We start from the raw sequence: 1147445 nt of genomic DNA on the forward strand, positions 1-1147445 counted from the left end.
TGTGGGGAAAGGGGAGGGTTAGAAGAGGGCAGCAGTCACTTTGCAATACAGTAACTTGTTTTGAACACTAAGTGATTCAGTCAATTGTCTTAATTTCACTACTTTGGAAAACACCCACAACTGGGACTTCAAATTCAATTGTTATTTCTGATTTTTGTTTAAAGAATTGACTTATCTTGCTACATTGACATGATAATTTGCTGATTGGCTGCACTCATTTTATGACCCATATAATTAATTTTGAATAATTAGGTTCAATTTTAATTGACATTGATTTGATAATTAAATGTAGTTCTTTGCTACTCTAGTCCAGTCCTAGCAGAACATTTGGTTCTTTGCTATTAATAAACTTCACAAATCTGTTTTCATTTTTCAGACTACCAACTCAGACTAAATATCTGAAGAGTTTAAGAAAAATTAGATGATTCAGCTAATGACCTACTTACCTCAATCTAAACTTTTTGTCTCCTTCTTAAAGGGCAAGCAAATGGTGTAATGATATGCAAAATTTAAGAATTCCAAGGCACACAACATGAGGTAAAACTTGCTTTTCACCCAAAATAAAAAGTTAACTTAATCTTTGAATGAACACATCTCATTTGCTGCTTACAGATCTGATTTTACCCCTACTACAGCCATTATGATTTTACTGATATTAGCCCTAAGTCCCCCCAGTCCATCAACACACCTCAATCTTTCCTATGCAAGGAAACACATGCTACTTTTGATATATTATATTTATGCTGTATTAGTAAGTCCTGCATCTGTATGAGGCTGTACCTCCCTGAATTCATTGATTCATTGGCCTGCCTTTTTGTTTTGTTTTGTTAGGGTTTTTTGTTGTTTCCACAGCATCTCTTAATAATGTAGAGGCCAGAAAGTATTCTATATGTTCTATCCTGTGTCAACACAAACAACACTTAAATAAGCTCCCTTAAGTTCCAGAAAGAGACAGAATCTGGTGATAAACATCACACCCTAATAAATTTATTACATACCAAAGGTGCCATGTCTGACCTGTAAATCAAGGTACTTGTACACAAGAGATCTTCTCTGGTGATCAGCCATGCCTCAGAAATGCAGTCATGAAGCAGATAGATGTTTTCACTAGTAATGCTCTAGGAAAAGCATGCCTTCCTGCTGATTTAAATAAGATTTATTTAAATCCTTGTGAGTGTTTGATGCTGAGCAGGTGATTTGTCTTAAGGTCAGCTCTTATGGAAACAAAAAGGACTACCAAGACTAATCCCAGTAACTGGCATTGGATTAAATCCTGAAATAACAGCAAATAAATAGCATAGTTTAACAATATGGGCAAGCCTAGGCTTCTGCTGAATAGGATGAACTTGGAAGGTCAAGGAAAATGAAAGTTCTGTCAGTGTGATTAGGTTGGATGTGTTCAAATGTAAACTGCAGTATGGATGATTACTTATCTTGTCCAAGACAGGGGCTCATTTAAAAATTTTGGTATGCTTAAATCCATTTAGAATTAACTTATACTAAGGGCAGTCAAGACAGCCTGCCACTGACAGATAACAACTTCTTAAAATGCTTGATTGAGCTACACCTGGTCTTCCCTGACTGGCCAATCTGCAAAGTGGATCTTCTGTAAGACCCTTCCTGGAGAAGTGTGAAACCTGGAATAAAGATACACAAGAGTTATTAGGGCATACACCCCCTTCTTTAGTGGAATAAACATTGAAGATTGAACATGTTATTAAGATGATTTTTTTAGGTTTAGGCCCATGTCATTATAGAAAAAATGGGTACATCACTTCCATTGGCTTTGGCATCATCTATCTGAGAAAGACACTCTAGAATATTCCAGAGAGAGCAGGGTGACTTTTCACCAGCTTAATTATCCTTCACATTGCTCTGCTCTGGTGATGTAAAAATTCCCTAGTATTAAAAAGAACCCAGACTCACACAATGATTTTGCTGCCTATTTAAAGCACTAAACCCTACTGCAGCTTAGCATTATTAGTAGCAAGAATCCTGTTGGCCTGAACTAGCAACTGTATAATCCAACAGTACAGTTGCCTATGCAACACATTCTTCAACTTCATCAGACACTTTCAGGCCCGATTACTGACAACAAAGCTTATTAACTGGGCTTAATTTGGAAAATTGGTCTCTTTTGTGCTGGATTAATTATTATACATGTCAGTAACAACGTACTTGAAAGGTTAAAATTCCTAGGTTGAGCCTGATAATCTGGCAGGAATTGGTTCCACAGCTGGAGACTGCTTATTAATAAATCCATGTGTAGCTGCAACTGTAGTCATCACTGAAACCTGGGGAAAGGAGCAGCTTTCTAGCCTGTGCAAGACTCAGACTGGTGACAGCCACAGATTGCCAATGTGCTTTGCTTAAAAAGTAACTGTCACAATTGTCATTTCTACTTCACAGGCAGAGAGGAAGGGATGCACAAGGATATGGTGTCCCAAGGTGCTGATACAAACACACAGAGTCAGGCAGAGAATTGGGTTTCTGATTACTGGTTTTTGTCCACTGGTTTCGAGTGAGATATCTGTTTCTGCTGCTTCACTGAGACCAGCAGCCATCAGTGTAGCACTGAACACATGGCTGCCAACACATTTGCATTAGTCTGTTCTACTCCATAGGCTGGCCATGGTATCTGGACCAATGACAGAATCCTTGGATTTCCTTGGTCAGGCTTCAGCAAAGTGCACCACAGCAGTCAAGTCTGAAAATGCGTGCATCAGGTCATGGTCTAAATCATGGTCTAAACAGGGACAAGTGCACTGTAAGAATGCAATATGTCCTCAAGAGGACCTGTTTGAAATAGATATTAAAAAGAGACACATCACCAGCACCTGGTTTTGATGGGGCTTGTGGGTATCAGGGTCGTGTAGGTGAGCGTTTTGCTTGTCCAGTGGGCAGAGCACTGTGTTCACAGCTTTGTGCACAGCTGTGTGCACTGCACAGTGCCTCTGGGGGAAAGGAGCCTGGGCTAGGCTGCAGCAGCATTCAGGTAACACCTACCATCACACCACAGCTGCTCTTCACAGGGCTTTAGGGCAGCTTTCTTCTGCTGGAGCCTGCCCCCAGCCTGTGTCTGCCACGTCAGAGTGAGGGCTTGGGGAATGCCCGGCTCTGCCAGCTGCTTTTAGATTAATTGTTTCATTCTTGCCTGACTAAGGACAGCTTTCCTGCCTGACGGTGGGCTTCAGAAAATGAAACAGTAAGAGGTGTTTGGAGAAACATGAGGGAGGAGTAATCACATGGAAAAGGGGTCCTATTGTTCTCTTCAACACCCTAACAGAAGGTTGTAGCCGGGCGAGTCAGATTTCATGTCCCAAGTAGCAAGTGATGGGACAAGAGGAAACGGCCTCAAGTTGCACCAAAGGAGATCTAGATCAGGTTTTTGGGAAAATTTTTTCATGGAAAGGTTGTCAAACATTTGCACAGGCTGCCAAGGGCAACTGTGGAATCACCTTCCTGAAGCGTTCAAAAACCACACGGATGTGATCCCCGGGGACACGGCTTAGTGGTGCCCTTGGCAGCGCTGCGGGAGCGGTTGGACTCAAAGATCCTAGAGCTCTTTTCCCATATAAATGATTCTGTAATTTCCAGATGCATATATTTTTCTTAAACACGAGCGTTAGTGACCTAGGAAGATATTTTAACAGTTAAAACACCCAAACGTAACAACCCAAAGACACGTACACAAGCACATACTCGCGAGTCCGGCTGGAAAGCCCCGCTTGAGGGGAAGGAGGGAAGAGGCGGGGCGGGGAGGGCAGAGCTGCCCAGCCCGCCCTCTGTTCCTCCCTCCCTCCCTCCCTCCCTCCCGCCTTCGGGCGGGCGGGTGCGGCGCTGCGTCTTCCCGCAGCCGAACCGGGCCGTCCCCGCGGCGGCCTTCACCTTCCTCCCCTTCCCGGCGGCGGGGCTGGGGCCTGCCCGCGGCCCCGGAGGAGATGGAGGCGGCGGCGGCAGGGCCGGGCGGCGGCGGCAGGGGCTGAGCGGAGCCGGGGAGGCGCCGCCGCCGCCCGCAGCCGGCCGGGGGGGATGCGCCGGCAGCCGGGGCCGCCCGAGCGGGCCGGCCGTGCCGCCGAGTGAGGCGGGAGCCCGGGGCTGCGGGCAGCGGCGCTGGAGGGCCGGTAAGCGGGGAGGGGCCGCGCAGGGCCGCGGGGGGAGGCCTGGCGGCCGCCAGCCCAAGGCAGAGGCACCTCCGGCACCCCGGGTCGGGCGGGGATGCCAGCGGGCGCTGCGGGCATGTGTTGTCCGTCTCTGCCGGGTGAGGGGAAGCCCGCCCAGCTTCCCTCCAGAATGAGAAAAGTTTATGTCGGTTCATCCCAGGTCCCTGCGCCCGGAGCCGGGCTGGGACTGGGGCTGGGCACTGCCTCGGCTCGTCCCCTGCCGGTCAGAGCACGGCCCTGTGCCCTGTTCTTGGCGGGGACCGCTCTGTTCTCACGGAATGAATGGAGCGCCCCTGAAGCCTGCACGCTGCCGTTCCCAGCAGTAACGGGCGTGGGCTGCCCGCTGGAGCGGAACTGCTGTCTGTCGGGCCGGGCACGGAGGGCAGGCAGGGTCCGGCCCAGCCCGGGGCCCCGGGACGGGCGCACGCCGGGCCTGCCGCGGGCCCGGGCGGGTCACGCAGCGGTGCCGGCGCTGCTGCTGCCCTGCTCCGGGTGCACATCCCGCTGGCAGGTGAACTGCGTGCGCGCGGACCCCCGGGCCCCAGCGGGAGCTGGAGGAGCCGACACGCAGGCCTGCTAGTGCCCTCGGGAGGAGGCGAGCTCTAGGAAAGAACCAGCCCGTTACGATGTATGTTAGAACATTAAGTAGCACCACGCAACCTGCCAAAGGAGCGTCTGTGATATATGTTAGTCTGAATTTTTTTTTAAGTAGAACAAATTGGCCAGGTTTTCTTACCTGTAAAATAACACAAAGGAAGCATTGATGAAAATGAAGTAGGTTGTCCCAGTTAGCTGTTGCTTGGCCTTGCTTACCAGTTCCATTTCCAGTGATGTGAGTCATCATGTGCTGATGGGCAAGCACTTGGGATCGTGAGCCTCCTGGCGTGTCACTGCCATCGAGGATGCGGGCAGGGACTGTCCTGCCAAGGAGCCCCTGTGCAGGCAGCACAAACTGCAGAGCCAGAGGCTGTGCGCTGAGTTTTAATGCTGCTTACATCGTTCACCCTTTGTCCCATCGTTCACTTGAAGACAGCAGTCTTCTGCAAAGAATGCGTGTTTATTCGAGGGAGCAGGTTACTTGTGGGCCTCGGGTGAAGCCTGCAACGCTGTGTCTTGATCTTTGGTTCATGTTTGTGTTGTGTGTTGGGCTCTGTGTGTTGGTGATCCCCTTTTTTCTCATGCAAAACCCTTCATCTGGCTAATCTGTGACAGTTTGCTTTTGTGGCAGCCCTGAGAGGGAAGGACAGTGGAATGGGTGGGGACAAGAGTTTTGAGATCTCGTGCTTCTAAAAAAGTGAAAATTGCAGTGAGGGAGAAACTAACCAGAGATCTGTGTATTTCATTGTGAGAAAATGGACTAAACCTTCAACATATTTCTTGCTTTTGTCTGCTTGTAAAGTAAAACTGTGTTTTAGACAGCCAGAAATAGAAGACTGTTTTGGAAGCTGAAGGAGCCTTTTAAAGAGAAAAACGAGAAGCTAGTACATGTATTTACCAGAAAATAAGTGCATGAGAGGCAACAGAAATGCAGCAAGGTTAGAGATAAAACAGGAAATGCAATTGCCCTATGTGAAAACAATAAAAATATTAAGGTAGAGACAGAGAACACAAACATATTATTTTTTTTAAAAGTACTGATCATTGCATTTGAGCATAATGGTTGAGGTACTCCTGTTGTAATTGTGAATCGTTCTTCTTGAGATCAGTGATGAGCTGCTGATGCAGATGTACTTTAGGATGCTGGAAGTAACAGTGTAGTAATATCATAATTTCATTATGACAGATCCTCTGAGAAGACTCTTACATTCATAAGTATGGTTGCAGATTTCATGTGCACATTAAAAAAAGAAGAGTGTACAAAACTGCTTAATGTTTTCCTCTCAGCTTCCACGTCTTGAAGGGCAAAAGTGGTGCTTCTTATGGATGGGGCTGCAGATGTGACCCCTTCCTGCTCTAAGCCTGTCCTTAAGGTGAGAATTGTACTGCTTGTAGATGACTGGCTGAAATGCTCTCCTGCCCCTCCAGCACAGGACCTGGCAGCAGGGTCCTCTCTCCACTAACTGCATTCAGGTCAGAGCACACAGCAACTGCATTTCCCATGTGATTTAACACAATTTCTTAGAAATCCAATACATGAATTACATAAGAGAATATAGATCAATAGTCTTTACTGAATGGTGTGCATCCATCACTATTATGGAAGTGGGCAGACTAGCAGGGAGGCTATGTATGTTGGAGTCCTTTCTACCCTGCTTTAAGTAGGACAAATATACTGAGCTGGGCAGAGAGGTTTGGCCCAGACTTTTCATTATACCTCTGAAAAGCCCATAGCTGATTGTTAGAGATTTTCTTCCTGCAGAGTGTTCTCTGCAAGCTTCTGTCAGTCTGCTGCATTCAGCGTTTTGGATGTTGAACAGTTCTTATGGTTTTAGCAGAGCTACCTAAAAAGTAACAAATTTCATTGCTACAGTTCTGTGTCTTGATATCAGATCTGAATTTTTGTCTTCTGTGAGAGCTGGAAATGAATGCAATGTCTGAGAGTAAAGGTAACAAATCTCAGTGCTTAAGTGGAAGACGGTGCATTTCATGGCAGACTGAAAAATGAGGGCCTTTGAGACCTGGTGGTTTTCAGCATGAATCTTAGGGCAGGCTTGCACTAGTGCAGTGGTAGGATGGGAATAACTTTTGAACTACTTAGCTGAAAAGAGGCCAGTCTGATGGAATTCCTACGATATTTGTATTTCCTGGTCAACAGCTTTCCAGATCATGAAGAATAAACATGTTTGGGATGTTGCATGATCAGTTGTCAGCCAGGGAATTGCAGCAAAAAACAGGAGATGACAAACATTGTCTTGATGGAGGTCACAGCACCTGTAGTTGTCCAAAATACAGTTGATATCTAGGTATGGTGTTTTTAAAAGTACTTAAAAATGGATTCATGAAAGAAGAGGGGGGAAAGAAAGAAACTTTCAGAAACCAAACTGAAAAATGAGGAGATAAAAATACTGCCATCCTAGCTATTTTTTTCCCCTTTAACTGGAGATATTCAGTTCTTTTCATCCTCTTACCCATTTTTGCATACATCACTTGGGTCCCAAGTCTGTTTGAACTGCTTGACTGCCTGCACAGGTTTTCAGCATATCCTGAAGATCGTTCACTGCTGTCAGCTTTAGAGAGAATTCTTCCTGGAAACATTTGCATTGCTGGAAGGCAAAAGCTGGTTGGAAAAGCATTGGCACCTGTAGCAGTAGTAGTGATGTTGCAGGTGGACATGCTGAAACAACATCAAAACCAGGCTTACTTCTGGTATTGAAATTTTATGGGAATGAAGAAACTGGAATACTGGTATATGACCGAGAAACTTAATAAACACTTCTTTAGAAATGTTAACTAACATTTTTTTGCATCATAACTGGGAATGAGGGCATTTCTTATATTCCTTGGCAATTCACTTAAATGCCAGTATAGAAATTGTGATCACAAACCATGCAGACATGACTCTCATTGAAGTTGCCTGTGACTACTTTAGGACTGAGTTTGGTCCTATTGCTAGTTATAGGATTGTTGTGAGGATGTCATTGTATGAGATTTTTGTATTAGATCCTCTTTGGTTAAATGCTTGGATGTTGTGTTCCATTCTCAAAAGGAAGCATTCACTGTTTTCAGCAACTGAGCTCAGCCCCTCAGGTGTCTTATCTCTCCAGCAACAGTAGAGACAATAGTGCTATACTTTTGTAGGTTTTGGATATGGGTTATTTTTTTATTTGAAGTGGAGCTTTCACAGATACCTGGTGTCCACCCCCATGTGTATTGCCCATCAGAAGTTGGAAATTCAGGTAAAGATACAGCCTAAAATTTTCCATTTCTCTTAGTGGCTGGGCACTTAAATCTCTTTTATCATTGGTTTCCTTATATTTAATCTTACAGTCATAGAAAAAAATTTATTAGGATAGCAGTTTCAAAAATCAGGATAGAACTGTGTGCATTCAGTCAGTTTCTGTGGGTGGTTTCTTTGCACATTAAAACTGCTGTCTCAGTTGTTTGGGTAACCCTTCCTGCACTCCTGAGGAGGTTCTGTCTTTGAGGCTTACCTGCAGGGATACAGCTACATGTAGTAGCAGTGCTGCAAGGAAACTGAAAAATATTTGGTCAGCTTCAGCTTAGTGTTCCTGCTTGGTAGCTTCCAGCCTGTAATTTCTGTGGGCTGGGCAGGGGAAGAATCCATGTTATATGTCATAAGCTGGCTTGGGATAACCAAGTATAGTGTTAATGGTACATCTACCACTGAGAGCACAGCTTTCTTCAGTCTCCCTTCCTCTCCTACAATGGGCTGTCTTGCTAAGCTGAATCAAAAAATAAACTCTTCTTTTAAAAAATGGGTGTTTTGATCTATCTCCCCATGTAGCCAGACACAGTGCAATTCCCAGCACAAGCAGAAGGGAGAAATGTGAACAAGGGTGAAGGAGTGAAGCCTCCCTTTGATAGCAGCCAGTGGTTACATTGTCTCAGCCTTAATGTTGCTTATAAATACAGCTGAACGGACAAAAAGTTAAACGTGGAATCTACTGCTATGTTTTATGACACATATACATATTAAAGTTTTTATTTTTGGTTATGGAAAGTACTTTTTCTAAACTAACAAAAATAACTAATGTGTCAATGTTTTCTCTTTCAAACAGGAAGTGCCAACTTTATATGGCTCACATGCATGCTGACAACATGCACCACCAGTGGCTGCTGCTAGCTGCATGCTTTTGGGTGATATTCATGTTCATGGTTGCTAGCAAGTTTATCACATTGACTTTTAAAGACCCAGATGGTAAGTTTAGCTTTAATGTTTGACGTGAAACAGAAAATTGAATAGTGCTTCACAAAAATATTCTTTTCTATGAAAGTCGCTCTTGGCATGTTATCGCTTCTTCAGTAGGACTGAGAACAGAACAACTAAATGTCTGGAAGTGACAGTGCTGATATTCAGTTCCATTTGTTGCTAGAAGTCTGCAAATCTAACATCACAGGAGATTTTTTTGGTGGTTGAGAACAGAAGGGATCGTGTTTGGCAGTACTGTCTTGGCAGGTCTGCTTTTTCAATTACATTTAGTTTCAGTATCATGATCTACTGGGGTAGAACTTAAGTGCAATAACAACAGAGCACTAGTACCTATTTAAAGTCAGAAGAGGCTCAGAGGGCACTGAAGAGGTCATTTCACATGATACTAGTTTCTGTCTTTTTGTCACTGCTTGTCTTGTGGCTGAGGCATTATGTAAAACTTGTGGAAAGTTTTATTTCATTTGAGTGCACTTTGCCTAGCCACCTCTGGCCTGCTTCTTGCATTCAGTTTTATCCCCTGCTATTTAACTTGTAAACAGCTTATAGGCTTTTGCTCAGCTTAAGTAGCGAGATGTTATTAAGATGATGAGGAATTTAAGCCATTTGATGACACCACACAGTGTGTTACTTTTGTGTCTGGTGGGGAGCTGCTCTTACAAAGCCACCCTACAGAGAGCTTTGGGTGAAGGTGATGAGATGACTTGGAGTCTTAAGGGATCTGTTTCTGCATCTTCCTAAGACATGCAAAAAATATGTAATTTTGAAGCATTGACACTTGTGCTGTGTTTTTCAATAATTGGATAATGGATAAATACATTATAATAATGGATAATGGATAAATACATTAGGTGTACCTTTATAAATAATATGCATCTATGAGAAGATTTATTCAGCAAGCCTTACAGAGGAGAAATGTAGACTAACTTAACTTTCCTTGGACCCAGCTGTTCTGTCCTGGTGCATCTGCAAATCAGCTAGTCTTATGTTAGTAGTTATATCTTCCAGTATTTCACTCCATGCCAACTCTTGTTTCCCAGCTCAGGTATTGTTTGGGTGTTTCTTTTCATCAGAATTTGTCAGGGAAATTAAAATGTAGTTAAAAATAATAATTGCTAGAGCATAGCCTCTGCATGTATTTGCTTTTACTATCTTGGCTTGCCAAGTTTTTTCTTTTTTTTTCTATGCTGAGTCTTCCACTCCTTTTGAATAGTTCTCTGAGCAGATGATAAATAAACTCTTAAGCTTGTCCTGCAAAGGCATGACTACAGTTAAGTGTATATATCTGTTGGAGTGTTTGCAATAAAACTGATTAAGGGAAATGCTTTGACTGCACCAACGGAATTTTGAAGGAAGTCCAAACAGGATGGCAAGTCCTGGAGAAGCTCTTCTAGACTTAATAAAATATAACTTGTCAGAAATTTTTCTTATTTGGATGTGTCTTTCTAGCAGATGGAATAAAACCAGCAGATGCTCAATGAATCTATGTTCTTTTGTTTAAGCCTTTTACTGATGTCTTGGGTACATGAGCAATAGGAACTTCTTAAGGAGCAAATTTCTGTCCATCATTCCTAGTAGCATCTACAGGCATGCTTTTCCACAACGAGAGTGAAAAAATAGTTTAGCTGCTCTTTCACTGAATCAGATTACTTGTATTTTACAGAACACCATGAAGCAAGTCTGTGCACAGCAACAGTTACAGTTTCTGAATGCTTGAATGCTTCCATTGCTTTCAGTTTTAACTTGCTTTTCCATGCGTGCCCTTTGTTAAAATCCAGTGTAGGCAGAGTAGAGTACTCCCTGAAGAAAAGGGCATAGGCAGTGCTCACATTTTCTCAGCCATGAAACAGTAAGCCCCTGTGGATGCAGATGAGAAAACATTATTCATAGAAGAATCTATATGAAGGGAAAAGTAATCCAGTATGGATGGAAATAAATTTTCAGGGAGAAAACATGTTCTTTTTGCTTTGTAGTTAGGGAAAGCTGCTTCAAATTATTTTTGATTTTTGTGCACTGTATAGACTAAAGCTAAAACCCTGTGTTATTTTTTGGTTTTTTTGTAACATACTAAATGCAAAAGATGAAAAGGGTTCTTCCTTTTCTTGCTTTAATTTGGTCTCAAACTATTAGCTGTCCTAAAATCACTAAAAAAGAAAAAGAGTATCAGCTGAGTTTGCTGTTGGGAGAATCTCTAAAGAAGGCCATTGGTCCAGTAAAAAAGGAAGAGGGGATCTTTATTTTTGATTTTAGGTGCTTACTTAGAGTACCACAAAAATAAAAGGGTGTCCATAATGACACTTTCCTTCTTGTAAGTTTAATAGTCTACAAAAGAAGAAACATTTTTAATAGTATAAGGGGAGAGAGGAACCTGATAGATTTAAGTTTTTTATTTGGATGTGCTTTGTCCAGTTCATTGAAAAATAAAAATCTCCAATGCACAAGTCCATATAGTTATACCAAATTATCTATCAGTTGAGGTATTTCAAGTCAAGACTTTGATATCTCTACACACTTTTTAGAAAAAAGCAAAGACAACAACCAAAAAACCCAAGTAAAATATAATGGGTATGTTTCTTTGATAAAACTCAAATGAAGTTGTGCCCAAAATTCCCTGAGTACATCCTTTAAAATATTCATTGTCTGTGTCTGTCTTGTCTAGTACCTTTCCATGTGGAAACAAATCCTAGTGTTTTGTAAGGTTAATGCAGAAAGTAAAGTTGATGTGTTTTAGTTGTAAAGCAGAAATAGTTGCTTTCCCCTCACCTTCTGTAATGCTGTTATCTCTCTCCCTTCTTCAGGCTATGGTGCCAAGCAAGAGCCATTGATTCTGACAGCTGTGACAAAAGTGGAGGAGGTACATGTGCCAGAGGAAAAACATTGGCCTGAAGAATTCCAGGTGCATACTCTTGAGATAAAGGTTATGTGTATTAAGGAGTAGAAGAAAAGAAGAGATTAAGGAAGGGCTTCCTGTTGTTAAGATGAATTGCTAGACAGGAATTATTTATTCAGGCTGTTCTATTTAGATAGAGGCGACAGAATTCATTTTAACTTCACAAAGCTGGTTTGTTACGGTAATCTGCTGTCTTGTTTCATCTGAATGATTCAACTTAATGTGTTTCCATTTCTTGGAGAAAATTGTTACAGCACTCCTTTATCAAGTCAGGACAGTCGGTTTTGTTAGCCTTTTTAATGTAATGGCCCAGTTTTGGATTACTTGTGTTCTGTCTTGCCATAGCGATCAGGTTTGTGCTTGTTGAGGGCAAGCCTGTGTCTGCTCTATTCTCTTAGATTTCTGCCCAATCTCTCTGCTTCTTTTTATCACTGTCAATTTCTTCTTCATATTTCGTGCTCTTTTGTGTTTCACATTTCAGCATTTTTCCAGAGTAGAACATGAACACAATAGTAGTCAATACCAGTTGATCTTTTAGATGCATAGTTCTGTGCTTTCAGCAAATTGACAATGAAACTCTGAAAATCCTTTATCCAAATGTAAATTTTTAGACCAGTTGCAGAGTGTGATAAATAATTTTTTTTCTTTTTTTTTGCATTAGTACATAAGTCATCTTGTGTTTTAAGTATTTTTATGATGCATCATGGAAGGTAGGTTAGCTGTATAAGCGTGACTCTTTTTGGTTTCATTTTTCAAAAGCACAAAATTTAAGTTATCTTCAAAATACTCGGGAAAAACAGTTTGTTCAGTGGAAGGTAGTTATATATAGAGAGTTTTATTAGCTTTCTTTGCTAGTGTGGAAGAGGATAATAAGGTTTCTGGATATAAACCAATTCTCTCTTGACTTCCTGACAGCATGAAATGTAGAGTAACAACATTAATTTTGGTTACATGCAGAAAGAATTGTTTGGACAGACAAAATAATCTGACAGACTGTTCAGATTACATTTTGAGCAGGGGGTATTGGAGAAGAGTAACAAACAGAAAAAGTAGATTTTTTTCCCCCCCCTTAAGAAAGGTTGGGACAAAAAGTGAAATAATTCCTTTTTCATCTCTGGCTTGGACACTGTACCTAAAATCATAGAATCACAGAATGGTTTGAGTTGGAAGGTACTGTTGAAGATCGTCTAGTTCCAAGCCCTCTGCCATGGACAGGGACACCTTTGATTAGCCCAGGTTGCTCAGAGCTCCATCCAACCTGGCCTTGAACAGTTCTGGGGTGCACCATCCACAGCTTCTCTGGGTAACATGTTCCAGTGCCTGACCACACTCATAGGAAAAAATTCCTTCCTAATGTCTAAACCTGTTTTTTTTCAGTTGAAAACCATTACCCCTGTCTTGTCACTGCAGGCCCTGGTAAAAAATCTGACTTTTTTACAAACCCCTTATGAGCATTGAAAGGCTGCAGTGAGGTTTTCCTGGAGCCTTTTCTTCTCCAGGCTGAACAGCCACAGCTGTCTCAGCCTCTCTTCATAGGAGAGGTGCTCCATCTTGGACCATCTTCATGGCCTCCTCTGGACCTTCCCTTAACAGGTCCCTGCTTTCCTGTGCTGGGGCCCCCGGGCTGTGTGCAGCACTCTAGGTGGCAGCAGAGCAGAGTACAGGGGGAGAATCACCTCCTTTGACCTGCTGGCCACTGTGCTTTCTTAATGCAGTCCAGGATGCAGTTGGCTTTCTGGGCTGCAAGTACACACTGCCAGCACATGTCCAATTTTTCGCTCATAGTATCCCCAAGTCCGTAGCAGGGTTGGTCTCAATCAATTCATCCCCTAGTCTGTATTGATATTAGGGACTGCCATTCAGTTGGTGGAAAGGTGAAAAATTGTCAGTAGAAATTTAAACTTTCCTATCACCCCTTAACTAGAGAAGATTCTTTTTCCTCACACTCCACTAGTTGTGAGGGAAAAGGTGGTTGTGGTTCCTTTCTTAGTCTCAGAAAAATGAGCCATGTGGAACAGCTCATCCATTTTTGGGGAGAGGTATCCTGATACTTCTTTTGTTTGTCACGCTGATGCTCAATGATCACATTTTTATTTACCTGATTTTATTTCAACTTGGATAAATGGAAACACTGGACGCCTACAGGTGCTAGAGAACAACACAACACAGAATTTTTATCCTTATTTTTTTCCCAGCCAGATGGGTCACAAAATATTCTGAGTTGGAAAGGACCAACAAGGATGATAGATAGAATCCAACTCTTAGCCTGCACAGGACATCCCCAGGAATCACACCATGGGTCAGCCCCATCTTCTCAGAGCTTAAAGCATAATTTATGTTGGAATTCCTGTCCTAACCTCTCAGAAGCTTTCATCACAGGTTGTTGAAATTCTGTGGGAGTTCCAGTATTTGATCAGGGCATGCTTAATCCACACAGATAAGGCTCTGTTGTGTGGAAAAGCTCTTACTACTGTATATACTACCATGTAATGTCTTAAGAGCTGAACCAAAGTACAGCATTAGCACAGGAAGCAAACTGTTGGCTACTCCTTTAGTTAATACATAGCAATGTTTTAATCTGGGAGTCATTAGGGTGCATAGTTTGGGGATTTTTCTACTTCATAATTTGATCTGAAAACTAAAGTCTTTAACTTTTGTTTTCTCTTTCTCCTCTGCATTTCATAAAGCCAACTGGAAAAGCATTTTCAGGAAATCTGATCCGCCAACCTCTGGTTCATATGGAAAGACTTGAGCTTCTCAGGAATGTCTGCAGAGACACTGCATTGAGAGATCTCTCTCATACTGCAGTTTCCAAATTCGTCTTGGACCGAATATTTGTGTGTGACAAGCACAAGATCCTGTTTTGTCAGACGCCAAAAGTGGGCAACACTCAGTGGAAAAAAGTCTTGATCGTTTTAAATGGTATCTGCTTTTCTGTGGGTGTGAGGCTTTCTTTGAGGAGGAGGAAATGGAATTGTTCTAACTGGGGCAACTGAAATGGATTCTTTCTGCATTTCTGTACACTGATACTTAATTTCAGCTTTTCATTTATCACAGTTGTTTCTTGTCCTTTCAAAACATCCCCTTAAAATGAGATCTGTTCTTTTGTAAAAATAAGTATTGTTATTACTTGACTCTAAAGTTGAGTCATGACAGAGTACCCATATGCATGTGGTAGGTAGGTTTCTTATCTTTGAAGGGGTGCACTAAATTACAGAATTTGAAAGTGTGTGACAAGGTATTATAATTGCTAAGTAACAATAATATATCTGGCTAAAGGCCAGTGACTTTTAACTAGGGATTTTAGCCATGAAGAAAGCTGGTTAAAACTTGGCAGCTCCTCTTGGTCTGTCTTGCTGAAGTCTTGTGTGTGTTCTGTCAGTGAACCATCTTAAGAGTTACAAAGATTCTGAGGTGCTTAACATAATAGTTGGGACACCAAAGATATGTTGTAAAAGATGGTGAAAGAAGGACTAAAGCGACAAGTGTGTTTGAAGAAATAGCAAATGAGCTGTGTCCCTCAGCAAAGCTTTTCTAGCAAGCACTACTAACATTAAAAACTTTAATTTTCATTTCATCCTTGATCTGTGGATGTGAGCTAAAAATCTAGCAGAGGTACACGCATACCTATGTTTCTTAATATGCATGTTTCTTAGTATGCATGTTTCTTAATACCTATGAAAGCAACACTCAAAGTACTAAATATGGAATTGTATGAGGGCATTGGAAGTACCTGACCTTAGCAGCATTGAGAGATAACATGCAAAGAATGCCTCAGAATTGGCAGCCATGTATTGGCTATGCAGAGTGGAGGATAACTCACATCTTAACAGCAGGGAACTTTTCACCTTGAGTTTCCTAGTTCTGTCATGTTGAATAATGATAGATAATTGCTTCCACATAAACATGGTCTCTTTTGCCTTAAGCCACCAGTGCAATGGTGTCTGCTGATGAAGGCTACTGCTGTGGTTGACCTAACTTTCTCCTCTTTGGGTATTCTCAAAAGGCAGGGCTGATACTTGAGGAGGAATAATTTATGCCCAAATACCTAAGTGGTATTTGGAGGTTCAGGAGGGGGAAATGCAGCTGTGGCACTGTGGGGGAGCTAACTCTGCTACTGCTTGTACTGACTGTGTTCTCTGAATGAATGCAAGGTATCGGTTTCTGTGAGGCTGTCTCATCTGACATCTGTTGTCCACATGTGATTCACCTATGGTACCAAAAAATACAATTGAAAACCTGAAACTGGTACAATACAACTCTAGTCCCCACCCCTCATTCTGCTCCCTCCAGGAAAAAAAAATAGAAATTGGAAAACTGAGCAGCTGAGTTGTGTGTATTATTCACTTGAGTTCTGGACATGAGAAGGCTGTAGGGGCTTTCACTTAACAGGCTTGTTTTGTAGCACCCTGTGCTTGTTGCAGGTTGATATTCTGAAACGATGCTGGTTGTGTGAAGGCTTATGCCTAAAGCCCAAGGGGCCACATGAGATGTTTCTCAAGGTCATAAAACCTTCCAGGATCAGGATACTAAAATGAATGCAGCAGAGTTAAAGTGACGTTATTTTTCTTGTCAGCTCATGTGCTTTCAGAAATGAGTATCTGGAGACTTATGTTGTTAATTTTAGTGCCTTTTAATCTGTGGAGTATTCTCTGATTGGAATTTTTGTTTCCGCACAGCATACTTGTTAAAAAAAACTTTATGGATCCTGAAAGCAAAGTACTTTTGCATTGAAGCAGTTCCAAAAGCAGCTCATAGCATTTATTTTTGTTGGTGGTTGAAGCTCAGCCAAAAAAACTGGTTCTTTCTGAGTTAATCCTGAAAGTCTTCCTCCATTTGTATGTGCCTGCAGAGGGAAAGAGAATGGGGACACTGACATGTGAGGAGTTACAGGCTTAGACATAATTGCTGATTAAATTTGCATAATATGCTTTTCTGAGAATTTTGTGGCCATTTGGTCTTGGACCTTGATGTCACATACCCTGCAGAATCTTAACAGTTTTCAGCTTTGCAGTCAAAATCTCTCATAATTTAACAGTTTTAAACATAGTAACTTTAAATGGTAAAAATAAAGAAAAGATAAAGACATAAAACTGTCAGCCATACATGCTTGCTCATACTCACTGGTTTTTTCCCCTTGAATGAATCCCCTTGCTCTCTCATTTTGATTTTTCCAGGAGCATTTTCTTCCATAGAAGAGATCCCAGAAAACATTGTACATGATCATGAGAAGAATGGCCTTCCACGCTTGTCCTCTTTCAGTGACTCTGAAATTAAAAAACGGTAAGTGGCCCTGCCAGTGAGTGTGGGAGGTGTTGGAGGTTAGTGGTGTTATGAGCAATCAAGGGTACAGCTGAAGGCTGTGTCTGAAACTCAGGGCAGCAGGGTTTCTGTGCCACCACTAGTATTGTGGCACTATTCTGTTATCCTCACAGATGTTGCTGTATCTGCCTTCCTACTGGCTTTGAAGGAGAGCACCAGTGTAATTTGTGATACAGTTAGGTGAGCCAACCAACTCCCTGGCACATAAGGTTTCTGTAATTCAATGCCTGCCTAGTTGTTACATAGTTAATCTTCAGAACAGGTTTAGTTGGGCAGCCCATCCTGATGTCTCATATGGTAAACCTTACTGCCTACAGGTAAGATTGTTGTTGCAGCAGACTGACTTACTGTGACTGAGCTGGTTAGATTTAAATTGTTAGTGCTTCTTAGCCCCAGAATATTTTCCATTCAGCTGAACCACTTTGTTTTCCTGTTTAAGTGCTTCTGGTTATTTTCAGAGCCAAAAAATACTTTGGCTAGATTTTTAACTGTGCCTGCTCTCATGTCTATGAGAGCCTATGCCATGTATAATCCCTGTAAGGGGTGGCAACATGGAGAGAACAGGACATAGGATGGCAGTGGACACTTGTAAGCCTGTTCTTGCATGGGTTTGTGTGCATGGCACCATTCTGACGAGTCAGTCCTTTATACATGTGTCACATGTTAGTAGAGCTCAGCCCAAGGGGTTTTGTTGCATGCAGTGGCACAAGGACATTTATTACAGCTGTGTCTGGAGAATTGGGGTCACTTGATTGTGTTGATATTGTGCAAAGGAAAATATGGTCACTGCATTCTTGAGAACATGGATCTGTTTCCCTCCCTGTGAGCAGCCCTGCAGAAAGGAACTGTTCACCTGGGGGTAAGCCCTAGTTAGGATATATGAAGTTGAGTCCATTGTTGTTTGGGTTGCTGTGTTCTGCTCAGCATGGAAGCTGTGCTGGAGGTGTGTAACATGGTTTTGGTTTGGATCTGAAATTACCAGAGTTTTAGGTATGGAAAGCAGGATGGTGTGGATCTGTTTACCCAGTTTGCTGACCTCTATCTAGCCCTGCCTGGCTAGGAGTAAGTCTGGAGGATCTGAAGTATGATGCAAGTGGTATATAGGCCGAAGAGTCTATCCGTGTCCAGTCCATCCATCCTTATTTCAGTGAGGACTGGGCTCTCAATCTCTTTATTTAGGTATTTATTGAAATAAACTTTGTTTTCAATTTATTCCTCCTACAAATAATCTGACTAGAGAATATCACATATTACTCTATCACAGTAGTACATTAAATTCTGTTGAAAACTGTGGTCTCATGTTTCGGTGGTGCTCTCAGCCATTATTGAAAGCATGACAAAACATCAAAATAAAATACTATTCTTAACTTCTTGGTACTTAAGCAGCAATTTATCTAACTGCCTGCCAGTGAAAAATGCAGCCTTCTATATGCATTTAGCTGCACCAATGCCCTTTTCTCCATGTCCTTATGTATTTTGGTTTTTTTGAGCTTGATCACATGACATTACAAATATCTTTAACTTGGAGCTCTCAGTGTCTTTTGTCTCCTGTTTATTATGGATTGAGATAAGCTAAACTCCTCCAGTTTGAATACAATGTGAAAACTAGGATTAACCATTTCTTCTTTGTCCTGTATGTAAAAACTGCTAGTAAGAAGACAGAAATTGTATTTAGTCCCATTGATTATAATATCGATACAAGTGCTCTAAGATTCACGTTGCTGTGTCTGTGGTCAGAGTTCATGTACATTTTGTAAGTGCTATGCTAAACACTTTCCTTAATTATTTAATTTTTTTCTTCCTCTGTTTAGACTGAATTTATACTTCAAGTTTTTTATTGTTAGAGATCCATTTGAAAGACTTATTTCTGCGTTTAAGGACAAGTTTGTGCACAATCCTCGGTTTGAACCTTGGTACCGGCATGAAATAGCTCCCGGCATCATCCGTAAGTACAGGAAGAACCGCACAGAGACCAAAGGGCTGCAGTTTGAGGATTTTGTGCGCTACCTGGGGGACCCCAATCACCGATGGCTGGATCTTCAGTTTGGTGACCACATCATTCACTGGGTGACATATGTGGAACTTTGTGCTCCCTGTGAAATCACATACAGTGTGATCGGACACCACGAGACCCTGGAGGACGATGCTCCGTATATCTTGAAAGCAGCTGGCATAGACCACTTGGTATCGTACCCCACAATCCCCCCAGGCATAACAGTGTACAACAGAACAAAAGTAGAGAGGTATTTTTCAGGAATTAGCAAGAGAGACATAAGACGCCTCTATGCACGATTTGAAGGTGATTTTAAACTCTTCGGTTATCGTGAGCCTGATTTCTTGCTTAACTGACACCTGGGATAAGATCTGAAAAAGTGTCTCATGGATTAATCTAATCCTGTGTGAATACCAGCTGCAACACTGGCAGAGCTGAGAATGACCATTTGTTTTCTAGCTTTTTGATGTTGCTCCATTTTTCAGTGAAATATTTGTCATATGAACAACTAGGGGCTTACAGTTGTTGTTTCCTGACCACGTTTTCAGTACATTATTGCAATCTGTTAGGAATTATGTCTCTGTTATCTAAAATACAGAATTTGTCTTCTCCCCTCTTCCCTCCAGGAAAAAGGAGGAAGAACAAATGGGCTATGATCTTCCTCTCCTCCCAGACAGAATGCCATTTTTGAAATGTTAAGTATTTGTAAAGGTGACAATTTCACTGTAGGTTAACCCTGACATGAGGGTAAACATAATGATTCCTGCTCATGAGAAAGTCATGTAGTCTCCCATGAGCTTTGTAAATGAGAGGCCAGTACAAGACTAGAAATTAATTAAATGCTTGACAAATATAACCATCTAGGTTCTGTCATGTGGCTGCTACAATAACGCTGATCTAATCCCATTCTTGTTTGTCAAAAAATGAACCTAATTAGACAGAAGCTTTTAGGGATGTACAAAAATGAACTGGTTCCACATCCCAATTGTCTCTGTATTTTTGTCAAGTGTTTACTGTATTTACTACTGGTGTATTGAGCCTCATAATTCTACTTTTGATTTTCAAGAGATTATTTAACTCCTGGCTATGTAAGTTATGTGAGAACACCAGCTGCAAGTGGAGCATAGAAGAAATATAAAACTCTTAAGGAAACTGTTAAGGAAAATTAATTTAAGTATCAGTTGTATTTGTGGGAGCACATACAATAATCACAAGATGCTCTCACACAATTTAACTTGTCTTTTCTTCTAACAGTCAAGATTAATAAAGAAGTTACAAAAGCAAGATGTCATATTAAAGAGCTGCTTACTTGGATTCAAGTTCCACCTTTTTCTTATATCCAGCCTTGCTCAGTTCAGTACCTCAGAGAACAGAAAGTTTATCCCTTCTGAAAATTCATCTCCCTTCTGCTAAAGGAGAGAAGGAGACAAGATGAATCCCTGATTTTTCCAGTGATTCACTGCCAAGGTGAAAACTACTTACATTTATGTTACTGATGTGGTAAATTTAGCTATCTGCCAAAAGTTTAAATCTTGCCTAAATTTGTGTACTCATTTTATGCATTAAAAAAAAGAACTGAATTGAGTGAATGCAGCCATCATATTTGCTCGTGCTTGTATTTTGTCTTATAAAGAGCAGCAACTTTTGTCTGAGTTCACCAGCAATAAAAATCAGTGTGCTGCCAGAAGAGAGATAGACCAAATATCTGAAATACAGGAATTGCTCTGTCACAGTGAGCATGTGAACTGTATTTTTTAAATCATTGTCCCAAAATATTTATTTTCAGATCAGCATAATGTTGCTGGCTAGGAATGCTAATGATGGCCAGTGCTATGAAATCTCTTTTTAAATCCAGCCACTGTATGTTTTTGATAGCTTTCTGTATTAACACAAGGAAGCATCTTGCACTTGTGTAAAAGAAAAGCTGTGCCAAGCTGACATGTGCTGTTACCCACAAACAGGAAGCCCTGTTGTAGGTGAAAATTATTTCAGAAAGATCTCAACAGATGACCTGAAATAAAGAAGAATAATCGTTCACTGGGCATTGTTAGCAAGAGAATAATCCAGGGTGGCAAAGTTGGAAGGTAGAATATTTTTTCAGGTTGGTTTGTTGGTTTTTTTAACAATTACGGTGCCCTAATTTGTTAGTTCTTAACCAATGATAAAAAGATGTTAACAGCTCCAAGTTTTTCTGTAGTTTTCTTCATATGGAAACTTAGCAAAATGCACTGATACATGCATTTTGGAGCTAATAACCTGATGGATTACCTTGCTGCCAATTTGAAATGTAACAGTGAATAATGTATAGTAAATTCAGGCCTTAAAGTTTAATAAAGTAGAATTGTTTTCCTCTGAAAGTATAAGCTGCTGATCCCACAGAGAGCCAATGTATGTTTTTCTTGGTAAATTACTTAACGTATTGCTTGCTTAAAAATTGCCAGATGAAAAGTGCTACATAAATATTAAGTAATAATATTTTTTTTCTGATAGCTTTCTCTGCATTGAGTTCTGAGCTCTGAACAGGACTATGGACTGACCTAGGCAGAGGTGTATAATCCTCTCCCATCTCTGTGTTCCCATCTTTTCAGGCTGGAACTGGAATGCAGGTTATCATTTCTTCAATTCAAATGTGAAGTTTCTCCATTCTGAACTATATTTTCTTTCTAGAAGCATGGGTTTGTTTTTATCCTTACATGGCTGAAGTAACAACGGTGCAATTTTGGCACATCTTTTGAGGAAACTTGTATACCATGATGGTCCTTGACAGATGTAGTAGGACTCTCCTAAAATTGGTGCAGTGCAGGCAGGACAGATTGTGCTCTGTTAGGGAGGAGACTTTTGCCACGCCACTTATAATAAATTAAATGCTTGTGGTTTGTTTCAGCTTGATTGTACTCTGCACTCTACATTTTACAAATGTAGTCTCAGTGGCACGCACAAATATCATTTGGCTGTTCAGATGTTATTTGCATACCACTTTCAAACTGCAGATGATATTTATGTCATATTTTTGGAACTGCTGGCCTAGATTATTCTTTCTCCTTTCTTATTACTGTTACAGCTTCAGAAAACAAATTCACACCCTTACTTTGTGCCTCTGTGTCTCTTTGTTGTCTCTCCTCAGCAGCTTTGAATCCTTTGGCCCATTTTAACCACATTTTGCAAAGGAAACTCAAGGGGTAGTGAGTTGAAGTAATTTTGCTGAAAATAGGAGGAGAAACACTCTTTGTACATCAGAGAATCCATACTGTATGTTCTCTTTAGCAAAAGTGCAGACAGGAAACAGTTTTACTGTATCTGCTCATATGGAGCTCCTGATTTCTAATGGACTCCCTTCCCTAGTGCTCCCTACAATGTGGCCTCTTATCTCTGCTAAGACAAAAATTAAATTCAGTTGTGTTGCATGGGTCTATTATCTTCATGTTCCTAATAAAATTGAGCTAACTGGGTTTTTTGAGATCTTGGGAGTAAGAAGGTTTGGTTTGTGAAAATGGATTCAGTATTCACTTGCTTGCGAAACAACTTTTATAGGGTAATGCCTATCCCCTTTTAACTTCAGCACGCAGTGCATTGTCACTGCTGTGCTGTCTGATTGCGTGCCATGAAGATGTTTTTCTGTAGTTAAAAATACATGTGCTTTTTTTTCTTATTTTGGGAACTGTTCTGTCAAAGAAGATGTCTTGAAAATATGTATTCTTCCCAAAAAAGCATGTTGTTTTCTGATTCATGCGCAAACACTGCCCTGTTTGTACTAGGGGTAAGGCTCCCTGCTGCTCTGTTGTGTCTCCATCCTCAGATTAGGGAAGCCATCAGACAGCTCTGGCTTTTGTGCAACATCACTTTTTCCTTGAGGTGTTAATAACTTTGTTGGCTGGGAAAGCAGCCTTTGATCTTATCTGTGCTCCAGAAAGTTTGCTGAGAAAAAGAGTGATTATATAGGGATTGCTTAGGCTTATTCTCTCAGATGAAAAAGGATGTCTTGTCAGTGTATCTGATATCTCTTAATTGACAGAGAGAGTGGGAATGATCTTTCAGCTTAATGGCCTTGTAGTGATGTATGCTAAGCCCCCATCCTAGTTTTTGTTATAGCAACATGAAGGGATCTGGAAGGAGATGTGAAGTCAACATGTGCTTATTTGAAATGTGAGGGTGCAGAGGAAACTTGACATGGGAGTTGGTTGCTGGAGATTTATTGTGTCCAATTACTTGTTACATGCCATCTGCAGATCTGGTGTGGATTCTTTGTGGCCTGTGCTTGAGAAGATTTATGCAAGGTAGAAAGAGGCTTGTGGGTGGTGGAAAATTCCCTTTCAGCCTGAGTTAGCTGTGCGTGTTCCTGGGCTGCTGCCGTGGGGAGGTCTTGGAAGGAAATGATCCTATTAGCAGCAAAGCCTGCAGTGCTTGGGCTGGTGAACGGAGTGCCTCCCTCCCGGAGGAGGAGTGACTTTGCTCCCACTGATGTGTGCAGCCAGCTTTGGTGCTGCCTTGTATAAATCTCTATTTTTGTGCGTTTAATGCAGTTGTGTGCAGCTGAGCTGTCAGCTTGGTTTCCTGCGTGTGGCAGCAGCCTGAGGTGACTCATCTCTTTGCCACCACAGCAGCTTTTGGAGGCCTGCAGCCTGTTTTGCTATGCAGCAGGAGATGTTTCCCTTATGAAGAGAGCAGCATTAAGCCTGCAGCCATGCAGCTGGTGGCAACTGGCTGGTGTAGGCATGAAAATGGTGCTGTTTGGGGCTTCCTGACAAAAAATCATCATTTTTCCCTTTTAATCCAGGCAGGAGTGAAAGGGAACAAAGATGTGTGTTTGCTTTGAGTCAGGAAAAGAAGCCATGCTGTTAGAAATTCCCCACTGGTAAACCCAAGGAGGGCAAAGTCTGGGAGAACAATGCTGAAAAAAGTAATGTGCAGTTTTCCAAAGGCCTCCAGAGATGCTGAGCATGTCAAAGAAGAGCTGCTGAAGCTTCCTGGGAGGTGTCAGAGGAGCAGATGCTGATGGTACAGCATGCACATGGCAGCCTGAAAGTGTGAAGCCTCTACTGTGGGTATCTGTTTAAAACCACAGAATGGAGGAAAGAAAAAGAAAAGGTAGGAAGGAGATAATGAAAAAATAATCCTGGAGGCAGCACCCCTGGAAATCAAGTACTCAGTCTTACTGCCAGAAACATGCCAACTGCTGTTGCCATCTTATTACAGGGGTTCCATACTGCTGTCTCCTTATTGCAAAAGTTTCATACCCTCTTGGTGTTTTCTCATGGCCAGCTCCTCAGAGCACCAACTTTCTTCTCCACAAAGGAGTCAACTGACTCCAGTTCCTACTCAACCAACTCACCCACTCTTTTATAGCACTCTTCTTCTCATTGGTTACAGCTGTGGCCTGTTAAAGTCAGGCCTGGTCCTAATCTTTGGTAATTGGCCCAGCTGCAATTCCTTAGGGGTAAGATTACTTTATAACTATCTTTATTTTCTTATATTCTATCCCCCTACAAACTGCCCGAGATGTGCACAAATAATTTCTGAGCAGTTTGCAGGACCAAAGCAAATCTGCAAGTGTGAAGGTAAACCACGATCCTAGGGCATCTGTAGGTGCTCTGGGAAGTGATTTAATAATGAGAAGTTAGCCAAGGCTCCCAGTTGTACCTAAGTAAGTGGATCTCATCTAGGGAAAATGCCTGGCTATAGTGAAAGTGTACAAGTAGAAAAAGCTCTTGGGGGATAATTAGCTCTCTCAACAACCAAATGTTAGGCACCTGCTGTGATATAAGGAATAGAAATATTTTCTCTTTAACATCTTTTTTTTCCTGTTCTCTGCAGCCTGTCTGTTTTCTTCGGTTTTCTTTCCTGTGTCCTGAGAGGTCTTTGGATGACACACCACAGTAGGACACATCATTCTTCTCTTGTCAGAAGGGTGGAAGAGGCTGTAGGAAATACAAAATGTTCTCCATAATTCTGAGAAACAAAAGAAAAATACAGGCAGTTTTTATCAATCATGAATGAACTTCAGTGGTGACTGAAACATTAAGATTGGATGAGTTGCTTCTTAGATGTTTCATGTGTTGGGCAGAAATCCACTTAGGGAAAAATTATCACTCTTGGCATCTTTGTTCTTATGTTTTGAATAACTCCCAGTAAGGTTTTACAGCAAGTAAAATTTGAGATTTGCCATATCATAAAGCTTCAATTTGGATCTACTTATTTTGCTCTCATTCCCCTGTAAGGATTTTGTTAAGAGTACAGACTCTGCCCTTCCTGAGTTTCTTTGATTTCTGACTGTTCTTTGCAATGCTGTAGCACTTGTACCTGTGAAAAGGCAATGATCAAGAAGAGCAAATACTCTGGAGAGAACAGGACTCCAAAGCAGACCTTTATTTGTATGCTGCTTCCATCAACAGCATCTGCTTTCATTATCTTTTCAGTCTAGTTCTTTGCTGTAAAACCCATTGGGGTACATATTTGTGGTTGAAGCTACAGATTTCAAAATGTGTAAACTGAAAGGGATTAGGAACAGTGTTGCAGCAGGAAAGGAAGAAACAGCACGAGGAAAGGGCTTCTACACCTCCCTTCACAGTTCCAAACCTTTGGGTCCATCTTGTATACTGTTGTTTGACAGCTTTTAGGACATAGGTTCTTGGCCTTACAGGAAGGTGGTGTGTAGTGTAGCTGCCTTTCTCAGTGTCTCAGTTGCATGCTTGCACATACTTGCTCTTCCCTGATGGAATCAGGGAACATTCTCATAGGTGAGACCTTTGTTCCATCAAGTGTTACAGTACTGCATAGCAAAGATGGAGCAAAGGTGTTATTTCCCCTTTCTGAGCAGTAACAGTGTGTTCCTTGATTCTCTTGACTACCAGAGAGTATAAACATGTTTTCACTTTTCTGGAAGATGACCAGTGATAACAGCAGTGGTTTTAATCTTAGAATGCTGTTTAAATGCATGTCTGTGTGACAGCAAGGTACTACAGTAAATTGTAATTGTTTTTTGTGGGTTTAGAGTTGACTTAATAGATCATTTGAAATGCCATTCTGATGGAAAACAACTTAGGTGCATTGCTTCTGTCTCCATGTAAGGATCTGTCATATGATTGCTTACCAGTCAGAGGAAAATAACTTCATTAGATAGCAATGCTTTTTTATTGTAATCCTCTTACTTGTGGATTTGGATCTTAAAATGCAGCATGGTAGATTTGTCTTGTGTACTCCCCTCCTGTTCTAAAGTAGTAATGGCAAAAATTTCATACCTCTGTCCTTTTGGGAACTCTTTTCTGCAGCTTCTAGTTGAAACTGTTTCAGGTTTAAGCACTTTGCATTGGAAGGTGTGTAACTGGACTGTGGGTACCCGAGAAGGACAGTGTGAAGGTTTTCATGAAGAACTACCAGGCAGCAGTGCAACATGGCTGTGAGAAAGCTACCACCTGATTCTGCATGCATCCAGGGAAGTACTTCTGGTAAGTATTATTGGCCACACTACTGAGTGGCAAATAAATATGAGTATTGTGACTAAGGCTGTGGAGAAGTCTTGCCTTGACCCCATTTCCAGTTCCTGTCAGCTGTGACTCTGGGGAGCTGGCAGAGTTGCAGAGCTGCTGGTGTTTGAACATCCAGAACTTGTTCAGCCTAGGAAAGGAGAAGGGGGTGTAATAGGTGTCTAAACCCCTACTGGGACAAATGAAGTGGCAAGAGACTCTCACATCCAGAGAAGGAGGGGAGCCAGAAGGCAATGCAGTCACAAAGACAAACCAGTCTGAGTTGGCCAGGAGCCAGCTGAGGCTGGAAAATAGGAGAAGATTTCCTACCCTGAGGCTCTGTGTTGTCGTTTTGGTATATACAAAAGGAGCAAAATAACAGCAGGCTGTGCCACTGTCTGCTCAAGCAGCAGAGGCCTTGACTTTGAGACTTGTTTAGGTTGGAAAAGACCTCTAAGGTCATAGAGTCCAACCATTAACCTAACACTGCCAGGTTACCACTAAACCATGTTTATGAGTGCCACAGCTACACAGCTTTTAAATACTTCCAGGGATGGTGACTCTAAAGTTTGCTTGGGCAGCCTATTCCAGTGCTTGACAACCATTTCAGTGAAGATTTTTTCCCTAAAATTCATTCTAAACCTCCTCTGTCATGACTTGAGGCCATTTTCTCTTGTTCTTGTCACTTGTTACATGGGAGAAGGGACCAACGCCCAGCAGGCTACAAACTCCTTTCAGGCAGGTGTAGAGAGCCAGGTGGTCTCTCCTGACAACCCCAGCTCCCAGCTCCCCTCCAGGTCCCATCTCTTCTCTCAGCCCAGTGAGCTGTGGCTGTGAAAACTGCGGGGCAGGGCTGGTGCCTGAGTGCTGGGTGGTCTGACTGGGAGAAGAAGGATCCACAGAGGCAAGTGGGGCCAATCTTACACAGCCGCATAGATTCAGCTCAGTTTTGTATGCCATGGCATGGGTTATATATATCTGGGGAGATGTTGCCATGTCCTCCCCCCTTTTCTTCTTTAGCACTTCTTAATCACATTTGGAGATGGTAAAAGAAATGTCCAATTTTGAAAGAAGCCAAAAGCACAGTGTCAATTCCCTGACATTTTTTTTAGTGGAAAATTTATAGTTCCTGTGGAAAGCTTATGATGCTTCCCCATCCATGTTTGAGTTGATGTCTGATACAAACAGAAGCAACTTGGTAGGAAACAAGATGGTAGGTAAAGAGTCTCATAGAGTAAATTCTTCATTTAAAGTTTTTGGCATCCCTGGCCTCTCTCCCTTCCTAATCCAAGGGAGAGGTTGGACAGCATGCTGCAACCAGACTCCAAATGCAGATATCTCATCTCTAATTGGCCAGACTGACTTGACTGTCAGTTTGGTAGAGTGCACATAGGTGCCATTGCTCAGAAGGACCTCTGCAAGGCGCCACTGCTGCAGGCTCTGTGATCCCACTCCAACAGCTATGTCCTCTAGAAAATGAACCATGAATCTTCAATCCACCTCCTCTTTCCTGCCCCTGAAGAGGAGATTAAAGAGCACTTTTCTGCAGTGGGGATCTGCCATTGTTATACATGAAGCTGTTGCTGGAGGGGCAGCACACCAAATAAGCTTTATTGATGACTGAGCCCTATAAACAAAGCTTTTGGTATGAGGCAAAGTCCTGAAGGTATTAGTAACACGTTTAGAAAAGTTCCTGTAGGAGACAGAGCAGAACTAAAATATTTATGGCTTTATTATCAGCAAACACCTGTAAAAAAAATTGTAACCTCTGAGTTCAATCATGCGGAGTGAACTTAGCATGTAGGCTGCCAGTACTTACAGCTAAAACAGGGTACACAGAATACTGTCAAGAGCTTATTTTGATGCATTATTTTAATTTTTCCCTGCCACACAAATCATCAGGGGTGTACTTGCAATCTGGAGCAACCTAATGCTCCAGACTGCAAGCAGTACTTTGATTTGGCATCTGAAACTCTAACATTTATTTGAGGGCTTTCTTTGTAATGTATTATTCTGAAACACAGTAAGCCTGCTAGGAATTTCACTTAAGCTAAAGGCACAGAAAGATCTAGTGTAGTCTCTGCTCCACCTGAGAGGGCAGAGTGTTAAGGAACTTGGACTTCTATACAGTTACCTGAGTTTTGCTTTGTTTAACATCTGTTACTTGAGGTGAGTTCTGCAAGGGGAGATCACCCTATCTTTTACTTGGAGGAGTTTACAAGCAGTTTATGCCATTTGTCTGAGGTAGTTAGTTTTACAGGCTGTAGAACTGATACTGCCAGGTGCAGTTAGGTTTCTGAAATGCTTTCTTTATAAACTTCTGGCTTTGATTACTTCTAATTTTGCTGATGGCATCTAAGAGCTAAAGTGGTTATGTGATTTCTGAGAATACCCTTAAGTAAAGTTACTTAGGTTGTGTTGTGCCTGGATGGAAAAAAAATCTTGTGCTACACTGGTCTCTTGCAAGGGATGAAGGATTTAAAATTCAGAGAGAAGGTGAAGTCATTCTGGTGTTTGAAATGTCACCTTGCTGTCTGTGGGATAGAACCCCTGGGAAAATGACAAACTTTTGAGGAATACAGGCCACGCAACCCAGTAAAGTCCTAGAGCTTGGTGGGTAAATCCTTTATAGAAGGTATGTCCTGTCCTAGCCTGCCCATGGTGAAGAGGGCTCTTCCATCAATCACTGCTCCTCACTTCAGCAGCCTACTGCAGCCTCAGCTGCTACAGCCACTGAGCCACTGGAGGGGCCAGGATAATTCAGGGGAATTCAGCATATAGGCTTCAATAAGGAAAATGAACACTTAAGGAAGCTTTTGGGAGGGAAGGATAATAGTAGTGAATTCCAACAAGGTGGGAGGTGGGGTAAAAGCAAAGGACTGACTGTGTAAAAGATCTTGCAATATAAGAATGTGGAAAGGATGCTGAGGGTGATGGGACTTTCTTTGCTTTTTCCCTTTTTTTTTTTTTTTTTTTGTCTAGAAATTTACATTCAGTAATTGCTGAGTTTGCAACTGTTGCAAAAGGCTGGGAAATACCAATATTAGGGACTTCCCCCATGCTCTTCTCACCTACACTTCTTAGCGTAGAAGTTATTCACATGCTATTTTTTCCACAGAATTCATGTCTAATTCATTGTACTGGAGAAATGAGGCTCCTGCTTGAGCAGGTCTTGAAGATGAGAGAAATGTCTATGGTTCTGCTTTCTTACCTCTTGCAGAAAACAGGAGGTTGGTACTGAGAGGGGAGAAAAGAAGAAGAAATAAAAAGAATAATCTTGTAATCTGCAAGCAGTTGCCACAAAAGTTTTGCATAATGTCAATTATGTGACCAAACCATGAGTCTCACAAATCCTGTCACTGGTTCCAGGTTCCTCATTCTTTAACTGCAGACCTTCAGCTATGACTTGTGCAAGTCCTGTTTGCTCACAGCTGCAAATGAGGTCTGGAAAGGCTGGAGCCTCAATTGGATGCTTGGGTTTAGGTACCTCAGCTGACAGTCCAAAATGGGTTTGTATTTTTTCTTTAGGCTGCTGTACAGTAGCTCTCCACTTATAATACCAGATTGCTCCATCTCACAGGCTTATTTTTTGAGAAAGTAATTACTGGCTAGAAAAAGAAAACATGGGGAGTTTCTCAGTCTTTCTCTGGGTAGTGTCATATAAACATGCTCTGAAGGACAAAACTAAGCAGAGAAAAAAGCTGCTCAGCCATGAAGGAGGAGAGCCAGGCACAACACATAGATATGAGGGGACAAATTAGGGAGCCAGGATTAGCAAGCACATTTCCCTAGAGACCAGGGTTTCTGGTATTAATGTTGGCTATGAAATCACAGACTGTCCAGAACAAGTTATGTGTGGGGGTCAGGAACATTTCTATGAAATAAAGCTCTTACTGGCCATTCCTTTGATGCTGTTATTCAAATGTCTTGTCCATGCAGCATGAAAATTGGGCTCCTCACAGGAGTGTGAACACCTAATGAGTCCTGCCGAATAGAAACCCCTCAAGTGTGAGTGTAGCATCCCCATTTAGTGATCCTGTCTTCTGCTAGACTTTTTTGTCCTTCTGATTAACATTACTTTCTTCAACCCCTTGGCATGCAGGCAAGACACCTTGTGGAATTCCGTGCATTCCAAATCCCCTCTTTGGTACACAAAGTTAGCTTGGTTGTACTCTTGACCTCCTTACCTTGTTTTCCAGCAGCACCTTCGTACCCAGGCCATGTGATCTCCTGCTCACACGCTGTTTTCCAAGTAACACAGACTGGGTGTGACATGCTGGGCAGAACACAAACAGCAATTTCACTTGTCAGGGAGTTCCTCTGGCTTGGCAGCTCATGCTGTTGACTCACCAGGAGGCTTTTAACCTGGAGCACTATGGCTGTGGGACCCAGTTTTACTGGAGGGCAGTCTCTCTGGCACACCTGAATGGCTCTGTGCGTGTACTGTGCCTTTCCAAGATCCACACTAAGTGTTTGATGGCTGCTACGCATTGCCTTGATTGAAGCCTGACACCCACGTAGCAACTGGGATGTTCAGTGTATGCTGGGAAGGGAAACCACTGTTAGTAATCCTTCTACAGCTGCAGAAGCCATAAGGTATTTGTGTGAAGGTAATGAAATGTGCATGGAGAAAATCCTTATAAATGAGTAATGATTAGTTGACATCATTATTGCTTATTTGGCCTATCATGAGGGGTTTTGGTCATTTTATGGTTTGGGAGGAGGCCAGGGTCAGACTTTAGAAACAAAGAGAGTATTTTCTCTTAATTAAGAAAAATTATGCTTGAGTTCTAAATTAAATCAGAATACTCTTAAGCTGCCCTGCTGTGAATGCTTCTACGCAGATCTTCTGGCACCAAGTCAAGCATTGTCACCACTCCTGTGCCTACTATTTGTTATTTAGGCATGTGTGGGGGGATTTCTGGTGAAGACAGGGCAATATTAATGCTGCTGTGCAAGCCCTGGGTGAAACTTCATCCAAACATGGGCAAACAACTCCAAGAGAGACTTCTGAAATAGAATGAGTGCAGAGAAGCTTGGAAAAAGATGTATTAAGGATCTGTGGCCTAGACTGATTCATAGGTTGTACAGAGACTTTGTAGTCATCTTTTCTGACTTTCTGTATTACACAGCCATTAAACTGTACTCTGGTGCGTGTTTAGGAGATGGGAGCAGGAAGGAATCTGACCTGAATTTACAAAAGTTCATTGACAGAGTAGTCATCACAGCTCTTGGTAAAAGATCTTAGTCTTTATTACCTTCACAGGTAATTACCTTCCATTATCATCACCACAGTTAAATGCTTATTATTCATTTCTACTCTAAACTTTCTTCAGGCTTCATATGTTCAGACTTGGGATGCTTTAGTTCACTACAGCCAGGAGATTGGATGTGATGTCTGTTCTGGCCCAGATGCCAGTGGAGGATCCAGCACCTTACCAGAAGAATCAAGAGAGGTGGGAAGAACTGGGACTTGACTCGTAGCAGTGGGGTTTATAGGCTAGTGTTCTCACCACTCCAGTAACCCTCATGGAACAAGGCTCTGTTCCTGGCACACACTGCAGAAGCAAGGGTCAGCTTTCCAACTTCTTTGACCTTGTATGTCAGCCCCATGATATGTGGGATCAACAGAAATTTGCTTTAAGAATCAAACCAAGCTGATGGAGCCAGGGATAACAAGAGAGGCATTAGGAACTTGTTTATTTCCTCATGGTGTAAATCTAAACCCCTGGCATGGTATCCAGAAGACATTTAATTTTGTAGGTGAATAGCAGTAGTCTGTATCCTTTTGCAAATCACCTTCATCTATTCACACTTAACAGCACAGTTGTTTGTTCTCTTTGACCTGACAAACCAGAGATGAGAGGATTAGGTTTCCAGACACTGTGAGTCTTAGTGACCAATTTGAATTTCAGGCTCAAGTAAGCCAATTGACTGTCTGGTGAGACATGGCACACCTTGGAACTAATGAGCCTTGACTGTAGTTGTAATTCATCAGTGACACCTGCCTGTACTACATCACCTGGTTAGTTGGCATTGACTCTGTTGCATGTGAAATCTGCTGGCTTGTTGAAGGATTGGGCAGGCTGCCCCACTTAACAAACTAAAGACACTGAAAGACACCATCTAAATAAGGTCTACAGAGGATTTAAGCCAAGCAGTCTGGAAAGAAGAGACTGCTGGAAGAGATCACTGCTGTGTAGTCTGCTGATTACTAGTTTAATAAAACCAGGGAATAGGTGTGTGTGTATGCAGGGAGAATTAAGGTAGACTGTGTAGTCTATGTAATGTGCACAGCTTGCTTGAGAGTAAGCTGGAAAAAGATCCATTCATGTAATAATCAATGAATTAATGGCTGGCTTTAGAGGTCAGCTGTGGCTATCCCACAACAGTGCTTTATAGGGATGACCATTTAAAATAAACCTGCCTATAGGTCTTAAAAGTAAGTGCCGTGTATTTCTGTGCCTGGAAACTACATGGTTTTGTTTGTGTCACATGGATAGAAAAATGTGCTTTATGTATAAGCTTCACAAGCACTTGAAAGCCATATCTGGTTCTGCATGATTCTGCTAGCTGTTCCAAGTACATTTTACTGGAAACTTTAACAATTTTCAGAGACCTCATTCTAAATATCTTGATGGAAGACATTCTTAATATGTTCTTACTCATTTTAATCATGGCTGCTTTTATTTAAAAATATTTTGAATGAAAATGGCTACAAACTCCCTACACCTATTTTTGTACTCTTTCCTTGAACAAAATATTTTCTTGCATGCTAGCTAACACACTGCAATTGCAATTAATCACAGAAGTATTTTTCCTTTCTTGTCTTCTTTCTTTCTAAATAATTAGTTTTAACTGGAGAGATGGTGATTATTACACAAGCACTCACTTTTCAGTGTTCTTTAGCTCCTGGACAGTGATTCACAAAATATCCATTTGTTTGTGATGGAACCAATACCTACATGTTGCTTCTGCGGTTCTTTTGATAGACAGGGATGTGTTCAGCTATTTCATTAAAAGGGTTGATCCTTTAAGTTTCACTATTGGCTTCCTTAGATCTGTATCAGTCTCAAAACTAATCAGTTCTTAGCTAGATAACACCCAATGAATCTGGATGGTGAATAAAGCAGCAAAAAGGGTATATCATTTTTGCAACTGAGACAACCTACATGCACATATCCTTATTTTTGGCTGCCAGCTCCCTTAAGTGATTTTGTTTTCTTCAGTTATTAATGATGAATTCAATTGACAGAGGTCAAAAAAAAATCTAAGCAAGCATTTAATCTTTTCCTCCTCTACCGGAGGAAAAGAGAAACTTTTCCATCCTCCTGGTCCTGTGTCTGAATCCAGTCTTTTTTGTTCAAAATGGTCTCCACTTGGAATCTTACTTATTTCTTCAAGGCTAAAAAGCATTTGAAAAGACATCCCAGCTTTTTGAAAGAGCCTGTTCTCTTTCATCCCCCCCACCACAGTACTGCTGCTGTAGAAGCTTAAAACTTCTTGCCTTCCTCAGCCTCTCCTTCCCCGGAGACTGGAGCCTCTAATCTTCTGCCTTCTTTTACCCTTTCTTTGTGCTTCCCCTCAGTTTCTTACCAGCCTCTGTGGAAAACATAATTTCTTGCAGCTGTCACACAACACAGTGCTGCCCTTACTGCCTGCCACCCCTCACCTCCAGATGCCATCAATGTGCCACTCTAATTCCACTTTAGGTTACTCCAGTATTTTTTTGTGTCCTACCCAATGTGTTTTTCAGCAACATCCTGTCCTGTGTGGAGACCTTGGGACCATTGCCTTCTGATTCCCTTTCTTTCAGATCTTAAGGCAGAACAGTGCTGTCCCCAAGAGCTTTCCTCTCCAGCACCCCTCTGAGTCATGTGAGCCCCAAACACAGGTTCAGCTGTTAGCTTTGTTCTGCCCACAGCTCACTCCCACAAACAGGACTCATGCTCCTTGGTGGGTACCTAGCCCTTGGCTAGCCCACGTGGTCACAATCATCAGTTTCATTGTCCTTCTTAAACATCAGACCTGTAATCTTGATTTCCTATGGTTAGATCCTAATGTTCTGGTTTTGTCTCAATATTTTTATTCTGGCCTGCCCTGTGTTTTCCAAACAAGCTCTCATGTCTCTTCACACTCCTGTAATATTTTCCTGGTCTCAGCCATGCTGTTCCCATATGACTGCATAGCCTGCTCTCTGTCTCTGGCTTCTTTTCAGATGATGCTCATTTATTAGTCAACTGTTCAAATCTACTCCCTTTCCTGTTTGTTATTCTCTTATTTCTCCTTCAGGTTATCTTACTGCCTCACCTATTCTAGAGAAGGAAGCCCCTCAGACTTCTCCATAGCTTTGTTCCGCCCCACTTGCCTGGCTTTTTGGCTTCTGAAGCAGTCTTCTCTGCTATGGTGACCCAAAATCAGCTTTTAATTAAAATATGAGAAACCACTATACTCCTCCAATCCTTGCCTCTCACCCCAGAAAACCAATGTCATTGAGAGGTTTTTAGCGCTTGACCTGATGAGAGTAATGTGGCTCAAGGTGATAGGTCCTCTGTGAGGGATCCACACTGAAATCTTTACCAGGAATCACTGGTAGCTGCAGCAGGGACTTCCAGAGCATTCCTTGAGTGGGAATGTGAAGACAGTGATTGGCTGTCTCCTAGTTTCCAGGGCATGGTACTGCTCCCCACCTGTAAGAACATGATCTCTCCTCTGCCTTAACACTGTCAGCTCTTCATGATGTTTTTCCCATCTGACCCACATTTAATTTTGCTAGCATAATGTCTGGGAGTTTTCATGAAAATGTGTCATAGGCTGACTCACAGTAAAGAAGCAATCAAAACAGGACAAGAAAATCTCTTTCAGGCAAAATAGTATCTCATGTATGCATCTAACTGATGTTCTTTGCTTTTTTCACACTAGATTGCCACTAAACAAGAATTTCAAAGTCGGGAAAGAAATGTGTGCTTGAAGCTCAGCTTTCCCTTCAGTGAATCCCAGGCAGCACTCCCTAAATGAAAGCCCTCACACCTCTGTTAATAAGGGTAGGACCTGGGCCTCAGCACACAGAGCATGGGAAACTGAGCACAGGTAGGATGCTCAAACACAACACCAGAATGTCCTCCAGTCTCGTAGAAAATTCATTCCAGAGTACAGTCTCAGAGAAGACTTGCTGGCATGTGGTGTCATGCCAACACTGGAGAACTATAGGGAATTGCTTATTAAATGGATTAAAAGTGCTTCATTTCAATTGATACTTTTCCAACTAACAATAGTAGCCAAAGAACATGATGAAAAACATGCCATTTGAAAAGAGAGATGTAAGATTATATGTACTCCAAAGACAAGTGTGACATGGATGAGAGAAAACATCTGAGAACATAATGGTGTCCTAGCAGCACTGGGGAGAGAAGCTTGAAAAAGTTTCTCCCCAAACACATTTGTCTCCCTTGAGAAAAGCTTCTCCCCAACCACATTTCCAAGGGACACCATCTGAAAAACATTAGGGCAGGGCTGCAGAAATGGAAGAGGCCCTAGATGCCAATAGATGTCTCTTGTCCCCATATAGATGACACCTGTGGTGCCTACCATCACTGTATGACCACCTTGTGGATGGCTGGCAGCAGAGGGGATTTGGGATGCCATGATGCTATCCTGCTTTTCAAATGAGCTCAGTGCCAGATGCCTGAAGAGTCCCTTGCCAGGGTATGTGTCATCTCACTGAACTCTGGGATGCCCTGGTGCAACATGAGGCAGGGTGACAGTGCTTTCCACCCATGCAGGGTAAGTGCACCTGGCTGTGGCCTTTCAGCCTTGGCCAGGTGCTGCTGCACTTCAGCATCTGCAGCAGCTCAGAGGAGTGTGAGATGTGCTTTCCTAAGCCACAGCTCAAACAAGGACTGCAAACAAGTGTAACTTCACCCAATTTCACCATGGATTTGTTTGCAGAACCCTCTCCCCTCGGTGGGCAAAAATCACCCCGGCTATCAAAAGCTGAACAGAGATCAGTCATCCTGCTTCAACCCTGAGCCTGACAAAGGCCCTGATGGTGCCAGCAACAGAGAGAAACACAGGTCTTGATGTTTCTTCAGGTATGTGAACCAGCACAGTGGAAAATATCTGTGTATAATTCTGAAAATCCAAACTGATGTTTACTGAACAAGACCAAAAAAATCCCTGATTCGATGCTGGGAGAAAGCAAAGCAACTGGGACTGGGCTGTCCTTCAGGTTTTTTACTTAAGCATGAACAATACCACCTCATTAGAATACAGTGTATAATGTGAACTAATACATAAATTGAAAAAGTTAATCCATTTTCATTCTATAAAGACTGATTCTTATCATAGCTAGGGAAGGGGGTTTTCTTAGAAGTGCTTATCTCAGAAGCTATTGCAAGGGAATCCGGTAGTACACTTTAATTGGCTGCTTTTGCATCATAAGATGTGTTAATGATTTGTTGGACAATTATTAAGCTGTTTAATCTTCCCATCAGCCCATGCAGGATGTAGTTAAGAATAACATCTCTTGTACAGAACACACGTGTGACTCTGGAAAGATGAGATCCATCTCCCTCTTTAGGATCTTGCAAAGAAAAATAAGAATCTCTAGAAACAGTGCTAGCTCCTGCAATTCACAGCAGCTGGATTAATGTATTAACGTGTCTTCTGGGGGGGGGGGGGGGGGGGAAGACCTTTGCTATGTTTAACATCAGTAGATTTTAGCTAACACCTTTTTCATCACTGGCACTACCCTGCAACTTTCTTACAAAAATACTTCTGAAAGAATGCTTTCTTGAAAAAAAAACAACAAAAAAATTACACTATTGCTATTTCAGTTGGGGCAAATTCATTAAACTGGCAAAGACTTTAGTAGTAATAATTACACAGTGACCTTTTCTTTTGAAAGCTGGAAAGCTTGTGATAAATGAATCAGTGATTAGGGAAGGAGAAAAGCAGTTGAGTGCTGGCTGGAAGGACTGCATTTGACACTGCTGTGGCTTTTCTCTGTGCCAAAGTGTAAGGCATTTGCATCATGCCTTGGGAGGTGGTGGTGGTGCTAATTGTGTAGCTCTTGTTTGCAGACTGTTCTAGCTGAGGCCCAAACACAGATTGAAGTCTCAGCACCTCTGTCCAAGTTGCAGCCCAACCCAAGGAAGATGTACGTCTGAAATAATCTGCATATGTGAAAATTCATATTCTCAAATTTCATCCACTACGTCCAATGCCTCAGGTTAGTGGCCACTCTAGACCTACCTCAATTTCCCAGTTCTCAGAGGGTGAACTGTTATTCCTTTTGACTCATACTCTTGTTGAAAATATAAATGTGTGCATATTTGTGAATATTCCAGTGCTGTACCCTGAATTTTACAGAAAAACACACAAGGAAATTTATAATTCTGATACTGCAGCAAAGTAGGACTAATACAAATTAAAAGGTGCAAGGGGACTGCACAGTGACCAGGGAGAGCATTACACTTTGGATGCTCATTAATTATCTTCTTTCCTGTGACTAAACCAAGACAGGCATGCATCCTGTAGAGAAAATAGTATGTAATTAATTAAAATCATATCAGGTTAATGCGTGAAGAAGATATTAAATAAGCCTACACAGATTTAATTATACTGTACCCTAATTTTCATGTCTTTGACTTTTCAACTTCTGTAATGCTTTAGCATGGCAACTGTATGTGTGCCTGTGCATTGATAATATCTTAATTAACTTATTCTGAAACAATAAAGGACAGATTTCCTCCAAAAAATCATCAAAACAAACTGGAGTTTAATACTTCAAACTACCTTGGAACAGAAAAGTGTTAGAGGAATTAAAAATGCCCTCCAAATATGTAAATGCTGTCACTTCAAAGTTACTTCATCTTCTCATTTCCCCTTCAAGCTCCAAGTAAATTCTACCCTGGGGAAAACCCTGAGGAAGCTGGGCCTCAGGAAGAAGTTGAAAATTAGGCTACAAACTTAAAGGAAACCTCATGACAACTTTGAAGTGTGTAACCGTGACTCATTGGAGTAAGTACCTGTAATTCCCCCCGTGGGAAGTGGATGGACTTCTACATGTGGCTTGAGAGTGCATGATGAGGCCAGTCCTAAGGGGGAAGCACATTATTGACAGGAAAATAATATTGCTAAAGGAGAGAGACTCTAACAGCCCTCCATGGAGTAGCCAACTTTGTGTGATGGGGCTTTTTAAAAAATTATGAAGCCAGAAGCAGTTTTGCCTGCTAGTGAGTTAGTGAGTACAAGAGGTGGTCCTTTATTTCCTGTGGTAGGCAACATTTCAATCCTATGCACTAGCTACAGCTTTTCTTCAAAAAAAAAATTATAAATCAACTTGGTGTCTTGTCACCTTTCAGTTCCTTTATGGAAAATCCATTCTGTTTTTTGGCTGTTGAAATCAGTTGCTTGTAGTTTATCCAGCAAGAAGCCATAAACCACATGACCATGTCATGGGGCACCTGTTCCACTGGTCTTTCTTGGCTGGAGTCCTCATGTCACGTTTGCTGTGGTAGGCATACTACTGATAATTTCAGTAAGAAGCATGAGCTTCTTAAGTGTACATTTTAAATAATTTTATTTTTATTTATTTTCCCCTGGTTCATGCTGTTTCTTCATCTATCATTCTTTCCTCATAATTATTAATACTTTGAGGTGGCTTAAATGGTGAGTCCAAATTTTCCTCATCCCTCCAAGATCTGCAGCTCAGTGAATTCTTATCAATTTTGCAAAAGGCAGCTGCATTAAAGTGGCTTTATTGCTCAGATAAGAAAAAAAGCAAATACAAGTGCAGCCAGATGTACAAATGAGCCATGTTCTGGAGCAAGAAGGCCTGTGAAAGAACACAGCCCCCAAAATAGGCATCAGGGAGAAGAGTGACGCAGGTGTGCTCAGACACAAGGTGGCAAGCAGTTCTGCTCCTGGGAAGCAGGGAAAAGCTGTGCCAGTTTGAACAGCAGTGAGGTAATTTTGTTCCCTTGCAAATAAATGTCTTGGAAAAAAGCAGAGGCTGCGTGCCAAGAGGTGATTGATCACGCTGCTAAATAAAGTAGTAGCCTCACTTCATGGGAGGTTCTTCTAGAAACACATGCTAAGCATTGATGAGGAAAGGGCTGGAGCCGTCCCAGCATGCCAGCCTGGCATGACCTGCACAGCAGCAAATAGGGGCCATGTCCAGCACCAGCCCCTGAGCCTCCCGAATCACTGCCCATCAGAAGGGACAGATGGAGCTGAAGGAGTTTCACACAGCAGTCCAAAGACACGTGGAGAAAAGTGGTGTGACAGGATGGACTTGCCTGCTGTCCCCTCCTTCAGGAAAGCAAAGAGGGCTGCTGGGGAGTTCCCAGCCAAAGAGCCTGATCACCAGATGAGTGGGATGGGGGCAGTCAGCCAAAATGCTGCTCTTCCTTATTGGGGTCATAGGAACGAGAGAATAATGCAGTGGGGTGGCTCTAGCACTGAGTTCACATTTTCCTCATCTGTCCAAGATTCCATGGCTTGTCCTTGATACCACAGAATAGAACGAGCCACCGTGTTTCTGTCCTCTCTATGCTGTGAATAATGTCCCTAAGTGACTTAGATAAAATGGCAGTGGGATTCCATCCCATCTTAACTCCAAGTCAATATGTCAAGAGAGAGAATGATGAAATACCAACAGGATGCCAAGGTCACCTTCTGGGTAGAAGCCTTGAGCCAAGGAAGATGGTACCATTGTTGGAGAAGTGAGCATTGCCCAAAGAATCCACTGTTAGGAACATGAACAGTGCAAAATGGATAAGTCATGGAGCAACTTAGTGCAAACATATTACTGCTCTGAAAACCAACAATACTTCTAGAGCCATCATCCACCTGCTTGATTATTAATCTAGACATCCCAGAGCCAGTCTTGCTACAGTTTCTCATCTATGATGAAAGTAACAGGAGGGTTTTACAGAGGTGCTGGAGGGGCTAGGATGGCTGGTGCTGTCTTGGCAGTCCCTGGGTATCCTTTATCTGTCATGGAATGGCTCTGAGGATGTGAGGAACAAAGGTCCTGTTCCTTGCTGTTAGCTGGGATCCTTTGGTCATGCTTACTCCACTGTGAAGACTGATGCTTACTTAAGCCAGACTGTGCAGTATGACATCAACCACATACATCTAAAGAAGGTTAATACCTTCCTATTGTTATGAATGAAGTTCTATATGTCTAATTTAATAAACAACAAAATTGAATTTAGCAGCAATTTTAACTGAACAGCGATTTTATATAAATTAATACAATCAATTGTATTAAATATAATGAAGCAAATACAAAAAAAATTGGCAGTGTTTAACTATGATTAACGTTCATATAAAGCGTAAGCAAAACTGACCGGGTCACAGGGAGGGCTTCTCACCCTGCCTCATGTACAAAACAAAGTAATCCAAACTAATCTTATATTCTGTATGCTAATACATATTCATCAATATTTTTCTGTAAATCCCCTTCTATTTTTGATTCTTGAAATCTACGTCACTATACTGCATACTGCATGCTCCACTTATTGTTAGGGGCTCTCCTGGCTTTTTGGTGGTCTTTTCAGAGGAAGGCTCACCATCTTCCTCTCTGTCCTCTGAATAATCTTACAGGTTGCACATGTGCACTAAGCTTTGTGTTATGTAAGTAAGCATTATGTTCTAAATAAGCCTTATTATTTCATAGATTAAACCACAACTTATATTCCATACTTGGAATCGTCCCAACTTTGCTCATCCCAGGGCTGATTCTCCTTTTCTGGAATCCTCCCAACTTTGTTCATCCCAAGGCTGATTCTGCTTTGGGATCTTGCTTATCTCAATACTACATCCTGTATCCTGTTTTTCACGTGTAACATCTGCAAAGTGGTCCATCTGCTTTGTAACACTAATCACATGTACTTTTCCTTAATTGTTTTCTAACAATTATTTTCTAAAATATTGATATAGTTACAATTTAATTAGCACAAATCATATCCATTTATCACACACAGCAGTCCAAAGACATGTGGGGAAAAGTGGTGTGACAGGATGGACTTGCCTGCTGTCCCCTCCTTCAGGAAAGCAAGGAGGGCTGCTGGGGAGTTCCCAGCCAAAGAGCCTGATCACCAGATGAGTGGGATGGGGGCAGTCAGCCAAAATGCTGCTCTTCCTTATTGGGGTCATAGGAACGAGAGAATAATGCAGTGGGGTGGCTCTAGCACTGAGTTCACATTTTCCTCATCTGTCCAAGATTCCATGGCTTGTCCTTGATACCACAGAATAGAACGAGCCACCGTGTTTCTGTCCTCTCTATGCTGTGAATAATGTCCCTAAGTGACTTAGATAAAATGGCAGTGGGATTCCATCCCATCTTAACTCCAAGTCAATATGTCAAGAGAGAGAATGATGAAATACCAACAGGATGCCAAGGTCACCTTCTGGGTAGAAGCCTTGAGCCAAGGAAGATGGTACCATTGTTGGAGAAGTGAGCATTGCCCAAAGAATCCACTGTTAGGAACATGAACAGTGCAAAATGGATAAGTCATGGAGCAACTTAGTGCAAACATATTACTGCTCTGAAAACCAACAATACTTCTAGAGCCATCATCCACCTGCTTGATTATTAATCTAGACATCCCAGAGCCAGTCTTGCTACAGTTTCTCATCTATGATGAAAGTAACAGGAGGGTTTTACAGAGGTGCTGGAGGGGCTAGGATGGCTGGTGCTGTCTTGGCAGTCCCTGGGTATCCTTTATCTGTCATGGAATGGCTCTGAGGATGTGAGGAACAAAGGTCCTGTTCCTTGCTGTTAGCTGGGATTCTTTGGTCATGCTTACTCCACTGTGAAGACTGATGCTTACTTAAGCCAGACTGTGCAGTATGACAACAACCACATACATCTAAAGAAGGTTAATACCTTACTATTTAGAAAATCCGTACACTTTCACAGTATAAAGACTATTTGGTACAAGAGTTAATGAATGAGGTTTTCCTGATTAGCTGGGGGCTGGAGGCCTAACAAGAGAGGCAAAGCTAAAAATCCCCTCTGCTGTCCAGCTGCTGCCCAAAAAGCAGCTGGATGTGGGGCTCTCCCCATTGGATTGACAGGCTTTCCGCTTTTCAGAGCAGTTTGTTTACAGCTGTGTCTAAAATAAACGTTGCCGAACTTATTTTTTTTTCCCCCGCTCCTGTTATTCCTGCGGAGCAAGTTGGATTCCTCTCTGACTCACGCATGATTAACTAACTTCCAGCTGCATTATCTTTATTGTTGCTGCCGATGCACAAGCCAGCGCTCAGCACGACCCGTGGATCCCAAGCTGTGCTGGCGAGGCTGCCACTTACAGAAAAGGATTTTTTTTCTAACAGTTGTGCTGTTTGGGAAATGTTATTATTTTTTTATTTGTGTATTTATTTATTTAAGAGACAGCAAGTACCTGCTTTCCCGGGGACCAGAGAAATTAAAATAAACAACCGATAAGGCTCCCCGACCCACACGGTGCGGTGCTGCTGGCGGAGAGGCCGCGTCCGGCGGCGGGGGGGCACCGAGGGGTCCCGGGGCACGGCGGGACGGGAGGCGATGGGGCAGGAGGGTCCGGCAGCCTGGCGAGGAAGCGGTTAACGCCGGGCACCAGGAAACGGGAAGGAAGCGGCTGAGCTCGGCAGGAGCCGCTCGGCGGAAGCCCCCCCGGCCCCGCTCCCGCTGCTGGAGCCGCCGCCGCCGGACCGGGCGCACGTGCGGGCGCGGCGGCGCAGGGGCACGTGCGGGGCGGGCACGTGCGGCACCGGCACCTGGCAGCGGCCGGCCGGGCACCGAGGGAGGGGCCGAGGGAGGGAAGGGAGCTCTCGCCGCGACACCGCTGCCCCGGGGAGGGCGGGCGGTCTGCCGGCCTCGGATGCTTTTACCCAACCACTCGCCCCTTACATAAGCCGGGAGCCGCTCCCCCCCCCCCCCCCCCCCCCCATCCCCGCCGCCGTTCCCCCTTCCCCCTCCCGGGAGCCGCCCCCCTGCTGCAGAGATGTGACACGCCCCCTCTCCATCCCTCCCTCCCTCCCTTCCGTCGCCGTCCCCTCCCAGGAAGAAGCCGGAGTCGGCAGCGCCGCGGGCCCAGCATGGAGTAGGGCGGCCCGGGGCCGGCGGCGCCGCGCGGGCATGGAGCTGGGCCCGGGGCCCTGCGCGCTGCCGCCCGCCGCCGGGGCCGGGGCGAGGGCGGCGGCGGCGGGGGGACCCTGCGCCGAGATGCTGCAGGTGGCGGAGGAGGCCTTCCGCGGCGGCAACTTCGAGCTGGCGGCCGAGATCTACGGCTCCGAGCTGGCGGGGCTGCCGCAGCCCGAGCGGGGCCTGTGCCTCCGCCGCGCCGACGCGCTGGCCAGGGCCGGCCGCATGGCCGAGGCGCTGGACGCCTACGGCGCGGCGGCGCGGCTGGCGCGGCTGCGGCCCGAGGAGCTGCGGGAGCTGGCGGAGAGCGTCGCCCTCAGCATCCGCGACAAGGAGCTGCGCCTCCCGCCCTGGGGGAGCGGCGCGGCCGGCGGCGGCGGGGCGGAGGGCGAGAGTCTCGGCGACCCGGCGTGCTGCCGCCCGCCCGAGCTGTTCGCCTGCCCGCTGTGCCGGCGGCTGCTGTGCGAGCCGGTGACCCTGCACTGCGGGCACACCCACTGCCGCCGCTGCGCCGAGCCCGGCGACTGCGGCCGCTGCCACCGCCCGCGCCGCCCCGCCGAGCCGACCCCTGCCGCCGCCGCGCTGCCGCCGGCCGCCGGCCGCCCGCGGGTCAACGTGGTGCTGGGCAACCTGCTGCACAAGTGGTTCGGCGCCGAGAGCCGGGCGCGGCGGCTCCGCGCCGAGGGCGACGCGCTGCGGGAGCGCCAGGAGCTACCGGCCGCCCTGGAGAAGTACAACCAGGCCCTGGAGATGGGTGAGTGGCGCCGGCGGGAGGAGGAGGGGGCGCGGCGGGGGCAGCGCTGGCCGCCGGCACCGGGCTGGCCTCCTCAGCCGGGCGGGGAGGGGGCTTGCGGTGAACGGTGGGAGCGGGAGCCTGCCGGAGGCTACGAGCGGGAACCCTGCCAGCGGGTCTCCTCACGCCCGCCCCCCGCTCCAGTGAATGGCTATTTTTGTTCCACTGGTATTTTTGTCCTTGCTCTGAAGGTGCTTGGCGTTTTAGCTGTTCGCTGCCGATGACTCATTATGCAGTATTTCTAGAAAACCCGCTTTCCTATTTATGGGGAAGCCATCATTCAGCGTAGGATACGCAGTAGTGGTCGTGTTGAGCCGCGCCGCGGCTTCCTGGAAGAAATGAGTGTGTGGATCAGATTCATTCACCTACGTGCAGCTGCACCTTTAGCAAGAGAAAAGCTTTGAAAACACCTGATGGGATATCAGTAGGTGTAAAGGCTCAGAAAATTTCCTTTATCTTGCACTGTGCAAAATACTCAAGGTTATCTACGTTTAGCCTTGGAGAGATGGCCCACTCGTGTTTTGAGCGTAGCTCTTTGTTGACACGCAGGATTTCTGTGTGCATGGTGTTCTCGGAAAAGCTTGGCTTTCAATAATAATGCCTGCGTTCCTCCTCTGCCAAACCGATGGCAGCCGTAGTTTATCAAGACTAGCTTGTTTTCACGTTCTGCGCCGAGTAGTAGGTGGATGCTGCTCGCTCGGTTGTAGCCCTGTAGTAGTGGATGTGTGCGTGCGCCCGGCTGTTTGCCCTGCGAGCGGCGGGGGTGGTGCAGCGCCGGGGATGGCGGGGAGAGATCCCCCGGGATCTGCCGCTCCTCCGCTCCCAGCGAGATGGATGGCCGGTGTAGTCGAGGAGGAAGGGGGGAGAATGCCTCCGTTGTTTTAACACTGACGAAATCCTGCGGGTAAATGTCTTCGAAAGACAAGCGTAGGGAAAATTGTGCCGCTCCTCTGTCAATGAGCTCCTTCCCTGCATTGACTAAAATCGTGTTCCTTGATCGTGGCTCTTACATGCAGGGATAAATGGCTCTGATTTTTTTTTTTTTAATTTCTTTTGCTGTGGAGAGAAGCAATTTCACCGTTATTCTAGTCCTTGGCTCACTTTCAGGTTTTTGCCACGGAGATAGAAGAGTTTGGGATGGGATAGCATAACATACTCACAGCTGGTACTGTCTGTGGAAACCATTACTTCTGCTGTTTCTTTCACTTTCCCAGCTAGATGTGACAAGTTTTCAGTCCTGTTTGAAAACTATCCTATAAAACTATTTATCTATCCCTACAAAACTGTTATGTGGTTTAGCTGAAGTAATCCCTATTAAAGTAGGGCAGGATGGAGCCCAAGAAGGAAGGTGAAGCAGAGGGAGAGGAGAGGCTTAATGTAGGTCACTGGTGGATACGGTGAGTTTTCAGTAAGGAAGCATCCTCATATTTTGGTTTCAGGGTCCTACTGCTGGGGAAAATAGCATCTCATCAATGAAATTAATGTTTGAAGAGTTTTTTAGAGAACTGTTTCTCACTATTCTCTCTGCTTCTTGCTGTGTCTGCATGGGGCTGAAAGGAGAGAGGAGACTGTCATGTGCTGCTGGTGTTCTCACACAGCGTGTGTCTTTCTCCTTCCTCTAACTGGAGTGCAATCTCCAGCCATGGCTGTTGTGCATCAGGATCTCAAGATAACTCCTTTGCAGTGCCCTTATTTCTGTCTTCAGTGATTTCCCAAGCAGCTGAGGAATCCATTCAGAAAGTTCTCACTCTGTCAGTGAACTTGAATTTTTTTTTTAATAAAATTGTAATTGAAATTAATAACAGGTATCTTGCTAGCTTTTGAAATCCAAATGCCACAGGCTTACATGTTGCAAGTTCCCTGTAGTGGATCCAAATTCCTGCTGATGAAGAGCAGGCCATGCCCCTAGCCCATCATCTTTTTTGTTGTTTTGTGCGTGCTGGTGCTGTTCCTCACAAATTAAACTGCTGTGTATGAACCTCGTGTTCTTAAATTCTTGCCACATGTTCACTGCTTTTCCGTATGCTGGAGTTGCCTTCTTGTTTTCCAGCCAAGTATCATGGTCAATAAGGAAAAACCTCACAGCTCTTTTCCAACTGTTCATTGTTGAAATGTTAGCATATGAGTGACTTAAAAGCACAGGACAGCCCTAGGAGTCACACCAGGTGCCTGAGAGCATTGTCCAAAAGCTTCCTGAACTGTCAAGCTTGTGGCTATGACCATTTCCTTGGGGAGCCTGTTCCAGTGCCCAGCCACCCTCTGGGTGAAAAATCTTTTACTAAAATCCAACCTAAACCTCCCCAGACTCAGCTTCATGCTGTTTCCTCAGGTCCTGTCCCTGGCCACCAGAGAAAAGAGATAAGTGCATGGGCCTCCACTTCCCCTTGTGAGGAAGCTGTAAATAGTGATGAGGTGTCCTCTCAGTTTCCTCTACTCCCAGCTGAACACACTTCTGGTGTGTGAGAAGATAAGTGCTTTTTACAACCTCCAAATGCTTGTGTATTGCACAAACCTGTCAAGGGCCTGGCTGTTTGAATTTTTTTTTTAGTGACTAAAGGCTCATGAGCACATTGATTATACAATTGCGATATGAAGTTAGGTAAAATTCCAGGTTTCTTGGCAGTACACATACTTCAGTGGGATTTTTTTACTGGTGTTTTTTGTGGAATACTTTCCTACTCTGTTACAACTAGCTTTGTGTGATGATACAATATTAAAGCAAGTTTTTCTGTCATTTTGCTAGTTCTGATTGTGACCTCCTGATTGACACTTTAGTTCTTGAGGTTCTTCAATTCTTGAATTACATTTCTGGTGCAATCTGGGATGTCTGGGAAGAGGTCTACATGCCTTCAAGTTGTCAGCTTTTTCCAGTTGAACTAGTTAGTCTTACAAACTCATACTGTTAGTGAGTATGTTCATCTTTTATCCTTAACTATCACATTTACAACAGCAGTGCTGCTCCCATGTTCACTCCTGTAGTCTGCTATGGATTCAGGTGTGGTTAAGTGGGGTTTTTTGTTCTTGAGAAAATCAGCTTTGCTATTTGATCCTTCCAGTCCTCTTGAGATGTGATCTCTGCTGTATTATACAAAGTCACTGCCTTTTTTTCCCCTCTGCTATAGACATTGTAATAGATCCTTCATTATTGTAAGGTATCTAATTACCACAGCTTCAAAGCAAGCACATGTCAAGCTGCTTGAAAGTAGGCATTTGTTTCCAGATGGATCATTTTTTATGCCAAGCTTTATGCTGTTCAGCCATCATAATATCAACTATTGTCCAAATGTTGCTCTCATGGCTGTTACCCTAGCTTTCTGAATTTCATTTGTGTGGGGTGGGCTTCCTCTCTGCCATCCCTTCTCTTCTAACTAGCCTTTTGATTGGACTCCTAGGTTAGTTAAAGTGAAATATATGATATATGTGTGCAGGATTGCTTTGTTTGTGGGGTTGTTTTCTTTTGTTTATTTGGGTTTGGGACCTCTTTGTGCAGTATGTGCTTTCTGCACCCTTTTTTTCTTTGACCTGCTGCTCTCTCGCTGATGGAGGTACTCTCTGGAGGGACTATGCTGGGGAGGAGTACAATCATTTCCTTATATCCAGGCATACAGATTCTTTAACCTGTGTGCCTGAAGTTAAAGTAAGCTAGATTTCAGTGACAAATAAATGTATTTTGAGAATGTACTTTTGGCAGTGTGTTCTGGTTTTAGGTTTTTTTTTTGTTTTGTTTTGGTTTTTTTTTTATTTCTCCAAAGCAGTTCTCAGTTACAGAGGCAACAGGTAGTGTTGGGAAGATTGTGAATAGAGCTTTTCCCAAGTAGAGCTCTAAAAGAGATGAAGCTCTCATGGGGATGAGGGTATATTCATTAGACAACATTCATGTTACAGGTCCTGGATGATCTCTCAGGCCTGCCCACAGAGCTGTGGCTCTGCTGTGAAGGGCTGTGACCTTGTGCCTACCTGACCCTAATCTCAAATGAGCTGCTTGTGGTGTGGAGGGCTGACCCTGCCCTGGCTTCTGTGGTGTGAAGTGTGGGGTTTTTTTGCTTGCTGTGTGCTGTACAGTTGGGTCCCAGCCCTGAGAGTGGCACACATCCTATCTGCATGCTGCTGTTCCAGGACACCTTGTTTCTTCATGAGGCATGTTGGCTTCAGTGTGTAGTTACCCATTTCTGCAAAGTTCATCAGGCCTGAGAAGATGATTGTTTCTGGAGAGCTGTAAGAGCTCAGCAAACACTCTAAGTGATTGTGTTTACTTCTAGTGTGATGGACTCTTTCTGAGCAGGAGTAAGTTTGTCCTGGGGCAGGGGGGGATAGCTAATGCATGCAGCCACTCACATTGCCCAGGATTTTAGTTCCACCCCTGCCAAGGTTTCCAGAATGAGCATATAGGAGATAAAGCTCAGCTGTATCATAGAGTTTTCAAAACACAGTGACAGATTGAGGCCTTAGGAAGAAAGGGCTCCTTTGCACATACATCTGTGTGGGTCTTTAAGTGGATAAAGGATGGTGTAGGAATGGCCAAGGAGAGGAGGTGAGTTTGTACCAAGCCCAGAGTAGTGTTAGAGGTGGCAGTGCTGCAGGGCAGGCACGGGAGATGCTGCTGTGTGCCTGCTGGGGATGCTCTGGTCTCTGGGGGGGCAGAGCTGCTCACTGACGCTGGCCCACGGGGTGATGGTTGTGCTGTTGCTAGAAACAAAATGCAGATGCTTTTGTGAGCTTCGGTGGAAAGAGGAGAATCTGCCTCTCTTGGGCAGGCCTTGGAGAGCCCTCCCCTCTCATCCCAGTGGATGATCATCATAAATTGGTCTGATCCAAAAGAAAGCTTATTGTGGCCACTCAACACTAATTACTTCTGTGGTCAAGCAATTAATGGAAATTTATCTGATGTCTACCAAATTCTCTCTTTGTAAGAATTGAATTAAGGGAGTGGGCAAGCCAGGAGGCAGTAGCAAAAAGACACAAAAAATGCTACAGACCTTCAATGTGAGTTGTTTCAAGAGCAATTGCTGTAGATTTTCCTGCCAGGTAAATGCTAGATCGTGGGGTTGCACTCCTTCCTGGAGAGCATGACACAGGTAAACTTCAAGCCAAGCATTCTTTGAGTTAGACTGAGTGCTTGCAGCCATAAGATGGGTGTTGGCAAGTGTTCTGCCATGCCCCAGCATTAATTTGCTTGGGCATTTTACTTCTGTGTCTGTATCTAAGTTGTTTCAGGTAAGGGTGGGAAAGGATGATCAGAATTTCTTGGTGGACTGGGGGAACACTCTTCAGGTGCTTTCCTACTGCAGCCCTGACTAGTGATGGATGTTAGTCCTGGGTCAAGGTCAGAAGAAGCAAAGAGCCCCAGTCTGTAAAGGGACTGAATTGTCTTTAGAGTGAGCTATGCATAAGCTTTTGTAGAGATGGTTGATGCCATTTTATGCATTTTATTAATTCTGCCATTTTCTAAGGTTGTACCCTTGTTAATGGTGCACTTGCACCAAAGTCTTATTCAAAGAAAACTGCTAGAGAGCATCCATATGCACCTGTATGTGCATTATATATATTAGAGTACTTTAATGGTCTCTTCTTTTGTATACCATTTCTAGAAGGCTGCTATTAAAGATAAGATAATTTGACTTTTTGTGATATGATAAAACAGATGTTGGCCAAATCTTCCTTCCTCACAGGGTCTTGGGCACGCTTTCCTGTTGGCAGTAGTAAAGAAGTAAGTCTTTGATGTTGTACCAGCCATTTAGCAAAAACAAGAAAAAACCATAGTAGACAGCTGTCATGACTCCTACAACAGTAACTGGTTCAGTCATTTTAATAATTTATCAGAAGAATATTTAATTTTTTACCTCCTAATGTAAGCTGACTTTAATAGAAGAATGAGAGGTAGTGTTTCTGAAATTACCTGCTACAAAAAATAGTAGCTGCTTGCTGCTTAGAGAAGTTGTGCTAAAAAAGGAACTTTCCCATCCTTCTGTAAAATCTTGGAATCCCTCTGTAAAGTCTTGGAATCCACTTAAAGCGTGTGTCCAAAACCTCTTCGCTCTGTTCTACATGGACAGAAAAACATGTAAAAGTAGGAATCAAGGTTACTGAGAGACTGTTGCAGTAATCCCAGAGTTATTTTTAAACTTGAAATATTTTGCAGAGTTCTGCCCCTCAGTGCCTCCCCTCTTCTTCCCCCTTCCATTTTACTGTGAATTAGTGCTTGAAAAATAGTAGTAAATAGTTCATGTATGTCACCACTGGAAACATGTCAAGTCGCTTGGAGGAGAAGCTCATGTTACTCTTGGTTTGTACAGAGCTTGTGGTTGAGTGCTCAGGTCCTGTAGTTGGATCTCTGGAAGTTTTTGCCTGCTTGCAGAGGGTCTGCTGAAGGCAGAGGCATTGCTGAGCTGCAAGACCAGAGCCAAAGTGGTCAGGAGGCTTATTCATCACTGGCAAAGGGGAGAAGGCATCGTGCTGTACAGTACACAGTCTTGCTTTGGGTTTTTGGGGTTTTTTCTGTGTTTTTTAAAAAAGTAATTAACATTGCTCATGTAACTTACTCCATCTTAAATGGTACAGAACTGTATTTTCCCCTCCCCCTTCATGTATGTAACCCAGATGTAATTTCCTATAAATAATTGAACTGCTTCAGCAATTGCCGAGAATGAACTATACCTACTTAAAGTCTGAAGAATTTTTGAAGTCTCTTCAAACAGCATGCTCTTTTTTTTCCCTTTGATTAAGTATAACAGAATGTCTCTTGCTTTTGAAAGAAGACATTTATAGAACTGACTTGTGCTTCCTTATCTTAAAATTAGTAGGGTATTGCAGTACTCTTTTATTTTTTGCAATTGTATCGAGGGACCTGCTTGTTTTGAGGACAGAAGAAGTGAGATAGTAACAGAGAAACAAGAGGGTCCTTTTTTGCAAAAGTCAAAAATTCTGAAACAAGCTTTAACTGGAAAAAGAGGTTACAGAGACCTGAAGGGTAACTTCTAGAAATGTAGCTTATGTAGTAGTCATGTCAGAGAAGGCAACTGTGTTGTCACTGGTAAGGTAGTTTTATGATAGAATATCTGGCTATAAACTGATCTTGTTAAATAAACTGTGATTGTGGGAGATCTACTTGGCTGGTCTTGCCTTGTCTGCAAAGTACAATGGTGTCTTTGGAGCCTCCTTGCAATCACAGGTTCTTTTGCACCTAGCATAGGTCCCTGTTTCTTTGCAAAGATCAGAGCTTTTCCTTGGCTGCTTTGAACATCTGGGTTGACCCCTTGATGGTTTTTGTTTTGGTTTTGAATCTTGCTTGTTATATCATACTTCAGTAGATTTCTTGATTTGGGGCAGTCTCTGTACCTGGTGTTTGAGAGGATAATTCCATTCTGACTGAGGCTTTGGTTGGAAACCTTTCCCAGCCTTGAACTAAATGCTGGGTGAATTAGTAAGCATTGAAAAATGAGTCGTATTTGTGTACTTAACTGTTTTTATTATACTGATGGCAAGAGGCCATAGATGACCTTGGGGTACATCATGTGAAGCAGCCCAAATGTCCAAAGGGTAGAGTGGGAACTGAAAATACAGGGAGAGTGTGTTGTTTGGTGTTGCATTATCTGGAAACAGTAGCAGGCATCTATCAGAGTGTTGAGAGATTAGGATTTGCATAGGCGGGAGCAATGATCTCATATATTGTGCTTAGCTCTGTGTTGGGACTTTGTTGAATTTGGGACTTGTGCTGCTGCTACAATTCATGACATGGATTTGAGAAGAAGGTTATCATTGGCTTTGGAGTTGTGGTCATGGAACCTAAACTGCAGGTTAATGTAGTTGGTAATACATTAATTTTTAATAATGTAATGTAATGGGCATGCTTCTTCCTTATGAGGCCAGAGCTAGAGCACAAAAGCAAGGATGCAGAATGAGCTGCATAATCTGTAGAAGCTCTTCTGGGTAGCACACAACTTCCCTTACAGTGTATCTCCTGAGTAATAATGGGAACAGTGATTAGCTGTGCTTAGCAGTGATGACAGTCCAGCTTTAAATAACATATGGAGCTTCCTAGCTGAGGACTTACTGAGCCTGAAATAAGACTGCTGAGAATCTAAAGCATTTTGTTCAGCACACTACCAAGAGCTGGGTTTTTAAGCCTGGACTTTTGAGCAGCAAAATACAGGGACCTGAGAGAAATTAGTATCATTCTTAAAATCAAATTTTCCTTAAAAATTGGTGGCATAGGCTCCAAATGGAAGATGGAGGTGCCCTGTGCTCCTCATCCTCACCACAGCCTATTTCAAGGGTACTTAAGGCCATACACTACTGCCTGCCAGTGTTGGTCCCTTGGTCTCCCAGGGAAAATGCCTGCAGAGGCATTCCCTGCTCACAAGTGCCTGTCTCTAAGTGCTGTGGAAGGGTGCTAGTTTGCACAAGTAGACTTCTGGAGGAAGAGCCATCTTTTATTGCATTCTCTGTGCACTAAAAGCTCTTGCACATTTCCTCTGGGGTCTTTGGTTACTCTACTTCAGGAAGATGCCAGTGAGGTTAATGCAAGTAGGAAAAGCCGTGTTATTCAGCTATACCTTTTAAAGTCCAGTTGTTAATCCGATTAAGGTAGACTGATAATTCAGAAGACGTGGGTTTGCTGATTGCAAGTAGGTGGTCATGTTTGTTGTCCCCCTTAATCATGTTTGGGAAGCTGACCCTGGTTTTCATCTTTGCTGTGAAATGAAGTTTTATTTTAAAGTCCTAAATGTCTTTACTACTTCTGCTAATTATTTTATCTAACGGCACTTTTCTCTTTGCCACCCCCTCTCTCCCTACCAAACAGCCCTGTGCATCCATTTTTTGTGTGTGTACTTGTCATGCTTATGTGAAGTTGGAAGCGAAAAGTTAATTTGCTATTCAGTTAATTACTAAAACGTGCTAATTTCTCACTAAATAAAAGTATATGTTTCATATTATTTGTCAAGCTTATTAAAAGACTTTCGATACTGAATTGTTCAGAAGTAAATGCATAATGTAGCAAAACAAGCCAAGTTTCTTTCTCTCTCCAGAGCAAAAATTTCTTTAAAATGTGAGAGAAGTTTCTACTGAAATACTGTGCAGGTTGACTCTTAAGAGCAATACTGAAATTCAGTTCTGCTCATGCCTTCAGGAAGTATGCTTAGTATTGAAATAGGTGTGAAGAAGATGCAATTTTCTAGGAAGAATTATCAGATAAGGAGAGTTAGAGAGTTCTTTAAACTTGTTCTTTCTGTTCTGAGTTCCTGGAAGAAGTCACTGTGTACAGTAAAACTTCTATCATCATCTACGGTCAGTTGGGCAAATTCTCATAATTCCTTTAACTGCCTTCCAGGCACAAGGAGATTTTGGGGAGCCCTGTTCTCCTACCTGCCTCCCAAACTCAGCAGAATAGTTTTTTTAAAAACTTGAATTCTTGGGCATATCTAGAAAAGTAATTTTGGGTGATAGCTTCTGCATAAGTTAAAGCATAGTATAACAAATGTGCAGATGAGCACAAACATGGTGTGAGAGGAAAATTAATGATTTGGAAGAAATCCAAGCTGACAGCCACACTCAGGGTAGGCAGTATTTGGTGGTCCATAGGAGAGTCCAGGAGGCAAAGACCCAAACATTCCTCTGCTCTGGGCCCTGTATGGGCTAGGGTTTTGTCTGGTACAGTGAAGTTATGGCTGGGGGGAAGGGAGATGCTTGGGAAGACTTCCAGGACTTGTGTCTTGGAGGAAGTCCCTGTGTTCCAGCTGCTCAGAGCCGCAGATCATGGGAGCCTCAGCACTGCATCCCTGATGCTGACAAGGACATAAATTTTGCTGTGCAGCTGTAGATTCCCAGGAGGAGATGGATTCACAAAATGCCATCTGCTGGTATTGTGGAAACAGTAAAATTTTCTACGCTTTTCTTTTTTAATATGGCCTGAAATAATGAGTCATTTCATAAAATAAATCTTCTTTTTCTCTGCTCTTTATCTCCAAAAGAGAGAAAGGGTGCATTATTTTAAAACAAATTTTTAACTATTGTGCAGCTTTTTCTTTTAGAGTTGTTTCTTTGGGTTTGTTTTGTGTGTGGGTTTTGCTTGTTTTTGTCTTTTGTTTGATTCTTTGCTTGTTTGTTTTTTAATTTAAAAAAATAAACTTGACAGTTATTATAGTGTAGAATCAAAATGTTAGGAGTTGGAAGGGACCTTAAAGATCATCTAGTCCCATGGGCTGGGACACTTTTCACTAGACAACTGAACTGAGTTGCTCAAGGCGTTGCTGAGCCTGGTCTTGAACACTGGCATACTGGCAACTTTCACAAACTCTGTACATCCTCAGGCCCTCTCCTTCCACCTTCTGTGACTAATTATTTTCATCACACCATTTGCTGTAGCAGGGAACAATATCATGGTGCTCTCAAGAAGCCCAGTAGCTACTTAGCCTGTGGGTGGGTATACACTTCCACCCGAATCTTGAGTTGGAGTCAGCCAGCTGGTACCTCAGTTCCACTGACAAAGAATGAGGTTTCAGTCCATCTGGCTTTGCCCTGATGGGATGCAGACCCTCTTGGGACAGTCCTGCTGATAGCAGGAGGCTGGGAACTAGGGATGCATGTGTTGGATGTGGAGCCAGCAAGATTGCAGGCTGCACTGCTTGCTCTGTGAGTGAGGTGAGCTTCAATGGAGGTGGCTAGGCACCACTCTAGCTATGGCATCTAGTCTAGATGCTTCCTCTCCCTGCAGAAGACCTGTTACACTATAGCCTCATAAATACTGTTTTCTTTAGCAAAGTTGTTTGGTTTGTTGGGTTTTTTTTATCCTTTCTCTCAGGACATTCCCTGCCAGTTACTCATTAAGATGGGCCACACCTTTTTGCTTGCTGACTGAGTCTCAGGGAACGAGAGGTACTAGCCCTGAATGCACGTAGCTTTTCTGGCTTGCCTCCAGGTTGGCTTATTTTCTCTTTATATTGTGAGACCCTTTGGACTGTGCTTCAGGAGGATCTGCTGCTATTCCCACACTGCTGTGCTCTGCAATGGCTTTTTTTTTGCTTAAAACTCTTGCAGTGAAGATAAGTTCCTGGAAAAGAGCTGATGAACCTGTTCTATCTCTGGGTCTATTGGGTGTGTGAAGTGTTCTGAAGAGTGCTGGAAAGCATCAGTGTGGTTAAAATGTGCGGTAGTGAACAGAAGCAGCAAGCTGACTTGCTTTGTCCCCTAATCTCACACTGCTTCCTTTCCCTGGGATGCCAGAAATACCCCACCCTGCACCCTGCTTTCCTGTGGAGGTGCCTAACTCTGCTTGCTGCTTCTACCCACCTCAGCATACCCTGCAGCTGGGTACCCTAGAGCAGTTACAAAGATGGAAATATAGTGTAAATTCCTTACTGTTCAAATGCAGCTAAATAATTTTGTATTTGAGCATTTGCTAAAAGGAACAAAAAGCTTACTTGAAGATCTTAGGTTAATTGCTCTTCAATTTCCTTTAACTTGCAGTCTTTTTAAAAACTATCAGGTAGAAATGTGGATCACTGCATGTGGCAGTCTGCATGTGTAATAGTTAAAAAAAACCCACCACAAACCACCATAAAACCACACAAGCAGAAACCAGCACAGAACCCCACCTGTGAGCTTTTGCAGAGCTCTTTAAGTGTAGTCTCTAGCTGTCAGTGTCTGAGAGCAGTTGGAGAAGCATCAGCCCTGGTATGTTAGTGTATCTGGCATCAGTCCATGCTACAGCCAAAAAAGGCAGCGCTCCTTGCTGCTTCTTTCCTTCTCATCCGGTGTCCTGGCACTCAAGTTTGTGTGGCTGGACAGTGAGCTAGTTGAGGGGAAACTGATCCTCTTAAACCTTTCTATTTGTTTGTTGCTGTTGAATTAACTTCCAGTCAATTGATTCTTTGCTCTGGTTCTCGTTGCAGGGTGTGAGCCTGGTTTGCTGCGCAAGCAGCAGCATCAGCACAAGAGAGGGGAGGAGGTGGGAGGGGATGTGATCTTGGGCCATCCCTCCTTGTAGGTCCTTGAACTTAAAGAGTGGTGGCACCTGCAGCAGTTGTGCTTGCTCTGTGTCCTTGCAGATGTGCTTGTACCTGGGCTGTGATGGGCAATGTGTTCTTACTGAGGGTGTGTTTCGGATGCTGGTGCTGAAGTGAGATCCAAACAGTGAAACCAAAGCAGGCTGAAGAGAGTATGGAGACAGGAGCCCTGTGTGTGAACACGCATAAGGGGATATTTGTTGGAAAAGTTTAGATGTGAGCTAGTTTGGATGTGAAGTTTAAAAGTTACAGAAATGTGGTACTGTCTCTCAGCACACCTTGAAGCCTTTTTAAAGTTTTTTACCAGTTCTCACAGTTTTAATCAACTCACGTTTGGGAAAGGATTACTGCACTTAGCTGCCAGCAGCCCTCTTCCAGCCTTCCAGAGGCCTCTCCCAGTACATGAAGGTCACCAGTGACCAAGAGTAAATCTCTCACAAATCTCATCACCTATGATGACATATCTGTTCTAGTGAACAAAAGCAGAGTATTATTTGGGACTTAGTGTGTATTTTGCAAGGATGCTGCCACAGTCTGCTGCAGTGTCCTTGCCAAGCTGGGGACGTTGTAGCAGGGAGGTGGAGAATTGACTGGACCATGGGCACGAGGTGGTCCCTAGTGGCTTGGGAGCTGCTGGGCAGATGGCTGCCAGTGTCATTGTCCAGGTATCAGTAATGGGGTTGACACAGTTCAGCACCTTACTAACAGCTTCCATCACGGGCAAGAGCACACTGTCAGTGACACCAGACTGGGAGAGGAAGAAGTGATTTATGTGTTGAAGGGCAGGGCTGCCATTCAAACCAACAACCTGGGGTATGAGCTGACCAGCATTGTCTACTTCTGCAAAGGAAGTACACCTGGGACACAGTAACTCTGTGCAATAGAATGGGCTGGACTAGACAGCAGATCTGCAGAAAAGAGCTGGAGGTCCTGGTGGACAGGATGAACATGGATCAGCCAGTGTTTCTGTGAAATTAACATGTGTTCTAGAGACCTTAAGAAAGAACAGATTAATAATGCTTGGGAACTTTATAATCCATATGAACTGAATGATTCATGAATTTGTGGAGGCAAGGTGTGTGATCATGAGAGGTTTGCTTGCCCTGGGGAAGGCAAGTGGATATGAAGTGTAAAGGCTGCATGCATTTTTGTTATTAATGGCTTCTGGTAACGTTTTAGCTGAAATTCTGCACTGGTGATTTCTTTCTCCATACTGAGAGTAGAAACACTTGCAGCTTTTTTCTTTTTGCTTTCTGAAGTGCTCTGTAAGTAAGATGGGTAAATAAGCAGTGGCATCCCATTTGTGGGTATGAAATATGTCCTGTTAGATAAAACACAGTGATTGCTTCAGAGTGAGAAGAATATATTTTAAGCAGGAAAGAATGAAGGAATTGCCTTTTTTCCATTACAGGAGAGTGTAAATGCAGTGGGTGGGAAGCAGTGACATTTTTTGTTACTGTGGCTGGATATGAGGTAATAGTATTTAACATGTCCTGGTTCTTCTCTTAATGAAGTTCCTTGCAACTGTTTTTGTTTCCCAGCTCCTTGCAAGTGTTCACTGATAGCACAGCGGGCGGAGGTCTGTACGCTGATGAAGAACTACCAGCAAGCTCTTCACGACGCCGACATCCTGTGCCGGAGCAAACCCCACTGGCCTGCGGTACGGTGCTTGCCCTTTGTAAAGAGCAAAATGAAAACTGCTTCTTCTCAGGGTTCTCTCTGTGCTGGGGGTGGTGTTGAAAGAGCATTGTGGCAGTAACAGGGCCAAAAACGTCTTAAGTTCTTCAAAGAATAAGTCTGGAAGGTCCTCAAATCTCTCCACCTGGTGGGATTTTGGTGGTGGGCAGCTGGTGGTGTGGTTTTGGTCATGGTGCCTATTATCTGTTACAGCTTGTGCTGCAGCTTGGCAGGAGAATCAGTCTATAAGGCTCTAGCAGCCCAGGATGGCCCTGCAGGTCCCTCTGGGATGATGTGTCCCCAGGAAACTGGTGACTTTGACAACCTGCTGGCCAGTGTGTTTTTCTGAGAAGCCACCCAGAGTGTATTTCAGGATTATTTTCCTTTCCTCTTTAATCCTAAGATTTTATATCTGTGCTGTCTACCTGTGTCATGGTGTTCCATAGAGGGGTTGGGGTTTTCTTCATAACCAAACCATGTGCTACAAGGAGCAGTGGGCAGTTTGAAGCAAGTATCAGAAATTATGTTAGGAGGGAGAAATGGAAGAAGCTTGTGGTGCCCCTCACTATTACTGGTTGCTTGAGGCTGGACTGAGTGTTCAGCAGTTCACCTCACCTAGGATTACACCTGCAGTCAGTCTCTCCTGTCAGCAGCAAAACTGCAGCACAGGTTTGAGCAGATAAAGCCTCTGGCTGATTACTGGGGAGAGCACAGCGTGGGGAATTGGGGAAGGATTTTAGGCAGACATTGTCTTCCTGTGGAGACTAAGGAGGTGTTGCATAAATGCCTTGGCCTCCCGCCTGAGCAAGCAGGGCTATGCATCTAGTGCTCCATTCCCAGTCAGGGTGATGCAGGGCAGGCAGAGAGGTGCTGTCTGAAACATCAAGTCTCTGTCAAGTTAGGTAATTTTCTCTGAAGGCTATCTATGCTGTCACGCATTAGAACCTTTCATGTTGCAAGGCAGTTCATAATCTTCCCCTGCATCCAGTTTGCTTCTCTGTCTTGGATAATTTCTCAAGTCAGGAATCCCATCTTGGGTGATGCTGGCTGGATTTCTGTGCAGAGGGAGAAAAATTAATAATGCACGTTCAGATATTTTCTTGAAGTGTCTTCTGTTTGCCTGAATCCATGGAAATGAGATGTGTGTCAGTCGTAGGCGGATAAAGGTTTCATTAATCACATCTCTGAAGAATGTTAATTGAAAATGAAATTTGTCATCATGGCGTAACCAGCAGTGTCTCAGACGTACTTCACTTGTGCTTTCATGTTTGTGAGGACATCAGCATAAGCTGTGCTGACCCAGAATCCATGTTCTCCAGGAGTTCTAGGCATCTGCTTTGTTTTGTGCATTGCAGCATCTCATCCAGTGGCAGAGATTAGCTCAAACATGTGCTGTGTAGTTAAAAAAAACCAAAAAACCAGCATAAAATTAAACTTAATTCTGGGAGTAGCTCCTAGGGTGCAAGTGTTCACCTACTAGTATCTTTTGGCTTATTGATAACAGATGTAGTGGCTTGCTGAGTTACTGGTGAAATTCCTTGGCATGCAATAGTCACTGGAGCTATAGATAAGTTAGTTTCTTTTCAGTTGCCGTGAAAATCCGGCTCTGTAGGGCAGGGAGAGTTTTCCAGTTGTGTTTTTATTTAGAGGCAGACAGAACTGCCCTCCTGCCTGCTACTCATGGTCCTGCTTGGATCTCCCTTTCAGTCTGATGCTTGTCAGGGGTATATGAAAATAGGAAAGGGAAGGTGGCAGTGGTAGTCTCTGAAGTACAGGGGCCCTCTAGTCCCTGGGCCTAACTCCTGGTGTTGGATCTTTAGGTGCTTTGTCTGTGGACAGCCCACCTCAGTTCTCCCTTTCAGGTCAGATAAGGACATTGCTCTAAGGGCCTCGAAGGACGAGTCTGAGCAAGCCTGTAGGCTCCCCAGTGAGTGATGCTGGCAGTGATGACAGGCATGTAAAAGTTTATATGGAGGCTGTGCAAGCATCCAGGTAAGAAGGTCAGGGTCAGGCCTCACAGTATCTCTCATCTTGCTGCATTGAGGAAAAGAAAAATGTATCTCACCTGGAGAGAATTGATGTATACTGAGACTTCTTGTACAGGTCACCAAATGATAATTATGTTAATTAGCCTGGCCTATGCAGCACTTGCTGCTTGCTTTTGGCATAAGCTTCCTTCTTCCAATTCCAGTGCAATGGTAAAGATCTTAACAGGTCTCAGCTTGGACAGCAGTATTGAAAGAATGAGGGAGTTACCTGCTGAGGAAGATGGTGTGATACTGGATCTTTCAATATTATTATGAAGCGAGAAAAGTGGATCTGCGTATCTAGCCAGTCTCTCAGATGTGTGAAGCTGTACTTTCAGTACAGCCCAGAGATGTGCACATGGGTCAGGGGTGGACTTGTAGAGCATGCTTCTGTCTAATAACCAAGGGGGAAATGTTTAAATGCACACTTAGTTTCTTTTCATTGTGAAGGAAGTAATTTCTGTAGTCAGATTAGAACTGTAGTTTGATATTTGCAAGTAAGTTCAGAGGCAAAGCATTCCACTCTTGCTACTAGTAACAAGTAAAGTAGGATTTATTCCCAAGCTGGATACCATAGCTGTTGGCCATGGATGTGTTAGTCCAGAACACACGGGAGAGGTAGGGTGGGCTAAAATGCTTCAGGTTAAGTATTGATATGTTGCCCTAAATTCATGATGGTTTTGGGCAAATTAGACAGGTGAAAAATTATCTCTGTCCTAATAAGACATCTAGGAGAAGTGACTCTCATGAAGTGTCTCAGTTGATGCTTCCAGGCTGCCCTCTGCCACAGCCTTTTCTGTGCAGGTGTCTTACTTTTTAAGTTTGTCCTGGTATGTGAAACTGTTCTCTGGTGTATCCAAGCACAGTGGGATGTGTAGCAGACTTTGCCCCTGGGGGGAAAAACCCCTCCTTATTCCCAGCTCTTCTCTAAGGAAATGAGCAGTGCCTTTGGCAAGGGATGATGCAGCAGAGAGTTCCTGGGGAATCTTTTTTCACCAGAAGGGACTGAATTTCTTTCAATCGCACCTGTCAAAGAGGTTGTTACCTGAAAAGCATCTTGTTCTTCATATGTAGAACGACTTGGACTTTCAGATTTGTTTTCAGATGTATTGCTGCCACTTCAGAAATGATCTCTAGAATTGTACATTTCCTTTGTGTGAACAGGGCCATTATGTGAAAGCAAAAGCTCTGTCTGGATTGGAAAGGACTGAGGAGGCATTGAAGGAATTTCTTTATTGTGTTGCCTTAAATCCTGAATGGAGCTCAATGAAGAAAGAAGCCCAAAAGGTATAAAATGTATTTACTGACTGTTTAGCCATTGTGTTGCTTTTAATCTCACAACCAAGTAAAATTCATGGTATTTCAGGTGATAGTAAACACCCAAAGAATAGTTTGATTCAGGAGATTATCCAATAAACCTTTTTTTTGTGAGGCACCTCTTGGTTTTGGTTGATGCCTCATCCAGAGGGATTATATATTTGTGAATTCCACTGCGTAGGCTTGAGGCTGCTAATTTTAGTACCCATCAAAAATGACTTTTATGTGGGAGTGGCAGAGGTTTGAGGAGACGAAGCTGTGTGCTGCCCTGTGCTGGAAAAATCCTGCAGTCTTTGTAGCATTTTGTTCCTTATGGGGAGTCAGACACATTAAGTGCTAACAGCCCATCATCAGGTTCTCCGTGACCATCCACACAGGCAGCTTTTTATAAAAATGAGGTGAGAATTTGGCAAGATGCTTGGTGTGGACTGGTGAGAAGAGGAGCAGGCTTTAAGTTAGGGGTTAAATCTGCTTGAGGATGGAGGAGATGGATGAAGAACACAAGAAATGTTTAAACACATCTTTGTTAACTGGTTTTGATGGGAAAGCATGGTCTGAAGAGTTCTGGAGGCAGGATCAAAATGGAGATGGGTAGGATCAGGAGAAGGATGCAACAAACTGCTGCCCTTGTTGCTATTGGGGAGCAGGATCCTTTGGTTAGGGAGAGGGGCACCAGAAGAGCACCTTGGAATGTGACTGTGGTTGTGGTGGGTGCTGCTATCCAGGTTTCCCCTGGGCATTGGGGAGTGCAGGATGTCTTGGATGTTGCAAGCTAGAAACTGTGAAGTTTGTGCATCTGTGTTCACATAAACATAAATATCTATGTTGTAATTATTATCTTTTTTTTTCTCTCCAATTGACTAGATAATGTGTGAGATGTTTTTCCCAGCCTTTGAAAATGTGCATGATAGTCTAACAGCACCTTTCTCTAGTCGAACATCCCATACAAGATTGAAACCTGCATTTCTGAGTAGCATAAACACACAGTCAGCTGTGGAAGATAACTCTGTTGCTGGGTCCTCAAAGGTAAAGTGTTAAACATAAAAATACCAAAAATAATATATGGATCTTGCTGATCTGTGTGCCATTGTCTTTGTCTGCACCTGAGTAGGCACTTACTTTCATGATAAGCCTGTTCTCTCCATTGCTGTTGGATCTCTTATTGGGATGTACTTCCTCAGAAAATTAAGAGAGTGAACCTTTTTCTTCAGAAAACAATGTGATGCCTTCATGTGGGGGTCAGTTGTGTTAGTGGTTTTTTCTACTGAAGATACTAGTATGATAGGAACATAATTTCTAGAGACAGGAGCTGTAGGGAGAGACATGGCCCTACTTCATGCAATTGGGAAGTGACCTTTGATACAGACCTTTCTCCATTGCTAGGCTCCTTGTGGGAAAAATGATCTATTGCTGATAAAACTAATAGATAAAAGCAAACCAAAATTGTCTCATGCTGTATATAACTTCTTATTTTTCTAGGATACTATGTTCAGGTTAACAAAAACCCCGTCCCAAGAATCTGATGTATTCAGAAGCACTGATTCTTCTGTTACCCATCATGTTCTGGATCTCTACTTTGATGACAACCAGAAGTCTTTGGGAGCTATTCTCTCCAGTTTACCTGGAGTTGGCTTAAAAAGAAAGCTGTCCAATGATATGAGGGATTTGCAGAGTTTGGATGTCCCCAGTAAGATTCTTAAAAAAGGTTTGTGTTATGGCTTAGAAAAGTGATTTCTCTTGCATATACTGGAAAACTGTAAACGATTTTACTCTTCCCTTTTTCATAGGGGTCAATAAAACATTCCCTATAGGAATTGGGGTAATATTTTGTTCTCTGGTGTGTCTGTGTCTGCTCTAACAACCTGTTTACCCTATTCCAGAGCAGTTTAAGTTCACTGACTGAAAACTGTATTTTTCATTCTCAGATGGGCCATTTCCAATGTAATGTGTGGGTAATCCATTTGCACTTAATCTTCTTGTTGGTAGTGCCATTTCCATTTTCTAGGTCTCAGCTATAGCTGAACTTCATTGTCTTTCTATATGATTGAAAGATTAAGTAAGCCCAGAAACTAATCTTTAACTGGCATTAGAAACGGTCACATGCAACTTTACATGAAATTTTCCAAGCAAACAAAGAAGCCTTTTCAAGGGTAATAAGCCCCCACTACCCAGATTTCTGTTACTTGATAGCTGTGCTTAAAATTTGTATGCTTCTCAAGCTTCTAACAAAGACCTCCAGAGTGGCTTTAATACTCAGGGCTAAAAATGCTGAAGGCAATAGTTTACTGAGTAGTGTAATAATTGGTTAACATAGACTTTGAAAATGTTGCTGTGCTGTCATGAATTTTTTCCCTTTATGAAAAAAAACCAAAACTCACACTTCCAGGAGTTTGATTTGTGCCTGAAAATGTTACAGTGTTTTCAAGTACAGCTGTCTGTCTTTGACCTCTACAAAAGATATATATATATATATATATATATGGCCAGTTTCTGATCATGTTATTATGGAGGAAAAAAAACCTGTACTTGCCTGTGAACTGCAGACTTAGTAAATAGATTGTGAAATCTGACCCACCTGAATCTTCACAGGGAAGGCCAGAGATCATGTTTTACCCATAAGCACTAATTTCTGGTGTGTTCTAGGTCCCAGTGCCATGTTACTATTTGCAGAATTAACTCAGCCAGGTTCTTGCAATTACTAAATGCTAACATGTGAGATGTAGGTTAAAGATAGCACTGTTTTTCTTTGTAGGCCACACACCACCTATCCTGTCGGTGCTGGAGATAAACCAGATGCTAAGCATAAGTTACTCTTTAACAAAGCATCCTAGTATTTTAACTTCACATAAAAAGCAGAGCTTTTAAATGATTAAGAATTTGGTTAATAAAAAACATGTGGAAGCAGCAGTCATGGCTCTCCTTCAACTCATCACAAAGATGCAAATTGTGAAAGAAGTTGCAGGATTTTCTTGTTTAAATGTCAACAGAATCTGGAGCTGATAGCTTTTGAGCCTAAATAATGCTGCTGTGAAGTTTGAAGTGCATACCCTTGAAGTTAGTTTAACCCAGAGGTATAAACCACCCCCAAAAATCAGTCTGTGTAGAATTTTAAGTGAAGTGTTTTGCCTCTCTGTTTGCAGATTGTTGAGCTAGTAAAAGCTGTGTTAGCTAATGCAGCTCCAGTAGTCCTTTTAACTTTTAAGCTGTCTGAAATTTGGGATTTCTAGAACAGCCTAGCCTAGAAAAATCTAAGCCTTTTTATATTTGTAAGAAAAATTACCCCTGCTGAGAAATCTATAATAAACAGTGATGAAATATTTTGACTGTGTGTAAACAAATTAAATTCTGGACTTAATGTACTTCAAAACATCTGGCCTGGCTGATGTGGGGGTGGTGATGGGAAAGCAATAGCAGAATATTTTAAAAACTAGCTTAGAAAAACCCACAAAACAATCATTTTTGGAGGAGCAAATAATGGATATTCAGCTCTAAAGTGTATTCTCTGGCCACAGACATCATCCTCTGCTCTCCAAAAGATCTCCTGCCAAAAAATCTAAAACTTAGATGAGGAGGTATGTTTGTTAGAAACAAAGCTTCAGAAAAGAAAAGACAGAAAAGACAAAAATCAGGTTTTTTATGGAAAAGTTAACAGTGCAAAGAACATTGGAAAATACAGTAATGCTTACATCTTTACTATAATAATCTTCTTGACTACTTAGATGGAGATGTTTTACCCGAAAACACCACTGACACTTCAGGTGAAATACCGACAACTCTGGTGGATGCGTCGGACTTTGAGTGTTCCCTCTGCATGAGGTATGACTGTGTTGACCTGGCATTAACATAACAAAGCCTCTCTAGCTTCTGAAAAAAGTTATCATGGTGTAAGAAGAGAAACCTGCCAGAGAATGTCTAAGTCATTATTCTGTTCCTTTTTGCTGAACCTTACATCTGGTGAATCTTTACAGATGTGGTTTTCTCCATTATGTATGCAGTTCTCCATTGTTTACCACTTGTGAAAAGGAAAACCTTTTTTGTATCCTTGGGTAATGCCTGTCACCTGTGCTTTATACAATAGCAGAAAAGAAAGAAAGAGTTAGGACTCTTTGCTCTCCACACATTGGGAATTGTTTTTGTTTCCAGCTTAGCTTTTCTGCTTTATGTTTTCATGTTAAGGTTGTTCTACGAACCTGTTACCACACCCTGTGGACACACCTTTTGCCTCAAATGCCTTGAGCGTTGCCTTGACCATAATCCGCTCTGCCCACTCTGCAAGGAAAAGCTGTCAGAAGTAAGTATGTCCTTGCCCCAATTAACAAAACTGCACAAACTTGTGTTCTTCTGAAAACATCTGTGTGGAGATTTTCTGTGCTCTGCTTGTGAGCTGCATCCAAAGCAGTGTGGCCAGCAGGGTGAGGGGCAGGATTCTGTCCCTCTACTCCTCTCTGGTGAGACCCACCTGGAATGTTGCACCCAGCTCTGGGTCCCCAGCACAGGGGTGCAGCAAGTCCAGAGAAGGGCCATGAATGTGATCTGGGGCTGGAGCACCTCTCCTGTGAAGAAAGGCTGAGAGTTGTGGTTGTTCAGCCTGGTGAGGAGAAGGCTCTGGGAAGACCTGCTCTTGGCCTTACAGTACTTCAAGGGGGTTTGTAAAAAGATAGGGACAGGCATTTTAGTAAAGGGACAATGCTTTTAAAGTGAAAGAGAGTTGATTTAAAGATATTAGATGTAAGTAAGAAATTTTTTACCATGAGGGTGATGAAAAGCTGGAAGAGGTTGCCCACAGAGTTGGCAGATTCTCCATCGCTGGAAACATTACAGGTCATGTTGGATGGGGGGCTCTGAGCAATCTGATCCATTTGAAAATGTCCCTGCTCACTGAAGGGGTTGGACTAGATGACAATTAAAGAACCTTTCCAACCCAAACTTCTATGATTCCTTGAAAGCAGAACAAGACAGTACTGACAACATCAAGCTGTGTACAGACCTCATTTACTCAAGGATATATTTGGGATTCATTGGAATACAGGTGGTTTACCTGGTTCTTAGGGAAATGGAGGCTTCCAGTATCACATCAGGCTCATGCCTGGGGAACCCCTCCATAGCTGTGTTCATACCAAATTTCCTGTTTGAGTGGAAACTGTGGTATGTGAGGAATGGTCACTCCTTGATCAACATTTGTCAGCAGCAGACATAAGGTATCCCATTTGTAGTGCTTCTTGCCAGTAAGCTGACAGCTGTAGATGGAAAAGATGCATGTATCTTTGCAAAAGTGAGGATGGACTGCCTTTTCTTCCTGCTAGTACAGCTTTGCCAAAAAAGGGGATGGGGTTAAAAGGACAGTGGAGTGAACCACACAGGCTGAAGTGGAAGCTTTGGTGCCTGGAAGCTTAAAAGGGTAAGGAATCTGTACAGTCCTAACTAATGTGCACTTGGGCCTCAGGGAAGAATGGGCTGGGAGGAAGAGATGTTACTTGTTGTCTTGTTACCAGACTTAAGAGATGACTGTTCCTTGTAGTTTCTGGCAAGCAGAACTTACAAGAAGACCGTCCTTACAGAAGAGCTGATAGTCCGTTACTTGCCAGAGGAATTATCTGAAAGGAAGAAGGTTTATGATGAAGAAATGAAGGAATTGTCAAAGTAGGCTCTCTTTATATTACTGACAGCTGTTACAAAAAATTCTAAATTCTTCTTCAGTCTAAATTACTGAAGGAGATTAATTTGCTTATGAAAATGCACCAAAGGAATGAATTTGTAAATGAACCTGCCAGATGTTTTGTATTTTTGACGTGTATGTTGCAGATGAACAAGTAACAATGTTCTTGGATGGTGGAGAGGCAAAACAAAATTCTTAAAGATAGTTGCTTTTTCCTATGAAACAACATAATAGCTTCAGAAGTTACAGTGGGGGTTTTCTGGGAGTAGAGTTTAAATTATCAATGGGTTATACTTCAGGTCAGGAAAAGTTCAAGGATCCAGTTTTGTCAGTGACTTGCGAATGTTGTGCTATAACTCAGCTAAGAAGTAAAACAAAACATGCAGTTAATCCTGAAAAAAAAAAAAGTAGATTAATGGCTTTTAAATCAAAGGGGTTTACTGATTCTGGGGATTCTCTGCCATCTTGCTTTGAACATGGCTGGGTCTTAAGTACTTTATTACTGTGAAAAGTTGTCACCAAAATCTTGCCATGTGTATAAGATGTATCACTGTGCATGTTTGTGGGAAATTGGCTGTTTCTTGACTTTTTTCCTTTATGGAAGTAGGTTAGAGGGATTGTTTACTTAATGTACTAAGGAAAAGAGTCCTGAAATATTGTTTGTCTTGTGAAAATTGCAAACCTCAAAGAGATAGGCATTTACAAAGATTGAGTCTAAGGAAGCCATTTGTCTTCTATTAAGGATATATTCTGAATATAGCAGCACCCAGAAAAAAAGGTGATTTTTTTTTTTAAACAATTTTCTTACAGTTTGAATAAAGATGTTCCCATCTTCGTATGCACCATGGCCTTTCCTACCATCCCTTGTCCACTCCATGTCTTTGAACCTCGCTATCGCCTAATGATAAGAAGATGCATGGAAACTGGTACCAAGCAGTTTGGCATGTGCTTAGCTGATGAATTAAAAGGGTAAGGAGATGAGCTGAGAATGTCCTGTTGTTGCAGAGGCTGCTGTGAGCTAATGGAATACTGCAGCACAGTATACTTGTCTCCCCAAACCACTGTGGTTCCTTCCAGTCCTGTATGAACCAATACTAAAGTTGCTTACTTCTTAGTTTTGAACTTTAAACATTCCTTTTTACACAAAGAAGTAATTTTATTACTCCCCTGTTGGTTAATAGCAAGAATGCAACTCATCCTGTTACTACAGACTCCAAAAATAGCATTTAATTGGCTGCGTGTTTGGAAAGCTTGCTGGCCTGTTTGTTCCAGTGAAAACTGACTGTCTGGGTAAGGTTCCCCCTCTGTCTACTCAGTTTAAAAAGAAACAAAACAAAAATAACACAAAACATTCAGACCTCCCATAGCTTTCCTGAAAGAGTGGTATCATTTTAATGAGACAAAGTATACACTTGGCTGAGAAGTCTGTTTTGCTGCTGGATGTTGAATTTGATTGTTTGTCTTTACTGCTGTGTTGCAATGTCTAAACTATCTGCAGTGAGTGAGTTACATTGTCTTTCTATATGATCATACCTTTCATTCATTTCTATGAATTCTGACACTGATGTGTTTCCAGCTCCCTATGCAGAGGCTGACTAGATTAAAGGTCCCTTACAACACAAAGCTATCCTCTGATTCTACTAAAGCCTTCAAGTTTAAGTGTTTATAGATAATGGGGTTTTGAGACCATGCTCATGGGAGAAGCATGAGGTGATCTTGAGAGGTTTGCCTTATGAGATGCAATAGTTGCTGACTTCAGAAGCTGCATAAACAGGCTGTAGAATGGATGATGAACATGGGAATTTTTAGGAACACATCAGACAGACATCCTCAGGAACAACATTTTTGTATGTGATCATCACTGGAGCTGAGAAGGGGTCAGTCATTACTGAGGCTTGGCAGCCTTTCCTTGTCCACTCCATGCTTCTTGGGGGGAGGGAAATGTTATTTTTCTCCCAGACTGGACAGTAAGGTAGCTGTAAGAGTACAGGAGATGCTGCAACTTCCAGTCAGCCGTGGCTGTGCTGCAATGCCATTGGGCATGCTGTCAGTACTGCACTCAGTGGAGTTCAGACTCCAGCAGCAGCTGATGTTCCACAGGCCCTTTCAGGTCTATTATCAATTTTCTGAAAGCGAATACTTGTGAGAGTGAGGACAGAATTACCCTAGGACTTCGGTGATAACTCTCCTTACATCCCTGCAGGCTTGTGGAAGAACCAAATTTATTTGGAATCAGGTACAGTAATACAGAGAGCCATGGCATTACAATCCCCAAAACACAATAATTGGTTTATTAAATAGCATCATGAAGGGTATTTTAAAATTAACAGTATGGTTAGATTTCTAAGTCATGTCTGTTTTGAGTTACTGAAATAATGAAACTTTTTGAGCATGATGACTTAAATAAACAGCTGAAGTGCAGGAAACCTTAATCTGCAGACACCTGCCAAGGCTGTTCCAGCTTCTTACACAAGTAAAGAAGTTCTTCTGTTTATTCAAAATTGCGAAATCAACTTGGGAATACAAGAAGCAGGGAAACTTGTTTTGCCTCATCTGCTGAGACATGGATACATACCTCCCTTTAAAAACACAGTGACAGAGCATGTTTAGTTCATTACCTTCCTCTGGTTTATGTTTCCATTTTAACTTATAATTGGTAAATGAATATAAGCTCTTAATGTTGTCAGCACATTTTATGCCTGTCTCCAGGTGCTTTCTTGTCTCTCTGATTCAGGTCCCCGTCTACCCAAAAGTAACCCCTCTAAGGACAAAAAAGACAAAATCACTTCTGTATTAATTTCAAAATCCAGTATGAATATTACTAAAATCGTTAATTGAAAACAATAGTTATGTAGCTGTTTAAATAGTGTATAGTGTAATATTGCTATAACAAACTAACAGACTTGCTTTTATTAATCAGTCCCGTTGGTAGAGTACCAGGACTTAGCTGTGTGCAGCTCTGCTCCTCCTGCTCTTCCTGATTTTTTCCTGTACACTGGCTGGGAGAGAACAGTTGTTCCCCACCCCTCCCAAACCCATGATTTCTGGTAGAGCAGAAACAGGAGTCATTTCTTCATCACTCCATTGTAAGAAATTACCAAGCCCTAGTAAAACAAGCATTTCCATGATAAACAATTTATCAGACCCTGTAGAGTTTGGTATCTTGAGATTGAGACTAGATAGTGCTTTCTCCTGCTTAACAGTAGGCTGAGTTGTAGACCTGCAAATGTATTGTGGTGAAGAGTCATTGTGCAATCAGCCTCTCTAGTGAAATCACTGCACCACAAAGGTAGAGTTAGGTAAGCTTGATAAAGTAAAAGTTAATTTCGTGCCTGTTTCCAGGGTGTGATTAAAACGCACTACGACTTTCAATATAGTGGGTATAAAAGTGTTTTTTGAAGAGGATATTTTGAGTTTGATTTGACTTTTTTTTTAAAGGAAACAAATGCAAGAAAAGACTTGTTATATGGAAAACTTTTTTCTTCTAAAGCCTGCAGTCTTCTGCTTACACCTTGGAGTAGGGGGATAGCCCTCACAGCCATGCATTTGTTCCTCACTTTCTGTACTTTCCTTACAGTATCTTTACCCGTCTTGTTTTCTTTGCAAACCAGATGAATTTGCCACCAGCAGCTGGCAACTCCCAGCACGAAACATGCTTCATTTAGTTTCCTGTCCTTTTCCAACCCTCCCACCCCATAAACCTGCCCTGCAAATGCTGCTGCCCAGGTCCTCTGAGGGAAGGCAGAAAGGGTGGGGGTTGTGTGGCTTATGTGAAAAAGCAGAAATGTATTGTCACCAAAGCAGAATCCTCTTTCAACTAAGAAATGGTGAATTAGGCCCAGTATTTGTCCTGATGTCTATAAACACTTGTTGATGACTTCCACTTTTATGCCCTTCTGTCATTTCAGATTTGCAGATCATGGCTGTATATTAGAGATCAGGGACGTAAAGTTTTTTCCTGATGGACGCTCAGTTGTTGATACAGTTGGTGTCCGTCGTTTTAGGGTCTTAAGCCATGGCCAGCGAGATGGATATAACACAGCAAACATCGAGTATCTTGAAGATAAAAAGGTGATCTATGGTGCAAAGTTATTCATACCCATGTATTGCTGGATTCACTTAAATAGCCTTTCCTTGTTGCATTTCAAGCTAGCTGTGCATTATTTTTAAGCCAATATCATTACAAATTCACTAAAGCTCTGTTTTAAAAACCATGGAACAAACTTTGTATCTTCTTTCCCTTTCTTCCTTTCTTCCCTTATAATTATCTCTGCTTAAAGTGTTACACTCTTTTCATGGATCTCAAAGTAGCTTCCAGGATGCTGAGGTCATGGTGTGTAGGTGAGGTCAGAGTGACATTTTAAAACTGGTACAGAATTTAAAGCCTTCTAAAAGCACATGCTCCTGTTGGTAGAGAACTGCGTGTTCTTTTGCACTGAACAGACAGTTGGCACACTTCATATGTCCTCCAAGTTCTCATTTACAGAACAGGTCCTCAGGTAAATGTGGGAGTCTGCTCTTAAAATGAGTTCTTAGGGACACGTAGTTAACCATACCCTGTACAAGCATCCATTAGAGCTGACTGAGAAGAGAGAAATGCAGAGAGGGAAGTAGATTTTAAAAGCAAGTCCTCTTAGCAAAGCTGCTTCAAGGCAGGTGTTGGTGATAGGTGTTGACCAAAAGTTGAATTTTTGGCCATGCTTTCTGGATCATCTTTAGGCTATGTCTATAATACCTTGGTAGCTGTTAACATGGAGCTTAGCAGTAATCTCCTGCTGATTGATGAAGTCAGTTCTGTCATACAGCTCTAGAGTACTCTCACAGTTGAAGTGAAAGTCTGTAAAGCCTTAGCAGTGCTGTTTAACCTGTGTGGGGTGATGCAGTTGTTTGCTAGGGCAGGAAAGGTTGAGCTCATGGAGGTGCCTCTGCCTGTGAAAGGCTGGAATAGGCAATCTGTTCAGAGTGAGGGTTGTGCTCTGTTTAAGTCCCTAGTGAAGAGTAGTGGAACTCAGGTGTGCAGGCATTGTTTATAGATGGTGCCAGAGATCCACCTCTTCATAATTAGAGTGAGATTCACCTTGTCTCACAGTGGAGACTGGTGTCTGTTCAGTGCCCTACATCCATATGTCTGATGGTCAAAAATCTTAGTCCAAAGCTACCTGTTTGATATGCTCTGAAATACTTATCTTAAGATGAGATTAATTGTTCTCTAGAACTGCTTCTCCTTAATTGTGAAGGGCGTCTAGAGCAGGTGGATCAGATGTGTACCTGAGTGGGTAGCATAAGGGAAATCACCTATGTGATGTGCACATGTTAAAGGGGGAAAAAACCCCCAAAAAAATCCAGAATCAAAACCCCCAAAAAACCCCACAAATCACCAATTTGTAGTGGTTTTTGCTTATGCTTTTTCTTTTTTTTTCCCTAATAGCTAATAGTAGGCCTGTGCAACTAAAACACTCTGCTTCAATAGGGTGTTTCTTCATGACTGTTTCTGGTATTGGGAAAGCATCACTTTCCCTGCTTCCTGCCTGCTCGGGTGTCTACCCTCCTCCTTCTCCTTGGCTGTCCTACCATGGCCTTACCACTTCTATAAAATAGTGCTGGTCTCTGAAGTGCTGTAGCCCCCTGTCTCTGTGCTCGGTGGCAGTAGCGTTTGTTTTGTTTTGCCAGATGATGTACCACTGTCCAGAGGTCATTCTGTGACAGGGACTCGAGGCTGTGGGTTTGAGATTATAAATATGTCCCAGGGTTAGAGAGCATATTCTTCTATTATGCCAGCATTTAGGAATGGATACTAGTGAGGCAGATACTGTTCCAAGAAATATCACTTCAGCACACCTAGGGGAGGGTAAAAAGCCTCCAGCATCACAGGTTTGAAATCTGAGACTTAGGCACAGTTGGTTTACATAAGGACATTTGAACAGCTGTAGTCACTGCATTATTTTGCTTCGTTTGCTTCTGGGGAAGCATATGGACTCCATGGTATCAAACCTGTTTTGTTCCATCTCCCTTCTTTTAACAACAAGGTTGAAGGACCCGAGTATGAAGAACTTGTCCGCCTTCATGATTCAGTCTATGATCAAGCTGTTGCCTGGTTCACTTCACTTAAAGACAATATGAAAGTGCAAATTCTCAATCATTTTGGATCTATGCCAGGAAAAGAACCAGAGCCACAGGTAATAACACCTGCCTACTTATGCAGCCTTATCCTACACGTAATTTTAACACTAGACTGTTTTCTGACAAATTGTTGCTGTGGTTTATAGACTCTTTATTCTAGACTCTTATTTACCCAATTTTGGTCTGTTGGCATGAAGCATGGTAAACAATATACCTGTGTAATTTGGTAGCTGAAGAGATAAATCTTAATGGTGTATAAGGTAAAGAGAACACCTGCAAATAAGTGTTCACTTCTTCCTTGTTTTGTGGTGACTTTCTTAGCAAATAGAAAGTGAGGAGGATGGTTATGTTCTTCATGGGGCTGGGCTGGTGAATACATAACTGCATGTTTTTCCATCCTTTTGCAGAGCAACCCCAGTGGTCCTGCCTGGTACTGGTGGCTCTTGGCAGTGTTGCCTCTGGAAAACAGAGCTCAGCTGGCTATACTGGCTATGACCTCCCTGAAGGATCGTCTCATCGCCATCCGGCGCGTACTGATATTTGTGACTCGCAAAAGACCCAGATAACATGGACTTGTGTTGTGAGTGGGCACCAAAAACATCTCATGACAGGTTGTTCTGGGGGAGGGCAAAAGTGGAGGGGTTGTTTTTTGTATTTTTTAAAGATTCCTTCGAGAAGGAACAGCCCTTTCTGACTGCGTCCTGCATCCATCGATTGCATTGGTTTTTTACCTGTGTATTCACCAAACCTTGCACACTCTCCTGTTGTCCTGGTGAAAATGGAGCCTCTGCAGAGCTGTGCTACATTTAGAATGTAGCTGATGGATGTGGATATTTGCTTCATAGTACTTTGATAGAATTGATGTTTCTAGCCAAGAGAGTTAAGTACTAGAGTAGTGCCATTGGCCTGCATGTGGCCTGAATTTTCACTCAGTAGGAAGAGGAAACTGGACAGTGGATTGAAGAGGTGTTTCCTAGACTTTCTTGAAGGTAGTGAACAGAAGAGGAGTTACGCTGCCCAGCAGAAGTATGCACAAGGACTATAACCAACAGTACTCTCTGTTAGTGAATTGGAAAGCAGTCTGTCGTACACCCACATCTCCCACTCTCCCTCTCTCTCTCTTCAGCAAATAACAGTTTGAGGGAAAAAACAGGTGAAACCATTTGTAGTCAAGGCATCTGAGGATGTTTATCTGAAAGAATAATAGCTACTGAATAAGCACACTATTTGGTAGCCTTAGGTAATCCCTCCTTTGTGATTTACATGTTGTAGCAGAATAAGTATATACAAAATGTTTGGAAATACATACTTAGGTTTCTTTAAAGAGAAAACCCAAAGTAATCCTAGCCAGTCTTACTGCTAAATTCAAACCTAGCCACTCACTAAAGTATAATAAACACTGCTGTGAAATAATGATTTCACCCCAAGTACGAGGGAGGCATGCTGCAGTTTACTCTGAACACCTGCTCTGCCAGTGGAACCAGCGAGGATGAAAAGTGGGGAGGTTTCCATCTCCCTCCTTCCTGCAGTGTCATGCTGACCTCCTGTTACCTTGGGGTGGTCTCTACTGAACGTGTTTCAAACCGAAAGTATTGTAGTTTAGTACCAGTTGCTGTATGTGATGGAAATCAGCCCACAGTAACGCCATGAAAGGAGTCACAAACCGAACCTATAAAGGCACGTCTCAATGCAAGCTTCAGTCAGGTGTTAAACTTCATTTGTCTCTTTGATTATTTTTTTATGTATTGTTTTGTTAATATCTAACTTTGATAGCTGTTAAATTGATCGCTTGTCAGTCAAATGATCAACATATGCTCAACTGCCAATGAAATAACTCAGTGTTACCAATTCAATTGGCATCGTTTCGTATAACTAGAACTGATACTACCAACAGGGAAAAAAAGTTGACTTGAATCTCCATGTGCTGCAAGCATAGCAAGACCAATGTAAAGACTTGTTCATGTGCAGAAGTCTGGTAAGAAGAAATGGCTGCTTACCTAAATGGTCAAAGTGCCTGGTTTCTTTTTTAGTTCTTTTCTCCTTATTTGTCAATGAAGAGGTATTTAAACTTTTTTTTTTCCACTTTGTACATGAATTCTGGAAGAAAACTGCATTAAAACGCAGTGATTGGGATATATTACCTGCTCTCTTTGGGTATTGTAATTATAACCTCTGTGGTCTGGGAAACAAGAATTCCGTTTTTTTTCCTTTCAGCAAACGGCTACCACAAATGGTTTCTGTAACATACCCTGAATGTACTGTAACTGCCTCTACCTTGAACACGCCTTTTCTATTTAAGTGGTTTGTAAGTGTATTCTCTGAATTGTGAAGTGCATAATGTACAACCAATGATGTCATAACCTCTACAGTAGCCTTCTGCAAGTTCTGCTACCACCACCAAAATACTCAAAATTCAAGTTGAATGCATTTCCTCCAGGATTTGAAGATGATGAAGAGGAATTCACTGAAGTATAAGGAATTGTTGTGTTTGTGGGGAGGAAATGTCAGAGGTCAGTAGGTCTTCAGCCGACTGTCAGCTGAGCTACTGAAGGGTGATTTCACAAACTAATTCTTGGACCAGAAGATGGACTGTATTTGATCTTGCAATCCTTTCTGTTTAGCTTCCTGTTCTTCCCATTCCTTTCCATGCTGTGGATTTCTTCAAGACTCATTAATCTTGCTTGTTTGTGTGTCTGGCCTAGTTTTGAGTGTTACTAGTTTAGCTGGAAGAGGATGCTGATGGTATTTGTATATTGCTGGTCCCTGATCTTATATGTGCTTAATTTTACAGATAGGAGTGCATTTAAGAAAAAAAAAAATATCAAGGTGCTAGTTAGTGTCTTCTTAGCTTTGCCTCAGTAAATGTTAATGTTAATATTCTCTGCAAAAGTGATTTTTTCAAGATATCTACTTTTGAGGTACTTCTGACAGAAAACCCTATGAAATGAGAGGTTGTTTACTGCTGTTCTGTAATGTGTAAAGACATTCTACATGGGAAATGACATTGCTGTGTTCATGAAGGCCTGCATAGTTAATAGAGTGATTGTTACTGAAAAGAAAGCTGAACTGTAGAGGGATTTTTTTTTAGTCAAGGTTTAAAGCAGTTTGTGAATATTTCAGTGGCTGATGTTTTGGATAAAGGATAACAACAAAGGAATTGTCTGTGTATGGATGCAAATAATAATATTAGCAGCCCAAAGCTGACATTTCTTCCAAAACATTGAATGCTGATCAAATAGCAAAGCTTTAATAAATAGATAAAATCACCACTGCCCTGTGGTACTTGCTTTTTAAGGGGAAGTACCAGTTTCATTTTTACCAAATCACCTCTGCCATATAATATCTGCAGCATCCAGTAGTACCTCATGGGAAAAGCTGTCTCGTTGCTCTCTAGAGGAAATGTCCACGTTACAGCCAGTCTGTGCTTAGGTGTAACTTGTTGCCAAGGTACATGTGGAAGCATTGGAGCTGAGCTCCTGGAAGAGATAGACAGGATTTGTTGCCTTTCTAGCTCATTACACTTTTCTTGCTTGCTGTCCAAGCAAGGATGCTGGGATATATGATGAGTCTTTTCACTGTGGTGAATGTGGCCCTTCTTTATACATCATAAAGAGGCCAAAAAGAAAAAAAAATCCCTCTACCTCTACACCTGTTGTTCACCTGTAAAATTTCAAGCTACAAAATGATATATATATATTTTAACCTTTTTTGTCTTTCAGAAGCATACTAATTGTTTGCCACTGAGGCCTTTTATCTACTGTATTTTAATATGTTCATTTGATAGTCATCGAGATCTCTTTGTACTTCTAACCTGTAGAACTTGTCATGTTTCTTACTGCTCCTTTTTCCTTCTTCTCCAGTCCACTTTTAAATTGATAAATAGAAAGCTGTACACTCTATTCCTGTTACATTTTACACTAGTGGAACTGGTATTTTGGTAGCGCCTTAATTTTGCAGTTGTGAAATGATTGTATCAACTCTTATCTGGGGCTTCTGACCAGATGTAAATGAGTATGTTTAATGTAGATAAACTTGAAACCATTTTTTACTGTTTTAAAGCTAGAAATGAAATGGAGTGTGTACATATGTATAAATATAAATTATTAATCTGCACCTTTTTGTATCTAGTAAATACAGGAGAAGTTCATGTTCTAACCACATTTGGCACTTCTTGTTGCATAAACAAAGCCAAAACTTTTTTTAAAAATTGCAGTGTTCATTTCATGTGTATTTGCAATATTCATGGGAAATGTGTTTAATTTATGTGATATTTGGAATAAACCAGGTTGAATTTATGCGAGTGTGAGTTCATGGGGAAAGCTTTATCACTGTGAGGACTGAGAGCTAGAGCTGAGGTGAATGGTCTGAATGAAACAAGCCACTGATGTGCTGCTGTCAGAAGAGGGGTGATAGTTTGGTTTTCCTGACAGGAGCCCAAGGGCTGACACTTGGTCTGATGAGGCTTTAGGAAGCAGATGGATCCCAGAAGCCGTAGTTAGATGTTGGGGTTCATGAGTTTGTGGCAATTGTTCCAGCCCCTGTGCAAGGAACTGGGGAGACTGCCGGGGTTGTGGCACAGTAGGGTTTGCTGGAAACCCAGGGCAGACTGTGGCACTGGGTGGGAATATTGGGGTGGATTTGAAGGAGCATTGGAGGACTTGAGCCCTCAGCAAGGACTGGGATGGAGGAAGCGAACCTTCAGCTTCCTCAGGAGTGGGTTGTGACAAAGATGGGGTATGATCATGAAGTGGACTCTTCCTTTTGTAGCTTATTGGATTATTTTGTAGCCCTAAGCACAACCTGACTGTCCCCAGTAAACTAAGCTAAAAAAATACATAGTTACAGTGAAGAACAACAAATGCTTTATTGTCTTAAGCCCAGTGAAATAAAATACCTTCAGGGTGCTGTGAGGGAGGCAGTGTTCCAGAACAAGGCAACTGGACATGGCTAGCAGCAGCGTATCAGGGGCTGGGACACTGGCAGCAGCAAAACTTTGATCCTTGTGGATTCCTTCCAACTCAGGATATTCTCTTCTAAAACAGTTATGTGAAGGCAAACGCCAAGCCAGATTGTGGAAAGCACATCATGTTCCTGAGTTACATCTTCCTCCAGCTAAGCTGTGAGCAAAACTGCTGTGAGGCATTTTTGTAAATACTATAGCATGATTTTTTTTCTTTTTGGCGTTGGATTGACTGACCCTTGTGTTCGTATGCACTGAATGAGCATACAAACATCAGTTACAGGACTGCTCTTCTAGGTTGCAAGTGTATGTGGGAGTGTCTGTAAATGCTGCTTGAGTTGCTTCAATACCCTGGACAACAGCTTTTTGAAACAACATTCCTTTCACTGAAGAAAGGAGGTTATCAAGGTTTCCTTTTTATTAGCCAGATCCTCGTGCTCCTTGAGACTTGAGAAGAATAAAGGTAAAGTAACTGCATGATGTTAGTAAATAGCTTTTTTTTCCCCTTATTCTGCATGTCCTTTGCTAATAGATAGATACCAAGCCCTGGAAAGGCAGCATCTCAGACTATGCCTGCTTCCCTGAGCAATGCCATTCTTAGAGTGTGGAAACCTTAGTGGTTTGTTGTCTTGCATCAGTAATGAAACCAGGAACCAAAAATAATGCTGCTTAATTCTGTCCAACAGCACTTGCTTGAAGCTGTTACCTATTGAATAATAGAATAAGAAGGATCAGGAGAAAATCTGATACTATCAGGTGCAAAAAAGAATAAAAAGAAAGTGAATCCATGCCAGCACTTTGCTCAGTTCCTCTAATGACTGTGCCTACTACACTTGCAGCTAAAAGACAAACATGTTTTCCATTGCATTTACATTACATGGTAGGAACAAGTTGTTTCTAAATTGAGATGAATATCACTTGCTGACAACTTTTATAGCTCTGTTCTGCCATATGTGGGGTTCTGCCTTGTCTGCTAAATTTGGGACTTCATGCATCCATGGAAGAAATGTCTTCACTTGTAAATGTTGCTTACGTTTTTTCTCATAAACATCTGCTGCTCTTTTTGTGCAACAGCCATATTGGAGCCTTGCTCCCGGGAGGACCTGGATTTTGAGCACTGTAGGTTTTGTTGGGCTCAGGCTAGTTAACCTTACCACAGACAAAGTTACAGAAACAGCTCTGGTCCCCTTTTCTCTACCCAGTGTGCTCCAAAGGTAGAGCTGCTCTTTTAAAGTTATAGGCCTGTGTCCTTGCAAATCTGAGGATGGCATGTTGAGAATGGTAAACAGCAAGTGACCAAAAGCATAATCTGTCTTTACTATAGCAAAAGCCAAAGGGAGGCACCTCTCTGTAGCCCCCTCAGCCCATCAACCTGTTCACAACATCATAAAATCCTCCTAGTCTCAGTTCAGCTCACAAAGCCCTCAGTGGACCCACTACCCATCATCCTGAATCTTGCCTGTGATTCTCTGCCCCTTCTCATCACAACATCTTGTTCTTCCCTTGCTGACCCACTGGCTTTCTTTTCAAGGGAGAAAAGAGAAAAAGTAAATAATCCAAAATCCCAGGAAGGTTTTGCTGACTGGTGGCTTCAGTTAAAGCACCAGTGATGGTGTATGTTACAGAAAACAGCTCTTCTATTAAGAGATGTACCAAAACTGTCAAGATAAATTTGCTTTCTGCCAATTAGAGCCTAAGCTGCACCTGGTGCATTGCTGAAGGGTGACTTCATTCCTGATACCTTCATGCATCTGCCTGGAGCCCTGCCCATACTTAGAGAAACACTGTAGAAAGGACATTGTTCTCTACAGGCACATCAAGAAGAGGTGCTTCTTTATGTGGAGCACTCTCAGATCAATTTTTTAAGTAAATCTGTGAAGCCTTATGTTGTAGACCCAAAGTTCATTTGCCAATGGAAACCAAGATTCAAATAGAGATATTCAAAGAAAACAGAAGTTACTTACCCAGAACCAGAAATCACCTGGTTCTTTCTTTCCCTGGTCTCTACTGGAAGTGGAGGGCAGGAGGGCACGTGAGGGAACATCCAAACCTCAGGCACTGAGCCTGTGGTGGGACCAGAGTCAATTCTGGAGGAAAAGTGAATGCTGAAATACCCAGCCTGGTTTGCTTAAGGTGCAGTGTTCCCAAACCTCGTGTGTACTAGTGGAAAAACTGATGGGAAGATAGGAAGTTACTTAAGAGTAAGTTTTTATTCTCCCTTGCTCACTGCTCTTATGAATCGACTCTGTCCCCACATCAGGTTTACCTACAAAGCTCAAGATTAAGCTCATTTGCACCCAGGCAGAGTAAAACCTCCATAAGAATTGGACCAGTTTCCAAGTAGTCTTATGTTCTTTCTCAATATTGAATACTAGCAGACACTTGGAAAGTACAAGAAATTCTTGAATGGGAAAAATTAAAAGAATCTGGCAAGATGTTTGTCCCAAGTCCCTCAATTTGATTTTTCTACACATCCTGGAAAAATTTCGTTTTCCAAATTTATATATAGAATTTGAGGGATGCTCTGAGTTTGAGCAAGTAATGTGGCATAATCATGGCATTCATAAAAAACAATAGATTCCCTCTATAATTCTGCAATATTGTGACCTTGGTAACACAGTGTATCAATTCCTCAGATTAATTGTGCATAAAGATCTTCCATTTTCCCTCATTTTGGATTGTTTTGTCTAGGCTCAGAGCTTCTGTTATTTCTGGTATGTTTTGTTTTGCTTAGAGAGGCCCAAATCGATCACACTTTCCTAAGTAAAGGAACTGTACAAAAAATGTGCCTCCCACTCTTCACACGCTGAACTGTTTTGTTTGCTGTGTAGACAGTTACAAGGTTGTGTTCAGAACTCTTTATCTGAATCACGAGCTTCTCATTTCACAGAGGTGCCTCCTTACCAGATGGTGCTTTCAAGAAAGTAATTTTCTTGTTTACTTTGCAGCAATTGACTCTGCCTAAGTGCTGGCTTTGGCCAGTTATTTTCAAATATTTTCAGTACGTGCTAATTCTGCAGCACAGAAGCTTTTTCATTTTATTGTTGAGAGCAGTAAGAGGTAATTCCTCTTGGAGAACATGTCTCCTAAAGCATTGGTAAGAGTTGATGTTCTTCCAGTTGTAAGACAGTCTGAGTTTACATCCTTTTTTTAGCAGCAATATGTGTTCCTCTTTAGACAGACAGCTGCTGATTGCAGTTTGCCTTTTGCTCAGCACTCTGTTCCTTCTGGGTCTGGTGCTGGAAAATCTCTTGGCACAGAGGAGTTAAATATTTCTGAGCTCTTGCTTGAGTCATCTGTCCCCGGGTGGGGAGTGGGTTTGTAGCAAGCACGTCCTGCTCTGGAGCTGCTCCTGGAGCAGGAGCAGGGCTCACGTCCCTCATGCACCGCCCGGCAGAGCCAAGGCAGCGGCGCTGCAAGTCCCAACCAGCTGGGCAGGAGCACCAATGGCACTGTCCTTTGCCTCCGTGCATTCCAGGTGGAAAAGGGAATACAGGGAAAGCAGGGGTGGTTTTGGCTCTGCTCTGTTCATAAGCTGCGTGTGAGATTGTTCTCTGGCACAGGCACTGCTTGGCACAGAAGAGATGTGTGTGGCCGCAGTGTGAAATTCTCTTTCCCACCCAAAATGTGCAGCTTCACACAAACCTGTTGGGGATGGCTCCTGAACTGGACAAATTTGAGGAGCTGGGGAGGAAGAGGGTGTAACATTATCTGGAGCCCAGAGAAATGCTAGTACTTCATCACACGGACTCTAGCACTGAGGAGACTTCCTCAGCCAGATGTGACGTCTGTGTGTTCCAGAGCCCTCAGTACATCTCACACCTTTATTTTTTATGGCACTGTTATGAACCCATACACTTTTTTGTCAAGGATCTCCACAGGCTGACTGGAGGGTGTGTAAAGGACTGCTTTTCAGTTTGGACCAGGCTATTACTAGCTGCCCTTTGCACTCCCTAACTCTGGCATTGGCAGATTGGAGGTAAACAATAGGGACTTGGTCTTTGGGGGGCTCAGGTGGGTGAGGATGGGCTAGTGAGGGCAGATTTTTGGAAAAAGCCATGGGCAGGTGGCCTCAACATCTCATAATTTTTGGATTTGGACTGGAAACAGAGTTGACTACACAGATGTTTCAACTGTTGCTGAGCTGTGCCTACACAGAGTCAGGGCCTTTTCTGCTCCCCACTCCACCAATGAACAGGCTGGGGGTGCACAAGGGGCTGGAAGGGGACACAGCCAGGAGAGCTGACCCCAACGCACCAAAGGGATGCCCTACACCCTATGGACTCAGGATATAAAGCTGGGGGGGGAAGGAGAACAGGGGGAAGCTCAGAGTGATGGCATTTGTCTTACCAAGTCACCATTATGTGTGATGGGGCCCTGCTTTTCTAGAGCTGACTGAACACCTTGTCTGTGGGAAGGGGTGAAAGAATTCCTTCCTTCACTTTGCTGATATGTGTGGCTTTTACTTTACCTGTTGAACTGTCTTTATCTGAAGCCAGCATTTTTTCCCCTCATACCCTCCCAATTCTTGCCCTTATCCCACCAGGGAGAAGGCAGTGAGTGGCTGTGTGGTGCTTCACTGCTGTCTGGGGTTGAGCCATGTTATACAACATGCACACAAATCCTTTATTTTGGTTACCACTGGTTACCCAACTCCCCTCATTGCATAACGTCCGACAGGAGCACCAGGTGACTTGTCACCCTATCTCCTCTCACCTCCACTCACCTCTTGGCTCCTGCTCAGGCTGAAAGGCAGCTGCCTGTGCTGCTCTGAGCCAGCCCAAGGGCTGCACCCTCACCCTAACCTTGTCTTGTCAAGAACTCTGTTCTTGACAATAACTTGATGCCTTCAGGGCTGTACAGATGTAAGTATTTTTCCTAGGCACATTTACATGTCCTGCACCCCTCTGGGAGTTTTTAGTATAATGTTTGTACTTTGGAAAATGAGTATCTTTACTCCTGGGAGCCAGGAGTTCCCTGCATGTTCCCAGAAGAAGCTTAGGAAGAGCCCTATGAGCCTGTTTGCATCCACACATCCTGCTCAGAGAAACTTGGTTCCTGATTTCTTCTGGAAAGAGGCACTGAGACTCCTCCTTAATGCCTCATTTCTCTTGCTAAATTTTTAGACAGAAAACCCTTCCTGGGTGCAAGGTTGTGCCTCTGTTGTCAGCCACACCAGTGCAAGATGACTGAAACCAGCTACCTCTCCCAGGAGCTACTGGGAGGTAATTACATTATCCTGCCCCTGCAGACTGCTGGGACTGAGCCATGACAACCACTGACAGAGACAGTGTTATGTTGCAACCACTACTCATTACTGTGGTTAAAATATACCCAGAGCACATAAAACATGAAGTAATCCTTCCCATCTTTCTGGAGGGCTCCAAGTGCTGCTGCCAGTGGGAGTCTGTAAGGTCTCATGGCTGGAGCAGCAGTCCTTCCCTCCACAAAATGTTAAGCTGCTTGGTGATTTCAGCAAGATTTTCCAGTGAGAGAGAAGCCTCAGTTCTTGTAGCTTTAGTGAAAAGTGGTGGCCACACAGAGGACAGAGACACTAATTTTAATTCCCATTCCTGCTAAGGAAAAATCTGCATTTTAAAAGATTATTGATCAAGCAGAAGAAACAAATAGTGAGAAAATGAGATGGATGGTTCTGAGAGCCCTGGGAATGACTTGTTTCAGTATTAATCTGCTGTGTTGTCTTGTTCCCTCAGAGCATGACTAATCCTGCAGTACACTGCAGGGGTCTGGCTCTTGCTCTGCCCAAGTGTGACCAGAGCAGTGCTTGGCCCCTGGACTTGTGACTAATTCAGGATGGCTTTTATTTTTGTAGGCTTCCAGGCAGGAACCTGGTGATTCTGCCCTTGTACCCCTCCTGCCCCCTTTCCCAGACTGCTGTGGGTTTCTCTTTATCCTTTTGCTGTGCTGTGGGACATGGTGGTGCTTCTCTCACAAACGTGTCCTGCCTGGGCTGCAGCACCCTGCTGCTGGCCCCGGGCTGGTGGAGCACTTTAGCCCAGGAATCACAGGGATGCTGTGCCCAGCTTCAAGGAGAACCCCATGTCTCAGGCACTGGCCAGGAGGGCAATTACATTGCTGTGAATGACCATGCATCACTTCAAAGGGAGGTAATTAAACATCTGAAGGCCAGAGACCTGCATTAATGGCAAGAGATATCAATCAAGAGCTGTGGGGGCAGTGTCACTGCCCAGGTGAAATGCTGATCCCTGGCTGTGCTGCTGCCAGTCTGCTGTTTCTGAAACTCGAGAAAGACATTTGAGACCTATGGAAATTTGGAAATCATATTAAGTGATGAATCTTAGAAAGTAATTACAGAGAAAGAAAAACAAGCAAAATGAACAGTGTTATTTTTTTCCCCTTCCTCCCCCATGTGAAATGGTAATGGAATATGGTTTCCTGGTGTGGTGCTTTAAGTACAGTGTGTCCCAGTTTCACAGTGCTCAGTACAATGTGTACAAAAAATAATATGAGTGTGTTGTGGTTAGGCTGTTTATCAGCTATCTACTTTACTAAGTACATATTTCTATAAAGGTGGTGTTTTCACTATGAATTAACTACATAAGTAAAGAAAATGAAAAATCTGTTACCAGAAAATTAAATCTCACAGGATCCTGAAAAGAAGCTGCAGGGGACAGTCAATGTCAGGAAGATAACTTTCTGGGTTTTTTTTTTCCTCCCCTTTTTAAAGTATGACATAGTTTGGGTTGGCTTTTTTTTTTTTTTTTTTTTTTTTTTTTTTTTTTTTTTTTTGTGGGGAAGAGGGGGTAGATGTTATTTGTTTTAATAAATGTTTTTAATAAATGGTTCCTGGATAAAGAAAGCAACTACACTGTCACTTTGCAAAATTTGCAATGTCTCCTGTCTTTTCCTGTAAGTCCTCTGAGTATGAGATTATTGTGTAAGGTTGGCATCATTCAACCATCATTCTGTGCCAATACCTGCAACTGACAGCGCGTTCCAAAAGTCCATTAACAAACTCTGGTTCACATTTCTAATGACTGGTCATTTCAGCCAAGTGTGTGCTCCTTTTTATTTCCTCTTCATGGAAAGGCTTGTTTTCTTACCTAAAGGTAAGTTGTTGCTTTTGTCTCTTCCATGATATACATGGAAGGGGTGTTTAAACTTCCTTTTTCTCCCCATCCTTCTCTTTGTGGTCCCTTCTGGCTCCTCTCATGGTGGTGGGACTTTGGTCCTTCACCTGCTGCAGACACCAACTGGTCAAAGCAAAGACTGCAAAATCTGCTAGGCTCAGTTGTTGGTGTGTGCTCTGCAGATTTCCCCTTCCATGTCCTCCAGACCAGCTGGAACTGTGCAGAATAATCATAACTTTCTTCTCCTTTTGCTGGCAGGAGCAGGATAGCTTTGTCCTCTTCTCTGACAGTCAAAGTAGCCCATCTCTCCATTAGATTGACTTTCAAGTTCCCGTGTCCTTAATATACATGCCTAGAAATGCACACTGTATTACATTCCAATATTTCCCCTTGGATGAGACACACCCCTCTCAAGACTCAATCTTCCCCTTAATGGATCCCAGTGCCATTGATGGGTCATCATAAGCTCACTCCTTCTTTCTCTCTTTTCAGCATTTCCAGGTTTCTCTTCCTGTCTTCCAGATAATTTTTGTTGGTGCTTCCAAAAATGTATTTTGCATTATTGAATTTAATTTCCATTCATTCAGACCTGTGGGTGTTCAGACATATTTTCCTTTTCCTCCTCTGTGCCAATGTCTTTCAGCTTTGTAAAACACTTCCATGGGTATGTGAACCTCAGGAGTTACTCAACAGGAAGGATTTCTCCCAAGACTAGTCCTGGGCAAAAACCATTAGGTATTTTTTCCCCATCTCCGGCACATAATTTTTTTCAGCTTGAAGCATGGATCACCTCTCCTATGAGGAAAGACTGAGACAGTTGGGTTTTTTCAACCTGGAAAAAAAAAAGTCTTTGGGGTGACCAAACTGCATCTTTCCAGTACATGAAGGAGCCTACAAGAGAGCTGGAATGGGACCATTTACAAGGGCATGATAGGACAAGGGGGAATGGCTTCAAACTGACAGACAGTGCATTTAGATGAGGTGTTAGGAAGAAATTCTTTCCTGTGAGGGTGGTGGGATGCTGAAATAGGTTGCCCAGAGAAGCCTTCTCTGAAGTGTTCAAGGCCAGGTTGGATGGGGCTCTGAGCAACCTGGTCTAGTGGAGTGTCCCTGCCCAAAGCAGGGAGTTGGAAATAAATGATCTTTAATGTCCCTCCCAACCCAAACCCCTCTGTGTTTCAATGAAAGAGATACTCATGTCCTGTGTTTATCCATCCAGCCTTTCTGCAAGAACCTACCAGCCCTTGACCAAAGTGTAGATGAGACTCATCTGCTTTGGGATAAAGCATGCAGCTGGAAACAAAAAAGAAGGTATGGTGCAGAACATCCTGTGACACTAGTCCAAACCTACATTTTGTGTCTGAAGTCAAAAGAAAAATTTGTTAGCCCAGGTGAAGTTACTACTGACTGCTTTTGCTCAGACAGATGTAACATCTTTAATTGGAAGTACCAAAGTCTGTCCATGACTTCTGGTTACAGTAGCACACTTAATTAGTAAACTTCAAGCCCATCCATTTATTTTTTGAACCAGCTCTCTTCCTGTTCAATATATGTACTATTTTCCTTTCTAACGTAAAGATCTGGTACAGTGAAATCAGGGATCTAGTAAGAAAACTTGATCAAGGGAGGAATTGTTTCTTCTTTTATTATGTTACAAATGTATTAGAAACGCCAACAAACAGATCCAAAAGTACCACCAGGTGAAAATAACTTGAATAAGAAAAGATTTTAGAAATATCCACAAGAGGTCACTGTTATCATTAGCAATAGCTAAACAGAGCTTCACACTTGAGAGCCGAGCATCCTTTCTCCCTTAGAGGAAACATAAGGTCGTTCAGAATAAATGTTCCCCCAATAATATCTCTCTCATCTGTCTTACAAAACAAAATGATTGAGGTAACAGTTTGTTATTCTTAAATTAGTCCTAAGAATCCTAGATTTTAAAGAAACTAAAACTATTAAACAATTTCCTTGTCAAAGTATGACCTTTGCAAATCAAGATATTTTAATTGGAAGAATTTACAGGGATGTGCACACGGTTTGCTTTATGGTTTCCCAGGGTACTAAAGCAGAAAATATAAATAAATAAGCTTCAAAATTTTGTTTTTCTTAGGTTGGTGGAGGATGGCAATCTCCCTTGGGGGAGAAAGGGGAGAAAGGCTGGGGGCTTTTCTTATCTTAAAAGACATGCAGACTGAGGAAAATGTGTGAAAATGCCAGCAGAAATAAAAGCATACATATTTTAACCTTACAATACAAGATCCATAAATTTCTTTAGGTTATATGAAATAGTAACCTGATACCCTGACAGTTAAATTTGGTGGTAAAAAAAGCAGTAATTTTGAACTGGGACCTCCAGAATGCCAAATTTTCAGTCCCACAGAAATATAGGGGTTGCCTGTAATTTCCACCATGCCAAACACAAGGGGAGAGTAGGATCCCTGTTATTTGAGCATTCTCCTTTTTGAACAAAATTGCTTTCTCTTACCTTGAAAGAATCACTGAAAAGCATCATATTTGAATGATTATAATGCAGACAAAGGTGCCTTTCCTTTCTATGTCCTCATATGAAATGGAAAAAGAAAGTAGGGAGGTCACCATAATGTGCTGTAGACAATAATTCATAGCAGCAGCGTTGTCTACTTAGCGTTGATTGCTCCAAAGTATTCTGCTGTCCAATGGAGGCAGCCATTCCTCACAAAAACAGCAGTCTGCTTCCTCAGAGGGAAACAAACAGGATGGAAAGGGCAGAGGGACATTACTTTAGGACAGATGCAGATCAAATGAAGCAGTGCTTGACTCGGGCCTTGTGCCCAAATGACAGTGTAACTGCTGTGCTAATGGAAACCCTGGAGGTGGAATGAATATGGGCCTTTCTCTGGGCAGGCCGTCGCTGGACCAGAGTAATTCTATACTGTGATTGAGGTGCAGATGACGAGAGACAAAAATAGGCTTTGCTTTTTTTCAGCATCAGTTTTGAGCCTGCTGAGTAAAATCTTCCATTCTGCTCATTATTGTTCCTTAACCTCTGGGCAAGTTGGTCTAAGAGCATTTCTAGTCAACGCCTCTGCTGACCTTCTCTACCTAAGCAAATTTGCTATAATAACTGTTACAGAATACATCATCTCCCAATAGTTGCTTGGGAGTGGTTCTCACTAGGTTGTGCTAGTTGAAGGAAAGCCAATGTATTTCCAGAGGGCAGTGATTATTCACGGGAAATAATCTTTTTCAGGGAAGCAAAGCCACCTGATGAGCCATTCCAGAGCAGCTATTGCATTGTGTTTGTTTTGGAACAGCTATCCTGGTCTAAAAAGGCCAGAGGATTACCAGATAACCTGGTGTTCACACACACCCACACCCTGCAGCTGGCTGGGAGTGTGCAGTTGTGCTCCTGTCTACACAATAATGGGGACATGTTACATGGCCAGGCACTGAGAAGTCTTAGTGGCATGTGGCCCTTCTTGATCACAAAAGAAGCATTCTGTATGCAAGGGGAAGTATTGAACAAATGTACTTTTTCACATCACAGAATCATAGGATTGGCAAGATTGGAAAAGATATTTAAGTTCATCGAGCCAAACGTTGCTCTTGCACCATATTCACTACAAAGCCACGTCCCTGAGTCCTCTATCCACATGTTTTTTGAATGCTTCCAGAGATGGTGATTCCACCACTTCCCTAGGCAGCCCATTCCAATGCCCGGCAAACTTTTTGGTGAAGAAATTTTTCTAAATATCCAATGATGATTTGGCCCTTGGCCATAAAATATAAGGCGATCTTTGTGGTTGAGGTGGACAACTTCAATTTCTCCTCAAGTATCTTAAAAATTTTAAACCTCCCTTTTGACAAAGATCATTGATATATCTGGCTTTTTCCTTTCCACACAGCACTATTACAAATGGTGTCTGCCACTATAATTACTTGATAGTGGCATGAATTAAGGCTTGTTTGTGAGCTTGCTTGTGAACTATTTTTGCAGTTGATGGAAAGCACAGCAGCATCCGAGCCCAGGTACTGAAGAGATAAATCCTGTGAGTGAAAGGGAAGCAGGGATGGCAGCACAGCATAGAGCTGGAAATCCTTTTGTGGTGATTTTCCTGTGGGAAGTGAAAAAAGTTCTCTTGAAACACAATTAAGTGAAAGGCAAATGCTAAAACTGGTGCTTTGAAAAATGAACATAGACTTTTCTAGGCCATCTGTTTCCTAAATCTGGGAGGCAATCCAGTCTAGAAGTATGTTCCCAAACACCTTTCATGCACAGCAAGGGGTTTCTCCCACCCAAAGCTGAAATTTTTTTCCAGGGGTAGGTACCCTGTAGTGCTCCTCAGCTAATCATATTGCTAGCTTAGATGATAACTAAAGAACAGGAACTGGAGTGATTTTTTTTCTGATTCACCTATAGTTACTATGAGGAAGGGTAATCTGTGGGGTGCACTCAGATATACCTTGTGATTGAAGTCCACATCTGTGACACAGTTTGATTCACACTTGCTGAATATTAGAAAGGCAACATTCATGATAGTGATCAATATATGTGCTGCATATAACAATGGCAGTTCAGGTAATTAGGAAGGATGCCTAGAATGAAGCTGGCATCTGAAACCTGCAGGTTTCCCTTCAGAGAAAGGCATAAAAGAGTAAAGCAGGAAGAATTAGCACATTTGGCTTTCAAGCCCTGTGGAAAAATTCTCTTTGCCAGTGGCAGAGGCTCTATCAATCAGAGGAGGAAAAGGATGCTGCCTTTGAACCTCTTTGCTTTCTTACCTCTTAGAGCTTTGGCTCATATCAAAAAGAGGGGCATTGCCAAGAATGTGTGTGCACACACAACAACAGCAGGTAAGAGTATTGTAGCCACCAGAAAGAAAGGTTTCTTCATTCAGCCCTTGTAGTCCTTGGGCAAGGCTTTATTTAGATGTTTCTAATTACCACAGTATGTTTAAATAGATATCCAGAGTAATCAGCAGGGAGCAACAGCCCTCCTCACTGCCTGGCAGGGCTGATGATGACAAGGGTCATGTAATGGCTTAATATGATGCCACTTAATATCCTACTTAAGCAGTGTAATTATGGGGTTTATTTGATAGAGCAAGAAGGTTTATCTCCTGCAGAAGGCGTGAATGAGATTGCCAGATGCAGGTGCTGCTGCATTATAAGATTCATTTTTTATATCATATAGTTTTTACAGCCTTGTCCACTTGGGTGATTTTGATTTTCTAAACCCAACACAGTCTGTCTCTTCAGTCTGTCTCAGTGGTGCCCCTGTATAAATAAGCCACTTTCCTCTAGTAGTTGGCAGCTCTCATTACAAATATTTTCTGCCAGCTGCTCTTGGAAGATTTCTTTATTTTAGCTTTTCACCACAAAATGGAGATCTCAGACACTCATCCCATGTTTTAACATAGTATGCCTCAAAGGAAGTGATTCAGTCTTTGTATACAGTCTTGGTCGACAGCAAAGTTTTCATGCAGAAACATAAAAAAGAGATTTATGTAACTAATATAACACTGAAAACAAACAAGCCCTCCAACCAAGTTCAAAGCACCAGGTTAACGTGTACTTTCTAAATAAATATGGTGCTTTCAAGTTCGTCTAGACCTCATGATCTAAATCTTAAGATGCTCAAAAGAACTGAGGGGGAGGGAGGAGGGGACTGTGCTAAAATTTCAGAGTCATTGGGGAGTTTTCTGTAAGAATTCACAAGTGCTGAGCTCTTGCCACATCTTCTGAAGACTGTAAAAGGAGAGGAGGGTGCCTGGCACTGAGGGCAAGGGCAAGGCCCTCTGGGGAAGTGTACCCCCATCAGAGCAACGCTGCTTCCTGCAAAAAACACTGAAACAAATAATCTGACACCTGGAAGGGAGCAGGGAAGGAGTAGCTGCCAATGTAGGCTTGTCAAGCCAGTCTTATTTCTCTGTGTGACAGGGTGACAGATCTGGCTGACAGAAGCAAATGCATGTCTGGTCACGGCGGCTCCCACAGAGCGCTCCCAGGCAAGAGCAGTGAGTGTGTGGTCTAGACAGAGCTACTGCGTGGTGGGCACAAAACAGCCTGGAAAACATTGCTCAGAGAGGAACAGAGATTAACTCATTACCAAAATGGAAGTTTTGATCAAGAAGGGCTCAGTGGGAGGCTGCTGTGGCCCTGTGATTGCTCAGAGTCCTGGGCAGTGCAGCCAGCAGTGCCAGTGATGGAGAATGAGAATGGTGCATTTACAGACAGCAGCAAGGAGTGAGCACCTCAGGGGTGCTGGGGCAGGCTCCAAAAGGCTTCAGGTATTTAAGATATGTCCTTGTAAAAAAAAAAGAAAAAACAAAGCAATTTAATGCAATTTAAAAGGAAAGTGTCCTAAGTCCAAATGCCAGAGAGGGATCAGCTCTTCAAATAAACAAATCTATAAAAAAATTTAAAACTCTAGTGGACTGGTTGTTTAAAGTGAGTCTACTGCATCATGTTGTAGTAAAAAAGATAAATCTCATGTTCCTACATGTACATAAGAATATGCAAAGTAATGCTTTAACTCTGTTCAGCTCAGGCATGGCCTTAGCGGGAGGGCTCTGTCAGGTTTGTGGCACTGCACTTGACAGTGGGTGAGACCCATGAGGAAACAATGCAGAAGAGACCCCTGGAAAAGGCAGAGCCAGGAAAGCAGGATCTGTTTCCTATGTCTGAAAGTCCTGGGTTTGGTTTAGCCTGAGGAGAGGCAGCTAATCTGCCCTTCATGCCTCTCCTGGAGGAGACAGCCGAACCAATGGTAAAGTTAGACATGATACAGGCCTCCCTTGCTGAGGCAGGAGACATTGTCAGGCCTCATTACCAGTGGCTGAAGAAGAGCTGAGACAGGCCTTGCTGTGGAGCAGCCCCCATGCAGCAGCCCCCGAGTGCCTGCGGGCCCTGGTGGGTGACCCTGCAAGGAGAGCAGCAGCTCTGCTGCAGTGACACAGGGGCCTGCAGCACCCACACATGGGCTCAGACATCCATGATTTTGCTGGGACTGCTGGCCAAGGTGGTCTCCCTTCTTCCAGCTCTTAAACTCTGCTTGCTCCCTCTGCATTGCTGGAAAACATTGCTGAAAGGCATAAAGTTGTTCTTGGAAGCTAGGAAACATATGCAAGTGACCTTTGTGTGCTGTCTGCCTGGCATGTGCCTGTGCATGCATGCCTTTATGTGGAGGTCAGTGAGAAAATAACCTGTGCTTGGGTCAGAACCTCTCTTCAAATTTCTGCAAGATTTATCTCTATGTTACTGAAATGGCACAGTTACAAAAAGGTGTAATTTTACAAATGCTAGTTAAAGTATTGAGTCTTCTGGAGAAGCCAGTGAATCGTGGGCTGTATGGAGTCCCGTGGTTTGAAATTCTCAAAGACATGTAGGGATCTGGTGCTGAGCTGAAGTGCAGGGCACCAACATCTAACCTTTCTTTAAATAGGTAGTCTCTTGCTTTGCTGCCTGTCCCCCATCTAGTACAAGGGCATGGCACATGCACCAGACATCTTAGGCTTTGAAAGAAAATGAAATGAAATGGAAATGGAAATGAAAATCAATGAAAAGAGCCTGCTACCATTCTTACCTCAAGAAGAAACAGCTTTTTGTCCCTGGGGAGAACACAGGTTTGTGACAAACTAAGGGGAAGGACATCCTGCTCTGCCTGCCAGCTTTTGAAAGCCGTATCATGCCCTCTCAGCTGGCACAACCGGGAGCTGGCTCTCTTCATGTCCATGGGGAATTAAGGCTGGCTGAAGGAATGTAGAAAATCTGAAGTGATTCAGACAAGCATGACTCAGCCACCCTGTCACAGTAAGTTTATAATGCTGAGGAAGAAATTTACTCTTGAACATATTTTAATTGACACACCAGATAATATACACGGAAAGAATATCTTTCAAAATAGAAGATGACAGACTTTCAACATCTGTTCTAATTCCCTGCAACTATACTAGCAGATGTAAACTGTTATGTATTCCATTAGCAAATATCCTTCCTTTATTTCCTTTTTCTAAGTATATGAAAGCAGATGCATATATTTTTATTACAACCATAATAATCTATCTTAATTTTATATATTCATGCTTGAATTCTGGATTTAAGCAAAAACTGCTCATGGTGCACAAAATTCTGCATGCTGAAATGGCAAGGAATTTTGCTAATTGCTTATGTGAGTCTAGGATTTTGCTCAATGAGATTATTCATGTGTTGGGAGTTTCCAGAAGCAGTATGAACTAACAGCATAAACTGTGAGTCTGAAGCTGAAGTTGTGTTTATAGGAACCATAATTGCACCAGAAAAATTCTGGGGTTTTTGTTGTTGTTGAGCTTATTTGCATTTTTCCTTCTGGAGCTGATTGAATGAGGACTGCTTATGAGTCCTTATTTTGGCTGTCTCAGGGTGATCAGAGAATGACAGAGTGGAAGAGCTGTGCCAGCTTTGCTCACTGCACCCTGTCCCATGAGCCCTCAGGGAGGTTTTGCAGGGATCCAAGAGGGGCTCCCAAGTGGGCTGCACAGGCCAGGGAAGAAAAACTGCCAAACTACTGGTTCCGATGATTTTAAATTTCATTTTAATTTTTATTTATATTTTTTCCTGCCTGCAGGAGTTCCTCACAAAGAAGGTTCCCAGCTTTGGCTGCCCTTAGACCTGCCAGCTCTCTGCTCTGGTGCACACCACCTAACCTCTGTCAGTCCCAAAAGCTGACTTAGCACAGACCCACCATCTCTCCCTCATTTTCACACGGGCAGCTCAGCTGCTAAATTCAGGGGGTAGTAACTTCCAGCAAAGCTGTAGTGGCAAGTAATTAGGGGCAGGTGACCCCAGCCACTGGAGCAGAAGCAGCTGGGACAGGATGTGCCACATCCTGTGCCCCACTGCCCACTACAGCCAGTGTTACAACCCCTGCTTTTGTTGACCACACAGAATTGTTTTGGTAGGGCATTGCTCAAAGCATCTAGCACAGCATCTTCCCAGATAAAGTGTGTTAATGGAATGGGAGGGGGAATCCAGCCTCTGAAACAGCAGTAGGCTGTCAACACACACAACATAGTGCTCATTCATCCAACATCAGCCTCCCCAAATATCTGAGTTAAAAAGTAAGCTTTGAAGCCAGCCTGGGAGGTAAAAATTGAAGGAGATGAGAAATTTGCATCTTTTTGTGCATTCAGTCAAAACTGCTCCTGCAAAAACACATAAAAGCCCCTAACCATTATGGATTTGTATATGTAGATTTAGTTTTTCAGCTGCTTTACAGTAAGACAGAGAAACCTGTCAACAGAAGCACTGTCACTATGTTCCATTACCATGTATTCATTTACATGACTATCAGAGACCAGCCACTTAAATACATCATTGTTAGGGAAGTGGTCTACTTAAAGAATGTGTGGCCCATTCACCCATAAAACACTAATTATCACAGCAGCACCTCTCCAATGAATCACTGGTAATGAGACACCATTATGGAAAGTATCAATTTTCAGTGCAACTCAGCCACACTGTATATAGTCCAGTAATTGTGCTGAAGTGCCTAACAAATATAACTTTTCCATGAAAATACATCACTCTCTGAACAAAATCATTTTCCAAGAGGGCTTAGAAGGTTTTTTTTTGTTATTTATATTAGGAGCAAATAACACCTTGGTCTGTGTGTTGCCTGTTGCTCTTAGGAAACCTGGATTGGTCATTACTAACAATAAGAGGAAATCTGTCACAACCTGTCATCCTCAGGTATAAGGTCACATTTGTGCTTCCTATCAGGATGGAAGAAGATTTACAAGGCCTTTAATCAGAATCACAGAATCACAGAATGGGAAATGACACAAGGGACCACAGTGGGACATTTGGTCCAACCACCCTGCTTAGTCAGGGTCATCCCAGAGCATGTGGCATAGGATTGCCCGAAATAGTTCTTAAATGTCTTCAGTGACAGGAAACTCCACAGCTTCTCTGGGCAATCTGGGGCAGTGCTTGGTCACCCACACAGTAAATAAGTTCTTCCTCGTGTAATGTGATTTCATGATGCAGACATGCAATTGAAAATACTCTCTGTTTGGTATTTCTGTCTACTTCTTGGTGGCATCTAGAGGCAGTGTATCTTTGTCATGAAGCAGACAAAACAGGTTTTTCAGATTTCCTGACTGACTTCATAAGATTCCCTCAGGAGCATATTTCCATATACTGAGGAGTAGAAGAGGCAGTTTCATACAGGTGTAAAATAGGGCAGGGCTTTGGTTCGCGGAAAAAAACAACAACAACAAACCTGCTTTCTCTGAAAAGTAGATACCTGTCACAGACATCTTTTGTGAAAAATCCTTTCTTTAGGATTTTTCCCCTTTCTGAGAAGCTGTGGCCTCAGCAACAAAATGTAAACAATGGTTATCTGCTGCTGTGGAATGCAACAGGTGCACCTGTGATTGGTCTTCTGTGGATGTTTGGATTTACTGACCACTCACGACAGAGCTGTTCTTGCTTTCTGCCTGGATGCAGAACTTTGTTTATTCATTCCTTTTCTATTCTTAGCTTAGCAAGCTTCTGAGAATTTTTCTCTCTATTCCTATTAGCATAGTAATAATGTAATATATAGCATAAAATAATAAATCAAGCCTTCTGAAGGCTGAAGATGAGGTCAACATTCTCATCTCTCTCTTCACCCCGAAAAACCCTTGCAAGCCCTGTAACAGATACCTATCTCAGATGTTCTGTGAGTCAAGAGTCCCTTCTCTGGGGCAGGGGCTCTACATCTCTGCCCTGACAGCCCACATCACAGAGAATCAGGTCACTGCCAGAGCTCAGTGAGATCCTCAGGTTCATTTTATTGGAAGGAGATGGTGCCTCTTGTTGCAAAGTGTCTGGAGCAGCTGGAAGGAAATGTGCACAGCAACGTGCCTGCCCATCCTCTTTGGAAGGAAAGCAAGTGAGAGGCCAAGTCATGTCTGCACAGGGCTCAGGAGTGGCAGCCCCAGGCAGTGACAGGTTCTCCAAGCAGGTGCCTTGGCAGTGTGTTATGTGACCTCCCCTGCTGCTGGCAGAGCTTCCCAGGCCATGGAAGCAGGCAGCCAGGGGAAAGGCGGTGCTTGTGTCAAGCCAGGGAGCTTTTTACACCGTGAGAGGCCCCTGGTGTCAGGATGCCCAAAGCTGGACAAAGGCATTGCTTGCCAACAAGCTCCAGAGGCTGGATTCCTCCTGAGTGCATCAATGACACCAAGGAGGTCTGGGCTGATAATCATGGCTAGCACTTACCATGGGGGTCCAAATAAGAGAGCACACCATGGTTTTACTCATTCTTGATCTCTATGCACACTGAAGGCCTATTGCAAAAGGTGTTCAAGGATGGGCACATGGCATCAGTCAATAGAAGGGATCAAATACTTCCTCCTGTCTGCTCCAGCTGCAGGGCCTGGTTTAATTTTGAGTGCATTACTGCAGATGTATGGATATGGGCCTCTCCTGCATCCTCTGAGGACCACAGCTGCACACTCACAAACATCACAGTCCTGCATGTCTCACATATATAGACATATTTCCCTAAAAAAGTCAATTTTCTGGGTTGATCCCTATGGGCTGTCTCTAGCTAGACAATTTTGCTCACTTTTTGCATTTCCAAGAGCATCTCCTAGTGTCTGTGGGATGCATTCACATAGCCATGCACTACTTTTATCTTACAACACTTTCATGAAGTAGGTTATTGTGGAGGTTTGCTCTTGTGAGGGATCTGCTGCTGCCTGGGATGTGGTTGGGAACAAGACAGCAGGGCATTTACATTCTTCTCTTTGCTTAAGCAGCTGTCTCTTCCAGATTCTCTTGTGTGAACTCAAATCTCCCAGCTCAGTTGTTCACTGCTAAATATACTTTTGCTTTCTCTGACATGTGACTGTGCCAAGGATATAAGTGGATCATAACAGGATAGATATTTAATATTTTTCATTTGGAATGGGCACTTGGTGGGCATGCTGCCTGCCTCATTCCAGAACAGTGTAGGCTTGTGAGTAGGATTTTATGGGGCCTGATTTATTACAGATTCGTTTATCATGGATTCAAGCAGCTGGCAGGAGGCTGGAGTGGCTGGTGCCTGTTCTACAGCCTGTGGCTGCAGGAAAAGCAGACCCACAACTCTCACACAGGTCCTGTTCTCGGGTGCTGCCCTTATTGGCTGCTTAATTGCCCCTGCCAGTGTGTAATTCAAAAGCATAGGTAGGCAGCTCTGGTTTTGGCAGGACAGAGCTTCCTCTGATCCATGAAATGCTTCTGGCTGTTGACTCCACGCATCAGGTTTCTCCCTGCAGAAAGCTCAAGACAGCAGTGGGTGGGCACTTTGTGGGTTGGGTTTTTTTGAACCTCCATTTCTCAAATAACTGCCCCTTGTCAAGCCAGGATCTGGTCTAGGGAACCAGACTTACCCTCACATTCTTAAAAACATTGTATTTCTTTTTTTTGAATTAAACACCCAAGTGAGCTATAAACAGAGACTAACTGCCATCCCCAAGAACAAAGGGTTTGCTAAGCAGTGATAAATAATAAATTGCCCAGGAAAAATGCATCCTGTACTTTGGGTTTTATTTTGCTTTGGCTTAGCACAATTTCCACAAAATTTTTGCAATCATGCTGCCATTATCTTTTCATGACAGAGGCCCTAGGAACTTGTCCAGCCCACAGTGAGAGCCCTTTATGTACCTACTAATGTGCTGGTTCACAGACAGACAGAGGAGGATGCTGATCTGAATAGCAATCAGATGCCAGCATACACCGGCTCTCTACAAGAACTGTGGACATTAATAATGTCTCTGGGGAGTGGCTGCAGCTGTAATAAAGAAAAGATATCTGCAGTGTTTGCACAGCTCTCTTCATTCATCCTGATATGTAGTGAAGTGTGATAATGAGGACTTTACAAAATCTGACTGTCAGTTTTGGGGGGAGATTCATCATGGGGGGAAAAAGATGGAAGAAACATTTGTTTTTGCTAAGCATAGCTGAAACACAGAGATATTCTTAAAAGTGACCCCCTTCTATTTTGTGCTTTTTGGTTTTTTTTTGGGGTGTTGGTTATTTTTTGTACATGAAACAAGGGTCACTACAGGGTCATTTCTGAGTACAGCCGAAGAGGTTTCTATTTGGAGCTCTGACTCTGGAAAAATGTCACATCACAGGCCTGCATGCACACTTTTATTTTTCCATCCACAATAACAGTTGTGATGAAAGCAAGTTCAGAAAAAATAATTGCTTTCCCTCCTTTTTCCTTAACAACAGATCAGTTACACGGTGGAAAACCAAAATTGGCTACCTGGTAGTTTTGAAAATATTATAGAGCAGTTCCTGTGAATGCAGCACATCATGAATCAGGTCCTTTGTGCTTCCTCCCAGACATCAGGAGCTAAGCACGAGTCAGTATACGCAGGATAAGCAGGGTGGACTTGCACTGCTGATAACCTCCTGGGGCTGCTGGAGCTGCTCACCTCCACAGAGCAAAGCAGTGCCTCAGGTGCCTCCCTGGGAATCGCAGGCCCTGAACTTGGATGCAGCCCACAGTGTTTCCCTCCCTGGGAAGTGCCAGCAGATGCCCATGGGTCAGTCACAGCCAGGCTCCATGTCTCAGGGTTAAATCACACCTCATCAGAGCTAAGCAAACACAAGGAGAGACTCCAGGCACAGCAAGGCTGACTTTGCATTGTGTTTCCAATCTAACATTTTTCTTTTGGTGGCTTTTAGGCACTTAACTTTTCATTTGTAATGTTGCAGCAGCATACAATCACCTTCTTACTCCAAAAATGAGGGAGAATTCAGAAACACCGAGACAAAAGTGTTGTGCCAACTTAGTGACTCACATCTCTGGCTTGCACAGCAGGTCAGTCTGAGCCTCTGCAGAGGAGGAGATACATCCCTGCAGTCCCCTCAATGAGACAGAGATGACAAGGTACCTCAGAGTGTTTGGAGCACAGTTAAATCTGCTTCAACCTTGGTTTCAGTGCAAAATCATATTTCCACCAGCAGTATCACTGGGAACCATTAAGAGCCTGGGGCAACTCTATGTTCTCTGTCACAGGAGTGGTTCTGGTGACAGTAAAATGCAGGATGGGAAAGTACCTGTGGATGACAGAAGTGCCACTTAAATGAAATGCAAGAAAACTTCCATAAATACAAATGTAAACAGACACAGTGTCAAAAATTGGAAAACTTGATGTCTCGTAGCAGTGTTGCCAGGTCTTTTTGCAAGCTTCTGGCCAATTGAGCTTTACAAAAATCTCAGTTGTTAGAGTCCTTTGATTGTGGAAGGATCTCATCTTCCACTTCAAGTACCAGTTGGACTGCTAGCTCTTTTGGCTGAGTATAAATATTCTGAAATTATGGCTTAGGGATTCAGAGACTAAAAGACAAATAAAAAGAGCTCCACATTTATTAATTTTAAAACACTTCTGACTCTTAATTGGCCCACACTGCATTTTGTGAAGGCTTCAGTTTTAGCTCATCTGAGCATCTTACACATGCTCAGTGTAAGATATTTTTCCACATAGCAAGTATATGACAGGCATAAGGGTAGAAGTAATCCCATATGCACATATTAATGCCTCCCTACATTCTCTGAAGATAGCAGGAATGTGGATGTCAAAAAAAAAAAAAAGTCCCTAAGTATAAAGATGTCAGTGGTTTCTTACAGGGGTTTGTTGTTCTGGGTTTTTTTTTTCAGTTTATGACAAGCTAAGATGTAGTGCTGGGCACATCCTCACCGTGAGTCCCCAGTCTGCCTTTGTGCAGCCTCAGGGGCAGTCTGGGGCAAGAAGAGCCTCATAAAATCAGTTTGAGACAAAAACTGATGCTCTCTCAAAACTGTGAGCGGCTCCACTGGCCGGTGCTCCTGTCTGGATGTCAGCAGTGCTCCACCACAAATGCTTTTCTTCACTGTCAATGGGCAATTTAGAGACAAACATCATCCCTCGTCTGCTGGCTCATGTTTGGGTTGGTTCCAGCTCCCAATTATCCAGGCTTGGCTTAGCTCAGAAAGTGTGTCTGAAGGGCTTCAGCAGCAGCAGCAGCAGCAGGAGCAGCAGCTGGGCAGCCCTGCTGGAGGAGTGCTGTCAGCCCATGGCATGGCAGCGTGCTGGGGGCCTTCCCGTGTCCCTGGCAGCAGCATCACCTCCCTCTCCAGCACACAGAGGGATCTCAGAAGATGCCCAGCAAGGGCTGGAACAGCACGGGGTGAGGGTATCTAAGCCGTGGCACAAAGAGCTCTCAGTGGGGCACCATTGGCAGCCAGAATTAATGATAAGGGAGACACAAACCCATCCATCTTTGTGTCACATTTCCCTGCTTTGGAGACAGTAACTGCTCCAGAGGAAAGAGAGGATGTTTGCAGGATATATGGCAGAATGGTTGGTGTTTGCTTATACTATTTTTTTTAGTGGATGAGAGGGCACAATGCAAAGTTTCATGTTCATTCACAGAGCATATATAGATGTTATTAAGAGCAATATAGATTTGATTAAGATAAAATCTGTCTCTCCATATTGTAGTATTATAAAACTCAGAATCACAGGCAGATCAGAGTGTCTCTCACTCCAGCTAAATATACCTGTGCCTGTGCAGGTCAGACAGTCACCTTTCTGCTTTCACAGCAGAGCAGGCATCTGTCAGTCCTCCAATATGTGCTTCAGGCCTGGCTTCTATATGTCTAAGTGATTAATTAATCTCTGTGCAGCAACTGGAAAATGTAAAGTGCTACATAAAAGATAAGTATTACTATTACTAAATCTGTATTTGACGAGTGTGACTTGACATAAAGTGGCAGGTTTTATCTTACTCATTGCCACTATCTGAGAGAGGCCATTGACAGCAAATTTCTGGAGCACAATTTATTACACAGGCAGAGTGGGGTAAGCGGTGCAGGCGGGGAGTGCAGTGCAGGATCCACCCGGGATGGGCTTTTCCCACCTCGCTCCACTACCTGTGACTCGGGGGCATCAGAGGGTGCTCCGGGCTCCCTCAGGATATCCGGACTGATAAATCAATCGTGGCATCTGGCAGCAGAGCCCCAGCCGAGGGAGGAGGGTGGGGGCTGGCCCAGTGTGGCCGGCTGATGGCAGAGACGGGACTGGGGAGCGGTGACACCGGGGATGCAGAAGGGATGCGGGAGGGGATGGAGGAGATGCCCAGCAGCTGATGGACAGCGGGGGTGCAGGTGGGGGTACTTCACCCTCTCCTATCGCCCCTCAGCCCACAGGGCAGGCTTTGCCCCCGAGCAAGGCAGCACGGACCGGATAGCTCAGTCCCTCCTGAGTGTCTGAATGCCCAAGCCGCTCGTAGCCGCGGCCGCCTTAGCAAGCCCAAAGGATATCAGCTCTTTAGTCAGTGATTATCAGCTCTCTTAGAATTCCAGCCCTTTGCTTGCTAAGGTACCTGGCAGGCTATTGGGGAAGCAGGCACGAGAGAGGAGAAGAAAAATCATCCTGGGGTTCCACAGCGGTGGTTTTATTGAGGGATCTGTGAAGGGGTCCAGAGATGGCTCTTCTTCTGCTGAATAGGCTAAACCAGCTCCTTTTTATAGGGTATAAAGGGATCCAAACTTGTCCAATAGCAGGGGTTAGGGGAAAGTGACCTATGGGGTTACAGAGATAAGCTAGGGTCCGAGAAGGGGAAGACTGGAGCTTATTTTGCTGTCTCATCATAACTCAGCAATTCCTGCCTTTAAGCCTCAGCCCTCCATGGAGCCCTAGCCAATTCCATGGACTCTGCTACACTCTCCAGCTGGGCATTTCTTGCTGGGATCACTGGCTGGGTAGAAGCAGCAAAGGGGGGTCATGAAGGCAAGCTGGGAAGTAACACAGCTGGTAAATACATATATGAACTTGTGTCTTGGTGCACTTGCGGGGAGCCTGGTGCCCTAGGGAGTTGATCTGACTATTCCCTCTGGGCCCTATGGTGGCATAAATATTTAATATTAATGATAATATAATAGTAAAGAGCTTTGAAAATGGAGAACCCTGTAGGCAGTTATTTTTATTAATAGTATGGGCTATTTGTGACTTAATGACTGCCAAATACTTTCAATTGATTTGAATCTATGAAGCCAACCTGAGCACATGATGGAGGCTAGCAGCTTAGTGGCTCACTTAATTTCTTCGAATTTGATCTTTGTTCAAGAAAAATATGTGCTGGTGTTGCTGGCTTCTCCTTTGTTTTTTCTTCAACCTTTCATGCCTCTTGACATCTTTTTGCAAAATAATCAAGGAACCAATCCCGACGCTCATGCATGGACAAGCTGCTCACATGAGCATGACCCTGCCTTTGGCCCTTGACCTGCCTTTCTCAGTGTCTGTGGCCACAGCCCAACAGCATGCACATGTTTGATGTAATGTATGCTGGAGGGTGCAAATCCACCTGGTTAGTGGTTCAAACCTCACTTTCTTAGTGAGTCAGGTGATAAAAGCTCTGCTTGGGATCAAGATCCCTCCCATAACAGATGCAGTCTTTTGTTTCGTCCCTCAGCCTAGAATTCCCTCTGGCCATTTCTGGTTTCCCAAAGTTGCATAGGAAGTGTTCCACATTTAAAGGGCTTTAAGTTAATAAATGACAAATACAGCCACTGTCAGGTAATGTGTCATAGCTTAAGGAAAAGAGAAAGGTCATGAGCAAACCTCAGACGCAAAATATGTGGTTTCCTTGAAAAACCTCAAATGCACCAGGAGAAATTTTTCTTCTTGTGCCAAGCAAGGTTTCTGGATAAGTTCCCAAGCATCACTTTCTTATGGATCTCTTGCAAAGTCCCCAACTGTGCACTTAAAAAATTTTGCTGGCCTCTAAATTTGCAAAAGAAAAAGAATAAAAGTAGCTGTAAGGAGAGGGGTAAAGAAAAAACCTCTGAGTTTGTTTGTGTTTTGTTGTTTATTTTTTTTTTTTAATTCTGGTTGAAAGCTACCAAGGGTGTGAGGAAGTCCTTGCAAAAATGCAATGAGGACAGGAGGACAGAGAGAGTGCCAAATGGAGGCAAATGCAGGGGAAGCATGAGGAAGAAACAAATCTGGGCTGCCAGCATCAAACTGGTTTGCTACTTCTCACCATATTCCGATTTTTTCCCCCTCATATTAGCTTATTTGGCTATCATCCTAGTTTTCAGCAGCAATCCCACACACGTAGAAAAAGCTGTCTCTACCAGAGAAAACTGTAAAGAAATTTTGTGAGATCCAAAGTTAGCTGATGCACCAAAAAGCATGTGGTGAATATGGTGACCTGGAATTACTCTAGGGCCTTCAGTGAAAAGCACAGAAAAGGTGCTACTTTAACCAGGTGATGGTCAAAAGAAAAATGGGACTTAAGCAAAACCTAATCAATTCTGCAAGATTTTGGACATGATCTTGATGTTCTTGACAGGATTTAATACAGAACTCACTGACTGCATTTAGTTTTAGGTGAAAGTTGTGCTATAAGTCTCTCATTCTCTTGGGAGATGTGGCTTCAAGCTTCTCAGCCACTGAGGTGGACTCTTGTCCCCAGGTGGACTGGGCTTGGACACTTCCTTAGCAGGAGATGGGGTAATGCAAGATGGAAATCAAGAATAGAAACCTGAATGAGGAGGGGATGGAAAAATTGGGCCACTTCTTTTGTTATGCATCTGTTTGTAACTCTGGTGGCACAACTCCAGTTTTGGTCCCTTTTTCCTCCTATCTACAACATGTCCCCTTGTTCAGTGCTTGGATCAGGAGAGGTGGTGGGCTGAGGGAGATCACAGTGAGTTTGCTGTCCTTGGCAGCCTCTTGCCTGCAGCTCATTGCTGCCAGCACTGCCTCCTGTGACAGGGCAGGGGGAAATGCTAAACTCCGCCTGCAAGCAGCTTACTTGTTCCACAGCCCTGCAACTTTGCACCTCTTCAGATGCTGCTCAGGCATGCACACAGGGGTGAGATTTTTAGCTGTCTCAGCATGCCAGAAGATGTTTGGGTTGTGAGGCTTTTTTTTTTTTTTTTATTTTCCACTTCTTATTTCATTATTTTATAGCCAGTCTCTGCAAGTCCATCACTAGCTCTCCATTTGCAATGGGCTGTGGGTGCTGTGGAGTTATTTGATTGAGTATCAAACCGCGCAATACAAAATTATTGAGTAGTCTTGTTATTGAAGTAACCCTTTGGTGTCTCTTGCATTCCAATACTGGACCTCTTCCATTTATTTCTATACAGTCCTGCATTTGGAAGTAATTTGGATCTTGGAACAGCAGCCTGAAATTATTGGCTAGGCTTGTGTATAATGTAATGAGTGCTAGACATTTATAAGCTTAGCAAGTCTGTCAAGAGAATATCAGCTTCCGCTCCTCACCCTATTACCAAAGGTGTTCTGGCTGACCCTACAGTTGCCCCAGAGTTTTAGTCATTTAGAAATTTTGGCTTGAAAATCAATACAAGTTTCAATGATGTTCATATATTTTCAGCCATAGTAGAAATCAGTGGTCTCTGCATCCATCTGACCCTGGAAGCAGTGTTATCTAATAACTGAGAGAGCAGACAGCAGCTGGGCCGTCTTGGGCATGCTCTGCTGAAATGGATTTTGAGACCTTGAATAAAGCATTTCGTTTTTGTGCTTCTTTTGTGGTCCCTAAAGTGTGGGTGTGAGGGTGGGGGGTGTATGTGAAGAGGATGGATAAAGGAAGCAGGGAGAATAATTTCATCTTCTTGTAAAATTTCATTATTTTGCACAAAACTCTATATGGGGTGTAGTTGCACACACAGCAAATAGAGTGTCTATAAAAGACATTTGAAAGAAGGTCAGTCTAGAGGTGGAGCTTTACACCACTCTTGGAGACAGGGCAGAGGGCAGATGAGAGAGGCCAGAATCTGTTGTAATCCATGGTGTATGGACATGCACAAATTCCTAATAAAAGTTAAGAGAAGCCATGCCATGTGCTCAAATGCCCCCTAGAACCATGTAGCTGAAGGATTCAAGCAGGACATCTTGCTTTAGCTGAGCTGCTTCCAGTGATTTAGCGTGCATATGTCACTTGGATGCCAGCTATTTAAAAAAAAAAGAAAAGTAAACCAATGCATGAAAAATATGATAAAAGGTTCACTTGTCTGGTGTGATTTGTTCAAACTAAACAGATGTGCCTCACTTTCCAGAGAAATCATTGTTCTTCATTCTCTCAGTTTGAAAGGTACTTTGAACACACAGCCAAGGCACTTGATGTAGAAATGTTATCAGTGAAACAGATTGGGCAGTGTTTTGTTACAATTCTCTAAATATGTAGTAGTCACTGACCTACAAGTACAACAGCTATAGCCTCAGTAAGGTTTTTCAGTAGTGTAGATAAACACTGCAAGTGAGGACTTGGCTTCCAGGCTGGGTTCTGTTTCGTTTCCTGGACAGATGATGGCATTGCAGCCCTGCTGTATTCTGCAAACCCAGCCAAGGTACTCCCAGAGAGAGAGCTTGATTTGATTGTGCTATGCACGCTTTAGCAGCTTAAGATTTTGCCTTTTGCTTTTCATGTCTTCAGTGAAACAGATGAATGCTATAATAGCAGTACTTTCTAAAAGGAAGACATGAAATTTCTACATTTATAATAAAAAAGTGTTACCAACCTCATTGTAATTCAGACTTGAACTGTTCACCCTGTGCACGTCCAGAAACTCATTCTCTAATACTAGATGCAATGATCTCTGGAGGGAAGTTTTCCATCTGTTTCCTTATGATGTTAAGCTGTTAGTGCTGTTCATTATTTATTACATCTACTGGAGTATGTTGAGCTATGATTTTCTTCTTGTCTGGTGTTAAGAATTTGACTTGGTTAGTGCTAAAAAAAATCCCCTAGGATTTGCATATTACACATTGATATTTAGTGTATTTGGGGGGTGGGGGGGGGGGGGAAGATAGGGGGCTGTAATTGCTCCCAAGCTGCTTTTGTGCTAGCAGATAATTTATATTTAATTCAGCAATACAGAGTTAAATTAATCACTTTAAATGGAGATAAATATAGATGTGCTATATATAGGTGGAATCTGCCACCCATACTCTTATCAAGGAGGGTTATCTCTGCTTGACTTCAGTAGGACTTCTGCAGGGTAAGATGCTTCTCATTATGGGCAAGGTAGGCAGAATTGGGCCCATCATAAATACGTATGAGTATATATTTCATCTATATGAATGAACGTGAGAGAGTGGGGTTTATAAAATATGAGCATGCAGTTATCAATGTGCACATTAAGCAAAAGCTCACAGGTCTCTTCTCTGTATTTTCACATCTTCTATTACAAGAAGGTGTGGTAGACTTGGGTTATTATGTTGTTCTATGCAGAATAAATGCTACATAATAAATAATTATCTCCTTGGGGTGAGGGATGGTTCAACCTGATTCTCCATTTCTTCACAGAAATTATTACATATTTCTGCAGGTAGATTTCTCATTGAGTTTATGCTATTTTGTCACTGGTTCCATTAAATCCTAACAACAGTTTGGGTGTCCAAACATAGCCAGAAGGGACAGCGTTTGTGTTATTATTTGTATCTTTACATCCAGTATCTTGCTCAGAGAAATATCTTTGAAGATGTACAGAAATTAGATCAGTATCTTATTATACTGTAATTAAAGTATCAGTTCAGGCTGTGAAACACTATCTAGATCAACCTTTGAGGTTACTCCAAACAATACTGGTTCTTTTGGAATAAATATATGTGTTTCCAAACTGCATAACGGCAAGGTTTTGCATATCATTCTCACGTGTAGTGTCTTTTGATGCGATGGAGAATTGTAGATGAACTGAAATGTTCACTTTCCTGTCATGTAGCTGGTTCTTTATCATAATATAGATGTTATTAAGATAAAATCTTTCTCTCCATATTGTAGTATTATAAAACTCAGAATTAGAAATGCTTTATCTTTTCTGAAGAACAAAGACTATGACTACTTTAAGCAATATCAAAGTCACACTACCTTTATCAGGGGGGAGCATGAAGGAAAGCACCATAAGTTAATTCTTGTCAGACTTAACACAGGATATTTGCAATTACCAGACAGAATAATCACCAAATGATAAAACAAACAAGTTTTTCCTAGTGCTTTTTTAAAGTGGTAGCAAAAAACCACCTACCTGGGAGCAAGACTGGTTGATTATGCATCTGCTCTTTGGACTGCCAAGCCAGATGCTTATGTGGAATTAATCAACTCCGCTTTGGCATGCCAGTGGAGCTATGTTGACCAGCACCTTCCAGGGTGTATCTATAAGATACTAAGTTGGTAAATTTAAAGGTCCTATCAAGGTATTCTGAACAGTGGAAAAATTCTTAGGTTTGCACCTACTGAAGATCACTTGTGTAATACCAAACTCATTGGAACAACTTGGGAGAGAAAGTTTGCATGCACTCATTGATAGATTGCAATCTATCTTCTCACAGTGACATCACCCAGGGTTTTTTTTTTTTTTAAAGGACCTGGAAAAGTGTGGTTAATCTTCATACAGCCATAAGGGTCTCCTGTAGCCCTCAAAACCCATCCTGTGTGCTGAGGCTCTGGTGATCATCTTTGTAACATGGCTCTTACAAAGAGCAGCTCGCCTCCCCACTTCCCAGACAGTTGTAAATGGAAGTTGTGGTACTAAATGAATACTGTTGGTATTCCTCCTCATACATGCCATTCTGCTGGAAGCATGTTTTATCCACCAAGCCAGTTAATAGTGCAGTTGTCTTCTTCAGGCATCCTTCCACCTATTTTCTAAGGTGGACACATTCTTTAGTCCTGTCTGGGTATTACCCCACCCTTTCAAGGGCTGCCAGGCCACCAATGGAAGCTCTGAGGTTGTTTTTCTCCATGCTGTCAGGTGACTGTATCAATGGACAGTCACGTGTGAGTATCTGGGTAGTGCTCAGAGGTGGTTCAGACGTCTCTGGGTCAGACATTCCCACTGTCCAGGCACTCAGGCAACAGCAATGTTCCTATAATTTCAATCATGGAGCTGGTGAAGGGTTTGGAGCACAATTCCTGTGAGGAGTGGCTGAGGGAGCTGGGGCTGTTCAGCCTGGAGAAAAGGATGCTCAGGTGGGACCTTGCTGTTCTCTACAACCACATGAAAGGAGCTTGTGGCCAGGTGGGTGTTGGTCTCTTCTCCCAGGCATTTCTATTTCTTCAAAAAGACATCTGGGAAGACACAGAGTTGAAAAGCCTGAAAATTGAACCCCCCAACCCACCCTTGTCTCCTGCTGTCTTCTAGGCAGAGAGCATGGCAGAACACAAACACCAGCTCTGCTCAGACAAAAAGGTCTGATAACTCCCAAAATTATGTGAGAAACCTGAATGACCTCTGTGAGTACTCCAGAGCCTCCCAGAAAAGTACACTCTAAGAACTAATAGTAATGGATTTGTCAAATATATTTTCATGCATATATAAAAAGGTATATTTATTTATCTTGTTAAATATGCTTTTAGTAGGTGGATTGCACAATCATAACAGTAACACTCTGAAACCACAACTAACATGGCACTTACATCCTAAACCCTTATTTTCAGTCACTTACAACTTTCTGAGAAAAGTAGCTTTCACATTGATTTATCATACTTCCACCTGGGACCAGACACAATCATTTTGTTGACGAAAGGGAAGTTTTATTAACATCCATCCAGCCACTTAGCCAATTTGGAGTTGTCTGACTGAGAAAAAGCCTTTTTCACTTTTAAATCCAGCACATAAATTCTGACGGCTGAGATAACTCCAAACTTCCTTGTTTTAAAAAACCCACCAGCAAACTCAAACCAATTTCACCTGGCTGGAGTAGAGTCTTCATCTGTCCCCTCTCTGAAGAAGAAACAAACTTAAAAATAACATAATGGTGTTGTGTGTGAGTCCATGCTCACACTTCTGTGCATGTGTATATGTGAGTGAATGTATGGACCAGTTTCAAAACCAAACTACCACAGGCAAAACCTTCAACATGGGTCCCATGTACTGAAAGGGTCTAAAACACATGCCAGTCTTTAATCTTATCCTCCAAACTGCCCACACACAGAAAGTGCTTAAGTCTGTGCTAAACTGGAGTCCTGATAACTAAAAAGAAAGGAGATATTAATTATGGGGGTTGACAAATCTCCTTAGCTTTTTGACTGTTACCTGCACAGTGGTTGATAAAATGTTCAGGCTAATGGTATAAAGAAGTCAAATAATGATATTGCAGACTTAGAGGTTTATCCTGGGATTAATAAATTGCAGGAGTCCACAGTGAGTTGTGTTTGAAGGGATAGCAGCTGGATCCTTGAAAACAGATGGCCTTTCTTGTCAAAGTAGTCTTGATCTTGTCTAATCTTAAAAGCTAAGCAGGTTTGGGCTGGAAAGATTCACCAGAGAATATCTGATGCTCTAAGTTGTTTCTTCTATAGCAGGAATTGCTGCTCACAATTTGACAAGAAAATTAATGATAATTTTGTGAATATAAATAAAGAAATACAAAACTTATGGCTTGATTTTATGGGATTTTTATTATTCTCAGTATCATATTGCTAGAAATTTTCTGTGTTCTCAGGATGATAGGAATTTAATACAAGCTTCTTTTGCTCTAATATATGATGCTTTGTTCAAATGGGAAAATATTACCAGCCTGTTGCTGTGACCTGCACCAGGAGTTTGAGAACTATAGTTCATCAACTAGATAAAATTGAAAATTCCTGAAAACCCTAGATCCTCTGCATTTACAGCATTTTTTGTTTCATGAGCATTTTTGGCTGCAGGTTGGTTGGTTATTTGGTGGTTGGTTGGTTCAGTCTTAACTGTATTGAATGTGATTTTCTTGCAGATTTTCTTAAAACTTGGTGCAGTTAACAAACTGCATGACCTCAGAACCCTGCAGCATGACAATTCAATCCTGGCAGGTACTGAGCTGGTGCTACTTGGTTTTCTGAAAGCTGGGATCAGTAAAGATTTTGCCTTTGGCTTTGGTGAGAGCAGCGTGAAGCCCTGGGGCAGCTGGAGAGCGTTTATAGGTGACCACTGAAGCTGGCAAGCACTGGTATTCAAGACTGATCAGATTAATTAGTCTGTCAGCATGGAAGGATCTGGTTTATAGCCACTTGACTATTTGTTATGGGGCTTTCTCTCTGAGCACTGTTAACCAAATATAAATGCTTGGAAATTGCACTATTCATGAATCAAGTGAACATGGAGAGAGTAATTGTCACCTTCTTAAAATGCAACAATTCAAATGCTTTATATAAGCATCTAGGATTAGAAAAATGCTGTTCTTTTCTGGTAATTTATTTTATATTGTACTGTATGATAGTCAGTGTGGTAAAGACCTATATCAATTATAGCATTTCATTACACAGTAGCACAAAACATAATGTTGTATAATAGTTTGCTTGCTTGAGAATAGGCAACTCTATCTCAGACAGTAAAACCCCCCTCAGAAATCCACAGTTAAATTACATCAAACATCTCATACTGTTGCAATCAAAAGGAGCATTTTTATAAAATCCAATTGAGCAAAATTAATTATTTCTACATAAGCAAGGTTTCAACAACAGAAAATTTTACAGCTGAGCTAAAATTTTGTGAATGATTATTTTATGCTTGTCATAGAATTTCTGATGACAAAAGGAAACCATTATCTTATAGTAGTTTCATGCTGAACTCTTAAAAAAGACAGGCTTACAAGCAAGGATATTATACAAGTATTTATATAAATGCAATTCCAGACCTCCCAAGTACATAACTGCAGAAAGATGCTCATGCACAATACACAACTATGTGTGATTGCTTTCCCATTGACTGCAGTGTCCCTCATAACACATCTGCCCCACAACATCAGTTCAAAAGTTTTCTAGGAATTGTGAGTCTTCTCTGCAGATACTGATGGCAGTATTCTAGCTATTAGTCAACAATTAGTCACTTGCAAGACCTCATACTTGACTTGCATGTACCTTTATTTCTGTATTTTTCTTGCTATAACAGAAGCAGTTTTTGCCAAACATCAGTGTTCTTAAAAATCATTGGATTCTGCTGCCTGAGCTAATGTGGATTAATTTTGTAATTTTGATATGATGACATAAATGGGCAAACAATAAACCAGTAAAAACATGAAATACTCTCTAGGACAAAATGTCTTAAAACTATAGCTCATCTAGGCTTCTGTTATAGAAATACTTTCACAAGTTTTAGACAAACTTCTAGATAAGGAAAGTGAGTAAGGAAAACTGCACATTTAATGGCATGGGAAAGTCATTACCGTAATATCAAAAATATTCATCAAAAACAAAATATTTAGTGATTTTCTGAATTTTCATCTTTATGGCAATACTCAGTGACATGGGCCAGCTACAGTCATGACTAGGTACTAAATTTGCATCTGATTACATGGCAAATTTATAAAGAAAATGTTTAATAACAACATGCTCATGTCTGCTCTGTGTGTAAAATATGTCAACAGTCTTTGCAGGAGCCACAAGAAGAAACAAATCATAGCTGTGTGTTTTCCCTCAAAGCAGAAAGGCAGGTGACCCTGCTGCTTCTGAGAAGAGCCCTGACTGCAGCACTCTGCATTTCTGCAGTGCTCTTCACATCACAATTTCAAGGGGGAAATAAAAAGCACTGCATAATGTATCCTCCCCTTGGGTGCTAAGTCTTGTTGTCCCTATTTATGTTTGAGGAAATTTTTGAGTGCTCTTTGGAAAGATTAAACTTCTTTGGTTTTTGGGCACCCATCTTAAACTGGACCAGCCCCTCTGTTCCAAGGCATCAAAGGGACTGCACCCCCTTCCACCCATGGGAAATGGCAAGGTAAGCACTTCTAAAATTCAGTTTTCATGCACAAAGATTAAACTAAGGAAAATCCCATCTCTAGTCCATTAATAGAAACAACAAGTAGTGAAAAGAAATACACTGAACTTTTTAAAATTAATTTTTGAGAATTTCTATCCAGTGCATTGTTAGTTCCCTTTAGAAACAGGTGGAGAAGGATTTCAGAAAGGATTCCAGACATTTATTGGTCCATAAACTTTTCTTTGAGACCAGAATGAGTCCCAGCTCACTGAGGCAGCCATGTCAACTCTTGTCAGAAGGACAAGGAGGAGGAGGAGGAGGGAGAAGGAGAGAGAGGAAAGAATAGTCTGAGGGAGCAGGTAAGCTTATTAGCCTGAGCTGAGCTACCCAGAGGCTGCTGCAAGCACTGTGTGGCACAGCATCAACAACTGCATTTGCTGCTTCCCCAAAGGCAGACCTTGATATATTTGTTTGTGTATTGGTGAAGAAGTCAAATATTAAAATTGACACACTGCGAGAGGGTTTTCTCAACTGTACTGAATAAAAGGGAAAAAAACCCCAAAGGTTTGTCAGGTTGAATAAACCACTAGGATAAAAGGAGCAAAGTGATAAAGACTTAGATTCAAGCTACAGAAACAAGCATGAAAACACTTTTTTTTTTTTTAAGTACATGGGGTGTTGGGTCAGCCAGCTAGTGTGTCTGAACTCTGCTTTTGAATGAATGTGAGATCTTACAAAAACAGCTTGTCTCATGGGAAAACAGGGAAAAGCTGTGGCACTTTCTAATGCAAAACAACTTTCAATGGTAACACCAGTATTGGCATTTTCATTTGATCATAGTTCACTGCAGGGGCTTTTCCTTTTTTAAAAATAATTGATGCAAAAGAACGTAATAAATATTTTGCTAATCAGATCTGTACCTAAATAGGACTACTCCAAAATGCACGCAGCATTGGAAAAACATGCCTGAATTTGAATAATCATCCTATCAAAGAGAATCTTGCTATTGTTTACTTACTTTAGAAGGGGAAACATATCTATATAGATATATATAGATATAGATATTTCAATCTGTCAACTATGTAAAAATTAATCTCACACACACATATATATATACACACACACACACACGCCATTTAAAAATGAGAATATGTATTACCTTCCTTAGTTAATGAATTAATTTTAAAATTTCAGCTGGAAACACTGAAACATTTCCCGTGTCTTTGGAAGTTATTTACCAAACAGCAGTGAAGAGTAGCATAGAACAGTTACAGTTTCATAGTCTCTTCCTCTGCCCTGCTCCCTCATAGATTAATTGTTTTCCAACACTTTCACAAGAATTGTAACTGTCAAGATGAACTTCCAGGAAAGTCAGTGAAAAAGTTGATTTTAATGGGAGAAAGTCAGTGCAATTTCAAGAAAGACCCCAAAATCCAAACCAAATGACAAACCCAAACTGCCAAATCCCAAGTATTTCATAAGCTTGCAAAATTTATAAGGTTATTTTTCTTTAATGCTCATGGAATTATAATGTAACGCTTTGAGATATAAATTTGGCCTGATGACCTCTTCTCTAGCTAATTATCACTGGTTTCACCCTTCTGTTTTAAGATTATAATTGGCTCAGCTTGTACAATGAGTTCTTTTAAAAATTATTTGACTTCATAAAAAACCCTCCGTTTGTAGCATTGTTTTTCTTTGCTAAAGAGATAAATGAATTTAGGAATGTGTTCCAATGAACCATTTAATTGGGTTCACACCCTAAAATACTTGTAGAGTCCCATGGGTTTCTCCTGTCGAGGTTATATTCATCGCTGTGATATTTAAATGCTAAAAAATTTATTTCATAATTTTACTTTCCCCTTTCATCTTTCCAACTCACCTTCTCATTCCCCTCACACATAGAATGATAGAATTGTCTAGTTTGGAAAGACACCCAAGATCAGTGCTCATAGTACTATGTCTGTTCACAGACTGCAGTCTATTAGCCAACACAAAATCCAGCACATTCCTAGAAGATTTTTCGGAGCCATGGATTGGTTTGCTAGAGCTTCCTGTGGTTTACCAGAGGCAATCTCAACCCAAGAGTGCATTTTTGTTTGAAAAGCAGCTGAATTCATGTGGTAATCTTAGTGGAGACACTGCAGGTGTAGGACTTAGGGTGTCCCACACAAGGAAATGTCGTAGGGAGAGTTGCTGCCTTTTACTGCACATCCCAAACACAGCCGGGAAAAGTGGCCAAGCTTCCAGTCTCACTCAAGGTCCCTGAGACCTCGGCCCACGTTTTCCAGTGATAGGTCCCTGTTCAGCAGAGGGAATCCATTTTCTCTGTGAGCCCTGCATCAGTTAGATTGGAGGCTGTCCTGCTACCCCGAGCTCTGCCAAGCTGGGCCGCGATCCCGGCCAGCAAGGGTCTCAAATGCCACACAACACTTTGAGCAGAGGTTAAGATGAGCCAGTGCTGTGTCAGGACAGGCTCCTCTAGGCCTAGTTTTGCTTGTGGTACTCAAACAAGCAACAATAAGGAAGAAGATCTGACACATAATGTACCTCCAAATGTGTTGAGGCACCTTTATATGATATTGCTTTCATAGTGTTCCCTGGAGTTATTATTGGTTCCACCCACACTAATTCACTCTTACAGAGCCTGACTCAGAAAAGAAGTAGTGCTTGTTTCATCTGACAATATCCTAAAAATTAACAAAAATGAGTGAAAAATAGCTGAAGAGGTTATTTTCTGATGTGTACTTTCAAGAGGAAAAGGAAATTCCACTTTTTTTAACTACATATTGTATTTTGTCAGGTGTAACTCTCAAACCTGTTCATTGAAAGAAAGGGTATATTTTAAAAAAAGAATACTGCAGTACCTGGGCACAAAATTTGCAGAGAGGAACAACCACATACAGCAGTCTTTACTTGGTCTTGATACAAAGGTCCTTGTTAAAATGTCAGTAGGGTGAAATTAAAAGAACCAGTTGAGGGACTGGGTCAAGTTAAGGTATTTTGGCATCCACAAAATAGAACAGTACTCTAAAAGCTCAAAAAAGGCCATTGAAGCTTAACAACCAGCAAGATGTTGTGTAGGTGTGTTTGTGAAAGAGAGAAGCATGCAAGAAAGTCCCCAAGGAAGAGGCTTGCCTGGAACTGGAAGCAGATTTAAAACTGTGTCAGGCTGACAGACTCAGCAGGATCTCAGTAACCTTAATAAGCCTGGAAAAACGCTTGCCATACTTATCAAGCCAAATTGACCCCCATTAACTCTTGGTTTCCTCTTATGTACACTTATAAGTTCTGTGTTTTTCACCCTCACTTCACTGTTAGGACGGAGACATGCTTTATGACACTGAAAATTGTCAGCAGCCACTATAGCACACTTTTTTTCTCTGGCTTCACAGCGTGGTCACAGCCTTGCTGCCCACCCACAATGGTTAAAGACAGACTATGTCTGCTGCAGAAAAATCAAATAAGGATCAAAGCAGTATATTGATTTATTAACAGCACCTAATTAAGCAGCAGTGGGTGAACAATACTTTAGGGATCAATACCAGCGTGACAACAGATAAACCACAGCACTAGACTGTCCCACATATGACTTCAAGCACACTAGCAGCACCTTTGAAAACAAGTCTATTGCTACATCAAGGCCACATAGAACTGCTTTTCCACATGATTTGCTTTTAGCTCATAAAGGCAAATCAATTTATAGAAGAGTTATAATCTTGTCAATCCAGAATTATGAAGGTATGCAGAGATGCTTAGAAGAGAACACTTTGGGTTGAATCTGGATGTGGAGGCAAATGTCATCTGCTCTTTCTGAGAGAGAACTACAGTCCTGACCTGTCATTCCTCTGCCCACTTTCAGCTCATTCAAAGTGTAGTGTGAGAAGCCAGCATGAGCAAGGGTTGCTTTGTCAGAGAAGCTGGTACAGAAACTTCTTTTACTATTTTTGCTTTTCATTGCAAGAGCAATCCTTCAGAGATACTGACCTGTAAAATTCCAAGTCCAAGGCATTGGCATTTTTTTCATGTGTGAGGACTTTTTGCAGGGTTGGAGGTAGGATTTCTCTGGAAGTGACTTTTGCAGAGCAAAGTGTCAAGGGATGCAAACAATATGGGGAAATTTTGATTGCATTTTCTTTTAACTTTTTCCCAACATTACCACATGTAATTGAATGACACATCTTAATTTCTTTCTGTATTGGTGTTAAACCTCTTTATCCTTGCCTTTTGCAGTCACTTTCTTCTAGTGATGATGAATGTTGTACAAATAGTGCAAGCATAATAAATCGGTTTTAATTTCCTTCTAGCTGATCTTGGATTTGGCTGGTGGCTATAAGGGAAGCAAATGTACTAGAAAAATAAATGGTAGGTTTTGATTGTCATAGCCAAATAGTCATTATGAGTGTTAATCACCAAAAGTGAATTCCATTGTATATTTAACTGCACACCTGTCTGACATCTGGAAAATTGAACTAATCCATTTTCTGAAAGGAACTCCAACTTGGAAATCATATTTGCATTTGGCAGTGTAATGCCTACTATTGTTACAAATAGCCCTGAAGAAGATTAGACTGGAAGGAAATACAGGCAATCTCCTTTGTTTTGCGGGTTGTGTGTGTCGTGGTTTTGACAGCGCCGCAAGGAGTTATTTGCCTTGTTTGTTAGCACAGAGCTCAGTGCAGCACCAAGAGGGCTCCTGCAAGGCTTGCCCCAGGGTCTGGAGAGATTTGGGGAAAGCAAAGGTGCAGGAGGATGGGCACCAGGGCTGGGGAGGGGATGCACCTCGGGCTGCAGGAGTGAACCCCATTGTTTGCTGTGTTTCCCCACCCCTTACAGCTGCCCTGGGGAAAGCAGAGCAAACAAGGGAAGGTTTCATGCTGTGCCTTCCAAAAGTGTTGAAAACTCCTTTGGAAGATTTTCCAGGTTAAATTAGCCGATTTGTTTGTGGCCCTCTTTCAAAATCTTCAGAATCATCAGGTGAGTTTGATTCTCTTGAGCAAAAAGGGGAGAACTACATCTCATGCATCACCCACAGCTTCTCAGGACTCCTTAAGCCCACCAGCATCTAAATACAGGTTTTGCTAGCAAGCCATAAAAGTGAGTGTCCAAGAATCAATGTGCCAGAGATTAAATGGACACATTTTTCCTAATATAAATTCATTTTATAACAGGAACTTTTTAGTTTTTATAGCTTTTAATTCATCTACCTGTAAATAAAAGAGTATACCTTCTATCACTGGGAATGACAGTTGTTATACCATAATTTTGTATTCTCTTTCTTAAAAAAATGTAGAGAATCTTATGGGCCAATATATTTCTTTCATATACCTCAGTTGTTTTGTCACAATAGCAATATCTAAAAAAAATAAAATTACACATTACAGAAAATGAATCAGGCAGCTGATTTTAATTTTGGATTTTTTTAGTCCTCTCATAATGTGTGATTGAAAGTTTGTGAGGTGCTCAGTGTGGTTTATAAAACCCTGTCAAGCTTGTAACTTTGGCAAAGAAAGACTTCTTAATACACAGTTTTTAATGTGAAATTACCATATTCTCTCTTAGCAAGAGAGGTCTTTTTCAGCAGCTAAAATTAACTGTTGAAAAACGTTGGAAATGTGCATGGTAATGAGTTCATTCCTGTCAAAATGAAATCATTAATATTAATTTTTTCCTCCTCTGAGTGACTCCTGCACCATTTTTCAAGTTAGGAAAGAAGTTAGAAAATTTGCAAGACCATTTCCAGGAATACAGGGGTAGCAGGTCTCCCACCATCATCAAAAGACTATTTTAATGTCTTGACTTCTCCTTTGAAAACTTCTTACTTCACTGTTTAGCTTTTCCTCTGATTATTTACATATTTACATTTATCACTGTAAGGCTGTTAATTTATAAAGCACATAGGATGTACAGACCTTGAGATTGCCATAAGATGGTCTTCCAAAAGGTTTTGGGGTATTTTTTTGCAGCTAAGTAGAGCATTACATCTGAGTTCATACTGTTCCCAGAGGACCTGTGTTCACTGAAGTCAATGGAAAAATTCCCATTGATTTCAGCATAGCTGGATGAAGTCCAAAGTTCAGACATTTATGAGAGGTCTCTGTATACTGCAAAAAATAAGAGGATTCACAGGCTCTTGATACTTTGGAAGATTTGAGTAGGTATTTAATCTATGCTGCTTTTATTACGCTTAAGCATAAAACTAAAATTTTAGTTTAGCATAAAACTAAAAATAAAATAAGCATGAACTTAAATTTCTTTTTAAAAAAAGTTCTATTTATTTTAAAAACCCCACCCAATACTACAGCTCTGCTTACCAAGCAGGCAGGTGACATGGAGTCTCAGTGACAATAGCTTTTAACAATAAAAAGGTTTAATTTCTGTGTTAAAATTACAATTTTCACTCCACAGTACATCGTAAAACTTTTAAAAGATGACACAAACAGCAGGATCTTTTTAATTTAAAAATGTCCTGATATTTTTAACTGGATGTACCTTGTTGGCTTTTGTTTTAATTTGGGGGGAAGGGGAAGTGATCAACTTTTATCCTCGTTTAATGCCAATTAAATATTCCTTAGCTACTGAAGTGACTTAATGACATGAGTATGTGGTCTTATCAAAGTCCCATTATTGTTCTGACAGTATCTCATTTGTATGCAAATCCACTTGCATGCAACTTATTCTTTGGCAAACGGTGCTAGCGAGCCAGGGAGCGTCGTTTTAATTATGTGCATGTCTGTGCACAGTATATTTGTTACTGCACAGGAACATTATGCTGCTGTAACAACTACAGCACCTTATATCACGCTCATGAAGGATGCTGCAGACCATCCTGCAATCTTTATTGTGAGTGATAGACATGCTCTGTCAGTCTCTGTCACCCAAGGGTAATCGCAATACATAAGGCAACCTTTTAGATGAAATATTAATGGGGCACTTTTTTGTGTATTCCCATCTTTTTTCATAATGGTGCCCAATGGGTATCTGTTCAATTGGTGCCTTGCCTTCTCTAATTTCACAAATTCCTCACAATTAAGAAAAATTAATCCTGTTAGACACAAACCAAGAGGGAGAACCCTGCGCACTTGTATGGTAGAGGACAGCTTCTGCTTAGCAGATGTAGGTTAGTGTCAGTAGATGTACAGAGGGGAGAGGGATGGGGTGTACATGTATACCTGATAGGGGGTATCAACCCAAAAATATTGGGAATCTGCCAGGTGATTCACAGGGCCCCTTTCTGACACCCCCAAGAAGGGCTTCCTGGGAGATCTGGCCCCTCACCGTGTTGCTGCAATCTCTGGAAACAGCATCCAGGGGATGGTGGAGGGGACTCTCTCTGTCCTCAAGGCCTTATGGCAAAATCCATCCTTCTCTGCACTTCACCTGGTTTGCAAGATAAAGCTAACTCTGCATTGTGCCATGGAGCTGGCATGGCACATGATTTTCTGCATGATTCCAGAAAAAAAGGACAGTGTCAATGCCCCATCTTTGAGCTAGCAGAGTTTTATCATGAATCTTTGGAGGAAAACAGTGAATCTATCAGGAGAAGCATAATAATGCAAAATCAGTCAGCAGAAACACAGAGGCACAGAAAAAGTGCAACATCCTCCTCTGAACATAGCCTCAGCTTATATGGTTAAATAAAGGTGGATGTAACTGTACAGCACATCCATGTGTGGTGCTGCAGTTTGATCTATTTAGGAAGACAGGGCTGGAGGAGCTGTCTAGGTCATTATCTGCAGTGCTCTGCAATTGCATACGCCCCTCTGTATGTTTGTGTACATCCCTGAGCACGGGAAGCATAAAATCTGCACACCTGCAAAGCAAAATGCATTTAGAGAAATATTTTCTGTCTGCAAGGAAAGAGAGGCTCTAGTCAAACCAGACAACAAAACTTCTGCATTTACTAATAAACCTGACAAACTGATTTATGGCTGTTTTTCTTGCTGTGATTTGTTGACAGATTGTTCTTTATGCAAAAATTACCAAGGTTTAAATCTGTATCATATGGCCTCTAATTCAGCTGACAATATGTTACCAATTAAATTCCGCTTAAGCTATCATCAACTAGCAAACCACAGACTGTGTTAAAGAGAGTGACAGTCAGATAGCCAGTAAAATCATTTGTGCCATTATTCTGAAGGCTGGCCTATAAAGGAGGGACATTAAGTATCTATATGAAAGATAAAAAGATGCTTTTTTGGTAGTGAAAATCTAACTGCTGCTGCTTTTTTAAATTTAATGCATCTCCTGTTGGAGAAAAAGAGGTGGGATTCCTGTCCTTGGCATCCCATACTGTTCTCTCATGCAGAAGGAGAGGCACAACAGGGTCAGTGGTTAGTGGGAGGAGTATTAATGAAACTCTCCTGTTTGCCCTTTAATTTGATCTTCAATTACTCTTTGGCTGAATTCTGGCCCTTGCTCTCCAGTATTGTTGTTTTCATTTGTAGGAAGAGAATGCATTTTCTGCCAGCAAAAGTGTAGATCCCTCAGTAAAAAATGTGTTTCTAAATGAGTCTAATTTCCCCAAGTAAATTTCTCCTTCACCAAGGTGAAAAAAGGACTCAGCACACAGAATGACATTGAATACCATAAAGAAGAATACAGGTCCTCCCTCCCAATACTGATCCCGGCAGCACCATGGAATTGGGTAGGGCATTGATATCCTTCCTTTGCAAATTTGCATAGGCAACCTCACCTGCAAAAGACATCTTTTAAATGTTGCTGTGAGATAAAAGCTGCTACACATCAAGGTCTGTGAGAGCTAAAAAAAACCCAACAAAAAAAAGTGCTTTTCTGAGCAGCCATTAGCTGGATTTGTTCCAGGAGAGGTGAGAACTTCCTCAGAGCCAGAGCTGTGCTGTGCGAAGTGGGCTGAGGTTCACTTAGGCGTGGAGGTGGCCTGATTTGCTTTCCTGGCTTAAACACCATCGTGCCAAAGCCCAGGGTTTAAACAGTATGGTGGGAGCTTGTCTGTAAATGCTGCATTGAACAGAGCTTCCTGCTGTGAATATTATCTACCTCCTTATCTCAGCTTTAATGTTGCAGTGGAGTATTAAGTGTATGTGTGCTCTGGAGAATGGGTAGTAATCTTTGTTTAGAAAATAGAGCCTCTCACTATTAACCCTAGTGAATTGAAATTTTACTCCTTTCCCCACTATATCATCACTGCAGTCATTATTTACTTAAGAGCTTTTTAATGGTTTGCTGTCTGTACTGATGACTGCAGTGTCCTAGGCAGGGACTAGGATTTGGGGACTGTGATTTTGGGATCTCATTGTGAGGTATCTCTAATGAATGGTGAACTCCCCTTTGTTTCTGTATGTTGCAATATAATAACATGAGCCAAAAAACCCCACTGAGAAGCAACTGAAATCATAACACTTTAAAAAATAAAAACATCCCTCTTACTGAAGATTACAATGTAAATCAGGCATCTATTATTTCTGTGTCAGTATAATAATTTAAAAAGAATTTGCACATGATAAGAGGCATCCTCTAAGGATGACAAATTAGGTATAATAAAACAGTTCGATGAGAACATAAATAAGAAGGCATTTGGGGCAAATCCTTTTCTTCCTCTGCAGTCATACAAATAAACAGCTTGGAGGATATACTCCTCTGCTTACAAAATGATAGCCAGTCCCTGAGGCTCTTACAGATCTCATCAAGTCCCTTGTTCCAGCTGTCCTCCACAGAAGGGAAGGAGGGGAGCGGCAAAGTCTTTGGTCCTTGCCTTGCATTGCGGCTTTGTGGTCACAAATGTAAAGATTATGCTGCTATCTCACACCCCTCCATCGTGGGCAGCTGTGCCTGCTCTACAAGTAGCTGAGACAGAAAGACTGGGGCAGAACAGGCTGCCCCTCCAGTCAGCACACCAATATGATGGTTATAAAATAGACCTCCATATCTGCAATGTCTATATGCATATCAGTGAGGTCTTCACCAGCTCTTGTCCGTACAAGAAAGGCAGGAATATTCTGGTGTAAACTTAATTGAACTACTTCATGCGTGCTCCTACATGAACTAAGAGTCAGTCCCTCTGCTACTCAATATTAACTCCTTCATTTTATCAGCATTGCCAGGATGCAATGTTTTTCCTGGTTTTTGATCTCGCCTGGGCATCTGTGTGTGGTGTTGGAGAAAAAGACAGCCCCGCAGCAGCAGGTGCACCTCTTGCTGACAGCTCTGCCATGGTACATTTGTCAGTGTTTTCTGCTGCTCTGCCAACTCGTTCAGATTTTTTCTGGCTTATTTTATAGCTTGCCCTGCAGACCATTGGGAACGCAGATCACTTCTGCTGAAAAATATAGTCATGAGGGATGTCACACCAGGAGCAAGGATAGGTTTCTCTTCTCCATTTGCTCTTTGAGAAGCTGACACTGCAGAAGCCCTGTGAGCCTCAGGTCCCTGCAGCCCTACTCTACCAAGTCTGGCAGACTGCACATTGCCTCCAGATTCCTGTATCTGAACTGCTGGGTGTGCAGGAGTAAGATCCAGGACCCTACTGCTCAGATTCCCTCCCATCCTCCAATTTCCCCTCCCACAGAGAAGCTCCATCTCATTTACAGCAGAGGAAAGAGGAAAAGTCACCTCACTTCAGCACAGGCAGTGTTTTATTGTAAGCAAGAGGACAGGATGGAGAAGTCATAGACCATTTCCTCCAAAGAGTTGGGTGATCATGAGCAGCTGTCATAAGTCATGGTAGACTTTGCTGTAAATCAGCAGATCCTGGCCCCCATAATGGTCCCTCTGCTGACTTCTGTCTCAGCACAGCATGGGCCAGGCATAGCTCCCCACTCGAGCTCTGGAGAGGAATGTGTGTTTTGGACTGCTGCTGCAGTGGAATATGTTTATATATATATATATTTATATATCCCCAATGGAAACCTCCCTCCTTGGCTGTTGCACTCCATGCAAGGGGCTCTGCTTGTTGTAGCAGAGACTGCCCTGGTTCTTCCTACTCCAGGTCACCAAGCAGTTGGAGAGAATGGCTTTTCATAAGCTGGGTTGTTAGTGGTCAGTGTTACAATTTAATTTGAATATTTGGGAATACAAGACAGCCACCCCTCACTGTGATTATGGAGTAATGACATAAATTAGCAAAACTTCATTAATATCTTGCTGTCTTCCATCATAGCTTTTTTACTCCTTGCGTGATTTTTCAGATGAAACTAGATTTGTTCAGAGGCTCTCTGATGGTGAATGCACATTTTAGTTAGATGTAATGAAGAGCAGGCTGCATGACACTTTGCAAGATTTCCTTTCCAGCTCTACCAGCAAACAATAGAGATAACCGCTGCCTCCCAGATTTCCATGCTCTGTTTCTTTCTGGGCATGGTCCAACTTGTCCTCAAGCTAGTTCAGAAATTTTCACTGATTTTCATGGACTTTGGTCTTGTCCCTTTTAAGAGAAAGAATTTAATTTGTACCAGAAATGCCCACTTACCTAGTGGCATCTAAGCTGCATGTGGACATAGGAAGGATATGGGGAGAACAGTCTCTGCACTGTGGAACAGTGGCACCATCTAGTCCCCATTCATTGTGTTCGATACATTTCCTAATTTCTGCAGTGATTTAACATTAGAGTGGGTCCAGCTCATTGAAGCAAATTTATATGCAGGAGCACTATTTTAATCTTAGACTTAAAATAATTTTAATTAGTAATAGCTTCCTTTTCCAGTCTGTCAACATACCTCCACCTCTTGGCTTTTTAAGAAATAAGGTAAATATAGAAATAAAAGTATTAAATTATTACCAGGCAACCAGAACAAGGAAAACATCAGAACTGTCAAACCTAGAAATGTGAAAAATGACCTAGACTTTCCAATTCCGACCTGTCTCCTCAACACAACTCTAGCTGGTTCCATCTTATTTAAGGCTTGCTAATTTCACTAAATATTGAAATGAAATAATGAAAATACTATAATAGACCATCTCATCCTTTATTCTTTCAGTCACTCAGGTGCCAGCTTTCTTTCCCAACCTGCAACTGCTAACAAATATCACCTTGATGACTTTGCCTGCGGTGTTTATCCTGCTGCTGCTATAATTTTGCTTCCTCTTTGCAGGAGACAGCTGCTCTACACGGGTAGCTCTTCTGCAGCACGGTGAAGCATTATGGAAAAGCTTATTGCTGATGCTAATGGAGCTGGTCTAGCTGCTGACACAGAGCATATGGCTTTACTGGATTTCAGCTCCAAAATGCTGACCCCCTCTTTCAGGAGGAAGGAGCATGGTGATCTGGAGGACGTGGCTGAGCCACCTCCTCACCGTAGGAGACTGAGAGATGTATGGGCTATTTCACCCCCTTTGCTTTCGAAGGGAAAGGTACATTGCCTACACTTCCCTCATCCAATTTAAAGGAAACAAACCAGAAATGTCGTGTTCAGAAACCATCATGCTGGTACCAATGGGGTTAAAATTTCTCCAGCAGTGTGCCTTTTCGAGGTTGGGAATTTTTTGCTATTACTTGGATAAAAAAACCAATAAAGATAAGACATGCACTTTTCTTTTTCTAAAGCTGTTCTTGTTTAATGGTTTAACGTGAAAGGGGGATACTAGAAGCATCCTGAATACAGTTTAAATGAGTTTAAAACTCCAATTGCTTATAGCTTACGAAAAAAGTGTCTTAAACCAAATGGTCTCTGTGGGGTGATGCATGGGCAAAATGTAAAATGACACATAATGAAATAAAGTAATTTTATTTGCAAACCTGTTTGAAAGGCTGGTACAGAATGTAACAATCAAGCAGAAGCAGTCTGGCATTTCTCTTGGCGTACTTTTCCAGAATTATGTGACCCAAGAAAGAAAACATTAAGATGTTCTGATTTCACCCTATAGGACAGAGAAACACACTTTGGTTAATGCTTACCATAATTCTATCTACTTGGCTCAGACAGTTATATTTTTATGAATCTTACGTTACTTTCTGTCACCCTCTAGGCAACAATATAGAGTTATTACAGTATAAAGGAAAATGCTTCCTGTTGAGCTTATACTTGAACAAGTCTTAACCAAGTGGAAGCTCTTAATAAAAGGGTAAATATACTAAGGAATAAACAGGTAGAGTGAATAAAAAAGGAATGTAGGCTTTATGGATGCTCTGGTTGATGGCGTAGCCCAGCAAAACGCAGAAAACTCCAAGGTAAAGCCGACGTGCTAAGCTACATCAGAAATCTGAGGGGGTTAGAATTTTGTTAAGTGAATTTAGTGCTCATTAAGGGATTTGCGGTGTCAGCATTATAAAGCAAAGTCCTCTCTCGCCCTCAGAATTGGAACAGCACAGTGCAGCAATATTAATTCCACGGCCGTTCCCTTCTTGGCCTTGCCAATAAAATTATTACCCAGGGACCCAATTGTTCGGCACTGCTCGGCGAGTGCTCCTCACGAGAAATTGAGCTGAGATCACCGGCTCTTTTAATGTGGCAGACAGATTGCAGCACACTGTGCCATGCCAGGCTTGAAACACAGACAGCTTCTGCCTTTAGCTTAAAGGAAAATATTGTGAATTACTCTTGTTGTTTTCTGTGTCTCCCTGAAATACCCACACAAATTATTTCCTTCTGCTTTACGTCTCTCTTCATTTCCTCCTTTGTTCTCAGACCAGTTATTTTGACTAGAAGTTTATTTTGTGCAGCATAGGAAATAGAGATCCACAAATACTAACCAGACATAGGAAAAAATATCAGTGTGTAGGTTTTCAAATCAGTTGTGTGAAGCAGAGATCTACTGGTGCAGAAAACACTGATGAGGTTGAAAAAACTGTACTTGCTCTGTTTTTTTTTTTTTTTTCTCTCTTAGCTGAAAGTCAGCTAGGTATAGTTTTCATTCCATGGAAACTCTTCATAATGAGTATACATTTATATTCCCTGTGGCCCCATGTGGCTTTTTAAGACCAAATATAAAGCCTTCTTCAGCATTACTTTATCCCTTCGTCCAGACATCATTCAGAGCTACAGCTGATTTTCTAAATTACATCATATGTAAGTAAGTAGATTTATTTTTCCTTTTCTGCAGATATAGTTTCATTTCCTTTTCCAATTTGCATGGGTGCACACTCATAAATTTTAAATATATTTAACCTCTTTTCAAAGAATCCTTTTAATTTCTCTAAAGGTCCATGACCTTTAACTTTGATACACAACATTTTGCACATTTAAACCCCACAACATCCAGAAATAATGCTTTAAACACCTTACTACCTTTCCAAAGGTCCTCTTTTTCCCTCATGAAACAAAACATTCCCCTGAATGGTGCTCCTGGTAGCCCAGAAGTGAGGGCTTTAGCTGAGAGGCATTTGCTGGGGCTTTGCTGACCATAGAGTTCGTCAAGTATCTAATTAATGAGGGAAGGTTGGATGGGCCATCCTGGACCCAAACAGGAATCTTACAAGCCCAGGAGCTGACCAGCACCTCTGGCTGCTAGAAGGCAGAGAACACATTTCCACATGGCTGTGATAGGTTAACTTGCACCCGTGGCAAGTCCTTTGTCACCTCCTGAGATGTTACCAGAGATGAAAGAATTCCACCTTAAACTGTGGGGTTTTAAGTGCCTGCTATTCCTGAATAGTCACCTTGTCACCCAGACAGATCATTACCACTGTCATCTCTTGTTCCTCACCATTAGATGTCCCTTTCTAAGAGTAACTTCCCTGGGAAGTCCACATCCACACCTGCCAGGGCTTGATGCTGGATGATTTCCTTGACTCTAATAAACCTTTGCTGTGAAAGGCAAGGTGCAGGAAGCAAATGACCTGCCCCCCCAAGCTGAGCATCTTTGCTTAGTTTTGGAGAAGAGCAACCTCTAAGCCCAGTTTGAGTGACCTGTGTAGGAGAGCAAGAAGGGACACCCTGTTTCAGAGGCCAGAGAAGATGACCAGGGGACCACAACTAGCCAGCATGGGAATGTCATGTTGGCTGTAACTCCATTCCCAGCTCATGCTCCACAGCAGGTCCTGGCTGCTGGTACGTAACCCCAGCTCACAGCAGCACCTGAGATCCCCAGAAAGAGCGCAGAAGTCTCTGGGATTGCACAGTGAGGATCACCTGTCTCTTCACTGTTTTGGTTTGCAAATGTAATTATCCCAAATATATGTGTGTGTATATATATATATATATATATATATATATATACACGCACACATACACACACACACACACACACACATACACACACACACACACACATATATATATATATATATATATATTTTATGTCACTGTGATCTCTCTCAGATTTCTCAGTACTGCCACTGCTCAGGGCTTGCCTGTGAGGTCGAGGCAGTGGAACAAGCACAGCCTCTGGCACAGTGTGGAGGCAGGCAGGGACTGTGCTGTGCACCACTGCCTTTGTCTCCAGCTTTTCTCTGTTCAGGCTGCCAGGCAGCAACCTCAGTCACATGGAGGTTTTCATCAGGGAGCCACTGCTCCAAGAGATGCTCAGAAAAGATGCACCCTTAAACTGGTGCAGCCACTGAGAATTGTAATTATGGCATTTATTAAAGCCGTTTTCAAGGCACGAATGTAAGACAAAAGGAAATAGGTAGTAATCACTTAACAGACTCTGACACCACTCACAAATATAGAAATCTTTGGAGGAAAGATGAGGGATAGGTTAATAACCTTTCTCTTTTGCTTCCAAGGGGCATTGTGTGCTGCCAGCAGCGGTGACCAGCTTGAGCGTCCACCCGCTGATCCCTTGGCCACTTTGTGAGATGGCCCCTGACATCTGGTGGGGGTGAGTGGCTGGCAAGTGTAATTGGGAGCTGTCACTGGGGACACCCTCTTTGCTGCCCCCCTGCCCCCTGTGCCTGACCCCAGCCTGCAGAGCCCTCCATGGGCTCTGGTTGGGAGGGTGGCGCGTACCTGCCGTGCTCATTGCCAGCAGGTCGTGCCCTCCCCATCACCACAAAGCCACCATCCAGCAAAAGGGCTTTGTTCAACCCGGACCCCAGGGAAAGCCCACTCATAGCACTGGGTTCAGTCCTTTTGTTTCCAGGTTAAAAACTTGACCTTCCCCTCCCCTGAGCCTGAAACAGCTCTCACAGCACTTCTGTCCAGCAATTACATTTTCTTTTTAAATCTTTCTTTGGGGCTCAGGTGACAAAAAGACTTTGATAATATAAATAGGTCTCCAAACCTTTTGTGTTGGTAAAAAACTATAGGAAAGAGAAAAACAAGATGAAAAAAAAAATCTGTGTCTCTCTAATTGGCATAATTCCATCAGCCCTGGTTTATAATTTAAGATGGATCAATTCTGCAGCTGACATGATAGATGTTGTCATCAATACTTGGAAACAGCAATTTATATTTCTTTGTTTGGGGACACAGCCATCCACCTACCTCTGTGGGGGTATTATGTGTGAATCAAGAGCAATATGTGGCCAGTAGACTAAGACTTGACTTAGACTTCCAGCCATGCACCTTATTAAAATAATAAATATTTTCATTATCCAGAGAATCCATTATAGTTCTCTGTTTTAGCTATTGTTAACTAATAATTTGGATTAATTACCAAGTTAAATCATTAAAAATTAAATCCATATATTTTGCTTCTTTAAAAGAGTGATAGCTTGCAACCGTTTGTGTAATATGAATGTTAAGTGGGAGAGTGGTGAAATATGTTGTGTTAACTTAACTTTGACAGCATCTGTATCCATGCCATATTACACTCTGGTCTTATCAAATCCCAGAAGCTACAGTGCATAAATAGACTGTGATGATATTTACAGGAGAGAAATCATTGACAATATTTTTGGCATCTTTTGTAGTGACTAGAGAAGAGCCACCTAACGAATACAATATACAATAATGCAATAAAGGAGCGTGTAAGAGCTCAGAATCAAGGAGCACTTACACCTGCTGAGTGAGTTAAGGTTAGGCGAATGTTAGTGATCAGGCATAAACACAAGTTTCATCCTAAGGAATTTCAAAGCAGATTGCAAGTTTAAATACATAGGGAAACACAATTCAGAGCTCATTTCTCTCTGCTGAAGCAACGCCAGTCATTGTGCTGGAACTTAGCACTGATTTAATGAAACATTATCTGGTTGAAGACATAAAGATACAGAGAGAAAGTAAAGTTAGTTAGAAAGAAAAATTGCTTCCAAATGTACATTTTATTATGTTAAGAGTACTAAACTATGGACTGTGAAACTTCTCAAACTGCAAGTTACTGAGCTCAGTATGGGAAGAACAGTGACACTGGATAGGCTGTGATATACAGGTGGCTAGACTAGATAATCCAGTGGGTTTGCCTTTGCCATAAACTATGAGGTTATGAAAACCCACTAGTACATTGAAAATTCTTTACACTTTAGAGTGTAAGTATCCACAGTGGAACACTGTATTTGAATTTAAATAGCAAACCTATTACAGAGTATACTCATTAGACTACTTTAGAGACCCCTGGAAAAACAAAACACATCCAAAAGCACAGAGGGACAGATTCTGCAAAACTGGCTCTAATTTAGGATCCCTTGTCCCTGTGGAGCTGGTGCCCAGCAGAAGTAGGTACTGCTCAGAATGGTGATGAGATGCTAAAGCAAGACTAAATAATACTTCTCGGTTTTTCATCTCATGGAGGAGATTCGTGTCTAGGTGTTATGCAAACACTCGCTGAGGAGCCACGTGTGTCCTGCCACAGCCTCACAAGGGCTCAGTTACCAGAGCTGCCCTGGGAGCACTGCCTTGCAGTGGGAGGTGGAAATGCATCCACATCAAGGGACTGTGACTGTGCTTGGTAGCCCTCCCTGCCAAACAGTGCAGCAGTCTGCCCTCTGAAGGAATTGCTGATGGATTAGGCTGCTGGGACAAGAGCAGGCATGGATTTACTGAAGAGATGTGGTGAGGTGTAACAGCCCTCACTTTGTCCCTGAAACTGCAGGATGTGACATGCACTGTCTCATCCTGGACCATGCTGCATGTTCGTGGCTGTGAGGCTGTCCCCAGCAACCACTGAAATTCTCAGGCAAAACAGAGGTTCTGCCTGTGCCCCACCACTCTGCATTGGTGTGTCACAAGTGGGGCAAGATGTAGAATTTCTTATTTTGAGACACACTGTACTAACGCTAAAGCATTTCCTGCAATGGCCACCTCCAGAATTCCTCTCTTCTGTTCTTTGAAAGCATTCAGCTAAGGTCTTATGAATTCGCTGAGAATTAATTTCTTGCCAGGTACATGTTTTAAAGGTAGGTGCTACCAAAGAGATACTATGGAGGTATTTTGCGTACAGGATGTTGACTAGGAGTGTAGTATTTCTCACCTCCCCCTTATTTTATGTTACATTAAAATTATCTTTACTCTTCCTCAGGCAGTTGCTATGCCACGCTTAAGACAGAGAGTCTAAGAAGAGGGAAATGTCAACTTTTAAGATGATGTTCAGCTTTCCTGCTACATGCAATCTTTATGTAAGGGATTTGAATTACATATTGTTCCTAGGTTCTTCTTACAAAGTCTGCTTGACTGGGCACAGTTGCTTGCTTATTCTTAATGAAGAGTTGTTAACAGAGGAAAGAGCAAAATGAAGGGGCAAGTAATGTCAATATGAATCATGAAAAATATATGTATAATGAGCAGGATTACGTAGCACATGGCATATTTTTATTTATATAATGCCATGCTTTCATAAAAAGGCAGGTTTCCTTCCCTACAGGATTTGAAAATACACTGACAAGTCACACAGCAAGGGATGACAGGGGGTTGCTGGTGGCTGCAGGAAAGCTGTGGGTTGCAACAGGCAGTGAGGAAGGACTTTCTTCAGTCACCGTCCTGAGGTTTGTTTAAACAGTCTGTGTCAATTTACTGCATGTTGTGGTTTTGATCATGGAACCCACGGGAGATAGAGGGGCCACTTCTAAGTAAGAAAGCAGCAGGTGAGTTTACTGTTCAGTGGCTGGAAAGAGGGAAGGATTTGAATGAATAAGACATGGAGCACAGAGGATGCTCCAGCCACAGGGGCCAACCACAGCGTTATACTGAGGAGCCAGCACAGGAGCCCAGCCAAGCACATCACAGGGGAAGAAAATTTAGGGGTGGAAGGTTAACCTGTAGGTGAGGTCTCACATACAAGGAGTTTCAAAAATGCTACCAGGGTCAGAGGAAACATTGAGCACCTGGCAGATAGCCAAAGCAGTTGGGATTTTGAATTGACATTAATTTCAATGCAATTAGTCTTGATGTTCTCTGCTCTGCATGAGAGGAGAATCACAGCCATGATGGGAAAGAAAAGAACAACACGATAATGATACACATTCAAGAAATGTAAAAGAAAAATAATAATTTTTTGTGTTAAAACATATTAAAAACATAAAACATACTGCCTATCATTATGTATTACTCTTTGAAATTTAATTCACTCAGTGTTGTTCACGCTGTTTGTTTACACTTTCTATTGATCTCAGTTTGTATGATGAATTTAGCCTATGGAATTTTGCTTCCAAGTTTCCACACGAGTTACCACTTGTGAGCATTGCAGTCCACCTTGCTCTTCACAGAATGACCTGGGGTAAATTCCAGCACTGGTGTAAAGGGGGTCCCACTTCTAGTGATTTAGTCCACAAAGGCAGCCTAAGCTTGCCCTGCTGTATGTACCATTTTAGGGGTGATTTAAGCACTTCTGCAAATCACTGCTTAAGCTGGGTCTCAGGGAAAGAATCAGGGTCATGCTACAATGGGGGTTGCACAACCTCCCTTAAAATAAGAAGAGTGAGGCAGCACAGGCTGTGGCTTGAAAAGGTCAGTGTAAATATGCTGCCCTTCACTCCTTCACACATAAGTAATGAATTTGTTGAGAATGTTACCTGCTTTCCAGGCTCAATCTTCTGTCGCAGTAAGCTGTTCCCCAGCTGACAGAAAAGCTGTTTTCAGGCGGCTTTATGTATCCATTAATACTGAACCAAGCCTGGCATCTGAACTGGCATGATTTTTTTTCATTTTCACCTTCATTTGCTCTGGGTAGGCAGGGGGTGCCACGAGCCTGCCCAGCCGGGACACACCCTTCTCCATCCCCCTGGGGAAAGCGAGGAGACAGGCATTACAGGAGCCGGCTCCGGTGTCACTCCAGGCTGAAGATGTGCCACATCCCGAGGGTCGGGGGACTTCTGGCAGTAGGAGGCAGCACCACCTTGGCTGTGCAAGGGAACAGAAGCAGCTGTGGAGTGGTTTGGGACTTTGAGATGACTCGCCGAAACTGGCGTGCGAACTGTTTTCAAAACCGTGCAAACGGGTTTTCAAACCTTTCCCTTGGAGTGTGCCTACGCCGCAGCCTAAGCTGCGCCGCAGCTTGTGCAAGGTTATCAGCCCTAAATTAAATCAAGCTAACTCAGGAACGAATAACATACAGCCACAAAAGCAGGCGAGAAGCCTGCATCAATACTTGAGCGCTGCTGTGGGCTGCCAGGGTGCCATGCACGTCAGGGTGCCCTAGCCAGCTGCCAGCTGCCTTGGCTCGGTCTCCTAGAGCAGGGATCTCCCAGTGTGGGATCGCTCTGCAGATATCCGCGTTGGTGCTGTTGCATGAATAGCCCCCTCTTTTCGTCACGGATTTTGCACATTTCTTCTCCCTGTCTGCGATGACATGGCACTTCTCTGGCAGCTACTCACAGCTTAGCTGAAAAGCCCAGTATTCTGGAAAGTATTTAATGTGTGTTAACCTCTCTTAATGTGATTCAGCAACTACAAATCAGAAGCGCCTGCCTCCCCTGGCCACGCAGATATCACAGCCGGTGCCTCACACAGGCTGGATGGCAATGCGAGGCATCTTACTCGCTTTGGGTGGCAAATGCTGATGATTGGTACTTTTATTTTTAACCAGAGATCACTCATTTTTAAAGGCGTTGTGCCATCCAGGGACCTTTAATTGCCTGTGCAGGTCTAGGTGGAACTGTGTGGACATGAAGACTTGCACAGGTGCAGTTTATTACACATCTGATGAGGAATTGGCGCAAAAAGGCCTTAACCCAGCCCAACCCCTGAATTGCCGAGAGAGCCCCTGGGAGCATCCCGGGCCGCTGGCTCCAGCGCAGAGAGCCGGGTCCACGGCCCCGGCGCCATCCCGCAATAAATGCCACAATTTCTCCCCAGTGTTTCTCAGCCGAACATCGTGGTGCTTTCCCCGTGTGAGGTGCGGGTGAGCCGGGGTGCTGTGTCCCACCCCGGGGTACCTGGCCAGGAGGAGGAAGAGGAGGAGGAGGAGGAAGAGGGGGAGGGAAAAGCCCACCCCAGACCCAACTTCTGCGGGCCAACACCCCTCGGGGGTGCAAGCTGCCCCCAGCTCCCGTGCCCGCCGGGCTGTGCCGCCCCCCCGCGCCGAGCGGGCGCTGCGCGGATCCGGGCGCTGCGTGCGCGGGGCGGGCGCCGCCTCGGCCGCGCTCCCGGCGGCGGGAGGGAGAGAGGGAGGGAGAGAGGGAGAGAGGGAGGAGGAGGCGCGGGGGAGCGGGGCGGGAGCGGAGCGCGGCGGCGGCGGCGGCGGCCGAGCCGAGCCCAGCCGAGCCGCGCCGCTCGCACACGAGCGGTGGCACCGTGTGCTTTCTTTTGGGGGCAGGGTGCTCGTTTCTTTCCTAGCGGGAAGCGGGAGGAAGGCGGCCGAGGGGTCCGTCCCCGCCCGCGCGTGTGCCGAGAGCGGCCGGCGGCGGCGCCGGGGGTGCTCCGCGCCCTCGCCCTGCCCGCGGTGCAGTTACGATGCGCCCCGGACGCCGTGCGGCTGCAGCGCGGCGGCGCTGACATCGCTCACCATGGACAGCTTCGACTTAGCTCTCCTTCAGGAGTGGGACCTGGACTCTCTGTGGTGAGTGGTGCCGCTGCTTCACCCCGGCGCGGGGACACGGGGCTGCGGGGGATGTGCGGTAACTGGAGGGGGTGCGATAACTGGGCGATGTGCAGTAATTTGGAGTGGGTGTGCGCTTACCTGGAGAGGTGCAGTAGATTTGGGGTACAGCAATAGTGGGCGTGCAGTAAGGGGGGTGCACTGACCCGAGGGTACAATAACTGGGGCGGCGGGTGCATTGGCAGAGGGTGCAGCCCAGAGAGGTCTCTCCTCTGCCACTTGCTCTCCCAGCATTGCTGGCTCGGCAGGGGCAGAAGGACGGGTGCCCCCCTCCCCTGACTGCCAGGGTGGATCGGGAGGTGAGTGTGGTGTTTGGCTGGAGGGGTCACCTGCACTCGTCCCTCCGCCCCCCCCGCGCTCACCCCCTTCCCCTCTAATAATACCTTGTGCCCACCCACCTCTGGTACCTCGAGTTGGACTCATCCCCCATCCTTCCTGCACGCCCCTTTCACCCCTCCCCCCCACCTTCGCTCCGAAGTCCCTCCCGGGCCGTCTTTATTGCGCCCCCCCCGCTGCACGCCCTTGACCTCCCCCTGCGCACCCCGTCCCTGCCCGCCCCGGCGGCGGGTGCGGGGCTGCCAGGGAGGAGGGGAAACAATTTCTAGAAATGTCATTAGCGGCTGGAGGTGGGAAGCGCTGCCCTCCCCCCTGCACCACCCTCCCCGAGCTGCTGCCTCTGCCAAGTCCCGGAGTTTGCTGCGGGAGTCACGCTGCCCCCGGGCGGCCGCCGCTCCCCGCCGCCGGCCCCGGGTCCTGCTGGGGTCCGCGGCGTGGGGAGGAAGCGCTGCGCTCCCCTTGGACCCCCCCGGGGAGGAAGCGCTGCGCTCCCCTTAGACCCCCCCGGGATGCGGGGAGGCGCCCCGGGACCTGCGGGGCGATGCCGCGGTGGGAGCCCGCGGTGGGACGCGGGTGCGGAGCCGCGTGTGGCGGGAGCCCCGCCGCTCACAGCCCCGCTGCCCGGAGCCCCGCCGCTCACAGCCCCGGCTCGGCGGGCCGTGCGGGCCGTGCCGCCTGCCCCGGCGGGGCGCGCTCCTGCGCGGGGCGCTCCGCGGAGCAGCGGCGGCACTGCCGGCCCTGGAGCGCTGCGAGCTGAGGTCTCTTTTGCCGGCAGTCAGACACCGGTGCGCGTTTTGTTTTAAGCCGCGTTAGGTGATCTATGGCTTCTGTCAGTAGGGAGCGCGTTCGACAGCGCCGGCGTTTCTGCTCGGTGGCAGGTGTAGCAGAAGGAGCCCGAGCAGCCAGTCCCGTTAGTTGAGCCGCTTCTCACAAAAGACCTCAGGATGATGAGAACAGCTTGCGCTGCATAATGTGGGTGCTTATAAATGCATACATTGATAACACCGAGCCCAATAAAACTTTCACATTGCTGTGGGAACTTTAAAGAGCGCGTATAATACAAAATTAGTTATTACCCCATAAAAGTTTTTAATTATAGTGTTTCTGCCTGTGACACAAGTTAAGGTTATGTCCTCGTTTCAATTATAAATACCAATATTCAGTTTATATCCGAACCATAACATTTATCTCTGGCCTGATTTTAAGTTTACAGTCCGTGTGCATGGTTTTACAATTAAATTACATGTTTTTTGTATTAAACAAGAGTGGGAGAAAGAATACTTTTATACATTTGAATGCTTTTCCCTTTCTCCTTGAATGAAGACAAACTTTGGGCAAATTTCCTTTTTCAGCAAAAGCGTGCTGTCCATTGCTCTGTTCTCTGAGCTGGCCATTTGAGTTAATAATGATTTGAAAGACTAACAAAGTAACTCTGACATTAGGGATCTAGGCTGTGTCTGGCCATTGCTTCTTCTCACAACCTTTTTAGCACGCCTCTTGGCTGTTGTGGAGCCACTTTCAAACGAATGTGGTTGCCATAAGACTCCTGTATGGGTCCAAAAAGGCATCAACTGCTTTCCAGCTAAATTACCTTCTTAAAAATATCTGTATTTGCATTACTTGCAATCTTGTGGTTTCATATCTCTTGTTACTTGTTTGCCTCTAGAACTGTTGCAGTTTAGAAGGTGAGTTCATCAGAAGGTCTCCAAAAAGCACATTAAAAGTCGTTGTGTTGTGGCAGGCCTGCATTCACTGCTAAACTTTCACCCCTTTGTAGGGTTGAACCCCACAAATACCCAGAGCAGTGCCTAGAGAGGGGAGCAAGGGGGTTGCTGTTGTATTTCCGAGTCCTTTTTGGGGCACTGGGTTTTGCCACCAGCTTTAGCTTGGAGTATCAGATCATGGGCTGAAAGTTCATCACGAAGCAGCTGTTTGACAAGTGGTTTGGAATAGTCAGTTTTGAAAACTCATGCAAACAGTAATAAATAAAGATTACCTTGGCTTAGTGGAGGCTCCCAAAGTCTGTTGTGAAGGTCAGCAGTGCCCTGGGGCCCTGGGTCATTCTCCCATTTGCAGGCAGGGTGGCTGTGGCATGCTGCCCTCCTGCTGCCCTGCCTGCAAACCATGGGGCAAGTCGGGGGCATTCTCAAGAAACTGGTGTGAATTCTGCGCTAAACTGGCCAAAACAAAGCTTTTGGACATGGTGATGTGCAGCTATGAAGACTTATGAGAATGCCTTCAAAGTTGTGCAGTTGTTGCCAAAAAGGGAAATAAAATACACCACACAGATAGGAAGTACTTCATGGCAAAGAGCAACACTTAAAGAGACTTAATTGTCTCTGCAGCAAGAATAAATGTTGTCCTTTATTCTTTTGAATGTGTCTATAATGGCAATTTGTGCACTTAATTTATGACTGAAAATCCACTTTTTGAAGTATTTGGTGAACATTTTGCTTAGAAGTGCAGTAATTAAATATTAATATGCTGTTCTGAAGTGGGTTTTTTTGTTTTGTTTTGTTTTTTTGGGTTTTATTTATTTGAGCTGTTCTTGGAAAATCAGAAAGTGTCTCCAAATGAACAGGGGCATGCTAGTCAATTTTCATTGATTGTAGCTATTATACTATTAGTGAATTTTCTTTCCAATTAATACATGCTATGTCTTTTGCTTTGCTGTAACACAGAAAATGAAATGATATATCAGGTAGTGGCTATGAGACAGTATTTAGCTAGTAAACTGTAATGGTAGAATATTGTAAGCTGTTTTCTACTAAACAGTAGTTTTTCCAGATTGTATGGATGCCAATAACACTTCTGCTTTCCAGAAAAGTACTATAATTCAAATAGTGAAAGCTGAGCACAGACTCAAATAGGAATTTTAAGAAAACATACCAATCTGTGGTGTAAACAAAACTTGTGCCCATTTGGGAAGCTTTTTTTGGAACGTTTTAAGGTGATCAGCCCAACTTAACTCAAGGTGTTGTTACTGCTGACCAACAGAGTTATCCTGAATGCAGGGCACTGACGACTTCAAACCACAGCCGACTTCAAACCACAGCCCTGCCTCCTGTTTTATTTCCTCCATGCATTTATTTGTGTGCTACATGTGTAGTTTTACTTGTCCAGACTCGAGGATATGGATTCTCCGGTGTGCTACAGGTTTGCATTTGTTTACACAGGACAAAAAGAGATGGAAAATCTCACATGGAGGTGTTTTATATGCCTGCTGTACGTCAGTAAACATCTTATACATGATGGAAAGCAGCAAATGAGCAGACTAAAGGACCTAATCACAGTGCCCAGACTAGTTCTGCATTACAGGCATTTGTTGTGTTATTTGCTTTATTTAACAAACCAAGATCAGAATTCAGCCAGGTCTTTAATCCCATGGTTTAAAGGGCACAGCAGTAGTGAAGAGTGGTCAGTGAAGGCTCTCCTCAAATGCTGATGTCAGATACAGGCGTAGGCAGAGTTGTTCCCCATTCATTAAAAGCAATTAGCAGATCTATTAAAGCACTTACTGTGCTCTACCAAACAAGAAAACAATTTTGAATGTAAGATGTTTGTTAGCCACAAACAAAACAGTGTTTGTTTAGGTAAAAGAAGCCAAGTATGTAATTGGTTTATTTGGTAGTTACCAATTAAAAGTAACCATAAGTTACTTTTGTGCCTTTTGAGTTAACATCAGTTTTGTAGGGGTTGGATTGTCCTGTAAAAAATGTATAGCTGTATAGCTGTATAGCTTCCAAGCTAAGATCAATATCAAATGCCACAGTATAAGATGGCCCAGTGTGTTTTACAGACCTTTTACTGAATTATTAGTTCATTTGCTATCTTTGGGTCTGTTCCTGCTCCATTTGAAGTCAATGAGAGTTTTGTTTGGAAGTTGCTATTAAACAAAAAGTGGTCAGACATCCAGCAGTCTTATAAATGAACCTTTTGTGACTTCTTGATTCCAGGTTGCCTGGCTTTTAGGCTCTACATTTTATATTTGTGTAAGGCAAGATTTTTTCTTATGTTGGATGGTGTTTACTGGAGACAGTTTTAGAAAGCTAATTCTACACATACTTCTTAAGTCAAAGTGGAAGATCACAATGTTTATTTTCAGATAACAGTAAGCAGCTACTTTGGGGTGAGAGGGGTCACTCTCTCAGTATGGTAGCAGGCTGGACCAGCTTGACCTTTTCGCAGAAAATGCTCATCAATAATACCTCCCTCTCAAAAAAGAAAAAAAAGTTAGTGTCCTTTTTTATCTTCTTTACAACTCTACTCCAGCCTGTGTCTTGGATTTTGGTCCTTATTTTTTTCTTTTTACCTCTTTCCCCTTTTCAACCAATAATGCTTGAAATAATTTTTGTCTGTTTCTCTCTGTGTGGTGTTTCCTGTTCTCCTTTCCTCCCAGTGTCAACTCACAGTTACCACCTGTCCCTCACTGAGATCCCATCTAAAAATTTGCTCTTTCTGTGATGATTATAAGTTGTGAGCAAACAATAGGCAAGTAATAACTATAGATTGTTCCCTTCTCCTGCTTTCACAGCATGTTCTCTCTTCTTGATGCCTGTTTTTTAGGCTGGAAGCCCTTTGGGTCAGGAACTGTTTTTATTGTTTGAGCTTTTTTTTCTTACAGCACTGAACAAATTGTATTTACTAAAACATTATAAATAATAAGAAGAGCAAGATTTTCAAAATACTTTATAAACATCAGCTGAATAATAATATTTTAAGAACATGTCTGCTGTGCTCATTTGCTGGATGTAATATACCACATCCTCCTCATTTGAGTCTCCACTGAGTCCAGAGGCTTTGCCAGTTTACATCAGATGAGGATCTGGACTATTATCTCTAATTCACAGTACTTAGTATTTTTTTTTAGAATAATTAGTTTTTTAAGCTTGTGATTTGTTTTTGTCTAATAAGTAAAATTCTGTTAGACCAGTAGGACAATGGATGTGCTTTCATCTGTCTCCCTGAGGACTGTTTGAGTATCCATGCCCAATTGTGTGATGCAAGAGATAAACAGCCCTTTAGGCTCTCATTCTGACACTCAGACGTGTAGATTTGTCCTCCTCTGGGGATGTATTCATCAGAAGTTGAGGCAAGACCCTTACTCTAGGTTATTGGAGAAGGGTTCAGAAGAGGGCATGAGATGCATTCAGCATTTCCCATTCTTTGTGAATATTTGAATATTTTGAGGAAAATGCCAGATTTCTAAAAACTAGTGGACAGGAAAAAGGGCCATTAAAAAGCAGCATTCAAAAAAATACTGGCTGTGGGAACATCTTGTCATCCATATATTAACAATAATTTCATACTGAACTCCATGACACTGTCATTAAAGGAAACAACTGTTTAATTGCAGGGGTTTCTAACTTCATAATACAAATTAATCCATTTGCTTTATATTTATGACTAGGAGATGACAAAACGTGAATAAAAAGAGAGATATGTTATAGTCAGGTTATAACTTTTTTAATAATAGGAGTAATAGAGTAAAAGCTGTAGAAATGAAGAGAAACTGGCATCATATACAGGTAGAAATCAGGGAGGTTAAGTTCTGTGTGACACGTTGTCTCGTCTGACAGACTGATCAGATTGTAACTGTGAAGTGGCCCCATCAAAAAATGAGATTTCAAAAGGATGGCATTTTCTAGGAAACCCATGGAAACTTTCTTTTTGTATGGTTGGTTAGCTGTAAGGCTAATTCCAGGGAAAAACCACAAGTTTTTAGGGAAAAACTGGAAGTAGGAAAAGGGAAAGCTGTAATCAAACATCCTTGGTTTTGAACAGAAATAACTCTTCATAAACCCTGCCTTGCTGGGGAGTGGGAATTTCCATTTTGGTGCTGCTGCTGGGGTCTGGATTCTGACTACTCCCAGGGAGGCCCCTGGTCTCTGCTCTGGCCAAATCCATTGGATTCACATAATTACCAGAAGGGCTACTCTTCTGTCTCTTAAAAATCAGTATTAAGACACTGGTTATACTTGCTGGTCGTTGAAATAATGGATGCTTATAGTTGAATATTCAGGTAATACTCTACATAATTTCTGAATAATTTGTGGGTAACTACAAATTTATACTTAGGAGAAAGAGTGAATGAACTGTAGTGACAGTTAAATGAACATAATGACAATTATTAATATTCTGTGCTAAAAGTTTTCTGTATTTTTTCAAAGGTAAAAATGCATAACTTGTGTTCCTCTCTTACAACTTGAGAGCTCAACTTGCCTCGTACCTTAAGCAAACAAGAAGTGGTGTTAGTGACTTAGGAGGACTGCATTTTATCCTCTTAGGAAGATTTAAACCTGAATGCATGTACCAAGGACCTGGATACAAATGTATCTTGGGAAATATGACAGTAGGAATGCAATTTAAACTTAGCCTCAGAGACCCTTTATGTATTTCTTAAAAAATAAATTAGTTCCAATGCAGCAGTGGTGGTCTCAGCAGGCAGGAAACTCTTAAAATTATGCAGAAGGGACCAGAAATCTTTGCTAAGAAGCTTTTTGTTGCTATGTTTTGTTTCTCAATAAAGATGATCCACAACTGTAAGCACTTAAAACTAAAAACAAGAGGGTTGTATCTGACAAAGCTGCACAACTTCTTAATGTAACCCAGTCTTTCTGTGTGGTTGTTTGCACATGTTTTGGAGCAGAGAAAGAGTCTTTTGTGGCTCAGCCTGGTTTGACTACATGGCAGGAGTGTACAAACAGAGGATGAAGGTGGTGTCTGCTTACACTGAGTATGTTTTGATTGCTTTGAGCTGTGATCACTTCTTTCTGCACAAATCACTTTTGATTTGATGTTAGGGAGAAACTCATGGCTTCCCTGGCTCGTGCATTGCCATGATGGTACAGTCTGCACGCCAGGTGTTCTGATGACCTGTGGTGGTAAGAAAAATGTAAATATGACAGATGGATCAGAAGGAAAAAGGTTTGGTGAAGTATGCATTTGCAGAGTTCAGATTCAATAGCCATCCCAGCAGTGGTCTCTCCAACCATGCATCTCCCTGTTTCTATCCTTGCCTTCTTTGTTTTGATCACTGTGAAGGTTTTGGGGAGCCTGTTCTCATGCATTGATGTTGGCAGGTGTCCTAAACCTCCTCTGGGGGGATGTTAGCTTTTGTTCTGCTGATGCTAAATAGTGTCTACATCCTAGTGATGCACCAAGAGAAAATTGATTCCTTCTGTCATTGACCACTTGTGATTGACCAGAAAGGTTCATCTCTCAGGTCTGTCAATTTCCAGAGAGAATGATTTGACTTTAATGTTTTTGTGTTCCTTGGCTTTAGAACAGCAAGTAGATGGTTGTACCTAAGCCTAGAAAAAATTAACAGACTGAGTTGACAGAGACTCTGGAGAAGATAATTATATTGATATGCATCCAACAGAAGACACTTTTTTATATTTTTTGTTTCTGACATAGGGAGGGAACTTGTCATGTCATCAACTGTTTTTAAAGGACAAAGTAACAATAAAAGCTAAGCATGCATTTCTTCATTTGTGTTTGGCAGAGAGAGTGTAACATTTTCTCCAGGATGATGACCTTGAATTAACTAAATGTCACCAGTTTAAAGAGTAAATTAATGTCACAATGTGCTTTATTTGTGGTTAGGCCTGAAGACTGTCAGGAATTTCTTAATACAAAAGGTGTTTGTGTGCTGGTCCATTTACTAAGGCTCCCCACAAGAAAACCACCATGATCCTGACTGATCTGAATTTGTGTCACCACATTGCCTTGCATGTTTGTGTACACCAGAGCGTTTGCAGCTTGTGGAGCTCAGCCTTTCAAAGTGTGTCACAGAATCACCGAATGGCTTGTGTTGGGAGGGAATTTAGAGATCACCTAGTGCCAGCCCCCCTGCCTTGGATAGGGACACTTTCCACTAGACCAGGTTGTTCAGAGCCCCATCCAACCTGGCCTTGAACATTTCCAGGACAGGGCATCCACAGCTTCTCTGGGTAAAGTGTGTCAGTGTCTCAGCAGTGTCTTTACCTTCACAGTAAAGAATTTCTTCCTAATACCTAATCTAAACCCACCCTCTTTCAGTTTGAAGCTGTTCCTCTTTGTCCTATCACTGGTAATGAGAGTCTCCCCAGCTTTCCTGTCAGCCTGCTTTAGGTCCTGGAAGGTGCTAAAAAGTCTTCTTTTTAGAAGAAGACAGAATTCTCATCTCCTTTTTCTAAGGAGTGAACCCCATTCAGAACACAATCACCCTCTAATGTAAAAGGGGCAAGGGTTATAGTTGGGTTTGAGTCTGGTTTTTGGTATCTGCCACTGTCTATGAAAATCTGTTCCAAACCCACAGCATTGGTAGCAGAAATGAATGTAATACCAATATCTGTGGTAATGTGTACCTGTTAATGTATCCCTGGCCATTTAGTACAGATGATTCTGCAACATCTGAGGTGAAATGGTGTTGAGATAACCCCAACAAAGGAAAGCACAGATAAATGCTTTTGCTGCTGGAGCTGAACCAGCTTTTTTAGATCCAAGAAAACCATCTCTTTATGGCAGACTTCAAGGCTTTACACTTCACAAGACCTTGCCAACCTGGGTGCGTGGCTGTGTGAACATGATTACATAGCAAGTGGTATAAATGCAAACCTTTTTTGTTGTTGTTGTTCTTAGAAGTATATAAGTAGCAGTATCTTGAACTAATTACAGCTGATGTAAAGCACATTTAAGGAAACCCATTAGCAAAGAATTAAAACTAGAGCAGATTAGCTATTCTTTAATGGCCTTGACTGTAGATCTTTTGATGCCTTGGTAGCTTTTTTAACACTCATTGCTCATCTGTCTTTATTCAAGGACTGAGAAGCTTCTTTCAAGTCGCATTGCGGTTTTAATGTTAAAAATCTGCTGTTTTCTGCTGAAAAAATTATTACCTGGTAAGGTAAATTCTATGGAGTTCTGTACTGTTTTTGTTGTTGAGATATAAAGCATTTTGCTGCTCAATGTGTCTGTACAGTAGAATGAGCAATCCCTAATATGCTTCCTAGGAGTTATTAATTATTTACTTTCTTGAAATACAGATCATAGACAATTTTACATTACTTCCTTTCATACAGACTTTCTTGACTCTTTTTTTTTTGTATGCTTTGCAAATGCCTATAAATTCATTTTCACTGAAAGGGGAAATAAGTAATTTAGATGATTGCAGCTGTTTCATAATTAATTAATTTCAATTTAAAATAATCAAGAAGTGCCCATCTATTGTTCTGTGTGCTTTTCTGAGGCATTAAGATTCACAATGTCAAAATAAGTTCCAGATGGAAGTGCATACTTTATAATCTGAGAAAAAATATCTGGTTTTGTCAAAAACCTGAAAATATCTGGTTTTGTCAAAAACCTATCCTGATCTAAACAGAGTATTATGCTTAAGCACATTTTCCAGGTTTTGCTTTAGGAATTACTTGAAAGTCCCGATTTGAAAACTTTTATAGGGTAATAACTTACAAACAGAACTATAGAGTAAGAGGAATAGTGATGTATGACTATATATTAATTTGTTTCCTCAAATACTCCTGGCATCTGTTAAAATGTAACAAGTAACAAGGCTTAGCACATTTCCCCCTTTTTTGGCACTCTTCTGTGATAAAGAGAAATATTTGCAATGATTAATCAGCTCTTTGCTAATAATCAATAAATAACACATTCTCCTGATAAAAAATTCATGGTAAAATGAAATTTTAAAAATTGAGCAAAAGGAAAAATAGTTGAAGTGCGCTGAACAAGTCGATATGTTTTTATACTTTAATATGTGCTCGGGTTAATGGAAGAACTTTTAATGTGGCAGTTTGCAATTGGAATAAAAAATCTTTTTTGAACATGAAAGACCCTTATGTAAGAGGTTTACATTATGTAAATGTTAGTGTTATTGGCAATAGCCCATTATAAAGCAAAACTTCGTATTCAGAAAAGCATTTGCAAATAATGGGATAGATGCAGCAATCTCTAGTCCTCACTTGGACAACTTTCTCTTTGAAGTCAATGGAAGTTTTGCCTGAATAAGGTGCAAGAAATTAGCCCATTCATTATTATCTGAATTACATCAAGAGCTGACTGCTAAACAATAAAATCATGATTCATATCGTAACGGCTTCACTTAATTCTTTTGTAGTCTTAATATATCTCATTATATGGTACTTCTGTTCTTTCCTCTCTGTGCAGTATTCAAATTAATAACAACCACCTTTACATAACTGATGGTTCGACATGTTTTGCTGCCTTAGCAAGATCAAAGGATTTTATATACCCTTTTTGGATAGATATCAAGAATAGGGTGATCAATCTCTTCAGTAACCATTAAGCACATTGTAAATATCTCAGGGTACCCAATTAGACACAAGTGGTTTGCCAGATGCTGAGAGCATCACCAGTTGTCAGGTGATCCCCAAATCTGTGGGACAGTCCAGAATTTATTAGGGATTAGTGGTGGTTCGAATTGTCACTCCACTGATTTGTGGTCGTTCAGCTGTGCCCTGCCATAAGCAGCCTGCATGATATGTGGAGATAAGGTTCAGGTGACAGATATTTCGTCTTGCCCCCCAGACACCTTTGGGTGGGACGGGGGCAGGGGTGGATGGACACTGCTGTTTCAGCTCCCCTCTTGTGACCAGGGAGCAATGTGAGTTATAGTAAGTGAAATAGCAAAATTAGAAGGGCATAAGAGAAGCAGACTGAAGAGAACAGCTCAAGAAAAGGAACCCCCAAAAGGCTTTATTACGAAGCTGGAGTTAACCCATTAACCCCTCTCCAGGAAGCCATCTGCAGCCTTCAGGGTTTAAGAATTCTTTTTATCTAGAGATGTAATTGACACAAGATGTGTAACAGCTGCAAGATGTCAGGTTTGTCAAAGTAACTAGAAAAATTAGTTCTATGACACACACAGAGCACAGTAATGTATAGCTAAAAAAAGAAAAGGAATAAATTATCATAAGGGTTAAAAAGAGGAAGAAAAATAATTGAATAATGAAAGTTGCAGTTAAATCTGAAACACTGATGATTTGAAATTAAACTACAATGAAAGTTTCTGAGAAGAGTCAACATCCTAACTATGTACCCCAACAGAAATAACAGTGAAACTCCTTATGTTCCCATTATAGCCATACTTCACTGAAGGGCTGGAACACTCAGTGCTCTGCACTGGCTCCAGAGTAGGGTGGCTGCTGTGCTATTTTACCCTTCTGCCTGTTGCTGTTGTTGTTCAGCATTACCATTGCACTGGGACAAAAATCCAGTCACAGTGATAAAAACTCTGTAGGCAAAGTGAAAAATACAGGTAAATTGTGGATAAAAGTTAAAACTGGTCAGAAAGAAAAGACTGTAGTATTTTAATAATCGGAATAAACAGCAGTTGTAGCAAACCACCAGCCTAACAGTGCTGCCAAATCCTTGAGTGTGAGCATGATGGGAAAACTGAGAACTTTCTTTTTAAGAACCTCAAAAGGAACAATGAAATGATTTTGGCCATGTTTATGAGGACTACTCCCAAGTATGAGTGACAGCACAGGAATAACCTGAGGGGGATCAGTTGGAAACTTGGAGAGCCTTAATGGGTCAAGAGAAGACTAGAAAGCCTAATTTTAATAACTTCTGGTAATGACTTTTCATAATGGTGGCAACAGGCCACAAAGGGCCTTCATGGTGAGGAAAGTGGGAACCGATGAAGAGCTGTGAAGAAAAGAGGCTCATAGTCAAAGCACCCTGCCTGGGAAATGCTCTTGGCTGCGGCATCTCAGCTGGAGCTGGCTCTCATCTGTGACATCCAGTTGTGCAAACTAATGCAGTTATAGCAGCAGAAAAATGCCCTTGCCCAAAGAATTCAGTAGATGGGTCTCAGTAACACATTATAGTTTAGAGCTCCCATAATCCCAGTGTGTTAAAGTTCTGGTACTGAAATGCTGATAACTATCGGGTGTTCTGTAAGGCACTTCAGCACCTCATCAGACCACGTGTGGCACCAATGGGAAGTAATTAAATATACGTATTACAGTACAACTATGGAGTACTCCTAAGTACTGCTGCTTTGGATCAGACTGAATCTTGGAACATTGACCTGGATGCCAGTCAGATATACCTGATTCCCACTTTCTGGAATTACTTGGAAACGTACCCTTTATTGAAAGCCTTAAAGGAAATGGTACTCTGGTTTTTTGAACAAATAAGTAGCTCAAGTGTTTTCCTTTGTTCAACTCACTTTCAGGTGCCAAAACAACTAATAAAATTTCAGACTTGCTTATATTGTAGTTTGGTTGGTGGAAGAAAAGTCATCTATTAAAGCTGAAGTCATCACAACTCATTAGGTGCTAATGTATCTGCTGTGTGGTGGAGAGGCAGGCCAGCTCTGTTGAAACGCTGTGAGTTTGCCCTCATCTGCTCACAGTTGTCTCTGGAGGATTGGGAAGTATAAACAAATTTTCTAGCAATGCACACTCAGAGTATGCTGAGGTAGCTGCATTTACTTTGTCCCAGAAGTCTGTCTCTGTCTGCAGACAAGCATGGAACCAAAGGGAATACACAAGTTTGGGAATGGTTCCTGTATTTCCTCCTAGGAAGTCTCAGGGGGATAGGTGATTGTGTGTGCTCACAGATGTCCTGGGTACATGCAGTAAATCCAACATTTTCTGAGCATGCTGCTGGCCTTGCTGCACCTGGTAATAAACCCTGGCAATAAATCAGGTGATCTGCACATGCATAATAAATCCGATGCACCTGAATGCTGGCATACAGGATGGACATGCTGTGCACACACTGGCTGTTTTCCAGGTCTTCTGGATGTCAGGTTTCCACCGTGACTGGCTTGCCTGGGAGTTCTGGCAAAAACTGCTGACATTCTCTTTTCATTTCAGTGTTTCCAGGGCACGTCCAGGGGGAGGGGGACATATGGGGGTTACTAAAGCTTGAGCATAATTTTTCAGTGTGCCTGTACTCATTCAAGCCATGATACAAGCCTGAAAATATAAACTACCCCTTACCTGTAAAGGTATTCTTCCTGTCAACTTAGGCATTTTTTGAAAATAATACCCCAATTTCTTACAAGTTCAAATCTGTTCTCCAATTTCTTTACATTAAGATTTTGTGTGTATCGGGTGAATGTTCGTACAGCTTCAAGGCATCAGCATCCTGAGTGCCCTCTCAGTATCCATCAAAATATTTATTTTTGTAGGAGAACTTTAGTTTAAGAGCTGTCAGTGTGTGAGGACCTTCCTGAGGGCCATGGAGGTCGGAGCATAGCAAGCAGGGAGAGGTTGGAGCCTGTAGTTGCACACTATGATTGTTGTTCTACCATCTCAGAGGATGTTCAGAAAAGGTCAACTTAAAGTCACTGATGGGTCATGGGTTGCTCCCTGCCCTGTAGGCAAACTGACTTGGCACAAAATACTTTCACATGCTGGAAAATCATAGAATTATAGAATCATAGAGTGGTTTGGGTCAGAGTGACTTTAAGGATCATCTAGTTCCAACCTCCCTGCCAGGGCAGGGACGCCATTCACAAGACCAGGTAGCTCAGGGCCTCATCCAACCCGGCCTTGAATGCCTACAGGGATGGAGCATCCACAGCTTCTCTGGGCAACCTGTTCCAGTGCTTCACTATCCTCTGGCTAAAGAATTTCTTCCTAGCATCTAATTCAACCCCATCTTCTTTCAGTTTAAAACCATTGTCCTGTCACTATCTGCCCATTTGAAAAGTCCCTCTCCCTCCTTTTCATGAGCCCCCTTTAGGTACTGGAAGGCCTTGGTGAGGTCTCTCTGGAGCCTTCTCTTCTCCATGGTAAACAACCCCAGCTCTCTCAACTTGTCTTCTTAGGAGAAGATTTCTGATCATCTCTGTGTCCCTCCTTCAGGCCTTCTCTAAGAGTCTTGTGTGGAGGACTCCAGGGCTGTATGCAGTATTCTGAGTGGGGTCTCATGACAGCAGATAGAGGTGGAGGATTGCCTCCCCTGACCTGCTGGCCACTTATCTTTTGATGCAGCTGAAGATGCCATTGGCCTTCTGGGCTGTGAGTACACATCCCTGTCTCATGTTCAGCTTTTCATCCCCCATAACACCCAAATCCTCTGCAGGGCTGCTCTCAATGACTTCTTTGCCCCATCCACTCATATCTGGGATTGCCGTAACCCAGGTGCAGCACCTTGCTCTTGGATTTGTTGAACATCATGACGTTCTGCTGCGTCCACTTCTCAAGCTTTTCCAGGTCCCTCTGCATGGCTTCCTGTCCTTCTGTTGTGTCACCTGCACTGCTCAGCTTTATTCCATCTGCAAACCTGCTGAAGTGCACTCAATTCCACTGATGGTGTCTTTGATGAAGACACTGAATAGCACAAGTCCCAAAGCAAGGCCCTGGGGGACACCACTCATCACCCACCTCCCCCTGGACACAGAGACATGGACCACAGCTCTCTGTCTGCATCCATCCAGCCAATTCCTTATCCACTGAGCAGTCCATGGCTCTCCAATATGAAGATACGACTGTCATGTGGGACCATATAAAAGATTTTACAGAAGTCTGGGTAGATAAAATCTGTCGTCTTCCCATGTCAACCATTGCCATAACTCCCTCACAGAAGGCCATCAGACTGGACAGGCATGATGATGACCCTCAGTCATAGGAGCAACTAGGTTTAACATTAGTAAGGTAAACAAAGGTATCCACATGCAATTTATTTATTGAAAATGCTTCCCTACCACTCAGTTATTCGAAACTCCAAGTATGTACACTAGGGTTTGATTTTATTTCGGTCTGAGTGGTAGAGGTAACGAACCCCATTGAGAAATAGCAGCAGAGAATTGTAACAGTGACCAGATTGGTACTTCCTTCATCCCCACTTCTGCATTCATTTGGGAAATGAGGGAAAGGACCTCAGTGCTATGAGAGTAGGTGACTGATTTTGTAAAAATAAAGGCATCTTCTTCTTTATGTTCTCTAGGAAATGAACCTTCTGTACCATCATGATATGGGCTGCATAGAAATGAAGCAGGGGTCTTTACTGGGCTGTAAGTCACTGCACTTGGGTTTAAATAAGGAGTATATTCAGGGGAAAGATGCTGACTTGATTTCAATAAACCAGAAAGCATGTAAAATACTGCTAGACCCTACTGAGTTACCATGTTGTGTCTCCTTTGGACTTTCTCATGGTGGTTTTCTGTACCACTTTAGGACACTGCCTTTAGGCTGATTAGAAATTCTGAGCAAAGTTGGAGGGAATTTGTGTTTTTCTTCATCTGGGTGACATGCTTATCAAGTCAGCTACCCCCAGTCTGATACAGCAGGCTGCCAACAGACCTGTCACAGCAATGAAGAGGGTTTGTGGTGGAGAGAGAAAGTATAATGAAAACCACATCCACCAATTAAACACCTACATTTCCTTTTGGACTCCAAACTATGGACGTCTTTCCTTTTGCAAAAGAGATTTCTCAACTCAAAGCAACTCACAGAAGAAATATAAATTAGGAAGGAAGCTCTGAGCAGATCTTTAATGAGTCTCTGGCACAATGACACAGTGAGGTGTGACACATTCACGAATATGATGTAATTGAAAAGATTTAGGTTTGCAAAGGTTTGCTCAGCAATCAGGCAAAAGTAATGCAGCCAAATAAGGGACATGTTCAGGTCAAGTTTTTGGTACCTGTAATATCAGTTTTTTATGGATAGGAAAAGAGTACACTTGATGCTTTTCCTAGTCTGTGATACACAGTTTTAACACCAGAAAAATAGCATCAGTTATATTTTTACTCAAGTGAACAGAAACTGACCTTCCTATAATAATGACAAGACATAGAAGAAGATCTTTGAAAATAACTGTGGACTAGTTAAGCAGAGGATGAGGTAGAGTCTGGATCTGACACATTCAGCAATACTGTAGATAGAGAGGTAGCAGCAGGAGCTTGAAGAAGAAAATCTTAAGAAAATCTCTGGTATAAAAAAAATTCATTGCAAGGACACAGAAGAGCCGAACAGATACTTCAGGGAAAGGGTGTAAAAATTAACCCTCAATTATACAGTTGATATGGACCATATAAATTGAAAGATAGTGCAAAAGTATACTGAGTGATGATAAAACTAAATTGCATGATTATTATTATTATTAACAGTGGGCTTGTATTTACCTGAGGTAATACTGTGTGATGCTTGGCACCAGTTGCATTGAACATCACATCTGCAGATCTGTGATGTTCTGTGTTCATAAAGAAAAACATCTGTGTTGATCAGCTTTGTCCATGGTTGTTTTTCTGCAGGAGAAAAGAGTAATTATTTTGGGCTCAGCATCATTTGAGTACATCTATGCTGCTTCTAGAGCAAAGAAGTTGCATACAGCATATGTGCAAGGCCTCCTCTGGTCTCTGTTAGCTTGAGGATCTCTGCCCTGCTGTGCTGTGTGCGTGTGCCCAGAGCTTCCCAGAGGATGTGAGCCAGATGAACTCTGTCTTTGTGGGCATTTAAGCACCTTACAGGCTTAAAAAGAGAGAGGAGGTGAGCCAGGCTTATTTGTGAGACTGTGTTTCCTAAGTATGATAGGATGTCAGCAGATTGCTTGTTGTACAGGATTTCATACAGTGATGCATCTAAACCTGCAGTCTGTAATCTAAGGTGTGTGATTACTGAGAATTTCAGTCACTTCAGGCAAGAGACATTGCTTATGAGGAGTACAGGCTAAGGGAGCACAGAAGGACCTTAGGTCTTCAGTGGAAATCAAAACTAGGCTGTTCTGGAAGGTCAAAGTACAGGAGTAATCCACAAAGGATGCTTGTTAGCAGGCTGCAGACATACCTATGTTGGAAGCTGAATGCAGGACTAACATTCTGGTGCCCTATGTATCCAAACCACCAAAAATCACTTTGATTTTATCTGTCATTTAATGTGCCTAGCAATTGCAACACCAGCCAGAAATTCCTCTGGCTTATTTGGAGACTGGATTTTGATTTTGTTCAGTGAACCAGGCAGTGCAAGTTTATGCCAGGAGATTAATTTAGCTGATGATGTGCTGCTGAAGCAGATCCTTACTTGAGTTTTACCACTTTTAGGGAAGGTGCCACATAGTGGTTATGTGCACTGTTTTATCAGAATTAACATAGCAAACCCCATGACCCAGAAACCCCACAGAGCTGAACTGGGTACCCAAGATGATGTTCTCTGGCAGAAGAACATTTAGACTTAGCTCCAGCTTTGCTACTACACATACCTTGAAGCAATTTGGGGATTAGCAGACTCATTAGCCCAGTGCATGAGGGCTGGAGAGGTCCAAGATGTGCTATGGCCACAGGCTGTCTGTGCTGCTTGTGTGTCACACATTATTGCATCTTTGGGATGATACCACCCAGGGAAGTCAGGACTCCCCTTTTCCAGCTGATTGTTTCATCCACTTTACTCGTGGCCCCATGATCCCTCCATTCCCAGGTCAGGCTCCAGGGAGTGTGGTGAAGGGCTTTGAAGGTGATCCAGAAGTAGCCTTTGACCTAGTAAGCAGCGTGTGTTCCTTGAGACTGACTCTCTGCATGTGAAACTCATGCTGGAGAGTTGCTTGGATCTGGGCTTCCCATCTCCTTATGCTGCTGCTTTCACTCTGGAGTGTTAGCAAAACAGAGTGTTTGGCTGCGTCCTTTGGTTGTCTTTTCAAAGGGAGGTATGTCCCCCTTGTCTGACCTAAATACCCACGAGGGCACATAGGTGACACTCAAGCTGTGAGCTCTGCTTCCACTGGGAAGTCTAATCACAGCAAAGCCTGAAAGCTTTCCTTGACATTTTCCTTTGTTCAGCATAAGGTTTACTTCCCAATGTATCTTCTGGATGTTAAGAGCTGACTCTGATGCTGGCTTCTCCCCATTTTCCCTATGTGGAGCTTCGGCACCCAGTGCAGCACACTGAGATCCATTTTGAGAGTTGGGTGCCAAACTCTGAATGCAGCTGTGCAGCTCATCCCTGTACCCAAGTATTTTAGAAGAAGGTTTAGATTTTAATGTCATTACATTTATTAAGTTTATTATTATCCCACCAGATTAACTGAAGCCAGCTGCTTCTCTCTAGCAAGAGGTGGTAAATGTTATTTCAGAGGAGATGGGAGCATTTGTCCTATCTTTCAGTTTTTCAGAGAAAGCATGTTTACCTGGAAAATATATCCAGGGTTTTTTTTGTTAATGCCAAGATGGTCTAAAAAGCAGAAGATAATTCCAATCTAATCTAATCCATTTAGAGTATTTCTGGAGAGCCCATTATTGGTGTCTGAGTGACAAATGAAGGTCTGGATTGCACCTGCCAGGTATGTGCCTAGGGAAAAGGCATGTGCAGTGCAGAAGGGTAAAGGCATGTGTGTCCTCATGCTCTCATGCAGGATTTATCCTCTATCCAGCATTTTCTCATGAGATGTATAATAATTCCCAGGAGACAGCGGGTCAGATTTCTAAAAGAACATCAGTAACTATGGCCATACCTATATGTGAGCAAGCAAAATACATGGGGATTTAAAGTGAGTAGCCTGCTCTACAGTCTGCAGGATGCTGGCATTGATATGTGGAAAATTGCATACATACAAGCAGTTATTTAACTGAATTTGCTTGTATAGATTTAAAATATAGCTAATGTAATGCCTGTACCAAATTCTGGGATTTTAAGGGTTGGAAGTACTGGTATAAGGTAAAACAGTCAAAATGAGCAGCTTCTATCCAAATTTTGAAGATAGCCTCTACCTGTAATTGGCAACTTCTCTCATGCTCAACCTGGTGCAGCACAAACATGATGCACAGATTTCAGCATTAGCAGTAGCAGATAATTTCCCTCCAGAAAGAAAATGGGACAAATCAGCATCCTGTTCTGTTCCTGTCAGCAGGAACATTTCTGTCTGTTCCTGCTGCAGTTGCTCACTCCTTAGGGCCACTGACACCAAACAACACCGAGCAAGCAGTACCAGATTTCACACCTAAGGCTTCAGCTGTGCCTTTGCAACACTTCTGGGCTGTCTTGGAGAAGAACCTGGTCCAGCATTCTGCTTCCTGTCCCTGTCTTTTACCTGAGCTGCATTGACCACACAGGACCGAGTCTAGGACAGGGTTGTGCTGGTCAGGAACGGCCATAGGAGAAGGGATGTGTGCAGGCAGTGTACAGGAACGTGACAGTGGGAAATGAGGGTTGCTCGAGGCAAGGCTGGCTCTGAGAGGCTGGCAGCCTGCCCTCCTTAAGGGAGATGCTGACAGCTTCTCAGAGCAAATGAACTCAGCTCCTCTCCTGCTGTCCCTGACCATGCAGGAATGCCATGGCAGCAGAAAGGGGTTTATCCAGGGGAATGAGAAAGAGAAAAGGCTCCCCATGCCCTTCAGGATGCTGGCAAGCATCCCTCATCTGACAACCAGAGAAAACAGGGGACTTAAGGGGACTCCAGATTCTGCACCTCACCTCTGTTCCCTGCAGGCTCGAGAGGGGGAAGAGAGGATGGCTGCCTGCAGAAGGTTGGGTGCTTCTCATGTCCCTCAGCTCTTTGGTTCCAGCAAAAATGGGTTTCATGAGGATGATGGGAGCTCAGTGGAGGATCTTGCCCATTGCTGCTGTGTGGCAGTGGGGCCCTTGCCTCCCACCCCCAGTATTTGGTATTTTCTCATCAGTGAAAAGCAGGTGGGGAGCTGGGCAGCAGCAGGGCTTTGTGTCAGAGGGCTTCTTAGTTGGAGCAATCTTTTTTTGCTGGCTGTGTCTGGCCTCTCTGAGTGCAAAGAAAAACAGGGAATGTGGCTGTTAGCATGTATCCTCCCTAGACCCCAGCCTGCACTCAGGGATGTGGGTTATTTCTGGAACTGGGTACAGTGCAACATGTATACATTAGCAAAATCAAGTCCTTATGCTGTTCAGGAAAATTTGGCTCTGAACTGAATATCTAAAAAAGCTATCTGTCTGATCTGCTTAGAATACTGCACAGCTTCTGCCAGCTGAATAAAACCAATAGCATTTCTATGAACAGAAAGCTTTTGACAACAACCTTTGAATGATGAGTGGCAAGAACCATTCTCTTCATTTTAAACTTCTAACCCATGATGTATAGCATAGCCGTCATTTGAGGATAAGAGGTTACTACCTTATTGACTTGGCTTTAAATTGCATTTCATTGTATTATAGAGCATCTGTATTTTTTTTCTTTTTTTTTTTTTTTTTTTTTTTTTTTTTTTTGTGGGGAGTGAGATATACTATAATGTATGAAGTATTTGACTTTCATGTAGTTGTAAGGCTGAACTTCCAAAAACATTCAGCCTCAAAGCTAAGATGGTATTTAGTGGAAAACATCCCAGAAAATTAGGATTTTACAATTACCTTATTGGTAGTTTGATTTTAATATAGTTTTGCTGATAGCTACCTTTGTACTTAAGGATTGTAAATTAATTAGACATACTGCTTCATCTACTCAGGAGGCAGGAGAAGAGCTGAGCTAATAGCTATGGGAGTGCTGTACCAATTTGAGACTGAGGCTAAAATGACATGATAGAGGGAGAGGTTAGTCCTCTCCCAAGGTTGTCACTCCTGGTCACATTTTAATGTGAATTTATTAGACTGAAAGAGGTTAAAGAGGTAATTCTGGAAAGAAGAGAGAAATTTCTAACATAAAATGGAACTCATCAATAGTCCTGGTGTCTGTGGGGAGTTGTCAGATTCCATAATATTAACCATGTAATTAACAGGATATATAAAGTGATGTGCTTTCAAATAATTTATATTTCAGATGCCTATCGATGTGCTAATAATACCTCTCTTTTTTCCTTCAGTCTCTTGAAATCACTGCATTCCTTTTTTTCCCCTCTCATCTGTATAAAACCCTTTGCATCTATCAGAGAGTTCTGACTAGTGCTCGTTCCCAAGGGTGACTTAATGGACAAAGTATAGATAAATCCACATGACAAATCCACTTTACAGTATGGCACAGCTGGCATTCCCTGCTCGAGTTCAGCTCACAAATAAACTTGTAGGGGAGCTGCATTGATGCAGAGTGCAGGGCAATGCCTATTGCCTCACTGTGTCCTGGAAATGACCTCTCACAGGCATGGTGGTGACTCACCAAGTTTTGCATCTCTCTTTCAGACAAATTGGGGTGCAAGGGGTCATTTGCACTGTGCTTTGCAAGAGGCTGTCTGCTTTTGTTGGCATTTTTATTGCTCTCTAGAACCTTATTTTTGTTTTTAGTGGTTGGGCTTTGAATACCAAAAGGGTATTGACTGACTGTTGATAGAAGTCAGTAGTTAGTATTAGTATTAGTATTTTAGTATTAATATTAGTATTAGTATTAGTATTATTAGTATTACTATTCTAGATAGGGAAAGGAAGAGCTTTCCTGAGCAGTGGAATTACCAAAATGACGCCATAGTTTTGTGTGCTGCAATGCAGGAGTCCCACTGCGTAAACTCTTCGCCAGTGATGGCATCTTCCCTTGTGCTCCCCTCTGGTGATGCAGGGAGGGACCAGGTCTGGGGCAGTTTCAGAGCTGTGCTTGGACTCAGCAGGGCTCATGGGCTGATGGACAGCCAGCTACCATCAGCTGGTATGGATAAGGACCAAGTTATTAGAGTTATTAGCACTGTTAGTAACTAAACTGCTGCTGATTTCAGTAGGACTTCTTGGAAACTTCTGTCAGATTTGGCTGAAATCAATGAGCAGGTTCAAAGTAACAGCTGTGGAAGAGGGACTAGATGGCAGGGAGACACCACAGCCTAGATGTGCTTTGCTTTCCAAGGAAACCTTATTGACCATGCAGTAAATGTCAATTTGTGAAACAAACATGGGTTTGGAAAAAAAAAAAAATTGTTCTTGTTTCAAAACCATATTTATTGTTAGATGAAGGGAAAAAATGTGCAGGTTGAATATCTGGCACAGAGCCCAAAAGATGAACTTGCAGGAAATTTCCTTATGGGGTAATTTAGGTCTTTCAGGAAAGATTATGTGGGAGGCAGCTGGAGTCTATGAAGGGCAGCCACTGTCCCTGTGCAGCATCTTGAACCAGAAGCATCCTGATCTCTGGCATTTACAGCTAAAATGATAAAAAAGCTACAGAAAGCTGAAGAGAAGAGAAGAGAAGAGAAGAGAAGAGAAGAGAAGAGAAGAGAAGAGAAGAGAAGAGAAGAGAAGAGAAGAGAAGAGAAGAGAAGAGAAGGGTGAAAGCTGGACCTCAGTGTGATGCAGGCCACCTTTCCCAAAGCATATTGAGCAGCACAGTGAGAGCCAAGCTGAGTCTGTGCCCTCAAACCCTGCAGGGCTGAGTGCCACATCCTGGGCTTGTAAGTGACTGGGTTGCTGGGCAGTCTAGTGATTACCTTTTGCTCTGACTGAAAATGAAAATGCCTGGTCTGGTTACAGGATGTGGGCCTGAACATAGACCCCTGTAAGAACATATATTCACACAGAGTAGCTGAAGGCTGTCAAGCTAGTTTTCCCAGCTATATATAAGCAACATAGGGAAAAAATTCCATTTCCATGCTTACTTACACCGGAAACATTTTTCTCTTATATCCATAATACTTATAACTGATCAACATAATGTAGTGGCATTCTAGACATATTCTAATGACTGCGTGTGTTTCTACCCAGTGTTGTCAAAGAGCAATATTGTATATTAACATTTGAAGAATATCAGAAATTGAAGCATTTTCTTCTCCTATGCCCTGGCCATACTATTGTGAAAGTTCATTCATACAACCACTTCCAGCAACTGAACAATAAAACATTTCCAGTCACCCTGCGAGTTCATTTTATAGTAATTTAAAACCGCCCGTTACAACCAATAACTGTGGTGCTGGGAAGGAGTGCACAGTTATAAAGGCCTGGCATATGACTTCTTATGGAAAGCAGTGGTTTTATCACAGCCATGAACATGCAAGTGACCCAAGGCATAAAATTACTGCTCAGAAAAAAGAGATCTTATCTCCAGAAAATGCTCAGATATCTACTTATGACAATTACAACAATGATGATTTCACATCTGTTACGCAGACAGTTTTAATCTGTAAAAGGTTAAGTATTTGACAGTTACTTGTTCTTACATACAGATTAGCTGCTTGAAGGTTTAACCTTTAGATGTACTTAAGCAACTACTCTTTAAAATTTATTGTGTAAAACCACCCAAATAAAAACTGTCTCATCACTTGTAACTCAGAAATACAGGATGTTCCTTAGGTTCATGATATTTTCACCTTCCTTCTTACCAAATTGCTAAGCTTCTGGCTTTGCTTCTTCCTTTGTGCCTGAAAATATTTGCAAGCAATGCTGCTTTGATTTGAACAGGCACCAGTTCATAATTAAAGGATAAAAAAAGGATTCTGTGATTAAATGTATGGCATCAGTTATTTTGACTCAGTAAGGAAGGCTGCTGAGGAACATGATTATTCCTTCATATTGAATTGTCCTGAAAAACTGGGTATGGGAGAAGGAAAGAGGGAATGAATCTTCATGTGGCCTTTGCACTTACCTAGAAGTGGAGGCAGAGGAATTATTTATCTAGTGGCAGACAGATTTCCAGATTTCTGTAGGCTTGTATTGATATTTCCTAAGCATCCTAAAACATGGGATGTTTAAAACCTCTTGCATGGTAATTAATTAAATTTAAAATTATCATATGAAACTTGGATTTCCTTTTCCTTTTCATTTACACAGCTACAGTGAGACAGTGGGAAGGGCTTTCTCATTCACAGTAACAAAGCTGCCCAGTTCTCATTTTTGCTTGAATAGATGTATCAGGCTCTCTGTGCCCATATGTGTTGGGTGAGCATCCCATGTGGGCAGCAGCTACGGTGGGCATGCTGCTCATGGAGTGGAAGGAAGCCCCAGCACACACACTGGGCAGCAGCAAAAGTGTTTCTCCTCTCCTCTCCTCTCCTCTCCTCTCCTCTCCTCTCCTCTCCTCTCCTCTCCTCTCCTCTCCTCTCCTCTCCTCTCCTCTCCTCTCCTCTCCTCTCCTCTCCTCTCCTCTCCTCTCCTCTCCTCTCCTCTCCTCTCCTCTCCTCTCCTCTCCTCTCCTCTCCTCTCCTCTCCTCTCCTCTCCTCTCCTCTCCTCTCCTCTCCTCTCCTCTCCTCTCCTCTCCTCTCCTCTCCTCTCCTCTCCTCTCCTCTCCTCTCCTCTCCTCTCCTCTCCTCTCCTCTCCTCTCCTCTCCTCTCCTCTCCTCTCCTCTCCTCTCCTCTCCTCTCCTCTCCTCTCCTCTCCTCTCCTCTCCTCTCCTCTCCTCTCCTCTCCTCTCCTCTCCTCTCCTCTCCCTCACCTTGTTTTGCCCATCAGCACTTGTGGAGACTGCCAAAACCCTCCTGAGGATGCACACTGGAGGAACTGGAAGAAGTTGGGTGTTTTTCTGCTTGCAGTGGCATTAGCCATTGTGTTTTTATGCCCCACTTACCTTGCATCCTTGTAAATGGGACTGCAGTAGCTCTGTGATACTGTAGACCATTTCAAACCCATTAAAGACTAATGGATATCTAGTGACAGAAAGTGTGCTGTGTGCCAATTAAAATATTTAAACTGTGCAATAAAAAGGAGTTAATAAAATCACCTTAGAAGTTAAAAATATGGTGGAAGGTAATGTGCTGTTTTTTTCTTCAGGTGTTTGAACAATAAGAATGTTTTTTAAAGAAAATTGATGTGTCATTTTTAAAGGCCAAGGAACATGCATACATGTCTTCTTTCCCTATTTTCTCCAAATATTTTAATGCATATTTAGTAACCTAGGTTTTTTTCCCCCTCCACATTAAAATGAACTCTTTCAAAACTGATAGCTGGTAGATTCATGTGCTTAACCATAGGTTTCATTCCATATATAGAGCAAGAACTTCACTGAAGATACAGAATGCCAGTGGCATGAATATTTAATAATGGCACTTTTAAAGTTTTTTCATCCTTTCTCTCTCTGGGATTGCCAAACCCATCTGTCTGGCCTCTAAACCTGTTTACAGGTATCTAAATTTAAAAATAAAAAACCCCTTAGTTGCAGTTTCAGAATTTTGCGATGAAAGTGGGAAATACTCACCTTATTTGTGAACTGCAAAATAAATAGAATGGGGTTTTTTTTGTTTTTCCCTTTTGTGTTTCTGGTGATGTGCAGTATATTGTATTTCAGTTCACTTAGTGGGGAGCTACAGGCCAGACACACAGTGGTGTAAATTGGTAGAGCTACACTGACTTCCATGGAATTAGACCTGTTGGCTGATGGTAGCTGTGGATGTGGCCATCAGAAATCATGAAATTCATATATTAGCTATAGCTGCCATGTGTGGAAGCTATTATTTAGGTTAAATGAATTAATTAAAATAAATATTTATGTTTAAAGCAAAACAGTTTTATGTTCTAATAAGATAACGGACATATTTTACGCCTCCTTTTCTTTGCTGGATTTTCTTCCCTACAGATAATGATCTTTCAATCTCTGTTCCATAAATATGCATGTCATGTTCAGGTTTCTATTCAATGCATGCATGAGTAAGTACCACTGAATTTGATTAACTTCATTAACGATAAATAATGAAGAACACTATTTTAACTATTTTAGGACAAACAGTCACCTGGATAATGTTACTTGCTTGAGTAACCTTCTTCATCCTAATGGGATTGCACACAAGGGTAAAGTTACTCAGATATGTATGTGTAGGTTCAGTCTTTTATTATGTAGCAACCTTTAGAGCTTTTACTATCTGGCAAGCAATCATTTATATCCTTTTTAAAAAATATTTATGGCTTCCTTGACTAATTGCTTCTTACATGACTTAGAGCCTTTTGCATTGGTATAATTTGTTAAAACATATCCAGAAGCAGGCAGAGCAGAATCATTTTTCAACTTTTTAGTGTCATTTTTATAGACAAATAACACTTGTAAATGATGGATAATAGCCAGCAGAATGCTGCGTTGTATAAAATGAGCATGAGTTATAGTTGCTGGGAGATAGAAGGTTAACTTGCCTATGAACTAATTGAGGAGCCTCATGGCAAATGCAAAGTGGTGTGTGCACACTATAAGCAAGACCTGAGATAGCTAAAAGGAGGATTTAGGTTAATTCAGTATTTAATATTTTTTTGCACACTACCAGGTGTTTTCTTAAAAAAATAAACCTCAAAAGCCATATTGAGTCCTAACGAGCTTGTAAAAAGTCCAGAAGGAGAGACATAGACAGCATGTTTAAAAGACTGAGATGTTAACCTGTCAGAGTATTGGGGGTGGATCTTGTGCTCCTTCAAGTCCAGTGCAGGCATGGTCACTTCCATTTGCAGTTTTGACTTGAACATTTGTTTCTTGTCTCATAAAATACTGCTTACTTGGCCAGTATTTGAAAAAGTCATTACATTTTTTTGTGTTCTGCAGTTCATAGTTTACACTTACGCTGTATTTTATGGCAGAATTCAAAATAACTGCCTTTTCTTTACCCGAGAAATATATGCAGTTGCATATTACAAATGTGTGCAACTGAATAACTTTTTTATAGGAGAGCACTTGACAGATGCCAGTTAACGTCAAGGGATACAAATGCTCAGTGCCAAGTGATGGCAGGATATACAAATCAACCTGGTACCAGATTTTTTTTTTTCTGCATAAACAGCACAAGGCTGTGACCTAAATGGACCCTGTGCAAATGTTTAACTTGATGCACAGGAGGAGCTGCAGTGATTTAAATGGAATTATTCAAGTATTTTAAATGTGTGTTCTTATGTGCTCACAAAATGGGGGCTACATGAAGTAAAATCAGAGTTTGAGCTGTCAGGTTCTGTAGAGCCCTGTGTAAGTGTTCTTTCACTCATCCTAAAATTCCAAATAGGATCACTTTACTTCTTATTAGAGGGACTGGATCCAATTTGTCAGTGCTACCTGTCACTTTTGGGGACATTGCTGCAGAGCAGATGTGGCCAACCTTTTATCTGTTCACTGATTAGATACTCTTCAGTTGCTTTTGGGGGTTTTTTTTGCACCTCGTTACTGGCAGGCTGCTTGCCTGCCTCATTGCTTTGACTTCTTTGGCTGTGAGAGCTGAGAAAGCTGTAGACCATCCAGACTGTTCTGGTGGTCTGTCTCAGGGGTGGTCAGCATCTCCTCCCCGATACAATCAGACCAAACACGCCTCCAGCATGGCCAGAACAAAGGCATTGTTCTTGCTGGGCACCCCGTGCCAGCTCCTGAGCAGCTCAGCTTTAAGGTGCAGATCATGGGGTGGTGGGGTCAGCCCTGTGCCTGCTCTGCCTGCGGGGAGAGGAGCCAGGGAGAGCCCTCCTGTTCCCACCCTGGCTGCAGGGCAGGCACCACTTCTGTAAACTCAGTCGTCACCAGCCTTTCCTCAGGGACTCAAGTGTTCTCTGAAGCCCAGCTCAAACAGGGAGTTTGGGATGACCTTTTAAATTTGTGTTCCCTGAGGTTTTTCCAGTACTTGAGTAGGGCTAGTTTGCCCTTGTGGGTCATTGTAAATACTTAACATTGTATTTACTCATCCTGTCTTTAATTCTTGCAATGGTTTCAATTTGACTTTTAAATAAATATTTAGGGTGGGGATAGAAATTAAACAGTTGAACTCTTGCCAGCATCCCTTTTTTGTCCTTTTTCAAAGGCACTCATGAGACTCAGATGTAAAACTCTGGATAATATCCTTCCAGTTATGGCATCTGGCTTCTTGGCAGTCTCTTTGAGAAGTTGGCAGGCTTGGTGTTGCCTTTAAATCCAAAACTAGCTTTCTTGTAATTTTTTTAAGATGCTTTCTCCTTCTGCTTGTCATTTTTGCTTGCTTTACCTTTGATTCGGATGAATTCTTGCTTTATTAATCATTTGATTCTACCACGCTTGCCCAGTTTTCCATCTAGCCAGAATCTCATGGTGAAAAGAGATTTTTAAATGGTTTTAAGATGGGTACATATATCTGTTTTAAAGTGATCTCCCACTGTGTGCAAGAATCTGGTTTTGGTTTTTTGGGTGGGGTGGCAGGTTCAAAGGTAATCTTAACTACACTGGACTGGGTAGCCTGAATGCTGTGTTTCAGCAGCTTCTCTTTTGCTACAGTAGCACTCAGGTCCATGTTTCTGAAGCTCTTTAGAAGGTAATTTAACAGCTTTAGTAAAGAAAAGAGTTTGTACAGGGAATACTTGAATACAGCCACTTTTCAGATATTTTCCCCCTGCCTCCCCCCTTTTTTTTCCTCGCAATTTCCTTTGGTTTCCAGGGTCCACGTGAAACCTGAGTATATCTTTCAGTCTCTTGTAGCTTCTAGTTAGCTGTATTTTTCCCCATGTTGTACATAACGTGCAGCTGCCTGTGTGTGAGGAGGTGTTGGTGTGTGAGCACGAGTAGGAAGCAGCATTGCCCCAAGGCAGCTGGCAAGCCTGAGAGGGGAGCCTGCCTGGGCACACACGCTGCCCTGCACTTCCCTGCAGTGCAAACAGCCAAGAAAGTGGGTTCTTTGTTTTGGTTGGTATGACAGTGCTGCTCCATGATACTCCAACTGGGCCTGGGGGAGCTGAATCCTCCATGGCACAGTTTCACCCCAGTCTCAGAGAGAAGGGCACTGAGTCTGTGGTACTTCATTTTCACCCAGGGAGAATATTCATGCTGAGGTCAGCACTGATTGAAGCCTTTCGCACAAGAGCCGCAGGAGCGGGCACCAGACAGGCTCCCCGGGAAGCAGCCTTGCCTTTTAGATAGTGTCACATCACAGGCATGGCTTAATGGAGCTGTTGCTTATCCATCAGCCCTGAACTGAGGATGGATGCATTTTCCCTGTGCTCTCTGTGTCTGGGACGTTGGGTTAAAGTAGTGTTACTTTCTCCTAGGAGTAATGAAGAACATACGACTTGTGCCGTGTGTTATCTGTCTGTTTGCGCTGGTGGGTTTCCTCTGGATGCAGTTATCTTCTGGATCTTTGGATCAGGATCCTATTCTTTTGGAAAAGGCTGTCATGCCTCAATCTTTGATGGGCAGGAGGAGTGTTCTGTGGTTCCCAGCTGCACCACCAAGGCAGAGTGCCCCCCTGGCTGGCCAGGCAGAGCTGAGGCTGCTGTGCTCCTTACACTCAGTGAGCTTATTACCTGCTGGATGTGGGCTAAAAGTAATCAAAAAGCTCTCAGGTGGGTCAGCATTGCAAGCATTGAAAAAAAAACCAGGCATCTCTATGGTTTTTTTTTGTGTCAAAATAGGCTGTGGCGGAGTGAAAAGAATAAAATCGAGTTGAATAGTTGGAAAAGCACATATCATTGCTTTTAGTCAATTGTTGCAGATTAAAAAAAACTTTGTGGGAGTTGGAGGGTGCATATTGAAAAAGCCTAGAAAGCACCAGCCCATGGGTATAAGAAGATATACATCAGTGGGACAATGTTAGAGTAAATCAATATATTTCTCCTATAAACTCATATTCTTCTGAAGTCTGCTTAATATAATGACTACAGGCCTCTTTTAAAAAGGCACATACCTGCTTTGCATGTATATATCCTGAACCTTTAGAACTCAAATTCATTACAACTGCTTGTACCATACAAGTACATCTATTTCTTACTTTAACAAAATAGCGCTACCACCTTCATTTCAGTTTTAATTGCTTATGCCAGAAGTTGCTTGTGTACTGGCTTGATTTTGTTACAAAACATGCATTTCTCCATTTTAATTAAAAAAAAAACACCAATCAGAAATTTTTACTAATTGCATTTATTTTCAATTCCCATTTATTTTGAGTAGTTGTGACTCAGACTAGATTTGTTATCCTACACTTTGTTATTAAAGATAGTTAGCTATTAGAAATTTCCAGTGCACTTTGTATAACCTCCTGTCCCCGTGCCCCCTATGTAAATAAAAGAGAGGATGCTATTAGTGTAAGGTCAGAGATGGTGTCCATTAAGTCAGCTTTTGCTACCAGTGACCACACAGGGTGGATAAAGGTGACACCAGAGCAGAGGAGGCATTAAATACTTGAAGTAAGCTTGTGTACATTAAAGTGTGTTGGAGCCCTGCATGAACAGGCTCAGTCTGTCCTCAAAGGGATCTCACATCAGTGCAGTTGATCCCTTTTCCTCCTGGCGGAAGGATAAGCTGCCATAATATATGTTCATCTGCCTGGGAACTGACTTCATTCCCTCTGTTGATTTGCATTGACTTTCCTGAGAACCCCTGTGAAGATGAATCTTCAATTGCAGCAGTATCTCTCTCCTCTTAACCTACAAAATAATTGCCTCAGCTGAGATATGTCTCTGTTAGCTTTTTTAAAATGCTGACTTTTTTAATAGCAGCTTTTTCTGAATTACATCAGGCTTTCTATTTATACACTGTTTTCTTTTCTGTGTTGCAGTGGGTTAGGAGAAGGGAGGTCTGTGATCTTTGGCCACATAAGATAATGGATTAATTCTTACTAGAAGTTTAGATTTTCATCTTTTTTTTAGGCATTGTATGTTAAAGAGAAATTTAACTAGGAACAAATTCCCTTTGTGGGGGAGATATCAAATGAAGCCCAAGCAGTCCAAAGTGTGATGATCTACATTCATGTAATTGATCATTATGGGCAGCACTGCTGGTAGGCACAGTTGTTGCACGTTGTTCCACAGGCAACCACTGTCCCTGTTTGGGGAGCTGCAGCCCTGTGGAAGCCACTTGGGCAGCATCAGCTCATCAGCTGCACCCTTTGGTGCCATGCAGCTGCTGGAGTGACAGTGGAACAGTGAAAATGTTAACCTTGATGGCTGAATGAAACAGAGCACCTTGTGACACCGAACTCACTGAGGCTTCCTTCCTGGCTTGTACAATTTTATCTGCAGTTTTAGTTTTCAGAGTGCTGAATTTTGGTGTAAGTACCAAAATAATGTTATTTGAAAGTAGCACTATGTTGTACTACCTGCCAATATAATTTGCATAGAATAGGACCAGCAACTGTCAATTAGAAACATAACTCTTTTTTTAATCCTCACTTAAGGTTTAAAACATAACACTAGGAATGAGCTTCAGGGAAGTAATTTGTAAAGAATATTTATGACTGTCTTCCTTTTTGATCTGTGTGAGTAGATAGATAATACAGCTTCCACTGGAAAAGCTCAAAGAGTCATATTTGTAAAGGATAAAGACATTACCTTTTGGTTCCCAAGAAGTTTAAATTGCACTTGATGTGCAAATTTATAAAGCACTTTGTAATATGTAAGACTAACTCTAGATACCGGTGGATGAGTATCAGTAGGAGTTTCCTAGTGTGAGCATTCTGAATGAGCTGGGGGCTTATCTGCCAATGATCCAGAGTTTATGAATGCTAAAGATGGTTCACCATGTCAGTGGTTTAAGATCTTTGATTAAAACAGTTGTGCTTGTTGTTTAAACTAGAATATCATTCTGGTAATCTGCAATTACTGAATACACATTAGCAAAAAATCAGAGAAAGCAGTGAGGTCACATAGAAAGTGATACCCAGCCACCATATGTATTTATTAGTGTCACATATGAAATTTATGAGGCAAAGGAGTGCTGAAAGAATTTGCTGTCTTTCTAAGCAGTAGTCATTTGAGAAATTGCCTCAGATAAATGGGTTTGGCTAATTGAATCATACACTTTCATAGTGTGCTACATATAAAAGTAGACTAGGAAATAAATATAATTAAAGTAAACATGCCCTTCTAATTAGTAATTGTTTCTGCTGTTTTAAGCAAATTTCAGTGGCACAAAGTAGCTGTTCCAGTACAAACCTAATAATGAAGGCTGTAATAACAGGTGTAAATTAACACAATGGAAAACATTTACAGTGTAACATTCTAAATTAAAAATGACATTAACAAGCCCGATTTTTAAAAAGCTGTATAATTAACATTTGTTCAACCCCTGACAAATTAGTGCAATACAAATACTAGATGGTTTTATTTATAGCTTATAACATTTTGTCATTTTATTTTTGTTAAGCAGTAAATGGAGCAAAAGTGGTTCATTTTTTCCTAGAACATGTCATATAAGGGCACTGTCAAAGGAAAGGCAAAGAAAAAGAAAAAGCAAAGATATTTACCCAAAGGCATTTTTTGGTAAGTGATGTGCAGGAATTGTTTGAATACTTAACAATATGACCCAGTCAGTGTTCTTGGTTATGTATGCTCTGAAATAAAATGTTGCAAATGGTTTAAGTTTGGAGAAATGCAAGTATAAACAGAATAGTATCTACTGTGCAATAAAATACTTTGATTCCCCCAAGTGCATCTTCAGAAAAACATAACATACTGCTAAGTGCTTAGCATTGATGTCTGTCTCTGCAAGAAAATATCACCAACAGTATTTTCTTTTTATGATGGAAGTAATAGAATGCCATGCCATGAATAGGTAAGCAAAAATATCCAAACTAGTTAAAAAAAGAAGGCTTTCCTTCAATTTGTGACAAAACATGCCATATTTTTACATTATAGAAAATGTCTAATCAGATCCCAAAATAGAGTATAATATATCTGCACCATACAGACAAGTTCTTCTCTCTTGATATTTTTTTTGGCTAAAATTGTAAGAGTAGAAAAATAGTTTTCTGGTGGGATTAGGGGCAGAAATTGTAATTTTTTCAGCTTGTCTATCAATTGAAAATCATCATTTTTTAATTTACTTTTTTTTACAATGTCTTCTTGGTTTATCATAAATTACACAAGGTCGGCGAATTCAAATATCATGACTTCTTATTCCAAAGTGAATTTGTTAGACTGTATTTACCTCACAGTTGCAAATCCTGAGAGAAAGTGAGAAAGTAGTCCTTGTAATGTACTGTGCACGGTGAACTTCAGCTCTGGGACTCAGCTTTTGAGGCAGATAGCTTCTTGCTAGCCATGATTTTCTGCCACATTTCGTGGGTGTTCCCAAAGCCCACACTGATGAGAATCTTCCTGGGTTGGCTCTGAATGGCTGGTGCTCGGTGTTTGGCTTGACATGTGCACTGTTGGGCACATTTAAGATGTCAGGGGTTTGAGTTTGGTCACAAAATCATCTTGCTTGTCCCTTACCTTTCCTGTTGTAAAATGGGATTCAGATCTTTTGTGCACCAGAGAGTTTTAGGAATGAAAAGTAAATTTCTAATAGCAAATATAAGTAGAACTGACCTGAGCAGAACCCCTTCTGGGATTTTTAGTGTCAGAGATAATTTTAAGTTCTTCATAACCAAGATATTTTAGAAAACCTCTTACTTGTTTTTGCATGTCACCTCTTGCGTGCCTTGCATGCCTCTGCAGCAGCTAAAGATGGTTGATTGGAGGTTGTGGAAAAGATGTTCCTACTCTCACATCTTACAGATCAGTTTCTGAATTCAGTTACTGAAAAAAAGGAAGAATTCTCTGTCCTTTAACCCATATATTAAAAGAAAAGCCCAAACTATTCAAAATAAAAATTACTGCAAATGCTGGGCTGCATAGAACCTTTATTCCACCCCCTGGCTCTAAGTCAGGAGCAGTGCACCCAGGCCAGCCTGACAGAGGAGAATCTAACCTTTATAGTGCCTGTGAGTCCCTCAGGATTGTGGAGTAGCCACACAGGGGCTTCTATAGGTCCTTACTCCAGAAATAATCTTTTAATACATCTTTTTGATGTATGGTCCTCGCAGAAGTGCTTTCATTGTTGAGGAGAGCAAGTCTTACTTTGGTAAATGATAACAGGCAGGTATTTCTGAGGGAGGAGCATCCCTGTAATAATGTCAGGGGGCAGTTTTGCTCATCTGCAAGGAAGATAGGATGTTGTCTTGTTCAGTGGATAAAGATTTCCCATTCTTGTTTATTTTATGTATTAAACCTGTCTAAGAAGGAACAATCTTAGCAATAGCTGTCTGCTGGTGAGGACAGGGCTGTGAGAACTGAGATAAAGAAGCCAAGGAGGATGTGGAGTTAATAGCCAGCCTCTTCCAGCCCTTCCTTTTAAAGTTAGATAGCATTTCTGAAATCACATCTAAATCTCCTCTTCTGCAAGTTAAGTTGCATGACTTAAAAGACAGAGAACACAATTCATCATTGTCTGCTCTGCAACAAGTTTTTATAGGTGGGTAGATCATTATCATGTGTCTCCCAGTCTTCTCTTTTCTAAACCAGACGAGCTCCATTTGTCCTTTTTCATACCTCACTCCTTTATCCATCTGTCTCTTCTGGGCTGCATCACATCTTTCCCACAGCAGAGGTCTCAGGCCAGTGTGGGATTTCCTCAGTGCCCAGCTGTGGGTCAGTTTTGGGTGAATCACAGAATGGGTGAGGTTGGCAGGGACCATGGTGGGTCATCTGGTCTGGCCTCCCTGCTCAGGCAGGGTCACCCCAGGGCCCATTGCACTTGAAGTTTGTTGTCTTAGCTTTAAATGATATCATCTTCAGCTTGATACTTAGGTCTTCCCAACTATTAAATTCTTTTTAATTTAGTGGAACAGATCAGGAACAGCAAAATGTTCTCTAGAACCATGTCCAAAACTCTGAAATCTTTATTGAGTTCCTAAGATACTGTCTTGGTTCACAGCAAAATAGATCCATGCATATTACAATTATTTCACAGTTTTTTCAAGAAGCAACCCCAAATAGAAACTTGAACAAATTCACTGAGTTTATTTTCTTTTGCTTGTATTTAAAAAACACCCAAATGAATTGTCACAAGTTTTTTGCTTTCCATAACCTATAAGGAAGTAATTCTCTGTCACTCCCTTTGTCACTGAGAAACTCTGTCAGCATTGCTGCTTAGGAAATTTTAAGGAAGGCTAAATGTAGTAGCAGTTTCCTGCTTAACATGGCATGTTAGCAACAAAATATTCTCTTGTTAATAACAGCTTCTGTTTATTTTTTGCACTGGGATATTCCAGTTACCAAGTGTGAATTTTACCTTGGTTTGTTTGGTTTGAAATAAAAATCAAGTTCACTGGTGATTGGTGCAGTTTTGTGCTCTCTCTCACCCTCACCTGTCATTTTTTCCTCACTGTGGGCCCATCCAGCAGGGTTAGGAAGGAGCAGCAAGCAGGTCCCTCATCTTTCTGTTCAGTGCTGCTCTGGGTTTCTGCAAGCAAGCAGCACTGTGGAATTCCTCCACTGCTCACTTGTCTTACCCCAGGAACCAGCTTTTAGTGGGGAAAAATTGTTCTACTAGATCTACCAGAGTCACCCTACCAGTGTCTTTAAAATGTTAAACACCTTCCATGAGCTTCAAATGTTATCTCTTGACAAGAATTCGGTAACTACTGTGGGGGTTTTGAATGTTATCACTTTTAAGACTGGAGAGCCTGAGAGCATGTGAGCAGCTAAATCCAAGCTGGATGGTCAGCCTTCTCCTAAGGGCTGGATTTTTAGCATGGCGAATGTGAGTTTGAGCGAACTGAAACTGATTAGGCATCAGGGCAGAGCTTGTCTTGTTTTCAGAGTCCTTTCTATTTCAGTCCTGTCCCATCCCCAGAGAACTGTGGGATCGTGGGTTGATAATCTGCCAATACAAAGGAGGAGGATGGGTTCCTCATGTATGGATTTTTTTTTTTAACAATTGCAGATCTCCTGTCTTGGGCATCAGCATTTTGTTGGCTTTTCTGAAAAATCAGGAGAATTTCCTTCAGTCTTGTTTCCTGGTTTTCTTTAACTCCTTTTGATTATATTCTATTATCCCAGTGAAACAGAACAATAATTAAATTCTGGCCCTTTTTTTAACACACCACCTGTCAGAGAATTATTTCAGTCCTTCTAAGTTGTTCCCATGAAATCAGCTTCAGTGGGCTTACTGACAGGTCACAAAAATTTGATATTCTTGAGCACTGTAGTGAGAGAAGGTCAAACTGAAGTCAAATGTTTTGACACATTTAAGGAATTTGTAGAAAAAATTACCCAAGGATTTCTAAGCTTCCTAATGCAACAAAAAGGAATCTTTGCTATGGAAGATTCAAATAGAAATGTTACAGGCATCTCCCAAATACATTTTTTTAGAATGATCCATACAATTTAGATCCTTCCTGGTGTTTTTGCAAATATGCATAGAATTTAGATACCTCTTAACACTTTCAAAATGAAACACTGAATAATTTTACACCTTATACTATACAGGTAAATAATATCTTTATAATTTACTGTGACACAAATATACATTTATGAACTCAGACTTCAAGTAGAGTATGCAGTAAAAATAAAACATTTCTCTCTTGTAAGCTTTTGTTGTTCTTGCTAAAGCTAAAATTTGCTGAGAAAAAGTAGTGAGGGCAAGGCTGTTAGAGAGTGAGGGAGCAATGTATCCAACTTCATCAGGTCACTGGCTTCCCTGCTTTGGCCTGGAACCAGGCTGATTCCCCCAAATGACAGCATCTGCCTCTGGCACCATCCCTGCGTGGCCACCTCTGCCTTCTGCATCTATCACAACCACTGAAGTTTCTGGTTTTTTTTTTTTTTTTTGTCATTTTTATGTAATATCCTTCAAATTTTGAAATATCTAAATGCATTTTAACCTACTTGAAAATGAGGAACTTGAACAGTCATGTTGTTTCTGCAAGTTAAAATATAGGAATTTTTTTGCACTTAAATTTCATTTAGCCTTTTGTGCTTCTGACATATTCAAGTTTTGGTTTGGATTTGTGGCATGGCCATTCTTCTTAAACAGAAGCAGGGAGTTACGGGAGGCACTACCTGAAATTGTGATTCAAATCTGGGGGGGTTTTTTGCTGGTTTTTTGGGGTTTTTTTTGCTATAATGAGAGATAAAACACCTCAATTCCCATTGCATGTGACTTGAGGGGCGAAAGACATGGATGCTTCTCTGTGGAGCTCTGAAGGTGAGCATGAGTTATGTGATACAGTCATCTTTGCAGTCAGAATGAATTGGGACTAGCATGTGTAAGAAGCTCACATGAATTACACCAGTCACAGGGCATAAAAGTTTTAACCTTTTCATCATTTTAACATGTATGCGTCTTTATTCATGTGTGGACGTAAATTATTCTTTTATTCATGGGTATTCTGGTTCTGACCAAGTTCTCTGTCTAATTTTGATTGCATAACCCTTGGGGCTAATGTGTCAAAATATGATAGAACAAGCAGCATATAATGAATAAGATACTAAAAAGTCATATGTTTTGTGTGGCAGACAGTTTTCTTAGGCAGCTTGCAAGGATGTGTGGTGATACTATTATTTGGTAAAGCACAAACCTCAGGTCCAGTTTACGTTGTCCATTTTCGCGAGAAAGAACTGGGAAGGAATTTGCATTCTTCTTAGTTTAAATGTATATATTGTCTTTTAGAAAAGTTGGTTAGCTTTCTGGCACAGTGCAGTGTTTGGCTACTATTAGTGTCTTGTGAAAGGAGAGTGAAATACCCTCTATATAAGCTTTTTTTTTCACTGTTTGTATCTTGAAGTTATGTAGAAGCCACAACTTTCTCAGGTTCTTGAACCCAGATTTTTTACAGTGGTCCTTTTAGTTCTGTGAAAGCAAGCTGCCTACATAGGTTCTAGAGAGATAGATTTAGGTATAAATTTACATATATAGCCATCTTTATAAATATATATAATGTCTCATTCCATTTTCTGTTGCAATGCTTTCAGCTGAGCAGAATGAAGATGGAATTTCATAATTCCCCGTAATTAGATTTTATGCTTACAGACACTGATACAAACAAATGATTGCTAAAAACAATCACAGTTTCTTCTTATAGTGAGCTACATTTGTGTGTTCATGGAAGCAAAAGTTGGGATTTTTGTGGATTTTTTATTTGAGCATTTACAGAGGTTGATTTTTTTAAATCTCTATGATTAGCATAGGGTTTAACTTCTTTGGTTGTTTTATCTTTATGCAGTTATTAAAATGATCCAAAAACATCCTCCAAATTTATTTTTATCATGTAGATATGCTAGCACAGATCTGTTTAAAGTTTAGTTCAACATTACCTGTATGGAGTGATGGTTTCTTTCCAATATATAAAATAAAAGAATAAAAAATAAAAATAAAAGAATAAGATCTCCATCTATCTATAAGATCTGAAGGAAAGATAAATTAAAGCAAGGCATCTCAAAACATATTAATTCTATTTTTGCAGAAAGCAGACTCAGTGCTTGTCCGCTGAAGATCCTAAGAAGTGATTTTCTGTGAATACATAAAATCTGATGACTTATGCACTGACTTGCTAATAACTTTTTTTTTCCACAATGGGGCTGTTGTGTGGTTTCCATAATGCTGTAAATCATGATTAAACACATAAAAAAGATTGTCGCTCAAGATCCATTTTAAGCCAAGTGAAACATAATGCAGTATAAAATTTACATCATTTTCTTGATTAACCCTGATGAACCTTCAGTCATTATCCATTGTGGTAAAAGTAAATTGGAAATGTTGCTTTGTTAATAAAACATGTATAGACGTTTTCATGAGTCATAGATTTGATGGTTATTAACAGCTGACACATTCATAATGAAATACTGTGCTTTGGCTTTCTGTGAAAGTATAATACTGTGCAAGGCTGCAATCCTGCATCCTGTAATTCAGGTCTGTATTTTGGTATGCTTTGGACATCAGATAATTTTGAATGTTGATCTAAAAGCAGAACATAAACACAAGAAAGAGTTTTCAGAATCTGTACATTGAGATGCTGAGTTTGTGTATTTTTCACTCCTGTTTCATAAGGATTCTTAGCAGCACCAGAATTGTTTAACTACTTAAAGCTACTTGTCTTTGTCATCCTTTTGCTTCTAGGTCAAGAATATTTTTTAATAAACATTCTGTTACCTCTGTACTGGTAAATTGCTCTTAGATCTGGCTTAATGATATAAGCTAGGTTTGAAGTGGGAAGGGGATAAAATCAGGCTCAATAGAGATGAGCCTAGGGTCGCATGCCAGTGTTGGTGTGAAATCAGTGCCCAGCAGAAGTGCAGCTGCATGGGGAGCAAACCCAAGGAGCTGGAAGCCGTCGTGCATCAGGAAAACTGCAACAGCATGGTCACTGTCACAGAAGTGTGGTGGGGTGACTTTCACCACTGGAGTGCTGCAATGGATGGCTGCAAGCACCTCAGAAGGGACAGGCAAGAAGGAGAGGTGGTGGGGTGGCTCTGTGCAGGGAGTGTTTTGTCTGTAGGGAACTCAGGAATAGTGATGGTAAGATTGAGTGCCCATGGGTGAGAAAAGGGGGAAAGCTAACAAGGCTGGGAGTCCAACCAGGATGAAGAGGCAGATGAAAGGGTCTGTGAGTGACTGGTGACATGACATGGTCTCTGCTCCCTGTTCTTGTGAGAGGCTTTAGCTTGCAGGATGTGTGCTGGAAACAGCATAGCAGAGAGGAGGCAGTTGAGGAGTTCCTGGAGTGTGTGGAAGTTACCTTCCTGACCCAGCTGGTCAGCAAGCCTAGCAGGGGCAGTGCTAATGTGCTGTTCATGAGCAGAGAAGGGCTGGGGGGAGATGTGCGGATCAGAGGCCATCTTTGGCATAGTCATCACTGAATTATGTTGTTTTCATTTTTTGGTGAAGTAAGGAAGGTGGTCAACAAAACCTCCTCCCTGGACTTTCTGAGAACAGACTTCATCCTGCTCAGGACACTGTTCAGAATGTCCCTTGGGAAACAGCCCTTAAAAGCAAAGGAAGGCTGGGCATACATTAAGACAAAAATCTTAAAGGCACAGATGCAGGCCATCCCAATGTGCTGAAAGACAAACTGGCAGGGAAGAAGAATTGCCTAGCTGAATAGGGAACTTCTGCTGGAGCTCAGGAAAAGAATGAGAGTATGACCTTTGAAAGAAGGGGCAGGCAACTCAGAAAGAGTACAAGGATGTCTTTAGGTCATGTAGAGAGAAAATTAGAAAGGCAAAAGCTCAGCTAGAATTCAATCTGGCCACTCCTGTGAAAGATAATAAAACATGTTTTTATAAACACATTAACAAAAAAAAAAAAAAGAGGGCTGAGAAAAATCTCCATCCTTTCTGGATGTGGAGGGGAACATTGTAACAAGGACAAGGAAAAGCCTGAGGTACTGTTCCCCAGGGCTCAGGCTTGGGGCCAGCCCAGTTTAATATCTTAGGTGATGATCTGGACAAGAGAATTGAATGCACCCTCAGTCAGTTGCAAATGACACCAAGTTGGGAAGGAGTGTTGAGGGAGAGCAGGAAATGTCTGCAGAGAGATCTGGACATGATGGATTAATAGGCTGAGGCCAATTGTGTGAGGTTCAGCAAAGCAAAGTGCCAGGTCCTACCCTTGGGTCACAGCAACCCCAGGCAGTGCTGCAGGCTGAGGCAGAGTGCTGGAAAGCTGCCCAGTGGAAAAGGACCTGAGAGTGCTGGTGACAGTGGCTGAACATTGTCCAGCGTGTGCCCAGGTGGCCAAGAAGGCCAATGGCATCCTGGCCTGGCCAGCAGGAGCAGGGCAGGGATTGTCCCCTGTACTCAGCACTGGCCATCCCTTGAATGCTGTGTCCAGTTCTGGGTCACTTACTGTAAGCAGAACATTGAGGTGCTGAAGCAGGTCCAGAGAAGGGCAGTGGAGCAGAAGTCCTGTGAAGAAGTGAGCTGAGGTTGTTCAGCATGCAGAAAAGGAGGGTCAGAAGTGATCTTGTCACCCTCTACAAGCACCAGAAAAGAGGCTGTGTCCATGTGGGGATTGTGCTCTTCTCCCTGAGAACTAGGAACAGAACAAAAGGAACTCAAGCTGTGTCAGGGGAGGTTCAAGTTGGATCATCAGGAAGAATTTTCATTGAAAGGGTTGTTAAGAGTGGTTGGAAAGTGGTGTCCAGGGAGGTGCTGCAGTCAAATGTTCCAGAAATGACTGGATGTGACACTTAGGGCTGTGATTTTGTTGGCATGGTGGTATTTGCTCAAAGCTTGGACTTGATCTTGAAGGTCTTTTCCAACCTCAGTGATTCTGTGATTGTCCAATTCTATGATTCTGATCTTTGCTTTTGCTGCTTTAAGTCAGGTCATATCAGGGTGAATTGTATGGTAAAATTTTTCTACCAGTTGCAGAACTTTCAATTTGTGTGTGCCATGTGAAGTATACCTTGGAGTATTTAGCAGTTCTGCAAATAGCTGTGGGTAGATGGATCACTGTACAGAGCCCCCTGGAAGAAACAGGCTACTTAAGTAGCTTAAAAAAATGAGAGCAAGGAGGGATTTTTTTTACTCTAAAAGACCTAGAGGCAAAACATAATTTTTCACATTTTTCAGGGCACTTTTTAATTTATTTAGATTTTATAAAGTTTCAGGAAACTTTTAAACTTTTATTAGGTTAATTTTTATGAGTTTTAATTTTTTTTTATTACTGAAACTAACACTGAAAATCTTTATTGACTGAAATCCAGTTTTCAGCAAACATATCAAAAGGAAGTTCAACAAACATTTTAAACAAAGTATTAAACACTTACTGCAAAATGTCAAATAGATTTTTAAAAGGCCAAAATTTTTTCATTACATTTTAAAAGTTCAGAGCATCCCTAGAAATCAGGCAATGCTAAGAGTAAATTCAGTTAATGGCACCATTCAGTCTGACCAAGACTGTATGTATAATTTACCTATGTGTGCACATTCTCTACAGAGATGAAAAAAATTTTTTAAAAAAGCTATATTTTTTGTCTAATTATGACTATAAGAAGCCTAAAGAAGAAATGCAAAGGAGAAGAAGAAAGGGCACAGGCTTGGAAGTTGGTAACTGGATCAGTTTCCCATGCATAAGGATACAGTGGGAAGCAGAAATCCTTGTGGAGGAGAACAGGCACAGGGGTGTTGACATCTTTGGCAGGGAAGCAGTGTGACAGGAGAGTGATCAGATAGAGGAATGGCCAAGCTAGGTAAGGCCTTGTGTAGCAGCAGCCCAGGGAATTCAGCACTGTTAGGATGGGCAGAAAAATTGTTCTCTCAGTTGAGAGCAGCCCTGAGGAGAAGGACTTGGGGGTTCTGATAAGAACCTCAGTGTGGCCCGGCATGGGCACTGGCAGTCCCCTGAGCCAGCTGTACCCTGGGCTGCACCCACACGGCGTGGCCAGCAGGAAAGGGAGGGGACTCGGCTCCTCTTCCTCCCTGGTGAGCCCCCACCAAGGGTGCTGCACCCAGCTTGGGTCCTCAGCACAGCTGGGATGGGATGGCTTGTGGGATGGAGCCCAGAGGAGGCTTGGAGATGATCAGAGGCTGGAGCACCTCTGCTGGGAAGACAGGCTGGCAGAGCAGGGGTTGTTCAGCCTGGAGAAGGGAAGGCTCCTGGGAGGCCTCATGCCACCATCCAGGACCTAAAGGGAGACAGCAATGGAGCTGGGAAGGATCTTCTGGCCAGGGCATTAGTGATAGAACAAGGAGGAATGGCTTCAGACTGAAAGAGGGTGGGTTTAGGTTAGAAATAAGGTAGAAATTCTTTGTATGAGGTTGGCAAGACAGTGGAACAGAGTTGTGGGTGCTGCATCCCTGGAAGTGTTCAAAGCCAGGTTGGGTAGGGTTTTGAGCAGCCTGCTGTAGTGGAAGGTGTCCCTGCCCAGGACACAGGCTTGGAGCTAGATGATCTTAAAGGTCCCTTTCAACCCACACCTTTCTGTCATTCTGTGATTCTGTGGACTGTTGTGTTTTTAAAATACAACATAAAAGTAACATTTACAAAACGAAATTAAAGGATATTATTGTGATCTGTCAGGTTTATGCTCTTCAGTCTTAATTTTTTTATCTATATCTATGAGAGATATGGATGAGGATGCAAAAGGAATACTTTGTCACATCTACAGTATCTGTTTCTTGGCAGCCAAGATTTTCACTGTTTCTAGAGGTTTTAAATTTAATTTTGAATTGTGAGGAAAAAGAAGATCTTTCCAGGTCTAAGATTATTAGAAGTGGTGAATTTTGCACTTGTGAATATACTTTCAAAGAATATATTGTTAGAGCAGTGCAAAATCAAAGCTGTTGTAATGTTTTGTTTCTAGCTTGGCTCAGTGTTCTTTTAAGATCTTCAACACATCTTAGGCACTTTTGCTAGCAGATTCAGGGTTATAAAAGAAAATAAGATATTGAAAACAGGATTACCTATTAATGCAGAGTGGTGAATTTTTGAATATCTATGTGTAATGTAACTATGAACCGGTAAATTTTTATCATTTGATGAAATTATTTTTCCTGAAACTGAAAATAAATTAGAGTTATGTCTCAATTTCTCTCATTGAGGAAAACTTCACAGAGGGAAGAAAATGTGCTTGTTTTGTCCATAGTGAGACTGGAAAAGGTGCTCTTATAAAAGCAGGTGTTGAACTAAATATGATTTTTTAATGTTCCTCTATTGTGATGCTCTGACTCCACAGCTTAGGTCCCAGTCTTAACTGCAGCCCTAGGTCTTCTCAGCATTTTGATACATATTTAAAATTCAGTCAGGTTGCATAGATCTGCACCTCTATTTTGTGAAAGTCAAGTCTGAGTGCCTGTAAGGTAATAGCTGCACCCACAATTAGCCTTTCCTTGGTTCCTTCCACTTGCCCAGTGTTAACCCTCAGAAGGCCTGACCTGCAATGCTGATTTTGCAGATATGATATGTATATATTCATTTGTTTGGTGGATGCAATATATCTGCCCCTGAAAATACAGCTCCCCGTTTTGGACTTGGAATTTCCAGGCAGATAATTAAAGTAATCTCACACCTTCCAGCCTGCACCTGCCACCGTAAGAGGCTGCCCCAGCTCAGCTTCCCCTGATCATATTCATGTTTGGTCTGTAGTGTTTCATGGCTAATACAAATCATAAACAGGCTGTAAAAGCTGAAGTGTCAATGAAGCCTAGCTTTAAAATTGCTGGAAGCTAAAGTTTTAAAACTGATACTGCAAAGTGAAAAATGAAATTTAACCAGGCACTTTGGTGAAGGAAAAATAATTTATTGGATGTAAGATGAAAAGCTGCGAGAGTAAACATCAATCTCATCTTAGACACATGTCATTGATTGATGTTTGCTCTGTGCTGCTGCCTGGAGGTAAACTCTTTGAAATAGCAAAATAGGTACTTTATCTGTCTGTGGATAGGAGCACAGTTTGTTAAGTTACTGCTTTTTTGAGACCCTGCTACATCTTTATGTTCAATCAAAGTGAAAACAGTAAATCAGAGTAATTGCTTTACCCCACGGCATTCCTGTTTGTAAATGGGAAAAAATACTGTAAAAATCCTCAAATTAACTTCTGCTGTTTAGGATAGATAAAAAGTCTAAAAAAAGCCAGTTGTAGCCTAGGAAGGTATTTTATTGATTATGACTCTTGTTCATCAAAGGCAGCTCCTTTTTTATAATTTAACTGATAGCTCAAATATCATTAGAGAAAATATTTAATGCTCAAAAATGAAAGGTTGCCATATCTTGGAGTTCCCTATACCCTGTCAGCAATGAGTTTCCAAGCAGAAACCATTTTTGCTTATCTGGAAATGAAACTGGTACCTAAAAATTGGCCAGCAAAAACCATGGACCTGAAGAGTGAAATAGAAAACACTACTATGTTAAGCATGGCGATTCAGCAAACAAGACAACCTCAATTGTTGTAATTAAATCATTAGAGTTAAGACTGTTTTCTAAAAATGTTTGAGGCTTTTGCCTTTACAGGGTCTCAGTCTGACTTGTCCTTTTGAGTTTTAAAATATGGCAGAAATACAGGAATGAGGGTACATTAAAATTCAGAATCCAGTTTCTAATTTGAATTGAGTTTCATAATCACTGTCCTGCATCAGGGCTGGGCTGCTTTTTTATGGTGTTGTGTAAGTTTTTCCTTTGACTTACTCTATTTAGCTACTTTAGCATAAATGTAGTAATTCAGGGGAGAATTAGACTATTAAATATTTAAGAAAATGTCCTCACTTCAGCCTGAAATTTAGTATATTGATTTGTGCACCAGATTAAAATTTGTGGGGAAATATTGAGAATAATCAGTAAACCATTTTAAAATTTATTTTCTTGAAATATTGCCTGTTTTCCACAGCTTTGAAGCTGTTCTAGCTTTGTTCATAATTCAAAAATGACCGTGTGCCAAAATTTAATTTCAAAGATATATAAGTCCTCGCAGAAAACTTGTTCACGGGTCTAGGTTTATTCTTGAAATGCACATATCTTTTAGTCACTTACTGTATGGGTTATGTTTTTGAGGTGGGGTTTTTTTGTTTGTTTGGAACATGATCAGCACTGTGCTGATCTGGACTGCACCCAGCAGCCTGGGGATGGCGTCACTCCCGTGACACCAGGAGTGGATGCTGTAGTCTGATGACGTTTTGATGGACCGTATTCATTTCCTGATGGAAGAAGAAGGCTCAGTTTAAGAACAAGTGGGGAGGATGACAAAATTTGGGAAAGAAGCTCAGCCCTGGGAACTAGGTCTTCCCTAGCAAAGGACTGCCAGGGAGTGTGGGTTTGCCAGTTTAAGAAATTGCTGCCTGTTAGCATGAAGCATCAGCTCTGCTTTCGTAATTAATATGTCTAGACTTCAGGTTCTGAATGTTTTGTGCTAAGTGCCACAGGTAGCTGCCAAGGTGAAGGAGATCAGCCTCCTGGGTAAACATTAACTGCAAACAAACAAGCTACTCCTGCTAAATTTATCTAGCAGTATTTAAGTGCATGGGGAGGTAGAAGGAAGACGTGAGTGTATATGGGTGTGGCACAGCCTTCACAATTCAGAGAATAATGAACTAAGTCTTTGGACTGGAAAATTATATTGGAAGGTCTGGAAAGGCAAAGGCAAGATTGCAGGGTGCTGCTAATGGTAAGTTCAGAAACTGTGGCCAGGTCTTTGTACACATGTGGTAACACCTTCCTCTGTCCTGCTGGTACAGCTGGCTGAGTGACAGACCCCTTCCTTTTCCAGAAAATAAACTGATGCCAAGAAAGGGCAGTACCAGCAATCTCACCCTCATTTTACCTACCTGTGTCTTTAACAGCCTCAAAGATGCCAGCTGTTAGGAGGATGGTGATCTTATAACAGAATAACAGTACCCTTCCAGAATCTCCCTTCGTGATGCAGCAATTTTGTGGTTTCTGAAAAGGTCAAGCAGCATCGTTAATGCACACCATGTAATTCCTCTGTGAAGGTGCAGTGCTTCATTTGTGGGAAAAGACATGTTCCTCTGAATGCAAATTTGGGTGTTCCCAAGCTGAAGGACAGGAGGATATGTTGGTGCATTGTCGCCACCTCGTTTATCATGGAGATGAGACCTTTATATTTGAGTTTGAGTTGCTTCAAAAAGTGATATCTGAGCAAGTCAGGAATGGAGTGCTTAAAAAAAAAAAAAGGAGGAAAGAAAAGAAAAGGAGATTTTTTAACACCTAAAACTTAGGCTTTTTATATGATTTCTTTCAGCCTAGCCTGAGACAACATAACTCTTTGGACTTTGTAGGAGATTAAATCCAGCCCTAGGTTTTTCAGGTAAAATTATTGCTCTGCTCCTGGGCTGTCCCCTGAGCCATCTCTGTCTATTTCTAATTAAGGACTAAAGGAAACAGTTCCTTCTGTTGGGAGGAGTAGCATGAAGAAAGTGCCACTACCACCCTCCCACCAGGAGCCAGCATGCCTGGGCTCTCTCTGCAGGCTGCTCTCACAGGGCATGGCCAAAGACTGGGGACCATCCAGGTAATCTGCCGAAAGGTACCACAGCAGATCAAAATTCATTAAACATACCTACTCTGACCTGTTTAGCAATGCATTGGAAATCTCATCTGGCAAATATCTGGGAGTGAAATTATTCTGTGTATCTGGAAGAAGCAGAGGAGGTAGGGATGCTGTGGCCTTTAGGCACAATTCAATTCATTGGTATATCCAGCATGTGTCTTGGCAGACCTTAGGGCTGAGATAAATCAAAAAAGCAATGTGCCAGGTTTGAGATAATTTAATTTCTATTATACAGCCTTTATTCATACATAACTTTTGCAAGAGTTTGACTTGTTGCTCACATTCTGGTTCATGTCCTTTAAGCATGAATTAGAAACAGATGCAACATTTAAAAAATGACAATATACCATTTAAAAACTGTTTGAATTCACCTTTTGGAATTTGACCTGTATGAAACAAATATAAATGACACTGACTTTTGAGTGGTGAGTGTTTGCATATTCTTTGGCTCCGAGTCTTACAAAACTAATCATGAATACTACACATATATATGCATATTTTACTCACATATGTAGACATGCCCCAATGAGGAAAACATCATGAGGTTTTCATGAGCTTGTTCTTCATGGCTTAGCTATTGAAACAAGACACAGATTAAACCATTAAAAGGTACCTCTGGGATTGTTTTAGATTGCAAATTTAAAAAAAATAAAGAAGAAATCTATTAAAAAGAATCATTTTCCATTAACTGAAGTGTTTGCAATAAAGACAATTATAGCAGTTGGCAGTATTCTCCTTGAACCAAAACAAATAAATACATTTGGTGACATACGTTCAAGGAAATGTGATTGCTGCAATGTTCATGCAAATAAGGAGCAGCTTCACAAATGCTAGACATTTTGCCATCTGGTATTACCAAAGGAACACAACTCTCAACTTGTAGCTCTTCCTAACTTACTGCTTGTAGATGGTGTATTAGGCATTGTCACGGTTCTGACATTTGCATAATCATTCTGAATTACTGCAGGTTGTGCATTGCCTTGCCAGCAGTGAATTCATTTGAGAAGGGGGTTCAGAGACCTGGTGACTTGTATGGCTTCATCAAATATATCTCTGTCCAATAAAGGGGTAAAAATGTTCTACCACACCAGTGAATTTTTAAATTTGTATGAGGACTAGTGAAGAATGTTGCACTTCCTAGAAATTAGGTAGAGACCAGTATTGTAAATTATCTCAGGGAAGCTGCCCATCTCTATTTGGCCGCAGGCTAGAGTACAAATGCAAAGCTTCTCAAAGAGTCAGAAAATTCTGGATGGGGAAATGTAGCTGACGATGAAGTTATAACCTGATCTCTTAAAACTCCAGGAAAAGCAATCCTAACAACAGTTATTAAGCATGGCAGAAAGTGGTTTAGACACAGGTGGCTGTTAATTGACTCAGCTGATGGCAGTAGGCTCGATGGCACAATGAAGTGGAGACCTCTGCTCTCACAGCAGTTGATGACAACTGCTCTGCCTCTGGTCTCAGCAGCGTGTGCAGGAGGTGTTCTCACTCCCAGGAGCCCATGGGGAGGCCTTCACCATCCCCTTCTTACTGCAAGAAGGCATTTTCCATGCCCAAAACTCCATCCCTGTGATGGCCTCCTCATTACGCTGCTTTTCAAGGGAAGGGTGTTGGAGTGAATAACATGCATTGCTCATGAAAAGTATGGGATAAAACCCCAGAAACTCTCAACCACCTGTAAGTGGTTGTAAACAACGTGGTGTTTGGACACTGTCTCGAACCTGCTGTGCTGAAATCCTGTGTTTCACAACAAACCCCTGTGTCTGAGAGCTGTGCTGGGCCCCTGGCATCTGCCCCCAGACCATCAGAGGGCTACTCTGCAGTCCTGCTCGAGTTAGCAGCATCAACAAGAAAACAAAAGATTTTCTGTTCATTTAGTGACTGTTGAGGCATTGTTCTCAAGTATTAATAGCATCTAACATATCCTGTGTATTTTCAGCTCTCTCCAGTCCTGAATTAGAATCAGATAGCTGTTGGCCTTTTGGCTGCCTTGCCTGAGGCATACTAGGTAGCATCACATGGGTAGCCAATGCAACATATGCTTTGCTAACTGGGAAGCTGGTTAGCAAGACAACGTTTATCTTATTAACACATGGTGCACTTACATGACATTAATATATATTCCTACTCTACAGATTTACTCTGTCAGAGGAAAAACATTAGCCGAGCTAAGCAAAATAGGAACCAGCATACTTGTCACATTGTCCTGAAATAGCATGTTAACTTTGTTAGACATGTTGGCTTCCTTTGTGAGGAGAATAAAACATAACAAACTGAAATGTGCAAAACTGAAAGGTGTTGTTCTGTAGAAATTCGGAATAAGAATTCTCTGGTTTATGTTGCCATGTATTTAACTAGAATTCTGAAAATAAAAATAGTCAGTTATTATACTGAATTACTATATTGGAGCTAAAGTTGTTAATTTCTGAAAAGTAATGCTGTTGTAATGCAGTGATTTTATTCTCTCTCCAGCTACACTCTACTAGCCATACATACACTGTTGTGCCACTATTCATTTATTCACGTTCTGTGGTTGTGATAGTGTCAAATCCATCAGAAAGAGGAATTGTTTCAGTAGTAGTTTCACGACTTGGCTGATTAGCAGAGATCAGAAGAAGAAACCTAACTGTGGAAACCACTACAGCATATAGTTTTAACAGCTCTTTAGGGAGCTAGTTAATGAAAGAATCACTACAGAAACACAGCCATGTGAAAAAAGGAGCATTTTCATACAACACTCAGAGGATATGTCATAAGTGGGAACATGTTCATAATTTCTGTTTACTCACAGCTGTAATTAGCATCTGCCTTAAGAGAACTTCTAGTCTTTGTCAAAGTTGCTTAGATATTTCCTTTGTCACGTTTCAAGCAGAGAAGTTCTGTACAGACTAGATCCTGCCATGTGATTCCTTTTTTATTTTTCTGTAAGAATTTAATTATCTATTCTCTGTGTGAAGAAAGCACCAGCATTCCCAGAGACCTGAACCTCCCCAGCCTACTTGAACTGGCGTTCATCTGATTCATGTTTGTGCTTATTTTTGCCATCTGTCTGCAAAACAGAGTTCTTAACTTTTAAATGCACACTGGTTTATATGTTGCATTTTTAACTAATTTTTAACTCTTAAAAACTATTTATCTTTTTTTTTTCTCTAACTCCAGCGTCTATGAGCCAGATAGAAACGTGCTGCGAAGGAAGGAGTGGGAAAGGAGAAACCAGGAGGCCCAGCAGGACAATGGCGCGTTTAACACGAGCTATTCCCTCTTCAGTGAACCCTACAAGGTAGATGCTTCCCAGCTGGGCGAATCTTTGTTTATTTATTTCTTCCTCAGTACAAAAATGTAGCCTGCAGAAGGCACTGTCCAAGTTTCATCCCCCTCCCATGAGTGCTAGCTTCCCAAAATTCACAGAGAACATGCATGATTCCCTGAGAGTCAGATTTTATATATATTTATGTTTATGTATGTGTATAAAGCTTCTTCTAGTGTTTAGCAGCACACAAGAGTGAAATAAACTAGAAATATCTCAGCAATATTTGAGATGGAATTAAAATTAGGAGGTGAAGGTGAAAGTATCCTGTTTTTGCAATACTTAGAAGAAAACAATTGTGTAAGACTAGTGTGTGAAGGTCAAGCACTACTGTAAACACTGTGCCCTGGCCAAGGTTATTGTACTGAAATATGTTTTTTTTCCTATAAGAATTACCAGGATAATAAGAAAATTTGTCTGCTATACAGGTTTTTCCTCCACCAAAGGCAGAAATAGCATAGGAGTCTCAACTCCCTGTGTTGTTCCTCATGGTAACAGCAGTTTGATGAGGCACGACTGTCTTTCATCACTCCCCACTAGAAGGTCAAGCAGGGCCTTTTACACTCTGCAGGAGTTTGAAAATGGTGAACAGGACCAGAGAGCAATGTCCCATGGGGCTGCTCCTCTCCCTCAATTTACCCAACAACCACTTGTTTGTATCAAACCATCATCATGTATTTTCTACTGTGCCCTTCCAGAAATGTCCAAGTTACTGTAACAGCTGCCACACTGTGTAGCCTTTCACTCCATGCAGCATCACTTGCCCTTGATACTTAGGGTGCTTTAGTGCCTCTTTCCAGGAGAGCTATTTGGAACCTGGCACCTGGCTTCTGCTTTGACTTCCATGCTTGCGTTTTAATTCTTGTGCTCCAGGGTCAGCTTTTAGCTTGCTCTTCTTCCAGATTGTTGCTTGTATTTAGTCCCTAATAAAAAAGAAAGATCTGCCACTTTCAAACCATGTCCCTTGAAGGAACACAGCTCTGTCTGCCTTGAAGCTGACCTCCAGCTGCCCGGATTTCAGATTCATTACAAAGGCATTTAGAAACCATGTCAGATGTCTTGAACTCCTCAATGACCTACTTGAAAATGTCTGCTGTGAGACCAGTCAACGGCTAATCCATGGAAGAAAGCCTGGAAAGCATAAGTCAGCTGTGTCTTGGCATTTCTTGAGGGCTGTGCTGCAGTGATGACTTAATGATTTTCCATTTGGTCCAGTCAAACAGACCACACAGAAAAAGGACCTGGCCTTTTGCTGTGTCTCCTGTACTCTTTTGTCTTTGGTGCCTCAAGTTGGTGATACTGAAGCTCAAATCACTTATGAAAGGGATATCACTTCAATTATTACTTCTGTGCTGATGTACTGACTGTCATGGCACAGATGTGATGTGCCATGGACACACCAGCAGTTTCTGAGTTAGGATGCCAGAAGGCACCTCTGTGCAACCACAGTAAAATTCCATCAGCTTTAACAGGAGTGGATGAAAAATCACTGCTTCCTCTAGAAGCAGAGAGGATAGTGAGTGGATAATCCTATGAGGCAAGCAGAGTAATGGCTCCTTTCCTGCTTCTTACCTTTAAACACTGTGTCCCTATTTTGAACACATGTGAAAAGAGGGTGCTGCAGAAATACATCTGCAGCTAACTTTGTCAAGGAGACTTGGGGAAAGGCAAAGTCCAGGACAGCAGTATAACTCACAGCTGTGTTGGTGTGGCAGAGTTGCTTGGGGTGATAGTCCTTCTGATAGTATTGGACATCAAAACTTCTATCACTGGCATACTCTGGATGTCATGTATACACTGGCAATGGACCATTGGGCTCTCTGAACTAAGTCAAGTGTTTGTGAACCTTCAGTGCAGGGAAAAAGAGCTGTGGCTTTTTGATCTTACTGTGTAGAGAGCCTAACTGCAAAAGAGGAAACCTTTCTGCAAAAGCAAAACTGAAACCCACTTGTAGTCCCTTTAAAGATCATGTTCACCTTTTAGGGGTTTCCAGAGGGGAATGAAGTTATAGAGGACATTCACTGCAAGCTCTGATTAAATTCAGTATTCCTCTGCACAGCTTGAGAAACATGAGCTAAAGTCAAAGGATATGCTATTCAGAAGACCATATTTGAAAATCAAAGGCAGGCTGGAAATCTCCTAAATCTTATGTCCTCTCTCACCTTGACATGTATCACTACTACTGTAACATCAAATTTTCTCAAAAATCCTGACTCTTCAGGTTGCCCCTTGTCCTGTTCAAAGTATCCATAGCAACTCTCTATGAAGGATTACAGGAAATCCAGTATCTTTTACATAAAATCTCTTTTACAGGGGAATGAAAAAGTAGGAAATTAGTTCTGGATATTTTTTGGACAGAACACCTTGCCCCATTAACTATGTAAGTATTTTTAGTGAAGAAAAAAATTCTGCTGGTCTTCCATGCAGCCGTCAGGTTTATTTTTAGAAGTGTTATATGTTGCCATCTTCAAATGCTTGGATTTGTCTTGCATTGCAGAAGAATATCAGAGCGCTCTAAGTTAGACATGTTTGCACAGAATGCATTTCCTACTTACCCATTTTGTGACCATATTTTCCCTGTGGGAATGCTTAAATAAGGCCAGCAATATTTCAGAGAAGATAATAGGACAAACTAAAGCTCATAACAAGTTACCTCAGATCCCACTATGTTCCCAAGAGGATGTAGGTGAGTTCTCCTATATGAGAACAGCTCAACACAAAATCTCACCTGAAGCTATCCCAAGTGAATCTTGCAGGAATAAACAGCACAGACCAGTTGTCAGCCTATGCCATGATACCAGTTTGCTGCAGTTATTCTTGTGGTTATCTGGGATCTCTCAGTACAAGATGTCTGTTTAGGAAACCCTAAAAATAAAAGGTTCAAAACTGTGGAGTTTCTCTTGAATACCTTCCCTTCCATACCCCCAGTTTTCCAGATTAACTGATGTGGTTGCTACATCTTTCGTGTTTTTAAATGTAACTTTAAGAGGATCTTCTCCACTTCCTTTACTCCCTTCTTTCTCCTTCCTTCTGTTTTCCCCTAAAACAGAGTCTTGAGATGAAAGCTTGGCCTTCTGAAACTAATAGGAGTTTTCCCATTCAGACCCCATGTCTGTCTGGAAGAGAGAAAGGAGAACTCCACTGCCTCATTACTGTCTTCCTCTGAAAACGTAAACCAAAGGACATCACACGCCCGAATCTTGGCAGGACTCAAAAAATCTCTGCTGTAAAAATGCTAATGATATACCCTTTTGCTTACAGTGGCTTTTTAAAGCAAGAATTTTCAATCTTTTCCAGCATGTTTTGTTTGCTTGTTTTATTTCTTTGTGAAGCTTCTGCCTTTTCAGTCAGGAAGTAAATGGATCATTTTTAAGACAATAATTAATCTTGAAGGGGAGGAAGGGTGGCTGTATTCCCCTGCTATGCACAGCAAGCACTGAGAAATGTGAAGAATTTGGCAAGGGTTCTGTTCACCTTTTTTTTTTTTTTTACAAGAGGAGAGTGCCCTGGAATGAGCACCCTGTCAGAGCATTGTTAAAGAAGGGACATAATCTGTACTTTTCTCATTTCCCACAAGCTGTTTTCAAGTCACCTCAGAGCATTTGGCTGGCTTAGACTGACAAATTCATTCAGCGCTTGCATGGGATGTTGTGTGGCCTCCCAGATGGTTATGAAAACTTAGGCAGGCAGAGGAAGAAATTGGGAATGCAGTGTTTTCATTCATGACTGAAGGAGAGCTTGCACTGGGCTACAGGAAAAGTTTTATCATGGTCAGATTTAATCCAAACCATTCTGTGCAGTTGCAATAATAAATTTTCCAGTTTCCAGGTAATATACTTTAACTACAGCGTGATATCTGTGATAGATTTCTTTTTTTATATACTCTAAGGCCCTTTATAGCTTTTCCAGTTCAGGGTAGATTTAAGATGTTGACAAGTGTCTTCAGAGACAATAAGGATTTTCGATTTCATCCCTCAACGCTGCTGCTGAATAAGGCAGTCTTACTTCAGTAAGGATTTGAGCAGAAGCATGCAGGGAATTTTGTTTTTCTTATGTTGACTGTAACAGAACACTTGATTTTTGTTTTGCAGACTAACAAGGGGGATGAGCTTTCCAATCGCATCCAGAATACTTTGGGCAACTATGATGAAATGAAAGACTTGTTAACTGACCGGTCAAACCAGAGCCATCTTGTTGGGGTTCCAAAACCTGGGGTTCCTCAGACATCTCTCCCCAAGACCGATGAACACCTTATCTCAGACTCAAGACCACCTCCTCCTCCTCCTATTTCCAGCACTACTTCTTCCACACCAGCATCCCTAGCAGCCCAGCAGAGCAAGAGTACCACAATGGGCTGGCAGAAGGCTGGGCATAATGCCACTTCAGATGGCCAGCAGAGAGCGAGCAAACACGGACACCGGTCGCTGGAGTCACACAAGGGTGACTTCAAACTGGCCAGCCAAAAATCCAGTTTGGAGAAACTAAAACACTATGCATCGAGTCCCACCTCCTCCTCTTCCTCCTCCTCTTCTTCCTCTTCCTCCTCCACCTCCTCTTCCTCCTCCTCCTCCAATACTGCCCAGCAAAGCTCGCTGAGGGCCACGTTAGGAGACAACACCAATAGAGTCCAGCAGACAGCGAAGCTCAGTTGCAGCTCAGAGGGAGGAACCAAAGTCCAAGAGAGGCCAGCAAAGCATGGTGGGGGGCACTGCGTCCAAAACTTCCCACCCTCTCTTGCTTCAAAGCCCACTCTGGGCCAGCAGAAGCCAACAGCCTATGTAAGGCCAATGGATGGTCAGGACCAGGCTCCGGATGAGTCTCCAAAGCTGAAGTTACCAGCAGAGACAACCAAGTCCTATCGGGGAGTGCCTTCCAGCAAGCCTGATTCGGCCAGGACCAAGTCAAAGATCACCAAGTTCAGCACTCCTAAGCAAGAGGAGGTAAGTGTTTTTATATTTCTTATGACATACCCCCATGGATGGATGGATGGATGGATGGATGGATGGATGACGTCTTATTGCACCTGTCTCTTTATATATTTTTAACATACTGGTTTGCATATTGATATTTTTGGTGACATTGATATAGTGTATTGCAAATAGCAGCCTCACAGCAATTTAAAGGTATCTCAACACCAAAATGCTCTTTGTGTTCAGGACCAGAACACTTCCTACACTGGCACATTTTCTAGTAGTATATATTTTTTCACTGGCTCTTTCCAGAGTGCTCATTTATAAAATGTGAATTTTTTTTTGGCCGGTGTATTGCTTCTTGCTGTTCATATTTCATTGATTTCTTTATCTTTGGCAAAGATTAAATGAAGTGAATGTGACCAGAAATAGTTCTGCCATCCTCAATGTCAAAGTAGTTTCACAATCTAAATAAATTACTTACACAATGTGAAATCTGTGGAATAGATGAGAATAGAGCAATGAGACTCTCCTTTTAGTTAATATTATCTGTTTGTGTTTCAAGCCAATTTATGAGAAGACTGAGGTTTCCTTGTTAAAGAATTTCCATCTGTAGAAACCTGGTGTAGTGGGTTGGGTAGACCCAATACACCTGGCCATGCTACAAGTATGAGAATGCGTCTGACAAAGCTTTTAGACAACTTTTTATTTATCAACAATAGATATAAAATATGTCTGCTTGGACTTACTGTATATTAATTTAGTTCACATTCCTCTTATGCCAGGAGGCCACTTTGCTTTACCACTTTGACTGTGATTGTTTTTGACTATTTGGTCTGTTTTGATGGGAAGGAATTGATTTGTTTTGGCAGAATAAAGGGTGTTTTTTTTTATTCAAGCATGTATTCACAGGCCTCTATGCCAATACAAAGATGGTCACATCATCCTCTTGTGAAAATTGATAGATCTCCCATGAATTCAACAATTTATAGAACTATAGGACTCTATTTGACTGAATCACTGTGACTTTCTCAGAGAAGAAGCAATGATTGTTTACTCTTTTTTGACAGCTGTGGTGTATCTTGAGATGTTCTAAGTCTTAAAATTTTGTTTCTGGCATTGTTAAAGGAGAGGAAAAATCTAATTTTTGGTGGAGTTCTCTGGCCTCTTAACGCCTGCTTTTCAGAAATGGAGTTGACTCTTGTATTCCCCTTGGGTTTGGTTTGGGAAAGAAATCTCTCTGGAAGCAATTATTTCTGTGATTTTTCTCTAAGTGAAAGTTCCATCAGTTCCAAACAACCTGTAGGTGATATGTTGTCCCTGAAAAGGGGTTGTTTTAGGCACTTAAGCTAGATCTTATAAGCAAATTTACATTCACAAAGTGCTGTAATTGTGCAGATAGATCAGGTAACGGCAGATAGTAATATCCATTTAGCTGTTATTACCCCTTTCAGACTTGTGCTTCTATCTGCAAGTGGTAAGTGTTGTTAGAATTAAAGATGCCTGTGGCAATTATCTGACTCGTTCAAATTTCCCCCCTCTACATGTAGGCAATACTCTAAGGACTAGTATGGAAAGGAGTTCTGATAGGCAATCATTTGTTTGTCTGAAACTCAGGATTTACCATTTGCATTCCAAATTTGTCTGCCTCTGGAAAGAAAGATTTAATTTGTTGTATGCAATCCATGCTGCTGCATAAGCATAAGTTTATACTGCAGTTTCTAGATGAGGAAACACAGCTGAGATCACCCTAAACTAGCTTGTTTAGATACTGATGGCAATGTAGACTATAGTAGGAGAGAGTGGACTGCAGGGTACCTACTAAAATATTCATCAATTTCTCACGGATTTTATGTGATGCAGTGTTAATAAAACAGTATTAGATAACAGAATATAAACATTCAACTGAAGTTGAAGGAGGTGGACCAAAAGCAGTGTCTGGTGGTTTAAAAAAGATTTTATGAAAATTTATGGACAAATTTCGAAGAAGAAAAATAGTAGGTACTATGGGTATTGGGGTTTGAAACTGGAGCTAATGAAAGACAATGTTTAGATCTGAAAAATCAATGAAAGACAATGGACCAGCTATTTTTCACTTATCCTGATATTTTCTTTGTTCTAACTTTTTCCATCCCAAGTGGCACAAGCTGAAACTGGTAACCCACTGGTATTGCTACAGGGAGAAATATTGACCAAGATTGAAAGTTTTTTATTTAGTGTTGCCTAATCCACCCGCTTTTTGATTTTCAGTTGGACTTCTTTTAATTTCAAAATGTTTTTCCATTTCTATTATTTGTATCATAAATCTTCTAGTAGAGTTGTGTAAGAATTCCCATCCTTTTAAAAAATTTCTGCTATTAAACTCGTAAATTTTCTCCTTTACATCAAATGTTTGCCATTCCCCCTTAGGGCCAGAGGTTTTAAGCTGCTTGCAGCACAAAAGCTGCCATGGTCCTGTGAATGTTAGCAGGCAAAGTGAGGCCTCTGTTGTTCAGTGAGGCTAAAGGTGTTGGCCAGGACAGACCTGGTATCCCCAGTGGCTGTGGGAAGAGCTGAGATGTCGTATAGGATGACTGTGAGGGAAAGCAGGCTGACAAGGAGGCTGCAGCAGTGCCTGGAAGCTACATGGAAACAGAAATGAGAGTGGCAGAAAGCTGTTTAAGAGCAGCCAGGAAAGAAGGAGGGTTGGGGTAGGGTATCTGAAATGCTGGTAGTGAAATGAAGCTCTGTGTCTGCTAAAACAAAAGGTGTGTGGCTGAGAAGGGCTGGCAGGGCAGTCACTGTGCTCTAGGGTTTGTGTAGGAAGCACTGGGAGGCCTTCCTGGCTCTGGGCGGCCTTCTGTCCACCAGAACCCCCAGGTCCTTCACTCCTGCTCCTCTCGCTGTCCACCAGAGCCCCCAGGTCCTTCACTCCTGCTCCTCTTGCTGTCCACCAGAGCCCCCAGGTCCTTCACTCCTGCTCATCTTGCTGTCCACCAGAGCCCCCAGGTCCTTCATCCCTGCTCGGCTTGCTGTCCACCAAAACCCCCAGGTCCTTCACCCCTGCTCAGCTCGCTGTCCACCAGAACCCCCCAGGTCCTTCACTGAAGAGCTCATGTCCAGCCAGTTAGCACCCAGCCTGTATTGTTGCTGAGGTTATCCCTCCCCTTACTCAGTATTTCCCCTTGCCAGAGTCTTATCAGTTTATCTAACATGAGTCCTGGGCCCCCAGCCCAAGAAGGATGGAAACCTGCTGGAGCAGGTCCAGAGGAGGGACACTGAGCTGACCAGAGGGTTGGAGCACCTCTCCTGTGGAGGCAGGCTGGGAGAGTTGAGGCTGTTCAGCCTGGAGAAGGGGAGACTCCAATGAGACCTTATGGCACCAGGACCTAAAGGGAGCTGCAAGAAAGCTGGGGAGGGACTTTTTACAAGGGCATGTAGTTACAGGACAAGAGGTAATGACTTGAAGCTGAAAGAGGGTAGGTTCAGATTAGATATTAGGAAGAAATTTTTTACTCTGAGGGTGGTGAAACACTAGAAAGGGTTGCCCAGAGAAGCTGTGGATGCCCCATCTCTGGAAGTGTTCAAGGCCAGGTGGGATGGGGCTTTGAGCAGTGTGGTCTAATGGAAAGTGTCCCTGACTACAGTACTGGGGTTGAAGTTAGATTATCTTAACGTCCACTCAAACCCAAACCATTCTGTGATACCTGTGCACTTCCATTTGTGTTCACCAGTTTGAAAGAACCGTCAGTGGAAAAATAAACACATAATGAAACAAAGTTAAGCTTCCCTGTAAGGACCGGAGAATAAGCAGCAGTGTCACACGAAGTGTGTGTGTGTGTGTGTGTGTGTGTGTGTGTGTGAGCAGCAGGATACAAAATCCTCTTCCGTACATTCCATGAGGTTTTCAGAGAAACAGGGCACAGAGTTGGCCGCCGTACAGTTATTATTCACTTGAAATAAGATCTCTTGAATATGAATTACAGACCATTACTTTTCAATACATGAAAAAGGTTGATTTTTAATGCAGTTCAATAACTCATTTTATATTTTTAATCAGTTTTGGAAAATCTTCAATAGACTTGACACAGAGTGAAGCTTATAAATTTTTAAAATTGTTTTAATGAGAATAATTTGGATAGACCTGTGTGTAGAAAGGTAGCATTTACTCATTTGGGAATTTAATCTTTAGTAGCCAGGTTCATCAGTGTTAACTAGAATCCATACCCCACCTCCTGGTCATTCCAAAATTACCATACTGCTCTGTAGAAATGATAGCTCGTCATCTCAAGTGCTGGTATTTCACATTTTGAACTACTTAGAAATTATATTGCTGTAGGTAAAATCCCGCTGTATTGGATAAAAGGGAAGCAAAATTTGATATCAGAGTACAGAGGAAAAGAGGCAGGGAAATCAAGTGCTTCTCTTTTCTAAAATGTTCTTGAGTGAAACAATAAGAAAAACATAGGGTGGCAAATCATGTTCTTTATATCCAAGTTCTGTTTTTGAATTTCATCTCATAGGCTGCATGCTGCTTTTTTATTACATTGAAGAAGCTTTATCTATTGTCCTTTGCTTACTTCTCTTAGGGGTTATGGAGCAAAGAAATAGAGGCTGTATTCAAGAATGACTATGAGTCTAATGGTAAAAAGGAAGATTTGGTTTTGTTAAATTTGGAAACACATTTATGTGAAATGTAGGTAAGGTTATCATGAGGACATATTCTTTCTTATTCACTTCACAGAGTACTTACAAAACTTCTGCAGCAGAAGTAATGTACCATAGATTAAAGATTGAGTTTGGGGTTGTTTTTTATTCTTTTTTGTTAATTGTTTTTATTTTTGCCCTGTTCTTACTCAGGCAAATTCCTATTTCCTGGGTAAGACACTCTCTGCAGTCACTCTCCTTTGAGCGGCTATATATAGCTTTCAGCATCTGGCACACACTCTAGCAAGTGTCCTTTGAATCTGCAATCTCTTTTGTGCCTATCAGCTCTATCCCCACATATTAATGGAAAGCAAAAGCACCCCATAACTCTTTTCTCTGTCTGAAAAAACTACAATTTGGCCTCAGTGTTGATAATTTGGACAAAATCAGTCGCTTTGAAGGAGATGCAAGTATAATAAGCAGTTCCATCCCAGTTTAAAACTGAAGATGCAAGTTCATGTGCTGCTACATTTCATTTGAGAACAGAAGGTCCGTGAAAACTAAATAGGGAATATAGTCATTATCATGACTTCATCTGGAAATCCCACATATCTGGATCTCTAGGACTGTAGAGGGGAAACAGTATCTCATGAGGAAGGAAGAGGGTTTAAGGAGATCTGAGTAAGTGTTTTTCCTCAGAGGCACAGCACCACATCCCCCTGGCTGTGGTGGAGCCTGTTAAAGCATTGCAGGAGTAAGAGTAGAATTCAGGCTTTTCTTCCCTACATCCCAGGGTGTTTAATTCTGGCCCAGAAAGGCAGAAATGAAAATAAAAGCCAGTCAAAGATGCTTTTAGATGAAAAGGGAGGGAGAGATTGAATGCATTAGCGAAAGGGTCCAGACTTCTTCCGGCACCGTTTCAGGATGTGCCCGAAGAGGCTGGAGACATAAGCACAGAATTAAGTGTGTTGATACTCCTCTACCATTTATTGACTTCATTGAAGAATTGCAGTGCTTGAGAAGCCAGTTAGCAATCACAGCACTTGAGTACTTGTAAGTATGAGGCAGTTGTAGATGTTTTCTTTCCCAGATGTTTGTGCTGCGTTTACAAGGAGACACAGATCAATTCATCCCTGTAATGGTAGCACTGACCTTCCCCACAAATAAAGAATGTTTTCCCACGTTAAACAGGAAGAGCTGCACAACAAGAGCAGTGTGGTGCAGAGATCCCTGCTAGTGGTGAGTTACTCAGGACCTTCAAGTGTGTCTGTGGGAGGGCTGTGTGTTACTGCCTGTATTTATGTAGCAGAGTTCAACAGAGTAGGACTGTGAAGAAAGGGTGTGTTAAATAGAGTGGTATTGGAAATGCTCTTAACAAACACAGTGGAGACCACAATGTGAAAGGTTTTTTTTATTTGTATAGTTTTCAAATCATGACACAAGCCTTTGCCTTTCTCACCTTCTGCACTCTCCAAGGCACTCAACAACTGTGTGTGAGGGCAGCTTCAGTGAACACAGTGGGCCTAATTTTTCCGGTTATTCTTCCATGACAGCTCTTGTAGAATGAAAATGCCATTTAGACACCTTTACTTTACTTTTAGAGATCCCTAAATTTACTGTTCCTACCCTCATTGAAACAAATTCCTTTCTCTTTTGAATTAGTTGTCAATATATTTTTTCCTGGGACAGCACCAGCTAAACTTATCTATAGGTTTTTGAAAATAAAGAATTTAATAGAATAATAACCTCTAAAGTTTTCTTTATGGATTGATTACCATATGGTATGTGCTGTCTGTTGCTATGGTGAATCACTTGTTCCTCTTTGTTTTATACTGGTAGGATGACTATGATCAGAGAAAATATCTTGAAATTAGATATAAATTTACGATTTTCAAGGATATTCCTTAATGTTTGCACCTGGTTGGTTTTTTTTGCAAGATTTCCCTGAGATTGTTGTTATCTAATTATTGAAAACATACTTGAGAAGTTAATTCAGATCTCTTGTAAGTCTGATCCTTCCTTTGATAAAACTAGTCTTTCCATCTTTTCTGAAGTTGGAAAAGTAGCCACTTTTGGAGTAAGGAAAGCTCAGTGGATATAAGAATATGATTAATTGTGAGAAACTTGTCTTGCCTTTTAGTTTTTAACTGCCCCTCCCTGCCCTCCTCGAGTGGATGGCTTGGTTTATGAATCAGCTCTGGAGCTGATACAAGAGTGCATGCATAAAAATGTCCACAACCATGTTTAATTGCTTCTTTAGTTCCCTGTGGTAAGCACTAAAGTTATTGATGAAGGAAATAAGATTTCTGGAATTACAAACCCCAGATTTTAATTGCACATTTTGTCTGATTTTTTTTAATCCATTGTAGTGCTTATGATGATAACTGCATGTAATAAAAGTCGTCCTGACCAGAAACAAAGTAGTCTAATAGATGTTCCTTGTAAAATGTGCCTGAAAAGATGCACGGTATTGCTATCACTTTTCCACCTCTGGCCCCATTAGCATGGCTTGCTCCCAGGCCTGGAGGGTATTCAGCAGCTGGAGAAAGCAACTCTTCTGGATGTGGCTGCAGGAGCTGTGTGCTGGAGCACGGCGCTCCCACCAACACAGAAACTGCCCTCCACCTGGAGCTCTGGCTGAGCATCTTCCCCCCATCTGGTTCAGGGCTTCTTAAACAAAAGAGAGGGTCAAGGTACAGAGGGAGAACGAGGGTGGGCTTGCTGTGGAGTTCAGATTACCAGTGAAATACTTAGATGGACTCTACTTCCCAGACATCCCCTTGCACGGCACTGGAGTGTTCTGCCAGGTGAGGAGTCCAAGCCCTTGCTGCTTCTGCACAGTACTTATGTTAATACCAGCTCACATCCTCCTTTCCAATAATTATAGCAAGGCAGGGCATTTCTGTCTACTCTTCACCTTCACAATCTGTAAGGGATCATGTAGGATGTAAAGGTAGTTTGGGATATTTTAAATTAAAAAAAAATCCATGAAAATTGTTTAACTTCTTTGTTCTGTAGTTTCCCAGTCTTTCATGAATCAGAATGACATGAAAGTGCTACCACTGAACTTACTCACAGGGGTCAGATATGACTGATGAGCGAGAGAACTCAAGGAAAATACAGTGAGCTTCAATGATCACTGTTAATTCCAGCTAAATAAATAATGGATATGTGTCGCTTGATGTGTAAGGTTAAAGAGTTCAGATCTCCAGCAACTGTTAATTCATCCAAGCAGGCCAGAAGCAGTTAAATTCTTTATTTTTGGTCACATATTCACATACCAATAAATGAAGACAAATATACTTTTAAATATCTGCATGTTGCATACTTTATTCACACTGTGTGTTGTAAAGTTTTCATTTCTGTACCACTTCTGAATATGGAAGATCTATCCCTGTGGTATCACAAAATAGCTTCCTAGAAAAGTAATTAACAGGAGGGTGGGTTTTTTTTTCAAGTTCAGAAAAGATATATAATGTAAGCATCTGATTTCCTGTCACTCTTGGTTAACGTTGTATGAAAATGGATAGCTTCCAAATTAAAGCAGGCACCGGACTGTCTGGAGAAAAATGCATCTGTAAAGAAATGTGTACATTATATATTCATGTCGTTCCAAATCTCTTAATTGTGTTTCATATATAACAGTTGCATGTTCTGAAATATGGTACCTTTTTTATTTCATGGGTCAAAACCAGCATGCCAGAAAGGCTGAGGCTGCCCCTTACATGGTTTAGGGCAAGTATTTCCTTTCCAAAATTCCCTCATACATTTCCCACTTTCTTCCCTTCCCACCAGCAAGTTTCTCTGAGAAATGAAGGCATGATGTGAAGTTGCTTTTCACCACATTTTATTCAGAAGATAAATATACAAAAATAATTCAAGCCAGTGAGCCAACAGGTCAGGAATATTGAGAACCAGCATCTTCCCTCAGAACCAAAAATTGCTACTCATACTCCTCTGCATTTACTGCAAATGGCTGTAAGGGAAGCTTATGTAACTAGAAAGAAAGGAAAACCAAGAGCATTTCTTGTTAGCTCTTATAACTAACAGATGTTTAAGGGGAGATGGGATGGAAGACTCTCTGTATTGTAACTTCTTTGAAATGAGATATTGAAGGTGATTTTTTTTTCTTGCACATGCTAACGATTATTAGCATTCAAATACCAGCAGCATAATCTATTGCTAATCAAATCTTTCATTTTTTTAAAGGTAGTTGTACAACCACAGTCAAATACAGAGGTAGGTACAACTTCCTGTGACTGCTGAAACTTTGAGATCTGAAGTAGAAAAGGGGAAGACAGCTGTGAGATTATTGATCACAAATACAATCAAACAAAGTATTAATACAGTGTTTAAAATGACCATGATCTGAAATATTTTCCAAGAGGCCTTTTCTGTTTTTAATTACAATCTCAGGGACGTCTGATATAAGAAAGCATATTACCAGAGACATGTGATACAATCAAACCTATTAGCTGGTTAATTTCTGATTTCATGGAAGTAGCAGTCCAGACCAGAAGTCTAGCAAAAAGGCATGGGATGAAGGACCAAGTGGACTGTGAGAAGGACAGTTGGGAAAATGCCATTAGCAGATGATGAATTGTCTTCCTTGCACTAAATCATTAATGTTTAGCGTGCAGGAAGAGTTAAAAATACATAGATAGAGAGGACATAAAAATGAACTGGATTCTATAACAGTGAAGGAATCTGAGAAAAGAATTGTGTGGGAAACTGAAAAGAATGAAATTATGCTTTGGGAAACTCACCGAAAAGGAGTTAGTCATGGTCTAAATTTTTGTCCTCATGGGAGGATCAAGTGCAATGTGAGACAGTTTGAAAAATACCATAAGCAGCAATTATAATTTATGATAAGGTCTGCATGCAAGATCATTCAGTAGCTTAGAGATGGCTGTGCAGGGCCCAAAACATTAATGTTTTTCTGTAGGGTGTTTGTTCCCATGAGGAAGCCTTAGGACAGCATTCCTTCCCATGCGGTTTCTGCTCAGGTAGGAATGGATCTATGTCCAGACTACATCCCTGAAAAAGAATCAAACTTCATGGTTGTGGTTATTTCTAAAGAAGCTTGTCCTCTCCCATGAGAAGAAAAATTTAGACAGTGGGGCATCACTGCCTTCATAGACGTGCAGTCACTGTCTTGGGAGGAAAATGCATTACCTGTTTTGCCCCCATAAGCAGTACTGCAAAAGGCACAAATCTGGGCTTGTGGGTACACATAGCTCCTGTGGAAGGTGGAAGAGGCAAAACTTCATGCTCAAACAGGGTGTCTAAATATCTGTGAACAACTTCTACAAAGAGCTGACATCTGAAACACAGCAGGTCCTTTTTTTCCCACCACCCCTAAGCATAGGGAATATAGCTTTTGATCATACACAGCTGCATTCTTATCAATAAACAAAAAATTATGTGTTTTTTACTACTGTAATCTATTGCATTCAGAAGTTTCAAAGCTCTTCATAAGCTTTAATGGCAACTCTGAAAACAATATTTTGAATCTGGTTGAAAAAGGGATTAGCTGAGGTGAAGGCAGATGGGGACACCTTCTGTGATGCTTCTGCTGCCAGAACAGACCTGCTTCCCTTGGCCCCACTTGCTGGTGGTCCCTGTGGAGGGATCAGATGGAAAATTGTGTGAGAGGCTGCTAGAGGACAGGATGGCACACCTGGATCGTGCACCTTATTCCATTCCCAGCTCAAGGCTGGGCAGAGTCGGGGCTGGCCACAGGCCCAGAGGAAGCAGAGCCAGGGTTTCTTGGTGTCAAAGCTGAGTGCTGAAGTGCAGAGACCAAACCCCAGTTCTGTGTTCTGATGCCTGTGCCACAGCTGACCCCATACAGAGTGACACATGAAGCTCTTCCATAATTTCACGCTGGAGATGGAAGTAAATGCAGAAACATAACTAAAGGCTTCTTACTAAATTCAAATTATTGTTTCTCACTATATTTCTTCCTGTCATTTAGGTCACTTGAGGCAGAGACAGTTCCTGAGTGATTATGTCACTTATGGTTTACCACTTCCATCTGAGTTATTCACTGCACATCCTCCACTAGAAATTAATAGGGGGTTTGCCATTGCATTCAGTGGTAGCAAGACCAGGGTTTGACAGGGAGGAATATTTCTATTCTACATTGCATGAACTTCCTTTGGTCAAGAAGATATTGCTTGAGGGAAGATGGTCTTTTGTCTTCAGTCTTCCTTTGTTGTGTTCCAGAGTGCAGATGTAACACTTGTGGTTGTTTTCTGATATTATTATTACTTTGAAAAAAGTCAGCAATAGTAATACAGAATAAAAATCAGGGCAGAAGCCAGCATTTGAACTCAAAACACTATGGTGCATTAATCTATTAATTTCAGGTCATGTCTTTAGCACATCAAAGGAGCTTCTTGACCAGTCTGCAGTCTGAGGTGCTTGAGTAATTTTTTTCTCTCGTGTAATTAAAATTTCTAGCTCCCTTTTCAGAATTGGTTTCCTCACCAACTGTTCAGTGAATAAATCTACGTGAGTGATTTCCTGACAGTTGTACATTAGGAATTATGGCATATCTCTGCTCATAACTTACAGAACTATCTCAGTACAGAGCAGAGACCATAAAACGTTTATGCCGAATGGGGATTTCTCAGATATGCTAATTGCTGCTATATAAAGAGCACGGGATGAAGAGCTGCCACAGAGGAAGTTCAGCTAAAAAGTACCCGCCACAAATCTTTGAAGGTCCACAGAGAAGCAAATCCTTCTGCTGCCACTTCTTGGCAGAGCTCTGCTAAGCAAAGGCGTTGTAGCTGAGTGAGCTTGAGCAGGGAGGGCTGGTGGCTCCCTGCAGCCCAGGGCAGCGGCCAGGCAGGAGCTGGGACAGGGATCTGCCCCTCTGGAGCTGCTGCCAGCATCTGGGGCCTGTGGGGTTGGCACAGCACCAGTGTAGGAAGCACTCCCCACCTTCTTGGTTCTTGGGTGTGGTGCCCAGGCAACGTTCTCGTCTGTTCTAAATTACACCCAACTGCAGGCCTAATTAATTTCTCTTGAAATGGAGTGGATCACATGTCCCACTCCCATCTTCTCATCCATGAGATGGCTCTCAGACTAAAGCTGCTGTTTTCTTCATACTGAATTTTTGTGTATTCAGAGCAAGGGCTAAACTAACTAATGGACATCCACCACCTCTTCTGAGAAGCTCAGGTTTGCCATTCAGTGACAGGAAGATGCTGCCCATGTAAATTATTTTCCTATATTTTTTTTGAAATTTATACAAAATTGATGACCATGCCAAACTTTGCAAATGAACTCCTTATCTGTAGAGCACCACAAAAGAATTCACAGCATGGAGGGGAAGATACAGTTCAGCAAATCTGCTGTAGCCAGGTGAGAGTTGCTCTCCTGTAGCTTTTCTATATGATACATTTCATGCATGGACTACAGATAGGTATTTCTGCACTCAGCAGAGTGGGGTTGGATCACTGAACTAATTTTAAGTAGGCCATTAAGCATCATTGTTTAATACTGATTTTTAGCCATTGCACTTGAACCTTTTGCCTCAGGTTGACCCAGCAGAAAAAAACCAAAATTGCTGTGCCCCAGCAACTAACTGCAGCTCTGCTACTTCTACTGATACACCTATACACCTTTTTTTTTTTAAACAAGTTTTCTGTACTGTGAAATACATATCTTACTGAAGATAAAAAATAATATGGAAATATTATACCACGTAGCTATTATTTAATAATCTGAATATAGACTACTTCTTTTAAAATAAATCAGCTAGACAAATCAAACAGTATAGAAATGAAATGTGCCTTTGTAGGCCCTGTGGGAAACTCAGGTAATGAACTGAGGGATATCAGTTTCTAGACAGGGAAAGAAAGCTTAATTTAAAGAAATAAGTTCAACCATTTGCCTCCTTATTCTAAAATCATGGGTTTGGGCATGATCACACAATGTGAAAAAAGTAACTTTCAGTGCAGCCTTCTGTGTTTTGAAACACCAAGTGAAATACAATTAACTTTAAAATGGTAAATTGTAATGCTAAAAAGAAAATCTTCTGCCTTCTGGGTGTGACTGTCTTTTTAATTTGATGATGTCACCCCGTGAGCCATTAAAGCATTATCAATGAGCAGGCTGTGCATTTTCTAATGATTACTGTGGAGTTGAAAGAGACTCCATAATGTTCCTGCAGTTTGTTCATCATTTTTGTTTGATAATTGTCCTGAAAATCAATGACAGCTACTGAGTACAGAAATTTGATTGAACCAAGTATAAATATAGGCAGCAATTTAGACTGTTCTTACTCAATAGGAAAATGTCTTTGGCTAATAAGTGGATTCCTATCTAAATTCATGAGTTCTTTTATGACATTTTGGGCTAAGCCTGAAATAGATTAATCTTTTTCTGATAAAGTTGCATAAGCTGTGATTTCTCTGGTGACCACATTTAATTGGATATTAAATAAAGTGCTTATCTTTACACCAACAGGTTTTATAGGCTGGATTTCACAGATTAAATAACAAGTAATAGGCACACACAAAATTTTTCTGATTAAACCGTGATATGCTCAGATTAAAAATTAGACTGTCCTGATTCAGGTAGGCTTTGGAGGTGCATGATTACAACTGAGGGTTAAATGCACAGAATAGAGGGAAACTGCAGGATGGTGCAAAGAGCTGTGAGAACAGGTCAGCTCTGTATATTCTTCTTTCCTGCTTATTCTTCAGCAAATGTACAGCAGGGTGGTTTTCTGTTGGGTTTGACAAGAAGCTTGAATATGTGATAATGTTTTTGAAAAGCCTGAGGTTGGGATTCATTATGCAAGGTGCTGTACAAGCACACAGCGAGAAGTATCCTGTGATAGAGCCTATCAGCCCTGGAAAGGCAGAGGAAAGGTTAACAGAAGCCTGGAAAGTAAATTAACCTATCGCACCTGAAGAAAGGAGATAGCGACAAGGCTGAGAGAAGGACCCAAATAGAAAAACATGGATGGTGGCTGGGAGGAGGAAGTCTTAATAGGGTGAGCAAAGACCACACTTGGGAGGAAGAGTGAGGTGAGGAGGAGGGGATGGAGAAGGTGAAGCTGAAAGCACAGCCCGGCTGTGGCAGGAGGAATTTGTCTGGTACTCCATTTGCTGGAGAATGCAGACTGACAAAAGTGCTCCAAAGGGGCAGGAGATAGTTAGGACTTGCTGCATTTCCTTTAAGGGTAATGAAGGACACTCTTTGGAGCTGAAAGGACACTTCTGTCCCAGAAAAGTGCAGGACATTGAAGGAATTGAGCTGGATGGCTCAGTCACACGTGTGAGATCAGTGGAAAGGAGTAGAGCAGCTGTGCAGAATAAGACAGGAGGGGAACCACCAGTGTGAGCCCGAGGCCTTTCATGGGGAGGAAGTAAATGAAGACATTTGCATTGAGTAGGCTGTGCTAGACCAAATGATGTGGAGCTTGTGCTAATTACAATTTTTTCCTCACTGGTATGACATATTGTGAATGTGAGAAGAAACTGATGCCTCCCTACATAACCAAGTCTGCTTTTGACTTTCTGTGCATGGAGCTGGCAGCCCTCTAGTAATGTTTTGTTGATTTTGTTCTTATATATAGATGAGAGAATTGCAGTGAGCACTAAGCAGCACTAAGCTCAGGAGCTTGGACAACCCTCTCCTGATGGATTCATTTTGCCTCTTACAAGATCAGCCAGACAAAGCTGAGGTGTGAGTTTGTCGGGTGTTTTTTCCCCCTAAATAAAACTGACCTGTTGCACACAGCATGTAATTGTTCCTGAGCTGATGTCAGACTTACAAATGGTAATTTCTCACAGGAGGTAGGTTACCTCTCACAGCAAGCCAGCAAAGCTGGCCGTGCTACAGGTGGCATTGTTGCCCAGGCTCTGGTGACTCCAAGCTGCTGGCATCATTTGGCCGAGACTCAAGGCAGAAGGTGTTAAACATCCCAACTGTGTTACTGAGAGATAAAAATGGAAAATAGTTCCACTGAGTAGTGGGGACAAGCAAATGGCCTTGTGCTATACTTCATTCTGGGGTCACTGGGCCCTGTCTTCTTGCAGAGTTGAAATAGCTGGTGTCCAGATGATAAAGATGTTGACAATTATCTTCTCCTTCCTCCAGAGACCACACAAAGCTAAGCCTTTTTCTTTTACTTTCACATAATTTTCTTTTATTTTGACTTGTCATGACTTTTGACATTGGCATGAGGATGTTTAGTGGAGGAATTTCCTTTGCCTTCTTGGCATTTGGTAATGCAAAGCATTTTGTTAAGATGTTTTTCTTTGAAGCCACATTTTTTATTAAGACCTTTCAGGATGGTGTTCTATTTGCTGCCTCTCACAGAAGTCATCTAGTAAATTAGCAACCATTATTTCCTGCTAGGCTTCAGAAAAATGGTAAATTACTTAAACTTTTTCTCTGCCTTGTTTTATTTCTGGTAAAACAAGTATTTCTAATGAAACATCAGAAAAGGGATGGCAAGCTTCAGAGCTCATGTTGGTTTTGGAGACCAAGAGCTGGTTCATGAGCTGCATCAGCCCACAAACACATACACTGGTTTCTGTGGAGGTGAAGGCAGCACAGGGCTGTCTGATGCCAGCCACAGCCTGCCCTCAGAGATGAGACAGGGTGCATCTCAATGCCCAGCTGGGAATTCCCTGGGATGTCTGCAACCTCTGCTGTTAGCAAGCAGGTGGCACATTCCCTATTCAGTTGAGGCAGTGATAAATTATGTGACTACCTTGGAGACCTGGTGACTTTTCTTAGTAGAGCTGTGTCTGTTTTTAAACCTTGTGCAAAAACATGAGTACCTAAGTTAGCACACAGCGTACCCTTAGAGATGTAGTTTGCAAGGGGGCTGTTTGTGTGTAGATCTCATTTCTTTGCTAATAGGTAGGGAAGACTTAAAATAACCTGTGGAATTGTTCAAGGGAAAGCAGATCTCTGCAAAAGTCTCTTCTTTGCCAGGGTGTCAGAGCTGATACTGAAAATGCAGTATCTAGATCAATGCTCAAGATAGGCTGTTGTCATCTTATTGCAAGAGTTCCATACCTTCTTGGTGATTTCTCACGGTCATCTCTTCACAGCATTGACTCCTTCTTCACAGCACAACCAACAAACTCCAGCCCTCCTCTGCACCAGCTAACCCACTCTTTTGTAGCACTCATCTTCTTATTGGACACAGCTGTGGCCTATTAAGGGCAGGCCTGTTCCTAATCTTTGGTGATTGGTACAGCTGCAACTGTACCAATACTGATGTGCGATACTACCTTCTGCACTATCTTTATTTTCCTACATTCTATCCCTCTACAATAGGCATGTTTCATTTGCATGTAACAGGAACCAAGGCCTCTACAGGTAGAAACTGGTCTCATGCCACCAACACTGAACATTTACCTCTTTACTTGCTGGTCTCTTACTAGGTGCAAGTGAGTTCCCAGTGTCCATGCACCCTAACAGGAGTTTAATCGCTGCTTTAACAGAGGGTCTTTGTAAAATTCATGTACGCAAATAGAGTGTTTCTAAATTGCCAACACAACAGCAGAAGCTTAAGTGCAATTTTTATTCCAATAAAGATGTGATGAAATTATGCCTAATGGTCTGCAGACTGCACTTTTATATGCACTTGCAATGCTCCCATTGACTTCAACTGCTGTTGTCAAGGTATTTCAGTAGTACTGAGCTAAGGATCATTACCCTGTGCTATTATAATACATTAAACTAATGCTGCCATTTTTCCATTATAACAGCAGTACCTGGCGACTGAAGGCTACCTCCGACCCAATAACTTGCAATCAAATATTTGTTTCAGATTTCAAAATGCATATAAATTATGAGGCTTGATGAAAATGTTCAGATTAGACAAGCCCATACCTCCACCCTGGTCTTTAATTCTTTGCCTGCAGACAAAGCAAGCTTGGCACTGATAACCAGTGTAGACACTCTTATATTTTTAAGAACATGAGGATTTTAGTTTGTAAGTAAGTTTAGTAAAACTACATTTGAACTAAGCTTTCATTGACTTTCATGCAAACAGCATGAAATTATATATCTATACTGTACATATCCCAAGTCCCAAAGCTTGTGTCCTTCAAAAACAAAGCAATTCCCACACTGCTGTTGATGCAGAATGCATTAGGGAATAGTTATACAAGTGTCCTGGAGCTAATCTCAGTTGCTTGATATTAAAACCAACCCACCATTTTTTTTTTTTTTGCTGAGTCCTGTTTGCTGTAATGCAACAAAAAATACTGTACTTAAGTGCAAGGGGGAGATAGCTTTGCAGAGATTAGTCTGTTGGTTCCTAAGAAATTAATAATTTTAAATACATAAAGGAAAACAAATTCACTAATTATATAGCCTTTGCTACATTTGCTGATTGCTTGCTGCTTCTTTTATCTTTTTTATAACTGCCTAAAAAAGGAAAACAATAAAGAAAAGAAACTGAAAAATTCTTGAAGAGCTGACTGATATTACCTTTATGATAAAGTGAACCACAGACAAGATTAAAAAAAAAGAAACCATGGCCTCAAGTTCCCTTGGAAACCTCTGGAAACTCATATTAAAAATATACATACAACATCTGCCAGACAAACAGGAATGAGGACTTGATAACCAAAACAGAATCCAGATGTGCACAAAAATAGGCTTCTTGCTGATACTCTTATGTCACTTGCACTGCACATCTAGAACTGAGATACACAAAAACATAGGTGATTCATATAGCAGGTCCTTCTGATAATGTTTTCTCCCCAAAATATTATTTTCTCTTTTTGTGCATATTACTATATGTTGTTTGCCATTACAATGGGAAATATCCTTAACCTTATCTAAATTTTTCTTTACCTTTTTCCTTTTAAGAACCTGCTTTTAAGAGCTATTCTTCAAGATGAAAATATCGTTATGAAAGAACAAATAATAAAGTTATGCACAGATCTGGAAAACTGTGTATTTCAAGACATCAGGCCAACAAATTTCATTGCAAAAGCATTTCATGGTTCAAACTCAGGGCTTACTCTAATATGGCTAAGAATTTTCTTTGTGGAACAGATGCAGCCTTGATTGCAGCAGTCCTAATTTGGCCACTTTTTTCTATTCATGCAAAGTTGCAGATACAGAATCTTCTACTAGTGCATCTTATTTTAAGTGACAGCTTATCAATGTGTAAGGTCTAGTATTGGCATTATAGATGTCTTCAAACAGAACACTATCCGTACAGTGTGGCACCTCTCATCTCCCTTGCTGAAGGGACAAGTGAGACAAGGAAAAAAAACAGGATTGGCTGGTGCAGGATCATTTAGTCCTGTGCCAGAGGACACAATTGCATGCAGTGCCTGTTGGGTTCAAGAGACCTTGGTTTCTGGTACTGTTACCTTCTTGTGGTTATCTCCCATGCCTGTGGAAAGCATGGCCAGCTCTCTGTATTTCCAAGAACAGCAATAGAAAGTGCTCATCTTATGTCATTGGGGCTGCACAAATCATCTCATCAGTGCTGCCACACTGGCTGAGTGGTAGAGGCAGCTGAAAGGTTAAATGGAGTTTCTTGTATCATCTGGAGGCTCTTCCTGCAAACACAGACAAGCTGTACATGGAGAAAAAGCATATACATATTAGCACCGCTTTGCTTTCCTGGCTGTGTAGCCCCCCTCATTTTTAATGGAGATTTAATTTGAATTCTTTATGCTCTGTTTTGCTGTTAAAATCTTGCCATTTAACATTTGCAGATAGTTATGTACTTCTGTGAAACAACATTCATGATGCTTTGGTTTAATTATTTGCCTTATAATGGTGTCCACTGTCTAGGAACTTGTTCTCAAGCAATAACCCTTTTTTTGTAAGCATGCAAAAATGTGCATGCAGATATCTGCAGGAACACTTTACAAGTCCCAATCCCTCCACTTAAAAGTGAGTGTCACTAAAATGTTCAGATTTTAAATCCAAGCTCCTGCAGTAAACAGGGAATCAGCTTCTGGAATGAGCACCAGAAGAGGAGGACTGAGGACACAGCAGTTTGATCACCTATACTAAGAGCTGTATTCACGCTTCTTTTATCAGGCATGCTTCTGTCTGAAAAAACTGTGCTCCAACTTAATCATCCAGTCCTGCACAATACTTAAAATAAACAAATTAATTCTACAGAGGGATTTAAATTGAACAAATGTATTCACTAGGGAAAGCATAGTGGCATGACTGAACGGCTTAAAATACAGCTGAGGTGAAACTGTTCTTCAGATTATCAGATCTGCAGATTGGCTCCTTAAACAATCTATAGACTTTGATAATAACATTCTTTTTGTAATTATCACAGATTTAGAGACAGGAAACAATTCCAAAAAACTGTTATGACAGTTTCCCCAAAACCAGTGAGGTTATTGAGCTATGAAATAGCCATAGCTAGGAAAGATGTGATTTTGGAGTGAGGAGAAGACAATCTGGTTAGTCATTGTGTTGTAAGAGAGTCTCTGAAGATACTGCAGCTTGTGATGACATGCTGCAGTTGTGGGGGTCCAGTCACTGTTATATTAATAATCCCACCCTGCTTTCACAGGGCATGATGCTATACCATTTTTACTTTGAGAGGGTTGCATTTCTTCTCCACTAAATGATCCTAGGTGACGTTTTAAAATGTGTGGATAAATGAAGGAGCAATAAATTTTGTGCTTGTCATGATTTAAGGAAGTAATTGCCATATTTTCCTCTTTTTTATCTTGCTTTTAAAGCATGTCATTTACAAATAGATGTGCCCAAGGGCAGTTCAGAAAGCAATTCAAAATTGTATCTTATTGGACATAATAAAAAATTTTGGTATTGGATTGCATGACTGAATTGTGGAGTTATTAGGTATTAGTGTTGCATTATATTTCATATACTGATTGAATGAATTTGATGAGCAAAGACAGAGGATTATTATGCAAACCACCTCCATTGTTTCATATTAAAAAGTGAATATTTAAGAGCTGAAAAAGCAAATTTGTTTCGGTAACACGGCACACATTTTTCAGTATGCAAATGTGCCACATCTGTGTATTTGTTTTGCTGCAGATACAACCAGCAAGAGTTTAGTGATGAAATCTGTTCTTAATTATGATAGCAGCTGTTGGAGCAGTAGCCATTTTTTTCCTCCTGATGTGAAGTTGCCTGATTTACTCATTTTTGTCTGCATTTGTCAGGGCTGCCAGTGCAGAGAGAGAACTCTTTGTGAGGGGTTGCAATTTGTTTTCTGTGCGAGAGCCAGTGAAAATTGACTAAATCTGCGCAGCGGGGTAGTTTTATCTTTTCTTTTCCTGCATTGCAAGCTGTTGTACCTCTGCTCCAGCACAAGAGGCCTATAAAACTACCAAACAAATGAGGGAGCTGTTAAGTGTTCCAGCAAGTATCTTAAGCAGCAGTTCGTGTAAACGAACTATGCCTTAATGAAGAAGGAAGAAAGAAGTCTGACATCATAGCTGTGGGACAGATGGCATTAATATAATGAATTGATAAACACTTTGGAAGCTTATTTTTCCTTCCTCAATTATTTCATTTCTATATATGAGCATGAAGTTTGTAAATGCCAGACAGTTTAATACTCTATTCCCTCAATATTTTGATAATAGTGAGAAAGAGTGGGAAGATTATAAAAGGATGATAAAACCTCCTTTCTGAATACACGATCTCTTACAGTAATTTGTTAACGAGGCAATGCTGTTGCAAATCAAGGCAGAAAACGACCAAGAATGCTTCATAGCATAATGAAAAATTGGCCAAAAATTGCAGTGCAAATGAAAACAGAATAAAGAGAAGACATAAGTTATTGATACTAAAACTTCTGTGCTAAAAGCCTACTGAATGAAACATTTATCGTCTCCCTACAATCATAGACTAATCGTCTGTTTCACACTGGATTGTTTCCACACCAATATTTTATGCCTTGTTTTTCTTTTGATCTAAGCAACACTAAATTTAAACAGATTTCAGCCCTGTTTCTTTTTCAGTTAAGTTTTTCATGCCTTATCCTTCATCACTGAAACCAGTGAAAACTTGGCCCCAGAACATAGTGAAAGCCTGTATAGTTCTTGAAAGAATATGCAAAATTTGCTGTTCTTTATTGAGAGAAGCAATCTGCTTTTGCTTCCACAAACAGAAAAGGGTTCAACAGATTGTGTAACTCTTCACTTAAGATAAGGGTTCTCACTTTATTTTCTGCCATTCAACTTTTCCTCTTTCACTTTTGACCTTTAAGTGTTGCATTTAACTGAAAGAAACATAAAATCATGAGAAAATGAGAGAATGCAGGTAAACTATAGCTTACTTAAAAACAAAGGATATCTCAAAGTTAAGCTATCTGAAGTAGTAAATCTGTAAGTATGGAATGTTCCTCAGTGGAAGAATAGGCTTATATATCATGGACATGGTCATAATAAGAATTGATGTTCAGAGTAGGAATATGGACGTGGGTAGGGTGGGAGCGTCATCAGGAATTCCTGTCCACGAGTAAGTTGTGGACAGGAATTAATTAATTAAAGTTGTTTACTTTAATAGAAACATAAAAGGAGAAAAAGGGTTCTACAGTGGATTCCAGTGAGGAACTGGAATGGTATAAACACACAGTAGGTAGGCAGGAGGACACAGCACTTTATCCATGATGGGCAAAGCATGCTGCCCGTGTGCAGGGCTTGCCTTGGGTACCGCTGCCTGTCTGCTGCCACAGCAGCTGCCTTCGTGGGGAACGACAGCAGGGCCTCATCACTGCAATAAACAGCATCTCCTACCATCTACAAACTCCTAGTTTTCCTTATTTTTCTGAGCTTTCCAAGATGCCTGGGAATGGCCAATTTTACCCTTTTGAGCTGCATACATTGTTCCCGTTAGCCCATGCAGAAATGCAGCCTTGGACCTGTGCAGTTGCCCATATTTTCCTTTAAGCTTGACTTTCTTCAGGAAGTTACTTTGTCTCCTGTAAAGAAGCCCAGGTTCTATTGCTGCTGGAATATAAAAAGCATATTTTGGACTTCTTGTCTATATCACATGCATGTTTCCATGTCATGTGCTTGTTTTCTTGAGAAGTATAGTTGTGAGGACAGCAAGAGCCATAATGAAGTTACCGGAGAAGTGAGGAAGATCTGGATTTTTCACTGAAGTTACATTTAAAATTTTTATTCTCTGACTATTTATTTTGACCATTTCTTGTCTTCTGTCTAATCTACCGTTAGATATTTCTAATGCAGAAGTGAACTAGTGACTCAAGGCTCTAGCTGCACTCAGTTGAAATAAATAGGCTATTTTTAGCTGCAATTAATCTGACCTTCCCAAATATCCATTTAGAATAAGATCAATCCTTAAAAGCATGTAACCCTCTCCATCAACCAGCAAGGGAATGTGGAGCAGTTAGCTTACATTTAGATGTCTACAGTTAGTCAAATAAATCCCTCACTTTCTGTGTCTGTTTTCTATTGCTGCTGTGCCAAGCATGTTGCATACCTAAATAATTACTGTAGTTTTGAACAGTAGTCACTGAGTCTGTAGCTGTGAATTGCATATTATTCACTTAGTGGATTTTTTCTTCTCAAAAAAGCCCCATTTACAAGAGGTTATAGGTTTTAGCAAGGTGTCTTCGCACTTTAGTGTCGTGATTACAGCAATAAATATACAGATATGTTGCTCTGTAGCATTATGTCACTGAAATTTGCTGACACAGTAAATCCTAAATGGGATACAGTGATTTATGGCTTATGACTTCAGCATATGTTACAGAGGGTACTTTAATAGAAGAGAGGCGTATGATACTAATTACCCTGTGAAATCACACTATAATAATGCTTCAAGTAATCACACTTCAAAGTGACAAAATTTTCTTGAAAGACATCTTGTCAGGAATGCTGCCTCTTCCAACTTCTTATGCCTGTTCCTTATTACGTAAGAAAATTTACTTTTGTGTTGGCAAATAATTTTAAATATATTCCCTGTAAAAACAAAGGTCTGATACTGCATTTGGATCCATGCAGGGCATTTCAAAGCACTTGGGGCAGCAAAATCTTTGCTCCTTCTGGATGACTTGATGTGAAAATAGAGGAGATATGGCCTTCCCACTGAGGCAGAGAAAAGATTTAAAGGTGCATTTTAGATGTCACCTCCTGCTGCTGGGTAACTTACGGTCTGTCAGCCAAGATAAGGGAAAAAGATGCCCCGTACTCAACACCTCAAAACTTGAATGGTTAAGAAATGTGTTCTGTCAGGAATTTGGAGAGGAAACCATGCCCAGTCCTTGCTGATCTGAGCAGCAGCTTTGCAACAGTTCCCCAGGGCTAGGGAGGAAAAAGTGTGACATTTGATGGACTTCTGCTCCTCCACCCTACCACCCCACATTCCTGCAATTACAAGACATTTGAGGATGAAGTAGATAGCCCTGCTTCCTGATGGAGATCTGCACAGAAATACCCGAGGACTCAGCTCCAGCATCCCTCTCCATGTGGCGCGTGCTTGTTCCTACAGTGTTGGTTGTCTTGTAATCATCATTGCCTCTGCAAGATGTTTGTAGGGAATTATTTTTCCTTGGATAACATGATTTTTTTTCCCTCCCAGATGATTCACACAACTGACTTCTGGAACTACAGTTCAAAAAGTAATAGCTCATAGGCAAGTGCATAATGCTGCTCATAGGCAATGCATAATCTATATCTGTGTAGCTTAAAAATTCAGAGTACCAGGTTTGCTCACAGCCCTTTCTAGGAAAAGCACAATATCTTTATTCTGCAGATAAAGACAAAGAGAGAAGTCCTGACTCCATTGAAGGGAAAGGTAAATTTCGCTTGAGCTTCAATATTTTTTTTTAAGTTTGGCCTGTTATTGATAGAGTGAGGTTAATTTTCTGTTTCTGATTCTTCAAAGCAGTTGGTGTGGAGGGAAAAAAAATAGAAATGTTGAAATAGTTAGTTCCAAAATTTCAAAGTCAAACGTTTCAGATTTTTAATGTGAAAGAATTCCCTCATTTAAAAATTTTCCTTAGTTTCTTATTCTTTCAAGTGATGAAATTATCATAATATCAAACCATCTGGATTCAAATGAAATAAATTGTTTTGATGGATGTAGTGTAATTAATTTAGTATTCCTTCTTTCCTTTTTGAAGGAAAAAACAAACCAAAAAGATTCAGCTCAAATGACAACAGTTTTTCTTACAATTTTCACTTCAGCTACCAACCCAGAAAATCCATTATTTTCACATTTTTAATTCATGGTAAAGTCTTAGGAGCTATTTTGGCCTGTCACTTGATGGGCGTATTGCATAAAATACCTGAAATATTTATGAGTGTATCAAACTCTATGACACAAGTAGCTTGACTATCAGATTTGTTTTCTGAAGTAAACTTTACAGATATAACTCTATATAATGAAGGAAGTCTTGTTTAAAATGATGCAAGAAACATCTAATTGTAAAACACATGGTTTAAAATAGAAGTGGGGGAACCCAGAAAGTATTTTTTGTCCTCCTGTCTTGGGTCACTGTTGACTGAACTACACTAAATGTTTAATTCATGACCAAGAATATATGATTTTTAGTAGTTTTTCCTACTGGAGTACAGCTCTCTGTGACTTAATTGGAAATTTAATTTAATTTAAATTGAAAAGTTTTTTCATTTGTGAAGTATTCCCATCAGAAATCTATGAGATTCTGTAGAATTAGGCTCTGTATCATTGTAAAACCCTTAATTGACTATTTCCCATCAATGTGTTCTCATAGTCAAAAGTCTCTGTGATGAATTTTGCATTGTGTGCATTTGATGACACATTCTTTTATTTAATGCATCAATTTTTCCCTAAAAAAAAACAAAAAGTGACAATGAAAATAATAAAATTTGCGGAGAAGTTAGAAAGTGGCTAATTTATTGATAATTTGCTGAGAAATTGTTGAAGTAAACCCACAGTACAGGTGTTCTGGATAAAGAACAAGGACAGACTGGCAGGGAAGATTAAACCCAACAAACAAAAAGCCAACTACTGCATTGCTGGCTGGCCGCAGTCTGGCTCAGGTGGTCCTTTCTGTCCTCGCTGGTGGCTGCAGGCCCAGGGGAGGCACTGGTGCTGTGTCCGTGTTCTGCTGTGAGAGCTCAGTGCCAGCTCCTGCAGCACTGCCTGGCCAAGCTGGATACACCATTGTCCATGAGGCTGGAGGAAATGCTGGACAGAGGGGTCCATCCACATCCACACTGGCAGCACAGTATCAACATGTGAAGGTCAGGCCAATTTGTTCCAAAATTGAAAAACTAAATACTCATCTCTAGGCACTGACCTGATGTTCTTCTGTTGAAGCCTTGAAACCAAGGCCCACCAGACCCCTTGCGCTTTGACAGTCTAATTTTTAAATTTCCTGACTCAGATTTTAAAAATAATGAGTCTTGAAAACATTTTCCTAAGCACGATGCACAGAAAAAAACCCCAAAAGGTGAGAAGGATCAATATAAACTATATATGGCCTTATTTTTATTTATGATAAATATCCTTTATCTTGCTTTTTATCTCCATTATAAAGAAGCCCTAAAATTAGTGTAGAAATTGCAATTTAAAACCTATTACCCTCACTGTAAAGCAATTCACTGTCAGGATGAAGGAGGAGAGGCATGGTTTGGTGATAAAGAGAATCAGGCCCATTATTCCCAAGAAATCCAGTTTGCTTGAGTGAGAGAAGGGGAACTTCTAGGTCATTTCAGTAGTTATTTTATTCAGTAAAGAATAAATAAAGGAGACTCTGTACCACTGGCAAATTTGATCTATAATGCCTCATGCACAAATCAGATTTTCCAAATGAACTTTGATGGCTGCAGGGGAGTATAAGAGAGACTGACAGGCACTACTTGGCTTGAAGAAAATAAGTTTTCTTTCTGCAGTTGATTGACTTGCTCACCCCTTCTATGGAGATGAGAAATATATTTTACAGGTGGGTTTGTAGACACCATTCCCTACACTTAAGGGTTTTTTACTGTATTATGAGACATTCAATATTTGTGTATAGATGGATATCCATACACTTTGGGAAATACTGTATTCTGCTCCTCAGTGTGCTCTCTGAATAACTTCCACTGTAGTTTCCTCACCAATAACACTGCTCACCATGTTTACCAGTGTTTCAAGGGCCTTCTCCCTGTTCAGAAAACAGTAGTAAACTATATTTACTCACTTTTGTCCATGGCTTAAAGATGGCTTAAGGGATTTAACTGAAACAACTTCTCAGACAAGGCCAAATGTGAACCATACTAGCCAAAATGTTGAATATTTTGAAAAGCTGTCAGCTGACAAGAGAGAGAAATTATTATAGAGACAGTTTTGATTAGGTGCAAGTAGATCACCCTTATGAAATCAGATGATAAAAATTTAGTTTACTTCTCCCATTCATGACATACTGAGGTAAATTAATGGAATTTTTACTTTACCTATTGTAGGGATGCTAGCATCTATTAAAATGTATAATCTTTGTATACAGTAACCTAATCCAATGTTGATTATAACACCACTATGACATATTTCTGTTATCATGCTCTTCTTGCTTTGGAAATAATGGTATATAGGTCCAGAAAGACAGGCATGCCTTTCTGAGTTGTCTAATCTTCACTTCCTTTCAATTCCATAAGGAGTGTTAATACAATTGGTTGGTGAACATAGAAAGGGGAACTTGTGCTAATAGTTCTTAGATCAGTTTCTTGATCTCCCAGGAGGATTTTATCTTCTAGCTACAGTAGAATGATAAGGTGTATGACTGGGTTTTGTTTTAATTAATGTTTTAGGCTTCTCATTTCAGAGAGTGTGGATGGAGATGGTGTGGTCATATTGCACTGCTGTGTCAGAAGTGTTAAATAACACACTTACTTCTCTGCTTGGAAGGACTTAATAATGAGTTCACAGATGTTAAACTAGAATTATTTTATAAAGTAAGGCACCAATTAGTTTCTCAGCATTGGTCAGGGCAAACTGGAGAATAATCAGGGAACAATTTTGAAGTCCTGTAGTAAATTGCTTCTTTACTCCAAGGTGCTGCATTCTGATACCTAACAGGTTTGGATTTTTTTTCCTAAAGAAAGACTGGCTTTGTAGACAGGAACCCAACTGGTATCAAACAGTAAATTTGACAAACTGTGTCTCTCTCTCATTGTAATACAAAAACACCCTCTTATACCACATCACTGCTAAGGTTCTTTTCCTTTTGGAATAATAACTCAAACATAATGCAGAAATAGTGACTTCTGGAATTAATGAATGTTTCTGCTGGTTTGGGTGTCTCTCGTGTTCTGATTGCAGGACTTGACGTGAAGCTGCTATTAAGAAAGTGTCTCATTAATGCACTACTTCCAGAAGAGAAGAATCCTCAGCAGACATTTCCTCCCATTCAGCAGATCACAACACAAGGTCCTTGCCACAGCCATTTAAAAAGGAAATGGAACCAAGCAGCCTAATTAAAATGATATCTGTTGAAACTCTATGTGCCACCAAAGACCCATATATGAAACAATCATTTTCTGTAAAAGGTTTCATAAATAGAAAACAAAAGAAACATCTAATTTCAAAGAAAAGCAAAGAAGAAAAATTCCAAAGGAGGAAACACAGTGTTTATTTGTAATTAAGAACATGTAAGTCCAGCCTCATCAAGACTGCCTTTGGAGAAAAAGGTTGAAAGAGTGTCTGTTTTTGCAATATATATTACCTCATGACGTGTTCTCAAAAAATATTGAATGATACAAAAGTGTCAAAGGCTATCTCGCAACCTTGACAAGATTGAAACCTGTGAATATACAGAAAAAAAGGACTAAAAAAAACAAGTTGAAAGAATTCACCCTTCCCTGAGCAGAGTTGTGAGAAGGTTTTGTTAAACATCATTTTAAACCTGTTTTAATCCCCCTGCAAAAGTACATGAGACTTGTTCTGGATTCAGGCAAGGGTACAATCATCTAGTCTGAATTAGCAACATTAGCAGCACTTCAGCAGAGAGAGGGGGGAAATGATCCTTTCAGAGCTTGTTTTAAGAAAGCTCGAACGCAAGGAATAAGTAGCTTCTCTTATTAGGGCATCTATAAAAATCCCTCCTTTATCTATGTTAGCATTTGGTTAATACTAATGTGGAGATAAGCTGCAAAATAGTGGAGAGGGCTTACTTTTGAGAGTTGCTCATGTAGCTGATGACAAGAGATGATAGAAGTTCTGCCAGGGATGAGTGCAGGCGCAGGATGCTGAGACGAGCAGGTTTAACTTCACCAGGCAATCAATATGTGGCATCTGAAGGTCAAAGGAACTTGAGAGTGTTCAAAAATATATGAGATATGTCAAGAAACTTGAGGGGGTTGCAAACTGTACATCTTTCTTTTGGTCATTTTCTGGGCAGACAGGTAGCTGATGTGATTTTTTCACAGGATGTTTAAGGGTGTATTTCGGTAATGGTAGCATGGCCAGATATGACAGTCATTATAATTTCTGAATTATGATGCAGGTGGACTGATATGTTGTGACAAAGCAATTGCAGGTGGCTTTTGACATCTTAAGTGGCAGTAAATATTCTGTTAATTGCAGTTGAAGTGATCAGCTTGGCCTCTTAAGTAATGACATCTGAAGAAGAAAATCTGAAAATCTCAAGTCATTCTTCAAGGGCACAACAAAAATCCCCATCTGAAGGCAGACTCTTTTTACCTAGTTAAAGTACCAAATGTGTACCTGGTTGAAGACAGGACTAGGTGAAACCACAAATTTCCAGCTTGCAGAAAGTTTTGATGTTTCAAAAATTTGTTATGCATTTCTTCAGGGTCCCAGTCAATATTGTATTGGTATATCCTGGCTCCTCCAGCTGAGGTAAAGGCAGCTCCCAAAAGTCTCTGTCTCATCTGGAGGCCCAGTAGTGATTGCCCCCAGCTCATCTGTCCAGCATCATTGTTCCCCACTGGGAGACCTTTCAGGGAATTACATGGGATAGTAAGAAACCAGTCCAGCCTGGAGTGAGTTGGAAACCCCCACTTGGGAGATGAATGTCTAAGGTTCCCAGTTTTTTTTCAAAAATAGTGTACAATTTCAAGATAGACTGCAGCACTCTGAAAAAAGGGTCACTTTTCAGATAGTCCTGCAGCTGTAGCTGAAGCTCAAAATGTCCATTATTAATTCAAGTTCCCTCGTTCCAGTTGGTATGTATAAAACTGGCTCCATAGTTATTATCAAATATGGATGTACTTCTCACAGCTTCCTCTTAAGTGAGCTAATGTAATCTGAAATATACTTATGTCTGTGTCAGATACCTGTGGTTGAAATAGATAATTTCACTGAAAGTCCTAATGCATGTTATTTCAAAAAGTGTTTTCCAAAAACGTTGCATTTTATAGAAGAGCTAAAGATTCATCAATACCCTTCAGAACCATCTGTTCCATTTCCTGATCACCTTTTCCACAGTACAGTGTGGTTTCTGTCCAGTTCCTTTTTCCCCTTCCTTTCTTCATGAAATGCAGACAATTCCCATGTATCAGACATTGGCTTGTTTTACAAAGGCAAGTGTTTTGGAGGATCGTTATTTGTAAAATTCAGTGCTAGGAAAGGGAAAGGTGTGCTTTGTGTATGTACGGTGTATGTTATACATGGTTATTATTTAAAGTAAACCTCTAAAAGAGTAATGTAAATACATGGTAAGAATTTTAAAAGGTTCAGCACTAGCCTCAATTCCCACTGACTCAACTGTGAGCAGAGAGAGGTGAAATTCAGTAAGAATGTTCTTGAAAATCTCAACCTTTTTTTTTTTTTTTAGAAAAGAGCTAGTTTGGAGATGGGAAAACAATGAGCATGTTCTGGTCTCTGTCAAATGATGTTTGCTGTCACTAAGAGCAGAGAAAGTAGCAGAAATGGAGTATATTTAGAAGATGCTACAAATATACCTTCCTCCCCATCAGGACTTTGATAAATAGTGTGTGCTCTGCTGTGTTTCTCTGTCAGGGCATCCAGAAGCAGTAGAATGACACACACACACTCATTTTGTTTATATGACAAGCCTTCCATGTGGAAAGACTGATGAATGAAATGCCACATGTACAGCAGTGCAGGAGATCTCATTTCTCTTCAGGCTGGGAAACATGAACTGCTGTGAAATCACATAATTCTGTGTCTGTGTGTCTGTGTGTCTGTGTGTCTGTGTGTCTCTGTCTGTGTGTCTGTGTGTGCAAACAAGTCTCTGCTGCCCGGGGTGGCTGTGCCCACCTGGCAGCTGTGCTGAGAGCGCAGCTCAGGCCTTTGCCAGGGCTGCCTGCTGGCACCTCCTGAAATGAGGCACTGGGGATGCCCTTCCCTGGCCTGGCCTCCCCACTTTGTCACTGCCCACCCCCAGCAGCACCATTCCCTGCCAGAGCAATCCCTGTGCCAGGCACCACCTGCTCTGGATTGTGCAAAGGTACAGTTTCTCTGTAGCTGATGTGATACAGGTGAAAGGATAGACCCACTTTTGCGTTTGAATTCCATCCCCACCACTGGTTGATTCTGACCCCTATGCTGCACATGGCTCCCTGGTGGGAATACATCCCATGGCATTCCAGGGCAGTGTGGGCAGAGGGGCAGCACAAGAGGGTTACCACCCCAGGAGGGTTGCCCACCCCAGCCAGGAAGAGACTTGACTCTCTCAACACCTTTCTGCTGTGGGTGGTACATGCCTGGTGGGCCAGAGAGATGTTCTGTAGGTGGCCCAGAGAGGCAGGGAGGTTGATAGCACTATCACAGCTTAATGAGCATAGCACTGGGCTTCTGCCTTCCATTTAGCAAGGCTCTAGCTCCCACTTTGGCACATGGTGTCTTAAAAGCACTGCCTGAATATTCTGTCATGTCTTCTCACCAAATAACAAACTAAACTTTTCTGGCCAAAGGATGTGATCCTTTTTGCAAATGCTTCTCCTTCATCTGGCCAGCATGCCCAGCAGTTCATGCTTCCTTCTGATTGCTGTGCCAGGGACTCTCCTCCTCACAGATCCTCTCCATGATGATCTTATTTCTCATGCCATCTCTTCAACTACCCATAAACAGTTTGTTTCAGAGGCTGAGAGTCCTTGCTTGGCGGCTTTCTCCAAGGTCCACTTCTCTGTTTCACACAAAGAACATGTGTATGAAGCAGTTTGACTTTTGCATCTCAGGAGACCCCTTTGTCTCCCACATACCCATTGTGTTCCTGTGGGGCAGTGGTGCCAGCCCTGTCCTCCTCACAGTCCCCTTGGAGCAGTGTCATTGCCCTCCATGGTGAGGCTTCTGAATCAGACAAAACTATCTGCATTTTCTGTTTTTTCTCTTTAGTGCCTCTACTGTCTGGTGTTTTTCCCTTGAAGAGTCTATGCCACATTGTATGCATGTCTGTGGTAAAATCCTCCAGCCTTAATCCTGTTTTCTGTTAATATCTGTGTAATCACACAGTACACGTGCAGATATATGTTTTTCTTTATTTCTCTTTATATGTGCCTCTTACCTCAGGTGCAATAGGAGATGGGTGAGCTTTTTACCTGGGAATGATCACAAGGTATTGCCTATGGAAGTTTTTGAAAGCTGACTCTGTAAACCATCTCAGCAATATTTGAAAGGATGTGCACATGTTATCTGCCTCATAAAAGCTTACATTCATGCAGTTAAACTATTTACTACTGGCAAAGGTGTGTTGGGTCAGTGAAGGGGAAAAGCAGAAACACCAGGCAATTTCTTCCTACAGTGCATGTGCTCTACCACAGATCAGAAAGGCAGTGGGTTTTGTACTTCAGGAGCTTCAGGTGTGCCTCAACATGGCTTCATATTGTCCATGCTCAGTGGAACAAGCTCTTCTGAATAATCCATATGTGACAGGATAAGGCCCCTCCTGGACAGCACACCACCATATATCCCCCCTGTGCCTTTCTCTCCACACTGCTGGGGAGAGTTTGGGCTCATGGTAAAGGGATGAGTGGTTTTCATATTTTTCTTCCTGAAAATGCTTCAGTCTTGGGCCTAGCTTGCATCTCTGTGTGCTTGGCCTCACAGCACCCAGCAGAGTCAAGCTGGCTAGCTGCAGCCCCCTCCTCTTCAGCTACCAGAGGTTGTCTCTGTTACCCACACCAAGTGTTTCTCTCTCCATCCAGCCTCCACATCACACCTTACCTGATCCTGCACATCTGTGGGGGCCAACTGCAAATGTAGAAATCACCTGCAGTGACTGTGACCTCCTGAACCCACCAGGAAATACTTGGGATAGAGAATGGAGACCGTCTCCTGTAGCAAAGGAGGAGTCCTGAGCTGTTGACCTTGGAAGGTGCCAACAATGATGAGAGAAGCACAATCAGGGTTGTTGAAATGGCATCATCGGACTGCTTATGGCTGTAACATGACTGAAATTACTTGTTTTGTTTTATTTTCTTCAAATGCTTGCTTATACCACAGGAATGTTGGACTAGATTGCATCCAGTGGTCCCTTCCAGCTTTAACCATTCTTGATTTTTTATTACCTGCCACCTCACCCCTCGTTTGTCTTCCTGCCTTCAGTCTTTAGGAGTCTCAAATCCAGGCAGCATCTGCTTTTTGTTTGGAAACTTCCTGATGTATTGGAAATGCTCTTGAAGTAAACAAATGAAGACAATAGTGATGGCAGTGTAATGTAGACAACTTGTGAAGCAAAATTCTATTCCCCCAAAGGAGGTCTGGGTCGAATTTGGCTCTTCTTACATACATACAAGACAAGAGAGTGGAATCTGCTTGGATTTGTGGGAAGAAAATCTGATTTTTCTGGGCTTAGATGTAGATTGGAAGGGAAAGCAAGAGAATTCTGCTCCTGATTATGCTATAAATCAAATTAACTTTACACGTCTGCTACGTCTTTCAAGTTTAGTGTTCTCTGAATTACTGCCTTCATGTTTACACTGTTAAAAGTCCAATGCATTAGTAAGCAGCAATCACCACGGCTTTGCTCCACAATAGGAAAAAAAACCCCACTCTCTTTACCAAGAAGGACTGTCAGGGATTACTGCATGTGCATGTCCTGACAAACCAAACAGCCTCCAGGGTGCTTATCTCTGCTGCTGCTCACTTCATGTTTTATCCATTAAATGAACATGATGATGGTATTTTTTCTTATTTCTTGACATCACTTTTGGTGTGCTGGCAAAATTTAACATGCAGTTAACTTGGCTCAGTATAAGCAGTAATGTCATATAAATTAGTTTTGAAGAAATAATTTTCTTGTTAATCATGGATTTAAAAACCTCCCTTGTTTGTTTTGAAGGGAAAGACCTAGGTTCAGTAGGTTTAAATTTGGCAAGATTACGATAGGCAAGGCTTTTCTCATATCACAGGGGTTTTATAATTGCCCTGTTTTTCTGGGAAGTATATGCATTTTAAAATTATTTCAATAATACAGTTAGGTTTATCACATAGAAAAGTCAACTGCTAATATAGCACTACTGTGATCTATAGCTTTTTTTCAAACAGGTCTTTCCAAATGAAGAGGAATTATTTGAGGAAATAGGTTTATTGTAAATGAGTAAGTGTTGGGATTACACTCAATAATGGAGTTGATGTTCCCTGGGAAAAGCTTTTCGCTTTTTCTCTGTTGTGTGTCAGTCTTTATTTGCATTTTTAAAACATTTTCATTGCACTCTGTGGAGTTGCCTCACTTCTTCTTTTAAGAATTTAACATAGCTGAAAGTGATATTTGTCTCCAGTTTCTCTGGGAAAAGAACAACAACTGCTGCCGAGAAGACAGAGAATTTCTGATTGTTGGGTTTTTCCACAGAACTAATTACAAAATTGCATATTGCCTGGCATGACAGTCTTTGAGCTGTGGCCTCAGTTGGTTATGGCAGGATGAGAGGGCGTGCATGCCTGGCCTGCCAGATGGGATTTGTATTATCAGGAAAATTCTGGTTTTGACGGGGCTACCGTAGTGTCCTGCTGCTCGCCTTCCTCAGCATTGTACGGGCTGCTCTGTTCTTCAAACCCTGGCTCATCTCCTGTGTTTCTGATGTAGAAAACACATCAGACACGGCAAGAATTTCCTAGATCCTGAGGTGGATTTCCTCTGAAAGTGATTTTGCTTGCTGCCTTTATCATCAATAAATCTTGGCAGCCAGACAGCACAATCCGCTGCCATTCACATCCTGCTTTGTGTGAAAGTTACCCTTAACCTAACGGGAGCCATTTGATCCTTTTCAAACTGCAGGCTGGCTTTGGTCAGGTCCTGCTTTTCAAATACTGTGCTGCAGCTTCAAACAATTGTTTAGCCCTTGTCATCGCCGTCATCATCCATTGTTGTTTTTTCCCCAGTTGTACTTAATCTCCTGTATCTAAATCCAGTCTTGCATGTAAATAAAAGCAGAAAAATTCTCTTCACTTGGTTGTGTATGATAATGTATTATAAAAACAAAAGTCATGTCGTAGGTAAATACTTAGGAATGATACAGGTGCACATTTAATTTGAGAATCATTTCTTGAATGCAAAAAGGCTACCATGCCTCCCTGACCACATCATTCTGTAAAAGCAGACCTTTACTTAAAAATTATCTGTATCCTAGAGAAGAAACAAACCAATCTGGAAAAAAAATATTGCTTTATTTTGTGGTGTCTTTGTACATGTGGATATTATTAATAACAAGATGATGCCCATGAGTAGGGTTTATTGGGTTTTATTGGGTTCTGTGCTCTAACCCTGGTGCATTTTTTTAGGTTAGAGAGAGTGCTCTCATTTCTCCTGTGAGTGTCCATCCCTCATAGGCATGAAACACCCTTATATTTTTGGTGTGAAACAAAAAGATCCTGGAGTCAGAGCCCCATACTCTGGGGACCAGAGTGGGCCTGTTGTGTCACCCAGAGTTTATTTCTTCTCTCCATCCACAGATTCATGCTATGAGAACCCACCATTTCACACCCAGTAAGGGCAGAATGTGCTCCCATGTAGGTCCCCCTGAAGTCAAGTGAAGTGTCAGACCTTAGCAAGGCCCCCCTGAGGGATGGTCAGATATGACACAGGTGTGATCCGTGGTACCCAGGCTAGTCTGGAATGAGAGTCAGAAGCTCCCCACAAGACCCCACTGGTGGTCATCCAGTGGCCCAGTAATTGCAGCTGCCACCAGATAATCAGATAATCTTTAAGGTAAAAGTGTACTAGATTCAGGAGGAGTGTTCTGCTTTAAATCTAGGTGAACTACATGAACTCAAGTCATCTAACATTAAATCTTTCATTCTAGGTTTCAGAATTTTCAGACTTGTTTTGCTTTACCTCTCTGTCTTCTCTCCATCAACAACAGCAGTTCAGTTACTGCAGCTTCATAATTCACAGCCTTGATTTGCTTCTAATACAGGATTTGGAGATAGAGATGTAAAAAAATATTTTGAAATTAAGAACTAAAGCCTCAGTTTGAATTAAACCATGTCAGTCCAGATTGAAGTAATTGAGGGTTGGCTCCATAGGCCAGTTTGTTCTTGAGTTCAGTTAGTTGGCAGAAGACATTTAAAAAGCCAAGTCCATATCCAGTAGGAAAGAAAGCTAAGAAAAAAATTGTTTTAAAACATTTTTCAATGAACAATCATCAGGTTTTACATAACATTGTATTTTTTTCTTCCAAATTCTTCGATTCATTCATTCTTTTTAGGCTGAAAGTGCCAGAGCCTGAAAAACACTTTAGGTATTATATAGGAATTGCTTGAATGTTTTAGCAGAAATTTTCAAGCAGCTTGAGCAGCAACACTGAGACAATAAAGCTTGCTTGGAATTTTAGATCATTAATCAGGGTTCTTTATACAGAAATGTTGCTTGAATTGGCACAGTCCCACACATTGATGGAAAAGAACTGCAGAATGAAGAAGTCCTTTTATTTAAAAGCAAAAAATAACACTGCAGAAGCATGACTAGCAATATTATACTAAAAATAGTTGCTTTCTTTGGCTTTTTATCTGATTAATTGGTTATGTAAGAGGAATATTTATAGCATAGGAGCAGCTCAACCTGCTGCATGCCCAGAAAGCATAGCATGACATGCAAAATTTGGAAAGAATAGCTGAAAAAAAAGGATTGTCTCTCCTTTCATTCTAATAGTACGTTATATGATATACTATTTGATTTGATGATTTGATATGATTTAGCACTGGGGCCAAGAGACAAACAAAATGAGGATTGATTTAGCCCCTTTAGTTTGTTCTTGGGGTGGCAGATTTTCTATGAATGAATGAATGAATTTCCTACAAGCTGAACTGGTTGGTAGGTTTAAGTTTGATTGGTGGATTGTAGTAAATGGAACATAGCAATGTTAATGTCTCATAGTAATGACAGTTTCTCTCCTTCACAATTTCAAGTGACTTTACCTTGCTATGTTTAGTATTTTTCTTGAAGAACAAGTGAAGGTGCCATATGCCAAATATGTTTCATGTCATGACATCTCCACCAACTCTCAATGATACATACATCTGTCTTAAGGATTTGACTCCATTTTTGTCATTTTATGTAAGACTGCCAAGGTTTTCTCAAAGCAACTGAAGACACTGACTTACCAATCTGTTCCTGATGCATTAGGAGTAGAGAAGGAGTAGAGCCTAAGAAATATGTGAAATGTATTCTTTTTCCTCTTTCTAAAATTTTCAACCCTTCTCATTTCCTTCATTAAGAATAGGCTCATGAAAATGAATTTTTTGCTCTGCATTTTGTCTGTTTCTGTTACAACTCTTCTTTCTATGCATACTACAACAAAACTTTTCTGAGTTAATAGAATGTGTGAGATTAAATAAGAGGTGAGAAATTAACAGCCAAATAACAAGTAAATCTTGGCTGCAGCCAAAGCAAAGAAGGAGAGAAGGCAGCACAGAAGGAGGGAATAAGGACTCCCAGAGTGAGAACACATAGAAGTGCTGTCTCCAGTTTGCTGTTGTCCCTTCTCTTTTCAAAACAGACTCATGCAATCTTCATAGTTATTATTGTCCCCTTCTGATTAAGCCCTGCCATTAGCCCTGCTCCTTACACTAGAAGACTGCATTCCATGTAAACACTCAACTTTTATTTTCTTGCAGGCCAACTAAGAGAACAAGCTGTCCACAAGGAAGTGAAATACCAATCCTTCCCCTTAAAAGTTAATCTAAAAAGCATAAAACTCTTCTTTCCAGTGCAGCTGCATCAGTGTCCTACTTTGGATCTGGAGTCGCACCCAAAGTCCATCTTGGTCATCCTCACTTACCAAATTTTGGTTCAGCTTGCTGAACAGTCAGACTGTGCAAACTAGGTTCTTTGCAAGGGAAAGTAGCCCAAAAATGTTTTCCAGAAGCACACCTAACACACTAGTGGGCACTCTGAGGAGCAGACTGAGTGCTAGTCTGCAGTAAGACACACAGAAATTCAAGTAGGGGGCCTCAGCACAAGCTGTTTCAGTCTACTGCTCCACTGTGTCCCCACTAGTCAGTGAAATACTCTTCTTTATCCAGGTTCTCATTCACTGACTGTAACCTTGGCTCTGTAACCAGTCTGTCTCTCCCCAGTTCTGCCTGCACTGAGATCTTCCCTTCACTTAAAAATCAGCAAAGCATAAGGAAGTGAGTGAAGTGACATAGCTTCATACCAGCTGAAGATCTCAACTCTCCTGCTTTCATCTGCCAGCTCTGTCTCTCTCATGCTCAAAAGATGAATAGAAAGAAAAGCTGATGGAAGAAGTAGGACCTGTTGGGACATACACAGCAGCATTTTTGTGACAGATCCATCCAGTTTTACTTCAAATCTGCTTCAAGTAGCACTGCACCTTTGGATTGGTTTTTAAATGGTAATGTTTATTCCTTATTAATAACAAGACTGTCTCATAGTAGACAGTTTTGGACCAAATCTGTCTAGTGCTCACATGTTTGAATAGTCACAAAAGAATTTTAACCGTTGCCTATAAATTTAATTGCTTCATAGCAATTATTATACAGAATAGTATATGTTTTTTATTACCCTCAGGTCCCTTTTTAATAGGAGTGCTGTGCTTTGTACAAGTCAATTATTTTTGATAGCTACAGTAATTAATGTTTAATTATATTTTATTAGTCTCATTTTGTTCAACTATCTTGGAACCAGTCCAAGCATTTCTAAATGCTATACTTTGTGTGTGCATGTGTGCACACATCTGCATACTCTTCTTGTGTTGATAAATGCAACCTCTGAGTGCATTATTCTCACAGAGGGGGAAATATGAGACTCATCTCAGAAGACTAAAGAAACACATGTGCTGTCCTCTTTCCCATGGCTATCAATGATATCCCTCATGCTCATCTCACAACTGCAAGCAATCTCCCAATTTTCTCCTACACAGATACATTTCTGATGTCTCCTGATAGATGTTTCTCATGAGTTTAGAACTGTATTTTCAATGGCTTTCACTGTGCACATGTATGAGCAAATTTTTTCCTCTTCACTTATTTTCACTTTTCCTTCTTTGTTGGATTTCTGCCTTTTTCCTCTTTTATTTCTCTTTTCTGTAGGAATGACTTTTGCCACTATTTCTGAATCCTCTTTGTACCTTTTTTAAAAATGTTTTTCCCTTTCCTTTACAGTCTTTCTTCCCCACTTTAAAGGGAGTAAAAACTTCTGTCTTCCTCTGAAATCCTTTTTCCCAAGTCTCATGTTACACCAGGTGTGTAGCCTATCTCAGAAGTAAAACAACTCTATAATTTTATATTTCGTTTCACTTTTTCTGTTTGGGTTGGTGATTCATTCCTCCTCTCTCTCTTTCTCCTCAATTTTATCACTCTGTCATCTTTCCCCTCCTTATTCAGTAAGCAAATTGTGTTTACTTTGTTCTTTCAAAAAGAAACTTTTTCATTTTGGCTTTTCATGGCATACTTTTTAATTTTGGCTTTTCATTGAATCTTTGTGCACTTCATATGTTTGTCAGTTTTCCTGTGAAATGACAATAGCATGAAAATACTGAAAATAATTTACTGGAACTTTTTCTTCTTGAAAGAATATACCACCATTTGAATTGCAGTGACCAAGCATTTTTTCCCAGCAAGTTTAGGAGCTTGTGATCTTAAGAATCCACAGAAAATCTGCTGGCTACACACACATTACTATCTGCTGTCTCTCTTGTTTGGCTTTTCTAGGTTCCATGTTTGACCTTTCTCCATCAGTGCAGCAGCTGTGACTAGTTTTGTTCTGAGTACTATTTATGTTATGGGAGTATCCAAAGGCCTTAATCAATCCTGGAGCTTCATAACCTGAGTGTCTTACATTCCTAGAAAGGAAGATTCATTCAGCTTAAATGGAGGCTCTACTGCTTAAATGGCTGCAATGAGAGTTTTGCTGTGTGCAGTTTTCAAGGCTAACCTTTCTAGCATATTTGCCTAGAACACAGTGCAGTAAAAAGCAGCTGCTCATGACTTCTTGAGGCTGGCATTCCACTGACAGGTGTTTTCTGTTCCCCTCAGTGATGATTGAGTTCAGCATTGTGAATTTTGCACATAAATCAGGGATCAGAGTCACCAATGAAGTGTGGGAAGGGGCCTGAGTTGTCTCACTCATTAATTTCTTTTTATTGCGGTAAACTAGTGTTGACATGTCATGTTTTGGGGACAGATATTTTGCATGTTGAAGGAGAGCCAGTGTTTCAAAGCTGTCTTTGCCTGCTGCTCACTCCTGCTTCCTCCACTTTGCTGTGAGTACTTGCAGTGCAGTTTGGTATTCAATAAAATCTTTCTCACATTGGTTTAAGAATGCTCACTGGGTATGAGTTATGAAGAACCCACTGGAAATAATAGGAATGGTTGTGTACTGGCCACATGTTAAAGAACATTTTAGAACTGCTGAAAGAAAAACTTCTTTACACAGTATATTAGATAGAGCAGTGGAAACTGAGGAAAATTATCTTTTCTGAGAGACAAGGAAAAGATAAATAAATAAAAAATATTTCCCTCAGTATTAAAAGCATTGACAAAAGGCAAGGTTCTCAAAAAGAGATCACACCTCAGAAAGACATCCAGGAGAAAGAATGTATGGACTACATGACTCACTGAATGCTCCTAGAGGTGGACAGAGAGGAGTCCTGCTGTCCTCCAGATACTGTGGCAGAATTGTGGTACAGGTTTACTTTGAGACTTCGTAAAGGTTTTTGAGTTGGAGTGGTCCTTGCCTCCCTCCAGGCAGAATGCTTTTGCTAATACTCATTATCATCAGACCAGATATCTTCTCAATATATGAAAATTCAGATTCTTCCCAAATAAATCAGAGTGGGACCTTGAGTGAGTACCTAACTATTCACCTACTCTAAAGAATTATGGTTTTTTACTACTCTGCCCTAAGGAACCCATCTAAAGCCACTTAATTGAACCCAATGTGTTCCTATTAAAAGCTTGAGCATACCAGCATTTTCCATTGCTTATCATGAGACGTTTACCAGCCGGCTCTGATTGTCAAATCCAAGTGCCAAATGCCAATAAACATTTGTAGGGGCACTAAATGCAAGCATTGCTCATTCATCCTTAACCCTTTGCCTGAACAGAGACTGCAGAAGGCACAAACAGCTTTGGCAGAGGTGCTGCTTGTCCTTTCTCCCAAACACAACCCCTAAGGCAGCCTGCTCAGAGATACCCAGCGCCTCACAAGGATGTGCAGTGAGGTCCTCGAGGGAGCTCTCCAGTCACACAACACTGTTCAGGAATTACTCAGCTGACTGAAAGGGCCCTGTTCCTCACTTCACTGCAGTGATGCTCACGGGTGTGACATTAAACAAACTCTCACACATATCTAATTAAATGGGGCCTGAGCACCGTGTCCCTTGGTGTTTAACGCGGTGTGGGTTCTTGTGGATAACTCACACTGAGCCAGAGATGGCTGGTTTGTAATGAGATTACAAGATCTGATAATAGCTCTCCAGTTATTATCTCTGTGCCAAGACATTTGTAGCTGTAAAAGGCATTATGTTCAGGAGACTGGAGGGTGCACTCCTAAGCCTCTGAGAAGTAGATGGGAAACAACTTTGCAAGTTGAGCAGATTTACTACTTCCCCCAAAGAAATCCCTGTCTTCCAGAGCTGAGAAAGACAAATTGCTGGAGAATGCCCAGATGTGATTGTGTGCAGCCACTTTTGCTCCTGTCAGCTCCAGTCCCAGGCATCTGCTTGCAGGCTTGGACCCAAGCAGCATCAATCAGATGAGCTGAAACAGCGCAAGAAGAAACACCCATCCCAAAAAAATTGTGGGAATTTTTTGTTGGGTATTTCCCAGCAGAAGACTCAAAAAAAAAAAAAGACTAAAAACTTTGTCATTTCCAGTGTGGTTGGTACTAACCTAAGTATGCAAAGGCAAATTCAAAGAGATCATTAATTCAAAGAGATAGCACTTAAAAACAGTCAAAATACCAAGCACTGTGCAAACTATTTCTTAATCTTAGTAATAAATGTAGACTGTAAAATATTAACAAAGATAATGACTAGCAGATTAGAATTTATTATGCAAGACTTCTTCACTGTAACCAAGAGGGATTCATTAGAAATAGATTACAATGTACAGCAATAATAACAGACAATTATTGAACATAATAAATCTATGTAAAGAGAGGGATGAGTTAATGTCTGTCTTTTCTATTAGACAAAGAAAAAATTAATCTGATCATGTAAACTCAAGTCATTCACTTCTAACTGTCCTCAGATTTTCCAGTGAGAATGAACAGGTCTATGTGCAACAGAAGAGAAGAATGAATATGCAGAAGTGAACTCATGGAGATGTTGTAGAAAGAGGCATAAGCTCAAAATGCCCCACTCATTTTCCCATAGTTAAGTGTAGCCTTATGTAACAACCACAAATAAATAAATTGGGTAAGGATAAGTGACATTAGTAAGTAGTACATTAATATTTCTATCACAACGAATATATGCTATTTGTTAGTATTCTACATTTTTCTTTCTTGCTTGGTTCAGTTAGATTGTAAGAAAGGAGGATGTGGGGAGTTTTTAACAAGGCTTTAATTAATATTCAGAGCGCATTGTGGCATTATATTTCTAATATTCAAATTTCTATGCTATTTTAGGCATTTTATTAAAAAATTTATTCCAGTGGGAACTTGTTTTATAGTGCTTCAAATTGTCAAATATTGTTATCTGTGGCAAACTTTCTACAATTCCACCTGCAGGAAACATCTGCTTTGCAAATTTTCCAAATAGTAAACAGCTTTTTTCTAGGTTCTGTTGTCTTTACTCTGGTTTTCCTCCAGCCTTTCATGCCTTTGCCAAGCTCAACACAAGAAAGCTAATCTCAGAATGATCCAGTGATCATGTTAGGCCATTTTTCTTAATCTGAACAGACAGTCTTTTCTGATGCTGCCAGCTGACTGTACTGGGACCCAGCATGTTGGACTTACTCATGAAGTTTCATGGATTTTACAATCAGTTGAACTTTGCATCCAACTCCTGGGTTACAAACAGGTGGACACTTGTCTGTGTCTTCTGCAGCAAAGGGCAGAACCCGTTCCACTGGCTGGTGACAAATAGCTCTGTTCTTGTTATTGCTGTTATTACCGACAATAATTACGGTAATAAACGTCTCATCAAGAGTTACTTATTTAGACAAATGTGTTTCCTTCTCCTTTTTCACTAAATATGTACTTAGATGGTGTTTTTTTAAAAAAAGTTAAATGCTTTCATTTTAATGTCCAAAGCAGCTGGCAGATACTCACTGTTCTTCAGTATGATTGACCTTAAGTAGGATGGAATGTTCATAAATTTAAGATTAAAAAAATCATGACTTTGAAAACAAGACTTTTGATGCTATTCTGTGAATTTTAGCCCTAAATCTAAATTTCTGACCTCTGTTGAAAAATACAAATAAAAGCTGATAAGGCTAATAAATCACTCTCTGATTTGAACTGATCTCCATTAGAAATAGAAATTTGTTGCTTATAAAGTACACCTCTTGGCTCTCATTAAATCCTTGTAGTAGTGATACGCTGCACTTGAAAATCATAGACTGGAAAATAAATACATTCAGGTTGCATTGCTGGGCCAGTACTCTGTATCCCAGTGGTAAACTTAGCCTATTAATGGCTAATGCTTTAAAGAAACACAAAAGCCCTAAGGCTACACTTGTATTGCATTGTAGCTGCATAGTAGCTGTGAATATTAAAGCCTTTGAACTTGTGAAGTAGCACATTGTCCTTGATTATCTGTAACTGAATCTAGACCAACTTTTGACACAGTTTGGCTAATTGCTCCTGCCTGAAAATGCCTGGTATCTTTTATAAAATAGCTTTATTCTCCGCTTAATTGCCTGAATAAAAGAGACATGCTCAACAGGTCATGCAGCAATGTTAGGCATTAGATGCTGGGTACCTGATTTTGCATAGATGTCCATGCTCATCTGCTCCTTTGAGGTGACTTCAGGAAGCCCCACAGAAGTCCCTCACCCCCCTGCTCTCACATCTCCTTCCCCACCTTTGCAGTGAGCAAAGACCCTCGGTGCTGGACCTTTCTGACTTTCTTCCCTCTGTCCTTCCCTTGCCTTCTCCTACCCTTCCAATGCAGTCTTCATCCAAGGTCCCTTGAGACAGGGAACAGGATCTCTCACTGAGATTAGAGAAGAGTATTTGCAGCTATAGAGATCATAAGAATGTCCCTCCCTTCCTATCCTTGTCCCTCCCCTGCTAACAGAGCACAGGGCTCTGGGGGTTTTGCCAGAGTATTGGCTGTCCTGAGCAGCAGCTCCATGCAAGGAGAGAAGACAAAATCCTCTCCTGGCCTTTCTTTTTTCCTGAGACAGACAGACACAATAGAGGAGTGTCTTTTCCTGCCATTCGGATGGTCCACATGAAGAACACAGTGCCAGTGGATCCATACCACTCTTGACTGGCTCAGTGGTGCCAAGAGCATCCATCGGTACTCCTGGCTCACATCTGGGCATGAAGGACCAAATGTTCTAGCCTTGCAGTTAGCTGACACCTGAATTATGCAGCATTCAGAGGACCAACACACAGAAGTTGGTACAAGTATGTTCCAACACTTTATCCCTGTTTCTGTACTTTTTACATGGCATAATCACATTGAAATCCTAACAAGCAGGTGGGTATGGAATAAGGCAGCCCCTCATTTCCAAAGCTTCCTCACAGAGGCATGCTTGCCCCCTTGTGTGTCATGAGTGGCTGCATCTAGCTCCTGTGAATTAGCACTGCAGCAACACGGAAAATTTGAGCTGTGTCACTGTGAAAAGAAGCAGCTCTGGTGACGTGAAATGAGTCACCTTGGAGTGGCTGGCAGCACGCTGAAGGGCACAGTATGCTTCTTGGGACAGTAGCTGCTCAAGGATTTGTTTTTTCCCAATGTCTTATATGAGTAAGGAGCTAAAATAGTGTTCTGTGCAGTTTTCAAACTCCAGGAAGGGTATCAGTCAATCTGACCTTTATCGATTTTGAAGACAAGCAAGTGTAGTCTGGAAGAGTTGCTCTCCCACTGTGATCTGTTTGGGCAGACAGCAAGCATGGGGTTCTTGAAAACCTCAGACTTCTTGTTCTGAGTGTGGAAGCTGTTGGGTTTGACCTAGATCTTTCCCTGCCTGGTTTAGGTCCTGTCACTGACGGCTCTATTTACATGTGATTTACGGGACTAAATTGTTGGTTGGTGTTGCACTGTGCACTCACACTACAGCAACACCTTCCTTTTAATTTTGGTACTGCTTGCTTTCTATTTATCTCAGGATGTACAAATCTGCAGTGCAATTTGTTTACAGCTAAGGCTACACTTACTCAGTTTGAGAGCTGAGAAACTGAAGTTGCAGATTGCTGTCAGAAGACATGGACCACTATTTTAAATGTGCTTTTTACAAAGTCATTTTATTTTACACATTCAGTGTTAACATGGCAATTTCAGAAGGAAGCTATGAGGGAATATAGTATAAATTCAACTTGAAAAGGTTGCCTTTCACTAGTTACAAACAGAGTTAAATCATTTCACTACCTTATTCTAGGTTCTTTTCAAAGATTTAGTTGTTTAGATTATGCCATTTTATTCAGACATGTACAGCAACAGCTTGTTGAAGATTCATGTGGCAATGATGTCTGCAGTCTCAAGATGAACTGGACAGTGAAAATGATGCACACATTTAAGTTAATTTAAATCTATTAATTAGTTTTAAAAGAGCAAATTATAAATATTCATAATGATAAAATATAACTAGAATCCCCAAAGGACTGAGCTTATATCCTGGATGAGTGACTTGCAAATTTGCCTTTAAAGTAGGGGGTGGGGGAAGGACACAGTGCTATTTTTTAGTTGTAAGTCAAGAAGAAGAGGCAAGGTGAGCCAGCAAATACAGATAACAGTACATGGTTCTTCTCTTTTCCAGATTTGTTTGAACTGCTTAGGGAACAGAGTGAAACCTATTTCACAACTCAGAAAATGTGAACAAATGGGTTTTGAGAGCTGTAAAATTAAATATCAATGATTCCTTCTCACATTCAAGCAATGTAGCATCAGGCTTGAGAATAAACATAATTATAAGAATTAATAAAATTAGTTAGAGGACACACCATCGTACTGAAGATTTTCACTGAGCAGAAATATTCTCAGCTGGTATAAATCGGTATGGCTCCATTGACGTCAAAGGCTCTGCAGCAATCTGCACTGGCTGGGGAAGCAGTCGTCTGTGGCTAAGAGTGTTTTTACCCAGGCCAGACCTGCTGCTTTAAGGATTTTAGAAAAAACAGAAGAATGCCTCATGGTCTTGTGACAATTGCTTGTTGCTGTCAGAGAAAATATTGTACTCAGTGTGCATCAGCGCAGGCTGCTGGAACAGAAAGACACCTTCATTTGTGAGAATTATATCTGAGCACTTTGGACATTATTCAGTTTTACTGGCCTGTATTTACTTTAACTGGCTTTATTTATTTTCTTTCCATACAAGAATTTAGTGCATACACATAATACTTTCTCTCTTCTTTATGATTGGATTTGCTTTATCAACTTATCTCCCTTAAATTTGTTTTGGTTATAACTGAGCTGTTACTTTTTACATATAAACACTGTCATGTAGGAATTGCCTTTCTTCGCAAGACCAGCTATGCCTCCAGTCCAGCATTCTGCTTCTGGGCTCAAGGCAAGGCACTGAGGTTCAAAATAACCTGCTGATGGGGAGCATTGCTTCCACAGTCTTGAGGTTTCTAGTTGCTTTATACACTGGAATGTGAGGCTTTATACTTCTCATTAAGAAAACTGTGTTTGCCAACTAAGGTAACAGAATGTGTTCTCATTACCTGCATAAAGATCCTGTCCCTTTTTAATCCTGCTATGCTCCAGGCTTTTCTCATTACCTTGTGACAGTGAATGCCACAGTTTAATTATGTTTCACCTAAAAAAAATTAAATCTGTCTTCAGTGTCCTCAAGTGTTCTCTTATGTTGGGATTGCAAGAAAAGTCAAATGGCAGCATCCAATTGACTTCTGCAGGAATAATCTGTGACCCATTCTTCTGTCAGCTAAGCCATTCAAGTCTTTTCCATCTGTGTTCATCTAGGAGTCCACCCATGCCTTTTATCATTTTTACCAGTTATGTCAAATCCTCTTTTCCCCGTGTCCTCATTTGGTCTCTGTCCTAACTGTAGGACTTCCCAGTCCTGATCCCCCAGTAGTCAGAGAATTTTCTGGAGCACATTGATGCCTCCTTTCTGCCTACTTACCTACTTTTCTTCTAGAAGTCAAAGCATGGGGTGGTGCTTAAAAATCTAAGCAAAGGATGGTACACAACTGGGCATTCTTCCCCAGTTAACACAAAACTGTTGGGACCTCAGAGCTGAGAAGTTCTCACCCACCCCAGAACTAAACATCACGTTTCAAGGCAGGTCATTAGCTTCAAGCACACCAACCTCATCTCTTCCGACTGGGGAGATAGAAGGTGTGAGAGATAAAGGTCTCACTAGAGGTGATCTTTTACCTGTACCTTATGAGATGTGTCCTCCTACCTGAAATGGAGCAAAACTGATTGTAGATTTGTGCTGTCATCTTGTTGTCTTCACAGCATGGTGACTTTGTGCAGGGTGTATTTATCAGATTACAGAATACCCAACAGTGCAGAGATTAGACTGAGTTAGCTAATCATACAGCACATTCCATATGACACATATGACCCAGATGTGAAACAAAAAATATTGCCATTATGATGAGATCAGTTTTAAACCAGAACAGAAGATGGAAATTTTAAAATCTGTAACATTGCCTAGGTAACATAAAACCCATAAAATGGCTTGCAACAATTGGTGGAAAAAACCACAAATCACTATGCAAAATAAAAGATAAGTGCGTGGCAGAATTATAGCCCCTTAGCCCATATGGTATTTATACATATTGTTTTTATTTGTAGGCATGCAAAAGAGAATAAATGTAAATATCTCCTTCTTTTTGAGAAAAGAAGAAAAAATAATACTTTAGTATTGCCTTAAGTTTATAAACAACTTTCATACTGAAGGATCCCTGACTGACAGGGGAACTGAAATGCAATATTCAAAATGCATCCTTCAAAATGCTACACTTCATATTTCTGGTAGCATTGTTCATTTATTTGAAACAAGGGCTTCTTAAAGCTCTGTCTGTCTTTTCTATGTTTAATATAAGTTTAACAATTTTGGAGCTCAACAGATAAAAATATCCAGTTGAAACAGATTGCTCTTCTAGTCTCAGTAACTAAACTGAGGCCCAGAAAAAATGTCTTTGCCTAAGCTAATGGCATCTCTTGGTGTGTCTTGGTCTAAAGACCTTCCTCTTTTTCAGAGGGTGGTTGCATAACAGAGTTTTTGCTATATTTGCAGCAGAGCTGTTTAAAATTATGACTCCTTTATGCATCTTCTCTAAGAGTGTCCCCTGCCACCTCTAGCATGTAGTCCTCCTCCCCTGAAGGAAATTCTGACCACAGTACTGAAAATGACAGTATTCTTGAGTGCCAGGTAGGGTGCTAGGGAAGGGCCTTCACACCTACACCTGCAGCAGAGTTGTTGTTGGTGAAGTTATTTATGAGGATTGTGGCTAATGTCACTTGACAGGTGCAAAAGACTCTTCCTTGAGCAGTCACAATGGCTGCTGGATCATTAGGTCTCCATTAGGGATTTATGTCTTTTTGCACAAGAAATAGTCCTGTGCTGATTTTTGAACAAGTGCAGTTTTTCAGTTCATTTTGTCACTCTGCCATGTGCCCTGAAATCTAGTGATATTAAGCAGTGTTTCAGCAAAAACTGTTTTGAGAGTGCCTCTCTTCTTTTCTGTTTCCTCTTTATTTTCAATACTGTCAGCTCTCTCCTCTAAATTGCCAACCTGTGCTTTATGAGCATCTCAAGTTTTGTTCTAAGCAGTATTAATACAGACAGGCTGTCAGCAGCCTCGTTGTGTAAATACTCCATTGGTTCCCTGAGGGAGCCATCTTGCTTTGAGCTACTTAGCACTTGGTCTACGAGTTGGTGGCTGTAAGGAGGCTGGTGTCCCTGAGGAGCCAGGTTAAACAAAACCCCACAGCTTGTCTCATCTTCATTTTTCCCCTCCTGCCTTAATGAATGCAGAGAGATTTTGTTGACGTCTGCTAAATGGATCCCTTATATAAAAAATAGTTAACAGCACTTTCTATCATGGATGGCCATAAGGCTGAGTTTGACTGGGAGAAGGAGGACCACAGAAAGAGTTGTTCTGAATAGTGACCCTTAGTTTGCATGGCAGAAGTCTACAGCATCATCAGGCTTCAGTCATGTTGTGCCTTCTCAGCATCTCCCCCAGTTTAGTGGCGAAGCAGAAGCAGCTGTCAAGATTGCCAGGAAAATACATTGAAAAGGCAAGCTGAAGAGATAAACACATGCAGACTGTGCTGCTGGGCTGGAGCAGCACACCCACAGCAGGCACGAGCAGCCTAGCACTGCATTTCATGTCACACTGTTGTGCAAGCTCTCCATTGCCTGCAGCAAATGAACTCTCAAAGCCGTAAGAGGGGAGCAAGTGACAGGATGAATTAAAGAGCTGCAGCAGCAAGGCAGTAGTGGAAGCACAGAAATGCTTATAGGGTATCAGAAGGGACATCCAGTAAGGCTGCAGCCAGTATTTGAGGAGAAAAAAAGATAGTTAGGACCTCTCTACAGCATTATCATCATAGAGTGGTATCCATGTAGTGTTACATGGGAAACCCTAGTGAGCTATCAGTCTCCTGGGATAGTTCAGGTAAATCTTTCCATATGGGTGCTGTCAAAAAGAAATCAAGTACTAACTCTGAGACCATAACGTGATATGTGATCCTTGGGAACTACATCAGTGACCACCAGTAGGACAGTCTGTGGAAAAAATGCTGGAATATTCCTTAGGTGCTTCAGAAAGAGCAGGATTGATTAAAACTATTTGATTTCCACTACCAATAAACAGATTTTGTCAGAGGGTTCTATATCCACATCTAATTTTAAAAAGATGCATTCTATCTCACTTCAAAAAATCATGTAAGTGGATACATAAATATTTGTGTATGTATATGTATCTAAATATATGTCTCTCATATGTGCATGAATAGATATATGGAATCATAAAATGGTTTGGATTAGAAGGGACCATTAAAGATCATCTAGTCCAGCCTTCCCTTGTAATGGACAGAGATACCTTTCACTAGACTGGGTTCTTTAAACCCCTATCTAACCGGGCCTTGAACACTTCCAGTGATGGAGTATCTGCAGCCTGTCTGAACAACCTGTTTCTGTATCTCACCATCCTCACAGGAAAAAAATTTCTTCCTTATATCCAATCAAAACCTACCATCTTTCAGCTGAGAACCATTACTCCTTGTCCTGTCACTACAGGACCTGATAAAAATTGGTTTTCCATCATTCATAAAGTCTCCTTTATATACTGAAAGATGGCAAGGTCTTCCTGAGCCTCTTTTCCTGGCTGAGCAGCCTCAACTTTTTCAGCCCGTGTTCATGAGAGGTGCTCCAGTCCTCTGAACATCTTCATGGCCCTCTGGACTCCAACAGGTCCATCTCCTTCCTATGCTGGGGAGCCCAGAGCTGGATGCAGTGCTCCAGCTGGCGTTTCACCAGAGTGCAGTGGCTCTGTTGGACACGCTGCTTCTGATGAAGGCCAGGATACACAGCTGGATTTCTGTGCTGCAAGTGCATGTTCCCAGCTCATATCTGTTTTTTTATCCTCACTATCCCCAAGTCTTCCTCCATGGGGCTGCTCTCAATCCATTCTCAATCCATATGTGTTTGTGTATTCATAGGATATCTCAGGAAAAGCAAGAAAATGTGTTACAGTCTCTTCTTTTGATCCTTTCCTATAATCCATTGATTAATTGTTTGTTGGAAGGAAAATCAGAAACTGGAATTCTTTGCTGGATGAGTGCCATGACCACCAAGCCACACAGTTATTGTCTTGTCATTAAATACAGGGTTTGTTGTACTGCATGTCTTGTAATGAGAACTTTGCACCTACTTTTACACCAGACATTGTGTGATAACAAGAAATTTCCATCACCTAAGAAAACATATTGAATATTTTTGAGGATATCATTAATATTAGTATTTCTGTGTCAGTCGTTTCAGTCTATGTTTTGATGTTCTGTTCAGTCCCAGCAACAAGTGCTCCCCTTCTACCATACCCAGAACATCAGTTCACAGAGCTGAATTTTGGGTTTGGCAATAGTCAGGTAGGTGATTTTTCTGAAATTTCTAAAATAAAGGGGGAAAAAACCCAGAAGAAACAAAGTCCAGCATTCAGAGAATTGCATTATAAGTGTCTGACTGTGAGACACTCTCTCTGGGGGAGGTCAAGCATCACTGACTGTGCTGGGATCTACTCAGAGCTGAGCACATAAATATCAAATCCAGGGAGGCTTATGTTGAGATGGCATCAACCTCCAGGAAAGCACGCTTTTCCTTTATACAAGAGAATCCTGTGCATGTGGGAGCCTGTGAGTATGATCTCAAGCATTTTTAAATATGCATAAGAACTTAAAATGGCTTTTTTTTTATTGTCAGAAGAACCAATGTTAACTCCTGCTGGTGATAAGCAGACCTCTCTGGAGTGTCTCAATCCCTTCCCTCCTCCCACTCCTATACAATTTATAATGCTCCCAGGCTACTTTTAGCCAGTTGCTGGAATGAATTGGAGGAAATCAATTCAGGAAATAACCATTAACTGATTTGTTTTGCTTAAAACTCAGAAGGTTCAGTTCCACTATCATCAGTCAGCAGCAGTAGGAAAAAGAAAAGGGCAAACAGGACGTTGATTACGTAATATGTGCTTTCTTTCAGTTCTCTAACCAAAGAAAAGTACATTAAAATGTATAAGAATTAGCTGAAAGTGAAAATACAAGCAGTGGTTTTTTCATTAAAACCAAAAACTAGAGAAATTGTTTCTAATGGAACAAAGCATCCTACCTAAACCCAAAGGTAAAATGCTGCTGGAGAACACACCTGTGCTGAAAGCAAAGCCACTGTGAAATTAGACTGATGAAATGGGATGAGGAAGAGATGGCAGAGGTACCTCTACCTAGAAGCATTTGAAGGACAGCATGACTGCATGCCTCGAGGATACTTCAGAGAGGACTGAGAAGGATTTTCCACCCTTTGCTTTGACACTGTTCTACTTTCTCCTTGCAAACTGGTGCCTGGCGTGGAGAATAGAGCCCAGGCATTCTGTGTCCCGAATTAATTCCCCCTAAAGCAAGGGAGTTATTTACTAGCTCCCTTTCTTATCCAGTGTAAAAATAGTGGAACAGCTTTAACAGGAAGAAATTGCATATGTCCCATCTTCACGTTGGTGAGTGGGAGTTCAGCCATGCTGTTACTGGGACCAGGATGGATCTAAATGTAGCACTCTGGTCTTCCCAAGGAGCATCTAGCGAGCACGCGACATGCACAGCAGGGCCAGGCTCACTCAGTCACTTCTGTGGGAGATATTCCATTTTTGCACCCTACTTAAACATGCAGTGAACCAGAGAGAGAAAGTGTGATGACCCAGGCTCAAATCCCTGCTTGCAGTCAATCAAGTCGCTGAGTGTATTTGCTGGTTCTCATCCATACTGTGTGCTGAAAGCAGGGCTAATGGTAAACAGGTTGCTGTCAATGTAAATGTATACCTGATTTTCTTTTCACCTTAAACAATTTAATAAGTTCATAAACAGTTCTGTGAAGGCCAGCATTGAAATTTGAAGTTCAGTAAAATATTTCTACACTAAAAGTTTGAATCTCTTCTCTTGAGAATGTGATCCAGGCCTCCTAGGACTTCACAGATAAATTGCTGAATTTTCTTGCAGAAACAGCATGAACAGCCAGCCATAAGCCTTTGTGCAGTATGGTCCAAGTGTGATGTTCCTGCCAATAACCCGCAGAAAGCAAGTCCAGGTTTTTATTCTTAGAGAGAAAAATTGTGGGTTTTTAGGTGATGAAATTTATTATCCCTCCATTTCTATTGCTCTTCACCAACCCCAGATCAAAAAAAAGCAGTAATTTAAAGGTTCTATCCGACACAGTGTCCTTGACCTGTGGTCTTACAGGCAAGCCACAAAACCGATCAGGAATTTTAACCACTACTCAGGATTTTGCAATATAATGGGGAAATCATTACCTAAATCTTGTATTGTATTCACTCCAGTACCAGCAGTAGGGTTTTGCTGTATTCAGTCTGGAATTGGAGTGATGACACTGTGTTTTAGGGTGGTCACACATATTATTTTTAAATTCCCAATAGTCATTAAATTCTATTTTAGAGAGAGTTATCTTTCATTCCTGTCTTTAAATATTTTATGTAGTTATTTCAAAGTTTTAAGGGTCAACAGTTGAGTGTCAGCCCTCAAAATCATTCACAGGTCACTGTGTATTCATAGCACTTTTAGTTGAAAAATACATCAATGAACATGCTGCAAATGTACCTGGAGACCATTTACCATGACCATGAGAGTCACCAGTGATCACTGGAGCAGAAATTAGAAAGAAATCACACCAGTGGCAGGACCAACATAAAGAACATATTTAGAAGAGAGTTTGATGCATCTTTTTCCATTTGAAAGTGATGCACTAGTATAGATCCCTCTTCTAATCAAGTAACCATGATATTTTAAAACATTGTCACATCTGAGATTTCTATGCAGTTCAGAATCCCTGTGTGATTCTGAAGGCAGTAAATGAGTCACTTAGAGACTGTAATTTAAAGATTTTAGGGGTAGGCTATATGGGTCATGCAGTTGTTCTCATGAGGTTTTAGGTTCGCTGCTACATAACTGCTTGGGAAGAGGTAAAAGTGAAAAGTTGAACGGGAAATCTGATCCTCTAAGTACTGTTCATTCTGCTAGTAAATACTGACTTCTCCCCCACCAGTAACTGGTATGAAAAAGAAACTGAAAAGTAAAAATTAAATTGTGCATTTCTTAGGTGAAGACACCACTGAGAGAGACAAGTGCTTTGCTATTTCATGCATTCATTTTTGTTTTCATCATTTCAAAATTATTCCTCAAATAATCGAAAGATGCAAACATTTGTGAAGGCAGAGTGTTTTGGTTTTTTTTCTTTCCTAATAATAAATTAAGGCCTGTCTCCAGTAGAAACATTGTATTTTTTCTTAGAAATACTGAGACTTCATCGGTGAAAATGTGAAAAAATCTGCTGGATGGAAGCAATAACTAAATGCCTAGAACACAATCTCATTTGCTAAAAATATAGGTACTTGAGTATTTGTGGTTTTTCCTCTCCAAGAAGTCTTAAGCTGGGGGACATTCTGGGGGTGCTCTGAACAGGGCAAGGAGAAACTTCTTTCTGCATCTGTCAGCAGGTAGAGTGTCAGCAGGGTTGATGCTTTGCTGGCTCCCACCATGTGATCCTCTTTTAGACGTGATCCTCTTTTAGACGTGATCACCTCTAGTGTCAGCAAGGTGCTCCAACCTGTCTCTGCTGAGTTTCCTGACCGCTCTGTGGGGTGGTTTCCAGACAGCTATGAACCAGTCTGACATCTCCAACTTGTATTCAGTTATATTAAGAATCATAGCATCACAGAATCATGGAATGGTTTGGGTTGGAAGGGTTTTTAAAGACCATCTAGTGTCAACCCTCCTGCCATGGGCTGGGACACTTTCCACCAGGCCAGGTTACCCAAAGCCCCATCCAACCTCACCTTTTTATGCATTAAGACTATATATGTGCTTGTGTTTCATAAGCTGTATAGGGTTTTCATTTGAAAACGTGGAAATTGTGAAAATTTACATCAAAATAAATCAATGCAATCCATACTGGTTTCAGAAATAATAAGAATAAAATGTATACCTGAACTCTTCTCAAGATGTCAGCATCCTTTTGGTGAGCTCACTTGACCAAGGGTCTCCTCTATGTGCTAAAAGAGGCAAAGGATTTTAAATGGTCAGATTGTAAACAAAGAATGCTTTATATGGTAAATGCGAAGTAGAATAAATTTTTTAAAATAATAGGAGAGAAGTACCAGATTGAACAAGCAGTAAATTATTTATTCCCTTTGGACAACTAAACTACTCTGAAAGAGAAAAGCTTTTATAAGAATTGATTGTGTACTAGCACATTATGACTGGAGCAATACTACACCCTACTAGTTCTTCAGGGTTTTTATTTCTGTAATATTTTTATGTAATAGCCAAAACAATAAATAAAGCCCAGAAATTTCTTTGTACTCTTTGTGTGGTGGGATAATGCAGCACCCTTGTCAGGCAAGAAACTACACAGTCTGTCATTTATTCTTATTATTGGCTAATATAGTATCTGATGTGGGGATGTTAGTTCATGAGAAATCTAGACAGGAACTAACATGAAAGGCTGTTCATCCCCATTAAGAAGAATAACAGTGTCATGAGAAATACGAGGACGCTGTTCCATTACGGCTGTTAAATGATGGGGAATGCACCATCCTAAGAAGCTCTCACTAACATCCTTTCTATCTGCAGGTTTCCATGAAAGTGCATTTATGACCCTTTGCACAGCATTTGTCATCATGAACACAACCTTTACAAGGTTTCCCCAGTTAGCTCCTCTCTCCCCCCCTTTCTAGCACCTGGCCAGGGTCACAGTGCATCTGGTCCTCAGCACCGCAGGCAGATGGAGGACGCGGGAGATGTGTGTTTGCACACATCCAGAGCAAACACCGCCAGGACTACAGCCCCCAGCCACAGGGAGGGGACGGGGACTGCACGGAGGAGCAAGTTGTGACCTTCTGCTTGGTTTTGTCACGGTCTCCGACTGCTCAGGAGGAGCTCCTGCATTTGAGACCAGGAGTTTAAATATCACGCTTTGATCAGTAATTGCGGTGCCGGCGCTAACCCTAAATCAAAATCTATAAAATGACAGCCATAAACTTTGGAGTACAGATTTTACTGCTGACCTCTTGGTGATATCATGGCCAATTAAAATTGTTAAGGTGTGTTCACTGTGCTCCCTGGAACCTGAAGTTCAGTTCTATTTCCAATACATAATTTGCAAATGCTACTGCCCTGAATACTATATATGTGTAAGAGACTGAAAATGTCTGTAACCTCAGTATAATTAGGGAAAGTAGTTAAAATAGGACACTGGAATGCATAGCAATATATCACTATGAGCCCTTTTTTTCAGAAATTACTCTTTCAAACAATAAATTTTTACAAGCATTTATAAAAAATGACCTTTAATTTTTTAGAGATCAGTCAAATTTATATTTTCAATCTACCACATTTTAGATTCATTCTTCTATCTTATATATCTAAAAACCTGATTTCTTGATGGATCCAGATTGTTCTATAATTCTATATACATATTAATTTCTAAGATTTTAAAACTATGGTCTGTTATCAAGTTTTGCCTCATTAAATAGTGCCTAAAGAACATAAACTCTATACTATTAGAACAAAAAAATATTTGTCATATTTTTAACAGGATCATTGGTTAAATAAAAAATTGAAAATCTTCTGAAAAAAGTATTAATATTTTTTTTGCTGTGGTAAGACAGGGTTGTGACTCTTTGCTAATAATTTGTAGTAATCCAAATTAGGAAGTGACATTTATGAGCTGTGTTTGGCATAATACATAAAATTTTAGCTAAAGGTAGAACTACTGATTTGCACTTTGGCTGGCAAATACTTTTTTATTGGTCATAGTGGTTCCCACCCGAAGAATTTAATAATGTCCAATGTTATTGGGTTAAGTTAATAAATGGGAAATTAAATTTTATAGACTAATCACTTCCATTTATCAAAGTTCACTTCTCTATAATAAGGAGAGCACAGCATTTTTGTATACATTGCATTTTCCATTTCTAATAACTTACAGCACGTTTTGTCAAGGTAGTAGCAATATATTACATCTAGGTAGCACAACCCATGGAGGGTCCTATGGGTCAGGGAGCAGTGTCCAGAAGTCCTATCAAAGCTGTCCATGTGGAAATCCTGCAAACAGGGCTGTACTTTTGGGCTGCTCTCCTCCCCAAGGCTTGTGTCTCTAACTCTGGACTGCAGATTGCAGCACTTAACTGTAGGTGTAGAAGAAGGGATTACAAGTGACCTCACTCCTGATAAGTCACATTGTTCTAATCACCTAAGGAGAAGAACAGCCTTGCCCTTAATGAGTTGCAGCTGTGACTAATGAAGATAAGTGTGATAAAAGGGAGGAGTCTGGAGGAGTCAGACCAGCTGTGAGGAAGGAGGCATGATCCAGAGAGACACAAAAGAAGAACAAAACAAGGAACAGAGTTGCTGCTGCAAAAGATCCTGACAGAGTTAGAGCCTGCAGGTAAAAAGCCTGTGGCCAGAGGCAGCAAGGAAATACTTGCAGTCCTATTCCAGCAGGAAATAGCCAGCAGAGTCTGTCACAGAAGCCAACAGTAGGAGCTAGCTGTAGTCAGAGACAGGATAGCTAAGCTGTAAAGAAGAATAAACTGAGGCTCTTTTCAGATTGTGAAATGAGAGTCTGGGTCTTACCTCATTTCTACCCATAATGAAAGGTCTGCTGCAATACCTGAGACTAAGATAGTACATCCAAAGGCAACTGATAAAGAAGGAATAATCTGCCTGTTTTCTGGGCTGCAGCACAAGGGGAAAGGAGAGCAAGGGCCTCTTCCTACATACAAACTGGAGAGGTAATGAACATTCCCTTACCTGAAGCTAGTGGTTTAGAGGTGCAAGAGTAATTCATTATATAGTCCACCTTGAACTGGGAGTTGATGGGATAATGATCTGCCAGCTTGATCATCTTCTTGAGAGCATCATAAAATGAAGATGAAACTGATGAGGGAGGAAAATCCTTCTTCAGTGAAGCAGGTGAAGTACTTCACCAGGAAGCTGGCATCTGTGACCACAAGAATGAAACTCTGGAAGGCTGATCAGAGGTGGAACTCCAGGTAATCAAAGTCATTGTCCCTGTAACATTTAGCTACTCCATATTCATTTGCTCAAGCCACTAGGTACCCTGGCAAACTCCTCCAAGGCAAAGCTATCTGAGGTGCTACCTGTTATTATCTTCCCCCTTCACTCCTTCAGTAACAGGTCAGCAGTGAGAGCACTCACCTGGAAAAGAGAAAGCCAATTTTCAATCTCTCCTTTGTCTGACAGGTTTTCAGTCCATGTTGTCTGTCTGCTAGATGTTCTCAGCTTCTGCCAGCTACCACTCCTTCCCTAAGGGCAGATGGCTCCACATCTGTCCCTGCTGTTTTGGTTTTTTTTCTCTGTAATAGTGGCTTTTCAGATTGCTGGCACTGTGTTCCTTAACCTTAGCAAAGCATCCTTGCCATGGAGGCCCTGGCTAAAAGGAAGCAACATTCTCCTGAAGGTCATGTGTTGTGTGGTACCAGCTCTACAGCTTTGTACTAAAAGGCTCCTCACGGTGAGAGCAGTGGGCTGGGAAGCTCATTGCAGGGCTTTACCTCAGGGTATTGGGTGTGCAAGTCTCCAGAGCCTGAATAAAGAGGTGTCTGAACCACTTCAGTGCAATCCTGGTGTCCACACTGGGTGATAGAGGGAGTCAGTATTTTTCCAACTGGGGAACATCCCTTTTCCCCAAGGCAAGGAACATGGAAATACTTGTGACTGTGGTGGGAGGAAGTGGGGAGCACAGCAGCCCAATTTTGTTCATCTTGGCACATCCAGTAGTAGAAAAGGATGCAGTGTGTGCAGGGACAGGTAACTTGAAGGTGCAGAAAGTTCTCTCTAAAGATCCTAGGCTCCCATGTGATAGAGACACTGAGGTGCTGGTGGCACACTGGATTGGGTCTCAGTGACAAACTGCTCTTTGTGGGTTGTTGATGGTTTAAATTCTCTCTGTTTTTAATATGGGGACCTTCTTGGATCATTTAGTTGTGTCTGTTCCATTTGTATATTCTAATTTGTCCAGTCATTGTGCTTTGTTTTGGTCTATTACACTTTGTTAAGTTATGCATTTTTATGGTTTTTTGTCCTATTGCTAGCAGGCTTAATGGTATGCTCAAAAAATCATTATATAATTGGACTTAATTTTTTTGTTTTTTGTGTACTTCACAGTAATGAATCTGTATCTAATATAGTCAAAGGTTAGAAAGAAAATAAAATCTAAGTATTTACTTTACAGAAGGGGAAAAAACCCCCAGCCTAAATTGTTGCAAACTTACCTGTTTGAAATAAAGGCATGACTAGTGCCCAAAACATCTGACATAAAGGCTATAAAATCATCTGTATCAAGGGCACGTGAAGGAGGCTGAGATTTTGCATTTAATCTGAACCTCCACAGATCCTTCAGAAGTGGCTGGTTTGTAATACAAAATTAATTAGCCATGATACAGGGGAGAAACAAGATGGACTGAAAACAGCTGCAAAGACTTTGGAACATGCTATGTAGCCTCTGATGGAATTATTCAGGCATTTCAGTCAGGTAGGAGGAAGGATATTTAGGGAGATGTAGGCATGGCAGAGGTTACAGAGTGCAGGGTAGTTGGGGAGAAGGTGCTTGCACCACGGGTGTTGTGACCATGCCTGGAGCTGATGGCAGGATGGGTTGTGCAGCTGGTGGAACCCACTCCTCTTGGTAAAGGGCTTGCTGTCCATCCCACCAGCCACTGATTCACTTCTGGGTCTCACGGTACACTATATGATGGACTCCAAGAAGACCCAGATGTCCCAATATGTAAATTGTTGAGCATTTGAGCCTGAGTGTCTTCCATACAGATGTCCATTTCAAGGGCCCTGGGAAATGTGCCTCAGGGTGCCCGACTATCTACTCTAGCATAGTTGATATAAGAAGAAAAGATGGCACGTGGCAGCTGTGTCAGCTAGGACCCATGCTGAGGTTCCAGGGCATTGCCTTTTGCCTCTCAGCCCTCTGTGGTCTGGGTGGGGTATGCACCAGTAGGTAATAAAGCTCCCAGGACCACTGGTCCCACGTGGTTCAGAAGGAAAGTCATACTTTTGAAAGGGGATAGTAGGAGTTTTATGGGCCTGGACATATTTGTGCTATTTAATTTGTTTGGCAAAAGTTTGTGTAGATAATCTATCTAAAGTGCACATCTCATGATGGAATAGAGCCTTTTATGTCCATAATACATGACCATTATATTAGAGTAACAGGCAGGACAAGGAAATAACAAATGGGAAGATAAGAGATTAGTATAGTCTTTAAAAATGTCTATTATTATTCAAAACTCTATAACTGTCATTGCTGAAGACAAGCTATATTATAAAAACACACTATAGTATTATCTGAGTTATGGAATCATGGCTTCTAGAGGCATAAATACCATCGTTTTGGCATTTCTGCTATGGTGTCAGTACATAGTTCTGCTTGTTCCATAGAATGTGGAAAAGCTAAATTAAAATTTCCTGACAGCTTCTGATTCAGCAGTTTTTTACAATAAGTAGAGGTTGTATCTACCTGAAAGCCTGTTTGAAATATGAAAAGGAAAAAAAAAAAAAAAAGGAAGTGAAAAGAGAGCATGAAAGAGAAGAGGAGAAGGCAAAGAAAGAGACCAGAGACATTAGAGAGGTGAAAGAGCACCTACTGGATGCTTCATCCAGGTGGCAGCCAGTCACTAGTAGGGTTCCCCGTGGCTCAGTACGGGGGCCAAACCTGTTTAGTGTTTTTATCCATGATGTGGAGAAGGGGATTGAGGGCCCTCTCAGTCTGTTTGCAGATGACACCAAGTTGGGAGAGAGTGTTGATCTGCTGAAGGGCAGAAAGACTCTGCAGAGGCATCTGGATAGGCTGGATCAATGGGCTGAGGTCACAAGTCTGAGGTACAATGAGGTGAAGTGCTGGGTCTTGCCCTTGGGTCACAGCAACCCCAGGCAGTGCTAGAGGCTGGGAAGCTGCCCAGTGGAAAAGGACCTGGAGGTGTGTCACCGACATCTTTTCATAAAAATCCTTTCTTTAGGATTTTTCCTTCTGGGAAGCTGAAGCCCCAGAAAAAGAATGTAAACAATGGTTATCTGCTGCTGTGGCATGCAACAGGTGCACCTGTGATTGGCCCGTGTTAGATGTGTACAATTAAGGGCTAATCAAAGACCGAGCTCTCTCTGAGACAGAATCAGAGAGAGCTCCTTTGTTATTCATTCCTTTTCTATTCTTAAGTTAGCTAGCTTCTGAGAACTTTCCTTCTATTTCTTTATAGTATATTTATAATGTAATATATATCATAAAATAATAAATCAAGCCCTCTGAACATGAGAGTCATTCTTGGCTCTCTCTTCACCCTGAAAAACCCTTGCAAGCCCTGTAACAGAGGTTCTGGTCCACAGCTGCTGAACATGAGCAGTGCCCAGGTGGCCAAGAAGGCCAATGGTAACCTGGCCTGTACCAGGAATAGTGTGGCCGGCAGGACCAGGCAGGAATTGTCCCCCTGTACTGGGCACTGGTAAGGCCTCACCTTGAGTCTTGTGTCCATTTTAGGCCCCTCAGTACAAAAATGACATTGAGGTGCTGTAGCATGTCCAGAGAAAGGTAACAGAGCTGAGGAAGGGTCTGGAGCACAACTTTTACAAGGAGCAGCTGAGGGAGCTGGGGTTGTTTAGCCTGGAAAAATGGAGGCTCAGGATGGACCTTATCACTCTCTACAACCGCCTGAAATGCCAGGTGGGGATTGGCCTCATCTCTGAGGTAACAAGTGACAGAAGGAAAGGAAATGGCCTCAAATTGCACCAGGCAAGGTTTAGATGTGGTATTAGGAAAAACTTCTTCACCAGAAGGGTTGTCCAGCAGTGGAACAGACTGCTCAGGAAAGTGGTTGAGTCACTGTTCCTGAAGGTAAAGTGATGTAGATGTGGAGCTTGGGGATGTGGTTTAGTGACAGATTTGGCAGTTCCAGGTTAATGGTTTGAGTCAATGATCTTAAGGGTCTTTTTCAGCCTTAATGATTCTGTTATTCTATGAATACCAGACTCAATGAAATCTGAGACCAGCAAACATGGTTAAAGTGTAGTTATTATCCAGTTAACTCAAATTGACTTGAACACACGTGGAAAGGGTGTTCAGCTGACCTGGTTAATGAGTAGTTAATGAACTGAAAGTTTTCCTTCTCATGGATAGGAGAACTAGGTATGCTTTGTACAGCTTAAATGCCTGAGCAAAATACATTAATTTCAGTGGCTTCTACTCAACTTGTGTAAATTATTTGGATTACTTAGATTAATCAATAAAGTTAATTTCCTGTCTTCTCTGCCCATCTTCTAAACAGACCAGAATAACATAGAGGAGAGGCAGAATTCCTCAGCTCCACAGCAGTACAGCCTGTCAGTTGGTATGTTGGCACCTGCAGATAGATGCCTCTGGAAGGCAGCAGATTTACAAGTGGGACATAAAGACCCAATGTCAGGTCAGGAACCTGCATGGCTGGTGAGGAGGACAGCTTGCAGGTTACAAAAACTTTGGGCACACATGCTCCAGAAAAGATAGACTGTGATATTTGGGCAATCTTTTGAGCCTTTTTTTACGTTTGTTGGCCAAAGCAAACTTCTGCTTATAGCCTCATCCCTCTGAATGAAAAGCTAAAACACTAAGGATGCCAGTAAGCTTCCTTTTCCATCAAATCCTTATACTTATAACTGATATTTCAATATTATCTTGTATACCTGAAGCCAATTTTTTTTAAACTATGCTTATTCACAGTATTTGTTTAATATATGAGTACCTTGCAACATCATATGGATTTCCTGGGGTTTGCATTAACTGTGACCATTAAATTGGTAAGCCAGCTTGTCCTCCGTGGTGCTAGGGATTTATTTTCTTGACTTTTTGAAGTTATTGCCTAAATCTTTCCCTACAAAGAACCAACTCATTCCCCCTTTTCCACTGTGGTTTGTTAAGATGGGATTCAAATGATCAGATTTCACTGCTGACATCTGAGCTAATTGTCTAGACTGTCCTTGCTGTCACAGGAGAGCAAGGAGCCTCATGGGTCTCAGTTCACTTAAGGCAGACATTTAAGACAGACCAGATGAGTGACACATTCTCAGTGCACATTTCTTGCTGGTGATTCATGTGAGTCAAGATGATGTGAGTGTGGCTGTTTCAATGTAAGTGAGTCTTTGCCACCTGTGAGTGACATCTGCAGGGGGGAGATGATTCCCCCTTTAGCAAGGATTTGCAGGTATAAGGGACCTTACTGAACAAATCAGGTTTTGATGATTAATTTCCCACTATATTTCTTAGAAACAATTTGTTTCCAGAAGAAGCATGCATTTCAAAATGATTCTTACATGCTGGACTTCTTTTGGACTAGTTTGGGTTTTGAGGAGGGAGGTGTTTTGCTTTTCTTGTTCTTCCCTTGAAATGCTTAGCTGTTGTCAGTTCAGCCAGAGTTTCTTGTGTCTGTTGCACAAATGTTCATGTGCAAAGCACGGTAATCCTTGAAGTCATGGCACTGACTTTCATTGCTTTTTAAAGACCCTTTAGGAGATTCCTAGAAATCAGCTTGGGACCAGGAAGAAACAGTGCTGTGAATATTCACGTTTTAACACAAGATGTTATTCAGTGTAGTAACATCTGCTGAGTCCTTAACGTGCTGTTTTCTCCAGGAAACTAGATCAGTAACACTTAAGTTTTATCTTGAATTTGTGCTGATAGTGTGATTCTTTGGACAAGAAGGGGAGAGTTTATCTGCATAGCCAGGAGCAGTGAAGAGCCCTTCAGTTTCTGGAGGTATTATGAAAAAGTTAAGCAGCCTTTACATTGCTGCTAACTAAAAGAAAACCAACACCAACCATATCAAAGCGAGTCAAAATAAGCCCTACCTCTCGGTGGCCAGTTGAGTGGATCCAAGAACAGATTTCATCCTTGCTAAATAGCTCAGAAACTTGCCATGGGTTTTGCAGTCTGTGTATACAAGAGCAAAATTCTGCCTTTTGCTGTCCTGCTGGTAAGCAAGGCCAGATCCTTAATGACCTACTTTTTATTATTTGGTAAAACAATATATATTATTCAGCAGGCCTCCCAATTAATTGATTTTCTGCTGGTTGGGATGTAAGAATTCAAGCTGATAACATAGATGGTGTTCATGATGGTAACACAGGCAGATAATGCTAGAAGGGAAGATTCAGGGGTTTTGGGCTTTTAACTGATGCAGTGAAGTGTGTTCATTTGTTCATTAGAAGTGCATTTAAATTGGCTTAACCATATGTTCATTTAGCTCTTCATAATACTTTAATACTGGCAGGAGTGAAGCCTCCCAAAGAACAATTCCCTTACGCTTCCAAACATGATGTTAAACCGATCTGCTTTAATATTCTTTCACTGCATAAAGCAAATGTATAAAACAAACTCATTTATCAAATGAAAAGAATACAAACACTGAAATACAATTACTTTTCTGATGGCTGTTGAACAGGTGCTATATTGTAATGTATGATAAAATACCGAACAGATTCATTATGATTATTGCTCACCATTACAATAAAGGTAACCTTCTTTAAGCTCTGATCCTTCAAGCATTTGTATACCTGCCTAACTTTGCAGATGACTTCAAGGCAACTGGTCCCAAGGGCATGTTTTCGGGATTGAGAATTTAATGCCTGGACTCTTAAATAATACATCACCTAAAGTGTAAGGAAGTGGGTGAGTTAATTATTTAGCTTGTTTTTTCCTGTCGAAAACAGTTGCCAGCAAGTAGAACTGTAGATAGGTAAAAAGAGTCACAACCTGTAGAGATTTTTAAATACAGAGCAAAACAGAAAGCATTATGTTGCCATTTGCATACATTCCTAGAAGTTACCGTGAAACTCAGCTCACAAATCAGAAATTGTGAATGAATTCAGCAGATTTGTCAAACAACATGATTTAAAAATAACTGATGGGTATAGCATGTGTCAAAACAAGCCAGGCAAGGCAGCTTCACTGCCCGTGCTCCTTCTTCTGTGGGAGTCAGCAGAGACTTGCTATCAGCCTTGCTGAGGAGGGAGGTTCACCTCCCGTTGCTGGGAGAGGGCAATCTCCCTGGAGCCTGCCTGCACCCGTGCCTCACCCCACCATCCCTCAGCCTCTGTCCCAGGGCACATCTGTGCAGCTCTGCCCAGCAGTGGCCCTTTTATCCCCTTGCTAGCAGGATTTCTGCTCTCTTTTGAGTCGTTTGCCTTCCCTGTCCTATGTGTTATGGCTCGGAAACATTCTGCTTCTTCAAAGCTTTGCAACAACAACTTGACAATCTGTTGGTGTTAAGCCAGGTTTATATCAAAGCACAGCAGTGAAGTAATACCACATATAGTGGCTGTGGGACTGATTTTTCCTTTCAGAGGTGTGGTTGATTTGCTGTCTTCCCCAGACATACGGAAGATCTTCACAGAGCAGCATTACAGAAGGGGAAGAGTTTTATTGCTGTCCAGTTCCTGAGCCAAAACAGTGCACCAGGCCAGAGCAAGCATACCCTGTGTCATATACAAACCAGTGGGAAGTAAAAAAAATGAGGAAGGAAAGAAATTGATACTAAAATATATTTATACTAAATGTATACTCTGATATCTGAAAAATATTTGTATATCATACATGAATATTATTGCTGGAATGTGGTAAATATTGTATCTCTGTTTGTTTCTGGTTACTGTTGGAAAATTAATGGTTTTCTGGAGCAAATAAATCACCATTTGGCAGCTGTTACTGGCAGGACAGAGCGTAAAACACACATGCTGTGCACAATATTTATCTCCTTGTCTTTCTTATGAATGTGAATGAAGTAAAGTACTGGTAGGTGTTTCCAACCAGCATTAAGCTGTTCTTTGGTAATCCTGTTAAACAGGATGAATACATAAAGATTGGATGTAGTTGGTTTTATTTAGTACCTAGCTCTGGTTCATTCAACAAGTTGAAGTCATATGCACCTGTGCAGATTCAGACAAGTGAACAGTGTTCTTGAAGCATGTTTCTCCAAGAAGGGTCTGGATGAGTGCCTGGGATGGACCCTGAAGCTGGCATATCCTTGTCATTGAAATGTAAAGCACCATCTTCCCCTCCTGAATTCTCAGTCTGGATTAATTTGCTGTCTGGTAGTCATCTCTGCTTGGCAAGGGAGGGTCACCTGTACACCAGTGAAATTTGCTATGTGGTAGCCAAAAGCAGTAGCTGCTTTCATTAATACTCTGTCTGTGTAAAAGCCTACACAGCAAGTTAGGACTTGTAGCCTCTTTTACCAAAGACAGAAGTAAAAAATAGAGTTATCTGGTGAACAGCATCCAGGATTTTCACTTAGGTCTCTGAGATGAGTGGTGTATGTCCCATGGCTCTAGGTGGCCATCTAAGGAGCTATTTTGGGGGTGTGAAGCCCTGATGTCATCAGAAGGAACTTGGATGTCAGTTCTCCTTGCCCTTACCTGTCCGTGGCATGCCTATGCAAGACAGTAGGGTATGTAAGGGCTGCCTCACCTTGACCTTAGGCAGCAGAGCTGGAAGGACTCTGGGCCATAGGGGCTGTCTTGCAAGACTGAGGTACAGTGATACTTCTCAAATATCAATTGATGTTTTTTCATGCAGATTAAAAAACATGACCCTGGACTGTGTCAATTCATTTCTTTCAATAGAAGTTTACATACTTAAACCAAAAGGAAGCTTGCTTGTTTATTAAGTTCTGTCAGCTTTTGTTAGCTCTCTTTTCTTCATGCCCTTCAATTTCCTTGCATTTCCTTGCATTAACCACCTAACACAATCCTTTTTTTCTTTTATTTAGCTAGCTGTGCTTTTGTAGTCCTTCAGACTTTGAAAGGCCTCTGTGTCTAACCTCTTTCTTTCATAAGCAAGTACCTCTGCCACTTACAGACTTCTGCAGCCATTCATGCTGAAGTTTCATAAGGTTCCCTTTCCTTGTTTCTGTATCTCCCTGTCTGCCAGTGTCTCCCCTGTAGCTGCAGGACCTTAGGTAAGGAGTCCTCGGAATTCTTGCACTTCAAGGGAGAGCAGGGCACTGCCTTGTGTATTTCATAGAATTATTATGCTGCCTGAGATGAAATCAAGCCCTTTACTTTTCTGAGCAACCCTGTTCTTTCTGACTGCCTAAAAGGTGGTAGCCTCTTCAGCTGCTCTTCCATGGATTTCTTACAAGCCCATTGAGGAGTCATAAACCTGAATTAAAAAAAAAAAAAAGACATGGAGAGATTTTTTCCTGTGTCATCACTTCGTTTAACCTTATGCAACCATTTAAAACTGCTAAAGGTTTAAAACCATCAGTGTGTCCCTGTTTTGTTTGATTTGAGTTTTTTGGGGACATTTGGTTGGGATTTTGATGAGTGGTTTTGGTTTTGTCTTTTTTTTTTTTTTTTTTTTTTGGGGTTGGTGTTGGTATTTTTTTTAATTTGGTTGGAGCATTTTGTTTTTGTTTTGCTTTGGGGTTTTTTTCTTGTTTGATTTGGTTTTGGGGATTTTTGTGTGTGTGTGGTTTTTTTTTTTAATTTGATGATTACAGGAAAGGCAGCTTCATTTGCTGAACTACCTAGTGTTCTTTCACTTCAGTGAATTCAGGATATCATTCTTATCACTGATACTCTGCATAGGATTCGTTTCCCTTCACTTGCAATGTTTAAAATTTGCATGTTCAAGACCACTTTGACTCTTTTTATAGTTGAAAGACCAAACCAGGTGCCTCCAAAAGGTGATTCATCTGGTCTTTCTTAGGCAAAGATCTTCGAAGAGGAACTGCTTGCAGAAAGTGTCTGATTCCTTTCATGGACTGTGTGCAGAGCAGAGAGTGACTAGCCATGAGAAATGCAATAGCATTTCTTTTCTTTTTCTTTCCTATATAGCTTTGCAAAAGTAGACTCCTAGTTTCTCACAAAGACAGCACTTCCTTATGTCTTAGGCAAACCTTGTATTTGTCCAAATAGTCTCTTACCATCTTAAATTCACATCACAATCACAATGTAGCAGGCTCTGCGTGACTTTTGCACTGTAATTTTTATAATATCCCTGTGACTTCTTGAAGTAGCTATTATCCTGCTTGCAATTAAAGCTGCATAAAGTCACTTCAGAGCATTCTCATTACTTATCAACTTGAATATATTGGCTGTTATCACATGTCTTTTATTTTTTTAAAGCAGAATGCATCAGTACAACTGTGATTCAGACTCATTGCAAATGTAAAAATAAAGGCTTTTCTCCCTTTTCCCTGTCATGTATTTCCTATCTTGGGGTTATATTCCACTTTATATACGGTAATGCTCATCCTAATTCACCAAGCCACATTCAGAATTGCAAACGAGGCATTGTGCATCAGTGGTGGAAAGTCATATTTTGTCCTCCTCTTTAATACTCAAAGCAGCATAAATATAATCCTGATTTTTCAGCTCAGTGCCAGCAGTCCAAATATGTTCCCATTGTTCTCAAAATCTTCATATGGGTAGTATTTCTTCATGATAACATTTATTTATCAAAGTTTATGCTTCTTTGACTTCTTATAAAATAACAGCAAAGATAAATGAATCGATTGACCCCAAGAGCAGTTTATTTATCCCTTTAGTCACACTTCAGTGGCAAAATCAATACTCTTCTGAAATATCTGATATTACAGTGGTTCCAGTAAATACTGACATTCCTGAGCTATGTGAAGGGGGAACAAAAATTTATTATCAACTTAGATTTTTAGTACCTTTATTGATTTTTCTGGGGATGCTTGAATTTTTATTTATCTGTTGCTAAGTAAGTGACCTTTGTTTCAAAAACCCCAAAACCTGCAAAGCAAAACTAAAAAGCTTAAAGTGTAAATGCTTTAGTTTAAAAAGCAAAAGGGGAAAAAACCACACATCTAACACAGTCAGTGACAACAATTTTTACAGAAGAGTGTATCTGGTTTTAAATGATGCATAGCACATCACTGTGTGTTCTTTTTCATGCCATCTCTGCATTTGAAAGCGCATAAAGTGTAATTTTTTTTTATACTGATACTGTTGACATCCACTTTGTGTGACAGCAAAGATGTTTCTGAGTCATGCATTGCTACAATTATTTTGATACAAGGGTGAAAGGGATGAGTGACCTGAAAGAAAATAAAATAGCACACAACAGGTTACATATTTCATCCAATGAACAGATCTAATTCCTGTAAGCATCAACAGGATTTATGCACACGCATGGAAGAAAATTTTCTCTCTCTTTCCCTGGAAGCTTTTAAAATACAAAAACTGGATGAAAAAGATAAGATTTGAGGGAGTTTCTGAGGGCAATGTAGTGTTTCCAGTCTGGGGAATCTCACTGAAATAGTGTTTGAATTGTATAGCAGAGAAAAACTCACTTTCTCAGTTGTGCTAAACTGAGAGGAGCCCACTGTATCAGAATTTGGAAGAGAGGTTTGACTAAACCAGCTTGAGGCAGACATGGTTGGGAAAGCCTCGATTTGGCAGTCACCAAGAAGTGCAGGTTGATCCTAGGTGGACACAAGGGGACAGGAGGAGGCCATCAGGGGTCTATAGCAGCCTTGCCTTACATGCTTATGTGCCTTGAGTTGTGGCATAGTCGTCCCAAGATTTGTCAAAGATGGACTAATGGTTGGACCACCTTGCTTGGAAAATTCCATGTGACTCTGCTGTCCCTTTGGAGCATAAGGAGGATAAGTGGAGTGAAGGGGATAAGTGGAAACATCAAGGTATAAATCAGCTTTCCCACTGTTTTGTATCCTGGCCAAACACTGAATATTGCCCATGTTACTCATCTGGACAGAAAAAATTGAATGTAAATTTGAAATGCATGTAGAGGGGTGCCTGCATCTGCATGTTTTATATAAAAGAGCAGACCTCCTTAGGGAAGTTATCTTGGAAGAAGAATGACCTTTCCAGTAGCAGAGTATTTGAGACCTGAAAAAAATTTGTAGAAACTGACAGAAAAGCAAGCCATAGTTTGAAGTTTGAAAAGTTACTATTTCCTGCCAGTTCCTATTCTTGCTGGGATAAATGTGCTCATTTCTGAACTGCCTTGATGTTCTTGAACCACATCTAGATTTAAATCTTGAACATTCTTCACCAAAATTCACCAGAAAAATAACTGGTAGCAAGTGCTTTAACTTGGTTTGTCAGTCCTTCAGCTGTCACCCTGTTCAATCCTTGCCTCAAACAAGTCTGTCCTGCTTTCCATTGGCATCCCTCAGAAACACAATCTGCCACCAGTGAGAACTAATGGTGTCTGTTCATGGTTCCTTGATGGAAGTGTAGTTCTCTCCAACACTCCTATTAAGAGCAAAAGTGAAAAGGCTCATTGGTTGTGTACATATTTGGGATGTGAGCCAAAAGATGTGTAAACTCCGCACAAGCTCTGGCCATAGGTTGGTAGGTACTATGGTGAGACTCAGTAAAGCAGAGGTCTTTTGTGAATAAAATTCTCTCCAAGGGCTTTTCACTGTTTCCTGGTACTGAAGTATTCAACAAGACCATCTAATATTAAAAAGCTCACAACATTTTCTATTGTTTTTTTTCATTCTTTTCTAGCTACATCCCCTGATAATCATGAAATCGTCCAGAGAGAACTATCTCACTGAACATTTCCTCCTCCTTTAGACCTGCCAAAAGATTAATTTTCTCCACAGAAAGAGAATTCCATAGCTTAATTCCATTTGTGTAAACCAGAAAATCACTTCCCTTCAAAAGACAGTGTAATTAAAATGCATTTTCAGAATTTATATGAAAACCAGGAAGGTTTTACTTAAAAGTTCTGATCCAGATGAAAACTAAAATATGTGTGTGGTTTTAAACTTACTAATTGCACAAACTTAATGTAGAAAACAGGTTAATCATTACCTTCTCTTTTTTGCATAGTCAGGGATATATAATATTGAAACAAACAAAAATACCCCAACAAAACCGCCAGCCTATATCAAGCTGTAAAGCTAAAAGAGAACTGACTTACTGAAGAAAGATCTGGGAGCAGATAACTTTCAGGAAGTTTCAAAAACATCGGGATGTGATTGTAATGTCCTGGAGCTAGAAACAAGAGAGTACATGAGGCCAGTCTACAAGTATTTTTATGCTGAATCTAATATTGAGAAAAAACTTGCCAGAGGACAGAAGAGAGAAAATAGACTGAAAAACGTTCAGAATGGCTGTTACATGATGGAGATTTTCTCTCCAAATGTTGCAATGCTCTTTCCCAGAGGCCTTTCCTGCTGCGCTGCTCCTTCAAAGAACTGATAAGTTCTGTCTTATTTGCTTGTCTTCTATCTCTAATGTCAGTTATAAATCTGCTGAGAATCAAATATATTTTGAAATTTTTAAATAAAGTACCACCAGAAATTCCTGCATGCATTGGCAGATCTAGAGTAAATTTTCTGACAGGAACATTTCTCAGAGTTTCTCTTAAGTCTTGTTTCACAAAGTTCATGCCTATAGACTGATTGCTTAATTCCTCAAAAGAAAAATCTATTTACCAATAGATTCAAAATTGGCTGAAATTTTGAAACATGGTGCTATTTATAAGTTAATGGATATCTCACTTTCAGTTAAAATCATGATGTCTGATCAAGCAGAACCACATCATAATTTAGTAACTGAAAGACTACTCAGTTTTACTTTGAAATAGCCCCGGACGCAAAATTATTTTGAAGCTGCTGAGTGAAGAATATTCCCCTTGCAGTTCAGTGTGTCAGGTGCTGAAAGGTTTTACTAGACCAAGTTGTTGTGTATGCAATTCTCCATTAAATATAGGAAATAAAAGAATGTTAACAGATGTATGGGGAGGGAGACTTAGAAGTCTCTGCATGCTTTTCATTTCTCCCCCACTCCCTCTGTGGCAAGTGCCAGCATATGTGTTTGGAGCACCAGCAAGGGTTCCTGCCATATGCCAGCCCATTTTTGTGGTTCTGCCTGTATGTGTTTGCATGTGTATTCATATGCATATATGCATACAGGTGCAAATGACATAAGGTCAGTGTTCAGTGCCAGATACGGAAAGCAGTCGGTGTGGAGGAGGGGGAGAATCATAACTTTGACTGCTTTGAACTCAAATTAAATGTGAAAATGAGTAGTTACTTGAAATGGATTTGTCAAAATAGCCAAAGGGAGTTTTGACCCCATCACTCGTATATGAATGGCTTATGGACAGCTAAATCCCTGGGCTCCTTGAAAATCCCAAATCTAAAGGTTATTTTTTAGAGCTAGCAACAAGACTCGGTGCCACTGACATACTTCTGAGAAATTGGCATCATGAACCTTCAATCTGATTAGTTACACAGGTACTTGTGAAATTGCTTTATACCAAAGCCTTAAAAAAAATTTACAGGATATATTCCAGTGCTCAGAGAAGTCGTCACTGTAAGAAATACATGGTGCCAACAGGAAAAAACAAGTCAATATCCCCCTGCCTTCATATCTAGCCAATCTGCCTATCCAAGTATTTTCTTTAAATTTAGTATAAATTTAAAAGGTTTAAGGGCATGCAGTTGTATCATCATTTTAAGGCAGCCAAATTAATTCTTTCATGCAGTGCTTGAACTTAATGGAGATTGACTGTCCTGTTTTCCTATTGTAATGATGTGTACCAACTCGAAAATGAAGATGTTGGAGGATAAAAAATAGTGCTGTGACTGCTATTGATTAGCTGTCTTGTTTGCTTCATTGTTCAGGCTCTGTTGGCCTCTTGGGCAGAAGGACACCCAAGTATAACATCCCTGACATTTTCCTGAAAAGATGCATGCCTTAAAAGTGACAGCCTTACTTAAAAAGTACAGTTTTGATGTATAAATGCGGTGGTTTTACCTGAAAGGATTCTGATGGATTAGAGCAGACAAAGAGAAAGATTTCTGAAACGTACATCAGGTCAGCCTTGTGTAGAGAATAGATTTAATAGCAAGTGTCTTACATGATGATGACACTTCTAGTGTCTCTGCATTTCCTTATATGTGGGAACGAGCAAGAAAAGTGGAGTTTATCTTCAAAGACAGAGCGATTAGGTTATTCTGACTAATATGCTCAAGTTTCATTAAAGGCTTTGAGTGGTCATGAATTCCAGAAGACTTGACTGTGTGTGCTGAAGAAGAAAAGTGGTCCTTGAACTGGCACATAATTTTATCAAAAATACTGCCTGTATTTTTAAAAGTCTCTGTATAGATTGTTTCTTACAGCCTTCAGGCAGTGAGCTATTTGATACCATTTTGTTTATTCTCTTGCCTGTTTTTCATGCAAAATATTTAGTATAAGAGTCACGTAATTAAATTTGTAAAAACAATCATTCTTCATTGCATACATATGAATTTAATGCCACATCAGTGTGTATATTCAGATATGGCTCTTGCTTATACAGAAAAATAACTCATAATTTACTTACCTCTCTGTCAAGGTATTTAAAGGAGTCAAGTACACTAAGTGATTTCATGCATCACCTTTAATGAAATGCACGAACATATGAGCATGACTGTAGGACTGGGTTGCAGCCAAAGTTAGAAATGCCTCTGCTTTTATCAGTGTTATGTTACAAAGGGCCAGATTCTGCCACGTGTACAGTCATGTCTAGGAGAAAATGGATTTTGCCAATGAATGACCTGTGGCTCAACAGGGGTGGAGATATTAGAGACTCAGTTTGCTAATGGCTCTGTGGCAAAACCATGCTTTTTATTAAATCATGTAATTGCTTTGCAAAAACCTGGGCAATCAGGCAGCAAGTGGAAATCTGCCAGGAAACAAAAATTATGTTTCTGATGTGCTTCAGATGGAAGTATTGCAGCACCAATCTGACTCTTCCTCTCATCCTGTCCACCTGAGAGCAAGCCAGGATGCTGCTTTGATTCATGCTTTATGAGGGTCCTGCCTTCACAGAGCACATCTAGCCCTGCCAGTTCCCTGCCTTGCTGTGTCTCATCTCCTGGTTCATGGCAAGGTATTTTCATTCTGCTCTTGCAAACACCCCTCATGAAGACCACCAGCAACCTCAGCTCATTTCTTACCTACCAGATCAAAGTTACACTTCTTCTTTTCCCCCTCACAGCCACTGAGAAGCTTGTTCCTGTTCTCTTCTTCACTTGTCCCTGGTGAGCTGAATTCCCTGCTCCAGTGGGGACACTGTGTCTCCTGCCCCTCTCCCTGTCACTGTGGACAATGGGCTCTGATGAAATGACACTCAAGGTCACACTTCTTTCCTTATTCAGGATCTCCAGGGAATTCATTTAGCCTGCAGCATCCACTGAGATGTTTATTTACTAAAAGTAAACTCTAGAAAGGCTTACAAGTCCAAGCCAGTCTCCAGCCCACTCAGTCCTCTGGTATGTTTTGTTCCTCTCTGTGCATGGTGTTCCTTGAGTCCATTTCAATGGCAAAATGTTTTGGGGATAGAACCTGCTTCTTCCCTTCTGCTTACTTATCTGTTCTTGAACAAAATTACTTGAAAATGAAGTCCTCAAAATTGAGCTGCTCTTCAGAACCGAGGAGCAGCTCATTTTGGCAATGGCAATCTTAATGACAATCTTAATTTTCTTCCCATGCACTGTGATTTGATGTTTCATTATATGGTCCTGAACTATTTCTCAAATATTACAGCATTTTTTTTGACTGAACTAAGAATCATTAGACACATATTTGCGGTATTCCTCAAGCATTACCATGCATATATGCATTCATACAATTACTCAACATATGGAAAATCTTCAATAAAGTGTAGATATAGTGAAAATAGCATGTATAGACAGAAAGCATATTACAAATATTTCAAGGAATATATTATCAGGTGTAATTTATTATTGAATTAACTACATGCATGTTACTTGAAGCAGAATCCATGTTTTTAATTCTGTGAGCACTCATTTCACAACATGCAAGAATAGGATGGCAAAGTGAGCTGAGCACAATGTCAACTGTAGTAAGGAAAAAAGGGTTGTCTGACATATTCAATGTTCATTAGCATCCTTCAGCACTCTCCAAATCTATTTATTCTTGATCATTCACATTTTACCCATTCTTGATGGGTTTTGTTTCTAACTCCTTTGTGCTGTAAAAAGGATATTTGGAGGAGGTTTGTGACTTTCAGGACAGCAAAAGCTGTTAAACACACTGTATTTTTTTTTCTTCTCACTCCTTCTCTTTTCTGCCCAATTCCCTTTGTAATAGTGATTTTTGGAGTCTGTGCAATCTAGAAACCCCTCCACTCAAGGAGCCATAGCTTCTGCTGCCAGAGTGAGATTTACAAAGAGCTCCCATGTAACAAGCAGCAGCACATGAAACCAGCCAAGGAACAGGATGCATGAGCTCAGGGGAGATGGGAGCATTTTCCACAGAGAAGTTTAATTCTGCTACTTTCTTTGTGTTTTGATCTATTTTGCTTCCATCATTGTTGTCAACATTGTAATCATTGCCAGCAAGATGAACTCTGCATAACAGTCCACTCTGTCAGGACCATACCTCGGCCCCAAATGACAACATTTATTTTAGGGTGTGGTTTAAAGGGCTGCAGGTGCCAAGGAAGAGCAGAGGTTGTTAGTTCTGTGTGGCACCAACAGCTAATTTTCATGTAGCCTTTCCATCTGCCGCAGGAAGCATTGAGGCCTCCGTGACACTGAAGAAAGCCAGGATCTTTGGGAGCAAGCCTCAAGGGCAGATCAGTTCAATTAACTTTTCCTTTGTTGCTATTTCTGTTAGATTTTATAAATCAAATCAACACTGATAAAAGAAAAAGGAAAGGGAAGGAAAGGAAAGGAAAGGAAAGGAAAGGAAAGGAAAGGAAAGGAAAGGAAAGGAAAGGAAAGGAAAGGAAAGGAAAGGAAAGGAAAGGAAAGGAAAGGAAAGGAAAGGAAAGGAAAGGAAAGGAAAGGAAAGGAAAGGAAAGGAAAGGAAAGGAAAGGAAAGGAAAGGAAAGGAAAGGAAAGGAAAGGAAAGGAAAGGAAAGGAAGAAAAGAGAAAAAATGAAAAGGAAAAAGAGAAAAGCAAACAGAAAAGCTGTTACATCCTGTTCTTTTCTAACTATGCCATTAAAATTGTGGTATTGTGGATGAGCTGTAAAATCATGAATCTACAATATTCTTATAGTACCATAATGAAATGCACTGTTTTCTGGCTGATAGAGAGTCAGAATAAAGATGTTTTAATTTTTTATTTTCTCTTTTCTGACTTTTTGGGTGTACTAAAGTCTAACAGGAAGATTTTTCTGGACTCTCTGTAGCTTTGTGCTTCAGTTTTAGACAGCTGGCTGGAAAAACTCTAATTTGATGCAGTATATAGGATCCAAGGATCGGTGTTTTGACTGTAGCGTAAAAAATTAGGTAATAAGAGGTATTTAAATCCATCAGTGAAAAGGGTAGTTAGGAAAAATACAGGTAGTGTACCTAGGTGGATCATATATGCACAAGGATGTGAAAGGCAGGCTTTGCATCTAGTAGATACTCTTGAGTTTGAAGATTAGTTGAGCAAAGTGTAAATTCAGATGATGCAGCATCATGTGACTCTTTGTGACATGTTGAGTATGTTTGAAGTATCTTCAAATATATTTTCAGCTTCAGCAGCTTATTCTGTAGGCATAAAGTCTTTACTTAATTTGTAAATTACTGTCTTCATTTATAAATTACTATACTGTATGCATTTATTTTAATCAATCACTGCAGTTGTGAATGCCGGTCTGATTTCTGAATCAGCACTCAAAGATAAATGATAGATGGTTTGTTAAGCTCTCTCAGCTAGAGTTCATGATGCTTAATTTTCTTAAGTGATAATATTTCATGCCATAATACTGATCTTTTTTTATTCTTCTTTCTGCTTAGTGGAGTTTAACCTAATTACATATGGTCTCTCTAACAGTTGCAGTATGGAACCTTTCCTGAACTTTCATAAATCACCATTTTAACTTTTTCAGAAGAAACCCTACAAAAGGTCACCTGTCATCAAAGATATTCTAGCTACAAGTTGTAACACTTAACCCTGTCTCTAAGCTCTCTTAACTCAATTATGCCAATGCATCACTCAGCTCTCTTTGGGTTTGCAATAAAAGGAGTATTGGTCTAGGGCCATTTTTTGGATCCCTGGCAGCAAGACGCCATACATGTACTTACCTCATTCACAGCTGGATGGTTTCATTGTAACCCCTTGTGTCTCACTCCAACATTTCGACCTCATAAAAGCATAATGTCACTGAGGTTTGATGTAATTTATTCTGAAGATTGTGGGTTTTAAGTCTTCCATGTGCAGTTTAATAACAGCATTCTTGTCATCAGGCAAACTTTCCTCTCTCAATATTTTCATCTGCATTTTTTACACACAGAAGCATATATAGACCCAAAATAAGCTGAAGGTGTTTTTGAGAAGTATTAGAGGAAGAGAAAGAGAAGAGAAGAGGCAGAGAACAAGATAACTGAAGATTAATCATACCAGAACCAGGCATGCTTTTGCAGTGGCTTTTTCCATTCCTGTTATATTTTTGTTTGGACTGGCTCCAGAGAAGCCCTGTTCCTTGCCGCTCTTGTTGTTGTGTGTGTGCTCATGCATAAATTCAGGTCAAGTATGAAACCTCTTTTCTGCATTCCTGGTAAGAATGTGTTATGTCCTTATCAACAGATAACAAGAAATCTGAACTAATTTAGCTCACGACCCTGGATTCTTTTCTTTTTTTCTGCCATTAGCAAAAATGTAGTGTTTGCTTAGTTGTTAATGTATTTGGTTCAGTAAATTAGAGCTGCTTGAAATTTCTACTAATCCTTTTCCATTCAGGGTTCCCTGTACTAAGTGACACTGAATAAAACAAAAACCACATGCACACACAGGTTTCTGAGATTTTCTAAATCAAATATAATTTAAGGAGGACAACATTTTAAAACAAGGTGTTGTGGTTTTGGGGTTTTTGTTTTTATTTTTTTTTTTTTTTGGTCAGTTGGTTGGTTTGTTGGGTTTTTGGGTTTTTTGGTTTTTTTGTTTTGTTTTGGTTTTGGGTTTTTTTGGTTGGTTTTTTGATTTTTTTTTTAATTACTGTGCCAAAAGCAGTAATGAATAAACAGTGTTTACTGAAAATATGCTTTGTTTGAACTTGGTCATTAAAGCATACAAGGGCTGAGGGGTTATTTTGTAATGAAAGAATGGACCAATATATAAGGATAAAAGTAGAAAAAAGGTTTTACACACAGCACAAAGATGTTTTTGAATGAATCAGTCTTTGCTATTTAATTTACATTTTGAGGGCTCATTAGGATGATGAATGACACTGCTGGAGAATAAAACATACTTCCTGAACAAAAGAAAATCTCTGTAGCCTAATAACATTTTATGCCAGCACTTACATTTGTCAGAAGTGGATGCTATTTATCCCTATGATTATTTAAAAATCATTTTTATTGTCCTTTGTGCTGTGTCCTCTTCTGGGAATTTTAATTCAGAGTTTGACACCTACTTATTAACTTCCATGAAGTATGGAGTACAAAGGCTTATACTATATAAATGATTCTAACCAGCCATGTTTATATTGCCTGGAGCTGTATACAAATTAGCTGAGTTTGGATTCATTTCTCCTAGAAATGGAAAAAAAAAAATTGGAGTTGTGTAACCTTTACCACCTCAGCAAAGTAAATGTGAGTTGAGCATGGCTGACCTGAGCTTACCAGGATACGGCAGTGAGTCAAAAGAACAAAGAGGAGAAGTTTATGGCATTAATGCCATGAATTAGGAATCTCTGTGAGTTGAGAACACTCTATTTCCTGTCTTCTCCTTCCTCATCTGGAATAGGAATGCTAATGTTTGAAACTTCAATCCCATCCACTCCTTAATCAGTAAATAATTACTTGCTGTCTTTTCCTCAGTACTTATATATGCCTATATTCTAGAGTCAAAGATATGCAAATATCAGAAAACAGGCTATCTCTGGAAAAATGTCAAAATATTTTGGTAATTTAAACACTATTATAATAATTGTATTTTTATGGTTTGTCTCAGAAGACACACTGCTTTTGTATCAACTATTACATTTTAGACCCTTAATGAGTGTAAACCACCCTTTCACCAACATTCCCTCTTCCACTCTCCCTGTAGTAGATCTGCTCAGCAGCAGTGAAATCCAGCCTTAAGAGTGAAACAAGTCAAAGATTTGGTTTGCCTTGCTGGAGGAGTGCACTTGTTACTCAGTTAACTTTTTAACTTTTTGTGAGAGCATATAAAACAGATTTGTTTGGTCATTATGATAGGATGTGGGAATGTTTGATCTTGTTTTCCTTCCCCTTTCCAAAGCCATCCTCTATGCCTTTCAAGAAGTCTAGCTAAAGCAAGTATGAGTGTGCAAGAAAAAGTATTTTCTTATATCTAATTCTACAGCATTTCATATTGATTTTTGAGGCAGTGCTAATTATCTGAAACATTAGATCCCAAATTTAGCTATCATTTTTTTTTCTGAAGAAATTGCTCATTAGCCTCCAATATACTCCATAAATTTTCCCTGTTGCATATTTTGTGGGCAAATAAATTATGGGAACATTTTGTAACACCATGTACACGTGTTACATGACTCTGTGCAGGTAATGGGTGAGCAGACAGAAACATTTGGCTACTTTTCATCCCCAAATGTGGTAGAGGCATTTCTGGGCATCAGTGCAGGCTGCTGTTTGGAGAGCTCCCATGGAGTTATTGCAAACCTCTTCCCCTTGGCTGGACCCAGCTGCTATGAGTGGAAGCCCTGGGAATGCTGCTCCAGTACGCACTGTGCCTTGGCTTCCCTCTTGTGAAGGACTGAGCCTGAGAAGGCTTTGATATCTGCAGGCTTAATTTTGAAAAGCTGAGATCTTGTGGACAGACCTCATGTTTGATTTCAGAATACCCATTGTAGATTTTTGAGAGTGAGTCTGCATGTGGGTGTATTAGAGTTTGTTAGGACTTCTCTTGTTTCACTTGGTACTGTAATTTTCAGAGGGAGTTCCATCCTGCCTACCTAAAATGCTTCCAACCCTTTATGCTGCACAATGTATTCTTTGTTATCCTTCCTAAAAATATACTGTATTTCCCATATAGAACTGTAGCTATATCTTGTATTTAAAGTTATATATACACCAATACATATCTAGATTGTGAAGTGCTATACAAGCTTTCATGGTAATGTGCTTGCATGCAAAGTACAGATTATTTCAGACTATTTTCAGTCGAGACGTCTGTTTAACATTTTTGTTGGTGACATGGGCAGTAGGATTGACTGTACCCTCAGCAAGTTTGCTGACAACACCAAGCTGGGTGCTGGTAGCAGTGTGCTGGAGGGAAGGGATGCCATCGAAAAGGACCTTGACAGGCTTGAGAGGTGGGCCTGTTCAAACTTGGCTCATGGCAATCCCAAGCACAACTACAGGTGAAGGGATGAATGGATTGACAGCAGCCCTGAGGAGAAGGACTTGGGGATGCTGGCTGGCAAGAAGTTCAGTGTGACCCAGCAATGTGAGCTTGCAGCCCAGAAAGCAAATTGTATCCTGGGCTGCATCCAAAGCAGTGTGGCCAGCAGGGCAAGGGAGGGGGTTCTGCTCCTCTGCTGCACCCTGGTGAGACCCCACCTGGAACCAGCATCCAGCTCTGGGGTCCCAGCACAGGAAGCACACAGGCCTGTTGGAGCAAGTCCAGAGCATCAGAGGGCTGGCTGTGACTCTTGGATTTAATCTTTTCCTTCTGAACAAATAGCAGGATATACCACTTCCAAAAGTTACATCTCTTGTGTTGGTAGCTTTGATTGAGCTCTGAACCCTAGTGAGACACAATGGTTGACTTTTGGTAGGTTCACACAGCAGTCTCTGCCATGGTTAGTCCTTGTAGAAGCTGAGACGTCTGATGCACAGGTGGACACAGATTAAGAGTTTCTGTCTCTGCTGTAGAGATCCATCAACCATTTATGCAAATTGCCAAAATCAGTGCTAGTTTATTTTCATATGCTAGACAGTAAACTGTAGCAATTCAGCAGCTGCTATGCAAGCAGGAACCTCTGAGACAGTGTCGGTACAGAGAGATAAGAATGAAAATGTAAGCTTGGCTTCTGTCTCATTTTTGCTGTTATTTTCTTCTTTAGCTTAGAGGTACAGTTATTCTGGGTAGCAAATGAACCAATATCACACCTTTTCAAAGGCAATGGTTTGGTTTTTCAATTATTTTCTAGGAATGAGCAATCCCATTGTATCTTGAATTTATATTGAGGTGCTGTCAACAAGGCATCTGGGGGAGTGAGGGAGGGGTAGCAGAGCCCGAGACCCATGTGGGTGATCTGTGCAGGCAGGCTGCTGTGTCTAAACAGTCCCCATGGATAAAGTGATGCAGGTATTCATCCCATAACTGTTGGCTGTTTTTCCAACTGCAGGTGTTTAAAATCCCGTTGTGCTTCTAGCATAAATGTATATAAAATTTATACTAGGCAGGAGCTGCTCTTAAGTGGGGATTTTCCCAGTAACCCTCTAAGGCAGAGGCAGCTGCCTCTTGAACCAGCTGGTTCTTGACTGTCAGATCTGTGCCTTCACCTGCACAGAAATAGTTAAAAGTCTTTGCCTGCAACCCTTATTAGAGTATCTTGTTTCATAGTTGTATTTTTCCAGCAGAAAAAGAATCAGAAAAAGAGAGGGTTTTGCCAAGAACATTTTATTCTGTTCCTCACAAAACACCTGTTGCTGCAAATGGTGCAGGACAATCTGTGTTTTGGAGTGGCTTCCCCATCTTCTCCCTGCCCTAATATCTAACTGGGCTACAAGGGACTTGGAGTGGCATCTGCACACAAAACATTCTGGAAGTGCTACTGGAAGTATGGCTGGGGAGAGGGAAACAGAGAGCTTAAGGAAACCTTTAGAATATATGTATCTTTTTGCATTTTCATTTTTCTCTGGTGTTATTGCCTGATGTCCTTACGTGACAATATGGGCACACAAATAAAAATCAGGTCCCAAGTGTAGTTTTGCCTTTCCCTCCTCTCCAACAAGAACCAGGACCCGAAACTCCAAACCCTTCATCAAATAGTTAATTCTCAGGAGAATGAGCCCCTCATCATTCCCTTCATAAACAAACAAATAAATAAAAGATACAAGGATCTCATCTGTTTAATACACACTCTCTAAAAAAAAAACAGAGTGCAGACTAAACATAGTAATCTGATGATTACAAATTATTCAGTCCTATAAACAAAGCATGACAATTGATGACAATGTGGTATCATCTATCATAAATGCAGAGCATCCTCTCTCATCCATAACAAATAATTTGGAGTATTTCAAACCCATAACAAATATATTTAATGTAGTTCACTGTAAAACAATGTGTGTTTCTCTGTTTCTAATGCTATATTCAAAAGCCAGCCAAGAGCTTTTTGTGTTTTATTCATTATATTCATTTATGCTGCCAATTCTACTTACTATTCTAGTATTCTGATTTGAAAAATCAAAATTTAATGTATTTCAAGCAATACTTAATGCATGCATGTCTTCAAATTATAGGAGATGGTTTATAAAGTAAATGATGAGACCATAATATAATTCCTGGGTTTCAGATAGATTTTTATATTGCTAGTTAAAGTATTGATCACAACCCTTACATTCTATTGGTAGCTTTTTATGTGAAGCAAATCAGCTGCCATTGTTACCAAAGCTGAAAATCTCCCTGAGTAACCCATGATAGGTTTATTACATAGGAAGCTTTGATCCTCAGGAGTCGACTAAGATATTCAAAGTTCTTATAAAGGTGTCTTAGAGACTGTGATACAAATTCAGATGTCTGCTGTCAAACGACTCCTATTCAACAAACCCCTATGAGCCACCTTTGAAAGTGAAGCAGCAAGATGACACCATTCATAGCCTGGCTTTTGGAGAGATCTTTGTGCTCCCCTGCCTTTCCTACCTGACAACTCGTTCCAGCCCCTATCAAAGTTGCATAACAGAATTTGTAAAAAGCTCCACAGAAGGGTTTAATGTGTTGAGAACAAATAACTTCTTTGTTGATATCCACTGCCAGATCAAAGTGACTGAGGGTAATAGGCCCAGAACTGCATTACCTTCAGTTACACCGGGGAACAAAAGAATAAAATAAAACAGCAAAGGGCGGAAGAGAACAATAAAAAAGGGAAAATACTAACAAGTTTAAAGGATTCAACGCCCTGAAACATGAATAAAAGCCACAGCAATAAATTCATCAAGATCATATAACAAAAGGGAAGCATGTGGCTTCTCAGCTGAAAGGCTTTCCAAGTGCACTCCTGTTTTCTGTATGTGTTGTTATAATTCAGGGTGCCACAAGACCTGCCATTCTCAACAGGGACAGAGAGCTGGCTCTGCTGCTCAAAAATGCAGATTTGTTGTACTTGACCTAGATGGAAATGTCTGTAAGCAGTATTAGGGATTTTCTCTCCATTTAGCTTCCATTTAAAATTAAATGGGGCTACACTGAACATTTCTTTCTCCAGAGACCAAATAACCTGTTTTTAAGTGGAGGATTATTAAAAAAAAATCCTAAAGGCTTTTTCTGAAGCTTTCCAGTGAAAGTTTTGGAAATCAACCCAAACCAAACCTAAGGGCAACATAGTCTTTCTGTGAAAACTCACAAACACCTTAAAGACATGGTGGTCCATTAGCTGTGTGGGAGGGCTCAATGCCAGCAGGTGGGAAATGTGTCCTTACTGGAAGGACAAATGTGCTTTTCCAGACAGAAAATCTGGGAAAGCTGAGACCAGTTTTTCTTTCTAAATTCTTTCTGTATTTCACTGTTACTTGTAACAGTGACGGCAAAAAGAAAATCAGAAAGCATTGTGACATTCAGATGCAATATCCCCTTTAAAAGTGGATACCTTGAGAGAATATGAAAAGGAAAAGCCAAAAAAAAAAAAGAACTATGATCATTTAAAGCAAACCTTTTGTCCTCCAAGACTGAAGGACCAGTGTGGCTTTCATCAAAAAATGTTAACAAGTACAATACAGTTACTTGGGAACTACCAGTAGCTCTCCCCCAAACCTGGGACATCATTTATTCTCCTGCTCCTGGTCTTTGTGATTGCCCAAATGGTAGGGTGCTCTCATGGTGCCCACAGGAAAGCAGGGACTAGTGCTGGGAAGCTGCCATTCCCTGGGATGGATGGTTTTACAGGTGTGGAGCTATCTTCACTCTGGGGGTAAGGGAGCGTGGGACAGTGCCTGGCTCCTGCCTAGCTCCCAAAAAAGAGGACTGATATGGGCTTGCAGTGAATCAGTGGTCATTTTTGTTTTTTCAGTGGGATATAGGAAAGAAGGGGCAGGAAAAATAAGGAAGGTATTTCTCTATTCTGCAACTTTATAGATGTGCTGAATTTATTTGTTCCCATATTAAGGCTATTGTTGATAACATTTGACACTTGTTTGGTTACTTTGGGCATTTCCAGGAAACTTCTAGAGTTCTTTTGTGTGGCATGAACACACATACATGCATGTGTATGTATACATTGGTATATATATTTGTACCTTGATGTATATGTGGTGTCATGTACATTCCTAGCTGGAAGGAACTTACATCTAAGTTCCTGCATCTAAGTGAGCTCTAAGACATCCAGCCCTGACATTTTAGTTGAAATTTTACACATCCTATTAACTGCAATATGTTTAGAAAATAGGTTTCAGTAGGTTTGCAGTGAATGTGTTCCCATGAGTCTGTCAGTGACCACAGTATGCCTGGATTTTTCTTTTGACTTTCAGGAATCCTGAAAGCACAATAAAACTCTGCCAAGGTGTTCACTGTAGCTTGAAGAATTGTGCTGTTTATCAGCCTCCATGTGGGTTTTAAGAGAATCCACCTGAGCTGACCAGAGGTATCAATGGATTGATTTGAAGATGCAGATGCATACAATTGTTTTTCTTAATTGATAATGCTTTGGGTTTTCAATAGCAAATTATAACCCTCTTGGGCATTTGTCCAATGTGTCCAGGTCATAATTACTATGATCAGAATATGGCTTTTGTGTTCTTTCCAATGAGGCTGAGCTATCATTGTCAAAACCATGTAAGGCTCTCTTCCTTACACATAATAGATAATTTTTTTCAAACTCATTTCTGATGCATCTATTCTGTGACGCAGTTGTATTCTGTGCAAATCAGGGAAAGCAGTGCAATATAAGTGTTCTAAATCACTGGAAAGCCAAGGCAAGGCAATATCACCTATGCCCAGACAAGGTAGGAAAATGGTCTAGTTCTGGAATTGCAGATAGGTTATTTGACTCTGCTGTCTTATCACCAGCTGCTCACTGGTCAGACTGGCTCAGTCAAGGGTTCTTGATGCTTGTTGCCCTCACAGTATCAGTTACAGTGAAAGGCTGAGGTTTCTTTTCCTGGGGAGGAGACACTGTCAAAGCCAAAACTGTCAGATGTTGGTGACATCCTTAGACTAGCAAAAGCCGTTAGCAGAAAGCCTCTGGTCTCCAAATCATGGGGGTTTTTACCTGTTGAGTTTAGATCAGTCTCAGTCTCTAAAACTGAGACGGCTGCTCTCAGCATTAGGGATTAGTGAGAGGTTGTTTCTCCCCAGGAAAGTTTTTTCATCTCTGTGTGTTGTAGGAAATAATCCAGTGTTACCTTCTGGAGCTACAGGCTGCTACTCAGTGTTTTGGGCTTCTAGCTGCTGCTTGAAGATCTTGTTATCCCCTTTTAGCCCACTGTGAAAGCCTTTGGTCTTAATCTTTGAAGGAGGTATTGGGTAGAGTGACATCCTTGTTACCCATCATGACAGAAAACACCCTTGTGTCATTTGTCCTGTCCTCAGCTTTGTTAACAGGATACTCATCCAGATTTTTGGTAGCATTTCAATGTTAGTATCTTTCCTTTGGACTTTGTAGAGATGTTGTTTGGATCATGAGTTTTATTAATATTGAATTTCTCGTGCAAGGTTCTGGTTTTTTTCTTGTTGCCTCCACCACTACCCAAAGGGTGGATTTTTCCCCCCAATGTTTCCTAAATGGAAGTAAATAGGCTTTAAGAAACACCTGGTAGATGTTACTCTTTCCATCAGCACTCATGTGCAAGGGCATTCTTCCATTGGGGGCCTTTTGTGGGAAAGGTTTCTCCAGAGCTGTGTACTGCAAAACCTTCAATCTGTAAGGGATTTAACCCTTTCTGTGCAACAGTTTGTAATCACATAACCTTTAGCTCAGTGGGAATGAATACCAATTATCATTTATAAACAGTTCCTCTCATTATGCGCCTATTTATGGCATCTTTTATAGCTTGCTAATTACAAGCACACAAAACAGAAATGTTTGGAGTTAAATAATGTAAACAGGGATGTAATTGATTTTCATGTTGAATAGTTTTTATTGATTTATCGTTAATTAACACTTTTAAAGGATCTCTTGGCAAAGTAATCCATTTAATTTATTCAGTGTTATACTAGCTGATGCTAAATTCATGTTAAAATTCACAAAAATAGCAACAGTTCCACAATACCTGTTTTTCCAACTGTTGCCGTTATGCAGATGTTACATATCCTCCCCAAACAAGCACAGACACTATATTAAATGCAATCAATCAGGCTCAGTCCAGGTCCTAGGCAACAAATGTCCACATCACTAACCAGTTGACACTAATTGGCCATCTATGCAGCAAGGAGGACAGGTATCTGTGGGGGAGAAGAGCTGCTCTCTGTTGGTCTCAGGGCAGGGTCCTTGGGTGGGCTGTTGAAGGACTGCATGGGCTCAGGGAAGAGTATTTCATGCTTCAAAACCAAGACTCTGGTGTCCATAATGGAAACTTTCTGACAAATACATCACTGTGTCAAGCAGCAGTCACTTGACAAGTTTTGGGCATGCATATAGTACTGCAGAAAATGTAGCATGCTGAAGACTTTTCCAAAGGTCCCCAATGGCTTTTTCCAGTTTTTTCTGTGGGAAGCAGGGACTGTGGAATCCATTCAGGGGGGTTTTCACAGCATTTTCGTATAGGTTAGATACCTTCCTCTCCTGCTGACTTTTCTGAAAGCACAGGGGACTTACTAGCACTTCCCCAGGATCAAGCATCTATCAAGGAGTAAAATTGCAAGGTGCAATCTTCATTATCACCAGCCCATTATATTTTTCAAATGGGTAGTAAGAGAGTGTAATCACAACAGGCCCTGTTTTTTCATTAGTGAAGAAAAACATTAATATACTGTGACATGGTATTGATTTGATGCAATCAATCTTTCCCAATAACAATAAAACCTTTATATTTTATTAATAGAACAATGCAGTTCGTCTCCATTACAGCTCCACTTTATTGTTCTGGGTCACAGTGTAATTCTGGCATGTTTGGAATTTTATTTTTATTAATATAATGTAAAAGCCTGTAAAATCACTCTGCTGATCTGTCAGTAGGTTTCATTTGAGGCTCCCAAGCATCCTTTACCAGATGAAATGTTACCAGTGCAGCTCCAGTCATTGATTGTTCAATGACCCTTAGGGGTGGAGAGAGTGGGGAGGGTTAAGAAGAATTCTTGGCCTTTAATTGTCTTGATTTTATTTGTGGTGTGGACACTGAGACTTGGACTCTGACCATGTCATCAGTTTGAAGATCTCAGCACATGGCCAGACCCAGCCCCTCCAAATACCCTCCCAGCTGGGCTGTAGAGCCTGAGCTCTGCTGTGGCTCCCAGCAGCCATCCAGATGGCAGCCCTTCAGCATCATTTCACTTCCTCATCCTGGCTTCCCCACATTTACTGCAGGCCAGGCACTGCATGGACAGGAGATGATGTCTCAAGCTCTGGAACAGACCATGGGCACATAGTGGAGGAGTTATGCTCTTACATCATTTCCTTGCTCTTTTAAAAATAATACAATATGGTGAATGGCTTTACTTACACATCCACAGTACATCCATCTTCACCTGGACTCAGATCTGCCACAAGACCAGCACAGCCTTGTGATATACTCTGGGTTATGGCTCTGTGAACTCCTCTCCAGTCTTTCTTCTGGAGGGTCTTGCTCTCCAAAAGCTGCTGTTCTGCCTCGGTTGTGGGGGAGCTGCTGAGCACACTGCTCTGTCATTCATCAAGGGCACAATGGGCTCTTGCTTCTCTTTCCTAGTGTGCATGGCAAGTCTGTTGGATCATTTGGCATTTCTCTCTCTCTACAGATACTTTTGATTCATCTCCTTTAATTAGCCAGAACATATTCCTGGTCCTGGTACAAGACTAGGGCATCATGATATTTCAGTTGCAGTGAGGCCCCCAATTAGTACAGATACTTTCATTAAAGCAAAGCTAGATGACTTCTATCACTTGATCTTTTTTGTTTTTGTTGAAATAAAAACTTTTTAAAAGCTACTCCTCTTCCCTTTTGAACCAAGAACAGTGTTGCAAGATCCCTTGGTAGGAAAAATAATCCCCATAAAAATATGACTGGTCCATTTCAAAAGAGATGGGTTTATTAAAGGTAAGAGTTTATTAACAGTGACTGTGAAATAGAGGGATTTAATGACTTTAATTAGTGCAACACTTTCTGGCACAGACCTTAAAGAGAATTTAGCTCCTCTTTCCCATCTCCCTCCTGCACTTCTCTGTGTCTAAAGAAGTGTCAGCAATTCCTCATAGTAAAAGTGAAACAGCTCCCACTCACAGCAATGCCTAGCACAGGAGAAAACTCCTGCACCAACAGACCATGGCCACTGGCACTCCAATTAGTGGTAAGGCATAGCAGGAGTGCAGAGTAAAGCTTTCAAATATCAGGAACAGAAAATCAAGCTTCCTGAGCTGCCTCTTTATTTCCTTGGTGTAACCTTACACAGCTCAGCCCTGCTTGCCTGCCTCCTCAGGGACAGATTAGGAGTCTTCTTCACAGAAGGCACAAGCATTATTAATGGCACCCAGTGAAATGAGGGTGACTGCAGTGTGCCATGGCTCCCTGAAGTCTATCCCTCTAAAGGTAGATGGAAATATTGCTGGTAGGTCTCATGTCCCCCATCAAGATCAAAATGCCATCATTGTTAGAGAGGGAGAAAGAAAAAAGAGAAATACCATTTTTAATTCTGTCCTGATTTTTCCTGTTCAGTCCTTTTTCTATGGGATATCCCAGATTATCAGAATTGAAAATGTCTACATCCATGTTGATTTTGGCCAAACCCATTTTCATTCTTTTTTGAAGAAAATGCTTTCTTAAAGTAAAAAAAAAAAAAATAAATCCAAAATTTGGAGAGAAACATTTGATATTTTGGTTAATGCCTTCTTAATTTAGGCCATATCTTATTCTATGATTACAGATTATATTTCTTAAAATTTGTCATTTGAGTATTTTGACCTGATCAAATTTTTATTTCTCAACTGAATTGAAGAATGATTTGTAAAATTTCATTTTTAAGGTAATGATGTGACACAATTGCATTTTGTATGGAAGCATAGCCAAAGGGGTAAAATCAACAAGTAACCTGCCCCCAGGTCCCCATTCAAAATGAAAACATTACAAAAATTGGATATTTCCTGAGGGGCAAAAAGGTAAATTTTTGACTAGGTTCCTCTTTTTAGATCTTAAATCTTTTTACCAGGCCATCTTTCCTGATATTCAAAGTCCTTCCTTTTCTCTTCAAGAGCCATGTGGGTTCAGCACAACCACTCCATAAAGAGCATTTTGGAGGATGTAACATATGTAAGGAAAGCAGTAACAACTAAAGCCCTGCATGTCTAAAAACCTTTCTTGGACATCTGCAAATGGCACTTCCCCAAAATTCCTTTCCACAGCCTGGCTATATTTCTGCAGAATCCCCAGAAATCACATCTTAGATCTCAGGCACAAAACCCTGTTAAACTCCAGCAAATTCAGCAACTTGAATGTGTTAAGATCTCTTTAGAGAAATGATTGAAGTGAAAGTTTGAGAGTAATGGTTCTCCTGAACCCAAGAGGCAGAAGCCATACTTATGGATAAGTAAAAAGATAAGGAGTTTACTTCTTCGTAGTGGATATTCCTTTCTAGCAAATGGATTGCATAGAAAATGTTGCATGTGCATGTGTCTCTGTGTGTGTGTGTGTGTGTGTGTGTGTGTGTGCCTGGCAAAGAAGCATTTCTAATATGCTTTCAGATTAAGGTCCATCAAAGTGGGATTCTTTCCCCCCTTTTTTCCTATTTTGTTTCATCGTGGATTTTGGTTATTGCCTGCCAGCATTCCATGCCTGAATCTTCCCTTCAGGCCCCAGGGAAATCCTGCAGCCCCACGGTGAGCAGTGCTGTGCTGTGCCTGAGCAGCGTGGGGCGGACATGGGGTGGCCACTGTCATGCTGCTGGCTGCAGGTGACACAACCAGCCTGGCTCCCACTGAGGGGAAGAGCATGAGTGTGTACCTCAGGCTTCTGGAGATCGTCCTCACGCCTAATTGATACCAGAGACAAAAATCCAATAGCTTCTGGACACTTTGTAAAAACACCAAGCACCGAAAGCTTGCATCATAAAAATCTCTTGGGCTAAAATGGATATAGATACTTGCAGAAGATTTTTGTTTCTTTCCTCAACATAAAGATTTAAAGGAGGGAGAAGTGTCACAATATAGGCAATTCCTTTCAGAGAGGTTTCTTTATATATCTCCATGTGAAAGCTCTCGGTAAAGGAAGAAAAAATAATGCTCTGAAACAAAATTTGTACAGAGGTAGCTTTTTTTTTGAAATGACATCCCGTTTCCCAAGAATTCTGTGTAGCCTTTAGTCAGTCTTGTTTCTTACAGTTCTCTGTGCTTTGCATGGTAATTAGCTGCTCGTGTTATCAGCAGCACGACGCTCCCGGCTATTTCTCGAGCAGCGCTGCCGCTATCCTGGGCGGCAGCTCCGCACGGCAGCCAGCCCTGGGCGCAGAGCTTGGCGCTCTGCAGGCTCTGCTCACTGAGGGACCAGGGCAATGGGCACAGCATCCCAGGGGAAAAAAGAGGCTGAGCCCTCTTTCCCTGACAGATCCCCAAGACTTGCCGGTATTTCAATGATGGAGGTTCAGTGAGGCAAGTTTGTTATGACAGATCGCAAAACAGAGAGGAAGACAAACGAGACGGGTTCATCAGTGTCAGAGCAAACACAGGGGAGCAGCTCCTCAGCTGAGTTTGCAGCAGCAGCCTCAAAACCTTTATTCGGTTTTAATTTTAATTTTTAAAAATAATAATGAAAACATTTATTGCATGAATGTCCTGTGGAGGGACTGCTTTGCAGAGCCTGCCAGCAGTGCCGACATCAGCCGTACGCAGGGGCCGCGTCACCAACACAAGAGCGCTTGGATGGGGAAGTCCACCCAAGAAAATAGCGTGTCAAGGGCTCCCTACAGCTAATGCAATCCCTTCTTTTAATTTACATTTCAAGAAACGTGTGCCAGCTTTTGTTGCAGTTTTTTTTTTCAAGTTAAACTGTGGCCATGAGGTTAAATTCAGTTTGCCAGATTCCATGGCAGCATGTGTTCCTCTGTAACGTCAGTAGATGTGTAGTGGATGGTCTAGAAAGTTTGATATCAACAATAATGTTAAGATGTTCATAAATTCTAAAAAAAAAAAATCAAATTTACATTTGGCAAGATGTGAAGAGGTGAAAAACTGAGAGGAAAGTGTAGACATTGAGGGAGTTTTCCCCAAATATTATATCAGTTTTACATATCTTGTCTTTGGTTTCGTGTTTCTGGCCTATTTTTCACTCTTTGAAATGGTGCATGATGATACTGAGAGGGAGATGTGAAAAGCTTTTACTTCTTGCCCAGAGAGATGATGGGCTAGAAAGAAAACCTGAAGTTTTAGTTCTGGGGTAGTAGAAGCAAAATTTCTTGCTGATGAGTACTTGCAGACTTTTTTCACTACACTTCTAGGGAAGTTATTTAATTTTGTAACAGACGCTTGTTCCTAATCCTAGTCTGAAATAGCCTGCTGCCAAATTCACATTCAGTATTTTTATCCTCACAGAGAAAGAGATCATCATTTTATCATATGTTCAATGTGCTCTATACAGCATAAGATCATATGGTCATCTCATCCCTTCTGTAAGATGGCAATAGACTAGAACAGACAACTTAAGGATGGCAGTGAATTTGTTGCTCTCTAAACAAGGCACTAATGATGAGGGCTTTGCATTCTCCACTGTTAGTGGGATAACAAGTGAACAAACTGGGGCTTGGGGAAGGAAAGGGAAGAAATAGATGGAAACCCACAGAGAAGAGAAAAATAGCAATTATCTAATATTAACTTTTAAATTATTAAATATACAGAGATTGTTGTGTCTCTCCATCTTGCTAGGTTCACTGGCAACATGAACACTTGCACTCCTGCTCCTGAGACAGGAATATCACAAATGGTGTTGGGCAGCTCCTCAGGGGCAGGTCTGAGGTCAGAACATAGCTATCTGCTCAGGGCAGCAGCTTCTCTTCAGCATCCATATATCAGATATGAGTAATTCTTCAAAGTCTGACTTCACCACATGTACCTTTACCTTTGAAATCAGTGGTGTAATTTGTAGGGAACTGTAAAGCTGATGGACTTCTTGTTTCATCAAGAAGAGTTGATTAATTTGTTTGTTGAGGGCCATATTCACCAAAGATTTAGCAGGAGTGCAGGCAATAAAACACTTAGGACTTTCTATGAATTGGCATGAAACAACAGTCACAAAAATTAGAAAATATAAGTTGTTCTTCTGTATATGCATGGCTGCTGTTCTCCTGACCTTGGTTACAGCTGGTGGGCTTTAAGCAGTTGAAGATCCAGATGTCCTCAGTCCCTCAGCTCAGACTGGGGAGTGGTGGTAAAAGTGTCCAGGACTTGCACAAATTGGTCAGTGCAATCATTTGGCTTTAGTAGGCATTTTTGAAAATGCCTCGTGATTTTTTCAGTGCACAAATACAGATGTGGTAGAGAAGTCTGTTTTCCAGATGAGAAGAGCTTCATTTGGAAAAATGAACTGCTTTGATATATCTCCAGGTACACACCTGAAAATTCAGAGCATCCAGGGGTTTTTTGAAAACAAGAGAAGACCAAGCTCACCTCTCTGCTAGCTCTTTGGGTACAGTAATTACTAGATGGATTTTTTTCTATCCCCCTTTCCCCACATGGGAAGATCTCAAACCCCTGCTTTGTGATTTAGTTCTGTTCTGCTAAAAGAAGAAAGCCTTTTTTTTGGGGAATAGTCAGGGAGTGTAGTGTAGTGAAGGAAATCCCCAGACAGCTTGCTGGATGCAGCAGCCACCTGTATCTTGTGGAGAGTTGTAGGAGATGGGCACCCCCTCAGCATCAGCAACTCCATCCAAGTGTGCCCTCTCTTCCCAGTGTGCCAGGCAGTGTGAGCAGACTGCGGGCAGGGGGCAGGCAGGAGGGAAGGGATGTGTGTCTCACTCTGCCTCGTCCTCATTGGCAGAAGTTTGGGTCCCAATGAACACCCAGGCTGAGCATGCAGGTGAGGCACTGGCTGGATGGTCTCCAGCTGCCCTGCCAAATCTCTGATTTCCCCTCTGCAGAGTAGCTCTGGAGTGAGTCCTACTGCTTGGGAGAGACGAATTCTTCTGTGCCCTCAGTCCCACAATGCAGGGGTGGCCTTAGAGTCGGCATTTTAGGAAATCACAGCTTCTCAGGACTGCTGTGCCAATGCTCAGTGTTGCTGCCTGCAGCTCTCCCCTCAGCATCACATCTACATCTGCCCTACACATCCTCAGCCTTTGCACAGTCTCACTGCAGAGCTCTGCTGCACAAAGGATGTGGAGAGATGTTATTTACTTACTAGAAATAAATGCACATTGGATCCATGTACATGCAATAACTTCTTTGCTTCTGCTTACTCATACACAGCAGAGTCCAAACTGCAAGAACAGCACCCAAAAGTGGTGTGAAAAAAAGTCTGTTGAATTTATAGAAATATGTTGCAATCATATGTAAACACAGTAAATATTTCATCTTCCTGTGGTGCTGATAGGTAATAATTTGGGAATTTTAAGCAGTGCAACTTTTCAGATGCTGGAAAGACTTGGTCTCATTTTGAATCTGTAATAGAGGTTGGAATATATTTCATGTGACAACCATGTCCTCAGACCTATTTGTTATTTCTTTTTATAACATAAACAAACTGTCTTCTTATTTTGTTTACAGGACAGTGGAACAGGAGATAACAGCTGCATTGAAGAAATATTGCGGGTAGGAATCCTAAAAAAATCATTTTTTCCAGTCCAATTGTGTTTGCTCTGAAAAGACAAGAGAATAACAAGAATATTGCAATTACTGGTGTTAAAATTTTCCTCTTTTAGATTGTCATCTTTCTAAGGAAAAAGTAGGCAAAATTATTTCCTCAAGAAAAATAATTGAAAAATCTGTGAGAACAACATTTCAAAGCCTGTGGATTTCACTGCTACTTTATGCCTGTACAGCTGACCTTCATGCATGGAGAAGCAGATAATGGGATAAATTATAAACTGAAATGTACAATGATGTTTCAGGTTTACAAACCATGCAAAGTGCATGTTTCCATTAATCATGACTGTCAAAAATCTTAATTTTGAAGGGAGGTCTAGGAAGGTCATTTTCCACCTGGATTTAATTATGTAATGTCATTATTTTCATTATGTCCATTACATAATGACAATGTGCAAAATCTGTAGTTATTTCCATATTTCATTATTATTTCTTTTGTCTTTGTAATTTCTAGTTTATTTTCATGGAGCAAATTAATACACATCCAGACAGATCTTGGCTTGAATTAACTTGGATATTGATTATTTCCTGTGGCAGAAATATTTATAAACAGTGAAAAATTTCTGTAATATTTTAATTCATGGTTATTTTGGTTCATTTTCAAAAATGATAATTTGATAATTCACAATGCCTAAAAGTCTGATGTAATAGTGATTGAAGCACAAAGCAAGGTAGATGGAATGATAAAACCTCCCTGTTAACTGTATGTGCTTCTACCTCTTGGATATTCCATCAACCAAATATTTCTGATGATTTATAAACTACAGGGTTATAAATATTTGGTTTGGAGGTTAGCACTGCATCAAGCCTGTTGTTTCTAAAGGCATTTCTCCATTCTCCCTCAATATGTTAAATGCAGCTTTTAATTCTTACACTGGATGAAGAGTTTATGGAAGGGTGATGATGATATATTGCTTAGGACTTCACTGGCAGAACTTTTGCTTAGCTAACATTTACAAAGTAGGCTTTGTTAGGACTTAGGTTCATATTCAACAAGCCTAAGCCACAGTCCCTGCTGGTTTGTTACAAATTAGTGGCAGATATCATGAATTCATGGTGTGATGTGACATTTAGGCTCCCATTTTCATTTTAAAGCAAGGCTTTTAAAATTAGCAGTCAGAGAAACTGGTCTTCTTCCTTTAGTTTCTGTAGTTTGGCTCATGCCATTAAGCAAAAATGCAGAAGAGGCACAATTCCTTCCACACAGAGGAAGATGGGTATGTAAGAGACACCATCTGAGAAGAAAAATGCACTGTTTGACTAAAGATAGTAAGGTGCATCTCCAAAACAATGAACGCAGCTGCTGCTCTCTCTTTTTTTTTCCTTTGGAATGTTCCTCAAGAAATATAATTTTCAAGCTTCATGATGAGTAACCTCACCAATCTGCCCATCTTCCATGTCTGCAAACCTGGGCATCACTTTCTATTCTGACCTGCCCTTATGTCTCTGTGTCTAGGACTACACGTAAATCTTCCGGGCTGTTACTCTATAGTCTTTCTGACTGAAGCTCTTTATTCTCAAGGGTCCAAAACTCTCTTTACACAGTTTGATTGCTGCTGCATCCTTTCCTAGTTTTTGACAAATGCAGTGTTACCCACCTCCATTCATGCTGCTGCACAGATCATTTTCCTAGCTTGACATCTTGCCCAGAGACATCTGTCTTCACAACTCACCACTGTCATCTCCTTCTCTATCACATCAAGTACAGCTATTTGTCTCTGATTTTAAGGCCTCCAGTCCATGCTAACATATTAAATCCCAATTTTAGCTTAGCTGGTGATGTCAAAAAGTTACTAAGTTTTGCATCAATTAATTTCTCCAATACTTCCCATCAGATCTGGAAAGAGCCTTGGAAACTTTCCCAATCAGCTCCATAGCTACCTCCCAATCTTAAGAAGCTCTTTTTTCCCAAGGATGGTGGAAAACCAGTGATGAGGTCGGGGCTCTACCACTGTTTCTCATGCTTGAACATTTTTGTCCCAATTGTTTCTTGTAATACTCTGTCAGGTCAGATATATCCAACTGTTCTCTTTTGTACTGAAAAGTGGATTTTCTATGTCAAGGAACTGCTGTATATTACAAAAGCAGTGCTTAGGTACTCTCGTAATACAAATCCAGATCTGCAGTTGTTGTTACTGGTAATTACTGAAACAGCAACAGTAATAATGTGCCTTTGCTGCTCACCTTGTAATTTACTGGCATCTAGATATTTCCATCCCTCTCCATGCCCTCTTTTTGTCCTGAGCAGATCCATGAAGTTGTAACACAGGTTTTCTGCTTTTCTGAAACAGACTGTTTATAAGCAATGCCATTTCTATGGTTTTGTTGGAGGTGCTATTCACATCATAAAGCCAAAGTTTAGCTTCTTTTCAAACAGAAAATATGAAGTTGCTATACAGGTGCCCAAAGGCAGACAATGAAAAGCCACAGCAGCTGAAATACTTGTGTTCCCCTCAGAAAAGACGACTGGCCTGCTGGAATGTGTTTATTATGGGAAGGGCCACTCCTAATACATGGAACATCAGCTAAAGGAAGAAGATGCTTAAAATTCATCCTTTTAAGGAATGCTTCACCCTACTTAGGCTGTCTCTTGCGCAACACAAAGCAGAAAACATCCCCTCTTTCTAGGTGATGTGTTCCCTGCACAAGTCAGGCTGTGGCTTTTCCATGAAACAGATACTTCCATGGCGTGTCCATGTTTCTGCAGTCAAGAGTGAGGGCAGTAGTAAGTGTGCCCTGTGTCAGCTCCATCTGCTTCCCTATGTTCCCTTCCCCCAGCAGGTGAGAAGAGGCAGGTTTGTGCATGGATCTTGTCACCCTCTGGTTCCAGCATGTGGCCATGGCCAGAATTAACATCTGGACCTGGGCTGCAAATCAGTGTAGGTGTGGCTTTAAAATCACCAAATCTGATGTTGCACTCACTGTGACAAGATTTTATAGTTTTGGTTTTTTTTGCTGTCTGCTGCAACACAGGTTGCCACAGCTTAAGTCTAGCCTTTTTTGATGTTGTTTTACCAAATGTATCGAAGCTCTATAGACTTTGTAAACTGACAGATCCTTCTGCACAAAACTGCAGCTTCCAGAGAATGCCCCCAAGTACTGAAGCACAGAACCTCTTCCAGTCCTGAAGGAGGTTGATTAACAAGACAGTAACCCTGTTGAGATTGGAGCTGTTGTAAGGCCTCCTGTAGAGTTTATAATCACTGCAGGAATCCTGAACCTCATCTAACCCCATGCACTAATTTATAGCAGCTTCTTCAAAGTGTGCTGACTTCTCTGTCCAGCTGCAGGCACACACTTTGAGGATAGAGAAACTTCTGAGAGCCTTCAATGTAAATAACTCCAGTAAGATCAAGTTAAAGATGTAATGTTGAAACATGAGAGAAAAGCCTCATTTCTTGCTGGTAGATTTAAAAGGCAATTCCTTGTAAGCTTTGCATTGTTCATGGAGGACATGATAGAAAACTTTGAAGTGGAAAATAAAAGTTAAGACTTCACAAATACCCTTTGTTCCACCGTGCATGGAGCAGTTGCTATGCGAGTTCCTGAGACATTGCCAAAGCCAACCTACTCACTTCCTTGCTAAAACACAGGCTGGCCAAACAAGATTACTTCAGTTCTGGGGTCCCCAGCACAGGAAGGACATCAACCTGTTGGAGCAAGTCCAGAGGAGGCCACCAAGCTGATTAGAGGGAAGGAGCACCTCTCCTGTGAGTAAAGGCTGAGACAACTGGAATTGTTCAGCCAGGAAAAGAGATGGCTTAGGAGTGACCTAATTACAGCCTTGCAGTACCTAAAGGAAGCCTAAAAGAAAGAGGGAGAAAGACTTTCCACAAGAACATGTAGTGACAGGACAAGGGGGAATGGATTCAAACTAAAAGACATTAGGTTTAGATAAGATACTAGGAGGAAACTCTTTACTCCAAGAGTGGGGAGGCACTGGAACAGGTTGCCCAGAGAAGCTGTGGATGCTCCATCTCTGGAGGTGCTTAAGGCCAGACTGAATGGGGCCCTGAGCAGCCTGGTCTCGTGGAAGGTGTCCCTGCCCTTGGCAGGAGGGTTGGAACTAAAACATCTAGAAACTCCACTTCTGACTCAAACCATTGAGTCTGTGATTCTATGATAGTAATTTTGGCTGATTTCTATTTGACTTTATTAGTGTGTGGAGCTCTGTATTTTGCTATGACTGGTGGGGTTTAAAGTAAACATTTATTTCACTGTAGTACCTTCAAAAAACAGGAGCAACAAGAATCCTGCCTCTCCACTAAGTTAACTGTTGCAGTCAATATAGGAGGCACTCTGAGAATATTTGCTATGGAGTTAAGTAAGGGAGTGTGTTGAGTGCAGGCAGTTCTTGATTTGCAAGGTAAGTGGAGATTGATCTGGCTATTCTTACAGTCTTAGCTGTGATTTCCTAGAGCTGTGGTAGCTTTGTTGGAAAGAGACCCACAGGCAAGCTGAGCTTTTGATTATTGAAGAGCTTCCTTGTGAATTCCCTGGATATTTTGTTGACATGAGCAGTGTCATTGAACTGGGTAGAGAGAGGCACAGTTTGAGTGTTTGGCCTGCAAACAGTGTTTGGCTGCAGAATGAGAAGGCAGCAGGAAGCTGGAGGAGAAACAGGAATGCAGAGAAAGGGCTGGAGAAAACCCGAGCACAGCCAGTTAACACAGAAAAAGCCACGTCCCTTGAAATGGCATGGAGCAGTGGGGAGACAGGCTGGGGTCTGCAGGGGAGGACAGATAATTTCTTTCAGAGGAGATAGGAAAAGCCATTGGGGGGCAGTGAAAGGACATGGACTCCAGCTGTGAACATTTGCCCCAGTGAAGGACTGCTCTCCTTGGTGCCATGAACCTCCTGTGCAGGGAGGGATAAGCACCCACAGATGGCCTTGAAATAGGTTGTGACTCCTCATGGCCACAGGACATCCACTTAGGAAAATGACATTTTAAGTGTGATGGCTTTGATAAGTGATTTACTTGACTCCCTCCACCCTGTGAATCTAATCAGAGTTTGTAAAGCACTGCACTTCTTATTTGAGCAACATAAAAAAAGAATGTAAACAGAATCTAATTCTGTATTTTTCCCTTCCCCACTTGGGATCCCTGGCTCATTAGCAGTCTTGCTAATTCTTTAGCAGGAAGCATTAAGGATCAACCCATCAAATATTCAGAGCCCTTTTTCAAACCTCAGCAGCCATATGTGCCATGAGATCAGCTGCACTCCATCAGCTGATTGAATTAAAACAAGAACAGAGGTAAATTAGAAACTGTCTGCACAAGACAAATCCTGTGAAAACATGAAATTCTACCAAACACACTGTCACTGTGAATAAGCATCACAGTCAGTGGAGCACATGTCAATACTTAGAGGGGAGAAAAATCAGTTTCTTAGAGGTAGGTTGTTAGTTCAACAACTGTGAACTGCTGCCTTGTAAATGTTAATGACTCTAAGATCCCACTGGCTGCAGTTAAGCTCCTGGTGGAGTCGGACATGTAAAGAATTACAGAACACAAATATGGTGATCAGCAGTATATTTCTAAACACTCCTGTTGCTTTCCAAAGCAGACGCCAAACCCTACAGGTGGAGTGAGACCCACTTTGCTGCACAGGCTTGTGCAGGAGCTGTGTCTGCACCAGCAGAGCGTTTCTTTGCAGTCTCACTGCTGGACAGCATCAGGAAGGGAGAAGGCCAGCCTCAGAGCAGCACCTTTTTGGAGACATTTGGGTTAGCTGTTGTGACTGAAGCTGGTGGGAAACTCCTGGAAAAGTTTGTGGAGGAACACACCAACTTCAGGAAAAAGAGAGATGGTTGAAGAGAGAGAAGGTATGGAGACCTATAAGCAGCTCCAGTTTGCAGACACTTGATTAGTCTCATTGAATACAGAAGTACTCCAAAGTGTCAGAATCATATAAAATAATGTATCAGATGCATAAAATAGCACTTTTTCATTGCAGTGTTTCAGAAGAACTTCCACAGCATGTCTTTGCTTTTAGTATCCTTAATTTAGTATCCTAAATTTCAGAGGGATTAAAGCATTATTTTAGGTGATGTATACTGTTCATTGCATTTCTTCAGTATTATTCTTTTTGTCTTTCTTGCTCAAATAAATGAAAAATCATACATACATAAGAGTGCTTGGAAAATCTAGCATTTCACTCAAGGACTAAATCCCAGAAACACTAAGACACATTTCAAGCTATTTAATTCCACCTGCAGCACTCACCTGTAAACATTGCCCTTCTTACCACACCTACACCCAGCTCATCTGTACAGAACCTTTTCTGAGCAGTCACTGTGCCTTTATCAGCTTTCTTCAGCCAGCCTGGGTACTGCTAGTGGTGTGGACAGCAGCACTGTAGAGCTTCAGCAAGCTCTGCCTGGAGCTTCTCCAGCTTCTCAGTGAGAATTAGCAGTCCATACGGTACATTGGGCTGTTAGAGCAAAATTAGCAGCAGTACCAGAGCTAAAGATATTTTGTCTTTGTCCACATAAGCTGCAGTGATTACAGAGAGCTGTGTACACCACCATCCCCTTGACTCCTCGCACCATGAAAATTTCAGGACACACCCTCTGTACGTGGTGCCTTGGACTCCCTCTATGTATTTGCTTAACCCAAGGTCTTTCTCCCTCCAAAAGGCTGGAGGGAGATTGCTAACTTTTCACACATTTTGTCCCGTTTCATGCTCTCTCAGATCATCAGAGTCCCTCTCCATGTGACCTGTTACTTATTGTTAGCTCATCTGAATAGAACCTGCTCCTGGTTTGGCCACCATGCATGGCACATCCTTTTTATTGCCCACATTGTGGTTTTCAACTGTCAATACACCTTCACAGCCAACATTTTAAACCTAGACATGTAAATATTGCTTCCCTGACCCTTAACAGATAGAATTTGAGGTACAGAACACCATGTAAAATGCATTAAATGCTACACTAACAGTTTTAATGTCAACCAACCATAAATTAGTTGTACATCAGCTGTTCCTTTGAATTTTCACTCTTCGATTTTTTCTGCTTCCTCTGTTTTTGTTGAAAATGCTGTCTCAAAGGAATCTGAGGTTGGAAGTATGCCGTATATTTAAAACTTGAACATAGTAAATCTTGATGTCAGTTAATAAATACCACCTTAAAAAGACAAAAATTATAAATGTGTTAGTGGAAATAGGAGATCAAGCTAGAAACTCATATGTGGGACTACAACTTAGAACTAACACCACTCAAAGGTAATCTGTCTTTCAGTCTGCAGGATCTGGAGGCACACTCTGTGCTGTTAGCTACTCATGTGCTGGGGCACTGACATTTTCAAATACAGCAAAACCTGGTGGTTTTTTTGAACTGAATAGGGTGCTACAGACAAAAGAGACCCCATACTCCTTTTAGAATTCAAGTAGCTGATGTGCAAAAGCTGATGTGGTAGGGAAAGTCAGGTCAGTGTAAAAATGAAACACTACAGTGCTAATTTGGTGGAATTAATTTTTAAAATTGCTGTTTTGTAGCAAGTGTATATACCCTGTTATTTGATAAAGCAAGAGAGAATCCAGAATGAATTATCCAGCCTCTCTGCTATGCAAAAACAATCCAGTAAAATACTTACTAATTTTTTCCTCTGTTTGGAGTGTTTTCACAAAGCTGGGGAAAAAAGCACAATCACCATCTTGTTCCAATACAGAGAAATGATTCCTTGTTATTAGGGGCGAAGGGCCAGATAGAGCCTCATTTTGTGTAGCCCTGCCACAGCTCCTCTGAGGCCAACAAAATTAATACCAAAATAATACCAGAAAGGATCTGTATTATCAGTCCTAACAAAAGAAGACTAAAATTTGGGCAATAGCAGGTATCTGCACTGCTGGGAGCCTGGGGCTTGAGCCTTCAGCTGCTTTCTTTAGAGAAAAACTGACTTTCTACCCTCTTGGTAAGACTGACACAAAACAAATTGAAACCACAGGGAAGTGTGACTTGAGATGGCAGAGCCCTTCAGCAAACCCTATGGTGACAATGGTTTCCTCCTTGATTAAACAGGCATCAACCTGTTTCCTCCTTGATTAAACAGGCAGTGGAGGGAGAGGCAGAGCTCATACTCCATGTGTTGTGGGCTGCAGAGCCAGGCAGTCATTGCCCTGTAGGGGGATACAGTATGGGTAAATGAAGGTGGTATAGAATGTAATCTTATCCCCCAATGAGTTGCAGCTGAACCAATTACTAAAGATTAGGAGCAGGCCTGGTCTTAACAGGCCACACCTGTAGCCAATAAGAACAGTGCTATAAAAGAGTGGATTGGCGGGAGCAGAAGTCAGAGGACTGCTGCAAGGACTAGGAAGAGTCAGTGCTTAGAGATGCCTATGAGAAACATTGAGGAGGTATGAAACTCTGGTGATATGAAAATCCTTGTACCACAATAAGAGAACTCTTGATATATAAGATAACAGTGCCCCACAGTCCCTGACACCCGGGGACACATCCCTGGTTTGTCCTGTGAGCCTGCAGGGTGACAGACTTGGTGCCATCCCCACCTTAAGCTGTGTCTCTGAAAACAGAGCATTAAAACCTGCATTGCTTTGATCTGTGGGTTTCAGTGGCTGACACTGCACAAGTACTTTGGCCATGCACCTTCTCCTGTCTCCCACACTGATATTTTCAGTAGACATTCCCTTATATCTAGGAAATTCCTCTGTGGTGCCTGATTTTCCACAACTGGAGATGAGCAGCAGGAACTCTCCCACCACTGTCACATTTTGGTCTGACCCAGGATGCATGAGCTCTCTGTTTATGTCTGAGAGGCCGCTCTCCTCCTTTGGGACCAATATTCTTTTGTTAATTTCTCTTAATCATATTTAGGAGCAACACATGAGTTAGCAGTTAGCTTCACTTGGCAAAAAGACTTTAAGGAAATTGTGGGAGAAAAGAGGAGTCTAATAAAAGGAAATTAAATCACTTTTAAGAATATTCTATTGCAATGTCTGTCCTAATAAGTGAAATGGTCTAATAAGTGTTCTCTTTGCCTGAGGCTAATCAGCATTGCATGGCTCGTGCCCAAAAAGCTAAGCTCTCTCCCAGCCATGCCGCAAAGTGGATTCACCCATGCTGCCTGTTGGGAGAGACCCCAGGCATGCAGGGTTTTTCTTTGCAAGAGCTGGCCCCAGAGCCCTGCTGCTGTCAGAAAATACCATTTCATGATATGAATGGCTGTGGGCCAGCACTCAGGTGTGATCCCCTCGCTGTGTCAGGAGGGATGCAGTCAGATTTTCTGTGGTTTCTTCCTGCCTTGTGCAAAACTCAAGGATTTTATTTGGACAATACAATACTGGCTACATTGCAAAAAAAAAAAAAAAAAAAAAAAAAAAGTGGTTGAAAATCTGTAACATTTCAAATTCTATGTATTTTGTTTTTGCCATTGTAGTTCTCTGCCCTTGGGACACACTGGGTTGGGTTCTTCTTTGAAAATGTAAAATTTGGTTTTGAAGGAAATACAAGAGCATATGCAGCCACTTGTCTGCAGTGATGTTAATAGCATACTTTAAGAGAGGCTGACTAAATACCTATCAAGTTTTGACCAACCAAAATGCCACAATATCTGTCCTTTGTGATTAGTGCTAAATGCCATTTACTGTGTGTGGTGCATTGTGTCATTCTTAAAGTTATTTAGGATTTAGTAACTTAGGAAGTAACATGCTGTCATGTGGGCTTCAAAAGTGAGATACTTGGAAATAATGCAGTTATTTAATGTACAAATTTTTAATGTTTTCTGAAATGATAGGCCTATGAGTGAGTTATCCAAACAGTCCCACTGTACAGATTATAATGAAGATGGTGATAAAACATGATAAAACATCACATTTCTGACAGTTTCTGAAAATCTAATTTTTGCCAACAGAATTAATTTAATTTAAAAAAAGACATTTTTTTTGCAATAATATTGACTAAACTTAAAGTCACCCAGACATAAAAGGGCTTACATACAAGCTTCTGTTAAAAACCATGCAATTTTATGTAGAAATTGCAAGGCTGTCACTTTACCCTTGGAGGGGAAAAAAGTTATTCAGAGTAATGACAATAGCTTGGTGGGAGAGAAAGAGGGCTTCACGCAGTAAAAACGTTTCTCTCCAGCTGTGTGGGTTTTCCACAGGATTTTTTTTTCATTAATATTATCAAGTTATTTGTTATTTACTCATGAATGGTGAATAAATACTGAGCAAATCCAAGACATTGTTAATTTTTCTCATATTGCATGTACGCATATGTAATGGTTCATTATAGCTCCGCATTTCCAGAGTATTCCAATGTAAATGAAAAGAGCCCAATTAAAAAAATTGTAGACCCTGATCCAACCTTTGTTGACTTCAGATCCTGATCTTGAATTGAGCACCAAAAGAGAAAATCATGCCTATTAAATTGAGTAAACATTTTCTTCATTTATCTGGGTGGCTTTTTTCTGTCAGAGAAAACTATTTTTTGCTAAAAATGCCAACCCTTAAAAACTTAATGAGTATTAATGAAAAGCTGGAATAATCAGCATGGACAAAAAGAGGGTAATTTTCCTCAGACATTGTGTTAATATGAACTGAGTCCTGAAAGGACTGTTCTTGTGGTTTGTCAGAATAATTCTCCTTATAGGTGATATGTACCAGGTATATATGCATCAATAGCAGAACAGACTGCTAAATATAGTTGCTGCTGCAGCAGCAGCTGGTTCTCTCTCATGTTCATCAGATGAGAAAGCTCAAAGCTGCAGCAGCCTCATAGCATAGGAAGGATGATGCTTGAAGAAAATTTTTCATGGGAACAGAGACATGAGCTTGGTTTTTCACTTCAGCCACTTCAGCCTTTTTCCAAGCACATGGACGATGTCCATCCTGCTATCTGTGGGCTATCTGTCCACAATGAGCCTGCCTCAGCCTAAGGAGCCTACCCAGATTTGCTGTGTGCATCACTTTGTCCAGGCTCTGTGACCACTGCAGGTTCTGTGGCTTTCCAAAAAAAAAAAAAAAAAGGTGGTTAGGGCTTTTCCCCATTAGATTGTTAGATTGAGAAGCAGTGTGTATTTCTAGCCAAAGCAATCTGATCTGCACACTTTTCCTATCTAAATTTTCCCATCATATTTTGCTGTCACTTCAGTTCTCTTGAATCCAAAGATGACATTTCCACCCTGTCTTCCAGGCTCAGCCTGGCTTTCCCTCTCTCTTCCCTCCCAGGCAGCAGCATCTTTCATCCTCCCTGGTGTCTTTCTGCTCAGAGAGCTGCCTCCAGGCTCTCTTCTCCTAAACAAGCTGCCTTTGTCTCTGGGCCCTTGGAGTCTCACAGGAGTCACTTAGGCTCTCTGATTTTTTTTTAAGACCCAGGATTAGTATCTGATATCTTTTTTCACTTGTCTGGGATTTTCCACTATCCACACCTAGACCCCTCTGGAGAGGCAGGGGATAAAACCGTGGCCCTTAACCTTTTCTTTTCCTTGGGTAAAATCTTTCCAGGTGCTGATAATCTTTAGCTATCAACCTTCTCATGCACAGATATTAGCTTTTTTTCCTTGTCATCTTAGCATATGGAGTATAAGGCATTACATAGTAAAAAACAGCCATAAGGAATTCATAAATTATACATAGGCAGATTCCCCAAATCATCAAACATTCCCTTCTGTTAAAGATGTTCCCTATCAGTTATTTTTTTCTGTGGTGTATGGACCTTTCCATATCTTGTCATCTAAGCTTTAATGGATTTTTTTCTTTTCTTGTTTTTCTTGTTTGTGGTTTTTTTTTTTGGTTGGGGATTTTTGTTTGGTTTTGGTGGTTTTTTTTTTTTTTTTTTTTTTTTTTGTTGTTTTGTTTGGGGTTTTATTTGTTTTGTTTTTTGTTTTGGTAATTTCAGTGAGTTCAGATTTAAAACAAACCAGCAGGAGATTGGTTTGGTTTTTTACCCCTGTCTCTGTCCATCTTTGCCAGCAGAAACCATGCAGCCTGGGTGAACAAGTGAAGGGATTTCTCAGCTTAGATAGACACAGACCCAGGGTGTTTGGTTTTGATGTCCTTTCTCACATGCTTCACTTGGCAAAAGATAATTCAAAAGCCATGGCAGCTAAATAGCATGAGTACTAATAAACTCAACACATGCAGAAATGGGCTGATCCATGATTGCATCTTATTCTGCTGTTGAAGTGCCTGTATTTTGAACAAGAGCCATTGAATTAGTATGCAAAGTACACCATAGGAAGCATGCAGGATGGAGGGCCAGCAAGAAGTACTTAGTTGTGATGAAACCATTATTGTATGATCTAATGCAATGTGTCCTCAGTTTTTCCACAAAAGATGCCACTCTTGCAAAGTTTTTAAGGCCGTGTTTCAAATCAAATCTTACAAGTACCAACTTCGGTGTCTTTAAAATACAAACCAAGGATTTTAAAGCATTGTTGGCTTGGCAGATGCATTTTTATGAAGCTCATATCCCAAAATAAAAGCACTTTAAGAATCCTGCAACTTAAAGTGTGTTAAAGTAAATGGAAATGGAGCGTTTTTGGAGATGAAGATAAGGAGAATCAAGTGTTGAAACCAACAGAGATAAAAGGGGAAATTTAGCTGATCATACACCCATCCACCACAGCCTCTCCAGCTCACCTCCACTCATCTCTCCACTGCTCTGGTGCTGTTCCTGTATCCAGAAAGGATTGGGTGCAGGGTGTCCAGCACTGCAGTTTTTCTGTGTGGAACAAGTGAGGCTCCTGCTGTGAATCACACTCATGCTGCTGCCTCCTCCTGTTCCCTGGGCCCATGAGAACAGAGAGAGAGCACCCAGCTCCGAGTTCAGGGCCAGACACAGCCAGTGTGAGCACCCCGTGCAAAACAGACCCAGCACTGACAGCTGAATGCTTTGTGTTAGTTCTGAGCAGGAGGGATTTGAGCAAGAACCTCAAATCCAAGACGTGAAATGTTATAAAGATCTGCAAAATGAGATGCTTCGTGTAGGAGAGCACTGTTGGTTCATCTGACTCCATGTAAGCTGTTGGTGGCCAGGAGGTCCTTCTGATCTCACATGTCCAGCTGGGTCCTGCCCACACAACTTTCCAGCCCCAAACCCCCTGGATGTATAGGTATAAGGGAGTCCCTGTGTAGCTCAGCTGGGTTGTGGATCTAAGAAGCAGAAAGACAAAGAGCATGGAAAGCAAAGTACAGCTCTGCAGGTGAATTCAGACTGAGCCAGAAGGAAATTATTCTGCTCCTGTACTATCCAATGTTTATGTCATTTATCTCAAAATAGAATTAAGGTGTGAAAAAGCCTACAAAATGCACAACTGTATTTCTCTGTAAAATTACAGGGTTTCTTCTTTTTGGAATAATGACTGTAAATTCCTTGGTATCATGGAGACTACTTAAGGTCACATTTACCAAAGTATACTTAAAGAAAGTTCAGACCTTTTGTGTTTGACACATTCTGATTATCTGTCTGGAGGCAAGGCTCCTCATTTTGATATGTAATGAATAAAATGCACAAGTGGAAGGAATGAGGATAATGAATTTGCAGGATAATTTTACTAATTATCTTGTTGCTGATCATAAAACTAAGGCTCTGCAAGTCAATCGTACCACAGCTATTAATATGCAGTGCCTAAAGCTGTTCTTGTAACATTTATTATGCATCTCTCTGGTTCTGCACAAGTTGATAGTTTACTATTAAATTTGTAAAAGTGGGGTTAGTAACAAGTTCATTGTTCTAAGCATAACGTGTAGATTTACACAGGCTTACTGAAGTCTGAAGTAAATGAAAGCACATAAAATAAGATTTTATTTTACTGTGTGAATATTACACGATGAGTTGAGATGGAATTTATCTCACCTTGTTGTTATCTGAAGATAGGCATCTAATCTAAGTTAGGATTTTAATCTCCCTACATGGTCACAGGAGAGAGAATGGGACAAATTATTCTCTGAAGATGCCTTTCTCCTCACTGACTACACAGGGATCTCAGTCTCTGCTATTTTATTTTTTTTAATTAAAGCTAAAATGGATTCAAGTTTGTTGTTGAGAAGTGGTGAATAGGAAAATTTTCAACAAGGAAAAGAGTCAGAAATAAGTAATAGTACAATGAGGTTGTGATTGACCCACCAACCATTTGGATGACAATGTTGGAGAGGTAGTTGGAGGACATATAGTCAGTCCACAGTGATGCTCTGCCTTTGGGAGCAAATCAAGAACATGAAAAACTATCTGTCAAAGTGAGAGGGACAAGCTCAGGAGCCATAATGGGATGCTCAGTTTTGACTTTAGGAATAGGAACCGATGAGTGAGGGTGAAAAATTACTGGCAAGAAAGACAACAGGAAACACAATACTGGAGAAGTGAAAAGTGGGAGGAAGCAAGTGGATCCTGGCATCTATTTCTTCAGCATCCAGAGGACTAGGAGCTCGATCTCCTCCCTCCCCAGAGCAGTGCAGAATTGTCCCCCTCCCTGTGTAACTGACCACAAATCCCCTAAACTGTTCCTGTGACCTTGACTGCTTTGCTTTCCCCTATACAAAAGTTTAGATATTGCCCATTATTTCTCCCATGTAGAAAAGTCCGGTGTTTAACTCATTATGGTGCAAAAGGGAATCAAAAGATAAAAGCTGTAGGCATTAGAAATGAGGAATTCTGTAGGGGGACTCTATGGCATGGGAGTGCTCTGGGAAAGTGGCATGGTAGCTGTGACCTCAGTTCTGTGTCATTCTGCCTGGGCTCTGTGGGCACCTTGTCTCCACCTCTCTCAGTATGTGTTTGAGCAGATATTGGCATCGCCCGTGCGATGGAGAGCATTGTGATGGGCATACCATTTTTTCTTAGAAAAAAAATACAAATCCTCCCTAAAAGATCTATTCAGACTACTCCTGCAGGTAGCTAAGATACCATAAAGTTTTTGATAACTAAATCCATTTGGTGTTTTATCTCACACGTCAAATAATTTCCTTCTGATATTAGACAAAACTACAGCACAATAAAAACCAATAATGATCTGGCACTTGGCTTAATAAAAGAGTCTTTTGAACTACTATAACAACATAGAAAAGAGGTCATCCATTTCAGCATAGATCTTAAAGTTAGCTGGAAATATTTATAATATTAACAGAAGAATCAAAGCTGCTTCTGTGCCAACCATGCCACAAATAAGAATTCTGCAAGTAAGGACTTTGGAAGCCCCACAGGACTCTGCTTTAATAAGCAAGTCATCTAAAAGCACTCTTGCAGACAGCCATGGGGTACAAAATAACCCAGACCAGAAATGATGTGGCTAGAGAGAGACATTGGAAGCAACAGGTTCTCTCCAGATAACAGGATAAAAAACAAGACCATTTTGAAAAATAAATATTTTTCATGTTGCCTTTTTATTTTTTATTTCATGTCTTGCTTGGGCTTTTCTCACCCATAAAAGCTCATCAGAAACATTAAAAGAAGAAATGGAATGCTATTTGCAGGTTTTGGTTTTGTTGTTGTATGAAATGGAGAGCATACTGTGCTATAAATAAAAACTTGTAAGCAAATTAAAACCTGCCTAACAGGAGATTAAGATGGTCTGAAGTCACTGACTCAGATCATAAACAGTGCTGCCGTTAGCTGAAACCATTAATCACTGTGGGACGAAATAAAAGAGGAAATTTGTTAAAAAATAAGCAGGGGCAGGATGCTAACTCCAGGGGCATGCTGTTTGGCTCGTTAATAATGTATAACGAAGCGTGTGCCAGATCAAAAGTAAATCACATGCAGCTGGCAGAAAATGAAATGGCATTAGGCAAAGTATTTGTCTAGCTATGAGGCTATTTAAGAAACTGCTGTCTATTAATGTGATGTTGATTAAAGCTTTTCAAATTAAGCTTTTCAAATTAATTTTTGCTCATAGAAACCCCATCAATAAAACATGGTATATGCCTTTTATATATATGCATGCACACATATGGGGATACCCATATGTATGCATTATATATTATAAATAACGCAAATATTTAGTCACAACTTTGCAAAATTACCAGGAGGTATCAGCAGCTAATTAAATCATCCTCACATTCTTATTGTAATTGATTCTCTGTGTGTGTGTGTACTGAATAATTGTTATTTGTCTGTGTTGTGATGCTATTTTTGATATGACAGACTTTGTTGAAAATCTATAGCAGAGGGAAAAAATGAGTGCTGATGTCACATCCCTGTTTCTCACATGTAAAATTGTTGGTTTCAAAAATCTAGAAGGGACACAGCTGTCTGCTGAGCTCCTTCATCTTTGAATGTGTTGACTGAGCAAAGGGTCAGGAAGCTGAGATGCAGTTCTTACACAGACAGGTGCTTTTCCACCGGCATTCTGTTTTTAAGACACTGGTGCACCCATCAGTAGCTGAGGTTAGGCTCATGCAGGGGGCCAGAGACGAGCTTCTGCAGCTGGGTGCAGTGTGGACCTGTTTTCAACCCAGTGAAAGGCCGAAGCACCAGGCCTGGCCTGAAATACCCATGGTCTAACCCATAGACTGGAAACATGAACCTTCGTCATGCCTGTTGGGCTGGCTTGGGCTTTTTCTACCTTTGCCAGAGGTCCAGATTCATCAGGAGAGAGTGGGCAGTATCTCCTCCCAAAACTCAGCAGGGTCTGAAGGTCTTGAGTCTTTCATGAGTAAATTTGCAGATGACACTAAGCTGGGAGCATGTGTCAATCTGTCGGAAGGTAGGAGGGCTCTGCAGAGAGACTTGGAATGGTTGGATGGATGGGCAGAGTCTAACAAGATGAAGTTTAATAAGTCCAGGTGCCAAGCCCTGCATTCTGGCCACAATAACCCCCTGCAATGTTACAGGCTTGGGACGGTGTGGCTGGACAGTGCCCAGGCAGAAAGGGACCTGGGGGTGCTGACAGCCGGCTGAATGTGAGCCAGCAGTGTGCCCTGATGGCCAAGAAGGCCAAGGGCTCCTGGCCTGGATCAGGAACAGTGTGGCCAGCAGGAGCAGGGAGGTCACCCTTCCCCTGTACTGGGCACTGGTGAGGCCTCATATTGAGTGCTGTGTCCAGTTCTGGGCCCTCAGTTTGGGAAGGATGTTGAGACGCTTGAGCACATCCAGAGTAGGCAACAAGGCTGGAGAGGGGCTGGGAACACAAACCCTGTGAGGAACCACTGAGGGAGATGGGGATGTTTAGCCTGGAGAAAAGGAGACTCAGGGGTGACCTTATCACTCTCTACAACTCCCTGAAGGATGGCTGTAGTCAGCTGGGGGTTGGTCTCTTTCTCCAGGCAGCAACTGACAGAATGAAAGGTCACAGTCACAAGCTGCATCAAGGGAAATATAGGTTAGATATTATGAAAAAGTTCTTCACTCAAAGAGCGATAAAGTTCTGGAATGCTCTGCCCAGAGAGGTGGTGGATTCACCATCCCTGGATGTGTTTAAGAAAAGACTGGATGTGGCACTCAGTGCCGTGGTTTGGTTGAAGGGAACGGATTGGAGTCGATCTTGAGATCTTGAAGGTCTCTTCCAATCTTGTGATTCTGTGATTCTGTCTCCTGAGAAGTCCCCAGCGCTGCAGTTGATGTGGGTGGCGGAGCACAACCAGCCCCTCTGCCACCGCTCTCCCTGCCACCAGGCACTGGAAGGGCAGCGCTGCTCTGTGTGCTGCACAACGAGCGACCCGGCCCTGGCGTCAGAGCCCCGCGCTTGTCCCCGCGCAGCAGAGCCCGTCACCCAGGGAACACACAGCTCCGCAGCCGGGAACGCACAGCTCCCGCAGCAGAGCCCATCAGCCCGGGACACACAGCTCCCGCAGCCTGGGGACACACAGCTCCGCAGCCGGGAACGCACAGCTCCCGCAGCCTGGGGATACACAGCTCCCGCAGCCTGGAACACAGCTCCCACAGCCTGGGGAACGCACAGCTCCCGCAGCCTGGGGACACACCACTCCCGCAGCCTGGGACACAGCTCCCGCAGCCTGGGACACAGCTCCTGCAGCCTGGGGACACACAGCTCCCGCAGCCTGGGACACACAGCTCCCGCAGCCTGGGACACACAGCTCCCGCAGCCTGGAACACACAGCTCCCGCAGCCTGGAACACACAGCTCCGCAGCCTGGGGACACACAGCTCCCGCAGCCTGGGACACACAGCTCCCACAGCCTGGGGACACACAGCTCCCGCAGCCTGGGGACACACAGCTCCCGCAGCCTGGGACACACAGCTCTCACAGCCTGGGACACACAGCTCCCGCGGCCGGGGACACACCACTCCCGCAGCCTGGGACACAGCTCCCGCAGCCTGGGGACACACAGCTCCCGCAGCCTGGGGACACACAGCTCCCACAGCCGGGAACACACCGCTCCCGCAGCCTGGGGAACGCACAGCTCCCGCAGCCTGGGGACACACAGCTCCCGCAGCCTGGGACACACCGCTCCCGCAGCCTGGGGACACACAGCTCCCGCAGCCTGGGGACACACAGCTCCCGCAGCCTGGGGACACACAGCTCCCGCAGCCGGGAACACACAGCTCCCGCAGCCTGGGACACACAGCTCCCGCAGCCTGGGGACACACAGCTCCCGCAGCCTGGCAGCCCCGCGCCTTCTGCAATTACCAACAATGCTTCGCTTCTGTCACCGCTTACTAAAAACATGGCACAGTTACCGAAATAAGTGAGCAGTTAAGGGAAACCCAGACCTTTTATGTCTGCCACTTATTTCCTGATTATCTTCCTGGAGGTCAGGCCCTTAGTTTTGACACTTAATGAATAAAATGCCCACGTTGCAGGAAATGGGATAATGAATTGTGAAAAGACATAATCAGCAATGACTAAATAATTAAGGGAATTGAAATGTAGAGTCATGTGGGAATGTATTAATAATAACATGATTTTTCCATATGCTAAAAAATTCTGTCTGTTTTTAGAAAATCAGTCATCACACATGCTCTGAGGAAAAAAAAAAATTAATGTAGACTAATATGAACTGTAATTAGATGTTCTGCTTTTAAACAGCTGAATAAAAGATGAAATCATATAGAAAGTATATTTAGATACAAGCCAGAAAGTAAACTGATTATTATTCATAGTGCTGTTAATAGGAGCTGTAATTTATGCATCTAGTGGGAATCGTGTTAGGCAATTAGGAAAGGGAGTCACACTTGACTTCCCTTTATGCATTTACATATTTATATATTTTTCTATATCTTGCCAATGTCTCCATCTTTTCAGTTACCTTTAATCCACAAAACTGCTTAGAATAAGACCTTTTACACTGAAATTCTCTGTTGGAGCTCAAAAGTTGGCCTTCACTTAGATTAAAGGAAACCACACAAGCTTATCTTTGATCTTATTTGTCCCCTGACACTGGACTTTTGCAGGTCCTCAGTACTACATGAAGAATGGGACTTTTTAATTTTTCTCCACACTTTGCCTTCAAAGGCTTGCAGCAGAAATTATCCTGGCAGTAGATCAGGATTGTGCCTGCTTGTGCTCCTCTCTGCCTATGCTACCTTCTCCCTGCTTACCCAGGACCCAGGCACTCAATTGCTGTAGTCTGCACCTAACAAATCCTGGAATCCTATAATTCACCACACTCCTAGCACTGAAATCCCAGTGATCTGGATTTTGCTTGTTGGCATTGCTGAGTTCATAGAATATACCATCCACTATGAATATTTAATACTTTCAGAAGTTCAATGCAAGAATGCATTGTGCTTACCTTGCGCAATAACATGGCTAATGTTTTCATCTCAAAGTGTCCTGGTATCTAGTCACATGCTAATGCAGACTTGCAGCAATCCCATAAAATATGGGTCAGCTGGAGAGGTTCACATCACCAGATATGTTTGAACAGATGGGTGGGCTGAGGGACACAGAGCTGTTGTGGTTTGCTCAAGGTAAAAAAGCAAGTGGCAGAGCAAAGATTAAAATGCAAGGCATTAGATCAGCAAAGGATTAAGTGTCGTGTTCATCTGCTTCATTTCCAGACATATATAACATGTATCTCAATTAATCTGCAGATTTGGAAATATTCCAGCATTTGGAAATATTCAGCCCATAACTTTCAAGAAAAAAAGAGGCGGGGAGACATGACAGAGACAGGGAAGGGACAACAAGGGACTACAGGATGGGGTGGACCACTGAGCCTTCTCCCATAGGGGCTGTGCTGCCACTGGCTTGCAGGGCAGTTTCACAGGTAGCCTGTCCCCCTGAGTGTGCAGGAACAATGCAAGGTGATAACCTGAGCCAAGTCCCCACTCACAGCAGATAAGAAAGAGATTTTCCTCTCTGTGTAATGTTGAACTGAGTCAAACTACCCCATAAGCCTGACATTGGCTGCTACCAGACCTGTCTGAGATGAGTCCTGGATGAGCCTTGTAATACATTTCCAGTCCTAAACTCCAGGTCATTGTGCTCTGACTTTACTTGCCATGTTTTGCTAAGGCTGTTCTTCTCATCACTTCACTGGGTGTGATGCTGCAGAAGGAAAGTGAGTCCCCCCAAGGCATGGGGCGCTTCCCCACTCTCTCTGTTCCCCCACAAGCCCTCCTAGAGACGAGGACCTGGTGTCTTGGCACAGCCCTCTGGCTGCAGGGCTTTCATTTTGGCTGTGGACCATCTTTTGTAATTGGGCTGGCGAGGGCTGCCTCTGCTTCTGCTTGGGGCTGGGTCTGCCAGTGCCAGCTGCTCCCCCTCCACCCAGGCTGCAGATTGCCCAGCAACACCTGGCACCTCACCCTCTGACAGTCCCCTCTGTCACCCTGTCCTGTGCAACCATCTCCACAGTACCACTTTTAGCAGACATTATGCAGCCACGACCCACTCTTTGGCACGCCCTGACACCCTCCTCGCCTCTCCCTTTCCAGAGCCAGGAAGCAGGAGGTGCTCTGGGAGCAATATCATGTTAAACTACAAGCCACAGAGGAAAAGAAAAAGCAATAAATGCATTTCTGTGCATTCCAATAATGCTATTTTTTCATCAGACAGAAGGTGATTTTAATTCGGCCCCCATAAATGCATCTCTCTCCCGGGTGCTGCACGGGTCTGGCTCATTGCATTTGTTCTCTGTTGAAGTGTGATGTCTTGGGATGGATCCTGCAGGCTTAAAATAGAAATGTTCCTGCTTGCTGCTGCTGATGTATCATTGGGTAATCATTAAATAAATTCCGTGTTTTACTGCATTAACAAAAACACATGATTGTTTAACAGAGTATATTACAGAAGATGGAGGCTTTAATGGTCTCTATGGATTTTTAGTTTGTAAGAGTACATTATGAAGCTGTCTTGGTAGGGTGCTGTTTTCATATGTGAAAGAAGTTACTGGCGTTATACATCATTTTTATATCTTGTTGCTAGGCAACATATCATAGTGCAGTTATTGCAAAGGTGTCTGCTTCCTCGTTAAAAATCTTCATGTTGCTCCTTAATTCTGCAGAATTAGCCCTGTTCTTGATCCTATTCTGCTTTCTCAGATATCTTTTGATTGAGGTTTCATCCATTAAGTTTTGGAGAAATATAACAGGTCTTTTATTAGCTGAATTTGGCGTTGAAGCCTAAAGTGTGTGCATTAGTGCTAATCTTTAGTTTCCACCTTCATCGCAATTTGTTTTCACGTAGGGAGCCACGCACTTCCATCCACTTGGGATTCAAAATCAGACAAGTAATTTGAGTGGTGGTGTATTTAAGATATGTCCTATGACAGCTAGGGTTAAAAAAGCAGCAACAACAAAATACAGGGACTACCTAGGGTGTTCTGGGAAACTTATAAAATTCCCTTTCAAACTCATTTCTTCTGCTTTTCAACACAATCTGCAGCTCCTGCTTCAGCATAGCATTGTTGCAAACTCCTAGTGTATTAGCATTTTCAAATCCAGAGACAGTTTTGCCTCTGCTTGGGTCAGGTTGTGCAAGATTTGGGGCTTTATAGGACTGAGCTGACTTCATCACCTCACTTCATTCTCACCTGGAGAAGACAAATCTATTTCAGAAAAATGCAGTTGGTAATAACAGGCAGTATCACTCACAAATATCTTCCACACAACAAAATAACAATTTTTTTTTCTGAGTGCCAGCATTTATTCCCTTCATTACCACTTCTCCCAATCTTCTTTGACTTGGAGAGCTGTCTGCTAGGGCTGTATGTGCTCCCCAGGCACAGAGGTGGCTCTGGCACGTGTACCCCCCAGATGCTTTTGCGGGCTCACGTGGATCCATGGCACACGAAGGGGCTGCCAGCACTAGGCAAGGGGGAACTGGGGGCTTCCACAGACCTCAGCATGCAGCAAATGGCTCTTTATTATCCTCATCCCTCATACCTTTGTTGGTAGTGTATTATAACTCCTTTCATTAACCAAACTTAATGCACTGGCAGTTAGTATACCTACTGTTCATTTTGGGGCAAATGGTACTATTATAATATCTGATTTTAATTAAGCTGTTCTGGATAAAAGCTGGCATGCTAAAAGCTTTGTTAAATGCTGTTCCTTGGTACACACCCACACAACAACAACCAGTAAGTCAATGGGATTTTGTCTAACATCTCCCTTGGAAGATATAATTTGAGGTGTGGTATCAGGGCAGTTATTTCTAAAGGCATGTGCACCAGAGGTGGGGAGGAGTGAAAGAAATGTGAAAGAAGTTGATTCTCTTATTCTTTTTAAGCTGTAGAAGATTTAAAAATAGGTATAAGACTTATGCTCCAAAGCCTACTTTTTAAAGGATAAATGTGCAAATAATTAATTTATAACAGGACTAATTCCACAATTCTGTGAAATTTTAATAGATAAAATTGCAAATGAAAGAAAAGAAATTGCAAAGGCCGAAATGTTTAACTTCATGATGAATCAATGTACCTTACTAAAAAATACCTGCAAATAATTTTGACAGTGATTTAAAGCTGATTAGTTAAAGCAGATAGTCTGAAATAAATGCCTACCTGCAGATTTTACCCCGGAAACACACTGGACTTTTTCTGAATAACCACATGGCTCCATTTGCACCCTACCTACTTCCCTGTGACTTGCAAGGAAAGGGACAGGGCGGACTCACACTACTCTTCCATTGCTTCTAACCACACAATTTACCTTTAATGTTTGGGCCTCTGGATGGTACAACACCTTTAACACTGTTCCTCCAGCATAGTTAGTGAAAACCTTAGCACTGCTTTCCCACCAACAATTCCTCTGCTCTGCACCTCTGTCTGATCCTGCTAGAAGTGAATGATGGATATCCAACCTGACCAGCTTTCCTCCCCACAGTGCCACAGGAACACAAGAGTATACTTGTGATCACTGAAAAAGCTGTTGCTTCTCACTCAACAACGCACTCCAGAGCAAAACAAGCGGTGAGACTCCATCTCACACACCACATCATGCCCCATACCTATGTTGTACATTATTTCACTGGTTTATAAAAAATTCAGCTCTGGTTTCCAATGGCACTGTAGTTCCATGGGTTCCCATTGCTTCAGAAGGGCTGTCCTTGCTGATCAGCAGGCCAGATGTGCAGCAGGATTGCCTCTTCTTCCGCCTGCAGCAGTACCTCCCATCATGTCCATGTGCAGGTTGTCAGCTCAGGAGGTGAAGTGGCAGCCTCCTCCTTGGATCAGTGACTGCACACTGCCCTGTCTGGGGACACCACACTGCCCCACTCCAGGACTGTGCAGGGGATGACAGGCAGCCTTGCCCTCTGCCATTGCACTCATTAAACACTTCATCTGCACCTAGGGGACAAGGGGGTGTTTCTATATTATGGTGAGGTAGACGATGCTTATTTCTGGCTGCCACCAACTGCCATAGTCTGCAAAATGCCCTACCCCAAGCAACTCAGTTTTTCAGTGCTCTATAGGGTTTTATGGATTAAAAAATAGCTGTGGCCAGGAAGAGGGATGTTACCAACTTCTCTTTGCTATGCACTTCATTAAAAAACCCGTGATGTTTTACTTCAATATATTCTCTACTTCCCCATTGACTCTCTAGATACCTGTAATTCTTAGAACACTCAAACAAACAGGGTCAAGGCAATTTTGTTTGTCCAATGTGATGAATTTTCCAGCCCTGTTTGTTGTCTTTCTGTGAATCTTAGTCTCCTAGGACCAGAGCCAAATTTGACACCTGGTGCCAGCCAACACCTGATAGTCCAAGTTCTTTTGGCCAACAGTCTTCCAAATATATTAGTGCCAGAACCCTCTACAAAGCTGATCATAAGAATTATATGGACTGGTTTGCTTCACAGCAGCTCCCTGATCAGCTCAGTCATGATACATCTTTCTTGTTGGAGCCCAGCAGCAGCATCTCACCATCTCATGTCACCATAAGTGGTCTTGCCATTTCTATTTCACTCCAAGTTACCAGGGAAAAAATAAGGAACCAAAACAGAAGAAATGCTGAGCCAATCAGCATCTTCAACCATGGGACAATTTTTCTGACATCTACTTTCCTGTATTTTAAACATGCATGCCTTGGCCCTTGTTGGTCTTCCCTCATCTTAGTTACTGTCTCTTGATTAGGATACAGAGGTGAATGATGCTTTTGATAGGGAGAGATCCAGAATGTGTTGGTTCCCCCCTTCACTGCTTCATCCTTTGAAGTTCAGCCTTGTCTGAAATTCTCTCCTAAGTTCAAAAGATTCTGAGAGATCCCAAATCCTGGGCTCCTTTACCAATAATTATGTATCTGTAGCTTTACTTGTCATGAGGCATTGCTGCCAAAGGCACCTCTACCTTAACTAGGGCATTGCAACTTCAGGCTCTTGCTATGTCTTATGAAGATGTGGAAGTGAATCTTTTAAATTTGTATATCTGGAGGGAAAAAATTATAATCCCCTCACTACCCTGGAGCATTCATTCTTCTGACAGCTTTCAATAAAGTCCTGGCACAATGTAAGTTCATCACTGGAAAAGTGTTTAGCTTATGTCATGACCTGCAGATAGTTTTGGAGACTTTTGCAGATTTCACATCCATCTCCAGCTCCATCAGTTCAGCCTTCTACCTGTTTTCTTCACAAAATCTCAGTGCACTCAAAAAAATAAGGTGGTGATATGTCATTTAACATGTATAGGATTGACACTTCTAAGTGATCCTTCAAAATTGCTCAGATGTCCAGTCTGAAAGGGTTAGAAACCAGTTTATTCCTATGGAGATTTGTCCAAGTAGATTTTGTACTATATTGCCATTTCCCATGAGTATCCTCCAGAGGATACTCTAGGCATTGGGACCTCTTTTGACTCCATTTGCTGAGGTATCTCTTCAACTTCCCACTTCCAGCTGGAGAATCAAAATCCTGATCAGCTTGTCCCTCTGTTGCTCTTTAGGTAAGATTTCTCCCCCTGCATCTCTATTTAAAATGCAGTTGTTCATTACCAGGAATTCGTGGTCCCTGTGGCCCAGCATTTGGAAGAGAGGAGCAGCTTCCTTGACACTAACTCTGGTTTTCTGCGAAAGGTTTTCCACACAAACTCAATGACCCACATCCCCTCACTGCTGGCACTGCTCACTTGGAGCCCAGTGGTCTGACACACCTCACTGATAAGGTGCTAAGGGGCAAATGCCCTCCCTTGCTCTGGCAAGGGTCTGGATGATGGTGGTGGTGTGCCTGGGGCCACCTCAGTCTTGTCACTGTAGAGAAAGCCAGTGACTCCTGCACTGGAAACTTGCCCCTAGAGCAAAATCTGTGTGGAAGCCCCTCTTCAAAAACCACAGTTAATGTCAGGTAAGTTACCTTTTTTCCCCCTCAGTCTCTAATTAGACATCCCAATTATGCAGTTTAATCTAATTAAAGTAATGATGCAATTATACAATAATTGATACATAATCGGCATGCAAAAACCTGTGTAAGTATTATTTAACCAAGAGAGTAAATTTTAGATGAACCTTTTCAGTCTCTTAAAAGTATATCACTTTAGCAACCAGCTTGAGGAAGGGATTTTGCCTACTCAAGCATTTATAAATCTTTACTGCCACTAGTAAAATTCCTTTTACTTACTATTTATGGGCATTTAGCTCCCATTGACTTCAATGGGAGTTGCCTCTGAGCACCCACAGACAGAAGTAAAGCTTAGAGCCTCCAAAAGGCTCACCACAATTATCTCATCCAAAGATGGCAAAGTGCTATGAAGTCATTTCAGGAATGCCTAATACTGGATTACCTGCTGCTAGAGATGATAAAAAAATAAAATAAATCTTATTGTAGATTGCAAGAGGAGACAGTTCTATGGTACCTGTACTGGTACTTTCTCAATAAACCTTACCACTTAAGATAATTTTTTTTAATTAACTGCAAATTGCTTTCTCATTATCCAAAATAAATGTGCAAAATGTGCATATTACATATGCACCACACTTGTAAATATATAAACTAAGCCTTAGCTGTGTATCCACCTAAGGTCTGACGCACCAAAATGATTGTGTGAATGGGGATGCAGGAGTCCTGGCTCTAATGGTACGAGGAAGAACCTGGCTTTCTTCACTCATTTTTCTGAAACAGATAAACTGACAGGCATGTGTTTCATTGTATGAGGATGTTAACTGTATCTGCAATAGCCAAAGACCCATGTTCTGAAATGACATCAGAGACCTGGGGGCTTGTCTGATAAAAAACAGGATTTCTTCTCATCCTTGGATAATACTTCCTTTAGCCTACTCCCCATCCCCTTTCTGTTGTGCAGTGAACTGTGCACTCTATATGGCTTTTTCCCCCCCGTGATGTAGCTGAATATCAGCAGTATTTTACCCTTGTTTTGGGAAGCACTGTGGAATTAAACATGTCTACATTTATATAATACTCTTTAAGTACTCCAGCTTGCCTGGATGTGTGAAGAAATGAGAATGGCCTGTCCCTTTCTTTGTCTCTGTTGTGTAACTCATGCTTTAAACTAGGTGTGTTCTATTGAGCGATGTTATAAAATGAGTTTATTCAAAATACCCCAGTATCTGCGTCAGTGGAACTAGTTACAAGCAAGGAAATTTCAGAGGAAAATGTGAATGTTCCCTGACAAGCAGTCACTTCAGCTTTTGTTGTTGTTGTCATTTTTTGCACTATTTGCTGCTAAGGTTCCAGTTTTAAGTGTTATTACCCATGTGTGTGGAAGTATAATTTTGATTTGATCCATATTCTTTTTAATGCCAAAATTGCTGAGAAAAGCCTTTTAAATTTGGTTTCAATTCAAATATGATGGGTTTACTGTCATTTTTTAATTGTCAGTATTCATATTGCTAGTTTAAGTGTTTAATCCTTTTCATGATAGACATTGAAAATGCATTTTAAAAAAAGCCTACAAATGAACTATTGTTCATTCCTGGTGATATAAATTTGGTTCTACATATAGAGTCACTGTGAGCCTGCATATATGGCCCACAGTTTCCAAGCTTAAGAAGTCACAGGTGCTTAGGTGACCCTCTGGTCACTGGTAAGGATCACATAGGGAGAATTTTTGTCTCCCAATGGTTTTTTTCCCTCCTACTGTGTGTTTTCAAACTGAATGTAAGAGGACAGACTTGGCTAGGCAGTGTATACAGAAAGTTTCCAGTCCATACTGAGTCCTAGTTCTTTGACCTAAAGGATGCAGTTATTTCAAAGACAGGGGAAAGAAGCCTTTCCCATGCCTTTCTAAAGTGAAATTCTCTTGTTGATGGGCTACACAGCATCAGTAGGTCCGTCAGAAAAGACTGCCCAGGGATGAGGTTGAGACACCCTCCATGGAGATGTCTGAGAGACATACAGATGTCTCTCAAATATCTCCATGGGGATATTTGAGATACAGTTGGGGACCTGGTTTATTGGTAGACTTGGCAGTGCTGGATTAATAGCTGGACTTGATGATCTCAGGGTATTATTTACTCAGAGGTCTTTTCCAACATAAGCAATTCTGTGATTTAGTAACGGAGAGCAGGAGATGGGAAGAAAGCGAGGTAGAAGTAGCTAAAAGGTATGAAAAAACTCAGCAGGCATACTACTGCACAAAAACTCCCAGAACTCTAGCATATTTATATTCCATGGAAAAAGTCAGCATAAAAGCCTGGACATAAATGTCCAGTTATTTCACAGCTCTACTTGCCTCTATTGCTAACAGAAGCCTCATCACTGTAGATTGCAGGCAACATCATCATGCTAATTTTTCACCAGTCTGTATTTTTTTAGCAGCAAACTCACCCATATTTATCATAGGAACTTGAGTCAGAATTTGCCAACAATTTGGGGATTCTGGTAGGCCAGGGGCTGCTGTCTTTCGTCAAGATACAATAACTACCAAAGTACAACTGATCTCTTATGGCTGAGCATGATTTAAAGGAAAATCTTTGAAAGAAGTATAACTGCCTGAATTACTACTCTTTTATATGTTTTTAAATGAGAATGTAAAGGCCAAGGGCATTTTTTCCTATTTAATACTATTAAATCCATCATTAAATCTCTCACTGAACACTGGGAGAATTTAATGGTGCCCTCAAGTGCCGATGCTGATGCTTGACTGTGTTAATATTGTTGTATATACAGATACAATAAATAACACTTAGCTAAGGTAGTGTTAGCAACCTTATTGGGTATATCAATACAAATAGCTGCACTAATGAGATTAAGCATCAGAAACCAACAGCAATGTGAATTGAGGCACTGAGGCTAGAATATGGATAGGGATTCAACACATTGAACCTATCAATAAAACTGAACAGACTCTACTAAAAGCTTTACTGCTAGTTGGCATTAAAGGATTAATTTGAAAGTACAGTTTTTATCTTTTCTCATCTCACTTTATCACATCCTCTGTCTTAAAACTCCTCTTTTTCTGGTGCACAAGTATTATGAGTGCTTCTATTTGCTGAACAGTCTGCAAAACCTTGGCAGGTCATGGTGCTTTGCCTTGCTGTAACACAAGTTCCCTTTGGTTGATGTAATCCAGCACTGGGAATGCACTGGGTTTGTACCACTGGTATTTTTTATGTCTGGTATTCTGAACACAGAGTTGCACTAGTTGAGTCACTTCTAGATCACTGTTTCTTCTCTCCACACTACAAACTACGTCCTTTGGATGTAGCTGCCTTGCCCATGCAGATTATTTTAAGTCGCCTTCTTGCAGGAGCCCCAAATGTTCATTATTATAGTACTTTTTTACCAGTGCAGACATCTCCAACTGACTCCATTGCATTTTGAGGGTATTTCAAATTTATGGTTTTATTGCTAGTAGGGAAAAAAGCTTTATGTTGTGGTCTATCTTCTGATGGGCTTCTACGTATGCTAAAGCTTAGGATATATCCACTGCTTTGTTTTACTAAGAAACTCTTTCAAAGTGAAAAAGAACTGACCTAAAGGACTAATTTTAATCAACAGGGGTGAAAACCTTGCTTGGGCAGAGAAATCCCTGAAGGCTTAAATGGATATTAATTGCCACATAGACATTATCTGAACCTTCTCATTTCAATGAATTGCAGTTTGATGCTTCTTATAAAGAGGAATCAAAAGAAATTAATGTTTGCTACAATGAAACAACCTTTTGTGACACTCAGTATTTTAAATTTCCAATGCTAAGGCAGTTATTGCTGTTTCTCTGCACTCTGAAAAATAGGTAACATAATTAAATAGTGGTAAAGATATGTCCTGTTTCCTTTTTCTTTATGTATTACTTTAATTTTTCCACATGATTTCTAAGAGGTTAAAAAAAAGAAAACATATACATCCTCATTTTTTAAATGTCAGCAAAGGAATGTTAATTATATTGTAAAGTGGATAAGTAAATCATGTAGTTAAGAGCTCAAAAATAAACAAGCATTTGTAACCATCTTATTTCCTTGCATACCTCTATCATAATGTAGCCTATAATTTCACAATCACCTACTGTTTGCTGGCAAACATATTGAGGAATTTTTTAGAGAGTCATAAAAACTTTTGCTAGCATCATTTTTCATATCATTCTAGCTGTAAAACCAAGCTGTCTGTGGTGAGAGTCTGGTACAGCACCGGCAGAGAATATCTAGAAATGGTGAGGCAGCCTGACATGCTGTCCCAAAAGGTTTGCTGTGCCCCATCCAGGGCCTTTGGCAGTTCAAGTTAAACAGTTATAAACTGTTTCAAAGATCTGCTTATTTTACTTTCTAATAATTTAATGTGATTTTCATTTTAGTTAAAATGGCTTAAAAATCATTGCTTTTTTTTTAAATAGATGCAAATTTCTTATGCAGACAATAATGCATAGGATACTGATGTTAATCTACTTTTTAATGAAATAAATGATGTAATGGATGAAGCCAGAACATGTTTTCAGAGTTGAAAGAAATCTTCAATGTATATTTTCATACCCTGTACTATTTTTTCCATCTGGAACTGCAGATTGGCATTGTCACCCTCAGTGCCATCTATGTCGAGACAAGGGTTTTCTTAAGGGACTTTCTGATTCAAGATTCTTTCAACCTTAGTTCCAATTTTATGAGTTGTAACTCATAATAATTCTATGGTACTTACAGAGATTATGGGGATGCTGGGATGCCTAATTCAGGTTTGCAGACTACCTTGCAAATGAAAGCCAGTGCGTTTAATAAGCACGAAATACTGTTTCAGGGCTTAAAACAGACAGAGCTTGAAACAATAATAACTTTGAGGAGCACACTTAATATAAGCACTAGACAAATTGCACAGCTACAGAATGGTCCCCTTCACTGCTCCATGGCTGTGTTTGCAGCTAGAGAGAAGCACACACACAAAATGAGCTTTAACAAGAAATGCCAGATTGCCTAGGGACATCTGAGGCAAACAAAGGGGCTCTGCCTGCCTCTGACAGCATTGCAAAGGCCACCCCATGTGTTTCAGGGAGAAATTGTAAGTGCTGTTTCATGCCCATGGAATCTGGAAAATATGGAAGCTAAACCTTAAGGCATCAGTGCTGGCTCCTGAGCGCAGGAAGGTGAGCAGAGCTCCCAGCCAGGCAGGCTCCCTGCTTGTGCACAGTGCCCTCACAAGGTCTCCTGACACACAGCGCTGCTGGCAAGCCTAACATCTCTCTGCACAGCAGCAAGGGACTGGCCTCCAGCCCTCTCCCCACTCTTCTAGAGGATGGTCCAGATCTTAGGTCCACTGATGTGCCCCATGCTGTCTTTCTGCAGGCCATAGCAAGAGTGTTGGACAAATGCCTCCATTGTGTTTATCCCCACACTCAAATCCCCAGGGTTTATTGTGGTGCATCAGGAGCTTATAAAATCGAAAGCAGCAGAGGACAAGTAGGGACTATAGGTTACTGATACATAAGAAAATAAGAAACTTCTGTTTCTGTGTTTTCTAAAGCACAATGGGACATGCCTTTCTCACAGTCACTCCTTTTGTGGTCAGTACTAACATTCACATGTGAATGCAAATGGTTCATGTGTTTTCTTGACTTACAAAGTATGTATTGACAACGATAAATGCTGAGGATTTTAAGAGACTGAAAAATAAACAAGAAAATCACACTTAGCTGCATTTTAGGTGTGAGTCTGAATGGTGTATCTTATCACCCAGAATGACTAATGCTCTGACCTGTGTGGCAAGCCAGATAACTTCAGCCACTCTCCTGTCTTGAACCTATTATCTTGTATTTGGCTGAAGCACATAATTTGGAAAAACATCCTTTATCTTATGACTTGAAGAGATGAAGATAGGCATTTTCATAGCACTGCATCCCTGCAGTGAACCACCAGCTCATGAGAAGTTGTTCTTTTTTCCCTACCTTCACCTCGCCATTTGGTTCTTCTATCCATTGCCTTACAAGATGTGTACTGTAACCCTAATGACGTTAGTGAATTTTGTCTTTTTCTATTATTGTGGACTGGCAAGAGTTTCCCCTGACTTTTTAAGTCATGTCTTGTGAGTCCTATTGAAGGTGTTGAGTAGAGGTTCTGCCTTTCCTGGGGACACTTCACAGTTAGCTCCAAATAGGTTTGCTAGAAGTCATGTTACAGGGGGTTTTCCCCCACGAAGATGCTTACACAAATCAAGCCTAGTGGCTCTTAGTGTAACAGAGCTGATTTCATCTGTGATCTTTTCTCTGTTCCTTTTTTTTACCACTTCTTCAGAATTCCCAGCATTTCTGAAGAAATGTGTTCAAGGAAATGCACTATTACAGCATTGGCATAACCAGTTCTGTTGTGCTACCATATCCAAATGCACCCCTATGGATTGAGCTCTTTGGGCAAGAGTATGACATGTGAGATATTTGTTTTTAGTTTCCTGTCCTCTGATTATCTCTAACTCCTTTCTGGGTACAGTGTCCCAGTCTATGGTGTTCCTAACTTCTGGACATGAACCTATGTTCAACTCTGTATACCTCTGTACCCTTAGCTGAACTGCTGCCTTCAGACATTGCCTTGTGCCACTGTGCTACTTCTAGAATACAAACCAGCAAGATTTAACATCTTTCTGTCAATTCAGATCTAGGAGGCACATGATGTAACCTTGAGAACAGATGGCTGAATTCACATACACTGAAGCACACAGTGCTACACTGATTTCTTAATCTCATTCAGAATAAATGACTTGTATATGAACAGATTCCCCAAGTTGTCAGAGCATCATAAACAAAATTGTCTGCTAATTGCAGTCAGCCACATCCATGCGAGGTTGTCCAGGAAGGATTTACAGGCTGCTTTGCCTTGCAGAGCCTCTTTGTTTTATGGCAGGGAAAAGGGAAGGAGGGGCTCTGTCTTGATGCTCAGCTCTTCAGTCCAAGGCTCCAGCCTGCTATAATTTTCACCTGTAAATTTAACAGATTTAATTTAATTTCATTAACAAACCACAAGTGCAAAACCTCTTGGAACTTTATAGAGCTACATTTGACAGCATTTTAACTTCTAATACTTTAATTCTGACTTTTTTCTTTTTATGGATTTTTCTTACCCTCTCTATCATCTTTTCACACTGACCAATTTTGTTGTAGTAGCACAGAACAGAAGCTTCCTTGCTTCTTGTTATGGTTGGCAGCCTTCACAGGTATGTTAGCCAAAAGGCATTTTGGTTGTGCTTTAACCCAGAGCACAAGGTACATTTACTTGGTGTGGTGCTTGCCCACAACTTGTGCACAGAGCACACAGGCATCACTGTGTTGCCCCTAAGTTCACAGAGGCTGACATACTCAATTAGTTGGCTGAACAAGCTGAGCTAAAAATACCAATTCATACCCACTGGTGAATCTACACTGTGGATGCACAAAAGGGCCCTTTGAGTGAGGCCCAGGCTTTCAGGAACCAAGTAAGTCTTTATGGTACCCCCAGTCCTCTTAAAGAGGCTTAAGGGGTATGAAATTGGAATTAAGAACAAATTAGACTAAACCAATGACATATTATTTCATCTGATCAGGGAGTGATCCAGGACCACTAATGTACCTATCACAAAGCTTCCAGCCTCCCACAACATTAAAGAATGGAAAAATTTGTTTTAAAAAAAATAGATTTTTTTTCCCCCCCACAAAATTTGCTTCAATGACCTCCCTGCATTTAGCAGTGTATTTTTGTCTGAATTAAAGGAGTGTTTATATTAGAGCATTGCATGCATTTGGGGAAAAGATATTTCAGTATTGATAAATATTTACCGTGATGGTATTTCTGTCTTCTCTAAACCGCAGATGTTTTCCTTACTAAATGTGTCTGGTTTTCGGCTTTGAACATTTTCTTCTGTGCTTTCTTGTCTGTATTAATACAATAATCCATCAAAACAAGACTAAGACCCTGACCAGTGTCCTGCTATTTTTTTTCAATAGCCTTTGTTTTAACTTCTTGAAATGTTTCAAGAGCAATTCTGAGGCCACTACCATTGCCTAAGAATTAACATGCTTGTTACAGTCTCTGAAAATGTCAGCTATATGCACTTTTTCATTATTATCTGAAATCATGCAGAGATCTGGACCTTGAAGTATCCTAGGTCTTTTCCTCTCCTCTTTTTCCTCCCCCCACTCCCAAGAGGCAGCTATTCATCTTCATTAGCCACTTCTGTTAGCTTGCTGCCAACTGAGACTAGAAAACTAGCTGCATCAGTCTTGCATGGCAATTCAGGAATTAGAATCCATAGTCCTTGAGTGCAGGAGGTTAATGCACTAATAAAGATTGTACCTTGATTAACCACATCATCTCAGCTTGCCCAAGCAAGGTTGGTTTTCAGACAGTTTGTTGTATCATACGGCTCAATGCATTCATCTAGAAACACAGCTCACTAGCTAGGAGGAGATATTCACCTTTGTGACTAAAGGAGAAATTGTACCTTTTTTTTTTTTTTTTCATTACAGTGAAGAATATTTTAAAAAAATAAGGAAGTTGTCTAAATGCTGTTCTGGGATTTACCTGTAAAAGAACACCTTCCTTTCCTAATAGAGGAGGGGAGGGAGTTTTGTCCTAAACTCTGATATGCGAGAGCATGACATGGTTTATAAGCTTGTTACCTTGTTTTTAGAATGAAACCACATTTCTTTTAGGTATTCATAACTTCTTCTAGACTTACAGGCTCATTTATTCCCCTCCAAAATGAGTAAAAATTTGCAAGCCTCTATGTTAAAGAATTATAATCATACAAATGAAGGACCTAAATAAGTCAGTTTGATAAGTAAGCAACTGTAGCCTTCTTTTACATTTTTCTGGCCTAGATTGCTGAACCTTGACTAAGTGTTGAGGTTATTTTCAGGATGGTTCCACTAAAGCAGAGATAACATATTCCAAACAGAAACTTATTGCACTGGCATTTCTGATTTGCTGTAGGGCGAATTGATCCACAGATCACGTTGCAACTGCTCATGATTTAGAATGGTTTAGTTCTGTAGATACCAAATATCTGGAGATTTAATGCTGAATACATTCTTTAGTGCTGCAGTCGGCAAAATCTCTTACCTTTTTCCTTTTCATGGGCCAAATATCTCTTTTTTCCTTCCAGTGCATGCCTATGAGCGCACACACACGCACAGACACAGACACACACACACACACTCCCAAGTCCTGTTACTATCAAGCAGTTTCTGCTGATAACCATCTGTGCACATCTGAAGAACCAAGCACAGCAAAAATGGCACAGTCACAAGCTACACAATTACCTTTATTTCTTTGTTTAGAACAAAAAATATTCCTTGACAAGCACTTGCCCCTGGATTGCCATGTATCTTTGGACATTATACCAATGAAGTCTAATGAAAGGAATTCATATTACAGAAAGCAGCAGAGCATTTGGAGAGCCTTGGGACTGGTGCCAGAGGGGAAATGTGGTAGAATGTGTTTGCAGCAGATTGCTATGAAAAAAGTGACTCCTGAAATCATTTTAGCAGGAGTAGGAGAGACAGAAGAACTGCTGACTGAGGTTCAGTGCTGAACTGGCACCCAGCTCAGTGTCCTTACTGCAATTCAGCACCACGATAGGGAGCTCACTGTAGTTCCCTTATTTCATCCTTCAGTTGGTGGGTGAAGCCATGTGTGCCGCTTATCTCAAGTTTGGAAAGCATTTTGCATCATACATGGCAAATATTAATTATAAATTAAAACCCACCCAAATGAGTGGAGAGAACATAAGTGAAAAAGGAAACAATAGAAGCTGGAAAATTACGACGTATTTTGTCAGGTGGTGATGGTTCTGAATAACAAGTTATCAAAAGGATAATGACCAATAAGAGATGCTCACATGGTAAGCAGAAAATTATCAATTTCTCCAAGGAAATTGTGGGGCTGATGAGGAAGTAGAAAAAGAGTTCTAAGTATGGATAAGTGACATCATAAAGAAACAAGATGAAACAGCTTTATCATTCCATTTTATAGGTGCATATTGGAGGTTTGGGTTAGAAAAATTGAAGCAATGACAGATACAGAACCAATTTTGAAAAAAGAAAATTGGCTTTTCACATGATAGGAACCTTACCACAGTGAAATACTGTCAGCTTCAACACAGTCTCCAAAAGTTTCAGTGTCTGACTCTTTGCTTTGGATATTTGACACTAAAATCATAGCCATGTTGTCAGCTAGTGGCAAGGAAGCTTCATTGAATTGAAAGGGATATTTGCCAACTGACAGCAGTTAAAAAGGGAGACTCGTGTTAAAAAAAAAAAAAAAGATAATATTGTGAAGATAGAAGAGTAACTAGATCAGAGGTTCTCAGACTGTGTCTTGTGATCACTTGCTAAAGGGTCTTGGAAAGCTCTGCATTAGTATTGCATGGCCTTGACTTCCAGCTGAATAAATATATCTAATGCTTCCCTAAAGTCTGCATTTCAGTGTAGGCAACTACAAAGACAGATCCTCTCCAGTCCTCCTGAGTTAACCAGCAAGAGTATTTGCAAAGGAAAATTGTGTCTCACAAATCTCCTATAATTCCTGTGACATGTCAGTAGAGCAGTGGATGAAGTTGAGTCAGCTAAAATAATTTTCGAAAGGTGTTTGACAGGGGCCTTTATGAGGTGCCACAAATATTTCTTAAATCATCTTGTGTAGAGAGATAAAATATTATGAATCAAAAATCAGCTAGGTGAGCACAAGCAGAGAGGAGGATTAAACAGTTGGTTTTCTTAATGATCCAGTGATAAGTTCTGGTTTTGGCACTGAGTGAACAGCAAGATTATGCATGTGGTAAGACTTTAAATCTAGATGATACCCATCTCCCTGCTTGTTATTAATTAGGATTTTTCTGAATCGATTCAACCATTCCCGGTATCATGTGCCACACAGCAAGACTGATGACACTAGATAAATAGCATTGCCTTAAATCTAGAGTGAGTACTATTATTTACCTCTGCATGGTACTTTTCCTGAAAAATTATCAACAAGCTAGGGTTAAAAGCTCCAAACAAAACACTGCCAAGCAGTCATTAATCCCCAAGAAATGTGTGGTTACTTAATTGTTGCTGCAGAAACTGAACTTGGAGCAAGGATATGCAATACCATAGATTTCTTTATTTGTAGGTTTTCCCTTCAGTGAGAAGAAAAGCCAAGTTGGCATGTTGAGTAAGATTAACTAGGCTTGGACCTTTATAGCTTGTAAACGTGGACATTTATGTATGACTGCTGAAAAGTGATTTACTACAGGCAGAGACGAGCAGAGTTGCAGGGTTGTAGAGTTACAGTATGCATGTGAATGAGACCTGCCATCACCACCAGCACCAGTGCAAAACAACATTGCTGCAACTCTCACAAGGAGAAATGTGTGTTACAAAACAAAGAGAGGGTCTCTGAGCTGCTCCTTGGGCTCGTGCATCTGGCTGCAGGAGGAGGAGGGCAGTCATTGTCATCTCAAACAAGCTGTCCTCCAGTTGGGCAGGACATGTCATTATCCACATATATTTTTAAGCAGCCTGGTCAGGGCTTCCTTCTTTGCTTTATAAGTCTTTGTTTTCCTCATTTCTGGACCCCAAATGTCTTCTCAGTACTTTCTTTAGTTGGCAGTGTTCAGGCTTTAGGATGAAGTTAATCAGGTTTGAAGAAGACTATAAATTGGTTTTAAATTGGGCCATTATCTTGTAGTGGCTGGAACATTTTCTGGTGCCAGGTGTTTCTGACTTATTTTTTGTTTGATTTCTGCTAAAAAAGATCCTGCTTTTTTTCTCTTTCAAATTTAAAAAGCCTTTTGTGTCAATCAATGTTCTATCACCAGTTTGAAGGTGCTAAGGCTCTTAAATACATTTAAATTTTCATCAGTCCTTTTCAAACAGTTTTCAGTCCATCAGGTGCTTTTGGCAGTACTGCCCAATGCCAAACTCCAAAGACAGGGAATTTTCCTGAGAAGAGAAAATGGGCATGAAAGTTCACTTTACAATAAAAGTTGAGTCTTTTCTGTTTAGTTAGTTAAATAGTTGCCATTTAGGCTTGAATTTTCAGACATTTCACACCATGTACCAAAAAGAAAGATCTCAGTATAATCATATGTCCCTCCTAGTGTTTTGAATCTGTCTCAAATATCTTCAGATAGAGTCTAAAATCCTAAGACTTGGCACACTTGAACATATTCTGGATTTGTTTCTGCTTGATCTTGCAAAGTGTTGACATTTTCTGGACACCTATATCCTTTCTCCTGATTTTTGAGGCTCTGTTTTTGGCAGCCAGAAGGAGACTCTGCGCTTAGTTTAATGTTTCTATTTTCAAGAAAACATTATACTGCATCTAAATCTTACCACTCCTCAGTGCTGACAGCCTGTTGTTTGGGACATTTTTCATGGTGGCTTTCCGATTCTTTTTTCCTAATTTTATTTAATTTTATAGTTTTCTGAATTTCAAAGTGTAGAGATAAATAAACAATATATCAATACAATGTATTATTCACAATAATACACAACTCAGGATATTATTCTAGTAAATTCATATTCAGATATTCATGATAATGGCAATTATTAACCCTGGCAGATATCAGTAGTATTACTAAATCTTTGTGTCAGAAAGGGTTAGATAAAATTTAAATTATATAGAAAGCTTTATTTTATACCACAACTGAGAGTAAAGAAGGAGAAGAGAAAATAGTTGGGGGAAAAAAAAGAAATACCATTAAGGCTATTTTTCATTGAAGTGTGGATGAAAATAATGTTGGAGAAAAGAAGAAATGAAAGATTCTGACATGTCAAAAAAAAAAGGTCACCCTTATTTTTAATCAACACTCTGGTCCTTTTCCTGGATGAAGGCATCATTTTCAGACTCGGGCAGGCAAGGTGGGAGGAAAGAGCTCTGCTGCTGTAACAGATTAGTTCATGCTGGCACAGAGCAGACTCTTCAGGAGACATCTCCCTGAAGGTGACAGTGGGGTCACCAATTGTGTAACCTGGAGGAACTGCTTCTTGAGCAAATGGCAATCACAAGCACTGAATGGAATATTTCACAAGTAGGATAACTTTAGGTCAAAGCCACCAGATGTTCCCAGTCTGGCTGCCCCCATTCTTCAATTGACAGAGATAACATAAAGCATTGCCCTTTGGAAGAAAGGGACACTTAGTCATTCCCATGTGTTTTTTGGGCTCAGCACCTCAACTTTTTGTAGGAAAAAACACTTTGGTTGGGAACAGGGTTTTAGCAGTGGAAACATCTCTAGTCTATGTATGCAATATCACATTTCTCAGAAAATAAATGGTCCTCCAAGGGAGAAGTAAGAAGAGCAGGTGTGAAAGTGGTACTTTTTTAGATAACAGACTTAGGGTTAAATATCCACATTGCAAATCTCCTTTGTGTCAATTTATAGTCATACACCTTACTGTTGGAATATTCCTTAATACCTAATTCCTTAATCTTTTGCAAACAGTAGCACATGTGCCAGATACTTGAGGCAAACAGCAATCTGATTGCCTGTGTTTTTTGCTGCCTGAGTTTTAAGAAGTTACTGTATATTAAAAATTGCTATATACTGTTATTGCTGGCACTTATCAGATAAGGAAGTCATAAGATGAATGATCTGTCTCAAAGAAGTGAAAAGCAAAGCAATTCTGATACTGAAACTGCAAACCAGATGATGCTCTGATTAGAGGCATGCACATAGATTACAGAAGTATAATAAATCATGCAACTTTTTAGCCTCAAATAAAATAAAAGAATGCAATTTTTATTAGGAAATAAACTGTTTATCAAGAATGCTTTAAAGGTGACATTTATTGCTAATAAACTGTGTTGAAAGGGCTGGTCCTTTCATTGGCAGAACAGCCAGAGACTTTCCACGATGTAAAAAATGCAGCAGCTCAGTCCATGCCGGGTCAGGAAGCAGTTCTGTCAGCACTAATGAGGAATGGCCAAGAGACTCACACATGCTTTTTTTCAAACAAGAACATTTCTTTTCTCTTTAAAAAGGAATGAGTCATGGAAATATAACGCCAGTATTATTTTGGGAGGCTGTGGATCTCTGCATGGCTCCCTGGAATATCACTGAGAAACAATTCCACAGTCAGTTAATGGTAGCAAAACCCAGCAAAGCATCTGCCAGGCAGACTCTTGATAGCATCAGCAATCCCCTGCTTAAGGGAGGATGTTATTGGCTCTTCAGTTCTTCTAAAATACAAACCAACCTTCAGGGTTGCCATGCTTGGCACTATTTCTCATATTAATTCTCTTAAGTTACTGTGTGCCAAATACTGTGGCTGTTGGTGCTGAACATGTCAAAGAAACATGTCCATCCCTTAATATCCTGCACTACAGAGGAACAAACTTCTTGCCTGAAGTGTTTCATTTATCCCTTCCCAAAAGCTGCCTTGCTTTGAGACCAACTCATTCAGACTTGAATCATAACAGTATCGAGCAGGTGCCTACCTTCTACCTGAAGCTGTGTAAAGGATGACTACATAAAAGTCAGGTCAAGCTACATCTGTCTCTTAGGTATGAAAAAATGTCCCTCAAGACAAAACAGGGAGGAGAAAAAGGTGGAGTGCAGCACCCCTTGTCTGGGGCTTGCCACATGTCTGTGTCCTGCAAGACACAAACACATTGGAGTTAGGAACTTTCCTTCACAATAATAAAGGCAATTTTAGGAATTAAATGTTAGCAAGTGGTAAGTATTTACCATTCTGACCTTGCCTGTGAAATCTTTTTTTGTGGTTAGTCCACAGTGTGTACCCTGTTACCTGGTCATGAACTGAAATTTCTATTGCCATCTACAAAAAAATGCACTTGTGTTCATCTCACCAGCCTGAATACATTCTGTGATTAAAATGTATTTCCAGATTGTCAGAAAAATCAAACTTTTGCACTTAAGATGAATTATCTATTCAGAAAAATGAAACAGTGCTTAGGAACTGCTCTCAAGAGTCTGTAAAAATCATTGTAGCTCATGTTTTGTCTAGATTATAAGAAAACTGGGCATTTCCTAGAAGCTGCAGTAACTTAAATATTCCACTGCCCAGGTACTCTTGCTACTGATATGCTATCATTGTCTCCTTTTCTACTGACTTTCTAAATGCAGTTTGCTGAACAATATTGTTTTTCAGGAGATGACCCATTCATGGCCTCCACCGCTGTCAGCTATTCACACACCAGGAAAGGCAGAACAAAGCAAGTTTCCCTTCCCAAACAAGGTAAGGCATTCAACATCATGGGGAAACATTCCTCCTGCATCTCACAATGTGGCCTACAGAAGGACATAGTGACTGAGGTCTCTGCACTGAGGCTGATGCCCTAATGATGATCTTCTTGTGTGTGTGCCAGTATTCCCTGTTTTTTCCCTTCTTACAGCCTCAGCAGGGCTACACAGTCTGCATCTCTTGGCAGCAGAATTGAAGGTGGTGTGGGGGTCACAGGTGCCTCGTGGGAAAGCAAAACCACAGATGTGTCTCTGGTGGGATGTCCAGATGGGGGGGCTTCTGCTGAAGCTCCTGACTGATACCTTAGGGCACAGACAGCAGGGGAAAGTCCAGAGCAAAGGGAGCTCCTCCTTGCATCCATTGCTGCTGTGTCATTTGGCTTCACCAGCTGAGATTTTGGTTGAAATCTTGGAGGAGGCCTTCACTAGTACACTGGCCTCTAGTTGGGGCCTGAGGATTGGCCATACATCTTCTGCCACCAGCCTGGCTTGAGAGGGGCAGCTTTGCTAGAGAGGCAGTCAGCCCAGTGCTGTGATGCCCAGAGGGGCCACAGAAGCATTTGCCACAGAAACTTTTGATCCCCCTAGAGACCAAAGCCACTAGTCCTGCTGATGCTCCCTTAAAACCAGCCCCACCATTGGATATGTATCCATGGTAGGATGCAGTGCAGCATGGTAAAGCTCATCAGCACAAGCTTGGGGAAATCACATTATTTATACATGGTAAGTCAGGAGGGAATGAAATCAGCTATCTTGTGCAAGAGCCAATAAATTTCACATTGTATCACCATATACTGTGTAGATGTCACAAGCATATTTCATGCAGCATTCAAGCTTGAAAGATGGTATTGATGCTGTTTATAGTCTTTCTCCTGTTAAAGCAAGCTCGTTTGGCAACTTTTAAGTCCATTCTGCAAAATTTAGTTCAGGGAATAATTATAACTACAAAGCCAAGAAAACTTCATTTGCCTACAGTAAAACAGCTTTTCTGTGGATGAGAGTGTCACGATTTTGAAGTATCAGGGGTGTAAACCAAGACATCTCTGGCATGTTATGAAAGAAAAAGAAGGAAATAACTCACTATGTGCTTGTTGAAGGCAGACAAATGACTGAAGATGGTAGGTGAGGTAGAGACTTGTTAAAATAGAGTAAGTCCTGTAGGAGAGAGGTGGATCAGCAGCTTGCAGGCAGGTGAAGTGCCTGATAGGGATGACAAAGTGAGGCGGTGCTTGCAGTGCTGCATTTCCTGCCACAATTATCCCCCCACAATGTGTTTGTGTGGCACATGTGCAGATGTGCAAGGCAAGGCACCTGTCAGTGGGTCTGTGTGGCCATCGTGAATCCACTTCCTCACAACTAAATGTATTGTGATAAATATAGGAATCGGAGAACCACAGAGCAGAGAGCAAAGATACATGAATAATGGTTGATATTGACTTTCTCATCTTCTCTCTGCCTGTTCATCCATCTCTCTGGGAAATTTTCTCTTATTTTGAATTGCAGAGCCATTTCAGAGATCTACCATTCATATTTAAAGATCTTTTCCCCAGTGGTTTCCTTTTCTCCTGCCAAAGAAAAATTTTAATTTTTTTAAGCTTAGGATGAACAAGATTTCATCTAGTAATATATGAGCATACTTTTGTACATATAATAACATTACAACTGTATTGTGGCCTGGGTGGTCTGCATGGCCACAAATTAGAGTGCTTTGTGTGTGATGGGAAAGAAGTACCTTTAAAAACTCACTGGAGTCCTGGAACAATCCTGTATTACTTGCCATAGATTATGAACAATCCTGTATTACTTGCCATTACTATGCTACTTCTATTTTAAAATATTTTAAAATAATTAAAAGCTATTCTGTTGCTTAATTGGTAATCTGTACAGTTACAGACATGGGAAAGGATTTGCTTTTCAGACTCCAAAATGCAAAAAATGGTTTCCTAATTTTTCAAACATGTTTTTCAAAATTTCATAAGCTAGCTATTGCTTTTCACAAAAGCATGTTGTAAAATCTTTATTGGACATCATAGGTAATGTCTCCAGAGCTCTTGGAAAGCTTTCCCACAGGTAAGCTACGTAGCTGTCCCTATTTTTTAAAACCTGAGGATGACACCAAACTTCTGTGGATCACACATTATTCAGATAAATGGGTTTGTCAGTTAAGAAGTGACCAAGGCCAATAAAGAGATTGAAAGGCTAAAATCAGGGCAACAGCTTCATCTCTTAGTTACAAGTCATGCACAGTAACATGATTTCCTTTTCAGTCTTAAGGGCAGTGTTATGACATCAGTTCAATCCATTTGCAAAGACTTCCAGCAAGAGAAGCAAGTAGGCTGCACCCACTTTTAACAGAAGACAGTTCCCAAACATAAAAATACTCATCATTTTGGGAATGGGGAAAAGAGAAGGCTCTTGCCCTGTTACAAGGATGCAAATCATAACTACTTTTCTGTCTGTAAAAACTGAGTGTCAGCATCATTAGTTTGCATTCACGCCACGCTGCTTTTAACCTGCAATTCAAGTAATTAGCGATCTGACAGCTTGAAACTTGAAATTTATTAATTAGGCTATTAAAGTTGCAAAGGCCACAGCAACTTTGGCTGGAGTGGTTTTGAAATCAGTCTAGTAAAAAAAAAAAGCTAAATATCTGAGATGTATACATCACAAATATAATGGAATTCCATATTTGAAACTGCACATGTAGATGTATCAATCAATACAACTAAATGCCCATTTGATGGAGGGGATGGATGTGCATATGCTGTAGTTCTATATGAAATCAGTCCTCATTAGCATGGGAGGTTTGGATTGATTCACAAGAATGGGAGGAGAGTCTGGGTCAGGTTTGACATATGTGGTAGTGCCCAGTAGGTTTCCAAGTACTATGCTGTTGGAGGAGCACTACTAGAGTCCTGTCCTTTATGTAATGGAGGGCAAAAAGTTCCATTTCATCCTTAACTTTTAATTTTCTTTCTCTCTGGAATTAATTTGTACTCTTGAATTTACTTGGAATGGGCAATGACAGTCTCTATTTCTTGTTTTTCAAAGCTTAAGGATAATTGATTGAATGTGTGATGTGACAGGCTGTGTGTGCTTTCCTTTCTCCTATCTCTGCCACACTTTGTTATGTACAAATGATCAGGCATTTCTTGATTTTAATTTTATTTAAAGCATCGTAATAAATAAACTTTAAATGAATAATTAAATTTGTGACTAAGAGCTCACTTCATGCTTGTGTGGATGAGCTTTCATGTTCACTCTCTTGTGCAGAAAAAACTGCTGTTAATTCTGCTGCCCTCTTTGCTCTCTTTCTTCATTTTTACTGTGAATTCTTGTGTTGATAGTTTGATCAGGTGTTTGATTTCTGGTTATGTATATGTGATATTATGGGATCAGCCATCATTTTGTTATTTGAGAATTAATTTAGCCACTCCAGGAGAACTGGTTTCTTGTCACAAAGCTATTGGGTGATTATTCTCAGCAGATGCTAAGTTATCGTAGTGATGTTGCTCTTTACCAGTGCAATTCGTTTGCTTTTTCCTTCTTATTGATTTTAACAAGCTAGAGGAAATGCACTGGACAATAATCTTCAGAAATGAAGTCTTCACCTTTTTAAAGTTATATTCTTTTTTTCCTCCTTAGTAAGAACATTCTGTATTTCTCTATGAGATATTTTTACTAGCCTTTGGCAGAGACAAGAACTGTACTCAGCAGTTAAAGGGGAAGGTGCATTCTTCCTGAGGTTAATGAAAAGCCAAAAGAGTCAGCAAGATCTTTGTTTAGAAGTTTAAAACACATTTACAAATACAAATTCCCCTCAAAATCACTGTATTTCCTTGAACTTCTCCAGGTACATAAATTCTCTGTTTTAGAAACTGAACATGCTCTAAAAGCCTACTTTTATTGGGAGTGTGGTTGGCTACAAGAATAGCATTTAAATTCAGGTGTACATGCCACTACATCACCACTGCAAGCTGATCTTGATTTTTTAAGATTACATTCAGTTACGAGAAAAAAACAGGCTTTAATCTCTCTCCATCAGAAACATTCACAAAAAGCTGATGCAATTTGTCAAAAGTACACAATTTCAGATTACTGAGAAGTTATTCTTGGCATGTGAAACATGGTACAGATCTTTTCATATTGCAGTAGATGGTAGAAACTCTAGAAAACTTGCCCAAAACTTTGACGTCTCACATTACAGGTGTGTAGGATGGAAGTAAGTTGCACATGTGTATTATGGTATTGAAATTACAGATCAAATCCATGCAGTCTGGACAGAGCAAAATGTGCAGATTGAGGGATTCTGACAGCTGAGCCCTCAGAATGCCAGGACCTGCTGTCCAGCCAGCCTCTGTTTCGAGGGCCCACAAAGCTCCTGGGTCCCCAAGCCCCTGAGGAATTCTCCTGAGTGGCTTAGCAGCACAATCTCAGCCCAGCCAAGTCAGAGCATCCTTGGCTCTCTGGGACCTGCCGTTCCTCCCCCCATGAGCTCTGTGTTTTGCTCATCCCTCTGTGTCTGTGGATCAGGATCTGGTCCAGTGCCCAATTCCTCACCAAAAACGACCACGTGTGTTCCTGTGGGTGCCTGGCCTCTCTGGGCAGCCTTAACTGCAGCATGGATATGAGGTGGCATTCCTGTGTGTGTCTGGGTTATTCAGAAGCAGAGTTACATCCGGGATACTTTTCCTGCTGCCATTCATGGCAAAGTATTGTTTTTTCCCTTGATTTAATTATCTTTTTGCTATAGTTTATATTTGTATTTAGGCTTTTAAAATATATATTTTTGTGAATGAAAACAAATTCTGTGAGTAAAACAGAGTGAGGTAACATTCGCATTTGAGGGAAAAGTGGTCTGATTTATTGCACCACATTCACAGATATTGCTGTTGTCATACAAGGTCGACCTTGTAATCTCAGGGAACCAGAACTAGTCTGTATTTTCATTCTCTGATGCTGTCAATGTCAACATGTGAAAAGAAAAGACCAGCTGTGCTACTACCTCAGGAATCCAATGGTCCATGAAACAATATTGGCCTTCCTTCTATCTTCTCATCTGAACTTGTAGAGGATAATGGACGAGTTTTGGCTGATCAATACATGAATAGTGAGCAGGAAATTCATAACAGCTGTAGAAGGAATTGCACCATTAAGGGGTTGTTGTGAAATAAGTTTACAAGCCTAATAATTAATGGCTTTTCCAATAAATATTGGACTTATTCTTGTAAATTAAAATTACTTTGAAACCAAATGAACAATCATCAGTGCTGTTTGTACTGTTAAGGTTATGTCCAATAAGTATTGCAGCAAAAAAAATTGCAAAAAAATAATACACCTTCCCTTTTTTTTGTTATTACCGTAGGAGTCACAACAGGGATCTACAGGACACAGCAATACAAGTAAGTACCAACTCATTTTCTGGCTTCATTGGGTGGAGGGGTAGACAATGACTTAGAAAAAGAAGTGGCTGATGAAGTAAGGGATCAGTGGAAGACTGGGACAGCACAAAGCCTCAGCAGGCAGCACTCAGCTATGGACAAATATGGAGAGCTGAACTGAAGAGTGACCATCAAAATGTCAGCTCTTTTGGTGACCTGGGGAGAACAAAAAGTTTTCATTTCACTATGGCTATTCCATTATGTAAATGACAAAGACTGAAAGAGCAAAAGAGTGGGTTTTTTGGAAAGCCAGAAAAGAGCTGACCTACTTGCACAGTCATATCTAGACTGCCAGAAAATTGTGCAGAAAACTTGTAATCATTTATCTTTCATACACAATGGTATGTTTTGTGGCTATTGCACAGTAATAAGGTGCATAAATCTTGCCAAACTAACACTAGATAACATTTCAAAGACCCTGTGGCCATGAGTCTTTTTGGCTAGCAGTGTGGGTAGGGGAGTGATGGGTGCTTGTGTGGCTCCTGCTCAGGGCTTTCCAGTAGACTCCAGTTTACAAATCATGGTGCAGATCTGTAGCACTTTTATAACATTTAACTGTGGTAAAAAACTTAACATCTGTATTGAACAGGAAGATTGAATTGTTCTGCGAAACAAAATATTAATCCTCTCCCTTGACACCTCTGATGGTTGTTGATGTTGTCTTGCATATGAAAAATACATGATTCTAGCCTGCTTCCCACATAAAATTATCACAACCAGAAGAATTATTTTGCTAGCTTCCTGACCTGTCAGCCAACACAAAGCCCAGTTTGCAAATTGCAGGGCTGTGACTGAAGGTGAAAAATGCCCTGAGCTCATAGATAGGGCTTTGAAAGGGTCTGGTCAGCCACTGTATGAGGGAAAAAACATCCAGAGAGACAAGACTGGAAGATACAGGCTTTTAAAATGGTGTGGCTCTTCACTGGGGAAAGGTCAGCATGAGAAAGACAATGTTGTGAAGAAACATGCAGTGGTGTCACTTAATTGCTGGCATTGGTTTGATATTGCTGCAAGTACCAGCACTAAGGAAATAATAAAAGGCAAAGGGTATGAGGTTCTGTCAGAAAATAATGAATACAGTAATGAGAGAAAGAAGCACAAAAGAACCATAATAGAGAGGGCTATGCAAACACAGGCAGAGGCATAAGCATGACAAACACACTGGCTGAGCTGAGGGCTTTGCAATGACATCATAGGCCACAGTAGTTGGCCAGCTTTGGTCCTAGCTGAGTATTTCCTTCTTCCAACACTTGAATAAAATAGGCTGTTCTGCAGATTTAATGAAACCTGAATTCCTGAGTATTACAAAATTGATCCTATAACCTTACAACTTTTCCCTGTTTCTTACTCCTGTGGTCTCTAACCCCACTTCACTTCCTATTCTCCCATCCCTCCTACATCCCCATACTCCAGTTTCTCCTCTCTTCATTCATCCTGCTCAGTAAAATCTGCAGCTGGGCAGAAGCTACACTTGGTACTGCCTAGCTGATGGCAACCAAGTGGAAAACAGCTGGACCCATGCAGAAATATTTTCTTCATTGGTGGCAAAGGTAGCATCACTGTTGGGTGCCCAGACACATTTTCTAACATCACAGAGAGAGCCTGACTACCTCTGAGAGCTGTATCCATGAGAATTCCTGTTGAAGTGCTGGAATAAGATATCAGATTAAACACAGTTAGAATGAGATATAGACTTTACCAGTCATGTATGTCAAACTCAAGAGAAACTTGGGAAAAAGTTATTTAGATGCATGGTGGGTTGACCCTGACTGGACACCATGTGCCCACCAAAGATGCTCAATTACCCTCCTGGACACAGGAGAGAAAATACAACAAAAGGATCATGGATGGAGATAAAAACAGGGAGACAGCTCTCACCAATTACTGTCATGGGTAAAACAGACTCAACTTGAGAAAATAAATGTAACTTATTACCAATCAAATCAAAGTAGGACAATGAGAAACAAAATCAGACTTTAAAAGCACCTTCTCCTCACCCATCTCTTCATCCTGGGCTCAACTTCACTCCCAAATTCTCTACCTCCTCCCCACCAGCAGTGCAGGGGACCAAGGAATGGGGGCTGCAGTCGGGTAATCAAATCACACCTGGTCTCTGACACTCCTTCCTCCTCAGGGAAGGGACTCCTCACACTCTTCCCTGCTCTGGTGTGCGACCCCTCCCACCTGAACTTCATGAACTTTTCATGAGCCCTTCCCACAGGCTTTGCTTCTCTTAAACTACTCCAGGATGAGTCTCTCCTCCTCAGGGAGCAGTTCCTTCAGGAACAGGCTGCTCCAGCATGGGTCTCACACAGGGTCACAGGGCCTGCCAGCAAACCCACTCCAGTGTGGGCTTCTCTCTCCATGGGTCCACAGGTCCTGCCAGGAAATATTAGCAAATTACTCTGTGAGAAAGAGCTCTAGTGGTCAATGCATTGTGTTATCCAAGTGCACATCTTCAGAGTCCCAATTAGCTGTTTTTTCCCATTGCACCCTGACTTCTTTGGAGTGGCTCTTGAGCCTGTCATTTGCAGTGGTTTTACTGCAACCGCCAACATTGTCTTTCTCATGGATAGCATTTGTGTTTCTGTCATCCTTCCCTCACAAGGAAATCAAAGCATTTAAAAACTCATAATAGCTGAAATTATTCAACTCCATCACAATAAATATCATTTATCCCTGTTACCCAGAAAGGGAAATTTAATCTGGTTGAGTGATTCACCAAAATTCCAACTAAGAGGAGAAAACTCCTTTTCTGGCCACCCACTATTCAACAGGGGAATCCTACAAAAGTTCATTTGAAATTTATTTTGAAATTTGAGAAGTCTGGTCGCATCTTCTGCTTGTATCTATAAAGGTTGGGTAAGAAGTTGTGTGAGATGAGGCAGAAACTAGCAAAGACCTCCCAGTCCTGTGGCTAAGGATCTGTGGACTGACTGTTTCCACTGTGTGTTTTCTGCATACACCCACTGACACACACCTGTTTCAGGAGACATGCTCAGTGCTTAGTATCTGAAATAAAATGTGCTAACAGCAATCCCATAGCAAGGTGGGTAGCCTGTTCTTTGTTAATTCCAAAAAGGCTAAGAAAAGCAATGGTTCACACAAATTTGCCCATAAGAAGCAGTCAATACTAGAGAATATTTAGCAGTTCAGCAAATGCCAGCCTCCTTCAATGGTACCTGCATGCATTTGACAGGTTACATGAAAAAATCAAAAGTAAATCTTAATTTGGCCATGAGTGAGTGTAAAAAAAGCCAAGTTAGATTAACAGATAATTACCTTTTACATACCCTTATCCAAAAATATTATCTGTACCATATCTGTGACATTCACCTATGCTTATGCTATACACATTTGTAAAATTTCCACATTTCAGTCAAGTGAGAATGAAGTTGGTAAGAACAGATAAAGCATTAATGGCCAGATTTTCTACTCTGATTAGCTGTACTGATGCATTTCTACCATCTGTACAGGCTCTGTCCTTCCTCTCCACACAGAAGTATGTTAAGTGACAATTAGCATAAAAGCAGCTACAAATGCTTACAGTAGGCTAATCCATTAATATCCAGTTTGGCTAAATCACAGACATTCTGTTTCCTCACAGTACGTATGGTGTTTCCCTTGTTGCTGCATTAACATACATTGCTGAAAGTAGAACTGATGTGAACTCTGCTGGCAAAGCACTCAGGAATCCATATTCCCTCTCACACTCAAACAAACCAGTGTTCATGGTAATAATTCATCACTTAGAAAAGACCCAAGTTACAAATAGGAAATCTTTGAATATATGCCAACTGTTACTGTTGGTTTCTTGTTCCAAATTACCATAATGCAGATGAGCTCTAGGGCTCCAGGCTCCAGAAGGCTGACAAAAATATATTTTAGCAACAGCTTCCTAGCCAGTGACTTTACTATCTGGATATAGTTTCTGAGGTCTCTGCTGAAAGTGAAGGGTGACCTAGAGATTATGGAGTGGATGTGTTCCATCCTGTGTGGATGCCCTGCTCATGCCTAAATTTTAGGTGGCTTTAGCTGTCCTCTTACAGTGAATGCTGAGCTTTCCTGGAGGTTCATGTAGGCATTGGTGGTTTTGAAGTCATCCAGAGTTTTCCCCATCCTGTTCAGTAAAGTTTAGGCACCTCAGCTGGACAGACACAAACCCTACCAGAGGGGAGGATGACATCTGAAAGCACTGTGTCAAGGTGTTTGAGATACTCAGAACTTCCACTACAAGTCAGCTGCCTCCAGAAGGTCACTGTCTAGAGTGTCCTTCAGCTTCCTTCTGTACAGCAGTGGATGAACACTGGCAGCAGAGTCCTGCCTCTTCTGAAGGCAAGAGCAAGTTTTCCAGAGGTGCCCTTACAGCTGCTGCGCTGTGGAAACTGAGGGTGAGGTCTTTGTCAGCAGCAAACAGATGATGTGCAATGCTCATGTGCATGGACTGGGTATCCAGCACCCACTCAACCCAACGACAGCACATCAGGCAGCACCAAAACACCCTGACCAAAATAAGAATTTCTCAGGTTTTTTCAGGAGGAATAGGTGCATTTTGGCTTAACACAGCTCATTATATGGTAATGGAGAAAAACACATCCATCAGTAAACCAGTCACATTCAACCTCTGTGCCTCCTTGTCTGCTAGGCAACATAAACTCACGTGTAGACAGCTATTAGCATCCAGCAACACACAAGAGCAGCAGCATCTGCACATTCACTGGGCCCAGGATTCAAGTTCAAGGTGATTCAAGGGGAGTAGCTTACCCTCTAAATCCATGGTAGAGCTACACAGAAATCTTACGCTGGAGTGCAGCTTTCTCAGGTTACTCAGAGAACAATAATTACAGCAAGCATCAGCCTTGCTGGTTTTTGGCAGGCAGTAGACAAGAGGGAGAGGGACTGTGCCTGGCTCAGCAGAAGCAGCACCACCCCACCTGCCAGCAGCCTGCCTCCCACTGTCTGAGCTATGTAACTAAGTTGTGTTGGGCAGATACATTATTTTGGACCCGGGATGGGGATCATCACAAGCTAGCATACCAGGACCCACATGATTCCTAACGAAATGTGGAGAGGCATCCCTTGGACCTCTGGTGCTTCCCAAGCATTTGGGGACTTGGATTCTCCTGGCATTGAGTGCCTAAGCCAAACATAGCAAAGAGGGCTTCCCCAGCCCCTACCTACAGAAGCTAAAGATCAAATCCTTAATGTGTCAAAATGAATGTGAACCAAAATATCCACTGGCAGAACTGTGCCCTGATCACTGCCTTACTGTCCCCTGCTGATGCCGTTTTGCTTTGTATGAAACAATTACTGTTCCTGGAGCAGGGTTCTGGAGCAAGTGCATGTTGTGTGGAGTACACTCTCAACAGCAGAGCTGTAGGGCCCTAGAGAAATCCTTTCCATTGCTCCAGGGTCTGCTCTCCCTGGTAAGGTCTGTGTTGTCTAAGCACCTCCTCTTGTGGAGTTCCTCTGCCTGCATCTCTGGAGCACTTGTCAGTGACGAGAAGAGTCAAGTCAGGATTGAGTCCCTGCTTGCGAACGCTCCAGCAGTGCCCCTGTGGTTGCCTCCACAGCTGTCTGTGTGTGTGGCAGGAGTGGTCAGTGCTAGCAGTGAATAAAGCGTTGATGTGTCACATCTGAGCAGTTTTCATGCTGATCCATTTCTGATGTCATTTTCTTCTTCTCTTTTAAAGGGAAAAGTGATGTAGAGCCAAAGACCCCAGAGAAAAGCGCAACCCATACATCGTAAGTCACATTTGCGTTTAAGATTGGAGAAGGCAGCTGTGTTTTTATTAGATCTGTTGGGCAAAACAGAATTTGTTTGTTTTCATTAAGATAAAGCTCTTTCACTGATGCTTTTCGTAAAACGGCTTTTTAGATAATGACTAAACATTAATTATTCCTAGAACTTCTGCATGCTGGTAAGTCAGCAATCCTTGCAAGTGAAATGGCTCCATATCACGCTGAATAGATATGAGATTATTTTTGTGGGTGGGCAAGGCTGGCCTTTAGAACCTTACTTCAACATTACCTTAATGCTGCTGGAGTTTGTCACACTTGCTAAAAAACATCATGTCACATATGCCTTTGATGTACTGATGTAATTTTAAAAGACTGCAGTCTGCAGCTTCACCTCTGAATTACTTGAAATCCAATTACAGTTATCTCTGGTCTCTCACGATTTTGTTGATGTTTTTGAATTAACAAAAGAAGTCAAGAAACAGATAGGAACAGGCACTTGTAATATATCAGTGTTCACCTTCACTTTAGTGCAACAATAGAAGCTTTTACCATTTTTTACTCTAGTATACAAAAGACTGAATTGTTTTGCCAACATCAACCAGTCTATGAAACAGATGGGCTGCAAGCTAAAAAAATTTAAAAATAGCATCAGTCTTCCAAACTAAGCGAGATAAGTGAATTCTTTTAATAACTACCAGGCAGGAGCATTATGAATTTCTGCAAAATCATTCACCTTTTTAATCCCATTTGAGAGAGAGAAGTTCTTGTAACAGTCAGTCATGTGAGTTTTAGAGTGCATCTGGCCCGTAATTTATGTTTTCTGATTCCTGTTATTTAAATTCAGAGCCTTATATCATGTAAATCTCACAAGGTGTCACCATTTGTTACATGGCCAAAAGTAGTCACAGAAGGAGGTACAATAACAGTGATTTATTGTGGGACATTTTGATTTCTGCAGCAAATACGCATTAAAAATCTTCTGGAAATTAATCTGGGAAAAGATTTGACACGGTGTAAGAAATGGCTTGTCCTGCAGATTGTGTTGTGGAATGTAATTATAGTATGCAAGCACATTTAGGCAAACTTATTAAATGAATTAAGCATTAGCAACCTTATGCCTTCTGATAGCATGATTGCTGGGAACATTTAATAGAATGATTTCAATAATTATCATTTTTAAAAATAATATTGCAATAAAGACCAAAAGAAGAAGGGTTTTAATGCCATCTGGAGGTATTTTGGAGAAATGAACACATTTATTTTTCCTGATATTTAGCAATATGTAAAACACAAGCCATCCTCCACAGTGTTTTTTCTAGTTAGTATTTTATTGATGAGGACTGTTCTTTTCTTCTGCATTAGATTAAAATCCTGTAAGATTTCTGAACCACAACAGCGGTATCTCTGAACCCAAAATACGGGTTCAGAGGTACACCCCAATATGGTTATGGGTTGGATTTGAGACTACATACTGGGTGATATAGTGTGCCAGAATCTGGTTAGGTGTGAAAGGTTCCTTGCCTAATAAGAGATCTTGGTACCTTCTGAAACTGCTGTCTACTAGATACAGTATATTTCTAATGCTTATCTTTAAATTATTACTATGTTCTAAGGCTAGCCAACAGCATACATTGGTTCACAGAAAATTTTTAGTGGCAGAAACAATTTGTTACTGTTGGTAAATTACTGCATTCAGGAATCAGAGGCCCCTCTAGTTAGGGAAATTCCATAGCAAGGGAGGCAGGAGAATAAAAAGGAGATGAGAAGAAGGGAGCCAACAAGTGTTGTGTCAAAACATAAGGAGGAAAGTGGAACTGATACAGTTAATTTGGAAAAGGAATTGCAAACATCAAGTTTTCAGAAAGTGATAAGAAACTGGGAATAGTAGAAGAGAAAACCAGAGATCAGAAACTGAAGACAAGTAAAAGCCATTAGCAAACTAAAGATGTGTATGTTACTCAATAAAAGGCTGGATCTGTGAGTGTTAGTGAAGGAAAGTAACCCACACTGATATGTAGGCACACACTGATGCCCCAGTTCTCTTTATGCTACCCTGGGCTTCTTCTCTTTTCCACCACCTTCTAGGACAGCTTTTTATCCCTGGTGTCTCAGGCAGCCACAAACACAGAACTCCTCTGCTCTTTTGGGGCTGCAGCAACTCGCTCTGCGCACACGATGCACAGCCAGGAGAAGCTGTGGTGCACAGCTGCACATGGGCCTGTGAGCCTGGTCTCCCTGCAGATGGGTGCTCTCTGCCCTGATGCACCTGGAGAAGACCATGCCTGGGCAAGAGCTCCAGCAGTGCCCAGCTGGAAGCCCCAGGGCTGTGCAAGGGGCAGGAATGCTGCCAGGGGTCCCTGTGGGTAAAAAGGCTGTACCCTCTTGCAAGGTATCACTCCTCTCAGAGTGTCAAAGGAGCCCAGCTGGCAACTCCTGGCAGGGGTGCTAAAAAGGAGCAACACTGATGTAGGAGAGAGATGGCACATTCAGGGCTGACATGGAGAAACTGTGGATGCACCTCGCCGTGAATCAGCGTTTCCCTGTCAAACAGGAACAAACAGCAACAAAAAACCTCCCCCAAAGTCATGTTTGCCTAGAGGAAAACTACAGAAAAGATAGGGAGGATTACATTAATGTTTTTTCTTGAAAATGTATTTTTTATTTTCCTCAGGCATGTTACAAGCCTCACACTCTAGCCAAGCTTATATGATTCAGTGGCAGTTAATTCATCCCCGGTGCAGATATACTGCCTCCATCCAAACATTATTTATGCAGCTTCAAAGGACAGGTTGATTACCCTCCTGAATCAGGCAGTGAGGCGTTTGTGAACCAAGCATTAACATGACATCTCCCCTCAAGATAACCCTCATGCCTTGCCACTGGGTTCCAGGTCCTCAAAAACAAACATAACCCTGAGACCTGGAGCCCCAGGAGCAGAGGTGCTGTCTGTAACCTCCCAGAGTACACAAACTGAGAGTGCATCGTGCTCTGTTCAGAGGCTTTGGGTACAGGAATCATTTGGAACAGCATTAAGCACAGGGGCTTTTCCTGTGTGTCTAACTCCCTAGGCAGACTCATTATGACATAGCTCTCCACTGATAATAATATTAAACATTAAAAAAATAGTAGGCATTAGATGATGCATATTAATTGATGCAGCATCCTAATGAGGCAAATGAATAAGGGCAGTTATTGCAATCCTAAGGATAACAGAGATGGATCTAGGAAAATAAGACTGATGTAAAAGTGGGAAGGAAATCTAAGCAGAGCTGTATCGTTTTGCACAATATTCCTATGGCTTTCACTGCCTTGGCATTCCCAATAATCACCTGAGCTGGCACTAAAGAATAGCAATAAAAGGTGCAAACAATACAGAAGTGTTAAGCTGTCTGGAGTCTTCCCCAGTTGATTCATGTTCCTTGTAATTGAATGCTTTTAAAGCCATGAGCATTCTGTATTTGAAGGGGTTTTGTTGTCATTGTACTCAATATATATAGCTCTCCGTGGGTCATATGGTTATAGCTTTGCTGAGCATTTTCAGACTTTTAGGACTGATCAGAAATATCTAGTGATGTTTTGTTCTTTTGGTTTCATGATCAGAGGGTCAATTTTCAAGAGTCAGAAAACTTTCGCAAATTTTGTTTAAAACATCTGATTTTTATTAAAATTCTTTGCCTCCCCCTGTTTTTACCACCAGAATCTGGAGAGCTGCATTAAGACATGGGCATGGATGAAGGAAGAGTGGTCTTTGGTTCTTTGATATTTGCAGTTACATGATTCTAGTCTTTTTTTGACAGATCTGTGTGTCCTTTCAGTAAGCCTCAAATGGTTGTAATTAAAACTTTAAATTTTACAACACTTCTGTGGAAGGCAAAGTGATTCCAACCAGTGCACATGTTTCAGAGGACCTTGCAGGGCCACAGAAATGCCTCCCTGAGCTGGAGATCTGGGATCTTCCATCTTCCCACGTGCAAAATATGACAATAATTAAAAAATAGCACAAATATACAAAGTGCCCAGCGTGACTCCTGCTCTTGGAATGACTTTCGATGTACTGTCTGTTGCAATGTTCTTCAGTACCTTTGTGTTTGTAAATGATTTCCAGTTCAGACTACCCAAGGTTAATCATGCCTGACTGTGATTCACTGCTATGCATTTACCTCGACATTTCTAGTGCACTTACTTAATGATATCAGGGCTAGCAACCAGATACCTCAGTGCTGTCTCTTTATTAACCCTCCCACAATTGTTTTCATGCTGAGCTGCTCCAGATTTTTCCCTCCCTTTTTACAAGAGAATTAACTAAGATTAAGGGAGGCTTTTATAATTTATGGCAGTTGTGCAGGTTTTGTCCTTTGCGAATACTCTCTGAGAATCACAGCGATCACTGTGTGTGTGTGTGTGTGTGTGTGTGTGTGTGTGTGTGTGTGTGTGTGTGTTGGCTTGTTTGCTTTTGCCAGGCAGAAATAGATGTTGGCTCTGTTCCCTCCATGTACTGGTCCCCAGCATCACATGCAGAATGGTTTCCTCAGAGGAATCTTCATTAACAGCACTAAAGTCAGCAGCTTCTAAGCTGCCCGTTTGCAGACATTAGTGCTACAGTTTCTTGCCCATCCAACACCTGCTCATCATTCTCACCACCCTGAATCTCCTTCAGGAAGGAAACATCATGTTGGAGCAACATCACTGCTGTTCTTGCTTAATGTGACAAGTTTATATTGGCACGAGCATCTCATGTTGCAGAGCATCTTTCTTCCTTTCTTGTCTTGCCCCTTCTATCTTCAGAGTGGCTTCAACAGCTGAAATCACCTGCTGGCTTCCCCCTTCTCAACAGGAAGACTGAGGCAGAGGGGTTACAAGGTGCCTGCAGAGAACAGAGAGAGCCAGTCTCAAATACAGGCGATCAGTTTGAGCAGGTGCTGCCAGCTCAGCATCCAGCCCTTAGCCCTCAGAGAGCTTGTCCTCTCACATCTGGCTGACGTGGGGTCTTGACCTCAAGTCTCTCAGGCAACAACTGCAATCTAATGGGACATTGGGAGCTGGAAGAGTAGCCTTAATCCCACCTCACTTCACTGAAAGCCCTGGTGCAAGTTATTTTTAAGTTAACCTTGGGCTTTTCCCCAGCTAAAATAATTAGACCACCCTGAAGACTATCTCATTAATATTTGTACAAAGTGTTGAAAAATGTAATGTCCTGTAAAAAAAGCTGAGGATTACTCACCCAGAACAGTAAAGGAAATGGGTAGTAGTTGAAGTTTTCAAAGACAGACTTTGGTACTAAATGGTAAATGTCCTGAGGAGTGCCACATGTAGGGAGAAAGGGAGAGCAGAAGCTGCCGCCTTTCCCAGGTGCCTGCAGACCTGGTGATCAGTGGCAGCTCCTGCCCCATCACCATTCTCCCATCCTCTCCCCAGAGTTTCAGTCTTGGGACAAGGGTCAACAGTTTAAATTAGAAGACTTTGGCTTTAGTCTTGCTGAAGTGGAGGGAGAGATGGCAAATAGACAAGGGACAAACATGCAAACGGTGGAGGAAAAAACCCTCCAGCGGTACATCTTCAATATCCTTCTCTTTGTTTGCCAAAAGAATCATGATGGATCAAGTCAATTGAACCAGAAAATAGCTAACAGATGGGCCTGGAGGACAATGGAAGGGGTGAAATCCATGCTAGTGAGGAAGCTGGTTCCAAAAAAAAGGGCTGCACACACTTCTATGGGACATAATCCACTTTTCAGCTTTCTGATTAAGATACTGGGGCAACTTTCTAATCTCTCACAGCTCAGCTTGTGGGCATTTTAGATGGCAAGGACATCTGCAGCAGACACATCAGCCAGTGATTTGGTGAAAACTCTTTTAGTAACTCCACGGGCTCTATCCAGGGCTGTCCTGGGGCACATCAGTCTGCTTATGAGCCACCAATGCCCCTGCTTTGCTGAGAAGCACAACTTCCAAAGGATGGTAGCCAATATGAAATAGCACCCTTTATGATAATTTTGGGGGTTTTTTGTTTCTAAAACCTTCAATATGTCAATGGTTTTTAATGTATACCTGTGATGTTTCTGAGAGAAGTCATGCAGTCCATGAAAAAAAAAAAAAAAAAAAGAAAACAACCCCTCACTATGATGAATGAAGGCAGTGTTTTTCAGAGTGATGGAGGTCTTTAAAACTGCAGAAGTGAAAGTCTGGTGTTTATCCATGAACTAAGTCTCTGGCAGAAGAAGAAGGCTGGTTTCATTGCACTATTCCACCTGTTTACTTGAGCCTCAGCTTGCAGAGCTAACCCATAACACAGCCAGATTCTCACTCTGCTCAGCCAGTCAAGCAAGGGCAGCTAAAATTTTAAAACCCCCTCCTCAGCTCTCAAATTTCCATGAAAAAGTTCCTCTTTTCTGCTCTCTTCCCTGAAATATTACCCTTAGTCCATGTACAGAGTGTTTCTCTGTGTGTTAAATATATAGACTGTTAAAATGCAATTCTACCATAACTTCCCACCCCCAAAAATGAAGTGATTTCACCTGTGGGATGCATCAGAGTCGCTGTGGTATTGTCACAATGCTGATGTGAACCTTTCCTGCCAATTCCTAACCTTTTCTGAGCACAGATTTTTTGAGTTTACAGAGCACAATGCTGCCGATAGTTCACAAAAAACCCCTATTGTAAGTTGACACCAAGAAGTCTATTTTCTTCAAATGCTCTAAAGACATTTTTTTGGAAGACATTTGCTCACACACATCTTGACTGAATCTGTCTTTAAGGTCTACAAAGTTAAGGAGAAAGAATAAATTTGTATTATTGGTCATCTTTTTGCCATGTAAAAAATATAGACACACAGTAGTCAAAGTGATACAAGTAAAAATAATCTTTAAATAGCACCTAAAGTCATAAAAAGATCTCAAAAATATGATCTCCCTGAAAGAAGATGAGTTGGAGCTGATTTGTTGGGTTCAGAAAGAAAACATATGGAAACCCAATCTGACCTTAATTGCAGCTGTGGTTTTCCTGGGATAGAATTGAGCTTCTGTTGATTTCGAGTCAGACCAAAAAAGCATTATTTGAGATCTCAACAAAAATGGGCATAGGTGAATGCTAAATAAAAGTACTACTGAGGTCTGGGGAAGTTTTGTTTGACTTAGATGGGGTGAGATAGGGCTTTCACTGTCCTATTTTTAAATGCTATCCCTCTCTTCCACCAGGTATAACAAATAGCTTACACTAACCACCCTTATGGCTCAATGCAGAGTTTTATTTATAAAGTAGCCTTGATACAGACCCTCTTATGCAGCACCTTCACCTTTACTATCTATCTGTACTCCTCACACGGTAGGGAAAAATAATTAGTTGCAGGAAGCTGCCCTCATTTTGACGCCACCCTTGGCTCAAAGCTGAAGGGGAAAGTGTTTTTATGCAAGAGAAACCTTCACTCCAAAACAGCAGCTTTTGTCCCATTGGAAAACTTAATGCAGGGCATAATTTCTAATTTTATACCAAGTCAAAAAATGTTTCTGTATCACCAGTGTTCATTAAATGCCATTTAGAGTGAAGCTGACCAACTTAACTGGACAAAATATCATCATGCTTGAGGAAATGTTTTCCGGTATTATACTGAGAGCATATTTTTCTCTTAGGGACTGTTTTCCTTGGACTTTGTCAATGTAAGAGACTAATTAGGAATTTTGTATGAGCTGTGTATTAGCTCAGAATGCAGTGGCTAAAGAGGGGTTGCCAGGACAATCAGGAGGTGCAGGTAGCTGGGAAGAAGCCTGTTTCACTGGCAATGCCTCCAAGAAGGCAGACACGACACCACCGACCCCACGCTGTATTTTCTCTCTGAAGAAAATGACAAATGGAAGCTCGGCGTCTCGCACGCTGGAGTCGCGGTGTGCGTGGTGCTGGTTTTTGCTGGGCTAAAATTCCTGGTTGCCAGGGTAACACATTTTGGAAATTCTCTACCCTGGGCGAAAGCTGCTGCAACTTGAAACCCGCCGTAGCTGATGCTTGGCGGGGGCACCAGCACTGCTGTGTGTGGGGGCTGCTGGCTTTGCCCAGGGCTTTGGGGCAGGGAAACAAAACAAAATGGGTCCAAAGGAAGAGAAGAAGGATTGGGGGCGTTCAGTACTTCCAGACTTCCAGGATGTCATAACCTGATTGTTTTCTCCACACCATGTGAGCCAAAGATGGGGGGGTTAGCCCATCTCAGGGCTGAATTGTGGGTGATGGGAAGAGGAGAGGTGTGTGTGCGCCCGGAGGGTGGGGAGAGGAGGAGGGTGAGAGGGGAGGAAAGAGAGATACAGGGTTCTGGCCACCTGCCAAGAAAAATAACTAACATTTTGCAAAAGAGAAATCCTAAGACTGAGGTCATAGTATGGAAAAAGTCTGTTTCACAGACTCTTGAGCCTGAATACAGGCCAAGATTTTTAGGGGGTTTTTTTCCCCCTAAATGCAGGCATCCTATTAACATTTGAACACTAAAGCTCGTCCAGGAATGGAAAGATTTTGGTATCTGAAGTGCCTTAGTTTTATACTTTATTGGTAGACAGATATAATTTTTTAGTAACAAGAAAGTGAGATTCTGAATGAGAAGCTCCCTCATTTTGCAATTAACTTATTTTATGACTATGAAGAACAAATTAAAGGAATCTGAAGAAGCGCCTGTTTCTCCCACAGAGTGACCAACTCGAAAAAAGAGACATTTCAAGCTTGGTGGACAACATTTTATTTGCCATGCAAAATACAAAAAGATACTGAAACCTGAAATTATGAATTTTCCTGTGTGGAAAAGTCTGACTGTTCAGCCATGAATAGCTATGATTTTTTTAAACCTTTATAGTAGCAGGCTGGCAGTTTCATGACAAATTACTTTTCATACCTAACTAAACAAATTATTGAAGTTCTTCTGCCTTAATCTTTGGATTTGGATTAAAAGTCAGAGTGTGGATATTTTTTAACTGGAAAAAAATAACCCTTTGGATTTGTTAGGATGTTATTGCAAGCAAGTTTTCTGGTCTTTGATTTGCTAAGCTACAACTGGAGTCTGCCTTCCTCAGGGTAAGAATATTTCCACATTATCATTTCACCTGTGGTATTTTAAGAGGGAGAATATTATATCTCAGCGTGTATCTTGGCTTTGTGCATTCTGTTCTTTGTTTAGCATGCAGACAAGCCTCATCTCCCAAAAGAGATGTGGAATATATTTATCGGCAGTTTTAGAACTGATGATAGATTTGACAAGCGAGCAGGGTGACACACTGAAGCTATCAAAGCTGGAGATGAATCAGGACAAAGGTTTGGATGAGGTATATTGTTCCTGAGATTCAAAAGGATTATACTTACTGATCATTCCAAAATCAGGGCAACTGTACCACTGACTTACAAAGATAAAAGCTAAGTTTTTCCAAAGGAAAAAAATACAACCACATGGTTTGATTGGCCCACAGACCTTTTATGGCAAAATAGTGCAATTACAGCCGGCATTTCTGCGTGCTGATTTTTATTAGTTTTGTAAGATATTTTGTCAGGATTCATTTGTGCTGATTCCCCCTTTCATGGCGTAAACTGTAAGCAATTGTCGGTAAAGAGAAGGAGTCTCTTGACATATTTCTTCAGAGACACACTCCAGGAGGTGTGATAAATCAGGTATACTAAATTAAAACAGAGCTGATCTGTTACTTGATAATCATGTGAACTTACTGTATATTTAATTGTATTAGAATTTACTGCAGTTATGGGTAAAAATCCTGTACATTCACCGTCAGCTTTCCTACTATCAAAGCAAAGCAGACAAATCAGCACAAATAATATCTTTGAAGTATTTACCAGCACAATACAGACAAAGAATGAGCAAATCACCCTTTTGTCCCTGGCTTGATGACCAATTTTTGTGGCATTTAAGTGGGCATAGAGGGGGCCTTCTGTTCTGAAGTCCCCCAGAGAGATGAGGCAGGCACCCAGATGTGTGACCTGTCTTGATGTAGTTCCGATGAAGGCCAAATACAGCAAAGAGCAAGGAAAGGGTCTGGGGCTGGGAACCCCAGAACACCACAGAATATACCCTCAAAACCAATTTGTCATTACTCTGGTCTATACTGGTTTTAACTTTTGGTCTTAAGAAAAAATTCAGATCCCTGCTCATGTAAAATTCAGGTTTTCCTTATAACATAAAAAAAATGTGATATGAGGCACAAACTTTAATACTTTTAATAACTGTAAGCAACAGCAATTTCAATACACTTCTGTGGAAAAACAATGAAGCCTTTAGCCACAAACTGCTTAAAAAATTTGGGATTTCCTCCGTCACATGGGAAGATTTTGATCTTATAAATAATTATAGACAGGCATGATGCCTTTTAGCAGGACTTCTTTCAGTATTGTTTGAAAGATCAAGAATTCCTGTGAGTACCTAGATTTGTGCTTGTGCTGTGCTGCCCATCTCCAGTTCAGTTAAAAAGCATTTCCCTGAGAGCAGCAGGCTTTACTGAGAGCAGCCTCAGTAGAGCAGGATGACTGGCATGTGTCGAAAAAAAAAGGGTTTGCTACAAAGTGACTGCACATGGGATGAGCAGGGGGGAAAAAGAGGTTCCCGTGTTTGTCAGAGGGGAGGTCTGCTTCTCCTGCCCATCCCTCCCAGCTGCCATCAGCACCCTGAGCGTTGTCCCACAGCTTGGCTGTCCCAGCACGGCTCCGGTGTGCGAGGGGTCCAGGAGTCGGGAAACACACGGCCAGCTTAGGACAGATGCCCTGTCCCCTCCTGAAGAGTTGTACTCTTGCAGGCTGTGTATTCAGGAGAAGGAAACCTCTCCCCGAGCCTTCTGCATGTATTTCATTAGTGTCTAGGAGTGGGTGATGCCACTCTTCAGCAGGCAAGCTCTTGTGAGGAGCCCTGCTGCACCCACAGCAGCATCCTGTGACTGATGCTGGGCAGGCAGGAGTCAGGGACCAAATTGCCAGCTCTGAAGCCTGGGAGACAATGGAATAAAGAGAGAAGGGGGAAGATCAGAGGTATGGTAACAGAAGACTTGTCATCCAGGATTTTAGGGGTTTCCATTACTATATGTAACACATAAGACTAAACAAGTATAAAGACATACATAATGCATAAACAGTGAGAGGTGGGCACAAAGCTGAATGCTAAAAGTAGGATTTGTAGAAGGACCTATAATACTGATATTATTCCAAATTTGTATATATTTCCCTCAGACAAAAGTAGGTGGATTACTTAATAACCATCCTCTCCAGGCCTTGTGAAAAGATTATATAAAGCAACAGCGCTCCTTTTAAAATTATTTTGATTTATCTTTATCTAACAGAAATGGCCAAGTATCTCTTTAGCATGATCCCATTTGGCTCAATGACATTGCAGAGCTATGAATTCAGTATGAGAACAACTCTTTCTGTGCACTGAAGAACATAAAAGCTCGGGTGCCTAGCTGCAAAGCAAATACCTCCTGCTCAAGCCGCTTATGTTTTTCTACTTGAGAGAAATTAAAATCTCATTTTATTTCTTTGCATGTTCTTGTCATCCACTCAGATTTTTTATTCAAATAAATCTCTGGTTATTTTCAAAGAATGTATTCTGTATGAATTGCATTAGCTTTAAGGACTCACCAAGAACAGCACGGTCCAGGCTGACACTCTCCCATCAGAGAAGGACCTGTATGAATCTTATCCTACAATTCTGCAGCTCAGTTAATTAAGTATTTGATGTCCTAAGAAGCTGCTGCCTCCCAAAGCCAAGGAGAGGAAGCTGCCAGACCCCGTTTCCATCTTTGGCCACCAGACCCAGTGACGTTCAGAGACTTTCCACCCATCACACCATGTTACACAACTCTTCCCCTCTCCCCAGCCCAGAGTGTTGATGAAATTAGGTAGCATGAAAAATTAACCCCACTGTTGTTGTAATGCAGCTGGGTAATGTGTGGCCTCGTTTGCTGCTGCTTTGGTAGTGTTTGATGCTTTGGTAGTGTGGCACTGTGAATGGGCAGAGGGGAACCCAGTAGAACAAATCCAGGGAGCAGCGCCAAAACCCTTCCTATTCTCCAGGTATCCTTGGGCACCTTAGGGCCAATGCACACTGTGATTTCTGATTTCTCTTTCCCTGCCTTGTCACTTGCTGTCCATCCTTTGCCATCCACCCCTTCTCCTTTTTTCCCTTCATTTTCTTCCTTGCCTCAACCTTTGTGTTGTTTTCCTACCATTGAATTCCTGGTTTTGTCAGGATTCATCACCTGCAGCCTCATTTCTTATTGTTTTTCACCTGTGTGAGCCCTCCCATTTTCTATTTCTTTTTTACAAAACATGTCTCCATGTCTCCTGAAAAACAGAAAAGAAATAGAGAGATGTATATAGCAAGAGATACAAAAAATACACCCACAGTAGCTCAGATTTCTGGATTAGTGCATATCATCATTTGCCTCCTTTCTCTCATGATTTTTCCATCGTGTCATCTCTGTTTAATGGTAAAGACTAACTTCTAACTCTTTTGTCAGGTGCTAGGTATTGCCCCAATCTTCCTTCAGGGCACATAGTTTTTCATTACTTCTCTTTTAAGAATCACACAAGGAAAAGAAAATAAAGAGAGAGACAGAGAGAGAGAGAGAGAGATTAATATGGAGAAAAGTTTTACTTAGCTACAAAATGTTTTCCTTTTATAACTTTAGGCATGATTGACAGATAGGTTTATTTAATCAAATTGCCTTTTCTGACAGTGTATTATTTAATGAGGGAGTTCTCTTTTTTTGATTGCATAGGAAGTGTGGAAGCATCTGAGAATTTCTGATGTGCTATTTACTTATCCATTATGTTGGGAATCAGTGTAATTTCAATGTCAGCAGTGGAATTAATAACCATAACTGTTATCTGTCACAGAATGATCTATTTGGGGATTTTCTCAGCAAACCAGGATATATTCCCCATCCTTACACCACAGAAGGAAGTTTTAAAAAATAAGTCAAATTTGAACATGTTTTTGCTTTGATTATCCCTTCCAGGCTAATGGTAAAGGCACATATTTTTGGTCTTTAATTCAGCATGGAGTCACTGATATTAAATCCTTTAGCAGAATAAATTATCCCTACGTTTTTTTCCCACTATTTATTTCACTCTGTTTCTCAAAAACCTCTGTCAAGGATGGCTCCCCATTGAAGTGCACCCTCTCTTCCCAAAAACAAAACAAAAAAACAAAAAACAAAAAACAACAACAAAAAAAAACCCCAAAACAAACCCCAATAAAACAAAACAACAACAACAAAAAAAAAAGACCAAAAAACAAATAAACAAAAAAAACCACAAAACCCCATCACCAAAAGAAAACAAAATAAAACAATCCCTGATACTCTAGTTTCCAGAGATAAGAAAAAAAAATCCATTTTTGGCAGTAGTGTGAATTTGTGCTGACTTTGTTCTGGTTTTGGTGTTGTACTTCACCATGTGAGAGCAGGGAAGTGCCTGAGCAGAGAAATGGAATTCCATGACAGAGGCAGACAGGGCCCAAATCTGGTTCTACTCTCTTGAGGTTATGTGCAGCCACACATAAGTAAATAACTGATAAATGAATAAAACCTTTCAACTGATACATTTGATAAGCACCAAGACTTTTTATATGACTCCAAAGTAAGGGCAGTAACTATTAAATTAATTGCTTTTTAAATAAAACACATAAGAGAAATTTTTTAAATCCTTCATTGTTCCTTAAAGTGTTTTAGTGCCTCATTAATTCTTGATTAGTCTGGTTGTTAAGAGGCCATTATTATGTGGTAATAAGGTGTAGGAAATTACCTCTAGGACTACAATCAAGTCACACAGACCTGTTAGAGTTAGCACCTGATCAGGTGCTCAGACCAAGTGCCAATGGTGTAAATCAGGGGTGCCCTGCCGGGTGGTGGGGCTCAGGGCGCTGGTCCTGTGTGATGGGATGTTAGCTGAGATGAGGTGAGTCCTCTGGGCTCAGAAGTCCTGACAAAATATGATCCTCTCAGCAGCCTCCTGTCCTTCAAGGGCTTGCCAGTCTTGCCTTTGGCAGAACAGGAAAACTGCTATAAAACAGTGGAATAAAATTATTTTGCAATTACACTCATTTAAGTAATTTAAAATATGCCTGAAGCTAGTGCAGATGAAAGTCCACTCTTTGCTGTATGATTTGTTAGGTAGAGTCAGAAGAGATTTGATGCCAGTCCAAGAGAATATCCCTAAACCAATGACCTCTTCAGGTCATTAATATTTCTTTTGAACACACAACCCCTCTCAAAGCCTGCTACAAACATTGATAAAGCTAATCATTATTACCCTTTTACAAATAGGAAAATGAGCCTTGGGAGCTATATTATTGTGATTTGATGCAACATTAATCAGCATTCTATGGAAAATATTTCTATGCCCTAGTCTGCATTTATTTATTTTTCAGTGTGTATTATTATTTTTTCCCTAAATCTCTTTGAGGTTGGTGGTCTGATGCTCACCATACATTATACAGCTGCCATTCATTGCCTGTCCAGGGGGGCAATGTGATACAGCAGCATCACCATCTTTGAGGAGCACTGAAGATGCTCCACCTAAAACCACAAAGCTCAGTGTCCTCAGAGGAGGGAGAGCAGGGCTGGTGCGGCCTTAGTGCCCAGGAGTGATGCCCTGCAGGGTGTGCCAGTGCCTGTCCCCTGCCCTCCTCCTGCAGTGGGTGTCAGAGGACACTCACACCTCAGGATGGTGTCAGAACAAAGATGCAGAAGGCTCATGTTGTGCCTGAACCCCCAAAATGGGGCTGTGGCCTGGATTTCAGTCCCAAATATCCTTGTTTGTTGGTAAATAGCTAAACACTCAGTTCTGTGTGCTTTTGCCCAGGTCTTCAACATTTTTAAGCCCCTGGTGTGGTTTCTTGGGGTGTGTGTGACAGTGTCCCTAGGTCCAGCCCTGAGTGCCATCCCAGAACTCCTCAGGGACTGACCCAGAGCCACAAGCAGCTGGGGAAGGGCTCCTCCCATGTCTCCATTTCACCCTTTGCAGGCTCAGAGCGGGGGCTGTGGGACAAAGTCTCCATACTTGGTGTTTCAGCTGCATCAGAAGAAGCCCCAAGACCTGTGCATGGGAAGGTGCTGCAGGCTATGGGCACCACTTCCCCTCATTCCCAGAGCACCCCAGAGGGCATGGCCATCCTTCCAAGCTCATTTGCAGCCTCTCCTTCTCACTGTGACAAAGGACACCCTGAGTTTGGCGCTGTGTTTGGCTGATTTTGGTGTGCTTGCCTGCCTGCAGGGTCACTGCCGTGGCAGTGCTGGGCTGGGACAGAGCCAGGCCCCACAGAAAGCCATGCTGGTCGTGCCTTATGGAGGCTGACCCAGAACAGAGGTCAGACAGAGTTCAACAATAAAGCAGGTATTTATTAGAAAGCCTCAATGGATACACCTTGGGAAGCACAAGATCCCAGCCAGGGCTACACCCAAGATGAACCCAAAATGGTCACAAAATGGACAACCAGGCACAGGTGTTCCACACTTTTATAAATTCTGGTCCATTTGCATATTGGAGTTAATAGTCCAATTACAGCTTTAGCTTATGAAGTCCCATCCTTCTTGTTTTCCTCTCTTCAGTCCACCATTGTTTATGCTCTTGGGCCTGAGATTTGGATCATTTGTCCTTGGTCCCCAGCTAGAAAAGGAATTCTTTTGTCTATCTACTCTGTGAAGAGAGTTTACTATCCCCTAATATGAAGCTCAGAAGTTCACACTTAAGCAGTACAGAATCTGAAAAATACAAAAGTTGAAACCTGAGGTACCACCAGCAGCAAAGCTGTCCCCATCAGCCAGGCAGTCAGGGGCCATCACCCCAGCTGCAGTGACATCTCACACAGCCCCAGTGGTCCCAGGCAGGGCTGCAGCAGGCACCTGTCTGCTGCTCCTTTCTGCTGAAATGGATTTTTCATATCACATCATAATAATTAGCAGGCCAATTGTCATAGCTATTACAAGGATGGGGGAAAACTCCACCAAAAAACAAGTATTTAAAGTCCACTTCTGAGTGCATTTCAGATCTCACAAAAACTACTGGAAGAAGCAACTACAGCCCAAACCAAAGACATTTAGGAGTTAATAACTGTATGAGTGTAGCAGTAAAGAACATCAAGAGTTAACAGTCCCAGAGTGATAAAATATTTAATCCTAATCTAAACAAGAAATATAACAAATCCTTGTAAGGATTGAATGATCTCTCACATGTAGCTTAAAATAATCAAATTTTGATATAGAATACTAAAATAGGTCAAATGTTATGGGTTTTTCTGGAAGAAATTGAAATCGTCCAGTCCAATTTTGTTTTTTATTTGCAACATTCTGCAGATGAATAAATGCATTCTTTACATAAAACCCTCTTGCTCTGTCTCAGGTAGGAATGCCTGTTTGCCAGAGAATATGTTGACATATTCTGTTCCAGTAGCTCTGTTCCAGTGCTCTGATAGAAGAGAGATTGTTATGTGGAGGCAGATACAGTTTCAGCACCTCTTCACCTCCCCACCTTGGCTTTGCTTTCTTTCACTTAAAATCTCCTCCTAGTGCAGGCTCAAAGATGAAGTGGAGAGTGAACAGCGTGAGATGTTGGGTCACAGGCACATCTGAGGCAGTGCCCATCCCAGCAGGACCTGGAGTTTCTGTTCTGGCTGAACAGTGACTTTGTGTAAAAGCAGTGAATCTCTTTGCCTCTATTTCCTCTTTCTGACTGAATGAGAATTGTCGTGGGTTTGCTCACTTTTGATTTCTTAGGGTGTTGGGAAATGTACCTATGCAGAGATCTCTCACTAGAGAACAGTGCAATAGGATGAAGCCCAGCAAATTGGTCTTGATAGGATGGATCCTGTTTCATACTAGGTAATGGTCCTGGTAATGAGAAGAGCAAGTGTGTTCAGCTAGATGGAAGAGTGAGAGAAAGTATCAATAAGAAAATTCTGACAGAATTCCTTTTTTTACTCTCTGTTCTTCTTTGGAACTCCTTTCAATTGCAAATAAACTTGAAGCTTTTGAGACATTTATAAAAAGATGTAATGAGGGCTGGTTGCTGCATTTTTGGAACAAGAAAAACCTTTCAGTAGTACATTGAAAAACACACAGTGATTTCTTTAGACTAATAAACACTCTGCTGGAGATAATCTAAGGGTTTGTAGAACTTCTGGAAAGTAATTTACATATTTCAAAGCTCTTTATTGTCAGTCTCCTGCATTTTGCCTATTTTATTTCTTATTTTTATCAGCCATCTCTGCTGTCATCAGCACTAAAAATATTTAAGTGCCTGATATAATACATACATCTGAAGTTTTTTCTCTTATCAGTAAAAATCATTTGCCTTGAAGGTAATACAGTGAGCTAAATTAATTGCTGATGAAACTGGTTTTACTAGAGTGACACTGATGATAAAAGTAACCCAATACATTTAGTTTAGGAGATCTACTTTTGACCATTAACAATGTTACTACTAAATTGAATTCTTCAAAAGTCAAGTGTCATTCCTTGTATATATGACTTTTTGAATATATATTGCACAATATAGACACCATATTTGCAGTTGTACTAAATTAATGTATGATTATCTGTAGGGCTTATTCTTATTTAAGGATCAAACAGATAATTATTCACAGCTCTGACAATATTAAGTTCTGCATATTTTATTTTCATACCCAAAAATACTTCTGAGATAATAGTGATAGTTTTGATTGGACTGAAGCTGACATCAAGTAATAGCAAGTTAAATAATACTTAAAGCCATTTTTTCAAAGGTAGATCCATAGGTAGATCCTGTTGGGCCTACACAGAATTCTTTTCCTGGGAACTCAGTATCAGACAATCATAAATTACAAACATACAAACCAAACAACCAGATATGTAACAGAGTAGATTTAAGCAAGTATTCTTTATTCCTATCTGTTTCTATAAAATAAACAAACAAAACTAAAAAGCCAGCAACACAAATCCTTCAATTTCAGTCATGTAGCAATCTGAGAATCCAGATTCTGTGTGCTTGGTTCATTGCAACACTTGCTCACAACACTGCTGGGGATATTTGCATCTATTAATGTCAGTCTGACAACTGATGACAGAAAAAAATATTTCCCTGAAAGTTTCAATTAACTGCCAATGAGAGGGAAAAAATGAAAGAAGCCAGTAAGTATTGTGGACCCATATGAAACTCAAAACAAATCTAGGTTTAGAACTTTGCAAATGGAATTAGATTAGCTTCTGAATCGGCAGGGGTAATTGATATTTTGTTTAATACAATAAAAATTATCTGGGGTAACTGAAAATAAAAATAGTTTTGTTAATTTTCTCAGCAAAATGTAAAAGAACTACATTCAGAACTGATAATTTCATTTAAGTTACCTTACTCCTGACAGTGCTTGGGCAGCCTTGTTACAGTACTAGATACAAACATATTTCAAAGTTATGTTTTTGAAAGCAGGAAACAAAAGCACAGCATTTCATAAATGTTGCAATTTATAATTTTATATAGAATTTAAACTTCTTTAGTTATTTAGGGAAAAGCATTGCTCAAATCTAGCAATTGCCAAGCATTTTGGCTGGTCCTCACACTGTTCCTCATGGTTAAACGGTGTTAGAAAATTGCCCTCAGTTCTAAATCCCTCACACAAGACTCTTGTCAGTCTTGTCCATGCTTGAGCCGTCATGAAAAATTATTGTTGACATTTTTCTTGAGATGATTCAACATTTCCAAAGCTTTAGGATGGCAGAAGGCATTATCAGACATCATTTAGACTTCCAAATGAATATTTTTTATGTGATGGTTGTGGTGGTTTGCTGCTGGGTGGTAGAAGTTGGCAATCAGAATGCAATTGTGTCTAATTCATTTTTATACACTATTCCTATTAGTTAAAATAGGCTATTTCTTTTCAATTCTTTACAATTTCTTTGCAATTTCTTTACAATCCTGACATAGGATTTTTGATTGATTTTTTTTCTCAGAAACTGCCAGCATGATACTGCCAGCATGCCAAGCTGGTGTCCAGAAGAAAATTTAAGAGCAGTGATAAAAGGAAAGGATAAAATAGAAGCCCTTCTTGCAAACAAGGGTTTGTAATAGATATTCTGACATGATATGAGTGATGAGGGATGGAAAATTCATAAGGTTGTGTAGAAGTGCAACACACACTCTGAGCATAGAAGACTGACCTATAACTCATAAGATAGTGTGTTTCAAGTGAGTTATGAGAGTTGTTCCCTGGTGTATATTTAAAAAGAGACATTAGAAAGGAGATATAGTGTGGTTTACTGTTTGAGAGCTAAATTCATAATTTTTTCCAAAGAGTGTTTTTTAGAAAGAGGACTTTTTATTTTCTTTTTTTTTCTAAATATATATACATCGGAGTGCAGGTTGTGTATTTCTGCACAGCATGTGCATCTGAATGCTGGGATTAAAGCTCTTCTCAACTGAGGAGCAGCCCTCAGCTGACTATTTTTGCTGTTGTTATGTCCAAAGGAGATTATTTCTAAGAAAGAGGAATAGCCAATTTTGCATCCTAGAAGGGGTTATCTCAAAGTGAAACAAGCAGGCTGGAAGCATTTGGTGACATCAGACCCCAGGGCAGCTGGGGGAAACCCCCTCCTCAGAGGAGCTGCACAGCACAGTTTGAATTGATGGGAGCCTACATGAGCACCCATCCCATCACTGCTGCTCCATGGGAAGCAAAGGAATTCTCTGACCACAGCAGCTTGCACATGTGTTGTGTTCCCCCAGCAGCAAAGTTCATGGCCATGTTCAAGGTGCCAGTGCCAGCCTCCACCTTCCCTGTCCCTGCAGAACTTGTGCCCCAAGTCCTGGAGCTCCCTTAGCAGCTCCTTCCCTCTCTCCCTTCCTCCCTCAGCCCATCCTCAGGCAAACCTGAGAATTCCTGTATTTTGGTGGGACTGCTATCAGTTCAGAGATGTCTGCCTTGTTGGGATTATCTCTTCCCCAACATATTAAAGCAGAGAGGAATAAAAAGAGCACTATCACTAATGCACAATCTCCTAATAAATTAAGCTTGATAAGCTTAGTAGCCCAGTTGGAAACACCCTGTTGGAAACACCCTGGCCAAGGATGCAGCTTCAGGAGCAGTGCATTCCCTGTCTCTGAGCTGAGCATGCAGGCTGCAGGACCCCTAAGGAGCAGCAATCCATTTGTCCCATGGAGCAGAATCTGCCTGGTGTTGGGCAGAGGGTTTTGCTTTCCTTTTACAGTCTGCCTTGGAAGGAAAAAAATAATGCATTTTTCCCTGTGCCTATCTTGGCTGAAAATGAAAGGCTCTGAGAAATCTGCTCATGGGAGAGGTTTAAGCCCATTCCCACAGAAATCTCAGGGCTGGAAATTTTGACAAAAGTCACAATGGCCCCTGCATGTTTAATGCACAGAACTCCCTACACATCACTCCTCAGCATCGAGTGATAGCACATCACCTTGGCCATGTGTGAGCTTTCAGGTCTTTCTTTCTTTTGTTTCTTTCCTTTCCGCCCCACTCCCTCTTGCCACACAGAGAAATTAGTTATTAGAATTAGTTATTTGACAATTTATTCTGACATTGTATTATTCCAACAATAGTGAATGTAATGGTGTGTAATTAGGAGCCAGAATATAACAGTGGTGTGAAGATGATTTTCACAGTGAGATTTCTTTAAATTAAAATTTCATTACTTGAAAAGTGTCATGCTTTTGCCCTTTCCAGAGTGCGAGCAGTGTCCATGAATGAAAGGGATGACCCTCAGGGATGGATAGCATGAGTTTCAGTCTCTTGCACTTCAGTTGGAGATTCTACCAGGGCACTGCTCTTCCATACTATGTGAACCTATAAGGGCACAATATATTTTAAAGTCTCTGTAAAATGTTGATTTTACAGTGAAACTCCTTCCACTTTTGAGGGGGTGGGGTTGTTTAGGGAGCTGTCTGTGCAGCATCTGGAGTTGTGAGAAGTCTGTAGCACTACAGACCTGTCAATTTTCTATAGATTATCCTCACAGCCCATATCTTTAAATAAAATGGCATACTTCCTTTCACAGTAGCCAACTGAATTCTTGTCTGTTTATTTTCTTGTTTTAATCATTTTTTTCTCCATCTAGTCAAATAAACCGCTAAATTCAGTGTGTATGCTATGGAACTTCATCCAAAACTCTACTGTCTCCTTCCTGACAGGGCTGACAGAGTGTATAATCACTTGTATTGTCCAGAGTACTGTTTACATAAAGGAGCAATAAATACCTGTTGAAATTTTTACTGGAGGCCTCCCAGATGGATGGTTCATTTATTATTACAGACAGGGTTTCATTTACTTAGTTATTAAAAAAAGCAGGCCGCTACAGCCCATTTATAACTATATTAAAACTAAATGAAGCTATAAGTATTGCAGACGGGACTGAGTAAAATACATTTAGTGACTTTCCAGGAAATGGCTAGGCAAAGTATTTGAAAGGAAATGCTGAAAACTTCAGGGGTCCTGGTGTGTCTTTCACAGATGTGCTTCTACTGGCTGGAGCTGCAGAGGGAATGGAGGAGGTATAGTTCCCATATGTTCCTGTGCCGTTCATATATTCTGCAATAGCCTCTCTGTATCAGCCAGTCAGCCATGAGCCTTTGGGAATTGTTCCTTTCCTCCTCTAGCCTTTCTTGACATGGAAAATTCCAGCTCAGGATGTCCAACAAACTTCTTTATCCCAAAGACAAAATATCAACTGAATATCGACTTCAGTTACAAGAGGGGATGAAGGTGGTCCATTGGCATCAATCTGTAAAGGAAAGGCAGATTAATCAGGTGGATTGCAGAGGTCTTAGTTTGGAAGGTATTACCAGAGGTCCACACAGACAGCTTTGAAAGTGGAGTAAAGATTGTAGATGGTCTTTGTGGCACTTTTCTAGCACTGATGACTTTTTACCAGACATTCTCACCCCTCCTTTGAATAAAGATAAACTGGTCAGTGGATGGGAAGCACATGGCTGCCTGTGAACCAGACCATGATTTTATTATGTCCAAGCTAGAAAAATAAAGGACAGTCCCAATAAGGAAAGGTGGGTGTCCCAAAGCATGAGAAATTGTTGACTGTAAATTGATGGGGTAGAAAAGCCTAGAAACAAGGCAGCATGAAATTTTTAAAGCAGAGTTTGTTAGGTTAGCAAAAGGCTGCATTTCCACAATCAAGGCAAAAACCAACAAAAAGCTGGTTCAGCATCAGTGGTCAGGTAAAAGTAGTAATTAGAAAGAAAAAGCAATTTGTGCAATAGACATGAAATTTAAAATATACGTAATATGACTACTTATACATGCAATATAACAATCTAAAAAAGAAAATATTGAATATGAATAAAAGGAATGGATGATACTAGACAAAAGCTCAAGGACAATGAGAATATGGTGTTTCTTAAGGTACATGAAAAACAACAATAATAAAGAAATTCTAGCAACAGCCCCTCATTAACTGGAAGTATTAAAGCTGTAATAATGTTAGAGTCAATAAATATTTTTTTTACATGACAAAAAGCAGGTTTGCCTATTAGACAGACAGGAAGCTGAACAGTGTCTAGAGACAATAAGTTATTTAAAATCAGCTACCCTAGAGAGAAGTATGCCTCAGATCCTCCATGTCACCAAACAGGCACTGGCTGGACACCACTGGCCAGCAAAATCTGAGGGTCATTTGTGGTGTACCTTGAAATGTGGGGTAAACTCACCCTCATGATGACTCCAGCATAAGGACAGATGCTTGTACTGCTGGAGATTTGCAGTAAGAGATAATTTGTAAGGAAATAATCGCTGAGTACAAAATCGGATGCTGCACATTCAGCTCAGAGTCTTGGCAGTGGCAGCTCTGTCTCAGACACATTAAATTCCCCAAGATTTCTGCCTCAATGGCTGACACATAGGCAGTGCTGCAGTTCATGCACTCTTACTTCATTTCACATTTGAAATGAATATTTTTTAGGTGGCAGCATCAGCAATGGCTCAGAAATCAGAGGGAGAGCATTAGTAAATAACTGCTAATCACACCCAGAGAAGCTTTGGGGGCTGCAGGGGCAGGGAGGCAAGAAACAGATCAGAAAATTGCAAGCAGCACATTCAAAACTCCTATTCCTCAAATGTGCTTCCTCCTGTCACACAGAGCATGATTAGCCATGAAACTTTGGCAAGCCCTCAGACTGATTGGACTACTTAGGGGTGAGCTGCTGATTTGTCGCTCATCACTCTTCCCTTCTTCTGAGTATTTGTGCATTTTTTGGTGGCTTTCTTGCTCAGGGAGCAGCCTCACAGTTTCCTTGCTTTCCTCAATCTCTCTAATTTTTCAGGAGGTACTCTGGGTCCTTCTGCCCAAACACCATTCTCAGAAAGTGCTGTGGTCTGGGGGGCACTTTCTCACCACCCTGCCAAGGACTTAAAAAATCCAGGGTATGATTCAATGGCATTTGTTGTCCCTTTTTTTATAGGGGAAAAACATCACCAGGGCAAGCACAGTTGCTACAGGGGCAGCTGCGGCAGAAGAAACCTTATTTCAGCTTCTGCTCCTAGGAGAGAGTGATGGCTGTATCCCTTGGAGAGGACTGCCTTGCATTTCTAATGAGACCATCAGCGTAATGGGAATTTAGCAGAATATTTAGCTGGTCTAAATGGTTTTGAAGAGCAGCGCAGACCAGCCTAGATGGATTCAAGCCAAGGACAGAAAACTTTTCCTTCAGAGTATCTATTTTTTATTGAAATTGCTAATTCTATTTCTATAGACTGAGTCCGTTTCTCAGGCATTTAAATTCTACGCTGTGGAATTAAATCTCACATTGATATATAGGCTTCATTCCAGCATTAAGTACATTAATATTTCACCAGCCTGATTTTACTGGCTTTCTCCCTCTGTTTTTAATTAGATTTGATGGTATTCTATATAATCATGTTTTCGTGCATGTTTCTGTGCAGCAGAACTTGCACAAACTGTTTGTTAGAGGATTTTTACAACTTAAACATCATATATTCAGAGTGAATTTTAGATGCTGCAAGCAGTGCTTGCAGAGGTCTTACAATCCTGCTGAAAGCTCTGTTACAGCACTTATAAAATATCCTCTTGATCTCATTGCTTACCTTAATCCATAAGCTTTTGAGTTTATTTTGTATAAAACAAAAATAAATACTACACTTTTCAGATAATACAAATGCATGAGCTTTTCCAAAGTGAAACATTTGCATCAGTTATAGCACTAGAGTGAAAAATAATTTCAGCAATCAGAATCTAATTAATTAAAAATTACTACTGTATAAAAGCAGCCACTTCTATATTTAGGATTAGTAAACAAAGCTGTTTGAAATACCTGTTTTGGCTGTAGGTAAGTAGTGAATATAACTGCCCATCTGTTACATGCAAGTAACCAAGGTTATAGCAACAACATTAGTTTCCTTTTTTCTCTCTCTCTCTATTTTATTTTTTTTTAAGAAAGGAAACATGTTCATCTGTTTCTTATGAATTCTCTGTGCTTCTTACCAGGCATATTTTTCCTAGCATTTCTCTTTTAGAAAGCAATGGAAGACAGCCAGAAACTGAAGGTACATTTGTCTTATTGGAGCTTAAGTCATATTATGTACGTGAGCACTCGTAGCTGAAACAATCCCAGTAACATAAGGGCACAGTCTGGGTAGGACCATCAGATTCCCACCTGGCATTCTCTCTCATTTTTCTGGGGACAAGAGTTAAAGGTCTTATACTGTGCTGTGCCCCTGGGAAGGTTTTGGTTTGCTTTTTTTATGATGTGAAAGAATACTTTTCTTCTCCTATATCAGTGCATCAGTTGTGACTTTAAACATCTGGGGTCAGTCTGAAAGTCTTCTAGCATACTGCTACTTAGAATAATATCTATTTTCTTTCTGGGTTTCTGGTAATATCAAAAGTAATGCCCAGTTCTTGATAGGTCAGTATGCATTTATGGGAAAGAAAATAAAATGCCTGTAAGGTATATTGAAAATAAGATAATTTTCCAAAAGCATTCAGAATAAAACATTGTGGTAGCCTAAACTCAGTGCACTTAGTTATTTGATTTTGGTATTTCATTGCAACTCTTTGCTTCATCTAAAATCAAAGTATTTTTCCACTACTGAAGTTCCTTTCCTACATAGCGGGAAGAAATCATAGAAGTCCATAGTGCACATTGTATGCTGACTGAGATGCTGCTTAGAATTAAACTGTAACAATACACTTGATCAGATTAACACGTTCAGGAGATATTTTACAGATTGCAAAGACAACAACTTCTGGGTTTATTTAAATGACAGTTTCAATATACATGTATTTGTATCCTGGGCTCACCAACCATTGGCATGTTCTCTCCTAAAGCATTAGTGTAAATTATTTAATTACTATCAATATTTTTCCCTTCCCTTCTTGATTTTTTTTTCTGGTCATTATAATGACCAACATTATCATGAAGAAAGACCATATCTTGTATAGTAGCTTAGACCACCAGAGGGACATAGAGTTTTGTGTCCCTCATTTGTATAACCTCTCTTGAGATGCCAAAAGGGAACCTTTCTCTAATCAGCAAAAAAAAAAAAAAAAAAAAAAAAAAAAAGACAAACCACAGATGAATTTTTTGAGAGTTTTATGCCTCAGTAAGTAATTTGCAGGGGAAAGGAAAGAAACCATTAGGCCAAGGACTGTGAAATTTATCAGTGGTTAAAGTGAAATACAAGGTGTTAGGCCTGCTGCTTCTTTTATGTGCATCAGCAGGTGTGAAGAATAATTCCAGGATTCAGGCATGTCTTCACTATAAAAGGGAATAGATATCCTCCTAAGTAGGGCTATGCTGGAAGCACCTCAGAGTGGCTCCATACATCAAAAGTGACCACAGATTCTTGGCTGGCTCTTGAGAACGACCTCCTCCAGACACTGCTGCATTGACATCTCCTTCCCCAGCAGCTCCTTCTTCTCAGAGGGAGAATCATCCAGCTCTGTCAGAAATCTTTGACATAAGGCCTGACTCTACCCTCACACTTGAAACTTGTTGTTACTTGGATGTTAATTCCCAGAGGGGAAACCAGATGTCTTCCAGCTACTCCCTGCGCTCTGGCTGGGCTGAAGATAACATGTGCTAGGGACTTAGCTTTCCTGCAGTGACAAACCAGGTAAAAAGGCAGACAAGCAAAACAGCACAGTTGCAAGTCTCAACTATTCCATTTGAGCAAGGTGGTTCCTTGGCAGCCTGTGATGACCTCCCATCCCAAATCCCCTGTGACTTTGATCAGGAGCAGGTGCTGGCCCTTTGGCATGTTGAGATGAGCAAGAGTCCCAGAGGTCTCTCTGCAGTGCAGCACAAGGCTACCCCAGCCCCAGTGTCCTTCTGAACCAGTGCAGTGAGTAACCCTCAGATTAAAACAGGTCAGGGTTTCTAAAGAGCTGTAGGAGATTTGGACACACAGTCACGTTGACATTGGCAGATGTTGTACATCAATGCCCTCCAGACCACTCTGTATTTTCCTCTTCACATAAGTAAGCCTGCAGAGCCCCTCCTTTTCCCCTGTAACTGAATGGCCCATCACCCCAGGCTGCAACCCCTTGTTCCTGGAGAATGAAACCAGCTGGCTTGCGGAGGCATTTCGCAATATCCCAAAGCCATCCTCCTCTCCTTTCATTGTGGCTCTACCTGTCACATTCTTTGCTGAGAAAGGAGCAAATGCATTAATTAGAGAGCAGTGAGCACTCCTGCCTGAGCCCACCCCTCACTGCCTCCACAACCTCACAGAGATTTCACTAAAATGTATAATTAGGTTCTGCAAAGTGACTTCCTGGCCATATGTGCCCTTTTCAAGTGCAGAAGCCCTAAGTGGTGCTGTGTGTTTTTCAAAGCTGCTTTGAGTACCACTTCATTTCTCTGGCTTTTGTTTACAAGGTTGTATTTACTTACCTCTTTACCAGTGCCCAAATACATCAAAGCCAGGTTGATTTTAAAAAACCTGAAAGCCCATGCATGATGTCACTTACTGGCCTGAATTTTGCACATTCTGAAAAAAGTGTAAAGGCTGTGTTTGCACATGAGCTTGTCTGTGCTTGTCTCTCCATCCTTACACTAAGTTTGCCAGACTATGTAAAGAAATCCCATCCTAAACAAGGGTGGTTTTAAACATGGTCTGAAGTGCTCTGCTAACACAGGGTGTACCAAAGCTCATTCTGTGCTGAATCTGTGTCAAAGTGCTTTTGAGATAAATTACAATTTAATGTAACACCTCTTGTGAGCTTAGAGTATTTTACTTCTCTTCTGTTCTCACTCTCTTCAAGTGGGGTCTTCAAGTGGTCCAGTTGTGGAATTTTTCTTTCAACTACCATTGTTTTCAGGATGGAAATGAGCTGTTAAGGAGAAACATTCCTCAGAAACATCCATACTTAAAATCGATATACCATTAAAATGGAATCCCTGTAACATAAACATCCCCTCCTCAGTCCAGGCCAGGTGACAGTGTGTCCTGCTCTGGCTTTGTGGATGAGGGCTGAGGGCCTCACCTGAGAGTGAAAGCTGTCTGGGAGCCAGTGAAGACTTTCAGGCACAGAGGTTATACCTGCACAGCTCCTGCTTTACAAGGTAGACATGTACTGGCAACCTGATACAGCCTTGTATCAGCCAGATCCCTCTCTAGGCGGGGAAAAAAAGCAAGCATTTTATGATGACCTGGTTATTTTTCCTATCCCCAGTGTTAGGAGCATGTTTGTAGTGTGATGGTAGTTCCAAAAGGGGCCGTGAGCCCCAGGCAGGCAGTGCTTTTCTTGGAAAGCAGCACTTCTGAAATGAAAAACAGACAGGGAAAATAAAGATGGTCTAAGATGTACAAGCAAGGAGAGTTTGAAGGATCAGTGCTGCTCTTTGTTATTCCTTTTGTGTGGATGATACTGGATTGTAATCCTTGTCTCACACCACCACACAGCCTGAAGGTTTCTAAATATCCTAGTTGCTTCTAATGACAAGCTCACAAAACACTTTTTTATATGTTATACAAAAATCCAGGACACTGATAAATGCACAGAGGTATCTAGAATGTTTCATTATATACTTTTGGTTTTTCAGCTTCCATTTAGGAGAAGAACTAAACTGCTAAACCTAAAGTAAATGTACTTAACCACCACATCACTAGCAGAAATTCATGCACTCAAGGAAGAGCAGGAAGTGACACCCTGGGAGTTCTCCTTTTCACACAAGCATACCACTTTCTGGTTAAATCACTATCAGTGCAGATTTCATCACATAGGTGCCAAATCCCAGATCTGAGCTTTCTATTTTCATGCACTGCTTTCTGAGGCATGGCCTAAGCAGATCCAATTAAAAGAATGAGCAATTATAAGATTGTTTGGATCCCTGTAAGTGACGAGATCCAAGGCCAGTATGGATCTTGTGGTGTTTACAGGAAGTTTTGCCTCTCTGATGTGGAGCTGTATCTCTCCTATGAGCTGTATCCTGTGTCATCATACCTGTCCTGTTTGCCCACTTCTCAACAGGGCTTGTTAGCTGGGTCAGTGCTTGCACTGATATGGCCATCAAAGGTTTGCTGATTTGGGAGTTGGCAGAGAGGGCTTTTTCCTGACAATGGACACGCTTTGAGATAAAACATAGGCAAGTCCTGCTGGGAGATTGTCAAGTCCCTCCAACTCAATGAATGTCCTGTATATTCAAGGTGTCTGCACTGCCAAGAGATTTTGTTGAGTTTGATACGCTGATTTTACAGAGGAGAAACGTTGGCACAAGTAGAAGGAAATGTGGGGAAAAAAGCAAGAGGAGAATCTTTAAAAGATGAACTAGCAAGAATTTGTGCTCCAGCCCCCAGCCCCGTTCTCATCCACCTCCATTCCCTGAGAGGTGCCGTGGGGAGATGGGGAGGCAGCTGTGGCAGCAGCAGCAGGCAGGGGCTGCGCGCACACGAGGAGCTGAGGAGGGCGTGCTGGGCTCTGGGCTCTTTTCAGCCACAGCACACCATGCAGCCCATGGAGGAGTCATGCTCTGCAGGCACGCTCCTGGAAGATCTAGGCACAAGTACAAGGAGGTGGTTTGAAATTACTACATATGTCTTCTTGCAATACTTACACTCCAGGGACCACCCACGGCACAGGATGTGTTGGAATTGCTCACCAAGCTTTCTTCTGGAACTGAGATGAAATTACAGATTCTTTTTTCCCAGAGTGCAAGAAAAATTAGCAACTTTCTGAATTATTACTATTATTACCGAGGCACATTTTAAAAATAGCTCCTATTCTATAAGACTTTTCAAGCACTGGGGGAAATCTTTGCATGTCTTCAACTCCTTTAACTCCTGGTTACTTAATCTTAGATTGTAAAAAAAATGTATGGAGATAAAACCAGATTCCTCTTCTTTGTGAACCAGTTTAATCAAGTTGGGGAAAGGATATGGGAAGGCAGGATGAAACCCTCATTAGAAAAGATGCATTATTTTCTATATTTACATGACAGTGAAATCCTGTGGATACTCTTGTGCTCTAAGAAAATATATTTTAGTTTTAATTGTTTCAGTCAATGTCAGTTTTACAACAAGCATGCAATAAAGTAAAAGTGGCCTTTGGGATACACCACTGAACCTTATTTTGTGCTGCAGTATTGCCAATGTAAACACCTACTTCTGTTTTGTAAGCTCAAAGCCAAATGGACAAAAATTTGCTCTCAGGGAAAGTACTGACCTGTCAACATCAAAAATATTCTTTTTAGAATGTAAAATTGTTTGTCAATGATTGTAATAACAAGAATCTTTGCAAAATCCATCATTATTCAAACAAACATTTTCTTTTAAGCAGCAATAGTAGGAAATTAATTAAAAAGTTAGCTGATAGCAACCGGATAAGATACAGTGTCACAGCTACAAAGTTCCTGGGATAAAATATATTTTCTTTCTATTTATATTATTAAATATTTATGGTAGCTCTGAGAAAATATCCATTTTGATAGGTTACAATTTATTCTGCTTGCTTTCCAGAATGCTAGAAGATGACCTCAAGTTAAGCAGTGATGAAGAGGAGAATGACCAGGTAAGAACAAGACAAGTAACATGTCACTTGAAGCATGTTTCATGTCGAGACTGAGCTACTGCAAATATTTTGCTAATGCTTTTTCTAAACATACAGAAAGGTTATCAAAATACATGGCAGTACTGTAAGTGGAGTAACAGATGTTGCTGCTCAGAGCCAGCCTGCGTGTGCTAACTGCTGGATTGGTGGGGAACAGGCTGCAGCGCTCTTGATTTATTACCTTGATGCGACCCAGAAGGTTTTTGTATCAGCTTCCTTCTGATTTGAATTTGTTTTGTTTTAAAGAGCGGCCAAGGAGGGGAGAAACAGGAATTCTGGATTAAGGGTTCAGGCCAACTTTGCAATCATGAGCTGGCCCTGGGGATTAGCTGCTGGGCTGCTTATCTCTTACCTGCCTCCAGCATCCCCCCAGCCCTGGCCTCTCCTCTGAGCATTTCTGGTCTTGACTCTGCATGGCCCATGCCTGCTAAGAAAGCTAAAGAAAGCTGAGAAAAAGCCTTGGCTGTGCATTTGATTCACTCTGTAACACAGTGATTACAGCAACTGTGTTTCAAACACCCCAAACTACCTGACTGGCAGCAGATACACCATCCAATGTTCTCCATATGTCAGGGGAGCTGGGTTTTGTTGGCTGTAGAAAGTGTCTCCCAATTTTTCCTTAAAATATTGTTGTGTTTTGTCTAAATCATTAAGGATTCAGTAGAACAGGGCTGGAGCTTGACTTTCCCATGACTAGCTGAGTGCCTTGTTGCCAGGCAGAGCTATGCTCTGCTCCTCTCAGTATCCTGGCATGGATGATTTGGTTGGGAGTGAGAGGCCAAGACTCCCTTCCCTTCCTTCTTTCCCTAAAATGCACAACCCATGCCTTCACCAGGGTATGTGAGGGCAGTACTGCTCCTGGCTGCATCTCACAGATACAATGTGGTTTTCTGTCCTGGTTTTGGCTGGGATAGAATTAATCTTCTTCTTACTAGCTGGTACAGTGCTTTGATTCAGTGTGAGAACAGCATTGATAAGTCCCCGATGTCTCAGTTGTTGCTGAGCTTACAGCGAGTCAAGGACTTTCCAGTGTCTCCTGCTCTGCCAGTGACCAAAAGGTGGGGGAGCCTATGGCCAGGAAAGCTGCCCCAAACTGACCAAAGGGATTTCCCTTCCACAGAAGATCATTTCCAGTACATGAACTGGGGGGGAGTTTGCTGGGAGGCACCAATCACTGCTTGGGAATGGGCTGGGCATCAGTCAGCAATTGTATTTTGCATCACTTGTCCTTCTTTGGAATTTATTTCTCTCTTTTTGTTGTCTCCCTTTTCACTGCAATTATTATTCTTACAATATTATTCTTTTATTAATTTTATTTCAGCTGTTTAACTGTTCTTATATCAAGTCACAAACTTTTTTTTTTTTGTCCCTGCCTCTCCTCCCCATCCCACTGGGGCAGGGGGAGTGAGCAAGCAGATGCATGGCACTGTTGCTGGCTGGGGCAAAGCCATGTGAGCTTCAAATATGATTATTTCAGTCATGGGTAACTGGAGTATCTAGATGGGTAGGCTGTATGGATATCCAGACTTCTGAAATTCAGAAACTTATACAGATAATTCTAGGTTCATAGGATAGACATGATTTTCTTTAACTCTTGTTATTAGATGTCTCTATTTTACAATATATTCCACACAACAGGTAAATCAAAACTTTTTAATATTTATACTAAACCATTGTCTCATCTATTTTGAGCTGAGCTTCTTGGTGTTAAGATGCAGCACATAGATTCTATTATTTACATATATATTCAATTTCTTTTTGTTTAACATATTTCATCCTGAAACACTTCACATTTAATTACTCTTCCTGCTTGTCTAGATAGTTTAAAATAGAGCTCACAGACAGCATAGGACAAAGTAAAGTGAGGGATGGAAGGGATGTCTGAAGAGTAACCAAAGCAGACCAAGGGGCCATGATGTTGCAGCCAGGGGCTGGGTGATAGGGGAGGCAGGAGCTGCTGGCCAGGAGAGAGGTCCTTCAGGCAGGGAGACAGGATCCTGAGTGATGCATGTCAGAGTGAAACAGGCTGGGAGAGACAGAGAGAAAAAATTCTGGTTTGCTTCATAGCAAGCAGAAAAGGACACGTGAAAGTGTTTATTGTGCATAAAGAGCATGAGTAGCTTTAGGCAGAGAAGGGATTGTGGAGAAGTCCTGCTGATCTGGCAGGCACACATGGACCTCTGGTTTTGCACTATGATTTGTAATTATTAACATCTTCTGTGTGTTCTGTGCTGTGCCAGGGCTCTGCTCAGCCACCAGGGCTCCAAGATGCAGCTGATACAGGCTGGGTCTGTCACCTCAGTGCTCCAGCAAGCCCTACAGAGCAGGACAGAGCTCACCACCCACACAGCAAAGAGCAGGGCTGAGATCCCATGACTCACTTCTAATCTTCTAATCATCACAGGCCCCTGCATGAACAGCCTTTGGAAATTACTTATTTATTTGGTCCCCTTTCCTAGTCACAATTTTTTTCCTAACTTGGCTCTACAGACAAAAATCTCCCAGAGGCACAGGCTGGCTCCTGCTGTATGAAATGCTTTGTAGAACCTTAGCTGAGACCTGCAGGTTTGCTTAATGAACAATCCTAAATAAATATACCTGCTGAAAAAACAAAACACTGCCTTTCTATCCACCTTGCAGGAAATAGACACAAAAAAGAGTAACACAGATTCTCTCTTCCAATAACTGCTCAGATGGACCTGTGTTTAAATGTCAGCAGAACTCGTTTCCTTTTACTTCCTAACTCAGAGGCTCTTTAATCTCATATCTCCTGAGCTCAGAAACAGGAAAGAAAAAAAATCAGAGATTAATGGATAGGAACAGTACATGAGAGATTCCCAGATATTCCTCATGTAATAAATTAACCTTTTAGCAGACTCATTAAAGAAGTCCAGTTTCTCAAAGAGCTGAAGGTGAGCGGTACATAAGCCAGGAAGCTTTTAATTTTGCTGATTTCTAAATGGGGAAGTTCAGGGGAAAAACTTTGAAAACTTTGGAGGAGATTTTGCATTGAAGTCTGAAATTGCCGAGCAGCAAATGGGAAGTTTCTGAAGTGGTGCAAAGGGGGACAGGTGCTTCTGTGCTCCCAGGGCTGGCATTTGGAGTGCTGTGACCAAACCAAGGAATGTGAGCCATGGATGAGGGAGGCCAAATGCAAGACAGAGGCATGATTAAAAGCTTTGAGACTGCAGTGGGCAAAGCATTCCCAGCCCTTCCCTCAACACCAGCAATTAAGGTATTGAGATTCACAGACGCAGGAGAAGCCAAAGAGGCTGGGTTTGAGCTGAGTACATGTGCACCCACAGTAATTATATTATCCACACATATTAGTCTCGTAATTTTAATTACATAAATGTATTTTTCCTCTTTAATGAGCATAGTTTATCCATTTAAACTGATCGTTTCAATTTTACAGGCAGTGATCATAGGATCTAATATGCAGAGAGAAAATTTCCTGTTGGCATATTTTACACCACACAGATTGAAGAAAATATACTTTTTAATCCTCAATCAATATCTGAAGAGCATGCAATTAGCAGATACCAAGGTAGTTAACATAAATCTGCAAGTTAAAGAGCCAATTCATTCTGATTTATAACACATAGAGTAATAATTTCATCATCATCTCTCCCAGAAAGCATCTGAAGCTTTGTAGCATGAAGATGTCAAAATTGTACTTAAGATTGTTCAGACTACTGAATTGTAGTGGTTATTGCCTTTTGGCTCTTTGAAGTGTGGCACAGCACATGAAACAGTCCCCATTATAATAACCTGCTCTTCTCCGTAGAGGTCACTGGATAACTTAAATCAGTCTTGGGTGAAATATTAAAAGGAGATTGTCAATTGTAATGTGAACAATTCTCTTTTCCCCCCCTCACATGTCCTTTAAAAACATGAACATTTTGTAATAGAAAATAATTCCTTTAAAGGGAGAAAGATCCCTGGCATCATTTGTGCAATTCGTGTCAATCAATAGCCAAATAAATTAGCTGACTGGTACACATACATGGAATAATAATCTAACATATTTTTGCAGCCCAAGTCTGCTTCCTCATATGCATTTTTTTTTGCACAGGATCAGGTTGGTTGCCGCTGAAGTTTTGTGGCTGTGAAAATTTATTACCCACAGAGTCAATCTGCCTTCTGGCTGCCAAGTCTGAATAAATAGAGTCATTGTGCTTGTCTGGAATATGTAACCAAAGTTCATCGAGTCAGCTTGACTTTCACATCCCACGAGATTCATAAAAGCCAACACCCTGGTATGTGCTCTTGATTCCTGCCAAAATTTTCTAAAATTGTATAAACAGAAGTTGAAGAAGCGATCAGAACACACTCCCAGGGACATGGCTCTGCACTCTAGCCCTGGCTGGTCTCGAAGGGGAAGACACAAGATTTTTCTTTTCAAAGAAAAAATAGTATGACTACTCTCCTGTGGCAGCAGGCAACCACAGAGTTTTAAGATGCCCCCCTTGCAGGGCGCACAGGGAGGCAGCAATCAATCCTCCCAAGTTCCTTCATTTTGCTCATGTGTCCTGCACGGAAGGAGGAGACCAGGCAGCATTTGCCTGCAAGTGGCCACCTTCCTCAAGAGAGGACAAGGACAGACTGGTCCTGCGGGGTGTGAGCGGTGTAAGTGAAACCAGCCCCTCCGCAGGCAAGCCAAGAACAACAGAAAGCCTTGTCATTTCACAGGAGACCTCAGGGGAAGAGCAGCCTCAGAAAGTTCACAGCTTTAGCACAGTAAAATGAAAGTCTTGTCAGCCTGATCTGGCTGGCCACTGGAGCCCCATAGGGTGCTGGAAGCCCACCCAGCTTGGTGCCTTCCTGGGCATCTTGGGGTTGCCTCCCACCCATGGCAGCCCAGGGACAGTCGGGGTGGGCTGCTGGCCCTGGAGACTTGTCCGTGCTTCAGCATCACCCTGCTCATGGGCAAGCCATAAAAACTGATGCTGATTTGAGTTACCCTAGCAGCTCCCATGGGAACACACCTGCCTACGTTTTGTTCCCATCATGTACACGCTGAGGGTTCCCAGGTGCATTGCTGGAAATGCATCCTTCTGGCAGGACTGTCTGCAGCACAGGCATTATGGACAGGCCAAATCTGTCACAACTCTGCAACAGGACAAAAGTCCATCTATGTGCTCAATGGCAATTGGTGTGGGACTTTGCCCTTTCACTTCTGGATATGGAGTGACAGTCAACAAAAAGAAGAAAATCATACTGAAATGAACAGTCACATATCTACCTTCTCCCCAAAGAAATGATTCTTAGTAGAGTCATTATAAACAGTACTTCTGCATATGAAATGTAATATTTCAGCTAATTTGAAGCCATTTGTAATGAATTGTGAAACAAATTGATAAAGGAGCAAAGCTTTCTTTCTGTAGACCTCTTAGGAGAGCACTTTCCAAAGTGAAAGATTAACTGAGCAGAGCCCCAAGGCAGGAATATCTGGAGAGAAAAGTTTTATTGGGCAAATTGCAACACAACACTGCATAGCCCTGTTCATTGTTAGAACCATTTTAGACAGTGCTAATTGTCTTCACATGTGCCATGTCCAAATATTTTAACCACATTATGTAATTTTAGTGTTGTATTCCCTTTTATTCACCTTTTCATCAGGCAATATTTGATCCTTGATCAGAAAGGAAAATGAGTGAAAAAGGAGATGATAACACTCAGGTCTGGAGAAAAAGCACAGAGCCTGCATCATTTCTGCAAATGAATTTCTCTCAAAAAAAAAAAAAAAAAAAAAAGCCTTGACAAACTTGGAGGAAAATATCTTTCTGATGAGAATTTTTTCACTTCACTGAGCACAGAAAACTTATTTCATGAAGTCTGGCTACACACGAGTCTGACTGCAACCAAAACCACACAAATCAGAGATAAGCAAAAGTGGAAAAAATTAAGTTTTGGGTAAAGGAATGGCTGGAACCTCAGGTGGTTTTTTTTACTTAATCCAAGTGCTCTGTTCAGCCCCCTGTCACTATAATGTGAGTGTGTTTTCAGACTGGAGGAATAGGCAGTGTAACAGCCTTACTTAACTTGGGTAAGTCCATTATTTCCTGTGTATTAGAGAAGCAATTCTTTTGGTATCCAACTTAACTAGAATCTAGAGTAAGATTTAAGCCAGCTGAGCCAAGGTTTTTTGCAGTTTGCCAGCTCTGATTTTAAAATCTCCGTGACATCTAAATTTGCACTTCCACAAGGCATGACAAGAAGACCGAGATTGCCTCACTGAAACTGTCAGATGAAACAAAATAAGAGCTCAGTCTTGTCCTGCCAACTTGGCTCACATCACTGCCTATCTTACAAAATCAGATTCTATGGCTGGCAAGCAGGATCAAGCTCTAAATTTGAATGCCACCACTATAAATGACAGTGAAAAAAGTTAAAAACCTGCTCAGATCTTGGACCTGCACAAAATTTGGGGACATTTGAAGATGGCACTTTGATCTGCATGCTTCTTAGTAGCAAAACTCTGAAATAGACAGGAAATTAAATTTAAAGTGTAAGGGCATCTTCCTTGTCTCTTCATGTGGGTGCTGTGACTAAGCTGAGTTTTAGCTTGGTAAATCTCCAAAGCCTGCCCTTTTCCACTCATATCACTTTTTTCCAAGACTTCTTTCTGTATCTGATGCAACATTCTTAACCCCATCTTCTTGAAATATTTTCTTAGAACTTTTTCCCCTTGTGAAGTAGAATTACTGCATCAACATCTGTTTTGACTGGCGTGGGAACGAATCCTACTACAATCAATTCAGCAGTGTTGGCTAACTTGAGGCATAAGGAAGGATTAGATCCAACATTTCCAGGCTGGATTTTGCTTGTCCCTGACTCTCATAAGCCTTCCAGGCTGTGCACTTTTCCTCCTGCTGCAGAGAGCCCCTACTGCAGCCAGACACTGTGCCTGAGCCTTGGTCCTGCTCAAGCCCGGCCACCAAGCTCTGTTTGCCTTCAGGCAAGCGCATTCCAGCATGCCTGCAAGAGAAGGGTTAAACAACCAGCAGCCACTAATAATTAGTGCTGTTTGTAACATCCCAGCTGTTAAAGGCTGTGTTTCTGTCACATGTGTGCGCACACTCAGGCATGCACACACTCACAGCCTCCCCAGGAGCTGCCTCTAGCTCCCTGCAGGGCAGAAGGTCAAGCTCACTTCTGTCCCCTTGGCCATTGAGCCTGGGCAGGGGTGATGCCAGCACCACCATCAGCATGAGGAGCTGGGTGAGGGAGATGTGGTGCACAGAGCGGGGAGACAGCAGAAATAGAGAGAGGCAGCTGAGAGCCTGTCAGAAAACAAAGTGAACACAAAAAGGGGAAAGAGATTAAGGGGAAAAAATTAATGAAGAAAATAAATTGTGGGGAGAAAGACATTATAAAGGGAGTAGAAACTATATTAGAACATGATGAGAAATAAGTAAAAAGATTCAGAAGCCAATCCATCAAAACTACCATTTAAGAAAAAGAGACTGAGGAACCATTGGTACAATTTCTCCTGCATCTAGGATGGAAACTGCCTCCTCTGAAGTCAGTGAGAGTTTAACCACTGGTTTCAATCAGCCTAGGATGTTACTCCTGTCTTCTTTTTTATTTCCTTGCACAATCCAAGCGAATACTTGGGTAGTAGCAAATGCATCACAGTTGCTTGACATAGCATATTCCTGGGAAGGGTTACCACTATTTGGAAAATTTAAGTCTTTCCCCTATTTTCACATATTTGGACTTCTCAAAAAAAAATCTACTTTAATTTCTGAGCTTTCAGACTTCCTAATAAATCTTTTAAAGCCCATGGCACAACACTGACAATTCTTGTCTGCAATAGCCTAAAGTGCAAGCAGCACTTCAACCAAGTTACTTTTTCCTGGATAAGGAGACTACTTCTGTTGAGACAGAAGGGGTTTTCCAAGGTGACTGCTGCTTTGTTTGCAATGACTGAGACCTTCCTAACACTGGCATTGGAAATTAACCATTTTATTAATGTAAAATAACAAGGATTTTTCTTCTGCTCATCTCCACTGGAAAAGATTAAAGTTAGCTCATCTGTGTTGAAACCTTGCTTGGTTTTTTGGGGCTAGACTGCAGGAAAAATCTGAGCAGATGCAGGACAGAAGACTCAGCATTTATAGATTTATAAAATTCTCTGTATGGTTAATACCCATGCTGATTATACAGCAATTTGGAGATCCAAATCACTTTACAAGTATTAACTACTTAATACAATGCCCCTGAGAGGTATTTAGGTAGAGCTAAGCAAGAATTATTATCTCCCTAGAACTGACGGGGAGACTGTGACTGAGATGTGGCTTGTTTGAAGCCACACAGCAAGTCAGCTGCAAAGTCAGGATTAGCACTTGGGTCTTTCACTCCCAGGTGCCATGTCCAAGTCACTAGACTGTGTTGCCCCTGAAGATTAATAAGGATTAATGGGCAAAGCAGAGTAGAAAGAACAATATATGCCAAGAATATAATAATAAAACTCCAGGGTGAAAAATTAATACTGAGGTGTTGAAAGGCCTCAGAGAAATCATGAAATCCAGAAGGAGTTTTACAGTTTCTTAAAAGATGTGGCTCTGATGATAACCAACTCCAAAATGGGAAGAAAGGAAGACCCTTTTAAGTCTTACAGTCTGTAAATCTTAAATAAATATGAACCAGACAGTGAAAATCACATTCATACATTTATATTGCAAATTTACAGAGAAACACTCAAGCTGCAGTTTACAAGTGATTTTAAATCCCTCAGAAATCCACACTGGAAAGCAATCCTCAAGAAAAGCCCTTAGGAGCAGTGGGGAGTACAGAATGATGCAGTGAGAGAAGGCATGCCAGGAATCACTTATGATAAATTGCCTGACCTGATCTGCTTGAGCAACTTCCTGTGGCCACAAGATACTCCTGGGCATTTAACCAGAGCAAGTCTGTGGGTGCAGGAGGTTCCCATTACCTCTGTTTTCAGCCCTGATGAGCAGCTCTGCACTCTTCAAGGAGAACACTGAAAACTGGAGAGGGTTTCAAGACATGGGAGAAAGATGCTTAACACATTGGGAGGACGTGGCTTGGAGTGAAAGATACCCACAGGATGAGCTGAGCCTGTCCAGAGCAGGGCTGCTGCAGGACCACAGCCTGGAAACACCTGGGCAGGGAGGGAGAGGAGCTGGGAGGCTGCAGGGCAGCTCTGTCTCACAGGCACAGGTCTAACTTCCAGCACAATGAGGTGTTTATAAACTCATCTTAGCATGGAAGGTGGAAAACTCTGCTTGTGGTTCACAATAAGAGAATTATACAGAAGTTTTGCTCTGGGTCCACAACAGCACCCAGGTTTGAAGCAGAAAAAAAACCCCCACTCTGTTGAGTCCCATCACCCAAACTGCGCCATGCAATCGGGTTGTGCCCTTGACAAAAATTTCTTCCTGGCTTCACTGGCTTTAGAATAAACTGCATTTAAGCTAAAAACAAACAAAACCTTTGGAAATGAAAACAGAATCAACATGGAAGACATGTGAAGAGTGAAATGTGAAAGAAGACAGATATAAAAGTGTTTTTCCTGGTTTGGTTCCCAAATGGCAGTATATAGTAATGACATCTTTCCTTAACCCTGGCTTGGAAAAACTGTGTCTACAGCTCATTAACTGCAGTCCAATACAGGGCGACATCCAGCACTCTGGGTGGTTGCTAATATGAGAGCTGCTGACTTAGGGCATAAATGGTTCACTGCACAGCTCCAGGGCAGCACCTACCACCCAGGGAAGACAAACAAGATGGTCTGGAAGCTGTGCAATTTGCTCATGCACAGGCAGCATGTCCCCAGAGAAATGGTTCAAACTCTCACCACGTGTACACCTGTGCCATCTCAGGGACGTCTCTGCTGTAGCTCGTGTAACTCCATACAATCGCTATAACTGAGCTCTCTCACAAAAACAACACTTAATCCACAGGACAGGCAAAATGGAAAGCAAAATGCCTGAATCTGCCAACAGCCAGTTTATTGGCTTTTATTTGCCAAAGGTTGCTGTGGGTGAGGTATAGGAAAATGCATCTACAGTCAGCCCGCAGTGCCTCCAAGACAGTCTTCCAAGCCCTGCAGAACATACTTCAGTAGTTTTCATTTGTTTCTTATCCAAAAATGCCTGTGAGCCCAGCAGTTTATGAAGCAATCCTTTTGCAACAAATTTAAAAAAGAGGGATTTCTGGGGAACACTCTTAACACTCCTGTATCTCCATCTCAATAGCTGTATTCAACCCGTTCTGCTCACTGCTCAGTCCCAATTACAATGAGCTAGCTCACTGCTCAGTCCCAATTACAATAAAAGTATTTAATTTCCTCTCTGATTTCCCTTCAACAACAGATTGCAACTTGTCACACTTCAAGCTAATTTTGGTAGCTCGTTTAACACACACTGAAACCTAAATATGTTCCCAAGCTCTGGCTCATTGCAATAAAGGATGGAGAAAGGAGATGAAATCTCTGGAGGCTAAGAAGCCGACCATGATTACTGCTGGCTGAAAACTTGTTTTGTCCCAGTAGTCTTGGGGTGCAGCTAGAATATTCCATGAATGATTAATAGACTATCGACAGATCAATGAAGCTCTGCCCTAAATGTATCTGAACCAGCTCAGCTGGGGATCAAAGAAGCCTAACCAGCCACTGTCCTGCAATTTGCAATTCTTGATGTAGTGAAACAGCATAATTCATACTCATTTACTGTGGCTGGTTTCTCTAGCTCAAGTACCTGAGACACGGAGTGATTGTTTTTTTCCCTTCCCTGCTTCCTACTCAGCATTTAAGTTACTATGTGGTGAGTTGGCCTCCAATATCCGTGTTCATATTGAGGAGAATCTTCCTCCATTTAGTAACCCCACTGATTCTAAGAACTGAAAATTCAAGATTATGTTCCTTGCTAGTGAACACATTCTACCACTTATCAAGAGAATATTAAGCTTCCCATAAAGCACTTTTTAGTGCTAAGTCTTGGAGATATTTAAATTCTGTCAGCAATATCAAAATTATTTCTTACCCCAAATTTCTATAACCAGCATAGTAACCTACTTCCAGGAATAATAAAGACTGTAGAACATATTCTCAGATTTCTTGATGGATGATGAGTTGGCCTCAGTAAAGTTGTTAACGATATAAAATAAAATGCAAATTAAATAGCACAATCAAAATGTAGCTATTAAACAAATAGTCATGCAGGCATTATATGATACTAAGTACCACCCCTTTGCTTACATTGTTAGATAGATAATACCAGCATATTAGAAATATAATAAATCACAAAAAACTGTTTCTATAGCTGTGAGTTCCTCAAACTATGGGTCATAACCCTCCATGGGGATTCCTGAATGAGTTTGAATGGGATCACAAACTGTTAGCAAGAAGCGAGGGCAGATATTTTCCCCTAAATTGAGTAGCCCAGTCCTGTGGCAAGGAGGGGAACAGGAGAGCAGACTGTAATTAGTGGCTGCAAGTATTTATACTTGCTAGGGAACTGCTAACTACCTTTAATTACAACAGCTCACTTTCTCCAGGAGAGGGGAGCAATATAGACTAGAATTAAAATTGCTGGATAGTTGCTAACTGCCTTTCATTGCAGGCAATAGATCTGTTTCTCCAGGGAGGAAGAATAAACTTGTGACTGGATCTTATTCCCCCATCATTTAGAAATGGGGCCATTACCAACTCAGGGGGTCACACAAATATGCAGTCCAACACAGCTGTATTTCCAGCCTGTCTAAGAAAGAAATCAATAGTCTCATTTAGAGAATGTGTGACCACCAGACGAAGACTGAGGTGCCCCATGCAATCTGCATTGCACCTCAGTGAAGAAGGATGTTTATTAAAGGACTTTAAATGAGAGAGTAATTGAAAAAGTAGAATGATCTCACTGAAACACACTTGTACGTTTCTTTCTGTGTCCCTGCCTGTCATCTGAACCCACTCCAGAAGGGAGTGGAAGCAGTGTCAGGTGGAAGTGACCTTACTGGTGGTCATGATCTAATGTCAGCAGCAAAGGTCTCCACTCCTCCCCCAGTGCTGTTCATATTCCCACACTGCACCCTGTGATGTCACACCCTCTCCCTGGGGAAGCAGCTCAGAAAAGGGATCTAGCTTACAAATAACATAGGAGAAAAAAAATAAAAGAAAAGAAAAAAAAGAAAAAAAAAGAAGGAAAATTGTTATTTTTTGATTGGATCAGTTTTCTAACCTGTTGTATTGCACAGCCACATGAGCACCTGTGGTGGCCTGAGCCAAGAGTGGGAAACATGAGATGTGTCTTGAACAGCACTGCCATGTAGTGGCTGTGTGAGATGGAAAGACTGGCCCTGGCTGACATGGGAGGAAAAGAAGAGGTGACCTGAATGCTGTCTACACAACTTGGCCATGGAAAATGGCTCAAATAGTGAGAGAAGCTCCTGAGTTCTGCAGACAAAGATGCAATGTAGTGCAGGCCTCAGCATTGAAGCTGGGCAGCTTGAAATTCGAACTGGTCATAGCCTCCTGCTAGTGGGAGTGATTAGGCATGGGAGCAGAGGAACCCCTGTGGGCCCTGGGTGTTTAAAAAGAGTTTAAGCTATAAGTCATTCTAAAACCTAAGATTTGAGTATCCTCTGAATTCGAACTTAGGAGAATGTGTGACATTGTCCTAACAAACCCCTTGCAGAGGAGAGAGGAAAAATGATGCCACCCCATGGGACTGGAGAGTGGCTGCACACTCTTTAAAGCCTATAGCCAGTGGCATGGATAGTTTTGTATACAAGAGCATGGAAATAGTACGACCTCCTGGAAACAGTGAAAAATACTAGACTTGCCATATTATTTTCCTAACACTAAAAACAATATGTCCATGCCATGAGAAAACTCCCACTGAGCTGCTGAGACTTCCAACCCTTCCAACAGGTTCTCTACCCACTGCAGAAAGTCAACACTGAGGAAAAACCCTCGTGTGGGCCATGCCACTGTGTCTTCTGCCAATCTGGTGGGTGATACACATCAAACTACATCTCCCCAGAAACCCAGCAGGCACAAGTTATTCCAGAAAGTCCCAAGAGAAGAAATCTTGCTTCTAGAATCAAGTGGAAACTCTTCCCACTCTTGTCAGATCTTCAGGCATCCATTCAAGGGATCATTTCACATCTTTCTGTGAAATACAATATAACTGCAGCCACAAGTCAGGTTTTCTCAAGTTGTTATTTGCAATTTGTCAGCAGCATTTTTGCCAAGCCAGAAGGGTTACATCCATACTCTCTGGTGCTGAGCAGGATGCCTGTAAGTCATCTAACTTGTTTGGAAATAGGGATGCTGGCCCCAGCAGGCTGCTAAGACAGGAAGAACAGTTTCAAAACATATTTACTGGTAACTGCAATGAGAAAATAAACTTTAATTTCCCTTCCCCTTGACTGTCTGTACTGCTTAGTTCTGTGCCATGTGAGGCACTGCCTGGACAGGTGCAGCTGGGGATAGGTCACTCTGGGCATGTCCAAGTGGAATGGAGTCTTTAAGGCAGATTTTCAAAACATTATGGATTTCATCTTTGCTTAGCAGCTGATTACTGTGCCAAAGCCATGAATCACCACTTGAAGTGATTGAAGGAGGGGGAAAAATAATATTATAATATTAGTAAAGTGGCAGACCAGCTCAGGGATATGCTTTCCAGTCCTATTAAACTTGAGAGGCTACAGTTTCCATTCCCAGACCTGGTGCTTAACACAAGAACCATGTTTCCCCACCGCATCCAAAGAGTTGTACTAGGCAAAAACTGAAGCGCAAACCAGCAAAAGGTCAACCCTGTACTGTGGAGGCAAATGCTGCCAGCAGATCAACATGGCAGTGTTCATGAAAAGCCTGCAGCAGCTCTGGCAAGCTTGGCAAAATTTATAATTCATCGCAGAGGAACCAAATATGTGATGTTTGTTTCTGTGGAAGAATGGGAGGAGACTAATGGTAAAGGAGAAGGAGTGGGAGTGGGGAAGCGGGGAGCGGGAAAAGCAGAAAACCGAGCCCTGGCGAGTTTTCAGGGACCTACAGAAAAAAATTGTCTAAATAGAGCAGTTCAGACCTCAAATACCGTGCGGTGCTTGGACAATCTTCTGGGGTTTGGCATTTTAAACAAAGTGTTCTTACATTTACTAGGCTGGAATGTCCATTTGACTATAGACTCTCTGCTACTTTGCTCGTACTTTAACATTTTGGACATGTGACAAAAATGTGTGTAACGCATTTTTTAAAGTGTTGATTGTGCTCGTAATTTTCAAGTCAGAATATAAAATAAACATCTCTGCCCTTTCTTCCAGCAGGCAGCACAGAGATCTGCTCTCCGCGTTCTATCTGACAGGTACATTTTGTCATTTTTATGAACTATAAATTGCTTTATGAAACGTTGAGCCCTATTTATTGTGGCATATAACTCATAATCGGATTTTGTCCCCAAAGTATCTGTGAACTGGGATGTTAAACATTTTGCATGCTTGGATTTGTCATGCATGTGTAGAGTTTATTACTGCAAAAATCACAGTCTTGTTGTATTTCATACAGAGTATGCAGAATCCCTTGTTGTGATACCAAACGAGAGATAAGAAACTTACTGGAGAAGGCATGAATGATGCAGTAAATTCTGAGCTTTAGAGTTTGCTGAGATATATCTGAGCTCATTTCTCAGCAATAAGTACTTCATTTATTCCAGGATGTTCTCTTTTGACTTTTTCCAAATCCTTTCCCTGGGAATTACTCTTCCTTTGATGAGATTCTCTGTATGTTTTATGCACAAAAACAATGCCCTTTTTTACCCCTTAAGTTTTAAGAGATTGGTATTTTGGAGGAATTTAATTAATTTTTTCACTTCTTCTGGAACTGCAGCAGTGCTCCAGGCAGATAAGCAGGGGACCAAATCCTTAGTGTTCAGATTTTACTCAGCTCTTTTTCAAGCAAAAAAATCCATTAACTTCAATGGGAAACTTGCCTGAGTGAGGAATTCGGGATTTGGGCCATAGTAAATGTTATAGTTGGGCTGTAGGTCTGCACAGGTATTTACCTTAAATGACTTTTATGAAAGAGGATTGATTGAAATATAAGGTAGCTTTCTAAGACAGTCCTGATTTCTTTTCCAGTTTTGGGAAAGGGGGTAGGGAAGGGGGAGGAGACACTGTACATTTTAGTGCCTGTGAAAAAGAACTAGCAGATTTACATTTTTCCACAAATGAGGTACTGTGTCACACAAGCTGACACAGAGTAAATTTCCCCATGTCTTGTTGGCAGCCCCCTCTGCTCCGTCTGGCCCCCAGCCCCCCGCCTCCCTGGGAATAAGTGGTAATTGACTCTGGAAGCCAGCTCAGGCCAGGATTTCTCCAGAGCAGAGCCTGTCACTTAGGCTGAATTATATGTTGTGCATGGATGAATAACATTTCTCTCTGCTCGGAGGGTAAGACCGCCAAAATTATTCCTTCCCTCCCCAAGTTTACAAACACTGTTTTGTTTAGAATTTTTTGCCCCGCTTTAAGGGAAAAAAAATTCAGAGTAAAATGTATGGGATGTGGGTGAAATTGCTGGCACAGTTATAGGGCTCAGAAGTATTTGCTGTAACTGGAATGAATGCAAAAAGAAAGTGGAGTTGGAGTCAGCATTATGCCCCTCTCCCTGGAGGTGTGCAAGCTCACTGCCGAGGCAAAGCAGATTTTGCACTTGGTGGGGACAATACCGTGACCAAAGGAAACATGGGGATTTTTTTCGCAGCATTCTCCCCCTGGGCTGCATGTGGAACATTCCTGCAGGAGTGGCCCTGGAGGTAATTAACAAACCCCAAATCCCAGTTTGATTTCTCTCTCCCTGGAAAGAAAAGTGCTGGTGATGGATAGATGTTCCCTACCCCCTCAGAGGTGGTGAGGTAGCTGGGTGCAGGCTGCCTTCATCCACAGAGCAGAAGGGCCTCAGTATTAATAGCCATCATGGCTCAGATTTAGGATTTATGATCAAATATTTCCCTGTCTGGCCCTAAAAGCGTGCTCAGGGACTACAACTTTTCCAACCGGCTCTACAGAAATTTGGCTGCCAGGGTCCCCTCCTTCACCTTCTGGAGGGGGAGCTGGGAAGGCTGGGGGTGCACCCTGGGGGTTTGCCTCCCTGCCACCCATGACCTCACTTCAGCGAGCAAATGGGAGGGCAGGGGGCCAAAATCCCCCACTGTGACAGCAGTTTCTGTCTCTTCTTGGCTAGAGCAAGGATGCCTGTGATGCTGCTGCCCATTAGCTGTGTCCCAGCAGCAACTCAGAGCTCCCAGCCACACACCAGCACTTCCCAGCAACAAGGGAGATGGCAGCTTACTATAAAGCTTTCAGTAGTTTTGCCCTTTTTTTAAAAAATACTCTCCAGAAGTTCCTCTTGCAGTTCCTGCTTTCAGGTTCTCTTAAAGAGGTAACAGCTAAACTAAAAGATGAGGAAAGAAAACTAAACAAACATAAAAGAGAGAGTTTTTAAATCTAGCCATTGATTTCTGTAGTGTATCACATTCAGTCTTGTTTTCAGAATGACACAGTAACCCCCAGCAGATTTATGTGCAAACACAAAGATTAGTGACCCAGAAGCTTGACTGAAACAGCTTTTCTGCTTCCAGAAGACAGGTTGCTCTGCACATGCACTGACTGTTTTGTCAGCAAAGATGCCCTGGCCCCATTAGCTTTTCATTCTCTCATGAAAAGCCCTCGGTGTTTATTCAGCACAGCTTGGTTTTAATTTTATTGTGCTCTTCAGTAAAGTGGTAAAACTATACAGATTACTCACTTTCTGGGACAGAGAAGAGCTGGAACTTAACTCATATACCTTAATGGTATAGAGCTGGTATACTTTCAATTGTCTCCTATATCCACTGCCTGAATAGCTTTCAAGTGAAGAAAAATGCCTGTAACTATAATATCCAGTATGTTCTGTTGTTATTTAACAGTAAGCAGTGTGGTTAAGCCAGGTCTTAAATTTGCTTAATCCCACTGAGCTAAATAGATTTTATTATTGACTCCCATGGTTCCAGAACTCTGACCTTAAGGCTGAAGTTAAAAGCTAATTTTTTTTGCAGTCTGTTCCACTAACCCAGGACCACTTGCTTGCTGGATACATTTGCAATGGAGAACGTCCAGCTGTAAATTACAGCTGTTTGCAATCCTACCCAAACACAACACTCATTATTATTCTTTTGTTCTTTTTAGGCTGAAAAGCCCATCATGGGGAGGCACTGCCTGTGAAATATTAAAGCAACAATAAGAGGCAATTTAGATTTTTTAATAGATCACTTAAGGCAGGTAAGGCAGCTGTCCAAGCAGCCTTAAAACTTTTTGTGAAAAGAGACAAAGTTTTCTTGTTCTCAGGTATCTGCTTCAGCTGTGATTATGCAAAGCAGTTAAACTTGTGATACCCTAAAGTAAGTAAAGAGTCCAGTGACAGCTAGCAAAAACACTCATGTGCTTCATGTCACTCACACACTTAATGTTTGTGTTGGAATGATGTTTTTGATAACATCGCCTTTCACACCATGAGAGCTCTCCACACCAGAAGCTACATGGTCAGTGTACCAGTGAGTGACTCAGCTAGCTGGCTGGCCAGAAAGCTTCATGTGGCAGCATTGTGCAATCAGGGACAGCCCAGGGGAAGACTTGGCTTGGGACAGGTGACCTGGAACCTGGCAGAGAGTGACGGAACTGAGATCACAGCTCCACGGGAGTCAATAGTTGGCCAGAGAAAAGGGTACACGCACAGGACTCGCTGCCACAGCCAGGCATGCAGCTCTCAGCATTAGCACACTGCTTACACTTTCTGGGTTATCTTTGAGAGGAAAAAGAGATTACCACTGAGAGGGAATATATGGATTTATCATTTGTGTCTTGCATGAAAGCTTGGCTGTTTGGAGACCCTGGTGTCTCACATCTGCTCCTTGGAATGGTCTGGACTTTCTCAGTCCTGCTAGTTACAGACTGTGAAGGTGGAAGAGTAATGGTACCTATTGTATATGGGATAGTTTTTGCAGTAGTGGAGAATGTTGTCAATTGGTGAAAAGGGGCTTTAGAAGAAGAGCCTGTGTCAACAGCTTGGAGTGAAAAGAAATAGATAAAACTCTGTAAAACTCCTTCTATTTAATTTGTGAGCAAGACCTGTAGCACTCATCTTTTTGCTGATGGATGTTTTCTCATACCTTGAGTATTACTGGTGTTTATTTAGAATTGTTCTACCATAGCACTAAAGATGTGATGTGGAGGTATTGTCGTGCGAGAAGGTGGAACAGAGCTGTCCCAGGGAAATGCAACAACTTTGAGCCCTACTAAATACTGGAATTCATTTGATGTTTAAAGACAGAAAAAGAAAAGTTTAGATGTATTTTTCTCTTCAAGGAAGTTATAGTGTTTTGCTATCATGACAGCCAAACATTTCCCACCTCCCTATGGGCAACCTCATGCATTTGCTCCCCAAAGATATCTGGGGGAACTCAGTCAGTTCTAGTTCTACAAATATCTGCATTTTGAAAAATATCTATCTGCCAGAAGAAAAGTCTGACTATAATGTCTTACATATTTTCTTTTACTTCCTTGATCTTTTAAGAAACAGTGTGAGGATAATTCGAGCATGAATGTAGAAGGTAAAAAGGCAAGGTGTAGGTCTGTGGTCTTTCATATATTTAATAAGGAGAAAACAGGTCCCATTGCTGGCTGGCAGCATGAAGAATATGCAAAGTGCTATTGGGAAAAAGAGTGTATATGTGTGCAGCATATGAAGTGCCTCAGCATATGATTAACCTCGCTGGGTATGTAGTAAATAGTAGATAACTGTGATCAAAAAAGTATTCGTGTGATTTATCAAACTGAGCAACTGTGCATTTTGCAGTGAAGCAGGAGGTCAATCCTGAAATCTAGGGCAAGTAGAGCAATAGGAAATTGCAGGGACTAAGAAGTTAATCATACTGTTGGACTGCTTCCATCTGGTTTTGAAAGACAGAGTCAGTGCAGTGCTAGCGAGGACGCTTCACGGCAACAGATCAGGAATTAATTTTTTTCAGCAAATCTTCAGCTATCATTTGTGGTAACACAGGCTTATAAAAATGTAATTTAATTTCTTTGGAATAAATCAAATAGGACAAGAAGCATGAGAGTGTTTTTTTAATGTGTGTGTCTGAGGCAAAAAATAAAAAGTGTGAGTATTAGAACAGCAACAATCCAAGAGGAAAGAAACATTAACAATATAAAACCTGGAAGGCATATATGGCCATCCAGTTAAATTGTGCACATAATTTTCTTTGAAAAATCAGTTCACAGTTGGGAAACTTCTACATTTTTATGACCCTTGGAGGCATAATCTTGTCTAACCTGTCTGTCCATCTTCATGAATGTGGATCAAAGGAGCTCTGACCTAATGTTTTGTGGAATTGATGCTCTGAACACCACTTAGATATATCATGAGTGCACAGCTATAGGCAGAAAGTTTGTTAATAAATTCTGTTTACCTTATTATTGATCCTACTTATGATATTTCAGTGAGGTTTGAACATCTGGACAATAAAAGTCCCTGTAGGCAATGAACATGTTGTAAAACAAAAGGGATTTTAACCCTGATAGTAATTCTGGTAGCTAAAACTTGCTTTCTTCAAACAGGTGGGAGAACAGCTGATAACATTATGCCTTTCTTATTTCAGCAGTGGGATAAGAGAACAGAGAGCCCCATACTAGGAGTAACATGTTGTGTTATTTTTAGGGCTAGGCTGCAAAAAGTGAAATGTTATAAATACATTTGTATCTATTTCCTGGCAGTCTGATGAAAGAGAGCTCGGGTTTACTCAGCACCAAAAGCAGGAAACCGGCGGCCGCTCTGTTCGGCACAAATCACCACTTTCATTACCACTTCATTTTGAGAAAAGGTGAAAATTCATAGCAAGCAGCAGCACCTCAGCCTGGTCCAGTTACATGACACGAGTTTGGGGTTTTTGACTCCTGTGTGCCTGTGAGTCGCATCCTTGCTGTAGCTCGGGGAGTCTCCAGAGCAGGTGCAGCAATGCAAAGGAGAAATCTCAGTTCCCTGTGAGTGAGGCAGCAGTCCATGCAGCAGATGGAAGGAGATCCCCCCTTCAAGCTTTAATTGTTCAGTAATCAGCCAGGCACAACAGGGCTTTCTGGCACCAGCCCCATGGATGATGGCATGCTTGCTCCAGTCGGTTTTTCCTGCCTTCCTGCAAAGATGGTTTAGAAATCTCAGCTAAATTTCTGGGTTTGCCTTTGCCACTGGTAAGGCTATCTGCCTTCTGTCCTCTGTAGTTTTTAATTTTGGATTCAAGAGCATTTTCCCCTTGCCCTTGCTTTTCTTCTGACCCTGGCAACAATGGATGCAGAAAGGAAAGGGGAGAGTGGCTTGCTCAGGGGAGAACAGTCAGGTTCTACAGGAGGCCAATCCCATGAAAAAGACATGCTTGTGCTCAGGATGGGCAAGGGATTCCTCAGAGCAGTGTCTTTGTGGGGCCCCAGTAGGGACAGCACTGTGCAACAAGTCTGTGCTTTGGCTGGCCCTTTGTTCTCTGAGGGATGAAGAGGATACTGCACAGATGCAGAACTCTGTCCAGTTTCTTTGCAGGCAAAAAAGAAAATAGCATGAGTTAGTACAAAGAATAAGGTACCCTGTGATTCTTCATGGGGATTAGTTGTGGCTGATCAGGCCTGAAATGCTCCTGCAAGGAGTCACATTGTTTGTGATCTTAGATACTTTGCTCCCCCATGCAGTCCCATCCAGGTGTCTCCTCCGTTTTTCATGACTGCCTCCATTTTGATATAAGTTGCAGGAAAATTTTTATCCTTTCCTCTCTCTTGGAAAAGTATTGGATTTAATCTACCACTGAGGAATGGTTCATACTGTTCTAGGTTTCTTGCATTTCAGTGAATGGAAATGTGTGTTCTTTAAACAGCCTTATTCTCCCAAATAAAAACTGGAGCGTTTGTGAAATTAAACAAAGCTCTTATGGTGGAACAGCTTTTTACCACAGCTATGTCACATGTGCTGGTGGGAAGGCACAGCAGCAGTCCAGCAGGGCACAACTAGCTCCCCCAACACCCTCACTGGCAACCTGATGAGCAGGGAAAGTATTCAGGCTCTGGAACCATTGAAGCTTTTTTTGATGTAAAACTGAGGTCCAAAAATCTCAAATGGCTCATTTTCTGAAGTTACAAGGTTGGGTTTTTTTTGCTCGCTCAACATTTCCAGGGAGTCTGTCTGGTGACATTTTCTTTACAAATTACCAGACCAAACACTTTCTGCTTTATTTTTCATTATTATTGCTTTCTTTTGAGGTTCTGTTTCATGGGTAAGTTCAAAATTGGAGGGCTTTGTTCCAAACTGGAATGGCATGAAATTTCAAATTCCTTCTCCAAATGGAAGGCCTTCCTTTTCTCAAGGACTGTATTTATAGTAGGCTGCCCTTTTTGCAGTCAGAGAGGGGCCAGATCATATTATGACTGTTTGCTCTAATGTGTTTTTAACCGAGAAGTAAAATTACTCCTGGATTGAAACTGGACGTAAAAAATTCTAAGTTCAGACATTGCATTTTTCTAACCTGGAAATTTTATAATTTTGAAAGACAGAAATAAATAGAAATTACTAAAATTAAATTAGGTATTTTTCCACAATGTATGACTTAAACATGACATATGCGATCTTTAACATGGTCTGCAATCTTCTTCCATTTTAGCCAAAAAGAAAGTTGTTTATTTTAAAGGTAGGTATTTTATATCCTAAAAAATTTACTTTGCATAGCAGTGTACCTTCTGTGTTAGATTGTTATCAAGATTTTAAAAGGGTTTTTTTTTCATTTTTGACCCAGACACAGAACTCTTTTTCAGGCTGAAACACTACCTCTCACCCACACATTCACACAGAAGAGAATAGGCCCTTCTCTATGAAAATTTAGAAGCCAAATAATTCACAAGTACCTCTCACCTATTACTTACTGGCACAATCAAACATAACTGCTCTAAATGAACAGTTTGTCAAATAAAATTAAAAACAACCAAAAACAACAACAAAAACCCCCCACAAAATCTAGGGAAGTGCGGGTAAAGAATCACATTATTCTGATTTAACAGATAAAAATCCCCCCTCAAAAAGTCATAGAGACCTGCCAAGTAAATTTATTACTTCGCAATGATCCTTTAAGACCCTTTAATATGATTTTTTTCTGCTGTGGCCCTGGTGTCATGCATACCCAGGGAGGTTTGTGTTGTTTCATGCCCAGGAAGGCGATGCCAGTTGGCGGGGAAGGTGCTGCTTAGGGGACAGCTAGACCCTGGTTCCCAGCAGCCCTAAGGGACTCTGCTTGTCATTCCCATCATCCCCATCTTCCTTTTCTTCCTTCCTACGTTGCCTTTAGAGGGAGAAGAGGAAAACCAGACATGCAGCCTCTGTCACATGCACCTTCCCCTACGTGGCCTCAAATCTCCATGAGTTTGGCCATTTACCGAGGAGACCTTGTCCCAGAACTTCTCTGTCTGCCCATCATGGACCCTTACTGTGTTTCTTGCTCAGGTTGCCCTTTCCCCGTTCCTCAAAACCACTGTGACCCCACTGGGGTGCCTGGATCCTCCCCTGGAGTCCCCATCTCCCACCAGTCTCCTCCAGCAACCCCAGGAGCCGAACCCCTCTGGTCTGCAGTGATGCCCAGTGCAGGGTACCCAGGCATCACCCACTGCTGAAAGCTTCATGTGGCCCCCATCATTGGAGGGGCACAGTGGAGAAACAGCTGTAGAGAGGACCAGCCCTGTTTTGCTTTGTTTGCAGCCCCACAGACACCTGAGGCAGGGTGGGGGCTGGCACTGCCACCCGCCCAGCCAGGGCTGCCCTCGGCTGCCGGCCCACACTGGGACAGCCACGCCATCAGCTGGATAGGGGGGCTCTGTCTGCACCCTGAGCCTTTGCACTCAACTCCCCTCAGTAACCATCACTCTGCCCTGCTAATAATGCCCTCAAATACTGACTTCCTGAAGCCACTTCTTTTCAGGTCACGACGTCCCTTTTTCTACAATTTAATAAGCTTGATACTGACCATGTGGAGTTAAAGTGCCTTTGTAAATATTTGTATCTTCAGTATTATTTCTTTGATAGCAAACACTAGGACAATAATTCCCACATTAAAAAGGCTCTTGGGAAGGGTTTAGGAACTCTGGCCAGGCAAAAATAGTTGCCTGAAGGAAGAGGAAAAACCTTGGAGAATTACCAGACTCTTTTTTTAAATTTTGAGACAAATGGACTTTTCAAACTTTGCCCTGAAAAGAGATCTGGTCATGACCTACTATAAATCTCATATGGCCATTTAAAACCTCACAGTGCTCTGGTTAAACAGCATTGCACCAGACAAAACCTCCAGGGCATGGGGACATTGCTGCGGTTTTTCCCTTTCAAGCTTGTATATTGTCCCCATAACATATTGCCAATGTTCACAGGACCAAATGAGACTGTGGCCTTTCTTTAATGTACTCAGAGCTCTTGTGTCGAGAGCCTGTGAGGTCAACAGGAAAACATGGAATGAAATCTCAGCTGAATATCAGTCTTTCCCAGGCTTCCTGGCAATTTCCAACTTCTCACTCTTTTGTTTTCACTTAATAAGATAGAGCTTGTCCTGTACTCAATTAAAAAAAAAAAAAAAAAAAAAAAAAAAAAGAAAGAAAAGTTGTGAAAGAGCTAAGACTCAGAAAATGAGCAATTTTATAAAAGCCTGGCAGATGCCCAGTCTGCTGAACCTAATAAGAAGCACGCTCATTTTTCCAGTTTGAAACTTTTTGGTGCAAAGACCCCTAGTGCCAATATCTCCCACAGGACTTGTGGGAAGAGCGCCAGTGTATAGAAAAATAAGAGTGCTGGTACTCTGACATGAAAGCTGTAGCCTACATTTTTGAAATAATGGTGTTGAAAAGTGGAGCTCTGAGAAGAACCTAATTTTGGGCTTCTCCAGCTGTCAGATCACCCTCATCTTTCCTATTTCTCCTTCTGCTGGAGGGACTCACAGCACAGCACCTCTCTGTTAAAGATGAAGAGGAAAGCAACAACTGCAATGTCATTTGTGCAAACCCAGAGAACAGTCTGAGAAGACAGCAAAACCTAAACACTCCTTTGAGATTATCACTCTATAATTGATAGAGATGTACTGGTTCAGATGTACCTCTGTTTCAACTTCTCTTTTTACACCATTTCTATATTAGCATATTATGTGCTTGTCAAGTGCAACCAAATTTTAACTTCAGACTGCTGATGTTTTATGAGTATTATATAAATGTGTATATATATTTCCTAAATTATTGTAAAGGATTTAAATGTTGATGAAAAGCAGCAGGTTGTCACCTGATTATCCAGGATTTTTTCCCTTGTGTTGCAAGTGCATCTGCCCCCTCCTGGAGCCTTGAATTATCCCCATGCATATTCTTTATGTGTGCAGACAAAGGGCACTGTTGAAGCAGATGAGTGCCTCAGCATTTGATGTCATTAATTAATCTGAGCCAATGCCACAATATTTTCTAAGAAATGTATTGTATTATTTTCTTCCATTTGGTCAAAATGCAGCATTGGCCATTTAACAAGAGCCATGACAAATTTCTGTCATTGTCTACTGTATGTTGCTGTCCTCTGCCTTTGCAAGGTCTCACAGATTGGTTAGACTGGGAATTATGACAGAGGCATACCCAAGTTATTAGGGCTGTTTTTATGACCAAAATCTGGTATCACTGTGGAGTAGCAGTAAATTGTGGATCTGGTTTGAATTGTTCATATGTCAGTCATTTACCACTCCATCCTTTTAAATATATTACAACAAACTATGAAAACACTCTCTGATTAAATGAGGGAACATGGAAAATCAATTCCCACTGTCCCAATGGAGAAGACATACTCCAGTGTCACAATCCTTGTCTGCTTTGGAGTCAAGCTGCACAGGGATACCATGCACCAGTGTTCATTTGCTGAACTGGGAGGTTAGCTGGAAGAACTGGTAACTCCAAACTCTGTAACTGTATGGACGTGCCAGTCCCTCCTCTGGTTAATCAACAGTTGCAAGGATGAAAAAGAGGTGCAATGTGGGTAGTCTGGCCGGTATAAAAAGGGATATCATGGAAGGAAGGTAAAATCTGGAATGAGAAAAGATGAGCCTCTGTGAGGCGACTCTTCACTAGTTTTTACTAAGCCCATACCATACCTGAAAGATCAGATTTTCTGATACTGTTTACAGGTTGTCATAGGCTGTCATAAGGTGATTGAGTCAAGGCTTGGCTTCTGAGAGTATTTGGGGTGTTCTAATACACTTTCTGCACTTGTGCTGAAAAGAATAATTACCCGCAAAAGATGCACTTCTTTTTTTTCAGAAGTAACACTCAATTCACATGGTCATGATGATTCTAAAATTACCAACATGTGTCCAAAGCTAAGACAAGACAAAGGTTTGCCTAGTTAGGAAGTAATTGCACTAGGCTTGTCTTGCAGCTGGTGAAAAGCTTGTTAAAGGCAATAGTGCAACCCTGAGATTTTCTGTTTAATTTCTTACTTAGACATTTAATATCTTTGCTTTAATGTTGATATGGTCTTGTCAGGGCTAGAGTTATTTTTTTGGTTGCAGGCCCACAGGCATGGGAATTATGTTATTTAAATTACATACATCTTCAGTTGACATGACTCATGTTACAATTGAAATGAATAAGCCAGCCCTGTATACTAAAAATAAGCAAACAAATGTAAAGCACATCACATATTAGCAGAACCAAAACACACTGATTAACGGTGGACAGCACAGTCATCAAATCAAGGTCACAATCAAGATCTGAACCAATGAATCAGAGCTCTGAGTTTTCAAACACACACCTCCAATGAAGAAGGTAAACAGCTTTACATGATAAGCTTGACATGATTTGGAACTACATTCAGTTAGTTTTGCATCAGGAAAAGCTGAAGAGAAAACAGTTCACATTTCAACCAGGCTCCTCACAAATGTTCAAGTCAACACAAGCACTGAGTAAGGCAATCAAGTACAGTATTCTTCAGTCCTTGCCAGTGGTGCATGAGGACTGGTGCTGTTATGGTTCAGTCCAGAGAAGTCCAGCCATCAGAGCAAACTCATCCATGATGCAGAGTTTAGAATTTCCTTCTCAGTTATCAGTTATTACAAATAACTGTATCAGTCTCAGATAGAGTTATCATGTATGGTTATTCTTCTGCTCTAATTCTTGCCTGGCCATCAAACTCAAGTCAGAGGTCACTCTGGAAATCACATGCTCTTGCAGCTTTTAAATTATTGATGTAACATTTATGAAAATACTTCTTGCATAATTACTAGGTAAGGACTATTAATAACTTCTGGAATAATTCACCAGCAGAAAATGATGGATCTAAGAATCTAGCATTTGCTGCTAGGCCGGCGAGCAAGTATTATGTGCCTTTTCACTTTTTTTCCTTTTTTGGCCAAACAACTATGCATCTATGTGAAATAAAGTGGGATCCTTCCCTTAAAAGAAGTGTTCAGCCTCATCCTTTCTTCCTAAGGATCTTTATTTCACATGGTTGCTAGTTGCCAGAACAACACAGCAGAAACTTTGGCCAGGATGACAGACTTTAAAACTGACATCTCCTGCTTGGTGGTCCCAAGAGGTGGCAATGCTTTTCACAGGTCCATCCTTTTTCCTGCTTACTTCACTGCACAGATGGAGCCTGCTTTCCTGGATGTGGTCAGTACAGCCTGGTGTCTGGCTGTGGAACACTGCTGAATATACCCATGGCCCTGCAGGCAGAACAACAGGCTGAGGTGTGACACACCAGCCTCCTGCGTGGTGTGTGTTCCAGCCAGCAATGACGACGTTTTCCTGCAGGGAAAGCACTTAAAACCTACACTCAGCAGGTGCCACCTCCTCAGGACAAGCTGATAACCTCATCAGCACACAGTGTCTCCATGTCTTTCTAATAATAATCACTTCTTTACCCTAAATTAGGAAGCTAATACGAATCAGTTCACAGCTTGCCCTGATGACTTTTAATCTAAGACCACAGCTGGCCTTTGTGCTTTTCATCAGATGAATTCCAATAATCATTAAACAAAGTTTTCTCAGTTCTGCTTTAGGTCTGGCCCAACATATCTTGCAGACCTTACTCCTGTGCAACACTGGCAAAATCCTGCCATCCTGTAAAATCAGTGATGGCAACATGAATCATTAGCTGCTGTATTTATACAGCATCAGACTTACAGTTATTTTCCAGTTGTTCATACTGCTTTTCTTTGTATCTAGTCTAACCCTGGAGAGTACAGAGAAGTCTGCAAAGTTTTAGTCCATGAGATCATCTCAGTAATTTCTTATTGAAGGCACTGTCTGTCTAAGTTTAGTTCCCCCTGTTAAATAATTGTGATATTTTTTCTTTAAAACCCTTGACAACAAAAATCACAATAACTGTAAATAATCCATAGACATATGGAATTGTTTTGAGAAAGAAAGCAAATTGCTGAGGCTCTTTAAAAATGAAAACCTACCAAGGAAACCCCAGCAGCCTCTTTGACGGTCTGCTCTAAAAATTTTCACTTGCTTTGATGTTGTTTGTAATTTATGCTCCTCAGAGGCTTTTAGATGAAGGAAATCATCTGTTTTAATAATGTGAAACCTTCTTCTGGCTACTTGAGATGGGAATTCCTGCCCTGTTTCCTGTGCCTCTCTGTCGTGGCCAAAAGGGGAAGGAAGGCTTAAAAATTGCAGAGCTGTTAGTGATCAGAGCTGTGGCATCATCTACCATTTCAACATGTCTACCCAAATATTACTTACCTCTGACTGCTGAAGTAACATGTTAAGGAAACCTGTTAAGCTCATTCTCCACTGTGGTGTTATTTCACTGTATTAGTAATTCATAATGCTAGGTTATGTAGTAACAAGTATAGGGAAAAAGCAATTATTGAAATAGTCCCTTTAATTCAAAATTACTTTAATTACTAGTGATACCTGTCCTTTTTTTTCCTCATTTCTGTCCTAAGTCTCTTCATGATTCAAAAATTGCCACTGGGCTATCACCTCTCCTAATTGCCATTCTCTGAGCTGAGTGAACAAAGGAAAAATTAAACTGGAGTGTGTCAGGCAAGCAGAATAGGAAATATATGTTCCTGCAGGAAAGCTACTCTCCTCCTAATTACCCTGCAATTGCCAGGTTCAAAATGTAATTTATGAGCTACATAGATAGAATGGCCACATTAGTCCATTATTTCATGATGATCTTTTCTACTCCTGACTTCAGAAAAAAGGGATTTTGTAGCTGTCAGTGCTTTGGCATTGTCCGCAGCTGCTCTGGGCAATGATGCTAGACAACTGCACTGGAGACATACTCCCAAAAACATGTTAAGCAGTCTCCTAACAGCCCAGTTTTATAGAAGAGAGGTGCTGTAAAGTACAGCTCAATAAATAAAGCTTAATCTGATGGGCTACCTTAGACACTGCTGGTCACATTCAGAAACAGATCCACAAATGTTTGAAGAAGGAAGTTTTCCAGCCTGTGGCTGCTGCTGTTGCATGTTTCACTTACTGTAAAATTCATCAAATGCAGCAAATGAACCTCACAAACACTCCCTGAGTCCATCTTACTCTGACAAGTATGGAGTAGCCTGCAAAAGGATGGAGAAGGGGGTGAAGCTGCAAACATGTGATAGGCAGCTGACATGTTTCAGCTGTAGGTTTGGTGCCTGAGGCCAAGTCTGCATTTCAGTCAAGTTGGGGAATGACTTACTTGTCGTCTGAGTGAGCTTTAAACACAAAACAGGGGGACACTGGAGGCCAGATGGAGCTCGGGAACCATTTAGTGCCCACGTAGTTATCACATTATCACATTAGTTAGCACCATAGTTTGTGCTACTTGAGCTAGTCCCAACAGGGTCACAGAGTGACTGAGGCTGGAAGGCATCTCTGGGGATCATCCAGTCCCACCCCCACTCAGAGCAGCATCAGCTAAAACAGTTGCTCAGGGCCAAAGTTGGGTCTTGAATATCTCCCAGGATGGAGACTCCACAGCCTCTCTGTGTAACCTGTTCAAGAGTTTGACCATCCTCACAGGAAAAAAAAATTGTTATATTGAAGTGGAACTTCCTGTGTTTGGATTTTTGCTCTTTGCTTCTTTTCCTGTCACTGGGCACCAGGGAGAAGAGCCTAGCTCTGTCTTCTTTACTTCCTCCTGTCAGGTATTTATCTTTCTTAGTCATCTCAGTCTCCTCATGTGAAAGATGCTCTAATCCCTTAATCATCTTCATGGCATTTTGCTGGTCCCTATGTCTCTTTTATGCTGCAGAGCCCAGATCTGGATCCTGGGAGAGGCCAGGGGAAATCAAAAAAGTAGAAGAGGAAAGGCTAAGTTCAAAGGCAAAAGGGAAAACTGTCGTGCTGATTCTGGATGTGACATGCCAACCTCTGAGTCAACTGACTGAGAGTTCATTGCCTCCCAGCTGTACACAAAGTCCATCAATATTTTTCTTTGTTGCAATCTAAATCCATAAGGAGGCTTGCCCCTTCCCTGAGAAAGCATTAGATTATATTGCTTGGGAGTATCAGTCCTAAATATTCTGTTTCAGTTTCCTGCAGAGAATGTTGAACGGAGTGCTCTTAGGAATGGGAGATGCCTGCTCTGATTCATTCTTCCAAGGTTTTGTTTTTACTTTGCCCCTGAGGAATTGGCCATTTTTTAATGACTTTTTATGATTAATAAAGCTGTCTGAAGGCCTGCTGGGGTCTTCAAGCTAGTAGTTATCAACAAAGTCATCTAGCTTTCTCCCCTAGTGCCTAAGATAATGGCAAAGACCTAGCGCTTGATCTTTCTCCCCAAGCTGAAGCTTGTCTAGCTGCACTTAGGGTCATGTTGGGGTGGTAAGAAAAAGTCCCCAAGAGTTACTTTCATGCTGCACTGACTATGGAAAATCATACTCTCCTGGAAATCTGTGTCTCATCTTAGCAAAGCTCTTGTGCAGACTCTCCAGCTTTCCCCCAGCTGTTTCCCAGCTGCAGGCAGGTGATGTGATATCCTTTTAAAGAAGCCCTGAATGTATATCCTCACAGCTGGGCACTGAACTCCCAGCAGCAACACATGTTGACTCCTACAGTCTCCATGCTGGGTCACACTGCTGAACACACATTCCTGCTCTGAAGAGGCTCACCACTTGACACAGCACATCCTAGGCCATGCAGGAGCTCGGACAGGCAGGGGAATGTTTGAGGCACTGCAGTAAGACCGGTGCCAGAAAGGGACTATTGGCCTGGGGCAGAGAGAGGAAAAAGACAGCGACAGCTTGTTGTGGCCCTGGGAGGGGAAAGCAGCACCAACTGGCAATATTCCTCCCTGTCCCTGTGCCCTCTCCCCGCTGTCATGTGTGCATTTCCTTTCTGCCCCACTGGGAAAGCCAGGGAGAGCAAAACATGCATTGAAGAATAGACAAGGGCATCTCCACAGCTTTAGTGATATTGTAAATTCACAGGAAACCTAAAAAGATGCATGGTGGTTAATGAACAGCAAAACATGTGAGATACGGATTGAAAGGTATATTGGAAGATATATGTTTAACTACATCAGGACACAGCATGGTATAAGACCAATTTTTTTTTTTTATAATTAAAATGTCATATAGATCTAGTGTTTTTCGTAGTAGTTGGTAGCACATTTCACAGAAATAAAGGATTGATAACATCCTGCAGGAGGTTGCAGCTGGGGAACCACTGAGTCCAGACACATTGGTACCACATAGTAGATTAATAAAGCAAATAAAATTATATTTACTTTGAAATTTATTTCTGCCTCCCCTCATCATCTGTATGTGCATGAGTAAACCTCAAGTTTACTTTCCATGGATAACATCTAACAAAAAGATGCAATTCACATTCAATTTTTCCTTTGAATTGTAAAGGACAATTTATATTACTCTTTGTAACATTTATATTTGTGCATATCATATTTCTGCATAGTTTTTCACAGATCACATTATACCTAAGGAAGGCACAGCAAAGGTTACGCGTAGACACTGCTCTCTGCTTCAAAATCCATCATCAATTATCTGCACACTGTGTTTGCTGGGTTACAGTGGGTCAGATCCTGACACCCCCAGTAGACAGACTATTCCTGCTCTTCAGGAGCACTTCTGGGTGCTCTTATCCAAGCTGTAAAGTATGATATTACTAAACCAGAATAAGGGGTCAAGAATCTGAGCCTGGTCAGAATGGGAGAAGTTTTTTTGCCAGGGGCTCAGACCCCTGAAAACCTACGGCTGCATCACAAGCAAATACTCAACAGCTAAAAGTTCATTTTAAACATTCTTTATTTCCAGCTAACATGTCAATAATAGGTAAACAGCATATCCTGGGCACTCTTTCTAAAAACATATCGAAGTATTTTTGGATGACGAAGAAAAACAGGGTATGCCTACAACAGAAAGGAGAACAGAAGAACCTTTTACAAGTCTCCAAATAATCTCAAACTAATTAGCTTTTAACATCCTCTCTGCTACAATTCTGGGCTTTATTAGCTGTTCTGCTTGCCATTCCTGAGCCTGCCTAATGTCTTATGTAGAACAACTATGCATTTTTTTCAGGCATTTGTCATTTCTTGAAACATATAAAAGAAAGCACTTGGATTCAAATAACAGACCATCTAAATGCTGTTCTGCATAGGGAGTGATATATGCTGACAAGGACTAGAAGTCAAATGTTCTTTTTATGGTTTTTTATGGTGAGCAAACCTACTTAAAACAAGGTTCTTCTCAAGGCAGCATATTGATTAGAGCTGACGGGCCAAAAAGACCTTTGGGAGACAACAGAATATGGCTTGAGTCAAAGAGTAACACTAAAGCTGGCAGCAGCAACATTAAGAGTCAGTGAAACCTGAGAGAGTTTGTCTCATGCTGAAATTTATTGCACCCATTTGGACAGCCATTATGGTAGTTAGTAATTTTATCTGCACAAGTTCATCTGTATTTGGACTCTCAGAGCTCAGTGAGAGGTCCTGCAAGGCAGAACCATACCCAGGGCTCTGCTGACTGAGGCAAATGATTTCTGTGCTGAGGCAAGGTGTGACTATGCCTAAAGACTACAAAAGGCTGCTTGTATTGATGGCCAGCCACAGCATTAATAGTAATTCTGAAATAAGGTGATGGCAGGCCAGTGCAGATGAGGATTTTCTAGTCTGCACTACGGGGTTTTCTTCTGAGGCTTGATGAAGCTGTCACTCACAAGCAAAAATGGCTGTTCTCTTGGATAGAAGTACATTTACGCTTCACATTTTAGGAAATAAATGGGCAAAAAGAGCAACACCCCGTCTAATACCCAGTGAAACTGTATCAAAATCTCCTGATGAGACATATTGAAAATGGTAGGTTAAAGCCACTCTGCAGAATATATTGCACTGCTACTTTGCCTAGTTTCTACAATTACCATTGCATTGAAATTGCCATAACCATTACCTGTGGAGATGTTCCTTATCTTCATTGATGACTGGTTCCAGTGCTTAATTACCTTTATTTTTCTAACCTGTCTCTTGGCGGGTTGAAGCCAACCAGACTGCTGGAATCACCTTCAAAATATTAGTGGAGGATCTGTTCCTGAGAGAGGTATAATTGTTCCTGATACTGATATAATTGAATCTGACAGGGCTTTTGATAATGGTCTGATGAAATAGTGGAGTGCTGAGTTGGGAGTGGATATAGGTCTTCATATTGGATACCTACCCCACCTTAGGACAAGTGGAGAGAGATGACTGAACCCTGAAAAGATTATGAAGAGGAATCTAAACCAAACCTCCCTGGCTTCCCACACATATTACAATGCACAAGGTGCTGGGCATTGTAAAGCACAAAGTTTAAGCAATCCTTAGGATCTTAGATTCTTTCTAAGTCCATCAAGAGAGGTAGGAATCTCCAGAGAGCACAAACTGACCTTGACCAGACAATAGAGGGATCTCAAATAGAAAGTTCCTAACATGGCCAAAATAGTGAAAAAACAAAATTAAAAGTTCTGGGGTGCTTATGAAGGAAAACACACAAAAGCCATTGCCCTTGGTCTCAGGGGGAGATCAGAAGCAGTGTTCTATGACTGAATCTTCTCAACAGCTTTATCCAGTTCCAATTTATTTCTGGCCCACCTTCCTTCCCCTCAAAAAATGTCTCTATAGAGATTGCTTCCTGATTTGAAAGGGGATGCAGAAGGGTGCTGTTCATGGACTATTCTCAAAGCTGTTCATCATTCTCCAGGCCATTGGTCCAAGGCCATGTTCCAAGGACAATATAGGACATACAGAATATGACAGTCATTTCTTCAAGTCCCTGTACTTTAAGAGGCTAATTAATCTACCAAGGTAAAAAGACCTTATCAGTCCTCTTCTACTAAAGAGTTAACTTGCTGGACCAGGGATTCTCTCCACTCATATTCAGCTGATGCAAGGTCAATGACAAACACACCAAGGAAGTCAGAGTTGCTTTATTTTTCTTGTGAGCAGGTCAAATAAAACACTGCTGATGCTCCATTTATCTGGAGCGACAAGCATACACTTGGCAGCAGTGGAAAGCAGACGCTGGAATCTGGCACCAGGCTCCCAGCACAGCTGTCAGCCTGCTGACTAATCACTTCACCCCCACATTAATGCTGCTCCAGGTCTGCTGGACCCTTTCATCTCAGATACCCCAGCACATGCTCCTCTTGATAGACCAATTGACACAGAGGTGTCACCATTAATTGTTACATAGCATTTTATTTTAGGAGATTTTTTTCACTCAAGGTGGGTTTTTTCTAGAGGCTTTCTCATTTCTACCATATTCCTTCACAATGAGAGCTGTGATTTGACTGCCTCCAGTATCAACAGGACCTTAATTAGATGCCCCTTGCCATAATGGATTTTTTTTCAGGGTTTTTGTATATTTATGTGCCTGAGCTTCATAGCTTGTTCTTTTAAACAGCCTTTTCTACAATTTTTTTCTTTGGTGACTATTCTGACAAGCTGCAATTGCACAGTGCACACCTGACTCTCTTTAGAGGGATCTGGTTTGCCTTCAGTTTGTGTTATCAGATGATACTTGCAGTCTTGTCAGCACAAACTATTTAAGAAGCTCCCAGGGAAAGTGCTAAAATATAGGGGGGGCCTATGAACTCTCTTCTTGGCAGCTGTGCTTTATTAGCTGAGCTGTGCAAAGGTGGTGCAGCTAAGGTAATGCAGTGCTTTCACAGAGGCATTATATATTGTGACAAGCCGAACAACCTCCAGGACTCTCACTCTTCATGACTCCCATTTCATACCTCATCCATTACAGGAATGAGGTATGAAAACATTTCTCTGTTTCCTAAAGATATTAACAGACTCCTGGGAAATCGTTTACCTGGAGAAAGGGAGAAAGGAAAATGTTGAGCCTCATTTTTTTGCGTTTTTGCGTTCAGGCTGAAACAGGAAGCTGCGGCAGGGCTCACTGTCTTCTCCTGTTAGTGAACGATAGGTTTTTGTAATTGGTAACTGGAAAGAATTCAGACATTAAATTGGTTTAATGCTTCTAGTTAGCAAAGGCACAAAACCATAAATTTGTGTCACTTCTATACTGACTTCAGAAAAAGGTTAACCAAGGGCTTTTTAAAGAATAATGAAAGACATCTAACACACTGACGGTGGGCAGTTCAGTCACACCCGTGTATGGGATGGTGGCTGGAGCCTTGGAAGGGTTGTTGGATTTGAGCATTCAGACACAATGGAACAGACCTAAAACTAGAGCAGAGCCTTTCTGTCACAGAAGCATACAGGCGTGGAAAGGCTTGGGTTAGAACAGACCCTAAATATCAGGGGAGTTGGAACTGGATGATCTTTAAGGTGCCTTCCAACCCAAGCTTTTCTATGGCTTTGTGATTCTACTCATCTTTGAATGTTAAGTGTACAGAGACTTTTGTACTGGTATTTGAAGCCATGGTGGTATCTGGCTGTTGTCTGTGCAAGTTCTAGAGTTTATGGTATCATTTCCCTTTTCTCAGCATGATTTTGTCCTGAAACAAATGGATGAGGTCCACCTCCATTCTGTGAGCTGTCCTTATGGCGCTATTTCTTGGCATTCTACATTTGCCTCAGAAGATATCCCCATATGTTCTGTTAGAATATTGGGATGGCCTGATCTTCAAGTCCTTATAATTCCCATGCTTCAGAGGTCTTTGCTGGAAGAGAATTTGAAAAATACCCAGGGGCAGCAGCAAGAAATGGGCATTTTCATGGCTTCTGTGATCCATTCACAATTACTGAGACAGGAATTCCCTACTGTGTGCATGAGAGACATGCAATATCTTCAGTGCCAGGCAGCAGAGATATTTATACAGATCTTGGCACAATGTTCTCCGTCTGTGCTTTGAGGAAGCACCATGTGGAATTTGCTTATTGCAGTAAAGGGATAAAGAGTTTTCCATAAATGACCTTCGATGGGTAGTAGGTTGGCTCTGAGGGAAGAAGGAAGTGGTGTTTCAGATACTTTAATCTAAAATCAAAATAGAAGCTCTGCCAACAGAGCTCCTCTAAACCACGGAATATGTTTTCATCACTAAATTTGAAATACTGTTTCAGAGTCTCGGTCAGATTTACTCTTGGATTTAAATCACTGTAGCCTAATTGAAGTCAATGGAGCTATGACAGTTTATACTAGCTAGGGGGCTGGTATCTGTTTCAAAGTATTGTTTTCCCACAATTTGCCTTGATTTCTAGACAGTGATAGACTTTTTTCTGGGTATCCCAAATAGTCTAAGTATTCATACAGCCTTTCTTTCCACACTTACCTCTCAATGTTGACAATGTGATCCCTAACAATGTCTCTTGTTTATTCAAAAAGGCTCTTCTCACTAGTTATTGCATTTCTCTCTCCTCTGGGAAGTCACAGCCATTTAGCAGTTGCACACCAGAATGAGATTTAGAAGAAAAATAGTTTAGATGATCACAGCTGTGCAGATGACACGGAATAAATAGTGTCCTATCTCCAGACACAGAAAAAAGAAATACAGTAGACAATGTCTGATAGTGTTAGTGACCTTTTTGGTAAGAAAGCTTTGGATAAAATTGTAGCAAAGTGAAATTACACAGACCAACTGGACTCTAAAATATGATCCATTTTTCCCCCCGCTCAGCACTGCTGAGGCCACACCTCAAGTACTGTATTCAGTTTTGAGCATCTCACTACAAGAAGGACATTGAGGTGCTGAAGCATGTCCAGCGCAGGGCAACAATGCTTGTGAAAGTTCTGGGACATGAGTCCCATGAGGAGCAGCTGAGGAAACTGGACTTGTTACCCTGAAGAAAAGAAGGCTCAGGGTTGACCTTATTGCTCTCTACAACTACCTTAAAGGAGGTTGTGGTGAGGTGGGTGTCAGCCTTGTCTTCCATGCAACCAAGGAAGGACAAGAGGAAATGGCCTCAAGTTGGGCCAAGAGATGTTCAGGTTGGATATTAGGAGAAAATTCTTCACTGAAAGAGTGGTAAAGGGAAATAGTAGAGTCACCATACCTAAAGTGTTCAAAAAATGAATAGACATGGCACTTTGTAAAACGGTTTAGTGGGCCTGGTCGTATTTGGTCAAGGGTTGGACTTGATGATCTTGGAGGTCTTTTCCAACCTTAATGATTCTATGAGCATTTGCATAGCCTTTGTTGTGGCTGGAAAAGTATTTGAGAGGCTCACTGATACGTTCCTTTGGCTGAGTAATTTCTCCAAGGCCTGATTCTCCCTTGCATTGCATTGTTGATAATCATTCATGCCTGTGTAAAGTGCTTTCATATTGTAAAGCAGTGAAGAACTGGGATGACAAATTCTTCAGCATCAGAGGGATTTTTTTTCTATATATTGTCACTGAATACTTGCAGTTTGGTAAAGAACTGCATCAGTTTTACTTGTATCTTTATCCATGCTGCATGTGCTTGAGCCTGAATTCCTGCAATGCAGCATATGCCTAGCCTGGGAAACTCTTGTGGCCAGTGCTGAATGCCATGATTTATTATCATGGGAAGCAGTGCAGCTGTAAGCAGCAGCTTAATATGAAGCATAGAGTGGGACTCAGATCCAGCACGATTAACCTGAAGAGGTCTCCTGAGGGCCACCAAAGCAATTTCATTTGGGAGTCTGTCTCCACTGACTGAATAGCCAGGTCTAGCACCTTCCTGCATTACTGTTCAAACCACCTTGGTGCCATTCAAAGGCTGGCCATGGCCATGCAGCCTGATGGGGCTAACAACTGGTGCCACACAAATAACCTCTAGGCCTTGTCCAGGGATTGAGACGGCTCCACCTCTCAACTTGGATCACAAGTCAGTTTGAGTGGGGAAGTATTAATCTCCCCAAATCACTGGATTTCTGAACCAGCACATAAGAGAAAAATTTGGGCTACAAGGAATCTAGCAGTTCTTTTAAGAAGGGCAGTTGTCCACTAGAGAGTGCAGGAAAACAGGTTGTTGGAGACTTGCATGGAAATTAGGTGCCCCTGTAACCAGGGTAATGGGAGATATCTGATCAGAAACTTCAAATGGTGTGTTGGTTTTTAAATGGTCTTATTGCTGAACTTCTGGCAAATTTACAAGGTATTTACTCTCTCTCTTAAGTCAGAGAGTGCAAGTTATGATTAAGAGCTCTAAAGAAAAGTGGGTCTCACTTAATTGTCATTTAATTCCTTAAAATAAAAATAGAAATTCTATGATGTGGTAATTAATTCTGGGGCATAAACCAGTAGCAAAATATGCTCAAATGTTATATGCCACAGTCATTAAAATGTAGATCAGTCTAACTGCATGATCTCCCTTACATCCTTCAGAAAGAGCAGTCCAAAATAAAAGTTACCAATTATAAAAAAAAGGTTGCTTTTTAATAAGAATGCATGAAGACAGATGTAACTGTTATTACCCTGGTCACTATAACATAATGAGGATCCTTATAAGAATATGCTATATTTCAAAATTGAAAAAGTAAAAGGGGGACAGGAGACTTCAGCAGTGTTAGCATAAATGGGAAAATATTGCAATGTTTAATTTTGTATTATATTGGCTACCATTAGAACAGCAAACATAGATTTCCAGATGTTTGTAAAGAATCCAACAGTTATATTTTATATCTAGGTCCGTAGTAACAATTTCTATTCAGCAGCCTAGAAAAATGTTTCATGTCACAACCGGAAAGAAATATTACCATGGATTTTTTCCCCCTCATCCCCTATATAGCAATTTCTGAATATTTCAGTCAATGACAAATAAAAATGATGGTTTAAAAATTAAAACCACAGTCACTAAGGGCAGGACATAAATGTGCAGATGTTTTGTGATGCTCAAGAACTTTTCAGTCACAATGCTGTTGTGGAGAGGACTGGAAATCCATCAGAGTCAGACACTGTCAAAGGCATTCCCTAAGCTATGCTGTCTGCAAAGACAGTTAACTTTTCATGGTTTTTCCACATTTTCTTAAGGAAAAAAATCAAAACCACAAAACCTATTCATAATGGCTTGTATATAGCTCTCACTATTTTATTAGCAAGGCATTAACTGCAATCTGTTAATATAAGTGAGGAGTCTCAATCTGGAGTTCACTGGGCAACCTGTACAAGTCAGGAAAGCATTGTCCTGAAACTGTTTGCAAAATATCCATTTTCCTTCTCCAAGAAGGAAGATTTTTTACAAGCTTCCCAGCTGTTTCTGTCACCTCTGTGCCTTAATGAAGTTATACAAATGGCTGCCTGAAAATCTTGTCTTTACTGCACGTACATGGCTGGACAAAAAACCAAGTTTTTAAAGGCACTCCTTGTAACTGGTGCATTTAATGCCTGTGCATGAAGACAGACCTCCTGCCACCCAGGAGTTGGCAGACAGTGACCATGCATGTAGCACCAAGCCATCCTGACAGAGCACGAGCTTTTACTGCCACCTCTCTCTCTACTGCCCAGTAGTAGTTACAAGGATGGGAATAAAGATAAAAAATATAAATGGATGTCAGCTCCCCTCTCCTGTTTATTTTACTTGCTTTTAATTAGTAAGGTGAGATCGCAGCTGAGATTTTTTCCACTGCCTGGCCCCTCTGTGCTTTGAAAGGTGCAGAAAGCTCTCCAACAGTGTCAGGATTCCCCAAGCAAACAAAAACTAAGAAAGCCATGCACAGCTGTGCCACATCCTAGCAAAAGGCAGCGGGGATGCTGCAAGTAAAGGCAATGTGTTGGCTTGTGCAAGACAGCTAGTCCAGATGGGAAAGGCTGGCATATGTTAGGGGAGGCAGATAGAGGGCCAGAAATTGTGCAGCCATGGGAATTGTGAAGTTGAAACCACCTCTCTGATGGGCTGGCCCCTTGTCAAAGCCTCAGGAATTGCCTGTTGTATGTGGCTTGTGCAAGGTGTCAGGTATCAGTTTTCCATAATGAAAAACACCATTACCATGTAAAGACAATTCATTAGGTGCAACATAGAAGAACTGTAATTAATTATTAGATATTATTTCTCACAAAATGCTTCTCCAAGATCACATTGCATTAGCCACAATATTGGACTGATGGAGCATAAACAAGGGTGATGATAAACACCGGTGAATGGAATTGGGAAGAGATGGTTATCAGGGTACCAGTGTGTTTCATGTGGGGTTTATTTAACAGTCTCATTAATGATCTGGAAAAGGAAGTGAATAACCATTTAATTAAGTTTGCATTTGATACTAAATTAGAAGTTGCTGCAGACACCTCTGAGGGCAGCGAAATAAATCAAACGGAGCTAGAATCCTGCAAGGTAAAAGAAGAAAATGATATCTGATATGAAGGAAAAAAGCAAGCTAATCTCTCTGTAGCAAATAATCATGTAGCTATCAGTAGAGGAATTCTGAAGAAAGCAGTGTTGAAAGAGAGGTAGGGATGTTAATGGACAATACATTCCCTCACAGCTCGGATATATGTTTACAGAAGCAGCGCATCAAGGAGCGGGAAGGTAATAGCCCTTCACTGCAGGGCTGTAGTGAGAAGCAATCTATAATGCTGCACTCTGTTTTGGGCACCCTGTTATCAGAGAGATATAGACAAATCGGAATGAGTTCAGAAAAGAGCCATAAAAATGATCCCATATCCCTGGAGATAATGACTTATGAAGAAAGATCAGAAGAAGTAAATGTGTAAGGCCTTTTCTGAAAGATGACTGAAGAAGGACAGGAAAGCAATCTGCAAAAATGTGAGAGCAAAAAGGGAGGAGGATAATTTATCATAGTAACTATTAGTAATACGATGAAATAATAAGTAACAACTATAAATTCTAAAAGGGCAACTTCTGGTTGAATGTAGGAAGAAATTTCTGACTGTGGAATTTGGGTTTGTTTGCAGAGAAGTTTCCCAGGGGTAAAAGTAAAAGCTGCATTCAAGTCATTTAAAATCAAATTGGACAACTCACTAGAAAATGCACCCTGCTATAGGGAGCAATATTGCATTGCCTAGAGAAAAAGCTGAATGACTTAATATGATATTTCACACTCAAGCCTTTATGACTGTGATATTTTTAATATGCATGGTCAACTATTTCAGGAAAATACACATTTCTTCTGCTGTCAGGCCTGATAATACAAACACTTGCATGCAAACATAACTTTTAAGAAGGCAAGTAGCTCTGCTGACAGCACTGCATTGCTGACATGCCAAAACACAAGCCTGAGCTCTTCAAGTTTTTGCAGGCTGAGTCTTAGATCTTGAATTGTCAATAATCAAGATGGTATATACAGGTAACCAGATCACTTATGGGCAGGTAAGGAAGTGTGCAAAATGGAAGATGGGGGTTGGAAGCTCCAGTGAAGATGTATCTTTATTGTTATTTTTATGGTTATTACTATTACTGCTTATGACTGGTAGTGTGGGGTTCAACTCTATTTCTCAATTGTTCACCTTTTTGGTCTCCTGCTTTCACCTCTGGGCTGAGTGTTCATTAGACAGCATAAAACTGCTTTCTGTACTGCTTTTTTAACACTTAGTATTTTTAATATATCCTAAAATATCTGTGGAATGGGAAAAGAGACAAGGTGAAGTGAAAACTTGACTCTCCCCCAGATGAAAAAGATGGCAAAGGCTATGGATTTAAATGGATATGAGAGTAACCCCATCTTTTCCCCCCAGTTATAGCAATGTAATGTTGAAGACACTTCACTATTTATTAGCAGCAGAGAAAAGCTCACAGGCATTCACAGAGTATGCTCCTAAAACAGCACGGTTCTTATATGTGGGGGTTTCATGTTTATATTCCTGTTTTCTTCTCTTCCCTCCCTGTCCCACACTCATGGGCTGTGTGTTGGGCTGGCAGCCTGGTGGTGCCGCAGACCAGTGCCCGAGCCTCGGGACTCTCCAGCAAGGGCTCGAGCAGCAGCAGCTCCAGTGAATCCGAGAGCAGCTCGGAGTCCGACTCCGAGAGCGAAAGCAGCTCCAGCGAGAGTGACGGCAGCAAGGCCTCGCACTACTCCAGCCCAGAGGTAAGGGCTTTGCTGTCATTTGGGGTGGCACTCCATTGCTACACACACTCACACCTTCTCCCAGCCAGACCAACACAAGGAGGCTTTGAGGAGATGCATGGAAAAAAAATGGGAGAGAAAGGCCCTTCCTCCTGGCATGCTGTGAAATATAAGTGGCAGTGGATATTGGGGCAGATTAAAGCATTTGAAACAAAAATGAAGAAAGAAATATCCCTGTTACATTTTGCTCAAATTGGAGGTGAATGGAGCACCTTGCAAGGCTCACAGCTTGCCTGAAGTTTTATGCAACTCTGCCTCCATAGCAATGGCTTGCTTAGTGTGTAAGTCTTGATGTGGGCTCCCAGCACTGCAAGGGAACTAACGGCTTCTCCACACAGGGAAGCTATTATAAAATCAGTTTGAGGTTAAATTTTTAAAAGAAACCAGTTGTTCACTCATGCACTTCCCTTGCCTCACTCTCTAAGTGAATTATTTTCTGCTACTGCTGCTTTTATGTGATTTCTTTCAATTCACCTCCAAAATGGACTAAACTGAATTACTCATGGTGCAAAACACTGAGCCCAAACTAGTCATCTGGAAAGCTAGCACTGAAAATTTCCACATGTAGACAAGCCCTAGCCAAACTACAATTAAGCTGCCAGTGCTGTGACACCTTCTGCTTCCACCTCTGCAGAAAGCTCAACAGACACAACAAAGCTGCTTTCTCTGCTCTGCTTTTCTACCAGGATTGACATTTTTACATGTTTTGGTCAATACACACGTTTAGAATTAAACTATAAACTCCACAGGCACATCACACACATTAATGTATGTAAAAATATTCCAAAATCTAGCATCAAGATTGTAAATACACATGAAATACAGTCTGTATATTTTCCTACTCCACATATACCATCCAATCACAAGAATCCTCCCCCCAAAACTATGTCTCACCTATTCTCTCATTCTGAAAAAAAAAACTATTCTGCAAAAACAGCAAACCTTTCCTCATATTTTCCTTGGTTATTTGGAGACATATTTCCAATTGAGCAAAATGCAGTACTCACAGAAACATCCTTAATATATTTTTGTCAGGTTCTGTCACTTTTGTTCCTTGTTTAACACTTATCTTCTGTTTTTCCTTCACAGCACTTTCAGACCCATTTCCAGCTAATTCTCCTCTTACTTTGTCCACTTTCTCCATCTCTCTCTTCTTTCCAGTCTCTCTTGCTCTCCCTGCAGTACCCCATGTCTTATTTTCCATTCTGAGCTTTCTTATCTGACCTGTTAAGACCTTGTTCTCTGTCTACTTAATTTCCTGCTGGAATTAGTGCAAAGATCTCATTCTTGGTCTCTCCTCTCCCCGTGGGATCTCAAAAGGCAGAAGAAAATGGGCAAAGAGAAGAAAGAAAGGGGAAGGAAATATGAGATGAAAGGAGGAGAAGCACAGGAAGGGAGGAGTGGTTACCATCTAGGCAGATACCCATGCTGCTTGAGCCCATGAGCAGAAATTCCTCAGAGAAAGCACAAAGCTAATTAACTGAGGCAGGTCTTGGATTTCATGAAGTCCAGCAGAGAACTAAATCATGGAAACATGGAGGAAGTGCCTCCTCTTAAGCATTTTATGCATATCCTCTCGAGATCTGTGGAACTACTTTTGTACAGAGCCTGAGCTGTCAGTGATCATTGTCACAAAACAGCTGCCCCACTCCAACAGATTGCTTGTCTCCTTGCATTATATTTGTGTGGTTTGCCTTCTAGGACATGCTGTATGACACATGCCTACACACAAATGTAAATGACTCACAAATGTGATGGCTGCAGTGATTTTCATAGGCAATTTTCATCCCTTGATGGGATCTAGGAGACAGCACACACAGATATGGGTGTCCCAGGGAAGTAGAATACCTGTGTTTTCCCCAAGGGTAAATGCTTTCCCAGGGCTATCATATGACTGATGGAACCAGTTCAAACATGCTCAAGTGATGTCTCTGACTGGAAGTCCTTTTAGCTTTGCATAAATGCTTTAACATACATTTATGCACCCAGTGAAGCCATCTTTCTAAAGATATATGCCAGTTTCTTAACCAGTAAATGGAAAGAGACAGGTCTTTGGAAGCTCCCTAAAGGGAGGCCATGTCCACCTATTTTTAAGCAGTGGACTCTATTCTAGATTTAGTCTTAAAATTGATTGGCTAAGACAAAAAAAGTAAATACATCTTGATTTTTGATTTTGCATTAACTGGTGCTTTCAGGTTCAATGAACTGGAGCAGTCCAGCACAATGCCAGGCAGAAATTCCATATTTAAAGGTTGGGAGGAACTTAATGTAGAAATCTGCAAACCATTATGATGCCTTCATTATTCCCCACTGCCCCCTCCAAATAATCTGAAACATTATATGCACATACTCAAAGACTTTTATTTCTGGGACAGTGCATCTGCTGCACTTGAGGTTATATAGCAATTCAAGTGCTATTTCATGTCTTCTGTAATTTTTTCCTCATCTAATTTTGAGATTTTCAAGTTGTCCTCAGGTGTCTAAATGCAGCTGCCTAGAGTGAAAAAGCAGCTCATTGTAAAGCATACATATAAAGTAGATTAGATGAATTGCACCCTAAAAGTGTCTGTTTCTTTCCATTGACTATTTAGAGCCAGTAGTGACTAGCTCAGCTGTCTTCACTTTATGTCTGCAGTAAACTAAGAATAATGGCTGAGCTAGAACAGGAGACAACATTCAGACTGGTTTCAGTGATGTGGACAAATTAAGGTGCCTCAGACATTAATGGGAGTAGTTAAAGCTTTGTGGACTGCAAACCTAAAATTATGAACAAGGAACTGAGACTTCTATCTCCTGTTTCTTTGCTGAAGTCATGAATTCTTGGAATGACCTTAATTAATGTCATAAATGAGGAATCTGGAAAACAATGACATCTTATCCTTTTTCAGGTGGTTGAAAAAAATTTGGGTGCCAAGTATATAGAAAAAGCTACATTTCCAAGCTAAAAATTTGGTTTATTTGTTCTTTGTTACATTGAATTATCCTGCATGCCTTTACTAAAACTGTCTTTGGTTAGACAACCATGAATTCCTGCTATGAGGGAGGATAAGAGTGGGGAATGGGCAGGAAGGAAGCAGAGAATCTATCCCATGGGACAAAGGATCACTGGCCTCACCACCTATAACCTGTCCAGAAGAGAAAGATGCCCCTTTCTGAACCTCACCAGCCCCATATACCAGATGCAATGGCCTTTACAGATTTTGCTGTTGCAACTGTTCACAACCATTCGTTTCTTCCTCCATTTCAAGGAGTCACATATAGGAATTTTACCACTAGACCATCTGTAGATGCTATTGTAACCTTTGCAAACAGGATTCATGTGTTCTGGCTGTCCTGCAGATTATTATTGACAAAGACTGCAAACTACACTCTCCCTTCCCTCCAGAAAACTCTTTGTGCCAAGAACCACCTCTTAGAGTATATGTATGCTGTGCCTAACACATGGGAATGCCCAGTTCTAATTTGTTAAAGCACCATCAGCAGTGATAATAGCAGCAATATAATCCAATAGTAATAATAATCATCATCACCATTGTCTTCTTCATCATCATTGCTGTCTGTGCCTTGAACATAATGAGAAAGCACCACATTTGTAAGGGCATTGCCCTGAGTGAAGTATTTGATAACAGGGCAGCACAAGCAAGTTACCACAAGGGTAAATTAGTACCTGGATTTATAATAGGCAGGGTAGCTTGCAGGGATGGTGGGCTAAGTCCATGCACATGTTATGGGCTCTCATATCTCTCAGTGAAAGTGGTGCTGTACTTCAAGTTTACCACATATTAGCCACGCCTTAGGTCCCTCTTTTAGAAACAAGCATAGAGGGACCCCATTACACTGGCATTGTTTAACAGCCCTTTATCCTAGAAAGTGTTTCTGGATAAGATTTTGACAAGTTTCTTTTTGGATGCATGCCATTCATGCCTCTGGTTGCACTTGCAGCCTTGAAGAGATCTGAGATATATAGACATGCTGCGTGGGAGTTATCCCACCTAAATCTGCACACTTCTCCTGTAGATACCTACATCTGCTCACCACCTCAGCCTCCCCTTTACGGTCTGTGGAGAGGAAAAGACGTTTTTAGGGCCCAGCTCATCTGGCCTATTTCATATGTCTATTTCAAGAGGGAATTTTTCGCACCCTAGAAGAGTAGTTCACTGACTGGAGAAGGAACTTGTTGACTAGCTAAGATATAGGTGTCTATGTTGTACAGATGAATCCACCCACAATATTCAAGGAAATGTATCACATCCTGTTTCTTCATGAAGCCTGGCACATGTGTATGTCTGTGGTATGTTGTTCCCTGAAAGTATCTTAGTTCTGTGAAGTTTCCTGGCTTGAGTTTTCATGCCAAACCTATATTTAATTGCAAGTCAGCTGACCAACCTATATTTAATTGCAAATCAGCTGATCACAGACTGGTATTCCTATTACCAGTGCCCATCTGCACAGCACTGGCTTTACCCCAGTTGAAAACTGCCCAGTTCTCTAAAAGGCCCTAGGGGCAGCATATTTCCATGCATCAAAACCAAGGGGCAGAGAGCATTTTGGTATCACAATACTCTGGATATATATTGATAAGTATTTATATCCTTACATGCTGCTGAAAAACTTCCAATTCAACAAGCCAACTTTTCTTCCATAGAATGGTGCGTGGAGCGGAAATTAGGGATTTTCTTTTTCTCCCACAAATAATTACAATTAGGCATGTATAATGGATGGCCAAAAATTTTCAAGTGAATTTATCCAGTCTATTTTTTCACCAGTCCTGCTATCTATTCTTGGCTGTCATGATTTGTTCTCTTGCAAGGTGCCTTCTTTTTTTTTTTTAATGTGATCTCAAAGTACAGTAATTTTCAGTTAGAACAATCAATTGAATAAATTACTTCCAAAAATGAACTGGCATCACTCATGTACACTGAGAATCTCAAATATTCAGAAATGGTATCAAGGCCCAAAATTAGTGAGGAAAGTTTTAAAATTCCAATTTTTAAAGTTTGGATTCTTTTAAGTTACCTGATAGGCTGCAGACATTTTACTTTTATCAGATGAATCTTAAAGGATTTTTTTAGCAGACAGATCTTGGGGTTTTTTTTCAGAAACCACAAGGATGTGAATTTTTATTTAACTAAACCTCAAAAGCGCACCTGAAACTCCTGACAAAACCAGTAAAGCTGGTAACACTGTTGATCCCTTTTAATAAACTTCATAGTTGGTGGATAGGTTGGTAGGACCATAGGTATTATGCCTAAATAGCAGACATACTACTCTAGCAAAGTCCTGCACAGCCAGGTGATGATGCTGCAGCATGTAATCAGTGTTTCCTGCTGGCTACTGTCATCCCTTGAAGTCTGTGAGCCACCGTTTTCAAGAACCACAAGATACATAAAGAGGCAGAATGGGATGTAACAGATGAATTTGGAAGTTTTTTTGAACTTCCAAGCAGCACTCACTCTGACCTACCCTTGCAGGCAGACGTGTATTCTTCCCCACATGCTTCTGATGTATCCCCTTTTCTGAAATACTTCTGAACAGTGGAAAGACTTCCATGTATAGTGAACCTTTTATTATATATCTAGTAAATTCAGGGTGTGCACAGTGAATGGCATCAAACATATCTGTCTGTATTTTCAACAGCAATAAAAAAAATGCTGTTCATTTTTAGTAAAGAGTTAAGGGCTGTAAAAATACAGCTTCATCCAAGAGAAATATTGACCATCCATTTTCAAGATTTACAGCTCAGAAAAGAAATTCTTCATGTAAGATATTAGGGAGTATGCTTTAAAAAACATAAATGTAAGCCAGTCCCACAAACTTCCCATAGGTCTGGGTTAGCTCAGTAATGAGTAAATTAGACACTTTAGCTAGAAGGAATATTTTTATCATATGAATTCCAATGTCTAATTTTTTTGCTTATTTTAGGAGCCTTTGCTCCTTGTAGAGTGCATACAATCCTCAGTGGGTGATTCTGAAGGCGCCCTTGGCTGTACAAGAAACTTGTGTTGCCCTCAGGCATCTACTTTAAACAAGAAGTAAGATATTCTTTTAAGTTAGAGACTGTGGATATTGTCTCTTGAGCAAACTTTCTTCCAGAGCACTGATGGTTTTCACGTTCGACTCATGACACAGTTTTTGATTATTCACATGCAATGGCCTAGTGAACCAAATATTGGTTCCATCTGAGGAAATTAGGAAATTTTTCACTATGGCTTTTGTGGAGTTAGGTTATGGCTAGCCGTCTACTCCATCATCTGTTTTTTTCTGGGGTTTTTGCCTCTCCTCTTCATTTTATTACATTCAAATTACTGATTGCAAGCTCTAGAAAACAGTCACACATTGTTCTGAAATAACATTGTCTCAGCTGTGGTTAAATTTGAAATCATGATTATCCCACTTCTTCCCTGTCCTAACACCATTATGTTTTAAATGTGCTCTTATAACTTGATAGTGTTGTGACAGACATTAAAAGAAAAACTAACAGCCACACAATACTCACAAAATGAGCCCTTGACAGCACCACCACACAACAAATGTTTGTGGATTATAATGTCAATACAAGACAGGTTACATGAAGCGCCTGGTTAGCCCTCCAACTCCCTACCACACGCCACTTTGTATGCTTCTTAAATGCTTTCTGTATTTACTGCAATGGCACAGGACACACAATGCACATCCCTAGCTTTCCTGATGGCTATTCTCCCCTAGCCTCAGCTGTACCCTGCCTTGTCTTCCTCCCTTCCTATCGCCATTGCACTTTTTTCTATTTGGAAACTTGCGAGTGTCTCCCAGTAGAGCCAGTGGCAGTAGTGCTGTTGTGAATCACCCTTGGAAATGAGGCATCACAGAAGCCCTTCTCCCTGTCATCTCCAAACCCCATTCTGAAACCAAAAACATCCCCGATTGCAAGGCATGAGCTCTGTCCTGCAACGCAGGGCCAGTGCCGAGGGGTTGCCATAGGCTGGGGCGGCTCTTCTGGGTACCGAAGGAAAATCTCGGTGGTGCCCGGAGGGATGCGGGGTTTCGCTGTCCCAGAGGGATGCCGGGGTGGGGGCAGCAGGGCCACGGCACTAAGCCCTTTGCCGTCTGTTTCCCTTTCAGCCCGAGCCGCCCTCGTCCAACAAGTGGCAGCTGGACAAGTGGCTGAACAAAGTCACCCCTCACAAAGCACCCATCCTCACCCACCCCGATGGCCCGGCGCTGGAAGCCCACCCGTACTACGGCCGCGTGAAGGCAGAGCGGCAGGAAGGACAGAAGACCCCGGCTGAGGGCCCGGCCGAGCATCGCAGCGAGGAGAGCCGCGCCGCCGCCGCCGCCGGGGACGGCCCGCGGCCCAGGACCGCCAACAAAGCGCCAGGCAGCAAGGGCAGCCGGCAGAAGTCACCCCTCGCTGCCGACGGCGGGCCGCCGAGGCGGGCAGCAGGGAAGAAGGCACCGCGGCGAGCCGAGAGGAACTCCGCCGGAGACGGCGCCCCCTGCCCCAGCGCAGAGGAGCCCCCCCGGAGCCACGGCTTCCCTGAGGGCGCTGCTGGCGAGGCGCCCAGGGCCCGGCCCGGCGGCGGCGGCTGCAGAGCGGGGCACCGCCGGGAGCCCCGCTCGGCTGCAGCTGGTGAGAAGCGTCGGGCCCGAGGGCCGAGCAAAACGGCGCCCAAATCCAAGGAGTTCATCGAGACCGAGTCTTCGTCCTCATCATCCTCCTCCGACTCAGGCTCTGAGTCGGAGCGGGAGGAGCGCCCGCTGCCCAAGGTGCCAGCGGCAGCCGGGCCTGAGCCGCGGGGTGCCAAGGACGCGGGGAGCGGCACCGCCAGCAAACCCCACGGCGGCTGCAGTGCCTTTGGCTCTATTAATGCCAGGACTAGTAGTGAAATAGCAAAGGAGCTGGAGGAACAGTTTTACACCCTGGTTCCTTTCGGTAGGAATGAGCTCCTGTCTCCTCTGAAAGACAGTGATGAGGTAAAGTCGCTGTGGGTCAACATTGACTTGGCTCTTTTGTCCAGGATTCCAGAGCGTTTGCCCGAAGAACCGCTGGCCATGAGCGCCGGAGCAAACCAGGCGGCCAGCTTCCCGCAGGGTAGTAGTGCTGAACCCCCCGCAGAGAAGGGTTTACCGAAATCTAGAAGGAAACGCAAGGTGAGCTGCTGGGGAACCGATCACAGGGGTTGGGGAGCCTCCAGCAAGTGAGAGGCTAACACCGCTTGCACCCACGTCCCGTGCTCGATGGCAGCATCTTCTCCAGGCTGGCCTTTCAGAGCTGGGATTTGTCCCTGCTTCCCACGCAGGGACTGGCCAAACCCCGGAGGAAATGCCAGCCCTGAAGGTGATGGAATTCCTGGCCTCGAGGGATCACAGCTCCTTGGAGACAGCGTTGACTGCTGTGTGTGTGCCTTTGCGTGCCTTAGCGAAGGCGCTGCCTTTATAGTAGCATAATTTTGTCTCCTGAGGCATCTCTCAAAACCTGAGCATTTGGAAATGATGCTCAGGTCAGCGAAGGGACAACTGTCTGCTGCCTTGTAGTCGACACAGTACCGCTGCGTATATGGTAAAAGAAGAGGCAGCATCTTTTTTCCCTTCTGACTGTCAGCGAGAGGCAAGCCCTTCAGTGGCAGACGGGAGCCCTGGCTTTGTGAGGGATGGATTCACAGAGACCTGGGACCTGACTGGTTCTGGATCCTGGATCCTGGCTCCCTCACGCCCTGGTGGCCCCATTTCCTTTGGGGCTCTAGGTGTAGGAGTAGGACCACAGTCCATTAACTGCCCCCTCCTCAGCAGCACTGTCACCGTGCTTGGATGGGCACAGCTCTCTGCTCACATCCACCCTTCTGCCCTGCTTCTCCCACTCCCTTTCTGGGGCCAAGGGGAAAGCCCCCTCCACTCCATGGCCGAAGCTTTCTGGTCTGACCAGGCTTTCTGGCTTGTTTGTACTGATCTGCCCCCAAAAGTCATTCTGAACTGGAATCACCATCTGCTCAATTTCTGAACAGTTTTGCTGTGCAACCAATCATCCGTTGCCCTCTAAGCTACTGTATGTGTGCAGATGGATCTGTATATTTTTTGAGGACCATTTATCCAAAGCAGTCTTCCATATTGTTTTATCTTTCTTCATTTTTTTTGTCCTTCTTTTATTAGTATCTGAATTCCCTGGTTCAAGTGGGAAAGTAGTGGAAACCAAGTTTTATATTGTACCCCTTTCTTTACATGCTGCCTCTTAAATTTTGTTTTTTAAGACATGGATCAATTGTCTCTGATCCATGTTAGCTGTATACTCAAAGAAAGTATCATCATTTGTAACAAAATGACAGAAAACACCATCCCTGACTTGTTGAAATATTTTTGGATCTGTAGTAAATCCAAACCATAAAAAATTATTACTTTTTTCTTCACTCAGTGTGAGAATGAGGAAGAGTGCAGAGACATCAAGAAGACCCACTTAGAGCGAGAGAGTTCTTCACGATTAGCTGCCTCTGCCCAAAGCATCACAACAGCAAATCACTGCAATATGAATGAAAATAGGTAAGATTTTTCCTTCTTAGTTACCACTGAATCATGCAACTAGTTGCAGTTTATTGTCAGGTGTTATTTTTTTCCTTTCCTTCCTTTATTTTTTAATGATTGCATTTTATGTTGAAAAATTAACCACTGCAGTCTCTGTTCTTCTGGTTTAATGATGAAATTAGTAGCTCCTGACACATTCACGTACTTGCATTTTTGTCCTGTTGCAAAAGAAGTTGTGAGCTCAAGTGTGAGGCTCATGGAACAAGTAATTATAGTTAGAGCAGTGTGATTGTCCAAGACATATTCCCTAACACTGTGCTGTAGGCAGCAATTCACATATACAACCATCTTATAGCCCTTTCTTAGACTTTCTTTGCTTTCTTTACTTACAAGTTGCAAGCTTTAAGTCTGGCTGTATAAAAAGAATTATATATCAGCTCTGTGGAAAAGATTGAAAAAATATTCATAACAATGCCTGCAATACTCAGCTCCAGAATATATTTGAGAATCAGTATTTTTGAGATTACAAGCATTCCATTCTGTGTAATTAGTAAGTATTCCAGGAGAAGGAATTTAGGACTTTTTAAAAAGTGAGATTTTCAAAGGATATAGGGCATGAAACAAAAAATGAATATTTAGCATTTACTGGCATGGTTTATGCACACAGAGCCCTATCAATGTCAGAGCAATCACACTTGAATTTCTCTGGGGGCTTCCAGCAGTCAGACATGCACAGTTTCAGAGTTCAGCTGCATGCTGCTTGGTACATGCTGGTTATCAGTGTTTTTTTTTTTTCTGGTAGTATCAGGGTACTTCTTGGGTTGAAACTGCTACAAAATAAGAAAGAAAATATTTGTATTTATTGTAGTAGGCTTTTCTATTGTACACATCTTTGATGAGATTGAGTAATTCTTGTCATTAATACTGGAAAAAATCCCAAAGAAAACTGATATATATCGTGTTTATTCAAAAATATGCATTCAATTTCTTTGTCTTCACATGTCACATACATTTCATGAAGTGAAAACAATGCCCAGAACAGTTCCTTTCTTGTGGGTGGTTGCATGCAGACATGCTGTTCCTGTTACCCCAGTGTCATATGTTCTATGTTGCATTAATTTTCAGAGACTAGCATGGCTGTCATAGCTTGCTGTGTCACAGGGTTAATTCTGTGCCTCCTGGAAGCAAGACAACAATTTGTGTTTTTCTTGACATTATATTTAGTACTTCCAGTAGCAACTGTGTATTAAGAGGAACAAAGAGTTTCTGAAATGTACAGTTGCCTCTCAGTTCCTGCAGTTGCCTCCTGGTGTGCTCTGCTTCCAAGACCTTTCTGTGGTTTGTGCCACAGTGTAGGACATGATTTCAAATGCTGATATTCCCACAGCTGAGGAAGGGCTACTGAGGCTGTAACTAAACCAGCAGTGCAGATATCAGGACCTCCTGGTCCTCTTGCAACCAGAATCTGCTCATGCTGGCACATCTCCTCTCCAGTTACACCATGCCTCTGAGGTTCTCCTGTAAATATACTCAAAAAACTTGTTTGAAACCAAAACTCTTTCTCTTTTTCCTTTCCCTTTCCCTTTTCTTTTCTCTTTTTCTCCTCCTGTCTCTTTTACTTACCCTTTTTCTAGTTTATCTTTCTTTTTCTCTGTTTTTTCCTTCTTTTATTTTGGGGTTTTTTTAACCGAGTAGTATTATTCATCTGCCAGTAAAGCCACCCAGACAGTTTTGGCAGCACAGCTGAGGCTGGTAGCAGTGAGAGGAGCAAGACCACCTTCAGCCATAAGCATTTTCTGCTGTGGAATTACAGGCTGAGAGGCAGACTAAGATCCTGTTTGACAAGAAAGGCTGCAGGCTCAGAGATACCCCAATCTCTTGCACCTGTATCAGATCCACAGTCTGCCCATTCCCAGCAGATCACAGCTCTGACAGTCCTCTGCTGTAAGTTGTTCTGCATGGCCTCTCAGTATAAGATTTGCTGCTCACACTAAGTTTAGGTGGGCTCTACTCAGTGACCAAAGGCCATGTGTGCAGCACAAGTAGAAATTTCAGCTACTCCTCAAAGTTCAGGGCTAAGCTTTTGAGGGTTGGGTATACTTCCAAAGAGCCATGGCTTGCCTTGGATGCTTTGGGCCCACACTTTGACAGTGATGTATAAACATGGGTAGCCAAGGCATGAGTTTATGTTTGAAAAGAGGAAAAGAAATGACAGGATCAGCCTGCACATTCAACATAATGCCAAAGATGTTCTTTTTCTTAGGAGGAGGAGAGGGGCACAGTTGTCTATCTTTTACACTCGGAGTCTTGCTTTCATAAACACCAATTGGTCATTAAAGCAAAACAGTTGACATGGTGTTTTAAAGGTACTATGCCATTTGAAGCAGTAAAGGCTCTGAATTACAATTCATGGCTTCTTTTACAGCTACTTTGTAAAGACTTGCCAGATAAATGGACAAATGTATGATAAGAGCACATTTAATTAGCTCTGTTCCCTGAAATTATGTGCAGAAATGAAGTATGGTTTTTACTGTATTCTTTTTTGTGATTCCATTAAGTGTATATTGTCTGATACAGTAACTATAAAGAACTGAGAATTGTCCATAAAAAGTAATAGGCTGAATAAAGGGGAATGTGACAAGGAAAGGTATAGTATTAAAATTGTCTTCCTGACCTTAATCACAGTTTTAGTCTTAATGCCAACTATCTTCTTAAAATAACTTGCATTTTTTTTGTGTGTGTCGTTTTAAGATTTTCAGCTAAATATTTTCTTCAAATTAATGCATGTGAAGTTTATTTCTGGGCATATTTATAAGGTTTCTGACTTCCCATCCAAAACTTCTCCCAAATAAATGAAAGCTGAAAATACTGTCAGTGTTACAGCTTTCTGCTTTAGGTGATAGATCAGTTCCCATTTCTCTGTGTCTACTGTTTGCATATGTTTCCTTTTGTCTGCATTATCAGCCTATCTTTCTTTATCTTCAAAATCTGTATTAGATTAGTATAAACACTGCTACCAAAGGCTAGGCACTGAGCACAAAGACAAGCCAGTCATCTTTAAACACATTTCCTGTTTTAGTTCACATATGGTTTTATTGCCATGGCTTATAAATTGTCACCTGTAATGGTGAAATAGGGCTCCATAACCTGAACTTACACTTCAGAGCCTAATCTTCATCTCCAGCTATCCCTTAAGAAATGGTGAGCAAGTAGCCATTTATCTCTGTATTTTTTTTCAAGTACTCTGATACAGACTTTATATTAACTCCAGAATGACAATTTGCCTTGAAGGGAAAGAGAAGAAACATGATACAAATTTGTAAATGAACTCTTGGTCCCAATACTGTGAGCTCGTTTCCAGATACCAATAGACTTTATCCTGCCAGCAGGTTTTAAATTCAAAGTTTTGGTAATATATAAAACATTTACCTTTCTCAAAGCCAGCTTTGTGACACTCCATTACTGTAATTTCCATTTCCAGCTTGGCAATACCAATAAATAAAAATGAGAAAATGCTTCGGTCACCCGTCTCTCCCCTCTCTGATGCATCAAAACACAAATATTCCAACGATGATTTAACTTCCTCCAGCAGACCTAATGGCAGCAGTCTATTACCTTCAATCTCCTCCAGCAAAAAACATAAGGGTGAAATCCAGTCACAGCCACATCCTGGGGACTTCAATGTAAGTGTATGCTGTTGTTCACAATATAAAGCTTAGCAGTGTATTTTCCACTTTGTATTGCAGTCTGTGATAGTTTTGCAGTATGATATGCAAAAAAAACCAGAAAAGTTGTAATAATGAATGTTATTTTCTAAGTTCAGCTTTTCTGGTTTGGAGTTTAGCAAGGCATAGAAGAAAGAAAAGAGGGCAGGCTGTAACACAAGCAAATAGCAAAGGCTACATAAGCAAAAGGTAAAAGCTAATGGCCCAAAACGAATGGTTTTAGGCCTCCAGAGCATTGCTTAGGCATGATGCAAGCCCTCTACATTCATGGTGCATAAGGCCCCTTCTGTATAAGGGCTTGCTCAGCCACTGCCTAACCATGGGTGTGCCTGCCGACAAATTCTTCTGTCTTAGAACAAACTTCTTCAGATTCTGCTTATACCAGTGACAGCACCAGCCTCACAGCTCAGTTCCATCAGAGTTGTATTCATAACCTTATCAGAGAGTCTTGCTCACACCAAGTGTGCCCAGAGCACTCTTCCAGATAAGGCTGTACTACAACCCTGCATTGTGGCCTCTGCCTTCAGAGCACAGAGAGAGAGGAGTAGATGCTTCCTCCATTTTTGCATGAGTTCTGTGATTAGAATGCTAGAGTGAGCAGCATTAGCTCTTTTTATTGAGGAATTTCCATCTCTCTCTCATCTGATCTTTTAAAATCATATCCTACCCTCCAGCCTACAGACGCTGAGAGTAGGTGATCAAGGGCAGACTACTGTCAGCTCCTCCCCATGACACTGTTGTGCTTTGTGTGAAATACCTAGAAGAAGCAATTTGGATACCATCATCTTGGTGCCCACTGCTGTAGCATCTAGAGAAGCTGTTGAGGCACTCTGCTGCCCATGCTTCTCTCCTTGCTACAAAAGCCATTAATGTTTTTTATTCTGTATCTATCTGCTGTGTTCATTATTTGATGTAAAAGAGGCTTCAAAACCCTAAGTATTAGTGCCTAAGCAACTAGGAAAACAAGCTACCTGAATTGTAGCAGTGGCATCTTCCAGCAATTTTTGCTGTGGGGATAAGTGGTCCCCTTTTATCTGTTAAGCATATATGTTTATACTTTTTTTTTGAGAGCAGAGGAGGAAGTAGTAAATATAATCTTAATTTTGGACACATTTTCAAAAACAGGTTACCATAAATTGTGTTTTCCAAGAATATCTCACAGATTCTCTTAGTAAATTGAAAAAAACCAATTACATAAAATACTCCAGTAAAAAGTCCTTTAACATATTATAGTTATTCATTTATTTTTAATTAATTAAATGTAAAGTTTTAAACATACAAAACATAAAGTTTTAACTTGCAAAACATAAATTTAGAAGTTTATAACCCATTCAGAATTATAATTATGATTCTTCACTGGGTATCTTGAAAATAATTTAAATTCCTTCACAGGCAAATGTGCTGGAAATCAAAAGTAAAAGGTGATTGCTTTATGATCCACACCCTTAGCAAATGCATTTCACTAAGATTTTCTGCATAGCCCAGCAATGCACCATTTGGTCAACATTTAACAACCTTTGCAATAAAATTCTTATGTATCTGGTTATTCATCTGAAAACTTTAGCCTGATGAGCTGATCTGGATGTGCCATATAGAAGATGAGAGCTCACGAACTATAAATGTTAAACTTAGCTTTGTTTTATCCCATCTTTCCATCCTTCATCCAACTGGCAGGCCCAAGTGGTCCTTAAATACCTGTGAGAAGCTGCAAGCAAAGTTTGCCCACACTGGGCATTTATCCATTTGAGCTTTTTCCCCATGTGTCCCTGGTGCCTTTCTGCCTCTCACCTGACATTGGAACAGCATTTTTTGGCAGTGGTTATCAACCCAAAACCACCTGGCGCCCTCTGTTTTGCTCCATACCAGTGCACAGTAGCCCCCACAGCAGGTCATGGTGGGATGAAGGTGCTCAGGAGGCCGCATGAACAACAGGGCTGCAGCTGGGGGACTGCATGAGACCCTGCCAAAGACATGTGCTTCCACTGCAGCACAGAGAAGTGACCTTTCAAGCTGATCAGGGAGCTCTGGAGCACAAAGAAACCTGGACTACAAATTCATCCAGCACGGGCACATACCAGTGTACTGTGAAACAAGTCAAACATTGGCCGTGCTCTCCTAAGCAAGGCACAATGCTTGGTTGGAAGCTGAAGGCCAGAGGTATAACTTAATCTTCTAAATGACAACAGATCTATTCTTTAATAATTTCACTTACTATATTTCAGAGTATTTTGATAGTTACTAATATTTTAGCTCAGTTTCTGCTGTATGTCATATTGAAACTCAAACCCTTTACAAAGTGCTCTGAGCAGTATCTGTGAATTTGTGGCCATCAATGTCAGGACACTTACACATACTCCCCGCTGAAATAGCAGGAAAGTTAACTTCCAATTTACAACACAATGCAAAGACTCTCTGGTTTTTGTTACTTGGGTTTTTTTTAAGTTATTAGCCAATTCCTAAATGTGTTATCTACTGTTTGTTGTCTAGAAAGCAATTCACATCAATTCAGAAAATGTTCTTCTCTGCAATAAGCCACAGTTCCAAACAGAGCCTTGGTCACCTCTGTCCACCACACCCAGGGACTGCAGAAGAACAAAGCTTATCTTTGATGATATGTGAGTATATATGACTTTAAAATAAAGAAAACAATAGCATTTAAAGAGAGAAAAATATAATTTGTCCAACAGGAACTGAGACATTGCATGCAGTATTATAGTAATACTGTACATTGAGAAATGAATGAGAAATACTATATGAATTATAATTAATTTTTCATCATAAATTAGGTTTCTAAGCACAGAATAGTAGAATGCATAGAATCATGGAATCATAGTATGACATAGTATGATTTGAGTTTAAAGGTACCTTAGAGATCACTGAGTGCCAATTCACTCCTTGGGAAGGGCTGCCCCCAACTAGACCAGGTTGCTCAAAGCCCCGCTCAGCCTGTCCTGGAACACTTACAGTATGGGTAACTCCACAACTTCTCTAGGAAATCTATTGCCATACTTCACCTCACAGTAAAAAATTTCTTCCTAGCAGCTAAACCTACCATCTTTCAGTTTTGAGTCACTTCCACTTGTCCTGTCAAAAGCCCTTGTCAAAAGTCCCTGAGCATCAGGGAGCAGTGAGGAGTGGCTATTGCCTAAAGGACAGGGAGCCAAGAGCCAGGATGCAGATTGCAGCTGGCAGGGATCCAGTCCCACAACACCCAAGACAAGTGAGAGACCAAGCCTGAGGTTAGAGTCATCCCTGAGCCTTGGCAGCTGCTGCTGTCGTGGCTACTTCTGCTCAGCTAAAGGTATCACAAAGGCAGGGGGAACAGGAAGCAGCAAGGGTTAGCATGGGTGTCTGGAGGGATACCTGGCCCTCCCCACTTCCACTTCATTCTTCACATATCCCTTGCTCTTGCTGTCCTCCTCTTAAAATAATCTAAGCTTCTAACTGTCCTTATTTTTGGTAAATTAAAAAAGCTGGTTTGTCCCCAAGGTCATTTAGGACATAGTATTATTTAGTGAATATAGTGGTGAAACTGAAGGTTGAAATCCTAGTATCTAGAATTCCCAGATCCTTTTTGACTGGTATGGCCTGCACATACTGATATTTGGTTTTGGGTAGTGTAGAAGAGGTTCTGTTCAAGGTATGCCTCAAACTGCCTCAAAAGCTCTGAGCTGTGTGACATTGACATATTTTTCATATGTCCAGACATTCACCCTGACATCTCAAACTCCTTTATACCAAAGGAAACCCTGGGATAACAAACAACCTGGTTTCCTTAGGAACTGCTTTCTACCAAAATTGTGATTATTATTATTATTATTATTACTGTTGTTGTTATGCTTGTTCACACTATATGGTCTCAATGCTAACTAGCAAGACAGCAGCCTCTCATAAAAAGAAACCTTGTTTCCTACTATAAGGTATAAATTCCTGTGGACTTCAAAAGGATATGGTCAAGAAAAGAGGACTAGTGAGATTAATTTTTGTGTATATTCATGGCAGTCGTAAGCAGATGTAAGCTGAATAAATGGAATCAGTTTTTCCACCTCTTTTGGAGAAAACTCCCCTGTGTATACATCCTTATTCACCCTCTTTCTCTACCTCCCTCCATGTTTTTAACTCTTGGTATACTTTTTCAACAATCTCCATTGAGGAAACATGAAACTGTTTATAAGTACTACCTAACTCTTTGTATCTCTTAAAATCTCTGTCATCTATAATTTACTTGCAACTGCTCAATTTTTTCTGCAGTTTAAACAAATACATACAAGGCAGAAAAGTGTCAGAGTGTCTGATAAAAGTCAAATTTGGAGGACGTACTCATCTCTGGATTAGAAAAAACATAGAAACAGTTACAACAAAGCTATTGTGTCTTCATCTGATTTTCCCTCAAGCTGCCAACAAACAAACAGAAAAAAAGCAGGGGGGAATGGTTTGTTTTGTTTTTCCCCTAGGATATAGTCATAGGAGATCTGCTTTGGTCACCATCTCTATCATTTGAGGCTTTTATCACCAGCTTTCTCCATTAGTGTTACAAGTGATTCTTCTGGCAAGCATCTCCAATAAAACTGTTTCATCTTTTCAGAGAGAGACACAATTAAACTGTTCATGTGTAGTGCCTTCCATGTAGAATATCCCCAAGCAACTTGTAGACCACTAAAACAAAGTCTAAAAAGGCAAAAAAGATAAAACACAGATGCAAATATGTCCTAATTTGGCCTTAAAAGCCAGAAACAGTTAAATGCCAGTTGTGCTAGCTAGAGGAGGGAGCTTGTCAAGTACTACAGCTGTCATCCACAACTTGTAGCTGGGATACACCACCAAAATACCAGCTACACTGGATCTTCTTTCTGAAATTCCTGTGCAGGGGAGTCACTGAAATGTAGCAGATTAGACTGGCTGCAAATGTTAAATGTCAACAAATTTGACTCACATGTTAGAAGGATCAAATTAAATATGGCAGCCAGCGCCTTTCAAATGTGTATATCACCACACCAGAGGATTTGAAGGAATGCAATACAGTAGGTCTAAATTATGTAGTAATCCTAATGGCAGCATTTGTCCTAAATGATGCCTATGAAGTATTTCATCTCATAATCCATGAAGTTCTGAATTACTGTAATCCAGCCATGGCTTTAAGGTCTTAATTTTAATCAGACTCTAAAGTTTTAAAGAGACTAAATCCCTTGTATTTGATTTAAAACAACAACTAATTTTTTTGACCAGTCAGTGTCTCTTTACTGTATTCTCAATTTATTTTCTCCAGATCATTGACAACAGCTGTCACTAGCAATAAATTGGAGCACAAGTAGGTCAGTAAAAAGTATATCTTGCTTGGCAGAGTGCTGTATACACATACACTGCAGTATAACAGTAAATATAGCTAACAGTCTTCAAAAGACAGGCAAAAGTCTCCTTCCCCTGGTTTGCCATAGTTTGCTGGTGAATCTGAATATACTTAGAGGTACCCAGCATGCCACGTGTCAATGACATCAATGCCGTATCCAGTAGTAATTTTTAGTAAGATTTCCTGGATTTTTGGTGACTTCTGACTCCATGAAGAGAACATTTTCAAGGCTACATAATAATGCTTCAAGGCATATTGAGTCCTTCTGTGATTTCACTGAATAACAGAATTCCCAATAACTGCATTTAGGAACAAAGTCTGTTGTCCTTGAAGTGCTAGGCATAGACATCCTGTGGGTGCCCAAGGGCACCCTCAAAATACTGCTTATGTGGTACATAAAGAAATAGCAGAGTGTACCCAGCTTCCCATCTTTCCTTATAACTAAATCAGAACATGCTCCTTGAGATTATTTTTTTACTTGAATTTTGAGTTATAATTTCAAACTTGGAGTGTTCTTTTTCTTCACTTACATTTATTTTTCTTCTTTTCTTGCCTTATAGGATCAAGGTAATACATCTTATACAGCATTTTTTATAAGTTCATATTTTGTTGAATGTCTCTTCCACCTCTATGGGTTTAGGTGCTACAGACACCCATCAGCTATACATTGTCCAAGGGACATACTCTGTAGTGAGATAGAATTCTCGTGTTTATTTGCCAAACAGTAAACCACATACCCAGAAAATATTCACCTGTAAAGGTGTTACATATAGAGCTTATGAAAATAACTCCCTGGCACATCTCTTTGTTTTGACTTGAACTCCAAGTGTCTCATTTTCAGTCTTCTCTTCCTTGTTATTCGTCCTTAAAGTGGAAAGAAAGAGCTCTTAGGTTGTGACTCATACATCTGGAAGTGATCTTACTTGAATTGTTCAAAATGCCTTAAGGATTCCTGAAGTATTTAGAGATACTTTTGTAGTGTTGAACACATCCTGAGGAGCACAGTTCAGGAATAAAGAGTGGCTCCTCTTTCTTCTCATCAGCAATCTAGAAAATAACTAGTCAGACCAGCACCTATGACACTACGTTCCTCACAAATTCATATGCCTACTGTGGACTGCTCTGAGTTTCTTGGCTTTAGGGGATTTCAAGACTTGGTCTGACCCTCCCAGTCTTCCTCTTCTTCCCTTCTTACTCATGGCACTGAATTTCTCACATGTGTGCTGACAATGAGAAAATAACATTAGACATGCCAGACACTGCCTCCCATGATTAGCTAATTTAGCTGCCTGCTCTCTGCAAGACCACAGGTCACCTTTAAAGGGACACTTTATGAGGGCTTGTTTTGGTAGGAAACTGATGCTTCATCAGCTCTAGCCAGAGATTTTCAGGGTATAGAATTTTTAGTCCCTATCATCAAATGAAAGCCAGAGCTGTGGACCTCTGTTGAACTTAGCGGCATACATGTCCCTCCTCTGCTCCTGTAGGCAAGTGCTTCAGCAGGCTGATGTTCATATGATTAAACTGTCTTCACTCCCCAAAACAAACCACATTCACTGTCTCCTGAGAACAGTCCCTAGCCCATGCTGTCCCCAAGCTGTGCCCAGGCATTGTCTGAGCTCAAAACTATGCCAGGGAGAATATTAGCAATTACACAGCATGGATGATCAAATGATAAAGCTGATATCCTTGCCCTCCTTATTTCACTTGCACAGGCAGAGCCAAGGAATGAATGGTTCTTTTGACAGACTCGAGTCTGAAATAGTCTCTGAATATTTTGCTACTTATGAAAGAGAATTTGTTTGTATCAATTAATTTTAATGTAGCTTTTTCGAACTCTACAGATTGACTAGAAAATAAATTCAGTCCACTGTAAATCGTAACAGTAAGCAAGGTAAGGGTCTTCTAATCAGGCTCAGCAAACACTCCTCCAGGTTCCAGAAGCAGAACTGAGTTTCACAGATGGAAGAGAACAGTCTCTTCCACTGGTCTCTCCCAGTCTTTCCTCACCTCTGCATGGTGAGCCATAAGCAGATGTCTGCAGTGCATAACGAAGACAGTCCAAACCCTGCAGCTCTTTGTGTAGTCAAAGTCTCACTGAATATGAGGAAGTCTCATCTAACTTCCCATTGTTTTGCTGTTCTACCACATCTCTGGTTCTTGTCAGAGCTTGTTTTCCTTAGGTTTTGTTTCTCTACTAATATCTACAAGTCCTTTGCAGTGTAACTGGGGGTTTGTCTGCTTGTGCTGGATCACAGAATGGTGTGGGTTTTCATCATGCTCAATTCCAGGATTCATGGATGGGATGTGGAAAAGGTAGTCTAATGCCTCTGTCTGAGGTTTAATTCCCAAGACAGCTTTGCTGTCCTTGTGGCAGTGGAAAATAACTACATACATTTGAAGAATGGGCTTCGAGTCCATTTTTAACAATATAGTTACCCAGAAGTTTCCCTTTTAGACTGAAATTGCCCTAGGGTGCAAAGGCTGTGATTCCTCAAGGATGTATTAGAGCTCTCCTGATCATTCCTTCAACATATAAAGGATATTTTCATCTTTCAGTGATGACAAACTACACTGGCAATAATCATAATCTCTTTAGAGAATCACAGGTAAACCATTCAAACTGATTTTTACCCTGAGAATACCCTGTTCATTTTGAGAACCAGCAACAAGAAGAGGGGCTGTGATAATTTAACACACATGAGGAACATCAATCCCCAAAATCCTTATCAGATGTCTTCCTGGTCTTTAGTGTCTGGTTATGATTTCTTTCAAATCCCGTGAGTACTGAAGTGTCTCAGACAGGCTACACAGGACAGGATCCTTGGATGGGGTCTTTGTTCCAGGATCACCTGCTTCTTTCAGTGTAGACACCCCATTCAGTGACTCAGGCTTCACATGTACTCTCACACAACAGTTTCACCCACACCTTGTCTTCTCCCTCATCAGAGCTGGAAACATCAGGTGGACCCTCTCCCAGAAATGTCTTTCTGCCTTTGCTTTACAGATGCTTCTTGTGAATTCAAGGTGTGGCATTTTAAAACAAAATAGATCTGGACTGCTGTGGTACTGCCCTGTCTCTGTAGGACTGATCATAAAGGCCTTCACTCCAACTGCAATTAGCTTCAACCAGAACATCTATTTAACATACACGGAAAGAGACAAAATTGTAGTTTATCTGCAAGCAAACAGTGTTTTCTACCTCTACTTTTAAAACAGGAAAGTTTATTCAAGTCCCTATTGTGAATATTTGTTTCATTCCTCTCTGTTCACTTGTACACTTTGCCCTTGTGTGTTTCAGTCTAGATATTGATTTCACATGGAAATCTTTAAGTCATGAATCTGGGTCACGCACAGGAATTTGTAGTAGATTTTGACTCTTTCTCATGTTCTCCTGTATTTCGCTACACTGACATAGTTAGTCAGGGGGATTTTGCATTTTTGCCAAAATAGGAGTCCCCACTCACTTTTATCCTTCTGCATTTTATTTCCATTAGATGCCAGGCTTTAATTTTGCCTGCTATTTTTTGCAACAGTAACTCCCTCTCTAGGTATCTGTACTATTCATCTATTCATCTTATCTAAGCTATTGACCTTGTTATACTAAACCCAACAAGATAGTAGTTGTGTAGTTGTGTGATTGGGTAAATTTTTCTCACATTTTGGACCAACTCCAATCAGATCCTTTGTTCCTATCTTTCTGAAATGCCTACAGTACTATATTTAAATGGCTCAAGATTTATCTCCTGGCCCTCTCCACTTGCATGCTCCTCTGCTGAACTTCCAGGCTTGCTGGGTCTGCCAGAATGACCATGAGACTTCCATAGAGCTGGGTGCCCAATTTGGCAGTGCCGTGGGCTCTCCCTCAGCCTATGTGCCACTATGTGTGCCATGCCTCAGACACAGCAGTGCCACATCCCATAAAACAGCATTTATTTCAAGTGGTAGAATGGGCAGGAGGCTATGATCCATCAGGGGAGGGCACTATTTTGTATAGTAGCACCTGCTGAGCTTTGTCATTCACCCAAAGATGAACACCCTTATTTATGACCCAGCATGTCAAACAAGCTCCTGACACATCCTGTTACAACAGCAAATAGGCTGTGTACACCTGCCTTTCATGTTATGTGGTTTTCCTGCTCTTAAAGGATTTTCTTCTTCTCCTAGACAGAAAGTTCAGGGCATACTGGCACAGCTTCAAAACTGCTCGTGAGTTCACTCTGGCTAGCTAATTTCTTCTGATTTGCCCCTAGCTCTGATCATATTTTAAAGTTGCTCATTTTGCTGCTCTACTCCTTTCCAACACATTCATTTTTTAGGGTTTAGATTACTAAAGTTGTGAAACTGCTCCTATATTTAGAATGATGATTTAAGCTGCTTTCACTATATGCAATTGTTGTACACTGAGGAAGCACTAGCTTGTTTTTTTTACAACACTTCAGCAGTATTATCTCTGAAGGGTATTAAAATATGCACTTGGCTGCATTTATGATGTTTAATTGAACTTTTATTAGGTTTTTTTAATGTATCCTCATAAAGCACCATACAACAGTAAGAAATAATGTACAAGTGGTAGATTATGTAAATGAAGCAGAAAATGCTATAGTTTAGTATTTAGTTCATATAAAATATAAAAATTAGATGAAAAATGTGGTTTTGAATGCAGTATAATTAAAATTGTATATTGGAGTCTAAGCTACACCATGCTCTGTAAATACCAGTGGCTCTCCTGACTTCCAATGAGATTTTGCAGAGGATGCTGATAAATTACTATACAAAGTAAGGCTTTTATTGATTCACTTTGTTTGATTCTCTTCCCATTTTTTTATTGCATGAGTTTACACTTTTGCAATTATCCACTAAACTGGAGTAAATTAAATTCAGAGGAGGCAACAGAAGACAAAGGTGGCAGAGATGCACTGTAATGGCACAGAGCTAAATAGGATGAGAGAAACATACACAGACAGGCATTCACCTGGGTAGTGGTGACACCACTCTTAGGAGCTCAACAGACTGGAAATTCTGAAAGGCTGCTTCTGGCAGAGGAGTAATTCCAATGCCTGCAGCCATCTCACCTCACGCTGGGATCCCGCGCAACATAACAAGCAATGGATACGCTGCCCTTCCTGCTGGTTTTCAACAAGCTCCCAGGGAAAGCGGTGCCAAGGCGAGTGAGAGAAGTACTGGACAGTAGTGGATTGTTTGATAAATTTCATCCTGGATTCAGCCACAGCCATGCTACTGAGGCTGCCCTTGTCAAAGTCATAAATGGTTTGAATGCCACTGCTGAAAAGGAAGCCTGGCCTTGTTTGTACTATCAGATCTAGCCGTGGGGGGGTTGTTCTGTAAAAGGCTGGATTCTGTTGCAGTGCCTAGGTGACTGCCTAGTGTTGACTGAGAATGCGTTGAAATCGTTCCAGCGGTACTTGATTGCTTTCCCCAATCAACAGAGTAGGGTAAATTCTCCTCGAGAGCAGCCAGTTTCACATAATGACACTTGATCCCAGGGAGAATTCACCAGCAGCCTGACTTAGCTGGCTCTAATGCTCTACGCTCTTTCTCTTGCCATTCAGAGAGATATATGAGATGCATTACAGCAGTGTATTAGAACTCCTTTTTGGCTTTGTTGAAGAGGACTATATTTCTAAAAGTACCAACAATCAGATATTCACAAACGAAAGACTTTCTTGTGCAGTTTAATAGAGATAAAACATTTGTTTCTACCTGTTAATTTGAAGTCAGACTTCTTTTTAATTTTTTTTTAACGAGAGGTCTGAATTCTGTTTGTAAATCTGGAGTGAAAGTGCTGATGCCAATAGATTCATATAGTTGTAACTAAAGAGGAGAATGTGACCCAATTGTCTGAAAACCAGAAGTCACTGAATAAGTTCCCTTGCAACTTCAGTTTACATTCATGACCAGTAAACATAGAGTCTCCAGTGCTGCTTCTGCTACTCACAGGCACTCCAGTTCTACCAGTAGCCTGGTACCAGAATTTTTTTTTATTCTCTTGGTTCTCTGGCTGTGGCAAGGATGCGGTCTGCACGTGGGTTGAAATTTTTTTCTGTTCTCTCATTTCTCCGGCTATAGCAAGGCTGTGATCTGCAGGGGGATTGCAAAGTTGAGACCAAAGACCTAAAAAAGGTTTTAGCCACAGATCTTTCTGAATCTCATCAGTGGGAAAACACACTTACTTTTCCTCAAGATGCCTCTCATCAATAACATATAGTATCTGAAATTAGCATCCAGTGAGATTACCTCTAAAATCTCCAGTCTGAGATTATCACCAACATAACTAAATAGGTCAAGCTGCAGAGGAGATTTGCAGGGACCTTCATGTTTGTAGCAGGCATGGGTTCTTGGTCACTATAACTTCAGAATCTTTAAAATCAGAATATGGCTAACAACTTTCATAGATAAAAAATATGCAGTATGCAAAAGAGCAATCCAGAATAATTAATTTGTGCATCAATTTTCTCATGTGTCTGCATATGTCCATGAGCTCGGGCTGCCTCTTATCTTCAAGGAGCCCATAAAAGAGAGTGTTTTTCTTTTTTTTTACTTCATGACATAATAATTTAAACTAGCATCCTGAATGTAAAAAGACAGATTATGTTCATGAGCAGTGAGAAGCTAAACAAAACTGAACTTGAAACCCCTTTAACTCTCATAAAAAAAAAAAACCAGTAAATAATTAAATTAAGCACTCCTTTTTGTTACTAAAATGAAACAAAAACATACATTGAATCTATTGGACATTTCAGCTTCCCATTTGCACCTAACATGCACATCAGTTATCTGCGTAGAAAGGTCATTAACATGGAGCAATAAATTGAAGAATAGTATTTCATAGGTGGCATAAAGATATCAGAATTTGACTTGGCATGTTTATTAACAATACTGAACAAGTTCTGTTTAGGAAGCTAATAAAAATTATACCCTATCCATTTTTTCCCAATGCATCTTAATTTCTGCTAGGCATGTCCTGATTTTTAAATCAATCTTATATTTTTCCTATGGAAATACCTAAATGTTCACATGGAGAATATATTTATGCTTTGCTTTAAAATGGCATTTTAATAGCTTCTTTTTTTATATTAGATTTTGCAAGTAGCTTGGTACAAACCAATGATTTCAGTTTCTGTGTTATGCTTAACCATCCCATAGCAGGGCCCTCAATGCAAGTCTCCTTGGTTCAGGATCTCCTGCTAATAATACCTTCATTGCTAATCATAACTCAGGAGAATAAATCCTGCTGCAAGTTGAAAGCCATTTTACAATTAACGTATAAATAAGTCGACCATAATTACATTGTGTTATCTCACTTTGTTTTTACAGCCTCTTACCATGTTTCAGACGAGAAAATTAGGCATGTAGTGCTGGGTGACAAACAGGAGGGAATATTTGAGAGGATGTATTTCAATGGCCTGAGTTTGACAGGCTCATATAAAAGTTCATCACTTTCATCATTTCAGAGAGATGAGACTTGGTTTGTTGATTTGTTCTACTTGGCTTTGCTTTTTGCTCTTCATAGTAAACCACCTTCCCTAGGTCATTGCACAAGACAAAGAGAGACAGAACTTAACATTTTTTTAAGAATTCTTTCAGTGTTTCTGAAAGCATAGCTATTTTTCTGCATCAAGCTAAGACTGTTTCAATGTGTAATATTTTATAATAGACCAAGACCAGTTTCAGATGGTTCTTCTTATTAAGAATGTCTTCTGGGGCATAGTATTTGCATTGGCAGTAGATTATGAGATACTAGGACACAAACCTGTCTAGTCCCCTTTCTGACCTAGCTGGTAGAGTAAGCTGGGGTGAAATTTCACTCTGCAGAGAATAGTATTTAACAGAAAGTTGGAACAAAGGAACTGCTTTTCATATCTACAAGGTTTTTAGGACAGAAATCATTCTAAATTAGCCAGACTTTGAATTTCATTTCTATCTAGTTATATTTAGCGTTTCTTCTCTTCAAAATAAGGTTGAGTAACTTCCTCTGATGCAATAAAATGTCCTTAAAACCATGTGCACATAAATAGAAGGAAACAGACTGAGTAAATCTACTGTTCAAATAGCCTTATGTTCTTGAGGAGGTTATACAGCTCCCCTCTTCTGTCAAGAGGTTCCTCATGCTCCCACTTACCTCAGTTATGGATCTGAGCATGTTTTTACTGCTATGAGCACAAATGTTTTACTCATCCATCCCACTTCACTTTTTAGATCTGCATCTTCTCTGACTTACACAAAACATTTTGTTGAATACATGTGCTCAGAAATCCCAATTTCAAGGGAAAAAATTTAGGAATATGAATTTTTTGGGCTGGGATAGTCTCAAGGCCATTTCTGCCTCTCACCCCTCACCTCCAAGAGGGAAGTTGGGGTTGCACAAGGAGTTGGGAGGGGACACAGCTGGGACAGCTGACCCCTGCTGACCACACCATGGTGTCATGCTTGGCATATAAAGCTGAGAGAAGAAAAAGAAGGGGTGAATATTTGGAATGGTGGCATTTATCTGCCCAAGTTACTGTTTATCACATTGAAACCCTTCTTTCCATGCAGTGGCTAAACACCTGCCTGCCCTTGGGAAGAAGATGATTTCCTTGTTCTCCTTTGCTTTATCTGTTAGTCTGTCTTTATCTATATGTGCAAGATTTCTTACTTTACTCTTGCATGCTTTTACTCTCCTGATTCTCTCCCCCATCCCGCAGAAGTGAGTGAGTGAGTGAGTGAGTGAGTGAGTGAGTGAGTGAGTGAGTGAGTGAGTGAGTGAGTGAGTGGAGCTGAGCTGCCTATTGGAGTTAACATACAACAGATTGCTGAGTGGCAATAATAACATATTGTTTACAACACCAAGCTCTTAAAAGCATGAGCAGTAAAAACATCAGAATTCAAACTCCAAATACTTGGGAAAATCTCATTTTGTTGAGATGAGGACAAAGGAATGATACTCTAGTCAATATTAAGAAAACTATTTTGCAAGTCAAAACTTTCCTCCCTGAGAGAGACAAGGATGTAGTAACCACAATATAAGCTGAGAAGAACCAGGGCATATTTTAGCTTAGTAGAGAAAGAAGGTCAGCTCCCATGTACATGAGACAGGAAGAATCTGCAGGGTCAGGAAATGTGAAGACTTTTATGAGAGGCAATGACTGAAGATGCAAGGCTATGGTCTGAAATGACACAGCAAACAGCACTGTGGCTGCTCTCCACAGTGACTTATAAAGGTGCCATAGGGAGAACTTGTGGGAGGAGATGAAGAAATTAGCTTCAGCCATGAGGAGCTCACTGACGGGGCGACACAGAGACATCAGTTTGTTTCCATTTTGAATGACAGTGGATAAATCTGGTTACAAATGCACTTGTGAATTTGAGGACAGAAACAGAAGCTGAATTTGTGCCTTGCAGTCAGTGGGTCAGATAGGTTAAGGAAGGGATGGAATCTCCCAGGTGTGTTTGAGGAGAAATCAGTGGAGAAATTGGCATGAGGAATGCCAGTGGAATTGCAGCAGGTGGCTCAGCACTGTGTCAGAGATGAACTCCAGGAAGCAAAAGTAAACAGTACTCAGCATGCTTACAGATAAGAGGGACAAGAGTGAGATGTAGCTGTGGAGGCAAGCAGGTTCAGTGTGTGTTTTCAGAGTGGAGAGATTAAACACACACTTGTTTTGAGAGGAGGGAGAAGCCAAGGCAAATAACAATGTACATAGAGGACTAGAAAAAGAGGCAAGCAAGCACCAGGGAGAGGAGAAGACAGAATGTCTTGTTCTGCTTAACGCCTGTATCCATTTTGCAGATCAGAACTGCACTAATTTGGGAAGCAGTTTATATAATCCATAAAAATGCATTTTATTAGCCTTTCTTTACTTGAATCACTGACTTCTAAAGAATGAGAACAGCCATAAATGCTATTGTCTCCACAGGCAGCAATTTGAAAATAGAAGATGCATGGTTACACGATGAGTGTATTTTCTTCATAAAAAATGTTTGCAAATCAGGTTTCAAATAAGGGAAAAACAACCTTAAAATATTCTGCACTTCAGAAAATAATAAAATGTCTTCTTATTTTCCCCTGGTAGACCACGCAATGCAGATTACTTTATGCAGGAAGCTAAACGGAAGAAGCATAAAGCAGATGCAATGGTGAGAACATTTTCTTTCCAGTTACATTGCTCCAAATAATTTTTGTAATGCAGTTTCTTCATCAGTGCAGTATTCCTGGGGTAATTATAAAATCTATTATAAGGATGGCTAGGCTTGTTAAATTAAGAAATGTTTATATAATCAAATGTTCATAGACCAATAAACTATGACTTAACAAATAATGACTTACTGAGATAAAGGCCTGGATAAATAAAACTTTCCATTTATCCCTTTGCTTTAATTAGTAACTATAGTAATGGAGGCTGCATAAAGGATCCACATACCTATCATCTCAGTTTAACTAGCTGGCTAGGTCCTATAATTGCATCTCACTCCAAATTTGGTCTGGTAGCTGAGGTATTTGCACTTTTTTTTAAAGAGCTTTGGCTTTTCAGTGCCAAAAGAATCCTGGTTTCATGGCAGATGTTTCCCAACATAATCACACAAAGAATTTTTGTAACCCTAGAGGAACACCTAGCACACAAAGTACTGTTGCAACAAATAGATTCTTCACCCTGGCTTTGACCTGTCTAAAAATGTAGCCAGAAAGAAAAAGGGGAATCTGAGGTTATACAGAGCACTAAAGAGATGCTTGTCTTTCCAAACAAATGGGCGCAACAAAATATGCAATGCTGCAGCAGAGCTCTGCTTAGCTGTCCCTCAGTTCTCTCCAAGGCTGTGTTTGTCCAGTGCCACAGATGAGCCAGCACAACATGAGGTCTTTGGGATGGCAGTATATGGGGTGGGACCCTGCATTAGGGTGGCTGCGTTGCAGGTGGGGGTAACTGCTTTCCTGTCTTGCTCTGTCAGACAGACCCTTTGCTCTCATACCATCAGGAAAGACGAAAGGTTTTTCTCAGCTGTGCAGAATGTAGAAAAGCCAAGGAAGCAGAGGCAGGTCCTTAATTTAGAACACTAACACCGAGTTTTACACTCTACCTGAGTTTATTAGCACAAATTTTTGTGGTTTATTCAGTTCCATATTACCCTAAAGTGAGTCTTAAAATCAGAAAATATTGTGGAGAAGTACAAATGGTGCATTTTAGTGTGTTGCTTTAAACAGAATGGAAAGGATCACTTAATATGCAAAGGAAATTATTAGCCTGGAGAGAAATGTTTTTATGGTAGACTCCCAGAAAGTGGAGTTGCCAGCATTATTCTCTGCTGTGCCACAAGTTTGCTGCATGAAAGTCACCTAGGCACGATTTGAATAGCTTTCTGTCAGTATCAGGTGGTTGAAATATCCTCCACGTTCAGCTTCCCTACACAGTGGACCAGCACCTTACTTACAACTTTAAACAGCCCTTTGCACGTGCTTCCTCTCCCTCCCTGGCTGTGCAGGCATCCTGGGGAAAATGCCATATTGCCAAAGTGCCTCCAGGCACTTTGAATCACCTTGCTGGGCTCGACACCTCCTACTTTGGCACTGCATACCTGACACAGGCACTCACAGTGAGCAGCTTGAAAATTACTCTAAGTCTCTCTGCTCCTCAGTCCCCCATCTGTGAAATTGGGATAATAGCACTTCCACCCGCACCGGAGCATCAGGGGGAGAAATATAATAAAAAGTTTGTGAAGTTCTCTGGTATGATCGCAGTGGGAGTCATATAAGAACCTAAAATAGGTTGAAGCTAGTGTGCCATTCCAAAGTTACTATTTAAAATCTTTATCCCTTGGAAAAGAATAAGGTCCATTAACCTTTCACTGCGTGCATCAGATTTCAACCAAATGCATCCAGTCCATTAATGGGCTTTATGTACCGCAGGAGTTCTGACTGAAGGAGAGAGAAGTCAGGACAGAGAGGTATTAGTATGATTCATCTCTCTCTTCCCTTCAAAAATGGAATTCTGAGGGCAGATAAGTGGCATGTAAGTGTACACATATGAACATTAGATGCATGTTTGCATATGCAGTGTTACTGAGGACAGGCACATATATGCACATTAGTGCACAAATACACACACAAAGTACCAAAAATAGGAGAAGAAACAGGGCAAGGAAGGAGGATGGCAGAAGATGCTGAGGGAGCAGAGCAGTCCCTGAAAGAGGAGGAGGATATAGAAAGCAAATTCCTGACAAGAGGAGAACAATGCTGAAAATGGTAGGGATAAAGAAGACAGGAGAACAGAGATGAGCCTTTGTATAAGAGTTAGTAGTCAAAGTATTTAATTCTCCTGTCTTAGTTATGATATCTGTTACCGTTCTTTGTTGAGTAATAAAAAACTACACTTGCAAAGATGTGTGAAACCCTTTTTAATGAAAGATGAAAGCTGAAACAAAAGGCAGAATGAGTTTGTGGAATTTCCAGCACTGGAAGAGCTTTAACAAACACAGTTGGGAATGTCCTAGGCACAGCTGACCCTTCTTTGGACACAAGAGTGTGGAACAAATAATATCTCGGAGCCTCTGCTAGCTCTATTTTCTGTATCTTATGGTTTTCACTGATGCACAGAGTTTAATGGGTATTAGCTTTCTCACAGGAAAAATAGTGCAGCTGAAGATATATCAACTTGTGTCAAGTTTACAGTACTTGTCGAGAAAGTCCCATCAAATGTAACAATATCTTGATGATTATGCTACATCTCTGTGACCTTATTTTTTTCTCTCTAGGTGGAGAAGTTTGGAAAGGCACTGAATTATGCAGAAGCAGCACTATCGTTTATTGAGTGTGGAAATGCAATGGAACAAGGCCCAATGGAATCCAAATCCCCTTACACCATGTATTCAGAGACAGTTGAACTCATCAGGTAGGAAAGGAAGGCGATGACCCCAGGGGTTACTCTGTGCAAACATGATCATCTGCATTATCACCTATTTGCGTACATGCAGTAAAAGGGTAGAAGTGAACTCCTTACAAGGGCCTGGTTATTCATATGTAATGTATATGTTTTATCTGTGGTTTCTTTGGAAATTAAATCAAGTAACTGTCAAGAATGAAAAAAAAAAAAAAAAAAAAAAAAAGAAACAAACAAAAACACGAACAAAAAACCCTAGAGGTTTTCCTATTACTTGAGTTGCAAATTACTTCAAGAGTTTCATGATATAAATCCTGAACTACTCAGTGAAAGAAACCAGTAACCCATAATAACAAAACATTTTCATGGAGTGGTAACTTGAAAAATATTGCAACACATGTAAGATTGCTGTTTAAAGATTACCTGAAGGAAGATGTGAATAATGATAGAAAAATGGACACTAAGTCCGTTTGATATGTGTGCTCTAATGTAGTCAGTGAAGTCAGAAGCACAGCTCACCTCAGAGCCACCCCTACCTTTAGTCACCTTCATGGCTCTCCAAACAGGGCAGTCTAGAATTCAGTGCCATCCACAGTCCCTCTGAAGTATATCTCTTAAGTCCTTTAGTCCATTATAGCTGGTACTTAACATTATTGGCAGTGTCATTGCTAGAGAAAACAAAGGTTAGAACCATTGCAGCAGCTGAGGGACTCTGCAAGAGAATGACCCCAGACACACTAGTGGAGACATCTGCACTGACAGTGACCATGGTATCATTCCTCAGGACACTCAACCATGCAGTTCCATCCAGTCAGGATTAAGCTCATAGGAAATAATACATTTTCATTTTTAATCATATCCATAATGAGTCAGAGCTTCTAAAACAAAAGCATTCTTTTGGACTTAGTGTTGATGTGAAGATTTTCTCGCATGTTAATAATTCCACTGGCATTTTGTTCCACTTAAGGCTGTCTTCTCATGCATTTCAGTGGATTGAGGCCAGCTTTCTGACTGGAAAGCTATTGAAAAAAAATCAAATACTTCTTTTTCTGTAAGAGAATTGTACATTCCATCTCTGCAATTTTTCCTTCCTTTTTTTTCCCATCTCTGTAATTCCTCCCTTCTTTTTTTTTTTTTTTTTTTTTTTTTTCCCAAAAGGCAGAAAGCTCTTTCTTTGTCTGCCCTGTCTTTTCTCATGGTAGTAAATATATGGTCCTAACTCTGGAAATGAATTTTGCTTGCAGATGCATAGCTTTCAATAATGTGTATAGCTGTGGCCGTGTTGTAATGTGAATTGCTGTTGATCTCGCTGCAACTCAGAAAAATAAGTGGTTTGCTAGGTATGCCTGTAGAAGCAAAATTTTCATACTGAATCTTTGCACAGATATCAGAATTAGAGTTTGAAAGCAAAGGTAAGAAAAAATCACAAGCAGCTAATTATGGGGAACAGGTATTTTTCTGGAAGTGAGCCCAGAAGCGCTGTGTGTTGTTCTAACCTTGTCTGTTGTTCAGGTATTCAGCTGGAAGCTGAGATTTCCAGAAACCAATTTGTGTTTGCATAGCACATGAAACACCAGTGCTACCTCTGTGGATCTTTAATATTTATAGAGTTTGAATGTAATGTCATGTGAGCAAAAATAGCTCTGAGCCACATGTTCCCCCTCTGCCATGCTGTGCTCGGAGGAGCAAATCTGGGTAGACACACTCAGAACTGGCAGGGTGAGGTCAGCACCAGCTTCCAGGCAGGCTGTCTGCCTTCAAAAGCTCCAAAGCCCTTTCTGCATGAACTCTGTGTGACTGGGTCTCTGCAGCAGCAGAGGTTATTTTGGTAGGACAGTGTCACCTCGCCAGCTAGGCTCCCCTCTGGACTGATGGATGATCAAGGGGGTTCACGGCTGTTTAAAGAGTGCACGGATGCACTGCTAATGACGAAACAGCTCTGAAACACAACCAGGAAAAACACATGTATGGCTGGTAACTTGAACAAATATGTATAAAGGGGCAGAGCAAACTACATTGGCCAGCATAGCTCTCTGATCAGTAATACAAAGCTGTCTCAGTTAACTCACATTGGCTTTTTTCTTCTTGCTTAAGGTATGCAGTGAGACTAAAAACCCACTCAGGCCCCAACGCCACACCAGAAGACAAACAGCTGGCAGCATTATGGTTAGTAGATCAAGCTTTCCTCAAAAGGCTTCTTTTCTCCAGTGAGCCAGTTCTTGAAAATCAGATGTTGGATGCAGCCAGATAGAATTATGTTCTCTATTGAAATTAAGAGAATCCTTTCTTCTCTGGGAAGGTCCAGCCCTTGTATCACTGTACCAAGTCTGCATTCTGTCTCTGTAAATAAGCAATTCATACGTATTTATTGATTGTGACAGTTTGGCTATGGTACGTCAGTGTAATTAATTTTTAAATGCCTGATGGTTTGTTGTTTTTATGAGTGATGTACTTTTGTACCAACAGCTCGGTAAGTTCTTCTGTGGCTGACATTTTAGGCTCAGTAATCATAAATTTTATTTATATTATATGAAGGGCAATATGATGATGGGGATAATTAAGCCTCTTGGATTATCTATTAAATTGAGATTTCTAAACATATATGTAACACCTTAGATTCTACAGGACAGTTTCTGATTGCTAGTAAAATACTATAATGTTATTAAAATCAATTTTTAATTTAATATCATTGTAGTTAATACATAAAATACCTATTACATGGTTACTGAGTCTCAGTAAGTGGACATTTACAATCAGCAAGTGTGTTTTTAACATCTATTAACCATCTGTTAAAAACCCAAATTAAATGCATCTTTGGCTTCCATAAAGAAGGAGTCCTAATTAATCATTTGTATAAAAAGGAACAAAATATTCAGAGATGCTTTTTTTTTTTTTTAATGCCCTTTCTCTGTCACTGGTTTTCTGTTCCATGGGGAGGCCCACAGCATGCATTAAGTGGCGATTGCTTTAAAAATGCTTAGGTGGGAAAATGACTCAAGAACGGTTAAAAAAGGACATATAAAGCCACATTACAAAGGCTTGCTGAGAACTGCCGGAGCGCTTCGGTGCGTGCGGAGGCACATCCAAATTCAGGGAGCCGCTGCATCTGTTCCAGCAGGAGAAAGGTCAGCGCGAGGGAAAGCAGACGGAGCCTTCTCCGGGCGATGAATGGCAATCTTAACTCACCGTCTGCCAGCCAGCAGATGAGCTGACACCATTTGCATATGTGCTGTACCTGTGAAGGTGACAGAGGGAGAGCGATGGGGGCGGCTGCCAGCCCGCGCTCCCGCCCGCCTCTCCCGGGGAGACACTGCCCTCCAGCGGCCGCGGCCGGGACTGCGCTCCGCACTGAGCCCGGCTGCCCCCGCAGCCCTGCCTGGCATGGCCTGATTCAATGTCCGATTTCCAGGCGTTCGCTGAGGTGTGGGCAGCCCTTGGCCGCGGGGAGATGGAGAGCACTCTGCACGTTCACACTCAAGGCACCTTCTGGTGCTCCGGTTTGGCTCCTACACTAAATAGTGCTTTTAAAAACGAGGCCTCTGCTGCCAAAGGAAAAGCAAATCGCACAGGGTTTTTGCTTCAAAAGCAGCACAACTGTGGGGCACTTTCACACTTGCCCTAGTTTTCACACTTTTTCAATCTAAAAACCTTGCTGAGAAGAGGTGGTGGTGATTCTCAATTCAGAAAATAGACAGGTACACCTAAAGCCACTAGCAAAGAGAAGTGTATGCGTCCTGAATACTGACTACTGTGGTACATAACTATAGTCAATAGCCATTACTCTTATTTAATTATGTAGCTTTAAAGGTGTGTGGCACTCTGCAGACTAAAAAGGAGCACAGGGGCAGACAGTACCAGTACAGCACGTTGAGTTTTTCAACACACTGCTGATTTCCTTTGCAGAAAAAGTCAGGCAACTGGCCTGGGAATTGCCTCCAGGCTCCAACACAATCTCTGTTCTGGTTTCCTACAGAGAAGGTCGGCCACTGAAATCTGTGCCAGATCCAAGGTTTCTCTTTATCCCAGCCATCTCCAGCTGCTGGAAGAGACCACTGGGTGTATACAGAATACATCCACTGTTACTCGAGTTCACTATATCCAGGGTATTGCAATAAAGTCCCAAGATAAGATATCTCAAAAAGCTGTTTATGCATTTGCAAGTAAAAATACAAAAAAAAAGGTGTATGTTGAGTTTCAGGATGTCTCTTTTCATGGGATAGGCTTTTGATCAAGTGTGCAGACTTGAAGCCAGAATGAAGGCCTGGGAGCCCAGACCCTTCTGAGTATGGTTTGTTTAGTACCTCACTGGTAGCATTTGTCAGCATGACCTGCCCTGGCTGTAGTACCTAGCTCTGCTCATGAACCCAGGGCAAAGTGTGAAGTACTGCCAACAAATGGTGATAAAAACTGTAAGCAAGGTGCTGTCAGCCTTCCACTCTCTATTAGTTTGAGGATTTAAGATACTCAGTGGGATTTCTGTTCACCCTGTACTTTCTGCTCTCCCTTATATTCCAGTTACCGCTGCCTGGCCCTTCTGTACTGGAGGATGTTCCGGCTCAAGAGAGACCATGCAGTCAAGTATTCAAAAGCGCTTATTGAGTATTTCAAGGTATATTTTTTATGGCATGTTTGTAGATCAATGTTTTTACAGGAGATACAGCATCTTACTGGAGCAGTAGCTGTGCTGGGATTAGTTTTTCCCCTGTGAAGTCAGTGATGTTTTACCATAGACTCTCATGGCAACATCTGAGCTCTAGTTAGTTCAGTTATCTTCACAAGGGTCCCTCTTTGAAAAATACACACGGTGACCCTTCACAAAGGATGATAAATTTGTTGTACTAACAAACAGGCATTTTTAGATTATTCTTGGTCCATTGTCTAGTGCTATCCAGCTCTGTTGTGAATAGGTTTTGCAGATTTTGCTGTAAGAATCCCCTTCGGGATTACACTTCCCACGAGTTGAAGACTTTGATCTAGATCAGTCCTCAGATGGAGGCCTTCCATTCAGCAGCATCACTAGGTAGGACAGTGCAGTGGGACATCTTACCCAGGGAACTGTCAGAGAGCCCACGCTGAGTTCAGCAGGAGTTGTACAGCAGCATCAGAGGGCAGACAGACCACCTGTCACGTACTTGACATGGCACCCTTGGCTTCCCCTTCCTGCTTTGCTTCACCTGTTGCTGCTACCATTTTTCATTTCTGACAAAGTGAAACTTCTTGCAGTCAATCCATCCAGCATGTGATGTACAAACACAAAAATTAGCCTTTATCTTCCTAAATTAAAAAAAAAAGAAGAAGAATGAACATACAAGTGTCATTAAGACAAACTGCTTTGTGAGACCTGAACAGGCATTTGTCTTTGAACACAGGGCTCATCTGTTGGGGCTTTTTTTGTGGACAGAAGAACCTTGAAATGAAAAACATCCATCCTTTGATATTTTGTTAATAAAAAAATTCAAATACAGGCACGAATGCTTATGACCAAATTCTGAACACATGAAGACAGGGAAAAGAATTGACAGATCTGTTATTGTCAAATGGAAATTGAAGTCAATGTAATTGCTTCAAAAATTTATCAGTATATCATTCAACACATTCGGTTTCTCTAACAATTACTTGATTTCAGGGGAAAGAAATATGTGCCAATTGAAGTACTTTGTTTTTCTTGACCAGTTCATAGAATAGCTGTATTAAGCAGCTCTCAATCATGTAAAATATCTCCTGCTAGCAGACAGAGACTGTTTCACAGCAAACATAAAATGGACTTACACTCTACTATAGCCAAGAAGAGTTTGTTTCTTTGCAGAGCTCCTGCTGACACAATGATAGCATAGCTTCACATTAGAAAGTAGTCTCACCTTTAAAAGCAAAAGTGGAAAAAATCATCCATTTGCTATAATTTTCAGTGGAAAACAAGCCAGTTCTGCACTCCTTTCATATTTGGTATCTAAAAGCTTTCAAAACCAAGTGACATGAAATGCTGACTGCATTAAGAACTTCCTCATATATTATCAATCAGAGAAGGATTTTTAATCACACACTTGCAGGGAAAATTGGACATATTTTCCTTTCAGAAAATAAAAAAAATACTATTTAAATCTCCTTTAGGTGATTTATTTCCATTATAGAAAAAAAGTGCAGCAGAGAATTAGAAAGAAGGTCCAGATATTCAGGGGCCAGGCACATAAGAGAGAACAAAGAAACCAGGAGAATGGGTTGCAGTAGAGAAAGTGGTATAAGAAATCCCTTACAACATTACACTCTTTAGAATCCTTACCCCCACCCTTCTGGTGCAGAACTGAGAGGAAACTGAAGCAATATACCTAAAACATGAAAAAAAAGATGTGTAGGAAGTTGTACAGTAAGGCAGAGGTAGGTTTCATTACAGTGGAAGTATCCTTGACTCCAATTTTCAAATTGTCCTGCTTCCAACTCTGTAAGTAAACAGCAGGCGCTCAGTTTCCATTGCACTAGAAAGATGAAGACAAGTAGTTCTGAGAGACATCAGAAAAGAATGGGGGAAAAAAATAATCTATTCTGGAGCAGGTTCAAATGCTGAGGATTCCCAGGTTAGTTCTATTTAAGATGGTAAATGAGAAATTTTCCTTTTTATCTTTTCACACCTGAGCTTTTCCTGTCAAAAGGAAAAAAAAGAAAAAAGAAAGAAAAAGAAAACCCTCAGAAGGAAGAAGCCCTTGTGGGACACTCCAAAGCTTATTTTTCATGTCATGTACCTGGGACATTGAAGACCCAGTGTCAAAATGCAGGAAGAATGACAGGATACACACAATATTGGCATGATCACTACTAAAATACAGCCAGTGTTGGGGTGCACATAAAAGATGTAGAAACCCAAGAGGCAGTTCAGAAGACACATCAAAACTGAGAAAACAAAGTTTTTTAAAGAGAGGCTTAGGGGATTGTCCAGTTTGGTGCTGAATGGGTTAAGACATCATTGTGTACATGGAAACAGAGCTGATAATTTGCAGATTACATGCAGTTTTGCTGGCTTTGGACCAACAGAATCCAGAAGATAGCACTGAAGTTAGGAAGATTCAATCTTGAAACTGTGAAACACCATTTTTTTCTAATTATAGACGATAGACATAGAACAGGACAAGAAGAACAATAAGGAAGATAAATAGTGTCTAAGAATTTCTATATGACTATTTGTCCTTTTTAGAAGGAATAAAATAAGAGAAAAGATTTTAAAAGTAATTTAGATTCTTTCAGAAGTGCCATGATTGGTAGGAAACAGACATTGCAGATTGTGTGCACTACAGGATTACTCCTGGCCGTGAAATCCATGAACATCTGAAGCCCCTTGTTTACCATTTTCCTTCCTAAGCCCTGAGAGCCCTGAGAGACCAAGAGGTTTTGTACTGCTGGTACTGCCTGTAACTCCTGCAGTTTACAACCACTACAGCTTTGCATTTAAAACAGTATCCATAAACAGATCTCAAGCTGCAGGACTTTGGTCCCACATGGATGTCAAGAAGAGAGGGCTGTTCTCCAGCACAGAGTTACTTGCAGGTTCAGCTTCAGGGGAGAGAGCAAGGAGGTTCCTTTCCTCTGAAGAATCAGGCTGGCCATTGCTGAATGTGAGAGCATGGATGAAATGGACTAGCTTGGTTTCTTAGACTTCTTTCTCACAGCCCTAGGACTGAATCAGTCACTTTGGGACAGGGGTGGAGTTTTTCCCCAGGTCAAATGATCAGGAACCTGTGACTGAATTCCCTCCAGCTCCTGGAATTTTAACAACTAAAATAATTTTTAAATTATAAAATCATTTATCCAATCTCCATTACTGCTAGCACCTGAATTTCTCGGGCTTTGTAAATACAGTGCTTGCACAAGGTAGTGTGGTCTCTCCTCAAGCAATGAAATTCTTTAGCCTAAGAATATACTAGAGAGAGTCTCAGTGACTCCAGGTATACAAGAGACCCCACTAAATGATCAAATGGCCCCTTCTGGGGTTCTCTGGGGAATCCTTCAGCTATGAAAACCACCAATCTACATGGGCAGTCTCTCTGACCTTGTGAATGCTGCCATGTTTGGACCAAGGGGAACAGCTTCATAAGGAGCAATCATGAGTGAGATTTTTGAGCCTGGTGGTTAAAACACCCACCTGAGCTGCAGATCCTCAGATTCACATCCCTGTGGATGCCAGGCAGAGCAGATTTGCACAGTCTTGCAAGTCCTAGGGGAATGACATTTGTCATTAGGGGCAGGAGAGTGGGAGGAAATCCTTCTGATTTTCTTCATCACAAGAAATTCCAGCCTAAACTTTACAGAGTCCCACAGCACTTTTTGTTTTTTTCTGAATTCCCAGGATTTCTGTGAAAAATTTCCGTTTCACTTAATGTTTTTCTAATCAGTGCCTATGCCAGGGTGTTGAAAAGGCTGTTTCAAGTCTGTTCTGTAGCACTGCTTCATCATAACATCAAACTAGGCTGACTGGGTTTATTACTTCATGAGATGCAATTCCATCACTTTCTTTACATTTCTTTCTTTTCCTTTTGTAGTCTTATATAAATTATATGCATTGTGAATTACTCTTTCCTTTCCAGAATTCATCAAAAGCTGCCCAGAACCCATCTCCTTGGGGTGCCAGTGGAAAGTAAGTTGCACAGTAATCTTATATCAGATTGGCAGTTGGAAATTGTATATTTTTATCTGTGGTATGTTCTGATACTCTTGTGTTTTTAATCCCAACACTTTTTAAATATTAACACTGCTTTCTAGGAGCACAGGAACTCCATCACCTATGTCCCCTAGCCCTTCTCCAGTCAGTTCTGTAGGATCCCAGGGGAGCACGGGGGCCCCTTCCCCATCTCCTATCATCAGCATCCCGCAGCGCATCCATCAGATGGCCGCCAACCACGTCAGCATCACCAACAGCATCCTGCACAGCTATGACTACTGGGAGATGGCTGATAACCTGGCCAAGGAAAACAGAGGTGAGCAAGGCAAGGCAGTGGACTATTCTAGAAGACTGTCACATGATTTGGATCAGGAAAATAACTACTTTGATATGAAACCTGTCTGCAAAGTAGGATTGCAGAGATTATTTCTTTCTTCAGTCTGCTCCTAGTTTGTTCCAAAACAGCCCAAAAAGGCAATTTTGATAGCTGTCTTGCTCAGAAGAGCTGAGCCAGCACTTGTGACAGACAGGTCACAGACTTGGCTGTAAGTAGCACTTCCTACCATCTGTGCATTCTAGAGAGGAAGGCTTGTGGGAGGTAAGACATCTTCCTGCCCCCAAAGTCATGGAGCTGCATGGGATATGTTTAGCCAGATCAAGTCAAAAAGCAGGAGCACACCTCCTTTCTGCAGAAGGAATGAACAGCCCCTAGCCCTCCCCCATCCACAGCAGACACATTGGAACAAGGTGCCTGCAGCAGACTACTCTCGGGTGAACTGGTTTCCATGAGCAAATGCCTCAGCATCTGACTTGATGGTGAAGTATTCCTTAGTCTTCAGGCTAATTTGTGTATTTAAGGCAGGGACATGGGCAAGATCCAAGTCAAAACAAGGACACCTAAGTGAAGGTATGTAAATATGAGTTGGGGGGCTCATCTCCCATTGCAGTTGATGGAGCTTTATTCAATACCACCAGCAGTTCAGAGTGCTGTTTAGTTCACCCTGAAAGGTGTGTACTAAACAGCACACCTCTCAGGGTGTACTAAAAAGGGAGAGAGGACTACAATTTACTGAGGTATCGTTACCTAAACTGCCACTCCAGAACTCTCCTGCACATCCTGTGTTAGATCTGCCAGTCCAGGCTGGACATATGAACTCCCCCAGAGCATCTCAAATGGGCACTACATGTCTCTGAGTAGACAACGGAATTGTCCCTATCCATGGCACGGGCTTGGAACTGGCTGATCTTTAAAGGTCCCTTCCAACCCAAACCATTCTGTGATTCTAAGTCCTGACTGGCTAGTTAGCCAAATTACTCTTTAGGCTGGGTTGGCCATGTTGTACAGGCCTCTATTTCTCTGTCGTAGTAGCTTAAATATCTAGCATATCACAAATGTGTCACTGGACACTTGTGTATGGACTTTTTGATCTACTTGTCCTCAATCTCAGAATAAATATTGCCCCGAGTCTGTTTGCTTTATCAAGACTCAATGGAAATTAATGAAAAGCAAAGCTGAAGAATTCACTGCTTTGTTCGTTAAAAAGAAAATTGCTGTGCATCAGCCTGTAACATCATGAACCACAGGGCTTTAAAATTAATCTCCCCAGCACTAAACTTTCATTCCCATGGAATGTTCAGCCTGACTCAATTTGCAAGAGAATAAAATCTGTTAAAGAGTGACAAGTAGCAAATAAAGATTCACTCTTCTGATGCTGAATCCCTGCAATTCTTTTTCCCTGCAGATTTTTTTAATGACTTGGATGCATTGATGGGACCTATCACCTTGCACAGCAGTATGGAGCATTTAGTCCAGTACACTCAACAAGGACTTCACTGGGTGCGGAATAGTGCTCACTTGTCATAATGACTGTGTGCCATTCACATGGACAGTATCCCTTTCATGGATAATTCAGTTATTCTGGACACTGTGCTACAGAAATAGTCAGCTACAGCATTGATCCAAACAAAGGTGAATATTTCTTCAATATTGAGCAAAATTCTTCTGAGTGTAGACATGTATATGCACAGAGGTACAATATACAATGATGTCTCTTCAGAATGAATTGTTCTGTATCACTCTCCAAACATTTTCATACACTAGAAATACTACAAAGAACTGATCTTAATGCACAAACATACCCTTTCTATTCTTGTACTGAAAAACTCAGAAACCAAAATCTTATGGGTTGATTGAACCAAGTGCAATAAGCACAGATCCCTATTCAGGAAAGCTCACAATAGATTCTTAACTTTAAGCTTGTACTGAAATCCTGATGACTTCAGCAGAGCTTAAGCACATACACAAGGGCTTTCCTGAACTGGAATGAATGAGGGCAAATCATAGACATGGAGAATTTTTACTGCGAGCATGGACACGTCACAGAAGTTTCCATATTAATTGTGCCATCTCCCTGTCACTTCTCCACTGGAGCACAGAGAGGAGGTGTGTAGTCCACATTAAGTTGGAGAAAGACAGCATTCCTTCATGTGCAATAAGTTTCAACAAATTGCATGCATTTCTTTATCTCCTGTCTTTTTAAATAACTTTATGTCTCATTCAGCTCCTCACCAACAGTGCGACCTACAGTATCAAGCAAAAGGAAGGCCTAAAAACAGATGTGCTGGTAGGAAGAACTTAAAAGAGATGGTGCAAAATTGCATTCTGTTACTGACAGTAAATAGATAAGGAAAAAATATGGCAAACAGTAATCCACTTAGGAAGGAAAATGTGTTAACTTCGGCTGCACACACACACACAGACAGATATTTATAACAGTTGTTGGCTTTGCATAGGAAGGCTTCATCCTGCAGATTTTGGCTTTCATATCTTTTTCATCTAGCAGAAGCTTGCAACGTTTTCTTCCAGGCTGTATAGGAGCATTACATGCAATTTCCTTTATCTGGGAAGCTGAGTTTGCTGCTCATCAGGCTAAGAACTGTTTCCTATCATAATCCTCTCACTCCTCATGCATAATCCTCAACTAGGCTTTAGCGTTTCTTGATTTATGGGATGTTTTCAGTTCCCGTTGACAGGCTGTGTTTTTCATGCCAGAGAATTAATCCCACAATAATTGGAGTTTAATTTGGGTCAGATGAGGTCAAGGCCAGTTCATATCAACTGCGCTTGTACTCAGTGCATTTTTGTTCATTTTCAGTGGTTTTCACATATTTAGGGGTTCTTTTTTCTATATTGGAAATATTTTCTTTTGCAATCAGATTTGCTGCCTTTACTCAAATCAGCAGCTCCAGTGACTTTCAGTTGATTGTTCTTGTCAAAGGCATTAGTGAACCCTCTTACTGTTATTTTCTAATCTAATTTGCTTACATATTAAGAAATTGTGAGTACAAAACACACTTTCAATAGAAGATACAAGTAGAAGTAGCCACTGATACAAATGGTTGATTAATTGGTACTTGCTGCCTTTAGTTTTCCGTCCCCCATTTTTAAAGAGCTGCATTTTGAAGAAAAGATACCAAACAATATGGCACAATTTCTCAGTCAAATGTCTTTGGTAGCACAGACTTCATGTACCCCATGGTAAAGAGTGGGCTTATGAGCACACTGAGCCCCACATAGCTGTGTTTTTCTCACCATAACTCCAGCTATTGCTCAGACTCAGCATTCACTGTGTTCTCTGAAGCAGCCACCAAGGAACTGCTCAGCCCCAAGCCATCCTGGGCCAATATTTTTGTGCCCATCGGTGCTCAGATACTTCCCCCCAGGAGAATGCCTGTGGCTGTGGCCACCTCATAGTACGGACTTGAGTGTTACAAAGTGGCTGGCTTTAGGAGAGAACATGTACTTGCCTTTAAATGACAAAATACATGACCTCTGAGTCCTGCTGTCACCCTTAGCCCTGGCTGTCACCCACCCCAGAAGGAACACACTTTGTTTCGTCACAAGTATCGCGGAGAACTCGATCGGTGCCTTTCTGTTTATCACTTGCCTGATCTCCAGCCGTGGAAGGAAGTCTGTCAGGATTTGCTAGACTAGTAGCAACGGATTCTGTCAGCTGCTTCAATGCCATCCACAGGTACTGCAGGATTTCTCCTCAGATCAGGAAAGTGAAACTCCAGCTAGATTAGCTTCTGTTTTCTTTGACGGTGCCTATGATGTTTATCTTCAGATAAGTTTGGGGGTTTGGGAGCCCTTTCTGATATTTAATGTTGAGAAATTTTAGAAGTAACATATATTACTTGCCTTAAATGGAGTTTAGTTTTATTGCACATGTGGCATTTGAGTTTCAAATATGGAACTTTGAAGCATGTTTATTTTACTAAGATCGGGATATTTTTCTTAATCATGATGAACTCTTTGTATGGATATAATATGTCAAGAAACTTCAAAGAAATGCAAGAATTAATGGTGTTTTGTTGTAACATTTGCAAGTACTAAGCATCTCTGTAGATGATTGTCCTTTCCTGTACATTGCTCTCATATTGAGTTATCTCAGCTAAACTATTGCTTCCATGGAAATCTTACTGATTTTTCGTTTCTGTGCTGGCGTCATCTGTGTTGTCTGATGAGCACACTGAGCCTTAATTTCTGGTGGTGCAACAGGATGAGTGAATTAAAGGGTTTGGCCTTCTCTCCATAGGGTTTCTCACAGCTAAACTATTTTAGCAAGGTTATTTAGAATACTCTTCTGTGCAGGCTGTTTGCTCTGTAGGGTTGCTGCTGATTGGATGTCTGAATGTGGCACAGTGACAACAAATACTTAATTTCATCTTCTTAGGGACTGGTCTGCAAAAGTGCATGTGACTTCAGGTCTGGTCCAGTTAAGCATATGCACCACTTTAAGAACCTGAATAGTCTTAGGCATATCACACTGTGAGTCAAAGATGCTCTGTGTGTTTTGGATGGGACCAGAGGAGGCTGTCCTTTTTTGCAGTTCCATGAAACACACTGACTTAGTTTAATCTGCTGTGAAAGTCCAGGAACATGCAGGCTTCTTTAGACATAGCGACATTAGGGTTCAATTTTGGAAAAGTAAGAAGTAATTCTGTACAAATCCAGAAGGATTATGCCTGGAGGAAGAAGTCTGCTTACAAACAGAGACTCCTCAATCAGTAAGAGCTCATACAGCAATGGGAATGGATGCAAAGGAACTGTGTATTGCAGGTGGGCTTGACAAATCCAGAACAGCCTATAGGATTCTCACAGGCAGCAAGATAGCCTTAAACCTTTATAGTATGGCATGGTGGCATGAGTGTCAGGTAAGAACAAAGCATATGCAGAGGTTCAAGTGTGGTCAAAAGCCAGGCATAATCTTTCCTGTCATGTGGCAGGATACCCAAACCCTTGTTTGCCTATTTCTTTTGTTCAAATAACAGAGCTCCAAAGGAAGAGATTATAGTGAACAGAAGACCTTAGGTAAAGGAGGTTAAGAGGATCAAGCCCTAAGTGTAGATACAAACACATATGTATATACTGTAAATCTAAATAGTAATAAAGTCACTCAGCATGAAGGATATTACTAGTGCCTACCATTGATCATCAAGTACTCATCACTGAGCAGCCATATCACCTAAGAAGTGCAGTAGCTGTTGTCAAAATAATTTGTGTAGCTAATTAATTTATATGAAATGCACCTTTGGGACTGTGCCATAGTATCTCTTTTGTAATACAAATGTTCAACCATTTTTCATGGCTACTGTTTCAAATCTGAAATGTCAGGCTATCTTTTCTGCCCCAGATGAGAACATACACTTAGACCTGGCTAATCTGTACTTAGTTTATCTACCCAAGAGACTTTAGTAGTCACCAGCCTTAATGCATGTACAGTATATGCTATTCACTGACTTAGTTGTAGGTTTTAATCCAAATGAAATGGGAATTTTCAAAATGACTTGGATTAATGGCATCTGCCTAGATATCCCATAGATGTGACATTAAATGATTCATGATTTTAAGCAAGAAAGTTTGAATTTTATGTAAATAACAGTGGATGAATTCCTTGATCTTTTTACAAGACGATTTTTTTAGAATTAAAAGATTGTCAAAGCAATAGGTTTTTTAACTCTCCTAAATTTTTGGCAGGTCGTGGGTTCATGGTAAAGGCTATATTAAGAACATCTCCTTCTGCAATATGCCTTGTCTTTACATAATCCTCTTAATGCTAATATGTCAGAAAGAAATGTTTCTTGTCCACAGCAATGGCAACATTTCCCTCCCCCATAAAGCGAGAATCCTCAAACTAAAGAATAAAATCTCCTGGCACAATAGAAATACAAACAATGCCTGAAGTATACAGACTTGTTAAGGTAACAACAGAAGTCTGTCTGGCACAGACCTAACATGCCTCTCATTTTGTTATCTTTTGTTATCATTTACATCATATATTTGACTTGACTGTGTTTGAAACTAAGGAATTAGTCTAGTTTTCATGTCTTAAAAATGCCTGGTTGGTCTGATCAGTATCATAATGAGAACTGTTACATTAGGTTATGTGCTGTGCACCAAGGCCTGGGAAGGCATGTAACCATAGATAAATTTGTCAAAATGCATTCAGAAAAGCATTTGGATGATCTTATGTCTGGTATGTCTCAAAAAATGTGGAACTATGTCTCTGAGCCAATACTGTTAGCATGAAAAATTAGCTACTTTACCATCTCTCACAAACCTGCCATTTGCCCTCAAAAAGGCCAAGCCTCCATTTTCAGCATCACTGGCCCCAAGCTGTAAATTGCTCTTAAGGTTAATTAACAAACTGGGAAAGTCACTTTAGGTCCTGTTTGTGCTAAGCTGACTAAAGCTACAGAGAGGAAAACACTAATATTTAGAGCATCTGTTGGTCTTTCAAAAGGCTACGGTTTTCTTCAGTGAGATGGGTGAGATCCAGCTGGGGCTATTTCTTCAAGTAGTTCCTCTGCCTCCACTTGCTGTCTAGTCCTGTTGCTCTTGGTAGCCCACAAGTATGCCTGACTTTGAGCAGTGTTTCCTTCTTTGGCAGCCCAAGCCACCTTTCCAGTGGGGTGCTGGAACAGGGAGCAAGTAACTCACAGGTTGCATAAAGGGCCTGGCTTTTGCCCCCAAAACCAGCAACAAATACACCAAGGCTCCTTCATTTTTGCAGTTTTTGTAGCTTGAATTTCACACACTGCAGCTTGAAGCCCAGCCTTGTCCCTGCTGCTCTCAAAGGATTCCAGAAGGTCCAAGGAAAACAACAGAACTGAGGGGGGCTGGAAAAAGGGATTTCCTTTGTCCCACTTAGTCATTTTTGGGAGCAAATACAGTGAACAGCATGAATGATAAGGCAGTCAGGTCTCATGTTTCTCATATGTACCAACACAGGGATACTTAACATTTATCTGCCTCATAGGGCTTTATGAGAATTAATTAATGTTTGCAAATCACTTTGTATCCTCAGAAGGAAAGTGCTGTTGAAGAGCTATGGAAAAAACTGCTAAGTACACTGGATGAATTTCACCCCTGAGTCCAGAGCTACAAGACCCACAAAATCCTTAAATACTATATAAGCTCTTGGTGTAAGCACCAGAGTGTATAAAACTTGTGCTTAGAGCCAAGGGGTGTCACAGTCTAGGTGAAATTGCCATTCCCAGAGTATCTATGACTTGATCCTGGCAGAGAGCAAGAATCACAACAGTACATAATGGGACAAACAGCATAGATTAACAAAGTGCTGCATGGCCATCCTAAGAGTTTCAAATCTTTTTATGTCTTTAAGTTGCTTTGTATATCTGCAAAAGAAATTTGTACAAAGTATGTTCCTCAAAACAGCCTCAAGTGTTCAAATAATTCATTAATCCAAATCCAGCTTCACATAACTTCAGATCAATGGAAATTTTCTTTTAGCATGGTGCATTGCAGAGAACTAGTTGCTTAACAAAGCATTTGTTAAAATGCTTTTTTTTAAAAAAAAAGTCTCTAGTGACAAAATATGTGTCTGATTTTGATGCACAGTACCAGTAACCAAAGTGGGAAGTCAGAGATTGGTTGGGAGCACAGTGTTCTCCCAGTCTGTGTGGGAGTGACCTTCCCAAATCACACCATTGTTAGACAGTATCCCCAGAGCAGACTTCCAGCTCTGTTCTGACACATTACCCCTAGAAGTTATCAATAAAGCCCTTCACCAAGGACTGAACACCGGTCAAATCAACAAAATGTTTCTAACATGGTTCATGTTACTCAATCAACACTAACAAGTTCTTTCTTAGAAGTAGTTATCCTTTTCTCCTCCACTTGGCATTCTTATGCATGGAATTCTTACCCTGTCAACAGACTTGAAAGAAAACATTTCCTGAAGGAGCCAGCTAGGCATATATAACATTTACCAAAGGACAGGCCCTTCTTATTCTTTTTCTCACTTCTACTTTAGAATACACCTCTATTTAAAAAAATTATATTTTCCTTTGCAGTTTAGATTTATCATAGAATCATAGAAGGGTTCAGGTTGGAAGGGACCTTGAAGATCATCTAGTTCCAACCCCACTGCAGTGGGCAGGGACACCTTTCACTAGACCAGGTTGCTCAAAGCCTCATCTAGTCTGGCCTTGAACATTTCCAGGGATGGGGCATCCACAGCTTTTCGGGGCAGCTTGTTCCTATGTCTCACCACACTCAGAGTAAAGAATTTCTTCTTTAGATCCAATCTAAATTTACTCTCTTTCAGCTGAAAACTGTTTCCTCTTGTCCTATTACTACAGGCCCTAGTAAAGTCTTTCTCCATCTTTCTTATAAATCCCCTTTTTGTACAAAAAGACCACGGTCACTGTAAGATCTCCCCAGAACCTTCTCTTCTCCAGGGTGAACCCCAACTCTCACAGCCTGTCTTCACAGGAGATGTGCCCCATCCCTCTGACCATGTTCATGGCCTCCCCTGGACCTTCTCTAACAGGTCCATGTCCTTCCTGAATTGGAAACCCAGAGCTGGACACTGCACTCCAGGTGCTGTCTCACCACAGCAGAGTAGAGGGGAGAATCACCTCCCTCCACCAGCTGGTCATGCTTTTTTGGCTTTCTGGGTTGCAAGGGCATGTTTCTGGCTCATGTCCAGCCTCTCATCCACCAGCACCCCCAGGTCCTTCTCAGCAGGACTGCTCTCAATCAGTGCAGCCCTCGTCTGTATTGGTACTGAGGCTTGGACAAACTCAGGGACAGGACCATGAAATTCACCTTGATGGGCCTTGTGGGGTTCACATGAGGGTCCTCTCTCTCTCAAGATCCCTCTGGATGTCGAGGTCCCTTCCTGCAGTTCTAGATATTTTTCTCCTCAACTCCATCTCCTGGCTTGCGACATGCAGGACAAGGGAGAGTAGAAACTGGTCACAGGAAAAAGGTGAAAGGCAGCGCGGAGCTCTCCAAGCAGTTCAGGACCTTCCTGCTTTCTTCTCATTCCCACTCCATCTGTGGGACTGGCATCCACTTTCTCTCATTATTTCCAGCAAGAAAATTGAGTTCTCTCTTGAGGAAGGACAGTGAGTGCTGATGAGTCCATGCACAGTTTTTGACATCTCATCTCCTCAGCAGGGAAAGGCAAATGGGAGGGACCAGTAATCTGGGGACCAAAAGCTCTTAGTGCTGGTGACTCAGATACCTTGTGTGAAAGAGCAATGCAGCTGGAGGGGTGCCAGCAGCATCTCCTGGCCCAATGCCTTGGCCTGACTGTGCTACCAATCTACTTGAGTGGGCTTTGCCACTTCATGGCCCTGCAGTGGAACCAGCCGGAGCTGGTGGTCTCACCTGTACAATGCCATTCCTTAGGCCATGGAGGATACACAGTCAGCCTTGTAGCAATTCACGGGAATTGAATAGGAAAAGAAGGTGGAATGGGAGAGAAAAAGGATTCTGATTTAAACACAGAGGTTGGAAATCATCTCATCTTGTACTGAAGGTCTAAAATAAGCACAATTAATCTCACCCTAGAAATTCTTGTTTGCCTCCACTGGCTTAAAGGGAGTTAGGTAATGAGCTCAGATACAGAGGTGCTATAAATCCCACCCCAGGTTTATGGTCATACCTGTTGCTGACAGGAATGCCTGATGAAATTGGTGAATATTCAGGATGCACTGAGGCAGGATGGGGCTGAGATCATGTTGGGAGGGAGCACATATGCAGAAAAATAGGCATATGGTAAATACATTTATTTCTCAGATGTTTCAAGCATATATTTCAGACTTGGACCACTCTAAAATTTACTAGGCCTAATCCAAAGTAGATCCTTGAGAACTGAATGTGCACCTTTTTCTATTAAGATTACTGAAATATCAAGAAAATACATTTTACAGTTTACTAAACAATTGCAGGCACTTTTTCCTTATGTTGCCTGGAAGTAGAGCTGGCCTCCTTTAAAAAAGGAGAAAGTTTTTCTGTAGATGATGAAAGAGATGAGATTGGCTATGAGCCTAAGTGAAGCCAATATTACTCTTTTTTATGGAAATTCAACAGCATTTTCCAATTCATTACATGAAAATGGGAATTTCATCCATGATGAACAGCCCATAGGTCACACAGAGACACCTAAAGCTCGTGGCCTGCCAGCAGACCAGTGAATGCCACAGCAGCTCCTAGGGCTGGCTTCCCTTGCTGTTGGGGGAGGCAGAAAGAGCCCTGGTGTGTTGGGGGAGCAGCCAGGTCAAGGTGGGCTTGCAGCACCATTGTCTCTTTCCATGGATGGCAACAGGAGGAGCAGGAGCCAAAGCAGAGGAGCCAGGCAGTGTGAGAATTGCTCTCTGGGCAATGGTCCCTGGTCCTCCTGTGCAGGGGCATTGTTCCGTGCTGACCATGGCAGATGGAGACGATAGCCAGAGTAACAAATCATGGCTGTGCACACATACTGCTTTTGGCAACTCCCTGCCTTCCTGGCCATATTATTTATGGAAACCTGGACTGCAGTGGTGTCTGCTGGCCAGTGCTGTGTTGCAGTAGGCATCCTACAGAGACTCTCCTTGGAGTTGCCACCTTGCAGAATTCAAAAGTAAACCACACGGTGGATGGGTGAGGGAAACAAATGGGTGGGGGAGGCAGTACAGGGTGGGTGAAATAACAGGAGGCTTACACATGTCATTACTTCTCCTGCCAGTTGCAACAATCACAGGGTTCCCTCCCCATTTCCCATGCTGCACGTGGCACCAGTGGCTGAAAAGGCAGTGTGGCAATCCCAGTGTGGGATCAGCTGTTGGCTGGCAGTGCAGACAGCACACCACAAGGTACTGGCGCATTGCGACTCTTCCCCACCTCCCTTTTCACACAGTGAGCTCCTGAGCGAGGTTCCCTGGCCAGGTGAGCTATGCAGAGACCAGTTTATGACTAGAGTTATTTTTGTAGCAAACCACAGAGGTTCATTTCCATATTTCGTTTATAGCAACAAGCGTCAGCGGATTTTTTTGTAAAATTACTCAAGTGGAGATGGCTTTGTTTGCAGCTCATAAAATAACGCTCATGTTGCTCTCTGAGGATGTGCTACCCGAGGCCTCCCCCACCCTGCTACAGCAGTTTGTCTTTCTGCTGACCATAATCCCACAGTACGTCCCCATACAGCAGGCAATATTGTTTACACAGGTTAATAAACGGAGTATTCTGTACAGTAATTTATGCTGTAAAGTATGTACATATATTACAGTAGCAGTCACAAATGCTTTAAACTGCCTTATTTATTAGATTGGCTAGCATTTCCCCCCTTGCTCCAGAATACTTTAAATTATTTTTATCTTTGCATGAGGTATTTTTTTAGTTGCTGCATTTTGACCCAATTATTGAAAAAAAGGTTTTTAGAATAAATAAATATCTAAAATTTAAGTAGAAATAGCAAATTCACTGCCCATCCAACTAATATAGCTCTGATTATGATTACAAATAAATATGGTATACTCTTATCTGTGTATAATAGTATATGCCAGAAATCATATTCCACTTGTGATCAATACAAACAAGAGCTTTAGTAACTTTCACCTATTTCATTCTTCCATTGTGAGACAAAAATATAATAAAATACTTAATGTAAAATGTCCCCCGTGAGAGCCCTGGTCTTATTCCTCCCTCAGGCAAAACTCACATTGGCTTCAGTGGGAGATTTACCAAAGTACAACATAGGGACATTACAAAAATAAATATATGGCATATAAACAGTACTTGTGCTTTGTAGTCAGTCCTTTCCTCTTTAGTGAGAAACATAGGGTAAATGCTACATCTGTAATGCTCCTCTGTCTCACTCCTTCCCTTCTGCTCTACGAGTAAAAAACTGGGATTTAAAACCAATTGTATTTGTTCCATTTGCTCAAAATAAATAGAAATATTTTGGGGATCAGTTCCAAGCCAAACTAGAAAATAAAAGAAAATGTTGCTTTGTTTTCATGTTAAATTATGTTACGCAATTAAACAGGATAATGCATACAAAGGCAATGAAATTATTAATTACTTGTTTTACTGTTTGGAGATTTTGCTATGTCCACAGTTCATGTAAAACTCATGTAGCACAGTTTCTGGGATGGTGAAAAATCCTACTGTAATGTAACAGAATGAGCCTTAAGGATTTGTAAGAATAAGCACTTTTATATAAAAAGCAAATATTAATTCATCAGTAATATTACTTTTTTAATGTGACAATAAACCATGAAATCAACATCCTTCTGTCTCAATTATGCCTCTCTGTCTCTTTCATAAGCCTTTTTACAAGGGAAGCAATTGCTGGGTTTTGTGTCACAGCTTTTGAATCCCATCACAGTCACCTGTGTTCCTGCCTAAGTCACACACCCTCACCCACACTTCCTTCGGGCTGAGCTCATGAAAGCTTTGTACAAGGAAGGAGGAAAGGCTCTTTCATTACAGCACATCTCAGTAGCAGGACACCAGTTTTAACTGAAAAAAATAAAGATGTGAAGAGAGGCAGCTCTCAGGGAGAAGGAGAGCAGTCACTGCTACATTTTAGTGAGGCACTGGATGAGCACATCACCAATCCATACTTTTCTTTATGCAGATGTAAGAAACAAGCCCCTGTCCTTAAGAGCAGTAACATCTGTAAGTGGTGCCAAAGCCAGCCATGATTTCAGCAGTTGCAGAGCAGCACTTCACAATTTACAGCCACTGTTACAATAAAACCACAAGAAATACAAGTCACTCTCCAGCCTGCCTTCCCCTGTCCTCACACACACACAGACGCAATGTTTACCAACTATTTCCCAATTCCTATGGCTTCTTCCCACGCAAGATTGCCACTTCTTAGGAATACTTATTCCATATTTGGGCCAAAACTTAAATGCTGCTTTTTTAACATGGCTGTTTGGCAAGTGGTGGAGTCTTGTGGTTCTTTTCTGCGCCATCAATACCTGTGGAGTCAGGGGCTAGACATTTTCCTACTTCTTACTGGGGAAGACATATTTTTCCAGGCAGCATCTGGAGGTGGAACATCTCAGGTGCAGCACAGAAAAAATGACCAAACAATGTTCTGCACTTTGATGAGTCACCACCATACACAAACCCGTGCATTCAATGGACTGTAATCATCACAAGCTGAAGCACATAAATGGAGATCTTTGGTGCTGATGGTGGAGAATGGATTTCAGGAAGTGACTATGACTCATGATGGGCTGACACATGGCATTGCTGCTCCTGATCACTGCCAGGAGGCTGCTGCAGGGACAGGAGAACAGGCCAGGAATGGTCTGCCCAGGCGCTGGGAGATCACTTCCCCAGGCACTGCCTGCAGCAGCTGAGGAGCTGATGAACCACACACAGAGGGACAGCTCCCCATAGCTGTGATTCCAAGCCCACCAAGGCTCAAACTGAGCCCACTGCTATCTCCCCACCAGTGCTGGTTCAGTCCTACACACCAGACACAGGTACATTGACTTCTTCCAGTTAATGGAGCTCCTTTTTTTAGCACGGCTTCTTCCTCTGAACACCTCAGCACTTGGCTCGTAATCCTGTAAAATATTCAGAATATGCAGAATTTTACCTCCTGACTTGTTCCTCTTAAACTTCCTCTTGCCGTGTAATTCAAGGTCAGGAAAGAAATTAGACACCCCTGAGCTAAAGACCTGGAGGGCTCATTACAATGATGTAGTCTTACTTCCCAGGAAAACACAGGCCATAACATTTCATCAAGGGATTTCTTTATGAAAGGCTAATAACTTGATGAAGAGAAGCCTAACCTTTTATTAAGCGCCCAGTCTTAATTTAAAGACACAGAGCAATGAAGAATTTACTGCAGCTCTTCAGCTCTTAAAATTCTGCCCCAGTGTTTCACTTTGAATGGTATCAAAGTCGTAACTGCAAAGTCATAGGAAAAAAAAACAAAACAAAAACAAACAAACAAAAAAAACTTCAAAACTTGAAGATGGAATATGTGTTCTGAAAGGGGAAAAACAAGGGGAAACTTAGAATTTAGGGGAGTTTCTGTTCGCAATTTGAGGAATGTATGCATAGACAGTAGTATTTGCTATTCTGAAATAAATTAGTCTGTGATCTTGTTCACTGAACATGCAAGCCCACAAGAAAAAACACAAAAGGAAACATTGCAATAAATCCAGATGAAATGCAGGCCCTGTTATCATACATTCACATTTGCATCAAGCTCACATTCACAATAACATGATTCTTAAATTTTCTTTAATTTAAAAATAGGAACCAGCAGCACATCTCAACGTCCCTTAAAATGAAAGCCAGGCCACTCAACTGCCTGGATAGGGATTATTAGCTCGAAATCTCCCATCCTATAAGGAATTATAAATCAGTAGAGATGTACTGTTACAGTGTCTCCCAGGACCATTTATGCAACTCCTGTCAAGTGTGAATTTGAACTGATTTGATATTCTGTAGTCATTTTTCAAACACCAGTGTTACAAATCAGCTATAAGAAGCTAAGGTTACATATGTCAAGAACTGTGACTTGAGAGCACATATGCCTACTTGCAGTTTAAAATAATGGGGAACACAGTCCTATATATACAGATCTTTCTTTTCCTTTTCTTTTTTTCCTGCTCCCTAGAAAAAAAAATGTATTAGCCACACAGTGCTATGGATTGCTCATTATTTACAAATCCTTGCAGGTAAGCAGAATGAACACTAAGCACAAGGAGTACATCCATTTTGGAAAGCCACTATGGGAAGCATACCCATCTTTAAAAGACCTCCCTGAGAGATATTCCCCAGCCTTCTCACTGCTGTCATGCTTCTCAAAAAGGACTAAAACCAAGCTTTTGCAGCCATGTTCACTTAATGGTTTAAGCATTGTTAGCAGACACATCGTTTCAGGTGCCTGGGATCTGGATGACTTGGATGCACCTTCACTCGAGGGAAGAGCTCCTGAATCCAGGCAGACAGCAGTGCCTAAGCAGGGCAATAATCTCCAGTCCCTTCTACATTATCAGTACCTGATGCAGAGCCCCAGGCAAGACCTTCCATCCAGCTGGGTTGAGAAAAGTACATTCCTACAGGTGTTCCTCAGGATAACAAACAAACCTCTTAGGAAAAGAGTGAGCCGGGCCATAGTTCCAGGTTGGGGGTTTTGGGTTTTTGTTATGGGGTTTTCTTTGCAGGCAATACAGCAGGAGTTTTGTTACAAACTGAAAACAAGCCTTAACATAAACAAGCCCTCTCTCAGGATGAGACCCTGCTCCGAGCTGCCCATTGGGATCAAGTACTTATTTGTAATACTGGTGTTTGAAAAATGAGCACAGAAAATCAAATCAGCAGAAACTCTCACTCCCAACACCAGCCACAGTGCACCCTCTGCCAAGGGCCTGGGACCTGTAACACCACACCACCTGTAACACCAAATCCTTATGTCATTATCGCACATCGAACACTAGCAGCAGCCAGTAGGAAAAAATGAACTAGGGTCAATGGTCCTTTAATGTGATTAATAGAGTATTACTTAGTGGCATTCTAAACTCACTGATGAAGCAGAAAAAAAATAAAAGAGGAAGCTAAGAGTGATAAAAGTTCATTGAACTTCAAGGATAGAAAATATAAACAAGGTGTCTGCTTCTGCAAGTGAAGACAACCTGGTCAGTCTGGATTCAGTGAATTGTTTTTATAGCTCTCTCCATGATGCTGAATGGACTAAAAGATTAAAAACAGGTTTAGATGAGGCAGACATAACTTGATCTTGTTTCATCAGAACATAAATTTTGACTGGGGAGGGATTTAAATATCTAAGCTCAGGTCTCTAACTAGCTTGAGCTAATAGTTTCTAATCAAAACAAGGTATTCTTTGCTGTGTATGAAGTTATTTGAGTTAAAACATGGCAAGAGTGGAGGATTTAAGCTGAAATGCTCTAAATGAAGTATACACGGCAATTTTTTCTGTACTGGCTGCTTTATACCAGGCTCACAAAAATCATCATCATCGTCCAGAGAAATCCAAAAGAAGAGGATAAAGCTGTCCTGTCTGTTTCCAAGCATAAGACAGGGATAAATTGATACCCACTTCACATGCTTTCATAAAGCTCCTGTAAAAGCACGAATAGGTGCTTTGAGATGATAGAAGGCAGTTGGAATGCTGAAAGCAATCCAAAATTCTCTTTTGATTATAGATTTATAATGCATGCTTTCTGAAAATTTTACACTAAAGAAACAGAAGTGACCCAACTGGGTCTGCTTCTTCAGTTCAGCTGTTCTATTCACCTTTCATTTGCCTTACCGGTGCCAATTTAAAACATGTGGGTCAGGCACAACTGGCTCATAATGAAGAAATGACATTTGGATTACATTGCATTTATGTAAGTATTATTAAATACTCTCATAATTATTTAAGAAGAAGACTGCACTAACCGGTGTCTTCCTAATTTTAAGTAGTGTTGCAAAGTTTCCACCATCTTAGTTGTCCTCTCTAAAATAACCTGGACAGATTCTAATTCCACTACAGCTCCATTTTGAGCAAGACAGCAGAAACAAAAACTTTGGATTTCAGCACAAAGTATCCCAGCCTCAGCACTGAACCCCCTCAGCAGCATTTTCCCAGATAATATTCTTCAGATTACTTCTGAACATCATTCAATTTCCAATTCACTCACAACTTCCTACCTGTGAAAACTATTCATTTCCAAAATTACATATTGATATGAAAGACACCTTGGTTTATCTAGCGAACACAACAAAATAGCACTGTAGTATGAAGTAGGCTTAAAAAATAAGAAACACTTGAAAGTCAATTTATTTTTTTTTTTTTTTTGCTTCCAGACTGTTTGGAGCTTTAGTTGTAGAAGACAGAACGGTGCAAACAGGGCCTCCATACAAAAACCATGGCCCACAGGAGAGGCACCTTCAACTCCAGAACTCTGAGAGAGCTTTCTGCACTGTCATAACAGGACAGGAAGATCATCTATTTAACTGAGATGCAATTTAGTGCCTGGCACCCCTGAGAGCCCTGGAGGTCACTGTCTAATGCTGCATGAATCATCTGTGACTTTCCAAGGAGCAATTCCCACAAGCAAGGAAGCACAGCCAGAAAATGAGTGCCTCAATACCAGAGCATTTAGCACACAAAGTGAAACGTGTAAGGTGAAGTAGTTGTGGTTCTTTTGACGTGGAAGACACAAATTGGCTTTGATAGATCTACAACTCCATGTACCAACCTGGGCTGAGTGGGCTGGAAGGGATACACCTCCTGCTAAATATCAAGGGGAGCTCCACCTTCATTGTGCTGCTCGTGCTTTCAGATCCAGGTACATCTTCCAGGCATAGCATGGAATTCCAGATAACCCTGCCTTACTACCCTTCACTGCATCTGGGACATATTACCAGAAAATTAGACTTTTAGAATGTTCTGAATGACTATAAAGAGGTAATAATAGGATATCTTTAGATTGGCATGGAAAAGCTCTTACTGTGAAGACAGCATGGACAGTGTGGGCAATGCATGTCAAATCTACTAATTTATGAAAAGGAAGTCATAAATAGCTTAAGGATGGCATAAAACCAGACATATAGCAAAAGGAAGTATTGAAAAGGCTTTTTCAATTAAGGGTAAGACCTTTCTTCTTGAAGTGGTAGAAAAAAGGGTCTAGGAAGGGGAGATAAGGTCAGGTTATCAGATAATGCAGTCTTCCTGGGTGGCACGATATCTGCCAAATTAAATGAGACAGCATGAATATTGGAGATGCCAGACAGGAGCTAGTTACAGTAATTAAGGTCTGAGGTGCTGAGCTCAGCACCAAATGCCTAAAAACCAGTACAGACAGCTCAACCAAGACATCTGACCAGGGTACAGCTGCAACCCACACAACTAACAAGATATTCACCTACTCGGTCAGCACTGAATTCTCCTCTGGCATACTGTCCATGCCCCTCCCCAAGCAGAGAAGATCCTGCAGAGACAAATGGAGAATAAGAATGAGCGAGTTGGGGGTCAGAGGGTGTAAAGGTAGAGGCAGAGACTATCACCAGAAGAGATTGAAAGGAATGAGATTTGTTTATCTCAGAAAAGAGGCAGATAGGAAGGCACACAGTAAGATAAAATACCAAATACTCTAGAGAAGAAATATCTGACATTTTTCTCTAACTTGCTGCATAACACAAGAATAAAGGAACATTCAATGAAATGAAGACCTCATGCATTCAAAGCTGATCAAATGAAAGTCTCTTTCACATAATGTGTAATTGGACAGTGGAAGATATCACCACAGGAAGCACTGAGGTCAAGAACTGTGCAGGATTCAAAGAAGGATTGGATGGCTATATGGATCACAGGAATATCCAGGCAGAACAATTATGCTAAACTTTGGAAAAAGTAAAAAGACAGGCTTTCAGAATTTAAGCCAGTACCTGACTACAGGAGAATTAAAATAAGGTTTCTATAAGGGCAGATTATCCCACATCTTTCTTGGAGGTCCTTCTGTCCTTGCAAGAAGTTGATGCTGTTCTCTTTAGGCCAGAACATCAGTCTGCATGAACTACATGATTTCTGTTTTCCCACTTCCACATAAGCTTTAGAGGCACTGAATAGCTTTGTGTAGCTGCAATAAAGTCAGCAAATTAAAACTCTTCTTTTTTCACTAGTGATACAGCCATGGCACCCCTTGCAGTTAATCAGCACAAGGTGTTTTTATCTCAATTTCCTTTTTCATAGTGTGGCTACACCTGTGGAGATGCAGCCTTGCAGACATGGAGCGACAGCATTCGCTACCTCCCTCACCTCACCCCAGAGACAAGCTCAGTCTTGTCAGCTCCTTTTCACTGTCTTGCATTCCCCCTTACAGAGGGGGCAAAACTTGATCAGGACCTGAGCTTAATCCAGTAGCAAGCTCTCTGTTGGGAGGTTTGTGCAAATGAACCTCTAATTTCCTGACAATATACCCTGAATACTGTCTTCTCTGGCCATTGTGCTAAATGGAAGAGCCCAGGCCTCCTATCAATGTCCATGCAGTTAACCAGTGTGCTCTAAACCATGTCTGCCAGCTTCAGGACCTCAGGGCTCAGCAGGATATACAGGCTCCATCCAACTCCTGCAGCAGTGGCAGCAGTTCTGTATTTACACCACACATACAGCAGTTCTGTATTACACAGCACAAGTCAGTAAATTTACTTCCAGTGCCTCTCTAATCCCCGCCCAACCAGGCACTATTTTTCTAAGCATAGACAGTTTCCTATGCTATCCTGTAGTTTCCCAGACAGGCATAGGCACCTGAAACCTATTTAACTGCAGTTTTAGTGCTTACATACCCTTTTGCAGGTATTCCTGCTTCCAGTTTTTCCCTCCTTCCCTAGCCTGGTAAACTACCTGTTGACCTCAAATTCAGCCTGTTGCTGTCCCAGCTTTTCACAAGCAGTACAACAATCTCTCAGCTTTTCACAAGCCCAACAATCTCTATCTTAACTAGACCTGAAGGAAGACAGGGCAACATTTACCTTCCTCCTACCCTTTTCTCCTCTTTGAATGTGGTTTGGGGGAACCCACATTCAGTATGGCTTGTGTGCAAAGGTTGTTCACTCTATTAGCGGGCAGATAGGTACAGCTTAGGAATCTGCACAAACAGAATCCAAATAAAAACAAACCCTGAGGCCCTGAGGAGAGATTCTTCCCTTAAATGATTTTTCTACTTTTATCTGTGTCTTTATTTGTCCTCCTGCTTGTTCCACAGGACATCTCCATGTACTGCAACTGTGCATCATTCACTTGACTGAGTTATGTGCTCCTGAAGCTGTATTTCACCATAGCCAGCTCAACAGAGTCAGAAGGTAGCTGTCCTTTTCTTGTGCAGCAGTTTGTGAAGCTTCTGCTCTCTGCTCAGTACCACTTTCTTAATTTTTACAATCTTGTATTACTACAACTATTTTCTGGTATCTGTACTGATCATTACTGTAATTTTAAAATCTCTTTAAGGTCTCTTTGACCCCTCAGAATGAGCCTCTTAACTTTGCCTCAGAACTGAAATCATTGAAACCATTAAGGGTTTAGTTGCTTTATAATGCACCTTTCTCCAAACATAACCTTCCTGAGACAGTGACCCATGCTCCAGGCAGTAGTCTGGGGCCTAATAACCATTTTCCAGGGGACTGTATTGCCTCTTTGGTGGTGCATTATAGCTCACTGTTCCATCGGTCTAGTGTCTTGTTTGCCTTTTTTATTGCAGCTGTGCACTGAAGTGACGTTTCCTATGTGCTTTTTTTCCACAGTAACCCCTTTCTCCCTCTGATCAGTGTGTTGAATGTAACACCCACTCCCTACATTTGCTCTTTGTTCCCAGACTAATTACTTTTCATTTTCTACACCAAGCAGCATTTGCCATCTGCTGGCTCATCAACTAAATGATCCAAATCCCTTTCGAATCCGCTTGCATTGTTCCTTATCGCTTCTCTGTGCTTCCAGTTTTACCATCCAGCCAGTGGAGATTCCTTGTACACAGTGCTCAGCTGAGGCACAGTAGCAGAGAAATGGGAAACCACATGATCTTCTCACACCTAGGGCAGAGCATCCTGCCTACATTTGCCACTTGCTGCATTCATATAGAAAAGAAGGGTTCCCTTTGGAAAAAATAAGGCTCACATGTGCTTCAGCCTGCTTGAGATAAAGGATGGCTTTAAGCCCAGGCCCTGTGCTGGAGGACAGTGCAAGGCAGTCTCTTACACCAGGGATCCCAAGACAGGATGCAGCTTTCAGAGACCTTATCTGGTGTCCCCACACCAAGATACAGCAGGTACTCCACTGCTCACCTCACAGCTCCCATAATGTGTCCTGAAAGAAGAGGCACATCTCCTCACACCTTGTCCTGTTTGTGTGTGCACATCTGCACATGGGGAAAGGGGAAAAGGAAAGATGAACATGGAAACAAGATGAGATTTCACTCATACAGAAACCAGCACCATCACAGCCCTACAGGCAAAAGTATCATTTTCCTCTCAGCCCATCAGGGCAATTTCTGAAAATCCAGCACAAAGGCCTGATTGTGGGTGACCCAATTGTGACTTTATGGCACCTTAAGGGAGAATACAAAAAGATATAGACAGAGACTGTTTGCAGGGGCAGGTAGTGACAGAACAAGGGGGAATGACTTCAAAGTGAAAGACAGTAGGTTTAGATCAAATACTAGGAATAAATTCTTTACTGGGAGGGTGGTGAGGCATTGGGACAGGTTGTCCAGAGAAGCTGTAGATGTCCCATTCCTGGAAGCCCTCAAGACCAGTTAGATGAGGAGCTGAGTAACCTGGTCTAGTGGAAGATGTTCCTCCCTATGGCAAGGGGGGTTGGCACTAGATGATCTTTAAGGTCCCTTTCAACCCAGGCCATTCTATGATGAATTTATGAACTTGTTCTGAAATACCTCAGGAAATGTCCAGTGTGTGGAAGGTCAGATGTATGTGTAAGAATCAGGGGTCAGCTGGGGACATCCACTTTTTTCCAGGCTCTGAGAACCAGAATAGTGCAGCCTAAGCACTGATGCTTTTAAAACAGGGTTTATGGGCAGGCTTACACTGTGCTGAAGCATGTGCCACACAGCATTCTCTTGGAAACTCTTTCCTGTCTCAGCAACAGGAAAGCCTGACTTGCTGGTCTGTTGCCTTTGCCTTATTTTGTTTGTCATTTAAGGAAAAAAATGTCTTGGATCACCCAGAGTGATCCAGGAGCAATGTTCAGGATTAGTTTTTTGGTCTTCCCTTGAAAGCATTGCACACACTTTATGCATTAGCAGTTGCCTACCCAAACTACATTCAGGTAAGAGAATTAGACAATCTGTGCACTGCTTGCAAATTTTCTAGTAATTTATGTGGGAAATGACCACAGAATGGTTCATTCAGAAAGTCACCATTTTTAGGGTCCACGTGTAAAATTATCTATTTTTTTCTTTACAGTTCATTGATTTTCTGAATCCCAAGTTCAGAAAGACCAAGCTTGATTTCAAACATTTGCTGCTCCCATTTATAGTGTTTTTACATGGTGATTTGAGTTAGGACTGCAAAACATAGATAAATCTTTAATAAGCTATGAACGTCACAGGAAATAATTTGTGCCATGCCTTTCTTGGGCAGGCAATCAGCATAACCAGCCAAACTAACTTGTCCTTGCTTGTGATTGGAGACACTACTTTTTATCTCAAATTTTTCATGTTTAAAATCAGCTGCAGTTCTAGATGCTTGGCATTTCTGAAAACAATTTTTAACTCTAATTGAGCATGGAAAAATTAGCATTTACTCCTTACTACACTCACATCCTCTGCTCTGCTACAACAGTGCAGTAGGAAAAGGGAGTTTTGCTAATTCATGGCATTTTTTATTAATATGTAAATCAGAGGAATTCATCACAGTCATGAGTGGTAAGATTTTTCATAGTCTTCCTTTTAGTCTCAGGTCTCTAATAAAAGAATGAAGCTCCAAGCTGAATTTCACTTTGTCTGAGATTTTCACATGAGTCTGAAGAGTTAGCATTCTGAGAGAACAGTGACAGCCAATATTCAGCATTTTTAAACAGCAAAACTGCTGCAAGCTGGTTTAGACCTGTCTCTGTACATCACAGCTGTATCATTTGTGCAGCACACAGCCTCACAGAACTGCCTGGAATTCAGGAGTGTGATTGGACCATGCATCTCTAGGATTATTCAATTCACTGGAACTTCTCAAAACCTTCTCTACCATAACATTTGGACCCCACCCAGAACCTCAGTCTTGGTTTCCCTTCTGGGAAATTTGCATACAATGAAAATACGACAGGAATCTTGCAAAAAGGGAAGGATTCCAATGTTCCTCAATTACAGTATGATTTGCTCCATATCATAATATGAAGCAATTGAAATTCTCTCCAAAACCACTGCAGAGGCCTCTGTCTATATGCAAACCAACCAAACAAAAAAACCCAAACCTGTACTGACCAGTCTCCTCCTCCGGCTCACAAACATCCTCAGGATATTTTTGTACTTTTAGCCTCAGCTCAGATGTTTTTCCTTTTCTACTACTTTCTACTACTAGCATGGTCATAACACTCATGCCACTTCATTCTTGCTGACATGCTGTCTTCTTTTTACCCATTCTACTATCCACATTCTGCTTGTTTATCCCTTCTTTAGTGTTGTGGCAATTCTGACTCTCTGGGACTCCACACTGGGCTGAGAGCCAGCACAGGCCTGATCCATTCAAGGGGCTGTTTTCTCACGAGCTGTCAGTTTCCCTGTACCTCAGAACAGCCAAAGGATAAAGTGTTAAGAAGACTGTGATGCATGGCAGAGAAGTGAGAAGAATATGAAAGACTGACTTTTGTGACTAACATTCATCTTAGCTAATATCAAACACTCCAAAGCCCATTTACATATGAGCTAGTCACCCTAGAGTCCGCATAGTCAGGTACATTCAAGGCTTGCTCAGCTGTGGGTATCTACATTAGGAGAAATTAACTCAATCCTTCACTTCTGGTTCAAATTGCACCTTCTGTATCAGCATTCACTAAATCCACTACATCCACTCTGCTGATGTCAATACTGTTTTTCAATACTTACATTCTTAAAAATAACACAAGCTGTAACATGAAGAAAAGTATGCCAGAGTACAGTTCTGTCTTCCAAAGTACCTCAGGATCCCTTCTGTCTGTTAACTGCACATAGCATTAGAATCTGTAACTTATTTGGTATTCCCTGTTATTCAGGAACCCTGAGAGACAGAACAAATACACTGACTAATTTCTACCATGGCGAAGCTGAGCTCTCCTATGGCTTTAGAGAGAAAGAACCCCAGCAATAATTCATTGCCCTCTGTGCAGAGAGAAGAGAATGTGTAAGCCTGATTGAATGTTGTCAATGGCATCCATTAAATCTCTGATTACAATACTCACAAAAAAAAGTCTTGGTGGGAAGTAAAATATATGGACTTCCATATAACTGAGATCTCAAACAATTCTGAGGAGAAGGAAAACACTGTCTCCAAGCAGAAAAAGGGAAAAGAACTGGAGGTAACTGGCCTCAAAAGAGAAAAATCCTTCCCCTTCCTTAACACAAACTGCCTAGAGTTCACAGAGAAAGAGATTTCAGAGAGTAAGAACCCTCCTCCTATGCAACTTGTAAACAGGCCAGCAAGGGGCCTTGCAAAGTCCTGCAGTCAGCAGGGAATCCATCTGCTGGGTCACTGTCAAGAGAGATCCATGTCTGAATATGGAGAAAGAGGTGAGAGACACAGCTTTAGGCTTCTTTATGTCATTGTGATCCAATATGCCTACCCAGGGTTTTGTTGGTGGTTTGAGGTTTCTCCCAGTTGCCTAACAGTGATTTTGTTGTTTTGAATAGACTGTCCTATGTTGTAGCAAGCAACTGCTTTAGGCAGAACCCTGTAACAATGTCTGTGTCCAAGCTCAGCTGGGAACAATCAAGAAACTGTAAGAATCACAGCAAACGAGATCAAGGTCTCCACTTCAACTTTTCTTGAAAATAGAGGCAAAACTTGGAATCCGTGAGTATTAGCCTAGGAAGACTACAAAAATAAAAGGTAAATGGAATAAAGGCACACATTATATATATAGGCACAGTATACTCTTACTTAATATCTTTGAGTATTGATTCATTAAAAATGAGGCTGCAGGTGGCAATCCAATAATGTATTTTTGCCCTTCACACAAGGAATTTTGCATGGAGGGAACTGCTGAAATGGAGATACCAGAGCACTATTGAGATGATGCAGAAATCTTTGCAGATGTACAATTTTCATCTAAAATAAATTCTACTGCAGTGTCCTAAACTGCTTCAGCACAAAATTAACCAAAATAAAACTTATTTTTATGTATTCTTCCCAGTTGCAAAGGCAGATGCAACACTGATGTATGACTGGGGGAGGATTCTTCACCATCCAGCTGTGCCCACAGGATCTGCACCAGCAAAGAATGTTGCACTCACCAATGGTAAAGAGCAAGAGGAAGACACAACCAAGATGTCTTTAGACTCTTCAGTAAATCAACACTTTGTGTAAAATAGGCCTGATGCATTGCTCCATTCTGGACATTAGTGCACCTCTCCAAAATGACTACTGGGGGGGTAAAGTACGTTCATGAAATAAAGCCACATGCCAGCATGTTCTACTCTTCTTAGCTGGGCAGTGCATGAGACAAATATACATTGGTAACACCTTTCCCTTCAAGCACTGGTCCTGTGATCTGCAGTAGTAACTCAACAACCATATTGCTCCATCATTAGCAAAATGCCTGAAGCTAAGGTTGGCTCTGATTCTTTCCAACAGCCTTTCCAGGTTTGTTTGCTTTTCATAATTGCTTCACTTCCCATAATTTTTCACCTAGGTCTTTATTCTTGCCTTGACAATGCCTTCTGTGCAAAGAGCCTCAAAGCCACTTCCCCTAACGCCAGGCCCAGATGGAGACTGCTGCTCTCTGCAAGGTTTGATTTTATGTTATTTTATCCTTTCAGGACTGTTCTTAGTGACATACTGAGAAAAAATTTTAAAGGGGGGGGGGGGGGGCGGTGCAGATTTTTGCAAGTGTAGATTATCCTAGAGGTTTAGCAGGTTTTTGTTGTTTGGGGTTTTTTTTCTGTTATGTTTAAAAATCATACCAGAGAAACAGGGATTTCTATCCCTGGCTAGAAATCTTCCTTAGGTTCTTTCACTCTTGAAAGAGCGAGAGCAGCTCTGCTTAGTAGAACTAATTAATCATAATTGTAATAAAACATTTATTCCACTTCAAAATATCTGACTGCATTCTGGTTTAGGAGCTAATAGGCATCATGATTAAAAAGTAGGTGTAGGCAGTGATATGTAATAATGCTACAACCAAACGCTGCAGATGAGATTTTACAACAGCCCTTTCACTGGTTAGCATGAAACAATAGTGCTCGGTCAGGAAACTACTGCAATAATCCTGCAGCTTTTACATGTCAATATTTAGGGCATTACTACAGCAGGCTGTGTTACTACAGCATTGCAGGAGTTGTGAAATGCGTCTCTGTCGTTCATAAATTGCCTCGGCCCTGCGAGAGACGTGCGAAACTACAGACGGGCAGGCTTCCCCGCCCTCCGGCTCCGCGCCCGGCTCCTGAGGGGCGGGAGGGCGGCGGGGCTGTCAGGGGGGCTGTCCGGAGAGCGGCGGGGCTGCCGGCAGGGGCTGTCCGGAGAGCCGCTCCTGAGGGCCGGGAGGGCGGCCCGAGGGGCGGGAGGACGGCGGGGCTGTCAGGGGGGCTCTCCGGAGAGCGGCTCCTGAGGGGCGGGAGACGGCAGGGCTGTGAGCGGGGCTGCCGGCGGTGCCCTCCGGAGGGCGGCCTGAGGGCAGAGGGCGCGGGCCGTGCCCGCAATGCAGCACCGCCTCTCCGGGCGCCGCCCCGGGCGCACAGCAGCCGTGTCCCCCCGCCGCGCTGCCGCCGGGACGCGGCTGCCCGGGGCTGTGCTGGCCGTGCCGGTCCCGGATCCCGGCTGGCTGCCGCAGGGTTTCCGTGTGTAACACGTGTTTGTGCCGAGAACAGCGCCACAGCGACGGCCACGGCCTGAGCCACTCGCGGGCAGCCGGGCTTACTGTGCTGGGGATCGGAGACCCCGCCATGGAACAGCCTTCTGTGCCTTGGGCGGAGACAAACACCTGAATAAACTACAAGGCTGAACCTGTTGGTATGAAAGGGTCCAGAGACAGAGATGGATTCAGTATCCCCTCTTCTCATCCCTCTCTGCCCGAATAAAAATCACGTCCGAATTTACAGCCGAGAACTAAACCTGAGTTTGAGTTGAACACACCCAGCATGAATTTGATGCAGGTGATCCTTCCAAGAGCTCCTGAGCCAGGAGAACTACAGAGTGAGAAGTAAGGACCTTTCTCCCATATGACAAGGAAAAAGTCCACTGCAGCTATTCTCAATTGTTTATTTGTCTGTCAGGACTTACAGCAGCTGCAGGCTGAGACTGCCATGGTAAAGCAGGGAGCAGCAATTGGCTGTCAGTTTCACCTCATGGACCCTCTCTGGAAATGGATGAAGGTGGCAAAGACACCTTCTACTATGCAATCAGCTTGGCTGTGGTAGAGCCAAGCATTTAGAAATTCTCTGCCCTTTAAACATAACTGCCTGCAGACCAGCAAAGCAGCAGGCAATGGAACAGGCCAAGTTTTCTTCTTCCTCTGTGGAATGGCAGAAGATTGGTGCTCTGTTGGCCCTTGCATTGCTGTGTAATTGACAGGCCAACATCGCCCTGGGAAACACGTGAGACTAGAAAGAATGCACAGAAATATCAGCATGGGGAAGGATCTTCCCTTGGTGGCTTTATGTGCCCTTTCTGACAATATGAGATGTTCAGGTCTGAAACCTTCAGGTGCCATGGCAGCCATAGTCACTGCTCGGTAACACCTCCTATATTAGCCTGCAAGTAGCATGACCCTGAACTTCTCTAGTTTCACCTGGAAACCTTTGTGCTGAAGGTACTGAAATTACATCAGACATACTTTCCATAAGTTGGAGCAGATTTTGACTCAGAAAATGAGATTTACAGGTAAGGGTTGCTCAACAACACCACCTCATTGAAATGCCCAGCTAAAACCTCAGTCCCACTGAACACCTAGTGCCTCTCTCCTCATCCTCAGATTGGATTCCAGACTCAAGGAAGACAGCAAGAATGCTTTTAGTGAAGTCAGCAGGCTTGAACCAGGCTTCATGCTGTAAATACTTACAACACTAAGCAATAAACTCAGTTCCCAATCTGGCTGCTATACCCTAAGATGTTTCTCTGTCAGTTCAGGAGCTCGCTGGTGAAGATGAGTTACACCATCAGGGTGTTAAAAGACAGAAGATAACTCATTACTGTTATTTTTTGGCCCTTTTCCTAGACTTTCCTATTTTTATCCTCTTTTTAACATTAATTCTGTTTTCTGTTTCTTCCTAAACTAATATTGGCCTATTTTAACTAACTGTATCTATTCTTTGCTGAAAGTATAGAATGGCTGTTTCAGTTTTTTTCGCTGGTAACTCTTACCCCAGCTATATTTCACAAAACAAAATAGCTGTCTCCATATGCCTCTCTAAATAATTGTTGGTTACTCTTATAATTTGCTTATATGTCAGTTTCTATTTAAAAATAAAATACAATCATTGACTAACCATTTTAAAGCTGTTCTTGCTAACTTAAATTAATCCCTGTTCCACTTGTCTTTCTGCCTTTCTGCTCCACAACTGCCCCCTAGAGAAATAGCTCTGTAAGAAAAAAAATAATGCACATATCCAGCCATGCAATACTTTTAACAGTTAGTTTACTCTAGACTGGCAAGGACTGGGATTGGTAGAGACATTTTCTGGCAAAACTGGAAAATGTTGGCCCAGTGAAATGGATATATTTTAGATAACATATATTTTCTGAACAGTATTTTGCAGAACTTTTTTTTTTTTCAGATAATGTAATTGCTGATAAAAATTAGACTGAAAGCAGCCAGCCACAGTGTCTCCAAAATTTGACTTAAAGCTGGTCAAAACTCTAGTTAGTGCTTCCCTCTGGCAGGAAACACCCATATAGTGAAGACAAGTTTTATTAAAATACTGAGCAAAAGTCAAATATTTGGGGTTTTCTCGTGAAGGTGCTAAGAGTTGAGCCATAAATTTTTCTCAAAGTGAAATGCAGCAACCGGTCTGGCTAAAATAGCTGATGCTCAGCTGAGAGACACCGACCTGAACTTGAGTTTTCCTTATCCTGCATGGATATCTTGAGCAGTGTGTAACTAGATATGGGTGAAAGGCTGGACATTCATTGAGTTTTTGATGTTATTACGCAAAGTAGAGGAAAAAAATTGAAATTGTAATATTTTTCACAGAACAAGACAACTGTGGCTGTGCAGATGGAGAAAAGAAGGTTCCCCATAAGCCCTTGTCTTGCAGTGACAGCTTCATCCCTGGAACTAAATCCCTCTGGGTCTGAGTCCATCTGACTGGGTGGTTATAACCAAATTGGAGTTTTGCCTAGCATCAGTGGGGACTCCTAGCTGATCTGTTTATGTGGACACAATTGTAGGACTGGGGCTATTTGCTATTTATATAACAAATTCCATATACCAGAATCAGAAGAAGTGAATAGTAATTTTTATGTAAATTGCATAAAGTAGCACAATGTATAAGGTTGGTGTTTCTCTCTTATTTCCCCTACATTCCCATACCACTATTACACCTGCTTCCCTATACAAGAATCTCCACATACCCTATGTTTTCCCCCAGATTTGGCCTTCCATTCTTCTCAGCCTCCCCATGGATACACCTCAGAGTATCCCCAGTGTACTGAAAGGAGGTTGTAACCAGGTGGGGCTTCACTCTCTTCTCCCAGGCAACTCCTGACAGGGCAAGCTGTGCCAGGTTAGGTCTGGGTTGGACATCAGGGGGAATTTATTAATGAAAAGAGTTGTTAAATATTGGAACGGGGTGCACAGGGAGGTGGTGGAGTCACCATCCCTGGAGGCGTTCAAGAAACAATTGGATGTGGCACAGTGCTATGGTTTAGTTGACAAGGTGGTAGCTGGCTGAAGGTTGGACTCGACAATCCTGGAAGTCTTTGCCAATCTAAAAGATTCTGTGCTTCTGCAGTTAAAAATGCAGAATCACATGGGAAGAGCCAGTGGAACAAGCAAGCCCTTCTCCTGTGGAAGAAAGTCCTTCTACAGCGAGGGTGGCGAGGCCCGAACCTGGCTCAGCTCCAGTTCATCCAGGAGGCCCTAGCCCGGTCAGGGACCGGGGCAAGCACCGCCACAATCCCACTCGGGCCTTCCCCAGCCGCGTCCTGGCTGCAGGGCGGTCCCCGGTCGCGGGGCTCCGGGCTATTCTGGGCAGGGCACTCCCCGGTCCCGGGCACGGCACTCCCCGGGGCCGGCCTTCGGTCCCGGCGCCGAGTCCCCGCCCGCCCTGCTTGCGGCGCTCCCGTTGGGCCGCCAGGGGGCGCCGCCGCCCCGCGCCCGCCGCAGCCCGCCCGCGCGCCTGGGGAGGCGCGCGAGGTCTCGCGCCGCGCCGCGCCGCGCCGCGCCCCGCCCCGCCCCTCCCCGCCGTCACGTGCGCGCCGGCGGCGGGCGCCTGTCTCCCTGCGGGCGGGCCGCTAGGGGGCGCCGCGGCCCAGGGGCCCTGCCCGGGCCGGCGCGCGCCGTTTGTTGACCGCGCGGCGGCGGCGGGTTGGTGGCGCGAGACTCTCCCGTGACGCGCTCGCGGGAAGGGAAGGGGTGGGGGTGGAGGAGGGGCTGCGCCGGGGACACCGAGCGAGGAGCGGGGAGAGAGAAGGAGGGAGGGGAGAGAGAGAGAGAGAGAGACAGAGAGAGCGCGGCCGGCGCTGGGGAGGAGGAAGAAGGCGGGCAGGAGGCGGCGGTTGCGTGCGTCCCTCCGTTCGTCCGTCCGTCCGTGCCGGAGGGGGAGCCGCGATGTGAAGCCCCACAGACACACAACACGCACACGCACGGCCCGGCAGGGCAGGAGGCAGCGGCGGCGCTCCCGGGAATGTGTGTCTGGGACGCGGCAGAAGGTGAGCGGTGGCGGAGCGGGCGCCTTCCCCCCCACGGCGCGGCGGACCCGTGGCGGGAGGGACGTGCGGGGGGTGGCTCGGGACGGGGAGAAGGAAGGAAGGCAGGGAGGAAGGGAGGGGAGAGGGGGCAGACGCGGGGCCCGCAGCCGCTGCCCTGCCTCCCAGCCCCTCCCTGGGCCCGCGGCCTGGGCCTTCCCCGTTCTGTTCCCGGCGCGGGAACGGGGGGAAGGGAAGGCAGAGGGGAACGGCGCGCGGCGTTATGTAACCGGCGCGCGGGGGCCTGGCTGCCCGCGCGGGAGGGCGGAGGGGACGCGGGGACAGAGCCCGTGCGCGCCGCGAGGCGCCGCGGGGGCGCGCCAGGTGTGCGCGTGTCCGGGTCACCCGCCCCTCCCCGCACCTGTGCGTCTGTCTGTCTGTCTGTCTTGTCCGTGCGTCTGTGTGTGTCACATGGGGCCTGCGCTGCAGACACAACACGGGTCCCCCAGGCAGAGGCGGGGAGAGCGGGGCTGTGCCACGGCGTTGTGCCAGCGCGGAGGGGTCACTGCAGGGAAATGGGCTGCAGCGGGAGGAGGGGGGAAGCCCGAGCCCTGGCGCGGCCGTGCCCTCTGGAACGCTCCCCGCGCTGTGGCTGCGCCGATCTGGGCTGCGGTTTCCCGTAGTGTTTGTCACAAGTTGCTTTTGCTGAGCAATAGTGCTGGGTATAACTGGTGTGCCGAGGGGAAGAGGGAGGACCTGTGCTTGATGAGTAAGCCCGTGCTTGCCGACACTGAGGGACTGATGTGTTCACATCTTGACCCCATCCCCTCTGATTTTGATGCTTTTTGCTCTACAGTTACCATTGACTTGACCTGTGATACTGAGCTAAAAGCCCCTGATGGGAAATGGGCTTTAATGGCATGTTAACCTTAAGAAGGAAGAGGAACATAGTATCACCAGCACGTCTGGGTTTTCTGAGTAGAAACTCTGTGGTTTTTGTGCTGTAATATTCCATTATTTCTGATGCTTTAAAATTAAGGTCACAGTCTTCAGAATGTCAGGGCTGTGAGTACTTTGCTTGTGTTAATAACTGTCTTAATGAAAAGATGAGTTGATGTTTGTTGTGCATCTTGATCTAAAATCCAGTCCTACCTCAAATTTGACACCATAATCCAAAGAGGCAAAACCAGGGGGCTTTACTTTTATAATCTGAATTCTTTATTCATTTAAATGCAATTGTTGCTCAAGTAGACCTGGCTAGAGCAGTTACCTAATAACCATTAGTTGCAAGAAGTTACAGCTAAAATTTGTTTCCGGAATAGTCCTGTTTTACTAAGGTTTATGACATTTAACACAAATGAAATCCAAGATCAGACAGAAATCCAAATCTATGACAAATTCCTTGCCATCTTGCCTCAAGCATGTAGTTATTACCCATTCCCACCATATTGGTCTTTCATTCAGTCCATTTCTTCTGCTGGATAAAGTACCAAATCCCTGTTAGTAAATAATCCCAAGCTGTCACACTGGAGGTCACTGGTAGGACAGTGTTAGTGGAGGCACAGTGCACACACCTACCTTCTGACTCACTCATGTTTAACTACTTGAAGAAAGATTATTTTTTTTTTAAACGGCAAAGTGCCAATAGGAAGACTTCATTAGTATATTTCAAGCCTTAATTGTAAAGTGGTTGTACAAAACAGTATGTGTTTTTTTCAGTACATTATTTAGTAATGAGCCCTTCAAACCTAGGACCAGTCCATCTTTCTGAATGGTACACACACTCTGGTACAGCCTGTTCTGGTGCAGTGATAGTGTGCTATAACAGAGTGCCACTTTTCATTAGTTTTTTCTGATCCCTTGACCCATATGACTTCTTGAAAGAATTTTTATGACAAATTTTCAATCTTTCTACCATCCCCTTCATTTACTAGAGAGATTAAAAAAAAAAGAATTAAATATGGTTTTGAGTAGGTAGAAAAAAATTCATGTGATTACACAGACTTTCTTTTAATAACTCAGGACAAGCAGGAAAAAAATAACTTGCCTGACCCTGCCATGTGCTCTCCTCATTTAATTTGTTAGCTATTATTTATTTCATAGAAAATGGAGGGTTTTTTTAATTCAACATTTTTCTTTTTTAATTAAAGGGGTATATTATCACTGAGATTTCTGTCAGCTCTTAGGAGGTTTGCCTGGTGTATATATAACAAGGGAGCTAAATATCCAAATGTTAAAACCCTTCATCAAGAATATAATGTAGATTCATTTGGTGATAGTCCCACATGTTTACCTAAGCATAGCAAAATGAGGAAAAAATTGGAAACAAGTAGAAATGAGAGTAGCCATGGAATTGCAGAAAAAGTTGGAAGTAAGAGAGCAAACCTTAAAAATCGTGAGGAATTCTTAGACATGTGTCATACAGTGTACTTGTGGAAGTGTCTTTGTCTAACAGGTATCTGTAGTGCTCTGCCCCAAGAGCAGCTTTTTACTCTGATGTGGAAGCCAGACAGCATTTCATTGGACACACAAATGTTTTTAGGGAAGAGGGCCTGCCGTGTCTGTGATCCCCTCACTCTGTAGTTCATGTGGAATATCTATTGCTCGTAAGATAGAAGTCAGAATTAGGAAAGGCTTCTTTCTCAGTGTGTTCAGCAGAAGAGAGATGAGTGTGCAGAACAACCCTGAATTCTGGGCTGGAATGATAACTTCCATTCCTGTGGCTTTTATTTCAAAATTGACTTAAGGACTGCTGCTATTGTAGCTAAGGAAACCATGAAATTCCCCTAGGAGATAATTTTAGTTTGGTATACCCATAGCAAGGATTGTATATTCCATATTCCTTGCTTTAAATGCCTAGGCAGACTGTGGGCCCTGAATTTCAGTGTTAGCTCTTGGCTAAAGCAACTCCTTTCCTATCTCAGAGTTTCAGGTTTCCCAGCTGCTATCCTGCCTGTTTGGTAGTGCTGGAACTGGTGACTTGAAATTCAGTTACTTGCAGAAGTAAAGCTTAGCCGTGCTGTGGTTAACTCTTCTGTTGGTTTTGCTTTTCCATTCCCAGCTCTATATAAATACTTTACTCAAGTCCCATTGTAATGGAATTCTTGGTTGTAATCTCCTTATTTGGTTTGCCTCAAGTAGTGCACATCTCTTCAGTGTCTTGATTTATGTAAGTAAATAACCCTGGAAAAGAGAAAGGTGGTTTTCCTTAGGAGAAGACACTGCTCAGGTACCTTGCAGAGTCATTCTTGCAAGCACAGGTGGATTGGTTTGAATGCCAAAGCAAGAAAGCAGTGCAGAAGCTGTGCAGAGCAGGATCAAGAACTACTCTAAGGTTTCTCCATATTAACGTAGAGATTGGCAATCTTCTGGTAAGGTGAGGTGTGTGGTGTATTTTGGCAGAATCCTGGGGACTGTTGATAGTATATTTTGTCAGGTTCTAGTTGTCAGTGAATGTCCAAAGTGAAATAAAGTTCTGCCCACCATGTTCATGACTTCACCTCTTTGAGCTGGCTCACATCAGGTGTTTGTACAGGGCATGATGAGTTAGCATCATGAACAAATGGTTGTGCTCCACTGAGGTCATTTTGGAAACCTAGGAGCTGTTGCTTTTTAAAGGAAGTAATGAAATTGCTATTAATTTTTACAAACAGGAAAGCCCCTGACCCCATGGCATGTAAGGTAAATGATTAGTGCAGTTTCCCAAGTAGTTTATTTTACCATTCTGTGAAATTGAATGCAACTCCCAGTTGAAGTAAAGAACTAAAATAATTTATATTGAAAGGATACTGTTCCTGATTTCTGGATCTGCTTGTTGTTTTCAGGAAACATTAGAGCACTCAGCTCTAATACTGCCTTTTCAGTCATAATTCCTTGATTTTCATTCTCTAATTGTATTATTTGGTAAGCAGTTCCAAGAATCCTCTTAATAAACCTGTAGTAGGGGAGAGGTAAGGTTGTAATGACTTTTTACTGTAATTTCTGGTTGATTTGAAGTTTTAAGCATTACCCCTTCCTGTAACTTCTATATTGATTTTTAACCCAAGTTTTAAAATTGTAGCATTTGTTTGGAATAGGCCATTTTTGCTCTGTAGCCATTTTGTATTGATCTGTCTCCACTAAGCAGCAGTGTAACATTGCTGGTTTTATGTCAGAAGTGCTTAAAATACCAACTTAGAACCAGTACAGGCCAAGAACACAATTCAGATTTGAGTTTAAATTAAATGATCTTGAAGAATTAGAGCATTTTTGTATTTTCCCTGTATTTTTCCTGGAAAATACAGAAACATGGTGCTCTTCTTATTTTTCTCTGAATCTAGGAGGAAGCTTGATAACATGTTGGGTCAGATCAGAAGTTTGTTTTGTTAGCAAAAAGCAAACACACTAAAATACTTTCCCTTTGTGTTCTGAGCTTCTGTAGTTTGTTGCCTTTAAAAAAAGAGAATATGTTTTTATTCCATTTATCTGTTGAACAGATCTGGACTTTTAGCATCCTTGGTATCCAGTATCAGATAATCTTCAAATAAACTAGGCTATAGATTAAAAAATATTTCCATTTCTTTTGATCTCTCCACTTGCTAGTTTCATCTGATGCTTCCTAGTCTTGTTGGTCTGAGTTGATGAAAAAAAGTAATATCTGTGGACTAAAGAAAGCTGTAGAAAACTTGAGTAGAAACTTGAAGCTTCAAGGCTAAGTATAGAAGCCTTATGTTTTGAAGATTTTACTTCAAAAAAGATTTTGCAGCTTTGAAACTCTCAAAGGCAATGTCAGAAAAGCATTTGGGAACTTGACTGTGCAGTGTCAGTTGAAATTAGGTAATGTCATTCAACACTGCTATGAACAGAAGATCTACCTATTTCAACACTGAACCTGTAGTTATCAATGCTTTTGCTGGTGAAGTTGTTGAGTTCTTAGAGTTTTGCTATCATACATGGGTAAAGAGTCCTCCTTAGTACCTGACATCATCTGCCATTTCCAAACTAGATGCCTTCTTTCTCATTTTCCCTGAAAAGCTTGGCAGGATCAACACTTGCTCAGTGATAACATTGGATTGACCATAAAGCACAACTGCCTTGGGTATGTCTCCTAAAAAAACCCCATCATCATCATCATCATGGAATAGTCAGGCTTGCCAAGAACCTTAAAGGTCCATCTGGCTCCAGCTCTCTGTCATGTGCAGGGAATCCTTCCACTAGGCCAGGTTGCTTAAGAGCTCCATCCAGCCTGGTCTTGAAGACTTCCAGGGATGGGGCATCCACAGTTTTGTGGGTAGCTTGTTCCAGTGCCTGACACCCTTACAGGAGAGAATTTCTTCCTAATATCTGATTTAAACCTACTCTCAGTTTGAAGCCATTCCCTCTTGTTCTGTCCCTACCTGTTCTTGTAATATTCTCTCTCCTTTTTTTTTCTTGTATTCTCCCTTCACATACTGGAAGGTCACCATTACATCACCCTGAAGCCTTCTCTTCTCCAGGCTGAATAGTCCCAGTTCCCTCAGCTTCTTGTCACAGCAGAGGTTCTCCATCCCTCTGATCATCCTGGTGCCTCTTGTCTGCACTTGTTCCAACAGGTCCATGTCCTTCCTGTGCTGGGACCCCAGAGCTGGACACAGCACCCCTTTTGGGGTCTCACCAGAGAATAGGGGGACAGAATCCCCTTTCTCACCCTGCTGCCCATGCTGCTTTGGATGCAGCCCGGGGTGTGATTGGCTTTCTGGGTCATGTCCAGCCTCTCAGCCACCTGCACCCCCAAGTCATTCAGGGCTGGTCTCCATCTGCTCATTCCACAGCCTGTATTGATTCCAGAGGTTGCCCCCCACCAGGTGCAGCACCTTGAGCTTGGCCTTGTTAGACCACATGTACCCTCTCATTACACTGCTTACAGTGCTGGCCCAGAGTGGGGATTTGTTTCTGTGCCATTCACTACTGCCAGAGGGGTCAATCTGGGTAGCCAGCACTCACACTGGTCAGCAACAAAGATCAGTTTGTTGTGTGTGCACATCCATACAGATACCCATGCACATGGGTGTAGTCAAATACCTAAATTCAGTCAAAAAGATGCAGTCTCTTCTGAAGGATTTACCCATCTCCTGGGCTGAAGTCTGGAGAAGCTGAAAGCAGTATATATCAGGTTTTCACAAGCACAGTTCCTCTGAATTTGATGTTAATAAATTCAGAGCATCCACAGATTCCTTGCTTTGATCACCTCATGAAAATTTTGCAGTTATTTTTGAATAATTATACCTCCACTTACCCGCTTTTTCTGCCTTGTTAAGTTTTTCTTTAGCTTTACAAGGATGTTTCAGTTGTGCCTGGAAAGTCTTAGAAAGTCTTTAATTATTCAGCAATAGCAACTCTTCTAATTATTTGGGAGTAGTGATCATGGGTTTTCTTATGCTACCTACTGACTTCTTGGCCCTATGCCTTAGCATAGACTGCTTGGGGAAGGCAGGATTTGTGGGACTGGATTGTCATACTGAGTGCACAAACCAAAAACCTTCTAAACAAGTTCTGTTGATTATTAGGTAGAAAACTAACATCCCAGTCTTCATTTTTAAAGAAAAAAGAGACATCATTCTCCCTTCTCAAATATTACAGATAGCTAAACAGAGGGGATTGGAGGATAACTATGCAGCTCATAAGACCATCTTGTTTATTGTTTTGGATACTCAAATCCAGAAGAGCATTTCCGTTAGGTGATTTACAGTCTCTTCACTGTGTTGGTATTTAGAGTCCTAGTTTCACAAACTATGTTTCTGATTCTGATTTTACTTAATGGTTTTCTGGATTCTAGGGCTGGCACAAAGATTATGAATGTGCCAAGTCCTCTTGGGGTTGAAGCCCCAAAAGAATTTAAGCACAGAAAAGAACTGATGAAGCCAGTTGATGAAGTTTGCTGAATCTTATCATTGTTTTCTGGCACTAAGAACCCTTGTGTGAAAGAAGTGATACTTGAACTAGAAAGTGAATTGAGCTGCCTGGTTACACACAGCAATGAACATTTGTGAAGAAAAGCTATTCATCACTGGAGAACTCTGGAAGGGGCTGGGGAGGTCATGACTTAACCAAAAAATGCAGACATGTTGAAACTGGAGGCCAGTCTTCTGTAAGCAAAAGGAAAAACCAGGTTAAACCACTACTTGTGACAAGCTATAAATGAACTGTAGATGTTACTGAGTGTTATTCCTAGAGGGAAATTGACGATTGGTTTCAAGTTAAATCTGCCTTCCTGTTTTTTCAAAGAATTAGCCATCTCAAATGCCATGTATGAAAGCAAAAATGATATCTTGAAAAGAGCTTGTTCAAAGCTGGTGTGGATTGTACAGTGATCCTGGTTTCTGGACCTCATGCTCAGGCTTCCTCAAGTTGTGACAAGTAAAACAATTGTCTGTCCCAGACTCCCATGTTAGTTGTAACAGGATATAAAGACTTTTGTCTTGTACAACTCTGGTATGAAGTTGTTACAGTTATCTGCTGTACAGCTGCTTTTCATATTATTGTGAGGTTTAGCCAGCAAAAGAAATTTATATTTCTTAGTTGTTACTTGTGTGTGAAGTATTTAGTCCATGATTGTACTGATCATGAGAAACTGATCTGAAATAGAGACCATTTTGAGTTGCAAAAATAGTCAGTTTGGAAGCTGGATTAGTTTAGCAAAGAGTTCTCTTTCTGGGGGACTGATTGAACTGGAAGTTCTCAGAGTATCATTTCTTTGCTGTCAACCTCAAATGAAAGTATGCACAGAACACCATTTTAGAATAGTTATCTGCTCATGAGGAGTTTCTTCTGCAGGACTTGGAAGTTTTTCCATGTTTTAAGTGAGTTGTATGGATGCCATGGATGCTCATATTTTAGACAAATGGTATTTCTAAATTTCTCATATGTTCTCTAATATTTTAATTGCCCCAGATTTTGAAGTTTGTTCTTTCCTAATTTACACTCTGATCTTTAATCACAGGACATGGAGATGGTGTTGGATGTTTTTGTGGATAGCTATTGGTTCAAGTGTCCTTCATCTAATTTCATTTCTCTTTATTTAAAATATCACCAAAGATTGAACTGCAAAACAGAACTTGCTGGTTGGCCCTGTAACATCAGACACTTGTAGTTAGTGCTTATCCTGTGGGGACAATGTGGAGCTGCTTGATTGTAACTTTTTTTTAAAGCCTTTACTGTATGGAAAAGGTAAGGTAGCCTATCCCTTTGGTTTATTGCAGGGGGAAAAGCATAAGCAGCCCTACTTAGTGAGTAGCCAGCTCATCAGAACTCTGTATCTACATTGCCATTTGTGATAGTCATGGCCCAAAAGTTGATTTCTAGAAATCACTAAGATAATTTTAAGATCCCATCCATTCCTCTCTTTTTGCCTGTCTGCTTTGGCTTTATCTGATGCTTTTGTAAGTCACTTCATCTTGCTAAACTTGGGGAAAGCTAAACCATAAAATTATGTCAATTTTATGTTGATTTAGTGAACTGAATTGCACATAGCGGTGCACATAGCACCAGTGTGAATGTGGGGGGTCATATGAGCTTGGGAAGAAGGGATAAAGCCTGTTAGGACAGCAGAGGCTGAAGAGCAGAATCACCCTTTTTGGTAGCAGTCAGCCAACAAGTTGACTCAAACATCTTATGAAACTTCACCCTGAAACTTTATTTCTCTCCTAGAATAAAATTCAGTTGCTTTACAATGTACTAATTAGTAATTTCAGTATAGAATAGTAGTGCTAACCCTGAATTGTCTGAAATCACAGGCGTTTAGGCATATAGTATCTTTTAAAAAGCTTTTGGCTCTTTTGTGTAAGTTCTTTTTGCTGGATTCTGGACTTCTTAATATGTGGTAAAAAAAATAGTTTTCTACCCTATAGCAGCAGCTCTTTTCCAGAAGACTCAGCCGAGAGTAAGACTCTTGTGCTTAGAAATGTATAAACACGTAAGATAGTTCTTTGCTCAAAGAGCTTGAGGACTAGTGCCAAGCAGAGTGGTGAGTTTGATGTGGGAGGTGGAATGTAGAGGCATGAAACTCAAACGAGCCACAGACTACCCACTTGATGGGAAAAGCTTCTAAGCCCTGCTGAGCTGGGATGAATTCAGTCTCGAGTTCAAGGAAAAGATTCTGATACTCATTAGCGGTGGCCCGAGACGCCCATATTTCTGCTGGAGTTACACCTTTTATATAGGCTTGTGGCATGTGAATATGTTAAATAAATCAAGTTCTTTTGCATTAAAGGACAATGACAGGATGTCTGCTCTGGTCAGAAATGCAGACTAGCTGTTTTAGTGTGTTATACTTCCATACAGCTTTCAGTTACCAAAAATTGAATTATCTGGATGGAACATTACTTGTGTGATGCATTTAGACACAACTTCGGTGGGATTATTTGTTGAGTCACAGTGCAGCCTCATTTTGTCTTTGGAAATAGTTCATATGTTTTCTTGTAGGGCAGAACCATAAAGTTTATATTCTGCTAGATTCAAGTTGGCTACTTGAAGAGGTAGCAAACATACCTCTGCACTGTGTATATGCTTGGCAGAGAGATTGCTGAAATGTATGACAGAAGCAGGGAGTAGTACTGCAGTGGAATTAAAAAGCTCATGATGATCCATGTTCACTTCTTGCAGAGTCATTGCAGAATACAGATCTGTGCTCCCAAGCATTTTTTCCCATAATACTGTGGTGGTTTTGGTCTGGGTTGGTCCCTTAGCTGTGTTAATGAATTTGTGCAAACAGAGAAAACTGTTCTGAAACAAGTTAGATACTTTAAGAAAGAACTACAGGAAAGATGAACTCTGAAATTGGCTTGTTTGTGATGGCTGAAGTCCTCTGGATTGATGTCTACCCACCCACACCTCTACTTCCCACTTCATGTATCCTTTACTGTTTCTCCTACTCATCCCTTCATCATGATTCCTGTAGGGGGAGCATCATACCATCCTTACATTTCTTATTTCATGAACCAGTGAGCAGGTTTAAAATCTTGCTTAACTTTTCCTCTGGTTTAATATATCTTGGGCAAGGTATTTCTCATGCTTGTTTGTTCCTTAGGTTTCAGCAAGGCAGCTGCAAGAGGTTACCTTCATTTTCAAGGAAAAAATCACACTGTAAGGAGAAGTCTTAAGCAGAGAGGTTTCTCTGTAGTCCAGAAACCTTGGTTCATCATTCAGTTCCTGAAACTATAAAGGGAGAAACTAGTCTCCCAGGTTTTCATATTAGCATTAAAAAAATAATTTGTGACCCTGAAAGGGAAGACTTGAGCCAGAGACATCTTGTAATCACTGAAGTGCCATGTTCCTAACCTCAGTGTTCAGAATTTAAGTGGACTGGCTCAAGTGGACTGAGTCAAAAATTGCATCTGCTAAGGAAATGGTAAATCACTATCAGATGTTTAAGTAGGCATTACAGCCTAGCTTCTTTAGATTTGTAGGCTCTAGAAAGACAACTTCTGAGCAATTGATACATCATGTTTTTAGCACCTTGACCTAAGTAGTTTTGTTTGATTTCTAATTGTAATCAAACTAGGCATGTAACTGTGATTCTGATTTTAATTGGCTTCACTTTCAGACTAGAGATCTTTCTTCCTCACCTTCCAGTGTCCTGAATAAAAATGAAACATGTTTCAAGGTTTTAGAAAAGCTCACTCTTATGAAGGCAGTTCTTCAGTTTATCAGGCATTAGATATTTTAGTTAATCAGGATGTTGTTGCATAGGGATCAGAGTTAAGACCTATCAAATCCTGTCTTCTCAGTGGTTGGTGTTGTGGTGATTCAGAGTATGCATTTTGTACAGTCTTTGTTTTTTTCAGAGCAAAAGTTTATATTTGTATGAGTTTTTTTTTCTTTAATACTCTTAGAATCATAGAGCAGCCCATATTGGAAGTGACCTCAAAAGAGCATCTAGTCCAACCTTTAATGGGTAGGGAAGCCTGGTTGAGGTTCTCTGGTGCCCTCTCCAATTGCAACATGAAAATGTCCAGACAAGAGGACTCTGGCATGTCCCTGCATTCCAGTCATTGATTGTTCTCACTCTAAAAACTTTTTTTCTACTTCAAGATGAAACTTCCTCATGGAGGTTGTATCTGTTGCCACTTGTGCTTTCCATGTGGCTCCTTATGAAGAGAGAGCCTCTGCCATTTTTGTAGCTACCCTTTAAGACTGTCATCCTTGATTAAGAGGAAGAAAGTAATCATCAGTTAAGATTCTGGTGTCTCTTATGAGCTCATACACTGATATCTGTAGTATCTAAAAAACCTAGATGACATTTTTATTAATGGTTTTTCTTTTTTCATGAACTTACTCTTTTATGTTTCTCCAAGAATTTCTTAGCCAGAAGTGATAGATGTGAAACACACTTCAGCAGATGAAAAAATACAGATTTTTCCATATGAAAGAAGTTATCAAGCCATTTTAGCTATACACTGTCCTCTGCAGGAAAAAAGTCAATTTTGTATCTTAAGTGGTCATCTAGCTCATCCCCTCTCTTTTTCTTCAGTGCTTCTTAAGAGTTCTGTGGTATCTATTAGATGCAATACAAACCACTAAAAATTAATTTCAGAAGGCCTTATGTCATGGAAACAGGTCTGTGGGTAAGAGATGCAGGTACCTAGAGGGAAAATACAGTAATTTGAGAAGGGCTTACTTTGTTTTGGATGTTGGTGTAGAGCTCATCTCCTTGATAAGTGATTGATCTTCATAATTGCACATACAACAGCGAATATGTCAGTTGTGTATCAAGTAACAAGCAACTGTTAGCACAGAACATGATTATCTTTCTGTGTTTGTGGAGGTCCTGAAACATGAAACAGATACTTAGCTTTTCAAAATACCTGCTACCTGCTTTGACTATAGTTCTGTGGTTGCCTAATCTGGCATATTTGCAGTAGTCAATGAAAATGATTGTACTTACGAAAACTTCTGCAGCTGTGTCGTATTTTGCAATCCAAGGTGGTTTGACTGCATATCAGAGTATGCCTGCTTAGTCCTCTAGGACAAAAGGGAATTAAGAGACAAAAGCTAGGACTCGTGTTCAGCTACGTTCATAAGAAATGGAATGTTAATACTACAAATGAGGTAGTCTCCAAAATAGTGCAGTAGAAGGCCTGGGTAGGAAAATGACCAGAATGTGGTGTTGTCATCTCCATCCACAACCATATGTGCTTTCTGCTAAGCTGGAGACTGAGTGAAGCTTCTGTGCTCTTGTTACTGGACAATGCTGTGGATAGTCCAGAGACTCAAAAACAAGGATGGAAATAAAAATAGTTGTTCTTCTGTCTATTTGCTGTAGTTTTGCATAGTTTTTGGGGAGGATAAAAGAATATAAATTAAATATTTAATGAAACAGAAGACTTTAGACAGTCACCTTTTTAAAGTTTCAGAGTTTTGTGCTGATCCTCTAAGAGCTGATAGACCTAAAAGGCTATTTTGTCTTTTTATTTAGAGAACTATTTTGTTTGAAAAGTGAGAGATGTAATAGCAGGCAGTGATCTCATGATCTTACCACATCATTAATCAATATTCTAAAATCAGTTTTACAACAGCTATAGTAAATATGAATCACTTGCATGCAGTGAACAGTTGGCCACAGTCCAAGCATTGCTTTTTTCTATCCAGGAGTTCTGTTCTAGCCAACTAATAGCTCATCTGGGGACACGGCTGTGTTCAGCTTGTGGTCCAGGAATAAGTGTTTTGCATAGAGGAGAACTGCAATTTGGCTGGTTGGGTTTGTTTATTTCTTTATTTATTTATTAAGCAATGCACATAAAAAGCCCCAAAGAATCAAATCACAAACCTAACTATAGATCATTCTAGGTCACTTACACATCTGGCTTTTCTTTGACCATAAGATCACCTTTGGTTTTTTTGCTTTGATGTGATGTATTGTGTTACAGCAACATATGCTTGGATGTTTTATAATCAGTTGTAAATCCATTGGTGTCTCCATTGTAAATCCATTAATCCAGTCTCTAATACCAGGAGGTGGCTGCCTGCATTGCACTCTGTCTGTGGTATCAAATAGGAAATAAAAGATTGGTTATGACCCGGACAATATTTTGCATGGATGTTAGCAGTTGTATTTGAGAACCTTTTATTATTTCTTTTTTAATAGGAGATGTATGAGTACCAGAAAGAATTTAATAAATTGTAATGGACAGTGAACATTGTAAGGAGTTTTTAATATTCAGGGTGAATAAAGCAAAAGGTGTGTGTGTGTGGTTTTTGGCATGTCACAGGAACCACAGTATGCATTGCTGCAAAACTGAGAAATCGGGTTTTTGTGTGATCTTTCATTTCTAGATTGGGTGTGAAACTCAAATACTTCAGTGAAGTTGGTTGAAAAAAATTAATCTTTGTGCTAATCTGTAAATGGCCTGTAGTGCCATCATTGAAATGGCACTGATGAACGTTTAATTGATCGAGAGCTGTTCTTCCTCTGCAGAAGCTTCAGCATGAGGCGGGGTGGATGGCGGAAACGAGCTGCCGATGGCGATGGCTGGGGAATATGGGTATGTTCTAAACCTAGTGGCTCTTTTCTAAACACTGTGCTTAAAAAGGGGTTACAGTTTTGTTTTACATGCTAAGAGGCCGCTATAAATGAAACTCTTTTGCTTTACTTGAAAACACATAATGAAGTTTGAAAGAAATTTTTTAATTACCAGATTTTGAAGTCTGTGTTCACAATAATCACTAAATTTCATTACTAGTAAGTGCGGACCCTTGATTAGTTTTAAATCACCATTTAAAAAATAAACTAAGTAATTTGAAAACTATTTACAATTGTCTTCACCACTCTACATTTGGACAAATAACTGAGGCACCTAATTTACATCAATATTTAGAATACTTCTGTCCTGTGTATATCTAAGAACTGAAAATACATGGAACCACATTGTTTTGTTAGGCAATGAGTCACCAATTTAGCACCCAAATTTGCATCATCACCTTTTTTCTTCTTTCTTTTTATTCTATAAGAGTTTTTTTTATATATAGAATCTTTTATATATACAGAATCTTTTCATGTAAGAAGATGATTAAGGAGTATGAAATAAATCCTGCCATGTTGATAACAAGATGCAGTTATCTTGTAGATAAAAGTTTATGGTGGAGCATTTGCTATTTTTCATTTGAAAAACTGTTTTTTGTGTGTCAACCAAATACATTTTGGAGAAATGTTCCTTACCTTTCCAGTCTTATAATTGACCAGTTTCTGTGTGTAAACATTAGGAAATAGGACTGCCATCATGGGTTGTGTTTTGTTGTAATTTAAAAACTAGGGTGGGTACATGTCAGCAAAAGTTAAGAAGTTGGAGGATCAGTTCCGGTCGGATTCAGCCATACAACAGCAGAGGGATGGAAATTCATCAAGTATCTTTAGCGGAGTCGCCATCTACGTCAATGGCCTGACAGGTGAACCTTTGTTTTTTTTAAGGATCTGTATTGTGTCATTCTCATGTTTACCATCCTGAGTGGAAGTAACTGCAAAACACATGAATTTGCAACTAAGTAAATACATGACAATTACTCTATATATGTTTTGTATATTCTGTTGTTTTTCATGATTAAGGTTTTCAATTTAATTTAAAAAATCTGATTCTGAATATAAATACTGCTTTACTGTATCACTTACATAACATAACTTGTAGAAGTAGATCTTTCCATGTTTCTATGATCTTGGTATTTGAAATGAAGCCTTTTAATTTCCTCCATCTTCCTACACTTATTAAATTTTTAATATTTCTAAGTAGTGATGGTTAGATTGTGTGCCTTAAATTTACATTTGGGAGAATATGTCAAAAGTTTTCTTGCTGAGAGTGACATAATGTGTGAGACAGAACCTACTGATAGTGGAAGGAGGAACAAGAGACATTTATGTGTTGTAGGGACCATCTGTGATGGACTGATGGTGCATGTCAGTTGGAGTAAGGTTTTTAATCTACCATGCTTATGTTCATGCTTCTTCTTATTTCTGTAAAGCAGCTTAATAACCTTTTGGAAACTCCCCAGAAGCCTTGTTCAGGGATCTCTGCCAGGAATGTTGTGATTATTATGTAACTGATGCATAGAGCTTCTATGGGATAGATTAGTGCTGGTTTAAGCACAAGGCTCAAATGGATTGAAAAAGGTTAAGGTGGATATGTTAAACCATTAATACATCTGGACTGGTTGTTTAATGCAGACATTTTCTTTAGTGAAAATCCACTATTTGTGTATTCTTCAAGCAGCTAGTCCCTTAAAAGAGTTCTAGAAGATGGTTGTCCAAGAGGCTCTGGAGTAAGAAAGGTAACACTTGGAGAAAGTGTGTGCTATTTTTAGTTAAAAGTTAGAAGAATAATGAAATGTTAGACGTATTTTGAGAGTTGACAGAAAGGAATTGTAACTATATCCTTTAAAAAATTTTTCCTCGTTCTTGTATTGTTCAACTTAAAAAAAAACACCACCTTGTGCTAGATTCACTATTCAAACATTGTGTTTGTGTTGATGCAAATCTTTTGGTGTGTGTGTGACGCCGCTGCAAACATTTTCCAAAGCTAACACTTTTTTCTTTTGTTTTCCCCACCTCTGCTTGCAAAATAAGTACTGTTTTTAAAACAATTCAGATCAGAAAAATTGTTGGTTTTTAAGGTATTCTTTGTTCTCTGTAACAACTCAAGAATAACCTGGTCAGGAACGAGTGAGTTAACTGCTTCAGTACATCAGAAATTACATAGTAGGAATTTTGTGCTGTTGCTAAACCCTTCTGATATTAATTATTTTCTGTTGCTTCTGGGTAGAAACTATTCTCCTGAACTCTGGTGAAAAGATAATCTAATTTTGTATTATGTTGGTGTAAAGCATTTTTTGATATAGTTTAACATTACATCTACTTGAATATTTTTTCCTGCCTTCTTCCATACATATTGTGGGAAGCTCCTCTAAAGCAAGTAGAATGTTTGCATTTTGAATTAGTGTTTTCAAAACCACAGTTTTCTGCATTTTTTTGCCAAATGTTTTTCTGATTTGTTCTTTGAAGAACTTGTTTTTTTTCTAGAGTAAAACAATAGTTTGCACTCTTTCTGACCATGGCATCATATTTATCAATTAAAGTTATTTCTCCCACTGTATTTGCTGACACTAAACAGAAATGTTTCTGGTTTTAATTTTATAGATCCCTCAGCTGATGAATTGAGACGGCTGATGATGTTACATGGAGGCCAATACCATGTGTACTATTCCAGATCAAAAACAACTCACATTATTGCCACCAATCTTCCAAATGCCAAAATAAAAGAATTGAAAGGAGAAAAAGTAGTTCGGCCTGAGTGGATCGTGGAAAGGTAAGTTTATATCTACTGCAGTTGGAGATTTCCCCTTTTGGGGGAAAAGAAACCAAGAAAAATCTGGAGAGAAAAAAAATTAAAGATTGCATTTTGAGATTTTGGCTTAGCTTAAAGTAATTCAATCATAGAACGGCTGAGTAGAAATACCACTGTTACACTGAAGATTTGCTTCTTAGGGATTGTTCTTTAAGAAACTTCACCAAGAACATTGAGAAAGTCTTAAGCATATTAGGAAACTGAACATTATCCTGTTAATTCCATTTAATAGCTAACCAATTGACCAGACTTCATCTCAGGATGTTAAATAACTACTATGTGATTGTTTTAAATCTCCTGTCATGTGCATAAGTTTCATGTCATCTGTATATAAAGAAGTGTGTCAATTGAAAAGTGTTCACATAAAATTGGAATTAACCCGTTTAAACATTTATTGTGTTGTGACTTTCTAAGAAAATAATAAAAACTAAAGGAAAAAAAAAGTCTACATTTTATTTACAAAATATATATGTTCTTTGGTTTCTCCATGGCCTGGAATATATAGAATCCACTGAAGTTGTCCTTGATCAAGACAATAGCCAAGCTCAGGGCAGTTAATGTTGCTTGCATCTCTCTTCTTCCATTTGAGGAACTCACAGGAAATAGAACAGGCAGGAACATATTCTAGAAATTATCCTGCTGGTGACATGCCATTCTTAAGTAGCCTCTTTCCTAGATAACCAGCAGAAACAGGCAAGAAACTGTTCTGCAATGCATGTGTGAAATCTTCTTTGCACTTTGCTGATGTTCAGTCCTTTGTATTCAGCTGTTTCATATAATGTATCTTTATGGTCAGTTTTTGGGCTTTAGTTAGACATTTTTAGTTACTCAGTTTGGAAAAGACTTCAGATAGATTTTTTTTTTTTTTTTCCCAACACTTTTAGGGCCTCGCCCCTGTGTTTAAGGACTTGGAAAACTAGATGGCAAGTGTGGTTTTATTTGGAATATGGTTTATGTGGTTTTTATTTATGTGACTGGTTTTTTTGGTGCCATTAGAGCTTGCTATGATTTTGACCAGATTGAAAGATCAATTTGTGTATGTTCAGTAGAGACTTAATAGAACCTGATATATCAAATCTCCTAAAATTTTTATTCTGGTGTCTTTGTGTTCAGGTTCATTGTGGCTCTGGAATGTTATACAATAGAATAAGTCAGAAGAACCAAGTATAGACAGATACATGAGTTTGAGCACAAGGAAATGGGGGAATTCACTGTCTCAACAGAACAAGGTTCATATCACAATCTAGAATAGAAGCTAATTTCACTACCATGTCTTTTTTTGTTTTCCTTCTCCTCAACAGCATTAAAGAATACTCTGTGATTAAATAGTCCTTCTCTGTGTATGGAATACCAAATTATGTTCTCAGTAGATCAGATGGTGAAAATTAGTGTAGTAGATGTAGAGTTTCTGATTTCACAGACTTGGAAGGGACCTTAAAGATCATCTAGTTCCAACCTCCTTACCATGGATTAGGTCACGTTTCACTAGACCTTGGATTAAGTTGCTCAAAGCCTCATCCATTCAGGGATGGGGCATCCACAGCTTCTCTGAGCAATCTGTTCCAGTGCCTCTCGATCCTTACAGAAAAGACTTTCTTTCTAATACCTGATAAAACCCACCCTCTGTCAGCTTCAAGCTATTCTCCCTTGTCCTGTCACTACACAGTCTTGGAAAGAGCCGCTCTGCAGTTCTCTTGCAGGCAATATGATGGGTTTGAAATTTTTTCAGTTTGGTTAAGAAGCTACCATAAAATGTTGCTGTCACAAACTGCTGGTAAAACAGTGTTGTTAGATCTTTGGTCTTGTCACCCAGGGTTGCAAAATGAGGAAGTTGTTTGTCTGTGGAGCTTTGATTTGTTTCTTATGTGCATATATTATGATTTAGTCCTTAATTACATGATCACATGCCATCTTTTTTCACTATGGCACCTGCCACATTCTCTGCACAGAAAAGATTGAGTTCTGGTTGTGGACTGCTAATACAGTGACATGGCTTTTCCTTTTTGTCTCCTGTTCCTTACTTATTGCATGTGACTTGAATTCTTTGCTGGTAATGAAATCAATCATTAATTCCTGTCTTTTATTGATGCTTATCACTATAGCATCTGTCTGCTTTCCAAAGATTAATGAATGTAACATAGCACCGTTATAATGGCTATTATTTAATTTAATTTTTTTGAGAGCCAGCTAAAGGACATTGAGGTAAAACACCAGAAATGTTCATAACTTGGAATATGCCATGGAAACAATATAAGATTCTGCAGAGTTACTTGCACAAGGATAGTAAGGCATGTGAAGAACTTTATTGCTGCATTAAAGGCTTAGCATATTCTGAACTATGTTCTAAAGTCAGACTCTTATAAACCTATTGTTATGGAAGTAGCTCTAGAATTTTGGTTTAGTTAGTATCCCATAGAGATCTTCTGTAACAGTAGTTGCAACATCCAGTGTTGCAGAGTAATAGTGTGGTTGCTGTAGTGACAAAATCATTCTTTCTGCATGCCCCTTATTGTGTGTTTTTGCTACCTCTCCATGTTTGCAACAAATAAAGAGGATTAGAGGCAGTCCTCCTTCCTAAGTTAGTATTTGAAAATTTGAAAAATACACCATTACACCATACTACCATTATGTAGTGTGGAAGGTTGTTGTGCAGTGAAAGCCAAATTCAGATTATCTGTGAGCTTGACTTTCAAATTTGAGCAAGAGGACAAGAGGCAGTAGTCACAAGTTGCAGCAAAGAAAAGTTGGACTATAAGAAAAATATTTTTCATAGTTAAAAGAGTAAGCAGTGAAACGGGTGCCTAGAGAGGGTTGTAGAATTTCTGCCTTTGGAGATAGTAAAAATTTGTGTGGACTTCTAGTCCTGGGCAACCTGATATGACTTTAAAGATAAGGCTTTGGTCAGTGTTTGGACTGGGGACCTCCAGAGGTCCTTTCCAACCTAATATTTTTTAGTGATTATGAATTCTGTGACGCAGGGAAGGTGAAATGGGTAAAGATGTTGAATGGTACATCTTAACTAGGATTCCTATTGCTGCACGTTAATGCAGTTTGGAAAAAGACAACTGTTTGTTTATCTAGTAATGCAGCTACTCCAGTAGCTAAAACTGTGACATTGTGAGCAAATTCTTAAATAAATGTGAGTTTGTTTAATCATCTTGAAATTGTAGCAATTACTCTGAAATATTACCAAGTTGGTTCTGCACCTATGTTCACATGGTGTTTTGAGAAACAGTCAAGTCAGGCATTGTAAAAGCTCAGTTGCTGCATTACCACTTTGTGTACAAGAAAGCTTGGGAACTCTCCCAGGTGTATTTTTAACTCTGTTTGGCAATGTTTAATGCAAATAATGTTCCTTTATGAATGATATATATTAATGTATAAAACAGTATTTAATTGATATATTTTTGAGGCTGTTTTTCTATTCCATTTCCATAGAAACCTTACCAGGTATATGTATATGCTTAACTAGTTTTAATTTATCTAATTGGGAAATGTGATCTCCTACTATATTCTCTCTAATTGCAGCCAGAAAGCTCCCAAGGGCTTTTGTTCTACTGTCCAGCTCCCTTGATAGTAGTACAGATTCGAGCAAGAGAAAGCATTCAGATGCTGAAAAACACTGAGCTAAATTACCTTTAAAATCTGACACCAGTTCAGTTCTTCAAAACTAAATGCTAATACTAATCTGCTTTGAAATGGGAGAGGTTCCTCTGCTAGAAGAAGTCCCAGTGTCTCTGAGCCAGTATGAAGAATTCCATACAAAGAAGAGGTGAAGTGTAGGCTTGGAAGGCTGTTATCTCTGCTGCCAGCCACAGTTGTTGGGGTGGGGAGATTAGTGTTGTATTTTTGAGACTGTCTCACTTCCAAGTGTGTGGCTTCCCTAAGGAATTTAGCAGTTACTCGAGTATAATTGCAGTTTCAGTGGAAGATGAAAAAGAAGAGGGAGATAGACTGGAACACAATAGGAATAACTGGAATGATTGCTGTAGGTAGTTATGGTAGGTCTGCTTGGAAGTTATTCTGCTTAGCTTGCCTCAGTGAATTTTTTACAAGAAGAGGTAATTAGCCTTGTGGAATGGAAAAGGTAGTTAATTTTTAACAGTGAACCACATCCTAGCTGATTTCTTTCAGATTCTACCCTAATTTGTTCCATGATAAAAAGCTCAGTCACTATTGTTCAGATAGAATAACCTGAACCACTAAGCAAGGATTTTCTGACTGTTTTGTTTAAATTAAATGTTTGGGGTTTGTGTGTGTCAGTTGGAAAGAGAAATGGATGTAGACTACTGACCAGCACATCTTTGCAAATACCTTTTGTTGCATCAGTCACCACATCACAAATTACTTTTAAGTTCAATCCAGTTAAGGGTGAGAAAGGAGTTGTGGAGGGCACTACAAGTACAAATACGGGGGTTCTTTTAGCATAGAATGTTGGGATTACTTTAAAATTTCTTAAGCAGTAACTGGTTTTTCCTTTTTTTTTTTATTTCAGCATTAAAGCTGGACGTCTCCTTTCGCACATTCCGTATCAGCTTTACACCAAGCAGTCAAGTGTTCAGAAAGGTCTCAACTTTAACAGCGTACGAAAACCTGAAGATGCTGTGCCAGGTCCAAGCAATATAGCTAAAGATCTCAACAGGGTGTAAGTGTTTCTGATTTTGTAAGGCAGGTGCTCATCATTCACCCATAATGAGTTTGCATTTGTAAATAGCTTTTTTAAAGCTCATTTCAGCTTTGTGAGAGGCATTTCTGCTTTGTAAGCTCTGAGGTGCTGAAATTTAAAAGTAAGGTATAGCCGTATAAATAGTTAAGGAAAGACTCCAAGGCTTATCTCTAGTCTTTGGACCACAGTTTGTTTGATAATATGACCTAGGAGTCCTAGGATGTAATATATCAGTATGGAAGCAACAGGCGTGTGTTAAAGAATTCTGATAGGTGACACTGAAAAGTGAGTCTTCATTTCAAAAATAAAAAGCTGGTGACTGCTTTTGCTAAAGGTGCCTTGGAATTAATATAAATGCATACTAGTGCTTAATCTCTTTCTTTAGCCTCTTAAAAAAAAGGAAGTCATGGCATACATTATGTATGCTAACACCAAGGTTTAAGTCATGCTTGAGAGAGAAGATGGATTGAAAAATGAAATTACAATATTATAAAGTATCCTAAGGCACCTAAGACCTTGAGAGGAGACTTGAAGAGAAAGCACCAGTCAAACTTTTTAACTGGCAGAAGAATTGGAATTTGGAAAGGAACATTCCACTTGAACTCTTCCAGATTTTTTTTTTAATAAGAAAAAGATTCCTGCATCTTTTTCAGAAATACATGTTTGTTTTTTATAGGCAAGAATAATAACTTATTATAATAATTTTATATATATATATAAAATAATTATAGAATTTTTTAGGTTGGAAAAGATACCTGGATGTCATCTGATTCAACGCTACTGCTCAAGCAGGCTAAGGATACTGTGCAAGATACTATACTTTCTGATTTTTCCTGGTGATCTGAGTTCTTCCACAGTCTGCTGATTTTTTTCCAATCCAGTCACACATAATGCTGAGGATACTTCACCACATGAGTAGGATTTGTCTACACTTAGGAAAATAAAACCAGTCTCAAAATATTAATATCTTAAGCAGGATTTCATACCCATATTTTACAATGAGTGGTACAATCATCATCACCTCTTACTATTGCATTGTTAAAGATTTTTTTAAATGAGAAGAATATTCAGACTTCCCAAAATGTCAATGTAGTCTGAAAAACATGACTTTAAAAGCCTGCCTATCCACTAAGTATGTGCCACTTAATATACCATTTTCAACCACACAACTCTTCAAAAATACTGTCTTTACTGAAATTTATATTTGGATAATCTTAACCAAATTTTTTTCATGCTTAATTGAGCTTCTGGTTTCAGTAGCATACTGAATAGCTAATCTTTTCCCACTTTCTTTTGTGTACTTAAATTGCTAGCTTTGGGAGCTGGGAGTGATGGTTGGGCTTGTGGGTTTTTTTTCCAGCAGATCAAGACTGTGTAGAATTCTTGAAGACTTTTCATTTCCAGAGTTAATTTTTTGAATGGAAGCTTTGTCTTTGTGCTAGTGTGCATGTGGCAGAATACTTTGGTTTATATGCTTAAAAGCTGAAAATTAGTTTGTTTGTGGTTTTTATCAAAGCTAAGTGATTTCTAGAGCTTGAACAGATTTTTTTCATGATGAAAAAATGAAATGAATCTATAACATCAATCTAAAATAATTTCCTAAAAAATAATTCTTTGTATATACTTTCTTATTTCTTTTTGTTTGTTTATAACTAGTTAAGGAAAATGGCATCTCTTGGTAAAAGGACAGCTCCTTCTGATGATTTGTGTATTCCTGCAACATTCATGCTGTGTGTGGCAGTACAGTTCTGTTAACAAACAAATAATTACTGTAATTCAGTGGGAGACTGCCTGCCAGATTAAAGGCCTTGGAAATAGCTTTTCTAATATGAGCATGGTCACTCCTGTGTAAACTCCTAGTTAATATTACGTGAAATCTGTAAAATCTTTGGTATGGTGTTATATTTTGTGCTGTTGAGAGGATGTGGCTCAGAATTTGAGATAATTGTCTTGGTAATGTAACTGAAGTATAAATTGAGAACAGTTCATAAGAAAAAGCTTGAAATTACATATAAATGTGCCTTTTTTAATAAAAGATGTGGTATTTAATTATTATATCTGTTTCAGAAATCATATTAAAAAATACGAAATGGAAAATGAAATCACACCCAATGGAATTAACAGCTGGAATGAGGAAGAGGAAGAAGAAAGTGACGATTTTGGATTTACAGAGCTGGAGGAGATTGTTCCCATACGGAAACAAAACGGGATTCAGTCTCATAAAGACAGCACTGCCCTTTTCAATGGACACACACACACTTCTACCAGTGCCTTAAAGACACAGGACTGCTTGGTGCCCTCCGGCAACGGTGTTGCAGGCAGGTTGTCTCCAGGCCCTGTGCAGGAGGAGGGGAAGACTGACAAAGGCATGGTTGACTTTAGAGACTGCACAATGCAGCAGTTGCAGCAAAGCAACAAAAATACAGACTTTTCGTGGAGTCCACACAGGACTATGAGTAACTCATCCTCATCTTCATTTTTGCACAGTAATGCTAAAATAAATGGTGCTCACCACTCAACTGTTCAGGGGCCTTCAAGCACAAAAAGCACTTCTGGACCTGCTCATAGCAAGGCAGCTTCTTTACCTGTGTCCAAACCTTCAGATTGTAGTTTTATTTCTGACTTTTATTCACATTCAAGACTGCATCATATATCAACATGGAAGTGTGAATTGACAGAGTTTGTCAACAGCCTGCAGAGAAAAAACAGCGGTGTCTTTCCAGGAAGGGAAAAAATTAAAAAATGGAAAACAGGCAGGTCTGCACTTAAAACTGACACAGGTAGATACTTGTTTAAGAAGGTTTATGTTAAGAAGATGCCTTATATCTTCGTACATTAAATGTTCAAATGAGACTACATAGTTTAGTATTGAGTATTCATATTATAGGCAGACTATCTGGAAAAACTTGATGACTGGTGCAGTGAACGCTAATGGATGCACGTGCTTTTGGCTTTGTTGGGTTTTTTAAACTTAAAATGTTACTTAATGCGATACTCTGGTCTATATTCAATTCTTCCTTATAGAAATAGTATTTCTGGCTTTACCAAGATATATGGATTCATAAGGGAGAAAAATACTATGTATATCTAATACACAAATCTGTAGTTGCTTTGTGAAAATCTGCAGGGGGGGAAAAAAGAGAAGAAAAAATCTTTACTGTTCAGCATGGGCATTTGAAAGATGAGTAACACTTGGACATGAGTTAAAATCTAAATTTTTTTTGTTAGAGTTTTATATAGCTCTGTGTCTGTTAAAGTGGGTAGTAGTGTCATAAGAGACTTTTAAACCTGGCATGAAGAGAATTATTTAATGTCATTGCATCAAGGGCCAAAGTGAAAAAATGTAGAATTCATTAGAGTCAAAATGTTACAGATAAAATATTTTGCATCTTTAGAATCTCTTGTTTACACTCTTCTTAAATTAAAAGGTTAGCTCTGTACCTTTAAAGAGATTCTGAGTCCTGTGCTGTAAAATTATTCACTTGTAATAATATGAAAATATGCTTGAAATAGAAGAAATTGCCACATCAAAAAAATTGTTAGATAATAAATTTACTGATTCTGTCTTTGTGTTAGGACACCATACTTACCAAACATGTTAGCTTATGAACTACTTAATGTGTATTTTTTAAATCAAAATGTGGTATAAGCTAATATATTTATATTTTCCCTTTGATTTGGCCTAGAGTATTCAAATAGTTAATGCCTGTGATTCAGTTGACAAGTAGCAGCTCCTTATCTTGATCGCTTGATTTGTAAATACACCCATTATAAGACAGTCCTTATTTTTCAAATTAGTTCAAAATGTAAATTATTAAAATCAAGAGGATATTTTTATGATTATTCAGTTAATTAATTCAGATGTTAAGTGGAACAGTTCACTTGATGTATTTTAAAGTGTTTTTTTACTGTTACACTTTATGCATTGTTCAAGTTAATTTTTTTTGTTACATATTGCCACCTTTGGTAGGTCAGCAACACAGCCATGCAGACTTGAACTTGTAGAAAGCATTTCCAGTGTTTTAGGCATGTACCATTTTCAGTGAGGAGATACCTGCTCATCTTTGCTGAGTGTTTGCATGCGTCCAAGTACAGCAGTGACAAAATCTGCTTGCATGGGACTTTCAAAACTAATTGTGGTGTGTTTCATGAAGAATAATGGTAGCTCATAGTGCACCTAAACTTACATTTTTATCTTTTGAAGCAGTCTTCTGATTGATGAGCAAAAGAGTACAATTCTCTTCTGATTTGGTGTTAACGTAGCACAAGTAAGATCCAATGCCAGCAACATGCATTATCTCCTTGGATTCGGGGAACCTTGTTAGGGTAAAAGGTGTTAATTATAAGAAAATAAAAAACAGAAACTCTAAGTTAATTCATTGTTTAGGTTGTTTGTCTACTACTTATGTTTACCCTTCTCAGAGTAAATACCTTCTTGGTGAGAGGAAAGAAAAATATTTATGGTTTAGAGGTGATAAAAACTTGATAATAGACCTTGATGAGTGCTGTGAGTAGTACTGAAGTGTGTAAATTAGGGTTCAAGTTTTCTGTTGGTGTATCTTCATACTAGGTAATGTGTCTGTTGCGAGCTCAGCCAAGCCACAGAGCTGTATAATGCACGTGGATATGGATTGCTTCTTTGTGTCTGTGGCTATCCGAAATAGACCAGATCTCAAAGGTCAGTATTTTAACTCTGTGTGTTACAGTTTACTCAGTTAAGCCTTTAAAAAATCAAACTTGCACAATTATAAAATTAATCTGGCATATTAATCTTTTTTCTTGCATCTTCAGTAGTTAGACCATGCAACTTTCATATTCCTGTTTATCTTCTCACAATCCAAAAGCAAGTGGAAGAGAGAACTGGAATTCTCCTTGCTATCTCCTTTCAGTATCTAAAGTAAGAAGAGAGAAGTTAAATCTGTAGTAACTATTCTCTGTGACATTGTACATAAACTTACTCAGATTTTAATCTACCATATTAGAAATTGGAAATCAAATTTCAGTTATACTAAAAAGTGGCATATGGGCACTGTCTATTAAAAGAAAGAGAGATAAATTTAAGAAAATAGGATAGCCTAATATTCTTCCTGAAGTAGTTTAAGCAGCTTTGTTTAACTAGAAAAGTCAAAAGGTCAAGGTTGAGAATTAATTGTCTCTACCTGATGCATATTTTTCAATAGAAGTTTGCTTCTCCTTTCCTTTCTTCTCTAAGCTATTACACATGAGATATTATAGGACCTGGAGGATTCAGGAGCAGTTCAGTTGGCATTTAGAAGTCTGAGTTGTGTGATCATCCTTAAGACACAGGGGAGTTAGTGGAGCACCTTAGCAAACTTTGGTGGGTTTGTTTTCTCAAGTGTACTGTTCAAAGTGGAGATTCTAGTTCTGTGCAAACACTGAGCTTCAGGGGTGCATGAGTTTGAGGACTTGTTGCAGTGGAGACCATCTCACATTCCCAGCAATCACAGACCTTAGGAAAGGAGTAAGATGCATATGTGGTTCCATTGCTCTCTTCTGTCCAAAGGCAGGAGCAGCTGTATCAAACATTCTTCTGCTGTGTTTGGTTCTCTAAAACTTGATTTCCTGCCCAGTTTCAAATTGCATTACTGGGACATAAATAATGTGGGACTTTTCTGCAAATACATTTTCTGTTCCACAAAAGTTTGCCAGACTTTTCAGTGCGTAAATTAGCTTGCTTTGGAAACACTATGGAGGTGTTGATAATACAGAAAAGTCAAAAGTTTACTAAAAATTTTGGTTTGCACAGTTAAACTAAGTGGAACTAAGTGTTTTGGCATGTGTATATTTTTCTGATTTACTTAAGCTAATAAACATGTTGAAGTATTTATAATCAGACCAGTGTTTGCTGTATCTTAAACTAATTAATCATTAGGTTATTGGTGATATTTCACAGCTTCCATTTATATTTGTTATTAAAGACAAACTAGTATTAGCTGTATTTTCACTGGGGAAAACTTTTCCTTTTTACATGTGACTGCTGTTAACACAGATTCATTGTCACAATTCCGAGGCCATTTCATAGCTGTTCCTTCTGCCTTGATAGCACTTAAGCTTGAAAGAAATTACAGAAAGTAAATTAAAAGTCCTTATGATCTTATCCTAATTGTGCTTTTATTAAAATGTAAGCTATTATAGGTATTGACCTATAAGTATATGCATTTTTTCTCCACAGGAAAGCCAGTAGCTGTTACTAGTAACAGAGGTACAGGGAAGGCACTGCTGCGCCCTGGTGCAAACCCCCAGCTTGAACAGCAATATTACCAGAAAAAGCTATTGAATGGCAAAGCAGGTACAGATAAGTCTGTCTGTATGTATGTTTTTAATTGTTGTTATGGAAGACTTTTGCTTTAAAAATATTCAGAAAGTGTACCATGGATAAATTTATTTCTTTCATCTGGGAGATTTCAGAAAAGAAATACCTTTGAACAACACAGTGCTCTATGGCCTCAGTAATAGCAGGACACTGTGGCTTCTTGTTAGTTAGTCTTGCTCAGGATGGGTAAATTACTTTAGAGTAATTTTAGGTTTTACTCACTTTTTTGAGGTTGAATGTAAGATAGAATGCTGGTAGTTATTTAAAATGAAAAATAAATACAGGTTGTCCAGGATCACTTTTTTCTCAGAAAGTCAAGTATAGTAAAGAAGGTGTAAAATAACTTTTAAAGTCTACTACAGAGGCTTTTTCTGTAAACGTAGCGACAGTAGCACATGGCCAGTGAGAAACTGATTGTTTGAAGTTGGCTTTTGAGTTGCACATGTAGAATATCTGTGTACAATGAGTTAATTTAGGTGTCCATACAGCATTTTAGGTCTCTGGAATGTCTGTGCAATTTACATGAATTCTGTTTGTTCAATATTTTGTTTTTTGAAAACCAAGTTGTCTGTTGTAGTTTGAGAATTCCATACTTGCCTGCAGTAATTTAGAAATGTGTTACTTTGTGTCCTCAGGCAGTAGCGTACTAATATAACCAAAGTTGTATTAATAGGTTTTATTATACTGCCTGAACTGTATTTAGTATGAGAAAGTATATTGCTAAACACTGGCAACTTAAGTGGCCAGTACCAGTCTTATTTAATCATCTAGAAGCGTAGTTCTTGCCACGCAGTTGGTAAAAAGTGCATATACAAGGGGTAGCTGCTATTTGAGTTTGGTTTAGACTTGGAAGTTGAGTTTCTCCTTTGCCCTTTTGTGTATGCAGTTTTTACCAAATTTGTGGTACTAAGTACTGTTGTTATAAAGTTTACATCTCAGTGTTTTATTTTGATGAGACAAAATGGGGCAAAAGACAGGTTGTTCTTCCATGGTTGTTTATAAAACATTAGTACTTTGGATATTGGCAGGTTGTTGGGCGTTTTTGAAGACATTTATATAACCAAGGTATTACTGGAACCTGATGCCATTTCATTTGTCTTTTTTGCTGTAGTTTAAGAACACTTCAAAACTGAGGTAGAATATATGTCTGTGGAACCCACAAGCTTTTAAGGACTTTTCAGTATGCTCCAGACAGAGATAGCTGTAGTCTTTATGGAGTTGGATTTTCTGTAGTAGAGCTTGTGTATGAAGTATTTATGGGTAGTTCAGTTTATACAGTGACTTGTTAACTTTTATTAGAGCCTTGAACTGGATAAGGATGTGACTATACAACTGAGAGGTTTGGAGAGGTAGATGGTTGAATTACAGTTTAGCTGATAGCTAGCATGTTCTTTTGATTCACAAATTCATTAGTATCTCTTCTGCTGTATTGATTGCTTAAGTGTACAGCAGCTTTCAACCTCATTGTATAACAACCTCAGTTTCTTACTGTGGCACCTTTTTTCTGGATATCACACATTCATTTCTTTAACTTCAGCATCCAGTCTCAACTGGCTTGCATGCAGGCAGGCAGCTAGCTCTTTCTTTCTTGACACTTGGGCTGATTGTGCAGCCTATTGTTTTGGTGAAAGGATTTTTTCCAAACACTCTTTTTATAGTCTCTGTTTCATTAGCTGCTGTTCATAATATTTTTGAGTCTCTGTTTATTTTATCTCCATGTGCAATCATTTTGCCAATTAAAAAAAACCCAAACCTGTTGTTTCTGCTTGCTTTTTCTCAGGGTTTGTCTTCCTTTTGGGGCAAAGAAATTATAGTTAGTTATGGTCTTAGATGTAAAGGTGGAATTGCTGATTAGGCTTCTCAGACATCACAGTATCTTAGAAAGTGACACACTTCACAGCATGTGTTTAATTGTGCTGTGCCACAGGGAAGTACAGTGCAGTAGGCACAAGCATTACCTGCAGAAATGCTTTTACAAAAATGTCAAAAATACAGAATAGTAAATTAGGCTGTTAAAACAGACACAATGGGGACGTGTTATATAAATGAAATAGAGAGGTAGTTGGGAGGAGCTCAGAACATGAGCATATTTTTACATCCATGCTTCAACATGGAACCTGCTTCAATTTTTGGTGCTTCATACTTTCCAGGCTGTTCTCTGATACTGCCTTCTACAGATCTTGCTTATTTGAAAAAAGGTTCCAAATTACAAACCAACCGAAACCACAGAAACAGAGCACCTCACCCTCTCAAAAAAAAGCCAACAAAAATATAACAAAAAAACCCCCTCAAACACAAACCCCCAAATGCTTGTGAATCACTTTTGACGAAATACTGAATTCTGCTGCTTCGTTTACTTCTTTTTTTTTTTTTTTATTACTTCTTTAGTGATACTGGTTCCTGACTTTGATCTGCATTGCTAGACAAAATCTAGTGTCAACAGAATCTTCAGTCTTTTATGAAATACTTTCTTTTTCTTGTATTAATTCATCTAAAAATGCATAACTTTTAAATTTAAAAACTTGATACCCTGCTCACCCTAAATCCTGAAATTGGAGATAGGCTTTCTAGATAGTAGAAATTGCTTCTCTACATACATGCCATCTTTAACATTTCATGTTCTAAAAATAAAAGATTAACATATGTTAATCAGGATTCATAGTTTGGGGTCTCTTCCATGGCCAGGATGCCCAAGATGTGAATGTTTTCTAGACTTCCTTTCCCTCAACCCTAGAATCTCCCTTTTCATTCTAAAGAGCAGCAGATTTTAACCATCATATTAGTCACAGATTTATTCTCAGCGATTTCTTTTTCACAGACTTGGGTCCTGGCCTCTGATTTCTCCATCCGTTGCTCCACATTCACCATGTGCCTGTCTAGTTTCCCAGCTTTTGAGGAGAGGTTCTCTACCTTGCCTTCCATTGAGGACAATGTGTTCTGCATTGCCCTGAATTTCACATGAAGTGACTCCATCAGCTCATGGGGGGATCTGCTCTGCTGCGATGTGGAAAAAGTCGGCGAATCCAGTGAAGATAGACAAGATGACAGCATCATCTCAGGCCAGGGCACAGGAAGGCATGGACTAAAGAAGTTGTTCTTGTCATTCTTATCTTTATTTGGGGCATAATTCTGCTCTAATTTTCAATTGCAGACATCTTAGGTAACTTACTGAGCTCATCACAAACTAAAATGTTTAAGAAATTAAAAAGTGCACAAATTTAGCAGAAATTCTGAATAAAAGCAGTTTTCCACATGAGTTAGGCTCTACCCCTGGTATCTCCACTCACTCATTACACCACTTTCTCTGGTTTGATAGCTACTCATATGTGCACATAGCACCAGGTTTCCTTTCAGTCAGATTGTTGGTGTGTAAGTTGTTAGCACTGTGGAATATAATTAGGCATTGTGGCACTCTATATTCATTGTGGGACTATAATAAAATCCCATTTGTTATATTACAAAGGTGTTTGGTATTAAATGGACTACAGTAATGAAAAAGAGCTGTGTAGTGGATTTAATTTTAAATAAATAGAAGCATTTTATCTATATGATACTTTGTTGTTTTGAATCTGATGGGAGTTTGGGCAGGCATAGTAGTTTTTGCATCTAGTGATTTTTTTCAAGCTGTTTCATTTTTAGAGTATAGCATATATTTCAAGGTTTGCATACTATGAAAACCCAAATAGAACTAGAAATCTTTTGCTTGTTTCCATTATTCAGTGTCATGGAATTGTGTCAAGTACCTAGTACCCAGTGGGCCTGGAGGATCCCTTAAAGTTTATGTAAGAATATGTAGTAAAGTTTTATAGAATGAGGGAAGGTCTGTCTCGTTTCAGGTGTGAGGTGGCATTACTTATAATAGTATCATTTTGATCCAAGATAGGTTTGTGGTGATACTTGAAAGAAATTGACACATCCTAATAAGTGATTATTAATAAGTAAAAGCAGAAGTTATTTCAGTTAATATCCCCATAAGAGTGTTAAAGAAAATAGAAGTTTCTAGCTAGTATTTTTTATTTCAACTAATTATCATTCCTGGTTTTTACTTCTTAAAAATCACTTTCTGGTATCTAGACTATTAGAAAAATAGTTTCAAGTATGATATGAAGTGGATTTATATTCTATTTATATTTATATTATGAAATTTCAGTGTTTTGATATCAGGGGTGCATTTTGTAAAAAGGAACATTGCTAAGTGTCTTCTTGTTTAGTTGAGCAGTTGTTAAATAATTTTTAGTGTCTTGTATTTGTTGGCAGGATGTGGTTCTAACATTTAGCCAGATGTGTTTGATCATTTTTATGGTCAGTAAAGCTAAGATCATTCTTATTTTACAGTACAGTATATGTAGTCACCCATGAGCTGCTGTCTAGTAATTTTGGGGGAAACACCATTTTTCTATTAATATTCTTCTCAGTAGTGTATGCAGACCTATCCAGAGAGGCAATACTGGGGAAGGGGTCTGGATTTTTTTCTGGACCACAATATGTATCAATATTATTAAGAACGTCTTTGTCAAAAGATAAAAGTATAGAAATTGTATAAAATAAAGTCCATCATTTTTATTTTATTGGCATTCATTCTGTTGAACTCTTAGGAAGAATAACGTGGACAAAATTTTTTTTTTTACAGAAATTAGAGTACCTGATCAGTTGGACTCATCAGTCTGGGAGCGTACGGATTCCACACATGTGAACGGAGCTGACTCTGATCTCACTGTCCTGTCCATGGCTGAAATAGCTTCTTGTAGTTATGAAGCCAGGTAGGTGTAAGTTACCCAGTAGTCTGCTTGAAAATCCCATACAGACAGACATAAGATGTCCAAAAATAGGGGTTATTAGTGTCTTTCAATTTATCTAGAGAAAAAGTTTCTGTTCAAAAGTTGGAATTATATAGGTTGTTAGAATTTAACAGAAACTCTTCCCTTTGGATGCTGCTGCTTGGTAGGTGCTGCTCAGAAGCTCTCAACCCATCCTATGTATAAGTTGAAATAAAGCCTGTGAAGAAAAACCTTGTGCCTTTCACTGTGATGCTCTTGAATTCATGTTATCATCATGTCTTTGTATCAAAGTTGCAGTATTCTGTAGAACTAATAACACATTCAGAAGGTTTTATTTCAAACCAAAAGTGTGACTATTAAAACCATTTTTGGAAAGACTCTGCTGACCATCTCCAATGACCTAACTTACAAAGGTTTAGAATATGAAACAACTTTTATAAATATAAGCACAGTGTCCAAAATACAGGGGGTTTTCCCTGATGGAAATAGTACTCCAGACATTATTCCTTGGTTGGAAGCTTTCTTAGGCTTGCTGGGATAGACAGGCTTCTATTTGTATCTCAGACTTTGTTAGCAGGAGCCTAATTATGTAGGCTTGCACCTTGGAATATAAGATCTCTCTGCCTTAGTCACTGTGGTATATGTGTGGTTTTAATTGGAAGCAGAAGATAGCGAGTGTGCTTTCTGGAACCTTTGTCTTTAGCAGTTTCTTAAAGGCAAATTTCTCATGTTCCATGGCTTAGTAATAATACACAACTAATTCAAGTACTCTAGTTGCAGTTATTTTTTTAACTTTTTAAATTTTTACCTGTTGACTGAGTTCATATTCCCATTTTTGTTGGGAAAGATAAATAATTAAATTGAAAGTATTCCTAGTTAATTTGTGGAAAAGTTTGCGCTGTGTTTACTTGGGATTTATTTATTATTTAATTTTAGGCAAGTTGGCATAAAGAATGGAATGTTTTTTGGCCAAGCAAAAAAGTTGTGTCCAAATCTTCAAGCAGTTTCATATGATTTTGATGCATACAAAGAAGTTGCACGGACAGTATATGAAATACTAGCAAGGTAATGTTTGCATGGTCTTCATTATAAGGTTATCAAACATATTTTGTTTGCCACTACTGACTGCTATTTTTCATTTTGTATTTTCATCTCCCCCTCTTCAGCTTCAGTGAAGCTATTCCTGTTTGAGGTCTTCCTTTGTAGTATTTTTGTTACTTTGAGCACCATGCTTCTGAGCCTTCTTTTATCCTGAAGCCACGTGCTATAAACAATCAACATCTGACTTCCAAATGAGTCACTGTTAATTTTTTTTTACTCATTCACATAGTGAGAAGCAGGTCCCTGCTTAGAAGGGAGATCCTTCCAAGAGATGTTTTTTGAGTAATTGAAGAATGGATTATTAGAGTAACATCTATTAGAAACTGCTTTCTGGTTTAAAATGCACTTGAAATAAAACTGGAAATTTGTTATTGTCAATGAAAAACAATTATTCCACTCCCTCTCCAGCTGTTCCATTAAAATCAGGATGCATATTCAAATTAGTCCTACATTAGTAATATTACTGTCATTTGCTGTTTTAGCATTTTTAATATCCAAGTGATGTGTCATACAAAATAGGCCGGGAAATGCCGCCCCAAAAAGAAGCCTTTATTTGCTACATATTTGTTTTAACAGATGGTGAGCTGTTGCTGGTGTTTCACCTGCTTTACTTTGTGTTGATAGCTATACCCATAACATCGAAGCAGTCAGTTGTGATGAAGCACTAGTAGATATCACTGAAATCCTCACAGAGACCAGACTGACTCCTGATGAATTTGCAAACGCTATCCGCGCTGAAATCAAAGACCAAACTAAATGCACAGCTTCTGTTGGGATGGGTAAGTAACTTCATTTCTGTCTACAAGCAGAGACTGCTTTTGTTAATGGATCAAAGTGTCTAAGTTTGCTGAAACTTCTAAGTGTTTGTGGAATATTTTACCATTTACGTTAAATTAGTGTGAATAAAAATGCAAGAAAATTTTCATAACTGCAAAGTTGTAAGCAAAAATGTATAAAATTTCCATAACAGAGATCACAGGATATTCTGAATTGGAAGGCACCAGCAAGGATCATCAAATCCAACTTTTAAGTCAACAGCCCATCCAGCTGTCACTTCTTTATCTGAACACTATGCTAAAATTCCACTCTTGCATTCATTTTTATGAAGTACTTCCAGTAAAATAGAAAAGTTTCCAGTAAATAGAAAAAGGACACAGATTGTGTTCCTTAATGGAGATAGCAGCAAGAGTTTACAGGGTGACATGATCTTGCATAGTTCTTAGAAGATATTGAGGGCAAAGATTTGTGATTTGTTGTAGGTATTGTATATTAAATCACACATTGAAAATACTTCGATTTGTTTCTTCTTGGCTTGTTCCTTTCCCCTTTCTTTTTGTTCCTAATTAATAGTAGAGTTGAGTATCTGTACATACTTGTACTGAGTGTATATAAGTGTATGAAATCCACTTGTGAGACAAGCTGAAGTTCATGACTCCAAGGAGAATTCTTCCCTTATTACCTTTGCAATTGCAGTTAGCACTACAGTTTCACTGCTGTTATAGTAAATAAGTGCTAGCTGGTAATTTGAACGTAGACACTGCAAATATATATGCAGAGATTTCATTAAATTCTTGGTAAAAGTTAAAGAATCTGACCGTACTTTCTGCATTTTTTTTTCTTAAGTGTTGAACTGTGGTATTCTACTTGAGGAGAAGTTACCACAGACACGCTTTAATTTGTTGTTTTTACAGGTTCCAATATTCTGCTGGCCAGAATGGCAACTCGAAAAGCAAAACCAGATGGACAGTATCACTTGAAACCTGAAGAAGTGGATGATTTTATCAGAGGGCAACTTGTTACCAGTCTTCCAGGTACTCCTATCTTCTAGAGGGCATTTTACTTCCTGATATTAAACCAGTTTCAGCTACAAATTTGCTTTCTAGATCAGACAGGATAAGCTGCTATTCCATGTTTATGATCCAAACATGTTTATGATCCAAAATGTGATAGACAGTAAAGGCATATGGCATCCATCTGTATTGAAAACAGGCTTTATTATATTTTTTATTGTTCCAGGAGAATACTTTAAAGGTTTGCAACATAAACATTTCCTGTCATGTAACTGTATATTGTTACTTAGTACACATGGATAGTGTACTGTGACACAGGCAGGGTGCAAGAAGTGCTGAGTAAGCCCTCATTTATGCTTTCAGTGATCAGCTGACTTCAGCCTGCATGTATAAACATACATTCAGTGTTAAATATAAAAAATAGTATCTTTGTCTGTTGAAGATTAAAAAAGGCGGGAGGGGCAGTAAAAACAGGCAGCCATAGACACTGAAATATAAGAGTGGTAGAAATAGCATCCATAGACAGGTGCAGGTTTGCCAGAAATTCTCATTATGTAACCCTTAGTCGTCAAACACTATTTACAGCACAGCTGTGCTGTAATTTCTCTTTGGCATAACTTACAGGAGATATTTTTCCTCCACAATATTACTCATGTAGTACTGTGCTTTGACTTTAACGTTTTAAAGTTTTCAGAATTCACTTGCATGTTCATAGTAAAAGCATTTTAGTGTTTGTGTTAGTAATACCCCCTCAACAGAGAAACATTATCAGGAATAGAATCTGATTACCTAAGATTTCCAATTTTTGCTGACTTTGGTGGTGTGAACTCATAGGATTAATATTTTCTGGAAGCAACAGGCCACCTCTCCAAAACTCAGAAATATACTTCAGTTTATCACACTTACATATGTGCCGTTGCCATGGATACCTACAATTTCCAGTGCTTGGTAATTCAAAGCACAAGTGATACAGGTATGCTATCACTTCTACCTGAAATATTATTTTTCTACCTAGGAAGCAGTGTAACAATGGTCAAAATATTTGTTGGTTTTCATTAGATTAGATCACATGTACATGAGGGGAAAACATATTACTTGTTGGACACTTGTTTTGGACTGAGTTGTTGGGGGGATTCAGAATGATATAATCTGTAACAGGCAGACAGTTTCCAAGCATGATTCATTCATGTTTTACCCAAAAATAAACAAACATGCTGTAGTGTGACATTTTAAACAAAATATGTGAAACAGATTAAAGATACACTGGTGGTGACAGCAAAAGTTTCCATTTAAACCGTGTTTTATGTAGCAGAATTTATTTTACATATATTTATTTGTTACTTTGATAAGACTTAATATAGGTTTAAAAATAAGAATTTTATGTAATCAGTACCTAACTGGCTTTGCATTGTATAAGGTTAACAGAACTAATTGCTTTGTTGTTAGGAGTTGGCAGGACAATGGAATCTAAGCTGGCTTCTTTGGGAATTAAAACCTGTGGAGATCTGCAGTGTGCTTCAATGTCAAAACTACAAAAAGAATTTGGTCCAAAAACAGGACAAATGCTTTACAGATTTTGTCGAGGTTTGGATGACCGACCTGTTCGTACAGAAAAAGAAAGAAAATCTGTTTCAGCAGAAATCAACTATGGAATAAGGTTTACACAGGTAAATTAAATTTGCTTCTTTTTTCCAGTGACTTCTTTCAGCTGTAGAACAATCTTCTCATATTCTGATTATTTTCACTTACACTTTGATCTGTTAGAGCACCATCTTAGCCACGAAATAGAAATGAGGAAAATGAAGAAGTAGGAGACCAAACGATAAAATGGGAGGAGAGACTGCAAAAGTATTGGACTGAAAAGAAGCTTGCTCAAAATTAGCTGGCTATTCTGCATTCGTTATACAAGTCTGGTACAGAAAAAGAGAACTGCAGTAGGTTTGTCAGCACCTAGCATTCTCTTTCATTTAAATGCTGATTATTCAAAGATGCCAGTGCCTGAAACTATCACCAGCTGCTCCCGTGCAAAATTTCTATGAGATTTTTTTTTTTGCAATTACTTTTTATTTGGGGAGGGGGGGGAGCATTATTAACAAAATTATTACTCAGCACTTAAGTATTTATAGAAATGATAGGGAAAAAAAGGAGTTTGAGAGAAGTTTGACAGTGTTGTGTAGTCCAGACCTTTGCTCAAAGCAGGGGAAGCTAATAAATCAGATCAGTTGCTCAGCACTTTGTCCAGTCTGGCATCAGAAATCTCCAGGAATGAAGACTGCAAACTTCTCTGAGCAACATGTTCCACTGCTTGACTTTCCTCATGGTGAAAAAGATTTTAAATCCTGTGCTCTTCATGTTCTAGGTTTGTGCTTAGACTTGAAATTCTATGTTGGGGTTTCTACATACATTTTTAAAAGACTTTTTTCCACATTAGGACAGGAATCTACCATTTTGCCTAAATTAAGTGACCTACAGTGAAAACAAACCACTTGAAGTTAAATGAGACAATTGCTTGTGAGTCAGCTTGCTCTTTTCAGTTTGCACAATCTGGATTGTATTAACATTTAATGGTTTACTTCCAGAATTTGAAAAGTAGTAATTATCTAAACAGGTTGTTTTCCCCCTTCAGCCTAAGGAAGCAGAAGCTTTCCTTCTGAGCCTCTCAGAAGAAATCCAGCGTAGACTTGAAGCTGCTGGTATGAAGGGCAAACGATTGACCCTTAAAATTATGGTCAGAAAGGCTGGAGCACCTGTAGAGCCTGCAAAGTATGGAGGCCATGGAATCTGTGATAATATTGCCAGGTAAGTACTAGGCATGAGCACACTTCTGCAGGATCTAAAATTTATAGGAAGACAAGACAGAAATTTCCAACTGCCTGGTACTTCTTTGTCTATGTATAAAACTTGCACCAAAATAAGTAGAGTATTATTATCAAAACTCTTCTGTGTTTGGGTTGTACATTTGATTTGTACATTTGTGGTGGTTATTAGTAATACATATATGCTTATGTGTTGTTGGTGTACCTTTCTCCAGCTTGCACAGTATTGGAGATGAGAGTTCTCTTAGAGTATTTGAAGAAGACATATTTATGTTCTGCACTGTGACACACATGCAGCAGCATTGATTTCTTTCAGTAACCAGCCTCCTATTACTTTGTTACTCCAATTCTTTGTTCCTTATTGATAAACTGGATGATGTTGACTAAATATTTTTTAATCTGAATATTATTTATGTACTTGCATGCTAAAACCACAGGGATATAATCTTCAGGCACTTCTTTATCAAAGCAGTTGTTCTTCAGTACAGGATGATCCTGGCTTTTGAGAGACGAGAGGTCTTTCTACTTTTCCTTCCATCTCAGGTGTTTGTAACAGACTAATCCCTCCTGAACTGGAGGGTCATTTGGTGAGTGTTGCTGGTAACAAAAGAGGTGCTGGAGTTCACAGATCAGAGAATTTGCTGATTTGGAAAGGACCCACAGGGATCAAGTCCAGGTGCTGTCCCTGCATAGCACCAGCCATGTGCCCAGGAGTTCTTTAAGGGTTAGAGTTCAGTAGTAAGACTTGCATGCATAGAGCCTGTCATGCTTGTGGTCTTGTTACATAGAATTCAGCACTAATAAAAGCTGAAACGACAAAATTCATGTTTCACTGTAAGAAGCTGTCGCTTTCTAGAATTGGTATATATAGCAAGAAGAAAATCCCTCAGTCTATACTCTTGTCTTCTGGCTATCCTGCATTCTTTGACCTGAAGATTTATTCTTAACAGCCTAAGAACATATCTTAGTATCGAGTGTGCATTGAGATAGAGCTTTATTCCTCCCATATTTTAGCTATTGTCAGAATGCTTTTTTGTGAACATATCAATGCTTTGGACCCGTTTTCTGTGGTCAGGCATAGTAATGTACGTATGCCCTGAAATTTCCCTAATTTATGAAGTCTTCAGTAAGGTCAGGGGGCATCCAAGAATGGAAAATTGTTCCCACATTGCTAAAGCAGTTCAGATGCCAGGGTTTTGTTTGGTGGTGTCTCTGTTTCTGCCTCTGGCATTCCAGTGACCTTGTCAACCCCAGTCAATCCAGGTTATGCTGTAGGTGGTGTATTTTTGTCTTTGTTAGAGCATTTCTATTCAGCCCAGTAAAAAGCTTTTTAGCAGTGGAAGGGTGAACTCCAAAAGTTCAGTCCAAGCAAATGGATTAGAATCTCAGTGTGGTGTTCCCCCAAGTGACCTGTTTCTCTCTTCAGTTGTAGATTTTTTTCTGTAGCTATAGCTCACGACTCATTTCTTGCTCCTTTACATCCCAGTTGAATGGCTTGCTATGCTTTCTCATCCTACAGGTCAAGATCCCCTAGGATGATAACCATAGTACTACAAAGGATTCAGACTTGCAGACACACTTAAAATCAAACTCAGCTTTTGAGATTAAATGGTATTTTTCCTGCATCTCTGAAACACAGTCACGATAGTTCAGGACAGACCTTTTTAAAATGTTTTTCTGAAATGTTGTGTTCCTTTAGTGACATTGATCTCCTTTTTCTTAAGAATACTAACATGTAAAGCTTAAGGAGATCTTCATATTGTTCACAGTCTGAGCACTTGGCTGTTCATGGTGGTATCTGACAGATTCAAAAGCAGAGTAACACCATCAAAGTATTTAGTAGGCTGTCAGGATGGCACCCTCTCAAAACACCAAACTTCATTTTCATTTCACCCACTCTATCAGAGCTAAAACTGTGTCAGTTTTTTCAGTGAGAAGACTTTACATCACTCACATGCATTTCATGAGCCACTTGAAATTTTGTCAAAGGTTAGGCCATTGGAGAATCCAGAGCTATCCAAGCACTGCTGCTGCCCTGCCATACTCTCAAGTGGTAATCTGTAAAACTCACAGCCACATTGTTTTGTGAGTCTGTTGCAAAAAATTGCCCATAGCTTAAGATAATTTGGAATGCTTTTTAAACTTAATTGCTTTAATTTGAATTCCTTGTTGCTTGTTGTAATCCACATGCACATGCCTACATCTGCTTCCCCTCTGAGTTCCTTTTGAAACTCTTGCTGTAGACAATTGGCAACTGAAATAATAATGAGCAAACTTTGTGAACCAAGCTTGAGTGAAAGACAAAAATCCAGGAGTGTGTTTTTGTGCAAACTGTAAACTTCTTGTGAAACTTTGTCTGGCTTCAATTGATTGCATATATATATATATATATATATATATATATATATATATATATATATATGTACATTAAATTTGACCTTTTAATGTGCACTGAGGATGTTCAGTTAATAAGTATTCTGCTTTTCTTACTTTTTCTGTAGATAATGCTTAGTTTTAACTACCTTTAAAAAGAACCCACTAAACAAATAAAAAGTGTTCAGTTTATATATGCCAAAAAATTATGATCTGTCTTCCTTTCAGGTCCTCTCTGGAATAAATATAGAATTTTTGTCTTCAGGATTTGTGAAACAGTTTCCTTTGTAACCATACTTGTTTATTCTTTTTAGGACTGTGACTCTAGACCATGCAACAGACAGTGCAAAAGTAATTGGGAAGGAAACTCTGAACATGTTTCACACAATGAAGCTGAACATATCCGATATGCGAGGGGTGAGTTCACGGGAAAAATGAAATTCATTCTCTTTATCAGCCTATTTCTGTCCTTCGTGGATTTTCAGTTCCCCATGGTAGATGATAACCAAACTGATTCAAAAGTGTAGGTAATACAAAGCTTATGCAAATTAGTGTATGCTACATTTTCTAACCTTTGAAAAACATGGTTACAAAGCCATAAATGTAAAAATATTAATTTTTTTTTGTGGTATAAATTAATGCACAACTTAAAACATCCTGAGATGATGAAGTAAGACTGTCTCTTCTACAGTTTTATCAGCATGTGTAAGTTTTATTTTGTCTTGGAATTTTCTGTAAACTTTTGCCATACATTAATTGTGTAACTAATATAAACTAATATATAACTGTTTTTAATGCAAATCAAAGATAGAGATAAAAGGAGTTTTATTCTAGACTGCAGGTCTTAGAGCAAGAAAAGTTACCAGCCCATGTTTTGGCTTTTGTGTGAAGGTGGTTTTCTGGCTCTTTTGATTCATGGCTTATTTTAGAACTCCTGCTCCATCTCAGGGGTTTTGTCATTGAAGTGTGACCCCCACAATGCTGCTATTTTGACATCAGCCATTTGTTACAATAGAACACAGAGGATTTCTAAAACAAATCTGCATTAATTCATCATTTGGATGTGGAAGTAGGATTTTGATTCACAATGTTGCCTTGCAAAGTCAGCTCCCTGGCTTGGAGTTGAGGAAATATTTAATTTAAATGTTATATCCCATTATTGAAACTAAGAAGCTATTAATAAACAAAATCTTTACTATGTAATTATAGAAGAAAACCTGATGGAAATACATACAGTGGCTCCTTCATGCTTTCTGAGTCCCATATACGACTTTTTCTAAGTGTCAGGTTTTCTTCTTTAAAATTATGGAGGACTGGCAATAAACTCATACACTGCACCAGTGCATTCTTATTAGTCATGTTTTGAACCACTACTGATTTGGTATTTAAAAGTTAAATGAAAATCTAGGATGTCTTGAAAAATGAGGAACACCTCATCTAAAAAAGACTACTTCTACCAAAGTACTTTCATCCATCAAGACTTTGCAAAAACAATGTTTACAAGTGAAACAATAGGATTTTTCTCATTTGTAGACTGAAGTGTTGCATTTAGTATAGATTGTCCTTGGGGAAAAGCATTGCTGTGTAGCCAGATTTAATACTAACCACATTCTTGTCAGTATTTCTGTATTTGTTAATGTCTAAGAAATTTCATAAAAAACACATTGATTCATGATCCTGTTGACAGCAGTTTTTATATCAGAGAAGTTCAGATGGTAGTACCTTTGTAATTTCTTAGTTGTTGGATTGTGGTGGGTAATCCTGGGATTTTTTCGGGATGTTTTTAGTGGCTGTTTATATGTATTTCAATACATTTTTGTTTGTCCCCCCCCTCTACCCACAACAGGCAGTAAATTCCAAAGAGAGGAATTTTATTATGATATAATTACATATTTTAAAATAATTTTCTTTACTTTAAACTTCATTAAATGAATGAATTTATGTTTTGGATTTAGGTTGGAATTCAGGTACAGCAGCTAGTTCCCATCAGTAAAACAACTTCAGCTCACTCAACAGTACAATCTGGACATTTACCTGGTGGATCACATTCAGTTATTGATCTTTTTCACGTTCAGAAAGCAAAAAAGCACTCAGAAGAAGAACCTAAGGAAGGTCAGTAAGCTTTGCACTTGGCATGTGTGATAGTGATCAGTTCTGAAGGACCCTCACATAGATCACCTTTTGGAATACTTATTCAATATTATAGCAGTGTAAATTATGCAACATAAAATTTCTGAGAGTGGAGTTTGCTGCTGCAATGAAAATGCTACTAATAAAACTTTGTATAGGATTAGTCCAATTAGAGGTTTTTTTGTTAAGCTTTTTAGTTAATAGTAATAGAGGATACTTTGAAATAAAAAGTGTTATGATGGTGCTACATATTGCATGAACTCTTCAAATAATGCTAGAAAATACCTTTTACTGTGTCTTGAATCTTCAGAGTATTTTTAACTATCAGATGATCACTCTGTATTTTGTTTCCATATGTATAGTATTTGTGGCTGCTATGGACCTTGAAATATCTTCTAATTCAAGAGCTTGCACTTTCCTTCCATCTCGTGGTACCAATGTCACACCTGGTCTCAATTCTAATGCCAACAACACCGAGTTTGCTGTCAAGTGGAATGGTGTGCATTCTCCTATCAGTGTAAAATCCAGGCTCAATTTGAGTATTGAGGTTCCATCTGCTTCCCAGGTAAACCTGAGAATATGAAACATCTGCAGGATATTGTAATAACTCAGGATTATCTGTCTTATTTGGACAGACCCAAAAGGAGCTCTTTTTAAATAAAAAGAGTTCTAGTAAAGTATAGTGCACAGTAAATAACTGTTATTGATGCAAAAATATTTTGCCTTAATAAAATAAATAATGTTGAAGTTAGGATGGACACTTAACATTTGTACAGGATACCACTATTTAGATGAGAGGAGGACAGTCTTTATTTAAGCAGAATATTTCTGTGGGATTTGGGGAATTTTTTTTAGGTGTGTTTTAACAAAGGGACAGCCTTCATTATTTCTGCCCCATATGCTGTTCAACTAGACTCTGTTAGAAGGGTCTGCTATGAGACAGCTGCACAGATTTCTGCAGGTATTTTAGATATAAGCAGACTTACTTGCTCTTCTGTAAAAATCTGTCATTTAAATGTCTGCCATTTAAATCTGTAAAAGCATTTCTGCAGTTTTTTTAACAGCTTTCTCAAATATTTACCCATTTTAAGAAGCAAATTATGCTTTTGGCAGGAAATGTGTTCCTATAATGCAATAGCCAAGCCAGCTCAGGATCTAAAAGTAACTTAACTGAACAAATGAGAAGCTCTGTACATTCAGATGCTGCCATAAGAGGAATATGTATAGGCAAGTGAAAAATACACTAGCTGTTCAGCAAAGCTCCTACTTTGGTGGCCTTATGGCACAATATCTTTATTTCTGCTTTTAACCATATTATAATATGGAATGTAATAAAAAATTCAGGGCTGGGAAGGAGTGGTAAGAGTTAGTGCCACGCTGCTGTTTGTATACTGTACGAGGAAAGTAACAGCAATCCTGGGTATTTTACACCCAGGATTCCCAGGAAGTTATTGTAGAGTTACATATGCAGCAAATTTGGAATGAGTGAATACAAACAGAGCATGGAAGAGTAACTGAAGTGATTAATACAGACAGCTTTCATTAAAACCTCTTAGTTACCAAGCCATGTAGATTTTCATAGATATTTGTGGTTCTTCTCTGTAAATCCATAATTTCCAAATTTTATTCTTAAAGGTGAAGATAAGCTATTTTAACACAGCTATGAAGTCTTACTCAGCAGAACTTAGAGGCAAACGTTGGCATTTCTCTACATAACTCAAGTTTTACTTGGGAGAATAATGTTGGTGTACATCTGCTTGTCAGCTGTGTTCATTCAGTCACTTGTGCAGCTGCCATTGTACACAGCAGCTCCTGGACACTGAGGGGCTGTCTCAGTTGTTTCAAGTGAATAACTGAGAGCAAGGAAAAGCTTTATTTCATCATCCAGCTCTGGCAAGTCTGACAGTATGCAAGCATACATAATACCAGTAAAGTAAATCAGTGACGTGCACCCTAGAACTGTATAAAGAAATAAATTAATTGCTTACTGTTTTGCTGGTCATCAGTTTAGTATTCATATCAACCTGTTGCCTGTATAATTTGAACTCAGAATTCAGACTACTTTGTCATTAGGTAGCTGGAGAGGAAACCCTCTCTATGGTTTTTGGTAAGAAGACTGATCCTTGTGAAAAGATAAAACTGAGCATTCCTATTTACTGAGCTGCTTAGTCTTAAATGATATTTTACTCCTTCAGAGTGTAGCTCTCAGGTTCCTAAGGATGTTTGCATACACAGGGTAATATATAGCAGGTTTTGTAAAATTCAGGAACTGTATAACTAATGTTCTGACTAAAATAGCTCTGTTACCTATTCCTTAGAAAAATCTAAAAGCTTTTATGTACTTGCAGCTAGATAAGTCTGTGCTAGAAGCTCTGCCACCTGATCTGCGAGAGCAAGTAGAGCAAATATGCACCATTCAGCAAGGAGAGAGTTGTGGAGAGAGCAAAAAAGAGCCAATAAATGGATGCAACACTGCACTTCTGTCACAACCAGTTGGAACTGTGCTTTTACAAATACCAGAGCTCCAAGAACCAAATACCAATATGGGAATCAATGTCATAGCCTTGCCAGCTTTCTCACAGGTAGGATGTTTGCATGGCATCAATAAACAATTACTTTGCATCTCTAGGAAGTTAGAAGCTCTTTCTTGAGACAGCATTAACTGGAACCTGTGACTTCCCACAATCAAACCTTCATGGTCCTTTAATGTCTTATAAAAGTCTGGTTTTAAATGTTACATCATCTGTCAGAAACGTTGTATGGTAATACTTACTGAAGATTATTGTCATCAGTCTGCCCATGTTTTTGCTGTTGTTTAATGTCAAGCCCCACCCCCCATATATGGTCTGCTTTGCAATCCAGTCTGTAAATAGCTTTTTCTCTGTATTGCAGCTGAGTTATATTGAGCCATAAGTTTTGAAGCAGCCCTGAAATCTGCTAAGTCACAGGAGGCTTTAAGTGTTTGTTCTGATGGGGTACAGCCAGCTTCTGCTTGCTTCTTCTGCAGATGTGTTTGTTTGTATCCCATTCCTGAGAGAAGGGCAGTCATGGCTAAAGGTTGTGCCTATCTCCATAGTTTTTAAATACATAGCATGTCCAGGATGAGAAAAGAACAGAGATGTTTGTCAAAATAGGAACCTGAAAGGGCAGCAGGGAGCAGTAAGGATGCTTCTAATGCTAGTGTGCTCTTCAGTCCAAGAAGCTGCTGAAAAATGTAGTTGAAAAATTAGAAAAAAAAATTAAAAATCAAAGATTGGGTTACCCAGAGATACATTGTCTTGCATTGCACCATTTAAAATGGAGCAGTGTATTTCTTTTTCTGTTTCATTGCACCTTTGCTGTTCTCAAATGAAGTAATACCACTTAATCACATTTATAGAGATTTGTTGCTGTTTCTAATGCATAGTGTTGCTTAGCTGACAAAAAAAAAAAAAAAAAACAGAGAAAATAATGTAGAAATTCCACTAAATAGTTAATGCATAATTGGTATTTTAGAAAATGTGTAGTCTATTCTTTTACTAAAATTTCCTCACCTTGATTCAAGTTCATTGGTTCAGAAACAGTTGTGTCAGTTTTTATTCCTGAACTGCAAAGTTTGGTTTCCCCTATGGATTAGTGTGCACATACTATCTCAGTTCTCTCTGCCCCAGCTGTTTGAAATTTTGTAGTTACATCTGTCCATAAGCAAGATGTGTGTTAAATTAGGCTGTGCCAAGTTAAGTGCACCCCTCCACACTTGGCTTGCCACTCAGTACTGTTTTTCAGAGGAAATGGTAACTGCATATGGCTTTCTAGAAAAATTCTCTTTAGTTTGTCAATGCTTTATCTGTCTAATAATTAGGTATTCAAGAATTGATTGTTATTTTTTAAAACAGCATCACTTTTTGAAGTTTTTTTAAAAGGACCTAGTTTGAACTAGTTTTTTGCACTGTTTTTCTGTCTCTATCTACTTATGTATTTTGTGACCCAGTTACTTGATCCAAAAATGCAACTTAGTGGAGCAGCCTTTTTGTTTGAAGATGTAGTTCAGGAAGAATTGAGTGCTTCCTATTTATTTGTCAAGGATATCCATACTATCTATTTGAGAGTGCCTTATGCTCATACTGAAATTTTTTTTCTGAAAGCCATTCAGCTTTCTTTATTGTCAAAAAGAGGACTAATATTTACAATTTTCATTTTCTGAGTTAGGTCCAAGTTTAATACCTAGAATACTGTGGTTGAAAAGCTTCCTGTAGGCTTGGTGGGGAAAAAAAGGGCTAAACCCCATTCATTCATACAGGAGGATTTTTTTCTGTGTTAAAATCAAACAAGAACTTAATTCAAAAATACCATCTTACTCTAAATATAGTTTGACACATTTTTTTCCTCCTAAAGTCTTTGTGGTAGTGTATATGCTATGACTGCGCACAAACATTTAAATCTGCTTTGTGGCCCATGAAGCAGTGAAATGAGTAGTGATAGGTTTTGGGTATAGAAATACTGCCAACCACTCCAAAATGAGTACTTTATCTACATCAGATGTAGATTATGCCCTGCCATCTTTTTATAGCTTAATAAGGTTTGTTTTGCAGCTCTTCATTCCTTTTGTGTGAGCTGTGTTATGATCAGGGGCAAAGCTAATTGGATGACAGGGATTTATTCATTAGAAAACATGTGGAAAATTTCCTTTGTTAGGTAAAGTTCTCCTGTGGAAGGAATCCAGATAGGTTGCATTCCTTTCCATCAGTTGCTGGAGTAATCTTAAAATTTAGAATAGCTGTATATCTCTGTAGCCTGGATCCTGCAGAAGTGTAGAATGCAGAACATAAAGATTACAGATGCCTAGAAATGAGTGACATTTGTAATAATGGTGTTAATTAGTGGTGGCAAGTTTTCATTTAACCCGTACAGTGTCTTCACTTGGTACAGATTCCTCCTAAGGAAATTGATATAAAGGCACATCAGAAATACTGATAACTGCGTGCTGAGGTCACCCATAACTCTGTAAAGGTTCTCCATAATGTGAAAGCTTTCAGATACCTGTATGACAATGTTAGGACATTGTACAAGCAGTTACCTGAAACTCTAGTTATATTGGACAATTCATGTGAATTCAGCTGATGGCTCCTTTAATTGAATTTTTCCATGTTACACTCTGAGAGAGCAGTGATGGGGGAATAACAAAAATGCATCCTGTTCATGTACTGCATTATTTCTGCAATAATTAAGTGGTATACACAAAAACAGTGTCTATTCAGAGCATTCCAAATCCTTGACTCTTAAATGCTTTACCAGAGAGCAGTAAACTTTTTTAAAAAATTTTATGAAGTAAAATTTGTGTTTAAAAAGATAACTTATACCTGTGATGTAATTCCACTATAGTGCTTTGTTCTGCACAATGTATATGGTAATTTAGGTCAGAGCTTTTCCTGTCTCCTCCTTCAATTAGTGCATGTTCTGTCGTGAAAATTTTGTGTTACTCATGGAGTTCTGGAAAAGGAACAAAATTGTGCTAAATAGATGAATTCTAACCTGTTAGAGCACATTGATGTTTATGAGCTGTATTATTTAGACATCATGTGTGTGAATAGCACACTGTACCTCCCTGTCATAGCATACATGTTTTGGTTTAAAAAAAAAGAAATCTCTATTGAAAGTAAGAGGTTAATTTTAATACCTTTGCAGATGTAATAAATACAGTATCTCAGATAATGATGGAAATTTCATTGTACTCCTAGAATAGAAGTTGTACTTTTGTTGTTTCTGCTCATCTCTGAATTCTACCAGTGAAATGAAGGGCACTCTCCCACTGACAGATTTAATCCACTAAATGATAGCTTTGCTTTGAATTAGATCTTGAAGATTATGAGCTGAAAACACTGTTTAGTTGTAATGGGAAGCTCCAAATACAAGATGTGTCTGTCACTGATGTGCTACTTCAGGCATGCAATGAGAAAAAAATAACTGATGCAAGAAACTTTATATGAGTGTGTCTAGCAATTGCATCAAATTATTTCCTGTCTAGAATCCAAGTCCCTGGACAGTTTCAAGGGACTGTGCTCTTATCAGTCAAGCAAGTGGTGGACAACTGTGGGAGAAAGGGATTAAACCCTTTTGTGCTAGTTCAAGCTGGACTTGGCTTTTCCTGTCCTTAAAGAACTGAGATGATTTCCAAGAATATTCTGAGTTATACAGCAGCTTGCAGGAAATAGAAGTATCAAAAGAAAAGGAGGAACAAAAATCTGGTGGTCACAATATTTGTGTTTTGAAATTTGAAGAGAGTGCTCTCTGGGTTAGGCTCAATCCTGCTCTTAACACAGCTGTACTGGCTATCATTGGATGGGTAAATGCTTTGTATACTCATAATAGTAATTTTAATAAATAGAGTAATATTAAATGTACATTTTTTTGTCTTTACAAAGAAAATGTGCAATGTGTTTTACAGTATTTCAGCTATATCTCCTTTATTTTTGTCTGGCATGAAATGTAAATGCCTTTCTCGTGTGAGTGACCTAGAAAGAAGCAAACAGTGCTGCTCACTGCTGAAATAATCAAATGAATCTTTTGTTACTGTTCAGGTGGACCCTGAGGTTTTTTCTGCACTACCTGCTGAGTTGCAAGCAGAGCTGAAAGATGCATATGATCAAAAGCAGAAGCAATCAGAGCAGCAGCCTGCTAACACTTTAGGTGAGAATGTGCAGTTGTGCAATAGTCTTCTGGTGTAGGAGTTGTTTGCTACCTAAACAGCTATGCAGCCCTAAGTAACAAACTGGCAAATATAACCAAAGCTTCTCTAAAGATGCTGTGTTCAACTGAATTTCTGTATTTTATTTTTGGCAGCCTGTCAGTTACAACCAGCTTTGTTTTCAGTTTGCAAACAGGTGCCCAGCTTTACTCAAATGGGTAATTAATTCAATTCATGGGGGCTGTGGCACTAAGCTTCCCCACATCCATATGTTTGCCAAATGGAATCCAAACTAGATGTGTCTTGTGATTTAAAGCATTGCACTTTCTTCAGTTAGTTAAACTCTTTTCAGGGAGCATTCTCATGGTTCCCTGAAACCCATAGCACTGGCAGGGTTTGGGGGCAGCTAGAGAAAGATATACTGCATCTCACTGAATGTCTCACAGTCAGCTGGGTTTACTCTGAGCTGATCATCCAGGTCTCCTTTTTATAATCAGTAGAAAGAAATAAGACTAATTCCCTGTGAACATGCTTTGTCATAAAAATAGATTGTAAATGTTATTGGCCTGATTGCCAGTTAAACGCTGCACTGTATAATCACACCCTGATTTCATAGCCAGTGGACTAATGCATATAAGTTAGGATGATGGAATGAGAGAGAGATTTCCTTCGTGAACTGTGATAAAAGCATTGTGGGGGCTTTACACTGCTGGCTTGCTGCTGACACTGGTGGGGCAGTGCTCTGACTGGGGTGAGGCAGTTTGTCCAGTAGAATCCGATTTCACCAGCTGCTTAATGTGAGCATTCAAGGACTGAAATGCTCACATTAAGAAACTTATGAATAGCTGAGTGTCCTCTGTACACTGAAAGTCTAACAGTGCTTGCAGATTTGAAATGGTGTGTACATTAAAGTTGCTGTATCTAGGCTGTGTTTTCTCAAGTGATCATTAGATTTTTGTTGGAGGTAGAGTCTCCCTTTCAATGGAAAAGTATTAAATTTTAAATGTATCAACCATTGACTCTTCCTGTGTTTTTCAGTGTCAAAAAATCCTTTCGTACACCTGAAGCATACAACTATGAAAAATAAGAAAAAAATACGGAAAAAAAATGCAGTCAGTCCTGTGAAAAAGATTCAGAGTCCTTTGAAAAACAAACTTACTGGTAGTCCTGCAAAAAACATGCCAGCTACATCTGGAAGCCCACAGAAGCTAATAGATGGTTTCTTGAAACAAGAAGGAACAGCTGCTCAGGTACTTCTAACACAAACAGCTTTTGGTAAAGCTGTGTCTGCTTCTTTAGATTGAGTTCAGTAGCTGTTTTTCTTTACTGGATTCTTCTCTGACACTTAGCTGTGTATGTACCTGGTGTTGCCATATTTGTCAGCCTGAGCACTATCCAATTCCATGTTTGGAACAGGCTGAAGCAGTTCCATCGACCTCGGGCTCTGCGGGCCCATCAGCTCTGCAGAGGGAGCAGCAGCCGGGCCCCTTCAGGCCACAGGCCCCCAACCTGGCTGGAGCTGTGGAATTCAACGATGTGAAAACGTTGTTGAAAGAGTGGATCACAACCATCTCAGGTGAGGGATGTCACACTGGGTGATCTTGCAGTGCATCACAAAGAAAACTGCTTTGAGAAGGTTTTTTGTACTTCCTTTCTCCTTCACTCTTCCTTTTGCTGGTTATTTTTCACAGTAGTCTTGAAGTCTTACTGCCTTGGCAGTCTTGGAAGAACTTGATTCTTTCTGCTAGTTGTTACTCTGTGGCTTTGTAGCTCCTCTTGCTTAACATCATGAAAAGTAACATGATCCTTCTTCAAGGATGTGTCTGGCCATTGTCCTGTGCCTCAGTGTTACTTGTGGCTGAGGTTTCCTCTATTTTTCCAATATATTGCAACCGCTAAGATGAAAGTTCTTGAAAGGGAATTCATTTCTTCTGTGAAGATCTCTTCTTAGAGGCAAAGGAGTGCAGGGTTTGGGATTTTGTCAAAATAAATGCTGGGAAGAGCAGTAGATAAAAAACCAGTGCAACTGTGACACTCTTGCTAAATTGTGATCTGAATTAGGCCAAACAGATAGCAACTCCTTAAACCTTGGGAAATTTGACCTTCCTGCCATGGACATTATTATTCTCCTGAGAGTTTCAAACATCATTGCATTCTAAAACCCAGTCTCTTTTCCCTTTGGTTACTGCCAGCTTTGCTGTCATTTGTTCTTACTGAAAAAAAAGAGGTCTACAAGACAGGTATTTCAGGACCCTGCAGTCCTGTTATGTGCACAGCTTCTGATGTCAAGATGTGTGAGAATACAGAAATTGTCAGGTTGGCCCCTGATATGCTGACATGGCAGAATTTCTTTATATTGTATTCCCATTATTCTGTGATTATATTCTAAGTATACTTAGGGAAAAGACCTCATTTTTAATTTTTTTTTTAATTGCAGATCCTATGGAAGAAGACATTCTACAGGTTGTGAAATACTGTACTGATCTAATAGAAGAAAAAGACTTGGAAAAGTTAGATCTGGTTGTCAAGTACATGAAAAGGTAACTTAATTGCTGGTATTTGTGAACTTTAGACTATTTTTGTCAGAATTTATCCTCCAGATGCTGCATTGTGAGCCCATTAACCCATCAGACATTCCAGTGATGAGTGGTCTTAATCTTGAATACTGGGGTTGAGGGAAGGAGTTGGAGTGTTAAAATAGATAATTTGTGAAAAAATAAGAGTAATATTTAGTTGTAATTCATAGAATTACAGAATGGTTTGGGTTGAAAGTGACCCTAAAGATCACCCAGGCCCAACTCCCCTGTCATGGGCAGGGACTTCTTCCATTAGACCAGGTTGCTCAGAGCTCCATCCAGCCTGGCCTTGAACACTTCCAGGGATGGGGAATCTTCTCTGGGCAACAATTTCTAGACAAAGATTGTACTTCTCATCAGCACTGTCCCTTTTCTTCGTCCTGTTTTTGTTCATTTTTTCATGGTATCTCTAGACCCGATTTCATTCTCTGTCTGTATCCAGATTCTGTCTCACTCCAGCCTTTAAATGCATTCCTGTTACTTTGTTGTTGTGCTCCTGTTACTCTTGCCATGAGTTTATGAGGTTATAATTCATGTATGACTTGCTTTCTAACTAAAGCTTAACCGTGGAGCTCAGCTTTCTAGGTTTTAGATCTGCAAATATGTTTCACACAAAGAATCAACACCAAAAAGACTACAGAAGTGTAGGAAGTTCACTGGGCTTTTGCATTATATGATATCTTTAGGCCTTGAGAAATGCAAAATACACAGTGTAATGAACTGTTTCATGAAATCTGTGTAGCAAATTCCTTATAAGAACTTCTGAATTGTCAGAATATCCCATTCCTGGTCCCTGTGTGTTGATCTGCCCTGATGGCAGTGTGTCTCCCCAGAGGGTTCCCACTCACCCATGTGGTGCTGATGTTACACCCTCCAAAGCTCTGAGTGTAGGACTCTCTGCTCTCCTGCAGTACAGGGACCTAGAAGGGACACTGAGAGTACAGAGCTGCTTTATTTTCCTTGGGCACTCCCTCCATTCACTTCTTGTAGCTGCTGATCATAAGAGCAACTCACATCATAGGGGGAACTTGTAATTCTCTGTGGATTTTGTTTTTAGCAATAAATACAAAAAATAAAAAATTATTATATAAAAATTATATAGTGCCCCAAAACCCTATTATTTAAATGTGTTGATTGCACTTGGCATTTGTTTGAAATAGAGAAATAGCATCTCTGTCTTGGGATGAGGAAGTAAAGATGAGGATTCAGAAGCTTGCCCAGTATGCAGCTGGTGGAAGGTCACCCACCACTTAATCCACAGGCTCACTCCACTGCCAGCTGCCAGCATTCACAAGCTGCTGTGCCACTGCTCACACCAGGAATTCGTGCTGTTAAGTCAGGCTTGGTGTGTTTAAGTAGAGAGGGAGGGCTTTACCAGGACTGAATCAAAATTCCATCCCTGGGGAACTGCTGTGATCTTGTTTTCCAGTGTGAAGACCAAAAGTGACTGTAAAAGGACTGGTTCTGTAATGGTAATTTTAAACCTCTTCTTCCTTTTCCCCCTCAGGTTAATGCAGTCATCTGTGGAATCAGTTTGGAATATGGCATTTGACTTCATTCTTGACAATGTTCAGGTAGTTTTACAACAAACTTACGGAAGCACATTAAAAGTTATCTGAACTTGTAGTAAAGAGCTTGGTGAGAGCCTGGAGCTCTCTGCTAGCTGTGCCATAAGTGCTCGTGAGGTATTTGCAAAGTGCATGATAGTAATGCCCTGAGTTTTTATAATTTCAAATTTCTTTTTAAACAACAAAGTGTTTTGTACATTTCTTTTCAGAAAGTGCCAAATTTGTCAGTATTGCATGTAAATAATTGTGTTAAAATTCTTTTATTGTAGTATAGAATCTATTTACAAAATGTTTGTTTATAAAGTTTTATGGATTTTTACAGTGAAGTGTTTACAGTTGTTTAATAAAGAACTGTATGTATATTTTTGTACTGATTCTATTTTGTGATGCTTCAGTTTGAATATAGTGAACCCCTTTTACTAAAGCTGCAGCTTTGATTCATTTCACAGTTTTACACAGTGGCACTGCCTCAGCACATGGAGGAGGCTGCTGTACAGGCACCTGGCCACTTTTTGTTTCTTCTTTGCTAACTTTATTACAGATTTTAAGATGAGGGAAGAATATTAGTTCATTTTCAGTTTCATCCTTCAAAGATTCAAGCCAGGGAGTAGCCAACACAGAGCACTGGTCGAGCCTGCATCTGTCCTCTGCATTGCTCCTACTCAAGACGGAGCCATTTGTAAAGCCCACGGCTCTCCCCAGCCTGTGGCACACATTTCCTTCATGCAGCATAACAAACTAGATTGTGGGGAGCAGCTGAGACAGAATAAACCATCCCATCACTGTGGCCCTGCTTGCCTCCCTGCAGTTCATGTTTCGGGCAAGTCTGCTTTTTCAGGTGTGCACCAGCCTCACACAGTTGTACTTGGCGCAATGCATTGAACAAGGCTGTTTGGGGACCTGGAGAGAATGAAGAACACTTGACAAAAACCAAGTTGGTAAGAAAAATCTTGGCTGAAGAACATGGGGGGCGAGGGGGGAAGGTGAGAAGTATGCCACATAATGCTGGGCATAGAACTGAGAGCAGAAATGCGAGCTGGAGCCAACCCTGGAGCAGCATTTGCACCACTAGCGTAAATGGAAGCACCTTGCCTAGCAGAGGGCAGGAGCTGCTGCTGGAGAGCAGCTGCCAGTACAGCTGGGGCACAGAAAGCTCTGTGGTACATCCCTGGCTGCAGCACAGCTCACAGCAGTGGCAGCAGGGTTTTACCTTTAGGTTGTGACCTTGGCTTCCTCCTGCCACACACTGGGAGAGCTGCCAACCTGTACAGCCAGGTGACACATGAGGGAAGGGCAGGAGATGTCGCTTCCCTTGACTTCAGTATGGCTTTTTGTTAGATCTCCTGTACCATCCTCAGGGAGAAGCTGAGGAAGAACAGGCTGGGGAGAGAAGTTAACTGAAAACTGGGCATGGTGGTGAGTGGTACCATGTCCTGTTAGGGGCCAGGCCCAAGTAGTGCCAGGTCCATCCTATCCATCCCCTTTGTAAAGGAGCTGGGCAATGGGGCGGTGCAGCCTCAGCACGTTTGTGATGGCACAGGCTGGGCTGAGGGGGTGGGGGGTGCTGGGACCCCCATGAAGTTCAGCACAGAGGTGCCAGGGTCTGCTCCCAGGGAGGGGCCAGCTCTGGAGTAAAGCCTGGGGCTGCCAGGCTGCAGGAGGAGGATCCCCAGGAGCCAAGGCAGGAGCTTGTTCTGTTCCCTCTGCTCAGCACTGGTGAGAGGCCCCTGCAGTGCTGGGCCCCTCGGTGCAGAGCAGTTCCCAAGCACAGGCCCCAGTGGTGCCGCTGGGAGTGGAGCTTCTCCCACAGCCCGGGGAGGGCTGAGACAGCAGGGACCTTGAGCAGGCTGGGGAGGCTGATCCATGTGAATAAACACCTCAAGGTGCTCATTTCCTTGCATCCAGCCATCAACACCTGTCTAGAGAGATGGGCATTGTCTGAGCCAAGACCTCTCAAGTTTCCCTTAGTTTCTAGGTTGGGTCTTTTGGAGCCCCTTCAATTCCTGCTTTTGAAGCTGCCTTTTCTCTTTGCCTTGGTTTAGAAAAACCAGCACACAGCTGCTCACATCAAGGCAGGTACTGCTGAAACTCAAGCAGGTAGTTTACCAGTCAGGTTTGAGGAACTGGCTCTCAGACAGATGTACAATTGGCATCTTTAAAAGGACTCAGCATTAATTGTCAGGCTGTTTTAAGTTCCACAACAGGAGCCTGCCAAAGGAGCATATCTGTTTCCTGGAGATTTTACCTATGGGAAGAACACCCTTAGGGATTTGAGGGAACAAAGAAGAATACGTTGACCACACTCTTTAGACATCTGTGTTCTGAAGAACTTTTTATTAGTGTAGTTTTCATGATTGCATAGTTTGCAAAAGAAAATTTTAACAATTAAATGCAGTCTCCTCTCTCTGATCATTGTGTTCACCCACTGATGGGAAGTTGCACCACACACGAACCATAGTGAAAAGGTCCTTTTCAATGGCAAGTTTAAAGTCTAACAAAAAATAAATCCAGAAAGTTAAATTCCATTTGCAAAGGAGGTGAGTTACTAAATGTTCTTTTGTAACGGAGTCGACATAGTCTCAATCAAAACATTCAGATTTTTCAACCAAAAACGTAATCCAAGTGACAGAAGAAATCTGATCAAACTGCGTGTTGAATGTTAAACTCTTGTAAATATCTTAAACACTAAAAATCTCAGCTGCATGAATAATCCTCAATTTTGTTTCAGCTTGTGCTTTTGAAGAATGTTTGTTTTGCTCCCATCAGCATGAGCTGTGAGTTACCCAGAGACAGCCTCAGAAAGAATCCATCAAGCTGTCATGCCGGGCAGGGAGGCAGAGGGGGAGGGGGGCAGGAGAGTGCTGGGATTGCAGACTGGCTCCTGGTCAAACATCACAACCATCCACGCTGGAGCTGGTCAGTCCCACGGCGTCGGGTGGCGCCCCAGCTGTGATGCAGGTCCACAGTCACAGCTCCGGGCTGGCAGCCGGTGGCAGGAGCTCACACCCTGAGCAGCAGCTGGAGAAGAGATCCCTGCTCTGACCTGGGAGTTCGGTGCTAAGCACCTGGCCTGCCCCTCCCGTGCCTGAGCACCAGGAAGTGCATTCTGGAGGAAACGCCTTTGCTGGAACAGCCTCCGCCCTTCAGCCAAGCACAGGGAGGCAAGAGGGGCCCTGCCTGGCCTTTCCACACCTGCCACAGCCCATGAAGTGAAATCTGGATTACCGAAGCAAACTGTAAAACAAATGGGCTGCTGTGTCCATCTCCTTTATTTGTGGCTCTGCATTATAATGATTACAGTTGACTTCCATGAACTGTACAAGCAGTAAAAGGTGGGCAGCTATGCTTTTACAACAATTGTTTCACACAAAGCAAATACAGAGATACCCAATTGCCTAATTTTCTATTAAAAAAACTCTAGAGGCACAAAGCAGAAGAATGTTGGAAAAGAAAGTCAAGGAAAGAGGTATGCATAAATAAAGAAGTATTTCTTACATCAAAAATGTCCCGAGAATCACAAAGTCTGCAGAAGCTTGGTTAATCAAATACTGCAGTACTGCTCTCATCAGTATAAAAGTGAAAGAGCTTTAGTTCTGTAATAAAAATTCAATTTATTTTATTTTGGAGAGAAGGAGGGAAAAAGGGTGGAAGGAAGGTGTAAGAGAGGGAAGGGCAAACTTTAAAACAGCAGCCAGTATTAGGAAGGGTAGTAGGAGAGGTGAACAGGCACATTGGAACCATGGGAACATGTAAATTGACCACTGTCAAACCAGTGTAAATTTCTTGGTTTCTCATGGAAAACATTTTATCCACATATTTTCCTCCCAAACATATATCCAACACTGTCTTCAATACAGGACTTTGTTGGTAACTTTTTAGTAACAGGAAGAGTGCATTTATTCCTGCCTCCCCATTGCTGTAAAAGTTATCTAGATGATTTCAAACACTTTCTTCAGTTCTACTATAAGCTGCCAGTCAGACTTCTGCATCTCATCCCTGAACCAGTCCTTCAGAGCATCGATGGACTGACGGCTGATCTGTAACACACGAGACAAGCCCATCAGAAACACACAGGAATTGACAGCAGCACACTGCAAACAGGTGCTCTGAAGTTAGGGCAATCTGCACAGCAGCTGAACTCATTCTAAGCCCCCATTTGCTTCATTAAGCCCAGCAGCTGAATGACCCAACCTATTTGTTTCCCTTAATTTCTTCTCACACCATGTCCCTTATCTGGGCTAGATGGGCTGCAGCTGGACAGTAAGGCAAGAACCAGAGAGTCTCCTGCTTCCACCAGGGCCTACAGGACCAGCAACCCCAGCCTGTCCCTGTCCCAGGCCCTGCTGGCCCTTCATTCGTGGGCACACACCCCTGGCACGTGTGGCAGGAGGTGTCCTATGACACAATGACTAAAGCAGTTGGGAAGGTGGAGAGCTGTGGCTTCACTTCCAACAGCAAAAGATGAAGCAAAGGATCATCTCCTCATTCAAGCCCAGTGCCCCACAGTCAGAGCAACTGGAGGAGTGCTGGTTGTGCAATTTCAGGACAGGCTGTGGTGCCCTGGGGGACTGCTGAGCTCTGTGTACAAACAGCTGGCAATAGTGAGTGTGGCATTTTGCCCTCTCAGGTGCTCTGAGCTGCAAGGTCTTTGCAGCCACAGCACCTCCTTCCTCAGGCTTCTGCAGGGGCAGCACTACAGACCTCACACCCCAGCTCCACAGGCCTGGGCTGCAGGATGCCACACACACCCTCCCCAGTGAAAGTCAGTCTGTGACTGAAGGCTCCTCCCCTGTTTCTGAGGCTTCATGCTACATTTCACTTCAGGCAAGCTGCCACTCTGTCCTAAGGCCTTTGCACAAACACAGACTGCTCTTACCTTGCTGACGAGGATATCTGTTGCTTCAAAATGTCGTCCATACATTTTAGGTGATTCCCCAGGAATAGGTTCTATTTTAACACAAACTTCTTGGCCTTTCTTTGCCACATCCACTGGTTTGTGGTTTATTTCAATACTTGTGACTATTCCAATTTCAACAAACTGTAATACAATGAAGCAGCTGTAACACATCCACCAAACCTGTGTGTGTGCGCCCTTCTCTAAACTCCTGTTTGGAGGCACAGACTTGCTGCAGGAAGTGTGGCCACCTCAGCACAGGCAAGCCAAATGTACAGCACAGCAAGTGCTCCATCCTGAGAAGGACAGGGACACCAACCTCCCACAGCCCATCTGGGATATCAACTGGTTAGCCCTTAAAAGGTCAAGAGCTGGTTCTCCCCCTTTTTAGCTACCAGGTAAGACAATTTTGCCCATTACTCAATACCACAGCACAGAACTGGCATGTGCCCTCCAGCTACACTTCCTGTGCCCTGCTCCAGGGCTCAACTCTTCTGGCAGAGTGCAGTGAGATATTTGAGCACCAGAAGAAAGACTTGATCTGCAGGTCTGACCCTCATCTCCCACCAGCAATCTGTGCAAGGGAAAAGCATGCAAGCACTCCGAGGAGCATCATCCCAGGAAGTACCAGCTGGATCAAACATGCAGTGGGAAGAGGCCCTTACTTACATTTTTGCTAGGTACACACATGGGAGTCCCCTGCTTCACCTGGCCGGCCTCAACCACAACACCCATCACTATTGGGTCACGAGAGTTGAAAATGAACTGAGGGAGTATTTTCAACTTGCATGGAAACACTGCTATATGCCTGGAAGGTGACAAGAAAAGGCACTTTGAAACATACATCCACTGTTCCAGTGTATCATTAACAGCTCTGCCTTCTCCCACACTTCTTGGGCATTCATTCCAGGGGTGTTACTTGGAGAAAAGCAGGAAAAACCTCTTTACCAGTCTTGCTAATTCTAGTCCACACCTGTTCTTCAAGAACTACAGGGAGTAATAATCATTCATACCTGGCATGGATTTTAATTTGACAGGCTTGAGTGCTCAAGTCAGACCAAGACCAAAGGAGTAGTAATTTTACAGTGTAATTATAGCCTCACTTAAACACAGGAATAGAAATGTTGTTGCCTGAACTCCAGAATGTCAAGGGGGTTTTTTTGCCAAGTGAACAAATACATTTAGAAACTGAGCTAAACAAACTCAAGTTGGGATCAATATGAAACTAAACACATTTTCATTTATTTTGATTGTCCTTATTTTACTGAAGGCCACCCAATGACACATGATGCCAAAAATTAATTTTGGGTCCCTATAAATCTTTGAATGATTACATATTCATGTTACTGCAGTCAGAATTAAACCCTCTACACTGGGATCATGTGAACATGAAACAATAGAATCCAAATCCTCTTAGTTCTGTTTTTTTAACTCTGCAAGACTAACTCATCTGCCACAATCTAGGAAGAGAAGCCAAGTACAGAAAGCAAACTGTAATAAAAACACTCCATATTACACAACAGTTCTAGCTGAATCCTGCATCTGCTGCACAACTTTCACAGCTCTCACTAGGCCTAATCCAGACCTAAACAACTAGACTGGAACACTGAATTCTTGAAAACTATCAATTTATCATCCTACCATCTTCCTCCTCTCCTCCCTTTCCATCAGAACCATATGCCAAGTAATAAGGAAACAAGTAGTTAAATACAGCTTCATTTATACTAAAATAAGAGAGACACTTATTTGGGAAACACCCAGAAGACAACTGCTCATACTTACTTGAATTCCTCTTGTTTCTGCTTTTTGTAATCTTGTCTGTATTTTGTGAAGGCATCAAACAAGTGATAAATGATTTCAGCACTGAAGATGCGAACTCCTAAGCTGTCGGCCATCTCCTGCGCGTCCCGCTCAATCCGCACGTCGAACGCCAGGATGACGGCGTACCTGCGGGAACAGCGGCTCAGCACAGGGCTCCCCAAGCAGAGCAGCCTGTGCACAGCAAAGGTACTCACTGTGGGTCGTGCTCCAGCATCACTGAGGCCTTCATAACATCTTTTTTATGGACAGGACCAATATTTATTCCTGAATACTGTTGAAGAAAGCCACAAAAATCAAGTCACTAATCTCTGAGTGAAAAGGAAACATTTACTGACTAAACACAGAATCAATGGCATCAGACAAAGCACAGTAGTACTTACTGGCACTTCTGATGTTTTAAGAAATTCAAGTAATGCTTCTAAAGAGCCTAAAGTAGAAGCCTGGACATAAACACCTTTCTCTTCTAATTTGATTGCATTCAGTGTTTGCTTCAGTTCATGTATTAGTTCATCCTTTAGGAAAAAAAAAAAAAGGAGAGAAAACAAGTTTTAGTTCTATTGCTATTTATGCCTCAGGGTACAAAATCTTCCTGTTCATGAGCTGCTGAAAACAGGCAACAGCCATGGTGATAGGTCCCAAGGGACAGAGCTGCAGTGTAAATCATACACAGCCTGTGAGATACTGACTGTTTCTGGCATTAGAGAAGCCTGAGCTGAACTAGACCTGAGGATTTTGTGGGAAGATGATCATATAAAACTGAGCACCTTCAGAGCTGGTAACATCTCTCTGCAGACCTCACATCACTCTCCCCAGCAGTACAAGTTTCTGCTGGCAAGGCTGAGCAAACACATGGCCCACATTGTGTGGCAATGCCTTGGCTGCCTGGAGATCAATGACAAAAGCTGACACCTAAAACCACGAGCTGGGAAGGATCCTGAACACTCTTTAGGCCTGGGTACCAAACAGGATGCAAGAGCAGCAAAGCCAATTTGTTGCTTTTAGAGAAGTGAAAAAAAACACATTGTTTTAGAGCCTATGCCTTCTAACCTCAAACATGAAAGTCTCTTCCTCTGGCAGACGGATGGGTTTTGCCATTGACTTTTAGCCATTGTATATCTACTACCAGTAGTACACTTGAAGTAAATACTCGTACAGACCCAGCAGTAAGGTCTGTGTTTGGACATCCCAAAAGTTTAACCTCCCTTAAAAGGCACAAATAAATAGACAGAAGACTAAAGGAAGACTATGATTAAAAGTAAACTAGCAACATGTAAATTGACAACATGTAAATTAAAAGTGAATTAGCAAACTAACTTCCTGCCTTTGGAGAAGCAAAACACACAGAGCAGTTTTGACTTTAGGGTAGCTACATCCTTTCCTCTACCATTTCTAACATGTCACAAAAGAAATTTATTCCAAAGGTCTTGAATTAGCTTTGCAATTAGGAGAGTTTGCAGAACTCCACTAGTAGATATGTACCTAATATAATTTGATTAGAATATATCCATAATTTACTACAAATACCAAATCAGTAATTCACAGAGCCAAACTATGCCATGATACTTGTTTTCAAACCTTATTCTAGCAGCAGAGACACCCCAGCAAAATATCAGGAAAAAAGCTAATGGTCAAGATACTAAAAATATCAAACCACCAAAGCTTCACACGGGCACAAAACATGTTACTGGAACAGTTTTTAAAACAACCAAAAAACCCAGTTATTTGCAAACTGAGCTCTCACATTTGAGTTTCACCACCAGAGAGCTCAAGTTACCCTCAAGTGTGTTCAACATCAGCCACCTCACCTTGAGAACTGGGACTTCATCCTCTTTATGAGCTACAAGCAATGGCAAACCAGCCAAGGTTTTTTCCAAATCTTTCCCAAGAATCTTCACACCTTGAGCAGCAACAACCTCTTTGTGCTTTTCATACTGGTTCTGAAAAAGAATATACACACTAGCACAGAGTTCTGTGCTGAGCAGCAGAAGAATACAGCAGGGAGCAGTGAAGTGCAGCAGCTCCCAACTTTCATCATGATTGTCTTTGCTTTGCACTTGCACCTTTCAGTCCTCCTGCTCCTTCAGATACCCCCTGCACCTTTGCCAAGGTGGGCAGGGCACAGGGAAATCTCAAAGCAGAGAAGGGGGCCAAAAAGGAACATGTACTAGAAAAAAGCAAGCAACAATAGGCATCTACTCACTAATAAGACCCACAAATTCAGCCCCCTAGGTAAGTGATGGGAAGATGTTAACAATTTAACAAAAACACTAAAGCTTAGCTGACACACAGCCCAAGCCTCTCTGCAGGAAGGGCTGTCTCACTCTCCCACTGGAGGCCATCCAGCCTTCTCATGTGCTTAATCCCATGTACAATTCCCCAGGTTCTCTCCCCATCCAGGGGAACCTCAAAGATGTCACACTCAGGGCATGGCTCTAAGACATAACAAAACCAGTTATTTCTGAAGATCTTTAAATTGATGTTGGAAGGATTTTCTGGTTTGTTTCCTAATTTTTTATTTGGATGTCCCATCCTTTTCTTAAAACTGCAAGGCAGCTTCCTTCCTCAATAAGCACTTTGATCCTGCAAACCTCTATCCTTTAGCCCTCCACTCCAAGAATCTGGGTCTTACTTCAAAGATGACAATTCCACATGAACAAGCTGAATCAAAATGCATCCTCACTGCCTGCATCAAAAAAGCCCAACAGCTACCCTATGTTTACTTCCCTGCTCAGGGCTCCCAAACCTGAAAGGTTTATCGTATTACATTCACCTAGGTTATCTATATGGTTTTCTTTGCCTTAAAACAAGTCTGTGCAGACATTAATTCCTTCCCTTTTACACAGGAAACATCAAAGCAGTTCTTTTCATCATCTTTGAACTGCATGCATTAATCTTAATATACATATTAATTTATTTACAGCTTTTTGATTCTGTGTCTCCTCATTTCAAGGAAAGCCAGGCAGGAAGGATTTTAAATTCAGGGCCTCTCCTCAGGCTAATAAGGGCAGCAGAACCTACAACTCTTGAAAGCACCAAGAGGCTGCAGATTCTGCAGAAGTCCTGGCCACTGCCACTCACCAACCAGCCCTAAAAACTCATGTGTTCACTTTTCTCAAATGTAAGTGTATATGGTTTTTGTTACTAAAAAAACATGAAGTTGCTGTACCAGTACACTCCAGTTTCCATTTGAGATGGGCATCTCCCTCTCACATGTAGCCACATACCTGAATCCCTTCTTAAAGCATACACACCCTAATCCTCACTACAAGGTAATTCCCTGATCTCTTTGCCACTGCTGTGACAACACACACCCCAATACAAACATACAAATACATTTTCAAAAAAGACACCAGATTTCCCCTGCATTCCCCTTGAAACCCGCTTTAGATACCATTATTATAACCACGTTCTACTACATTCTCTTTTTATAAAGCTTGATTTAATTTTTTCCTGGTTCTGAATGTCAGTGCAGTAACAGCTGCCATACCTTAACTCGCAGCTCCTTCATAGGAGGAGGCAGCAGCAGGCCTCTGATCTGAGTCACAATAGGACCTTCTACCCCAGGAACAATAATGGTGTCTCCTTCTCTCAGACGTCCATTAATCAGAATAACATCTATGGTCGTGCCCATGCCCGGCAGTGCTTTCACCTGAATGAAAGGGGGAAAAAATCACTTCCTATTTAAGCACTGCAAACACACAGTTTTTACCAGAAGGAGAGATGCAGGGAAGGGAGGAATTTCTATATGAATTTCAAGAAAGGGTTGCTGTATTACCTCCATGACTTGAGCTCTTAGCTCCTGACACTCAGCCAGTCTCTTGGTCAGCATGGTTTGTGTGAGCTCAACCAGAAGAGCTATCAGACTGCCCATGCCATCCCCTGTGTGAGCAGAGGTAGGTACAAGAGAAACAAAAGTGCGGGGATCCTTATTCTCATAAAACAAGGCAGCGTTCAAGCCCTGCAATCAGGATTAACAGTTATATAGGGAAAAGCACAAATACACAGCAGTATTGACAGTAACATTCAACCCCAGGCAAACGCCACTGCATTTTTAAAATCCCAATTTAAAAAGCCAACACTGTTACCGACAGCATGCTATGGAACAGAATTATCCCATACTGCTTCCAAGTGTGGACTGAAGCCTCAATCCACACTGGGAAGCAGTATGGGATAATTCTACAAGGCTAATTACCCCATCTAGCTTCTAGATAGCATTTTATGTCACCAACAGCGGAAGTTCCCAGAACTGATGTGATTCATACCCTGCCAGCATCCAAGAGAAAGAGACAGATGGGATTCTCTCAGGCTAGTCCCAAAGAGAAAGAGAACAGTGACAGAAAACTCAACTGCTATTCGTAACTCCATTGACCAAGCACAGAAATTAGCTATTTTTCTCCAAACCAGCAGTAAGAAAAGAGCAGTTAAAATTATGCAAAATGTAAAAGCAACAAAGTTTGATTTATAAGAGTTAACACCAATATGTCAGAAGAGATGCAACGGCTTTCTTGATATTTCAAGTCGTTTTGAAGAACGGGTTAAAAAAAAACGAAACAAAAACTACCCATTCACCCAAAACAAACCACACCACCACACACCTCTTCACTAGCACTTTTAAGTAAAGAACATTGAATATTCCAACCTACCTGTTTTGCAAATTCCACTATGATAGCTTTTGCACGTTCTTCAAATTCATCTTTTGTATTCTTTTTCTGCTTCTTTAAGGTAACAGCTACATCTGTATCTGGACTTTTTTTCCAGTCATATAACCTATCAATCTTGAAAACACAACAGTATGTCATCTTATGCAGCTTACTAAAGGGTGTCTTTATGCTTATGCCACGTCATCAGTGAGAAATACTTTATCAACCAACTTAACCAGCCATCTATCTGCTCCAGTAATCAAATTAAAATGTTCTTATTTGCTTTGGCTGCTATATTTAGCTCTGTTTATGTCAGGCAGGATAGCAGTATAGCAATGATACTTCAGATGTTAAAAATTCAAGCGATAGTAATCTTTTTCATATGAAAAAAGTTTATGTGCATAAATTACACCAAGGTTAAAATAAAACATTAGAAGAGACCTGTTTATAGATTCACATACACACAAAAAAAACCCCAAAACCATGGAGGTGTTAGTGATTTTTCCTGAAAAGAGACTACACTAATTTTATAAAGAACTCCTAAAATTTACTGGTAAATATGGACCCTGTCCCATGTTGCTACAGAGAAGGGACCAGAGGGGGTTGTTCAAAAGACACAACTGTATTTCAGAAACACTTCCCCACCATAGCTGCCATAACAGGACAGACTTAGCTCAAAATTATCTTTGCTGTAGAAATCAAAACTACATCTTAAGAAAACTGATTATAACCTGGTCAAATAATACAACTATAACTTAAAATGCAAGAGCTCATAGCTATTTAATTTCAGGCTCACTGTAGGCCTTTGATGGCAACAAATAACAGCTGGGTCTTCAGATCTGACCAAGAGAGAACTCTCTAACACTCTGCCACAAGGCCTGGACACCTCTCCATCCAAGGGGCTGTTTGTATTCTTTCAAAAAGTGGCTGGTTTTGGCAATGAGATAATGCCCTCCTCAGTTCCAACCACCTTCCATCTTAAAGCTCCTTTCATTTTTGAAATATATTGCAATTTTTACACTGCACTCAAATAGCCTTCTGACAGCTCTCCCTCAGCATATCAGATGGCTTCCAAAGTCATTGGACATGAGTGATTTCTGTATATATAAAATAATTCACTGAGTCATCACAAACAGGCAGCGTAATTTCTCATGCAGAGGATTTTAAAAACAGGGCAGAAAAGAACTGGTAAATTTTCCATCTAATATTGCAAAGCCCAAAACACTTCCCACCAGTGATAACGTTACTGCTCCATGGCCTAAAGTCAGTTTGTCTTCAAGTCAAACTGACCAGTATCAGTGGCTAAAATAAAATATGACTTGACAAGGTGAAGCTTGTGTTGGAATTTTATCAGAAAATGGACACAAATCTATGTAAGTAGGCACAAGGAAAAAACCCCACAATTGAAGTACAACTTCCAGAAGGGTGAATCATATAGAGAAGTTACATAAGGCAAGAAAATTTACCAGTCAGAACTCCAAGAACTGATTGTTCTGCAAAGCTCCCGTGGAGCCACTGTGGTATCAAGGACACAAAAAGGCAACAACAGGACCCAAGAACTACTCCTTCAGATTTTACACCAAAAAAGTTCCAGTTCAAGGAAGAAAAAAGACAATTTTCAAAAGCCAAATGCACTATTAGAGTGGAGAAATATACTATTAGGATAAAAAAAATCTATCCTACCTTATTGAGAGCTACTATAAAGGGGCATTTCTTCGATTTCAACAGATTTATTGATTCAATTGTCTGTGGTTCCAAACCATGCATGATGTCAACTACAAGTATAGCAATATCACAAAGTGAGCTTCCTCTATTTCTTAGATTGCTGTGACATTAAAAGACAGGAAAAAAACAGGAAAAAAAAAACCAGTTATTTAGCAACAGAACCTATATAAAAACACCAAGTACAATGTCAAACTTACACTGCCAAACAACAAGCTAAAGCTCATCAGTTATTTCCCCTCAAAAATGTAAACCATTCAAATGACACTTTGTAATTTTCATTTAACAAAATACATCAATGAATGTAAGAAATTATTACACTAAGAAATTATTATTATCCTGAAAGTTTTCATATTATTATATATTTTTACAATGCAAGATATGTTCTGATCATTTTCTGAGCAACAATTGAGACAGCTAAAGTGAAAAGCAGGAGTGTAAAACCTGAACAAAACTTTTTTTATTTACTGCATAAACACTAAGACTATCACCATTTTACACAATACAAGGTAAAGAGACTATCATCACATCTTTGTTGGCAAACAAAACCTGGCTAGAAGCTCTAAGAGGCACCATGCCAAGGTACTGATCTGAACATTACCAAGTGCTCCACAACACAGCATTTCAATGCTTACAGAGGTTTTTACTGAAAAATGTCACATCAAAGTCTTAATCCTTCTGTTTTGAGATTTCATCCAAGATCTCACCTCAGTGAGTTCAGTTGTGCTTGTCATGTTTTACCCTTGAAAGCTGATTTAGTGGCTTGCCTGTATGCCACTGGTGTTCCTAGAATGCATTTGATCTCTGCTAAGACTCTGATGACTTGGGTAATTAGTAACTTCCAATCTTACAAACTCAGTTACCTTAACTGGGACACTATGAATGAGAAACTAGGAAAAAAGTTTTAATTTTTTGAGTACTTAGGTCACTTGAAATCCTCACCTTTTTTCCTCCAGCTAGCTTCCTGCTTCCATCTTTCCTCTTACACTAACTATTTATTTACATGCTTTTTCAGATATTCATGGCTCAATTGGCACGAAGGCAGAAAATTAATCAGCTATAAAAGGCCAGCAATTAACCAGATATAAAAAGCACCTGCAAATGAAGCAAATCCACTTAATTCCTCTACTTTAAGTTGGTTTTGTCGGACTTTTTTTCAAGTGAGAACTAAAACAATGGATTAAGCAAAGACCACACTTGGCTAGGAATATCTCCAGATGCTTTTGCCATCAGTTCTGAGAAGTACATTGTGAGGAAACCTTACCTGAAAGACTCATGTCCGGGAGTGTCGATTATCAGCATGCCTGGAATTTTTATGTTCTCTCTGTCAAACTAACATTTCAAAATATTAGCCATCTTGTAGAAATTACACAAGAAGAAAAAAGAACAAAATAAGAGCTGGCAACATTACTGACAGTCTGCACTTGAAAAATCCAGATACATATTTTAAGGCCAGCACCCTCTATAAACCAAATCAGTCAACAGTAATTTCAACATAAAAAAAAAATGATGCAGCACATTCCAGGTGCCAACTGGCCACAAGCTAAGCTAAAATCTGTAAGACAAGGCAGCGTACAGAAGAAAAGCCATTTCAGGGTAGTGAGATGTACCATCCTTGGCTTGATTATTGTCTCCTCTCTCAAGTTTACAGGCTTACTGAGTTGAGTTAAATCTTGGAAAAAACCATTACTACACCAAGGCTTTACAGCCAGTTGCTTCTGCAAGCAAAATAGGATATAGTATCCAAAACAAATGATACAGAACAATTACTGTGTCAGTAACACGATAAAATTCATCACCCAGAAATTGGCCAAATTTCAGTACACACAGCAAAAGGTAAGTTTTCAACACAAAATACACTCAAGAGGCTTCAAGAGTCTCAATTTACAATCAAAATACTGACAAGTAAGCAGTCTGTGTACATATGTGCACTGTCCAGAACAGAGTGAACAGTATCTTCATATTTTTCTGAAGAAACAGCAATGCATTAACTGAAATCCAATGTATGTAAAATGAGACAGCCTGCCCTTTGCTGGGGGAATGATAGGAATTAAAAAACAACAGGCCACAAAATTAGAGCAGGGGGAAGTATCTGTCCATGCCAAGAAATCTCACAAGGCCTTTATTAGTCTACATTTCATTTTTGTTAAGATGCAGTTGTTGAAGTGCTATAACTTACATTTTTCACCATCTTAGTTTGCTCATTAATAGCTTCAAGAGGAACATTAGTTGCACCAATCTGCTGAGTGATACCACCAGCTTCACCGTCCTGCACATTAGTGTGGCGGAGCTAAAGACAAAAAAGACCAGAAACTTTTGAGCACACTCTAATTCCTTCTGTCTTCAACCAAAGAAATAAATGCTTAAACAAGAGGTACAGGCAGTGCTTTCACACTCCACACCTTACCTTATCTAAAATTTTGGTCTTGCCCGTGTCTACATGCCCCAGGACACAGATAACTGGTGCTCTGAGCTTTTCAGTGTTCATATTTTTGCTGTTTTCAGCTCGTCGTTTCTATGTAAAAGACACATACAAATTGGTAAGTATAAATCAAAAACCACAGTTCACCTCTTCACCTGATTACATACACACAAACACAGAGTTAGTTGTAGGACTTACATTTTCAAGGCAATTTAAGGTCTGTCATCCCTCTTTTGGTAAATCAAAAATTTTTAACTAATGGTTACATTTTTGTTTGGTTGGTTCTTCTAACAGTCTAGCAGGCAAAGTTGTTATAAGCACTAACAGTAGCTTTGCTGAAGGTGCATTCTGAACGAGCACCTTGGGTGAGGAAACCAAGAACATCAGCAGCCATGAAAGCACTGAACACTTTAGACACATCTTTCAGAACTTGAAAATACCTATCTGTAAAAAACAAAAGCCTCTTTTTCCAGCAAGGATATAGAGGTGGAGGGGAACAACACTTAAGCTGCTGCCTTTGTGGTCAAGTTACCTAAAAAAAAAAAACTTTATCTTCACACAAAACAAAGTATTTTTTTTCTTAATTAATACAATTTCTGAACCTGCCTAAATATTAGCCCTGACACAACCACCATTTTGACAAATTTGACAAAATAAACTGAAAATTAATCTGTTTGTTATACAACACAAGAATCCAAGTGTACATCATACCTCAATTCTCCGTTTAGCTTTGTCATAAGCACGCTCCTCCTTAGTGCGGTCATCGTCAGAGTCATACTCAGAATCAGAGCTAATTTCCTTGCTGGGCTTCTTTTCCATAGATTGTTTTCCAATAGCTTGGGAGTCTGGCTCTCTCTCATCTGAAATCTTTTCATCCTCATCTTCACTGCCTTCACTGTCTTCAGATTCTTCACTCTCTTCTTCCTCTTCCTCCTCTTCCTCTTCCTCCTCCTCTTCATCATCCACTTCATTTTGTTCTTTGACTTCAATATGGACAGGTTTGCTCTCTGTTAAAAAAAAGAAAGAGTAAAGTAAAAATTCTCTATTAAAGTTTACACTTCTGGGGGCAGATGGCACCAAAAAGCAAGACACTATCAGAGAAGAACGAGGACTGAGAGTTGGCTCTACAATAAGTGCTTGTCAAGATCACTTTTCAACTTCCAATGTAAAAAAAAAAAAAAAAAACAACAGAAAAAAAAGTGTTTCATGTTCAGAGTTGTTGGCTTGTGTTTCAAATCCAGAAAGAAAGCAAATTTAGGATGGAGTGAAGAACGATATTATCAGCACACTTATGTTTAACATTATTTGCAAACATTCAGACATTCTTTAAAGTCATGTGCCCTTCATAAAGGAATAATGCACCAACATCTTTTTAATAAAGCCAAAATACTCCAAATCATTACTATATGGATTCTGTACACTACTGATCAGGAAGGCACATTTAAGCAGACATAATCAGAACAAATGGCCTCTTTTATGCCTATTTAAAAAAAAAATCTCATCTTCAGGTTTTCTTAAAAGGTTCAGAGAAGATGAGCATTTTTCATAGAAAATCTTCAATAAACAAACAAAAGAATTATCAATAAGTAATTTTCTTTCTTTGAAATCTTCCCATTTATAATCACCTGTAAAATCATAAAAGGCAAGCTGATGATCACTTTAAAATCATGGATTGTCCTCCTTACAACACTGCTGGCAGGCTCACTGCTCCTAGAGATTAGTAACATTTCCTTGCTACACTCATAGTCCATCAGCTTAGTAAAACACCAAATCTAATTCCCAGGAAGGCTCTTTTTCTGTATCCCATCAGCAGAGCCTTCAAAGCCAAGCAGTAAGAAGTGCTATGTCCTCTCCAGGACAGTGGTGACAAACTAAAACAAACACTCAAGAAGGCTAGCAGCCTTAGAATTTCAAAGCACCAGAGGAACACATCTGTGCTGGAATTAAATCCATTCTGGAGTATGTATCTGTATGTCAAGTACTACACTTGAAAGCACAGGTGTCAGAAGTATAGGCAAGTAACAAGTACTTGATGAATAAATAGTCTTTAAGAAGCAATTAAGACACTAAGGAGGCACCAAGTCCAGTAACCAACTCCTGTTCAGGACAGCTCACAGAAATACTTTCCTCCACCAATGGAAGAAAGTTATTCCTGCACTGCAGCACAGCCCCAAGTTTCCCATACACATTGCTGTTGAGTACAAATAGAATATGGCCTTTGGCACACATGCACAGGAATATTTATGTTCTGGCAATTCCTTCCTTTCTTCTAAACCTGCCTCTCAAAGAAGCATATCATAGAATCACAGAATAGTTTGGGGTGAATGGGACTTCAAAGACCTCCTACTTACAGCCTCCCTGCCAAGGGCAGGACACCTCCCACTACAGCAGGTTGCTCAAAGCCCCCTCCAACCTGGCCTTGAACACTTCCAGGGATGGGGATCCACAGCTTCTCTGGGCAACCTCTTCCAGCATCTCACCACCCTCACAGTAAAGAAGCTCTTCCTCAACTAAACCTACTCTCAGTTTGAATCAATTTCTCCTTGTTTTGTCACTACAAGCTCCTGTAAATAGTATCTCTCCATTTTCCTGTAGGCTCCCTTTAGGTACTGGAAGGCTGCAGTTAGGTCACCCCAGAGCCTTCTCTACTCCAGGCTGAACAATCCCAATTCTTTCAGCCTCTTCTTGTGAAGAATTTACTATAACATGCACACTTAACCTTCACACCATTTTATTCTCTCACTTCTTTGAAAACTTCTCACAGGGGTACTGTCTTAGATGCTGCCAGATTCACAGAATAAAAACACTACAGCTTTAAATTGTTACTAGAGAAATACAATAGCAGGTAAAAGGTTTCTCTAAGCTCACAGAGATGGTTTAAGCACATATTAGAGAAGAGGATTTTTACTCCCATAACAAAGGACAAAAAAATTACAACCCATTTATTTTAGATGCTAACTCCACAGAAGAGTATTTCCAAAGGGTTGTCTTAAGCAGTATTTCCATGGCTTCTGAAAGCTCTGCTTTTGAGAAGAGGTTCTTGTATGTATTTATCATCATATTTACCTCACAATTTATCTAACAGAGCAGAGGAAAAATCTAAGTAAAATATTGTTTTCAATAGAAACAGAAAACTTCGTCCAAAGCCTCTTAACCAGAAAAAACATACATCTGGTATTTACATGCCCACCTTTCTCTGCATCTTCATCGCTAACCATAGCTTCCCAGTCATCCAGACCTGCATCTTCTGTGTCATCTTCTTCCTCCTTTTCTTCTGAAACCAAGAAACCCAATACTGAAGTTAAAAAACTCAGTCCAGCAAGATATAACATTTTTAGATGCTCCTTCTTTTGACATACTGACAACTGCAACTCACAAGTTTGCTCTTACCATAATTCTCTTGAAGTATCTCCACACTCCATAAAAAGATGCTGCATACTTAAAAAATAATATCCAATTCTCTCCACAAAAATCATGTAGTGCTAGCATCTTTGCCTAGACAAACTTTTGTGGAAGAGACAGAAAACCTACTCATCTGGTTCCTGTCTGCATATCATGCCAATGCCTGCATAATGCCTGCCACACAAACCTGCACCACAATCATGATCCTTGCAAGGAGTTGCCCAATTAACAGTCACCATGTGTAACAAAGTAGCAGAGAAACAAGAATATAAGTCACAGTAGAATTTTACCTAGTGAGAATATACAAATTGTCTATAAAAAGGACACCAGGTGCCTTAACATAAATACATCATGGATTCCAGAAGCATTAAACATATTAATTCAGCAGGAATTTGGTTACATTTATGAAAAGACTGCAGGTCTTAGTAAGACATGAATGGAAAAATGCAAACATACAACCCTCTCCAAAAGAGGCATTATACAACATATGTTTGCTGCAGCACATGTGCCATAAATTTCAGCTCTCTGAAATGAAGACTAAGTTCCACACTGCTAGAATATTAGCTAGGAACTAATGTTCTGCCAGTGAGCCCTTCTCTTAAGGCAATAGAATGGCAATCTTGTAACGTGGTGTTTTTTTTTTTTTCTAGGTCAAGCTAGAATCACAGGACACATTTAGCTTTGCTTTCAAAAGCTGCACATTTTGTCAGTATTTGTCTGACTTAAGAAAGGTAAAAACTGAAACAGTCTCCTTGCAGAGAAAGAAGTCCAGTACAATATGATTTTGACCAAGCAAGTATTGTGTATAGGCAAAGATGAGGGCAACAGTCTGATCAGCAAACTTGCTGATAACTCAGTTTCACAAGCAAACACAATTTCTTCATTCTGCACCAGTGAAAGCAAAACATGTGGCATAAAGAGTACAATCACTGTGAATATTGCACTATCAATTCTAGAAGCAGCAACTTCCTCCCTACCTCCACCTAACTGTTGACAAAACATACTTGTAAAAGCAAGTGAAAAGTCAAGGGAACAAATAAGGCACTGAATGTGCTCATTTCAGATAACTGATCAAGCCAATTGAACACTGGAGCTGAACACTGGAGTTCACCCAAAATAAGGAACCTTTACCACACTCATTTTGAAGCTTCATGCCTTTTACTCCACAAAATTTCATCAATTCCTCCCTGAAGAAAGGAGGAAAAAAAAAAAAAAGAAAAGGCAACTGCCTCAAGAAAAGATGGCCATTCAGCCCTATCCAGCAAGGTCCAATAACTATCATGCAGCACTGACACACAAGCTTAAATGTTTGAAATTTATTAGCATCACCACTAACCTGGATCTACAGGAAGAGGAGCCTCTTCTTTCACTGGTGTTTCCAGTTCTACAGCATCTTCAGCTGGGGAAGTTACCTCCACACTTTCTGCAACTGCAAGACAGGAAGCTGGTTGCTACATCCTTTCAAAGTGCAAATTGACTGACTTACAGAGACAGTTCCACTCCAGCTTATTTGGAAAACACTTGGCCTTCTAAGCAGTTGAACACATTTATAAGATAGGTCAGCTATTGACATTAAAAACTCCTCATTTTCTTTAAAAGACAAGAGAAAACAAAGTAATATTAGTGAACTACCCACACCTCCCCTACTGCTCCATTAAAAATGGAAACTAAAAAAAAAAGAAAAAAAAATTAATGATACAACTCAGATAAGCATAATTTTCAATTCTTTACAAACACTCCATAAATGATAAGCAGGCACATAACTAATGTCAAAAAAAAAAAAAAAAAAGAAGAAAAAACAGCTAAGCAAGAAATACATCTGAAATTTTCAAACTAAGGGTTAGGCTTGAGAAAAGCCACAGTAATCCCATGGAGGAAAGTAACAAACCACAAAAGTAAGAAACTGACACATTCAACCTACAACTACCAGTGCAATGAATTCCAAGGTTTCAAAAATGCAAGCTCTTTGAACTGCTCTGAACAACTTGCACCCAGGAGCTGAAAACTGGTTTTATATACCAGAAAGCAAATGAACAAACTGTCTCCAATTTAAAAGTATTACAACTAGGATCAATGTAATTTCATCCTGGGACAAACTCAGACTTTGTTATAAGTCACTCTTATTTAAACTACTTTGTATTTGATGTACATATGCACACAAAGCACTCAACATCACATTTGTAAAAGGCCTTTACGACATGTACATCCCCAACATTTAGAAAATCTAAACCCCAAACTGAAATTAGCTTAAGATCAGCTGATTCATTTTAGAAATAATTCCAGAAATGTGACTGATCAATTAGGTATCCCTATATGCAAACTACACCTTCTTTATTTTCTGGCTGCTGCTGCTGCTTCTTTCTCTTTTTGTCTTCATATATTGGCCTCTTCTTTGGCACAGAGTCTTTCGATGGCACTTCAACACCTGCAAAACAAAGAAAAACCTGTTAAAAAGAAAATCCAGATAATTAATAAACATAAACTTTGGTTTAAATAAGAACATGTTTTCAAAAACTGGAAGATGAAGGAAGAAAGAGTAGAAAGCAGGTTCAATGCTTATTTTATCATTTTTAAAAGTTTGAATTCAAAAGCTAGAAAACTTGAAAGAAGTATAGTTCTTCAGATACTCCTGACTGCTCTCATAAAGAAGTCAGATAACTGGAGGAAGGCAATGGCAATGAAACAAAAAATAAACAAAGCAATCAGATTCTACGGCTGTAGGTTTGAAGTTATCACAAATCTGCATAAAATGCCATGAACACAAATGTCATGATTAACAATTTAAGATCTGCTATGTAAAAATTCACTTAAAACCTGTCTGCCAATAGTCCTAGTTTCAGACAATTTGGAGCAGTTCACAGGCAGAACTCTTCTTAAATGCTTAAGGTTATTCAGCAGGTAACATTTTCCCTCTTGCTGTGAGGGAAGGTTTGTGTTTTTCAATTTGTTTTGGTTGTTCAGGCTTTTGGGTTTTGGTTTGTTTTTTGGTTTTAAGGGTTTTTTAATTGTACAATACTGATGGTTTCAGGTATTAAAATAATGCCAGGTTCAATTCACCAGCTTCATCTTTGCCTCACCACAAAGTGGGTGCTGTAATATATGAAGGGATTCCATCAAAACCAGAAGTTTGGTGCGAAGACAAATTAAAAACTGATTTACTGCTGCACATTCAATTTTTTTTTCAGGTTTTTTTTGATATTGCAAATCTGACAAAAATGCAGTTGTAGGGGTACAAACAGAAAGATAGTACTAGCTACAGCAACAACCAAGGAGAAATAGCCTTCATGTATGTTTAAGAGCTGCAAACATTTTACAAGCTATGAAGATTCCTACATTTATACATCCACCTACCAGTAAAGTGTCAGATACTGTACTCTACAAATACACTCAGCTCCCACAAAGTACTTTCTTTTTTTAGTCACAAACCAGTTACCAAGAACAATTTAGGACATTTTACTTACAACATATTGGACAATTTTACTTCATTCTAATGGAGACAGATTATATTTCACAGAAAAGCAGGAAAGCTCTTACATACTCCTGGCAAACCCCAGAGAAAAACATATCTTCTCCGTGGATTTCCCCATTGTTCTTGATGCAAAACAGTGCACTTGCCTAACTAAGCAGGTGTATTAATTCAACAAGATCCACATCACTGGTCTAACAAGACCTTCAGCACAGCCCATGTGCTTTTCCTGGCCTTTAGACTACACCACTTCTTTAAGTGCTTTTTCCTAAGTTTCAAAAGTAACATCTTTAAACTTTATTGATTTTTGTCTTACACTTTAGATATCCAGCTTTATTAAAAAGCTGTATATCTAAAGTGTAAGACAAAAATACAGGCACTTAAATTTGCTTAAGAAATAAAGGGGAAGGGAGGGCACACACTGCCTTTCTCGACAACAGAGCAGCTTTAGATGGAATCACTCAGTACTTGCCCTCCTAGCTCCAGACAGAAAAAAAATAAACACAGAGCCATAATGGATATAAAGTTTGGTTGGGGTTTTTGGTTCAGTTGGGTTTTAATAATTATTAAGCTCCACTGCTTACCCTGAGCTTGGAGTAATTTAAGAGTAGCCTCTGCTCTGGCTCTGGCTTCTCGCTGAGCTTTTGTTAAAAGCTTTCCCTCTTTCTTCAAACGCTCCTTCCTCTCTTTTTCCTTCTGTTTCTTCCTTTCTTTCCTCTCTTGCTCTAAGCGTTCCTAGAGAAAGAGAAATAAACATGCAGAAACCTTAAAGCATGCTTTACACAAAAGCTGCCCAAGCACATTCTGTTTACAAGAACATATTAAGGATTAATTCACTAACTGCACCAGCAAGCAGAGAGATTAAAGTTACTCCCTTATTTTATCACTGGAGTGAGAGATACGGTACCTCCTCTTTGCGCTTGGCTTCAAGTTCTTCCAGTCGTCTTATGCGTTCTTCCTCCTCTCTTTTGGCCCTTTCCTCCTCCTCTTTCATTTTAGCCAAGGCCTCTTGCATGGCTTTCACTGTGGCTTTACTGGGGCCCTTCTTCTTCTCTTTCTCTTTTTCTTCTTTCTCACCTTTCTTTTTTTTCTTGTCTTTTTTCTTTTTGTCCCCCTCATTGTCATCAGCTACAGAAAGAAGAGGCATATTTTCAAAGACCCCAGAAATTTCAAAGATACTCTAAGTACAATTTATGTTTTAAATATGATAAATAACATCAAATGAGGAATATTTTCACTGGCTACTGCATAAACATTTCATAATGAAAACAATTAAACTCTCTTACGTCATGGCCTGAAGTCTTAAAGTATCAGAGTAACAGAGAAGTGGAAAAGTACTCTTGCAATAGAGAACTGTAATCATATACTGTAATGAGAATTCACCATTTGGCTTGTTTTCTCATACACCTGAACAAACTACAGGCCAGACAACACAGCCACCTGTGAGCCAACACAGAGGCAGACAAGGCTACCAAATTTCTAATACTCACAATTCAAAATAAACCAACACACTAACCTCACTGCCTGACATCTCTCTGCCTTATGAAAACTATAGTATTTAATTTAAAGTTTAAGAAACCACGTTACAAACCTTCTGTTCCTGCAGCAGTCTCTCCTTTCTCCCCTGTAACTTCAGGAGAAGCCTTCTCTTCAGCTTTTTTTAGAGATTCCTTTGGCTTTGCTGGTTCTTTACCACCTTCTAATTCCTCCTTCTCCTTCTGCTTCCTCAATTTGGCTTTTTCTTCTTCACGTTTTTTTCTTTCACGTTCTTTTTTTTCTGCCTTTTTCTGAGCCACTGTTTTTACTTTGAATGAAGGTTCTTCTTCATCATCCCCACTCTCTGCAGCAGGAGCAGACTTTGGCTTTTGGTTTTTCTTTTGTCCTTTCCTAGACTGGGAAACCTCATCTGATTCATCACCACTCTCGCCTGCAGACATTCCTCCCCCACGCTCTTTGCTTTTCTTAATGTTAGTTTCATCTTCTTCTGACAAATCGTGTTTTTTATTTGACTTTTGAGTTTTCCCTTTGCTTTTCTTAAGCTGTGTCTCATGATCATCATCATCACTGCCAGAAAGCATGTCTTGTTTTGCTTTCTGAGTTTTTTTGGATTTTTTATCTTTATCTTCCACTTCCTCACTGTCATAGTCATTCTCCAGATTGGCTTTTTTATTCTTTCCTTTTCTTTTTTTATCTTGCTTTGATATGCTTTCTTCATGGTCATTTTCAACCTGGTAATTAAACAATTCAATAATCAGCCATGAAAATTACTTGCCATCATGAACTAAGCATTGAGATTCATCAAGAAAAACCTCTCTTATTGAGCACAAAGTTTGAAAGCAAAAGCTACTCCTGCTGAGTGTACCATACTTCAGCCCACAAGAAAGATTTATTCTGATTGGATTTGAATAGTTGTCAGCATGACATTTTTTTTGTGACTGACTTTTTACTATGAAAATATGATCAAATATAATTAAAAGACCATGCTAGCCACACATTTCACATAGCATTTCTACTACACTAAAAGTTCTCTGGGACAGAAGTATCTCATATTTTAATTATTTCCCACTAAAAAGCCCACCTCCCTCTCAGTGTTCACCTTTCCTGTAGAAGGTTGTTCCCTGTCAACTTTCCCTCCTTGCGCCTCTATTGACAGTTCCTCCAGCTCCTTCAGGATATCATCTTCACTAAAATAAGAAAGAAGTTAGGGCACTTAAGTAACTGAGTTTTTGGACAATGGAGTAAGATCAGGCAGGTGGAAAAAAAACCCTAACTTACTCAAAATCTTGTTTCTTCTTCTCTTTTTTCTTTTTGCCTTTGGATTTTTGAGGCTCTTGATCCTTTGCAGCTCCAGCACCTTCTATCTCAGCAGCAAGGGCATCAATATCAATATCATCTTTTGCACTGAAATTAAGAAGGAAAGCAGGGTTATCACTAGTTCAAATGTTAGGTTTACATAAGTAGAAGCCATTTGAATAAAAAAAATAAAAATTTCAAAGTGCAAAATCAATCCTGAAGCATACAATGCAGGAAAAAATGCTCCATGTTTAACAAACGATTATGCACTGTTACCTTATTCCACTCAGTAGGAAGGGAAGGAAAAAACCTTCACACATGTGGTCTGCTTGAAGGGAGGTGGAACAATAAAACACATTCTGTTCTTGCAACCTCAGCATTGAAAGTTTAGCTGTGCAATTTGATGTAACTTCTTGGAAGAATGTAACTAGACTGTTTGCCTTTGGTCCTCCAAAAGATAAGTTGTTTGGCCCTTCAATTCACAGGTGTCATTGATAGAAAAGCAGCCATCACAATCAAAGTGTAAAAATAAAGCACAAATTTACAGCCAGGGGATATCCCACTAAGAGATATTTATCTGCTCCTTCAAACACCCTCTAGCAAACAAAAAAACTGCTGTATTTTTATTCAGCAAATAAGTGAAAGTTCTCTACAGCTTCCAACTCACATTAACAGTTACCTGTGCCTTGCCATCAGACAAAAAATTTTATTATCTTTCAAGAAAAGAAGTCTCACAGATGAACAGAGTTCAGCCCCAAGCCAGACTTTAAAGCATATAATAAAAAATACCAATGCAGTTGGCAAGCAATCATTTGTACCACTTGCCTTAGTATTACCTCTTTGAGGCCTAAAGAAAGTCAAAGAAGGTTTTGTACAGGCATTTTACCTAATCACACTCACAGTACAATTGTAGGAAAGGAGACTGATTTACTCCATGCTTCACACTTAGAGCTTCGATACGGAGATCAAAACTGGTCTGATGCTACTTTTATCACAACTTGCAATTTCAAAACTCATTTATTCAACAAGCTGTTAATATTTCATTTAACTGCCTCTTAGACAACTGGACAGAAAACTGTTGTTTTATAATTTCACTGTCCCATTTATTAGCAGCCACTCCGGATAAATCAGCCAAAGGCTGACTCACCAAATACCCAAAACTATATCCAGAAAATAAGAGAAATAAATTTCTTCCAGATTCAGGACTTTCAAGATATCAGCAAATTCTAAACTACCAGAGCTTCAGTTTTGCCAATTTATAAATCCAGAAGTTGAATCTTAATAAGGAAAACCAAGTATTTCATTAGTCAGCTACAGATTCTAAAATTAAGTAAGTCTAAGTTGCAGTTCTCTTTGCAAAAAGGAAAGGGCTGGAATCTTCTGCAAGTGAATGCTGACATACTGGGAATATCCAAGTCACCAAAATTGTCTACATGTGACAACAGCACAATTAAGCAACAAAGTATGTCATTTCTTTAAAGGCCAAGATTGATTATTTGTATTTTTAAATCTTATCTTTTCTTCTGGGTAGACTGGACAAACCAAATAAAAAGCTGCACAACAAAGTACCTCACAGTACAGCACCGGTATTGCCAGAGACACTTTTAGTCAAGAGAAGAAAAAACACACCTAAAATACACCTAGGAACACTTCCTCATGTGCTCATTTGTAATACATTTGTCAAAAGAAATTTTGTCTCAAATAGTTAATGCAAGTTCTCTAAAGTAATCCTTGCCTCCCTCAAGAGAAAATACACATTTTGGCCATTCTCACCCTAAGACGATTTGATGCTTCAGCAGTTCAAGTGCCATTTTTATAAGCAGTTTAATTGGCTATATATCAGGGCTAACAGCTAAAATAAAAATGCCACTCACTTCTCTACCTAGAATTAAAGCCCTAATGTCAGGCTAACTACATTACATCCAGGCCTACACATAGGCCCTCAAACTTGTTTTTGCATTGATTGCTGAGTATCAAGTTCATTAAGCACATTTGCTTACCTTCTTTTCCTCTAGGGGTTAATGGAGGAGACTGAGTCACACCCAAGCCTGAAGCAGATTTAAAGCACCAAACATGTGCTCTACTACTGCTTCCTGCAAGGCTGCACTGCTCCCCTTACTACAGCATCTTAACCATGTGCTTGTTCAGATGCCAAAGCACCAGGCCTTTACACAGCTCACATTTCACATGGAAATTACCAAGGCTGACTTTTCACAATGCAGTGCAGCAGGAAGTTATGTCCAAACACAGAACACGAGCAAAGAAGATGTCATATCTCATGCGGTATCTCATGTTCTCCAGGGTACAGGCTTTGAGAGGGTACGGTTTTATTTGCTGTTAAATCAACTCACTTCAACCAAACTTTCAAGAAGAGAAGTTCTTAAAGGGAAAAAAAAACCTCAAACACTGAAAAAACCATTTGACAGACATTAAGTTTTAACAGCCACCAGCAAAAACAGTTGAGAAATAAATAAATAAAATAATAATAATAATAATAATAATAATAATAATAATAATAATAATAATAATAATAATAATAATAATAATAATAATAATAATAATAATAATAATAATAATAAAGATTGCCCAGCTGTCACAATGTCGGCATCAATGCAAAAGCCTTTCCAAACTTGTCTTTCATTGTTTAGTTTCTGAAAAAATGGTCAATGGTTTCTGACCAAAAAAAAAAAAAAACAACAAAAAAAACCCAAGCAAACCAACCAACCAAAGAATCCTCTATACTTTCCACTACACTTTTATTTACTAAGAAGTGACAGAGCAAGCTTTAAGTATTTGAGCCTCAGTGAAGTAAGAAGTAAAATTAAGGCTGCCTGCAATTATAGATATAGCTATAACTCATAAGAACTAACAAGAATATCATTGGAAACCTAAGGAATTCAAACACTGGTTTCCATGACTATAAGTTTATTCCCATACTGATCTTGAATTTCCTTCACTTTTAAAACTCTAATAATATTCCACTAGGATTTCAGAATGAAGCTGAAAAGAAAATTAAGAAGGTGCTCCCCTCCACTCCTGGGAGATTCTTATTCCTTTTTATTAGGAACCACTACTCAGACACATAACATGTATCACATTTCCTATGGGCATGGTTAGATACATCAGGGAACCTTTTCTTGTAAAGGCTTTTAAGCAGTCCCCCAACACACATTTCAGAAACCCAAACATTCTTTCAGGAGCCTCCTTCTCCAAGATCTCCTAAGGTCCCCATTCAGCCTTTACTAGGGTCCAACTCTAAGAGAGCTTGATACAGGAACCTGAAAGGACTGGAATGCTCATGAGGTTTTCAATTTCGACCTCAAACTGCTTTTGTATGAAGACTTCATACACAGATTTCACAGCCTCACTACCTTAGAGCATTCAAGCCATAATGCTTTGGCACTTAAAAAAACCCCTCACATTTCCCCAACATAAGAGGCTCAAGGAGATCTGGAAAAGTGCTACTGCACTGCAGAGATGGAGTCACTTCCCTGATTTTCCTTTGTTTCAGAGACATAGCCTAAGCCACCTCTGTTATTCACATACTTTGATTTCAGCCTCTATTTTTGTTGCCAGATATAAAAAGAGTTTTGATATTGCTAAAGCAGCATTTCAATGCATTACATTAGAGCAGGAGTTAGGTGTGTGTACTTCACTTAAACCTAAACAAGCAGTTTTCAAAAACATGGCTGCAGACATTTTTCCACAGAGGTCTGCGCCTAAGGTAGGGCAAAATTCTGCAGTGGGAAAATACAAGTCACATTAATTAAAGGAGAGTGCAGTAATCTTAACATGTACACAGATATCACTATATTTCATATATCAAACAAAATATTTTTTCTTTAGAATTACATTACTAATCAAAAAGAAAGTGCTCATCATTTTCACTACACAGTTTCACTGCCTTTTGCCATTTAAGCAAGATTACAGTAATGTAAATCTTTAAAATAGCATACAGAAACATTTACATACTTTATACTGAAAAAATATTTCCCTTGATGCCCTAGAAGCTACATTAAGAACTCTACTGTTTCCCAAAAGGGTTTCAGTACAGGTTGTCTGCACAAACCAATGAATACCTGTATTACATGGGAGAATCCACTTAAGGACAGATTCCTGAATATTCACTGGGTCACAAGTTAAAAGCTGTCCTAACACAACACTCTGTACAAAGCTGGGATCAAATATTCCCAGACCATCCCAAGTAAGTGTTTGGAGATTTTTAAGATGGACATATGCAACAGAAGAAATTCAGTAACCTAACTCATACAAACAAAGCATCAGATCAGGCCAGTAACACAAATTGATACCCAAAACACAACCTAAGCTGCTCATGTTAAACAAAAATGTTCAACAACAAATAAAGCTACAATTCCAAATCCTGCCTACAAGTATTAAATTTCTTTCAGTGGGAAGAATAAACTAGCTAGGAAATAAAAGAGCTGTCACCTACCACTGCTCAGTCAGATGTACAAAGACATCCAGTAGCTCTGCTATTTATAAGATCCCACACAGTTGCAAGCTATTGAGTCAGAAAAGGGAAAAAAAAATCTTGTGACTGATAGATTCACAGTCCATAGAAAAAAAAAAGCCAAAAACTCTGCTGCGTTCCTCTTGCTGCTACAGCAAGGAAACAGTATTAAAGACTAGGAACACACTTTAAAAACAAACCAACCAACCCCTCAGCTAATACAACACATCTGCCAAAAACACTAAAAATACCTTAAGGTGTTTGGTTTATTTTATCTGAGGGGGTGTTTATTTTTTTTTAAACACGAGAAACAAGCACAGGTTTGGATGGAGTTCTTTTTCTGATGCAATAGCCTGCAACAACCAGAACCTAGAAATTCCCTGGGGAAGCCATCTGGATACCAGAGTTGACCTAAACACAAACTCTGATTTACAGATACTGAAATTAACATTGGTCCTAGTTTGCACATTCTAGGGTTTACTCTAGTCTTTTCCAGGCATGCTTTGCATTTTGGTTTAAAAATCCCCTCATACAGTGAAGTTGACAGTTTCTAATACTTGTTCACAATTAGCAAGATTTATTTTTAAGTTCTGAAGTTCCACCATTTCTTTCAGTCAACAATATTACAGGTGTTTATCAGTGCACCACTCACCAGAACAGAAGCTGTCATGCTCCAAATCAAGATTTAAACCTACAATTCTCAAATAACAAAAAATATCAATGCTCCCTAATAAAGTACATCAGAACAGTTACAAGTACATTTCAACTATTTATCACTTCTCTCTTCCATGGAAGTTAAAAACTTACTTCAAGTACTGACATAGTTAATATATTCATCATCAGGGATTTTCACAGTGTGAACCTGCCATACCTAGGACAGATCCTGTCTGCAACAGAATCTCTGTAACACACAAATGTGGGCATGGAAATCTGAAAGACCTCCTCAGCACTGCCCAGGAAAACAAAGCCAAATGCAGGAAGACAGTACTACAGCTATTGAAATAAGAGTTAATAAGCTTTTATCATTTACTTTGCTCAATGAACTTCTGCATCTAAAATGCATAATTGCCTTTCCTTGCCAAACAAGCTCTTCCAGCTTTCCCTGCTGGTTCTGGTGCAGGAAAGCCTGACCAAGAGCATTTCACAGACTCTAATAACAGACAAGTTCACTACATTAACAAGACCACCAGCAAACATGCATGTTTTCCTCCCATGCTTTCTTAAAGCCACACACAGTTAGGACTTCCAGTACACTTATTACAGTACCTACAATACATATCCCCAGCAGAGGAAAAACTTCATTATAAACAGGCACTGTGCAGCTACACAGGACAGAGATGGAATCCTGACCAGGCAGCAGAGATAAAGGGCAAAGAAAAACTACTAATCCATTCAGGAACAGAAAGAGTGGAGCAATAGATTATACACAGGAGCTGAGCTGCCCTCATTCAAATCAATTTGACTCTACTGAAATTAGGTAAATGAAACTGTGGAAAATAAATGGAAGAATTCAGCTTAAAATGAGACTAAACTACTGGAAATCCAACTTCCAGCTTTGCAAACAAAGTTGACAGGATAACACTGTCCTGCTGAAAGCAAAACTAAAGTGTACACACAGACTAAAAAATTACAAACACTTTTTGATCCATTGCACTGAGCAACACAAATATGATTACTTATGCTTGCCTTCATCTTACAGTAAGCATGCTAACTTAAATCATGCTAAAAATCTCTTAGGATTGGTTTTCAGCTGTCTCTGTTAAGGTGAAGTTGAAACATAAGAGAACAGTGTACAATTAAAACCAGACTGAAACAAAGAAACTAAACTTTCATGTGCAAGGGGCAGAAGAGTCAGCAAGCTGACACAGCAGGAAAGTTGCATCACCGCTGTGAACTCTCTGCCCGCATTCCTGCATAATCAGGAGAATCATTTTTGCTGAGGCAACCTTGGAGAAATTTCATCAGTTGCATTACACCAGCTCTTCTAACCACCTTCAAAAGAATGTCACTGTCATTAAGTAATTTTCTTTGCTTAAGAAAAAATGTCCTTGACCTTCAAAAAGACTGAAGAGAAGCTGAACCATTACATTACATAAACACATTTCTTTCCATGTGTTTGGTTTTGCTTTAGACCAAGTAAAACTAATACCTCTGGACAGATCTTTATCCTTGTTTCCCTAGAGCACCTTATCCATCCTCCACACGTGTGAGCCATAAACCCAGTAATAAGATGCATTTCTAAATACAAGATTATCCAAAAGCAGCAAGTTACCAATGCTGAATGACGTACTTGCAGCTGTTTTCACCTGTAGTATTAAGACTGTTTGAAAGACAGAATGCTAGTTCAAGTTCTTCTAGAGCACCTGGTTTAAACAGTGCCAAAACATAAGCCATTTTGGAAGTACTCATTTAATTGTTCCAAACCCCACATCACCAATTCGTTCTTTAAGTGGGTTATGAAATGAAAAATGCAGGCATCTGCTGGCTCAGCAAGGCTATTCAAAACAAAGCCCTGGCCTTTTTCTCATTTTGGCCTATCAAAGTACATCAACACCACAAGCTTCTTTTTTTTGGTTTTGTTTTTTCCTCCACTGAAAACATTTAACTTATATTTGACTGAGACAGTTTGAAATTCAGGAAAGAAAGAACTGTGCTCCTTTCTCAGCCCAGAAAATGAAGGAGTGCCCACGTGAGTACCAGCTACACAACCCACCAGTGCTGCTTAAAGAATAAAAATAAAATCTCAGCCCCAGAAACAGGGCGCCCTCCTCTTGCCTCTTCCTCACACTAAGGTGTAGGGGAGGGAAGAATTTACTTCCTTGCCCATTCCCAGCCACATTTTCCCCTCTTATCAGCTCAGGCAAGCCAGTGGCCACAAGTCCATGCAGAAAACCCTTTTTGGGCAGCAGATGAAAACACACACCTGGTTTGTACTGTGGGCCCAAAAGCACTGAGGGCACTGCAATGGAAGCAGGAACACCACAGGGCTTCAATGTCCAGCAGCCCAACTGAACTGAGCTCCACTTGGAACTACACCTTGGTGATTTTTCATAGGTGAAGGAAGCTGGTGAAGCCACCTAATTACATGAGAGAGCAAGGAAGTAAAATCTGACTAAAAGGGTAATTGCTTTTCATTCAAGCTCCCAAGACAATGATTCCATTATTAATATTAAAGAGTCATGCCTTCTCTTTCAAGTTTGGCTGGAGAAAAAGAGTAGCACAACTATCAGCTAAGCAAAACCTTCTGAAGAAAAAGATAGAGAACTACACCTTTAACCCAAACAGATTCTAGAAAAATAAGAAGTCTCTTTTATATAACCCAGATTTTAAAAAAGGAGAAAACACCAAACCAAATGAGCAATCAAAAAAAGGAAGAAAAGAAAATCATCAAAGGAAAAATAAAAAAAAGCACAAACCACAACCCCACAACCTAAAATTCCCATTTAAACAAAGATATAGCAAAACTTCAAGATAAAAAGCTTCTCTTCATGGTTCAGTTTAGGTGTTTGTATCTCAAGAGAATAAGATTACTAAAAGCATGGAATATGAAACATTAAGTAAAAAACTAGCATTCTGTCTTCCCTGAACAAGTTCTTTGGGGGTTTTTTTATTGTTTAAGAAAAGTGCAAAGACAACAGGAACTAACACCAAGTTCAGTGTTTCACAACTTCTATATCCCACATATCTCACTGGATAAAATCAAAATATATCACAAAAACACCATTTAAAACAACTTCAGAACTACACTTTACATTGCCCATAATCCTGAAGAGCAAATGATGCTCACCTGCATGAACTGTAATTAAAACCAATACCTCATCTTACAGCATGTACTTAAAGAAACACATTTCAGGCTTTCAGAAGTCTTCAGAGAACTGAAACAACAGGTTCTGCAATTCCCAATGGCTTGCACTGCACTGCTGTCATACTTTTCATGAACAGTAGTTACACATGAGATTTAGATGCCACCATGAAGATAATGAAAAGAATAAAGATTTCCACAAGAAAAGCTGCTTCTTACAATCTCCCTAGTGGTTTTTGGTTTATGCTGCCCTTACTGCAAATATTTCATGATCCTTATAGACTATTTACAATGATGCTTTGCTTTAAAATAAAATCCAACAAGTATATATCGTTTTCTTGTAAATATGAAAAGCTCTAAGTTTGGGGGAAACTGAAATACACATTTGCATAGAACAGGACAACAAATTTCTGTAATGGTGAATTTATTTTGCATTATTTTACTCCATCTTTCAGTACAAAATCTTCCAGATGAGATTGGAAAAACAGGGATTTCAAGGGTTTATCAGCTATTGTCCTTGATGGAGCTGCAGAAACCTTTGCTTGTGGAAATATTTTTGAGAAGTAGATAACTTGCAGTGACACTGGTGTACACAATGTTTCCAAACTCTGTTCTAGCCTTCACAGAACTTCCCCACACAACATTGAGAAGATTGTACTTAACACACTAATAAAAAAGGAACCAAACAGACTGACAAGGAGACAGTACCAGATAAAATACATAGTAAGAGCATTCTGAGTCTTATTTTAGCAGCTGTGTTCACTCTGGGCTGAAGAATCACAGCCAGCACCTGTAATTTCCAAAGCAATAGGCATGAATGATCAGAGTGGAATGCCTGGCAACAGGTCACATTATTAAAGGGCAGAAGAATAAACACAGCTAAACACTACCTACAGGAAGCTAAGAAAAACTATTAAGAGAAAAAGAAGGTGACTTAAAGCTGGGAGAAGAGGACAAACACATGACAAGCTAACACCTTCAAAGGGAAAGATCCATATTCTAGGCAAGCAATAATCTGTAACATAGAGTACATAGCACACTCACTAGGAAGTCTGCAGCAGCAATTTGAGGCTCAGATTCAAAGCAGAGTTCTGTGGTTTATAACAGCCTTTCTTCACAAACATTAAAAAAAATCCTAACTAAATTTCAAAGACAGCAGGATGGAACCTTGACATACCTTCTGCCGTTACACCATATCAAAGAACCAAAGCACAACAGCCCTCCCAAAAGGAGCTAGACTGTACATCAGAGAGCTGCTCTTCAGTTAGAAAAGCTTGAAAACTCAGATCTCTCATATTCTTATTGAAATATTTCCCATGAAACTTCATTTGAAAATGAGTGATCACCACAAACACAAAAATTTTGAAGAGGAAACAATTAAAGCAACTTCCCCATTCAGGTTTAGGAGCTACTTTTACCCAAGACACTCTCCACCTTTAGAAAGCACCTAACACACCACAAAGTCACCACGTATTTGACCATTCTAGATAAGTATGTTCTCATTGGCAGGTGCACAGCAGCAGGAGCCACTAACAGAGCTGCAGAAGTGTGGGATCTCAGCACTTCAAGATGGAGGTGCAGAGTGGCCAAGAACACTTTTGGGGGGCTCGAGAGTCTTGGAATGTTGCCAGAAGTGTCTGATGGCTGGACTTTGATCCTACACAGGAGATGACACCTGTATAAAGACTGGGAGGATTTCACTGGGGTGAATGGTGAAGGGATAAGTTAATTAGAGTGTAAAACACAGGGTTTAGGATTTCTGTACAGGGGGGTCTAAAGAAGTAAGATGGAGGAATTGAAGCGTGTCCTGTCCTTCTTCTTCTTCTTCTTGGCCTCCATCTTCTGTGGTGATGGTGGCACTTTGAGATTAGTTATTACTAGAAGTGCACCAGTTAATAAAGGTAGAAGGTATTGGGGAAAAATGATAAATATTGTACACGTAACTTCGGGTATAAAGATAAGTGACCGCCCCAGGGGCTCTCAGTGTGCCCATGGCTGACTTGCTGTGCAGACCTCTGTCGGGCTGAAAGAAAATCTTTTAGATAAACAATTAATAAACACCGAGACCGAAACAAGATCAGAAGTCTCTCCTCGTGCTTTGAAGCGCCGGGCTGCCCAAGGCCACCCTGGGCCTTTCCAGGCCACCTAAACAGCCGAGAAACCGACACAGAAGGGCTTAACAGAGGTGCTGGCACAGTATAGATTTGTTGTATAGATTTGCAGTGTTTTCATAACAGGCTACAGTCTTGCCTTTCATTCTTTTCCTGCTCATCACAGCTATCATCTCACTCAGGGTCTTTGTAATTACACAAACAGGTGTAAGTACATAGAGACAAAATTCATCCTCAGCCTCATTTCCCCCCACACATCAATGCCTATTGCTATGACCACTACCACACTCAGCAGAAACAGGGCACGAGGAAACTCCACTACAGAAGTCAAATGGGGCTGAGGGGAGAAAAGCAGAGTAAAGATTACTTGTACCTTACATAATCTGTCTCAGTGTGTCAAGCAGAAAATCTCCTTCCTGTCACCACATGGATTCTCAAACAAATATTCACAGCATAAACATAACCACCTGCACCTTCCCACATGCTTCCTCTGCACTACAAGTTGTGCCCATGAGCTGCCACACACTTTGGGAGCTGCAGCCAACAAGGATATAAGGGACTGTACCTGTAACATAACTGTAAAAGGAGGGAATAAACAGTACAGCACTATATGGCACAGAGCTGAAAACACAGCAAGCAAATCCAACTGGAAGCCTTTGATTACACAGGGCCATTCCTCTCTCACTTCACCAGAAATGGAGGGGAGACTGATGGGGGATTTTGGAGCTCCAAATTCAAGCCACAGATGCAAACATGCCGTGCATCTTCTCTCCCAGGGGAACGTGACATTCACAAGGATGTCACCTAGAACCAAGACCCCCAGAAAATGAAAGTCACCTCTGCAGGTAACAGCTGCTCCAAAACACGACTGGCCTTCCAGGTCCATCCTCACTTCCATCCCTCAAAGCCCCTGCTACAAACCACAGCCAGTGTATCCATCCTGTCCTGTCTTCCCAAACACATGCCTGTTTGTACTCTCCCTGCCATAGCCCTGTCACTGCTGGGAGCAATTCCTGAGCAGGGTTCTGCACTGGCAAGACTTGGGACTAAAGCCTGTCAAGGCTTACTTTGGCTGAACTCCTGACCTGCTGCAGCTGTTCCTTCATTTAGCTGTGACAGCAGTTTCTCCCATTAACCAGGTGCCTCTGCCCCATCGGTGCTACTGCTGCTCACCTGGGCATGCTGCAAGCACAGTTTCATACAGCATCAGTGACAAACAGTCACTGCACAGAATGAGAGAATCACAAGGCCACGACAATAATGCAGTGCAGAGAAATGCAGGCCTGGTGTACAGAATGAGAGAATCACAAGGCCACAACAGTAATGCAGTGCAGAGAAATGCAGGCCTGGTGTACAGAATGAGAGAATCACAAGGCCACGACAGTAATGCAGTGCAGAGAAATGCAGGCCTGGTGTGGGAGCAGTGGCCTTGGGAAGGGAACAGACAGGACACAGCAGGCACAGGCACATGTGATAATCAGAGATGGCTTCCACAGAGCCGGCACAGGACGCCCCACAGCTTGAGAGACGCTGGCTAAGAGAAACACAGACCTGAACAAAACTGGCCTTAGGGATAACAGACAAGAAAGAAATAGTATTTAGTACACAGTGCCTTTCTCTTATGTGGATGGACTGTGGAGCTAACCAATGGTGGCAGCTAACCACAGAGCTTCATGGAATAACCAGTGAAGAGCAAAGTCACATTCCCAAGCACATAAAACAATCCCAAGTGGATCCCAGAGCGAGGAAGATGAAACCACAGCCATGAGCAATCACACACAGCCGGTGAAGGACACCTGATGCTGACAGCTCCCTGTATCAGCTCTCACCAGCACCAGGATGAAACCACCGACCTTAGGACTTGGCAACAGGGAGCACAACTACTGTAACTGCACCAGAATGCTTTCTTTTTTGCAACATTAAGATCTGATGTAATATTAATTAGGCTGTCAAGATTTCAACTATTCTAACAAGAAATTCTTGACCTTTTCTTTAAGGTGTGCTTCCATTTTTAGACATTTTGTGTCGACATGCCCACACCAGAGAGGCCTGTGCTCAGTAATTCACAAAGAGAATGAAGAGAGAACGAAGTATCCAGCAGGAACCAAGACTCTCACAGTGCTCCCTGCACACCAGCCACTACCCCTGAAACAGCCCCAAGAAGCAGAGTTTCAGTACCCACAGGCTTTCCCATGCATTTGGCATCTACCAAACTGCGTACAAAGATGGGCACTAGGTCTTCTTCCCTTTAGGGCACAAATGTCCAACCCTTCCCTCTTCTTTCTCAAGTCACACTCAACTCACCTCCTCACCAGAGCTATTCCTGTCAAATACAGCCCGTGAAACAAGATGATAACGATACTAAAAAGCAACACATATGGTATGGCAAAAGGCATCAGGAAAAACAGACAGAAAGGAAAATACCTCACTGAGAAAACACTCATTACCCAGAAAGGACCGGTGAAACTGAAACAGTTTATACCCTACTGTGATACAGAGTAACAGCCTTAAGTAAGCATCAATACATGCTTAAGCAATAAGTTCTTAAAGATGAAATACTATTTTGTGACACAGCTGTCATGGGGAGAACCTCCAGAGGAGAAACACTTAATGTCTCAAAGAAAAAACGTTGTAGTTTCCAGTTCATACACGTTTCAAGACATCAGTTTTCATTTAACTACCTGTCACTATTAAAAACTAAAACCACTCTTTGAACTTATTGTTCCTTTATATTATTACTCTATAGTGACAAGTAAAAATACATTCTCCCCTGCTAGTGTATATATACACAATGTCATTCGATCAGCATTCCATATGGTTAATACAGCTGCCTTCATAGGAAACTCTTCGACACAAAAAAGTTCACAGATGGGGCATTGTCCACGACGATACGAATACAGCGACAGAGGGGACTCTCTTATCAACCAACCACTAAAATGTCCAACATTTTCATTTATTAGGCAAGCGCACGAAACATGTAGATATGAGTGTCACAGCACGATCTATAGCACTAACGCCCAGTGAGAGATAAAAAATAATTAAGAAACGCACATTTGAATCACTTCAGTTGCACTAAGCAGCTATTTTCCAGCTGGAAATCGAGCTGCCTGCCCCTTCAGGGACAAACACCCGCACGGCCAGGCCGAGCCGGGCCTGGCGCGCCCCGCCTGCGACGAGGCCGCGAGCCCCGGCCGGGCCCGGCGCCTGACTCAGCGCCGTGTGGGCCGTGTCACGGCGCCGCGGGCGGCCCGGCGCGGGGGTCCCTGCGGCGAGGCGGAGGAACGGGAGGGGGTTCCCCGGGTCCCTCACCTCTCCTCGCTCCGGTTCTTCTGCTTCTTGCCCATGGCGGCGGCACCGGCGCGCGACCCCTCAGCGCTGACCGCGCGCCGCCCCGCGCGCCGCCCCGCGCATATGGCACCGCCGCGCGCCGCGCACGCGCCCGCCCCGCCCCCAGCCCCGCCCCGCGAGCCTCCGCGCGCCAGCGCCCCCTGGCGGCCGGAGGGGGAACGGGCCCGGCCCCGCTGCTCTCGGGCGCTCCGGACACCGAGCGGCCGCGAGAAACCGGCCTTGTTCGCCTCACTTTGGACGTTGGGCAGCCCCCGGAAAACGTCTGAGTGACGCCCCGAATCTTGTAGCTTCCCTCCTGGTCCTCGGGAGCCGCGGGAAATGTCTAAATGATGCCCCCAGTCTGTAGTTTCCCTCTAGCCCTCCTGCCTTTCCAGGGACCCCAGGACGTCCGGGCAGGATTGTGGCCCGTTTGGCCATGAAACCTGACTGATAGTCAAAATAAACACGTTTGAAAAGTTGTACCTGGAGGCAAATGGGATAGTTCAGCCAAAGTGGGGGAATGAAGAGGCTAAGGGGGAGGTTTTCATGGAGCAGGTCAGCAGTATAGTGACCAAGGAGTCATTTTGGTGCGGGAGATGCCCGGGACACGTCCCCCAGCCCTTCCCGGGGCTCTGCCGGTCCGTCACCCCCAGCACCTCCCCGCCTACCTCGTAGGCGAAGTGTAACCAGTGTACCGTCTCCCCTGAGGTGACTGGCCTTCTACCTAGCAGGGGGGGCTAGGAGGCAGCACTGAGTTTATGGCAGACACCTAATGGAGCTCCCTCCAGGCATTTAAAGCACGGTGATTCCCTCCCCGCTGCAGATTTCCTCAGTGTACAATGCTTTCCCTCCCACTCCCCTCCAAGGAGCCCAGGGAGCAGGTGCTGCGCTCTCTCACAGGAGGGCCCGGGTCCCGCTGCTGCGGGGCAGGAGGAGATGGCCGATGTTCGCAGAGACAGCGAGGAAGCGAGGCAGCAAGCACTGCGTATTGGGGCAGAGGGGCTTCAGGAGCGACCTCACCTTCTTGTGGCCACTTTCCTCCGGAGCAAAGCAGGATGGAGCAGAAATAACAACGCTCACAGGCAGCACAGACATCATTTCATGTATTTATTTAATAGGCTTTGAGAGCTACACGTGTTCTGTTGTTGTCATCACCCTGCCACCGTAACTCCTTTGGTCGACAGAGCAAGGTTCACTGTTCTCTACACCTTTCAGCCTCAAGATCACCACCTCCATATTGCTTCGCTCCCTAACACCCTGACTTCTTACTTCCCTTTGCCTTTATACAGCTGTAGCTCCTTATCAGCCTCTCCCTCCCATGCTGCTGCAGATAAGGCCGAGTTTATCTTCCCACCGCACCTTCCCCGTCTTCGCACTTCAGTACCGGGGAGCCAGATTTCCAAGAAAAAAGAAAGCAGAACACGTGTGTTGCATTTTGGGTTTTTCGGGGGATTGGTGATTTGACGGTTTTTGTTGTTGTTGTTATTGCTGCTGCTGTTTTCTTTTCTAAAAAAAACCCACGCTTTAATGTTCCATTATTTATATGAGCGGATCTTCCAGCGCACTTGCAGAAGAAGCAAAGAGACGGCGAGCCGCGGCTGCCGGCACAGCCCGGTTCTCGGTGAGCCTCCCGGAGCTGCGCAGCCCCCGCAGCGTTACTTACCTCACGCCATCGCTCCGGGGCCCGGCCCCGCCGCTCCCGACCGCCACACGCCCGCCGGGGCCTCACGCCCACCCCCGAGCAGGAATCCCCCACAGAGCAGCGGCGGTCGCTGCCACCGGCGCCTCGGCAGCCACCCGAGCCGCCTACGCGCGGGGAAACTGCCTTTGAGGCAGGGGGCGTGCGCTGCCCCGCCTCTCGCGGCCAAGTCCTGCCCCTCGCAAGCACGGCGGGAGAGGAACCGCAGCGTCCCAGCAGGCGGGTGCTGCTGGCGGGGGCGGGGACACCTCGGGGCGGAGCTGCGGCGGCGCGGAGGGTGGGACCCCCCCAGCCCGCGGCTCCCGCCCGCAGGTGCGGCGTACACACACACGCACACACGCACACGCACATTCGCACGTACGTACGTACCCGGCACGGGGCCCACGCGCGCCAGCTGGGCGCGGGCCCGCGGCCAGTCAGCGCGTCGGGGGCAGTTCCGCGGGTGCGCGCGCGGCCTCCCGCAGGGGCGCGTGCCCGCTTTGGCGGCCAATCAGCGCGTCGGGGAGAGTTCCACGCGCGCGCCGTGCGCCCCGCGCTGACTCTCGCGATAGCGGCGGAGGGGCGCGGCCGGCGCGCGCGAGGAAGCGGAGGGTGAGCGGCGGGTGCCGGGAGCGGGTCGGGGTTGCGGCCGCGGGCGGCGACACCGCCAGCACCGAGCCCGGGGCAGGGCGGGCGGCGCCCCGCCCCTGGAGAGTCCTCCTGAGCCGGGTGCGTGCATTGTCTGTGGCGCTGTGTGTAGCGAGCCCGCGGAGGAAGGCGTGCGGCGCCTGCGCAGTGTCCCCGCCGTGAGCCGCCCCTCTCGTCCGGGACCCCGGCGCCGCTTCCCGGCCAAGCGGCGGAACCGCGTCCCCGCCGGCACCGCCGAGGCTCCCGGCTGCGTGGGAAAAGCCTCTTGGCCCGCGGGTTCCGCGGCTTGGGAGCCGGGATAGCGCTGGGCAGCTCGGCTTGCAGTGGGGGCTGGCGGGGGTCAGTGCTGCTTTTCCTGCTGATTGCTTGGAGGAGCAGCCACCCTTCGCTCCGTGCCTGGAGACCTGCTGGCCTCTGATCGCCGCCGGCAGGGTTCACATTGCCTCTGGAAACATAGGAAAGGGTGGGGGACAGACAGACTTTGTGGGCAGCAGCTTTGGGAGAGGGAGGCAGAGCGAGCGTGGCGGTGACACGCGTGGCCGCGGGCCGGGCACTGCTGCCCTCATCTGCGAGCTTCTCCCGGCCGTGCCTAAAGCGTTTCTCTGGCCTGTGTGGGCACCGTGTTCCCAGAGCCAGTGACGCTGGCAGACCGCCTGCTTTGAAATACAGCCAAGAGTACTCTGGAACGCAGATTCGGCACCTCAGGTCCGTGGTCAGCAGGTTGAGAGTCTCAGTAGGGTGACTGTGCACTGTCACTGTTTCAGGACTGTCAGTCACTGCACTGATAATTTTCTGCACTGTAAGTTTATTGGGGAGAACAGTCGATTGTGTTGTCACAAGTCTTCGTGCACTCTGATTAGTGTTCTGTGTTTTTTGATGTGTTTGGGCAGGGAGAACTTTACAGAAAATTATTTGGCTGTGTTTCTTCACACAGCAATTAGGTAGTGGCTTTTAAATCCTCTTGCTGGCTGCTATAAGTTGCTGTTTGCAGTAGCGATTTTCTGGAACTAATTAAAGCAGTGTATTGGCCTAGAGCATTTGCTGTTGAGCACCTTGTCTTTCTTGTAGCTGAGGAGAGGAGTGTTAATTCAGATTTATATATGTTAATGTGCCTGAGGGGCTTAAAGTAATTGCATTTGAACTACTGGTACAAACTTACATACTGAGTGTTGCTTAGACTTGTTCTGAGGCATCCTTTACCTCCTCCCAGCAGCTTGGAGCTCTCCAACTGAATCATCTTGTTTCAGAATATTTGTTAAAGTAGGCACATCTGGCTCAGGATGGGTGTCCTTTTGGAACTGATGAATTTTTCTTCTTTATATTAACAAGCAGTTTTAGGTTCCTGTGCACTTTCAGTAGCTGCCTTTGGGGCTGAAATAATAGGACTTAATTTATATCTTTGCCATCTGTGTTCATCATGAAAGTATTCTTCAAAATGGGTTGCAATAAAGAAAAGAACTATCTGCTAACTACTCCTGTGTTCAAATAGCAGAGAACTTTGGTTTTTTGTGGTGTGAACTGCAAGCAAAGAGAGATCAGAGTTTAAATTAAGTGTTTGTGTAAATTCCTTGTATGTTAATTCCTTTTATCGCTATTTCCACAGCTCTGAAGAGACCACTTTCCAGCTAAAGATGGCTGCTGATACCTCTGTGGATATCCTGCAAAAAGTTCTGGAGAATGAAATACTTCAGTCAGCCAAGGTTGTGGAAGAACATCTGGATGCTGAACTACAGAAGCTGGACCAAATGGATGAAGATGAATTGGAACGCCTTAAACAGAGGAGGCTTGAGGCCCTAAAAAAGAGCCAGCAGCAGAAACAAGTAATTTCTGTAGTATAGACTCTTGATGTGTAGAGTGTAACAGAATTTTTGGAAATTGTATATGTGAACTAAGTGTTTTGGGGTTGTTTGGTTGGTTTTGTGGATTTTTTCCCTTTCTCTCCCTTCTGTGTTTATTAATTTTAAATTATCCAGGAAAGTAAGTGTCTGTCCGTGTGTGCATGCTTTGTGTTTTTTAACAGAAGGAGAGAAGCACCTCTGTGGTTGTTACAGTAAGGATAGGATAAGGAGTTTCATACAGAGATTTGAGTGTGTCCCTGTTCACTGAATATTGCTATCTAGGAGCATAAGTCCTGTAGCCAACCTAATCATAAGGCTTTAGGCTCTTTCTGAAGTGTCTTCTTCTGAAGCTTCTGGATTTTTACTCACAGCATGTGATATGTGCCCCCTTGTTAAGGTATTTTGTAGAAGGGTGAAATGGCATTTTTCCTTGTTCCTAGGCTGGAATCATTTGTCAGACTCCTTTTGAGCCAATGAAATGTTGGCTTTGTGTGACTGCTCATTTCCTCCTACAGGAAGGAAATACTCCCTTGGGACCTGACACCTCATGTCAAACGAGGTCTTTATGCTCCCTGAGAGCTCTTTTTGAGCAATAGCTTACACCATAATTTTGGTAACATATGGTGTGAGACCTGAATTACAAGTAAGGAAGCTGTAGGTTTCTCAGCTTATTCCATCTGAGCTAACCTAAACAAGAAATTGATTGTGGTGGGGGAGAAGTGGCTTGGCTGAAAGGAGATGCCTGGCTGTGATGGAGTCCTTAAAAGCTGGTGCCAGACTTTGAAATGGGAATGCAGTGAAATGTCATGGCATGGCTGGGGTGCTGCAGGACAGGCAGCACCAGCAGCTTTGGTTCTGTAAACACAGAAGTAGAGAAAGTGGCACACTATTCACTTGTCTTCAGAAGTTCAGTTTATATTTGAGTCTAGCATTCTCCTTTTTCAGAAGTCATGACACTTAGATGTCCTTGGATGTGAACATGTAAAAACTTCTTCATGTGTTTGAGCTTAAGTCGCTGTTCTCACACACTTTCAAGTGCAAATGTGGAGTAGGATACTGCTCAGTAAAAGGAGTGTGCTGTCACACTATTCCACAATAAATCTGTGGAGAGAGGAATTAATGCATAATCACTGTTGAGGGATAACTGAGTTCTTGATTTGCATCATGGTGACTTCTTCATATGCTCATACTTCCATGAATTTTTAATGTATACAGTATTCAGGAGAGTCTTTGTTCTATCCTAATTTAGCTTACAGGATACCTTTGGTTTGCTTGGAAACCTTTTTTTTCTGTCACCTTCCTAAGACAAAACTGCAAGATTAAGAACAGTGATTTATCTAAATTTTTTCCCCCACTGGAAAGTTAAAGTTTTTGTCACTTTTTGTCATACTGCACTACTAATCATGTAGATTAGTCTGTACTTGTTTAAATACACTGCAATTACCTTTTAGTAATGTAGAGGTTGTGAGGTTTTTCCTTTAAGTGTGTTTGTTGAAAATGTGGAAGATTAGCTCTTTGGAAACTGTGTTTGCACACTTAATCAGACAGTTTTTGAAGTTACCTCTAAATTTTAGCTTGTGACATTCTGTTTCTCTATCAGTGTTATGACTGATGGTGCACATGTGTTTTCTGCATGATTTTCTGTGAGCCTGATTCATGTTAAGATCCCTTCAGTGTATATTTGATAGGTAAACATCATTTATTGCAGATGAGTTAGTAGGCTTTTTCTCTCACAGATTTTTTTCATAGAGTAAAAAAAATTAAAAATGTATTTAATTCATGTAATTACTTGACTAAGTTTAGACGAGTTCTTTGAGTGTACATAAAAATTTTCAAATGCCAAGAGTTTTTGTTGTATTCTTTGAACTACTCTTGTCTTACTAAGAGGCTGCATTGCAGAATTTTATGTAGCTCTGTACAAGATTTGTGTTTACAAGTAAGTAAGGTGGCCTTATCTGTGTATTTTTAAAATAAAACTAAAGGGGAGGAAGTAATTTGTTTCTCCACTACTGTATGAAATGGGTTTTCCCTGCAGGCCCCCTCTTCCATTTTCTAAAAGCTGTAGAGTTTGCACAACAGATAGACTAACAACCTCCATACTAATTATTTGCTTTTATGTTTTTCAAGGAGTGGCTTTCAAAAGGACATGGAGAATACAGAGAAATCCCAAGTGAGAGAGACTTTTTCCAAGAAGTCAAAGAAAGTAAAAATGTGGTTTGCCATTTCTATAGAGATACAACATTCAGGTATAGTAAATAAGCTGTGCTGAAGAAACTTTTGTTTAAAGATGTCTACAAAAACAGATGTGTTTTTTGTTCTTTCAAATCCCACTCATGAACAAGCATTTTTAGAAGTATTCACTTTGCTTCATTATAAATCTCAGTCACTTTTCAAGACATTTGATTTTTTAAATGTATTTTTCCACTACAGTTAATCTGAACATGATTGGATAACAATTCATATTCTGCTACATAGTTGATTAGAACATAGATGTTTAACCTCTTTGACAGTATTTGAGAGACTGCTGTGTTTCATTATTGATTTAGTTTGAGGCAGTTGGGTCTGTAAATGTAGAGCATACAAGAGCAGCCTTTCAAAAAGATGGCTTTGGTTAGTCCAGATCTGGGTGGTTCTGGCAAACAGGAAAAAATGCCCTAAATCTTGTCTAGGCATCTTGAGAATTTGACCTTTTACTTTGAAAGGATCAGTTGCAGCTGCTTTCCCTTTGTGCCTGTGCCTTTGTGATTCTGTCACTTTTTTTAGAGTGTGAGACACCAAGATCTGAGAATATGTGGTGACTCAGAATAGGAACCCAAACTAAGATGTCCCACTTCCTTGGAAGAATTTTGGAAGTTCTGGGTTGTAGGCTGTTCCTCACTGGGTCTCTCAATGTGTTCTGTTAAAATGCAGTAGCAAAGTAGAGTAGTTTATTGAAGGAGGAGCCAGTTGTCCTGGTTTTGGTTCTTTGGGGTTTTTTTTTTTCCCCAAAGGTGTTATGTTCTCCCTAGCGTATAGAATATAAACTGAAACAGCCTCCATGTGAGAAATTGCAAGAGGTCAAGGCTGGATTTTGCAGTGAGGTATCCGTGTCCTACATTTCATAAGTCTTTAAAGCAGTTGTATTTGGCTAGCTTTTACTCAAGAGAGTGAAAGGCTGTCACTGCAGATGAAGCAGCTTATGACAGGTTTGGGTTCTTGTTTCTTGAATCAGCAAAGTCTGTAGGCTCAGACAGGAGAAGGAACTTCTGAGAAAGTGCTTTGTAAAGTGTGCCATGCTGACAAACAGGTTGAAGCTCATGTGTTTGGTTTACCAGCCACCTTATCAAGTTGCTTTCATCTTTGTCCAGTCCAGCTTTTTTGATCTGTTCAGCTCTCCTCTCAAGTTTAAGGACAGTCACATCACAGAGTTCATGCAGCTAAACCAAACTGCTTAGAGAAGGCAATCCAGAAAGCTGAGATTGCAGGTGATGAGTCCATGCATCTCTGTGGTCTGACAAGTATTTTGGGCAGTTCACATCACTGCCCCATGGCTGAGAAACAGTAGTTGTATGCTCACTCCTATTCCATGGCAACAGAAGCCAAGTATTTTTGCCTTTAGCACTAATGTGCAAAGCAGTCCATGCAAATCACTTTTTTTTTACTTACACTGGGTTACTGCATCTCAGCTGTGAAGGTAGTGACTGCAAAAATCCAGAACACTGTAACACATTTCTCTGAGGAAATCTTCTATAGAGAAATGTTTCCAGTTGACAGGCAGTGAAGCTTGAACTGGAAGAACAGAAAGAAATGTCACCAGTAAGTGCAGGCCTCCAGAAATGAGGGCGAGGCTTCCAGGTGTACGGAAGGTAATTAGGAAGAAATTAGAGAAAGGGATGGTATAATTATACAGTAGAGGTGCTCCAAGCTGTTCCACTATTAGTCATTAAATCCAGCTACCTCTGAAACATAGTTTGTCTTGAAACTAAATTCTCTATTACAGAGGTAATGCTAAGTATTAACATGATAGAGCTAGTTCTTTACTGCTCCTTTTAAACTTCCTCTCAAATGCATATTCGTCAGCTTATTCATTCTAACACTTTATATATTTTGGGTTAATTTTTCCACAGGTGCCAAATAATGGACAAACACTTGACTGTATTGGCAAAAAAGCACATTGAGACAAAATTCTTGAAATTAAATGCTGAAAAATCTCCTTTCTTGTGCGAGAGACTGCGCATCAAAGTAATTCCCACTCTAGCACTAATAAAAGATGGGAAAACACAGGACTACGTCGTGGGCTTTACTGACCTCGGTAACACTGATGACTTCACTACAGAAACCTTAGAATGGAGATTAGGCTGTGCAGATATAATTAATTACAGGTAATTAAGTGTTTTGTGATTCTTTTGTTTTCAGATTAAGTACAAAGAGAATGAACTTGCAGACAGGAGAATCTGAAAGGTTGTAACTTCATTATGTTGTATGCTAAAAAGACATTTAAGAGTTTAATCTAGTTACTTAATCTTTGTGCTCCATCAAGGGAAAGAAGATAATACCTTGCCAAAGAGATTGAGATGTTGTAATGAGTGTTGAGTTGTCCTTTTTGTAGAGTAATAAAAATAAACCCAGTTCTTTTCATGAGGTGTATGGAGTAGCAGTGATGCTCTGATGTGGCTTCAGTGTCATGCATCTAATGTAACCCTATAGCATCTATAGATGCTTCATGTCACTGTTGCAATGCAGTGAAGTCTGAGCATTTTTCATCCACTTTAGAGAAAGTCATCCTTAAACTGCATCTAAGTCAGTATTACATACATGAATATACTTTTTTCTTCAACAAACTACTGAAAATGGAAAATAATTCAAATAAGTGTAAATAAACTGAGTAACAGTACAATATAATCATCATAAGTACCTTGTTAAAGACTACAGAACAAAAGGCAGTAAAAAATATCTGTCACCACAATAGCCTAACTTTACCAGAGAATTATTTACCAAAATTCTGCTTTCCTTTCCAATTTGATTCAAATGTCATCTCTTGTTTTAGGTTAATTTTGCTCTATTGTTTTGAATGTATTTAGTGCACTTTAAATTTTAAATATCATTACCTGACTTTATTTAAATGTCTAATGAGGTAAATTTTTGGCAAGAAGTATTGTATCTTAAAGCCAAAGAAACTACTAGTCAATTTGACTTGGTAGCTGTTGAACTTCGGGTGAAATGACTGAAACTTACAATTTTAAAACAACTGGTATTTCCCAGTCCAGTGAAAAGCAAATATGCAAAGACAGCTTGGATGCAACAGCCTTTTATGGGAAAAATCCTTCACTGGAGTTATATCAAGCACTGCTGAATTTGCTAAATGTTGATACATTGGCTTATGGCATAATGTTATTTCTACTTGACTCAACTAGTACTGTGAATTTGTTCTTAGCTCCTTGTGGAGTGGGGGAATTTTGTTCTTCGTTCCTTTTGGCAGACCCTGGCTTTGCAATGCAAGCCACATTTCCAAACTGTTCTGAAACAGTTCCCACTTCCCTCTCTCTGGAGTTCCTGAAAAGGGCATAGGCCTCCTGAGAGCTTAGAAATAGTTCTTTTCCTTCAACCTGTGGGATAGCAGATGGTAAAAGGGTATACTTTGTTTAGGGGAAAAACTGTTCAGGTCAAATTATTTGCCCAAAATCAGGATTCAAGTGGTATGTTAACATATGTGATTAAGTTGCAATCTGTGGGCTGTATATTTAGGATTAATATCAGCAAAAGAGTATTACCATTTTGTAAAGAACTACAAATTTCTGAAGATCCGTTTATAGCTAATCACAGAAGGTTGCAACTATTGTAATTGCTCGCTCGCTCACTCACTCACTTGGATGCAAACCCCTCACAGGTCATGTGAGCAAAAGCAGGGCACACCCATTTCTGAGCAGCCAGAGGGGATTCCCCTCCTTGCACAACCCTGCTGGAAGAGAAGTAGGTGCTCCAGTTTCATGTGAAACCTGCTGCTTCCAGCAGGGAGCACAGGCCCATTCCCATGGATGCACATGCTGCTGAGAGAGCCCCTGCAGGACCGTGGGGGCACTCTGAGGTGTGAGTTCCTGCAGGGAAGAGATAGCAGGGATAGCACAAGGTGCCTTCTGGCAAACCCCAGTTCTGACTCTAGAGTCCTTGTTAGCAACATTTTAGCTTCTTTTGTGCTGATGCTTCCTCACCTGTTTTGAAAAGTCTCTCTGTAATTCCCTACTTAGAGTTTACTCTGACAGACTCGTCTTTAGCATGATCAGTTTGCAGGAAAAGCCTTTTCATTTTACAGCTCCACTTACAGGTGCTGTTTACTTTCACATGCCTGTCTTAACTCCAGTTATCCAGGCCATCTTCACCAGGATGTGCTATGCTAGCAACACCACAGTGCTGCTTAGGGTACAAGTAGGCATTGTGTTCTGTTAGACTGTGGTTTTCTGTAGAAACAGGTCATGAGACATGATGCTTACTGTCTGGATGAATATGGCTTTAATCAACTTGTCTTACCCTTTTTCTGTAGTGGAAACTTGATGGATCCACCTTTTCAAAGTCAAAAGAAATATGGAACAAGCTTTACAAAGCTGGACAAGAAGACCATCAGAGGAAAGATATATGATTCAGATTCTGATGACGACTAGAAGAGCCGCTAAATATATTTGTAAATCATCTTTTGTTTATGCGTGGTATATTTCTAAGAATGATTTTTATAAAGCTTACTGCTTTTCATTACATCTGCACATAATTCTCATTTTTCTATACAGTTTTATACAACTGAGTCACAGCAGGAAAAAGCTTAAGTATTTTTTTTCCTCTTTTGGAAGTCATTTGTAATTTGAAAATCTTAGTCCTTCTAACTAAATGATGTGGCAAGTGATGAACTTAAGCCCTTTGTCTTAAGTATAAGTTTATGAAATGTTTTGAAGTAACCTAGAAACTACTGTATGAAGTCAGACCAAAGGTCCCTCTGGCCCAGGATCTGGTCTCAGTGGCTAAAAGGAGATGCACAAGGAAGAATGCAAACAGGGTGACCAGATAGCAATGCTTCCCCACAGTCTAGTTTAAGTAATCTGTGGCTTGGGGAACACCATATCTGAGAGTGTTTGCTGCTTAAAATAATAGAAGAAAAATCTCTTTAAATCCTCATAGTATCCAGGCATCCACATGATGTGGCAAGGAGGTCACAGTTTAACTGTGCTGTGTGAGGAACTACTTCCTATTGTTTTCATTGAATCTAACAAGGTTTTTTTTTCTGTTTTTCATTATTAAAGGAGGTAACATTCACTTCTAAAAAAGATTGTTCTTTATAAGTTCCTCTTCCAGTTGTCTTTTTATATTTATTATTACTTACATTATCAGTAAAGCATCACAAAATTATTAGTAAAGAAATTGTGCATTTTAACAAATAATTGCTTTTCTTATGGTGCCATATCATGCCATTGAATAAATTAACTGCATTGCACTGTAAGTTGTAAAAACAGTCATAACTTCTGTGAATTCTGAAATAGATGGCCAAGAGAAATGCCCTTTTACCATCTACGAATGCTGCATGTCAGAGCTGATCCAGCAGGCAATAGCACATAGCAACAAGCATATTGAAAAGAGCCTTGTTCATGGGTTTGTATCACTCTGTGGTTGTGAATGTGTGGATTTTATAGCAGATGCTTTGTACAAGGGAGTAGAATAGAGAAAAGTATTTGGGAGAAACCTTGATCGTTAAGCTTAGATATAGTGCCGCATACTGTGTACTGTTCTTCAGTGATGGACAGAATTTTTGAGATCTTCCTTGGACACAATGTAAAATTCCTGGCTAGGTGAACCATTGATGGGGTTTTTTTTCATTTTCAGAAAAATTGTTTGCTTTGTGCTGAAGGATCCTTTTGAGGTGGTACTTTGAATCTAGTTGGTCCAAATAGCAGTGAAATGGGTCTAGCCAATCTTGCTGCCTTGTAGTAGAGAACACTTGTGATTGGGCCAGCCCAGCAATATATCTCTTTAAGTTTAAAAAATTATATTTTATTTCTGTTCATGTACATTGAAATAAAATTATTTTAATTCTAATGTTGACTGCTGTGTCCTTTCTAAGAAGATCTAGGTGCTGTGGAATAATTTCTTTATTAATAAAGTCAATCAGAAAGTTTGTTTGAGCCCTTTCTGGATTTCTAACAGGTGATATACAGTTCTGTCCTACCATACAGGATCACTTGAGAACACAATCAACTTAAGATGTGCACAGCTGCCCATTGATCTAGGAGAAGCATAAAGGAGACTTGCTTCACACTGATCACTTTTTTAATCCACAATGCTTTAGAAAGTGCCCCTTTTTTTCCCCCGCATCCAGTTGCATGAAATTCAGGAAACCAATGTTCCAGCAGTATTTTTACAAGTGTCTTAGCAGGAGTCATCACTGAGCCCTAATTGTGTTGAATAAGCTGTGGAAATATAAAATCACCTCTGATGCAGCTGTGTGCTGTGTGGAAACGTGTGGGCTTGTCAGGATTCCAGCACGGTGCGTTGGTGGAGGTTACTCAGTTCCACACGTGAAAAGCCTCATTACAAACTCAGTGCAAATCCTACTTGGAGTCTCTGCTTTCATGTCACTTTAAGCTGATGATTTTTTTTTTCTAGGTTAATCTTCCTGGGACCTCTTCCTTCATCAGGCTTGTAACATGACCACACATACTCTAGTGCTGATACAAGGAATTTGCAGGAATGTGTGGCTTGGGTAGAATCAGGCTCAGGGAATGGGCTGGGTTGCAGGGGTCTCTAGAGATCATCTAGTTCCAACCCCCCTGCCACGGACATGGGTAGCAAGGGAAGTTGAGACTGTTCGTACTGTAAGTTTAGATTTATTTTGAAAATAGTAATCTCACAGATTCTCTCTTCAAGTCTTTACTTCCATGGAAACTTTTCTTGTTTCTGTATATTTTGTCTTGAATGAACATTGAAACTTTTACTGAACAGTCGTCTTGGTTACACTTCCATCCTGCATATTACTTTGAGATTAACAAACCCAAACATTTTATTTTTTGCTGAAACCCAAAAGTTATTTAAGAAATGGGAAATTCATCTCGTTTGAGTAGTGAGGAACAAATTACTCTTCTGTGGTAGAGTTTAATGATTTTGCCATGCAGGTTAAATTAATGAATTGCCCATGATATAAGACCTGGGACAGCAAGCTACAAGTGTCACAATACAGAGAACACCAGCTCAAATAAATGTCAGCTGTACAGACTTGAAAAGCAGAAAGATAACTTTGTCAACATCAATCTAGTAGTGATATGGCTGATTGATGAGATGCTAATGATTCTCAATATGCAGAAGAAATGCAAATTTTATGTGATTAATTGCTTACCACAGATGGATGAGGTATGTCAGGACATGACTGACTAAGGTTCCTGAGCTTAGACCAATCACAAAATGGTGCCTGGTCTGGCATGTGTCAGCCATGAAAGCTTGTTGGACAACAAAGAGATGAGAAATGTTCAGGTATAGTTTGGGAAGTGATGGGGTTTATGTCTGAACTCAGCATATAATTTTAAAATGATTAGTGCTTAGGTCTAGCAACAGAGCAAAATCTACCCCAAAGTGAAGTGCTGAGCTGAGCTTTGGGATCTGAGAGTGTGAAGAAGTCTGGTCCAAGAAAGAGGCAGGATGAGAAACAAGTTCTGGAGAGAGCATCAACTGAGTAGCTGCTCTCAGACCCCCTTAGTAGGCTGGATTACCTGCAAGTGTCACAGGGGTGGAGGGAGGCCAACTCAGATGATGAATTGATGTTGTCAAGTCCTATGTTACAAGTAATCCCCTTTTTTCTATCCCCCACCTAGAAATACTAAAATGAAGGCTTTTCTACAGAAATTTGTATAGAAATTTGGGCTTTGACCAGTACAGTTTCTAAGACAATCCCTTTGTCTTCCCCATAAGGGTAAAGCTGGTGTTCTCAACCCAGTGTGAGGGATGTTGTCACTTTATCTCTCATATATACACAAACAAGCACTAGCTGCTGAAGAAATAACATGGCTTTTGTACTCATTGCATATACAATAGCTGTGCAACCCACTTTTTGAAAGGAAAATTCTGTCAGGAGTGGCTGATCTGTCTCTTTAGAAGAGCTGCATGTGACAGTTTGAGAGTTATGATCTGGAGCTGAAGAAAAGCCTCTAAGAATCAGAAGGTGAGGGTGCTTGATGTTACAGTAGTCTGCTTGAGAACTCCTCTGAGGAGTATGTTGCTCCTGAGCCACATTTAAAGGATAAATAGAGATAAGTTGCGCCACATTTGACACAAAAAAAAGATTTACTCTGATCTTTTGTTCTTTGGATCATGCTTGGGAGCCTTCAGTATTCAGCCAGTCCAATATGATTGTGGTGATCCAAGACATTGTGGTCTGCCAGTTGCTCTTTGTTCCCTATCCCTCTGCAGAGCACTGTTCCTGTATCATATGCTACAGAAGGCAACTTATGTTCATACCTACTTCATCAATTTAAGGTAACACATCACACTGGCTAAAGTAGTACATAACACCCCAAAGCACTACCCAAAAATACCTTGTTCAAATTTGGTTAATTATTTTTAAGTGCATCTAAACTGAGAAATACTGGGTGCTTGTTGATGGAAAGGAAGTAATTAAGAAAATTTACTTTTAGAGAGCCCATAAGGTGCATATTCTAAAGCTACTTTTTGGGTTTTGATTAATTGTTACAGCCATGGCTTGAGCTGCCTAAACTAAGCCAGCCCTGATCTAGTTGCCATGTAGCTGTGTCAGTTCAGTGTTGAATCTGTGTTAATATAATTTGCATTTTGGAGCACAGCCCATTCAAGCATCATCCGCCTGGTGGTATGACTTCAACATGTGACTCTTATAAAAAAGGTTTAAAAATTAACTTACCTTCCTTGCAAAGCATGCAATATCCAGTAATGATTGGCTTTTCCCAAGATGACATTGTATGAAAATCAGATGATTGATGCACAGAACAAAATTAATTACCTTCCTGATCTACTTCCTCCTTGCTAATTATTTCTTTTGTTAGTGCACCACCCTAGAAAAAGCCTGAAATGGTTTCCTGTTTGTTTTTTAGAATGTTAACAGTCTTCAATGCTTTGTACCATTAATTCCAGGCACACAAAAATGTCCTTAATAGTTATCATCAAAACACAGAATAGTTTGGGTTGGAAGGGACCTTAAACATCACTTAGTTCCAAGCCAATGGGCAGGGACATCTTCCATGAAACCAGGCTGCTCAAAACCCTATACAGTGTGGCCTTCAACACTTCCAGGGATGGGGCACCCACAACTTCTCTGGGCAACCTGTTTCAGTGTCTCACACAAAGACTTTTTTCCTTGTATCAAACCCAAACCTACCCTCTGTCAGTTTGAAGCCATTCCCCCTTGTCCTATCACTACCCACCCTTGTACAAAGTGCCTCCACAACTCTCTTGTTTGACCCTTCTAGGTAGTGGAATGTGCTATAAGGTCTCTCCAGAGTCTTTCCTTTTCCAGGCTGAAAAATCCTAATCCTAGCTTGTCTTCATAGGAGAGGTGCTCCAGCCCTCTGATCACGTTGGTGACCCTCCTCTGGACTTGCTCCAGCAGTTGCCCATCCTTCTTCCTCTGGGAGCCCAGACCTTATGAGACTGTAGTGGAGGGGCAGAATCCCCCCCTCAGCCACCTGGCCCCAGCTGACTTTGCTGCAGCCCAGACACAATTGCCTTTCTGGTCTGTGAGTGCCCATGGCTGGGTCATGTTGAACTTCTCGTCAACCAACGTCAAGTCCTTCTCAGGGCTGCTCTCAATCCATTCATCCCCCTGCTTATATTTGTGCTTGGGATTGCACCCGTGTGCAGGACCCTAACTTGGCTCAAACTTCAAATTACTTTGCTTTAGGTGATAGATCTGTGTTTAAGATGGGATGTGAACAAGCTCTCATAGAATCCAATCCAGTAATCTTTTTGCTAGGACAACCTTTCCTGTGGTAAAACTTCATTTTAGAGAACAGAAGGAAAACACTTGTTTCCCTCCCTCATAAACACTTCTAGCCTTAGATACTTTATGTGAAGGCCAGAGAGATGCAGAGGGGGATATTACTGCAGTGCTCATCTGCATTCTTCAGAAAGGCAAGGTAAAGGAAAAGATTGGGACACTCTGCACTTTTTTACTTCTGAATAGAGTGAAAACTGACAGCCTCATGTCTTACAAGTTTGAAGACTTGAAGATGTGTAGATGTGTTGCTTAGGGATGTGGTTTAGTGGTAGAATTGGCAGTGCTGTGTTAATGGCTGGACTCGATGATCTTAGAGGTGTTTTCCAGCCTAAATGATTCTATGATTACTTCCAGGTATGCTAGATGTTAGAAAGAAAAACCTATGGAAATGTAACTATTAAATTGGGTGTGTCCCTTTAAAAGCTGGGAAGGACAACAGTAGAGGATTTGTCTGAGATGATGCTACAGGTGCATCTTTAACTGGTCAGCTAGTGGTAGGTATCCAACCTACGTCAGCATGATGGGCAGCTTCCCTATAAAGCAGTTACAAAGTCTGAGAATACCTGGTGTTACCTGTAATTACATCCCAGACAAAAGGAACAACCTGGGAAATTCATCTCCCTGTCGATGTTATGAAACAAGCTGAAACTCACAATGGAGACAATAATTAATGTGAGTATCATTCCAAGTAATTTTAGATGGTATTCTCACCACCCAGTGACATGTGATGCTAAAACCTGGAACCTGAAGGAGAACAACATGTGCAGCATGTAATCCTTTTCAAACTGATGCTCGATTTTGATCACTTCTCCATCAAGCAGAAAGTAAAAAACTTCCTTGGCATGAGGGGGAAAAATATAAAGTGAAAATCTGTGAGTAGGAAAGAACTGTTGGTACTGAACCTTGGTGTCCTTTAGATCTCAGTTGTGGTCCCTTCTAGTTTATGTAAGGGGAAAATGCTATTGTGTCAGGTAACATTTTTTGTCCACTCTGCTCTCCCTTTACCTGAATGTAACCAACAGTGTCATTGACAGATCACAGAGAAAGTGTGTCTGTGGTCACTGACTGCAGCTTAATGCCAGGATGCCCATGAGTACCAGGAACCTTTCCTGCTTCTTAAATTTAAGATGCAGATACTATTTGATAAGTGAACTCCTCCTCTTTCCTTGACTTTCCATCCCTTCCCTCCCAGTCACACACTGTGCTGACCAAACCCTGCACAAGGAGAACAGGTATTGACATTCCTCCTGATGAAAATTTCCAAATTAAATCTATCATAAAAATGAAAATATGTGCTGTACTAGTGACAGATGCAGCCCACTCTCATTAAGTGGCTCACCTACACTCAATGCTCTGTGTTTACTCAGCCCCACAAAGACCTTTTAGCAGAGGATGGTGTTTTCTAACATCATGCTGCTCTCATTAGGTGGTGGTGCCTTGGACAAATGCACTAGCTGAGAGCCCTGCTCCATTCAGTATATATGAGCATGTTTCCATAGAGGCTGCTTGCTTTTGGCTTTTACTCTAAAAGACAGCTGGAAAAATTTGCGTGGATAAAGAGGGTTTGAGTGAGAAGAAGTCCATAACAGTGCTGAAAAAGTATCCTCTTATTTGGGCTTACAGTGGAATTTGTATGAATACAAGGAATCTGTCCCAGGGACCTAAGAGCTTATAGCAGCACAGATAAAAACTTGCATTTAAAACATAATATCCACTACTCAATGAGTATATAAGGAGCAATGCAATGCAGAAAAGGCATTAAGAATTCATGTGACTACTGTGAAATGTAGAAAAATGTGATTACATGGTAACAAATAAAAGAGAAAAATATGTAGCAAAAGCAAACAGTATTTCAATTAAAAACTTTATCTCAAGGACCATCAGCAAGTGGACAACACATTAGGAAATAAATCTTACCTAAGATTATAGGCTACTTCTCAAAGAAGGTCCCAAGTCATCAGCATGAACACAGACTCAGTGATAGAGGAGCATTAGTTTTTTGTCACTAACATGATGTTGTTTTATAAAGCATACCTGGATGTTAATACTAAATTTTTATAATTTATTTGAGAGAATACATCTCTCTCTAATACAAAATTACTGTCTTGTTCTGTAGAGGACAAAGTAATGTGAAAGAATAAACCCCTACTGGGTTTGCTGCCATCAAGCTGTGCAGTATGAGCTTTTCCCAGATAATTTCTTATTCTTGTCCTTCCCTCCAGCATTTAATCTGTAGCCATTGCCTTTGAAAGGATTAAAGCACACTGTACATGTGATGTCTCTATTTTCTAAGTGTTAGACCAGGACAACACCACAAAGATGTGCACCTTACATTATATCAAACTTTACCTTCTGCTGTTCAAAATGTTAAACCCCAGTAAAAGGATTACATGATAGTCTAGTCTGAAATACCACAGAAGATATCAGATATGAGCACAAAGAATTATTGCCTAGCTTTGTTGTAATCCTTGAGAAGGTTTCAGTAGGAGATCTGTATTTAACATTCACCTTAACCCTTATACCAAACCTCCTGTAACAATGCCTGGTTTTGAACATACTCTTTAGTAACTGGCCAAAACAGCATTTCCTACCTGCCACATCAGTCCCAAAAGAGCAATGGCAATAGATGGATTTTTGATGCATCAAATAATGAAGAGAAAGCAACCAGAAGAAAATCTTTGCCTTCCTAACCTCCATGCATGCTGGGCAAATTCCAGGGAAGAGAAAAATGCGGCAAACAGAACAGGATTGAAGGGCACTAGCCTTCCAGACTCTCTTTCCTTCTCCGAGTAACTCAGATGTTTTAGATATGTGAAAAGTGTCTTGGCTGCAAAGTGCAAGTCTTTCAGAGCCCCTCTGTGTGTCCCCACTAACTCCAGTTTATGGGAGACCAGTTTCTTCCTCCTAATTTCTGCTGCAACCTCCTGGCTCCCCACATCTTAAACTCAGACCCTGCCTCTGCTCAAAGTAGTCAAGTGCCTGTCCTGAATTGGGTTTGTTGTAAACAATGAAGCCATGGGAGGATTTTCCTTAATTGTCCTTGTTAAAATTCATATGGTACTTAATTAAAGTATAATACTTAATTAAGTATGAGACTTAATTAAAAGCTTGCCTATCTGAAACCACTGAGGAACCAAGACAAAAACAATCCTTCCAGAAATATGTCCAGATGCAAAGCAAGGAGGGGACTCCACGTGGATCTGTTTTTTGCCTGGCCTCTGCCACTGATTCACTTCAATAATTTCTGCAAGTCATTTATTGTGCATCAATGTGCTTATTGATGGAGGAAAAACAGTGTTTATTTCCTTTCACAGAGTTGTCCTGAGTCTGACTAACCACCCTTTGTGCAAATCTTTGGATGAAGGAAATCTTTGGAGTTCTAAGCTCTTAATATATATTACTTAGTGTACTTTAAAACAGTCATCACAGTAGCTAGGAATTAACATTCCAAAGCCCATAGGGTGGATACCTTTTCCTATGTATATATATAAAAGTCATCAAGGGACCTGCCTCAGAGGAAGGACAACTGAATACAGGTGAGTCTGAATTCACTTACAGAATATTTATTTAGAACCAGAAGCCTTGATTTGTTTTGATTTAGCATTTTGCCAATATTGTGATTGCAATGGTGTTTCTGTATAAGGTCTGTGAGGTTTTTGTGATGGGAGTGGAGTGAAAAAAATTCCTGCATGTGGAAACAGCTACATCCTGTAGCTTTCTATGGGGACACAGATGGATTTCATAGGTGTTGTATCAAACTGTATTTATCTGGGCTTGTGAATACTTAGCCTTAGTGTTAGAGCTCAAACAGAGCTACTGGGTGTACCCTGATCTGGCCATGGGCATTGCTGGCCTGAAAAAGCTTAGTCAGGACAAGAGAGTCTTTCCAATGATACTGGTGGATTATTTGTGTTTCTGCATCCATATAATCTGGTTTGCAGTAGAAATGCACTCTAGAGAAATGGTCACATGCTATTAAAACTAATAATGTTTTAATGTTTTAATGTTTAACTGACAATACCAAACAGGATTACTATGAATTGCCTACAAGATTCGTGGTGTATTTTGTGTTTGAAATCTTCTTGGGAAAAAAAAAACCCAAATATTTGTAAGCCATAAAAGCTGCTCAGTTTAAATGTGTTCATCCGCAAGGCAAATGCAGTCAATTTTTTTTTTTGCATTTGATAGCTATCATCTGATGATATTTTGGAATTTTATTAAGAGGCACAATATACACATTTATTAGTAAAGTGGTTATCTGCCAGTATCACACAGAGAAGTATTATTTCACCAGATAAATGTTGGAGTTGCCTTGCATGTTCTTAGCAGAGTATTAAGGATCATAGTTCTTGATTTTTGATAACAAGTTTTTCCAAGAGCCAAGAAAAAATCCTTTTTGAACAGGGAGGCAGGGGTTGTGTGCACTGTATAGCATTAGACTTCAAACACCTATAAAATTAAAGCAAAGTTAGTGGATGTACTCATCATAAAGACACACTATGGGCCTTCAGGAGGGGCTGTATGAGCAAGCAATGACAAATGACAGGGGCTAAAAAAGGCCCCTGCTAGTCCAGGGAACCAACCCTGGTCCCAACCTCCCTAAATGGAAAAAGTTCCTCTGCTGCCCAACTTGTCTTCAGCTAATGCCATCCCTGTCTGGTGCCTCAGGGTGGAAGCTTTTGGTGTGCCAACTTTGCTAGAGTGCTGCTGAAATCATCAGTAATTTCTTCATGTTTTGCAAACCATGTGTTTCCAGGTCTCCTGGGACAGCTGAGGAGAGCCATCACCATGATCCCTGCACTGCTGTTGCTGGGTCTTTCAGCCCTTGTTGGTAAGACAGGTTTGGGTTGCTGTCAAAAGCAGACTGGGAATTGTTTGTGGAAGGGCCTTGGAGAGGAAGTGCAGTAGGCCTGAAGTTCCCTTCCTGCATGGCCCTGTAAGATCTGGTGTGGCTGAAGGCCCTCAGCTGCTGTATGAGGCTGCTTGCTGCCCACATGTGCCTTTTAAAGCAGACCATCTGCAGGATGAGACTGAAGCCAAGGGAGTCACAGCCATGTCTCCTCTTGGTTTTCCCAGCTAACCTTATCCAATCTCTCTGCCTTCTCAGAAATGGTCTCACAAAAGTGGCAATCTGTTTGATGGTGGCTATTTGTCCCTCAGTTACTAGGGAAATAGAGAAATTTTCCCAGACTGAGGCAAGCATTCTCCTGAATTAATTCTTCACCAGGTTATCAAGGGACACAGCAGACAATCCCAGCCAGGGTGCTCAGTGACCACCAGCCATCATCTGAGTGGGTCCAAACACTGAGGGGCATTGGATGAGAACTGCCCTCTGAAATAAATGCAGAGGCTCTGGTTCTCCTCTCCCACACCAGCCTCTAGACCTAACAGGGCAGGTGTATGTTCACCTAAACAGTCATTACATCCATTTGCTTCAATATTCAACTAGAAAAGAGCCAATTTCTGTTCTCCACCTTTCTTTGATAACATTACTGATGGAGACCAGTGGACCCCACACAAGCAGGGCCAGCACAAGGGGATGTGGGTTGCAGGCCTGGGCTCTCTCATGCTTGACTTGAACAATACTGCTCTGAGACCTTCTGTGTTCAAACACTTCTGTTTCATATTTCAGCTCCATCCCTGAGTTACAGTTGCTATGGTGATATAAGTGCTCTTCAAGCCCCCACGATCTCCTGTACACCTGTAAGAGCCTCTGACTGTGGTATGTATCATTCACTGCTTGATTTGTCAACTTGTTTGTACCTGACAGAGAGATGCCTTACCTCCTGCCATTGCCAAACTAAATGTGGTGCAGCTATTCAAACAGCCAAAAGGGAGAAAGCAACACTTCCTCTCCCAAAAGAGCAGGTGAAGCCTCCAGACCTGATGGGAAGTGGAAGGACAAACTTCATGTCCCAAATCAAGATCTTTGGCCTCAAAGCAAAAGGAAATAGTACCACCTCTTTTCAGTTAAAACAGCCTCTTCATCAGCCAGGACTTTAGCATCAGCCTCCTCACTAAGCCCCAGGGCTTGTCTGCTCCCAGGGTAGGATACACAGAGCATGTCCTGAGTGCTGGCATGTTGGCTGAGCTGGCCAGTGCTTCACGTTTCTCTCTTTCTTGCCTGCAGTTACTGCCTGGTGTGAGCACAGAGCTGACTGTGTCACGTTCCTACTGCTGATATCTCCATGTTTCTTGGATGTAGGCTTTTCCAGGGAAGACACCTGACTGTGAGAGTTCAAGCATAGATATGAACCTGCTTGCTTGTTTCCAAACTGTTCCAAATTTGCTTTTAAAAAGCCCCCACTTTCTAGAGATAGAACATAGCTGTTACTGCAATGTGGACAATCTGTAGTAACACACCCCTCAATTTTTTCAAATCCATTTTGAAACTTCACTTCTCTGACTCCAGAGGTATTGGAATAATACCAATATAGCCGGATGGAATGTGCCTGGGCTCGTCTGGCCCTTGCTGCTTGACCAAAAGGCAGCAACTGTGGTGGTTTCACCTCAGAGACACCTTTGGCTAGCTGGATGCTGCAGCTGGGCGCTTAGGACAAGTCCAGGCATGCAGGAGCTCAGGTTTACCTTGGCAGAGAACTTTAAGGCGAGGATGAAGGAAAGGAGTTGGTTCTGATGGAGGGTTTTGATCCAGAGCTTTATTCCTGGCACACAGGCCTCTGAATGCAATAACAGCTCCAACAGGACTCTGAACTGCGTGGTTGTTGTTCCTTTTAACCCGGGGAGAGTGGGAAGGAAGGGGCACGAGGGACCACCAGCCAGGTAGGGGGGAAGTCTCAGGAGACAAATGACACCTGGATGGCCCAATGTGTCTCCAGGGGTGAAAGGCATCTTTTGAATTCTGCCAATCATTTGATGCCCTTCTGGAATGCCAGGACTGACAGACAGCGCTCAGCAGGGGTCAGGGTGTGGAAAGGAGGGATGATTGACACACCTGGCAGGGAATTATCAGGGAGGAACCTGGGGTATCTGAGGCAAACCATGACATCACACTGCAAAACAGAGGTGCAGCAGAAGAAGAGGACCATGCATTCCACCTCCTAAGAAGCCTCCCTGTTTTCCTGGCCATCCTTGTGTAGTGGAACAGCAGCTCCCTGGCCATAGTTAGAGCCAATAGAGCTGTGCTTGTTCCTCAAACCCTACTGCCCAACTTGATGTAGATGCGATTTCTTGAACACTTGAGTACTCCTTTGACACACCTGCTCACGGGGAAGCCAGGGGTTTGGGCAGGGCTGTGTGTAAGTCTGCCTTTTCCTATGCAGCAGGATATGCCATGATACGGAGGACGGCTGAGGCAGACCTGCCACGCCTGAGGAGATACGAGATCCCAATTAAGAGAGTAGCCAGAAACCTGTGCTTGGATCCAGCACTCATCGGGGCCATCATGTCCCAGGAGAGCCGCGTGGGCCTGCTCCTGGACAACGGCTGGGACCGCGCACGCCAGAAGTACGGCCTGATGCAGGTACTGCAGGGCAACAAGCATGAGCAATAGCAGTGTAGTGCACACCCCAGGGCTTTATCTCAGCAAATCACTGTTCTGTGTTTGAAAGAGCACTTTATTGCCATCCCTCTGTATCCAAGGCTGTCCTGAATAAGGTCACTCAATGAGTCAAAGCCTGGGAGGGCAACGAAGAGGGGGAGGCATTCAGAGGGAAACCCGTTTTCTTGCTTGTCTTCCCTAGATCAGCAGGCAGCAAGTGCAACCTTCTGTGACGTGGGATAGTGAAGAACACATAAATCAGTGCTCAAATATCCTGGTTCTTTCCATTAATGAAGTACGGGCAAGACATCCTACCTGGTCCTGGGACCGGCAGCTGAGAGGTACGGAATGGACTTTGTACTAGGGAGGGACAGAACGACTGATGGGAGTGCTGTGCTGTGTGCTTGTTGGTGTCACTTTTAAGGGAAAAGGAGCATCAATCTGGCAGATTTTACAGCATCTCTTACGAAAAAAAAAACCCAAAAAAAACAAAAGAAAAAAAACCACAAAAACCCCCAAAATAACAAAATAAACCCCCAAAGCCCCAAAATAACAACCAGAACCAAAGTTTTCTAGTTCAACAGAAGCAGTACCAGACCAGCAGACTGGCAATGAGAAATGGCTGTTGGATGGATAAATAAGATAGAATGCAACTAAAGAAAAGTCACTGGAGAATGCAGAAACTGAGGCATCACAACACAACAGAGTTATTGTGGCAACCTGTTGTGTCCAGGAAGATTGCATCCAGGTTTCCTTGTAGTCTGTGCTGTGTGCTGGTTTGTTCACCCTATGCTATTTCTTACTCTCCCTTCCTTGCTCTGCTACTGCCCTTCCTTTCCTCTGATTACACCCTTTCCTGGTAACAGTGTTCCATTTCCACCTGCATTTGGAGAGAGTCATGGCCTCCTTCACTACAGCAATAAAGATTTTACAAAATCAGTCACTTTTCAACAATAATGCACAATTGGCACTCTGTCAAGCAGTTCCTGTTTGATGAGATGCATGGTGGTTTTTTGCTACAAATTTTTGCTCTTAAATCCCTATTTCTTCTTAACTCTTTCCAGGGGGAATCTGCACCTACCATGCCAGAATGGGCAACGTCCAGGTCTACGAGGCAGACCCATGCAGCAGCGACTACAACTACGTCAACAGCGTGATTAGGAGAGCCCAGTACTTTAAAAGAAATGGGTTCTAGGTCTCCAACCCACCCCACCACGGAGCCTCCCCTCTGCAGACTGGCCCAGCAGTGATGTAGTACCCACTACAGCCCAGTGCTGTAGTACCCAGAGCAGTTCCTCAGGTCTCCTGGCAGGACCGATGCTGGTGGCATTGCCAATGTCACCTTGCTCGCTTCAGCAAATCCCAGTCCCCTGCTCACTGATGGGCAAGCTCAGGACATCCCCAGGGATGAGATTCCACCAGCTCAGGGCCTTTGAAAGGCAGATGGGGACACATCAGCAATGTTTAAATTTTGAGTGAGGAAGGTTACTCTCCCTGCTAAAGCTGCACCCCAGGGCTGTTTGTGCATCTCCCAGACATGGACACAAACAGGTCTCCTTGGGCATCAGCTGCGCTCCTCCCATCTGCATCCACCTTCTTTCCTCTCCATGGCCAAAGCAGGGCATGAATATCCTGTGTTCCTTGCCTTGGTGCTGCTGGCTAAGGAGCAATGAAGAGACTTCTCTGCAGTAGCTGAGTTTTGCTGTAGCCAACCTTCAGGGGAACAATACTACACATCTTTGGTTGGTCTCCTGAATCCATGGCCATGGTGCAGCTGGGGACCTCATCGTGGCATCTATATGGAAAATACTGCAAATGCCAGAGCAGGCAAAATGAGCAGCTTTCCATCAGTGAGCAGCCCTTGGAGCAGGAGTCAGCCCCATACATACCCACACCAGGAGTATCACAGCAATAGTTTTGTTAAAAAACCCCACAGCCTTTCCTGTTTTAACTTTGGCATATTTATGCTGAGGTTCCTCCAAATTTAAAAGCATTTCAGCATCTGTCCCTGTGCCAGGAATCCCAGTTTCTAATAGAAGTGAACGAGCTCTGGTCTGTTTGAAAGTGGATGGGTCTCTTGGTGCCAATTTATTAATTAGATAATAATAATGAGAATAAGACAGAAATAAAGATAAATGTTAAATCCCAATGTTTATTTTTTTCAGTTTCATGGGACTCAGTGGGTAGCTGTGGGTACAGCTTGAGTAAATAACCCCATTCACTGCTCTTGGAAGGGGTCTAAAACTCAGTTTGAGAACAGAGAGAGGATAATGGTGCTGCAGACTGGATAGGTCAGAAGAGCTGGGCTTGAGTCTGGCTGCTGACCCAAACTTGTGAACATGGTAATAGGAATGTTCACATTTAGCCTTTCAAATAACCATTTTGGAGGCCTCAGAGTACTTTTCTTCCAGCTGCCACCATTGCTGATGCAGCAGTGATGTTCCTGGCAGCCCTTGCCTGGCAGCAGGGGCAGTGCTGTGCCTGTGCCTGGGCTGCCAGGCAGGGTCAACACTGGCAGCATGAGAGCTGGACTGGAGGCAGCTTTTGCCAGCAGAGCACTTCTAACACTGTGCCCCTTGTCTTGCCAGTCCCTCATCTGCTTACCACAAAGGCAAGGACTCTGCACGATTAACATACATTACAAGCAAATTAATTTTATCACCTCTGGAGACCAGAGGGAACCTTATGTTGTCGCAAATGTCACTGATTTCTTTTTTAAGACTACCATAAACAGTTCAGTGTTGAGCAACACAGATATTGAAATTAGTCCTTAATGAAATCTGCACTATATTAATATAATTTTACTAAAATAATTACTTTGTAATACAAACTTATGACATGTATCACATTGTTGTCTACTTAACATTACCTATGTAAAATTTACAGGATGAAGCCTTTGGTGCATTATGTTATGTAAACCTATGTTACATAAACCTCTTATGTAAAGCCTATGAATGAATTTTTGGTAGATCAGTATAAATTTCACATGGGGCAGGGAATCTCATTGCTGACTTTGCGTACAAAGCTGGGGCTTGAGTTCCAAGGGTGAACAAGAGTGGAGCTTTCTTTGGTTGCCTTCACATCATCCCCAGTTGCTGCCAAAAGTTCCTTGTCACCACTATTGGTGCTGCCAACCCTGCAGATCTCTGAGCTCCTCAGGAGTCCAATTTGAAGCTATGAAGCTGCTGCTTCACATTGTGGTAGCAACACCCAAGGGCCTGCAGACCTGCCTGCTGAGTAGTGAAGCACCACCACAAAGGATTATTTAGATTTTAAAGTCTATTTAAAATTCCAAGTTATGGAAATTCCATATTTTGGTCCAAATTTTGTTTTAGGGTATCAGCACTTTGCAGCAAATACAGGAAATCTCTGCAGAAAATTAGGTGAAGCTTGATAAAATGGTAGGAAGGAGCAAATAAACTATGAAAGTTTAACAGTAGCATGATGCCTTAAGATTTAACAAAAGGTTTCCTGACAAATTATGAGTTCAGATTGTTGCTCCTCTCTGATCATTTCTGGTCACCTCTGTCCATGTTGCTGGAAGCTCCTTTTCTGCCTGATGTAGACAGGGCAGCTGCAGTCGCACTCTTGGTCACGCTTTTGACCCATGGCCTATTGAAAAAAAACCCCAAAACAACAGACATCTTGCAAAGCTAATTACCAAGTAACATATCAGAAAAAGCAGAAGCACAGGAAAGGAAAGAGAAAAACCAAATCAGAGGGGGAAAAAAAGGTCCAGGGAATCAAAGACCAAGACACCTGCCTGAAACAATGGAGAAGGTGCTAGACTAAAGGATTGAATGGTTCCTTCAAGAGATCCTGTGGGACAACAGCAGCAAGAAGCTGTCAGGAGGGTGCTGGCAGCCTGGCTTGGCAGGGAAAAACCATCTCAGATCAATTAAAATCTTTAACTGGGTAAATGGCCAAGAGAGAAACCATGATTGTGCCATATCATGAGGTCAATAATGCTTTCAGCAGAAATATGAATTGCCCTCATATGTGAAGGGCTTTAAAATAAGTGGAAAAAGCACTGGTTAGCAGCAGCTTCTGGCCAAACTCATGAGGTTTCCAAGTGGAGATACACAAGTCTGTCCTACAGCAGTGTCTCTGAAATTTGCAGTCAGAAAATGAATGGAGGACGTGAGCTAACCATGGGCTACATGGAAAGGGAACATGAGTGCTTCCATTGTGGTTAGAAACTGTGAAAACCTGTTAGGAACCAAACACAGGAATCAATAAAAAATCAGGTGCAAAACACTCGATGAGGTCAAGCAGCAGTGTAGGAGGTGAGCAACCATCCCACAGAAAGGGCTGGGGATCCTGGTGGGAAGCAAAGTTGATGCCAAACACAGAAGAAATCAAAAAGAAGGAATATCTCATTTGTGAGGTTATCTTTGTTACAGCACTGTGTGTGAAGCACCTGGGGTAACTCTTCTCTCAGCTATTCAGCTGTCAGTCAGTGAGACTTGGCAACAGTGCTTGAGGCTGTTGCACCAACAAAAATATGCTCAGGACAATCAAAACCCTGATGGAAAGTACAGCCTGTGGAAATAAGGAATTAGATCTTCCCCTCAACCCCCAAAAAAAAAAAAAAAAAAAAGAGAGAGAGAGAAAGCACATAGTTATGATTTTCTAATAAACAAAAGAAACAAAGGGCAAGGACCTACCAGCTTCCATTCCCCTTGAGGGTAAGACAAATAGCAGTGAGTTTAGCAGCAGATTTGTTGGATACTTAAAAAAACTTTCAGGATAATGAAGTAATGTAACACTTCCTGGGTGTTTTAAACAACATTCAAGACCAACATGTAAAAGTTGCTGTACATCATGTATAATCACAAAATGGTTTGAGTTTGAAAGGACCTTAAAGATCACCAAGTTCCAGCTCCCCTTCCATAGGTAGGAACACTTCCCATTAGAGCAGGTTGCTCAGGGCTCCATCCAATCTGGTCTTGAACACTTCCAAAGATGGGGCATCCACAGCTTCTCTAGACAACTTATTCCAGGGCCTCACCACACTCACAGTAAAGAATTTCTTCCTAATAGCTAATCTAAACCTGCTCTCTTTGCAGTCATGTTTTGCAGAGAGGGAAAAGGCAATAGGTGTTGTTTAAGGACCTTTCCAAGCTAACACTGCTGAATCAGAACCAGCAGTCAGCAAATGGAAAACAAATTGCAGACTGGGAAGAAAAACCTTCTTTGTTGGGGACCTGTGATTTGGTTTTACAATTGATGTTACTACTGGGGAATTTATTTAAATGTGCTTCATACAGTAAAGAGCAAGTGTGAGGTGGAGTTTTTCTCTCTCATCAACTTGTTAAGCTGCAGGTGGCATGGGCTGACCCCTCCGTGGCTCAGGCAGGGATCTGCCTGGAGACTGGAGCTGCAGTGACTGGTTTTCATAGAAACCAGGCAGAGGGACCAATTAAACCCCCTCTTTCAGCAGTAACTGAAGCAGCAGGAAAACACTGTCAAATCAAAGTCCCTGTTGGGTCAGAGCCCTAAGCTACGTGGGAGAGCAGATTGTTCTGACGGCTGATTCCAAATGCTGCAGCTGGATCTGTTTGAGCCACGTGTCCGTGCCTATCTCCAAGATATGCAGAAAACAAAGGGAAATACCAGCACATGAAGGCAGTGCTGAATAACTGTGTTTGTTCTGCTTTGTTACTCATTCCAAAACTGTGCTGGGATTTTCTAGCCAGGACAGAGCCTCTTACACTGCCCAGGACAGGCACCAGCCTGTGGTCCTAGGGATCCCCATGGAGCCAGTGCTGCAGCTGGGGGTGACTGGACTGTTTCTAATGCTTGCCCTAGGTTATTTAATTGCCTTCCTGGAAACTGAATGCTCCCAGATTGGATGCACATGGCCTGCTTTTTCCTATTTCAGTGTTAAAAGAGATCACATTGTAGGATTGCAACCTCAGAGTAGTTTCCCACCAACATCCCTCAAACAAAATCCTATTGTCATCTTATTGTGAAGCTCCCATACCTTCTTGGTGATTTCTCATGGGCATCTCATTGCAGCCCTGACTCCTTCACAGCACAACCAACAAAACCCCAGATCTCCTCTCACCCAACTAACCCACTCTTTTGTAGCACTCATCTTATTGGACACAGCTAGCTGTGACCTATTAAGGGCAAGCCTGTTCCTAGTCTTTGGTGATTAGTACAGCTGCAACTCCTCAGGTGTGAGACTACCTTCTGCACAATCTTTATTTTCTTACATTCTATGCCTCCACAAAATCCTTGTGCCTCTCTCTACCATTTGTTTCTGTCAGTTCCTTAACCAGCTCCTCCTAGAAGCCAAGATTTATTGCAACCAAAAATTCTGCTTCTGCACCTCCTCCTGATGAGGCACTGATCCAGCCAGTGTGCAGGCTCCCACTCATGCCACCATCCCACATTTACTGCTCCTCTGGCATCACTGACCACTGTCACAGAACTGAAAAAGAATAGTACAGTCCTACTACAGCATTTTTAGCAGTAGCAACTGGGATTTCCACCCACAGGTTTTTAGGGTGCTTTTCTTTTCCTGTATTTTTGTGCTGTAACATTTTTATCCTTCACATAGAGCATCCCTCTACATACAGCATCACGCCTCCACATCCTCCTCAGTGGTTCCTCTGAGGCTGGCAGTGCTGTATCTCATTGGTTTTCTAGCCTCCACCGAGACTCTGAGACACCTTCTGTGTCAGGGTTGTCATTTGGTCCAGGCATTTGTGTTCTGGCTTGATTTTGAAGTCTCTAGCAACTGTACAAAAACACCTGCAAGTTCGTCTTTGCTTTGTTGCTTAATATTGCACTTGCCACTGTATTCTGTTTATTTTGTCTTTCTCACATATTATGATTGTGCTGTTTATTCCCCTCATGTTTTTTTCAGAGGTAAACTGAACATCAGCCTTGTTCACCTTGCAGATCACGTGAGTTCAAACTAGATACTCCTCTGTATTTGTCAGTTTTCACCTGCTTCTAGTGGAAATGTTCCTGTAAAAGCCCTTCAATTTCCAGTGACACTGGTTGTCTATGTTACAGCTCAGGTGCAGCCTGCCCCTTCCATGCTGCACGTCTCATCCATGTTTTGCCAGCTCCTCACACGTCTCACTCATCTATAAATCCCTACACTCTATTTCCAAGAACTGGAAAGGTTTCTTGTTTCAAAGCAGGCAAGGACAAATTTGACTCATTTTTGTCCTTTAAATCAGGTTTTATTTTATTAATTCCCTGCTTATTCAGCCACCCCTTAGCTGATTCAGATGAGAAACTAACAAAGTTTTTAAAGGGGTTTGGGTGTGTGCATAGTTACAGAAACCAGGTTTATAGATTCCTGTCATAATAATAAAAATCCTGGCAGCATATTTTTGTACCTTTCCTCTAGAAATGAAGACAAACTCTAAAAAGGCACAGCTGCATGTCTGAGCCATAAATGACATAATAGAGGACCAGATTATCCCACAGATGTTTTCCCTGAACCATTTAATTGCCAGAGGCAATTTTTCCTTCCTGCCAGACACATGAGAGAAGAGTGAAGAGTAGCTGGTACTAGATCTGGCCCAGTGCCCTGCAGCCTGGCTTCTGGGTAAACCAAATTGTCCCTGCCCTGAGACTCTTGTGATCAATAAAGAGCTTGCTAATGGATCATGGATACTGATATTGAATGGATCACTGTGACCCTTGTTATATATACTACAGGTGGATGTCCTACACTTACCACAGGCACAAAATATTTCAGTAGTAGAGCTGTCAGGTTGCTCTAGATGGAGGCTGAAGAGCTAGCTGAGTGTAAATAAAGACCCAGGGAATTCAGGTGAAACTGTCCAGGTGTGGCAAAGGAGGTTTGTATAGAGAATAGGGGCAGGGAGTAAAGTTGGTCATGGTGGGAGTGCCTCAATTACTGTGATGCAGAAGAAGCAAACTAGTACATCCTTTATATTTCTGCCCCAGAAATAAGGGAATAGTAGCACAGGCCATTTGGAGATTACTGGTTTGTGAATCACCTTTAGTGCTTTTTGAATTTTTTAAAATGTCACTTGTTTTGAGCCACATCTGTTCTATTCTTCTTCCTGTCAATGCACTTTCCTTTTTCAACCTTCTTTACACTCAGTCATAATTGTGAACTTGAAGAGCCCCATGCATGAGCAGCTGTGACTTTGTGCAGCTGATTCTGTATGGGAAGTATCAACAGCGCAGCAAAAACTTAAAGAATCTCTCAGTGCCATGACACGGGACGAATTCCCCCGCTAAAAATGTAAAAGAGCTGCTGAAAGAGCACAACGGCATTTCACACCCTCAAAATCTGCCGTGGGGGAGAAGCGGGTCAGGATGGATTCTGCCGCGGGAGCTCTGCCATCCAGCGGCTGTTTCCTTACTGCTGCCCAGCTACAGCGGCTCGGAAACCACACCGCCCGCTAATTTGGGGCTGCCGACCTTTGTTGTTCCTGTGCAAGAGGGGATAACAACAGGGGCCTGGTGTAGTCTCTGCATATCCGAATGCTGAGCAGTTGCAGCTCTGGTCGTGTTATTGTTCCTGGATCTTTGCCTGCAAAAATGTTATTAAATCCAGAAGCCCATTTTCCCATTGTCAGCATGTTACTGCTTCCAAGAACTGAAGGGGAGCAGCCGTTTTCAGACAAGGCTCCTCCATGGCTCCTAGCAATGGGACTTAAAATTAAATTAAAAGCTATTTCATTTTTACAATTATAATTGTGTTTTTGCTGTAGAACAGAATCCCTGCTGTGTTTGGGAGGATGCACAAGTTGTTAGGTGTTTCTGTTTCTTGTAAGACCAGTGGGGGTGGGAAGAGCTCTGAGCCAGCTGTTCCAGAACACTGCCAGCAGATACAAAGCCCATTTGTCTCCAGGAAGTGCATTGAGAATGTGGGGAGACATCCTGCAGCAAACATGTCAGGTCTGTGATCTTTGTCTAATATTCTTGTAAATGATTCACTGTACCAAAGTCTGTATTCCATTAGATGAAATGTTCCTCTCAGTTGATGTTTGTGTGTTTTCCCTTCTGCAATGTTGTGTTAAGACAACAGATAAATGCAGATAAATTGCAAGTCAAACAATCTGCAAGTCAGATAAATTGTAATGGGTGTAATTGAAGGATGTTTCTGTTTGATTTTCTTGTAGCTATGGAAAAGCAAGCTGGAGCCAATAAATAGTGTAGGATTTCAATTGACTCTCATGTTTTTTTTTTTACTTTTAAAAAATTTTGGAATAGAAAACCTGCCTTTTTGAGATGCCTTCCTCCACTGGCCATGCAGGCAGCCCAAGTCACAAGCTTAGACCAGGACAGCTAAGTTTTAGGTAATTAGGGGAGATGAATTGGGCACAAAGCACCAGTTCATAAGGCACATGAGCTAGCATGACTAAGAGGGAATCCCCTCCAGAGCAGGCCATACACACCATGACTGCATCTGCTAGCACAAACACCTGCACTAGTATCAAAAGGATGCCATGGGTTTCAGTCAGGGATCTGAAAGCGTTTTAACAGCATGAGTCACACATTGCACTGGCCTGACATCTGCTTGTAAAGACTGCTCTGTGCTGGTTTCAGCTGAAACCAGCACGTGTTCTTAGGCTGTTCAGAGTGTTATGGGAACATACTGAATGTTGACACAACTGGTGCTTTGGGGACAACTGCGAAAGCAGATGGTGTGAGCTGTGTACTAATTCAGTTGTTCATTCCCCCCTTACACCCATGCACAGGCTCATGCCTCCTATGGATCCTGGTCTCTGACTGTCAGTCAGTGCCAAGCAAGCAGATATTTTCACAATCAATCAAATAAGACCCTACTTGGGCACATAAGTTTATGTTGAGAATAGGGTTGACTTTGAGATGACATTTAAGACCATCACAGAAAAAACAAAAGTCTTCTAGGTGCATCCAACCTCTGAACCTACTTTTCTCTCTCCACTGAGAGTTTCCCTGAAAATCAACTTCTGAACATTTCTCCACTATAGTCATAAATTCAAAGGAACTAAATCTGGGACTAATCCACACAAAGGCTTAGATTTAAAACAAGACTCACCTCACTTTCAATCTGCATGCTAGAGAAATGCCCTCTGAATCTGAAGAAAAAAGTCTTTTATATCATCCATGTATTGATTTCTAAGGTATCCTTCAGTAAAATTAGTTAAATCTATCTTTGTTTCACTCTAAACAGATTCAGAAGGATTCAAAATGTCAGCTCAGCCATAATGACCTTTAGAAAATCTGGGTTTGGATTCTAAAATGAAAGGCAAAGTCATGCATGTCATGTTGTAGAAGTTCCTGCCTTAGAGAAGACAGCAGAAGAACATGGAGAAATACCAGGCCAAGATGGTAAAAGCTGGCAATGGTGAGGGTCTTGCTCCAGCTGTGATTGATTGCTGGTGTGATCTTTCAAGGGCTGGGACAGAACTGAAGGACAGCCTGAGTGACCATGGGAATGCATTTGGCTTAACACAGGTATGGTCAACCTTCTTAAAAACATAAATCTCATTCTTCCTTTGAAGCAGAGTCAGTAGAGTGGCAGGAACCCTGTTGAAAGGCAACCCCCTAAGCCTTTTCAACCAAGTCTTTGGCCAGGCTAAAGCCCATGCTGACCAGGCTGTCAGCTCCCAGCACCAGGGAAGGACCTGGGTCAGCATCAGTGCATGAGCAGACTGCTTTTACACTGTGACACTGATGATTGCTTCCCAGCACTCCTGTGGGATTGAAGAGATTAATTGTTCTTATTTCACATTTAGATAATAAGTCTTTTTTTCAAAAAGCACCTTTTTAAACTGAGCATGCTGTAGGCTGCAATTACTACCATCAGGTTAATTATACTTTATGCACCACAGGGGACTCAGTTGTGGGGGATCTTGCTTAATTATTCATGCCTACATTTGTGCTTAGCTTGTTTGCCAAGTTGTAGCCTTATCTGTAAAATCCCTAAACATTTGCTGCATGCATGGGATCTGTTTTTCTAACAGCTCCAGCCCCCTCAGACTTTGTGCTTTACTACCTCATGGATTAAGGGGAGATCCCTATAGGAAATGGATTTTCCCACCCTTGATTCAGCTAGGGAGGAGAGGGGCAGTCACCTTGCACCTGGAAACAGTGAAGCAGCAGTAATCCTGCTTTCTGCATACTGTCACCTTTTCAACAGCATCTGTGCTGTTTTTTTAAGACTCTGACAGACAAGGAAGTAGGGCTGGCATTCCTCTTCTGTGTCCAAAGAGACCTCAGACATCTGCTGGCTTTGCCTGAGCCATGAGAAGTGCTTGTGTCCTCTCCATAGAGTAACAAAAGAGGTAAATCCTGAGACTGAGGACCAAAATGAACACCAGCAGCCTGTAAGCAACAAAGAGCTCTGGATAAGTAGTGGGGTATCTGGTGTGGTGATGTTGCTGTCTCACTTTCAGGCTGGCAACCGTACCATAACTTTGGAAAGCCATGGGACACTGAAGAGCACCTAGGACAAGACACAGAGATTTTATACAGGATGATAAATCCAGAAAAAATCTCCATCTTGGACAGAGGAACAGCACCTCAGAGGCTGAGTTTTGTCAGCTTTGAAACACTTCACATATATAAAGTCAAGCATGATAATGCTGTAAGCACTACAGAAAGCTAAACACATCCCAGTCCCTGTGTTCATGTGGAATAATATTCCTTAGTATGCACTAAAAGGAACAGAAGAATAAGATTAGCCTTCTAGCAGGTTTTTCTTGAAACCTGGCAAATACCATGACATTTTTCAGTTGCAAGGAGTAAGGGTGGGTGTCACAGACATCTTTTGTGAAAAATCCTTTCTTTAGGATTTTTCCCTCTTCTGGGAAGCTGAGGCCCCAGAAGGAGAATGTAAACAATGGTTATCTGCTGCTGTGGAATGCAACAGGTGCACCTGTGATTGGCCCATGTTCCAGGTTTACAATTAAGGGCCAGTCAAAGACCGAGTTCTCTCTGAGACAGAATCAGAGAGAGCTCCTTTGATTATTTCATTCCTTTTCTATTCTTAGCATAGCAGCTTCTGAACTTCCCTCTCTATTCCTCTTAGTATAGTCTTAATGTAATATATATAATAAAATAATAAATCCAGCCTTCTGATCATGGAGTCAAGATTCTCATCTATCTCTCTCACCCTGAGGAACCCTTGCAAGCCTGGCAATAGGCGGGCTCTACTCCTTTTCTCTCCATCCCATTTGTTTTATGGTTCTTTACCCATCTACAAAAAGTAACCTTTCCTGGTTGCCTATCCTGGCAACCCTGAAGTATTATTTACTGATGAAGTAGCACCTCTGTTTACATGTTTCTTTCACCTTCTTTCTGGGTGGGATCTCATCTTATAATGCAGGAGTTAACACTGTCCAGACCTACGACAAAATGGGTATTGGCAGAACACACAACTATGCCAATGATGGGGATGTCAGAGCCAGGTTTTATAGGAAAAATGGATATTGAGATCTCTGAGTGTTGATTAGAGGCCCTGATTGCATACTTTGCTTCTAATTTAAAACATTCTGAATTTCTCCTCCAGACACAATAAGAATGGGGCAGGACAAGCCAGGAACAAGAACAAACTTGCAATGGGGTTTTTTCCAGCTAAGGCTAAAAAAAACTTAAAAGATAACACAGCTAACAGTCCAAAATGTAACTTGCCTTTTGCCTTTAATTTTTATCTTTCATCATGAGAATATCCAGAGTTTTCATCTGTGCCTGCAGTTTCTCAAGCAGCAGATTAATGCTGCAAGCAAGTTTTAACACTACTTAACAAGATTTTACCCACCTTATGTTTTATCTGTCAATACATATGTCTAACAGCAGAACAAAACAGCAGTGCCAGCTCTGGAGAGAGGCTGAGCTGTCCCTGTCAGAGGCTTTCAACACCCACTGAGCAACCTCATCTGGCCTCAGTGCTGGCCCTGTGTTGAGCAGTAGGTTGGACTAGAGACCAGAAAGGTACTTTCCAATCTGAATTTTGCAATCATCCTAAGTCAGTCTGTTTGTTCTCTACACAAAAAGGGAACAAAAAGTTTCTTACCTGTGCTTCACAAAGATCTACATGGAGCATTACAAAGCTCTATTACTGAAAGGGTGTGGGCACACACTGTGTTTGTGCATGCTGCTGGTTCAGGTTTTAGGGTTTGAGAGCAAATCTATGCTCAAACAGAGAAGGTTTGGGATAGCAGACTAACTGTGGGAGAGTGGGGGCCCTTAGGGGAAATACCATTTCAGAAACACCCAAACATACACATATATTAAAAAGTTAAAAAAAAATTCTTTTTCATTGAATCTGTCGGCTTGTCAATTAAACATCTCTGTAAAGATCCCTTACAGCTGCATCTTACTCAGAAATAACAGCTACTATGTATTTTGCCTTCTCTCCATGTGGGAGCCTGCAGTGTCCATAGTTTATCAGACACTTCTTCAGCTGTGAACGGTATCAAGCCTTTTCATTAACACAGGCCCTCCGGGATACCCTGCAGCACTTCTGCAGGCTGCAAAGCCAGAGATCCACGCTCACATCCATACACAGAGCGCACAGAGCGTGTGGGATGGAGCTGGCAGAGCCCTCTGCTGGAAGCTCCCCAGGCTGCAGCGCCACGGACGTGAAACCCGAACGTGCCCGGCGAGGCTGACCCAGCCCGGCCCTGGTGCTCCGGGACACCGATCCAGCCACAAGTCTTATTATTTGCTACCCACAAGCAGCAAGATCCATTTGCCTAATTTTCTGTGTCCTAGTACTTGCACCATCTCTCTAAAGAACGCCTTGTGCCTTGGATGCACTACACATGTCCTTTAAAAGGGCTCAAACTCCAGCTTGTACCTCCCTGTGGGAATATGATCAACACCTTGCAGAGACTGCAGTCATAACACACTGCAGCACAAGATGCTGTGCAGATGCTGGAAGAAAGGCAGCAGGTGAAAAAAGCAACATTAATTTATTTGAAAAATGATTAATTTATCAGTAAAGTTATTAATTTATCAGTTCTCCCATGCTATTTTATTTCAGCTCAAATTCTCATGGCTGGCTTCAGCCTGGCCATAGGGGCCATTGCACTCCTCAGTGCCACTACCGCAGCCTGTTACTAATGATATTTTAAAAAAATCCTGTCACTAAGATTTTTCTCCTGAGAAGCTTCAGAAAAAAAATGTAAACAGTAACTATCTGATAGCTGTAGAATGTAGTCTAGAGATGATTTACCAACAGGTGCATCTTTGATTGGTCTCCTGTAAATTGTTTCTATTTGATGACCAATCACAAGTCCAGCTGTGTCAAGACTCTAGTCAGTCACAAGATTTTATTATTCATTCCTTTCTAACCTTCTGATGAAATCCTCTATTCTTTTAGTATAGTTTTAGTACTAATTTTCTTTTAATGTATATAATAAAATAATAAATCAAGCCTCTGACACATAGAATCAAGATAGTCATCTCTCCCCTCATCCTAAAAACCCTCAAACACCAGCACACCTATCTTTTTCCCTCTGCACAGTGCCTCCAGCTCTTATATCCCTGTCCCCTTTGAACTCCTACAGGTGTTTACTCTTCTCTGCAAGCAGGCAGAAAGAATAAACACTAATTCTCAGTGACTGCATCCCTCTGATGTTCTTACAACATGCAGTCATTAAGATTAACTCCTCTTCAGTGTGTCTAATGTGGGAATGGCTCATGGCGTGTTAAATTACAGAATTTATCCTGACTGGAATTCAAACTACTTTATCATTTGATACAGCAGCAGCTTGCTAACTTTGGCCACAGTTCTTAAAACTGTAAATAAAATTACACACACAATAGTATTTTATAAGCTTGCAGCCCATAAGTCTAACTCATATCAGAGGTTTTCTTCAGGGTCTCCACATTTCTAACGTCTGCCATTCTAGAAAAGGAAAAGCATTAACTTTCACATGGACTGCAGCTCTCAGGCTATTCTTATTAAACACTTAGGATCAGGGGATACATATGAACACAGCAGGTTTCCTGAAAGACAAATTAGAAAGCAATGAAGAGGTGAATAACTCCCAAATGGAGAGTTCACATGCTTTGTAAACTACAGAAGAAGCCAGAGGACAGACTGTTTGCTAGGGAACTGTCACAGACAGATTTTGGGGAAAAATCCTTTCTTTAGGATTTTTCCCTCTTCTGGGAAGCTGAGGCCCCAGAAAGAGAATATAAACAATGGTTATCTGCTGCTGTGGAATGCAACAGGTGCACCTGTGATTGGCCCGTGTTCCATGTTTACAATTAAGGGCCAGTCAAAGACCAAGCTCTCTCTGGGACAGAATCAGAGAGAGCTCCTTTGTTATTCATTCCTTTTCTATTCTTAGCATAGCAGCTTCTGAACTTCCCTCTCTATTCCTTTTAGTATAGTCTTAATGTATTACATATCATAAAATAATAAATCCAGCCTTCTAATCATGAAGTCAAGATTCTCGTCTATCTCTCTCACCCTGAGGAACCCTTGCAAGCCCGGTAACAGGGAACAAGCAGAGTGAGATCTGGATAACCATGGTAAATCAGTCTCCAATTCTCATGTGACAGCTAGACAGAGGGCTTTCAATTCCAATTCCAATTCCAATTGCCTCCTCTGTGCAGTGAAAGTCCTGCAGTATTCCTGTAAATCTTTCCTGCTAGCTGTGAAATGTCCTCACCATCATTAGCTAGAACTATTCTACTCACCTCTCTGCTTATTTGACTTTACCAATAAAGTCAAACTTTAATAAGAGAACTTACAGTTAGCCAAAAACTGCAGCAATCTAGCCACAAAATTAAAACACAAAGACAGAGAGCCTATAATTATTTAATATTTCAGGTAACTATTAACAACGTTGAATTTTGTATCTGTACACCTGCAATCCTTCTTTAAGCATCAATACCACCTTTGCCATTCATACCAGAGTAAGAATTTTTACTTTTCATACACAAACTCTCAACTGGGGATTTAAAATATTTATTTTATAAAATCTAAATCCACCCAGCACCCCTTATGCCTTAATTTTTTTCTGCTCCACAGGTTTCAGGCGCGTTTTAATGATCAGCTCTCCTCTGCTTGTCAGAAAGGTGCTGGACAATTCCTCTTCTGTTGGCAGCCCGTGGGGGAGCTTCAGTGGCTGAATCCTAAAGGCAAAAGAATTTGCTTAGTGAACTCCTGTGACTAGAAGGGAGTTACGTTAAATGTTCCAAATAAACAAATAAATAGTTAACAAACCTTATCAGATGTTTAACAACTTTCAGTCTGGAATTCACAGAAGGGATATTTTTGTGCAGTCTTGGCTGATGTGCCTACGTAAGGGATAAAACAAGTTTTACAAATGTGTTGCCAAATACCAAATCTTTGTTCACTGAACTTTGCACACTACCAGTACAAAAATAGACCACGTTTGCAAATGTAAGGTTTAGAGAAATGCCATTCATCAAGATCAGACATAAAAAATATGCAATCAAAACTTGATTCCAGTAAAAAAACAATTCCATATTTATTCCTACTTCACTATAAATGCATTTTCCTTCCAACTGCTAAAAATACCATAAATGTAAATACAAGAGTTTAGGGGCAAAACTGCTTTCTTCAGTTTTATCTTAAATTGATCAAGCACACATTTTTTCTCTGTAATATAACACTGACTAGACAAATCTTTGCATAATGTGCAGTTGGTCTGAAAAACTCAGATAAACACATCTTTGACACAAACTTTTAGAATCCTGAATTTGGAAGCCTTTTCACTGATAAATGAATTTTATTTGCCTTTCTACAATTTCTGAATAATATGACCTGCAGAGACCTGAATTCAAAGTATTTACAAACCTATTCCTATTATTTTAGAAGAATTCTCAGGGCAAAGTTCTCCTCAGGCAATGCAGCACAATACCATACAGAGATATTCTGAATTCCCACTAAAAGCACATTTGCCACAAACATTCCCCTCAGCTCTTAAACACATCATCACCTTCTCAGATTGCTTTATGGCTGCTATACATGTAATTCTGGTTTGTGCCTGCAAAATGGAGGTCTTTATAAAACCCACCAACTTAGTGCTACAGTTCTGACATACACAAGTACAAAAAACAACAATCATACTTTATCCAGCCCCAGATCACGGATTATCTTCTTTTCCCAATATGGGCGACCAATGACACTTTTTATTCTGGTGATAACATGGATTTTGTGGGGCTCCTCAGGGTTACCTCCATACTTTTCATGATCTTCAGGCCGTGGCTGAAATACCTAGAATAAAAAGTTCACAAAACCAGAGGTTTTATCTCTAAATATCCGGTCATCAGTACTGCAGTTCACTACTGCCCAAAACACACTTCAACCTTGGTAAAAATTCTTACATCTTTTTCTTTTCAGGCAGTCAAAGCACCAATAAAGTGACCTCATATTTAGCTTTTATAACACGAAGTCAAACACATTGCTATAATGGTTTGCTGACAAGTATAGTAACTCTAGAGTTTAGCCACAGAATGGCACAGAAATACACGGACAACACCCTGTACCAGCACAACACCTAATTCACATGCATTTTATCAGGGAGCCTGTGATCAGTCTCTGGATGGCAAGTTTTTCCACAGGCTTTAAGAATGCTTTTAGGGAAAAGAGTCAACTGGCACCAGACAAAATTAAAAATAAATAAAACTAAAACAAAAATAAACTGAAACTATAAATGTAAAAAATATAAAGTGCAAGTCAAGCACATACCGAGTCTGGAATATTGGACCTGGTAAAAAGACAACGAACCCACACCGGGGACGCCATCCTCTCCATGCTGTTCCCCAGCACCTGCAAGGAGAGGAGGGCATAACTTGTCTGCACTTTCCTTACAGCTATGAACACCTGCGAACAGATGACACAGCCACGAGTCCCAGCCCCACCTGGATCCCCCGCTGAATTCCCAGCGGGGCCCCGAGCAGGATCCCCAGCTGGATCCACCCCCACGAGATCCCCTTGGGTCCCTTTCCCGGAACCCCACCTGGATCCCCACTGTCCCGGAGGCTACAAATCCCCAGCTGGGTTCCCGTTCCCCCTGGATTCCCTCACACCCCCAACCCCACCCCAGGTCCTCACCTTCCCGGTGCCCACAAATCCAGGCCCTCACCTTCCCGGTGCCCACAAACCCCAGGCCCTCACCTTCCCGGTGCCCGCAAGCCCCAGGCCCGCCCGGCCCGCTGCCGCCGCCGCCATCGCCGTGCGCAGCCTTCGTCCCGGCCGGACACCGGTGCCGCGGCACTTCAGTTCCGGGCGGGCGGAAGGACAACGGTGCGGCACCTCCCCTCCGTCCCCCCGCCTAGTCCCCGCTCCCCGTCCCGTTCCCGTCGGGAGCCCTCTGGTTCGTGTCCCCGTCCCTGTCCATGTCGCGGGCGAGGAACGATGGCATTACCGCGCTGGAGCGGGCCGGGGCGGAAACGCTGAAGCGGGCGGTGCAGCTGGACGAGGCGTCCCGGTTCCAGGAGTCGCTGGTGTGTTACCAGGAGGGCATCGACCTCCTGCTGCAGGCGAGGAAAGGTACCGGGCGGGCGCCGCCGCCGGGCTCGGGGTGGCCCTGGCGACACGCGGGCAGTGCTGGAGCCCTGGCGGTCTCTTCCCGGGAGAGCCGGGCCGGGCAGGGCTCGGGAGGGCCGGCCCCTGTGCTCAGCTGGCCCGTGACTTTCTGTGATTCACAGCCACGACTGATGAGGCAAAAAAGCACCGCTACCAGCAGAAGATATCCGAGTACCTGACCAGAGCCGAGGAGATTAAAGAACACATTAAGAAACAAGGTACGAATACCTAAACTGGGGGGTACCGAGAGGAGGGAGCCAGGCCCTTCCTGGTGGTGCCAATCACCAGGACATGGGGCAGAAACTGATGCACGGGAAGTTCTGCCTGAGCATGAGGAAGAACTTCTTCACCGAGCACTGGAACAGATTGTTCAGAGAGTGTGGAGTTTCCCTCTCTGGAGATACTCAATGAAATAAATAGGGCAGGAGAACTTTCTCCTTTTTAATGCCTTTATTAAAAAACCAGCTCGGGTGGGAAGAACCGACGGGTCGCTCTCACGCCGCCGCTGCTTCCAGGAGTGGCACGGAGGAGGAGGAGGGATGGAAAAGTGCAGCTTTGTGTGCTGGTGTGTGGGCAGAGCTGGGGCTTCTGTCCTCATGAGAGCACCAGGAGATTCCCAGTTTTTCAATTTAACATTCGAGGTCCTCTGTCTTGCCAACGTCTTTTAGGTTAGGCTGAGGGGTAAAAAGGGACACTGGATTCTGTTCCTCACGTCTAGACATCACTTCGATCCCTCAATTCCGTGTTGGCTCGTTGTTTTTAGGGGTTTTTGCTAGGTTTGGTGAGGGGCTTCTCCATTTGCATGCCAACCCCAATGTCTCCTCCTCTTCACCATCCCGGGTGCCATCCTCCAGGAAGCAGCAGGGTGTTACTTAACAAAAAAGGGGAATTCCCAACCATCAACATCAGGAAGTTAACGAAAAAACAATAACAACAGGTGATTATAACAACAAACAGTTAGAACGCCACCCTGGCAGCAACTGGCTCAACCTGTCAACTCTGCAACCTGTTAAAAAAATGGGCAACTTTTCTACTCATAACACTCAAGAACTGTCTGGACACAATCCTGTGCTTTGTGCTCTGGATGACCCTGCTTGAGCAGGAGGTTGGACCAGATGTCCTGCTGTGGTCCCTTCCAGCCTGACCCATTCTGTGATTCCCTGAGCTGGGATGTACCCGAGGTACCTGTTTGCTTTTAAATGTCTGTTGTTACATGAATGTTTGATGCGCAAGGTGTTTAACATGAGAATTATGTCCTGACCTTTACTTAAACAGAGATTTACTTTCCTTTCAGATAGTAAATACCATAAGCAAATCAGGATAGAAGAAAATGCAACAGGTTTTGGCTATGAAAAGCTTTTCCACGAGTACCTCACTGAGAATGTTTCTGAAGTTTGGGTGGAGGACCCGTACATTCGCCAGGTTCATCAGGCAAGTAGATATTTGATGTAACTCATACAGATGTAGCCACTAGAGTAATTCCAAGCTACTAAATTAAATAAAACTTTTTCAGTTGTATAACTTTCTACGATTCTGCGAGATGCTAGTTAAGGGGCCGTGCAAGGTGAAAACAATCCACCTCCTCACTTCCTATGATGAGGTAAGTGTCTAGATTTTGAGTTCTATTCTCTGTACTCAGATGATGCCACATGCAAAACAAGATATAAAAATACAGACTTGTTTCTAGATAGTTGAACATAAGTAATTTTGTAAGTCCAGAGTTTTCTGGTTAACAAATTCTGAGTAAGCAGAATCTTAAATTGAAATTTCTCTGAAAGTTTTGTTGTGGAAAATGTCATAAAAACCAAAGCATCTGTTGAGACAGGGTTTTTTTTGCTCTTCCAACAGCTGTATTTGTTATTTTATAGGCTTTCATGAGCTGAAATCTCTCAAACTACCACTGCACTTATTTAAACTATTACTGCACTTACTTTGGCTCAAATAGTACATATCAAGTTTCAAAGAGCTGAGAGTGAGCTCATCCTCCACATTCTTCAGCAAATATACCTGTAGACTGTCTGCTTTTTATCCTGTCTTTGAAACTGTAAATCTGCCTTCATCCAAGTTACTTTCTTTTGGTTTACTTTGATACTGAAAATGTTTTGAGTTGAAAGGTGTATAAGTTTAAGAAGTGGTGACCAGAAATAGAATATATAGTTAAAAAAATTAAAATGAAACCCCATCACATTATTTTTACTTTTGATAGGGTAGTGGGAGGAGTCAACAGATGAGTGCCTTGGAAGAAATAAAACAGTCATTGAGAAATTATGGAGTAACACTGAATATTAACTTTTCGTCCTCAATACATGATCGAGAAATCAGGTGGGTGATATAAACAATGACCAAATGGCAATTGTTTGAACTCAAAACTATTTAACCCTAAAAGTTAAATAGTTAACTTTTGAGATAATTATGGCTGTAGTTAACAAAATAAAAGGCACTGGCCCTCACTGGATGAAATCAGCCCTCTGTAGTTCTATATTTTTTAATTGTGAATAGTTGTCTCTATACAGAATGGTGTCTTCTGTGGTTCACACAGGTGTAGGTGACACTAGGAAATAATTGTGATTGAAACAAGGAGCTTGTGCATCATGTGGATGTAACCTTTTTATTGTGCATTTTTCAAACAGATTCAACAATGGGTGGATGATTAAGATAGGAAGGGGTCTTGATTATTTTAAGAAACCAAAGGTAAGGATGCTTTGACTTCTTTAATTAAGTTAAAATGAGCTCTTCATGGTGAGTATATGCTCTCCATGTCAATTCTGTTCATTTCTGCAGGGTCTTTTCAGCATTGGATACTGTGACTTTGACTTGAGACCTTGTCGTGAAACAACAGTGGATGTCATTCTTACTAAACACACAAAGAAAACGTGATCAGAAATGACTGCTTTTAATAAGTGTTTTCATAAGCATAAAAATGTAACACTGAAACATGCTGCTTGAGTCCAGCTGGTTGCCCACAGAAGCAACTCTTCTAAGTACTTAGTGCAGCACAGCTTTTAAAATTTATATGTTTTAGAATGTTTGAGACTTTCCAGTCTGAGGAAACAAAACTGCATGATTCCTTCATTGTACTTCTTCTGTAATCTTAATTACCAACCATGTCTAAATTTTATCTTGATTTCATAACAGACCCTCAATAATGTCTTTCAGAAGCCTCTATACTGTCATTTCTATTTTTACTGTTGATTTTTTCTTGAGCCTGTTTTGGATTTTATATCTTTAACTGACCACCTAACAGTCATTGGAAGCTGGGCTCCCACATGTCCCCTTTTATAAGCATTCTTATTTATTTCCTTTAATTCCTGTATTCTAGTCATGACTATTATTTTGCAGGGTTTTTGTCAGTCCTGTAATACTTTATTTCCCAGACTTTACTAGTAATCCCAATTTTCACATTCCAATTTCCAAGCCCTTTGCCTATGGATGTGGTAGTGTTCAGTACACAGTCATTTTAGGGTTGTCTTATGTGTCTCTGCATAATGGATTTTGGACTGGGAAGGCTGCAAACAGCTGTAATCTCTTCCCTGGCACCCCTGTGTGTTCTTTTATTCCATGATACATGACCAAATACCTGATATCCATCCTTTGCATTAAGTGTGGAAAGGATGTGTGATCCTCTCAGTCTTACTCTCTGTCTCTAAAGCCCAATGACTGGCTTTTCATGCCACTCTCAACTGCAGTAAGTATTTTGCTACCTCTAAGGGAGTCCCCTAAAAAAGAAAATTTAAGTTTTTTCAGAAGTTGGGTACCCTGAGTATCTCAGTTGGTCAGAGAATGGTGTGAATAATGCCAAGGTCATGGGTTTTATCCCTGTAAGGGCCATTCATTTAAGAGCTGGACTTGATCCTTGTGGGTTCCTCAAAATATAACAAGTCCCTCAACTCAAAATATTCTGCAATTCTTAGCAATATGCTATATTTAGAATAAAGACAAAGTCTTCCCTTGTCATTCCTTCAGCCTTTGGAAACCAGAAGGAATTACCAGAGGTGCTGCCTTTTTTTTTTTTTTCCTTATACAAGAGTTCTTTGTTAGCAAGAATCTGCCTAAGTCCTACAATCTGACATAAAAAACAGGCAGCGGCCTCTTTTTCAGGTCCCATCAAAATGTTTTCAGCCTCAGGACGGACACGTGCCTTACACTTTCTGCCTTGTAATATAATGGGCCTTTATATTCTAGTAGCATGTTTATTGCTAGAACTTTTTTTGTTTCCTGTATTTATTTTTCTTGATGGTTGGTGTATTCCATTATCTTTTTTCCCCCTTAATGTACTTTATTATTTCATCTTCTGTCGTCTAATGCTGCTATTCTTTTCCTCTTGTTTCTAATAACAAATCTATTCCACAGCAATCAATAGGAAATGGAGCTGGTCTTTGCCTTGTTTTCTGGGTCACAATTAGCCAGTGGTCTGCCTTCTTTATCCTTTCTCATAATAATGTTTCAGCTTTGCAGTGTTGCCTCAGCAAAATTAATAATATATGTGCCACAGAGCTGTGTGCTATTAGTCATTCCCCCAAACATTCCATAGGAGCTTCCTGGTTTGCTGCTGTGATATGAAGTTTCTAGTCACTTGTGAATTTTATTCAGTTGTGTCTAATATATGCCTATTTTTAATGGGAATAAATGTTATTTTTTATTATTTGTAGCTTCAGTCATCTGTTTGGTTTCTTCACAATATCATGAAATTCAAGCAAGCTGTGTAATGCCTCAGAGATCCAGCCACATTCTGGAGAAGTCTCACTGTAAATACAGTAATTTCCCATATGTGAAGCTTTGTGTCTTTTAACCTAGTATGGCAATTTCAAACATAGAGAATCACAGAATTAACTAGGCTGGAGAAGACCTTTGAGATCATCCAGTCCAACTTGTGACCTAGCATCGCCTTGTCACCTAGAGCATGGCACTGAGTGCCACATCCTGTCTTCTTAAACACCTCCAGAGAAGGTGACTCCACCCCCTCCCTGGGCAGCCATTCCAATGCCCAATCACTCTTTCTGTGAACAGTTATTTCCTAATGCCCAGCCTAAACTTCCCCTGGTGCTGCTTGAGGTTGTGTCCTCTTGCCCTGTCACTGGTTACCTGGGAGAAGAGCCTGAACCTCACCTGGCCACAGCCTCCCTTCAGGTATCTGTTCTGACCTAATCAAAATTGCATTACACTTCTTCTTCAACAACAGTGAAATACATCTTGAGCCTTTTTCCATAATTTTACTATATATAGAGCTATTATTTAACAATAAAACTGTCACATTATTGCCTTTTATGGGAAAATCTGCTAGGTGGTAACATAAGGAAACTCTCCTAGATCTGTATTTGCATTTTCAAGTGTTTGGCTTTGATAGCAGTACCCATGGCAGCAGGGACTCCCAGCTTTGTGCCAGGCACAGGAACAGAGGAGGCACGTGTGGCCTCCCAGTTAGCCTCTTCTGTCCACATCACACAACCCCCACACTGAACTTGCTATTTTCCCCTGCTCTTACACGTGCATGGACAGAAGCCCTGACCCAGGCTGCACCTACCCAGCAGTGAGCTGAGCTCCCTGCAGTGCTTGTACAGCAGAGGCACAGCACTCTGCAAGAAGGGACTCTGAATCAGAAACCAGGGAACATCCCTCTCCACACACCTCAGGGGCTGTGACACAGCCTTTGGGCCACTGTCCACAAGGAGCAGGATGCAGCCTGGGGCATCCAGTGCAGCAGCACACCACCAGTTTTACACCTACCCATTCCATCTGTGTCAGCCATTTGTACCTTCTCTGCTACAGGGCCAGTTTGGGATGTCCCCACCATTTTCCCGGGTTCAAGCAGCAACCATGTCTTGTCAGCAGTGGTTTCAATCCTACAGTTTAGGAACAGCAGGTGCATGCAGTGTGAAATTTAATTGTAATATTAAATAAAAGGACAAGATTGAACAGTTTGTTTTCTACAAGCTGAATTTTTCTCTTACTAGTGATTGTTTTAGTTTTGTTTTCAATACATTAAATAAAAAAGCAGCAGAAATTTAACTTACATTTTCAAAATGCAAGTCACATTAATCTTATCATATTCTCACACAGTAGACTCCACCTGCTGTGCAACTCATCATCCTGTGGACACACTCTTAGCAATGTTGTCACTAGTGCAGTGATTTCGTTTGGGCAAAACTTACTGCCAGTAAGACTCTTGACCAGTTCACTGTACAGTCCTGGTGGCAGCCACTGCTCTGGCAGATCAATGTTACAGACTTCAATCCTTCCATGCTTTACATCCATATTTACTTTAACGTCAAGAACAGAATCTTTATAGACCATGTTAAGACATGTGCTGATGCTGAACTTTGGTGTCTTTCCATACACCCATTCCCAGGTTTGTAGTTCTTTAGTTTTGTCACTAATTCCAGGAAGCAGAATCTCATCAGCTGGATTTATTAAGGTGATATGGTGATCTATCTGGTGCTGCATAGCATATTCTTTAGCAATGGCATCCAGGAGCATCTCAGAAGTTAAACTAGGATCCTCTTCTAAGAGATTTTTCACCAAGGCAGGCACACTAGGAGTGGCATTGCTCTTTAACCCTTTAAAAGGACTTTTTAGCACAGAAGATAAAACAAACTTATCTGCATTACAGAGTAAGGTACAGTGGTGATAAGCACTTGTCCTTCCCAGCTTAGCAGCAGTGCCTGAGATTTTGTATTGCCTGTCTAGCAAGATGTCATACCTGTCAGTGACATGTACATCTAACTGGGGTCGCAAGGCTTTCAGAGCCTTCACAACAAGCTTCAGGTTTTCCATTCGTTCATATTTTTTTCTGGTTGTAAAGAAAGTCAAATTGATATTGCCTAAGTCATGGTAAACTGTTCCTCCTCCACTTCTTCTCCTGGCTAGTTTTATATTTTTTTGCCTCAACAGCCTGAGGTTGCATTCCTGCCAGGGATTCTGATGTCTGCCTATTACCACGGCAGGGGAATTTCTCCAAAGGAAAAGGACCTGTTGCTTCTCTAAATCCATGTGGTCATGGATCCAATCTTCCACAGCTAGATTTTGGTAAACATCATTAGAAACAGACTGGATAATGAGGCCTCCACCAGCTGTGCTCCAGAAGCAAGCTTTTGGAGTCCTGAGGACGCAGGGCAGCCAAAGGCAGTTCTTTACCGACTGGAGCACCATGTTTTTAATAACTGCACAGTGCACAGAAGGAATGCCTGCTCTGCTAATGCTGAATGCGGCAGGAGCACAGCCGCCCCCTGTGACAGAGCTGAAAGGCGGGTGGCGGGCATGAGACACTCATGCTCTGCCCACAGCAGCACGCCAGCTCCCAGGCACGGCGCTCCCCCGCTGATGCCGCTCACACCCGGCGGGAGCCTCGCAGGACGTCGGGGGTGTCACAGCAGCTGCTCCTCGCACTCCCTGGTGCCTGAAAGACCAAAGGAAAAAGCGGAGTGTAATGTGTATTATCTCCTCACTCAACGCAGCCTTGCTAATTGGATTTCACTTTGCGTAGTCCAGCTTTGTTAAGGTTTTCTGCCTTCTTTTCCACGGCGTTCCCGGCGCAGCATGCCCTCAGCCCCCGACGCCGCGTCTCCGCCCGTACAGCCCCGCCGGGCGCCCTGCGCTACTCACGGCGGGGAGCGGAGCGGCTCCAGCGCCCGTCCGTGCTCCCGGGGACTCCTTGGAACCGGCGGCACGGGGAGCGCCTTCCGCTTCCCGGGTGAGAGGTGCTGGGGGCGGGCGCTGCGCCTGCCGTGCGCCGGGGAGGGCTGGGGGCGGTGGCGGTGGCCGGGAGAGCCGGGGGCTGCGGCGGTGAGGGCTGAGGGCCGGCTGCGAGCGCGGCCTGGTGCTCGGTGAGCGCCGGGGTCCCGCCTGTCCCAGCGCAGCCACGGCACCGGGCGGGGGATGGAGCTGGGGAGAGCGGGAATGACCAGATCACAGAACCACCGAGCCGGTCGGGTTGGAAGGGACCACAGCGGGACATGTGGTCCAGCCTCCTGCTCAAGCAGGGTCATCGCAGAGCACATGGCGCAGGATTGTGTCCAGACAGTTCTTGAATATTCCCAGTAAGGGAAACTTCACACCCTCTCTGCGAAACCTGTTCCAGTGCTCGGTCACCTGCGCAGGAAAGGTCTTCCTCATGTTCAGGTAGAGCTTCCTATGCAGCAATTTCTGGCTGTTGTTTCTCATCCTATTGTTTGGCACCTCCAAGAAGAGCCCGACTTCATCCTCTTCACACCTTTGCTACTTTTGGGCATTTCCCACAATATTTACAGGGCAACAAGAGGCCAGTGTACAATGCATAAATTGGATGATTTTTCTTGCAAGACCCAGATGGGCAGTTCCTTTCTGCAGGATATTCTGGATGCTAGAAGCTTTTATGAGTTCACAAGGAGACAGAGTTACTGCAATTGCAGAGACTTGTGAAATATACTCTCTATGGTGCTCATGAAGATACAGAAGTTAAATGTCAATAGCATAATTCATTAACAAGCTGGAAAGTGATCAAAGACTAGACGTATTGCCTGCAGCAGACTGTCTTCAGATTTGCATTTAAGCCATTCTTAAAGTCTGCCTGACCTTAGCTATAATTCTTCATCAGAAGCTATTGTCTGTGCTTAAGCTTACACCGTGGGAGAATGTTCAGTGCTAGGTGAAGTTTTTTATGCACAGTAGTATCCCTATGGGCAAATATGTGCTGTATTTCTCTTGTTCATGGATGTGTATTTCTAAAAGGTACATTACATACCTTTGTCTTCCACTCTGTCTTAAAAGAACTGTGTGGGTGTAATAGGGCAAGTAAGAAACCATCACAACATGTGTGCTGGTGGTGGTTAGTGAGAGAAACTGACTCTAAAAGGAGCTTGATGAGATGTGTGTGCCAGGACCTTTAAAGTTGTACTGCCACATTAAAAAAAAAAAAAAAAATTTAAAGCAATTTTAAGTGGACAGAGCTTTTTGCTGAATTAGACTGGTAATCATTTTGCAGTGGGGTGAGCTATTCTGTAATGCACAGGTTAAAAAAGTTAAAAAGCATGTGGAGTTTGTCCATAAAAATGTGCTGGAAATCAATGTTGAAGGCAGTTGACAAAATGCAAACACAAAGCTGTGCATTCTAGCACTGGTCAGAAGTATGGAAATGTCTTGTGAGACAACTGATGTTACTAAAACCCCCAAAAATGTGGGACCACTTGTCTCCATTTTGGCACTTGATTCTTGAACGTTTGCAGTGTGTCATTTTGCCACAGGGTGTCCCTAAAACCTACCAAGAGATGTTGCAGTCTATGTTTTTCTACTCAAAAACTGTTTTCATAATTAGAACTATAATTTTCTAAAAAACGTAAAGTGAACAGAATACTGGGTGGACAGATAAAAATGTCATGGGTCTGTTTCTGATAAGCTGAAGGATGAAATACACACGCAACAATAAATGCCTTCCTATTGTTGAAGACAAATCCAGCAAGATAGAAATATTCTTAGAATAAGCAAAAAGTATGAATTTGTAAATGCACACCATGATTTATTTGTATTGTCAGAATATAGAAATATTCTGACAATCAGCAAAAAGTATGAATTTGTAAATGCACACCATGATTTATTTATCTCTTCTGAACTGGGCTTTTAAGTTTTTTTAAGTCCCAACTACTATTGTATAAATCACATATCTGTAAAATACACCAAATATTATTTTCACTTTTGAAAACAATCCTGTATAGGAATTTAATTTCTTTTTTGATCAACGAAGCATTGTTTGATATTCAAAAAGCAATGCAACTGCTCTGCACAACGTTAACTGGCATTAAGATATGAAAAATAATTCACCCCATGTCCCTCAGAGGATACCTTAGACATACCAGAATAAAATCAATTAAAAATAAATTGAATAAATCCTAAAATGAATTTTCATTAGGAATAATTTTGTTAAAGTTGTGAAAACATAAGATTTATCTCTTTTGGAGATAAATGTGATAATACAGAGCCTCCACTTCCACCGTGCCAAAATTTGAAAGTAAGATTTACAAGAAATCTAGGATGAGGAAAGGGAAAAGAAAAATACTTGTTTCTCTAGCTCTGTGTCTGGAAATTAAAATCTCCCAATTTCTTTTCTGGCTTTAGGTGGGGATTTTATTTCAGAGGTGTTTCTCACTCCTGATGTCTGAAAAGGCGAGCTGTATCCATGAGTGCTTAATAGTGGCTGCTTGCCAAAGAACCCTGTAACTCACCCTGCACTGTCTCCTGAATATAAAACCTGTGCTAGTGGCCAGCAGGAAAGAGAGGACATTTTGTCTGGTTTCTCTGCTTGACTTTGGAACTACCTAAAGCAGCCTCTTACAAGGGCTGTTTGTATCCTTGCCATGAGCAGGCAATAGGAGTCACAGGGTTCACATGGCCTCCTTACCCTTTTTGCATCACTTTCTTTGAAGGCACCAGTCTGCTTGTCCCTGTCTGTGCTATTCCAAGAAGATATGTGCAGCCAGAGGTACTGTAAATAAGAACTCCTATCTTGGGATATAAGGAAACATAAGAAGTAATTTCTCTGAAATTATTTTGTTGGTGGGATAAAGAAAAGCTTAATTAGCCTTGTAATACTCTGATGTTTTAACTTCATGATGTTTGTAAACCAGTAATATATTATCCTGGCATTAAAAATCAGGATTGAGTTCAGACTGGTGTTTATCATATGTGTGAAGCTAATGTTTGACACTGTCAAGGAACAAGTATAGTGCAAAGAATAATATTTATTCTGGATGATACAACTGGCACATAGTAACTTACAGATAGATACATTAATTAGATGGGTTTTGGATAGAAGATAAGGTTTAATTAAAGGAAGCTATTTTCACAAGATTAAGTCAGTCTTATCTAACACTTGCTTTGTTCTTGTCAGGCCTGAGAGATTATGTGGCAATTGCTGGAGTTTTCATCTGTGCAAGTGTCTCCTTGGATATTAGTTTCTGGAAGAGATGAACCTAATTAGAGTGGAGGTGCTCAGCTGAGCTCCCTGAGTTCACTGTCAGTCCCGCCTGATCAGCTGTGGCAGTTTCAGAATACCCATCTCTCTCCTGGGGCTGGGACTGACAACACTTGGCTGCTTGGCTTTGTCTCTGAAATCCTGTGACCTGTAAGCATTGCTCATGCTGCCTTTCCCTGCCTCTTGTGAGGCTTTTGCATTAATCACATGCTCCATGTGTGGGCCCAGGAGCTTTGGGTTAAAGGTGCTTTAAAGAAATTCTTTGAAAGAATTTCACTCAAAGCAACAGTGAATGGTGGTATTGCATGTGTCTGAGTGTGCCAATTTATGATCCATCCTCCTGTTTCCATCCCCAAATAACTATGAAGAATTTTAATTATTACTTGAGGAAATCATCTTTTTATCTGTCAAGATGTGGAAAAAGTGTTGTGTCACTTGAGGAGAAGCTTGGCTTAACTCCAACAGAAAAGCTCTTCAAAAAGATGTAGCAGGAACCAGTCACTCAGTATTCATTTGTACTTAAAATCAGAAGTAAATATGAGCACCTTTCCTTAACTTTGGTAATGTTTATTGAGAAACTGTACTCTACGTCATAAACCTGATAGAGAAGGTTGAATTTTCATAGATAAGATTTATTCAAAAACCTCCCAGGATGAAATCAAGTAGAGAAATAATTAAAATTTCTATGAATGCAGTGGTCATAAATATTTATATCAGCATTAATGGGAAAAGGGGTTTACTGGTAATTTTGTACAAGATTTTACAATCCATCTTTTCAAAAATTATTTTTAGGAATATTTCTAACCTCTCATTTTGTTTTGCCTATAGAATTTCAGTCATATACACCTGTAGAAACAATATGATCATCTTGGAAAGCAAGAGTAAAGAAAATAAAAGTGCAGAGATGTCATGCTTACTGGAAAGCTGTTTGGGTAAGCTGTTGTGCTGGTACTGAGCCAGAAGTCAGTGTGTCAATCACAGCTGCTTGGTTTCTGTCCTTTAGAGCTCCTGTCTCAAGGAAATCAGAGTCATAGAATAGTTTGTGTTGGAAGGGACCTTTAAGACCACCTAGTTCCAACTCCCCTTTCATTGACAGGGACTCCTTTCACTAGACCAGGTTGCTCAGAGCTCCATCCAGCCTAATTTTGAATACCTCCAGATGTGGAGACTCCATAGCCTTTTTAGGTGATCTCTTCCTCATCACCCTCCAAAGAAGTGAATTCTTCTTGAGAATAAACAATTCCTCCCTATTGTGTAATTTAAACCTTCCCTCCTTCAGGTTAAGGTCATTCCCCCTTGTCCTATCACTACTTTCCCTTGTGAAAAGTCCCTCTCCAGCCTTCTTTAATCTCCATTTAGGTACTGGAGCCTTATTTTTCCAGGCTGAACAATCCCAGCTCTCTCAGCCCATCTTCAGAGGAGAGATGCTCCAGCCCTCTGATCAGCTTAGTGGCCCACTGTCACAGACATATTTTCAGGATTTTTTTCTCCTGAGAAGCTGAGAAGCCTCAGAGAAAAAGAAAAACAATAATCTGCTGCTGTGGAATGCAACAGGTGCATCTTTGATTGGTCCATGTGAATTGTTTCTACTTGATGACCAATCACAGGTCCAGCTGTGTCAGTCTCTGTGCCAGACTCTGGTCAGTCACAAGATTTTATTATCATTCCATTCCCTTCCTTGCTAGCCTTCTGATGAAATCCTTTCTTCTAATCTTTAATATAGTTTTAGTATATAATTTTCTTTTATTATAATATATATCATAAAACAATACAAATCAGCCTTCTGAAGCATGGAGTCAAGATCTCTTCCCTTGTCCTGGGACCCCTGCAAACGCCACCACAGCCCTCCTGAGGACTTACCCCCACAGATCAGTGTCTTTCTTGAGCTGGGGGCTCCAGAGCTGGCTGCAGCACTCCAGGTGGGGTCTCATGAGGGCAGAGTAGAGAGGGAGCATCACCTCCTTCACTCTGCTGGGCATGCCTCTTTTGCTGCAGCCCAGGGTGTGGTTGGCCTTCTGGTCTGCAAGGCCACATTGCCAGCTCATGTTGGACTTCTTGTCCACCAGCACCTCTAGGGTCTTCTCCCCACTGCTGTTCTCCATGCATTCTCCTCCCAGCTTGTGTCCATATCACTGACAGATGTTAAACAGCACCAGCCCAATATCAGCCCCTGAAGAGCACCACTGGTCTCCACCTGGACATTGAGTCATTGGCCAGTTTGAGTGCAGCCATCCATCTAATTCTTTATGCACAGAATGGTCCATCTGTGAACTCCATGTCTCTCCTGATTAGAGACAAGGACATTGTCAAGGACAGTGTCAAATGCCTTGCACAAGCCCAGGTAGATGATAGCAGTTGCTTTTTCCTCACCACTTATTTACACCACTGCTATAACCCCCTTGTAGAAGGCCACCAAATTTGTCAGGCATGATTTGCCATGGTGAAATCATGTTGTCTGCCACTAATTACTGTCACTGTGATATTTTATGAAAAGTCCCTTTGCCAGGATTTTTCTCTTGAGAAGCCCCAGAAAAGAATGAAAACAATAATTATCTGATTGCTTGGAGTGTGGTCTGGAGGTTGCTTACCAACAGGTGCATCTTTGGTCTCATGTGAATTGTTTTTAATTAATGACCAATCCCAGTCCAGCTGTGTCAGACTCTGTGGTCATCATGGGTTTTTATGATCGTTCCTTTCTAGATTTCTGATGTGTCCTCTCTTTCTTTAGTATAGTTTTAGAATAATATCATATCATATCATACCATATCCAGCCTTCTGAGAACATGGAGTCAAATTCTCATCTCTCATGTCATCCTGGGGACCCTAACAACAACACAACAAATTACCAGGTGGATCTGCTCCATGATCTTGACAGGTACCAAGGCAAGAGTTACTGGCCTGTGTTTCCCTGGGTCTTCCATATTTCTTTTCAAATCAGTGGTGAAATGTGTCACAGCAGTAAATTCTTACCACTAAATGGCAAGTGTAGTGTAAGTATATATTTTAGGATATGTAAATATTATAATGTTTTCCAAAAAGTGCTCTTTCACTAGTTGGTAAAGGTAGTATTGTGAGTGAGCAAATACTGTGTGTAAGCTCTGTGTGTAAATTTGAGTCCTCGATGCTCAGTGAGGTACTGAAGGTGGCAATTGCTGATTGCTGTGATCTGTTCCCTTCCCTAGGACTAGGGAAATGCACATAACGGCAGAACTTGAGTGACTCTTTCAGAGAGAACCGTACATTAGGATGGGATTCACCTAATCTACAGGATATGTCAGCAGTGATGATGACTGTAATAGATATCTAGGCTGTCTTTATCATCAGAGGTACTCCTAGGACGTGACTATTTAGTATGAATGCCAAAATCAAATGTAGGAATAACTTTCTAGAAATTACTCTTTGTAGTGACTCAAAATTACATTAGTTTGCTCTTAAACAAATGGGATTTGATGTGCAATTTTGGATTTCTGAATTGCAGTTGATCTTCAGAATCTGTCTTAGGCTCTTACATGACTTCCTGGATTTCAGCAGTACTTACTTGCACACTACTTTATTTCCATTGCAGAAATTCACCTTTCATGGACCTTAAACAAGCATGGTGGCCTACTTTCTATCATATTTAAAAATTCGTTAGATATTCCAGTAGAAATCTACCCTTGGTTTTGAACAGATATATTTCAAATTAATTAACATTTTGCTTTTATGTCCCTTTCTTTCCTGTTAGATACGTATTAGAAGGACATTCAGGCATATTTGCAATATAACAAAGAAAGAAAAATACAGATATTCAAAAGTTACTTTAAAGTATTATATGGATATTTATTTTAATTAGGTATCTGCTTCATCTTCATTTTAAAGAGCATATTTATCCATTTTACATTGAAGTATCAATAATTACAAAAGTTTTATTTCTGTGCATGCACTCTCTCATTGATGCTAATGCAGGTTATGTCACAAAGAGAATATGAAATAAAGCAAGGATACCACCTTGAGGCATGATGCCTTTATTTAGTCACTGGAAAAGGACAGAGACTGCCATAAATGTGAGACTGAGAATTTGTTGTAGGCATTAAGAAACACATTCTCAAGTCCTAAGTATATCTCTACTTGTGCAGCATAAAAAAAGTCATCCGTCCAGGTGAGCTTGGGAAGTCACTCTGGAAGATGAGGAATATATTTTTTAGAATATATCTCATGTTAAACTACTAAAGCTGCAACTACCAGGAAGAAAAACTAGTTGATTGTGAACAGAAGGACGTGTAAAATGGGAATGGGCCAATAATAGAAGTTTTCTAACCAGATATAATAAGAAAGTGTTTCAAGTTTTGTTTCTCTGCTTTAACACTATATCACCATATTCTTTAAGGGAGTGGTTTCTGATCCAGAAGTCTTGAAAATATTGAGAGAATGTGAAAAACTTGAGTCAACATGGAAAATAAATGAATGTCATGGCAGAAATTCATGGTAGCTAAAGTTTTAACAGCTGATAGAGACAAAATTCTCAGTGTTTATGAACAGGTAGTTTTATTTATATTTGTGTGATTCATTGAAATAACAAGGTAATGTGCAAAAAAAAATATATATTTTTGTCTTCATATTAAAGAAAAAAAGAAAGAATGCTAAGTATTTGTTTAAAAAATATTTTTTTAAAAGTTATGGAAATTCTGTGATTTGAATCTGTCACTTCAATACAAGTTTGTAAGTGCTGTCTTGAGTTAAAAAAAGCTTTCCTGAATCAAAGAATCTGTGCACAAATGATTTCTTCATCTTCGATATTACACAGTTCTGGGATGCTCTAGCCAGCCACAGGACCCAGTAATATATTGATTATCTATTCCTGTTTCTGTTATTCTACTGATTTCAAAAACAGGCACAGGAGGAGATTTCCCAGCTTTGTCAGGAAGTTACAAAATCCCCCAGGACTCCTAAAAGCATCACTCCTGTGGCAGCTCAAGCTGTATTAAGACACATGGAGCCAGAAAGGAATACAGCCCTGTCAGATTGCCAAAGGATGCCTACAGAACATGATAGCCTCAGGGAGCAGTTACAGGTTTGAGTCTGTCCCATCCCACCTCAGCCCCCCCCCACAGGTTTTTTAAACATGAAAACTACCTAGCAGTGTAATTCAAGTTGCTCAGGATTTCTCTTCTGGTTCTGAAAATTAATTGCTTTACAACTCTGTGGTGAGTTGAGACTTGTTTTATAAGAGATTTTGTTGCTGCTGTTATTTGATAAAGATTTCCCAAGAAACTCCTTTTAATGAAAGGGCTCGTTTGGAACAGAGAATTGAAGAGCTTTAAACTACTATTCACAATGTAAGGGAAAAGAATTATTTATGGAATTGTAAATATAATACAGGTGATGTTATTGGTTAATCCTGCAGCACCAGCCAGACTGCTGTCAGGAAACAGGCTGAGAGCAGTGGATGTTATTTACCAAGACTCTTTTCCCTCTACTGTGCTCTGGAAAGGCACCACCTGGAGAGCTGTGTCCAGCTCTGGGGTCTCCAATATAATGGTGACAAGGTGATCAGAGTGGGCTGGAGCACCTCTCCTACAAAGACAGGCTGAGAGAGTTGGGGTTGTGCAGCCTGGAGAAGGGAAGACTTCAGGGACGTCTTTTGGCACCTTCCTGTACCTAAAGGGGACCAGCAAGAGAGCTGGGGAGGGGTTTTCACAAGAACATGTAGTGACAGGGCTAGGGGGATGGTTTTAGACTGGAAGACAACAGGTTTAGATTAGATACAAGTTAGAAATTTTTGACTGTGAGGGTGGTGAGGAGCAGGTTGCCCAGAGAAGTTGTGGATGCCCCATCCCTGGAAGTGTTCAAGACCAGTCTGGATGGAGCACTCAGCAACCTGATGGGATGGAAGGTGTCCCTGCCCATTGCAGGGGGTGTGGAACAAGATGGTCTTTAAAGTCCTTTCCAACTAAAACCATTCTGTGATTCTGTGATTTTAAGACTGTACCAAGCTTTGTCAGATTTACCCATAGTGATCTTATATCCAGGTGAGGATTGGCTTGTTTTGCCTGGAGTAGAAGGGGCTTAAGAGGGACATAAGTCCTACCTGCCAGTAGGTATGACATCAAGAAGTCATAAACAGGCTTTTTACTGCAGTGCTTGGTGGAAAGATGAGCAACAATGGGCATCCTCTGAAGCCAGGAGGGTTCAGGCTGAATACAAGGAAATACTTGCTTCTCATGAGGGCAGTTGAGCAGTCCCCAGCCTTGGAGATTTTCAACACTGGACTGGACACAGTGCTGAGCAGCCTGACCTCAGAGCTGGCTCTGCTTTGAGCAGGGGTTCAGACTAGAGACCTGGAGTCTATTTAAATGTGAATTATCTTATGACTGTGCATTACTAAGACCTGATGCTTCAAAGCTAAATGTAATTGCACTCTTCTGGCAAGTATTTAATAGGGGTTAAGTTACTTGTGTGTGCAATTGTTAGCTAACAAATGGCACTAAAAGAGAAAATGGAAACATTAATATAATGAATATAAATCCTAAATTTACTTACAGTCTTGGTAGAACTTGATTTTTAAATAAATTAACATTGATTTCTGCAGTATATCTTTCTTCTAGATCTTATGGTTATAAATTCTGGTTTATCTTCTTTTTCCACCTCAACCTTCTAAAATCCTGCCAAGCTTATAAATATAATACCACAGTTTATAATATTAAATAGAGTGCATCTGATATGAAGAATACACTGCAGGCTGAAATAGCTCTGAGTAGTAAATTAACTTTAATCACACGCCTACATGTGACGTATAGTGATATTGGGAGCCCTGTTTTAGGTACATCATCTTATTTCTCCAGTTCTTTTGGTACCCTTTGAGAGCAATACATCAACATGAAATTTATGGCACTAGTACTGAAGAAGCTACTATATAGCAGAGGCTTACAGACTTGCTCTTTAGAGGCCTGACCTTTGATTGTAGTAACACAGAAATTAGTACTGAAAAAATTGGTAAAGGAAGAGAGCGATGAGGTGAGAATTTTTGTACTTTAAAATATGTGTTTCAAATAATTTAGAAAGGACAATCCTTTGAATTGAATCCAATAATGTTAAGTGTAAGCATTTTAATTAAAATATAGAGGTTTCTTTAGACTGAAGGTTTCAAACCGGCTTTGTTGGAGTCTGTGAAGGAGGCTTTGGATCTGTTCTTTGTTTTAGCTACAGACCTGAAGGCCTCATGGTGGTAACTGGTGCTTTACATGGTGGTTACATGGTGCTTCATGCAAGTGTTTTACAGTGATTTCTCTACCTGGTTATTGACATAAGCATGTAACTTTATAGAGACCTAAAGCCATTATTGGTCATGTTGTGTCCCAAACCACGATTTCTCCCTTCATACACTCATAATGTTTCCTTTCATGTTAATTTGCACTGAAAACTTTTAATGTTGATCAATGGCAAACATTTTTGCCCTTGAGCATTGTTACCAACCAAAAATGTGTATGAATAAATGAAAATACTTCCAGAGATCTAAAAGATGGGAAATCAATTTACCTTCAAAGGATGTGAAAGTCACATTTCAGGTGTTTGCCAACTATTTTCAGTAAACTGATTGTTGAGTAAATGAGATACTTGGACATTTCTTCTTCAGCAAAAGATTTGTGCTAAAACCAGTAAAAATTGAAATAAATTCTATAAGTCAGCTCTTTTTATTTTTGCCAGCTGTTAGTGTTTGATTATATTTGTAGTTAGATAGTGAACAGTTAGAACAGATGTCTAAAGTGGCACTGATGAAAGACACCATTGATTCTCTGGAAACTGAGATGAAAAGATTGACAAGAAAAGTACTGGATTCTGAAACTGAGTGAGTTGACAGGAAGCTGAATATGCTTCTCTTAGGTAAGTAAAAGAATGTAATTGCATTAATTTGACTAGTAACACCAGCCTATGTCTTGCCACAGTAGGCCCCTGACTGGTAATAATTTGCATTGACTCCATGATTCTCAGAAGGCTGATCAATTTCTTTATTATTCTATTTATGTTAAAACCCATTGCTTTTATAGACAGTTACAATGCATCTGGACCTAATTGGTCCTCCAATCTAAACACCATCACCATTGGCTTATTAAGAAACCACCCTTTGATAAACAAATCTCCATAACACATTCCACGTGTTCACAACAGGTGCAGCAAGTGAAGGTAAAAATTGCTTCTCATTCTTTGATCTTTTCACAGCCTTTCCCAGAAAGGCTTGGGAAACTTGTGTGCTGCTTTCTGTAGCCAGAGAGCTGCTGCCACACCTATGTTCGCTGGTTTCTGTAACTTTTATAAGGGAAAGAAATTTATGAAAGCTGCTTATGAGCCATCATTCATTTTGGAATGAAATTGTTTTCTTCGTTGCTTATTTATATGTAAATGTTCTTGTCTTATTGATATCATGATATGGTGGAAACCATCTTCAGTGAAAAAGTAAGATTAATTTAATTTAGAGTTAGGAGCTTTCTATTAGAAACTATGAGGATTGATGGGTTTTGGTAAATATCATATGAATAATTTTGTTTTAATTTTTAAATTAAAAAAAAATAAAAATAGGTAAACATGCATAAACTAGCAAATGTCGTGTTGTTAGTTTTAAAGAGCCATTTCTTACTCTTGCAGCCTTTTCATGAGAGGAAGTAAAACTGAATCTTTGTGTAGGGCTTATTGTCTGCTGCTCAACTGGAGCTCCCAGTCACGTTCAGAAGCATAGTGGGCCTAGACTCGATCAAACTCTTTAGGGAATAAAAAATATGTCAGTGAGTGCTGCTTTATAATAAATTGTCAGATTTCTGAACACTGTTGAATTGTTGAAAACTAGGTGCTGCTACTGAAAGATCTTTTTCTTTACATCCCCAAACCAAACTGATGATTCTTTTCAGTTTGTTGAACAGTGCAAGAATCATGACTATTACTACCTTTGAACAGATCACTTGGTTATAACTTGAAACAGGTCAGGCATTCAAATGGATGTCTCAGGGGATGGTTTTTATCTTAATTATTTTTGTGACTTTCTTATAATCACCTGTTGCAAAGAATTGTTCTTACTTTTCTGTAATCCTTTAGACAATTATTCACTTACACAATTTAATACACTGAGATTAAACTTAACATTAATAAAATATTCCAAACAGTCTGAAATAGACAGAAAAATCTCATTTTTTTCCTATCTTTTGCAATTTTATTGACCTTTCTAAAAGAAAAAAAAATAGTACATCAGTGTCTGAATTCTCCTGTTTAATGCTTCTGCTTTTCCAGTTTATTGAATGAAAAGACAGAACTTAGTGTTTAAGAGATTCAGTGAAGACTTGTGAAGAAAAAAATTGAAATGCAACTTAGCCAAGAGAAAATGATGCATTTAGATTAAAAAACTGGTGAGTGACAGATCCAATTTTTATAATAAAATTCAATAGGCTAATTTTCATATTCTACAGTCATTATTTTATGGGTTGAAAGAAAAGGCATTGAATGCTAATAAATAAATATACACTGAAAGTTTTAACATTTTGAATGCAAAACTCTTGTTTTCTTTCATTATTGAAAGCTTTTTGTGTTTTAAAATTGTGTGACAGAGCTCTGGCAAGTGTAAGTTTCAGTGACAACACGTATTTATGTTTCTTCAAGAGTTACTTTTGGATAGAAGATACTTGAAATAGTGGTTTATAATACAGCCTTACATTATCTACTGTGTTATTTATCTCTGTGCAGTTCCTGGTGAAAGTAGTTAAAATATTTCTAGTGTCATCTCATGCACACACAATACTCCTGCACTGATGTGTTTTCCAGGCAGCAAGAAATGTATCTTAATACCTGTAGGAGTTCATCACTTCTCTAGGTGATGTGAGTTTTCCTCTTTTTCTTCGGCTTCTTGCCTTCATTTGGGTTATTTGGTACTTGATCTGTGCACTTGCTCTACTGCTCACTTGACTTTCTCTTCCTCTAGAAATACTGCTCAGTTTTAGAGGAGCAAATTACCTGTACCTGATGTCAGGTGTATAGAACTTCTAAGTCATTAAGGGTCACTTTTAAGTGAAGAAAAGTTCTCCAGGAGATCCCACCCCAGTTTTTAAAGTGATTAATTTTACCTCTCTCCCTTCATTATAGAGGTAGTATAGCTAATGGATTTAGATCAAGTGTTTAATTCTTAGGTGAGGCCAAAGTTTAGGTGAGACCACTTGCATTCTAAATAACTTTTCTCCCAAACATACTAATTTTTTGTCTTAAGCACTCTCCTGGAAAAGGTGAGGTTGGTAGTGGGTTTGACTGCCAAAGGTTCATCAGGGAATCACAACTTCACCTTCTCTTGGATTCACACTTAATAAGGATGATGTCAGCTGGTACAAAATGCAGCTTCCTGTGCTCCCAGCTACTCCTGAAAGGTTCATGGTTTTCTTTGCAATACTTGGATACTTGTTGAAGCAGTGGGAAACAAAAAAATCTTGGTATCATAGGATGAAGTACTTTTTAGTAGAATTGCCTCTGGAATATGTATTGATTCCTCCAGGCCCTTCCATTAATTGAAGTGATACTCCAAATATTTAAAGTATTATTCTTTGCTGGGGTTTACTGGAAAGTTTCCAGAACACCTTTCTCGGTAACTCACAGCATTTTTGCAACAGGAATGGGAGTTTCTCCATAGGGCCTTCCCCACACTACCACACCTTCCCCCAGTTCTTACAGCTGAATTCTCCTAGCAATTTTGCACAGAAGAAATTTCTGAACTGTGCAGTTGAAGACAGCTTTTCTGCAGCTCTTTTCCCTTCTTCTATTCACTTTCTCAAGCAATAGTTCTCAGCAGTTCTGTGTCTGTTCTCCCAATACTTGTGGCTTTATTTCTCCTGATTGGGAGATAACCACTTCATTAATTACTGTGTCAGCAATTACATAATAAATAAATTACTTAATTTTTATCTGTCTTCTACTTTTAAAAATATAGGCTTTTAAAAAACTGTAATGTAAAAATAAATTGAATTGATTGAGCTCTACTTGTTAAATGGGACAGGCTGTCTTTTTAATGACAATCTAGATGCTAAATAAACCATCTGGTTTTTTATTTTCAACAGTTACATTCCTTTACAGACATTTTTCTTCTTTATAAGAAGATTTAGCGTTATTTATAAGTAAAAAATATTTTTAACAAATGAAAAATTTAGTTTATAAAAATACACATAATTTACATTTCATATAGCCTTTAAACACCAGTTAATAAAGCCATAGACCTTAGATACACACTAATTATTATTTTTTTAAGGTACAAGCAGTATACCTAATACTTATGGAAAAAACTTTTCTTCATAGGTACTATATAAAAAACTAGCAAAGTACCAAACTGAGCTTGATAATATGAAGTTGAAAGCCCAGAGTTCAAACAGAGATATTTTCAGGATGAAGCATGTGCTGAAGTCTAAAATGAGTATACAAATTAAAACTGTTTTTACAAAAAAATTAAATTTTTAGATATCTCTATAGAAGAATTAGCTTCCAAACCAAAACTCATTTGCATTCCCTTAATTTGGTTTTAGTAGTTTGGACACATTTTCATGATTGCTTTTGCAGTGCAAAATTGATGTAGAATATTTCATTGTGGTTTTATACATATATATATATATATATATATATATATATAAAGCACACACGTGTGTGTGTATTGAGCTTAAAAAATCAGACAGGAAATAATAGATAAACTTGGAACTCTTTATTTTAATCCTATAAAATAATAAAAATATTACTGCACCTTGTATGTCTAATGTTAGCCTAACCATTCTTAACAGATGTCTATTGATCATTAAAATGTGCTCATCTTGGACAAAACTCTGGTTTATGAGGAGTCTCTCAATGTTTTCACCAAATGGCAGAATTTTCAGTGGAAAGAGTATATCCAATACCATATCTGTAGGTCTATAAATATCCCTATTTTTTGGAGCTTACTGTAAATTATTAAATAAATAAGCTTTATGTGTTTGGAGAGAGAACTGTGAGCTCTTATCACAAAGCCTGTGATCAAGGAGAAAGTTGGGAAGCAAAATGCCATGAAGCAGAAACAGGCTTTTCCTGTTAGACTGGCAGTGATCAGTGCAGTCTGAGAGCCACAGTTGGAAAGGGAAAATAGAGTCCCTTGAAACACAGATGGAGCAATTGAGTTGAAATCATTCTTTCCATAGTTCACCTTTGAAATGGTCTGGTAATATTTAAAAATTATGTTTAATGCCACTTCTATTTCAGGGAGGTTTTCCACCATGAATGTATGCATTTTACTTTATATAATTATATGATTAGAATTCCACTAGTCACATTTGGGAAAAAAAATTATTAAAAAAATTCAAGGAAAATAAAAAAATTAAATGCTCTTGTGGTTTGGAATCACTGAAGGCATAAAGTCATACACAACTCCACTCAGCATACCTGAATCATATGAAGTACTTTGTCATCTGTCACGTTCCTGTCCCTGCTCTTTTTGCTTTGAGCTCCTTAGCCTTCTTTCCACTGCTTTAGATGTCCCAAAGAGCCTCTTCCCACTTGAAGATCTGAAGAATTTTAAGAAAAATTCATAGCTTGGCTTTGGAAATACCTTGTGAGCATATAAACATGGTTTGGGGGCTCTCCAGTTTTTGTTGCAGATCATCTGTGCTTACTGAACATCACATAAGCTGCTGAGGGCTATCAGTGATAATTTTTGTCCAGCATCCTGGAGGAATGATGAAGAGGACTCAATCTTATCAGCAGGCTAATTAATTAATTATACTATCTTATTCTGTATTATATTGCATTCCATCTAAACTGAATCTGTCAAGCACTCAACTGCACTCTACTGCACAGCATCTTGTGACTGTCAGCTGACAGTCCCAACACACACAGATTCAATTGGTCAGTGAATCAAAACACTCACACCAGAATCCAATTATCAATTCCCTTCAGGTAAGCAATCTTCCACAATGCATTCCAATTGTGAACAACACAGGAGCAGTAAATGAGATAGGAATTGTTTTGATCATTCTTTTCTCTGCTTCTCTTAGGTTCAGAGAATGTGAATCCCACAGAAGGCTACTCAAGAATATTAGATACTCTAGAGGAACCAAACTGTTGCTGTGCATAAAGTGGATGAGAACACAGCAATAGCAAAACAGCACAGGAGGGTGGTGTGGCAGATTTTAGAATTCCTTGAAGATATAATAAAACTGGTACATGGTTCTAGTTTGTCCAACAAGCCTGACACCAGCAGACATTTTATCATTCTAATCCCTCCCACATGCCTGCTATTAAGTGTAGAAATAAATAGGCCTCTTCATGAGCACTATGTCAACCTACTGGGTCAATTCCAAATGTCATATTCCAGTTCATACAGTTACATGCAAGGCAAGTATCTACAGAAGTTTTTATTCAAAAATCTTAATGTGCTCAGCAGTGCTCTGTGTTCCTTGTGCTTTTTTTTTTTTTTATGTGATGAGACAGAGCTAGAATTAATGTGATGGGCTCCCATAAAATAATCTCTTTGGATGTCATTTCTAGTAAATCCTTCAAGCAAATCACAGCACCTTAGCTCTCACTTTGCTCTGTTAACCTCCCACACACATTCTGCCACCCACTGAAACTTAAGGAGTTGAAAGTGGCTGACCAGGAATGTCACTGGGCAAAGTACAGGCATTTTTCAAAAAGGAAAAACCAAGGTTATGTTAATTTGAAATGTACAAAATTCTTAATGCTTTTAGTCAGACCTGCTGCTGCTGCCTTGTGGACTTCACTTTAATGTGACTCTCTCATCTCTTAGTCATGCCTGAATTTACAGGTGACAGCAGTATAAATATGACTGACAGAATCTCAGCATCCACAGATCATCTACACACAAAGCCAGATTTTATTGCTAAAATGAGAAGATCTCATCTGAAAATAAAATGCAGTCCATAGCAGAATTTTCAACCTTATTAACTCTGCAAAAGGAGTAGAATTCTAAGAATAGTTTAAAATGCCAGAAGATAATTTTGATGTCAGAAGCAAGAACTCTTCTAATTTTTGTATACAGGAGGTATTTAAAGAAATAACTTTAAAGTTTACTCTAGAATAAATTACTGCAGCCTCTTAAAATTTGCCACAATTACATGGAGATATTTTGTAGGATTTTGGAAGCTGTTTTAATTAATTTTTTTAGTAGAGTTTTATATTGCATTGTTGTATCATTTAACAACAGAAGCAGCATACAATTCTCCTATTTTTGCCTTAAGCAACTCTTTTGTGAAAATGGGCAGAGGGCCTCAAAATATACATTAGGAGAGTGTCTCTGTACTTGAAAATGCCACATCTACACCAGAACTTTGCATTAAAGTAGATGCAATCAAAGAATGATTAAATTCAGATTTAATTTCCACAGCAGAGAAGATAGAAAGGGTATGTGAAATATATTAGAAAAATAAGTTTATGTTAATATTACACTTAAACGAATCCAAATATACTTTAGGATTATGAATGATCACTTTTGCAATTTTTTCAATGTTTAATTTGGCATTTCTCAGGGGCTTACTCCTCAAAGGGTATGAGTTGAACACTTTTTGATAGGGACACTGCTTCACTGCTTTGCAGAGTTTTACTATGAACACTCAAAAGTCAGGGCTAAAAATTAGTGTTGTTTTCAAGAAAGATATCTTGGATTTTACATCTAGTCACTAGGGAAGCAGAATGGCTGAACCTGTTTGTTAGCAATGAAACTAGGTGTGGACTTTGAAATGATTGACTAATTTAGGAAGTACCAATATCTTTTAATATTTTCCTAATTTCCCTTGAAAATCAATTTTTGCTGACCTTGATTTTTACAGAAACTACAAAATTATTATGTGATACATTTTTTAAAATTCAGTTTGGATAAACTTTAAAAAGTTGTTCATACACACTCAGATTATTCAGGTATTTTCAGTATGATGCTATTGCTGACCTGTCCATCCTCTGCTCCAGCTGAGATAATTTCTTGTTCTTTATAGACTTCCAGCAGTCTCTTTAAACCTTTTGCCTTTTGGAAGCAGAGTGGGTAAAGCTGCTGTTTGCAGTTGGTTATGCATTCCAGCCAAATGTGTCTGATGTTTTTTGTATCCTTGTGAAATCCTCTATGATTCTCTTGATATGAAAGAGTTCCAGCATAAGACATTTATCTGAAACTTTATGAGATCTAATATGGCTAAGCCTCCCTGGATCCTTCTGTGAAGGGGATTGCTGGGACTGTGGAGAACAGCAGCAGCTTCAGGAAAAAAAACTGCAGAAATGCAGTTGGAGAGTTGGAGAAAAGTCAGAAGTTGGGAAATTTTCAGTAATTTTTCTGTATCTTCAACCAGTAGTCTTTCATTAGCCATGTATAACCTTCAGATAAGGCTCTTGCTTTACACAGTATTCCAGCACAAAATCTACATTATTAGATTTCAACATATTTATATTCAGAAGTGGAAACTAAACCTGATTCTGAATAATGTTGTTCTCTCAATGTTTCTAATACTGTTTATTTTCCTGTATCTTCTTTGGTCTACATTTTTCAGTGTTCTTATTTTCTGAAATGCAAATGTAGAATATCAAAACTGTTTCTCTGCAAAGGAAGTAGATTTTTGAGTGACATAGAAAATGGGATCTTTCAGAATGAAGAAATCTTTCAGTTTAGTTTGGTAAAAAAAAAAAAGACTTTTGTTTTGATAAGTGACAAATGCTTTTTTCTTGCCTTTATCTTTCTTATTTCTTTTTTTCCTCCCTTCTGTTGGCCTATGATCTTAGTTCTTCCTCCTTTGAACACACAAATGATTATCTTCTGAAATTTCTGAGAAATGTGCTGCAGAGGTGGAGAGTTTGTTAAGATGTCCCAGTTCATAGATTTCCCATGGCCTTTGGCTGAGCATTATTGTGCTTAATGTAAACTAGGCTTGAGTAAAATACAGATAAAAGTGTTGCAGCACCCCAGACTCAGTCAGACTATAATGCATACATGAAAAGTTGAAGAGAAAATACCATTCAATCTTATACTAAGATTGAAACAGGCAGTTTTCTTTGTCTCTATAGCTGACCCAATACTGATTTTCCTGATTCTCAGCCTCTGGAATTATTTTTTAATGTGTGTTTGTAGCTATGTCTCAGGTATGTCCATTGTTCCCTCTACAGTAAAATATACTAGGTTTTTTGGGTATTCTTTTTTAGGTTCCTCAAAGATATATAGATATTTAATCTCTTTGATTTGATTTTATTCATTTTCCCTTTTCTCCCAGTTTATTCTTGATGCTCCTGTAAGTAAAATAAGTGTAATCTCACACTGCTGGTGATGCTGGTACCAGTTTGTAGTATCACATGTTATTTCCTGTGTGCAAACAGTTAATCAATAGCTTCTTGCCTCAACAAAATGTGAAACTTCCTTCCTCTTCATTAATGATTCTGTCTACAGAATCCATTGATCTGTCTATTTCATAGTGTTTTCTCATTTGTATCAAGTATATTTATATTAAGGTATGTACATTGGATTATTTTATAAATCTCACAGAAGATTTTGACTGGGAAAATATAAAATATAAATATAAAACTAACCACCCATCTTGCAGTGAAAATTAATTTTGTCATTGATCCCAGACTTCCTCTTTTAATTATTATCTTTTTTTTTAAAGATTACCCCAGCAGAATTCCAGTAAGCTTGATAGACATACTGCTGAAACTTTAAAATCTTTGTTTTTCTGCAGAGCAAGTGTGAATCAAACCATTCTGAAACAGAACTGCTGAGAAAACAACTGGGAAATGAAAAAGCATCTATGAAAAACCTGGAATCTTCTCTTGTGTCCAATTGTGAGAAGGAATTTCAGTCACAGAGAGCAAACCAAGGGAAAGTCTCTGAAATTCAGGTTCACAAGGAACAGCTTGCTTTAGTAGAAAATAATCTGTGAGTAAATGACCAGGAGAGTATTGCAGTTTTTCTCATAACTTCCAAGCATATTTAAACAGAGGTAGTTTTATGTCTAGCTGCATTTTCAAATGGCCAATGTGCCTTGACTATATTAATAGCAGAAGATACCAAGAACCTCCTTTGGATTTCCTCAGTTAAACCCTAATAAACTCTTCTTCATAGTTTTATATTTTGCTGCAAAAAAATGTTCCTAATCTCATTTGCATAGTATAGCTGCCCTTTTGATTTTGAATAATTGCATGTGGCTACATGCTTGGAGAATTACAGATGCTATCTAATTAATGTGTATGGGCTTCAGAGTGCTGTGCAGAATCAAGATTTTACTCACCTCAGAAACAGAGCAGCTCAGTTAGAGTCAGAACTGGATATCACCAAAACACAGCTGGGGACTGAGCACTCTGATAGGCAAGTATATGTTTCTGTATTGTGCTTCCTGCAGCTAATTGGGGTGAAATGCAGTATAGTACTCAGACTTAGGCTAATTAGTCAGATAAACAACAAAGTTTGGGTTTACACTGCTCTACATCTCCTATGTGTTCAGAGACTATTCATGTCACTAAATTTAGTCTGTTCAGCTGTTACACATGCTGTCTAAATTAGTTATGTAGGTTGCATGTGTAGCCAACAGAATGAGACAGTGAGATTACCCTCTGGAATAGCCTGGTTTAGGATGAGGCAGGTCACTTTCCATCTCTCTTCACTCATATATACTGATGCCTGCCTTGATTTACAGTGAAAATCCAGGTGAATAGTCATTTATACAGGTGCTCTATATCCTACTAGTTCTCTGCACCTCTGGAATGATTTTTGCCTGTACCAACCCCATTTTCCCAGGTGCTACTTGAATATGGGTGATTCCCAAATGACAGTATGACAATTATATATATATAAATATATATTTTAATTTTGCAAGAAGAGAGTTTAACAACATGTAGGAACTATTTCACAGGAACTATTTCACAAGACTTGGCCACAGCAGCAGAGAATAGTCCCTGTCCTGCTTCATGCATTAATTTATCCGTGTAGTCTTGGTGTCTTACCAAGATAAGATAGTCTTCTTATCTTTGAAAAAACAATACTTCTCTATTTCATGGATGTATTGAGGATAAAATATTACAGTTTTGGGTATTACTTTGGATATGTAAAACAGCGAGCTAAAAGCAGCAGAGTGATGTGATTATAGCACAGGTCTGAGAATGGGGTATCTCATTTAACTAGTAAATTGTTGATATTCTGTTCTCTCATAAGTAAGGATGAAGGGTCTGAAGAAGACATCTCTGGGAAGATCATCTTCTTCATGGGAAGAAATTAAGCAGCTTCTCAGAGCCAAAGTATTTTTTGGCCACTGGCAAGTGAAAACCAGAAAATTTGCCATATAAGAAAAATACTATCATTAATATTATCATGTTAGTAGATAATGGAAGCAACAGCTGTGAGTAGTGAATGGTTTGTTGTTAGTTTGAAGAGGGAACGTGCTATCCTTTTTATAACAGTGGCTGGACTAGTCCTACTTATTCACTGCCTTGGTGCAGAATGAAATAATGCCTGAAATTAGGAGGTGGAAGTGCCAACATTGTCAGACCTTGAATAGGCACCAAAACAGTGATACCAGGAAGCTTCATCCATCAGTCTGGCTTTTCTTTTTACCAGGCAGGAAAAGCACCTGCCCATCCCTCCCATCTCTCTGACTGCAGAAGCAGTTTGGACTCCTGTGGAAACAGCAGGATTTAATTATTGTCCTGCCCTGGCTGTGGTGACCAAGCACAGGGACTGTTGGGCTTGCTGTGCTAGAGCAAGTGCTTTTGTTGTCCCTAGATCCAGCTCCCTGAGCCAGTCTGAATGTGATCATTCCCCAGCAGGGTTTAGGGACCTGTTTCAGTGGCCCACTCTACAGGTAGGTCTGTGGTAATGGCTGAGCCACACTGAAACCCAGGGGTTGTTGTAGTCACCCTATCTGTGTATTCACCCAATCCAACACAGACTAGATTTTCTTTAGTGTAAACATCTGACAGACTGAAACCAGGATCCCAGAAAAGCATGTACCTCCAAAACTTTCCAATGGATTATCCAATCCCACATACTTCCTTCCCATACAGCCAGATGCAGGAGTTATGGATTGAACTAATATCCAGGCCCCATCTCTTGCACTCAAAATGACTGGACTTCCATTTTGCAACTTTCCCTTTGGGGATTCCAGCATCTCTTAAATATCCATCAGTTTCATGGTGCTTCAGCAGACTCTACTCCCCTGGCCTTGCCAACTCAAACAGGAATACTGCGAGCAGCACTGTTCTTACTTTTGAATAACCTTAAAATTAAGCTCTTCCTCCCAGGAGATGTTTACACTTTTTCATTTTAAACCTGCAGTTACCATGGATATCTTCTGTCTTTCAGTGAAAAATGAGACAATAGATACATAGAAATAAATCTCAGTAAGAGAGATACAAAGAGACTCACTAATCTGTCTTTCGGAGAAATATTTGATGAAAACTACATTGCCTTTTAAAATGTTTAGAAGCTGACAGCATGCATAAAAAAATATTGCCAGTGGAGGGGGAAGAAGTCTCAGTTCATGACTTGCTTTTGAGATGATTATGTACTTCCAAGTTTAATTTGTTCACTGAGATTATTTCCTTTGGCACTTGACTAATCTTTGCTATCAAAGGCTTCTCTAAGTATTAAAAATGGCTCCCAATAATAAGAGACAAGTTTCCTCGGGTCAGTGAGCTGGTTCTGGTGCCCTTAGGAAGAAAACACAGCTGTGCAGGACAATTATTTTTTAGCTACTGCCAATCCTTGATAAAAGTACAGGGAGTCTTCATTCCTCTGATAGAATTGTGTCTGCTCCTCCTTCATCTGAGTACAGTGTAGCTCTTAAATATGTTGAAAGAAACATTGTGTCATTTGGAACACTTTCATTTACTTTTAACTACCATAACAGTTTCTTCTATTTTGATACTTACAAAGAGGAAACAATCCATGTAGTTGCCACGCTGTTACTAACAATTATGGTGCTTTTTCTATTTGCGTTACTCCCTTTCCAGGGTGATAAAATTCCATTCTAAGAAGTAAACTCCTGGCTAAATAGCAAATGAAGACTAATCTTCTACAAGCTAGATTAGGAATTAAATTCCTATCTTGCTTAATGTTCCATTTTCCCCCTGGTTTTGTGGGGGATTTTGGTGTTCTGTTTTCATTTGATTTGGGCTTTTTTATCCTGGTTGGCCTTATGTGACTTTTGCACATGCCTAGGGTACACTGAGTTTAAAGACTAAAAATGAAGTAAGTGAGCCAGGTTTAAAATTTTCATACTGTTTTAAGCTAAGTTTTTCTTAATTAAATCTAGGTAGCTTTTGCATGGCAATGAACTCATTTTTTCTGTTTGGTTGTTTTCCATTTTTGAGAATTCAAGATATATAATTAATATGTAATAAATAATGTAATTCATAACTTTTTTCCTCATCCAAGTCCTTGTTATACTTTTATTTTTTGCTACATGGGAGGAACTAAAGTTGTTTCAGACTTACAGAATCCTGGAATTCTAGTATGGTTTGAGTTGGAAGGGACATTAAAGACTATCTAGTTCTAGCTTTCCACTAAACCAGGTTGCTCAATTCCCTCGAGCACTACTTAGTTACTTGTTTATGCTAAATGGTTTGGGATTGTTTTCATTTAAAAAAATGCAATAATAACTGAAACATTAGCTGTCTGTGCTACATTTTAAAGGCTTAAATTGAAAGAATATATCAGGTTTGTGTAGTCTAGTGATACAGGGATGAATGAAATAGCCTGTTAGAAAAGGCTGTCCTAAAATAGAGCAGAGATCTGAACCTGGAAATGTCTGCTTTGTATAAGTGATTTACATTTGATCTACATATTTGCTTTAATGTCCACAGAACTAAAGTTCTTGATTAATTTTATGTCAAGAACTTAAGAATGTCAATGAAGAATGAGATGGAGTAGTAGAAATGTATGAAGTATCTATGAATGATGATTTCCCTCTCAGCTAAGTCTAGAAAGAGTTAGAAAATTCATTGAGACCATAACAAAATAAAAACAAATGTAGAATATTGCCTGAGAGTAAAAGCAAGAATATTAATGCAAATATCTGGTTGTAATAATCATCAGAATTACAGAATTAAGACTTTAAAAATAGATATTTGGGGAATTGATGAAATATGATTTAGGTGTAAATTCCTGTTAGGTAGTGTACTGCCATTCCAGGAGGGTCTTCCTGGAGAGGACATCTCATTTTCCAGCCACTTTAAGATAACTTACCAGGGATTGAAAAAGGTACTGTAGAAACAACTGCTAGAAACTGGAGAGGCTTCTTCCACAGCTAATGTGTGACTCTGCATCATACAAGAAGTATAATGAGATAGTGGTGTTGGAATCACAATTAATGCCCTTCCTTCTTTCCAGCTGCTATTTCAGCAGACACTCTGTGATGGGAGATGAGGCAGGCAGTCACCTTTTCGTTCTATGGAGGATGTGATATCAGAAGTAAGTTGGACAGTAACTTTTTCCTATTATTCCATCTTTCTCTTTGTATTTGTTGTACCAGAGTCCTTGCTCCAGTAAAGTGCAAAGGATGTGCCCTGCAGTTTGTGTTGCAGACCTGGTGGGAAAGACCTTTTCTGCTTGATTTTCTTAGGTGATAGGAGTCCAAAGCTTGCCTTACACATCAAATGTGCTATGACATTTTTATACAATAAAATCTAGTCTGTCAAATGATCTGGACGGACTGTTAAAGAGTCTTGGAAGTTTCCTCAAAGTGCTTTCAGAATCCACACCTGAATCCTTTTTGCTATCTTCATAAAATAATTGATTACGTCTCTGGTTTATTTTTGCAATGCATGTTGGTCACAATAAGGGATTAAGCATAAACTTGCATATATATTCCTTTATAAGAGTTTTTTTGTGATAAGCTGAATGTTCAACATTAACATACATGTCTGAGTAATAATTAAGGACAGCATAACCCATATGAATGCTCCTAATACTGAAATAAAGCAACTGTGTAGCTTTTTGGGAACAGGTGGTTTTTAAAATCCTCTAAAAATAGAGGTTTGAATAATGAATAATGTTTTTTAAAAAAATTACATTATAGATATATATGTGCAACATAAATTTTGGATTATCTTCCACAAGAGTAACAATATTTTTCAGTACAGGTGAGCTGATTTTAATTTCTTATTTGGCAGACAGCCACAGAAGTCATATCAGCAATCAGCAGTGTTAATGAGACTGCTTGCAAGTAATAAATAAAGACTGTAGGAGCAGACATAATGATATTAACCATTGCCTCATTATGCAGTTATTAAAAGGCATATTGTACACTTTTCCCAGATGAGAGATGATCATTTCATTATCCTGGAAGATGAGAAAGAAATTTGTTGTTTTGCAATCATATTGTCATACTGATTTTTTTTTTTTCAAGAAGGTGATCACAAAACAGTTTGAGATATGTGATCTTGGTCTATAAAACTAATACCCTATCATCTAGAAGGTGAGAAGCTCATATTAGATAAACTTACTACAGATAAAAAGAGTTCTTTTTGGGAGTGGATATGCTGTGCAGAGGCCATGTCCTAAGATGTAATTCTTTAGTTGCAATGATGATGCTTTTCCATGTAACATAATGAAGAAGTCAGTAAAGAGGGGCTTGGTGCTCATCTGAAAAGTAAAAGCAGAAGATTCTTTAGCAATCTGGACTTTAAAACTCTTCTCTTATGCAGAAAGGAGTAAAGGAATATGAGATTATAAATATCAAGATGTAATAAACCTGCTTTTTCTTGAGTACTCTGGTAAAGTAATAGCCTTTTTATTAGGGTTAGCCTTTCCTTAAAAAATGTTTTGGAAATGAAAACCTCAATTTTTTGCAGGAAAATTGCAAGGGGATTACAATATCATGGATTGGAGCCAAAGGAACTTTTGTCCATGGTGATGACATACAGACTTCAAGTGACTTCTGACAGCAATTAATTGCTGCATAATTTTTGATGATTAAGAAAAAACCCCATTCAAGTGAGTATATTCAGAGAGCAGGATCACTGTAGTGGCAATCGCCCTCCGTCTGATCTAAATCAGAAATTGAAAGAAAAAAAAAAAATTGAAAAAAATAATTGAATTTGCTGAAGTTTGCAAACAATATGTTTTATTTGACAATAAATTTTCTTGTTGGCAATGTCTGTAGTAATAGCCCAAGAGGACTGGAACAGTGTTTGTTGGTTGGGAATTGTACACACTGCCCCAATAGTATATTCTAAAAACCTTCAGACCATGACTGAATATTATAGGCCAATAAGCTCAGAGTTTTTACAGTTCTTTACTTTTGGTTTTAAATGCTCTAATCTGTAGTACTTCTTAATTATTTCAATACCCAGGAGTTGTATATGCCCAGCCTGAAGTGTGTTACTCACTTTGTGATAGTATCTATTTCCTCATGATGTGGGTTACTTGTCATTTTCTTGTTGTTGCTTAGTTGCAATATTTTGAGTGGAAACAGAGCTACACAAAAAAAAATCTATGTATCATTTGTTTGCATTTGTGGCACTTATTTGCAACTGTGAGCAATGCTATACTTGATTTTTATACATATATTTAAATTGCCTCTTACCACAATATTTTTACATGGGCAAACCTGGAAAAACCATTTGTGGTTTTATAAAAAATAAGAGTATTTTAAATTCAGCTATGCTGTTAGGACCTAAAATTATGTGGTTTGCATAACAAAGAAACCTATAGTATTTGTAAAAGTATTCATGATAATTTTTAACCACTGGTTACAGAGTTGTTTCTCGCTAAGTTTTCTTACCTGTGGCAGTGGAAACTGTCCCCACTTCTCACTAGAAGGTATTTCATTCAAGCATAACTGGTTTACAGGGTTTGTAGAAGAAAGAATTCAGTATGTCTGGTGTCATTCTCCTTATTATCTTTTCTGCATTTTAGAAGAAGCAGGATCTATGGACACAGAGCGGTATCTCCATTACAATATGACATCTGTTGTTCACCCTTTGTTGACCACTGCCATCATTCCATCTTTTCTTTTTCCTCTTTCCAGTCACTAATAAAGCTTGAACTTTAGCAACATGTAATTGGAGTTAAGATTCTGCTCTCAGTGTTAAAGCAAGTGGTTTTAGTCTTTGAGCAGAAAAAATGTTAATGGTATGTGGTAGTCTTTGCTAGTACTACAACTGAATTTTTTGTTCTACCCCCTTTCTTCTCAGACCAACTAATCCTGTCAGTGTAGGCAGTGGGGTATTAGCAACATGGCTATCAGCATCAGGTATGTTTTAGCTGTTCTGTTACTCAGTTGTTTTTCTATATTTATTTAATCTCTGATACTGGCAGTTACAATGATACAGTAGAACCCATAAAAACTTAGTATATATTCCATATTTAAGTAGTTAATTTGCTTCTCCTTCCTTATCATTTTGGAATGAATAGCCCTGCAACAAGAAATGCAAATTGATTTACTGGTACAGACTGGAGAGTCTGTAAAGAAGTGTGATCTTTAAAAGAAGCAAAAGAGGCTTTTTAATGTATGTTGCACTCTTAATGATCTTTCCTCTGATCCACTGAACTTTCATGCTAATTCCCAGCAGAGGGAGTAAGTGAAATGAAGATGAATGAATCATACATAGATTTGTGGTATTAACATGCACTGTTATCTGAGCACATGGAAAGAAATTTCATTTAGTTTTACATTTTGGACACTTTCCAAACAGAAGAAAAAGAGCTTGATAAGATGGATAAAATTTTCTTATGACTCCACTTGGACTGAATGTATCAAAACATAATCTTATTTCATGACAAGGATCAGATTTTTTATTAATAAACTTTGAAAAAACAATATTGGTTTGTAATTAAAACATTATATATAAAGGTATGGCCTGAAATGATGTTCCCTTCCAATGGATGTTTTTTTAACCTGACTTTCTAATATACTATAATTTGAATTTCTTTACGCTGTCCCACATTTGATTTTTATTAAAATCCATGAAGCAGTTTAATAATTTATTTTAGCAGATGAAAAAGTCTAAGCTTAGTTTTAAGTTTCCTATCTTGTGCTTCTCATCTATGTTGTATTTTTGGTGCTTTTATTTCCTGAGGTGGGAGAAGAACAAACATTTTTTATCTTGAATGCAGCCTACACCCAAGCAATTATATAGAGTACACAAAGCAGAAAACGTCTTTGTTGTCAGAGTTGCAGTGCAACCCAGCAAGTGAACAATGTACTTCTCAGATTTGCTTTACATGAGGGTTTGTCTTTCCTACACATAGAAATATTTTATAAAATCACTTCTGCCAGTATAGCATGAATATTTTTAAAACAATGCTACTTGGGCAGAAATAAAACCTGTAATTGAATTTCTTTTTTGACCCACAGTGACTGCTCTAGAAGTAGTGCTGAAATTATTTTTCACTTTAAGACTGAGTCAGTGTGCATCAGCTTTCCATTTTCATTTCTGGCTCCCTTATCAGTGCCCTAAGAAACAAGCAACCTCCACAGCATTTTTCACTCTAATGCTTTTACCTTGGACTGCAAGTCAGTGTGGTGTGGTGTTCATTCATTTATCAGGTAACACCTGTATTTTCTATGCAAAAGTGCTGTCCTCAGACTCACTGACTATACGGGAGACACTCCTTAGGGAAAAAAAAAGTAAAAATAAGTGCTCATGTTGAAACCAGAACTCACAAGTTTGAGAGAAGTTTATTAAAATACATAAGATGCTGAAGTGGGGAACCAACTACCCAGTATTATTTTGGTCAGTTCTTGCAGTCAGTTGGCCCAGCCTTCCTTTCTCACCTCTAGCATAGAAGCTGAGCTTGAAACGCCCCATTTGAAGACCCAAGGGCACTACAGTTCATGGATGCAAGCAGCTTCAGCCGAAGCCTCTCACCAGATACCACCGCAAGGATCCTGGCTGCAGCTACATGCTGCGATTGCCCCGCCACCTCCAACACTCGCTCGAGAACAAAACCTGGAGATGGCTCGTCGCTACCTTAAGCCACTTAGGGTAGGCGAAGGGGGAAAGAAAAGCCGAGGCGGAAAGTTGCAATGTTGAAATCGCCCCTTCTCAGCGCCTGGCCGCTCCTGCTCCTCTCACCCCCGCGTGGCCCGGTCAATGTCTTGCCGAGGTGGCACCACCTGAGCGCCGCACCCCGCCCGGCCCGGGCAGCGCCGCGGGCCCGCCTCGCCTTTGGCCCCGCGGCCGCGGGCGGGCCCTGGGCCGCAGGTGGCGGCGGGCCCGGGGCGGAGCGGGCAGGCCGGCGGGCAGGTGGCGGCAGGTCCGCGGCTCGCATGGCTCCGCGCCGCCCGACACCGCCGCTCCTCGCTGCCGGCACCGCCGTGCCGCCGCCCCGGGCCGCCGAGGGCCGCGCCGCCCCTCACGGGCTGCAGGTGAGTGAGGCAGAGCGGGACCCGCGGGCAGTGAGCGGCTCCTCGGGCCGAGCCGCGGGCGCTGCCGTCGCGGGAGGCTGGGCGGGCTTCGCTCCCTTCCCCGCGCCTTGTCCGGAGGCTGTTTGTCCGCGAGCACAGCGACGGGAGACCCTGAACCTGAAGCAAAACAGGCGCTTAATTTGGAGGCCACCCGTACCTAGCGGGACACGGGTTTCCGTGTACACAGTACCTGCGGGTCCGGCTTTCCCGAAGGTGTGAATTGCGTTAAGGTGAGCAGCCTTGTGCTCCCACCAGCCCGGCTCCCCGCAGCGAGGCCGAGCTCAGTAGGCAGTGCTTTCTTGCCGTAAAGGCTGTGGCTTTTCCTCTCCTATTCCTCAAATATCTCTCAAAATGCTGACTGATCCTCTACCCTGAAATTAGCCAAAAATTGTATAACTTTTCCATCTCTTTAATGTTTCAGATGTGAAACCTGAAATACCACAAATGCATTGTTTTCATTATTATGCTAGCCTCTGTTGACAAACTTTACTGTCCATAGTATATTTAATGTATTGAGTTTTATTTGCCACTAATGGATCTTAGGTTACTGTACAGTAATCTCTTCAATTCAAAGCCATTTAAGAGCACAATGAAAGTTTAGTTATGAAAACATCACCTTGCCAGTTTTGCTATACCATTAGCTGAAAACCACCCCATATATAAAGAGAAGTTTTTAGGAACACCCCAACAATATAAACACTAATTGCTACGCATATTTTCATGCTAGTTAAAAACCTAATTTTTTCTCTATAGCTTTTAAAATTGTATTTAAATTGGATAAAGTAATGCATGTCTTACACTTTATATGTGTATAAGTACCAAAGCAATGTTAGTATCAGCTAGAAGCATGCTGTACATTCCATCCTTTGTCTGAAAGTAAATTGTTATTCCAGGTAGACACACAAGATCTTCCAGAAGCTTTTCCTGTTCTCTTATTTTGCCATTATAAATCTTAGGTACCATAACTATCTCCCATAAATCTTTCTTTGGTTGGACATCATGTTCTCTACTCAGTACTGTACATTCTCTGTATTTGTCATCATTAAGAAGTTCATTTGCTTTACCACTCACAGATCATTACCTTCCAAAAATAGCAACCATGCATCAAAGCCTGTTTGATGCTGATACAAGGCTGTACATCATTTTTTGCCTCAGAGTAATTTCTCAGTCTTGGTATCACCATGCCAATAAACACGGGGGCAACAGTCCTTTTCCATGCAACATGATATGGATTGTTTTTATGTAAATTTTAAGTGGAACTGAGCTCTCATCAGCAGTTTCTACAGGGCAAAGATTAGATTACAGAAGAAAAAAAAAATGTAACTTTATTGCTGGCACTTGCCTTGTAGCTCTTTAATCATTGAAAGAAGGCGTTTTCAGGGTAGGAGTTGGCTTATCATTAAAGGAAAGGGAGCAGGTGCATTTAAGCTTATCCAGTGACGAGGTAGGAACTGTCTGTGGTTGTTTATAGTGATGGGTAATTAGTTTGTCTATGTACAGACGTCAGAGTTTAGAGAAAGTAGAAGGTCATGTTTCTTGGCTTTCACAGAGACCTTGTGAACTTAAATTCTGCTGTGTTTTTAATTAAAAAGTGTTTTATTTAGCATGTGCTTCTGGGTTTATAGGGTCTAATTCTTCTCTTGGAAAAAAACCCAGCCAAGCTGGAAGTGTTGCTTCTAAGGCAGTGGATGGGAATGTGAGTGTGTGCTGGCTGCCATTGAGCTCTACAGAAGAAAAGGTTCTGCTCCCACTCAGCCTGTGGTGGTGCTGACAGCCTCTGCTGTCCTCTCTGTCGTGCAGGACATGAACAGCTGTACAGTACTTGGCTGGTAGCCTCAGAGTTTATAGTCATGAGAGAAGAGAAGAGAAAGGAGGAAAAAACTCCTAAATAAGAAGGACTGGCACTGAACTGTTACTGAGAAACTGCAAATAGGATTGAATTATGGAAATGTCTCAGGCAAATATTTATTGCAGTAGCGAAGCTGCATTTCAGATTCACCAGGACAACAGTGAAATCATCAATGTCTAACAATACATAGATAAATTCTCCCTGTTTTGTGTGAAGGTTTAATAAATGGTCATTGTCTCACAGGCCATCTGTTCCACTCTTGATTTCAGATGTGTGTTGCAGGCACAACTGGTCTTTGACTGGAGTGTAACCAACACACATTGTGGAGAGGGACCTGGAGAGCACTCACTGTGCAGAAAGTGAAGGTGACTCTCAAGTCTGTTGTCACTATGTCACAGACCTCTTGTGCAGCGCCCTGCACAGCTGGAATCCATCAGTTTTCTTCTCTGTGGTCTTGCTTCATAACAGCAAGCTCAGGCTTTGGCCCATTTACCCAGCAATGCACAGTTCATTTATCTTTTTGTTACAGAAGCCTACAAGTGTCTTTCTGCAATTGTAGGTGCTGATGAACTGAATATGTCTTATTTGTTGAAGTCCACAATAATAAAGGCCATCCATTTGAACATGGAAATCTTTGTTGGAAGGCAATAGAATGAAGGCTGTACATGCCAAGATTGTAAGATATTCTTAGAAAAAGCTGCTTCATTTCTCAGCTGTCCATATACTGGAAGCAAGTTAACAATCACAAGAGAGATGAAGTTCAGTCATAAAATGTAATTTATCCAAGATATTAAATATACAGTCTTCTCTTACTGCAAGATTTATGGTTCTGTATTATTAAAGGGACAGTCTGTGCAAAAATGTCAGGAAAGGAGACCATTTACCTGACTATTTTATTGTAGTGAAACATCCATTCATGGATGATGTCCCTTAAGGAAGATGGCTTTATCTGTGCCAAAGCATTTCTGTGCATTGCTGCTCATCCTCAAGTCAGCAGAACTCCCTCAGAATTATTTGGGTTTGATAAGCTTGGAGCACAAATCCCTCCCTAGTGGCTTCTCAGTGTGGTACTGCAGCCTCTCTCCTTCCACACTACACATGAAGAGGGTTAAGCTAAGACAGGCTCATTAAATCTGTGTCATCTCATAAATTCATTAATGGAAAGGTCTTCCTGATACAGTATCAAATTTGATTAACTTTTTGGAGGTAGATGTGGGTAAAACAGTGCAATGTAACAGTGCAATATAAGAGTCTAGTTGCTCTGAAATACATTTAAAATGGAAAGTTTTGAAATTAAACATAAAAGTAAACAATGCAATCAGTACAGGAATTCTGGAGTACTCAATTTTTTGGTGTCTATAAAGAGTGCACATAGTGGGTTGTAGAATTGTGAGTGTCAAATGCCTACATCTGTTTGATGAGTTATAACAGGATGAAACTAAAAGTCTTGGCAGCTCAGAGCCAAGCAACTGGGTCTGCTGGCCTCTGGGAAAAAGCAGACAGCAGTCTGGGAGCAGAGTGTAAATGTATTAATAGATGTTTCTGTGAAAACTATCAGCAGGGCTGCTTCTAGTGAAGCTCAGACTTAAATAATCATTGTCTTAATTTCAAGGGTACCATTTTACTGTTTTCATACCTCTTGCAAGTCCTATTACTCCTGATGCCTGTACTCTATATAGCCTCAAAGGGAGTCAACAGAATTCCTCTTGGCAGTAGTGGCTTATCCAGTAGTTGCAGGAATGGAACAGAAAATTGTCTTGGAACACTTTAAACAGCAGATGGTGTATCTGCTTTTGTGCAGCACTTTTGAAATGCACCTTGGGAGCAAATTTCACTGTAGACATGGGTGATGCCTTAAATTCTGACACATTTTGAAATAATCAAGAGGAAGACTAAATCAAGGACTCAGAGAAATATGCATCAAGACAGGTCTAAGAGATGAAGTGGGACTTTTTAGCAGTTTATCACCATTGACTCTTCATGACCTTGAATGAGTCTAGTGAACTGCAATTACTAGACTATTTACTTAGAGTAAATGGTTTTTTAGCCAGCCTGTTGATGTTCAAAGAGAATGAGATAAAACAGGACAGTGATTTCTTTGGTGTTTTTTCCACTGCATTTTGTTTCTCAGAACTCTCAGGCCTGTGGTTCTCCATGCTCCCAGCAGAGCAGCCTTCATCAGTCAGCTCCAGGAGTGTGGAAAACCTTCATGTGTATAAGCTGGCACACACCTTCAGTGCTGTCCTCTGCCAGCTGCTTCTCTGCTGAAGTTTGTTGCTAAGTTAAGACAGAAGTAGCTTTGAAAAGAGTCCTTCAAGGAAAATTTCTTGACAGTACTTGACAGCACAACTTTTTCTTTTATGGAAACACTAAATGATTTTAGGGATAATGTCTGAGTTTACAGGCAAGACACGCCTGAGAGTACACAGTTATAAGGAGTGCTTCAGATTGCACTGCTAAGATACAGTCCCCATAAATGGTTTGTTTATTCTGTGGATAAAAATACACAATAGCTCTGCTTTTTTTCCCTTTTTTTTTCTTTTTTTCTTTTTTTTTCCAGAAAAGGAGTTTATTTTTTTAAAAGTCTATTTATTTTTAATGAAATTGTTTAATATTGCATCCCTGAAAAGCTAAAAACTCAGTGTGTTTTGGTTTGTTTGTTTTTATCTTCAGCACATAAAAGTTCTGGGCAATGGAGACAGGTAGCTTTTTTTTTTTTACTTCTTTGTATCTTAAAGTGGTGAGTGAGATGGGAAGATTACACAGTTCTCATTCTCCATGTCATTCTTCTTTTATCACAACAGCTTTAGCAATTCTGCTATTTAAAGAGAAGTAGGATATAACAAAGGAACTGCTTCATCTTCTAACTCATTGTCTAATACAATGCAATCAGCTGCCTGTATTTTAGAATTATGGGGTTTGTTTGATTCTTGAGTAGATTTCTTTCCTTCCTAAAATGGAAAACATTCTAGAACTGAACAAAGAAGCTATAAATACAATATAATGTGGAACTTAAAGGACTCAGGGCACTGTATGCCATCAAAATTAGTAGCTCTTTTAATCTAACAGCTGTGGCATTCTTTCCTTAATACTGGAGTCAGTATCACTAAGGTTTTTTCAAGGTATTGGGGGGCTGGCAGATGCAGGGCTTGCATTGCATCAGCTGACCATGGAGACACCAAGAGTTTCCATAGGTACTTGGACAAATTGGAGGTTGAGGAGGGACAGATGAATGATCTGTGTATCTGTCCTTCTAATTCCATTCCTAGAAGAAGAACAAATTTCTGCAGCTACAGGCCTTTTGAGTTGGTGTAGTGGTATTCAATGCATCACCATAGAGTTGACAGTTTCATAGGTAGGAGCACTGTGCAAAACATCCCCATGGCTTAGGTCTCAACTGCTAGGGCTACAGGATGGGGGATTCCAGATCCACATCACTTGGTGTGTTGCTCTGCAGTGGAAGGCATGGATGTCTGGTCTGTTTGAGGTCTGATTTTCACTTACTGATGTTAGCTTCAGAAAACTATGGGACAGAAAAGCATCAGGAGAGGATGAGAATTAATGTCTCTGCTTACTGGTCCTAATCAGAGTACAGTAGAACATGAATGGAGTATTTTGGGGAGTATCTGGGGAAAGTTCTCTTTTAGGCCTCACAGAAACTTCAGATCTGGTTTCCATCCTATCTTCTGCACTGTAAGCTGGTTGTGTAGTGCTTTCAGGCATGCTCTCTGGTGTTTGAAAGGAACCATTCATGCTGGTTTAATAGATATTCACCTCAGAGTCACCTGTTCTCAGACCTTCTGAAAGCAGTCTCTTCATCAGAGAACATCAGAGTATCCAAACCTGGCGAGATTACTTAGTGGGGCTAGAAATCACAGAGGAAAGATGACAAAAGCATGTCCCCTCAAACATTTTATTTGCTGTTTTCCTTGCTGGGTGGGGTGATGTTGAAAGTTTTAGCAAAAGATAAACAATGTAATTTTTAGAAATTTAAATGAAAATCAAAACTGTGCAGAGGTAATGCGGCATTCAGAAAGACTATAGGTGGCAGCATCATAATAAAATAGAGTTTATTTAATGTCATTAGTCAAAGAGAAATCAACCCTTAGTTTCTTCAACGGCATGTCAAAAACAAATATATAAGACAGTGTGAAACAAAAAGAGGAGATAAGAAACCTGGAGTTTATAATCATTTAAGCAAACAGTTAAAATGTGCCAATCAGTCTCAGTCTCTCACAATCATCTGTGTGATGTCACTTCTGTAAACATGAATGAACATGCAGACTTGCAGAGATCCTTCTCAATATCTTGCTTGGTGCATTCAAGCTCTTAGTGGTAGCTAAATTTTGCCACATGGGCACGTAATCCAAGCAAGAAAAAGAAAATGCTATTCTCATTAGGACTGTTGTGTGAGGATTTTAAAAAGGAGTATTTGAAGAAAGACAAGTTAGTGTACTTTATGAAGTGTCCTGTCCTAGGTGGCTAATGTCTTTGAGACATTGAAGGTGGATGAAGTAAAGGTTGATTTTTTAATGGAGAGGAGTACCCAACAGTCTATGAAAATGGAGCCCATTTCAGGTATTTTGGATGTAGTTTCCGAACATGAACACTTCTAAGTTAACTTTGAAAAAGAAATCTGTTTTTAAAATAAGGAGGACAACATTTTTTACTTTTGTCCCTCTTACTTGCCATTAAGGTTTATAGAAACTGTTAATGAGGAGCAGCTTCTTGTGCCAATCAGCTGTGTGCCATAATTTTCTCCTAGTATTGGTTTATAGGAGAAATGAGAATTTTTTTCCCCTGCAGCCCAGGGAGAGCTGTCAGACCCATTTGGCAGGGCACAGATTCAGTTTTTTTCTTGCACTAATGCATTCCCCTCGAATCACTCAGTCCAAAATTATCAAATTGAAGTCATAGGCTGTATCTGGTCCATGGGTTTCTTGCTCCTCAGCAGCCTGCTTTATAAAATACTGTAGAGCTTACTGCCCTCTAATATTGAATTATATATGTACTTCTCTCAAAAGTTATTTGATACAAAATCATGGGAGCACAAGTATAGATTTGTTTTTATTTAATCTTGTAGCCTAGCTCTTTTTCAAATCTTATTGTGAGATGAAGTATGGTGCAGACTGTAAACTCAGTTTGTTTAATTGCTGCTGGACCAACTGGTGAAGAGTGCCTTGCTTCTATATTGGTTTATTTTTTTAAAGTGAGGTGCTTGATGTACGTCAGTGTTTCAAACTGACTGTGCAGATTACAGAGTTCTGGGTGACTTGCATCAGTGAAAGGATGCTGGGGGAAAACAGTCATGTGTCACTGTGAAAATTATTTGTTCTTTCTAATGACTTAAGTTTCCCTTTTTTTGATTATGTCTACAAAACCTCTTTGACCAAATGAGAAACCAGTGTGAATTAAACTAATTAACTATTTCTGCCTGTCTTGTGTCTCACACTACCAGGTAGTGTTGAAATTTACCTGAGCAGCTTCCACGGGACTTCAATTTGTTTGCTCAGAGATAGACATGAAGCAAGGTTGCAAAGCTGAAATACACAGATGTTATTTTTTTTACCCAGCAGAGGGAGGAAAACACTTGCCTGTATTATTTCTTTCTTTCATAAGCCAGTGTAATGAATTAGAGACATTGTACTTTAATATAAAGAGATAACAAAGGGATCACAAAACAGAAGCGTTTAACATCTTCAGGGACAAATCCAAGTCAACTGCAACAGGAAGGAGACACCTAACCTCAAATTCTTGCTGTGCATCTTATTGGATAATGATTCCTATTCACTGCAAGAAGTGATGGCTCCCATCTCTATTTTTAGGTATTTAATGGCTGTAAAAACTTGACCCTCAATAACTATTTATCTCAAGAGTGGGTGCTTGTAGGGAGTACTTCTGAACTTGCAAGCACTGGCTGTGCCATGTCTGCAGACATGTCTGGGTAGTAGCTGTATGTGTGTCATTTTCACCCTTTTTCCTTGTTCACATACCCTGATTTCAAGGAAAGTAAATTTGGTTCTCTGAGCAGAGAAGGCAGCTGCCCTGTGCCTTGGACATGCTACAGACCTGAGCAATTCAGATAGGTGGACAGGGAACATGCATCTAAACCACTGAAGAGTGCAGGAAATGTTCCTGGGTCAGGCTGCCATTGATCTTGGGTTGTTGGAACAGCCCTGGACACAATCATGGTTGGATAGTCTGACGATGGTTTGCAGCAAGCACAGTGGATATAGTCAACCTCTTTTGAAGATCCTGAGAGTTTAGCAGTCTGGTTTCAAGCATTGTCCCCGGTGCCACAGAACAGTCCTGAGAGTGTTTCACTTACAAAAGCAGAGGCAGCCTGAGGCAGAGGTTCCTGGATATGGGCTAGGCTGCATCAAACACATCAAGCAAAGTGATTTTGTCCTTACTCTGGCAGGTGTCAGTTGGTGAGCATTTAGGTATATTGAAGGGGAGGGGAAATTGTGTCATCTGTTTTGATGATTTTTTTAAAGCGCAGTTCTATTTTCTGTGCTAGTCTGTGGACTTTTTATAGCATGGTATGAATGATTCGTGTTTGATCCCACAGCTAGAGAGAGCACTTCCAGTCTGTAGGGCAAAGGAGGTCATTTATGTGTTGCTGGGAAAGGCTGTGGGAGCAAATGCCAATTTTTTCAGAGTCACAGCTCACACTTCTCTTTACACTCTGGGGCTGGAGGTAAGGTCAGTGGGCAGCAGGGTGCCGGCAAGAGTAGGAGTTCACTGGAACAAATGAGTGTTCACCCAGCTAACACTTATTTCTGTCTTTTCTTTTGCTGTAAGATTACTCAAAGATGGTCTAGTACAACACTGTTCCAACAGCTGCTGTAAGCAGAAGATATTCTGGGTATAATCGGACTCTGTACACTGATGACTGATCACACAAATGTGATAAATTCTTATGACAGGATCTGTGGCTTTGAGATTCATTGTAGAAGCCAGATTGTGCCTTATTTGCTGTTAAGGCTTAATAGAATTGCCCATTGATTTCTCTGCAGCCACGTCCCCCAAGGGATTTATTCATTCAGGGATTAAAATTGTTCCACGGTTGTCTGATTTGTTTAAAGCTCATGCATTTCTCTTAATTGGAGACAGTGACCTCAAAAATAGCCAAAACCTTCCATTATCCTTATGTGGAAGAGAAAGGTGTACCAAAAAAAAAAAAAGTCATATTCTAATGAATGAAGGCTCCTACATTTCTACTTTTGTACCTTCCTACTTCTGCTTGCTTGAGTCAAAAATGACTTGAAATATCTGTCTGATGAATTTGTTTGGAGTGGAAGGAAGCCAAGAATTATTTTAACAAATGTTTTAGCTTGACACTGAGTATGGAGGCTTAGTTTGCCAAGCTGGAAAAGTGAATAACTAGGCAGTTTTTGTGAGGCTTATATAGGGTGTGGGTCATCTTGAATGTCAGTTCCAATCTGTGTTACATATTTGTAGAGGAGCATATATCGTGGATGAATTGACATGTTCTCATAAGTTTCGTGTTTCTCTGAAGCAGCAGATAAGTTTTGAGAAACTGTGGCACATAGTGCAGTCAGCAGAGAAGCTGAAAGGACTTCAGGAAATCAGCTCCTTCTATGTGCTGGACAAAATTTCTGAGGCACCCCCAAATGTGTGTGGAGGAGCGTCGTGTTGGGTGCCGTGATGGTGCGAAGGGAACGTGTCTGGTAAGCTGGGTGCAGAGTACAGTCAGGAGCATTATGGCTCCTGGGAAAACTGGCTGGAGCTCAGCACAGGAGAAGGGAGCCTGTGAGCACAGGGTCCTGTGGTTTGGTGGGCTGCAGAGCTGTTGTCCTGTCTGTGGCCTCTTGGCTGTAGAACAGGCTCTCTTGCTTCTCTTTCTTCTGTGCCAGTGTTATTTCTTCCCACAGCTGTGAAAGAAATCAACAAAAGCCACCTGAAAGTCGATCTGCTGCTGCTCCCACTTTTGCGCGGGCATTTGAGATCACAGTGTAGTGTATGTGAAAAGCCATACGTGGGCAAGACAGAACAAGGATCTGCTGCAAGGTCAGAATTGGGTTGTGTCCCTAGATTCACTTGAGATCTGAGGCTGTCAAAACTTAGGTCAAAACCAGGCTTTTAGCTAATGTTATTCTGATGATGAAGCCAGATCCAATCCTGGTAATTAAAAACAAAACCCCAAAAAAACCTTGATTCCATGGATGAAGGAGAATTCATTGAAGAGAAGGGAGGCTTCTCTGAGCATCACTCTCTACTTTGTTCTGCCCCCAGGGAAGTGGTGCTCTATTATTACCCCTTTTTAGGAATTTTTTTTCAATGACTATTCTTGCTTTCACTCAGACTTTCTGCAGCCTTCGCTGCTGTTTTCCCTGCAGAGTTTCTCCTTCCTTGCTTTCTTCTTTTGCAGAGAAACATCTCTGCCATACCAATACCTGCATTTGTGATAGCAATCTTCAGAGACACCTCTCTGCCCCAGAACGAGTTGCTCCTTTGGACTTGCCATGCATATATATATATATATATATAGATAATGATTCTGTTTCTTTCATTATGTCCTTGGATAAGGAAGGTCTGTTGCATTTTACTCTTGCTTTGAATTGCTTCAGTAATGCTTAAACCAGTTGCAACAAGGGGTTATTAACTTGAAATTTAACAGTGGAAGATGATAGGAGGAAAAGAAGTATATTTCTTTCCTAGAAGCAAGTGGAAATCATGGGTTTGTAATAATATACCAGTGCATATCTGATAATCCAGGGTCCCCAAGTGGGCTTCAACCCTTGAACAGGCAAAGTTTTATGACACTGAAGGTCAGTCCATTTCAGAAATACCTGAACTGAGTAAACAGTCTGGCTCCTCTGACATTTGCATTGAGTCTGCACTATACAGAAGGATAATAGTAGCTAGCCTGCTGTTTTGACAAAATTATGCTTTTAAAACTGGTTACCTGTGCTTGTGTAACTCAACACTGTTAGCATAAGCGTATGAGTGTTTTTATTTGGACTCTGATGGAATACTTTAAGGAAGTGCTGTCTCCTCTAGAGTAAAGAGGTTGTTTCCATGATCTTTCTCACAGTGAGAGGATGTTTTTAGCAATAGCTAATCCTGTGAATCTGATATGAAATGATTCTGTGAGCAGAGAGCACAGTAAATTGTCATGTATACACAACAATTTTTGGTCAGTTTTCTTGAAATATTGTCTGCAACTCTTGCAGTGAGCCTGGTGTCACAAGTTCCTTAGTCAAAGCAACATACTGACAATTAGAGTTTTAAATCAGATTCTTAGTTTTTACTTACATTGCTTCAACAGTCTGGTTTAGTAACCAGCTCAGCTGCTTTGCCTTCTTATTCTGAATGAAAGTCACAAGCTGTAGCTGAGTCACAAGACAAGAGGACCATGTGTGCAGATAGGTACATCTCAACCTCCTGCTGAGCTCCTAGGTACTTTGGGTCTGTGGATGGTGGTGTGAGAACCTCCAGCAAGGGCTTCTTGATTCTACCTCCACAAAACAAACTTGCAAATTCTGCTGAAAAGTATTTCATTGTTTTTTCAACCACATCTGCTCCTACACAGCACTGCACTTGTCAGCTGTATTTCCATCATATAGAGTCTCATTTCCTCCTAGCTTTTTGTATCTGACTAGTTGTTATTTTAATAGCCTCTGTTTCTGAAGCATGGGGCAAAATGAAAGTGACCAATCTAGTTTTATTCATTGTATTTATAAGTGATTACACCATTTTGTTTTCTCAGTCCAGTTTTTGGTATGGAATGTGGCTGGAATTTCCAATAGCACTGAGCATCATCCTAACTGTTTATTTGGCTGTTAGAATTAGACTGAAGCTGAGTGCTTATACTAGCTCAGCCCAAGAGTCTGCTGTGATGTTATTAAAACTTTTTACTCCCCAACAGTCTGTAAAGTTTGTAGTGATCTGGAGACAATATCTGCTTTAAAAATTTAGGGTAAGGAAGCGAAAGCCATTTGCTAGTGAAGGTAACAGTGCTACTGTGATAGGAACATGCAAATGATCTACTTACATGAGAAGGTTCATTATCAAAATAATCCTCAACTTTTAGCTAGCCTGTGTGATGTTTCCTATTACTCAGCCACTTTGCTTACGAAGAGGAAATTGCCAAATGCTGGGTGAGACCATTTCAGTTTTTAAATGTCTTAATTAATTATATTGGATGCGTAATGCCTGATAAGATGCTGTTTGTTAAACCATAACGCCCTGGCAATTTTGTGCAGACTGCTTGCAAAGAGCATTATTTACTTTGCTGAGTCAAAGCACAAGGCTGAGTGTGTCAGAACCAAAGTTCATTGGGGAGCTGTAACCAACCTGCCTCTTGTGTGTGGGGTGGACTCCAATTACACCATTCCAAGTTATTCATCCTTTTGTCCCCTCACTTGAAGGACCTAAAAGTTACACCACCTGCCAAAGCTATGAGTGACTGAATATAATGAAGGAAATTAATACAATTAATACAAGTATCGCTGTTGTCTCTAATAAAATATCACTGGCTTACAGTGAAAACCTAAAGGGAAGTTAATCAAGAAATAAAGACATTGTGTGCTGCATAAATCAATGCTGATTTCATGTAGCTGTAAAAATGAAGATGTAAATTGTTTACATGCAACTGTCAATTCTAAGACTTTGAAAACCAACTAAAATAGAAAATTACTTTTTCCTGGGCTTTTGTGTCATTGGAAAAAATAAAAGTTACTTAAGTCCCATTTTCTTAAAGGCATTGTAGAATTTTACATCTTATTCTAGATTAGGAAAGTAATTTGCTCTGCTGTGTAGTTATCAAATCAAATCATGCAATATTTAGTGACTAGATCACACCGAACTTATTTTAAAACAGATTATTTAAAAACATACCATGTAGTTAGTATAGCTTGGAAAGAGAAGACATATTTAAAAATAAGAAGGAACTTTTCTGCTTCTCTTTGGATGTTCAGATGACTTTCTGGGTATGTAAAGGCTTTGTTTTCCTCAATTTTCTTTCTATTTCCCCTTTCTTTTTGATATCAGTCTCTCTTGCCTCTAGTAAAACCCAAGAAAAACCTGGACACGAAATAAGCTGGAGAATTGGAATCACATATCTTAAACTAAAAATTGTCACAGGGGCAGGAGAATAAGAAAAGGAGATTATTAAAAGAAACTGTATTTGTAGAAATTTTTCATCCTTTTGCTTCAGAGGTTATGTACAGTAGCATGAAAGAGGGTGCCAATTTCTTCTCTTCTGTCTGACTTCTGCCTGGCAGTTCTGCATGCAGGCACCCAGAATCCAGGCCAGATGGGCTCAGCTCAGTGCTAGTGGTAGTGCTGCCCTCCTGCTCCAATGATGGCTGTAAGGAAATGGAGATAGATGGCAGTTCTGTGAGTGTTGTTTGAGGAACACAGGGCGCTTGGGAACGCAAGTGATTGCCCTTTGAATTATTTGAATCATGGTACATGTGTGAGAACACTGATATCACTTTGTGTTGCATGGAGTTTTGGCTTTTTAATTCTTCTGAAATTGCTCATGCTTCCTCTGGACATTGTCCTTCAATAGTAGTAGAACTTTTATGGCTAGTCATGAATCAGTAAAAATTGTAAAACCCAGCCTAGAGCTGATGCAGTTGTGTCATCATAAATGTATTCAGAGTGTACTCATACACACAGAGGGAAATGAGCTACACTGGTGCTTGGCAGTGCTAGGTTAGCAGTTGGACTTGATGGTCTTTAAGATGTTCTCCAGCCTAAATGGTTCTGTGATTGGTGCCTAAATGGTGGATGCTGAGAGCTGCATAGAAGGCCATTGTTTCTTTCTGTAGTCTTCACATCCCAACCAGCCTGTGTATGCCTTGGGTACTGTACTGTATTATGTGTATTATAATGGGCTGTTTCAAGGGCCACTGGGTGTGCTTGCATCAACTGCAGCCTAGGTGGAACAAGAGCTGTGAGCATGCAGAGACATGGACTGCAGTGCAGGCTAGACAAGCCCTCTGAGGACTGAAGGTGCTGTGTTGCTCTCTTTTCCTTGTTGCTCTTACAATACAGAGGTGCACATGTCCTCAGCCTAAATAATCTCACTAGATGGTGTGAGCTGTTTAGCCCTCAAAGGGGAAAAGAATTCTTTGTTCCCAATCTCACAGCTCCTTTTCTCAGGAGATCCTCTCTTAGTTACCATGGATATGTAAACTGGTGGTACAGTCTTCCCATCCTTTATTCATACACCTACTAACATCTGCACCAGTGCAGCTTTCAAATATAGGCCTGGCTTGTGCTGGATCTGGCTAAATCTGGAGCTGTTTTACACATTTCTTCGACACATTGGTTTTGGCTGGTCGTTCTACCTTTTTGAGCAGATGTAACATTTCATAACTTGTCACTGAATTTTTATCCTTCCATTCATGATGGTGACAACCATAAATCTGATTGTAAACCACCAATGTGAAGCATATAAAGCAGCTTGGGAATTTCAAGAAATCTGTTTCTCAGCACCCCTCCCTTGAACATTGGGTGGTGTACAAAGTATGAGGTTACATGGAGACCTGGAGCAGGTGGGTCAATTCCATACAGTTCAGCAGCAAAGGAATTTGCATTGCAAAAGAATTTATGCATCTTATTCTTCAGTGGCACTCAAGCCTAATTGCACTTGATTTGACATTAACTGGCTAATTAAGGAATCTTTCTTTAGGCTTCAATGGACATTGGGTCAGAGCTGCTGAGACCAAGGGCACTGAACCACCTGGTTAGGTTTATTACCTTCATAACTTGGTAGGAAGCTCTGGAAAACTAGGACCAGCTCTGTAGTATGAGCATTTATCTAAACATTAAGAGATAAAGACACTGCAAACGTGACACTGTTCCCACTTACTGACCATGTAATGCAGGGAGAAAGTGGAGAGTAGACAGGCTGCTGGCTGTCAGCTGAGCCACAGGGGAAACAGAAAAAGACAAGTGTGTTTGCAAATTTAAATATACAGAGAAGCATTGAAGTAGGAGTTGTCAAGTTTTTGTTCACTTAGACTGTTTGGATAAGCTGTTGGTCTTTTGTGGCATTCAGACGTGAAATACAGTTAATATCTTTTCATGACATTTTTTCTGTCTTTACCTATAAAAGAAGGCCACAATAGTAATGAGAGAATTAGCAAATGTGTGTGTTGAGAGTGTTGCTGTGGCTGTGATTTTTCCAGAGCCATGTGAGATCTTCTCAAGTATGAATAGAATCAAGGTTTTTACTGCTCTTATTATTTAATTTTATTCTTACAGTATTCAAAGGACTCAACCAGCACAAGAAGCTATTGTGCTTGGAACTGTGCAAACACTCAAGACAGAATAGTCTCTAAAAAATTCTGAGTTTAATGCAACAAGACAGGTAAAACATGCGCATTCAGGCAGCTCCATAATACCTTGCTGCTAGGCATTTAGGTGGGGTCATAACAAGATTTTTGTCACCTTGCCCTTCCTCCTCCTCCTATGCAGCTTCTGTCCTGCTCCTGACACACTTCCCAGCCAGCTGCTATTGCAGTTTTGCAAGGTCTTGCTCTGGCACTGCCCCTGTAGCGGGCCCAGGGTGGGCAACCTGCAGGATGCAGGCATGGTCCCATATCCAAATCAGTTATTTCAAGAGTCCTCATACATTTTCACTGAAAAGAGCGAGACAGTTGCTGAAGACTCTGGAAAATGATTTGAAGTTCCAAGTCAAGCTTTTTCCCCCACAGCATTTGTTTCTTTTGGAAGTCCACATGCAATTCTCTGCACTTAGCTGCTGCACAACTTGATGTCTTCTCTTTGTACCAGAACACACACAGCCAGCTGCTGGGACTGCAAATCCTGCTTCCAAGAAATAGCTGCAACACAGACCACTTTCCATCACTGAACATGGCTCACAGTTCTTCTTGGTACCTGTCTTTGCTCTGGCTTTGTACTTTGTTCCCTCTTAAAAACTTTGCTCCTACGCTAATGGCACACAGAGGGGCAAGGAGAAAATTCCTGTTGGTGGAGCAAGGCATTACCCAGATCTGCCAGTCTGCCTGCCATACTATTTTGGATGCCAAGTTGACAGCAAGAATGAATTTATGCCATGAGATTGAAAAGGAAGTGTATCATTCAGCTGTTTGGATCAGCAGATGGCAAATGTAAAGGAAAAAAATCAATCTAAGAACCAATTCAGAGAACAGACATTAAATAAAACCATCTGGCAAACATATGAAGGGAGAGAAGATGATGAGACAAAGTTCTGCTTTAAATATCTGCTCACATTGAGAGGAGGTTGGTGGGAACTCATTCCATGGGAGAGCAGGCTTTGAGCCTATAAGGAGTCCTGTGTAGTGTCAATGCCTGTGGCACTGTTGAGGATTTATAAGGACCCTAAACTATCAAGCCTAAGCAGCAGCATTCCTGCCTGTGTAAGGTCCTGGTGATACCACAGAACAGTGAATACAGAACTGCTTGATCCCCCATGATGGGATTGAAAACACCACACCTAGGAAACTCATTTGTAGAAAGAGACTAGAAAGATAAGCATGGAAGTAAGCAAAGAGGGTGATCTAATATTAGTTGTGGAAGTCCCATCCTTGGAAGTGTTCAAGGCCAAGTTGGGTGGGGCTTTGAGCAGCCTGATCTAGCGGAAGGTGCCCCTGCCCATGGCAGGGGGTTTGGAACTAGATGATCTTTACAGTCCCTTCCAGCCCAAACCATTCTATCATTCTATGATATCACAAATTCTGAAAGACACTGATAAATCTATGCCAATGCCGTGGCATTTTGTTACTTGGACCTACTACATTAATTCCCAGAGAAGAAAGATATTTGTGGCTTTGCACTTAGGCTTTTATGTAAAATTTCAAAACAGACATTGTCCCTTGAAAAGGGAATTGGTATCTTACATAAGTGCCCAGCCTTTCTTTTGGAAACTTGCTCTCAGGGAATGTGATTTCAGAGCCCAGAAGTCTAGCAGATGTTATTACTATTTCTATTTTACAGGTCAGTGCTTTTGGTTTTTATGCTCTGAGAAATGCCTACAGCTGCTAGCCTGTCTTTTATGTTATAAAAACAAGTCAATTCAGTATCGTATTCTTAATTTGTACATGATTTTTTCTTTTTCTGGTAAAATGGGGATACTGTTGAACATTGCAAAAACATCTAGTAGCCAACAGTTTTGTTAGCAGACTGTGTCATCTTATTTCCATGAAGGGCAACAGTGGATAATTGTGCAGTGAATTTTGTCCTTGATATCCAGGCCCGTGGCATTAAACAGAACAAATAATCCCACCACTTAACTGCAGTAAAGGAAAAATATTTCAGTATTGTAACCTAAGTTTTTAATGCCTCTGTTGATAATAAGGTTCACATGAATGATGATGTTGTAGGAGTATTTTGTGCATTAACTGTTGTTTTCAGACTTTACATGGGAAAAAGTTGCCAACTCTCACTGAACAAAATTTTCAAATAGCTATTTTCTTTCCATTTCATCTGTGTTGTTACTGATTCGTTGCCGTATCTGAGAAAGTTTTCTTTAGTTTCTCTCAGTGTCTAATAGCCAGACTAACAAAAAGGCAGTATTTCTGTCCCTCTGCTCAGATGAATAATTCATTGCCCTGCATTTTCTTGTGTCGAGTAAATTTCAACTCTTGCTTTTGTAAAGATGGTTTATGAGAGGTCCTGGACACACAGAAATTAATTGCTGCCTTCAGGCATGTCATTATCTTTGCTGAGAGGGAAGTAGCAGTTTATTTCTGTTAAATTTTGGTTAAAGAATTTACTATGCAGAGTGTTAGAGGGATGGTATCCTTTAATTGAAGTTGGAGTTTGGCAGGTTTTTTCAGTGCTGTTCTGCTGCTGTTCCCCCCAGCTCAGCTGAACAATGGGCTGGAGAGATGCTGGCAGTGTTGCTTGGTTACAATTCAGCAGCGTGAATCAGTGCTCCACGCAGCTCCTTCTGCGCCCAACAACACGGACACTTCTCGGCACTGTGTCACTGATGTCAGGGAGATGTGAGCAGATTAGGGACCATCTCAATTACTGTGACACTACACCTTTGCAGAGGGATTTGGACAGCTGTGTTTGACTTTCAGGGGTTGAAGTCCGGCAATTTGGAGCTGTCTGTTTTACATGGCTTTACAAGTATGTAGCCAAGTAAAGCGAATTTTTAACAGTGAGTTTTGTTGCAAGGTGTGTTTGACAAGTTTGGTACTTTGGCATCCTTCTGTATTCATCAAGGAGATTAAATCCTTCATTAAGTATGTTCCTCTGGAATAGACATGCCATTTGTTGAAGCCTGCCTGCAGGCAAAGTGAAACATGTAAGAGGAACTGCTACCTTCCTCTTATTGCATTTGACCAACTCTTAAGCTGGCATAAAATGAAGCTGGTGGAGTTATGCCAGTTTAGACAATAGCAAGATGTGACAGGTTATTTTTAACACCGTGGAGTGAATTTTCTCTACCCCACTTAAATCCATTTTACTACTTACCTGTTCTTGCTGTTTAAGACATGACTGGAGGAAATGTTAGAAGAGAGGAGAGGTCCTCAGTTTGTGCTTTCCATGGAATCAGCCTTTCCCACAGCATTGTTTCCATCTACATATTTTTTCTAACTTTTACATGAATTCTGAAATTATTTTCTTCTTCCTCTCTCTTTTGGGCTCAGCAGTTCTCCATTTCTTCTCAAATCTACCATGCTTGTGTCTTTTTATTTCTCTCTGCCTCCACTAAGGACCTCACTAGTAAAAGCTTATATTTGCCACACCTTTGATCTTGCCAAGTTTTCTCTAATATCTGCTATTTAATGCAGCTTGTTGCATGGCTGAACATTAAGACCATTTGGAAAAATCTGTAGGAAAAAATGCACTGAAGTGCCGTGCACTTGACTTGGCTTGCAAAAGCTGAATCGATAATAAAATATTAGTCTAGAGCTATCTAAAACACTAATATTTATATGAGTAAATTCTCTGCACTGTTTTGCCTCCTGGTGATGGTATCTGTAAGATGGCCTTTCATCAGAAGATTGTTTCAGAGTATCTGCACTGCTTAAAAATCAGTTGCACTGCACAAAGCTGTGATTTCTGATTTGTGCTGTGTTGTTACACAATCAGTTTTTCTTTGGCAGCAGATGAGCATATATTTAATATCTTAAATTTTCAGTATGTTTCCTCCAAATGCCTATTGGTTATCCACAGGGATTTTTATATTTTTATATTTAAAACCTGGATTAATTTAACCCTGCTGAATTCAGACTGTGGAATTCGTAAGTATTATGTTTGGAAATTTAAGTGCTTATGGGATAGGACTTAACTCTGACCTCTTCCTGTTTCTACAATAAAATAAGAAAGGGAAATGAACAAAATAACTTTAATTTTCCTATTAATATGATGAGCTTTGGCTCCTGTTCAGAAAGGTACTTGAAGCACCATAATACTCATCTTTTGGGCAGTTATATTTGCTGCAGGGATAGACTGATTCCCTGGATAAATAGGCACGTTTATGGGGTGGGAGAGGTCTGAAGCATGGCTAAGAGACTGCTTCCTGACCTCAGGCCTGTGCTGAACACAGATTTATAGGGCCACTGGAGCTGGCTGCAGTGAAAGGAGAGCCTTTTTGGGGACACACTGCATGCATGAGGAGTAAGCACCAGGTGTACCATTGCACATCTGAGCAGGGCTGGCGTTCTGCAATGGCACTTGTGTGCCCTTCCCTTCCATTAAAGCATTGCTTTGTTTCTGCCACCTAGAAGGCTATTGTGGAGTAATTCCTTCCAAGGTCATAGCTGGGCTTCTCTAGACATGACAGGCCAGTTCCCCTGTCCCCTGAGACCCTTCTTTAGGAGAGCAGTTGCCTGCATGGTGGCTGTGTGGTAGGGACACCCGCTGCAAACAGAGATAGGTACACCCACTGCAAACTCATGTAGAGATATGGAAGCTACTGCCCTGGCTGAGCTGGAGTATGAGCTGAATATCCTCACAGATATTCCTGTCTGGGACTGGCAGAATCTACTTGAGCAACGAGGGAGCTGCCCACGTGTGAGAATGTGCTCAGATGTGATGGAGAAGCAGCCGGCTGGAATGAAAGGACTTGTTTCTGCACTGATACCCCTCAGCCCTCCCAGCCTCATGGGCCCCTCCAGCCTGTGGGAGCCTTGTCACATGTGGGGTGCACAGCACGGCTTTCATGCCATTTTTGCCAAGAAGTTCCTTGGAGCCAGTAGAAAGCAAACAGGCATCTTTTCCAGATAGTTGGGTCTTTGGCATTCGTGTTATGCTGCATATGAGGAGGCATTAATTCCTTTTGCTCTACAGGATGATAGGGCTGGGTATACCCCATCCAAGGGACTCAGAGGCACTTTAGCTCTTCAGGTCTGGCTCAGCATTTACTTTTAATCTTTTAGAAAATACATCCTGAGGAATTTGCAAGCTAAATAGAGTAAATAATACAATGACATGGGAATAACTTAAAATATTTACATGGCCAGAAAATGCAGAGTTCTTGTGTCATCATAAACTTCTCTGATTTGCTTCCTTTCAGTTTCCTATGTTGAGTTTTTGGCTTTAGATTATGCGTCATAGTGTTGTGTATGGGATAACATTTTTTTTTGTTTTTATATGCTTAATATTTTCTCATTGCATTTGTTAATGATGAAGCTGTGCCTATGGTAGGTGGTTTCTTCTGCTTTATTTAATGACCAGATTTGAAATAGATCTTATTTTAAGGTTAAAAATTTTCTGGTTTCATTGGCATGAAGAGCAGAAAATGTTACCCTCCATTTTTGTGTGTGTATTTCCTATTTTCACAACAGGTGCCTTTTTATCATAAAAATAGCTCAGCACCTGTTCCTTTGTCCTGGGTGCCACGCAGTGGCCTTTACAAAGCCAGGAGTAACTTTTGGCATGGCCCTCCCTTTGCAGGAAGGACCCAGCTAAGCTTCCTGAGTAACATCAGCCTCTGCTAAGAATTCAGGTCAGGATCTCCCTGCTTGTTACCTAGCAACTGGGGGATACTGGTGCTTTTTGCTCTGACCGACTCCTTCCGCGTGAGATCCAGGGATCACTTGGGGAAGGATCAGGGCAGTGCTCATAACTCATGCTCTGGGAAGGCAGGGTAGCCCCATGCTGGCTCTCTGACGAGGCATAGGATGCACTGTCCAAGCTGAACGGAATTGAGACTTTCAGAATTCTCTGCACAAACTTGAAAGTGCCTCTGCTGGTTTTGCTACCACTTAAATGTCTGGCAAGGTGACAGATCCCTTCTGAAACACCAGTAGCCTTTTGTGGTGTGTTGAATCTGACAAACAGGAACCTACGCAGGTAAGCAGCCTGAAGAAAGTTTATGTCTGAGGTACTTTAAGGGTTCTTTTCCTCCAGGTGAAATGTATTTCTTGGTTACACAGGTGCACAACATTCACTTCTGGGACTATTGACCTGTCTTTGTACTTATTAAAGTTTCATTGGATGGTAAGTAAAAAAGTTTAGTAGAAAGATGAACTGTCCTCCCTTGTTTTTTGTGGTGTGTGTTTATATATAAATTGCTGAAAACAACCTTTAAACTTTTCTGGTTAATTTATTGTAGAACTGGCTAATGAAAAATCTTTAAGCGATCAAGAGTTATTGGTTGCCATGCTCTCACTGCAACTCACTGCTGGTAGCATATTTGCAAAATAGAAAGCAGCAAGTCCCTCTGGCTGTGTATTGTTTGCAGAGGCCAGCAATCATTGCCTCTGGTTAGTAACACAATGGGATTTTGTTTCCCTGTGGTAGATTACAAGCAGAAACCGTTTGTCAAATGTAAAAATTAGAGCGATGTGCCATTCTAAGAAAAATACTTGCAAACAAAAAAAAGTGTCCCTTGTGTTGTAGCTTCTCTTCTCACAAATAGTAGAGATGGTGGGAATCAAACCAGAGTATGTTCATATCTAGTGCTGGTACAGGGCTGGCACAGTAGTTTCCTGAAGGACCACTCTTAACAGAAAATACAGTTTTCATGTTTTGAAAAACATGGAAATTAATGTTTCCAGGTACATACAAACTGTTTAACTTGCCTTTTTCATAAGTCTATAAGCAGCACATTCCATCTCTTCAGAAATATGAATTGATACAGATCAAATTGACTTGAGCAAAGGCATGCCTAGTGACATCAGCCAAAGATCTGGCTGCACATCTCTGGGGCAGGTGCACTCTAAGCATGTTTATATGATTTTTGCACAGAAGGTTGTAGTGGTGGATTCTGAATAGGGACATAAAAGACCAGATTATTTTTAAGCAATATATTTTAATTATTTCTAATATGGTGCTGTTTAATTTGCATGCTGACTCTAAGGCATTCAGAAGCTGATTTCTTCAGAGAGACTAAGTGCAGCTTCAATTGATATTTTCCACATTTAGTATTCAGAAAAACAATTCCTGGAGTCTCATGTTGCATACCTGATACAGCAGCTGCTTTTTAAGTGTGCATGTCCAATTCGGTATCTGAGACTTTTTGTCTCTATCATACTTCTGGGAGTGCTCATGCATTCATTCCTAGGACTTGCAGGCTGTGTGTCCACATAAGAAGAGTGAAAAAATATATACCAGGTCAGTATCCTCATGCAGTTCACCATGTCCTTTATTACAAAAAAGCTCTCCCAAGTGTGTAACTTCATACTACTGTCTGATTAGGGGATGTAGGACAGAGTAGGAAAAATATCTGTTTGAGGAGGTGCTTCACATTTCATTTAATTGTTCTGGTCTCTAGGTCAACAACTTTCAGGAGGCAGTTAACAGCACAAACCTCTTCAGTAGCTTAGATCTAGCTCTCAGTAAAATAGCACCCTCAGAGCACAGCGTGGGACCTGAGAGATTAGGTGACCCAGCACCTCCTGATCTCTTCTCTGTTCACAAAGCCTGGTAGTGTCCTCTGAGTAGTGCTCTTCTGGCAGAGCTAGGAGCTCTGCTAGATATCTCATTCCCTACCCATTGCTGTGACTCACAAATATTTTTAAAATGTTTAAAAAAAGCAGACCCTTAAGCAAAGAGGATCAGAATTTCTTCAGGCTTGAGCTAGTATATTTGCCAACTGCATGTAAAAGGCTAAATATTTTCCCATTATACCTACACCAGAGACACTCTGTAGATACACAGATGGCTGGGCCCTTGCAAATTCAGCCAAGGGAGCGTATGTTGGCACTTCAGGGTTTGAAAAGAAGCTGGAATGGGTCCTGTAGTCTGGTATTGGCAGTCAGCAGCAGCATCTGAGTGGTTGGACCTAGGATAGAGCCAAGGCTGGAAAGGTTATTGCAACACTGGCCTTGCATGAACAGTATTTCTTGATAGTAAATAGCTCAAACATGTACTTGGACTCTTCAGTAGTCAAGAGGAGGCAGGTGAATGCTTTCTCTCTATTTGTCTGTCAACATGTGCAAGCCTAACTGGGAGCTGGGAAGCTTAAATCCAAGAGTTATCTTTGTGTCATTTAGCTATAGAGGCTGCCTGGGACCCAGTGTCTGGTTCTGGGCATCTGGCTGCCAGAAGGGGTGAGCTTGGAGTAGGGCAGGTGCAGGGAAGAGTTAGTAAAATGTCAGGATAATGGAGAGCTTCTATCTGTGAGGAAATTGGGATGCCATGACTTATTTGGCTTTGCAGATGAAGACTGAAAGGGGAGATAGACATCTTCTCTAAATACCTGTGGCAAAAGAAAAAGGCTCCTTCAAGGAAAGTATTACATTAGCACAAAACCAAACAGGTATACACTGGTCATTTAGTCTGGGATTTTCTAACCATCAGAGTTACCAAATTCTGGAATAGCATTTGAATAATTTTCAAAATAAGACTTTAATCAGCCTGTGAACGGCTTATATTGAGTGTTTGCTTGCACTGAATGCTCAGGAAATTTGCTCTGATAGTATGTTCCCAAATTTAATTCTGAAACACCTATATGAAACTCAAAGGTATAAGTGTATCAAAACATTCCTCAGGATTTTCTTAAGGAGTTTTCACCACGTGACAGAACTGAAAAAGTCCAGGCAATGCATGGAGCTCCTGCAATGAGAAGGACCTGATAGGTGGGATGCATCTGATAGTGATAGGTCTTGCAAAACCACAGAGCTAAAGAGCGTTTGTTTGCAAAATGACTCATCTGACTTTGGACCTACCCAAGGGACCAGCAAAGGCCAAGAAGTGCTGGGACCCTTCTAAGATGTTGTGGGATTGATTGTTTTGGACTTGAGTTTCTGATTTGTTACTGTAACTAGCTCCACACACATGGAATTTTCACCTACCTCCCTGGGAAAGCAAGCAAAACACAGCAGTTTGAGCAGGGAGTTCCTTCCAAGGAGTTCCTTCCCTAGGCATGGTACACACCTTCAGGGGTGACCCTGGAGGTCTGTGCCATGCCCGAGAGACAAGTTGTTCCTGACCGAAACCACTTTGGTGGCTTCACTCTGCATCACCTGCCTTGGTAGGAATTATTGCAGACCCACAGGAGGTGGGAGAGAAGCCCACACAAGGAGGGTTTCCTATGCACAGCTTTGCTTTTTGAGTTTTGATTAGGAATATTGCTCTGCCACACTCTCTCCCAATGGTGTCCCTTTTGCTGCCCATGGGGATATTGTCTGCTTCTCTTTTTCTCTTTCTACATCTGGGTTCTTTCTAGCATATGAATGTCAATGGCATTTAATTTATGAATGCTGCAGTACATTTTGTTGTGCTTATTTAAATAAGGCAGAGATCAAGCATTGTACAGTCACATCACAAGGTGATGGCAGATGAGTGCTCTTTATGTCATGCTGGATTTCTGCTGCACACTTGCATTTATATTTGCCAAATTACAGGCAGGAAATTTTTGAATTAATGACAAATATTTCCCAACAGTAGTTACTTAAGTGCCTGCACATGTTAAATTAACCATAATAATCTTGTCATAGTCGTGAATTAATAACCTGCGTCTCACTGGGCTTTTGAGAATTGAAGTAAAACATTTGTGGTACATTCAGAAAAGGGAGCCTGGGGATAAATGGGATGTCTCCAAATGGCTTTACATTCCAGTCCCCACCATCCTATTCCCCTTGCCAAGTAAGCCCCAAAGGCTATACAGGAACCTGAAAATTAGGTTTAGAAGGGGCAGAAAGGAAGAGATCTCCTCTGCAGAGGAGTGTCTCTTTCAGGTGAAGGGATTTAGATTTATTCATTCCTGAAATGTCTTCCTCTCTCCATTGCTGAGAGCGAGGTGCTGCCAGAGGCAAGTGTGCACACAAGAGATTTCTGACAGAGATCTTAAGCAGTGAGGAGTTTAACAAGGAAGGTGTTTATCATGTCAGAGGGGGATGGGAAGAACTTCTGTCCCAGTGGCAGAAAGGAGAAGAGGCTGGGGGCAAGTGGGAAGAGGGAGACATTTCTCACAGGGTATTCCCCATCTGTGGTTCATGGAACCCCTTCCAGTGGGGACCTGGGGAGCACAATCACGTTCCCTTTGCCTCCTGAGTTCCAGTACCCCACAAGGTGCCAGGGGGATCTGGGCCCTAGGCCAGAGAGGGCACCTCAGTCTATGCTGCGCTGGACCAAGGGACCGGCCTGGAGCTGAGCATCATTTCTGCATGACAGGCTTGCTCTGGTCCCTGCTCTGGGACTAACAACTTGAAAAACATCAGGAGAAGCATGGAACCTCTCTTGTGAGGAGAGGCTGCAGGGGCTGGGCCTGTTTAGTCTAGAGAAGAAAGGACTGAGAGGAGATCTTATTAATGGATATAAATGTCTAAAGGATATAAAAGGCAGGTGTCAGGAGGATGGTGCCAGACTCTTTCCAGTGGTGTCCAGTGACAGGATGAGAACAAAGGCTATAAACTAAAACACAAGAAGTTTTACCTCAATATGAAGAACTTCTTTATGTATGAGGTTGACAGTGCAATGGAACAGGTTGCCCAGGGAGGCTGTGGAATTTCTCTCTCTGGAGACATTTAAAAACCCACTGCACATATTCCTCTGTCACCTGCTCCAGGTGACCCTACCTTGGCAGGGGGCTTGGGCCAGATGATCTCCAGGGCTCCCTCACAACCCTAACAATTCTGTGATTCTGTGCAATGCTTTCTACTTCCCAGTCCAAGGGAATGAGTGGGCTTGGGCAGGTGGCACACTAGAGACTTGCCTCTGGATTTCTGACAAGCTGGCAGTAAAAACTATTAGGCTGCATTCAGGGTTTTGACTTTCAAAAGTCTGCAAGTCTGAAGCAGCAGCTGGAGGTGATACATATAGAATGGCTCACCAGAGGTTATATTTGCTGAGATTATTGCTGCAGGGAAGGAGTGAACAAGAAAACAAGAATCTGAGCTAGTGGCAGTTATTTCCATTTGCTCATATCTTTGCTTTGGAGCACAGTGTGGTTTGGAGCATGGACCTGCAAGTAAATGAGATAAGAGCTACAGAAAACATTTCCTCTCTTTCAAATATAAAGAGCAATTATGTCCTGAATAGATAGTAAGTATGAAAAGTTTGCAAGTTCGTGTCATGAGGGGAGGAAATGATAAATAATTATGGCTCTTACATTGGTGAAATCCTGATTGTTTTTCATATAGACTGTGGAGAACTGTTCCAAATAAAGATGAAAAGACTCAGCCATGTTTATTGTGGCATGGACAGAAAGCAACGTTCCAGTCTTTTTGTGTAGGAAATTATTTGGATTATGAAGTCCAACTTAACTGGACTCCTACCTGAAACCTCTGAGGAAGTCATGTATTACGATACCCTTGTCTTAAAAATCTCATGCTCTTTCTTCTAGAAGTGATCTGAATGTTACTGGTGTGGAGGAAAGATAAAAGAGCCTGTGGATCATCTGTCTCCCAGCAGGGCTTAAGAAAATAATTATATTTTGAGGGCTGAGAGGGCCTAAATTAGGAAGGGTCAAAAGAGGCTAAATAAGGTCCTTTCCAAATGAAAGCCTGCCACATGTACTACCTCAGAGCAAGCCTCATACAACAGTTAAACAAGAGGCTGTTCAGCTTTGCATTTGACCTGTGGGGTTTAATGCAACAGGAATGTGGAATGTGTTTACAAGGTAGCAGTTATTGCTGAAATATGTGAATGCTGTTGCCTGGGGAAATTTCAGAGGATTGTGACTGTGCTGACAGTGGCTGTACCTCTTGGACGGACTGCGTGGATGCTGGGGAGGAAACTGGCCCCAGAGTCTGCAATCTACAGAGGGAATGCAGGGCGTGATGCTCCCCCTCCCCACCCTCAGCTGGATCTCACTCCATTCCTGCTGCTCCTCCGTGCTAGGATGACCCAGGAGTGTGCCCTGGTCCTTGTGCTGGAGACATGGCTTCTTGTTACCCCTGCATCCGAGGGGACTCCAGGTTAGCGCGCGGCCCCAGCCGGTTCAGCAGCGTGAGGCAGAGCTGGGGATGGAGAGCCCCTGATGGCACCTTGCATGAGCAGGTCCTGAAAGCAGCCTGCTTATGTTCTGCCTAGTCTCAGCTTGTAGGCTGGTGTATCTCTGCCTGGAAGGACTCAGGCTTCTCCTAGAAATATCTATTTGGTTCTCTTTGCATTTCCAACTTTCTTTTTTTCCCCTCTCTATTTTAAATGTCCAGTATTGATACTATTGTGCACATGGTTCATGGATGATTTCAATAATTACTTCATCCTTCCAGCACCGGAATTCCCAAGGAAGCTGGTAAAGCCCAGCTTAGTCTCTTTGTTTCATTCACTTTCCTTCTTACTGAAGTTTGCCTAATTTTCATTGCACTAATGGCAAAATATTTGGAAGTAGGCCTAGGATATAACTATATTCTGTATTCAGCTGAACACAACATTTTAAAAGATTTTTCATTAACTTTTAAAGAAACTTCATAAAACTGTTGAAATTACAATGTTGACTATACCACACCTTATGGACCTGTGAAGTTTGGGCCAAATTCAGCTCTAGATGTTGACTGGTTAACTTGGCCCACTGAGTCTCCTTCAGAACAGCAGATAAAGCTTAATAAGGATCTCATTCCAGGTACTGCTAAACACTTTCTGCATCTTAAACTCCCATTAACCTCTGCACTGTACAAGAGCACCCTTACATCAGGCTAATTGATGGAGCAGCAGGTGTCAGTGAGCCATTGCTCAGGGCTTGCTGTGCTTACAGGGGAGATTTACTCTTCCTTCACCACAAAGAAAGTGTATGTGTGTGTCTGTGTGTATGTGTGTATGCAGGTGAATAGATAATTTATTGTATTTATGGTTCCAAAAACCAAGGAAGGATCAATGAAAGCCCTGTTATATTTTCCATGAATTTAAAGGCACTGAGACCTTACAACACTGTTGATATTTCTACTCACTCTGAATACCAAAAGACCTGGTATAATTATTTTTGTGAAATAGCTTCAGGAATGTTCCTGGTGCTGAATTCAACAGTAATTGCAATTGCAATATGTAGAATCAAATGTAATTTTGTTCTAACTAAAGAAAGGCCTTTTACTTTATTTTCTCTATTTCTTTTCAAGGAAAGGCACAGTGAATTTTTAATACTTCACTGACACTTGACTCTGAGTGATGTTAGCCTGCTATTGTAAAAAAGTATGACCTTCTTCACAACATTATTAGCAAAATACTCTATGTGAACACTCAATATTGTTTAACTTAAAAATACAGATTGTGCTTCTATCAGTAAAAATGGTACAAACCTAAAAGTCTGGTAGTGTACTGAGCTGTTTGTGCTCATAAATATAGCAGAGGATCTCTGGTAGGCAGCTAGCTAGGGGAGATCTTGTGTCTTTGTATAAAACAGCTATGCCTTTATTATCCCTAAATGCTGAGGAAGGAGAGCCAATGTGGCCTTTTTTACTTCAACAATTCTCTTTATAATCATGCTTTCCATGTTGCTGGAATAAATCTCCTGGCCCCTCTATTAAATCACAAAAAGTTAAAGACCAAAAGCAAGAAAGGATTACTGCATAGGAATAAGACATTTCACATGAGTTTACTTTATTCTTTTGTCCATGCAGACTCCTCCCCCCACCCCCCTTCCTGTAATTCTTTTATATGGTTGTTTGCTTTGCTTTGGTTTTGGTTTGTTGGTTTTTTTTTTTTGGTTTTTTTTTTGTTTGTTTGTTTTTGGTTTTTTTTTTTGTTTTGTTTAAAGAAAGCATGCAAGTCAAACTAAGGCTTTTCCTGTGAACAAGTGTGGCCTTTGTGAAGATGTATACCTTCAAGTTACTGGATTCTATCAGGGAAGGAAGTTCCCCTCACCCTTCTGGAACAGCTAATTCCCTGCACTATCCAGGACATCAGACTGGGCAGTCCTAGTAATGCCTTCTGACCTCTTTTTTTTGTGTGCTCTGTAGCAATGAATTGTTTTAAAAAATAAAAATCTCACTCCTCACAAACTGCTTGGGAGGAAAGTTTATTTTATGGAGTTTCTCACCTCTCAGAAATGCTGAGGGAAGGACTATTAATTCTTGGGGGGAAAAAAGAGGTAGAAAATGAAGGTTTTTACTTCTCCCTCCTATCTCTTGGAAATGCACTGTGCTTGTAATAGAGAAAGGAATGTGCTCTTGGCAGGGCATGGCAGAAGGGCTGATGAGGCTCTGATGAGAATCTGCACGGCCTTTGGAATAGCAGGGGTAGATGCATCAGAGGGTAATTTGGGCTGGTTAGACAAAGGAAAATACACACTCCCAACAGCAGTGGAAGACTGAAAACAACTGAATGCCCAGAAAACCCTTCAAGGACTGGGAAGAACTCTCTGTTGTAGCCCCTAAAACCTCACCTGTTGCTCATGGCAGGCCTTGCCCTGTTTGCACAAAGGCTCAGGCTTGAAGCCCATGCAGCAAACTCTATCCTATCTCCCCTGTCCAGTCTTCCTTTAGGCAGGTATTTTATTACATGACAGCCCTTGATGTCTCTTCTCAGTGATTACAGGAATGTTTACAACGTGTGCAGGAGGAATTTGAGTGATAAATGCAAGAACTGCAAAGGCAAGGGTAGATGCAAAGGGGCAGCAGTGTGTCAATAGTTACACATTGCTGCTCCTTGTGGCACAGCTTGGTATTCTTCCACCTCCACCTATGCTGAGCAAACTCTGGTGCAAAGAACAGCATTGGAAGAGATGTGTGCTGGTGCAACTGACTTTCATTAGTTATTTCTAAGAGAAAGGGCAAATCACTCACAGCTAGCTCTATTCGTTATGACAGAGAGTGGGAGGAGGATTAGGGGATCCTGAAGTGGCAGAGTTTTAAAAGAGAAGGACATTGACTTATGTTCAGGCTGCATGTTGTCACCTGGCTGCTGGCCTAGGGCTCGTGCAGCCCTGGAGAGGATGCTGGCAGCAGACACTTGAGCCAGCCTTGCTCTGAGCACGAGGAGTGGCTCACAGGCTCCCACCACGCACCGTGCTTGTGCAATACGCAAATCGCCTTTTAACGCTGCAAACATTGCATTAGCTGGAGGTAAATGTTAGCCACAAGCAAGGAAACAAAGCCTTTTATCCGCCAATAATGCAGATAAGAAAAGATATGGGTAAAGTGTATACCAGCTTCAGTGAGAGACAGATGAAAATGGATAGCAAACTACCATTTAGGCAGCCAACCATTTGTGCAAATACCACATTTTGTTGGTGTTCTCATGGACATCAGTGTAAAGTGCTAACAGCAAAGAACACTTGAAGTCATAGACTTTGCAAAGCAATAATTTTTGTTTACTGATACACACTATTTGAACAAAATGGAAGGAGATGATTGTCTGCCCAATTTTGAAAACAAAAGGCAAAGTTGCATACAAAAAGTGAAAGGGTGGTTTTTTTTCCTGATTTGGCATGAAGATTATTTTTTTATATTTTATTTAGACTTGGTAGTACCAACCAGTGCATAAAATGTCTCAGAAAATGTCTTCTCTCGTTAAATTATTTTTAATAATTCACAAATGATGAGGACACAGCTAGAATATATACTGTGGAGTTGCTGACATATGGTAGAAAGGCAGAATGACCAGGTGCTGGCACTCTGGATAAAGCAGCTAGGATGGCTGTGTGTATGTAAGCATGCACTCAGGTGCATTTATTCCCTTGATTTAGAAATTGGTGGCCAAATAAAAAACGAAAAGTGAAACTCCTCTGGCCTAATGAGAGGTCTGAAGCAGAAAAATGTATGGCTTTGGAAATGGTGTTGCAGTTGTTATGAAATTCTCCTGTCTTTTTTATGAGCTTTTTGGATGTGTTTATACAGACTAATGAGATTCCCAGAGACCTGCTCCTCACTCATGTGGACACTCCTAATACCTGGGCTCATATGTGTGTGCTGTGCTAGCTGAGGGGGAGCATTCCCCATGCTTTTTAGACCTTCTCTTGCAGGTGTTTTATCTTAGAAAGCAAAGCTCAAGATGATGGCTGCCCTTTGGAAATGATTTCATAATTGGACATACTGTGAGAGATTTAGTTTTGGCTAGGCTCAAGCCTTGTCACCTGGGAGCGCTGAAAGTTGTTTGAGAGTGTGGAAGGAGGGGACAATGATCTCTGCTAGCAGGAGCATGTCTGAGCAGAGAGGTGTGCTGAATGAACAGCAGGGTTTCTTGGGCTGTGTGAATACCTGCCTGCTGCCCTACGCTTCCTTCTGCCACACCCTGCACAATGTTTTCAGCACAAGGTCTCCCCTGGCTGCAGAGACAAAGCTCTGTGTGGGAGGCAGGAGATCACAACACTATTTGAACCTGTGCTATGCCAAGGCAGGGCACCCTGGGGCAGTGTCCAGGTGGTGCCCTTGCCGATGCACATGCCAGACAGCTGGAGTGTCTCCAGGGTTGTGAAAGCACTGCTGATGTGCCTGGGCTGGCAGAGGACCATGGCAGGCACTCTGGGCTTGCTCCCTCTGGAGACTGTGAGCTGTCCTGTTTCTGCAGTCCCAGTGACAGGACAAGAGGCTGTGTGGCCTCTGGATGGTGCCTTCACCTCAGGTCTGAGTCCTCAGAGAGGGGGAGGATGAGAAAAGGCTGCCTCGGTCTTTGCTCCAGGCACTTAGGATGGTTTTGTGTTGGTTACTCTCTCAGCTAGAGGAGTATCTCTGAGTATTTGGGTTTTCTTTATATCCCCAGAATCCCTGCTTTATCTTCTTTTTTCTTTCCCATCCCAAATCTTCAAGGCTGGGTAATACCAGAGGGAATGTTAGTGTATATAGTGATGTTCTGAGAAAAGGGCAGCTCTTTGTCTCATGTAAAATAATTTCCCCAAATTCAGATTTTTTTAACTCCTCATGTTTCTACTAGAAAAGGGATATTCTTATACAAAAGAGAAATGAAAGATGTAAATTGCTGTTGGTTTTTGAATACCCACTTTTGAGTGTACCGGCATTTGGAATGGATAAGAAGGGAAATAAAAACTTGCTGTGATGCTGCATTCCATCTCTATTCTCTGCAGTGGCATAGTCTCAGATGTGTTTCTTGTGTCTCAGCTTATCTAGAAAGGACCTAGGAAGGAAGGAAAGTGAAAAAAAAAGTCTCTGCTGGGAAATACAGCAAAAATACTGTTATAAACAGGTAATATTTAGCAGTTTGTCATCAGACATTATATTTTGCTTATAAAAGCTCATAATAAATTGATAAACCAAGTATCTCTAGTATTCCACTGTGAAAAGAACCACACATACAATGTGGAAAAAAAAAAAAAAGGAAAAGGGTGTGACTGCCAGTGGTGTGGTAAATCTTGCCCTTGCTAACAAGGGAGAAGCAATGCTGGTTGCTTCTTTAGGATGAAAATCCTGCTGAGTTTTCAGATCACAGGATGATTTAGGATGATTAAATTAAGTGATGGACTTCAGTAAATCCTTAGGGAAACTGGAAATGAGAAAGCTCAGCAGCCAAGCCTCTAGATCCAAGCATAAGTGCACAATGAATGCCACCCCTCCCAGTGGGTGCCAAATTCAAAGCTGCTGGATTTTGTCAGTATTTCTCTGCACAGCTCTTAAGCTTGTAGACCATTGTAGATCTTAAACAAAGCTTTGAGAATGAAAAAACTTGGCTCCAGAGCAAAAACTGCAATCTCTGTTTACATCAGGGAAATGACAAGCAGTTACAGTAATATCAGGGGTAAACTCTGGATTTTTTTTGTTTCTCCTCTTAAGTATCATGTTTTAATCAAGTCTTTCCTATGATGAATACATTAATACTGGAAAGCTTATTGCAGATGTTGAGGAAAAGGCTTGAAAGATTGAAAATCTGCCCAAAGATACCGTTAAAATACATTATACTGAAAGAAAAAGGGAAGATATAGATAGTATGCTTCTCTGAGTTTCTATATTTGGGAAAAAAAATAGGATTATCTCCTGGTGTTGGAAACCAGTGTTTTCACCAAAGGAAGCATTTAAAAGGAAGCCCAGTTTCCCCCATGTTAATAAAAACAACACAGTAAACTTTAAGGTAGAAATGAATGTGATTGCCTTCAGCTGGGCTTGGTGGGACACCAAGGCAGGCAGTGCTTGGCTTGCAGAGCATCACAGAGGGATCTCTGGCAGCTGCTGGATGCTCAGCAAGGACCAGTATTGCTTCACACTCTCTTGGGACACTGCTCCAATGCAAACCATCACCTGGCAAAGTACTCGAGTGTCAGCTTCAGTGTTGCAAACACTAAAAATGAATCTGTTGACTTTTGAGTATTTTTCTGAAAAGCTGAACACCAGTACAGTGCCCAGAAGCATTTTGTGAGTTCCTGCAGTCCTCTCTGCTGCCTGCTGATTCCCCCCCACCCTGTGCCCTTCTCAGTTGAGGAAGCATGTGTCCATTCATCCTTAGATGCAAACAAACAAATCTTCCTTTGGTAACAGAAGGCACAAAACTCTTCCTGCATCCTTGGTATGGGGCAGGTGGCTGCACCTCGCTCCCCTTGTCATGGTGTGTGTTTGCACAGCATAGTGACTGCTGCAAGGGCTGCTGTCACCTCCTCCTCTGTGTCAGCCACCACTGGCCTGGGACACCCAAACCTGGGTTCAGGCTGGAAACTTGTCTTTTGAATTGAAAACCAAATCCTTAGAATGGCGTGATGAGTTGAGAGGCAGTTTTTATTAAAAGCCTTAGTGACACCCCACTGCAAAGCCAGTACTGCTTACCCAACTCAAACTTACAGGATTTATTTACCATAATTTAAAATAGCCATTTCCTTGCTGAGGCTAAAGGAGTCTCTGGGCTCCTGCACAGGAGTTTGAGGCCACTGGTATTTGTGCCTGGTGTCTCCTGCACTCAGGTGCCTCTGACCCACACCTTGGGTTGCTTTCTGCCTCACTCCAAACTTACCTCACCTGGACAACCTTCCTCCCTGCACACAGCCTGGGTCTCTTGGGCAGCCCTCCCACAGCAAAGCAGCCACGTTTTTCCCCAGGTGACACTGAGCTGTCTAGGGATGACTCTGGCAGCAGTGGTGGGACCTGGTGTTATGGAAATTACACATGCCAGCACAATAACTGGGTTCAATTAGGCTTCTGCTCAATCAATAAGCTGAAAGCCAGATTCCTCTGTAAAAGTATTTTAAAAGTACTTTTTATTAGTAGCATTACAGCCTGAGTTGGACATCTCTCAAGAGGATCCTTAAACAAGGAAATCCCTGGATAAAGCAGTACACGGAGAAACAGTATATTTCAAACAATCTTTGTGTGTTTTGCTGGCAAGTAACAGATCATTTACATATTGGACAAATTTAGAACCCCCCAGGTAATATAATATCTTTCTGATTTTCTCTTTGTCACGTGATCCTTTCTCTTTGACATGTGATCCTTAAAATAGTTGCAGATGTCAGAGGCATCTGGGTCCACAAATATACTTGCTACTGTATTTTATTATAATAAATAATAATAAAATATTGTTAAGATTCTGGAGAGTCATTCCCCTCTACCTCAACAGTGCCCATTACAATCTTTTCTAGTATTTATTGTATGCTGCTCTGGTCTCTGTCTACATTCCTGTACTTTAGTTCAATTTACTCATCTCCTCACATGCTCTAATCACACTTTGGGAGTTATCTCTCTCTGATTATAACAATCCCAACTAGGATCAATGTGAGGCCAGAGAACCTAACTTTCCCTTGCCAGTATGTCAACTCCACATGTTTTTTTAAATTGTTTTATCTTGCTCTTGAGAATGGAACAATTCCTTCAGCAACAGGCCAGCATTGGCCCAGGGTGGGTCATATCCAGAGCAAATAATATAAAATAATGATGCACATTGACTTGCATCTTCCCTTAACCTAGGAATTCTATTTCCCCACATAACTCAATCCCCAGGATTCCAGGGGTGATGGAATATGAGGACCACATACATATGCACAGGTAGTGGCCAAGCACTTCCTTCCTTCTCACAAGCCAGGGCTCCAGCCCTGTACTCCTGCAAGAGTCACAGTAGTGGAGGGCTGCCTTCCTCTGGGTAAGACACACATTCTGAAATAATGTTAGAAACCAGCAAAAACATGGTGGGGCCAAAGAATTTCTGCATGAGGAAAGAAAGAGAGTGAGGATCTTGCTTCAAAATGCTAGACTGGCAAGAAGAGAGCCCATTCAAGGTTCAATGTCCTTCTGTTTCCTCTAAGTGAGGAGATTTGTGCTGCACCCCTGGTCACATATTAGTGTCCCTCAATGTTTGAAGCATCCAGAGGAAACAGTTTTTGTGACCTCAGATGTCACAAAATAAATCACACTAATCTTTGCATGCATTATGGTGGAGCTAACTTTTTTAAAAATTGGTTTTATTCTCTAGAAATTTGGCTGCCAAGGTTTGAGACAGGAACATAGTTCTGGTTTGTCAGGAGTATAGTATACTATCTGATTGAATTTTGCCAGAGGGAACATGTTTATACTTGCCTGCATGTTTCCAACAAACATTGTCACTGTGTGGGAGTTTATCTCCCAGTGGCTTTGCTATTGAGAACTAGTGAAGTATGGCATACAAACATTTGGACAAAAAATAATATACCCTCACCTGAGTGCAGCTGAATGCAGCAGGCTGATGCCAATGAACCACAGATGGGGATGTGAGTTATGTCATCCACAATTTATACAGAGACTGTAGAATCCCACTTCTGGATGTGTGCAGCTTATAGATGCTACAGGGCATGCATATAAAGCTGAAGTTTTAAAGATAGTGATTCACATTCCTGCCATTGCTACTGCAACGTGACAGCAGGAATCTGAGACACCCTGTTTAACAATTGACTGGGTATGCCACAGCCCACAATACATATTTATCTGCCACCTCCCAGTGGACATTTACTTTAAAAATAAAGGTATCCTAGATCACAGAATTGTTTGTGTTGAAATGGACCTTAAAGAACACCTCGTTCCAACCTCCCTGCCATGGGCAGGGACACCTTCCACTAGAATGGGTTGCTCAAAGCCCCATCCAGCCTGACCTTGAACACTTCCAGGGGTGGGGCATCCACAGCTTCTCTGGGCAACCTGTTCCAGTGCCTCACCACCCTCCTCCATTTGGTTTTTTTCTGGGGTAAGTTCCTTATTAATTCTCCATACTTTGGGCAGGTGCCCTTGACCAAAAGTTGCTCACCCTCATGTTTGTGTTAATTCTGATTTGGTACCTGGTGTGTGGTGGCAGGGGATGTTTCACACCCAAGCTGTGGGTCTGTGGTGCAGCAGCCCTGGAGCTGCCAGCCAGCAGAGGTGCCTTTGCTGTGGCTGTCACTGTCCTGCAGCCCTGCACTGTGGCCCAGCCCAGGTGGCTGCAGATGGCTCAGGTGATATGTTGTTGTGTTTTACATTTGAGTAATAAAGGTTTCATTTCCATTTCACTACCTTGTTGGATTCACAAGCCTTATTTCTTAAGTCTCCTGGTACTTCAGAGGATCAAAACAGCCACGGTCTACTCACCCTCCCCTGCAGGTTGTGGCATGAGCTTCTGCCTCTGTTCCAGCCCAAAGAGTGACTGTACAGCATTTAACTCACTATCCAGTCAATGGCATCCATTACTTTCTTCTCCCTTGACCATGAAATTATGGCTCTCCAGATGAAGAAAAGAGAGCACAAACAGACTACCGCACCAGAAATATAATTTAAATTACAAATAAATTGTCTTCAGAGTTTGGACATGTGCAGTTTTGCAATTATTTTTTAGTTTAGGAACCTTCATAAGCAAAGTAATATTTCACTCTGAAAAACAGAGAGAAGAAAATAAGACAATCAGTTTTTTTATTTTCTCTTGTATTTCTCTGTTACTAATTCTCCCTAACTCTGTTATCTATCCAAAAAGAAAGGAATAGAAAGAATCACTACCTTTCCTCAAGTTTCTTTAGAAAGGATAAAAACCATAATTTACAGAATACTTAAAATTGGACATAAATAAGGGAAAAATATGTGGGGTTCTCTACTATTGTTACTTGTACACTTGCTCCAATGCTGTCATTTTGTCTCTGGACCTGAATGGGCTGAGAAAGGGAGAATCAAAGAAGCCCATCTCCCCTAATACACATTTTCAGAAGCATTCAAGAATTCACCAAAGTCAGTCGTGAGACAGGAGGGGCTGGTGGACTAAACTGTCATGTACTATTGTCTTCTGAAAGTGGAAACAGTCTGTGTAATCTCATACCTCTCTATAGCCTAATAAGTACCATATGGGATATTTTTATATATTATGTATATTTATATATAATATACACACACATATATTTAGACATGTATAGAGATGTGTTATGTAAGCATACACATAATATTCTATTCTATTCTTTATATTTTAGCAACTTGCCTTATGTATGTGTACACATATATAGTGAAGTACTGTTACTTTGTTGATACAACTAACAGTTTTTGTTCCTCCTTTAGTGATTGCCACATGAGTTCCTCAAGGACAATGGACCCTAAGATGAGAGAGGCTGAAGGAGATGGAGAGGACAGTTCAGGTATAATTTCACTCTTCCCTGGTGAAGGAAAAGTGCTGTGGCTTCTTGAGTTCTATGCCTTAGCTCTCTCATAGAAGTGAGTTAGTTTGTTTAGAGAACGCTTTCTGCCTTTCTCTTCACCTTTTTCCAAGAGCTGTTACATGTTTTCAGCATTTTCAGAGGCTTGAAATAAGATTTTTATAGCATCTTGTGACCAAGCTAACTTTTTTACCCAACAAGATACAGGAGAGAATGAAATGCTGATAGGGATGCCTCACAGTACTGTCATGTCAATTTAAACAGGCCAGGCACAAGGTGTTGGAATTCTTGAGGAAAACACTGATTTAATTTGAAATAGTTTCATTCAGAGAGCTGCAACTGATCCTAATTTAGGTCTTTCCTCACTGAGCAGACTAAAATTGCTTTTCAAGGTTATTGCTTAATTCCTAGATTAATACTTTGCGATCCACTGAATCTTGTAATCAGCATTAAAAATATTCTTGATATATTGTAAACCCAACATTTTAACAGCATTACCCTCCCAACACTGTGCATTCACCTATGTTTGCCTTTTCTACATTTAAATTGGTTTTGGTAGCATTGCTCTTATCATCACTATTTAGCTTGCTGAACAAAGGCATTGGGTTTCCAAGTAATAATTTCTTTTTCATATCCCAGGCAGTTTAGACAAAATTTCTCCTTCACAGTTTAATTACCTCAAGAGGCAAGTAGAAACTCTATTAGGAATGATTCTACACCATTGGTTATTTCTTATGTCTCATAAACATTGTAATCCATTCTCCAAGATAACAGTAATTTCATACTATCAGTACAGTCTTGAAAGACATTAATGCAAGAGTGGACTGTGTTACATTTTCCAGGAAAAAATCCACTTATGCAAAAAATTATAAAGAAATGTTATTGTTCAAAAATTTGCACATGCTGCTGGTTGCATCTTCTTTATGTTTCTTCACTTAGGAAAGAAAAAATCAAAGTTCAAATCTTTCAAAAAGTTTTTTGGTAAAAAGAAAAGGAAAGAGTCGTCATCTTCTGTGAGCAGCAGTCTGAAGCTGTGCCAGTCAACAAATGATGTCGCGGCCTCTCATGACACGCGCACTAGTTATGATTCTGAAGATGAGCTTGAGTAAGTCTTTGGGCTCTGTTTGGTAAACAAATACAAAATTGCTACAATGTCTGTAGATTAAAGACACCCCAAAATTGCCTCCTCCCCTTGTTCATAGTGCTGTATTTTCAAATAGTTGCTTTTCCCAGGAAAGTACAAATTAAAATGGTTGATGCAAGGCGAATCAGAAGGGAATTGAGTGGGGTGTAGCAAGAAATATTAATGTAAAAAGCTTTCATTTAATCGTAAATGAGCCTTGGGTTATAATTTCAAAAGAATGTAATTCCCATCTTCAAAAATGAATTAGATAATCGGTTTATATCCTACCAGGATATAAACCTTAGTCCCCTAAAATGTAGCTACTAAGGATTGTTAGAGAAGGTTGACTAACCATTTATGCCAGGGTTTGAAAGCAAGGAAGGAGTAATGGGAGTAATGCAACTGAAATCAGCAGGATCCAGAGGCTCTGAAGCCTTCTTTTCCTCTGTGTACATGGGATTCATCTGACCAAAGTGAAAATGTCTGCATTTGAGTTCTACCACAGATCCACAGAATGGTATGAGTTGGAAGGGTCTTTAGAGATTATCCAGTTCCAGCCTCTCTGCCATGGACAGGCATAGGTAGTTACTAGCTGCCTTTTCTAATCAGAGAGAAGTCAGCATTACTAACAAGGATTGTATCATCCTTATGCATGAAATAGGCTCTGGAAGTGCCTACATCTTCCCACGGAATGTAAACAGGAGCCTGGGATAGCCACCTCCAATGTAAATAGCTGCAATTTGATGTCTGAAGTTAGACCAGATGAGTCCCATCCTGTGTACCTCTGCCTCTGAAAACCCTATCTTCATGTTACCCACTATGGAAAGTGACCATGAGAAGCCCAATCCAAACATTCAGATATGTCTCTGGACAGACAGGTGGACTGAAGAGCCCCTTCGATAACCAAAGAGCAAGTCTTTGCCTTGGTGGATGTTGTGCCCCTCAGAACAATTCTCCTGGTCCTCAAGCAAGGGGTGCTGCTGTGCCCAGGAATGGGAAAGGAAACCATCCCGGCCATTTAAAATGACATTATTCGATGTGGCCACCAGGCAGCGCCAAACAACCAAAAGAAATTATTAACAATCTTTTTTTTTTTTTTTCTTTTTTTTCTCTCTCTCTTTGATGGTTTGGTTTTGTTTTTTTCTTTTTGCTGTCATGGCATTGGCAATAGTAATGTTAGTTAGTACAGCTTGAAGCCCTCGGAGTTCTGGGCTGGCAGACCAGGTGGTGTGAAGTTCTGTTGTTTGACAACTTACTGAGTCCTGTAAGACGTGGATGGTGAGATTTTCTTTCCCCCATGTGTGCCTTAACAAGGTCATGTCTGGGTGGGTGCCATCTCTGGCTGTTCTGGCCATATTCCTGTGCTGTAACCTGAAGCGTTGGTACATGATTGTTTCTTAATATTTATGTAGACAGACAAAGACCAGGAAATTATTTGAAAGGAAGGAAAATTAATTTGAACACTCTTAATCTGAGGAGACATGAAGGGACTTCCATAATGTATCTGGGAGGGATGCACCTGCTGGAAAGAGGAAATGAGGATGGAATGGTGGGATAAATGTGCCCACGCAGTGACACTGCCTGTGAGTGACACTCACCCTTGTTGAGTGCTGGTGCAGGGGGCACCACTGCAGCCCTGGCTGGCACCTACTCTGCAAATTGCTATAGATCTGTCTGACCTTGGATGCTTTGCACAGATCACATTTGCACTCAGATAAATTGTTCTTCTAATGTCTCTAATGCATTAAGCAGACGTAGCAGGCTTTCCTTCCTTCTGCAGCAAGAATGTAGATCAACTCTTTCCTGCCATTGTTTTATCAAACATATTTATAACAGCCACTATGGGGAAAATGTTACTGTCTGCCATGATTGTTTATGTTTGTCTTCAAGGTTCCTATGACAGTATCTAGGATCCAGAAATACAGCTCTTTTTTCTTTTCTGCTCAATTCCCTTGATAGTTACATAAACCCAAACAATTTTCTATTCTGCACTCATTTACCATTTCATGGCTCCCTGATTTAAAAAATTAGAAAAAGGTACTCTTAAAAAATGCTGTGTGCGCACATTTCTTGTCCCTTCTCAGTCAGGGTATGAGCTAAGCTGAGGAAAATGAGCATAAGGAACCTCCTAGCAGCTAGCTGTCTGTCTGTGGGCCTCCTCTACCATTCCCATAAAGGAGCATGGTGCTCATACCCCACATGCACCATTTGCAAAAGAAGTTACATAACACATGCATCAGAAGTAGGAAACAGAATATGAGAGAAACTGCCCACAGAGCATCTCCTACTTCCCCCAGCTAGGCCACAAACATTGTCAGTGAAAAAATAAGTCCCACAGGCTCATAAGAGAAAATCTGAGGGACCTTGATATAGAGCACAGCACCTTTTAAGGATTTATGCAAAGGATTCCATGTAAGGACTACATTGCCTGAAATGCTTTTGTTTATGATCTGTATGGCAGAGATATATTAAATTCTGTACCACATTTAGATAGTAAAAGATACTTGTTCTTTCTATGGTCAGTCGTTTGCAAGACACGGTCTTACATTAGCTAGAAGTCTCAGTACAGACTCCTTTATGTGAAGTCCGTTTTGCACCTGGGCCTGCCTGTGGCACTGTGCCACCACCCAGCTGCTGGCTTCCACCCAAGGGCCAGTAGCTTTTTTCATAACACATAACTTGTCTTCTGGGGTTAAACTGTCTTTAACCTTGATTCATTTTGTTAACATGGAAGATAACAGCATTTCTATTTTTTTGTTGTTTTTAAAGATGTTACTTAGATTACCCTGAATGGCTGTATTCATGGGGAAGTATGGAATCTTGTTTGTGATGTTGCATATCCCTGTATCCCATTCCACCTTCAATAGACCCCTTGAGTTAAGAGAAATGGCAAAAAAGTTTGCATGTTTTCACTCATTTTTTATATTATTGTAGGACACATAAAGGCATTATGGGAAGCAGAGCTTTGTCACATGATAGCATTTTCATCCTGGAGACTGGGCAAGAGCCTGCAAGGCCAGTAAGAGTGTTTTCTCAAGAAAACATTTCTGATCGGATTAGAGCTTTACAGGTAACTTAGACAATATAATTTTTTTTAAATGCAAGAGATGGAATGTCTTTCCAGGCTTGATTTTTTTTTTTGATAGTCTTTGTAGTTGAATGTTTGATTAGTAAGAAATATCTGGCTGCAGTTTACATCAAATTATGCATATGCTAATTAGACAGCAGTATCCCATCTTAGTTCTACATAAATTATAGCTGAAAAATGGGTAGTTTATTTGGCTCCCTAAGATAATGTGTCAAGTCAGATGTCCTGTGCCCTGGATCATTCAGCTGTGAAGTTAAAATAATGGTAACTCATTGACCTCAGCTAACAAATGTTCTGGGGAAACCTCCATCACTATCATAAGCTAATGTATTTTATGCCACACTGAAGGTGAAACTCCAGCCTACCATGAAATTGGGACCTCCGCCTCCATTTGGACTTCATGCAAAGAGAACAGAGGATGCTGGGACCAGTTCTGAAGATGATGGATTACCCAGGAGCCCTCCAGAAATGTCTTTGCTTCATGAAAGCCTAAGCTCAGGCATGAGACCGAGAGTGAGTAGTTCCAGTGTTGGCAAATACGTGTTTAATGACTTGTTTTACCTATATGCGGATGGTAGAATAAAGTATTTGGTTTTACATATCCCTCTTTTACCTCTGAGCAATTCAGAAATACCTTACTCAAATTGGGAAAACACTCTCTCTCTGTAAACAGCTACTTAGAATCTGTATTCCTATTAAAACTTAAATATCACACCAGAAAATGCAGAACTAGGAAGAAGAGTATGTGATTGTGTACACGCATGGGAATGTTGTGTTTTTTATAGAGACTACAAAGAGCTTCCAGGCATAAAAAAATAAGGCTTAAAAATCTGTATTCCCCCTTGAGTGTGTTGATAAGAGAACTCTCTAATGTTCTTTTAGGTTGTCATTGGAAAAAGAAACATAAAATAATCTGATTTTTTTAAAATTATAGTTTTGTTAGACATTATTTCATTCTTTATCTGCATGTCTTACACTTTATGTTTGCAGTGTCCTTGCCAACCCTTAAGACTGTAGAGAAAAACAACTTACATTGTCAGTACCTTTGCGCACTTTGTGTAGATGATTTCTGTGATTATATCCACCTTGTTTGTCATCTTTTACTGAATCTCTTCCTCATTCCATCCCACAGTTCTCTGACTCTCACAGGCACCTTAGCTCTTTGAGTTTAGCTGGAACAGGCAGTGAAGAAGAAGAACAGGTAACTTCTGCCAAATGTATTAAGGGACAAGTAATTACCCATAGTGGTTTTTAAAAGAAATATTAAAAAAATATTATTTTGTTGCCTGTCTGCTGCAAGAAACATCTTTGTATGCATGTAATTGCCTGCCTGTCTGTTTGCTGTTTTAATGTCTTTCTGTCTAATGAAAAAAACTATGATCATTTATCAACATAATTCTGATGCAAAGTCATCCCATTATTATCCCATTGATGACAATTAATGTCTCTAGAAAAGCTCATATCCTTTAGCAAACTTTAATCTCCAAGCACAACCAACCAGATTTAGACACTGAAGAGTGTCCATTTTTTCAAAGATGGCAAATTGCAGTAAAGGCTGTTTGAGTTACATGCACAGGATAAGGGAGAAATCTTATTGAAGAGACAGGAGCAGCTCTAGATCCTCTGAAATCTGCCCAGACTCTGCTTTAAGGACAAAGTTACCTCACACTGACACAGAAATTGTTTGCCTGATGACAGTGGCTGACATTGTTGCTCAGGAGTCTGAGTTCAGCCTTCAGTCAGATTCTGGCTGTGAATTTTGCTGAAGTGGTGTTTTTCAGAGCTCAAGTATAGGCGCATGCTTGGCTTTCTTCAATCAGAAGCCAGCCCTTCTGGCTGATTAAAGAGCTGTTTTGCAAAGCTCTGAAGAGTCCCTTTTAGCTGCCCGCAGCTGGAGTCCTGGTGGAAACAACACAGGGGGTAAAGGGAAGAGCATTTTCTAGGAATAGGAGGAGGAGTAGAAGGAAATTGCAGAAATGAAATAGAGAAATAGTCCTGAGCTGACCATTTCTTGGTAATTATGCAAAATGTATTTCAGGACCAGCTGCAGCAGGGCTCAGCAAAGATTTCTGGCCTTACTTCTTAGATTCCACATGAAGCTGTTTGAAAAAACTGCTTATATGCAGTGCAATATTATTATTCTTAAAATAAAAACAACAGAACTCATGAAGGAAGTATTTCTTGAAAGCTGTTACGGGCTCACTGCAATTGTGCCCAGTCCAGGTGCATGTTTGCTGAAAGAGGATTTATGTCTCCCTGTTGATCCATTAACATTACTGTCTGACTCACTTGCTGACTCCTGAGTCGTGGCGATGACTACACAGCTGTTTAGCTTTTTCCACATGCCCTATCATTTAGCTCAGAGTTCTCTTCAACCCATGCCAGTTTGAGAGTGCAGCCAGAATGCAGCTCCATCTAAAGGCTTTCCTCCCAAACCACAGGATCTACTACCTGACATTTCAGAGAAATTATTCCTGCTTCTGGGAGCCAGAGGAGAACAGTTCACAGGGCTGAGGAATTTTGCACAACCCAGTCCTGAGGTTTTGGGCAGCAGTGACACCTTGCTTTGCTGTGTCTTGGCAGCTTTTCTGGATTGAAGAAAGGAATAACAGCTCTCCTGTCTGGTTTTGGGGATGGGGTTTCCTCCTGGCCCCCCACCTTGTGCCACCCAGCACGACCAGCTGAAGGATGACTGAGCCATGTGCACATGACATTTGGAGAAAGGGTCTGCCAGCTCTTTCCTTCTCCAGCAGGCTTTGTCAAAGCCAAACTTCATGGGACAAACAACTTCTGCAGCCGGCTCAGAGCTGGCATTCACTAAGGCTGCTGAAATTTAAGCAAGAAAGCAGATTTTGTATTTTCCGGTGTAATGGCCAACACTGAGCACTGCCAAGGAGAAGACATGCAAAGTTCTCGAGGAAAAGCAGGAGCCAGAAGAAAGGCAGGAAAATAATGACGTGCTTTGAAAGAGAACATGTGCCGTGTTTTTATCATGGAGCTGAAATGTCGATGTATTCACTGTTAGCTACTAATGTATAATGCAGCCACCTATCGTTTGTTGTACATTAGTCATGTCTGACTACTAGACTGCAGATATCGTAGAGTTAAAATTAATGAGAGCATCCATTATCCATTATTCAGCATGTCTGAGCTACCTTCTTTTTGTTAAGTAGAAAGTATGATTAGAAGGTGTGGATCCAGCCTCTGCTAAAATCAATGGGAGTTTTCCCCTGGCCATTGAGCAAGCTGTAGCAGGCCCTCACTACACTACAGAGTTTCTTTGGGCTGCAGTGCACATTGCAGAATTCTACTTGCAGATATTGCTGATGCTTTTTCTCTTCCAAAATAAGATGAACACAACCTGCCCTGCCCTTCTCCCATCCAACGTCCTTAGTAAAATACCACTTCCAGAAAAAAAGAAAGAAGAAAGAAGAATGCCCACAAAAGAAAGTGTGACAAAGAAAGAAATCTCCAAAGGAGTGAACCAGAATTTCAAGCCTACAAAGGGAGTGCTTTAATGAGTTGCCAGAGGTGATATTAATGCTGTGACAGATAGTTTGGAAATACCATTTTGCCTATTTGCCAAACTGAATCTGAGAGGAAGGAGGACCTCTTTTTAGAGTTTATTTTAAACAAAATTTCCAGTGTTCTTCTTGCATCATCCCTGGAACTAGGGTAGTTTTTGGCGAAGCTCACAGGCAAGCTGAATTCCAGCTTTGTGAAAGTGTGACAGCAGCATTCAGGAGCTGTTTCTGGATGGGCTATTGGCCTCTAGTAGGAATTATCCATTGCTTCCTTCCCCAGAATAGTTTACTAATGAAACTTTACATTTCCAGTAAATGCAGATATAAATACATGAGGTAAAAACACAAGCTGAGTTAAATGTCAATGCCACGAATTCTTAATTTTTTTTTCTTTGGGAGGGTATTGTAGAGTTGAAAAGGACCTGTTGACATATAAGAAGCTAAAGATGCTCAGCACAAAACAGCTGTGGATAGGAGCATAGATAAAGATGCTAGAGGACAGACCCAGAAAGGAAAATGGCCCTTTAGGTTCTGTAACTGAGTACTCTTCATAAATCTGTCTTCTAAAACATGCTGGCCATGTATTTGTGTGCTTTAGATCTTCCAGTTAGATGGGATTTGCTCCTTCCCCCTGGACAGTATATCATAATACTCTAGCAGCTAAAAATGCAGAATTGCTAACATCAGTACATCACATGCAACTTTAGGAAATGCAATGTATTTTAAAGAAAAGTCAAAAAGAAAAAGAGGCAAACTTAAAATGGTAATAAATATGGCTACTTATTTGTAGAATTGTTATTTTTGTGTCTTTGTTTCTTTGTTTGATTCTCCATTTGGAGATTTTTTTCTTTTTTCAGGTTGCATTGGGTTCTTCTAGATCTCGCTCCACAGACAGCCAGCTGTTCCTTAGGCACGGAAGTAGCAAAGCTGGCTCTCCCCGGACATCTGACAGCACCATCTCCCCTACAGCCAATTTTGACACTCCACCTGAGCTTTCTGCTTTCTTGGATAATTCTGCTGCTAAGCATAAGCTTTTAATAAAACCCCGGAACCAGAGATCCAGCAGAATGAGAAAATTTTCTCAGGTACATGTGAAAATAAACAGTGTAACTTTTGACAAAAACCCAGAAAGTTCTTACTGGACCTTTTACTTCAAACTCAGATATGATAAATGAAAGTGCATACTATTTTTAAAAAGGCTATTAGAAAGTGTATAATATTTTTTAAAAACCACATATTTTTTTCTAAACCATCCTAAATACAATTTATCTGATCCCTTGTCATATTTTGTGAAGGGCATAGCTTCGTTTTTCTTCTTGCTTTCTTTCCTTCCTCTCTTTTAGCACTGAAGCTTTCAACTTTTACTACAGTACTTAGACTTTATTGTTCATAGGTTTTTTCCAATGTTTTAAATACAGTAAAACCATTAATTTTGCTTGCTTACGACCAGAAATATTATTCTCCCTGCCTCAAAATATTACTAGCTGATAGTCTGTATTCCCCAAATCTGTGAGTGACCTTCCAGCTTGGTAGAGCACCGCTGTGAGCAGCACAATGATGAGGCCAGTTATTTAGAAAAACACATAAAGCAATAATTCAGCAATCAATCCTTCTTTTCCATTCTAACATTGTTACTAAAATATGATTGCTTTGTCCAGACTGCCCATAACTGCCCGCTGACTGAGGCCTTCTGGATTCCCACAGAGAGTGTTCACGTGTTTTGATAAAACAATTTTTCATATTTTCTTGCCCAACTCTGCCTGTGCTCCTTGCTTCTGGCTAACTGATACCTTGTGCTTTTATGTTCTTGTGTATATGGATTGTGGATGCAGGTGGCATTGCAACTGGAGATTTTTTGCTATTGCATTTGCAGAACGAGAAGTCATATGCACCCTAAAATATCTTCAAAGTGTAGGTTTTGTGTTCTTAGTGTTAGGGCCTACATCCAAAGTATATATTTACCCAACAAACTATGGGGAAACAGTGAGCTAATACAGGCACCATATGAAAAGGCATATTCAGCAGCTCACTACTGTGCTTTCAAATAATCCTGTGTACTTGGCCAGTCCTCACATCAAGTTTAATCACAAGACTTCACAGATAACTACATATGAATTTGTTAACTTTTAAACTAAATATGAATTTATAAACTTTTATCAAATATTTAACTCTTGAAAAAAAAAGAAAACTTTTACACAAAGGAAGCAAGGCTGTAATGCTGTATGACAGTGGGATTAGAAACAAGACTGCCATATGGGGCAGATACTCAGCTGGAATGGAGTGTCATAACAGGATGGTTTATTTAGGCTTTTGCTCTTGCTTCTATGTACCCTTTCCTCTTCAGAGCCATGTTTAAGGAAGAATGGGTTGTTTTATTTTTAATGCTAGTATGGAGTAGCAAAATACAGAGACAGATTTTTCTCTTTCAAGTGTTGCTTTTTGCCCAAGGGCAGCACAACATAGGCAGTATGCTCTGGAGAATCAATTGCCAAGGACAGTCCAATGGCCATTGTTCTGATGGAATTCCCATCTACAAGGGCATGAAAGCACTAGTTGTGCAGAAGGAAATGTCACATATTGCTTTTATATTGGTTAAATGCATTATTCCAGAATCTGCTTAATTAAAAAAGCATCCAGTCTGTAGGTTAAGAAAACTGCAAGCTCAGCACTGGAGGCAAGTATTGCCTTCCTCTAAGATCTCAGCTGTAAATGTAATGATGAATAAGAAAAAAGGTGAAGCTGTACATGGTGACAGGGCTTTTTGTATTTCTTTTTTACAGAGGACCCAGTCTGAATCTCTGACTGATTTGAGCTGTACCCCAGAGGAAGACGAAGAGGATGATGCTGTATTCAAGCCCAGCAATCAAGAACTGCCATGCACAGCTGCAACACAGGATGTGGCTTTCTGGCCAAAGCCCAAAATGCCTGAGGACCACCCCCCTGCTCTGAGACCAGTGGTGACTCAGCCTGCTTCCGAGCCTGCTGATGGACAGGAAACCCTGCTAGCAGAGAATCAGCCAGAGGACTGCCCACCAGCCCTGGAAATGACGTGTGAGGAGCCTGAGTCCTCACTGCCATCAGAAGGCAAAGACTCTGCAAGTTCTTCCTATTCCAGTTCAGACAGAGGAGTACAAAAGCAAGAAGATTCCTCAGAAACACTGGTTCTGTTGTCTGGGGATGGGTCAATCAATATTGTAAATCAAGAAAATAAGGAACTTCCTAGTGTGTTTCCATTAAACAAATTACCGTCTGAAGAAAATATTTCAATTAGTAAGAATAGTATTGTTTGCTTGGGAAGGTCAGAAGAAAATAAGCAGAAGGATGATCAGGTACATGTGGAAATGCCCTGTAATAAAGGGACAGACAAAGAGCTTACTCTATTGTCAGAGTCCAGCAAGGAGTGTTTCATGGGTTCTTCCCAGCCCACAGACTCATTGCATGTTTCACATCCTGCTTCCTCAATGCAGATGGGATCACCTACTTTCTGCTCTCTAGAGAAAATAAAGACTGCACAGGAGGCAGCTGCTTCTGAGAAGGAGAACAAGGAGGAACAGCTGGGGAAGAAAGCTGAAAAAGCAGTTAATGAACTCAATGCCTTCAAAAAGTTTTCTGTTTCCTCTGCACGGGAGAGACCAAGCACCAGAAGCCTCTATTTCCCAGAAAGATCAGAGTTGGAAAGCTCATTAAATACTGGATTCTTCCTGTCCAAAGCAAAGGTCTCCTCAAGAAATGATAAGTGGCAAGATGACTTCCAGAAGGGATCAGAACTGGACAAGGAAAAAAGTAGCAGCAAAAAGGAGACTTTGCTGCCAGAATCCTACTCTGAGAACACAGGCCAATCTACAGAAAGTTTGGCTGGTTATATTTCCCCAGCTGTTGATGAAGTACCAATGCCAAACAATTCTTCAGCAGTATCTCAGAATCAGCCAAGTTTTAAAGATAAAAGTCCTTTTCAAGTGAAACTTAGATCCACCTCACTGTCCTTGAAATATGAAGACAACTCACCACCAGAATCAAAAGGGATTAAAAGATACAGTGCAGAATTTAATTTAGAAAATGAGGGATTGCCTTCTTTTCTAAGAGGTGATAAGCTAGAGATCAGAAAAACAGCCAATACAAATACTGGTGATTCTTTAAATGAGAAGATCAAACCCAAAGCAAAGTCCTCTGAGCAGCTTAGTTGCAAACCACCATTGCCTAAAAAGCCAGTGTTGCAAAGCATAACCATTCCAAACACTGCTGCAAGCAAGGAGAAACAGGACAAAGCTATTCACTCTCCTGAATCCAGAAATGAAGACAGAGACCTGGAGAAACAGCCAACTGCTTGTAAAGTGCCTGGTAAGACTCCCAAAACTTTATGAAGTTACCTTCACTTGCAAAGAATGATCTTACCTGTGGAGAGCACGAGGCAGCACTGTTGTGTCTGCCTGGTGAGCACGAGCTGATGGCTCTGCCTTCAGTGATGTTGCTCCCTTATCTTCCCTTGCTGAAAAGATTATAAAAAAGACAGCAGGGAAGAAACAACAGACAGAATGAGATGTTTTTACCTCTGATTTTTGAATTTCAGGTTATTGTTTAAAGGATGTTCAAAGTGACACTTAAAAAATAAAGTACACTAGCACATATTGGAGAACAGGAATAGCAAGCTACTAAGTGTCCCCATTTAGAGGTGCTGCATGGCAATTCAAAATCCAAGAGCCCAAATTAAGTGTAGTGCCCTTTGTGGGGCAAGTGACTCAGACCTCTAGACCTCCTTTTCACCATAGCATTGAGGCAGAAATGCAATGAGGCTCCACCACTGCCTGCCATGGTAAACACACCACTTACTTGTTGCCTCCTGTGAGGTTTTCTTATTCATTTATCTATCTTTTCATTACTCATTCCTTGTTTAAAACCAAAATTAACAACCCTGCAGCTTCCTGGAGTTCAAAGGCAGGAGAGACCATAAGATCGTGTGTACTGCAGATTGTTATATTTTAACCTGTTGTCTGTATTATATAATTGGGTTAGAGATCAAGAAAAATCAGACCTCTGGAGACTAATTATACACTGTGGACTGCAGGCAGAGAACAGAAAAGACTGGAAGAGGCACTACTGTCTGGGGTCTTTGCAATGACAATAAACACGTTAGGTGAAGCACACTCAAGCAGTTCTAGCAGGAGACCTCTGCTCTTCACTTCAGAGAACAGCTGAGAGGGGAAAAAGTCAATCTTTAGGTCTTCTGATATGTGGAAGAAAAGTCTTCCTTGTCCTGGACCTGTATGGGCATGGGTTTGATGTTATGAATGTGAAAAGATGCTGGCCAAGTAAATAATAGGCTGCCTCTGTGCCATTGCAGAGCTGCCCCCCATCTGGTTGCTCTTCCCTGATTGGGGTCTGTCTCTGAGCTTTGGAGAAGGCAAACACCAAAACAGAAGAAGATCTCAGAGCACAGCATGCCCCTTGTCCTCTAGGGTGACAAAAGTCTCTTGCTGGTCCCAGAGGCAACTTACCTGACTGACACCTGATTTCAGTTGTCTTCTGCTGCAGCATTACAGACATTTTTGCAGGACTTTGGCCATGTTCATATAATCCCAATACTCCCTTTAAAGGCATTTTCCCTTCTGTGCTGCCCTGAGCAGTTGATTATTTGTTGTGATGCCCACATCTCTGATGGAGTGAGATTTTGGGGAGGGTCATACTGGGAAAAGAGAGGAGGAGACCTAGCATAGCAGGATTGTTGTGGCAGGGTATGGAGGAGAGCAGTAGGAGTGCCAGTGCTCCCTCTCACAGCCCTGTATCACATCTCTCTTGCTGAGTCCCAGAGTGCCTGAAGGTGGACTGGAATGTCTTCCTGCAGTGAAAGACAATGAGTGCTGGAGAAAGAAGAAGGGGAAGAAATGAAGCCAGGGAGCACATTTCTCCTCCAGGCTTCTCCTGTGGCTCCTCAGCCCTAGGATGAAGGAACCTCTGCCCTGACATGCAGAACTGCCCTCTGCAAAACAGATCTGTGGGTGGGAGTTGTGCCTTTGTCTCCCTGATAGAGATGCATGCACCTGGAGTTTGAAACAGGGTTGAGAAGTCCTGCTGTGTTCCCCTCCCCCTGAGAGTATTACACCAAATCTGTATGATCTGATGTTGTTTAAATTGATGCTTCAGATTTGTCTGTGATGGCAATTAGTTTTCTTCCTTATCTACTGCCTTCTTTAGACACCTGACCAAGCATCTCCCTGTGCTGTTGCCACTTCAGCCTGACCTGGCCACCTGAAGTCATGGCTGAGTGAGGTGTGCCCACCTCCTCTGAGTGCCCTGGAAAAGTTGCACAGTGACTCCCAAAATTATGTCCCTCTGTGAGGCATAGGAGAGTCATGGGATGCAATGAGGCCTTGGCAGGGAAATAGCCCAGCCCAAACATAATTTTAAGCTCCTTGAAAAGTTTCCCTCAGCTCAGTGAGTCAGGAGTGTGTCTTTGCAACTGCAAACAGGAGAAATCCGACAAACACAATCAACACAGTCCCTCATGGATCACATGTGTCTTATCAGGCATCTCTGGGCTCTGGATCTGCTTGGACACTCACTTTTTTTTACTTTACACCCACCCAGCTGTCTCCTGGCCCTGGAGTTCGTCAGCCTTTTCAAAGAGCTGTGGTCACCATCAAGAGATGCTGTTTATTTAAGCTGTCAGGGAGTTTCCCCTGCATGTTAGGAAATCTGTGTGCTAAACAAGACAAGCTGTGAAATGGTGATAGAAGGGGATGCAGTTCCCTTCTCATGCACACTCATTTCAAAAAAGTCATTTTGCTGTGTCATTGAGGTCAGCAGGAGCAATGTGGTTCATTCAGTTCACATTTAAGCTTTTCAGCACTTTTGGTACCAAAGGAACAGGAGAGCTGATGGATGCTGGCTTACCACTTCAGGTGAAAGCATCACACCTGCTCCCCAGGGCTTTCCGGGGAACTTCTGAGGGATTGCTTTACCTCTCTCAGGCTGCAAGGAAACCCTTTAATGTCTGTGTGAAATTAGTCACCCCAGGAGGAGTCTTTTTTAAGTGTCTGGAGCTAAAGGCACAAGTCCTTGCAAGATTTAAAAGGATAAGCTGTGTTGTTTGGAGTTGATACTTTGCTATAAATCCTGTAAAGGGCAGAAACAATTACCATATGTTAACAGGTTATTACAACAGCGAAACCATAGGCAATACTTGTCTGAATCTGCATATTAGGATAAACAAAAATCAGCAGCTGAGGAGCTGTAGTGGGCAGACATCCTCTGAAAAGAGCAAAAGAGCTCAGGGAAGAACGATGGATGTTATGATGAATGAAATTGGTGTGCATTGCCTGGAAAATAGAGGCTCTGAAATGACAAGAGAAGTGTTTTTCTCTACATCAAAAAGACATTGCTTTAATGCTGTCCAGGCTACAGCTGAAAAACAAGCTGTCTGGCTTTTTTCCCCCAAAAGAAGTTGCTTTCTCTGTTGTGTCAGGTTATTTTGCAACATGGCTGTTTTCCAGCAGTGAAATAGACTTTGATGCAAACAGCAGTTTCTTGTGTAAAAAAGACTCTTCTGGCATCGGTGGTATAGATCCAACCAAAAGTCAAATACCTCTCAGAGCAGCTTAGGGAAGAAAGAAATGTCAGAAATTCTTAACCAAATCTTTAGAATAGCTTTGTCTGAAATTAAGGAATTGGGTGTGAACACTGACATGAATGCATGTAGTACTTTAATAAACAAAGGGAAGTATGTAGGCCAGGATATTCTAAATGCTATATGCATTTGTACAGCCCTTCTTAAAATAACTGGAGTTTTATAAATGAGCAAAGATACAACAGTGTGGAATTAAATATGCATGCATAAGCAGTGTTATAAAACAATGACACTTACATACAGAGAGTGTTATCTCCCTGTGTAAAGTTGTTTAGATTAGTTTTGAGTATGTTTGCTTTTAAAACACTCAGGGAATCTACAAGCTAGCTTTGCTGGCTGTTAGTGGTTTGACTTTCAAAAGACTCTAAATTCTGACTCTGACCTTTCACCTGCACACATGTAGGGCAAGAATAACCACTTTGCAGTCCTTGCAGGCATAAGATGTTCTTTTCCAAGTATAAGAATTATATGTCATAAAGAACCTCTTCTACAATTTGTGTGCACAGAGGCTTTTAGATGTAAAGAAAGCAGGTCTCAGATTTAAAGAAATCTGAGGCCATCTCTAAAAAAGACAAAGTTAAACCCTAAATCTCAAGGTAATGGTTGAATATGTCTTTGCTGTGTTTATCCATATAAGCAGCACACACAGGGAGGTGCATTTGAATACATGAAGTATGTCTGTCTGTCAATAGACAGAAGTAGGTATTTTTCTTTCACTTCCTATGTGTGTATAAACCCATGCACAATAACAAGTCAATCATAGTTCCTTTTGTACATTAATGTATTATCTTCCTCTTATTGTTCATACAACCAGTCTGACACATATTACAGGATAATATCCAAATATCAGTGAGAAGTGTACACATTTATTTCCACAATATTTAGGCAGAAGACATTTCATCTATAAGATCAGAGCTTTAGTCTGAGGAAAAAAAGGAAGTTGTTTTAGTAAGATACTAAGAGAAACAGATACCTGTATTAAATGGGGTTGCAGAAGGGGAGTACCCCCCCTCTAGAGGACCACTGAGGCAGCCAGTCCTGATGCTTTCAGACTCAGTGGAGGAGAGCTCAGGGGATTCTGATCTGCAGGAGGGAATTGAGAAGGTGGCTATGGTTCACTTGGCTTCAGAGCTATCCTCAGTGGTTGGTCTGGAAGCTGTGGAAGTGGTGAAGAATGCAGCAAGAACAGCTGACCTTGTGACTGTCCCATGTGTGTTTGTTGGCTGTGGGGAGGACATGAAGGGAAGGCTTCAGCAGCCTCTGGGTGTGGTTTCAAGAGGCAGCAGATCTCAGCTTACAGTAATTGCTGGCTTTAATACATGGTGACATTATGCACAGACTGGCTTGACAAGTTCTGACCTGGTATCTTTCCATTGTTGGTGGTTTATCCCAAGGGGAAAAAGGGGCTCCTCTCTTTCAAAAAAGCCTGAGGCCAAGCCAGCTCCAAGGAAACCAGGGAGAGAGGCAATCACAAGGTTAAAGCTGTGAACGAATGAGAGACAAATTGCTGCCAGCAATATCCTTTATTAGCTTATGAAGTTATTAAGGAATGAGTTGAATAGCACATTGTTTAAAACAACGTGTTGTAATATGAAATGAAGAATATTATTTAGATTTTAGTTTTGTTCTGAAAATCTCTCAAGTGCAACACAGAAAGAAGAGGCTCAGCCCTGCTTCAACAAAGAAATGAAACACAGGGCATTTGTGGAGGCTCTGACCTGTCAAAACTGACTCAGCTTTGGATGGAGCATACCACTGCTTGCATTTTGTACTTCTTTGTTATCTCCCTAAGAGTGGCATTTACCAGCTGGGAGTTTCTGTGTCAGTTGTTGTGCATGTGACACGCAGCAGAAGCAAGAGTTAAAATCGTCCTTTTGAGTACTTTTGGTTCCACTCTGGCTACCCAGTTCCTTAAATGCTGTGCCTTGCCAGGGGGTGAACCATAAAAGCACATGGACTATCCCATGACTAGATAAGACAGAGCTTGTTGAAGGCAATCATCCAGTCATGAACCCAGAAAGATGTGTGAGCAGCTCTTCCCTTGGGAACAGTCACTTTCTGAGGAAGCTTTTTGCTTCTTTGTGTCCCTTGGGGTACCAAGAGCTTCATAGGACAGTCTCAGGTCACCTTAAACTGCCAGCTCTCTTCACCACACTATCTCCTGGATTACTTCACCACCTTTCATCCTTCTGCCTGGAACAATGGTGCATATATACTGCCAAGAAACCTTATCTAATTTGAGGTGGGAGGATGTAAAGGACCTCTGGGCAATGGGATAGGTAATAAATAGTGAATATGCTCTTCTACTCTTACAGTAATTCTGGCTGACGGATGAGGTAGAAAATCCTCCGTGGGTTGCATCTGATGGGTTTTTTCTGAAGATAAGGCACTTCCCCTGCCTTGTCTGCCTGTCTGGCTTTCTGCAGCAAAGACTCTCAGAGGAACAAGGGCAGAATGTAATTGCTTAAAGGTACAAGAAAGCCTCTCCCAGCAGCAGATCAGCTCTTGATCCTCTGTAGATGATACTACTCTGCTGTCCTAAGTTGGCCTGTACATATATATATAAAATCTTCAAGATTATAATGAAGAGCTTTTGTTCTCTACTATCAAAGGGACATTTGGATCTCCTATGGAATAATACCTAGCTCTAATTTGGCTGCCTTCTAATTGGCATGACTAGAATGCCTAGCATCTCATCAGGGAGAACTGCCTGAAGAGTAAGGGTGCTTGATGCCCTCATTAGAGCGTCTGCCTTATGAAAAACATTGCTATAATAGCAGCCTCCAGACATATCACTGCAGGACTGGGAACCCAGGGAACTGGGAACCTGTTATCTCAGGCAATGCACAGTGAAATAACAACAGGATGAATCCCAAGCTCATGAGGATGACAGAGAAATGGAAGCACAGGTATCAATAAGACCATTACATGTAGTGCAGTAAATAGAGCCTGGGCATAACATTCATTTTGTCAGTGTGGATTGTGTGGTGGAAGCAAAGAAGGAACAACCTTCATGTTTACATAAAGCTCCTGTGGTGTGACAGGGAAAATGGGACAAAACACAAAGGGGGATTTGGAGTCACAGCAGCTAAGATGTATATCACTAGCAGCATCAAGGCAGAAGCCAGGTTCCCAGTCTCATCAAAAAGTGTGGGTGGCTTGAAAAGGACCTTCAGTACAAAGACATTGGAGTTTTTGAGCACCAAGACATTACAGATATTGAAGGAAGGTAAAGAGGTGGTGGAAGAGGTTGCATGTGGTGGTGTGTCTGGAGCTGTACAGCCAGAGAGCTGCTCCTCATCTCTGAGGAGCATGAGACATCACCTTCAGTCAGGGCTCAGGAGTGCCGCAGGAGAGCTTTGGGAGCTGAGGAAGCACAGCCCCTGTTTTACTGGGCAATGCACCTGGTTTTACTGGGCAATGCCCAAAGTGCCCACCACCTGAAAAGGTGCAGATGGCTGCAGATGGGCTTAAGGACACGGCTACAAGCAAAGCAGGGAATGTGATGGCAGATGCATTAGCAGACATCACATCATTTCAACTGTGTGGCTTTACTTAAGATCCCAGTGGGGTTTGTCCTAAGACACTGGGAGAAGATGGCTCGCAGAATTTGACTTGCTAGTGGTTGTCTTGGAGAGTTGTGGGAGTTAGGGGGCACTGACTGACATGTACAGAAAACCATTCCAGGTGAAGTGGTGTAGTCCTTCCATGTCAGCTGATGCTAACACTGTTTCATCTCAAGTGCCACTTCTGACCATCATATTTGAAGGAGATTTCTAGGACAATTCCTGCAAAGGAAAGAGTGATCTAGAGAATTAGATTAATCAGAAAAGTTAAAAAAGTAGGGAAAATGTGGTCTAAGTCTTCAAATGCATAACAGGCTGTTGCAAGGAGACTATGAGTAATCTGCTCGTGTCCATAGTGTGTAGGAGAAGTAGTTACAGATTTAAATTAGAGCAAGGAAGATTTAACTCACCCAACAGGCACAAAAAAAAAAAAAAAAAGTAGAAAAAAAGAGCTATGCCATAGGATAGGTTGCTTAGGGAGACTCTGGGACTCTGAGACCTGTCCTTTTTCAGGAGACTTAGATATATATTCGTGAGGAAACAGTTTCTATGAAACTGATCTTTCAGCTGGTCTTGCCTTGCAGTTGAAGGATAGACTACATGACATATTGAGATCTCTTCCAGCCTTATTCTTTAGCATCCTGTTAAAGGAAGGAAGGAGAGCCAGTAGAAGGCTGATTGGGAAAAAAAAAAAAATATTTGAAAAAGATTATGGGAGGAAGAGCTGCTGTCATGCAAAGATGGGGGTTAGGTGGGATGCAGAGAATTAGAGTAACACGCTGTGCAAGAGGGAGAGCAGCTCCCTCAGTGTTCAGGGACCCTGCTTTATCTGTGCTGCATTTGCACAGCTGGACTTCTGAGTTGTTTCTTCCAGAGGTTTTCCTGCAAGATTACATGAGGTGAATGTGAAGGGAGATGCAGGCATCAGCTGGCAAAACATCTTGCTTTGGCATTAAAGCATGGGGGTTTTTCTCTTTTTCAGTTTTTAGCTGACATAGGCTTTACAATGTTTTCTTGTTCAAATAACTACTCTCTCTCTGGTGAGGTATAAAAATGACTTGAGAAAATCCCTGAGCAAAGCAAGTTTGTGGGCTTTCATAATATGCCTGTGTTGGCAGACTCCAGCTCTTGGGAGTGCATTATCCCTTTTATCTTCCATGTCTTCATGAGGCATCTCAAATGTGCCTTCAGAGACATTTGCCTGCTTTCCTGAGCAGGGCCAAACTCCACCAAACTAGACCATAGTGCTCCAGAAACATGTCTGACAGCTCCACAGGGTCCTGTGGCTGCCTCCACTGTCAGCAGAGCAGCTGAGCCCCCAAGAGACCCTAGGGCAGTAATCCTTTCTAGCTGGGTCTGCCTCCTCCCAGGCCCCTGAACAGGATGCTGGCTAAGTAATAAACTTTTCCAAAGAGCAAGACCACACATCATTTGAGGATCAGAAGTTTAACTTCTGCTCTGCAAGAGCCTTCTGTAAATTTTGATACATCAGTGACCAGAACTGGCTGGGAAAGGTAAAATCAGCCTCCTTGGGTCTGAGGTTGTTATTCTTGTTCCTCATTTAAACTACACAGAAGTTCTACCATTCATTGGGAAACTCAGTTTTGTGTTCAGTGGGAGTCAAAAAATGGAGAACCAGGGGGATGGAGCCAATGGAGCTGCTGAGGCTCTTCTCTTGACCAAGTTCTGTTCAGTGACTAGACAGGGTTTCCTTTCTCAGAATATTTGAATACAGGGTATTTCTCTTTCTGCATGCCCTTGGGTAGCAGTTGTGAGGTCAGCAGGGTAGTAGTTTTGACTTTCTTCTCCAGAAATTGTCTTTTTTCTTTTTGTGTTACTCAAGTCTCATTTCTGGTAGAGCACCAGAAGATGATGACCATGGTCAGCATTAGCAGGGATAAGTCAATGTAGACCTTACATCAAAAGACCAGAAAGTCCCTCTGTGGTTTTAGCAGTGCTTCTGTGTGCTCAGTCACCATAGACTGCTGTGCACAGGCACCCATGACTGAATCTGTACCTGTGAGCTCCACAGAGCTGGGGAGGAGGCTGCTCCTAAAGGGGTGGAAGGGAGGCAGGAAACAATTAGGGCATGGACTGCTGCTGCATGTGGGGAAGCTGCTCCTAAAGGGGAGCAGCTTGGAAGGAAGGCAGGAAGCAGACTCAGGCATGGGCTGCTGCTGCAGGGGCATCAGAAGAGCGGGAGCTGAGAGCAGCCACAGTGGGGAGAAGTTTGCCTTTGAAACACCCCAGTCCCTCTGTGTCCACCTTTGCATGGTCTGCTGCTTGTCTCAAAGGTGCTGTGGGAGAGAGAGCAGAAGGGGCAGACCTTGGGAAAGGGGTAGATTAGAGAAGTTTCATTCATGTTTCTGCATCTCCCTCACATGAGGGCAGCGACACTGCCACTCCAGCTGAACAAAGATGCAAAGCGTTTCTCACCAGTAGAATGATAACTTAAACCTGTGAGCACAGGAAAATTGCTCTCTGGAGACCAAACTAAACAGAACTCCTATTTATCCAGGCTGGTTTCATATTCTGGGGCCGATCAGTACATTGAGAAAGTATGAACTGAAGCTGATTACAACTCTTTTTCCTCTAACCATGTACATAAACAATCTGTCAACAGAGAAAAGCGTGTCTTCCCCCATGGCTGCAGGAGACCCTGGGAAAGATCCTGACACTCCTACAGAGCCAGCCTGGATTTCCATTGCAAGGCAAAAACAGAGGGGCATGCACCAGGAGAAGGAACTCGACAGAGGAAAGCTCATGGCTCCAGATAATGAGTCAAATACAGAGAAACAGAATAAAGGAAAGGAACAAACAGAGGTACTTGCAGTACAAATTTGTGATGCTTTTGTATCACCTGCTGTGGTATTCTTTGGATCTACTGCTATGTTACCAGTCATGCCATAATGATTACAGATACTTAATGAGTGTAACTGTAACTGAAAAAGACACTGTTCTCATAAATGTGTTACAGATTCAAAGTTTTCTGATTGTTCAGATATGTAATTTTGTGTCTCCAAGAAATCAAAATCCTGGAACTATGTGAAGTGTGTAAAATTTCTTGGCATACCACCAGATCTAACACATGTATTGCATGCTGAAATATCCAAAAGGAAGTGCTAAATTGTAGTCTTTGATCCTCCTCAATGCAGAGGAAATGTGTTCTCTTTTAACTACCCTTCTAAGCACAGCCTTTCATTGAACCTCTTATACCTCCTGACTGAGTTAACTCTGAATGAGCAGCTTGGTCCCAGAAGCTCCTAGGTAACAATTTTTATAGCCCTGAGAAGTGAAATAGGATAAAAATAACTTTTGCATTTGCAGAGATTGCCGATATACAAATTCTGGTTCCCTGTATGTGGATAATTCAGAAGCCCATGTGGTGCCATGGAATCTGGGCTGACACTCCCTCTTCAGAGATCCCATGGAAAACAGGGTGATTCCTGTAGCTAATGATCTTCCCAGATGACACAGCTGTGCCAGTGGAAGTGCTTGGCATGGATCCAGAACACTCACCTGCTGCCTTTTTTGCATCCTGCACAAATAAGAACCCTGCTCTGATGCAGCAGCATGTGTCCCCTACACCAGTATGGCATACCCAGTGCAAATGACCTACTTTCTTGCTTCAGGTGGCACTGCTAGCACCCCAGACAGGTGTATTATATCCTGGAATAAGAGATGCTTTCTAGGTGATGAAAAATAGCAGTGGTTAGATTAACAAGAAATAATACCTAATAAGATGTCTAGGCCAACTTCTGAACTGCAGTAATGCCCAACACAATCCCAAAATACAGTTTCTATGTCAGAACAGGAAACTCCAGATTTTAGCTGGCAATGATCCTTGAAATTCATGCCATGCATTTTATTTCCCTGTAGCAGCTAGCAGAGAAACATGCCAAGATTTCTTCTGACTGCAGCATGTGAAGCTTGGTGCCACTGTACTACTCCCACTTTCTCTTTCTCCCACATGGCACCAGGCACTATCACTTCAGGGTAGTTTTTGATACGGGCAAGAAAATCTGTTGGAGGATATGTTTGACTTCTTTTTTATGAAAAATCCATTTACCACCAACTGTCCAAAAATACAGTGCCATAGCCCTCAAAATTTGGGAGATGGAAGGAGAACATGAGAGAATGAGGCTGTTTCCAAATCCTGTGTATGCTTGTAGAGATGTGCAAAGGAATACATTTTGCAGTAAAGACTATAATTATCTACTCTGACCATTATGGGTAAGAGATACTGAGATAGTTTCAGTTAGTAAAATTGAGTTCCATGGATATTACCTGAAAACACTTTAACTTTCTGAACAGGTGTCGGCTCAAGGGAGAGGAGTGGGACCAATGTCTGCTGAACTGTGGCAGGCTCCCCATCCACTGCTTTGCTTGTGTTCTTCCAAACTGAACTCATTCTCCCTGAATTACTTGGATTTTATCCCTCTCTGTGCCTAGGGGACAGTGAAACAACAATGGAGTAAACCTTCACACGTGGCACCTAAAACCACTTCGGAAGAGCAGAGGAAAGACACCAAGTCTGAAACAAAGTCCCTGCTGAGAACCAATTCATTGTCACATTGTGTCCCTGGTAAGAAACAAAATTCTTAAAATGTAGGCTGTTACCTCTCACCCTTGTCAGAAGAAATCCTACTTGAGTGTGCTGCAAAAGGAGTAGGGGCTAGATCCTAATCTCTTCCTCAGCCCCACATCAGCCAGGACAAAGAGTTTTCTCAGCACTTATGTCTGGGATTTTATTTGGTGTTTTATTTATTTATTATTTTATTTGAGGTTTTATTTATTTATATTCTTCTGACCAGTTTGACTACAAGCAAAAGAGTAAAAAGGGGTAGCCAAAAGCTTGTGTTGAAAGAAATGTGAATCAAGAGCTCCAGTTCCTTTCACAGGACAGAGGCCCAAATGCACTATCCCAGTGTAAAATGTAAACAAAAATATTTACAATAGCACTCAATTTAAATGTGGCTGCCTCAGCAAGCTGAGGAGTGGTGCAATCACAAACTGTCTGGCCATCAGTCCTCCCACAGTGAGTTTGTTATAAATCTCTTTGGTAAATTCAAATTTGAAAGAAGGGCAGAAGTTTTGAAGTAATAAAATTCCTGTGAATTGGGGGCTGAGTAAAGGAGGAATTCACATGTGAATACTTTAGCTAATGAAAAGACTCTCTTCTTTGGCCTGGGTGTTAACATAGGGCATGACAAGGAATCCAGGTCATCATGTTGAGTTTTGGTAAATTTAGGGATCAAAATACAATAATGATGAGAAAACCATTGTATTATTTAGAGCACAGTACGGGTAATTTTCTCAATAACTTTTGCACAAGAAGTTTCCATGTGAAATGTAAAGATTTTCTACCACAGGGCAAGGCATGGGAAGTATTTAATAAAAGAGAGTGCTTAGTTGCACAGCAGGTAAGTGTAAAATGCCCATGTGCTTTGCTCCCAGTAGCTCCATCACCTGCACTGGTGGATAAGGAGGAAATGAGCCACTTGAAGAAGGCCAGTAATGCTGCTCCCAATCAGCCATCCTGGATGGAGCTGGCCAAAAAGAAGTCTCAAGCTTGGAGTGATATGCCGCGGATTATAAAATAGAACCACGCAAACAAGGAGCATCTTTCATTTGACTGAACTCCTACAGACCAGCAAATCACAGTAAAGAATCTCTTGATACAGAAGGGTTTTATTATGCAGCTGTGGAGAAAGTGTGCAATAGGTGCAGTCAAAAAGTTTACCTTCAATTTTGTAGCAATCAGAATTGCAATAGCAATGGATTACTTAAATTATGCTAAGGACGTACTTACACTTCAGAAAATAAAACTTTTGCCTTATATATTTCCTGCATTTTCTGCTTTTACTGATGTTTGTATCCAAACAGGATCTTTGCTAAACTTTGCTGAACTTCTGTTGTTGCTGGAAAATTCTATTTGTTACGGTTTTCTCTGTTTACAGATATAAATTGTGCCCATACATCCTGATTCTCTTGATGTGTTTCACTGGAATCACGGGACACACTTTCTACCAAAGCTGTTAGGCCCATGGAGATACTCCTGAATAGCTGCTAGTGAGTGCTCCATTAAAATGTGTTGCTTGAACTTCAGGTTTGCCTAGCTAAGCCACTGGTACAGTTTCTGGGGTTAGGCTGCATTTTGGGAGGCACAAGTATGCACATTTATGTGTGACCATGAAAAAAATTCTCCTTTCTTTCTGTGAGTAGCCTGGGTTGCACAGTGTTTTCAAGCAGGCAAACAGTAAGGAAATGGAACTGCAGTTGGAAGCTCATCAATATATTCACAGTTACTTTCCTACCTGGGTTCATCTGGCTGCAACTGGTTTTCCTTCCTGTGGAACCTCATGCCCAGTCAGGAGGATGGTATTAGCAACAATGGTCAATATGAATTTAATTAAAAATTAAGAACAGAAAATACTGGAGCTAAAGTTCAAACTGAATGCTGGGGAAAACTGTGAATTTCATTACAGTGCCAGCTTCATATATCACCCCCCACATAATCTTAATTCCTTTCATTAAAAACCAGTAACATACAGATGGCATGTCTGTACTTGACTACCTTTATGTAATATCCTCGTGCTCATTGGCCTGAGCCTCCCCCACCAGTTTGTGACTCCCACTCATGAAGTCTCAGCTCTTCACCTTCGCTTGTTTAACAAGATTGACAAGATAAATCATTTACTGCTGATTGACTGAGACTACTCTGAACATATTTTAAGACTTCCCTATGAGTTACAGAAGCAAAGGACAAACCCTGTGATGCCCAACTGCTAAGACAAGCATTTCATTTTGTGTATGCATGGGTGAAGTACTACCTTAGCACTGCAATCCCTAGGTTTATTTATGTTTATATTAATGGTTTTGTTTTTATTATCACATTACATTCTCTTTGGAAAAATGTGGGGAGACTTTAGGAAACATAGGATTTTCTAGCACCTGTGTTTACAGTTTTGAAATCTCGTCTTCTCTACAGAGACAGGAAGGAAAACCTGAGCCCTCTTGGTAATGACAACTGCATTTAGTAATGAATAAAGAAATAGAAAGTTGAGCACATGAATATCCAAGATGCTGCTAAAGGCTTTCAGGCAGGTTGTCTTCCATCATTGAAAACAGGAGGAGGAAGAGCTAGTTTAATATTTGCAGAGCTTAGGACAGAGCCAGTGAGCCTGCATGGCTGCTGGGGTCCTGGATGGGCCCAGACCTGCTGCAGCCCATCACAGAGCTGTCAGCAGCCCTGACCCAAACAGGGTTCTGCTGCTGTCCCAGCGTTTTCTCCTTCCTGCAGATGGCAAGTGGCAGTGTGAGATACCTGCTGAAATCACCAGTGGCAAGACAGCTCTCTGTCAAACAGACCCACAGCAGAAATGGTAACTTAATTACAGGACATGCAGCCTTGGGCTCAATTGCCCAAAGGTTGGCTGTGCAAAAAACTTCCACACATCTCCCCCATGAGCAAGCATGCACAGTCCTTAATCTCAAGTGATATTTTTTTGTTTTGGTATTAATATTCTAGGACATACACTAGAAATATACACATTTTTGAGATACATTAAAACCCTCTACATTAAAATCTTAACACCCTCTATTTTCAAACACTCTTTCTGAAATAAATAACTAATTAGCAAAAAGTGTAATGGTATTAACTTTTGCAGCAATCTTGAAAAAAAACCCGCAGTTTCTCTATTTAAGGAATATAACATATAAAAAAAGGGCCAAATTTGTACCCTCTAATTATTGCCACCCCATGAAAAGGTTCCCAGGAAATACAGTTAAAGGTACGTTCTGTCTTCTTACAATTCCTTCTCTTTTGAAACAATTAAAACTGCAAGAACATTTGCAATCAGTGGTCTTCTTCATATTCTCCCACCACTGCAATGGCCTTGGCCTTTTTGCAAGAGAAGCCACTTGGCTACTTGAACCTCTGATATGACAGCCAGGGGAATTTTTATTTTCTCATAGTGTTGTTCTGTCTCCACATCTCTAAGACAAAGGACTTGCTACAGGTGTCCTGCAGCTGGTAGGCAGAAAATAGTTGTCAAACTCATGTATTTTTCTTTGGTGAAATGGCTCATTTGTGGAAATAGAAAGATGCAAATAAAAATATAGTTCTCTCCCCTGTATGAACAGTGAGTTATGTTTCATGCTTGATGCCACCAGAAAAGCCCTTCAGATCTGATCAGTTTTCATGAGGACATCATTATACTTTTCCAGCTGAGAGGCAATATGACTAAGGCTGATCCATTTTGCTCAGGCAGCTGCAATATATATTGTTGGAATATAACATCTAACAGAGAAATTAAATATAAAAATTCACCTTTTGTTCACAACTCACACGCATAAGCTAACAGAGTCGGAATTACAGTCAAAGAACAACAACAAAATGGACTTGAACAATAGAAATTTCCTCTTCCAGAAGTGCTGCATGAGCCATCTTTGGCTTTCTGTTTAATGAGCAAGGTGCCTTCCCAGCAGTGAAAGGCTTCACATAATGCAGATGAAATCATCTATCAGGCGTCTTTCAGCACAAAAGCCCTAAATTTGATGATTTATGCAGTTTACTAGTTGGATTACCCTAATCAGCTACCTCCTAGTGTTTAGTAATTTTATATTAAAAAATGCACCTAAATGATTTTAAATGGACAGTGAAGTGCAATGTTTTAAGGTCAAAATATCCCCTCAGTCTTTATTTTGATATGGTGTTTTGCACTGTGCTGCCTTTGACAATAAAAACTGTTGCATTTGTTTTCAAGATGAAGAGGAACATAAAATCCTGTTCCAGTGAAAAAATCCAGCAGCAATGTAGCAAGCAGCTTGCTGTAATTTTGCAATGCCATTAATTCTGTCTTAGTCTCAAGGAGCACAATAAACTTGCCAAAATGTTTGCTTTGTATACATGATGAGCCCTTTGCTGTGGGTAACAAAGGTTTAATTATAGGATTTTGTGTTTGTGGTTAGAAGATAACTTTTGTACTGTTATAAAGTCCAAAAAAAACCAACCCCAATGTGAGCACTGGGCAGTGCTGTGTGTCTGCAAAAACCCCAGGGGGGAAGGTAACCCTGTGTGATCCTGCACCATGGGGCTGCCTGGATTAACTCTTGCAGGAGAAGGCATTTCAGCTCCAGTGGGGCACAGGTCTCACTCAGGCTCACATACTCCCAATGTTTGACAAGATGCTCAACAAGTGACAGAAAACACTGAGTTTTTGTAGCATGGGATCTTTTATTGTCTGACTTCACAAAATAAAAACCACATATCGATTTTTTAATGGATTATTACTCCCAGATAATGCTCTGCATCATGTTTCACTTTGAAGCTGGGGACTGATGGGACATGTACTCACAGAGCATTCAGATCTTCTTCCTTTGCAGTATCTTGCAGCACCTTTGCTGCAGATTCTAACTCTCTGTGTACACTGGCTGTATTCCCAGAAGAAAACCACTCTAGCTTACTTAAGGCAACTTAAATGGAGATCATTCTGGGAAATGCTGAACTATCTCCCTCTCCAGGATTCCAAATCTCTCTTTTAAGAATTGTTAGGAATGCAGGTAAGAGCATATAAATATTACTGAAGCAAAGTGATTGAGGACAATTTTCCATCCTTCCATCTCACTCACCATCACACTGAATACTTTCTCTGTTGATTTCTTTTTGCTTTGTTCATTTACCTATGCAAATAAGTATAAAATGATGTATTTTGCAGGTTCATAATTCCATTGAATTGGATTCAAGGTTGCTGAGCAAAGTACTGTGGTATCTTAACTCATTGTAACCAGTAGTCTCCACTTTTTCCCAAATATGGCTTGATTTCTCAAGTTTAGAATTGACATGTAAATTATTACCCTGCCTTTGAAAGTCAGTTCTTCCTGAGAAACCTCTAATTAAAAAAAGGAAAAAGAAAGAATTCTCTGTTCACTGTCTACTAAAAAATGACACTTTGCACCAATGGGTCTGCAAGAATTACCAGCACATGGCTTTTACACTGGCACTTGTCACCCATGCTGGCAGCTCTGGGACATGGCAAATGGGCCATCCATGCTGCTCTTGGGCCAAGCAGCAGCAAACCATGGCCCCATCAGAGACAGGGAGGAGGCAGAGGAATCTGGCAAGACCCTCCTCTTGCCCACCACGATCTGTGCTGCCCTCCCCAGCCAGCAGCAGGTACCAGAACATGCTGAGGCAATGCCAACATTTACACACCTCTGGGGTCCCTCTCTAGTCATGGGACTGCTTGTGTAGGTGGCAGCCCAAGGTGCTGCGAAGATTTCAACACTCCATCAGAAATAAGCAATTGCTGAACTGCAGAGCCAAGTTTGTCCCAAAGTCAGAGGCTCTGGTCATTGTGTCTCCCAAAGAAATCCTATTTCCATATTCTTTTTATTCCCCCTGCCCCAAATTTAACAAGACTACCAGTAAATCCCTCCAAGTCCTTGCCTCCACTGAAGAACCAAAGAGAACTGTCTGGAAAAAGCAGAGGAAAACAACCAGAGTTATGACGAGAGAAGAATTCAGTTAATAACCCTTCAGGAAAATAAAAGCCACCTTTCTCAGCAGAAATAACAGAGACTCCTATTTAATAAGCTGTTGGCTCATCCTCTCTGCACTCAGCACTGGAGATAATTTTGATGGGCAGGCTGCCTGCAGACAAGGCAGTAGAATAAGGTCCTGAGCCTGTCCAGGCAAAACAGACATCGTCTTCCCCATCTAGCCACTCCTTGAAACAAGACTTGCCTTCTTTTAACTCTGCCTCTTCCTGCAGCACTCACCTCAAGTACACAGAAGGGATTGTTTTTGCTTAATGAAGCCTGCAGGTTGGCTTATGCCTTTTTGTTGAACCACAGCAATGAGAGTCCCAAGTAACACAAGTCATGGCACCAGTCACTCCCTGGCCCCCAACTTTGTGGCACTGCAAAGCTGCTTCAGTAAATGCAGCTGCAGTGCTCACAGGATGTGCTCCAACACCTGATATGCTGCCTGTGCTTTTGGGCAGCACAGCAGTGTGTTGGGCACAGCCTGGCTATGGGGCTGCTACAGTCTTGGAAGGGAAAAAAGCCGTGCAAAGTAATAAGTTTGAGCAAGAGATAACAGATTCCTACCTCAGCTGGGAATTCCAGCTGCCCGGTTTCCTTGCTGCTTCCTCCTCTATGATTTTCTGTTTGTTTTCCACGTGTGCTGAAGCAGCCCAGAGTGAGCTGCCTGCCACCCAAGGGTGCCTCGTGCTTCTGCAGCATCAGACCCAGCTACTGAGCTTGGTCCAGCAGCAGAGTGCAGGGCACTTTTAGTGGTGGATGGTGCTGTCAGCTGCTCACCAGAGAGCCTTTGAATGGCCTTTTCATGCCCTAACTTTCCCAGTTAAAGTGAGAATATATTTTATTTTACCTTGGGGTCATGGAGAAGAGATTGGGGAGGCAGATTTTGATCTGTGACCTAGTGCCCTAAGGCAGGATGGTTTTGCTTTGGCTGAGGAAGAATGCAGTGTTTGCTGTCAGAGTCGGTTTATGTGGGCCCAGGTTTTCACATGGTGAAAGCAGAGGGTGGTTATTCCAGCAGATAGATATATGCTGGTTTCCCTGCTTGCTTTTTCCTTTTGCACAAACACCTCCCCAAATTCCCCAAATTCACCTACCAAAGTCAGCCATCCCTTCACCACATCCTGGGTGACAGGACCGTGCCACAAAACAGTAATGCTCAGACTGAGCCCTGCAAGTTACACAAACAGGATTGGAGCAGGAGAAGTGGTTTCCTTGGCTGCTTTTATGTAATTGATGGACAAAAAGGGAGCCTCTGAACTATATGCATGTTCCAGAAATTGGTTTGAGTAATGCAGAGTTCCTGTTAGCAAGTAGCAGATGAGTTTCAGAGAGGGCAGAAGGACACAAGCTTAATTTCTTGCATAATGTTATTGAAATACAACAGAAGTATAAAGTTAAATTTAAAAGAGAGGATAAAAACCTCAATCTTACCCAAATAAAATGAAACAAAAGAACCTTTTAATTTTATGCTTCTCTTATGTGCAAGCTCATAATTTCAAATTTCAAATTATTTAAATCTTTTACTTTAGAGGTGAGCGCTTGTTTCCAGGACATAAGACATACTTCCTCTTAATTCAGTGTGCAACTGTTCCTTTAATTGAGAAACAATCTCTGGTTCTGAATTCTGCCTTCCTTTCAAGCAACCTAATACAATTTGGAGCTTTCAAACTTGGGCAAAATAAACTATTTTGATCAAATTAGAGTCCAGTAGGTGACAACCAGGGTCTGTCTCTTCCTCTGCAGCCTGCAAATTTTACTTGCTTGAAAGAACCTCTGGATCTTGCCTTTTGCCACATTTGTCAGCTTCAGTGTCTACTCTGGCCATTCATTTCAGGGGAATGTTTGTACTTACACACCAAAATGACTGAGATCCAAACTGGTCACTCTTCCCTACCAGCAAGCAATGGTGCAGAAAGGCTGCAGAAGCATTTCTTATGCCATCAAGGCAGATGTTTTTTATTATGTGCCTCTGGCTACTTTATTAGATCCTGTTTTGCTTTCTTCCAGCCTGTTAGGCAACTGCCTAGAGGAACCCTACAAAGAACCCCCCCCTATCCCAGGTGCCACTGGGGTGGGACAAATGTGTGCCTGTCACCTGGTGGGTGGGCCCAGGCACCTTCCAATGGGCAGTGTGTGGGAGCAGGAGCCTGCAGATGCCTCTCCAAGGCTGCAGCACCACGTGTAGGCCCCCAGCTGACCCCAAATTTTACCTTTCATGGACAAAAGGCTCACTTCAGCTGGCTCAATAGAATTGATCCAGTCTTCTTAAAATGTTATGTATTGATTAAAGAGTGAATTAAGCCATTGAATTCTGGCTCCCTGACCCCTCCAAGTTACAGCTGCCGAACTGTTACGCTTTTAATTGTCTTCTGCTTGGTTGCACCCAATTGTCTTCATGCTGGTGGTTGCCTTGCTTGGAGACCCACTTTGGAATGGCATATTTTGATTACTGTAGATGCAGCTACTTGCTTTTATCTGACTAATACAATTCATGAATGTTCCCTGCTCTTAATAAACATAGTGGTGTTTAATCATTGAGACATTTCACCAAAATGCTTTTGAGAGGAAGACAAATTTTATGTTCTGCCTAAATAATTAAACATTATGCAAATGTTTGCAACCCCAGCATTCTGGTTATGCAAAACAATATTTGGATGATGGTCTTGTTTGCACACTGAGTTAGTATTGTTGGGCTGTAATTAGCAACAGATACAGTATTAAAAATATAAACAGGATCTAATGGAACAGGATGGGTGCAATGGTAACACTGAGAGCCACACTGCAGCCACGCTCTGCAAGAAGAAAGTCAGATGTGGTTTCCCCAAGGACCACATACCATCTCAGCTGGGCTCCCTGGCAAGCCAGGCCAGCCCCAGGCTCACACTCTTGCACTTGGCAGCCTCACCTAAATGCAGAGGGAAAAGGACACACAGCCTGCAGCAAGGGAGAGACAGGGAGGAAAGCCACTGCTTTCCAGACAAGTCTGCTTTGCTGTGCCCAATGTGAGCCTCTCTGTTCTGTCCTTGCTTTTACCCCCCTTCAGCTCTGGCAGTCAGGGAAAACACCCAGCCCTTGGTGGTTTTAAAGTTTAATTATCCATTAACAGGAGTCATCCTTAGAACATGTTGCTACACATGTGGACTAACTCTGTACCTGTAATTACCTTAAAAAACAAAGGACTGCATGTGTCAGTCTTGTCATTTATGAATGTGTCTCTCAGCATAGGGATAACAGCAGTATTATGCATGACATGCAATGTGCCAGTGATACAGCTGTTGCAGTTATCAAACTCATCACCACCAACATGGTAGCAACCTAAGAAAGGGTTTATTAATTGCTCAGTGTGCTCCATCTGCCTGTGGTACTCAGCAGCTTTGATGGGAGTCTGCTCCTGACCCCAGTCCTGTTCACTCTCATTACCTGCACATTTGGTGGGTGGAATTAGCATTTGCCCACGTGGCTGCACAGCACATGAGATCACACTAGGAGCTGTCATTATGAAAAGTACTTTTTGGGAAAAAAATACAATATCAACACATTGCTCTTAAACTGCTGGTTTCCCTTTGTGTGTCAGGAGAGAAATCTGCATGCAATTGAGAGGAGGCTGAACACCTACTTTGTAAGTGGAGATGGGAATCTAAAGCTTCTTTTAAATCAATGAAGAAAGGGAATACACTACTTCATTAAAAAATGTACATCCTCACTGTCCTTCCTGGGGGAGGAAGCTGCCTGATAGTCCCAAAGCTCTTACATTATTACTGAAATTTTTGGTGCCTGTTGGAGCTGCAGCAGTGCCTAGCTTGTTGCTACTTACATGGTATTACAGCTATATGGTTAGGGCTCCTGTCTGACTGAGGTTCATTTCTCCTCTTCCTGAAATTATGGTCTAAAAAGTCCTAAGACCTAGGAAATTGCACTCATTATTTCTAAATGCCACAAAGAATGCTTCTGTGCTATGTTTTCTTTGCCACCTACCATCCTCCACTACTGCTTGGATAACTACAGGTTTGCTTTATGGGGAGGAGATGGGATTCTAAATTGGCAGAAAGATAACGCTGAAATGAAAGAAACATCACTAAAGCCTTTAAGGCCAGTAAGAATGACTTAATACAGCCTGGATCCCTGCTGTGATAGGGCAAAGCATGAGATCTTTTCATTACAGTAGAGCAACAGCTCTTCTAGTTTAAATGGAGAGTGGCTTTGATAATTCTTTTCAGTGCTGCAGTTCACAGGCTCACAGTGATTATGTTGACACTTGATGTGTCTTGGAAGAGAAGTTAATGTTAATGATTTGTACTACAGCTTGAACAAGGGGCTCTAAAGGTATAAATTCTCCTACTCCTTCATTCCCCCACCCCAAATCACCTGCTGACAGAATCATTTGGGCACAAACCTCAGGTTCAAGCAACAGACCTCATCTTTCCAGGCTGGATTTGGAGAGATGAGGTCTGGATGCCCTGCTGTGGTCTGGAATGACTTGCACAGTAAATACACTGTTCAGGGTGAAATTTAGACCAGGCAGATTAATGAGGAGACCAAAAACCTCTTACCAATCATTAGGGATCAACTGGATTTGAAGATTTTACCCATATCTGATGGGATGGTGCTGGACATGATTAGAAGAGTGCAAGCTTCAGGGTCATGCTTTGTCAAGGTGCTCATAAATCTGTCTCTTTTTCCATTCATACCAGTTTTAATGGAATCAACCACTTCTGCCTGCTCTTCACAATATTGGCACAGCATTATGAAAGCAAAGCAGCTGGGGAAGACAGGAGAGTGGCATGGGATCAGGGCAGCAGGTGTGGTGAGCAAGGCACAAGAGGAAGGGTTCTGCTGCTTTGCCCCTTGAGGTGATGCTGACTCAGGTGTTGCTGGGCCACTGCTGTTAGTGCAAATCTTCACCCAGCCATCATCTCCAGCACCAGGTTCCATGTACACAGTTTGGATGGGGAATTAAGTCACTAGGATGAATGCACACTGCTAGAGTCACTCATGGACATGCAGCCTGCTCCTTCCTTGAAAACATTCCATTATTTACTTGTTGCTACCCACCTCCCAGCTGATCTTTTGCTGTGAGAAGGAATCTTCATTCCCTGCCCTGTGCGGTCTCTAGTGACAGAAAATGTTCATCCTAGTGCTCTCTCTCTATAAAGAAAGAGGTCAGGTCAGCATGAGGAAGCACAGGAAGCTTTCCCTTGCTCCTCCATCTGTAGAGATCTTGTCTTAATCAACCCCCATCAGAAACAGAATATAAATTGAAGAAATGTGGCTACAAATGTTTTATTCCATTTTGGTCTGCAAGAGATATCTAGACCTGCCATTCAGCCAGCAGTAGAAGGAAAAGACATTCACTCTCCAGATGTCTCCTGAGTGACAGGGCGAGAGTAGGAGGGAGCTACTTGCCCCAGAGTTAGATTTTAGCCAATAACCTGGTGCCTGGTTTTGACTCTTTAATATCTGGTTCTAACAAAGTAGATTGAACCATGCCCTGAATAACCCCACCTTCCTCTGGGAAGAAGGATTGGTGAAGAGGAGGCAGGCTGGGTTAGACAAGAAGAGAGATGAGACAAAGAAAATGGTGCAAAGACTAATGTGCAACCAGCCCATTCTTTGGCAGGGGAGCGTGTGCCAGAAATCTGGAGCACAAAGTTTTATAGTTCGTGCCCCTTGGCAGTCAGATATTTAGATTGGCAATTTTTTTGCAGATTTTAGATCAGTCTTTACAAATCTTCACATCTTTGGAAAATACTCTAGAGCCTTAACTGTTCATTATTCAAGTAGGTATTTGGGCATTTGCAGTGAGTGGAGCTTGAAAATCAGAGTTCATAACAATTCTGCACAGAATAATTAAGAGTTATAGAGGGGACATAGACTCTGTCTTTCAAAGCCATCAGTGAGACAGTATGCTGGATTTTGACAGACCCTTCTAAAATATCTCATTTTTTGCCTGTGCATGTTGCCTTGGATTCTCTTGCCATGCTGTCTGGACCTATATTCAGTTTTTCCAGGAAAGAGTGAAACAGACCTTTAGAAGAAGAAGACCTTCAGAAAACCACACTTGCTGAGGACCTAATTCTGACTTCCCCTTAACTGCAGCTTCCTGGCCATCAGTGGATCATCCACCAAGTTACCCTGAGGTAAGTCACAGGAGCCACCTTCACAGTGTGTTTTGCTTACAATGAAGATGTCCAGTGTGTGAAGTCTATTTATTTTTCTTCTAATTGTACAAGAGCAGTACCACAAAGCAGGCAACTGGAAAATGAGCTGGCAATGAAAAACCTTAATTCTTCATGTGATTTCCTTTCACTTGGACTATCTCTTCAATAAAAGTGTATTTGACTGCTCTTTACACAGACACTGGACCTCAGCTACCATCAACAACGTTGGCACACCCTGAACTTCACAGTTTCCAGGTTTATGTTTATGTAACAGTACAAATGCATTTAAAAGCCTCTGCCTTCAGGAAGAGATGAATAAATGTAAATATTCATTACCTTTAAGAATATGACAGAGGCTTTTGTGGCTCAGACAGAATCTCCACCGAAAGGGGAATTAAAGTGATGTGGGGGTGAGAGTAAAGAAACACAGACTCAATGATCTTAATGGTCTTTCTCAACATAAATGAGTCCATGATTCTGTAAGTTTGGAGACCAACCTCTGTTCCTACCTTCCCAAAAGACTTCTCAGAGAGATTATTTGCTCTCTCTCACTCCTCGGCTTTTATCTTGTCAAAGTGGAACAACAATCTACCTACTGGAAAGGATCATGCCTGATTTCTGAGCAAAACAGCTGTGTAGAGATGCAGCATCACAACATAGATTATTTCATAATGTTATCATGGAAAAGACAGAGTAAAGATTACCTAAATGTGGCATTTTATGGCTACTAAGCATTTGTATATATAATCATATTTCAATATGATCTCCATGTCCCTTTTCTTGTTGAGTATTAGTGCTACAGCAGGTGCTACACGAGCCATGAACTCTACATCTAGCAGTTTCGTGTACAAAATAGGTTTACAATACTACAAACCAAAACCTGTATTTTGCAAACTAGCACAGCAACCGAGGCATTCATTTGTTTCAGTTTACATCTACAAAACCAGAATGAGATTTGAGTTTGCATGAGCATGAAATCTGTCTGTGAGATGGGAGAACCTTCTCTATTCTCATGCTGTTTAACCTACTCATGGGAAGGGGATGGGAAAGATCCCCTTCTTCCTCCCTGCCCTCCACATGAGCCTGGCCTCCTGCTGCCCTGCCATGGTGCCAGGTGAGGGCCTCAGATCCTCCCTGTGCTGTGCCCTGACTTGAAGCCCAGCTCCTCAGCACACTGGGTTTAAGGACATGGTTGAAGGGCAGCTGGCTTTTCCTTCCCCCATCCATGCACGTAGGGATGGCACGTGGCCTTAAGCAGGAGCCAGCCTGGGGCACAGAACAGTTGCAGGGCAGTGGGCAACCATGGCCAGTCCTTCTGTGGTACACACTGGTGTATTTGTGCCCCTCTTTCTTCATTGTTGATGTGGGAGTATAGAAAAGGCTCAGCAAAAATACAGCTTCTCTGAGCAAGGTGCTCAGCTAACATAAAGCAAAAAAGAGATGGTCATGAAAGGTTTACAGCTGAAAAAATAAAAACTGAGGTTAAATGGAGGTAGAAGCACTGAGAGGAATTTGCTCTGTTAAAAAACAGGGTAAGTGGCAGGCTGGGAATAAATCCTGTCTCTAAGAGAGAACTCAATTTTTGGTTGGGAAATGCTGACAATTTTCAGATGGCCATTTTTCAGCCAAAAAACCATTCAGATTTTTGCTGCCACTGCCAAGCCCCTCTACCTTTTTTTGCATCTTTTTCAGTGCCTGAGAAAGCCAGAACACAGTGAAATTCAAGAACAACAGCTGCTGTGCTTCTGAAGGAGTCAGGAAAATGCTTGGATAAAACAAGATCCAGATCCAATGAATAGCAACAAACACACAGCTCTGTAGAAGCTGGCTACCCAGGTGTGCAGCCACTGCAGCATATATGACATTATGGCAAGCCTGGAGCATCTTTTACCAATTTATCTTTACTCTGATAGTTAGGTAATACCTTAACAAAAATCTCTCAGCATGAAATCTTCCTTCTGTTGAAATATGATTATTCATTTCTTGCTTGTGTTGTTTCCTGCTGCAAGTTTCTTGGTATTTATTTTTTCAGCAACCAAAGCTGGAATGCTAGGGATTTAAACTTCCTGTATTTTAAAAATTTTATTTTCTCCCTGCAGGTCTCCCCTGTTAAGGCTGTTACAGTGTATGCACCTTACACTTGCGTTTAAATACAATTTTGGGAGCTTCAGATTGCTTAATCATCTCTCCCATTTCAGACAGATAACTCCAGTTCAACAGCAGTGGCTGCAGGATGAAAGAACAGCAGGAAGGATGAATTCAGAAACTTGCTGGCATTAAATATTGTTCAGGCCTAAAAGGGGGCTGCCATCTTCACCAGAAGTAAGGGATGTTTCAGTGTGCCTGCCCCAGCTCCTTTCCACTGGCAGCTCCAGCATTTCCTTCACTGTGCACTTTGTTCATGCATCAAGCTCTGGAATAAGCCAAGAGGCATTTGATATTGCTGTAGTAGGTCAGATGAGGGCAATGTGGATTTTTTTCCTCCCAGTTTTGAACTTTGCCTTCTTTCTCAGGAAAGAAGCACAGCTAACTCAAGAGGATGATTGCCAGAGGAGCAGCTACATTACATGCACTCTATTGTTTGGGGAAGTTAATAGTTAATTGGACACTGCCAAGCTCCAGTCAGTAAACCTTCCTAATGTAAACGTTCAATCAGTGAAAGGACAAAAATTAGGAAGGCTCAGACAGTCCTTGTGAAATAACTGTCATTATACTCATCTTGTAACAGTCTTTTCTTCAGCAGACTAAGCTCTCCTGACAAAAGGACTTATCTGAAAATGTCTCTGCCAGTTTTTTTTGGTTTTTTTTTACAGCACAGAAATGCAAAAATTTATATCCCTAAGCAGCACTAATCTATTAGATGCAAACAATGGCACCTTTAATGTTTCTAGCTCGTTGGGATCTCTACAGAAAATTCTGCCATAGATGTGTCTGTGTGCATGAGGATGTGCATGCTCTAATTTCTGTTTGAAAGTTATTGTGTTAAATTTGTTTTTCAATAAAAAATCCACTTCATTCCACTTCTTTGTAAAAGGGAGGATTGAAGCATACATTTACATAATAAATTCTCACCACTCAATGAGTAAAATCACAGAACAGCCTGGGTGTCAAGACCTTGCAAACTTCTCCTGAGCTCTTTATTGCAATCTGCCTCAATTGCCACCAGACCCTCTTTGAAATCCTTGAGAAAGAGAGAAAAATCACTGAGGGCTACTGTGCAGGTACCCAAATGTGTAAAAATACTGTAATGTGTTGAAGCACTGTTAAGAAAACATGAAGGCATATGGAAACTTGTTAAATGTCACTCTGCAGACAGAACAACTTGCAAGATTTTTCCACAGTTACTAAAGTTCTAGTGGGGAACTATCCCACTACATCCAGTGTAAGAGCCTTAATGGAGAACAAAACTCCACAGGTTTCCCAGAGAATTTATTGATACCCCAGCCCTGGCAGAGTTCAAGGCCAGCTTGGATGGGACTTTGAGCAACCTGGTCTAGTGAAAGGGATCCCTGCCCATGGCAAGGGGCCTTGGATGGACCTAGATAATCTTTAAGGTCTCTCCCAATACAATCCATTCTATAATTCTATGGAGATTAGAAAGGTATACTATGGACTTTGAAGTAGATGGAAGGTAAGCACAGAAGGGGAAGAAATCGAGTCCATAAAAAGGATTGAACATTGCCAGCCAGTTAGCACTACATGTCAATAACAGAGCTCTTGTGAGGTACATGGGACCCTGCTCTAAGCTAAACATGCCACCTGATTTGAATTGAAGTCTTCAGACCCTAAAAGACGCATGGAATTCCTGGAACACATGAAACAAACCACTGAAGATAGGGGATTACTTACAAACCAGCAGCATCGTGACCCTAAATAGTGAACCCACAGAGTAAAGCTGCCACTGACTCTCTCTCGGTGATGGCACAGAGCAGGAGCCTCTGGAGAAAGCCGCGTTGGTTTTCACGCCCACGCGGTTGTACCTGTGTAACACCCCGGGGCGGCCCACACGCCGCTGCCCGAGAACACCGTGCCCAGAGCGGGACAAAGCACACTGGGCTCCATTTACTGCCGTGAAGCAACAAGCCGCTCTTTAATTTCAACACCTCCCAGTCCAAGCTCCGGGAGGTGTTTATTAGCAGAGTGTGAACTCAACGGTGAAATTCATGACTGTGACTTCTTGTAAGTGGTGAGCCGGCAGGTCACAGGGGGCATCGATACGTGTGCTTTGTGGGGCACTGACAGGCAGACGGAGAAACACCCACGTAGTAGGCTAGGGGCTCAGCCCTGAGCCAAGTTCAGAGTGCACGTCACCAGGGGGCAATGAGCACCCAAGCGCTGGCGCAGCTAAGCCGTTCCTGGGGCTCTCCCGAAGCCACAAACCCCCAAGAGCGGCTCCAAAAAAGGGAACGCGCTGCCGAAAGCGGCACTCCAAAACACCACCCCCGCTCTCGGCTCCCGCCGCAGCCGCTGAGGGAGGCTTTGCGAGACAGCGCCATTTATAGCCGCGGCCGGAGAGAGTGACAGGCGTCCCAGCCAATGAGTGGCGCCATCCGCGGCGGCGCCCATTGGCTGCCCGCTGTGTCGGCGGGTGGGCGGGGCGGGGCTCCGCGCGCTCCATGGCGCTCGGGCGCGGGGGGCGGTCGCCGGGGCTGGGCGCGCCGCTGACGCGGGGGGCGGGCGGGGAAGGGGAGCGAGAGCCCCGGCGGAGCCCGCACAGCCCCCGCGGGTCCGCCGTGCCGGAGCGCCGCGCACAGGTGAGCACGGCAGCGGCGGTCAGCGCGCCCCGCTGCCCCTGCGCGCCCCGCACCCTGCGGACCGCCGGCTCGGCTCCGGGGGGGTCCGGGGACGGGCGGCTCTCCTCACCCTCTGGAGCGGCAGCGCGGCGGAGGCGCTTCCCCTCCCCGCGGGTCTCTGCGGTGTCGCCGGAGGGAGGCTGGGGGCTGTCCTGCTCCGCCATCTGCCCGCCCGCTCTCCTCTGCGCTCCGTGCACCTGCGTGGCGGTGCGGGGAGCGCCGGCCGCTCCTCCGCAGGACTTGCTGCCGCCCTCTCCCTTGGCCCGCTGCTCGGCGGTGCCCGTGGGGCTCCGGGGCAGAGCGGCGCTGCGCCGTCTCTCTCCCTTCTGCCGGGGTACCTGGGGATACCCCGCTTCCCACCCTTCTTCCTCCTCGCCGCGCTGGGATCGCAGGGGCGTTCGGCGGAGTTTGCAGTTTCCTGTGTCTGTTCCTTCCCCCGCAGCCTCGCCGCGATGCCCCGGGCGCCGCGCAGCTCCCCGGACCGGCGCTCTCCCTCCCCTCCTCCCTCCGTCCCCGTCAGCTCTCGCCCTCTGCCGCCCGGCAGAGCTGGCGGCTCCCGGTGCCCGTCGCCCCCCCGATTTTTCGCTTCCCCGACGAGATAGCTGCGGCCGGGGCGGAGGGGCAGCGGGGAAGGTCCTGACTAACTCGGACGGGTTCCACGGAGGCAGCCGGTCCCCCTTCCTCGCCTTTGAGGGCTGCGGGGTGCCGGGGCGGCGGCGGCGGGCTGCGGGGGAGCGTGTCAGTGGAAACACGGCGGAAAAACCCCTGTTTAGCAGGTCCCCGCCGCCTTCGCCTTTTAGCTGCCGTTTCCTCTCGGGCTGTTCCTCCGTGCCTTCAAGAGCGCCCTTTTCAGTGCAGCGGCGCTACCGCGGTAGGAGATTTCGCACCCTCCCGGCAGGATGGGGTCTGGCTCATCCTTCTCGGAAGTCTGGCACGCTTCGTGCTGTGATCCCGCACCATCCAGCCCTTCAGCAGCTATGTGAAGAGCCTTTGCAGGCGCACTGGAGTGTATCAGTTTTTATGGTTTGCGGTTGGGAATATGCTTTGTATGTATTGTGGGAGTGTCTGGATACAAGCAGAAACTTCGTGGTTTATTTAAGTCGTGATTCAGTAGGGCTCTGCTCAGCATCCGAGAGGTGCCGGCACCTTCAGCACCCTTGGCCTTCAGCTTCCAGCCGGGTCATTCCCTTTGGTCTGCAGTGGGAAAGGTTCAGGTCATAACGGTGCTGGCAAATTTCGTAGGCTTCATCTGTCTAGTTATACCCTATCATACTGTCATCTCAAACTGGATTACCCCTCAGTTAAATTTGTTTAGATTGTGCTGTAAATTATTGAACAAACCTAAAGTGACCACCTGGGACTTAAATAATTTATGTGCAACTACACATGTGTTTCTGCTGGTTTAGCTATATACATTTTTAAAAGCTGGAACATGTCTAGTTTATGCATGGCCTTGAAGTATGCAGTTTGATACAGTGAAATGCTTAAATAATCATCTAAGTGCTGCTGAGCTGTAGCTGGGCTGCTGGTGCCTGTGCTGAGAGGAGTGGTTGCAACACCCGAAGAGAAGGATGAAAGCAGAACCAGCCAACTCAAACTCATGATAGTTATTGATTTGACACAATGTTGCACATACTGACTGCTGGTTGAATCAGGTTGCTGCTGTTCCCTTTGCTTTTTTGTTTTCTGAATTTTTCCTGACTATTTTGGAGGATTCAGATAGCACAATGAGAGGCCCTAAATGCAGCATCTTGGTTTTGTTGCAGCAAATGTAAAAATTATGCCTGTGTTTTCTGGAAAGGCAGACGGTTCCTTGCATTATTGGATAGTATTTCTACTCGCCTGGTTGCCCTCTCTTGTTTGCACGTTGGACCAGCTGCCAGTTCCCCTCCCTGTGATAATCCCTCTAGCTTGCAGCCTGGTTCTTTGTGCACCTGAGCTGCTCCAGAGAGATCGGTCTGATGCTAAAATAATGGGGAAGGTAAGTTACAGTTTAAGGATACTGAAACAGGGTAACAACATCCTTGCTTCAGAGACACTGCTCCTAAGTTGAACTGTTAGTCTCGGGGTCCTAGTCGCTTATCTGGTAGTTTGGGAATCACGTGAACTTCCTAAATTCACATAGTCCTTATAAAACTTTGGGACTTGGGATCTTTGCCTCTCCTTGCTATTAAAGTTCATCAAGACATTGCCCTTACTTCTGGCTTTCATTTTGTCCATCTCCCATTCTGGGACTGATGATATTTCCTGGCATTCTGTGCTGTCTTAGCTCTTTATAGGGGTCTCAGTTGTCTATATCTCTCATTGTGTTGAGCTTGGGTTTCTCATTGTAAGGCATTTTGCAGTTCTTTCTATTCCAGTTCATTATTTTGCTTCTCATGAATTTTATCATCCACTGTGTCTGCTTCTCATGTACTTGCATTTGTTGCCTTCCTCATAGGTAGTGTAGGCTTTCTGAGTTAATGTTTAAAGCCACAAACCTATCTGTGCATGAAGTTCCTCAAATAAAGCACGTTACTGGCGTTATAGGTGAGGTAACTGTGGTCCAAAGGTAAACACTTCCAGTAACCTGGATGATGTGACTGAGATTTGAACACAAGAGCGTGTAGTTCTGCAACTTTATTGATTGTTTCCATTCTTTTGTTAACATGCTTGTTGGTTATGCCTTGTTTTGTGAGCCCTTTCGTAGAGGTGATATGTGTTGTGATTTAAGCTTGGGAAGAATAGTTCAAATTGGACTGGAATCTCTTGGTACCATAATAATAAAGAACATTTTTTCCCCTGTTGTTCTGAATGCAGCAGTGCAAGAAGGTGACAGAGACTGCTTCCAAAGAAAATGCAGAGCAAGTTATTTATTGCTGAGTAACATACTTGCATCAGATATAGTTTATAGTGGGGGAAAAAACTTGGCAGTGCCTTGAAAGAATGCTGACTGCTAATGTTTGACTACTGTAGAGATGATTTAATACTTTGAAAACCTCTCCCCTCTCTTTTAAAGTCGGTTTATTTATTGCCCTATACTCTCTTTGTCCTGCTTAAGACAGTGTGATTAACACAACTGGCTGGTTTTGGCCAGATGATGATTTTTCTAATACCAGGGTATGGAACTTTCCTGAGGGATAAAACTGAGCTGTAGGTAACTTAGGTTTTATCTTTATGCCTGTGTGGTATAGAGGAGTTCTGGGTTGATGCCAGTTGGTATGGATTGAGCAGTCTCTGCAGGTGGGGCTGTAGTTAGTGCTTTAGCTGCAGCTGAGATAGGAAAAAAATGGTTGTGGATGGATCAAATCCTCTTGCAAAGATGAGAGATGTAGGTTTTTACAGTGTTCAAAGCTCCGGTCTCTCAACTCACTGGAGACAGTTCTGCTCCTGCAGTTACATGAGACCCACTGATTTCAGAGGGGTTTTGTTGAAGTGAGGTCTTAGGAGTGGGGCCTCCTGAAAGTTACTGCGTCCTGAAAGCAGCTGTTGTACCAGTTTGACACCTGCCAAGTGACACATGACCTTCCCTTGGGCTGAAAGTCAAATTGTAATGTTGGTGATGTGTGTGTTTGTCCTTTGGTGACCAAATTCCCGTGAAATACAGCTCCCCCAGATGCAAATAGTCTTAGAAAAGGCACACATTAATTTAACAAGCTCTGTTCTCTGAGCCAAGACTGAGGCAGTGAGAGGGTGGTGCACCTAAGACACAGAAGATGTAGTGTATTTCAGTTCTTGGGGGACTCTTGTAGATTTTTTGGCATAATCCGTTAAAATTTTGTTTCCTTTAAACAGGACTAGAAGAATAAAGAGAAGCTGGATTGATGAGAACGATGAGAAAGCATCCAGCAGTTTGGAATGGATTGATTTATGATACACCTGATATGTGACAGCCACATTTCGTGTTGCTGCTGTCCAGCTGCTGCTGGAGTACTGGAGCTGACTTCACTGCAGCAAGCCCAAGTGATCAGTCCTCACCACTAGCAGAACATAAGCAAGTGTGATGCTGAAATGAGATGAGGCTCCGAAATGGAACTGTGGCCACCGTGTTAGTTTTCATCACTACTTTCCTCAGTTTGTCCTGGTACACTGCATGGCAAAATGGGAAAGGTAAGGAAAAAACTCCAAAACCTTCACATGGCTGCATTTCTGTGTGCTGCTGCTGTATTTTGGCAATCTGTAAATGGCTTGTTGACTAGCTCTGCTACAGAAGGTACTGCCTTGGTGAAAAATAAACAATTGCTAATAAGTTCAGGAAAATTAACTTTGAGTGGTCCTCATTTAAAAAGGAAAAACAAAAGAAGAAAAATACCTAACAAAAGCAAGTGCTGCTCTTGGATGAATGGGTTGGTCAAGGCTGAGGAGTTGTGGTTCGATTTTATTATTTTTTTGTTTCTTGGTTTATGGTTTTTGGAGAAACATATGTTTGTTTTTGGTTGGTGGTTTATTTATTTTTTTTCATGTGTAACATATGGCCAATGGACCCAACTAGAGAATGTTATTTTTGGTTCTGCTTTCTGTCTTCCCTGGTGATTTACTGATGGCAGTGGCAAACTGCCAATCAACACTGTTGGAAGACTTTTCTTACTGTCTTTGAAAAAAAAATTAAAATATTTTTTGTTAAAGTGCCATGTAAGAAGGGAAATACAATTATGAAATCCACTAGGTAATAGGAAATGCATCTATTAAAGTAAGGAGCAATTTTATAGAATACTTAAGTAACTGTTTTGTATAGTAGACTTTTATCTGTTCATATATCTTTGATCTTACTGCACTCCCTGTGAACCCTGAAAAATCCAGTTTTTCTGAGGGTTGGGATTGTTTATGAAAGTAAGGTGATTTAGTTTTGTCCTTCAGTAAAGCAAATAAACTTGTTCGGCAATGTTTTCGAGAAGAAGAAAGGATTGTTTTTTATTTTATGAACATCTGATCTCTTGAAAAATAGGAGACTATGTCCTTCAAAGATCAAGTAATTTTAAAACTAATAATCATCTTCAGTGATTGTTTGTTCTGACTGTTCTGCAGAAAATATTCTTTTCAGTTGTGCCTCAAGTCCAATTAGAGGAAGCTGAGGTTTTCCAGGAATACTGTCTGTTGTAGCATGGCCAACTATTAAAGTAAAAAAGAAGCAGCTGAGTTCTGTGGCATGCTGGGTTTTTTTTTCCATTGGACACTTGTGGAAGAAGCAGATGCTTTGTGATCTCTGCTGTAGCAGTTGGTTGGTAGGCCACCCTTCTGAATGCAAGCAGCAGGAAAAATGTCAGGTTCTCAAGGTTATGGTAATATATAGAGATTTTTAATTAGACAATAAAAGCTTAGATGTGGCTAAGACAAGAAAAGGGTGTCTGAATAGCACTGGAAGGTAGTACTTTCTTCATTTTGACTACTAACCAATTCAGTAGTTACATTTTTACTAATTTCTTGCTTAAGAACCTTGTAAGAATTTTGCTCTTGCTTAAGCAAAGATGTGTTTCTATGAAATTCTTCCATATGTTGTTTTTTTTCTTACCTGGTATATGGCTTGCAAGTCTTGTTCTCTTTTGTCAAAGCATGACACAAAGAAAAGTCTCTGCTAAATCCACAAAAACCTGCTATTTGGAGAATATACAATATATGGCACTTTGCAACAATTTAAGCTTTTGTTAGTTAGACTGCTCTTTTTTTTTTATACTTTTGTTTTCCATCTGAGTGCTTAAAATCAATACTTTCTTAATGCTGGTATAAAAGTTCTGCATTTATCTTCTTCAAGATCTTGCTGTTGAGCATTATGATAGTTTGTGAAATAAAAATCAGTGTAACAGGACACCAGTAATTTGTTAATTAATCATAAGTCACAATCATGAAAATAAAGTCTAAATAATATTGTTCAAGAGGTGTTTGTACATAGAACATTGCCTTTTAATTTTTTCACAGGTTACTCAAAATTAAAACAGGTTTGAGTTAATTCAGTACCACATTTTCAATCAATGCACAATGGAAAGGTTTCAGAAACTGATGATAAATATTTGCTGAAATTTTTTTTCCCGGTGCAATGTAATTTTATGGCCTTGTGGGATGGTATTTTAATTCATTGATAACACTTTCATTACAAATTTTTGAGTGGCTAAGTTACAAACAAACATAGCTTGCTGTTCCCATTCACTGAAAGGCTGTGGGGTGTCACATTCTTTGTTGATCATATTTTGGTTTTCATTACATTTAGATTCCCGTACATATTTGTCAATCTTTGGACTGCAAATTAAATCTACAGTCAGAAAGAAAATGCTGTTTTTCACTTTCTTAAAGAAAAAGCTACCTCCCTCAAATTGCCCATTGATAACTAAAACAAATTCTGCTTTTTAAAGCAGAAGTGTAATGCTTTTTTTTAACTACCCTAATCAGTTTTCAAGTGATTAATTTTAATTTAGTTTCTAAGATCTTGGATGATTGTCACTTAAAATGCAGCATTATTTGTAGAATACCAATTAGACTGGGATGATCTGACATTTTTGTAGATCATGCCTTCCTCTAGTAAATGTATGTAGACTTAGTCTATACAGGATAGTATTTAGATACTTGTAAGTGGTACAGACTTTTAAAGCACAAAAGTTTGTCTCAGTAGAACAATGCTTTACAAACTTTAAGATATGCTGAGAAGGAGCTGAAGGAAATATTCATTGCTGGAAAGAGCATGGCTGTATCTTACCCAGAGGTTTGATTATGTGAATAACATTTCACAAGTCATATGTTGCTATTTGCATGAAATGGCCCATCATATGATTTTGCTTTTAAAATAACTGTGTTTGAAGAAGGTTCACTGAAATATTTTTGGTCATTGGAGAGAATCTTCAAAATGAGTCCAAGGTCTTTGTTGCTTTCTGGACTTCATTCAATGTGTAGAAGCACTGGTGGTGTGAGGAAGCTGTACAAGTCCTGAATGCATCTGGGAAAGACCTCTCCTGGGGAATTCTTGCAAATCAGTTGAAAGACCATTTTCTAGGGTTTAAAATGTGCTATGGTTAGCATGAATGAAGAACATGTTGGAAATGGAATCTTAAATGCTCATTACTGTGGTGTGCAGAAGAAACACTTTAAATGATCTGCAGTCACTTCACATTCACAGTTCAGTGTAAGATGTCCTTGAGTTCCTCCCAAAACCGACCTCTTATGCAAGGAATAACTTTATGCTTAATACCATCTCCTCTGACTGTGTTTTCTGTTACTACTGACCTGCTCAGGGTCACTGATCTTGTCTTCACCACCCCATTTGTGAGCTCTAGAAATGTGTTAGGTTTTTTACCCTGAAGGCACTGCTCTTAAGATCTAACCAGTACAGAACAGTACTGCATACCTATTAGACCAATCACAAAATTTACATCAAAGCAGTTGTGTGCTATATAAAATGTGTAGTCTAGATGCTTTGTTCTTTAATGTGACTGTTGGTATGAGTCCATAATGTTCCAGGAAGAGTCCTGTGCTCCATAATGCTAAATAACTTTCCCTACTTGGATCAACAAACTTCCTGATGGCTGTGGAAATTGGGAAGGAAAGTAAATAACTTCACTGAATTAGTGCAGGCATGGTAGGATAGAATTCAAGTATTTTTTTCATTTAAAGTATGTAACTTTTATTCTTGACCAAAGACAGTTGTTGGCAGTGTCTTGCATCACTTCTAGGAGATGTTTGGCTATTTGAAGTGTTGAGAACAGGTACTGCAATATCTATTGTGAAAATCTGATGCAATTTAGTCCTTCAGAATTGGTTAAACTATGTAGTTGTCACAGCACCCTGAAACCATTAGTGTATTTAATCATTCTTCTTTAATGATGAAGAATTGATTGAATAGCTTGTGGTTTGCAATTCGTCCAGGGGTGTATTCCAGCTGCAGGATTTCCTCACTACATGGGGATGGTTTATTTTGGTACACCAATACAAATTCCCATGTGAAGACCTCCAGGAAAAGTTTTGAGATATTTATCTGGCTTCCTGGTTCACTGAACAGTCACTCATGCTTAAGTAATGAAGGTTGAATGTGTTTTCTGTTAAGCATGAAGTTTTATCTCATTGGGAGAGAAAATGGCCTAGACTTTATAATAAAAATGTCATCTTCTCTCTTTTCTGTCTGTTTTTGCAAAATTAGAATTGCAGTGCTGGTTCTCAGCCACAATAGTCGTAAGTGTTCAAAAACATCTAAACTTAGCAAGGATAACAAAACCTAACTGTGACTAAAACAAAAAACCTCAGCCAGGGGTGGCTAATTTTGGAGTAAGAAGCAGCAATATTTATCCCCAGAGGAAGAAGAGTCCTACAGCAAGTACCACAGAGGAAACAAGGGAAGGAGGGCAGAATCTGTTCGTTCTATCTATCTATCTATCTATCTATCTATCTATCTATCTATCTATCTATCTATCTATCTATCTATCTATCTATCTTCCCCCTTGGCAGTAGTTATGCAATATTCCCATTAAGAAAAGGTGAAATTTCTGAGAGATAAATGTATTTTGCAGCTATAACCCACCTTAGTTTCTGCATGGGTCCTAGGAGAAGCTGTTGTGCAGGTAAATGCTGCTACAGCCCTCTGGCTGTGTGTTCTGATCTTCAGAGTTAGACACTCATTTCCCACTGATGTGTGAGCTAAGACCAACCAACCAAAAAAGTTAAATGGACTACAAACTAGGAGGAGTGAAGGCAGGGGAAGGGATGGGCTGCTAAAGTGGAAAGTGCTATAACAATTTATGCCAGTTTGAAGAAGAGGGGGCACTTTAATTTCTGTTAAATAGAAGGAAAATATTGGTTTCCTTTGGAAATTCTGTTGCACATCCTCTAGGAGCTGAAATTGAAGGAAATAAGAATTTCCTTTTTCTTTTTAACACTGGAACATGAATGCGGTTCTGTTCTTTATCTAAAATAAATTTCAAGCTTGTTTTCAACAAGAAATTGGCCTATAGCTTACTGATACTAAAAATAGTTGTATTTCATTGGAGCTAATCAGGAATGTAGGTTTGGTTACTGGTAGTGAACAATCCGTCCTGAGTGAATGATACAGAAGAGCTGTACAGCTGTTCAGGTGGGACAGCGTTTAGGTCTGCAGCATCTTTGTGTCTGTCTTATGCCTGCTGCAGGAGGACTGCTCTGGGAGCAGTGGTTTTTGGAGAACTGCAGTGAAAAGGATTGCTACCAAAGGGGTTTCCAGCACTGCCTTGCTCCTGGCCCTTTTTTGGAGCCTGCTAGCTAGGTTAGCTCATCTGTGCATGGGATTATAAAACTTGGTTACTACCAGAGTATTTGATGGGATCTGGCTTAGCCAACATCTTGAGGTACTGCTCTTGATTACAGCCTAGTGTTAGAGTTGGGGAAAGCCCATACTTCTGCTCAGTGTAGCTTCTTGTAATTCTTCTTCAGCCTGAGTCTTCTGTGCTTCCATGAGATACCCCCTCTTGCATCCAGCCAGATGGAATGCCTGCTTCCTAATGCTACATTAGTGTTAAGGAGTTTTATTTTTACCAATTTTTGGTAACAACTCCTCCAAAATCCTGGTTGCTGCTCACATCCAGAGACTATTGAGACTATCATGGGTGTAATTTAGCCAAGCTAGAAAAGACAGTTGCATCTGACACAATTGCTCATTACTTACTGTAATATTTTTAAGTGAGTAAAAGGGGCTTTGCAATGATCTATCCTTTTTTGATGGCATTTGATGTTTTCCTTAATGAATCTAGAGAATTCTTACACCCTGATGGGAGGAGCAACAAAGGTAGACAATGAGATTGAAATTTAAAATTGATTAAACAAATGAGAGACCAAGTCAGGAAGCAGGGTGAAGGTGGCTTGAAGATGGCTGAAAGTGCCCCAGTCAAAATATGGGGTGCTGTAAAGAAAAACAAATATGTACATGAAGAATTGGGAAGAAGTTTTATGTTGGCATTATAGGTAGGAATGGCAGTCATGCTACATATGACTCATCACGTTATTGCAGAAAACAATAGGAACTGAGCAAAAAAGAGGTTTAAGGAAATACGTATGAAGTCTACTGCTCTGTAAGACGCAGGAAATCTTTCTGCTCTGCTTTGTACTGTGTCTGCTTTGGGATGGTGCACTGGAAAGAAGATAGGTTCATTAGATGGGGTTCAAAGAAGCAGCAAGTGATCAAAGATCCAGAAAGTCTGCTCTGTAAGGGAAGGGTCAGCATCTGGACATTCTTTACCTTAAAGGAGAGGTGTGAGGTGAGAGACAGGATGATAATTTTCAAATATTTTAAAAGTTCTTGCCAAGAATTTCTTGTCAAAAAAAGAAAGAAAAAAAAAATCATCTGTTGTTTGTGGCCATAGTGAATAACAGGATCTAAGGGGCTGAAATTGAATGGGAGAGGAAGGTTTGATAGTGGACAGTTTTTGTAGTGGCAAGAATAGTTACATATTAGAGTAGATTATTGGGGAGGAGTTGTTGGTGAAGAATTTTTATGTAGGCAGTTTCAAGAATAGTTAAATCAGCAATGACAAATAAATGATACCATAATTGGTACCAATAGAGATTTGGGCTAGCACAAAAAGAGTGAGTTATACTGTTTTTTAAAGTCAGTATGACACTTCCAATATAAGTCTTAGCTAGGGAAGACCTACAGCTGGCAGGAATGCTCTAGCTTTGAAGTAGCAATTGTGGTGAAAATAATTTTGAGCAGGGGATTGGACTAGATGACCCCCAGAAGTCCCTTCTAACCTAAATTATATTAGTTATTCTTGGCATTCGCCAGGTTTATCTCTCTTTATGCCAAGAGCAACATGACAGTGTATTTCATTACTAAATAATATTGATGTTTGCATGAGATATGAGTGTTGCCATTTCTTATAATATAATTTGATCCCTTAAAGTACATTAAATATTTTCTTATATTTATCAGATTCCTTTATCAGTTTATTTTTACTCTCTTGCTGTTATTAACAATAAACAGCCACTTCTATAGCTAGGAGCCATGAACATACTGCATTAGAAAAACATCAAAAAATTACTTACTTACTTTTATTTTCAAGTGTGATTTTTTTTTTCCCTCCCCTCACAGTTTGGAGTAGTACCTTGCTCAGTAACCTTTTTCCTGCTGTGTAATTATGACTTTATTTGCTGCTGGGATGACAAAAAAGCTTTTTTCTTTGTTGATACAATCTTTAGGACTAGAATCCTGAAAGTTGTTTTTTTTTTTTTTTTTTTAAGATGATACACTGGTAAGTCTATAATTTAGTTTTGTTTATAATGCACTATATTTTGTTTTCCTGAGCATGGCAGAAAGTGAATAGAAAGCAGTTTCCTTGCTCACAGTGAAAGGCTTTATTCCAGCTAGTCTCTGCCTAAAAAGCAATTGCTCTGCAGCATTTTAGAGCTGTGCTTCCAGCTGTTTTTCTGGTTGTCTCCTCAGCTTTCATGCAGATTTCTGCCTATTCCTGTGGATGCTTCCCACAGATGTGCCACCCATCCATCTAACTGTAAACAACAGATCCCCTCTTTTTTTTTACATACTTGTGACAGTATGTAATTTTACTATATAATGCTCAAAAATAACTTAAAAGTTTTCAGCACCTATCAAGCATAAATTATGCTATAGTTGCCTGCAGATCCATTGTGGTCTTAGATATCAGTGCCATGGTTGTGTAAGTTTCCTCAGACAGTTCAGAGGTGGGTTGAACTCAATCTTTTTTGCCATTACAAATTACTAGTGTAGTGCTTGTGCCAATAAACAGCCCTCATACTTGGTCGCACAGCCCCTGGAGACAAACTGTAGAGCTACTGTTAGAGAGAGATTTGAATAAAACAAATGTGATGGGATTACATTTGACTTACAAGGTTGTTGTTAATTTGCAGCAATGTGTGAGCATGATGAAGCTTTGATCCTGAGTTGTTTGCAAGGAGGACAAGTTAGGAAGAATGTGTTCTCAGAAACAGTTTGTTCAACACAGTTGTCAAGGCACAAAGAAACAAGGAGTGTCAGCAACCTCAGCCCGCTAGCGTGTGTGGAAACAATAGCCACACTTCCGCAATAACTTGAGTTTTGTGCCCAGGCTATTGAGAATTTCTAAAAGTTTCAACTCTTAAAATAGTGCTGGTAATTTTGAGGTAGTAGTACTCACTCCTCTGAGCACTAATTTTTGCTAGATGAATTTTTTTCTAATGTATTGCCATGTTAAACATTTGGCTGCAGATCAATCATTAATCTCTTTTTAGGAAGCTGGGTTTTCTTGCTGTAGTTCCTGCCTTGTATGTATATGTTTGTTTCTGAGAGGAGGGAAAGGAATGATTGAAAGTAAGAGCATCTTGATTTACATGTACAGAAACTCACTGAGTTACTGACAGTTCTGTACTAGAGACAAATCATGTTAAAGTGTTTGGAAGCTTTCAGGTTATCAGAAGTAGCTGCTTTTTCTGTGTTCTACTGTGTTCCACTTTGCTGTGCACTTTGTTTCCTTGCCACATTGGACTCTAAGTTAACTATGCTGAGAATATTCAGCATCTTAACCCTCAAAAATCTTGAGCCCTGAATGTTGAAGAATATGTGAGCATATTAATGTGATAATTTTTGGACAAGGTTTTTGACCCATAAACAGGAGTCTTTCTGGACAAGACTTCAATTTCTTCATGGAGATTTTGCCGGGGCAGAAATCCCTTCAGAGGCAGAGCCTGCAGCCTGGATGGGTGCACAGGCACCCTGTTGCTGATGAGGTTACTGCATGAGCAGAAACTCCAATTGTGTTCACACAGACTGCATGTGCACAGCAAGTGACACCTTTGGGAAGCTTTCTGTAAGTGCATATTTGTGATCAGTAGTTGCTGAGCAGCAATGGCACAGTAGTGCTCAATCCATGTGCTTGGGATGTCTGAGAGGGGTCAGCCACTCACTCACTGCACAGTTGGTGTACGTGCTGTGAGTCACAGTCTGGAGGATGTGTGGAGGTGCATGTGTTGTAGAGTTTGTTTGTGTGGAAGCATCAGGGTTAAACAGTTTTGCTTTGCACAAAGTTCTCTGTTGATGAGAGGGGCTCTGGAAGAAGTAGGGGAGACCTTTCTGGAATTCACATGTGTACACACGTGCTAGTAGAATAACTGCTTTCTCATAGACTCCCTCAGGTCAGGGCTCATTTTCCCTTGTTCTCCTCCTCCACATTGCTTTACTGAGTTGTACAGAATGCTATTTTTTGTTACACAAAAACCCTGAAAAAGGGACTATGCTTTATTCTGTACTTGTAGTATGTTGCTTTAGACCTAACTATTTAACTCAGTTTGAGGAAAGTGTTTAACTTGGAACAAGCTGTAACTGAATGGAAGACTTCTCTTGTTGTGTTTTGGGATCCAGCAATTAATTGAATTGGGTTTTGTGGTATTTTAGCTACATGTAGATTAAAGTGATCAAAGGTTTGAATTGGGTGAAACTGAGACAGGACAACAATTGATGTTAGGACATTCACAGAATGTTTAGTTAAGGGCTTTAAGTTGTTTTAAGTGCAATCATAAGATAACCTAATATCTTGGATAATGAATGTAGGACGGCTTTTTTCAAAAATTGCATTTAAAACATACTACTGTATCCTCTTTTCCCCTCTTTCATAATACTGTTTTAGTCTGGCTTGGTTCAAATTTACTGCAGAGTAAAAGTGAACATTGTATTCCTCTGAGTTTGTTGGAATGCTCCATGCTGCCACTGCTCGTGTTCTGCTGACTGTGTGGGTGCAGAGCTGCTGCAGCACTGCTGCTGCTGGGGGTCAGAGGCTGCTGCTGGTCAGGGGTGGAAGGGCTGTTATGCATGGGAAGGCACACATGGGGAACAGCATTAGGGCTGGTGTGTGCTTGGGCTGAATGCTGGTTTTGAGGGCTGGGGCAGAGGAGCAGAGAGTCTTGGGGTGTGGAACAGAGTCTTGGGAAAGAGCAGGGGCTGCAGAGACAGAACCTCCTGTAAGTGAGAAAGGGTGGAAACTGCTGGAAGTCAAATCTGTGAAGCTTGTGTGGATGCTGTGTTTGAGTTTGGGGGTACCCTCCCCACCTCAGTCTTGGCACTCTCTAGCCACAGAAACTTACCAGAGTGCCAGGTGAGAGAGATGGCTTATTTAAAACTCAAGCAGGCATTTACATGTAAATTGTATGCCTTAGTTTTGGATTTTTCATGATACTGCTGGTTCAATCCTTCAAAGTGTGAGACAAATGCTTGTGATAGTGTTCACAGTCACAGTCTTATTTTTGTACTTGGTATTTTTTTAATTAGTGGAGAATAGCTCAAAGCCTGGGAAGAACCTATGCTTCAGCTTTTTGTTTTTATCTGTACCTGGTGTTGTGGTACATCCTAACTTCTTGTCCATGCTGTTGGTATTGTTAAATCTGCCATAGAAGAAAACAGCATTAAAGTCTACTTGGCTTTGTTGTTTATTGAGACATCATAGATGCATTTTTCAAATGGAAGTTGGATGTAGGAGGTTGTTATTAGGTTAGGTTTTTATACCAAGGGGAGTGTTGCCGTTTGTGTTGTTTAGGTGGAACTGCAGAATGTGTGGCTGATGCAGTTGACTCTACCCTTCATTCTCAAAAAAAAGCTTTATAGCAAATTTTTTTAATTTTCCATCCAATTTTGGCAATGCAAAATTTTTTGGGTACAAATCTTTAACAAAACACAAAGTCCTTCCTGTTAGGACAATAAAAACTTTTTTCAGTTAACCTTTATTAAGATCATATTTCTTGGATCTCTTCTTCTGTGGGAGTAATTACTACACTGTGCTAGTTCTTCTGCAAACTCCTTGTTTCCTTGTTGCAGAAAGGATCAATATGAAAATCATAATTCTATTCAGAAGTGTTAACCCATTTGCAATACAAGTGGTGCCATATTTCTCAGTGTTATAGCATCATAATGTTCAGTAATACTGATAAAGAGTACTATAATGGAAAAATATTTTAAAATGTGTAATTAGCAGAGTGATTTGGAAAATTTAGACCAAAATACTCATTTCCTGCACTGAATCTCCAAAATACTCAATGCAGAATTAGTATTTTGGTTTAAACTTTTACTTGTCACCAAAAACATTTAAAATTTCACCTTCCTATCCTTTGTGGCACATACGCTCTAATGGCCTTAGTCAAGGCTAGCTAGAAGCTCAGTAGTAGAAGCCTTGTGCAAGCATCTCTGTTACTGTTTCAAGACCATTGTTTTCCTGTTTGAGGCAACTGAGGTCAGCTCAGTTGATCAGAGCGTGGTGCAAATAACACCCTGTCCAGCCTGGCCTTAAACATTTCCTGAGATGGGGCATCCACAACTGCTCTAGGCAACTTGTTCCAGTGCTTCACACCCTCATAGTAAAGCAGTTCTACCTTGCATCTAATATAAACCTACCTTTTTTTTTTTTTTCAGTTTGAGGCCATTTCCCCTTTCCTGTCACTCCATGCCATTGTAAATGGTCCCTCCCCAGCTCTCTTGTTGGCTCCCTTTATGTACTGGAGGTGCTGTAAGGTTTCCCTTCCAGGCTGAACAACCCCCAACTTCTCAGCCTTGTCTTCATAGGAGAGGTGCTCCTCTGACCATCTTTGAGACCCTTCTCTGGACTGTCACAATACATCTGTGTCTTTCCTGTGCTAGGGACCCCAGAGCAGGATGCAGCACTGCTGGTGGGGTCTCATGAGAGCAGAGAAGAGGGGCAGGCTCACCTCCCTCACCCTGCTGGCCACACTGCTTGTGATGCAGGCCAGGACACAGCTGGCTTTGAGGACTACACATGCTCATTGATGAGTCCTGTTGAACCTCTTGTCAACCAACAGCCCCAAGTCCTTCTCTGTAGAGCTGCTCTCAATCCATTCTCCACCCAGCCTGTGCTTGAACTTGGGGTTACCCTTACCCAGAAGCAGGACTTTCACTTGGCCTTGTACTTCATGAGATTCACTCGGTCCCATGTCTCAGGGCTGTCCAGGTCCCTCTGGATGGCATCCCTTCCTCCCAAGGCATCAGATTCCACACAGCTTGGTGGTGTTGGCAAACTTGCTGAAGGGACAGTCAGTCTCACTGCTCTTGTCACCAACAGAGATGTTAAAAAGCGCCATGCTCCATGCTGACCCCTGAGGATGCCACACATCACTGGTCTCCATGTGGACATTGAGACATTGACTGCAACTCTGACTGCAGCCATCCAGCTCATTCCTTACCCACTGAGTGATTCATCTGTCAAATCCACGTCTCTGCACTTTGGAGACAGGGATGCTGTGCAGGACAGTGTCAAATGTCTTGCACAAGTCTGGCTGTTTGCAAGAGGTGAGAGTTAGAGGATTAGAAGAAGCTTCAATGATTACCAAATTGGTAATTTTATGGAAACTTGTTTTCTCTTTCAAATCCCTTTTCCAGTTTTAACTTACCAAGTTAGTAACAAAGAGAATCAAACCCCCTACTTCCATAAATTTGGTTACAGCAGAGAATGTTGTGTTAGTAAATGGAATTAGAAGTTCAGTAGGTTATAAAATGTGCTATGCAGAGAAAGTTTTCTTTAAAATAAAAAGAAAAACACCACAAAAGAGCTCCCCAGGAATTTGAGGCCACTAGATAGCATGGTATCTTAATATAGCTCTATGTGCTTGTTTGTAGAAGGTAGCTGAAAGTATTATTGTCTGATTGAGATCTGAGGAGAAACATGAGATGTCACAGATGACTTGTAGTCAAACTGACTCTAAGAGGTCAGATTACCTATGGGGTAATTACATTTGTTTATATGGTCAGCAAATCTGTAAGTATTTCAGGTGAAGGGTTGTTTCTTGTGTACTTTTAACAGATGTGAAAGAAATGTGTAGCCCAACCCATCAAGGTTTGGTTTTGTTGTTATTTTTAATGTTGAAATTATGATACCATGCACAGATGCTGATTCTAAAGCCACACACTGCTCAGATCAGATCAATGGTTATGGCTTCTTTAAAATGTCCTGTTAGGAATGAGTGTAATTAGCTGTTATGTGATTTTTGGAAGATACTCCTGTTCACTGGTAGCAATAATATGTACAATAGATCTAAACTAAATGATGGAAGCAAACATAATAAATGAATGCAACAAGTATGCTTAATACACATGTTTCTGCAGAAATGTAGAAGAGATTGTTTTAGTTTGGTATGTTAAAAAAGTAATAGAAATGCTTTCTTTCACCTAATATGCTTCAGTCCTTGAGTGTTGCCAAGAATGCAGGCTAGCTATTGACCTGTCCTGTATCTTAAGTGTGCTTCAGTGTTATGGTTGTAATGTTTGCTTAAACTGGAGCTTTGTGCTTGCTTGAGCAGTATAGTTACAGTCTTCCTTTTTATTTGGCAGTTAGCGTGAAAAAATAATTGTGACATGATGATCTTTGTAAAAGCTGTCACTGTAAATTATGTTTTTGAGGTAATACTGTGATGTTGTTGAAGGTTTCCTAGTTTCTTTTACGCTGCTGAATGCTTTAAATCTTGTGCAAGACATGTTAGAAATGTCAAAGTGGGATGTTTTAGTGACAGTTACTTGAAGGTAATTTTCTTCACTGTAAAGAGTTACTGTCCATGTTACATGAATTCATTGCTTTGTGTACTCAGCTGAGCTTTTCTTGTATCAATTTCTTAAACTGAACTCTTTGTGCCATGAATGTCTACAGCAGAAGTTGCAATGATTTTTGTTGTTCTGCTTTGCTTCTTGGGAATAGAATGTATGAAGGGATGTATGAACACATCCCTTAGTGTTTCTCTTCAGGGACAGAGATGTGTTAAATACTGATTGCTTATTGTGGGACAGATTTAGCACATGATTTCAGTGATGTTTTTATATCACTGTCCCCTTAAAGAAGAAATGCCAGTAGAGGTGGCTTTACTTAGCTCTGGGAATAAAATAAGAACCAAGTAGCTGGAACCTAAAAAGCCCTGAGGTTGATATTCATCCTTAGAGTGTTGGGCAGTGTTGTTTACTAGTCAGAGAAGTGCAAAGTTAAAGTTAACAGTCAGATCAGGACAAATAATTTGCAAATGCGTGATTGTGCGATTTCTTTTTTGAAGTTCTTTTGTTTTTTGTTTAGTTTTTTTTTTAGGGAGGGGGATTGGGGAGTTTTTGGTTGGTTGTTTTGTTTTTTTTTTTGGTTGATTGGTTGGGGTTTTTTTGTTGTTGTTTGTTTGTTTGTTTGCTTTTTCCCCATCACTGTGGCTTGCTTTTCTCTGCTTTAAAAGAAGACCTTCAGCTCAAGTGCTGCCAATAACTCTTCTCAAACAAATCATGTGTTTAATTATCTTTATTGTCTGAAGCAAGTGCACAGACAGAGGACCATATGCTTCTGTTGACTTGACCTCCTTATTTGTGGGCGTCTGGATTTTCTGATATATTATTCTTTTTATTCCTTGTGTCCAAAGGAACATTCAGACTCGCTGTCAGCCCTCATCAGGGGATGTTTGAATGTGGTGTCATACTGGATTTTATAATTGATTTGTAAATCTTCTTAATTGTGACCTTTCTATATTGAATAAATTCTATCTAGAAGCGGAGGTGTGCAATTGCATCTGGAGACATTTAAAACTGTTCCTGGCTGTTCTATCCAGCTATGAAGATACTCCTTAAGTAAATCATTCATCAGTTGTCACAATTCTAGTTTGGCTTTTGGCTTTTTAATTTCTTAGGACTTTTTTTCCTCTAGAAAATTGTTTAATTTTGTGGCTTTTTAGAAAAAAAAAATCAAACAAACATGATGTACCATTTCATGCTTCCATTTTCATTGGTAAGCTACATAATTTTTAGTGTATTTATATTAAAGATTGAAAAAATGGAGGGAAAGCGAATTCTCAGATCAAAGAACTATTTACAAGAAAATTGATTCTGAAATTTACAGATCAAAGTAGAAAGGTTTTACCAGTTGATATGACAAAGGATCATATTCAGATTGCTTAAAAAATTTTAGAGAAAACAACTTCAGCTCCTGCTGCAATGGAATGTTTAAACATAAGTATCTAGACTGAGATTGGATCAGGCCCTGAAAGTTTCAAAGCAAGCACTTCAGACTTGTGCTAGTGCACTAAATGTGGAGAGAACAAAAAACATTATTTGTTTATACAGATCCTTGAAGTGCAAAATGTAAAAAGTTGCAATGAGAAATGAAGTAATTAGAATTATTGAGTTGTTTTTTTACTAAAGTTAGGAAAACCTGCAGAAACCTTCCCTCAAAAACAAGTTGTTCTTCACAATGAAAGCTACTTGAATGAGCACTCTTAAAAATACTTGCAGTCCTGATAAATACATCTCTATGTGAAAAACAAGGGCAATAAAGAGTACTTTTGATGGATTGTTTTGGTAGATTGAACTAGTGAATTGCTGAAATGACCTATCAATTTGAATAACAAGATTAGGGATAAAGAAATGACTTGCCCACTTGTTTTCCTGCATCTTGATTTTGTTTGTTTGTTTCCTGATGCAGAAAATGTTTTGTCATGATTAGTAGGATACATTTTTTTGTGAATCATCTCCCACATTTTTCTATCTTTAATTTCACAGAGTATTCTACTCACAAAAATTTGCATATCCTCTAATCCCTTCAAAATAGTAAGATAACATTATGAATAGGCATAGCTACAAACTCTGTAACTAAAAAGGCCTACAGAATCAAGTGTTGAAAGAGGACTGATAAAATTTGACCTTGAGCAGTTTTCTTAAGAGCTTTTATTTATAGCATGTCTTGTTGTTAGCCTTTACAGTATACTGCTTTATTTGTATTTGCATGGTTGATTGCTTTACTGCTTTGGATTTTATAACTCATCACAGCTTGTTTATAAAAGGTTTTAATTTCACTTTAAGAGCAGGGAAGCTAATTAGCTTTTGTTGAGTAGTCATCCATGGTAATACATTGTAACATTTCAAGGACACTATGTATCAGCTTTTAGCCAGTTTTGAGACAAGTCAAAATTTGATTTGTGTGCACACTTGAGATTTAAACTTTGGGGACAAATTTTGTTAACACCTTCTTTACTCTTCACTGTTTGACATTGCTGATTTCTAAATATGATTTGTGCCTATGTGCAGGTTTTGACACTTGATAATTAGCTCAGCTTGCTGTAGTGTTTTGCTGTTTTTGTAAGTCTAAATGTCACAGGAGGATTCTGGAACATCTTTAATATCTCTTGTGTGGACGCAGCTTTTTGTCTGTGCCTGTGTGATTGGTTTGACAATTCCTCTGCTTGCCTCCCTCGGTTGGACATTTGAGAACGCGGTGCCTCGTCTGTGCCTTGTGAAAGTCTCTGAGCTCTGGAGTCGCTTCCAAAGGGCAATGGAAGCAATGTGCATGCTGTCTCAGTAAATGCCAGTGTGTGGATTTTGTCTGTGCATCTTTATTGTGGATACTGGATGACTGTGCAGTGCAGTAGGAACAGAATTCATATCACAATAATGGGTAATTGTATTTGCAGTTACATTTTGAAAAACCTGTGCTAAAAAGAAAGTATAGCCTTTGTCAAAGAGTGTCAGTTTTAAGATGAAGTTTAGAATTACTTAAGTGTTAGCATGGTAAGAGTTTTATTTTATATATTAGAGAAATTCACTTTTTCTGGTTGACAGTGGAAATAATTTAGTCTGGCACATATTAGCATAGCACGGTTTTAATTTAAAAGGATATCTGCTTTTAAGAGATGCAGATGAGTATTTTATCACTAATACTACAAATGTGATGGCTTGTAATGTACTTGGGTATTATGAACCAAGCATGATCTAAAAGATTCATATTGCTTACATCTGTGGGAATGAAATGCAGGTTCATGCAGGTATCATCATGACTTACTGGATACTGATTTACTTGATACTACAACTTCATGGGTCACATACAACATTTGAACTGATTTTACGGGAAGTGCAGAACTTAATTTTTATACCTCATGTAGCTCAAACAAAGGAATGTTCCTGTAAGAGCCGTGCCAGATTGAATTGGCTGGCACATTGACAAATCCCTAATTCCCTGGGGAATGACCTCCTCTTGCCTCACCACAGTCTCTGTGTGAAACTCAGTGTGGAAGCTTGCTGCCAGTTAAGATCTCTACTCTCTATCAACCTGTAAACTGATCAACATCCTTGATGGGAGTGTAATGAACTAATACATGAAGCTTGTTAGAGCCTCTGACCCATGGCATGGTGGTAACTACTGTAGGCTTTTTATAATGGGAGTAAATGAGTTGGAGAATAACTAATCACAGAAATACCTGAATTAGCACTAACTACAGTGTGTTCTCACACATTCAAACATTTATTTAATGGCATTTTAATAACTCTTCAATAGGGTGTACAGAAAAATGAGGCTTTTGTAAAAGCTGAAAGGGTTGTCATTAGGGTGGGCCATAAAGTGTTACATTGGCGAATGCAGTGATACATTGGTGAATGTGTGATACATTGTTAATTTGAATGATGATTTAAAGTCTCCCCGCTTGGGTAGAGGAAAAGTCCTCTTGTGTCTGGTACCTGTTCCTTCTCTAGGTGTTTTACTTATTGAGTATTTGTGTACAAAGCTTTGTTGCCAACCAGGGCCTTTTGTCTGTGTGTCCTGTTGCTCTTTAATGAAAAAAGGGGGTAAGTGAGATATGGTTCAGTTGGGCAAGGGCAAAAAATATAAATCAGGCCTACAATTAATTGGCAAAGCTAAGCCCTCTGTGCTTGGCTTGCTATCTTTTTTGAGTGCCAAGTCTATTGCTGATTACCTTTTTGTCTGTGTGGCAGATCCATCACTTTGGGTGTTTAGCTGGTTTGGAGTTTGAAGGAAAGCTCAGCTGCCTGCTTGTGATACAGAAAGATCATAAAGCTTTTCCTGATCCTGTCTGATGCATCTGTCTTTGGTACAACCAGCCATACTAAAACAGAGCTCTTGAGTAAATTATAGCTTGTGTTTTATTCATTTAATTGTTTATTTATGTGAATGCAGCCACCTTAGTTCAACAATCTTAATTCAATGTGTTCAATTTTCAGTTGTGAAAATGGCCTGTGATTTAACATGTTTGGGAACCTGCTTGATTGATAAGAAATAACAGCTTGCAAAGCTTTCATGCTGCTTTTTGTGTTGTAGACTGTAGTTCTTTTAGCAGACAGTCAAGCTTTCCTTGAGGAATAATGGCAACACTGAGGATTGCCAAAACATTCTTTGGTTGCGAAAGGGTTTTCAGGCAATTCTGTTTTCTTTCACAAGTGTGCACTCCACTCAGTTTAGAAGTACACTCAAATAGTTTCTTCATGAAGTTTTCATGCTAGAATAGAATAGGCTGTTTCAGTTGGAAGGGAACTACAGTGGTCATCTAGTGCAGCTGCCTGACCACCTCAGGGCAGACCAGATGCTAAAGCACGTTGTTAATGCTGTTGTCCAAATGCCTCTTAAATACTGACAGGCTTGGGGCATTAAAAAAATCTAACTTAGTTAAAAAAGCAACATGAACCAAAAACTAAGCTGCTGATGATTTTTATTGACTTTGAGACTCTGTAGCCTTGAAATTGCTTTGATTGAGTTTCCACAGTATGTTTTCTGTTTTGTTGTTCAGTAGATATTTCATTTGGAATTACAATTCAGCAGGTGTTCTGACAGTGCTGGTAATTTACCTGGAATTCAGATTTATGCTATTTCAGCTGAGCTGAAATACTCTGCAAAATGCTTTTCTAAATTCAAACTACAGCCTATTTTCTTATTCCTTTACTTGGATGTCCCTTTTTGTCTCAAGGGAAAACTCTTTGCTGTTATGAAAAGCAGGGGTGAAAGTACATTAACAGATTTTTCAAGAAGTACAAAAGCCCAAACTAAGAAATTATATGCATGCAAAGATGTTAGAAACTCCATGTTTTAAAACTTTGAATTTTCTTCAAATTTAGACAACTCTTTAGCAATCTGTGTAGTCAATATTGTCTATGGCTAAGAGGAGAGTGGACTGAGTTTGTGATTTGGGGTTAGTAGTGTCTTTTTGGAATATTTTTTTTTACAGTTATGTAGTAGAAGAGTTGTAAATAACCCAGAGGAGGCTGAGAGCTGAGATTTCATCTCTGGTTGAAAACTGGCAAACCACCCGAGTTTCATTTGAATTTTCACTTTTCAAAAGACTGCATCAACTTTCAAGTGAGCTTGTCTAAATTCTAAGTTCTGCATATTTAAGGGAATGTATTGCAACAAAGGAAAAAGTTGACAAAGTACTGATTCAGTTGGCATAGTGCTGGGAGAACTGCACAGCATCTGGCCAGCTAAAATATTTAGTCTTTAGCTTCTGGAGTTTTGCTGGACCAACTAGAATTTAAGAGAAAAATTATGAAGAATTAATGCTTTAATTTCTGAAGTAATTTCTTAACAAGATAGTTATTTTATTTGATCTTTCTGGCTTCCAGAGAAAAGTGTGTAAAATCTTCTCATTTTAATGTAAAATAGTACATTATTCTTAAATAAAAATATGCTTGTATGCTGAAATTATTGGAGACCAGATGTCTTCAATATTGGCTACAGCTGCTGTTAGAGGGATGTTTTGTTTGTCAGAGAACAGACAGATATGTTTGGGGTTCTTCCATCAGTATTGTAAGGCCAATAACTTACTGTCTGGATTCCTTCTTCTGTCTTCTTAAATAACTCTAGATTTCAGTATGAAAAGAAGAACAGAATCCACAATCCTGTAGAAAAATAATCTTTTTTTACTGGTGGTGATCACTCTGTTTTCTCTGTGGTTTTAGGCTCACTACTCTCCTTTTTACTGTAATAGCAATCAAAAAAAGTGTTTTCATACTTTTGGACAAGAAATCAATTCAATTTCTTTTAGTTTTGGAGAAATCTCTCAACAGTAAAACACTAAATGGTCAAATGTCTTTTGAAAATATCAGGTGCACTATTGACTGTTTTGAATACACAATGCCTACAAGTCAGCTTGTCATAGAATGGGAATCTCACTTGCAAGGGACCTACCAACAATCATTTAGTCCAACTGCCTGACCACTTCAGGACTTACCAAAAGCCAAAGCATGTTATCAAGTGCATTGTCCAGATGCCTCCTAAATAGTTTATGCTCTCCAGGAAACCTGTTCCAGTGTTTTACCAATGTCTCAGAACAGAAATGCTTTCAGATGCCTGATCTGAGCATCCCTTGGCATAGCTTAGGGCCGTTCCCGCCTGTCCTGTCACTGAACACCAGGGAGTAGAGCTCAACCATCCCTCTCCAATTCCCCCCCTCAGGAATCTGCACAGAGCAATGAGGTCACCCCTCCAACCTCCTTTTCTCCAAACTAGACTGACCCAAAGTCCCCAGCCATTCCCACAGGACAGACCCTCCAGCTGTGTTCCCCTCCTCTGGATGCGTTCAGAGAGCTCCACATCCTTTTTAAACTGTGGGGCCCAGAACTGCTCACAGCACTCCAGGTGAGACTGCACCAACCACTGCCTTTCCTTCATCTTGCCTTTATCCATGAGGAGGGTGATTTTATCTCAGAATGATACCAAATTAGTTAAATAGGACTTTACCAAACTTGACCTCAGTCAAAGTTCAAATAAAAATAGACTCTTAAATTTAATCTTCTAGGCTCATTCTCACATACTTAGTCAGGAACTCTAAAAAGTCAAATTAGAATTTTTATAAAATGCTGGTGGCTTAAGGGATGCTTTTCTAAAGCCTGGGACATGTGGTCACTGCTGATGGTGCTACTGTAAAAGTCTAAGAAGTATTTTCTCCTTTGCAAGTGCCTTTCAGTATGAGATCAAATTTGTTGTGTTTTTTTGTTTGTTTGTAAGTAATAAGTATCTGAGCAGTTGATCTTTGAAGGGCTGAAAGTATGCTAAAGATATGAGTGTTGGGCATTTAAATTTAATTTGTGTAGTTTAAAAGTACAGGCAGCCATATTATAAAACTAGTACCAAAATGCCAAATTCCACATTAATCTCCAAAATCATGAAAAGGGCTCTACTAGTGTTAGAGATGTAAATGTTTTAGGTCATGTAAGTTCACATAAATAAATTATTATTTTTTACTTTCATTTTACATAAATAACTAGAAAAATATTCATAGGGTAGTAGACTTAAAAATTTTATTGTATTTGTAATCTTAGGATTTTTAGTTACATTTCACTGAATAATATTGTGCCTAATTGAAAAAAAATCGCTGTATATTTGTGAAGGATAGATTCCCAGAGTTTATGTATCTTTTAGAGCAGTCTCCTTAACCTAGATATGTCTGGTTGAAGCAACTGTTGAAGCAACAAATGCTTGTCTAGTATTTCTCAAAGGAATTAGTGTTTTTGAGGTCTCCAGTACCATGGATGCAATACCAGCACAGTTCACTGGAAGCATCAGAACTGAACTACTTTGTTAGTTATCATTGGCAAATAAGAATGGCCTTCATGCCAGAAACTTCAAAAAATTTTCCCAGTCTTCTAAGTGCTGCTGACTAAAGCATCAATTCCTATTTCAAAGAGCAGCCTGATCCAGTCAGCAGTGTATAGTGTGCCTAGCACTGTGGAGTGGGCCAGCAGCTGTGTTCTGGGTTCGTTGGCACAAAAGCAATGATCTTCTGGTTTTAATGAAAGAAGCAAAATAAAGCTGGCAAAGGAGATGTTTTAAGAGATAGTGAACCATGTTTTTATTTTTCCATCTTCAGAACAGAGGGCATTTTACTTAATTAAGTTTTCTAAATGTAATTGAAGCAGTACCTCCCAACTACCAAAAAAAAAAAAAAAAGAGGAAAATAAATGTAAATTGAAAGAATTTGGAGGAAAAGCAGCCTTATTAACAAGGGAAGTTGACTCTAATTCCTTCTTGCCGTGTGTCTTATGTAATATAGCAACAGGAAGGGTTTCAAATTGCTTGCTAAACTTCTGCATCCCTGCCATTGCATTATGAAAAGGCTGGGAATGGAGAGGTAAGTAACAAGAGAGATATGTCTGTGGATGTCAGCTGAATGGCTGGAATACTGATTGAGTTACAAATTCACTCAAAATACTCTAGTCAGTGTCTGTATATTGGTTGAAGGGGGATGATAGTGATGATGGTGAGCAGAAGATTTGAGGAAATTAACAATGGGAAGAAGGAAGGATACAAAATCTAGGCCCACTTACTTTACTGGGTGTCAAGGGAAAAGGGAATATATCAGTTTTGGTGTTTCCATCTCCCTTTTGGTCCCCTTTCAAGAGTATGTATATGTATCAACATGAGCAGAATTTTGGTAAAAAATGTTGTTCTTCAGTTCTCAGGCACTGACCATAATATTAAGTTAAAACTTGGGTTTAAAATTGATATGTCTGAAATACTGTCAAGTTCTACTCATCCTTACAAAGTATTCAGAGGGGTCTTTCACAAGATGTCACATCTTTCACAAGATGTGCTTTTGTAAGGGGCCACTGCTGTGTGGCTTCTTAAAAGAAATTGTTTGTGTGCATCTGTTCCAAGAAGTGGTTCAGAACTGCCTTGTGCTGAGTGCTCAGGGTGTCCCTGGTCTGTGGCTGAGGTGAGGGGCATCCCCCTCAATGCCTGTCCCCATCCTGGTGTGTGCGTGTGTGCAGCTGTCCCCTTGCTGTGCTGGGGGGACAGCTCCTCAGGTGGGGCTGTGCCGGGCTCTGCCTTCCTTGGAGAATTCCAGGTGCTTCAAGCTGAGCAGTGTAAGCTGCTGGTCAGATCTGTCAGCAGGTGTTGGTTTCCACAAATAACCTGGATCGTGGCTTTTTTCCCCAGAAAAGTTGATGGCCTATTGTAGCATCCCATGAATTCCCTCCCCTCAGCCAATTCCCAAGGGCATTGCCTTGGAAAGACTTACCATAGAGTTCATTCCTCCTGTGGGACAGATGAGACTCCCTCATGGACCTCTGCCCATATTTTACAACCTACCCTGGTTTCTCCCTTCCCTGTTTTCTCACTGGTTGGGTACCCCTGGTGGCTGCTACCCCTGGAGACCAATCTCCTTTGCCCTGCCCTTATCTCTGCCCCCATTCCTTCCCATTCTGAAGCTGTCCAGAGCCCATGGTAGCCTTCGTTTTTCACCTGCATTCCCTTCGGCTTTCACACTATAAATCTTGCTGGAATTAACTCCTGCAGAAAGACCCTTCTTGCCTCTCTCGCTGAGCCAGCTGTGATGTGTGAGTCTAAATGCACTGCCTGAATGTTAATCCAACTGGCTCTTCCACAGGAGGTGCTTGTTGGAAACAGATAATAGGCAGCAGTGTCCCCCATCCACCGCTCACATTGGGTGCTGGCACCCAGCTGCTCAGGGGGAGCCATACCGGGCTCTGCCTTCCTGGGAGCGTTCCAGGCGCTGCCCAGGCGAGCAGCATTAGCTGCTGGTCAGATCTGTCAGCAGGTGTTGGTTCCCACACGTAACCTGGATCGTGGCTTTCTCCCCAGAAAAGCTGATTGCCTACCAGCGGGAGTTCCACGCGCTGAAGGAGCGCCTGCGCATCGCCGAGCACCGCACGCTGCAGCGCTCCTCCGAGCTCAACGCCATCCTGGAGCAGTTCCGGAGGGCCGTGGCAGAGACCAACAGCAGTAAGAATGCCATGAATAATTTTTCAGGTACACGCTCCAAAATATTTTTTTTTTATAACTCTGCAATGCCAATATTTCTTGTTATTACTCTAGAATTAGAAATTGCTCCCAAGATTGGTGAATGAAGCTGTTCAGCACTGTGAATAAAGTTGTATCTGATGTGGGTGTTTTGGTTTGTTTTTTCCAGTTGTTGTCCTTAATGATTCACCCACCCTTATTCAGTCCCTAAAGTCATAGGAATTACTTACTCCACACCAAGCTCCCAAAGTCTGGAACTTCTGGTTACTTATCTATTAGGTTGAATATACTTTGATGATTAATTTACATCACTTTTTAATAGAGTCAGAGGGGAAAAGTGAGCAAACAGAAGAAATGGATGAACTTCAAGCAGTTAAAATAAGCTTAAAAGTCAACTGGAAATATTAAATCATATAGACTAAAGTATTGCTTATGATTTGTAAGAAGTACAGGAAATGGCCTTTTCAATAACTAGTGATTAAACTGGTATAATCTTCCATAAGTTTTTACCCATTTTGGAAACTGATAGTCAGATTTATAAAAAGCTGTTTGGCAATATTAGAGACAAACACTGCAATATTCACCAGACTATTGATGTTGACTTCTAAAATCACACTGTTACTATTTTGTTGCTCTGATTTTTGTGGATGGAAAACGAATAACAAATAAGTACAAATTTTCTGTCAAGAGGGCTGACTTGGTAGGTCGCAGAAATTTCACTGTATTGATCTTAAGGAGTTGGTCTATAAGGAGTTGAAACTTCGAAGAGTTTTGCAATTCCAAAGCCTGGAACAAGATTTTTTTGAATTTGTTGTCTACTTGCCTTTGTGCTTTGATTTGCAATTTTCAATAGATTTTTTTTGGTTGGGAAATGGTTATAATTATAGGCTCCAATGTTGATGCCACTCATGAATTGCTGTCTGACACTAATGGCCTGATCTCAGTAGTTCCCTGGATCTCCAGGAATTGCACAGATAAAGGTTACATTTAGCATGGTCTATAAATCTTGTCTTCCTATTTCATATGTGTGTTTTTGCTTTTAAAGTAAAGCATGGAGGAGGTCAAATAATTTTGATTCTGGATTTAGGATTAAGTTATTACCACATTTGTTTCTAAAATTGTCTTAGCTTGCTTTTAGGCAATATGTTTGTAAGGAGTTATTCTCTTCTCATGCAGCTGAAAGTACTAATTCATTTAACATTCTACCATGTCTGGATCCCAGCTGGAATGGACATGCACTTTTTTCATGCAGAGCCATAATGGGAAGCCATCTGAATTACTGAGCTTTTGTGCTCAGAACATAGGATTAGATAGGTTTTTATTAAGCTTAATACACTTAAGTATACATAATACTCTTTGCTCTCTTTGAAGCTGAAAGAATTCCAGATTGTTTTGTGTAGATCCTTATTCATTCAGACAAGAGCTGTCATACTTGGACAGAATTTAGTCCAGGTTTTGCAGTTGAAGTTAAAGAAATGTTAGCAGGAAAAGTAAAATGTTCCTGTATTGGAGTCTATCAAGATAGACGTACCTACTTATGGCATCTATTTACAAAGCTTTTTGTGAGGTTTGACGTGGATAGGAATTTAGTTTCACCTAAAAATAAATGCTTTAAAAATCCCCAAACATACAGAACCAAAATCCGCAACAAATCCCATCTATCTTTGTAAAAGCTGTGCTAAGACTCTGAGAGGAATTACACTTATGGCTTTCTTTTTCTTGCTTTTCAATTTTATCTCAAGAAACCTTGACTACAGTTTTTTGCTTAACTTGATATTATAAAGCCCATAAGTTTTTGAAGATCCATATGCTATCATATTTTCCATTTGAAATGAGTTGTTTTCACACTTGATGCAAGAAAATCAACACACCCAGCAGGGTAATTTTAAAAACTGTTATTTGCAACTTTGAGAGCCACCTGGACATACTGAAAGGCAGTTGCAGTAGAAAGAGCAAGAATGATTCTAATGGAATCTAATAGGATAATTCTGTGCTAATGGACTAAATTAAGTTTGTGTTAATATTTTTTTTTTTTCAGGAATACTCAAAATATCAACTGTATGTTTAATGCTATTTTATTTTGTATCTCTATGTGCAGTATATTCCAATATGTATTCATAGCTCTGAAAAGTTATTTGCAGTAGTGTTTGCTGGATGGTGATGACTTCTGTAAGCAAAAGTGAAAAATTATTTTTGGAAATAAGCCTCCCATTTGATTAATTGGGGAAAAAACCTAACAAAATCACCAACCCCCCAAATAAATGGAGCATTATTTACTTCTGTAAATTCACACTAAATCTTATGTGATCAAATAAATATTAACTTTATCTGTAACAAGATGATAGGTGCAAAATAGTCTTGGCCATTTTTTATTAAAAAATCAAAATAAGAAAAGACTTCTTTGCAGACAAAATATGATGACTCAGAAAAGTGCATAATTTATTCTGGCTTTCAGTTAGGACCAAGTTTGAGATTTTATACTGTTTACTATTGCTTAAAATGTCATGTAATTTGTTTTCTGCATTTCTGATTTCATGTATGTTTGCAGATGAGACGCTGAAGCTGTTAAAAGAGCTAACAAGTAAAAAATCTCTTCAAGTGCCAAATATCTATTACCATTTGCCTCATTTGTTGAAAAATGAAGGAAGCCTTCAACCTTCTGTGCAGGTTGGCCTTGGAAGGACAGGAGGTATGCTGATATGGTGGTTATTTCATGTTTTATATCTGGAGGACCTTCTAGTTTTAGGAAAAGAATTTACTGCATTTCTTGGTAGATGAAGGACATCTCATTTAACTTGTGTGATATTAAAATCCTTTAAATTCACACTGAATCTGAGATGAAAGGAGCTTGGTTTCAGCTTTGCTCTTTTCTGCATAATCTCAGTCACGCCCCATGCCATGTTAAGGCACACATTAAGAAGCATTTATTTTGGATGAATTTTTTTGTAGCTAAAGGGAAACAAAGCTCAAGCAGTACAGAATATGGCTTTTCAGATTTGTAGGGCAACCATGCATGGTTGTAATTATTTTAGCATTGATGTTTCTCTGTTCTGAACAGTATATTTCAATATATAAATTAAAAGTTGAGAGAGGTAAGATAACCAGATATAATTGCATCAATAAAATCTGGACAGTGTTGTAGTTAATCCTGGCTTGTATTTTTTCATTACTTCAGTGAGTTTGACTGCTCCTTCTTTTAACAGAAGGTATGCCTGTATGACAGATGTGTGGACTCAGGCCACAGGTTTATTTTTCTGACTATAAATACCTTTTATTTCAATGTTGTTGTTCAGGGAGGAAAAATCTAATCATTCGTTATTGTTTTAAGTGAAGTCTGTATTATGTCCCCAGGGCATATATGGTAGAAATTTGGAATTGAAAAATAGGAATTGGAATCAGATTTATTTAATTAAACAGAGGGAGGAAATTTAGAATTTTAGGACTTGATGAAGTCTGCTTTATCCTTTCACTGCATTCCTGCTGCTATCTGCAGTGTTCCCAGAAGGTAACCAGCAACCAGCCCTAGGTACAGTGCAGAAGGAAAACTATGGAAAAGTTAAGCAACACAGGAGACTCAAATGGCTTGCTGAAAGATGATGTTAATAACTTTCTAGCTAGGGATGTATTGCTTTGCATTTGTGGTGTTTTTATCAGAGAAAAGGAACTTTGTTGAGGAACTTCCATGCAGTTCTGTTTTCCTGGACTTGTTTATTTAGAAGAACCAAGACCAGGTGCAAGGAAAGTAATAGAGGCTTTCAGCAGTATTATTTTAAAAGATAACTTCTGAGAAGTTAAATACTTGAGTTTTGAAGAATGGTTATACCAGTTTTATTTTAAAACTTCAGTTAGGGAGTTTAATCAGTCTTGGTGCACCTTGTCTGAATAATACCGTGGTTGTTGATAATTTCCCATTGCACTGGGGTTTGTGTGACAACATTTTGGTAACAGGGAGGATACAGGGGTACTTCTCTAAGAGAGGCCAGCAGATTTCCCTGTCTCCAGTGGAACCAATAGCCAGACCAGCACCACTGGAATAACAGATTGAAGAGGGGGGAAAAACTGCTCAAGGGCAATTTCAGCTGGTGAGAGGAGTGAGAGCATGCAAGGTCAGTGCAGAAGGAGGGGAGGAGGTGCTGCAGGGCAGAGTCCCCTTCAGCCTGTGGTGAAGAGCATGGAGAGGCAGCTGTGTCCCTGCAGCCCATGGAGCAGAGATCCACCTGCAGCCTCTGGAGGACCCCATGTCACAACAGGAGGATGCCCAAAGGAGGCTGTGAGCCCCTGGGAAGCCCACACAGGAGCAGGCTCCTTGGCAGGACCTGTGGGTCCATGGAGAGAGGAGCCCATGCTGGAGCAGGCTTACTGGCAGGACTTGTAACCCTGTGGAGGACCCACAGTGGAGGAGCCTGTTCCTGAAGGACTGCAGCCCATGGAAGGAACCATGCTGGAGCAGTTTATGAAGTTTATGCAGCCTGGGGAAAGAACTTAGATTGGATGGAGATGTTCATGGAGGACCATCTGCCATTGTAGAGACCCCATGCTGGATCAGGGGAAGAGTCTGAGGAGTCCTTCTACAGAGAAGAAGAAAGTGGTGGAGGTCATGTGTGATGAACTGAATTCCAGCCTCCATTCCCCATGCCCCTGTGCTCCTGGGAGGGAGGAGGTAGAGAAATCAGGTGTGAAATTGAGCCCAGGAAGAAGGGAAGGGTGAGGAAAAGATGTTTTTAGATTTGGGTTTATTTGTCATTACCCTCTGTTCATTTTCTCAGTAATAAATTACTTCCTCAAGTCTGCTTTGACTGTGACAGTGAGGAGGGGTGTCTCCCTGCCCTTATTTCTACCCATGAGCCTTTAGTTGCATTTTCTCCTCCCTGTCCAGCTGATGAGGTGAGCAATAGAACAGCTTTGGTGGGTACCTGGTGTCCAGTCAGGATCAGCCCATCACACCTACACAATAGTCTGGCATGTCTAGGATTGGGGTTTTTTGTCTTCTGTGTTTGTTCTGAGAACTGGTGTTAACTGTTAGTCATGCTGCTGATGCTGGATGGCATATTTTAAACTATTTTTAATTACTGCAATCTCCACCTTTTAAACCTTTGCATTTATTAAGCAATGCCTTATTGCAAGATTTTATTTTTTCTATCTTGTGTATGCAATCACTGAAAGTACCTTTCTGGTTTGTTTGATTTCAGTTTCCATTGTAATGGGAATACCTACAGTGAAAAGAAAAGTCAAGTCTTACCTTACAGAAACTCTCCACTCCCTTATTGATAAGCTGTCCCCTGAAGAAAAATTGGATTGTGTTATGGTTGTCTTTATAGGAGAGGTAAAATCGCTTACATTTTTAATACAATTTCTAACCTGCCTTTAATCACAAGTAACACTCCTTTCAGGAACTGATGAGGATCTGCTTTTTCTTCAAGATGCAGACAGATGACACTTTCCTTCCAAGAAAAGGAAAGTGTCAGTCTTGGGTTTCTGAGATACAATCCTGAAGAGCCCAGATTTTTCTGTTATCAGGGGAATGGTGGACATGGATTCAGTGAAGTGATTATTTTGCAAATCTTAAGTTTATATTTATTGGCAAAGAGGTGTTATTCCTTCAACATAAGAATAATGGCTAAGGAACTCTGTTGTAGGGGAGAATTCCTTCCATTTTCTTTGTGCTGCTGCTTAGTCCTCTGTCAAATGAGTGCTGCAGTTGGAGATGTGAGGCACAGATTGTTATTGAATTAATTTTCTGGACAATGTGGATGTTTGAAGCCCAGACCTTTCTAATGGATTAATTCAGTGTTCAGTTGGACTGTTTGTTCACTTTGGCTCTGATTTAGTGGAAATCAAATTTAGGAAAATGATAGAGTACTTTCAGAAATAATTCTGTTAGATGCTGGGAATTGCATGTACCTATTTTGTTCTCTATGCTTTTCTCGGAAGTCTGACTTGGACAGTGGGAAATTTATGTTTGACCTTCATCCATCTAACTGCAGTGCTCTGCTGAAACAGTGTTTTATAAGTCCCACAGATGAAAATTCAAATCCCCAATTATAACTGGAAATGGTTTTAATTTAGTGAGCTGGTGTCCATTCAGGGATGAATCAGTAGAAAATCAGTCATTTTAATTCTTCTGTTATCAACATGTTTTAAAACTTTCATTGAAAAGTTTGTAAACATTTTGCTTTTATCTGAGAATTGTTTCTCAGTATTTTCTAATGCAAATTGCTCTATTTTCTTTTTCTTGATAGCCAGTCAAAAACTATCTGTCTGGACAGATACAGTTTTTCTGGGAGAAAAAATACTTTCAAAACATTTCTTGATTGAGAGTATCAGGGAACAGAATTCTTTCTGAATTACTGGAATGCTGTGTTTTTCTTCACTGTATTAGTTGGAGAAATTTTATTGCCTGTGAATGTGGCTTATTTTCAAGGTTTAAAACTGAAGTTTCTTTTGTTTTGCTTAAGGAAGTCTGAACTATGAGGTCTGTCTGTTATCATTGGATTCTCTGTCTTCTGCAAAATTTGGAATAGGAGTGAAGTGTCCCCAGTGCCCCATCTTGTGTTGCCTTAGACAAGGCATATTGCTGTACCTGGGTTTTCCATAGCTGGAAACTTTCTTCCTTTGAGGTGCTGTGGAACACTCTCACCTTGAGAGTGTTTCTACAGAGGTGACCACCAGTGAATGGAACATTTCAACAGGGGAGCTGCTGCTCCTGCACCCATGGAGAGTTGTGTGGTTACACAGCAGTTACCCCCTGTGTTTTACTTCTTTATTGCACTTTGAGAGCAGTTCTGTGTGCTTATTCAGGCACCTGTGCTGGGCACTGCTAGTCAGGAATGTATGGGAACATCTGAAGAACCAAAGTTTATATTTTTGTTCTCTTGTAACCACTTACTAGATTTGCATTTCTTTTTCTTTACTCCATCTAATTTATTATCTTTCCTTCTTTATTCTTGGACAATGCTTTTATTTTCTGAAGCTCAATATCTTACAGTTTGCTTTGCAGTTGCTACAGGGAACTCTCTACATGATTAATATGGTGCATTAAATACTTCATCCTGAATTATGCTGTGCTTTTTCTGAGCTATTCTGTATATTTCAATTTCCTTCTGCAAGAGGAAAACTGTAGGTTTAATAAGAATTTTCTCTGGCTGTTTGAAGGAAGGCCTACTCTTCTGGTAGACTTCTGTTTCTCCTTAGATAAAAAGGATGGCTGTGTCTTTTAAAATAGCCTTGTCTGTCCCCTCTTATCTGTGGCATATCCCAGTCTGAAATGCATTACACTATTGCTGTCATTAACATGTGCAATAGTAAAGGCCTATTTAAAAATACATTAGAGCTTTGACCAACTATGCTTATTTTAAAAATTATGCCAAAAGTTTCTAAAAAAAGGTATGGCCTCTGCTGAAACATATGTGCAGTTTAAGTGCAGCAAGGAATGGTCATAGGGTGAGGTTATGTAATTTTGCTAATAAGCTTAAAATTACTATCTGTGCCTTGTCTATAGCTTGTAGCAACAACAAAAAAAGGAGCACAAGGCTACAAAAGTGGTTTTAGAAGAAAATTATAGGAAAAATAGCATTTCAAAAGGATTTTAGTATTTTTCTTGTTATCTTTATTTGAGAAATCAAATTTACAGTGGTTAAGAAGCATTCTGGGAGCCATAGTTGTGGGCTGTAATCTCTGTGCTAAGCACACTACAAAACTCTTCTAATACTGCTGTTTTTTAGTAGTTCAATCTCACTCATTTCTTGTAATTAAATTTTTTGCTGGAAAACAAATTAGAAGGCTAATGGCCTTCTGCAAACAGCATCAACAGTGTAAACAGAGGAGCTAGTAAATAGAGATGCATTATGGTTGCTAAATAAAGAGATCTGCACATTCATTTACTGTATGGATATTTCTCAGTAATAAAATTGTCCACAGTAAATTTCCATACTGGAAGTTCAAGAAACTCTGAAATATCTCAGCTGATGTGACAACTAATCACCAATTTAAATAATTACTAGAATTGCTTGACAGTAAACTATTCAATTGTCCTAGTTACTGACATATGTCTGTGTTCTCCAATTTGTTAAAATCACTTTATGGCAGAATAATTTGCAGGTATTCATTAGGATGACTAATAAATAGGTATGATTCATTATTCCTTAGTACTTCAAAATCTTTTTGTTCCCCCTCACTATGTAGCTAGTTCCTAGTTCATATGAGTTGAAAACAAATTATTTAAATCTCATTAACCTGCTTTGTGCAAGAACTTGTTTTCGGAATAAGCCATAGACTCTAGGTTTAAGAAATCATGAACTCTGAGTTAAAATTGTTGTCTAGTATTTTTATTCATTAGGGTTTGCAATTAACACGGGAAACATGGTTTTGAAGTACTATAAATTAGCATAGTGGAACAACAGACATATATATACACTCACAACTGAATAAGAGAGAAATTAGAATACTTTCCTAGTATCTAAACAAAATGTTATCTCTTTTTTGCTGTGAGGAGATGTCATTTATAATGAAGAAAATGCACCTTAGACTTGTTCTAAATATATCAGAAATGACTGTCAGTCCACTTCATTAATCAGAGACTGCACTTAGCACAGTCTTTTGTACAAACAGTAATCAGTGCATGCTGGAAAGACTATAAGCCCTTGATTTGACCAAAAACATCAGAAGGACAAGTCATTTCAGGAAGAATTGGAAGCCACTACAGGTATGCAAAAGCCTTTTGCTATTTCTGTGTGCTGCTGATTACATCTGACTAGGTAGTAATTGACCAGCCTTTTGTTCTTGGAGCATTAGGCCACAAGTTTTACTTTCTTACATATTCCTTATCTAAATCTTACTTTCTTGTTCCATGTATGCACAGTTCACTCAAGCTGGAAAAATTTGCATATCTTGATTATCTTTTACTATCATTGTGTTATCTCTTTATGTAAACAATGGCTGCTAAATTAAGAAATGTTGATCTTCAGTAGGGTTTTCTCTGTGCTCCTTCTGTGGAGAATCTTATTTATTATTGCTTGGGAAAAGTTTTTGTCCTGGTTAGGTCAGTGTGACACAAACACCCAGCAAGGAACCATCCTGTGCATGGATATGAACAAAGCCTTAGCAGATTAAGGACTGGGTCAAATCTTGCTGAACCTGTTTTGTAGGTATTGACACTGCAATGCAGTATGTAAACCTTCTCCACAAGGCTGTATTTTCACTTCTTCTTGCTCTGGGCCTGAATTATAGCTCTCTGATCAGCAGCTCTCTAGATGAAAAAACAAAAGAGTGTTTTGTCTGTCTTGCTCTCTACCTGGATGTATTAGCAACATCCCAGCTCCAGAAATGTTCGTGCTTTCTGCTAATTGTTTGTGAGCTGCCCCTTCTTGGAACTGCCCTGGAGAGTGTATTCTCAGTCCCTGAAAGATCTGACAGTGCATCTGGAGTTGGAGAGAATCTGATAGATCTTAGTGTATACATCAATATGTGTGTTTGTGTAATGTATATGAATTTTTAAAAATTAAAGCTGTGATGTCAAGATACATTATCTACACCAAATAATATTAAAGGCCTACACAGATGGAAATCTTTGTTTTGGACATCTCACTCAAAGTTGATAAGGATGAACACACCTTCCGATACACTGCCAGCTCTTGTATCTGAAAAGGTAGCTTGACCTGTCAGTCAGAATTTGAGATATTTATGCTGTTTTTGCAGTCCTTCTCCTTTGTCACCTAAGCTTTGGTATTCAGAAGTGTGTACTGCTGATACTGGGCACGAACATAGGATTTTATGCTTCTCTTTTCATGTCAGTGACTAGCAAATTTTCTATAAGGAATTAAACCAGGGATAAAAATATTTTTTAGATCTAAGAAAAGATCCTTGACAAGTTGGAAACCTTGAATGTACCTGAGACAAATTTGCTATCTCAGCACCAAGATAAAATCCAGGATTTTGCTCTTTCCCCAAGCCCTAGACTTGTATGACTGAAATGCTTCTCTGACATACTTGCTGAGGTGTACCTGGGCCACGATAAATACCTGATGCTTCTGATGGGAGAACATCACTATTGATAGCAGAGATGTCTGATCTCTCTGGTGACATCTAGGGTATTTGTGAGGTGGGAAGTAACAGTAAAAATCTTATTTCAGAAGCATTGCAGCAGGTGATTTCATACTTGTATGGTGGACTGAATTGGCACTGAATTTTTGGACAACACTATCAAGTTTTGCTGCAGTGGTCTGCCTTGACCTAAAAATTCCTTCTGTCCTCCAAATAAAGAGCACAAATTGTAGAAAGGTACTTTCTGTACAAGATACAGCAACTGCCTATCTTCTGGAAGGCAAACTGTCCAGACCATTTCAACAATGGCTTCCCCAAGGAGAACAAAAGGTTTCCCATGCTGCAAGGCAATATGTGCTGCTTTCTTTCAGACTCCACACAACTAGTAGTGGCTGTATGGCACTAGCATAACTTGCATCTGAATGTCTGGTCTTGTATTGTAATGCGATGCTTTTTGCTCTGGCTGGCCTTCTTAAAAACTCAGCTTGTTCTTTGACATGCTGTTGTGGTTCACAGCACAATCCATATGGATATTTGCTCTCATGATTGAGGATCTGACAGGCAGGGCACAAGGGTAGGGAGAAACAAGAGTAGAGTGCTACAAGAGTATACTTGTAATCCTGCTACTGCTGCCAAAGGCTTTTGCATTATGAAACCCTCTCCTGAACGGCATTGGGTTAATCATAGAAATGACTGAAGACAGAAAGAAATGTCTTGCCTATGTGGTGGAGGGGGAAATTTAAGGGAGAGATGAAGTCATTAGCTCATATAGGACACAGGCTGCATTTTGCTTATGTAACATTAGCTGGTTATGTTATGACAGTATTCTCATTCCTGTTTCTTGCCTTGCTACTTGGTCTCCTGTTCCCTGTATTTAACTTGAACTCACTACTTCAGATTCAAAAGAGGACACAGTATTTCTGAATATAAATATTTTTCAGCTGCATTTGTTGAACTCTAAAAGATGATACTACCCTTTTCCACAGGCTTTGTTTATATACACACACTACTGCAACCACTGGAAGCCACTGCTGCACGTTTATTCCTTAGGGCTTTGTCTTCACTGCATATATATCCCAAAATAGGTCAAATGCCACATTAGTGGCTGTTTCTCCCTATGAAAATTTTATGCCTTGTATGTAGGTAATGATACTTATGTGTACTTTTACTATTTCAGGGCAAATAAAAGTGTAGTTTGCCTTTTCTGAAGGCTGTAATTTTATATTGCTTGTCAGTATATGAAATATGTGGTAAAATTATCCCACTCTTGTGCTATGGGATGATGCAAGATCAAACAAAATTGTAATTAGTAAGCAGTGAAATGACCACACTATGCAGGTTAGCGTGCTTGTTCCTCAGGGTGTTCTTGAATAATGTAAGTCTTGCTTCTAGTAGATTTCATTTGAGAATTGAGATCTGGATAATCCAGATAATCTAGTCTAGATAAATTTCCACAATGGTGAAAGTCCTCAAGGGGAGAACTTTGGAGGAGGTGAGGTCTCTTTGTTAAACTTTGAAGAAAAGACTGAGAGGTGACTTCATCACAGTCTGCAGCTTCCCTGAGGTGGTCAGTGGAGAGGAGATGCTGATGTCCTTTCTCTGGTGACCAGTGAAGGACACATGGAAATGGTGTGAAGCTGCATCAGGGCAAGTTCAGAATGGACACCAGGAAAAGATTCTTCACTGAGTGTCAGTCATGGGAATAGGCTGCCAGTGGAAGTGGTCATGGTGCCATGGTTGTCAGAGCTCAAGAAGCATTTGGATGATGCCTTTAGTCATATAGTTTAGGTGGTCATTTGAGGAACTGGGTGCTGGTCTTGATGATCCTTTTGGGTCCTTTTTAGCTTGAGAGATTCTATGATTGCAACTGCTTTTCTATGCATCTGCCACTTAGGACAGTAAATCAACTTTTGGCCTTAAATGCCATGGTTTTTCTTACATTTTTACAAACAGTCTACCTTCTGTCATCCTTGAAGGTATGAAGTCAGGATTTAACAGTATGAAACGGTTGATTCGTAAAAGAAAAAATCTTGGTTTTGTAGGACATTTGGCTAGCTGTTCATCAGAACTTTCTAACCTCTCATTTTGACTGCTAGCTAATGTATTCTGCTGCTTTGCTGTGCACACACTCACTCATAAAAATCAATCAAGAAGTTCAGAAAGTTCACTGCTGCTCTGGCTCTTTTTTTTGTTTGTTGAGAATTATGATGTCTGTTCAGACAAATGTGACGTGCAGCCTTGCCAGCACTTCAAAAAAGTGCTTTAGAGAATTGAAGTACAGTATTTTGCAAAAACAGAGGAAATTTTAAAACTTATTTCACTGACAATCTGCAACTTCAGTCTGTTCTACAACAGATTCTGAAGCTTTTTTAGAAGAAAGATTCATCAAAGCATTCTACATGCATTTGTCATCAATATTGTTGATGTAAGCAGTAACACCTTAGATACAGCCATGTTCACTGGCTTATAAAACTCCACAGATCTCATAAACTAGAATCTTCTTTTCTTGTTGAAAGTTTAGATAGGCTCAAGGGGATGCTAATGAGGTACCTTGAAGATGAGTCTACTGTGGAATGTTAAATACACAAAATCACATCTGTCTCAGGAAGTAACCTGAACTGAAAGTAGTTGGAGTATGGATGATAGCAGGAGGGGTTGTTGTATGTTCTTGTCTTGTTCTTGTTCTTATTCTTTGCTATGTATCATTTCATGGCTGCCTTTGCTGGAAGCAAGGTGCTGATGGGAATCAATCCTTGGTCAGGTGTGAATAAAGGAAGATGTCCTATTCAAGTGTTTTGCATTTCTTGAAGATCAGTTATTTCATATGATTAAGAGGAAAGAACAGGCCAAATGATTTGAACTGCTGATACTAAAATAACCATCTCTACTTATGCCTTTCATTATGAAGTTCTCTGAGATCCATTCACCAGGACAAAGTTCTTTGTAAGGCTTCATGTGATTCATTGATAAGATGTATCCTTGTGGCTGAAATTATCTTTGATTGGGGACTATCACAATTTTGCACTTAATTGCTTAAAAGGAATTTCTTCTTAAAATACTCATTTGTGCTTCTTTTTTATGGGTCCAGAATTCCTAGGGATTTCTTTTAATCTTCAGCCTTAGGAGTTTTAGTAAGAAAAAATGATAGTTTTAGTAATACCTTTGGATTTGGTAGACAAAAGCATTCTTAGCTGTATTGTTGTGATCACCAACAATATTTCACTTCAATATCTACAAGCAGCACTGATGCCATGAAACAGATTTTAAGTTCATCAGGTTTACTCCAAAGTCAACCAGATTATTTTCGCTGGAAGCCTAAAGAACAGTTACACATTTTCTTTCTTGGTGGCTTCTTTTTATAAGTCTGGATTTGTCTTGTCCTGTTTAAGATTATTGGAGATGAGCAGTCTTGTGTCCTTCAGGTTGATAAAGAGTATCTTGTATCTTATTTTGTCAAGGCAGTAAACACTTCATTCCTTGAAAATGGGGAATAGATTTTGATTAATAATGGATTTTTTTTTCTGTTGCTTTTAAGCTGCTGATTGAATTTACTGATACTGCTTGAAAGATCCTTAGATTTAATTTAGCTATTCCAGATTTCCTTCCATTGCAACCCTGCAAAGTCTTCTGTCTACTTAGCTCTTCCCTTGGGTATAGTGACAGCCTATCAAATTTGTTGTGTATTCTCATTTCATGATGTTGTATAACTTAACATCAAAGTGCCACCTTCTTGGGACATGTCCTGAAGATCATACTTAGTGTCAGACTGGGCAGTAAGAGGACTTAATTTTCTCTTGAAGTTCTGATGTAGAAAGATGTTTTGTGTTGAAATCCTGGTTCTGAATCTCGTATGGAGCTGGTAGATAGAAATACAACTGCTTATTTTAAAATGATGGCAGAATACAGTGTTTTAATGCATTTGATCATGTGAAAAATGACATCAACTCTTCTCATCTATGTGTTCTTTTTTTTTCTAAAAGTGTCATGTGCTTTTGCACTACAGTGATACAGTGATTGCTGATTGAGAAGGAAAAGTTGTCTACTAAGCCTGCAGTGGTATTTTCTGTATCTCAAGTTTATAGGAGCTAGACCAGACCTTCTTGACTTTTTGTGACAGCCAAGATTACCATATGAGGCTGGAAGACTTCAAGCTGCATCTTTTTGATGTGATCCTATTGTGATTGCAGCTCTGACAGGGGGAACCGCCAGCCTTTCGTGTGAAGCACACAAACTCTCTTATTCCAGACTTTTTTTTTTCTTATGATTGTGATGTTTTCTGTACAAGAGTGTAAGGTTTTACAAGCAGTAGCAAAGCTTCATGGTAGTCTGGAAAATAGGTCAAAACTATGTTCCTGCTAAGGAGGTGTGCACTAAGGCACAGGCTTGTGATAAAATATATCATTCCAGTTGGCTTGAAGTTTGGCATTTATTTTAATCTCTGGAAAACTGAATAGAAACTAGCTGTGTTTCTGCTGAGTGTGTGTGTGTAGATATATATAAATCCTATATTTTTCTATGCAGTTTCAGTATGGACTGTATTACATGTGTTGGAGTTCTTAATGCTGGACTGAGTAATTAAAATTTGGCATGCCAACTGAAATGCAAATTATTGTCTTTTCACAGGACGTTTGAACTGCAGCTTCTGTATTTTTAGTGCTTAAAAGACTTTGAAAAGAGAGAAAAAGAAATGCTTCAATAAAGATGGTTATATTAAAATTATTGTTAGGTAGTCACTAGGTTACTGTGATTTGCAACTGTTATACAAAGCAGAAGAATTTATGTGTAACTCCATTCTATTAATTAAATGTGTATAAACAACCCATAGAGGTATTTAAACAGTGATATGTAAAGGTTCTTATGGACTTGTGAGTCTCCTTGTGTGTAACACAGTGCAAGATGACTTTTAAATTGTGAGCACCTTACCAGCTTACTAAAACCTCTGCCCTAGGCATAGCACTTAAAAGAAAATACCTACGACAAAATTACAAGAAATACTTTCTCCTCACATGTTCTTGTGGTATTTAAAATCTGCTTTTGGAAGAAATCCACTGCTGTTGTTATCCTTTTTGAAAAGCGTGCGTCACTGGCATTATGTTTGATTTCATAAAAATAAATCTTTAAAAAATAGAAATGGTGGTTTTTTAAGATCAAAGGGTGAGCACCTTTATCAAACAAGATTAACAGTTCTATAGAAAGGCTTGGGAGGGATTTATTCTCTGTGTATAATCCTTTAATGATATCCTGTGTTACAAATTCATCAGAAAAAATTTGAACTGTTCCTTTGTTTCTGGTATTTCAAAGACAACTCTTTCTCCAGAATCCTCATGAGCCAGAATCTGGGTTGATTTATAGACTATTTTTTTTCAAAAATTTAAACAATATGTCAAATCATTAGATTAGTAAGTGTAACAAAGACCAAGGTTTTCAGTCACATTTATGAGTTCACAAATTCTCTTTTCTTGGAATGCATGTGTACAGCCAGCTTGAATAATTGCCCAGTGCTGGGAATTTAGATGATCTAGACTTTTCCAGAATGTCACAATTTGTATTTTCACCAACAAGTAATTTTTAGAGTAATTGTTGCATCTATGAACAGTGAGTGATTGATGGGATTGGTTGTCCCTCAGATTTAGTCTCTGATGCAAAAAAGCAACCCTGGTCAGAAAGACAGCAGGCTCACTGCTCTCTGTGGTCGGGGCATTTGCCTTAAATGCAAAACAAAGGAGGTGTACTTTTGAAAGATAAGTGAGTGTGTGTGTGTTCAATGCTCTGTTTTCCAGAAAGAGTTCTTTGGTAATATTTTCTTATATATTATTGTGATTGTTGTATAATAATAATAATAATATCAAGTTCTTCCTACACAAACAGCGATCATTTTGTCATCAAAGGCATGAGTTCTAACACTTTTCTGTTAAGTGCAGGTATGAGATAATTATTCCCCTCTGTTTACAAAAAAATTCTCAAAAAAATATTAGAGGTAAGACATAGCTACATGTGTATTGTGTTCTTTTATTGCTCCAATATCTTACAAATGAAAGTGATTTTCAAGGACAGCCACCTGCAATGTTTATTTCACTTGTTCTTTTGACATGTAACTCTAGAACTATCAATTAATCTGTTCTTCTTTCTTTGTTTGTTTGTTTTTCCCCAGACTGATCTTGATTATGTTAACAGTGTTGTTGCAAGCCTGGAAAGAGAGTAAGTTGTAGTTTTAATTGGGTATTTCTTAGTTTATTCGTGATAAAATAAATCAGGTTGTAAGAAGCAATTAAAAATATTCTGGAAATAAGAGGTCATGCCTTTTTGTTTTGTGGAGCTTTGGACTTCTGAACAATAAAAGTAAGACAAATTAAGAGGCAGTGATTCAGTAGGTTAAACTGTAAAACAGTAAGTGGGATTAAATTCTTTGATACACCATAAACAGATGGGATTGTTTAAACATGAACGGAAATTTGTGACATCTGTGTTAGGGCCTTGTATTCTCTATGTTCAAAGAGAACTGTAGGAAAAAAAATCACTAGTTTGTGAAAAAGCATAAAAAAATGTTTAGAATGTAGTTTAATTCTGATTGGCAGAAGGTGATAGAGCTCTGAAGGACATGCTAAGGAAAACAATGCTTTTTTCTATACTGCTGTTCTTCTATATGGCTCATTTGAGCAAGTCCTCATCCCCAGACGCTGACACTGCTCCCACAGACAGCGAGCAGGAACTACAGCACTCAGGATCTCTCCTGTGACTTCAGGATGTTTCCATTGACAGGTTTTCTACAGAGATCAATTCTGGCTTGGTGGAAGTAATAGCCCCTCCTGCAGCATACTATCCTGACTTGTCAAACTTGAAAGAAACATTTGGAGACTCAAAAGAGAGAGTGAGGTAAGTTTATTCTCCCAGATCTTTTCCCATCTCCTCCCACACGCACACTTTGGTTGTTTATAAAACGGCAAGTGGGATGTGAATTCTTGAAATGTTTTCTTACTGTAATTCTTGCAAGTGTGGGGATGCTAAAAGTGCTCTATGAATCCATCTCATTCTTAGCTACATGCTGCTCTGTGCATGATCAGAGCTATGCTTGGTTGAATCCATTTAGTGTTTAAATATGGGAAGACAATTGAGACTTTTGATATACTTTTATTCCTGTATGTGGACTCTTTCATTTGATGGTTTTCTTCATGAAATACAGGGTAAAACCCAGGAGTACTTGTTGAATTACCATTTTAAATGCACATGTGTTTTTAGTGAAATGTCAGGTAGTTGTCACAAAGTCAGGTTCAAATTAAACCAGTTTGATGTCTGTATTAAAGCATAAGGTGAAAGCTTTGTTCCTTTTTCTTTCAGACAGTGGATTTCCTGAGGGAACAATGCCAAAAGCAGCTGTCCTAACATTTCACTAATATGTGTCACTCTTCATAATGAAATTTACTTTATATTGCCAGCTTGTATTGAAATAACAGTTTTTCATAAACCTTAAGCTTTCAATTTAATTTCAGATGGAGAACAAAACAAAACTTGGATTATTGTTTTCTTATGATGTATGCCCAGAAAAAAGGGGTTTATTATATTCAGGTAAATTTTTCTTCTTTATTTTGAGACAAGTTTTCAAATGAGTCTCAGGAAATTATGTTGTTGGACTCATCAGAAGGACCTACACAGAACAGAGAGCTTGATCCCATCATTTAAAGAGGGCATTAAGTATGGTGGTTATGGTATATGGGAAAGTAATTTGAGCAGGATACTGTCTCACTGTCTCTGAAGTAGAAAGTAATTTATCCTATGTCACTTCTCATAAGAGGCCTAGCAAAAAAAAGTGAAGGAATCCAAGCAGCTTAACTGTTTTTTCCTTGTCCCTGGAATGAATTGTTGTTGAGTTGCCTAGGCAAAAAAAAAAAAAAAAAAAAAAGAAAAAAAAAAAAAGAAAAAAAAGAAAAAAGAAGCCAGCATAGTTTTTAGTGGAAATGAATGAGGCTAAAATCTATTTTTATTTTCTTTTGAAAGTGCAGTGTCACTTTAATATGACTGTTGTGTGTAGACATGGAATTTTTTTTTTAAAGAGGTTTCTAACAACAGAGTTAAGTAGTTCTTCCCTTTAGCTCAGAATTGTTCCTATCATGTGTTTCTGCTTTGAAGTAGAAATCTTACCTACAGGTATTGCAGATTTAGTAACTGCACTGATGATCTTTATTTAGATGTTGTGCCTGTGTCCTTGGGGTGTAAAGTCCCACACATCTCATCTAGTTTTCACAAAGCTCTGCTGACTCCTCTCTGAGAGCTGTTGGAGCCTCAGCTCTCTGGGAAGCTGCAGAGCCAACAGCATGTGACAGTCTGGTTTGATACTGAGAAGCTGCACAAATATTAGTGCCAGCACAAGGGGGAGGGCATGACAGCACTGTGGGAAAGGACAGGAGAGGCAGGATCCTTAATGCAGCAATGGCCTTACAGCACCTACTGTGAATTAAAGGGATGTAGCCCCCCATGCTGGCAGCTCTGCAGCCTGGACCAGGTGGTTATGGACTGCAGATATTGTGTCTCTCAGCCTCTTGTCTCAGAGGAGGAACTCTTTCAGTGCTCTTACTTTTGTGAGTAAGCAGATAATACAGATATTAAACTTGTTCTGATGATGCCACTTAGACCAATTTTATTTCATGGATGTTTTTCCTTTGAAGAAAGAAGCTGGAAAAGCAATGTTCTAATGGAAGAAGTCGAGATATGTCTGTAGATTTCTGTATTACTTTTCAACAAGGATTCTGTATTAGTTCTCCACAAATAGACAGACTGATCCCTTCAATAGTTATTCCAGGCAATGGCATCTATGTTTTATATCAGTGCTACCATTACAAATACATGGCTGTGTGTTAGCAATCTATTATAAGTCAGTATTTCCTAGCTGTACTTTTTTCTATTGCTTTGCTAGTGCTTTTTTTTAATGTTGATATTGCTTCTACCTTCCTCTAGCTTGAAGATGACATTGTTGTCAAGCAGAATTATTTCAGCACAATAAAAAATTTTGCACTTCAGCTTGCTTCTGAAGATTGGATGATTCTAGAATTTTCTCAGCTGGGTTTCATTGGTAAGAAAATGTTCACTTTTGCAGTTTGAAAGAATACATTTGTACTCAGACTGTGAATTAATAGTGATCTGACTTCAAAGCAATCTTCTTTGTGCTGGAAATAGACCAAGAAGTAGAAATTCATTGCCTTTTTTTTGGAACTCTGGTTTAGCTCATGGTTGTTGCTTTTGCCCCTCATTTGTTTCATATACTTTTGTATGATGGAGGCATACTCAAACTGTTGGAAAAGAGGGAATTTTTATGACCAAAAGTTAATTTATAAAAATACTAACAATCAAACTGCAAGGCATGATTTATTTTTAATTTAGCTGCTGTTAAAACGAAAATGTAATTAAAGAATAACTGACTGAAAGACAGAAAAACCATGAAAATTAGCTCCACCTAAAATAACTTGCTGTTTGTGCCAAAATTTCCAAGAATTAGCAGGCATCAGTTTGTTGCAAAGCCTGTTCTAGCTCCATCTTTCTACTTCATGAAGGAGAAGTTACAACAATCTATTCCTTCCTAGATGCAGTCAGTCAGTCATTTGCAATTAGCAACAATGAGAGGAGTTAATGCAGGATCTTGGGTTGTGGGTCAGATGTCAGGGTGCTCTGGAAATTATGGTTCTTTGCTCTTACGCTAACATCTCTTCATGGAGAGACACTAGACTTGACAGAAAAGCAATGACAGAGAAGTTTGGAAGGGATTTTACAAGTCAAAAGATTATTTCATTACTACACTGATGTGTCATGATCTTTTTAAAAGCAGCAAGCTGGAGATATGCAAGGAAAAATCAAAAGCTGGGGCAGACTTTGGAGATTCCTGTGGCCAACACAAATGGTTCCAATATGGAGGCTGTAAGTTAAGTTCAGAACAGAAAGAAAATCCTGTGTGTAACAGATAAAAGTGCAGCCCTGAGTTCTGTCATTCTCTTGGAAATTCTTGTTGTTCTCTTTCCTTTGGGTCTACTTGCCAGAGAATGGCTTCATTTTTAGCTCAGTGACCCATAATGGTTTTATTGAGAACTGAGCATGTTGGCACTACTTGAATATGTGCTGTCCTGTTTCCAGCTCAGCATCAGGTGGGCAATAGTTCCCTGACTTTAGGGGTCTCAGAGGTTCCTGGAGTAGAAAGGAAAACAGAAATTATCCCTCCTACATGCCATGTTAGGGTGCAGAATGTAGACTTTGCACACTTGCCTGCCTGTTTAACCTACAGAAACAATGGGGAGGAGGAAAGGAAATGGGCAGAGTGAAGTCTCCTGATACACCTGGCCTAACTGCTTTGGGCTATCATCAGAGATACACTGCTGATGAAATAATTATGAAATTGATTCTGTGGCCTTAGAGGTGGGAGAAATAGGAAATTATGCTGCCTAGCATGGAAAAATAAGAAGTTAAGTAGTTTACTGATATCTTGCCCTAAATAAACTTCTCCTTTCTTGAGGAACTCCTTGCAACATTCTGTTTTGTGTTAGCAGAGACTGCTTGAATACAGCATTTGATAAGATTTTGTTTCTACTGTTGAACAGTTAAACACTAACCCAGACTCAGCCTACAATTTGAGTTTTAGCTCCAGTCTAATTGCACTTTAAGTGTAAATTCTCTATGGAGTCCCTGGGCTATACAATTTACATCTATTCTACATTTGCCTGATTTAGTAGTAGAATGTGCTCACTTACAAATTGCCACTCTACAAGAATGACACATCAAATGTGCATAAAACCAAATGTGCATAAAACCAACTTACACTTTAGGACGTGTGCTGTATACCCCATGCAGTTGTATTTCAGGTCACTTAACTTGCTTTGTATTTGTGTATTTCAGCCCCCACCCCAGCTTTCCATTCTCTGTTGTAGAGAGCACAGTGTTTAAGCCTGGTGGGGTAGGTAGATAGTTCTTAATACTGAGACTTGACTTAATGAAAAGCACAACTCTTTAAAAATATCTTGTTTTTCTACACTGTCTGTATACTTCTGGGCAGTGTGGGCTCTGAAAGTAGCTGTAGTTAAATTTAGTTGTTAGCTCCTGCTGCTTGCATCCCTGTTCTTTGTTCCTTGTATCATATTTGTTTGCCTCCTTTTAACGGGATGATATCAGTAGAATTTCAGATGCATTTAGCTATGGCTACAGATCTTAATGTTGCTTTTCTACTCAGAAAATTAAATTAGATTTTTTTCTTCTTCCAATATAGCTACTTATTATGTTTTTAAGCTTTGAGAGGAAAATTAGTATTCATAGGAGCAACTAAAACTTTTGGCTCTGGTACACATTGGTGTGCTATAATCATATATTGCTTGGAAATTTTATGCAAGTAATGTAGATTTTTCTCATCTCTGCTCCATCCCTTTATGGACCTTGATGCAGCCTGATACTGTGGCAACTTGGTAATGCAGATACCTTTGGGAAGAGCAACAGTAGTTTGTAACTGGGGATCAGTTTTATGTGTAGATGTCCAAGAAATAATGTAGAGCACTGAGTTCACAGACTCATAGAATGGCCTGGTGTGGAAAGGACCTTGAAGTCATCCAGTTCCAACCCCCCTGCCAAGGACAAGGACACCTGTCCCTAGCCCACGTTGCTCAGAGCTCCATCCAGCCTGGCTTTGAACACTTCCAGGGATGGATTATCCACAGCTTCTCTGGGCAACTGTTGTCTAGATGCTACTGATTTAGAAATAATCTCTCAAAAGGAGAGATGTGGTTGATTCACTGTTAGCTGTTGGAAACCTTGTTTAGCTTGCAAGATTGCGAGGTAAAAATGTGGGATTTTTTGTCATAGTGTATTTCTGAACTGAAAATCTAATTTATGCAAGTGCTACACGAGGAAGTGGCAAATGTAGCTATTTAGGCTGACAGCAGGATTATAGAATTCTGTCACCTCTGCCACAGAACAGACGTTGCTTCCTTTGGTTTTTTTTTAATCCTGAAAGCATAGTCTTAAGTGCTGTCAAGTATCTAATAAATAATGGGTGAGATGTATGCTGTTTCCTTAAGAAGCTCTGGGGAAGGAGATGTATCTTTTACTCTTCTGGATTCCTGTTTGCACTGTGAGACCTGTGACATAATGTAGGAAAGTCCTACTGGCTTTTTATGAGGAATGATGATTTGTCTTCCAACTGCCTGTGAGCTGAAGTGTTTTTCAGAGGAACTGCAATCCTTGCACTGTACCTATAATGCCAGCTGTCAAACATTTCATGCAGTGGTCTGAAATGGCCTTTTGGTTGTCTTGTGCAGTTCCTCTGAGTCTTGTTGTGTCCTGATGTTTTAAGGCCTGTTGTTTTGATTATTTTAAGTTGTTCTGATTGCAGTTTTGCTCAAGCTGTGCACATAGTTGAAGTTTGGGAGAGAGTAGAGCAAGTCAAACATTTGAGCTTTAAATAACTTCAAAGAGATTCTGGTTTTAATGCCAACAATTTGCATATCATTACCAGGGAAAGCATTGAAAACATCAGCTATGGCTAGAATATGTGCTTGCAGGTGTAAAATTATTGTTGGTGTAGACTCAATATTTGTGATGCTCATGTGGAAGAATTAAAATGATTTAGATATTGGCAGTTCAGAGAACTAGAAAACAAAGTGTTTCATTTAGTATGTGCCTTGTATTTGCCAGCAAAATACTGAGATGGCCAGAATAATTCACTAAGGATGGCCTTTAAAAGGACTGAAAAATGAATAGAAGTCTTGTCAGGACACAGAAAATTCAGAAAATGTTCCACAGGTTTGGGTTTTTTTTTTTTTTTTTCAGTCTTGATTGTCATTTTTATCAATATAGATAAATAAATTGGAGAAGGTTTACATTTTGTATCTTTAGGGTTTTAGGGAGCAAACTTTTACCTTTGTCTCTTAGTTCTTTCAGATTTTGAAGTTTTCCTCACAATGACAGGTTGCATGTGCCCAGAATCCAAAAGCTTTGAAGTTTTGTCAGCAGAGTGTTCTGGATTTATGACTGTTCCCATGCACTGTACCAAGTGCATTTACATGGTGCAGGATGAGCCATTGCTTCATTCTTTCTCAGAGTTTGCAGTTTGAGGCAGTGTGTGTTCACTGCAGTGTTTTGCTTAGGTCCCTTTGGCTTGATGATTTCTGGCTGCATATTGGGGATGGCCAGTGGGCAATCCCTAGGTTGGGTGTTGGGGGTGTCTCAGTGGTTCTGAGGCTCACAGCACTTTCCTCATGGGAGCTGCAGGATAGAAGGATCTCAGCAAATGTTGCTGCTTGTTCTTGGGCCGTGGCTGTGCCCTAGGGAAGCCAGGCTGGTGCTGCTGCTGCTGCTCTTGGTTAGGAGAATCTAGGCAAGGGCTTGGTTGATTTGGATCCAGAGGGGCTGAGTGTTGGATCTGTGCAGTAGGAGTTGTACTGGGTTGGTTTCCATTACAAGGACTAGGTGTGCCCAGTCAGGGATCCAGAGCTTTGAAGGCCTGCTTAACCAGAGACTTCACTGCAGAGCTCTGGTTTTGAGCTGCTGTAGAGAGACTGTTTTGATGGAAAAAAGGAGACTTGGATCTATGGCAGAACTGCTGTGCAGGTGGTGTCCTGAGACAGAAATGACAGATGAGTGAGGTGATGTTATACAGAGGGACAAGGGGCTGGGGCCAAGCTGTGCCAAGCTGTGTGTGACAGCATTTCAGGTAGTGATATGGGGATGTCTGTCCTTGGTGACTGAAGGAAGACAAGGGCTTGTCTTGGGATCAGGGTGTTTCCTGTTCATCTTTGCTCCAGTGTTCATTAGGAATTAACACGAGAAGACTTTGTGTTCACTATTGAACACTTCCATGGTGTGAGTGTTACACTCACAGTGCTGTAAGGCAAAGAGGCTGCTTGATCTAAAGATGCCAGTGCAGGTACAGCTGGCTCACCTCTCTTATTCTGACTAGCTGCAGTTGGATGTGTCAGAGCGGCTTGGTTGGTGGATTTGGTTTTTTGTGGTTGGTTGGGCTTTGTTTGCTGTGTTTTTTCCTGCTGTGCCCTGTGAAATAACCATGGCAATTAGATTGCTCCCCAAGTCTGGAGTGGTTGACTCATGGTGGACAGTAGAGTGCCAGCCTAGAGGAAACTACCTCTGAGCCTAGACAAGTTTGCCATATGGGGGTAAATAATACACTGATATCTGTTTCTATTTTATGTGAAATTAGGATAACTTAAATTAGGGATAAGAGTAAATTCCTACTCATATCTTCAGTCTTGTTCTCAGTTTACTTAATTGTAGCATCCTGTTCCTTCATGCCAAGTTCTCAGTGACATGGTCTGCGGGTGAGGACAAGACAGTAATCCTTACGTTCTTCAGAAGATGAGCTAGTCAAAGGAAAAAAAAGTCAGTGTGATTCTTCTGCTCTGTCCTTGGGTAGAAGAATAAAAGGATTCTAGAGCATCATGGCTGTTTATAGATCCTGGAAGAGGCATTGAGATTAGGGCAATATTTCTGTCTTCTGACTCTCATCATATTGTGCATCTCTCTGACAACACATGGAAAGGTGCACTTTGTATGGAAACAGATGTGACTGACAGACTGCCTCAGCAGCTGTCACCTAGAAATGATGGTTTCAGTCCCATAAAAATCCCAGAAACATCTCATTAGTTCCATTTTTTAGCTGGTGCTTTATCAGGGCTTACAATATTTTTCTCCTCTCTTGCCCTATGCCATTGGAAGCAGTAGGCAGAGATGAATCACCAGCAAAATTGGGGTCTGTTTAGTTGGAAGTGTGACAAGCTGAAAGCTGTTATTCTGCATGACTATTTTACACAACATTTAACTAATCATATGATTGTTTCCTACCCATTTTTAAATATTTACTTCCACAAATAATGTTAAACAATGTACTAATAAAAATAATAACATCTTTTTGATGTCTTTTAAGAATAAAGCTTTGCAATTGTCCCTAGTTTAGTAAGTGTTGTCCCTTGTGTAGCGGAAGCTTCAAATTTTAGTTACAGAGTATTTTCATGTGGAGATACCTATTTGAGGACCTCATTACAGCAGCAACTTAAAAGTGATGACAATATTTTGCTTTGTAAAGGGCTGGGTGAAAAGTTTCTGTAAGGGACAACGTTGATATAGCAATGACAAATCAGTTAATGTTTTATCACATTTACTTTTCCACCCCAGTGTGTAAATTGTCTACTATAATGAGTATAGAATCATTCTAACAGGTGAAATAATTGGTGCTTTAGTCAGAGGTTTCTTCCATATTTGTTGTATGGCATGATGATGTAGTCTAACTCAGACACCTCCAAACTGCTCTCAGAGTTTCCATTGAGTATTCTTGCATTGGTTTTGTTCTGATGCAATTTTGCACAAGTCATAAACAAAGGAGATTGCATCAGACACCTGCTTTCTGAAAGGGGCAAGGCTCTGCCAGTGATCTCCTCTTAATGTCTACTCCTGCTGGTTTTCCTAAGAGTAGAGAAAATATTAGAAACTCTCCCACTTGGGGAACTTGTTATTTAGAAAGTCTATGGAGGCCTCTTCACAAGTGGAAAAAGCCCTCAAAACATTTCCCATGCCTGAGTGCTGTGTGTCAGTGTGTTGTACAGGACTCTGAAATGTGGATAGACAGAGGACTTGCATTGGAATAGAGCTTCTGCTGGACTCTGATCCATTGGTGCACACGTGTCCCAACAGCCCATCCCTGTTCAGCCCAGCACTGCCCACATCTCAGCAACATCTGCAGAACTGAATCCCTTCAGCAGATGTCTTCCTGAGAGATCCATTGTTACATGAAGTCTTTCTTCCTTGCTCTCTCTGTTGAAACGTAGCAAAGACTTCAGACTTCATCTGCAGACCTGGTGATGTTTTCTGAATCTGCCTTGAAATCAGGAGCTGCCTTTGGGATTTTAGCTGGCATGTGGTCATAGTATCAATTTTTTGGAAAAGACCTCAAAGACCATTGAGACAAAACACTAACTCAGCCCTGCCAAATCTACCACTAAACCATGTCCCCAAGTGCCACATCTATACATCTTTTAAATACCTCCAGGCATGTTGCCTTAAGCATTCCCCTCAGCAGCCTGTTCCAGTGCTTCAGTGCACTTGTCAGTATCTTCAGCCTTGGACTGCCCCACTGCCAGTTGTGTTGCTCCTATAGCAGTGTTTTCATGCAAGGCACCTTTTCCAAGGGCTGCACTCAGATTGACACAGTAGCCCTGTGCATTGGCCACCTTTCTCTTCAGACACCTCTACTGCCAGAGGAGTGTGTTCCACAACCATGTGGGTGATTGCTCATATTGATATTAGATAGACTTTCTTCATCAACTGTAAGTTTCCTTCTTTTGCAAAGGCCCCTTTAAGCCTCCCAGTCTTCAGGATTCCCAAGAATCCTGTTGCACAGTGCCACCCAGAAGTCCTGCTGATGGCCTGTGCACTGCAGAAAAATACGCTGGTTGCTGGGGGATGTCTCTTTTTGAGTTGCATTGTCTCTGGTTATGTTCTGGAACCTTCCTTCTTTCCTTTTTATTTCCTGCCTGGGAGGTTCTGAGTGTTAGATGTTGCATCTCTGCTTTCTGTACCTGCAGTAGCTGAAACTGTGTGACTGGGCAGATAACACTTGCAATACTCCTCACATCAGGTGCTTGAACTTACATGTGACATGGGCAACAATAGATGCCAATCCATAACTCTTCTTTCTCTTAATTTTAAAAACTGACAATTTCTATTCTTAAGGAGACTTTCAGTGTATACATTGAATATACAGTGAATATTTTGATAGCACCAAGATATATGACAAGTTATTGTTTGAATAGCTGTTTTATTTAGTTGAAATATATGGAGCTTCTAATAACATTGAAATTTCAAGTTGTTCAGTGCTAATATTTCTTGTCTTGGCACAAATCTTATATCTGCTATCTCATTTATCTCAAAAGAAAGTGTTATCTCTAATCTAAAGTAACTCTAGCTATTCTTAATGTCACCCACAGGTAAAATGTTCCAGTCTCCAGATATCACTCTTATTGTAGAGTTCATATTTATGTTTTATAAAGAGAAACCTATTGATTGGCTCCTGGACCATATCCTCTGGGTGAAAGTGTGTAACCCTGAGAAAGATGCTGTAAGTTTTTTTTTTTTTTTATTATAAAGCTTCTAAAATGTTTCTATGATGATGAATGAGTTAATTTTTGTGAGCTGGAAGCCAGCATAGTATACTTTATAGTTACTGCATGCTCTGGAAGAGTCTTTCTTCCTGCCATGATTATTATCTCAAAAAGAACTTTAGAGGGACAGTTCTCAGGACCATCATAGCTGTTATTGCTTCAGATTTTGAAGACGGGTGCAGCAGGATAAAAAGCAAAAGTCTAGTAAGATTCTATGTGTAACAGACCTAAAATAAACTTATACTGTAACCACTGGAGAAGCTCTGCAGAATGTCACTGTTTGGATAGAAGTCTTGGAGAAAGTTACAAATGGGGAATGAACTTCATATTTTGGTCCTCCATTTCTCAAGAGACTCCCTTGCTGAATAAACAGGTTCTGTGCAAGGACCTTGAACAGTATTACATTTGCACAGCAGTCTTGATAGATTTCGGGAATGAAAACAAGAAAAACTGCACAAATAGACCTAGGTTCTTACCTTGTGTTGGTTTTTACTAATGTGTTGTTTTGTTTTTGTTTTTTATCCCACCGTTACCTTTTCCCCCTGCCTTTTCAGAAACATTGTGATCGACAGAAATCTAACCTACGGATACGCTTCAGGCCTTCTCTTTTCCAGCATGTTGGCCTCCACTCTTCTCTAGCAGGGAAGATCCAGAAACTCACAGTTAGTAGAAAACATTTCCCTTCCTTTACAGAGCAGGCTGATTAAATGAAAAACATTGTGGAGAAAAAGAGTCTTCTCTTGTTGCCTTGCATTTTTGAGCATGATGTATACTGCTCCAACTGGAATTAAATCTGATACAGACTGGTTGCTACTATAATGTAGAAGTGCCAGTCCAGCATATTTATGTGGATTTTTTCTAATTTTTTTACTTTAATGGAATGTTCATATTATTGAGCAGTACAAGATCTGATGCACCCAAAATGAGTAATGCATTCATTTTCCATTTTATGCCAATGTTTGTTTTAAGTGTAACCACTTGGGAAAGGAACATAATAAACAAGGTTGTCTGACCAGCATGATGTTTGTCTGTCTTTCAATTAGGATAAAGACTTCCTGAAACCATTACTGCACAAAATCCACGTGAATCCACCTGCAGAGGTTTCGACATCTTTAAAAGTCTACCAGGGGCACACGCTAGAAAAAACCTACGTAGGGGAAGATTTTTTCTGGGCTGTCACACCAGTTGCTGGAGATTATATACTCTTTAAATTTGACAAGCCAGTCAATGTAGAAAGGTTAGTAATTACTTGCTGCTGGTCTCATATATGAAGTTGCTTGTGCCAAGAATGCTTTAAGGTAGAATTTGAGGCTGTCATTGTAACCTAAAGTGAAATGGTGTAGGACATTTGGAGTTCAGCTGAAAGAGTGACCATTACTGTCTTCCCTCTAATTCTCTTACTATGATAAATTTTGTCTTGCTTTTAAATTTTCCTTTTCATTTAATCTAGAGCCTTTATGAAAAATGCAATGCTAAGCCAGTGCTTCTCTGATGCAGAGAATTTAAAAGAAGCCAATTTGGTCCTATTTGTATTTGGTTAGTCTGTTTCTAATTACAGAGCAATTGTACAGCATGGTTGTTGTACAGTGTGTTTTGCCCTGTGGCCTTGATCCCTTGGTTATCCAGATCAGAAATCTTGCTGGAGCATAAAAGGATGTCCCCAGAGCTGAAAGCTGGGGACTCTGAAGGGCAGTGTTTTTTAAGATGTAGCTTTAGAGCTTGAAACAAGTCACTGTGCTAAGATTCCAGGTTGACCTGTTTAAAAAATATTAGAATGTAACAAAAAAGAAAGGGGGGTGTTTGCTTTCAGAATACAAATATCTGAGGTTTGATGGGGGACTAAAGGTGACTTCTTTTCAACTACGGGTCAGATGAATTAAGGGTAATCAAGGGTAATTAGCACTGTAGAGATTAGTCATCCTTTAGTTTTCTTGAGACTCATTTGCTGCTTTGCTGGCTACTGTCTCGCCAACATAGTAATTCAAGATTTATAAAATACTTGGTTTATTTAATGTCCAGTTAAATATTGCTATGTTAGTGGATTCCTTTTCTCCTTACTTCACACACCTTTATGTGGGGTTTTTTTTTTTTTTTTTAGACCAATACCTATAGCCTGGTAGGACAACAAAGCTTTTTTGAATCAATTTGACTGTTTTTCTTGTGAAGGAGACATTTTTGCTGTCCTGAATCCAATTAGTCAACTTGTGTACCTTGGTACATAATCAAAGGCTAAGTCTTCACCTTGGCTTAGCACAACAGGGAAGATTGTTCCCTTGTGATGATGTCGTTCCCTTGTGACTATGTTGTTCCAAACTAGTCTGACCAGTGAAACCCAAGGTTGTTGTTTGAGATGTCAGATTACTGTCTCAGTTGATTGCTAGGCTTTGAAAGACTCCCCTGGTTTGGCTGTCCCAGGTGCATGTGTGGAGGAGCATAACTGCCACAATAATCCTTGGATTAAAAACATTTTTTCTGTGCCAACAGTTGAAAAATACATTTTTTCATATATGCTTTTTCATTACATAGCTCCCTTAATGCTGAAGGGAGCTAGGGGAATGAGAAAGTACTAATTATCTGTGTAAAAAGTGGGAAAATAATGGTCATTGTTGTGCCCTGGAAAATTGTAGTCAGGCCTAAGGTAGTTATGTCCACCTGCTGTGTTAAAGAATAGTCTTAACTGTAGAGGACTGTGTTTTATTTTTTGAGGGGAAGAAGTGGGGTTTTTCAGGGTCTTGTTTTGCTTTGTTTGGGGTTTCTTTTGTTTGTGGGAGTTTGTTTTGGGTTTTTTTTTTGGGTGGGATGATGGTTTTTGGAGGGTTTTTTGTTTGGTTTTCGTTGTCATTGTTCTGGGGGGTTTTGTGGTTGTGTGTTTTTTGTGGAGGTTTATTGGGTTGTAGGATTTGTTTATTTGGGGATTTTTGTGTTGGTTTGATTTTTGTTTGGTTGTATGATTTGGGGGTTGTTGTTTTTGGTTTTTCCTTGTTTGTTTTGTCCTGTTATTTTTATTTATTGAAGAAATGTATTTTGGTTTTAAAAGAAAGGAAACCCCTTGCATTCTGTTGCTTCCTCAAAGGAAGTTCACAAGTTTGAAATATGCTACCTATTCAGCTATCATTGTAAGCCATTTCAGAGTTTACTATTACTTTAAGCTTCTATTGCCACAGTGTCCTCAAAAATACAGTATTTTACCTTTCTGAACTCAGTGACTAATTAGATTTACAGGTGTTGTAATTTCAAATTTTTAGGGACTTCTTTGTCTGTGTAACTTGAGCAGCAGCTGCAGAATTTGGCAAGTGCAGGTCTAGTAGAGCAGTGGAGTTTCCTGATATTTCAAGGATGCTTACTGAGGTAGTCAAAAATAAAACTGTGACTGGCAGTTTGAAACACAGAAAAAGGAAAATGGACCAAGTATTAGGAAGACTTACCTGGTGGGGAAATGCATCTGATGGTGGGAATTAAGAGTAGAAAATACACTTTTGATAGCAATCTTCTGTCTGTGAAAAGACGCAACAGGCTTTTTCTTTTTTCCTTTTAAGTATTAGAAGAGCTCTATGAATTTAAAGGAAAATTTGTCTGCCAAGTCATTTTGAGGTAATTGCTAGTAACTGCCATAATAAATTTGTGATGAAGAAGTTTTTTAATGGAAATACTGACCACAGCTCAGACTGAATAAATAGCACATCTATTGCACTTTGACAGAGCACTGACTTGTTCCTGTAGTTTATTTTTCCACACCAAATGTTTTGCTGAACTGAATTTGAGTTTTCTGCAGTTCAGTAATTAGCTTTCATTAAGTCTTTAAATATTTAATTTTTGAGATCTGAGAATATTGTCAGGGATAACACTGTCACGGATCTCTTAACTTAAAGTGAGAAGTGAGCTCACTTCACTGAGCAGAAAGTAGCATTTGTTCCTATTTTATGCAAGACCTGGCTGGCAGATTCCTGCTGAATATTAAGCAGTCAAATAGATGGTGCTTGTTCTAAACCACACCTGGAGATCAGGGACATGTAAATGGAAACATTCTAATGCTTGCTTTAGTGACAGCTCTTGTACTGAAGCTTCCTAGGCTCTTTCAAAGCAAAAGTTCTCCAGCCAAAACACCAAAGTTCCTTAATAGTAATCTACAGTCTCATCCTTTGCAATAAGAAAATATATATATTTCTTTCAGTAGAAAATCCTGGAGAAGGAAGGTAGATTGAAGGAGGTTCCTCTTAAAAAGAAATTGTATAACAGTGTTGAAGACATGTTTGGTTTTGTTTGTTTTGTGTTGTTTAAATAAAGGGATGGACTGTTCTCTAAATGCTCAAAACAGCCTACATTGTAAAGATAAACAGTATTGAATATCTGTTCCCTCAGGTTTTTTCCATAATTATTGTAATCCACTTTGCTGTTTTGGCATGTGCATTGCTGTTCCAAGCACAGATTTATTAAATCTGACAATTTTACTTAAGAGTTTCTTTATGAACCAGTCAAAACACATCTGAGAAAGACATTCCATTGCAGCACTTAGGTGATGCTGGTGTCCATCACCAACACAACCTTTTCTTTTTTGACCAAGTTTCAGAGTCCTCCTTATAGGTGTGATTGACACAAGTCAGATGTTGTTTTCAAAGAACATATGCACTAATTACTTTGAGAAAACCCTTGAAAGTGCATAACACATGGCTGTTCTGCAGTAGGAATTAAGAATGGATATTTTTAGACAGGGCTTCAGGTTTGCTTCAGTATAAATGCATTTTAAATGCTGACTTTTATTTTAAAAGAAAAAAGCTTTTTCTTTTTTTAAAAGAAAAAAGCTGCAGGAAAAGACAAGTATGTATTTTATACTGTGAGAAAAAAAGAAACACCGAAAACCAAAACTCCCCCCAACCTCACTAGTATACATGTATACATTTGCTTTATATTTTTAAAATATGAGGCTCATATTTTAAAGCTTAAGAGGTTTCTTGTATATAACTGCTTCACAGAATCATCAAGGTTAGAAGAGACCTTCAAGGTCATCTAGTCCACCAATCAGCCCAGCACCCCTATCCCTAAGTGCCACATACAGTTGCTTCTTGGAAACTTTCTGAGATGGTGACTCCATCATCTCCCTGGACATTATTTCAATGCCTGACTGCTCTTTCAGTGCAGAAAATATTTCTGGTATCTAATCTGAACCTCCCCTGATGCAACCTAAGGCCATTTCCTCTGAGGCATGGTAGACTGACCCTCACCTGGCTCCAGCCGCAGGACTTGTGCTCCAGACTCTTCTGCAATACTGCTTCATAGTGTTACTTGGAATGTTTTCAAAAGGATTAGCTGGTTACTTTTTTTAGGGAAGGTACCCCTAAAAAATGTGGTTTTGTTTGTAGTATTGGGTTTTTCCCTTCCTTTTCCCCCCAGCACTGCTTTGAACTCTATAATTGCCGTGTAGCTGGTTGGCCTCTCCTTTTACCAAGTTATTGAGTAGTCACCCTCATTTGACATTGGCTATTAATAAAGTGACTTTATGAGGTACAACTTGCTGACTGGGATTTCAGTTTTAAAGTGGACTCTTAATAGCTTGACAAAACACCTTGTAGATTATATTTGACTCTGATATTGGCATAGATACTGGATGTGCAGTATTTGAGACTGATCATCTCATTTTCTGTGTTCTGGGCACAGAGATCACAGGGAACACATGATGCTAACCTCACTTATATTTCCCCTGACATCTTCTCACAACACAGAATTAATAGTCATGCAAGAAAATATATTTTTGACTATTTAAGCAAGAAAATCAATATATTGAGTGTGAATAGTATCTTGTTGGACTCCTGGTAACTAAAGTTATACATTATTTTGTCTGCTTTGAAATTATTGTGACAGTGCTGAAAAATACCTACATAAAATGACAGATGGGTACGTGATATTTTGTAAAGAAAAATAAAGGCAGCTTTTAAAACAAGTTCTCTAGCAGTGAAAAATAAAATGATTTTTTTTAAGTACAAAAAAGTTACCAAAAAAGTATCAGAGCAGTCAGTCTTGCGTGTATCCAAAATATAATTAACTATGCATCCTACAGGGATGCAAGTCCTCCTGTGGCTAGAGACATACAAGATCAAATGCATTACATCAGAAAAAAACCTTCCTAACAGCTTTCCAAAACTGGAAATAGAACTTCCTCATCATTTGCTTTTGCAGTACCAACCATTCAAAACCTAGAGACCTGCAAAATTGTTTTGGTTTTAGATGAGTACAGCAGTGACTTGCCTGATGTAGAAGCTGTTCTTTGTTCATAATCACTGTTCAGTGTAGAACCTCCCCTTCAGCCCAATGAATTAAACCTTTTATGGGCAGTTTTAGCTCAAGAACCATGTAAGTGCATAAACACAGAGTGTATAGTTTGGAAGTAATTCTCTAATTCTGATTGTAAAGATGTTTGCTATTAAAGTGCAACATGATTTTATAAGCTTGTAATGGTCATGTCAGCTGATAGGAAATATTTGAAAATCTCTGAGTGTATTATTTTAAATGTTTTGGTGTTTGTCAGTACATTTCAGGTGGGATAATACTTTTAGTGTACATAAAAGAGAATTTGAGAACTTTGGTTTTTCTGTTTGCATAAGCTTCTGTACTAATGAGTAGAACATCCTCAAATGGATGCACTGACAGCAGGGATTTGGCAGGCAGGCTCCCAGGCACTGATGCTGTTTGCTCTGGGCATGGAATTCTGCCCATAACAATGAGGCCAGGACTTCATATGAAAAGGGAAAAAAACCCTCAAAGTATGGATCAGAGACAGAAGAAAAGAGCTGCCTAAGCCAAGGACATGCTGCTTCTTCCTTAATGGTACTAATATCCAAGATTTGTGTACTTGGCAGTGTTCCTGGATTTATAGTTCTTACTCAGAAATCTTGGAGGCTTACTGCTGTTGCCAAAATGTTAGATGTCTAATGCCACTTGAGATACTCTAAAATACTTCACGTGATTTCCAGAAGGGCTGGAGTCTCTGAGATGTCATAATTGCATCTTTGCAGCCTTTGATGAGGTCACATACCCAAGTGCAATCTCAAGTGGTGGCAAATGCCTGTGTATAGGAAAACTGAAGGGAGTTATCTGTGCTTCCCCAGCCAAGCTGGAGGGGTAAAAAATGTTTATGTGCATACACCCACATACACACACACATACCAAACTCAAAACCCCAACAAAGCCTTTCTACATCTCACTGGATTAAAAATTCAGCAGAAATAACCTTGTAAAAGAACAATCAATCACCCCCAGCAAAAAATGCAAACAAAAAACCCTATCCAAAAAATAGAAAAAACCCCTAATGACCTCCAAAATGAAAAATTTAAGATTAATTTAATGCCAGACATTTTTATTACAGTTGATGTGAGCCCACTCCAGAGACACAGTGCAGCTTTAGAAAGTGGATGTCACAGTCTTGTCTGGGAAACAGTAGAAGAGTAGACCAGAGAATGAGATTTTCTTACACAGCTAAATACCTTCTACACATGCTGCACAAGTGAAGAGGGTTAGGAAATGGCACAGGTTTCATTGGTTCAGATTGAGTTTTGAAGTGGTGTGAGAAAAAATATTTCTTAGGCATGTGATGCATAAAACAGACCACTCCCCAGAATCCTTCCATCACCTCTTCAGGCAAGCTACTTTGTGGTCCATTGACAAACATGAGAAAGCTCAGCCCTTTTGGTGCACTGGTCAACACTTCTGTGAAAATGGGGAATTCAACCCTTACTGCTCTCAACCATGCAGCCCAGTTTATATAAAGACACTTAGATGGACTCTTTTTGTCAGAAGAAGTGGAAATCTTACCAGGCATTTTGCACAGAAGGTAATAGGATGGGGGTATTTTCTGTTTTGAGTTGTTTGGGGAGGCCAGGACATTTCTTCTTTGTTTATTTTTGGGGAGTTTTTCCAAATTTGGAATTATAACAACTATATATGTATATATATATATATTCAAAAATATATAATATATATATATATACTTAAAAAAGCTTCTACTGCATTGCTTACCTATTGTGAGTACTTTGCAGATGCATATATATAGACTGGAGGAACTGCACTTTTTTTTGGAAGTATAAGCAATTTTTTTCAAATGACTTAGTAAGAGGCATGAAGAATAGGAGAATAAATTGAGCTTGAGAGAAGAAAAAGAAATGATTCATCTTCTGTTTGTGTTTTGCATGAGGAAATAGTGCATGGTTAATACTGGTTTCCAGTGACAGTAGAATAACACTTCCTAATTAGGATTCTGAGAAAGTGACATAAAGGAGGTAGATTAGTTTTCTTTTACCACATTTGCATCCAGTGATCAAAAATGCTGGATAGAATTGGTGAATAATGACTCTTGCAGTGGATGATGGCATCTGTAGAAAGCCAAAAAATTGCTGACTGAATATTGCTTTTACAGAAATTCATGTTGTGCAGAATTAAAAACTCTAAGGCTGCATGTTGCTATGGATAATTTGTTCAAACATGGAAGGAAACATTTCCTCTCTGCCTTCCTACCTATTTTCCTTTTCTGAAAATGGGATATAAAATACATCAGATTGCTAAAAAAAACATAAGGAGGATATGTGAAGCAAAGTATTTGATTGCTGATGTTTACAGAGCACAAAGGCCTGCATTCTTATGTTGTTAGAATCAGGTTTAGTATCAGGTCAAACAACTCGTTTCCTTCAAAACAAAACCCAGACATATTGACAGTGGATGTGAATTGTGCTGTTTAAGGTATTTTTGTATACGGTTTCCTTTTATAAAACTGCCATAATTTACTAATAAAATTGTTGTGTATTCAGTTCTATTGTAATTAGAACACTTTCTATAGATGAAAAAATAATAGACACTTTATTTAAATAAAATGAAGATTTTTTTAACACATAAAAGAAGTCAACTTGGGTAATACAGAGAATAATAGTTTTTTGGGCATAAATATGCTTGGATATGCTTGAAGGAAGAGAGATTCATCCCTTTATAAGCAAGATAGGGGGTGGCTAGAGGTGTGCATGGTTGTTTTGGGCTTTTTTTGAAAGCACAGGTGATGAAAAAATTCAGCTATTAAAAGAATATTAAAGTCAGCAGTTCAAATTAGTAATATTGATGAATCCATCTTATGGGGGATGTTACAAAAGGTGAGAATCTTTCTGAGGTGCTCACTGTTGGAGGAATTCTGAACCTGAGTGTGGGCTTTTAAAGTACTGTAAATAGTTAACTGCATTGGCAGACTAATGGTATCTTTTGTCAGTGTACAAATGATAATCACACTTCTACCTTCCCCTCCCTTTGTGTGTTAGGGTGTGCATGAATATTTGTTTCAGCTTATTGGCTGGGGGGGTTTCCCCTCTATTTGGCTTGATTTTAGATGTGTAGTGAGTTCATAAATTTAATTATTTGTGGTAGAGAGGAGGTTTTTCTCTGTATTTGAATACCTTATTATCTTTGACCTGTGATTCTAAAAAGACACTGCCAGCAGAAAAGGTTCTCTTAGATTCAGATACATTAGTATAATTGTAAATTTGAGTTAGTTTTCTCTGATCACATTGATCCAAAATGTTCAATTGTGTTCATGTTTGAATTCTGTAATTAAGAAAGTAGTGAAGTAATATTCCATAAGGCAATAGTAGGGTTTGGTGTTTTTAACTTTAGGTGAATTTGTGTTTGGTTGGGATTACTGTATTTACAGATCCGTTGCTTTCAGAATTTTTATTTGAAGGAATGCTTCACAAGGTGTTAGGTTTAACAAGTTTAACTTGTCTACCTTCAGCAGGTAGACAAGGAAATCTTAGTGAAAAATGTTAAGTAATCAGGGAAAAAAGCACATGTTTTTACTGTTTGCATGGCCTGTCATGTGTTCCCAGGACAGGTGTCAAAATAATTTAGCAATTGAAAGCAAAGCTGTTCCCAGGTTCTTCACTATAGGTATTGAGAAATACCTACCATAGTCTGAAAACCATAGAGTCATAGAATCATTTAGGTCGGAAAAGACATTTAAGGTCATTCAGTCCAGTTATAAATCAGTGTTTCTCTTGAAAGAAAAAAGGATTGGGCCAGACATCTTACTACTGGTGTAGGAATTAAATAAAAGGAAACAACATCATAATCCTCTGGGTATCAACTGGATTACTCTACATTAGTGATTTAATGAGGACCCTACATGTCCTGCAAATGTCTCTGTGGTTTTTAGAAATGTATGTTTTACTTAAGAAATATCAGATGAATAAGTTAGTTCATTAGTTAGGAGACATAAGAGTCTTCTCTCCACCTGGGAGGGAGAAACCGATATTACTCTCTTGTCCAATTAAATATCTAGCATAAAAGCAAATTTGTAAAAAAGGTCTTGGCATATAAAGAGTGCAAACCCAAAAGGTTTGGGGAGGAAAAGATAGGTTATTTAAAAGCCATTTCAAGAGTTTTTGAAAGGGAGGTTTAACTGACCTTTATTTTGAAATTAGTTTTACTCTCTCAACCCATTTCCAAAGAATCTCCATTGGAAAATCTACCCTGTCAGAAAATCAAGTTTTACAAAAGAATAGCTAATGACACTTATTTTAGGAACTGTAGAACATCTGTTTGTTCATAAATTAAATTTTATTACTAATAAAATTTTCTAATTGGTAAATTTTAGTTCTAAACAGAATATTATAGATATGGATTAACTGTGTATGTGTATTTAGGCTTCTGTTTTCAATCTGTGTAACTTTTAATGTCTAAGTAGGTGTTATCTGTCAAGTGTTGAAGCAAGGCTCAGATATAAAAATATCCCTTCCTTTCTAAACATAATTTAAAATGTGACATGAGCATGTGCTACATTTGTGTGTGCATATGGATTAACAGATAGTTATAGAAAATATACTAAAATAGCAGGTTTGATTACATGGAAATCAAGTTTGATTAATTACTGCTGTAAATTGTTCTGGCTCCGTGCCAGGAGTGCATTGCTCTAATGGAGTGACAACTGCTGAGGAGGGGAAGCTGCAGCTCAGTCTCAAAGCTGATGGCACAGTAGGAGAAATGGTTGGCTGTGGCTGTGTGCTTGCAGGGTTGTTTGTAAAAACAAGCAAACAAACCCAAATAAATAAATGACAACCCCTCACAAACAAACAAAGCCCTCACTGCTATTGCTTGCCCCAAAAAACATCCAAACCTCTGAAGCCAATCACTGTTCATTGAGAGCACAGTGATCCCAGATCACAGGGAGTCTCTTTGGGGATTTTTAGGTGTGTCCTCTCAGAACTAAGTGCTAAGGAAAAGCAGCATGTCTGTGGTTTGGGTGGAGCCTTTGATGGCAGTACCTTAGATGGCAAATTCCATTTTAAATTAAGTCTCCTCTGAATTGTCAGTGTTTTCAAGAGAAAACGTGGCCAGTACTGCTTAGGCTATCTCACTGACTAAAGTATGACTAGTTAGATCTATTAGGTCAAAAGACAGCAGAATGTACTTTTGGTTTTCTGGTCAGCTTTCCAGAGAGTTTTGTTTTGCTTTTATTGAGATGTCCAATGAAGGCATCTTCCTAGAAAATAATTACTGTTACCTGTTGGGGTTTTTTGGATGTAATTAATGTCTAGAAAAAGTCACAGGATTTGTTTTGGAAGAACTGTGGGTTTTAGGTAGCTTGTATACTTTGGAATTGACTAACCTAACATTAAAGTACAGTGTGGAAATTATTTTTCTTGAGACACAGTGGTGAAGCTTATTTAGTCCAGTTCTGTTTTCCAGTCCAACTGTGCAGTTCTGCTGAAACCAATGGAATAGAAATCAGTGTAAATTTCTTGTATCACAAGTTCCATTGAGGTTTTACTCCTTTTCTGAGCCTTGATAAAAGAAATGTTCTACATGTGTGTGCATAGTCTTAAAATACTTCTATCATTTTGGGGTCACAGACATTTCTGGGCTGGAGTCAGAGCACTGTTTTCTACTTGTCTTGTTGCCATGAAGTATGGATTAATGGCAGATATTCAGCCTGGATTCAGATATATTGGATAACGACAAGCTGGAATTTACATTTCTAACTGCATCTTAGAAAATTGCAAATTGAGATAATGTTTTTAATTTTAATCAAGTGATAATTTCTGAACTAATTTTGTCTCTGGCTGGTGACATATTTAATGGTAAAGAGAAATTAACAGTAAGTACCATCTAAGTTCCAATTGAAGAAAGATTTGAAATGTGTTGATAGATTTTTACATATTCATTTAAACCTAATAAAAGTAAAATATTCTTCCTAAAAGTGGCATCTGAGTAGGTGTAGGATCTAATTAGTTTATGACAGTAATCTGAATTAACTCCAGTCCACTAGAAAAAATGGCAAGTAGTGAACAATTTTCAAGCATTGATTCCACCTAGTGGTAAAAAAATATTATTACTCGTTTACATAATACATATTCAGAATAACATGAAGTTCCTGTCACATATCAAGAAAGAGGAATTAACTGTGTCTTTTATAACATATTCTACACATGTGCAGTACTGCAAAAGCTGTTCAGAGCAGGCAGCTAGAATTTGAACACTTCACTGATTGATACTGATAGGGATGGCTTAGATAATGCTTCAAACATATTTACTCTGTCCAATTAAAAGAAATTTAATTGCATAACTGAGTGAGAGTAATGGGGACTTGAACAGGTTTAAAAAGGTACAGTTTTTTTTGTATGTGTATACATGTCAAAACCAGGCTTTTTTTTTTTTTTTTGGTGTTTTGTTTTGTTTTTGTTTTTGTTTTTTTTTTTTTTTTTGGTGGGGTTTTTTTTTGGTTTTTTTTTTTTTGCTTTTTTTAGGGATTTTTTTTCTTAAATAAATCTGCCTTTGGAATAGAAGTTTGAATTCAGGTAACATGTAGGGTGTGGATGTGAGTTGGGAATTCCTGGCACAATAATCAATGAGATTTTGCAGTGAACTATTGTGGAGAAATGGACTTGGGGAACACTCACCTGGCAAAATATTGCCTTGGCTAAGTTCCCAGAACTGTTTCAGAAAGGATCTGCAGAGTTCATCCTGTGGGCACAGGGAGAGGCAGAAGGAGGGCAGGGCTCCTGCTTCAGGAGGTGATACCAGTGTGTGCCAGGCAGTTATGACCACAGCTTTGTGTAATGCACAAATTACACATGATGCAAGCTCCCTTCCTGTGTAAAATACTGCCCAACTACTCTTTAGCAACTGAAAACCTTGACCCCTTCCAATTACAGTGATATGTGAAAGCATCTTATCCCCAGCTGATCCAGGCTCAGTATAAAAATGATGTTTATCCTTGTAACGTGTATGTGACGATTAACATGAAAGACAGTAACACAACTGATTCTGACTTTTGTTTTCCTTTTCATTTATAGGTACTTGTTTCACAGTGGCAATCCAGAGCATCCAGGAGACATACTTCTAAACACAACTGTAGAAGTTTTGCCTTTTCAGGTACAAAATTTTTGATTTGTATCTTCTCCATTACAGAATAAAAGCAAAGCCTCTGTTTTGACTTCTTTACAGTGAGGAGACATAAATGCTTCTTTTAACTGTATGAACTGGATGTTCTGATACTTTTCCTTCTTTTAACTGGATATGTTCACAGAAGACTATTGTAACTATTCAAATGTTCATTCAGGGTGCAGTCTGATACAAGTGCTGTTGGAAATTTCGAGGTGAACAAGGTCATTTTCTTCCAGTTCATTGCTACTATTTTAAACAAAAAAATAAACAGTCTTCCCTCTCCTGTGTATTTTGGGAAATGGGAAACCTAAGTCAATCTACTATTTGACTTAGTAAAAAAATCTTAGTTCAGGGATTGACACACATCCAAATCCACTAGATACTGAAATATATGGATTCTTAAAACAGAATGTGTACCCTTCTCCTGATTTCTGATGTTTCTTCCCCATAAATAAGCCAGTTTTACCACAGGAGAGTACTACATTATCTAAAGTGTATTCTTGTCTGAAGTCAGATGGTAGGGGTTCTTTTTCTTCTGCTAGATACTACAGCTACCTATTTATATCACAAAGACTGAAGGATTAAGAAGTTACTTCAGACAAATTTATTTTATTTAATATTAAAATGAAAAAATATCTCTGCCTTCCCCCATATACCTGCTGTAGGAATCTTGAAATCTAGGCCAAAATTGCTGTAAGTTGAATATTTTTTTTAACTTTCTTTTTATCTATTTTTTTAAGTAAGTAATCATGGAGGATTACTCACATCTCCATTTTCCTAGTCTACCTTCCTTACAGCAGGCAAAAATAGGAAATTCTTACTATTCCCATCCTTGAAAAGAAAATTGTTAGTTTGGTTCCAATTATAAAACATGCCATGTGGGATAATATATCATAAGATCTGAGGGGTTTGTTTCTCAAGACCTGTGGAAATACATTCAACCACAAAAAACAGCAGCAGCCCTCACTTCATCCAAGCTAAAGATACAAGAATGCACAAGCTGACAAGCAAAAATGTGCAGCAGGCATCTCTTTTTTGGCTTTACTTGGCTGTGGAATGTCCCTCACTGGAGCATTCTTTAAAGAAGTAATGCTGCAGGGTTCTATTGCTATTGATGCAATTTGTGGAAAAGGTAAACAGGAAATTCTGCATTTGGCCTGTTCCTAAGCCACTGGTGTCAGAGGAAAATATTGTCAGTAAAACAATGTCAGCTGAGGAGAGCAGCTTCTCAGGGCCCTGTTTCTCCACTCTGGACTTCAGCAGACCTAGAAACTCCTTCAAATATTTTAACCCTGATCTTCCTTTAGTAGAATTCAGGAAAACAAAACACCCTTAGAAACCAGAGTACCCCCAGCCTGGATTTGCCTGGGTTTCAAGCAGCATACTAAAAACCCCCTCAAGACAATCTATAAAAAAAACCTGCCCCAAACACCCCAACAACAACATAGAAAACCAAAACACCTGCCCCCCAAATAAATAACCAAAAACCTTCCCACCACTTTTTCAGCAGCTTTAGTTCCAAATAGGAATTTGAAAAAAAAAAAAAAAAAAAAAGCTGATGAATGTAATGTCCATTTTGCCAAACATTTTAAATTAATTCCTAGGAAATTCTTAGAGTGGGTCTTTCAGTATTGGATCATGATTGTAATTTTCAAGCTGTTTTTCAGGATCTGTTCTACAAATTTTTTTGTGCTTATTTAATAAAACTGATTGATTCCCATTCATATAGTGAGGCAGTGATAATTGTGGTGCTTCCCTCACTGGTCTGATGGCTTTCTATCTCACTCAAAGTCTTAGATCAAAATGTAAACTGTAAGTTTTCATTTGTCCAAGAAAGAAAGCTCTAATTAAGCCATAGAAAAAGAAGGCAGGTCCTGCCTTTGCTTGTCTCCTACTGTGTATGGCAGTATGTGCTAAGTATTCTGTTCACGTGGCAGTTACCATGCAAGTTTCATGGGGCACTTAGAGAACTTGATTTTTCTCCTTTGAAGCCAAGAATTGTTCAGTTCTGGAACACTGCTGCTCTTTTTTTCTTTCTTTTTTTTTCTTTCTTTTTTTTTTTTTCTTTTTTTCTCTTTCTTTTTTTCTTTTTTTTTTTTTTTTTTTTTTTTTTTTTTTATGTTGGCTTCTGTAAGGCTATAAAGAACTATATTCCAGGCTTGTTCTTAATTATTTGGAAAAAATGCGTGCTGAATATATAAGAAGAGTGCACACACACATTTGTATTTCTCTGGCAAAGTCATATGTCAAAATAAATTATCTCATTTGTGCTTTGTTGTTCTAGAGTGAAGAACTGGTATTAAGCAAAGAAACCAAAGACAAACGCTTAGAGGATGGTTACTTCAGGATAGGTATGTAACAGTAGAAAAAAATGTGTATTCTTACTATTGCAACTCTCATAGACATCTTTATTGAAAACCAAAACAAACCTAAACCTGAGTTTTTATCATTCATTTTTGGGTATATGACCCCATAGGCTTTATTTAATGTTGTGTCCAGTAATTCTTTTCAAAGACTTATGCACTGAACAGAGATCTCTTGTGACTCTTAGCTGTAGTGCAGCTACATCCAGCTTTTCTGCCAGGACTGATCACCTGGATTATAACAGAGGCCTTTCCAGGTTTTGTAAGATCACCTCCTCTGTCCTGTGACTGCACAAGTGCTTTTTTGAGTTGTGTGCTTGGCCTGGATTTGAACCCACCCTATAGACAATCAGCTGTCTCATCACAGGATGAAACTGGCATTTCAACAGCCAAGAGGCTGTTGGGGAAGCTGCTTGGATACATGTTGTCTAGGAAGTGAAATTTTACACATGAATTTTAATTAGTTGCTGGACACAGTTTGAGCAATCCTGTTATACCTTTTTTGTCATAATAAATTTCAGTTGTCTATATGGCTTAACTGTAAAGTCTAACTGGGCTTTTAAATTGAATTCTTACTCATCCTAATATAATTGAAGATGCTTTAAATAGGAATATGCATGAATGATATCCCTTGTCCTTAATCCTATTTGAAAACACATAAGCCAAAGGCATCATATTAGTTCTGTGATATTAAATGAGTACCTGTGCCAAAACCTTCACAGAGTTTCAGGTGTTAATGCCTTTAGACAGTTTCAAAGCTTTTATTCTTATGTGTAATCCTGTGTGTGCTGATGATGTGCCATGTATTGTTTGCTGCTGGATCTGATGTCAAAATCACTCACTGCCTTTTATTTTGGGAATGATACTGGTTTCACTGTGATACTGTGAATTGTGATACTGCAGATACATTTTCTGGATTTTGTACTTCAGTTTATTGAACAGGACTCAATTATGTACTTTTGCAGGGAAGTTTGAAAACGGTGTAGCTGAAGGAACGGTTGACCCCAGCCTAAATCCTATTTCATCATTCCGGCTTTCAGTGATACAAAATTCAGCCGTTTGGGCAATTCTGAATGAGGTAAGAGATGGTAGAACATTGAAAAACATAACCGGCGAATGGGAGATTTCTTCATTCTGTTTGGAAGCTCAGACTTGTGGCTAACACTAAAAATAGTTACCTCTTATTACTGAGAAATGTAATACACTAAACCATGACTTATTTCTTCTGATTCTCTATTTCAGATTCATATTAAAAAGATTACAAACTGATCATGGAAATCTGCTTTAGAGGAAAAAGAAAGAATTCTTGAAAATTCTTCCTATAAAATCTGACATCCTTAGCAAGTCACAAATTGAAAATACTGAGCATGCACCTTATTCCAAATGTCATTCTTTTTCACTTGAACTCTACCTCTTGTGAAATCTACTGTAGATGAGAAGATTGTATTTACCCCTTCTTATCTGATCCATCCAGAAACTGATGCTCCACACTGATAACGCTCGTCTGAGGCCCAGGTTGTCCTCCACTGTAATGTGACTTTACCATCTTATGGTTGCAGAACCCTGCTACGCTTAACCTGTACTATTTTGATAGTATAGTAATATAGAGTTGTACATATTGTTACATTCCTTGAAGAAAAAAAAATATAATTATTGTTAAATAAGTTTTATGAAGGGGGTACTTTCGGAGTTCCATTTATTTTCTATAACAAGAACCCTCTTTTATAGACTTGTCAGGGATATATATTAAAAATGCTAGGGATATTTAATTTATTAAAATAATTTGAAAAGTACATATTTTTATGCAGTAAAATTTTAAATTGATATAGTTTTTTTATGAATTCTCTAGTTTAAGTTATCTTTCTACATTTTTCTTTGGAGATGCAAACATAAATTAATACCATATTTCAAATATACTGCCATGTTTAAAAAAAAACAAGATTAAGTTTCTAAATTATGTAGTTTTATACACAGAATCTGAATAATGTTCAGAGGCATAAACAGAGTTCTGAAGAGCATTATTCTTTGGGGCTATGAAATTCCACTATGTACAGTTTGTAGCCACATAAAAAGCATGTTGAAATGTCTTGTTTCATATTATGTACTAAATCTGCAGTAATTTTAGATTTAATCCATTGCATTTTAGAAGAATTTTTTTTTTACTCCAAACCAGTTCTTTCTAAAAATATTTGTAAACATTTCCTAGGCTGAACAAATTCATTTTCTGTACTGAAGAAAATCATTCTCCACTTTTGCTTTGGAGTGACAAGAGGTTACCTTTTATCAAAAGAATGAACAGTAGATACATTTGATTTACAAAGGTCTCCTTTTAAAAAGTTCTGTTATTGCAGCATTTATTTTGAATACATTAGTGAGCAGTTACAGTTTATTTTCTTCCTTCCTTTAAGATCAAGGTCTTAGTTTGACTCCTTTATGGATCAGTGCGGTAACTCACACCAACTTTATAGTAGGAACTGAATTTGGCCTCAAGTTAGTAGCCTGCCTGTTTGTGTCAAGGGAAACAACAGTGATCTTAAATGCATCAGAAATTTGGCCAGGAACAGAACGTGGTCTGGATTACAATCAGAGTGGAACTGTTGCAGTACTAATGCTGCTGCTTTTCTCGAGAGTCCTTCTGCTTAGGTGCTTATGTGTAAGGACTCAGGCATGAGAAGATGGGAAGATTTCAGTTAGTCAGAAATGGCCAGGAAAAAGAGAGGCAGGAATTCCTCCCTCTTAATAAGAATGAAGTGCCTGATTGACACTGGAGGGAGGCATCCATGCTGGCTTGGCTATTGTCAGTTGTGCTGTGAACCAGCCTCCTGGAACTGACATCTCAAAAGCTGGCCAGCTTTCCCTCTGGGAAAAACCACACTCTGCTACCCCCAACACAGAATCATACAATCACTTCAGTTGGAAAAGACCTTTATTGTCTTTGTGATCAGGGCACAGATGCACAAAACCTGTTGCAGGTTCCCTGATCTAGAGCAGGGGTCTTGAATTTGTACTTCCCTATTAAAATTCAGCTGATAGATTTGGGCTCCCTTTCACGATAGGCTTGTAAGGGGCAGGAGCCTAAAGCTGCCTTGCTAGCACTGCAAGCACCACTGGATTATAGTGTCAACCTGTCTTCTCTTCTGCCTTCTTGGAGAATTGTGCCATAGCTTTGACAATTCAGCAATATTCAAGTTGAAGAACTTAACTACTTCTACAGACTGTTGTGATTGTGGTTTAGCTACGTTGCCTGGGGACACAGGGAAGACAAGATCTGTACACAGAGCAAGACCTTCTGTTTAGACTGACTGGTGTAAGTTCAAGAAAAATTAGACACCAAGGGGACCTTGCTTACTTTTCCTGATTGCATCAGGTGATATAAATAAAATGTTACTTGGAAAGCTTGTATTGCCCATAGATGCTGTGGGCATAAGCTAAACACTGGTCACATAAATGGAGTTTATTCTTAGATTTGGGAATGTGGGTGACTGGGTTCTGAATCCTGTATGACTCTAGCCTATTGTGGTGCTACAGCCCCTTTTGTTTCCTGTATAATGCCCTGCCATCAAATTACCAACATGCAACAGCTTTTATTTTAATCACACATCAGCTAGCAAAGGTCTGAGAAAGTGTTCAGGTTTTCTTCTCAGCTGTGTCTGTGAATGAATGATGCAAGTTATTTAAACTAGGGTTATTTATTACAATCCAGACTGCAGAAATACATTATATATTGCAGTTTCTGAATATAATTAGTTTTGTTGACAGTGACCTTTTCCATTTTTTCCGTGAGTCTGGAAGTTTACTGGTACTATTTATGTAAGAAACCTGTGAGCTTATTCTAAAAGCATCACTGTTCCTGACATTTCACAGTAGTTAAGATGAATCACTGCTGATATACTTAAATACACAGAACCCGTTCCACATTGATTGCAAGACTGGTTAGTAGTAGATTTAGTTTTCAAAAATGTTGAGAAGAAATTTTTCCAAGACAACAAATTAAGCTAGTGTGTGGTAAAATGTGCGTTGCTTTCTAAAGACTGATGCATTTTTATTGCATTGTAGTAGCAGGAGTTGAAAATACTCTGGGCTGCTTCAATGCTTTCAGTGTTCCTGAGCTTATAGGCTCTCTAGAGAAATGTGCCGCATTATCAAATACAAAATGTGCCACATTATCAATACAAATTATATTTCATAGATCCAGGTAAATTCAGAGCTGGTGTAATCACGTAGATTATTTCTGCAGACAGCTATTTTCGGCTTTGTACTTTTAAATTTCAAATCAGGCTAAAGTGGTGCAGGACTCCTTCCTGGAAGTATGGTGAAGTAAAAACACCTGAGCTGTTTGGCTCATCAGCCTTTAGCTTGGGTACTGTTTGTGACTGGGTCTGCACCAGTGGGCAGGTGTTTCCTGCACATCTCCATTGTAAGGGACAATAATATCACAGGAGATCTTAAACAGCATCTTAAACCTATTACCTATTTTGAGGGAGTTTTTCCCTAAATGTATTCAACTTCCTTTGTTGTCACCTTAAAAATCCCCTTGAGGCCGCTGAATCTTAGAGTTATCCGATAATGGAAAGTGTTTGAAAAAAAACTGCACTATCCTGTACTCCTGTTAGCTCCTCCTGATGCTGTTAAAGCTCCAGTAAAGTAAACTTTTGTGAAACCAAAGGCATAGCCAGAAACCTTCATTACCTGGGCAAATGAACTTCTTATACTGGATGCCAAACAGACTGACAGATATGAACATTTGCTTTTTTGAGCTGATCAGGATTGCTTGGGACCAAGAAAACACAAGACTGCCAGTATAATCTTGCTTTGCTCATTCAGTGGGTCATGCTACTGAGCACTTTGTAAATAATGTGAACAGGATGTGATAATTAGAGTGTTTCTAAAGCACTGTATAAGGCTTTGAGCTTTTGCAGGCATCTCAATCGTGTGTTTTCACTGATGGAAAAAATTCCTATGGATATTTTTTTTTTTTGGTACTAAAAAGATGGATTAGAAAAATTCAGATAGATGTGATTCATGGACCAAGAAAAGACTGGAGTCTCCTGCTGTCTGCTATCACTGCTTGTCTAACTGTTTCAAAGCAGTTTTAAAATACCTTGAGTCAGTTTAGAGCAAAGCAATTTATACTTTGCCTGTGTGAAACACAGTTCCTTGAATGAGCTGAAGTGTGATTAGTCTTTGGAAAAATTTGGAAACTGTGTACCAGTTTTGGGTTTTTCTTTTTCCAGATATATTATAATTTCAGTAATCTTTGTATTTTGTTGAAAGTACTTGCTCCAGATGAAGTATCATAGTAGTTTGTAGTTCGCCTCCAACCTGGAAAGTATTATTTTAGTGTCATAGGGGAAAAGAAAAATGAAATCCTCTCAAGCCTTGCTCCCCTAAAATATATGAACCCAAGGTTCTACGTTTGTTCTTACTAGGAAGGATGTATTCTGAAAAAGCTAGAACAAGTAACTCTAGCTAGAAAGGGGGGAAAAAACAAAGTCCTCGTGTTTTTAAATCATCTTTGCAATCACCAGCATAAGGCTGAAAAGCTATTAAACAACTGGTGTTTTCAGGCTAACATTGATTGCTGATGTACAACACACAGCCTATGGAGACCTGGTGAATTATTCCTGAGTGTCACCTTTCTGACCTTAGTGGTCTCTAAAGGGTTTTGCTAAATTCTGCTGTAAACAGTGAACTGCTGGAAGTTGAAGTAGCTTTATTTTGAGAATGAGGAAGTGTTGTTTCAAGGGGAAAACCATTCATATCTCTAAAGGGAAGGTACACAGGCCCTGAGTCCTTCAATGGTATTGCACCATGGGGCACTAAATATGAAGTGTTTTTACTGCTGAAGTGGATGATCAGTGATCCTTGAATTCCTATAAGGGAAAAGGTGTACAGTTAGGCTGCAGCTGCCTGCAGGACAGGAGCTTGTGCTGTTAGCCAGGAAGGGAGCAGATCCTGACTGGAATCCTTCACCTTCCATGGATCAGCAGTTCACTGCTTTCCTTGTTTAAAGGAGAACATTGCTCAGCATGTGCTGAGAGGGAAACATGAATCTCTTCAAGCCTTAACAGTGGCTGAAAAACACAGTACTGTAAGATGCACTGCCAGCATATTTGGTATTTTAAGATAAATTATAGTTTTTCCTTAGAAATCAAATTCTAGTATTGAAATTGTCTTACTGTAACCGGTTTACTCTTGTGTTGTTTTGGAACCTGAATCCCAGTGCTCATGTTTCATGCTGAACACTGCATTGGAAAGCTGTCATTTTCACTTTCCATAAGGTATTGTTTGTGATGGTCAGTTTCTACTTCTGCCTTGTGGACTTCACAGCTGCAGGCATTGCCATGAGCCCACCCCTGTAGCCAAACCAACTTGTACTTTCCTTCCATGATCATTGATTGACCTGCCACTCAGAATGGTGGATGTAGTAATACCCATTGGACTGCTAGAGATTGGGTTTAAAACTTGCTGCTATCTTTGGAAACCTGATATGGGTCATGTTAATTGTGCCTTTCATCACTGTTTCTTCTGTGTGCCAGAATTGTCCATGTATATTTGAAGTAGTCACTGAAGTAAATCTGTTCTCACAATCTCTCATACAAGGAGAGGACAGATCTGTATCTTGAGACAGTTGTTGCTTTACCATTGCAACACTATCGATCTGTACTTTCACACAGTCCCAAGGCAAGGTATTCCAATATTACTCTTCAATAAAACTGCTTTTTGGTGTCACTTAAACCCCTCATAATGTAGAGCTTATGCCAGTATGTGCATAGTATCTGCAGTAAGAGTTATGCTACATAGACTTGTTGCAGTTAAATTTAAGCTACAGAAATGTACAAGTAACTTGTTTTTAGGAATGTACTGCGGAAGTATTTGAACAAAATTGCTAACATGTTTACTGTTGTAAATATTTTAATAAAAAAGGACACTTCAAACTTTTTTACACAATTATCTACAATAAAGAGAAATTTACAACCATTTACATACAAAATGTTCTTAATTTTTTTCTTTACTGTCAAAATGGCTAAGGTAGAAACAAAATAAACATTAGATACATGAAGTCTTGGTTTTATTTCACTCTGTATTTATAAAAGGAACAAAGCATCTTGGTGAAGTTCCATCCACATGCTAATGAGATCAAATAGAGCATGATGAGAAGTGCAAATGGATACAAAAGAATAGCTGTGTTCTTCAAAAAGGGCAATGCTGAAACAGAAGCAATATTGAAACAAGTATAAAGTAGTGCTCTTTGAAAAAAGCACGTCATGTAAAGTAGCCTTGGGGCAAGGCAGAAATAAAAACCAGTTCTACTCTGCTGTCCTCCTCAGACATCTCTGCCCTGCTAGCCCTACAGTTATCTCAACATGCCTTGGGGAACTCTTTTACCTAAACTATGGTCTTAAACTCATTACAGAATTTTTATCTAATGCAAACATCTTCAAGTGGATTTACAGAGGAAATCCAACAAAACTAAGTTATGGTGCTACAGGACTAATACAGGAAGGGAATTTGGTGAGGTAGAGAATATAAATTCTTTGGTTAGGATGTCCATCCAGCTGAAAACATGGATTGGTCCATTTCTATCATACTTCATTTACCACAAAGAAAGAGTTACTTCAAAATGCAGCTAAGCCTCTGTTTTACAAATAATATGCTAAGATGAAATTAATAGCCTGAAAACATGCTCTTCTTTTTAGTCAAACAAATAGAGAAGAAGTTGATGTTACTCACCACTGTATCCTAGGAATGTCACGTAGATGTAATAGCCAATTGCAATCAGCCATAATGTATTTCCAACAAAATACCCAATGACAGAATCAGAAATTATGACATCTGCAAGAGATAACTGCTCTCAGCTGTTTTGATAGTGCACCATTTTGAAGCAGAGAGCTCAAAGTATTCTACTTACAGTTGATGAAGAACAGCTGGATAAAATGCAGAATGACTAGAAGAGGGTAGAAAGCATTCAGATGTACATCAAAGGCATATCCCCACTCCACATCATAATCTCTGTTCTGCTGCTTCACTAAGTACTTATTTGAAATGAACCTACATGAAAAGATATTTGAGACTGTTGTTAATATGAATCTATAAAGCTGACAAAACATAGGTTTGATGTAGTAAGTCATACGTGATCCCAGTGCTCCACCATAAAGTTTCTGCTATCTGGGAATAAAAATGTGCAAGAATCATGCAGACCAGACTATTGTTAAATGGATTTGTTAAAACTGTCATCACATCCTTGCATGCTACAGGCAGCTGAAATACCCCGCAGGTAATACAGAAACAAAACCTCTTTATAAAGAAGATATCAGTGCTACAATTTATCAGTCACAAGCTGCCACTTCTCTCTGTACACACCAGGAGATGACTTCAGTGAAGTGCTCTTACAGGATCAGCACACCTCACACAGAGATGGGTTATTTGATCTCTAGAGAACTGATGCACTGCAAGGACAGGAGGAGGGCAAGAGAGTGCTCATAACATGTGCTTATTATTACTGAAAAGATGTGCAAATGCAATGTGCACTGCCCAGTATTACAGGCTACTGAATGAGCTTCAAGGCTCTTTCCTTCAGCTTAAGTTCTGCTGACATCAAAATATTTATCCTTCACAGAGGAGGAACAAGAAGTCAATACATGCTCAGAAATAAGAGACCAGATTTTTCATGGAAGCTTCCTCTTTGACTGACTCTTTGTGCCAAGGATAGGGTTGCAAAGAGGCAGAGCCTGGGTGCAAGGTGAGGAGAGGTGGGACAAGAAGCAGTTCAAACTGATTAGGAATGGGGGCAACTTTTGGGAAAAAAGGAGAGCTTGGACTGGAAGAAGGGACTTGAACCACACTGGGGCCAGGTGACTGGTATTGAGGCCTGCAGGAAGCTGACTAAAAGAGCAAAACCAGCAGATGCTGAAGTCTTCCTGGCTTAGGAGATTGCATCCTGAAGCACAAATTGCTGGAGGATGGGGGCAGGGAGCAGTACTATTAGCTCTTACCCAAGCAATTTATGGCTTGCTGTCCCAGACAGGAGCATAGGTCAAGTGGACCTTTCCTCTATCAGCTACGTTTCTTTTATGTACCTCATCCTCAATTTGCAATTACAAGCAGGAGTTCCTGAGGCCACTGTCAGGATTTATCCCTTTTCCAATCACCATCACTTTAAGATGTCAACTCCATCCCTAAAAACTCTTACATGCCCTTGCTTTCTTAAGTTCCTTGTAAAATAAAAATTCTTTTTTTTGAGCCCTCCCCTTGCTGCAGCCCAGAAACAGTGGCTTCCTGTAGTTTCATGGTTCCCTCACTGCTGCAGGACCCATCTATGGAGCTGATTAGGCCTGGATTGTAAAATGACCTGCTCCTGCAAGTGTCTGGACAGGAGAGGATAAAACTGGCAGCACCCACCAACAAAGCAAAAAGGTGCCAAGCACAAGACAGAACAGATGGGGCTGCAGCTACAATCTTCAGCAAGAAGCACGGGCCAAGTGTATATGGCCCTGCTTAAACAGAATCATCCTCAGGCTCACACTACTTGACTTCTTCAGTCATTATTTTGATTGAACAGCTTTTTCTTTTTTTAATCACCTTTTTTTTTTTTAATTTGGCATTACTGCTGAACATTAACCAGCTCAAGATGAAAGAAACAAAAGCTGGAATGGTAATCAAAATACAGACCTTCTGACCATTTAACCTTGTAGGAAATAGTAAAGAAAGAGATATATCTTTTTTAAGGCATCATTTTGAAACAATTACTACAAACAGCATAAAACATATATTCAATAATTTAGTGTAAGTCTACCCGAAACAAAGAACCTAGTGTCTCACAAACAGCAGAGGACTCTGTGTCTGAACAGCAATACTGAACCTGGCTGCAGAAATCACTACTTACCACATCAGAGTTGCAATCAGGAGCCCCACGCCCACGCAGTCTATGAATACAACCCAAAGTAGCAGTTTTATTGTTTCAAAAAAACCCATGTCCAACACAAATCCAAATCCTACAGTAGACACTGAAAGCAGAGAAAGATCATTAAAGTCAGCTGTGGAAATGAAAGCATGAGATCTTAAACTGATGGATTTTTTTACTGTATCCTGTTATAAAATCTCCAGTTTCGTTTTTATTTTTCCCCCAAGATTTTCAGTCCAACAGCTCAGGGGTTTTTTTCCCATGAAAAAATATATATAATGCAATTTATTCATAATATGAACACTCATCTCTACTTGGGTCCAATTGTAATGCTCCACCCAAACTATTTTTAAAAAAATTCAGACAATGCTACAATAGGACATTCTTTATTTTATAAAAGCTCCTTGTTAACCCAAACAACATGTGTAATTCTATCTCAGTAGAGAGTTTTTCTATTATGAACAGGAATACACTATTTTATAGAAGGCAACTGAGACAATACTGAATTTGCAGTTCAGTCATTTATATTAGCCACTTTTTTATAGCTTAATTCTGCAATATACAGAATCTCACCAGGGCTTTTATGGTAAAAACAATGTTTTATCCATAATATTCAGGTAAACCAAATATTCAGTATTTTTAAACAAAAACACTGCCGTGTGGCATAGGGTTTTCTTACTGTCTGTAAAGTTACAGTGAACTATGCAGTTCAAAATGCAACAGAAAATGAGTTGCAATGGAGACATCAATTCAAGACTACAGAGTACTACTTAAGCCTACTCCAATTTCTACTTCCTACCTTAACTTCAAAAAGGCTAGTCCTTTTTCTTCTGTTCTACTTTGATTAAAAAATCATCCATACAGATTGGTCCTTTTGTGTGTGTGTGTTATTACAAGGAAAATAAACGTTCATCCCTAAACTCCCCTAAACATCCCTCCCTCTTCCTTATGCTGTCTGTTCTCCCGCACTCACCGCAGAGCCAGATACTGAGCAGCACAAGGAAAGCAGGATCATCTCTTGCCCATTGGTCCTTTGTCTGTTTTCTGTAGTGAAAGTTCCTGTAAACCCTCTGTGGTGAAGTGAACAGGTAAAGCATCTGCCAAAGCGCAAACTCGAAGTCCATCTGTCGGAAGTGGAAGAGCCTCCGCAGGTACTTGTAGCGTTTTGCTCCGGCCGTGTGCCTCGCAGCATCTCTGCGGCTCAGCACACCATTGCCCTGGCTCCCAGAATTAACCAGCGTGGTTGGCAGCATCTTGCTAAAGAAAGAGTTTCAAAAGATGTGTTTGATTTCACACTCAGTGGGGGGTACAAATAAAATAACGTGATGCATGCCACGGCTGCAATGCTGAAGTGACTAAAACTGAGCACAGGCATGAACAATGACATTGGTTGGAGCAGGTCCAGAGGAGGCCGTGGAGTTAGTTGGTAAGAGGGCTGGAGAACCTCCCTTATGAAGACAGGCCGAGAAGTTTGGGGCAGTTCAGCGTGAAGAAGAGAAGGTTGTGTGGACACCTCCTAGCACCTCCCAATATCTGAAGGGGGAAAACAGGGAAGCTGGGACACTTCACCAGGAACTGCAGTGACAGGACAAGGAATAGCAGGCACAAACTGAAACAGGGGAAGTTTAGGTGAGATACAAGGAAGAAATTCTTTACTGTGGAGGGGATGAGGCACTGGCACAGGCTGCCCATGGAGGTTGTGGACGCCCCCACCCTGGCAGCGTTCAAAGCCAGGCTGGATGGGGCTTAGAACAACCTGGTCTAGTGGGATATATCCCTACCCACGGCGGGGATTGGAACCATATGATCTTCACGGTCTTTTCCAGCCCTTACAGGGTACGATTTTACGGCACAGGAGCGGCCCGGCCGCCGCTGCTGACGAACACCCGCCCCCTCTCAGCGGGGCCCGCGCTCAGCTCCGGGCCGGGCAGCGCCGCGCCCCCCTTGTCCCGCCCCGCGCCGAGGGTCTCACCTGCTGCCCCGGCCCGCGGCGCGACCCCCGCCCCGCCCGGCACCGCCACCGCGGCCGCCTCCCGCAGCCTTCCGGCACCGTCCGCGGCGCAGGCGCTCGGGATCCTTCCCGGAGCCGCCCCGTCCCTTCCTGCCCCCGCCGGAAGCGGCCCCAGCGCTCGGGATGGCGGCGGCGGTCGGCGGTGGCCGCAGCTTGGGTGGCAGCGGGGCGTAGCGCCGGGCTCGCCGCCATGCCCAAGTACTACGAGGATAAGGAGGAGGACGGGCGCGCCTGCAGCGGCGTGAGGGAGGACCTGCGGCAGTGCCTGCTGGAGAGCCCCTGCGTCCTGCAGGTGAGCGCCGCTGCCCTTCCGGGCCAAAAACCTGCAGGTCGCCCTTTTTGAGCTTCTTGCCTCTTGTTTGTAGCAGTTTAGGGAGTTACAGCTCCAGAGGAGAGCGCAGATCACCGTACCGAAACGAAATCCCCAGTGAACTTGTCTGAAGTTGGAAGTAAATGATCCTCAAAGGCTCTTTCTAACCCGTATTACTCAGTTGGCCAGAGCGTGGTGCTAATAACGTGGTCATGGGTCCGGTCCCTGTATTGGCCTTCCCTTAAGAGTTGGGCTGGATGATCCTTGTGAGTGCTTTCCAACTCAGAATATTCGGTGATTCTGTTCTATGATTCTGTCAGGTGTTTTGATGTCTCTTTGATGAGCTGTAGAAATCAAAGTTTTAATCTTTCTTTTTTCATCCACTAGGAGAACAAAAGCCCTAAACAATGCTTGAGGGAAGGACACTGTAGGAGTTTGCAAGTGACATTCTTTGCATGCAAAAGATCAATGGTAAGTGCGGTGTGTGTTCTGCTACTGGCCTGGGTGTTTCGTGTCCTATTCCATCTCTTTTTAAGAAAACATTATTTCAGTAAGGTGGATGTCATTAAGCAGGCTCTTGCCTTTGAATCCTGATTAAACTATGGGTGTTGTACTCAGTTCTCATGAAGAAGATGTAGAGTAGGAAAAACTGGAAAAAAAAAATTTTAAATTGCGTTAGGCGTGGAATGTCACGGGTAGTGATGTAGGTATTTTCACTATTGTTTTTAGCAAAGTTTTGGGTTAAAAATTAGTAGATCAGGTAAATGTAAGATAAAATATCATCAAGCTGTCTTTTGCCTGTAAGATCTTTGTAAAAAATTATATAGAGAACATTTAAATGAAGTAAGACTTTCACTGTTAAAGCAAGATCTTGCATTGAATTCATGTAGAGTCATTAGTTTTCTTGGAGTACTAGAATTCATGATAAATAACGGATTGTTTTTTAATATAATGAACTATCCCATATGGAAATGACAAATCATTTTTAAAAATGTAATTAGATAAAGTTTTCTGTATTTTGATAGGACTTCCTTGTCCAGGATTTTTTTGCTTGTGTTTCCATAACATTTAAAACATATTAAAGATGTGGTAAAGATGGTATTAACACTTTCCAAACAGGAGAAGTGCAGGCCTCATTTTTATCTGATAAAGAGTGTACAGCTGAAATGATATTTTAAATTTTTCTTCCATTTTGTGTTTGTTGTGGCAGCTTTTTGTACCTCTTCTGTATGAACCGTATTAATCGTAAAATAAACCGTAATAATAATTAAATTATTATTTCTGTGTATGAGAGGATGTTGTATATTGGAAGTTTGAAATCCCTGTATAAAACTGCAGTAGCAGCATATGTGTCTCCAGTTGATGTGTCTCTATTTTTCTGTCTGTGGATTGTTAAGGGAGCCTGATGAAACTAAGTTTCTAGCTAAATGCCTCCAGTCATGCAGGAAGAGGCTCGGCTCTCAAATGATTTTATTTAACTCTCCTGAATTTAATGCTGATGAGTGAAGTTTTTCTTGTCCTGTTAATTCTTTAAATTTCAATAATCATGCTCAGCCAAACTTGTTATTTATTGTAATAATGAAACTTAAAGAGTGTCCGAAACCAAGTTAGACACTTAATACAGATATAATTTGCAGTATGCTGAAATCATCATCAGGGGTTTTGCATCAATGCTGTTTTATTTTCAAGGAAACAGAAAGTCTTATCAGAGATGTTGAAGTAGGGCCAAGGTTTAAAATGAAAGCAGTAACCTGTTTGGTTACTGGACAAGCTGTGTCATCGTGACTCTAGCTCTTTACAAATTTTGCTGCTGCCCTGAATTCTAGGAGAAGGTTAGTTAATGGTGGTGAAAGAAACCTCCTCGGTCTAATATCAGAATATGGCTGAGTTGCAATCTGTCACTGCATCTTCAAGTCTGGCTAAATTCAGAATAATTCTCCCAAATCAAAGTATGTTTTTCTGCTGCATTGGAAGAGAACTTGCAGTTTAGCTTCTGTAAGTGCTGCACTGTGGCTTTTATTTTAGCTTTACCATCTTCTTTTGCCTGTCATTAAATGCTTTTTCTGTAATTGCCAAGAACAAACTTGCAGATTTTACAAGCTGAATATTGTTTCTGTTTTTACTGATTTATGTCTAGTTTTTTCCAGAAACTTTGTGTATTTAAGTTGTCCCTCTCCTCACAGACATTTGTATGACACCTACTTCAGCCAGCTCTGAATTTTCCTCCTCCAGTTTATCAGTTACATTTGCAAAATTGATCTAAGCAGATTTACTCTACCTTGTTTTTCATGGGTTCCTTGCCATCCTACTATGCTGTTGTATCATTTATGTTGTTTATTTCAGAACACGTAGGGCACTTAGCACATAATTTTAGTTTTGTGTGAGGTTTAAGATCATATAATGCCTCTTTCTTCAGAATCCCCTGTGGCTTGTTGGCTACATCACTGGTTTTCTTCTGCTTTATTCTGGCCTTTGTTCTGATGTTAAAAAGTGCCAAGGTAGCACAAACATTCTATAATAATGTATGGTCTTCAATTTTCAGTTGGATACCAGGGCAAGATTCAGAGGAAGGAAGGGATACTGAAGTCCTTGTCAAGAGATCTCACCATGGAAATTTGGGGTTCATCAGCACTCTACACAAAACAGAGACTAAAATAAGAAGATGGTACCTGCTGCATCCTTTCATGCAGTGTTTTCATGGAAGGTATCTACTCCTGAGTATTCCAACAGATTGACCTGGATGTGCATTTAAATGTTAAAAAGAAGGCAAGCATAAAGCTACAAGTTCTGGCCAAAATGAGTACCTGTCATGTACTTGCAATAAAAATGTGAAATCCAGAACAAGCTGCAGAAGTTGTAATTCTGTTTTGAAGTAAAGTTGTCATTTGTGACTCTACTGTAAATTCTGATAATCTTTTACTATTAGAAATAATACAAGGTATGGAACAACACTTGATGTGTTGAGGAAGAGTTTCCTTAGTAGATGAGTATCTCAGAGGGTTTCTTGGAATAGAACTATTTTCAGAGATGAGGAATTGACCAAGGTTGTGAAATGTGTGTGCAAGGTGCTTCCTCTCCAGTAAATTTGCTACCCAATAAACATGTAATAGATGGGAGTGGTGCTGTTTTTCAGTCCCACACTGCTAAGGAAGTGGGATTTATGGGAGTTAGAAGCATTAAATAGTGCTTAAACCATGACTGTGGTAAATGCTAACTGGTTCTGTATAAGACCTGCTTTTCCAGAGGAACACTTCCTTTTTCTTCCTTCAGTGTCCCCACCTCTTTAAGTGTCAAATCTTTAAGAAATAAATGGTAGCTCTTACATGTGGAAACTCAAATCAGACTAGCTGATTAGAAGTGAGATGAGGAAATAGTGAGAGGGGAGAGAGCCATAGTAAATTCTTTTCTTGGCTGAATTTATAGCCAAGTGTCTGATACACATTCAGTCTGAACAGATGTATGCAATGCTTTTTGTTTCTAAAACTCATGACTTCAGTGAAGGAGCACATGTTGACTATTTAATTTTGTCTGTCTTAAGCAACTGTTCTGTAATGAGTCAGAGAATGTTTGTATTCCTTGTGTGTGTAGGACTTTTTTTGCCTCCTAAATTAACTCTGATTTCACATTTCTGTGTTCTATTGATCATGTGGAAGCTAGTTCATTTGTTCAAGTGCTGTAAGCATCCTTTGTTTTCCACAGCCTACTTACCATATTAGCTTTATATGTACACTAAAATGATAATTTATGTCTATAAGAGTATTTTTATCTTAACACTCTAATTCCAAAGTATTACTCACAAGCCTTTTCCATGGGGAAAAACATAAAAAAGGTACTAAAATAAATATAAAGCCAGATGGCAGGTATTGAAATGTCAGTTAGAGAGAGGAGTGGGAATGGTATGGGAGTTTGGTAGTCAAGGACTCTTTCATGGTGTGCCCTAATGCATGGGTTTGTAGGTTGATTGTTCAAGTGATCTTTGTTCCTTTCTCAGCCATAATCACTAAGCCTCTCCTGTTGGTGCTGCAGCAACTCCTTTTGGAAGGGAGCAGAAACATTGCTACATCACAGACAGACACATAGTTATTTCTAGTAATCAGCTTGATCCAGTGGAGATCAAGTGTTAAAATTAAATCTATAGGATATTTATGGATTTAATAATTAAGAGAACACATGTATTATTTGATCCAATAGAATGTTAGTGTCAAAACTTCCTATTGGTTCACTAAACTACCTAGGACAGTCTGAAAATACTGTAACAGGAATCAAAATACTGATTTGCTCAAGAGACTTATTCAATTCCAATATTGTGTAACATAATACTCTATCTAAAGATAAGTAATTATATAATTGTCTTGGGACTTTGAGCACAGTCCTACTTGAGAGATATTTATGCTCCTTTGAGAAAAATAATTCATTTCATTAATGCCCTAAGTCCTATGCATTTGATTACAGGTTTTCCCCTAATGCACAAAATGTTTTTATTTAAATATATTGCTGTTTTTGTTTATGCCTTGTGCTACATTACTGACTTTTACTAAAACAAATGCATATTTCTGTTTTTTGATAGATTCTGCAAGAGTGGATCTGTGAGTTGTTGAGGACCAATGGTTGGCATGGTGCCAAAAGGCTAATACTAGTTTCAGAATCCCAAATATAAGCAGTGCTAATAATTTGTGTTGAATAAGTAAAGAACAGGGTTTGCAAGGACCTCACTGCTGCTCTTGTTCCTCTCATTTGTTTTCCATGATGGAGAGTCAGAGGGTGCTAAATGCTGCTGAGACTGACATCTCAGGCTGTGGCTCTGTCAGTGTTAGGGCCTGTCTGTGTTACAACATTCTGTTTCAGCAATTTAAATGTTCTCTCTGTGGTCCAATCCTGCAAACATGGTTCTATTGGAGCTGTAAGCACATATTGCATGTACATGGAGCTGTAAGCACATATTGCAGAACTGCTCACATGTTTATGATGATAAAAAATAGGCTATGGTAATTTACTCTGAAAATTCTTTACGCTGTTAATTGTTCTTTCAAGTCAGTACAGAGTGATAAGCATATGAGTGTTCAACAAAGACCCACCTGTACAAAACGAGAAAAGTGAGAGAAGGGTTGGTGTTTAAAAAGTATCACACATCTAGTATGTAAGATGTGCTTCTCAGAAGGAAAGACTTCTGCACCCAGATTAGGTGCATTTGTATTATAAAAGGCTTCATAATTCACTGTGGCACAAGGAATTGGTTCTCCAGTCTCTTTTCACTTCTTCAAGTTTCTGGAGAGTAGCAGGTTGGATGAGATGCTTTTTTTCAAAGAAAACATTTAAAATTATATGTTTTCAGTGAAAGCCTGGAACAAACTAGCTTGACACCTTCTACTCATAAGAGCAGTATTAAATGAAGTCATCATCTAAAAATGCAGCCACAGAATGTAGGTGGTAAGCAATATCTGTTGTTCTAGCCTGTGGTTAGAAAATTTACAAATACAGAACTGTAGCAGCTTTGTTAACATGATGAATTTTACACTGCCTTGATATGTGGTCATTTAGAATATGTGTATTTATTGTAAATATGTTTCTTGTCTAAAGCTGAAGAGCACAACAGCTTAATTCCAGTCATAAGTTGTCGTTGACAGAATAATAACCAGAAACCTTAAGGTCCTTTCTCATTTTTCTTTTTCCAAATCTGCCTGCTGAATTTTCTGTCTCTGGCATGGTTTTGTTGCAGATATCTTCAGAAAATCATTAACTGGCTATTTCTGTAAGTTGCACACTTCACAATTACTTGGTTGACAGTCTGTAGGGAGAAAATTCTGTAAACATAGCAGCTTCTTGAAGTGAACTATGCTTTATTTTCAGGATTTACTGAAGATTCATTTATAATGTTCTTGAACACTGAAAGTGGAAGAATAAAAAAGGTTAGCATTTTTACAGTTGCTTAATTAGGTCAGTAGAAGGTGATATATTTCAAGTAATAATGTATTTTAGTAGCTGAACACTGGAAATATATTTTAATGTCAAGCTGATGTTGGTGTGTCCTGATGGAGGCTTTCAGATGCAATATTCTTTTTTGGCTGACCTGTAGGTGCTAATGGGCTGCAGTGAAATAGAATGGAATAATTTCCCTGAAGATTTTTTAGTAACAGAGGAAATGATACAAGTAAATCTCTGTGACCTAGAACAGGATTTTAAAAATCTGCAATATTGCTACTATTGCTTTGAAAGGAGGCATAGAAAAATAGCAAAGCAGAAATTGGCTCATAATTCATAACTTCTAATGATAAATTGTGTTACTGTAAAATTGTATTGTGTTTCCTTTCATTACCACTCCAAGGAAGAGGAATATGAACTTTTCGTAGTCAATTTGTGACAGGAACTTTTGAGGCTTTTTTGGTGAGGAAAGTTTTGAAGTCTTTCTGAGGTCACAAAGGTCTAGTATTTATTAGCTGTTTTCTCAAGCTTTGGTTCTGTAGCAGCTCTACCTTACTAAGGTTCATAGCAGGATGATTTCTGGAATTCTGAGTGGGAAGAAATCTGTTACAGGTTGTTGGGTTGTTGGCATGCTGAGGAAGATGAGAGTAAATAGTGCATTGAGGAGATTGATTATTGGATATGTAAAAATTTGTATTGCTCAATATGTGGGCAAAAACTCCATAAAGCCCTTTGTCAGCTGAGACTGGACATTCAGGTCCCTTCCTGTTTATATTAGTAATTAAAGTAAGAGACACCTTTCTTCTAGTCTGACCTTCTGTGAAGCTTTTTATGCCAGAGAAAGGCATCAGCTCTTGAAAATGGCATCAAATCTGATTATGTTTTCTCTTGATAGAATATTTCAATAGCCAGTAATCCCTCTGTAGAAAGAGCATGTCTGTCTTATGGTCAGAATTTGACTTCAGTTTTCACTTCTGGGAGAAGAAGAGAAGATGGCTCTTCAAAGAGTTTAGTCATATCTTATGTTTTCTGCTGTAATGCATTTGAAAGTTTAAAAAATTGAAAGGAAGAAGATGCAATGAAATGCATGGGTTGACTTCCCAAACTTGTGACTTGTGTTATACCTGTCTTCCTTAGTCTCATCACAGGGGGAAATTTGCAATCTTATTTTAGGAAGGAGATAAACCTCTATTACTGATTTTTTTCATTGATCTCTGTACAGGTAAAACCCCTGCTTTCTTTTTACACTATTGATTGTGCTTCCAAGGTGAGTGTCACATTTTGTCACTTAACACACTGTGTTGAGGTCTTGTGTTCAATTCCCTGTCCCTTATGACCCTGATGCCTTTTTCTGAGTCAGTAGTTTTTCACTCTCATGTTTTCCTAGTGTATGGCTTGTTTTTCCAGGGTGTAGCTTTTTGTCTTTTCCTGGATTTATAACCTGAGATGTGGCCATTGAAGAATAGAAGTTTTGAACAGCATGCTTTATCATCTGTTCCAGAACTTCTCTGTGATGGCCCAGCTCTTGTGTTCAGCACTGTCAGGTGTTGGGTTGTCCACAAATACAATTGGCAGTGAGTTTATATGTATGTGCACACCTTTGAAGAAAATGTGAAATAATCTTATAGTTGGTAATGGTCCCAGAGCAGCTCTCTAAGTACTCTACTGAAATACAACTCCCCTCTATTTGTCAGGTTTTATTACATATAGATTAGGAAAACATAATCTTACAAAAAATTAGGTAAATAGAAAACCTCCCAATCCATTCCTACCCTGTTGGGTTTTCTTGTATTTTACCCTGGGTAATTCAGACTGCTCTGCCCACAAATAACATGGTGATTTTCCACATCCTCCAACACTGGTGCAACGTAAGGCCCTTCTGGTCCCTTGGGTTTTAGTGCTGTTTTGATTCCATAATACTAAATGAATATCAATAGTATCAAATGAACAAAATCAAATACTAAATGAATATCAATAGTAAACATTGTTCTTCCAGAATCCTTGGTGGGGAGCTGTCCAAGTCTGCTGTTTACAAAGGCAGTACTTAGGTTGATGATGATTAATAATGTCATCAGCTGTAAATAAACTCTTGATTTATTTTTTTTGTCAGGATTTGTATTTAATTTGAAAGATGCTAGTGACAAGATCTACTTGCTTTCCAGCTTGTTTTCACCAAGTATATGTAATATTTTTATGCAAGGATGTCTTTAAGTTTGCATGGTATGCAGAAGAACTCTTATTTTCTGTCTCTTTGCTAAAAAATGTGTCAGGGTTCATTAGCTTTATGCGAAATGATGGGCAAAGGTAAATGTGAAAAATTATGCATGTTTGACTATGCATTATAAACAGCTCCTCTCTATAAATTCTGTGTGGTTTTGAGGCAGGGAGTCCTTCATGGCATTTCACCAATGACATGCAGAAAGAAAAATTAAAAATTCAATCTGTCTCTCCTGGCTTCTCTATCCCAGTTCAGATTATACTGGGGACTTCAGCTGGCAGCTTCCAGCATGAGGGAACTGCAGCAGGCAAATTAAAATTCTTACACTAGAGCAGTGTTGGGACTGGCTCAGCTGGTTCTTGGCAGCAGTCCTCTGCACAGACAAGTGTGTCTGTGTCTCACTGATTCCCCACTTCAGTCTTTCCCCCTCACCTCTCTCCTGGGAGTTCCCAAACGGTAACTTGTTAGTAACCTGTGTTCTCCTTGGCTTTTGTGCACCATGTAAAAATAACAGAATGTGCCAGAGCTGGATTTTGACCTCTTCCTACATTCTTTCAAATGACTCTTAATGTTACCTGAGCACTATAAATCCCTCATTGATAATAGTGGGGTACAGAAATTCGTTAAGAAATGGAACCCAGCCTCCAGCTACACAGCAATTTCACCACATGCATGTGAGTGAGACAACTATCAAACAACTTCAGGTGTGGAGAAGGATGGATGGATGGATGGATGGATGGATGGATGGATGGATGGATGGATGGATGGATGGATGGATGGATGGATGGATGGATGGAGGAAACATGCTAAAATGTATCAGTGTGAGCAGCAAGACTAGGGAAGTAATTCTTCCCTTGTACTCCACACAGGTGAGGTCACACTTGAGTGCTGTGTCCAGTTTGGGCCCCTCAATTCAAGAAAAGCAATGATGTGCTGGAACATGTCCAGAGAAGGGCAGTGGGGCTGGTGAAGGGTGTGTGTGGAGCACAAGTCCTGTGAGGAGCAGCTGAAGGAGCTGGGGCTGTTTAGCCTGGAGAAAAGGGGACTCCGGGGTGAGCTCAGTGCTCCCTACAGCCACCTGAAAGGAGGCTGTAGCTGAGTGGGGGTCCGCCTCTACCCTCAGGACAAAAGGACGTAGTGATAAGCTGGGCATGGGGACGTCGTGATAAGCTGGGCATGGGGACATTAGGAAGAATTTCTTCTGTCTCCGGTGCTTAACTGCAGATGAAGATAGAAGAGAATCCTAGTTTCTATATTTTTGGATCCTCCGGAGCCGGCGGGGGCAGCCCGAAGCGCTCCCCTTCCAGCGCGGGCGGACGGGCGGGCGATGCCGGCCCGGCTGAGGCCGCAGGGGGCCGGGCCAGGGCCGGGGCGGGGCCGCCGCTCCCGGCGCCGTCAGAGCGGGCGGGCGCCGGAGCCGCTGGGGGCGCGGGGCCGGAGGCTGCCGCGGGGCGGTGCCCGGCGAGCCGTGGCTGCGGAGGTGAGCGATGGGCGCCGGCCGCGGAGCGGGGGGCAGCGGGAGAGGGCGCGGGCCGGGCGCCCAGCGCGGAGGGGTCGCGCGGCTGCGGCGGGAGGCGGCCCCGCGCCGGGCGGCACGGCCGAGCCCCCATCTTGGGGAGGCCCTGCCCGCCCGGTTCGGCCGCCGGCGCTGTCACGGGCAGCGCTGCCGGCTCTGTCCGTGCGCGCTCGGCCCTCGGTCCCGAGTCGTGCCGGGCTGCGGCGGGGCGCGGAAACGGCGTGTGTGGAAGGGACAGCGCGTAAACAGCCGCCGCCTCCGGGGGACGCGGGAGCGAGACACAGGGATGATGTTTAACCGCCCCAAATTTATTACAGGCCGGGGTTCACGATTCCTTTCCCATGTTGAGAAGCCTTAAAAGGAAGCAGATTGTGTGTTTAATTTGGTGCATATTTCAGATTTTTGCCTGTTTATTGAGCTGGAATATGGTTGTGAAATATGGTAGAAATGCCTTTGCAGTACTGATGCACCATCATCTGTCTTATGTGGGTTTCGCAGAGCAGCGCTAAGAATGAACTTGAAGGTTTAGCCCAGTGGCATAGGTACCCCCATACCATGAGTAAAGTCACTATGTGCTGATCAGAGCCCACTTTGGACTGCAGAGACACTAGAGGGGATTTTGCCTGCGTGGTCCAGCACGGTGTTGACAGAAGCTCTCCATCCGCAGGCCGGTATCAGCCTTCTGCAGAAGCCTCTGCTGTTGAGCTGTCTGGGCTGGCGGTAGAGACCCAGCTGGGAGGGTCTTGCTGGGTTACTTAAGCAACAGAGGCAGAGACTCATCTTTGTCTCTGCCCTCAAACTCTAGAAAACCCTGTTGTGCTGAAAACAAGATTACTTTGCAGTTTCCCACTGCAGAACTACTGTTTGCTAATGCTTTTAACAAAAGCTCTTAATTAAAAGCTTATTAAGTTTTTCTTCCTGCTTCTGAAAATCTTAATTCAGTGGACTGCCTTGCTTCTAGGAACTCAGAGAATGCAATATCTTGCCAATTTTTTCACAAGTATCTCTGACTCTCTTATGCAAATGTTAGGTGGGAGCAAATGGCGGGGGGTGCATATGTATTTTTGGCAGGAACTTGACATTTAGTGTTCTTAAATTTAGAAGTTCTGGCACTTTCAAACTTTGAGGTGGATGTGACCTCTTTTACTCACTGTTCCCTGCTGCAGTACTAAGTTGATAGCAAATCATTATTTCAGTGCTGCTTTCAAGTATCTGTATCCAGGCTGTACGTATTTTGCTAGATACATTTGCTTCTGATTTAATTTATTTTTAATGAACTAATTTTAACTTAATCTGTAGTGGGTGGTATCTTGCAGGGAGCCATGGGGAAAGAAAGAACCCTGCCAAAGTGTGGCAAAAGAACCATGTGATCTATAGAGGGTGTTGGGCTCCCTTACTGAAGACAGTGATGACACCTCTGCAGAAACTTGCTTATTTTACACCCGTCTAATTTGCTGTCAGTTGAGGCTGAAGGCTGTACCCCTTCTCAGGTAGCAGAATTTTCAGTCTTAAGGTCTCAGATCTATTGAGTGTTGGATGTCATTAATCATCTCTTAGACCTGTACTAGTTCAGTCTGTTTGTACAGATGCTGTATTAAATGGAGGTTCTCCCTGTGAACTGACTGCTAGGAGAAATGACTGCTTTGTTTCCTATATGTTCTGGTTCCTTAGTCTCTGTATTATTTTACTAGAATTAGGAAGGAAAATGAGAAGGCCAAGGATCCCCTTTCAGTTCTTGTTTCCTTGTTAAGATTTAATTCAGGCTTCTGGGCTGTGCTCTGCTACAGCAAATTTTAATTGCCCAGTTGCTTGTGTGTAAGATGCACTGTTAGAATATAATACCTTTAGGACCCCCTTTGTAGATATCTCTGTTGGAAAAAAAAAAAACATTTCTTGACTGGATATGAAGAGCAATTACCTTGCTTGGACATGAAATTTGAAACCTCTACCTGTTGTGTTTGAAGAGAGATGGTAGATCAAATAATACAGGCAGCACAGCTCAGAGCTGTCTTACACGTTCTTTGCTTCTGCTTGCCACTTCCCTTCCTGTTTCTTGTCTGATAAACTGAATTTCCTCTCCATTGTTGGATTATCTACCTAAATCTCAAACAGACATCCTTTGCAGAAACATTGTTGTTGAAAATGTTGTTGACCTTGAAAGAAGAAAGCTTTAGGGTGTATCTACTTCATGCACATCTATCAGGCAGATAGGCACAGCCTCAAAAGTAGTTAAATCACACCTATTGCTGCTTTATCTAATACCATAAACTCTTTCCTACAGATGAAGTTGATTCTTCTGACTCTCAGATAGAAGGAAGCATTTCCCTTTTCTACTTCACAGGCAGCTCCTGCTACTGCTGCCTTCCTTCCTTTGCTTCCCGTGTTCTGTTCTCTGCAGTGCTTTGCTTGCTGTGGGCAGTGTCACCACAGGCTGGTGGCACCTGAGGCAAAGCCATGCCACAATCAAGACAAAGCAGGTTGACAATGAGGAGCAAATCAATTGAAGTACAGAAAATGTCAGGAACATTGTCAATTCAGGGCATGACTGAGAGGAGGGCCTGTGTCTTGACTGCACAGGGGAGTGGTAGGGCCATATTCTTTGTGGTTTGTGTTGTACACGGTAAGGGAGGTATCCAGGAGATAAGGCAAACACTCCAGGCTTTCCTGGCAATTACTGCTCTTTTTTCCCTGTACCATAAAGTTAATGATGTTGCCTGAGCCAACACAGATGGACATTGTTCTGTCAGCACATCAATCAATCCAGCCACTTTGGTCTCTTACAGACAAAAGGCAGGTGCCAGTACTACAGAAATATGATAGCATTTCCTGAAAACAGTATTTGAAGCTTTCAGTAACGTATGTTCACTCACGTTTCTGGACTTCCACTGAGTGTAAAATTCTTGAATTTATGATTATTTAACCAAATATGCAATAAATAGTGAACTGGGAAATTGAAGTACCAAGGTACATCCTAACTTAGCTAAAACCATCTTGATGATAGTAATCTTGATAGAGAGTAATGTAGTTTTTCCCCAAATTTCCAGGCAAGTTGAGATCTTGACCTTAGGTGAGGGAGTCTTTCTGTCCAGCTTGTAGAATGTGACCAAGGATTTCTCTGCAACAGAGGTTTGTAAATGTGTGTCAGTATTCACTGAAAGTACTCATCATGTACTGCTAAGACCTTGTATGAAACCAGCATGCTATTTTCAGAAAAACATTGACATTCTTGAGCTGTTACATTTAGACCTGGCCCACTTGTGCCCTTCAATGTTCTTGTATATCTCACAAATGCCTGCATCTTGTTTGTGCATCTGCTGCTGTGGTGTGCTGACAGAGAAGCCTGTTGTGTATGAGTTGCTTCTCTCTAAATACAGCTCTGTTCTTCCAGTTTGCTGCAGACAGAGCAGATTAACTCCGTGTGAAGGAGGTAACCAAGTGAGGTGAAAGGGAATAGCATAGGAGAAAAGGAGTGGGGATATAGAGGAGGGATGTGAAGGGAAATGAGTGTAGAGGATAAGACAGTACAGGAAGACAGGAAGGAGGACAGATAAAGATAGGAAAAATTTATCCAGTATCTTTCTCATCAAGGTTTTGTAGCATTTTCCAGTGGAGCACTTTGGAGCTGTAATTTCTGAAAAAAATCTGGACATATCCCAAACCTCTAGCTCTAGCTGGGGTGTGCTTGGGGGAAGATGCAACAGCAGGGGCTGGGCTTTATGGCTGGGCTTCCCTGGCAAATGCATCCTGAATCTGAGCATATGGGAAGCAAGTGGGGCTGTGCCACTGCGAGTGAGAACCAGCAGACAGAGGCCTGCTACAAGGTTTGTGTGCTGCTAACTCCCCTTGCTAGGTAAGATGTTTTAGAGCTGTTGGAGTCATCAGCTCTCACAAGCACAGGTATTTTAATCTTCCTTAACAAAATAATATGTGTTACCATGCATCTAAACTTTTAGAAGAATAACTATTCTTCCCACAGTATGACTAATTATAGGAAGCCATGTATGTACAGATGTTGCAAATCTTTGGAAACAGCACACTTCAATTCCTTGGGACAGTTTATAGTTAAGGTATCTCACTGCAGTGTTGCAAACTGTGCAGAATCCTGCAACTATAGCCAGTTCCTGGGAATGCCTCTGCACATGCTCAGTTCCCACCTTTTATGCAAGGCCTGAGCAGCCCAGATTAACTCTGTGCTTGAAAAACTGTTTTACCTGGCTCTACCCTGTTGTATCACTGAGTTTTCTCTAACTTCCTTCCAGCAAAATGAAATTTGATTAGAAGGAATTTGATACCTGGATTTTCTCCTTGCCCTGAGTAGAACAAGTCTCCAAGGTGGAAATTACAGCTGAGAGTGGAGACATAGAGATTTGATGAGAATTTGTTTTTCCACTCATTCTCTGTTGTTAAATCTATTGTTTCGAAATGCAGTGCTGGGTTTACTGCTAAGGTTAGGCATTGGATCTTTCTATAATTCCTGTTTGTGTTTGGTTCAAATCCTAACCCTTGGCAGTCTGAAGCTTGGATTCAAACTTAAGAAGAATTTTTAAATGATTGTCCAGTCTGTAAGAGTTATAATAAGACTTCAGAATGAAATGGCTTTGTATCAGGTATTTTAAAAATACTTGGCCTGCTTGGAGTCTCTTCTGTTCTTTTTCCAGCTCTTTCTCTACATTTTCTCTGTGATGACCAGTGTTAAGAGAATAATTTTTCATAGTTTGCTATGCCTCTAGTTTTTCACAGTGCTCTTTCAAAAACCAACCTGGGAGTGCGGGTGGTGTTTGTGCTGTGCTGAATAGAGTAGCTATTGATCTCTAAAAATGTCTAAATATTTAAATTTTTTTAGTTTTCCCCCTTGCCCACCTACATTTTGTCTTGCCAGTAACAATTCTTTTGATCATGTAGCTACTTTTTACATTCATTAGGCTGGAAACTACTGCCTCCCACAGCAGGGCAGGTGGAATGAAGTGTGTCCCTACGCTTCAGCAGCTTTTGTACAAAGTTCAGTGGCTTGATTTAAAATGTTGGCTTGACATTTCTGAAGAGTGTTCACTAGATCTGGTCCATTGACTTTGCTTGGGAGGCTGTAAACTTGAACAGAAGTGTGGTAATATGTTCAGTCACCAGAGCTACTTGCCGAGCTCTTAGTGCCCTTTTTCTGTTATATTTTTTACCAGAAAGTGCTAAATGCTAGTGCACTGTTAATTCTGATAACAGTTCTGTAAATATTAAAAGTTAGTGTACATTGTATAATTTCTTTTTTAAAAGGTTCTCACATGTTGTCTAGTAGAAGATGCTACACATAAAATGTAAAATCTGGCATAAGTCTCCCTGTCCAAGTCCAGAAGTCTGTAAAACATTTTTCAGCATTTCTGTTTTTGAGAATGGACATTATCTGCACAAGAGAATTATCTCATGGCTATCTTATCCCTTCCAGGTTTTATGAGTCACTTTTTAAAGTTCAGAATTGTACGGTATCACACAGACAATTACAGCAACAATTATTATGATGCCAGTAGCTGATAATTTTGGTAGAAACGCCTTATATATATTTTTATATATATGTATGTTTAAAAGATGGTGTCACAGCTAGAAGCTGGAAGCTTTTAGCCTGTGACATTTAACTCCCTGTAGACTCACAAACTTGCTTTGTTGTCCAGTCACATATTTCTGTGAGCATGGATGAACATGGTCCTCGAGGTTTTGCAGGGATCATAACTTCAAGGTTTTGCAGGGATCATAACTTCTACTCCCAAAGTGTGGGTGGACCACCCATCATTATTTCTGAGACTGGGAGAGCTGTTTGGAACTGGTTCCCTGCCATAATGGAAAGCAAGGCTGCTCCATATAAACATGACAGTTCAGAGGCATGAATAGAGCATTTTAAACTGCAAATGACCCACACTGCTGTCAAAAGAGCTGTCTTGAAAGAGCAATCTATGTAGCCACAGTTTAGCCTTGTGGATTCCAATTATGCTAAATCTTTAGTTAGATGATCTACTTTTCTCTTGTTGTGTTTAGTGCACAGGAGGGGCCTAATCTGGGGATGAACTGTTCTGATGGAGATGAACTCACTGTGACTATCAGTGAGTGTAACAGCTTTATTTGTTGCAGAAATTGGAAGTTGTACAGCCTTCAAAGCAAGAGATTAAAGGAAGAGGAGGACAAAATTGTTTTTTTAATTGAGAGCTGCATCCTTACAGAGGCCTGTGACACAACCCTACCACTCCTCAGAGTTTCTGTGTGGTGCAAGGCAAGTCTGAACATTTTCCTTTTGCCATTGTTTAGTACAATGTTTCTCAGATTTTGTGTGCCTGATTTAAGATCTGGTTTCGGTTTCATAGAACATCTAAGCCCTCCCATCTATTACTTATATTATGTAAAAGTCTGTATATTTCCAATGTTGAATCGTGAGTGTCTTGATTTGGACACCCAAGCTAGTTGGTTCTTTATTCTTTCTGCAGAAGCTGGCTGCCTGGAAATCTGTGTCCAGTATCTCTCCCATTCTCAGAGATGGTTTCCAGCTTCCTTGCACTAGTATAGAATGCTCCCTTTGGTTATTCTCCTTATGCTACTTATCCCATCTCTTTGGTCTGCCCATTTTTGGCAATATCCCAGCTCTTTACTGCAAAGATTCCTCTCAGCCAAGTTGCTTCTGGCTTTATTTCTGGCTCCAAACATTAGTTCTGGTCTTCTGACAACTTGCCAGTATTGCTCTACAGTTACTTTTTCTGCTCCTTTGGTTTGGCCATTTTTACCTGTGTTTTCAAATTTGATATTTCTTTCTTATCCCTCAAGGCTTGTAGAAATACAGGTCCTGTTGGCCAAGTTCAATATTTAGCCAAATGCTGAATGATTATTATGAGGAACTGTCTTCTGAACCCCTTGGGGTGCCTGTAAGGCACTGGATGTGCAACTATAATACCTGTGGAAATCAAAAATACTCATTCTTTTGGCATCTTTGGAGATTTTAGTTGTGACTTAACCTCTACTGGATCTGTGTTTACTGTGACTTTTTAAAGGATTACAATAGAAAGGAAATACTTACAGTTGATTGTTTTTGCTTTCTTTTCATGTTAAGCAAAATGTTTTTTCTTTAGACTTTACTCTTGGTAGCAACTGAACTGTTTGAGCTGAAACTGATGATTGTTAAACTGATGATTGTTTAAAAACCAGTCTGAGACAAACACTCAGCATGAAAAATTTCTGGGCACACACTTTGGGAAAATGTAAGCAAGTGAAAAGACGAGTTTTAAGAAGTGGTGTTGAGCAGGCATAGTTACAGGCTCAGATGCTACTGGTCCCACCTTCTCCTTGCTCCTCTTGTGCTGAACAATTAGAAAGTGCTTTACAAACTGTTCATTCACTTCATGGGAGCCTGTGTATCCCAGCTGTTGTTCAGTGGCATGGCAGTGTAATGTTTGACATGCAATTGCATATCAGAGGTTTTTAAAATAGTGTGGGACTAGTGATGGCATTTAAGTGACTTGGCCATTAGAAAAATGGGGAAATCTTGTGTTAAGGAGGAACTGCTTTCACTGTAAACAGAGAATTTCCTTCTCTTCCCCTTTAGGTAAGAATAGAGGAAATGTTGAAGTGCACCTTTGCTTTGATGTCTAGCAAAACCCTTTCTCTTCCCAAGCAATGTACCTTTTCTCAAACAACCTTGAAGGAAGCATTTGTTGAGCAATAATGCAAAATGTATGGTTGCTTCCATCTGAGTTGTCAGCATTACTTAGAGTGTTTCATTTCTAGTAATAGACACACTTCATCTTACAAAGTTTGTAAGACTTGAGAAAACTACATATGCTCTGATTGAATCTTTTCTACAATATGTTTCTTTTGGCAAGAACAGATTACCCAAGAATATATGTTCCTGTTAGTTTGACCTAGTCTATATTTTAGTGGAATTACCCTTTCCAAGAAGTATCAGTAAGAACTGTATTTCTGTCAGAAAAACTAGTGGCTGTGGTAGCAGTGCTAGTGACGCAGACATCCAGCATGAGCTATGGATTTAGAGCTTCACTTGATCTAGAGAGAGATATAGAAAAAAGTCTTGTTAATTCTGTCTCAAGTTTTCACTTTTATTGCTGTGTCATGGTGTTTTGAAATGTTCTGTACTTAATATATGAATGGCAGGCTAGAGTTCTGTGTTCCCAAGAGGCTTTCAAGCTGGAAGCAAGCAATCTTTTATGACCAGAGGATTGTACAATCTATAAAAAGAAAACACAGCAAAATACAGTCAGCCAAGAGGAGTTTCAGGAACAGCAGAATTTCAGGTGACACACAGCATGCTATTTTACTATTTTTAATGGAGAGCTCCACTTGGCATGCCTTTTGTAATTCCACTGTTCCTGGAGCTGTGGGCTTTGTGGTTTTCTCAGCCATAACCCTAAGGTAACCCTAACCCTAAGTGGAGCAGTAAATGCAGCCTTTTGCTGAGGCCAAGGCTCCCAGCACATGGGTGGTGCCAAGGAAAATTATGGGAAGGGACCAATGTTGTGGCAGTGCCATGCTCCCCTTGGTCTGATGCTTCCCATCTGAGACCTGCTGCTGAGATTTATAAATTAGAGATTGTGATCAGCTGCTATAATTTAAACTGTGAGATCTGAGGATTGGAGGAACCAAGAAGTGCTAAAAATCCATCTATTTTCTTGCTCTTTTTTGTTTGTGTGTTTGTTTGTTTAGCATTCTGGTTAGAGAGCCCTTGATACAGTCCTCTAGGGAGGGTAACATTATGCGGCTCTGGAAGGAGGAGAGCTTCAGTTTACCTAAAATGTTGCAAGAGCTTGGGAATAAAAAAAAGCAAATAAAAGTGTTGCTTCTGTAAGTAGAAGGGAAAAGTGTTACTTCTATAAGTAGAAGGAAAATGGGATTTTTTTTTTTCAATGACCCCTTTTTTGTCATTGCTACAGTTATGATTCCACATTGGGATTAGACAAGAATTTGGATCAGTTGAAACAGGGAAGCTGTGAAGGTGGCAAGAGATATATGCCAGAACAGAAAGGGTACTTGCAGAGCACAAGTTGAGAGGCATGGTCTGCCTGTGAAACTTTGGCAGGATTATATATGAGTTCTAGGCTCACAGACTTTAAAAGACCTTGATGTTAGTTTATGGATAATATAGGGAAAATATAGTTTATCTGTCATTTTGATGATATTGCTGGGAAGGAGGTAATGGAAGACACTCTAGAATTGTGATTGAAGATCAGGAGAACATAAAGAGCTGCAAGAAGGAAGACTTGAAAAAGACAAAAAAAAAATCACCAAAACAACCCTCTAAAAAAAAATAAAAAAAGAAAAATAAAGGAAGGAGAGCTATGACAGAATTTTGGTACTAGGAATTAACAGAATTAGCAGTCACAAAGTGAAAGTACACAAAAGTTTAGAAGTTGGGAGAGCTGCATTTCTCAGAAAGAAAATGAAAGGAGAAGCTCTCTGCATGATAAATTTTAAAAATACTGAAATGTGCTTTATTTCAGTACTTCAAGGTACTTTGCAAATTAGAAGGTCCAGTACAGAGGCTGTAGAATTTTTAAATTATAAGAATTTGTTCTACTTTCAAAACTAGCACACTAAAGTATAAAAGGAAGAAAGAAAACTTAGAAGTGAAGCATGAGGTTCCCGTGCTGACTACTATAGATACCTAAATCAAAGAAAACCATTCATTTTAGCTGATGCATATAAAAATAATATTTCAGTTTACATGGTTATCCAAAAATATTCTCAGCTACTTTGATTTTAGTGACAGTGATTACTAATATGAAAACTTCTTTAATGGCTACCCTGTGGGTAGAAGGAAGTATGCAAATGCAGTTAATTTCCAGAGAGGAAGAAAGATGACTAAAAAATAAAGCTATGGTTGATAGTTAACTGTGTCTTCAATGAGACATTGACATCAAATTCTGGATCTCATCTTTGCTGCTTCCATTAGCTGCAAGATACATACCACTTTAGACTCTTTTGGTCCAAATGAACAGCTTTTTGCTTCTGACAGGGTGCTTTGTAAGGCTGTTTGTCAAGGTGAAACCCTTGTGGCTGGAAGTTTGTGTTGAAGCTGGGAGTTTGATGCATTACTAAAATGTTGGCTTGTAATCCTTCCTGTCAGGTAGCTCTGAGTCCCATGGCATGTGGGATATAAAGGGTTTTTTGTTTCCTACTGAACCAAAGTTGAGTAACTTCCCACAGGAAATAATCATTCTATGTTCCTGGGGGCTGGGCAGCATGAGAGGTGGTTCTAGTCAGCCTCTGTCTCTGAAGAGCTGCTTGCTGACCTTCCAAAGGCTAAACCTTCCCAAGGTGGCAAATAGAAGTCAGTCCCCTTCCCCATCCCATCACCTCCCTCCCTGTTTGCCTTTGAACAGCTCTTGTACCCTTTTACAAGGTGAATGGGTGTGTGTGTTGGTTAACAGTGTTTAAATGCAGTGGGCAAATGGGTAGCTCAGAGAAAAGCTTTCTTTTTTGTTTTAGTTTGCTTTGTTTAGTGGAGGTGCTTTCTAATAGTCTTGCATTTATCTGAGATTATTGTTTGCTGACAAGAGTGGAGGATGATAGAATAGTGCAGGATATATTTCTGCTCTCCTGTTGTGTTGCATGTGGCTGGAAATAATCTGGGTGTAGACCTGGTTTTCTCCTTAAAGATGTATTGAATACAGCTGTGTATTGAATACAGCTGTGTATTGAATACAGCTGTGTGTTGAATACAGCTGAGAGCAGGCACTGTGAATAAGGTCATGGGTGCATAGGTTGAAAATGAAGATAAAGCCACATGTTTCCTTCCTACATTGCATAGTTTTGTTGGGTTGTTTTACATGTTTTTGGGAATTCCTTTGAATATTCTTCAATAAGATTTAGTGAAGTTTTCTGGGAGAAAAAGGAACTGCACCTCTATGCGTATATAGAATGTGCTTATATTTACCCAAATACCAGAACGGTTGATAACTCTTGTCTTCTTCTGGCAGCCCAGCTAAAGCCATTTTCCATGTTATCTTTCAGGCACATTCTGCTGTTTTCTATCTGATTTTTACACAAAGAAACTCCACCATATGCTGTTTAGACCTGTTACTCTGTGTCTGTGTGGTTGAAATGCTAAAAAAAGTCCCTTCCCAGAGACCTCCTGTGGTATTCACACTTGAAAGTGATATTTTGGTACTGATGAGTGTGTATGACATTGCATTTATCAGATACTGAATTCCTCTGCAACACTCAGCGTTGGGTTCTAGCAGGGGTGGAAATGAAGGCAGAGTTCAGGCTCAAGAGGGGTGTTCCTGGCAGTAATGATCAGTGGGGAAATCCTTGAAATGACAGACATAATGAGTAAATGAGGTAAGATGAGTAGTAGGGAAGCAGTCTCCTTTCTGAACAGGACAGGCATTAAGCTGGAGTGGGAGCTCTGTGATGTCTCCATGAAGATGGTTTTTACTAGAAAACATGATGGTGAGTGATGAGATGGACATGCAACACATTGGAAGGCTTTGGAAATAAGATACTGCCATTTGTTTGCACTGTCAGGCTGACTGGCCTATTGTTCCTCTGGAAAGGATTTGCTAAGAACTGTGTGAAAATCTTACAGATGAAGGCATAGCCCCATGTAGCAGCAGCAGTCTACCTGTTGGAGATGGAATTCTCTGTTATAACTGCTGGAATCTGAAATCTCTTGCTGTTCGACCTCCAGGCTTTAACTGAATTTCCATATTCAGAGCACTGGATGTTGACTTTCAGATGGAAGTGGAGACAAGTTCTCTCACAAAGAGTCACAGAAAATCTGCTGCTGTCTGCACCTTCCATTTGCTGATAACACAGCTTTTAATATCATGCTCCTAATTAACTTGATACCCTGCTTCCATTTCTTGGTGCCAGAAGAATGCCTGAAGCAAAGTGGATTTGCTGCTGTCATTGGAGAGCTGATTTCAGGCAACGTTAAAAGGAGAGAGGAGGGTGAGGGAGAAACACTGTTGCAGTTTGATAACATATTTAAATGATTATTTTTATATAATAATTATAATTGGAAGAAGGTATTTTTGTATCAAAATCAGTTGTCTTCTATATTTTTGTTGAAGTCTTAGTTTTTAATCTGTTGTTAATGTAAAAGGCAACGCTTGAGATGGCATTACACAGTGTCTATTTTTAATGCTGGAATTTTATCCTCTCAGAAACAGGGTATTTGCTTAATCATACCCTGTTGGACCTTATCTTCTTTTCCCACCCATCCTTTTTACCCATAGTTCAAATGGCTGGCTGGATATCTGTTCTTTGGATGCATCAGCCTGAAATCTTGCAGATGACCACCTGTCTTAATACATGTGAAGCTGTGATCACAGTTTTCTAAACAGTGCCAGAGATGCTGAATTGTGTTTGCAGTACTGCCAAATCATTTTAATTATCTTGACTGAAAAAAAAGATGGCATAAATCCCACTTTACTAATGTGCTTCTGTGAGTCATTAGCAGTGGTTATCTAGATGTGATTGCAAAAGATAGTTTTTATCAACACAAATGGGCCAGGTAGGGCAACAAGGGAACTGCTGTGGTGTAGCTTACAGTCATTTTTATGTTTCTGGACATGTAGGAGAAGAAACTTCTCATGTATTTTGTTCCCCATAGTACTTTGTAGCTGGGATCTGGACTGCCATGCTGTGATATCTACTAATCAGACATGACAGTAATGTCTGTTGTGTAAAATGATTGCTCCTGCATAAAGTAAACATACATCCTGTGCTTTGACTTTGGGAAAGTTTTGTATTTCTGTGTGTTTTTATTTTGTTGTGCTGTAAAACTTTGGGTTTCATTTCAAATGGTGAATTTGCTCAGATCTTTCTTTTCCCTAGAGAATTCTAAATGTAATTAAATGTATTTCACTGTATGATGTGATTTTTTTCTTTTTTTCTTTCAGCCATCATCCCTTTTTAAGTAAAGAAAACAAATCCCACAAAACTAATTTCATATTTTTGGATTCTCACATCTATTTATGGCTACTTGCATAGTGGGGGAAAAATGCACCACGACTGACAGGAGGGTGACATAGAAGGCTAAATGTGGCTGTTGGCTGCTGAGGGTTCCAGTCCTTTTAGAATATCCCAAGAAGCAGTACAAACAGAAACATCACAAATAGCTCTTTAGGTTTTGGGGTGGTTTTGTTTATGTTTTGGTACAAGTCACCACCTGGTTTAAAATCTGCAGGCTTTGCTTTCCTTTGTTGTCATTGGTTTTCTCCAAGGAATTGCTGGTAGAAGGGGTGAGTGGCCAGAACCCAGAGATGTGAGGTGTAATGCAGTTGCTGGTTGTTACAGTGCAATCAATAATGATGTTGCTTTGGAAAGAAGTATGTGTTCTTTCCCAGGCAGGGTGAATGTAGGCTTTGAGATGAAGAATTTTCTTAATGCTTGAGAAATTAAAATCTGTGCTTAGTTATTGCTTAAGGAAAACAAAGTCTAAAAACAGAAACAGCTCGTGATGGTAAATTATTTTGCTGGACAGAGTTGTTGCTACCCTTGAAATTGGCTTTTAATTTCAGAGAAATAAATTACCATTGGTAGCTGTCTCTTACATAGTGTGTTATTCAGAAGCTCTCCAAAAACAATGAAAAGGCCAATGAAAATATTATGCAGGTTTTTTTCTTTTTGACATATTGGCCACTTTCCTCTTTCAATTTGACCTAATGACAGATTTGAAAGATAAAATTATTTGAACATACAGTTGTTGGTTTTTTTGGGTATGGGCACAGAGAGTTAAGTGAGACATGTGTTGATAGTTTTCTGCTTAAAGATGTTTGTCTGCATATCTGTAGGTGAGAAATATCTGCAAATATGCAAACTTACATAGGCATGTCAGTTCCATATACACAGGAACTCTTAAATTTGTCTGTACAGGGTGTATATTCAGGTAATTATGGTCAACAGAAACTTTTGTAGGTAATGGAAGATAGGATGAAAAGATGTAATATTTTTCTGAGGTTTGGGGGTTTTTGCCCCTTTAAAAAAATAATTTCAAGCTCTGTTCTGTTGCAGGAGAATAAATAGATTGCAGTGTGCAAATGGAGTTCATGATGATAAGTACACTGAGAATGAAGAATGCACAAACCCATCATCTTTGCTTATTATATGATACCTGCCAGACTCCAGCTGAGGAAGTCTTTGTTCTTGGCACTTGGTGTCATTAAAAACTGTAAAAGCCAGACACTAAATTGGTCAGAACAGACTTTTTACATTCTGGCTATTTTCCTCTCTTTATGGTCTGACTTGTCTCTTCCTCTGACATCAGTGGGTGTTGGATCAAACCTTTATTTCTGTGGAAGTCATACAGACTGGAGATAGATGATAGAATCATAGAAAGAAAAAAACATCCGTACATTTTTGTAGCAGGAGAAATAGGACAAGCTGACATGAGGAATGTTAGTAAGCAATATACAGAAAACAGAAATACTACTTAGCTCTAATAGTGTCTAATAGTTTTAGATAAAAAAAGTAATTCCTTTTAAATGAATGGTGTCATGTTCTGGTTCATCAACATATCATGAAAGGTTTAGCTCTTACAGGTGTGAGTTCAGGTGTCTGCCTGTTGCTTCTTTGAGGAACAGAAAAGCACAGCTTTAACAGCTGTCTCCTTTCTACTTTGCAGACCTTTGGAACTGAGAAATGACTAATTAATGTAATTAAACATACTTTAAGCAAAGTTAAGAGTTTTCTAGGTAACTGTTGAAAATGAGCTGAAACAGGATGTGCTTGTTTGCATCAGTGCTAGTGTTTTTGTCAAGGCTTTTGTAAGTGCACTTATATTTGTCTGGGCTCCAGCCCAGTTGTCTGCACGCTGAGAGACATGAGCCTGCTGTTGGAAGTAGGATGGGAGTGAAGTGCTGGCTCAGATTGGTTTTTCTGGGTTTTTAGTGGTGTAACCAACACCAGTCTAGGTTGAACTGACTTGCTGGGGCCTCTACAAGTAGGCATGTTAGAATGTCTTGTAGCAAAGAGGTGATTATATGATCTATTAGTTCATTCTGCTGTAGGGTTATGGGGATAACAGTTGTGAGCCAGAGGCAAGATGAGGTCTAAAGCACCAACAGATTTCATTTGGGACTTGGGGATTGCAGTTTGAAGGCAACAGATTTAGTCAGAGGAACCTGAGGTCTCCGCAAAGTTTAATACTTCAGTTTTCTTAGTGCTTTTAATTGTATCACTAGAATACTTAAAGTGGTTTTCTGTATTAAGCATGAAACAAGGAAGCAGTTGGTAAGGAAGGGTTTCTCAAGTACTTTACATTTTTCAGTAGATGATTTGCTGTCACTTCTGCTTATACCTATGAAGAACCCCCAGAAATGTAGATCACAGATGTGTTAGGTTTTGCTGATCACTCCTTTGCATGTGCTTATGTCCCCACAGATTCCCTGAATTTTTTTATTCACTCCAGATGGATTACTTCAGCCTTACACAAAGTGAGGCACTTCAGAGTTACATTTACTTATTGATCAGTGCTTCCCAGCAGTTTTAGTTCTAAAGGGGACAGGTTTGCACAAGACATCTGAGACACTCATGACTGATAACATGCTGACTTTCTGCTCTTCCTGTGCTCAGAGGCACAAAACTCACGCCTTGGGAAACTGACTTCTTCCTGTTTGTCACCCAGTCCTACATATTGAAAACAGCTTGAAGTGGAGCCTTGGTGCCTTTCTTGTGCTGAGTAAGTTGCACTGGCATTGGTGAAGTTACTTGCAGAACAGGAAGTCAGTTATCTGACTGGAGTCAGTATTTTAAATAACCTCTGTTAAAGAAATTACCTGTAACCATAGGCAAAACTACTTTGTTCTTGAGCATTTTAAATACAAATTGAAAGAAGTTACTAGAGGGAGAAGGGGAAGTGGCTTTGCTGCTTTGCTTGTGGATGTATGGCTACAGAGGCATAGGGCAGGCTTAACTGAGTAGAGAGTACCCTTGTAATGTAGCAATGGACAGAAGATGACTTTGTCTTTTTAGAGGAAAGTCTCACATTGGTGCTGTTCTTTTGAGAGAAAAGTACTGTCCATCTAGAGGGAAGCAGCTTACTTTTTTTTGTCTTTTGTGCCAACATGCATCCTTCTTTTTGCTACTTGAATGTTGTCTAAATATTCCTGCAGTATTCCAGTCCAAGTGACTGTAATTGGGTGCAGCTACCTTGCCAGTGGTCAAAACTCATTATTCAAGCTAGTTGTAAACATTGATGAGGTTTCAAGTAACCCTGAGGTGGAAGTGCTTGTAATAGTGTTCTTGCACTTGAACTTTGGTGGTTCGGGTCTTCGAAGTTCCCTCTGCTAAAACACTAAAGGGCAGAGATTTGCAATGATGGTTACTTAATTTTAAGAGTCAGATCTGAGACTTTTGCCTAGTCTTGCAGTGTTAGCAATTGGGAATTTGAGAAAAACATTAAATATCACAGAGTTTGTAATTCCTGATACACTGTGTGCATCCATAGGTGCTTTAAAACTTCTGACTCTGCCCCAGCCTTGGGGCAACATAACAAAGGGTATATCTTGTCTACCTTATGCTTCTTGTAGTATTTTCATCCTAAGGTGGTTTCTTGCCTTAATTTTCTTTACAAAACACGCTTTTCCTTGGTTTGGTCTTCAGTATCTCCATGCAGCATTGAGCCAGATGTGGATGAGTATGTGCAGAAAGATGGTAGGCCTGTACCTCTGTACTGTCCTCTTAAAGTATTTGCTGAACTTATCCTAAAGAGGTTCAGATTTTATTATCTATGCAGCTTCATGTTCTAAGTGACATTTTTTGAGAAATATATTAAAAGATTTCTCATAAATACAAGAGTTACTTCTTTAATGTTTTTTAGATACAACAGTTACAAGAGCTACAAATTTTATGTTGCTTAAAAGAATACCAGGAGAAAATTGTTCCTACTTTAACTTTAAAAATTACACTTGTCTAAAGGGATATGTTTCAAGCAGATAATTCACTCTGAATGATTTTATGGCATCACTGTTTTAATAATTCAAAGGGTGAAAAAGCAGATAGACTTGAGGAAATAGAGCAAAATTACTACAAAAACTAGCTGACTAATTTCATGTTTTCACCTGCAAAGAAAGGTAAATGCTTGATTGTGGTGCATGTGTGCATTAAGTGTTGACCTTTAATTAGCCCCAAGTGTACAAGTCTCATCCTTTAGCACCCATGGCAATTGTATAGTGCAAAAATAGATTATATTGTGTTTGTTCAAGCAGGCAATGGGATAAAAAATACCTAGGAGATGGAAAAATTTTTAGTGTTTAACTGGGTAATCTCTGTCTAAAATAAGACCTACCAGCCTAATTACTTATATGAAAAATGATTTTGTTGGGTTTTTTTATTGTTGTTGTTGTTTTGTTGTTTTGGTTTTTTTTTCCTTTTTCTTTCTTATTAGAGTTGTTAGCTCTCAGGCTTGAAAGACTGAGGAAAGAGAAAAAGGACTAACAGTAATTTCCTGAATTGTCTCATTTTTATGCTTGCAGATGATAGTAGGAGCACTCTGGGACTTGATAACAGTTTAGAGATTAGCTTGAAGACATGCTGCTCTGCACCAGCTGTTCTTAGTTGCTCTCCCAAACTGAATACTAAGGATGCTGGGATTAATTTTATGCTGTTTTGAAAAACTAGAGTTGGTCTGCTTTGGTACACAAATTGGAGTATGTCGAGTGTTATGTGAGCTAAAGACAGTATTTCATTCTGCTGGTGTTGTTATTCTCTATTGTGCTGCATTTTAGCCAGGTTTGTCCTGTAGTTGAGCTGTTAATATCTTTGGTTTCTAGAAACTAGGCTAAGGCTGGAGTACCATAGTGCTGCCTGTATTGCTGTGTATCTACCTTTTAAACACCTTCCTTCAGTGTTCTTTGAACTTAGAGAAAACTGATGAGTAGTAGAGGTAGTGATGAAAACTAATGAGAGAAGTTTTTGGAGGAAAAAGGATAGGCAGCCACCACACCTTCCAAGAGGTAAAAAAGCAATCCTCATAGTTACCCTTTCCTCCTGTATTTGACATCCAGCTCCTCAAGAAGACCCTGTACTAAATAGCTGCTCAAAGTACAAAAACTAGTGTGTGGACTTAAGGAGGACAATAAAAGGTAACTGCTACAGGTGGCTTTGTTATAGATTTCACGGTGCTGATAACAGAGTATCATAGAAATTTCAAAATTGAAGTACCATTTTTTCCTTTTTCTATGTGGCTTCTGCAGTATTAGAGGCCACACCTGCCACAGTACCTTTCCAGGCCTGAAGCCCACGCAGTAGAATGTCATGTGGAGGCTCTGCACAGCAGCTCTTCTAGAGTTACTGATATTTTTCTTCTTGTTGGCTTTTTTGTTGGTACCACACAATTCTGAAAAATAGCACTAGTGCCAATCTGCAAAGCAACACTTGGAGAAAGCTGTGCTGACATTAAAGGAGTATTTCTGTCATGAGCCAAAAGGCCAGGAGATTCAGTGATGGGTGGTCCAAAACAGCATCCAAGCTCAGCCTGTCATGTGGGTTATGTAACTGTGCTCCAGCACAGTCAGAAATCCTGGGGGACTTGCATAACTCTATATTACAGCTCCAGGAGCCAAACCTTTGAGGATTGCTTAATGCCCAGCCAGGAGTTTCTCATTGAAGCACTATAAACTTGCATGGTATTTCTTTCCCTTTATTCAGTGTTATTGCCTTTATTGCAATAAAAAGACTAAGCAGACCTTAAATACTTCATGTGAAGTAGCACTGCTTTGGTGTAGGAAGGTTTTGCCTCATGATAAATGGTTAGTCCCCTTGAACAAAGAATGGAGTTACTTTTGAAGCCTCTGCCTAAATAAAGCTTTATTGGTTTAGTGTCTCACTTGGTTTCCTGACAGTCAGACCCAAACTTTCAGGGAGTGTTATGCTCATCAGAAATTGTAATTGGACCTTTTTCCGGACTGAAGCCTATAGAGCTCTTCACGGTGAAAAGATCTCTACAGCTTCTGTACATCTGTGTCAGTGGAAGAGGCCTTGATGCTGTCAAGGAGCATAGTTAACTACAGCTTAAATTCATATAGTTAACTTCTGCCTAAATTCAAAACAAGAGACAGACCTGAGAAAGTTTGGGTCTTTTTCCACAGAGAATTAGCAAACATTGTTTTTGTTGCCAAATAATGCTTCTGTGAAGCTTTCCTGATGATCTCTTCCCAGGTCCTTTTGTCTCCTCTCTCTCCTTTACTGTCACAGCTTCCCCAAGCATCTCTCTCTATTCTGAGCAGCCTGTCAATCAGTCAGCTCACTCCTGCCTGGGGAAATGTGTGCCCATCTCTGCCGAGTTCCTCCTGTCCTGAATCCACCTCTTTACATCTTTCTCCATCAGAGTTAGCTGAGCTGTTTTTCCTGCCCTGCCACACTTTCCCCTAAGATGACTTGCTGTGCACTTTTGCCATCACTTCTCCATTTCCTGCTCTCTAAACCAGTTTGGCTGATTAGTGAGCCACCACAATGCTATTGACTTCTTTCAACACCATATGCTAAGAACTGCTCTCAGGTTGGTGTGTATCCTGTTGATGGTAACATTGATCTTTGCCTTGCTGAGAGTCTTCATTCCCCTGCTCTGACATTTCCTCGGTTTCTTATATTATCTTGTACAAAATCTCATCAGAGATTCTTCCCATCTATGTTCTATTTTGAGCTCTGCTTCTACTGGATAGCTATTTGAATTAATCCACTGCAGCATTTCTGTAGATCTTCTGCAGAATTTTTTATTTTATGGTAGGCCTGATTGGGGGCATATTAATGCCAGCAGACTTCGTTCCCTCTTTGGTTTTAAAGGGAAGCAATTGCCTTTATAGAGGTGATTCCTGACAGAATCTAAGTTAGCAACATAGCTCCTGCCTAGCTTAGGTGCTCTGAATTGCACTCTGCTTGTCTTCTTGCTGGGAAAGTAGAGAATACAGTGCATTTTCTGACTCCCCTGGACATTCCTGTTAATGCAGTCTATTCATCCTCCCCATTGCCTATAAGGGGTAGCATGAATTGTAGTTATTTTCAACCTATTGAAGTGATGAGAGGCATTGCAGAATTTTAAGGCATGACTTTTCAGCTTCTGCACTTAAATATTCCTTTATACCTGTTTAGCAAACTGCATCTGTAGGAGGAATAAATAGCTTTGTTTCTTTAATGAGGTGTTTTAAGTTCCCACTTTTTCTTTTCATTTTTTTTCCCTTAATGGGGCATTTTTCAATGAAAAACTTGACTCTAATTATTTCATCTTTTCAGTACCTAAATTACAGGAGCACATTGAGGTAATAGACCTGTAAAGGCTTCTCTTAAAAGCAAACAAATGAAAAGATCAGAAGTAAGATATCAAAAATATGTTGCTTTCTTCTGTGGATTTCTTTTCTATGCAAGTAAAAATGATTATTTCCTTTTCACTTTCTCATATAGGTGCTGATTGCTGCCAGTTTCATGCTGATTGCTTCAGTTTCTTTCTTGGGGGGAGACAGCAGGTTGAAGAAATAGGTTATATTTTTGTAGAAGAAAAAGACTTATGTTGACTACCTATTATAGTCTATAAAAATAAATTTTTAGCTTATTTATATAAACTTGACAAAGTGTCAAGTTCTTTTAAAACAGTGTTTAGCCAGTATTTGTGTGGTTTCAGTCTATTATATGAATTCCTAAAATAGGCAGATTATTTAGAAACTCTGCCCAAAACAGGTGCTGCTTAAATCTTAGCCTATTTTAGACCCACTGTAAAAAAAAAAAAAAAAAAAAGACACCAATACTTTTGAAACTAGTTTAATGTGAGGATAGCTTTTACTTGTCTTTCATTTTAATGTTTCTGTTTCCTTTTCTGTCTTAACTGCGGGTGTAACATTGAATCACTGCCTGTGTATTTTAAGAGTCCTTCCACAGTTATGGGTGTGGATCATGTAGTTCTTCCTCTTTGCTCAGCTTGCTGTCTCTGTTCACCTTTCATATAATCAGCAAATGTTAATTTACTGTAGTCTGTTTCAGAAGACCTTGCATAGAGGGTTATTAGAATTGCTTTTCCCAAGAGAAATTGACAGAGAATTAATGCTATTTTGGAATATAGCAATTGATGAAGTATTTTCATGCTACCTGTCTTTGTGCCTCTTGCTGACATGTACTGGTGGATTTGTGTTTATAGCCAGTTTTTTACTGTTTTTCTTCTTTGTCTCTAAAATGATTTAATGAGTTTTGAAATCCTCAACTTGCAAAAGTGAATGTAGTTTGGAGTGCACCTTTCTAAGAATGTGACTGTCATTTATTAAATAGTTCTTTGAAGTGTTCTGCATTGACTAGAGTCAACTTCACAAGATGTGAATGGGAGATAAATGGATATTTTCCTTCCAAAACTAAGCATTTTTCCAGAATTACTTAATAATACCCTAAAGAAAACTTGTCCAATATTAAATGCACTAATTAGAGCTTAGGATTCAGTTCCCAAGACTTTTTACAAAATGTCAGGCAAATAATGAATAAAATCATTACCAGCTCAGTGACATGGGTCCTAGAAACTTGTACCTCTGAGCCTCAGACTCAATCTGCTTCATTCTTCCATTTGAAAAAAAACCAAAACAAGACATAGCCATCCAGTCCCACACCTTGCTCCCTAGAAACACCTAAAATGAGCTGGGGGAAGGAAAACCAGCCTTCCTCTGGTTTGGGTTAAAAGCTTTGAGGTAATCTACTGAGCAAGTAATGAGGATAATGTGACCTCATCTCCAGGTGCATACTTTTTCTGTATCCTCAGTTGTCTCAGATGCAAAATCATGCCAACAGACCTGTCCTTTTCACCAAACTAATCTCTTTTCACCAAACAGACCTGTCCTTTTCACCAAACTGTATGAAGGAAGCCTTGGTTCTGTGGCCCAGCCAGGCTGGAAAGGACAGCTGCAGCTCCCAGGGTGCAGAGTGGCAGGACCTGTGGGCTGTGACCATCATCAGGCAACAGCAGGAGCAGCCATAAGGTCCACAGAGCTGAAGTAAAGAATTAGAAGAAGGTGGAAATGGGAAAGAGCAGGTTGATAGAAAATACTTGTTTTATTGTCTTTGTAATATAAAAAGATGATGTAATCTTACCAGTTTAGATTGGTGCAGTTTACCTATAAACAAGAAGTTGTATGTTAAAATAAAATTCAAGGGCTTGGTCTTTTCCCAAAACACTCGATGATGCAAACATCTGTAATCTCTTGTCTCACCTTAGTCACCAAGCCATCCCATGCCAGAGACCTTTAACTGTAATAGAAAGTGAAAATATTCTAAACATACAGCAATATATTAATGCATGCTTATGGATTATACATAAACTTATGAAGTTCATTAAAAAGAAAAGCAGAAACCCATCACAGCACTGATATATCACCTGCTCTTCCAACAGACACATGGAAAAAGATGTCATAACTGGTGGGTCTCTTTGGGATCTGTATTTTTATGTACCTGCCAGAAAAGAAAATGGTTAATTTAATAAGGAGATTCTGAATTGATTCTTTTATAAAATCATTATTACTTGCCTACTTTTACTGTCTCTGTAGGTTTGCTGGTTTGGAATTGACTGTTCTTAGAATAAGACATGTAGCCTTTGACATATAGATTTTTTGAAATCCCATTAGGAACACCACAGTGCTACTTTTAGTGAGCTTTTTCTGTGACCTAATTTTAGGAAAAATCCCAAATGATCTCCAATCTATTAAGTTCTGAGTGTCAAAATTTAAATTAGTCATGAAACACTTCCATTATCAACACTTTTAATAAGGTTTTTCACCTTGGGCTCCCTGCTGGATGCACAATTCAATATGTACATTACCTTAGTCTTTGACTGGTCCCATTGATTATTTGGTGGCATTAATCTGGAGAATAATTTCCTGTGTACCACAAATACATAATGACTTCAAAGTTGTGAGCTTGCAGATAACTCTTTATGATTGGATTGTGTTCTAATATTTTTAATATTTTCTTCCTTTGAAAGAAGGTATAAAAATTTTTGAGCAGAAAGAAAAATTATTTAACCCCGTGGCTTTTAATTTTATTTTTTTATTGATCAACTTACATTTGGGAGCCCTCTTTGCATTTTGTGAAGCGCTGTATTACACTGTAGTAAGAGCAGGACTTTTTTTTCACAATGGAGGCAAAGAATGACAAAAATAGGAATAAGAGAATGAGGCCCATAAACATGTCTAATAGGCAGTTACTTTTCATGGCCTTACTAGTTAGGAACCTATCAAAAGATGATTTCCCTGCTGAAAATAGGGACTGGTTAACTTGCAAAAGACTACAGATAAGTTGGGAAGACAGCACAAAGCATTAGAAATCTGTTGTGCAACCACAGAAATCTCATTACAGCTGCTCTTTGTTTGTGGAAATAAGGAGTAAATTTTATAACAAACACTGCAGGAATAATCATCAAAAATGTCCAGCTTTGCATTCAGTCTTACAGAGTTTTGATTTGTTTTCCCCAGTGCAGCAGATGGTACTGGGAAAACAATAAGTCTTTGCATCCACTTTCTCCAGCACTGACAATTGTTCTTTCTGAGGCATTTGAAGAATCTACCAGTCACAGGTCACCAGCATGAGATCCACAAGTCCTGCATTGTGGAGACAACAGGAAGAACTTCAGTTTGAAAATGTTTAGAGTATATTGAATGAGAAAAATGAGTGGATTTAGAGAATATCCATCAGAGTATAGAATTTTGTTAGACAATGTGAAGAACTGTGATGTTTAAGTCAGACAGGCTTGCCTCAAAATGAGTTTATGCCTGGGTTGTTTGGGTGTCTCTTTTGTTAGGATTCACAGGTCAATATTCAATTGAAGTGATTGTATGAGGGCAGAAAATCAGCAGGCTGGTTTGCAACAGAGGGGTAGTTGTGCATTGTATAGAAAAATAAAGATTGTTTGGAGTAAGGAATTTGTGTCTGTATTGATAGAACAAATTTTAATGTTCTTGGGAGGCTGGGTGTGTTCTGACATAATTTCTCTGTCAGAAACTGAATTTATGGCACGTATGTAAGATTTGAGATTATGGATTCTTCTGCACTTGCCCTGTGTTGGGATTTTTTAAGGAAAAACCTGATTTCTGAATATCAGGGGAATGAGAGCAGGCACACAGTAATTGCAAATGGTGTCTTGCTTGATTATCAGATTTAATGTGTCATTAGGGTCTTGCTGACCTTTTCTGTGGATGCAAAACATGGGCAGATGTTAGCATTAGAGAGAAAAAGAGAGCAGAAGTGGATAGATGTGAGCAGGCCGACTGCCAAAAGATCAGCTGACTCTGTGCTGACATCAAGAGCAATCTGGAGAGTCCTCCTTACCCAAGCAAGCCTTTGCAATGCATGGTTGTCTGTAGATGCAGGAGCCACAGCAGTGTCTGTAAGCCAGTCTCTCATCTGGTCAGTACATCTTTGTTGCTATGGGGTGTGTTGTCCTTGTCTCGTTTTGGCTGATTTCTCTGATCTTAGTCTCTGCAGTTTGTTGTTTCATCTGGTGAGAAAAGACAATTAAGGGGAAATGGGCATTTAGTTTGTCTTTTGCATTTTCACTGGATTTGCAGAAGTACTTCCCTCTGAGATCTGCATGCAGTGTGTTACTGACAGCTTGTAACTTTGTTGTCTCTTCCCATTGCAGTCTATGTAGCTTTGGATTGTTAGGAGTAATAAAAAATACATTTTATGTGGGTCACAGCTATAGCAGTAGCTTGAGGAGGTGGTCTCAGTGAAGAGATGTACTTGTGTGGAGGAAATGGTTTCCCACAGCCTCTAGTGGGTTGCTTTGCTCACTGCTTTTTAGAGAGGACTGCAAGATGCTACTGAGTGCTGGATGAGGTAGTAAAGGTAAAAAGTTCAACTGCTACAGTGTGTCCTGTTATTAATCTTTAGAAACCTTGAGATAACTGTGCTAAGTGCATCATCCTCTTCCCTGCCCCCATACCCAATCACTAAAGATCTGCTTTCATGTGTGGCTTCCTCTGTTCATTGTCTGTGCAGGGTAAAGATTTTGGTTCTGACACTTTTCCCAGCAGGAGTCTTAATTTTCCTGAGAAGCAAACAGTGCTTTTGTCATGGCATATCAAAATACCCATGAAAGGTAATTAGATGGAAGAAAGGAACCTGCTAGTGAGATGCACTGAAAGAGAAGTCTGATAGTCTAATGAGCAAGACACTGAGATCTAGTTTCTGCATTTTTCTTTTCTGTGGACATATGTCAAGTCAGTTAGCTGTGTTGGTAAGATAATGCAAAAAATATTTATCTTTCCAACTTTTTGCCTATATGTATTTTCAAAATACATGCTCTTTTTACAGTGGGTGTCTACTGTGTGTGTGCATGGTGCTCACTTCCATGTATGGCTGCTCACTGGTACTTTGGGAAGTATTTTAATGACCTTGTCAATAATAAATGAGTAATAACTAGTTCAGGAAAATAACTCTTCTTTTCCTCTTGAAAATGTGTCAGTGCTCCTCAAAAATTAGTGTCTCTGAACTCTTACCTTTACACAGGGCTCAGAAAAACAAGATTACAAAACATTAGGATGCAGCAGAGAGTGTAGCTGTTGGAAAGATGACTGGAAAGCTAGGAGGGTGAGGGTGGAAGGAGGCACTGTGGATATTGGCAGTGGTCCTCAATCTGCTTCTGCATCAGGAGCCAGGTCTGTCCTTGAAGAGAATGAATGCTTTTTTTTTTATTTCTTCCATTCCCTCCCCACCCCCAGACAGTATAACCTAAGAAGAATAAGGCTCAGAAACAAGATTAGAGGTTTGTGTTCTCAGTAAGGACATTCTGAGATTTAATGAGAAAGCAGGTTAGTAAGAAATCTGACAATCTGGAATAGGCTGTGGGAAATAATTTCCACCATCACTGGCTTAATGATGACTTTAAAAATAATTCTGAACAAACTAATTCCTAGAGACAGGGAGGTGTTAAGGAAGAGCAAGATTCTTGAGCCTGGTACCATGTTGAATAGGTACTATAGAAAAGGCTTTCCTTGCTTGTTACCTAAAGGTGAAGAAGGAAAAAACATTTTCTGTAGACTGTAAAGAATAGTCTACACTGCCTCTTCATGCAGAATCTCTTGCAGCAGTGTGTAGTTCAGAAGGCTGTACTAAATTTCTGGTCAAGATTTCATCCACATCTGTGTACATTCACTTTTTTGGAGGGTAAGAAGCTTCAGGTTTTCCCACTTTTCAACCCCTGACCCAGCCCCTTTCTAGTGCAGAATGTCCAGCAAAAAAAGCTGATCAATTAAACAACAGGAAACTGCTGCCTACAGCAGCTAAATCACATCTGATTTGTAGATGAGGTCATTTGCAGCTGAGGCAAGTACATGCATTTTTCACAGTGGGTGCTCACTCTTGGTGTGCTTTATCCCTTTGAGGCCTTTAACAGCTCTTTTCTTTGAGTCAGCTTTGATCCAAATATTGGCTCTTAGCTGGACAGCAGCACAAAATTGAATGTAAATATACAATTGCATGCCATGTATTTTAAAGGAGACAAAAACCACAACTCCCCACCTCCAAAAAGAAAACAAATTACCATCCTCCAAACCCCCAGACATGTGAAGCATCATCCAGTTTTGTCTTCTTCTCTGCCTATGTCATACATGCCATTTAGACCATGTTTGTTTTCCTGATTAAAATCCCAGGTGTCTTGGTTTATTTTTTTGTTGCTGCTGTTGTGTTTTTTGTGTTTTGGGGTTTTTTTTTTCCCTGATATGCTGTGGTTCTTAGCATTCTCTTACCTATTCAAACATTTAAAACATGAAAATAAAGCCTTGGAAACTTAACAGGAACAAATAGTCACTGTCATTAGTAAACCGGGGGAAAGGATGGGATTCAACAGATTTTCCAAGTGATAGAATACTAATGGTTTTAGGGGAAAGAATTTAATTCAGTGTATCTTCATAGATACCAGCTATTCTATATCCCCCTTGTTTATGCTGTCTCCATGACCATGCTTCAAGAATTGTTTTGCTCAGCTTGATTCCTTCTCATCTCTTGATCCCTGCCAAGGCAGTGTTCTTGGCTGCTTTAAGAGACATGAAGTAAACATTCGCCCTCAGTAGTACAAGGTTTGTTCAGCAGTTTTAACAGCCAGATACAGTCCTGAGGAGAGCTGCACACATACTTGGATTGAATGGGCAGGGGTACCTTTCACTTTACTGGGCTTTGAAAAAGAAGGAATTCTTTAAAATGACAAAACACACAGACCCATGAAAGTCATGCTTTGGTATTAGCCTTTCCATGAGAAACCTCAACACAAATCTGTTTAGCTGGGTGATAGCCAACTGGACATTTGCTAAGTATGAGGAAAAATGTTCAGCTGTAAATGCTTTGACATAAACCAAGTGTTTTTTCCCCAGACTATCTGGAATGTTTGTCTGAGTGGCTCTTTAGCAAGTCTATGCATTTTAGTGGCATTGTTCGTTCCTTCAGCCAGCATCTTCTTTTGACAATACTTGCTTGATTCCTCCCACTGTAATTTGTTTCCATGTACTTAACCTGATGGCTCAGTACTAGATGGCTTCATCTCTCTTGAAGGCTGAAACTGTTAAATACTGCAACTGCTTAGTACAATGTGCCTTTCAGAAATAAGTGGGATCAGTACAGCAATGCACATCAAGTGCCAACATTTAGTGCCTAACTTTGGCTTCATGATGCTTTGCTTGTTCATGGTGGGGAGTCTGGCAGGCCTGGGAGATAAATACGTGTTCAAAATGCTTCTTTGACTAGGTTATCAGTGCCTGGTGGGATGGATACCTGTCAGTATCATCCCAGAGCTCAACCCTAAACCCAAATGTTCCAGTTTATAATGCAGCTATTCTCTTTCCCTATAGGCTCTTTTCCCTGCTAAACTGGTGTCAGGCATAGAGCATTTTTGCTCATATGCATTCCTTCGTACAGTCCTTCCTACATCTCTCTCATCTCACTGCATTTGAGACCAAACTTGCTGCGCCCAGAGTACTTAATGAAATCAGACACTTTGCTATGAAGTTGTAATGAATAAATGCATATTGCCCAGACCCAATTTCATGGGTTTTTTTGAGTTCTGCCCCTATTCTTGATGAGATACATGAGCCCACATTTATCTTGTAGTAGTGCATCACCTGCCATACCATGGTATTCACTTGGTCTGCATTCCTGACAAATATATTTGTGGTGAAGCAGAATTGCTATTCTGGTGGGGGAAAACCCAAACCCGAAGCAAACAAACAAACTGAAACTGCTCAACTCTCTAAGATTATGCAGAGGATAAAATCCAACTTCTGGAGCAATCTGCAGGCACACACAGAGACACAGACAGGCAGCGAGTGCCTGTGTGACAGTGAGCTGGAGCGAGAGGAAGCCTTGAAACTTAAACTCCTCCTGCAGCTCTGCATCTGCTCTGAGTCACTGCTATGACTCACACTGACAGCGTTCACGTTAGCTAGCGCTCAGATGGAGCAGCTCTGGCAACAGAAGAAGCAGGTTATATTATTGATTACCTGCTGCAGCACACAGTTGCACCAAGATTCATTTTTACGGGCACAGATGAAACAGAGGAGGCTCTACTGAGCATTGCTATTATTATTAGTATTGCTTTCTCAAGGTAAGAATGCCTGTTTATTTAAATATGTACCCTAGGGAATTTGGAGCTTGTGAAGTCTGAATTACTGTTGCTGCTATCCTCAGAGGATGCTGATCTTTGGAGCTGCGTTGCTGCAAAGCTTTGTCTGGGCTGTTTGCTGTGCCATATGGAGAATCATATGGCTAATGGGCAGTGTGTGTCCTAGGAAACAAAATAACTACTTTCTCATTCATTGATGTTATGTAAGGCATGGCAGCCATGTTAAGGACAGAAGACCTCTTTTGAAGAAACAGTGCTGCTAGACGGTAGGACAAGGAAAACAAGTAGTTTTTAAGCAGCTCTCTGTTCTTTGGAGGGTGCTGCAGTTCTCTAGTTCTTGCTTAATGAACTTCTGTGTCAATAGAATAAAAAAAGCAGTTGTATTTGAAGTAGCAAAATAATTGTTTACCTTTAGAGTCACTGTGTTGTTCTGCCTTCAGCATTCAGGCTGAGACTGTGCATGTGATCCGTGCAGTGCCTGATGTAAACAGTTTCTTCAAATACTATAAGTGGTACTTCCAGATATTGGGGTGATTTTCATCTTGTGCCACTAAAAGCACATATGTCATGTTCTGGCAATTAGTAATGTGCAAAAAATGAGACGTTCTAGTTGGTGTTGACATATGCAGAGTAGGTGTAACATTTGTTTATGGTGGCTTTACTGCTATTTTACTCACTTTAGTGCTATAATTTTAACCGAGGTTAGACTGGTATCGCTTATTATGCTCTTGTAGAATCCTCTGAATCTTGAGCATTTGCTATATTCCCCACAAGAGATTTTTTTAAGCTAGGGATTTTGGTTTTGAACTGCAGTAGTGAATTTATCTTAATTTATTTTTTTTTTCTTTCCTACTCTTTTTTCTCCCCATTTATTTTGTATTTGCAAAGCAGTATGCTTTTAAAGTACAGTGAAGCTGGCAGTTGCTTTCAATAATAAGGGAGCCAGATCACTTGTGTTTGTTTTCAGAATGAGGGGATGAGGGTATTTTCAAAACCTGATCATTTCCTAGATTACTTTCAGGTACTTGAAATTACCACTCATTTCCATGTAGAATTTACATAAAAGGGGTGACTGTCATCTTCTCTGGAAGAAATACGGTGCTGTAATAATAGCATTTAAAAATTACAGCATTTTTAGGTTCTTCTTCTTTATGCTTGTTTGTAGCATTTACTGATGGACAGTGTTTTCATTGCTATGAATTAACCAGATTTGGTGTTACTCTAGCTTTTATAATAGATTAGTTTCCTTAATAAAATTGAAAGCAAGGTCTGTTAGTGCATTTGTAGGATCTTTATACTTCTGATGACATACAAGTTGGAAAACTACAATGTGAGAGGAGCATTTAAAACAATGTCTGTCATGGATGCCCAACTGCCAGAGGCAAAATTTTGTTGACTAATTTTTGTGACTTGTGTTTCTGATATTAAATATTTCTCATGTTACAACATTATAAATGCAAACTAGTTTAAACAGTGGGTTTGGGACTGTTCGCTAACAAAATTCTGGCACGTGACAATCTCCTTCTCCTCCCAGACCCAAACAAGTAGATAAAACATTCTTTACAGTCTGAATTTTTCCACTGATTTGTATCTTAATTACTGTTATTTAAGATTGTGTCAGAATTTTGCTTAAACAATTGCCTTTAAGTATGCATTTAGGTACATAAAATCTGTGTTAAGTGCAAAGGAACCAGCTGTATTTGGTCCTTCTGTGGAGGGATTTTGCAATAAGTGTAACAGGGCTTGTCAAAGTCTGCTCTCTAGGCACCCTGTTAGTTGAGTTTTGTTTCCTTAAGATGGCTTTGTATTAGGCTGCAAAGGTAACAAGTGGCAGAGGCTATTTGTATTATTTCACTGGTACTTTTTGGCAGGACTTGAATTGTGAGAGTTCACTACATCCTTGGCCTTTATTTTCTGTAAACCCAAACAGAAGATCCCAGCCTTCTGTTCTCCCCTCCTGTTCCTAACCTACAGGATATCACAGCTGTTTTTCTCATCTCTGCATTACTACAGAGCCATGCTTTGTTATTTTTGCCTTCTCTAAAGCTTTTGTGAACTTCCTGCTGGAATTTAAGCCCCTTTTTGATTCTCACTTCAGCTGCTCAGGTGTGGATTCTCTCCCCTTGGTAGGTTTTCCACCTAGGAAAGCCTTGAATGCCACAAAGCTCACATAATTCATCACTTCCCTTTTGCTCCTTGTGCTGCTTGTGTTCCAAACAACAGATGGGGTCTTCAGGTTGTCCTTTATTTGTTTCTTCCTTTGTAGAACCTCTTGCTTTTTTTTGGAGGCTTCTTTTGTGGCCGTGCTCTGTGTTACTCTGAGCCCTTTGTCAGCCTTCCTGGCAGCTGCTGGATTAACTCTGATCTCTTACATGTTCTGCTCTCTCAGTCCTTGAGCAGAAGTTTGAAAACAGACAGTGGCATCATCCTTGGGCATGTGGTTTTACCTCTCCTTGCCATGACAGCAGGAAATGGCTGCAGGAAACAGAGCTGTTGCTGTGAGTAGTACGTAGATAAATTAGGACCCTAGAGAAAATAAAGCATTTCTCCAAAATTCTTTAGTGGGAGGAAGCACTTACTCTCCTGTTTTACACAAAAGCTGCATTAGCAATGATTTATAACTAGCCTTGCCTGATGAACAACTTAGGGGAAATCCAGTCCTGTCATTGCAGTTCATTTAATTTATGTGAGTCATCTTTAATATGAGTGATTTTTTTTATAGTATCGGATTTTTAGCTAATGATCAGCCCAGACTGGACCATTGCTTTTTCAGAAGCTAAGTTTTGCACAGAGTAAAAGATAGCTCATGCACTGAATAAGGATTTATATTTTTCCCCAGAAGAAATAGTTGCCATATTTTCTGTGGTGATATGCTGTTTGACATTAGACTTTCTGATAAAGGACTCTGCAGTATATGAAAAAGCAGCATCTTGGTGTTTGTGTGGTACATCCTTGCAGCACACAAACAGCACAGCACTTCTGTTTTCAAATAGGAATTTGAAATGGAGGGAGGGAAAAAATTTTATGAGTTGGGTTTTCTTTACAAGTTTTTGTTTCTTGTTTTGCATGTTTGATGTAAACCCATGTAAACTGGAGTTCTGTTGGAATAAAATCCTTGCATGTGAGCAGTATGAGTAGCACCATTTGCAGTACTGAACCATCTTGTTTGTTGAAGAACTTCTCTTTTTATTTGTGTCATTTTTAGAGATGACAAATTTTACATTAGTTATTTTTGTGGTCTTGTATAAGTGTAAGCATCTAGAAGGCATCTCCTCAGCCCCTTTGGCTGTTTTCTGAAGAACTCTTCTTATAGGGATTAGATTTGTTGCCTGGCTTAAAGAGGAGGGGGAAAGAGTTGTTAAATCTTTGTTTGTGGTGTGTCCTGAAAAGCTCTTCACTTCATCCTGAAGCAGTTCAAGCAGGAGGACACAGTGAGACAGTGAACACATCCTGATTGCCCTGGAAGGCCTGAACTGCTAGAGGGCCCCCAGCTTATTGTGTTGCACAAGCTTCTGCATCAGGCAGGAAAAGTCACAGTCTCATTTTTTATCTGTTTTAAACCTTTGTGTATTTTGAAGCTTGTGTTGGTTTAAATAAAGAGTGAATGGTACAGCCTATACTCTGAGGATAACAATGATGGTCCTTTCATTTGCCTTCAGGGTCGGGGTTTTCACTTGACTTCATGGCTGTAGTCCCCCTGTCGTGCTCTGGAGTCAGAGCCAGTGTGAGGATGAGGATAGTTCATTTTGCTCTGGTTAAATGAGGCTATGGCCTGGATTATGATGGCATGTTATTTCTGTGCAGAATTGTCCTTGTATTTTATAGGGATACAGAAATCTGGGATTAGCTCTGTTTTCATTTCAAATTGATGCTTTGCCTTTAAAGCAACAGAGTACCTCTGACTCATCTGCATAAGCTTAAATAAACAGCACCTAATTGGTAGGTTTGATGTCTCACATAACACTGACTTGACCTTCTATGTTCAGGTGAAACACAGTTTAAAGGGTGTGGGTTCATGATCCTTAATTCAAATTTACTTTTTAGATAAATACTTGTTACTTCCAGATGACAAAGCAGCTACAGGCAGAAGTGAATAACAGAGCATGGAGTCTGCTGTTAAAAAAAAAAAAAAAGACAGCACTGCAATATTCTAGATTGCACTAAATGCCAATAACTTCATCCAATTTCCTGTATGTGATAGGTGAATGTATTATAAGTCCCAGATTCCTGAAATACAAACTGCTATAAAAGATCTCCTCTGTCTCATTTCAGAAATAGACACAAGTGGCCTGACTTTACAGGATAAGATTTTTTTTTCCCAGGCTTCCGTGTTATTTCTGTCAAACAGTTGGAAGAGCTTCTTCTGAGGATATGTGGACCAAAATGGTAAAATGTTGATTTGTATAATGCACATACAAGGACATGAAATAAATAATGCCATGTTGACAGTGTCCTCTATGTATGAAAAGGACTGTGTCACAAATATTACTCTATTAAATATTAGCATCGTGGCTCTAAATACATGACATAAAAATGCATGCAACTGAGCTGGCTAGAGTGAGCTCTTTCTGTCATAAACACTCTCTCAAATGTGGGTGTCTGGGAAAAGTTACTCAAATTATCCTCTGTTCCTGATGACTTTCAATTGTGTTTTGGTAAACAGGAGGTAGTGAGTAATAGGAAGAATGTGGCCATTGTGGTTTCGCCTGCATAAGGAAGATTTCTCATCATTGTCCCATAGCTCTGTAGATTCTGATGAGAACATGGTATTATAATGCTGACACTTATACAGAAAACTGATTTTACACAGGAAAGTTGCTTGGAAAAGTGACTACTCTTTTGCTGGTACATAGTAAGGAAGACAGATTTTGCTGGAATGCAGTAAGAGAGACAGAGTGCATGGGCAGAGTGGAAAGAGATGAGCACCTTCAGGGTACAGAGAGCAGTTGAGAGGGGGGCCTGGTTGGGCACATGGACGGATAAACCTCCATTTGCACAGGGAGAGTGTGAGGGAAACGGCTTCTTTTATGTGTAGAAGTGAGAGAAGGCTGCCAGTGTCTATGTCTGTGTGTGATCTGAGGAAGGGAGGGATTTGGCTTCAACACCCATGTTATCTCCATTCTGACTTCCTTGTAAATGCTTTGACTTTTTTGGGGTGATGCAAATATTTCCTAATACCTCAAGAAGGACTGCGTGTTCTTTTCTGTACTTCTTAGTGGGATTTATATTTCAGATATCTAAACATCACCATAGTCGTTAAATTTCATGGAAAATCAAAATGTCACAAGGGGCCACCGATAAGAATTTATTGTGGGCTAGAAAAAATTTGGCACAGGTAAGAATTGTCTCTTTAAAAAACAGAGGTGTCTTTAAATAGCAATTTAATGTAAAATTTAGCAGAAAGACAAATGGAGGACAGAACACTTACCAGTGAAGATCTGCTTAGCTGGTGTTATATTTGTGATAAGTAGGAGACAAGAACTCTTGTAATTTGACTCAATTTATGTGAAGATTTGATCCCCCTTCCAGTCATAAGCAAGGCATCCAGGATAAATGGGAAGAGCATTTTCTTCTTAGTACAGCACTTTATTGTCGCTAGCAACATTTGCAGACATCTGAAAGATTGCTGGGAAGGCATATGTCAAATAGGCATTTGGGAGGGCTGTGGTAACTGATGAAGTAAGAATGTTACAGTGTGCACCATTTTTTTTTTTTTTTAAGTATTAAACCTTTCCCAACCTCCCTAGAACTTGCATTTTTTTTCCCCTGCTCCTTTGTGATTTGCATTTCTGGAAAACAACCTTCACATTAAGGATGACTGTTTACGTGAATATAAAGTTAATAATGCAGCCTAGATTTCTCCATATTGTACTGTATGTTTCATGGCTGGAGTACCCAATGTTCCCATTTACATGAGCTCTCAAGCTGCATTTGGGGACTCATAAAATGAATATTACAAGGTCAGTTTGTAGGATGTCTCAACATCTTGGGAATTTGTGTAAAACTTAACATCCTCAGAAAATTATCAGTTACACTGCATGAAGATAATTTCCAGCCGTTGTTCCTTGTATGTTTAGTTTTGCAGTGAAATATTATCTAGCTTGAAAACATTGCCTCCCATGATAAAAAAGGGAGAGGCATTGTGGGCATTTGGTAGCTGAATAAAATGTGTCTTACTGTGACAATGATAGAATAAATGAAAGAAGAGAGTAAGAATTTTAGACACTGGACACCATTCATTTGCTATCAACACTATTACAAAATTGTTCACAGCTGGTGCACCATGGTCCTGGGTGTCACCTCATCTTTTTGCATAAACACATAGCAGATGGTTGGGTCAGTAATGCTTGTGAAATCAAACCAAGTCTTCTCTTTAGTATGTAAAATAGAATATGAAATACAGGATCTACTTGTGCAAACCCCTTTGACCTCAAGTCTGTCTTTTGTAATCTTCTCTTCCTGGCTTCCCGTTTTGCAGAACTGCACTCTTTATCTAGACTGACTTTGTGGAGGTGTGTATTTGACAGTGTTGAGGAATGGACCTAATGTTGGGTCATGCTCTGGGTTCTGACTCTGTGTGTTCAACCTGGGGAGGTATTTCTGTGTTCTGTGATTTTCTTTTCATAAAAATCACATGTAGAGCAAGGTAAATTGTTTCTGTATTTCTGCCTGACAAGAAACTGTGACTCCAGAAACACAGCCTAGCATTAGGAATGTTAAAGCACTGCTGCAACCAAGTGATAGATAGAGTTGAAGATGTGTTTTATTCCTTCACAACCAGGAGCTGAGAATAGATAAAATTTTAATGTTGTGTACATAATGTGCACAGTACAGGTTGCATACATAATGCAAGTGGATCTGAAGTAATTCTGGGGAAGTGACATGAAGACAAGGCAGGTTTACTCTTTTCCTGGAGGGTATATTTTGGTGTAATTGTGATAGCATCTTACGTAAATACTGCAAAAAGAGGTGCCATATTGATCACAATAATGATTTGCTCAGAATGAAGTGAGTTTTATCTTCTTTACATTCTTGTTTCCTGTAAACTGGTGTTTCAAAATGGGGAATGAAGAAAGAGCCCAAGAAATAATATATTGCAAGAGTGGCCATAGAGTTGAGACAATGCAGTATTTTATTTGCCCCAAAGCAAAGGAGATCAGACAGCACAGCAGGACACACAGTATTTTCTACCTTCTATCTGCTAGAAAAAGAACATGCTGCCTGTGTTTGTAGGCTGGTTATTGGAAACTTGAGCCTCTAAAATATGTTTACAGGAAATATCTTCTGAGCTACACTGAGTCTAACAGCTTGTTTTGAATGAGCATTAGTTTGCAGCTCTGCTGTCATGTGGTTCATCCTCACGTTCTTGTCCACTGCAGAGTTTCTTGTTCCTCAAATTTGCCAGTATTATCAGCAAACAGTCCTTCCCCATCTTGAGCTTGTTAGAGAGCTTTGGTTTTACATTGTACCTTTTGCAAAGTGTTCTGTTTTGCTCTTTTTCTTCTGTCCAACTATTCTGGGGAGAAGTTGGGTGGGGTGGTGGAGTCTTTTTTTTTTTTTAATGGAGTCTTTTTACTTTTAATGTGGTGTGCTTGGATTTTTTTTTTTTTTTTGAAGACTTTTAGGTTATACCAACATGTGTCATTTTGGCTCACCTCCAGTCAAAGTAGCTCTGCTTTTCCCCAGTTACCTAATAGACAAAATCCCACCTGGTGTCATGGGTTGCAGGTACCCTTCAGAGGTGTTGACACCACATTTAATTGCAAAGGAGCAGTGTTAGTTGTGCCTTCCTTCCTGGAATGATTTAGCTGCTATCCAGTGAGTCAGAAAGAAGGAAGAAGGGAGCATGGAGGAGAAAGTGAGGGATTTCCAATGAGGGCATGTACACTCCCTGTTATTTTTGTGTTTAGCTTTTATAATGCTGATGTTTTTTCAGCACAAAATAGTGTCATGCACTTCACTTTCTACAGTTCTTTGGAATAATGGTTTGGCAGATTTAATGGAGAAATTATGTTCTCCTTAATTTATGTGGTAACACTGGATGCAAGTATAAGTGATTGGGGAGAGAAAAAGCCTCACTGTGTATAATTTCTGTACAGAGAAGGATCTGAATGGCTTTTAAAATCTGGCAGCAAGCTCTAAGGTTTGAACTGCCATCATCAGTCTAGTGCAAAACAATTTCTGAATAGTTTTAATTAAGCAAAACCATGCTGCAGTCTTTAATAAAATGTGGTTTTTTGAGTTTTTTTTTCTGTAATGAAGCTGTCTTAATGCAAAAGGCCAGAGAAAGAAGGCAGAACATGTAGAGAAGGTGGTCCTTTGGTGCAGTCTACAGTAGTACACTACCACACTCTGCTATCGTTTTATTGCTATTACAGGGCAATATAATTTTAAAACTTTACAATGTAAGGTGCAAAGGGGCTTGAATTGGTTGGTGCCCAGTTAGAATTTTTCATCTGCAAGTGCCATTGGCATCTCAGAATGTAATACCTGGTCATGTGCTGTTGGTCTTCAGTTTAGTTGTGATAGCTAAAGCTGCACTTTGACAGTTCTTAATCAGGTACCAAAGTGCAACAGAACTGTAGTGCAATTAAAAACTGGTTGTGTCAAAGAGGAGGACTTAAAAATGGCCTCTAGAAATGTAGTTGAAAGCCCAAAGTTGCTTTCAGAAGGGGGTGCAGAGCAGGAGGGCATCTGCAGGAGGTCAGAAATTGCAGAGAGATTGGTAGGGGTAGGTCTGGCCTTCTCTGCAGAAGTTGAAATTTTTATTTTAAAATCTCACTGATGGGCTTATTTTAAAACACATCACCAATCTCAGTGCTGCTTTGCAAGATGGGTATGACTTGCTAAAGGTGGTGAACAAGTTAGGAATATGACTTGGCAACAAAGAAGCTCAATGTCTAGGTCACGTTGTCTCTTTTACAGATATGTGAGCTAAGCCACAAAGTTGAAAAGGATTTGCCTGTTCCACAGAACTAATCTGTTTTTTGTCACAGTGTTGAAAATAGAATTATTAGATTCCTTTTTCATCTCTGCCATTTCAGTTTCTTCCTTTAAATTAAAGAAATAACAACTGACCAGGTTTAAGTTTTATATTAGATGTCTTGAAGGTGAAGGTGGTACAGTATATTACAGGATATTAATGTTGTAGGTCCATAGTATCAGCCCCTGATCGTGTCACTGTGACTGGCAATGACTTGCCTTGACAGTAGCCTTCCTGGTGTCTAGGAGCTTTCACAGCTTTCCCCTGCTTTCAGAGTGGAAAATACAAAATAACCATACTAAATAAATACAGTTGAAGTTATAAAGAATATTAAATTGGAACTTAGCGACTGAATTTGCCAATATAAAAATGATTTTAAATAGTATATGATTTTTTTTGATAACTTGGCTATCACAGTTACCCTGAAAAGAGCTCCATATAATGTTAGATGGCTCTGTCCTCATGGAGGACGAAAAGCCAAGATTAATTAAATACTTTGTAACCTCTCATCTGAACTGACAGTCATAGATGTGAACCTCGAGTTTGTTCTTCTGACTTCACCTTGGACAATGAAAAGGGAGCAAAACCAAGCTGCTTTGCAGGCCACTTCTATGACGAGGTATAATTTTGCAAGAAATTTGTGTATGAGTCCATGAAAGCACAGGGCTAGATGCGTTTTCCTGAGTTATTCAATCTGTTTTAACATTGGTGTAACACTTTATTACATGGAAAACAAGGATACCCTTGTCTAAACTGTTTTTTTTGTTGCTATTATTCAGCTTACATTTGTTACTTTGTTAACATTCTGTTTATTTTAACACTTTTTTTCACCTCGGTGTTGAAAGCCCTTGTTATGTATCTCTGCAGAGCAAATTGTAACTCATCTCAGCTTCCACTTTGCTGAGTTGAACAGTGTTCTTGCAGAAGGTGGCTCTTCCTCGTCTGCACAAGCCTTTCTCTGCATGTTGCAGGCTGAGCTGGATGCTGTTCAGCTCATTGTAGCAAGTGTTCCTAACTTAGTTTCATTGCTGCTGCTTGTAGCAACAGGAGCACATTGCTGGTACCCCCCAGTGAAGTATCTCCCTTTTTGTGGCTCTGTTATCTGACTGGAAGGCCTTCTTTCTTCTTGGTTTTTATCAACTGATAAGCTCCCAATTGGTAGCAGAAGTTCTTGTCAGTCTGTAGTGTGCTGTTTTATCTTTGTACTTTCTAACTTCTTTCTTTTACTTCAGTTCTGGTTCTCCTTTGTTAGTTTTGCTGTAAGCTGATGAATTGCATCTTAATTACTGCATCACACATTTGAACACTGCTTTATGTATGAATCTTTCCTGAATTTAGTGTTTTGAGGAGTGCTACTTTTCTTAATCTTACTGTATATATTTATATGGTTGCCCCATGTGTACATTTTAATAGAGAAGCATCTTCTCCACATGGGAACCTGTTGACTTGCCACAGTTTTGTAGTACCACACTCAAAGATTTCTAACATGCTCCATTGAAGTGAAATTGTAGATATTTCAGGTTAAAATTACACTGGAAGGCATACTACTTGATAAGTTCATGTTTTGACCTCAAGATAAAAAGTTTGATCCATAGTTCCTGTAATTACTAGTTACTGCACCCCCCCCCCCCCCCCCAATCCTATACTACTAGCATGTTTATATGGATTGATTCAGTCAGAAATAATTTGTGCTTTTTGTGTCTTTCAGACTTCATTAAAAAAAGAACTGGATACACATGCTGAATTTAATTTGTGAAAGGTGGAGTAAGGTAAGATAATTTTAGTCACTATTACTGTAATGTGTGATGATCTGTTGACACTCAAGGCAAGGGTTCAAAGGTTCATTATAAATTAGAGGCAGGGAAATCTACAAGGAACTTTCAGCCTTGGAAATAATGAAGCACTGACAAGATCCAACATTCTGGTACCAGTGGCATGCTTTTACCACATGGTTTGTAGTGTGACTAGTTCATTATATTGGCCAGGGGTTTTCTGTTCTTTTTGCATGCATTGCCCACAGAAGGTGAGGAAGTTCATTAGCTAGTGACAATATGATATGTTTGTATTTGGACAAATTATGTGTTTCTGGAAGTCTGTGAGATTTAAAGTACAGCCTATGCTGAAAGGCCAATATTTGTTGCCTGTTTCTGCCATAGGAGCAAACCAGACTTTCTTTACTTTTTCTCCTTAACCATCCAGAAATATTGTTGAAGAAGACAAGTCTGCCTGTCACTGAGCATTGCTGTAGCATGGAGCAGTATCCTTCAGGATGGGATCTGAACCTTGCTGGGCACAAATGTTTGTGAAATATTTGCTTCTCCAGTGAAAGAGCTGCTTTGTGTCCTCTGTGTGGCAGGGTGCAGAGGCTGGTGGTCACATTTCTAGGCACTGAGAGAGAAATCTCTGTCTCTGGGACTCCTGTTAGCAGAAGTGAGAAGACTCTTGGCCACTTGTTTCCAAGCAAAGTTCAGTCATAGGACTCCTCTTGCTTCCTGTGTGCAGAGCAGCTGTGTTTTGAGCTAAGCAGCTGCTTCTGGCATTCCAGAGTAAGAGAAGTTGGCCACATATTCTGATGAGATGCGGGGATGTGGCCTGAACTGCAAGGCAGTATGAAGGAGACTAATAATAAGAGTCTTCTGGTAGGTGCAGGAAGTTTTGCTGGTATGGGAGTAGGAAGTAGTGAGAGGTGTAACAGGATGCTCTTGGTCAAATGTGATGCTTATGGTTGCATGCAGAAACGGAGGGTGGACCTCAGTGTCCTTGTCCCTGATGTAGTGCCCTTAGTCCCTTTTACAGAGTTCAGCAAATAATGAATGGTGGGGTAGAGTCAATGGTGAGCAGTATTGACTTCTCAGAGATGTTATTCCCCCGCTCCTGCTAAGGGAGATCAGATTCCTTTGTAAGGTCAAGCAGACAAAGTCAGCAGATGCACTTTCTCCTGAAGCATTGCTTTTCTTGTGTTAAATGTGTGTCTTAATGCAGACTGAGAATCAATTACTGGAAAGTCTAGAGAGATGTGCTGCCATGGCTGTGCCCACATCTGAAATTAAAGCAAATGGTCGATACCATGGACTCAGTTATTTAATTGGAGCAGAATGGAAGAGAGTGCACAACAGGATGCTCTAGGGGGTTATGTTTAATTTTTTTTCTTTTGACCATCTTGAACTGCTCAATGAAGAACAACTTGGGAATCAGGCATGCACTTACAGATCTTTCTCCATGCCAAGAAGGCCAGGATAAAGTTGCCAGCAGCAAATTAGCATTGCCAGATCCTGTAGCTCTATTGTGACTTAAAAGGAATTGCAGTAATACCAGTCATTCATACCATCTTTCTTTCTTTTATTAATCATTGTCTGCATTGGAAAAGAAATGCCTGAGGCAATCCTTCATCCCCATCCAATGCAGCTCTGTTTCTTGCTGAAGAAATTAAAAAAGAATTGTCATTCTACCCCAAGACAGCAATGACTTCTCCCTTGTGGGGTCTGTCTCCACACTTGCAAAGAAATCCACAATAATAGAGCTAAAAGCCAGCATTTGGGGCTCCCCTACAGGGACAGCACATCATCCTAATTAAGTGTTTCTCAAATACAGCCCTGACTGTGCAACCCACTCCATTTTTTGTCAGATTGCACTACCTGCTTGAAGCTTTGTGTTAGAGTAGATCTGGAGAGAAGATAGGAGAGAAAGAAAAGAGAATGCCACCACTTCTGTTTGCCTGTTTGCTTGATACTTTGGTGAATACTTTCTTTCTACTGATGTAGATTTAGTGGCTTCTTTATTAGGAGTCAAACTCTATGTTGCATATGTAAAGCTCCACAGAATTTTTTGATTATGGCTCCTTAATTGTGTATAAGACAGGTTATGTCACTCTTTTAAAGTAAAAGTAACAGCTTTCTCTTCAATCAGTTCTCTGGGTGACATCTCTAGAAAATGTGCCCTGCTAAATTATGTACTGGTGTAGATGATGAGTGGACGAACAGCACAGGTGACTGACTAAGGAGAGGTGATCATTAATATAAGCACAGCAAGCTGCTTTATGATTATTGTTGTTTCCTTTTTTCTGCAGATTTTCTATCTGCTTTTACAATTTGAGGCTTTTTAGCAAAAACCACCAGCATTTGCTAGTTTGCTAGTTTGTTCCTTTTTCCTTCTTGCCAGTTTGTAAAGTATAAATGCTGAGCAGGCCATGTGTGACTGTGTGGCTGTGTTCAATGTGCAGTGATTTTGTTTCTTAGGGCCTAATGTTCATCATCCTCTTGTTAATACTAGATCAAATCATGCCCCATGCCAACGTGGCATGGATAATTGCAATAACTACATGTGCAGTCATTGCATAATGTGTGCCACTTGGCCTTTCTGTAATATTCTGTATTCCATTAGAGGGTTTTCTGACTGCTGGCTTTAGTATACAGAGCTAACCATGGCTTTTAGCAGTGAAGAGAGATATGAAGAACTGAGTTTGAATAACGTGTTATGTGAAGGCGTAATGGTATTGAATAGAGCCTGAATCCAGGGAGAGGGAGAGAAAGAAAAGTAAGAGGACATAATGTCACATAGCTAATGAGAACAGCTGAAGAGGGCACAAAGGGAGAAGGCAGAGGCAGAATTTCAAATGTTTTAAGTGTCTGGAAACAAGAGCGATCTGTGATCTGTAACTTTGGTTCTTTCTTATGGCTTTTGTCTCTTTTTACAAATATTTTGTCTGTATTATATTCTGTGCAAGCACAAAAATCAAGGTTTTTCTTGAATTAAATGCTACTCTTACATCAACCCTTTTAAAGTCTTTGGAAGTTTATCCAGCCCGAGCTTGCATTCAATTCAATAACATTAATTTTACTCCTGTGTTTGCATTTTAATTATAAAGCTGTTACAATGTTTAAATTACAAAATGTCCAGTACCTAATTGTTAATAATCTCAGTATTATCCTTGGGAGATACATAGATGAACTACCACAGAATAGTAATGAGGGTTTCAGCAATAATTGTTTCACTAAAACATACTGAGAGATTTAACACTTAATGTGAACCAACTAAACCAACTTTCAAAACCAGCTGCTTACCATGCTTCTTTCATTCATGGAAACTCTGCATATGGATAATTTCCTACTTCCATCAGTATTTTCCTTTTAGCTAGGAAGTTATAAAGTAACCATGTAAGTCCTCAGGTACAGACTTCCCCACACCAGAAGGTCTGGACTGTGCAGTACAAACACCTGTGAACACTCTGTATGGTCTCCTTACATATGGCCTGCAATAACTTGAAGTACTGCAATAAAAGACAAAAAATCTGCAGTTTGTTTCGTACTGAGGCATTGCTAGCATGCTACTCTGTGAAGAATAAATAGCAGAATAGACTCATAGTTATTTTTAACTTTAGTGCAGGATTTCTCATGACTTTGGGGGGCAGGGAAAATTTTTAAATTCATATGTTTTAACTGTAGTCAGACATCTCAATAGAAGTCCTCTGTAGACACTGAGGATCTGCAGCCCTTGGTGAAGTCAGGAGCAATTGTCAGTGATCTAAGATCTCCCAAAAAGTCAGGTCAGTCTTAAAATCTACACCAGGAGAAATGTTAACTTTTCTGCTTGCTACAGTGGAACTGAAGCCTATAGTTGTGTGTCTGCTCATGTGCTGCCCCTCAGCTGAGTCACCTTCCTGAACCAGAACTTACTTGATCATAGAATCTCCTGAGCTGGAAGGAACCCCCGAGGATCATCAAGTCCAACTCTTGTTCCTGCACAGGGCAGCCCCAAGGATCCCACCATGAGCCTTAGGGTGTTGTCCAAATGCTTCTTGAACTCTGTCAGGCTTGGTTGGTGCTGTGACCACCCTGGGGAGCTGTTCCAGTGCCCAACACCTGGGTGAAGAACCTTTTCCTAATATCTAACCAAACCTGGCCAACACAGCTTCATGCCATTCCCTTGCAGTTCTGTCACTGGTCACCAAAGAGAAGAGATTGGTGCCTGCCCTCCCACTTCTCCCCCTCCTATTGGATGCCCCATAGCTAATAATTTAGCACAATTAGACATTTTTAGCCATGATATTCAGAAGAAATCTTGACTGCTTGCCTATTTTGATGATTGTGGGACATGTGCAGGCAGCAACAAACCTACTGCTAAAGCACCAAGATGCACAACTCACACTTGTGTTGTTTGAAGAATGAGTCAGTAAGTGAGTATATTAAAATTAAGACCAAATTTGTCTGAAGGAGGCAACATATAAAAATATTACCTTTTAACAAAATGATTACTTGCAGCTCAAGGCAGAGAAATGCAAATGTGGGTCAGAAAAAGGGTTTGAAACTGCAGACTAAGAAATGTTTTGTACTTTTAAGGTTTTTTGGGGGGTTTTGTTGTTTTGGGTTTTTTTGCATTTTATTTCAAGCTGATAGAGATACCAAAACACTAAAACAACGAGAAGAGAAAGAAAAGCAAAAACCAAATTCTCACAGCATGTTAACAGATTTCTTGAAATGAATGGTGTACTTATTATTTTAAAAAGCTTTTGGATATTATCAAGAAAATCATCATGCCTTATAACAGAAACTTTTCCAGATGTTGCATGCTTGAGTGACCCAAGTAATTGAAAAGCCTACATGAACATATTCAACAGTTTGTGAATATAAGAAATTGAACTGAATAATGAGCATTTAAGGTACTGTGCAACTCTCAGAGGCTTGTGTGACAGAATCCCACAAACATTTCAGATTTGCACTGGAATTTCCCATAAGACTGGAAAGGACCCCCAAGATTATAGAGTCCAACACATATGAAGTTATACAAAGGCTTTAACTATATCCTGTGTTTTTTGTGGTCACAGGAGATTTCAGGAAGTCTTGGGTGTTTTACTCATGATATTACATTTCTCAGACAAAGCATCCAATTTTTGCATCTCTCATATTTTAAAAGCAATCAGAATTTCTGACTGTCAGAATAGCTTTTTAAGTTGCTCCATTGGGAATTTTCAATTTGGGAATTTCTTCAAGGTACTTTTTATATGTGTGATTGAAATATAGATCCGTTACTAAGATTTTTTAGAGGATTTTTATTACTCATACTATTGAATTTTACATATATGGAAATATAGGCAACTTCAGGCTTGTTAATTTGACCCTAATAACCTTAGAAATATTTTTTAAGGAATAAATAATTAAAGACATGGGAATTGAGGGGAGGAAGGATGAAGCACAATCTATTTTTCTAAGATAGGTCAAACTGGCCTAGTATCTTTTTTTAATAAGAAAGTAGGTTTTCTAGAAAAATAAATGGGCTAGATCTGGTCTCTCTGGATTCTACTGAGCCATTTAATATGGTGTTGCAATAAAAATACTGTTCAAGGTGGAGGAAGATTAAGTTAGTGTAAGAACTGTAAACACACCCAAAGAACTGCCATGAGAGAGACAGAAGGAGGTAGATATATATGATTAATTATTTTCTGGGAGTTGGCTTGTTTAGTGTTCTTGAGGCTTTTTTGTTTGTTTTGTTTTGTTTTTTTCTGCAGTTGATATTGTTGGCATGCTGTATTGAAAGCAGGCTGTTGAAACTTGTGGATGGGAGTAGGATGTTAATTTCTAGTGCATGGTTTTAGATGGAGTGACTATACAATTAATTGGACAATTAGATAATACTAAAGGGATGGAATTCAACCCAGCAACGTGTCAGGCCACACATTGTCATGAATTCTCTTACCCAGTTTAACCTTGATATCAAAATTAGCAGTATGACAGTCTGAGCTCTTATGTAATCAGGGGAAAGAGGCAGATTTTTAATTAGGCACCCAACTCCTGCTTTCTCTCTTGACTGTTAACAGAGCCTGGGCACCTGACTCTGGCATCAGTGCTGAGTGCCTGAAACTGGATGGTGCTACAGCCTCAGCTTAGGAAGTAATGCAGCAACTTTTCCTATGAAGAGGGAGTTCAGCAATGGAAGATTTTGAAGGAGAAAGGCCTATATGAGGGTAAGTGGGTTTAAGTTTGTCTTTAGTTTGTCAGTTTGATACCATCATGAAAATGATGTAAGGGGTACAGGCAAGTGTCAAAAAGAGGTATTTCCAGTTGAGGGAGGGAATCTCAGCTGGGTGCATCTGGGCTGGGACCTGATACAGCATAAGTGTGCACTCTTGCAGTGTCTGAGAAACCTCACCTCAGTATGTGATAGAGGCAGAGAAAACTGAAAGAGGGTGGATGTAGATTAGATATGAAGAAGTAATTTTTTACAGTGTGAGTGGTGAGACATTGGAACAGGTTGCCCAAAGAAGCTGTGGATGCCCCATCCCTGGGAGTGTTCAAAGCCAGGTTGGATGTGGCTCTGAACAACTTGGTCTAGTGGAAAGTCTCCCTGCCTATGGTGAGTTTAGTTGGTCTTTGAGGTCCATTTCAACTCAAACCACTTGGTGAAAAACTGCAGGGATGATCAAAGACCTTCTGGTACAAGAGGAGTCTGAGACAGCTGTGTTGGGTATGTCAGGAAGACTGATAAAATGGGAAATGTAATTGCCACAGCTCTGCTGCTGTAGTTATGGGGAGCATTGAAATCTGGCTGATATCAGCTAGGTTACAGCCAACAAGCAGGATGTCTGCAGAGGACTAATGCAGGTCTATGTGCAACATTATAGTATTGTAGGAAGATTGATACCAAACCAGAAGTGTCTATTTGTGTGATTTAGAGGTGATGTGAAGTGAATATATGGCATGTCTTACTGGTTGAGTTTGTGCATTCACCTAGCACGTGGATAAAATATTTAACCAACATAGAATGCATAGTGATAATTGCATAATACATGACAGTAATCAGTAGGAGAATGCTTTATGTATTATTACATAAAATTAGGAGCAAGCTTCAAGATTTATAAAGGTCAGTGATTGCTTGGATTCAGCAGGACTTAGGCTGTTTGGGCTGCTTGTGCTTTTTGATAACTCCTATAGAGTGTAATGCTTACCATCTGCTGTATTGCCCTGCAGTTCCCCTGCACAGCACATGGAAAACTGTGGGATAAATGAGGCTTTGAGTGAATTTGTAGGGCTGGAAAAAGGCATGTTTAGTTTAGCCTGTGACAAATATACATTTAGAAGCTGACTGCTGGGTAGCAAACTCATGACCACTGAGACAAAAGCTTGCTCTGAAGTGAAAACTGTGGTTGTAGATCCCTGATGTGCCTGTAGTGACAAATGATGGGTGCAGCACTTACAGTCAGTGACAGCCCTTGCCCCAGATACCTCCTTATTTTGACAAACACTGAAATTTAAAATTGTGTGTTAGTGAAGAGCTGCCCTTTCCCTGGATGTTGGTTTGTCCCAACACTGGGTTTGAAAAGAAGTTGAATCCTTTGAGCAATGATGAATAATGTGCTGTCTGCTCTGCTGCAAGTCCTGAGTTGCTCTCATTGGCTTTGCCAGCTATTAAGAGATTGATCAGGTTGCTTTTTACCAGAAATCTTCATAAAATAGGAGGAGGAAAATACCGCAGCAAGAAACATTTTTAATGTACTTTTGGTAGCACTATGTTTAGTTCTCTAGTTATTTGTTCATTAATAAGGGCTCAGCCTGGGATTCTGAGGTTTATAAGTGCTGAGAAGAATATCAGGGGAGAGTAGTATGGCTTCTCTTTTTGTTCCCCTTCTGCTTTGTAATTAATTATTGTATAGTGGTACTACGTTGTTATTGTTCTATGGTAAAAACAATTGTATTATGATCTCACAGTCCTTACTTGGAAAGTTGCCACAGTGAGGAAAAACTCTGTTTATGCACTGAATTGTCAGTAGTTTGGAAGGGGTTTGTTCTGCTGGAAACTGTGATTTGAATAACAGTCCAAGAGGAGGGATGACAAGGAGGGGAGGATTGAGAAGATAAGTGTGAAAATGTGTCAGAGCTCTTTCAGATTTATTTTTTATTAGAGTCATGGTCAACTACCTTAGATTTAGAATCTGTCCCAGTTTATATGTGTCTTTTCCCCCCCCTGTATTCTAGGTTTTATTTAGCTCCAAGTCATGTTTTTCTGGCTAGTAAACTGGGGGTTTGTTTTGAAAATCTGTCTAAGCCTCTTCCTGAGAGACAATACTTGGAGCATCTCAGGCCTGCATGGCTGTCACTTAAAAAGATGCCCAGAAAAACTGGAAGAACATCACTAGAAGATGTTTCTGGAAAAGAAAGGATTATAAGGTCTGAGGGAACCCACCTCTAAATTTCAGGAAAAAGATATCTTACAGTCATATTGGGGAAGAAGAAAGAGAAGAATTTGCAGCAAACCCAGATTCTTTGTGTGTGGGAATGGGCAGTGAGGAGGATGATGGTGGATGATCAAATAAGCACAATCTACTGCTGCAGATCATTACTAACCATGAGATGCTGGAATGCAAATTAACCTTGTTTCATAGTCTCTTAAAATAGCTGTTTGAAAGTTAGAGAAAATGACCTTTTGAAGATTCTTATATTTCCCTACTCACTTCTATCTATTTGCCTCTTTTGCTTAACTTCAATACAGTTCAGTGAAGTGAATCCCATCCCAAGACTGTACCCCTTGCTTAACCTTTTCATGGTTTAATCTAGGTAAACACTGTACTTATGCTTTGTTCACACAGTTTCTTAAACAGTAATAAAAATCTAAATATTTTTCTACAACAAAACCATGTGAGCTATTGAACTGTGTCTCTCCTGAACTGTGCACAGTACCAGAGAGAAGGTTGTTCCGACTTACTTGTGTATTCTGTCATGATATTTTTAATAGTATGTTTGCTGTTAGGACAGGCTATGTGCTATAAAAACTAAAACTAAGTTTTGCCAAGGTATTTTGGGGGTTTGTAGTCAAACGTGATAAAGATAATTTATTCTTGAAATGTGTTTATGTTGATTTTGTTTTGAAACAAGAATATATGCCTTGCAGAATATTTATGTTCATGATCATTCTGTAATTTCCCTATTTAAAAACCCCTACACTGAATGCAGTTCCTGCTAAATTTTAACCCCAGAAATGTTTAGAATGTGAATATAAAATAATCTGAAGGATGTATTATAGTACAGATCCCTGTAGGAGCATATTATCTTTGAAAACATTTTAATAATAAGTTGTCTGAAATTATACTTTTGCCTTTTCTCCATTTTCGCATGAGCAAAGAAAGAGTTTTAAAAGTGCTGCTCAGCTATTAACACTAAGCTATTTTTACTGGGACTTTTGAACATTGATTTGGTGTTTCTAAGTGGAGGCATTTTTCACTTGTGGTTGTGCACGTTCACTTTGGAGACTTTCCTTCAGTCAAATCTGCTGTGATCTGAGACAAGGTGGTTTTTGGGGTTGTCCCAGGCAGCTGCCAAATACTTTCAAACATTCAGAGTGGAGGTGTAGAGAAAAACAGTGGTGTGGAGGAAACTCCAGTTGTGTACATATATAGGTTTGGTATAGTGTCCTGAAAGCATCTCCGGATAGTGGAATTGATGGGGCAAAAAATTTGCCATAGAATTGCAATTATTTATCAACATAAGTATTAGTTACTGAAAAAAAAAAAAAAGAAAGCCATCACTGCTTCATTTTGTTATTGTTTTGTAGTTCATAGATCAAAGAAATACGAACTAGATAAAAATAGAAATTAGAATTTAAGGGCATTTTACATATTTTTAATCATAAGTTAGAGGATAATACAAAATTTTCAAAGTCAGCAGTGAGGCACTATCAAACAGATGAGCTCTTTGCTCATCCTTGCTAGTTCAAGGATGAGTTCTTTGACTGTGTACTTAAATGGCTTTTGAAAATATATATAAATTCTGAAAAAAAGTCTTTTGTGAATATTTAAGGTATGTGGCATGTATCAATGGTTTGACAAGTAGCATTTAGTTTCTTTGAATTACTTTAATAATAATAAAAAATGTTAATAATTTCTTGATATTTCTCCATGAATCATCTTTGAAAACCATATAGTAGCAGAAGAAAAGTTATTTTGTATTCAAAGTAGGACAAATCAGCATTGTTTATTGTGGTGGTGCCTGTTGGTGCATTTTATCCTCCAACAATGGGTTGTATGTGTTAACCATTTGCTTTGATGGGTTAAGTAACAATTATCAAGTCAACTCTTGCCACACAGGATCTTCTATTTCTTTGAGAAGGAAAGCAGGGAGATAAATGCTTTCAGATAGTATTTGCTATGAAAGGAGGAAAAAATTGAAAGGAGAAGATTTTGAGGACTGTTTTTTTAAGGAAGCTCTGCGGGGAGCAAAAGTCAAGCTGAGGGGCAGTGGTTATGGGTGTGAAGGATAAAACAGATGCCCAGAGCACTGGGAATGAGTGGTTTCAGTTGACTGTGTTTTACTATGTGTTGATATTTATTCTACTTTAGGAGCTGGAGAAATGCACTTGGTTGAACTCCAGCTTGTCTGTAACTGAGGATTTGGATATCTTGGTATGTAGTGAAGGGAAGAGGCAAGTGCAGACAAAAAATATCTTATGATTTTTCTTCAAGTCTTAAAGCAGCTTGTAACTGTGCCAGCGCAGCTCCAGTCATCTGGTGCCACTCTTGTGGGTCTTGTTTAAAAACTGTATTTCTTCCCCTTCCCCAGGAGCACCACTAAGTACCAATGAGTACTTGGCATCCATTACAAAACATCTTTCATTAGACTAGACGAAATCACTTTGCTAAATAGGAGCCTCACAGAATAGGAAAGATCTCTTCTATGTGCAGCTGCATCCATCACTACAGAGATGACACTGGCATATTGTAACTTAAATGTTTTGGCTTTGAAGTCAGTTAGCACAAAAGGGGCAAGATATCTCTTGTCCTGAGGTCAATTTCCATATTAGTAATCAAAAAGGAAAGCCTGAACAACATGATAACTGAAAGGATTTTGGTTTGTAGAAGTGCCTGGAAAACAGGGCAATAACCACATAGTCACTGGTTTCCTAGAACTGAGGAGAAATGCACAGTATATTTTGCCCTGTTAAATCCTGCATTTTATGTTGTAATCTTGGCACATCAAGGGGTCCTTGTATAACATGGCAGAGCACATTAGGGAAATCCATTTGGATGAGTGCTTACAAATTCTATTCTTACCTATGCAGGGTGGACCTGGGGACTGTCACTGGGGAGAAAAATTGAATATGTTTGAACTCTAATTATTTGGATGCTGCTGTTGTCCACTCCCAGGTGATCTATCTGCACTTGTGAAAGGCAGATATAGCTGCAGTTTCATGGCATATGCTTTTATGCAAATGTTAATAAATATGGTAAGTTTTGCATCTTCTACCTGACTGACAGTCACACTTCTTTACCTTCTCACCCCCTCTGGATCTCTGAGAACCCTCATCTATTTGTAAATCTACTATGATTTACAGTACCAATCATTCAATCATTTAAATTAGCTAAACATTTCATGGGGCTTAGATCATATAGTAACTTGTAGAGTATTAATTAAAAGTAGAGGACATTTTTTTGTGACTTTTACAGTCTCTACTGGGGACTGAGGCTGTATGCCTGATATTCTCTAGAACTCAGATAATTTCATAGCCAGAATAAGGATGCAATTGTAGCCTGTAGAGTGCTCCTTAAAAATCTTGTCTCTATTACCCCAGAGCCATCCCTCCTAAGGTACTTGGCCACAGAATGGAAGAACTAACATTCAGAATGGAAGGATTAACAAAGTGCTTGTTGGATGCACACTAATACCACTTTTTCTGCATTATCCTTTAGTAGCTGGGTTTTCACAGGGCTTTGTCACTATTGTTGCTTCAGTATTAAAAGGTCAAGGCTACTCTCCTTCATGTCAACAAGTGGTTCCTGACTTCTTCCACATAGGAAATGGCAGACTCATTTTTTTTCTAATTCACTTTGTTTTGGATTGGCAAATGTGCTAATTGTTTGTAACTATATACTTTATGAAGAACTATTTGCCCTGTAGGGTTTCAGTTACACTCTGTTTTTGTTTTCTTTGTTGAAAAAAGATTGCATTCTTTTTTTTCTTTCTTAATTGCATAAAGAAAGTTATTAATAGACTTTCCCTTTTCAGAACTGGAAAATACCAGAAAGTCACTTGCTCACACTTTCCAAATACAAATTTGCTTCTAAATTGAGACCAAACATGGAAAAATTTTGAATGTTAGGTGAATATTTTCTGTTGTTCTGAGCAGATGGAAACAACTGTTTAGTTCTTAGAATGTTTAAATTGATGGTTTTAAATTGTCCATGAACTATGCAAATAAAATCGGTGGGAAGTGACTGAGGAATACAACCCACGATCAGTAGCTCTAAATTAGCTTGTTCTTCCACTGGAAGATTTTCAGGGCATTTTCAAATCAGAAAAGATTGAAAGCTATTGATAGCTGAGTTTAATAAGTCCCATTTAGTTTTGCCATGCAGTTCTAGCTTATTTCACTTCTAAAAGTTAAAAAGTTGAGTTTTGTGACATTTGCTGTTTTAAAAAATTATTTGACAAAGATGTATTACAGTGATGTCCATGATTCACAGTGATATCTCTGTGGGCAGACAATCATATTATGTTTTCAGTGGAAGCAGAGATATTGTGCTTGTAACAGGGAAATTATCCAAATGATCACAAACTGTCCTGACTAACCTCTTATGGCTAGCTCTCATTCTTCCATCTTTAGTTCTATAAAAACTCTGTAAATGAACTCTATAGAGAGGAGATCTGCGGGACCTGAAAAGGCTGGAAACAGTAAAATTAGTGCTCCTAACTGTTGAAGAAATTGTCTTATAAAGCACAGGACCACAGAATCTGCTGGTAGATGTAAACAGGGAAGAATGGCACAAAATTCTGTATACGTGCTGTTACACTCAGAATCTTTTTTTCTAACTGCAGAGATGAAACTCATGTTGTATCTAAAGACAAGTAGTTGTTGTTATTTTAATTAAAACTCATTACAGCTTGATCCAGGAATCATTACTTGGCTGGATCCAGTAATTACTGGAAAAGAATTAATGCTTCTGTATAGGGAAAAGTCTCAATAAGTAGCTATTCAGTTAAATTCATTGAACACATAAAGTGTCTACCTCTGTCATGCTGTAATGCTCACCTTTTGCCTCCCCTTCTGGGCTGTAGGGTTTCATTTTGCTGGTGGGTGTGGAGGCATTTTAGCAGTTGTCGGCATCCAAAGAACTTCAGATACTGAAAGATTTGAATATCTGAGGAATATGATGTTCGTGTTCGTAGTTTTCTTCTTCTCTACTCTAGGATCCACTTGGGTCATTTTTATATTTGCTGACAATCTTTTAAATGTGGTCCTTTTTTCGTTGGTCTGCAGCTCTGAGTTATATCCAGATGCACTGTATGTGATACCATACATACAGCTGATCACTCTAGAACTAATTTTGCCCGGCCTTAAGTCTGCAGTTCTTTAAGTGACCATGGGTGAGCTATAGCCACAGTCCCACCAAGTGCCAGCTCTGTACCCTCTCTCTTTTTATCCTGTGCTTCTACTCCATCCTATGTATCCAAGTCTGAAGGCCTCTGCTATCATGCCAGGCCTTTATATTTCTACACTAAATCATTGTATTGAGTTGTAAAATGATGATGGTATGATGCAAATATAAATAAAAATTAAAACAAATCAGCCACAGACATCTATGCAGTTGGAAAAAATTGTTGTCACAGCTGAACCAAGTTTAATTGCAGGCTAAAACAAAGTTGCAGACAGGTCAATAGAAGTTCAAACAAAGCAAGTCTGAAAATGCTCAGTGTTTGCAAGCCCTGCTGCAAGGCTTCAGGCCAGTTACTGGTGATGACAGTGTGGTATCTACAGGGCTATAGGGTAACAGAGCTGCAAGGGCCAGCAAGGGACACTGGTGACATTGTCTGTCCTGTTACCTCCAGACCTTATATACTGAGGTCTGGGTGTGATGCCCAGCTCAGAAGTTCTCAGGATGCTTGTCAGCTGAATATGGGAGTACAAACATGGAGATGCTGCACAGAATATCAGTGCTGCTCATTGTAGTGTTTTTCTCACTCTCTAGCACTGCCTGCTCTCAGAGAAGACTCCAGGCTTGATTAAGCTTTTGTTCTGACCCACTCTTTTTATCCAGCTTTTGGTCCCACCTTTTGGCTGGAAGGGTGCCACCATTTGCCTCTGCAGTAGAAGCAGTGGATGTAGGAACATGTGCCCACACTGTGATGCAGTTTAGTAGCTTAGTTTAACCTGTTGCTGAAAGCGGCTTTGATGAGGTGATGGACTGTAAATGCAGTGTGGCTGAAATGTAGCTACCTGCTCTCATCTGGGCCTGAAGATCAAGACAAGTAGCTGTGGACAAAATGATCATTTCTGCTGCCTTGCTGTGGAGGTTTGACTGCTGAGGTAGGCAGCATGCTTATGAATTTCTGATAAAGTCTGGTGGGAGGCAACAGAAGTTAGCAAAAGTCAGCATCACTGTGGCTTGCCTTAACATGCAAAAATTGGGAGTCAAATAGTCATGAGAGTGAGTTAGTCATGAGCTTAAGAAAGGAAAGTAATTTGGGATACATCATTCACATTTTCAGGCCTTTTTGTGTTCATGCAAAATTTGCTTTTACAAAAAGTGAAATTCATGCAAGCTTGGCCTATAGTAACATTCCAGTTTTAGAAGTCATGTAAGTGCTTGGAGAATTGACAAAACTCTGACATTTAGGTACATATTTTTGAGCACTGAGTGCTGCAAGGAACTCAGCATTAATATCCACCCTTTGTCTTTGCATACCATTTATAATGGTTTTTTGTGATTGTTGCCTCCCTGCAGCAGTTGTTATTTTTAAAATAAATTTTGAAGGCCACTAAACTGCATGAAAGATTGATCAGTATTAACTGCTGAAAACAAAGTAGATTGTGGTTACAGTTACTTGAAAATTGTTTTTGAAAGCCCTGTACTCTAGAAATCCATCGCCATACCCTATAGGAGTCTTAATATTCTTTGAATTCTTGGAAATTTGGACTGAATTGTTTATTTCATCAGATCTGTTGGTAGCTGACAGAAAATAAAATTATCATGGAATAAAGTGTTGCACAACATGTCCTGCAGCTACTGCAGCATCTCTGTCTGAATGGAGCATTTTAACCTGTAATATGCTGGCATGAGGAGATATGAACCTTTGAAATAAGTACCTGCAACATTTTTATTTATCCTCAGCTGTTCATATGTTTGCTCATCTTACACATGAAAACCATCAGAGCAGCTGAAATACTCTTTGTTACTCTTACCAAACTTTTTGTTGTTTCTGTCTCAGAGATAACATCATAATATCTACTACATGACATTAATTTTCTCTAATAGCTTTTTTGCTCAATTACAGTTCAACAAAGAATATTGTATTTTGGAAAGGCTGATAGTAAAAACTGGGGACACTTATAGAAGTTTTCACAAATAGGGATCAATTGTTGAATTATGGTATTCTAATAGGAAGCTGTTAATCTTAGATACTGATTTGTAATGAAACTCATAGAAATATGGCAGTGACATTTGGTCTGGTTTCCTCCTATGACACTTCAGAGACAGTCAAGTCACTTACCTATTTTCTTTGCACCTTGTGTTCTTTATTTATTCCAATTTTGTGCTACTGATTTGGGTTTGTTTTATTCAGCAGCCAAATACCAACCAGTTTCAATATATTCCAAATATAATTCCAGTATATTTAAAAGTGATTGATGATCATCAGTTCATATCATGATTCCTACATGGTTGGGTTTCGGTTACTCTGCTACAAGTTAATCACAGAACCACAGAGTGGGTCAGGCTGGAGGGGACCACAGTGGGGCATCTGGTCCAACCTCCTGCTCAAGCAGGGTCATCCCAGAGCACATGGCTCAGAATGGTGTCCGGACAGTTCTTGAATATCCCCAGTGAGGGAGACTCCACACCCTCTCTGGACAATCTCTTCCAGTGCTCAGTCACCTGCACAGTGAAGAACTTCTTCCTCATTTTCAGGTGGACCTTCCTGGGCATCAGTTCCTACCCATTGTGTCTTGTTTTGCTTGGCACCAACAAGAAGGGCCCGGCTCCATCCTCTTCACACCCTCCCTTCAGATACTTGTATATACTGATGTCCCCTCTCAGCCTCTTCTCAAGGCTGAACAAGCCAAGCCTTCTCAGCCTTCCCTCATAAAGAGAGATGCTCCAGTCTCTTAATCACCTTTATTGCCCTCCTGGCTTGCTCCAGGAGCCCCGTGTCTCTCTGGCACCGAGGAGCCCAGAACTGGGCACAGCACTCCAGATGTGACCTCACCAGGGCTGAGCAGAGAGGCAGGACCACCTCCCTTGACCTGCTGCCAGTGCTCTTCCTGATGGTCCCCAGGGCACCATTGACCTTCTTGGCCCCGAAAGCACATTGCTTTCTCATGGACAGCTTGTTGTCCACCAGGACCCCCTGGTCCTTCTCTGCAGAGCTGCTTTCCAGCAGGTCAGCCCCCAGCCTGTGCTGGTGCCTGGATTTATTCTTCGCAAGGTGCAGGACTCTGCATTTGCTTTCCTTGAATATCAAGTGGTTCTTCTCTGCCTGTCCCTCCAACCTGTCGAGGTCTTTCCCAAGGGCTGCACAGCACTTTGTTGTATCAGCCACTTCTCCCAGCTTTGTGTCACTAGAACTTGCTGAGGAGGCATCTGCCCCTTCAACCAAATCCTTGATGAATAATTTACACAGCAGTGGGACCAGAATTGAACCTTGGGGGACACCACTAGTGACAGGCCTCCTGTACTTGTCAAGGAACCTATTTTGAGAATTTGGCAAGAAACCAACGCAGCACACCCCCTCCATTGTATATTACAGGCTGATCTTACAGTTTGCCCACAGGGTAGTTCTGGCATTAAAAAGGATTCCTTTCACTGGGAGGCTGTTCCACCGAGGCGTTGGAACGGGAACAGTGGTGGGAAGCAGGGACTGGTGTTGGCCTCTGAGGAGTTAGAGGCTTGTGCTTCACACTGCCAGCACCCCACCACTTGTTCACGTGACTCCAGAAAGAAGTGCAGGGAAGAGCAATGCAGTCAGGATCTTGGCCTGCAGCAACCCTCTGTCCCATTGATTTAGAAAGGTCACTGTAAGCAAACAAATAATTTTATTTTCCAGGAAGACAAAATGAAAGCAGCACAAAGGAATAAGTTACTGGAACAGCAGAAAAATAAATATCTAAAAAGATACCTACTGTTGTGACCATTAGGCATAGCATAGGCATGTACTCTAAGAAAAAAAGTTACATGATCAGAAATACATGAACAAAACACAGTTCAGGAGTACAAAACAAGTGTTGATGGAGAAATATGCACCAGCAGATTTGCATTAGTAGCTTAGCACTCCAGTTTTGCTATGCTGCCTAAATCTTAGTAATAAACTTTGTGGAATATTACTCCTACACTAACATTTATTTTTAATTTTCTAAATACTTGATACTGTTTCAAATTCTGAGTCAGTTATATCTTATTTAAAGCACATAAGTTAGAGAAAGAATTTGTGTATTGTTGGTTTGTCTTTAGGTGCTGTTGTGTATTTTTCCTTTATATAAACATTTAAAATAGTAAGTGTAAGAATCACAGTGAGTCAGAACAGTCCCATGTGGAAATGAAGAGTGCTTGAGAGATTTTTTTGCTGTGCCTGTGACCCAATGGACCATTCCTTCCATGTGGGAAAATGTAGTGTCAGGAAAATAAAGTTTCCCCTGTGACTCTGAGGGGCAGTCCTGTTGCCCAGGTGAAGCTCAGTGACTTCAGAGCAGGATGTCAGATCCCATCACACACACAGAGGACAGTGCTGTCAGTGCTCTGTGATTCCTGGGTTGTTTTGCTCAGTATACACTAACTTTAGTTAGTGCTACATTAGTCTGTGGAGTGGATGAATATTATAGGTAGGTAGATCAGATAGTTCCCTAGACATTTGGTTGTAATCCAAACTTGACTAAAACTTCTTATTACAGATCTTGTTTCAGTGCTTTTATCCCTCTGTCTTGTCTGTGTGCCCCTCTCATTGCCTGTATGAAGGAGAATATGTTGATGCCATTGATCTGTAAACAACAGCAGTATGAAATCTTTAGCAAATGTTATGTGTGTCTGGTTTATCTCCATTTCAAGTCATAAAGTGTTGGGGTTTGGACTTGTTTGTGGTTTTTGAGGGTTTTTTAAATCATTGTTTGTTTTTATTTGTTTGTTTGTTTATTTGTGGGATTTGGGGTTGTTTGGTTTGTGTTTGGTTTTTTCTTTTTTTTTTTTTTTTGTGTTTTGGGGTGGTGCTTGGGGTTTTTTGTGGGCTTGTTTTTTTATTTGATTTGTTTTCTTTCATTGGGTTTTTCCCCTGCCTCACTTTTTATTGCAGCAGGAGGAGCTCAGAGAGGGATTTTGTTTTTTCCAGCTGGAGCAGTGTGTTTCTAGATTGTTACCTTCATGGTTATAATGAAAGACTGCTCTAGGTGAGGCAGGTGTTGGGAGGGTGTTGAAAGCACCATCAAACTCAGATAAGTGTTTCCAGTCCAGACTCCTCAACAGGAAATATGTCCCCTGTTCTCGTGGGCTTCTCATGCCTGTGTAGGCAGTGTGAGAACCCCAGGTCAGGAGGAATGAGCTCATCCTAGGAAACTTTGTGGTAAAGTGCCCAGCACATTTCTTGTGAAGAGGGTAAAGGTTAATTTGGGGTAAAGACCACTTGTAACCTGTTTCAGTTTCTGCTGGTAAAGTGACAGAGGAGCCTGAGAGCCTTTGGACTTCAAACTCCCCTGTAGCAAAACTCAGCATTTTCCATGGCATTGGACTGTGTTCAGCTTGATAAAGCTGTTCTGCAAAGTGAAACAGAGGTGTGCTTTTTAATTTTTAGCCAACAGACATGTGTGTTACAAATGCTCATTTCCACCTCTGGATGTGTGTATTTTTGTGCTCCTAGGAGCACTAAAGGAATAAAAATATTGTAATGACAAATGAAATTAAAACAGTATCTCGTTAAAAAGAGTGCTATTTTTATTTCTGTTGTGAATACAGACAAATAGTTTTAAATTGCACAGAGAACTTAGTGGCCTAAATAGCAATTTCCTGTTAAAAGGACTCAAATATATTAAAAAGGTAAATCTGTGTTTTTAGATTATTTGAGTTTACTGAAGTTCATAGTGGGGAAGGATCAGGAGAAAATTTTGACTTACAAACTTATCTGCAACTAAATGGGATCTGTGGACAGGAAAGCAAAAGGAAAACAAGCCACTTCCTGGTGCTGAAATGCCCTTTTATCTAAATATCACTGGAAGGTTGCATTCAGGGATTTTTACATTGCACAAATACCTTTGTTACATCTTGTGTTTGTTGATTTCATTTTCTTGTGGAAGACTTGTCCCTGTTTTGCTGCGGTTACTCACTTAGAATCCTCAGGGAATCCTCAGAGAGTGACAAGTAGATTCTTCAGGCCAAACTTAATATTTTTGTTTTTGTTACTCAAGGTTCTGGGAGAAGGGGATATTTAGCCAGATGATGACGGGAACCTAGACTTAGTAAGCAGACTGAAGGGAGAGACAGAGCCTCTTTGTGGAGCTGCACCTGCCCAGTGTGTCTTTGTGGGGAAATAATGTCAGTGGGAGGCAAAGCTTCGTATTGGGTGCTGGCATCACTTGCATTCTTTTGCCTTCCCAAGGCCTAGATCATGGAATGAATGGACTGAAACTGTTGTCAATCCATGGATCTGCAGTAGACATAGTCTGTGTTGCTGCCTCTGTGAGTTTGGCTGGAAGGATCTGACTCAAGGTGCCAAATTCATGGCTTTGACTTTTCCTGTTTTGATCTGTGCGAGATTCAGGACACTGAGTTTCTCATTAAATGAGACAGAAGAGTGAAGTGCGTGTCAGACTGTAAAGAAAATAGCTCTTAATTGGAGAAAGTCTTAGCAGGGTTTAGCTGAGAGCTGCTGTCCTTTGAGCTGATGCTCTGCTCTTGGGCTGTCTCTGCAGACATGAGTGATAGTTTTTGATCCAGACCTTCACCTCAGACCCGTGCCTGGCTAATAAAGTTCCTTGCATCATCTTTGAAACAGGTGCTGGAGGTGGGTTGCTGGAATTGCTGAAAAATTGGGTTTGAGCCAACATGTCAAATCTAGTTTCACTGCCAAAGTTTTCTATTGTTGGAAGTAATAAATAAACAATAAAACACTCCCTGCATGCTAGTTATACTAGAGATGGTGCTCTCACACAAAAGGCAGCATGTTCATAACTTACCATAATCAGGCATTTCTTCCTTTCCATTATTTTGTCCGTACTTATATGGTTAATAAAATGTTAGTTGGAAACTAGGCCATGCTGCAGATCCAAAATACTGTTTCAGCAATATTCACTTTTATGATCTTGTGTATTGTTAAAACATTTTCAATCAGAGAAAATATTTATGAAGATGTTGTTTGAAGAATGCAGTTGGCTGAAGGAGCCCTCTTGATGTTTCAAAATGGATTTTTCAGGAACAAGTACCTTAATTGTTAAGGTTCAGGGAATGGTCCTTACAGTCTGGAGAGCCTTGAGATTCTAAAACTGATTGCAATTCAGTAAGTAACCCACAACTGCTTTTTCATATTCTCTTGGAGATGATGGTAAACTTTCAGTGGTTATGGTTGTTTTTTTTTTAAAGCATTAAGGAAACTGTCACACTCTCCCTTTTTGTTTATTATTCTCTTCATGTAGATATATCAGTAGCATTTAGCCTTCCATTGCTGTTGCATTTTTTGCTTTGGTATGCCTTTTTACCTGATCTAATGCCATAAGCCTAGAGCACTGTGGCTGTAGAAAAGTACAGTCTCAAAGCAGACTTTGAATCAGTCAGTAATTGGAGTATCCTCTTTCTCTTGCTTATTGATGTGTGAATTGGAAAAATCCTGTTTCCTGCAGTTGTGTAAGGAGTGTCAAAAAAGTCGATGTTAGGCTGAAAAAAGGTTTATTTCATGTTTATTTCAAGGGGTAGTTTGGTAGGAGATTTTTTTCAAGAAGGGGACAGACCAAAGCACTTTGCCAAAACAGTTGGTGAGGTGAGGAGAATATTAGCTTGCAGTTGTAGAAACTAATCATCAGGGGTTTGTTCTGGGGCTGAGATGATCATCATTTTTGCTTGAGATCTTGCAAGCAGAGTGAGACCAAATGTCCCAAAGTTTCAGTCCCAGAAGACACAAGGTTGCGTCGCGGATCAGGATGGCATTTGCTTTCCAAAGCTAACTGGCAGGCCTGAGGGTAGCAGGGCAGAAGTGGCATCAGATGAAGATCCTTTCTCCAGGTCATACACTTTTGTGCTAATAGAGTGACAAATAAATATTCACATAACAGAAGGGAGGCTTGTTCAGAAGCCTTTCCTGAACTGTGGATGTGGCCTTTACCAGTACTGGAGCTCAACAACAGCTTCTCATGTTTCTGTTGAAAACTGGGCTTACAGCAAAGCTTCATGAAATGCAAAGCTGCACAACATCCACTGTCTGCCACAACTTGCCAACATACACTCTCTGCTGTCTTAGTGAGGCCAAAGCCAAAGGCTATGTGTAGATAAATCATGCCATCTTCAGGAGAGGTTGCCTCAAAATGAATTACATCAGCCTTGGCATTGCTGTCTGCTCGAGTGGTACCAGTCTTTGGAAACTATCCATTTAAGGATAGATCCCATCTAAGGAAATCTCTTAATACTACCTTTCATTTGGTAAGCATGCTACTTCCTTTGGTTTTTCTCAAAAACATGACCATAAGGTTGTAATTGTTGAAGCAGTTGTTATTCAGGAGAGGAATCAGAGCACCTGCTATTTGCTTATGCATTGAGTAAAGGGAACTCACCCCTGCCTGAGCTAGCACAGCTGTAGGAGGGATCCAGTTTGCCCAGCTGCAGCAGGGCTAAGTGAGTCATCTAAATAATTTTTATAATTAGAGAGAGGTATCTCCATGGGGTGACTCATCCCACCTACCCTGGAAAAGAGTGACTTGTTCTCTGGAAGTGCCTCTCACCACTGACTGCACAGAGAACCTGAGTGGTGAGTTGAGATCATAGAAAAAGATATTATCTCACCTAAAGAACATAGGAGTTGCCTCCTATGTTCTTTAGGTGAGATAATATATTTCTGTAAGTGATAAGAGCTCATGTTAAATTCTAAAGCAGTCTTGGGTAATTGGTAGGGCTGGTGACTAAAGCAAGAAACTAAGACTGGAATTCCTAATTTCTTTTACTGCAATATGGGATAAATGGGAGATCTTAGAAGACATAGCCTTTTAATATGAATGTACTTGAATGAGATGGTGGCATTATCAAATATAAATCTTCATTAAGCTGTAGTAAGCTTAAAAATAATTTGCTTTTACTGTATGCTCATTCCCACCTGTTTGTAGAAGCCTCCCTCACATAGTGTTTAGAGACCTACATCCTGATCTTTGGAACTTCTGTGTTTTGACACACAATCTTCTCTCATGACAGTAACAGTTGTAACTCTTCCAAACAACAGTGTTTTGAAAGTTTAGCTGTAGAAAAGCAAGCATAGTAATAAATGCTGTCTTAAAGTCAACATATCATATACATTCCTTTTCTTAATAGCACCAAGCCTTTTGGTAAACATGTTTACATATATTTCTTATAGCCGTTCTACCCACTCACCAAATGCTGACCTGAAGTCAGTTCTTCTCAGCATAAGCTTATTTATTTGTGCTCCTGCTGTGGCTGGGTATTGCCATGACTAATGCTCTTTGAGGTCCAGTAGAAGATCATACAATATTTTTTATTTTCAGTAAACCTTATTGTGAGCAATGGTAATCAGAAGTTACACTTGCAGTTAATCTGAGAATGGTACCTGCCCACTGGTTGTGATGTATGCAGTATAAATTTATGATTATTATTTTGTTTATTTTTTTAGATGTGGATTTAACTGATATTATGATATACAAAATCCCTCCCCACATAAGGAAAAGAGCCCTCTGTAAGTATGGTCCTTGTAAGTAATGTAAAGATGTATCATTAAATGATAAATTAATATTGCAATTTAAAGGAATAGTTGAGGTCTTAGAGAGACTTGGAAAACTACTACACTCAGTAATATTTAAGTAGAAATAGCTTCAAAACAAATTAGATACCTGACCCTCTTTTAACTTATCAATGATTGACCCTTTTTAAGGATTGCAGAGATTTAAACTGAAAAGCAGCCAGGCTCTTGAACCTAATTGCAGTCTGGCCTGTAACTTGGTGAACATTTCAATTATTCTCTAATATGTTATTCATAGATTTTGGGGGAAGGGCCTATGGCATCCTGTCTTAATCTCTGCAAGTATATTTTGTAGGTCTTTTCATCAGGCAGTTAGGTTTAATAGATTTACAGACTGTTAAACATCACATTATATAAAGAACAAACCAAGGAAAACCTATTGCTGAAAGAAAGGAAAAAAATAGGAGAATGGAAAGCCTTGGAAACTGTCAAAGAATTTTGATGGAAGTTTTATTTGAATAAATACTAGGACATTCAGTACTATTTGAGAAAGGTTGGTTATTCACTAGCCACTTAAACATTAATAAATAGAATAAATCTTTTTTACTGTGTGTGATCAAACCTTGGAACAACCAGGTTGGTTAGAGAGGTCTTGTCCAAAAAGACCTTGTCCAATTCTTGTCCAAAACCAACTGGACACTGTCCTGAGAAGCTTCCTTCAAGCAAAGGTGTTGGATTAGATAAACTCCAGAATTTATCCAACCTCAACTATTCAATATGCATTGAAAATCTGCCTGCTTTAATATTTGGCTGTAAGAAATGTTATCTGTAGGCAGAGTGTTGTTTTTATACACTGTAACTGAGTTTTAGGGCTTTGGGGTTGGAGGTTTAGAGATCTCAATTTCTGCTTCTTCCATTCAAAAAAAAAATTTTTTCCTATTTGGAATTGACTTATGCCATATTATGTAAACCTGACTTGAATCAAATTCTTAGTTCTGAGTGGTAACAGACTGGCATATTATGTAGGCAAAGTCCAAATTTCCTCCCTAGAATGAGCTCCTCATTTAAAATCTAATTTCTAAGCTGATGTACATGACCAGGCTATGTTCAGTTCAGTTGTCTTACATGCTTAACTTGCATTTGAATTTTTGGTGTCCAGTGAAGCAGTGATAGTTAAGAAGCTTGAGTACCCCATAGAGAGAGAAAGATTCTTTTGAAATCCTCCAGAGGGGTATGCTGACTAATTAAATTCAGAGACTTAAGTTAAGCAGGTTGAATGTTCCTTTGGAGGCCTTCTGACAGATTTAAAGTGGTGTTTTAGAACAAAATGTAAGCTAGGTGCTTTATTTAATTAGAATGCATCTTGCTCATTTTTAGGCCCATCAACCTAAAAGGAAAAGAAATGCTCTCCCATTTTGCAGTGTGGTTCAAATGTTTTGTAGAATGAATGACAAACTGCTGGGAAGGTGTTAGTTACTTTATTAGTACTTTTCAGGTTTATTAGATTTTACTCCTTACTTGCTAAATTAATAGAGTTTGTAATAAGATTATGAAACAAATAAAAAGTTCCATAACTGCAGTGCTAGCACAGTTGATTGAAGGAACATTCACATTCAAAATCATAACCAAATTTTCTGTAGGCTTTCTTTCCTACTGTAATTTTCACTTCATAGTCATTGTGAGGGGAAGGACTGTCATGGATGTCTGTAGTCCAAAAAAGTGGAGGAAAAGCACCGATGCTGCCTTCTGCCACATCAGCAGGCATCGCTTTTTGCTTTTTCTTTCCACCACCATCCCAGAATTTCAACCTCTCTCTGGCCCAGTAGGCTTTATTTATAGTTTTCATTATCCCTTTCTCATGGCAGTAGAGCCTAGAACAGCACAGTGTGCTGACACTGACAACATTTCCTGCCCTTTTGTTCTGTACTCCACCAACCTGTTGTTCCTTTGTCATTATCCCTAGTGCTTCCTCTGCAGACAGAGGCCCCATCTGACAAATTTACTTGTGCTCCCCAGGGAGTAGAAACCAGGAAACTTCATTAAGGATGGTTTAATCACTTAGACAAAGGAGAAGAGCAGCTGGTTTGTTAACATGTCTCTCTCAAGCCCCATTCTCTGACAGAGAATGTGGTCCAATTTTCAACAATTTGCTGTAAAATTCTGCAGATGTAGAGTTCATGCAAATGGAGTTACTATGCATTGGATCTGCCTTGAGCATTTTATTTGAATGACCTGAGATGATTTTATGGCATTAGATTTGCTGCTGTTGAAAATAACAGTACCGGATAGTGACCTAAAATTTTGGTGTATGTTTTTGCTTCCTCTGTTGCTTAGCATGGTAATGTTAGACGAATAGCAATTGGATACAACCTGCTGCACTCTGCTACGCTGTGAGACAAACATCATTAAAGCCAAGCAGCCAGGAGAGAAGGGCTCTTCATGAGAAAATGACAGCAAGAGAACACAGCCCCCGCCATGGGGCCAAGTCCCGCACTGTGCAGAGGGCCTCCACCATCGATGTCACCTCTGACATGGTTGGCCTTTCTCTGACAGGTTTGTACCTTCCTGGCAGCTACTGCTCTGTTGCTGCTTCTTCCAGAATCTGCCTTGTGCTAATGTTAGTGTTTTTCTTTTAATTGCTCGAAGATTTAGATCTGTCTGGTTATCTGGAGGTAATGAGATAAAGGAATTATGCTAAAAAATTCTAAAAATCTTGAATTTGCTACTTTTAAAAATGACAAAACATTGAAATCAGGGGGGGATTAAAAAAATTAAGTTAGATTTTTTGTAGTTATGTTTGTCACTCAAAAATAAGCAGTGGGGAGAAAATAACAAAATAATGTCATGGTCTAGGAAGAGTCTTGGCAACCTCCTTGTTTTACATTGTATAAAATTTTCAAGAGAGTTCAGGGAGCTGAGGCTTGTCTCTCTTATCTTTTATGGTTATTAAATTAGGATTCTAACTCTCAGAGGCTTACTTTCATTAGTGAGAGAGACAGGTACTTTTAAATTTTGTCCTATTAGCTACCACAGATTTAATAATTTGGAGTTAGTAGTGGCTCAGGCTTTAATCCTGTTGTTTTCTATTGAGATTAAGCATTTACTATTGCCATATTGCATATAATCTTGTTTAAATTTACATATTTTAATGTTTTATAAACTGAGATCATCCCAGATTTTCCAAATAATTATTAGATACCAAGAATTACCAGATAAATGTTTTAGATACCAGTCATGGCTCACTGAATTAAAGAAAAATATTTTTGTATAAAATGTATTTTCTTTCTCTGTGTGATTGCAACTTCAGGAAAGAATTCACAGGGCAGTGATGTGAATTGTCTAATCTTGTGGTAATTTTTCTGTTTTACAGGAAACATTCAGGATCCAGATGAGCCAATTTTAGAGTTCAGTTTAGGTAGGCTTAGTGATTTTCATGCTAGTTTTGATAATGTGTGCTGTTGAATATGTATGAGGTTTTGTAAGTGTTGATTTTGAAGTGCATTTCATATAGTAAAGTTTGCAATTTTTCTCTGATTTTTATGGAGATGGGGTACAGCTTTTGTCCTGCTTGTACAGTATCTTTTGATAAGCAGCCAGCAGTTTCATTTTGTGGAGTTTCTAAAAGTCTGTAACTAAAATATCAGTCTTACAAAATTTTAATGTTTACTATGTGATGATGATGATGATTATTATTATTTGTTTACTTTGTTTATGTGAAGATGCAGTGAAACTCCCTTCACTGTCAGTTAATCAGCAGTTCAGGTCTTCAAGCAAACTAGAGATTTGCTGGAAACACCATTTTAGGGCAGAATGGTTTCTAAGAATTGCGAATTACACCTAACTTCTTTCCTGGGGTTTTTGCTGTCAATTGATAATGCAAGATGCAGAAGTGACCTGAATTGTGAGATGGTTGAATTTGGACAAGAAGCTTGTGCATTGACTCACCTCACTTGAAGAATGAATGAATAATATTTTCTTGCTGAAAATTCAATCCACATTTTCAACTGCAGGATGTTTTTCTTGGCTTAATAGTGGACTTTTATTTGAAAGGTTATGCTCTTAACAGTAGGCTAATGAAAAATTAGAAAATTTTCTCAGTTGTGTGTAATTGTGTTATAAATAATAATCTTAACAAGCATTCTCAGAACTGAAGGAGGTATTTCAGTTATTTTCAGATAAATAAAAATATCTAGAATTACAAAGCTGTTTAGCTAAATTTCAGCATTTACTTCATGCACATAGCTGAAGCTGAGTTGGACCACACTGTAGCTACCTGTATCTAGACAGATGGAATTTCACTCTGAAATTTAATGTTATTGTGTAGAGTGACTCGTGGAAATTTTTGGAAATTGTTTCCTACTCACCATAGTCCTTTTCCCAGCAGTTAAACTCACAGTAACATTTTAGAGGAAATAAATTGCTGTCATCTTGCAATTGCAAGCTGGTTTTCCTCAGCAGTGCTGCTTGATCAATGTTCAGGCGCTTCTGTTGGCTGTCCCTGGGCAAATGCCATTTGATAATGGGCTTAATGGAGCGTGACTTGGAATCAAATGCAGCCAGGTCATGAGATTCCCAGGGGAAAAGCTGCATGTGGGCTCTTAGGATGAGCTTGCCAAGGGGTGGATAGGCATGTATTAGAAGAGAACAAGTTTAAATTGCAGCTCCAGAGCTTGGAGCCAGGCTGAGCTGGTTGCATGTTTACTGTTTGCGTGCACAAAGGTGAGTGATGTCTACTTTTATAGTGTGGTGGTAGAATGACTATGAAACCCTTTGTGGTTTGATTGCTCAGGGTGTATAATGTGGTTTTATAAAAATGTAGAGTCTTACAGCAACTTGAAAAAGATCCTGAATCTAAATGTATTTATCTGTTGCATACCTAAGCTTGCAGTGAGCTGCTAACTCCATCGCTAGATCGAAAACCAAATAGTTTTGTAGCAGTGAGTGTAACTACGCCTCCCCAGGCATTCTGGACGAAGCATGCACAGACTGAAATTATTGAGGTGAGTGCTCAGATACTTCTAGATTAGATTTAAAATCAAAGCTAACACAGGAATCATTTCTTTCCTAACAAATATCAATCTTGCATTAACTTTTGCCTTTTTTGTTTATGATTACAGGGAACAAGTAATCCTATCTTTCTAAGCAGCATTGCCTTTTTCCAAGACTCTCTTATCAATCAAATGACACAAATCAAACTCTCCGTGTATGACGTCAAAGATAGATCTCAGGGAACAGTAAGTTTGCTTTATTCTGTTGCCTGCCCAGTCAGTGGAGCAAGGAAGTGAGAGGCAAAGAGATAAAATTAGTAACTTCTGTGGAAGAAAACAAAGGGATAGCAGCACTGATCATACAGAAAGCAAGATGGGTAGGGAAAGGAGGAACAAATGAGATTGGCTTGGCAGAGTGAGAAGCATTGCCACTTTTCTCAACTAAGGCTTGTCTGCAGCAAATTTGGAGACCATGGATTTAAATAAAAAAGATCCTGTCATTTGTCCTCTTACATTGCGGACATTTTTAGCGAACTAGATAATGAATAGGATCTAACATCCCTAACTGAGGCTTCTAGCCTCTGCCAAAATGCCAGAATGAAACATTCCTTTGAAACAGAACATCTAAATTCTGGGAATCACTGATACATTACATTTTGTTCAGGGGTAAGGTTTGTTCCTTTACTGAAAAAAAACTTTCCGTGTCAGCGCTCCCATGTTGCTACTTGGATTTTTGGACAATACAGGCTGTTTATTTTCCCACTGTTGTCCAGAATACTGTTTCAGGCCCGATGTGTCTGCTCTTCCATGGCTTCCTGAGGGACAGCAGAGCTGTTCCTGTCTGTTCAGTGCTTCATGGAGAAGCTCTAGGGAAAAATTAATGCCTCCAGGGAAAATAAGTTCTTCACAAGGAGACAAATTTGGGTCAATGATGCGACCTGAGCCCTGTTCAGCCATTGCTTTCAGTGTTCCTGAATTGCTTGACCTAAGCTCATATATACTGAGATGCCTCCATGTATATCCTAGAGAAACAAAAATGTATATTGTCCTCTAGTGGAAGAAAAACTTTTAGAATTTATCAAATATATTAAATTTCAAGAGATTTTAATTAGTTGTATATGGTATATTTAGTTATGATTTTGCTCTTGGACTTCTATGCATGATAATTGTATTTTGCACTTCAGTGCTGTGGTCAAAGCCTTTGTTCACTGTAAAGGTAAATAAAATTCTGGAACTCATCTTCTTTTAGATGTATTTGTTGGGTTCTGGGACATTCACTGTAAAGGATCTTCTTCAGGAGAAGTACCACAGGTTGCACATAACACTAAGGTTTGTAATATTTTCCTTCATTTAACTGTTAATTCTTCAAAACATGCTTAAGATGAAATGAAAACCTCTTATGTCATGACTAAGTTGAAATGAACCTAATTAAACTCCCTTGTTTTGATATCAAGTGTATTCTGATTATCAAAATGTGTGAACACATGCATCTCTTCTCATTGTCATGTTACCCTCAAATGTACAAGCTGAGCACAGAGCACTGCCTAGGCTGCCTTCATTCCATGCAGCATCCTTGTGGAATAAGGGGAATGTTCTCCTGTTGGACTAACCCATTATAAAATTATTACAAATGAAGTTGAAAAGCTTCCTGTTTAAACTGTTATTGAAGTTTGAAGATTAATACCCTTTTATAAGTGTTTCCTTGTTGATGAACAGGTCCTCCTCCAAAAAAATCTCAACGCAGAGTATTTGTTGCAGGTCGGCTGAAAGTGACCGTGTTGGTAACATCACAGTTATTGGATGGCAGATGGAGGAAAAATCTGACCAAAGGCCTCCAGTGACAAGGTCACCTGATACCATTAATGGAAGGGTGAGTTTGAGCATTGGACCAAATTCAGAAGAATGCAGATTTATTGCCAGCATTGAAATAAGCTAGGTTGACATCTGCCATCAACTATCCTGTCCATCTTGATATTTAGTAGAGCTTTACATTTTCAAAATACTGTAAGGAGCAGCCTAATGGTGATGAAGCCATTTTGAGATTTGCAGAGCTCTTGGTGCTCATGTGCGGGGTTAAAAGTCTTGGGAAAATAATTTTAATTTAAAATTATTAAGCTTTAGTTATCAAGTATTCATGTTCTTCATTGGAAGAGGCTTCTGGTACTGTTCATTGGTGCACTTGGTGCATGGATTACCAATTTCAGAGACATGTGGTATTTTATTTCACATTGTGGATAGGAAGGTACCATTAGGCAAAACTGTAATGAAGATGCTAGGGAGTTCCCAGAACTGTTTGAAAGCAGATGTTTGCAGTACTTTCTCAGCCTAGACATATATTTAATTCTGCAAAGCTTGTGTTTTTAGTATCTTGGTGATCATTGCACTCTTATATGTGTATTATATTCACACTGTGCACTAGAATCCCTTCTTATCCTCCAGATCTGTTCATGACTATTGATGCAATACCTGCAAGGATTCTGGAGCTGTGCTAGCATAAGTAATTGAAAGTCTGGATGAAAATTTTTGTAGTATTTTGAACTGTGCATAGAAGTAAATAGGATTTATTATTTCAGCCTGCAATATTTTTTATTCACAGTAGAAATATTTGAAGTATTTATTTAAAGCATGTGTGGAGTTAGATAATTCTTTGAAGTCTTTCTGATAGGTCATCACTGCATATTGTTTGGGCACTGAGGTTTCATTCTTTACTATTTCTGATTTTTCTTGTTTTTGTTCTTGTTCAGACTGTGTTGCCAGTTGATGAAAGTTTAACAGAATCCTTAGGAATCAGATCCAAATATGCTTCGTTGCGGAAGGATGCACTACTGAAATCTGGTAAGCTGCCCTGGGCTGTAACAAGTGAGCTTTAGGTATCAGTAAAAGCTGATCTGCCCTGTGTGCCTGTGGCCCCAGGGCATTTCAGCAGATGTTTCATTTGAATAGGAGCAGGCTGCTGATTGACCAGTCCTTTGAGGGTCATACCAGAATAAATCATTTTGTCATATGCACTATTCTGTATGTAAAAACAGCAGAGGCAAACTCTTGCCATTAGATTGACTGTAATATAACATTTTTCATGCAATTTCATAGTCTATTCCTAAACAATTGTTGCAGGGTGAGGAGAGGGTCAGAGTAAAGCAAATTGCTTTACAAAAAGAATCTTGCAGAAGAGTTAGTTTTCCAGCAAATGATTGCGTGAGAGGAAAATGCACAGTACATAGACAAAAAAAAGGGCATTTTAAAAGGTGAATGTGTATTTAATTTAGCTTCTTTAGCAGTGTAGTAAGTCATTTGGAGTGGAGGCTTTTCCTGCAAACACTTGGAGAATGGCCATTGCAGAACGACCATGCCTGCAAAAGGTAGACTGATGCCTGCTTAAACCAGATCTTTACAGCAGAGTGTTTCATCATAGTGAACTGAAGCCATTTACTTTAAGAAAGAAGAGACTTTGTACACTTTTAAGTCACATCCTAGGCTTAAATAACATGGTTTTAATTCTTTAGTGTTTGGTGGTGCCATTTGCCGCATGTATCGTTTCCCAACCACCGATGGAAACCACTTGAGAATCTTGGAGCAGATGGCAGAGAGCATCCTGTCACTGCACATCCCTAGACAATTTGTGAAGCTGCTTCTAGAGGAAGATGCAGCAAGGTGAGTTTTGAGATGGTTTACATGTGCAGTAGTACAGCAGAGATGTGGCTGTTACTGAGTTACAAAGGCATAAATGTATCTGTGTTAATGCACTGACTACTCGGTGAGATAAGAAATGGCTTTGAGAGTCAGAAGAGTAGTTTTGAATGGAAAACAAAACAGAATAAAAGCAAGTAAAATGAAATGCTGTAGTACAGTAATGACATGGCCTCATTTTAGGAGGTGTGAGGGAGAAGGAAATCTGTTAAGCATTTTGTAGGTTTAGTCTGAATTTGCTTTTTTGAAGCAATTAACTTTTTTCCAGGCAACATACTCCTTTATGATTGTTTCTTCCCTACATTTGTAGGCTGTGGTTTGCAAATCTAATGTTTTATGTACTCTTTGTAAAGGCCAAGATTAGAATGTTAAAGCATTTTAGCTGTGTTTTTGAGTATTGGGCTTTTATTTTGACTGTATTTTAATCCAATCCTATAGATTTTAACTAAGTCTGACCTTAATACTAACTGGTGTTCTCATTTTTGTATATTAGGACATTTCAATTCCTTTGGAATATTGTGAAATAAAATCATGGGTTAATCCATTCATTGTAGGTATTTTCATATTTTGTGAAAATGACAAACTCTCACAGGAAGGTGGCAGAGACTTTTTGTAATGCATGGGAAAGCTAATTGAGTTTCTGAACTTTCTGATGTTATGTTTTTAGTGGTGTGTGCTTAGATTCTAGAAATTGAATGCTCTATCTTGTTCAGCTATCCGACTACAACCTTGGTGGAGCAGGCTAGGGGTATGCCATTGCACATTTAGTCATGAGGTATTTGTTTTTTTATTTTGCATCTTTGTTTCTCTACAGCTTTCCTCACAGTAGGTTTAAAAACACCTATTCATTATACAACCATAATAATAAAGAGTTGGGAAGCTGATCCATAAGATGCCATGTATGATGGATGAAGGTTAAGGACTTGAATATAAGGAGAATTCAGGGTGAATGAGCAAAAAGATGTGTCTTTCAGTAAGACTGTAGACAGTGAAGTTAGAGGCCTTGGCCATGAATTGTGACTGTTCAGAGGCTCTTGCTAAAATCATGCAGAGATTGGTGGATGCCTGTTGTAAACAGGTACAGGTTAATAGCAGCCCAGGTGATTGTTAATATGACCTTGTATATGTCCACTGGGTAATGTGGCTCAGAGGTAAATAGGCCTTCATGTAATTACTGAGAAAGGCTCCCTTGTCTCTGTTCAGTTGAGGTGACCGTCAATAATGTGCACAATCACACTTTGTATTCATAGAGTCACTCAAATTTGACCAGGTGCTCTGTTCTCCCTTCTCAGTGCTGCAGCCCGGAGGAATGACAGACAGCTACACAAGCACAGCTGTTTCTGTCTTCACATCCTGGTGACTTTTAAAACATCCTTGGATAATCACAGCTGCTGTCTCTTAGATAAAACTCTTCTGGGCCAGAGCCCTTTGAAAGGGAACATTTACTGGGGGATGTGACATTTTGACTGCCTATTTATTTATGGCATCCATATTCCTTGCTGCTTGGCTCTAAGGGACAAACAAGTAAACTTGAAGTGGTAAGCTGTGAATTTACTTCAGTAAGGCCAAGGCTCAGATGCATGGCTGGTTTTGAGCAGGGAGTTTGACAAGGTAATCATAATATCATCTTATGCAGAAAGCAAGTTTTATGATGAAACTGGAAGTGTCTTTATCTAGGTCACTGATAAATATACTTTATGCTGTTGCCTGTTGGCAAATCAATCTGATGTTTTTCTTGGAAATTTAGTTCTTTTTGATAATATCCAAAATACTGTGGAGTGGGAATTGCTCTGTGAAATGCTGTCTTAAATTATACAGAGACAATTGGTTAAAACTATGGAATTAGGAATATTGAGAGAATTGCAAAAAGAAGTGCTGGATCCTTTTGACAGATGATTTTTCTACGTTTTCCGGGGTAATGTGCTATTGAATTTAGTCTGGTGTTGACCTGTTTATTTTTTCCCCTTTCTTCCTTCATTCCAAATAATACACTAATCCAAGAAGAAAGTAATACAAATGTGACATGAAATACACTGTTCACAGCAGTGAAATACTGTTCACTGCTGGGGAACATTATGTAACAGAGGATTGCCATGTGTGACTGGAAACCTGGCAGTTGGGGTACAAGGGGTTTTCCTGTTTGTATCTGTGGATGTCCAGTCCTCCTTTATTCTACCCTGAGTGCCCAAATTCCTGGATTTCAGATGAAGATTTTTTGGTTCATCTTCAGTCTCTCCAAACCCTTAATGCTTAATGCTTGCAGTCTCTCCAAACCCTTAATGCTTACACTTCTTAGGCTTTCCCTGGCCTTGCAAACTGTTGTGTACCTACCTTACCAGTGAATATACTCCTTGTACCTACCATCAGATTGGTGCTAATATCCCACTTAACCTCTGTCAGAGTTTTTAATTAAAGAGCCACCACAGTTCAGTAAAGTGTCCTTAAAAGGTCCTGATTGTCCCAAGTCACCTGACACAAGACAGTTCCCATCATTTACCAATCCTCATATAGTTGGAGAGCTCCTGCAGAAAGGTGGGAAGTTCTGCCTATGATCAACACCTGAGGCTCCTGGGGGGAGTACAGTGTATTCTGCCTGTGAGGAAGCAATTTACCTCAGAGTAGTGCTCAGCCTGTGCTCTGACATGTGCTTGTGATGTGTGTTTGGAAGTTTGGGATATGTGTTGTTTCCAGTCTGGTGAGTAGCTCAGACATGGTAAATTGAGAGTGTGTCAGCTGAGGATGGTGTTTTGTTGATAAGGTGTGAAACTCATTCCTGGTCAAGTGGACTATGGACATAAACACCTCTCTTTCCCTTCCTCCCCAATTTTTTTTCCCCCAGGGTTTGTGAACTAGAAGAATTGGGAGAACTGTCTCCTTGTTGGGAAAGCCTTCGTCGACAAATAGTTACGCAGTACCAAACAATTATTTTAACTTACCAGGAAAATCTGACTGACCTGCACCAGTATAAAGGTGATTTTATTTTATAAAAACATGATTCTTCTCTACCAGGATTGTTAGTGCTTCTCTGAAATTGGGAACCCAGAAGGTTTTATGATGAGTAAACAATGTTATTATATTTTCTGTCTTTATTAATAATTATTGTGAGTTTGCTAATTACCGGGGAATATTTGTCTATTCTTTTTGTTCTCTTATCTTACTCTGAAAGTAGAGGACAAGGCATGAACAGTAACAGAAAGGTTTTGGTTTGTTTTTTCTTTTTAATTTTCTCTGCTTTACTTTCAGCACATAGCAAATGATGAATAAAGCTTCTTGAATGTTTTAACATAGGCACAAGGAGAAGAGTTTTATGCTTAATTTTGTCTTGCATTTCTCAGGTCCTTCATTTAAAGCCAGTAGCTTGAAAGCTGATAAAAAACTGGAGTTTGTTCCTACAAATTTACATATACAGAGGATGAGAGTCCAGGATGATGGAGGATCAGGTATTAGTTTCTCTTTCTTCACTGATCTTGTTACTTTTCTCTCCACTTTTTAAAATTTCCATCGTCAACCATACAGCCAAGTTTCTACAAACTCCAGTAGTAGTGCTACTTGGCATTTTTGTAGCACCTTCTATTCTCAGATTCCAAATCTCTTTACAAAAGAAGAGATGGAAGTATAATTATTGCTGTTCTACAGGTGGCAAAACTAGGTTCTGGAGTTAACTGAACTCTAGGTGGCACAAGTTAGCCTTTGTAGTAGGGTTGGGTTTAGCTGCTGCGTCCCTTCCAGACATTCTGAATTGCAGTAGAATAAAAAAGGTTCTGACTGTTGTTTCTTGTTAAGCTTGTGTGCTTTTTCTCCAGAATCAACCTGTATGGCAATGCAAAATCACATTTTTTCACATCAAGCTTGTTTCATTGTAAACAATCTGGGCTTTCCCTTCTTTTAGCAGTAATTCCCTGTGATCATGAACACACACTTGTGTCCATGTGAGGGATTCCAGTAATGGCAAGCTTGGTATACAGACCAGTGTTCAATACTTCTTTTTCACAGTCCATCTTCTAGATCAAGAAACAAAGGACCTGCATTCATGTATGGGTCTTTCACCTGAAAAAGTATTTGATGGATTTCCAGGACCTCTAGAACAACTCAGTTTTCCATGTCTTTCAAACCTTGGCAAAGTTTTCCAGAAATTACTTTCAGAAAAGATTTTGAGCTTACACAATTGTTTGTCCACGTTAAAGATGACAGGTTTTCATTTGTGAGTCCTTTTTGTCCATCCCAGATCAGAACTACGACATAGTCACCATAGGAGCACCAGCAGCTCATTGTCAAGGCTTTAAATCAGGTGGCTTGAGGAAAAAACTGCATAAATTTGAAGAGGCAAAGAAACAGTAAGTAGAAATAATATTGTGACAGCTATTATTGTGCCTTTTCCTCCTGGTCCATGCTCAGTTATTTGGAAAATCATTCCATTCTGTTTTTATTTCATTCAATAGTACTACTATACAATATTTTGAATTGAATATTTTTCTATGCATTTTTTTTCCAAAGAAGGAGAGGGAAACCAGTTTCTTCCTTATATTACTGTATTTATTTGTTTACTGACAGACTCTTTCTAAAGAAAGTCTTTTTATGAAAACTGCAATTTTTCTGAATACTTGTTGATTCATTTAATTTAGTTATTTTAGGTGTTGGGTTTGGGTTCTGCCCAATTGTGGGTCAGAACATTTGCTGAACATCCTCAGCTGCACTACATCATGCTTCAACCCATTACTTTCAGGAGACTTTTATTTTCACCCCTCTCATAGCTTCCAGGTCCTGTTGCTGAGCTCTCTTTAGTAGGAACCTGCTGTGCCTGATTAGTAAATTCCTTGTTGACAAAATGGATTTAGTTCTGAAACTATTGCTGGAGGCTTTCCTGCATTGCCTAAGGTTTATGCAGAGATTGGGCTTCTGAATTTGTTCTCTGCCCTACAGGCAGGATACTTGACCCCAATGGGGTCTGCAGGGACTGCCCAGTGGCCTCTGTGGAGGAGTGGATGTATGAGCTAAAGGGATTGCAGAAGCTGGGAAGGTCACATCTGCTAACATGGCACCCACTCCAGCTCCCAGGGAAGGGAGAGTGCTGCAGGGTCTGCATTGCTTCTGCTACTCTGTGGAGCATTTGAGACACAGGAGCAGCAGGACAAGGAGTTGTTGTAGTCAGGGAAAAGGAGACCTTGATAATGTCCTTCCAAATAAAGGATTAGTGGGATTTGAAGCTGATAGGACAAGGGAATGACGTGGGAATCAACTGCAGAATTAATTTTGGCTCTAGAGAAATGAATAGCAGCATTTTGTGAATGTCAGTCAGATACGAACTGATAAACAGATTGGTGCAAAAACACCTAGTGTAATTACTCAGGCTGACAGAGTGCACTAGGATGGGACTAGAGGAAACTGTGAACTTGGGAACACTGGTATGCAGGTTCACCCTTTCTGTTCTTTTGATACCACTTTTACTCTTTGAAATAACCTCCTTCTGTCAGTGTAGCCACTGAAGTGGTTCTTGCTCCTGCAATAGCTAATTTCCCAAGTGGATTTGTTCTTTTCCCCCTCACCCAATAATTAAGTTGAATGGAGAGTTTAATTTCTATCCAGAACTTTTCCTCTAAGCTTTTCAGAACTGTTCCTTCTGGGTCCATGAAAACTGCAGGTTCAATATTTGAAGAACAACTTCCATTTTAAATGCATCTATGCTATTAAAAAAGCCAGTATAGTAGAACTGAGATCCATCTCCTCAGTTTCATTGTTGCATTCAGTTCCTTCTTCTTTCATTGGCATAACTGTGCTTGGTGCATTCACAGCATTTCCCCAGATCAACTCATGGTCATCTGGCAATCTGTGTTTTTTTGCTTACAACTTCACATACCCATCTTATTGAAAACATGACTCAAATAAGTTATTTCTCCAGTCATACTTTGTTTTGTTTCTGCTTTTGGTATTTGCTAACAATCTGCTAATTTTATTTTGGTTTTTTGTTTTTGTAGCAGTTATGAGGAGTGTTGGTGAGTTTTCTGTTTCTGAGAGTTCTATAGAGGGTTTCTGTTCTCTGGGTTGTTTTATTTTCCTTTGTTTGGCAAAGATCTGGTGTGTTTTAAAGTGTGCAGGGCTTTTTAATGTCATGCATCATGGCATCCCTAATTGTGCTCTAAGTAATTGTAGCTGCTTTGTAGAACATGATGTGTTAATGAACTTCATTTCATCTGCAATGTTTGTTTGCAATGAACAGCTAACTTCTGGCTCTCTCTGACCATAAGAAGTTAAAAAACCTGAAAATCAGAACACAAGGATTTTATATATTTTCCTTTGTTATTTCCAGTGAAAACTATCTGGAATGAGAAACTTTTCTGCCAGTGATGGAAGATAATTAAGATAATTTTTTGTATTTTAAAACCTTGATAGTGACAGATTTGGCATGATGTATACTTTTGTAATCCATGTCTTTATTTAAACATTTTCACATAATATTTTTTCTCATTTTTGGTGTTCAGTGCTATCAAAAGCAGACATTACTGGGTGGTTCAAAAATGCAGAAATTCTGCTCTAAATTACTCTTATTAAGGTTGAACCCCTAATTCACTGAGAATTTAAGTCTGTATTACAGTTTGCTGCTATAACACAATGAGAGCTGTTCATTTGAAAAAGCAATTGCAGGTTGGAAAGTAAGTATATGTGAACTTTACACCATAATTTTTTCCCCAGTCATCCTAGCAAATGTTTATTATTAAAAATATAATAATTCTAAATCCAATCTCAATATGCTGCATGGCCTTTTCTGCCAACTATGTCTTTATGCATGTTAACCACACTGTTGTGGAAAGAAATTGCTCAGAGGAATTGTCACTAATATCACCAGTCACTAGAAAGCACAAATCAAGTACAGGGAAAGCCCTAAAACCAGAGATTAATTTGCTGTATGGGATAGCAGTGCTGGGGAGTGGTTGCTCTCTGCCCCTTGGGTAGGTGGGCAAAGCACAAACAAGAAAACTCTTCCAGGAATCACTTCTGAGTTACATCGTTTGATAACACATCCCTCATCTTTCTTTTGTAATGGAGCTCAGGCAGACACTGGCATTAGGCTTCTCCCTTGCCTTAATGTCCATTAAGGGATAAGAATTGGAATTGTGACATGATTTTGAACACAACCCTCGTTTCCTACCTCACAGATACACTGCAGAAATGAACAGCATTGCTCTAAGGGTAGCAGAGTTCCCACTCCTTGGAGGTCATGATCTGTTCCTGAAAAAGAAACCCCTCTCCATGTAACCTCTCAGCAGGGCTGTCTCCATTTAACAGTGCTGAGATGGGTGCAAACAGTAGGTTCTTCTGTGCTGTCACTATGCTGAAGCCGTTCATGACTGAAAAAAAATAAAATTAAGGTAATACACAATAGGTGTCCTCTCATGCTTGATGCCTTGTCAAGAATGGATATTGCACTTGGCAAGGGTGGAGATGATGTAAGGCCTAGTATTTGGGTACCTTTCCTACTGGGAAGGAAGAACCCAGCATTTTGCTTGACAAAGGGAGTAGTTGTCAGTCGGTTCCAAATAATGAACTAAGAGCACTTCAACTTAGAGTAATTTTCTAAGTTAAAAGGCAGCTTTTGTGAATGACTCTCAAGTGGGATCAAATTACCCTTTGGAAGTGTCATTCTTTCTCCAGCAGTTGTAGACCATCTGTCTTGGATTGGATAAGCAACTTCTATAGACATCTAAACTTAAAAGGGCATAATCTGTTCTCCACTGTCAAATAAGCAGTCTTAGTGTAGCTGCATTATCCCCATGTAAAGATATGTTTGTCCCTAGTTTAGTATTTTAAGTGTGTGCTAACAGAAACTGCACAGAGAACAGTGTCCTTGGATCAGCCTGAAGATGCATGTTGATTTTTTACATATCATAAAATTGCTTTTGCTGGTGTAATTTGATTCTGGTCTGCAATAGGGGAAATTATATACTTGCAGAAGGACTTTTTTGCTAATACAATAGTGTTTGCATTATGGCTCTGGATGGCATTTCTGTTTTAGAAGAAGCGCAGATTTTATTTTCATGGTGTTAGTAGATATATGATAAAACATGTTTGTAAGCAAGGCCTCAGTGAAGTATCTGTGTTGTAAGGAGAGGGAGAATGGAGCAAGATGTCTCTGCAAAAGGTGGTTCTGTACCTGATGGCAAAACCTGTCACCCACCTCAGCAAAACTGTCCCTCTGGTGTGCAAACTCTGCCCACAGCCCCTTGGTATTAGGGATTAGTAAATCTGCATCTGTATACTTTTAGTAAAGGCAGAGAAGTCTCTAGCATCATGTTCCTGCTGTGCAATTGCCCACTGGACTTTCACTGTTGTTCACTACTTTAGGTACATTTTTGTTGTCTGCCATTAATTCCCCAGCATGCCACTGTAATGTGTGTCCCTCTAGATCAATTTCCCCCCTAAAATCCGTCTTTCTTTCTCAGCACTTCAACAGGTTCCCAATCTATAATATACATCCCACAGGACATCGTTAGAGCAAAGGAAATCATTGCACAAATCAACACCCTGAAAACACAAGTCAGTTATTATGCAGAAAGGCTCTCAAGAGCTGCCAAGGATAGATCAGCTAATGGCCTTGAAAGAACACTTGCCATCCTAGCAGATAAGGTAGGAGAATAATTCATCTCCCTGCTGAAGCACAGTGTATTGCTTATTCTCTCTGTACCTTTAGTAGTTTTTCTTGAAACATCTGTTTTACCTTTTTCAGTAGAGTGTTGTAACATGCACAGACCTAAACAAAAGTTATATAAACCTTTAAAAGTTCCTGGTTTTATTTATGTATCTCCTACTTTTGACACTCTTGCCTTTACCTCCTCTTGAAAGTGCAGTGTCCTCGGATTCCCTCTATTCATTCATCACATTGCAGTAATGTGCATTCTTCACTTTCTTTTATATCCTTTTCTCCATAACCACATGGGATTTTTTTAATGTTCTGAGTCATCTGTCAAGCAGCAGCAACTGTGTGAAAGTTAATGAAACAATTCTGTATTTTTCCACTGGTGAAATAAGGAATAATGGTGACATAACATTTGCTTGAATTATAGTAATGTAAACAAGTTATTTCTTGATGTGCTAACAAAAAACAGACTGGATCCACAGCTGAACACAATCTTACAGGGAGAAAAAACCCAAATACAGTTTTACTGACCTCTTCTGTCCTTGAAGCAGATCTGAAGGCTCTAAACAGCAGTAGGGGCCAATCAGCTTGACATATATTGTCCCAGTGGAAGGGATGCACATACAACTTTGTATAACAGGACCTCACGTAAATGTGTTATTTATTATAATACTCATTCTAAATGAATACAGTGTATAATTTTTCTATGGGATTTTCTACAGCTGGATTATGTGCATATATAACATATTCATGTCTTGTTTGTTGTTATTTTAGTAGACACGTAGGCCACATAATTTTCCTATTCATATGGCTTACAGAAATCCTTTAATACAACACAGCTAAATAAGACAGGGAACAAATTGCATTAATTAGTGGGTTATACCTTCAGCCCTCCTCTTAAATATTTTTATGATTTCAGACAGGATGATTGGGGTGAAACCTGATCCTTCTGGTGTGGCAACTGTTGTGTGGGGTATAAAAATAATTTAATATAGAATATAGTGAGTTGGAAGGGACTATAATCAGGATCATCCTAGTCCTGCCCTCCCAGACTCACACCATGTGCCTGAGAGCATTATCCAAACACTTCTTGAACTCTGTCTTGGTGCTGTGACCACATCCCTGGGGAGCCTGTTCCAGCGCTCAGACACAACACATGTGTCTGTACATTGTTCTAAGTTTTCATCAAATGAAGAATAAAGTGCAAATAAATTGAATTGCACATTCCTCAGTGAAATTTTCAACAATTACATATCTAATATAATAGTACAGACTTTGGAAATGTATAATTTGTGTTTTGGGATCCTATACTATTTTTTAAGGTCATTCTGTAAAGTATTCTAAAGGCACCTTCAAACAATAATTTTTTTTACAGAATACTGCTTCTTTTTTTTTCTTTCTTGAAAAAAAATACAGTATAAATTGTGTATGGAATAATGAAAAGTACAAACTGTGTATGGAATCATGAAAAGTTTTCAAAATGTGGGGCTTTATTGCTTTTTAGACCCGGCAACTTGTTACAGTTTGTGACTGCAAGCTGTTGGCAAATTCAATACATGGACTGAATGCTGCAAGGCCAGACTATATAGCTTCAAAAGCATCTCCAACCTCTGGAGAAGGGGAACAAGTGATGCTAAGGAATGATCAAGACACACTTGTGGCCAGATGGACAGGAAGAAATAGCCGATCTTCTCTGCAGGTGGACTGGCACGAAGAGGAGTGGGTATGTTTGCATAGTGGAGCGATGAATCCTTTGTTCTTTTTACTTTCTTTTTTAATAAGCTCTGTAGCTGCTCACCAGATATGCATAGGATGAGTATGTAGGAGGTATTGGTCAGCTAGCAAAGATGTTGTCTCTATCCTGCAGGCAGTTACTCCTTGACATGGGAATACAAGCAGGCTTTAATATTTCTGGGTCTCCTAAACACTGGAAACTGTTAGAGGAGGTGCACAGCATTTTTAAGGTGAGGCCCAAGGGAAAGTAAATAGCTTTTCAAGTGAAAAACTGACCACACTACAAGGGGCTTTTGCACTTTCCCAAGTGTATTTTGGGGGTGCTAGCTATGCAATTTAACCTTCCTCTTACAGAAATACTCCCATAAACATTTAGAACTTGCAGTCAATCACTGTTTTGATTATGAACAGCATTTTAAATCTGTTTGCACAAAGTATTTAAATTGTTTTCCCTACCACACTGCCAATCAAAATGAAAATTGGACTGTGTAAATTCTTTCATTGTGTTAAATAAACAGAAGTTAACTAAATCTCACAAATAGTCAAGATTAATTAAAGCAATTGCTAATATTGGGAAATACCAACTTTTAAGAGATTCAATTCATTTTGGAAATGGATCCTTGCTAGTTGTAATTATTTTGGCATACTTTGACTTACAGTCAAAGTCACAGTAATAAGATAGAAATAAAGCTAATTCAGTGTTTAGGCATTACTATAATACAGTCATTTTATCTGTTGTTCACTGAGTTACAAAGAAAAAAAGATGTGGGATTGTATACAATTACTATGTCAAACATAAATTTCAAGAGTAAACAATAGTGCCATCTAGAAATTGGAATTATAGGGCAAGAGGAGGAACTTAAAATTGTTTGGCAAGCTTACACAGAAAATAACTTTGCTATTTAGCACACACGTCATGTCACTAGATATTGTTGACATCCTGGTATATGTTATTTATATATCCATAATTTGTGTGTGCACACATGCAACCACAATAGTCCAGAGGAAAGTTTGCAGAGGAATTGGGACTAGAATCACAGGAGGAAATATATCGCCAAGGGATTTGTTACCCAACGTCTCTTTTGGTTTTAAACTGGGAAAGAAATGTTTTCTTTTCAGGAGAAAGTTTGGTTGAATGTTGACAAAAGCCTGGAGTGTATCATACAGCGAGTGGACAAACTCCTGCAGAAGGAGCGCCTGCAGAGTGACAGCTGTGAGGACGTTTTCCAGTGTGATGTCAGCAGTACCAGTAAGAAAGGTAATCGGGACAGTCGTGCCTACTGGATAAATCCAGAAGATTTAAATGAGACCTCATCATCCTCACCACCTTCATCATCCTCACCACCATCTTCATCCACACCATCCTGTGCATGCCATTCTCTCAAGACAAGTGCGTATGCCAGACGCTGCTTCTCCCTGCTGCTCTCTTCCTGTGTGCTGGCATCATTCCTAAGCCTCCCCTACAGCCCTCCATGTGTTTTTAGCTCAGTGGTGGTATTAAGCAGTGATGTCAGACAGAAAGAGCTGTTAGGTGTACTGGGAGCTGCTAAGCCCATTACTTATTTTGAAATCCTGGTCCCACTGAAATAATTTCCAAATCCATTGGTGGCAGTGGCGCTTGGCTTTCACTCTGTGTGTTTTAAGCTGGTAAAACAGTTGTATGGGTTATCACATCACAGACACCACCTCTGCTGGCATTCCTGTTGGCTTCAGCTTCTTTGCAGCAATCAAAGCTTATTACAGGTAAATAAAACATGAGAGAAGTGCAGGCATTACTAAAAAACTGATAGTCTCAGCTGGGCTGCTAAAGCAGGGGAGAGGACCATAAGCAGTCCCATTAGACTAAGGTGAATGTAGATGAACCTAACAGAGTTCAAAGCAAATTTTAACCCAAACTGTGATGCTGAGGCACTCAATTACTTAGACTTCTTGTAGCTGGAATGTAGGAATTGGCAGTGCAAGTTCTTAGTTGAATAATCCATTCAAAATTTAGGCTCAGGTGGGTGCTGTATTGAACCCAGTGTAAAGTTGTGAGTCTATGAATGAAATAAATCCTTATCAGTTTAGACTGACAGTTTGGCAGTTGTGCATTAAATTTCAGAATTATTTTATTTACTTATGTACTTGACTTATTCTGACATTCTTTGCATGTGGTCATTCTGATTTGGCCACTTAATAGCACAGGTGGGTGAAGTGAACCTCTAAAATGCCTGATCTGTGTTCTCATTTCCTTTGTCCTGTTCTGTCTTGTTTGATGGGGCCCTTGTCCCTTTTGTGTGTCTGTGACTTCATGTCCATCACATTGTTAGTGTTGCAGTGGGAGTGCCTTAAGAAAAAAAAAGGCAAAAATTAAGTGAAAATGTTAATATATTTTTTGTGTAGCTTTGCATGTTACCTTATAGTTTATTTAGTATCTTAGCCAACCATGTTTTTCTAGATTAGACTGACATTTTTGTGCATTATTAAAAAATAGGAGTGTAGGTTTTTGTTTCAATAACCTTTGACTAAATTCCTTTTACTGGTTTGATACCTATAAATGTTTTTGTTTGCCAGCTAGTTTACATGAAGTCTTATATGTATTTACATGTAAGTTTAATCAGTAACCTTCAATGCACATTCACACAAATGATTAAATGTTGTGCATTTTTAATATTAAAAATTCACAGGAAAAATCTGTGTTGAGTGTTGTCAGAAGGTTTTCCCAAGACAATTGGATGCTGGAAACAACTTAGAATAATATTTTCCTACCATTTTCAGTGGTTCTTTTAAATCTACTCTGGATCTTGACACTTACACCATGTAAAAGTGGAATTGGCTGTGTGACCCTACCGAAGATTTTTTTAGTGCAAAGAATTTCTGTAACTTTTCCCTGCTGTCCCTCCAAAATAGGGGGAAAACATCCTTCTGTTTAACTAACAGAATCTGGGGCAGAATTGAAGGACAAAGAAGGTCCTTTTTCTAAGTTCGGAATCACAACATTTTTGGTTTTGTGTATTGAAAGAATTAAGGTTTTTCCCATCAGTAATTCTGAGTTTTGAATAAATGAGCAGAGAGCAGACGGAAATTATTTTGAAAGCAATGTAAAACCAAGCCAAGCAAGACAGTTCCAGAACTGGTAAGAGAGGAACGGTAAAATTTGATTGAAGGATCTCTCTAGAAATGAATGTTTGTGAAAGAAAATATTGCCTGAAATAGTAGAAAGGAAACTTAAAAAATATATTTTCAAACATACTTAGGTTATTGGCTTAGATGTTCTTTACTAAAATCACATACAGACATACAGTTTCTTTAGTGAACATGATGGATTTTAATTTACTGAGAGGTTTTTTCTGATTATCTAGCTGAGATGATTGTCCTGATGCAACACTGTTGAATTTTATATTTTGTGTTGTTATATTCAGATTTATAATTGATGACTAGTGAATCTAGATATAAACATCAGAAGCTTAAATCCTGTTAGCTTAGTAAACTACTTTTCATTAATGCAGGACTTGCTACAACAGGGCTTATGTTATTTTTTACTGTTACCACTGACCTGTAGTATGCTTTCATCTGACAGCTTGATCCTCCCACTGAAGTGAGTATGGAATACTCACATACTTCACTGGTGGAGTTTCAGCCGTTAATATGCATTCTAAAATTTCTGTTAATTATCTCAGAAATTGTGTAATGGAATTTGACTCGGGTAGCAAAGTACTGGTTTCTTATTACTCTTACATTGTGGGTGCCTTAATGTAATTTTCTAAGTGCATTGAACTTACTGCTGGTCTTTTGCTCTTCTGTTTAGCAGCCTTGCTGCCAGCTTAATCTGTGATTGCAGTAAACCAGTGGTTCTCAAATTGTGCCCTGTGGATCACTGGGGGTTGACAGTGCCCTTGCTGGTAATCCACAGCGAGCCTCTGAGCTAGCAGGTACTGGCTTTCCTCCAAGTCCCCATCCAGGTGTTCCTCTGATCAGAACAATGGAGTGGAGGAGACAGCCCATGCCCTCCATGCCTGGGGGCAACAGAATATTTTTGCCTAGCTCCTCTTCACTCAGTGAAAATGTTTGAGAACCCTGGCACTGAGCATTTGAGTTGCTTGTATTTAGACTGTGTTGCTGCTCCTTAATCATGCATGTTGCCCCTCCATTTCTGTGCAGATTGCAGCCCTACCCTGGAAGAATCTGCCCCAGGTATGTGCATTCATGGCTTCTGCTTCTTCTGAAAACTGCAGGGGATTGTTCATACTTAACTGAACAAGTGCCTTGCTTTAAGATGGACAATTTTGAAATGGCAATGCTTTACAACACCACGTGAGTTACCTAAGCTGTTGAGCAGTTATTTCCTAAGAATGCAGGGGGTATCTGGTCTTTTTACATGTCCAGATATGGGAGAGTGCTTGTTATGGGCCTCTGATTTCTCCAGTTGATGTGTTTCAGCAAACTGATGTAGATGACAATGGATTGAGGCTTGTTCCAAATGTCATTGAAGTCTGTGGGAGTCTAACATTTCAGACATGCCCTTTCACATGGCCTGTTGAGCTGATCTTTCTGAATGAGAAGTCGAGCAGAACATGGAGGAGCCAAGAAGGCTGATGGAAAATCTCTGTTGTGGGTGCATATCGATGCAGGACAACCCCCAGCAAAGTAATAACGTGCAATGACTCCAGTGATTTCAGAAGGCTGAACAATTGCTTTATTAAGTTATACTATATTCATACTATACTAAACTATACTATATTATACTCAAGAAAATACCTATGACCCTTTCCAGACAGTCACGACACAGCTTTGACCTAATTAGTCAATCAATCCAAACACCCATCACCGGAGCCCAGTTAACAAATCCATCTTTGGAAAACCATCTCCATAACACATTCCACATGTGCCAAACAACAGATGGAGAAGAACTGTTTTTCTTCTTCTCTGAGCTTTCTCACTGCCTCCCCCAGGAAAAATCCTGGGCAGGTTGTGCCTTCTGCTCTCTGTGAAGAGAGCTGCGGCCACAGGTGCACACCAAGTGGTATTGGGGATTGCAAGTCTCATGTTTCAGGATACAGAATTTAGGAGTCTCATCCCAGTGTTAACATTCTTTCTTCTGTCCTTGTCCCTCTGTATTTAATGTGAAAAGACTAAAATATCTTTTCAAGGCCTTAGAGGACAGCTGTTTTAATGATATTTTTATTGCTCTGGAGAAGAGACCCCTAGGGCAAAAAAAAGCAAGAACTTTTCCCACCTGATGTTACAGCCTACAAGCTTTATGTATTTGGTTCTCTTAATAAGACACTTATTTTTTATGAAATGGGCAGTAGTATATAGTCAGCAAAATTTCACTGTGTGAACTCATTGGTCTTCCCAACACCCCTACCTTATTCCAACCTAATTTGAGACTGGGAGTGCAATTCATTTTATTCCTGTTCACTGTTAATAACAACTGCCACTGACTAGAAAAAAAGGAGCAGAGGTGCACCTCTGTGAAGTAGATAGCAAAAATCATTTAGAACTTTGCAGACTGACAATGGTTTGTTTTTTCATGGCCAGAATTCTAAACCAAGAGAATACACAGCACAGAGGATTTTTGCTCACTACCTCAGTTGAGTCCCTGCCTTGTATGTGAATGTTGGAAGAAAGAAACCCATCTAATAATTGCATTATCTTTACCAGTGTACTTTGTGATTACCAAAGATAAATATATCTTTAAAATGAAGTGCTGTCAGACACACTACAGTTTTAAATCTTCACTGAGTTAGTAGCTATGTACTTGAATGTACATACAGTCAATGACATGATGATGTGCTGGAAAATATTTTCAGTTCTTGTTATTCTCATTTGCTTACAGAAAAGCTCTTAAATGCAGTAAGAGAAACACTTTGTTTCATCTGTATTTTGCTTTCTAAGTGTTCACAAGGCCATGTTATGGCATCTGACTAATTTTGAGATAAATATTTAATAGAATTTAAAAGACAAGCTGTGATTCCTTGCTGTTCTTTTGATGTTTACTGCTTTTTTTAAGGCAATGAAACAGAGTCAAACAACTTTCCCTTTGTGTAGTTTCTTAGGTTATGCATCTACCACATAGAACAAAAGCCAAAAGGATAGTTCTGTTACTCTTGCCAGATATGTTTCTGTTAGCAGACTTCCAGAGTTCCCCTCTTTGGCTGGTTATCAAAGGAACATTTATTATTACTGACTCTTAGTTCTGCCTCTGAATCAAAATCCCAAACAATTTACTTTCAGGGGCTTTAAGTGTCTCATTCATGCAGGTTCTGGTCTGTACATTGCCTTGTTCCTACAGCCAGCTGGGGTGGGAGTTGTGTGTGTGCTGTATGTGAGCTCTGGTGCTTTTAAAAAATAAAACATATTGTCCTGCCCTGTAAAAAGAGAAGGACTTGGACAACTCAGTTTCACTTCTGTACTTCCTGTGCAGGACCTTGAACAGAATCCCTCTTGATCATATGTTGTGTATTTCAGTGGAAGAAAAGCTCCAAAGTACTTCCAACAATCTGTAGGACTCCCATCTAATTCACTATGTTTAATATTTCTTGTAATCTAACTTAAAGCCTTTAAAACTGCTCAGGAGACAGGAAACACTTAAAAGAGTACCTACATTAATTTCTTACCTCACACCTTATTATTCTTAGCTGCAAGTAGGAGATGAACCTCATCTTGCCTCACTGAGGTGCAATAAGGATCAATAAGGTGGTGAAGCAATTGAATGATACCCCTATGAGGCTAGAGATTCAAAAGGCAGGGTGTTTGGGAGGAATCTCATTGACAGAGATGGCTGAGCAGATGGTCCCCATTTCTGTTATACAATGGACTCCTTACTGTCTGTCCATGTATGTGCAGTGAAAGGGTTTGTTTAAACAAGAACATGCAGTTATATACACTTCTGTATATAATTGTTCATGTTTCTGTTATGATTTCCAAATCTGCTATTGTACAGCCTGTTGTGTGGGCACAAATTTTGGTAAATTTTACATGGCCTGGAAAGTCATAACAGCATTACAAAGTAAAATTCTCCATATTTTCCTCCTGCAATAACCACACTGTAAGGTTACTTAATTATTACAAAGCAGGGAATAACCATCCAGCCAAAATAAAATGAGTTCTAAATGTGAATTATTTGTCCTGCAACAGGAAGTTTCTTCTTAATGTGTGTTTGTTTCAAATAAAGTGCTTCCACTCCTGCTAATTTTTTTTTTCTTTGAACCAGGTGAATGGAGTGAAGCTCTTTATCCCTTGCTGACCACACTCACTGACTGTGTAGCCATGATGAGCGACAAGGCCAAGAAAGCCATGGTGTTTTTATTAATGCAGGACAGTGCCCCAACAATAGGTCTCTGCCTGAGCCTTCAGTATCGCAGGGATGTTGTCTTCTGCCAGACTGTAAGCAAGCACATATGCATGATTTGATTTCACTTCCATGTTTGGTGGGGTTTCTATGAATATGAAAGATTACTCTTTCCAGAATTTTTCAGATCTGTTCCCAGGTTTGACACTGATTTCCCCTTGCAAGCTGTGCTATCCTGTCCTTACTGGTTATGTGCATTTGACAATTCATAAATTAGGTGTCTCCTTGGATATACAGTCATTCGCTATTGAAAACAAAAATTATTCCAGAACTAGTAAAAATACTAGTATGCTAAAATGTACTGCTGTATTCAGAAACAGCCCTTGCCTTCCAATGCCACCAGGCCAAAGAAAAAGTAAGGTGTGAGACAGGGGGGCAAAAAGGTCTGTGAGTAGCAGGTGTACTCCTTCAGTTACCTTTTGTTGTTTTCTGCATGGAGAAACCCAGCAGAAGTCCAGCTACAGGAGGAGAAATTAATTCTGGATTTTTTTTCCCAGAAATTCTGTTTCTGGTCCTGCAGGCATCTCTTGTGTCAGACACTGACTAGCAGGTGTCTGCACTAAAAAAATTTCCACTGCCCACAGAAAAAAAATTCCTCTACCCACTACACCTTTTATTATGTCTGCTTTCCTATGAAATCACTGTCTCGTTCATTTATCTTAAACAGTTTATTTCTTGGACATCACTGGCAGGGCTTTAGTCTGATAATGTAATATCAAAAATGTAAAACAAGTGACAGGATGAGAGGAAATGTCCTCAAGTTGTGCTGGGAAGATTTAGAGTAAATATTAGGAAGAATTTCTGCATGGAAGTGGTTGTTAAGACCTGGAGTGGGCTGCCCAGGAAAGTGGTGGAGTCACCATCCCTGAAGTGTTCAAAAAATGTGTGGATATGGCAGTTGAGGACATGGTTTAGTGGTGTACGTGGTGGTGCTGCTGGGTTGGACTTGGTGATCTTGGAGGTGTTTTCCAACCTTAATGAATCTGATTCTGTGATCTCATAGAGAGAAAATCAGGGAATTTTCTAATATAAAACCCACCCCATAATGCAGATAATTTTAAAATTCAATCCTTTGAATATGTTTACCCATCATGATCACAACTTTATTTTCTTCTGTTTAATTCTATAACAAAGTCATACACCTGTATACAAAGTATATGGCCATCACCTGGGAAAATCCTTTGTGGACAGTGAATTAAGACTAGTATTAATTTTAGATAATAGTACTTAGTACTACTTAGTACTAATCTTAGGACTACATCCTCAGGATCTTGTTCTGAATATCTTGTAACATTAGAGTTTAAGTCTGCATAATGCGAACTGATACTGCATTTTAAAGCTTTCTCAAATGTAATTTTTGAAAAGCAGTAATTTATTCATACCATCAAAATTCTTGGCCTGAAACTAGCTGTGTTGCTTTTCTGTCTAAAACTACACCAATTCTCTAAAGAGCAACTTCAGTAATTCATCAGTTGTAGACCCTACCACAAGTGATCGTGTTCAGAAAACAAGAAGGTGTGAGATCGACAGCAGCCCCATTTTGAGACAGCTTGTGAGATGAAGGCAGCGTGCCCTGAATCTGATTTTATGAGTGTTTTGGGTTTTCATTGGTTGGTTGTCTTCAGCTGAAAGGAAAAAATGATGTCTAAAGGAAAAGAGTATCTGTGTGACAGATTTTATTGCATCTCTTATACATGCTGTGATTTTTGTTTGGGGCTGAAGAACCTTTTTTATTTTGAATAATTTCATTCTTTTCTGTTTCCTCTCTCACAGCTGACAGCTCTCATTTGTGGTTTCATTATCAAGCTGAGGAACTGCCTGCATGATGATGGGTTTCTAAGACAACTCTACACCATTGGCTTGCTGGCACAGTTTGAGAGCCTGCTGAGCACTTATGGTAAAGGCACAGGGCCAGGGGGTGGGATTAGCTGTTGAGTCAGCAAATTCTGCATTAAATTTGCTACAGCAGGATCTGAGTGTTTGGGACAATCTGCAGCTCAGCTACAAAATTATTTTAAAAACTAAAATGCAAAACTAGATTATAGCTGAAGTACTTAATTATCTAACAACTCTGAATTTTTTCACACTTGCTTGAATTGCTTTCAAAAGATAAGTGTAGTTCTTTTATAATAGAATGTCAAAGGTTTAAGAAAGACTAAAATGTATCACAGTGGTCTTTGGGTTTTTTTTCAGAAAATAATTGATGAAAGTTCTGGTAAGCTGGGAGAAACTGTGCCCAAAATACACTTTTTGAATTTTCTTGAAACTTCTGTAGTCTTGCAGCACAATGTGAGACGGAAGACAGAATATGAAAAAGGGAAAGTACTTCACTCAGAAGTGTTTCACTTCCATGTCTCAAAAGCTGTCTGGATACTGGTTAGGGAATGTTTTATTAGACAAATCCAGAATACCTCGTGCAAAGGATATCATGGCTCTGACCATGCTGAGAAGTACTTATTAGCATCACCTGCCTTGGAAAATCAGCATATAAAATACTTTAAAAAGAGTAGTAGTCTGGACTGTTCTAGATAACTGGTGTTTTCTAAACTTGAAAACACCAAGTTATCTTAAGCATTTGAAGGAAGTTTTGCCTGATGATTTTAAGTATTTTGTAATTAATGACAAACTGAACTCAAAAAATCAGCCACGACATTGTAGGTCAAGGGGGAGACCAGGGCTGCAGGACTGCTTCATCTGTGGAACCTCTCTATGGAGTGTTGGCCTATTGTTGCCATCAAATTGACAAAGGAAAGTTGTGCATAACAAGTAATTACAATTCACTTTTTCTTCTTGGATTTAGGTGAGGAGCTGGCAATGCTGGAGGACATGAGTTTGGGAATCATGGACTTGAGGAATGTAACCTTTAAAGTAACTCAGGCTACATCAAATACATCTACTGACATGCTGCCAGTCATCACTGGAAATCGGTAAAAACCAATAAATATACTTTATTCCTCATGAGTGGGAACATGCTAAAATTTGGTTTTTTCTACCCAAGTTGTAGAAGAACTGCAGTATTAATGAGGAGAGCAAAATCAGCCATTTTCAGGAGATTGGTAGATCTGATGTGAATGTCTGTGAGGATATAAATGCACCATTACAGGTTGCTGCAGGTTTGGTTTTGAACTAGAATAGATCTTCTGACTAGAAGCAAGTTGTGGCAGTTCCTCAGAGTCAGTTCTGACTGATGGTTGTTTTTTAATGTTTGTATTATATTCTAGGTGTTATCCCACTTTAGACAAATAACACTTTCTTGGAATGTAGCTTTTTTATCCTTATGTCTCACAGCTGTTTATTTCTTTTCAGTGATGGATTTAACGTGAGGATCCCTCTGCCAAGCGCCTTGTTTGATTTGCTGCCGCGTGAGATTCAAAGTGGAATGTTGCTGAGGGTTCAGCCTGTTCTTTTCAACGTGGGAATCAATGAGCAACAAACCCTAGCAGAGAAGTAGGTGTCCAGTCAGGCAAGCTCAGCCTTGCTGGCAGTTCAGCAATGGAACTATGTTGATGTGGAATTGCACTCTTACATAACTGACTGATTCAGTTTCTCCAATACATGAACATGGCAGCACTGTTCTAAATGAATCTGCCAAATGCCAAACAGAAATAAGTCCTCTTTATGTGCCACATAGCTGTGAAACTCCTTACCTCATGAGTTTGAGACTAGTCCAGGTTTATGTGGTTCAGATATGAATTTACAATGGGAGATCTATCAGGGCTAGTTAGCACACAGGTGCTCCTTGTGACTTAAGAAATCTGTGAGTGGCAGATCACTAGAGGCTGAGATCATTCTGGGTATTGTTGTGTATTTACTGTCTTGGTTTTGCACTCTCCCTGAGACTCCCTCTCCTGGTCACTGTCAAAATTCAGGATAATGGGCAAGGTGCACCTCTGTTTTAACATACCCTTGCAGTTTTAATGTAATGCAACACTACTGTTGTAAAACTGAAAAATATAATTATGTAATTATATTTGTTAGGGAAACTGCTCAGTTCTGGAAGTTCTGGAAGAGCCAGCAGATTCCCTCTGTTATGGCCACATCCTATAAAGAGTACATTGGCTGGGCACTGCTCCAGTGGAGCACTCCAGTGAAGCCAGGCACCTGCATGTTGTGACAGCAGCCTTGGTTCCAGGCTGGAGTGTGCACTGTGGTGGTGGACAACGAGAAAAAGTCTGAACAAAAGCATTGCAGCAATTACTGTTCTCTGTTGCCTACAAAGGAAGCCCAAGGTTACTAGCACAGTTACAGATGTCAGCACTCTGTGTGTACATCTGTGTATGTGGATATATTTAGATAAGATGCATCAGGGCATTGTTCACAATATTTATTACATTCATGGTTTATTAATCCTATTTTTCATTTACATACCTGAAGTCAGCGTTCTCAGTCCTATCTACTGATGTTATGGTTGTTATTATTAGTTTATGAACTAAACTATTAAATCCATTATTAAAAGTTTAAATTTAGGTAAAAAAATTGCCAGGTAGGAATTTAATATTGAAAGACAGACATGAAAGCCAAAGAATTTTAAGTACTATTTTCTACAAGATTTTTCTTATGCCTTCCTTCCCTTTTTCCCCTCATACTCATATATTTTCTTTCTCTGTAATGAATCATTACAACAGTTCTCTGTTACTCTTCATCTGGCACTTGAATGGTTAGGGAACTCTTGGGATGAATCTTTAAACTGTTTTTTTAGTACACATATTGCCAAGTGCATTTGTTTCAAAGAAAAAGAGAAACATTTTTCCTTGGGCTTAATTGTTCCTTTTTTCTCCTTTTAAAGGTTTGGAGACACCTCACTGCAAGAAATAATTAACATGGAAAGCTTAGTGAGATTGAATTCATATTTTGAGCAGTTCAAGGAAGTTTTGCCTGATGATTGTAAGTATTTTGTAATTAATGACAAATTTGCTTGAACAGCACAATTCAAGCTGATTTTTTCATTTGTTTGCTTTATGTTGGTTTTTTAAATGTTGATGGTACACCAGCTTTAGAAACTTCCAAGAAATGATACAATTCTGTTTTAATACTTTAGTACTAAAGCAGAGTGGATTCAAGAGCTTAAAGGTCAGACTGATTAACTTTCCTTTTTAAAATTACTTTTACATCTCTCTCTAAGTGGCACTATGTACTGTATAATCATCCAGTTAGGCAGTGAGATTGTTGTAAGGTAAAGGTGTAAAAGTGACAAGTTCTAGCAGCAGCACTTTTATCTGCAGTTTTTGGTGTTGCTTATTGCACTTATGATAAAACCTGCACAGAAAGCAACTGCCAGTTTTTTGGAACTCAGTCACTTCCCTCTGTTTTCCTTTGGCACTTCCCTGTAATTGTTGCATCTGCAGCCAACAACAGAGAGCCTGGAAGAGTGACAAAAGCTACATGCTTAATTTTTACTTGTGTTTTAATTGCTTGTTACTGCTTGAGGTTTTGTTGAGAAGTCAGTGGCCATAAGTGTTATTTACAAAAGTAGTGAAAATTCATCAATTCCTTATTATTACAATCAAACCTCTTGTAAGGTTATTTCATGTGCTCTACAGTTACAATTTTTTTCCAGAAATACAAATGCAACAGCATGCAACAGGATAGTAAGAATTCTGTCTGTTAAAGTGTGTTATTACAAGTTTGGTTACTTTGAATTTTTTTTGATACAGCTGTGAGCAGAACCTGCTTCCCTCCATCCAGGCATTCATACTGCTGCATAATAAATTCTCTGGAATGTTAGCTGCGAAGTTTAATTTTTTATTGTATAGTAGTCTAGCATCAGATTTTCTTGTATGATTCAAAAATTAACCAGTTTAAAATGAATTTTGTTCATGTATCTGTCTAGTCTTTTATAAAAATAATTCCCATTCAGCTCCTTCCTCTCCTTTTTATTTGCTTGCCTTTTTTTTGTTTTTATTTCAGTCTCTTCCCTCTTCCACAAACCTGTTATGTTTGATCCAATCATCTTTTGGCTTTTTCTTTTTTTTTTCTCCTGAAAGTTGTGATAATTTAGGATATACAAAATGAAGTGTGCTTTTCTGTGAACCCTTAACAAGGGAGAATAGCATTTTACATTTAACTGCAAACCAGGTGATTATGCCTAATTATGTAGTCTGTGGTAGGTAGAGGCAAAAGGAAAAACAAACAGATCATTCTAGGGGACAAAGGTCCCAGTGAACTATCTGCTGGAAGATTGCAGGAAATTTTCTCTTCAGGAGCACTACACAAGAAAAGTTGATTCCTTATCCACTGTCCATGTGTCTGTGTTATTAATTCTAAACTCTGCAGAATTTCTAAGAAATAGTCTTAGCTCCTTGTCCTTGTTCTGTTAGCTCACCTTGTCTTTAGAAAGAGGAGATGGCCTGTGCCCTGTTTTTGTTTACAGGTATTGGTTTCTTTCTAGATGTAGAAATCAAACAGCCCAGCCCAGGACAGGCACAGTATTGTTAATTATAGAATAGAAATGTAGAATTGTTTAGGTTGGAAAAGATCTTTAAGATCATCAAGTCCAACTGTTTCCCCAGTACTGCTAAGTCCACTCCAAACTGTCTCCCCAAATGCCACAACTCCACATTTTTAAAATACCTCCAGGGATGCTGACTCACCACTTGCCTGAGCAGCTTGTTCCATGTTTGACAACAGTGACTAAATATTTCCCAGCATCCAATCTTGATCTCCCCTGGTGCAGCTTGAGGCCATTTTCTCCTGTCCTGTTGCTGGTTGCCTGGGAGAAGAGCCCTGCTGGCTTTCAGGAGGTTGTGGAGAGCAGTAAGGTCCCCTGAGCCTCCTTTTCTCCAGGCTAAACAGCTGCTCCTTCAGCTGCTTCTCATCAGACTTGTGCTCCACACGCTTCACCAGCTCTGTTGCCCTTCTCTGGACACCACTGAGGTTGCAGCACCTGGATGTCCTTCTTACAGTGGAGGGCCCAGAACTGAGCACAGGATTTGAGGTGTGGCCTCACCAGTGCTGAGTACAGGGCACAATCCCTGCCCTGCTCCTGTTGGCCACACCATTGCTGATCCAGGCCAGGCTGCCATTGGCCTTCTTGGCCACCTGGGCACTGCTGGCTCATGTTCAGCTGCTGTGGACCAGCACCCCCAGGTCCCTTCCCACTGGGCAGCTTCCCAGCCTCTCTGCCCCCAGCCTGTAGCACTGCCTGGGGTTGTTGTGAGACAAGGGCAGGATCTGGCACTTGGTCATGCTGAACCCCACAAAAGTGGCCTTGGCTTATTGATCCAGCCTGTCCAGATCCCTCTGTAGAGCTTTTCTGCCCCCCAGTAGATCAGAACTGCTGCCCAGCTTGGTGCCACTGAGTGAGAGTGCACTTGATCCTCTCCTCCTGATCACTGATAAGGATTTGAAACAGGACTGGCTGCAGAACTGAGCCCTGGGGAGCCACACTGGTGACCAGCCACCAGCTGGGTGTAGCGCCATTCACCAGCACCCTGTGGGCCCGGCCCTCCAGCTGTGTTGTTTTACCCAGTGAACAGAATGTCCCACCAAGCCATGAGCACTTAGTGCAGGAGAATGCTGTGGGAAGCAGCAACAAAGGCTTTGCCAAGGTCCAGCTAAACAATGTCCACAGCCTTCCCCCATCTGCTCAGCAGGTCACCTTCCTCTAGGAGATCAGGTTAGTCCAACCTGAGACTTTGCTGTGAGAAGTAGGCCTAAAGTAAAGCCTCAGGTGTCACTCATGTTGGATTCTTTTTGTCACAATGTCATCTCTTACAGTGCATACCTGAATAAAAGCACTGTATTTATTCAGTCACAACTTTAGTTGGTGTTCTCTGTGGTTACTCCTTCAAAAAAAGAGAACTTGTTAAATACTTGTAATTGATTGTCTGGAGTATCTTGCTACATGTGTAAGAGATGATGTGCAACAGTTTGAACACAGAAGATGAGTACTGAAGGTACTCTCAAAAATTTCAACTACTTTATTTCTATTTAGTGAAATATTAATAAACAGATCATGGCAATGTGGTGTCCTGTGGGTGTTTCTTGTAACTGAAAGCTGACCAGCTTGCAAATTTAAAATCGAAAATGTGAGCAGAATATAAAATATCTTCAGAGTTTCTCTGAAGACATGCATATTCTCCTGTCAAATCTGTGACACTGAAATGAAAAGGCTATACCAATCTTGTTCCCTTTGTTCATTCTCTTATTATACTGCTATTAGATTCTGAGTCCCTGAAGTTTTAAATAACTGGAATTTATATTTCCAATTGAGTTTAATTAAACGTGAATTTGTTTTGTTGATGGTACTGAGTAAATCAGAACTTGAATAATTTTTCCAGTTTCAAGAAAACACAAATGTGTTTGCAACAGGCATACAGAAACACTTTGCAAAAGATCTGTTGAATACAGATGAATAAGTGGAGTTGATTTTGTTTGCTTTATAGGTCTACCTCGATCTCGTAGTCAGACGTGCCTGCCTGAACTGTTAAGATTTCTGGGACAAAATGTTCATGCAAGGAAAAACAAGAATGTTGATATCCTTTGGCAAGCTGCTGAGGTATTTATTCATCTAACCATCTCTGCATAGTTCAGCTGATTTTCTGTATTCATATGTATTTGCCCCTTTTTTATTACTGGAATGTTTGAATTTCTTCATTTGCTTGCACGTAGCTTGCAAATGCTGCCAGGCTAGACCTTCTCTAGAATGAGACATGGGGAAATAAAATGTATTTTCCATGTCAGATTTTCCCCTCAACTCATACAATGACGTTCTGCTCCCTCAAACATGCCAAACTTTGACATTGAAGCCCTAGAGAACATTTGTGTGTGTCTGAGGGGAAGTACAGGTGTTGTCTCTGGCAGGAAGTTTTGCCTGTAGAAAGAGTGATGGGTTGTCTGTCCCATTTCCAGATATGCCGCAGACTCAACGGGGTTCGGTTCACGAGCTGTAAGAGTGCCAAGGATAGGACTGCCATGTCCATCACCCTGGAGCAGTGTTTGATCCTACAGCATGAACATGGAATGGCTCCACAGGTCTTCACTCAGGCTCTGGAGTGTATGAGGAGGTAAGAGTTTGACCACATTACTTATTCCTAAATAAGGAACCATGCAAACTGCAGAGGACTGATGGTCTCTGTTTCCATCAAAAGAAAAAAAAAGTAAGCTAAAGTCAGGAAACTGTAAAACTGACTGCTAGAATTCATCCCTCCCATGCATGTGAGTTGCATATGCTAAAGCTGGTTCTTACCAGATTTATATCAGATGGGCTTGAGTTTTCAGTAGAAAATCAGGAGTTTTCAGACAAGCATGTAAAAATATGTTTTCCATTAATGCTGAGCTTACAGAACAGGAAACTGGTGCTTCTTTGAAAGTTGTTTAATGATGACTTTACCTGAACTGTCATAGCACTAGGTTTCTTAGTTCTAGATCAGGGAGATTACTGTTTTTTATTCTTTGAAACACAGACACCTGCAGTTTGCACTGGTTTGCCAGTGTATCCTTTAGCAGTGAAACACTGCTCACTGGGTGAAATGTCAGTATGAGTGTTTCACACTATATAGCAACCCAATTTCATCACAACGTGTCAGTGTGCTGTTGTCATATCAAAATAATGATGTTCTGTATTCTGAAGCAGCAGAGATGTTTGCAGAATTAAGTACTGTACTTAAAAAAAAAAATCTGTTTACTGTTGTTCAATGCCTTGTTTCAAGCACTGCTGGAAAACTCCGTAAGTCACATACCAAAAGAAAGGATAAGAAATCTAGCTTTAGTCTTTATCAATGTAGTTCAACAATGCTGTTCAGTCCTGTTTTTCAACATTCACTCTTATCAAATGTACTGTACTCGTGTGTCTTTTCACCAAATTCTCTAGAGTGTTCAATTCTCTTATCCTTTCTGTATGTTTTTGCTGTTTGACCCTTTCTTACTCTTCAGTTACCTAGAAGAAAAATGTCTCATATAATAACACTTGCAGCCTCTTACACTAGTAATTTGGGGGTTTATACCTGCATCTAATTGGGTGGCACTGGACTTTTTTATTTTCAATTTTTTGCTGCACTTTTTGCTACATTGTCACAGAGTTAGTACAGTACATGAAAAGTGCACTCAGAAACTACTTAAACCTTGATATTAGAAGCAAAACTTGAAACAGCTTTGTGAGGGAGAATTTACTAACTTAAAATGGACATCTTTATTTAAATTGTCCAACTTGTTGACATAGACATCTGAAACTCTTATACAGTTTCACAGTTGTGTATTTAATAAGAGTAAAACCAACTAGGAGAAATACTGGGAATCTTGTTACTTTCTTCAAATTCTTTACAGGGTCACTGGGTTTTTTTAATGCAATCATGGACACGAGAGAGAGAGAGAGAGAGAGGTTAATAATAAAATTGTTTTGGTCCTTCAGTCTACCAATTTAATATAACACAGGATCAGATAAAATAGTGACCCAAGAAAATTACTGCTTTGTGTTGACCTACACAGGGATATTGAAGGAGGGCCAATTTAATCAAAACCTTTGGCTTGAGTGTTCTACCAACATCAGGGACTTGCTCTGGCAGGTGAAAGACATGACTTTTTCTTCTGCTAAATCTTTGACTAAGAGAGATTGTGCAAGACAAATACTGACTTGTCCAGAAAGAAAACCAAGATTACACCATTCTTCAAGCCCATCACTCTTCCTCTTATTGCTCTTTGGGATAGGTGGTCATGTTTTTAAAATTGTTTTTAATTCCACTCAGGAACAATGGCACAGAATTAATGAAGCATAATGAGAGAGACAAGGATTATAGAACAAATATGTAGGAGTCCAACTCCACCAAATCCTATTCTGGCCTGGACCATTTCACCTGACTTAGGCGACAGATACAGGATAAAAAAGGGTAGCAAATTGTGCCCAGATTGCTTCCAGGGCATTCAGAAAGCTTGAATTTTGTTCTTTTAACCTGGGTCTTTTATTTAAGTGTACTGGAAAAGCAAGGTTTGGTTCATTCTTAAAGACTTTTGTCGTTTCTGAGGCATTTAGAAGGACAGGGAAGTACTAGTAATTTGTGAGACTGAAAGTATTTAATCTCTTTTCTACTGACAACTTTCCAGAGAAGAAAAGCATCTTTGCTTATACCAGTCTTGAAAAAAATTAGGAAAGCATCATCTTCTTCCATGTAATGTTGGTCTTCAGAGATGTTAGTTCCCACTTACTTGTACTCAGGGACTTCCCTTCTTTCCTAGTCTTGTGATAATTATGTGTCTGTGATAATTATGTTCAATGAGCAGGGACATCAGGAAGGAAACATTGAATGTTCTTCTAGATTCTTATAGAAATTTACAGAAACAAGTTTGTGGCTTTCACCTTAGAAACCAATACCCTATTACAATAAAGTCATTTTCTGTAAATAAGTTACAGCCTTTCCAGTCCCAAATCAAACATACAGTAACTCCCAGCTCACAAATAGTAAAATCATGATGATATGACTGGAATTCCAAGCTAAGAGGACATGGCTACCTGACCAGTAAAGGCAGAACAAGAGTCAAAGTCCAGCTGGTTCAGGTAGTCTCTTCCATCTGCAGCCCACATTCCCCTCTAGATTTGAGTGCCTGCCCTCCCTACCAGATTTCTGTCTTGTCAGAAATGCCAGTGGAGCTGTTTGTGGGAATGTGCTCTAAGGCAGTTTCAGTCAAGATCATTCTGGGCAGCAAAATCCTTTACATGTTTTGGGTAGCCCAGCTCATTTTCATTAAATGAAATTAATTAGGAAGGTGCAACACAAACAATTTGGCCAACAGAGAAGGGCCATCTCTGGTAGGAGCTCTTGAACAGCAGGAAATGAGGTGAGGAAAATCACCATGGTGCTGACTAAAATGATTACATAATAAAGTCCTAGGAGTCATGTTTGAGTATGACCACTCATGAAATAAAACAGCTATGATAACAGTCTTGGTTGGATTTCTTCACTAATTGACCTGCTTTAAGAATAAAATCATATTAAGTTGAGCCAGACCACTTAGCAGATGACCACCCAGCTGTTCACTACTTTCCCCCAACAGGACAGGGGGGAAAAATATGTGAAAAAGCTCATGGGTTGAGATAAAGACAGGGAGATCCCTTGCCAGTTACTGGTACAAAACTGGCAAATCAGACTCAGAGAAATTTTTTTTATTTATTTCCAGTGGATTGGAGATATTAAGAAATAAATATGAAAATTTAAAAACCTTGCCCTCCACCTCCCAAATGCAAGCTAAAGTAGAAGGGAAATTGCTCTGTCTCCTAACCCTAGAGCTAGTCTGCTGATGAATGTTTTGATTTAAGACCCTGTACAATTTGGAATATTTGATATTTCCAAAAGGTGACTTTTCACCTGTCAGGGGGAAGCATCTTTATGAGGCCAACAGTGACAAGGAATTCACTTTCCAGCTCTTGCCTCCATTCCCACCATATGTGTCTGTGTATATGTCTTTGTGTAAAATTGAGTAGCATGATACTAATTTTTAGTGGTGGGGATGTGGCATGTGGTGTTCATAATGCCAGCTTAGCATTTTTAGCCCTTCTTTACTTCTCCAAGTGTTGTACATTTTCTCTATATTCTAAAACGCTTTTCTTCCTCCAGGCCATTTCATTGAGGCTTTATCCACCACTTTCCAGTAAACACTAGGTTTCCACTGGCTGATTCTCCTGATCACACACATACACACTCCCCATTGCTACAAAGAAATTGGGATTTGTAGGCATCACAGATTCAATCTAGCCTTGACCACTAGGCACCAGGAGTGAAAACGTCTTCATCGCCAATTTGGATCAAATCCAGATCAGAAATACAGTTGGTTTAGTTCCTTGCCCACCTAATTCCATTTGACTTGATGTGTCACTAGCATCTGAATGCTCTTTTTCACCACCTCCAGGGTGTGTCTGATTTCTTGCAGGACATTGTCTGATGCTTACATAACCCTGCTACTCAACCATCAAGGTTATGGATGGTTTGTTATGGGTGGAGCAAGTGCACAAGCTTGAGCAGCATCAGGCTTACAGATTGCATTTAGAATCACAGAATCATAGAATTGTTTGAGTTGAAAGGGACCTTGAAGATGATCTAGTTCCAACACCCCTGCCATGGACAGGGACACATTCAATTGAACCTTAGACCAGGTTTGCTCAAGGCCCCATCCAGCCTCGCCTTGAACACTCCCAGGGATAAACATCCCTGGCTGCCTCACCATCCTCAGAATAAAGATTTTTTTTCCTTATATCTAATCTAAACATGTTCTCTTTCCCTTTTAGCATATTCCCCCTTGTCCTGTCACTACATGCTCTTGTAAATAATCTCTCTCCGTCTTTCCTCTAGTACTAGAAGGCTGCAATACCATCACCCCTAAGTCATCTCTTTTCCAGGCCAAATAAATCCAATTCTCTTAGCCTTTCCTTGCAGGAGAGGTGCTCCATCCCTCTGTTCATCTTGGTCATTTAGTTGTTGCTTTGTAAACTAAAAATAGAGTTGGAGTGCTCAGGGTATAAGAGTGATCCAGACTTGGAGACCACACTACAGAGCCAACCAGGCTACCTGGGGAGCTGCTCTTCACTGTGGCCTTTGGTGCTCAATGTAAGGAGTGGGTGCACAATGCGATGGGCTTTGCAGCATGTCTTCAGAAATAAGCCTATTGATGTATCCTTGAATTCATGTCCAAGCAGAAAAATAGGTGGGTGGGGTTTTTTGGTTTTTTTTGGTTTTTTTTTTTTAATTGAGGTGTTGGACAGGTAGTTAAGAGGTTAAATTAAATCACTACAGCTCACATGGAAAGATGTTTGAAAGGGTCAAATACTACAATGGTTATTCATGTTCAGCTTGCTTTTCAGAGCTCCACTTTGCAGCATGCCAAAGCATGGCAGAGCAGCATGGGGTATTATTGCTTGGTAATCTGAAAGAATGAACATGGAAAACCATTAATGTTCAACCTACATGTGTTTATTTTCACTAGACTACAGTACTTCTTTCTTATTTTTCTCTTTTATTCTCTTTCCCTCTCCTTATTTTTATAATTGTACTGATACATATTTTTGAGATGTTTTTCCACTCTTTCTTTACTTCATCTTCTGGTTCTGTTGTGCGTTCTTCCATGTTTTTTCATTTTCTTGACCACCTTGTGTTGCCATCTCTTTTTATCCATCCATTTGCATGTCTGTCTTCCGTTCTGTTTTATTTTCCCTCTTCCCAAACTTCTTCCTTTTCACAGCATTGGAACACGGGAGATAGTCACCCAGAAGAACTTGAGTGGCTTGGTGCCCATCCGAGATTTCAGACTAGATCCCAGCCTCCTCTACTCTATTCCTTTACTAGCTCTCAGCCCCAATTTACTGATTGTGTGGCTGTTTCTGAGCATAGCATACCTGGTGGCCAGATTACGTTGCAAGTGAAGATAGAGTTCAAAAACAAAAAAATAAAAAAAAAAAAAAGAAAAAAAGAAAAACAACAAAAACCCACAAAAACAAAAAAGTGCTTGAATGTGTATTGCCACTTGGTACCTGCTGGACAAAGGAATGTGTCATAGCATTGTCTGCCAAGAATTATTATTATGCCTTACAATTTTACGTTTCTATTGTACTAAACTGTAAATATACATCAAATTATTTTATCAAAACCAGTTGTATTGAAACTTTAAATTATTGTTCTGCTTTCAGTGCTTGTAACATAGTCTGACATTGGCCTGTTACCTCTTTACTTTAGCCGGCCTGAAGATCTCTTACCAAATACAATTTTGTGTTACTTGTTTCATGTATTCCAGAGAAAGGAACTCTGTCTGAAAAGAATTTGTATCTTTTTGTATATTTAAGGTGTATGCTAACCTTGCCTTTCATTTTTACGAGGTACGAAGAGAAAAATAAAAACATGGGTGGGGTTTATAAGAAATTGTAAGAAATTTATTTAAAGAAGTAACAAATTTATACTTTCATTTAAAAGCATAATATCCAAATTACATTATTGAACAGTTTGTAGAAACATAGTTTTGTTCCTTTCTCATGGTTAAATATATTCTAATAGACTAGAAAACACTCATAAAACAACTTGCAGTGTGCTGCATGCAGAATTATTTCATTCTATTTGTAGATCTGCATTTTGCAATGTATTAAAGACATGAGGAAAATGAACCTTGTGGTTAGGAAGGGGATGTGACTGGCATTAGCCTGCTAATGATCCATTATCTATTTTAGGTGCTCTGTTATAGAACTTACTGTGAAATATGGGCATCCTAGAAGTTAAAGATAATGGTCTTTAATTTTCAGGCAAGAAGTAGGAGGTTTCAGTTAACTCCTTTAGTAGGTGGGTTTCAGGTTTTCCACTGGGCTTTATTTTGATTACATTAGACTAAATATTACTGTTACTTCCATTTTTAAGCGTTGCACAGCTTTAATAAATTATGATGCTGATAGTGGCTTAATGATAAGCGAGCAATGGCAAGTTAGCATTTATTTAAGTGGTGAGGCTGAAGTGGCTTCCTAGTTTAGTGATGCAGAGTAATTGCAGATGAAATTTGATCATCATTTATATATAACATCAAACTAGGGGAGGCCTATTTAAACTGGAAGATTTTGTTGATGCTGTGGTCTGGCAGAGCTTGTCAATAGCAATAGCTGATAAAAAAACTAACCTCATTTAATGTAGTTTGATAACTTCATAAGGGGTTTTACTTCGCTTGGTGCCTGAGATGACATTGGGCTTCTGAGGAGAACTAGTACTGTGATTTGTATTTTCTACTATTAACTTGCTCAAAAAATAGAGATAGCTTTAGCTTTTATTATAAATTTTAATGGAACTGAGAGCTGCTGAGAGAAGTATGCTGAAATAAAAAAAAAACAAAAACAAAAACAAAAAAAAGCATAAAAGCACAGTTAGAATAAAAATCAGAATTAAATCCGAAATTTGGATTTAATTATTCTAACTAAAAAAAAAAAGTGTGTGGTTATATTTGTGTCTTCATGAAATCAGACTGTGCAGTACACTATCTCTTAATATTTTTCCTCACTATTCTTCCAATTTTGTTTTTAAAGAAAAAAAAAAAAAACCACAAAGACATATATGCTTATCTATATATACAAAAAGCACATATTATATTAATTTTTAGTTGCGATGAGTTTCAGTACATTGGTGCATCCTCACTGCTCTTGAGGTTTATCATGCTGTGGTGGTTTGGGACACATCCCTGTGCTGTGCTGATACCTGATGCTGCTGTGTCTCCACAGAAATCATCTGTTCTTTATGGTTAGCACTGGTTTGTCTGCTGGGGGTGCCCCAGTCTACCTTTTTACAAGGTGAGCAGTTGTCAGGTTGGACTGTGGCCTTGATCTGGCAATGTGGGGGTGTCCTGAGTTCAGTCTAACCAGATGTGAAAGTAACTTTAGAATCACAGAATCTCCTGAGTTGGAAGGGCCAAGGATCAGTTCCTGGCGTGGCACAGGACAGGCACAGGCTGTGCTGGGAGCGCTGTCCGAGCCCTTCTTGCACTCTGCCACTCTCCCTGGGCAGCTGTTCCAGGCTCCAGCCACACTCTGGTGGCAGCCACATCCACTGAGCTCTCTGAGATTATGAATCTGTTTAAAGTGTGAAGGTGCTGCTCATGATTACCACTAGGGTTGCAGTAAGACCACCTTAAAACTGTTTGGAATGAAAGCCCAGGCTTCTTGGAAAAAATGCAGGTTTTTTCTTTTTCATTTCAATGGGAAAAAATTTGGGGCTTTTTTTTCCTTTTGGGGCCTGGTCTGTGCTTTTGTTAAGGCATTCAGATTTAAGATGCAGTAGTGCATCCTCCTTATATGCTTCCAAAGCAAGGAAGATGGCATGTGAAATGTGGGCAATGAATCCTTGTCACTGTATCTGTGCCATGAGGGACACATGCAATAACCAGATGCAGTGAAATGTGATATGAAGAGAATGATTCACTTTGCAGTTAAAATGCTCACCTAGCATTACATATTTGCTAGTTAAACTTACTGCTTTTATTAGTTCTCTGAAGTATGAGTTGTGCAAACTTTTGATGTATCTATTTGGCTGCAAGAGCCATCGGGGGAGTTTTGTGAAACACAAACCAGTGCCAGAAAAACAGTGCCATCACAGATGATCCATTCTATAAAAGGCAAGCACAGAATGTGCTCCAGAGACAAATTTCAAACTTAGTTAAACTATTCCTTAAAGTAAAGAAAAAAAAATTACTGTATTTTATGAAGTTAAACTTGTTATTACATACAGAACACAGTTACAGCCAGTTTCATGAACCAAAATTAGAAGAATGGTGAGGTCTGTAAGAGCACGAGAGCTTTCAAACTGAACCAGAATCCAAACCCTCCTTTTGAATCAGATGATCACAGCTTACCTGGTAGATGCTGCAGCTGTCTCCAAGACAGGACTAATCTGACATTTCCACCATAAGATGCTGTACTGTACACTTTGCCATGAAGGTCTAGTTGTCATTGTTTAGGTTCCAGTCCTCAATCAGGGATAATAATTCTCCTACAAGCCTAAATTGATTTATAATATATATTTAAAAGATAGTGCTTCCTCTTTGTATGTCTGTTTTTTGGATATAATCAAAGGAACTGTGGATTAGATTTACAAGTGTAAAGAAGCCTTATAACTGGAGTAGTTTTCTATTGTAGCACAGAACCTCTTTGTAATGTGGGGCAGTTGCACCAAAATATTGGGTGAAAATTAAATTCTGCACAGCTTTGTTTCTTTGGGGTGATGATGCAGCCAGTCTTTTTTGCACTGCTATTTCATGATTAGGATTTTTTTAGATTGCCTTGGTTTTCATGTCCATTTATGCATGCAGAGATAACTAGAAAGGCATACATTATTTTTGTATCAGCTCTAATCTTTAAGTAAATACTTATAATACTGACATACAGGGAACAATAAGATTAATTTAAAGCTCTTATAGAAAGATCTGCAGGTTTTGGTTTTCAGCTTTATGTGTTAATAAATTAGCAGAACTGCTTTTAAGCAACCCCTTGGGATCCCTTGTGCAGTGAATGGCATGTGAACTCCTCAACAGTGCACCTTGAAATACATGAAACCGGCGTGAAAGAGCCTTCTCAGTAGATGTGCTGCTGCTTTCTAGAAATGCAAAACTAGCAATCAGACATAGCTTGTGTCCATTCTGTGTGCTTCTTACTGGCATTGTATGATGAATCATCTCTTTTAATATTTGCAGTGGCAAATTAATTAAACGCTCATTAAATATAACCAACTTTATTTTAATGCTATAAAATAACCAGTTCATTTCATCTTAGTTTAAGTCTTTTTTCTTTTTTTTTTCCCTTTTACTGCTGTCATTTTTTGTGCTTGTTTTTTTCCCCAGTGAGGGTTGTCGCCGAGAAAATACAATGAAGAATGTTGGATGTCGCAAGTATGCATTTAATTCCCTGCAACTGAAGGCTTTCCCAAAGTATTACAGGCCTCCAGAAGGAACTTATGGAAAAGTTGAAACATAAGCATACCATGTCCTTTAATTGCTGTTCCATTAAAACATGTGGATACACTCTAGATTAACACATGATTTTGTCATCCAGAAGAGATAAATAACCTTTTTGTATGTTTCGTTAGGTCATACAGAGCATGTTACTGAATTGGAATCTATAGTAACAATTATTCTGACACCTTAGCTTGAGAATAGTGTGATGACTCTCTGCCCGTTTCAATAGCCTTCAGTGTATGTAAGATGAGCAGATACTGTGCTACTTAATAATTACCTATATGCAAATAGCTAGGTACCTCCTGGATGGGCAAGGACTCTAGGAACGGCATTTAGGCAGCTGTTTCCATAACATCTTTTTATACTGAGTTGATTTCAGATTGAGCTTTTCCTAAACTTTTTAAAACTGAGAGTAAAACTCAAAAGTTGTAAATAAAATGGATCCTAGACAGTTTAGCAACTGTAGAACGCATTGTTACAATCAATAAAAGGGGCTTTGATTTAAAAAAAAAAAATCAGCACAATAAGAGCCAGGAGAAAGAATTGTTTTACTGTATATAGGATGCCACCTTCATGTATGAAATTAACAATATATAAAAGGCCACTTGTATATATAAACCAGACATGTGAGGTCTGGTTTATAATTCAGTTCAAATAAAAGAAATTCCTGTCATCTTTGGCAGATAAGGCCTTGGGCACACAACTGATTTTTAAAAGTATTTCAGAAACATCATGATGCTTAACTATTAATGCCAGCAACAGTTCCCCATGCCCTTCCCCTCTCTAAGGCAAGTGCAACAAGCAAGTCGCTGGTGTTGCACGTGACATGTTCAGTATATTCCATGGTGTTGTACATTAATTAACACATTTTTACCCATGGTTTTTTTATATCACTTCTGGATTGTAAGCCTCAGTATCTCGGGGCGTTACTTTATTTTGGTCAGCATATGATTTTTCTGTATCGGTTTTGTATGTCATTACCAAATGTCTCAAAGTGCCCAATGCATCCCCTTTGCTCCAAAATCAAAATTGGGTTCTGTTTACCTTTGCATTTCACCTGTTGAGAGTCCTGGTGGGGGAAAGTGTGGCCGGTGTCAGGGTATATCTGAGGAAGGTAGCAATGCCCTGTGTCAATAGAGAGGAACTGCTCAGTGCTACTGCTCGTGCCTGAGAACCACAGGTGGGTTCTAGCTTATGACAAAGGTGGTCAGTTGGATAGCATATGATAAAAAATGTTCAACAGATCTCCTCTGAAATAATCTCCCAAAGAATGCCTTTGAAGCTAAGATAGCATTTTAAAAAGCAGCTAAATGTTAATTTCCAAATTTTAACAGGATCCAGTAATCTCTAGCTAGTTTCATTCAGCACACTGTCCTTTCCTTCTTGGTTCCTAAAAATCTGAGTTTTAGAATAGAAAAAATCTGCCCATTTTTTCTTGGGGGAGTAGCAACAGCCAGGTAAGTATATGGCTGTTTTCTGATTTCTTTCTCCCTCTCACTGATGTTTGTCTGTGCTGTCACTGCTCTATCAATCAGCCATGTTCATTCTGCTCCCATATAGGTTTGGGGGTTACAGGTCCAGCAGTTTTTGCATTTTGCTTTTTGCAGTTTAACACTGAGCAGCATGTCACAAAGCCAGGTCAGAGAGTTCTGCTGAACTAGGCTGTTACCATTATTTTAGACTCTTTAGGATTACAAAACATGGAATTCTGTGCAAAAGCAATGTATTGTAGTACCTACCCATGTCTGAGCAAATAATCTACAGTAGAACAGTCACTCGGAAATGTTGCAAACCTTGTTAGCCAATTAATGAGTGTTGATTTTGTTTTATTTTTTTGCTAATAAGTAAAGAAATATATGATGAAAAATTTTTCAGTGGGATCTCTGTAGACATGCTACTCCATTAGTTCTGCTCAGCCTTCAGTCCCTGGCCCATTATGAAATGCTACTTTATTTTTGTATGAACTATGCTCTTTATATCCCTTAGTTTTTATGAGTTGATAATTTCATGAGTTGATAATTTTATTTTGTCTATTTCAAACGTTGTTTATTTTAAGTCCTGTATTGTTACACTAAAAATCTCCCAATGTTCAGCTTCGGAAGGAAATAACAAATGTCTCTTGTAACAATTAGCAGCGCCGCTCTCTTAGACGGTGGCCAACAATCATTAGACCTGCTATAGAGCTTAGCAATCCTTTATTTATTTTGTATGGCAATGGAATCTGAAAATGTTGCTGAATTTTGTCTGGAGCCACAGCCCCGGATGCCGCGGGGCTGTGCCGGGTGCTGAGCTGCCAGCGCGGTGTCCCCTGGACATGGCACTGCCAGGATGGACATGGCACTGCTGGGATGGAATTGGCACTGCCAGGATGGACATGGCACTGCTGGGATGGAATTGGAACTGCCAGGATGGACACAGCTCTGCCAAGCTGGGCACTGCTGGGATAGCCATGGCACTGCCAGGATGGACATGGCACTGCTGGGATGGAGTTGGCACTGCTGGGCTGGCACTGCCAGGATGGACATGGCACTGCTGGGATGGAATTGGCACTGCTGGGCTGGCACTGCCAGGATGGGCCCAGCTCGGGCTCCTGCCGAGGGCAGCGCCGACAGCGAGGGCTCGAGCGGTGCTCCAGAGAAAACTGTGACGCGTGAAGTCCACATGGGACCCTCACAAGGGGGAAGGGAGCTTTTCTGTTGCACAGGAGAGGCAAATCTAAGGATTACTGTAAAATGAAGTTCTGTCTAATGTTCCTTTTTTGAGTACATTTTTTAAATTATAAAACATACAAAGGTAAAAGAAGAAAACTGTTGCCAAGTATGTTCTGTGTATGTTCTGTGAAAGTACCTACAGCACAGTTGCCTTTTTTCATTTACACGTGTAAAATTATTGTATTATATGACACAGTTTTGTCCCAACACGACTGTATTTGCTATGCTTTGTGCATTGAAATATTTTTATTTATTTGGTTTTGGGCAGTATTAATATATCATAAACATATGGCTACTGTTTTATATATTCTAGTTCATCCAATCCATGTATGCTGTAAATGTGCTAGTCTTTAGGATGAAAACCAATAAAGAACTGACAAGAATAACAATGGTGACTTACTTTTAATATGTCTGTGGTAAGTGAAAGTAAACACTTTCAGGCTCCTTGACTTGATACACTTTTATCTGTTGGAGAGCACATAAAGCCAAGTTGTGTAGGGAGTCATTTTACACAGATGTGCAAGTCAGGAAGTAGTTACTTCTCAGCCCTGTAAAGAACAGCTGATACCAATTTTCTGTAGTTAAGTGAGGCACCAGCTTGTCCCACATGGTGTGCATTGTGCAGCAGCAGTTAAGAAGTGATATGAGGTATTTTTCTTCCTGAATTTTATCTACTTCCTCCTTGAATATTCTGTAAGAGCTTCCTGAGCTTTGTTCTCTGTTCTTTCACTTTTCCTTCCATGAGCAGATTTTTTTCTCTGCTGCTGCTTCCCATTGAGCCAGCTCATCCCTCCAAGCAGCTTTAGCAGTTGTGCTGCTTTCCAGCAGGGACAGGTTGTCCTTGTTGATTGTCATTTTGATTTCAAATTAAATAAAGTTTATATAATAGTGTAACAGACAATAATTCAGAGCATTCCGGTTTCTGTAAAAAATGAAGAATAGAACACAAAAATAGAATTCTGTTTCCACTGGGAGTTTGGGCACTGCCAAATAGAATTTTCTTTGTGTGAAAGAGGGCTGAGGAGCATTGGTGGAGCTCAGTGAATTAGGTTTTTAGTTATATAAAAGGAAAAACAATAGAAGATAAAAACCCACACTGCTTCCATTCAAAATGCAGGAAAAGAAGATGCTTGACAGGTAGGAATTCCTGAACTGCAAATGCAAAATCAGATGCATATATATAATATATATACACAGATTTTAAAACTTCTAATTGGTGTTCAAAAAGTATCTGCCAGTATTATTCTTAATTTTAAAAGGTGGGCTGTTTAAAAAAATGCTGAAAATCTGACATCTTTAGAAGGCATTCTGAGCTATCGGAAGTGTCCCATGTTTGAAGCTGGCGAAGGTGTTTCCATAAAGATTGCTCCATGTGGAGCCCTGGCCATGACTCTGGGTTCCCTGGTGTCCTGGTTTAGGACAAATTAGGGGAAATCTCCAAAAGGGAGCCCCCCAAACAAAACAAACCTCCAACCACCCCTCCCCCAACACCGGGTTCGGGAAGGAATTTCTCGGAGGAGCAAAGTGGAAAACAAAACTATTTATTGACAAGTAACAAAAGAACACTCCCCAACACAAGAAAAGAAAAGAAAACAGACTGTGTTGTGAAGGGCGCCAAGCTTCTCTCGCGAGCTCCAGGTGTCCTGGACGTCTCAGGTCAGGTCCGGAGCCGGTCCAGTATCTTCAGGGGAGGGTAAGAAAGAGGGAACAAAAGAAAAGGAAAAAAAAAACAGCGCAAAAAGCAGAAAGCAAGCAAGCAAGTGGCAAGCCAAAAGCAAAAAGGCCCTGGTCAAACACTCCCCCCCTCTCTTCCCCGCCCCGCCGCAGCAAGACGGCCGGGGGGGGGGAAGAGAGAAAAGGCACAGCTGCCAGACACAACACACGATATTGGGATAAAGGCTGTCAACCCACGACACCTGGGCACTGGGGCTGTGTGAGGGGCCCTGTGTGCCTGTGGGCTGTGAGGGATCCCATGGGGAGCTGCTGGGAGCAGCAATGACCACGGGCCCTGCTCTGCAGCAGAATTCCCTCTCACCCCATGACTTCTGCTGCCCTTCAGGCACGGCTGGAAGTGCTGGTACAGGAATGTGTGTCCAGGCACCAGCAGCACTTCTGAAGGGGTTACCTGGTGCCACAGATGTGCTTCAAGTCTGAAATGTGTACTGTGCCAAAAGAGAGGAAATATTCATAGATAAAACACAAAAAATGCATGGCAGAATAGAAAACCAAGAAGGGTACAACAAAAAACAGCAAACCACTTGTTTAAACCAGAGAAAGAATCCTCATCAGAAGAAGCTGTATGTAATTTTGGTGACCAAGTGTGAACTTTTTCCACCTTTTTCAGTTTGTGAATTCCTTAATATATCTGAGACTTATATTTAGAAACTTTGTGTCTATGTATTGTTGCTGACTGCAAGTGGGTTTGTTTAAAATATCTCTTCCCAATGAACTACAAGACTTCTAGGCAATGAAGGGGAAAACATAACAGCAACCTCTTTTTATCATATTGCTTTAAATGTCAGGAAAATGTTCTCTCCCAGTTAATGAAATATTTTGCCCTTCACAATTCGGATGGATGCAGTTTATCTATGTATTCACAATGTGATTTGAAGAGGGGTAAGCAGAAAATGAGTAAGTAACAAGAGTGACTGACATGGACAGAGGGGTCACTGGGACCTTTCAGCCTGGACACCAGGAATGGCCAAAACCCTGCTCCCCATGGGAGACTGCTGGGAGTGTGGTGTTAATAACACCAGGGTTGGGGTTTCATCCCTGTATGGACCATTTGCTCAAGAGGTGGATTTGATGGTCCTGGTGGGCCCTTCTGACCAGAATGCTCTGTGATCCTGGGTGACAGACACAGCACACTGGGGAGGTTTGGGAGCTCTGTGATCCTGGGGGACAGACACAGCACACTGGGGAGGTTTGGGAGCTCTGTGATCCTGGGTGACAGACACAGCACACTGGGGAGTTTGGGAGCTCTGTGATCCTGGGTGACAGACACAGCACACTGGGGAGGTTTGGGAGCTCTGTGATCCTGTGGGACAGACACAGCACACTGGGGAGGTTTGGGAGCACCAGGACCCAACCAGGGGTTCCTACTCGTCCTTTTCCATCCACAGCCACCTGCTCATTCCCACCCACTCTGGGTGTCCTGGCCAGCCGGGGAGGCCCCACAGCAGAGGCCACTGCCTTCCTCTGGTGGAAGGGAGGGAAGGAGGGAGGGAAGGAGGGTGCTGTGGAAGCAAGGCTGGCCTGGTGCTGTGGTGCTCACACACATCCCCTCAAACATTGCTCCTCGTGGGCAAAGGCTGCTTGGCAGCACAGACCATCCCCTCTGCCACTGTGCAGCCTCTCTTGTGGAAATGTGCTGGGACTGTAGTGTCATTTCATCTGGGAGTGAGAATCCTGCTGTAGTGTTTGTTAGATCCTGCACTTCAATGAAACAGCCTGAGGATCATGCTCTGGTTGCTGCCTATCATTTAGTTTTCCATTGGCCCAGCATATTGGTGGCGCCTGTAATTTCCATTTTGAAACAGAGGCAAGTTGATCTTTGGAGTTCCTAAAATAAAAGCATTAAAACATGTTCACATGAAGGTAAGATAGCTTTTAAGTGCTCTTAGTATTTGTCTACAAATTGCTTGAATTGTAACCATGTCTCAAAATGCTGCTGTTAGCCTACAGTACAGATTTGAGAAGTTCTGAAATGCAATATGGAAATAACTCACTCTTTTTTAGGTATTTCAAGGTGTTGATTGAATTGCCACCAAGCAATGTTGGTGTCAGGCAGATGATGGCACCAGAACCAAGCACTGAAATCACTGAGGCTACCTGCTGCTATAGAAATGCTCTGAAAATGTTGATAAAATCCCCTTCATGTTTTAGGTTTGTAACAAACATGAGGTAAAGCTGCCTAGGTGTTTGAGAGACATCTGTCAGGTCTGGAATAGCATTCGTTAGCTACAACAGGATCCTGTGCTTCTGATGGGTTGATGGGTTTTTCTGTATTTTTTTCTGACCGCAGAACTCTCTCATTTGGGGGTATTCCTGCCCCCTTTTGTTCCTCTAAACATAGTGTTTCATTCCCTGTTCTTCATGTTGTGTTTTGACCAAATTTCCCCTGAGTGTGTTGCGACTTTGACAGCGCATAAACTTTTATTTTTAATCAGCTTTTTAACTGTGAACAAGTGGGTGTTTGAGTGGGTGTTCCCTTGAAATGCTGTGGCCCCATCCACAACTTCAAGATCTGTAGGCAAATGGCTGAAGAGAAGTCTCTGACTTTTCTCAGTTCCTTGTTAGATTTAGAATTTCTCTCATGAAACTTCTAGCTCTTTAAAAAAATGTGAACAAACTTTCTGTGTGGAAAATACAGCTTTACAAAAAAAAGCTTTACAGCTTTTTTTTTTTTTTTTTTTTTTTTTTGTGTGGGATTAGTCTCTGGGAGTGGGTAACTTTGGAACACCTTTGTGACATGGCAGGAGCTAGAATGAAGTTTATTAAGAAGTATCAGCCAGAAGGGTGCTTATTTACTGAGGAAATGGGCAATATTTGTGTTTCCTGTGTGTATCTAGATTGGTCCTGTGTGGTACCATTTTGTGGGGCAGACTCAGCACACAAAATCCAGCTGTCATCCTTGGCTGTGTGGCTGGATCTGCAGTGAGCTGCACACTCCAGATTCTGGCTCCACTGCTCCATCAGCAAAGCTTTGCAAGAACCACTTGGACTAAATCTACAAATGACACTTGCAACCTACAGCTTGCCCAGCCTGTAGATATCTCAGTTGCCTGATGAGTTTCCTAAGGCTTTCTATATTGGGAATTGCTGTAGTAGCAGGGAGCCCCTGATCAGGGAATAATGAGAACTGACTCCATGACTGCAGAAGGCTGATCCATTGCTCTATTGTTGCTTTCCTATCCTATCCTATCCTATCCTATCCTATCCTATCCTATCCTATCCTATCCTATCCTATCCTATCCTATCCTATCCTATCCTATCCTATCCTATCCTATCCTATCCTATCCATGAAAAACCCATTGCCCTTGCCAGACAGTCCAATACAGCTTTGACCTAATTGGTCAATCAATCAAAACACCATCACCAGTGTCCAATTAAGAAGCCACCTTTTGGTAAGCAATCTCCATAACACATTCCAGATGTGCACAACAGGTGCAGCAGGTGAAGATAAGAATTATTTTCTCTGAGCTTTCTCACAGCTTCCCAGGAAAATCCTGGGAGAGAATGATATCTCTCTTTGTTCAGAGAATATGTGACTAGCACAGAATTTTTGTTCAGAGGATATGTGATTACCACAGAATTTCTAATGACAAGTTTGTCAGTGAGATTCACCTCAGCCTGAGCTTCCTTCTCTCACTGCCCAGGGCAGGGAATAGAGACAGGGATTTGTACCTCTGGCCTTGGTGGTACAGCCGCAGCCTTAGCCCAGCCACACTTGTCACACCTGGTTGAGAAACATGGCTTGTGGACAAGGTCCTCAAGAGCTGCCTGTTCCCTGTTCTCTCTCTGCATTACAGTCCTCAGGAATCCATCACCAGCAGCACTGTCCTTCCCCTCCAAATCCTTGCTGCAGCTTCACTGCATCAGCTTTTGACAGAGTGCTGGAAACTGGGCTCTTCTTTCTCTGTTCTTTGCTTCTCTCCCTTTCCCCGTCATCCTCAGACAGCAACTCCAAAAGCACCAGGTGGCTTTTTCAGTAAGGCAGTGAAGTGCTGCTGATTTAGGTTCTGAGAAATCACTGGGAATTTTACTGAGTGGAGAGGTGGGAAAGTGACTTCCCATTTTGCCAGGGGGGATTGTCAGTGAGGCAGGCAGGATGAATGCCATGGGGCATTTCCAGGCACAAATGGTTTCTTAGGGTGAATTTATCCTAGGTTAGCTCCCTGTTTCTCACAGTTTGGGGTGAAGGCAAGAAGCAGCCTCTTGTTAGCAATTCTGTGACCCAAATGTTCCCTCCATGAATGGGATTCCTGCACTGGGGCTTGCATTTCATGAGCAGTGCTGCTCTGCTGGTGGGGCTACCCAGGGGCCAGAGAAACTCTGATTTTCTGGGTCCTGCTTGGACAGGCAAAGGAGTGAGAATTAATTAAACAGGCAGCTAGTAGGTAAGATTCAGCAAGCAAATAGACTTACCAACCTGAATTAGAAACATCAAAATATCTGTGCTTTGTATAGGAAAACCCATCCCTATCTCATGTCCTGTCTTGACAGTGGCTTTTACCTTGTATCTGTGGAAGGGCAGAGTAAACATAGCATGGGATTTCCACATGTATTTGCACAGGTTTTTTTTTAATGATTTGCATTTTTGGAAGTAGATTTGTCAGAAGTGTTAGCTCTGAGTTGATTTATTTAGCACCGTTTTGGTGTTTTCCATTGTGTCACTTTGTCTCTACTTCCCCTTCTCTGAGTATTCACTTTATTTCTTCTTGGGCTCTCATCATTTGAGTCCTCAGAAGGTGAAGATTATGATGTTTATGCAGATTGTGCATAGAATACTTGAACTAATTTCTGAATTTTTCTTCATGGTGGAAGTAGTTAACCAGAAAGATGATGGCTCATCAATAGATTGTGTCTGGGTTTTTTTGTTTGTTTTTATTATTATTTGTTTTATTTTATTGATACATTCCTGTCTACTTGCAGGCTATGGACATAGAAAAACAGCAGTATGATCACTGTTCTTTATTTCATGTTATAAATCTGGTGAATAATGTTACTAAAAAGGTGGGGAAATAATTCAGTGTGGTGAGCAGCTATAGAAAAAGAGATACTGAAAAAGATTCTATGCAGAAGAGGAAAGAAAGAAAAGTTGTTCCTTTTAGATAGTTTGATGAAAGAAATATCCTAATAAATACAGGAAAGAGTTTGATTGCATTAGGCTTGTCTGGCATGTTGTGACAGTATGTTTGAAGAGAAGTAAAAGCCTGTGTGTCTGGTCTTTGCCCTGGTTTGTGGACTTTCCCTTCTGAACTGCAAGAACTTTCCAGTTCCTCTTGCTGCAGGGCTGGTGGCACATCACTGTTGAGGAATGGCAGCTGTGTAGCCTGGCAGTGGGGAAAGGAGTGGTAATTGTCCCAGTGCACAATTAATTAAAGCAAAATGCTACTATTAAATCTGAAATGTTTTTGTCAAGATGTCAGGATAAGCCCCAGAGGAAATCCTGAAGCCACTGGCACTGCTGTGTCCAGATTGCTCTTGGCAGCCACAGAGGGGGGCTGTTGATCCAACAGTGGAACTCTCCTCACTCTGCAAAGGGAGGAAATGGCATTACTCACATTTATCGAGTATGGGGAAGTGTTTTCCAGTGTGCCAATTTAATCAGAGTCCCTAAAAGCCTTCCCCCCCCCCCCCCTCCCCACGAGTTATTATTGCTGTATAAACCAAATCAGTCTTTTCTCAAGGAGGCTCCATTAAATTACAAAGTCAGGACAAATACTGTCCATTTTCTGAAGTTCTCTGGTGCTGAACCTGCTGACTGGAGCAATATTCAGGTTTTATTGTTCTAATAACTGCACCATATGGATTTTTGCATGCAGTTGATCAATGCAAGGGCACTAAGCTCACAATGCACCTCATTCTCATTTCACATACCTGAACTGTGGGTTCAACTCACAGCCCATGCCCAGCTCCCACATTTTCACATCTGAAATTAATTTCCACATAACCATGAGATATTCTGTGTGCTGATAGCTGCAGCATGGATGTTTGCTTTCTGTTTGAGATGTGATGAGTTTTCCATTTGGAGCATTTCTTTAAAATGTTGAGTTCAGCTGCTTCAAAGAGAGGACCATCTTTAACAGGAACAGGACCACAGAACCATTTAGGTTGGAAAAGACCTCTCAGATCATCAGGTCCAACCATTGACATAACACTGCCAAATCCATCACTAAACTATGTCCCCAAGTGCAACACATGTTTTAAATACCTCCAAGGATGGTGACTCCAGCAGTTCCCTGAGCAGCCTGTTCCAATAATTGACAACTCTTTGTGAAGAAGTTTTTTCTAATAGCCAATCCAAACCTGTTTTTTTCCACACTTCCTTCTTCACATGCACGTGAAATCTGAATTTCTCACTGTCTTGCTAAATTCAGCTGAACCATTTTATTCCTTGTGTACCTCCCTTTTATCTCAAGCATTAATATATTTTCTGCCTTTGCACAGTTTAACTGAAGACTTAAGATTCTATTGATGTGTTCTTAGGATCTGTTGATTTTTACCTCCTTGGAGATCCAATCTTCAGCCACAGAATGGAATTTGGCAGGTGGGCAAGTTTGGCAGGTACACCTGCATGGGAAGCTCACAGGAATAAACTTCTGGTTTAAAAATGAATATTCCTTAAAATTACTGTTGTCCCAGAAGATTTCCAGCACATCAGGAATTCTCCTGTGAGCTGCAAGCTGAATCATACCCATTTCATGAAGAATGTTGCCTAGTTTTAGCAACCTGCTTCATTCTTTGTTGTCAGACTCTTCAGCATTGGCAGGATTTAGCTGCTAATGAAATGACTGATAAGGACAGGTTAGAGCAGGAAGAGGGGTGATGGAAATCCCTCCCCCTTCCAGGAAGCCAACAAGAGCCACTGAAGGAGCATTTCAGCCTCTCCTCTGATTCCACTTTCTGCATATTTCCCCCTTGACAGGCAGTGGGCCCTCCTCACTGGCTTCTCTTGTGTCCTGCATTGCCATAGAGCAGGTTAATGTCCTCTCTCTGGTGAGCAGTCTCTTCCCTGGCAGTAACTCCAGAGTGGCCAGGAATTGATGCTGGATGGGGCAGAAGCTGCTCCAGGTGCTGCTTTCCTGGTACACTTGTTTCCCAGCAAGATTCTTATAACTAAGCTGAAACACAAGTGATTTCATCCTGCCATGGACTCATACTTAAAAACACTTAGGAAACTTTCCAGAATAGCTAATTTGTTTTGGTTTGGGGTTGTCTTTGTGATGTTTTTATTTTTCTTTTCTTTTGGGAATATTTTATTAATCCTTTAACTATAAAATGATCAGCCTGTATCTATTTAATTCTGTCTTCACCCACCCCCACCCCCTTGGTGCCCTCCCCAGCCAATCCCTTTTTTCTCTCTTAGGATGCTACACTCCAGATGCTCTGGCTTGTTTAGGGCAAGTAATTGAGCTGTGATTTTTCACAGCTTGCAAGAGAGTCCCATGTGAAGCTTGTTACTGCAGTGTGAGAACATCCCACTCACTTCCTGCTGCCACTCAAGGACTACTTGAGTGTTATCTGGTACAAACTTCAGCAGAGTGAGTGCACCTCCTGGAGATCCCACTTTATCCAGCGCTAATGACATTCTGACTCATTTGCTTCACAATAGGTAAATACAGACTGAATTTTCAGATTTTAAATTTTCATATACAGGGTCCTTCCTGGAGGACTACTATTTGAGATCCCAGCTTGAAAGAAACACCTCAAGGGCATTTGCTTAGAAAGTGGACATAAAATCTGTATTGGCACTTCCTTCTTTCTGCATTCCTCTTGGTACAATGTAATCTGCTGCTTAAGATCAGCTGATCCAACTGATATCCTTGGATCTGAGCAGCTGCCTTTACACAGCTCTGCTCAAAAAAAAAAAAAATAAAATTTGTTCAGGACTGTCCTCATGTTCCATATATATATATCTAAATATTAAAATGGTAATGCCCTGCTTGCTGCTGGATTACACAGCATGGAGCAGCACACCAGGGACAGCAAGCATGGTTAGAAGTTGTGTTCAGAGGGCTGCTGAAGAGCCTGCTGATCCAGTCATCTTGAAGGCTGCTTTAGTATGTATGTGACTGAAGCACCAGCTGAACATGAAGTCCATCAGTGAGAGGCATTAGACAAAAACAGGTATTGGGCAAAAGACTCAGTTTTGAAGCAGAAGCTGTTTAACACAAAGTGACTTGAATGCTCTTCCAGTTGCACAGCCATACAGAAGCTGGATTATTTTCAATCCCTCTTCTAACAAACTGACTCACTGAGAGCTGCAGTTGTCCATTGTTTCATAAGGCCAAAACACTGGAGGCTCAGAAAACTTGCTCATAATTAAAGGCTGGGAAAACAGACAAAGCCCAGTTAAAGCTGTACTTAGTGTTAAAACACCTGGGTGAAATAGTGTCAGTGGAAGAGCTCCATACTTTGTGTACTCATTTTACTCTCATTCAGTCAGGCACTGCTCATTATCATCAGCTGAAGTGCAGAGCACAACTTCTGCACGATTTCACACTGTGCTCCAGTGTTGGGAACCTGCTGTTCACTCACATCCTCATCCCTCCTTGCCTGGAGGTAGGAACTCCCCAGTTCTGTGTTTCCCTCCCAGGCCAGGGCTGGCCCAGTGTCTGCACCTGTGAAATAACCACTCTGTGTCCCTGGAACAGCACATCCTGTCCTGGTACAGCCTTCCACTTTAATAAAGTATCTAATGCCTTTCAAGGGCTTTTGGAAATAGAGCTCATGATAATTAAACTGATTTCACATGTTAGGGCCATACTTCCTACCTCAGACTTTCTGATTTCAGTAACAGATCAGGAACCTTTTAGGCTTTTAGTCTATTTCTTAGCACTGGCAGAACAGAGCTGCCCTTTAGGAGCACCAAACTAATTGCCAAAATTAACAGTAATTGTTCCTCTTGTTTCTTTTCCTTGCTGGGAACTTTGCACTCCTGGTAGTTTCCAGTTTCCATGTTCAGAAGCTTGGCCCTGATTCTACTCCAAAGAAATGTTTTAAATTACCCAAAGGGCTGTGAGCTCCATGGTTTCCAGGACAGCCTGTCTTCTGAGCACTTTAAGATGTTTTTTCCTCTGGTCTTTTTCCTCCAGACAGAACTTCCCTTGTGTCTGAGCTTCAGTCTTTTCCATGCTGCCTTTGCAAACAGTCACCCTTGCTGCCCAGCTTTTGCCCTTACATTTCCCCACACTGTTTGTCCTCCCAGCATGGTGCAATGTTTTCAACCCCATCCAGACTTTTATGCAAGACTGCACTTGCTTTGTCAAAATCTAATTCCTTTTTATTTTTACCTCATCATAAGATCATAAGAGGTCTGTCCTCTCCACAATTCTGTGATGGTGGATGCTTCTGTCTCATTACCACCTCACCCTCTGCTTAAGAGATTTTTCAGTGCATGCCAAGAGTGGCTGTACCACAGAAGCTGCAGAGTAGGTACCTCAGGAAGAGGCAGCAAAAACCATCTTGTGCATGTACTTACCATACACAGAGGTTTCTTTAGTTATACCAAACTTTTGCCTAGATTTTATTTCACCCAAATTCCTGTCAATTGCAATTATGGCTTCTCTTTAAGGCAGCTCTTTTGCTTTAAGTAGGCAAAACAAAGTGAAGGTGCTCTCCAAAATACCCTGGAGCAGCAAGATAAGACACTCAGGGAGTGTTTAGACTTTGGCTATTTCCCTTGGGAGAAAGACATGATTTTTCCTCTCTTAGCAAACTGAAAACTGTGTCAAAGATCTTCATAGTTCAGGTGGTTTCACTGGAACTGGTGCTCAAGGGGAAGCTCTTCCAAAACAAGAACTAAGAATATTTTAATAGTGGCCAAGGTTATTTGCATTATCACAAGGGAATGGCTCACACGTTTGGGGGGAAGCAGGGGTGGGTCAGGGAACGGCATCTAAATTACTTGTGTTTTGCCTTGTCTTGTTCAAAAGGAAATGTTCTTAAACCAGAATTTTTTTATTCCTACCCTCACTGATTAAACCACTGCAGACTATTATCATCTCAGAATTAATTTCTCCTCCTTTCTTCCATGGAATCAATTCCAATGTAAACAGCTGCTGGGTAGAAGAGGTGGCATATGACCTTAAGCAGCTCCCTTCACCTTGACGTTACTGCTGGTTATCTTCCCAAGCTCCATTTGCAGAGAAGCATGCCCTGGCATGTCAGGAGCTTAACTGCTTATTCTTTATTTTCATGCAGTAAGAGACTTGTTTGCTCAGTTACTCAGAGGGAAATTGCACACAAATCCAAGTTGAACATTTCATGACCTGGCGTGGCTCTAGAAGTACTCAAAATTTTAAGAGCAAAGGAGTTACAGCAGGTTCCAATTCAGGAGATCTGTATCTCTGAGCTTCTGCTGCTGGCACCAGGAAGGCAGCAGCCTGACACCTGGAGGGTTTGTTCACTTAAAGCAAGCTGGAAAAGGGCTCCCTTGGTTAAATAAATGGGAGATATATTATGTTGCATACATAACCTTTATGCTAGAAGGAATATTAACTAAAATATACAGTTCTTACTCTTTTACTGGATGGATTCTGATAAACACCTGCTGCTGTAAATTGGTAGCAGTGCCACTGAGATTTACAGTGCTAATGTCTGTTAATGGTTTCTGGCAATGGAAGGGTTCATTTTTACTTGGCTTCAGCTCAGATGAATATATGTAGTCACTGGGGCTTGCCTTACTGCTAATGAATGGAAACAGGCACCTTACAGGGACAGATAAATCATATCTAAGAATAGTAACATTCTTGTTCAGACCCATGCAAGAACAGTGTTACAAAGGGATGGGTGGAGCATAAACAGCAGCTGCTCTTATACCTGATACCTGGAAACTCAAGAATGTAGACACTTTTCCAACTTTTTGCTATCCAGTGAATTTTCAAGTGGGTTGCACTGCATAACCCTGAAAACAGTTTCTATTCCCTGCTCCAATACAAACCCACGCTGCTGAGAAGCCAGGTTTCATCTGCAGTGAAGTTTCTGGTAACACAGGCTCTGTGTGCAGTAGATTTTGGCACAAAGACTGTGCCAAGTGGAGTCATGAACACACAAGTGCAGAAAATACAAGGGGAACAGAACTACAGCAGACAAATCTTGAAAAAAGCGTATTTATTTTAAAGTACAACCCAAAGTTGTATCTGTAAGAAATGCACATGGTATCTTGTTTCTTGCACAAGTCTTGGCTGTGTGCATTTCACTTCAACTTAAAAATGCATTCAGGTTTACAAATGTACAAACAGCATAAAGTGTATTACAGTCTCAACAGAATGCTCTTACATTCAGCCACTTTGCTCTTAAGGTTTTGTGTTGGTTTTGTTGGTATTTTTTGTTGATTTTTTTTCCTTTTTTACATTCTTACAACCTGTGTTAACAAAGACAGCCTTATTTTAAAAAAATACTCTGCATTTTAGCACAAAGTGCCTTTTGATTTTAAATTAGAACTTGGAGGATAACACTGGAAAAAATTTAAAAACCCAAACTTTTCATGAAAGTATTGCATGCCAGGATCATTTTAGAGTTCAAATTGTTTCCTAAATAAAGATGGCAGATGGTAAAATATGAAACCAGTGAAACTGTTCATATTTACAGGCTATAGCTGTAGTTGGGATTTGTGACCACACCCAGACATTTCCAAGCTTATCTGCAATCTCACACTACCATACTGCAGGACAGACTTTGAAAAGGAGTAAGTGATGAAAGCATGACTGATGGGGAGTGGGGCTGGGGAAGCAACGGCCTGAAAACGACGTTTCAAAAATTTGCATTCAGAATTGAGTCACGACCTGGGTAAGAGTTCTTTCTTTTTGCTTTAGTTTTCATGAGGATAGTGTGAATTTGACCAGGGATCTGAACTTCTTCTTCCAATCGTTGGGCTCCAAATTCTCCAAGGATTGTAGGTCTGTCCCATGTCTTCAGCAGGATTGGCAACGGCGGCGGCAGCGGGCGGCGGCGGAGCAGCGGCGGAGTTCTCACTGCCCATGAGATCAATGCCTGACAAGGCGTTTGTTGGAGTGGTGAAGGGAAGGCCACTGTTGAGATTACTTGACCAAATGGAACTGCTGAATGGAGTGGTGGACCACAGGCCACTGGGGTTGCCCAGGATTGACTGCAGTAAAGACAGAGCAAGGAAAGGGGCGGTTTGGTAAGCCTCAATTTCCACCTTCCAGCCCCCCAAAAGAAAAGTATCTGAGCAGCACCATCAAGAAGCCTGCTCTGGAACCCCTTCCATCCTCACTGCAACACAGAGCTCTGAGCTGCCTTCACTAGAGCTTGCCCAGAGGAGCCACACTGCTGCTGCAGCTGAGTGCTCTGGGAGCTGCACAGGCTGCAGGGCGCAGTCACGTTGCAGCTGTCGAGCTGTTTTCATTGCAGTGAGACATCCCCATACCAGAGCTAATTTAAGCACTAGGAGTGTTCACCACACAAGGGCCAGAACACTTATGCTTAAACAAACTAGTTAGAATGAGGTAGATAAACATGGTTCAAGACTCAAAAAATTTAAGAAAAAATCAAGTTGCAATGAAAGTTAACAGCAAAGTCCCTTTTTCATCTTTTCTGCTGTTTGCAGATTTATCAGCCTGTAGTCAGACCTTGTCTGTTTTGGATGAATCTACTCGTGTTCAGTCCCACTGTACCTACTCCATATTCTCAGTATGTGCTTTTTCCCCACCCAGAATTTCTCCAGATGAAGGGAGAGGGGACAGGAGAACTGGCCAATTATCACTGAATTCCATAAAGTCTGTCCTGGCTCCAAGACATTTGGAAGTCTCTGACAAATGGTCATGGTGCAGATGCAAAGTTCCAGCACATCACAAATGCATCTGAGATATACAGGACAGGTACAGCAAGCCTAGAGAATATATGCAGGAACACAGGCCCAGGTTCTCTCAACTGTATTTTACTAAAGCCCAAACAGTAGCACACAGCAAGCAGAGGAACATGACCTGTGGTGATGTGGTGGAAAGTGATACCAGGAAGCAGCCAAAGATGGAGATGAGAAAGGTTAGCATAACTTACTGCTAATATTAGCACAGAACCTGCTACATGTAGGCTTCTGGCACTACATAACCCAGTGTCAACAGATTTAATGTACATAAGCTGTAAATTCAATTTGCAAATATACTGGAAACTTGATACACCCAAAAGGCAGCAGACTTGTTGAGTAAGTGCTGTTAGGTACAAGCATCCTTATGTTTGGATTTAGTGGCTGGAGATAGGGCACCCCTTCCCAAGATCTCTGCCCTTGGATAACACACACTAAAGGTTAATCAGTATCAGTGTACCCTGAATCTGAAAATTTAAACAAAAATCCCTTTAGAAAGGAAAACAAAGTAGAATCTGAAAATTTCTCCCTTTTAGGTTTTTATTCTCTGCTCTGGAATGAAGAAGACAGGCTCAGTCTAATCATACCTGAAGCTGGCTGGATGCTAACACACCACCAAATTTGCTATACCAAGAGCTGGACAGGAGTTCTGAGCACTTCTTGTGGGCTAACCAGGCCAATGACACCAGAACTCTACGATGCCACTGAGAAACTGGGCCAGACCAGGTCACAGTGTATTACTGTCACATAAATAAAGGGTTATATTTAAGCTACGCCAGCATTTAGACTACTAAGCCTACAGCATGAAACACTTGCTCTGCTGCTCAGAACCTACCCTAACACACTAAAAGTCCACCCTATTTCCTGCTGCAGGCAAGAGGCAGGAACTATTTGCTCCTACTGTCCCAAAAGTGTTTGGGAGATCATGATAGAAAGGTTTTCTCATAAATCAGAAGCAACCAGGAAAGGAGCAGCAGAGAAAAGCACCTGCTATGCCCTTTCAAGGTTGGTGGAAGGAGGTACAAAGTGGCTGGCAGGCAGAACTACACACAGAGAAACACAGGAATGGGGAGTAGGAGAATGTGGTTGGAAAGAAACCTGGGAAGGAGTACCAGCAAGGCAGCCAGGCTGAGGGGAAAAGCACAGAAGCAGAGTTGTTGTGCATACAAGGAGAAAGCAAGAGGAGTAAGGAAGGAGAACAACCAAAATCAACTCTCCAGAAACCTTCCTAGAAAAAGGGTAACACAGGAGCCACTGCCTAAGTGCTGTTTGCAACAATGGCTTTGGCTCTCGTCCCAGAACAGAGGAAGGGGCAGGGCCCTGGCCTGGTACCTGCTCTCTTATCAGGCACCTAGAGCAAGGAGGCTCAGTAACAGGAAAAGCCAAGCTTTCCTGTTCTGGCTTGCCATACCTACTTGAAAATACTCCTATAATTTATAGCAGCCTTGAGTATTTCAGCCAGTTTGCTGCTTGCTTCTTGTTTATTATGTGATCTTCTCCTTGAGTAAACTCCTAAAATATCTCCTCCCAAATCAAAGTACTTAAATGGAGTACCTGACACTTCTTCTATATCATTTGTCAGGCTTCCTTCTTGATGCTTCTTGAAGCAGACTTCTAAATATTTTTCAAAAGCAGCTGGGAAATATGAGTTGAGAGCTAGAGAGCTTGTTATGGTTGTCCTCAAGCTCTCCCTCTACCAAATGCTGAGAAACCTGCCCTCCATGTGGCCAAAATCCAAACATCTTTCCTTACATAGTTTCAGTGAGGTTCCAGCTCTGCCTGTAGCCACATGACAAGGATGGGATCTGCAAGCCTGTGTCCATAAGAAGCTGTGTGACCTTCTTTGGCTTCCCCTGTCCCTGCCTTCCCCCACTCCATCTGAGCTGCTCCCAGGTGAAGTAAACATTGCCTCTTACTCACTACAAAAACATTTTCAGAAGTCAACATGAAGAAGGATTTCAGCTGGCAGTGAAGACAGCTGTTGCAGCATAAGTTCTAGTCTGACACAAGGATGACAGTGCAGCACTACAATCAGTAAAGTTGGGGTTTTTCTCCTTTTGCTATACTCAAAATCTTCATCAAAATAAGTAGTCAGTTTAAAGACTTCACTTTGTCTTCAGTCCTTTAGTGTTTTTTCCTAAACTGAAAAGAATATATTTAAGGTCTTTTAGATAGTTTTTTCTGGGACCTTTTGTTAATTTACAAACAGGTGCAATACTGCATTCAAAAAGCAGAAGCAAAGTGTGGAAGTTATCATATTGCCTATTTTGCAACTGTCCATCAAACCTGAAGTAACATATGCAGTGTCCAGCCATGGCAGAGGAGCAAACCTGAAGGATGTGGGAGCAGAATACACTTTTGTAAGTGCTGCAAGGTGCTCTTGTGACAGATATTTTTATGGGAAGCAGTGTCCATGGATTCATCATTTGCAAGTGAGGAGACTAATAATTCTTTGTCCAACAGCCATATCAACTTAAATACACCAAGATGAATATATGTAAATTCCTTCTTCTTTTATTCTTCAGTTAATTTCTTTTAATCCCCAATTCCTCTGGATTAAATTATATGTCACATACAGAACAGGCTTGTAACAGTAATAAACCATTGTATTTGGATGGACTGAGTACTTACTGCAGTTGTATGAGTTGGGGAACTTGAGCTTGTTGGCCAGGAGGGTACAGAATCTGTAGCTGAAGGATCCCAGATGGATGATGGAACATTATTGAATTCATTCCAGTTTCTCTGAACATCCTGCCCATAAGCAGATCGAGCTAAACCAAGCTTGCTAAAAACCTCTAAAAATAAAATGAAGTTAAAATAAGTACATTACTCTCCCTCTTTTTCAAAGAACAATACTTTTCACCATTATTTCCCATATTTTTCTAGCAGGTCCTGCTGCAGTGATATTAGAATGCAATACAAATATCATCTCATGTGACCAGCATCAGACAGGGACACAAAATTTGTCATTGCTATAGTGGGAAAAGAGCTGAACCCTTGCTGTGAGTAATTCAGTGCAGCCTAAGCACAGCAGCAGCACTCAGAGTCCTGGCAGTTCTCTGTGACTGCAGGGCTGCTTTGCCTTGTAGCACTCCCTTCCCAGGTGACTCCTGGGAAGAGGCAGCACTGGGAGTGCCCCAGCCCTGACTCCATCTCTGCTATGAGAAGGAAAAGGGAGCACCAGCAGTCATGGCTTGCCTGCTTCTCACACACAGAACTGATCCCAGGCCTTTTACTGGTGCCCGCAGAGCCACAGGTGCCAAGTGTTGCTGATGAAGAAAGAACCCCACAGCAGCAGCAGCTGCCATTGTTTGCATTCCCAGCAGACAACAAGCTGTGGCAGTAAATAGCATTTTATCAGTAGACACTGATGCCACATCCAAAGTTTACTTTGCTTATCATCTTTTCAGCCACCTCAAAACACAGCACACGTGCCCAAGTACACAGAGCAACCACACCCTGCAATCTCAATGCCTGGCCACCTCCATTACACTTGTGGAAATGTACCCAAATACTTAAGTACATTAATTAATTAATTGCTGGGTTTAGTATGCACCAGTTCATTGTGCAGCTAGATAAAAATACTGCAGGAAAACGCAAGAGAAAAGCAATATGAGGGCTGGGCCACTGCCTCACTTAACAGAGCCATGGTTTTAAGTATATGTTAATGCTCAGGAAACCATAGGCCTATTGGCACATTTGTGGGACCTACAGTAAAGTTTTGGCGGAGGGATGGAGAGGAAGAAGACTAAGGAAATAACCCCCAAAACCCAGAAATTTTACTGCAGCAGAGAAACTCCAAACAAACCCAAGCATTCTCAGTCCACGAAACACTCTGTGAGATTTCACGAACTTTCTCTGAAGTGAAACTCAGAATATAACACCAAATTTTTAAGAAATGTTCCTACATAGTCTTCCCTTTTAGGAGTGAGGATGGAAACACTGTATTTAGACTAGTGGAATGAAGGCACAACATTTCTCTACCTGTATTTGAATATAGAAAAATATTTGAACAGGAGAACTCACCTCCAGTTAAGTTAAAAGAGTGCCCAAATGCAGAGAAGGAGTTGAGAGGTGTGAAATCAGGACTGCTGGGATTGCTGATAGGACTCCACAAACCCGAACTACATTTTATGGAGGAACAGGAAGGTAATACACAGCTCATTAACACAGTACTATTGACAATATGAACTTACTGATCTATATACAAAAGTATGTGTGTAAATATATTTAACTATTATATTTATATATATCTATATAAAATATATAGTTAAACATAATAAATATTTAATGGTGATCAAGAGTTAGGAAATCGGTTTGGTTTTGTTTTAACAATAGATTTTGGTGATATACATTTTCCTGTGTATACACCCATCTTGGAGTAACACAATAATACAGACAGTGCTCTTTAATCTGTAGAATGAGTATCAAACAAACATGAGAGTAGCTCTTTTGATCAGTTGTTCAGAAAACTCAGGGAGCCCAAGTTTTTTTTTCTCAAGCAGATAAAATTTACAGTGACTTGGAAGGGATACAAATACACCCATGAACAAGCTTCTTAAAAGCAACAGCTGAGTTAACTGAAACCAGTGCTAAACATCCACCAAAACAAACAAAACTCCAATGCACAAACCACACTCAAAGTAATTCCTTTACATATGGAAACTTGAATTCAAATCTCTTTCCTACTCCAGAAAGGTTAAAGGTTACTGCTTTTCACAACTAACTGCCAAAATGTCAGAAGAGACATGTGCCTCAGAGAATGTGACTGAGTGCAGCTCTGCCCTGCTCCTCCTGAAAGCACAAAGCTCACTGACAGTTCTGGTCTCTATGTTAAAGCAGAAGTGAAAGGCTTTGCTGCACAGCAAGGTACTCTGCCTGTCACCCTTCAAATGACCTTGGTACACACTCCTCAGCACTGAGAGAGCCAAGCTGATTTCTCATTGTGTGGATGCCCAAGAACAGAATGTTGAGTTACTTGGAATGAGGAGGAAAAAGCTCCCATCACATCCAGAACATCTTTCTACTTTTAAGTCACTTGCAACTCCTAAACTTTTCTGCAAGGTGAGAGATGATGTGCCTAGACTTTAAAAATAGTTTAAAAAAAGCCTAACCAGAATGAATTATGTCAGTCCCTTCAAAATATCATTAATACTCAATCTTCTTTTCTAGTGGTCCAGGTATTTGCCTAGAGAGTACAAAAATTACCTGTCAGAGCCATCACTGTCAACAACTGTGTGGGAAATGCTGATATTGCTGGAAACATCTGTCTTGCTTGGAGAAACCTTTGGTAAACCACTGCCACCTGTGAGAATATATATGTAAAAAATGAGTAAAATAAACCTCAGCAAAATAACAGATTATTCAGGAAATATTTGGAATTATTAAGAACTTCAAACTGGTTCTAGTACCTGGACTTTTGTCGTAACCTGCAGCTACAGCAGCAAAAGTGGGGTTTCCATTCCTGCCTGGAAGAGAAGCTGCCTTTGCCAGCTTATGTTTGGTACCATTAGGCTGCTTGTTTTTTGTTTCACTAAAATGAGAAAGAAACAAACAAAAAAGAGGGCATAAAAGAGTAAGGTTTTGGACTTCAGCAGTTTGATTTAAAAAGCAGCAATTTAAGCTAGCATTCAAGAAAATGTTTATAACACCTGAAAAGTTTCATGTAATTCAGGGGAATTGCAGTGGAATCATATTGTTAATCCTGAGGTGGTTAGGAGAGCAGCAGCTGCTCCTAGTATGGGTCAGGGGCTAGGGTCTACTATGTGGTAAGAATGTGCTTGGTGTGCCATTGAGAGTTAGATGTTTTCTTGTAGGTAGAGGCTCAGCAGGAGCACAAAGACACAGGCTTGGAGTATCGCTACTGCTACCTCTAGGATGGTTAGTAAGAAGAGAACTAGTAGAGTTAGCAGTGAAACTGCTGGTATTGTGGAAAATAGGGCTGTTGTGGCTGTAGAGATGAGTTGGATCATAAACTAGAGAACAAATTTTTCCAATTTACAATGTTTCACTGCAAGGCAAGATATGCACAGTGGCGTATCTGCAGAAAAGCAGTTTCCATGGGAAGAGGAAATGGGGAATAGGGAGATGCCCTCTGTGAAGCACAGCTCCACAAGCGCTCAGTGCCTGGGAAATCAGTAGGAGGCAGGATGTGGACTCACTTGCTGCAGCTGCTGTTGACAATGCTGCTGTAAGTGCCTCCCCGTGGCCCGAAAGCAAAGGGTGTAGCAGGAGGAGGGGGGGATGGAGAGGCGGGCGTTGGAGAGGGCTGCCGCTGCTTCAGGAAGGCGTCTGCGTTCAGGGTTTGCAGAGACAGCTTGTACAGGTTGTCTGTGGCTATAAAGAGAAACACAAAACATCTTCCTGTAGGATTTACACTACAGCAAAGGCTTCTCAAACTTCTGCTATCCCTTCTGGTCAAATGGAGGAATCATGAGAAAGGCTGTTTGCTCCCAGTGATGGAAGCAGCAGCTCCTTCTCTGTGTTCACCTATGGTTATTTAAGTCCGCTGTTTATTTTCAGAGAGACTGATTTGCAACACAAACAGCCAGGAGGAGGTGAGTTGGTTCCCACACAAGGGATTTACAATGCAACCACAAAAATTGTAACAAGTGTCCCAATAACCATTGCATTAAGGTGTTTTCAGTGTTCCCTCTCAAGGAAAAATAATCTAATTAGTTCCAAATTTGGCTGGAGCAGATCTGACCAAGCAAAACCTCATCTACTGTAGAAAATACTTTTTTTGAGCAGTAATTATAATTTTCTCAATTTCTCCAGCAGCTTCTGAATCCTGTTCATCACCGGAGAGCTGTAGAATGACCTATGTTCTGCCCACGCCATTGTCAAACCTCCCAAATCATAACAGATGCTACCAATATGGGGCCTATAGCAGAAAAATGGAGCTGCAGTGAAAAGGAGACAGGAAGATCTATAAACAGATCAAGTCTATCTACAGATATTAATTGCAGAACACTCATTCTGCCATTGTCTGGTGATTACTTACAGCTGCCAGCTTTGTGGAGAGGCACAGAGTCCCACTCTGGTGGTGGAGAATCCTTTTCCCCTTCTGAGCTGCTGGTGTTTCCTAGCTCCTGTGCAGAACCACTGGGGAGAAATTTTGCTAATACTGATGGCCTGTTCTCCATTAACTTACTGCTTGGACCTATTAAAACAAAAGAAAACAAGTGTGTGGATAATAAACTGGGTAGCTTTCTTCTCACACCAGACTTAGAATTAAGCACTCAAGAGGGGTTACAGACAATGATATAAAACTCTTGAGGTATTTAGAAAAATCAGCTTCACATTACCTCTTGTTTTGGGGAGGTTTCTTGATTTAGAGCTACTTGACAAAAGGTGTGGTGTGGAGATCTTGGATGGAAAGGTTTTGCGCTGCTTGTTTTCCAGTGGGGGAGTATACGACAATTCCAAGGGACTAAAAGAAAACAGAAATTATTTTATTTCAAAGCTCTGAAGTACTGAAAAGCACTTTTATACACACACACACATATATGACCCACACTGCTCCACATGCTGTATTAGGCTCACTCACGCTCCAGAAGCAGCTTTCACCCTGGAGCTCCAGCATCACAAAATCCATTTGATTGTACAGAGGCAAGAAGAAATGGCAGCTGCCCAGTTTCTACTCTATCCCTACACACCCCTGTCAGATCCCATGCTCCTAATACACTATTAACCTCAATACATAGGATTGGTTTTTTAATCAATAATATAAATCTACTTAAATGTACCACCAAATTCAATTGGCTGTATATTGCTCTTTTTCTCCAGGTATTTGATTCTGTCCCTCAAACCTTCTAGGGAGGAACTATTTTCCCTGTTTCTTGCAGAAGAATTCCAAGCCAGCTGTCATTGTGGCCTTTGAAAACTGTCACACATAATGAACTTGTGAGTTATAAGATAAAGCAAAGTACATAATAGTAAGAATAAATAAGGAGTAGACTTTGCCAGGCAATGTTTTCAGAAATATTTTGAAGAACATTAATTTCTTCTAACTGTAAACTCAGTCTACTATTAATTACAGTAGGAAAAACACAGTTGATATACCATACCCTCATTTGGTAAAGTTTACTCTTGTGGCACTTGGATACCAATCTGATTTCACAACACTATTTTGGAATGAACTAGCTATAGTAAGACTAAGATTCTTCATGTTTCCCCCTATCTGTGCTCTGCAATCAACCACATGCCAGTAAGGGAGTGGCAGTGGCAGCAGCCTCCTTTAAGAAAGCATCCAAGACTGACCTTACTCTATGACATGAAAAAGGAAACTGAGGCTGCAGTTTCCCAAGGGCAGCTAAAGGCACTCACGTTAATGCTGGCTCAGTGTGCTGCCCCTAGAATCATTAACCTCACTTTTTGTATGCAATACCTGTTATAAAAACCTTAACATTGCTTTGCCTGCCTTTCATTGCTGGATTTAGCTCTCACTTATGTGCTGTGTTTCCATTAAGTAATTTATTATTTACAAGCTTCAGATGCTCCCTGACATCAGGAAGGAAGAGGAAGATGTTTAAAGGTACCTGTTGTTGGCATTTGCCAAACTGGCAGCTACAACAGTCAAATACAGATATTTTTATCAACCCATCTTCCCTTTATACACGATACTTTCCCTACTAGACAGCCTTCATTATGCTTACCTGGTTTTCACATCTACAGGGATTTCTTTCTTGATACTTGTAAGCACTTTTTTGGTTTTCTGTTTTACTGGGACTATTTCATTTTCAGGTTTTTCTGCTGTAACTTTTCCCTTTTGTTTCTCAGGTTCCTACAAAAGATAAAATGACACATTAATAATCATGAAAAGCAAAGTCCCTCTTGCATCATAACAAAGAGGGCAGAGGAAAGAATGCTGTTGGAAAACATTAAAATTTTTGGAGTATTAAAAGTATTTTTTCATAACTTAATGAGTTTGCCTATAAAATATAGTTTCTATTTTTTCTATTTAGAGAAGCAGAAATAGAAATATCAAATTAATGAGCTTCAAGGAGATCTGATGTTTGCAAATACACAGCTCCCCTGGCCACGGCCTACGGGTCTATTTAATATGATGCTATCTCTGTACTGAGACCTTTACTGCATCTCCTGCACGCAGTCCAGGCCACCTAAAACACACTCTTCAACAAAGCAAATAATATGAGAAACTTCACCATTACATTTATTATTTTCTTTAATCACACTTCTAAGACTGCCTAAATACAAGTATAGTCTCAAATAGCCATCCTGAAAATATCAACAGTAACTTTCAAGTGACAACTTACTAAACTGTAACCTTTAAAATATATCCCATGGATTTGTTTTCATCCCCACAGCTATAATCCTTGTCTTTTACAAAGTTCAAATTTAAGATATTAAAATTTAGGATTGGTTTTCTTCCCTTTGGCATTGCCTCTTCTTTGTCAGAGTTTCCTTTAGGACAAAATATCTATGACAATCCAACCACTACACAAACTGTAGACATTAGTTTATTACCTTGGAGCATGTGAGCTGAATAAGTTAAGCAAAGCTAGGGGTATTGTATAAGGTAATTAAGTTAACTATGTGCTGACAAGTTACCACCATTGATCTGAGCCTTTCTAACTGGCAAAAGGCATGATTCAGCCTTAATTGCTGAATGAAATTAGCATCCACACTTTGGCATTTTATTCTGCAAATAGAAGAGGCCAGGAGATAATCACCACAATGCTGCTGACAGCTGCTGGCTAATTCATGCCACAGTCACCTGGGCATTTTTAGTCCTGAGACTACAGGACTTAAGCTTGTTCTCTGCACTCAGAGGTGCAGATTTGATACAGTGAAGGCAAGAATAGGGAAATGTTCTTTTTAATTACCATTCTTCCTTTATTAGGTATTATATGAGGATGGTGTGGGGGAGAGACACCGTGTTCCTACTCCAGTGGGTGACACACAGGGCCATACAAGGGCCTCCTTTTCTCAGCAGTGCCATACCTCTTTGAGAAGTGGCTCTGTATCTGGGTTGGAGGTTTCTGTTGTGGTTGAAGAACTGTCATCATCTGCCAAGGAATCCTTCAGCTCATCCTCCTGTTGCTTTCCTTTCCCTCTTCTGTCCTTTTCTTCCCGCTTCTTCTGTGGCTTAGCCTTGCGCTGAATCGTTTTCCCTTTTCCTAGAAAGATAAGGATGCTTCAGATGCTCAGCAGCAGTGCTCAGAGACAGGAGAGTTCCCTTCATCTCAGAGGCTGCCCCACATGATTAAGCCTCTGAAGTTTGTTGCCTGTTATGACACACCAACCACTTTTGCTCCTGTGCACCAAATGTGAGCAAGAGAAGAACCCTAATGACCACCACATTTATGCTCCTGAGCTGTGTCCCTATTGCCTCTCCGTGGATGTGGGCACGTGGTTGCCTATAATTCCTTTCTGCTCTGTTCCTGGCATTCCTTTTAAACACCATAGAATCCAATTTGACAGTTTAACCACATAACATTAGATTTAAGCATAAATTTCTGAGGATGGCAAAAGCTCTATCATCCAAACAAATGAAGAACAGAAATGATCAGCATGATTGTCAGTTGGAAAAAAACAAACAAAACACAAAGCAACTTGAAATAAGACTAGTGTGGATGAGAAAAATCACTAACAGTATTTGTCTAGCAAAGAGGTAAAAAACCCAAATGACCAAAACCTGAAAATCTCACACCCAAGTATACTTTCTCCTCCTAACATATTTTATTCCTTCAGAGTGGACTATTTTCAATACAAAGCAACTGTGCATGTGTGTGCAGTCTTCATGAGCTTACCACTGCCTACTGCTGTACTCTCACAGGATTTGAGCTTTCACAACAGTCTTATGTCTTACGAGCTATAGTATGTGCCTTTACTCATAGGATCCTTCTTGAGATACTGCTCTTCAAAATAAGCACTCTCATTTATGAGCCACACAGTGCCTGCATACAGCCTCCTGGATGGATTTAACTGTTCACTCAGATAAAGACTCAAGGAACCTGCGATCAATAGCTGGATTCTGCCCCTTTTGGAATTTATAGTAGCTCAAGCTAGAATTGAAACTGGAAGCACCCTGACAGCTGTTATATATCATTTGGCAAAATGGTTAAATTTGTACCAAACCAGAAATTTGCCTTCAGTATTTTGGCAAATACCAGATACATATCCTTCAAACTTTGTTTTTTAAGACATAAGTATCAGTGTTTCCAGTATCTAGGACAACAAAAATATTAGAGATAAAAATATTCTTTTTAGCTTGAATGCAAATAGATATGTAAATACAAGTAGATCTTCCCAGGAACATTTTTTCAAGGTTGGCTTCCAGCATATTGGGGGCATTTTGGCTGGGCCTCAGAAGGTCTCATTCCAAAATCTGCTTGAAATGTAGCCTACATTTAGCAGTGCTAAACAGTTTAATGTTCATAATTAGAAAATCTATGTAAAATGCTATCATGACATTAAAATGCAACATAAAGCAGCTGTATCACAAAAATATAACACAGCCTCCACTGCAGTCTGCTAGGATCCAAGTTTTAGGAAGCTGAAACAGAAGACTGTATAAGACAGCAATTCTGCACAGGGTCTTATGACAGACAGTTTTGGTCCAGAAGCTGCTGCTTCTGCAAAAGTTTGTGATTAGCTCTAAATACTTATCTAAAGACAAATACCCATGTCTGTATGTAGGTGCAGATACATTACAGAACTCCCCCTATGGTTTTATGTTTTTACATTTTAAAGAGGACAAATGGGAGTAGACACACTACATTATCTGGAATGGGAATAAGCTTATGAATTCAAACTTGGTGATCTCCACATACTGCATGCAGCTGCATCACAAAAAGCTCTCAAGAGCAAGAGCTGCTTCCTTCTTAAGGGGAGCTAGAAATGGAAGATGCACTCTGAAGTGCTTTCAGGCATTCAGTACATGGATTGGACCAGTCCACTGCACACCCATGCTGTATGTTCATATTGTAACCCTTGAGAATGTTGCATCCTCACTACCAGACACTTTGCTTTCCAGAGCTCCTGCATTGCACTGTTTGCCATTATGGACACCATCCATGAAACCTGCCTAACATCACATCACCTCCTGGAGTCCTATTTAGCCTTTATGGAATGAATATCTGACAAACTGATGGCAGTTCTCTTAATTCTCCCAACCATCTATCACTGAAAACTAAAAACATAACAGCCCAGAAACAGAGTAGTATAGTTCAGTGTGACACTAAAACCTCTCACCATTTCAGTCTCCACTTTGAAAGTCCAAATACATCCTAACATTCACTCTGAACTAATTAAAAACTTTCTACTCATTACCAGCCAACAGAGTGAAGCCTTTGTCTTTGGTGAGGCACAATCTTACAGATGTTGCAGTATTTATATGCCTTCTCATGACTAATTTTCTTAACTTTATCTCTAATAAGCAACACAGTGCCATTTCTGTACAAGTGTTGGTAGCAAAAAATGAAAAACTGTTTAGAAATAAACACATTAACACTAAATGATGACAACTCTGGGATGCAATTGAAATTGCTAATGCAAAAATCATAATTAGAAATCCTATTTCAAGAAGTGTTCATAAAAAGGCAATAACTGACATAACTTCAAATGTCTAAACATATCTAATGTATGAAATTCAATTCATTATTTTAAGTACTACACAACTGGAAACACAGACAAACAAGTCCAACTCAACTCTAGCCTCATCCAAAAATGAATGTAATGTATAGACACAGGTGCCTTATATTAATTTGCTGACCACCTGACATCAAGGATTTTCTACAACTACAAGTCTGGACATGAAGAATTCCATTCCCAAACAATACCACAGGGGCTATTTACCCATCTCTCCCTCTCTTCCCCTCCTCCCTTTCTCCCTGCCTCACTTTTCATAATACACTAGGACAATTTCCTTTTCCCTTCCTCAACCCTGAGCTCCAAGCCCACATGATGGAGGTAGGAGGGACAGAGCCAACCCAAAGGTAAAGGAGTAGCACCAAAAAGCATTTTTCTTTTTCAGAGAATCAGGTGTCTAGATATTCACACCTGCTTTCATCAAAACATGCCACCATTTTTACAGGAAGAATGACAAGCCAGCACTGCACAGTGAACTTCACTGCCATAAGGTAACAGAAGTGTTCAAGACACAGGCACACAGCACAGGCAGGGAGCCACAGAGAAGCACTCCCTTCCCACACCAGGAAAACAAGACCTTTACAATTGTTTAAATCTTGTCCTGTAGTTTACACAGGGAGTCATCCCATTAAAACAGAATTGTATTACCTTTGTTTTTTGCTAGTGGAGATGGGGGCTGTTCTGTAAACACATCAGGGGAAGGGGATTCTGGGTGGTCAAAGTCTTTTTCCATAGTTTCTATGAGCCCAGTGAGATCTGAATCCTCCGAGCTGTGCCTCCTGCTGCTGGCACACTCGCCCTGAGGCGCGCTGAGGAGCGGGAGCTGCGGCAAAGCACTTTCAGTCTGCTGCTCTTGCTGCTGGGGCCCGGCTGCTGGGGGCTGCTGGAGGGGCTGCTCTGCCAAGGCCGGTGCCTGCTGCTGCATCAGCTGCTGGTTCTGCCTTGTCCCCTTGGCTCTTTTGCCCGCGGCATGAGTCTGAGCTGTGGCACCTGAATCCAAGGTAAAGGGGCCCGTTCTGTTTACTGACTGCATGGAAGCTGCTTGTGCTGAAGTCCTGTTAGGTATACTTGAATTGGTTTTGGATTTGATGTTTTCAACATCAGGTGCATTTCTATTGCTGTGAAGGTGTGCTGTTGCATTGCATTGCTTATGATTCCCTGCACCGGATCGCGAAGACGAACTGCCTGCTCCATAAATTCCTCTGGACGAACTGTGATTAGAATCCGATCCAAGTGTATTCAAGCTGGAAGAGTAACACATGTTTAAACATACTTTACACTGTTTCCATTCTTCACCAAGAAAAGAGAATCACTGTATCCAAAAGAAGCCTTGAACTAATACTATTCTTGGCATATAACCAGCAAAAATGCCTAAAACTGGTTTGGCTAGTCAGTTAGCTTTACCATTTTCCATCCACTCGCCTGCTGTACACAGAAACAAAACCACAGCAAAATGAATGTTGATATATATGATGGAGGGAACACTGAAAGGAGATGATCTTGACTTAAGACACCTAAGGTAGGAACTTCTGGCCTGCAATTTCTTTGCAGTCTATACAGTTCATTTTTGAGAATATTAACAGGAAACTTGGAAGGGTTTGGTTTTTGATGGATTAATTTTTTTCCTTCCCTTTTTTTCCCCCAAAAGAAGAATATTCCTCACAATCACAAAGTTCATCTTTTCATCCAAGCCATCTTTTTACAAGCAACTGTGGGGATATCTTTTATTCATTCACCTGTTCTACAGAGCAGTATTACTTTCTAACTGACCTGGTAACGAAAGAAGCAAAGAAATAAATGGCAAAAGCACCATAAGAAGCCCAAACATTTACTTACTTTCCATCAGATGAAATTCCAACTATTCTCCTGAGATCAAGTGGCCTTCCCATATCAAAGGGAGGATTTGAGGCCTCAAAGGACAAGCGTCTTCTAAATGGCTCCCAAATTCCTTGAGCTTCTAGATAGGCTGTTCCAATTACCAAGAGAAAGAGTACACTGCAGAGAAGAAAGGTATTTAAGGATTTATTTCTTAGTTTTGAGCATTTCAAAACTAATGACTAATCACACAGTACAAAAAGTTTGTATCCTGTACTGAAAATACTAAAAAATTTATCCAAATCACAATTTTTTTTCTGATAGAAACATAACATACACAAGACTGGCATGATAAGCAAATCACCAGCACTGAGAATGGGAGCTAGATGCAAGCCTGACATGTAGTTGCCAAGTGCATTAATCCAAAAGAAAAAAAGATCGACTTCAAAACCTGGAGCCACAAGCATGTAACTATTCAAAGTAACAGTGATTTAGGGAAGGCAAAAATAAACATCACCTTATCAAGTTAAAAAACATGGACTATATAAACTCCTAGTGTTCACTGCTAGAAATTAAGGACAGCTTTGCAGTGACATGGAAGAGTTATTTTAGTGGCAACTAGCAAACACATACACGATGGCATCCTAAAAGTTAAAGGCAGTTTATGCACAGGAATTTTAGAATATTATAAAATATATTAGGACTCTTGTCTAGTTTGCTGCTAAGAAGGATTTTTGTATTTTTAGGAAAAAGACATAGTAAGGAAGAGATTAGTATTCTCTCTACTTTGTAAAGTCTAATTAACAAATACAGCACATATAAAATTATCCAAGCAAACTACACTTATGAGCTGACAAACATTACTCTGTCAAAGTATTAAAACCAAACTAAAATTAAATTAAAACCAAATTCAGCCTATACAATTCTAGCACATTTACAGAAGAAAACCACATAAGTACTCACTCAGCACTTTTAAGTAATGCAGTGTTAGTGATGACACAAAATTTCCTAAGTAACAGAAATTTTCCTCTTACTTTGGAAAATGCAGTTTCCTCACTAAACACTGCATTACTTAGCAAAGTGCTGAAGAGTCAAAAAAGAAAATGAAGTGGGTTGTAACTTTATCTTCTCTATTTTTTTGTCAATCCCTACAATGAAAGACAGCCTAAATGAACATTCACAAAATGGAAGAGCCAGTAACTTACTGTGGGGAAAAAAAAGGAATATGACATGTATGTGATAATGCTTTGGATTTGCAGCATACAGAAAGACCACTTTCTGCACAGGCATCTACAGCACCAATACATTTCACACTAAGATATAAAAACTCCTACTGATAAGTTTCCATGCTAGGGTTTTCTCTGCACAAAAGCAGTGGGGTAAAGTGTTTCACATCCAAGAGCTGAGCAGGGACACAAGGTTTATAACTCTTGATTTCAAATAAAGATAGGTACAGGTTAGACTGTGAAAATGATGGCATTTTCAACTCATATTTCAACAAAGTATAATTAGCACATGTCTGTTTGCTGAGGAAAAACGTGCATTAATATCCTACTATGTAACCTGTGAGTGTGCAGTGTTGCAAACAATGTCCTTCAGGTTCTCAGAAATGCCATTATTAGTATCACCAGTTGTCTGTCACATTACAAATGGCAGCAAAGTTAAATTCATCCAAGGCATCTGCTAAGCTTATTACAGTCACTGCCTTATATCTCTCTAAAGCACAATACTCCAGAGAAGGATGCTTCCATTTCGACAGGAATTCACTGCTATCAGTGCTTTAATACCTAAATATGTCTCAAGTTTGGCTTACTTATCAAAACCCCTACAGATTATCAGGGCTAAGAGGAGTACATATGTCACCCAAGGAAATAGGTTCAAACAAGAAGTGTATTATTTTGTCCTTGGTTTGAAAGTCAGTTCTCCTTTGCCTTAAACAGTTCACACTAAATCTATAGGAGTGTTTATGAATTTGATCTCCTTTTACCCTATTTTAGTGTACCACAATTAGAGCATGTGCTGAATACCCATGTGTTTCTGTGTAACCCATATTGGAGCAGTGGCAGCTCGTGCCCATACATCAGTAAGAACAAACACACACACAACCTCATTATTCCTGAGATGATTATGTACAGTGCCAGTTCCCAGTTGGGCCTGGGCAGTGCTTCAGCACATGTTGCCAACATGTGATATGGAAGCGATGCATTCAAGATAAATACAAATTCAGAGCCTCCCGCAGTGATGAATTTTAATTCACGTATAACTCTGGAAGCAGTGAAATCTGGTGTAAACCTGGAAACAACATAAAGCACATCAGAACTTTTCATAGGAACAGCACAAAAGTTTTGAGGCAATTTTTACAACTCATAAATTATAAACTAAAAAACCTGTAATTCAGCTCCATTGATGAGCCTAAAAATACTTGTGTACCTTTCAAATACCCCAAGATGTGTTTGACTATGTTCATTAACACCTATGCTTAACACATCTGATTCTAGATTACTCCTGAGGTGCCATATGAAGTTATAATACCTGACAATAAAGTTTTACCACACCTGTTAATAAAAGCTATGAATGCAGTCAAAATGTAACAGCAGGTCTTAGTAAGTAATGGAGCCAACTACTGTGTGAGCTATAAATTTTTTAAACACTTCACCTCTGAGTCACAAATCTGACTTTTCAAAAACACTCTATCACCATTATATCACAGTCTCATCACAAACTAAGATTGTGCAGAAATACTAGTGAAATATTATTCCACTGCAGCAATATTTCATATATCCACTTGCAGACCAGAAGAAACTTCTGAACTTTTTAGATACCATTTTATGAATAATTAACTTTACAACAAAACACTGTTAAAAGATCAGTGTTTGGTGCAGAGACTTTTTACAATTGAAAATGACAGCACTACACAATCATTGTCATTAAGGCAAGAGAAGAAATATTCAAGACTAAAATGCTGTGCATTACAATTAAAATCCTTGGACTGAAGGCTCCCTTCTACATACTGCAATGCACCAAATCCATATGTAGGTCTAGGTCCCATGTGGATTCACAAGTTAAATGAGGGAAATTTATATAACCTCAGATAATAACATCATTCCAACACAGCAAGTTATACTTAATGGACAGTAATAGAAGTAATACTAGTCAGTCACAAAAACATGGTGAAATGAAAAATCAAATAGTGTTTACAAGAAGAGAAAAAAAAAGTCATAGTTGTATAACACTGCATAAAACCCATATACACTCAAAACTTCAGAAAAATGCCCTCAGAATTTAACCAAGAAAGTTTTCCTCTGAAACAAAATTAAAATTCCAAATGTAACGCTGCATTTAGATGTAAGAAAAACCACTTACAATATGACAATGTCTTTAGAGGCATTGGCACTTAGTGCAAATTCCTGACAGTTAACTACTTTAAATCCATATCCTTCACATGTGTAGCCACTGATTTCCATTGTTTTCACATTAATCTGCAGCTGCCCTGTATTTTCCACTTTAAATGTTCTTCTGAGTGTGAAATTCGGTTCTTTATATTTCATTTCTAGAAACAAACAGCGGTGGTTAGTGTTATGCTAAGCAGATATCCTTCACTATATTCATATTTTACAGCAGAAGAGAGCCTAGCAAGGTCCATGGAAATTAACTTGTAGGAACATATCTCTGCAGCCAGATTCCCATCACTGTCAAGGTAGGGCACTTGTACAATTCCAGAGCCCTCTAACTCATCACAGAAAAAACACAAACCCCCAAACCTCTGACAGCACTGCTGCCCCACAAAGAAATCACCCCAGCTGCAAAGCTCTTTGATGTTCTGCCTAATGTTGTGGTATTCTGTGAACAGTCCCAGCAAGAGAAGAATTAAAATGGGGTTTTTTGTTTCTTTTTGCTGTGTCTTACAAAAAAAATACATGGCTTAACTACATATATCTTATTAGCAAAAAAAATCCCTAACCACAGCAGGCAAAGGGCAATGACTAAGCTTTACTTCAGGTTCTCTTACTCATGCCTCACAAAAAGCAGAATAATCTCAGATAATAATTAACATGGCACTTAGAAATGTCTGGAAAACTGCAAAGTAGCAAAGCAGATTTTAAAACCAGATATAACTAAAACTCTTTTACCAGTTTCTTAGGTAATATAGGTACTCTTAGCTCTCCTCTCAGAAGCAAGCCTGAGGCTACAGAGCAGAAACCTCTCTCTGATCTCAGAGTAAAATCTGGCTGGGATTTAATTTTCCTCAAGGAACATGCCCAACCATTTTTTCCCAATGGTTATGTGCCTAAAGATTATGAAGGTATGAAGAAAAGAAGTACACAGGAAGGTATTCTCATGATCCAATTTGTATTGAATTTAGATTTTGCTAGTAAATACACAAAGGTCTTTACCTCCTCTGTCTTGAATTTAAGTGGACAAACAGCTTCTGTTTTATTTCCTAGTTCTCACGTTAAAACCAAAACCATAATATATTTTGTATTCTGCCTAAATGAAGTAGCAATTTTAATGTATTTAAATGAGTTAAATTTCTAGGTCACTAGAAAAGGGAAAAAATATTTCTACTCATGTCAAGTTTTACAAATAAAATACAACTTCTTTTCTGTTCAGCATATTAGCTCAAGAAGTACTCACTTTCTGAACAGTCTTTTAATAATGCTTCTGTGATTTTAAAGCGTAAAGAACTTCCTGGACCAGGAGGTTTGCCTGCAACCTTCAAGCTCTCAGTTGTTCCTTGTCCTTGTACCATTATGGCATCTACTACAGTCAAATTATTTCTGTGGAAAAAGAAAATGGGTGAGGGGAAACATTCATTAAAGCTTCTCCATAGACTATGAGTCTATATCCCAAATCTGGAGAACAAATATCCTATTCAAATAGCTGCTCCACAGCTAGTTCCCCACATTATGGAAGTAAACAGCAGGGGTCTCAGATGTAGTGTTTGCAAGACAAAACCCTATGAAATTACAACATAACATACAAATACAAACCCCAGTGAAATACTAGTTAAAATCTCTATCTCTTAGTAAGGCATCATATCTGACACAAAAGTGAACTCAATGCTCTTTATTAGAAAGACTGAACTTGCACTGTAGCTTTATCTTGCAACGGGCATCTCTAACCAGAGACCCTTCTTTGAAGACAGTGTAGAGTGTATTTCAGAAATGAAGTATCCATGTGTTGATGGGTGAGAGGCTGAACATGACCCAGCAATGAGCACTCACAGCCCAGAAAGCCAATCACACCCTGGGCTGCATCCAAAGCAGTGTGGGCAGCAGGGTGAGAAAGGGGATTCTGCCCCCCTGTTCTCTGGTGAGACCCCACCAGGGGTGCTGTGTCCAGCTCTGGGGTCCCAGCACAGGAAGGACATGGACCTGTTGGAACAAGTCCAGACAAGAGGCACCAGGATGATCAGAGGGATGGAGCACTTCTGCTATGAGGAGAGGCTGAGAGAACTGGCATTATTCAGCCTGGAGAAGAGAAAGTTTCCTGGTGACCACACAGGAACTCCTGTACTTAAAGGGAGCCTGTGAGAAAGATGGGGACAACCTTTTTTAATAGGCCCTGTAGTGACAAGAAAAGGAGTGATGGTTTTAAAACTAAAACGGTAGATTCAGATTAGATATAGGGGGAAAAACTTTTTACAGTGAGGGTACTGAAACACTGGAACAGATTGCCCAGAGAGGTTGTAGATGCCTCATCTCTGGAAACATTCAAGATCAGACAGACCTTTGAGAGACCTGAAAATGTGCCTGGTATTGCAGGGGGGATTGGGTTAATGTCTTTCAAAGGTCCCTTCCAAACCAAGCCCTTATGTGATTCTGTGGTAAGTATAACAGTGGCTTATATATTTACATCACTGACTATATATGAATACAGTTAAAATACTCTAAGACATGTCACAACTACATTAAACCTCTCTGCAGATACATAGGATTCTACAATTATTCTTGTAAAAGCAATAGTTTCTTGTCAGCTGATTGCAAGTATGATACATATAAACAGAAAACCAGAGAAAAACTCACACTTATTTCTGAAATATCTCTTACCTGATTACAATCAATGATGAAACAGTTTTATTAAGAGCTGGAGTGAACTTTACTTTGACAGACTTTCTCTCACCAGGTTTTAATATTAGACTTAAAATGGAATGACGAGCCAAGCCCTTTGTAAGTCCCACAGTGGTCTGTAGTGGTTGGACCTTAAGGAAGGCGGGGGGAGCAAACAAAGCAAGGCTTTAAAAAATAGGACATTTTTACATGTATTTGATAGAAATGGTATTATTTTAGCTAGAAAAATGGTCTTGTTCTAAAAAAGGATACTACTCTATGACATAGTCTGTTTTTTTTTTAACCAGAAACTCTGATAGCACAAGAATTTCCCTACTTATTAGTAAACTGCTTGCGTTAATGGAGAAGCAGAACAATACAACAAAACAGAACTGAGCTAAACTTCACCCATGTAGATTCATAAAGTTCTAGTGGAAGAAAAAGATCAGAAGTTCTTACAATATATATTTTGAACACTAAATTAGTATCAAACCATTATGAAATATTTTTTCTCCTCAGAATTTTCAATTGTTAAGCAAACAAAATAGAAGAACTACTCAATGAAGTCTATTTTGGAGAAGTTTGCCATTTGTCTTAAGACACTGAATAAGCATCAAATGGTAATCTAAAACAGACTGCAAATGGAGGGGAAAAGTCAGATAAAAAAGGTAGTGCTTAGGTTGTGGGTGGCATGTTCTATATGACAATGCACACACTTAAAAGTAGACCACAATACTCAAAACACTTAAAAGAATCAACAAAGCAATGGAATAATCAATTCTTTGCTCGTTGCTCATTTTAGAACTAGTAATCACTATGCTGAAGAAAATAATCCTGCCAGAAATAGAAAATGCAGTTTTCCTGTAACTTCCACAGTTGTATTATAATGTAAGCATATAGAAAAAGTGACACTTTATTAGTTACATTTGAAGGAATATTTCTTTTCCAGATTTCCTGATATCCAACAGATATTATATTTACATTAGATTTTCCACACTAATACCTGAAGACATGTCTGACTGAACTCATATTAAAACAATAACAAATCTGAATTTAAAATTACCAAGAATATATTGAAATACTTACACAATTTCTGAAGACCTGGAACTCTAGAGTCCTCTGATTGAAATTAGCTGGCTTACTCAAATTAAACCTGAAATGAAATTGCAATTTTTTCTTTCTCACAGATCAGGGAAGGTAATGACATACTTGCATTTATGGATTTTAGCACAAATCAAGTATCTATGGTAGCCCAACATGCATCTGAAAGCATCACTTGATTTTATTTTTTCTTATTTCCCCCCTGTTGTACGTCAAGTTAAGGAAGAAATGTAATCACATTTCAGCTCAGTAAAAAATACAGATGTGTGTTCAATGGCAATAGATTCAGCTCTCAACTGGTCTAATGATTCAAATTCTAGAGGTGGCCAATATGAATTACCAACACAACTGCCATATAATGCATTCATTCCTTGTAAAATGAATTTTCTCTGCCCAGTGAGTACACCCCAAGGGTTGCACAACAACACTTACCGTTCCAACAGCTTATCAACAAAAGTGGATGGGTTAGAATACAGAGCTACTGGAAGAAACTGAACATACACAGGAGCATCAGCTGGATTTTCTAGAAAAATTTCTTCTTCCTATTCAGAAAGAATTTTAAATAAGTTTACATTACCATTAATGCAATTAGAAATAGCTGTTTAAATGATACCATCACTAAAATAACTTACTGATGAGCTGTTTGTGTTGGTAAGAGGGAAGTTTAGATGGCGTGGTGAACTAAGGATGGAGGGCCAGGACATTTCTGCTGTAATTTTCAACCTAACATTCTTCTGAAGATCTGTGTCCACTTCAAATACAGCATTCAGTCTGGAGAAACAGTGATAAAACTCACTTTTATGTTTTGCAGAAACAAATATCACTGAGATTCAGATCAGTAAGAAAAATAGCCCAAAAAATCAATTTGATGATTTGCAAAGGTACAAACAGTAGAAAGGAAAAGCTCCAATATAGCATCTACAATCCAGAAAATTAATTTTGCCTGCATAGGTACAGCAAATCAGAACATCTACTCTAAATGCAATGGATGCACAGACTGTATGCCTGCACCTCTGTCTAATAAACCTAAAGCAAATCTGAACAAGTCATACTTGGTGCTAGCTGTTACTTCCATCAGTGAATGAAGTTCTTTGCTATTAAACAACCTCCACAATAGACTTGGGTTCCCTGCTCCCACAAGTTCTCCAGCATGATTTGAAACTAAACTAAAAGTACTGAGCTCTCCAGTCAGCAAAAGAAACAAAATACTAGGCTTCAAACCCAGAGAAATATTTTGGAGAAATTCCAAATGTCCAAGTCACAATACCTCTCTTTTCAGTTCTCTTTCCCTTCCCTGAATGTTCCTTTGCACAGCTGGGTAACTTTAAATCTCTTTAAAAGTAATAAATACTTTGAAATATAATAAATAATATTAAATCATTGTATATTCAAGTTAGAACTACTCCTTATTCAGAACTAATCTTTAGCATTCTCCTTTACTGCTCTCTTCCTGAAGGTAATAGAACATTCTTGGAAGTTACTGGTGCAGCGAAATAGAGGATTCTGTTTAGATCAGATTTTCTCAGAATATCACCATTATAACACAGAAGTGATAAGGGAGGAATGCTTTTGTTATTCTATTTAGTTGCATACAGACATTTTGTTTCTTCACATCCCTTTTTTGAAAGGGTAATCTGGATGCTATCAACACAAAAGACACACACACTCTTGCTGTTTATGTTAACTCGTGTCCCTTTGACATTAAATCAACTTTACGTATGAGAAGGCAGATATTTAAAAGGTATGTAGCAGTCTACAGAGTTAAACTTTTCTAAATATTAATTAGCAACCATTAATCTTTCTCAAGGTAAAATAGCAGAAAATTTTGTAATTCACTGAAATGCAAAAATCCTGGTATGGTAATGACAGAAAACCTTATGAAATCTTAAAAGGGATATTGAGGATATTACTTTAAAACTGTTTAAGCAGGGATACTGAACAACCAGTATAATCTGGTTTTGGAAATTTTTGCAGAGTAGACACTGCCTTGATGTTACAATCTTGTAAAGAACCCCAGCAATTCAGTGAACAGTAACTGTCAATGTTTTCTTTAATTTGGGGAAAATTATTACTGTTTTCTAACTTTTTAAATGCTCTCTTTAAAGATTTTGCAGAGAAGGCCAAGCAATTCCTTTCTGGCACCTTCTCAAAGAGCACAGCAATATTAAGAAGCCTTTTATTCTATAAGAGCACACATATCACAGAATTAATACTGACAAGGCCTGAGCAAACAACAGGAATATAACACTTACCTATGGCTTGAGTTCTCTTTTATTTCTGTCCATTCTTTGAATAAATTCTCATGCAAATCCCAGTCAGAATCCCATGCATCTTCTTGCATTGCTATGCTGTGCTGAACTTTAGATTCCGCTGTAGGAAATAATGTGGTTTTATAAATCTTCAAGTAAAATCATTACTTAAGGAGAAACTTATTTGAAATTATTTTCATTATAAAGTTGAACTTTACTTACATTTAGATAGAAAAGGCAATCCTACATAACAGTGATCTCCACACTGTAAACCAGGATCAAAATAAATATTTGCAATCTGCAAAACATGTAAGAGCTGATCAATTAAACAGCACAGTAAATCTAACGACCAAAGAAAAAAGAGGGAAGATTTCTGTTGAACACAGAAACTTAACATATGCTATATAGAAAAGAGAACTTATAAATGTTTAGAAATAAGACATAAACAAACCTTTGATTTTTTTCCTGGCTCTAAATCTTCTTTATTACTTCTTAGCCTCTTATAATAAAACCTTACATCTTCTGAGAGGGACCGTATGTGCTGTATTTTCACTTTCTGAGAAAAGGAGTTCATAATGTTCAGGCTCTGGTGAACTACTTTCCCCTAAGGAAAATAAAAGGAAAAAAGTCTGTAGGATATGCATTTTTCCCTAGCATATGTATCTATTTATGCAGGCTGGCAAAGACCACAGCACTGCTGAAATGTTAAACTGCAATTTTAACTACACTACCTTAAAGAAATGCCATTTGCAACACTTCAAGATAGTAAGTTTCTATGAAGTTGTATTTTTTACTCCATCTGCTCCCAAGCACAGTTCACCCTTCTTGGAAAATTAAGAACACCTGAAGTATCTTGGAAGGGCACAGACAACAGCTCTCTTTAATCAAATCACGATAAAAAATATCAGAAGAGGAAAGGCAAGAGAAAACTTCAGTTTGCTGAGCCTCCTATTACTAAAGGGAAACAGGCTTTTTGTAAAAGATCACTGCTGGAAATTAGAAATAGTAACTAGTCATTAAGAATTAAAAATAATCTGAAAGGAAGAGTAAAGGGAAGCTACAATCACAAAAACTAGAGGTGACAGAGAGCTTTTAAAACCCTCTTCCTGCTCCCAAATGCAATTAAGACACAACAGACCAAAACTACATTTAAGAAAAAAAACAGGAAGTTTTTTCCCCACACCTTTACAGCCTGCCTGCTTTTCTGAGTCAAACATTATTTCACCTTTTAAGCACAGAAAATTTAGTTTAATTGCAATTATCAAAATCCTTACAATGCTCAAGGTCTACCCTGCCTCAGTTGTAAATCAATGATTCCATGGTCATATTTTACACCTTAACTCAACACTCAACCCTGGTATGTAGAGAGGAAACAAATAACAGAAACAAAAGCAGATAGAAGTGCAACTCAGGACTACTGGGGAGACTCCAGATTTATGTTAAAAAAAAAAAAAAATCAGTTTGAGCAAATATAAATACCCAAGGCTATCTTTTAATGAACATGTTTTTCTTGTTCCCCTTAAATCAATACTTCAAACTTAAAAAAAAAAATAAATCTAAGTTTAAGTAGAGACATGGGAGAGGTCTTTTGCAGGTTCAAAATTTGCCTGTGGCCTCAGAAACAGTCACATATTGCAACAGTCTCAACAGAAGTAACTGCAGAGGGAAAGAAAGTACAAGAATAAATCCTTAACAGTACAGTCCTGCTAAACTGAATTAGGAGGTATATCTGAGCTTCATCTGTGAATTCCTATGAGTAACAAACTGTCATCAATGGGACAAGATACAGGTTTGTTAAAGTGTCTAGAACAAATAAATAGTATTTTACTAAGACTTTTACACAGCATTTAGACATGAAACAACAGACAAGAGAAAACAATTGTTCAGCAGTAATAAGAAAAACAGAACAATGCCATTTAGCATAGAGGTCCTCAAAGATGAGCTTTGATCAGGGGAGAGTTGAGAGGTGGCACTGTGAGGCAAAGATGACTCTATGAAGCAGAAGTGAACAGAGCTAAGATTGGTTTAAATCAAGACACTGACCTTTACAAGACCTGTACACACTGCCAGTGTATTGCTGACAACCTTCAACAGAATACCAGAAATCACACCTAGGTACAAATACACTAAAACTATAAACAGACAGACAGCTCTGGGAACCAGGCAGCTGCAGGGGAATTACATCCTAAGTATGAACTGAAAAGCATGTGTTACTAAAATAGTAGCACCTAGTTATTCCTGGCTGGTGTAGCTGTCAAGTTTCTCCACCAAACACTGAAACAAAAAGATGCTATTTTAGGCTTATTTTCATAAGTAATAGAGGCATTACAGACGAACTAAATGTTAGAGTAGCATGAAGTAAGTGAGCATAAGTTTAGTTTGAAATTATTCCAAGAAAAGTAAAAGTAAAACTAAGTATTTTATGTTCTCAAATATAAAGAGCTAAGTGATCAACAAATGGAAGTAGAATGTGAAGCTGACTGCTCTGAAAAGCTTGGGGCTTGAATACTGTAAACAGTATATAATCTTGTCAAAAGTGATAATTATATCCGAATCTACACTCCCAAACAAAATGCAGGAGGCCAAAGATCCCGTGAAAGAATAATTGTCTGAAAACGTTACTAGAAAAGAAGTATGAAGACAATAAAAATCACAGTAATCTAGGGAAGAGAAAGAATAATGACAGCAACAAAGCTATGTCTGAGAAACACAGGTGCTATAAGAAGTATTATCTGCCAAAAGAAAATAAAGCAAAAGGAAATAAACAAAACAAACAAAACTCCCCCAAATAAAAACAAAGAACCCTCCCCCCCAAAAAATTGCACAGCCAAAGCAAAAAAGCTCACAAACAATAATCAAACAAAAAAACCAGAGGCCCTCCCCCAAAAATCAAGCTGACAAGACTGTGGGCATATTACTATGAAATACTGAGCAGCTCTTTAGCCATTTCAGCTAGAACCAACTCAAAGGAGACTAAAAAAATATTACTTCTTTATGGTCCAACATAGAACAAAATATTTTTATGTGGCACTCAAAAGGGATATTCTTCACATGAATTCTTCTTCATAATCATAACAATCATTTCAAGCAATTCTAGTAGATTCAGATAGAGAATATAGAAACTGCTTTATGTCCAGTGAATGAAAGGGAACTGAATATTTAAGCAATTTTAACTTATCAAAAGCTTATGAAGTAGGTAAAAATGAAGTTTTAGATGTGGCACTCAGTGTAATAACTACCCATATAATGGTGAGTCTAAATAGTAAAAAACCAAAATAGATCTTAAAGATAAGAAACAACTAGTGATCTTTGCAACTGTAGGCATGAGTGTTTGACCTCAAGAGTAGCAAAAGACTTCAGAAGAATTTGTGACACAGGAGATCAGAAGGAAGATGGAATATGTGGCAATTGCAGCAAATATTCAGTCCTGAAGTCCTGCTGACTGACCTATCTTCCTCTGATGAGATCTATCCCATTATATGAGTATTCCAAGATCCCATTCAAGTGGGCTGTTGAGGAGAACTCATGCTTGGAACACGTAGCAGAAAAATCCCAAACAACCCCCAAAATAATGACAAACTGATCCTAACAGTTCAGTAGCACAATCTCCCCAACAATTTGACATAGAATTCAGGACAGTGGTCTCCCTTGAAAAAGGCATATAAAGACAAACACAGAAGGTAAAAATTTAATCCTAACTCTCTTACCGGAAAAGAAGGTGGAAGAAAAACATGTTTTGGGGAGCAGGTCAATGAGCCTACAGCAATCACAGCCTTCACTGGTATAGTTAAAATCTGGACAAAAAAAAACCCAAGAAAAAATTAGAAAAAAAACTCCTTACATTTCCAGCTTTTAAATCCTCTTCCACTTTTAAATTGCATAGAATAACAAAACCCTGAAATTCTACAATTAATGTAGTCTAGGATTATACAGACATTTAAAACATGAAGACATGAATTAAGATTTCAACCCATCATCATATTCTGAACAGTCACTGTATAGTGTCAGGAAGCACTCCTCACTTCCTTTCCCCATGGAACAGAAAAGCATACTGAAAACATAAGCTCCCCAATGGGATATTATATAGGCCTCATTTGAATGGGGCTTACTTTGCTGGAAAATAGGAGAGTAACATCTTTAAAGCAACTGAGGGAAGAAAATACACCCAGCTTCTCAAAACATGGTGTTATTGTAATACCTTGAGACCACATTGAAAAAGTAGCTGGAAGGGATGGCAATGAGATTCAAGTACCAATACAAATAGACTAACTTGTAACAAGCAAGAAAATAAAATGCTTCAGAATCTGTAGCTGAAAGGTCACATACATGCGTGGATATAATACAAGAAAGCTTAAAATCTCCAATAACTGGCAGAATTTGGGAATTTCTCATTTTCTGTAGCACCATCAGAACTACACAATCAGCGATATAATTTCCTGACCTCATAAGCACAGAGTTACATTTGGGGTTTTTTTTCCATATATCACAAAAAGATATTAAATACAGATTGCATTATTCATTAGACTCTGTCTCCTGCAAAAACAAGGCACATGAAGTTGAGGCAACCAGTTGTTCTCTTCCATAATAATCAGTGCAAGGATTCTGTTTTATCAACTGCCAGCAAACTGTGGCAAGCTGCAGTATGGTCTAGTGGGCATGGGGGTATCCAGTCTTTTTAAACCTTAATGATTCTATGACTCTCCAAAACAGTTTTCACATTGCATTTTGACAAAAAATGGTTGATATTACAGCTTTGTTTCAGTAACTGATAACATGGAGAAACACATTGTCAGTGCATGACATGCCTCAAGATCCATGCATTGATGCTTTGAGGATGTGTCATGTCACTGAAGAACCCAAACTGCAAAGCATTAGGTCAGATTTAAATGGATATTTCTGAAAGCCAGACAAAAATCATAATAAAAGCATAAGTAACCCTTCTGTTGTATGATGCAGGGTTAACTTGCAAAGATAACCTGACCTCTGGAGTTCCCTTCCCTTCCAACCTCAACTCATGCTACAGTCTGTCCACTAAAACAACACTTAAAGAACTAAACAGATCTTTTGGGCAATATCCATTTATTATACAGTAAATATACCTCATAATCTGTTGAGATTTGTACAGCTCCATCATGAATTCCTTCCAGTTCCTTCGCTATTAGATTTACTCTGAACACTGCATAATAGCCTGATGCGAGTATCACCTGTAAATGGTAGAAAAAGTCGCCAATGTATTCCATTAAACAAAAAGAAAGTTCACTAAAACCAGACTCAAAATCCATTTAAAACTACTATCAGTGATAAACAACGAGTTCATATACATAGATGACTAACACAAAAATTATATATTCCCTTGTGGTGATAAATTTCCACTTATCCCAGATTAACAACAAGCATCATGAGGGTATCGAGATTGATTAGGTTTGGAAAGGATAAATATAATGCTGCTCCTTAAAATAAATTTAGGAAGCCTACATGCTTTATCATACTCAAGTTCAGACAAAAATTAAGAATTCTTATCTCTCCTCTGCTAAAATGAAACTGAAAGAACTTGCAGAGGTTTGTCTCTTTTCACCCCTCCTATATCTAGCTTTAAAGCAATGGATTCAAAGGTTTACTTACTGAAGACTGATCAGATGCAGTAGCATTTTGTAGTTCGTGGTGGTTTGCAATTATTGTTGTTCTGTTTCCCTTTTCAGTTGTTAGAAGTTCTACGGCCAAACCATCCCCTATAATATGCCAACTTTTTACAGCCAGCTTAAAAAGAACAAAAGGTATTGTTTTCAGTAACAACACTGATGTGAATTTTTTAAAAGATAAACTAAAAATAAATGCATCCTCACCTCTATTGGATTGCTGTTGATGACTGCAAATAAGATGCTAGTAGCTTCTGTTGCACTCAATATGCCAAAATCTATAAATCGCTCCTCATTTTTTGATGACAGTACAAAGTACTAGAAAGATTGATAAAAGTATTTTAGCATAAGTGAAATATAAAGTGTGCTCAAACTGTAAGCTCATTAAAAATCATATTAATAATTTTAATACAACACTATCATGACAATCTCAAAATTCTAAATGAACTCCCTATGTAAAACTAAAGACTTTAAGGGAACAAAAACGAATTTTTCAGCAGACACCGAAGTAGAATAAAGAATTAAAGAGTCTATGAAGTCTGCCTCTAATTACACAGAAGTTGCCAAAAAAAGGGAAAATACTTACATCAAGAAATCCCGTGTATGCTCGGACAGGTAGGTGAAATTTAGAAGCATTGGTGATAAGTAGGATATTATTATCAACGTGAACAGATGATGTGGAAGGCATAAAATTAAGTGTAAAAATATATCTGGATTCATTGGGTGGAATTAAGACTGGTTTACTGAAGTTCTGGACCTAGATCAGTGAACAATGAAGATCAAGGTTACAACTGAACAAAGTGTACCACATTTAAGCATTTACTAACAGGTAAAAGCATTCACTTAAATGGGACTTACTTTAAACATTGGCTTTGCTTCTTCTGGTAACACAACATCATGTATAAGGATTGCAAAACTGAATGTGTTTGTTAAATAGATCAGTCTTTCCACAGAATCAGCAGCACTGTCACGGATGTGAAAGAGTGTGGCAGCATGATCAAATCCTAAATAACTACCCAAAGAAAACAGAGTAAAGAAAATAAAGATTTTCCTCAAAGTGTTTTCCTTACACAAAGAAAAGAATTCATTATTTCAAACAGCTAAAAAGATACATACCCCGCTGCATGGTGAAACTATATTATCACTAGCACTATATTAGCACTACGGGGACATCAATAACTAAGTAATTCAAATAAGATAAGAAAACATGTAACTGAGAATAATAGAGGGACTAAAAGGAAGTGTTGAAGTATTAAGAAAATTTGCAGATCATGTGTACTTTTTATTAGCTAAATCAGGTGTCTGCAGCATAAAGTTGTGACAAGGTAAGGTTTAGTTTGTTGGCCGTTAAAATAGTCTGCCAGTTCTGTTGATAAAATAGCACCTCATTCAAAATGTTTTTAAAGTCAACTTAGTCATACTTATTAAATAAGTAACAAAACCCACGGAAACACAGCATTCTTCCAAAATTTTGCTTAAAACCAAAAGCACCTTCTCTACCCTTACTTCATATGGCAATAGAACAGTGAATGCAAAAGCAGAAATGTTTTCAATACTGCATTTTTTAAATGTCTCATCTGCAGTCTTCAGCTGCTCTGAAAAACAACTCACTAAGATCAATTCTAACTCAAGCCTTGAAACCAACTTACTAATGGCTAAGACTACTTCATAAATTTGTTTACAAACAGGAATAATCCCCTCTAATTTAGAGCATTTAGATTTTGAACTATGTTCAGTTACTGGAAGCTTACCCATCCAACACTTCTGCTTGATACGGTATTTCAAGTTTGGAATAGCTCTTCTCTTTTGCTTTAACAGTTATTTTCCCAGAAGACTGTGATGCTCTTTTTGCTTTTGATGCTGCACACACAAGAATGTAAGTTTTTTAAAGCTGACAAAAATTGATCCATTAGGTTATACTAGAATGAGTGGAAGAATAAAACCACAGAGCTAGCCCAGAAATTAATAACCGTGGAAGGAAAAAAGTGGAGCTTAAGGGAATTTCAATAACCAAACTGACATGGTGTAAAGTCTATGAAACAAGAGATCCCAATTCTGAAATCTTCCCATTTAACACCAGTTAGATGACCTGCCCAATTTACTAAGCTTTTCTACAATAGGGAAGTCTGATTGTTGCTGCCATATAAATAACCTGAACATGTCCAGAGGATCATTTGTATCCAGATGAATTGAAGTCTCCACTAAGAATACGGAATAAAACTGTCCTTCTCCTAACAGAACAGAAGCTTGAGACTGCTGGGCCCCTCAATTAGAATTAGCAGTAGAGAGAATCTTAATAATGAAGAAATGAAAGACAAACTAAATGTTGCAAAAAGATAAGTAGAATCCATGTAAAAACTTAAACTACACAAGCACCAAGAGTGATGCTCACAGATCTGCTCCAAGATCACAGAACAAGTAATGGCAGCCTGGTAGAGGTAGTGCCAAAAAAAAAAAATAAAAATCGAGGTATTCAAATACTAATTAAGAGAAGCCACCAAGCCCCTAAAGCCCCTGCATGTAATTAGGACAGCTGAAATTGCATACATTTAGGGCTGGCTGCTTCACTGATAAGAATTCATCAAGTCAATTCCTTAAACACATTAAGCAGCTTAACTGGGTATTTTTCCCAGGAACCACCATTCCTTCTAAGATGCACCATATGTTAGCCAGTAGGCCCTCATATAACAATTCCCACCAGCTTCAAAATCTGAATGTATTATCACCTTAGATTGACAGAATTCATCTCTTTCAGAAGTTATAAGCTAAAATGTACTTCACTTGTTTTAGAAACCATGAGCTATTAAATTTCTAAAGTGCAATCCATAAATGGTAATAAAAATCAATTCTTTCCTCTTTTTCTATGCAACTTCTAAAATTATGTCTACCACAACTATTTCATGTGTAAGATTCCATTTTTAAGCAATCCAGGCAGAAAGACTTACAGCACCAACTAGTATCTTAAAGCAGTATCATCTGAGTAGTCACCACCATTTTAACAGTTGATTAAAATCTCTGAGGTGCCTTTCTACAAAGTGTCAGCATAGTATTTAAAGTCACAGTATGTAGGAGAAAAATCACAGAATACCAGGTTGAAGGAGACCTCAAGGACCCCTTGGTCCAACCTTTCCTGGCAGAAGTACAGTTTAAACAGGATGTCTCAGCACCCTGGCCAGATTGATTATAAGCACCCAACACTGCAGAATCCACCCCATCTTGGGGAGATTATTTCAATGGCTAATTGTTTTCATTGTGAAAAATTTTCTTCTTGTGTCTAATTGAAATTTCCCCAGGAGTAACTTGTACTTGTTACCTTGTTTGTTAGGATTTCTCAAAAACAAATGTCTGCTTAAAACAAACATACATTTAAATAACCAGGGCCTTAACATAAGAATACAGTTATGTTTATTAGAAAAATTAAGAATATCTTCTCATCTGTATTTACCAGCTGATAAGATACTTGTTCATCATAAACAAAGACAATCCTTTCAGAAACAACTGAAGTTCAGAAGAACTGTAGGCCTTTTCCAGGTAGGAAAATCCCATTTTCTTCTCAAAATTATGAACAGTTTTTTGTTTAGATAGTGAAAATAATCGATGAAACTTCAGTAAGTTTTCAGAAGCACTTGACAAGTTCTAAGAAGAGAGGAGCAGTACTCACCATCAAAGCTAATGCTTGCAACTTTGGTATATTTACTTTCAGAGGCTTTTAACGTAACGGGCTTGAAATATACTGTTATCGCTTCGTTCTGTGGTGTAGGTCTAACACTCTGCAAACAAAAGATGAAGCATCTGTAAATGATCATTGCTAACATGCTGTGAAACCTTTCACAGTGATAAAATTGCAACTACATTTGGTCAAGCTCTTGCAGGTCTGTCTTTCCTGTAAGAAAGCAGCATTACAAGTGGTTTTAGATTTTTTTTCAGGTCCTACAAATTACTCAGTCAATATACAGGAAAGTAGGAAACAGTGAGTTCTCCTTGGGGATGTTGAATTAAGTGGCAGTATGGTCAGAAACATATTAATAAAACAGAAACCAAACCTTATTTAAATTAGGATTTAATTTTTGTTCTTAATGCTGCAGGGCTACAATAGCTAGGATATTTGTTTCTGGTGCACTCACTAACAAAGCTGTTAAATGACTTGTGCAACTACCAGAGAGGATACAGACATCTCCCTTGTCTCTAATCCCATGCTAAGTCTGCAGAGAAAAAAATAACTAACTGTATAGAGAAACATTTTGTAGATCTGTGATGACACTCGCTCTACACTAACACCTTACAAGGTCACCCATTACATCTGAGGATTTACTGTTTTAAACTAAAGAGAAAAGGTAAATGGCCATCACTGGAAGAGCTATTGTGTCAGTCAATAGCCAGAGCTGATTTGTAGAGGTACTCATTGCTGTGCAGCAGGATAAGGGATTCCATGTCATCTGAAGACTCTACAGAGATTGCCAGCAAACCATCTAGATTCCATGGAGAAGCGGGGCATGAAGCATTTAAATGCTCTTATTCTTGTTTTGCTTAAAATTAGGATGGCTGCCATGATTCTTCCTCCCCAGCTGTCTCCTCCTGCTTTAAGAACAGATCAGCTGCTCACATAGCAGCTGTTAAGCCACAGCAAATCACAGGATGCTGCATTAAGAAAACTGAAATGAGTGTTGCCTTACCTTCTGCTGGGCTGCAGAGGTTTAGCACCTGTTTAATAAGCAGCTGAGCCTTTCTTGGTCAGGGAGGAAGGCAGACAGCTAGTGGCACGAACCAATTACAGCTCTTCCAAGCCAAGCTGTCCTTGATTGTAAATTAAAGCCATAAAAGTGTGCATAAATAACTTAGTTCTGCAGACCACATGATCTTTAGTGGGAACAAGCAGCACTACTCCTGCAGCTAATGAATAATCTCTGTTAACTCAAGAAGAGGTTTTGTATTTTGGATTTATAGCACTGACCCTTGTCCACCACCATATCTGCATACATGGGGTGCAGATATTTGGTATTTCTTTTCATAAGTCAATTAATAATTATCTCAATTTTCTTCTAATGAGATCCACACTACAAAACTAAAATCTTGGCAGATCTTTAAAAAAAAACCCTCCTAAGGTAGATGAAATCAAAGCTGTCATAAAGTTCACAACTTCTGGATGACAGAGACAATAAATATTATCAGAAGCTCTTTTCATGCAAAATGCTTTCTTTAATAACTGGTTTGAAATAATGCTGATTTTCATCTAGTAAATCAAACTGGAAGTATTCAAAAGGACAGCCTGTTACAAAAAAAAAGGCAGGTTTCAGAGGTGCATCTCTCAAACTACAAGTGAAACAAACCTAGATGTATTTACTCAGAATGTCTACAGCTGGTGAATTTAGTTAAGGAAGGAATTTACACTGTTTTGTTGAAAATTTCTGAACTACATAATACACATTTCCCATTTGTTGCTTGATTAAATGTTATAAAAAGAAATACAAAATTAAGACAACTAGGGAAAAACAAACATCCTTTAGGTATCCTTTCAAATTTCCTCAAATTTCAACCTATTTCAAATAAAGCTCAAGTAGAGTCTGTCCTGAAAAATGCATTAAAAACCATCATCAAAACAAGTTCCATCAAGAATGTAATACCACCAATTTTCTCAGAAAAATTCCTAACAGCAACTTTTGTAGGGAAGAATAATTTTAAATAGACATACTTCAGTAACACATGGCTCTCCCACAGAATGACCCACTCAAGACTCCTGACCCTGCTCTGTGAAGACACATTCAATATTTAGCATAACTGCAGAAAATTAAGATCTTAAATGTGCTAAAGGACACAAAGAGGGGCTAAAACTTTCTGCTTTTACAGGAGTTCTTGAGAAAGACTTTGAAGGTTTAAGGACACTTGGGATACATGTATTCTAATAAACTGAAGAGTATGGGCTGGAAGACTGGCTCATGTTCATCTATAATGTTTACCAGTCAGAAGGCTCCTAAGCCTAGTTTTGTCTTGCCCACCTAGCATGGACAAAAAAGCCCTGTGGCTACAGGTAGCAGATTAAGGCTGGTTCCATTAGTGTCAGAACCATGTCTGAACTGCTTTATTCTCTTTTACAGACACAACTGTCAGAAATTTCTTGGCCTTGTGTTTAAACAGAGAAACACCTAACTAATTAAAGTTCACCTTCTCCATAAAGAATCATCCAGTACATGGAACAAGCTACTGTATTCCTTGATAATTCTGAGATGCATACACCTAAATGTGAAAACACAACACAGAAGCAAACTACTTCTTGCAGATTGCTAAGAGAAATTAACCTCTCAAGTTGGGACAGAACATAATACTTTCTTACACAAACACTTTTGTTTTCAAACTGATACAATTCAGCTTCACTAAGGTTGTCCTGAAGTTCCTGGTTCACAGGCATCAAATATGATCAGGACCTCAAATTTTGAAGTATCCCTTTGCTTTCAGCAGTCAAACAGGCTTAAAGTGCCATAAGGAAACACCAAATTTACATTATAGAGAAGGGATAAAACAAGTGTTCAACAATCTACATTTACCAGATTTTTGACAGAATGGCTTAATTGTTGCAGCATGACTAGTTTATCCAGTCATGAAATAAGCATTACTATCCTTAAAAATGGAACAAATCCTAGAAAATGAGGGAGATATTATAAGTAGTTTTAAACTTGAAAATTATTTGCTTGCTCTTATCATCCTCAACCAGTTTGCTGGACCACAGCATGACTAAGTGCTTGAAGGCAGAACAACCACAAGTCTGGCAACAGTACTAGCAGTCTCTCACACACTGATGACCTGAAATATTTAGCTCCTCCAGCACCCAGCTTAAACATATGCTAAATATAGCCTCGGCCTTTTCTTCTGACATTAAGATGAAATTTGTCACACAGTCTGTCTCACTACTTTTAAACTAGCTCTAAAGGGTCAGAAGTCTATTTGTCAAGCTTTCCTAGAAAAAAGTTATTCACCAAGCCCCTTCTTGGTGAAATTCTTTATTCTTGCTTTCCACTTTGAAATTCATTGATTGGCACAGCAGTAGAAATTCACCAAGTGTTTCAAAAGCTAGAAAGTTTACAAACTTCCCAACAAAGCTGTCCCTTAATGAAAAGAACAACTGACTTGTGATTGTCAGTTGATGTGTTTTTCAGTGTGCCATGTGATACACTGAAAAACACATCATGTCTGGACCTGTGTGGTAGCTTTCTCCTTGCAAAAGTGAGTCCCAAAGGCTTTAAAAATACCAAATCAACTGCTTTGACACACAGTAAAAAAATTATTTCTCTGGAAAAGTTTTGTCATTATATGTATAAAGGTTATCAAGTAATAGCCTTCCATTAGATTGGTATTTATGGTTTACAGCCCATAGTCCAAAGACACTAGCTTCAAAAAAAATGGATGGGCTTGGGTCTTTTTTTAAATGGAGGAGTATGAATTAGGCACCATACAACCAGGTAGGTATTAGAAATGATACTGATGGTCTGAAAATGTGGTTATTTGCATTGTACACAGCAAGCATATTACACACTTTAAAAAAAAATAATAAACCCAACCAACAAGTAAACTGTCAAATCTAAAACAAACTTGCAAATACAGCTGGAAAAATAATTTATTGAATTTACCAACCCTCTCAATGCAAAAATCATGTACCTACACAGGTCTTTTTGGTTTTTAAAACTCTCTATGGAAGCTGTGCCATAGCTTACAAAGCCATGATTCTTATAGGATCACCTGACCTCATTGTTGTAATAAGCATCAGGACCTCAATGAAAAAGAATCTTTTTGCAGTATACTGTAAGAGTCTCTTGTCTTGAAAATTATTAGTGAATAACACCTTAGCAAGCACTGCAATGGTCTATTGTCACTGTGAAAACTTATCTTCCAGTATCTTAAGATTTTGCTACATCTCTACTATTAAAACACTCTTCCTCATAGTTGCAGCTTCAAGCTTTATAAACACAGAGATGCTCTCCAAAATCTGAGTAAGGAACCTTTGCCAATCCTTCAGTCATTCTTTTGGCTCCTCTGGTTCCTTTTCAACACTTCAACACTTTTTGAAGTGCACTGGGACAAGGTATAGCTAGCTACACAACTAAATCTGGAAAAGAAGGAAGACAGGAAGGGAAGAAGGAGGAAGTGAGAAAAATAGTGGGCAATGAGAAAAATCACACAGGAAGAAGGCATGAATGAACAAAGGCGGACTACCAGACTAGGACTGAATTTCTGAAGTAAAAACAGGAAGTAGAAAATCCACATTTCTACAATTCTGAAGCTGGCTGCACTTCACTTTCAGCTCCAGTGGTCTTACTGTAAAGGGCCCTAGAGTCTTTGGCTTCTTTTGTTATTTCAAGCAACAATGCAGATAAACTCAAGAAAAAAAGGGTAATTTTACAGGCAGCTCCTGAAAGCTACTCTTGGCTTATCTTAAAAAATTATGTTGGGGAACCACTTCATATACTGATGTGTAAATGTGATGAGGACAAAGAATCTTACAGAGACTGTATTAATCTCACCCACTGAACGTGAATTACCGTTCTCAAGTTTCCAAAGGTTCAGATATTGCAGGTACAGCCTAAAACTGCTGTTCAGAGCATTCAAAGGAGACTATGATGCAAATTAATTTTAACATGCATAAAAATTATCTGCTCTGCTATTAAGTAACATTTTCAGTCACACATCACCTACCTTCTAATTCTGACCACTACATGGTAAACCTGTGAATCATCAATTTTTATGAGAAAAAGTAAATCCATGTAGAAAGTTTCAAATTGAAAGAAATCAAACTTACTGTAATTGGCACATCTTTTGTTCCTGAATTTAATAAATGCAGATTTAAAATTTTTGGCAGATCTGTTAAAGAACAAAAAACACACCTGTCTATTAGGCTATTTTAACATGTGAATCTTATATAAAGTCATTTACACTAGCTGGTTTCTTAAATACCTCAATTGTTCAGTGTTAAAAAGTTATACTAACATGACAGAATAGCCAGTCAAAATCGCTAGTCCCAACAAAACCGCCTTTTTGTGCATTAGTAGGCATTACATACTTCAGCTTACCACTCATATTTCTAACACATTAAGAAGTGAACAGACTAAAAATACTATAATCAATGACTTTTTCAGATGCACCATGTTCAGAAGAAATTACTCTTACTTGAAAATCTTTACATGTTTCAGAAGTAGCATGGAAAAGTTCTTCATAAGCTATCTTTTTTTAATTGAACAGAAGATAAATACTGCCTTTTGTCAGCAATAAATCCCTCTTACAGTTTCAAAAAATATCTCTAGTTTTACTACTTTCTGATCACTAGTATTTTTACTGCTTTTTTAACACTAAACAACATTAATGTTAAATGTTAAGCCCAAATATGTTAGAGGCAATTAAAAAAAGATCCTATCATAAAACATTTGATCAAGTGTGCCCACCTTCACTTCTCCCCTGTCTGAAAATTATTAAGACTTAGAAGTGAAGCAATTTTCACAAGTTCACAAACTAATTGAACTGAAATGCTTTTCAGACTAACCCATGTGCAACTGTGTAACATTAACCTTACTACTGAACTTACAACCTGGTGTGCAAACTACTGCTTGCTTGTACACACCCCAAGTACTCTTGCATCTGTGCACTATTGTGACCCACTGTTGTAATCTGTCTTTTTAAAAGCATCATTCCACAAGCAACCCTGAACAGGACAAAGGTACTGGGCTTTCCCCTCCCCACCCTATTCCTGATCAATACTTTGAGAACTGAAGACTGGTTTACCTTGTGTTCGTAGTGTACCAAAATCTAGCATTTCTGTTGATGAATAGATTCCTGGTGCTTAAAAGAAAAAATAAAATTACAATTTTCTTATTATACTAAGAGTTAATTAATTTGAATAATAGAAAATAAACCAACCAAAACACGAAACAAACCCAAAAATCAACCAAACCCCAACCACTCTTTCACAAACCTGTTGTAACTTCTACTTCAACAGGCAGAATAATAACTTCTGTGTTGTCTGAGGCATTTGTTTTTATTCTAATGAAGGCTGTATGATTATCTGCTTCTCTTGAAGAAAAGCTGGCTCTCATCACTCCTTTTGTTTCATAGGGAGGTATTTCCTGATAAATAACCAAAGCATATCTATGAGAGTGCAGTAATTACAAAAAAAGCTGTCACACCAAATAATTACAATAGAAGCATTGAATATAATTCTGTTAAGAGAAAAAGCTACAATAGCAGGAAGAGATAGGCTTCATATAACCAAAATTCCCATTAAATTTATAAAGGATAGTTGTAATCATCTAATATGACACTGATTAAAATTAGGTATATGCAAGAGAACTTTCACGTCCCATTTGATTAAGTTAACAATTCTAGGATTCTAAGTTTTATGTATTCAAATTGTGGTAAAAAAAGACAGTAGACTACATTAGCAGAATCTGGCAATAAACAAAAGATAGTCAGAAAAAATGTTGACAGTAATATCAAATACTGAATTTGCACACTGTTTTTTCTCCAAAGCAGACACAGGCCATACAGTTTCAGTGCTAAACACAAACTAAACCAGTGCACAACTCCATTCAGCTAGAAGCTTGTAGAGCTTCATGTTTATTAGTCACCATGTAATTTACAAGAGAAAGTAAAAAACTAATTTCAGTTCCTGTACCATGCCTATTCTGCCAGTTCTAATCTGCATTCAGGGTTTGAAAGACATCTCTTTCTGTATTTTCTGAACACATCTGCAGCACAAGACTAACTTCAGCACTACAGCTGAAATACTAACATCAGATTGTCTTCCTCATCACATTACAGAAGGTCTGAGGATTGGATTTTTCATCGGTTGCTTGGTGTTTGTTTTTAAATAGAAGATGAAAACCTTGACTGGAAATTTTCTAAGGCACAATGACTGCAGATGTATATTTTGAAAGCTGTTGAAAATCAAAGTAAGAAGATTGCAAGTTCTGTTTTTACAGACCCAACATAATGCAGCCATTCATTAATGTATCAAAGGATGTGATCTGACTCTTCCATATGTGTAACTAGGGATCCAAAGCTGGTCAGATCAAAAAATACTCCTGCATGTGCAGACTGCTCCATCCAATCATTCAAACATTTGGCATCAGAACAATTTTATACAATTATGTATATCCATATGTCAAAGTATCATCACCATATCTCAAGTAATTTCTGCTGCTTTGAAGCTTTTCTAACTGCAGTACTGCTTTCACATAACCAATACAATGATGTATCTGTGTGTTTCCTCCTACTGGTTTGATTTCTTAAAGCTGCCTTATTGTTTTGAAATACCAATGGTTATGTGAAAATGCATACCAATGGGTATGAAAATGGACGGATAGAGGAAACAAGAGGATCAGTCCTTGCCAGACACTGGAAGCTTTCACATGTGAGTCATCACTGCTTTAACTGGCAACCTGGCCAAGAGAAGCCAAAAAGCTTCATGCTCTGAAAAACATCCCCCCTGAGTTCTCCTGACAACCAGTAAGGGGCTATCTTTAGAAGCAATGCAATTTAACCAAAGCAGTGTAAAAACATTAGGACAATAATGTTTTAAAATCCATTTTCATGTGAACATCTAACCCTCGGTATCTGTTTCCACTGCCTTTTTTAAAACGTTGTGATCTGTGTTAATACTTATTTCCTTGCAACTTTTGTACCTAAAACTAAAATACTACCATTCTAATGGACTTTCTCCAGAAAATAGAAGAATTAAAAATTGTGATTGTCCTTTGTAACTCACTTGGAAATACTCTCCTAAAACAAATATAACTGTCACATTACTGTAATGATGCACTTGAACAAGAGACAAACTTAGGAGCCCAATGGCTCTGAAGTCTCTCCTAGACCAGAAACCAGTCATCAAAAAATCAAGTAATTCTAACTGAAAAGGAAAATAGGTTTTGTATCTAGCTGGACAATACCAATGGTGTGACATACAGCATTCAGCCAAGATCTGTACCTTCAGGATGCTTCTAAATTTTATTTCACTTAAAGATATCAGTATGTGTTACTTCAAACCAGATTTAATGAGCCAGACCACAAGTCCATCCAATCCACTATCTTGTCTCTAGCAGCAGACATGATGAGTAGGGAGTAGCTGCAGGGTATGCATGTAGGAGTATTTCCCAGAACAGTTTCCAGCCACTCTCAACACATGATCTAGGGATTTACTTCAGCTACACACACTGCTGTTTTATTTAGTAATCCATAATAGATTTTTCTTCCCTAAGTTTGTTTAGCTTAATTTTCGACCCATGTGTGCATTCATAGTAATTTGCAGGAAGGACTTTCTAAGTTAAAAAATCCCAGCACCACCAAAAAAGCCAAGACAAATTAAAAAAAAAACCTAACCAGCAAACCAAACAGAAAAATATGTATATTCTTTTACTGTGGGTTAGATCCAGCTCACAGGTCTCCAGGACAGAAAGCTTAGGTAGGTGTAATTCATTCTAATGGGAATCATTTTATTCTTCACATTTCAAAACAACACAGCTCAATGCATATGGCTTATCTTAATTAAACCTTTCATTCAACTCCTACTACCATAATATTAACAGACCCTGCTACTGTTTCCATTTTTATGGGGTATTTTAAATGATTATATGACAAGACACAACATTAGTAAAAAAAAAAACCAAAACCCAAAGCCTAAGCTCACATCAAAACAAAACCTCCCAAACAAATACAATGAATGCTGCAAGACATGACTACTCACCCACAGCTTTCTTGTACCTCCCTGCTGACCCGTTGGAAGCTCTAAATGGAGATCACCTCCACTGGAATACATTTCTACCACCTGAGGTAGACAACAGGAAAATGTCAGCACTCAACCTTAAAGGGATCCTGTTTACTTATCAGTTATTATCATGGGCGATGGCATAGTTAGTGACTACTTGATCACTGGAATACCTTACAAATTCACTTTAATGCTGATGCAGCCCCTTGCTAGTGATACACGTTATGTGATTTCTAGAGCATTTTACTGTTTGTGAATCACTTAACGGAAACAGAATTTGGTTAGCTAAAGACATCAATCCTGCTCAAACATCAGAATAGTTTCCAAGATTACATACTGGGGTATACTGAAACAACACTGTATGCTGTGCAAACCAGACAGAATAAAGCTAAGAGGCATCACTGGATTAAAAGATCTGTTGCTTCAGTATTTCTCCTAATTACTAGTGAAGTTTAAATCTTTATTTTTCAGTAATAACAAGTCTTTTAAAAATTGAAATTTCTCTGGAAAATCTCAATTTAGGAAATTAAGAGATCTGCAACTATAATCTAAAATGTCTAGAACTGATTTGCATTTGAGCAGAAAAAAAAATCTTGTAATATGAAATACATGACCTCAAATAGCTCTAAAGTTCAAACAGAAGTTTAAGTAGTACCAAAATAAACAAAATTTCCGTTTAATACCATAAACAAGCATTTAATGATTTTTCTCTTATGCTCACCTGCAAAGGTTCACTGTGAGGGTTATGGATATTTATTATAGGAGAGAAACTGCTATTTACAGGAACTCGTGCCCCAATAAATGGGCGCAATCGATAGGGGTTCGGAACTCCAATGCCAAACACCTGGTTCGGAAAAAGAAACACAAACTTAAATAGCTGTATCTAATTGTTACAGAGCCTAACATGCCCACCCATTTCAGCAATCCACCATAAAGTCTTTTTGATTATAGAATACTTATGATTAATTCTTTAAAACCAGTATCATACTAAAGCTCTGAAATAAAGAAACTGGTTTAGTTTGCAGCTAAAGGCTATTCCTAATTTCTGCTAATTACTCCTATATACACATACATTGAAAAACAGATAATCAAAAAGCCATCTTTTTTTCTGACCCTCTAGAATAGAGTGCCATAGATAGATACCAGCTAAAGGCTAAAGAAATAGGAAAGGTGCCTTTAATCATATCATTTCGAAACTATCTATACTGGGAAGCATTTTTGTTGGTTTTGTTTGCAAAACATTGTCATGGTAAGAGCTATATTCTTTCAACAAGAGGATTTCTCTCATTTTTCACTTATTGGTCTCTCTCACCTGTCTGAATTATCTTTCTGAATCTCCAGTGAGTAATTTTTTGCCAGCTTAATGAATAACATTGTCTTGCCACCAGATCAGATAAGTAAAAGGCTAAAAGATGAGCTAGATCCCTACAATGAGCCACTAAAATAACACATGCAATAAAGGTATTGGAAGGATTTTAAATCCTATGTAATTTCATTGATCTGGCTTACAGTACTGCCTTACTGATCCTTACAATGGTGTATCTGCATTACAACAAACAACAGGGATGGAAACTTCTTCAACTGGGTTGATGGAAAAAAATCCCTCAAAACCAACAACCCACTACTACTATGCAAGTATCCTTGGACGGTTATGCATCTCATAATAGACACTGCTTTGTCTGATTCACACTTCACTTTTCTGAAAAGCCTGTAATTCTCTTACCTGATAAGTAAATACCCCATGATTAGAAGTGTTAATAAATAAAGTGTTCTCTACATTTCCCACTACTCTTGCGAGGAAAACTACATCGAAGGACGTATTTCCTCCTGGAAGAATTTTCTGGAAAAAACAAAAGCAAGCAAGCAGAGGGATAAGCAAAACTGTTTACTGAATAAATTGCATCATGCAGATGAACAATAGTTTTTGTGATGCAGAAATCCTCATGTGTCCTTTGTGGAATACTGACATTAGAAAGTCAACAGCAGATTTGGAAAGAAAAAAGTAGAATTTCCAAATAAATGGAATGCATAAACTACTAAAAATAGCAATAATTTCAAACTATTATCTATTGTAGGATCACATTTAATTGAATTTTTGTACTGAATTCTGAATTTAGACTTCAGCTTATCACAAAAATATTTTAGACTGACAGTTCAAAGGTCACTAGAGAAATGCAACTGCTACAAGATTTCCATAAATGCAACAGGTTGCTTATCGCAGACAGGTTCTCTGAATTCTTTCACATTTACATGGCTCTTGCTAAGCCACAGGCCCTGCAAACAAAACTGAAACTCGAGGACTCTAGTTTCACAGCAGTGTGGTTAGCAGTTAACCCTGCTGACAACACGCTTTTGAACGTGCAAGTTCCTGTATCACAATTACTGACAGCTCTAAGTACACTGGAGTAACTATTGCACACTAACACTACTTCACATGACTCAGAATATTCAGAAAATTTATAGGAAAAGTGTTTCTGTAATTGCTCTGAGGAAATGTACTCACTTCAGCAACAAAGGAGATCTGCTGTTAAATCATCAATTATATATTTCCAACATAGTCAGGACTCCTTGTGTTTCTGTGCTCAGTTCAAATTTGGTCTAATATGAGATGAAGAACTGCAGTATTTAGTATTTAATACTTCTAGATATGTAATTATTGCAGTAAGTCACTCTTTTAGAGAAGTTTCCATTCAGATTTGAGAGAAAGAAGAAAAGCTAATTTTGAGAAAGTAAAATAACTTACCCTATTTTGGAAAAATGATGCATGAAAATGTGATGTTGTAGCAGATATTGATACTAATGTAATTGTTTCTTCTGAGCTAGGGTTATGTAGGTAAACTTTTTCCATTTTTGGCATTCCAACTGGCCTGTCAAAAAAAGAGACAGAAAATATTTACAAAGTGTCAGAAATCTAGACAATAAAGCATTGGACTTTTTTTGCATTACACCAGATAGGAGAAAAAGTGATGAGCACTGACAACAGAGCTTTGCATTTAATGCTTTTCTCAAGTAACATATGTATATTGGACCTGTAAGAATTACTTAGTTAATATACTTTCCATTATTTTCTTGCTTACTTTTCCTGAAGGTTAACCTAATGTTGTATCATGCTCATCAAATTCTATTGTCAGATTTTTACTTCAGAATGAAAAGAAGCAGAGTTTTCTATTCCTATGCTAGAACTTCTAAATAACTATCTTAAGGCAGGGTGCACACAGCAACTGAAAATAAACAGAACACACATTAGCCAAAAGTCTAAATGCAAATTTTTTTTGATGATAGATTATAAGTTGTCATACCCAGAACTTTTCTGGTACTATATTTTATAATACATTCTACAGAATTAAGTATGCGGACATGTACAGCAACCACTATTTTATTTCTATATTTATTTGAATTAATACCTTAAGTAAAAAAAAAGAAAAAGGCTTAAGAAAAATTCTAGAATTTAGGAACCCTGAAAGATGGAAGTCCACAGTCAACGACCCAAGTTTTCAGTAACAAGACATGCTAACAAATTCATTTGACACAAGCTTTTGGCTAGTTTCATTTTGCTTACAACAGCTGAGGTGACAATAGATGTTCCTGTTTCAGCAATTATTTTTCAGACTTTACTGTCTCTTCAGAATTTTTTCATGCCTTTTAACCCATACATCTTAAGTATCAGCACCAAAGCACTAATAAAGCATGCAGTTTACAGATTAAAAACTGCTGCATTTTGAATTCTGGAATTCAAAACAGCTAACTCTTAACCTTCAGGCTATATGTAGTCCCTGTAGCACTCACTCCCATGTCACTTGCTCCAAACACTGCAAGGACAGCCAAACTACTGATAAGAATTACTACCTGTAGTAGCTGCAGTGATGATGACCAGAAACAGGCAGCTGTTCAGCCATCCTCAATTAACCTTAGCAGACCACATTAATATGTGCTACTGCAGTTTTTCAGCTTAGAGTGAAGTGGAATATATCTCAATAGATAAAGCAATGTAACTTTATTGTAAATTAAAGGCTCTATTGAATGGAGAATTCGGTGACAATAAACACACTATGCCACAATTTATGAAGTGATCGTGGTTACAGAACCTCCTACGCATGAAGCAGATGCTAAAGACCATGTTATTAATTCAAAAACACAATTATTAACCATCAATAAACGACATCATCACTAACAAAAATATATCTACAGTCTGCCACTCTAAAACTCTTTGCTTGCTGAGTTCACCTAATTTCATATTGCTGTCAGCAAACACTTCTTTCACTGTCAAAAAATCACATTTTGACTTTTCTAAATTTACCAGTGACAGAGACCAGAATTCCTCTCACCTTTCAAAACCTGTACAAAACCAAATGTCCAGGTTAAGCCCTAACAGAAAATACTTCCATCTCTTGCTAGCATACATGGGGACATCAGAAAAGGAAATAGTTTATCAGCTCTGACCTTTTGCATTAACTACTGTAACTGCTATACTGTTGATCAATGGAATTAAACAGTAAACCTATGCACCTGTTTTTTTGCTAGGAAAAAGCTACCCAGATCAGAGGAATGCAAATGAAAGCCAGCCCTCCAAATTTCCTCATCTCTACCCTCACTTCCACCAAAAATCCCACCATAAAAACAAACATGCAAATTCACAACCAAGAAAAGTGTCTGCTGATAGGGAGTTACCCAGCACTCCCTGAATTACAAACACACTGCTTCAAACACTCTTTCCCTGACATCACTACAGATAGCCTTGAGTATTTTATCTGTTGGGTAACTAAGAAAAGCAGAAGCTTCTATACCAGTCAACATTTTTGCAGCAAATTCCTTGTTTAGACAAAGTGGTCAACCTTAAAGCACTACCCAGATTCTACCAACACCAAATTTTTTTTAAAATATGGAAGAAATAAAACAGTCAATCTCCTTCAACACTGAAGAAAGCTCTTGTAGCCTGAAGATCAGCTGTCTATTCTGTAGTTCCCACTACAATTTTTCACTCTCCTTAGTGGAAGACATGCTCCCAGTGCCTTAGTGCAACTCCTTTGCTTGCCACCATGCAGTTGTTGGGTACTTCTCCCCACAAAACGTTTAGCAGCTCGTCAAGAAGGGGAAATAATCTTCCTACTCTGTAACAAAGCACTCACTCTTCATATGAGGACTTGACACCAAAAACGAGACTCAAACTGAACACTTCCTTCCAATCACAACAGCAAGAAGAAAGAGATGAGTAGATTTTAATCAGTATATTACATATGAGTAAATGATGCAACTAGTGTATCATCTGTGGTCTCTAAAGAGAAACAGCTATGTACTGAAAACTGAACATCAGAGTTGCTTCAGTGACACTTATGATGCGCACTTAAGTGTGTGAAACATCACAAAGCCAAGAAAATGATGTTGAATGAAGTCGCAACAGCAAACCACCAGTCTGCTTATGTCAGAAAGGCAGTTTGCATATAAACTCGTTAGCCAGGAAATCTTTCAAATATTAACAATCTTTAAGACCTTCATGTTTTTCCAGTCGTGAAAAGAAGGGACTATACATCTGTTTGAGAGGCTCAAATCTATAAAAACAAACTGGTTGGGGAACAGCCATAACCACCACCATAGCTCACTAATTTCATATTCCAAACTCAACTACCACAGTATAATTATAGGTAATAAAGGCAGAAGGCACTAAAAAGGAATTCTCATGTTAGGACTTTGTTTTACTTTACTCTTTTGCTGATAATTCTGATTTTGAAACAGTGAGTCTGGTATTACATTTGGCTGAGATACAGCTTTCCTTATATTCTTTAAGTGTGATGTTACACAAATATAAAGAAATAGGACCTCATAAACCTCACCTGTTTTTTCTGCAATTAGACATGGTAAAATCCAGGTAGGGCAATGCGCACCAGACACCTCTAATGAGCCTGCATACCAAGCAATAATCTCATAAGGGATGCTCTCCAAGCTGCAGATTATCAAACCACAATGATCAGCACAAGTGTGGTTGTAGCTGATGCCAAATTTTAGAGCAGAATTTCCCAGAGCAGTCACAGCTAGCATTTTTCATTGTGAGAAGCTGGTATAGACACAGACCTTCAGGCAAACATGAACTATCAAAGCATGTAAGATTTTGCTCCTGATTCTTTGTCCCTGCATAAAAAGGTTAATCTACACTGATAAAAAAAACCCTGATACCATAACCTAGACGAGAAGATGCTAATTAACAAGGGTGAGGCACCTGGTCAAATGGATAAAGAAGCCTGTGTTAATGTTTTTACTGCTGCAACTCAACTCTTTTCAAAGTCTGAGTTAGTACCTGCAGGGTAGTGTAAGCACGTCCTTGTACTGGAATTCACTGCTCTTCCAGTGATCAAAGGGTAGGTTATTTTGACAATGGAAATAAGCTCTTGCAAATTTTGGGGAGATGAGTCCTTGAGTTACTGGCCCAAAACTGACTGGCAAAAATATGTAGCTAATCATTGTGAAGCAAATACAAATTTTATAAATGCCCTTTTGAAAGAGCAATTAATTGTTTTTCTTACTGCACATAGCTTAAGCTCACTTGATTTATGAAAACTGATACAGATCTATTACTGAAAAGAAAAATATATGAATACAGCAGATATATTCTTCCTCTCCCATCCCTTACTCTTTCTAATGAGACTGGAGAGCGAGATGAAGTCAATCAAAAGCTTCCTAGATACATTTTTAAATGCTGGGAATATAGGTAAATATACTCAATAGTCAATTCTGGTAAATTCCTCATACACTTGAGAATTTGACATGTTTTCCTCCATGGATTTTTTTCATTTAGCATCTTTGGCAAGTGCAGAGGCAATTGTAAAACTTGTTGTCACACAACATATCAGAAGTGTCACAAGGGTTAAATCAGTATCCTGTCACACAGTATCCTATCAGACAGGGGTGAATAACAGATGCCTAGAAGGCAGAAGAGTAATGTGGAAAGCCTACAAAGTCATGTGCCCTGGACACTCTCCCAGGCTCTGGAACTTCCTGAACCAATGAAGATGGTTCTCCAGCCAGAAAATCAGACTGAGCAAGCTCCAACAATAAGAACTTGGGTGTTGACTTTGTAACGTATCCAACTATTTTTAATTAAAAGAAACAAACGAGCTGGTCTTACAAGGTTACCTCCAGAGACTGAAAGAGAATGCCTTTTGTGCCTCCTTCTGAAGAAAATGCTAGTTTCCTTACAGAAAGGAAGCCTGCATCACATACAAAACCAGAGAAATAGTGAGTACAGCATTCTTCCTGCTTCACACAAAACCGGTTGAGTGACACAGGCAAGTGGCTTCTTTACCTGAAGTTAAGAGTAGCTGAAGCACATTTGCATTCTCAAACATGTCTCCAACTCAGAAAAGCAGAAGAAAACAGAAGGGTTTTGGTTTTGTATACCTACTAACCTATATATTGGTTGTTTCTTAGTTTCCAGATTTCACTGACTTTTAACAGAGAAAGTTCTTTGACATAAGACTTGACAAGAAGTTGGTGTCAATGTAACATACTAAATAGAGCAAGTGCTCCATTTTAAGTTAGGAACCTAATGTAGATTCCATGCAACAAAATCACGCCTTTTCCAAACAGTTATCAAAACCACATATACAAGTAGTAGAGTTTATCCAACCATGTCACCAAGTGTGACTGGAATGAATCAAGAGTGTAATGAACTTTCAGCAGCATTGTGCAGTCTAGCATGATATATGAACAAAACCTGAGGCAGATCTGGATGAAATGTCAATTTACTGTCAACAATTTCTCACATTCAGCAAATTCCAAGGGAAATGAAATTTCCTTTAGCAACATTTCTTTAAAATTTCAACAATCTCAAACTCACACATTACAAGTGTATCAAATGTACTGTGTAAACATTTGGATGTACATTGTAGGCAACTTACTTAAAATATAGGAAAAATAGTCATCTGAGTAAATTCTCTACTTGCTAAAATTCTTCACTATTTTTTATACAAAGGATTAGAGTTCATGAAGAAAACAGACCATTTTGCTAAACTTATATCAATCCTATGATACTTCAAGTAACTCCCGTGGCTTTAAGGATGTAAATATCTACTGTATATCCAGCAGATGCAAACATTTCATCCATAGCCCAGGAAAATTTCCAATAGCTAAATTGTTAACAATATAATTTCTCCATTCCCATGCTAGTCCTCCCCTAATTTTTACACCAATCAAGCCTTACAAGGATATAAATCCATTTACACTGCAGTACAGCATTCATGATATGCCTTCACTTTCTAAATGCCCCCTTTTAATTTGTCTTCTTGTTCTTAGTTCATGTAATTAGAAGAATAACTGTAGGCAGTGCAGTCTAGATTCAAAGGGAGGTATATTAAGATAGGTTTAAGACAGGCTATATTGTCCAGATTTTTACCTATTCTGACACAATCCTGTCCTTAAAGTAAAGCATGTCCCTTCTGTTTCCGAGAGAAACATAAGGTGTCCACACCTGCAAGGTCTCAGTATTTGAACATTGCCAAGCAATTGCTTTCAAGCCCAGCTTAAGCCTTCACAGAATATCTTCCCAAATACTAAAGTTCACAAACAAGAAATACGAAAACATTTCAAAAATCCCCTAACCAAAATACTTCAAAGGAAATTCAGAATGAGATAATAATATAAAACTGAAATAAAGAACTTCGGAATAATGCCCTACCAATGAGAAAATTTTGTCTGAGAATGGGACCCCGCTCAAATTGAGTGAAGCAAGAACCTCCATTCGCCACAGAAGAATATGTTAATCAAGGATTAAAATATTACTGCAACCAGAAGTGTAATTTCATATATTACCAATCATTTCTAGGAAACAGGGGCAGGATATCAACTTCTTCTAAAGTATCTCCAGATTTTTAAAAAATTTGATAAGTTCTAGCTTGTATTGTGGTAGAATTCTAAAATACTCAATACACAAGTGCTCCAGTATCATAAGGTACCTCTATAAAAAAAATTAGTTAAAGAACTTAAACTTCACTTATGATACTGTCAGAGCTGAATTAACAAAGATGAAGGCAATGTATTGAGATCTGTGAAGATCCACATACTCCCACAAATGGGTGCAAGAACTGAATGGAAACTGCCCTGTAAAAGTATTCTTGAGCCTTCACCCCAGGTGGCAATCTATAAGATCTCTAATAGGAAGACCTGTTTTAAACAGAGAACGTCATATAGATAATGACTGTTCTGTCAAAATAACTTCTGAGCAAGCAACTCCCAAAGCTACAGAGAACAACATGATGATTACTGTTTGTAGAACACCTCAGTTATTCCCATTTAACAACAGGGGAGAGTAACAGTTTAGAAGAGAATACAAGGAACAGAATGCTGGTAAAAAAAGCCAGCTAGTTGTGGAGCTGCCTTTAGGTGTAAGGTTTTTTCCTTGTTTTCTTTAAAGCTCTAAATCTCCGATACTGAAAATGTTGCAGAATTTGTTTCAGAAAAATATTGGTGATGCTTCAGAAACACAAGAAAGAGGCTTACACATTAAATACCCAAATGAGTATTCCACACTTAGATCAAGTAGTCCCCTGGCACAGTATTATGGGAGAACCTGCCTCAGTTCTATCCCATTCCCAGAGGCTTAATGTATACAGAGAACATTTGGGATCTCTTCAAGTGAGCTAAAGATTTGCATATCCTAACATACAGCATGCATTTCTTTTGATAAATGTGAGATTACCTGGACTACCTTCAAAGTGATAGAATATGGTTTGCTTTATATTAAAACAGCATTAAAAAAACTCCAACTGTTATAAACCAGAAGTAGAAGGCCATTATTGTAATCTCATCTCCAGGTGGAATACAGGAAGTGTGTCTACAACACATATTTATCAACTTAATGCTGGTTTTGATTTTCTGAGATTATTAGATAAAGTAACTTTTATTAACTATTCTTTCTGTTTAAGTTGACATGTTTTTGAAACAACTGATTAAACCCACACACTTGTAGCACACCAAAATGTCACAGGAAGAATGGTTTGACTTACAACTGAAAATAAATATTAGATCTTTCTTTAGCCTAGGTATGATACATGTTGACAGCTCAGCATAAACATGAACTTGGAACAAGTTTGCTCTACTATATGCTACATGCTACCTATTAACAAAACACCCCTTGGGTATAGTACTTATTCAGAAACTAAACACACATTTTATGCCTTTTATAAAATGCATTAATAACAAAGACAGAAAAACTAGAATTTGAATGTGAAAACCCTGTCTGATTTAAAAGGCAAAAACTCAAAAGTTTAAATCTGCATTATTTGACTTCGAGGTGCTTGGCACCTGCAGCTTGTTCCCACCATAAGGCTGAGTTACTCAGCATTTCTCAGAGTTGGTTCACAGATTTTAAACTAAACTTTGGGGCTCCACATCTAAACTTTTTTGAAAATTGCTTTTGGCAACTTCTTTAAGTTTTAATAAATCACAAGAGGATTGCTGCCTGAGACTATAACCTAAATGACAAGATTATTAATGATATACCAAAAAACGAGCTACCAAAAAAAAAGCCACCCAAACCAATGAAGGAACACGCAATGAATCAAGATCTAACACACAGGTTCCTGAAGGCAGCAATCCCTCAGTGCAGTCTACATGTATCATACAGAGCCATTCCCAAGTAAGAGATCTGTGCTGCTTTTAACACTGTATTAGATTTATACTATTTCTTTAGTAGCTTTAGCTTTGACCAGAACAGCTTATGTAAAAGGCCAAAATATGATGTAGAAGGACTTAAAGTATTTATGGTACTGTCTTAGATCTACTTGTAGTAAGGGAGAAAAAATCATCTTTGGAAGTCCACAAAACAAAAAAGCACATGTAGCTTTCTTCAAAGCATAAGCGGGCAAATGCTAGATAACCTTTAAAAGATATCTCAGAGAGCATCAAATTTATTCATAGAAAAAGGTGTATAAAATACATTCCCAAAACCAAAGTCTAGAATTACTATGAACTGAAAATTTCTACAGTTTTTAAAATAAACTAACCTAAACTCAAATCAATTGGTGAGTTTACAATAGCTCTAACAAAAAGCACACTGCTCTGTAAGTTTGAATTCATACTGCACTCACTAAAATAATTTATTAACTATAGCCTACTTTTCTTGTAGCAGAGAAGCAGTAGAGTAGGGCTTACCATGAGATATTTTGCTATTCAGTTCAGAAACTGAATATTCTCCTACCTAGGACTGGTTACTGACATCAGGAAGAAAAACAACAAAATCACACATCAAAAGCTAAAAGAAATTTTGAAGGAAAATGAGGGCAGAGCAACTTGCTCTGTCTTTAATTGGAAGTAAAGCCATAATTTTGTTAGACTGAGTACAAGTAAGTTCTGTAAAATGAGGCATTTTCATACAGCTTTGTTATTTAGTGACATTTACACTGGGGTTTTTTTGTATAGAGGTGATTTCTGGAAAGCTACTCTGTGCAACCAGAACACAGTTATGGCTTCTCCTCTTTCAGATAGCCACAAGTATGCACCATGTCAGTACACAGGAGCTTCCTTGTGACTCCATAGTCACCACACTGCACAACAGTCTTTCCAAAAGAAAGAGGTACTACATTTTTATTAATAATCTGCGGCTTATCTGTAAATGAAACAGCCTTTCATCCAGCAGCAGCACACTGGCTGAGGATGGAAGAGGGAATGCTGTGCTAAGGCACACCTGGGCTGTTGTCATTCTTCCAGGCTGAACTGGTAACAAATGTTTGAAATGCCTTCACTACAGTTTGCATTGCTCTAGTATCAATCATGCACAGAAGCTCCATGAACATCTACTCCAGAACCACTTTTGACTGTTGGGAAGAAAAGGGATTGGAGCTACCTATAACCAGTAACCAGTTCATGGTAAGTTAAGTTAAGACTGAAGTAGTTCTCAGAACTAACAGGTACATCGGTGAAACATCTGGATTCCTTCCTTCTTTTGTTTAATGGAAACAGCAACCAGTCACAAGGTAGAGAACACAGAGCTAAGTTCCTGGAGGCTATTTGCTCTGCTTGAGGCTGTATTTTCACAACTCAACATTAGTGTTTTAATAATTGCAGATCCACAGCCAGTTTTTTTGCCACCAAAGCCCTAGTAAAACTGATGTGCTAGAGTACATGCTCACTGACACAGGTTATATTCAAGCAGAGGGATAATCTCATCTCAGAACATTACATTCAAGACTTAAAACTGTCCACTCTGCAGAGCAGCTGTACCAGTACCTAAATCATCAAAAACACAGCAGCTGACAGGTCACTTAATACTACATGGTAATGAGTACAGCAGCCCTGTGTAGGTCAATTACCCCTACAATCTAATAATGCAATCTATGTATACAACCTTTTCCAGCTTTAGATGCTGTTCCTATTAATTTTCTGGGTTTTTGTTTGTTATTTGTTGTTTGCTTTTTGCAGTGGATGGAGGGTTTTTGGGGTTTGTTTGTTTGCTTTGGGGCTTTTTTGTTTGGTTGTTTTTTTTCATTTTGTTTTGATTTGCATAACCAAATAGATCAAAAGACTTTTCATCTTACTGTTCATGGAAGTCCAGCATTGGTGGCTCAAACCGGAGAGGTCGGCAATTTCCCCGATACAGGGATACACTGCAAAAAAAAATTGAAATGCTGTAAAACATATTATTAAATGACATATTTTTGCTCCCTTCCCATCTCAAATAGCCCTCTCTTAGCAAAATTCATTAATTCTAATAAAGCAATTAATTCAAAAGAAGAAACAAACAAAAACTTGTCCAGTCAAAATATTGCAATTTTACAACATGATTATGCAGTGTCTCCAAGAAAGATTATGTGAGAGTACACATCTTGAAGACGGACATAACTGAAGTGTAAACCTCTCCTTTATATAATGATGGCTGAGTGAAACAACACACTAAAAAGGTTTACGTCATCTTTCATAGCAATGTCCAAACATTGCAATGAAAGATGTTTTGGATATTGTCCAATGTGTAACAATAATTTACATACACATCCTGAGCTTCTCCAGCTACTTCTGCACTAGTACATAAACAATCTTGAATGTACTTGAAGTTACTGAGGCCACATGTGAGAAAACACCCAATACGGTTCAAAACTTGCAATATCCAGAAGACAATGTCTCTGCTCTGGAAATACTCCTTAGCTTTGCTTACACTGACCTTCCCCTGGATACTCTTTAGGAGAATTCTAGTAGATGAAGGCCAAAACTTAAACAGCACTCAAACAATCCAGCAGTGAAGTCAACATCATACCTGGAAGCATTCTCTACTACTGCTTATTTTATCAGTATAGTTATATAGAGCACAATAGTTAACCCACAACAAAAAGAAAATATACAAGGTGGTTTCATTGACCAAAACATTTTTTTATTATTCAGAATGATGTGACTGTGACCACAGTTAAGCATCTCTGTAACTATAATTGAGCTGAGTAAAAACCCTATTCATACAAAAACCAAAACAGGGAGACAACAAAATAAAAAAAATAAAGAAAGAAAGGGGAAGACTAAAGAATAATACGAAGAAGATCAATGGCTCCTGAATGGCAAGACCAACAGTTTTTATTTTTTTCAAATGCTTTTTTTTCTGTTATAAAAACAGCCTTATTGGTTTAGATCCTTTTTCCCTGACTTTGTATTAATCCTAGATATCCAAAGACAGAGCTGCAGCCACTTGTCTTGGGTAAGGAAAGCTACTTCCCAAACCCAGTTCTATGCAGAACTACACAGCCCTGCCTCAGCATGGAGGAGCAGCCAGGAAATGGAGCACACACATGTGGCTTGTCTTATGAAAGCTGAGGCCTTGAGCAAAGATCAATCCAATTCCATCCAGTGCAATTCCAGGAAAGCTAATTATTGATCAAATTCCGATGCCTTACCATACTTCAGAACCACTTCAACAAGGAAGCTATTTACAGGAGTAAAAGTTTAAGAATAGGCTAGGAAATCTTAATTGTATCTTTTAATCAAAATCAAATCAAAAGCATTTAAATTAAAATTACATTGTCTCAATGACTCACTCAAACTCAGACTGAATCTTCACACTCCAAGTATAATACACAGCATGCCAATCAATTTCAAGCGCTCTATGTTTGGATGTCAAAGCATGTCCAATGCTACAGAGCCCAGTCACTAAAAACAGCTTTGTCCACATAAAAGTAATAAAACACTACCAGGACAAGAGTGGGCTTAGTACATCCAGTCAGCCTTAGTATATACTTAAATATGTGTGTGTGCACATATGTCACGTGTTTGCAGATCACAGTACAACAGAAGTGAAAATACAAGAAGACACCAATAGGAAAAACTGTATTTAGATCTAAAAAAAAAAAAAAAAAAAAAAAAAATTCTTGCTACTATTAAGTGTGGCTGTGAGACATTACAGTTGTCAAATAAGAGAGTGCTTGGGTACACCTTATAAGGCTAAAGTCAAATCTCAAACTGAAGAACGAATACTCAACAGAATGAGGTTTACAGAGACACTGGACGTAGGAGAATACAATTGGAAAACTATACTAGCAGTTAGGTTTCGTAAGGATAAAACAAGTGACTAGTATGTCTTCAGAGTTTACAGTCTAATTTTAAAAACCATTTAGAGGACATTTCTAAATGAAAAAGGTCAAAAAGCTCCTGTACCTCCATTGTCAAGGTAATGCTAAACAGAAACCACTCATTTTAGAGCAATCTTAAAAATAATTCTGTCCATTTCTTCCAAAACTAAAACTTTGAACAGTTAGACAGCACCTCTTTTGTGTTGATAATTATTGGCAGAATAACATAACAATTCCTTTTATGGAAAAATATTAAAAATATTTACAATAGTGATAATATAGTTATTTCAAATGTATTGAAAACGCTGTCAAGTGTTTGTAACTTGGCCTAACTTGAACAATAATTAATTCTTGTCCAGAATTAATTATTTAATTATTACATACTTAATTCTCCACATACACATAAAAGTTCAGGCAACATTTTCTCAGGACACAGCTATATTATCCTGGTAAGCCAGCTGGCCAACACAGATTTTTTAAATTTGTTACATTTGGTTAAAGTTTGGTAAAGGCAGCAACATCATAATGAATGCCAACTATTACAATATAAGTAAGAACTGTAATAAGAGTCAAACAGGAGCAAGCAATATAGGGATCCACCAACTTTGTCTTCTGAAGGGCCCAGCATGAGTCAACTTGCAGCAGACAAGGAAATTATGATAATGTCTCTGCTCTGCTGGGCACTTGCTCACCGAAGGCTGGATACACCCATGGGTAGGGCAACTTTACAGCATAATGACATGAAGTTAATTACTGTTGTATGCATGTAGAAATATGGCTCCCGGTCTTATATCACAATTTAAACATTTTTCCTTCCCTATGCCTCCAAGCTTTCTAACTTTTAAAGACAAGAAGAACAACATGAAAAAGAAAAGATGCAACTGGAAGAGAGGACTGCAGATATCTGCCAGCAGTCGAAGAACTGGCCAGGAATCCTATGGACCCGTAATTTAAATGTTCTCAACATCTTTTTCCTTCTGCAAGAATTTTGATTTTAAAACTGAGACTTGAGAGTGAGCTACACATAGTCCCCAGCAGGATCATTATCCTCCCTGTTCCATCCATGCTGTATCTGAGTGGATATTTACCTCAACTACTAACTAAGATACTGCTGCTACCCACATGCAACTCACTGAAGTGCATCTTCATGTCTCAATAGTAATTGTCACACATGCTGTCATAAACATGGTCAAAATAGCAACGCCTGCAAACACTGTAGCAGATATGGGCGTCCATCTGTGCTGAGCCACAATATTCTTCTAGCTTAAGGACATTCTTCAGCACTTCCATAATGCTTTGCTGTTTATCAGAGTATTAGGCACTCAATTGGTAGATAATCAATGCACATCTTTGCATTTGGAGATGAAGAAAAAGCTTGTCACATATAGTATTTAAAGATTTCTGCAAAGTTGGGCAGCAACTGTGTCTCTGTATCCTCACTTTACCTTTCTAGCTGTTCTGGGATTTCTGTAGGAGTTGTGTGCTCTGTGGAATCTTATCTGTAACATCTTTAATTGCTTCTGCAGAAAATTCAAATCTAAGCATACTCCACATGTAATTTTTCCCACATTACGTCAGCAGTTGTTTAAAGGGTTTTATTTCCTCTCTTGTGCCATAAATTGTAAAGAAATAAAGACAGCAGAATTAAGCTGTGAAACAACTTAATTCTCATGATTTTATTTAGCAACAAGAACTCTTAGAAAGCTGCTACTTTATTTCCATTACCACAAAATCAAATAAAAGCATCTCTAAAAATAACTCTGTGGACCTTAAAATGACAAATTGGCAAATGCTTCACAGTGGGTACTTTTTGTGCCAGAATCCTCGAAAGAGCCATTGCAGACTTCTTGAGCTAAAAATGTTCTGTAAGTAACCCGAGTGCATCCACAACTTGTTAATATTTAAAAATAAGGCTGAGCTGCATATATCAGAAGAGATATTTCAATTTTTAAAACTAGATTTTTTTTAGAAATATGGGTATTAATCACAGGTTCAGTGAGAAAGTGAACTCCCACAAAACAATTGACCACTTCAGTATCTGGCAGAAGCTGCTGCTAAAAATGCAGATGAATAAAGAGATTAGCAAGAATTTTTTTATAAACTACCCAGATAGTAGCTGGCTCAGATATATCAATATTAACCATGTATCAGGAAAACACACTCGTAACAGGCAAAGTTCAAAGCCAGCAATTCCCAAGGGGGAGTGTCTGGGGAAAGAACAGGGAGAAGCTTGAATAGATGCACTGTAACCTGACCATGGGCATGAACAAAACAAATTACATTGCTAGCTCATTTCCCTCCTTCCACTTAGTGCTAAAAAGTAGATCAGAGAACTGAATAAACTGCCTAAAGAGGGAAAAAATAGTGGCAAGCTATACCAAGAAGAAGAAATAATCTCTAATAAGGACAAGGGAAGACAAGTCATCTAGAGAAGTTATGTATTGTTTCTAGCAACGCCATTGAAAAAAATCACCAAGAAAAAGACTTAAAGGAAAGATTCATGCAAAACCAGTAACAGCAGTGAGAGAGAAAAACAGAAAAAACAGAAAACAAATTTGGTATTTGCTATGTAACATGGTATCAGAGACTTTGCAATGCAAACCTTCATCATTGTGACTGAACTTCAAATAGGCTAGCACACTTAAGTGGAACAGACTATTTATTTTCAGGTATCTAAACCAGTGTTTTAACAGAATACAGTCTAGAACACTGAAGTCTTCCAATACAGAAAGCAATCTTCTTAACTGAGAAATTAAAATTTAAAAAATCCTGTAAGCAATCTAGTCCATGGCCTCAATCACAAGAACCACCAAATTCAGTTGTTTTCTGGGAAACAATACTGCACCAAATCTACCTATGCCAATATAGGCACTTTCTTTCTGCCACTGAGATTTCATGATTTAAACAAGATACTATTCCATTTAAAGAATCTCCATAAGGTCTGGCTATATCCAAAACACAGAAATACACTAATCATTGTTCTCTTTTGTTCAAATTCATGTTCTCACACTTACAATCAGATTGACATACTGCAGCACATAACTACAGCTGTTTGCATTCCTGTCCACAGCTGGAGATTTCACAGGTTTTTCAAAACTTGCAAAAAGAAGGCTCTTAAGCCCACAATTAAGCAACTATACACAGTGTAAAAGAGGAACTCATTCAAAATGGAAAATTCTTTTACTAGATTTCCTGAAAAGGAACAGAAAACAGGCTGTGGAAAAAACATAACTCTATTTACTGAAAATGCACTATGACAGCTTGCTGAATGCTACTGTCCAAGAAACAAGCTTGATTATTACTGTTCAATGCACTCATTCAAAAAAAAATAGTATCTGATGATTCTTCAGAGAAAAATTAAAGACCAGAGAAAAAAGAGGCCACTTATTTTCCTTGTCAGGTATCATACATGGCAAACTATTCAGTAATAAATTATGTCTTCAAGACAGGAGAGGACAGCACAGGGTCATGGGTTGTCTAGTCTGGAGAAAAGGAGGCTCAGAGGTGACCTCACTGCTCTCCACAACCACCTGACAGGAGATTGTAGCCATGTAGGGGTCAGACTCCTCCCAGGCAACCAGAGACAGAACAGGAGGAAATGGCCTCAAGCTGTGCCAGGGAGATTCAGGTTGGATATTCAGAAAAAAATCATCATGTGGTTAAGTACTGTAACAGCCTCCCTAGGGAAGTGGTGACATCACCATCACAAATTGAGTAGATGACAAACTCTGTGATATGGCTTAGTGGGCATGGTGGCACATGGCTGAAGGTAGGAGTTGGTGATCTTGGAGGTCTCTTCCAACCTTAATGACTTTATGATGGCACAAAGGAATGCAGGGAAGAATCTATCAAAAATAACATCAAGTTTTTCCTCAAAGAGTACATCAAGAATTTTTCAAGTAGGCAAACTTTCTCATCAATAAAAGAAACTACAGAAAAATTACTTTTATAAAAAATCTACAAGCGGACTTTCACTTTAATTACCCAGAATTACTCTGTGGTAAAAATTACAAAATGAATCAAAGAATTCTTCAGTTTTTTATTCCACATGTGAAGCTTCTTCCTCAAGAAGGGCCATAAAGATGATCAGAAGGACAAAGCACCTCTCCTACAAAGACAGTTGGGAGAGCTGGGGCTGCTCAGCCTGACGAAGAGAAGGCTCTGAGGTGACCTTAGAGCACCTTCCAGTACCCAAAACAGGCTACAATAGAGGTGGAGTGGGACTTTTCACAAGGTCATTTAGTACTAGGACCAGAAAGAAAGGGCTTTAAACTGAAAGAGGGAAGGTTTAGATGGGATATTAGGAAGGAATTCTTTATTGATAGGATAGTGAGGGACAGGAACCCAGCTCATGGCAGAGGGATGGAACTACCTTATCTTCAAGGTCCCTGCCAATCCAAACCATTCTATGACTGAGCTGTTCAATATTAAAAACTATCTCATTTTAGTTTCATTTCCTCTGTATGAGAAAAATAATTGGAAAAAATATCATGGTTTTTATTTGATCTTTTTTACATTAAAATGTTACTACTCTTATGAAAAGTACCACAAATCTTATTATTAAAGTCTGTATTAAACTTTTAGAAAGATGCTTACCTTTTCTGTTGATATGAACTGAGGCCTAAAGTTGTCTCAGTCTGTAAAAGAAAAAAAAAAAAATTTAGTTTAAGAGGCCAACAGCATTATACCACCAGCAAGGAAAAAACCCCAACTTAACAACCTGGCAACTGCAACAAGTGAGTAAATCAGAGCTTGAAAACAAAAGGAGAAGCTCTGAACTGGAGTAGAAAATGTAAATTGGCTTTTTCCAATTAGAGAAATTAAGTTTGGCCTTGGACAAGAACTGTAGTAGTAATGCCCAGAAACTACAAAACAAGCAGCAACTTAACAACCTAAAAACTGAGAGAAGAAAAAATCCAGGAAATGATAACACTGTATGGAGCAAAGGAAAAACCTAGCATAGATAGATGTATGAAACAATCTACAAGGAAAAGCATATAAAACAAGAAATAGCCCGCCAATTACCTCATTGATGTAATTTACCACCTAGAAAACAAAGAAGGCTATAATCTCCATTTAACTAGGAAACACCATCTCCTCCTTCTCTGCTAATGATCTTCTAGCCTCTGTTATTCATACCCTTCCTTCCACTCTGCTGGACATTTCAGTTAATTACCTGCAAACAAGGAGGTTAGGTTGTCCAGGGACTCCCATTAGTTTACTCCTGCCTAAGAAGCACCAACTGGATTAGAAGCCTGTGCGTGCAGCGTCCTTCTGACACCGCTAATGTTAAAGCATACCAGACTTGGAAACTTCTGTCTTCCCACAGGATTTGGAGATCAAACTGAGGATTTTAGTTGTCCTCTTAAAGACATTTCATGGCCAACCAGAATACTTATCTCCTGAGAGTGGGGGAAAAAAGCTCACAGGTCTGATGAAGTCCACAGTGCACCTTGACCAGTTCGCCTCTAGTACAACGATGTCACTTGCTTGCAAGGGGAATGCAAACTTGTATCTCATTTCAGAACTAAAAATCAACTCCCTTTTGCTGGACACTTCATTGATTTCTATTTCATCTAAAAATTACACTTTGTATCTTTCTTTTTTTCTAAGCTAAAAGTATTTTTAAAAATAGTTCCTTCAAAATTGTCTTTACTTAAAATACACGTTCTTTTATTAGAGGAATTTGATTTTGCTATTTGGAGACACTTTTTGGAAATTTTATAATTACTCCTATTAAATCACTGAGTCTACAAACATTAACGTTTGTGTCAAGGATCAATTCTGGATTGTAAATTTAGGTAGTGTTCCAGATTTAAAATGAAGTTATTTGGTTTACTCACCCTCCAGTTCACATCAAACTAAAGAAAGCTGGAAGTGAATTATTTACCATTGTAAAACAAAGCTAATCTGTTTGTAACTTGAGGATTTATTTGCAATTTTGAAAGGCAATACAGAGCTTTCTTTAGATTTTTTTTTTGTTTGTTCACAATCTCTGATATAGGGAGCCAGACTGCCTTGCTGAAGGACAGGGTTCACATGAAATTACATTCTATAGTACACAATAATCAGTGCAGTTTCTCCTCAGTGAAGAAAAGACTAAAAAACAAGCAAAGTTGTTTTATGCTATGTTAGTGTAATTTGAAAGTCAGCAAGCTTTCCTTTAAATATACCTTCTATGTTAGTACTGTAATTAGGAAACCAGTCCATTTCTTAATCTTCATTTAAACCATTAATTTACTGAATAGAAAAAAAAAAGCTTACACATCTTTCCATGTTCTCCTAGCTAAGGTATACTACTCATATACTGATAAGCTTTTAGTTCAGCTTCTTAAGTTCTGATGCCACACTCCTTTTTCTATTTCCTGTAAGATATAGGTAAATACTTACTACTCTAAAACAATTTACAACAGACTGTAAGAGAAATTAAATTAAAATGAAGAAGGAAGAAATTTAAAATCAGTTTTAGTTAAGTCATGAATGCTTAAGGTACAAAATGTTTTCTATCTAACACTTTTTAGGAAGTACTGCTAATTAACAAGTTAATTAGCTATGAAATCTAAAGAACTTCAACACAAAAAGGCAGATCTTTTCCTTCCATACCTTATATTTTCCTCAGACTGGAAAGACAAAGGCAAACCTTCCAGTTTCAAACTGACACACATTATTTTCTCAATGCAACCATGAGAACACTCATGGCTTGAGATAAGGATGGTGGGTATATGACTTCTGTGACAGCATGTGTCTGGGAAATTTAGGTTCAATTTTAGGAAAAGGTTCTTCACCCAGAGGGTGGTTTAGCACAGAAATAGGCATTTAAGAAGTGTTTGGACAATGCTCTCAAGCACATGGTGTGAATCTTGGGGATGTCCTGTGCAGGGCCAAGAGTTTGACTTGTTGATCCTTGTGGTCCCTTCCAACTCAGAATATTCTGAGATTATAATTCTGTGATTTCTTTATTTTGGTTTACCTCCTAAAGTGTCTTCATCTTATTCCACAAGTTTTCTCACTTTTACACCTCAGATTCCCTTCCCCCATCCCCTCCCATGGGGGAAACAGAGCAAGCAGCTGTGTGAGGCTGAGCTTCCAGCTGTAGTTAAACCACAACAACTGGACTTACTCTGTGAAATTAACAGATATACAAAACTGTATATAAAACTTTGTAATCCTTACCAATGTCCTTTAAAGCACACTAATCACAAAAATTAAATAAAACATTTATTTCAACAAGGAAGGATTTTCTCTTTCAAAACATAACTAAAGCACATAATTAAGTTACCAGCAGCTACCTGACAGTCAGATGATGGAACTAACAGATTCAGATCCTATGACAAGGCAACTAAAATAGATATTACCAGCCCTGTCCCATCCTTGACAACTAGCTTTGGCTCTAACAAGACAGCACGTTCTATTAAGTATTTAATAATTTCATACAGAAAGTTGTTAGTTATATGTACTCTTAAGCATCATAATTGGTTGTCAATACCACTAATATTAGACTCAGTCTAAGATTCCACCCAGGCCAGCTTTTAGACAGAGGGCAGTGGAGATCAAATTTAATTCCAGAAAGCAATGGAAATACTCATAACTGAAAAAAGTGCAAGTACTACATTGCCATGGCTGTAGTTAACTGCTGGGAGTTGAATTATCTGACTGCACATGCAAGGTTTTCCCCTATGTTCTGCAATTAGTGATTTGCTATGAAAATATTAAGTCGAATATCTGTAGATTGGGTTTAAAATCATAAATCGCTCTGCTAAGATTGGTATTTCTGAGATATATTTAAGAGCAAAAATCCATCAAAGATTCATGCTTACAAGAAAAAGGCTAGTTTTAGCTCTCAGATGTCCATTAAACACAAGCAATATTATAAATTCATTTTAATTACACTTCTGTTTTTTTGAGCAGGAGCTGCTTGCTTTTTACTCTGTTTCATTGTTTTTGTGTGTATTTTGTTGTGTGGACTTTGCTGGGGTTTTTAAAGTTCATTTTTTGGATCAATGTCAATCAAGAGCAAAGAAATAGCATACCAACTTCAGCAACTATAGCATCATGGAACTAAACCAAAAATAAATCTCATGTGGCAGTTTCTATAATTACCTCTCTTTTTATTACAGGTCAATCTTTCAAGTCATGCAGTAAACAAAAACATACAACTATGTTCAGTTACAAGTCCTAAACACTTTAAAAAAAAAAAATTGATCTCCAGGTGTAATTTGGACCTATTGTACTGCAGTCTGGCCTGCTATTTTTCCTCTGTGACTGCACAAAACTGTCAGGAACTAAAGCCATGTACCTGATCAATCCACTATTTAGTGTATAGGCTTTGCTTAATAACAGAGAAATATAACTATGCTTTTTAAAAAATACAGCTTCATCTTTTCTTCTAAAGGGTACATTCTGAAAGAGCAGAATGAGCAAAATATGATTTATATGAAACATTTATTAAATCTTATCTGTACTGAAGAAGCATTAGAAATAAAAAAAATATTGACACGTACAGATCAGGAAGTACAATGCATGTGTACACTATTAATATTTCAAGACAGATAATAAGATAAGTTACAGGAAAAAAAACCCTTCAATTGGATTAATTTCCCAATCCAAATCCCTAACAACAAAACCTAACTTCAGCACAAAAGGAACAGCAGAAATATACAACTGAGCGGGGGAAAAGAGAGAAAAGGAAAAATCATCCCTTTTACCAGTACTGGGCATTTATGATCCTTTCACCCAAAAGGCTGTGTTCAAGACTTGAAGATAGACAATTCTTTTTTTATTTTGTTTTTAATTCAAAGACAGCAGATAACATTTAGGCTGTTGCTCCTAACAGTATCATGCCTTAATTTAATCTCTTATATAACCCTAGTAGGATTAAACTATAAAACAAGAGATTTCAGTATAAAGATCTTGAGAAAACTTGCACACAGTGAGCTAGAAAATTATAAGGCAGTCAGCCAACACCATGGTTTCAAGACTTAGGAATAGTTTCTCTCCACAGGGTTATATTCTCAAGACAGATTTCATGGAGAATCTGTACCTCAAAGCACACTTTAAAAACTCAGTATAATTGTGGAAGACACCAGACAATAATCTTGCATACATGGAGAATCAAAATCCATATCTCACAGCCTGAAGGCCGTCTCGAATTAAATACTCATGGCTGTTAGCCCCAGCCAGAACATAAAAACAAAAAATCCCACTAAACAAACAAACAGTCACAACCAACAAGTTAATTTTAATGTCTCACTATTTGTTATAATAGCTATTCTTCACTTCTTGATAAGAGGTCATATTACCTAGCACTACATTCAGTCATCTAAACATAAGCATCTGCTGCCACTTGAGATAAACGTCCTAGGGCAGCCTGCCTGCTCCCAGACTGACATCCAGAAGGACACAGTTTCTCCTACACCCTGTGCCACATATGCCAGGTCCATGTAGATGCCCAGGACATCTCAAATAGCACTGGTTATCTATGTTTAAGCAACTAAACAAGAGCTAAGAAGTCTTCAACAAGGACATTTGGGGCAATGCAAGGAGGCAGACCCTCTTGGGGTTCAAGACCAGGGATTTCCAACACCAAATAGATTTCCTTAATATTAACAAAATTCTCAACAACCAAAGTTTTCTATATTCCTACACAAGAGATTAGCCACACCAATTTAAAGATTGTTCCAGTCCTAAAGACTCAGAACATTTTACATCTCACTATTTCATAGTAAGGCTGGTTCCTTCTTGTAGAAGAGGTATGTGCTGCTTGCAACTGTATGTTGAGAGATAGCTACAAAAGTGATACATAAATGGCAGCTTAAATCTTCATTGTTCTTAAATCTTCATGAGCTCTATGCTAATAATTATTATAATTAAAATAAACTTAATTAATGAGTTATATCTCGCTTAAGGTAATGAAAAAACTAATGCTGTAATCTGAAAGGTGGCTGAAAGTGGACTGAAGCCATTCTTGCCATGGTTTTTCGTGACACAAACTCACATAAGGAAATAAAACCTCATCACCTGACTGTAGCTGATGTAACACATGCTGTTGACACTGGCTTTACAACAGTCACTCCTGGGCACCAATTATTTTTAATCTAAAGCCTGGGGATGGCAACTCTTCCAGTACAAGAAGCAGAAGAACTTCAGCTGCTCACAAGCCACAGCAATGAACTAGGATGGCTCTTACTCCGTTATAAAGTCACACACGGCACCATGTTTTGGGGATCTCAAAAGACAGAAATTCAACTTCTTTTAATAAATTGGTCCAGTGTTTGAACATCCTCAAGTTTAAAAGTTTTTTTTTTCTTGCATGGGAGTCTGTGTCCAAAGCTTCTCATCCTTCCATGGCATACAGGAAAAATCTGGTTCGTGTTAATTCAAAAATCAGTTTTCCTCTTGGTCTTTTCTCCTAATAGCTGAAAAAACTATATCCTAACATGAGAAGCCTTCCAGGCCCTGACCACCCTGTATTACTCTGCTGTGTCTGCTCCAGTATGTCAGTGCCTTCCTCACACTGGGTAGCCCAGACTGGACACAATACTCAGCTGCAGTCCCACAGGAGGGGGAAAAATCACACCCTTTATCTTCTGGGTCCACGTTTGTTCACAATTCAGAAGGCTGGCAGTTGTCTTCGCTACAACAGCACATGGACAACTTGTGTTCAACCTGTTCTCTTCCAGAACCCCCTATGTCTTTTCTGCAGTGCTGCTGCCACGGCCCAGCCCATCCTGTTGTTCCCTCTCAGGTGCAGGCCTTGCATTTGTCTGAGCTGAAGGCCACGAGGTTCCTGTCAGCCTGCTGAAAGCCCTCTGAACAGCAGCCTTGCCTTCCTTGGCCAGTTGGGTATCATCTCTAAACTCCCTGAGAGTACTCTCCGTGCCACCAACCAGGCGGCTAAGGACAACACCGAGCAATGCTGTCCTCAGTTCCAAGCTCCATCACAGGTAACAAACTGCCAGCTGAACTCTGTCCTGTAGCATACACCCATCAAGGTCAATGGTCCAGCCACTTTACTGCACACCTACGAGCCTGTATTCTTAACACTTTGGCTACAGAAATAACAATGGAGATCACATCAAATCCCTTCAAAAAATGATTTTTATACAATATCAAAATTAATGAATGAATTAATGAATATAAAATATGAAAAAATGGATTTACATACAATATGAAAATTTGAGTTTATTAAAAAATACACTTAGACTTCACTCCCTGAAAACACTATTGCTGATACACCAGAACTGAAAGCTTGCCACTTATGTTAAGAGAATTCTTTGCTGCACCACTGAGAATGAAGTAGAGATCATGCAGAAAATACTAAACTTCCACCAGTAAGAGACCAACAGAGCTGAGTCCTACAAAGGTAATTCGGTTCCATGTCTTCAGAAGCCACTGCAAGTCATATTAAGATCCTGTCTCTTTGTCATGTAGGACCATTGCAATTCTCACTATCAGCCTCTGTAACAAGCAGTTTACAGCAATTTATGAACAAATATGTAATAAGTATATATAAGCACACAGGCTTTCTTTATTCCCAGTATTTCAGCTATTCTGCACACCAGTAATTATCAGTAAAATAATTTCTAGGAATTTACCTGTAAAAAATGGTTGTAAACACTTATGATTATTGCGGCAGATTCACAGTAAGATAATTTGAAAAGTCTTACCACTTTCCTTTCTCATTTTAGCAATACACTACTTTAAAAATACTACTACAAAAAGAGAAGTACTTTTCAAACAGTCTGAATTAAAAAAAATATAAAATTTAATCACTCTAAAAAACAGTGGTCTCAACTACACTGTCCAGAAGAACATTAGATATCCAAGGCAAAAGCTCTAATGACAAATAGAAGGACCAGGGAAAGTCATTTATTACCTAAAAATAAAAAAAAGAAAACTTTGCTCCGAAAAATAAATTTTCCTTTACCATTCATTTTTCAAAGTAAAGTCCTCAAAAAGTGAGCTAGTATGTTGGCTTAACATGAAAGGACAAATTATTAAAAGTAACAGTTGTAGTTTATTTCAGCTCTCCTAATAGTTGCAGATGACATCACTGTCAGAGACGTGAAGCATCTGTCAGGTCTGGACAAGGGTTCAAATAATCAGGACAACACATGGATGGGATGGCCTGACACTGACGTAGCTAAGTTCAGCTGAAGGAGAGCTTAAATGTAAAACTGGGAAGGGAATAACTGATAGCACACTAAAGAAAACAATGTGCTAGGAAAGCACAGTGAAATACAAACTATATCAGCAAACAAAATGCTCTTAAAAACTTACTACTCATTTTGGCATTACTAAAACAAGCGTTACTAGACAGGGAAAGAACTACTCTGTCCTCTCTCTCAGCACAATGTCTCAAATAAATGCTACACTTCCAGTAGTGACAAATAAAAACCCAGTAAATTGAGTGTTGTAAAAAACTTGCATGAAGAAGCTACAGGTAGATTTCAGCACAAAATTATCATGATGAAGAGGTAAAACAACCTAACAAAAAATCCAAGTACACATGCCCTTGAGAAAAAAGCATCAGTAAAACCAGCTTAGGCATGAAACTTACATACTTCTCTACATCTTTTAAGAACAGAAGAGTCAAGCACCTGTCAGGCATAGCCCATCTACACACAACACCACCTGAAAAATGAATACATGATCTCCCAAGGTCCTTTAAAATCAACCAAGTCTATGACTCTGAAGTGACAAACAACTATACAGACATCTGCAAACAACCTGCTATTGAAAAAAACTCAAACCCTACATTGCATTTACATTAATACTATTCTTACCCTATATTCAGAATCTAAATGAATTATTTGAAGAGTTCAAAAAGTTGAGCTCTTAAAGGGACCAATTCATGTGAATAGACAGAATTAAGAAATTCCCTCATTATTTTTATTTAATCCAAAGGCAGAACTAGCATAAATTTATTTAGATATAGACCTTTAATCTGAACACATATGCTAAAGAACAGAAGGTTTTCTCACTTTTCTCAGAAGGTTGAACTACACAGTATAGCACTTTCTAAACCACAAACTCTAAGTCCACACCCACAGAGTACAGTCTCTACTTTTGCTAGTTATCCAGTAGCATGAGCTCATGAAATTTCCATTGTCAGTTTATTTTTACCAATGAAAAGCTTTCTACTTAAATATTTAAAGATTTATTCTCTTTCAATAAATAGAGGTTTTCAGTAAGACTGGTCAAGTCAAACTTTTCAACACATTCATTTTTTACAATGGAATTCCTAAAGTGTGATTGAAAGACATAAGGAATATTTTACCAACGGTACATATTCCAAATTAGTACCAAAAACCAGTATCAAGACGGTTCACACTAACTGGAAGGAAGTGGAGGAATCCCTAAAAATATAATTATTCAAGGCTTGGCATTTGATTTACTTAACTTGTAAAGCAACTTTCTAACAAGAAAAAGCTTGTCTCTGCTCTAAAGATATCAGATTCTTGGGGGAAGTGGAGATAAACCAAGAGTGGAGATGGCTTTGATACCACAATGATTATTAATCACTTTATGTACTGAATTGGTTATTTTTCATATTTAAAAAAGCCCAAACCATTTGTTTGAAGGTGACATAACATTAGACAATACTGATTTACCACTACATCATAGTATTTGTAACAAACAACAGCCATTTGTGAAAGCTTATGGAAAGGTGAAAAGAGAAACAGTCAGTGACGTCACAGTAGGTTTAAAACTTTAGTAGACTGCTGTTCACAAGACATAAGTCTAGTTTCACAACAGTGTAATTGCCTTTTTTTTAATTCCAGGAAGGAGTCACAAGATGTCACCATATTAATATCTACATGAAAATACCCAAATAATTTGCAAGCTAGAGAAAACAATATATGCTATCCTTTGTATTAAAAGGAAGTGGTTTCACTTATGTAGGTATGTTTGGCTTAAGAGCCACAATCATAACATAAAACATACAAACCACTTATCAGAAGTTTTGTCTCACTTGTTTTCTTTTAAATAAAACATTCAGCAGCATATTGAGTGGCAGCCCAATGCAGAATTGCTTGAATTTGTTCCACCATAATATTTCTACATCTTGCAATGGTTAGTATAATTAACAATTGTTTTACTTTCCCATCTTGATATGACTTATTAAGTGGCTCACAGCAGTACCATTACTTTCTAGTCTAAGAACTCGTGGTTAATATAGTGCTAAAATAAGTAAGATAATTACAGATGTTAATGATTAATTTGAACTAGCTTTAAAAAATAATCCTGGTGATAAAGGAACACTTAAACTACAGATGAGTGAATGCAACTACCCATCATCTATCATCTTTACCTTAAACACTGGGCCAATGATATACGTTGATTTTATTAAACGAAATGTGTTCTAGTAGAGTATGTAAAAGAAAATAAACAGTCTTGTGGGTTTTTTTCCTTCTATTTGTGGTGATATGTGGTATCTTCAAGCAAGTTAAAGAAATATTCACAGTTGAAAGCTTTAATAATTGAAACGGTAACCACTATATGGAAAACTTCTACCACTCTACTCTACACATCCAAATATAAACCTATACACAGATATCTACTACTATGAGAATATGTTTAGCACATGACAGCTGAACAACTGGCTAATGAAGAACCTGAGGCCTTTTTGTTTGCTTGTTTGGTAGGGTGTTTGGGTTTGGGAGGGTTTTTTGAGGGGTTTGTAGTGGGGGTTTCTTATTTGTTTTTAACGGCAATGTTTCCTGTAACCAGCTTACATAATTTTGGAGTATCTTACTTTTGGACATTACAGTCTTAACATCTACAGTAAGATATTCCTGAGTTACATTAAGGACCAAGGACTGAAGAAAAAAATGAACCTAAACAACCTAGTAGGCAGGGAAAAAACAAAAAAGGCAACATCATAGATCTGAAACGTGCAATATGTTGATGCATATACTGACTTTTCTCAACTACACAGGAGATAGAAATTATAAATCAAGAACTGCTCTGGTAACTCCTCTGCTCCCTTTCAAGTAGTAGACTATTACCATCAAGGAATTTTAAGAAAAATATTCTCATCATACATGCAATCCACAAAATAAATGCATATGAAATCCTAGTCAATAGAACTTCACACCTATGCAGCTCTAGTATCAAGCCATGTTGCTATGTATGTCATCCTAGCTACTAGCACCATCTCAAAATTTCAGCATATATTCTTTAAAATCAACTTTTTTCCTGTTTTGACTCAGACCAAAAGAGAACTGACAGGAATGGCAACATCAAACATGCAAAACAACTATTTTCAACAGTAATTGCTTCACTGCAGTAATTAGAATTTCTTTCAACCCAGTGGTAACTTGGTCCCAAGAACTGCCTTTAGGTTTGGGAATCTTGCAACACTTGCAGTTCCAGCAGAGTTAGCCAATTGCATCTCAACTCTAGATCAAGATGAGCCTTAAACACAAAGTATCCCCCAATTTTTCTGAGAAAGAAAGAACTACCTGCGAGAGAACCTGCGGTAAACCCCACGAGTTTTCCCAACACAAAACATCAAGGAACCAGAACCTCTGGCCACACTGAACCATACTGTTGAAAGCAACTAGAAAGTTCAAAGGTTCTGTGGACTTGAGCTTAATGCTTGCTTGTTTTCAGAACTCCACAAACCCATGAGTTCAAAAAGCAGTTATCAAAAAGATGCAACACTGCTGGATCAGATGATTTACTGTGACTACGTACCTGCAATAGGTCTCCTTCATCAAAACGTAGCATTTCTATTATGCCATCCGACTGGATGAAAGCTGCAAAGAAAAACAAAAAACTAAGTAATGTAACAAAAACCCATTTTGTTACTAAATCAGAAACAAAAAATTAAACATCTTATTTTTGTAGACAGAGCTATGACAAACCAAAATAATAATGCATAATCTACCAAAATAACAAATACAAGTCTGTGTCACTAACTTTGCTTGAGAAGCACCACTCTTAGCAAATTAGTCTTTTACCTTAAAAATGCTAAACTCCAAAGGGAACAACTTCTAAGGTCTCAAAAAAGAGTGACTGTACCAAGCCAACCCCATACTTGAATAAATATGACAGGCTGGGAACCTGAACAAATGAGTTTAATACATCTAAGCCCACAAAGAGTTCAGACACAAACAGAATTTCTGTTTTATTTACACACCAATAATCTTTACTGTACATCTGGAAAGCCTCCTTCACACTGCAGCCTAATCCTTGGCATGGCAACAATCCTCTCCAGCTTGACAGGAACATAGTAAAATTTGAAACAGTTTAGAAGTGTTTGTACCATAAGACTAAACTCCATGAAAAGTTCATGCCTCAGTCAAATATAGGATCCTCAAACACTCCATTCATTTCCTCTACATGTTTGGTCAGGCAATTGTTTTTCAATTCCTCTTAAAATGTAGGGAATGCAACTTTCTTCTAAAGACAAAGAATAACAGCACTGCCCTTCCTGTAAAATATAATAAACTATACAAGAATGAGTATGTTTTAAAGAGGAAAGAAAGGTTCAAAGAGTTCTACATTTTTCCCAAAAAATCTACTCACCTAGACACACACAAACAAAGGAGGTCTTTAGAATGAAATGCAGCAGCAATCTCAAAGGAGAAAATTGTATTAAAAAAAAAATTCTGAAAATAACTCCTATGTCCTTTATGCATGACTGTCTTTACCATGTACCATTCGTACTAGATGAAGTAGAGAGTGACAACATTCCTCTTTCCACAAAGAGGAGCAACTTCTACAGGAAGAAATTAAAGATTTCCCAGTACACAGAAGTACACTATTTGCTTCTGGAAGATGGATTTTGAATCCCAGTTTGAAAAAGGAGACTTAGACCTTTATCTCTCACTTTGAAGCTTTGTTTATTATGACATCACCAACAATGCCATTCTATGATGCTTTAAATAAAAAAAAAGTCAGTACTTTTAGAAAACAAAAAGCACTCTTGGTAAAGGCACCTACCACATGGAGAAACATTAGCTTTGACATTTATTTGTCCTAAACATTTCCTCACTGGCTGCTTTGGTGATACCTGACTCAGTATCCAAAACTCACTATGCCACTTAACACATCACTGTTTGCAAACCCCATTCTGCATCCCTGACTTCCCCACACATTTCAATACCTTCACCTTAATGGCACAAACTCCACAACCTTGCTTTCATATGACCCAAAGTAAAAGTTAATATAAGACAAAGATTGCTGCTGTCATCTCCAAAAGTCTTTTAGCATGCAAAAACCCTGAAACGAATTTAAAAGATCCCCAAACAACCAAGTTTTCTACAATTACTTTTCAAGCTACCATACCACACAACCCTAATGTGCACAAGCTGAGAAAGCCCAGCTCAGGTGGAGTGTGAGAATCACCATAGAGAAAGGGGGAGCTCATAAACAACACGTCCTGCAATATTTACACTGACACTGCAATATGTACAGTGCCATGAGAAGTCCCAGTCAGGAGTGTCAGCAATAGTTACTACTTTTTTGTGTGTGCTTATTGCTACTTCCTTAATGTTACTCAAAACAAACAAAAATCAATCCTTGATCCAAGAATCAGGAGTTTGGTCAATCATTTATACTGAAGAGCTATACAGAACATAGGGCAAGAGACTTAAAAAAAAAAAAACCAAAAAAACCAAACAAACCAAAACACGATTTGAAGAACTGTTAGAAAATCAAGTCCTACAGTTTATGAAATTCTGGGCTTTTAAAAATTAAATTACTGGAATAGGTCTGCCAGTTTGAAGTTTAATGCCAGACCAAAGAAAAAGTGAATTCTTCTTAATTTAACTGGCAATACAAATGATGCAAGACATTAATTTAATCGTTGAATTTTGGTTTTAAAATCACTGAAATAAAGGCTAAGTGTATTGCAGTGCAAGATGTAAGAAAATGAAACTTTGACACGTTAGGTTAAAATGCAGAGTATGACAGTTAATTGTGATTTCACAGAAGTGTCATGCTTATCCTCTGCACAAGAACACCAAATTACAGATTAACTAGAACAGAGGGAAAATTCTCAATTTTTAACTCGGGGAGAAATACAGAATGAAATTATGTTTTCTCATGTATTTGATAAATTGGAAGTTGAGCAATCACAATTTTAAAAATTATAGATACAAGCAAACCTTCCCATTAATCAAAAGGAATTGCACCTCTGAAGTTGGACTTTGTGGCATTCTATTGCTATCTAGGTCTCTAGTTTGGAAATAGAGAGTACACAGCATTTGATTGTAGCATTAGGCACAAACAAAAAAAAGTCATTAGAAAACAACTTTTTATATAAATGATCTATTAACAACCAGCAAAGCATAAAAGGCTATTTCATCTAATCACAAATTCTTAGTATTTCTGAGGCGTTTTCCCCCCGATTTAAATGCAATGCACCATCAGTACAAAGAGCAGAAAGCAGCAACAATTCTTTCACAAGGATAATACGCACTGAAGCCCCTAGAAATTAGCCCAAGCTTTCTACCCAAGCATCTTGAATTCAGGCAGACCTTCTGTAAACTACAAACACTTTTCCAGCCACTCTTTAATTATTCCATCTTTACAACAAGTTATGAACAAAGCAACAGATGTTACAGAACATTTTGAGTGGAAAACACTGTTAAATAGAAGTGTTATTCATCACTATATCATTTAAGAAATGTTTTCAGAGAGCGGATGACAGTGCCAGGTGGAGTCAGATGCACTGCAAAGTCTGGCTGCTGTCCATTTTACAGCAGACACATCTCAACCGAGGTGGTGATGAAGTTGCTGTGGTTATACCTTTCATTTTGGTTTAGACTAACTATCAAGCCTTTCAAGCGTTTCTCTTTACTGGTTATTTCATCAAAGCAAGGAAATGGCAAATAAATACATATACCTTCATGAGATGAAAGCTTGTTTTTGCAACTGGCTTCTCAGACTCTCAATTCGGGATGAAACAACAAGCCACCTCATTCAAATGAGGCAAAACTAATTACATTTTAAAAAACCTCCACTGCCGAGTCATAAAGAGTCACCCGAATCCCTTTAAGAGCAGCTCTCAAACCATCCAACATGGACCACAGAGAGGACAAAGTTTTCTTCAAAGTGAAATGCTGACAGTGCCCTTGTGGGTCCTTTTTTACCCATTCCAGAATTAGAAGCAGTTGCTCATCTTCTGCATTTGTGCTACCTGAACTAAGCAAGTTCACAAACTTTGCAATGCAAGCCCAAAACCAGCTTTTAGTGTCCTTTTACACAAAATACCTATGTCACCAATAGACAATAGGTTATTACCAATGTGCAAAGTCACTGTAAGTAATTAAGCATGAGATCACTTGGGCATGCTTTATTAGGTGAACCATTCCCCATGCTACAGAGGAAGATGACTGTGTTCTGCTAAGTCCCTAACAATTTCCCTTGGGAAAACTTCTTCCCAAAGCTTAAGCTGATACCATCATGGTCCATTACCAGTCTAACACTGTAGCCAATACTTTAACACTCTGGAATAGTAAAATGCAGCAAATTAACAACTCTTGCCTGTGCTATTTCAGTCATCCCTGCCCCATGACTGGCGACTGCTACAAGAGGGGCACAACATAATATCTGGGGTAGGAAGCATTTCAGCTGTCACAGCATGTTCTGCCACTGCACAAATCAGCAGCCAAGAAGCCACATTACACATATGGAAAATAATTTCTTCCTGAGCCTATAGGCAACTGAAGCCCTGAGGGCTTATTATAATAGCTATTAGTCAAACTTTAAATGTTCATGGACCAAAGAAGGAAAAGGATACATATTCATATCCGCAGATTTCAAGGCCAGAAGAATCTTAGTCTCATTTCCTCTTCACCTATGCTGAAGAGAATACTTTCTTCTGAGAGGTATACACAAATTCCTCTCAAGAGAAGACCTCTATCCTTTCAAACTTCTGCAAAAAGCAAATGTAACAGATTGATGAGAATCAGTAACATTTTCAGTCACTCTAGCTACTAGGATATAATATGATTTCAGGGTCAAATTTTTTCAGCTTCTGGCTTGTGTATTCTTGGTTTCCTCTTTTCAGACAGTAGGTCACTACTAACAGAATACATAGAAGCTTACACTAAGAATATTCTAAGTTTCATTTTCTGTTTTCAATCTCTAACCTTTAAATTGCAACTTCTTTAAGCCAGCTTTACTGTGAAAAGCCCATAAAAGATATCAGAAAAAGACCATGAACCTAGGCTTTCCACTTGCTCCAAACAGCTTGTTCCACTATCAGCACTTTCCAAACATCCCAAACTCTTTAAAAAACGGCAAAAGAAAACCCACCACCACAACCATGGACCCCAGTCCCCAAACCACTGCTTTCTGGAACAGTGAAAGCACTATCCAGTCATTATTACCAGAAGATTCCTAAATGCTTTCCCCTGCCCTTTCCAACAACATCACAGTGCTTGACAGAAAATTAAACCAACATTAGCTGAATTAACTTAAGTAGCATATTTTCTAAAGTTTATACACCTAATATAGAGAAATCTTGCTCAAACACATCCCTATTTTGATTGTCTCTTGTCCAAGCCTTTGATATTTGGGGCTAAAACAAGAAAAATACAGACCTATAAACCATCAAATAACAAGAAAATTTTAAAATCCCACACATCTCCAAAGCAAACTGGAACTTAATATCAAAATCACTTTAGCCAACACAGGTATTTAGCTGTGACTGAATTACACAAAACAGAATAAATTTGCATGTAATGTGAGCAGTGAATATGCCAAGGCTCTTGGTGCATAACAAAAAAAAAAAAATAATCTCTGTGGCTCACAGTTTATGAGGCCAACTCTGACTGAGATCCAATTTTTAAGGTGGCTTTGCACACTTTCCTTTAGCCACTGTTAATTTCTTCATTTTAATAGGGAAGTACATTCTGACATATATACATTTATAAAAACACTATTCTGAAATATAACAGCTCTGAAACAGCTACTCAATAGCCGTGCATTGATTTATTTTTATGCTAATGATCTTTATGTATTCTCTTACATGCTTGAAAGAACTGTCTTCTTTCCGAAGTCTTGTCTAAATCAGTTTTCTTTCTTATAAACTGGATTTATACAAATCTCTATCATCTAGTCCACAAACTTTCTCCCAATTCTAAAAATAGTGTCCTATCTTACCAAAATAGGGAAAGGTCAATTATTTAAATAATTTCTAATTTACATTAAGTTTTTTTTAAAGTCCAGTTTCTAACCCTTTGTCTTAATGACTAAGCTCACTTCAAGGTAACTATAACCACATGAGCCAATTACAATGTGCTAAATGCCATTCACTTCTGTCTATGTAATTGTAATTGCTACATTTGTATCACTATTGGCTAAAGTGCAGAACTAAACTTGGACGAGTTATTTTTAAAGCTCCTACTATGAATTAACTGCTTATGCAGAGTCACACAATTTCAATCATCCTGAACAGTGAAAAACTGAGCAGCATGGGGAATACAGGTAGGTGGATAAAGAATGAAAAAATAAAATGATTATGGATGGAAAATTCCATTGTAAAAAATAAAATCCCATACTCATAAGGAAAAACACTATTACACTGTAATGCGACTGACCATTTTAATCAGCTTCAGGACTACAGAAGGCTGGTGAGCCTCAAGAAATACGTCCCAGTTCAGTGTCCAGCACACCAAATCTCTTTAAAAAAGGCCTGTTCTCCAAGACAGACAAGCCAGTGTGGCTATCAGCCTGGATTTCTGCCTACGTCCCGACAGGTGACTGTTCACTGGAAATGTAAAAGGTCATTCTCTCATGAGACAGTGAATGCCAGGCAAGGGAGAATCACTCACCAGCCAGCAGGCTTGCTTTCCAGCTAAATCCCCTTGCACTTACCTAGGCAATTTACTTATTTTCCAGTACTCCATAACACAAGGAAATCAGTAATTTTTCCAGCAGACCTCAGGAAGAGCCATCACAACAAAGAAAATACACACAATGCAGTAAAGATCACACATGTACAAACATCACACCTCAAAGTCTTTTTACACAGAAACGTATTTATTCTTTCTTCAGTATTAAAATCTCTAATGACCTTCCCTCAAAAAGCCAACTGGCCAAATTTTTATTTTCTGTTTATATATATATATATATATATTAGATTTGAAATAGAACCATCCCTTGATAAAGCACTTTAATCATCATGTGAAATGAGAAAGTAATATATTAAGCTAAATAACAAAAAGACAATCTTCATCAAAATCCTCATTTTATACTCCTCATTAAAAAAAAAATTCTGACTTGACACAGTACATACTCAAGTAAGAGTTCACATACACCAAACTATGCCCAAATTAATACAAGCTAAACAGAGACAGTGGATCACTTGCAATACCTGAGCATGCTACTCACTATTTCACAGTGAGGGGGAAAAAGTCAAATGATTTCTACTTTACTGCGCACAACAGCACAAACTGAGCATATCACTGACAACCAAGTAAGTCTGCATGTAATCTTTCACTAACTCACTTTTCTGTCATTTCTGCCTTCAGACAAAAGACAAGTTTCTTTGCTCAGCAAGGCCCTTCCCTAGTAAGAAGAGTTGTCACATCGCGCTCATTCACTCATCTCTTTTCCCCTCAGTCAAGACTGATGCAGATTTTTAGCAATTCAGTCACCAATTCAGGTTTTAAAGCTAGCCATGAAACAGAAAGTGGCAGCATGATTCTGATTCAGAACACAGGCTCCAGACAGACAATGCAGCCACTGCTTAGACTGAGAAAGGAAGAAAGTGAGCCTCCACCCTGAAGCCACTGCTCACACATCTGGCTCACAACACGTGTTTCACGCTTCAGAAGACAGTGCAACTGCATCAAGGTTTCTTTTACAGCTAACACTAATTAGATGAGTTTTGTGATAGATATATTCTTGCAAAAAACTATACAAGCATACATAGAAACAGAAAAGCTCACTGAAAGTAACATGTACCCTACCTAAAAATCTGCTTTTATTTATATTCCTAACACAATTACATTAGATGATTTCAGATTGACACACAAAAAGATTACATTTTATTTATACACCTTTATTCTCAGATGCTTATTCAGTTTTCAGCCTGTATTTCTGCCTTACAGAAATGTGCATTTCCATCCACTTTGACTAAAGCAATTTTTATTTTCATCTAGTTTTTTTTAATGAGTGCAAAAAACTATCTGCTATTGGCCAAAATGGCAGATTTCAGGTGGCAGCAATAAAGGCCATAAAACTTCACTGGAAAAAAACCACCAAAATACTACTTTGAAAGCTGCCAGATGCTCAAAGTTGATGCTTTACTTTTAAACTTTTCAAAAATTTCATTAGCTCTGCCAAAGACATATATTTCCTGGCTCCAAAATGCTTCTCAAGAAACAATACTCAATTCCATTCATAGGGGGTATGAACAAGAAAATTTATTTTAAAATAATTTCTTTTTAAATTAAATAAAAAGGAGAAATAATTCTCTAAGCAGGAGAAAAACTTTCATGCATGCTATTTTTAAGCCAAAGAGAACAATACTCCTGACACTCATGGAAACTTCTCAGAAATCATTTAAAGAGAGTAAAAAAATTAAAAGGGAGCTAGAGAGAAAACAAACATCTGCAAATAGCATCCTTTTTTTTTTTTTTTTTTTTTTTTTTTGCTTTGAGCCATACCAAATGTGGCTTTCTATTCTTTCTAATGATGGCCATTTTAAAATTTCAATATTTAAATTAAATTATACTCCTATACACGTATTGTTATTGAATCTGTACAGACATAAAATTACTTGGAACTACCCTCAAAAACAAGGTAAGTAGTGCTGCAATGAGATGGGGGAAAACAACAGTCCCTCCAAACTACTCTTAAGGATTTATCTCAATTTCTGAAGTTTTAGATCAGAAACTTTTCACTGTGGCAGTTTTACTGCTCATGTAGCACTGAAACCTGTTGTGCAAAAAGATAACATGCACTTAATGGCATTCTAATCTTTTTAGCATATAGAAACAATTATAGCCTACAGCAACATCCAAAATGTAGCTTGCCAGAAACAGCAGTCAGTTCATGGCTTCTGGAGCCTCAGGAGAACAATGCATTAAATGACAATAATTTCAGCTATTGCCATTAACATCAGTCTTCCAAACTCATACTTCTATAAAATGAACCAGTGAACAGACTCCCACTTAGTCAAAAAAAGGATTGTATCGACACAATGGAAAGACCCACCTAAAAGATACATCCAGGATGATTAATGACCTTAATAAAAACCAACCAAGATCAAGCATTGTTCTCCACATCACAGAAAATAGGAAGGAAGATGCAATTTTTAGAGTTTCTAAAAAACCCTCCACAGAACGGGAAGGTGACAGAGCCAGGCAGACACCTCCTGACATCTCAATGTCTTGCTGGCAAGGTGAATGCCATCAGGTAAGAGCTAAGGCTTATGCTCTGTGGACGCTGCTCAGTTCTCCATCCTTACTCCTACCTTGCTACTACAGAGAACTCTTTCTGTCGCTCATCTTATGGCACAGAAACAGCAGTCTGCTAAGTGAGAGTTCTGCTCTTGCCTCCCTTTTTTCTTGGTCAGTTACCAATGTGGAACTGCATGAATTTTCAGAACAAGGGTACACCAACAACACAATTGTCTGGATTTTGTTGTGTAACAGTTGCGACTTGGTTAATACCAAGTTACTGAGAGAAGTATCATTGGCAGGGAGGAGCACAGATCTCCGCCCCTCCCACGCTCACTTGGCAACTCTCGAGTGTCCACTGGAAACAGCTATTAAGGCTGACGACAAGTGAAAAGAGTGGCAAGATAATGCTGCTTCAGCTACCATATAAAGTTTATAAATACAACAATCAAAGGGCAGGGAAAGGTAGCAAAGGCCGGACGTTAAAGCCAGAGTGCTAATGATGTGGCAGTAACACTATTTACTGATTGCTGAGCACAGCACTCTGTTGACTTGCCATGAGGGAACACAGACCACCAGCAGGAAAAAGCTGGCTGCAAGGTCTGATAAAACCAGAGGAGAAAAGGGTGGAGAAGAACAACTGAAAGTTTTGAAAGAAGATAAAACACAGAGCAAAAACAATTAAACAAAACAGGTGAATTTCAGTTTGGGGGAACACTCCAAAAACATTTATAAGAAATTAAATGTGCAAGTAGGTACAGAGAAATTAAATGCTTGCAGAAATGCAATTTAGCTACCTACAATACCCTGGAAGCAGTCACCCCTCAGAAGTAAATAAACAATGTCTTCTGGTCAGACTCTTTTACAAACAGCTGTGATGATCTAAGTTGACACCCGGTGCCACACAGATCATGATTTCACCCAATAATTTCAAACCCTTAGGCTTAGTGACAGAATATGTTATGGAGAGATGTCTTATTCACTCATCACTAAGCTGCCCTCTAAGACAAGCCTTCACTCAGAAATAGCTCTCATTTCTACTTTGATATGCCTAGCACTCATTCTCCACCTAAATAGGCACACCTTTGCTAAATTCAACATTAGAGGATTTTTTTTCACAAAACAGGTATTTTTAAACGATAATTAATTAAATAAAGCTAAATAAATAAATGTTTTACTCAATCTCTGAAGGTCTTAGTCTAGTCTTTTTCCCTAGAGAAATCTCATTTAATCAAAGGAAGAATTCACAGCACTCATCAAGTACTAAAACTCTGATCAAATTTCCCCTGATGAACTGGAAGTTCATTTTAATCTTTTTCTCTATCAGATAATGATATTCAGTAGTACTGATTGGCAGAGTGACTTCACCTGTGAAGATAGACTCTGTCAATGACAACCATCTCTCCTTCAATATCAAATGTTTGGGACGTTTCTCCCAAAACAAGGAATTTATTAATCTTTTGAATATTTTGGATTATACAGGTCAGCCAAAGGTATATGGGCACATTATGACCTAGCTAAGCTACACAAAAGACAACTGACAAGGTATATGATAATATAAAGGTAGCTGTATCACAATATAAAAGTTACACACACACACATCCCTTCCTTATCTTCTTATACTTAGGAGAGAATTCAGAGGGCAAGAATGGCCTCAGTGCTTCCTAGTACACACTAAATAATGGTCATCTCTGGTATCTCTAAACTGCCTGTTGCTGGCTCCACACATTGAAGTTACACACAGTTCAGAATACCAAAGCAAACAAGAAGGGAATGGTTTCTAGTAAGGACCAAGTACTCCATGTCCTCCACTGCAAGAAAGGAATAGTCAAAAACTTCACAACATTAACTGCCCAAATCTCTCAGTATTTCCTCAGACATATTAGCTGCACAGATTGTTAACTTTAATACATCTCATATATTAACATGTAAACCACAATTGAATGTATTGCTATATTGCCAGCAGCTGGCAAAAGCAAAAACTAATTGCTGTATTATGCATCACATGAAAGACAGGACACAAATACTCCTTTTGAAACAAATTTTAAAGAGAAAGAACAAAAACATGGGGACAAAAAAGTGTGTGATTCACAATTACAGAAATAAGGAATGGTTGACAAGGTCTTGTTTTTATCTTGATCACCCTTTTTTAGTGATGCAGCAACCCATGAAGCTTCCTGGCACAATTACAACTCTGCTTCTACCAAAATTGAATCTGTATTATTATTACCATAACACTGGCTTCACCACAGAATTACATGAAAAGTCAGACTTCTGTCTTACAGATATTCCCATCAGCTGCAAAAAAGTATTGCAAGCTCCAACTAAGTTTTAAGATCACAGGGGGAGACACAAAATATTGAGACAGGGAAACGGAGGGTGGAATGGACATTAAGACTGTCATCCAGCTCAACCTTCTGCAGAAGTACAGTGAATGCTGAATTTGGATCATGTTGCTTTAGGCTGTCATTTAGCTGGGACTTGCAAACCTCCAAAGGCAGAGATCCCATAACCTCCCTAGAGAACCTGTTTCGATGCCTGACCAGCCTCATGGTGAAATACAGACTCATCATGTCACGGCAGAAGGTGCCAGCCATGCTGACCGGCAGCCCATGGCAGACGGGAGCCAGTGATCCAAGCAGGAGCCAAGCCCAGCAGACCCACCCTGTGCCGGGCTGCGTGTCTGGGCTGGCCGGGCTGCACGTACTCCGCGGCTGCAGGGGGAGCCCAGAGAAGCTGCAATCAACACCACCAGCAATTATGCCACCTGGGTGGCCTTGCTTTATCTGAAAGTGCAGATGGAAGTTCCCATGTGAACATCCTTTCTACCTGACAGCAAAAATTATGAATAGAGCTGTCTTCTTACAAGGAAGGAAATCCAGCAAAAGAGCAAAATAGGGTCATCTTTCTATGGATGGTGTCTGCACAGTGTGTTGCACATGGGGGTCCATTCAAAGGTCTGTTTGGTGCTACACAATTCAGGGCTCTCAGCATCAAAAGAGATCCAAGATTATCTGTACTACTCTCTCTTTATGTGGTTAGCTTTAATAAATAGAATTTTCAATGCTATTTCATAGTGCCCAAGTGCCTCTCTTACTCAGATCATCTCCTGGCACAAAACAAACTTTCCTGTTTAACTTTATGGCCGCTGTCTCAGGCTCCAGCCATGAACCTCTGTGAGGAGTCGGGCTCCATTTTGCTCCATAAACTACTTTGATTTTGGCACACTGCCACAAGATCCCTCAGCCTCCATTCATAGGCCATGCTCATACTGACCATCCTTGCAGACTTCCAGCAGGATGGCAGAGAACAGAACTAGACACAGTGGTTTAGGTGTGTTCTATTAAGTGCTGACTAAACAGGAATAATCACGTTGTTCAGCCCAGTGGCTACACTCCTATATGTTGCCAGGGTACATTGCTGACTCATGAGTAGCATTTCCAGGTTGTATTCCCTGCAGGTGGTTATTCTGTCCCATATAAAGGGCTTTCCATTTGTCGTTTTTGGATTTCATGAAGGTCCTGTCAGCTCATTGTTCTGTCCTGTTTAGGTCTCTCCCAAGTGCAACTCGCCCTTGAGTATTGGTACATTCCAACTCCAGATCAGTGACAAAGATCTAAAGCAGGACAGGTTCCAGAATAGAGCCAGGAAGAGCTCCTTGTAGCCAGCCTCTGAGGCAGAATATGAACCACTGCTGGAAATAAACCAAAACCATACACCTTGCAGTTTATCTAGCTGCCCAGATAGTTTTTATCATTATCTACATTATCTACAAAATCCACCTGTAAATATTTGTATAGTATTTTGGTACAAATCACTGATTCACTTAAACGACTTCTGTGTTTCTAGATGATTTTCTATTTACTTACAAGCTTCAGATAACAGGTCTTTAAATTCATTCAACATATTTATTAGGAAATATTGCAAACTACTTAAATTGGTACCATGCTTGTTTACAACTTTGTCTCCTATCATCACTCCTTCAAGTGGTGATTTAATCTGTTTAACACCATACTAGCTGTGCTTCCTCACTTAAACAACTTTTAAAAAACCTAACCCTTTAACCAAGGGTTGGCCGGGATTTTTCTAGTTTAAGTAACTTTAGAATGTCCGTGTACATCCTATTACACCAAATCCATACAGTCCAACACAGATCTAAGTGTTCAACTGAAAAAACCCCTCAGATAACGTTTAAGACATTGTGAAGACAAACTGCTTCATGAAGAACAGGTAATGGATCCATTTCTAAAATTACTTAAAAAAAACTAAGTGCATTGCATTAGTCAGCCACACAGTTCTATTACATAACATTTTGTAGCTTCACAGAGTACACAGACAGAAGGAGTTGTAGTTTCATTTCCTGTACAGTTCCTTCCACTAAATTTCACTCAGATACCTCTAAAACCAGTTTGATAAGGACAGCAGAACTCCTGTTGTCAGATGGTTCTCTGTTGCAAGCTATGCCAGGCAGTAGAAGAGGTACTAAAAACACATCTATGATAGTCTTAGTGAGAAGACTAATCTGGTAACTGTAGCAGGAAAATCTCAAACTAGTGAAACACCTCAATTTTTTCCTCCTTTTCAGGGACTGGAACTGCATGGCAATCCTTCAGCTCTCTGCTATTTCCCCATTACATCCAAGGTTTTCTAAGAGACAGACAGACATGATCCTGGTTTAATCCCTTTCATATTCCAAAGCAAAAGTTATCCAAGGCTGCTTATGAGAAAATGTTAAAACTGTATTTCAAAAATGTTAAATGCAAATGCTGCACTATATCTTTGCTGCAGTCAGTAAATCACTAACTATTCTATAAGGATAGTTGTGAAAACAGAAATGCACATTAATCTTGCATCCCATTAAAATTTTAACAGCTGCCTCTAACAAATCCATATCTGACACAAGTTTATTCTTTGATTGTATTTATGACTAGAAAGATAAACTGGAAGTATTTAGAACTAATGGTCACTGGTTCCTTTGGTTTCCCCCAATGCAAGAAGAAATTCTGCAACCTCTGTCTTGATATAAATAATTAAAATGCTGAAACACTAACATAAATTTTTTGAAAAACAGGAATTATTTTAAAAATAACTTTAGTTCAAACTCAAGTTTGCTAACACCCACAGTGTGAATGGACCAAATCAGCTGCTTCCATTGTAAGGACCTACTGTGCTCAACTTTTGGAACTACAGCATAATGCAGGCTGGATGTGACCCCAGAGGCTCCACCCAGTCACCTGATCAGAGAACATTAGAGTTCTAGTTAGAGGAGGCCGCTCAAGGTATTACTCAGTCCTGTTCCAAGTACCCCCACTTATTACTATGAAGAGTAGAAGTTTAATTCAACTGCTGTCTTTTAGAGGAAAAAAACAAAACACTTCTTGAATGCCTGTTGTACCCAGGTAATTTCATGCTGTAGACTGACAAAGTCAGGGGTGCTACACTGGACCAAAGGTACAAGCATGAGAAATAAAAGAGATTATAGACTTCTGTTCTTGCCGAACCCACAAACACAGGAACAAACCAAACTGGTTCTACCCTGTGCTTCAGTCACATAACTTTTACTGCTTGTTATGCATGAACCACAGCATCCACCATTCACTGTCAGACTCTCAGGTAATTTACCAAGTTTACTGTTTGAAAGGATTATTTGAACTTCCAGGCTCAGTAAATCACACTGTGGAGGCATAACACATATCACTTCAAGCACTGTAAAACTGGGTAGGCTTTGAAACAAAGTGACTCACAGCAAATGTCCAAGCAAACAGCTGAAAATTTTAAAATGCACAAATACATCCAGATGACTCAGAGCAATCCATATTGCAATCATTCACAAAAAAATCACAACTGAAAGCTTTAAATAATGCAAAGCCTATTGACTTCCGCACACTCTGGTGGAATTTCATCATATTAGACACTACACAAATCCACAGCAAGTTCCTTCAAGAGATGACAATCCAAGGCCCTGTACTGAGCACACTATCCTTCAATGGACCTCTGCAGGTGAGGGGACCCCCGTCTGCTTCACACGTGCAACACAACTGAACTCCAGTGAGGGAGAAAGAGGAGCAGGGAGAGAACAGCACCCACTTTGAGATGACATTGAAGGTCACAGAGAATACGGGCTCTCAACTTCCTGTCCACAGAAGTAAAACCTTTCCTTTATTTTAGCCCAAAGATTTCACAAGCAAGTAAGCACATTCAATCCAAGCACATGGTCAATATTTTTCATTCACAAGCGCACAGACACAGTGCAGACCTAATCAGCTGTCCCACACTTAAGTTCCAAAACCACAGTGAGATAGCATGGTCAATTTTTACCCACTTCGTTTTCCTCACACTCTTCATGATTCTAATGTGCTAATTCAACTGCTGGAGTGTTTTCAGTTTGATTGAGGTCATTCTTTCTGAATGAAATTTTGATTTTGCCAGGGTCAAAACACCAGCATAAAAGCTGGCATGCTGTAGATTAGTTCTGACAGCAGGATATGACAAACAGGCAGTATATGTGAAGAGACTTTTTATAATATTAAACATATAAGCCTTCTCTCAATCATCTTCCAATATTAATCTCATTTTGATACTCCTGTGAAGTATCCTGGTTTGCTATTTTAGGTATCAGTAAAACCTAAAAGCAAAAGTTATTTGTTTGAGATTAGAAAGAATGCCAAAAATAGAACCAGAATTCCAACATATCAGTGTACTGCTCTGATGACAATATCCCACTTACACTCAGTAACTAACTTGGTTCCTAGGAAGCTGGAAGAGAATACATCAAGCATTAAGAAAAAAAAAGAGCTATTTTCATTGATCTGTCTGGTTTCATAATGTTGATGTTTAAATAGAATTTTTTCCCAGATCCAGCACCAAGATGTAACTTCAAAAATTACAGTCAGCGATTGAACATAGCCTAAATATCAACCTTGCTCTACCTGCATCTATGTTGTGAGCAGATGGGTAGGTAAGACAACTATCAAAGTAGTCTCAACAGGCTTTCAGTCAGCTGGCCAAATAAAATGGGATTAAAAAAAATTAGTTGTATAAAGTGAAGACTTTCTAAAAATATATAAATGTATATAAATAAGGGAACCAACACAAAACAGTTCAGGTAAAAAAGCATCCTCATGTCAGACCTTTATCTTCAAAACACTTAACTTACTGTGGGGTTGTGGCATTACTATGGCTTGCAGCTAGCTAAAACCCAGAAAGCTATCCTGTGTACGTTGTGTGTCCTCCCCGACCAAAAAACACAAAACAAAACAAATCTCAAAACAAAACAAACAAAACACCAAACAAAAAGCACAGCAATATAAACTGATAGCGGTCCTCAATCTATGTGGCAATATAGAATGTGATAGTTACAGCAGGAAAGGATAAGCCTTACAAAAATCCTGAAAATCATACATATTTGCCAAAGAAACTATAAAGTTATTTTTCGCCCCTCCTAAATAGCAAGAGGCTCTTTGAGACTGAAATTTTTTCCTGCCATGTCATTCTTTTGCAACAGTTCACAGATTTCCTAACTGAAAAAAAAACAAACATAAAATTTTACAACCTTCTCAGTCTTACTCATTCCTCAGCAATACATGGGCACCCATGAGGACCCAGCTAGGCCCAAAAAAAGAAAAGCCACATATCAGTGTTTAGTCTGAAATTGATGTTTAAGGTTCTCTGGCTGCTTCAATCACAGTTTACTCTGCTATCTGCTCAGATACGAGATAAATTCCAGAAGTTCTATTTTTCTAGCACAGAGAGAGTGCACAGCAATGTCACAGTTCCTCAAGACTTTGATTTACAGCTAGAACACACAATTTCAGTTTTGCTTCTCGCTTTTAGGCAAAGATGTTTACATTTGCCCCCTCAAACTCGTTAACTAAGACTGGGCACAAGAAATAGTCATGTCTATCTAGCATACTCCAGCATCAATCTTGTTTCTACGTGTGACAGCTCCATCCATAAAGAATTGCTTACTAGTTCTACTCCACATGAAGCCAGCATAATTTTCTCTCCATCAGCTCCATCATTCCCCCAGTTTCTCCTCATGTATATGCAAGGTAAGAGGAAAAGAATGTCCTCCACATTCATTTTTCATTTTCTTTGGTCATATTCTGATCTATTCTTCTCACACTGTTCACTTGGCAGTTGCTTCTGTCAAGTGTTTTCTGTACCAACTTCTCTGGAGCACATACTGCCCTGTGTCTTACTACAGCCACCTTCAGCTCAGCAGTGCTCGGGAACAACAATGCACAACCTCAGCCCTAATCCCCCTCCACAGCTTCCTTCCTGCAGCTGTAGTGAAAAATGTATGCCCACATTTGGGAGACGGAAAGGATATTCCTAGCTACTTCCCTGCTTCCTGACTATTATTTTTAAACTGTCTTACTACGTTTAAGTTGACACAACCTGGTAAAAACTAAGGTACTTAAGGACAGAGCCTGAACACCATCCCCTCCTTTCCTCTCAACTACTGTTTCATTTCCAGGTCCCACCTTGAGCTGTCTCAAGGCCCAGTGTCCAAAGTGGTCCTTCCTCTCCTGAGGAAGTCACTACCTCTTGCAGATTGGCACTTACATTGTAGCTTAAAATCAGTGGGACTAGATCTCACAAGTTCCTTTAACCTTTGTTTTGCTTTAAAACTATTGTTTGGTTTATGTTTTGTTTTACTTTTTTTTTTTTTTTTAATCCAGGGTTTAAACAGTCATTGCACTCAGTAAATAGAAGCAAGACAACACTTCCTAACATGTGACCCACAAATGCAGATTGCCAGTGAATTCTGCTCAGGAGTTTATAAAAGATGAACAACAGAAAAAAACCAAACAAACACCAAAGAAACACTTATTTTATGACCTTAGATGTACCACCCATAGACTACCCTAAGCAGCAGAACACTTGGCAGGAAATGTCAGAAATCTGAAGACTAAAAGAAATCCATGTTCTAGTTGAGAAACAAATTCACCCTCTGAAAATGACAGATGTGTTGCTGGGATAAGTTTTAAGTAATAGACTGTATAAACAGAAGTAAACGTTATCAGTACAACTACTGAATTGTCTTGAGGGGCTTCAATCGTATCTGTTCAAACTGTGAATCTAAAACTGCCCTTGTTTATTTAGGAATGCCAAGAAAACCCATAGAGAAAAAAAAAACCAGTATCTTCTTCACAAATGAACCAACCAGATCATGACCCTAGCTGTCACAACTTTTAGGGTATGAATCAATTCCGTCATACCACTATATGACATCACTGACAAAGCTTAGAAACACATATACCTTATTACCTGTGAAGGAATGCAATCACAGTAAGAGTTAAAAACAGAAATTTCTCAAGCATTTGAACTCTTAGTACCTCAAGACACTACAGGCCACACTGACAAACTTACACATTCTAATCTCTCTAAGGATATGGGATAATACTCATGCTGTTTTCTGAATGTTTACATTTCCTGTAGACGAAGTCAAGTGAACAAGAGTGGTTGTGCAACAACTGATGTGGGTTTTCAATCACCTTAATATCAACATCCCCATATTTGTAAAAAGAAGCTACTAGGAAATTACTGGAATTAAGCCCTTCTTTAGAAAGGTATACCTACTATTTTTTTAATAATACATGCCTTATTAGGATGCATTTCTTCCCTCAAGTCTGGTCTAGGCATACAACTAGACCCTCCTTGCTAAGCTCCTATTCCATACCCTTCTTATTCTTACTCTTTTTTATTCTTACTCCCTTTCTTCCTGTCAGACCGCAATCTCCTCCCTACTCTGGTGCAGCAACTTGCCTGAAAAGCAAATTCTCCTGTCCAGCCAAAGTAAATCTGTTTCACCTACTTTAGTAATACATTACATTTACCTGCTGCTTTTTCATGCTGCCACACAGCCATGCTTTCAAGCAGACTACGAGTCTGCACCTTGGAAATGCTTGAAAGCTGTTCTCAGCAATGCTACAGATTATGCTTAGGTGTTTCGCTCGGGGCTTTTCTTCCTTGCTAAACCACAATGAAAAGACTCCACGCCAAAATCACAGACACTACGAGTTAGGGAAAGTCAGACAGGGACTTTAAAAAGTTTGGAGAAAACGCCATCGACTCCACAAAGGCTCCGGAAACCTGTCAAAAGTTTGGGGAGGAAGAGGGGTGTCCCACCGTCACTTGGTGAGGGATAAAAATCCAATCCATGCAAAAGCGTGCATTTCTGCCCTTTCTCATGCTGCTTCGCCAGTCTGTTTGGCTTGGCTTCGTCTCCTACTGGAAGCCTGCCGCAGGGAAACCAGCTCAACGCGAGCAAGCCTCCTATTTTATTTATTTATTTATTTATTTCCCTTTCCCCTATTTAAAGGACAGCTCCATCCCTGTCCCCGCCGCTGTCAGGGAGGAGAAACCCCCGCGAAACGTCAGCGACACAGGGACACAGCCACACAGGGACACAGCCACACACCCGCACTCCGGCAGCCGCGGCGGCGGGGCGGGGGAGGCAGCGCCGCGACTGCCCGCACAGCCGGGGCAGCGGAGCGGCGGGATGCGGAGCCGGCGGGAGAGCAGAGCCGGCGGGATGCGGGACAAGGGACGGCGACCCCGGGCTCCTCCCCGGCCGCCCCCCCACCCCGCCGCCGGGGAGCGGGCGCGGGCCGCGGCCGCCAACGGCCCCACCGCCGCCGGAGGAAGAAGAGGAGGAGCGGGGGGAAGGAGGACAAGAAAGGCAAGGGAAATCTGGGTCTCACCTTCCTTCTCGGCCCGGGCCGTGTGGAGGAGCAGCGCCAGCGCGAAGCGCAGCGCCGCGCCCCGCCAGGCGGCTGCCCAGCCGCCGGCGCGGGGGAAGGGGCAGCTGCCGGGGGAGCAGCGGGGGCAGCGGGGGGAGCAGCGGGGGCAGCCGGGCGCCGCCGTCATCGCGCTGCTGCTGCCGCCGCCGCCGCGGGTCCGCCGAGTGTCCGCGTCTGTCTCCGGCCGGGCCGCGGCGCGCGCGCGGAGGAGCTCGGGGAGGGGCGGGGCGGACACCCCCGCGAGCGCGCGCTGCGGCTCCTGACGCGCGTGTCACGGGCCGCCACGCCCCCTGGCCAGGCCACGCCCCCACCGGGCTGGGGCGGAGAGCAGGTGCCATTTTAACTGCGGGCAGCGCGCCCCTCCGCTGGCCCCGCCTGCTCTGGCCACAGGGTTGCCGACTAGGTCGCTTTGGTTTAATTGTTTTGGGGTTTTTTTTCTTTATTATTTATTTCTTTTTTTTTTTTTTTTTTTTAGCTTTTTCAAATGCTATTTTAGATCTGCTGTAAGCGCCGCCTGTTCGCGGTGCGGTCACTCCGCCTCCGTAGCGCTCTCCTCTGCCGGTCTGTGGGCGGGCGGGGGGCGCTGTTGTTTCCCTGCCGAGGCCGCCGGGGCTTCTCCCAGCCGCCTCCAAGATGGCGGCGGGCGGGCAGCTCCTTCTATCCGCGGCCTCGCTGGAGAGACGGGGGCGTTTCTCTCCGGTGCTGCTGTCCTTATCCCGTGTCTTATATTCCCAGCTGGAGGTCCGGAGCGATGTGCAGCAGGGATTTCGACAGCTTCACCCTGAGGGAATTCTCCCTGCCTCAGCTGCCGGGCTGGGCCGGTCCCACGGCACAGCAGCCGGGGCCGCAGCGGAAGCGGAGGGCTGCGAGGTTTTGCATGCCTCAGAGGCGCTGTGAGAGCCTGTGCTGGAGCTAGGGCGTGACACCACCCGTCTGCCACTCTGGAGGGAAGACGTGTACCTATCGCTGTCTGTTTGGGTGACACGCGGGGCCGTAAGGCCCTTGGGAAGGCATGTAGTGAATTTGCAGTGGGGGAATAGGCGCATTGTTATACACATGAGGTTGGGGACTGTCAAGTGGAGGTTACACTGGGAAATGGGTGCGTGGAACCAGTGCTGACAGAAGCTGTGGTACCAGAAGTGCCATGTGGCAATGCTCCCAGTAAGAGATGTGGTCTGGGTGTCATCTGTACACGACTGATAGTCTCAAAGTCATCTTGGATAAAGTGTCAGGAGCAAAAGTCTGTAGTATAGTTTGTTCAGAAGAACTGCTTTACCTTTTTAGAATAAAAACCTGTATGAACCCACGTGCCGTCTCAACTGCTCATTTCACCACCTGATCAACACGTCACACTGGATTTAAAGTGGTTGAACACATCACTGAGTTTCATCTGTCACAACAGTATAACCGATCTTGGTAGTGTAATAGAGCCAGAGTCTCTAAGGGACTGACTAACAGCCTAACTAAAAATAGTAACGTTTGTTATGGCTCTTACACAGTCATAACATACACTGCTCTTTATTGTTAAAACTCCCTAAAGACACCTTGAAAGTCTGGAGGTGGTTGTTTTGCTGAACTATGGCTACAGCATCAATTAGGTTTATTTTCAAGGGAGAAATGGAATTTTAGAAGTACTGGGTTGAAACCTTTCCCAGCAATAGTGATTGTTTCCAGAAGACATGTAAGGAGGAACCTAAGGCTTCTGTGTAATTACTAATCTTTCAAACTTGCATAGACTTTTGACTAGTACATTGAAAATGGATTTATACAAATCAGTGATTTATGAGCATGAGTCTCTGTTCATATTTCTCAGAACCACCCAAACCACAGTAAATATAAAGCTTGATCCCTGCTGTGAGCAAAAGCCCACATGTTGATTTCTGTGGGCGTTAGGTATGTACATCAAAGAGCACAATCAAACCTAAGAACTCAGAAAGATAAACAGCAGTTAGTGATGCTTTCTTATTGCAGTGGACCCTGTAGGATTTTGATTTTACCTTCCTTACTGGGCTTCTGCTGTACATGCATTACTCTTCTGGGAAAAAAAGTCAGCTAATTTCTATTTCTCGTATTTCAAATTCCCTATTGCACAACCAAGCAGAAAGACTTTCTCATAATTCATGCTCTAGAGTGTCCTACCCACTAAAATGAATGGGAACTCTAAAAAAGCTAAGATGTAAGCATAGCAAAATCTGCCAGGATATAAATGAGAAAAGAACTATGAGTCCTACTGTTACGGTATCTATGAGTCTTCAACCTTTCAGCATTAAAATATAGGCAGTTTTTATTTGTTCTAAATACAGAATGTCTTTTGAAAAAGATATTATGAGTAGAAAACAAACAGCTCACAGTACATATTCTCCCTTTCATCTTTGTCCAGAACTCCCACTGTTTTCTGTGCAGGAAAAACCAATACAATATGGTCCAATGTCTGTAAATGATAAAGCAAAAAAGCATTCCATTAATTTATTTCTGCTTTAATCTGGGTTATATTATTTCATACTTATTTGAGGTTCTTCAAGTTGTTTCATTTATACATGCAGTGCGTATAAATACCAACATTTGGATACTGTAGTGTTGCTTGAGCATGCTGAACAGTTTAGAAAATAATTTCTATACTAGAAAAAAGCTTCTTATAATAAACTATGACAAGACCTAGAATATAGTTCTTGTGGAAGTGTATTTGTGTTAATATACAGAAATGACAGAAATACTTAGGCACTAAAGTTCAACAGCTGACTCATCAGATGAAGGAATGCCCTGTTCTACAGGAGAACACATCAGAAAGACTTTGAGACAGAGAGCTGTGCTCTGATTCCTGCAGCCACTGTCAGCTTTGTTAGCACAAAGAGCAGGGTAAAGTTAACACCAGAAAAGTGTGGTGGTCCATTCACCGTGAGTGAAAAATTGTGTACCTAAAGACTGCTGCATTTACTGAGCTGTGGTAGTTTGAAATATTCCTCTAAGCACACCAAAATGCTTTCATTCAATTGTCACGTAAGATACCTCTGTTGATAGTTTATAGTAATTTTGTTTTGCTTCCTGTGCAAGGAACCAGAAATGCTAAAATACAGATCTGTGGTTTCTGCCACCCTGATATGGAAGCAGAAATTTCTGGGAGAGTGTCAGTCTGGTTAGTTAGAAGCTGTAACCTTTTCAACTGCTGGTACTCACTAGAGATTATCTGCTTGACAGACAACAAAGGCAATAATCCATTGTTTGGACCACCTTGTCTCTCCTGCAGGGAATTACTTCTTTTGCAGGATATGGATCAAATCCAAGTGATGTTGCACTCAAGTAAATGAGAAATTTTTGTGGGGTCAATTTCTCAGGATCCAGGAGCACATAAACTCTTAAATCAGCATTGAGATTTCTGTCATGAATGTGCTTCAAATTGCTTCTTTTTGCTTTTACCAAATGTTGTACATTGTCAATTGGTAGAAGATAAACCAAGCAAAGGAAGAAATGGGGATAGAGGAGGCTGTTGTGTAATCCAATCAACTCTTCTGTTAGTAGAGACTTACTCCTAGTAGCTTGTTTATTCATAATTTTCAAATTAAAAAATCCCCCTGAAAATTTTGCACAGCCTTTGCTCTTCACTGCCAACAAGGTTTTCTGATATTCAGTATATCCCCACCTCTTTTCATTTATTCCTACTTGTTCCCATATGTATAAGCCCAAGTATTTCCTTTCCATCTTTAAGGTTTGCATTACTTAAGCATTTGCTGGCTGGAGACATGCCTCCATCTACCTCTGCTTTAACAAAACTGGGTGTATTAAGCTCTTTTAACCTTTCTCTATAAAACCACTCTTCCAGATAATGCTTGTTGCCATTCCTCAAATTCCTTCATTTGCCTTGATGGATGACAGAGAAACAATGCTCATACCACTATTGAGTCTGCTAGGGGAAAGTTGTCCTTTTGGAAATGTTTCAATGAGCTTGAGCTGCCAAAATGACTTTGCATCAATTTGCTGCTCCCCATCACTTGGCCATGTTTTTGAGCACCCTAAAGCAGGGTTTACTAGCCAGTGGATCTGTGCTGTGTCTTTCACTTGCCAGTACTGGACCTGTGTGCTGAAGGCAGCCCTGCATTCAGGACCAGTGGCTCAGGACTCCCCCACTGCTTCATTTTCCATGCCAGCTTCAAGTCATTGGAGGGCTTTGTTTCCAACATTGGTGGCATTGTGAAACTTGTGCATAATGAAAACAGAGGAGATACAGTATATTGAGATTTTAATATCCAGGATTGTCTACAAGATTTATTTTCAGTGAACCCTCCTTAATGATTTTATTTTCTAGAGTGGTAAATTGGGCGGGAGGGGGATTATTATTTGTTCTACTTTTATTTTCTGTTTGCTTAATCACTCATATGATCATGTACCTAAATTAAAATCCAAGATATGTCATATGATTTTTATTGCCCTCATAAGAAAAAAAAATCCCTAATTTCCTTAAGAATTTTGCATTTTAGGAATTAAATATAATGATCCAGAAGTTTCTTTTTTGGAGAAAGGGATGATGACCTTTTGATTGGGCTCATAATCTGATACACACTTGCCTGATGAGAGCCCACTTTCAGTTTTGCCTTGATAAAAGCCAGGACTCTAACTTTGGTTTGGCTCATAATCTGATACACACTTGCCCAATGAGAGCCCACTTTCAGTTTTGCCTTGATAAGAAGCCATGACTCTAACTTTGGTTTGCCACATCTTTCTAATAAAAGAACAGGAAATAAAAGATGCAGTATTTTTGTGGTAATATCCCTGTTGTGAACTGGGATGTGAACTGTTGCTGTGGATATGCACCTGGAAAGATGCATGAAATAAGCATTAGCCTCATTTATTTGACCACTAATTCAGGTTTCTCCACTGGTACACCAGTGTCTTTCAAATGCTCTGTTCTTGTCCCTCTTTCCTGTAGTGATCCTAGCACCAGACAGAGTGGGCTGGGCTGATCTGGGATGACCTAAGGAGTTGTGTCCAGCATGTGGGTTTGATATAGAAAAAGGTGAAGGCATGGAGGAGGCTGGCTAGAAAGGGATGTTGTGTGGCTGTAGTACAGTGGCTGTTACTTGACCTCATGCATTTGCAGTGTCCTCACAGCCTATCCCCATGCTCTGCTGTGCACTGGGTCATAGTGAGTTTGGGAGATAGAACACAAAAGACCATCCCACCTCAAAACCTGGCATGGCAGAAGACTTCAGCACCAGGTTAGCTTTGTGCATACGAGTACTGTCAGTGAAGGGAACTGCTCCTGTTTGGCTGTGTGTTTGTTAGATGCCTTGCTAGTATGAGCCAGACTTTCCAGATTCGCTCCCCAAGGGTGCAGCAATACAGCCCTATTTGCTGTCAGCACAGTATTATTGCCTCTCCCAATGTTTGGCAGCTTGGCACAATTTCAGGTGTGGTGGATAGGTATTTTGGTGTGACAGCAAGGTGTGTGATATTTATTCCACCCATACTCCACACTGATTCTGCAAAGCTGGAACTTTCTAACACAGTCCAAGTCTCTATCATAGTCTGGTAGAAATCCAAGACTGCTGACATGGCACCATAGTGTGGTACCCACAAAATCATGCTAGATAGATGCTAATTGTATGGTGAATCCTGTGTATTGAATTTTCTGCCATAAGAGCAGGCATCTTGTGATAAAACATCCATGACTGCAGAAGTAATCCACTGATGCAATAGAAAAACAGAGAAAGGAGAAAGGAAAAGAAAATATAAATGGGCCTGAACAGAATGCTGATAAACAAATATCTTGTTCAGCCCAAAGATACACAGAAATGCATCCTTAAGTTCCTAAAATTTTTCTGGGTGTTGAAACTTCACTGGAAACCTGTTCTTTCAGTAAAATTGGATTCTACCATAATAGTGATAAACTCAATTGTGTACTATATTTTCTGATGAGCACATCCAACAGCACTGCAATGATGTGCCAGTGCCAAAGTTTTTCTGTACTTGGGTGAAAAGATGTTAGTTCATGCTCAGACTGAAGTGCAACTCATTTTCTTGGAGAATTTAAAATCACCAACACACCTGATCATTTATCCAGTTGTCTCCATGCAGATGCAGAAGCTCAGCCACAGATACCTCCATCTGAAATTCATGGCCAGACTTTATCAGTCCCAGATTACCTGCCCATGCTCGTGGAACCTATATCATAGGAGGACATTTTTTATGAGGACTGTTGATTTCAGTTTAAAAGCTGAACAGAACAATAAATGAAGCGTGCAAAGAGGGCACACATCAAATGCTGTGGATTCCGGTTTCTGCCTGGGCCCCTCATCCTCAAAGGGGCCAAAGTCAGAGACATCTGTTCATGAAGATTACCTTGCAGGATGGGGTAGGATGAAATTCTGATGATGGAATTTGATTAAATGCCTTAAAAATTGAAAATGGTTCAATCTGTTTTTTACGGCTTTCTGTGTATGCATTGTGTCTTTTGCTCTGTGTTTTTAAAGTCTCACTTGTGGAGGAGCTTGAGGAGTTTGATGATTGCCTCATTCTCATTGCCCTCTAGACAACACTAAATATTTTCTCCATCCTAACTGAGTCATACGCTCTATGATATGAAGTATAAGTAAGGGGATGTCTGGACTTTCCTGTCCTTTCAGGTAGCCTAAGTTGTCATTAGTACTGGCATTCTGTGTACAGCCTCTCAGATATGCACTTCTCTTTTGCTCTGCTGTTGTCTCATTTGTGTTTCTGGGTTGGATTGTATAAATGATGGCTTTTTGCTCGTCTGATTTCCCCTCTGCTGTTGTGGGTAAGCATCTCTTTCACTTCTGCATGTTATAATAGAAAAGACCAAAGAAGACCAAGTGCTAGGGTAGACTCTCATGGTACAACCTTGTATGTTTGGAAAAATCATCCCTGATATTCTGCTGCTGTGAACTGATTGACATCACTTTAACATGTCTCCAAGTGCTTATTATCTCATCTCTCACTGGCAAATAAAGGCTGCCAAAAGAACTACAGAGATATTTATGGGTGAAGGTTAGCCCCAATACAGACTGTACCAGTATGAACATTCAAGGCTCTGTTCCCTCAGCCTCCATGTTTGTTTGTGATCTCTTCACCTCATTTTAAAGTATGCTGTGCCGTTCTTTTTGTGATATAAGGCTCCAGGGGAAGGAGTGAGGACCTCCAGAGTGAGGTCTGTGGAGACGAGATGTAGAGCTCATGGGTGTTGTCTCCTCCCTTTCACCCTTCAGAGGAGACACCAGGCAGGGCAGGAAAAAAAAAAAAGGGCAGAAAAGGAGAGAAGTGGCACCAGCTGAGCAGGACAGGACCAACACAGCTCCTGCATGACACTTAAGTAACAGCATGGGGCTGAGCAAATGGGATATAGCCAGGAATTTGCTGCAGTTCTCAGTCCCACCTCATCCTAACAGGACTAGCATATTTTAGTCTCCTGCAAAATTTTATCTAGTGTCTATCAAACCCCAGTCTGCATAAGATGAAAGTATGAGACATCCCAGTCTTTTGTTATACCACAGAGTACAAAAAGATTCAAAAGACAAAGTGCTGCCTTGAATGAGGAGCTGTGGTTGGTTGGAGTGCCAAGGAAGCCTAAGTTGAGGCTCCCACATAACAAGTTAATTTTTTTAAAAGAAATTTATTTTTAATAAGAACCTGCTGCTCTTCTTCCAGGTGCTGCTTTCCCATCAAGCACCACAAGAGCTGTCAGCCTTGCCTGTCCAAACTGAGGCACAGACGTCTGGGCACGCATCGGGGTGGAGGTGGAATTTCATCTAACAGAGAGAACTGAGAACCCAGAGAAAACAGAGCATTTTGGAACTGACATTCTCTCTGGAATATTAAAAGACCTCATGCATACCTCAGGGATTACATCTGTATGGATGGGTGTGAGAGCTGCTTGCCTGCTCTTATACTTTGAGCTACCAGGCTGCAGGCCAGCTCTGATATGAAAACTGAAACCGTGACAGTGTGACACTGTGTGTGCATTTACCATAACTGTTCTCTCTGCAGGACTTATCAACACAGCTGTGAGCTCTTGGTTAGTGCAGCTACCTGATACCCAGACCAGCCTGGATAACCTCCAGCTGGCTCAGACCATAAGCAACTGCATGCACCACCCTGCACTTCTGCTTAGTTGCAGAAGTCAGTTCCCACAATGGCTGCTGCAGCACTTGTACACAGACACAGAGAGAATTGCTAGGCACTGCAGTGGAAACAAACTTCCTGTGACAACGACACTCTTAGTATATAATTTCATATTTCATTGTACATAATCCTTTTGGATTGTTCAAGTAAAATGTAAAAATGGCATTATATTGAAACCAAAGGAAAAAAAAATTAAAACCAGAGCAGCTCTAAACTGACATATTTTAAATTACTTTGAAATGAAATTAAGCTTTTCAAAGACAGATGGGTTTCTCGTGGCTCCAAGTGAAACAGTAAGCAATAAAATCCAGGCTTACTTGTGTGTAAATGATTTAGGTGGCAAATGGAGAGGAGACGGTCATGGAGGGCTGAGCTGAAGAAAGTACATTTGCAAGTTCATGAAAAGCCCACGTAGGAGAGAGTTCTGCAAAAAATCTGAATAGTATGACTCAACTTGATCCAGATAAGGTTTTCCTAGGGGAATAAAAGACAAAACCTTTGATCTTGGCTGCTGTGATAGAAAATTGAGTAATAAATAATGGTTCTGCTAATGTCTTAATCATAGCTTAGACAGGATGTTCTCTTGCCAACATTCCTTTGCTTCTCATTGTACTTTGACACAGCGTGATTGCATGAGTGTATCAAGTAAACTCAGGAGCTCTTCCAGAGGAGGCCTGTCTCCTATAGCCCACCAAAACTGGATGTGTCAGAAGAAAGAGACTAGATGAAAAGCAGCCAAGGGGACTTCCTGGCTGGGGATTGTGGAGCCAGCCATCAGCCTGCTTTCCTGGAAATACGAGTAAGGGAAGCATCCCCAGGGAACCTGACAGATGGATCTGGGGAGTCAAACTTCTTGCTTAAGCAACATCGGCTGGTGTTGGAACTATCCAGAAAGCCACACCACACTTAAAAAGAAGACAAATTAATCTGCAAGAAGAAGAAGAGCAAATCAAGATGAATTAGCTGCAATAACCTACATTTTAACCAGCCCTACATGAAAAAGTTGCACAGCAGAAGTTGTGCCACGTAGAAAGCAAAGATCATTCAGTATCATTATCAAGCCTAAGCCCAATAAGGGCTGGTCATATCCTGAACTTCCAGGCATTAAACTCTCAATCCTGCACAAAACATGGTTATTTCTAATGCCTTCTAGTTTATCTACACATTGCTCCTAAAGTATGGGGAAAGTAAAACACTTAAGAATTTTGGTAGGTGAAGCTTTGTTAGATTCTTGTGTGGTTTGTGAGTCTTGTGATCTTTTTAAAGCCAGACAACTGAGATACAGAATGGTTACCCTGATTGAAAAGCAGGAAGAGAGAACACCAAAGGTTTGAATGGAAAACATATAAATTCATAAGAAAAGATATGAGGAAGTATATTTTTTTAAACTATTATCCCTAATAAAAAAACAACAAAACCTAGTGCTACAGTGATGTTCTTTGAAATTCTCACACCTTTTACTACATTTCACTTAGTGTATTGATCTAATGACTGAGCAGGCTGTAGATTTTGCTCAAAGATAATAGAGACACAGTACCCTGCTCCAAGATGAAAAAGTTCTGTGTCTGCATGTAACAGATTAAGGCTGGTTCCATTAGTGTCAGAACCACCTCTATACTGTTTTATTCACTTTTACAGACACAACTGTCAATAATTATTTGGCCTTCTCTTTAAACAGGGAAACATCTGGGCATTGATAAATGAGTTGGTATCTTAGTGGTGACATGTATAGGAAGCTGTGTAAGTTTCTGGAGGACAAGTGAAAACCAAGTTATTTATAGTTTAACCTTTCATTTCTTTTACTGCTTCATATCTTTGAAACCAGTGTCATTTTTAGCTCATCAAAATACAGAGGTACCAGTTTCATTTTTGCAAACCTACATATTTAAAGAAGGATGTTTAAACAGTGCTGGCAACTTTGTATTTCTAAATGTTAGTGTTCTGGTTTTCATCTAAATAAAGGAAGCAGGATTTGGAGTTGAAGTATAAATTTGTAAGCACAAATTTTACAGTTGGGAAAATATGTGGAGGAAAAAAGATGCCAATTAAAAATATCTATGTTAAAATTGGACTGTAATGACTGCTGCAATATTGCTGTTACCAATGCAGTCGCCGTAAAACGCAGAGTACCAGGGCCAAGTACAGAAGCAAGAGGAATTAACTTTTAGCTACTCCAGCAGGGCAGAGCCCTGTGAATCACACTAGGAAGCCTAGATCAAATCCTCTTATGTAAACATCATACGGAGCTGGCTCAAATCCTCTGCACACCCTAGGAGGAGTGCTGATGTGGCATTCTCCAAACACACATTTGCTTTGCGTAATTGTGGGCAGTTGCTCTTGGGTGCAGGAGGCCTAAGTGTGAGCCTTTATATCATCTGCTCAGGGAGAGCAAAAGCAAGTGGGGGAAGGCAAACTCTGAACAGGGCTGTGGGCTTCCAGGGCCACCTCATACACTTCTTGTTGTCACTGACCTCCCCAGAGATGGGGTATCCTCCCCCCAGCACACCAATATCCCATGCCTGGGTCCAAGCCCTTGTAGAGCCAGGTGGCCTGTCTCAGTCCCAGGTCCTCCTGGACCTCCAAGCGTGTCACTGGTGTCCCCCTGCTTTTCCCAGCAGTTGTCCGCTTCAGTGAGGAATGCTGAGGGCCCATCTCCTGTTTCACACCAGTGTTTAACTTGCTGAATCAGGACTCCATGTAATGATTCAGACCTTGTTTCTGGTGACTAATGCTGGGCACTCCCTTCCTCCTAGGCAGCAGTAGGTCCTTAGTGCTCCCAAACTGTTCAGCCAGGCAGCTACAGAACTGGAGGCCAGATGTTCTGCTTACTCCCGCTGAACAAGTGGTGGCTGCTTTTTATTTGTACAGCAGTGTCAGTTTTTAGTCTCAACTTAATTTTTCCTTTTCAGTCTGTGCAGTTATATGATCAAAAATTATAATCCCTGCAGACACAGTCCTGTAGTTTACAGAACTGATTTTCTTGAAGGAAGTCTGGGTGGGGTACTGTGCAATTTCTGCTGGTGTTCTTCTCACTCAGCTGGGATCAAATAAAATAAAGCAAATACCTTAGGATGAACACCTTGTCATAGGCATTTTTTTTATCTATGTGAAGCTTTCTTCTTCCAGGTTATTTTATCATTCACACATAGAAGTTTAAGACTTAGAGAAGCACTCTGAGTATAAGCTCTGGCACAACTTTCATTTTCCTCTCCTCACCCATCAAATGCAAAAAGTGTGATATAATATAAACACAGCAATTTCCCACAGGGACAAACATACAGTATCACAGCCAGGTGCTCTTGAGAACTTTTCCCTATTTTGTTCAGCAAGAATTTGAAAGCATTACCAGTTTGATCACTGCTGGGATTTCTCTGCTGGAAGGAAGCTCACCAGTCCTCACAGGCTCCAGTGTGAGAATGCCTGCTCAAGTTGGGGGGATACCCTGAATTCCTGATTCTATATTATTGGTGAGACAAAAATGTTTGTTCTATCATCCAGGCCCATCCATCCTGTGCAGTTTGTCTCTTCAAAGTTTTAGTGCAGAATCCAGTGGCATCCCCCAAGAGGTAAACCTTCTTAACTAATCTTCTAAAAAGCTTCAGAGATATTTTGGCTTGGTCTGGATCTTCCTCCTATGGGTTTTCCTGAATGTGTTCAGTTTTCATCTCTTATATTAGATAATTTCTCATCCTCTGGAATATCTCTGGTGTGTGCATGAATATGAAAGGTACTCTGCAGACCTTGCGGTGGTTTGTACTCTGTCTTAATTTGTCAATGTCAGTGTAACTAGATGATGCAGACTCCCAGTCAAAACCAATAACACATTCAGCTCTTGACTGCAGGAACGTTTGCTGCTTTCTTATAGTTATTGCAAAGCTTCGACTCAGTTGTAGGTGAAGTGGCTGAGTAGGGTTTTTTTTTAATAGTTCCAATATAGGAAGTTCAAGATGATGTGGATGTGGTCAGGCCATTTTCCACCACCCAATACCTCACAGATATCCACTATGGCAAGAAAAAAAAAAAAAGAAAAAGCAAAGACTCATTGTGGTATATCACCTGATACTACACCCAGTTATATGCTCAAATCCTTGCAAATTTAAGATAAATAGGTTGTATTAGAGCAATGGCTTCTATTCTTTGTCCTCTGTGAATATTTCCCTAATACTTAGACAAAGTGGGATGTTTCACAATTCTTTGCCATGACATGCTGTGAAATGTTTGGCTGTTGTCCTTAGAATCTGGTAATGTCAATCGCATTTTTGTTCTTACTTAGAGCTCAATTTTTGATGCCACATGAGGCACCATCCTGACAAGGAGAAAACCTGATGGCACAGCTGTAGTTTCAAACACTCCAACAGGTTCACTTAGGCATACTATTACACAATGACCTAGTTTAGAGCTGTCATGGGGTGGCAATTAATCTTTGTCACTCCATACTCATTCTAGAAGCACCTGAAGCCTAAAGAACTCCCTGGAGCAACATCTCTCCCTGACAGCTTTCTGTGGAGGGGTTCAGTTCTGCTCCAGAGCACATTCACTTGCTTCAGTAGCCCAGAACACCTTCAGGGTCCCTAGATGGAGGTAAGTCTCAGTACAAAGAGCGATAGAAATACTGATCACAAAACATAATCCACTGAGTTTACACCCCCCCAAAGTTGATGGAGATTAATTTCTTTTGAAATCTGCATCAGCCAGTCATTAGTAGCTCCCAGTGTTATTCAGGCAGTACATTTACTTCCCCTTCGAGCTCATAAGTATTTTCCATGGGTCGTATTTTCACCAAATCACAATTCTTTTCAGCTGTTGATTTCTGCTCGGAGCAGCAGGTGCCTGGACAGCTCTTCACACGTTACTCTTATTGTTGGGTGCTGACATCTCTGCAGCTTCTACTTTTCTGGATGATTTGGCCTCTCCATGGCCAACTCCACCTTCTTTGGCTTTGTCTCTGCATCATTTACAAATACCATCTAGCCCAGGAGGCCCCTGAAACAGCTTCTTTCACCTGACCCATGGGATGCCTATGAATGCATTGCAGTTGGGCCTCCTCCAACTCTTTAGTCACTTCACTAGAAATGTTTCCTTGAAATGCTGCATCTGGTTTAAATGACTCACCCCGAGGCTGGGAATTCACAGCTGATACCTTTAAAAAAACACCCTAAATTTCTGGCTCAGTGTTTATAGCATTGTTGCTAACCTGTCCATGCAGTTACCTTCTGCAGCTAACAAACGATGAGTTGCCTTTGTGCAAACTCTTTTCAAAGTAAATGTTAACACAAAAGTCTCTATTAGTCTCCCACTGGGCACACAGTCTCTGTGTATTACTCACTCTAAATTCAATACGCAAAGTTCTGCCTGGTTAGAAATATCTAATATTCTGACCAGGAGAGGGGAACCCCCAGCAAAGCTTCCTCAATGCAGGTAACCACCCTGTGGAGGCTGCCCTTTTGCTGCCCTTTTGCTGTTTAGTCTGAATTTCCGAGACACATTTCTGCATTTTTCCTTCCTGAACATCAAGAAAAGATATATAAGACTTTGCTTTGCAAGATGCACAGCCTACACATGAAAAATTTTGACAAACACTTTTGGCCTTGACACACTGTCAAGATGCAGTCCTGCTTTCCCTTTCCCTTCAGCTCAGTGACTGGAAGACCCTCCTACTCAAGGCCAACAAATTTCTCTTTAGAAGTGCTTTTCCTGTTTTGAGCCCACTGCACAGGTCCAAAGTACACAACAGCTACCAGGGGAAGGCCCAGCACAGAGAGCAGCAGTGCCCTCCTTTACTGCCCCTGGCTCAGAGGCAGCAATTACAGTATAAAGCTGCATAGCATGTTATTAATAAAATACTGTACCATCTTTTGGAGGAAGTTCTGTCTGGCCTAATATTTTTTAAACTATTTATTCCCTCACCTGTCTAGCAGAGAGCAGGCAGTGGGTGTTGCAACCTGGAGGCAAATGAGTTGCTAGAAAGGTAATGGCTGAGTTAAAGACCTGCTCAGGTTTTTGCAGAAGAATGCTTAAGTCAAGTCAGGGCAACAATGGGAGACTTACAAGAGTCTTCTAAACCTGAACCTGGCCCTTGAGCTGAGAGTATCCTGCAGAGTCCTGTTTTAGGTGACCAGGCTTGCAGCTAATGTGCTTTTCTAGGTAGACAAACAGTAACCAAGGCAGATTGCCAAACTGCCTTGTCCTCTTTATTAGAATAAAAGAATATTGACTCATGCATCTGCCAGTTTGTTTGCTGTGTGGTCAAAGATCCATAGGGTGATCTAAGCACTGATCCAGGTGGGTTACCAATACCTTTGGTATTGGCAATAAAATATTTGTTTAAGTCTTTTTCTCAAGTAAAATAGATGTTCTTATGAAGATTAAGATTAGAATTGTGCTTAATGCTGTTTTTGCTATCTTTTTCTTATTTCTTCACAGGAAAGAAAGGCCTAGAATAATTTCTTATTGTGGTAGTAAAATTTCATTTAACTTTTTCAGCTCTTTATTGTGGAATGACTTCCATATAGCACTACAGCTGACGTGTAAAGGTAAACAGCATTATTTTATTTTTTCAGTGACTCACTGAACATAAGTCCACATTTATTCAGACTTTGTGGAGCACAATGATGTGTAGGAAAATTACTGTTACCAGGCAAATGAATATTATAGTTCATTTAATTTATATTGTGTGTCTACCTTTAAAATAAAATGCAGACATTTGGGGCAAAAGTCTTCTCTGAGGTCCATGGCTTGTGATCTAAAATTTGCAGGCAGCAGACAGACTTTTTATTCCTTTGTGTCTATGGGAGAACTAGAGTTGTTAATGCTGGTAAAATAACAGCTGCTGAATGTTATTTCCATATGACCTAGCAATTATAGCACATGCCATCCCCTGATAACTTAGTTGTTCTCTTTTACAGTCCTCACTGTGATGGTTTCAGATATTCAAATTCTTTATCCTTCTCCCAGTGTATCAGATGACTCTAAACAGTCACTGTGGTCCAGTAGGCCCTTTGCAGAAGGCTCTGCTTTTTTTATTTTCCTAATGGGGAAATTGCTTAGTAAGCAGGACCTTCTGGGCTCATAAATAGAAACACTGGCTGCATGTCCTGTCTCTGTGCCTGTCTCCTTGCTGAAGGAAGGCCATTTAAATTTTTTTTCCCATAATTCTGACAGTGAGAGTTTTTGAATCCCCATTGCCAAAGATATCTGAGATCTGCCCAGCCATCTGCTGTACCTCTGAGACTAGGATGCTGCACCTCCTATCCCTGTGGTGTGACTTCAGTGCTTTCCTTTTTCAGAGGAGGGAGAAGGGCCTTTGGAAGCCTCTGGTCACATCACACCTGGTAATCCTTCTACTTACCAAGCATACTGTAAATTTTTAATAACAGTAAAGGTGCTGACAAAAGAGGAACACAGGAGGCTATACAACAAAAAAATGACCCATCTATAAAACCATTTATTTTCCAAGTTGATCAAGAGATCAGTCGTAGACTGTTCCTCTTACTCCTTCTACCAGCTACTAGACACTCCTGCAAATACTATATAAAACCAATAAGTAATTAAATGCTGTACGTTGCTAAAGAATTGATATATCATGCATGTTTCAGTTTGGCAATCTGTTACTTTCCTATGAATCCAGGCATGGTGAACAAAATAATATTTATTAAAAATTTTGCTATATTTTAAAAATTTGAAAATAAATCACTTAAATACAACTATTTGAAGTGGAGCAAAGGATACTAGTTATAACAGGGAGACTGACTTTTTTTGGGTGTTCATGAAGTTATGCTTTCTGCTGGTCTTATTTTGTTAATTTTCCTTAACTCAATTGTCCCACTAATTTTTGTGCTTGACTGCTGAACAGCTTTTGGTCATGAGCTTCTTTTGACTAAACAGATACAGCTGAAGTTTTCCCACTGCCTGAATTCTTTAATTGGAAAAGACTCAAGACAAATATGAGAGGCCACCAGATGCCTTCCTGTCATCTGTAAGTAATTGTCAAAGACTACAGAGAATATTGTAGACATGTCAAGTTCTCAGCAATTTCAGAAGGAGAGGGAATATTCCAAAGTAAATATCAGGTAGTATATGTTACTTGTCCTGGGAGGCCAGCATGCCAATTGAACCAAAAATATGCTCTTCATTGGAAAACTACCTGCAGCTTTAATCAGCTTTAGCTGATTTTTTTTTTTTTGCAGAGTACCATATTTGCCAAGGTGTAGGGCAACCCTGAATGGAACGTGGCCTCTCACTGTCTGTTTTAGCAGGCAAAAAATTGTGTGCTGAAAATTCCCTTAATTATCATTGCAATGCCTAATGATCCCACCTCTGACAAGCCACCTCTAATGCCTGATGGAGACAGAAGAATTAATGTGAAGCAGAAAGAAGAATGATGGTTGTAAGGGCTAGGCTTGTTCTCAGATGAGACAGTTGGTGGTTCCATGTGAAAACAAGAAAAAGTTATCAAATAAAAGTAACTCTTTAAATTTTTGAGGGTATGTACAGGATAATTTCTGGAGAGAAGTGTACAGAAATGACAGTAAAGACTTCTTCAGTAAAGAGCATGTGGTTTTGTGCCTATGATACATGGATGATGACATGGATAATGACCTGTAGGGCAATAATGTAGTTTATGGGTTTCTACAACATAACCCATAAACATGCATTGGTGGATATAATTATATCAGCAATTAAAGTATACCTTACAAGTAGTTCCCAGGATCAACAACTGTGGGAAACCACAGCAGATTCCATATTTAGTTTGGTAACCAAATTGGAAAAGAAGGAGCCATGAGCTGCAGATACTCCTTGTTAGCAGCATTGCCTTCAGCTGGCATTTCAGGATGCTGTTATAAGCATTGCTACCCTTAGAGACCTTTTGAAATGTTCTATAAAATCACAAAAGTAATTAATTTTTGTCCAACCTTATCCAGGAAATAAGGAGACAGTCATGCCTTTTCTATACACAGACAGACAGGTCCCATCCAGAAGAGCTGCCTTCTGTCTTGGAGCGCTACTTTAATATCTGGGCAACTTGTGATTGCAACATGAATTCCAGAGGTTGGCTAAAAGTCCTAAACATGACACATTCCTGTCAAACTCTACACATAGTGAATATTTCAGAACTGGAATGTGTTATGCAAATGACTTATTTCATTTAGCTGATTTATGATGTGGGCTACAGTTTCTTTGGGAGTCAGATGAAAAAAAAATCCAAATATCCAAGTTTCCAAGGCAAAATTCTCTTTCTTCCTCTTTCCCTCATGCCTGGTTCCAAAATCTGGAAGAAAAGCCCCCAAGTCATTAAAGGTATAGAGAATCATAGAATCATTACAGCTAGGAAAGACCTCTAAGATGATTGACTCCAAGCATGTTTAGCTAGCAACAGTATTACTCTATGTAATAACAGGTCTGAACAGAAAGACTACTCAATTTTTAAAAATTTTGCAATTCTTCTGACAGATCCTAACTTCCTGGAAAAGTCTGAAGACATCGTGCAGATGTAAGGTCCTGATTGCACACATAACCACGTGATTGCCTGAATTTAGCTGTAGCATTTAGACTTCCAGCTTACAAGAAGTTTGTTGGGGGCCATTCCCAATATTTCTGTTCGCTCAGCCAAACAGAACATAAGCTGTCCTCTATAAATAGGGAAGCTGATGTAAAATAGTTTTGTTTGGACCTGTATCCCAATATTGCACATAGTTAAAGTGCTCAGAGCCACATGAAAACACAGCTTAGAACCACGGGAGAAAACTCATGGCTCAAGGATGTATTACATATGTGAGGACTACGTGGATGACTTGACAGCTTACAGATGCTTGGGAGGAATACGTTTCAGGAAGGCCAGGGCTGTAGATCATTGCCTGGCATCTCTTCAGCTCTGTGAACTGTTCAGGATCAGGTTTCAGAAAGGAATGCCGTCACGGGAGATTTTACCCGATGACTAAAACCGCTGACTTTCCAGTGCGATGTTTAACTCCCATTCCACGCTCCACGCTTGCTTTATTTACTAATCCAGCCTGGAGCTGTGATATGGCGGAAGAATGGGGATAAACTATGCCTTGAGAGCATATGTATGAGTGGAGAAAGTACCACCATCTCCTCAGACACTGTACTTGTAGATGCCCAGAGAACTTTACTTTCTGTAAAATTCTGATTGTGGTATGGTTTTTCACAATACCCTCTCTTCTGAAACAGCAGGAAAAGCCTCATCTGCAGTCAGGGAGAGAGCATGAACAGGAACTAGATCTCACTCTCAGCTGAAAAAATAGCTATGGAATAGAGCGTCTCAAGCTGCAATAGATCTTCTGTTTACATTCTCCATGAGGGAGGGAGGATCTGGACAGGGTCCACTGCAAAGGCAACAGCTGCAGGGAAGTTTTATAGCCACATGGTTCAACTAGACATGGCTTTCTGGTGTCAGGAGATTGATTTAAGACACTTTCTACAAAATATATTTTTTGGTGTATTTCAACAAACCACCAGCCAAGGGTAAAACCTCTAACTGCTCAGAAAAATCAATAATACTTAAAGGATAACAGTTTCTTAATGTCACAGAAATACCAAATTTCTTAGTACCTGCTTATTTGTAGTAGCAAAACTATACCTCAAGATAGAAAAGTTCAAAATGGAAACCATGTAAGTATTGCTAACTTGTGCTGCAGACTCGGTTCACTTGCTGTCCATGTTCACATGCTCTTTATGAGTGACAAGGTTTTATCCTGAATTCCAGCTAAGTCATGTGAATCCCAGCTAAGCCATGTAATTTTATGAGATTCTTCCTTCTTGTCCTTCCCCTCCTATCAGAGGTTGATGTTGGCAGCCATCATGGGAGAATTTGAAACTGTATGTTTCTTGAAGCCTGAAAAAAGAGAAAGCACAGGTCTATGTGTAGATGGTGTGTGTGGGTGTGCCCTTGTGTATCTGTCTGCCTGTGTGGAGGGAGAGTAGGAGAGACACATTTCACCATCTTTGTGAAGGCAAGGATCATTCACATCATGTTTGGCAAGGCAGTTCCTGGCAACATGAATCCTCTAAAAAACCCTATTAATGAAGGATTGCAGATACACAGCCAGTTTGGACAAGACTCAGCCTCTTGCCAGACCAGGCCCTTTAGGAGTCAGAAAACTTATGGCTGGATCTTGAAGGGATTTGATCCACTCGAGCTGTTTTTCACATGGCTAGAGGTGGTAGTCAGTAGAGAGCGGGAGCTACCCAGGAGGGAGCACAAAAGCTCCTTCTCTTCCAGCAAGAGATTCCAGCACCCTGATACTGCACGTAGTTTTCTCACTCGTGGTGGTGGTTTGCATCATACTTTGTGAGGTCAGATGCTAAGGATCCAAAAATTACACTCTTCCTCATGAGTAAGCTTTAGCATGATCTGGAATGACTCATCAGGTTAAAGGGTTGTAAGGTCAAGCCATTTATGAAAATACTCTTTTAAGTGTTGGCTGAGTTTTCTGAGAATTATATTTTGTGTAAAAAGCATGAAGAATTTCATTCACTGGATATTTAATATTTAAGGGGTTTTTTTTGGTGAAGATTTGTAGTTCCATAAGCTGTAGACTTTCTTATTTGTTTCTTATTTTTTCTACATGTAAATATGGTGTAAAGCAAAAAACAAAACAAAACAAACAAACAAAAAAAAAAACCACAAAAAGTAACCCAACATAGATGCTGGCAAACAAACTATTCAGTATATTCAGACTTAATTAAATAACTTGTCAGGCTTGGTTTTTACCAAGCTAATTCTGTGGCTATGACAAATTGTATCTTCCAGATCTGATTATTCATGAAACATCTACTGTGAACTTCAGGTTTCCTCATGCTTAAAATACAGTACATGTGTAATGGGATTAAGAATTAAAATATGTTTCTTGATTTTATTTAATTTATGACTTTCAATTACAGAATTTAAATTCTGAGGATGCTGCAGAACACATCAGTTAACTATGCTAAGCTAATTAACATTTATAAGGTTTTTTTGTCTGCAGCACATATATTTTCAGACCTGAAAGAAATTACTGGATTGCTTATTACTGATACTAGCTTAAAAGCTTTGGGTTTTTTTCAGTGGTGGGCACATTTTAATTCACTTTTGGACTAAATAATGAATGACTGAATCATCAATACATTTATCAGAAAGATTAAATTATAAAATTAAACATTTTTTTAGAGTATTGTTTTGCAGTGTTTCTTGAGTCACATAGTGAGGTCTTGAAATGAGCATTTCCTTGCTGTACTATAGGACAAGAACTTTGCTGTCCTGTAGTTGGAGAGCAGGATTACACTTGAGGTTCTTGGTAGCTGCTGCTCAGAAACCCCAGCCTGGCCCAGCTCACACAGATAGCTACAGGGAGCTCCCCTCAGGTTCCTAGAGATTCTGGCTTCTGTGGGTAAGATCTGTGTTCCAGTTCCAACATTATTATTTTCATATGTCTGTTTCTCTGGAAAAAGTGATTTCATGCTTTCTAACATGTAAATGACATATAATTTACACAATATATTTTTTGAAGGGGTTTTTTTTTTTTTTTAGGGTTTTTTTTTTGTTTTTTTTTTTTTTTGTTTTGTTTTTTTTTTTTTTTTTTGTTTTTTTTTTTTTTGTTTTTTTTTGTTTTTTTTTGTTTTTTAATAATGAACTATTTTCCCTGTGTGGCTGATTTGATTTTCTCCATTCAGAGTTATAAGAGAACTGTCAGTACAACCTTAGGTAAAATTTGCATGAGAAATTATTAGCAGCAAGCAGCCAACCACCACTTCATTATACTCACAGGAACCCCCCCTCCCCTCTCAACAAAGCAAAAGTTTAAAAATGGGACTCTGTATGCAAAGCCTGACATTATCATTGCTGACTTCAGCTGTGCTCCTGTCATTTCTGACAGTTGTGTAGTTTGCACAGGTCTTCACAGGATGAGAATAAGCACAGAGAAATGCAACATTTTTGAAAATGCCATTAAAGTAATAAGCAAGAAGGAGGATGCAATGTTATAAGTTTAAAAAAGCACTAGCTTCTCAGTGTCATCCTGACAGATCTTTTAATCTGGGAAGGAAAATAACACCTGGACAAGTTGCCAGAGGTTGGTTTTCCTTTGCAAGTAACTTCAAAATACAAATGGAAGACTTTTCCAAGAGATATTTTCTGCTCCAACTACTGCTACTGGGCTGGGAAATGCATTAATTCAAGCAAGTGCAACAGCTTGTGTTAAGAAGGCCTCATCAACTCTAAAATGAGCTGAAAATCAACAAATTTTTGTATCTTACCAGCCTGTCAGGAGGATGAAGGTTTGATGTCACTAGGTTACACTTCTCACAGTCCTTTTATATGTGATATCTATGATGATACCTTATTATCTCTTGTCCCTCCATTGCATCCCCTTGTGCATGGAGGAAGCTCCCTGAGGCCATCTTATCTACTCATAATATGTTTTCAAGTCTCTTTTCTGCTGGGTGCCTGTAAGAAAACAGCTGCTGTTTAACAGTTTGAGTGAGGTAGCTGTAAAACAGGAGCTGAAATAAAAGCAAAGAAACTGTGATACAGAGGGTTTTTTCACATTTGTCAGTCTCCCCCTCTCCTGAACAGTTATGATGCTGTTCTCCTAGAGTCTGATCTACCAAGGGCAACTTAAGTGCACCACAGAGCACTTAGAAGCTGTGGGAGGTTTTTATAAACATTAATTAAATATTTTAAACTAATTATATGAACACCCAGACCCAGTTAACTAAGGCTGATTACATAAGCAGACGTTTTGCTGCTGGTGGTGTTTCCTCCCTGCTTGGCAAAAATAGCTGGAAAAGAGTTTTTTTCTGATTTGTAAAAGTACTTTGTGCCATTGCCAGTTTCAGAGTAATATGAATCTAGTTTCACAGACTGAGATGGAAAGCCTGGTTGAAGCCATAGCAGGCAACAAGCCCTGACTAGAAGTAAAATAATCCTTAAATGCTAGGTGTTCCTCAGTGACAGATTGAAGGGACTGCACTTAGGGCGCTGGCTGGTATTCATGATGATTTTTGCCTTTCAGTTTTTGAGGAAAGAAACAATTTCTGCAGTTAGGGATGGTTCCAATAGAGAAAGACTCAAAAAAACCTTTCTGTGTTCTCTGCCTGACTCTGCTCTGGTGACTCCATGTGTGCAGCTGCCCAAGTCATTTGACTTTGGGCAGAAGATAACACCTGCCTCCTCGTGCTGCCACGAGATTAGCCTCACGTTTGTAAAGCACTTTGGCAAGATTAGACGCTAAGTATTATTTGGGAGCCCTATGGTCCTGTTTCTGACACCAGCCCAATAGCCAGGACTTGAGACATGTCTTCTGCAAGCCCATGGCAGAGGATGCAAACAGCCTCCACCACAGCCACTCTCTTGAGGAAACCACCTTTGGGAGGCTATGCTGTGCTTTAAAATTATGGCTTAATTTGCTCAGCTTGTCTTTGTTAATATGTAGCTGTATATATTCTGTTGTCTTCCATTCTCTGGTTATATTGAGCAAGTTTTTCTTTTGAGCAGCAGCTCTGATCAGTGGGAAAAAAAAACAAACCAGAAGGGAAGAATTGTTTTAGACATAGTGTCATTTTTCAGATGTTTTACTGACCCACCTCTGCTGCTTTGGGAAATGGGAAGTGTCCTTCCTCTCTTTTTCTAAGCATCCATACATTTTCCTGTGCTTGTGGGAAAAAGCAGCAGGGCAATGACCTAATTCAATGCAAATGAAAGGGATTTCCTTGCAAAGGATGGTAATTGGCACAGTACTGCAGGTGTGTGAAAGCATTGAATGGAAACCTGGGACTACTGAGAGAGGAAGACCTCTGCCGTAACAGAGCTGTAATCACCTCACACTTTCACTAATTGCCCAGAGCTGGAGCTCTAAAGTGCCGTGCTATTTTTTATATAAAATTCATTAAATTGCTACATCTAAGCCATTTTCTCCAGCTGTTTCTATCAGCCCTCATTATCACTGTCCCTCAGTAGCCAGTTTCAGAAATGAATGCAATTCCTGCAGCCTTCCATTCATGAAACTCCAGTGTTAGAGGATACTGTAAGAAATAAAAAGGAGACAATAGCTCAGCACAATATAATGAAATGGGCTGTAGTCCTGGCTTCCCCTCTCAAAATTAAAGGAATGATCTTCCAAACACAATGCCTTGCCTCAAAGCAGCCTCTTACATACCTCTCACTGACATTCTGTGTCAGAGGGATGCTGATAGTCACTCCTGCTTATATTTTTTCATTTCTTTCAGGAGAGTCATCGACTGTGCTGGTTTTCAGGAATAGATAATATACATTGTGGTTTTGTAATAGTTCTTCATTCTCAGATGTGAACATCATCTAAACATTTCTTTTATCTCTTACTAATTATATCAATCTCTTCCTTTCCCAAAAAGTTCTGATGATACAGTTGTGTGTTCCAAGTATGAATTTCTTTGGAGTGATAGAAATCACAGGACAAAATAAACCAAATAATTGAAACATTGAAATTGAAACATTTGTTGAAGCATTGAAAAATAATTCTATTTTTCTTGCTACATGTGCAGATCCATCCAAGCACAGAAGGGGTGAAATATGTTTTTATCTTGCTCACGGATCCTCATTCGACCCATCAGTTATGACCCCTCAGTTCTATATGTTAAGTCAAAGCTAAAAACTGGCTCCTCCTGGATTCTGGTTTCCAGGATGCTGATAATGTTTTCCAAACCAGGTATGTTTTGGCAACATTTTGGTGCTGCTTTTTCATAGTTTGTGTCCAAAGGTAGAACAGAAACTGTGTACAGCAGCGAGATTTGTTCTGTTTCTTTGAGACTGCTCTGGGAAGACCTGAAAGGGGAAGACTGATGGGGTTTCTGAGAGGACACTTGACTGAGAAGTCAAAAGAGGAAGAGCCGGACTTTCTGTAGCAGCTTACTGAAGAGCTCCTTGTTTGCTTTTGGAGGCAAGAGCATTTTTTATGCTTACCATTGTGACACTGTGATGATGCCAGAAAAAGAAAAGTACTCAACAGTTGGGTGTACCTGTCATATGCTTATTTAAATTGTTGTCAAAACAAATGCTTTCACAAAAAGAATATGAACTGTAAGGGCCAACACCCTTTTGCTAGTTACCTACATCTTAGAGTGTATTTGTGCTCACTTTTATGGCTGAATTCAAAGCCTTCTTTGGCATTGAGACCCTTTATTTTGCTGACAGAGACCACAAACTGTGGACATAGTGTGCAATCACAGCTTAATATAAATATTCATTGCAAGATTGCTTCAAGACAGACAGAATTTAAGTGCATCTGAAAGGCAATGAAATACAGGAAATTGAGTCTGATATGATTATTGCTTGCAAGTGTCCTGGGCACACTGGGGACCACTTGATGGCACAGATTTTCTTATTGAAGTGGATTTTTATATGGGATTCACAGCTTTTAGGTGCAAAGTGGTGAAAGGGCTTGTTACAGTATTTTCTTAAGTAGAATAAAAAAAGTAGAAGAAAAGAAGCCCCAGTACGTCTCTGCATATAAATATCCCAGGCTTCAATATAGTCTTTCAGATAGGCTGTCTCCTTATATTCCCTCCTGAATAATGCTTTGGATAGTATTTGAGAAATGATGAAGAAAGGTAATGATAAATTGATGATAAACTTCTAAGAATTAAGAAACAGGACATAAAGTTATTCATTTTATGGATGAGTAACAGCTGAATCACAACAGAGGCTTGAATTGGCAGACCCTTTGAATATCTACTCCAAGTGAAATTCCAAAATAAGAAGTCATTTCAAAACAAAAAACAAACTTGAGGTTGCCCGTGGAAGTAGATTTTTTGATATTTTTTTTCCCCCAGGACAACATTCTGAATGATATATTTGTCTGTCCTTTACAAATTTTTCCTCAGCTTCTTTGAACAGCCAATAGTCTTGGCTCTTTACCATGCAGTGACGTGGGAAGCTGAAGAGGAGGAAACTAAAAAAGCCTGATTTCCTCAGATTTTTGGACTGTTGAGAAGCCAGGGCTTGGAAGTCCTGGAAAAACCTTCACGTAAGCATCTGTTTTGGAACCTGGAGCTGAGGTATTGTGGGATAATTCATACAACAACACAGACTAATCACAAGGGCCTTGTCATTTAAATGCTCCAAGTACTTTTTTTCTGCAATAGCTTCTGCTCTTCTCCACATCCCACAGTGCATTCCAAGGCTACTATGATAATTGGAAGTATATTCCTGTGTGTGAAGTGGACTTTAATTAGCACCTAAGGGGCACATTCTGGTGCTGTGACTCATGTGGCATGGATGTCCTCCTGAGTGGCTCCATCACAGCCCGTGGGACTGCTCATGAAGAAAGGTACTTCCTGGCCCAGATAGAGGCTGGCTTGGGAGCTCTGAGCCACCCAGATGGGCCAAGAGGCTCCACTGAATCTCCAGCATGCAATGCCATAGCCCGGGGCCCTATAAAACAATAGTTGCACTAACACTTCCAGTTATTTTGCTCAACTAATAAGCTATGTGAGTGGCTCCAGATTTTAAGTCTGTGAGCAATGCAGAAGCACTGTAAAAATTGGGATTGCAGGCAGCTTTGTAACAAACTAATAACTTTGACTATTACGTGAGTCATCTGTAAAATGGGCCCTGAGTTACGAAGACACACACCAACTGTGGGGGATATAATGGAAAATTAAAATTAATGTGACATGAAACTATTTAATTTACAATAAAAGTACTGCAGATGTAAGTGATGGGAAAAGTGGGAGGGGCAAAAATCCACGATTAGCATAATTATACCCATGCATCTGCTTCCCAAAGGCAGGTTGCAATTTCAGCTCAGTATCAACAACTCCTGCCAGCCATGCAGCAAGACAGCTGTGAGCAGACATCCCAGCTCCTGCTCTGTGGAATGAAGCTGGCAGCCACAGTGAAAAGGAATAAAAGGCACTGATTAAAACAACAAGCCTAGTCGGCAGGTTCTTCAATCATGATGTAATCAATCTCTCTTTTTTTTTTTTTTTTTCTTTTTTTCTTTTTTTTGGTCTTGATTCTATTAATTGCCTTTCAAAGCCTTTGCAAAATGCACTTTCCTGATGATAGTGAAACATTCCCTCCAGAATCCCTTCTCTGGTTCTTTCCTTATTCTAAACCCACATGCATTGAAAATGCTTACCTGGAGGACCATAGTGCAGATGCCACTAAATACAGCTTCTTTGATGGTTCCTACAGGATGGTGCAAGTCACTGTCCTTTTCATAGACACCCTGTGACAATCCAACAGAAGGAACCAGGGCCAAGTTATAAATCACCTGGGCAGTGTCTCAATTGCACTATCTCTGAGAGGCGGGTCCTGCCCACAGTGACACCTTGGGATTAAAATGTCAGCAAGTACTTCATGAAAGTTATCTATTAATTATTTCATAACTGTGTAGAATATTTATGAAACTATGCTGTAAAAAATTATTTAGACTTGAGAATTATTACCTTAATTGTGCTTAGACTGTAATTAGAATACACTGAGGTTACTGATCTCTTCCGAATGAGCTCAACGGTAGTCAAATATTTTTAAATCCTCTAGAGTGAGGAAAGAGTTGAAGTTTTTTAAAAACAAAGTCCTGCCTAAGAGTACGCTGAGTAACATGTTCATCGCAAATGTACTAAGGAAATATATGAAAACTAAAAGGTGAAAAACAGGTCTTAATTGTTTATCATATTTCTTTCCTGCGTTATCAAAATGCTGTGCAGTATTTTATAAACACCAAATCTATTTTATGTTGCTAAAAGACAGTAAAATGCTTTAAAATATGGCATTAATAGGTTTAAAGCTTCCTGTTGAATCTAATGTAAAAAATACCATGTGAAAGTCTAGTTATCTGCCAATGAGACAAAACCTCTTTTATAACTGACATTTTGGAAATTATACACCACTTTTTTTCTAAATGAATAACTGTCCAACATATATCATGCTAGGTAAAGAACTGTCATCTATGATATATTGCTTTTGGGCAAACAACCCTTAGCATGAATGAAGGTAATTATTTTATAGTTGAAAACACAGCTCTCAGTATAAACACAGTGACTGGGTATAAACATTGCTTTTGGGATTGGTGTTTGTAAATCTCTCAGTGATTGTTGTTGAGCTGATGCTACATTTACAAACAGAAACAAATCCTTTTAAACCCCTTTTGTCAGCAAGCCTTGCAATCTCAGCTAAAGATTTAGGCAGCACCTTTGGGACTTCATTTTGGCACGTAACTCCCAGCATCTTGGGTTTGGCAGAGCTTTGAGGCCCTTACACGGCCTTGTCCCATCTTCCCTGCTGCCCTGCGGAGGGTTGGTGGGGATGGGAATGGTGGAGGGTGGTGAAGAGCCGAGCTCTCTGCTGCGGCAGCACAGGGCACTGTCTCTGCAAGCAGGCAAGGGACAGGAAGGGGTGACTGCCTGGCCCCCTTGCACAGATCAGAGCCCACTGGTGGGACCACACCTGCCCATCATTCCCACCATTTCTAACAGTGGAGAGGCTGCAAGCTCTCCCTCCTTGGCAGAGGGGCAAGCTGGCACACTCAGCCTGGGCAGCCAGAGCACACCTGGGTGTGGGGAGCTGGCTAACTCATCTCTCCACTGACTTGCCAAGGAGGGCAGGTGACTGGCCCTGATTAATCACCCATGTCATAGGTGACTGAAGTCATAGGAGCAAACCCTTTTTTGTAGGCTTAAGTGATCAGCAATATGCCACCTGCAATTCTCACCTCCAGTTATCCCTTTTGATAACATAATGATACTATACTCTGCATGAAAGTAATACTACTTAGCTTAAATAATTTTTCAAGCTGATGGACTGTCCTTTGCTGTATATTTAATGGCTGACAAGCAGAGGAATCCACATCAATTTTACCTAAACTGGAAAAAGCTGGGTCTACAGTTGTCCACAGTAAAAAATCCAATCTGGTCTATACTGAAGCAGCTTAATGGTATAGGATTTTCATTTGTATATTAAAATGTTGAATTTATTGTTGCATAACATTATCTATCTTGCAGAATGGTATTGGGATATTTTGGGTCAGCCCCCATTCCTCTGATTCCCCCCTCCTGTTGTTCTTGTTCTCATCTGTGCCTTCCTGTTGCTCGCCATCACACTGTGTCCCCCTGCAGCAGCCATTGCTTTGGGCTCTTGCCTTTATTTTCATTAGGTGCTTCTCTTACCCTGTCTTTGCTTTCTGTAGTTTTGGCAGTAATACAACAATATTACATTATTTCTTGTCTAGGCTTGATTAGAAATCTTAACATAATCACTTTGATTTGCTGTTGCAGTGAAGATCCTCTGTTAGCTGCTATACAAGATGGGCAATTTCTTATAAAAAATTGTTTTTAACAATTAATTCATTTTTTTCTGTCATTCCAAACATTTCCTAATCTGACAGGCTTAGTAACTGCAACAAGGATTTCTAGTCAATACATATTTCTCTACAGTAAGCAGACAATGTGACAGAAATGTACGAAATACCCTGGCACACACTTAGAAAAATAAAATACAATGGCAGAATTCCTTGTGCCTTCATGATGATTTGAGTATGAATAATGGGGTCACAGGGCAGGTAGAATTCAGTGGGTGCAATGAGGCTCTAGATATTTATAAATAAAACCACCTGAGTTTCATAAAGACTGTAGCATTATAAATCTATGTCCTTTGAATTAAATACAGTCTTTAGATATTATCAAAAAATTGTCTCCAACCTGGCTGGAATCCCAGAGACTCTGAGGTATCTTGATAACTTTGTCACACATGACCTCTCTACCCTTCACACGTGATGCTGCCAGAAAGACTTTGGAGTTTTTGAAGGCAAGTCAGTCTGGTGGTTTGCACAAACCACTGCACAATTTTATCACTGATGCTCCCTAGTCCTTATGATAAGCCAAACCTTCCCTTACTAGAGGAAATTGTTCATTCTCCATCTTGCCTTGAAAGAATCAACTTTTAGCTTTAGCTTATCCTAGTGTATTCAGCTTGCTAAGCTATTTACTGGCTTTTAAATGTGTTGGCAGAATATTTGTTTGGTTTTTGAATTCTTCTGGTACCAAACAATTGAAGCATCTTCAGCATACACTATCACAGCTGTGCCCCAAACATCTCTCCATATTCAGTGTTTTTATGATGGTGCAAAATGAGTGTCTCAACCCAAAGCAAATTTTAGTAAGGCTTTTACATGCTCTTATTTCAAATACGCCATTGAAAATTTCCCCTCCAGTGCAAATTAATCTACTCATGCATTCATTCATTTTCTCACTCCTCCTGTCTCTCCATTTATGCCTCATTATCTTCTTTCATTTCTACCTGGCATTTAACATCCCTGCTCCTAAAAATAGAGGACTGGGCAGGACCTTCTTGGTCAGTTTGTTCTTTTTTATATAAACCTCTATTTTTTAAGCAGCTTGTGTTCCACCAATACTCTAGCTTTAAGTCTGTTCCAGATCCTCACTTTTTTCTCACATTTAAGAATTTTGTTTTGTTTTCTAAACTAGAGTTATTAATGGCCACCTTAATTTCCTTCATTTGCATGTTGTACTAGCTTGGAAAAAACCCAACAACCTTATTTTTCCACTTTTGCTCTCTGTGCTTCCCAGCTTCTTTACCTGTATTGGTATTACTCATTCCTTGATAAGCTACTAGGTTTTCAATGTCCTGTCCTGGGGGTTCACAGACAAAAGGATATTAGCAGGCAGATGTTAGTAGAAGTAGGCAGGGACTTTTTACACATGTCAATTAGAATCATCCTGTTGTGGGAAGACATGAAAATTTCATGGCAAATTATGAGATAATTCCTTACTGGAAGAAGAAATCAGTTCTTTCCAGTCTTCTTAAAAAGAAGCCCTCAGGTCAAAGACAAGCTGTAAATAAGAGTGACTTCCAAAATCGGGAAGAAGAACATCACTGCCAATGGACTTGGGGAAGAACAAGAGCTTCTAGCGGAATGCCTCATTCTTCTTTCAGTACAGTATATCAAGCACTGGCATGGTGCCTGCTAGCATGCTTTTGAGCTTGTGCAAGCAGGCTACCTGGAAAGAAATTCATGTGATCTAGGTAAGGCAATATCACCCCAAGGCAATAAGAAATCAGCAGTATTTGTGTCTTTCATCCTCCATTCCAGAAGACACAAACACTGTGTGGGTACCAGGGAGTGGCAAACCTTGATTTGCAATGCCTGTCTTAATAACAAAGGTCATGGAGCCCTGCAATATTTTAATTACTTTTTCATTTTAAATTTTGGCTTATCTGTTATGCATTGTTCCAAGTAGCATTGCCTCTTCAGTGACAAGGTCACCTCCATTAATACCTGGCCATACTACATGTGGTGACTGGAAGACAGAAAGTCATAGGGATGGAAAAGTTTCAGTTTGGAAACACTTCTAGTTAAGTATAGGTCCAAAAAAAAAGTAAAAAGAAGAAATTTTTAGAAAAGCTGAAGAATGGTATATGCATATTCAGCAACTATGCTTCTTTCAAGACTGCACTGGTAGATTCAGGAAGCAGCAGTGCATGACTAAGTAGAGGAGACATGCACAGCTCAAAAACACGGGTGGGCTGGTGAGGACAACCAGTTGCTGGCTTCTGTTGGAAATGCAACTCTCTTTCCTCAAGGCCTGAAACTAGATTTTTAAACATGGGCACTAGACATTCACAAGTGATGCCCAGCTTTTCATTATCACTCCATGATTAACAGTTTAGTCCTACAGCTATTATAGTTTGTTAGACAGGGACACTTCTTCTATGGCTGATTTACCTCTGGTTCTCAAATAATCTGAAGAATTTTTTGTTAGAAAGTTTTTAGGAGGCACTTGAGGGGTCAGAACCACATACACTTGAAAGGAGTATTTTACTAATTTGATGATATTTTTATGCTTTATATATTCTGTGCTGATTGACTATTTTTAGGTGTATGCAGGGTTTTTTTAAGACAATCACTGTAAACAATGTGTAAGGCCAGCATTAACCCAGGTTCAGTCCAGCTTGTTTTTGTTCTTTTCCTTACCCCTTGCAAATGATTCCTGTTTCTCTCTGAAAGGGAGTCAACAGGAAGCATGACACTCTGGGGAAGGATGTGTGACAGCATTAAACTTCCTGGTGAAGCTTCATTCTTTGTACTATCATAGCCATAAGCATCAGTGCCATGAGTGTCCTTACCTACTGATCCTGTGCACCATGACAGAAAGTCTCTTAATACATTAGCAGTTAGATTAGATGTTTCATGTACACTGCTTTTCATGGATAAAGAAATTTTGCAATTTTATGTTAAATGTGGTTTTAGTTATCTAAAAGAAATAAGATATTATGTTAAAGAGTCAGGGTTTTTTTTTTTTTAATGAAAGACAGGAGAAGAGTGGATTATGTCTTTATTTTGGTTCAAAAGGAGTAATCATAAGCCACAAGCCAACAGTTACCTGTTCTAAGCACCAGTAGAGAGAAAGTAGAGAGAAAATGCTGAGAATTCTGATTTTTATCCATAAGAAAAACTGATCAAATATATTTACTGATAGGTGAAGTACTCGAGTCAGAACAAAGCCATGCTTGCTCATGCAATCTCAGGATGCATGTTCCAATGACATCATAACGTTCCCACCCATCAAAATCACTTTGTCATTCAGCCTAAAGGTCAGATGACAGAATGGCTCCAGATTTAATTTTATCATCCCAATGGACAAGGAGTCAATTCCCACTTTCAAGTTACTTGGATCCCCCACCTCCTTTATTATTCAGCCTTGCCTCATTGAGCAGGCAGTATCTGAGAATACATTCCTCATTTTCACAAGTTACAGAGCTGGCAATGGCCAAGGCAGGGCTTCCACATGAACAATGTTTATGAGATATGCGGAGAGCATTTTATTTTCCTAAGAATTTCACCTAAGAGACAACAGCCAGTAGATTACAAAGCCCGTGGGAGCCAGAAGTAGCTTTGCATTTGTCAGCCTTTGCCCCTGGGCTTGTCAGGCAGTTCTATAAGCCCTGCAGTTCAAAGCATTTAAAGGAATGTTTTCTTGCAACATATTTTGTTTAGTGCAGCCAAGCCTCAAGAGAAGTTTTCTGGCACACTCTATGCAGGGAAAGTTTCAGCACATATGATCGCTTTTAAAAAAAACCTTGTAATTACTACATTTACAGATATTTATGCATGACAATGGATGGAACTTTTCTGTATAGTGCATAAAAAATTACCTGAGTGATGGTTAAAAAATTCGCTGGAAGCAGCATAACAAATCAAAGCATAACAATGACTAGTTTGATTTTTGGGCACCCACTTACAAATCCATTCCACTTACACTTTCAAGAGAAATTTTTTAAGCCTTCCCCCAAAAATATGAGTCTCTACAGAAGCTTGTGCTGTGGCAGTCATGGTGTCTGAAAGGATCCTGAGAACATTCAGTTGTACTATTTTTAATGATATGATGGGAAACTGTTTCATGCCTGAGAAATAAACGCCTTTTCTATACCTCAGGGGAAGAGTTGTGCAAGCCCAAATCATTTGCCATGCCTAGGCTAGTCTTTTAACTCCTATTATGAGAAACTGGAGCTCCAGAAAGTCATGTTCCCATCCCAACCACATGCCTTATAAGGAACTTCTCTTGCCTGTCTCCGTTTACCAATCTTGGAGAGCTGAAGCCAATGCTTTGGAAGGCCTGTGGGTGTGTGTTTCCATCTGAACATCAATATGCAGGTAAGGCTGATCCATTGATCCTATAAAGTGACATTTTTTTTTATTACTCTGTGATTGCATAGTAAATCAGAGCAAAACAGGTAAAGCACAAATCTCAGCCCTATCTGTCTCTCAGCTGGAAACTGAGCTCACAAACATTTACAGACCAAATACTGCAAATAAACACCTGGGGTTCTGGTTATCTTAGGTCAACAGGAGCTTTTTAATACCAAGTTCAGGTTTATGGTGCACATATTTTAGGATAGTTCTTATTTTGGTTTCTCCAGAAGGGTGAAAGAGCTGGGCCTGTTCAGCCTTGAAAAGACATGACTGAAAGGGGACCTCCTTAGTGCATGCAATTATCTAAAGGGGGGATGCCAAAAGGAAGGAGCCAGGCTCTTGTCAGTGGTGCCATTCACCAGGACAGAGGCAAGGGGTAGAAACTGATGCACAGGAAGTTCCACCTGAATATGAGGAAGATCTTTACTGTAGGGGTGACCGAGCACTGGAACAGATTGTCCCGAAAGGGTGTGGAGTCTCCCTCACTGGAGATACTCAGAACCATCTGGACACAATCCTCTGCAATGTGCTGACCCTGCTTGAGGAGGTTGGACCAGATGACCCACTGTGGTCCCTTCCTACTTGACTGATTCTGTGATTGTGTGAGCACAGCAACTCCCCAGTCAGTTCCTCTGACTTAAATAAAGGACATGCGTGGCTGCTCTTGTTATAAATATTGTCAACGGCTTAGCCTAAATTAAGAATTAACGAGACCAAAAGGCTCGAATGCTCTATATATAGATTTCTGTAACTCTCCAAGTTGGCCCGCGTATTTCTGGCTCCCCAAGGAATGAATGCACGGCGTTGTGCAGGCGCCTGTTGAGGATGAATTTATTCCGCATCGGTGTCGCCGCGGCAGCAGTGGCAGGGGAAGGGGCAGGGTGGGGGCGGTGGCAGGGGCAGTAGCAGGGGCAGGGGCAAGGACAGCGGCAGGGGCAGTGGCCCCAGAACCGCCCGTGCCCATCATGCCCGTGCCCGTGCCCATCATGCCCGTGCCCATCATGCCCGTGCCCATCATGCCCGTGCCCGTCCCGCCGGCCCTCGGGCAGCTCAGCCCTCGCGCCGTCCCTCCCGCCGCTCGGTGGTTGCGGCGCGGGGTGAGGCCGGGCCGGGCCGTAGCAACCGCGCGGTCTCCAGGCTCTCAGCGGCTCCGAGCGCGGCCGGGCAGGCGGCGGTGCGGAGAGGCCGCGGCTGGAGGCAGGTGAGGGTGGTGGGCGGCCGGGCGGGCGCCACCGCGCTGGGGGAGGAGAGGAGGCGGCTCAGGCGGCAGCCCCGGTCCCGCCGCAGGGCAGCGGCAGCCGGGTCCCGGCACTGGCGCAGGGCTGGCGCCGAGCCGTTGTCCTTCACCCCCGAGGCCCCGGCTTCCCTTCCCCGCCCGTTGCCATGCGCTGATACGGGGACGCGGCCGGTTGCCTCAGGGGGCCTCTGAGAGGCCGCAGCGCCGGTGGGCGACGGGGCCGGGGCTCATCTTGGCCCTTGTCCCGCTCTTCCCCTCTTCCAAGGCCCCGCTGTGGTTCGGCTGTGACACCTGTGCCCTGTTTGAAAAGGGACCCCATCAGTGCATAAACATCTAAAGGGAGGGGGGCGGACGGGGGTGTGTAACAAGAGGAGGGAGCCACGTTCTTCTTAGTGGTGCTAATCACTAGGACAGGAGGCAAAGGGCAGAAACTGATGCACGAGAAGTTCCACCTGAATAAGAGGAAGAACTTTGCTGTGGGGGTGACTGAGCACTGGAACAAATTGTCCAGAAAGTTGTGGAGTCTCCCTCCCTGGAGATGTTCAAGAACATCCTGGACACGATCCTGCACCATGTGCTCTGGCAGAAAGCTCTGCCTGCTTGAGCAGAAATTGGACCAGATCACTCACTGTGGTCTCTTCTGACCTGACCCATTCGTGATTCCATGATTCCATTTCCTCAGTGGGCAGCCACCAGGCTCAGCCCCCTGCACTGCCTTTTTCTGGGTTTTGGTGCTTCAGGTGGTGTAGGGCAGCTTCTTGGGCTGTAAGGCGTGTGGGCTTTCCCAAGACATTCCTGCCTGTCAGGGACAGCCCAGCGGAATGGCCTCAGCAAACAAAACCACCCACACATGCTACACACCCAGAGCCAGTGCTGGGTTATGCCTTTAGCAGTTTGTTTGCGCTGGCCAGAGCAGAAAGGGTAGAGGTGCTCAGATGAACTCTGGTTCACCTTTTGAAAATAACCTGTTTGGATTCAGATCTTCGGCTGAAGGTCATCCCAGCTACCATTGGTTTTGAGCTCTCTGTTTCCAAGACTTGAGGTAAAACTCAATGTTTCCATTGGAAGTTGCTTCATCTGTTTTCAAATGCTCCTTTTCATACAGAGCTAACATTTCACCTCCAGGTGTTGTTCACAAGCAACTAGAGGTGGTGCTGGAGGCTGAGGCAGGGGAAAATCTGTTGCCATATCTCTGGGCATCTGGAAAATGAGTCAGCACCTGGAATTCATTCTCTGATGCATGCTAGAATGTGTCTTAGCTATTACCATGAGAGTACTATGATACTTCTTCTGTAGAGAGAAAAATGGCACAAGTCTTGTGGCTTGCTGTGGCCTTTCAATACAGGCATTTTATGCCACGGCTCCCCTGTGGCAAGGGCTTCCTTTTAATGCCCTGATGCCAAGGCTAGTCAAGGGTTGTGCTGCACAACACCTGGGGTGTTAGGATGCAGAGTTCTGCTTTTTTAAAGTCCTCCCTGCCCTTCTCACTGTTCATCTCTTTCTTCGTGAGCAGGACAAAGACTGAAATGGGTTATATGTTTCCACATGAGTATTTAAACCCATATAAGAGGAATAAATAACATGTTCCATTCTGCGATGAAGAAAGAGGGAGAAGGCTAAGACTTTGGGTTAAATATTTATCCTGTTTTTGCTTAACTGTGGGAAAAACTGCTTGATGACAATGGTTGACAGCTGGCCTGCTAGTGATTCATAAATATCTCTTATTCATTCATCTTACTTACTTAAAGAAAAACCAAAGCACTGGTGTCTCAAAGCAATACACTCAGCCACTGTATGCTACCTTGCTTTGTCTAGCATTTTGTCTTCTGTTCCTCTGCTGTGTCTTATACGTGCTTGGGCCATATACCAAGTTCACACACATAATTCCTTTTCTTTGTGACTCAGCTTGTAGTCTTATATGTAAAGTTATGAATCTCTAAACAAAACTGGATCTCAGATACTTCCAGGTTTAGTCATAAATTGGATTATAGCAAAGGTAAGGCATACTGCAAAGCAATAATAGAATATTATACACTGGCTGACAGCATGCCAAAGCACCACACTCATTTTTCTCGCATATTGGCTCTTTTTAATGATGATTTGGGGTGAAGGAAGGGAAATAATATTACCAATTTCCTGATTTCCTGCTTTTGAGCTTGTGGATCCCTGTCAGATCTGACTTCAGCCTTTCTTGAGAAGGGGAGTAGCTATCATTTTTACATTATTTTTTTGCTTGTTGTAAACCCTAATCTCATCCTTCTGTGGTTTATTATTAGCTGGGCATGTGGAACTGGTCTCCAGTTCATGTTGACCTGTGCATGGCAATATTTTAATTTTTTAAAACAGTGATTCCCCAAGGTTTCAGAATAAAGCAAAGAGGAGCTGCCAGTCAAGAGATCTGACATGACTGCTAATCCATCTAAGAGACTTGCCTGGAGTGACTGTGAGTATTTCATCACTATTTTTGCATAGATTCCGTGTTCTCCTAGATAACTTCCAGTTTCCTTTGGAGCACTGTGGTGTGCATGCTGGCTGTAGACAAGCCATTCTGAAGCTGTGCCACACTCACCTGGGCTGTGTGTGGGGTGCTGTGCTGACTTTTATGTATTTTTGGGGAAGGAAACTGGAAATGACTGTTGAAATGACTATAAACAATGCCTGACTGTATTCAAAGTTCGAGCAGCTGCAAACCTACACCTGCCTCTCTCTAGAGTTAACATCTGTCACTGCTGCTTCTGCACAGAGCAAAGGAGGACTGGTAAAATGCCAGCCTCTACAGGCATGCCAGCCCAGCATCCTGCTTGTAGGACTGATGGCTGGGAAAGAACTCATGCCAGTCTACACCACATGGAAGCCCTCTGTCACTGAAGGATGATTTCTGAAGATAAGAGTCTTATTTCCTTTATGTAGTGTTAAATGTGGAACTGTCTATCTAATGAACCTTTGGAACCAGGTTGGTTGTTATAACACTTGAATTTAGCAGGGAGTTCTAATCATATTCCATACAAGACTGAAGATTATTTTGGAGGCATTAGAGACAGAGGTACCTTTCTTTGTATTTTGGGTCAGTTCAATGTATGCAGTACATTTACAGGCAGTTTGTGGTATATGGGCAATGGAGGACTGGGACACACCAGATGATGTTGGTACTGGAGAAAATGTACAGAAATTTCCAAAGTCCACAGAAAATAAACTTAGATACAGCAAGGACATTTAATCAACTAGAGACAGCTTAGCTCATGCAGAGTATTTTGGGAATGAACAGGAAATACAAAGTCCTCCTAGAACCTCTGTGCTGAAGAACAGAGGCATTATTGTTTGTCATTGCTTCCATTTCTGCCTCAGCACTCTGGGGTCTGAGCTGCTGCTGCTGCCAAATGCAAGTAGAGCTAGCCTAGCAAACCCTACTGCCATGCTCAGGTGTGTTCCATGTCCTGTATAAGTTAAAAGGAACCTGGACCTTCATGTCTATAATTTCTTGTGCATGCACATGATCCATCACAGCCCAGAGCAGAAACTGACAGAACCATCATTTGAACTTGAGGCAAGTGATTTGACCTGAGGGAATTTCACCAGCCTTGAAATAAAGTCAGGTTCTTCTGGGGACAATGCTATTGCTTATGGGAGGAGTTCAACATAAATTTTTTAGGAAATACTTGTTTATTGCATAATACTTCTAATGTGTATGTAGTAATGGTCTGAATCTTTGAATGCCTGTTATGTGTTCTGATTTCCAAGACTTAGGAGAGAGTCTTAGGAGTTGGAAGAAGTGCCATTTGGCAAACTGGACTTACATTTCAGGGCTTGAATTTCAACATAGAAGAGACATTTACTTTAATAAATTGAAAGTGAATGTATATGGATGAATAGAAAGATGTAACAGCAACTGGATGTGTAGGACTGAGAGCAGCTTTCCAGATTAAGGACATTATTCAGTATTAAAAAAAGAAAACAAGAGGTAAGCTATACATATATACAGTACCATGGAATACAGGTAAAGAAAGGAGAAATTAATCTCATTTGGTTTTGAAATAGTTTGGTTACAATATAAATGTAGTGTTTCCCTCATTTCTATTTACAGCGGTTGCCTTTGATTCAAAGCACAGGCAAGACCCTGAAGATCTCCACGAGGTCCACAAGAAGAAATCAAAAGAGAAGAAAAAGAGACTGGCAGTTGGTCAGTGGAGAACAGATGTACAGTCCCTTGTTTCTTCTTCTGAATGGCTTCAGCGTTATGGTCTCAAAAGAAACAAATTGTCCCTGTCCCAGATTTTATCCCAGATTGGATTCCAGCACAGGAAAGGTAAAAGACATATCAATAATAGGATAATAAACCCCCCAACTTTGAATAGTCTAGAGAGTCACACTCATTCTGCACTCATTATGCAGTGGAGATTTTCACATTGTCTCTTATGATAATGGCAGAAATGGAAGCTGTATCCACAGTTGCTGACATTGCCAGTTCAAAGAACTGAGAAACTCCTTCTCCTTTTAATATGAGAAGGACTTAGGATCTGAGAATAGCTTTCCTTACCCAACTGTAAGTTCTTTCTTTACCCTAGGCTGCAGTTCACATCCTCACCAATATAGCTGTCACTCAGAAATAGCTAATGCTGCTGAGACTGTTAATCTTTTTCTTGCAAATACCACGCGATAAGATCTGTCTCCTTTCAGATGGCAAACATAATGTATGCCATGCCATAATCTGTGATCTACTATTGATCATCAGGGTTAGTAAACGTGCTTGGGAATAGGATATTATTTCTGGGTATCCAGCTTTAAGGAAAAAGTTAAATTTAATTAGAATTCAGTCTGCTTTTCATGCAAAGTCAGACTATAGAGAAATGTTCCTTTGCAGTTATCTGACAGCTGGAGGGGAAGAGTTTGCTAATAATTATTAACCACTGCCATAATGGTGCTTTGCAGAGCATGGTAATATATTCTTTTCTTTGAACAGCTTGCTGCCTGAGAAGTAGGAATTGTAATGTATTGCCATAGTTCTAGGTTGCATAATTTAAGGTTTTGGCTGGCTTGTGTCCATGGGGCATTCAAAGATCACCAGTGCAATTCCTGATATCTTGTATGCTGCAGATGAAGAAGAAGCTGTTAAGCAGGGTTAAAGTTGTTACAGTGTTAGGAGCAGAATGTACTAGCTTGGCAGGGCAGCATGGTGTACAGATAGCTGCTTTATGACGTTAACTATTCCCACCCCTAATGTTTTCCTATCAGTGGAGATCCCGGAGAAGATTTCTAGCTAGTGAAAGTGCAGAGTGCACCCTTTTCCTTAGATGCACTCACTTCTGCACCCATTAAATTGTGTAAGAGAACAGCATTATCTGTACCAGATTTTGTATTTGGTTTGACAGACAAATATTTGCAGTCCTGTTGTGGATTGCCCAAACCTCACAATAATTAAAGTCCTGCGTAGCTTTTTGGCCTATAAGTAATAAGATGTGAGTTTTTTCCTCACTTCTGACTAAGCTGGGAGGAAGCAGCAAAAGCAGGGCTGCTCTATGGGAAGAAAATGAGCCAGGAGCCAAAAGGGACTGCAGCCCAGGCAGTGCCCTCACTGAACAGGATACAGTCCTGCAGCAGGGCGAGGTAATTAACCAAGCCTAGGGTCCAGCCAGGGAATGCAACCAAGGACAGCAGGAGATGCAACCAGAGGTTGAAAGCCTCAGGACCCCATCATAGATATAATCAGAAAATAAAACAAAAGCAGAATTAGAATTTCTCTCAAGTTTCTTAATGTCAAGAGCTCAATACTGATGCAAGTGCCTCACACATGGATGACATACACATCAGCCTGGAAAATACCTTTTGAAGTAGTTCTGAAGATTAGCAACTTGATATTTTGTAAATTTTACTGTAGATTATGTGACCACCTTGGGGAAACCTGTGGCTTCTCGATATGCAGATGGTCTGTTTCCTCAGTACAGGAGAGCACAAGATGGCAGCGTGTATAATGTAAGTGTGGCTGGCTTGTGGCACCTTCCCTATGCACTTAGAAGTTATCACTGTAGCAGAAGGATGAGACTAAAATGCTTTCCTGTGACAAAAAATACTTTTGTTCTTTATGAGAACTTTATCTTCTGATAATTTTTTCTTCTGTTTTGTCAATCTGTTTGTGATAATTATCAGTGGTAGAAAAATTAGATATTTTTTTTCCTTTCTAAGTCTTAGTCTCTTGCCTTGGTGCAGCATTGCAGTAAATCTTCTCCAGACATGATTGCAGTTTCTAAGCAACATCTACCCTGTCTTGAAAAAGGGAACCCATAAAGAGAAGATGCTCAGAACCAGTTAAAAAAATAAAATTGTAATCAATAAAACAAATGGGGACACTGAAATAAGAAGACATAATGCACTGTCATTGCCAATGCAAAGTAGTGCTTTGCTTAGTGCCAGCAGGTCACAAAAGGCTCAGTCTATTCTACAGAGACAGCTAGCTGGATCTCTGCCCAGGCTCATGTTCTAAGGAATGTCTTAGCAACAGCTGCTGGCAACCCCATTGTTAAGAGAATGGATTCTGATTGAAGAGATGTGCCTGTGAGTGTGGAAGGGAGAGAGTTAATTTATAAAAGATTTTACAAAAGCAAATGGCTTGTCATTTTTCTGATGACTAGAGTAACTTCTGATGTCACAATGCTTAAAAATGGGTAAAGAACCATTTCAGGGAGCCTTTACCCCTCATTTTAGTCCCATTAATTCAGTATGAAATATCTACATAATGTCTTTTAATCTTAGGACATGTGAGCAGCAGGAAAGACATTTTTGCTACTATATAAAATCTGGTCAGATCTCCTTTAGGATGTTGAGTGCATATTGTATACAGTTAGTACAGGCTTAGAGGAAGCCATTTGAAACAGAGTAGGTTCTGAGAAGAGCTGGTAGGATGAACTGCAGTGGAGTGATGATCTTACAAGAGGGCTTGGTTGATGCTGAAATGTAAGCCTGAAAGAAGACAGAAGAAGAGTAGTATTATTGCCCTTGAATGCTACAGAAAGGCAAGTTACAGGGACAGGGAGAAGCTGTACTTTTCTCTGCTAGGCATGCTAGTCCAAAAATAAATGGGTACGAACTGAATGAATAAAATTAGGCAGGACAGTCAGAAGTTTGCTGGCCCTCAGAGAAATGGAAATCTGCACTTGCTTACTACACGAGGGAATATTCTAAGAAAACTGCTTTATTTTAAGATGGAGTTTGGTTGGTGTAGTGCAATAAACTTTGTATGAATCTGACTGTCATAGGAGGAAACTGGATTTCTAAGTGCTCCTTCCCAGGCCGACATTCCTTTGGCAGAGTGCCTGAGACTCTGTATCTGGGAGGCACATTACAGGGCCTGAGTTGATATTAAAGAACACAGAAAAATACAAATGAGAGGAAGAAATGTGCAGACTGACACACAAAATGTCTTCTCTCTGAGAAATGTTCTTGTTTAAAAACATTTGTATTTCCAAGGTTTTGTACTTAGTCCTGGAAAGGAAGTTAGAGGCAGAAGGCAACAAGTAAATCAGCTCACATGGGCCAGGGATATTGGGGAAATCTGTGGTGCATTTTTAGACTCACAGGCTATGGTGAATGTGTATACACTTATTCATAGGAAGGATGTGCTGGTTTTAATTTTAATACTGAATCTAGACTTGACTTTACTGAAAAGATATGGGAAGTTTTATTTGATGATTGCAGTTAGTTGAACTAAATTTGCCTAAGCACCTACCCACAAATAGTTAATCTGTAATGCTGGGCGTTGTTAGTTGAATAATAGTACAAATAAGAAACTTTTTACATTTTCCTTTCAAATGCTAAAGACAAAGTGGAGATTGAAGTGCCCTAGAACCAAACCATATGCTGCCTTGTATTGCTGCAAAAATTTTTTTAAAAGCCAGTCAAAGTTCTAGTCTGAGAAGGTACAAAGTTTCTGTGTCCTTGTTTGTTCCCCCATCTGCTCTGCAGCCCTTTCTACATCCTAGCCTGTGTTGAGCTCATTCTAATTGCTCCAGTTTTGAGACAGACAAGTCAGACAACCCACTGGCACTGTCCCATGCTCACATAAAAAGATTATGAAAAGCAATTAGGACAAAATGCAATGCCTTTTCTTTATAGCTTAGATGCATTTGTCAAGTATTTGCTCTTGAAACAGTGGAGGGAAAATGCTTTTTTTTTACTGCCACCTTAGCTGGCATATCTGACACTTACAAACTAGCTATGCAGCTGTGCTAAGCTTGGGGCTGCATTTGTATTATTTGTTTTGATGTTCAATTTCCTTCTCTCCCTTATTTGAATAAAGCTGACAGCCAAAAAAGAACTGATTCTTCATTTTGTGGATTGTCTAATTGGAGCTATTGAGCTGTATGAGCAGCGAATGGAATGGTTAACCAGTGAGAGCCGGCAGATATTTGGAGTGATTCAAGAACAGTGCATTGTCATTGTGTTGGATTTTGGCACTGCAGCTCCAACTGAATTTGATCTGTGTCGGGATGCACTTTCTATGGTGCTTGTGGAACAGGTGATACAAATTTCCAGATTCAACCTCATTCGGTAAGCAGAAAGAATGCGAATCAAGAATGGTTTGGGTTGGAAGGCACTTTTAAAGGTGGTCTCATCCAACACATTTGTCCCTGCAAATGGGCAGGGACACCTTCCACTACACCAAGTTGCTCAAAGCCACATCCAACTGCACCTTGAATGTTTCCAAGGATGAGGCATCTCCCACCTCTCTGGGCAACCTGCTCATGTGTTTGAGTACCCTCATTGTAAAAAAATTCTTCATTTTTTGTAGTCTGAATATAGATTCTTTTGGTGTAAAACCATCATCTCTTGTCATATTGCTACAGGCCCTATTAATAGACTCTCCCCATTTTTCTTTTAAGTCCCTTCAAGTACCGAAAGGCCACAATCAGGTCTCCCCAGGCTGGACAAAGAAGTCCGAGTCAGCCCATTGCTGTAGAATAAAAAGGAGTTGCATGTTATACATGTTTGGATAAGGGACTTTCTGTACTGGAAATTATCATGGTTCATGTCATGCTAATATCTGTAGATTTCCCACCAATTTTCGCCCATAGCCATGTTGAACTTGCCACTTCTATGTAACAGAAGGCTGCTGTTACCCTGAAGAACAGATAACGGGTAACAACACACATATTGGCACGTCTACAAAATCAGAAGGATTTGCAATAGCAGTAATGCCCTTCAGATGTTGCAGTATTCGTGAAACAGTGAGGTGCTATCTGACCACCTATTGCATTCTTGTGTCTTTAGACATTACAGGTTTCTGCCTTGCAGCTAAATGTGCACTTCTCCAAGTGCCATAGGCACAGGCATAGCCCTTTGTGTTTCTGTAGATTTCCATGGTCACAGAAATCAGTAGCAGCACTAGGAAACAATAGTAGATTTCCATAACAAAAGAAGGTTTCCAAGCGCTTGTTCCCTAAGAAGAATAAATTAATTTGCATTTAGTTAGAAGAATAGAAGTAGCTATTCATATTTTACCTATCTGCAAAAATTCTCATGCATGCATGAGAGTTTGAATGTTTGGTTTGGATAGATGAGTGGAAAAAAATTATGCACAAATTAGGTAATATAATTTTTAAATTGGCTCCACAATGTTAACTTGCAGTTACATTGCATACACATGGTGATTCTTAATGTTATTTTACCCAGGCACAGGTTTGATTCAGGTGCCCTATCTTAATTCTCTAGATTGTGATATTACTGAGATTTGAAAAGGAGAATAATAAAATCCCAGAAAGGTTTGGGTTGGAAGGGACATTATAGACCATCTAGTTCCAAGCCCCCTGCCACGGGTAGGGACATCTTCCACTAGACCCAGTTCCTCAAAGCCCAGTCCGGCCTGGCTTTGAACAATGAAGAATTCACAGCTTCTCAGGGCAACCTGTTGGAAAAGTAGATATTTTCCAAAGAAGATATTTTCCAAAGCAGATAGATTCCATAGTTTTTGAGAACAGAAAACTTTTTCTTTAAAAATGAACTGCAAAGCCAAGTCAAAATTGAAACAATAATTATGTTCATCAATTTGTTTGTTTTTGCAGGATGGAAACAAAAGACAATATAGCATATAAATTGCTACTTTAAAAGAATCTTGGGTAATATATTTGCCTTTTAGATTTGCAGGAAACTCTTCAAAATAGTTCTTGATGGAATATCACAGATACTGGAACCAGTTGGTTTTATAGTTCCTTTCTGCCTTTTTATGCACAAGTGCACAGGCAAAACTGCTGATTGGCTTTGTACTTCTGTTCATCCATTAAGACTACAGTCTTTTGTCAATTAAAATACCAAAAGGCCTAGCATCATAAATTTTGTTTTTGGTGGCTAGGTAAAGTTCAGCTGTACTACCAAAAAAAGTGCTCTGGCACCAAGATCATGGAGCAAGTTGTAGAACAAGACCTGTGGAATACACTTTTCTTTTTCATGCCCTGTGGAATAAACTTTTCTTTTTCATGCCCATACTTTAAAAACCTGATTGAGTTTTCATGATAAGAAGAGTTATGAATCAGGAACTCTTTTTAAAAGATTTTATCTCCTCTGATCCTACTTTGGAAACAGCTGTGTCAAAAAAACCACCTTGTAAAATTACAGTATTTTTCTAATGGTTTCATTTTTTCTCTGCTTCCTTTATTGCAAGTCTAGATTTAGTATCTGTGGTATACTGTAATTCTTATTTAAGAATATAAAAGAATTGTAACAATAGCAGAGCTCCACTCTCTTGTTCTGCCAGCATGATTCTCACTCTTTCTGATTTATAGTTAATCTCATTTTCAGGGCTGCTCAGGATCTCACGAAGTGGCAGCAGAAGTGCACTCCTGTGTCTGAGCGTGCTGTAAAGTCTGCAGTTGGATGGCTCTGGAAGCTGGAGCGTATGACAGCTGTCAGCCACAGCAGCTCTGCTGAAGCTCTGCTGGAGGCCATGGCTGATGAAGCGGTAAGCTCATGCATCTTTTCAGAAGCCCAAGTAAATCCAAGAGTGTTCAGTGCTAGGCTGGCTGCTGTGATTTGCCCTGATCAATGCTGCAAAGATAAATATTCATGTCAGCATTTGGAAAGGATTTTTTTTCCCCTCAAGTGTAGCTCTATACTATGCTTAATGATTGTCTTTTTATGTAAATGTACTGTATTTTGAATGCAGAAACTTGTTTATTTTCTTTTCTGGGGTACCCAGAATAAATAACATTCAGTCATTAAGGGAAAGAGAAAGCATCTTCCTTTCCACTTTCTTTGCCATATAAGTTTTTCAGGGCTTCAGGTTTATGAGAAAATTTCTAGTATCAACATTACTGAAGGCAGGGAAACCATTTTTATTTTGTTTAGCATCCAGCTTGCTCATGAAAAGTTATATTTAAAATTCAAAATAGTGAGTACAGAGATTTATGGAAGTATTAGCTTATGATAGGGCTACATAAATCCTTTTTCATCAGCGAGGTGATAGCTAGACTTTCTTCCAAGACAGAGACAAAGCATGCACAGTTATTCCTGCAATTAAATGCTGTTCATTTTTAAAAGTGCCCTATTACTTTGTTCACTAAAATAGAGTAACAAGAAATGAAACATATATGCCATCATCTCAGCTAGTAACTTGAAACTGGTGTCTTTAAAGAGATATTTTATTACATTTCCTTAAAATATATGTTCTTTTAGTTCTCTAACACCTGAATTTAATGGAAAATTTGGCCTGCTGTCTGTGGAGTAGAGTCATTGGTTTTCACTGCTGTTTACATCCATCCCTGTGCACAGATCCAATCCTAACTCATGTAAATCTCTTTCTAGAACATTGTTTGAGGGAGAAGGTAAATTTTGCTTGAGTTACGTTCTGCTTCCTTATGCTGCTAGATTCTCATCCAGATGAGTCTTGAAAGGTCCTGCTTTATTAATATTAAAAAGGAACTGAGTAAAGAACAAATTGTTCGCCAGTGAAATTTTTTAATGAATGCTTTTTATGCTGTTTTCATAAATTTTATTAGCATTTTCAATTTGCAGTATTAATACTGATTTCCTGATGAGTAACTAAAATATTGTACTTAGATTTCAGCATTGTTTGGATGAAAAAAGTCTTGTTGGACCTGGTGGGTCTCTGTTTGAATAAACAGAAATTAAAATCTGTCAGACAAGGAAACATGTATTATTATTTTTCCAGATATTGGTGGGCCAGTAGGCAATCTGAGGGAGTCTAGTGTGGCAGGTACTCAACATGAAACAAATTTCAATTGCTCCTAAACAGAGTCATTATCGTTCATAACTGACAGTTCATTTAAGAGCAATGTTCACTGTAGTGCAGATGGGGGATACCCCATCCAGTCCTAGAGAAAACTTGTCTACTTACTGAGCAGTCATGAATAACTCATTCCTAAGAACTGGCTTCATCCACAGAAGTTGTTCCAAAACAACAGTTGTTTGTTTTTTTTTTCCTGGACATGGCTCTTCTTGTCATTTCTTCAGCTGGTCTTTTCTTTCTATATGTGGTGATTCCTTAGATGTCCTTTCCTTATGACCTGTAAATCCCAAGCTCAAGATCAGTCTGCTGTAATGTTGCAATCCTTTGAGCTCTACCTGCCACAACTGCCTCCAGTTCTGTACACATGCCACTCCATGAAGTGTGGATCACTTATCTAAAACACCTCCCCACCAAGATCAAGACTCTGAAGATCTGTTCATGTTGTTCTCCTTTCTGTTCTTACATGAAGTTTGTTTGCTAGTTTAAATGTATAAATTACAATTTCAAAATATGAAGGACTCACTTGAAAGGTTTTAACATTTCCCCACTAGCTTATGAGGAACATTTCCTTTGTGGTATGTCATTGCTGGGTTTGTGGTTAAGTAGAGTGGTTCATAATCTATGGTTCATAATTTTTAAAAATTTTCGAGTGGGGGTTGTTTTTTTTTTCAGCTATTCCCAATAAATGTCAGCATTTTGAAAGTTGCAGAGGCAGGCAGAGAATCCCTTGAAGAAAGTGTGAAAATTTCTATTCTTGTTGAATATCAAGTTTATGAATTAATGGCAGTCTTAGAGGGGAGGGAGAGAAGATGTGAATCTGAAGGAACACGGAAAAATGATTGTGCAAATGTGCATGCATACCTCTGGGCCAGGAGCCTCTTCAACAAAAGCAGTAGGAACATGGTGTTGTCCAAGGACTGGGTCTCATCTGGGAGACCTTTGTGCAGGTTCAGATAGCTTTTTAGCTGGAGGAGACAGACAGGGAACTTTGTAAAACTGAACTAAAAGACAGGTGCAAGAGTTCATTCTTGTTGTTTCTGGCCACATTTTTCTAAAGGTAGTAAGTATTTTGATAATCTTGTACATTAATAAAATACATTCATTATCTCTTTACCTTTAGTATTTATCTAGAATTATCAGTGATGCTAGGACACCTGGTCCTGCTTGCTCCCAAATAAGTGGAATCTGTAACTATGGCTCCTGTCTTCCGCATGGAGTGTCTGGCTCCTCTGCAAGATCCAAGAGAAGTTCAAGATGGCAAGGTGCTGCTTCATTGGTTTGCCTGATCCAGCCTGAAATTGGTTGGGCTACTTGGGAGAGACATCTTCCAGTGTTGAGGAAGGTGCCAAAAGGTCCATGAGGGAGGACACTTGAAATGCAGAAATTATTCAGGGAGCTGGAATACAAATCAGTATCCAGGGCAATAGTGGAAATGTATGAGCACACTTGTAGGTGATATTGAATTTGCATACTACATTGCTTTACTACATAAAATTATGTGAGTGCAGAGACATTTCCTCAGTGCCATCCCAGACTCAAACAGTTGTCTTTTGTGGGATTCATATTCATAAATATAGAATATTCATATTCATAGAATCATAGAGTCACAGAATGGTTTGAGTTAGAAGGGACCTTAAACACTGTTTAGTTCCCGCACCCCTGCCATGGGCATGGACACCTTTCACTAGACCAGGTAGCTCAAAGTCCCCTTCAACCTGGCCTTGAACACTTCCTGGGATGGGGCATTCCTAACTTCTCTGGACAGTTGTTCCTGCTGCCTTACACCCTCATAGTGAAGAATTTCTTCCTTGCATCTAATCTAAATCTACCATCCTTCAGTTTAAGGCCATTCTTCCTTGTCCTTTTGAAAGTCCCTCTCCAGCTTTCATGCAGGCCCCTTTAGGTCCTGGAAGGTGCTTTGAGGTCTCCCCAGAGCCTTCTCTTCTCTGGCTGAACAGCCCCAACTATCTCAGTCTGTCTTCATAGGAAAGGTACTCCAGCCTTGTGATCATCTTTGTGGCTCTCCTCTGGACTCCCTCCAGCAAATCCATGTCTTCTGATGTTGGGAGCCCCAGAGCTGAACACAATGCTCCAGGAAACGTTTCATGGGTGTAGAGTAGAGGGGCAGACACACCTACCTTACCTTGCTGGTCATGCTGATTTTGAGGCAGCCTTGGGTACAGTTGGATTTCTGGGATGCAAGCACACATTGCTGGGTCATATTGAACTTCTCATCAACCAATACCCTCAAATCCTTCTCTGTAGAGCTGCTCTCAATCAATTCTCTACCCAGCCTGTGCTTGAACTTGGGATTACCCTTACCCAGAAGCAGGACTTTCACTTGGCCTTGTACTTCATGAGATTCACTCGGTTCCATGTCTCAGGGCTGTCCAGGTCCCTCTGGATGGCATCCCTTCCTCCCAAGGCATCAGATACCACACAGCTTGGTGGTGTTGGCAAACTTGCTGAAGGGACAGTCAGTCTCACTGCTCTTGTCACCAACAGAGATGTTAAAAAGCGCCACGCCCCATGCTGACCCCTCAGGAGCACCGTGGACATTCCACTTGGATATTAAGCTGTCTGCCCCAGCTCTTGGAGTGCAACATCCTGCCAGTTCCTTATCCACAGAGTGGTCCATCCACCAAATCCACGTTTCTTCAATTTAGAGACAAGGGTGTTGTGCAGAGCAGTGTAAAATGCTTGATAGAAGTCCAGGTAGATGAGGTCAGTAGCTCCAGTGTAGAAGGTCACCAAATTGTCAGGCATGCTTTGCCCTTAGTGAAGCCTTGTTGGCTTCTTATTTTCCCTGTGCTTTAGCATAGTTTTGAGGATGATCCACTCCATACTGGGCTCAGAGGTGAGTATATTCAAATGTATTTTTTCAGTTAAACAATGATTTATCAGGTATTTATCAGCCGGTATGTACCATGATATAGAACTGATATACTGCACATATTGTCTTGAAAGTCATCACGGAATAGCTGTTTATTACATTTATTTTTAATGATGGTGAAAATTCAAGAAACATACTCACCATGAGGATCATTACATGGATAAGCACAGGTAACATAAAATCTCTTATAATGTAATATTCAAGCAATAATTAAAGGACATTTTTCCAGCTTCTCTCACTTCTTGTAATAACATTTTCAGAATATAAGTGTACGTGGTTAAAGTAAAACTGCCAAGCTCCCTCTGCCTTGGGAAGTATAAAAAGTACAAATCATCTGTAAATACCAGCAATAGCATTCAAATAATCACAGAATCACAGAATATGCTAGGTTGGAAAGCACCCACAGGATCACTGAACCCAGCTTCTGGCCCTGCACAGGACCATCCCCAAGAATCATACCATGTGGTGAAAGTGTTATCCAAACACTTCTTAAACTCTGGCAGGCTTGGTGCTGTGACCACTGTTCCAATGCCCAACCACCATCTGTGTAAAAATTTTTCTAATATCCAGCCTAAACTTTCCCTCACACAGCTTCGTGCCATTTCCTCACTGGTCATCACAGAGAAGAAATCAATGCCTACCCCTCCTCTTCCACTCATGAGGAAGTTGTAGACTGCCATGAGGTCTCCCCTCAGTCTCCTTTTCTCCAGGCTGAACAGACCAGGTGACCTCAGACACTCCTCATACAGCTTCTGTCAAGACCCATCTTTGTTGCTGTCTCTTGGATGCTCTCCAATAGTTTAGTGTCTTTCTTATATTGTGACCATAACCGCACACAATATTCAAAGTGAGGTTGCACTAGTGCAGAGCACAACAGGAAAATCACCTCCCTCACCTCCCTTGATTGCCATCTTTCCTAACCCCAGAATACATGCTGCCAGTAAAACTATGTCTGGTATAAAGTCCCTACTTTTCAGCGCTGGCAAGGCACCAACACAGCACGTCTCTTGATAAAAGTGACATATGGCACAGAGCCTTTTTCTGACTAATGATGCAGTTGTCCTTCCTTACTCCTCTCTTTGGCTTCAGATAATGTCTGTGGAAAGAGGTTTGCACTGGGCAGAATCAGAGCCAGGGACTGTGGGATAGGTTCTTGTCTCACTTGAGGAAATTTTGTGTGGCCTTCCTTTGAATTACTAGCATAAATGAGAGGAAGAACCAAAGATCTGAAAATCTTATAGACCAAGTAATGCATCAGTTTTACCAAATTTTCCTACTGAGGACAGGACAGTGCTTGAGTAAGTATCAGTCATTTATGTAAAACTGTGTCTTCCAATTACCTTTTTTTCTGTTTAATGACAGGTTGAAGCTGTTTATTACTTTGCTGTGGGGGATATTCCAGTGGACACAAAGCAGCTACTCCTTGAGAAAATTTCAGATGTCTCCTGTCCAGTCAACATGGTGTCTTTCAATGCTAGGGAAGATGAAACTATTATTTTTCTGAAGGAGTTGAGCCACTTGGCCTCTGGCAGGTATGACAAAGAAGGACAGTAAAGATGACAGTATTCATGAAGTTCTTTGCTGTTAGAAGTGATATTGGGACATACCTGAGTATAATTCATGAGGAAAATGAGACAAAGCCATTCAGTAAGTGATCTGGGGATATGGAAAGTCTTAAGATATATGACCAGTATGCAGGCCCTACTTAAACAGTCCATTTTTTTTCTGCATATGTTCTCACTGGCTTGCAGAAAGGCTATTCCCTTTTTATGCCCAAAATCACTTGCCATCTGCCTCTCTCTTGAAGTCTGAAAAAAAACTGTTCGGGGGAAATCGTCACAACGTAAACTGAAATAAGTTTTTATTGTGTTCCTTTGTACATTAGTACAAAGCATTACATTCCTATCCACAAGCACCAGAAAAAGAACTAGAGTTTTGTTGGGTCAAGTGCCATAGAGACAAGTACTGAAAAGGAGATGTCTGTCTGAAATGAACAGCTCATGAAATAACAGTAAAATGATGGGGTGTTATTCTTCAAGCCTGGTTGTGTGGAAAAGCAGTTCTGTAACATGCTCTCTAGCATCCTTTTGGGATGGTTGGTGGAAATTAATATATTCCACATGGCTTGTTGTCTGCTTTATCCTGGGAATCAGCCATGTGGTAAGAATCAGCCTTTAGTATAAATGGATAAGACGACTTAAATCTTGATTCTGTTATCAAAATAAGGAAAACAAATGAACAAATACAAAACCCACAAGACCAAACTCATGCTCAACAGCAAGAAGGCAGTAGGAGTCAGTAGGTGTTTCTCTGCTTAACAGAAGTCACCATACAGTTTCAGACTTGTGAAATTGCTGCTAGCTTTTTCTGTTTCACTGTTGTTTGTGCAAGAGTGGGAAGCCCTCCAACAGTAGAAATCTCCCAAATGACAGCAGAGCAATTGGTAAGATGGCAGCTGCTTAGCTCTTTTATAGCCATCTGTGTTTAGAAATAGCTTTTAGGAGATGGGAGCGTCTGCCAAAAACAAGACTGGGAGAGTGTTATGTTTGCTCTGGTCTGATATGTGTTTAAAATGATTGTGGTCATTTGGAAGCATGGTACCTTTCCGGTACCAGATACATTGCCAGTCACTATTCCTCATTTTCTTTTGGCAGTGTTTTTACCTTCTTTATTAAAGGAAAGTGAGTGTTTCTTGTATGGTATAGACAGAGACAAAAAGGGTTGTGGCAGGGAGCTAAGAGGAATTTTTTTGTTTGATACTATTTTCACTGTCATCTTTTTGCATGAGTCTAGCTTTTGTGCAGACTTACAGGGCCTGTTAATAACTTGCAGGTGGATGATTGCCCAACAACTGTATATAAGTTTAAGTCAGCTTTCCCACAGGAACAGCCAAGTTCATGGGCTTTTCATGCCTTGAACCTGTTTCTAGTGTACTTCTGTTTTAGAAATGCATCTTTTTCCTGCTCTGAGAGCTTCTCTGTTTTGACAATGAGGATAAATAAAGTCTGCATGTCATCCTGATTTGTATGTCCATAATGAAATAAATGTTCCTGCTAGGCTTTCAACTGGGAGGATAATCTGATAAAAAGGTGTTAGTGTCATCTCAGACATCTCAAACTACATGCCTGCTCAGCCTCTTAAAAGCATTAATTAAAAATAGATTTCCAGGAAATTGAAGAGTAAGGTGCTTTGCAGTTAGTAATATCAAAAAGAAAGAATATTCTACATGAGAAGACTTCAGAAAGTACATAAATGTATATAAAAAGCTTGAAAATACTAATCTTAATTAATATAATCTTATTGTAGTGGAAGCTTTAGATATGATTCTGTAGTTGTGTGTTTGAAAAACACCTCTTTAAAATTAGAGAAATATTTATGTGTTTTGTGTACTGGTTGAAACTCATTTTGTATTACAGATTCCATGCTTTTGCTGAGAAGAATAACTGCAGAGATGCTACTGGACCTGCACTAAAATATGAAGAGGATGGAAAAGGATTAATTTTGAACTCTGGAAAAGTGAAAGGGAGAAGGCCACTAGGTAGACAATATAAATCCCAAGATTACACTGATATTATCAGCAACATGTCAGAATAGAAGTGTAGTTTAGGAACTTGATGAATGTAAAATCAGAGGAAACCTGTAGGTGTGGGTGGGGTGAGGACAGGACTGCTCTGGAAATGGAAATTCTCTGTGTGGGAAGGAGAGGGCAAGGAAAAGAGAGAAATGAAGAGAGTAGAGGATGCACATGTGAGAATGAAAGAAAAATGAAAAAAAAGGGAGAAGATAATTTATTTAGGAATATAAAGAATGGTGTGCTTATGCCAGTGACCTTGTGGAAATGTATGGAGAAATGGTTAAAAGGAAGAGGAATAGTGTGGCAGACCATTTGATAGAACAGCCAACATCAATATAGGCCAATTTCATTGGTAATATAAGGGGATTAAATCAACATGAGGCTTGCTTGCTTGTCGCAAGAATTTATCACAAAGGCAAAAAGCACAGTAAAGTGACCATAGAGAAGGCAATGCAAAGTGGTGGTGGGAGGATTGATAGAAAAAATACCAAAATAAACAGTTTCACTGGTGGGTGGAGCTGGGCAGAAAGCTCAATGTGTTTCATATTAGTCACAGTGCTACTTCCTCTGGGTAAGTGTTCAGTGGGGGACTGGACTGTGGTTTCAGCCAGGGTGGGAGGAGAGGGGCTTGTGATATGAAGTGAGGCTTTGTGTGTCAAATCTGATGTCTTTCTCAGCAGGAGAGTTAAAAAAAATATTTCTTTTAGGCATCAAGAATCATAAGACATCTTTAGTCTCGTGGCTCAACACACCTACCCCCTTCTCTCCCTTTGTGCTGGGGGCATTAGTGTTGCCCCAAAGGTAGAACAGTGTTATCCTCTTCTCACTGTTAGGGAATGTGTGGCATAAGGTGGATTTGGTGTCTCATGTAAGGCTGTTTGTCAGTCTTGGACTGAGTGGCCCATATTTGGGTTGTAATCAAGTTTCTTGCATACTAATCTATCCTTCACTAGGATCATGATTATAACAGCACAAGAGAAAGAGCCATTGTGAGGGCCAGAAATAAAGAAGTGAGGTATCACCTGCTTTTTTGAGTCATGAAAGGACACTCATGGCTCACCCATGCAGAGTTTAGAAACCAGCAGCAGAGTCTGCTTCAAAACGCTGTCGTTTCATACTAATGCAGAGCAGTATAATGATTGCCTTCAGTCTGCTGTGAGTGCTTTCTTGCTGTACCACATTTGGGGGTGTGCATGGGGGGAGCTGCCTCCCTCTTCCCCTGGGGCAGTCAGCCTGTTTCAATAGATGAGCCTAGAGCTCCTGTATGACTGAAATTACTTCCTCACCACTGTTTCTAAAGCTGAAGGCTGAATAGCTTTAATCACTCAAAAGGGCAGTAATCCCCTTGAAGTGCATTGTCAGTTGTGTCTTATTGCTATTATGGAGTAGAATTTACACATTAAAAAGGAACACAATTAGCTTTCTGCATTTACTGGGTATTACAAGCACAGCCGTGACATCACTGGCAGCCAATTGGAGTGTTTCAGTCATATGCAGAATCTTAAGTCCTTTCAGAAAAGAAAACACATTGAAGACATTATTCTGGTCTATGTCTGATTTCTCGTTTCAGAGACTCCTTCAAGGGCGTAGTAATAAGGCAATAAAAATAAAAGTGTCGGTTACTCACTAATGGGCTCTGAAACTGGTTCTTGGATATGTGGCATAAACTACGCAAGGAAATAAATAGAGAATGAACCAGAGATTTAATCCTCCAAATGTGGTGTTTCTAAAAACTAAAAGGAGGCACAGGAATATTTTGATTATGCTCCTTTTTGCGCCACAAATGCAACATCTGGAGGGTGAAACTCATAACCATGTTATATGGACTGGAAAAGCTGTTTTAGCGACATCTGATAGTTTCTGGTATCCACTGAATATCAGCATTTTGCAAATACTGGATATCTTTACGTTGATTCCTTTTCATCTGCTTAACAAAACAAGTCAGAACTATTTAAAATTTTAGATAAGAGCTCAATTCTCCCCTCTTTTGCGTCTTGAGTAGACATTTGGAAAGCAAGTGTGATAAACTAACAATTTTTTGACACTCATTTTGAGTGGGTGCTCAAGATCAAAACAGGTGTAACTCATTAAAGAATTAGGGTCCTTTTGCTGGCAGCCTCAGATTTACTTCTGGCAGAGAAATGCTTTTACATAAAGCCTTATTTCACCAATGTGATTATATCTCCTCATCCAGCACTAATTTTCCTGTTATCACTTCTGCCTACATTCTTTGTGCAGTTTATTCATCTGTAAAAAGCTGTAGAATTAAGCAATCTTGTTATGTAGTTAAAATTATAAGTGGAAAGGAGGTGACATTTAAGTTGGAAGTCGAAGACAAGGAAGGCAAGAAATGGTGGAAGCTGTGAAGAAAAGATGTCTTTCTGAAAAAGGGCACATTCGTGTCATCTGCTTGGAGTAACAGGGTGATAAGTGCTACATAGTGCGTGAAAAGCAGCAGTGCTTTGAACTAGATCCTAAAATGAATAGAGGGTCCTTGGTGGCTGACAGAGAAACAGTAAATTTCCGTGTAGTGGTTTCTGTGTGGTGGAATAGATGAGCTGGCAAGTGTAGAGAAAATGCAAATGGACTGAAATCAGGATTTTACTGATGTGATAAATCCAATTGCTCCTTCTGAGCAATATAAGGCTCTGTCCTTAGATGTGCTTGATTTTTCACATGTGGGGAAATATGATAGGGAATATTTCAGGTTATTGTGTGTAAAAAAGGAAAGCGTAAGAGCATCATTCTCCTGTATGATATTGAAGTCAATGAACTCTGCGCTGTTTATGTACACTGACATGGGAAAGATTGAACTCTCCCTTTGGAGAGCCAGAATAATGACTGAAGAGTGGCTACTTTTCCTAGAAGCTGTAGCAAAGATCATTGCCTCTGCTTTTTTCTTGCATGTGCTTTGTCTAGTTTTAGCAGCCTAACCTTGGCCTGGCAAATCTCTTTGCTAATGTGTAGAGAATGATGCAGATAGTTGTTTTGTGATTCCACATGGGATGCAAAGTTCATTTGCTTTGTCCATTTGCCCAGTGGAAAAGGGGCAGGATTTGACTGCAGTGAGTTTCAGTGCTGTTTGACCTGGCAAGTATGCAGGTAAAAGCTGTGGACTACCCTCTTACACTTCTTTGTGCGTTCATTCATCCCCCTCTAAGTGGAGATTTTAAAAATCAATGCTTAAGGGTATATTGCTGTGTTCTGCTGCCACGTGGAGGCTGAGAAAGGGACTGGCAGTGAAGAAAATCAATTTCCCCACCTTCCCTTGCCAGCACATTTATTTTCAGACAGACCTTATTTCATTATATTTGCATTTACTTGCTTCCATGGTTTAAGTCAGATATTCAGACAATTAAGAAATGCTTTTGTTTTCCATGATTTGCTTTTGTATTGGTATTTGCTTCCTGTTTCGAAGATATTGTAGGTATTTTGGACATTTTGTAGGTTGTTTGGTTGTGGTTTTTTTTTTTTTTTTTTCCAAAGCAGGATTACTTCATTAGCAGTACGGAAATCAGATTGGTTACAATGACTTGTAAAACCGGGTGAGTTTGTTTGTGGGGAGGTACATGTGGAAAAGCTGCTTCTTTTGAGATTGTCTGCCAGTCAAATAACTGGGAAATGGAAATGAGGGCAGTTATGAGTTTCCATGTACACGTGCAAGTCTGGTTGTGGTTTTGCTTAGGTCTAACATCTTGCTTCTCAGTTTGTGGGAGTCAGCAAAATGCTTCTGCCCCTTGCCACAGGCTCTCCCCACAACCTTCCTCATCTTCTTCCTCTTTCCTAGGCCCTCCCTTCTGCAGAGCAGAAACGCCTTTACCTGCGGGCAGGGCACTCCTGGAACATTACCCAGGGTGAGGTTCTCTGCAGGGTCAGGATGGCTTTGGGGAGAACCAAGGGAAACTGACTGCACTTGGCCCAGGCTGGACATGTGCAGCAGGGTGTTCGGGCCAGTCCCCTTGTGTGTGACTGGTGGCCGCACTCTTGCCATTGCAGTGGGGTGGGTTTTGAATGACCTCTGGGGGGGTCCCCAGAGGTCTGACTCTTACACTGCCCCCCAGAGCAGCTGGGAAAGTTCTTCATGGCAGGGGGAGCCAGGAGTGCCCTTTCTCTCCCTGGATAAAGTAATTTTTTAAGGCAAGATGATGCCTGGGACATGGGTACCTGAATGTGTACAAGAGACAGTGGCTTGGAGTGGTTGTGAACTGCACCCTCCAGAGGGGTGACTTTCTTTGGTTGGTGGTCCCCCAAAAATGGCACATCTGAGGTTGAGCAGAGGGAATTTAAACAAAATGAGGTTCATGCTTTCTTGGTCATTTACCAGAGATGTGCTTTGAGGGATGGGCCACAACTGAGAGCCACATCCAGAAGATGCTATGCTTTGCATGTAGATTTTGATTTTGGGGGTTCCATTTTGAAAGACACAGGCCACTCCTTAGCTGCAGGGGAAAGGAGGCTGAGGCAGAGGTGCAGTTGAGCTTCCTGTGTAGAGAGAGAAAGTGCTATGGATATCACTGCTTGCAAGATTCTGTCCCAGTTGAATCCCGGAAAAATGTTGTTGGAAAAAAGGTTTTAAGCAGCTGGAATTTTACAATGTGCAGTTCTTGGTGCCTGCATTTGTCCTGTGTAGCAAGTGACATTGAGCACGCTTGCTTTGGGAAGGCATGCTGTGCTACAAGCTTAAATGAGGAAAAAATATCTTCTCATGTAATACCAATTCAACTCACCTATCTTAATGGGGACAGTAACAATAATCCTGTAAAACTGATGAGTCCATATCATTAACTTAAGAGGAAATGAAGCAACACAATGATATAATTGTTATTGATTTAGAGGTAGTTAAGTTTCTTTAAATATTTCTTTAAATATTTTCAAATTATTTAAAATATTTTAAAATGCTAACATATTCATAAAACTAAATCTGGATGACAGTAATTGACAGCTTGTGGAGGATATCCAGATTTATTTGGAGACAGCACCACTGGAATTGCATTCTTAACAGCCTTAAAGTTAGAACTATGTTCATGTGTGGTGTGAATCCATGTGTTTTCATTTCTGGGGAGAGATTGCTTACAAAATAAAAGTAGAATTCTTTCTGAAATATTTGATGGGAATATTTTTCTTAAATTTAACAGGTAATGATTACAGACTGAGGGGGATTTTTAATTCCCTTTTGTGTTTTATGTTGTGGAATGATCTGCCTTACTGAAGCTTTTTGTGATTTAGGAAATGTTGATCTTTGTTCTAATGGCTGCAACAGATGTTTTGAAATGCAGGAAGGTCCCAGGAGATGGCAGTGTACAATAGCACAATTCAAAATATTTGTTGGAATCTGAAAGCATTTCACAATTAAAATCGAGTTATTATTTGTATAATTTTATTATTTTTAGTACTAGTATTGGTATTATTTTTTTCAGAAAATTTATCAAAGAACTGGCAACCTGCTTTAGTAGATAAATTTTCATATGTTGCTTTCATACAGTGAACCATCACTGAATATTAGCTGAACCACTGGATGGTAAGATATAGTTTGCCTTGTTCAGCATTTTTATGTGCAATTCATTAATAGGTTGTGATCTGCAATAGTTTGTAACTTGTATTTGTGGTTAGGATAGCTGATTATTCAGCTTCTTTTAGATTTTTACTCTAACACTGCACACGATTTCTCTGCAGTGTCCAATATTGCAGTTTAAACTCTGAGAGTAACTTAATTTAACACATTTTTAATAGCAATCCTACTGCTTAGGTATACAAGGTGTCTCAATTTTAGTAATTTATTTTATGAAATAAATAAGTCTTTTATTATTTTCATCAAGAAAGACATATCTGTTGAAATTGAGAAAACCTTGTCTCAATTCCAGTTTTGGATCTTTCTAATTATTTTTGAAAATATATCTAGGTAGTAATTTTTTTTTGGTAACATTTGTTTATGACTGTTGAAGATTGTTGGGAGGAAATTAAATTTATTTTTAGCAAAATTTAATTAGATAGTCATCAGGGAAAGAAGGTTTAAATAAAATTAATTTTGTACTTTAGGATGTGGAAAGAGTCAAAACTGTCTTCTCTTTCAAATGTCAAAACTGGGTTTACTCTTTCGAGCCAAGTTTTGCAATGAAGTCCAGGAGCAACAAGTGAATTTCATTGTGGATTTTCCTTATTATTTTCCAAGAGTGTTAAAATGTATTTGCTTCCTCTGTGGGAACAATCTGTGGCCAACTTTGGAGGTTAGCTCCAATATGCTAAGCACCTCTCATATCCTGGAGCCAGGTTTGAGTCTTTTTTTTGAAGTCTGCCCGGGAACAGCATTTGTCATTGCAACGGGACCTCAAGAAAACAAGGTTATATGGCAAGTTCTGGGTATACTAATGACTTTGTTGTGATTGAGGAGTTACAAAAAGCTGAAATTGTATAAAAATGTGAAGTTCTATTTATTATTTCTCTTGCAGTGGCTGGTGTCTGTGAAGATGTGTTTTTGATCTGGAAAGAGCTGGAGGAAGCCAAGAGTACAGTGAGACAAGTTCAGGAAATCTTATCAGAATCTGACCAACCTGCTTCTCAAGATGGTATAATTTATGTTTCTTTCATAAGAAAAACAGCTACCATTGTATTAATGATCAACATTTTTTTGTGAACAGTTTTGATTGCACATCAGTTTGAGGATGATTTTCTCAAAAATTTCTGTATACAGGGTATAGCACCTATGTGTCTATATAGCACTGTAATAGTTATCTAAACTTAGCATTGCATAAGACTTTCCAGTACAAATCTCTGTTTACTATGGTTTAAGCTTGCCAAAGTTTAGCAGCTCAGGCTGAAACACACCATTTTTAGTTTACCAGTGACTAGGTTTAGAAGTTACCTGGATTTTAGGATATAGAAAGTATTTAGGGTGTTTTTTGTGATGTCTTCCTGTCTGCCTGAACCAGTAAATCTTCATTTTTTTCTACACAATGCTGGTGAAATACCTTATCCCTCTCCTATCACAGTCTTCTTGGGATAGCCTCCAACCTGGTAGCTAGTTCATTCCACATAAAGGGAAGAAGCAGTGGGGTTGCATTTTTGTCAAGGGCAGAGATCTGAAAACTATTCAGAATAAGCACTCTGACAACTCCTGTCTTAAGAAACATAGAGGAACACCTACATTTGTTCATTCAGCCCATAGTTTCTGCCATGGTGTCTGACCTAGCACATGCTCATTTGTTGTTCTGTGCAAACTGATTGGATTGAGCCCTGTTGGAGACAGAAGTGTAGCTGGTTTCTGAAGTTCTGCTCTGGAAGGCTTTAACAAGGGACAGTGAGAAGCTACTCAGTCCTGCAAAAATGGAGATGCTCTATGCAAAGCATGTGGGAGAAAGAAAACAACAGTTTTCTTTTCAAAACTTTGTGAGCACGTTTGTGACAGTTGTTCTAAGGACCACAGGCAATTATAAAACAAAGTTTTCCACAAGAACAGACTCTGATTGTGCACCTGCCCTGATGTTGGCTGATCTCTGTGTGTGTAAGGGCAGTAGATGCCTCCGTAGGTTTATTTACAGGCTCAGGATCTCACTAGTGTGGTCGCTGTAGCTGCATCTAAACTGAGTAGACATTTATACCACCTTGGTCTACCAAAATTAAAGTGTAGTAAAATAAATTCACCCTGCTATGGGACCCACTGCCTTGTGATTTGGTATTGATGTGGTTTATTGGGATAGTGATGAGTCAGTGAAGAATCCTGTATCCTATTATTTTATGTGTGTTATCTGTATGCAATACTGGTGTCCAGAGTTGTGCAGTGTCCTACCTTAAAATAGTCCTTAGAAAATTTGTGAACAATATGACATTGTAGTTTGCCTTTTACTTTAAATAGCCATCTCTAAACAAATTAATGTTATGGTCTTTACTGTATTTTCAATTATATCTTATGTTGTTTCATTTTCTCAAATGAATCTCCTTGAAGTTAGACATCTTATTCAGTATTACTTTCTGGCATTTTGTAATTCAGCTACTAAGAAAATTTGGTTTTTATGTTGATCCTCTCACTATTTATTGTTTTTGCTCCCTGTCTTCTGGTGGTTTTTTTTTTCCAATTACAAAGAAATTTGTTGCAGTGAGTTTTCTGATAAGGAAAAAAACCCACAGCCAAAGTACAGACTATTAAAAATAATAGAAATATCTGTTCGCTCCAATGCTGTCAGAATAAGTAGAACAAGTTTGAAAATTTTGATTCCAGTATCAGTCTGGTTTTGAAAATAGCTTATCCAAAATGAACCCTGTTATATAGGAGATTTTGTTTATTTTCTTTATTAGCAGACAAAGGTGATCATCCATTATCAAAACATATAACTGATGAATATTTGACTTCTGAGAAGTGGTTGCAGACGTATGGCTTGAAAGCTCAGAAGCTCACACTGTATGATGCACTTGCTGATAGTGTTTTTCACCATGTAGATGGGCCTGTTGGCATAAACACTGAACCAGAGGATGAATGTTCACAAACTGATGCTGTGAGTATTGTTCATTTTCCCTCATGTCCTATGAGTTGTTTATTTTTTCTTTTAAAACTTGAAAACTTGGTTGATGGATAAATTGATCATATAGTGTATGGCGTTGTTGTTTTGTATTTTTTTGTTAAAATCAGATTATTAATTATTGAGACAGAATAACAATGTCTCAAAGAGCTCTTTGAGAATGACTGCTTTAAGGACTTCTTGCTGGTTCACATATATTCTGAAAGGAAGAATCAGGACTGGCTTAATCAATGCCTTGGTTTTCTTTGTATTTCTGTGGGCTAGGGCAAAGATTTCATGTTATCTTTAGAGGATATGTTAGTCTCAGATGCTGCAGTGTCCTCTAGTTTGTTAAGAAAATTTGGATTAATTTGTCTTCTATTTGTTTTTCTCAAGCTTTACTATTGACTGTTTGGTAAGCTTCTGGTTTTTGCTAGCTGCAAGAATAAAACCACTTTCTATTGAATCTTTATAGGAGCAAATTCTGTGAAGACCATATCCTATGTTTCTTTCTACTCCTGTTCACGTGCAACAAGCATGTCTTTGAAGTTTGTTCCCCAAATATTAAAGACACTGCAAAATAATATGTTTTCCACATGAAATGTGTTTTTCTTTCCTGTAGGAGACAAAGAGGAAGATAATTCATGCAAGATACTGTGACAAGTTTGTACATACCCTCTGGAAAGATGGATCTGTAGTTCATGTATATGTTACTACAGAGAAGTATAAGCAGTACAAAGAGAAAATGAGGACAGCTCTCAGACAAGTGGAAGGAAGGTTTGTGTTCTTTCACATAAAATCAGTTTGATCACTTTACATGAGTGTTGAAAAGTTTGACATGTACTGTCATAATAAGCTGAAGTGGTTGGTAAACTGACAGCGGCAGTACGAAGCCAGAAGTCTATTTTAAATCAGAATCTTTTATGTTGGGTTTCTTAGTAGCCATAGAAGAAAACTGATTGAGATTTTGAACTTTTGTTCTCCTTCTGAAACACAGGTGTGAAAGTCAGTCTGCACATTTTTTGAATTACTACTAAAAGTGCCAAAAAGTATTTGGGCTATAAGGTGGCAGATAACTTCAAGAATCATCAGTAAAATTTAGTAAACATTCATCTTGTGTACCTAGGATCCCTTGTGACACCAAGAAGCACAGCTTGGCTTGTGCCTGTACTGATGGTGGTTATCTGCCCTTTTGTAGTTTTGTGTTGAAGACAAGTTTGAACAGTCTAGATCAGAGTCAGTAATGCACCTGATCACAAGTTCACTGCTCAAACTAGCTGTGTAATTCAGATTTATTCAGCCATATGGACACTTAGGTTTTGTATGACATCTACAAAATAATAGGTAGTCTAAGGAAAACCTATTGTAGAACAGAAAAAAAAAAATTTGCCCTCTTGTTTGTATATTAGGACAACAAGATGCCTCACTCAAAAAAGAAGGATGTGAACCTTTATATTATTGGTGAATTTTTAATTTTGTTTCTCCTTTCCAGCCAAAAATATAACAATCTGATTATATTTAGCAAGGTCAAACAGAGTTGTGTTATTCCTTCTAGTTTACCTTCATATTACTGTATTTAGGATAACAATTACATACTGTCAAAGGAAAATTTGAGATAAGCAGTTGTGGTGAGCATGAATTTTTGAAATCCAAATCAAGATTGCTGTTTCGAATGTTTCATCTGAAGTTTAAAAAGTCTTGGTAGACCTCGTCAAACACTTTGGGTGAAATAACTAATGACAAAATATATATCAGTAGCTACTGTAGCGGTATCCTTATATTTCCATGTTAGAGCTTTTCTGAAATCTTCTGTGGAGATGTATATTTTTCCCAGGGCCATGATGTTCCATGTGTTAAATGTCTCTGTTTCAGTGTAGATAAGTATTGTATGACTCTCAAGGGAAATCAGATTTGGACTTGCTGCATCCATTTCCCAGGAAATGTTCTTGTGCAGAGCAGTATGTGTGCATGTATTTAACTGGCTGGCACATCCCAGTCCTGTTTAAAATGTAAATCAAACTCTGTATTTAAGGCTCAAGGTCCACAAACCATTGAAGCATCTGTGTTATATTAAGGCTCTTTGAAGTGCTTGAGTTCCTTGGAGAAGAGATTCTCAAGTGGTTTCCTGAGAAGGGAGCCACAGTAATATAGGCTTAAATGATTGACTGAGATGAGTCTGGAAAACAGATACAGGGACCATGGTTATACCACTTGTTCCATGTTGCTTCCATGTTGGATTTCCCAGCCCAAACTACCTGATACCTGACTTTAGAAAGGTGCTGTATTGTTTTCTATTGAAATAAAAAACTAATAAAAACCTAAAAATGTCTTGTGATGTAGGGACAGGGGACTGATTCATCAAGGGCTTCTGACAGTCACTGCTAACAGGTCCTTTGGGAAAGAGAATAAGAAGTATGGCAGTGACAAAAAGATCCTACCTCTCAGATTCTGATACACAGAGCTCCAAAGATGTTACAGAACAGGTTTTGATTTTTTTTTTTCCTCCCCCAGGATTAAGTGGCTTCAACAAGGAAGCAGAGGGCTTTTTGGGAATGTGTTTGAAGATGATATCTGTATTCTTATTGATACATCCCAGTCTATGAAAAACAAGCTGCCACTAGTGAAGGAAAAAATATTTCAGCTAATGCAGGTATGATAAAGGGATGACTCTGAAGGCTGAGGAACATTTTAGAGTAAACTGATCTTTTCTGGATAGTTTTTACTGTACTTTTTCTTTATTTTTAAAAGTTTTTTATAAAACAGCAGCTTTATAAAAATATTTAGATTTTTCTTCATGCGCTCATTTTTTAATTAAGAATTTATATTTTCCCCTCATTTATACAACTATTTGAAAAAAGCAAGAGAAAATATTAAAAATTAAAATTGCTTAAGTCATTCTTTCCCTCAAGCCACATCACTTCTAAAGAAAAGAAAAACAAGCCAACTAAAAAGCAAACAACAACAACAGCAAAAAAAGCCAAATCAAAAACAAGCTATGCAATGAAATGCCTTTTGGCGTTTTCATTTTCACTTTTAAGCAGTGTCATTCAATTCCATTGGCTTGTTGTGATTTGTAATGAGTGTTCTAGATTCACTTTTATGCTTCCACAATAGAGGGTGTAGAATGTTTTTGACTTCCTTGCATTTTACAGCGACTCAGAACTTTGCACAGGGACTGGCAAAGTGCAGGAGTACCTCAAAAGCTGTGAGTACTGGGAGACACACCTAAGAAAGGATTGTCTTGTCTATGGTTAGAGGTCTACAATGATGTCACCTAAGCTTCATTAATATTTCAGAGACATGATTAATTTTAAATTTCTTGAGTCCTAAGAGAAGTAAGTGAGATGAAAATTCAGTCTGGCATTGATAGCAATCATTGGTAGGACTAAAAAATTGAAAGTATGACAGAGAGATTTTTGAGCTAAGTGCTCAAGTCATAGGACATAGAATTTTGTGGTCCTCTAAGTAGATCAGCACTAGAAATATCTTAGATACTGTGCTAGAAGGTTTCACAGGAAGCTGCACACAAATTATGAGGAAAGGGAAGCAAAGACTTCAGGCTCTGAAAGTTTGTACTTGCTTGCACAAATCTTCCCTAACTTATAACTTCTGTCCAAAAATATCTTCAGCAAAGTCTTGATTTTCTCCTGCTGTCCTAGTTCTTCTTGCCGGTGCTCTTTATATGATTCTTGTTCTCCTCCTCTAAATGATATCTTACTTTATTTCTGGTTTCAATTTCCTCTGGTAAGCAGTGGTAATCTCTTTCTTACACCACTGATCATAGCTGGTTTCATCTCTCTCTTTCATGCCCTCCTACACATTTGCTGTTTAAATTGTTTGAGAAATATGAGTATATGGAGACTTACTTTGGGAATTTCAAGCAATCTTAATAGTTGCAAGCAATAAATGTCTCTAGCTTTCTATGTCTCTCTGGACACCATATCTTTTAATTTTATTGCAATAATCATATTAAAATATAAACATATTTTAAACATAATTTAATATAATAATAAAATAGAAACATTTTAATATGTTATAATTTATTGCAATAATATCATTAATTATATAATAATTAAAATAATTGCTATTACTCAGTATTTCAGGATACAAGTATAATTTCTTTTAATAGTAGGTAAAAATCAGATGCTGTCTCCTGCAGGAGCAACTGAGACACAAGAAGAGATTTAACTTTGTGAAATTTAGTGCCCAAGCAGTGGCATGGCAAGAGAAACTTGTTGAAGTTAATGAGGAAAATTTGCAAGATGCTTGGCTTTGGATAAAAGGGCTTGAGGTAATACAGCAGCTAATTATTACAAAGAGTTTTTAATAAAGTGTGTTTGTTTCTTTGTTTGTTCAAAGTTGTGTATATTTCTCCACTTTCTGTATGGCTGGGGTGATTTTGCATAGACTGTCTTTGACTTGAGTAAGCCGACAATATAGATGATGGATAAAATTAAGTAGATCTGAATACAATGTATTTGCCAGGTATAATAATCCTTTAACAATGGACCTGTTTAGGAAATCATATTAATTCAACTTGCAGCCTGCTATGTTTAGTAGCCAAAATGTGAGCATTGGCCAATTTGACTTCCCTAGGTATCCTGTGATCACTCAGACCCTGCTTTTAAATTTGTCATTCTTGCTGCAGGGCTGCTGTCGCAGACATTTTTTCACAGAAATCCTTTCTTTCGGATTTCTGCGTCTTCTGGAGGCCAGAGGCCTCAGAAGACAAGGTAAACAATTACTATCAAATGCTGTGGAATGCAACAGGGACACCTTGATTGGCTCATTTTCTATGTTTATAATTAAGGGCCAATCACAAAGTGCAAGCCAGGGGACTGAGTCCTTGAACACAACTTTGTTATAGATTCTTTCTATCTATTCCTAGCCTGTCCTAGCAGCTCTGCAAACCTCTCTCTATATTCTTTTTAGTATAGTCATAATGTATTATATATAATATCTTAATAAATCAAGCCTTCTGATTCAAGAAACAAGATTCACCGTCTCTCTCTCACCACCAGCGCCCACACAGGCGCGGTAATAGGCTGCTGCATGGATGAGAGGTGTTGCTGGCTAACTTACTGCTCAGAGGTGGTACAGGAGACCAAAGCCAGCAAACTGGAAAAGCATTTCTAGTTTAGGTGCCATAGAAACATGAGAACAAACATACTCAGACCAAACATCTGTCTACCCAGTATTCTCTCTGTGACAGTGGCCAAAATCTGAGTGTTTTTCCCTGAAACAAAGCAGAACTGCTTGTAGTCAGTCACAATGATTTGCCATATTGTAACTATCAGCAGCTTTAGGACCATTAAATGTGGACAGCAATGTTATGAACACAGGACTAAAAATCAGTCATGCAAAGGTATAGATACATCCCACATTATGTTTTCTGGCACAAACCCCCATGTTCATGTAATAAAACTTCTCAGCATTGTGACAGCGCTTCTTCAGCCTTAATACGAGATTCTTGGGATGAGGGAATTGGGTAAGCAACATAATACCTCTGAGACTACAAAGCAAGATCAATAACTTGGTATTCTCAGAAAACACTAACAGACCAACACACAGAGAAAAGGAGGTACTAGTGTGGCCTCCCTGAGCAGCTGAACACTTGTAACTGAGCTCATTTAGCCTTATTTTGCTGTCCTCCTTGAGGCTTGAAAACTTGTCTCTGCTTAAGTCATGTATATTGTACAGCATCATGGAAGTTCAATAATACTTTGAACTACCATGTTTTGATACCATCTTGTATATGCATTAGTGAATGGCCTTTTCCATCATTATTCATAAAAGTATGAATTTTAGATTATAAATTTCATTCTAAGTTGAGATCTAGATATTGAAATGGAATAGGAAATGGCACAAGAACAGGCTACTTTCTTTCAGGGATGACATGTGCTGCTGACCTTTTAACCTCTTTTAAGCCTTGCAATCTGAGATCAAAAAGCTGTCTTTGCAGTGAAGGTGAAATGAACAGAGGGTTCCTCTGGAATATTATTCAGAGGAGATCCTTTGATCCCATTTAATGCTCTTTGGTCCCAAGATTATGAATAAGGAAGCTGAGCTGTTAACCATAACTAACTGCTCCTTAAAAGTCCTTAAAATGTAATGACATCTAAAATTTTAGTGGTAGTACTGTCATATAGTTGAAATATGTCATTGTTGTTTAAACACTGATAAAACTGGTGTTTGTTTCTAACAGTAGCAATTGAGAAACCTAAAATGAACCATAAGGTATGGAGTTATTTTCTTTTAAACCTTTACCATAAGGTACAGGGTTATTTTCTGCACATCATCAGCATCCACCCTATGTTCCTATGATGTAAAAAGCAATGAAGGAAGCTGATTTGTTTTAAATCAGTTTGGCCAATTTAAACATGGTAATGAGCGATATGTCGAAAACTTTATAAATTCTAAAACATCAGGAGTATTAGATAAATTTAACAACTTTGGCTGGTTATTTCTTATGAGTGGGTACTGATAAGAATTGCTTGTGGGTCAGAAGATAAGACAATTAGGTAGATGAGCTATCACATTGCCTGGCCCATACACTCTTATGTAGCCATACAGAGTAACTGTCAGAATGTACCTTCTATTCCATTTCACCTGATTTCCTTTGCCCTTGTGGGAAGGACTGGAAGAAATTTTAACACAGTTTATAGGACTGAAGAAATAATGATATCTCTTAGCATATATTTGCATGTATGGGTCAATGTTAGATATTTATATTTATCTTCTGTAAGGCATTATATCCATGGATGCTGAATCTCTTCTTACACCACTACAATCCTCACTGCCCTCCAGAACAGTACTCAGGTGTTATACAAGCATAAAACAGACTCTTATCTTTTTAGAGGTTTTGCTTTGGTTCCATAAAAGACTAAGACTTGATGAAATGTTTTTTATACGGGTAAACCTTACATGTTCCTTTAGTTTGGAAGGTTTTGTACACAATGTTTGAAAGGTGGACAGCTAAAATGCAAAATGTAGGGCTTAGGTTCCTAAGCCATGAAATGCATTTAATTGAATTTAGTGTAAAAAGAAGAAAGGCAGATCATGATCACTGAGTATGTGAATGACATAGGAAAAGTGCTATTATTACTCCAGTGGAAATTTTTAGTGAGCACAGCATTAGTTTGCTAGGCATGTTTTGTTGCTAACTTTTTTGTGCTAAAGTATAAATAATACTTACATTAATGTGTGAAAGGGGTAAATGGGAGAGAGTCTGGAAAAATATGTTTGGAAAACCAAGAACTCCTTTAGCAGTTTTGGGGATATAAATTTGTGCAACTCTTTTGAGGAACTTTTGAACTCTTTGATTAGGTAAAATATGTGTTTCAAGGGAGTGTGATGAGTTGGCAAGCAGGAGCATCAGTGGTAAAAACGAAGAGAATGCATCTTTTGTCTTCCATCTTCCTATCTCTTTATTGTCTTTTAGTGATTGCTTTTGCTTGTACATCTCAGATTGCTGCTGCCAGCATTTTTCTTCTGTGTGTTTGCATAAGCACTGAATACCAATCTGGTATCAATTTATTTTACATTGACACTTGCTTAGCTTTTGTTAGCTACATGACATAAATGTTTTCACCATTTTATTAGTCATTTTGGTTCTGTATAATCCCTTGAATCAGTACACTGTCATTATGAATTTAAGAACAGATGCAAAGAATTGTTTGTATTTATAGCTGTTTCTTGGTCTTTTTCTCTTTGGTTTCTTAGGTTGGAAGTTCCACAAATACCCTCAAAGCTCTCCAGATTGCTCTTGCTGATACTGACACTCAGGCTATTTATCTCTTGACTGATGGGAGACCTGACCAGGTATTTCAAAATGAGAAAACAGAGAATGCAGAAAAGAGGTGTCAGCAGTTGGAATTATGAGATGAATATCATACCTGCAGTGCTGAGTCTTGTGGAGTCTCTTGGATGTTTATGGGCATTGTTTCACAGTTTTTCTACCTAAAAGCATAAATTAATATTTTACCAAAGAATAATTTGGCTGCATGTACAACTCTTATTTTTAATATTTTTATTAAGTTCAAAATTAGGGAATAAGTAATTTCTTTTTACCTTGTTAATAATGTCTTTTATACCTTTTTAACAGTTAAATAAAGGAAATGGCAGATGTTGGTTTTAAGTATTAAAGTTCAACCAACACAAGTATTATATTGCAAACATTACTTAATTTGTCAAGATTTTTGAGTATTTTGAACAACTGAAATGTTATCAGAATTTAGGGAACTGAGTCAATAATTTTTTTCTACCAGATCCTTCAGCATTTTTGGAGATGGTAGATCTACTTTTTCACCTAATTTTTATTTCTTTATGGGAGGAGGAAACTAGCTTTCCTATTTTCTCAGCCTCTACTTTGTTTCCTACTATTGAATTAACTTTTCTTTGAACTAATTCGATTTCTTAAGAAGATCCACACTCATATACTTCCAAAAATATTTTAGATATATCCAGTGATGCTAAACACTAATGTAGTAGTTTATTTTCCTAAACATTAGTAATTTATTTTAAAACTTCAGAAACAAAGAGTACTGATTTTATTACAATTTACATCATGTGCCTTAATGCACTTATCAGTCTTTCAAACTCAGTTTTAAATTGGCTCATTTAGCTAATTTCTGATTGAAATACCAATCTGTATAAAGTGGATACATTTAACTGATCTATATCTGTCTCTCAGCAACAGAACAACTGATTAAATTGTTACAAATTCTCCATGCTTTGATGAATATGTTTCTAGATGCCACGTTTTTAACATAAAGTTTTTTTGATTTTCAGCCCCCCCAGATAATTTTGGCTGAAGTCCAACTTCACTGTAAAATTCCCATCCATACTGTATCCTTCAACTGTGATGATATAGAAGCCAATAAATTTTTGTATGATCTATCTACTACAACACAGGGACGGTTTCATTATTACAACATTTATTTGAGTGATCCTGATACTCCAGAGTTTATTTTTGTGAGTATCTGAAAATCAATATATTTGCTGCTTCATGCTACTTTGGAAAGCCACATGACTTGCACTATTGTGATTTCATATTATAATAGATTACTCTTAAAAGAGAGGGTTAATCCTAGTCAGATTTGATGTGATATGAAAGCAATAACGTGATTGTTTTCTTGCAAAATTTTTCTAGACAACAACTAAAAAGGTTAAATATTCTGCAAGTTACATTTGTAGTGCTATTGTTGCAAACACACTCTCCCTCTCCTGATGACCCCTCATGAAAACTAAAACCTAAAATTACATGTAGACCGAATCAGCTCTGGAAGGAACATGTCATCTATGCTGTTTCAGAAATAAGTTACTGTTTAAAATGAAAGCATGGTTTGTATCCTGCTAATAAATAAGAGAATGCAGAGCTGAATTTGAATGATAATGATTCTATGGATTTTTGTTACAAGTTTGTTCTACAGTAGCTGCACGGGAGAGATCTATAAGTAAGATAAGTAGAATAGCAATCATTTATCAAGTGTGACTGAGCAGCTCAACAATCCACAAGAGGAAATTTCTGAATAGACTAACAGAAACACCCATCTGAAACATATTCTTGCTTTTAATTAAAATTAGCACTCAGTGAACTAATTACATAGATTTCAGGAATGGTGGTAGTTGAACTATGAGGACAAGACAATACTGGGAAATTTTAACTTTACAGACACCAATTAGAATGAAGATGTGAAAATAATCCAGCTTTTGAAAAATGTCACTGTACTGGGCAATTTCAGTGATTCTGCTGGTGTGGACTGTGTGACACTGCTCATGTTGGAAAAATGAGGGCCAGAGTCTGTGTTGTACATCTCCAGACTTGGACTTGGGAGCCTGTGGTCCTGTGGGAGCTGTACAGGGATCATTGTGGGAATTTCCTTCCTGTTTCCTCCTTTAGCCTAAATGATTCCTAGTCAGTTCATCTGAAGAGTATGGTTTTTGCTTCCTTGGGCCTGGGAATACAATGTGATAGATCTGAGATCTGTAGAATAACAGGCAATGTACCTTGTAGTGTACATATCTTGTATTGTATTTTATTTATTTGCTTATTTTCTTGCTTGCTTGAAATGAGTGGAGCTAATGACTTCATTACCTTATTCAGAAATACAGCTGTTCCTATCTCAAGGGGTAACTGGCTAGTTAGGGAATGCTTGCCATTTTCCTAGGGAGGAAGAATAATTTGAAAGGCTATAATGCCAAGCACAAGAGCCTACCTGAAAAAGTATACAAAATTTGGAAGCTGTCCTGAATCATTATTCAGAATTATTATCAGAACTTGCATCATTTCAGTTCAGAAATGAAAGATATTTTGGAGTAATTGTACTAAAACATTTGATTTTCTTTTTGTTAGAGTAAAGACATATATCTTTTGAAAAGAGAAATTGATCAAGGAGAGAAAGATCTAGAGAAAGTGAAGACCTTTCATGAGAAAAGTCTGATGATGAATTCTTGTGGTGAAAAAAATTATCCAGAGAATAAGTATGTCCTCATTGTGTTATTATGTTAATGAGAGGTGTGAACTATCTCTTGCATTTTTCCTTTTTAAAAGATGTTGTTGCTTTCTTACTCTCAGGGTAATGGAAAAGAAAAATCTGGAAAAATTAACTAATACTGTGATGCCTGAAACAAAATTATCTCAAATATACCAATAGTCTCAACATATTACGAATAATTAAAGCAAAGAGGGGAAATGATTTTTTTGTCTCCAACATGTGGTAAAATTGGTCCCTCTGACCTAGAGAATTCATGAAAAATTATTGTCATCTAAGTACAGCTGCCTTGATACCTCATTAGAATAACCTGATTAAAATATGAACTATGTACAAATATACACATACAAATATGTGTATTTATTTGTGCAGTGACACTAAAATCATTAAAAAATGCATTAAAAGAAATCAGATTTCTAAGACAGAAATCTATTTAAAACAGTAAAAGAATGAAAATAAAGTAAAAATTATTACAAGTGGACAGTGATGTTATGATTTCATGTATGAAAGAGAAGGTAGGATGTCCAGTATGAAAATATTTTTAAGTGCTTATTTCAGAATTTGCATATTACATGTTTTATTAATGCTGGGACACATATATATGTTTGTATCTATATATATATGTGTATGTATGTGTCAGATATTCTCATTGCTAATGGTAGTTACTTAGCCCTGGGATTCAAAGTAGCTATTAGAGAGCATTCTGTTCTTATTCCAAATACATGAGTGTTATCCTAAAAGTAATGAACATATTTTAAATAAACTAAGAAATTACATTTTAAAAATTAAAAAATCTAAGAATATTTTAACCTGCTTTGAACTCTCCTTTGAAATGCATATTAGTATAACAGAAAATATTTTGCACTGTTCGAAGCATTTGAAATCAGTGTTTAATTTGCCAGAGAACTTCAGCTTAGTGTTATTCAAACTGGTGTTATATATTTGCAGTTATTTCTTTTTGTCACTTACAAGCTGTAATCACAAGCAGACACACACTGTGTCCCTGTTTCTAAACACATTAAAGAGCAGAGTACTTCTCTTAGGAGTAGGCCATGCTGTGCTTCAGAAGAACCATCAGTGCCATCACGTGAGCAAACCAGGCAAAGCACTGCTGCCAGTCCAGCCCAAAGAAAGAAAGCATTATATGCAGGTGAGACTCATATGAGCTGTAATTCTCAGCAGAATTCATTCACTAACTTGAAAAGATTCTGTTGCAAATAGCAAAAATCATCCCTCGTTTTGGGAACAAATTAATAGTTTGCTGACTTAAGTAATCATCATTTTGAAAATCTAAACTTCTCTTCATCACTACTTTTCAGCCATCCTACTTATTTGGTGAAAACAGACAAACAAATGTCTGCTCATATGTGCTTTGTCACAGGCCCTGCCATGAAAAAGTAGCCATTTTAGCAGAATGTTTAGAAAGCTCTGTAAACAGTTTTTTAACAGTAGATATTGAACCCTAATCTCTTTTTATTCTAAGTACATAATTGGCAAGAATGAAGAGGTGATCTATATTTTACCAATTACAGCATTACTTACACTAATGTTTCCCCTTACTACACCCATAATACTACATTTCTCCTGGAAGCATCCTGGAAGCACTCTGAAACTAAATTTGCACTGTTGAAGTAAAATAAACCCTCATCTTTGGGGAAAATACACAGCACAACTTAGCACTGAAGTAGTTTTCTGCTTGATGTATTGTGTAGGCAGTCACTTAAAAATTGAATACCAAAGAAGAACTCAAAAATCTGAGCAGTAAGTTAGCTCTTCCTTTCTTTCCCTTTCAACAACTACAGATCAAACAAAGTCAAGTCTGCTGCAATTCCTGAACCGTAGTGTGAAATTTAGGGAAGAAAGCCCAGAGGAAGGAGTGTCTCCAGAGGAAAAGAGTTTTTCTGTCAAAAAGGGTGTGAAATGTACAACCAATTTCAAAGGCAAGTTGACAGAACAAGAAGCTCTGACTGGGGAAGATGGTAAGGTTTCTCCCATTACATTTGTAACTAATGGTGCCTCATTTGAGGCAAAGCTGTGCAGATCTGCAGTACAAAGAACTGAAACTCAACAGAGATGAAGTTGGGTATTGTGACAGTGTCCTTACAGCTGTGTTCAGACTCCTGCCAGTTCTCAAACTAGCCTTTTATAACTGGGCTTTCAATGGGACTTAGAGATACATCCAGATAATATTAATTTCTTTCAGTAATTAGTCCAACTCTGAACTTTATGATACATCTAAGTACTTCTAAAACCTTACCTATGACACTTGAAGATGTTTGACTTTTTTTACATTTCAGCATCTTATGTTTAGTTTTTTATATATCTTTTAGAGCTTTTCATAGTGGTGTACCTTAAATTAGCTACTCCTGGCCATCTCATTAGTGGTAGTACTTGGTGTTACATCTTGACTTGGGAAATAAGCTGGGTAATCTTTGGTCTTGGTCAAAAATAAATAAACTGAAACAAATTACAGTTTAAAAAACAAATTACCTCCCTATTTTATAAATTTCTTCTCTGGCTGATTAGAGCTCATGAGGCATGTAGTAGCACTGTTACTATTGATCATGCACCAGGAAGGCAAGGAAACTAAAACTAATTTTCACTGATTGATTTAGCAACTGAAATGTTTTACAGTTGTTGTACATGATGCTGCTTGTAGGCTCAAATAAAAAATGATGCTATTATATGGCGACTAATTTAGGCATACTTTTGTGTGCACAAAACCTCTGAAATAACAAAATGCAAATGTTTTCTCTTAGATTTGAAAATGCAGACCGTGAAAGGGGCATCTGAAAGGTATGTGTGTGCATATATGAATGCACAACAAAACTTACAGTTTACATATTTTCTTCAGTCATTTCAAACCTTTCAAATGTGTTTCTACCTTAAGCTACATCTTACAGTCTCTCTTTTCTAGCTCTCTAGATGTCTCTTCAGCTCTTTGGTTAAAGACCCATGGCTTGGTTGCTAGGAGACTCACCATCATGGATGCCTTAGCTCCTACAACTGTCCTTCACAGTACAAAATACATCCCAGTTCTGGACAAGCATGTGGTTTCTAAAGTATTTGATCAGGTAAAACTTCTATACTGTTTGAAAGTTAGAACAAAATTTGACAGTGTTTTCAAAAGGTTTTTTAAATTAATCTCTGTGAATGTCATAATAATGTTTTCTGGTATTGTAGATTGTTGATGTACACTAAATTTAAATTTGTCATGCATATCTGAATGCTCATTCATGCATCAGTAAGAAGATAAAACTGATAGTTAGTAGTATGTCTTGCATGCTTTACCCTTAAGTTCTTTCACAGTTACCAGCTGATGTCAATGTGTAACCATTGGGTGTTTGGCAATTTCTTGAGCATTGCATCCTGTACTAATATTTATTAATTCACTGGAGGATGTCTATTATTCCATAAAATCATCTGGAAAAGGGTACTGGTGCACATTTTGTGGATTTGGGCGTTCTCAACTTTTACATGGGACTGCTAAGATATTTTGAAAAGTATTGTCGTTCAGGAATTCAAATTAAATTTCGAGAGCTGTAAGGCAATTATAAGATTATATAAAATTGTGGAGGAATTTTGTGTCATAAAGTTTAAATTGCTATTCCACTTACAGGAAATCCATTTCATGGTAAATTCCTCTAATTTTTCTTGTGTGATGCATCCTGCCAAATGATGCAGGATGCATCACACAAGAAAAATTAGAGGAATTTGCCTTGGATACGCTGCAGCTCCTTTCAATTAATACAAACTATTTCTTTAAACAATGCTCAAAGAAAAGGCTAGCCTTTTTTAAAAGTAATAAAGAAAGAAAAAGGGAATTTTAATAGAATGTGGTATCGATTTAAGTAAAAGATTTATACCAAATGTACACAATTTTACATTGTAAAGTATTGATGCTTGTTTTCTAAATTTAGGAATGGGAATTTTTGCTAAAACATGCAGACTGTAGAAGAAAAACCAGTTCCTCTCTTTGGTAAAACCAATTCCTCTTTTTGGTAAAACCAAGTCAAAATCAAGATCTGTAAGGATTTTTTTTTAAGTGTGATTTTTTTTTAAAATAGAACTAAAAGATATCTTTTCATACAAGAACATTTTTAAAGGTACATTTTAACATTTCAGATGTAAAATAGCCATTTTTTCAAAAGAATTCAAAGAATTCAGGCATTCAATAGTTACAAAACTGTGCAAAACAATCTACCATAAATGTCAAACAAAAGACATTGGGAATTGCACAAAACTCTTACATCTCCTTTGTGAGCAGTCACTTCTTTTTCCATCTTCTTCTGAATATATCTGAAAGGTCCTCTTTCTTCCATGTTTCTCAATGAAAAGCCCTTGGAGTCATTTAGAGACAACCATTGCAAAAAATAAAGCAGTCTGTAAAACTGTCTTTGAAAGTAGCCTGAATTATGATTCAGCAAGTGCTGTGTACAAGTAGTTTTTAATAGCAAATCATAGGAGCTTCTGTTAGTCTAGTTTAGACTGAATTAAATTCAGTGTTATTTGAGTTGACAGGTGCTGTTCAGAATCCAAACAGTGATCCATGGGCTTTCTTTAGATTCAGGGATGTAAAAGCAAAATAATAATTTTTGTAATTTCTTCATACCTACTAGTCTCCATTAGTTGTAATAAGACACTCTCAGTTTCTCAGGCAGTGGAGAATTATTTTTCTATGTGTAAAGGAATGGGTTTTTCTGGATCTGAAGCTGAGTATGGAAAAGAAAAAGAAGGTTGACGGTTACACACAAGGTGAAAGCAGTAGAATTTTTGAGCTACAGAACCCACTTGACCTCAAGCTTCAAGCCAGCATATCAAGAAAATAGGGTGAGACTAGACAGTGAGCTTGAATGGGAGACTTTCAGGATCTTGATTATTCCCATACTTCAGAAGATTCCATTGAAGATAATAAATGTACAGATAATTTTGCATTCTTTCTTCTGAGATCCTTTATTTCTTGGTGTGGAATGGAGACATCCTTGTCTGCTTTTCAGGAGATAGTATAATTTTTATTTTTGGCCTTTGCTGGCAGTGATGATGGAATAAGTATGAACAGTTTTCTTATCTTGGAGATGCAGCAAGAAAAAGGTTTCCATGACAACTGTTCATTAACAAAAGGCTGACCTGTTGTTTTCAGTTCTGTGCTATCTGTCAGTTTCACCTGAGTTATTTCAAAGAGGCTAATGTATTATACTACGCATCCAGGTTCATATTCAGAAAAAAATATAGTGGCTTGGGAACTTGTCTAAATTATGCTATGTTAATTCTGGGGGAAACCTTCCCTGTAGAATCATGTGAATTTATGTTACAGGCTGTGGCATCTAAGTGCAGGTTTGCAAGTCATGAAGTTTTGACTCAGTGCTTTGCTCAAAAGAATTAGATTCGGCCAACAAAACCATCTTTCTTTGGTCTAAAATAAGAACATTGTTTATATGGTTATTGTGCTTTGATTTTGTCTTTAAGATTTTGAAATTTGAGGTTTGAAATAAAAGCCATTTTTAAACAAGTGAATTCCTTTAGTGTAAAAGTTAAAGTATTTAATTTAGAAAATGGAAAAACATTTTGGCAATAAAAAAATTTCTGTGTGATTTCTATCAGCTGAATCTGTCAAATTTCACTTGACTTTGTGAGCAGTTTTCATTGTTCTCAAATTATGCATAGCATTTCAAGTTTAGTATTTTCTAAGAGCACATTCCATTCTGGTTTTTGTCTTCAAAAGTGTTACAATGTGTTTATGCTTGTCTGGTCCTTCTATTCTATACAAAATATTTTATAAATCGTATAAAATATTCATGTTGAAAATTATGCTGTTTGTACTTTAAATTCCTCTCAGAATTTGTAAGGCTATGTAGACGTGAGCTCCTACATGGTGAGGCCCTGCTGAATTTCTGTTAACTTGGTTTGAGTAACATCATAGACAGCAATCATGGCATTACAGAACTTGAAGAGGTGTCATCACTTCCCTGTCTGTCAACTTTCAAACTTCACCTGGAAATGACAAGTAGCCAAACATCACTGCTCAGAATTATGGCCAGAGATTTACCTCATCTGTCTCCAGCAAGATGTTTTCACTGACATGTTCCCATTGTCTTTAGCTTCTAAGTGATTTAAAGATTAATTTTATATTAGGAGCTTTTATGTGGTCTGGCACTGATGTGACACAGATTTATTAATCGGAGAGATGCTGTCCTTGGAAAGAGGGGGTCATATAAAGCCACACTGCTGGTCTTAAAAAATTATTTTTGTTGCAATTTGAAATCCAGCTATGCTGAGATGATTCAAACACAAGTACAGCATTACTGAAAAATGTTCTCAGTTAAATAATTCTCTTTATTGTTATATTTTCTGGTTGTTTGCCTTATTCCCCCAACAGGGGTTTTAGTTTAATGTAAATTGAACCTCATCCATGTTTTTCTCATCTATATCCTGATCTCAGACAGGCACTTGGGGAAGATTCCCACTCAGTCATATGCATTGAGGACAGTTAGGGGGAGAGTAACACTCTCTTTCCTCTGCAGTTTCTTCTTTGGATTTTTTGTTTATATTCAGCATCAAGACATTGATATGTAAAACAGCTATTTGTTTACAAACTACTGAATAATTTAATGGGCTGAAAGATGGTGGGACTTTGGATTAGAGTTTGGAAGGCATCTTTCCTCCCCTTTAGTCATCCATTTCTAACCTTTTCTCTGCCTCTTGAAGATCTACTTGCAGTGGTAATAATTTTTTTTATAATGAAGTTGAGTTATGTAGGTGTTGTATTGAGAGATTTGAAAATCATTAAAGTTCCTGATTCTGATGAACCTGATTAGGTTCCTAAATAGTCAAGACAAGTTTTGGTGACCAATGTCCACCTTGTTTGCTCTTTGGTGATCAGTGTGATGGTGAGAAATACCTCTCTACAGCTTTACTACTTTAATTCCTTGCAAAAGAAAGTCCTCCAGAAAAAGAGCATTAAATACATTTAAATATCTACTCTCACACCTGTATGCTACAATTAGATGCTAGAAAGCATGAGATTGTTTTAAGGCAGTAAAACCTGGAAGATGATCATACACTAGACATACTTGTTTCCTTCTGACTTACATTATTAGAGTGAGTTGTTTGACAGTACTGATTTAGTTAGAATTACTTAGTAGTTAGGAATCTTAATTTGTAACTTCTTCATAATGAGATTAATTTTAGAAGAACTGGCTGGAAACTGTTTCCTAATTCTGACATTATTGGTGCTTAGATTTTTCTTTCTGCAGCTTCCAGTGCTCCTTCTGGTTGTTCTGAGCCTTGGCACTCACTCATTCATAAATTTGTATGATAAATGATATCTGTGTCTTTTATTGTATGATAGATGTTACCATTGGCCCATGTTAGCAGTGACAAGAAGGAGATTGCACTAATTAATCCTTGGGCAGTGAATCTTGATGCCTATAAAAAGAAGCTGGAACAAGCAATTATATCCTATGAGAGGCAAGTCTACTCACCAGAAATTTATTATGGTTGCAGTCATATTTCAGTTTTTTTCTCAGGTACTCAGTATTTCCTCACACATGCTTTGCTCAATATTGATAATTCTGCATGTTGACGCACTTTAATCCACCATCAACATTTAGGAGAAATTTTATCTTCTTTAAAAAAATTAAAGCAGAATGTAAAAACAGGTAATAGGTAAGAAGATAAATAATAACATGTTGCTCATATTATGTTTTTTCAGAAACAAAAGCAAAATTCTTTTACTTTTTGGGAGCAAACCTGAAACCAGAGCAAACCCGAAACTCAGGAGGAATTTGGCCATAAACATACAATGCTAGCCAGACTTGTAACTTAAAACTAAGCTCCTATATAAACAGGCTGATACTTAATTTAAGGACCTGTTTTTTGCTGCCAGCTCTCTATCACCCAGCTATGCATGCAAAAATATAAATGAGGCACCATTAAGAAACTGACAATTTAAATTTGATGAATTTTTTTTGAGAGGCATATATATGTATTGTACTTTTAAATTAAGTGTTAGTAAAAACACAACAGAAAAAAAGAGGAAAAAGGCCTTAGATCTCCAAACTACTTTTTTCTATGATTTAACTTTGTGCAATTTTTAAAAAATAATGCAGTTGAATAAAGTGTAATTCAGTAATCATATGAGAGCTTTGACTTGAATTATTTTAATAAATATTTTTAGGTTGTATTCTAACAACATTTACAAATGTAATTATTTTATATGACCAAAACCCCCTTGATGACAATGTTTAGTCCTTGGTTTTTGATTAATTCCACAGGGGATCTTTAAGGTTTGAGATTATTTTCCATGTTATCTATATGATCATACCAGTTCTTTCTAAAGCATGTTATCACTTTCTTTTTCAATCCTATTATCCTAGATAGATCTTTTGTGATAAAGTCAAGAAATTTGATTTGAAAATGCTCTTCATATGTCTAGTATTAATGGAGTTCAGTGAATAAAAGTCTCTTGTTTTCTTTTTTCTGTCACTGAGACAACACTGTTGTTATCAGGCTGATGAAGAATTAATAGAAATTGATTCGTCACTCATTTAAATAGAAGGTTCAAGCAGTTTATCTGTGATGGTGAATTCTGAAAAAGATCAAGTTTTTCATTGCTGTGCCATACCATTGAATGTTTTACATTTACTGACTTTGATTTTAAGGGAAAGAAAATAGTTTTCTGGTTAAACTCTGATAGCATTGCCACAGTCTCCCTAAGACTTTGATAATAAGGATTGCTGTTTACTTCTGTTTACCAACAGAGATCAATGAATCAGTGTATTTACAATAGTAGGATTGAGTTCCTACTTCCATGAAAAAGAGGTATAGAAGACAAATCTACCTGAAGATCCTTGTAATTGGCAAAAAATTAAAAAAAAAAATCTCTTTGCTTTTTCTCTACCTGTAAAACAGCAAGCCAGTCAGTTTTTTGTTTAATCTAGATGTCACAGCCCTTTTTCTAGTAACTGAACTTCCAAAAGCTGCACTTCAGCTTTGTAAATAGTGGTTGGTCACAAATTTATTCTGATATATGTAGAGGAAACAATACATCAGAGCATCCAGGTTTCAAGCACAGAAACAAACATGCCAGTATTTTCCCCAGATGCAGATTGAGTTTAGCAACAGATTTAGAGGGAGAAAAGTGGCAAGGGCAGAATTTTTGTGGTCTGACAAAGAGAATATACAGTATTAAAGGAGAAAAACACTGAAACCTTCATAATGTGTATGATTTTGTAGAGCCAGAAGCTTTTATAACCAACTGTTATGGGTGTGCAGATTTAGAAGGATGAAATAGGCATTGAAGCATGCTGAGACTGTATATTGGGAATGAACTAAGTATTCTTAAAATGCTGGGATTTAGTTTCTGGTAGATAAAATGAATCATCAAGAATTTAGTATTCAGAATCTGTTGTTAATATGCTTTTTTTTTTTTTTTGTACATGCACCAGTAAATCTGGCAAGACTACTTGTAGTTAGTCAGGTTACAATCTGAATTTTTCCTCGCAATGAATTTGTTCTTGTACCCAAAGGAAATTTGGGAATTTTTTCTAGAATTACAGTAATTGGGATCATCATTAAGGTTTATTTCTATAGCTGAAATACAGTAATTGAGTGATGGCTTGTTTGAGATGTTAAGCTAGATAATCTTGTAAGAGTTTAAAATTTCTGTCTTAAAAAGCAAAAGCAGAAAGTTTAGTGATGCTTTTTAAAAATCTCAGAACTGCATTCCTTTGGGATAATCACTTCTGTTTTCCTGTCAGTAGTTTTTTTTCATAACCAGAGTTTAATGAATTAGAAACTTGAATGGCAATTTGAGGGACAATCTTAGCAGGGAAAAAAATTAGAAATTAGCATTACTACATTCAGACTACATTTTCTGAAAATGTTTAATTGGAGGAACTGTGCATCTTAACTGGCATTTAATCAGTTTTGTTATTTGATTTAACTTGCTGGTGCTGAAGACAACCATCCATAGAAAATCCTGGCAGGAAGCAGCAGTGATTGCCATTAAACCTTCTATGACCCTGAAACAGTCATGCTGTTATTTGATGGAAGATACTGCTTTCCCATCTTCTTTTGAAGTTGATAATTTCATAGCTGAATGATAAGGATACAATTTGATGATACGGTGTGCTTGGAATACAAATCAGTGCAGATATCTTAAGAAACTGTGTTTATTTGCTGGCTTTGAGATGATCAGCTGCACAAGGAACTGCATTCCCTCAAAAACTGCTTTCCTTTCTTTAATAGGCGCCTGAACCTAGTTATTTGGAGAGCACTCTCTCAGGAGGAAAGAGACAAGTAAGCTATCACTTTTGGTTTTCTAATGTGCCTCTGAAGGTCATAAATGTTTGGTGGATTGTTATCACTATTTCTATAACCAACCAGTTTTAATTTTCAACTATTTCATAATTATACCTTGTTTTCTAAAATGTATATATGATATGGAGTAATACTAAATTCTGGACCTCCTTTTTGTGGTGCTGATTATTTTTAAAAGAAAGGACTTGCATCCCATTTGAATTTTGCTTCTCTATCCTTTATCAGTGTTAAGTGCAGGGCCTTGAGAGGGCAGTGTGTCATTGCTTTTGACATCAAAGTAAATCTTCTCTCATCCTGTAAAGAGCTCTCTAGTGGCTGGTTTGTTAAGGTGTAATAAGCACCTTAAAAGCATGTGCTGGAGCTATATATCACTCTGTAAGTTTGCACTATGTTAGCCTATTTTTTTCTATTGATTTAGAAAAGTAATTGCTGTATAAACATCAGTGAAGTTAGCATCTGTTTGTGCCAGAGAGTAAGGCAAAGATCAATTAATGAAAACTGAATGTGCCTGAAATAGTTCTTCTCAGAAAAATGGGAATGAAAACTAGAATGCTTTTAAGAAAATATAAGCTAATGAGTAAAAAACCTATAGTTTTATAATTTATAAGGAGAACTAAAACCTCATTCTGATGCAGAGAGGAAATGACTGTTAAACAAAACAGAATGTAATGAAAAAAAAAGGAAACAGTTGTCTCTTGATAGACAGTGAGTTGCAAAATAGAAGAATTTGACAGGGTGTCATCCACAATGTTTAATTATTGATAACATATGGCCAATTATGCATGTAATGAAAAAAATGTCATAGCAATTGCACAGTCTATTGCTAGAGGAGCATATAAATCATTATAGTATTGTGCATAGATATTAAAATGTTTGATTTATTTTTCATAAATTATGACTCAGCCACTTGAATTTCTCTGTAGCTGTGTTTCTATAAGATGTAGTTGGACCAGGCATGATTGTTCCACCAAACACAGCAGTATCTGGATGAAATGCAAGAACTTGTAGCATACAGAAGATAAATTGGGCAAATCTGATTCTTTATTCTGCCTTCACAATTTGTGACTATCTGTAGAGCTTTTAAACTTTTTTTTACAACTTTTCCTACTTGTGATTATTAATTTCTTTTAAAATATATATTTTTTTAAGATTTGAAGCAGATGGGCCAGTCCCATATATACAGCATAAAGAAACGTTGCTGGAGGCTTTAGAAAATTTGGGATGGCCAGTTTCCTATGAAGATGTAAAATTGTTAGAAGATGAGATATTGACAGCATTAACATATATACAACAAGCCTCTGATCTTCAGGAAGTTGTCAAAAAGAAAATTGAGAAAAGCTCAGTATCATACATAAGCAACAATAAAAAGGTAATACATGGGAAGCGATTTTTCCCCTTAGGTATTTCTCTTCACCGTGTACCTCTGGAATATTTTTTTTTTATTAACATAGGTGATAAAGTAGAATTTTAGCATGATGCTAAATAAAATGGATAGAGGAAAGAAGGTTGTTAAGAAGAGAGCAAACTTTCAATTACTTTGTTTAAATATTGGGGAAGTAAAAGTTCTGAAGCTTCAGAGACAGCCACAGAAATTGAGCCTCTTAGAAGTAAATCACAGCAAAGGATCTTTATCTCTGCTGTAATGATAGCAGGAAAGAGAAATAACAGATATATTAAAGGCAGTCTAGATACAAGATTTGTTGTTGGGTTAATGTCTGATAAACAGGACTAAAAGGTATTCTAATATTAGAGTGTGATCACTGTGATCTTCTATGGTACATTTCTTGTAAAAAATATAGAGAGAAGAGGTGGGATTCAGCATCATTTTTGTACACTAAAATTTAACTGTCTCTAAAATGTGGGTATATGTGAACTGGTAGGCAATATCACAGCATTGAGAACTGAGTCAATGGCATCTGGAGCTCATTCTGAAGTGGACACCCACTTTTGGCTAGGCAGAGAGGCTTATTTTCTCTCTCCATTTCATTAATACTTTAGTCTAGCATTAATACATTAGTCTAGCAACTCTGAAACTGCAGTTGAAATTAGTGGTTTTATATATATATATATATATATATATATATATATATATATATATATATATATATATATATGAGTTTTCTGTAGTTTTTGAGTTTTTGAAGACTGCACATTTGAAAACATTTTAATGTCTTCTTAAAACAGATGATCTTGATTCATTTCACATTAGTTTGAAAATATTACATTGCTATTAGAGCTATTTTGATTATTGATTTACCTATACTGTATAATGTCCCAATACAAGAGCAGCAGAAACATGTTTATGTTTCATTTGTTGAGTGTAATTTTACTGTTGCTTGGAACAACCAGTATGTGCTCTCAGACATGATGTGATTAACATTGTGCAATCACTTATCCTGAGTCAACCTGCTTTAGGAGTCTAATCAGAGCAGCATCTTCAGTAATTGCTAATCTGCAACTGAAAGGCTTTAGGAGTGAGAGGCAGAAATGCAGATGTGATTAGAATTCTGTTTATGTAGCAGAAAAACAATGGGGAAAAAAAGAAGAAAAATGGGAAGGCTTTAAAAAGTTTTGTTGAAGGTTTGGGCAACTGTGATGTCTGCCCACAAAATGGATCTAGAGAAATGAACTGCCAACTGAAATATGATACAGCTAGGAAATAGCTGATATGGCACTGAATGAAAACTGTCATTCTGACATCATAGAAAAATCACAATTATCCTGAAACTACTCAACAAAGCAGACTTTTAAATTTCCTGATGATTTTTAAATTAAATTTTAAATAAAACACCATAGTTTTCAGCTCTTTCTTTTTTGGCCCTTTCATAAAAATGGGCTAGGTCCATTCAGAATGGGCTTGTTCCCACTGGCACCCAGAGGAGAGTGGTGATTGCTTCACTCTGGAGGTGTCAGGATTATGAGAACCCAAAGTTTGAGCCAAGATACATGGAGATCTGAGGGTATTCTTTATGTCTATTCTCACTTATAGTAGGAAAGTGCAAAGACTATTCTTTTTGAAAGGGAATTAAAAAATGTAGCACCCAATGGAAGAAGTAAACAAAGTCTCCTTCACCCATTAATGCATTGCCTTCAACAGAAGCAGAGCGAAACATGGTAAAAATCTCTGAGAATCAGATAGGGCTCTTTTGTAATAAAAATAATGAATGCCAGAAATGGCCACTCCAACAGTGTCTGCTAAACACCAAAAAGCTGTGTGAGAGAAAAGAAAGATGGATTTGAATTTAGACAGTGTTTCTGAACCGCCTGAATTCTGCATGACTCAGAATCCTCATTGTGGATGCCTGTGTCGTCTTTAGTATTTGGATTAATGTGGAGTGCTGGAAGTCGCCCAAGTTATTAGTCAAGCAATACAAATTAGTTGATAATAAATATTCAGCAGCAGCTGTCCTTTTGGAGTCTGAGGAATTAAGTAAATGCTTTACCCAAATATTTTTTGTGTCTGTGGAACTGTAGGTCTGCTCTCATATCAGCCTTTGTTGAGTTATACTTCAAGCAGTCAGTTAAGCACTGTGAAGAGCCTCTGGTTTAGTCTGAGTTTAAAAACCCAGACTGTTCATATAATTAATATTCTGTAGGGGTAAAGAAAAAGCTAGAAAAATCCCATGTATCTCTAATTTAAAATATCTCCTTGCCTCTTTTTTGTGTTTTGCTTATTTTTAGGACATTTTTCTTAGGGTTGTGTGTGATTTTTGAGAGGGAGTTTGAAAAAAAGATACTTTAATAATTATAGTGAAACTGAGAACAAACAATTCAGTCAAAGTTATTAATATATTTTCCATCATTATTGACTATTAGGGAAAATCAAGTATCAAATCAAATACACTTTTTTAGAAAAAAAATTCATCAGAAAAAGAAGCAAGTCATACACATCCTAGCAAGCAGGAGTTTTATTAAAAGTCTGTGAGTTATGGTCATTTTTCGGAACAATATGTAGATCTGTGGAAAAGCTCTAGATTTCAAGTTGCACATTTTTATGATTCAGAAAAACCATGTAAGAGATGGATGCCTGCAAATTGTCCATGAGATAGACTAATAAATATTTTAAAAACTAATGGTGAAACTAATTAATTTAATGGCGAAAATAAATGCCAAAATTTTCATTTAGTGGTGAAACTGATTCATTATAAGCAAGTTTTGCACTTGCTTGTGATTTATATTTAGGAACATTATTGTGAGTAGAATGGCAAAAACGATTAGTGCATGAAGAGCTCCGACTAGTTGGGCAGAATAATGGACAGTAGCAGGTCTGGAAGATGTGGTACAATATTTTGCTAAACTGGAATGTTTTAAAATGGTTGAAAATGTCAATTGAATTTTGAATTTATAGTAAATAAACGTTTTTCCCCAGACATTTGAAGATTTGTTTGAACATTTTTTGATTTCATATTTTATTTTTTAATGATTCATCCCATACAGTGAGGTACTTCTAATGCAAATCAGATTACTGTGGAAACTCTCCTGTCTGGACAAAAATATGTAGAGCAAATTTCTTATTCTGAACAAAGAGCTGATTTTTCCTTACCTCATCCTTTAATATGAACTGTGCAACTTTGTGACCTTTTTTGTAGAAAAATTGTAGCCAGAACACATGAAAATATAGGTGTTGTTCTGACCATAAAGAACAGGAATTTATAGTGAAAACACTTACATAAGTACTTCCTGTACTTAGAACTATTCTTAAAGTTTAAAGCATTTCCAGTTTGCTGTGAATTCTGTACAGATCTTGTAGCATTACACCGCCTCAGTTTTTAAATAATTTCAATAATCGATTAAGGCTGACTGCATTAGCTGTTGTAGAGAAATAATTATCTCAAATTACAGAAATTTGAAGAAGAAAATGGGAAGCTGAAGTCTAAGACAAGACAAAAACATCAAATATTTGTAACTCACAAAAGCCAAAAGGTAATTGCAAGATCAGACATCACAGGATTTTATTATCCAGGTATACATTTTTGTCTACATTTTCAATATTATTTAATGCTCCTTTACACTGATAAAGCATAAGTTATAGTCATTATTAACTTCTTCTTTCTTAAAGACATTTACTATTACATGTGCATATTAATTTAAAATGAATATATATTTTGTATGTGCACATATATATACATTTATAAGAAGACATTAATTTTGTAAAGTTGGAGAGCAATGATTGTCTATGAAAAGTATGGAAGGAAATCATGAGCCAAGCTTTTGCATGTGTCCAAAAAAGATCACTAAATGCTGCTGCTTTTTTGTTGAATTTTAAGCCAGCATGGTTAATAGGTAAAACTCAGTTCTGTTATTTCACACAGAGAATATTAAAATATTCTCTGTGTGTATGCATTTATCTTTGTGTTATCTTTACTTGTTTGGTTGGGATTTTTTAATTACATATTTTTAACTGTGGTGGTGGTTTTATTATGTTAACTGTCAGTTTTATTATGTTATCTTGATCAGCTTACAAATTTCAGGCCTGTGCTTGAAAAAGACTTAGTTTTCTTTTTATAGCACTATTAAGACTGGTTAGTAAGGCAGGGTTTTTTATAGGTTCAAATGTCTCCATTTGAACCCTAGCACAGCTCACAGTAGCTAAATGAAAATGATGAATGCATGGTATAGACATGGTTGACCTCAGTGATGTGTGACAGCCTATAGGATTCTTTTACAAAATAATTACCCCAAGGGGTGAAAGAAAAATAATTTGAAAATTTTATTCTGGCTTTTTTTAGGAACTGTGATAAAGAATATCAGTTCTACCTGTGCCCTTGTTGACTTCAGCAATGGGGAGAGCTGTGATGTCCTTGTCAAGTTCACTATACCTGTGGGAGGTGCTATGCCATGCCCACATCTGCAGGTGAAAAACTGTATTTTTTTCATGATTGCACATACGGATTTTATATTTAAAAATATGAAATTCATTTTATTTTTAGGTAATAAATTATAGATTTTTTTAAAAGTCTCTTAGATACCTTTATTTTAAAGAAGAGTTTTTCATTATGGTAATATCATACCATTTTCAACATGGAGTTTTTCATTTGTTTGAAGCTTGTTTTCATTGTAATTCTATTCCTTTGTTTATTAAAATTATGTGTTCTAAATTAATCTACATTATTTTCTTTATAAAACATGAATGTTTCCCCAGCCATAGAAGAAAGGTGAACTATTTATTAGTGCAGTTATTATTTCATAGCACATAGATTATAAATTAAAAGACCCTTTTTTACTTAGTGTGAGCAGTTTACTTACAGCAGGTTTTAACCATTTGGTTTTCACAGCATGTTTTAAATCCAGCAAATAACCATATACTAAGGCAAATAACAGTAATAAAAAATTATAATCCCTGTTCATTTCGGATTTTCTTTAAAATTTATCAGCTGACTATCTGTAATCACAGCTGAGGCTTTTTTGTGATTCTTATTTTACATACCAGAATGGTGATGGTTGCATAGAGGATACAGGATGGATCCATCTGTTTTGAATAAAAGAAACATGTTTATAATTGCAGTGCTATATATAAAACTAGAGACATACCCTTTTTTTCAGTTTGAGATAAAGACAAATCCTGATATAGCAGCTCCTGATAACTCTGTAAGTTCTGTATCCAACTCTAGAGACCTGCAGAATTTGATATAAAACTGTGACTTCTGTGTTAATTTAAAAAACAATTTTGGATAAATCAGTTTCATCTGGAATTATCTAAAATTCCCAAGGTTGGTTTGTTGAAAGACTTAAAATTTGCCTAGAATCCAAGGGAATGCACAGTTTGTAAGAGTTTCCTCATTCAGTTCAGCTTGCTAGCTAAGCCCAGGTGCATTTAGCAGAGCTCAGTCCTTTATTTTTGTTTTGTGTTCTCTCCCTGATTCAATGGAAATTGCATGATCAGAACATGCAAGGACCAAGTTCTTCTTTACTTTCAATGGTTCATATTAAATCTTGGGAACATGATAGAACGATGATTCCTGTAAAAATACCTTAGTAGTTATGTCTTGTAAAGCTCACAAGTGGTTCTTGCAGTGGTTCTTGCACTGATGCTTTGCTGTGCACAGGTTGGCGATTACGTGTTTGCCAGAACCGGGACACGGGCAGAAAATGAATGTTATGTACCTGCCATTGTCATAGCAACACCACAGAGGGTGGAGACAGGTGACAAATTCTACACAGTGCTGCTGTTCAACAATAGAGAGGTAAGTAAACCTAGGGGATGATACCAGGCTGGCTGGTTTTGAAGAGGCAGATAGAATTTTCCAGGCTAATGGGCTCTCTGTCCCAGTCTGAGTCTCCAGCTAACCAGAGTAAATCAGATTTCAGAGTGCAATGAACAGCTCATGCAATAAACCTGAACGAAGAAATTCTGTTGGATAATTTATTCTTAAATCATACTCTGTTCTTTCTTCTTTAATACATTTGGTGGCTTTCACAAGTTCCATGCTTCTAAAATAAGAAACATAGGAAGTTTTAACACAGTCATTATAGTCTGACATTAATTCCATTATGTCTGTTTGTTTTTTGTTTGTAAGCCATTATGATAATTTTACTGCATTTTTCACAGCGTGCATTAAATAAAATGTACTTTGTACTTGAAACTTTTATATTAATTATCTTTATTAGAGGCTGATTACAGTTGCATTTAAACAGTTGGTTTTTTATGCATACGTGTCTTCATTGCTTTTGAGATTTGAGTTTTAATTAGATGAATCTTGTTTGTGTTATTGCAGGAACACTGTATAAGAAGTGAGCTCATTAAAATCAGCCAAACCAAGTATGCTTATTCCTGTCAGTACATAAGAACAGTGCAGACAGTGGATTATGAGATGTGAGTATGTTTGAACCGAAAAATACCAAATTTTTAAAATTTGAATCCTAAATGTTGCACTTTGAGTTCAGCTATGCTGTCAGTTTCCATACGTAGTACTCTAACTACAGCTATTGTGAACTGGCTTACTCTACACTTGCAGCTAAGTTTATGTGAGAATTTACTGCCTTACTTTCATTCTGGAAATATTGGTGGGATCTGATGGCTTGAAGCTTAGTCCCACAAAGTTGTTAAGGGCATTGCTGAAATGTGAGATGGAGTTTCTATTTGTATTAGACCTTATTTTACTTTTAATATACTTATTGTAACGTAAAGCTGCACATAAAATTGCAATTTTTTTCTAAGACACTTGTTCATCTTCTGAGCTTAAATCTGGAGATGGAGAGAGAGTGTGTAAGATGAGTATGAGCCCCTACTGAATTCTGCAGAATTAATGGGCAGCAAGATATGAAGTGTGCACTGAAAATGCAAGTGTTCCAAGTGTTTATGGATTACATTTTCATCTTGTATTAAGTTCTAGTTTAATCCAGTTGAAATTGGGATAGCCTTTGGAGCACTAACAACCTCATACAACGTTAGGATGGACAATAAGATCGGAACAATCATCTAGGGATATTTCTCCAGAATATATTCCCAACCTACAATTATTGGAATTTAAAATTTCTCTGAAGCAGAATTGGAGTCTCTGTATTAAACAGCCTTGATGGAATTTTCTTGCATGAATTTGTGCAGTTTCTTTTTTTGAAAGCATGTAAAAGTTCATCATCCACAGCTTCTTCCCAGGGGGAGTTGCACAGTTTCACATTTTGTGTGAGAAAACATAATTTGGTTTTGAGTCTTCCATTTGCCTTGACATCTACAGAATGAAGGATTTCCTCTTACATGTAGTATGAACACTGCTGCAAAAGAGTAATATAATCTCCATCATGGGAAGTTTATTTCCAAGAAGAAACATGAACAGGGAAAATCACAGAATCACAGAATTGGCTTGGTTAGAAAAGACCTTTGAGATTGAATCCAACCTATCACCCAACACCACCTTGTCAACAAGAGCATGACCTGAGTGCCACATCCAGTCTTTTCTTAAACACCTCCAGGGACGGTGACTCAATGCTCTCCTTGAGCAGCCATTCCAATGCCCAATCACTCTTTCTGTGAAGAACTTCTTCCTAATGTCCTGCCTAAACCTTCTCCTGGTGCAGCTGTCACTGGTTACCTGGGAGAAGAGACTGAACCCCACTTGGCTGCACCTTCCTTTCTGGTAGTTGTGGAGAGAAATAAATTCCACTATTAAAGGCAATTTTAGATCACAGAATCATGGGATGGGTCAGGTTGGAAGAGGCCATGGTGGGTTATCTGGTCCAACCTCCCTGCTCGAGCAGGGTCATCCCAGAGCACATGGCACAGGATTGCATCCCAATGGTTGAGTATCTCCAGTGAGGAGACTGTACACTCTCCCTGGGAAACCTGCTCCAGTGCTTGCTCACCCACAGATGTTCTTAATTTTCATTGAAATGTTCTAATATGATTATCATCACTAAAGATTTAATCTAAAAATTATGAGTGAGGGTACCCGTTGTGGGCTTGATCTATGGATTTACTGAGAATGACAGAGTGAAAAGCATCTGAGATTCAAGTCCTTTGATTCCCACATATTTTCTAGTACTGATCCCACTAGACTTTGAAACTCAGCCTTCCACCAGCTTGCAGCTACAGCACACAAACAAATGAATGCCTTCTCTTTGCTGAGTAAAATTCCAAATCTGGGAATACATCAATGCCATTCCAGGCCATATAATTGATATGATAGTAGCCTCTTCTCACCAAGAAGCAAACCTGAAGACCATGGTTTCCTTGTCAATGCAAACAACCAGTTGAAAAGAGGGAGGTATGTAACTGGTCTGAGTTCCAGCAAAAGCAGCAGAAGTCTTTCCCTTTTACTGAGGTGGATTGCATTCTGAGGTACCATATTAAGAAAAGATGTGATTAAATGCATGAGCAATAAAAATAGTGCCCATTCTGCATGCTTTATTTCATGAATGAGTGCTTTGGTACAACCATTCACTCTCCAAAGAGAACTTATTATCAAGCTGACTTGCCATTTTTATGTACAGATGAGGAGAAAATTGAATTTTGCATTGGCAAATGGAGGAATTCTTTGGAGAATTGACTGAAATGAATGCACTAAATGGAGTTTTTATTAGAACCCCTACTTTTTATGAGGACATGGAAGTGTGCTTTCCAATGAAACTTTTTTATTATATTTCTAAAATAAATCCCTACCTCCTATGTCCTACTTAGAGGGGGACACTGCAGCATATTGCTCATGGATATGCACATATCTAATGAGAAAGTGCTGACATTGTTGATAGGAAAAATGCAAAAGCATAATTTAATTGGAAAGGAATCAAAAAGTTTGAATGCAATATTATATTAGAACCTCAAAAAGAGACAAACTGCTTCTGCTAAGTGCTGGAGTAGTAAGGGAAAAAAATTAAAGGCACATGCTGACAGGAAGTCCTCAGTGCCTATAGATGTTATACAGTGGCTTGGCTAACTCCAGCTCTGAGTTCTTTGGGATTGTCTTTTAATGTTTTTGTGGTGTGTATTAGGGATTATGCTTAATTGAATAATCTTTAGAGGTACTAATATAGCTCTTATGATTTTAGTATGAGACATTACCATCTTTGGGGCATTTTCCTGCCATCACTGTGGAAAGAAATAATTATGGCAGAATAAGCACTCTGCAAAATGTAGCTAACAAGTTCCATATGCAAAGTACAACACTGTGTGATATGGACCCACACAGCAAAAGGGCCCCTTTTCCCCACATCCTTTCTGCAGTCATAAGAGGCAGATAAGATTAAGGGCCAGAGCCCTGTTTTAGGCTATCCTTTACTTATTCTATAAGTAAAAGGGAAGCTGAATTGCAGGACATTTACAGCCCTGTCAAATGGTCAAGAGCGTGATAAGTCCTTCTCTTGTCAGTACTGTGAGATGTGGAAAAAGGTGAAATATATGTCTTGTAAAAAAAAAAAAAGAGGCTTTATGAGGTATATGCTTTTAGCTTAGTGGATTTCCTTTTCTGGTTTTCCAGCCTGGATGCTAAGACTAAAAAGCCCTGCCCTCACTCAGCTGTGGAAGATGAAGGAGGAGAACAAGCAAGAAAAAGTATAGTGAAAGAAAAGAGAGGGAAAAAGAAAAAGAAGAGGACAACAGTAGACAAAAGGCATCCCAGGGAGATGATGTCAAACTTGGATAATCTTTTGTCTCCAGAAGTGAAGTAAAACAGAGAGAAAGAAATTCACTGTCTAGCAATAAGGAAGAATGTAGAGGTAAAGATGTAGCTCTGAAAAAGTGTAAGGAATTAAACATTTGTGAGGGCTTTTAGCTATTCCCAACACAAGGAACAGATTTCTGCATTTCTGGGTGTTAGCCAAGTTAGCTTTCCTGTGTCCTATATGATGAAATTTTTTTACCTCCTTTAGAAACTGTTCTTGACACTTTCTCAGTGTGTGTTTTCACAGCAGTAGTAAGAAATGAATAAAGCCTGTTCCAGCATATCCCACCTTAATTTCCCTAACAGTTGTAGTAGCAGTGAGGATGCAGTAACACCAAACCTTAATACCTGCTTGTAAGCAGAGCATTTATTCCAGTCCCTCTACTGTTTGTTCTTTGTTAGACTAAAGTTGTGTCTATGTTGTGGGTATTAAATGATTGCACCTGTAGCTCAGTGCTTCAGAGGTTAAATTGCTTTTGGTGTATGAGCTGGCTCAGTTAAAGCTGACAGCAGTACCTATACTCCCTGTCACTCTGGAGCAGAGACTGGACTAGTGTAGGCCTGCCATTATATGTATTTCAGCTCTTCATTTTCAAGATCCTACTGTCAGTGGAAAGATAATGGGATTTTTATCCATACTTGCTGGGTGTACCTCCTTGTACCATTTTAAATATGTTTTCAGTGGTCTCATTATTTATTTACTTTCAGAAGTGATGGGTTATAAATTCACTCAATCATCATGTTTTCAATCAACTTGATTTACCTCATCTGAATGTTCCTTCTGTGTTCTCTCTCATCCTTTAAGGATTGCCTGCAAGTTCCATATACATTGCTTATAGGGGAATTATGGTCCCCATTATATAATGGACATTTTAAGAGTGGCCTGATCAGAATTATATGAGAGCAGAGGTGTTGGGCTTGTCCAGTGAAAAGCCTGGTTTCCAAAGGTGGGGCTACATCGTTGGAAATGCTCAGTTATCGCAGACACCTTCCTCTTGGACATTTTGAGATGCAGATGCTGAGGAAATGTGAAATAATCTTAATGTGATCAGCAAGTCCTGTAACTGATTCCCTGCAGTTTGCAGGAAAGATTACACCAGAGCAGTGGTTATCTATGCATTTTAATCCTGCCTAGATTTAGCAAATAATCTCATAGTATTCTAACAAGGCTTCAATGTCATATGCAGGTCAAACATGCTGAAGAAGGTACCTTGTCCTCTTCTTGTGACACCATAAATATTGAATATTTTTTTTTTTTTCCTAAAGTTGATTTTCATTTACATATCCTTCTGTGTTTTGTCAGAAAGGGAAAAGTCAGAGCTGATAAAGATGTTAAGTAACACTGTATGGTCATCCTCACATGGTTTAATTAGATACCTCTTTATCCAATCTCTCTACATGACTGCATATTTATCTTCTTTGGGTGTAGATAGTTACCCTATTTTCATACCATGCAAATGTTTCAGAGCACTCTGTGTAAGTTATATAATTTTATAAGTTATATCAAATGTGCTGCCTGACCCCTGATATACACATCTTTTTGAACTGTGCTAATACTGGATTTCATTTTAAAGATTAAGAGAATGAAGAAAACAAATTTGCCTGACTTTTTTTTTTCCCATCTGCTCAACTTCCAATCAAGTATGAACTATTAGTTTACACTTACTGCTTGGCAGTTCAATATGTGTTGAGTACCAGTGAGATTCCCCTATGCAGGTTAACACTTTTCCTTAGAAGTTGTCATATTTGATTACATTGATGTGAGTAGGTGTTAAATAACATGGATGAGGAGTTGGAAAGCCCTGCCATTCTAATTAATTATTTAGTTAGTCTCTGTGGACCAGGTATTAAAAATATCAGGTGTCTGACAATGGACTTTGCCTTCATGGAGTTTTTCTAGTGCTGAAATAATGCTGGATATTCAAGTCAGGAGCCTAAACTACACAAGTAAGGTAAAACACCCAGTTTTCCTCTTCAGAATCCTGTATCAATCTGAAGTCTCAAATATTGCCTCTCATATGCTGGACACACCAGTGTTCATCAGAGTGATCCCTTTCCAGGTTTTCCTAATTACTTCATTATTTCTGCACTGTTTATATCAAAGGCAGATTTTTTTTCCAAGTCAGCATCTCAGAGAAATGTTTTGAATAGCTGTGATAATGACAATTTTTATAGATAAATATCTTTTACAGTAACAAGGTTATGATTTTTGTTTTGTTTTGGTTTTTTTTTTTTTTTTTAGATTTCTAAAAGCAGTCTTTTTTTTTTTTCTGAAAGATGTATATTCCTCCCATGTATTCTTTTCCCTGTAATATCAAATACCTAAATAATCTGGATATCTTTTAACTTCTGTAAAAGCTCAATAGTCCTGATCTGTTTGACTGAAGTAAAGGCATTTTCTTTATATTTGTATAAATATTTCTCTATGTATGTATGTGTCTAAGGCATTAAAAGCATTTATGCCATCACTGTTTCTTGCATTTCCTTTAAAAAGTTTATCTTGTCACTTTTTTGTCCAGATACATACACATACACATATATTTATATATATATTTAGTAATCTGACTGGGCTATGTTTTGTAACTATTTGATGTGTTAATCAACACTTCTGCCTATGTTTTTGCTGCCTTCATGTGTACATTCATCTGTTACATAAGGAAGTTCTCCTGAACTTGAATGAGCATTGCCAGATTACCAAGATGGATTTTTGTGCTCCCCAAGTTAATGTGGATTCAGCTACATGGCTCTTATATAGGTGGTTGATGAAACCTTGTACTCCCATGTATTTCCACAGACCTGTGGCCCCTATGTGAATTAAGGGAATTTGGACTGTTTGTGGTTTGGTTCATGCTCAGCTAAAATATTTCTGATTGTTAAGAGGAATCAACAGCCCATTCCTGATGGTCCTACTTGCAGAAACAGCATGAACAGAAGTGAATAAAGATTAAGTAATCATGTTAGTTATTTAGCATATATTAGCTTCATTATTGTGTTGAAGTGAATTCTGCCTTACTTCTTCCAGAACTACTATATTTGAAACATTATTATTTTGATATTTATGCTTGCCACTCTTAATGTGTTAAGAGTAAGAATGAAAAGAGTGAATGAAACTCATAAGAGAGTGAATGAAAGCCTGACAAATTCCTGCTGACTGTTGGCTAATGATTCTTTGCCTTGGTAACTCAAATAATACTATTTGATGTAGCAAGACCATTGATACTTAACTCTGTCCTTGGTTATTGCAATAATTGTTTTTATAGGCACAATAAAATAATGTATCTCTTTCTGTAGAAAAATTCTTCTCTCTGTCTTTCTAGTTTTCTCTGTTCTGTAATGTTCATTCCACATAACCTCCTTATCAATTTTCTAAAATGTATATCTAGAAAAAAACAAAACAAAACCAAAAAAAATTTGGTGTGAAGTACAGGTATGATACACAGTACTACACTGCATTGCCTGTTGCATTAGCAAATAATAGCTATCAGAGCCAAAATCTCCTTTTTCATTTATAATGAGATGTGACTTGAAGCAATTATGCTGATAATTACTGTGACTGCCAATATGGGGTAGTTGGGAGACCTTTGAAAATGAACATCTTCTATCCTTTTCTGTGGCAAATGTAGTTTGTCTGAATTGGGTTCAAGAGTGGAGCAGCTGTGGCACCTGGCATTCTAGTGGATTGGCTGGATTTCCTGCAGTAGGATTTCCCATTTTTAGCACCCACTCGTTTTCCAGTCTCATTTTCCATCTAGTCCATTCAGCATTTGGAGAAGGCTATCACAATAAAGCAGTGTTCCCATCTGTTGGTCATGGCTTGTTTAACGAGCAGTTGATGTCAATTCAGCAATGCCTGCATCTGTTCCTCACTGCAGCTGTGTGTGGCTAAGGGCTCCCCAGCAGCAGCCAGATTTGGCTTTTGTCTCTTCATACCACGTTACAGCTCAGCCAGAAACATTCTGTCTTGTCTCAGGGCTGTCTGCTCATGGAAAGAGGAAAGTGTGCTAAACTCTCTGTCTCTTTCCCCATAAAGAATGAAACAGGCAAGGGGGGAAAGTGCAGTTCCATTGGTTTAGGAGGCGTGTTTGGGGGTATCTGAGGGCAGATTTGGAGGACAGTTCAGTCCAGATCCTAAGAGCAAGAGTGGAACAGATTCTTTCAGCATCTTAGAAAGAAACAGAGCCTGTGGACTGGCTGAAGACAACAAACAGATTGTGAACTGTGTCTGATGGGGAACACTCATTTAATAGTGCAGCTTTCACTTTACTCAGGGAAGCAGTATGGCCTCAATACCTTTCAGTATTTCAGTCTGACAATGCTTTTGTACTGCAGGCAGACAGGACACAGTCAAGAAATTTCCTGACCTTTACACATGTGAACTCTAGATTTCTGTCTCTTGGGTGCTGAAGAAGAATCAGAATGTTTCTTTTGTGTATGTAAGTGCTGATGGTGCACATTTATTAGGCAGTTTTCAAAGACACACTTTTGATTTTTGAACTGCAGCTTCGGAGTTTCAGGGGTAGCTATGGATGAAAATCACTCCTAAAATGAATCATACTCAAATCTCCTACTCTGTAACTATTCAGTCTGGGCTGCTGCTCCCCCAGCCTGTACATCATATACTTATCTTTCTTTAGTCTTTTGATTCCTTCCACAGTTTTTTTCCTACTACACAAGTGTTTTTTAAATGATCATTGAAAACAAAAGTCTGAAGCAAAATAGGGTATATGCTTTTGTTTACTTTGTTTCATCCTATTTTATCTCTTTTGTTTTTCCTCCAGCTTCTGGTCTTTTGTCATTCGTTATGATTGTCATCATTTTGTGCCAGGAGGGTACCCAGTAGTTGGTGGTCTCATTTGATATGACTAAAGAGTGACTTTTTAGTAACCCTTCAATGAAGGGTCAGACAAAGCTCCATGTAGCCTATTCCCTATCCCTAGCAGTTCCTGGAAGATGGATCCCTGAGTAAGAGTGAGATCAAAGATTGGCCTGTGAATGCAACAGCCACAAGCTACAGACTTAGAAAATAAGAATACTTAAAAATACCTGAAAAACAGACTGGTTTGAACTTGTGAGGAAGAAAGCAAAAAATCTTTAGGCAGAACTACTGCTCTGTTAACATAGTCATTGAGTTATTTGTTTCATGATAAATTTCAGAGGGTGTTTGAACTGTGACATCCAAGCTCATGGTGGGGTCAGTGTTTTCTCTCACTAAAGAGTCCTGGTTCTCTCCTAGCATCTTCCCTCTCCATTTCATCATCCTGGTCTTCATCGAGGTGTTAAACTCTGCAGTTGTTAAGAGCTTCACCCTCCACCCCACTGAAGCCTCCCTGATGCTTGCACAGCCCAGCTGTAGGAAATTCTCCAGAGCCAGGTAAGAGCAGCATCCCCAGGGCTGTTGGAGTCAGCATGGAGCAGTGAGGATGGGCAGGACATTCTCCAGAGCCAGGTAAGAGCAGCATCCCCAGGGTTGTTGGAGTGAGCATGGAGCAGTGAGGATGGGCAGGACATTCTCCAGAGCCAGGTAAGAGCAGCATCCCCAGGGCTGTTGGAGTCAGCATGGAGCAGTGAGGATGGGCAGGACATTCTCCAGAGCCAGGTAAGAGCAGCATCCCCAGGGTTGTTGGAGTGAGCATGGAGCAGTGAGGATGGGCAGGACATTCTCCAGAGCCAGGTAAGAGCTGCATCCCCAGGGCTGTTGGAGTCAGCGTGGGCAGTGAGGATGGGCAGGACATTCTCCAGAGCCAGGGAAGAGCTGCATCTCCAGGTTGTTGGAGTCAGCGTGGAGCAGTGAGGATGGGCAGGACATTCTCCAGAGCCAGGGAAGAGCAGCATCCCCAGGGCTGTTGGAGTCAGCGTGGAGCAGTGAGGATGGGCAGGACAGCCTTGGCACATGCACAGAGCAAAGGAAGAAGCCACAGGAAGGGTGCAGCAGGAAAGAGCATGGGAGGAATGGATGAAGCTGCAGATAAGAAAGGTTTTAACATCTGTAATGGTGAAATTTTAGTTCTCTAAGAAAAAATAGACTTATGAATGAATATTAAATTATTTATGAGTTTGCTGACTTACTTTGGAGGTTGAAAGAGAAGCAGCAGCAGAGGGTCAGCTGTGCTGTTGAAGAGTTTCAATATCAGAAGAGAAGTGAATGGACATTAAAAAAATTCTCAAGCTTGACTCTGCAATTTCCAGGTAGATGTGTGTATTTTTCTTTACATCTGAAGTAAAGTGGTGTTGAAAAGATACATTTAACCACATAGAAAGAGATGGAAAATTTAAGTATACACATGTATACATTGTAACCCAGTGGTGCATTTATATTGGGTGAATTCCAGTTTCTGTGGGAGCCAATTTGATCACAGATCTTTTTTGTGTTCCAGATGCATGATGAATTTATAACTGGGTCTGACTATTTGGATGTTGCTCTGCTTTGACATAGCAATAATATCTCAGGTCTTCTATTTTCCTTTATTACCTCCTCTACATTTTGATTCTTCTATTTTAAATGCCTTTATCAGATGAAGAATATTCTTAGATTAATATCACATTCTGAGCAAATTAGCAAATATTAAATATTGCTGCATGATTAAATAAGGAGTAATAGAGACAAAAGTGAGAATAGCTTTGTGCAATCATTTAATAGACAGTATATTAAAAATACATATTTCTATAGTCAATGGAGGCAGAGTCTTTGAGGATATATTTACATATCTTTTGAATGCTTCCTTTAGGCACCTTTCAATTGACTCCTCTAGGTAGCTAGTTCAGGTGTACTTGGCCAGGAAAATACTACATGGTGGCTGTGCAGATATTTCCCAGGAGAACTGTTTTCTATTTCAGAATTTCACCAGAGTAATATTCTGAAAATATTTCACTCAGAACTATTTCACTGGAGATCAGTTTTGGAAAAATCATGAGGGTTGGATATCTGTTTTTGTCTCATTGTGGAGGAAAAAAAAAAAAAAGATATTTTTATTTAGGAAAGGAGAAATATAGAGTTTGTGCAACCAAAATAACTATGAAGCCAGGATATTTCGGTGGGGATGTGAGAGAGAGTGTGGAAATTTTTGCCTGGCCTGATTTAGGGAAGACTCAAACCCAGGAGAAACTGAAATGGTCTATCCTGGAGGCTGCAGTTTGCATAGCTCATATTACGTTCTGGTTTTTTCTTCATCATGTCCTAGAGTTTTCTCTTGGAGAATGGAGCTGGCACTCACATGGAGTCCCTGGTTACTGTACTCACTGAGGGTCTTTTATGTACAGGGAAGAGATATCACTATAGCACAGCATTCATGAAATTTTAGGACAAGGCATCTGGAAAGAAATACTTTACTGTGGATATGAACATTTCATTTTGTGAAGGAAATGGCAGCACAAATGGATGGAAATGCCCCATACCTGATGGTACAGAAGATATCTAAATGAAAAGTTTAGATATCTGTTTGATCCCCAAGAATGGCTTTCAGCCACACAGACTTTGGAATCTGCCTGCTCACATTTTTTGAGGAAGATGTGTCCCAATCAAATTAATCATTGACATGATCATCTCACCTATGTCTTTTGTGATTACTGTATGTTTGAGGCTGAGCAGGTGCAATTCCAATGACATGAAGAAAATGGAGTGGGGGCCAATTTTGCATGTAGATACTGTTAAGTATGTGCAGATGGATTATGTGCCATCCCACTTGACAAAGACTCAGATCTCATTTCAAAAAAATGGCTGAAGAGACTTAGTAATACACTGGGTACAATACAGACTTGTGAGAAATACAAACATGAATGTTAACCAAGCACAAGACCAAAACTGTCAGCACAGGTAGTCTGAATGGCTAATTCTTCTGCATAAAGGAGGGCCATCAGTCGCTGTTGATTATTTTAAAAAAGTTACCTTTAAAATCTGATGTATTATAGAAATATGGATGATGATGGATGAGTTTCCTTTTCACTTGTTATTAAGGATCCATTGCACTGTTCCATTCTGGATGTGCAGTCTGACCTCAAGAAGCCTCTGTCATGGGATAACAGTTATTAATTTTTCCTACTGTAGCCACAAGACTTGCCTGAGTTAAATGTTTTGTTGCATTGCTTTGCAGTAAGCTTGGGAATTGTTAGGATGATTTATTCTTTTCATTTAAACATTCCTGTTGGTGAATTTGCACAGGTGAGCTCTGCCCTGAGATCCACACCCTGGTGCAGATGTGTGGGAAGTTATGCTTTCATATGCTTGTGTCTGTCCTCCATCCCTTTTAAAAAGAGAAGTAGCATTATGATGATTTGCCATAAACAAGATGAATTTTCCAGATTTTTTGGATTTACCAGATAGCTGAGCCTGACCAGGAAAGCCTAATTTCAGATTCCGCCAAGGGAGCATAAGCAGACCATCAAAAACCCAGGTTGCTGCTTCATCACACTGCCTCACACAAGGCTGGCAGGGGTGGGGTTTAGGTTGCCAAGGCTATGCTCAGACTACTTCTTTCTGATTCTTTCCCAGTTACTAAGATGGAACTTCTCCTACTTGCTAAAGAAACATAGCTTACACGGAAAAACAACTAAACCAAAGCCCCCAAACAAACAAATAGAAAAGGATATTCACCTGCATATGTATTCATCATTCTGGATCAAGCCTTGGACCCAGGGGTTGGGACTCAGCCCCTGGCATTCAGCTCTACATGAAAGGCATAAGAGAGAACACCTGCTAGCTGTCCTGTTGGTACCAGCTGTCAGAACAGCAGGAAGCTGAGAAGTGTTTGAGCCTGAATTCCTTTAGAAAGTCATCAGTAACCTCCTACTCTGTTGTGAAAATGGGAAATCAGATCATTGTCCTATCTTCTGAGAACAAGGGAAGCTTCATGGAAGTTCACATAACAAACTTTGACTCAATCTGCACAGGTATGCAACGGATCATTTCTTCCAGGGCTGTTTCCTTGCTTGCCTGGGGCTTGGCTGCTGCATAAATACAGCAACACTGTGAGAGAGCACATTGCTCCTCTTAATCACACACCCCCATGGCCCTGAGTGCTCCAAGGCCAACTGTAACCCTCTCCTGTTGATAAAATGAGTGTTGGCATCAAAGGTGAGGTTTTCCTCCAGCTGGGAGGTGCTTCTCCTGGGAAAGGGGAGTGCTCAGCAGGAAAGGATGCAGGTTTATGCTGAGTGCCCTTGAAAACAGAGAGTTAGTGATCCCAGTCCTCCCCACAGTGGCTCTGGAGCCAGGCCAACAGCATTAAGCAACAGCATTAAGTGCTGTCCCTGCCCAAGCTGTGAGAGAAGGTTTGTGATGCAGCCTTGCTGCTTCTGCGCAGACATACCTCAGCCCGGCTCAGTGGTGCCCAGGTTCCGATTTAACAGTGAACATGCTGAGGGCAAAACTGTGTGAGGGATGATTTCAACACATTGTAAGCTCAGTCTTCTAATTACAGGGCTGTAAGAAAAGGCCAGAAGCAAACAAATACAAACACATCTGTGGCCTAAGCTGAACACTAGCTCTTTTTGCCCAGCTCTTCCACTCCAAAAGCTATTAAGGTTGGGGTCTCAGCACTGGCAGTGTCATCCCATCCTGTGAAAGTTGCCCCATGTCTCAGTCCTTAGCAGGTTTAGAAAAAGTAATTGTCCATCTCCAGTGGCATTCCCTCCTCCAGACAGTTTCCCTGACAGGTAACTCAGGGCTGAGCATCACAGCATCCAAGCAGCTGCCTCCCTGACTCTTTTCCACATGATCTTTGTTTGCTTGTGGGTTTTGAGGAGAGGATGTTGGGAAATTTGTGATACAGGCTTTGACATGTAGTGACACCGATGGCATGCATTGATCTAGAGCTCAGATTTGTGACTGTAAGCTGAGCTTTTGCTGCATCAGACAGTGATGAGGAGATTGGAGATCCCTGCACACCTCACCTTTGTTTTATATGGTATGTATGCAGATTTTTTTTGCAGACAGCTCTGTCAGTCCCCTGAATCAACCAGAAGCCACCTGACAGTGGCTGTTGCAGCACTGATGCTGCATTGATCAGCCCAGACAGAAGCAGCCTGCACTGGTTTAAGACCCTCTCTACAATACTGATGCTACACAGTTGCTCATAGGCTCAGAGTTATGTAGAGCTTGGGTGCTTCTCCTTGGAAACAGAATCTGGGACAGCAGTAAGTAATAAATATTTGGGGATGTTGACTTTTCAAGCCCAACATTCTCCTCAGACAGATCACTGGCATGCCACCCTCCTTGGAGTGTCCTGTTAGCCCGAGCCTGCAGGCACAGCCGGTGCCACTGTCCCTGCTGCAGCCTCTGGCTCTCCAGGCCTTGGAGCACTGCTCTTCCTGCTGGTTGGGATGTGTGGGACTGGGCTGGAAACATGACAGGGGGAAGATGGTCTCCTGCCATGCCAGAAATTCATAGCATCACCATGTCCCCATGCTCTTTCTAATACAGCATGCTGTGAATCTACTCACTTTTCACAGACGAAACGATGACCAAAGTCTTTAACCAAGAAATGTGTGAGGGAGTACATTCAGGGAATGCAGTGAGTACAGATGGCAAATATAGAAGAACTGGGTTTTATTTTCTTTCTACTATACTTTATATTTTCAACCTTCTCCGCCTGTCTGCAGAGCCTGGTTTTGCTCTGAAAGTCTTTTCATGCATAGTACATTCATTTACCACAGATGCTGCCTGTTTATTCTCTTCTGTTTTCATTGATCTAACATGAAAGTCACCTTGAACTGAAAGAGCTTTGCCCTCGCTAGGTGTGCAAAGTATTAAAAGGTATAAATACAAGCATACAAATACAAGGACTAAGCAAGTTTTTGTAGGGGTTACTGTTACAGGAAGTCATGGGTACTGAATCTGAATTGTCCATAAAAAGGCAAGATGCTCTTGGATTTAATGGATAGCTCATAGAATGGTAGCAGACTAGACACCAAGGCAGGGTGTGCTATATGTGTTATACCTTTCATTATTTATCGTGGTCCTTTTCTTCCTGAACAGAAACATATTTTGGCATTTACTGACCTTTTTTTTTAAACTTATATATTAATGGGTGACATGGGGTAATTTGCCTGTGGATACATTATAAGAGGTATGGCACCAGAGAAAATTTCTTTCACAAGAAAATTCATGCTAGGATTCACTACCAATCTTTATTTTATGCAGCTGCTTTACAGATGAAGGAAACTCAGAGCCTCCCTCAACAAACAAGAGGCAGCACTTCAGCCTAACAGCTTTGTATTGAGGGCCTAAGTATCTTTTGCACGTGAATTTAACAATATGTTTCCAGACAATTACATTGTGAGTATGCCTGCAGGGCTGGCAGCTGAGTGTTGGCCTGTTTGTTGCCTTAATTAAATATATGGCTAAATGCACTCAGCCACATTAGTTCTGGCTGGGATGAGCAATGTTGTACTTGCTGATCCTTTCAGTTCTGCCAGCCCTTGTGGTCAGAGAGCAGCCACACTCTGTCACTGTGTTTTCAGCCCAAGCACAAAAGCTACACACTCCTCCTTTGTGTGCTAAGGACAAAAATTAATTTTCTCTGCCTCTTCTTTCTCATTATGGAATCTTTAGCTGAATTCAGGCTGTAAGAGCAGCAGGAGATTGCAGGTTTTAACTCCACAGAGAAATGGGTTACAATGGAAAGCTTCAGGGGGTGTGCTTTTTAATTGGCACAAAACAGCAAAACCCCAACATTTTCCATGGTTGGTGGCAATTTTGGGAATCCTTTCTCTCATACATGTGTAACATTTTGTGCAGGGTGTCTGATCCACCAAGAGGAACTTTCCTAGTGACAACCTGGCAGCTGACTAATAGCTTGTGGTCCTTTTTTTCTCCATTTTCCAAGCCTACCCACGTTTGTGTTGCTTTAAGAGATCAATACAATCAAATGACCAGTCTGACCAGTTTTGACCATTACTCTCTCAACTGGGCTGCAGAAGCCTGGAAGTTCTCAGCATGCCAAAGCACTGAACACAAAATTCCTCACCTCCCACCAGTGACTAAACTGTTGTTCCTCTATAAATGTGACCTCGTGTATACGTGGTTTGCAGTGGCAAACACTAACTTCAAAGAAGTCAGGGGGAAGTTGAGAAGACAAGGCCACTCCTGCACAGAAACCAGCAAAGACAGAACTCAGAATATTTATGCACTGGCTCTGGCAAAGTAGGTAATAAGAGAGAAAGTTTTATTATACCTTGTATCTACATGCACATCTATTGCTGTTTGGCTTTTTTTTTTTTTTTTTTTTTTTTTTTTTTTTTTTTTTTTTATTAGACTATGAACACTTCTGCAAGGGCTTTGGACTTCACACAAGCTTGTGATGCTGAACTCAGTGGCACTGCCCTTTTGATCCTCCCAGCAGTGGCCCCAGGTAAGTGTGAGGGCTTCTTGTTACAGGAACGCTGGACACAATGTGACTTTGGTTAATTCCCCACAATACTTACCTGATTATATATGCAGTAAAATACAATACTTCAAAAATGTGTCTCATTTGTGATGTTCATGGGGTTTTATGAACTAAGATGAACATTGAAACGTACAAAAATAAAGGTACCCAAGTTTGTGGTAAGGCCTACACTTGACAATTTTCATCTAAGAGTTGAAATCTAAATGCAAGCGCTTGGTGTGTGTCCAGGACTCAGATTTAGCATCTAAGTGAATGGGAAGGGAGGAAAGTCCCATGATTCAGGATTTCACATGTTAGAACAGCATGTGAATGAGCTACAGCTTGGCTGTAGCCACAAATATGTTTCCTGAGCACCTATAAATAAATAAAGGAATTTTTAAAATCTGTCTATATATTCTTCCTCTTCAGACCCACAGAACTGAAACAAACAGGATGAAGTCCAGCTGCCTAAGCATCAGTCCAGAGCCATCTGAGATGTTTACGGGTGTCCAAGACATCCGGTTCAGGCTGGCATATATGACATAATACTTATTAAAGTCTCATTTTTTTTCTGGCTGCTAGATGCCGGGGGAAATAATCCACAGCACCTAAAATAGCACTGAGCCCTGTCAGTAAAGTCACTCCCTCTGGTGAGTAGTGCAGGAGAGGCTTAGGTTTGTCCATTTATATCCATTACCATTTATATCTGCCTAATTATTTGAAGAGAGGAAGAAATTGTTTTGACATTAGGAAACTGCTGAAGACAAAGGCAAATCTAGTGATACTGAGACATGCTAGAAAAAAAAAACATCGACTTGAAAACATTTTCTGAGCTGCTGTCCAGAAAGTCATCAAAAGAATAATTATCCAGTCTGCAAGCTACATTGAAAAAGCATTCAAGTCAATTAATTAGTCACGAATGACATAAAAACAGAGAGGCAGTCTCTTCTGCCAGGTAACAAATGACAGAATGAGAGGAAATGGCCTCAAACTGCGCCAGGAGTGGTTCAGATTGGATATCAGGAAAAACTTCTTCACTGAAAGGATTGTCAAGCCCTGAAACAGGCTGCCCAGGTAATGGTGAAGTCACCATCCCTAGAGGTATTTAAAAGATGTGTAGATGGGACACTTGGGGACATGGTTTAGTGGTGCCAGATTAATAGCTGGACTCAATGATCTTAGAGATCTTTTCCAACCTAAATAATTCTAAAATTTTATTATTTTAAGAGGGGTTTGTTTGCAATTGTTTTTTTTTTCCCTTTACTTTGCTCTTGAGGTGAGGTCATGGACAGGTTCCCTAGTGCCATTTACACCAAGACACAAGGTACTTCCCAGTAGTACCTGATTTTTTCTTGTTGTGAATTGTATTAAACAGGACATATTCCACAGAGTTAACTCAAGTTTTCCTTTAAGCTAACACCCTCTACTGTTCACTCCTGCATATTATCCATAAACAAAACATAGCCACAATTAAAGGGACTACTGACTTTGGTGTGGTACAGCAATTTCCAAAGTACTGTCCTCATTTTAGTTTTGTTATTCTTTGAAATGAGTGCAGCAGTGACTTAGTCACCTGACCTCCCTACATCTTTCAGAAAAAGAAACAGGCTGCAATGTCCCTTTTCAATAGTTTTGATGTAGTACACATATTTGTGATTTATTTTTGAAAATAACTGTGAGTCCTGCAGTGCCAAGAACAGCCTGATCACAATTTGATGTTGTTGAATGCTGGGGCTTTACTTTAGCAACTAGAAGTTTCTGAAGTTGACTTCTCTCATTTTTATGGTGTATTTTTGACATAGTTATGAAAACTGAATGGAGTTTCCTTGTGAATGATGATAACTCACATTTCAAGGTTTTGATTTTGGAGAGGACAGTCCTCTTCTGTCTTTAGAGTCCATGTGAATGAGTTATCTGAGTCAGAATTGCCATGTAAACCAGATATCTGGCTTGCCTATCTCTGAATAGCAGCCACATGTCAGTCACCAGCTGTTTCTATAATGATCAGTCCCAGAATTAAATATTATTTGTCACTCAAAGAAGGGTTCTAATGCCAAAAGGACTCTTAGCTCTTCTCTAGAAAAGACAGCTGCATGGCAATGGAAGGGGCAGAAGAAACTGCAGAGCTCTCCTTGCCAGTCTCTCAGTAGTGTGACACAAATGTCTGAAGCTCAGTTTTAATCACCTGCTTTCTGTATAAAACACCTAGCACATCATGCTTTCTAACAATCCCCACCTCCCTTGGCAAGAAAAGGGTTTAAGGATAAACTTTAGGAATGCTGCTTGCTAAGCTCATGAAACTCATCCTTCAGGCTATTCTTTATATGTAAGGCAATAAATGGGAAGCAAATCTTAATGAATATATTCTGTGAAATCATTCCTTCCCCTTTAACCATTACCAGCATCAAATCAGCCCCAGCCCCTATCTGTTGTTCTGTGCATGGGAAAGTGCAAGCATTGTTAAGTCTTATTAGCCACTCAGGATTTTAGCAGTGTTAATCTCATAAATTCTTCTATCTTACTGCCAGCCTCTGAAGCTTTTCCCAAAAACTCTCTGGGTCTGTCTGTAGCTCTCAGGAAAACCACTCAGAGTATTCCTTGAGTTTCCTCTGTGCTGAAAAGAAGGCACCATTCTGGAAGATCCCAATGGCAGCTGTGCTGCCATGTCTCATTTGACTTTCAAGTGACATCAGAAGGTTAGTTGCAATCTGTTTGCAGGCTGGTAATCCAGACTGCTGCATTACACTGCCTTGATGTCCCTCTGAACATGACATCATTTGACAAGAAACAGAATAGTGTTCATAGGTGCTACAGAGATATTGGCAAAGACATCTTGATACCCATGAGGCCCCAAAAAATTAGCTGTAACACCCCCCCCAGGCAATTCCACAGGTCTGCCTGGGCACAGAGGCACAACTTGAGGCTGTTGAGGCTGTTTTGTCTTGTTCTGTCACTGGCTGCCTGGGAGAAGAGGCCACCCCCCACCTGGCTGCACCATCCCCTCAAGTGGCTGTAGACACCAGTAAGGTGCCCCCCGAGCTTCCTCTTCTCCAGGCTAAACAACCCCAGCTCCCTCAGCTCCTCCTCAAAAGTCCTCCTCATTCCTCATGCACAGGCAGCACCAACTTTGAAACTTGGGTTTTGCTGGTAGTTACTGCATGGAAGGTCTTTGAGCACTGTAACAGTGCTTTCAAGTGTGTTATTAGTTTGCTGAAATAAAACTCCTGTTGATATGGAACTAGGACAAGCTGGCTTGGAACCAAGATGATTTCACTGTCTGGAGGAATATCTGCATTCTGGTCATCTCTGATGGGCTGTGCCAGGCCATGGTAAGCTATCATGCTGTAGCCATGTGTGTGTGTAAGCCAAAAGGGGACAGGGCATGGATAGCCTGGCACTCACTCCACAAAAGAAGGCATCTCCCCCAAAGAGAGACAAGAGTATCCAGCAGAAACCTGTCCCTGCTGCCCGGATTAGAGTGAGAGCCAGTAACCTGCTCAGATAGATACATCAGCAGTCACTGACCCCAGCCCTCAGACAGCTTGTTTGTTTAAGCAAAGCCTGTATACAGAACGTTCCCATTGGCAAAGATTTCCTGAGTCTTTGCCTTTGTTGTCTGTGGTTGTTTCCACTTCATAAGACAACAGTTCTCACCTGTCCCAGCCAGTGATATTTGCTCTTTAAAAGCGATTTTTATTTCAGCATTTCACCTTTGCCTTATCTAACTTGTATGAAGTGGACTGCTCCTGCCCTGCTTTAATCTCTGGTCCACAGAAACCTTAGAGAGACATTTAACAGTGCCAGATAAATAAAGATTCAGCAGAACTCAGCACTCTACTGCAACATTGAACTTTCTGTCACATTTTCAAATGCTTGCTTTTTATGACTACGGAGACATATCTTACACCTTGAGCCTTGTATACAGCAGATGGAAATAAAGGGTGTTGCCTAAAAAACTCCAAGACAAATCATAGAATCATAGACTCCAAGACAAATCATAGAATCATAGAATGGCTTGGGTTGAACCTTACATGTCATTTAGTTGCAACCCCTAAAATGAAGTTTGGATAGGATAGGATAGGATAGGATAGGATAGGATAGGATAGGATAGGATAGGATAGGATAGGATAGGATAGGATAGGATAGGATAGGATAGGATTGTCACTGATATCTGCAAGATAGCAAGAGGCATTTGACTACTCAAACTGCTGTTGAAATGAAGGTCAGAACAAGGACACTTGGAGCTGTTAGCTCCCAGTAGCCCTCCTATACACATTTTTTTGTTCTCTCATTTCTGTAGTTCTAAGTTTACAACTTGACACAGTGCTTACAAACAGCAGTCAGAGATCTACCACTCATCATTTGTATCCTCTATCTCAGAACAATCCATCACAAAGCCTGTGCAGGCTGCTGTTAGATCCAAGTAAAGATATTTCTGAGTTCATGAAAGGGACGTCTTTAATCTGTGATTACCAACATTTGGCTGCAGACTTGTCAGCTGGCTTTCCTCAGACTCATTAGTGAGGCCCAGCAATGGCAGTGACTGCCATCATACAGCACAATGGGAAAGGTTTTTAAGCCCTAATTTATATTTCACATAAGTGTCTCTCTTTCCTGTGCTTGCTGCTAATGGACCACCATTATGTGAAATGGAATTCACAAAAATGGAAATGTCAATTCATTCTGTTTGCAGGAGCTGGGCTGTCTCTCAGCCTGTGCCTCAGGCCTGACTTGCATTTTGCTGAAATTCCCCTGAGACAGCAGGATAGTTTTATTTTCATTAAGAGATAGGATTGTCCTGAGAACCACAATAACAAAATAAGTGCTATTGTGTATATTGATTATCTGCAGCTAGCCACCTGGGGAACACTAACAAGGCTGCATTTGCAAAGGTGTTTGTTTAAATAAAGGAGCATGAAACTCCACAGGAGAATTCCACAGCTCCCTCCTTGTCTGCAGGAGCCGGTGTCTTCAGGCAGTGTGATTCACACAGGATGGTGAGAGCGCTCACAGCTCGGCTTGCAGTCAGCAGGAATCTCCACACCTCTCCTGGGCCAGGAGCCAGAGTCCCTGCTGACAGGTGACCGTGTGCTCCCCATCCCTCGGGGCTCTCTTGTGACAGAGAGCGGGCTGGGGCGCCTGTGAAACGCCGTGAGACAAAACTGCTCCAGCTAAGCAGCGCTGCTGGGACGGCAGGGGGGAAGGATCCTCACCTGTCCCTGCCCCGCTCTGCTCTTGGGCAATGCCTCCGTTCGCTGTGGCAGGAACACCAAGCAAAGTTAGAGGGTTACCATTCATTCTTTGCAAAGCTTGCACTGTGATTTTACTTGAAAAAATGGCTGGTTTTAGGTGGATGGTCAGGCTTTTGTGTGTGTAACAAGGACCCAACCCTGTTACACCAAAACCTGGGCATGCTTTTAATTGATTTCAAAGGGACACAGCAGCTACTTGCATTCAGCATTTATTTTTACTCAAGCCAGGTAAAAGCTCATTAATTTTGGTCAAAAAAGAATAACAGACTTCTGTCTTGCCCCCTTACTGGACCTCACCCCAGTGGTGCAGAGTAAGGTAAAATAAATAGAACTTGTTCACTTATACTTAGGACAACATGGAGATTCCAGTGTAGGACACCACACAGGTATGTGTGACCTTTTGCTTTTATTTATCAGGACATCCTTGGCTCTGGTGGGGCTAGTCTATGAAAGAAGCTTGGCTATGTTCAGTTTTCTACAATCGTCAGTTCCTCACAGGATCAGGCTGTTCAAAAACTGTGAAAATACCTATGATGTGGATTTCACATGCCTCATTTGGATGTTTCTATTGTTTGTTTCTATTTATTCTCTCTTTTGAATCTTTTTGTCTTGCATTTGCACATGTTGACGTCACAGTTTTGTTCACTGGAGCTCCAATCCTGCAGGCTCTCTCCGAATCATAACTCACATTGTTCAAATGAGAATGGCTTTCTAAGGCAGATCTAATCAGTGTTTCTCTTGGGAACAAAACCAAATGAGCTTTCCAAGGTTGGCAATTCAGTCCAATTATTTCACAGATCTTTGTTCATTTAGTTCCTCTGATGTGGAACAATCAGAAGAAACAGGGCAGAGCTACAATGCAAACAGGAAATTATGGTTTCTCAATTTGAAGAAAATGAGATTTTATAACACATTCCTCTATTTATTTATTTATTTAGTACACCTTACTCTTTTGTCATGCATCCTGGCAGCGCTTCACTGCAGAGCACAGCAGTCTTGAGAGAACTATCAGAATAATGTCAGAGCTCCTCAAAAGGGAGCTGTGTAGACAAAGCCACAGATACTGTAATCAACTCAACTCCATTGATTACCTGGGACCTATATCAGTTTACAGCAACTGAGAACTTGCAGTTTACTGCAGTGAAAAGATGCTTTTTTGGCTCCTTTCTATCATTATACAGAATCATAAAATATCCTGAGCTGGAAGGGACCCACAAGGATCACTGAAGTCCAACTGGAACTCCAGATTTTCCTTTTCTTATTAATTATAATTTCCAGTCACAAACTATCATGGAGGGTTTGCTTAATTGCATACACCATGGTACAAAATTATTCTTTAGTTTGCATATAAAACTGAAAAATGCTTTGTTAAAATTAGACATGGTAATTCATGGTTGTGTTTTAAAGAGGTGTCTATCTAAGACCAATAACTTTAGGCCACTGAGATAAATCATCAGTAGTGCCTTGATGAACATAATTTTGATGGATGATACTTGCAGCTGTCAGCAGGCTGAACATACTTGTTGATGGCTCTCAGGGGACTGGCTTAATGATTGTACAAATGAAGCAAGAACTAAACTTGGAAAGAAAATTTCATGGAAATTATGTTGGAAAGAAGCAACATTTTCTCCCTGAATAAGCATGTTTTAATTTATACTTAACAACTCAGAAAATGGAAAAGGAAAACAGAATTTTTTATTCCTGTCATCTTCAATTCCTAGGGAACTGGTTTAGAGGTACTGCGAAGATGTATTACAACTTTAACACAATCTTTTCTCCAGAATTCCCTTGCAGCAGTACTACCGAATTCAACAACAGACTTTGGACAGTGATGCCATTCTGGATGTGGACATTCATTTTTGTTGGTTCAGCCTGATCCCCTTAATGTCCGTATCTGGGACCTTCTGGAAGTCTCCATAGCTTTTCCTGTGCTCTATTCACAGGCTTCCTTCATGTAGCAACCAGAACATAAGAGCAAGATGTAAAACCTTGTCTAAGGAGGAAGCCAGGCCCTGCAAGGCTCTACATGGAACACCTGGGAAGTGCAACCAGTGCTTGAGTCTTCGGAGGGACAACAGCAGCCAGGCACTCGGTGCACACCTGGCTGGTTAGCTGCATTCCCAGTGCTTCCAAAATGCTGCCTGGAGAACTCCTGCGGAGTCAGCCCAGCAGCACAGGACATGAAAAAGGATGCTCTTCAAATGCTTTCTGCCTTCTGCTTTCCTGC

The 1147445-nt window shown here is 40.4% G+C and overlaps 19 protein-coding genes and 1 long non-coding RNA gene across 38 annotated transcripts; 14 read left to right on the plus strand and 6 right to left on the minus strand.

Annotated features, from left to right (window-relative positions):
- The first annotated feature begins 4042 nt into the window (after positions 1-4042).
- On the plus strand, positions 4043-20480 carry CHST10 (carbohydrate sulfotransferase 10). The gene is made up of 6 exons (XM_058018868.1): positions 4043-4124; positions 8843-8982; positions 11790-11887; positions 14569-14803; positions 17059-17164; positions 19015-20480. Exons 2-6 carry the CDS (start codon positions 8859-8861, stop codon positions 19550-19552), a joined length of 1101 nt encoding a protein of 366 aa, XP_057874851.1. The 5' UTR covers positions 4043-4124; positions 8843-8858; the 3' UTR covers positions 19553-20480.
- A 23307-nt stretch (positions 20481-43787) lies between these two features.
- Positions 43788-77680, plus strand: LONRF2 (LON peptidase N-terminal domain and ring finger 2). Its single transcript, XM_058045300.1, has 12 exons — positions 43788-44547; positions 58130-58248; positions 61457-61579; positions 62474-62635; positions 63089-63314; positions 65329-65425; positions 65786-65900; positions 67128-67249; positions 68076-68234; positions 71174-71336; positions 73292-73441; positions 73793-77680. Exons 1-12 carry the CDS (start codon positions 43788-43790, stop codon positions 73949-73951), a joined length of 2355 nt encoding a protein of 784 aa, XP_057901283.1. The 3' UTR covers positions 73952-77680.
- Positions 77681-133847: 56167 nt separating this feature from the next.
- On the plus strand, positions 133848-450772 carry AFF3 (ALF transcription elongation factor 3). Its single transcript, XM_058019201.1, has 21 exons — positions 133848-133932; positions 183928-184048; positions 188167-189015; positions 281845-281889; positions 322743-322829; positions 328200-328236; positions 333969-334020; positions 363961-364012; positions 378344-378384; positions 405329-405494; positions 412632-413660; positions 414916-415040; positions 418504-418705; positions 421235-421362; positions 434171-434234; positions 436845-436981; positions 439064-439135; positions 441485-441578; positions 445540-445589; positions 445715-445929; positions 447356-450772. The coding sequence occupies exons 1-21, from the start codon at positions 133880-133882 to the stop codon at positions 447475-447477; spliced, it is 3741 nt and encodes a 1246-aa protein (XP_057875184.1). The 5' UTR covers positions 133848-133879; the 3' UTR covers positions 447478-450772.
- LOC131080705 (uncharacterized) lies at positions 441568-476939 on the minus strand. Its single transcript, XR_009114190.1, has 2 exons — positions 476849-476939; positions 441568-442243 (listed from the first exon to the last, which is right to left on the minus strand). It is a non-coding gene; the product is annotated as an uncharacterized LOC131080705 (long non-coding RNA).
- Positions 476220-529889, plus strand: REV1 (REV1 DNA directed polymerase). 3 transcript variants are annotated; one of them, XM_058019198.1, is made up of 23 exons: positions 476220-476451; positions 489857-489923; positions 490692-490824; positions 492563-492731; positions 497266-497415; positions 499504-500216; positions 502007-502114; positions 503630-503746; positions 508401-508530; positions 509485-509613; positions 510274-510428; positions 511341-511460; positions 512886-513106; positions 514066-514238; positions 516943-517045; positions 518584-518740; positions 519121-519323; positions 521107-521340; positions 525316-525424; positions 526461-526672; positions 526839-526998; positions 527860-527962; positions 529506-529889. In XM_058019198.1, exons 2-23 carry the CDS (start codon positions 489867-489869, stop codon positions 529615-529617), a joined length of 3768 nt encoding a protein of 1255 aa, XP_057875181.1. In that variant the 5' UTR covers positions 476220-476451; positions 489857-489866; the 3' UTR covers positions 529618-529889. The 3 variants fall into 3 exon arrangements, with proteins under 3 accessions (XP_057875181.1, XP_057875182.1, XP_057875183.1); XM_058019199.1 differs by lacking the exons at positions 476220-476451; positions 489857-489923; positions 490692-490824; ... (3 more) ...; positions 502007-502114; positions 503630-503746 and adding an exon at positions 506610-506845; XM_058019200.1 differs by lacking the exons at positions 476220-476451; positions 489857-489923; positions 490692-490824; ... (3 more) ...; positions 502007-502114; positions 503630-503746 and adding an exon at positions 506862-506930.
- Positions 529890-531871: 1982 nt separating this feature from the next.
- Positions 531872-568505, minus strand: EIF5B (eukaryotic translation initiation factor 5B). The gene is made up of 24 exons (XM_058045432.1): positions 568420-568505; positions 554709-554834; positions 554530-554617; positions 553525-554161; positions 552841-553061; positions 552518-552668; positions 550794-550892; positions 549804-549896; positions 548256-548339; positions 545777-546072; positions 545051-545158; positions 544823-544933; positions 543908-543975; positions 542605-542746; positions 540925-541056; positions 540057-540239; positions 539769-539930; positions 538087-538218; positions 536662-536793; positions 536476-536552; positions 536243-536407; positions 535130-535268; positions 534443-534604; positions 531872-533603 (listed from the first exon to the last, which is right to left on the minus strand). Exons 1-24 carry the CDS (start codon positions 568452-568454, stop codon positions 533496-533498), a joined length of 3651 nt encoding a protein of 1216 aa, XP_057901415.1. The 5' UTR covers positions 568455-568505; the 3' UTR covers positions 531872-533495.
- A 2129-nt stretch (positions 568506-570634) lies between these two features.
- On the plus strand, positions 570635-579327 carry TXNDC9 (thioredoxin domain containing 9). Its single transcript, XM_058019036.1, has 5 exons — positions 570635-570727; positions 572367-572583; positions 574729-574847; positions 576708-576962; positions 579119-579327. The coding sequence occupies exons 2-5, from the start codon at positions 572395-572397 to the stop codon at positions 579234-579236; spliced, it is 681 nt and encodes a 226-aa protein (XP_057875019.1). The 5' UTR covers positions 570635-570727; positions 572367-572394; the 3' UTR covers positions 579237-579327.
- Positions 579328-589363: 10036 nt separating this feature from the next.
- On the plus strand, positions 589364-593271 carry LOC131080444 (lysozyme g-like). Its single transcript, XM_058018700.1, has 5 exons — positions 589364-589406; positions 590208-590297; positions 591862-592058; positions 592279-592417; positions 593141-593271. Exons 1-5 carry the CDS (start codon positions 589364-589366, stop codon positions 593269-593271), a joined length of 600 nt encoding a protein of 199 aa, XP_057874683.1.
- Positions 593272-600817: 7546 nt separating this feature from the next.
- LOC131096245 (lysozyme g-like) lies at positions 600818-604502 on the plus strand. The gene is given in 7 exon segments (XM_058044566.1): positions 600818-600977; positions 601652-601728; positions 602355-602522; positions 603340-603352; positions 603464-603551; positions 603553-603594; positions 604370-604502. Coding segments are annotated over 7 exon segments (681 nt in total).
- A 3474-nt stretch (positions 604503-607976) lies between these two features.
- Positions 607977-610611, minus strand: MRPL30 (mitochondrial ribosomal protein L30). Of its 3 annotated transcripts, none has more exons than XM_058018925.1 (5): positions 610421-610611; positions 609742-609822; positions 609121-609267; positions 608251-608324; positions 607977-608159 (listed from the first exon to the last, which is right to left on the minus strand). In XM_058018925.1, exons 2-5 carry the CDS (start codon positions 609805-609807, stop codon positions 608027-608029), a joined length of 420 nt encoding a protein of 139 aa, XP_057874908.1. In that variant the 5' UTR covers positions 609808-609822; positions 610421-610611; the 3' UTR covers positions 607977-608026. The 3 variants fall into 3 exon arrangements, with proteins under 3 accessions (XP_057874908.1, XP_057874907.1, XP_057874909.1); XM_058018924.1 differs by lacking the exon at positions 610421-610611 and adding an exon at positions 610171-610243; XM_058018926.1 differs by lacking the exon at positions 610421-610611 and adding an exon at positions 610108-610126.
- On the plus strand, positions 610320-615229 carry MITD1 (microtubule interacting and trafficking domain containing 1). Its single transcript, XM_058018923.1, has 7 exons — positions 610320-610545; positions 610704-610799; positions 611876-612012; positions 612095-612181; positions 612788-612903; positions 613212-613272; positions 613363-615229. Exons 1-7 carry the CDS (start codon positions 610392-610394, stop codon positions 613456-613458), a joined length of 747 nt encoding a protein of 248 aa, XP_057874906.1. The 5' UTR covers positions 610320-610391; the 3' UTR covers positions 613459-615229.
- Positions 615230-616497: 1268 nt separating this feature from the next.
- On the minus strand, positions 616498-618253 carry LIPT1 (lipoyltransferase 1). The gene is made up of 2 exons (XM_058018247.1): positions 618181-618253; positions 616498-617974 (listed from the first exon to the last, which is right to left on the minus strand). Exon 2 carries the CDS (start codon positions 617725-617727, stop codon positions 616609-616611), a length of 1119 nt encoding a protein of 372 aa, XP_057874230.1. The 5' UTR covers positions 617728-617974; positions 618181-618253; the 3' UTR covers positions 616498-616608.
- A 6050-nt stretch (positions 618254-624303) lies between these two features.
- TSGA10 (testis specific 10) lies at positions 624304-639738 on the plus strand. Its single transcript, XM_058044576.1, is given in 15 exon segments — positions 624304-624395; positions 625496-625658; positions 625887-625983; positions 625986-626038; positions 626391-626570; positions 626758-626835; positions 629230-629344; positions 629347-629380; positions 630776-630875; positions 632816-632930; positions 633484-633555; positions 633558-633652; positions 638200-638402; positions 638727-638831; positions 639675-639738. Coding segments are annotated over 15 exon segments (1566 nt in total).
- A 7644-nt stretch (positions 639739-647382) lies between these two features.
- On the plus strand, positions 647383-710295 carry CRACDL (CRACD like). 5 transcript variants are annotated; one of them, XM_058042967.1, is made up of 12 exons: positions 668744-668995; positions 669079-669142; positions 685438-685514; positions 686472-686637; positions 689590-689725; positions 690092-690256; positions 690876-690944; positions 694125-694352; positions 696048-697605; positions 707078-707277; positions 708907-709039; positions 709912-710295. In XM_058042967.1, exons 3-12 carry the CDS (start codon positions 685448-685450, stop codon positions 710055-710057), a joined length of 2868 nt encoding a protein of 955 aa, XP_057898950.1. In that variant the 5' UTR covers positions 668744-668995; positions 669079-669142; positions 685438-685447; the 3' UTR covers positions 710058-710295. The 5 variants fall into 5 exon arrangements, with proteins under 5 accessions (XP_057898965.1, XP_057898950.1, XP_057898972.1 ...); XM_058042989.1 differs by having other exon boundaries at positions 709915-710295; XM_058042982.1 differs by lacking the exons at positions 668744-668995; positions 669079-669142 and adding an exon at positions 647383-647449.
- Positions 710296-725839: 15544 nt separating this feature from the next.
- Positions 725840-799992, plus strand: MGAT4A (alpha-1,3-mannosyl-glycoprotein 4-beta-N-acetylglucosaminyltransferase A). Of its 3 annotated transcripts, none has more exons than XM_058043008.1 (16): positions 725840-725914; positions 729728-730042; positions 753223-753390; positions 755930-756070; positions 758571-758704; positions 769571-769617; positions 770179-770292; positions 770907-770982; positions 772369-772483; positions 780378-780508; positions 781106-781213; positions 781595-781788; positions 793868-793946; positions 796243-796309; positions 797287-797399; positions 797564-799992. In XM_058043008.1, the coding sequence occupies exons 2-16, from the start codon at positions 729949-729951 to the stop codon at positions 797588-797590; spliced, it is 1608 nt and encodes a 535-aa protein (XP_057898991.1). In that variant the 5' UTR covers positions 725840-725914; positions 729728-729948; the 3' UTR covers positions 797591-799992. The 3 variants fall into 3 exon arrangements, with proteins under 3 accessions (XP_057898991.1, XP_057898999.1, XP_057899005.1); XM_058043016.1 differs by lacking the exon at positions 725840-725914 and adding an exon at positions 727921-727934; XM_058043022.1 differs by lacking the exon at positions 725840-725914 and having other exon boundaries at positions 729958-730042; positions 753228-753390.
- Positions 799993-803218: 3226 nt separating this feature from the next.
- Positions 803219-808266, minus strand: UNC50 (unc-50 inner nuclear membrane RNA binding protein). The gene is made up of 6 exons (XM_058043032.1): positions 808198-808266; positions 807199-807482; positions 806208-806328; positions 804234-804373; positions 804056-804157; positions 803219-803530 (listed from the first exon to the last, which is right to left on the minus strand). The coding sequence occupies exons 2-6, from the start codon at positions 807476-807478 to the stop codon at positions 803394-803396; spliced, it is 780 nt and encodes a 259-aa protein (XP_057899015.1). The 5' UTR covers positions 807479-807482; positions 808198-808266; the 3' UTR covers positions 803219-803393.
- A 120-nt stretch (positions 808267-808386) lies between these two features.
- Positions 808387-811384, plus strand: LOC131095350 (cytochrome c oxidase assembly factor 5). The gene is made up of 3 exons (XM_058043042.1): positions 808387-808528; positions 808934-809017; positions 811089-811384. Exons 1-3 carry the CDS (start codon positions 808427-808429, stop codon positions 811128-811130), a joined length of 228 nt encoding a protein of 75 aa, XP_057899025.1. The 5' UTR covers positions 808387-808426; the 3' UTR covers positions 811131-811384.
- Positions 811385-818084: 6700 nt separating this feature from the next.
- Positions 818085-928449, plus strand: INPP4A (inositol polyphosphate-4-phosphatase type I A). Of its 9 annotated transcripts, none has more exons than XM_058042902.1 (28): positions 818085-818163; positions 857452-857512; positions 863554-863700; positions 880520-880582; positions 882920-883138; positions 883956-884000; positions 885467-885585; positions 885703-885819; positions 886823-886902; positions 887290-887443; positions 888318-888408; positions 889077-889224; positions 892100-892230; positions 892596-892700; positions 893486-893594; positions 895233-895250; positions 897696-897879; positions 899394-899612; positions 900743-900881; positions 903764-903796; positions 906819-906991; positions 908730-908853; positions 909757-909883; positions 910263-910403; positions 911743-911840; positions 915341-915453; positions 915807-915961; positions 921120-922953. In XM_058042902.1, the coding sequence occupies exons 5-28, from the start codon at positions 883033-883035 to the stop codon at positions 921298-921300; spliced, it is 2910 nt and encodes a 969-aa protein (XP_057898885.1). In that variant the 5' UTR covers positions 818085-818163; positions 857452-857512; positions 863554-863700; positions 880520-880582; positions 882920-883032; the 3' UTR covers positions 921301-922953. The 9 variants fall into 9 exon arrangements, with proteins under 9 accessions (XP_057898885.1, XP_057898915.1, XP_057898930.1 ...); XM_058042932.1 differs by lacking the exons at positions 818085-818163; positions 921120-922953 and adding exons at positions 846568-846742; positions 925236-928449; XM_058042947.1 differs by lacking the exons at positions 818085-818163; positions 921120-922953 and adding exons at positions 846568-846742; positions 925236-928449 and having other exon boundaries at positions 887332-887443.
- Positions 928450-940880: 12431 nt separating this feature from the next.
- On the minus strand, positions 940881-1034502 carry TMEM131 (transmembrane protein 131). Its single transcript, XM_058045443.1, is given in 42 exon segments — positions 940881-941620; positions 941622-941894; positions 945243-945406; positions 946638-946735; positions 947820-947916; positions 948023-948144; positions 948773-948947; positions 949615-949773; positions 949919-950043; positions 951269-951396; positions 952578-952753; positions 955875-956470; positions 957063-957221; positions 959148-959333; positions 960405-960591; positions 961677-961819; positions 963092-963243; positions 964178-964244; positions 964625-964734; positions 964825-964963; positions 966445-966562; positions 966664-966739; positions 966893-967045; positions 970149-970235; positions 971541-971645; positions 972064-972198; positions 972285-972395; positions 972664-972834; positions 972936-973089; positions 973829-973937; positions 975739-975847; positions 980863-980924; positions 981840-981896; positions 982030-982180; positions 984796-984876; positions 985538-985660; positions 986540-986656; positions 987560-987683; positions 997338-997406; positions 1003944-1003984; positions 1015050-1015111; positions 1034425-1034502. Coding segments are annotated over 41 exon segments (5523 nt in total). The 5' UTR covers positions 1015083-1015111; positions 1034425-1034502; the 3' UTR covers positions 940881-941539.
- A 33930-nt stretch (positions 1034503-1068432) lies between these two features.
- On the plus strand, positions 1068433-1128870 carry VWA3B (von Willebrand factor A domain containing 3B). The gene is made up of 28 exons (XM_058018245.1): positions 1068433-1068480; positions 1070863-1070959; positions 1072598-1072819; positions 1074389-1074483; positions 1076804-1077054; positions 1079299-1079458; positions 1085001-1085170; positions 1087055-1087176; positions 1093659-1093775; positions 1095502-1095698; positions 1096324-1096478; positions 1098213-1098351; positions 1099861-1099992; positions 1103424-1103522; positions 1104492-1104674; positions 1106056-1106183; positions 1107238-1107344; positions 1107997-1108173; positions 1108954-1108990; positions 1109112-1109268; positions 1113543-1113661; positions 1116443-1116493; positions 1117664-1117883; positions 1121357-1121477; positions 1122244-1122368; positions 1123561-1123698; positions 1124230-1124327; positions 1127425-1128870. The coding sequence occupies exons 2-28, from the start codon at positions 1070920-1070922 to the stop codon at positions 1127612-1127614; spliced, it is 3750 nt and encodes a 1249-aa protein (XP_057874228.1). The 5' UTR covers positions 1068433-1068480; positions 1070863-1070919; the 3' UTR covers positions 1127615-1128870.
- Positions 1128871-1147445: the final 18575 nt, after the last annotated feature.

This window comes from Melospiza georgiana, chromosome 2 (genome assembly GCF_028018845.1).
Source record: "Melospiza georgiana isolate bMelGeo1 chromosome 2, bMelGeo1.pri, whole genome shotgun sequence".
NCBI lineage: Eukaryota > Metazoa > Chordata > Aves > Passeriformes > Passerellidae > Melospiza > Melospiza georgiana.

Coding starts and splice junctions, on each gene's coding strand:
- EIF5B (XM_058045432.1), bottom strand. CDS start 568,454: ATGGGCAAGAAGCAGAAGAACCGGAGCGAGGAGAG. Junction 546,073..548,255: donor CGATGAAGATGCAGAGAAAG/GTGGGCATGTAA, acceptor TTTTTTTAACAG/AGAGCAAACCTGTCCATATT. Junction 535,269..536,242: donor CAGAAACAAGAGGAATTCAA/GTAAGTATGAGC, acceptor GTCACCTTCCAG/GCATATAGCAGTGTTTCCAT.
- INPP4A (XM_058042902.1), top strand. CDS start 883,033: ATGACAGCAAGAGAACACAGCCCCCGCCATGGGGCCAAGTCCCGCACT. Junction 910,404..911,742: donor CAACAAACCCTAGCAGAGAA/GTAGGTGTCCAG, acceptor CTCCTTTTAAAG/GTTTGGAGACACCTCACTGC. Junction 911,841..915,340: donor GGAAGTTTTGCCTGATGATT/GTAAGTATTTTG, acceptor TTTGCTTTATAG/GTCTACCTCGATCTCGTAGT.
- MRPL30 (XM_058018924.1), bottom strand. CDS start 610,224: ATGGCGGCGGCGGCAGCGGGCCGGGCGGGCCTGGGGCTTGCGGGCACC. Junction 609,823..610,170: donor GGCTTGCGGGCACCGGGAAG/GTGAGGGCCTGG, acceptor CTCTCCTTGCAG/GTGCTGGGGAACAGCATGGA. Junction 609,268..609,741: donor GGTCCAATATTCCAGACTCG/GTATGTGCTTGA, acceptor TTTTTATTCTAG/GTATTTCAGCCACGGCCTGA.
- AFF3 (XM_058019201.1), top strand. CDS start 133,880: ATGGACAGCTTCGACTTAGCTCTCCTTCAGGAGTGGGACCTGGACTCT. Junction 281,890..322,742: donor GCATTGAAGAAATATTGCGG/GTAGGAATCCTA, acceptor ATTGTTTTTCAG/GAGATGACCCATTCATGGCC. Junction 441,579..445,539: donor CGCTTATTGAGTATTTCAAG/GTATATTTTTTA, acceptor TTTCCTTTCCAG/AATTCATCAAAAGCTGCCCA.
- MGAT4A (XM_058043008.1), top strand. CDS start 729,949: ATGAGGCTCCGAAATGGAACTGTGGCCACCGTGTTAGTTTTCATCACT. Junction 769,618..770,178: donor GTTGCAAGCCTGGAAAGAGA/GTAAGTTGTAGT, acceptor TTCCATTGACAG/GTTTTCTACAGAGATCAATT. Junction 781,789..793,867: donor AAGCCAGTCAATGTAGAAAG/GTTAGTAATTAC, acceptor TTTCATTTATAG/GTACTTGTTTCACAGTGGCA.
- UNC50 (XM_058043032.1), bottom strand. CDS start 807,478: ATGCTGCCAACCACGCTGGTTAATTCTGGGAGCCAGGGCAATGGTGTG. Junction 806,329..807,198: donor GCTCAGTATCTGGCTCTGCG/GTGAGTGCGGGA, acceptor CTCTGCTTTCAG/TGTCTACTGTAGGATTTGGA. Junction 804,158..804,233: donor CCAGCTGTTCTTCATCAACT/GTAAGTAGAATA, acceptor TATCTCTTGCAG/ATGTCATAATTTCTGATTCT.
- LOC131095350 (XM_058043042.1), top strand. CDS start 808,427: ATGCCCAAGTACTACGAGGATAAGGAGGAGGACGGGCGCGCCTGCAGC. Junction 808,529..808,933: donor AGAGCCCCTGCGTCCTGCAG/GTGAGCGCCGCT, acceptor TTCATCCACTAG/GAGAACAAAAGCCCTAAACA. Junction 809,018..811,088: donor TTGCATGCAAAAGATCAATG/GTAAGTGCGGTG, acceptor TTCAATTTTCAG/TTGGATACCAGGGCAAGATT.
- LIPT1 (XM_058018247.1), bottom strand. CDS start 617,727: ATGGTGCTCCAGTCGGTAAAGAACTGCCTTTGGCTGCCCTGCGTCCTC.
- CRACDL (XM_058042982.1), top strand. CDS start 685,448: ATGAGTTCCTCAAGGACAATGGACCCTAAGATGAGAGAGGCTGAAGGA. Junction 685,515..686,471: donor AGATGGAGAGGACAGTTCAG/GTATAATTTCAC, acceptor TTCTTCACTTAG/GAAAGAAAAAATCAAAGTTC. Junction 689,726..690,091: donor ATCGGATTAGAGCTTTACAG/GTAACTTAGACA, acceptor GCCACACTGAAG/GTGAAACTCCAGCCTACCAT.
- LONRF2 (XM_058045300.1), top strand. CDS start 43,788: ATGGAGCTGGGCCCGGGGCCCTGCGCGCTGCCGCCCGCCGCCGGGGCC. Junction 44,548..58,129: donor CAACCAGGCCCTGGAGATGG/GTGAGTGGCGCC, acceptor TTTGTTTCCCAG/CTCCTTGCAAGTGTTCACTG. Junction 61,580..62,473: donor TGAAGAAAGAAGCCCAAAAG/GTATAAAATGTA, acceptor CCAATTGACTAG/ATAATGTGTGAGATGTTTTT.
- TXNDC9 (XM_058019036.1), top strand. CDS start 572,395: ATGGCTGCTGATACCTCTGTGGATATCCTGCAAAAAGTTCTGGAGAAT. Junction 574,848..576,707: donor TATAGAGATACAACATTCAG/GTATAGTAAATA, acceptor ATTTTTCCACAG/GTGCCAAATAATGGACAAAC. Junction 576,963..579,118: donor GCAGATATAATTAATTACAG/GTAATTAAGTGT, acceptor CTTTTTCTGTAG/TGGAAACTTGATGGATCCAC.
- LOC131080444 (XM_058018700.1), top strand. CDS start 589,364: ATGATCCCTGCACTGCTGTTGCTGGGTCTTTCAGCCCTTGTTG. Junction 590,298..591,861: donor TGTAAGAGCCTCTGACTGTG/GTATGTATCATT, acceptor CCTATGCAGCAG/GATATGCCATGATACGGAGG. Junction 592,059..592,278: donor AGAAGTACGGCCTGATGCAG/GTACTGCAGGGC, acceptor TGTCTTCCCTAG/ATCAGCAGGCAGCAAGTGCA.
- REV1 (XM_058019198.1), top strand. CDS start 489,867: ATGAGGCGGGGTGGATGGCGGAAACGAGCTGCCGATGGCGATGGCTGG. Junction 492,732..497,265: donor CCTGAGTGGATCGTGGAAAG/GTAAGTTTATAT, acceptor TTTTTATTTCAG/CATTAAAGCTGGACGTCTCC. Junction 526,673..526,838: donor AAGAAGGAACAGCTGCTCAG/GTACTTCTAACA, acceptor TGTTTGGAACAG/GCTGAAGCAGTTCCATCGAC.
- MITD1 (XM_058018923.1), top strand. CDS start 610,392: ATGTCGCGGGCGAGGAACGATGGCATTACCGCGCTGGAGCGGGCCGGG. Junction 612,904..613,211: donor ATACATGATCGAGAAATCAG/GTGGGTGATATA, acceptor TTTTTCAAACAG/ATTCAACAATGGGTGGATGA. Junction 613,273..613,362: donor ATTATTTTAAGAAACCAAAG/GTAAGGATGCTT, acceptor TCATTTCTGCAG/GGTCTTTTCAGCATTGGATA.
- VWA3B (XM_058018245.1), top strand. CDS start 1,070,920: ATGACTGCTAATCCATCTAAGAGACTTGCCTGGAGTGACT. Junction 1,093,776..1,095,501: donor CCAACCTGCTTCTCAAGATG/GTATAATTTATG, acceptor TTTCTTTATTAG/CAGACAAAGGTGATCATCCA. Junction 1,108,174..1,108,953: donor AGCTCTGACTGGGGAAGATG/GTAAGGTTTCTC, acceptor GTTTTCTCTTAG/ATTTGAAAATGCAGACCGTG.
- CHST10 (XM_058018868.1), top strand. CDS start 8,859: ATGGCTCACATGCATGCTGACAACATGCACCACCAGTGGCTGCTGCTA. Junction 8,983..11,789: donor GACTTTTAAAGACCCAGATG/GTAAGTTTAGCT, acceptor TCCCTTCTTCAG/GCTATGGTGCCAAGCAAGAG. Junction 17,165..19,014: donor GACTCTGAAATTAAAAAACG/GTAAGTGGCCCT, acceptor TCCTCTGTTTAG/ACTGAATTTATACTTCAAGT.